Source organism: Sarcophilus harrisii, chromosome 6 (genome assembly GCF_902635505.1).
Source record: "Sarcophilus harrisii chromosome 6, mSarHar1.11, whole genome shotgun sequence".
Lineage (NCBI taxonomy): Eukaryota > Metazoa > Chordata > Mammalia > Dasyuromorphia > Dasyuridae > Sarcophilus > Sarcophilus harrisii.
The window spans coordinates 73,899,960-75,053,392 of record NC_045431.1 but is presented as its reverse complement, the minus strand read 5'-3'; the positions used below and the strand labels follow the sequence as shown (position 1 = coordinate 75,053,392).

Sequence of the window (1,153,433 nt, the reverse complement as noted above, 5' to 3'; positions counted from 1 at the left end):
TTTGATACATCTTCATCCTTTAGAACCAGAGAGCCCTATAAGGATCATATAATCTTCCCAGAAGGGCAAACATCCTTACACATCAGCTCTCACTCCAGTCCCCTTTTGTTAGTCTGAGGTCAAAGAAGGAACTGGGCATCTCCACAAATGCCACAATTAGAATGATTGATTCACATTTTTTTCTGACTCGCAACACAGGCATTATGTCAAAAGGTAAATGTGTCTGTGAGAAGGAAACGTGTGTCTGTTCAGGACAGACAAGATGTTGGGCTACCTAAGATGCTGGCTAACAGGGACATCCACAAAAACCCTCTAGGGTCAAAGCAGCCTCAAGCAGTTTATCCGACTGGAACAACAAACCACAGATCCAGTTTCTGAAGACTGAAGGAGAACTGAAAATTGTTAAAAGATTTTTTTTGCTTAAAAAAAAAAAAACTGCCAGGAACTGCATTTGATATTTGGAAACACTAGAGGGAGTTGTGGACACATTCGTTTGTAAAATGGATCCTGGGATTTTAATTTAGCACCAAAAGTGACCCTCAGGGGTCACCTACTTCAACCCAACTTTTACAGAGCAGGAAAATGAATCCCAGAGAAAGGAAATTGTTGGCCCAAGGTCACATAGGTCATAAATGATGAATACAATGACCAACACAAAACAACTCTGCCTCTGATTTCTAATGAGCTTGCCCAAATATTACAAATCAGATTAACCCAGAAGGGCATCTCTATGGTTTGAAAGCCCACACAGCCAAACAGTGAGTTTTCTTTTTAATTAAAAAAATAAAATAAAAGGAAATAGCCACTATTACTATTAGACATGCTATTTAAAAAAAAAAAAAAAAAAGGTTTGTACACAGTAAGTGTTATATAAATGCTTATGACCTTCTCCTTTTCCTTCGCTTTCACACCCCCCTCTTCACACACACAGAATGCATGACAAAGTGGGAATCAGGTGAGCTGGACTGAGTAAATCTTGTCAAGTCTCCAAGCCTGATTTGTCCTTGTCTGTGAGGTGGGGAGATAAATCCCTAAGGTCCCACCCTGTGTGACCCCCAGAGCATCCTAAGTCTGACCCAAACCCGCCTCACATACTCTGTATGTCCTCTCTATTCCACAAACTCTCATTACCCCTGGAACCTAGATGCTTAATAAATGCCGATTGCTGCTGCTGCTGCTGATAAGCAGTTAGGTTACATATATACACAAAGAACTGACAGAGCTTATAGGGACAGCTTTGCAAAGTTTTAAGGAGAACCTGCATTTTTGATTTCATTCACAAGCTAATTGTACAATATTTCAGAGTCTGATTCTTTTTGTACAGCAAAATAACGGTTTGGTCACGTATACTTATTGTGTTTCTAATTTATATTTTAATATATTTAACATCTACTGGTCATCCTGCCATCTGGGGGAGGGGGGAAGGGGGTAAGAGGTGAAAAATTGGAACAAGAGGTTTGGCAATTGTTAATGCTGTAAAGTTACCCATGCATATAACCTGTAAATAAAAGGCTATTAAATTAAAAAAAAAAAAAGTTTTAAGGAGAGCCTCTGGGTTATACAGTAAACAGAATGATGAACTCAAAGACTCACCTTTCCAAATTCAAATCTAACTTCAGACACATACTAGCTGTGCAACCCTAAGCAAGTCACTTCTCTCAGTCTGCCTCAGGTTCCTCATCTATCAAATAAGGTGGAGAAGGAAAAGGCAAAGCCGCCCCAGGATTTTTGCCAAGAAAACCTCGAATGGGGTCATGAAGAGTTAGGATTGAAAAACAACCAAACAACAAAACTGAAAATCGAAAGGAAAAAAAAAAAAGGATTTCTTTGGTAAAATTGAAGGAAGATTTAAAAAAAAAAAACATCGCCCTGGAAGAAGCCAGCAGTCTACTTCAGACTTTGAGAGGCTGAGTGAAGAGGAAAAACGAGCTGCTTGATGTTTGCCTCTCTCCCTCTCCTGGCATCTTGGTCACCAGCCTTGGCTCCAGAGACTGACCTGCGGAATGGCGGGAATCCGCAGAGGAGGATGTATGTGATCACACCCGCTGCCCAGATGTCCACCTTCAGGCCATAGCTAGAAAACACAAGTGGGGGAAGGGGGAAGTGGAATTAAGTCAGACTTGGAGCTTAGCATTCTAGCACTGGTTCTGGTGTTGAGAGAACCCACCCCCCCCCCCCGCCCCCATGTGCAAATCAACTCATTTCACGAAACGCGTTCCACACTGGCCCCTCAGAGGAGACCACTGCACTTTCTTGAAGCCCAAGTCTACAAAGCCAAGTGATACCTGAGAGGTCCATGATAGCCAAGGTCATGAGCCTGTATTTCCCCTCCCTCTTGCAGAAACACAGCTGCACATTCCCTGAAGCTTTGTTTTTGTGTAGAGAACTGTGCTACTGAAAGGGAATGGCCTTGGACCTTCAGACTAAAGCTTTAAAACCCCTAATGATTCACAGGAGAATCCAAGAAAAAAATGGTCCTTTGCAACACAAAGCTCAGGCATGAATAGAGTATATGCTTTCTGAAGGCAGAAACCATAGCCCCCTTTTATCTGTGGCTCTCCAAAGCCCAAACGTGGGTCTCATCAGTGCTTAATAAATGCTTGTTGAACTGGACAGCACCGATGTCAAAGGAGGTCCTGCTTTCATTCACTTTTGATAAGGAAGAATAGGATGTGCTTGTATGGGGGCTGGAGGAGCCTTTTAGAGTGAAGAAGAATGACAGAGGATGTCCTGCAGCCTACCCAGACCCCGCTACAGGTGACTGAGCAATCACACGGATGAGCTGAGGCGGCAAACCTTCCTTCAGCCCCCTTGTTTGGCCACCATCTCTTTTCTCCCTTCTTGTCCTATGTGAGAAAAGGGCAAGGGGTGATTGTAGAACATTCCTGTTTTCTGTCATTTAATGTTTTCCCCTTGCCCAGGATGCTGACCACCTCCCACTCCCAGAGAACCGTGGCTATCCACCTGTCTCTCTCCTCCCATGTATACAATTTTATACACATACATCTACATTACATGTAATGACATACATGTAACCTGAGTGTCAAAAGGCTGCAGTTTCACTGGAGTAGCTCCTTCTCCCGTGATAAAAACCACAAGGCTTTTAAGCCTTAGTTAACCATCTTTCAGGAGCTCCTTAGACAAAAACAAAAACAGAACATCAACCACTGGGAGGTCAAGCATCTGCTGACGAGGTTCTCCAAACTTAGCCTCTTTTCCTCTGATGACAGACAAGGGCAACGATGGGCTGACACTCAAAACTTTTCCAGTTGGTAGAAACTTGAACCTCTCTTAAGGTGAAATCTGTTCCCCAAAGAGATTCATTTTGTTGTTATTGTTCTTACTGGTACCTTTGCTTAAAAAAAAAAATCACAATCCTGCCCTAATATACTCACACCTCCCCCTACACTGAACACTTTTTTCTGTCAATAAAAAGAACAAAGTTAAGCAGAATGAGATGACAAGGCAGGCAAGTCTGGCTGGGTAAGCTCTATTCTTCATCTAGACTCTGGCCTCCTCCTCCCCCCGTACATCCTGTCTCCTGAGAGGAAGAATTGTGCTAAACCCTTTTTTTTTTCTCTCAACAAAAAACTGTTCACTGCTGTTAACCTTACTGAAACTGCCTTTAACTCATGTTTTTATTTATATTACTGTACCCATTATATATATTTTCATCTTAAAATTACACACAAAGAAGTAACATTTATTTCTTTTTACTTGTTCTTTTTTTGATAATCTGGTCCTTCCAAACCCAAAACTAGATGCTTATTTTAATGTATGCATTATAATACCTTCATTTTAAAGGTGAAGAGATGAAAAGGAATAGGGGGAAAAAGGAAGAAATTGCTCACTACCACACAAGGTCTGAAATACAATCACAACCAGAACTCCAGGATCCAAAGAGGGTCCACGTGGAAGGGGGCCTTCTTCCATAAACTCCCTGGGGTGAAGGAGAGGCTTCCATGACAGCAAGGTAGCATGCAAGAGTTAGCATCCTTTCATGCAAGGCTCCAACAAGGACCCCAACCCAAAGGATTCTTACCCAGTCTCAGCAATGATCTCTGGAGCCACATAAGTAGGTGTGCCGCAGACAGTATATAAAGGCCCTTCAACCACTGTGGCCAGCCCAAAGTCGCCCAGTTTCAAAGATTTGGTTCCATCTGGATATTCACACACCTGTGGGCAAGAGAAATCCATAATTAGGAGAAGATGGTCTCTTCCTAACTGTTCAGGGAAAGGAGGGAGAGAGAAGTGGGGAGAAAATGCATGGTTTTCTTTATATAAACTAATCAGGAGAGAGAAATTTGCCTAAATTTCTTTTTCTGGAGAGACAAGTACTACTATTTTCATATTTTTCAGTTTTGTCTTTAAGATAATGAATGATTATAATAGTATTTAGAGCTAAAGGAGACACCCCCAGGGTCAAGTCAAACTGCCATCCCCCCAGTTTATCTCTGAAGATAAAAGCCCAGAGAGCTAAAGAGTCAATGGCAAAACTGGGTTTCAATCTCAGGTTTTCAGATTTTAAATCTAGTATTCTTTACTATAATGTCTTGGGGGGAGGGAGGGGAAGATGGTTTTTCTAAGTTTGTTGAGCCATCTTACTAATACTCTCCCCAAAAAGAAGCCCCAACAGGAGGCAGAGCTTATTTGGCAAATTGGCCCTACCACCTTAGGTCTCTCATTTACCTCATCTGTGAAATAAGAATCCTATTTTACCCATTATCTTCTAGTTAAAGGGAGGACCAAATGACACAAAGTACTTTGTAACTGTTAAACTACATAAATGTATGGTATTAATATCTGCCTAATGGAGTGCCATGAATCTCCCAGAAACTGCTTCCCTAATAACCTGCCAAGCTTCTGTCCTTCATATTCCATTTGAATTCTCAAAGATTTGGTAAAAAGGTAGGTAGAGGGAGGTAGAAAAATGAGTCCAATTAGTGCTCCTCAAAACAGTTATGCTTCCCTTAGCAAATAAAATATCAGATTAGATGACTAACATCCAGGGAAAGACAGAAAGTTTGGCCCTAAAGACAAGACAAAGAACAGGTCCATTTCAAAGAGGCTCAGTGTAAGAATATGATAGTAAGGGGACGGCATCTGATTTTTGACCCAAGCCCAGGTCCCTGCTTGGGACTCCCGAAAATGTACAGATGCTGTGGGAGAAAAGGTTAGGGAATTGGCAAAAGAAGGGAAATGATAAAAGAAAAGTGCCTCAGAGTTTTATTAGTAGTAATTAATCATAATTAATAAAATATAATAAAACAATTCATTTTTATCAAAATTTAACCAATACAGGTTCAAGGCTGAGCTATATATCCCCCTAATAAGTCATATACATTCCCACCACTCATTTGACAAACGCACTGAACATCATGAAGCTCCTTCCCCAGTATGAGGTAAATGGAGAAGAATAAGACATGCCATATTTTCTCCAATTAGAGTGAGGGACAGTGGGGCACACCAGAAAAGGAGCTGGTATCAGAAGGCATGGGTTTTCCTGCTTCTTAGTGTGTCACCTTAGGCACATTGCTTCTCTTCCTAATTTCCAATTCCTCATTTATAAAATGGGAGGTTAGATTAGATTATCTTCCAACTCCAAGGCCCAGCATCCTACATCTGTGAAGGGTAGCACCTGTCCCCTTTGTACATCCAGATCCTGGCAATGTTGTGATGGTTGTTCCTTTCACAGGTGATGTCTTGACTTGCTCACGAATTGGATTTCAGTGAGGTAGAATGGTGCAAAGTCATCAGCCTCACTCTCTCTTCCAGGGTCATCAAAGTCCAGTGGAAGGACCAAAGTCAAGATGATGGGGATGGCCTGGGATACAGTGGACGACCTTAACGTCTTCACTGTCTGACCGAACTCTAAGTGCTCCCCAGCACCTACTTTGACCCCCTTTGTGGCTGTAGGAACAGACTGCTCTCATTCACCCATTCTCTCAGGGGAGTCTTCACACACTTTACTGCAGACACTTCTCTAATTCGTCCATTGGCACAAAGCCGGCTGGGGGAACCTCCACCTACTTTAATCCACTTGCCAAGACAATGATCTAGATGTAACCTCTATATCCTACAGTTTCTTGATGCCCTAGGTGAGAGCTGGGTAAATCAGGTGGACATCAATGATAAATAAATAGTCCTTAGAAGGACTCAGCAAACCTTCCCACAATAGATGCTTAATTAACATTAACTGACTTGAAAAGAATAGCAGATTTCTGACCACAAGCACCTTACAATCTGCTGGGGAAGGGAGAGGGGTGTACAAAAATATTTAAAGTAGAGAATCTATGACACAGCTTCTTAAATCTGAATGTGATTTTCAAGTAGATCACATATTTGGATGGGGGGAAATCATATCTTTATTTTTTACCTTCTAATAGAAGCTATTATTACTATGGAGCAGTTAGATGGTACAGCAGATAGAGCACCCAGATTTAAAGTCAAGAAGATCCAGTTTAAATCTAGCCTTGGATACTTACTACCTATGTGACCCTGAGCTAGCACTTAATCTCAATTGCCACCAAAAATAAAACAAAATAAACTTTTAAAGGGAATTCTCCTAGTACTTTTAAAGTTGTTTCTAATTCAAGGAAGAGACAACATCAAAGGATCATAGACAAAGCTGGAATAGGATCGAGGCTACCCAGTCTATTTTACTTTATTTTTTTAGGAAGGGGGAGGGCAGCAAGTCAGGAGGCCCAATCCCCATGGCTGATCAGCACAGAAGCCTCAACCTATTTCCAACCCCCCATGCTGGCTCCTTCTTATCAGGCATCCTCGAGGTGCCGCTGCCAGCTGGGGGCCACTGGATTTGAATCCCACACCTCAGCTACTTACCAGTTAAGTAACTTGGAAAAAAGCCTGAGTATTAGTTCCTGCAGCTATAAAATGGGATAGACCTGTACGGTGGATAGTGTACTGGGGCTGGAGTCAGAAAGTTGTGCGACTATGAGCAAGTCAATTAACTTTTTTTTTTTGCCTCAATTTCCTCAATTGGGAATAATAGTTGTCAGAATCAAATGAGAAGATATTTATAAAATATTTAATCCTAGAGCTATAAAAAAAATCTCTTTTCCCCTTTCCCCAACTACCTCATAGGATTGTTAAGAGGATCAAATGAGATAAGTACAGTGGGTCATTATCATTCATTATCATCATCATCATCATTGAGAAATCCTATCATTCAAGGGGGATAAAAGGAATATTTGCTAGAAGAAGGAGAAGTGGGAAAGGGAGCAGTCAGACCCTAGAGAGAATGGTCACAAATTTCTTACTTGTACTTATAAACCTGCCCTCAGCAATGGAATTAGGCTCAAGGAACAAGTAAACTTGAATTTTTATGGCTAATAAAAAGAACACATGCATTATTCCTTTTTAAAAGAAGTCACAAGATTTAAAAAACACACAAGCACACACACAACACCTTTGATGAAGACAGCAGTTGTGGAGAGAGAAGTGGTCCTGGAGACTCTGCTTCCTTTATCACATTCTGCAACCCAACCAGTTTAGTTTTCTCTCTGTTTTACTTTCATGACAGACCACATGCCATCTTTGTGCCCTTATACTGACCTAAAATGGACCCTCTCTTTGTTTGGTCAAGTCCAACTCTTCACAACTCCATTTGGGGTTCCTGACAGAGCTGTTGTTGTTCAGTCATTTTTCAGTCATGTTCAACTCCTCATGTCCTCATTTGGGATTTTCTTGGCAGAAATATTAAAGTGATTTGCCATTTTCCAGCTCATTTTATAGATGAGGAAACTGAGACAGACAAGGTTCAGTGACTTGCCTAGTCACACAGCTAGTAAATGTCTGAAGCTGGATTTGAACTCCAGAAAATGAAATTTTTTGACTCTAGACCTGCACTCTCTACACTTCATACTTAGCTGATTGACTCTTCCTTTAAGATTCAGCTTGTATCTTCTACATGAAGTCTTTCTTGATTCATCCAACAGTCAGCGTCGGCGCTTGCCTAGTCACACAGCTAGTAAATGTCTGAAGCTGGATTTGAACTCCAGAAAATGAAATTTTTTGACTCTAGACCTGCACTCTCTACACTTTATACTTAGCTGATTGACTCTTCCTTTAAGATTCAGCTTGTATCTTCTACATGAAGTCTTTCTTGATTCATCCAACAGTCAGCGTCGGTGCTCTAAATCACCTTGTATTCAATTACTGTTTGTGTGTGTGTGTGTATATATATATATATATATATATATATATATATATATATACACACATACACATACTCCAAGGCCCAGCATCCTACGTCTGTGAAGGGTAGGTATACATACACATACATATGTGCTCTCTCTCTCACACACACATACAAAAGCAAGGCAGATGGAAATTAAGTGAACTGCTTAGGACTACAAAGCTACTGAGTGTCAGGCTGGATTTGAACTCATCTTCTTGACTCTACGGCTAGAATTTGAGTATCGTGACTGCTAACACAATGGGAATTTATATCTCCCTTAATCATCTTCACCAGGTAGTTCAGTTTTTCTCTTCCATAGTCTATTTCTCAAAGATTTTGTATTAAAATTATTTTACCTATCATGTCCTCTATCTCACTTCACAATCACAAGACTTTCTTGGATTATTAATGTAATAATCATAAATTAAGTTGCAATGATGTTTTTGTCCTTTTTCTCTTTCTGTGTTAGACATGTGCCTATCATTTACCTATCCACAAAGAAACCACATTTTTATGCCTTAAAATGATCAAAAAGTAATGAAAGGTTTTTTTTTTCTTCAATAGTACTCAATATCCTCAATCTGCCCTAAATTGAACAGGATCATATTTAAAGGCAATCAATATTTTACATAAAGTAATAGGAACCAGATTTGCATTCATCCTACAAACTTCCAAAGGATGGATTTTCATTCATAATGTTTAATGTAAATATTAAAGAGAAAATATTACATGTAGAATTACAACTGTAATTTATAGTGTATTTATCATAACCCACAGTTTAGGAACAAATTTCCCCTGAGTAATTTGCATCACTGAGTACGTTATTAGTATCATTTGCCAACTGGCTGACTCATGAGGCTAAAACAAATACTTATTACACACATTTTCAGAAAGGCAATGTTTGCTTGAGAAATTTCAACTTAGACATGCCTGAGGCCAGCTTTAGGGCTTTGCTTAGAGATCTCTCCCCTCACCAACCCTTCTACCTGTAGAATACAGAATCAGATACACCAGCTAAATGGCATCGCTGGCTCAGAGCTGAATGGACAATGTCCTATGAGGCAGATGTGTAAAAAAACATATTACCCCCTATCTAACACCACTGGTATACAACTAACACACATAGCAAATATTAAATATTAGTCAGAAATTTTTAAAAAATTATTTCTATTTTTTTTCTGAGACAATTGGGGTGAAGTGACTTGCCCAGGGTCACATAGCTAGGAAGTGTTAAGTGTCTGAGGTCACATTTGAACTCAGGTCCTCCTGACTTCAGGGCTGAGGCTCTACCCACTGCACCACTTAGCTGCCCCAATAAAAAAATATTTTTGAAATATTCTTAGGAGGCAAAAGAGTCAGAAGTGGAGGTTCAAATACAATTGCTACTTTATTATCTAGATAAATTTAGCAAAGTCACCTGACTTCTCTCAGTTTGCTCATCTGAATACAAAGGGACTAGACTAATTCTAAAATTAATCAATTCCTGAACTGGATGAAAAGTATGATGACTTCCCCTCCCTCCAAAAAAAGCAAACCCCACATATTAAATTACTATTTACTACTGGTCATTTAAATAACATCACTACAGTTATCTCAGTTTGTCATTGAGCAGAAGTAAACAAAGCCCTCAGGTTTTGTCCTATTAGTCTATGGAACACTAACTTTGTGGAAAACCTAAGAAGTAGAAGCAGGGGCTTTATACCAGAGCATCAAGGTTTAGCAAGCCCTTCCAACATCTGAATTCCTTACACCCTACAGCACGACTGAGTTTAGTACTTAGTTAGCAATAATTAGTTTTATAAAAAGCACCAGATTTTAGGTTTCCTACTCTACAGTAGTCACGTTCCATGTAAACAAGAGGGGCTTCTCCATATTGACTGAAGTCCCTACCCAAACTAAATTGCCCCAAGTGCCAAAATTGCTAGTTGTGGGTCTGAGCCTCAGTGTCAAGAGCCCACCCCCCTCCCCTGCTACATTATGAATTGCAGATGTTAGACAGTTCTTTCTGCTCACTGTATCCGTGTGATTCAAAAAAGGATATTTAACTACCAGCTTCTACACACACAAGAAGCATGGCTTTATTGTCCTAGTGCAGTCCTGCAGCATGATTTAGATGGTCCTACAAATGCGTGGAGCCTTCTTCCCTCCTCAATCCCAGGATCTTTCAGAAAGGCTGAATTTATCACTGGTCTGCCCCAGTAAACTCCAACAGGGCACTGCTGTACTGTAACTCACGACATTAATGGCAAGCCCCGTGCTCCCTGGCATGACTGCCCATCTATCTTTCCAGGCAGAGTGGATAAATTACAGCTGGGCTACTGGGGGAAAGGATGCAAATCAGATGGCTGAATGATCTGGTCGCAAAGAAAGGAATTACTTTTTAGAAACAGGAAGAAACTTACAGTCACTATTTGCATTTATTCTCAATATTGCGAGACCCTTTCCCACCTGAGTCTGGTTCCAATGACAGGGAGTAATCTTGCATCTGCAACATGATGTATTTAAGCTTTCTTTGCTAAAAGGACATTATTGACACCTAAGTCTCTTCTGGAAATCCTAAATTGTCTTATCAACCTAATTCTAGGGCATCCTGACACCTGTGATTATTACATGAAATAATGTATGTAAAACAGTTTGTAAACCTTTATGTGCCATATAAATAGCAAGCTATTATTATTAGCCCATCACAGATGATACCTTTTATTATATGTTCATTCCTATCCTTTCAGGTAGCATTAATTTGTTGGCCTGTGTTTCACACCAAAGGCAAACATGTGGAACAGTTTAAGCAAATGATATTTCATGTGGAAAAATGTCAACCCTGTGATTTTAATGTTTTTTAACATGGTTAAAAATCCATACATGTCTATGAGGAAGAAAATGCTGGATGAACAAGACAGACACTGTCATAATAAGAAACTGTAAGGGAGAAACTGACATGCATGCATCAGAGCACAAGGACAAAGGGATTCACTGATATATGGGAAATTCGCCATTTCCTCCACTATTGCCATAATCCAAACATGTCTGAGCCAATGTTACAATTAAAACACATCAATGTTAGACCGATGACTCTCTTTTGGAGCCCTGAAAATATATCTCTTCTTTTTCAATCTGTATCAGTGAAATAATTAATACCGCCTTCTAAAAATCAATTCTTATATACTATATATTAACTTATCTGTGTATATATGTTATATCCTCCAGCAAAATATTTGTTATTTGAAAACAGGCGCAATATTATTTTGTCTTTGGACTCTTAATGCTTAGTACGATGCCTTTCTTACACACAGTAACTGCTCATTAAATGTTTTGTGGAAATGAATTCAACTAGACACAGGCTGAAGATATGAAGGAGAGAGAATACCAGTCTGATGATTTCATGTAGGGAGATGTTTGTTAATTAAAATACACATAATAATTTTTGTATAATTTCTCTGCTTCTCTTGCAGGATAACTGTCTTGTGGTAACCGATATAGAAATCTACGCCAGAAACGGTCACGTCCTGATAAATGCTACAAGGACACCTGTTTTGAATTGTGAAGATAGTATCCCACCTCTGCCAGGGAGATAGGGATCACAATTCTGTCTTCAGTTCTATCTTAGAGTTCATAAAACAGAGTCTATGATACATATCACATTACAGGGCAGGAGATATTTATTTCCCTAATGGGAAGACATAGTAATGAAATATAATTCCTTCTGGGGAAAGGACAGGAAGGAAAGAAAAACTCACATCATTTAAAATGAAGACAATAAGAAGCCATCAAATGATATTACTGAGTTGGGGGGAGGTAAAAGTGATACTTTAATCTACTAAAGGGCCACTGAGAATGTCTTGTCTTTAAATTCCTTCATAAAAAGTTGGGACACAGCACTGAGCTGGTATGCAGAGCTAGGTTATATTTCTAGTTCTGCCATTAATAAGTTGTATGACCTTGGACAACCCGCTCCACTTTTCAAGGCTTCAGTTTCCTCATCTGTAAAATAAGGTAGTTGGAATAGATGCTCAAACCCACAATACTATGCAAGGAGAGCTTATTCAGGCATCCTGGGTCATCACCAGTCATCCTGAAGGAGGCTGACAACCTTGTGCAGCTCTGTCTCACTTCAATCTGATTCACAAGTCAGTCAAGATAGCACACAAGATAGCATTGGACCGCTTTGAAAAGAAAAGACAACCATACACTGGGGGCAGCTCGGGGCAGACTCTCATTTTAAATCCTGGTCCTGACACTCCTACCTATAAGAACTTGAGCAAACTTAGGGTCCTCTTATATAAAGAGCTCAAATTTGATAACTTTGAAGGTCTTTTCCAGCTTTCATCCAACTCTGATCTCATGATCAAAATGTAAATGAGCACAGGTTCCAATTCCTGGCAAATATCGAATAATCTATTCAAACAATATCTTAGGGAAACTGATTTTATTTCAAGTCTATTGATGCTCACTCTATATGTTCTCCCTATGCCATGACTAGCAGAGACGGGTAGTTTTCTCCTTTAACATAGTAGTCCTAATCATTTTAGAGGAAAAACATAAGCACAAAATGCTGACTTACCAAAAGGTTCTCGGGCTTGATGTCTCTATGCACGATATTGAGACCATGAAGATATTTCAAGGCACTGGCCAGATTGTACACCATCGCACTCCCATCTCTCTCTGTATACTTGGTTGAGGAAGTAATTGCATCAAAGAGATCACCACCCTAAAGCAGATATCACAAAATATCCACATGGAATTACTTGTATGAATAATACACAGCTATCAGTCTATTTTATAGGAGTGAAATATTCTATCAAAATTTACATGGAAAATCAGAATTAACATGGGCATTCAATCCAACAAATATTTATTAACTACCATGTTCATCACATCCAACTAGGTATTGGGGATATATAATTTAAATTTAATATAAAATTTAAGGTATAGTTCTTCCAAGAGTTAACATTCTAAGACAAGCATAATACAAGAAAGGCTGTGACTAGAGCCTTGAAGGAAGAAGATTTTAAGGGGATATAAATATTTTCTAGGCAATGCCTAGAGATTAAAAAAAAAGATGCGAAAGATAGCTTTCAAGATGGGAGAGTAGTTAATAATCTAGTTTTGCAGAAAAATAGAATATAATATTAAATTAGACGAGGTAGGTTAGAAGGCTTCAGTTTGTAGAAGTCTTTATTTTTAAAACTCCTGTAGGAAATAGGGAGCCATAGATGGGTTTTGAGCTGATGAATGACATGGCTAAATCTATAACTAACGAAAACAATATTTACATGCCAGTAAAGTGCTTTTCTGAATGGGCTTTAATAAAATAACAAAAACAAAACAAACAAACAAACAAAAAAAACCTTTACTTGATGTTGAAGTCAGCACTGAAAAAAAGAGAAAATTTCTAAGGCTTCTTACCTTAACTAATTCCATCACCAGAAAAAGCTCAGTAGCAGTATCCATTTCCTCAATCAACATGATTATATTTGGATGTTTAACTCTGCGCAGTATTGACACTTCATTCTCAATCAGGTGTTCCTATGCAATAAGAATTAATGAAACTGATTTAGAAGGTAGCAGTTTCAAATATGGAAATACGTTTAAAAGAACTGAGCATATTTGCTGTCTTAGGGAGGGGGAAGTAACGAAGGAAGGGAGAAAATTTTGGAGCACAAAACAATCCAAAAATGAATGATGGAAACTATCTTTACATATATTTGGAAAAATAAAACAATATTGAAAAAAATTTTAAAGTAGCAGTCTCTCCTGTATGTAATAAAATCCAATATTTATAAATGCTTTAAAGTTTACAAAATATTGATAAATGTTATCTAATTTTGTCCTTTGTATTTCTAATACAAAGTCCAAACAACAGACATTATAAACAGCCTTACTTTGTGGATACTGAATTTTAGCTTAGTTGGTTGGAGAACAGTTCTAAGAATCATAAGGATTTGTGGTTTGTGATGGACTCTTTATCTTAACAAGGAGAATGACATCTTTGGTTTGTTTTTGCATTTAAACCAATCCATTTCAAAAGGAATTTATTAGCATTATATATGATATGCAAGGTACAATTATGAGCAAGGGATGAGCTGGGAATACAAGAACAAAAAATAGCAGCTGTGCTCAAAGAGATTATATTCTACTGGGGGGGGATGGACTCTACACATAGAGAAGTATAACCATTTAAATTTGAAAAAGGAGAAAGCACTGAGAAGTGCTTCAAGGAAGCTAAGGGTTATACGAAATGACAGTAAATAGGCAATTTCCAATTAATGTCCTTTCTATATGGGCAGTAATTGGAAATTGCCTATTTACTGTCATTTCTTTATGATATTATATGTCTTTATGGACACATGTTTCTATATGGAAACATATATACCATAAAGACTATTACCTTAATTTTAATTCTATTTTGACTCTTAAAAAAAAAAAAACAACGCACTATTTATTTAGAGGGTTGATGTGATCCATGTGATATCACCACTATAGAAAAATAATATTATAACAACTTCTTCACAATTTATATATCTGTATATCTATACATATAATTTACATTGATATAAACACATGCACATATATAAATATGTACAAATGTATATATGCATGTACATATACACATTATGTACAATGACACTATATATATATACACAAACACATACATTGCATATCATGAAGTAATATATGCATGTTGGTTATCTTTAATCAAATGAATTGTCCTGAAACATGAATACACAAATAATTAAAGAAATAAGAAACAGTGAATAGAACCAAGGCTTGTGGAGTCTTCTTCTGTCACTTAATAGCTGCATAAGCCTTGTTAATTCTCTCTTCTCAGTGTTAAGACTATAAATTACATGAACATTGTTGAGATCTCCATTGTTGCAGAGAATTTCTATTGATGAAATGATAAAAACACACAGGTGTGCTAGAATCAATTCAAGAGGGCAAATTTGCAATGTGAGCATTTATATCTGAAATCTCCAAATGCTATAAATCATGGCTTGATCTATTGTTTTCTGAATTTTTTCTAGATTTAAATGATGAAGAAAATGTTAATAATGTACATTATTTTTTCCAGAGGGTTGGTTGTTAAACATTTACCAGCATGTCACTGAGAACATGGCTTGTGAAGAATTATGTGAATGAAATTCAGCTGAATTTCTTAAAAACAAAATGACAACTGCAAAGTTAAACATATTTGACTACTTGAAATATTCTAAGTAAAAATAATACTATTGTTGGGCTGGGAAAGCCATCCAACCCACTGGTTTTCCAGTAAAACCATGCCAATCTCTCCAAGTCAGAAGAGTCTATTTTACTTCTAATGTCTGTCATGGGAGATTCCTTAGTTTCCTCCTCCCCTACCAATTTTCAGTAACCAAAGACAATTCTCACACAACTGATGAAGCTAACATCTTAGTGATCCCTATAACCCTAAAAACTACTTTTAAAGGTTTCTGGAAAGATAGGTATTTTTACTCTTTCTAAATTAGGTTTAGCAATTCTAGGTAATACAACACTTAGAAGCAGCTGCAAAATTTCTTGCACATTCCCATAAGGAAGCAGTTGTACAGTCAGCTTGTCTTTTTCACAAGAGATGAAGGGGAGGAAAGCTTGGCACAAACTACCATTCCTATATACTTAAGAACCTAGTTTGAAAATATGCACTCTCTTTAGCCCACTTCTTTTGAACTGTTTCCCGACTATCTTGAGAAATGAAGAGCTGAATGCAATTTTGATAGTATGACAGATTTAAGATAAATTAATCTGATCTCTATGAAACAAATAACTAAGATGATGAAGGTATTACCCATCCCAACCAAGAAAACCATATTGTGATGGAGAATTATCATTTAAAGATAAACCTGCCCTGCAGTGCTTCCAGGTTTCCTCCAAAATTATATTGACCCATAGGCAAATTTCTTCATTGTTCATATTCAAAATATAAATCCTCATTTACTGTGACATAAATCAGGGCTTCTTAAGTGTTTTCGACTTAAAAACCCTTCTCCCCTATAAATTTTTTAATGGCTCGGGATATACTGATATATTTACTGATAATAAATCATAATTTCACGATGCTCACATTCAGTTCCGAGATCCTATATGGGGTTGTGACCCACAGTTTAAGAAGCTGGAGCCTAGATGAAGGAAATGGAAGAAGCACTAATGAAAATTAGGATAAGATATCCAAAAGTGGAATAGGCTCTCTAGGAGAGATGTTTCTCCTTCACTGGAGACCATTAGACAAAGACTGCATGTCTACCTTCTTGGGAAAGTTGTCAAGGGGATTTCTTATCATTTACAGGTTGGACTACATGATCTATGAGATCTTTTTCCAACTCTGATATTCTATCATATAACATAGTAGGGGGATTGCTTCTGCCTTAAGTTATTACCTTTCTTTTGTTTGTTCCAATAAAGGAACAATGGAAAATGTTCTGAAATATACAGTAGGGCTTCTCACAGGGTCACCAGAAATGTAATACTTCAAAGATGAGGTGCTATTTATTCCAGAAACATTGTATTGACATTAATGCATCTCACCACATGCTGCATGGTCAATATTCTTGGGAATAGAAGGGTTATTTTCTACCTCATTGTTTAATTTTTCCCTAAAAATGCTTCTAAAGAATTAGTTCCTTACAACTCTTACAACTGTATTTCAGGGTCTCTTATTTTTATCTACCTTATCCGAAAACAGAACTCTGAAATCAACAATATGCAAACATCCTTATCAATGTTATCTTCCAACTTCACATACAGCAATGTACAGCTACATTTCTAACAATATGATATCTTTTCCAAATCACATTTTCCACAAAAGAAACTCATTTTTGGCAAAAGTACGTCATCATTTGCAAACTTCTAAATGCCACTGAAATATCATATTAGTTTTCTACCATTCCAAATTTACATTACTCAGACATCTATCAATATACACGGTGTATGGTTGGTACACAATAATGTAACCAAACAATTTAGACGTGAATACATTTCAAAGCTTTGTTTTGTTCCATGAAAGCAGAGAGGGATGATAGTAAAAACAAGATCATTTTTGACAATGAAATATGTTTGTGTGTGTATCTGTGTGTGTGTATAAAGCCTGAGGTACACGGGAGTGGTTCCTGCCTTAGAATAACATACAGCTTCATGTTGCCAAGGAACAATGAATCTATTCTTGCTCTGACTCACTGAATGGTTAACCCTTGCTGCTCAATGAATCTAGGCTCCCTCTTCAGAATATATTAAAAAGAAACGATGTAAAAAACGCTTGCTAAAGTATTTTCACCTTTTTAAATGTTTGCTTGCTTTTTCTTTCTCACGATTTTTTCCCTTTTGGTCTGATTTTTCTTGCATAAGGCAAATATGGAAATATGTTTTAAAGGTTTGCACATATTTAATCTATATCAGATTGCTTGCTGCATTGGAGAGGGGGGAAGAAAAGGGAAAAGGAGAAAAATGTGAAACATAAAATCTTAAAAGTGTTAAAGTCAAAAATGAATGTTGAAAATTATCTTTACAAGTATTTGGAAAAATAAAATATTATTGAGAAAAAAAAAGAATGCTTGCTAGTAAATTCCTCCTGTAAAAATCGTAAACACAATGGAAAAGAGGCCACTGTCATTTCTAATAGCTCAGTTCAGAGGCAACAGTGATTAGTAAAAGCAGTTTCACATATCCTATAATTACTAATTTTGGAAAACCAAGCAAATTAAGATTTTTGGATGTTTTGGCTTTTGTGCAGCAAAAAGGAGAAAAATCAGAGGAAAGACGGTTTAAGGTCTTGTTGTTTTTTTTTTTTTTTTTAAATACACAACATTAAGGCATCAAAGAAAAAGAGCCAACTTTTCAAAGTGACCTCTACATTTTAATCACCCAGGTGAAGGTACTGATCTCAAGGTTTACAAGTAAAAGGCTTACAGCTGCAAAAACATGCCTATGGTTGCTAAAATTTTACTCAGTTACATATTTAATAACCTTTACTCTGCAAATGTTTAACTTTTAAAAAAGAAAGGAAAGATTTTAATTCAACTTTGCAAAATTTCCCTTTCAAAAGATAAATGGATTCTCTTTATTTGTACTCTATTTCTTTCCCTTCTCTTTCTTTTCTTCAGTGTTGACCCTAATTGATACCAAACAACTATATACCAACTCCTTCCAACGCCTCCTTGTCCCTTTCCTTCTCCTACTCATCCATTGTGCCAATGTTCAATCCCAACAGGTGCCTTCTCATTCATACTCTTGAACTGGAAGACATCATTCCCTTGTTCTGACTGAATCCCCCTTTCAGTCATGTTATCTAATCTCAACACGGCCCTCCTTACTGCATGAAAAAATTGTTATGATTTCCTATCTCGTATCCCTCTTTGCCTGTCAAACAAAACTGCATGTAATGCTTTCCTGTCTTATCTTTGTAGTTTATCTCTTATTATATGTATATGTTACTGATTTTTAGAACCTTTTATTGAAAGTGTTACTCTTCCTCAGTCTGGGAAGTAAGCAAACTGATACTGTATGCTACAGAATATATATACAAGAGGTTTATGTAAAGCTGTATTGAGGCCTTATTAAGAGTTTAGACAACTAAATGACACAGTGGATAGTGTCAGGTCTGGAAGATTCATTTTCCTGAGTTCAAATCCAGCTTCAGACACTTCCTAAGTGTGTGACTGGGCAAGTCACTTAACTTTGTTTACCTCAGTTTCCTTTTCTGGAAAATGAGCTGGAAAAGGAAATGGATTATCTTTGCCAAGAAAATTCCAATGGCGTCACAAAGAATTGGACGCAACTAAAATAACCTAACAATAAGAGCCTTAAAAAAAATTGTTTTCTCTTTCCCAAGGAATCTCAATATTTTACATGTAGAGGCTCAAGGAGGGGGGATGTGAGTAGGGAATAACAACATAAGCACTACTATTTGATTTCTCACTTGAGAGAACCCAACATCAATTTCCTGGTATCTGCCATATCAGTCAGCATGTTTCCCCCAAGTGTTAAATGCCCATTGTTTTTCTTGTATCTATCCCTTCTCCCCCATTACTGTCAAATCACACAATCATCCTCCTGGCCACTCAGGTTTTTAATCTTTGTTTAATCTCCACTCCTCACTCTCACTCCCACAACATATTGAATCTATTGCCACATCTTGATCTTCCTACCTCCAGACTCCAACTTCTATACATTTACTTCTTTTCATTCACACTAACACCACTCTAGTCAAGGGCCTCATGGTCACTCAGCCTACTACAAGAGCCTTCTGACTGACCTCCCTTTCTCATATCTCCCCCTCACTCCAATACATTCCCACACAACTGCTAAAGTAGCTTCTTAAAGAACAGACTTCCCCCTCATATACTCAATAAGGTTTAGTGGTTCCCTATTACAACTAGTAAAAAACAAAAAACAACAAATAACAATAAATCTCCTCTGGCATTCAAAGCTCTTCGAAACCTAGTCCATTTCTATTTTTTTTTTTTACAATCTTCACTACTCTCTTACATGTATTTTTTTGGAGTCCTGCCATGCCATTCCACTTGGTGTTCTTCATATGTGATTCTTCATCTCTTATTTCCATATCTTTACACTGAATGTGGCCCAGGAGGTAGAACACTGGGCTTTGAATCAGGAAGACCCGAGTTAAAACCAGGCTAGGGTACTCATTGGTAGTGGGATCTTGAGCAAAGTACTTAATCTCTGCTTATCTCAGTCTCCTCATTCATTAGTAAAATGGGGATAACAGCAGCACAGCAGCACCCACTTGGCAGGATTGTTGTGAGGCAAATGAGCTTAGCACAGTGCCCGACATGCAGTAGGTACTATATGAGGGCTTATTTCATGCCTCTATTCTGTTCAGATTTTCAATATTCTACCAAAACATATGGGAACACTTAATTGAAAATTATACCTCAGTAACATTTAAAAGAAGAGAGCACATTTAAAAGATCTTTAGCCTTATAAGTTTCTTTCATAGTCAATTATGCATACATTACCTTTCCACAGCACTTGGTTTTATCAATAATTTTTAGGGCAAACTCCTTTCCAGTAGACCTATGGGAAAATGAGAAAACAATTATTATTTACTGAACAAATGAGAAAACAATTATAATTTACCAAACCATAAAATCTCATCCCAGTATTACTTGATCACCTTGTATTAAAAAAAAAAAAAGATTTGGCATCCTCTCTAGGATTCTGTGTCTCGATACAGTAGATAATTCTTATGAAAATCAGCATAGAAGTTTAAAAATATATATATTCCTTAGAAAAGGTTATATAAGAAGAATGGGGATAACAGTCCAGGCACTACATTTTTTAACATTTTATTTTTTTGGTAACATTTTATTAAGTTCTAAACTGTCTCTCTCCCTTCCCAATCCCACTAAAGAAGGCCATCCTTTAACATATATATGTATGACCATAATATGTATATTTCCATTTATCCAATATCATTTCTTTCCCTGGAGGTGGAGAGCATCTTTCTTCATAGATCCTTTATAATTGATTTGAATACTTTGTTACTCAAAATAACTTAGTCATTCACAGTTATTCTTCCATCAATATTACTGCATTCTCTGGGTTCTGCTCATTTCAATCTTCTTTACTTCATCCAAGTCTCCATGCTTTTCCAAGATAATGGAGCTCATAATTTCTTAAGAACACAACACTATTCTATCACAACTACATACCCCAACTTATTCAACCATCCCCTAATTGATGGATATAGCTTTAATTTCCAGTCTTTTGATCTCTGTGAATATTTTATAACATAATAACATCTTTTCCTTTTTCCCTGATCACCTTGGGAAACAAAAAGACCTACACTTGAACCCATGGAATATTTAAAAAAAAAACTAGAGAAAAGCCTCTAGCACAGTTGGGAGGTTGCATTCATGATTTAGAGAAACATATGGGTGAAAAGAGATGAGTAGGACTGAAGAAGTTCTAATATGCACCATGAGAAGTGGGTTCCAAACTGAAGAATACATGGATCCAGTTAAGTTTGATGTATAATCTTCACAGTAAGTCAAGTTAAACAAATAGAAAATATGTATCATTTTTTGACATCATCATATCAGACCCACTACCAGGATCATAATGGTTCTTAGCAATCAATCAAAAAGTATTTATTGAACACCCATATATCATCAGTCCCAGCATGAACAGAGGTTACAGAGAAAGATCAGAAACAGTCACTGTTCTAATAAATCCAGTGGGGAGGCAACATAACTGTACAAAAAATAAATAACTGTACAAACAAGATAGAGATTGGATAAATTGGAGATATTCTTAAAGGAGATATACTAGCATTGAGAGGAATTAGGAAAGGTTTCTTGCAGAAAATGGGATTTTAGCTGAGACTTTAAAGAAACTTTAAGGAGATGAGGAAGGTGAGAATTCCAGACATGGGTGCCAATCCCTGGTTGAGAGATGGAGTGCTTTATGTAAATGCCTAGAAGGCCATTATCACTATATAACAGTTTGTGCATTAGGGGTAGGTGAGTAGTAAAGTGTAAGAATAGAAAAATTGGAAGGGGTCTTGAATACCAGCAGATTGATCCCAGAGAACCATTGGAGTTTATTGAAGGAGGTGGGGGAAAAGGGTAGCATGGTCAGACCTGCCCTTAGGGAGAACCTTTTGGCAGCCAAGTGAATGATGGACTGCAGTGACCAACCAGCAGGTTATGGGTAATAGTGCAAATGTGAAGTACTGAGGGCTAGGCTCAGGTTGGAGCAGTGGCAGAGGTAAGGCGGAAAGCTGTAAGAAGAGACACTTCACAGGGAGGATTAACAGGATTTATCAACAGAGTGGATTTGAAGAAGGTGAGAATGAGGAGTCCAGGAACTCTCAACATAGGTTGAGAGCCTGAATGATTGACAGGACGGTAAAGGAGTGTTTGTTAGGAGGGATAATAATTTGGTTTTGGAGATGCTGAGTTCCAGATGTCTAAGGGACATCCAGTCTGAGTTGGAAATCTGAGTCACCAGTGAAAGGACTAGAAAAGTTGATCTGGAAATCATTAGCCTAAAGATGTTAATTGAATTCACAGTGGGGGGGGGGGGGGGGGGGGGGGTGGAGCATTGATGAGGTAACCTAACAAACAAGATGAAAGCCCCGGGCAGAGCCTTAGGGATTACCTATTGGTTAGTTAGCAGGATGTGGATGAAGAAATCAAAGGAAGCAAGGAAGATTCAGACTGGTAGGAAGAAAATCTAGTGAAGGTAGTACCCTGAGAATTTATTAAAAAAACAAAGTATCAAGAAGAAGTCCTTTTAAAAAAAAAAAAAGAAAAAGATTGAAGATTTATGAAAAAACAGGGATAATAGAATATTCAATCTTCTGGAGAAGACAGGATGAAATGGGATCACTTGTGTATGTAAAAGGATAAGCCTTGGCAAGACGAAAAGTCAATTGTCCAGGTGAAACTAGTGAAGGAAAAGGTAGTGGCAGCAGAAGACACATGAATCTTGTGAAATGAGGAGAAAAGGATAAGAGGGAACTCTCAACAATTAGCCTTGATTTTTTTTCCCCCACTGACATCTAAAGCAAAGTTTTCTGCTGAAAAGATGAGGAAAGAAAAATTATGGGAAGTTCAAGGTCAAATAAAAAAGTTTGGATAAAGCACTAATGATGGGTGGAATGATGATTCAATTAATAAAAAGCCATTAAAGTTGTTTAGAAAGTAATTATAGCATTTGATAAAATCCAACACCCATTTCTATTAAAAACACTAGAGAGTATAGGAATAAATGAACTTTTCCTTAAAATAGCAGCATGTATTTAAAACCATCAATAAGCATCATATGTAATGGGGATAAACTGAAACCATTCCTAGTAAAATCGGGAGTAAAACAAGGTTGCCCACTATCATCATTACTATTCAATATTGTATTAGAAATGCTAGCTTCAGCAATGAGATGAAAAAGAGATTAAAGGAAAGTAATTATAGAGGAATAGATATACCATACACAGTAATAAAATATTATAGTAACACTGTATCCGATAAATGCAAAGATTTAAGCTTTTGGGATAAGAATTCACTGATAAAAATTGTTGGAAAAACTGAAAAACAGTCTGACAGAAATTAGACCAATACTTTACACCATTTATCAAGAAAAAGTCAAAATGAATACATAACCTAGATATAAAGGGAGATATCATAAGTAAATTATAAGGACGTGGATCATATTGCCTATCCTATTTATGGATATGAGAAAGATTTATGAATAAACAAGAGATAGAAATCATTGTGCGATATGAAATGCATAATTTTGTTTACATTAAATTAAAATATTTTGTACAAAAAAGCCTAATGTATACAAGATTGGGAGGGAAAGCAGAAAAATTTGATGGGGGAATTTTAAGTTTCTCAAATAAATAGAGAACTTCATCCAATTTATAAGAATATATTATTCCCCAAATGATAAATGGTCAAAGGAAATTGTTTTCAAAAGAAATCAAACTTGAATATAGTAATATAAAAATACTCTAAATCATTATTAGTTAGAGAAATGTAAATCAAACAACTTGGAGATATAATCTCACACCTATCAAATAGGCTAAAATGATAGAAGGGGGAAATTACAAATGTTGGAGGAGAGGTGAGAAAATTGGGACCCTATTACACTGTTGGTAGAGTTGTGAACTGGTCCAACCATTTTGGAAAGCAATCTGGAATTATGTCTAAAGAGTTATAAAAGTGTGTATATCCTTTGACCCAACAATACCAGTATTGGTTGTGTTTTCCAAGAAGATCAGGATGGGTAAAAAAGATTCTGTATGTTCTAAAATATTTAAAACAGTTCTTTTTGTGGTGGCAAATAACTGGAAATTGAAGGGATAACTAATAACTGAAAAATGGCTAAATAAGCTATAGTATATAATTATGATAGGATACTATTGTGCTGTAAAAAAAATTGATGAGCAGGTTGATTTTAGGAAAACATGGGAAAACGTGCATGAAATAATGAAGAATGAAATAAGCAAAACCAAAAGAACATTATAAAGAGGAACAGCAAAAATGTCCAAAGAGTAACTGTGAATGACTAAACTATTCTGATTATATGAATATTCAAAATAAGTACAAAGGATCTATGAAGGAAGATGCTATCCACCTCCAGATGATGTATGGAATCATGTACTGTATGGTAAAAAAAAATAAAAATAAAATAGAGGCAGCTAGCTGGTGCAGTGATGCAGGAGTCATGAAGATCCAAGTTCAACTCTGGCCTCAGACACTTAATACTTACTAGCTATATTACCTTGAGCAAGTCACTTAACCCCAACTGTTTCTCCAAAAAAAAAAAAAAAAAATCCCAACAAAAAATAAACAATAAAATGATTTTTAAAAAAACAATCACATAAGACATCCCTTTCTTCATTCTTTTTCAGAAGTAAGATGTCACTAGGATGGAAGATTATACGTATTTTCAGATTTTAAAAAATGTATCAAACAGTTTTGCTCCCCCTGTTTTCTTTTAAAAAAAATTTCTTTGGTGTATGGGCTACCTCTATGGAAAAAGGGAAAGGATATCAGGAGAAATTTAGGTGGTGTTAAAAACAAAAGATCTCAATGATAATTTACTTTAAAAAAGAAATTAGTTACAACAATCTTTACAAGAATTCCTATCTCCTTTTGGCATGAAGGTAATACAGTGGATTTTTGAAAGCTATCTAAGTATAGTGTAAACTCTGGCAGGTCTTAGCTAAGATAGGTTTTTGAATACAGACCTGCTAGCAGACTACGGAAACTGAGTCTTCCTAATAAGTGCATAGAGGTTCATTTCTAAAATATTGGGAAGTTAATGATGACTGGGGGATAGGGAGGACTTCACTTGGTTTATGAAAAACATCTTATTAAAGTGAGAAGAAATTCAAGTTCCTTTAGAATAGGAAATGTCTTTTTCTTTTCTTTGTATCCCTGGCATTTATTATATATCTGGTACATAGTAGGAGCTTAATAAATGTTTATTGACTGACTCAGGTATACCAGTGAAAAGAGAACCCATACAGATGAACACGAAACTAATGAAGCACTGAATTTGCAACACACAAAGAATGTCTAACTGCAGGAGAACCATTCATTAAAGAGCACTGCAGTGCACTTAGAATTACATTAGCTTTAAAACTGCAGCTGCTTTTGCCAGGTTGTCATAGTTACACATCTACATGGTCTCACTCAGAGGGAGAACTTTTATTTAAACAGCTCATGAGGAACGTAAACCAAACACTGCCTCTGATTGTTGATGAATATATAGAAATTATATCCTGCGTGCTTAATTTGTCACTAATAGCTAACTGCATTAGCCGTGCCATGGATAAAAGTGGCTACAAAGCATCAAGGTTTTTGAAGAAATTCATGTGTGTGATCTGGCACAGCTGGCACAGGGCATGACCCTCCCGCAAAAAGGCATCCGCCAAGTACAGTCGCTGTCAGTCACACTGAGCTGCCTGTGCCAGGGACCAGCAGTAGAGAGGCTATAGCTGTGATGTAGCCCTTTAAAAATTAATGGAAGAATATGGCTAATTAAGCCTGGAACAACTTCACTAGAACATATGAAAGCACTTCCACACAAACTGCTGGCATCTGCCCCTTGGGTGCCCTTTGTTTAAAAAAAAATGACTTAGGTGCTGAAGAGTGAAATATGACCAACCCCTGCAGCTGGGTAAGGAGATGCCCTCAGGCAGCAGCAATCCACAATGTTTGCTGAATCATGTACAAGAATTAAAGTAAGTTTCAAACAAATGTGGTTAGCAGCTGGCAGGCTGTGTATATAGATAACTAGAGACTAACTAAAATTAAAATTTAAAAGATCTTAAGTCTTCATTTTAAAGGGATGTTTTCTTTTCTCTTTGTACATTTCAACAGTGTGTTTTTATACAACTGTAGAAAAAAAAAAAACAAGAGTTAAGTATTTTAATGGGTTTCCTCACAAGACCTGTAAGATTCTCTCTGAAGTCAACACACTCCATAACACAGAGGTTAAGGGGGAAACGAGTGAGAGATTTCAAACTTTAATGTCTGGTGGTTTTTCCCCTCTCCTCTCAATCAGCTTACAGGTATGAAAAGATCCAAAGGAATATAGAGTCAGGATGTGAAGAGAGCCGAGTTTGTATACAGAATTCATATACAAGCTCAAATCTTAACTTTTGCCTCATACTAGTTGGGCGATTTTAGGCAAATAACCCCAGGGTCATAGTTTCCTTATCTATAAGTCAAGGTGATCTCTAAGGACCCTTTCATATCTAAAGCTAAGTTGCCCTGATCTTTCTTGAACTGGGAGGGCTGAAAACTTCTAGCAGGGCTTGGAACCCTATAGTTACCTTATTATTTCTCAAAAAGCTGGGGGAGAAAAATCAGCTCCCAGGAAGCATCTGACTTCTGACACCTTTGCAATCTCCTCAAGTTTTTAAGAAACCCTTCCTTACTTGAGTTTCATTACTGCTAAATCTCTGGATTACCTAGAAATAAGAGAGGTTTGGGAAAATTGACTCTGCTGCAGTACTATTACCATACCCCACCCCCACCTCCAGTTGGTTTTAATTTACCACAATAAAATCCACCACTAGTATTGATTCAGACTCCTCCAAAAGCCCCAACAGGAAATGAAAATTCCTGTGATCATTGTGGCTGTCTAGAGTCATCAACTTAGGTATGGTGCAGGATGAGGGCCAGCTAAAGACACTTTTTGTAGGCCCAAGGGTCCTAAAGCCCACAAAAATGCTCGTCTCATCACCATTTAAAACTATGACTCCTGATTTCTGAGATCCTAATACAAGATCATGTGTGGTGGGTGAAAGATGAAAAAACTGAGGAAACAAAGGTTTGAATTTCCAAGCATATCAATTTATTAAGCATTGCCTGCCAATTGCCTAACAAATCAGGAGCAAACATCCTTAGCTTGGCCCTGGACCCAAAATTCAGAAAGAGACAGATTTTTATGTATTAAAAACAACGAACCAAGTAAGACCAAATAATTAAAAGAAAACAATTAAGGGCAACTAGATGGCACAGTGGATAGAGCACCAGCCCTGAAATCAGGAGGACTTGAGTTCAAACCTGATCTCAGATACTTAATACTAACAATTGCCTCAGCAAAACAAAACAAAACAAACAAACAAAAATTAACCAGGATACAAAATTAACTAATCTCATTTCTATTTGAAGGAAAGACTAGAGACATTCCAAGCTGGGATGGGGAGAATAGACAAGTACAATTCCCCAACATCAGAAAAAAATAAAAGAGGTTTCCTACTACTTACCATCTAGGGGAGGAGATGAGGGGAAGGAGGGGAAAATTTGGAACAGAAAGTTTTGCAAGAGTCAATGTTGAAAAATTACCCATGCAATATGTTTTGTAAATTAAAAGCTTTAATAATTTTTTTTTTTAAATCACATTAAAAAAAAAAAGGTGCCTTACTCCCCCCAGAGGTCTGCATTCAAATGAAGGAACATAGAAACAAGAACTTATTGATCAGCATTTTCAGATAAGACATACAGGTTGTTTGAAATGTATAATTGTGAGAAAACTCCCTGCATCAGACTTCAGATTTGATTGTGTTTCTGGTCAGCATGATTTAGGTGTCTAATTCAGAGTCTCTAAGCAGCAGGTAGAGGCGATTCAGCTTCCCAACCATGCTGGTTCAAACAATACATTAAAGTTTTCTCACAGTTTCCACAACTGAATAAAGTTTTCTCACAAGACAGAAATTGGACAAGATCCAAAACTGAACAGGAAGGCAATTGAGATAGCTTCAGAACTAAGTCACAAGATGGAGTCAGAATGATTCAATCAATTTCCACAATTAACCATTTGATGTTCTAATTACCTCACATGTGACAGAGTCACTAGTCCACCGGTTTTGCAACTCTCATTCCAGGCCTCAACTGAGTTGAGATGCTTTTGAAAAACTGACCTGACCTTTGATCTTCTACACAGTGGGTGTGTTTAGCTTAAAGGACTTGAAAAACTAAAGAACTTTGGTTAAGTTCCAATGGTCTTGTGATGAAGAGAGTCATGTGTATCCAGAGAGAGGATTGGGGAAGCTGAGTATGGACCAAAATATAGGATTTTCACTCTTTTTGTTGTTTGCTTACATTTTGTTTTCTTTCTCATTTTTTTTTCATTTTTGATCTGATTTTTCTTGTACAGCATGATAATTGTGGAAATATGTATAGATTTCGATGACCTGCCATGGGGGAGGAGGAGGAGTGGGGAGAAGGGAGGGAGAAAAAAATTGTAGCATAAGGTTTTGCAAGGGTAAATGATGAAAACTATGCATATGTTTTGAAAATAAAAATCTTTAATAATAATTTTTAAAAAGACATTTGGCTAATGAGAAAAGAAAAACAAAAGAATCATTGGAAGGGAGGATTTCACAAATCTCTCAATGTACAATGATCTGAGAAAGCTTATTTGGAGACTCACCTCTCTATGCATTCCTTCACCACAGCAAAATTGCCATCACCAATGACCTTCCCAATTCTGTACTTGTCAAGAAGAGTTGATGATTCAAAACACCTGTTTCCATTTACACCTGCAGAAAGGATGGCATAAATGTGAAAGGCAACAATGTCAGCAAATCACCTTGCTCTTCACATTAAAACTTGCAATGTAAAGATTTCTATTCCCTAAGAAAGAAAGAAAAAACTGCCACAGGCCTGATGATCTGTTAGATCTCTAGATCAAGTTGACCTCATTAACACATGGAGTATTTACTGTCAGTGTCACATTAGTATAATGGAAAATTTAACAAATTTCAACTTAAACTCTCAAACCACAGATAAATTAAATCATTAGACTGGCATTAAAATAAATGCTAATTAAAGTTTCCTAACAGGTTTTTATTTAGGCTTATTCAACTCTGAAAAAGCACTGAATATTGGAAAAGAAATTACTTTTCTTATATACTAGGGTTTCCATAAATCTGTATGTTTTTTTAAAAATATTTTCATGAGTTCATTTCATTATAATAGAATTTTTTATAGCATTATGCATTTTATTTTATGCCTTTAGAAACATTAATCTAAGGTCAACAGCCTGAAGGCTATACTGCTAGACAAAAAAATTTAAAAATCTCTGCTATAGAGTAAAAACAGGGCAAAATTAAATTTCAAAGTATGTGTTTACTCACTTTCCATTACACAGGTCAAAAAAAGAAAGGGGAGGAGATAGATGATCAACTTTCACCAGGGCTTGGACAAAGTGGCTGGTTATCAGTGACTGTGAACTATAAACAGTGTTCTTTTTTAAATAATAAATCACAACTCTTTCCTCCTCCACATCATTTCAGCCCTCAAAGAAATGAAAACACAGAACTGAAGATGAAGGAGCAGTCTATCTATAAAGAAAAAAGGTCCTCCTTGCTCCCAAAGTATCTGGGTAGAAATGATTTAGGTGGAGCACTAAGATTTGTTGCTCAGAAGTGCCCACCTGATAGTAACTGAGGAAAAGCCTCCTTGGTTAAAGGTCCAAAGTTAGAGGCACTGAGGCAGAAAGCTGGCTTCATAAGCTGCCTCTGACAAATACAATCAGTGTAACCCTACCAACCACTTAACCTCTCAGAGTCCCCAGTAATTCCCTAAGAGAATTGAAGAGAAGATACCAATTGGCATTGATGCAAGGATAAATTCCCTGATTCAGTGACATCACACGTCCACTCAATACTTCTATTTTCCCAAAGCATGAATCTTTTGTGGCACAAGGATGAAGGAGGGCACAGCAAAAAGAGGAAAAAAAGCAAACCTAAGTTTAATCTAAACTACTGGATTCAGGTAGAGTGCTAGTAGCCTAGTTCTAAAGCAGAGAGAATCTTAAGCTTTTTTGTGTGTCATGGATCTTTTTGATAATCTCATGAAGGCTACAGAACCTTGCTCGGATTAGTAGTTTTGGATGTAGAGAAATTAGTTAGGAACTAATTATATTGCAATAGTTAACAATTTTTAAAAAATGCTCAAGGACCCGAGATAAAGAATTCCTCTTATAGACTAACATTTTTGAAGACCTTTGAAATAGAGTTTCTAAAGCAGTCTGATGATATTGCTATATCGAAGTTTTTTGTCCATGGACAAGACCATATTTTCCGCCATTGTATTTGTCTGGTACCTTTGTTCATGGGAGGTAGACACAAGAAATATTTGTTGGACTGAGACAGCCAAGGCACTAACCCACACCTGATTAAGCACTAGCATGACCTATGTAGATCCCATTTAGGGCAAGTTTTCACCATCACCAAAAGTATTTCCTCAAATTGCTGGTAGTGTCCATTTTTAAATGGTGACCTACCTTCAGGACTCAGGCAACGGTACAACTCGGGTCCACCGTTCACATTGGAAGCAGAGCCACAGTGTGGTGGAATCTAAGAAACAGCAAACAGTCAAATTATTTCTCATGACAAAAGTTTAATATATTGTTAATGCATCAAATTAATAGATGTTTTATAAATCACTTAGAGAGAATCACAGGAAGCTATCATGAACACAAAGAGCCCCATTTGCTCCTCAGCACTTAGCATTGTGTCTTGTGGCTCAGTAGTTACAACACCGGGCTTGGAGTCAGAAAGAGTGGGGTAAAATCTAACCTCAGATGCTTAATAGTTGTGGGACCTTGGTAAGTCATTTAACCTGTGCCAGCATAAAGCAGGAAAAGGAAATGGCAAACTAATATCTTTGGCAAGAAAAAACCATGCAGTTGGGCCATAATTACCAGCAATAACCTGGTCCATTAAGGGTTACAGAAATGTTATTTAATGTTGTTATTACTGTTATTATAACATATCACAATATAACAACACAATTACATATTTTATTATATTATCATGTGATAATAGAATATATTACATATTAATAGAATATAATAGAATATATTATCATGTTATATTATTATATTTATATGTATATATACATATATACATACACACACACTTGTTACTCTCCCCTCATCCCAGTAATTTTGATGCAGTTCCTTTCCAGCTTTAATATTTTCACTTCAGTTAGTTACTTAAAGCAAAGAACTGGACACAAAGTAGCTGCCTATCGATTGGGGCAGGAGGGAGAAGGCTCAACGAATGGATATATACCAAGGAATATTACTGTGTAAGAAATATGGAAGATACTCAACAGGGTAGTGTGGAAAGACTTACTTAAAATGCTACAAAATAAAGTGGAGAAAACAGTATCAACAAGAACTAGAACAACCAATTTGACAAAAAAGTCAAAAGTGAAGGTTGCAAAATTACAAAACACAACAAGCTTGGCCCCAAAGAAAAGAGATGAGAAGATATGTCCTCCGATTCCTTTGCAGAAGTGGAGGGAGAATCCATAGGTGGTGCATTTCATAGAATATCAGGTTTTTTCTTGTTTGTTTTTTTCTTAACCACATAGGGTGACTCCAAAGTTTTAGTGTAGTTAAAAGCTTTAAACTGTTTTACAATTCTGAGGATATCCTATATTAACTTTGCTGATTTTTAAAAAGTTTTTTTCTTTTGAAGGGAAGTGAGACAATCAGGGCTAAGTGATGTACTCAGGATCACACAGCTAGTAAGTGTCAAGTGTCTGCAACTGGAATTTGAACTCAGGTCCTCTAACTCCAAGGTCATTTCTCTATGTACTGGACCCCCTAACTGCCCCTATTCTTCCTCTTTTTAAAAAAAAAATTGGCTTTGTAATAACAGATGATTCTGGAAGATTAAAGAATGGAAATCTAGGCAATGTAAAAAATAAAAGACATTGTAAAAATCTATTTAGAAAAGATTGGCTAAAGGCAGAATGAGTGGGGGGGCAGTGGCAACAGTAGGTAATTTTTAGACTTGTTTTTGTTTTTTACTGAGGCAATTGGAGTTAAGTGACTTGCCCAGGGTCACACAGCTAGAAAGTATTAAGTGTCTAAGGCCAGATTTGAACTCAGGTCCTCCTGACTTGAGGGCTGGTGCTCTATCCACTGCGACATCTAGCTGCCCCTAGACTTTCTTAAGGGAAAAAAAAAAAAAAAAAGGATTCCAACTCCAGCCCAAACACAAGTCTAAAACTCAAGCACTCTGAAAACTCCATGCTTAGAACGTTGGTCAGACTCTGAAAAGTTTTTGCATCAGTCAGCAAATGAAAAATTATTGGGGGCAGCTAGTTGGTGTAGTGGTTAAAGCACCAGTCCTGAAGTGAAGAGGACCTGGGTTTCAAATCTGACCTCAGACACCTAATACTTCCTGGCCGTGTGACCATGGGGAAGTCACTTAATTCCAATTGCCTCAGGGGAAAAAAAGAAAAGAAAAATTATTAAATATCACTATGTGCCACATACTGGGCTAATTGCCAGAGAAATAAATTAAAAAAAAAAAAAACTTTAAAAATTTGTTTTTAAATCCAGCTCAGTTTACAATTTACCAGGAAAGATTCTAGCTGGTTTCTACAATCAAGTTAATGCTGAACCTTTGACCACTGGTACAATCCAGGTTATGGTCCTTAATTCTTGGATTCTAGGATGGCCTACTCCTCTTCCTTCCTCACCCTCATTAGCAGATACTCACAGAAAGAATCCTCAGAGGTTCTAGTTTAACCCCAGAATTTCACAGAAGAGGACTGTGAGGTTTTCAAAGAAGTTACTTTTCCAAAGTCACACATGTAGCACAGAAATCTGGGATTTGAATCCATATGTGCCTTTTGATTCCAATTTTAGTGCTCTTAACTAATAGGCGCTGGCCCTTAGAGCATGCTCAGTCACCATTGCTGGCACCCTCAAGAAGCCCCAGGGGCAAGACTTTCAGCCATAAATAGCTCCTTGCTCCAGGTCTCTAAATGACTGCCAAGGCAGAACAATTTTTTATAGATTGGCAGTCAGATGCTGGTTCTATCATTTATTATCTCTTTGACCCTAAGTAGTTCATTTTACCTCCTTTACCTTAGTTTCTTTACCTGAAAAATGAGATGTTACTAAGGAACCTTAAAAGTTCTTTCCACCTAATGTTACAATCTACTATCCACTCACTAGAAATACAGGCATTTTATATACTGTTTCTGTTTTTAGACTTGCAACAATATTCTGAATATTTCAGCAAGAGTGGTGAGAATGCCCAGAAGTAAGGCATCTCTTAATTCTGTGATGTCCATAAAAAAGATAGTTTACAGCGACCAGAATCTTAGCATTTTCCCTGTAATGTTTAATATTTTAGATCAAAGCTTCTTGAACTACGGGACATATTCTTATGACTGAATGTGGAGATCGTAAAAATTTGGGCAACAGTATAAGATATAAAATATTCCACCAAGATTTAATTCTTTACGTAAAAATTAAAAGCACACCCATTCTAATAGTATACAAATTTGCTTTTATCTTTAATAAATAATAAAATTATATGTATTACAAAGAACTATTTTAAAATAAACTTTTTTATGATTTATTATCAGTACATGTTTGCTTCGTATATCCATTTTATATACTTGTATCCCTGTGTTGTGTAAAAATTTGTCAGGTAAAAAGGGGTTGCATGTAGGAAAAGTTTAAGAAGCCCTGCTTTAGATAACTGTAAAAACTCATTCCAAAATACACTTTTGTATTTTGTCCAGAGGGTTAACTAGCAAAACACAAAAGCAGTCTCCTTCCAGAGCAGGCTGTCATAGTGTCAGAGGCATTGCCCTGATGTCAGCACCTCTGTTGGGTCAAGTTCAAGGATGGGATGAAACACAAAGGATCGCACTAAAGGAGGTTCACTTTGTCCTTTCCAGAACAAGAATATGCTACTTCAAGGATACAGCGACACAAAGGTTCTTTGGATGCAGTCTCCACATATCCATCTAGAAATTTTCTGCTTAGTAGGTTATCAGGGTAGAGTGAATCTCCTTGTCTCCTGCACCTCCCCAGTCAGAGAGGTCCAGGTTCTATGTGATTGGGACTTTTTATGCACAAAAGTGACCAGGGAAGCCCGGGCTAATTGGGTCCCAGAGATAGCTTTATCCTGAGCCTTCCAAAAAAAAAAAAAAGGGAGAGGGGGGAGAGATAGAAGAGAGTTCCCCATGGAGTTGATTGGAGGGAAGAAGCTGAATCAGGGAAAAACACTGGTTCTCATACATGGCGAGATAGAAAAGGGAAGCTACTTCTGAATGCACCTGTTTTACAAATTAGGATTTAGTGCTCTGACACAAAGGCCATGCTTTACCTTGCACTAACATGGTGATGTAAAGTTTCTGCGTATTGAAATATACTTGGACATGGAGAGAGAGAGATTTCTCAGAGCCCCAAGTCTCCCTTCTTGGTCAGAGAATTCCTTAGACCCTTTGTTTTCTCCAATCATCTTGCCAATTCTATTTCTATTCTAACACCAACCTAACTCTTGCTATTTACCATTTCAGTCATGTCTTCATGACTTCATTTTTCTTTTCTCAATAGTATTTTATTTTTCCATATATATGTAAAGATAGTTTTCAACATTCATTTTGGCAAGATTTTTTGTTCCAATTTTTTTTTCTCTCTCTCTCCTTCCCTTATCTCTCCTTTTCCCATTTCTGATTTTCTTGGTAGAGAAACTGGAGTGGTATGCCATTTCCTTCTCCAGGTCATTTTACAGATGAGGAAACTGAGGCAAACAGGGTCAAACAGCTAATAGGGTTACACAGTCTGAAGATAGATTTGAAGTCAGGAAGATGAGTCTGCCTGACTTTAGGCCTGACACTATATCCATTGCACTACCTAGCTGTCTCTAACTCTACATATCAAAAATGAACAGCCAAATAAAGGTTAAAACAACAGAAAATACATTGGTGTGGCAGATTTTTTCAGCAAAATTTAAAAAAAACAGAGGATGATGAAATGACTTCATCTGCCTTCTAGTTTGTCGGAGACATAATTTGGAGTCCTGTAGTTTTGGAGTGTTTCCATGAAATCTCACTTTTGGAAACTTTTAGCATTTGATTGTGCAACAGGACTTCTGGACTCATTTTGGGAAAGAGAAAGATAGCTGCATATCAAGGAGTAGCTATGAAACTACTGACCTTTATGGGCCTAGAGGAAAATATAAAAAAGAAAAAAGAAAATTCCTTCAATAGATCAGTAAGGAAAAATGCAATGTAGTCAATGTAATTTAAACAATTATACAATTTGAATAAGTGATCATATATAATCCCATTATCTATGAAATGTTTACTAATGGATAGAAGGGAAGGAAGGAAAAGAGTAGGAAATAAGAATCTTTCTGCTGAGGGGAAAAATAATTAAAATACAGAGGAAGACTATTTGCACAAAACTATAGAGCAAATGGAAAGGTTCTCAAGTGAATCATAGTCGTCTGTAATATATAACCAATAAGGAACTGGGAAGAACTGTTATAAAGGATGTCATCAAACAATTGTATGAAAAGAAGAGAATATGGGCTGATCACAGGATGGGAGCAAGGAATGACAGGTGGCTAGTCAGTGTTCTATTGATACACACTGGAAATGTCAGGAGAAAGCAGAGAAGGCTTGAGCAAGATAGATGGAGCCCCTGTGATGAACTTTGAGGAGATGAAAGATATCTTTAAGTGTCTCATATATGGTAACAAAGATGAGATATTAGGATATACTGCGACATATTCAACATATATAGGACTGCTTGCCATTTAGGGGAGGGGGGTGGAGGGAGAGAGGGGGAAAATCGGAACAGAATTGAGTGCAAGGGATAATGTTATAAAAAATTATCCTGGCATGGGTTCTGTCAATAAAAAGTTATTATAATAAAAAAAACAAAGATGAGATATGTACATTTTTTTACTCTTTTAATTTGTGACAGGTTAGAAACTTGTAACATAATTATTGTGCGACCAAGACTCCGATTTGGATTTAAAGGCTACATTTTGGATCTGGGGTGGGATCACAGAGTGGTCTGACATAGAAAAACAGGGAGGGCAAACCTGGATGAGTTGCTTTCTGTTACTGGAGAACACTCCAAATTGGTGAGATCACAGAGGCATGTGAGTATCTGATTATAGTATTTGTTATAAAAAGGTACATTTCTTCCTCTCTGTGTCATCCTTCCCCATTATCCTTTCACTTGTTTCCCCGGGTATTTGTCTCTCTGCCATCAGAAGTGGCAGGATAAATACGTTGCTCTGCCTTCTCGTCCATTCCCATTAGAAATAAGAGCCTGCCTGGCTGGCAACAGGGGTCACAAAATCAGCCTTCCAATTATACTGATTACACTGCCGAGTATTCAATCGTGGTTACTCTGCTGAAGTCAGGAAGTGAAAGAATTTGCCTGAAATCTCTTCACATGTTAATAAGCATTCATGCTTCAATCAGCAGCTCAGATGCTGAGACAGCCCAAAGGTTAAGTGACTCGATATCGTTTTTTTCCAAGATCCTTCTTGACCAAAGCATACATTGATGACAGCATCTGGGGTATTCTATTTCTTTGAATTTTCTGTAAATACCAAGTGCTTCAAAGAGACAGAATTTCAAGAGAAAGATAAGGGAGAGAGGTTTGGGGAGGAGATTTCCTTCCTGATTAAGATTTGATTGGTGAAGAAGGAAAGAAATTGGCAGAAAAGCAATGAATATAATGCTGAGTTCTCTGTCTCTGTGTGATAGAATTGTTAAGTCATCTACTCTAGTCTCTCTGCCAGCCAGATCTATTTTTTATGAGTAGAAAGAAAAATAAAATATTCAAAGACTCTATCCTGTTTTGATCACAGAACTGTATGCTTTTCAAAGCCCTGCTTGCTCACCAGATTGAAGTGATATAGTAATGTATATGTATCCGTTTTCACCAAATTTTATTTCATAGGATTTCACAAGACACATGCTGATCATTTCAATATGAATGGAATGATTCAGTTTTTGTATTTTTATATCTGGGAATAAAGTCAGAACAGACTACTCTAAAAATCCCTGAAGAGAGCTATCAAACATTTCCACCAAGCTGAAATATGTTAAGTAAATTTTTCAGCATGGTGGCAGAAGAAGTTCATTCTTGTCTAGCAGTAGAAACAGCAGGTTAACCTTACTATGAGCTAGAATGGAGACCTGTTACCTTCAAGTATTATTGGATTCCATTCAAGACTAAATGAGATAATGTGAATGTAAAGGCTTTTCAAGCTTTAAAGCATGGTATAAATGTTAGTTATTATTACTGTTATCATTTTTGTTCTTTGTTTGGACTCCTCTGGAGGCAGCATTATAGAGCTAAAGACTTGAATTTCAGCCCTGCCACTCAGCTATCTGTGAGGCCTTGGCCAAGTCCTTTTTACCTATTTTGACCTCAATTATTTCATCTGTAAAACAAAGAATCTGGACTATTCATCTCTCCGGCCCCCCAATCTCTAAATCTCTGACCCACTCAAGTCAGAATGTAGGAGACACATTTATCAGGATCACTTTGTAAAGCTGTAATTCAATTAAAAATAAAACACAAAACTTTTGTCAAGTCTTTTCTGCAATACCGCTGTTGACATTTTGACCTGATTCTGACCTAAACTGATATAAAGTCACAGAGTTCAGCCAACACAGATACCATCTCCAGAGGTCTCCTAACTTTCCAGTAACAGACATCTTTGATGCTATTCCAGTTCAGTTTTTGAAAGTTCGTCATTCTTACATTTGTAAAGCACCCATTTTATATAGTTGGATAAATGTCAGGGAGACCTGAATTCAAGTATTCTGGCAAATTTGTTCTTAGTTATATAAACCTGGGCTAATCATAACTCCTCCATAGCTTTGATTTTTCATCTATAAAAATGGAGAAAACAACATCACACACCTCAAAGGGCTGTTGTAAGGATCAAATGGGAAAATGTATGAAAACTTTGCAAATCTCAAAGCATTACAGAAATCTTAGGATGATTAGCTGGGAGACAGGAAGACACTTCTGATGGGAAGTTGGCAAACCATTTGAAATGAAGGATGTCAGACAACATCAGAGCTTGGTGGCCAAAAAGCATCGTACAGAAATTAAAAATGTGTGATTCAATGTTAAGAAAATAAGAGAGAATAGTCACACTACAGTAATTCAGCCAACAGCACACAGAATGAGAGTCATCAAATCCACAGCCCTCCTTCATCCAGAAAGACAGAGAATAAAAGAATAATCACTTTTAAAAATGAGACCACTTTTCCAATATAATAAAAATTTACCAGTATAAAGATGACAGCAGTCATCTGTAAAATTAAGGTTTTCACCTAGTTTATATTTAAAATAAAATAATAATAATTTTTTAAAAAATCTTCCCCCAATTTTACAATTGAGGTCTGAAGAAATGACAATACAGGTAGTAAGTAGAAGCAGCAAGATCTGAACCTAGGCCTTCTGATTAAAATTTAAATGTTCTATTCACTCTATCCCCCAAATTAAGTGTCAATTAGTGAAACATTTGACTTCATATTTTAAATTTTTACTACTTCCAAGAAAATAGCCATTTCAATGAATGAATTTTTCTAAGTAGCATATTCCTTATTTATATATGAAGAAATAGAACTAATATAATAGAAATAGAATTAATAAACATTTGTTCTATAGCATGTTAAACATGTCTTCCTGTCCTCCTACTTTACATGTCCAGTCCTGTTCACATCAGTCTTACCAAAAAATCTTTTACCCATTGGTAATATAAAGGCAAGGGACAGTTGGGTAGCAAAGTGGATAGAGAACAAGGCCTGAAGTTAGGAAGATTCATCTTCGGGAACTCAAATCTGACCTCAAAGACTTACCAGCTATGTGATCCCAGGCAAGTCAGTTAACTCTTTTTGCCTCAGTTTCTTCATTTATAAAATGATGGAGAAGGAAATGGCAAACTTCTCTAGTGTCTCTACCAAGAAGACCTCAAATGGGATCCCAAAGAGTCAGACACAACTGAAAAATTACTAAGCAACACATCTAATAAGTGTCTGAGGCAAGAGTTGAACTCAGGTTTTCCTGATTCCATGTCCAACACTATAGGGAGAGAAGAGATGGAGTTGTCTGGACTTGAAAGAGAAGACTGAAAGAGGAGATCAGAAAGATCAGAAAGTTAGGGGAATCTGAACTAGAAGCCACTTTTGAGCACAGCTCCAGCTTTAACTGCTTGTGGTGATCTTAGTCATAATTGTAAAGGGCTGAAACTCTGAGTTGGTGCACTGGAATCAGACAACAGAGCACTTAAGGCTAATTACTGATTGGACAATACTCTATTAGCCTATGCTTGGAAAATGGCCCTTCTCACTATTCTATGCTGGCTCCATATTTTGGTGTATACAGAGGATTGTGAGAGGGATTAGGGGGTGGAGTAAGACAAGCCAGAGTCACTTTGGCTGTGGATGAGAAGGGAGGTCATGGAGAGTTTGCATCCATTCCTTTCACTTCTCCCCCTAAAGACCAAGAATAAATTCCAAGGACTTTTGCTTATCCTGACTCTGGCTGATTCTAAGGCATCCAGGGTGCTAACCTAGACTTCACAGATAATGATTCAAGCCTTTCCTTATCAGGATCCAGAGTTGGCCAAAATGGATGCTACCCAACCTTGTGCCATGTCTCTCCTTGCTGATCATGTGTTTGTGCTGAATAACCCTTAACTGATTTTCTGACTCCCAGTTTGAGAATTCCCTGCAACATATTTGACCAATGGCACTAAATTATCAGGTCCCCTCCCCCAACCTCATAAGCAGGGTCAGTGGGGACCAGAACAATGATCCACCCAGTTATGAGCACTCTTGATGGTCCTCTCTCCTGCCTCCTCATCCATTTTTGAATCGCTTTTACATACTTTATATTGATACTTGTGAACAAGTTATATCCCCCTCACTGTTCCTGTCCCCCAGTAGAATATAAGCTACTTGAAGGCAGATAGTATTTTATTTTTGTCTTTATTGTCTCCAGATTTTGACACACAGTGGCCACTTAATAAAATGTTTGTTGAATCAAACCCCCTCATTTTACAGAGGCCGGACTAGACAGAACTACTAAGTCCAGCTAAAGTCCTTTGTCTTAAGAACTCTTTATTTATTTTTGGAGGGGGGAGGACTTTAAAAAAATCACAGTTTCTCTCTCTAATAAAACAAATTTCAATGTTACCACCCAGGATTTCCAGGCTAGCTAATAAAAATATAGCCCCAAATGCAAAATCTACTTAACCCAGAAATTTGCAAATCACCATAAATGAAAGAAACTTTCAATAGTAAAGGACAGACAAGCTACAAAACTCCAGGGGAAATGCAAAGGCTCTAAGGTCAGCTACTACTGCAGACCTACATTTCACAGCTTCTAAAAGAAGTTTTAAAGTTCAGAAGGTCAAGCAGTAACATTTTAGCTATGCCCATCATCACAAGATACCAAGAGTCCTTTCATCACACATCACAAATCCTGCAAACCTTTCACCGCCAGCAGACCCAAGAGACATCATCAGATAAAACACTACAGATCAGACTGTTTATAATCTCAAGATGTTGGATAATGTACCAAATGTATTCTCCCCCCTCCTTTCAACTACCAGGAATCCCTGCAGCTAGATAGCCTGGGGGCAAAAAGCTCTATTATCCCAAAGTGAGACACTTTATCCCTCAATCTCTACAGATGTGTCTGAAACATTTAAGACCAGAAGTTTTAGACTTGGGACTTTTGGGATGAGATAAAAGCCTTCCTTTGCTCCCTTACCCCAGCCCCCCTCCACCTCTCAAAGCTTTCTTGATCTATCGTGCACACTTAAAGAGTGCCTAACCAAGAATCCCAAAGAAAACACCAGGACTTAACTACTAAAACTTAAATACTGACCTAGCAAAGACCATAAATTGCCTTGATGTCAAATCCTGACTAAACAGTGGTCTCCAGCTTTCAGTTCAAAGAACATTTTTTAACCTCTCTGCCCATTCCTCATATCCCAACCCTAGCATTAATCACCCAAGCACCAAAATCACTGATACCATAGTTACTTTGCAGTTCAGGTAATGGCTGTTACATAAAACTTCCTCCTCTTACTGGCTTCTGTCTTGACCACTTTCACTGTGATCCTGTAATATCCAAGTCAGGCTAGTTTGCACTTTCTGAATAGAGAAGTCTCCAAGCAAAATCATTACTAGCTCAACCAGATAAAGCTTGACATGAATAAAAACAAATAATTCAAACAGTAGAGATTTAGATGCTGCTTCCAAGTTTGTCCAATGTTTTACCTACATTATCTCATTTAAATCCTCCAACCCTGTAAAATAGGACTAAGCCACCAAGATCATTAAAAAGCTAACATTTCTTAAATACTTTATGATTTTAAAAATACCATATACACGTTACCTCATCAGAGTCTCACAACAGTTCTACTAGATTGGAGCTAATAGCGTCTCCATTTTATAGATAATGCAACTGAGTCACAGAGACATGAAATGGTTTGCCAAGAGTCACAGAACTGTTGAGTTTCTGAGGCAATTTTTGAATCCAAGTCTTCCAGACTCCAAGCACAGTGTTCTATCATCATAAATCTTTACAGGTATCTTCTAGATGAAATATGGTCTTTCACAATCTTATTATAACTGGTCATAAAAATATTCTAGTATCTTATTTTTCAGTTCTTTAAAAGTCCTTACATGCCACATATAGAAAAAAATTTACAGCAACTCTTCTTGCAGTGTCTTGAAGTGTCAAAGATCTGGAAACTAAAGTACTGTTTATCAATTGAGAAACAGTTTGTACTATATGAAACAAATTATACTATATGAATGTGATAGAATGATAAAATATTCTTGTACCTTAGAAATGAGGAACAAATCAGAAGAATATAAAAAAGATGTATGTGTACTTGATACAGTATGAAGTGAGCCAGAACAGTTACAATAATGGTGTAAAGACAACTCTGAAAGATTTAAAAACTCTGACAAATGCACTAACTACCCATGATTCTAGAGAACCAGTCAAGGAGAATGTTCCCTGCCTTTCAGAGAAAATAGATTTAAGATGCAGATTTTACATGTCCAATGTAGGAATTTGTTTTGTCTCTGTATACTTGTCACAAGAGTTTTGGTTTTTATTTTCTTTTTAATGGAGGAAAGAAAAAAATAATTACTGATTGAAAAAAATTTTAAGACATTAAGATTTGTTAAAATAGCTAATAAAGCCAACATTTTCCAATAAAATTAAAAAAATATAAATACAAAGTCCTTGCCTATATTCTGGAATACAGTTCCTTAGAATAGTTCTTTATGACAAGGCAACATCCAGAAAAAAAGACACAAATCTTGATAGAATGTATCATTGATTCCCTTTGGCACTGAATTCCAGGTTTACCACTTAACCTCGCTATTTTTGGCCTAGGTGGAGTTTCCCATGTTAAGCATTAGGCAGCCCTAGCTTCAGTTTTGACAGAGAATGATTACTTATTTCAATCCTAGAAAGACCTAGGAGGTCATCTAATTAAATTTACTTTTCAGATGAGGAACGAAGCTCCACTGATTACAAATGCAATTCAGGACTCCTTTCACTGTGCTCTACAACCTCGGTACTAAAAGGTTCTCTGATTTCTGGAACTGGTTATCTATCCTCCTCCCAAGGCTTTACTAGCTGCAGTAAATAGTAATGAAGAAGAAATATGATTTGATGTTGCTCTTGAAAACAGACCTTTGCTGTCAGAGATTCTCTAAATTGATCTTAATAAGCTATTTTAAGTGAAGGGGGGAAGAAATATATAACATGAATGTATGATAATTATCTAAAATTTTCCATTTTAATTTCACCAAAAAAGAACAAAGATAATGAAGACAATGCTGACAAAGGATTCAAACTCATGTAAAAATTAGTGTATTTTATGTTGTGAGCAATATCATGACATAGGAATCAGTCAGGTTTTTTTCTTTTAAACACAGCATACACTGAATGCTGTTATGTGTATAATATCTGCCCCTTATTCTTACTCTGGAAACCATGTACACGAAATAAGATCTACCCAGCAAGTTCTTGAGACAAGTATCAAAATGGGGAGTAGAGTATTTTGGGCCATATGGCTAGAGTTGAATGTCTGGCAGAACCTCATTCATTTCCAACCACTGGAAAAAAAATCAAAAGAGGTTTGATTTTGACAGACCCAGAAAACTAGCCAGATTGGCTGAAATCTAAGTCCCAATGCCAGAAAATCACATTAAATCTGGAATGGATCTTAGAGATGACATAATGCTTATAGTTTTGTTGTTATTCAATTGCTTCAGTTATCTAACTCTTCATGATGCCATGTGGGTTTTCCTGGCAAAGATGCCACAATGGTTTCACATTTAATTCTCCAGCTCATTTTACCGTTGAAAAAATTGAGGCAAACAGGGTGAAGGGACTTTCTCAGGATCACACAGATACTAAGTATACAAGGGATCTCCAGACTCTATCCACTTAGTCATCCAGCAGGCCCATGGCTTATGTTATAGATATTGAAACTGAAAGCAAGAGAGATTAATTCAATTCATTTAAACAGCCATTTATTAAATACCTATGTGCCAGGCACTGTATCAAAGGCTATGGATATAGTGAAAAATGAAAATAATTCCTGTCCTCAAGGAACTTGACTTCTACAAGGAAAAGAACAAGAAGTGGGACAACATGTACACAGACTTTTATACAATGAAATAAATATAAAGTTTCTTTATTGCAAGAGTTAGTTTTCTCTATAAAAAATTGTTAGTTCCCTTCTTTACTGCTGAGGCAGCTAAGTGTTAAAGTATTTATAGCACTAAGTCTAAAGTCAGGAAGACCTGAGTTCAAATATAGCTTAAGATTCTTACTATGGTCATGTCATTTAACCTTGTCTGCCTCAGATTCCTCAAATGTAAGATACAGATAATAATAGTCACTACCTTCCTGGTACTACGTTGATCAAATCAAATTATATTTCTAAAGTATTAAGGACAGTTTCTGCTAAACAGGAGTTAGTAATAAATGCTTTATTTCCTCTTCTAGGAGTTATACTCCTTGGAAAGTACTCCTTCCTCAAGGAATTTTTTCTTTGTGTTTATGTCTTAGAGAATAATACATGTGTACTGTCTCATACCTATGTCTCAAACTTGTTACCAATAATTAATTTCTGAATTGATAGACGATTATGTATCTCCTCACAGCAATGCCATGGTCAGTGAGAGTAGAGGATAAAGGGACAAATGCCATAGGGGAAAAATTTCTGTATGTGGATAGTTATCCACAGGTGTCAACAATCCATTAAGTTGCTATGCCATATGAACTAAAGACAATGTGCTCAGCCTTTTAAGGGGCTGCCCAGGAGTTAGCCAATCATTGTTGGTCAAAAGTATCTTGCTCCTTCCAATTCAATCAAGGAGAATCTGTTCATGCTTTGCAAAGAGGATGACAGGATGAAATCCTTCATCTTTACATTTAGTTTAATACCTTGTTATTTGCCAGTTCCTTTTTATGAAGGGATCAGAAGGGTTGGAGGAGACTTGCCTTTCTTTAGATCCTCAGAATTGGCACAAAATCGGCATTTAATAGAGTTGATTATCTGACAAAAGATATAATAGATGGAAATTCCAAGTGCTACTCTGGTTCCCCCAAGATATTAAAAAAAAAATCAGAGGAAGATACAGAAAGGAAATGTGTGAAGAAGTTATGATTTTATATATATATATATATATATATATATATATATAGAGAGAGAGAGAGAGAGAGAGATATGACAGATCCATTCACCCATATCTAAGAAAGCAAAATTTTAATCTTTGTGCTGCTTTAGTAGCATGTGTTTTGTGAAGCATTATTTTGGTTGGTCTTTCTGCTTCAAGTCTCTATTTACTCCAAAGCATCCTTCATACCAAAGGATTCTCAAAAAACTCTAGTGATTTCCTATTAACCCTAGGATCAAATATAAAGTCCCTTTTTTGTGGAGCTATTAAATTTCTTCCCTGTCTGGCCTCTTTTACCCTATGAATCTTCTTACACATTCCTCCCCTCCACTAATATTACAATTCAGCCATACTACCCTATTTATTATTTCTCACATATGATAGATCCTTCATTTCCTCAAAACTAGGCTTGGAATATCTTCCCTCTTTAATTCTGAATTGATAGATTAGGTATCTCCTCATAGGTAATGCCATGGGTCAATGAGGGTAAATTCACTTCCTTCAAGACACAGCTCAATACCACTTTCTGCAGGAGTTTTTCCCTTTTCTTCCCCATCTCCCATCAGCTATCAATGCTTTCCATTCTCAGTTTTCTGTCTACTCTTTCTATATGTATCTTGCATACTACCTATTTATTTACATGCTCAGTATGTATATTGTATGTAACTCCTACCTTAGAATGGGCAAGACTTTAGTATCCAAGCTTTCTTTCCTAATCTTTTGTTCCTTCATTTTTTTTTCTTTTGTATTCCCTATCATTCTACTTTGAATCATCCTTCCTCTTTAGTTCCTTCTTCTCAAATTAGGGCAAATGTGAAGGAGTCTCACCTAAGTCACTATGTCAAGAAACCTCTTGGTCTAGAAATATGGCATGGGGAGGAGAAATAACTATTTCCAGGAAGGCTTCTAGTTCCTTTCCCTTAATACCTGATATTTTATTTCCTTCTAGGCTGTGGTTCAGAGCATGACATGGAGCACATCTTCTATCCCACCCAAATTTTCCAATTCTCTTCTTTCTTTCCCTTTTATAGCTGGATAATCTGCCGCTTTCTGTAGAAAATGACTATTCAGCCACCTTGATCTTCAGATCCATTCGCTGCTTTTATTGCTTATTCAAATGCTATGGCATAAAAATTTGGAACTCAAAATTGTAAAGAATGAAGGTTACAAACAGTTTTATATCTAATTGTGGAAAAATAAAAATAAAATTTAAAAAATTGTATATCATGAAAAGTGAGTAACTAAGTTGCCCTCATCTTTCGCCCGAGATGCTGTACTTCATACCTTGAGTCCTCTAAAGCTTCCTGGACTGGTTGGAGAAGAACTGGAGGATTTTGTTGATTTGGGAGTAGAAAGTTGGCTGCTGGGAGTCCCATTAACTGATCATACAACAGCAAAGCAAAAAAACAAAGAGAGAAAGATAGTTAGATTACAAAATCATCAGGTCCTTTACAAAATATTAATTATGCACATGCTCTATTACTTAAAAACAAAGCTCAAAGCAGGTTGCAAATCAGCACTGAAGGTAATAATCTGATATGGTACCTTATAGTACAGCAGGACTGTAATTCAGTTTTATTAAATTGGTAAACAATTAGAGAGAGAAGATCAATCTACCACAAAGCTATTTTCAATGATCTTGATATTTAAATGAGAAAAATAGACTTATAGATCAAAAAATCTTAGAGAATAACAATTTCTTGAAATATTATCTAATTCAGGGGTATCACTCAAATAGAAAGGGATTCTTATAGCTGCATAATGACAAAATATAATCTATGTTATGTTGTATTTTTATTTATTTTGCCAAGCATTTTCCAATTATAGTTTAATCTAGTTCTGTTTGCACCTGGAGTTTTATAGCACCTAACCATGAGAATTCACCTCTAATCTATCTGTCTCCAAGTAAAGCTATGCTCACATGCACCTACCATTTTTCTGCAGGCCTATGGAAAAGGAAATTTGGAGGCAAGGGAATGTTATGATTCTATGTAGAGTGCAGTGAAGAAAAGGCATTTTCCTCCTTAAGTGAATTGCTGCTTCTGGAGGAATATATGCGGAGTAGTCAGGGAGAAAGGGGATGCCTGATCATCCTCTAATTCAGGGATACTCCATTGATCCTTATGTTAGGTCAAGAAAACTACAAGAAGGATCTCAGTACCCTGTTGAAGACATAGACAAGATGAGAGGGCATGGGTGGATTATCTGCATTTTTTGAGGAAACACCTACATGAATCAGATCCCACATTCATAGAAGGAATGAGAAATGGGAAAAAAAATGTTCCATCATTAGGGCTATTTTAGTGTTTCCCAAACTGCAATAATTGAAAACTTCTTACAACTATTTTCTATTAGTGTCAAAGGTACCACTATTTTCTGAATCATTAGGTTTGCAATTTAGGTGTTTTTCTCAATCCTGTACTCTCTGACCACTACTTGTTTGTAAGTTTTACCATTTCTACCTTTACAGCACCTCTAATATGTATCCCATCCTCACCTCTAACAGTGGCACCATTTAGAGAAGGCCATTAAGTGCATAACTGAATCCAATAAACTCTAGTGACTCCCAATAACCCTTAAGATCAAATACCAAATCTTTTGTTTGCCTTTTAAAGCCTTTCACAACCTACTTCTTCTTACCTTTCCACTCTTCCTATATCTCTCTCCCTTCCACCAACTCGAAAACTGTCGTCTTCTTGTTCCTCACACAACCTCTCTTCCCTACTCTGTTGATTTCCTATCCTTGGGAGGCTCTTCATTATCTCTAGATCCCAACTTTGCTGGTTTCCTTCAAGTCTCTGGTAAAATTTCACCTTCTGCAAGACTTTCCCACAATGGACTCAGAATGCAAACTGTAGCATTCTCTTTTCCTTTATTTTTCTGGAACATAGCTAATGTGGAAATGTTTCACAAAACTTCATATGTATAATTGTTATCATATTTATTACTATTTCAATCACTAGAATAGAGGGTGGAAGAAAGGGTAGAATTTGTAATTTAAAAAAATTTTTTTTAAAAAAAGAATCTATTCTTAGTCCCTTTTAAGGCTGATACCTTCTCTCTAAAACTATATACAATTTATCTCATCTATTTACATAATTATCTACAAAATTGTTTGCATTTAATTTTTTTCTTCATTAGGTTTTAAGCTCCTTGAGGGTGGACCCTATATTTTTTCCTCTCTTTGTATCTCCAGCTCTTAGCCTGATGCTTGACTCATATTAAGGGCTTGGTAAATGCTTATCAGCTTAACTTGAGCAAAACTCAAATCCCTCTCTTTATAATTAAGATCAGTTTTTTTTTTTTCTATCCTTAGTGGAAAGAAAAACAACTGCTATTTTTGTTTTTAAAATTATCATCATGAAAACTATTAAAGTTATGCCTCGACCCCTCTAGATAAGTTATTGCTAATTCCTATCATTTTTCCCCATCTAAGGTTCTATAATCTCATGATTTAAAAAATAGTACTTCTATCCAAATCTGTTCTAAATAGTGAACCCCAAGTTAGATATTCCTATAAAAAACTCTTTTATCACATCACATCCCTGTTTTTCCTCAAGTCAGCATATCATTCACCATGACCCCAAAATCCTGTTCTACCATAATCACATAAAAATAGTGGTAAGCCAGCTTTCAAGTGCATAATTTGCACAAATATATGGACCCATTACTTTATTTTGCTTATTCCCCAAGTGTTTCTTTCTTCATCACAGCAAAGAACTCAGTCTGCTATTTGGCACTGAAGTTCAGATAACTATGATCTTAATGAATGGCCACTTCTAACAGCTTCCTAATGATCTATACCTAGGGCTTCCTATTAATCTTAAATCTTCTCTTACACAAGTGATGACAGATAATATAAAGAATGACACCTCAGTCATCTACATTCTATTTGACTCATTCTGGAAGCACAACCACAGATTGACATCAAGCATGTTTTTAAATGTTTAAATAACATAAATAAGTATTAGGAGCTTAATTGGGCCATTTAAATTTCAACTCATAACTGAAAATTTTGTAGTATTAGATGAAGAAGCAATTAGTTGCTGTTTTTAAGGAATACCTTATGGTTAGGTGAATCACATTTAAAAACTGATATCCAAAATTTAAAAAATTGGTCTTGAGAGATTTCAATCTTGCTATTTTTAATTTTTATTTCTCTTTCTTCCAGGAATTGTGCAGTGGTAATCATTCAGTTTATTAATTTAAAAACACCAATAATTTTTAAAGTAAAAAAAATAGCTTTTTTTTTTTTAATCACCTAACAGCAAACTAGATTACAAAGATACTAAGTGCTTATTTTGCATTTGTTGTAAATTTTTAGTTTGGGAACTCCATGAACCAATGTAGCTCAAAACTCAATTATGACTTGATAAAACAATTCCTGGGGCATGGAACATCAAGTCAACACTATTATACTAGTGATGTCAAACTCAAAACAGAAATAGGGCCCACTACTTCTACCCATAAGGACCTCTACGGACTGCATATTGACTTAAATTATGTTGTTGAATTTTTATTTATTCTTTAAAATACTTCCCAATTATATTTAATCTAGTTTAGATCATATTCAGGAGTGTAGGGGATAAACCTGTGTAAAATATAATGGCATATTTAAATGGGAATTAATAATGTTATCTAATTAAAAAAAACTTTATTGCTATCGATCATTTTTTCTAGCAAGTATGGACATAAGTCTAACTGACTTAACAGATATTGCTAATTGGTCTGATTATTTCTCTGAGGCCAGATAATTCTAATTACAGAAGAAAAATGTCTAAAAATTCTCTTGAAAAATTCTAGTCTGGTGACAAAAATTTATATGAAAATATTATATGAGAGGAAAAAATCCTTGAGAGTAGACAGCACTTCTACTTTACAAATCTTAATAATTTAATATTGAAACCATGCCTAAACATTTTTCTAATAAAACTCATAGCTAGTGATTTTTTTGTTTAGTCATGGCCAATTTTTCTTGACTGCATTTGGGATTTTCTTGGCAGAAATACTGGAGTAGTTGGATATTTTCTTCTCCAGATCATCTTACAGATGAAGAAACTGAGGAAAACAAGATTAAGTGATTGGCTCAGGGTCATACAGCTATATTAAATCTGAGATCAGATTTGAATTTGGGAAGATGAGTCCTCCACACTCCAAAATGGAGCTCTGAGCTTTATGACTTCTCTTAGCTGCCCTGATTTTACTAATAATTGTAATTAAGTCAAAGCCTTAGAGCTAGGAGCCTATTAGATTCCACTTCTCCTATCTCATTTTTATATGAGAAAACCAAAGTCTCCTTTACTCAAGTAACTAAGCTGGGGTACATACCCAGATTTGCTAATTCTAAACCCAACACTGTTTCTACTCCTTTGATAGGTAATAGAATACTTAGAGCACTGAGGCTAAAATTGGGAAGACTGAGTACAAATCCAACCTTACTAGCTATGTGGTCCTGGGCAAGTTATTAAATCTCTCTGTCCCCCAGTTTTCTCAACTCTAAAATGGGGATAATGATAAAGAAGCATCTACCTCAAGGATTGTTATAAGGATCAAATGAGATCACTATAACATGCTTAGCTCAATGGCTGGCATATGGTAGGGCTTAATAAATGCTTAAGTCCCTCCTCCGCAAACACCATTCTCTCTTGGAAAAGATAATTAAGTCATATATCCTACAATAGCAAATTAATAGATGACATAATAACAGTTAATATCTAAACTTTCATATAGCACATCCTCTATATAGTTTGGTACTTTGCTGGCAGAGGTAAATGTCAATAGACAGAAAACAGACTTTAAAGCTTATATTTTCTTCCCCTGAGGAATATTCTTCTACTTTTTCATTCTCAAAGATTAAGGGTTTTTGTTTGTTGTTGTTGTTGTTTGTTTGTTTTGTTTTTTCTCAAAACAACTTCTCCCCGGTAGAGAACAAGATGTCCTAAATTCAATTGTTGTAACCTAAAGAAAACAAATTTAATTCTTCCTAAAATAAATTCTGTTGGTGTTTGCCCATCTGCATTTATCTATGCTTTGTTAAACATTAATTGGAAAGTTTTCTTTAAAGGATGAAGTGAGTAGGGATACATCTCTATTTAGGAAATTAAACACTTAAGACAACCTTACCCTTTATTATATTTTTGATCCAGGTTAAAATCCTATTCCATCCTGCTATAGTCACATATTAGCTATTTCTTTCTAAAATTCTGATTATTTCTTGACTCAATGATGGATTTTTTATGAAGGGAACTGCAAGTGCAGCCTATTAAGGCATATTATGTAAATAAGGGAATAACTGATTTTGTCTTCTACTTATGGAGATCAGATCACACAATTTATTTACCTACCTTAATATGATCACCATAATTTAATTTACCAGACTTAGTAGGTAAGTTCTGGTTAATGGCCTGAGGTACCTAAAGGTCAAGACATTCATCCACAGTCATACAGTTAAAAGTGTTAGAAGTGGGATTTGAATTAAAGATTTTCTTGACTCCAAAAACAATATCTCTTCCCTAATTCTTGCTCTGACAGCATATATACCATAATTTCTCTATAGTTAAGGCACAACATATTTCTCAATACAAGAATGCAGGAAGTCAGGAAGAACTGAGTTCAAATTCATCCTAAGAAATTTACTAGCTGTGTGATCTTGGGAAGTTAATTAAGCTCTCTTTACTTCAGTTTCCTCAATTCTAAAATGGAAATAAAAATAGTATCTACTTTCCAGGATATTATGAGGATTAAATGAGATAATATTTGTAAAGAGCTTAGCACTATGACTGGCAGATAGTAAGTGCTTAATAAATGCATCTTTCCTTTCTTCCTTTCTACAATGACTTCTGGGATTTACTGGAAATAAACCGTATTATGGTATAATGTTTTTCTCATGTCATTCCATCCATCTGTTTTTAGATATAAAATATCAAAATGAGAAGACATAATAATATGTCCTTAAATATAATATCTTTAAATATATCTTTACAATCTTAAATGTATTTTGACATCCTATATATATTAAATATCCTTACATATATCAAAAATTGCCTAAATATAATAAAACTACACTCAAATCCCAATCACATAAACTTACTTTTTTGATTTAATAAGACAACTGATGTGCTGAGTAGACTTTAGTGTAGTTTTTAAAGAAGATCCAGCATACACTGAGTGAGATTTAAAATTCTACAGTAGTTTATGTTATGAGTAGACTATCTTATCTACTTTATTGACCTCAGTCCAAGTTTTGAAGCCAGACTGAAATGTTGAGTACCTGCAGACCTTGTGTTATTTCAGAAGGTTTTTGTTATTTATAACCCAACTTCTTCTCAACTTGTATGGACTACATCTTGGGATGGTTAATTTAGAGAACAAACACACTATGAATCATGCTTCCAGTTAAAAAGAAAAAGGCCATTCGTATTTGCAAACACTCTCTCGGATTCTGATTAACAGAGGCTCTTGTTGTTTGAGACTTCCCTAGTTTGTACAAACACTTTCTCAGCTCTACTTTGGAGAATTCTCTCTCTTACACATACACACTGTCTCTCTCAAGGAAAATCTCAGATCTTAATTTTAACCATTTTCAGTTATTCCCTTAAATGTACATATACTTCTAGGTGCTATGAGATTTAGAACAAAAGTTAGTGTATTGCTTCTAAGACTCTGTTGCAAATGGCAAACAAATTTTATTTAAATCATTTTTATTTATCACTTCCCAGGTATTTTAAGAGAATGTGTGTATAAAACATATATTTATAATATACATTTATAAAATACATATATTTAATAATATACAAATATATGTATATAAAATAGGTATTGTATATATTACCATCTCAATCAATGGGGAGAGGGGTAGAGAAAAGGGACAGAATTTGTAAATGGAAATGAAAATTTTACTTTCATCAGCAGTCCCATTGGGTAGGATGATGGGTAGGGCTCGCTGTGCATCAAACTCACTTTTTTACTGGAAGTAGCGCAGGTGCCGGTACACACACACACACACACACACACATACACCCACACACGCAGACATGGAAAGCTCTAGGTGCCCCTGGATTGTGCGCTGTGCAGACAGACTGATGCACACTGGAACAAGCTCAGATGCATTCATGGAAATGGAGAGAAAGAAAATGGAACAGCGGCGGCGATGGCGGCAGAAGCAGCAGCATCACAACCCTAGTGACAACGGCTCACCTGGGGATTTAGCTGTAGAATGAACAGTGGAGTAGAGGCCACCCCTCTTTACTGTACACATTCAGTACAAACAAAGGAGGAAACATTAAGGAGAATAGTTATTCAATAGGTCTAAACGTGCATAAAGACAGATAGAAAGAAGGGCATAACAACCAAAGCCCCAGAGAGATGAGGGGAAGGGGAGAAAGAAGGTAACAGTGGTAATAGCAAGTCAAGTTTATGTTAAATCTTAAAAGGGAATGTCTTGTTTTCACAAACTCTTGAAGCTAAAAATACTTTCTGGGGATACCCTCTAGGAAATAATGACACCATTTTTGCCATTTTCCATTTTGTCAGTAAATGTTTTTTGTTTGTTTGTTTTGCAAGGTTTCTTCACTTCAATCAGTAACTCTTGCAAACTTTTAATGGTTCTCCTTCATTACTGGAAAGAAACCTCCACATTAAAGTTAGTTTTATTGGTCTTAATGTGGGTTTAATTTTAGAATTATTTACCTGGAGCTAAAAATGAGGTGGCCATAATATTATTGTCTATCTAGATATAGGGCTCCAGGACTAAAAGAAATACAGCTGAGACTCGTTTGCTTTTTTAAATAAAATTTAAAAGTAGACATAGCTTTTAAACTCAAGAAGGTGATATGGGAAAAAAAAATCAATAAAAATTTAGCAAGCTAATATTTTGGGGGTAAACAGATTAATATTTAGAAAACATTGGCAACACTGAAGGACAGCAGATATTTGTAAAAAGCTTGTTATTCTGAGACCAGGAGAAGACAATATTCTGTGGTAAATACTAGACTTCACAGAATAACTGAATAAAAATTTACATCTCTCTAAGAAGAGAAATAAACAGCATTGGCTAACACACTTAACTTTTCAGGAAGATTTTTTTTTTTTAAAACAAGGTTAGCTTGATACTAGCCTTGCTAGGGATTGTCATTTGTTCACTGGGATACTATTGGTAAATTTTGAGTAACTTTTTGTTACATAGAGATACACTTGTGAAAACTCAAAGGAAAACCCCAAGAGGTTTTCAGGATGATGAATGAATAATTACATCTATGACCATCACTACAAATTCCAAACATGAACCTTCAATGTAAATTTCCTCAGTTTCAAATCTTCTCTTTCATTTTCGGAAAGTGTAATATGAGGAACTGTCAAACTCATGTGCACAAAATGCACGAATACTATTTTTTTTTTAGGTCTTTTCACTCACATGGCCGAAACCATTTCAAGACAAGGATATCTTCCCCATAAAAACAGGAAAAAAAACACCCAACAAATTTCCAGTGTTCTGAACACCCACTTCTTTTTCATTAGTACCTGAGGCAGGTGATTTGCTGCGACGTGAAGGCCCAGGACTTTTGGATCCAGACTGCTTAGCTGTACCATGGGAACGAGAATATGATGACTTCAAGACACGGCACTCTAGTGAGGAACAGATGGAGTTTTAAATATATCTGGTTTCAGAACTAGACCCAAAGCAAATCATGGACAGTGGAAATTTACTGTGCTGGAAACCTAGCTTGACATTTCCTTATTATTGTTAAGCAACATTAATAAAAAAGGCAAGTATCACAAGACTAACAACGTTAGAACCACAAATCATACTTGAATTTATCTTCCGCTGGGCTGGTGCTGCTAAGTTAGAAGGTAATGTACTTTTCCCTGAGCTATTCCATATTTAAAAAAAAATTAATCCCAGGCATGGAAAAAGTGAAATGGGAGGAGGTAGAAAGATTTTGTCTAATGTTTCACCTGGTTTTACCCTTCAACAGGAAATAAATTCTTTAGTCCAACTGCAATGTTGATGAATTCTTACCGATAACTTAATTTAAATCTAATTCTAGTATCATCCTATTTGAGGGGAGGAAAGGAGACAGGAAACAGGAATGCTGAGAGTCACTATAATATAAGAGAAAAAAGTCCTAGATTTAGAGGAACCCATAAAAAATCTGGGTTCAAATCCTGATTGAATTATTTACTTGTTATGGCACTTGTCCTCTCTTTGCCTCAGCTTTCCTACCTGTAAATTAAGGATAATACCACTTAAGATTAAATGATCTAGCATATTCACATGGCTATTGAGAAACAGATTCTCTAACTTCTTATTCAATATTCTTTCCAATAAACCACGCTGCCTCCAGTGACAGAAAGAGAAATGAAATGATGAACAAAAATGGAACATATCATAGGCAAAGCACTGTGATTCAAAGGTAAAGTTCCAAAAATGGAAATTCTCAACAACTCGATGGACTTATAATTCCATTTATTTTAATATAAGTTTAAAAGAAGTATCTCTCAAATCATTTTTTTGTAGTTATTATGGACTCATTAAAATATTGGGATTAAAAATAATACTGTGATAATACAAAAAGATCTCTTAATGGGGGAAAGGGAAGGAGCTCCTTCTTTTGATAACTAGTATTCACTGAAGACTAATCCACCTCTTCCTGGCTTTTGTGAAATTTCTATGCCTCCCATTCTTGTGTTTCCCATTTGTTTCTGATACTTTTGGCCCTCCCTTAGCCAGTCTCTAGCATCTCACTATTTATGACATCACATGTGAGAAACCAGTTACCTGAGTGAAAACCTGCTTCTTCCCTATAAAACTGTCTCATTGAGTTATCTCAATATGAAGGTGATAGAATTCCAGTCATTCTGCTTATCTGCTAAGAGACTGAAAATCTGGTGAAGGTGGTCATGTGAAGTCCAAAGCTGACAATTCCAACATTTATGACCCCTCTTTCTTCCTCTAGACATGTTCTAAAAACTCACAGTCAAGGTTCCAGGGAACTCTCTGCTTCTATCCTTCCCGTGTTGTCCCTGTCACCCATGTCTTTGCAACTAGCTATGTGAGGTTGGGTAAGATACAACCTTTGTCTGGCTAAAATTCCTCATCTTTAAAAAGAAGAAAACAGTAAGCTTTCTCTTTCAGTCCTTTCATAAAGACAAAAATGAAATAAAATTTGTAAAGTACTCTCATTTACTCATTACTTATAAATACTTATTATCATTATAATAACACATTAACAATAATGATTATTATTAATATTCTTATTTGGGGCTTTGATTTCAAGTTCTGGGTATTCCCTTATATGAATTAAAACAAATTTTAACAAAGACCCATTGATTATAATGGCCTGTCTGATCCATTTGTGAGACTCCCTCAATTAGTAGCATTACAGTGAAAAAGAAAGTAAAGGTTAAGAGATTTCAGATTCAGATCCTTACCACTGTGATCCAAGACAAAGTCATCTTGAGCATAACGGAATTTTTCGGGTCCGCAGGCGATAAAAACATCATCATCACCAAAAAAATCTTGTAAGCAAGTAACCTGAAAAAAAACCACACACAACAACATCATAAACAAAACCATAAGTACTTTTAAAGTAAAAACAATATGGAAAATAAGGAGGGAAATGATACTTACAAAAGTAGTTTAGAAGGTTTAGAAATAGTACAAAATCTCAGTATTTTACATAGGAAATGTAACATTAGTTCCTCATATAGTTCTCTAAATTTCTCTCTACAACTTTCTTAATTTGATTTCAGGAGTGATACGCTAATTTTGCCTTTTAGGGTTTTTTATAGCAAAAGTTCTGCTGCTTTTGATAATGCTTTTGAGTTTGGGGCTTAAAATTTAGGGAAAAATCAAGAGCTAGAAGTAGTATTAGAAGGCTGTCAATCCCACCCCCTCATTTTACAGATAGGGAAATGCAGATCCCCAAAGATCAAAAACCCAAGGTCAACCAATACTAAGTGTCATAACTAGAATTTTAACATCAGTCCTGTGACTTCAGATGTCAGTATTCTTTTCTGCTGCACCATGCTGTTGAGATACTGAATCACACTCTCAAGTATCACAACAACCAAGAAAGGCAGATTATTTTATTATCCCTCTTTCAGAGTTTGAGGAAATGGAGACAAAGATTATTACTGACCTGCCCAGAATTAATAGCTCATAAGTATCTGAGGGTACATTTGATCTCAGGTCTTCCCGATTTCAGGCACAGAGCTCTATCCACTGTACCACCTGCTGTCTTTTCTTAGTACAAGACCAATTTACTTTCTTTTTCAGTCCAAAAACCATTCCATAAACAAACTATGCTCAAGACTTTGAACTCTGTACAGGGATTATAATTACAAAAGTTCAACAGTTCTCCTAGTTAGTGAAGGAATTTAACATTTCCATAGATCAGTAAAGAAAAGATATGTGCAAAGAACACAGAGTGATATGGGCTGGAGGGAGGAACTTTAATAACTGAGAGGATGAGAGAAGACCTCTTCAAAGAGATTGTCCTTAATCTGGGTTTTGAAGGAAGTTAAGAGTTCTGAGAGTGAAGTTGGGGATGGAGAGAGCATTCTAAAGATGGGAGACACACTGAAAACTTATATTAAGAATAGTAATAAGGCCAGTTTCATTAAAGCATGATATGTATGTGAGAGGGTACCATTTGTAATCAGGTTGAATCTGGATAGGGAAGCTATGTACAGGTTATCCTCAAGAGAAGTGTTTATTTTATCCTAAAGGCAACAAACATACAGCTAATGAAAATTCTTGAGCAGGAATATCAAGCTTGATAGTTATATAGGGTAGATTGCACATGGGAGAGAAGTAAGGCAGGAAGACCTAACTGAAGGCTACAGTAACAGGAAAGTTGAGAGTTGATAAAAGCCTATACTTCTTGAATTGTGGTATGAATCATAGATGATGAGGGAAACTATCCTCGTTGATGACTTTTAAGGGATTTTTCACACACCAAGTATCACTGAATTTGCACCCAATATTTCCCCAAGATCACTTATAGTATTGACTCTTCCAAGATCACAATGCTCCATGATTACAACTCCATAGTATAACCAGGAGATTAACAGTGTTAATTAAAGAAAGGGCTTTCAAATTGTGGGCAATTTGGAACCACTGAAAAAAAGCATCATTCAATTTCTCAAATTTAGTCCAATTTTTCCTTCTGTTCAATTCCTGTCTTAAATGGATTTATTAAACTATCGATTGGGAATCTAATATTTTTTCCACATGGAAGCTGAAGAAATAAATCAATTTTTACCCTGTGCTTTTTTTTCTTTTTCATTTCCATACGGATCATTTAATTCTCAATTTTGGTAGTTCAAAAAAGACAGGATTTGATTTGATCAAATAGGATTTAATTCATTAAGCAATCTTTCATGACAAACATAAAAATCACATCACTTTGTAAATACATTTATACCCTGCATGGACAACTGTTCTTTTAATTATCTAACCAGATCTCTAATTGTTTTTTTTTTTTTTATTTTATTGCAGGGAAATATTTCATATGATACTAAATTAGCAGATATGTATCCCACTAGAATAAATGATTAAGGTCCTGATTATGCTTGGCTGACAACATTTTACAAATCTGGGGACTGTGTCAGAATAAAAAGGTGGTTCACATTTCTACAACACTTCTACTTAGTGCTTTGTGCCTTGGGTATCAGCTGCTTAATCTATCTTTTAACGATTTTCCCCACCACCGGCAGTTTGCATGTCTGAGTTTGGCTTACATCGAGAAGGCAGCAGGTGGCATGCCTCTCTTAAGTGAAAGAAGAGCTAAATAAAACTGCAAGCTTCAATTGTGCTAAGGTTTGTCTTAATCTGTGCCATTAAGAGTGCACGTTTCTGTGCTGCTTTATGGTTTACAAGGCACTTCCCTCAAAACAACATTCTGAATGACGTGGTTCAACAGTTATCCCTGTAGCCCATGAGGAAACAGACTCAGAGAGGTTAAATAATTTGCCTACAGTCACACAGCTAGTAAGCATTAAAACTGGGGCTTGAGCCAAGATATTTAGATGTTAAGCCTGATGTTCTTTTCATTAATTCATGTTGTCTTATGGATCGTTTCCTAGCCCTTCAAAGCAGGAGAGACGATGGTAACAATAGCTTGCCTTTATATAAGACTTTAAGCATATTACTGTATTTGTGCTTTGTAACAATCCTGCTAGGTAGATACTATTTTTTATAGATCCCCACTACACCACCCTCTAATTTTATACATAATAACAATAGCTATGATTCATAAAACACTTACTATGAGCCAGGCACTAGGCTGAGTGTAACCATCATCTCATGTGATCCTCACAACAACCCTGAGAAGTAGCTGCTATTATCCCCACTGAACAGATGAGGAAACTGAGGCAAACATCCGTGAGATGCCTTGCCAGGCTCACACAAACAGTAGGAGGCAAGATTTGAACTCAGATCTTCCTGCCTCCAAGCCTAGAGCTCTATCCACTGGAATACCCAGATACGTGCTGATAGAAAACAACCGTGTATCCCATTATGACAATTCAGCAAAATATAAAATATTAGACTATTGATAAATTTCTTAAACTGGTATCCATCTGCTGCATAAATTACCAGGAAATCACAGAAAGCCCTCCCACATGCAAGCCCTCCCCCATGCAAGCCCTCCCCGGTAACTTTATTTTTGTTAATTGATATTACTAGGCAGATGCTCGGAGTAATAATGCACAGTGTGCCTAGAATGGAAGCTCTTGCAGAACAGAGGCTTGTCATTCAAGTCTTGTATACCCCCTGCTTAGGGCAGCTAGGTGGCGCCATAGTGCACACAACGGGAGTCCTCTGCAGCGGGTGGGCATTTACAGGCTGTGTGATGCTGGGTGAGTTATTTAACCTGCTGCCTCAGTTTCCTCATCTGTAAAATGGGGACAGTAATATCTAGAGCCTCCCACCACTGATAATGTTGTTCTGAGGATCAAATGAGATAATGTTAAGTGCTTAGCACAGTGCCTGGCACCTAGCACTATATAAATGTTGGTTATATTATTATTATATTATTATTGTTATTATTTATCACTACCATTTCTAACTTTGACATAATCCCTATCCTGGTACAGACCCTCCTCACTTTATCCCTAGATCATTACAGTGACCTTCAGTTGTTCTCTCTCTCTCTCTCAATTTCTCCTCTCTATAATCCATCCTTCACTTAGGAATCAACATAACCTTCCAAAAGTCTGACCAATTCACACCTCACCTTCCCCACTCAATAGACCCTAGTGGCCCCATATTGCAGATTTTTTTTTTCATTTTTTTCACCCTTCCATAACACAGCCTCTTTCTATCTTTCCAGTCTTCACCCACCTTCTCCCATGCCCCCCGCCATGTGCTATGATCTAGTGACATTGGACTCATCGCTATTTCTTACACAATCTGCTTTATTTATTACTGACTAATTTTCCCTAGCTGTCCTTTATGGAAAAATTCCCTTTCCACCTCGTGGTTTCCCTCAAAAATAATTTAAAATCCAACCTTCTTAATCCCATTAGGCTAGTGCCTCCCCTCTAAGATTATTTCACCAAATATAGCTAGCTTGTACACAATTTGTACACTTGGGCAGCTAGATAGAGCCGTGAATATAAACCCTCAGGAAGGTGCATATTTAATCCAGTCAAATCATTTCACTTCTGTGTTGTTTTAGTTTCCCAACTGTAAAATGGGAATAACAATCATCGTACCCACCTGCTTCAAAAGGCTGTTATCAAGATTGAGTGAGGTAATATTTGTAAAGCATTTAACACAATTCCTGGTACACAGTAGGTGCTATATAAATACCTGTTTGCAATGATTGACAAGAGCCTAACTATTAGCCTAATTTAACTCACACACATAATATCTGCAAATCATTTTGAAGGTCTCTTTTGAATGTTAGCATTCAGAGGCACCAAAATATTGACTAGAGATATTTTCCTGGTTGGCACCCTCTCTTAAAATTTCTTTGGGTAGGAAGTCTATTTAGCGGCATTCTCATTTCTCCCTCTGAAAAGTGTTTGGGATGAGAGGTTCCAGCCATTTATCTGCTCGAATTCCTCCTCGGCCAGTGGCCATCTCAGGTGCATGCTCTGTTCCTCTGGACAGCTCCTAGCTTTAAATGTTTTAGCACAACATTAAATAATCACTACCAATAATGCTGATTGTAGAAGCAGAGATCTGAAATACGCCAGCTTTGACTGGGCACCAAAATGCTAAACAATTCAATGAATATGCATGCAGGAATGGATATGGCAGCATGGGAATCAGCTTTGGTAATGAAAAAATAAAAAAGCAAACAGGATGGATTCACCATCATTTGCCGTCTGGCGAGCGGAGGTCTCTGATTGCATCCCATCTCTAGGGTAGCATACGGAGTTTCTGGCGCTGCCTAAAATGGTAGCACCATCTCCAAGCAGAGAAAAAACATTACTTCTGGAAAGAACAGAAGAATGCATCCAGCCCCTATAGTGCTTTTGAAAGCTTAGAGAAAATGAAAACATTATGAGCAGAAACTCATCAAATATTACATATATTTGCAGCTGAGCAGGCACTTAAAAGATTGCACAACAGCAGATGGTATGAACAGGTTTCATTATATAAACAATGAGTAAACAAGGGATGAAATTGGAGCAGTTTTTTCCTCTCCATCACCACTGGTTTATAATTCCAAGTCCATTGTCATTTCTTCCCCACAATGAAAGCCCGTTTTAGTCATGGGCATTGCTATATTTCTTTAACCTGTAACTTGAATATACTCTAGAAAAGGAACACCAGGTGGCATATGTCAGTGAGTTTTATATTCTAGCTAAGGATTCACCAATGGCTAAGATCCACATCATGGAAAATTATTTGCAAGTTCATAGAAAAGGGACTCTTTATACTTTTATTGCTGCTTTAAAAGTAAAACCTTTTGCCTGGATTGTCAGTACATAAAAGTTGCTGGATGGGTCATCTGTGATTCTGTAATGCACAACTTGTGTGACATTCCAACATTTTGATTACTTCAAGATTTCAATTGTGGAAAAATATCTCACTTAAAACCAAATAATGATCAGAGCTGACAACTGAGATCTCCAAAACCTTCACTCATGGAATTTCTTGATTATTTGCTGAAGATATAATAAGAGTTGGCATAATACTTGTATGCACATGCATGCAAGACATATACATATAGAGCAAACAAATATAGGCATTATAAAGAACATGAGGAACAAGCATTAGAAAGTTAATTAGGGTCCTTCAATAGCCCATTTATACATATATATATATATATATATATGTTTAATTCTTATTTTTTCAGAGATTGTTACATCTCAATAAGATACATTAATGACAGAGAGGCGCGACCCAGAGTCAGAAAGTTATGAGTGCAAATTCAACTCCCAACTTACTATCAATGTGATCATGAGCAAACATTTAGTTTTTCTGAACCTTCATTCTCAATCTATAAAATAGGGAAAGCATCTGTAATAACTATCTGACAGAACTTTGTTATACCTCAGTTTCACAAAAGGGATTGCACATTCCAATAGATTTTGGACAAAGAGAAAAATGTCTTTACTAAAGCACAGTATTTTCACCTTTTTTGTTGTTTTGTTGTCCACTGTCATACAAGTTTTAACATATCCTTTGTTAATTAATGTTTGTTGATTTGAAAGGAATTTTCACCAAACATTACATAGCACAGTGAAAGTACACTTTGTGATTTATGATTTCAATGATATTTACAAGGTATCTATAATGGAGTTTCGAATTAGAGAGATAATGACTGCTTTTCTCATTCCTAATGGTGGCACATGTTTATCATGTTAACAGTTTTCAATTCAATGTATTCACTCTTCACCATGTGCAACTTTTAGTGTGGAAAAGAGGAACAACAAGGAAAACAAGAATTTGTTTCTTGTGTTTTCTTTCCCCTTTTGTCTGATTTTTCTTGCAAAACATGACAACTATGAAGGTATGCTTAAAAGGATTGCACCTATTTAACCTATATCAGATTGCTTGCTATCTTGGTGAGGGTGGGGTGAGGGAAGGAGGGAGAAAAAATGGGAACACAAAGTCTTACAAAAATGAATGTTGAAAAATAATGTATTTTTTTCAAGTTTTTTTCTCCTGTCTGCTTTTATTTTTTTTTTTTTTTATTATAGCTTTTTATTGACAGAACATATGCATGGGTAATTTTTTACAACATTGTCCCTTGCACTCACTTCTGTTCCAACTTTTCCCTTCCTTCCCTCCACCCCCTCCCTTAGATGGTAGGCAGTCTTATAATGTTAAACAAAACAATGTATTTATTAAAGTAAAATGTTATTTTGAGAAAAAAAACCAAATGGGACTGCACATTCTAATATTTCATAGAAGGTAGCACCTCCCAAAAAAGCAGTGGGATGGTTTTGGAAAGAGTGTTGGATTTGGAGTCAGAGGATGAAGGATTTGAGTTCAAATCTTTGCTCTGTCACCTCCTCCCTAGGTAATCTTGAGCAAATCATTTCAATTCTCTGATCCTCCATTTTCTCTTTAGTAAAAATGAAACAGCTGGACTCGAATATCCTTTTTAACTTTAAATCTATGATCCCATGATCCTAAATACTTTCTAAGTGACAGATCTAAAGCAAGGTTCAGGATTGAACTTAAGATAAAAATCTCTGTAACTGAAATACAAACAGGATCGTCATTCATTTGCTAATGTGTTCCTGTTTATAAACATCAATTTTTATTCAAGACATATATATGTATATATGCATAACACATCTGAAATCAAGGCTTGGCTTTTCATTAATCAAAATGACTGAAGAATTTAAACAATACAGGGATAATATTAACAATAGCTAAATGAATAATGCAGACATTAACCAGATAAACCCACTTGAAGCATAGTGGACATTACATCTCAGAATCAGTACCATGGATCACTCTTTCTATGGAAAACATAGCTGAGTGTTCCACTGTCATACAAGTTTTAACATATCCTTTGTTAATTAATGTTTGTTGATTTGAAAGGAATTTTCACCAAACATTACATAGCACAGTGAAAGTATACTTTGTGATTTATGATTTCAATGATATTTACAAGGTATCTATAATGGAGTTTCGAATTAGAGAGATAATGACTGCTTTTCTCATTCCTAATGATGGCACATGTTTATCATGTTAAGAGTTTTCAATTCAATGTATTCACTCTTCACCATGTGCAACTTTTAGTGTGGAAAAGAGGAACAATTTCTCTGCTTTATTAATTTAAGAAGTTGAATAGAAGTTAAGAGAATCCAGAAAATAACTGATCCACAAGAAGCAACTTTTAAATATGTTAATATTTTTTAAAATGGCTTGGTCATTTTTCAGTCATGTCCAACTCTTCATAGGGTTTTCCTGGCAAAGGTACTGGAGCAGTTTGACATTTCTTTCTCCAGCCCATTTTACAGATAAGGAAACCAAGGCAAACAGGATTAAGTGTATGAAGTCTGAGGCCAGGTTTAAACTTAGGAAGAGGAGTCTTTCTGACTCTAAGCTGGGTACTCTTATCTACTACACCACCTGGATGTCCAGTGTTAGCTTCTATTTTGCCCCCAAATTAGTGCCTGGTGTAAAAAGTTTGGATGTTTCAGAGAAAAAGAAAAATATCTCAGAAAATTAACAAGTAAGAGAAAAGCCTATAATTATTGAATATATTTTCTAACAGAAAATGATGATAATACTAATAATAACTAGCATTTAATAGTGCTTTAAGGTTTTCAAAGCATTTTATACACATATCATTTTTATCCTCTTAAAAACCTTGGGAGATAGACTCATGTTTAATGCTTTGAAGTTTGCAAAGTGATTTCCATTATCTTTTACATTAGTCCAAATTCCAAATAATTTATATTTTCACATTATTCTCATATGAACCTCATAGAAATCAGGGAATTAAAAGCTTAAAATCTCATTATTATTATTCTCATTTTAAAGATAAGGAAATAGTTTCAAGAGGTTAAAAGCTTCTCTGTGGGTCATCAAGAGAGAAGAAGCTTCAGGGGCCCCATTTGAACTCAGGTCTTTCTGAAATCTCTCAGAGTTATTATGAAGCCATTGCTTCAAGTATTATCAGACTTCATGTAGCCACTTCTACATTGGAAACAACCTTTGTCTTTTTAAAAACCTCTAATTCTTGCACAGTAACTCAGTGAAATTCAGAAAATAGAGTCCATCAGAAAGCATAAATGGAACTTGTAAGACCAAGCCCCTTTGAGCATTCCAATTTTTAATTGCCCTTTCTACTGATTAAAATTGAAAGCACTGTTAGTACCTCATTAAATATTGCTAATAGTACCAGAGGAAAAACCTTAAACAAATTAATAAGGGAAACTGGGAATTACATTGTGAAGATAGGAAAGGAGATAAAATTTACTAAATGGTATTCTAGATAATAAAAGTTTAGTCTTTTTTCTATTTTGAATATATAAGCAATACCATTTTGTGACTTTTATTATTAACAACAACGGAATCAATTTACTATTTAGGTAATCTATTTGTTCTTTTTAAACCAAGAAATGAACAAAAGGATTCAAAACCTAAGATAAGGAAAGGTTTCTTATGCAGTGAAATTTGCTTCAGCAGAAAAAAAAAGTTATAATAACCTTCTCATAACTATCCCTAAGGAAAGCTGTGATTTGTTTTTTATTGTTGTTGAATTTTTTAGAAAAAAATTTGTGCTGTCAGTTTCTATACCTTTCAAAGATTTAATTTACAATTCAAGTGAAACTTTTCCAAAACCCCAGCAATTTTTCACCAAAAAAACAGAATGCTATGAGGCTGAAAAATAAAATAGAATAACAGAGGAAAATTCCTCTGTGCTCTGATTAAAACAAACAGTAGAATACAAGCAAGCCATGTACAACAATCTTATTTTTACAAAACATAGCTAAATCCTTTCAATGAAAGAAGTACCATTTAAAGGCTTTTTCAATAGACACATAAATTAGGTCAAAGGAAGAGGTACCAACTATAATTTCATCATCAAATCCACTTTAATAGAATGCTCCAAACACAGATTATATAACAAGAGCAGCTAGGCTGTGGGATGACTAGAACACTGCTACTACAGTCTTACCAAGTAAGACACTGTAATAAATGACCATAACAACATAGTGCTTCATAAACTCAAAGATCCAAATTTAGGGACAAGAACTCTATCTGTTAAAAATTGCTAGGGAAATTTTAAAAAAGCAATTTGGCAGGAAGTAGATATAGACCAACATGTCATCCTAGTTACCAAGATAAGGTCAAAATGAATATATGATTTAGCTATAAAGAGTGATATGAGATTAAGGAAGCATGGAATGTAAGATCTATTGATAAAGGAAGAATTTATGACCAAACAAGAGATAAAATTATATATTATAAAATGGATAATTTTGATTACCTTTAAAAAAAAAAGGGGGGGGGGGGTTTGTACAAGTAAAGCCAATGCATCCAAGATTAGAGGGAAAACAGAAAACGAGGGGGAAAATTTGTATAGCAAGTTTATCTCGTAAAAGCTTCATTTCTCAAATATATAGAAGGAACTGAATCAAATAAATATATAAGAATATCTGTCATTTCCCAGTTGATGAATAATTAAAGGATATGGACAGGCAATTTTTAAATAAAAATTTTAAACAAAGAAAGTCATATGAAAAAAACGTTTCAAATCACTATTGATTAGAGAAATACAAATTAGATAACTATGAAATATCATCTCTCACTTATCAGATTGGCTAATATAAAACAGAAAGGAAAAATGACAAATGCTGGAGGGAATGTGGAAAAATTGGGACACTAATGCACTTTTGGTAGAATTGTGAATTGATAAAACCATTCTGGAGAGTAATTTGAAATTGCCCCCAAAACTATAAATTTTGTTTACCCTTTGACCTGACGTTACCACTATTAGGTCTGTATCCCCAAAAGATTAAAAAGCAAAAAGGAAAAAAGACTACATACACAAAAATATTTATAGCAGCAATGTTTGTGGGGGCAAAAAATTGGAAAGAGAGGGGCTGTCCATCACTACAGGCATGGCTGACCAAGCTGTGGTATATGATTGTGATAGAATGCTATAAGAAATGACAAGCAGCACTCATTCTGGAAAATCTGAAAAGACTTCTGTGAACTGAGACAAAGTGAAATAAGCAGAACTAGAAGAACATTGTTCACAGCAATAAAATCATCCGTGAATTACTTAGCTAATCTCAGCAATTCAATGATCCAAGACAATTCCAAAGAACTTATGATTAAAAATGCTATTTACCTCTAGAGAAAGAACTGATGAGAAGTCTGAAGGCAGATCAAAACTTACTTTTTTAAAAACTTTATTTTTCTTGGAGTTTTCTGTGTATTTTCTGTCATGACTTAATATGTATAATCTATATTAAATTTTTTGCCTTCTCAAGGAATGGAGAAGAGGAGACAGGATAAACATTGGGAATTCAAAATAAAAGAATGTTAAAATTGTTTTTATATGCAATTGAAAAAAAATGTAAAAAGTTAACAGCAAAAAAAGTGCTATCTACCTCCAGAAAGAGAACTGATGAACTCTGAACGCAGACTAAATACTTAAAAAAAAAAAAAAAAACCTTTCTGCATTATTATATTTTGTGTTTTCTTTTGAAACATGCCTATTATCAGCCCTCTTTGTAGTGGCCAGAAACTGGAAACTGAGTGGATGGCCATCAATTGGAAAATGACTGAATAAATTGTGGGATATGAATATTATGGAATATTATTGTTCGGTAAGAAATGACCAGCAGGATGATTTCAGAAAGGCCTGGAGAGACTTACATGAACTGATGCTGAGTGAAATGAGCAGGACCAGGAGATCATTATATACTTCAACAACAATACTATATGATGACCAGTTCTGATGGACATGGCCATCTCCAGCAATGAGATCAACCAAATCAGTTCCAATGGAGCAGTAATGAACTGAACCAGCTTCATCCAATGAAAGAACTCTGGGAGATGACTATGAACCACTACATAGACTTCCCAATCCCTCTATTTTTGTCCACCTGTATTTTTGATTTTCTTCACAGGCTAATGTCTGATTCTTTTTGTATAGCAAAATAACTGTTTGGACATGTATATTTATATTGTATTTAATTTATACTTTAACATGTATTGATCAACCTGCCATCTGGGGGAGGGGGTGGGGGGAAGGAGGGGAAAAATTGGCACAGAAAGTTTGGCAATTGTCAATGCTGTAAAATTACCCATGCATATAACTTGTAAATTATAATAATAAAAAAAGAAACATGCCTATTATGAAAATGTTTTGCATCATTTCATTTGTATAATCAAAGTCAAATTGCTTTTGTCTTCTTAAGGAGGGGAGTTGGGCAAGAAGGACATAATTTTGAATTTAAAATTTCAAAAAATTATTTGTTACAATAATTATTTACATGTTATTGTGAAAAATTTAACAACATAAACTTTGTAAAAATAAATTGCCATCTAAAATTCTTAATAACTTTTCCCAATATTTCTTAAAGCTCTGAAAAAGTAGCTCAGAATGAAAGATTGCTTGAGGTCAAGCTGGTTTGGAGTGAGGATGACTGTCTTAAGTGACTATGAAGCTGGATTTACAATTTTCATTTTCTTCAAAATTTGGGTTTAGGAATCAGGCATATAGGAAGAAGGCATATAAGGAACATCTGAGCACATCTACTATCTTTGTGAAGTCAGTGGTTTTTGTTTGTTTTGTTTTTGCTAGTGTTCATGCATTATAAGGAATAAGTAAACATTAAAAACCTACTATAGACCAGGAACTTTACCATATTGTAGAGGTACAAAGAAAATCAGTCTCTGACTTGAAGTCTCTAAATTCTAATATAGTCAGTGAGTATATACACATAGGTGTACAAAACAACTCAGGGGGAGAATAACATCAGGAAAGGTCTTATGAAGAAGGTAGCATTTGTACTAAGTTTTGAAAGAAGGCAAGTATTCCAAGATGCAAAGGTGAGGAAGAGGCATTATTATTAGGAGGCAGACACTGAAATGAGATAAAGCATCACAAGTGAGCAAAAACAAGCTGGCCTGTAGGACTGGATGATATGGTTTGTGTATGGTAGTGATATGTAAGAAGGTTGAAAAAGTAGGATGTGGTAAGGTTGTAAAGAACATGAAATGCTATCCAGAGCATAGAATAAGAGTGTGACATGGTTAGATGTGTCCTTTAGGAAAATCACTTTGGGAAATTGTAGAAGATAAACTAGGCAGAATTTAATTAGAATAATTCCTAATTATTATTGGGATCAGGTGAGAATTGATGTAGTTCTGATCTATGGTGATGTCTGAGCGGAGGGGAGGAAAAGAGGGATGTTATGGAAATTGAAAAAACAAGATTTAGTAATTCATTAAATATGTGAGATAATAATGAAAAAAGAAAGATGATTTCAAGGTTTCAAAAACACAATAGGGAGGATAGTGGTGATGTGAATAATAATAGAAGAGGGATAAGACAATAAATCCTGTTATGAACATACTTATGGGTCATCCAGTTTGATTAAAAAGAAAATAGATAGTAGATAAGGGGGACTAGAAACAAGATATACATGAGGGATTCCTTTGCACAGAGATAAGTGAGTCCATGGGAACTAATGAGGTCATTAAAAGAAAGGGTATAAAGAGGAAATAAAAGGTAACCTAAGACATAGTCTTGAGGTTAAACCACAATAAGTGCTCAAGATAAGATTGATGATTCAGCTAAGGAGAGGGAATAGGAATGCTAGGATGAGTGGGAGGAGAAATAAGACAGTAGTATATGAAAATTCCACCTAAAAAAGATGAATATTCAGGAAAATGGGGGAGGGATCATAAAGAATAAGAATTGAGAAAAGACAGTACATTTAGTAATGAAGAGACCATTGATAAAACTTTTGAGAAATCAGTTTTATTTGAGTCATAAGACCAGAAGCCATACTGTGAAAGGTCACAAGAGAAGTAAAAACAACTTAAACAGCCTCTTTTTGACTGTGGGATGTCAAAAAATTGCTTGCACAATTGCCTAGGGCAGCTAAGTAGGTTGCAAAGTGGATAGAGTGCATGGAATCAGGAAGATCTCAGTTCAAATGTGACCCTAAACAATTAGCTTAGCTGTGTGACCCTGGGAAAATCCCTTTACCCATTTATCCCAGTTTTCTCCTCTATAAAATTATCTAGAGAAGAAAATGGCAAACCACTCAAGTATCTTTGTGAAGAAAACCCCAAACTGAGTCACAAAATGTCGAACACAACTGAATGACAATAAAGGCACATAATAGATACTCCCTTATACATTTATTAGTGGACTGAATTTCTAAGATTAAAGTTGAATTAATCCTCCCAATACCTTTAGCTTTTCCCAAAGAGGCTTCTCATATACTTTTTTTTTTTTTTTTTGCTGAGGCAATTGGGGTTAAGTGACTTGCCCAGGGTCACACAGCTAGGGAGTGTTAAGTGTCTGTCACATTTGAACTCAGGTCCTCTGACTTCAGGGCTGGTGCTCTATCCACTGTGCCACCTAGCTTCCCTCCACCCCCCCCATATACTTAAAAAAAAAAAAAGAATAAAAAAGAGAAAAACATAGCAAAACTAAACAAATACAATGAAAAAGTCTGAAAATTTATGCATCAATCCACCCTCAGGACAGGACCTCCTACCTTTGCAAAGGAGTAGAAGGTGGTAAGGAAAGTGTATTCTATATCTCTGGAGTCAGGCTTTTTTTTTTTTTTTTTTTTTTTAATTATACAACATTTACTTAATTGTTCTATAATGGCTCTTTCTGTTTAAAATCTTTTAAGTTTATATAGTGTTTTCTAGGCTCAACTTACTATTTTGCTCTGTATCAGTTTATGATTGAGTATTTGGAACAGACTGATTTTTATTCATGGATAAGTTGGATTTTTTTTTTTTTTTTTTTTTTTTTTTTTTTTTACTAAAAGCTACTTCTTAAATTTAAGTGAAAAACTATTAAGAGGAACATGTATAATTTATATTTGCCATTTGGGATATTGTAGGAAAGTGGTTTATGAAATGGGCCCATAAAACCATGGAAGGGAAAGCTATTAAGTTGCTTTTTAATTTACAATTAAAGTCTAAAATCATTTCTAGAAGATACAGGTTAGATGAAAAGAGATTAAAAAAGATTAAAAGACAGTCTCTTGAGTTCATTCTAATCCTATTATCTTTTTACTGGATTTCTTACAGAGCTGATAAAAAATTCAAATCAGACAATACTAAGTCACAACCAGTAATGCTATCATCTACCCAAGGATTTACTAATTCCTTTAAACACAACAAGGGTTAGAACTTTGGATCCATCAAAAGATTCACCTTTTAACAAAGAAAAAAAATCTGGTGGGTTAAAAAAACCTGTCGCATGGAATATCAGTCTTTTCTAAATAATTTTTAGATTCATATCTAATTATTTTATCTTACTATTACATACACACAACACACATATACATACATATATATATATATATATACACACACATAGATACACACAAACACACTTTGTCCATGAAAAACTGGGATAGAGAAGCTGACTATTGTCTGAAGGCACATGCACATGTAGAAAGAGATTACCCTAGAAAACATTTCCTCCTCTAGTTGAATGCCTTCATTAGTAGAGTTTATCAAAGAAAAAGAAAAAAAATATTAATAAAAAAGAATCACTCTTTTATACTGACTTCTCATCCGTGGAATAACCAACCAGCTTATCCTAGAAAACCTCATGGGCTGTAACCCTACCTCTTCACCACTTTGAACCTCTCCAATTGGAGGGTGAGGCCATGAACTCCAAATATCCATTCAGGGAGTGTTCAGCTCAGATGCCTCCATACCTGCTACGCTACTTGGGGTCTTCCCTGCCCACTTCTCCCAGTTTCTAGTGCCTTCCCCTTTTCAGCTTCCTTTTGTACATTGTTTTCCCTCATTAAGACTATCAAGTCCTCAAGGTCCAAAAGGATTTTTCTTTACTATTTGTGTCACTAGCCCTCAGCACTGTGAGGCACTTAATAAATGTAGTTATCCTTGGGGGGGAGGGGGGAGAAAGAAATCTTTTGTGAAACATAATCATTTTTATAATATTTTTATGATAAATTACAAATTGCTGAAATGAAGACTGCATTTCCTTTTTTTAAAATTCTAAACCTACACCACCAAATGAAATGAGCATTTCCATGCAGTACAAAGCAAAACAACAACAACAAATATGCTGCTGAAGCAACAAGGAACCAATTACTCTAAACACATGAAATAAATTTAATATCTCCAAATATGTCTTGCTTGTCTGTTTCCTAATGACTTTTTTTAAAATGCTGCAATGACTTTTAAAAAAAATGGTAATGCCTCTAGCCCACCCACCAATCTTTCATCATCATTTTCCTACCAAGAAAAATTGGAAGGGGGAAAAAACAACCCTAGTATCAGAACTGCATTTTGTTCCAAAGCCCCTGTCATGTTCAGGTAGGATCAGACCAGATGACCTTTAAATCCTTTCCAACTGCAGAATTCTGTGATTCTGCCTCAGTTACTGCTTTTTGTTTGTTTCAATAAGGAACGTAACAAGGAACATAATGATGGGGAGGGGGAGGGATATTCAGATATTCAAAAGAAAAAAATATTTAAGACAATCAACCTCAATAGAAAAGGGGACCCTTTAATACACACACACATTCAGGACATAGTGAGCTGCTTGGAAAATTATCCACCTATGGTTTTTGTAAAGGAACAAGGAAAGACTTTTAACTTCTCCATAGAAAAACTATTCTGATGCCTGTTTCAGTGATTTTGTAAGTGACTGAAAAAGAAATCCTAAATCTTATACTATAACCACCAGAGTTAAATTTCAAGAGAGCCAGACTCTTTTGAAAAAGGATGCTTGAATTCCTCTCAACTTCTCCTGTTATGCTTGGGGATTTCCTCCCAATACTGTTGTGTTCTTTAAGAGATAGAAAGACAGACAGACAGACAGACAGCTAGCTTCTCCTTGATAGCAAACTCCCTCCATAAAACGCCCCTAAATGCCTACACCTGGAATTAGAGTTCAGTCAAACCTGGGAAAACAAAGAGCTTGGTAAATATCGTGCCTGAGCCCAAGTTCCCTTTCTTTCCTCTCCCTTCACAATGAAATTAGCATAAATTTCTGGCTTTGTTCCTCGTCAACTCCAGCAGCCCAGGGAGAGGGGTTGGCTACTACAGTCTACCGGGGGAGGACACAGAATAGCAATGATTTTCAGCTCCTGTAAAACTATTCATTGAAAGGCTCCCAGGCCAGCAGTTACCATGGAAACAGAACTGAAGCTAAAAGGAGACAGGACTTACAGTAAGGGCTTCTCAATAGGTTCCCAACACTCGTTTCCTTCCATTATGGGGCACAAATGACACTGGGCAATCTTCCCTCCCCCACTGCAGAGCTGGGACCAGGAATTACAGCAGCCCACAAACCTGTTTTCCTCTCCGGTGGCAAGCACATCCTTTTTGCACTGTACAGACAAGGAATTTGAGACTCAGGCACATTAAAGAATTGGTGGTTTAAGCAATTGAAACCAAGCTTTCCGAGTCTATTGCTCTTTCCATTTTATCATGCTGCCAGAAATAAGGGCTTTCTCCAAAGACAGCAAAATGTACACCTCCCAGTGAGTATAGTGCTATGTGCTTCTCACCTCTTGCCAGCAGCCACAGCTTAAAGAAGTTCCCACTTTGCCCACTGTCTCTCCCTTGAGTCTGGAACAAATGTAATCTTGAAAGCAGTAAGTCTTTTGTTTCTTTGTTTCTCTAGCACAGCACACAGTAGGTGATTAACGAATGCCTGTGGATCCATTGTCTTATGTTCCTTACCATTCTCACTAGTATGAGATCTTAGTGGAAAGGGAAACTTTTTGAAATATAACTTTGCTTTAAAAACATTTTAATCTTATTTTTGAATTTTCTACTTTTAATGAGTCACTAAAATAATTTTTCAACAAAGAATAAGGTCATATGTAATGATCTGATATACTCTCGAGTTTCCATTTAAGATAAATTTCTTGAGGTCATAAACTAACTGTCCTTTATCTTTGCATCTCTAGCACCTAGCTGAGCATTTGCTAAAAAACATAATTCATGAAAATAAAACATAATAGATGCTTCATGAACATAAGTATTAGGAGAACAACCATTTCTTCAACTAAAAAAATCTTTTGATGTATTCACAGAATTACTACATTGAATGAAGCAAAACTGAAAATCCAGGGATTATTCATTCACAAAGGCATTGTCTATTTTTTACTCCAATCAGCTTTATTCACCACCATGTACTAGTAGCTGTGTTGTAGGTTTGCAGATGGAGAAGACGCTAATTCAACTCTCCATAGATTAACAGATGCTTAATAAATTCTAGTCAACTAAGTGACACACCCTTGCTAGGACCACAAAAGAATCTCCACACATGCCATTGTTTAAATACTATCCTTTCAAATGCTTAAAGACCTTCATTTATATGACAGATCAAATGACTTTTCAAAAAAGCCTTCCTAGACACTCTTTCACACTAGGAAGAAAAATTCCTAGTTATGAATTCTGTCCAAGTACAAATCTGTGAGCCTTGTAGGATTTTTTTCTCTACAAGTTTAATTTCTTTTAAAAATGAATTTGTATAAATCCCCAGAGAGAGACAGAGATAGGGTGTGGGGAAAGGGAGGGAGGGAAGAAGAGAAGGAGGAAGAGAGGGAGAATGTGTAATGCATTTAAGACCTTCAGTGGCATGGTATTCATTTTGAATTAAATAAAGCCATCCCATCAATTGGAGAATGGCTGAATAAATTGTGGTATATGAATGTTATGGAATAATATTGTTCTGTAAGAAATGACCAGCAGGATGATTTTAGAGAGGACTGGAGAGACTTACATGAATTGATGCTGAGTGAAATGAGCAGAACCAACAAAATTAAACGATGATCAATTCTGACTGACATGGCTCTCTTCAACAATGAGATGATTCAAACCAGTTCCAATTGTTCAGTAATGAAGAAAATCAGCTACACCCAGAGAGAGAACTATGGGAAAAGAGTGTGGACCACAACATAGCATTTCCATCTTTATTGTTTACTTGCATTTTTGTTTTTCTTCTCAGGTTTTTTCTTTCTTTCTAGATCCGATTTTTCTTATGTAGCAAGATAACTATAAATATGTGTATATATATATATATATATATATATATATATATATTGTATTTAACATATATTTTAACATATTTAACATGTATTGAAGTACCTGCTATCTAGGGGAGGAGGTGGGGGGAAAGAAGGGAAAAGTTGGAACAGAAGGTTTTGCATTACCCATACATATGTTTTGTAAATAAAAAGCTATAATAATATTTAAAAAAGAATTAAGCAGAAAAAAAAAGAGTAAAGGCACCTACAATAAAGGCTCAAAACCTCAGAAGAATATATAAAAGATACAATTTTCAAATTTGCCAAATGCCTTGTGTTTCTTCTTCCCGCCCCAAAAGAAATTGTTCAAATCAACCATCCTAAAGTGAAATGAGACCTTGTAGGTGGAGTTTATCTTATCAATAAGGACTAATTATCACTTCTCTTATACAGGATCTGGTTCAGTCAAATAAGCGTTCTCATCATCAAGACACTATCCTAGTGTCTGACAGTGCAAATGTTAAGAACAAGCTAAAGCATAATTGATCATGCTACATTGGGGGAGCTACCAGCAAGCCCCTGGAACAGCTCTGTACCATTATACACAGCATCCATATTCCAGATGGCCTTGGTACCATAATTAAGAAAATATCCTTCATGGTTTCCATAGAGTCCGTTGCTACAACATCCCATTCAGCAAACAAGTTCACAGGGGTTTATATCGAGAGCTGGAAGGGACTTGAGGCAAAGGAATGATTGCCAATTGCCAAATTTTCAGCCAGAAGTTTTTACACTTCAGAAATCCACAGGGTTTGGTTTATTGCTTTGTTAAATTCTACTCTTAAGAAATTGATAGAGACTGTATAAATAATACAAATTAAACTTAACATTGTGCTATGAGATAAATCCATCTGAAGAAAGCTATCTTCAGAACCATTATTTTACAAAAGAGGAAAATCAGCCTAAAGTATTTAAGTGACTTCTCCAAGATCATACAAATTATGGGAAAGATGAGATTTGAACTCATGTCTCTTGGCGCCATGATGGAGTGCTTCACTTTGATATCAATGGGGACAAGAGTAGATTCCCAAAATTCCAAAGAAATGGATGTGTACCTGGGGGATAGAGACAGTTTTAGAAAGCTTTTATACTTTGGGACCCTTAATCAGCCTCTTATTATTATCCTTTGTGACCCAGAAAGGAATAAAGGAGTTCTTAACCTTTCCTTTTGGCCTTTGGTTTAGAACCTTTTCTCAAAATAATGTTTTAAAGTGTAAAAAAATAAAATGCACAGGACTGTAAAACAATCTACACTGAAATAAAGATGTAACTTTTTTCCCATCCAAGTTCACAGTCCCTCTGAAACCTATTCACAGACTTCTGAGCATCCATGGGCCCCAGATTAACAATTGTTGATTTAGTTGTTGCCAGTGTTCAACACAACTACTTTTCTCATGCAATGACGTGGCTCCTCTTCTGCTTCCTGACCATTACTCATTAACATTCTTGTGCTATTTAAAGGCTGGCATAACCTGCGCCCCTCCTACCTTTCCAGCCTTTTTAACACCTTATTCCTCTCCACATGGTTTATGATCAGTGATACTGACCTCTTTGCTATTCCCCACAAAAGATATTTCAGCTTCTCCCTCTGTGGATTTATTGTTGGCTCCCATGCCTGGAATTCTCTCTTTCACAACTCCTCCTCCTGGATACCGTGGCTTACTTCAAACATCAGCTAAAATCCCATTTTTCACAAAAAGTCTTTTTTGGACCCCCTAAATAAATGCTAGTGTCTTCTCTCTGTGATTATCTCCAATTTATTCTACCTACATCTTGTTTTTTCCTAATCTTTGTCTGTGTTTGCTGCATTCTTGAGGACTGAGACTGTCTGTCTTTGTATCTTTGTAATTATCAGTGTCCAGTCTATAGCCTGTACTTGTTGATTTGACTGGTTTTTGCCTTCCCAGTTAAACTGAAAACTCAAGAGTAGGCACCATGTAACTGAAGATGAATAGATCATAGATTTGGAGTTGGAAGAAACGTTAAGGGTCATGTTCCAAATCTAGGATTTGATCCCAAATCCTCTGGCTACAAATACAAAAGCCTTTTCACTAATGCTACACTGTACCTCTCTGTATTTTCTTGTATATCTTCACATCACAATGTATTGATCTATGAAAAGTAGATCCTAATGAAATACTTACTGTGTTTCATTTCAATAGCAAAGGACATGGTAGCATCCAGAGAAAGGATGAAAATTCCAGAGGTTTCAATTTAGATAGGAAAAATGACACTGAAATTAAATAATCTCAAAGATTTATCTTTGCCTAAGAAACTGCAGGATTTACTGAACTGTTGAAAACTAGGAAGAATGGCAAGAAGTTGAAGTGAACACTCCTTCTCACTCCTCTGTTTCAAAACTAGCACAAAAAAGTAGGCAAAGGCAATATTTTTGGAGAAAATATGCATAGACTACTAAATATCTAATATTTACATATTGTAAAAATGTTAATAGTTTTAATTTTAAGATTTTGTCTGAAATAATTTTGGATAATAATTGGAAATGTTTCAAATATTAGTATTTCTTGTGCATGTTGCATTTGCAATGATAATAATGCACTTTCCCACAGTACAATTTAACAATGCATAATTTAACCTCTTCTTCTTGAGAACTCGGTGCCATCATTAGGAACATTAACTATTGTACTGTGCTCTAACAGAAATAAGTAGGGCTTATTGCTCCTACAGTAAATGGCCCTAGGCTGCTGTAATTTGTGACTTCCTATGATTATTGAAGTCACGTTATCAATTCTAATTTCTCAATATTGTCTTTTGATACACAAAAGAATATATAAAACATAAGGGGTTCTCCATGAGTTATAATACATGGATTTTGTGTCATCTGTGTTAGCTGCTAAAATTACTATCCAGGCACTTGACTATCTTGATAGATTGCCAGATTATCAAAGTTCTGAATGAGCGAGCTGTTAACTGTGAATAGAAAATTTCGGTCCCTATAGTTATATCTGAGACCATTTCACAAGTGGCAATAATTCTATAAAATTTTACCATTTTAAACCAAATTTCCTTATGCATAAGGTCCTACTTCTGCTTTTGAAGAAAGAAAACCTTCTGAATAAAACATGTGCCCACAGCTATTCAGAAATAGAAAATCATGCCAGCCATTCAAATTATTTACATCCAACTCCTCCCTGTGAAATTAATACTGGCTGTAGCAAATGCCACAATTAGACTGCATATTTAAAAGGCACCTGCTACTGGAACATAGCCAAAACCCCAAGACAACTGATGCCCATCCTGGAGATAGGGAAGTTACAGAAGAGAAATGTCCTTAGAGAAATTAACACACCCACATTTCTCCCAATTAGAGAATCTTTGGGTTAACAAGCTTCCGCAGGTCCTGGTCACAATGTATTTAGAAAGGCTTTAATACTTCATTTTTAGAGCTGAAACATTAGACATTTGAAGCAATATCGGACAAGGACAGATGTGGAGATTCCCCTGAGGAGAGACGCCTGGGTAAACTGTGAGGAAATGAATGAGGTATATAAAGAGGAAAACAAAAGAAAGATACAGTCTGTCATGTTCCCCAGATTTTAGGAGATTCGATTTCAAAAAGTTCTGAGAAAGGAGAGGTGGGATACCATGGCCAAACATTATACAGGGGAAATTGAACCAAAAAAAAAGTTGTTTTCAGTTGTGCCCAATTCTTCATGACCTTTTGAGGGGCTTTCTTGGCAGAGATACTGGAGTGCAGTACCATCCTCCTCCCCTCCCCATTTTACAAATAAGCAAACTGAGACAAAAAGGCTTAAGTGACTTGCCCAGGGTCATATAGCCATTACGCATCTGAGGCTGCATTTGAACTCAGGTCTTCCTGATTTCATGCTTGCTACTCTCCCCACACTGTACTACCTAATTGCCCAAAACAGACTAGAGAAATTTGCTTATTTATTCAAGAATAAAATTCAATTCTGTTGAAGAAAAGGGGGAAATTATTAATAACAGACATTTATGTGGTACTTTAACATTACAAAGTATTTCACATTTATGTCACACTTGATTTTCACAACAATCCCTGGACATAGTTATAATTCCCATTTTAGAGATGAATAAACTGAAGCCAAGAGAGATTTAGTGTTTTTCCCAGAGTCAGAGAGTTACTAAACATCTGAGGTAATAATGGAATTCAGGTTTTTCTCAACTTTAAGTTTAGGTTTTTAAAAGAAGCAGGGAAAACAATAGAGGACAAAGAGAAAAAAGATTATCATGTAGTCCTGTCAATAAAATATCAGGAGTACCAAAGCTCTGAGGAATAGGAGTGAGATGAAGCTGGTCTGAATTCTAAAAATGAGATTGTTTGGCTCAGTGGGGCAAAAGAAGACAATCAAAGAAATAACAGAATGGCTGTTTGGAATGAAGATAAAATAGAATTACTCAACTTTTATTTTGCTTCTGATTTCTCCATAAATAAAGAATGATCTATGTAGGGTTAGAATGTGAAAGATGGAACAAATTTGGTTACCAAGAAGTCAAAATCTAATTAATATATAAATAGGGAAAGAGAAGGAGGGCACTTAACTGTTCTTGGGAATTCAAGTCTCCAGTCTGGATGAACTATAGTCTAGTCTTGGTTACTGAAATAACTGGTGGATATAACAACTGAACTGTTGCCAGTAATCTCTGAAGGGGAAAAAAAAGTTGTTGAAAATACATTCCAGGTTTAGAGAGTGCAAACATCCTAATTTTCTAAAAATTTAAGAATATACCCTCTTTAAATTGCAGGCAATGAGCCTAACAAAATCTCATAACTTAATAAAGTGACAGTAGGGAACATTTACAATGTGGAACAATGATCACTAAGAGCCACCATAGCTTCTCAAAAACAGTCACTCCAGATTAGTCTAGTTTTCTTTTCAGACAGACTGGTCAATGAGAGACTGAGAAACCATTGCTCCAATATACCTGAATTTTAGCAAAGAATATGACACAAAGTCTCTTATGCCACCTTTATGAACAAGATGGAGAATAGCTTAGATGATGGTGAAGTGGATTCTCAATTGCCTGAATGAACAGATCCAAGGGGCAATCATTGGGGGATGATGGCACCTTAAATGGCAAACTCTAGTGGGGGAATTTTGAGAATTCACCCTTGTCCCCCCATATTTCACCATTTTTATCAGTGACTTAGAAAATGGGCTAATAAGTAACATCATCACAAATCCAAATTTATATAGTGCTATAAAGTAGCTGTGTTATCACTTTTACAAATAAGGAAAATGAAACTCAATAAGGTTAAGTGACTTGCCCACAGAATTTGAGCCTAGGTTTCAACTGCTCCTAAATCGAATACACTTTTCACTACAAGAAACTACTTCTCAAATGACATGCTTATCAAATTTTTTGATGACACAAAGCTAAGAAGGTTAAATTCCTAACAATTCTATAGCCCCAATGGGGATGCGGTAGGTGAGCACATCAGCCAGTATGAAGGAAAAATAGCCCTACTGAATCCTGCTGTGATTAGACCAGATCTCAATCATTACATTCAGTTCCAGACCACACAATAAGCTGTGTTTTTGACAATGGAAACTTGTACTTTACATTAGACTGTGGCAATAGTGGCCCTAGACAGACACATAAGTTACCTATGTTTATTTTTTAAATTTCTATATCCAAATAATCCAACTCATAATTTAGGTCTTTCTCCTTTGTGTCTTTAAAAAAAAAGGATTTGTAGCATTGTTAAGAATTCAGATTCTCAATGATGAATACAAAGAAACATGAAAAAGATTTATCCAGGATAATACAAGCATAATCATTAAAAGAATACCCATAATTACAATAATGAAAATAGAAATAACAAAATAACAAAAACTTAATGCTGGGAAATTATAATGGCTAAGATGGGCTCAAAAGTAATGAGAAAGTGCCTCCTTGGACCCTGGAACATTATATAATATTTTCAGATTTTTTTTTTGGTATCTCTGAAAAATAATTTTAAACAAAATCTTCTTTTTATATTAGGTACATTTGTATAACATTGCCGTCTTCTCCTTTGGCCCCTCCTAGAGTCCTCTCTTATTTAAAAAAAAAAAAAAAAAGTACAACATAAGTAACATTTCAAAAAAATTTTTTTAAAAAGTGAAACTTTTTTAGAGTTTTGTGACATTGGGCTTTTTTTTTTTTTTTTAATTGCTTTTAGAGGAGGAACAATTGGTCCTTTTTTTGTTCCCTAATGAGGAATGATTCTCTGGGATGCTCAGAAGAGAAATTTTGGAAAATATGTAAAAACATATCTATATAATTATTTTTTAAATAATTCAGATGCCAATGGAAAAGTTCTTTACCTTTGGCTATGGTAAATCACTTGATAATTTATTTTAAAAATGAAATCTTAGGCATGAGCATTATTATTTGAACAACAGTAATGGTAGTAATGAAAAGTTGAATGTTCCACCGATAGGAACAGTTCATTGCTACGTATTCCCGGAACTGACACTACAGATGGGCAAGAAGGCAGGATCTCAACTGAACAGGCAGAAGACAAGTTGGATTGCATCTGGGGAATTATGGAGCACTTTCAGTGACAACTCGCCTCCCCTCCCCAAGCTCATCCTCAAAGCACAAAGTACTATTTTAAAAGCATTCTTCTGGTGATGTTTGATGGCTGTGAATATTTATGTACTAACAGACTCTGAAGAATAAAAATGTTGTCACCCAAAAAGCAATGGAGAAATTCATAGTAGACCTAAGTAGGTCAGAGCATTTCCCAGTGATGAATTGTACCTGCTCACGCCCCACTTTCCCTTCTTTCTATTTTCCCTATTATTGTCTAGCACACAACCATCCAGTTCCCAGGCTCACAGATCTCGATGTCATCCTTGATTCCTCACTCTTTTGTACCCCATATCCAATCAGTTGCAAGTCCTATGATTCTACCTACATCACCTCTTCAGTATGTGTCCCCTTCTCTCAAGTTGCCACCATCCTGCTAAAGATCAGCATCACTTCCATACCTAAACTTTTCCAACAGCCGACTCACTGATCTCTCTGCTGTGAGTGTCTCCTCACTCCAGAACATCTTCCATTCATCAGAGATCTTTCTGAAGCACAACAGTGGCCATATCACCCTACTTAACCAATAAATTCCAGGGACTCCTCAATACCTCCAGAACCAAATACAAAATCTTCTGTTTGGCATTCCTAGCCCTTTATAACATGGCACCCTCCTATCTTTTCAGGCTTCTCACACTATACTCCTCTTTAATCCATCCTACCTCACTGGCTTTCCCCATGTTGGAAATGTTCTTCCTTCTCATCTTTGCTTTCTAGATTTCCTGGCTTTCTTCAAATCTCAGATAAAACTGTACTTTCTTTTCTTTTCTTTTATTAAAGCATTTTATTTTCAAAACTTTTGCATAGACAATTTTCAACATTCCCTTGTAAAACCTTATGTTCCAAATTTTTCTTCTCTCCCTTCCTTCCAACTCCTCCCTTAGACAGCAAGAAATCCAATATAGGTTAAACATATGAGATTCTTCTATATAATTATCAGGCTGCACAAGAAAAAATGAAATTGAAAAGGAAAAAAAATGAAAAAAAAAACAAAAAAACACAAGCAAACCATAACAAAAAAGTGAAAATACTATGTTGTGATCCATACTCAGTTCCCATAATCCTGTTTCTGGGTGCAGATGGCTCTCTTCATCATAAGACCATTAGAATTGGCCTGAATCACCTCATTGTTGAAAAGAGTCATGTCCATCACAATTGATCATCATATAATCTTGCTGTTGCCATGTACAGTGAGCTCCTGGTTCTGCTCACCTTACTTAGCATCAGTTCCTATAAGTCTCTCCAGGCATCTCTGAAATCATCCTGCTGATCTTTTCTTATAGAACAATAATATTTCATAACATTCATATACCATAACTTATTCAGCCATTCACCAAGTCATGGGCAGCCACTCAAAAACTGTACTTTCTACAAAAACTTTAGTGCTTTTTAATCTTAGTGCCTTCCCTTTAAGAATACTCTCAATTTATTCTATATGTATCATGTTTATATATAGTTCTCCTCCCCCCTCTCTTTCTCTGTGTCTGTCTGTCTCCCTCTCCTCCTTCTCCTTCTCTCTCCTCTCTGTCTCTCTCTTCTCCTCTCTTTTTTTTTTCTGTCTCTCTCTCTGGCTTGAATAGATCTCTAATGCCTTAGGAGCAGACCTTCACAAATTGTTGGGGTTGAAAATTTAATCCCCTTGTATCCAATCTGATAACCATAGGAATATAGGGTCATACATTTAGACCTGGAGTGAACTTCAGACCTAGCTCAACCCCCTCATTTTTCCCACAATGGACAAGAGAAAGTAGATAGTATGAGGGGCATCTGCCTCTCAACCTAACTAACACAGCAGGATTTAGAGCAGAAAAAGACATTTTCTAAAAGAAACTGAGGCTCAGATTTGTTTCGGCTCACACAGCAGTAACAAACCCAGGACTCAAATCTGGATCCTCCTTTGACTCCTGACACAAGGCTCTTTTTAATAAACCATGCTGCCAGTGCAAATTTATATATAGATTGGTCTTCAGATGCTAAATAGGGATATAGTCACTAAGTTCACTTGTTCAATCATGTCCAACTCTTTGTAACCATATTTAGGATTTTCTTGGCTGAGACAATGGAGTGATTTGCCATTTTCTTTACCAGCTCATTCTGCAGATGAGGAAACTGAGGCAAACAGAGTTAAGTGATTAGATTAGGGGCAGATTTGAACTCAGAAAGAGGAATCTTCCTGATTAAGCCCATTGCTCTATCCACTATGCCATTAAATGCCAAATCCAAGCAAAGATCTAAATGTTCATAGAAAGCTAAGAAATTTTCTATGTTCTCAAAGGAAATAACACGTTAGAATTGCCATTTCATGAAAATATTCCCTTCTGGAAGAAAACCCAGCAGATTTTTTAAAAATTTCCTTTGAAGTTTAAAGGGGTTAAGTCACAGTGATAGCCTATATTGGCACAAGATTAGGATCTTTAAAGTTATGAAACTTTTGTAGCTACAGTCACATCTGGTGACTATACAGCATCTCCCATCTCCCCACCTCCTACCTTCTTTTGCTTTTACTCATGAACTAAATATATCCAGCTTTTATCTTTTTGTAGATCAGGAGATATTTGTTTTTCAACAAAAGAAACATCTACTTGCTTTTTCAATCCCCTGGAAGTGTTAATTAAACTGTAACTTCACCAGTCACTAAGAACAGAATATGTTTCTAAAACATTTATCATGGAGCCAAGGAAAAAAAGCTGTTAAATTTACCACCCCCAGAACTAAGGGGTCCTAGGCAAGAATGTAACTTGTGTCAGAAATTCTTGTCACCATATCAGGGTAGAAATAGGAAAAGCAAAGATGAATTCTATTCATTCCCCCGAGTTATGCTGGGTTATCTCCTTTATAACCAGATATGAAACTAGAGGCAGAAAATACTCCCCTAATTCATTTTCCCGAAATCTAGAAACTATCTTGGCACCTGAGAGAAATGATGGAATGTCCCATAACCGGCTGCCGGGCTTTAACCTCCTGATCTAAGACAGTGCTGTATAATGGAATGAAAACTGGAATTGGAGTCCAAGAGGAGTGCCAGCTATGGTACTCGATACCTGTGGGGACATGGGTCAGTAACTTAACCCCTTGGGATTAGAATCTTGGGTTCATTTCCACTTCTATAAAATAGGAGGTTCCAGAAATCAAGAGTTTTTAACCCGAGGTCCACAAACTAGTTTTTAACACTTGATATTTCAGTACAATTGGATTTTATTATAATTCTATGTGTTTCCAAAACATTGTGAGAAATTCCTCCCAGTTCTAAATTCTAAGATTTCAAGATGGGGGTGAGAAGATGGAATAACAGGAGTTGAACTGTTAAATAACAGCATGAAAATACTGGGATATTTGAAGGTGAAAGAAAAGCCCAGAGAAGACAGAAAAGGAAATGAGAAAAAAACTTCCCCTACAGGCTGGCTCTTCTCTAGCCAGATTTCACTTTCCTTTTATCTCCCCTAATATACAATCTGAGCAAATAGATGCTCATTGGGTTATTTAAAAACAAACAAAAGAACAAAAGAGATTGGGTAAGAGATTTTCACTTGAGAGCATAGTCCTAGCTGAAGAAGAAAGATTTGAGTCAGCCCAGACTACCAATCAAAGGATTTCAGGAATCTCTTCATCTGAGTCTCCATTTTCTCATCCACAAAATAAGGACAGAAGCAGCATTACAGAATGCCTCAAAGTTTGCCTCAAAGACAAAAATCACTGGGCTAAGACCCACTGTGTAAACTTGTGTAAAATAATTTAGCTTCTCAGGATTCTAGGTTAGACTAGGTTAGCCAGTGAAGGTACTAACCTGCAATCCAAAGGGAATGGAATTCCCTCATCTGGCAGTTTACTGTACCAAAAATGAGAATGATAGATCTCCATCCCTATAATGGTGTTGACATCACTATAGTATCTGCCTTATTGTAAGTATAAAATGAAAGAATGCAGATAAATTAAAAGTTCTATATAAATATAAGCTACGTATTAATTTTCCCAAGCTAATTCTAGGAACATTTATTTTGACCACATAGAATTAGTGTTAATTATAGTAATTTACAGAAACATTTGTACTTAATGACCATGGAAGACAACAATAATTTATTTGTCCACAAAACTTTGTCTATTAGTTATTTCTCATCCTTACTCTGTGTCTGGCCCACCCTCTCTGATAATACCCTGTACATTATTTCTCTTGCATAGCTGACCATATGTCAGAGTATTCAAGGTTTTGAGGTTACCATCTGGGCAAACCAAAACTTTCATTTCTTCTCATTGTGGTCTTCTATGATCATAGCTACAGGACGATCACACAGACACACACACACACACACACACATACTGTTAAAGAGACCCTTGTTTCAGAAAGAAGCTTTGGGTCATTAAAACCAATAGAATTGATTTAGCACGACTATCCCAATGGGTAGCAAGTTCACAAGACTGTTTTGGGAAGAGAAATCTAAGTCCTTCATGAAGTAAAAGTCAACCTTTAAAAAAATCAAAAGCAAGTGCTCTAGCTTCTATTCCACCCTCCCACACATACACACATAATGGCTTAACATTAGCATCAAACTCCCATAATTCCAAAAGAATGACTATTCAAAAGAGGAAGAATATAATCAAAAGGGAAAAGGAGAAATGAAATCTTAATACAGAGCATATTCAATGATATTATGTACCAAGTATACATTTTTATCTAAGAGAAAAGGGAAGGTCAAGGAATCAGACCCATGCACAGATAAGCCTTGCTCATTTCCTGTGCAGTGTAGCTCTGAAGGACTATCAGCATTTTACTGGCTAATTGGACACTGCTACATTCTCCTTAGCCTTCAGAACAAAGGATGTGAATCATCAGGGCAATTCAATTTGGTTTACTGCAGACACATTTAAAGTACTTCTATGTACAAGGTTCTCTGTTAAGAGCTGAGAGCAGCAAACAATTTAATTGGAGGGGGAAAGTACATAAATATACAAAGAAGTGTGATTAAAAAAAAAGGGGGGGGGAGAATTCCATAATTATAATAGAAAGGGAACAAAGAGTAAAGACAAATCACTTTGTCATGTCAGGTGGGGAGGAGGATTGCCTCATATTAAAAAAGTGATATCTAAGCTAGATCTTGGAGCGATTTGTCTTAAACTGAGATAAAGTGTTATGGTGGAGTCCAATACAGTCAATGAAGTCTAATATAGCAGGTGAGCAAAGTTACAGAGATGGGAGTGAATTAAACAAAAAGGCTAGATGGGGGTATTGCCTAGTTTGAGTAGAAGTAAGAGTAAATGAAAGGGAGAGTATGAGATTAAGATAGAAAATTAATGAACAGTTTGAATACGCAGAGAACGAATTTATCTTTTATCAGACAGGAAATAGGAAAGGTTTTTGAGTTAAGTAGGAAATGAAGAAAGGCTGCCCTGAGCCTCCCCACAAAGTGCTCCAGGCTAAACAGGTCATAGGAATAGTAGATTGTTACAGGATGAAAAGACCCTAGACACTGAGGAAACTTTGAGCCATCACCAGTATAGAGGGGAAATGGTTTTGAAGTTCAGACGTCAAGAAGAGGGCCAGGAGAAAAATAAAAGAAATTGTTTTCCATCCTATTAAGGTCAGAAATTCCAGTCTCTAGCCACTGGTTAGGGAAGAGCAATCTCTTTTCAAACCTGGGAGCTAGGAGAAGGGTACAGATGAACTATGTTAATTTATTTTCTATTTTATTAATAACTATGAGCTTCCCACGGGGCAGAAAAACATTTCCACATGAATCTGGGCTCATCACCTCTGGACATAAATGAGTCAATTGCTGTGACTTGGTATAGAGCTGGCTATATCTTCAAACACTACACCAGTGATAGTGAGGAAGAAAGTACTATATGTAGCTCTCGAGGCAACAAATCTCATCTTTAGACTAAAAGGAAGATGAAAGAATTGAACCAGAAGGCTGTGGCCAAGAGGAAGGATCCTGCTTCATTATGCAAGTTAGTCTTATTATCAATGTGCTTTTGTAGTAGAATCCAATCCAGAGGCAGAAAACATGGGTCAAGACCTACCTCTGGTACTTGCCAGCTGTGTGACCATGTTTTAATTTCCTACCTGCATTATGGAGACTATCATGAGCTGGACCTACTGCCTAGAGTTTTGAGAAAAGTGCTTTGTAATTCTCAGTATTATAAGAAAGAGATTTGTTCTTTCTCAACCCCATTTAACCACCTGGAATGTATTCCTACAGCTGAGCAGACCAATGCTGGTGGGTTACTTGAGTTGGGGTGGTAGCTTAGAGCTAGAGAGATACATGAAGTTTGGTGAATATCTTTGAGAAATCAGAAATAAATCTTGGAAAGAAAGTAAAATAATGAAAGGTGTATTTGAAGTAAGGCAGCTAGATAGTGAAGGGGATGGAACACCAGGTTTGGAAGCAGGAACACTCATCTTCATAAATTCAGATCTAGCTTCAGACACTCACCATTCATGTGACTCTAGACAAGTCATCTAATCCTGTTTGGCCCAGTTTTCTCATCAGTAAAATGAGCTAGAGAAGGAAAATGGCAAACTACTCTCGTATCTTTGCCAAGAAAACCCCAAATGGGATTCTGAAGATCCAGACATAACAGAAATAAGTGAACAACAGTTTTTAAAAAATACACACACAAAAAAAGTGAGACAGTTCCTGCCTTATATTCTACTCAAGGGAAGTAAAACTCAGTTTGCTAATCTATAAAGTGGCAAAATGTGTCATGGGTATCAAGGAGGGGTAGAGCTGCTAAGTGGCAGCAGGAGATAAAGGATGTCATAAAGGATCTTCAAGTTCTTCCAGCCCAATTCTCTCATTCTACAGAAAAAAAAAAAATGGAAGGTTGTGATTTCCCCCAGGCCATATAGTAAATGGCAATGGACCAAGGTTCTCTGATTCCAAATTTAATGCTTTTTCCTACTGCAAATTGACAACCACCATGGCACAGAGGAAAGTTCTAGGCTCTCAATAATTAAATCTTGAATTGAACCAATGAGTAGCACTGTCTAATCAATGAAAAAAACAGTATTCTGAAAGAAATCTAAGGAAGGGTCAGGATATGCTGGATGACCAAGAGGCAATTACAGAGAAGGAAATGCCATGTTCAAAGACACCCAATTAGCAAGCACAGAGACGGGAAGATCTTCAGAACTTCAGGGTTAACAGCCTGTATGTGGGTGGTTATTCAGAGAGTGAAGAAAAGAGGAGGTTATGAATTTGGCAAGTGTAGCATAAAGAAACTGAGTGAGAAGAGGAGATAGATTCAAGATTAAGCTATTAGAAAGGAATTTTTCATTTGTAATTTAGATTTCTAGAATTAACTATAATTAGATATCACCATCACAGGATAAAGTCCTGCTATCCCCAAACTTTTTGTACTGAGAATTTTTTCTCCTACATTATTCCCTTTTCACATTCTATGATCCACACCAACTGACTTTCTCTCTTCACTCAGTGCCCTCACACCTCTGTGTTTGCTAACTGGATGTCTTTGAGCATTGCCATCTTCCTGTCCTGACCCTCTCCTCAGAATGCAGTCCCTCTTCAGTTCCTCCTCATGGGATCCTCTCCTTTCAAAACACAGTTGAAACTACCTCCAAAAATGTCTTTCCGGTCCCCAATGGGCATCTTAACTACTTTGTTAATTTCTGTTTTACATTTATATACTCTTTGTTCTTGTCTATTAGTCATTTTTGTCACGGCCAACTCTTCAGGACCCCATTTGTGCTTTTCTTGGCACAGGTATTGGAGTGATTTATCATTTCCTTCTCCAGCTCATTTTATAGATGAGGAAACTGAGTCAAATGAGTTAAATGATTTGCCCAGGATCACACATTGTCTGAGGTCAGATTTGAACTCAGGAAAATGAGTTGTCCTGACTTCACCTCCAGTATTTTATCCCTGTCAGTCACTTAGCTGCCCCTAGGCACAAGTACTCACTTCTAAACTCTGCACTCTTCCCTTCACCACACTCAGGCTATTCTCAAACTCCAAATGAATACCACCCTGAGGCTACTTCCTTTATCTCTTCAATAGGCTCAGAAAAGAAACTAAACAAACCAACACTTGTTCCTTCTTTCCTAGAAAGTCCCCACAGTTTAAAGCTTTTATAGATCTTTGGAAACCTTAATTTAGCATTCAGAGCCTGAAAAACAATATCTCATGGTAATACTCTTATTACATCCTGCAAATCTCTGTCTAAAAGTGGAAAAATATTTCTTATTACAAGCTATGAGGCTATGTGATAAATACTAAACAGTACTAAAAATTCTATGACTCCATAAGGAACAATAGTAACCCATCCTTCTGGTTCCCAATTGTGTAGCGATAATGGGGAAAGAAATTGATCATAAAAAAAAAGCTTGTTGTGAATCTTGATTATCCAATTGCCATTCTGCTTTCCTCTTTGCTTTGCTTCTGGCCCCATCCTTTTAAGATGTCATTTCCTTTTTGACACGGGCTGAGGGCCACTTTCCTGAATCAGTTCACTCATCTCGGTTCCATGTTTCAAGCCAAGGTTATTTTCCTACTTGTTTCTCTATGATTAGTTCCACCTAATGAACAATGACTGGTTAACAAGACAAAGTTCAGTGTTTCAGTGATGACTACATGGCTTACCAGGGTACTAACCTCTCAGCAAAAAGAACAGATATATCTTTGGAGAAGTGGAAGATGATGATGTAACACACGTACCATCAGACTTGACTGAAATATTGGTTTGTTTTGTTAAACTGCTCTTTTGCACTCTTTCTATTTTATTGTTTTTAAGATATGACTCTGTGTAAAGGGGAGAGGTGTAGAGGACCAGAAATACTATAGATAGCAATAATACATTTTAAGAATAGGTCTAAATCTAGATTTTGGGCAAATGTTGTAAATCAACTATCCAGCATAACTTGAGAGGTTATATGCTCAATATGCAAGGTACTTTACAAGAGATGGTTCCTACCTTCTAAGAGTTTATAACTAGTGATGTTCCACAAAGGACACAGTATTCTCCTACCCATTATGTGGGTGTGAAAAGGGGGAAATGTGGAAAAAGGGAAGGTTGGAGAATAACTTCTCACAACTAAGTCTGATGGAAGTTTTAGACTTGTAGATAGTGAACTAAGCTTCAGTGACATTAACTATCTCAAAAATCAGGAGAATCCAAAGGGATCTATGATTTCTTGTATGTACAAAAGTATGGAGAATTTAGCTCTGGGCATTAGTGTTAGGGAGGCAAAAGTTCCTCTGCTTGGCATCCCAGCTCTGGGATCTTGCGTCTTTTTCCTCCAAGGCTTTTCTTGGCTCACTGAATTCCAAACTCAAAATGCCAAGTTTCTGAGACTTAGGTTCCCTGAGTTTAGGCTCTCCTGTACTCAAATACTAATTACCTGAAATTACTAACTCCCCCAAGTTAGTGTGAGGATTCATTCAGATATTCCAATACCATGTGCTGCTTCACCCATTATGAAACTACCTTGTCTTTCAGCCAAATAGGAAACTTGACCAAATGGTGGACTGGGGTCCTCCCTCTATATTACTGTAAAATCACTTATCTGGATGGATATCTAAATCCCCCTCCCTCCCTGGATCAAGGAAGTCAGGAAATGAAGTGCTGCTGTAGACTTCAAAAAAATCAAAATAATTCAACCTGACACTCATGGGTCATCAGGCAGGTTCACAAAAGACAGTTTTTTTCTTTACAAAAGGAAAGAGAGAGAGCCTCTCAGTTTCCTTTCTAGAAAGTTTATAGGAAACGGAGCTCTAAAATCAAACTCTGGGAAAAAGCTAGTCTCTCAATATGCTAAAATCATTTTCTCCCTTAACAAGAGCCCCTCTACTGTCTTTGTGTAGCTAGAAGGGCGTCTTTCCTCCTCCTCAGGCCAGGGGAATATCATTAACCATGGTATCCCACAAAACTTTCTACTAGAGTGGAGCCAGCCTTTCAAAGTGGGTTCCCCACCCTTTCTTTCCAGGGGAAATAAATGATGACTTTTTGGCAGTTCTTCCTAAAATCTGAAAGGCTGTCTGAAAAGGCTCAAAAACAGGAGCCAGTAAACACTAAGGATCCTAGAAAGAAAGCTATTGTATCATCTCCACAATGTGGAAAAGAGACTCCCCTCAACCCCACCCAGATAATGTGCTTCTTTTAGGGGCACCTAAGGTTGGCCTCCTAAACTACTATTTAATCAATGGCTATTTTACATTATTATAGTCATCATTAGAAAGTTGTACCTCCTACCATTTATCCCTAAGACAAGCAAGAGTACAAAAAAGGAAGAGAGGTTCCCTGCTGTTCCAAAAGGATTCTGAAAGAAATCTAAGTAAACAGAAAAGCTGCATTTTTGTTTGCTGTCAGCTAATCAGCAAAGGCTTGGCAATCAGCCCAGTGAGAGATTAATACCTTATGACAATGCAGAAAGATTGCAGGAATAGAAAGGGTGTCTAATCGTCACATGGCTTGCCAAGCTATAATTATTATAAATTCAAGGTAAAGTTTACACTTATGGTAATTTCTATCTGCCTCCATCTCTTCCTCCACCTAGAAAACTGGAATGAGTTTATTGTGCAGTTGTTGTTTTTTGTTTTTAGAAAATAATCAACATAGAGGATACTATTCCCTGAAACATTCCCAAGAACCTTCACTCATTTTTTACGCAGGTGAAGTACTCCCTTGTTCAGGCACAATATTACACTATTGGGGAATAAAGAGAAGATTTAATTTAAAAATTTTTAAGCCAAACTGTCTTATAATTTTAAATATTGCCAGGAAAACAGGATACCCAAGAACCTGTCTTCTATATGAAAATCCATCAAGCTGGTGCCCATGGGAAGTCAAAAAGACTTTTGATATTAAGAGGGTAGGGGAGGTGAATGGGTGTAATAATAACAAACAAAAGTTGTTTAAGGTTACTTTAAAAATGATTCTGCCCTAAGGGGTCTTCATGGATTAGTGATTTCCCCGCCCTGGACTACCTGCCCCATCTGCCCAGAGTTCCACCAGCAACACTTACTTCCTGCTCATTCTCAGATGGGCTCTATCTCCATAATAGCTGGTTGTCTCCCTAGTAAGAACATTCTCCTCATTCCCAACTCCCTTCCAGATCTTTTGTGTTTTGTCTTTCCCTATTGGAATGCAAACTCCTTGAAAGCAATGGCTGTAGAGGCAACTAGGTAACACACAATAAATAGATAGAGCACCAGCTTTGAAGTCAGGAGGATCTGAGTTCAAATCTGAATTTAGACACTTAACACTTTCTATCTGTGTGACCCTGGACAAGAGGAGGAGGAGGAGAAGGAGGAGAAGGAGAAGGAGAAGGAGAAAAGAAAAAAAAAAGAAACTAAGGATCGTTTTTTTCCCATATTTTTTTATTCCTTGGCTTAATACTGTGCCTCTTGTATAGTAATGTTTATAAATGCTTTATTAACTATCCACCAAAGTTCATTGATATTTTTTGTTCAAGCTTCATTGAGACTGACCCCAAGGAATGCATATGCCATAAGCAGATTTTGAAGGGAAATTTTAACCTCAGGGACATTATTGGGATTTCTGACAGGACATGGCAAGGTGAGGCTGCCCACAACCCCCCAGAGAGTGGATGTCAGGGGCTTGACATAAAACTCCATAGCAGATGGGACCACAAAGCTAAGGCTTCTGCTTACCTGCCCTAGGGCACAATGCCACCAAGGCTCCTGTTTCTCTCTGCCCACCATACCCCCTATTTAGGACCTCATCCTAATCTTTCTAAATCTCCAAATCCTTCACTTTCTGGCTAGCGTTCCCTTCCTTGGATTCCAGGTTCTCTCTTCTTACCTCTCTAGCCATCACCTCCTGCTCCTCAACTTTTTAAGTGCCTTCTCATTCTCTTTCTTGACCTTCAAAGATGGGGTTTCCTCAAGGCTCTCTCCTCAGACATCTTGCTTTTCTCTCTACATTTTATTCCTTGCTCCTCTAGGAGGGTCTAGGGCACTGCCATGTCTTTTGAGTTTTAAGCAGTGGCTAGTAGTTCTCTGGCAAATAATTGTGTTATTTAATTACCTCAGTTTACAGCTAAGCATAGTGAGGTCTCTAATCCCAGTTTGTACCTTAGCTTTAGTGTCTTCAGCAGGACATAAAGTCAGGTAAGTTGCGTATTTTAACATCAACTAGGGCGCATTACGGCACAGTTGAACTTTAACTTTATTTAGTGAATTGAATGCTTAAATATCATTCACTCTTATCTTTAACTACCAATGACCTTTAAATCTATTTATTCTGCCATGACTTCTCTTATGCACTCCATACCAGCATCTCCATCTGACAAGGGCATATGTACTTGGATGACTGAGGTCACCTTTTCCCTTAAAAATTGCATACAAATTCTTTTTGCCTAATGTTTCTGTCATTGACATCAAATAGTCTTTTTCAAAAATTGGTTTTAATTTATGGAATAAAGTAAACATTTCCATAAGATAGCATAATAAAAAAGATGATTGCATATGAAACTGCAAATCTATTATGTACAATTTGATACTTAAAAACGTAATATTTATGTATATATACTTATGTGTATATATGTAAATTTATAAACAGGTAAATACATGTAAATTTCTTTTCTCTTCCTCCCTGCCCCCATGGTTACATATATATTTATATGTATATCTCCACCCACAGACTCACACACATACATACACATATATCATGATACTTTTATATCTCATATTCAATCACCAAATCCTATTTTTCTTCCTGATATCTCACATTTCTCCTCTCTATTCCCACTTAATTTACTCCACTTAGAACATGCCTAGAAAAATTTCACAGCCCCCTAATAGATCTTGTTGCTTCCTCTCTTGTTTCTTCTCTCTTCAGTTTCTAAACTGTCCTTTTTTTCTATTACTAGAATAATTATTCTTAAACCTATATCTGGCCTTATTATGTCTGTTCAAAACTCTTTAGTGTTCTCTATTGCCTTTAATTATTGCCTTAAATTCCTTTGACTGGCATACAAGACCTTCTATAGCTGGGTACCACTCTAGCTTCTTCTCTCCTTGCCTTCCTCCCTCCCTTCCTCCCCTCCTCCCTTCCTCCTTCCCTTTCTTTCTTTCTTTCCTTTCTTTCTTTCTTTCTTTCTTTTTTTTTTTTTTGAGGCAACTGGGGTTGTGACTTGCCCAGTGTCCCACAATTAGATCCTCCTTACTCCAAAATTGGTGCTCCATCCATTCATTGTACCACTTAGCTGTCCCCTACCTTTTCACTTTCAACTCCTTTCTTCTCACAAAATACTCAGCACTCCAATCAAACTAAATTATTCTAAGCCTATTGAACAAGTCCCTTGCTTCCTTGCCTGCAATATCTTTCCTTTTTCTCTCTCTCTCTCTTTTTTTTTTTTTTTTTTTGCTTGTTGAATAAACCTTTCCTTCTCTAGTTTCACACAGCAGCTGTTTGCACATTTTGGATATATTAATCACATAATATTTTGTATTTTTAGAGGATAGTTATCAGTAACTACAATACAGAGATCCTTAGCCTGAAAGAACCTTGAGGTAAGGACTTCAATTTTATCTAAACTTTGCATCTTTCCCAGTTTAGCAGCATAGCACAATTGGTATATCCTAGATGCTTAATAATTGGCTAAATGAAAAGTAGGTCAATAAGCATTTAATTAGATATTTGTTAGGTGCTAAATGCTAGAGATACAAAGACAAAAATAATCCCTACCCTGAAGGGCCTTACATTCTAACTGTTGTTTTTGTTCATCTTTTATTTTCAATGACATCATGGGCGATGATGACTTGTGCATGAAGAGATTCTAATTGGAAATTATATAAAACACCAAAACACAACCAAAAAAGGCACGAGGCTTACAATCACTTTTGTATTGAGTGACTAACATTTTCTTTGAAATACCGATTTGGGATTTCAGGTTTCTGAGCGACACATATTAGGCCAAAGATGGAATGCTTCCTATGAATTCAAGCTAACACATAGTACACACAGCTGTTAATGACATCCACCACTGATCTCTTGACGGCAAGCTGCACGATTTTAAGCAATTCTTAGCAACTGCAGCAAACTCTTCCAATTTAACAAGCCTCCCAAAGGAAGGCAAATGTGAATATCTGCCAGTTCAGGAACTCTCCAATCAGCTGCTCTTGTGTGTAAAAACTAATTACAGTACTCCCTAAATCTCAGTTAAGGTTCAGGCTACAGCGAGCAGCTGCTAGTCTTGCTTTAAATAAAATGGGAAGTTATAAGCCAGAAGAATCAGCAGAATTAAATCTGCAGAATTAAAGCACCACAACTCCAGTAAGATCAACTCAATTTGGCCACAAAAATCCTCAGCTGCCAAGAGACCCTGCCTCCCTTCCTTTTGGGTCTGCCAGGGGAAGTAAAACAGAGTCCTATCTTTTTTGGCCTTTCTTGGCTGTTAGTGTACAAAAGTGAGCCAAGCAAATGAGAGTGGGTCTCCTCCCCACAGCTGAATTAATTTCTTGGCTAGTCTAAAATCATAAATTATTCATGTAGATCCAAAAAAAAATTTTTTTTTTTAATTATCATGCCTAAGTCTTAAAACTGAACCAGAAGAAAGACTCAAAGGGAGCAGATCTCAAGGGATCTTAACTTTGCTCAATCTCAAAAAAGTTAAGTGCAGCTCCAAATGAGTCAGTCCTATTTAGGGACCTCCCAGATTTTGAAATAAGAATGAAACCACTCCTTTAAATCAAATTTCAGCAAGTGTCCTAAAAATAATTCACTATGTATACTATGCTGATTTGCATTTACACCAAGAACTTTGAATAACTGTACATATAACAACTAAAAGTTCTGATTACTTTGCTACTTATGAGACTGTGAACTGGAACAAGTTATTTCTGTCCCAGCCTCAGTTTAATCATTTGTTGTGGGTGTTTTTAAAGTAGCTGATAGTCTACAAAATTCTCTCCAGTTTTAAATCCTTTGTAGAGTGGAGTGCTAAAATGTATTCTGAGTTACAAAAAAGAAAATTAACTTTTGCAATATAGCAAAAGATAGGAGGTACCTGTATTATGAAATAAAGAGAGTATGTATGGTTTTGTGGAAAGAACAATGAATTACCTAGAAAGTAGCCTGTATCCTGATACTTCCTAGCTATGTAGACTGAGGCAAGTCACTTCCCTTCAACTGACTTAAAATGTCTCTTTTATAAAATTAAGAGGTTGGACAAGGTGTTGTCAAGCTTAAATAGAAATGGGGGCCACTAAAAGATACAAAAGGATCTGTGTGCAGGTCAATGTGACTTAGAAAATCACATATTAGTTTTGTTATATGGTATTTTTGTTTATTTTGTTAAATATTTTCCAACTATATTTTAATTTGGTTGCATTCTCAAGAGTGTTGATCAGTGCAGGCTTGTCTGACACTTCTAGATCAAATGATCTTTGGCTCTTCATTTTTTCCTAAAAAGTACTACAATCTGCTCTCAAGATGTGTATACTTAGAACTTTGGGACAGGATAGAGAGAAATAGGTCAGGAAAAGGAATGTGAATCAGTTACCTTTAGGGGACAGAGAAGTAGAGCTGAATGTCCTGGCAGGGGTATACTTTACAATTCATTCTCTTGAGAATATCTTTAAACTATGGGCATGAAAACCAAGAACCAGGAAAAAAAAAAAAAAAGAAAAAAAGAAGAAGCAGAACAGATATGGCAGTCTGCCAGGAAGATCAGATGGGAATCTATTGTCCACAACCATGGGGAAAATGGAGAATTTAAAATAAAAAAATCTCACACATATAAGAACTTTTCTGAGATTGCAGAAGTGTGACAACTGTACTACTTTTTATCCTGGTTTTGTTTTACTTTAAGAATTGGATAATAACAAAATAAACATGTCCATTTTCTAAGTTAAATGGTAGTTATCTTCCTGCCTCACAGAACTGTTTTGCCAGAAAAGAGCTTTGTAAATTTTAAAGACAATATCGGCATAAGCTTTTCACATCAACTGCCTAGCTGATGAAAGAGTAAGCTATTAGTTCATGGAACAGAGGACTAGAAAAGAGGTGTCAAATAGCCCTGTATATTTTCCAGTATCACCCATACATAATTCTAATCTCTCCATATTTATTAAGTGACTATTTTTCACAGGATAAAAATAAGGAGGTGAGAACAGAGGACCTGTCCTAGCCTGGGTTTAGATGTCTGCCTTGCACTATGATATCTGCAGCGGCATCCAGGTTAAACCTGAAAGGCATCCCTCAGGAACACTGACAGATACAGAATCATAGAACTGAAGCCAGAAGGGACTCATGCAGTCCATTTGCCTCATTTTATAGATGAAGAAACATATTTGCCTAGGTAGGAAGTGACTAAGCCAGAATTCAACACGGAACTTGGAGCCAGCAATATTTATCAACCCTCTTTTGCAGATAAACTGAGACTCAGGAAAGTTAAATTACTTGCACAAATCATATAGATAGGAAGTGGCAGAGTAAGGATTAGAAACCAGGACTTTTGACTTCAAATCCATCTTCCCCTCCCCACTCCCTCACTGCACCACAATATCCCTCAAGGAAACCTTCAAAAGGAAGAGTTATTTTTTTTTAAATAGCTGAAAAAACAAACATCAGAATTTAAGATCTTCTCCCCCCCACACATATACACATCTCTCATACTTGATTTTCATAACTTAACATCAACCCAGAATTCATTATTTTAAACATAAAATAGTTTGGTCTTTCATAGCATAGGTCTGAAGGCAAAAAAGGTTTATAAGCAAAAAACAAAACACACATATGCATATACTGTTTAACAATCTTTGGATGACCCTAAATCTCAACCCATAAAAAGATACAGAGGGCTTGGAGCGGCTCCCCTTTCCTCAATTATTCTTTTCATGAACATATTAAAAAATAAATCAAAATCAATTTGTAGCTGGTGACAAAGGAATTCACGTAGGTGAATTAAAATGTTCAAGGCTCAGTGGAAGGCCTGATTGAATTTACCAAGACCCAGGACACCTTAAGTTACAAATGCTCTGGCATTTTTGCAGAAAATTTGCCTTGGATTGAAAATCTCTTCTTGAAAATGATTCTTCTTCAACTACCCAGATTAAAATACAAAATTAGGGAAGTCACTTAGTCAAAAATAAGTTCAGCATTTACTCCTCACTTGGGTTCACTAGAAAATTCAGCAATAATAACAATATGATAATACCTACTGGATCAAAAAACATTTTCAATAACCACTATACCACAGGTAACTACTGATCATTTATATAGTAAATAAAGCACTGGTTTCAAATCCTACCTCCAGATACTTGTTAGGTCTATGACTAGGCAAATAACTTTTTTAAGCCTCAGTTTTATCAGTGGTAAAAATGTGGATACAAAAAGCACCTATCCCATAAGGCTGTTGTGAAGGTCAAATAAGAATGCATATAAAATGCTTTGTAAACCTTACAGCACTATATAAATTTGAGCTATTTTCATCATTATACTTTAAATTTGCAAAGCAATTCACAAAGTACTATTTTATCTCATTTCTTCTTCCTAACAACATTGTAAGATAAGTACTACAGACATTAACTCTATTGTTACAAATAAAGAATATGAAGATCAGCTAGTTTATGATTTGCCATATTTGAATCCAGGTCTTTTAACTGCAAGTCCAGCACTTTAGCCTGTTAATCAAGTATCTCCATTAATAGGGCATATTCTTCAAAATAAGCTCTATTCCTTTCTTTCTTCAAATCTCTGGAATTTACCACTGCAATAAAATGGAAAGTTTCCTGTGCTTCTTTGGTAGACACACACACACACACACACACACACATCCTGTTTCCTTCCCTTTCCTACAATAAAACAATTTACACTAAGGTCAAAAATATCCTTTGAGAAATCTTTTGTCTGTTACTGTACACAATGATGAGGTTTTTTCTTAATTTCATATTATGTCAATTGTAGGACAATCAAGAAAAAAAAAGTCTCAATCCTCAAGGAACTAAATAATTTGAATTTGTTTTTAATACGCAAACTAGATATATGATTCTCCGAACATGTACAAAAAAATCTGATAACTAGCTCTTGAGGGAAAAATTATCGAGTAACTCGCCCTCCTACAGATTCGCAAATATTCTTCTATTTTTCTAATTTATAGCCCTTAGCTGAAACTGCAAATAGAAAGCACATTATTTCTGTTTTACAAGGCCCTTCTGAGTTAACAGATATCTTACATCTTTGTAATTTTATCCTGATTTACATCTCAAATAGGAGATTCCCCACCTGCAGTCTCTAGGAGCTTGACATCCTCAGAGACTGAATTTTTACAACCCCTTTTCACAATCTATATTATCTCAAGTTCATGAGCATGGTACAAGGTAATCAGACATTTCACAAAAAGACTATTTCATTCTATTATATCTCTTTGCTTTTTAATGTTCAATTCTTAATTTATTTTTAATTTGAAATGTTGAATACTCTCAGTATTCATGTAAAGTGGCTCTTAGAATTTCTATTCTAAACAGTCAAAACAATACACCGATTGTGATTTAATCAAATTTAAGCTTTATTTAAATTTGAATCTTGAAATTCAAGCAAAGACACCAAAACTAACCATTAGAGGACTCTGTTTTTTGACTTTGTCCTGAGAAGCTGTGAAATGAACAAGTCACAATCTTTAAACGCCCCCATTTTGTGTAATTATGGCTATTAGTGTAGGTGTTACAGCTCCCTTCTAGTCTGTAAATTCCTTGATGACTAGGGCATTTTAGTCTCCCAGCATAGTTTAGAGTCTAAATACCATAAGCGACTTAATAAATGCTTGTTGTATCATTTTTATGAGTTGTATTTTATCATCTATAAATTGATAATAATGTACTTCTTGTCTGGTGTTAATAGGCTTTACTTTACCTGACATTACAAACAAGCTTACTTTCTTTATAGTAATAGTTTACTGATCAAATTACTACACTATCAGGTCACCATTAGACCACTTATTTCTTTGGACTGACATATTTTGGAAAGAAACTAAGAATAAAGCAGAGAAAAATTATTTTTTTAAAGCTCATTCTTCCACAATAACATAGAGATATAGATACACAATATATTTCATAACACCTGATAGATCTAGGGACCTCAGATGCTATAAAGTCCAATTCCTGATTTTTATAGGTAAGAAAATTAGGGTTATAGTTGAGTAATTTGCCCAAATTCAACTGATTACTGAGCATCAAAGGCAGAATTTGAATACAGGTTCCACTAACTCCAGAGGCAGTACTCTTTTCATTCTAGCATAAAACCTTTGTTATATTCTAAACAAGAGGATTAGATAAGGTGGGGAATTTTGTAGATCTTTACATTTTAAAAAAATTATTGTTTTCAGATACAACACAATTATATATGTATACAAATATGCAATATGTATGAGTATATATGTTAATATATCAATCAAATTAATTGACATTTACTAAGCACTATGGTGTGCTAGACACTATGCTAATTATCAAGAATACAAAAAAAGAGGCAAAAGATGGTTCCTGTCCTCCAGTTTATAAACTAAGGGGGAAGACAAAATGCAAATATGTACAAAGCTACCTATCTACAGCTGAAGAAGGAAAGGGCAAACTACTCCTGTATCTTTGCCAAGAAAACACCAAATGGGGTCACAAACCACTGGACATGACTTAAACTAAACAACATATGTATGTGTGTATGCACACAGATATACACATACATACATATTTATGGGTAAATATGAGATGAAAATCATCCATATATAGCTATGAAGAGCTATATCTATCTATATAACACATTTATTTCTCTGTCAGAGTAGCAATAACAGTATTCTCAATAACTGAGTACCAAGGCATGGGCAAAACCTTTCAAGCTTGATTTAAATGTTCTTATCGGATAAACAACTATCAAGAGGGCTAAAAGTTCCTATTGTATATAAAATGACAAAGAAAAATTCCTCCTATGGGCACGTTATACAGGTGTAACAAAGTAACAGCTGTGACTGGCACTGTTAGAAAAACAGTTTCTGGTACAGAAATACAAATGATGAAATGCTACAATTTCAAATTTAGAAGAGGAGAGAAAAAAGTGGTACCATTTTGACTATCCATAATCTAAATATAAAATGTAACCATAAAAAGAAGAATGATTAATGAACTCATGTTTATTGGATTGTGAATGCATATCTATTGAGTTTAGAAATCATCTCTAAGTACAATTCCTTCATTTTTTTGAAAGGAAAGCAATAAACATGTATTAAGCACTTACTATGTACAAAGCACTGTGCTAACATTTTGTAGATAATATTTCATTTTATTCTCAAAACAATTTTGGGATGTGGGTGAATCCCTTCATTTTTAAGATTTTAAATTCATATTTTCAGAGCTGGAAAGGAAAATAACACTTCTCCTTTTACATTTAGGGAAACTGAGGCCAACAGAGGGCTTTATAAAAAATAATATAAGTACTTAGTAGTAGAATCAGTATTGGAAAACTAGTCCAATGGGTGTTAAATCCAACACTCTTAACATAGAAACTAAGTCCCCAAAACTGAAGTGATTTACTCAATAAGATCTTTACCCAATAAAATCAGAAATGTTTGTACATCTTTCCTCTGCAAATAAGTATCTGGCTTTTTCCAATACATTCTAATATGTTTATTTTATTTTGAGCTGGCCCTATGATTTCCCCAGTTTAAAGAATGCACCAAGAAGAAACTTCACTCCCAACAAAGCAGTTAAGAAATCACACTGCAATTTATGAACGCAAGAAACTCAGAAGGACTAAATGATTTACCAGAGTCATACAGCTGGCATGTGTCAGAGACCCTACCTGAACACAAGTCTTTGTGACACTGAGATTATCCATTATGCCATGCTGCTTCTCCCATGTTTTATTTATTAATTTCCTTACCCTCTGAAGGTTTAAAAGACCACAGATTACCAGTTAATATTCCTAATTACATTTGTAAAAATAAAGCCTTTGATTTCAATTATTTTAAAGGAAAAAGTAAACAATTTCCCTCAAGTACTTTTTGATTTATTTAAGACTATAGAGGACCTGAAAATTAAACAGGATAAGAACAAAACTGGAGACGACTTGGGTTTCTTTCTTCACACCAAGTGAAGACCTAGGGGAAAAAAGTGAACAAAACACAAACCTAAAATGTATTTTTAACAAGAGGAAAAAATTGGACTACTCTCAAACTCCAGATTATCTAAATCATTCTTCTTTCTCTATTAAGAGAAAAAAAAAAGGATTATTTTGAGATCTGAGCTTCTGAAGGTATCTTGGGGATTTGTGTTTATTTGATATTTCTTAAGAGGATAGGGAAATACAGTGGGGGAAGAATACCAGTTTTTGAGTCAATCTGGATTCATATTCTATTACTGATGCTCACAGCCTGAGAGACTTTGGGTAAAATCTACACTGGAATGCAGTTTTTCCATTTGTAAAATTAGGATGTTGGATCCTGATCTAGGATACAGTCCTTGTTTCATGATACATGGAACTGAATGAACAACAGACATCTAAGAAAACTACTTAATGTCTATGAACATCTATGAGGCATTTCATATTTATTACCTCAATTGATCTTTGCAAAAACTTTGGAAGGGTTCTTATTATCCTCACTTTACTAATGAGGAAGTTGAAGCAAACAGGGGTAAAATGACTTGCTCAGGCTCACACAGATAGTAAATATGTGAGGCTGATTTTGAACTCGGGTCTGGCATTCCATCCATCAAACCAGCCACCTACCTGCAAACATTTATTAAATATTGTCATATACCACCAAGTATTATGCTAAATCAAGCAAAAATAAAGAGTCCCTGTTCATAGGGATCTGAAAAGAGGTGGGGGTGAGTTGGTGTTTAGTGAGGAGAGGTGTTGAAAACGAAAATCAGAAACCAAGAAATAAATATTGGCAGGCCCAATTAGCTGCCCCAAATAGAGGTAGCAGAAAAAATGGCACAGTGGAAGGATGTTCTGATGTTCCAAGGGAAGAAGGCTGTAAAAGTACAGGAGTCCAAATTTCTATCTACATAGCCTACAGAGATTTATAGAAATGTTAGACCAGCACCACATCCCTTCATCTAATAAGACAGATCTACAATTAAATCAAGTCAGATTGCCTTTTGGAAATTACAAAGCACTTTCTCATAATTCCATAATTTTGCTATCACAAAAGCCCCATATTTTTTTTAAAAGCACAATTGTTTTCCTATTGATGATCTATGTCTACAAATCACGGAGCAGCATAGTCTTAAAGAATCACAATGGTGAAATTTCAAGGGGAAAAACACATGTTGGGTACAAAGAAGTTGAAGTCTATTGCCAATGATGTAAAGTACTGGAAAAGGAGTTTAGCAAAAGAAAAAACATCTGGTCTGGATATAGATATCCATGAAGGCCTTCAATATGTTAGGTGAACTTCTACCAAGGATTTAAGAAAGATTTGTATAAGAATTACACAAGATGAGAAAGTTTGAATGAGACATGATCATCTGAAATATATAGGTCAGACTTCTTGAACACTTCAAGAACAAAGTATTTTGTTGATTTCAGTACGCCTTTAAATAACATCATTTCTGTGACTCAATAGATTTTTTAAAGCTGGTATGATTTTTGAGGAGAAAACAGATGTTTCCATTAAAATAATTATAGGACAGCTAGCACCATCATCAGGCCATAGTGATATAACCAGCTTGAATGGTATGGGGCCCAACCCATTTCCTAGCACTCATGAATTCAGGGAGAGTTGTAGCCTCCATTCAACTATTTCTATTATACCTTTGCTTGAAAAATTCCCATTCTACTATTTCATTATGTTCTGGCTATGTTAGTAGAGGAAAAACTTTAAAAATTCCTACGAAATTGAAAAGGTTAAGCATAAAATGTATGATATCTGAGCATAGTTTTAGCCTGGAGAGGTTCCTGCACAGGTTGATGATTATGGCCATTCCATTTCTTTCTTCTTTTCTTTCTTTCTTTTTTTTTTTTTTTTTTTTTTTTGGCTGAGGCAACTGGGAGTAAGTGACTTGCCCAGGCTCACACAACTAGGAAGTGTTAAGTGTTTGAGGTCACATTTGAACTCAGATTTTCCTAACTTCAGGTCTGGTGCTCTATCCACTGCTCTATATAGCTGCCCAGCCATTTCATTTCTTAATGACCTTCTACTAACCTACTAATCTTGGTTTTATCTCTGACTAATTTATTCTTCCTCATTCCAAACATCCAATAAGTTAACAAGCCTGTTCTCTTTTATTTCTATGTTTCTCAAATCCTATTTCTTTATCTTTACCGATATGGCTTCATCATCTCTTGCCTAGATTATTGCTTCTGTTATTCAGTAGTCAATGGCTTCCTAATTGACCTTCCTGATTCAAATAAACTCTCCCCTCCAGTTCATTCACCACACACTTGCCAAGAGTTTTTATTTGTAAACACAGATTGGACCCTGCCCCTTTTCTACTTACCCCAGTGGCTTCCTATTGCCTTTAGGCTACAACATATATTTTTCTGCCTATCTTTTAAAATCCTCCACAACCTGGCCCCAACCTATCTTTCTAGTCTCATATATCTTCTAGTATCACACCCTTTCTCACTTTACAATAGAGCTAAACTTTGTGTTTTTTTTTTAATTCCTTATACTTAACTCTTTACCTGCCATTTCTGCCTTGGCCCTGTCATCCTTCTCTCTTCAATTCACAACTCAAGAAGTACCTTTGTACATGAAGACTTTTCTACTTTCCCCCAAAACTAGAGTCCTCTCACCTAACTACCTTCTATGTATTCACTTTGTAATCATATTTATAATCACAAATGTATACATCTACTTAGAATCTCCTCTGAAATAATAAAATCTCCTTGAGAGTAAGGATTATTTTATTCTTTTTATGTTCTCAGCACGTAGTACTGTTCTTGGAACATAGTAATCACAGGCTTCATGGATGAAATCATACAGGGCAATGGCAGAGAAAATGTCCTCACTGATTAAATTACATGTCCCTTAAAGCAGTTGACTATTCAATAGGCTTTAAGACCTACTGTTATCTTTATAGCTTTTAAATCACAGTCTTTTTTTCCCCCTCTTTTTCCTTTTGGCAAAGCAATTGGGGTTATGTGATTTGCCCAACATCACACAGCTAGTAACTTAACTGTCTGAGACTGCATTTCAACTTGAGTCCCCCTAACTCCAGGACTGGTGTTCTGTACACTGCCCCATCTAGCTGCCCCATCATAGAGATTCTTACAAATGCTGGCTATATTTCTTCAAAACCACATTTATTGAGTTTTTTTTTACTCAAATGCCACATATGCCCTGAAACTCAAAGATATTCAGCTACCTATAAATCTATAATATGACTTGTTGATTGATGAAGAACAACCATTATATTTTAGTACCTGTTAAAGGATCAGTTTCATTTTGAATGAGTACTTAAATATTTAAATTGCTAAAAATCCTTGCTTGCTGATTCTTTACATCCATTTTCAAGTCCTATTTGAAAGCTTTTTATTCAAACCAACTTGGTAATATTTGCTTTCTTCTGTCAGTCTAACTTACAAGAACAGTAGTTCTTGTACTGACCTGATGATCCATATCATTGATAAAGCTCTCTATAAAACAAATAGCTTGACCACTATTCTGAGAACCACTATCTTTTGTGTGCTTTTATAGGAAACTCTAGGATGCTTTACATATGACTGTGACTCAAAAATATCATAAAAATATTAACCAAAATTAATTTTATCAAACCAACATTTGTCCAGAGTTTCTGAAAACACAAAATATAAATTTTAATGGTGTATGCATTACACCTTGGATTAAAGCCCACAATCTTTAAAATAAATTGGTATGATCCTATATCCTATTATTCCCTTCAATTCCAAGCCTACCTCAGTGAATTGTAACTTCTCACTGCACCCTCTTTTTGTTATATACAATACTTAATCTCAAATCAGAAATTTTTATTTACCAGCACAAGTGTATCATCATAAATATTGCTTTCATTTAAAAAAAAAAAGTTCTGATTCTTTTTTTTTTTTTTTTTTTTTTAACATAAGTGTTACTTGCTACTGACTCCTGGAAATCCCTTATAACAATTAAGTGTATTTAAGCAAAACAAATCATCGTATCATTGTGAAAGTACTAATTCTAGAGTTAGAGGACCTGGATTCAAATCTCATCCATGATGTTTTCTTACCAGTGTGATTTTAAGCAAGTCACAGGGATCTCTGTTTTTTATTTAAGAAATGGGAAGGGTTAGTTTAGATGGCCTCTGAGCTTTCTGCTTTGACCTTCTAACTCTATTATCTATGAAACTAGGAACACAATGGTCACATCTGAAAATGCATGTTTCATTCAGAGTATTACTTTTCATTCGTGTTTCTTATTATTGATGCTTTGCCAAGGCACACTAGGGTCCTAATAAATCATCTTAAATGGATATAGCAGAACACTCTGAAGAATAATGAATGCTATTTTAGCAGTTTCTTTCCTTCACCTTAACCACTTAATACACGAGGGTGAACATGAAGCTTGGAAAATCTTAAAATGAAAAAATAAATACACACTCCTAACTATTTTAAGGCAATTTTTAGGGGGGTAAAGATCAGTAAATTTATTTTATTGGCACATGAATACAATGAGCCTTGATGTGGGGTAAGAGCTATTTAAAACACTTAAATACCAGCAATATAGGAGACTATTTTCCTCCCCCCCTTCATTGAAAAAAAATTCTTTATTCTCTCAAGTAGTGATGACTTATGGTTTTGGCACTACTCCATTTCCAAAGACTACCTTCTGTTATTGACCATAAAAGCATTCTCCCCAAACCAAGATTGGCATTTAGCTTCACAGAATAGTCTAACTGAAATGCACCATTTTGTACAACTCTTTGCTCTGCTGATAGAGTACAAAAATTAATCACTTCATTATGTTAGGGCTTTCAAGTTATGCATGCTCTCTCATACAGCTTTGCTAACCATCAAAGGCCAAACATCCTGAGGCATCTTTGGATGTGAATCTAGATGTTGCTGCTGTCCTCTCATCTCAGAGTCTCAGGTTCCTTTGATGATTATTTCTTACAAATATCCCCAATGTAGTTCACAGTTCTTTTTACATTTAACACACTTCAGTGAGCAAGCTATTTAGTGTACAAATTAAGTTGAGAAATCAGACCCAGGGAGTTTAAGTAAGCTCACAAAACAGCAATCCTATGCTTGGTATACTTTCCTTAACAATATATTTTAACTAGAGCTACAATAATATCTTAACAATGATTAATTTTTTTTTCATGTGGAAGGGAGAGAGGAAGGAGGGAAGATAATGCAAGATGCTCTCTTTAAATCATCATATCTGATGATGCACATTTCCCATTTTAAGCCTCTGTTGGGTAGAAAGCATGTAAAATTTCTCTCATTTCCCAAGGTTAATGTTTTCAAGGAATTTTTTTGTAGAAACATATATGAGAAAGGGATGTGGGTGCTGCCATTTTCCATCTACCTTCCAGCCCATTTCTCTCTACTTCCCAGGGAATAGAAAGTTTGGAAATCTGTGAATCTTCAACACTTTAAAAGCTCACTATCAGGGCATATTTAGTTCAGACCTCCTTAAAATAAGGTAATTTCCAGCTTTTCTTTTGTTTGATCACCCTTTCTAGGAACACAAACACACCCACACAAATATCTGTGTATGTGCTAATATTAACACATACATATAAACATGTGCCAGGCATATATTCTCACAGCTCACACTTATATATGTATATATGCATGTGTATATATCCACAAAATATGTTATATATGTAAATTGTGTATATGTCCACAATAATATACTTTTATATGTGTAACATATAATTATATGTGCATGGGTCATACCTACAATACAATATATATTTTGTACATACAATATATAAGTGTACATATGTGCATACACACATGTATGCCATATAACTAGTAATAGAACTAAAATTTAAACACAGTTCTTTTAAAAGTACAATTCCCTTTCCACTCTACCAGGCTCCTTGAGGTTATTTACACTTACTGCAGACTACTACCCAGTGGAAAGATATCAATTTCAGTAAAGGACCTACTAAGTTTTTAATAGACTCTGTGGGAAACAAAATCTGGATTGCCTTCCCTGATCCTTATTGTTAGTGTTTTCTTCCTCCTCAAATTACTTCAGATTTGTCTATTTATATACCAGCACCTTGATAGCAAACACCATTCCATCTTTATATCTCCAATACCTAGGATGGGGACTCACCTTTTCGGAGGAGACTGTAACTTTAATTTCACAGATGAAGGGAGTTGCTAGTGAAGACATGCCCTCCACCAAAACAGATCTGGTATCCACTATGAAACTCTATTCCTAGGGAGCTGCCTTTAGCACTGAGAGGTTAAGTAACTTGCCATGGATATTTAATACAGCCAGTATGTGTCAAGAGACAAGACTCAGGTCTTCTTCACTCTAAGGCTGACTCTGTTCATTACTGCAGGGTACCTTTCACCTTACACTTAGCTTAATAAATGTCCCTTGAATTGAAATAATTACCACTGAGCATCTGACAAATAAAATCCTTACAGAGAATTTCCCAACTAAAATGATAAAATGTTTATGGTCCAACCAAGGCCTCAGTTGATTCACAAATAGAGAAAAGTTCAATATTGTACGTAATTTTTTAGTAGATGGTATTATAAGCAACTTTAAAGTTTTCTTAAAGTTCTCATTACAATTATTTCACAAGGGAGGTAGCAGAAATATCATTATTCTCATTTTATAGAAGGAAACAGAGGCATACAAACTCATAATGTGACCTGTCCATCGTCACACACCCAGTATGTCAGAGTCCCTGTATTAATCCAAAGTCCAGCATATTTCTCTTTCTATCATACTATATCACTTATGCTCACAAGAATGTTAATGAATTACATATAACTTAAGAGAAAAGCCAATGTCTAACATTTGGAGGAAATAACTAAAATATAATTTCTTGAAATACTGAAACAATTATTTTTAGTTAAACATTTGATTCCATTAAACAAAATACAACCTTAAAGGCTCTTCTCCAACAAGGTATCTGTCATGCATATATTAAAATCATACAAGACTCTTCAATAAACATGACCACAGAAGGCATGGGGAAACACTTCTTGTTAGCACTATTAATCATGGCATAAACACAAAGACTCAGGATTGCAAAAAGTATTTGATATAATCCTGCAAAGAATCCAAATTGAAATGGGATTCCATGGAGATGGTGAGGTCTTTTATTTGCTCCCATTTGCAAATGGCACTGGGTTGATTATATTGATCCCCAGAATACTACAGAGCTTCATCAATTAGATTTATGGCCCCTCAGATGTGACTAACAATCTACACAGGAAAAACCAAGTATGTAAAGAAAGCCTATTGCTCAGACTATGGTATGAGTTGGATGGGTAATTCAATCAATTGATTCATTTCTCCACATCTATACACACTGACACACACACACACAGATAAATCTTAAATAAGCACTAAAAAGGGACAATAAGCTGGGCCCAGAATTGAATGGAAGGCAGAAATCAACATGATTAACATTTGAAAAATTGCTTTTTGCTGATCCCAATGATCCTAATACAAAAATATAACTATATGGGAATCGAGACAGGATCTGTGACTTTGCTGGTGTAGAGAACTCTCACAAGAAGAAAATTTCTCTATTAATTAAGGTCAGCACCTCTTCTGTATTTTATTCTTTAAGAACATCGTATAGAACACTTGGACAGCGCTGCAAGCATTACAGGTCAAAGATGGGACATTAACTTGAGCCTTCCTAGATAGAAAGTTACCTTTTCCTATACTTTGTCATTAAACAATAGTTTAGAAAACTATGCTTTAAGATCTCCAATGTAAGTCAGTTTTTACCAATAATAGGTAGTTTGTTCATGTGTACATATATGTCTGTACATATGCACATATATAGACATTATATAAACATTATATATATATATACATACATATACATTTATGTGTGTATAAATAAATGGAAAATAAATCTGTGATTTCTTCAGCCTTGATTGTCTTAACTCCTTTCCATTAATATAGATAGCAAGCAGGCTGTATGTGATTTAGTACATAAGTCCAAAAGAACAATATAAAGCACACTAAGATTATATGACTTAAATAGGATTACACAACTAGTATCAAAAGGCTAATAAGTGTCAGAGGTGGGATTTGAACATAGATTTTCCTGATGTATTGGGTGAATTACTGACTCAAAACCTAACCTAATTAAAAACTTAATTCACTGTAGCACAATGCTTATTCATACGTATATGTGCTTACAAACACCCACACAATTTAGGGGAAGCCTGATGTGGAAAGAGCATTGGATTTGGAGTCAGGAGTTATAGGTTCAAATACCAGATCATCCATTTACCCATAAAAACCAATCACACTTGAGAATAATAAAATGTTGTCTTCTCAATTATAAAATGGAGATAATAATACTTGCCTACAAGCTCTCTTATTTGGTCCACACAACTACATTTTATTAAAACATTTTGTAAACTACTTGAGAACAGGGACTTAAAAAAATCTCTCTTTATATTCCCAGCACTCAGCATAGTGCTGGCAAATAATTAACACTTAATAAATGCTTGTTGACTAACAATCTTATGGAAATCCAGTTTGTACCTAAAAAAATGGAAACTAAGGAGGTGCCCAACAATTGGGGAGTGTTTTTAACAAATTATAGTATACAAATGTAATAGAAAACTATTGTGCATAAATAATGAAAAAGATGGTTTCAGAGTAATCTGGGAAGTTTTGTATCAATTCCAAGAGAAGATATACTAACTAAAACAACAGTGCAAAAATTAACAATTTTGAAAGTCTTAAAAACTCTGACCAATCAATCAATAACCAACTATGATTCTGGAGGACCAATTATAAAAAATGCTATCTATCTCCTAGTGGATATGAACTAAGATGACAAACTAATACATATACAGTGAGACACAAAAATTTTTGGATTTTTTTTTTTTTTTGCTAGACCATGCAAGATTGCTAGAAGAGTTTTGTGGGGTTCGTTTTCAAGGGGTAAAAGGGGAGAAAATAAATATAAGGTTTTTTTAAGACATCATTCTCAATGTAAATATTTTGACTATGATATATTAACTTTGGCAACTATAGCAGAACTTGTCATGCCAATAAATTAACAGTCATTAAAAAATGTTTCCCTTCATTTCTTAGAGAATTGAAGTGTAATAGGGAAAGGATGATAAATTGGGAGCAGAAATTAGGGATAAGCCATACAATAATATTTCAATCTAGAAATGACATCCCTTTGTAATTAATTTGGAAAAGTTTCAGGAAAAAAATCCTGTACCTTGTGGAGCCTTGGGTAAGGAGAAAGAATGAAAGATGGAAGAGAAAAAAGAATGTTTTAGTATCTAAAGCTGTCCTATTTGTTGGATGGGTATTACCGGACCACATATAGTAGAGGAAGAACAAATTCTTCAGTCACAGCCCAGCCCTCCTCTCCTTCCACCTCCATTCTCTCACAGAGAAAAAAGAGGCTAAAAGTCTACCTTACAGAAGAGGGAAGGAGAGCATAAACTATGCCAGTATTGCCCTGTTCCACTTTCATGAAGTTGTTAAAAGCTGTGAAGGGGCTTGTCTTTTTGAGTTGCCATATTTTTCATGAAACACTGGACCCGGAGTATGCAGGAAGCCCTGAATGGGTCAAATGTAAAGCTAACCCTGAACTAATATAATTTACTTTCTGTGTCCTTGAGAGGCAAGACAAATAGTAGCCTGGGATAATGCTTGTGCAATTGGGGTCCTTTGAAGATAAACTGAGAGTCACTTTTCCAAGGAAAAGAACCATCACTTGGTCAGATGGCAACAGTTTTCTTCCTTTCTACAAAGGCTATTATACCCTTACCTGCCAGTACTCTGCTCAAGGGAATATAAATTTATTTTTTGATTGATGAACCCTCCCAAGATATCTTAGGGCTTACATCAGTTAGATTTCTTTCTTAAGGACCATGCCTTAAACCCAAATTATTCTGGCTTTCATAGATTGACCAGCAATAAGTCCCAGGCAAAGCTCCATGTAGTCTTTATTTGAACCTAATTGACTCAGAGTGAATGTAAAGAGAAATTGTTTCTATTTTTGCCAGAAACACTGAGGATTTTCCTCTCCCAGATTGGTGTTTTTTTTGACTAGGTAAGAGGCCAGTTTTTGCTTTAATTCTTACCTAACTTTAATCACTGAACCATTGGGTATCAGTCAAAATGAGATTTTTTTTTTTAAATCTTAGTTTTAAAAAGCCAAGATCCCCCACTGCTACCAGGGCCATCTCCAGTTGTCCTGATCAATATCTTGCCACTAAACCCAGATGGCTCTGGAGGGGAGGTGACTTTGCACAGCCTACCTCCACTTAAATCCAACTCATTTGCAAGTTATGGCATCATCTCCCTGATGTCATGGTCCTCTTCAGAAAGAAGGGCAAATTATGATAAAAACTCCTCCTCCTCCTCCTTGGGAATGGTCTTTTTTCTCACCTTTGCTTCACTCTTTCCTAGTCTTGCTCCTTCCTGGTATCTCCTCCTCCCTTTGTCTGGTTATAAAAATATAAATTTCTGTAAAGCTTGGGAACCCTCTGGAATCCTCGTGTATATTCATTTTTTTTTTTGTAATAAATCAGGTTTTCTTATAGGTCTAGTAACAGTATAATTTCCTGTTGATAAAGTGAATCCCACACTTAATGGAACCCACAAACCCTGATGACCAAGTACTTATTGGAAAGACAAAAATCAAGGTTTAGTTGTTTGTATTAACTTCAGGGTTTAGTTGTGGCATTAATGAGCATTCCCACCCCAAGGCCATTCTCCTAGAGAGAACAAGAGCCTGGATTATAGACCTGGAGAAATCTGTGATGTAACTCAGATGTGATATTTAGGTAACAAAGGATTACTCTTTATAATCCTGTATATAGGATTATCCTGAGATCCTTTTCTAAACTGCCAAACATTCCAATTCTACTGCAAAAAGCACATTTCTGTTGGGCTAGACACATTGTTCAAATGCCAAATGTACACTTGCCAAAAAAATTATTTTATGGAAAACTCACACAGGGCAAGCACTCACAAGGTGGTCAGAAAAAGAGATATATGGGCATTCCCAAGATCTCTCTTAAGAACTTTAAAATCCAGTCTATGATATGGGAAACACTGGCACAGAATTGTCCAACATGGTATGCCTTCATCAGAGAAGATGCTGCACTCTATGAACAAACCAGAATTGAATTAAGCCCAAAGGAAACATGAGATGTGCAAAATTAGAGAATCCACCCCAAATATTCACAGGGACTATCTGTGTCCAACCTGTGGCTGATATTAGTCTGATCAGCTAAAGTCAAAACAATATAATTCAACTCTAATATAATGACATCATTTTGGTCCTCTGAGAATAAAGGACAACAATCAACCATTATCTTGTGAAAAAGCCCTATGTAAAAAGAGAGGGAAATGTTTTAAGTTTTAGGTATTCGTTTTACCTTCACAGCTGTGTTTTAATCGGCATTTAGTGACATTTTCCCATACAAATAATCAACCTCTTCTAATGTCCTGGTTTGCATTTGAAGAGTTTGGACTAGATGGCCTCTGAACTCCCTTATGCATTCTAGATACGATGCTTCTTGTGTCTCCTACGATAGGAGGATATTCCTCCTCCTCTAACAAAGTTTCTCTGACTCAAATATATCTTGGGAGCGTGTCTTCATTACTAGAAGGTCTGTTCTATTCTTCTTTTTCAAATGTCCAGTGCATAGGTATGACAAGTCAAATAATGTATTGTGTCTCTTAAATAGGCAATTAAAAGCCCCATTAATAGGAAGTTCTCAAAATGATCCACATTAGAGAAATAACTATTGACCCCACTCCTGACTCCAGACCTGCCACTCTGTGCACCACAGGATCACCTCGGTGCCCATCCACACTACATATATATGTTTTCAAAATGCCATCTAAGAAAGAAATAAAACATAGTAGGGAAAGCATGGATATAGCCTAAGTAAGTTTTGAAAAGCAGACCACTTGGGGCAGCTAGGTGGTACAGTGGATAGAGCACTAGCCATGAAGTCAGGAGGACCCAAGTTCAAATCTGATCTTAGACACTTAACACTTCCTAGCTGCATGACCCTGGGCAAGTCACTTAACCCCAATTGCCTCAGAAAAAAAAATTAGACCCCTTCTTAAACTCCAAACAAGTCAAAGAAACAGACAAAAATTCAAAGTATATTTATAGCAGCACTCTTCATGGTAGTAAATAATTGGAAGAAGTAGAAAAGAATGTGTCCAATAATTAGGGAATGGCTAAAAAAAAATTATAACATAGGAATGTAACGAAATATTATTGTCCAATATTGGTGAATAAAATGATTATGGCAATGTAAATGAAAAGATCTCTAAGAAGCTGGACTTTGAATTAAAAAGTCAATAATGGTTCCAGAGAAGAGAAAATGAAAAAAAATTTTCCCTCAAAGAAAAGAGACAGGAAACTACTTTGGTTGAATGTGGTCTATAATTTTAGATGCAGTCATGATGTAAGATATTTTTGTTTAACCATTTTTCTATGCCACAAGGGAGTGTCTGACCTGGAAGAGTGGAGGCTATATTCCCACACATGACTGGTATTAGAACAAAAAGGCATGAATAAAACATTTTTAAAAGGAAGAAAATTACAAAGTCCCTACGTTTGAAAAGTTGAAACTCCTGTTTTCACCAGAGGTTTCCAGGTTTCAATGGACTTATCACAAAATGCTTACAACATGTCATGGAGAACAGCTTGTCCCAGCACTAAAATATGTTTGTTCATCTAAAACAAATAATACTAAAAATATTAAACAATGTTTCTCCAACATTGTGCCCCAGGGCAATTTCCTACATTGCCTTTCCATGAATATACAACATCTCTACATTAAGACTGAGCCATTTTTACATGCAAAACCAGGTTTTCATTCTATTAAAAGTTAGCATCGCTTTTGGTTTCAAATAGATTTTATTCAATTTCACAAGACTCCACAAATCACTAGATTACTCCTATTATCACCTGTCATCTACTTGGCTAGAATTTCTTTCATTCAAGTTCACTATCAGTTTGCAGATTGTATTTATTAAAGCCCAAGGGCTGAAAGATTCGTTGTGGCAGAAAAAATTGTGCTCTTGTCTTCTTCCCATGGGAAAAGTGGGATTTGTTCTGTAAAACAACTCATGTTTGCCAAATGATCTTTTGTTAAGCTTTATAACATAAGGAATTAAAAAAAAAAAGACATTCCCTTCCTCTCCTCTCATTCCAAGACAATGCGCTAGAATTCAGTTTTTTAGATGGGTACCTTTGAACTTTTTCATCCCCATCAAAAATTTTAAGCATACACTTGCAATAAATACACACACACACACACACACACATTTCTACTTTACAAAGTTATACCAATAACTGCAAGCATTAGTAAGCTTACACAAAAAAACAAAAATTATAAAAAGATGAGATAAAGATGAACAAATCAGGAAGAAGCCATTGGAGTTTATTAAGGAAGATCAGATCTGCATTTTGAGAAAATCACTTTGACAGCTGCGGGGAAGATGAACTACAAGAGGGAAAGACTTGAGGTGAGGAGACCACTTAGGAGGCCTTTGCAATATTCCAAATGAAAGGTGATGAAGGTTGGAATGAGGATCATTGCTGTGTTGGGAACAAATGTGTATAACAATATGGAAGAAGAAATAAGATTTTGCCTTTGACTATATAAATGGGGTGAAAAAGAATGAGGTTTACAAAGATGACACTGAGGTGACTAAGAGATAGTGGCCATGTCAATAGAAATAGGGAAATTTTGGAGAAAAGTAAGTTTGGGGAAATATAATACTATTTCTGATAAAGGTGACAACCTTATTCACTTTAAGTATTCATCCTGGGGGATGTCTTCCTGGGCTAATCAAAGACCAAGGACACCTTTATCCTTGAGAATTAATTGATTGATTTATTAATTAATCGAAGAGAGGAGAAAGAAATTATTAATTGAGTTAATTAATTGATTAATTTATTTCTTCTGTGTAACTGTGGGCAGTCACCTCACCTCTGTGAACTTCAGTTTCCTTATCTGGAATGGGAATAAGAAATAATTGTATTAGTTGGTCAATTAAACAGTAAGTCCTATGTGGATAGGGCCCATATCCTAGCTTTCTATTTGTAGTATTCTCTAGTATAGGGCTCTATACAGTAAATATGAAATAAATGTTTCATGAAGAATATGAAATTTGGTAGAGAAATATAATCTAAACAATGTTTCCCAACTAAAACTTTAGACATTTTTATGATCACAGATCAAGTTATAAATGGCTAATCTTGGTGATCATTTTTTAAGCATCCAGAAATTTTATGATCTGGGAGGGAAATTACTAAAAGATAATTAGACCTTATAAAACCACCAATTAATTCTGCTTTTAAAAAAATCAGTCATAAGTGCAAAAGCATATTATAGGAAATCGATCAACATACACTCACACAGCAGACATGGAAAAGAAAGGGAGAAACATTTATATTGTTTGATTCTTAGCCATGTTACATACCTCAGTCTGCCATCTTCTAAACTCCACAGTATGAAAAATTGTCATCTTAGGAACACAGATTTAGAAGTTGATAGAACCTCACAGATCAACTCGTTCAATTCTTTTATTTTACAGACCAAGGAACTGAGGCCCAGAAAGTCTATCTTTAGATCTTTTTTCCCCTTAAGCAGATTCCAGTGAAACTGAAAGGAAGTTTGTCTCAGAGGAAGGGAACAAGGTTAATAGTACTCATTAAACCCATCTGTCACTAGAGGAAAGAATTATGGAAATTAATGAATGAAATATTCTTAGTCTTCTATCCTAGATTAAGCCCTCATCACCTCTCACTTGGTTTACAAACCCGAGTTCCTGTCTACTCTCCATTGTAATCTATCCTTCACATCATTGCCCCAGTAATTTTAATGTATCACTCCAATCCAATCATTCCTCTATTCAAAAGCCTTCAGTGCTTAATGAATAAAGAATTAGCTCTTAATGCTAACATCTAAAGCTTTTTACAATCTTGTTTCAAGTAACCTTTCCCCCATTATCACATACTATTCTTCACAATTTCTCTATGTCCCTACCCTTTCCAGTTTGTGTGATTTTGCTCAGGCCAGTTATTGGAATGAACACTCTTCCCACTTTCTTTCCTTGTTTCAAGATCCAATTCAATAAAGGAACTTGTGTTCTATTTTTCTGTCCCTATTTCTCTCTCTGTCTCCCCACTGTTTTTCTATTTAAAATTCAATTTCAAGACATTTTCAGTTCCAAATTCTCTCCCTATATTGCTCTTTTCTTCCACTGAGAAAGCAAGAAAAACAGAACCTATTACAAAAAACATATATCAAAGAAAACAAATGTCTATTTTTCTTAAAGCTTTTCCTAACTGCACCCCTCAATAAACAGATGAAACTTTTTTCCTTTATTTTTATGTTTTATAGTTTTATAAAACATTTTCTGTTAATCTTCCCTTACACTTTTTTGCATCTTTCTGTATCAGCTATTTGTATAAGATATATTCCCCTTCCCCACACACTACCTTTATACTTTAAGCTCCTAGATAAGTCAGGTCCTAAATAAATTCAAAATTCTCAAATTCAGTAATAATTCAATAAATGTTGATTTATTTTGTGTTAATTTAATTCTATTATTATTAATAATATAGTTTCTTCTCAATCTTTCAGACTAGTAAAATTGAACTGTTAGACCAGAAAAAAAAAATCTCTTATATAAAACACATCTTCATAGATGCTTTAGAGAACATTTTACTCACAAGTGGCAAAATGGTCTTATCAATGACATCCTAATTAGAATAAACCATGCTCATATTTCACATTATTTCCAGTTAAAACCAACGTATACAATTGTTTTGTGTGCGCAAATTTTGTCTGTTCAATTACATTCTCAAGAATAATGATATGGTGGAAAGAATGCTGGATCTGGGATCCCAACCCTGACACTATCAGTGTCACCAGAAATAAGTAACAAATTGAGAGTCATTCTATTTTCTTTTTCTGTAACATGGGAATAATGCCACTTACACAGTCTTTCAGGATTGCTATTGGAAGATAACTTTGTAAAAAGACTATATAAAATATGAATTATTCTTCTTCCTTGATGCCTTCCTTTTGAATTGTTATGGACAGTATTCTTTTCTGTGCTATTAATTGAGCTATCAGTGCTGCCTCATGACCTTCTATGCTGGCCTTCTATTCTTACCATCATTTACCAGTTCCCACGATGAAGTCTTCTTCTTCTTCTTGCCTACTATTGGTGACCCTCTCCCTGGGCCCACAGTTTTGGAAAGGATTCCAAGCCAGGCTTCTCAGCAGTCCCATCAGAAGAATTCTCTTCAGACTCCACTTCCTTCTCATCTAGCCTCTCCTCACATTTCCCCCACTCCTCAACCCTCCTATACATTTTGTTTCCTTCCACCTGGATTTAAGCTTGAGAGAGGACTATCTTATTTACTTGTATTTGTATCCTGGCACTGAACATAGTGCCTAGAATAGAGGAAGGGCTTAATAAATACTTTTCTTGTTTTCTCAAATAAATCATAAGCTAATGGATGGCAAGCAAAATTTCTTATACTGCTTTCTATCTCCTTTGGCAGCTAGCTAGCTTGCAGAGAAACCAGCTATTCAATAAACATCTGTGGATATGATTTCAATCAATTTTGTCATGGTTTTTTTTTTTTTTAATTTAATTTGTGAAATAAATAAAAGATGATTGCATATAAAACTAAAGATCAGGAATGCATAAGGAAGAAAAAAAGAAAAAAGTTATATAACTTCCTTACCCCTCTCCTCACAGCCCCGGCACTTAATCCTGAATCAAGAGCAGTTTTAGTAAATAAAATATTTGTTGAATTAAAGTCTGTGCTGATGTCAACTTTAACACCTAAATGAATTTCATCTTAATATAACAAAACACAACAGTATAAAAAGTTCAGACATTTCATGTGAAAAACATCTGGAAATTTTTGTGTTTCCCCCTTTTCCCCCCTAAAGCTCATCCAACCAGAAAAGGCCAAACAGCTTGGAAGTCATTAAACACTATTAACTCTCATAAAAATAAGAGTCCAGGCCAAGCACTGCATCCCAGATTACCCAGTCATTATCACAGCTGAGCAATTCAGATGATACCACCTAAAACAGACTGTGTTAATAATATATACGATATACATAAAGACAGACATGATGACAGCTGTGCTCCTGGAAACTGATTACAGATTATTCAGAAATTCATAATCAGATTCTAAAGGGGAAAATGGCATTTAGAAAGGAATAGAACAGAGAGGAGGCAGACAGGGAATTAGTAGAAATTATACTAAATGGAAGTTTCAGTTCCCAAGAATGGCTGATAAACTCCTTTTCTTCTCCATTACCACAAAGGAAAGGCAGCAGAAATACTGGATCCAATGTCAGAATACTTGGATTAAAAGCCTTATTCTAATCACTATCCATACAATCTTGGACAAACTCTCTTTCTCCTATGTATATCTTTCTCTTTGTCTGAGAGGTTCACAATAGGGTTTCTAAGTTCTCTCCCAGCTTCAAATCCATGATTCTTTAATCCTATGAGGAATCATATAAGCATGTGCCTCTATTTGTAAAAAAAAAAAAAAATGCCCAGTGTTATAATTCTTTATGATTTATGATGTTGGTTTGTTTGTTTTTTTTGCCTCTGCTGAGATTTTTTTCCCAAGAAATTCAGAGTACATTGCAAAATAAACATTAAATCTCAAAAGAGGGATTTCAATCCAATTTCCTGTGTCGTAATTATAGCTGTATGGTTTACCACAATAACCACACTCCCGGGCATGAAATTTCCCAATTTCTTGAGCAGAGAACTTCCTGGCTTTTTAAAATGAACTAGTCATACACATACAAAAAAGATTATGGTGGCATCTTCTAATCCTTTGTCACATCTTTCATGTTTATACTGGCTTCTTCACCCATTCCTGCCAAGAACTTTATTTCTCTTGCCAGCCTCTGAATCTGTTCTTTAACATCTCTGATTTGATTCTCCTACACTGTGCCATAATCTGTTATTTAAATATTTTCACTTGGAGCTTTGGGGGCAGATCAGATTTTGCTCAATAATCCCAGAACATAGTTTATTGGGAAGATTCTAGTACAAAAACTAATAATGTGAGTAGGCTGAAGGATGAAGGTACAAGACAATAACCATCATCTAATTCTTGGTGGGTTTCCATTTCAGAAGAATCAAAGTTTGAATTGTTCATTCTTCTTTTTTTTTTTTTTTTTTTTTTTTCCATCTCACCTAATAGCCCCTGCCTGACCTGCAGCCCCAGGCCTTCATAATGAAACACCAGGAGAAAATCTCTGGAAATAGTACACTTACCATGTCATCGCATTCATTCCTGGCTGAGAACAAGAGTATCCAAAGGAAGTGTGTATGAAAGTGTCAAATGTTGAAGGTCTCCCCTCTTAAAAGAGACATTTGCCAAAACTTTGTAAGCAGAGTTTAAAAGTGAGTCATGATCTGGGGGAAGTAGAGCTGTGTGAATCACTCTGACCTTTCTACAAGATTACATTTCCACAGAATCTAATGAAACTTGAGATTAGTATTGGGAATTCTAAGAAATACTATAAGCTCCAAACTCATTGGGCCACGGGACTTGTCACACTAACTTCTGTTAGCAAAGGCCAGAAATATTCTGTCCTCACACATGGTTGCAGTTTTTCCTCTTGACTTCAAAGTAGTTTTGAATGAAGTAATTATCTACTCAAAGTGCATTTTATGAAGGAAGAAGATAAATCATAATGAAGTAGATTCCCCCTCCTCCCACCTCCCCTAGCCAGGTTCTTTTTCATAAACCCAATAAAATAAACTGAAGTTGCCAACTTTCCAAACTTTTGCAGTATGGTTCTCAATTCAATTCAAATCAAACTAACAAGTATTTATTAAGCACATTAAATGTGCCAGATTCTGTGCTAGGTACTAGAGATATTACCTTAAAAATGAAAATAATCTTTGTCTTCAATTAACTTACATTCTAGGAGCAAGGGAAGAACGTGTACACATACAAGTAAATAGAAAACAATTTTGAGTGGGGGATAAGCACTAACATTTTTAAGGGGTGGGAAGGAAGAGATAGGGCTAAAATTATATTCTAAAAGAATAAGATTCTTCATCACTAAGCACAATAAATATCTGTTGAAATAAAAAGAACAAAGTAATCTTTTGAGGAATATAAAAATGTCAACATGCCCCCACTCTCATTCCTTCTTAACCTTTTCTATCTACATCTGTTCCTCTCTATGTCAATAAGCTAAGAGAAGATAAACTGTTAGTAGCAAACAATAAGGATGATAGATTTAGGACTTGAAGGGCCCATCTAGTTCAACACCCTTACCCCCCATTTTATTTTTTAGCCTAAAAAGGCTAACTGGGTTGCTCAAGGTCAAGAAGGAATCTAATTCAGATTTCAGCAGACTGAGAAGGGCTTGAGAAGGTAGTGGGAGAAAGAAGCAGCAGATTCTATTAAGTTTCTCATCAGCGTAGCTTATTCTGATGGTTCCATAGTGATTTTTTCAGATCTTGGGTCAGTGATGATTTTCATCTGTTCAGAAAGACTACCTTTTGTTCTTGCTATTATGAATAATCATCATTCTTTTCTGATCATGTATCTCTTTGATGATATCTTTTTACACGCTTTTCTTGCACAATTTCTTCACTGTCGATGTGATCTCACCTGTCCCTCCATCCCGTCATACACGTCTCCATTTTCCAAGAAATGTTTCTCAAGTTTAATTTTTCAGAGACTGTGATATTCCATAATTTATAATTAATTAGCATGAGCAGAAGAATATCATTCATAGTCAGGAAAGAAGACACAAACGTAATAGTAAAGAATAAGAGATAAACAGCTTATGTGTTCCACTAGTATCTACATCAAGAGATGTATAGAAATGTTCCAAACAACTATGCTCAAAAAGTTACCAAACTGCGCATACCCTTTTATCCAGCAGTGTTTCTATTGGGCTTACATCCCAAAGATATCTTAAAGAAGGGAAAGGGACCTGTATGTGCTGCCATCTACACCCAGAGAGAGGACTGTGGGAACTGAGTGTGGTTCACAACATGGCATTTTCGCTTTTTGTTGTTATTCACTTACATTTTATTTTGTTTTTCATGTGCAGCCCAATAATTGTATAAATATGTATACATATATTGAATTTAACATATATTTCTACCATATATTGGACTGCTTGCCTTCTAGGGGAGGGCATGGGGGAAGTGGGGGGGAAATTGGAACACAGGGATTTGCAAGGGCTAATATTGAAAAACTGTCCATGCATGTCTTGAAAAATAAAATGCTTTTATTAAAAATTAAAAAAAAAAAACTAGGAAGGAAGGGGAGGAAAAAATGTCCCAAACATACTAGCTAGATCTCTCCCCTCTTGTTAAGGGATAGCCTAATGCTAGTCTCCTGTGGTTTCACATTCATTAAGCAATTCTTGCTTTTCTCATGAGCAGTCTGAAAAGGCAAAATGGAGCCAGATTTCAAAGGTATTTTAATACCAAACAGAAGAATTGGTATGTGATGCTAAAGGAAACAAGAACCTACTGAAGCTTTCTGATCAGAGGACTGATATGGTCAGACTTTTAGTAGGGTAACATGAAAATTGTGCTGATTTACACTCTAATAGTTTATGGGCTTTAAAAAAAAATCACCGTTAGCAATTATAGAAGGACAAAAAAAGTCTTAAATCCACATCATGGTTTTAATTAGAAGGCAGGTGATATTTTATTTTATTTTATTGGACAAAGATTTGACAAATCTTTGTAAGAGATTATGGAAAGAACACTCAATTTGGAGTCAGAGGTCTTAGATGTAAAATCTGGCTCTGTTGCTCAATTATCTGTGCAATCTTCTCTTCTTTGGGCCGTAGTTTGATCATTTGGAAAATGAGACAATTAGATTTGACCCCTAAGGTCTTTGCTGACCCTAACTCTATGATCTTAGATAATATATATATATATATATATATATATATACACACACACATACATATATATATTCAATAATATATGCAAGATAAAGACAGAGACAAAAAAAGAAAGAAAAAGAAAACAAGAGAAAAAAAAAAGGGAGAACAAGAGAGAGATAGACAGACATGGGGTGCTGGAGGTAGAGAGTCTGTTAAAGGAATCTATAACACAATAAAGGATAAAAATCCTTGATTTAAAGATAGAAATGACCCTTGTAGTTCAACACTTATTTTACAGATGAGAAAACAGGCTCAGAGAAGTTAGAGACAGTGTGCGTACATATGTGTGTGTGTGTGTGCATATATACATACACATACATATATATATATATATCCACATGTGCATACATGTCTATGTGTTTATATGTCTACACATACACCCCCCCACCATATTTTCTCCTTCTCATTTGTTTGATGAGTATGTAGTATGAATTTGGAAGCGTCATTTACATAACCTTTATGAGCCTGTTTTCTCATCTCTAAATAAGAGCATTAGATTAGAAAGGGCTAAAGTCTCTTCTACCATTAAATTGAGGATTATCCTTTATGTGTGTCATAGACACCTTCAACAATCTGGCAATAATTCATGCATCCCTTCTCAGAATAAAAATTTTAAAACATTTATAATTAAAGGGAATGTTAAATTTCACTTAGAAGTTAGTAAAAATAAAGATGCAAGTTTTTTCCATCTAAATTCATAAAATCCCAAGTTAAAAACCCCTGCTATAAATCCTACAATTCTAATCCTGTGGTTCCCAGTACAATCCCCCCTTTATTATTATACTTGTGGTAGGCTATTATGCACATGCCCACTTCTACAGATGCTGTATCACATCGGCTTGTATAAATGCAGTTACATCTTGGTGGATGGCATTTGTCGATCTACAGAAGGCAAGGAATCACATAAATTTCAAATAAAATTCAGAATAATAAATCACATTAAGCATATAAAGAGTTTTCCATAACAGTAAAACTAGCAATGACTGAATAGGCTAAAATGAACTCAGGGAAGCCCACATCAATGGCTGCACTACAGGACTGAGGTACATTCTCACCAGCCAATTTCTGCTTCTCTCCTAGCAACAGGCACTATTACATTGTTAACAATACAGTGTGCATTAGTGCTGGAAGGAGAACCACAGCATGTGCTGACTTACCAGCTTTTTTTCCTGCCAACTTCCTGATGGAAAGTGATCCATTTACATTCTACAGAGACATTGTTACATTAACTGTGACAACCATCCCACCGAGTTGTCATTTTCAATTAAAAAAAAAGAAGAAGAAAGTTTCAAAAGGTCATTATTTAATTCTAGATAACTCTAAAAGTCAGTAAGTACCATATTGAGACATATTCATTAACAGTAACCTGAATCCTTGTGTACTATCAAGTTAATGATACAGTTTCACAACAGATTACCCATCTGGCTAGATCTATTCCTTTTCCTTCCATACACACTCTTAGCACTTCCTAACATACAACTTATTACTTGTGAATGTGATCTCCACAATTTGATTGTGTTTAATATACTTCATAGGTTCCAAAATGCCTAGTTGAATGTCAAGTTGATAGAAGGTACTTTTAAAAAATAGCTGTATGGTTGGCTGATTAATCTTTTGTTGGGATGATTATGAAGCTAGTTTTAATAATTGAGAATTAAAATTTAAGGTTAGAACTATATCTTTCTTATTTCCTTCTTGATCCCTTGTAAAGACTGGCGTACAGTCATTTCAGTCATGGTTAACTCTTCATGATTCCATTTGGGATTTTCTTGGCAAAGATATTAGAGTGGTTTGTCTTTTCTTTCTCCAGCTCATTCTACAGATGAGGAAAATGTGAGTGAAGTGACTTGCCCAGGGTTATATATAATATATAATATATATAATAAGTGTCTGAGGCCAGATATGAACTCTGGAAAATGAGTTTTCCTGACTTAAGGGCAGGTGCTCTATCCACTATGCCATCCAGCTGACCTATAGAGTAGTCACTCCACATAAAATAAGTCACAGATCACAGGCTTAGAATTGAAAGATATCTTAAGGGTCCTTATTGGACTTTGATCTTTCCTCCCCATTTTTCAGGATGAGAAAACTGAGGCCCAGAAACCTAACATGCTGATGATTAATTAGATATTATGGCAGAGCTATGAATTTAATCCCAGGTCTTCTGACTGCAAATTCATCATTATTTCCACAATAGTGATAACATTATAAATTAAATAATAGTGATTAGATCAATTTTTGAACAATAAAATTTAAATTTAACAAAATTCAATTACCTCATTTATCTTCACAACAAACCTGTAACACAGAAAGGACATATGCTATGCTTATTTTGTAAATGAGGCAACTGAGACACCAGGAGGTTGTGATTTGTCCAAAGTCAAAAAGCTTTTATGCACCAGAGTTAAGTGGCCCTTGAAGGCACATTAAAATATATTAAGTAAAAACTTAACTTTAAGAAACCTCATGTTATAGGCAGATTTCACTTGTAATAAAATGGCAATCCCATAAAATTATTTCTAGTAGTTTGATGTAATGGATAGCAAGCTGTGGCCTTAGAATCAGAAAGATTGGATCCTGAGTCCAGTCTTCCCCCCCATGACAAGGTTGTGTGGCCCTGGATGAATCACAATTTCTCAGTATCTCAGGAAATTCTAATACTATAAATGACGTAAAAGCTGTGGATTTACTTTGGTAAAGAAAGTTTCCTGACCAAGAGCTCTCTAAACTGATGAAATCACAGGTCTGATTTTTAAAAAGTGCTTTATTTGTCAAATCTTTACCTCAGGCATTTTATTTATATATTACCAAATAAATCAAAATGAAAATCAGAATTCTCTTCATCAACTAGCATAACCTGGCACTTGTCTTAGGCCAATTGGTCAGTACTTATTTAGAAAACTGCATTATTTCGACATCCAAATAATTTTAAATAGGATATTTAGATTTGTCACTCAATCTTTTTAGATGAGGAAGAAAAATCTACACAACACAGAAAATGCAAATGATATTTGGAACTCTTATGGAAACACATAAAAGTATCACTCCAAATCTGCTATAAGCAACCAAATAGTACACCAGACAGCACTTAACAGTAGACGAAAATAAGATGTGTTACCTTTGACTGAATCAAAGCATTTTAGACACCATCTGGAATACAGCATGCATTTAGTTACTGTATCATTGTGGGATTGGATTGTTTTAACACAAATGTAAGGCAACTAACTGAGACATAAAATGTAAACATGAAAAAAATGCCCAGGCACACTCAATGGGAATATGACACAAGTTCTGATGAACACATTTTTTTAAAGTGCAATGACAAAAGATCAAGTACTGGATGGTCAAATTATTTTCTTAGTTTTATAATTCCCATAATTAAAACTGGTCTCTAATGAATCCAAAATAGTAAACAAATAGTACTTAGCAGTTAATACTGTTAGTACCTGAGGTACCTCACCACTATCTGAAGCATTCTGCCTTAAGTAGTCCCACTGTATTAGCACATGCCTTAGTGGTCTTCTATGTACTGAGGAGCCCATTTACCCAGAAAAGTATAATTAGAAAGAGATGAGAATATATTTTTCTTTAATGGCAGGGAGAATTCTAATCACTTTTTCTAAAAGTTTCATGCTGTTTTCACATCTTCACTTTCTTCAACCCATGTTTACATGATGTGACTCATTATCTGAAACTAATATAAGTTGTTATTACTTGGACACTATTTTTGTACATTATAATTAAGTGTTGGGTAATTATAGTCATTATAAGAGACAGTTATCAAATTTCTATTACCTTTTACACACCCAGCTTTAGTTTGGAAACATCTGACACAAAAGGATAACTTTATAGTTAAGGCCATCTACTTTGCTCTTCTTTTCAAAAATAACACATCACAAACTATTAAGATATTTTATTTTTAAATTCATTACTTCATTTTATCATCTCTGAATGTACTTAGGAGTCCTTATGTAACCTTTTATTTTCATTTTTTTAAGATCCAAGATTACAAGGAATTTCCAAAACACAGAACCCTTTAAAAAAGGAGTCCAAAATATTGATTTTCCATTACAGAATTACTTCCCATTGCCCAACTATACCAATGGCCTCAGTCCCCGTTCTTTATTTAGAAATCTTTTCTGACCATCTCAGTTGCCAATAATCTTTCCTTTCTTTGAAGTTCTAAAACCCTTATAGTATGGAACATAAAATTTCAACAATATTAAAAAAATTAAAATCTAGTCCAACAAGTCCATTCTAAACATGAAAAAAAGGATATATGTTCTTCACAGCATATCTGATAGATATGTCACCTACTTCTTAAAGATTTAAAATGAGAGTTTACTATTTCTTAGTGTACCTCACTTTATTTTTGGATAATTTATTTGTTAGAACGTCATCTTCCTTACATTAAGCCTAAATCTCCCTCTCTGCAGTAAATCATATGTTGCTTCCAATTTTCACCTCTGGTGCCAAGTAGAACAAGAATAATTTCACTTCTGGGTAATAGTTTTATATTTCAGACCTTTAGTCCACAATCTTCTCATTAGCCTGACACTAATGGCAGCAGTTTAAGAAAAAAGAGAAGACAAAAAGGGGAAGGGGAGAAGAGTAATGGGAGACTTAACACTTTGATCTGATCCATTTACACGTAAGGATTGAAGGAAAGAAGGAAAAAAGGCCAGTGTCCTTAGAATCAGGGGAGGTAGGGAATCTAAAGAGACTCGCGTTTGAAATCAGTTGTGGGACCATGGACAAATGCTGTTTCATCTCAGTATATCTCAATTTACTCATCTCAAAAATGGGGATAAATGCTTTTAAAGTGTCTTACAAAGTTATTGAGATTAATGAAATAAAGCTGAAAAAGTGCTTTATAAATTTTTAAGTGCCATATGCCATAATGAAACAAAGTTAATAAAAAAAGATGCATTTAGCTCTCTGGTTTATTAACTCAATGAGCAGGGCATCTCTTTCTGTAGATTCTACTTCAACTATCATTTCTTTGTTCCTGATGCCTAAATCTACATTACCAATCTTGAACAATCACCTCATTCTCTCTACACACGTTTAAACTACTTCTAGAACACTCACAGTCTTGGACACTTCACCATCATTTGAAACTCAATATATTCCCAAACAAGTCTGATTATGCCCTTTATATGGGCTCTTTTTTCTATCCTTCTAAAATGGACATTACCATTCTTCTCCAGGTGATAAAAACTAAAGCCATATTTTATATTTCTTTCTCCTTCATCCTTTGTCATCAAGTCCATCCTCTTATTCTTTCAAAAGGTCTCTGAGACTCACCCCTTTTCCATTCCTGCAGTCACCATCCCAAGTCCAAGCCTCCACTATCTTTTTGCTAAGATCAACAAGTTGCCTAGTTGATTTCTCAGGTACCAGCCATTGTTGAACTTTTCTGAAGCATCTAGCTGAATTAGTTCAGGTAAATAAATGTACATTGAGTAAGTGCTGCGGCCAAGACAATGAGGGATCAAATATATTACAAAGAAAGTACGTTGTAAACTTTAACTTAAAGGGCTACATTAGGAATCTTGAACCTTTTTATGTATTATGGATCTATTTGGCAGTCTTATGAGACTTATGGAAACCTCAGAATACTTTTTTTTAAATGCATAAAATAAAATATTTAGGATTATAAAATAATAAACCAATTATATTTCAATACAGTTATGAAAATATGTTTTAAGAAAATTCCCAGGTGCAAGATTAAGAACCATTAAGTTCGATAAACGCTAAGCATTTGTTTATTTATTGTCTAGCTATATTATTATAAAAAAAAAAAACCCACAGGCACACTTCATTTGAAGACAAAAGTTTCTTATAAGAACAAATAGATTAAAAAATAGAAGTAACCTGGTATAGTGGATAGAAAGCTGTCTTTAGAATTTAAAAGAAAACCTATGTTCAGGTCTTTCCTCTGACATATACTAACAGGGTGACCAAAAGCAATTTATTTAATCTTTAAGTGCCACAGGAAACTCTCTAAGACCATAAATTAGAGATGAATGGGTCTTCATGTGTGGGAGTTTCTATATTAGAAGTTCCCCTGATGAAATCATGGAAACACAGCTTCAAATAGTCATGAACTGGTTCTGCTTCCAAACCTGCCCCTACAACCAACTCCTATGCCATATCTGGCAACTACCAACTACCTGCTGCTTAATGGGAAAAAATGAGTCAACCTAGTTGAAACAGTAGGGCTTAAAGGGAGAAAGAGGCAGTGACATTACATGTGCCAGGCAAGTCAAATCACCACTATCTTGACCACCATTACTGCAGATCTTGATCAAAATACCCTAAATTCTTAGAAATGGCAGTGCTCCCCATCAACTTCCAGCCTAGGATTCATAGCCACCATCAAAGGGAGCAACCTCTTTGGAGAAGGAATCCATCTTTCTTGGCACTACCAACACAGTGAATCACTTATCCAATACCAAATAGAAGGTAAAGCCCAAGAGTCCTAGAAGTGACAAACTCCAGACCACTGGCCCAGCTTCTAGCTCAACTCACACACACTCAGAAGCTATTATCTCTGGAAGCAATTCCCATGGGGATACAGTCTGGCAAGTGATCCTGTGAGTGTAGCAGTCAAGTACACTGAAGATCAAAAGAAAGTTCTTACCAATGAAGTCCTTGGCCTTATCAAATGATTCAACATCAGAAACTGATATGATTTTATCAGTGGAAATGACATGGAAGAAAATACATTACCATCTGCTTTGCTGCTGTATCCCAAGAATCATGGACCCTTTCTGATTGAATTACACCTGAAACCTGCATGTGTTGTCTCTTCTTTTAGAATGAAAGCTTTTGTTCTAGAGAAATGCAGGGCAGCTTTGGTATTAACATGATAAATGTATTTTATATCTAAAAACCATGATGTTTTTAATGGAAGTTCATAGTTTTATGGTCAATCTACATTTTGGGGATTCCTCTTTGTATACAGAAATTCTCATATCCTAGTATTTACCAAGTTCAGAGCAAAAAAAAAAATATATTATAAATGATACTGAATTTGTGAAACAAGAGAGTTAATTATTTTAAACCAAATACATTTATTTAAATAAAGTCTTTCTTGTATATAAACTTGCTTTTCCTCTGTCCACTTCCTTCCTGAATACTCTGATACCAAGAATTTTGAGCGATTCTGACATTTATAACAACACGGAGTAGAAAATATTATGTTCATCTCATGACAAAATTTTGTCTGCCTTTGGCTCTCCTCTTAACAAACATTCCTTAGAAATTTCCAAACAATATCCAGTACCACAAGATATCAGTCAATTGAGCCCAATTTCTAAAAGATATCTATCTAAAACACAATTTTTTCTCTGATGCTAAATTTTATTTATATATAACTAATAGTATATCTTCTATGATTTTAAATAGCTATAAAATGAAATTACACATTATCTTGCAAATAAATTCTACTGTGTGTCATTCACTTCTTCCCTCCCCCCAAATAAAGAATGTAAGTTCCTTGAGAATAGGAATACTTCTTACTTTTCTACTTGTATACTTGGTTCTTTATACATAGCATTTAATAAATATTTTTTTCATTTATTCATTCATTTAGAGCTAGAAGGGAACCTCAAAATCACAGCATTAACAAATGACAGAAACTACTTAATTTAGGTCCCCCAATTACAAATCAAGAGCTCTTTTCACTGAAACCCTAGATCAATAAAACATCAAATGTTCCAGGATTATATTATCTTAAGAAATTCATTTTTACATTTTTCTATCTATCACTTTTAGCTCTGAGTGCAATTTAAATATTAGTTTGTATTGCATTTAATATATAATGGAAAATATTTAAACTAAAACAAAATGTTGCTACACTGGCATTTTTACATCAATGCCTCTCAAACAAATGAAAAAATACCACTGTATTACAAATAAAATGGCTGCATAATGCAATTTACATTTAACTTTAAATAACTGATATTTCTTTGCAAATCCAACCTTGACACACTGACATGTTGATTAAAATATAAAAGAAAAACTAGACATTGAGAAATATAGTGTTATCCTTTTTAAAATGTCAGGTTTAATAAACTCGAAAATGTCTTCAAAGAGGAATTATACATACAAAATTAATTTCTTTGCTCTTACTCTATAAAAATAAGCATGAAACATATTTAGAAGATGGATGCTAAACACAGGGCTATACTTTTCATTAAGGAAATGTATATTGCTGCTCAACAAATTCAATTTCTAAAGACAGAAATAAGCTACAAGAAAGAAACAGGATCACACCCAAGAAATAGAAACCTGTGACTATTTCTAAGCTGACATGTGACAGCTGCAAGACGAATTCAAAAGGTTTAACAGGCTAATTATCTGCTAATGGTCAGACTCAATGGGACACATCATAAATTCCCAAGATTTCAGGCTGGAGCTCTGTGATTTGATTTCAGAATGGCAGATGGTGAAGTCAACCATCACTGCTATTCTTTCTTTCATTGAATGGGGGAGGGAACCAGTCTGTTTTTCCAAATCAGCTCTAAAACAAATAGTTTGAAGGAGCCATCATTAGGAAAGAGTCTGGAATAGAGACAAAAGAAAAATGTTGGCTACAAAATTAGCCTACAAATGGCAGAAGCAACACTACACTAAAAGAAAAAAAAAGGCATCTCTCTGATGAGATTTCTGTTTTCATGAATGAAGAGGGGGGAAAAATCTTCATTTTATGAAGAAATAACAGCTATTTTTCAAATTCAGAAAGGGAAATAATTTTAAAAATAAGCTTTTATTTATATATTTTGAGAGTTTTCCCCCTCCCCAATAAATAAAAATCTCACCTAAAATCCCTACTCTCAATTCAAAAAGAAAACACCAAACCTTGTAACAAACATGTACATTCAAATAAAACAAATAATTGCTTCAGCTGTGTCCAAAAGGAATTATGTCTCGATCTACATTCTTGAGTCCATTAATCATCTCTCTGTTAGGAGATGGACATTATTTTTCATCATTGGTCTTCTGGAATTGCTGTTGTCTCTGTGCTGATCAGAGTTCTTAGGTCTCTTAAAGTTGCTTGTCTTTATAATACTGTTATCATATAACTTTTTTTTCTCCTGATCCTCCTATCTTCTCTTCTTTCTCTGGAACCATTCCCTTCTTTATTTCTAATAGCACAATAATATTCCATTAACATTAGTATACCATAATTTGTTCAGCCATTCCCCCAATTGATGACTACCCCCTCAGTTTCTAGGGTTTTTTGCCACTGAAAGAAAAAGCTGCTATAACTTTAAAATATATGAATGATTTTCTTCTTTCTTTGAATTCTATGGATGTGGTTATTGTAGTGGTATCTTTGAGTCAAAGAGAATGCAAAGTTTACTAAAAATTTTTTGAACATAGCTCTGCATTGATTTCTGGAATGCCTAAATTAATCAACAGTTCCACCAACAATGCATTAAGATTTATTTTCCCATAGTTTGCCCCACCCAGACTTTGTTATTTTCCATTTCTGGATCAACTGTGCCAATTAAATATGTATTAGAAAGAACTTTACAGTAGTTTTAATTTTCAATTCTCTAATTACTAATGATTTGGAGCATCTTTGCCATATGATATTGATAGTTTGGATTTCTTCCTTAGAAAACAAACTATCCATATACTTTGACTATTTATCAATTGGGAAATGATATTCTTTTAAGTTTGAATTAGCTCCATCTATTATCTTAGAAATGAGACCATTACAAGAGAAATTTGCAGCAATAATTCTGCTTTCCTCCCCATTTACTTGCTTCTTTTAATTTAAGCTTCATTGGTTTTGAACTCCTTTTTTTCTTTTTATTTTAAAATTTTAATTATTTCAACCAACAAAGATATATTTTAACAGTACAAATTCCTAAGAATTTTATCTGACTCATCACACTTACTGAAAATTATCTATGCATCCTATTAGACATTTGGGATGAAGGCAGGGTGGATATATATTTAGGTTTTATGATTTAGAGCCATAAAGAATCTTAGGGATCATTAGACCAATCCTATCTTATGCAGATAAGAAAAGTGAATAAGAGTTGAGATATTTTCCCAACACAGGTAAGAGGTAAGTGCCAGAGTCAGTACTAAAGCCCTGGAACTCTGACTTGAAAACTCATTGTTCTTTCCTCTGCTCCACACTGGCTCCCAGACATGTGGTCCCACAGAGACAAAATCCCTACCCTCAGAGCTTAATGTTTACAGAGCTTAAATATTTACAATACAATGCAAAAAAATAAATAAAAACACAGCACACTCTAAAAAATATGGCAACAAATAATGTACCCATTCTGTTACTATGTGACAAGTAAATAATTTCATTTTATTCTCCTCATGTACTGGTCATATGTTACTTTGTGTATGAAAGAAAGGATTATGAACTTAGATGGCTGAACTTGAATACTTGAGACACAACTGAATTCAAAGTTTGGCTCAGTAAGCTACGATGGCTAAAGGCATAGTGGAAAAAGTTGGAGGGTTTTGTTTATTTTAATACCTTTCTGCTATAAGAGCATACAGGTAGATAGCAGCATCTACTAGACTCATGACTAAAATTTAAAAATTTCAACAACATAATGGAACTGTCTAGAATTTAGATTTATGAAACTAGTTACCACTACTGATTGTCATTGTCATTGTTTGCTAAGGAAAGTAAGATCAAATATTCATTTTAAACTTATTGTGGAAACATCAATAATTTACCAAAGGTTCATTAGAGATTGACGGGACTAGCCTAAAGTCAGCGGTCATATACTGAGATTTGAACCCAGGTTTTCCATTGTTCTGCTCTCCATATCACACTGTTAAGTTTTTAAAGGCAAAATCAATCAAACATCAGCTCCAGCTAGGACCTTACTTCAAATCTGACCCCTGCCAATGATAGATCTTCTGGGTCTACACCCTGAAGGATTTCTGGTTATGATGATTAATGACTGAGTGCAAAATCACACAATTTATTAAATCTAGGGGTTTCAAATCAGCCCATGTTTTATATATGATATCAGCAATCTTCTTGCAAGCAGCATCACTCTATTCCATACCTATTCAATACATGTTGTGATTTGGGAAGCCTAATTATATATTACTTCTACCCAAACTTCTAACAAGAGTATGTCCTTTGATTCCTCTAGGGCTCCATTCACTATCTTTGTCTCAAGGCCCCAGGTCAGAGCATCCTTCCCTAGCTACCAGTTCTCTATGACTGTAATCTCCTGATATTAAAATCCTTGAGGGTAGGAGCTGTATTGTTTTTTATTTCCAATCCTTAACTATATATGTAATATAACATTATATATACTATATAATAAATACAATATATAATATGTTAATTGGAATAAATACTATAATAATAGTACATACATATATATATACTATATATTATATAATAAACATATTATTAATGTATATAATATGAATACCATAAATATTATTCATTCATTCACACCTTAACAAAATTTTCAATGTGACTTTAATAATATTCTGTATGTGACCTCCATCACAAGACCAGCCTAGTTGAATTCAGAAACACTTACTACCCCTCAATGAAGCCTGGTGAAGGACTGGGGTATGGATGTGGGGGAGGGAAAATGGAAGAGAAGACTATCACAGAAACTCATGGAAACCATCCACTAAGAGGCAGCCAGGCTTAGTAGAAAGGGTTCAAACTCTGGTTCTGTCTCTTACTAAATGTGAGACTTTGGACCAATTATTTATTTCTCTCAGCTTCATTTTCCTCATCTAGACTCCAAGACCATTGAGCTAAGGTCTCTTTCAGATTTTAAATCTATAATCTTTTCACAATACTTAACTCTTTTTTTTTTTTTAAATAATAACTTTTTATTTTCAAAATACATGCAAAATAGTTTTCAACATTCATCCTTGCAAAACCTTGTATTCCAAATTTTTCTCTCTCCCTTCTCCCACACTCTCTCCTGGACAGCAAGTAATCCAATATATGCTAAACATGTGTAATTCTTCTGTACATATTTCCACAATTATTATGCTGCACAAGAAAAATCAGATCAAAAAGGAAAAAAAGAGAAATTTTGTTAAAAGTAAGCAAACAATAACAAAAAAGGTGAAAATATTGTTATAATCCATACTTAGTCCTAAAAATCCTCTTTCTGGATGCAAATGGTTCTCTACATCACAAGTCTATTGGAACTGGCCTCAATCACCTAACTCACTGTTGAAAAGAGCCACGTCCATCAGAATTGATCAGTGCATAATCTTCTTGTTGCTGTGTACAATGTTCTCTTGGTTCTAGTCACTTCACTTAGCATCAGTTCATGTAAGTCTCTCCAGGCCCCTATGAAATCATCCTGTTGAGCTTTTCTTATAGAAATTCCATCATATTCATATACTATGACTTATTCAGCCATTCCCCAACTGATGGGGATCCACTCAGTTTGTAGTTCCTTGCCACTACACAAAGGGTTGCCACAAACATTTTTGCACATGTGGGTCCTTTTCCCTTTTTTATGATTTCCTTGGGATACAGGTCCAGGAGAGACAATGCTGGATCATAGAGTATTCACAGATTGATAGCCCTTTGGGCATATGAACTTCATTTTCTAAGCAATGGAAGGATTGTGACTTGAATCAATGAGTGATTTCCCCCCTTCTTAATGGAGAAAATATTAACACTGATGAAATTCTGGATTTTTTTTTTTAAATTGAAATAAGAACATAAAGAAGCAAATTCTGCAATATTAAACTATATACCTATAGTCTCCATTGTTGGAGGAAAAAATAAATACAAAAGCAAGAACAGAGGGAATTTGTCAATTCTATGGTTCCTAGTGCTTATGTTACCACAACTATATAGCTCAGAGAGGGGGAAAAAAACCATGCTGTTTGCTGTCACCAAAACTGAAAACAAAACACCACACTTCAGTATCCTGCAATCACTATAGAAACTCTGTGGCTACTCATCAATCTTCAGTGGAATTCAACCCACTCTACCACCTGATCTAGGGAACTATATTCTCTTCATTGCAAACTTTTCAACTTGCTTCCTTTTCCCCAAAGTGTCCTTTTAAAAAAAAATTCTTTATTCAAGCTGGCTTACATAGCTGAAACAGGGTCTTTGACCTTGGACTCTGAAGGCCTTCAGAACTTTATGAAAATTATAAAACTTTATACTTTATGAAAGCTCATTAATATAGAACCATCTTAAAGATTCCTCAGATTTAGATCGAGAAAGATCTTTAAAGATCACTCAAACAGCCCAGCTGACCTTGATGACATAAGCCTATAACTCTAGGTATTTAGTCCACTTCAGGCTTGTGGAATTCTTGAATTTGGAAGCTTTGGACTCCAAAGGGCTCTTAGCTAATTACTAAGCCTGTCATGAATAAGATGAATTTCTGGGAAATGAGGCTATGAGTTGCCTCAAGATTCATGTTGGAAACAGAGCAGGTCAAAACTCCTATGCTACTCAGTAATGGAACTGTACCTATGAATTGCCCTTGCTCTTCCAGAGGAGATAATAGTCTATAAGAAAAAAAAAGTCAACTAGCCCACTCCCCTATTTTTAAGATGATGAAATTGAAGCCCAAGATGCAGAAATGATTTGTCTAATCTCACATCACAAGTGCTAGAATTTGAATTTAAACTCTGATCTTGTTTTCAAATCTAGCACTCTTTCCACTGTATTCATGATGCTTACATTCTAATCTATAGAATTCTACCATATCTCAGTGATATTCATTTCTGCACTTTTGTAAAAGAGATATGCATATAAAGTATCTCAATTACTTTAAATTTCCTACCATTAAAGATGCAGTCCATCCATCACTTTCACCAGTATTCCAGAAATTTATGAGGCACAGGATCACAAGTAATGAGATATAAAAAATTCCAAAAAGCATACTAGAACCCACATATCCAAATGAGTAATGTTCTTCAAAATAGTCATCTTGATTAAATATGTCCAAGGGGGCATATTTTGGGACATGGACAACATGGGAATTTATTTTACTTAACTATCTAAACTTGTTATAGATGCTTTGTTTTTCTTTATCTTTTTCCATTTGGGGAGTAGAAGGGAAAGTAAATACAATATAAAATTAATCCTTGAGCAACACTTTAAAAAAATTCTTATTTTCCTAAGCTCCGTAGAGAATGGACTATTTACATCTAGGAAGCTAGGTAAACTCTCATATCATCCTTCGATGATGACACAAAGTGCAATCTTAAATCTTTGCTAATGAGAGTGAAATTGGGGAAAGGAGAACATACAAAAGTTTAAAAATTTCTGATTGAAATTGGGATTACTAAATTAAATCCAATTCAACATACATTTATTAAGCATCTTTGATGTATTCAGCACTATGCCAGGTACTGGGAGGGGAGGAGTAATAAAATAGGTTAGACAAACCTGTCCCTGTTTTCTTAGAGCTCACAAACTAGTAGGCTGTATATCACATCTGATAGCAACAGCCTAAGTCAAACTTGAACTTCTAGTGCTCCATGTAAAAACAAAATTAGAGATTAGTCAAGCAAAATAAGTTTTAGCAGTTTTCTATTTTAATAACTTTAAAAAATGAGAATCTGTCTTCTCAGTAAGCACTTTCGTAATGTTCCAGGCTATATCTTACCTCTAAAAATGATATATTGCAATGTGTGCGCTACTTAAGACTACAGGATTAAACTACTTAACCTTTCAGAAATACAACCATGTGGCACTAACTTGGGTAAGTATCAATATACAGATGTTTGAACACCTTCTTTAACTTATGCTTAAATGTCGTTTTAATGACTTAGCATGTAGGCAAACTAAAAGAGCTGTATTTTCAAAGGCAGTCAAATCCCTTTACACTCGTATTTAGGGAAGCCTGCCATAAATCATTACAAAACATGAAAAGAAAATGGAAAATAAATCCTTCACCATTTCAGTCAGAAAGAAGAGCCTGGAATGTATGAGGTAAAGCTGAAGCACCCATTTTGCGTGGGAGATTCTAAGTTTTTAAACTGTCTGTATTCACAAGGAATATCAGCTATTGTGGAAGCAAACCTCTAATAATTCCAGTGATTTCTAACACTTGATGCTCTAAGTCTGATAGCAGAATTACACTACAATTAAAACATGCTAAAAATACAGAGAGAAAAACAGCCAGTAGATAAAATCCTAAATTTAGTGCTCAATAACTTAAATGTGTTGAAATTAGTTTCTACAAAATGCTCCAAGTGTACTAAGAATTTCTAAACAATTGTTTTATCACTAATTTTCAGTGGTGTATAAAAATGTTGTATTTCTCCTAAATGGTGACTCTCTAAAGAAGAGTTCTAAGAATGTCATTTTGTGCTAGACCTCAGAGGCAGTATGGTATATGGATAAAGAACTATGGAATCTGGAACACCCAGGTTTCAAGTTCCACTATAACAGAGACTAGCAGTGAGATCCAGAAATATTACCTCCAGTAACTCTCTAAGACAAAATCCCAGGTGATGGCCATCCTATAGGTAATCAGCAATAGTGGAGAGTGTTCACTACATCAAATGAAATAAGTCCAGATTATTATTATATCATATTTGATCTTTTAAGATTAAATAATTGAATGTGAAGACTGACAATAGACTTTCTACTTCCATAAAAGTAAGGTTTCAAAACCAAAGGCAGTAGGTAGTCATAGTTTAAAATGAAATTGGATTGAGAGATGAAGCTTCAGTTACAAAGGAGATGTTAATAATGAGAGAATCATGAAACAAGAGAATGGGATTAATTAGGGGATGAATTGTCTAGTATGTGTCATGCAAAAAAAAAAAAATGAACACAATTCATGATAGAGTACTACTGTGCAATAAGAAATGGTGAGCTCCTTAATTTTGGAACATTTTTTAAAACATTTTTTAAATTAAAAAAAAATTTTAAGACATAAACAGACTTGCACAAAATAAGGAAGAATGAAATGAGCAGGAGCAAGAAGTCATTGTACAGAGTAATAGCAATAGTGTTTTAAGAATAACTTAAGAATAACCCGAAATCAGAAATTCTGAGTTCAAATCTGGCCTCAGACACTTAACACTTCCTGGCTTTGTGATCCTGGGCAAGTTACTTAACCCCAATTGCTTCAGCAAAAAAAAAAAAAATAGTTTTGAGTGAATAAATTATTCTGATGATTATAAATACCCAAATGAACTACAGATTTATGAAGATGCTATCTGCATACAGAGAAAGAACTGATAAACATGTTTAGAATGATTTTACATATACATACATATGTACATATATATATACACACACACATACATGTTTATGTCTGATGGTAGAAGGAAAAAGAAAAAAGTTACATGGTAACATTATTATATAATTAAAAGGAATTGCAAATTATGCAAGCTAGATCTTCAGTTTCATGTGCAATTATCTTTTATTTATTTCACAAATTAAATTAAAAAAAAAAAAAAAAACATTGACAAAATTGATACCTGTCATCTTCAAACACATGAGTGACTATGTCTGGTTAAATTCAAAGTTAAGAAAATCAATTATATTTTCCTTGACCTTTATTCCATCTTTTCTTCTTCTAGGACTCAAGTTAGTTTGACATACTCCATTTATAAACCATATTTTATCTATAAAAGGAGGAGTACTTTTTCATTTGTTCATATAAATTACTAAGAACCGCTAAGAAATTCTACAATAAACTGTTGACTCAAGGGATTCATAATCAAGCAACAAATATTTATTAAGTATCTATAAGTGACAGTAACTATTCTCACGACTAGAGTTACAATGGGGATACAAAGAAAAGTGATAAAGCCTGAAAGGGAAGGCCTTAACAGCTAGAACAACTGGAAATGGCTTTTTGAAAGAGATGGCCCAGGAATAAGACCTAGAAGAACGTTAGGAATCCCATAGCAGTGAGAAGCAAGAGCATTATAAGCACAGGGAACAGTCTATACATGAAGATGAGAGATTGTGAAGACCGTGTATTTTTAAATCGGCAGGAGTCCGGAGTTCAGGTTAGGGGAAAATCGTCAGTCTTTATTCTCAGTGAAGAAGGATTGGAGGCGGAAAAGAATCGGCGATAGCAATGTGTGCAGCTGAGTCAAGAAGCTAGCAGACCAGCAGCCACACGACCAGCAGCCAGGAGAAAAAAGAACCCAGGCCCAATCTCTCCCAGCTTCTCTTCCTGTTCCTCTCTCTGCCTCCACCCACCAAAATCGTCATTTCCTGTACAACACATCAGGACTTGCACAGAGAGTGGGCAGGGACCATTCTTTATCCAATCATGTATATTAATAGAGTATAGCCCAATTACTATTTAGCCTCACGTACTTGAGACCTCAGTGCATCAACTCAAACTTCAGCCCATTACAAGAGATGGATGGGATGTTGTGTTCAGTTTAACTGAAACATAGTACAGGTTTCCATATGGTAACATATAATTAATCCATAAAGATAGATTGAATTCAGGTATGAAGGACTTTAAATACAACTAGAGGTTTTGTTTTTGTTTTTGTTTTTTTTTATATGAAGGGCAATGGACAGCCATTGAAGGTTCAACATGTGCTTTAGGAACACTAATTTGGGGGTTCTGTGGTGGGTAGATTGGAAAAGGAATTGACTGGGTAGAAGAGAACCAGTTAGAAGACCATTATAATCATAATAAGATAAGAGGATGTGAGAGCCTAGACTAAAATGGTTATGGTTTAAGTAGACAGAAGGAAACAAGTTTTCAAAGGATGAAGAAGTGGAGTCAAAAAGACTTGGGAACAAATTACATATGGAAGATGAGTGAGTAAAGAATTGAGGATGCACCTTAGTTTAGAAACCTAACTAACTGAAAGAACTGTCATGTCCTAAACAGAAACGTTAGAAAGAGTGGTATACTTAGGATAAAAAGTAATGGCCTATGTTTAGAATAAGTTGAATTTGAGATGCTTTGGGTCTATCTGGGAAGATAACAAGCAGGCAGTTGGAGGGTTTGGATTGGAGCTCAGAAGAGAGATAAGATAGACATATTTGGAAGACATCTATAATAGAGATGCTATGTGAATGGTGAATCAATAAACATCAAGACTGAGTCTAAAAAGAGAACACCAAGGATTCAGCCAAACCAAGTGAAAAGCTCTCACTTCAGGAGTACCCACTGGTCTACATCACCCATGAAGCCTGGGTACATGTATACATTTCAGATGAAAGTACTTTTTTACAAGTTTCTGCTTTATAACTTTGTTTAATGATTTCAAGATAATGTTTAAATAGGACAAATGACAACTCTTAAAGGAGAACTTGTATTAAGATAATACAGTGTGGAGGTAATCACTGGGTAAGCTCGGGGGATTCAAGGGCTCAGTTTCAGGTATATATGTACTCTTGCCTAAGTCACACAGTTCAGGGGAGGTAGAGGGCAAGTGCCTGGGATGACAAGTGATTACCTCCTTACCCAGGGTTATGGAAGAAAGCAATGGATGTGAGTTTAAGTACTACTTCTGCTACTTAGTGGTTGTGGGCTTGTAGTACTTGGGCAGAATACCTAACCCTTCTGTTTCTTCATCTCAGAAGGTTATTGTGAGGCAAAAATAGAATGTGTATAAAGAGCTTTATAAATATCAAAGAGCTCTAGAACTGTGTAAGTGATTACTGTCAAATAAATAATCATCTTGGAGCCGTAATTATGGATATTTTTGTTTTTCTTCAAAAACATGTACAATATTGGTCTGCTTCTTCTTAAAATTGACCATTTCTCAATGCACTTATTTTTTCAGACTCTTTAATAAATTATATTACACATTAAATAAAAGTTAAAATAAAATACTAAGTGGTGGTTAAAAAAAAGGCAAAAGAAACCCAAAGGGATCAACCCCATAGGAAGGAAAGTATCACAACAGAGTAGTGTCACAAACTCAAGGAGATGAGAGTATCTGGAAGGATGATATTATATTATTATATTACATCATATCCTGGGAGAGGTGAAGAAGGATGAAGACAGAAAAATATCATTGAATTTACCAACAAGAGAGCACACAAAGAGTGACATCTCAGGCACCAAAACTAATCCCAAAAGTAAAATAACCAAGTGCAAACACTGGCATAGCAACTTAAGTGAAATAAGTTCAATTATAGTCACCCAATTCTCTTGAGTTGAGATATCTCAAAGAAAAAGCCACCTCCTTAGATGGGATGCCTTAGAATCACTAAAGAGCAATTTCAGCAGACAAAGTGAAATGGATCTGATAAATGAACTGACTGGTTTTGAGTCAAGGTTAGTCAGTAATGCCATTTTTCATCTTCTCCCTAAGTAAAAATAGGTTTCAGTTTCCAGGATTGGAAGTGGATAAGCCCATCAGCACCTGTCATTAGGCTAAAACTCACATAATCTGTTTTAAAAGAGTAGACCCCTTGACTTCAAGCTATGTTTTGACCTTTCATCAAATGCAGCTCCTAGAAATTAACATGGAAAAAAGTCAGGGCAATTCAGAAGGTACTTCCAGTTACACAATAAATGCCTTTCTTGCTGAAAAATTATGTTTTGTAAATTGCTTCAATACATCAATACTTCAAAAGATCCATTATTTTTTATATATGGGTATTCCTTCAACCTATGCATATCACAACCTCAATTTTCATGAGTTTCTGAGACAAGAGGGCTTAAGAAATACCTAGCTATAAACCAATTGATGGGGAACCTCTCTCAATTCAATTATGTTGGTCTTTAGATGATAGAAACTTAGCAATAATTGCCTGTTCTCAAAGCCTAGATCTTCCAAAGATTAAATTTTGCTGGGATAGCTTTCTAGAATTCACATTTATATCTTCACCAAAATAAGGTACTGAAGGTGTGGAGATCTGCTTTTTTCCTAAACAAATTAAGTAGTTTAATATTTACTAGAGAACGTCCTATGTATATAATGTATATAAATGTATATAAAATGTATAATAATGTATAATAATCTTATGATACATTCTTTTGTAAGGCAAATATCAGTTGGTACTTTTAAAAAAATTAGGATTTTCAGGTATTCTTAAGGTATAATTTCAAAAGCCTCCCAGAATTATGATACATGCTGTATTGACTACTGAGAAATACATTATTTCAAATTGCCATAGCTGACAAATGGACAAATAACTATTAAAGATATTCACTAATGTTTGTCTTTGAACACGTTATATATATTAGCAGAAACATAAAAGAAAAACAATGAAGTGGATAAATAAAACTTCATTTTTTTTCCCGTTTGATCCTGTTCATGCTGTGTGTCTCACAGAACTCAAAGTAAGGTCAATTTAATTGTACCAATGAAAAGGGATAGCCAAAGTTGTTCCTTCTTACTATATTTTTAAAGATAGTGAATAAATGAGATCATCTTTGGTGTAGTAGAAAGAACCCAAAAACACAGCCCACTTTCTCTACAACATCTTAGATCAAGAAGTCAGAAAATGTATGAAGTTTCCCCATTACCATGATACCCCAATACCACCAAAATGAAAACTATCATTTTTCATTTATAATGGGGTAAATATTTCTATGTTCTGCACAGAGCAAAGTATAATGCTACTGCACTATCTTATGACTCAGAAGGGAGGAGAAATTCTTCACATAAACAAGTTTCTGAATCTAAATTATATATAAAGACTGTAGAAGAGAAATAAGTGCTTCAATCACATAAGTAATGGTTTTTTTTCTCCCATGAAAATTGTAATAGATATAATTTAGGGATTTTAAAAAAACTAGTTAAAAAGAAAATTTTTTTGAAGAGATTTTTCTTAGTTTCTTCATGAGAAACTAAAAAAAAACAACAACAACAAATTAGCACTTTCTTTACAATTTATAACCTTGGAAAGTTGCCTTGGTGGCTTGAAAGTGACTTCTTTATGGTCACATAATTTGTCTATGTAAGCAAGAGGCCTCGAACCCCAGGCTTCTTTATTCTGAGACCACTATGCCATGTTTCCTCTAGAGATTATTTTATGGAATGACTGGTTATCAAGAAGTACAATGCCCCCATTTGCTTGTGTAACATGGGTCAACTGGATAATAGGAGCCATTCCTTGGAATATTCACAGATATTTACTACATAGTTCAGCCCATTAAATAGAAGAAAATGTGTAGATTTGAGGAGGGTTGTTTTCTGTAACAGGAGTAAGGAAAGAGAGAGAGCTTTCATTGGCTGAGATGATTTATGAGTAATAAAAAAATCAAACTACTGAGTTCTTGGGAATTTTCTTTCTTTTCAAATGTGAAATGTGTAGACTAACTGGAATTGGTCCAGAGTTGGGTGAAGAGGTGACTGTCTTGTACCTCACCCTGTCTCTAAGGGTGCTGAGCAGATGGCTGTCTTTATCTTTTTGTTTGTTATTTTCTCATCTTTAGGTAGAAGAAGTACTGAGATTAAGTCTCTGGGTGAGCCTGTAAGTCTGAAAGACCTGGAAGGATAGAATTGGGGCTAAAGCATTATCCAGTCATTAACACAGTTTCAGCAACAGTATCCACATGGATAGCACTGCTAACAGAGTTCAGTGACTGTGCAGTGACTGACAGCATAGAAAGAATCTGTATTAGACATTGGTCATTACCAGGAGAGGGGACAAGCCTGGTTTGGCTTATCAGCAAAATTGACCATAGTAAAACATAAAATGCCTAATTAGCATATTGTAAAACTGCTTTACATTCTGACAAGGCTTAAAATATTAACCTCCCAACTGATTGCAATTTTAATTAATTGGTTACTAAATAGTTTATTAGTTATTATAATAATTAGTTGTAACTAATTATTAGTTAAGTTACTAAATTCTTTTCTATTTATTCTGTTAATGCATATTGTGGTTTTTTTATGTTTAGCATTTCTCTCTGTGTAGGAATAAACTATCTGTCCCATACTCAATTTGTGTTGTACTCTTTTAGTTTGCTCTTTGGGAAGGCCCAAATATGAGCCATAACTCAGGGTTTAATGAGCATCACTCTTAGGATGCCATGGTGACGATTTGTTAGCAAGCCAATCAGTCAGTGTGAAAACACAACAGCATGAATCTCATATTTTTAATTAGGGATGAGGCTTCCCCAGAAATGAACCCCTCAGAAAATGCTCAACTAGAAAGAAAATAGGCTGAGTGGACATTCCAGTTTCTATGATTCTGAATGAATATTCCATGTAATGTTCTACATTTTTAAAAAGGCTGTGAAAATTGGATAATTTCTACAAAAACTATAAGCTACTTGACAATTTTAAGAGGACAATTATTGCAAAAATGAAAAACTGTTAGGGACCTCCAAGAGGGGATTTAACCAATGGTTCTCCATTCTCCTTGTTTTCTGAAATGAATAAAGATCGATATTGAAAGGTCTAGTAGTGACACAAATGTCTAAGAGTATTTTTCACCAACCAGTTGCTGTCTGTTTTTGAGTCTCATTTCTACTCCTGCTGAGAGAGGCAGCTCATTGTTTTAAAATTATACAAAAAGCATTATTTTTATTTGAAAATCACTGTTAATAGAAAGCTGTAAATTTAAGATTTCATTTGTGAATACAGAAAAGTTCTAACTTATTTTAGAAGCTGTTTTTAAAAATTAGGGTCAGCCTTTAGTTTTACATTTGAACATTTATCCATTCCATGCTTTTAAATAAAGTTTAAAAAGTGAATTATTCTATTTCTCTCCCATTTATTTTAAGTAAAAAAAATCTTCAAGTAAGCATCAAATAATGAATAGGTAACTCTGTTCTTTGAGCCAGGACAAGTTGAGTCAAAAGTTTTTGTAACTTATGGTCTCAGTTGCATGGCAGCATTTTGAGAAGTTGAGTGACTTGCCCAGTTATAAATAATATGTGTCACAAGTGGGGATTTGACTGATCCTAGAAGTTCTTCACTGGAACCTCCATACTCACAGGTTCACTAAAATTTTTTTATTAAATTATTAAATGATAATAATTAATAATTGTTCTGAATTTTTGAAGAAAAATATATTTCCAGTGAATATGGAAAATGGATTAATATCTAAATAGATTTCATTTTTTAAAAAATTAGAGAGTAGTTTATTACAGGATCACTTAGAAGCTAAATAATGGCATACTAATAATATGACATGGTAATAGTAATGTTGTTATTATATTGATAATATTATTTATTATTATATAGTAATAATGATATGGTAGCTAAGTAATAATGGGTAACTAGGTGGCTCACTGGATAGAATCCTGGATCTGGAATTAAGAAGATTAATCTTCCTGAGATCAAGTTTGATTTCCGACATTTACTACCTGTGTGGCCCTAAACAAATCATTTACACTTGTTTGCCTTGATTCTTCACTTGTAAAAATGAGCTAGAGAAGTATTTTCTACAAAAATACACCAATATTTTTGCCAAGAAAACCCACAAAAATCAGATCCAACTTTAACAACTGAACAACAATAACAAAAGTAATGATAATATTTCCAAATTTTTTTCTTGTTCAAGTTAGTTTAGATAAGCTCTAGTTAAGGTTCCCTTACAACTTTGAGTAAGTTAACAAATATTTATTAAAGACTTATTACATATAAGCATTGAGCTAAATGCTGATGGTGTTTGTTGTCAAAGAGGACCAAAATGACATCACTTTATTGGGGTCAAGCAATAGTGTATCCCACTGTGACCATCAGACAAGTTCAAGAGACTCTACTACAGGTCAAGCACAAAGAGCCTATATGAACATTTGGAGTGGAGATGTTCTAAATTTGCATAAATCATATTTCTTTTGAGTTAACTGCAATTCTGCTTCTCTTACAGAGTATATCACCTGATGTGGGTTACACCATACTGGATAGTCCTTTGCTAATGTCTCCCATATGTCAAGCAAGTGATTCAAAGAAGAGCAAAAACAGGATCCCTTACCTCAAGAAGCTGATGTTCTAAAGAAAGAAAAAAAAGCATTGTAATGAACATACATAGTGAAAACAGAAGTTCATCTCAGAAGAAAAGGCTTACGGTGTGAGTGGGGTGACAACAAAAAGGTGGAGGTAGAGGTATGAAGAATAAGCTCCTCCAACAGCTAAAGAGCTCTCCAAATTGATCTCGACTGAACACAACAACCAAACCATCATCTATCATTTGCTGTGCATGGATTGTGCAGCTATGATGAGAAAGTGAACATTCTTAGGCTATGAGGAAATCTGTCTATCATGAATCCTTATGATGTGACCCAAGGAGAACTAGATTCTAAAATCATCTCATTTAGAATGGCAAGAAAAATGCAGGAAAAGGAAATGAGTAGAATCCTAAAGTCACAGCACTGAAATTAGCTGACCAGCAATGATAAAATCCATGAGAGAGAAAAGCCTTAAGCAAGACCAGTCACAAGATTGTAATGAGAATGAGTTACCATGAAAGTATAGTAAAGAAAAAAAGATGAATTAGATATGGGACCAGGAGATACAGGTTCAAATCCAGGCTGTGAGAATTACTATTTGTGAAACCCTGGGCAAGCCACTTAATCTTGATGAGCTGCTGCTGTCTGGTGTCAGATCCTTATAATGGGGAGGTGCTAGCTCAGCCTAAATGATCACTATGGATTCCTCCAGTGTCAAACATAAGATCAAGTGATAACAAAAGAGAGATTCATATTCCCCATTTCTATCTCTCCCCTTATAGGAGAAAAAAAATGTTCATTTAAATTGATTGACATAATTCAGAGATTTTTCTGTAGAAGAAAAAATTAACAATTTTATGAAGAATAATTAAAAGTAATCAAATAAGTATTTTTTATTCTTTTAGAAATCAGTAGCTTATAAAGTGGACTCAGGGGTAGGGGAAATATCTAGCAATGAGAATAATGTTTAAACAAAAAAATCAATAAAAGTTATTTTAAAATTTAAAAACAGATTTTGAATTTAAAAAATACAAAATGGACCCCCCAAAAAGACTAAAAAGAGTTCAATTACACAATTATTTTTAAGAAAGATCTTCAATTATTGGAATAAAACATACTAACCAAGAAACAGATGTGTCAAACAACCTGCTCTTAATATTTTTTTAACTTTAAAACAGCAAATCTATCCAGAGCATAAAATATGAATTGGCAAAAAGAAAACTACAGTTATTTGGAACATATGGGACTCAAGAAGCCCAGTCTCCAAACTCATGGCTATCAAAAGTTGAACTTGTAAAGGTTCCAAAGCAAATTTTTATTTGAAATATTTTCAAAGCATTTCTTTCCTTTGTGCATGCAAAAAACAATTGCCTGAAGTTTCCCAGAACAGGGACAGGCTTCTGTTATTCTTTAAAAAGACTTCACATTCATGCTCAAAGACCCTGAGACTTAATTGTTAGCAAGCTGTTTCCATTTCTAAACTCTTGAGTCTGTTTTCCTTTCTCAACTAGAAAGTGCTTGATGTTTTAAGGTGTTGGGGTTCCCCCCCCCCACCCCTCGCCCCCCGCCGGGGGTGGTGGACAGGAAGGAGCCTGAGAGCAACGGGACAATGAAAGAAAACAGCAAGAGGAAACAGTGCTCTCTTCATCTGGGAGACCCATTCCAACCCTCCACTTTGGGGCAGGTGTAAAACTTTATATCTTTGGGAAAATGGCTAGAATCTTGATCTCTTTTCCCCCTTGCTCTACAGCTACTCCCTCTAAAGTGCTAGGGAGTGTGAGAGAGAGAGAGATCAGGGGCAAGTTTTGAGGAGGGGATGAACCGATACAGATTCCTCCCCCGACCCTTTCACTCATGAAACTGTACGTGGGCTGCAGCATTGTAAATAAGCTATTAATGAAGCCTTGGGAGTGAGCCGATTCCCACACAGTCCAGGTGCCTGAAAAACAGTCTTATAGAGCAAAGTCAGTTTATATCCTATAGAATATGTGTTTATTTTTGGGGGGAGGGGGAACAAGGAGGTCCCATTATGTTAGATTTAATCAATGTAGAGAACTGAGACCAGCTCACCTTATCTACTATTAAAAGCAATTCTTGCCCCTATAAGACTTACAAGTCATTGGGAAATAATAGACACAAATAAGTAAATATATAATAACTTGAAGTAAGCAAGAGCAAAAAAGAAAAAAAAAAAAACAGGGAAATGTTTTCCTTTCCTTTTAATTTAGGAAATGACACCTGAAGAAAGTGAATAACTCTCAAAGAAAGCAAAGGATTCTAAGAGGTGAAGGGTGATGTGGGGGGGGGGGGGGGGGAAGTATATTCTTGGAACAGTCTAGACAAAGATATAGAGATAGGAAATGGAAGGCCAAGTTCCCAGAACAGCTAGTAGGCCACTGTAGCTGAAACATTATTGACAAGTCTGTTAGCATACTACAAAACTCCAGCTTCTAACTAAACCTTATTTTAGGAAGCAGGAAATTACTTATGTTTATTCTGTCTTCTCCCAGAACACACTAATTCAGTTACACAGATACATCAGGTTGTCGGGTCTGTCACCATGTATCTCTCTAAAAAGCACTCTATATTGTAACCTTCTGTGTAGGACTGGAGCCAAACACTTGTTTTTATTGACTAGATAGAAGTATGGTGAAAGAGCAAATGGATGGAAGGAAGTATGCAATAACATCATACAGGAAACTGATCATTAGAAAAAAGTGATTTCTAAGACAAAATGAAATAATGTTAAAATAAAAAATGAAAGTCCATTCTGAGATCATTTTGTTTTAGATGACAGATAATTCAATTATGATGAAACTCAAAAATCACGGACTAGAGCTATTCACATATTGCAATATGTCCCCTTTGATCCTATAATGTTTCCCTTTTAACAGGTTCCTTATACTTCCTTTCTTGTTATTGCTGCCACAATTTGCAAAACAATTTTTAAAAATCATTTCTGCTCTGTTCTCAAAAATGTTTGTCAAGTACCATGGTTTTTATATAGAAGCATCTTCTTTACTGATACATAGCTTGCCAACAATGAGTCTCATAGAATAAGTGGTAATCACCTTTGGAGATACCTTTTGGAGTGAAGAAAATCCACAATGACCACCCTACTCTAAGATAAAAGTACAAAAAAATTGTCCATCTTATGTTCAAACTGAGTAAACATGAATACATTCCAAGTTTCTAACACTTTCTTAGAAAAAGGAGATGCTGCAACTTGCTAGATGATAAATCATTTCAGTAGATTGTTTATTTTTTGAGACATTTAAATGAAAAAAAAAAAGGCCACACATATGTTATTATTCGCAGATCAACTAAGTTCAATAAAGATGGGGTTTATAAAACCCCATGTTTATAGTTGAAAACCCAATACTATCCTGTTTCAATGGGGAGAAAGCCAAGGATAATATTGTTATATTAAACAATAATTTCTTAGGAATTAAAAAAAAAAAACTTAGAACCTGAGTTAAATTTCAACTTATCTTCTAGTTTGAAATATACACCAAAACAGGGATAAAACTGTAAAGTCTTATTTTTTCCAAGTTTAACATCCTTTTGTAAAAGATGTTGTCTCCTAACACCACTTACCTGCTTCCCATCAAGTGTACAGAGCCTCTTGACAACACCCGAATCTAATTTAATGGCTTCTGTTATGTCTGTTAAGACTTGCTCAAATGAATGGGCTGTCTTTTTATTCAGCAGGATCCTCACAGCTTTTCGAGGCTTCACTCCACTTCGAATCACAGTCACCAATTTGGGCTTGATGAAATCTTTGCTTTCCTTCACTTCACTCTTTGTAGAAGCTAATGGAGTCACTGGCCGAGTCGAGCCAGCCTTGATGTTCACTGACCAATTTGGATTAACATTCTTGGTGTAATCAACTTTTCGAAATGGCTCATTAGATGCACATACATAGCTTTCACCTAAGAAAAAACAGCATAAGTCTTATTAGTATCTTTCCTTACCATGAAAGCTGCTTTTTGTCACAAGAAATAGCTTTTTCGATAATTTCAAACATTCTGCTAGTGAAAAACAAATTAATTCAATAGTTTTTATTTTTTTTAAATAACTTCAATTCAAGATAATATGGTAATAGTAGAAGAATGAATCTTGTAATACAATTCAGGAAACCTAGATCCTAGAAGTCCTCACCTTACAGTTAACTCTGTAACCTTGTCAGGTCATTTCAGAAGAACGTAATAAAGAATGAGTTTTGGAAATCAGGTTCTACTACAAAACTCTTTCCCTCTTAAGAACTTAAATACCTTAAGGTATTCATCAGTAAAGCTGGTTCAACTAAAGTAAGAGCTCTTTTAGGGGGTGGATTAAAGAAGGCAATAGGTTAAGTGACTTGCTCAGGATCACACAACTAAGTATCTGAGACTGGATTCGAACTCAAGTGCTCCTGATTTCACGGTCAGTGAAAAGCAGGAATTCTTAACATAGAAATGTATTTTAAATATTTTTATATTTGTTTCAATACAAGTGACTTCCTTTGTAATTCTATTCTATTTTATGCATGTAGAAGCATTATTCTGAAATAGAATCCATAGGCTTCATCAGAATGAATAAGTCAAGGAAGACACAAAAAAAAGTTTAAAAAAAACCCTGTACTATATGATTCTTAAAGGTTACCTTCTACTCCTAAATTTATGAGTCCAATCTACAAAAGGTTTTTCATTTTGGAAAGAAAAAAATATTTTATGTTAATTGAGGATAGAAAAAAAAAACAAATTTAGTTCATTTATTTTATGCTCATTGAGGAAATAGTTCTGACATTTCATATTTCCCTTCCCCAAATCCAAAGAGCCTATTTCAATTTATAGTAATAGAAAACTGTATCTTCACAGAGTTGACCAAACAATATTCAAAAGCCATTTATTCAACAACTCAAAATTTTTAAATTTTGATAACACAGGCAAACAAAAATCTGAGTGAAATTTCTTTTCACTAAGGAATCACATTGGCAGAAAAAACAACTTTCCATATGCCTGCTCAAAAGTGCTTAAGGTCACTAGTAATCAACAAAATTATTCATTCACAGTTTCTTGATATCTTCTGTCTAATTTTCTTTGCAATAATCATTGAATCTATAATATTTAAATGTTTTTTTTTATTTTACTAACAAGTAACTAAACACTTTAAAATTCTGAAAATAAGTTTAGATTTGTACAAGTATAATCACATATTATTTCTGGGACCAGACAAATCACTGAACCTCTCTGAGGCTCAAGTTAGACTAAGAGCCTTTCAGTCTCTAAAATTTTATAATTTTAATATTTTTTAAATAGATCATACTTTAAAATGGAAAACAATATATCAGCATCATGTTAAACAAATACTATATCTGTTCAATATGCACCCTCATACATATATGCTACTACAGATATACATTATACATAGATATATTTTTTCAGATTTGTGATTTATTATCAGGTATAGTCCTGGTGTGGAAAGTCCTTCCACCAATTCCAGCAATTCACTGATAGATTAAATTTGCAGTGTTTGGAACACTGAGAGGTTGATTTGCCCATGGTCAAACAGACAGGTCTGGAGTCCAGATCTTGATTCCAAGGTGAATCCTTTGTATATTATCATGTGGCCTCCCATCTAAGTACCTGTGTAGAGATGGGGAGAAGACATGGTATTCTCTCCACCAAGGCAAGTCACAATCTAAATATAATTAGTGGATAAATACTTAAGTATCAGAGAGGTTAGGTGATTTGTCCATAGTCTGGACTGGGAATCAGATTGGATAATAATCTCAGTGCTCTGTCCTATGGCAAACTGTCACTAATATTGGGAGAGGGGAGGAGTCTAAATGGGTTAGATAATTGACATAAGAAGCTCCTAGTGAGGAAATTCCTTCTATTGATGCAATTCTACAACTGACAGACTTAATGAGTTTCTTGGGGCATCCATGAAGTTAAACAACTAATCAAAAACCACACAGATAATATAGGTGGCACTAAAGGTGAGATTTGACACCAAATCCTCCTGAATTTAAGACCAGCTTTCCATTCATTGGGATTCTAAAATATGAATAAAAAATTAAAATACTAAATAAAAAGGTGTTCATGTGGAAGACGCAAAATATTTTTTTTTACTTTTATAAGAACATATAGCATTGATTCATCCTTGTAATATCCTTGCAGTTGTTATAAAATATAATTTTCTTATTCAAAAAAGAAAAAACCCACCATGGGAAAAAAAAAAAAACCTTTCCAAGAATATATAAGTGTCCACAGAATATAAGCTTCCTAAAAGCAAGGACTGTTTTGTTTTGCCTTTGTAACTTTTGTTACTTTCTCTAGTGACTGGCATATAGTAGGTGCTTAATCAGTGCTTACTGGTTCATTGGTTCAATAGCAAAACCAAGATTATAAAATTGTAAAAATCATTTCAAAAAATAGTTAGGTCTTCAAATCAAAAGCATTTCTATAACTATAGTTTATAGTTAGTTCACTGTTCAAATGACTGGAGAATAGCTGAATATAGGATCTTACAAAGAAGCCAAGTCTGAACTCTAGCCCAAATACAGATCATTTTATTCACTGTCAGTAAAAAGTTGCCCTGTGGTTTTTACTTGTGTGTTGTGAGAGGAATTTCTCAGCTGTGACTTACTTTGGTTCACCCAATGTACTCTAGAAGAGATCTGATTTGATTTTAATTCAAAAAAATAGCAATCATATATTTTGAACAGATATGCAATCTTCCTTATAATCTTCCTTTGGTTTTAAGCAAAAAAAAGCAAACTACACAATAACAAATATTTTAAAATTTAATATTAAATATTGTCTATATTTTTCCAAAAATACTTAAAAATCAATGAAATTGGTAGGGAAGGGAAGAGATATTATGGCCAAAAAATTGCAGAAAAGAATAAGACAGCTGGACTAAGTCTTTACTGCAGCAGAAGGGAGGGGAAAATGAACAGGCAAAGATGGTAATAGAGAGAATACAAAGAAAAATAACGGATTTTGTAAATTAATGAATTACCTGCACAGGAGATTTCCAATGACCTTAGCAATATGCCAAGCAAAAGAGCTAAGGCTTACTTTTCAAATTTTTCTGCATTCCTTTCAATACTCATTTTCCCTAATTGGCTTCCAAAAAATTATATTTAAAAAAATTACCTGAAATAAGCACTTTGCTTCCTATGTTTCTCTGTGTCTGTATTACATAATTCTTGGGGACTTTCCCTTCTTCTTCAAATGCAGTTTAATGTTTAAAATAATTTATTCAAAATATGTATACATAAGCCTTTTCCCTGTCCCTACTAGAGATTTTAAAAAAAGAGAGAGAGAGAGAGAGAGAATCTTATTCTCCAGATATATCATAGATTTTTGTCAAAGTCTTGGCACAGCTTTAGTCAGTAACTAAGGAATTTCTGAGCTCTTTTAGGACTATCCTGGGTCTTTCCCCAAACTTTTTCTACAACGCAGCAAAATCTTGGTGTCATCAAAAGACAACGTTTCAAGCAAATGGTAACTTAAGTCCAAATCCCAGCTTTATCCATGTAATTTCACTTTGTAGTCCTGACAGATGTTTAACATTCTACTTCAAGAAGCTCTGAATTTAATCTAAAAACAAAGTCCCTTTAAACTCACAAACTTTTCCAGTCTACAAAACCACATTAGCCACTAACTTCTTCACCATTCTCCATAAGCATCCCCTTGTAGTAAAAATGTCCAAGAATTTCCCATTTAAAACAAAAAAAAAAATATTTGCTAAATACTTTTTTAAAAATTGCAGCACTGACTTAATAGCCAAAGGTGACCGGCTTATCTTTAAGGGGTATAGTTGAAAAAGTGCTGAAAATCGAGTCAAGGGGCAGAGTTAAAATTCTTCTCAATTCTGCTACTTACTACATGTATAAACAAGGCCAACTTGCTAAATCTTCTGGGATTTAATATAAATGAATTTGAATTACATAATATCACATATCTATGATCTCATGAATTGAATTACTTAAAAACACTGGATTTGACTTTAAATTTAACAAGTTGAGAGGATATAAAAACTCTCCAAAGTCTTATAATAATCATAAGGAAAAAATTTTTTCAGCCACTAGGTACTTATCTTCTTAGATTATTAAGTATCTTTTTCTGGAAAATTATAAATGGGGCCATTTTAAAAATCATTCTATTCTCTAAAGGTACATTTAGTGTCATAGATGAAGACTGAAAAACAATCATTAATGAGGAAGGATCACCAAAGTGATTCTTCATTCCTTTTGGATAACATTATGATTGTGCAGCTAGCTGGCACAGTGATAGAGTGAGAGGTCTGAAGTCAGGAAGACTCATCTTTCTTGGTTCAAATCTGGTGTGACCCTGGTCAAGTCACATAACCTTGTTTGCCTCAGTTTCTCATCTGTCATTTGAGTTAGAGAAGGAAATGACAAACCACTCCAGTATCTTTGTCAGGTAAACCCTAAATGAGGTCACGAAGAATTGGTCATGACTGAAAACAATTGAACCGAATGAATTCAGATCCTTATGGTCCAAAGGCCAAATTCTAACTCTGTCATTTAGCAGCCATATTATCTTCAGCAATTCACTCAAACTTCAGACTAGATGACCTCACAGGTCCCTGATAGCACTAAATCTACAATTTATTATTCTTTTGATGAGAAGAAAATTTGCATTTGTCCTTATATCCTTACATCACTTTGTGCCAGAAAGTAGGTCATTAAAGTCTATAAACTGAACTGGAAGCCCTGCAGTTTCTTCAAATTGGATGATGCTTCTAACACTAGAGTAGAGGTTCAGAATAAAATGACATCCTGTAGAAAGAAGGAATACATATCTTAAGGGAGATAATTTGGGCAGTAACCATATTCAGAGTAGGTGGTAAATGCTTGTTTACAACAAAGTCTGACATGATTCAGGAACACTTGGGGTTTCAATGGAGCATTATCCCACCAACTACCTGTTCCAACTCTTTAAAAAGCAAAGTCATATGTTCCTGGCTGAATGAGAGTGAATACAGGAAAATGGGAGAATGCATTTAAGGAACAGGGAAGAGCAGGATGATGTAAGGGGAAAAAAAAATCCTTCCCCTTTCCACTTCAGGTTCTGAGAAGAATAATCAAACTCATAAAATTGCTGCTTCTGGAAAGAATATGATCATTTATTACCTTTGTCTCTCTCACCATTCCTGTAAAATCTGCAGAAAAAAACTCTCTTCCTGCTCATCACTGTCCCTAAGTATTGTCTTCTCCATTAGAATATAAGCTCTTAATGGACAAGTACCATCACTTTTGTATTTGCATCCAAATGGCTAAACACAGTTCTTGGCATATAGTAGGCTTTTTCATTTGTTCCTTGGCTGAAGTTGCTGTTTCTATAATCCTGTTAGTTACTGAGAAACTTTGAATCTCTCACACTCTTCTAAGACCTAAAACCAAGATTTGCTTCTTGAGGAATGTAACCAAAGGAAATAAAGACTCCAAGTATGCACTCTTTGTAAAAGCCAGAAATCTCAGTTTGGATTCTTTCATCAAGTACAACATAATGGTAAGAATTGTCCTATGTGTGGATTACAGCATACATATCTCCATCAAAGGCATGTCTAAATTAGGTTCTACACTTAGCGAGTTAAGAAAAATATAGGGTGAGAAAACAAAAGAGTGATTTATTATCCTGTTAAAACAAACAACTTAATAGTGTCTTGCAACCAAACCAGAAGACAGCCAAAATTTAAACTCATACAAAGCAATACTGGACAGTGGAAAGAATGTTACGTCTGAGGTTTGAGACCTGGTTTCTCAGTAGCCACTACCATTTAGTAGTTGTAGGAATTGGGGAAAGTAACTAACCTTCTTTAAAGCCTTAGTTATCTCATGTATAAAATGGAAATGGTTTCTCCTCCTTGATCACAATTAACTAGACTAATATATCCCAAATTCTCTCTTTTTAAAATAAATAATTCTATATAGAGCCAGAATGGCATCATAGATAAGCACCAGATTTGGAGTCAAGAAAATATGAATTCAAATTTTACCTCAGACATTCATGAGTGATCCTCAGCAAATCATTAAGCTCTTTGGAACTCATCATTGTTCTGAGGATCAAATGTAAAACACTCTAAAAACCTTACAGAAATATATAAATGTAAATCATCATAATAATAATGATATCAAACACTATAAAAGAGAACATTATTTAAAATAATAAAGGTGATATAACAGAGATTCACTTTGCCACTGTGGTCAGATACCAAAAAACAGAATGTATTACTCAAATACAATGAGTTAATGCACCCCTGAAATAATATTTTGTTATTAAAATATGGAAGGAATTTGCCAACATGAGGATAGTGACAAGAAAAAAATTAGTATAAACGGTGTACGTACATAAACACATGCACATTTATTAAGAGCTTACTGGCTTATTAAATAGCAGGCACAATGTTAAGTACTAGGATGCAGAGAAAACAAAACAACAATGAAAAATTCAACCATTTCCTGACTTTATGGAACTTGCATTCTGGGGAAAATAATATGTACATAAATAGATGTATAAGACAGAGAGTTTAAGGAAAAGTACTTGCAGTTGTAGGATCCAGGAAAAGTTCCTTGCAGAAGGGAATGAACTAAGTCTTAAAGGAAGGTATTCTGAGAGGTGAAAGTGAGGAGGAAGAATATTTAAGACATGGGGCACAGTGAATGTAAAAACAAAGATGATCATCATGTCAGGAAAGGAAAGCACAATACAGCTAGATTTGGGGAGTGCATGGAGAGAGTTAAGTGTGAGTAATATATAATATACACATATATAATGATATGTATTAAAGGAATTCCATTTAGTAGAGTTAATGATAGAAAAATAAATACATGGTGAATCTAATCCCAGATGTCACACACAGTTCAATAGAAGGGAAATCAGAATGGTAACCTTCTTTTTACATGGGAATTTGTTGAAAGAATTTGGAGTGCTTAGCATAGAGAAGAAGTATAAAGGGGAGGGAGAATTGGAAAAGATTTAATCTTCTGGACCTAGAGAAAAGAATTAGGGGCAACTGATAAGAGTTGTAAGGAGACAAACTTAAGTTTGATATAAGAAAAACTTTCTAACAATTGTAGCTATCCCAAAGTGCAATGGGCTGCCTCCAGTTGTAGCATGTTCCCCTTCATTCTACGTCTTTAAGCAAAGGCTGAGTAACCCATTCATCAGACATATTATATAGGAGATTCCTTTGGACCATATAACCTCTAATTCCAAAACTGTGTGATTTAATGGGTTTCCTAGAAAGATTATCACCAAATATCTCTGGAGATGAATTTGTATCCTCTACTATTTTCACAGATCTCTAAAGAAGTAATCAACTAAAACCTGTTCTTTTGCCAAATGGCTTTTATAATAATGAATGGGGCCAGAGAGGATATCATATTTTGACCATGACTTTGACTTGCTTTCCTGGGATATATAAAAGGGTAATCAGATTTCTTCCATGTTCTAGGCCAATTTCTTGAACACATTCCCTTCATTCTTTTAAACAAAAGAAAGAGAAAGATAGATGAAGAGGCAGATACAAAGAGGTAGAAATATAGAGACAGAGATACAAAAGCGAACCAAAATACATACACGGGAGAACAGAGCAGAACTCCTGCCAATTTCCCAACAATTGTGGTAGGAACAGACAGAACCAGTGAAATGACATTTAGGTCCAGACTGTGTTTATAATTTTACCACTGCAGGAACCACTGCAGTAACTTGTCTTAACCTCAAAAACTCTTACTTTGAAAACTTGGTGCAGAAGGAAGCTTATTTATATTTGCTTTCAGTTCTAGTCCATTTGTATCAGTATCCTTTTGACATAATTGAATAAATGCTGTAATTCAGCAAAATTTGTTTCTGTAGTTGAATTCACCCTTCAGTCTCACCTTACACCCAAATAAACTAGATGATGACATCATATCATATGCAACATAATCTGCTATATTAAAAATAAAAGAATTCTTTCCCTGTCCTAGGCAGCATGCCACTTGGCTAAGAGGACAAAATGTAGTAACAATCAGAAAGACTACCAGTAGAGAAGGGGTGAGGATTCAGTTGTGCTGCATTTTCCTAATAATACAAACATATCAAGAATTATAAATAATTCTTAAATTCTCTCAGGAAAAAAAATAAAATGAAAGATAATACCAAGGAGACAGAAATAGATTACGCACACACACATTCCAAGCTAATGATGTCAAGAAGGAAAGAGAAACAGGATGAGAAGTTTTTTAAATGCACAAGGAAATGAAAACACAAGAACTTTGGCAGGATGTCCATCCAACATTATAAGTAAAAGTAAGGTATCAGACATCCATGAAATCAACATAGTATAAAGTTCCATTGGATCTGTCCTCGAGGAAAATAACCTAAACTTTCTGTAGATACCCTCACCACCCCAAATCCCTTTAAGAAGAGTTTGAGAAGACTGCTTCAAAACTAAGTTCTTTTGACTTCTATGTTTCCAGAACTCCCCATACTCAGTTACCAACAAAGGAAAAAAACCACGATGGGCATGAAAGGTTGCAACAAGAGAAATGCAAATTAAGACAACTCTAAGATACCACTACACACCTGTCAGATTGGCTAAAATGACAGGAAAAAATAATGATGATTGTTGGAGGGGATGCGGGAAAACTGGGACATTGATGCATTGTTGGTGGAGTTGTGAATGAATCCAACCATTTTGGAGAGTAGTTTGGAACTATGCTCAAAAAGTTATCAAACTGTGAATACCCTTTGATCCAGCAGTGTTACTACTGGGATTATATCCCAAAGAGATTATAAAGAAGGGAAAGGGACCTGTATGTGCACGAATGTTTGTGGCAGCCCTTTTTGTAGTGGCTAAAAACTGGAAACTGAATGGATGTCCATCAGTTGGAGAATGGCTGAATAAATTGTGGTATATGAATATTATGGAATATTACTGTTCTGTAAGAAATGACCAACAGGATGATTTCAGAAAGGCCTGGAGAGACTTACACGAACTGATGCTGAGTGAAATGAGCAGGACCAGGAGATCATTATATACTTCAACAACAATACTAGATGATGACCAGTTCTGATGGACCAGGCCATCCTCAGCAACGAGATCAACCAAATCATTTCTAATGGAGCAGTAATGAACTGAACTAGCTATGCCCAGAAAAAGAACTCTGGGAGATGACTAAAAACCATTACATTGAATTCCCAATCCCTATATTTATGCACACCTGCATTTTTGATTTCCTTCACAAGCTAATTGTACAATATTTCAGAGTCTGATTCTTTTTGTACAGCAAAATAACGTTTTGGTCATGTATACTTATTGTGTATCTAATTTATATTTTAATATATTTAACATCTACTGGTCATCCTGCCATCTAGGGGAGGGAGTGGGGGAGTAAGAGGTGAAAAATTGGAACAAGAGGTTTGGCAATTGTTAATGCTGTAAAGTTACCCATGCATATATCCTGTAAATAAAAGGCTATTAAATAAAAAAAAGAAAGAAAAAAAAAGAAAGGCTGCAACAAATTATATACAAAGAATTACAAAGAAAAACCAAAATAAAAGATATCATTAAAAAATGTAGAAATGAAAAAGAAGTAGCTAGTCAAGTGGTAAGAGAAAAGGGTAATCAATGAATAGCCTGTATATTTTCCAACATGCTCTTGATGTCAGCAAATGGGGTGGACCTCCTGGGGACAAATTTATGAGAAGACATAGACAAGAGACTTATGGAATAAATAGACATGAAAAGAATACAAGCTGCATTCCAGAAGAGAGTGTTCATATCACTGAGATCACAGAACTATTGGAGCATTTGAGTATGAACTAATAAAAGCTTGAAAAAAGAAGGGTTATATTTTCCTGAGATTAAATATCAGGGAACTCTATTTTACTCTCTGAATCGACTGGCCCCTACTAAGATGTTTGTTTGTAGGTTTCCATGTAATTGGAAGAATGTCTCCTTGTTTATAACTGAATAGGTCTACTCAAGAATGACATGTCTAAGTAGAAGCAAATTTTTTAAAATTATAGAAAGCAATTCAATTGAACATTGATTAAACACCTAATGATATAATGTTGTGAAGATTAAAAAAAACCAGTCCTTGACCCCAAGGAATATGTTCTAATGTGTAGGAAAAAAAGACATACACACAAGTAATCATGATTCAAGGATAAAGATTGTTTCCACTTTAACTTTTGTAAACCTGTGCTTAACATAGTACTTGGCATGTAGTAATTAATAGCTTAATAAATACTTATTATTTACGTGACAGGGACAAAAGAGAGCCAAAAAAGATGCTGTGAGAAACTTTGCACAAATATATAGATGATGAGGCTTTCAGAAAATGAATTCATGCGCACAGAAACACCCTATATGTATTTTGCCTCAACCAAGGCAATACCATTTAGTAGTTAACTCTCAGGGTGTTGCCTAAGGCAGGGAGATTAAATGATTTGCCCAGAATCACCCAGCTGGTAAATGAATGAGGTAGCACACTACCTCTATAGTTTAAGAACATCACCATACATATCCTGATGTTGTCCAAATGAATGACATCCAAGCAAGAGACTGATCTCTTTCACACAAATGGGGAGGTTTCTGTTCAATGAAGAGAGATAAATGATTCAGCACATACTAAGACTAAGCAGGAAGTAGTTCTCTAATACCCTAAGGCATTCAATTTGCTTTTTGATTTCATGTCATCTTAAATACTTATACACCAGAACTAGTGGAAAATATTTTGGAATCAAAGAGCCAAGTTTCAAATCACAGGTCTCAAATTTGTATGAGTCCAGTCAAGATATTTATTCTCTGTGGGCCTCAGTTTCCTGACCTGTTTAAAAAAAATTAGAGAATGTGACTCATTCTCTAATCTCTTCTCTAAATTTATAACCCTGTGATCCTCTCTGGTAACTACCACAGCTACCTTCTAATCTTTAATCAAAGGAATGCTAGATTTAAAAGGCAAATGTCTCTTATTCTCTATGTGACCCTGCTCAAGTCATAACTTCAGAAGACCAACTTTAAAGACCATCTAGTCCAACCTATACCTGAATATGAGTATACCCAACAAATTGGCTCAAGCTTTGCTTTGAGGACCTCAAGTAGGGGGAAGTATGGAAACTCCTAATGTTAGTAGTAGAGGGGGATAATATATAAAATGGGAGAATGAAAATTGCTAAAAGATGCCCTTAAATAACAAACCCTTCAAATCTGACTAAATAAAGATAAGATTCAATATATAGACATTATATATATATATATATATATATATATATATATATATATATATATATATGTAGTTCTTCCAAAATCAAATATTCTGCACTGAAGGGCATCACGCTGCCATGCTGGCAAGAAAAGTAAATTCTGAATCAACAGGACCTAGGTTCAAATCTGAGTTGACATTTATTACCTGTATGAGCCTGAACAATTCACATTAATTCTTTGGGACTCATCTAAATGCTCTCTAGGTCCTTCCATATATAAATCTATAATACTAAACTCCTTTCTTGATACTTCATGATGGCTTGGTTGATTTGTGTGGAGGTAATCTTTGATTTTCAAAGCATGTAAAGGATAGAATCCGGCAGCAGCAATATCAGATAAAAAAGTTTATTGATCTAGTGGTGCAGAGGAGAGAGCACAGGACTTGGAATCAAGAAGGCTTATTTTTGTGAGTTCAAATCCATTCTGAGACACTTAATAGTCATATGACACTGAATAAGTCACTTAATTCTGTTTGCCTTAGTTCCTCATCTGTAAAATTGGCTAGAAAAGGAAATGGCAAATCATTTCAGTATCTTTGCCAAGAAAATCCTAAATGGTATCACAAAGAGCTGTACACAATCAAAATGACTCAACAAGAGATTGAATCTGTCCTCTGGAAACTAGAAACTTGAAGAGATACATCACCCAGGATATAGGGCAAAAAATGTTTTTGCAACAGCCATGTTTCAAGACCATCTATTAAGTCAAAGAGAACTAGCAATCTGCATTATCCACAAACATTTATTAAGAACTTAATAGATACCAGGCATTATGCTAAGCCGCGGATAGTTCTCCACCTCAAAAAAGGGGGTGTGTGCAAAATCGTTCTCTGTCCTCACAGAGCTTAGGGCAGGCAAATGACTATAGACAACAAGATTTAGAGAGGATAACTTGAATATAATCTCAGAGTGTCTAGAAAGTTCATGGCAGAAGGTGAGATTTTAGTCAACACCTGAAGGAAGTCAAGGAAGACAAAAGATGCAGATGAAGAGAAGAAACATTAGGGTATGTAGAAATGTCAGTAAAAATACACAGAGGAGTTATATGGGATTGTTTTGTGTGAAAGTTTAAGATGACTGAAGCGACTTGTCACAGTAACAAGTCACAGGTGACTGTTTTAAAGTCTAACCCTCACAATCCCTTATAAGAGTTATAATCTTTCCCATCTATTTAAAGTCCAAGAAATAGAAGCACATAAATAAATTTTTCAAATCTTTACAAAAAAAGAAAAAAACACAGTCCTAAACTTGATTTCTTGCATCAATGGGCTGCGTGATCCTAATTTTTTTTCTGTTGAAAACCTACATAGAGAAAAATACAGCATAAAAAAGAGAAGAGAAAAGAACATTCCATTTAATATGTTTTCAGGGTCCACATTCAGGGTCAATTTTAACTGATCTTGATACAAGAAACTTTGCATTATTCTTTATGCATGGTCAGGAATACCATTATAAGTCAACCAAAAATAACACTTTAAATGCAGTTCTATAACTCATGGACTTAAAATCTTCTGAAATGATACTATCTTAAATATTGTAACTTTGAAGAATCCCATAATCTCAAAAAAAAAGTTAACATTTAGATTAGATTTGGGCATTTCAATATTTCCAGAAATATCTTGGTTTCTTTATATTAAATTCAAAGCAATGTTATCAGAATGACTCTAACTTTGTCATTAAGGGTAAAATAATAAGACTACTGGCTAACTAGGATTCTGAGACTTAGAATCCATTAATAGAAGTGATAATCCAACTGTCTTGATCAGATCACATCTGGAATCTCAAGTTCAATTTTGAAGATCATTCAGGTCAATCAAGATGTCAGAAAAGAGGAAACTAGGGACATTTCACCAGAAAAGACTTAGGAAGAATACAAGAGTTGACTTCATATATTTGGAGAATAGTCATGTAGAATAATGTTTAAATATTTCTCCTTGGCTACAGAAGGTAGAATGAGGAGATATTTCAGAGAAAAAAAATGATTAAGATCTGTCCAGAATCAGAAAACTTTTTCAATAGAATTGTGGTGTGTGAGAATAGCCTAGTACTTGTCAGATCTTAGCTGAACACTTGTCACATCTACGAAGATTATAGTTCAAATAAAATACAAACTTCAGGGGATGGAATTTTAAGTATTTAGAGATGTTAGAACTAGCCATTCCAGGCTTATTTCACATTACTGTCTTGACACACCCTATGCAAATTGACTTGTTCATTCTTTCCTGAACTCTCAGACATCCTTTGACTGGATGGTTTTCCATGTCTGGAATGTACTTCTATTTCATCTCCTAGGCTTAGAAATCCTAAAACTTTCTTCTAGTCTTGTCTAATATGATCTCCTCCCCTACAGGAAATCTTTCATTTGCTTTGAATTCTCCATGCCTAGCATATAAACAAATGGTTTCTGAACTAATTTTTAACAGGTAATCTGAGATTTCTTCCAGCTCTGAGAAGTTGTAGCTATGATTATATTCCCTTGACTTCCAAATCAAGTAACAAACAGCCCATTAATGTGAATTCTTTGTACTAAAGCTTCTACACACACACACATCCACAGACACACAGTCTTATGGATCAAGTGTGTGCGGAATTCCAATACAGTCTTAGAGTTGCCCAGGGACTGAAGCTATAAGTGACTTAACTAATAGTCACACAGATAGTATGTGCCAGAGGGATAGTATGTGCCATAGGATATTCCTGATTCCAAAACTGACTCTCTATCCATGACACGATGTTACCTCTCTTGCTCAGCACTTAAAAAGTATCTATTTTATTTTTATAATATTATTTTTCAAAATACATGCAAATTCCTCCCACCCTATCTCTCCCCACTCCTACACAGGAAGTAATCCAATATAGGTTAAACATGTGCAATTCTTCTAAACATATTTCCACATTTATTAAGCCGTGCAAGAAAAATCACATTAAAAGGGAAAAAATGAGAAAGAAAAAAAACCAAGCAAATGAACAGCAGCAACAACAAAAAAAAAAAAAGTGAAAATACTATACTGTAATCCACATTCACATCTCCAAAGTCCTCTCTCTGGATTCAGATGACTGTTTCCATAATAAGTCTATTGGAATTGCCTTGAATTACCTCATTGTTGAAAAACATGTCCATCAGAGTTGATTATCACATAATCATATTGTTGCTGTGTATAATGTTCTCTCAGTTCTACTCACTTTTCATGTAAGTCTCTCCAGGTCTCTCTGAAATCATCCTCCTGGTCATTTCTTACAGAACAATAATATTCCATATATTCATATACCATAACTTACTCAGCTATTCCCCAACTGAGGGGCATCCACACAATTTCCAGCTCCTTGCCACTACAAAAAAAGGCTGCTATAAATATTTTTGCACATGTGGGTCCTCTTTCCTCTTTTATGATCTCTAGGATACAGATCCAGGAGAGACACTGCTGGATCAAAGGGTATGCACAGTTTGATAGCCCTCCAGAATGGTTGCATTTACTTCACAACTCCACCAGTAATGTTTTAGAGTCTGTTTTCCCATACTCCTTTAAACATTTATCATTATCTTTTCCTGCCACCTTATCCAATCTGAGAGATGTGAAGTGGTACCTCAGAGTTGTCTTAATTTGCATTTCTCTAATCAAGTGATCTAGAGCATTTTTTTATATGACTGAAATGGCTTTAATTTCTTCATCTGAAAATTGTCTATTCATATCCTTTGATTATTTATCTATTGGGGAATAGCTTGGATTCTTATAAATTTGAGTCAAATCTCTCTATATTTTAGAAATGAGGCTTTTGTCAGAAACATTGGACATAAAATTTTCCCACAGTTTTCTGATCCCCATTTTAAGAATATCTGGCCCCACAGCCCTCTTTGTAGTGGCCAGAAACTGGAAACAGAGTGCTTGCTCATCAATTGGGGAATGGCTGAATAAATTGTGGTATATGAATATTATGGAATATTATTGTTTGGTAAGAAATGACCAGCAGGATGAATACAGAGAGGATTGGCAAGACTTATATGAACTGATGCTGAGTGAAATGAGCAGGACCAGGAGATCATTGTATACTCAGACATTGTATACTATATGATGATCTGGTGGGCATGGCCTTCTTTGGCGATAAGATGAACCAAATTAATTCCAATAGAGAAGTAATGAATTGAACCAGCTATACCCAGCAAAAGAACTCTGGGAGATGACTATGAACCACTACATAGAATTCCCAATCTATTTTTGTCTGCTTGCATTTTTGATTTCCTTCATAGGTTAATTGTACACTATTTAAAAGTCCGATTCTTTTTGTACAGCAAAATAACTGTATGGACATGTATACATATATTGTATTTAACTCTTATTTTAACATGTTTAACATGTATTGGTCAACCTGCCATCTGAGGGAGAGGGTGGGGGGGGGGAAGGAAGGGATAAATTGGAACGAAGGGTTTTGCAATTGTCAATGCTGAAAAATAACCATGCATATATCTTGTAAATAAAAATCTATAATAAAAAAATAATTTAAAAAAAGAATATTTGGCCCCAAACAGTAGTACAAACAATTGCCAAGAAGTAGATAATTAAGCCATACATGAACTTGGCTCAATTGGCATCTAATTACCAAATGAGGTAAACTGTAAAAACTTCAGGAATTTTTTTTTTAAACCTTTTTATTTATAAAGCATATGCATGGGTAATTTTTCCAACATTGACTCTTGCATAACCTTTTGTTGCAAATTTTCCCTTTCTCCCCCCCCACCATCTCCCACATCTGGCAGGTAGTCCAATATATGTTAAATATGTTAGATCCAATATGTGAATACATATTTATAGTTATCTTGTTGTGCAATTCTTTTTTTTAAAGAACTTTATTACTCTTAAATTCTACATATACTATGAAAATATAGAATAAACTTTTAATTCTTTCTGAAATTAGGGAGATAACTTCATTAAATTGCTATTTTGCTATCTCACTGAGTATGGAAGTGGCCTTTAATTTTTCATGTGGGTGAAGTAAAAGCTCTGACAGGTATTATCAAACTAGGAAGTCTTCAAGTACAAAAATAATGTTTATGTTTGAAATAAGGATAGAGATTAGACCTGAGATTTTAGTGATATTTGGCTGTTCCTGAATTAGGAAACTCCCCTTTACTATTAAAGACAATTTATAGCCTCAGAGAGCTGCCTTGATCAGTAAGTTAAATGTTTTTATTCAGCGTCATAAAGTTAACATGTTTTAGAAAGAGAACTTGAACTCTGGTATTGCTGATTCTAAGGGTACTCTCTACTTATTTCCACTATTGTATCTTTTGACCACTAGGACAAAGTACAAATCTCAAGCCTGGCATTTACCACCCTCCACAATCTACTCAGAGCCTGCCTTTGTAGACTTACTTTATATTACTCATCTCATGCACTTTCTATTCCACACAAACTGGACTATTTGAGTCAGCTCAAATTTGACTTTCCATCTCCTTTCTCCATTTCTGAAATTGCCTTCATTTTCAGCTCCACTTTGTAATATCCTTCGCTTGAACGAAGTCTTGGTACAGATGCCATATCCATAGATAAAGCCTTTCCTTTCTCAAGCTCAAATGTCAGTGTTCTCTCCCATTTCAAATTATCTTTGGGGTTTTTGTTTTGTTTTGTTTTTTAAATCTGTCATTATATACCCCACCCCCAGAATATACAGTAGTTGGGAAGAGACTTATTTCTTTCATGGAAATAAAAATATCTTTGTATTCTCTGCACACAGTACAGTGCCTCAACACATATAAGGTACTTTAAAAACATTTGTTGAACTGAACTGAGAAGTAGTTCAGAATGGCTCATCTATCAGAGCTAGCCATAGAATGATGAGGTTTTGACCACAGTACCCAAAGTAGAGGGGTTATGATTTGTTTCATTGGTGGAATATGCTCACCAGGAAATTATTATTTCTTGAAGTATTTAAGCACTTAGGAGATAATCAGGCACAAGAACTAACTAATGTTTATTAGTTAGTTCTTGTGCCTGATTATCTCCTAAATATTCAAAAAAAGCTAGCAAGAGTTGGATGAACTGAAGAAGAATGAAATATACAGAATGAGGACAACAATGCGTGCAATGATTTACAATAATGGAAAGGAAAACAACTTAGAAAGACTTAAGAATTCCAATTATAGCAGTGACCAATCACAATTTGTGACAACTGGTCACAAAGCTATTGTCAGAGAGGTGATATACTAGGAGAGTTAGAGTAATAAAACATATATTTTTAGGCACCATCAATGGTATGCATAAGTTTTGCTTGAATCTACATTTTTGTTACAAGGAAAAGATCTCCTATAGGACAGAAGGGCACATCGATGAGGAAGTTGATGGGTAGCAATAATGATGTAAATAAATGAAAGGAAATAATTTTAAAGCACATTTAAAAATGAAGAGGGAAGAGGGAAATTCAGAAGATGACAGATGTAAGCAGAAAAGTTCTGACCATGTTACATTTAATATAGTCTTTAAAATACAACAAACCATAAAATTATAAGTTCATAGTTTCATATAAAAATTTAAAAAATAAAATAGTCAAGCATTTACATTTCATAAAATTCTCAAGAAAGAACACTAGATTAGGACAAAAGATTTGAATTCAAGTTTTGGTTCTGCTATTAAGTCTGTCACAAATTAACAAGGTACTTTAGCTTTTCTCAACTTTTACTTGAGGAATTACTAAAGAAGAAAAGTTGGGAAAATGTACTTTCCTCCTTTCACTGCAGAAATGAGATGTGAAATAGCTATAGATGTGAAATACTGCAAATAGTATTACATATAGTCAATGTGTTAGTTTAGTTAAACTGCTTCTCCCTACTCTTCTAGCTTTATCAAAAGAAATGCCTTATAAAGTAGTGTAAAGAGGAGGGATATAATCAGAAATGAATGCGATGTAAAAACAAAAGGATCAATAAAAATAAAACAAAACAAAATGAAGGTACCTAGTCATACCTGCAAATAATTTACAGTTTGACCTTTTTTTTTAAATTCAGGATCTGGTTGGTCCTTGATTTGACACAATTACTTCATTAAGCATTTAATCAAAGCTTACTATGTAGCAGTTATAAGGTATCCCAGAAAACTGCTATATTTGTCCAATCTTGTCTGATAGATAGGAAGCAGGCTCTGACATCCAATCTGCCCTCTGATACTAGCTACAAAGTAAGAATAAGCTATGCAACATCTCTCAAGTTTAGGGATGTCTACCTCAACCTAAGAAAATGAGGTTTACAGAGAACAAGAGGGCTCATAGATTCAGAACCAAAAAGAATCCTGGACCAATCTGCTTATTTTATAAATGAAGAGCCTTAAACTGGAGATTAAGTAACTTTCTCAAAGTCACATAGGTAGGTACCAATAGAATTAAGATTTGAACATAGGCCTCATAACTCCAGAAACAATTCTTTTGCATTAGATAGTACTTAATAATACCAAAGCTCACATTAATGCAAAACTCAACCTATAAACCTTAAAGCAGTATATTTAAATGAATTATATTTTTATTAAATATTCTGTTGTAACTCTTTGTAATTGACTTGTGGCAAGTCTACTAGGAAACACAGACTATTTATTAACTGACTGGTACAGACAAGACTTGTACAGGATGAGCAAACATGGATAGGTGGTGACCAACAAGGATAGGTGCAGTCCTCATTATCAATGAGATGAGATGCACTAAAGAATTAAAACTTACAGAGTAACTGAGCACTTTATAGGCCCTCGGTTACAGCAGGCAAAAGCAATGACATTTTCTCTTTATTATTATTTTTTTTTGCTGAGGCAATTGGGGTTAGGTGACTTGCCCAGTCATACAGCCAGGAAGTGTTACGTGTCTGAGACCAGATTTGAACTCAGGTCCTCCTGACTTCAGGGCTGGTGCTCTATTCATTACACCACCTAGCTGCCCTGGCAATGACATTTTCAAGAAATAATATAGGATTTCATAACTCTCAGAAGCCTGAATTTGGCGTTAGTCACCCATGTTGTGATGGTTTGCCCTCTCCATCATTGCAGTGCACAGTTTCCACTCCTCTAGGTCCCAGTTTCCAAATTTGTAAGATAAAAAGAATGGGATCTTACGGTATCTTACAATTCTAGATCTCTAATGATCCAATCCCATGATCCTCCATCAATTCCAGAGGTACATTTTCCAGATGCAGGCTAATAAATGGTGAGATTGAAGATTTTTGATGGTTTACAACACAACATGTAAATACAGACTAACCCTAAACATCTGATTTCCATTTCTAAAGATTCTCCTAAGATTCTCCTAGTTACCTGAAAAGATTCTTCTAGTTACCTGAGAGGTCAAGAGGGGAAAAAAAAAGAAAAAGAAAACTGGGGCATACACATAGCCTTTGTTATTCAAGTACAATGGAAATGGTGATTGAATGTTCCAGGCCATGCTACTGTCACCAGAGTTGTTACTTTGTATTTCATTACAGAAATCCAGGCAGACATCTAAGAAAGACAATATCCTCCAAACTGAAAATCTCCTGGGACAGTTGAAACAGAGCAGAGGACAAATCAAAACGGAATGAGGGAGATAAACAAAACTTCTTTCTTCCTTGAAACAGAATTGAATCAGGTCAAATAAAGTGTCCATTTAAACAACATTGCAGAATGATTTTTAGTGTTACTATATCCAACTTCAACACTTTGCAAATAGGTGGTTAAATTGTAGATGCTAAATAGCTTTTTTAGGGTTTCACTGCATAAGAATAGAGCTATATCTGTTACACTGGTTATGAAATTCATACATTCAAAAGGCAGATTTTTCTTTAATTCCTTCAAAAGTCAGTTTTCAGATAAAACTTGGACACTTTTTCTTTAAAAATCACACATTTAACAGGTTCTTACAGATTACCTGGTGAATTTCCTTTTCACTTAAAAATTAAGTTTTATTGATACCTTTTGCTTTTTATAATAAACATTTCCATTTCTAAAGATTCTCCTAGTTACCTGAAAAGATTCTTCTAGTTACCGGAAAGGTCAAGAGGGAAAAAAAAGAAAATAACCTCTCCTTTACCCCATTTAACTAGCTTGGTAACAAACAAAAGCACTAAGTTATCACATTTTCTGAGTCATGAGAAAAAGCTATGATTCATTACAGACAATATATTCTATAGTTAACACAAGTCTATGATCTGAATATGCCTTAAAAATGCCAATAGAGTGTCCCAATTTTTGTGTTGCCTGGAATGATTCTAGCTTATGTACCAATGAAAACCATAAGTGGCTGAATTTATTTTGTATGTATCTATACACTGCTGTCTTCTAGTGGAATTTAAGCTATACACGTACACACACATATAAGTCCAACTGAAGATATGGTATGTGTGTGTATATGTGTCCCCAATTGCAGTTTGAAGTCGTGTGACAAATTCACATCTTTTCTTTGACATTTACTAATTATGTGACCACATCCAAATTACTTAATATTTCAGTATCTTTATCTGTAAAATGAGGCTATTATCTAGCAGGGTGGTACAGCAAATAAAGCTAGCCATAGAATTAGGAGGACCTGAGTTCAAGCTTCAGATACTTACTAGCTTTGTGGGCAAGTCATTTAACCTAATTTGCCTTAGTTTCTTCATCTATAAAGAGAGCTGGAGAAGAAAATGGCAAACACTTCCAGGATCTCTGCCAAGAAAAAGCTAAATGGGGTTGTGGAGAATTGAACATGACTGAAAAGACTCAACAGTAACAACCTATCACACAGAGTTGTTGTATATCACAAATGATATAAGCAAAAATTTTTTTTCCAAATTTTACAACACTATACAAATTTTTATTTTTATTATATTACATGCAAAATTTTATAAACTTTAAAACACTATACAAATAAGAGTTATTACTAAAACTACTCATTAAGAGTGTAATTTGAAAATCTTACAAATTACACACACATACACCTCCAAATAAATGAATTTCTATCATTATTCTTAAGAGAAAATCAACAAAATAATACCATATTCATTTTAGGATTTACAAAACACTTTCCCACATTATTCTCAGGAGTGCCTATTTCACAAGGACCAAGTAGGAAATAATTGGCAGAGTTGAGATTCAACAACAGGTCTTCTGAGTCTCAAGTTCAGTTCTTTTTAACTACATCCCACTGTTTGATGATACAACTTTAATGGAAACTGAAGATGCTGACAGTTCAGAGACATATCCATTCAAACTCCAGGGAGAGAAACCAGGGGTTGGCTTTCCTAAAGTATGTGTAGTTTAATCTAAAATGCCAAACCCTTTTATCAGCACACTTGAGACAACAGCTTTTCAAATGAATTAACTCAACTTTTCCTCCTCGAAATTTCAAATCACAGTGGAACCAAGAATTCTTTTTGATTCAGAATTCTTCCACACTCTAACTTGCTATCTGATCTGAGAGTCTAGAATATATAACATGAAAATCAGAATGGATGTTATATATCTAGTTATTTGGGAAGTCTCACTCTACAGATGAAGAAACTGAGGTCCACAGTGGGGGTGTTGACTTTCCAAAAGTCATGTAGTAGCAAAGAATGAAACCAGGCCTCCTTTTTTCCTAAATGAGATCCCTTTCTTCTACAACAAATCTGTCTGATACCTCTATCAGCAAACTAGGCAGCTGTTGAGTACTTTAAATATGGACAAGGAAGTTAGCTATCATGGCATTATTACATTATGCTGGACTTGGATTTAGTAAGACTTGAGTTCAAATCCCACTTCTGAAACTGACTAGTTCTGCAACTCAGCAAGTCTCTTTTAACTAAGAGCTATCATTCTAATACAAAGGTTGTAATTTGGTGGAGAGGACTTTCTAGGATATAGAAATTAAGATCCTTTGTGTGAGCCTATATTTATAATGTGCATATTATGATTGCCCAATTAAAAATTAATGGACTTCTATTCACTTTTGGAACACCTCAGGAACACTTAAGCAACTGCCCAGAAGACACTTTTCCACAACACCCTGGTAAGACTGGTAAAGCATGTAATAATATCCCAATTTTATGAATAAGAAAACTGAAGCTAAGAAAATTAAAAGATATAGCTCTAAATCACACAGCTTATAAATAGCTTAGTCAGAATTCTAATCTGGGTTTTTTGTTTCTCAGTCCATTGGTCTTTCTACATCACAGAAATCTCAGGCAACAAATTTATGTTTAGTGATAATAGAAGGTGAGAACTAGGCTGAGGAGTTCATTGCTGTAGGTTACTCCCAGATGTATAAACTTCCTCTCCCAATGCAGACAGATACATTCTTTGTAAAGTGCACTCTTAAATGATCAGAGGACTGAGGGACTGACCCAGAATAACACAGCTAATATTTGTCAGAGATGAGATTTGAATCCAGGTCTTCTGGTTTCAAGGCTAGCTCTCTGCACTACACCACTGGTGTTGCTGTATTTGTAATAATATTATAATTAAAATGCATTCCATCATCAAAATCAGTGATGCATAAAATCAGCCAAATAGGAAGGAAATGTAGATGGCAGAAAAAACCTGAAATGGACTTATAAACTTACTAAATAAATTAATTTAATCTACAAAAGCTAATTCATAATCAAATCATAGGTTCTAATTATAACTGAAGGAGACCTTGGATGTCATATAATTTAACCCTTTTGCTTTGCAGATAGCAAACTGAAGTGTAGAAAAGAAATGTCCAATTTCACACCCGTAGAAATAGTAGGATTCAAATCCAGATTCCTTTGCTTCCCAATTTAGTATTCTTTCCGCTATACTACAATATCTCTCCAATTTGTGATTATCCAAATAACTTTCTCCCCCAAGGAAACTGACCTGATCTTCTAGAACCAAACTTAAAATAGAAATGGAAAGAATCCACTGATCACCTCCTGAAAAAATATCCAAAATGAAAAAAATTAAATATAATCAAATTCCAGAGTTCCTAAAATTAAGGAGAAAATACTGCAAGCATCCAGAAAGAAACAATTCAAATATTGTGGAGCCATAGTCAAGATAACACAAGATTTAGTAATTTCTACATTAAAAGATCAGAGGGCCTGGATATATGATATTCTGGAGTTCAAAGGAGTTAGGATTATAACCAAGAACCATCTACCCACCAAAACTGAATATAATCCTTTTGGGGGGTGGGTGGGAATATTTTATTGAATAGAGGACTTTCAAATATTCTTAGTGAAGAGAACTGAAGAGAAAATTTGACTTCCAAATATAAGACTCAAGAGAAATATAAAAAGGAAAATAGGAAAGGGAAACCATACGGGACTTAAGGTTAAACTGTTTTACATTCCGACATGGGAAGATGATATTTGTAACTTATAAGAACTTTATCATTATTAGGACAAATTGGAATGAATACACACACACACACACACATATATATATGTATATATATATATATATATATATATATATATATACATACAGAGAGAGAGAGAGAGAGAGAGAGCACGCAGAGGGCATAGTTGTGAGTTAAATATGATAGGATGATATTTTTAAAAATTAAGGGGTGAGAAAAAGGAATGAACTGAGAGAAATGGAAAGGGAGAAATAGAATGGAGTAAATTATCTCACCTAAAAGAAGAAAGCAAGCCAGTGGAGGGAAAAATGGGAGAGGTGGTGGGGAATGTTTAAACCTTACTTTCATTGGAATTGGAGCAAAGAGAGAATAATATACACACTCAATTGGGTATAAAAATCTATCTTGTCCTACAGGAAAGTGGGGGGAAGGGATAAGAGAGGGACTTGTGTTCAGAAAAGGGAAGGTAAAATGGGGGAGACAACAGTGAGAAGCAATACATTTTTGAGGGATAGGGTGAAAGGAAAAATAATTGAATGTAAGGAAATAGAATGGAAATACCGTTACTATGAAAAAAACTTTTAAAGCAAATTTCTCTGATAAAGGCTTCACCTCTCAACTACATAAAGAAATGAGTTATATTTATAAAAATAAGAGCCATTCCCCAATTGAAAAATAATAAAAAAAAATGTGAAGTCAGTTTTCAAATGAAGTAATCAAAGCTATCTATAGTCATGTGAAAAAAAATGCTCCAAATCACTATTGATTAGAGAAAGGCAAATTAAAACAATAGTGAGGTACTACCTCACACCCATTAGATGGACTAATCAAACAGAACAGGAGAATGAAAGGGGAATGGCTGAACAATATGTGGTATATAATTGTGATGGAATATTATTGCAATAAAAGAAATTATCGGCTAAATGCTCTCAGAAAAACTTGGAGAGACTTACATGAACTGATGTAAAGTGAAATGAATAGAACCAGAGAACATTGTACACAGTAAAATCAATATTATAAGACAATCATCTGTGAATGACTTAGTTATTCTCAGTAATACAATGATCCAAGGCAACTCTGAAGAACTATCATGAAAAATACTATCCATTCCTAAAGAACTGATGGAGCCTAATTACAGATCAAAGCTTATTTAAAAAAAAAAAAGAAAAACTATTTTTCTTCATTTTTTATTTCAATTTATGTTTTCTTTTAGAATATGACTAATACAGAACTATCTCTTGCATGATTACATATGTATAATCTGTATCAAATTTCTTGCCTTCTCAATGAGGAGTTTGGGGAGAGAGGAAGAGAATTTGGAACTTTTATGTTGAAAATTGTTTTTACATGTAATTGGGGAAACATAAAATATCAAACAAAAAAGATTCCTCCCAGCTCAAAAAAAAAAATCAGAAGTGCCATTTAGTTTAGGCTAATCTCCCTGTATCAAGTAACAGTGCTCAAGGAAGAATGTGAAACAGTTCATTAAATGGTGAAGTTGGACGATTTTCCAGTTTGACATATGATAAGCACTTAATAAATGCCTAGTGACTGACTTCTGAAAAAGATCTTTTCAGTATAGCTTTATTAAGTATATTAGAAATGCTATGAATTCTCAGATAAGATATTTCTATTTTCAAGGGTGACCTCTAGAAATATAAGTAAAAAGGAATTAGCTTTGGGGCACTACCATTTGTTTTGGGATTATGGATATTCCTGCCCTCTTCTTATTCATATGTAATCAAGAGTTGACTATAGCAAAGTGGATAGAGTGCCAGGTTAGAAGTCGGAAAGACTCATCTTCATTTCAAATCTGGCCTCAGTCACTTTACAGCTGTGTGAACCTAATCAAAACACTTAACCTTGTTTGACTCAATGTCCTCATCTATAAAATGAGCCAGAGAAGGAAATGGTAAACAAACCACTCCAGCATCTTGGTCAAGAAAACCCTAAAAGGAGTCAATAAAGCGTTTTGGAAACAACTGGACAATGACTGAACAATACATATACAATTACATAAGTGCATGGTTCTTAGATTCATAAACTAAAGAACTAGAGGGGCTTTAGAGGTCATCCAATCCTGTTATTTTATAGATGAAGAAATTGATGCTGAAAGACTTGACCAATATATACATCAAGTAGTAAACAGGGAAGCTAGGATTTGAACCTAAATACTTGATTCCAAATTCAATATTCTTTTCAACTTACCATATTGGAATAAAGACCAACATAATGTAGTTCTGGCTCATCTTTCTATATGAACCTGGAACCAGATGCTCACTCCTCAATATCATTGTTTCAACTTTATAACTCTACTATATGCACAACAGTTCCAGGTTAACAGGATTACCCACCATTCCTTTCCCTTTTAGATGCAGTACACCATGCCTGGAATATTTGCCTATCTCCTCCTACTGAAATCCTTCTTTACCTCCAGGGATCAATTCAAGTTTTCCTGAATTTCCATAAGTCCCCAGAAATAAAAGGAAAAAAAAAAAAAAAAACTTTCCCTTCTCTTATCTTTCAAACCACTGATATGGATCTCTACAATAAATTTTCAACTTCTATCACTGTTATTGATCCAGATATACTGTCCTCGCTTGCCATTTCTCCACATGATATTCCACTCTTGCCACCATATCTCTATAATGACTTCCCCAAATTCAGAATGCACTCTCTCCTCACCTTTAACTTTTGGGTTAACTTTTGGAATTCCTACTTTCCTTCAAAATTCAGCCCAAAGCTTTTCCAGATTCCCCAACTCCTAGGGTTCCCATCTCTATACTACTTTGTGTCATTTTTATATGTATTTTAATTTGTTCACGTCTCCCATATTGAAATGGGAGCTAAGCTCCTAGAAGGTGGATTTTCACTTATCTTTTTATCTTCTCAACTAGCCCAAAGAATACAGTAAAAGATTTGCTTAAAGATTATCTTATTTTCTCTTCTAGATAGTAAAGTTCTTGAGGGCTAGGACTAATCTCGTTTCCTTACTATATTCCCTTTTTCCTGAAGTATTGAAAAGAACAAACTTCTTCAACTAAAATAAAATGACCTTTTTTATGTAATCATGGGATCCCTGTGTTGAGTGAAATAAAGTTGAAAATTTAAAGGTTATTCATTCACAATCATCAGCCACTGTCTCCAATGATCTTTATTTACAATCCTGCACCATTTTACCCCTGCAGATAGTTATGTAGACATTTATCCTTACTTACAGATAAAATGGTTTTACTCAGAAAAACCCATATCACATCCCAAAAAATCACTTTCCTAAATTCAGATACTCCATTGAAAAGGACAGACCAGAGAGTTTTAAGGACAATGATGACTTCCAAATAAATGAAACATGTCCCCATTACAGTACATTAAAGCATAACTCATTAAATGCCATCTCACTCATGAAATCTTGAATTTTCCTCTAACTTAAATACCACTTTTTTATACTTCTTTAAAATGCTTAGGGCAGGCAGGTAACACATAGGATAAACTGCTAGCCTGGAGTCAAAAAGACTCATCTTCCAGAGTTCAAATTTAGCCTCAGCCCCTAGCTATGTGATCTTGGGCAAGTCATGTAATCCTGGTTGTCTCTGTTTCCTCATCTGTAAAATGAGTTGAAGAAAGAAAAGGCAAACTGCTTCAATATCTTTGACAAGAAAACCCTCAAATAGAGTCCTGACATGAAGAATCAGACAAGAGGAAACAGTCAAACAACAAAAAATGCTTATCATATGAGTTTGTGTATTGCAGTCATCTGTGTCACGTGCCCCAATTCACTGTTAGTAACCTCTTTAGACCTCAGTTTTGTCATCACAAGATCATATATTTAGATCCAGAAGACCTCGAACATGTGATCTAATCCTTTCATTTTACTGATGAGAGAAGTAGAGGATTAGAAGTTAAAAGATTGCTCTAGATCACAAAGATAACAGGCAGAGGAAAGTGGAATTTGAATGCACACTTTTTGACTCCAAATCCAATGCTCTTCTCACTGTATCTAGCTGTATCCCAGCTGTCCAACCTCACATGTCAAACAAGTGGATTCACTTAGAAAACCTTTAAGATCTCCAGCAGTTCTCAGTCTTTGATCCTATAAATAAATTACAGGATAATCCAGGGATTGTACCTTTTCTAAGTTTTTAATCTTCCAAATGCCAAGCATTGCTCTGGCACAGTAGTCACTCAAGTGTTTGCTGAGTGAATGGTATAAGGGATAAACAGATCTCTGCAGAGATCTCTGTAATGGTTTGTACTTCAATCATTCTGTATTTCTTACTATGTATTAGATACTGTGCTAGTCACTCAGGATAGAAACCCAAAAATTAAAGTCCTTGCCTTCAAGAAGCTTACATTCTATGAGGAAGAAAGAACATGTATATGTATAAATGGGCAGGTAGAAAATATATTTAATAATTTAGGAGGAACAGTGGGATCAAGAAATAAAAGGTGATATTTCAGCTGATCTTTGAAGCATAACAAAGCACTTTAAGGCATATATTGGATCCCAGTTTCTGAGCACCTTTTATAAGTTCAAACAGAGCACATGAAGTTTTATACACAGTATGCAAAGGAACACACACCAGAAGCTTCAATAGCTGGGAAAACCTTAGGGGAGCCACTACACAAGAAGATGCAGAGTTAGCAAATGGAAGAGAATTCCCCATATAAGTTTCCCTGCTGTTCCACCTGCTCCACAACAGCTCCCAAAGAGCTGCCACCTGCCAGTTCTTACCTTCAACCAGCTCCTCCAGGCTGGTGAGTTTCCGGCTGCCATCAATGGTGTAAATGGTTCGGACTCCCTGAGGCAGGTTCACATTGTCTGAGAGGGAGCGGGTGAGCTCCATGAGGAGGGCATCGAAGGACCTAAAGCGATCGCTGGAGATGGCATAGACCAAGCCCTTGAAGTACCTGTCCCCATTCCGGTAGAAGCGGGCCTTCTTGGCTTTCTTTTCGGAGCTGAGGGCCTGCAGGGTCCGGGTGCGGTAGAAACTGCAGTGGGCACTGTGTGCGGGGCTAGGGATGAGCCCATTCCCCTTGGGGCCTGAGCTGCTGCTGCCCCCTGAGGAACTGGGCCCCCCTCTCCTGGAGCCTGGCCGCTGCCTTTTGTCCCTCTCCTCAAAATGTTCCAGCTCAATACTCCGAGTGTTGGCCATTGAAATGGTAGGAAAGCCCCTAAGCCTCTCACCAAAAATCTGCCACCCAAATCTCCTCAGCTACTAAGTCACAAAAGAAATGGGATTCAGCACTCTGTCTGAATGCACCTTAAGGCTCTGGGGCAGCTAGGTCCAGCATCCTACCTACGCCTCTCTCCTGGGTGATGGCTTTGAGGAGGTGTAAACGGTGCTGCAGCCCAATGAGCGAGCCCGCCCGGCTCAGGGATGCGGCCCTGCTCTACAAGTGCCAGCTGTGCCTGGTGGTGCCCATTGTCGCCTCCATCCCGGTCTCCCCGACGCTTCCACACGCATACACCACGCTTCCCAAAGCCTTCTAACTCCCGCTGGCTGGGGAGCCGCTTGTAACAGCCTCCGGAGGGGCGACGCGGCTCCGAGCAAGGCTACAAACTTCCGAGGCTGGCCCCCGGCCCACTGCCCTTTCCGCCCCCTGCCCACTCAGGCACACAAACACACACAATGCCCCACGGGGTGTTGCAAGCTACAGCTGCTGGCTCATCACCTCGCTTTCCTTATTCGCCACTCTTTGGAGGGGAGGGAGTCCTGGGAGAGACGCATCCAATGTGTCCGCGCGCGAGCGCGTCACGCACCCCCGCCCACCCCGCCGCGGCCCGGGGACGCCCGCTCTGCCTCCCAATCCCCGTGCCCTGTGGCTTGCGGCTGCCCGGCGTGGCAAGCGCCCCGCGGCCTCAGACCACCCCCGGATGCCTGCGGGCCGCGGCCTGACCCACCCAAGCTTCACTCCCAGCCCTTCCCCGGGGGGCTCGTGAACCGTGGTGGAGCGGGGGCGGGGCAACCGCTCGGGCAAGCCCGGAGACCTGCCGCCCTGGCAATACCCGCACGACCTCGCCCCCCCTTCAGAGAAACAAATAAATGAACGGATCCCGTTAAGAGAGGGAATAATGAAATTCAAGTCCCGCTGATTTCCGGGCGAGCATCAGTGCAAAGGGCACGGCCCGCGAACAAACGCGCCCCCTCCCTCCCCCCTGCCTACCCACTCGGGCTCGCGGTTTTCCCACCCACGGCTACCCTTGGTCTAGGCTGGAAGCGGCTTCTAGCCCGGGTGCCCGCCTGCCCGCCTGCCCGCCTGCCCGCTGCCCGCCCGAGCTGAGGCTACGCTAGGAGGAGGAAGCCGCACGCCGGTCCGCACTAATGGCAATGCAGAGCCGGAGGAACGGGCTTCTCCTGGGTCCTAGGAAGCCTCACGCCTCTCCCTCTGACATCTACTCTAGCTCAGCATTGTGATGAGCGCAGAAGCAGCTGCACATGCTCCAGCGGATCAACGTAAAAGAGCTCGGATTAGAGAGGAAAAAAAAAAAAAAACAACCCACACACATACACATACAACTACAAAGGAAGGAGACTCAAGGGCAGGGCTCACATCCCTTGGCTGAGTACCATAAGAGGAACTAACGGATCTCAAAGGCGGGCCAGCAAGCAGAAACGATGACATTTGAATTAGGACAGAATCCATTTGTGAATAAAAGAATGAAAAAGATTCAGATGAAAATTTGGATCATTTATATATATAATGCATACGTATCACCATATAATTTCCTTGCCAGTTTCCCTAAAAGCTTTTCTGATTTTCATGTTTATTTAATTTTTTTAAAGAAAGAAGTCGGTTTTCTGGTACCTCTTTTTTTTTTTTTTTAATTTTGCAGAATTAAACCTGGTAAGTTATTAATCCATTTAATTATTTTCTACCATAGTCCTATTTTGATATCCCATTTTGGAGGTATCCCTTGGCAAATGAGTGCAAAGTGACATGTTAATGAAAAAAAAATCATAGGATTTGAAGCTGACCAGCACCTTATCATTCAACCCTTTTCTTAAAAACAAACAAACAAACAAAAAAAAAACCAAACTTTTTTCAACTAACAAAAATTTTCTTATCTCCATCCCACCTTCTCCCATTTAAAAAAAAAAATACACGTTTGTAACAAATACATATAGTAAAGCAAAATTATTTTCCATATTGGTCATGCTAGAAATGATGTTTCTTATTTTGCATCCCCAAGTTCTTCTTCTTCTCTTTGTCAAAGGATAGGTAACATGCTTCATCTTTGGTCCTTTGGAATGGTGGTTGCTAATTGCATTAATTCTTAGTTCTTAGGCATTTCAAAGTTCTCTGTTTTTACATTGTTGCTGTTGTGTAGACTGTTCTCTTGATCCTGCTCATTTCCCTCTGCATCAGTTCATACAAATCTTCATGTTTCCCTTAGTTCACTAGTATTTTTAAGTGCATGCTCTAAGTTCTGGGGATACAAAGAAAAGCAAAAACAACAAACAGCTTTCAAGAAGTTCATTTTAATAGGAGAGATGACATGCAAACAATTATGTACAACCAAGATACATACACACGTAAATTGAGAATTGTCTTATAAGAAAAGCACTAAAAGATTAAGAACAGGAAAAAGCTTCTTGCATAAAGTGGTACTTTAGCTGAGATTTGTAGAAAGCTGGGGAAGCCTGAAAGTAGTGATAAAAAAAGGAAAATATACCAGGAGGGGGAACAAGTGTGAAAATGATCAAAATAGGAAGATGGGGTGCTTTCTTCAGGAAGCCAGTGAATTGGGAGGGTGTAAGGGAGGTGTAAGAAAACTGAAAACATGGTGGGAAGAGATCATGAAAGAGTTTAAAAGCCAAAACATGGGATTGTATATTCGATTCTGGATGTAAAAGAGAGCCATTATAGTTTTTTGTTGTTGTTGTTTGTTTGTTTGTTTAGAAGGGATGATATGGCAAGATTTGTGTTTTAGGGAAAACAATGGGTAGATAGTCATGGTGAGAGACTTCAAGAAGGGAGATCAACTACAAGATTATTCGTAATAGTCCAGATGTGAAATGATGAGGACCTACACCAGAATAAAGGCAGTTTTAGAAAGGGAAGAAGGACATTAGGAAAGATGTGAAAGTAGAAAGGACAAAATTTGACAACTCGTATATGGAGGGTAAAGGAAAGTGAAGAGTCAAGGATAGCATAGGTTTCAAGCCCAGGGGACCGAGGATGGTGGTTCCCTCAAGAGTGAGAGGGAAGTTAGGAAAAGAGAAAGTGTGGGGAGAAATCTATGTGAGTTAAGAAAAGTAAGAGGGAAGGAAGCCGACACTTCCCCTTGTAGAGATCTTAAGGAGTATTAACCACAAAAGGAAGCAGAGATAACTAGCAAGGATAAACAGATTTACTGAAATTTTTTTTTTTTTTTTTTTTTTTTTTTTTTTTGAGAATGGGAGAGACAAGCTTGTTTGTAGCAAGGAGGTTAAGCAGTTAGTGAACAGGAATATATTGAAGAGTAGTGAGAGAATAGGAATGATAGAATGGGCAAGATGCCAAAGAAGATAGGATGGAATGGTATCACTTGTGTATGCAAAGGGATTTGCCTTAGCAAGAATGGGCACCTCTTCTTTGGGATAAAGGAGAAGAAAATTTCAAAAGGCATATGAGTGATGAGATGAAGAGGGGAAAAGAGGGAATCCTCATTAAATAGTCTCAATTCTTTTCAATCAAGTATGAGGCAAGATTCTCAACTGAGAGGGGGGGAGAGAAAAGAGGCTGTGGAATGTTTGAGAAGGGATGAAAAATCTGAAAAAACTGTTCTAGTGAATGGAACAGTGAATAGATTGAGGAGATATAAAAGTGAGGGTCCAGCTAAGATCATGTAATATAAACTTGTAGTAGTAGTTCTAATCAGCAGTTTCATGATTTTCTCTAGTTTCATTTAGCAGCACATGAATAAGAAGAGTAGCTGGATAGTATGGAAGAGTAGATTATAGGAAGCAAATTGAGGAATTAGAAGGTTAGCATATTTGAAGGAGTATCAATATGTAGTTTGAAGTCAACTAGTATGAGGACAAGAGTTAGGGAGAAAAGAGTGTGATCCAGGCACTGAATTTATTGAAGAAGGAAAGTGTTCTGGAGACCTATAGATAATAGCTATCAAATCTTATTTGTGTGTTATTGAATGAAGGTAGAAAAAATCATGAAACTTCTCATTAGGTCAAGGTCTAGAAAGGTCAAGATCTGCAATAGGCTAAAAGGACAAGGACATCTAGAGAAGAGATCAATGTAGAGTCCAGATGGCTTACCAAAGGGTCAATATGGGAAAGCAAAAAAGTTAAACTTGAGAAAGGGGTAGAGGAATTAGAGGTAGCAGGGATGACAAAGAACAGGTTTTGGAATTGTGAAGAGAAAGAGAAGAAGTGGAATGATCACAGATTGTAATCAGATAAAGTTTTTTCAGAGTTCATGAATATGTAAAACACTTGTAAGTGATGGCTAGATCAAAAGTATTAAGATCTGTATATAAGGGAGGTGGGGTGGAGGAGTAGATTGTGGAAAATGAGTAAGTTGAAGAACTGGAAGGTTAGCATATTTGAAAAGTATATAGTTTGAAGTCAACTAGCATGAAGGCATGAGTTAGGGAGAAAAGACTGTGACTGAGGCACTTATTGAAGAGGGAAAGCGGTCTGGAGATCTATGGACAATAGCTTTCAGAGTCTTGATTAGGTGATAAATTTGGATTGAATGCACCTCAAAGAAAGGCAGGTTGTTACTGAGTCAGAGGGAAAGCCTGGACGTAGCAGTGGGAGCAAGAGCTGTCCAGTTTCCCCACCATGACCAGTTAGTTGTGGGTTATGAGTCAAAATGCCAACAGTTCTGGAAAGAATAACCATGGAAGCTGTCATCAGGAGTGAAGAGGTCTCAGTAAGTGCAGGGTTGTGGAATGAGCAAGAAAGGAAAAGTTTTAAGATGAAATCTAATTTATTACCTATAGAACATACATTGCAGAGAGCATAGTATTTGGGTTATGTAACTGTATAGTGGGACATTGGGGGACTGAGTTGGATTGAGAGATAAAAGAATAAAGGAGTCAATGGGAGAAGAGCCATTCCTTTTGTAATTTCATATGGTCCAATAGAATTATATTACATTCATATACTATAATTCATTTAGTCATTTTCCAATTGAGGGGAACCCCCTTAATTTCCAGGTTCTATCAACACAGAAGGACAGCTAAATGGCACCATAGTGGATAGAGCACCAAGCCTAGAGTAAAAAAAAACCTAATCTTCCCGAGTTAATTCTGGCCTCAGATACTTACTAAATGTGTGACCCTGCCCATGCCACTTAACCTTGTTTGCCTCAGTTTCCTCATTGGTAAAATGAGCTGGAGAAGGAAATGGCAAACCAATGTATCTTTGCCAAGAAAACCCCAAATGGGATCACAAAGAGTCAGACACAGCTGAACAATAACACCACCACAAAAAGAATCACTATAATTTTTTTTTCTTTCTTTGATTCCTTTGAAACTCTTCATTTTATAGATAAGAAAACTTAGAGCTAGGGAGGTGAAGCTGGATATATATATATAACTCTGTTGTTCAAAGACCTGACTAGCTAAATTTAATGACATTTATCACCAAATTGATTTCAAAGTGATTATTATTTTTTTTTTTAGCCATTGCAAAACTCAGAAGACCCAAGTTATTTACAAAGTTATAGTGGGATTGCCCTATTCATATGCTGAGGCACCTATATATTCTTAGTAAATGATGGACCCTTGAAACACTGAAGAAAATTGTCTAAGAGGCTTGGAACCCACTGGTGGTCAGTTAATCTGATAAAATTCCTATTTGCATTTAGTAATTATTTTTGCCCTTTGGGGACTTGAGGCAATTCAACACTTCAGAGGCAGCACACTATAGTAGAAAGGATGTTGAATTTCTGAGTCAGAAGATCTCATGCTTGAATTCATTTGCTGCTTAAATAATCTTGGGCAAATTTTCTCTGGGTTTTAGCCTCCTCACTCTTTTAGAAAGTGTTAGACTAGATGGCATCAAAGCTTCTTTTCAACTCTGGATTTATAACAATAAATGTTGTACTAAGGTCTTAGATTTTTCACTGGAAGAATCTCCTAGGACCACATTGGCCAACCCTCTAATTTTACAGATAAAGAACTGAAGCCTAGGGAAGTTAAATGATTTCCCTGTAGAATACTGTTTGTAACTTATTATTTATTATTATTACTTTTATTATTTACTTACTATATTATTACTTATATATGTAACAGGAATTGAAATTCACAATCCATATGAATTGTTCTTTGCAACTTTTCAGTACCTAGCAAAATGATTGACATACAAAATTGCTAAATAAAAGTTTTTTTTTACATGAAGGAAGGAATGCACTAAAATTGTATTACATTTCTTCCTCTGTATAAAAATTTGCCTATCTCTTGAGAGCAGGGTTTTATTAGGGTTTTATCTTTGTCTATCCAGTATTTTGTATATTATTGAATTAAAATTATAGGAAATTCTTAGTCCTACTGTGCTGACTTCACAATCTAAAATTTTAGCAGACAAGGTAAATCCTACCTAGGATTCAAGTTACTAAAGATTCCTAAACTTGCCTTAAGCACCAACATTTTTTTGATACAGCTGACACTCTTTTCCACTTGAGAAGCATTGTTTGACCTGAGATTTATCTCTTCCTCCCAGGTAGGGGTAATACCTGACTGTTTTGAGACAATGCAGATTCTGCCACCTGGGTTGTTTCTTGGTTTAAACAGAAGCCTCCTTAAGAGTAGTTGCAGCTGCTGTGGTTTTCCTAAGCTTTGTCATGAGGTGGAAAATTCTCCTTTAGGATTACCTTTCCTTTGCTTGTGAGTTTTGTGTTACACATCTGAGGAAAGAGTTTTGCACCATTTAAAAAAACAAAACCCGACATTGCTTTATTTTGTCTATTAAAATTTAGAACCATAAATTGGATGATTAGGGTTTTGCTCAGGGAACCTAATTTAGAGGGGGCTGACAAAAATTTCAAATCATTAGTCATGGGAAAGTCACCTAGGTGGGAATATTTGGCTAATGAATGCTGGCAGATCACTGAGCAGGGATGTACTCCACCCTGTCCCATCCCGGGATGCTCTTCCCCCATTACCTAAACATCCTTCCCAATTGTGGTCTCCTACTGATGTTTTGTTTTCTCTGCCTATATTTCAGAAATCCATACCCTCCAAGTGAAGGCCCACTTCATACCACTTACTGAGGGCAAAGTCTAGCCTGAGCCTGTGCTGTGCTTACGTTCCTAACTACCATGATTCTGCTGAAATCAGTTGCGAAGTCCAGTTTCAGGCTAGCTTTTTTAGTTTGCAGATTAGAAACCAACACTTTATAGCACCTTAGAAAAATCAACATTTTTTGAGTACTTACTATATGGCAGAGAACCTTACTCATTCTGTGGAAAAACAAAATATAGATAAGATAGAGTCCCTGTCTTTATAGTCTAGCAATGGCTGCAACATAATCACAACTATATGCTGCAATATTAGACTTGGTCAATGAAGAATTATTAAGCATTTACTATTTTTTGTTGATTTCAGAAAACATTTTTAATGTATGAAGAATGTTTTAAAAATTATATAAGAAAGTGTGAACTTGGAGGATATAGTCCTTTTTTTAAAGGAATAAACACTCTTTTTGGAACAATAAACCTTTGATTTTAGAGGCAGTTTTCCAATGGTTCCATTATATAATATGTAAAGAGTATCCTCTTTCCTTTTCAAACTGCAAAATGCTGAAGTTTTTTTTTTTTTTTTTTTTTTTTTTTTTTTTTTTTTTTGCTATTTCATGCTTCAGGTCATTGTTCACCCTCTGCCAAATTCTTCCCTGAGAGATAGAAGTAATGAGTCAGCTCTCTTCAGTCTGAAGGGAGAGTGAATTGGTGACCATGTAGAGGCTTAAATATTAAAACAAACTAGTAATAACTCATACCATTATCTTTCCAATGACAAATCCCATCTTTATCTAACCTTGAAAGAAGGGAATAAAAAGAGGCTGATGAGAACCTCACACCATACATGCATCTCTCTAAACACTAGAAATAGGACTTAAATCAAAACAGACTACTTTTCTCTCTTTAAAAAAATTAAAAATTTTTGCTCTCTTTTTTCATCTGCATTTCTCAAAGCATTTTTATCTGAATACTTCCCCCTCCCAACATACAGGCACCTCACACACAAATGAATTTTTACCATACATCTTTAATGCAAAGTATAATTATTTTGTGATCATAAAGTATTAAGGCTAGAAGTGATAGATCATCTAGTCTAGAGCTTCTAATAAATTTTTTTTCTTTCAGGGACCCCTTTTATACTTTAATGAAACAAGGGTCCTTTCCCAGAAATTCTGGATGCATAAAATAAAATATACAGAATTAAAAAGAAAGAAATTATATTGAAATATAGTTATTAAAATTAAAAACAACTTCCTGGACCCCAGATTAAAAATGCTTATACTCTCTGACCTAGAAATTCCTTTATTAGGGGGAGGAAGGTAAGTCACAGTGTACACCAAAATACTTATAGCAGCACTTTTTTGTAATAGCAAAAAAAAAAAAAAAAAAAAAAGGAAACAAAGCTTTATTGAGGAATAATTGAATAGATTGTGTTACATGAATATAATAGAATATTACTCTGCTGTTAAGAAATGATAAATGTGATGAATTCAGAGAAGCATGGAAAGTGCTTTGAATGGATGCAGTGAAGTAAGCAAGAGCCAAAAAATCTATAAGTAACTACAATGATGTAAATAGAACAATCACATACCCCACAAAATGAATTTTGCAAAATCTTAAAGACTATGACTCGAGATGATACCCACAATTATAAATTGCATGTATTTTTAAGACTTTTTCAATGTATAGATGAGTTTTACTCATTTTCCCCTTTTTTGTCTTTAAAAATGTTATTGATCTGGGCAAGTCACTTAACCTCAATTGCCTCAGCAAAATATATATAAATTGATTATATGGGATAGTTCTCTGGGAGGAAGGAGAAATACTTGGGGAAAATTATGGTGATATAAGAAAAATAACCAAGATGAAAATAAGAAATTATTTTTTTTAAATGCCCCCTATTTTAGTCCAACCCTCCCACTGTATAGATAGAATCCAATGATGTTTAGCAAACTGCCAAAGATTACATGATTAGCAGCACCACAGCTAATATAGACTAAGGGCTCCTTTGCCCAAGGATGTCTACATGGATGGAGCTTCCTCCTGCTGGATAGCATCATTTTTTAGCTTCTCAGTACTCTAGATACAGCTTCTTATTGTTCATAATACAATCTTTGTTATCCCATTTGAGGTTTTCTTGGCTAAGATACTGCAGTGGTTTTCTCCAACTCATAGATGAGAAAACTGAAATAAACAGGATTAAGTGACTGCCCCAGAGTCACACTGCTAGTAAGTGCATTTGAACTCATGAGGATGAGTCTTCCCAACCACAGGTCAGGCACTCTCTTTAATGTGCTACCTAGTCTCCCCTATGCTACACCATAAATAAATTGCTGGGCTTCAGGCAGGATAATCTGGGTTTACCTGGGTTCCATTTGTTTAGTTTCTAAATTGAGATGAAGTAAAAGAGAAAACCTTAAGAGTCCTAGTGTCCGTCCTGATGAGAAAAGCTTTCTGCTGCATATTTAAGAGTCATGAAGAAGTATGAGTAGAGGCTCATTTAGCTGATTCAGGTCTAGCGAGGAGAACAGCAGATCTATTATTATAGTAGTCCCTAAAAGTGAATCATTTTGGGAATATTTTTATGAGTAAGAAAAAGAAATAATGTCTCAAATATATGTATAGGATATCTTTCAAAAAACAAAGTCTATGTCTGAGGCTTTAGAATATCTAGAATTGGGTACGATTTTGTAAAACCAGTTTTTTTCAGCTATATAAATTCAAACCTGATCTGATATTAGTCCTGCCTGAGGTTACTCCCCTCTAAACCATACATGGGTATCTAGAGGATACAGTGGATAAAGAAGATTCGTCTTCCTGAGTTCAAGTCTGGCCTCAGATATTTATTAACTGTATAAATCTGGATAAGTCACTTGGCCCTGTTTGCCTTAGTTTCTTCATCTGTAAAATGAGCTGGAGAAGGAATGAGAAACCACTTCAGTGTCTTTTCCAAGAAAACCTTAAAGGGGATCATGACAAATTGGATACAACTGGAAAAATGACTCAACAATACCAAAAAACCCAAATACAGCTGTGATCCTTGTTAGGGGAGAAAGTTCTCCATGATGATAAAATCACAGATCTGTTTGATTCTGTACCTCATCTGTTTTTTGGAAAACAAAAAAATAGTAACTTAAATAATTCATATTAAAATAGACTCAATCCATTGATTTTTCTTGTAACAAAGTCTATAATTAATATTTTATTTCTAAGCCCCTATCTAAACAATACTAAATGTCACTTCCAAGTCATACATTTTTTTTTTTTCCTCTATGGAACTTGAATTTCTTCTCTCAATAATATCCCTGGGAATGAGGTCATGGGAGGTAACAGTATCAATTTTCCCCTGAGGAAACTAAATACACTTAAGTAACTTACAGATAGTTTGTTTGTGAACCTACTAGTGATTTTAGCAGATTTCAGCATGAAGAGATCCCAGTGATGAATTCTCTATTAATAAAGATGAGTGGTTTCTCTTCTATAAATAGAGTATTAGAAAGTTGCTTAGGAATGCTGAGAGGTTAAATGGCTTGTCCAAGGTCACGGTAGGTGTCAGAGTTGGAATACAAATCCAAGTCTTCCTTACTCAGATGCTGTGCTCTCTTCCCATATTCATTGTAAAAGAGAAATTAAAGGCACTGCATGAATACTCCCAATTTTTTTAAAATTTTTTTGTTCTTGTTTCTGCTTAATGTCCCTTTCCCATATGAACGTGAATTTTCTCCCTAGGTGATCTTAAGCAAATTATTTCATTTCTTTGGACTCCAATTTTCTCACTTGGAAAAACTGAGGATTTGGATTAGATAGAGCAAAAGGGTTCTTTCCAACATTTTGTGACTCCATAGTTCTGTTATTTTGAGCTAAGGCATTTTGTTTTATTTAAGAACATGAAAGGGAATACTTCCTTTTTCCTTTTTTTTGCTGAGGCAATTGGAGTTAAGTGACTTGCCCAGAGTCACACAGCTAAGCGGTGTTAAGTGTCTGAGGTTACATTTGAACTCAGGTTTTCCTGACTTCAGAGCTGGTGCTCTATCTATTGTGCCACCTAGTTGTCCTGAAAGGGAATATTTTCTTTAAAAATGATAATTTTTCTTTAGGTTGCTTCTTCTAACTAACAAAATATTTTTTGAAGATAAAAAACTCTATTCTGACAGAATATATTAATGCCATTTTTCTATTCAAGGATTCAAATAATGATGTTCATTTATCCTTAAAAGATCATAAACTGCTTTTTAATAATGAATATGTACATATGACCCAGTTAAATAGATATTGTAGAGATGGGGAGAAAAGTGACAGAGCTGGGAATTGACTCAAATTGCCAATTCTAAAAAGCACTAATTTCAAGATTTCAAAAGCCATTAATCTCAAGCAAAAACTGAGATATTTAGGAAGTATAATTTTTTTAAGTAAATGATTTTAAATAATTGATTCTGCTTAGCTCCAGAGGAAAGAATTAGGAGCGTGGTTGGAAGATACAAAGAGGTAAATTTGGGCTTCATATAAGGAAAAATTTGATCATTAGAGCAACCCAGATGTGTAACAGATTGTCTCGGGTAGGAAGAGTTTCCTTTTAAACATGGGACATTAAGTCTTCAGGCACTCTAAATCAGCCCTTCTTAGGGATTTGGTGATATTCAGACATGGGTTGAACAAGAGGGGTTCCAGCCTTTTTTTTGGGGGGGGAGCTCATAGACTCCTGTTGAAATCTAGTGTAACCCATGGACTCCTGAGAATGACTTTTTTTTTTTTTTAAATGCATAAAATGGAGGAATTTTGTTCCACGTGGAAAATAACAGATCCAGTTGGGTTCATATTTTGATATCATAACCCCTGTACTTCATATGCATCATAATCTTTTGTGATTTTAATGTGTGTGAGGAGAATCTATAAGATTGCATTTTGTTCAACCACCCAAAAGCATTCTTAACAAAATCAATGCATTTTAGAGTCAATGGGTTTACATTTAAAAGGATTGTCAGTTGTATGACAGATAAGATGCTTGTAAAAATCTGCCTGTTTTTGTCTTTTATTTTCAACAAAAATAGTTTAATTAGTACATACTTATTAAGCTATTTTTGTTGAAATGAGAGTGGATCACTCTCATAAGATAAGAATGTAGCCATACCTATTGATGTCTTTTCCATCTCTTTTTAGGGGTTGGGGTGGAAAAAAAGTCATCTATGATCTTTTCAATTCTTTTGGAATCTCTACCTCTTAGAAAAAAAATTAAAAATTGATCACCATGAACACTTTTAAAATTGTGTCATTCTCAAAGAATATATCTGCTATTTATCAGGTCCAATTATCTTGCCCAACTATGTCTTCTTCAACATCACTGTTACCTCTTAATATTATACATTATTGGTATGGATATGGATATGGATATGGTAGAATAAAGATGTCATATTTACATACTATCATTGTTGAAAATAGAATTCTTTACAAATACTAGCAGAGGAGGTAGGTAGGTGGGACAGTGACTCTGGAGTCAGGAGAATCTGAATTCAAATTTGACCATAGACACTATCTGTGCAACTCTAGACAAGTCACTTAACCCCAACTGCCTCCAAAAATAAAAATAAACAACAAAAATAAAACTGAGATACTAGCAAACCCTAGATATAACAAAATATAGTAGTACTTTTTATAATAGCTAAGTACTATAACCAAAGTTGTTGTTTATCCTAGTGATGGAGTCTGAAGTGCAACTGAATTAGATTTGAGTGGGGGAGAGCTTCGCAGTCACTAGTCTCACTTTCTCCTCCAGAGCCTTCTGGGTTCAGTGGCAAGATATAGATCAGAATGATTGGAGATGACTCTGGACATAGTGGGAGACTTTGGCCTTTTTAAGCTCAGGCCTTTGACAGGTTTCAGTTTGACTAAGGCAACATCTAATAAGTGGTTAAGGCTATAGAAAGAAATGAAGCAAATTTTTAATTTTTTTTTTTTTTTTTTTTTTTTTTTTTTTACTTAGTCAAAACAAATCAAAAATCAGCCTGAGAGGAGAAGATCCTCAGGGTTTATGGCTGAAGCAGAAACAATTGCTGTTCACACTCAGAGCCTAAACAATGACCAAGTGAGTCTTGAAATAAATAATCTCTCACTTAAATCCAATTCACTTGCAAGTCTTGGTCACCTTTCTGATGTCATGGTTAGAGAATGAAAGACAAACAACTGTAAACAAAATACATACTTCTTGATATGAATGTAATAGAATATTACTATGATAAAAGAAAAGTTTAATACAGAGAAACTCAGGAAAAATTCTTTGAACTGATGCAAAGGAAAGAGAAGCAAGAAAGCAATATACACAATGACAACATGTAAATGTAAAGAACCATACCACTAAAGTAAAACTCTTGAATGCTATAAAAGTTGGGCACTTGAAACGATATCTCTCCTTGTTCTTTGCATTACTTGGAGAAATGTGACTATGGAACACACGGATCATATATTTTTGATGTATTGATTAGTTTTTATTCTTTATTATAGGGAATGACTTTTTGGGAAGGGAAGGTGAAAGGGTTATGTTGCTACACATAGGTGATACGAAAAGCCAAAAAAAAAAAAAAAAAAAATCAAGAAAATAAAGACCAGCATATAAGTACCCATCCATTGGAGAGTAGTTAAAGAAATTATGAATCCCTGTAAGATAAGTAACAATAAATAATAATTCAAAGGACTATAAAAAGACATGAACTGATATGGAATGAGGTTATCAGAACCAGGAAACCTATAACTATTTATGACTATAGCAACTAACCTTGGTCTCAGAGAAGAGTTGAAAAAATATATAACCCTACCTTTTTTGCAGAGAGGCATGACTGTCTGTATGAAATATTAGATATGCTGGCAGACATGGTTAATAGGTCAGTTGGGTTGTATGAACTCCTTTTTCTCCCCCTTTAAAATGTTTGCTATAAGAGATAGCTTGGTTGGTAGGTAAAACCTAAAAAGATGCTTAGAAATGATTAATTGAATTAATTAGTTTGATTAATTAATAATTATTGTTCAAGCTACTCTCTGAGGCAAGGAGGAATACTGACAGTACTACCTCCTTAAGTGGACCTTTTGTTATCCTTAAGGAGGCTTTTGTTCCAAAGGGCCCTTGTTGAATTCCTTCTCAAATTCCTTGCATTGACAAAATTATCATGTCCTCACACTTAATTGTAACTAATCAGAATGTCAAGTTATGCTGTTAATCTCCAGGTTATTTTTCTCTTATAAAAGAATAGTAGTACCCCACTTCTTCACTAACTCCTTTTAGGATTAGCCCATCAGTCAATAGCATAAATCCTACCCACCTCATTTTAGGGTTATTCCACTTATTAAGTATCACAATGGCTAACTTCTTTAAGAATTTAGCCCACCTTATGACTTCACTAGTTCATTAGGATTTAGTCTGCCTTAACCGTGTCTTCCCCCTTATTGGCAAGTTCTGCTAAGAAATTTAAATCTTGTGTTTCCTTGTTAATGACTAACTTCCTTTTGAGAACTTAGCCTGCCAGTCAATGATGTAATAACAAAATCATTGCCTCTTGATTTGGAGACGGTCTAAATCTACAAATTCTTTTGAGATACCATGCAACCCTGGCCCAAATCCCAATATATTTTGACAGTTTGACCCTGTTCCCTGAATCCTGGCATCCTAGGCTTCTGCATCCCCAGATTCCATCAATATACTACCTTTTAAAAAATAGGATGCTACTTTCAATCTTCTATCAATATTTTGCAAATCAGTTTATCCTCTAAATCAATTTTGCCCCCGGTTTCAATGTTTATTTGCTTGTCAAAGAGATCAGTTATAGTCTTTCTAATCTCTTTTGGACTACCTTTTGTAACTACTTTTACATTAATTAAGCTTCTTCAATGCAAATTAAAACAACTCTAAGGTAATACCTATTAGAATGGCTGATGTGACAGAAAAAAAATGATAAATGTTGGAAGTGATATGGGAAAACTGAGACATTAATGAATTGTTGGTGCAGTTGTAAACTGATCCAATCATTCTAGAGAATAATTTGGAACTATGTCCAACACCAGATCTGTATCCCAAAGAGATCATAAAAAAGGGAAAAGGAACCACATATACAACAATATTTATAGCAACTCCTTTTGTGATGGCAAAGAATTGGAAATTGAGGGGATGTCCATCAATTGGGAAATGGCTGAGCAAGTTGGCATATGAATGTAATAGAATACTATTGTGCTATAAGAAATGATGAGCAGTTAAATCACTCTTGATAAGAGAAATGCAAATTAAGACAACTCTGAGGTATCACTACACACCTCTCAGTTTAGCTAAGGTGACAGGAAAAAATAATGACAAATGTTGGAGGGGATGTGGGAAAACGGGGACACTGATACATTTTTGGTGGAACTGTGAACTGGTCCAGCTATTCTGAGGAGCAATTTGAAATTATGCCCAAAGGGCTATCAAACTGTGTATACCCTTTGATCCAGCAGTGTCTCTACTGGGCTTTTATACCCCAAAGAGATCTTAAAGAAGGGAAAGGGACACACATGTGCAAAAAATGTTTGTGGCAGCCCTTTTTGTAGTGGCTAGAAACTGGAAACTGAATAGATGCCCATCAGCTGAATAAGTTATGATATATGAATGTTATGGAATATTACTGTCCTATAAGAAATGATCAGCAGGATGATTTCAGAAAAGCCTGGAGAGATTTACATGAACTGATGCTGAAATAAGTGAGCAGAACCAGAACATAGCAGCAACATTTTGTGATGATCAACTATGTTAGACTTAGCTTTTCTCAGTAAGACAATGATCCAAGATAATTGTAGTAAACTTGTGATGGAAAATGTCATTCACATCCAGAGAAAGACGTATGGAATCTGAATGCAGATCAAAGCATACTATTTTCACTTTTTAAAAAATTTGTTTTTTAATTTTTCCTTTCTTGTGGTTTTCCCTTTTTGTTCTGATTCTTCTTTTATTATATGAGTATTATGGAAATATGTGTAACATGAGTATACATATGTGTCCTATATCAAATTGCTTGCTCTTTTAGGGAGGGGAAGAGAGGGGGAGAGAGAAAAATTTGGAACTGAAAATCTTACAAAAATGAATGTTGATAACTAATTTTACATGTAATTGGAAGAAATAAAATACTATTAAATGCAAAAAAATTAAGCTTAGAAAAAAATTATGATAGTCTCAATGTCTTATTTTGGGTGCATTTCCTTTTTGTAGTTGTTGCAGGAAATACTATGATTGTATGAAATGTCATTATCTTTATTCTTCCCACTGATTTCCTGTTTACTTGGATCTAAGAAGAAGATTACTCTAATACACTAAGTTCTGAAATGGATGATAGAGTTGTAACTATAATATCCTGTCAAAGGCAGGGCTGATCTGGGCCAATAATATGAAAAATCCTGGATGGGAGCAAAGAAAATCTCAGCTTGAGGTAAAAGAAGTGGAGTCCAAATCAAATGAGAGCAAATATAACTGAATATCCTGTGGCAGAGTGAAAGATAGCCTATATAGGCATTAATGGGCTTAGATGAAAACTTACCACCTTTGGACCTTGTGTAGGACATTTAATAACCCAATTGTGTTTCAGTTTCCTCATCTATAAAATGAGAAGGTTGTTTAAGATAGTCTCTGAAGTCTAACCTACTTTTAAATCTGTGATTCATATCAGAAGATTTGTAGAGGATGAGAAGGTTATAATATATCAAGGAGGGCAGGAAGATCAGATGAATAATAAGACCTGTTGCCAAATAGAGAATTAAAGATGAGAGAATGTTTTCTTAGAAGTGAAAATGCATGGATTTGACTTATTATCTGAACTGAAGTTATTTATTAAAGTTCTGATGATGTATTATAATAGCTAGTATCTCCCAATATCTAATCAATTCTGATTTATTGATAAAGTCATGGACATGACTCACCAAACTTTCCAGTCCAACTTGGGCCATGGGCACAAACACTACACTTCCTCTCAGAATTTGTACATGAATCTTTTTACCCCCTGAGGCAATTGGGGTAAAGTGACTTGCCCAGGGTCACACAGTTAGGAGGTGTTAAGTGAGTGCAGATTTGAACTCAGATCCTTCTGACTTCATTGCGTCACTTAGTTGCCCCATTTGTACATGAATCTTGAAGCTATTGGTTGGAGGGATGGATTTGGTGAAAGGCTTCTACCAGTTCCAGGGCATCCCATTACATGCCAGCTTTCATGTCTTCTTGGACCTATATCTGTGTCAGTATATTAAATCCTAGACACAGACCTTTGCTATTTCCATGAGTAAAGGCTATCCCTACAAAACAACAGTAGAAGCAGCCAATCAATGAATATTTATTAATAATCAATACTATGTGTCAGGCATTGTACTAGGTGGTATGGACATCAAGACAAAGAATAAAATACAAGTAGCCTGTATTGTACCCATTAGATAGATAGATACACCTATTAATAACCCATATATACATATATATGCACATGTATATACATATATTTGCTTTTATAGATACTGCCATAGAATATATTTTATAGTATAAAGTGTGTATGTGTGTGTGTGTCTGTCTGTCTGTCTTTGTCTGTGTCTGTGTAATTCTCATAGATCTCAAGAGGGGAAAAAGAAGGAAGAATACAATTTGGAAATCAAAAAAAATTTTAACATATAACACATCGGGGGAAAATTATATATATAAATGTTAAAATTTCCTAGCATATAATTGAGGGAAATTATATATATATATGTATATATATGTACAAAAAATTAATATAATGTAGCTTGGGAGGGAGAACAATAGTAGTGGAGATAATCACCATCACCATCATCATCATTATCATCATCAATATAGCTAACATTTATATAAAGCTTCCTATATGCCATGTACTGTTTTAAGTTCTTAATTATTACTTCATTTGATCCTTACAATCACCTTGAGAGAGAGGTACTATTATTATTGCCATTTTATAGATGAAACAACTAAGGCAAATACAAGTTAAGTGACTTGCAGAGGGTCACACAGGTATTAAGTGTCTGGGGCCAGATTTGAATCATGTTTTCCTGATTCCAGGACTGCTCCTCTATCCACTGCTGCACCTAGAATCAGAGAAGACCTCCTATAGAAGTTGGTGCTTGAATTGTATCTTAAAAGAAGAGAAGAATATCAAAAAGCACAGGCAAAAAGGAATATATTGCAGAGTGGTGAATGGCTAGTGCCACAGAAATGAGAGAAGGCCAATTTAGCTGGATTAAAGCCCATAAGCAGATCAGAGGCAGATGCACAGATGGGAGGAGAATAAAACATGGCCATACTGGGCAGGTGCCCAAAATGGGAGCCCCAGAAGGAATTCACCAATGGGAAACAGGGGCCAGTGTCGTGTTGGGATGCTCTAGAGTATTAAAGCACTAGACTCTGAAGGAATAAAGAATGGTTATCCAGGGTCTGTCCACAAAATGGACAAAAACATTAATATGAATTATTATTTTGCATTCTATACTTAGAGAACTGCATACAGTCCATTGGGTAGACAAACAGTCCAAATTATCCTAACAGAATTTTGTGTAGGGTAACAGTGGATTAGACTTTCTAATAGTAAGAAATAAAGCACTGGAGGTACCACGTCAGAGTCAAGTTGATGCTCTCTGAGTGTCTTCAGGATTGGGGAGGACATACCAGAATAATCTATCTCGTCACAAGTAGAACAGTTTATAAAATATGAACTGAACCATGGGCTGTAGTTGATGTGATAAAAGGAGGTTGGCTGTGGAACTGGAAACTTTACTTCAGGAATGGATGGTACCACTGGCAGATGAGAGAGGTACAGTCCAAAAGTATTTGGGGAGGATTGTCAAAATATTGCATAGTGCCTTTGGTGTCCAGGGAGCTTTGATCCCTCTCAAGTTGGATAGTTTTTTCTTGTTTCAGTTTGTATAATTAGACAAGAGTTTGTAGGATGAAAGAGAGCAGTGTACTCTCTGAAAGGATATATTGAATTTCACAGTGAATTGTTTCTGGCAAATCCCTAGATATGTGGCAAGGGCAACGTAGGAAAGTCAAAACAGAGTACAACTGCTTGCCACATGGGAGGGTTGCAGCCAAAAGACTTCAGAGACGCAGTTTTCTCTTTTAAAAGACCCACTAAGTCATGTAGGCAGTTAGGTAACTGCTATTTTGGAAGGAGATCTTTTAGCTCTGAGTTATACTTGGCTTGAAGGTGACTTTAAAGCTCACACGTGATCAAATGGAACAAGAGATCATCTCTTTAAATGTTTTATGACAATGGGGGTATGGCCCTTGCTACATGTAATTAGATAGAACCTAAACTGTGAACTGGTTTTTTAGGTTATTTTGTGCCCTCTCCATTGGTATTCACTGGAACATTATAGGGTTCTTCATCAGATCAATGAGGGAGCACCATCCAAGTGGAAAACCAAGAATAGAGTGGAAATCAGATGTCATTGCCGAGCCGTACCACACAGAGCATCCATAGATCTTCTATAGAAGAAGGGGTAACCAATTCAGAGAGAGGGAGGCTGACAACTTCACAAAACTTTGCTCTTTGTATATAACAACCCTGTAGTTTACTCTAACTTGTATGGATCCAGACTCCTTCCTGACCTTCTATGACCCTATGAATTCCATATCCTACTAAAAATGGCTCTTAATGATTAGTGCTGGTGAACAGCTATAAATAACCACAAAATATATACAAAATAATTTCTGGAGGGTGGTTCAGATCCAGCCAACATTCTGGGCAAAATCTCAGAAATAAATGAATATATCACGGAGAGAAACTACCTTCTCTTGTCTTACTAGATTTTCTGGGGCAGCACAGTATAGCACAAAAAGCCCCATATTTGGTAGTTAGCAAAACCTGGGCTTAAATTCTATTTTTAATACTTACTTCTTTGATCATGTGCAAATATCACTTACAATCACTGAGCTCATTTTCTTATCTGTAAAATAAGCATACAAATACCCTCTGTACCTAGATTCTCCACTTGTTTTTGGTCTCAAATAAGACAATGCCTGTGAAGTTCTTTGTAAGCCTCAGAGTACTGGGTAAATGTCAGTTATTGAAACATTAAATTCGTGACTGAAAACCTGCAGATATGTCCAGCTACTAAAGTACATAATCTAGCTTTCTTTTTTTTTTTTTTTTTTTTTTTTTAATTTAATAGCCTTTAATTTACAGGATATATATACATGGGTAACTTTACAGCATTAACAATTGCCAAACCTCTTGTTCCAATTTTTCACCTCTTACCCCCCCCCACCCCCTCCCCTAAATGGCAGGATGACCAGTAGATGTTAAATATATTAAAATATAACTTAGATACACAATAAGTATACATGACCACAACATTATTTTGCTGTACAAAAAGAATCAGACTCTGAATTATTGTACAATTAGCTTGTGAAGGAAATCAAAGATGCAGGTGTGCATAAATATAGGGACTGGGAATTCAATGTAAGATCATTACTGATCACAAAATAGAAAATTTCGATTATACCAAACTGAAAAGTTTTTGTACAAACAAAACTAATGCAGACAAGATTAGAAGGGAAGCAATAAACTGGGAAAATATTTTTACAGTCAAAGGTTCTGATAAAGGCCTCATTTCCAAAATATATAGAGAATTAACTCTAATTTATAAAAAATCAAGCCATTCTCCAATTGAAAAATGGTCAAAGGATATGAACAGACAATTCTCAGATGAAGAAATTGAAACTATTTCTAGTCATATGAAAAGATGCTCCAAGTCATTATTAATCAGAGAAATGCAAATTAAGACAACTCTAAGATACCACTACACACCTGTCAGATTGGCTAAGATGACAGGAAAAAATAATGATGATTGTTGGAGGGGATGTGGGAAAACTGGGACATTGATTCATTGTTGGTGGAGTTGTGAACGAATCCAACCATTTTGGAGAGTAGTTTGGAACTATGCTCAAAAAGTTATCAAACTGTGCATACCCTTTGATCCAGCAGTGTTACTACTGGGATTATATCCCAAAGAGATTATAAAGAAGGGAAAGGGACCTGTATGTGCATAATCTAGCTTTCTTTCAGACTATTACAAGATGTCTTCCATTCATCATCCCTTTGTATTCTGGCCAACCTAATACAATGGATAGGATTTTGGATTTGGAGTCAGGAAGACCTAGATTCAAATCTTATCTGAGATATTTATTAGCTGGGGGATCTTGGGCAAGTCACTTCACCTGTCTGGGTCTCATTTTTCTCATCTTTAACACAAAAAGGTTAGACTTGATGGCCTCTAAGGTCCCTTCTTGTTCTAAATCTGTGTTCTAGCTTGTATGCCTCATATGGGACCAACATAGTAAATTTCTCTTTTAAAAATTATTATTATTATAGATTTTTATTTATAAGATATATGCATGGGTAATTTTTCAGCTTTGACCCTTGTAAAACCTTTTGTTCCAATTTTTCCCCTCCTTCCCCTATCCCCTCCCCCAGATGACAGATTGACCAATACATATTAAATATGTTAAAGTATACAACATAGTGAATTTCACTGTCCCTCCCAACAGATCCATTTACTTCTCCAGTTTTCTTTTAATGAATAGCATTGGGGCTCCAGTGTATAGGAGGCTGACCAGTGAACCATTATTCTTCAGGTTCTTTTCAAAGAACTCTGCCTGGGTAGATTGGTCAAGGTTATGACTGCTCAAGTCTGGTTGACTGGGCAAGTCAACAACTTATATGGAGCATTTTTTTTTTTGCTAACTCTGATAAACATATTACAATATTGTTTACACTGAGAAGACCATTCCAGTATAGAATCTCCCAAAGCCAAGTTCTGGCTTTTTGTATTCTTAAGGGGTTCTTAAACTTTTTGTGTGTAATATAACCTTTTGTCAATCTGATTAAATCTGTGGCTCTCTTCTTGGAATGATATTTTTAAATAATTGAAAGAAATGCTAAATTCTAGTCAAATATTAGTGAAAATGAGATGAAGTTTTTTCCCCCATCCAAGTTCAGGGACCACCTGAGATGTAGCTCTGTGGAATTAAGGATATGCTGGTAAATGTTTAAGAACTAGCTCTCTGAAAAAAAAAAATACTCATAATACATTTTTTATGTTTAATGTGTGTTAACATTTTCTTCTAGTTTAGATGATCAAGAAAACAAGAAAACAAAAAGTTGACCAGCAGATAGCTTGGTTTCCTGAATGGGACACTATGGGAAGGGGAAGCAAGAGTTCTGTCCTTGGGGAAGAGGTCCATAAATAACAAGTACTGGTCTAGGAACCTAGGATATCGTCTCCCTGGCATAAAACTCTTAGGAGGGAGAATACTAACATTAGAGGGGGGGGATGCTAAAATTATTGCCTAAACTGGGAGCTTGTTACCTTCAGACTCACAAAAAAGTGATTTTAAGTGCTGTTAATTTTTCAAAGGTCTGAGACAATTACTTCCACAGCTCTAAGGTATATGGAGCCCTCTCCTGGAAGCCTTGGAGTATGACAAGAAGCTTTGTCATTGATGTTAGAGACCCCCTCCTTCATGAGCCCCCCAACACCCCTCTCTCCCCAAGAAGCCAAATGAAAAACAAACAAAACTACCAAAACCCCAAACAAAAACTCTCATCTCCCAATTTGGTCACATATATTTAGGTCTGGGGTCAACCCTACTCAGTAATTTAGGAAAGCCCCCTGTCTGCTCCCTCCCCCCCGAGACATTGGATAGATGTTAGGAGAGAGAGGTTGGTAGGGTTGTTACTACTGGGACTGGGGAGGTGGGATACTAGTTGGTAAGCAAGCCCTAACTGAAAATCAGTCTTCAAAGCCACTAATATTCAAGAGAGGAGATTAAGGAGATAGAAGTGCAAGGAAAACCCCAGGAGACGAGAATGCCTACAGGGAAGGGGTGGCCAACCCTGTCACATTCTGCAGAGATCAAGAAATGTAAAGAATCAGAAAAAGCAATCAGTTTTGAAACTTAATGGATGAGTTTTTGCTTGAAGAATGAGGTCAAAAGGCAGATTTCAGTTGACTGACAAGTAAGGATGAGGTAAGAAAAATTAGAGATACTGAGGGCAGACAGCTTTTCCTAAGGATATGACCAGGATTGTGAGCTCCTCAAGAGGAAGGAGCATCTTTTGCTTTTCTTAGCACGACGTCTGGTACACAGTAGGCTCTTAACAATGTTTATCACTTATGAATGGAAAAATATATGGGACAGTATTTTAAGAGAATGTTCTTGACTCTTTGTGACCCTATTTGGGTTTGTTTTTTTTTTTGGCAAAGATACTGGAGTGTTTTGCCATTTTCTTCTTTAGCTCATTTTACAGATGAGGAAACTGAGGCAAATGAGGTTAAGTTATTTTTCCAGGGTTCCACAGCTAGTAAGTATCTAAGGAATCTTCCTGATTCCAAGCTCAGTGCTCTTTCCACTGTACTACTTACCTGCCTTTTTAAGGGAATGATAGAATTAAATTAAAGTTTTTTTTTTGTTTTTGTTTTTTAGATGGGGAGAAGATCCAGACATGTTTGTAGAAAAGAGAAAGTGCTAATAGATAAGAAGAGATGGATAATTTCGGGGAGAGCAAGGATAAACTCAAATCTATTCATCTACAATATGAGTCTAATAAAGTTGTTATGAGGATCTAGAGAATATTTATAAAGTCCTCTGCAAAACTTAAAGCATTATACAAATGTCAGCTGTTATTGTTAGTGATGGTCTCTTAGAATCTCTAGTTTCTTTCAAAACACATGTCCATCTCCCAAGGAACATTCAAGGTCTTCTTTCCCTATTTCCTTCCAGGTATGAATACTTTTCCCCCTTGAAACAACTCTGCATTATTTTGTTTTTACTTCTCTGGATACACATATTCTCCCAATAGAAGGTAATCTTCTTGAAGGAATGATTTTTTGCTTGTTTGGTTTTTTTGTCTTTACATATACCTTCAGCAGCAGTTCAAAATGCCAAGCACATAGTTATCATTTATTAAATATTTGTTGAATTAGATTCATTGTTTTCTCTTGGGAGAGAATTAGCTTTTATGCTGAAAGGATATGGCTCAGATCTACCAGGGCACCCTGATATATTTCTTGTAAAAGGAATAGAGTGCCTTAGGCTTTGGTAATTGTAAAGAGAAATCTGAGATGATTAAATCTGAGATCATACACTGAAAAAAAGGAAGAAGTATTATTGATTCATACAAATAAGGTTTTCTAATGTTCCAATTACACTAATACGAAATACAGAAATCTTCCCTCACTCCAAAGGCATAAAAGGGGATAGCTAAAACAGTTATTAATAAATCTACTTTTAATAGTGGTAGAATTATTTACCAAGGAAGCTGTTGTCATTTTGCAGTGTTATTAAGTCTTCATCACTTGCTTGGGATCCCTTTGTTAAGCTTAGTAAGAAAGTATAAAAGGCAAAATGAGTCACAATAAAAAAATTAATAAAAGGCTATTTTAAAGAAACTCTTTGGATGTTGTAGTGTGATGTTGAGGAAACTATTATGTTTTCTGCAACATAAAATCATCCCCTAAGAATTAGAGGGAACTTTGATGACTCATTAGTTCAATTGTTCTTTGCCTTTGCTGTTATAGCCTCATTGGGCAATCTAGTGAAGCCTGTGGATCCTTTTTCAGAATAATGTTTTCACATGATTGAAAGAAATGCTAAATTTCAGTTAAAGTTAGTAAAAAAGTAAACATTTTTTCTTCCATTCAAATTTATCAAGTCCCTGAAATTTATCCGTGAATACCTTGGGAATACAAGAACCCCAGATTAAGACTATCAATCTAATTGAACTCTCCATTTGATATATGAAACTGCTCTGCAACATTTTTAATTATCTACCATCCAGGCTCCATATAATCTCCAGTGATAGGGAACTCAAGTATAGTTCAGAGAAATCTATTCTGTTTTGGAGAGTTATCATTGTTAGGAGGTTATTTACTTAAACTGAATGAAAATCTGCCCCCTCCTCTCCCTATAACTTGTTGTTGGCCCTAACTCTATCCTCTTGAACTATATAGAATATGTCTAAGCCCTATTACATGAATGTTCTTCAACAATTTGTTGTTATGGTTGGGTTTTGTTTTGTTTTGTTTTGTTTTGTTTTGTTTTGTTTGTCTTTCTATTGCAGGTTAAACATTACTGTCCCTTCAACTCATCCTCATGTGATGTGATTTTTGAGTCTTCTCACTATCCCGGTCACTTTGCTCACTATATGACACTAACAGATTTTCATAGCTAAACATGATCCAATCCAATAAACATTTATTAAACAGTCACTAAGAAAATCTAAGAGCTAGAAATATGAAAAAAGCCGTTTCTGCTTTCATAAAATTTACAATACGATAGGGAAAGATAACTTACCAAAGGAAGCTGGAAAGATGTATATGGGGAAGGAAGGAATGAGGAAGGGACTGCCAGAGGATACTCAGCCTTAGGGGCATGAAAATGTTGGTGCCTTTAAAACCAAACAGAGTAGTTGTAGCAAATGAAGACATGGCTGGGGATTTTGAACCCTTCAAAAAGGGAAGTGGTCAGAGGAGTTCTGGCTCTGACCTCCAGCCCTGCTAGAGAGGCAGAACAACTGAGAGCATTAATGAGGAAAGGCTAACAAAGTGTGCAGGTAGGTGGTGAAGTGGATAGATCACTGGGCTTGGAATCAGGAAGATTTGGTTTCCTGAGTTTTCAAGTCTTGCCTCCAGACATTTATTAGTTATATGATGCTGGCAAAAGCACTTAAACATATTTACCTTAGTTTCCTCATCTATAAAATGAGCTGGAGAAACATATGACAGACCGCCGTTCTAGTATCTTTGCCACAAATAAATCAGACTCGATTGAAACAATTGAACAACAAAGCAAAGCTGAAGAAATATTTGTGATGATCAGTTTCTTGGTGCTGAAATTATTGTGATAAATTTATCCAGGGCTAATCATGATCAAGATGATGGGGAAGGTGAAAGCAAGCAGAGAAGTTAGTAGTAAAATGCTCTCTAATTTGTAATATTTAAAAGTGGGGTTTTGATTAAGGTTGTGTCTACATACACATACACGTAAGTGTTTTGATGGTTTCATTTGTACATTAAAATACATATACTGGCTCTTTAGACTAAACCCAACTGTGGGTTGTATGGCTTGATTAATTCAACCAAAATGATCTCTATTAGCTGTCTATGGTAGACATAACCAAAGACCTCAAAAGAGTTTTCCCCTAGTTTTTAATCTCTTTTATTTTATCTCCATATTTCTAGCATTTCTCTCTACCTAGTGATTTTACTGAGGCTAATTTTAAATTGGGTAAGAAGTAAACTGTAGATTATTCTGGCATCTTCACTATGGAACGTTTTTATAGAAGCTTCCTTTGCTACTGTTCAGATTCATTTGGCATCCTTTAGTTGAAGAGTGATTCAATTAAAAGCTCAGTGTTGTGTTGGCTGCATGCCTCTAGGCAGTCTCACTAGCACTCCCTTTTAGTCTGGAATTCATTCCCCCTCAACACCTCTCAAAATCCTTATCTTTCCTCTTAGCTCTAGGAATTACCACTTTCTTGGTGAATCTTTCCTTGATCTTTCCACTTGAAAATACAAACTCCTGAACTTGACATTTAAAGCCCTTCAACTCTGTCTCCCACTTGCTTTTCAGCAGCAACATTCACTGCATGTTGTTCTGCTTCACAAACTCTCTTAAAATGGTCTATTTGCCATTGCCCTTCCAAATGAGTGCTCCATCATCCATTAAGATTTTTGATGGCAGGTTATTTTTCCTTTCATATTTGTGTCTCCAAAGCCCAACATTGTTTTATCCACAGTAGGTCTTTAATATATGCTTGCTAGATTGAATTTGAAAATAATAGCTGTAATTTATTTTTTGAGCTATATCAATTATGGCCAACTCTTTGTGACCCTACTTTGGGGTTTTCTTGGCAAAGATACTAGAGCGGTTTGCCATTTCCATCTCCAGCTCATTTTACAGATTAAGAAACTGAGGCAAATAGGGTTAACCACTTGTCTAGAGTCACATTCCCAGTAAGTATCTGAGGTGATTTCCTGGTTCCAAGCCTAGCACTGTGTCTCCTAGCCCCCTCAGAATTTATATAGTGCTTTAACGTTTACAGATCATTTTACAAATATTTCATTTCATTTTCACAACAATCCTAGGAGGACTATTATTATCATTCTTATTTTGCAGAACAGGAAACCAAGGCAGACAATGATAGTAGTAAGTGTCTAGGGTAGTGGGTTTTCTTGGGTTCCTTGGGTTTTCTTGATTCCAGACCCAGCATTCTATCCACTGCATCACCTAGATCCCTACAATTAGTGTTTTCTATTATCTCAAATTATCTGAATTTATTTATCTGAGTTGATATTATTTCACTAATCCCATTTCTCTAAAAGAAATTCTCTAAAGAAAAAAAAAGCTATCTTTTTTGTTTTTGTAAATCTAATACTTAAGATAGTAGTAGGCATTTAATAAATGTTTCTTGAATGAATGGATGAACTAAATCTGATATTTTCTTTTCTTTCAATTTCTAATGAAATCTGCTATCTTATTAAAATAGATTTTTTAGTTCACAAAGGATTAAAATAATAATGTGTGACTAATAACAGACAATTGAAGAAGTAGCTAGTTATATTACTAAACAATTTTAAAACAATTGGCAAATAAGACATCATAGGAAATAGCAATTGATCACATTATAATCATTACTTGGGGGCCAGACCTGTGATTTCAATGGGTTGGGACATTCTCTACGAACTGACTTTTTCTTTTTCTTTTTTTTAAATTAAAGGTTTTTAATTTGCAAAAGATATGCATGGATAATTTTTCAACAAAAATTGCAAAAACTTGTGTTTTAATTCTCCCCTTCTTCCCATCCCCTCCCCTAGATACTAAGTAATCCAAAATATATTAAACATGGTAAAAAATAGGTTAAATTCACTATATGCATACATATTTATACAATTATCTTGGTGCACTAGAAAAAGCAAATCAAAAAGGAAAAAAATGAGAAAAAAATAAAATGCAAGCAAACAATAACAAAAAGAGTGAGAATGTTATGTTGTAATCCACCCTCAGTTCCCACAGCTCTCTCTCTTCATCACAAGATCATTGGAACTGGTCTGAATAATCTCATTTTTGAAAAGAACCAGGTCCATCAGAATTGATCATCATATAATATTGCTGTTGCCATGTATAATGTTCTCTTGGTTCTGCTCATTTCACTTAGCATCATATGAACTAACCTTTTCAACCCAAAGCAGATCAACAATTTGTATGGAATTCATACTTCAGGTTGTTGCTTTGGGCCCAGAGAGGTTAAGTACTTGCACAGAATCACAAAACTAATGTATGATTGAAGTAGGGCTCCACACAGGCCTCCTAGATTCTAAACACAGCACACTATTCTCGATGTCACACTGTCTTTGGAACACATAATAAAGATAGAAATTAAAGTGGGTAAACGTGAAGGGATGATTCATATCTTAGTATATTGAAATAGAACACTAAGCAGCATTTTCACATGCCAGTGATGGTTTTTAAAACTGTTACTTTTTATTTTTACATCAACTTTATTTTTGACTATATCTGTCTGCCCACTGGGCCATCATCCCTCATAACAAAGAGTAAGAGAAAGAGAAAAAAGCCATTTCAACAAAGCTAACAAGTATATCAGTTGTGTCTCATGTGCAGTATCCTACACCCAGTCAGCCCCCACATTCCATTTCTCCATAGAAGAGAAAGAGATGTATCTTCTCAACTCTTCTGACATAAGCCTTGGTTATCATTCTTACTTCTAAATATAGTAGATATGGAACTGGTGGCCAACTGGGATGCTTCCAAGAAAATTAGAAGGGGGAATGTCTATCATATATTGGTGTACTGATGGAAGGAGGTATTCTGCATCGAAGATGAAGCACCATTATTCAGTCATTTTAGCTGTATCTGACTCTTTGTGACCCCTTTTGGGTTTTCTTGGCAAAGATTACAGTGTTTTACAATGTTCTTCTCCAACTTATTTTACAGATGAGGAAACTGAGGCAAACAGGATTCAGTGTTAAAGCTGTTAATTATGCTAGGCTCTTATTCTTATCACAAGATCATATGAACATAGTTTTCCATCTAGAAAACATTTTTGAACCATAAAATTCATTCATCTATTTTACAGATGAGGAAAATTGGGTCCTAAACTTAGAGGTAAAATCATTTGCTCCAATTACACACATATTTGCTCTATATGACAGAAGCAGCATTTGAATACAGGTTCAAATATCTTTTCCAAAAAGCTATTAAGCAAATTTCCCTAACATTTTCAATCCTGGTTTAGCTGAGTCTCCTTTTCTTCCTCTCTTTGTATAGTTTAGTATTTCTGACAACTACTTTCCTGCTCTGCCCTTTATTCTAATGACCAGCATGACAATTTCCTGATATGCTGAGGGATCATTACATTTGGCCATTAACACTTGCTTGGATGCTATTTATGGATAGAATGTGACAGGTTACTATGATTTTTCTTCACTAATGCCTTGAGCTAAGATAAATTGTAGTTTGTCTGGTGAAAACATTGCTTTTATCTTATTTATGTAAATATGTAAGAACAAGGCCATGTAAGTGAGAATTCAGGAATGAAAATTCTTTAAAGCTTTGGATTCATTATGAGATAGCATTTCTGCTTGTGATAAAATGATATGGAAAGAACAAGAAGAAATGTAGGGAAGAAAAAATTGTAAAGGGTAAGGAAAATAGGACTCTTTATGAATAAATATTATGATATGATAAGATAACATAATATGAGTATATTAGTGTAGAACAAAATACTACAAACATAATAAGAATAAAATAAATGTAAAACCTGATGTATAATTATTTAATTAATTTTTATTCTTCTTTATTACTACTTAATCTATTATTGTATTTTATCTTGAGCTTGAATTAGACATTAAAACATTTAAACAGAAAATAGAGGTAGTATGATGTGGTAAAAAGCACACAGAACTGGGGTTCAGAAGACCTGGGTCTTAATCCCTATCTCTGTCACTAGTGAATTTGTGTGTGTACATACATACATATATAATTAAGACAGCCTATAGAGAGAATAAATAACAAATTATTATTGTTATTTATATGTGCCAGTCTAACAATAAGAACTATGTCTGGATTTGAGGACTGGACGGTTGTAAACTTAATATATGACCTATATACAAAAGGTCCACATAAACCTTTCTCACCAGCTGGCATTGTCAGAAAGACTTAAAACAGAATTTAAAAACTTACAAATTCGGTTATACTCAGTGAAAACTGTCACAAAATTAAACAAGCCATATTAGTATCATAACCAAGTACTGTTACACTTTGCTGTGAGACTGGGACTTAAACATGGGAATGTAAAAGTAGACAGTGTTATATTTTGTCTTTATCCTGTCTTCCCCAGTGCAGACATTTCCTTTGTCCTCATTCAGCTCCAACTAATGGACCCAGAACCCTGAACTCTCCAACTCAAGAGGTTGCCTCAAGACTGGACATATCTATTTCAGGATCACTATTCAGTTGCCTAAAATCAGGCAAAAACAAAATAAAGATGACCTCCCCCCCAAAAAAACCCCCAAAACAAAACAAACAAACAAACAAACAAAAAAAATAACCAACCCAAAAAAGCAAAAGAGCCAGCCAGAGGCATAACCTCAAACTCACTGAGTTAAGTTCTTTTATTCCATACAGCTCATGGGAATAGTCACTATCTGGCAGGGTTAGGGGAAAGGTAACCAGATTGAACTCCTATGCCTTCTACTAGAGAATGGGTCCTTAACCTCGTTTTGTTGGTTCCTTTGACAGTTTTATGAAACCTGATATTACTATGGTTTGCTGCTAAGATTCATGATGGAAGAAAATGCTAAATATCTATTAGAAAAATAAAACTAGTTTTTTCCCATCTAAATTCGCTGACCACATAAAATCTATCATAGGTTCATGAACCCTAGGTTATAAACTCTTGAACTAAAGACTTGAAGGGTATTCATGTACTAATAATGGGAAGAGAAGGAGACAACGGAAAGGCAGCTTTTAGAGAACATTTGTGACATTAGCTCTTCCTGGATTCCTTCAGGGAATTGTTTCATGATCCCCAAAGTGCCCTTCAGTTCATTACTCAGGGCCAGCTGGTGAATCAAACTGACCTGTGACTGATCTGTGCAACCCCCTGGTTATACTAACATGTTTTTATTATGAATAGTTTTAAATGTCTGTTGACATTTTTTAGTTAAGTACAAAAAATGTTTGAAATATTAAAAATGCTTGCATATGACTTATAGAAATAATTTATATATTGAGAATATGATTTGAAATATAATTAGGTAAAATTTTAAATACTTTATCTTAATCTGAGAAAAAGAAAGATCCTTATTTTTTCCCATTAAATATTGTCTCATTTAGTGGTGTTTTAGTACCCATGGAGTGCTCTATTGACCGCAACTAATGAATGAAATAATTCAACTTTGACCAATGTTTCCTTCTTAAATGGTATTGTTCCTTTATTTTCATGATACTGGATTTAGAGGTCTCTGCTTATCCTCTTTCTTCTCCTATCCCTAAAATTCTGATTCCTGAAATTTTGGTTTTGAATCTTTCTTTTCTATTTTTTTCATCAGGATTGTCATCAATTTCCATGTTTTCAACTACAGTCTTTATGAGGATGACTTCCAGACCTATATTGTCAGTACTTATCTCTGTCTTCAATCTTCTATTTTTCTGCTGAATATTTCTATATAGATAAAACCCCAGTCGTTTGATATTAATATATTTAGACCCAACATTGTTCTAGTCACTCCAAAAATGACCTCATCCTTTTACCCTCCCACTTTCTGTTCATGGCATACCATTTTCCCATACTCACAAACTTATAGTAATCTTTTGTCTTTCCTTTTCTGTCATTAGTCACATCCATTGGTCAAAAAATTCTGTCAAACTTTTAAACGTCTCTTGGAGTTGCCTTTCTATTTCCCCTGTCACCCTACTTCCTGTATTTATAAAATTAAGATATAATTGTAGTATCTTAATTTTACTGTCTCTTACCTCTTTTTTTTCTTCCATCCATTTAAAGAACTCTATTGAGACTAATCCTTAAAAATATAGTTCTGACCATATCATTCTCTCATTTGGAAAACTTTAATTGCTTTCCATTGCCTACCAAATCACTGATAATATAGCCCTTTCAGTTTTGAAAACCACCTAAATTATGTTATCATACTTAAATCTCACAATAATCCCTTTAATGACATGAGTATACCGGGACTATTCTGAAAGTCGTTGAGCTTAAGAAACATGATTGTTAAATTTTTTGGTACACTTATATTTCAAACATCAGCAAACCTATAAATTGAGGTTTGATAGATTCAGGGGTCCTCAAACTTTTTAAATAGGGGGCCAGTTCACTGTCCCTCAGACTGTTGGAGGGCCGGACTATAGTAAAAACAAAAACTTTGTTTTGGGGGCCTTTAAATAAAGAAATTTCATAGCCCTGGGTGAGGGGGATAAATGCCCTCAGCTACCGCATCTGGCCTGTGGCCGTAGTTTGAGGACCCTTGAAGCTACACTTAAGAAAGTGATGCAGAAAATTTTATTAATGCAAAATAAACTTTAAAATGTTTTATGTATTCATATATTTTTTTCTTCCAGAGATCTGGTTGTTAAACATTTATTAGCATACTCTCTTTTCTTCTAACATTTTGTTCATTGCTTTTTCCAATATACCATGCTACTTCCCAATAATCTCTCAAGAGTGAAGTAACATATTGCAATGGAATGAGTTGTGAATTTGGATAATGAAGATCTGCTTTCAAGTCCTATATTACTGCAGACAAATCACTTAATATTTTTGGGTCTCAATTTCTTTAAGTGTTAAAAAAAGGGGGGCAGGGGAAAGAAAGGAAAGACTAAAAGAACTTTTGACATTTCTTCCAGGTCTAAATTAGGACCAAATGATCCCAAATTTGAAAAGTACTGTAGTGCTTTCCTGTAAAATATAAGCTTTTTAAAGAAGTAGGGACTATTTAATTTTTTCTTTGCAGCCTCAGAACTTGGTGCATAATTTATGCTTGATGGTTTAATTGAATTTAGGGTCACTTTCAAAACTTCAAGATCTTTTCCTCATTTATTTTTCCATTACATTCTTACACAAGCCTTCACTGGAGCTAAACTGAACCTCTTTCTTCAATAGACTTGTGGCTTTGCTCTCTCATTAGGTGATTCTAGGATCTCTGCTGATTCTATTAAATTTGATTTTATTCAAGAAGTATTAAGCATTTGTTGTATGTCAAGCTGAAGAGTTGGTGTTTTATCTGGTAGGTGACAGGGAGCCATTGACAGCTTTGGAGCAGGGCAACAACATGGTCAGATCTGAGAATTAGAGAAAATTTATTTTAGAAAATAATGATTGATAGCTAAACATCTGACTTAAAAAATATTCATAATCTATTGAAATCTTTTCCTCGTTTTCTCCCAAATTAGCCAGTTGGGGAGTATCCTGTGTTATCTAGCTAGTTTTAGAAGAGGGCAAAGAGTTTATTGCAGAAAAAAAGTCATGAAGATGCCTTTCTTGTCCCTATTTTGTACTTTATCTAGTACTCCCTATTTCTCTTTGTCTAGATTAATGGCCTGTCTTCCCTTCCTATTCTTTCTCCAACCCTCCCCTCCAGTGTGGAGAGGTAGGATCATGGGTTCTCAGGATAAGCCTTCTTAGACATTGTACTTTGTTTTGCACTGTGTGTTGGTGGGACAAATGTTCTAATTACACATTTAATTGCATATATCCCTGACATATGAGGGTTTTTTTTTAAAGGACTAGGCTATCACAGAGTTTGAATGCCATAACACCAGACTTTGTGTACTACATCTGTAATTACTGTACATCTTTTAATTACCACAGTTGTTACCTAATTTCTGTAGTTCCAGAAAAAATGGGATTCTATTTGTCAACTAAGATATAACATTTGGGGCTGATAAAATATGGGCTTTGTCATTGATATGACATCAAGGAGCTTCATCAAAGTGTAAAAGGTACACAAAATAACAGTTGAGCCCAAAGCCCATAAATACCTTAAGTCAAATACCCTTGTCAATTTAATCTTTACCTAGAACTTAAATCAGTGTTTGTATTTTAATAGACACAATAAATGCATTAGGTTATAATTATGCATCATATAATTAAAATGGTCCTTAATTGTTCAACTTCTTTTTCTTTTAAGATCTCCAAACACTAGTTAGTAAAATTATTGGAATGAGCTTAGAGATCTTTCAGGTCAACTCCCTCATATTACAGGTGGGAACTAAAGTAATTTGCTTAGTTTGTTAATGAGAGGCTAGAACTAGGGGAAGGTCTTTATTAGGAAAGTTTTGGAAATTGTTTACCTCCCTTCCTTGCTCAATTGTAAAATTGGGTTTACTGTGGGACTGTCTTTTGGAGGCTTTGAGACTTCAGTGTAAGGAGACTTGACCTCATGGTATCAGAAACTCAGGAATTAGAAAAAATCTCAGAGGCAATCTGTTTTAACTTGTAGTTGAATAAGAACCATGTCTACAGCATGTCCAATAAATGGCCATACAATGTCTGCTTAAAGATATCTGGAGAGATACCAGATCTACCAGATAACTCCATTTTACTTTTGGACAACTCAAATTATTAAGAACTTCCCCCCTCAGTTGAAACAGAAACCTGCCTTTTCAACTCCTATCCACTGTAGGTTTCTTAAACTAATATGTCCCAAATTGAACTCATTATCTTACCTTCCCACTCAAAGCTTTGCCTTCTTCCAAACTTTTCTCTTACTGTTCAGGGTTCCATACTCCTCCTAGGCACATAGGGCTCACAACTTAGAGGTTGTCCTTGGCTCATTGCTCTCTCTCACCCCCTATATATCCAGTAAGTTGCTAATGTCTGTTAATTTTACCTCTGCATCATGGTCTCCCCTTCTCTCCTCTGATATTGTCACCATTCTAGTGTGGTCCCTCATCACCATATCCCTGGATTACTGCAATAGCCTGATGGTTGATTTCCATACCACAAGTCTCTCCCTACTGTAGTCTATCCCGTACGCCAGGTCTGACTGTTACTTCTCTGCTCAACAAATGTCAATGGCTCCCTATCACCCCCTGGATCAAATATAAAGTCTTCTATTTGGAAGTCAAAGCTTTCCACAGCCTACCTTGCCCCACCACCTTTCCCTTCTTCTCATACTATAAGCACTCCCACTTATTCTGTGACCCAATGACATTAAACTCCTTGCTGTTCCTCAAACAGGGCACTCCTCTCAATTCCAGGCATTTTCATTTGTCTGGGATGCTCCCCCTCCTCCTCTTTACTTCCTGTGCGTTCAGTCATTTTTCTTCTTTAGGGTTTTTCTGGCAAAGACACTGGAGGTAGTTTGTCACTTTCCTTCTTCAGCTCACTTTTACAGATGAAAAAACTGAGACAAAATAACGTTAATTGACTTGTAAGTATCTGAGGCCAGATTTAAACTCAGGAAGCTGAGTCTTCCTCACTGGTGTCCTACCTACTAGGTACCTAGCTGACCTGCTGTAGCAAAGCATCACACTTGCTAGCTTTATATGATAGCACATCTGCCCGATGAACACATCATTCTGGATAAATAATAGAATTTCTTCTCGAGGTCCATGTACGGCTCCTACTCCCTAGGCATGTTTCTTCTAATGGATTATACATAAGAAAACTCTTATGCACAAATATGATATCCCTGTTGATGAATCATTGTTTTTGTTTTTGCACTTTTTCTTTAGTTAGTAAAAATTCATCCATAGTATCAGTTAGAGATATAAAAAAGATATATGTCTTCATCCTAGTATTTCTTTTCTTTCTTTTTTAGAAAGAGGACTGGAAATTATAAAATTTGAGGATCAGCTGAAATCACGAGGGATGTTTTGCATGGAGAAGTGGCAGCTCAGGGGAAATATAATGGCTCTATCCAGGTTAAAAAAAGTTGCCTTTTGAAAAACTTTTTCAGTTTGACCCCTATCAATAAATGTTTATGAAGTACCTATTAAGTGCTATGTACTGTGCTAATCACTGAAGTTCAAAGAGAGATAAAAGACAGTCTTTGTTCTCATGAAGTTACAGTCTGATGGGAGAAAAAAACAGCAAATAACTATCGAGGAAATACCATTTATCCAGAATGGTGAATCCATTGGACAGATACGCTAAGAAAGTTAGCAAGTGTTATACATTGCTACAAAATGAACTAGAGATATTTTTTATTCCTCAATGAAAATGGTAACATTTCCATCTCCTTATGAAGGAGAGATCAATACTCATTAGTATTTGTAATTCAACATAGTTCAGTTTAGCTAAATAAGCACTTATTAAGTGCCTTCTAGGAGCTATACTAAATACTGGGGAGAGATACAAAGACAAAGTCCCTTGACTTCATACCTACTATGCATCCCTTGATTGAATAGTATACATATATTAGTGAAGGACATGCTTAATTTTCTTTTAAAGATATGAGCACTAGAAAAAGCAAGATATTTCACTTGGGGCTTCATTATCCTTTATTATAAAATGGGATTGTAAGGAAAATGCTTTGTATATCTCAAAGTACTACAAAATGTGAGCAATTATCACTATTATTACTAGGTTCTAGAAATAAAGTCACTTAAATGCCCTGGTCCTCAGGGGGCAGAAATAATTAGAAGTTGGAGTAAAGCAGTTGACCACCCTAACACAATTGGTTGAAAAGACTGGATCTCCCTGGGCAGTGGTTTGACCTGATTGAAGTGCACATACCTCTGGACAGACACTATTGGAGTCAACATATAACAAACCCTTGGGGCAGCTGTTTGAGAAAATTTCCTCCTATTGACAATGTCTGGGTCAGATGGCTGACCAGGGAGAAGATTGAAGGACCCTTTTGCTGCAGGTTCTTAGGGCCCACGAGCACAGACCAGATACTATCTGGGCTGTGGTTATGGCTGTGGGTAAGATGGAGCAAGCACGCTCCAATGAATGCTATCACAGAAGCCTCTGTGGGCTCTATCCTGGATTGGCTGTGGGCACTCACCAGGAGAGTGAAGTCCCTAGTTTTGATTCTGGGGCAGAAGTATGGGCGAAGTTTGTATCCATGGGAGGAGGGATTGCAGGGTGTGACAGTGTTTCTGGGGACTCTGGTCATGGCTCAAGGCTGGAGAAAAGTACCTGAGGTCAGATCCTCAGACAGAGCGCAGAAAATAATAGCATGAAAAACTTGAAGCATGAGATCTTATTTCCCACATATTGGGACTATATCTTATTCCCCACATATTGGGACTATATCCCAACTCAAGACTCTAACACAAAATTAACAGTCACGAAATAAAGCACTTAAAAAAGAAATGAATAAGAGAAAGAATCTAATCATAGATAGCTACTAGGATAATAGAGAAGATCTGAATTAAACTTGGAAGAAGTCAAAATAGCTACTTCTGCTTCAAAGAAAAATGTCAAATGATCACACTCCCCAAAAAGGTTCTTGGAAGAAGTAAAAAAGACTTTGAAAATTAAATAGGAGAGTATGTGGAAAAATTAGGGGGAAAGTAGGAACAATGCAAGAAAATCAAGAAAATTAGGGGGAAAAGTCAACCTATTGGAAAAAGAGGTCCAAAAACTTATGGAAGAATATAACTCTCTGAACATTAGAATTGGCAAGGGGAAGATAATAACTTCCTTAAAATAAATTGAGGAGAGAAAATAGAAGAATTGTTGGACTACCTGAGAGTTATGATAAATAAAAGAGTCTAGACCCTATATTTCAAGAAATTGCCAAGAAAAATTTCTCTCAACTTTTAAAACTAGAGGGTAAAATGGAAATTGAAAAAAAAAAATTTACTCATCACCACCTGAAAGAAATCCCAAGATCAAAATTCATAAGATATTATAGCAAAGTTTTAAAACTCTTAGATCAAGGAGAAAATACTATATTCTGAAATTATAGGCAAAGAAGGAATCCTACCAAACTCTTTTTATGAAACATATAAACCAGGAAGAACAAAAAACAGAAAGAAAATTATAAAATAATTTCATGAATGAATATGGATGCAAAAATTCTAAATAAAATATTAGCTAGGGAGACTACAATATTATGTCACAAAAACTGTACATTGTGACCAAGCAGAATGTATATAAGGAATACAGGGCTAGTTTAAAATAATGAAAACTATTAACACAATTGATTATATCAAACATAATATGATTATATCAATAGGTGCAGAAAAAGCTTTTGACAAAATGTAACATTCATTCCTATTTAAAATACTTGAAAGCATATGTATAAGTGGATTTTTTCATCAAAATGATAAAAAAAAGCCTCTACCTAAAACCATCAGCAAGCATTATTTGTAATGAGGATAAGCTAGAAGACTTCTCAGTGAGATCAGGAATGAAATAAGCATGTTTGTTATCACTAATATTCAATATTATATTAGAAATGCCAGCATTAGTAATAACAAAAAATACCTGGGAGTATTTCTGCCAAGACAAATCCAGGAACTACAGGAACATAATTATAAAACTTTTTTTTATACAAATAAAGTCAGATTTAAATAACTAGAGAGATAGTAATTCTTTATTGGTGGACAGAGCCAAAATAATGGAAATGACAATTTTACTTAAACTGATCTACTTATTCAACGCCATTCCAATTATATCACCAAAGAATTATTTTATTAGGCTAGAAAAAATAATGAAATTTATTTGGATGAAAAAAAGTTAAAGAATATGATTATAAGGGCATCTAAGTAGTGCAGCAGATAGAGCACCAGTCCCGAAGTCAGGAGGACCTGAGTTCAAATCTGACCTCAGACACTTAACATTTCCTAGCTGTGTGACTCTGGGGAAGTCACTTAACCCAAATTTCTTCAGTTAAAAAATAAAAGGAAAAAATATAATTATAGTAATCTTGTATTTGACAAATGTAAAAATTTAAGATTTTGGGATAAGATTTGGGATAAGAATTCACTATTTAAAATATATTGTTGGGAAAACTGGAAAGCAGTATGGCAGAAATTGAGTAGAGTCCAATATCTTATGCTATTTAATAAGATAAGATGGATATATGACCTAGATATAATGGGAAATACCATAAATAAATTAGAATATGGAACATGTTTCCTATAAAGTTTATGGATAAGAAAAGAATTGATCAGTAAACAAGAGATAGAAAGCATTGCAAACTATAAAATAGATAATATTGATTACATTAAGTTAAAAGGGTTTTGTGAAAATGAAGTAAATATAGCCAAGATTAGAAGGGAAGCAGAAAGTTGGGGAAAAAATTTATAAATATATCTTCAGAAAAAGGTCTCATTTCATATATAGAGAATTTTGCCAAATTTATAAGAATATGAGTCATTCCCCAACTGATAAATGATCAAATGATACAAAGAGATAAAGCTATCTATAATCACAGAAAATACTCTAAATCACTATTTGACTAGAGAAATTCAAAAATCAAACATCTTTGAGATATTATCCCACACCTATAATTGGTTAAAATGATAGGAGAAAATGACAAATGTTGAAGGGGAGTTGGAAAAATTGGGATACAAACACAGTATTGGTGGAACTGTGTACTGGTCTAACCATTGGAGAGCAACCTGGATTATGCCCAAAGCTTACAAAGCTGTGTATATCCATCAATACCACCATTAGGTCTATTCTAAAATATTTAAAGTAGCTCTCTTTGTGATGGGAAAGAACTGGAAATTGAAGGAATGCTGGAGAATGGCTAAACAAAATGTGATATATGATTATGATAGAATATACTATACCATAAGAAATGATGAGAGCAGGCTGATTTTAGAATAATATGGAGATGCATCAAATAATGAAGAATAAAATGAATAGAACAAAGAAAATATTGTATACTGTAATAGCAATATTATTCAAAGAATAACTGTTAAGGACTAAATTATTCTGAGTACTATAAATATTCAGATCAGCTACACCGGACCTTGAAGGAAGATGCTATTTACCTCCAGAGAAAAAACTGATAAATAGAAGTATACATAGTATGGTTTTACACATACACACATGTACCTATACATAGATACATATATACATACAAACACATATACACACACATGTGCATATACATATATACATTTATACATCCATACATATACACACATATATCTATATCAAATTATGGCTTTTTCTAGTATTGTATGTGGAGGGAGAGAGGGAGACCAGAACTTAAAATGTAACAAAAAATTAAAATCAAAAATAAAAAAAAAATAGATGACCTTGGAAGTTCCTTCTAATAGGTATGTTTGTAAACATTTCTGGACTCATATATGTAATGGATGACAGGCCAATATAGATCCAGTCCTTGGAATATGCTTAGTGTTCCTTTGCTGAATTTTTTTAAAGTCTGTTTTTAGAAGTGTCTGATAATGAGTAATGGAGAAGCTCTGTCCCAATCCATTCTGTGACTCTTTCCTGTCTGCTAACTGCATGGTTCAAGAAAAGCCTTTTAATTGGCTGCTGAGCTGGAATGGAATGTGAATACAAAAGACACAGATAAATGAATGCTGTTTCTCTTTCCCTGGTGGAGTTCAAGCGATGAGAGAAAAAAAAAATGCAGAATTAGTTGTTTTTTCTCCTCAGTTGCTTTTTTTTTTTTTTTCCCTGATCTTGGGTGAATGATTTAAGAGACAGAATAGAAAAAAAAAAAATCCCAATTTTGTGAGATTCGAAAAGTCATTGACCTAGCAACTAGAATCCATAGCCAAGTTTGTCAACAATCCCTACAGCTTAAAGTTCAGAGATCCAGCCCAGCACTGGATCAGTCAGGTAGCTGAGATACTGAGCCCTGGTAGCAAGGGAATAACTTGTTCATTAGCTATGCCTTATCCAGAAATAAACCTGGAGGGAAGAATTCTTGTAGCAACCACTTTAAGCTTCAATTCTCTCTTCTAGGGACTAAATGGGTTTATAGAACTTTCTTAATATATATCATTTTATAAAAATGAATTGATTGTGAATTGATAGTGGTATCAGGAAGATGTCAAAGGGATGTCAAAATTACATAAGGATTATATTATATGAGATGCTATGCTATAGGTTATATTATAGTTATATTAGATGATATTGAGGAATTAATAACTGGTTTGACTAACAAGGGAGAAACAGATTAGTTGGAGGCTTGTGAGGAATAATATGAGAATAGATTAGAAATAGAATAGTATTTAGAAAATAGATCCCCATCCTCTTGGGGTTACTCCTAGAACTCTGAGGGGAGATGTAGCCAAGGAAATTCTGGGAACCAGAGAAATACAAGCATGGGGTAAGAAAGTGAAACTCAAAGCTTATATATGTGCTACCCGTCCTACATCCTACAATACAATAAAAGATTCATTTTTCTAGGTCAGTAAAAAAAAAAAGTAAGAGATAATCCAGGACAAAGGATATTTTTCATAAAATTGGGATGAGAGTGAAATGGCAGTGGGATATTTCTCACTGTGGATTCCACCTACTCTTGAAATCATACTGTTACCAAGAGCAATAAGTAGAAAAGCATAATCAGTTATATTCTGTCCTAAAAGCTAGAGGTTGTAAAAGGCATGAAGGGCAATTATACAACTCTTTTGCTTTACATTTCTATTATGCTGTAACTTTCATTATTTATTTCTTGACCATTGGGACAAAGCAAAGGGAAGACAAAAACATTTCTGCTAAGTGGGCTTGCTGATTAGAGTCAGCCTAAGACCTAAAAGAACTAGTCTTTTCCTTCATTTGCAATGTCAAAGGACAAATGGAGGTAATAATAATAAGTGACATTTATATGGCACTTTTTAGTATGCAAAGCCTTTTTTTACATTAGTTCATTTGAGCCTTACAACATCTCTATGTTATAAGCAATCCCATTTTACAGACAAACGAAAACATTTAGACAAACAAATAAGTGCAGAGGTTAAATGATCTTTCCATATTAGAATTACCAAGACTATGGTCGAGTACAATAAAAACAACAATAAAATAAAACAAAATTTCATGATTAATCTGATCGTGCATGTGTAACCTAAATCAGATTGCTTGTAAGGGGTGAAGGGAAGGAGAAGAAATCGGAACTCAAAATCTTGCAAAAATGAATTTTGAAAACTATCTTTACATGCAATTGGAAAGAATAAAATACTACACTTAGTGAAAATATAAAATAAAACAAAGTTTCAGGCTCCCTGTGAAGGAAAAATAAAAGGAGAGAAAAGACATGAGGGAAGGGGAGGAGAAAGGAGAACATGGACCAGCTAAAATAATTACTTGAGAGTTTTATTAATGCAGAAAAAAGCTAAAAAAACCTTGCCTGATACATAGTTGTTAAAGAACTCATAAAAATTTAAAGAATATGTAAAAAATTTACATCAAAATCACATATCACATTAATATAATTCACATTCCAGCAACCTCATAAATTGCAACACTTACATAATGCAACCTAATTAAAATTATTCATAAAATGAAATTATTTGTTTTTTCAATAGGGTGTTTGAATTTTAAATTTTTACAGTGTTGACATAAGCTCATCTTGTTTATTTGAAAAGGGAAAATACAGTAAATAACATTTTAAAAATGAATTATTTCTTTCTGGCAAAATATATAGAGATACTATTCAAATTTTTGCAATGAAATAATAACTAAACATTTAAAATATATTCCTTATCCTAATAAAATAAAATTGCTCTTTAAATTGCAAATTTGTTTGCAAAAGGCATATTTTAAAAGCAATTGATTTGGAAAAGTTTTGATCAAACATAAAATGAGATTACATTGTTATACTGTTAAAGCACAGAAGGGAATATTCAGAGAACATTGAAAATAACAAGAAAAATTCAGTGTATGGTGCAAATCATTTTTTAGAATTAGGTTTCCATTGAACATGAAGTATATGTGTATATATATATGTATATGCATATGTATGCATACATATATACACTAGAACTGCATTAAAATACAATAATCAAACTTTAATAGGTATTTTCAAAATAATAACAAACTATTAACAACCATTTGAAAGGATGCCTCATATCACTAATAATAAGAAAAACACACATCAAAACAACGCTGAGATTTCACTTCACATCCAGTAAATGGACATAAATGACAAAGGATGGGAATTAACTTGTTGGAAGGATTGGGAAAAGATAGACACACAAACATATGCTAGTGGAACTATTGAATTAATATAACCATTTTGGAAAGTAATTGGGAATTATGCAAATAAGGGGACTACAATGTCTATATTTTTTCCACTCAGAGATTCCTGACTTAGGCAGATAATTCAAGGAAGTAACAGATAAAAAGAAAGCTCCTTTACATACCAAAAAACATGTTGTTCAGTCATTTTTTAGTAATGTTTCACTCTTTATCACCCCATTCTCTCGGCAAAGCATGATTTGCCATTTCCTTCTCCAGCTCATTTTACAGAGGAGGAAACTAAAATAAATAGGGTTCAGTGACTTGTCCAGAGTCATATGACTGGTAAGTGTTTGAATTTTTGAAGTTTTGAATTCAGGAAAAGGAGACTTCCTGACTCCAGGTCCAGCTTTCTATCCATTGTACCACCTAGCTATCCAAGTATACATATATATCAGTGTGCACATGTGTGTGTGTGTAAATAAAGATCTAGAAAAAAAAGATTCCCATGCATAGGAAAATGACTAAACAAATTGTATTTCATGAATGTTAGGGATATTACTGTGCTGTAAGAAATATGATGAATGCAGAGAAGTGCATAAAGACATGAACTGATGCAAAGTGATGATTTTTACAATAGGGTCAGAAGCATATGACAAACATGATACTGAGATAAAAGCATGCCCTGTAACCAGATATGGTCTTCCTTGTTCTAATTGTCTTTCTATGTGACCACAGCCACAGCCCTGCTGGTGGTCAGATATGCAGCAAACACTCCCAAGTCTTTACTCCAATCTTCACCTTACTGAGTTCAAAGCATTGTTATTATTTTTAGGTTGAAGTACACAGATAATTTTGTCAATTTTTGTCTCTTTTCTGGTGCAAGAATGACCTAGAAAGATAATAGTTTTTTGATGTGAAAGGAACTTGAAAGATTATTTTCTTGACATACAGGGCTCAGAAGTCTTGGGAGTAAAGGTCACAGAAGTGAGAAAAGTCCTGGTGGGCAGCCCTCTGTCCAAGGTCATAAAAGGAAGAAATAGTAGAGCTAAGTGGGGTCTATGATCTCAAATCCCATGATGTTTCCAATATTCCATTGTACATCTCTCAAACAACACACCAACTTTCATAGCTGAAAATAGAGACAGGAAGATCTGGATTCAAGTTCTCCCTCTAGCATATACAGGTCGTATGACCATCCGGCCTCTCCTAAAACAAGTCACTTGGACTCTCAGTGTTTCTAATAACTAAACTGAATAAACTTTAGAATTGGTACTGATCTTTTGTGGTAGAAAAAAATTGTCATCATCTCATGACAGCACAGGTCAAGTTAAGAAAAAAAGGCCCTTAGCCATTCCTAGAGCTAAGGCTATGGCAGGGAAACAAAAAATTGAGCATTAAGAATATATCTTTTTTCCCCTCAATAGTATTTTATTTTTCCAAATACATGTAAAGTTTTCAATATTCAATTTTGTAAAACTTTGCTCCAGATTTTATCTCTTTCTCCCTTACCTCTCTCCTCCCCAAGACATCAAACAATCCATTATAAGTTAAATATGTGCTATTCTTTTAAACATATTTCCATATTTGTCAAGTAAAATCAGACCAAAAGGGAAAAAAAGCCCATGAGAAAAAAAGACAAATAAACAAACATAAAGGTGAAAATACTATGTTTTGATCCACATTCCGTCTTCATAGTTCTCTCTCTGGATGCAGATGGCACTTTCCGTTATAAGTCTATTGTGATGGAATCACTGCATTATTGGGAAGAGCCAAGTCCATCACAGTTGATCATCACATAATCTTGTTGCCATGTACAATGTTCTCTTGGTTCTGCTCACTCCACTCAGCATCAGTTCACGTAAGTCTCTCCAGGCTTTTCTGAAATCAGCCCATTCATTGTTTCTTATAGAACAATAATATTCCATTTCATTTGTACACTGTACCTTATCCAGCCATTCCCCAACTGATGGGCATCCACTCAATTTTCAGTTCCTTGCCACTACAAAAAGGGCTGCCACAAACATTTTTGCACATGTGGGTCCTTTCCCCTCTTTTATGATCTCTTTGGGATACAGAATCAGTGGAGACACTGTTGGATTCAAGGGTCTGCACAATTTGATAGCCCTTTGGGCATAGTTCCAAATTAGTCTCCAAAATCGTTGGATCAGTTCACAACTCCACCAACAATGTATTGGTGTTCCAATTTTCCCACAGCCCCTCCAAAATTTATCATTATCTTTATCATGTTAGCCAATCTGAGAAGTGTGTAGTTGTACCTCAGAGTTGTTTGAATTTGCATTTCTCTGATCAATAATGATTTAGAGCATTTTTTCATGTGACTAGAAATGGTTTTAATTTTTTTATCTGAAAATTGTCTGTTTATAACTTTTGACCATTTATCAATTGAGGAATGATAAAGGATATAGTTTGCTGGTGGTCTCCAATTAGTCTGGTCCACTTCACTCACTAGAGCAGAATAGAGATAGGTTGGGGGCTGCCTGTGAATAGCCATTTTTTAAAAACCCAAAATAGAATATTTATTGTACATCAAGATGGCACGTGGAAAGAGCACCAAGAGTAAGGAAGACTCATCTTCCTGAGTTCAAATCTGGCCTCAAACACTTACTAGCTGTGTGACCCTGTGCAAGACACTTAACTCTGTTTACCTCAGCTTCCTTATCTGTCAAATGACCTGTAGAAAAAATATCAAAACACTCCAATATTTCTGTCAAGAAAACCCTAAATGGGGTCATGACAAGTCAGACATGACTGAAATGACTGAATAGCTAGAAGAATGTTTATTAGCTTAAATGTAAACTTTATTGACTTCTATCATAGGTGTAATATCACATTTAATTGTTTTCTGTATTCTATGCTTTTCCAGATGCTGTAAATTTCTTTTAAAAAAATAAATATTGGGGCAACTAGGTGGTGCAGTAGATAGAACACTGCCTCTGAAGTCAGGAGGACCTGAGTTCAAATATGGTCTCAGACACTAACACTTCCTAGCTGTGTGACCCTGGGCAAGTCACTTAACCCCAATTGCCTCAGCAAAAAAAAAAAAATTAAATATTTTATTTTTGCTTTTTAAAAATTGTCACTTTTGAGGTAACTAGATGCCAAACTGGGTAGAATGCTGGATTTAAGAGTCAGGAAGCCCTGAAATTAAACACTACTTTAGCCACTTGCCAATTGTAAGATTACATAACAACATATAATAGCTATCATTTACATAGGCACTGTTCTAAGAGCTTTATTTTCCTCTCCTTTTTTGATTATAACAACCCTGAGAAGTAGGTACTATTATTATCTCCATTCACAGAAGAGGAAATTGAGACAGAATTTAAGTGACTTGTAAAGGGTCATACAGAGAATATGGTCCATCTAGATCCATCAAATTAGATTTATTTGAGGCTGAATTTGAATTCAGGGCTTCCTGACCCCACACAGACATTATCCACGATGCCATCTAGGCATGTATTACTCAGGCTCCATTTTCTTATCTGTAATATAGAAATAACAACAGCAACTATATTACTGCATTGTTGTGAAGACAAATTGAGATAATATTTGTACCTTACTTTGTAATCATTTAAATTCTATATAAATAGCTATAAATACTATTGATGATTAATATTGTTATTATTTCCTCAGCTGAAATATGAGCAAATAATACATAAATATATAAACACCTATAAATACTATTGATGATTAATATTATTATTATTCATTTTCTCACCTGAAATATGGACAAACGCTATATAAATATATAAACACCTATAAAACTATTGATGATGATGGTGATTATTCATTTCCTAACCTGCAATAAGGGGATAATAATAGCACGTTTTTTCACAGGTTTGTTGTGAGAATCAAATGAGATAATCTGTACAAAGCAGCTTGCAAACCTTAAAGGGCTATGTACACTATAAATTGCCTCCTTTCAGACCCCCCTGAAACAAAATATAGCAAATCTAGGGCATCTAGGTGGTGCAGCGGATAGAGTCCTGGGTTTGGAATCAGGAAGACTCATCCCCACGAGTTCCAATCCATCCCCAGACACTTCCTAGCTGTCACTTAACCCTGTTTGCCTCTGTTTCCTCATCTGTAAAATAATCTGGAAAAGGAAATGGCAAAAACCTTTCCAGTATTTTGGCAAGAAAAGCCCAAGAAAAGCCCGATGCAGAATTGGACACAATTGCACAATATTTAATCCAAAACAAAACATCCCATTGGCCAACCTAACAAAGTACTCCTCACCCCACACCTAGAAGCATGCTTATGACTAATGATTTTAAAAGGGCTGTAAAACAGAGCTTTCCTCAGCATCTCAGAGAGAACTGCTGAGTGCCTCAATTCCCCCTGCATATCCTTGCAATAAATCTATCTCATTACTAAGCAGAGCAATCTGGTCCATCTGGTCTGAGGGCTAAAACAAGGATATTAGTTTGAGTTTGTGCATCATCAGGCATAGGCCCAGGATCAAAGATTTTGGGCTTTTGGTCTAATTTTTCTTTCTAAAATGATATTCAGCCTCTGCTTTGTTTTAAACCAAAATCATTTTTATAAGCTTGAAAAAAGGTAACATTAAACATTTTTAAAAAATATCATATGATGTTTTAATTTCAACATACTCCTAATCAACTTTACCCTTCCTAGCAGTGCCCAAAGCCACATGAGAGTAAATTAAGACGTTAAGATGTTGGAGAATTTAAACATTACCATGGATGACTTAACATCTATATTTGATAAATGTTGAACATTCTTCCTAATGTTCCAGAACTTCATAAGCAGAAAGAACTGCTAACCACTTTCGCTTTGCTACACAATATGTTTTGCTTTTAAAAAGAAAATTAGTAGACAATGAAATGAAAAATTATGCAGATTAGATGAGCACAGATTTGCTTGAGCTAGCCATATAAGTATTGACTTTGACTCTTGAATGACCCCGATTCTTCACCCCATTACCTACATGTCCCAGAAAAGCAGGGAAATCAGTGGTTGAGAAAATCACCCCTCCTCCCACAGCTCTCACTGTCATTGAAACCTGGAATTTTAGAGAGGAAGGACTTTTAACTCATGGCTTACAGATGAATTAGAGACAAAAGGAGAAGAGAAATAGCTGTGGAAATTTGTGTATTTGAATCCTTATTACAGAAAATTTACATTTTCAAAGTGATTGGAAGCTTATAGGAATTTCCATCTGTTTTAAATGAGGTTAACATTTTGAAATGCTTGCCTACATAATGAATGCTTTTGTTCCTTTGGTCCAGATCTGGGATTTCATAACTAAGAGTTAATATTCAGCATGGAAACTCCTTTCATGGATTCAATTGGTAATACATCTGTAACTTATGATATGCTGCATGTCCAAAGAGGAAAAAAAGAGTTTTTTTCACTTAATAGTATTTTATTTTTTCCAATTACATGTAAAGATAGTTTTCAATATTCATTTTTGTAAGGTTTACAGTTTCAGTTTTTTCTTCCCTTTCCTCTTTCCTCCTCAAAACAGCAACCAATATGATGTAATAATCATTTTAAACATATTTCCATATTAGTCATGTTGTGAAATAGAAATCAAAACAAGGAGAAAAATTACGAGAAAGGGAAAAAAAAAGTAAAAATAATATGTTTTGATCCACATCCAGTCTCCATAATTCTCTCTCTGGATGTGGATGGTATTTTCCATCCCAAGTCTATTAGAATTGTCTTGGATCACTGTACTGCTTCTGAGAAGAGCTAAATGTATCATGGTTGATTATCACACAGTCTTGCTGTTGTCACATACAGTATTCTCCTGCTTCTGCTCACTTCACTCAGCATCAGTTCCTGTAAGTCTTTCCAGGATTTTCTGAAATCAGCCTGCTCATGATCTCTGATAGAGCAATAGTATTCCATTACATTCAAACCATATCTTATTTAGCCATTCTCCAATTGATGGATATCTACTCAATTTCCAACCAAAGAGTAACAAATTTAAAAGTGAAATAGCTACCAAAACATATGGGAAAGAAAAGAGAAAGATCTCTATTTATCAAATAATGAATTGATCAATTCACAAATATTTATTAAAGTACCTGTGGGAGAGTGAGGTGGTACAGTGGACAGAGAGCCAGGTTTGGAGTTAGGAGGACCTGAGTTCAAATGTGTCCTCAGACACTAGCTGTGTGACCCTGGACAAATCTTTTAACTCTGTTTGCCTCAGTATACTCACCTGTAAAATGAGTTGGAAGAAGGAAACCTTTTCAGGATCTTTGCCAAGAAAACCCAAAATGGGGTCATGAAGATGTGATTGAACAACAGGTACCTATTTTGTTCCAGGAATTATGCTGGATATATTCATCCATATAATGGATGAGGATTATATTCTCATATATATATGGATATAAATATATATTTATTTATAAGGAGGATATAAATTCAAAAGTGAGACAAGTCCCTCTTTGCATTATAACATTAGTAGTAGTCTTCATGAGTTTATGTCCCAGTTTGTTACCCTCTGGTGATGATAATGATTCTAAGAACTAACTTTTACATAGAATTTGAAAGTCTGGAAAGCACTTCATATATATATTATTTATATATGGATATATATTTATATCTATATTTAAATATTATATCCATTTTAGAGATGAGGACACTGAGTTCAAGGACATTATGTAACTTGACCATAATTGTGAGCATTTCCAGACTTGCTGGACTGGTTTCCAAATAAAAGAAATACAACTTATCACCTGGCCCCTCCTAATTTGGCATTAATTAGCTAGAACTTATGTTCTACTTGTATAATGTTCAAGAATCCAGAGTCACCTCCCTATCACGATCAGATTGACACTGGAATAGGGCTTAGCAGAGGTAACTGAATAAAAAGATTCCACATTTGCAACTAATATGCTTTTTTAGAAAACTTTATCTATTCAGACTTGGTTGTCAAGAGAATGACAAGACAGAACATATTACCAATGCAAAATCCTTGTTGGAACAATTTAAAATTACAGAAACTGCCAAAAACTTCATTTAGATTCTTTTCACCAATGAGAAAACTGACTTCACCATACTGGGCACAGACATGGAATAATTTCTGCTAAAAGATGAAAAATAAAACACAATTCAAACTTTGTGGATTTTATCTGAGTCATGCTCATTCTAAGATTCCATGATTCTTTGTCAAAGGGGAAAATTGTCTCCCTCTGTTCAAATAAATACACCCACACACTTTGGCATCTGCCATGTTTTTTAACATTTTAATCCTGGCTTCATTTTGGAGCATTAGAGACAGCTCAGTTCAGTGGGGAAAAAATGCTGGATTTGTAGTTTCAATGAATGAATGTACAAAAGAGGATTTATCAAGTACTTACTACATACTAGGTGAGGCAGCTAGGGAGTAGCTCTGGGCTTGGAGTCAGAATGACCTGAGTTCATATCCAGCCCCAGAAACTTCCTAGATGAATGATTTTGGACAAATTATTTAACCTCTGTTTACCAATGAAAAAGGAATGGCAAACCATTTCAGTATCTTTTCCAAGAAAATCCTATGGGCAGATATCCACAGGGTGATGAAGAGTTGGACATGACTATCAAGACTAAACAACAACTAACATGCTAGACACTGCACTAAGTGTGGGAAATAAAAATTAAAAAGAGAAATACTTCCTATCCTCAAGGAGGTTATATTTTAACAGAAGAACACAATGTATATACAGGACGTTCCAAAAGTCTGAGTGCCATTTTAAGCTATTAAAACACAACTTTTTAATAAGTTATTAAAGCTTTAAATGGAACCAAAAACTTTTGAAACACTTTGTATAGAAGAGTAGTGTCTAAGAAAGTGACTTCACTGGTATGGGATATGAAACCATATGGCAATTGATTGCCTTGTCTTTTCCAGAAGTCATGATTATTGGGACATTAAGGCTTTTGTAGAGAGAGGAGCAAAAGTGAGAAGGTACTGATACATGTTCATGGCAGGAAGATGGCAATAAAGAAGAAACTCTAGCTTCTTACATGTAGGAAAGTCACTATTTCATGTGGCCCCGTGGTGAGAGCTGGAGGTCTCATTGGGGGAATGTAGCATTAGAAGGTTTGGGTTTGAATCTCAGCTCTACTACTATGTGAAATGGGGTTAAGTCATTTAACCACTCCAGTCTGTTTCCTCATATGGAAAATGGAAGATTGGATTAGATAATCTATTTCCAAAATGATTTCTAGTTCTAATTCTATAAACACATAGCCATTATTTCTACTCTAGATTTAAGAACCAAGTTCAATATTCCCATAGTTTTATCTCTTTAATGTCAATACAATATTTAATTTCTATTTGTTATAGTTTTTATATCTCCCTTCTTCAACCACACATGTGGATCTCCAGAAGAGATATTTTGGGCACTGTATGGAAAAGCAACTCTTGAAACTATAACTCGTGAATTCTCACTTATGTTGACTTTTATTAAGCAAACCAGAAAGGACATATTAGTTCAAAGCAAAAAGAATCTTCTCAAATAGTATAGCAAGACAAACTCATCTCATCTCTGCAAGAGTACATTCTTTCACGTGTTATCCCTCTGTTAGTTGAGAGAGGATACATAAACAGAAAACTCTCATGATTGTGGAACATTTAAGATATTTTTATTACAAATTAATCTGAGTATGTTATTCTTTTGTCATAAATTTTCAGTCATTTTCTTTGTTAGTAAAATAGGATCAATATCCATCAACGTTCCCCACTTAATATAGATTAGGGTGGTCCTTTCCCTAAAAAGTCAAGGAGAAGCTATTCCTAAAATTTGATTGGTCCAGGGGATTAAGGCTCTAGTAGTGTTATCATGGATGGAGCTGCTTCCAGGTAGTGCAAGACAAGTGCAACCGATCATTCTAAAAAGGGATGCTTGGTTGTTGTGAGGATCTAGAATTCCGTGGCAGTCTGGCTGGTCTGGTTCTGTCCCCTGAGTCCCTATCTTAGCAGGAGGACAACTAAAGCCTGTATTTGCAAATCTGGTCTCATTTTACAAAAGGCCTTCCAGCAAGTCACCTTGATTTGCATACACAAATTAGATCAGGGTGTGTCTAAAGGCAGTTATTTTTCAGGTCACATCAACACCTTCTGGTTACAGGGCTTTCTCCATTACCATCCTTCCACAATGACCTCCAGTCCTTAAAAAAATACCCTTGGATGTCAGTTTTGTGTTTTATTTCCTATTTCCTATTTCCTCAGGATTTCCAAATCATTAATCATATTCTAGAGAAAATGACATTTCTTCTGCTTTTTCTTGTATAGCCTTAAGTATACAGACCTCCAAATAATCGAGCTCAAGGGCATATTTTTAAAGACGGATTTATTTATTCTACTTAGCTCACAAATCACATTTCACTGAACACGGGTATCTTTGTCTCTGCTTTTAGCTGTCAGATGATGTTAGGCAATGGTTTTAGAGCTAATAATAATTGAAATAGTGAGTTTTTAAAGGCTTTATTTCTTAAATCTGAACTTAAAATACCAAAAAAGGACATTTTCATATGCACAGAATAATTACACAAAAGGAATTCTCAATGAACCCATGCATTTCAATTTCATTATTTTAAATAGTATATAATACATTTTGCATGATTATTTTCAAAACTGCCCTTCTTGTCAGTGCTTCCTTCTGAACTTCCTTCTATTCTCTTCTGTGCATTTTTAAAAAAGCTTTTCAATGGCCTTCTTTTTTCTTCATCACTACTCTTATATCCAAAGGCAGAATCCCACTTTCAAGAAGCTAGTCATTTGTTGTTTTTTCTTTTTGTTATTTCTGTGACATTTGACATCCTCTAACTCACAGGCTTACATCCTTTGGGAATAGCTTTCAAGTCTTGTCGTCTCCCTGCCTGCTCAGCTTTAACAGTGCTTTTAGGAGCAGCAGTAGCATTTGGGAATGTTATTTTGAGCTTCGGCCTCCACACTTCCTCTCTCCTCAGTGTTTGTTTTGACTTCCGTCTATTCCCCAGACTCCCTTTAGATGCCTTTTGCAAAGTAATGGTGAATGTAGGTCTGTGAACCCTGAGTTAATTATTCAGTCTCAGAAGTCCAGTTTTATCCCTTTGTTTCTTCCGCTGATTTCTCCATTTGGCTCCAAGTGAGCTCCTTGTCGCTTTCAATCAGATTGTCCATTACATATAATAATTTCTGCTTTGGCTTTGTCATTTCCGGAGAATTCATAATGAGTATTAAAAGCCAATTCAGGGTTTAAAAATGAGCACAAATGAAGAATTTTAAAAACTCAATTAACAGTTTGGAAAAGATTGAATCCATGATGGAAACTCTCTCTCAAGAAGAAGTAAAAGAGATTCGTAGTTCAGGAATGCAAAAATATTGAAGTGGAGGAAAATTTGGCAGAAGAGAAGCAAAAGGCAACAATGTTAAAAGAACCCATAAATTCTATACAAGCTGATGTAACTGACCACAAGTCCAAAAATGTTTAGAGAAAATTTAAGGATCATGAGTCTTCTAGAAAAAAATATGATATATTTCTAAAAAAATTATAATGCAGTAAATAACAAAGCTAAAGTAATCAGACCTTTTGAATATTAACAATATACTATTAATTAAAAGAATTTATAGATTATCACTTGAAAAGAAAACATGTGCATCAAATTCTAAGATTCCAGTGAAAAGAAATTGGAAAAAGGGATAGAATAATACATTCAAAAGGGTATCTAGGTGGCATTGTAGACAGAGGGCTAAGCCTAACACCAAGAGGAGTTATCTTCCTGAATTCAAATCCAGCATCAGACACTTACTGAGTATATCTGGGCAAGAATTTAACCCTTTTTGACTCAGTTTCCTCACCTGTAAAATGAGTTGGAAAAGGAAATGGTAAATTACTCCAGTACCTTTGCTAAGAAAACCCCAAATGACATTTTAGAGAGTTGTACATGATTGAAACAACTGAGCAATATATTTTTTAAAAGCAGGGAAACCCTAAATGACGTATCCTATAAACATGACCTTAACCATCAAATAAAAAAGATAGATTTTCAATACAGAAACACTTGAGATGAGCAGATTATTTGATTTGTAGAAATTATTAGATCACAACCTATAACTAGTTATATAAGTAACATTTCTTTCTTTACTTCTTTAAATGAATGAGACTTGGAATGAAATATTCTTGGGAAGTAGGTTTCTCTACACTGTTTAGTGACAAGTGAAGTCAGGGATAGGGGATGTACTGCAGACAGTGTTTAGCCACACTTTTACAATTGCCTATAAATTTACCTTTTGAGTTGTTAAGACTAAAACATACAGAGTCTGTCAGTCAACCAACATTTATTATGCACTTACTATTTGCTAGACACTGTGCTAAGTGTCTACAAACAGTCTCTGCTGTTAAAGAAACTCATGATTTAATTGGGAAAACTATTTGCAAAGAACCTTGTTCTTATAAAATATAGAGAGGATAAATTGGAGATACTCTCAGATGGAAGGAAGGCACTTACATTGGGGGAAGAGTGGGAGGAGACAAAAAAGGCTTTTTGTAGAAATAATATTTTAGTCAAGACTTGAAGGAATCTGGGGAAAGTGGAAGGGAGAGGTGTTTAGGAAGAACATTCCAGATGTATAGTCACATCCATGTATATTAAATGTTCAATTTCTTTATTTCAAGGAAGTAATTTATTAAATGATAAATCATGACTGTCCTTTTTATTCTTTTTATTAAAGTTTTATTGCTGCTTGATATTTTTACTAACACATTTATTTCTCATTAATTCTACCCCCTTCTCCCTCAACAAAAGCACTGAACCTTTCTTTGTAACAGAGAAACATATTTAAGGAAAATCAGTCAACACAGTAATCATGAATGTACACCACATGCTACAAATGGAGTCTCCCTTTCTCTATTAAGGGGAAGATGCATTTCCCTATCAGCTCTCCAAGATGAGGTTATTCATTATAATTCATCCATTTGTTTTTAGTATTATTGTTTACATTATTGTCATTCTTGAATAGTGTAGTGGAGAATATATTGTGTAGAATTAGTAGCAGGAGCTTAGAGTTTGGAAAACTGAGTACAAATCCTACTCAGACAGTGTGATTTTGGGTAAGTCCCTTAATCTTTGCTTCAGTTTACTCATCTGTAAAATGGGGATGAAAAAAGTTATTATCTCCCAACATTGTTGTGAAGCTCAGATGAAATATTAATTATAAAGTGAGTAGCAGAGTGCTTGGAATATAGTGCAATATAAATGTTAGTTATTTTCATTATTTTTCATGTGCTAAATTTGGACTCTGCTATTTACTCCCTGTGTAATTTTAGGAGAGTTCCTTTTCTTGTCCTCAGTTCACTCACTAGTAGCTAGAGACTTGTGTTACATGACCCCTTCAGTTGTAAATGTATCAGTCTATGCTTTATTCACTCTGTATTACTTCATGCAAATCTTACCATATTTCTCTGATTTCCTCATATTCATCATTTTTAAGGTATAATAAAAATATTATTTTATGTTCCCATGCAATAATTTGTTCATCTATTTACCATTCAATGCATCCCATTTAAATTCCAGTTTTTGGCTAAGTTGTTTGGCCTCAGACATGCCTTGAATTTCAAGTAATACAACTGGCCATGTACCAAGAATTTTGCTACTTTATAGTCCCCCTTCGTCCATTAACTTTGCCAGTAAGTCATAGAATATTATTTATTTATTTTCATTGGAACTACTTTTTAATTGATTTTGACTGCCTGTGCAGGATTAGTTAGCAGACATGAAAAGAGGGAGATGGAGACTTTTGTGGAAATTCTGAACAAAATTGCATTTTACATGTTAATAAGCTTTAGAAGAAGATGGCTTTTCATCATGATTAATTTTACTTTCCGATTTATAGACTTTAGAAGCAGAGGAGCACTGAATTTAAATTTTATCTCTATCACTTATTATCTGTATGTTTACATCGCCTCTCTGGACCCAGGATTATCCCATTTTGATTTGAGAAATCAAAAATGAAGGTTTTTTGGTTTCTCATTCTCATTTGGGATTTTCTTGGCAAAGAAACTGGAATGTTTTGCCATTTCCTTCTCTGGCTCGTTTTACAGATAAGAATATTGAGGTAAATAGGTTTATATGACTTGCCCAGCTTACATGATTTATAGTGAGCAAATGTCTAGGGTAAGATTTGAACTGAGGTCTTCCAAAGTACAATACTCTATCTACTGAGCCATCTGGCTGTCTTCATAAAATGAAAAGGTTGAATGGAGACAAAATTAGAAGGGAAGCAGTAAATTGGGAAAAGTTTTTTACATCTAAGGGTTCTATTAAAGGCTTCATTTCTAAAATATATAGAGAAATGACTCAAATTTTTAAAAATTCAAGCCATTCTCCAATTGATAAATAGTCAAAGAATATGAACAGACAATTAAAGCCACGTTTAGTCATATGAAAAAATCCTCTAAATCACTATTGATTAGAGAAATGCAAATTAAGACAACTCTGAGATACTACTACACACCTCTTAAATTGGCTAAGATGACAGGAAAAGAAAATGAAAACTGTTGGAGGGAATGTGGGAAAATTGGAACACTAATACATTGTTGGTGGAGTTGTGAAATGATCCAATCATTCTGGAGAGTAATTTGCTCAAAGGGTTATCAAATGTATATACCCTTTGATCCAGCAGTGTCTGGATCTGTCTCCCAAAAAGATCATAAAAAAGAAAAACTACTCACATGTACAAAAATGTTTGTAGCAGATCTTTTTGTAGTGGCAAGGAACTGGAAACTGAGTGGATGTCCATCAATTGGAGAATGGCTGAATAAGTTATGGTATATGAATGTTATGGATTATTATTGTTCTGTAAGAAATGATCAGATGAATTATTTCAGAGAGGCCTGGAGAAACTTACAGGAACTGATGCTATGTGAAGTGAGTAGAGCCAGGAGATCATTGTACAGGGAAAGAAAAAGATTATATAAAGATCAATTCTGATGGATGTGGCTCTTTTCAGCAGCAAGGTGATTCAGGCCATTTCCAATGGTCTTGTGATAGAGAGAACCATCTGCACCCACTGACTGTGGGAACTGAGTGTGGATCACAACATAGTGTTTTCACTCTTTTTGTTGTTGTTTGCTTGCATTTTGTTTTCTTTCTCATTTTTTCCCTTTTTGATTTGATATTAGATTACTTGCTATCTAGGGAGGGGGTGAGAGGAAGGAAGGGAGAAAAAATTTGGAATACAAGGTTTTTCAAGGGTGACTGTTGAAAACTATGTGTATTTTTTGAAAATAAAAAGCTTTATAGAAAAAGATGATAGATTTTTATTACTGCCCCCTCTCCAAATGAGAAGGTTGGACTAGATGGTCTTAAAGTTCCAATTCTGGTATTATTTCCATTATGCCACATTACCTCTCTGTTGTGCCATCAAGAATGTTGTGCCTTTAAGAATGATGGTTTTTTTATTATGTGGGTAGTAAATTTGCTTGATGTTTTACTATTTATTAGTTAAAATAAAACAAAACCAAACTATAATGGGGTGGAGATATTCCTTTTGCTTAATACTAATGTATCATAAGCATAAAGTATATTGAAGGTTATTCTTGAGTTTTGGCTTATAAACTGACTGGAGAGAGGAAAAAAGAGCTATTTCTGAGTTAACTATGTTTGAGTTAGGAAAGAGAGGAAAACAAAAAGGATCAAAAAGAAAGTGTCTCTATGTATTGTCTGAGAAAATACTTGAGCTGTAAGTAGTACAAGACAGAGAAAGTTTGGGGATTATGTTACATATATGCTTTCCCTGAGAGATAAATTTGGTGAGTAAGAAATATTATAAGAAATAGTTTCGTGAGTGGGGCAGATAGGCTACTATGGGGCAAGTGGGTGAAATCATAGGAAAGGTAATAGGTGAGAGAAGCAGTGAACAGCTGGTGAAACTTATAAGTCTGTTGTGGGATGTGATTTTAAAAAGCTCAGTGACCCTGCTTACACACTCCTGATATGATTCTCTTTTGGCTATTAGTAGTCTGCCAGCTGTACATTGAAAACCAAAGGTAGCTAGCATACTGATCATGTTGGCTCAGTGTTTATGATATTTCTACTTTTCTCACCTGGTAACTTATCCTTGCCCCAGTTTTTGGGACCCATCTGAGAAAGGGAAGTATATGGATCAGTTGTTTGGAAACATGTGTGTCTTGCTATTGGTTCAGTTCCAGGAACCTTATAAGGTCTGTTGCATACCTTGGGTTCAATCCCCCTGCTTGGTATTCTAGTTTCCTTGTAATTGGTCACTGTGGGACTGGAATCAATCTTATCCCAATTTCCTTCTAAACTAGAGTCCTATCCTAAACTCTAATTTCTTGCTCACCCAGGTAAATGTATTATTTGTGATGTTCTCACTCTATTTCTGACCATTTGATAGTAGGTGCTCACTGACAAATCTCCCTTGTGATCACTATCTACCTGAACCTTTACTGCTGTTAGGTTCCTCTGGGACATTCACCTATTGCCTGCTTCTGCTAAGCTTTTACCCATTCCCTTTTTCCAAACCTCCTTACTACAGTCTGTTCCAACATTGACTGAGCTGACAATTCAGCATTTTCAGGCATTAACAATTATCTACCATTTGTAAACACTGTACTTTCATCATATTCTGGATGTATTTTTTCTCTAGTTGTTCCATGCAGTATCAATCTATTGTAAAATATCTATCAGTCAAGGGCAGGGAAGCCAGATTCAAACTGGAAGAATTTTTTTTATTATAGCTTTTTATTGACAAAACATATGCATGGGTAATTTTTCCAACATTGACCCTTGCAAAAACTTCTGTTTCAACTTTCCCCCTCCTTCCCTCCACCCCCTTCCCTAGATGGCAGGTAGTCCCATACATGTTAAATATGTTAAAGTATACGTTAAATATAATATTTGTATACATATTTATACAGTTATCTTGTTGCACAAGAAAGATCGGATTTAGAAAGAAGGTAAAAATAATCTGAGAAGAAAAAACAAAAATGCAAGCAACGAAAGAATGAAAATGTTATGTTGTAGTCCACACTCATTTTCCAGTGTTCTTTCTTTCGATGTAGCTGGTTCTGTTCATTACAGATCAGTTGGAACTGATTTGAATCCTCTTATTGTTGTAGAGACCCACGTCTATCAGAATTGATCATCATGTAGTAAGTACTGTTGAAGTATATAATGATCTCCTGGTTCTGCTCATTTCATTCAGCATCAGTTCATGTAAGTATCTTCAAGTCTTTCTGAAATTATCCTGCTGGTATTTTCTTACAGAACAATAATATTCCATGACATCCATATACCATAATTTACCCAACCATTCTCCAATTGATGGACATCCATTCATTTTCCAGTTTTTAGCCACTACAAAAAGGGCTGCCACAAACATTCTTGCACATACAGGTCCCTTTCCCTTCTTTGAGATCTCTTTGGGATATAAGCCCAGTAGTAGTACGGCTGGGTCAAAGGGTATGCACAGTTTAATAACTTTTTGAGCATAGTTCCAAATTACTTTCCAGAATGGCTGGATGTATTCACAGTTCCACCAACCATGTATTAGTGTCCCTGTTTTCCCACATCCCCTCCAAAATTCCGCATTATCTTTCCCTATCATTCTAGCCAGTCTGACAGGTGTATAGTGGTATCTCAGAGTTGTCTCAATTTGCATTTCTCTGATTAATAATGACTTGGAGCATCTTTTCATATGGCTAGAAATAGTTTCAATTTCTTTGTCTGAGAATTGTCTGTTCATATCCTTTGACCATTTATCAATTGGAGAATGGCTTGATTTCTGATAGAGTCAATTCTCTATATATTTTGGAGATGAGGCCTTTATTAGAATCTTCAGCTGTAAAAATGTTTTCCCAGTTTATTGGAAAGAATTAAAAAAAAAAAAGAAATTGGAAGTTTATTGAAGGATGACTCATAGATTCACTTCTGATGGGTGAATCAAGAAATTTAAAGAGTAGGTTTCCTTGTGTTCCCAAAGGTAACAAGATACATCTTTGTGGGACATTTGCTCATTTCATCTTGTGGGATTCACTGTGTATAAATTAACAGAATTACGGCTATGTGTTAACAATCTAATCACAGAATCAAGAAGAAAATTCTTAGGTAGAACTTGGTATTATGCCTCTAAACACTTTAACAAATATTTGGTGAATTAAATTCTGAATGTGATTACAAAGGAAGATGGCAAGAACTTTGGGAAAATATACCTTATCAGCAAGAAATAAGTCATCAATAGAAAAATTATTAAAATTATATTTATTTATATATTATGAAGTTCTTTGAAATGAAAATTTAAAAATAACTTCATAAACTTGGAGCAATGTCATTAAAAATAAAATTTATATTATCTTAAGAAATAGAAAAACAATTGGTTACTGATTATGCAAATCAATTCAGAATTATTTCTCTACATAGTCAGAACAGTAACTTGGTCAGTGAGGAACAAAGTCACTGGAAAATCTGATGAAAGACTAAGAGATATAGGCAATTTAAGCAAGCAGTCAATCAACAAACCTTTTAAATGGCTACTAAATGGCTGGTACAGTGGTAAGTACTGAAAAAACAAAAAGAGGTAAAAGAAAATCTCTGGAAGAATTGTTGATGATGGCTTTGTGCTCTTTGGTTTTTGTTCCATCTAGAGTTCTTCTAAGCAGTTAGATGGCATAGTGGATAGAACACCAGGTGTGAAATCAGTAACACTCATGTTTATGAGTTCAAATCTGGCCTCAAACACTTACTACTGTGTGAGCCTAGACAAGTCACTTACCCTTGTTTACCTCAGTTCCTCATTTGTAAAATGGGCTGGAGAAGAAAATGACCCAGTATTCCAGTATCTTTTCCAAGAAAATCCCAAATGGGGTCACAAAGAGTTGGATATAACTGCACATATAACCAGAGTTCTGGGAATTTCTGACTTTAGCACATTTAAAGATGTTAGTTCCACTGAAATCATTGATTGAAAAAGTTATGGAACATAGAATAAGCTTATTAATACCATAAAGAAGATAAAATGGACTTGTACATAGCCTAGCCAAGAAAGCTTTCCCATTTCAGTAAATCAAAGATATAATTTTCCCACTAAAAAAACCCACACTACCTTAATTTTTATTTTTTTTCTGAATATGACAAACATCAACAATCATGAACTTTTTGTCTACAAAACACACACACACACAGAGAAAAAGAAGATATTGTTTGCAGCTGTCTATCTCTATTACACACACTTTGGTTTTTGACCCTTACTTTTCCTTGGGGTCTGTACTGTCACTATAGATTTAGCACAGTCCTGGAGTAGAGCCCGACCTCTCCAGATGAAAAGAGAATTTGGGTCTGTTAGAGAGGACAACAACTTTTCCTCTGGAAGCTTCAGGGCTTTCACAGTCTATAAGACATAGAACTTGGGAATGACACTCATCTGTCCACAGCTACAGCTCTTCTTCCTCACAAAGCTCATAGGCAACATTTCTGTGCTTCTCTGTTGTTACTGAACATAATCCCTCCAGCTAATCTATGGCTTCCTCTTTCCATAATTGCTAAATTGAAGGTTCTGATTCTTCAGGATGTCAGCTCTTTTTGAGAGGGAGACAATGTGCCTCAGGGCTAGTCCCCAAATTTCTAGGTCTATTGTTCATTAGACCTCAGTCCCAACCATTCAGGCATGGAAAAGGGCCAATCAGGCATTTTCTAAAAACTATAATTTTTGCTTCTTCATCAGGAAGTCCTTCATTTGTATCTTTATTTATCTTAGAATGATTCAATTCATTTTTTTTCTTCTTCTTTTTTTTTTTTTTTTTTTTGGTCCCAGAGGTCAGGCTGTGAGCCCCACAGATGATTAGTTTTCTGTGTTTAATCTTTTAGACAAGAGAAAATACTTGCCTTCATTTTCAGGCCATAGCAGGAAGAGTAGTTTTAGCTAAAGCTGTTGGCAACTCTTGGGTCAGACCAGCCAGTTCAGCTGCAGGTCCAGCAGGGAACTGCTGCTCACTGACTCCCTGATCACAGATGGAATGTTTTACAGAAAAGGATGGGGTCCTGTTCTGACATATAAAATCTATTTCTGCCTCCTACAAAATCAGACCAAGGGACACCTATCATCCAAAAAATTGGAAGCTTCTGGTCTGGAATAAAGTATTTTAGCTATGGAAGTGGAGGTAGCTAGAAAAAGGACAAGGCTGTCTTTTGGAGGAGAGAATATAGACAGGGGATTGGAGAGACTGATCAGGAAGCCATTGGACAATGCCAGAAAAAAACAAATTGGTTTTTTATATGTTATAGTACATATGTGAGTGTATATTATTAAAAAAAAAACCCCTCCATTTAGCTGGATATGCTCTCTTCCTTTTTTTTTTTCAATTCTAGTCATTCTTGGTTGTTACTTGTTTTGTGTCATTCTATTCTCTTTGTAGCTACTACCCCTACCATAATCCCCCACCGTTACTATTGCCATACCAGTACTATTGCTACTTCTACTAATGCCATTACTATCACCACTACTATTGCTATTGCCACAACTACCACCACTGCTATCACCACTATCATTAACCTTGGTACTATTATTACCACTGCCCCTACTACCACAACTACAATCATTATGACTGCTATTATCACCATTATTGCTATCACTCTCCCTACTACCATCACCACAAACACCATTACGACTACTATTACTACTTCCACTAGTATTATTACTACCATTACTACTTCTACTACTACTACTACTTCTACTACTACTACTACTACTACCATTATCCCTACTATCATTACTACCAAACACCATTACTACTACTATTACTACTTCGACTAGTACTATTGCTACTATTATCACTTTTATTATTACTACTGCTACTACTATTACTACCACTATCCCTACTATCATCACTACCAAATACCATTACTAGTATTATTACTACCATTACCACTTCTACTATTACTACTGCTACTACTATTACTACCACTATCCCTATTATCATCACTACCAAATACCATTACTAGTACTATTACTACTTCCACTAGTACTATTACTACCATTTACTACTACTACTACTACTACTACTACTACTACTACTGCTTCTGTTACTATAGCTTTTACTATTACTAGTTTGCATTAAATTGCATTGTAAAGTTTGCAAAGTATTTTATATTTGTTATAAAGATAGTAGGTTCCCCATTAATGGTGAGAAATTGGATGAACATTTTTTGGATATGCTACCATAGGGATTCTCTTGGAAGATATAGGTTGGACTAGATCAGTGGTCCTCAAACTTTTGTTCTCAACATCTTTATCCTATTAAAAATGATCGAGGATCTGTCCAAAGAGTCTTTGTTTATGTGGGTTATAGTTACAGATATTGATCACATTAAAAATAAAAACCAATTATGAATTTGTAGACTCTCTGAAAGGATTTCAGAGATTCCGAGGATGCTCTGGACCAGACTTTGAGACCCACTGGACTAGATGGTCACTGGAGTCTCCTTCTACTCTGAATTTCTATGATTCTAGCTCTAAATTCTAGGATCTCAGACATATTAGAGGTCTATATGTGTGTCATATATTACTGGTCCAGAAAGTACTGCTTTCATAAGATCATACATCTACAGTTGGAATGCTCCTTTGTGATAATCTAGTCCAACTTTCTCATTTTATAAGTAAAAAAAAAAAAAAAAAAAACTGAGGCAGATGACTTGGACATGTCGTTAGTGTCATTGGCAGAATTTGAACCTGTGTCTTCTGAGTCCATAGCTTGGTGGTGCATAACACATGCTTATCAATTAATCAGCTAATGGATCATAAGTAGCAAAGCTGCCATGTGAACAGTAGAAATCTTGACTCTCCCTCCAGTGCTCTTCTGCTACAATAAAGTGTGCTTTTATTTCTCACTTTCCATATTTAAAGGCATATTTTCACACCATCTCTAAAATGAGGTCAATCTGAATTCTTTGCATGAACCACAGGACAGAACAAACACAATAGATTATTTTTAAAAAATGTAGGCCATTCCTCCTGCTAAGTGTGGAAATACTCAAGGTGGTAATGACTGAGTATATCAGAGCTTTAAGAAAGCTCACTTCACATCTCAGGGTGGCAGGAACTGTGAAGAGATGGTGATTCAAATTTACTTGGCAATGCTTTAAGGTCCATCTTTTCAGACATGCCATCTGATTTCTCCTTTGAATCAAAAGGTGGCAGCTTTAAACCTCTTAAATGTGCTTTCCTGAGGCTAAGAGCTTCTCCTGCCGTGGCTTCTGTTTGTCTAAGGGGAAAAAACCCCCATACAATAGCAGCCAACACAGGGAAGAAGCTATAGGGGAGCTGGATTTTTATTGTTTTTTGTCTGTTACTCCAGGGGGAAACACAATCCCTAAGTACTTTCCCATTTGGAATGAGCAGAAATCAATTCATTCAGTTGGCCATGGATCTTGGTCTCTGTAATGCAGTTATCGATTAATACAGGCTATGCAGGCAATGCTGGAAAATGCTGGGTTTTTTGCCCATTAAACTTTTGGACAGCTCTAATCATTACAAAGTTTTTCTTAATACTTCTCTCTGCAATTTTCAGGACCGTTGTTCCTATTGGTGGTTGTCTAGGGCCAAATAGTGCAAGTCTAAAAGCCAGGTGGATCAGTGGATAGAACAATGCGGCCTGGAGTCAGGAAAATCTGAGTTCAAATGCAGCTTCAGACCCTTCACTTTCTAGCTCTGTGATCCTTGGCAAGTCACTTAACCCTGTTTACTTTAATCTATTGGAGCAGGAAATGGCAAACCACGACAGTACCTTTGCCAAGAAAACCCTATGGACAGACAGTATGGTCCAAGGAGCTTGATGGCACAATGGATAGAGTGCTAGACAGGAGTCCAAATCTGGTCTCAGACGCTTCCTAGTTGTGTGACCTTGGCCAACTCACTTTAATGTGTTTGCCTCAGTTTTCTCATCTGTAAAATGATCTGAAGAAGGAAATGGCAAAACACTTCAGTATCTTTGCCAAAAATATTCTGTGGATTGTATAGTCCATATGGCCCCAAAGAGTTGGACACAACTGAATAACAAGATAGTCCTTCAAACATTTGAAGATATCTACCATATGCCTCCTGGGTTTTCCCTTTTCCAAGATGGACATCCTCAAAAAAATTTCTCCAACTGATTCTCATAAAGAATGATCTCAAGGTCTTTAACCAGAAAAGTTGCTTTCCTTTGGGTCTATACAGTTTAGCAATTTTATCTTCATAGGAACTCCTGTGATGTCAGACAGAGAAATGTATAGTTTAACTTTGTAACAAATAAGATTTGGAAAACACTTTGATTTTTTTCTCTTCAATCACAAAATATTTTAGATACACTTGATCTATTATGTTTCTTAAAGTGCTTCTTACATAATAGAGCTGGGTTATTTACTTTCTCAATTTTCTCACTCTACTCTTTCTCTATCTGCCCATCTCCTGCCCACAAAATTCAACCTCTCAAAATCCCAAGTATATTTCATTAAATATTTGTGAGATCAGATTTGATTCCACTCTGTAAGGAACAACTTAAAAAACCATCCCTTCTTAGATAAAACAGACTTCTAAGATTATAGACTGTAGGCTTCTACACTCCGGTACATTGGAAAGCTATGTACATTTTTCTTTGGATTCCAGTTCACAATTTACAAGAACCAAAAGCTGCAGATATTTGCTAACAAGGGTGCCTGCAAATTATTGCTAGGCTATTTAGAATTCTAAATAAAAATCAGGGAAGGCAGGATTTGAATTTATATCTTCCAGGTCCAGCTATATCTACTGCCCCACCTAATTGTTACTCCAAAAGGAGTTAGTACTATACTCTAAGTGGTTACCATTTTAACCTCAAGTTCTGAAATGAATGTGTCCTCTTGTGCAGCTGGGGAATCAGAGGCATTAAAGAGGAATTAGATTACAGCTCCCTTGGTGGTGTAGGAGATTGTTGACATTTGTATAGAGGTGTTAAGAGAGTGTTTTTACTAGTCGATTCCCTTTCCTATTATTGAGATAGTTTTGTTTCTTAAATGATTCTTGCTATCGAATTGGTGTGTCCCTGGGATGATCTGGCAATAGAGAATAGATTGGATGGGAATTTAAGCCATGAATTGTGTGATTGATTACCCCAAATAGCCACGCTGAACCTAAGGGTAATAGGAGGAAATAGAAGGAGATCCCTCCCAATCCCTTAAATCACATGCTTGTAGAATTTGTGGTATGAGAAACGTGATGGATTTTTGCAAACACTATGCTAGAATCGCTGAAATATGTAGTAATTATAACTATGTAGGCTGCCATGAAATAAAAAAATAACAGCAAAAGAATTGGAATGAAAGGAGGTCAGAAGTTCAAGAGATCTCAGAAGATTTGATAAAACTTTATGGAAGGTAACTCAGGGAAGGAGAGATATATAAAAATTACTTTATGACCTTCCTCAATGATTTCAGTTACTAGCTCTCAGCCTCTCTACTATAAGCACTAATGACTTCCATAATCATATTACTGACTCTTGTAAGACTCTGGCCTCCTAGCTCATCAATTCCATTATCTCCACCATCTTCCCTTTGCTTTAGCTTTCTACAGCTGGCTATACCTTGAGCTTTATTTTTCCTGTAAACTGCTCTATCTGCAAGATTCTGAACTCGAAATTCTATTTGCCTAATTTCTTCTGAATCTACTCTTTACCCTCACGTCAGTCTCCTGTCTTAGCATCCTTCCATGTTTTCCTGATCACTACCTTTTGATATAGTTTACATCCTCATTGAACTCTTATCTTGGTCAGCAAGGTGAAAGAATGCAGAAAGTGCTGGCCTTGGAATCAGGAAAACCCAAGTTCAGATTTGACTGCAGACACTTATTGACTGTGTAGAACTCTGGAAATGTTACCTAACTTCTGCCTGCCTCAGTTTCCTCAACTGTTAAATAGGGATAACAATAGAATACTAAAGAATTGTGGTGAACATAAAATTAAGCAATATTTATAAATCACTTAGAACAATTAGTGGCATATAAAAGGTGTTTAATAAATAATTTTTACCTCTCCTCTCTTAACCTTTTGGTCCTAAAGTTAGCTATTTCAATGTTACTATCTTGAATTCATTGTCCCCTTTTCTTGCAGTTCCTTTCCTATGCTAATAATCCACAATTTTGTGTTACATCATCCATCTGCCTTGCCCATGACTATCCCTCCACCCTTTTCCCACTCTTCCCCACCCCACCTCCTGCTCTTAGCCACTAGGTCTTGTTGAAGGAAATCACAAAATTGTATTGTTTACCTCTACTACAGATTCATACTATCTTACCTAACTGGGGCCTCACTGCTAGATAACAATTCTCTTATCTACATCTGATTTCCTATTATACTTTACACCCTGCATGTAGCAAATAACTTTTTCCTTTTCCTCTACTTTTCGTTTCCAATCTTTTCCTCTCTCCTCTAGATATTTTCTCTATTTTTTCTGCCTCAATGACCTCACTTTTTAAATGACTGAGATTGAGCTCATCCACCATGTGCTACCTCATTTTTCACACTCCATATCTAATAACTTCTCTATTCTTACCTCTTTTGCTCCAACCTCAGAGGATGAATTGGCTTCCTTCCTTTCCATGGCTAACCCCTTCATTTCTACCTTTGAACTTTTACTTCACTGATGATTTTTGTTTTTTGCTCTAATTTTCATTTTTTCCTTTTCTATTGGCTCACAATAGCTGACTCACAATCCATGGCACACAAAACTGCGCAGGTTCTTCCTTATCCTAGAAACATTCTCTTGAAGCTGCTAACCCCTCATCCTATTGTCCTAGATCTTTTCTTTCATTCCCTAAATGTCTGAGTAGAATAGTCTATCCTTTCTACTTGCATTTATTTATCATCTACTGATTCTTTCTAAAATTAAATTTACTTTTTTAAATTAACATAATTGACTTTCTCTTACGTTTACTTCTTAGGGAGAAAAATAAAACTTTTTTTTTTTAAGAATAGATTTTTATTTTTCAAAATACATGCAAAGATAGTTTTCAACATTCACCTTGCAAGACTTTGTGTTCCATATTTTTCTTCCTCCCTCCCCGCCCAGACAAGTTAAACATGTGCAATTCCTCTATACAATATTTCCACATTTATCATGCTGCACAAAAAAAATCAGTCAAAAAGGGAAAAAACTGAGAAAAAAAAAAACAAGCAAGCAAATAATAACCACCACCACAAATGTGAAAATACTGTATTATAATCTACAATTCGTCTCCATAGTCCTCTCTTTGGATGCAGATGGCTCTCTCCATAAAAATATAACTCTTGTAACTAATATTCATAGTAAAGCAAAACTAATTTCTGCATTGGCCTTGTCTAAAAAAATCACATCTCATTCTGTACTTTGAGGTTATTACCTCTCTGCCAGAAGGTGGGTAACACTTTATCAATCCCCTGGCTGGTCAATGCATTGATCAGAGTTCTTAAGTCTTTCAAAGGGGTTTGTTTTTACTGTATTGTTGTTCCTACACAATTGGTTTCTTTTTGTTTAATTCAGCCTAATAGTTTATATATCTATATATATCTATATATATCTGAAATCATTCCTTTTATAATTTCTCATGAGATAATAATGTTCCATTACATTCTTGTACTATAACTTGTTTAGCCATTCCCAAATTGATGGGTGCTCCCTTAATTTTCAGCTTTTTAACACTATAAAAAAGTACTGCTGTGTGTATTATACATACACATATATATGTGTATATATATATATATGCAGACACATATATGCGTACATACATTCACATATATACACACAGTAATACTTTTTGTGTATAAACACATATGTATATATATATATCTATACATATTTATATCTACATATCTCTATATACACACATATATTTTTATATGCCTAGATCATTTTCCTCTTTCTTTGATTGACTCATCACCTAAGTTTCTTCCAAAGTTTTACAATTTCACTTCTGATTTCACTATTTTACCAAAATTACTCTTTCCAAAGTCACCAATGAATTCTTAATTGTCAAATCCAAAGGCCATTTCTTACTCCTTATCTTCTGTGATTTTCTGTAGTATTTAAAACTATAGACAACTCCTTGTTGATTCTGCCACCCTTTCTTTCCTGACTCTCCTACCTCTCCTACCTCTGCCCTCTTTTTGGGTCATTTTCATTGGTTCATTCTTCTTTTTTCTACTCCCACTAGTGGGTGTCCTATAGGACTCTGTTTTTGACATGCTTGTTTCTGCTCTTTCCTTTGTTGATCTCATCTACTTCAATGGCTTCAATAATTATTGCTAGGCAGATACTTCCCGAATCTATATTTTTAGCTGCATTTTTCTCATGGAGTTCAGGTCTGCAATTCTAACTAACTTCTGGACACCACCATCTGGATATCTCATTAGTACTCAGACGTAACATGTCCCAAACTCCTTATCCTGCCACTCAAAACATCACATCCCTTAATTTCTCTATTTCTATTACTGGTATGATCATCCTCATATTTTACCTACTATGAGGTGCTGTGGATAGAGTGTTGGAGTCAGAAAGACTAGTTCAAAGCTGGCCTCAGGTTCCTATCAGCTGTGGGACCCTGCAGCCTCTGTTTTCTGAGGATAATAATAGTACTGTTAGAAATACATTCTTGACGCTGAAAATCAGATATCAAGGAGAATTTATTAAAGAAGAATCTTAAGGAATTGTCAACGTTTCTGGCCAAAAGCAGGCTCTGCTCCTGTTTATGAAGAGAAAGCCTTGACCATAGAAACTGGGAGAAGGTTTATACTTACTAGTTTGGCTCAGTCCCTCCCATTGGAGACCTGATTGATTCATTCTCTTCCAGGTTACAATCTGATAGGCCCACTCTATGTTTTCCCCTAAATATATATATAAACGTGTTCTCCCCTTCCTTGTCATACATCTCATGTTTAAAAATGATGGAAAATTCTTCCTACTTGTGTTGTTTAATATTCAATTAGCCTACTGAGCAGGTGCAGTAGTGATTTGGCTAAGTCAGGTCATTGCTAGTTTGGGCTAAATCTACTATTATCTTAAGTTTGTAATTTTCTCAAAACTTCAAGATTTTCTGTTTGGCTGAATCTTCCAGTGCTCTCCTACCTCCCCAACTCCTTGTTTGCTCAAGTTTTTATTGCTCACTTAATTGTTCTATGGAATCTTAATCTTCCTTAACCTCTCATATTCTGAAAACCTCTTGGTCATTGGTACCCACTAACACTCTGTGGAAACCCAACTTTTCAATATTTCTCATAGCACCTACCTTCCAAGGTTGTTATGAGTACACAGTGAAATATTTGTTAAAGTACTTTGCAAACTTTAAGGCACTACAAAAATGTTACTATTGTTGTTGTCTTATTATTATTAGTGATTAGTTCCTCCTGGTTCTTTCACATTGTTCTTTCCTTTCTCCTCACATTGCTGTTACTGCTGTTGTCTTATATTAGATCCTCATCATTTCTCACTTAAAATATCCTAATGGTTTTATAGTGAGTGATTCCCTTCTCCATCTTCTCTAATTCCCTTTTCTTGCAGTTGCCAAAATAATCTTTTTACTCTTCAATTCTGACCAGATCACTCACTACTCAAAATCCATTAATATCTCCTTATTTATTATCTATTAGATTAAAATATAAACTTGGTCTGACATTTAAGAGCTTTGGGGAGGGGATTCTGGAAAGATGGCAGGAAATTATCTGACTTTTCCAACTCCCCACTCTCATTTAAAATAATGCCTCAAAGTAAACTTTGAATGGCAGAAATACAGTGGGTCCTCCTCACTCTTCTGCTTCTAAATGTGTGGAAGTTGGTATCTGATGTATTTTGAGAGGGAAGAAATATGTTCCCATTTGACGCTTGCGGGCCCTTGTTCCACTTGGTGTTGAGCAGTAGGGATGCGACGTTGGTCAGGTACACTGCCCAGCCCGCACTGCCACCGCTATTGCCCTCGGCCCCTCTCCAGTGAAGGTGACAGAGCCGAGGACCGTCAGGTTGGAGCCCACGAGCTAAAGTTGTGCGCATGGGCGGGCAGGTCGCGGCCGTTCTTGTAGGGCAACATGGCTCCCCAAACAGTAGTACAGGAAGGGCATGGAGTGATGGGTTTGCTTACGGGGAGGAAGAGCAGTAGCATCCGGAGTCCAAGCAGAGGCGTCGGCGGTGGCAAAAGCCATGGAAGACCTGAGACACCTTTGTCGCATAGCCAGAGCTGGGCACAGAGGACACTGGACTCTAGCTTCTGCCTTCAGGTCCAGCCCCACCCCCCAGGAAGCTTGGACCGGGGCTGGGGAGCGAGAAATCACGGTTTAGTTCAAAGTGAATGGGGTCTAGAAGCAGCTGTCCCTCCTAAGAAGGCTCCAGAGGACTTTAGGAAAGACTTGATGTCCCCGAGTCGCAGTTTGGTGGGATTGAAGCGCACATACCCCTGGGCAGATTCTAAAGAACTACAGGTCTGGGGGCAGCTGCGTGGGCAGCAGCCTGGTTTAGGAACTTTTGCCCCGTGGACAACGTGGAAGGTGGATCTGGGGAGTTGGCAGGGGGGGAAATGCAGAGCCCACGTGCGCTGACCAGACAGACCCAGGCTGTGGCTGTGGGTAAAAAGGAGCACGCACAGCTGGTGAGGAGTGTGTTTGCAGAGAGGCAGGAACCCAGCTGGCTGAGAGGATTTGCAGGAGAGTAGAGCCCCCGGTTTCAGTTCCAGAGCAGAAGGGTGATCTGAGGTTTAAAGCAGCAAAAAGAAATGCAGGGAGTAAGAGTGTTTGCAGTGAGTGTGTTGCTGGGAGTCCTGGCTAAAGAGCCAAGTGGAGAACTTGAGATCAGTCTTCCAGAGAGAGTTCAGAAAACAATAGCATGAAAAATCTAAAGCTTGAGCTATTATTCCCTAAATCTGGATCTAATGCTCAACCCTAATATAGTGTTAATAGGCAAAAATAAGCCACAAACAAAATAAGCAATATATCAAGACTATAAAAACATGCATGTCTTTGATTTAATGATACTCTGTCTGCATCCCCCCCCCAAAAAAAACCATTAAAAAAAAACAAAGAAGAGGATCTATATGTACAAAAATTTTTATAGCAACTCTCTTCTCAGAGCAAAGGATGGAAATTGAGGTGATGCCCAACAATTGGGGAATAGATGAACAAACTGGGGCAGATGATTATGATAAAATAATATTGTGGTATAAGAAAAGATGAGCAGGATGCTCTCAGAAAAACCTGGAAACTCTTCCATGAGCTGATGGAAAGCGAAATGTACTGTGTACAAAGTAACAGCAATATTGTAAAATGATCAGCTGTGAATGAAATAACTATTGTCAGCAGTACAATGATCCAAGACATCCCTGAAAGGTTTATAATGAAAAATGATATCCTAGAGAAAGAACTGATGATGTCATGAAGTAAAATTTCCCTGAAGTTTTCAAACTAAAAGATAAAATATAAATAGAAAAAACAATCCACCTATCACCACCTGAAAGAGATCTTGAGCTGAAAACTCATAGGACTATTATAGCTAAGTTTTAATGCTCCAAGGCTGAGAAAATACTATAAGCAACTAGGAAAAAACCCCACAGCAATGTAAATACTGTAGAGGTACAGTAGGATAACATAAAATTTGGCAGTTTTTACATCAAAAGACCTAAAAGCATGAAACAATATTCCAAAGAGCAAAGGAGCTGAATTCACAAGAATGAATAACTTGACCAATAATGCTGAGTGCAGGATTCTCCATGGAAAAAAAAAAGGATATTTAATGAATTAAAGGACTTTCAGTTAGTTGCAAGGAAAATGAGGAGAATTGAATGGAAAATTTAACCACAAAAATCAAGGGAAGCATAAGAAGGTAATTGTGAAAGACCAACTAAAAGGGATTTAATAAGGTCAAATTGTTTACTTTTAAAGGGGAAATGTTATCTGAAACTCTTAAAAATGTTATCTTACTATGGTAGTTTGAAAAAACATATAAATAGAAGGCTTGGGGCTTAGTTAAGTATGATGGGATGATCCTAAAAATAAAATGAGTAGAGAAAGGCAAATTGGAGCAATTATCTTACAAAATAAGAATTCACAGTGGAGGGAAGGAGAGATTATAGGACTGAGTGCTAGAACCTTATTCTCATTAGAACTAGGTTAAAGAGGAAATAACATATACATCTAGAAAGGTTTAAAAGTCTTCTTAACTTAGAAATAGGAGGGTGAAGGGATAGGATGAGGGAGGAACTCTGAAGGTTGGTAGATTAAGGAATAAGAGGGTAAAGACAGAGGATAAGGAAGTACTTAGAACACAGAAGGGATACTGATTAGGGAGACAATGCTCAAAAGTAGATTAGATACAAGAAGAGGAATAGAGTAAAAGGAAAGGGAGAGAAGCATAAATAGTAACAAAAACAGGATGAAGGGAAATATACAACTAGTAATTATAATTCTGAATGTGAATGGGATAAACACCCATAAAACAGATGGATAGCAGAATGGATTAAAAAGCAGAATCTAACAATATGTTGTTTACAAGAAACACATTTTAAAATGAGAGATACACATAGAAGAAAACAAAAGGGTTGAAGTAGAATTTATTATGCTTCAGCTGATGCAAAAGAGAAAAGAAGCAGGGGTAGCAATCATGATTCAGCTAAAACATTTATTTAAAATAGAAAGGAGACACCTTGTATTATAATGAAAGGTGTCACAGATAATGAAGTACTATCTATATACAACCTATATGCAGCGAATGCTATAATATTCAAAATTTTAAAGGAAAAAGTATATATAGTTTTGATACCTTCATTGAAAAACTGCCTCCTTATATCATTGGATCATTTGTCAATTGGAGAATCACTCATAGTTTTATAAATCTGACAAAGTTCTCTATGTGTGATGTGAAACCATCATTTAAGAAACTATCTCTAAATTCCCCCCAGTTTTTCTGCTTTCATTTTAATCTTATTTTATTTGCACAAACCCTTTTTAATTTAATTGTAATCCAAATTACCCATTTTATATTTCACAGTGCTCTCTAACTCTTGTTTATTCATAAGTTCTTGTCATATCCATAAGTGTGATAGGTAATATGTTCCATGTTTTCATTTATTTATGGTATCTCCCATTATATCCAGGTCATGTATCAGTTTTGATCTTATCTTGGTAAACGGCATAAGATATTCCCCATCATATTCTTTTCTGCATTCTATATTTCAGTCAAACAGAAGTATTATCTAGTCCCTGTTCTTCTTTTAGCTTCTTACATCTCTGTGAACTGGTACCTCTTTTCTCCTCTTTCCTAATCTAGAATGTATTCCTTTTGAATCTTCATATGTTTAAATTATCTTTTTTTAAAGACTCAGGGTCCGCCCCCCCCCTATTAAGCCTTCTGTAGTCTTGACTTTTATCCTGCCACTGGACTCTGATTACTTCAGGAGAGAGTAAGGCTTTGCACAACTCTGCCTCACTTAACTTCAGTACCTTCCCAAATCAAGACATCATTGTATTATGTCATTGGTCCCCTTCAAAAATGAAGGATTAATAAAATAACAATAATCTTTCCATCTCAAAGTTATCTTTCTCTACTCAAATCTGCCATTAGCACTTAGTATCTCTCTTTTTTGTTCTCATCATTTACCTTGCATCAAACTTGTTTTTACATGTTATGTTTCCCTTGTCAGTTTTTGACCTCACAGATTTAGAATATCATTTTAATTCTCTATCCCCAGTGCCTTTCACATAATAATAGACATTTAATAAATGTCTATTAATAAATGAATAAATAAATAATTGTTTTGATGAAGGAAGGAGCCATGTGATAAAGAATTGTACTATGTGGCACAAAAAAGAAGCAAAGAAATAACAAATTCCCACTAGAGAAAAGGATAAAATTAAATCACAGTCAGAAGTTTAGCAAAGAACAGATTATATGGCACCTCTCATGGCACTATAGAATATAATGGATAAAATTATACTTTTGTACAACAACAAACTCTTTAGTCTTTCAGGTTCTCCAATTTACACTTGATTTACTTCTATGTTATCATTTTATACTATTCCTCTACTTTTTCTTTATATCAGAGTTTTAAAATCTTTTGGTTTCAGGAACCTCTTTACATTCTTAAAAACTATTGAGGACCCTGTCCCACCAAAGAAATTTAGTTTATATGGGTTTTATTTATCAACATTTACCAAAGCATAAATGAATGAAAAAAAATGTGAAAACACCTGATCACACATCTGAGTCTATCATCTCTAGCCTTCATTCTATTTTTTTGTGAAAGCCTTTTATTTTCAAAACATATGCATAAATAATTTTCAACATTCACCCTTGCAGAACCTTGTGTTCCAAAATTTTTCTTCCTGCTTTCCCCCCACCTTTTCCCCCAGATGGCAAATAATCCAATATATGTCAAACATATGCAATTCTATACATATTTCCACAATTACCATGCTGCAAAAGGAAAATCAGATCAAAAAGGAAAAAATGGGAAAGAAAATAAAATGCAAGCAAGCAATAACACAAAAGTGAAAATAATATGTTGTGATCCACATTCAGTCCCTCTCTGGATGCAGATGGCTCTCTTCATCACAAAACCATTGGAAGTGGCCTGACTCTCCTACCTCACTGTTGAAAAGAGCCACATTCATCTGGATTGATCATCGCATAGTCTTGTTGCTATGTACAATGATCTCCTAATTCTGTTCACTTCACTCAGCATCAGTTCATATAAGTCTCTCCAGGCCTCTCTGAAATCATCCTGCTGATTGTTTCTTATAGAATAATAATATTCCATAATATTCATATACCGTAACTTATTCAGCCATTCCCCAACTGCTGGGCATCCACTCAGCTTTCAGTTCCTTGCCCCAACAAAAAGAGTTGCTATAAACATTTTTGCACACATAGGGCCTTTTTCCTTTTTTAGGATCTTTTTGAGATACAGGCCTAGTAGAGACACTGTATATATATATCTCCCTATGGACATAGTTCCAAATTGCTCTCCAGAATGGTTGGATCCATTCACAATTCCACCAACAATGTATTAGTGTTCCAGTTTTCCCACATCCCCTCCAACATTTGTCATTATTTTTTCCTGTCATCTTAGCCAATTTGAGAGGTTGTATAGTGGTATCTCAGAGTTGTCTTAATTTGCATTTCTCTGATCAATAATGATTTAGAGTATTTTTTCATATGATTATACATGGTTTTAATTTCTTCGTCTGAAAATTGTCTGTTTATATTCTTTGACTATCATTTGGAGAATGTTCAGCCTTCATTCTTGCTGTATGACTGATAGACCATCCTTTTCTGTTTATATATTTTATGAATGATTCCTCTATGAAATTTTTATGCAAGTGTAAGATATGGTCAGCTTCTTTAAGATCCTTTTCATATAAAATAGTTTAATGCTGAAAATCTAGGACAGGAAAGTTACTCCTTTTTGTAGTAAAATATTTAAATCAACTGCAAACGGATATGAGGACATTTCCTATGCTTTTTCTCCTTATCTCTGACTTAATAAACCATTCTTTTCTTAAAGGCTGTACTCAAATGATTTCCTCCTCCATGAAGCTTTCTGGAATCCTTACTGGTGTGGTGGTGGTTGTTCAATTTTTTTCAGTAATGTCCGATTGTTTGTGATCTCACTTGGGATGTATTTGGCAAAGATTCTAGAATGGTTTGCCTTTTTTCCTTTTCCCTTTTCCTTTGCTCATTTTACAGATGAGCAAACTGAGGCAAATAGGATTCAATGATTTACCTAGGATCACACAGCTAGTACATATTTGAGGCTGGATTTGAACTTGGGAAGATGAGTCTTAGTGATTCTGGGTTTGGCACTCTATTCACTCTTTCACCTAGCTGCCATTTTGCCTCATATAGATATGAATCGATGTGTGTGTGTGTCCCACAATGTTCCTATGCTGGGGGAACATTCCTACTGGCTTTTGCCTGAGGAGGAGGAGTTAGGGCCTGTGAGAACGTTCTCCCAGGGTGTTCCACTCATTCAGCCCAGGCTCTATTCATTTTTGTGTTTTTCAGCTAGAAGCATTCTCATCATCCACAATTTTTTTCTGACATTGTATTTCTAAGTTGCCTTTGCCTCCACTCTACCTGACTTTATCCTACTTGTCTTGCACATGTTACCTTCCCCTTCTCTTCTCTCTCATCTTCCATCCAAAAACTCTCCCTCTGCATCCTCACCTGTGGCTTTGGACTTTTTTTTTTCCAGTGCTCTAATGTTGGAATTATTAAGTACCAAATTACAGAAACTTTTATCCTGTTTCAGTGAAAAAAGGTCAGTCCTAAAGAATCAATGAAACACAATATGAACTTAGAAGAAGAAAATGCTTATCTAATTAAATGTTAATGAATGAACTGAATTGAATGGAAATAAGTAGAAGCTTGAGAGTTTTTCAGATTAAAGGAAAATAAGGAAATCTAAAAGAAGGAGGAAACTATTTTTGATCTATTTAACTTCATTAATGAATCTGTGATATCACTGACATATCTACATCCTCTATTTGTTCAGATTACAACTCATCCCAACCTTTTTATCTTGGGAATTCTTGTCTATGTCTCTCATTGATTCTCCAGAGAAACAGCCTTCTCTCAGTGATGGAAGTCTTCCTCTAGGGGTCTTTAAATGTTTTATGAATACTGGTTCAATGTTATTCCTCAATGGATGTCTCAGGTTTTATGTTTATTATCTTTCACTCTTGGTGTATGACTGGTTCATGGTTCTATTCTGATCACATATTTTCATGGATGTTGCCTCTATGTAAGGAACAGTCAATCCTTTTAAGACCTTTTAATATTGAGCAATTTAGTGCTGAAAAGGACAAAAAAGAGTTACTTATATATAAAGAAAAAATATATAAATCATTTGTTGAAGGATGTAAAAGGTATTAGTATTGCTAGAGATGAAAAATTTGAAGACCGAATAGAGGGAAGGAAATTTGGTTTGATAAAACTGTTAAAATATGTGTATCTTTTAGTATATTTATACATCTATATGAAGCACACGTACATATGTATTAAGAGACACAGTTTTCAAATGGGATTTGAGAAATTTTGGACAGAAGATTAACTGTTATGTAAATATAAAAAACTTAAATCACTCCAATAATTCTCCTCTCCTCCCCCAAGTGACCCAACCAGTACCCTGCACATAATGGCTAGAGCAGCAGAATTTGTACTAGTGGGATTAGTTTTTCTGCTAGCACTACAAAAATGGATTTTAAACTGTTTATATTAGTCTTAGGAACAAAGACCTGAGAGATTTGAAAGAGGAACAGGGGCAGAAGAAACAGCTTCCCCTGGCATGTTAACTATTATTTATTTAAGATGCATAAATGGGAAAAATTGTTGGAATAACTTAGGTCACCTTATCAAAACTGTTAAGGAGTATTTGGAAATATATCTCTTTACTTTTTTTTATTAGAAAGTGTTATCTTAAACATTGCCACAACTAAGAAACTGTTTTCTTTGATTGATGCTTCTTTTTTCTTCTTGTGAAAGATATCTCATTTTTGTGTGAATGGTTTTGTGGCTTAATGAGGAAGAGAGGGAGGATTTTTTTTCTTAAAACTGGAACAATTTTAATTTAAAGAAACATTTTTGAGGATGCTAAACGAGATCTTGACAAGGCATTAGTGTCTTGTTAGTTTATAGCTGTTTTGTGATGTTAATCCTTTTTAATTTTTCCCTCTATACAATTTGTTCATTATTATTTGCATGTTATCGCTCCCATTAGATCATAAATCCCTTGAGGTCAGGAGCTTAGCGCAATGCATGGTTCATAGTAAGCTTTAATAAATATTTGACTGACCAACTGAAGGTCCTTTTATGGGGACTTGTATCTTCCAATAGGCAAAAAGATTTAAATTAAGAAGACAACATAAGGAATAAGTATTTATCAGTAGCCTAGGTAAGAGCGAGGAAGCTCTAAAGCACATCACTTTGATCATACAAAACCTCACTGGTTACATGCTGTAACCTTAGCCACCATGCATGGTTCCATGACCATTTCCATGATATTTGAGGCAGTATGGTAGAGAGGATAGAGAACTAACACTGAGGTCAGAGAGGAGGGTTCAATGATACTTATTAACCTTGTGATTTCAGGAAAGTCTTTGGGCTTCAGTATTCTCATTTGTAAAATGGAGGCATTAGACAAAATGACCTATGAAATCCTTTCTAGTTCCAGATATGGGATCTGTGATTCTTCAGAGACTCTCTGATTCATGGCTCTCATATATTCTGGGAGAATATAGATTATTAAAAACTTGGACTTCTTGAGCCAGAGAGCAGCTTGGGATGGTTAAAAGGACCATGCAATTTCCCAAATGAGCTTTTAACATATAAAAATGATTTCCAGGTGTTGAGTCTTAAATATCACATGTTCACACACACATGTGCATACACATACAAAGCATTACTTAGAGTTTGCTGATAATGACCTCATGCACAGGGAACAAAAAGTGGCTTTGGTGGGGGTGGAGGGATATTTTCAGAGCGTGCTGTTGACTGAGCCATAGTTAGTGGGGGAGGTGACTAGGGTTTTGCTCCAGCACACCAACATTTAGGGAATTCTGAGAGCACTTTCAGTAGTGCAGAAACAAAGGAAGTTGGCAAATTATTAGCAAGACTAATTGGCTAACAGCGGAAGCTACCAGATGGGCTTTTTCTTTGCCCCAACCCTACCAGTAGCCTCAGTGAACTTCTCTTTGGTCTGGTCTCTGCCTTATTCTTGCCCCTTCTCTCAGCTTCCTCCATCAAAGTCTTTGGGTGTCCTATTGTTCCACGGCCCCTTCCTATACCCAACTGAATTTGTGGAGTACAAAGTGGATTTGATTTTGCTCTATTTACACCAGGCATATTTTATGAAGCTAACTGTCAAAAATTGCTAGTTAGGGCTCTGCTTGCTGGAGGTAGAGGGAAAGAGCAATAATAATAATAATTAATGTTTACATAATCTTCTAAAGTTCAGGTCTGTTTTCTTTGATCCTCACAGATTCGAAGGGAATTTTTACTCCCATTTTACAGATAAGGAAACAGATCGGAGAAATTAAATGACGCATCCAGATCAGAAAGGTAGTTAAGTGTCTGTCTTATCTTTTTGATGCTAAGTTCAGTGGATAGACATTAAAATTGGATGGGATGCTACAGTAGTAGAATTTGATTAGCCAGAGGAGGCTGGGCACGGGAGGGATGTGCTATTAAGAGAAGAAAGGTGGCAGGGTACCAGCCTTCTCCTTTAGCACTCCTCTGCAAGCCCTCCAGATCCTCTGATGCTCCTCCCTCCCTCCTGGCTACCCAGGGTCTACAGCGGCAGAGCTGCAGTTTTGCTGACCTTCAGGTCACTTAGTGAGACCATAGTGTTCAGTAATAGCATACCTAGAACCGATTATGCTATTTTAAATAACCACAACATGCAATCCATTTTTGCTGCTATAAGTTTCCTGACTCAAAGAATTTTTCATTAGGGGCCCTGTGCCCTCCTTGTAATAAATCATGCCGTAGCCTTAAGGCGGAGAAAACCCTATGTGGGTAGACAGACTAACAAACCGTGGAAGTGACATGACTTGAGGGAAACCCTTGTATTCTCCAGCTCCTCATCCCCTCCATGCTCACTCCTGCTTTTTAGGGACTTTGAATCTCATTGAGAAGCATCTGTGGTGTTCTGGGGCTTGATATCATCAGCACGGTGTCATTTATAAGTGATGGACATCATCATCTGTCATCTGGAAGAGCTCCTCTCCCATTGTCAATTCCTCTCTTATTTGAACTTTGCACTAGATGAGAAAACACTAAAGATACCCTCCATGACAAAGGTGAATACCCTTGGTGAGTATGCACCCTCCTGCTTTCTGCTTTTGCTTGCTTTAACCAGATAGCCAACTAGCATTTTGTTAGTCAACTAGCATTTATCAGGTGCTTATTATATGTCAAAGGCAATAAAATAAAAACCCAGTCCCTCTCCTTAAGAAGTTTATAGTCTAATGGTGTAAAGTACTGGGGATACCAAAGGCAACATGAAACAGTCCTTGCTCTCAAAGAGCTTACATTCTACATTTGGGATATAGCATGTGAACCAATAAATATGATATCAGATAATTTAAGGAAGAAAAGAATCTCCAAAATTGGGCAGGGGAGGCTTCCTGCAGAGCTTGGCATAGGAGTTGAACTTTAAAGAAAGATAAAGACTCGGAGAAGCAAAGATGAAGAGAAAGGATATTTCAGATGTGGGGGAAAAATCCATACAATGGAATAGGGGGCACAAGATTGAGATGAATTAGAATGGATGGAGATGGGAAGCAGAGGGACCAATTAGGAAACTATTATTACAGCACAGGTGAGAGGTGATGAGGGTCTGAACCAGGATGGCAGACATAGAATAGAGAGTAGAGTATGGATACGAGAGATATATTGTGGACCTGGACCTGGACCTTTGTGAGAGTTTCCTTTCCTTTGTGGTAGTTTCCAGGTAAGGAAACTACCTGGATGTAGGTGAGGAGGAAGAGTGAAAAATTGTTGCTGATTCTGAGGTTGTAAGCCTAAGTAATTAGGCCAATAGTAGTACCTTCAACAGAAAGGAAATTTGAAAGAAGTGGATATTTTAAAAATTTTGAGTTCTAGATATCCTTCCTTTCTGTCCACTCTTCCCTTCATTAGAAAGCACATGTAAAATTACGCAAAACATTTCCATAAAAGTTATATTGCAAGAGAAAACATGGATCTCCCCCCCCCAAAAAAAAAAAAACTTCAAGAAAATAAAATGAAAAAAATGTGTTTTGACCTACATTAAGACACAATCAGTTCTTTCTCTGGATATGTATAGCATTTTTCATCATAAGTCCTTCAGAGTAATCTTGGATCATTGTATTGCTGAGAACAGCAGTTGTTTCCAGCTGATCATCCCACAAAATTGCTATTACTTTGTATACTTTACATTTCACTTTGTTTGAAAATTTTTATGAGGGCATTTCTGCTCATCATTGTAAGATTATATTTAAACCGGATTAAAATGCCTATCACCAGAAAGTCTTGAAGGAATAGATTTAATGGTGAGTTTTTCAAGCACTTTTGTGCATGAAGTGGGAAATTGATGTGTATGTACATTTATGTGTATGTGTGTGTGTGATATCTTTGGTTTCTCTGCCTTTTGATGCTACTCAAATCCTATCATAAAAATGATTTTCTCCTCTAGCTACACACGGGGTTGGTTGTGCCCTTGAGTAATGGTAAGGCTTTTTTTTTTTTTTTTTTTTTTTTTTAATTTTTACATAAGCAAGCTCTCAATTAAAAATTCTCCAAGAGTCAGGAATCTGTGTGAGCAAAATGGATGACACTCTGTGGTTATTTAAAGCAGTGTAATCATTTCTAGTCATGCTATTATTGAACAGTCTAGTCTAGTTAAATGACCTGAAGGTCAATAAAGCCAAAATATTATCAAATCAGGGCCAATTGGGAGGAGCAAGAGCTCAGATTCTCCTTGGAAAATACCCTGCTGCCTAGGATCATCTGGGAAAGCACTGATCAAGGTGGTCACCAATGGGCAAATAGGAAGGGGTGAGTCAAGGGCATGCAGGAATCAGCATTTACAGATAGAAGGGATTGCAGCAGTCATCTCACTCTGGAAGTTCAGTGATTTGCTCATATTCACACATAGATAACAGAGCCTGGATTTCAGCTTCTGGCTCCAAATCTAGTGCTCTCTCCATTCTACCATGTTGAATCACCTCCAATGATTCCTTAAATCCTTTGTGGATCCACAGGTCCCTGACCTTCTATTCAGTCTTCTTTTGTCCTTTATTGTGATTGTAAAGCATCCAGGGAAGAATGATGACCTCAGATAGCCAGGGCCCAAGTCATAAGGAATGATTCTGATCATCTCCCTGAGTGGTACTTGCAGACAAAATGCAGCCAGTGGCTGTTATCTGCTTTCAGCACCAAACTGATGGGTACTGAGCTGGGAGAGGAAGAAATGACATTAATATTCATGAGTAGCTCCAGCCCATTGAAATATGAGTTGATCAGTACCATACATGGTCATAGCATACTGAATTTTAAAGATTTCCAAATAGTATCAAAAGAGCTTTGACACAATCAGAAATCTCATGAATTATTAAAATAAAACAACCTCCCCCCATGACAATCAAAGTCCTTCTAACAGGATCCTATCACTATTGTATTGTAGATTTAACCTCCAAGGCCATCAAGTACCAGTCAGCTCTAATCACTTTCTAGAGCCGATTGTTGAATTTTTCAGTGTGGGATTTATTTACATCTCTTCAAATCAGCTACAAATTGGCTTGATTCATTTATTATTTGTTTTATTGATTCCTAGACCTAAGAAGATGTTAATAATACAGTTAAAACTTAAAAGTGTATGGTGTATCTATTTTCCTTCACCCAGGAGAATTAAACATTTATTTACCAGCCCACTCCTGAACTTATCCAAACTTCTACAGATGGAGAAACTGAGGTATATGTTAAATGGCTTAAATGTCTAATATGGGATTTGAACCCTCGATTCTGACTCCGAGTCCAGTAGTCTCTAATAAACTATGCTGCCTTTTCCCATAGTTTCTTAGATGGAGGAGAAATTATTTTTCATGCTCAGTATAATAATCAGCAATCTCTCAGATCACTCAATACCCCAGAAGGATGCTGGTAAATGTTTAACAATCAGCTCTCTGGAAAAAAGGGATCTTAAAAGACTTTTAAGTTTAAACTGCATTATCAACGCTTTCTGCATCACTTTTCTTACGTCTAAAGTTGACAGTCAATATAACAAGTATTGAGTGCTGATATGTAGTGCTGCCATTTCTTGGGTGCAAATGCACACACTGACAATTTAGCATTTATCTCATTAGCAGAATATTCCTGGCAGTGGAACTTAAAGTTTCCTCAACTATCAAAAGAAAGCGTTTGACTAGCAGGCTGCTGATGTTTTAAGTCCCCAGCACTTTAGAAGTGAAATGATTTGCTTAAGGTCACAAAGGTAGTAAATGGTAGAAATAGAATGTGAAACCTGGATTTCACTTTTTGTTATAAGATGCAATATCTAATATAATATATTTGCCAATGACTGTCAAAAGTTGAGCTTATCCAACTTTGCTATTCTCTAGAATCACCTAAATCTTTTAAAAGGATATTTAAAAATAAATTTAAATTTGACCTAAACTCTAGTAGTATCTCCACATTGCATTCATTGCCTGGAGTTTTTCAATAATATCAATTTTTCAATGAACATATTCAAACACTCCGATGGATCCATGGTGACACTAATCTGGAAGACTCTACCAAACAAGAAGTTTGCTAAGCTTTCATGTCTGCCTGTCCTATGTAAGTCATTTTTTTTCTCCTAAAAATTTGCCATAGAGGATCAACCAAAAAGTTGGAAGCCTTTCTTGTCTTCTCATGACATCTGTGTATTTTTGTCATTCCTCACCCTTGCCTTGTAACCAGCCCATCTTTTCTTTCCTATCATTCAATTTCTTGATATTTTTGACTCCTGTTATTTCTTGGATTTCCTCTTTGGTTATACAATGCAATTTGATGTAACATGCTTTGTCTAATCCCTTGAGATGCAGATTTCAGGAACTTTGTTTTATGGAGTAGTCTACCTTCAATATGTTGTATCATTAACAGTTTTATTTTTCAGAAGCTGATAGATAAGTTGCATGAGTTATGCTTGGGGTAGGGTGTGACTTAAAGGTGAAAGCTATTGGTGATTGTAGTCATTCTGAGATAAGAACAATTGAAAAATGAAAATTAAGGAAAATTAAAGGAAATTTCATATTTTAAATTTAAAGCATTAGATTCCTCACAATGAAGAAAATGTTAGGAATAATTTGTTAAATAAATATATATATGTTCTCTCAGCAATCCATATGGTAGACAGTAACATAAACTCTACCATCAAAATGGACAAGTTATAAATGCATCAAACTATTTCAGTAGAGTAAACAACAAAGCTTAATCTCAGTTGCCTCACCTGTAAAACTAAAGCATTGGACTATATGGCAATATATATGAATAGCAAGACTATACTCAGACTCTACTATCCTTGTTGAACCCAGAAGAAAAGAAGTGATTCTCTTGGGGACATTGCTGTTGAATTTGCTGCTATTGTATTTTGTTGCTATCAAAATGCTTTTTATCTTAAATAAATCAATATTGTTTTTGTTATCTTATAAGGCAAGGTGGGCTGGAGGCAGTTCATTCCAGCTTCAATATTTAAATATTTTCCATATGACTATTTAAGTTTTGGAAATTGGCAAATATTACAATTCTGAACTTTATAGTTTTATTTATTATCTAGACTTAAGAAAGTGATGCAGAAAATATTAATAATACAAATTAAACTTCAAAGTGTATCATAAATATTTTTTCCCTTTAGAAAGCTAGTTATTAAAGACTTACAAGCACTTACCTGGTATGATAAATATGATAACTCCTGACTGATCTGAAAACATGGGAAGTCAGTAGATGAAAACTTTTCTTAGATATTTTGAACCTTGAATCTGGTAGATTTTCCGGATAGCAGTTCGATGTACTAGTATATATTGAAAGTGAGTTAGAAGAAAAAGAAATCTACTTTAATTGTCATATGCATATATCTTTTGGTTTTTAATTCCTGTGACTGAACTATGTTTTTAAAAGAGAAGAATTATTAGACTATTCTGTCTAATCTAACAGACCATCTAAGGGAAATGTTAATATTTTAAGCTAGGCAAATACTTAGAAATCATCTATTGGGGAACAAGAAACACCAGTAACTGTGTTGTATTCCCCCCCTCTCCCCCCGAGTCTGGTTTCTGAACTCTGCTGACTCCAAATAAGGGAAGAGGCACCCTTGGCTTCCACCCAGCTTTAGAGCCAGATAGGGAATCTCTGAATGGCATCTCTGAATATTTAATTGAAATTTTGACTTACAATATGCAGCCACTGGCATATTTTCTAAGAACAAAGGTAACAGCAAGACCCCTAAAAGCTTTTTGATAAGAGCACTCACTCCTACTAAGAACCACTACTTTTTGGTAAATCATCAAATAACTTCACAAATAAATCCTCTAGACATCCATCTCCAGTGGAGCAAATACCTAACTCTGCAGAAACAATCCAATGCCTGGACTGTTCAGCATTTATTTAGAAAACAGTGGTATTTTTAGCTGATCAGCTTAGAGGAGAGTGAACTGCTTTTTCGAAAGACAATTGGGCTGCATTTTCATGGGATTCTAAACTAGTTTCTATATATTGTGCAAAGAGGTAGATTAATAGCTTTAAATGGTCCAAATGCACTTGTAAAAGATAAAAAAAAAATTTACACAGTCATCAATAATGATCCTTAGCTCAAGAATCTAATAGAATTTAGAGTGGAAAGGGATCAGCTCCCTGAGTTTACAGATAAGGAAACTGAGACTTAGAGATGAAATAACTTGTCCAGGATCAGATAGATGAGTTGTAATGTTTAGTTGAACATATATATATATATATATATATATATATATATATGCATATATATATATTAAAAGGCTTTATTTAATTTTTAGAAATGAAAGTCTTCAATCCCATTCACCTCCAGTTCATTCAAGACTAGACCATTTTATTCTTTTTTGGATAATGAGCTACTGGCTTTAGGTGTACTATAGAAACCAGAGCCCAGGTTATTTAAGTTTCAAATTCCAGATGCCAACTCCAGGTTCTCACTCTTAGATCACTGATATAATTTCTGATGTAATTTTATATTCACAAAATTATTTAGTGTGAATGACCAGCAGGATAATTAGTTCCATAATTCAAGGAAAGAGACAAGACATACTCTAGAGCAAATGAAAGAAATAAAAAACTCAAACCCAAATATCTGGATGTATACTACTACTACCACTACCATCATCACTATTATGTTTCAATGGCTCTGAAAATCAGGGATACATGTAAGCTTTGGTCAAGCTCTGGAAAGATGTCATAGTGCTTATTGTTAAACTTGGGAATTAGGACGATCTGGTTCATATTCTGTCTCACTCTAATGAGGCATGTAATCCTGGGTAAGTCATCTAGACTCTGTGAGCTGTAGTTTATTCTTCTGTTAAAATGGAATAATACCTACTATATTACCTTTCTTACACATTCTTATGAGTATCAAATGAGATAATATAAATAAGATAATAATATTTATGTACTTTAAATGTCAGTTATTATTTACCAAATGTAATCAGAAGCAATACAATAAATTAGAAGTATATAGATCAAAATGAAAATTTTATTCAGTGAATTAGGAAATGGGCAAGGTGGTAACAATAAAATTGATCAGTATGTACCACCTATTAACAGAAGGAGGACTTTAAATACTAACATTTTGGGGAAGAAAATATTCCTTGTAAAGAATGGTATAATGGAAAAAATAGAGGAGAATATTCAGGAGAACTGAGTAGTTCCATGAAGGAAACAAACATTTATACAGTGACCACTATATGACAAGCACCTTTATAAATATATTTTATTTGATCCTCACAGCAACTCTGCAAGATAAGTACTATTATTATTATTTTCCCCATTTTTACAATTGTGGAAACTGAGGCAAATACAATTAAGTTTTAAATATGTTGTTTTAAAAATATAATTAAGCTATTGTTCAGTGAAGTAAACAGAGCCAGAGGTTAAGCTCCAACATCAGCTGCTTATTTTTTGAGTAGTTCTAGGATTTTGCTAGTTTGGGAAACTCCAATGTGAAAACTCCCTCCACCCATCAGAAATCGGCAATTTATGGTCTCAGAGAGTTGGTTTAGTTAAGTGGCTTCCTCATGATCATTCAGAGCTTGATTGGTCCCAAGATGATTCCAAAGCTGAATCTTTCTCTCTAGCCTTTTCTACCTCTTATTAGCTGTTATTTTGGTCAAGTTTCTTCATCTCTCTGTCCCATAGTTTTCATGTGAAAGGAAGGATTCAGACTATATAATTTCTGAGGGATTTCCAATTCTAGTACTTTCATGTAAGATTTTATAAGAAGTCTGTTAAAAATGGCTTTACTGAAGCATTTTAGAAAAAAATCTTCTTCAAAATTTGGTTGATTTAGTGTCTCACAAAGAGACTGTTGATTCTAAGTACGCCAATGGGTCCACAAACTGATGCGTGTACATATATAAATATAAATATCATCTTCAATTCTAATAAGCCCTTGGAACACTAGCCAATTCTGCAAATAACAGTTTTCTGTATTTTTCTGAGTATCAAATTTTCCCGCATATAGCTCTAGTGCCCCCTGCTGTCAAGCAGAGAGATTTGTTCTGAGGTTTTGCTTTCTCAAAGGTCCATCTTTCAAGTGGAATGAAACATTCCTTCATGTTACAATATTTATTTGATAGCCTCCAAATAATGGAAATTGCAAGACTACTGGTAATTTACCCTCAAAAGTGCTATGCACTCTGCGGGCAGTCAATAAATAATGTTGACTGAGTGACCAGAGCCCCCCTCTATTTCTCCAGTTTCCAGAAGTCATTGTATTTCTAGACAGACTCAGCACTGGATCATGACCCGGAGGTATAAAATAGGCTGAGGAAAGCTAGGAAATGCATCTGGTGAATAACTAGGCATTTGATACTCCTCAGACCCCTGTGAAAAAGCATGAATGAAATGTTTTACATGTATAGTAACTTTACCTGGTCAGAGGCTCCCTCACCCAAATTCATGAGTTATTATTTAATAAAATTTTTTCTAAACTACCTAGAGAAATGGCAATAGATAGAGTTTTCTGAAGGGAGATTATTTCATGAGAAGGAAAAGAGATATGAGCCAAGGAGATTTGGGACCCCCGGATGCTTTATGCTATTGAATAATTTTCAAGAGGAGGTATAGAAACCACCTACCTCCTAGGAAGTGGCCAAATGAATATGAATGGATGCCCTCTGCATGGTCCTTGCCAGTGAGGCTCTTAGGAGCATATATTTAGGGCTCAAAGAGACCTTGTTATCATAAAGTCATATGCCTTTTATAGATGAGAAAATTGGAGTTTAAATGTCACAAAGCTGGTAAATAGAACAGAAATTTGAACTCAAGTCCTCGGATTCCAAATACCATAACTTCCCCACTCTACAACACTCTCATCTTCAGGTTCATTTAAAGCAGTGGTTCTTAAACTTTTGTTTTCAATATCTTTATCCTATTAAAAATTATTGAGGATCTCTCCAAAGCATTTTTGTTTATCTGGGTTATATTTATAGACATTTACCATATTGGAAATAAAAACTATTTTTGAATTCGTAGACCCTCTAAAAGGGTTTCAGAGATCCCCAGGATTCTCTAGACCATACTTTGAGAATCATTGATTTAAAGTATAGGTAAACTGTATCAAATTGTTTGCTGTCTTGGGGAGGGGAGAGGTAAGGGAAGAAGGGAGAACAAAATTGGAACTCAAAATCTTACAAAAATAATGTTGAAAATTACTTTTACATGTAATTAGAAAAATATAATACTATTGGGAAAAATTTAGATTAAAGACTTCCTATTATAGGAAGTCTAACCTGATAGATAGTATTTTTTGTGTCCTTTCAATTGCTTGGAGTTTTCTCTGAATTTTGTATTTACTTATCTTTGTACATGTTGCTTTCCGTTTAATAGAATGGAAGCTCTTAGATTATTTCATTTTTATCTGTTCTTTTTAGAGTGCAGCACTGTGCCTGATATATTGAAAGGACTCAGTATATTATTGATTTAAAGCCTTAATCAGTTTTCAGTTGGGTGGGTACAACCTTCACTGAAGTAGCCAAGTTCAAGTATCCCTAAGATCTGATGGAATGTTTACTCTGAGAAAATAAAGACTCTCAGTGTTGGAGGACCTGCGGGACCTTCTAGTATCCCATATTCCCATCTGAAAAAGAGCCTCTTTTCAACTTCTAGTAACTCAACACTCTACAATTCACTGACCTGACAAAAGGTCATCCAACCTTTGCTTCCAACCTCTTGTGATGGGGAATTATTACTTACCCAAGTAGTCACTTCCATTCTGAGGATTTTCCTTACTTGGGTCTAAATTTGGCTCTTTGAAATTTCCAAATACTGACCAGTTCTGCCCTCTGGGTTCAAGCAGAACAACATGTGACAGTCATTCAGATACCCGAGAGCCACCATCATGTCCTCATCTTTACTTTTGCTTTCCTTCCCCCCCAAGTCTGATCCAGGATAAGCACCCCCAGTTCCTTCAGCTGACCCTCATATGGCATGCTTTCCAGACTCTTTACCATGCTGATCACGTTCTTCTGTTTGTTAATCTTGATGTATAGTGCTCCAGATGTATTCTGAGCACTGGAGCAATTACCCTCTCCTTGTTGGGCACTTTTGGCCTAGGATCACATTTGCTTTTCTCGTTGCCACATCACATTGTTTCCTGTTGAGCTCATGGTCTAGCCTCTCCAGTCTTAAATAGATAATCACATCTGATGGGAGGACCTGCAATCAACTTGGTCTGTCACCTGAATGAAAACAAAAAATCAAAGTTACTTTAGTGGGAGTCATGGGCAATCAGATTCCTTGGACAAAGCCCATGTTTCCTAATCAAATAGAGCTGTGCAGGCAGATCCTTGGCTTATGAGCGTGCAGAGAACAAGCAGCTGTCTGGAGAACGGTTATGAACATAAGTGAATCTTTTAGAGAATCTGTGTCTTCAGAATTGGAGGGAGACAAGATGCTCTGCTTTTATTGATCCATGGACTCACAGGAGAGTGGTAGTGCTTCTGAGTGTTTGTTCCCAATTACCTTTCCGCCTCCCCACTGTACTTTTGAATTGAGGATGTCAGTGGAGTCTTTACTCCTCAAGTAAATTTGTGCATTCTCCCTCTTGGAATAATTTTATATGTAGTTTGAATTCATTTGTTTATCCCTTATTGTCCCTTCAATAGGATGTACATTCCTTGAGGGCTGAGCTTATTTCCTTTTTGTCTTTGTAGCATATTGCAATTCCTTGGGGATTGAAAGAAACAGAAATGTGGAGTGAATAGAGTGCTAGATTTGAGCTACAAAGGCCTGGATTCAAAACCCACCTGACTCTTGAGACCGTAGGCAAATTACTTAAGTAAGTCTGAGCTTCCATATCCTCATCTATAAAATGTTATTGGGGAGAGTGGTTTGGATTAGGTGACCTCTAAAGTTCCTTCCAGTTCTAAATCTATGGATTTATGATCTCATAAATGTTTGTTGGAACAAAATGAAGCTATAAAAATCAGAAACAACTTAGGAGTATTAATTCCTAGGCAGAGGCAACCTGTTCAATGTACCCTCTTTCTCCCACCCCCAGCCCCTCCAGTAACTATACCATCTACTACCTGAATATTTTCATTGTTTATAATTCTATAGATTAGAAATTCATTTTGGCTTTATATCTTTGAGACTTTTTTTTAAGAGTCAGGTGAAGTCTATAGCTCCCTTCTCAAAATAATGTTCTTAAATATATAAAATGAAATACATAAGGTTATAATTATATTTTAATTATGCAATACAAAGCAGTTATATTAAAGTACAATTATCCAACTATTTAAAGAACAAGGTTATAGACTCTAGGTTAAGAGCCCACTGCATTAAGTAAATACCTTTTGCTAAGGTTAGTAGCTATCAGCTATTCATGAAGTGGTGGGATTTACTTCAAGAGATTGGATTTCTTCCTAATAGTGAATTGAAAGCCTTTACTCCAAAGGAGTAAAGTTTTTAGGAAGGGAAGGACAAGTGTCCTCTTGGGAGGTGTAAGGGGGATCATTAGGGGTTTAGGAAAAAGAATGGGGAAAAGGCACTGAAAGAGAAGGAAGAGGGAGGAACCAAAGCTACATATTTCAAATTCAGCTTAGAGCTGGCCCAGAGCATGGAAAGGAAAAGAGAAAAAAAATGAACTTCTTTCTTCTCCATCACATAGTTCTTCCCTTGCTCTCAGAATTGAGTTGAAAGCATTTGTATCATAGCTCAGTTGAATTATGAGATAAATAGGCTTCTGAGGCTCTGCTAAGACCCTAACAACCATTTATCACCATTGTCTCTTTAGGAAAATGTGTTTGGAGTTCCTAGGAACAGACTTACAAACAAACTTTTGGAACATGACCCATTTGTCTGTACTATTTTGACATCAGACTTTAACATAACACAGCACATAATTGCTGGCTATTTGACTTGTACACCATTTAAGGGCCCTGAGTTTGTGGATGTAACAAACAAAAGTTCCTGTAATGGGATTTTACCTTTAATGTAGCCTTCCACCCTGGTGAGATTTTGGGGAAAGTAACGTTAAACTGGCAGCCAGGAGGAAAGGTGACAAACTGGATGATGTCTTGGACTGAGGGTCAGGAAATCCTGAATTCTCATCCTGTCACTGATGCTTATTATGTTACACTGTGCAAGTCATTTAACTTTTCTGCACCTGAGAGGATTGGATTCAATGACCTTTATGGACTTTTGTAACTCTGAAGTTGAGATGTCCAGCTTGTCTGGGCTCTAATTTTGTGCTTGTCACTAATTAGCTATGTCAATTTGGACAGACCACTTTTCTGTGTCTCACTTTCCATGAATATAAAAACAAGAGGGTTGGGTTGCATTATTTCTAAGACCCATTTTAGTTTTATGAAGCTACACGGTTTTGCATTTGGTAGGGCAAATGGAAGTTAGCTTGACATAACTTTCCCTTTATCAGTATTCTTTTTGTGGCTTTGTTATTTAAGAATATCCAAAGATTTTTTTGGGCAGTGTACTTGGTAAGGGGAGGGGAGAAAAAAGTTAAAGATATCCCTAGCTACTTTCAGATTTTAAAAGACCAATAATTTCACTATTGTGATTATTTCCTCTGCTAATGCAAATAAAAAACCTTACTCATTTTGGTTAAATAATCTCTTACAGTTTCTGTTATCTCCCCAAAACCTAAACAGTTGGCAGATAATCTTCTGGTGATGAGCCTCTTTGCCCATCTTTGGGTCGGGATGACAGATATAGAACCTATTGTTAGTTCTTTGATTGTAAGCCTGATTCACAAAAGAGCTAAAATAAACTGAGTGCTTATAGGATTTGGAATGTGGAATTTGTCCTCTGATTGCACTGCCCTGAAAAGTCCAGGATCAACTCCATTCCATGGTGAAGTATCAAAAAAGGATTTTCATAATTCAATATGATGATCACAAACAAGAGATGGTGCATAATAATTCCTGTCACTCTTGAGAGTAGTAGTGTGAGGACTGTTTTGGTTCTGTGAACAATTTGTCTTTTCTATTAATTCTCAAGATTCCTATGTCCTGTGGTAGAATATTCTATTCATATATACTCCAACTTCCAAGCTTTCCTGTATGTATTTGCTTTTCTATATATTCTCCAAGTTTTCTGAATTACTTCTACCTCTTTAAATAACTTCCTTCTGATATCTCACACTTGTAAGCAGGTCAATTTCTCTGGAGTAGGCATTAGTTAATGACTTTGTCCTAATCTAAGGCTTCAGCTTGGAGATATAAAGAAATTCCAAAACCAGAGATAGGTTGATAAGAAACAAATAGGGGGAGAGGGAGTTGAGAGATGTTTTTTATTGTGTCAAACAACATGGAGAAGAAAAAAATAGGTAAAAAGAAAGGAAGAAAGCTCTTCGTTTAACTATGACTTTTGAAATGTCTTATTTTCTGAGCTTTCAGTACTAGCATTTTTTGCTTTTTTTGATACCTCATTTTACCATCATAGATTTCTCTGGATTGAGACAGGCTTTTCTGCTCATTCACATATCAATTTATTTCTTGCTTTCATATTTTTTCATTTTCTACAGAATTTGACCCATGTCAAGATGAGATACTTTTTTTTTCTAATCTCTATAAATAGTGTTACTACTAGTTTCCTACCTTTGAGGAAGACAGGAATAAACCTATCAATAAAATTAATAAGGGGAAGTCTACAAAGAAGTTACTGACTTTTTCCTCTTTTGGAAATGGCAGTGACTCCTAGAGTTAGTTTAAAAAGACCAAGGCCTTCCCTTACATCCAGGGCCATCTTCAGCCATCCTGATCTATATCTGGCTACTGGATCCAGATGGCTCTGGAGGGGAAAATGAGACAGGTTACCTTGCACAACTTTCTCTCACTTAAATCCAGTCATTTCCCTGATGACTTGGTCCTCTTCAAGAATAAAGTTCAAACAACAATAACAAGCAACAACAAAGAACATATATAGGTATGCTTTGTTTCCTGTATGTTCACAGGAATGCTTGACATTAGAGATAACAGCTTCTAGATACCTGATTAAATCCCTAGGGCAAAGAAGTTATAAGAGAGTCATTCCTGTATGAAATCGTTTTTGGTTTCAAAACTTTCCAACTTTCCATCTACAAATTACACAGTTTAATGAAATAAAAGCTCCAATTAAGGGAAAAATATATGTGGGAAGAATTTTCTTTGTAATTTATTTTGTTATGCTGCTAGAAGAAATGTATTTTGTTATGAACTAATGTGTCTTTTGTTGGCCTGTAAAAAGGAATGTTGGTGGGGACTCCCAAAGTGTGTTTTTGAGTAGCAATGACCTAAAGAGTAGCTGAAACTTGGAGGTACGTTTAGGGGCTGCAAGCAGAGGGAAGAATCTAGGCTACACATATAGAAATCTTTTATTATATGGTTTTTAGAAATCATTTTTGGAGAGTAAGATGTGGGTAGCAATATATAAATATATCAAATACTTTGTTCATCATTCTAAAATATTAATACATTCAGATATGCCCCTTTTTTGGGAGGTAAGATAGCTTGGGATAAAAAAATGTCTTTTTCAACTTTTCCTATTTGTTTCCAGTCCCTTCACATTTCTATTTTGATTACATGCAACAAAAACAATTATATGAAAAACTAGATAATATGGATGAATTGTGAAATTTATTTTAATATTAAAGGGACAGAGGATCAAAGACAATTTTACTGATTAGTGAAATTAAAGATGTGCTTCAAATGTAATTTTGGATCATTAGCAATGACTCTGCTTCTTTCATTTTCCTCAAATTTCCCCAAATTGAGAATTACTAACCACTCTGTATGGAAATTTCTGCTGCCTACACTATCAAGAGGGAATGAATCCTCTCTCCTGAATACTTTTCAGGAAAGAATATCTTGAATGGTATTAAAAAATTGGCTGTAAAAGGAATTCAAATTATTCCTACTAAAATAATTTTCCTTCCACAAAAATCCAATGAGACATATGTTTTAAAGCAAAAGGAGGAGGAAGTTTGGTGTGATTTCCACTATGTTGGTGGTAGAACTCAGGAGAATCCAAATAAATCTATATTTATTTTTTGCAGTATTTCATTGCGAAACTTTATGCCGAAAATCTACCGCAATCACACTCCAGGAGTTCTGTTAATGAATGCCACATGTTCGGCACTCCCGAGTTTTCAGCTGCAGTGGTCGAGATTTCTGTGTTAAAGTCATTCAAATAACAAATAGCTATCCAGGCCCATTTCAGCTGAAGCAAGTCAACTGTATTGAATGTGAGTGAAACATTAATTCTTTATAAGAACATACCCAATTGGCAGATACTCTGACATGTAATACACATTAGTCCACCATTCTCCCCACCCCCACGGATTCATTTTATCCTTTGCTTGAATATGCACTTATATATGTACTTGTGTATAATTATATATATATATATATATATATGTATATATATATTATATATGCCTATCTCCAATCAACTGAATCTGTCTTTGGGGTATCACTTACATGTACTTACAACACATACATTTTTAAAGAGACACATGCATAAGAATGGCTCTGTTTCTTGGAAATGTTCGTACATCATTATTTCCATTTGTTCTACAGCATGTACTTGCAATTTCTTTTCTCCCTCTGGAACTTTCTTGTCCTTCTTTATCCTTCGGGTTCTGTCAGTTCTTCTACCATCTCTTCCCACCTCCTCTCCCCTTCCTTTCCCCCTTAAGACCTTAAAAAAAAACCAGAGGAAGGAGAATATTACATGTTGGCATTAGACACAAAAAGACACCTGGGGCTAGTTTTGGCTCACAAAATTAAGAAAAAAATTCAAGGAATGGAAAGGGAGAGACAGACCTCTTTTTAGAGACTGTTGCCTTACTGTAGAGCGTATTCACATGGGACAAAGTCTTTCTTTTGAAAGCCAGTCTTGGAAAGCAGAGAGACAGGAAATGCAGAAGGGAATAAATCTGTCAGACTCATTTTCCTTTCTGCTTTACTTGGGGTTGTTTGTTGGTTTTTTTCTGGATGGCAGCCAAATTCCCCAGTGACTTGTATGAATCCCTTAAACAGAAACAGTGAGTAAAGGTGTAGGGAATGAAAAGTTCCCCTCCCTGAAGTTCCAGATAGTTAGTTAATGTTTCCTGACCATCCCTCCCAAAAAAGAGGGGGGAGATTTGAATGTATTAATATTTTAGAATGATGGACAAAGCTTTAATATATTTATATATTGCTATCCAGACCTTATTTGCTCAAAAGATTTCTCAAAACCATACAATAAAAGATTTTTATATGTGTAGGCTAGAGCCCTCCTTTTAGCTTCCTGATAAAGGTGAGTTCAGACTGAATGTTCATCTCTCTTTCTTCTCCTACCCCCCACAAATCTTTAAATCAATTCAATTCTAAGGCACTTTCACTGAGGTCTAGAAAGATAATTAAATGATACTCCAGTGTTGAGGCAAGACTGGCAAAAAGTGACCTAATAGAAATTTCATTTTCCAACTGGCCTGTCCTATTTTTCAGAATCCTGTTCTTTGTTTTTTTAATTTTATTTTTTATTATAGCTTTTTATATACAAAACATATGCATGGGTAATTTTCAACACTGACCCTTGCAAAACCTTCTGTTCCAACTTTTCCCCTCTTTCCCCCACCTCCTCCCCTAGATGACAGGTAGACCAAAACATGTTAAATATATTAAAGTATATGTTAAATACAATATATGTATACATATTTATACAGTTATCTTGCTGCACAAGAAAGATCAGATTTAGAAAGAAGGTAAAAATAACCTGAGAAGAAAAAAACAAAAATGCAGATTAACAAATTAACAGAAAGAGTGGAAATGTTATGTTGTGGTCCATACTCATTTCCCAGTGTTCTTTCTCTGGGTGTAGCTGGCAGAATCCTGTTCTTAAGGATGTGAATTCTGTGAGAATTTTGGTACAGGTGATGACATTTTCCTCTAAAATTGCAAATCCTTTATTAAAGTCCTAAATTAACATCTCCTAGTGGCATGAAAGTGACCATATTTTTAGAAGGCTAAAGATTTTTTTTGGGATCAGCCCTGTGTTTTCACTGGTACATGGAGCTTGACGTGAGGAATTTTCTCCTCTGCTTCCAGGGTTTCCTAGGGGGCTTTAGGGGGTACCCCTATAGTCACAATATAGTAGTGTAAAGGTGTTAATAGGGATAGGGGACTGGGGCTTTGCCCTAAGGTGCAAACAGTGAGAGGAGGTGGACATAATTTCTCCTTTTTCTGGAGATTATCCCTGAGATTCACAGCCCTTCACTGGGTGTACCAGCACCCCACTCCATCCTTTTCCAGTTCCTCAGTTTTGTTGCCTTGCTCGGACTTCTTATTTTTGAATTCTCTGAAGGATGACTATGCTATGTCCTCTATCAGTATTTATTCATATCTTGGACTACAACAGTTCAAGGCTCTTAATTTTCTCCTTCCTCCATCCCTCACTCAAATTTGTCCTCAGCAGCACAAATACTGCTTATGGCTCTAGTGGGATGTCCCAGAGGGGACACCAGTTTTGATACTGGAAAGGACGATCCGTTCTGAACATTGGGAAGGGAATAGTAATGAGAGATTGTTTCTATATCTTTAAAATGATGCAGTTCTTTTGAACTCTCAAGAAGTTCTCCCCAGCAACGTCCTCGGCACTATCAATGTCAGAGACTAATATATTTTTATCAGTAGAAATGACATTAAAGAAGATGCCTTACCATCTGCTTCATCACTATACCCTGAAGACCACTGAGCTTAGCCATTTGATTTACAGCCAAAACCTCCTTGAGAACAAGGATTGTCTTTGCAAACTTTTAGACACTCTATAAATGTTAGCTATCTTTATAACTGTTATTAAATGAGTACTGCAAATGTGAGTGAAGAAGTCAAATATAGAGGCAATGGGGTCCACAAAGTAGGGAATAGCAGGGAGACTTCTGCTGCTTTTTTCTATCAGTATTCTCCATGTTTAGTATAGTTCTTTGCATATAATAAGTTCACATGCAACATTATCCTTTTTACTACTTCTCAGTTGCTTGGAAAACTCTACCACCTTTTAGATTCATTGTTTCCATAAAGACTCACCTTAACTTTCAACTACTGAAAGCCTTTTCAAGTCTTCTTCCCACTTTTGGTGCCTTCCTTCTGAATTTACCTTCCATCTACTTGTATCTATGGGTAGTGTATATATATATATATATATATATATATATATATATATATATATATAATGTTTCCCCTCATTAAAATAAGAAGTTGCTCAGGACAGGGATCATGTACTTGTGTTGTTGGTTTTTTGTTTTTTGCATCTTTAGTGCTTAGCTTATAACATTAATAAAGTGCTTTTTTTCCCCATTCAGTTATTCTTTTTTAAAAAAAATTTTCCCTGAGGCAATTAGGATTAAGTGACTTCTCCAGGGTCACGCTGCCAGGAAATATTAAGTATCTAAGGCCAGATTTGAATTCAGATTCTCCTGACTTCAGGGCTGGTGCTCTATCTATTACACTAACTAGCTATCCCTAGTTATCCTTTCAACTAAATATAATCTTAAATTAGCTTGGAACAATAGTTAGAGTTGGGACATCTGAGCCTAGCTAAAAAAAAGAGCCAACCTTATTTATATATTAGTTGTAAGCCAGGCAGTGGTCCTGAGCCAGCAAGTAGCAAGATACTAGTCTCAAGAAGCAAATCAGAAATGTTCATTATAATTTCCTTCTTCCCCATCCCTCTTTCTATATGATACCATTTTTGTTCCCAATTACATGTGATCATAGGACCTAGAGCTGGAAGTAATCTTAGGACATTATCTAGTTCAACCCCTTTTATAGTATAGAAGAGAAACTTAAGGCACAGTAAGATTTGTTAATTTGTTCAAGGCCATATAGGTTATATGGGAGCAGAACTGAAATGATATCTCCAAATCTGGGCTCTTTTCTACTGTCCATGAAACAAAGTGTAATAGCAGAGCCTCAAATACCCTTGAGTAAACTGAGCCTAAACTCTGTCTTGGAATGAGTATGGATCTTGTGACATTTTTACACCTTAGAATATGAAGGTTTCTATGGGCTGAATTTCCCAAGAATGAACAAAAAAGCAAAAAAATATTAACGAAGAAAAAACCATTCATCCATTTAATGATGATTTATTGTATACTATGTGGTAGGTTAAAATAATTAAAGTCCTATCCTGATGCCTCACTATACTCATATGATGACCTTGGGGTATCACAAACTATATGAATACTAGAAAATGCTAAAAAGCTGGAAAAATATCTGTATATTAAATTCAGAGAAAATTATTACCCAGGTCATTGCAGAGAGACTGCTGACTGAAATCCAATGAATGACACAAGTCAAGACATCACCTGTGATATCATTCATCTTTTTCAAAAAGGAAGAACCAGCAACAACAACAACAAACAAACAAGGTAACAGAGTGTTGGACCAAAAGTCACAGGATTATAAATTGAGAGCTAGGGGGGACCTAAATCATAGAAATTTAGAGTTATTGTATATTAGGCAAATTGGGAATTTCAAGGTTAAAAATCTTTCTAAGGTCCCATAGATTCAAATAAAAAATGAAATTATACCTATTCTTAAGGAATTTAAATTCTAATTGGTTTAACATGATGAAAGCAGTAGCTTTAAGAGAAGATTAACCAAGGAGGAAAATGCATGGCAAATTAAAGCAGGAAGAGAATGTAGATTTTGCAATAAGATATTGAAATGAATGGCAATTTCTTCACGTGTAAATACTGAGACAAAAGGCATTTGTAGGCTTATGGGATTTAATAGAAAAGGGATGTTGGAGATCTTTTCATTTATTACTACAGTAAGACAGAAGTCCACTTCCATGGGACCCCAGCTGATAGTGGTATGTAGAGGCCATTTTGGACCTGATACAAATGCTGTCTCTTTTGTGTAACATCTCTCACAAAGTCTAATCCCATGGGTAACATTCCTAATTCCAATTTAGTTTCAGATAAGTCTTTTTTTGAGGTGAACAGAGCTATAAAAGAGGTGATAACTCCTCAGGTGTTCAAACTGTGTTCTTGTACTTCTTGATCTTAAATCAGGAGCTCCTTGAGGTTAAGAATTGTTTTGCCTCTTCTTATATTTGCTTAGCACAGTTCCTGGAATACAGGAGATGCTTAATAAATGGTTATTGACTGGAAGACTAAATTAAAATTTGATTCCAGTTCAGATTTATTCCATTTTCAAGCATTTAAAGCATTAAAGATCTGGCTTGCGCTGATCTGGTAGCTTCAATTCAAAAAGTGTTTATTAGGTACCTACTAAGCATAAGACACAACGCCAGGTATATGGATTACAAAGATGAAAAATGACACAGACCCTCTTCACAAGTAGTTTACAATTTGGGTAGATACACGAATAAAGATGGCATAAGGCATACTGTGGGAAAGATGAGATGGCTATAAAAATATATAAAAGTGATATAAATGGTTTGGAGAGAAGGAATAACTTAATGGTCTGATAGATATTTCTGTTTTTTCATTTATTTTGTTTTAAAAATATTTTGTTTGTTTGAAAAAAGATAGGAAAATAGCAGGAATACCTGAGACTTATGCAGCTATCCCTTTGTTGAAGATTATAAGGCTTTTGCATCCATGTCACCTGCCAATATTTTCTAAATAAAAGGATATGGCCATTTTGCAGAGACAGTTAGGTGGCACATTAGAGTGCTTGGTCTGTAGTCAGGAAGACTTGAGTTCACTTAATTGCTGTCTGCCTCAGTTTCCTTAACTGTAAAGTGCGGATAATAAAAATACCTACTTCCTGAGATTATTGTGAGGATCAAATGAGATGATATTTGTAAACAATTAGCACAGAGCTTAATGTGTGTGTGTGTGTGTGTGTGTGTGTGTGTATGGTTGTTTTCTTCCTTTCCTTACATTTCTGGGTAGAATATTGGACTGGTGTTGATTACAGGATAATAATAGTCTACAACTGCTGTAATCTATAAAAGGGGCATCATAGGGGTAGTTGAGTATTAGACTTAAAGTCTTGAAATCCTAGATTTAGAGCTAAAACAGACTTTGGAGATAATCAGATCTCCCAACCCATGTGTGACAACTCCTGCCTCTTTTTTCTTTTTAATAGACGAAAAAACTGAGAAATGGAGAGGCTAAATGATGTGACCAGAATCACACAGCTAATAAATATCTGAGGTAGAATTTGAACCCAGGACTTCCTGATTTCAATACTCTATCCACTAGACCTTATCCACTCTTGTAGAAAGCAAGTTGCTTAAGTGACCCTGGTCAATTCACTTAAGCTCTCAATGCCTTAGGCAACTTCTTTGGATTTGTCTGTATTGGTAGAGGGAGCTCCCACACAGGAAAGCTGACAAAGATCATATACTGTATTTTCTGCAGTATTACCTCTCAGGTTAGTGAATGAGAGAACTAATGGGATATTTCCCCATTATACTGTCATGATTTAGGGAATACTCTCTCAAAAATATCTGAAGCTTTTCCTTTGGTATTTAATCTTTTAAGTGGCCATGAGCCAATGGGAAATCCTTTCTCCCAATATCTGCCCCCTCTCCCCGCCCCCCTCCATCCTGGCTGCCTTATTGATTCTCCAGAACACTGGATCTGTGCCATTGAGGAATGTAATTACCATCTGAGGTTAGGTGGCATTGATAATCATGCCCTCTGGAAGGCTGAAGGTATTAGCCCCCAAATCCACATTAGATGATGAAATGAGGGCTGCTGTATAGCCAAGCTGTGCCAAGAAAGGTCAATAACTTCTCAGGCAGTGGATTTTTACAGGGAGTAGGCTGCCTAATGGAACAGCACTGATGATTGGAGTATTCAAGCAGAAGAGAAAAATCCTCTTTCAAACTGCTTGTTTTTGTCATAGAAGCCTCAGCTTAAGTGATTTTCTATCTGCTACCATTACAGAGAATGCTGCTCTTCTCTGGGTCCTTTCCTCCATTGGAAACTGATTTATTTGATTTTATATGTCTACTGTTTTTTTCAAAACAAGATTTCCCCCCCTCCCCTAGTTGTCAGTTATGGCCAGTATTCCATTTAACCTTCTCTCTTGTTTTATCTCCTGTATCTTGAAGTACCTGACTATGCTTGTTTTGATTTGCTGTCATCGAAGAACAATCTAAATAATCTGCCATAAAATATTAATTGTTCAATATGTAAGAGGCAACGTGGCACAGGGGGAAAAATATCAGCTTTGGGGCCAGTCAGAAATAAGCATTTACGCAGTATCTATCCTGCTAAGTGCCTGAAATTGTGCTAAGCACAGGAGTTATAAAGAAAAGCAAATGACAGTTCCTGTTTATAAGAAGCTCACAATCTAATGGAAAACCTGGGATTGGGGGTGGGGGGGAAGGGGCAGGCAACTGAACAAATTCTGATCTATGAATGTAGGTATAAAGATTGAAACTGTGATTTTACTGGTACAGAGAATTCTTTGGTGACTGAGAATATATCTGTAATTTTTAATGTGAAAGAGGTCAAGTAACCTGTCCAGAGATACACAGGCAGTATTTGTCAGAGTTAGAATTAGAATCTTTGAGGTTCTAAATTAAGCTCTCTGTCCATTACACCACTCTGTCTTCGTGCAAGTAATAGAATATTATATTGTACAAAATTATAAAGGAAGCTCCAAGAAACTGGAAGATTTCTACGGACCCTTTGAACTCTCTATCCTATTCTCCTTTACAACAAAATTCATAAAAGTGATCTCAACTGTCTGGAAGTTTTCTCCAACTTACTGGTTAACCCCATTAACCTGAATATAGATAGCCTGTAAGGTGTTAAGTCACACAGACTTACACACAGAAAATCCCATCTGTTCTTAACACTCTTGCTAATAGCTCCTGTATCTATACAATATAATAATTTCTATGGAGAGAAACATTAGAAAATTGCTGCTAGAGACTTACATGAACTTATGCAAAGTGAAGTAAGTAGAACCAAGAGAACCACAGCAACAACAAGATTATATGATGATCAATTCTGATGGATGTGGGTCTTTTCAACAGCAAGGTAATTCAGCCATTCCAATGGTCTTGTAATGGAGAGAGCCATCTGCCCCCAGAGAAAGGATTGTGGGGACTAAGTGTAAATCACACCATAGTATTTTCATTTTTTTGTTGTTTGCTTGCATTTTGTATTCTTTCTCAATTTTTTTCATTGTAATGTGATTTTTTCATGTGCAGCATGATAATTGTAGAAACATGCATAGAAGAATTACACGTTTCATATGTATTGGATTACTTGTTGTCTAAAGGAGGGGGTAGGAGAAAGAGAGGGAGAAAAAATTTAGAACCCAAGGTTTTGCAAGGGTGAATGTTGAAAATATATGTGCATATGTTTTGAAAACAAAAAGCTTTTTTTTTTTTTAAAAGAAAATTGCTCCAAGAGAATGAATATCAGTAATTATTTGATGTTGAGGACAGAGATGAAGAATCTAAATAAACATTTTTCCTCTTTGTTAGAATTCTACCTCATTGATATCACAAATTAACATTTAAGGATTGGATTGGATTTAGAGAAATAATGCTATTCGTCCTCTCTCATCACTTCCAGTCCCTGAGCTCTCCTTTTGTTCCACAGCTACTTATATTATTTAGAGTGAAAGATAAAGATAATTCTGATACTGAGATCCCTGCAAAAAAAAAAAAAAAAAAAAAAAAAAAAAAAAAAAAAAAAGAACCCATTTCAACACTCTCCCATTAGGATGGATTGGATCTTTTTGAGTTTGGGAGAGGAGAGGATATTATGTGCTGGAAATCTACACGCATTAGCCATTTTAGAGAGAATTGTGATTTTTTTGACTTAGACCTTGAGAGAAATCTAACTTTTTGTGGACTGTGAGCTGAGTGCTCATTTCTGCCATCTGGTGTAGAGAGTCAGAAAAACATGCAGGTTTGCAGAAAAAAGAAATGCATAAATAATTTGAAATGAAAAGAGAGCAGAGTGGTCTATAATCTTGAACCTGTACAAAAGTGATTTCTTGGCAGCGCCTTCTAATTAAGTTTGCTTTGTATAGTCAGGGGGAAAAGTCATTCTGTCTTTACATTTTTAAATTACTTACTGTTACTTGGCATGTTGGGGGAGTAGGGAATCCGGAGTTTAAAAATGTTTCAAGGAGGGAACGGGTTTGAAGTTGAATTCTGCTAGTAGAAACTCTTTCCCTGTCCCTTAATATTCCATAAGGTTGAATTAGTTACTGCACCATCCCAGGAATTTGGGAGTAATTGAGGGCAGGAATAGAAAGGGTAATTCCAGGAATGGGTTGATTGACCCTAATGTGAAACCAAAGCCTTCTACTAGTCCAAGAATTACCCCAGTTTATATTTAGGCAGAATGTAGGACTTAAAATTAGCAAAACCTGATTCAGTCCTGCCTCAGACATTTAGTTAGCTTGCCCAGCAGTAAACCTGTGTAAACATCACTGTTTTTTCTGTGCTTCAATTTCCTCATCCAAAAAAAAATGGGAATAATAATAGTTATCTACCTCATAGAATTGTGAGGATCAAATGATATTATATATAAAAAGTGCTTACAAAGTTTAAAATGCTATATAAATGCTGGATATTGTTATTGTTATAGTAACTATTATTACTGTTATTATTATCATTAATCCATAGAGTGGAAACAATTTCAGTCAGGTAATATCTAATGTCTAGCCCATTATTTCTTCCATCCCCTATTCACTAGAGTTAAAGAGTCTCTGGATTCCATTAGAAATTAGGTTACTATTCACCTGGGTATTGCTGGAGTATATTCTTCTCAATAGTGTGACCCTTTGCTGGAGCTAATGGGACTAGTGGGGTTGATTTTCCTTCCTGTAACCATTATATTTACACCATGGTGCCATATCTGGGGGGCACACTCTGAAGGACAAAACAACTTTCAGAAAAGCCTTTCTAATTTAATTTTTTCTTTTCACCAGCGTTGCATTGGTTCTGGGCTGAAAGCATAAAAAAGACATTAACCTATAGACTTGAACTTTATTTTATAAACTCAATATCAATGATGCATTTATAGGGTCATAGATAGAAGATGACCATGGCTAGGAGGCACCTGAGAGCTCCCCTAGTCCAATCTACTAATTTTAGATTTAATGAAACTAGAGTACTGGAAGGTAGAGCATCTTGCTCAGTGTCACAGATAGAGAAAGTAATCAGAAGCAGAGTGTAAATTCATGTCTTTTGACTCCAGGCCTTGTGTTCTCATTATCACACTATCTCTACCACTAGATCTGCATTTATTCATGGAATGACAGAATTACAGAATCTTGGAGTCTGAAGAGACCTCTAGGGGCATCAGTGCAATCTCCACTTAACAGGCTAAAACTAATCTCTAGTCCACACTAAATCTGGCACAAATAGTGTGAGATTGTAGGAACAGGCAACACCAGGGTATATAAAGAAATGCAAATTAGTGCAGGTCATATACAAAACAGGTCAAAGGTTCAAACCCTAGAAGAAGCCCCATTAGTAGCCCCATTAGTAGTCACTATACTTCCAAGATGAGTAAGACAGAGAACTTCGGGTTCCGAAATTAAATAAATAAGTATTTCTATCTACTTATTTAGATGAGTGGATGGATAGATAGAAGATGGATGGAGACATAGATAATGGATAGATACATACATTGGTGATTAAGTTTATAAAAGAATAGATGAATAGAAAGATATATGAATGTATAAGTAGACAAATGAATAAACAAAAAACTCCTATCTTTTGAGTTTTTTTTTAACCTTTACAACTCTGTACTTGAAAAACAGTTTCTGTTTTCTAACAATTAAAGTGATGTTCAAGAGAAATGAACTACTTTAGGGAGTGGGTTTTCCCTTCACTAGGATCTTTCATTAAAACTGGACAACTTTTGTTGGTTTCTGTTTTATTTCTCCCCTTGTACCTATGATTTCATTAGTGTCTTTAGGAACTTTCTCCACAAATGCATGGTACTTTTTCTCTAACTTAGTTTTAGAGAGTTGCTTGGAGCATTGATAGATGAAGTGACTTGCTTAGAGTCATACAACCAAATTGAGTATGATGCAGAACTGGAATCCAGGTTTTTCTGATACCTTATCTTTCTGCCTCCACTTGTTTTTAATTTCCTCTAAAACCCTGTCTTTGCTCTAGACTCATATCCTTTAGGAGCATGGAATTTGAGAGATGAACTGGTATCTCAGGACTTGGCCATGTAAAATTTCTATACCAAGGGCCCAGGAAAAATAAGAAGCATGAGTCTTTTTAGATTACTCCAGTTTAGAATAGGTTACTCGCAGGATTCCATGTTTTCCCATAAATATTTGATAGAGCAACATGTTCCATGATGTTGGAAGCCTTCCTCTGGAGCTTTTAGTTTTCATGGACATTAGCCCGACTCTTAGACTATTCATATGTCATCCCTTGCTCTTATTATGTGATATCTCTTATTCTGAACCTACACTTCAAAATTCTTTTAATTCCATTCCCTGTTTATGAGTCATCATTGATAAGATACTACTCCCCATACATCTAATAAGTGTCTGGGGCCAGAATTGAACTTATAAAGAGGAGCCTTCTTGATTCCAAGCCCAGTGACTTAATAAATGCTTATTGAATGGATGACTCATTCTTATCACTCTGGAGAGTTTACTTTTTGTCTTTTAATATTTTGTGTTTATCAGTGCAGCACTGGGGCTATCCTTCTGTTATCCATTCTTCTTGATACTGGCCCACCTGCTCTTCCAATTAGAGATAATATCCCACATCATAGATGCATCATTATATAACTTTTTTTGTTCCCTGCTCATGAGAAATGTGCTGCAGTATATACACAATCATTCTGGGTCTCAACAGAATCCTTTGGGTCACTTGCAATTTTGATTCTCATGAAATTGTTACATACAATTTCTAAAAAGTATATGTTTCATTTAATTGAACAGCAACAAAATAGCCCAGATCCAGATTGTTCCTAAAAATGGGATTAGGTTAGTATGTAACAGAACTATATAGTGGTTAAATTTATAATGGAGAAGCATGTCAGTTGAAATCTTGTTCAGACTTTGTACAGGAACTTAGTTTTGGATTGTCGGGTATGGGAACATGGCATTGCTATAAAGTACTGGGCTCAGACACAGGAAGATTTGAGTTAAATCCAGCCTAAAATATTTATTAATTGTGTGTCCCTGGATAAGACAAATTTTTATTTGCTTCAGTTTCTTCAACTGCAAAATGGGAATAATAATAGTACTTAGCTAGCAGGGTTATTGTGAAGATCAAATGAGATAATATTTGTAAAAAGCACTTAGCACAGTACCTCTATGGAGTAGAAAGTATATAAATGCTTATTTCCTTCCTTTTATCTTTTACTGAAAGACTTTCTGGGTTCCATTTGGAGCAAAAGAGAAACTCAGGGGGGTGAATCTTCAAAGAGCTAAGGAAAATCAGGTTCTGAAAGATAGCTTCCTAAGGTAGCTCATTTATATAGTACCATGTGTAGAGCAAAGAAAGGATGCTAAATAAGATGACAAAATTCAAGAACGCTTTCTATTCTTGAAGCTAATATCTGTAATGAGACCTTCAAATATTCAAATGCTAAAATGGCTTTTAGAAGAAAGATTCCAAATGTGAGCATAATATAAAGATTAAATGAATATATACTTTAAAGTTATGTTTGATCTTTTTCAATAATTAATCATTTTTTTCTCTTCCTTCCTTCCTTCCTCCTCTTCCACGATGGGGAAAAAAAAAGCATAAATAGGCAAACTCCCATATTAGCAAAAATGTCTCATTCTCTACATTGGTCTATCACTTTTCTATCAGGAGGATAGAATTCCTCATTCCCCGTCTCCTGGAAAATGGTTGGTCATTGCTTTAATCATAGTTTTTAAATCTTTCAAAAGTGTTCAGTTTTGTAATGTTGAGGTTATGCTATAAATTATTCTCCTAGATATGTTCACTTCACTCTGCTTCAGTTATAAAAATCCTCCTAGATTTCTCTGAACCCATCTCTTTCTTCATTTCTTACAGCACAACAATGTTCCATTAAATTCACATACATAATTTGTTCATCCAGTTCCCAATTAGCAGATACCTACTTAGTTTCTAGTTCTTTGCCACCACAAAAAGCTGTAAATATTTTTTAGACATATGTCCTTTTCCCACTCTATTGACATTTTTGCTTATAGGTCTATTCATAGTATTTCTGGGTCAAAAGGTAAACTGACTTTGGGGGCATGGTTCCCAAATGTTTTCCTCATAATAATTATTCTAATCAATAGCTCCACTATTTCTGCTTCCTCAGATCCTACAATATTTGTTATTTTCCTTTTTTTTAGTGAATTTTGCTAATCTTATCAGTGTGAGATAAAACCTAAGAATTGCTATAATTTGCATTTCTCTAAATATTAATGATTTGGAGAACTTTTTTACATTGCTATAGATAGTTTGAATTTATTCCCTATTCTTATCCTTTGACCATTTATCAACTGGTGAATAGCGCTCTTATTATTATAAATTTGAATCAGGTCTTTCATTGTATTGGGAATGACCCTTGTCAAGAAACCTAAAGCAAAGTTTTTTTCTTTACTATTTAAGTGTTTCCTTTCTAGTCTAACTGTACTGGATTGATCTGGTGAATAGAATATTTCTAAATGCCTCTATTTGCAACAGAAAAAATTTGTCACCAGAAAATAAACTTAATATCCTGTGGGGATTGGGTGATGGAAATGAGGATGCTTAGCTTAAAGGAAAGAATATTGTGGGGCATACATGATAAATGTTTTCAAATATTTAAAGAGTTGTCTTGTGAAAGAGGGGTTAGCTGGCTGTGTGATCCTGGGCAATTCACTTGACCCCAATTGTCTCAGCCAAAAAAAAACAAAACAAAACAAAAAAAAAACATTTTGTTTAGACCCAGAAGGTAGAAATAGCAACAATGGGAAGAAGGTCCCAAAGGGCAGATTTAGGTTTAATATAAGGAAACATTTCTTGACAATTAGGACTATTCTAGAGTCAGTGGCAGCCACTTAAGCTTAAGCAGGGGCAAGATATGCTAAGAGCTGTATGTTAGCACTATCAATTTGTTAGCTACATTTGGATGATAGATTGGTGAAAGGAGAGGCTGGAGAAAGGAGGACCAATTAGGAGGCTATTGCAAGAGTTCAAGGGAGAAGTGATGAGAGCTTGAAGTCATATGGTGATAATATGAGTGGAGAGAAAGAGAGAGACACAGAGATGTTGTAAAAATGAGCCTGCTGTCTAGTGAGGAAACTTAAAATTCTTTTGCCTGTAGCATGCTTGGTCCACCATAGTCTGGCCAATTCCATTTCAGCTTCATATTATTGTCTCTTCTCCATGAGCTCTGTGTCTCATCTTCTCTGTTGTCTTCTACCTGAATTGTATCTCCTGTTAGATTGTAAGCCTTCTGGAGTCAGAAAATATGTTTTATTCTTCTTTGGAGGTCCTCTGCTTTGCTGAAAAAAGGTATACTTCACAATTCATATTTTATAGAACACTTTAAGGTTTACAAAGTGATTTATATAGAGTAGATCATTTGATTCTTATAACAAAACTGTGATGCAATTACTACCTTTTAGTGCTATTTTATATACGAGAGAATTGAGTTTCAAGGAGGAAGAATTTTCTGTACATCACAAAGCTAATTAATGTCTGATGTTGAATTTGAACCAAGATCTGAATCTGTTCTAAACTTCCTGCTTTGTCTGTTAGGCTTCTCTACCTCTTTATTACGACTTTTTAAATAGATATTTGTCAGGCAGCCTGTGAACTCTTGCCAGATAGCCTGTGAACTCTCTGCTAAATTTTGTTGTTATTTTTGGTTTGTCTTTGTATACTCATTGCCTAGCACAGAGCAAAATTTATCAATTTTTAGATCAAGGAAAACCATTTTTAATTATTGGTTTTCAATTCCACCTACCCAACAAAATGACATTTTACTCCTTTAAATAAGCATACCTTTAGACTGTAATTTCTCTATTTTTTTTTAGTATTTTCACATTTAATTCTTATTATACAAAGAACTGTCCACATCTGCTTTTTAATATTCTGTATATATGTATGCTCTGCCAACCCATAAAGTGTGTGGTACCAGTAGCCAACCCCACAGAGACAGCTCAGACTTGCTAATCTCTTTTTTCAGCACCTTATAACCTGGTTCCTGATTAATTAAATCAAAGAACATGTTCTGTATAATAGTTATTGATTGATTAATACTGTGTAGTTTTGCTCTTAATTGAGGGCACTTCTCCACCTGCCACAGGTACAACTCAGCATTCCCAGACTTTGGGATTTATAAGGTATCTAGGATGAACCCCTTTCTAATGGGGAGGACCTCAGGTCTCTTGCTAAATATACAAAGACTCTGTAAGTATTGCATGTACCACACATGAAATATGAACTGATGAGGAAATGGAGACCAAGAGGTGAAGTACTTACCTAAATTCATCCAGTGGATCAATGACTGAGCTGGGAATAGAGGCCATGATCTCTGACCCAGGACATTCATCAGTGACTTATGTTTCCTCTCCCAGAAAATGATGAACAGACACAAGAAGTGTCAGGCAGATCTTTAACAGTTAAAATATGAATGCTTATTCTGTTTTGCCTTTCTTTTTTCATGTAGTCTTAAAAACAGGTACTTTGTGGTTTTTAGTTGGAAGATGTGGTTTGCATCCTACTTTTGCTAACTGTAACTCTGGAAGAGTCACTTCTCCTTCTGAGCCTATTTCCTGCCCCCTTAAATGAAGGGAGATTGAACTGGTTCATCTCTAAAGACTATTCTAGATCAAAACTCTTTGATTTTGATTCATGGTGCTTTGTGCCTGGGGAATTCTGTGGTTTTAAGATAACCCACACCATTCCCAAGAGACAAGGCTGCTGGTGATCTAAATTTGTTTTCAAGTTCCTGTTGGCATAATTGAACAGAGTATGTTATAAAGTCATTTGCTGACAAAATGAATTGTCTGATTTATTTTATTCTCTCATTTAGTTAATCAGAACTGGTCCTAAGCAGAATTGAGAAATTATGTTGTTGGAGGTTTTTCTTCATTGCTTTCCCCCTACCTCCTAAATCATCCTCGAGGACAGGGATTATTTCATTTTTTGTCTTTGTACTCTCAGCTCTGGCATGCAGTAGGCACTTAATAAATGCTTGTTTATTGATATGATGACTGAAAGTACTCATTGTAGCACTTCTTGGACATCTCCAGTGCTCCAAGCCCTATTCATTGCAACTACCAAACTCCTCTCGACAATAAAATGTATTTACATCTCGTTACTTCAGATTTCTACTCACTGGCTTTCCAAACAAGTTAATATGATAAATCTGACCAATTCGAAGTGCCCTGGTTATCTTTGGTATGTATGTTTCCTACAGATGGAAGCAGATAACATCAGGGTTAGCTAAAAAAAATAATGAACATTTCAATAAGTGCACTTAGTCCCACCTTTCCATCCCTACTTCAGGGGTAAAGTCCTGGCAGGTTGGCAAGGCTAATTCACAATCTTGCTCCTTTTACACCTTAGTGGATAGTTAGAACTGTGAGGGAGTGAACACAAGAGCCATTGAGTCCAAGCTCAGTGCTATAGATGACATAATTGAGAAAGTCAGCTAGGTAGAGCACTGGACCTAGAGATTGTTAACAAGAGTTGAATTTAAATTTGTCCTCAGACACTCACTAACTGTATGATCCTGGACAAGTGACAATCTCCATTTGCCTCAGTTCTCTTGATATATAAAATGTAGACAGTAATAGCACCTACCTCCCAGAGGATCAGTTGAGACATTATTTGCAAAATACTTTGCAAATTTTAAAGCATTATATAAATGTGAATTGTTGTTTTTATTATTGCTGTATCGATTACATAGAATAATTGTGACTAGTTTATGTGTTACCCCATGCTGTTTCTCTTTGTGAGGATTCCCTTTGTATTCAAACTTCTCTTGATGAAGTTCTCTACTTCTGTTGGCAATATTATATTAATACAAAGGCAGCTTGATGGCATGACAAAACACTGGACTTGGAGTGAAGACTACTTTGCCAACCTTAAAGGTCTGGAGCTGGCAGGGAATGCCTTGTGAAAACCTAGTGTTAAATTTTCAGTCTTTTATAAACTTTGTAAATTTTCTTCTCATTTTTGTTTCAGAATTCTTTTGTTTTTTCCAAGGATACAGTGCAAGCATTATCTTTTTCCCTTCTGAGGCAATTGGGGTTAAGTGACTTGACCAGGGTCACGCAGTCAGGAAGTGTTAAATGTCTGAGATCAGATTTGAACTCAGGTCATTCTGACTTCAGGGCTGGTGCTCTATCCACTGCTGCCCTCAGTTCAAGCATTATCTTCTTCACAAAGATTTTTTTTTAATTTTCCCCCTTACCCATTTGAAAAACTTTTGTGTTCTTAGAGTATGAACTATTGGAGAGCATGGACTTTCTTTTGAAAATTTGTATTTCTAGAATTTAGCAAAATATTTGGCACAGAGTAGGTATTTTTTCTTTGATTCATTTGTTAGTATTTATTCTCTCTATTGATTTTATTCACTTTTATGTAGGTATTTGTTGTCTTCCTATTGTTTTTTAAGCTCATTTTGAATAGCAATTGCTTCATTTGAAAATTTTATATCAATTATTAATCAATTTATAATCAATTATTATTGTTCAATCATTTCAATCTTGTCTAACTCTTTATGACCCCATTTGACATTTTCTTGTTAAAGATGTTAGGGTGGTTTGCTATTTCCTTTTTGGACTTATTTTACAGATGAGTAAGGTGAGGCACAGAATCACATAGCTAATAAGTGTCTGAGGTGGATTTGAACTCAGGAAAGAGAGTTTTTCTCATTCCAAGTCCAGTGCTCTATCTACTGGGCCATCTCACTATTTTTGCTATTTTTTGTTAATTAGGTGCTGAACTCTGTTGCTTTTATCTTCCTAAAGGACAGTAAGTGCTTCTAAATTTCGAATCCTGGGACAAAGCCCTATTTTCCCTGACTATGTTGTGACTAAATATGGGAAACATCATGGCTTCATGGACAGCTCCCTGTAGTATTCTTGCCTTTGATTTTTCAATTTGTGTGAGCCTCAGCTTCTTCACTTAATCTCTTTAAGTCTTGATTTATACATCTGTACAATGTGTGTCTATAAAAAAAAGCATTTATTAACTACTATGCATAAGCCATTGTAAGAAACTCTAGGGTTAGAAAGCCAAAAAAAAAAACCACACAGTTCCTATTATTACAAAACAAGGATGTTAGGGATTCAATGAGAAAATGTTTGTAAAGTGCTTTGTGATAATAAATTGTGCTTCTGTTCTTATTATTGTTGTCCACACTATTAGATGGCTGAAGTCTTTCTCTTTTCCTCCTCTACTCTGTCACATTGCTAGATTCTTTTCTATAAATACATGAAGCCAAAATGAAAGAAAAAGTATAATTTAATGAAACAAAGCTAAGTTATACATTAGACAGCCGAATCAGAAAGATTCATCTTCATGAGTTCAAATCCAGACTTGGATACTTACTAGCTGTGGGAACTTGGGCAAATTGCTTAACACTGATTGCCTCAGTTTGCTTACACATAAAATGAGCTGGAGAAGAAAATGGCAGACCACTCCAGTATTTCTGCTAAGAAAACCTCAAATGGGGACACAGAGAATCAGATGTGACTGAAAGAATTGAACAACAACAATAAAAAATCTCTATATGTACAAAATAAAAAGAAACAGATCCTAGTAGAACTGAACAGCAGTAACATATTTTAATGAAACAAATAGATAAAAATATTAATCATTGTTAGTGTATATTCCATTCTATTAAATACAATTAAATCTCCTTTAATTTTGCAAGTAATACACTCACATCCACCCACACCCACACCCACATATCCACACACCCCTTCAGGTAATTCAGCATGCCCAAATGGTATACTAGCTGTCTTAGTCCACCCCTATTAGCTGACTTACCAAATGGGAACCAAGAAATTGAAATCCAGCCAAGAGTCTTCATCAGAAACACAATGACTTCCACAGGAGAGATTAATGTCTGCACCACAAAATGCCTTTATTCCAGGAAAGGGATTTAGACTTTACACTTTAGTCATAGGGAAAGATTCTTTTGTAATATTACACTTGTACCTTGATTTTTATTTGATTCCAATTTTTTTTTCCAAGCCTTCACTGAAGTCTCATATTCTTTCGGCTGCTAGGCTTCTTTGCTCTTCCTCCACCCTTGACCTCAATGATGAAAACTCTCATCTCTAGAAGTTTACCCTTGTCTTGGTTGGATTCCCTCTGTTCCTCAGATGGAGGCATTCAATTATGTTTAAGGGAAGCAGGTGGGAGAAAGCAGTTGGGAGGAGAAGAAGTGAGCAGCTGACAAGAGAAAAATTGAGAGGGAGCGTGTGTGTGTGTGTGTATGTGTGTGTGTGTGTGTGTGTGTGTGTGTGTGTTAGGGAGAGGTGTGTTGAGAAAGTGATTGACACAACATGAAAAGTTGCCTCGGAAATTACTAATCTCACAATCTGTTCACAAGAGCTGACATTACACTAAATACATCAGGTAAAAAGTCAGTGAGACTCGAGACCCTTTCAGAAAATGAACAGCAAAAGTTATTTTTTAAAATAAATACAGCTTCATTTTAATTTAATTCAAAAGAAAGTAGAATGAATGCTGACTAATATCCAAGGCTAAATATCAAAAGTCATTGCTATTTTCCACTTCCCAGCACCCATGAATTTTACTTACAAATGGTTTTAAGATAAAGAGAATTAATGTGTTTCCAAGAGCAGGGAACAATTCATGAAATTTGGAGGCTACAGAATCCTTGTAGTTGTTTTTTTTTTTTTTAATATCAGGAATTGAGACTTTTCTTTATTTCTCATTTACTTTATTGACAACTCACTTCATGATTTGACCAAGTTGTTCCAGAGCTTCTTACAGTGACATTCGACTTAAAAATCCCCACTTTTTATATGGAGGATGCAAAACAAATGCCAAATCTTAACCTGGAAGTAAAGTCTCATCACTAACTCCAAATGTTGCATCTTTAGTAAATGTGTGAGTCATAATTGTTTTGGACAATACAAGTCATGGAGATAGCATTTTCCTTTAGATTCAGAAAATGATTTTTTATTTTATTATAGATTTATTCATTTACACGCCTTCCTATTTGGCATTTGGGAATGTTAGGAAAGCATCCCCATCACTGGTGACAAAGCCATTTGGAAAATGTATCCTAGCTGGGATGTCTCCCTTTGCTAGCATGCTTGTCCCCATTGGGTTGGAGAAGGAGGTGGGAAAGATGAGTGTAGCAGTGGTTCTCAAAGTATGGTCTAGAGAATCCTAGGGATCTCTGAAACCCTTTTAGAGGGTCTATAAATTCAAAAATAGTTTTTATTTCCAATATGCTAAATATTTATAAATATAACCCAGATAAACAAAAATGCTTTGGAGAGATTCTCAATAATTTTTAATAGGATAAAGATACTGAAAACAAAAGTTTGAGAACCACTGGTGTAGAGTATACACATACATATATGTATATATGCATAATTTATATACATAACTACATGTACATATACACATATATGTATGTATATATGTGTATACATACATATATTATAAAGAGAAGAAAAGAAGAAGCAATTGCAAATAAATAAGAGTTTTAGGATAGTCATTTTTATAAATGAGAGGATGATAGGTCACTATTCAAAGATTTCCTACTTCTTAGATGGTTTCTCTTTGTCTTTTTGATTTATTTTTCTTTAAGTTTCATGATTTTTCTCACTTTAATAAATATACATTTTACTTTTTCACATAAGATCCATTTGGAAAGGATCTCAGAGATCATCTTGCTTAATAAGTACCTAAACAGAAATGCTCTCTGCAAGTGGTCTGACAAAAGAGCATCAAGACCATCAGAAGATCTCTCTTACCTCCTTTCTTCCAATATAGCTAGGAAAGCCCAAAACTTCAATGAAGCTAAATTTCCTTCATAATCTCAGCTCATTCTGAATTTTAATATTCCTAAATCCAGAGTATCTCCTGGGATTCTACCTTATATGGGGTCGTTAGAAAGTTCTTACAATCGAGAGGTATTTTTTTTTGGAGGGGATCAGCATTCATTCAAAATTACAGTTTAAGAATCTCCATTTATCTGATTGTTTTTATTATGTCAGTCAGAAAGTACGCATTTGTTCCAAGTAAAAGATCATGGGATATACTATCCCATAGGTAACTACACTATTAGTGAGGGGATGACACAATGAAAAGATCACTACTAAAAAAGGAATAATCTTGGAGGACATAATATAAAGAAAACATATGACTGAAAAGAGATTACAATGACATCAGCAAGATATACCAAGAATGAGGGCTGGTTCAACATAAAGAAAAAAAACTATTGGCATAATTGACCATATCAATAAGAAAACTAACAGAAATCATATAATAATCTCAATAGATGGAGAAAAAGCTTTTGACAAAATATACCAAAATACTAGAGAGCATAGGAATAGTTTTCCTTAAAATGATAAGGAACATCTATCCCAAACCATCAGCAAGTACTATTTATAATGGGGAGAAGCTAGACACATTCCCACTAACATCAGGGGTGAGATAAGGATGCCCATTATAACTACTGTTATTCAATATTGTACTAGAAATGTTGGTATAAAAAAAAAATAAGAATAATAGGTAATGAATAAGATCCTTTATGATCTGATGAATTTGGAATTTAGAATATCAAAAAATGAAAAACAAGTTAAAGAAATAGTTCAGGATAATAGAAATAAACCACAGTATTCACTCTTTTTGCAAGATGATCTGATAGAGTAATTTAAAGGAAATTTTATTAGAACTAACATGCAAAAATCAAACTATTTGTCCACTTGCAAACAGACAAGCTAGGAACTATTATGAACAGAATATAAATAAACTTCCTACAAATTCACATGTCATTTCTAATATCAATTTAAATAAAATTGCTCATGAGTAGCTATATAAAATGATATCTAAAGTAGCATGTCAGTGTTCATTTAAATAACTGTAGAAAAAATCAAAGTCATCTTGGTAGTCCAACCAAAGATCAAGCAGAACTATAGAATTAGAACTAAAAAATTTTATAATGCGCCAATAGTAGTCATTAACTCTAAACAAGTCTTGAAAATAACTATTGCTCATAGGTGGTAGATCCAGAGTAATATAATAAACAACAATAATCAAACATCTAATCCTAGGAGTTTGATAAACTCTGAAAACTTGTCCAGATAAGAATTCATTTTAAAAATGCTGGAAAACAGAAAACAAAGTCAATCTGTAATATAATATCAAAAAGAGTCAAATGTACTGATTGATCATACTATTAGCAAATTGATGAGAAGATAATTTTATATAGATGTTTGGTGAAGGGCTAATAGTACCAGACTTAAAACTCTAAAGCAGTAGTCACCAAAATAATATGGTACTGGCTAAGAAATAGAGTGGTAGATCCATGGAATAGTATGGATACACATGACACAATAATCAACGACTATCGTAATCTAGGGTTTGATAAACTCTGAAACACCAGCTTCTGAGATAAGAACTCTATTTCACAAAAATTGCTGGGAAAACCAGAAAACAATAGGTCAGAAACTCGGCATGTACCTACATCTTATACCCCATATCAAAATAAAGTCTAAATGGGTACATGATTTTGGATCATACTATTAGCAAATCAGAAGAGCAAGGGATAGTTTACTGACAGATGTTTGGTGAAGGGAGGAATTTATGACCAAAGAAAAACTAGATAACGTCATGAAAGGCAAAATGGACAACTTTGATTACACTGAATCAAAAAAAGTTTTTGCACAAACAAAACCAACACAGTCAAGATTAGAAGGGAAGCAGAAATCTGGGGAAATTTTTTTTTTTACAGCAATTATTCCTGATAAAGACCTCATTTCTAAAATACATAGAGAATTGACTCAAATTTATAAGAATACAAGCCATTCCCCAGTTGATAAATGATATGAATAGACAATTTTCAGATTAAGAGATTAAAGTCATCTATAGTCATATGAAAAAAATGCTCTAAATCACTATTGATTAGAGAAATGCAAATTAAAACAGCTCTGAGGTCCCACTCCATACCTCTCAGATTAGCTAAGATGACAGAAAAAGATAATTATAGATGTTGGAGGGGATGGGGACAACTGGGACTTTATGCAGTGTTGGTAGAATTGTGAAATGATCAACCATTCTGAAGAGCAATTTGGAACTATGCCCAAAGGGCTATTTATATCCTTTTATCCAGCAGTACCATTACTGTGCCCAAAGAGATCATAAAAAAGGGAAAAGGACCCACATGTACAAAAATGTTTGTAGCAGCTCTTTTTGTAGTGTCAAAGAATTGGAAAATGACTAGATGTCCATCAGTTGGAGAATGAATAAGTTATGATATATTAAAGTAATGGAATATTATTGTTCTATAAAGAATGATGAACACAATGGTTTTAGAAAGGCCTGGAAAGACTTACAGAAACTAATGCTGAGTGTAAGGAACAGAAGTAGGATAACATTGTATGCTGCAATAGCAAGATTGTGTGATGATCAACTTGGCTATTCTCAGCGGTTCAGGGATCCAAGACAATTCCAGTAAACTTTGCACAAAAAATGCCATCCACATCCACAGAGAGAGAACTATGGAGAGTGAATGTAAGCCAATATGTCCTTTGTTCACTTTCCCCACCTTTTTCTTCTGTTTTTTTTTTTTTTTAAATCTCATGGTCTTTCCCCTTTGTTCTGATTTTTGTCTCTCAACATTATTCACAAGGAAATATGTAAAAAAAAAAGAATGTACATGTATAACCAAAAACCTTGTTTTTATATATAACTGAGAAAAAAATTAAAAAATGGAAAAAAGAAAACATGTCATTGAGAATATATGTAAAGGAATATATATATATATATATGTGTGTGTGTGTGTGTGTGTGTGTATACATATACATGTAATATGTGCAGGCAAGGGGCATATAGCTAGGGAATGTGCATGGAGGGCACATATTTAGCCACTTCTGGTCAAAGTGCATATCTGCCTGAGCAACTCTTATTTTCAATGTCTTGGAGTTACCCACATCCTTGATTACTGCTCTCTAAATGGTCATCATAAATGGTCATCTAGGTTTTATGATGTCTATGTGGAATGGCTTGAATTTGTCCTTCATTAAATTACCTTTGCTAAGCGTTAGGTCTTTGCTTTCCTTCATATCATCTTTGCTTAATATTGCTGCTGGTCTCAGGGTTACTTCTCTGTTGACATGCTTTTATTACTGGCGATTCTGTACTTTCAGAGCTTTCTCCTGTTCTCTACTATCATCTGTTAGGGTTCAGTGGTTTGTGAGCCTCTTCTGATAAGGGAGACTAAAACTTTTAAAGTCTATATGCTTTTAAAGTGAAGCACCGTACCCATACAACCATTGAGCAAAAGCCTATAGAAGTTTCTGGCTCTATTCTTTTGATTACCTTTCTCCTAGTCTTAAAGTCTCCAGCTCCAGCCAACTATTTGATTTAAAATTAGAAAATTTCATTTGGCTCTCAAAGCATTTTGTGAACTCCTCACAAGAAAACCTCAATGAAGCACTTCTCAGGTTCCAAAATAGCCATGCCAGTGACTAATAGCCAAACTAATGAAAAAGGATATAGGAACAAAACTGATAGATTAAGCTGATGGGACACCATCTCATTCTAGGTTCTACTTTCCTGCCTTTTTTAATGCAGACCCATCTTCAAATAAAATAACTGAGTATGATTTAGCATTCTAGTCAGAGCAGCTCAGCTGGTCTTTTTATGGATCGTTTGTACAGTACTATGATACATTTAAAAATCTATCCATTGTTACCTGCATTAGCTTTAGTCTTTTGCACTGAATTCATCTCATTCAACTTCAGTCATATCTATGAGATCCAATTTTCCTCTTATATTCTCTAATTCTTCTTGCTTTTCACCTGTGCTCTGTGCATTTGTGAACAGATATCTGAAGCCAGGGTTTTTATCACTGGCTTCTTTTTTTTGAGTTTGTCTTCTGTGAATTTCTGGTTATCTTTACTGCTATTCTTCTTCCCACCTGGAGCTACTTTTTGTGGTATCTAGAATAGTAGATAGAAATCATTTTTCTCCTTGCTAATCTTTTGATTAGATTTCTATTACTTCTTGCCAGCTTTTGTTAACTCTTTATCACTTTTCTACAACCCACTATTCCTATATTTTAAGTTGTGACCCAGAAATTCAAATCCAGTTTGCCCTTATAAAGCAGCTGCTCACTTCCCAACTTTTTTTTTCATCTGAAGCTCTCGCCTTTGCTTAGTACCAGTGAGGGAAAGAAAATCTTATATTATTTAATAGTGTGAAATTTGATGGTCTTAAGAGCCAATGGAAAGCTTCCATGTATTAATTGCACACTGAGTAGTTATGCATTAGGCATTTACCAAGTATTTATTTTTTGCAAGATACCATATTAGTCACTGTTTGGGATACAGAAAATTATGGATATATCTTTTTATTATTAGGACATATATTTCACTGCTTGGAGATAAAAAGAAGATAATATAGGTATCTCCCAACTTAAAACCAAACTTCTGAAACAGAATTTTTCTGTTTCCTTTTAAATATTTTCTAATAATTTGTTTGAAATATAGAACACATTTTCCAATAGATGTTTACTCAGCCTTTGTATTTATATTGTTTATATGTTTATATTTGATTTTGTAAGAAATTTGAATATAAATAAGACAAAGTGATAGGTTTTAGGGCACTTACAATCTACTAGGGATGATAAGATGCAGATAAGTGGTAAGGGACACGAAATTTAAAGTCTTATAATATAAGTAGAAACTTTTCATTTTTAGCTACATTAATTATATTAATGGAAAAGTTGGCATTTGAGCTAGATCTTGAAAAATGGATAGAATTTATTTATAGAATGACCTTTTATATTTAAGTTTCAAATTCATTTGGAACTTATTGTGGTATATGATATTTCCAGTGCTTCTTGCTGAATAGGGAATCATTGCTCCAATAACTTGCCTTCTTGGCTTTATTGAGCCCTACACATTGTGTTTGATTACTTTTGGATATTGATTAATCTGTTCCTTTAAATGGCATTTCCAAATTTTTTTTTTGCACTAACAAATAGTTTTGTTGATTACTCATTTGTAATGTAGTTTGAGGCCTGGTAATACCTTTATGAGAATTTGTCTGTTGTTAGGCCCTAGTTGACGGAAGCTCTTATGTAGGGAGGTATATTTCCTAATTTTTTCTCTCAGATCAAGATTGGTCATTTTGATAATATAGTTGCATTCAGTTTTGTTTTTACTGTTCTTTTCATTTATATTGTTGAAGTAGTTATGTATATTGTTTTCTTGGTTTTGCTTGCTTTACTGTGTTAGTTCATACAGGTTTCCCCATATTTCTCGGAATTTCTCAAATCATTTTTTCTTACTAAACAATATTTCATCATATTCATATGCTAATTTCATTTAGCCATTCCTTAATTTATGGGCACTTGTTTCATTTATAATTCTTTGCTAGTACAAAAAGTACCATGCATATACAATGCAGGGTTCACCAGTGTGAGTAAAAGTACAAAATGTCCTTTTCCTAGGAAAAGGGAGTAGAGCAGGAGACTTCTAATCTCTGGGACCATTAACTGGCTACCGAAGATGAAAAAATAACATGTTATTGATACATAATAACTGTCTAAAAACCATAGAAGAACAAGTAAATCCAGACTTGGACATAGAATGAGCCAAGCAATTTGGTGAAGATTATGAATAGTGTTTGAGGTGGCATTTTAGACATTCTTTTTCTCCTTTTAAATTGTTCCAAAAGTATGTTTTTTAAAGCCATCCCTTGTGGAAATGGATTGAGGATATTGATTAAAAAGAAAGTCACAAGCCAAAGTGTAGGACAGGAAATGAAAGTTGCTATGCCCAAACTGTGCATACCCTTTGATCCAGCCCATGGATATCATAAAAGAGAGAAAGGACCCACATAATGTTTGTGGCAGCCCTTTTTATAGTGTCAAGAAACTGGAAATTTAGTTGGATGTCCATCAGTGGAGAATGGCTGAATAAGTTATGGTATATGAATGTTATGGAATATTATTGTCCTGTAAGAAATGACCAGGTGGATGATTTCAGAGAGGCATGGAGAGGACTACATGAATTGATGCTAAGTGAAATGAGCAGAACCAGGAGATCATTATATACAGCAACAAGATTATGCAGTGATCAATCTGATGGACGTGGCTCTTTTTAACAGCAAGGTGGATTCAGGGCAACTCTAATAGATGACTGAATGTGGATCACAACATAGTATTTTCACCTATTTTGTTGTTTGCTTGCTTTTTGTTTTTTCTCATTTCCTCCCTTTTCCTCTGATTTTTCTTGTGTAGCATGATAAATGTTTAAATATATTTAGAGGAACTGCACATGTTTAACTTATATTGGATTACTTGCTATCTAGGGGAAGGGGGAGATGGGAAGGTAGAAAGAAAAATTTCAAACACTAATTTTTCAAGGGTGAATGTTGAAAACTATCTTTGCGTGTATTTTGAAAAATAAAAAGCTATTATTTAAAAAAGCAAAAAAAAAAAAAAAAAAAGAAAGGAAGGTTGATCCTCAAAAAGGTTAGGTGGGGTGTCAGACAAGAAAAGAAACTGACAGACATCTTAGACAAACATCTTTTACCCTGAACATTGCCAGAAGCATACTACCACCATTGCTAGCCATGTTTGGGCATATATAGTACTCATATTTTTGTCTTTGAATTACTTGGAATATATTCTCCATAGTGGGATCTCTAATCAAAATATATTAATAATTTAATTACTTTTGCCCTTACATAATTCCAAGTTGTTTTTAAGAATGATTTTTATCAATTTGTAGCTTATTAACATTGTCTAAGTGTGTCTGTCTTTCCTTTGCCTCTCTAATATTGACTATTTCTCTCTTTTGTCATCTTTATTAAACTAAGTATGAAATTACCACTTTTCATATGGATGTTAACAATTTGCAGTTCTTCTTTTGAAGATTACTTATATTCTTTGATCATTGATCTAGCAAAGAATGGCTTTTGGACCTTAAATATGTATGTTAATTTTCTGTTTTTCTTCTTTTTTTGTTATTGCTAATTTCCTTAAATAGGGATGGAGAATGGATTTTATTGATATTAGAAAGTCCTGGATGTAGAAACTCCCTCTACTAATACATATTGGCTGCAATTTATAGTCTTAGGGAGTAGCTCAGAATACTGAGAAATTAAGTTACCCAGAGTGATATAGGCATTATGTATCAGCCAAATAGAAATGGAGTGACTTGCTTAGGGTTATAAAACTAATAAATGCTGGAGGCTAGTTTTAAACTATTACTATTATTAGCATCATGAGGAATGAGTGCTCCTCATATTATCACTATCTCTACCAGTCATGTACTTCTGGTTGTCTCTGTTCACCTTGGCTTTAAGATCATTATGTTTTCTTTTTATGGAAAGGATGTTTTCTTTTAATGTTATTGTTGTCTGCTTCCCTTCTCCCAGATTGCCCTTCACTTCCATATATTTGCATTTCCGTACAGTTACCTTTATTTCTTTGCTAAGATTTGGCACTGTGGATTTAAGTTTTTCTCTTTTTCCAATTATTCTGCTGTGCAGGCAATATTTTTACCCTTGTAATTCTTATTTCTTTTTTAAATCGTTCCAGCATATCATTCTGTAGTTCTACGCTGTCTTCACAACCCACAGCATCCTCTGCCTTATCAGGTGCTGTATTCCTAGTACTATACACTTATCCTATGTGGAAGCCATATTTTCTTCTACCATAAATGTAGTCCCTGTTGGTTTATATATTTATGTTTAAGATTTTTGAATTTTCTTCCTCTTGAGAATTTTGGTAATTTCAGTCTGCTATTTGGAGTTTGGATCTGAGAAAAGTGGGAGGGATAGGGTGGTCATGTGACCCAGAAGTACTTTTATGTCATAGTTGAAGGGAAATATCTTGAGGACTTATATCTCTAAGGTAAGGAGATTTTTATTTCTTAATTAAGGAATATCAATTTAATTGACCTCTGGTATGGAAGGTGGAGATTGGCACCCATGTTCATCATGGCAAGAGGGAAGAGGTTTCCTGAGAAATTATCAGTAACTTGAGCTTAACAATTCTGATGAATTTGTCTGTGGGGAAGCTGCCTGGTTTAGAAATAGTGGAAACACACACAGAGTTAGAAGAGTTAGGTTTTTTTAAGATTAATATTTTATTTTCCAAATACATATAAAATAATTTTCAACATTCACCGTTATGATTTTTAGTTCCAAGTTTTTTTCCTCTCCCCAAGATAGCATGCAATCTGATATAGATTATACATTTACAATCATTTTAAATATATTTTCTTATTAGTCATGTTATGAAAGAAAAATTAGAATAAAAGGGAAAACCATGAGAAAGAAAAAACAAGTGAAAATATTATGCTTTGATCTGCATTCAGTCTCCATAGTTCTTTCTCTGGATCTGAATGGCATTTTCCATCCCAAGACGATTAGAATTGTCTTGGATCACTGCATTGCTGCAAAGGGCTAAGTCTATATAGCTGATCACTGAACAGTGTTGCTGTTACTGTGTACAATGTTCTCTTGGTTCTGCTCACTTCAGTCAGCATCAGTTCATGTAAGTCTTTCTGGATTTTTCTGAAATTAGCCTGTTTATTATTTCTTATAGAACAATAAAATTCTATTACATTTAAGGGGCTCAACTTCTTCATCTGTAAAGTGAGTGGGTTGGACTACATGCTTTCTGAGGTTTAATTTTATTGTCCCATTATCTGTTCCCTTCTAACAATAAGTCCTATGAGAATCAAAAAATAATTTTACATGTGAATGGATAGGTCTCAAATCTATTGTCTGCCTCTGAGGACCTAGGATGCCATATATATGAAAGATTATAAGAGAGTAAGAAAGGGATTTCTAGATCTTTGTTTCTTGAAGATGGAGAAAGGGGAAATGAAATGGGAATTGAAGAAGTAAGTTAGAGGTGTAATACTAAGTTAAGGTGGGTGGGGTTGACCTGAAAGAAAGAAGAATCTGAAAAGAAAGACTCAGCTAAACTTGAACTTGAAATTCCATCTTCTGCCTCTAAGCTTTGTTCGGAGTGCCTTTCATGCCTGGAATGTACCTCCCCCTCATGTCGGTTCCTGGGAATCTAGTTTCCTTTAAGGCTCAGCTCTTTTCTGTGGGTCACTTCCTAGGAAAAACTTTTGGATTTCCCCATGGTCCTTAAATCCTTAAATTCACATATGTGTTTATCTATTTACAGATCATATTACAACAGAGATGACTTTTATTGATTAATTTATTTTTGATGTCCCTAAATACACCTATATACAAAATAAATTCTTCTTATATTGGATTAGACTGTCAAGATAATGAATAACTAGCCTTCTCTTGAGTAGTACACTGAAGATGTTTCATTTGTACTTACATGTATAATTCTTAGTCTCCTTTTGCCCTTAGTTTAAAATCATTTTTAGAGTAATGCATTTGGCCATAAGATGAGACATGAAGTTGCTTCTGTGATGGAATAGATATAGTGCAAAAATGTATTGAGGAATAATTGTAGTGTTATCAGCAAAGTTAGGGCTATTGCATTAGTCCTGAATGCAAAATAAGTTGGTGAATCAGGACTTAGTAATTACATATTCTATAAGGGTTCTCATGGTTTTGTTTTGAGAGGCAACTTGATAGGATCATGGAATGAGTTAGAGATGGAATGGATTATAGAAGTTATTTTGTGACTAAGAAACTGAGACGTAGACATTGTCATGTGTCCAAGATCATAGAAATAGTATGTGTCAAAGACAGGTTTTGAACCTAGTTCTATGACTAACACTCTTTCCACTACACCATGTGGACACTTTGTAGGTAACTAATCAATTGTAAAATGAAGACTGGACTCGATGGTGTTCTATGACTTTCAAGGTATCATCTAGCTCTAAATACTATGATCCCAGTGTTGGCACATTTTACCATGGGGTTGAATCTAATGTTCTTGTCTAGTAGTAATAGAGTTAAATATGGCAATTGATTAAGGGAGCATAAGTATATAGCACTTGCCCCCATCTGCACTCTCCTTGTTCTAATATAAAATGTAATTTTAATGCAGGTTAGTAGTGTACATGATACACATAAAATTCTAAATTGCAGAAAAGCTTGATTTTAATAGAAGATAATACCTAATATTTTTTCCTTATTGTGCCACTTTCAACAAAGCTGCTTTGCATTTCCCTTCATTGGGGAGTTTCTTTTTTTATTTTTTTATTATAATAACTTTTTATTGACAGAATCCATGCCAGGGTAATTTTTTTTTTACAACATTATCCCTTGCATTCACTTCTGTTCCAATTTTTCCATCCCACCCTCCACCCCCTCCCCTAAATGGCAAGCAGTCCTATATATGTTGACTATATTGGGGAGTTTCTTAAACACTGATCTGCAAATTTACTTTTTAGAAGGTCTTTTAAAGATAAGACACAATCTCATACTTGGTTGTACCTCTGCAGTAGAGAAACAACCTTGGAAAGAAGCAGACTCTCATTTTCCCTAGGAGTCAGCAATATCTGCTAGGTTGGTAAACAGCCAGGCAATGGAAGATGAAATATGCACATTAATGTTAATTTATCTGCACATTATTCTGTGGGATGGTGTTTTCTATGTGTCGGTTCCCTATAAAAACAGTATTACAATGTGTCATTGTTTACTCAAATTGATGGCAGGGGGTTAACATGGGAATATTCAGTGAAGGGATGTTTTTCCTTGCAAAATTGACTTCATTATGTATAAAGGTTGTGTAAACTAGTGTTGTTAGGACAGTTTGAGGAAACTCTCTGTATAAGTTTGAACTACATGATTCATTAATGCCCTTATCATCCCTGTTAGTTTATTTAAAAAACAAACCTGGAAACAAACCAATGATGACAGAACAGAGCCATCAGAAATAGATGAAAGTATATACCATTTGCCCCCACCTCCCACTCTCCAACTTATCCTGGTACGAAATGTGATGACAGAGTTGCTAGTAAATTTGCCTTCTAAAATCAAATATTTCTTTATTATGCTTCCCGAGGCATAGAATGGGAAGGGGGTCCTGATTCTTCCTCTAACTCTTATTTTAGATTTGGAACTTAAGCAAACATTGTTTGGTTTGGTAATGTTTTCCTGTTTGCTGGTTAGACATAGTGCAGGCGAAAAATGAAAGAAAAAAAAAAGCTTGTGAATAGAAGTGGGAAGATTGGAGACCATCAAGTCAGGTGGTAGAATATTCTGGGAGCTGCTTGCAGACACAGATGGTCTCTGTAAACTGTTGTGGCAGGGAAGCTCTGCCAGACATCCTGGGGAGTTTATTACTAAAGTGTGGGATCAGTAAACTTTTAAAAACATACTGTGCATGTAGAGTCATTTAAAATAGTGTAAATTAAAAAACCTTTTTGTATTTAAATCTCCCAATCTTCCCCTTCTGTCTTATAAGTACTTTATAGGAAGACCTCAGTTTTAGTGCTGTACAATTTTCTTTTCTGGTGTTCTTCCCAGCAGGAAAAGTCAAGATTCTGATGGTGTTGTGGCTTTTTTTTTCAGAGTTTATTTCATTTGATGCTCATCTCTTCTCTCTCTTTCTCTCTGTCTGTCTTTGTGTTGTATCTCTGTGTCTGTCTGTCTCTGTTTTTTTCTCTTTTTGTGTCTCTGTTTCTCTCTGTCTCTGCCTCTGTCTCTGTCTGTCTGTCTCTGTCTGTCTTTCTCTCTGTCTCTGTCTCTCTCTGTGTCTCTCTCTGTCTCTGTCTCTCTGTCTCTGTCTCTCTGTCTCTCTCTGTTTCTCTCTGTGTCTCTGCCTCTCTGTCTCTCTCTCTCTCTCTGTGTCTCTATCTCTCTTGTGTCTCTGTCTTTGTCTGTCTTTCTGCCTATGCCCCTCTCTGTCTCTCTTTTCTCTCTGTCTCTCTCCTCTATTCTTCTTTCCCCCTTCTGTGCATTTCCTCTCCTCTTCTCTCTTCCTCCCTAGTCTTCTTTCTTAGCTATTCTATTTCTGTCTTCCTCTTTCATCACTGGGATCATTGGATTGAGAGTTGTAAGGAACATGAAATATCAGACATTCCAGCTATTCCTCATTTATCAATTACATTAATAATAGATGATTTAAAACCTAAAATTAATATGAGCTTTGGTATTTTTTTAAGAAAAGAGGAAATTATGTTAGAGATTGTGTGTGGTCTATGGCAAGGAGCACAATCGCTCAGCCAGCTGCTAACAGTAATATTAGCTGCAACATTTAATTCTGTATGGGTTGTAAAACAAGATTAGGGAACGATTATATTTTTTGAAAAAAAAAACAACCAACTGCAGTAAACCCAAATTTGATAGAAGTATTTTTGTTGTTTTTAAATATGACTTTATAACCATTGGTTTCATATCTATAAAGATGCCCTACATGCAGAAATAACTCTGGAGAGCTTTCATTTCTCAGTGGTGCTAAGATGACATGGAGATGAAAGAATTGGTTTAAATCAGGTCTTATTTTCCACTTGCATCCCTTCTTTGCCCAAGAAATGTTTACGTGACCATGGGTATATAGGTATATATATTATGTACACAAATCAAACATTTAATGATAATAAATCATAATTTTGTGACCTTCACATTCACTTATGAGGATCCATATAGGACTGTGAACCACAGTTTTAGAAGCTGGGGTTTAGATGATGATTACTGAAACACAATTTTTTTGCAAATGGTCTAACTTACCATCATCTCTGCACCTGGAAGAGTGTGGGTCTTCTTCAAAACTGAGATATATAATATACACATAAAGTCATACTTTAAAAATGATAGGCTAAGATGTTGGCCTGAATTAAAGAACTTGATTTGTAAAGGGGATGTAAAATCATTGGGATCTCACCTTGAAAGCCCCAAATGGTGGCTGTTATAATACCAGAGTTCTGGGGGATAATCTTGTAGCTCATATTAGCTCATGAGTCCCTAGTAGGGACTCTTACCAACCTCTTACCAACCAGCTGGTAGGCTTATATAATTCTTTAGCAAAGGTATGGATGACATGGCAAGAACAGTAGTTGCAAAGAATTACCCTCAACATCAGGAATATATTCCCCCACAAGTAGTCTAGAATCCATGAAGTTTAAAGCATGAGAATGATTGTAAAGTGCAATGGTATTGAGAAACATGAATAAAAAATAAGTGCTGAAGGCAAATCACAACTCAATTCTGCATAGAGCTATAACTTTGATATTCATCTTGTCTCTTCATGCATATAAGAGGCTCTACATTTCCAAGACCAGCAATTCAGCTGGTCTTCCTCCAGGTCACTCCTAAGGGATCTACTATTGCTGGAAGTGTTCAAAGAACTACAGACGCCTGAAGGCATAAAGATTTAGGCGAGGACATTTTAGCGAACTTCAAATATTTCAATGGCTGTGATTTGGAGGAGGGAATAAACTTGTTCTCTTTGACCCAGAGGGAAGAGTTAGAAGTGATAGGTAGAAGTTGTAGAGAGACAGATTTAGATTTTATGTAAGGAAAAAAATCTTTCCTTATAGATTTATTCAAAGGTGGAAGAGGCTGTCTTAGGAGATGGTGAATTCTTTATCACTAGAAATTTTCAAGGGGACACTAGATGCTGAGTTGTTAGTGATGTGTAAATGGGGTTCAGGGACAACATGGATGAGATGATTTTTAATGTCCCTTCCAACTCTGAGATCCCATATTCTGTGGGTGGTAGCTAGAAAGCATTTCTAGAAGATTTGGGCTGCTTAGAGTAAAATAAATTTATAAATAGACCTTCTGCAAGGTAATCCTGGTCTTTGGATTTGAGTAAAAGTGTTGATGTTGATAGCACCTCAATTGGCATCTTGATTAAAGGCAACAGATGATTCTCCACTCCACTTCCTATGCTCAGTAGTGGAAGTTCAAAGTACCTTTGTTTCTTCTAAACAATAATGCGTTAAAAAACTCAGGATCACCAAAATAGTTCCTTTTAAAATCATGTTTATACACTAGTTGAGAAATTTTCATTCACTTTAAGTGAGCAAGAAATAAATATGGTTCTTGGTGAGGAAAAAAAAAAAAAAGATAGTTTCAATAAATGTTTCTATCACTAAAATGTATACCCGAAGATAAAGCTTTCAATGGCACTTATTTTGGACTAGAATGTGTACTTGTTAGCAACAGAAAAAGTTGGTTTTTAATATATATTTTGAATAGTGCTTGTCTTTTTAAGTACCAATAACATTTAATTTTTCTGTATTGGATAAGACCAGTCTGAGACAAAAGCATTTAGAGTAAGCATTTAAAGACTATAGTCTTATTTTAAATGAGCAATATGATATTTTAGGCAAAATGTAATAGAGATTTACAAGAACAACTTAGAACTTTTATTCATTTGACAAACATATATTAAATGTCACTAAAATCATAGCACTTTTTAGAAATAGAGTTTCAATGATGATTTTACTTGAATGAATGAATAAATAAAGCATTTATTATGCTTTTGATATGTACAAAACACTGAGTTAAGTTGTAGGGATGCAAATAGAAAAATAAGACAGCTCTCAAGGAGCTCACCTTTTAATTGAGGAGCTAATATAAGTGAATGGTTTTATCTGCAAGTTAAATGAAATGACCATGGTCCCTAGAGTGTGGTGGCAAAGGATATGGTAATTTCTCTTCTTTCATATAATTTCCACTGATAAAAATCACATCAGTTTTTGATGCTGAACCATTTGCTGGTATGAAGGCCTTTGAAATCTTTACCAAATGTGATTTTTAGCACCTACAGAAACAGTTGCTAGGTTTCATCTCCTTAGGAGTTGCTTCTCAGGATAAGGGGAAGGGAAAAAGCCTTTATTATATACCCACTATGCTCCAGGTGCTAAGTGCTTTACACAATTTGATCTTTGAAATACTCCTGTGAAGTAGTTGCTATTATTATCCCTAGTTTATAGTTGGGGAAAGCAAGGCAGACAGATCACATGATTTTCTCTGGATCACACATTTAGTGTTCAAATTCAAATTTGAACTCAGGACTTCCTTACTTAAGTCCAATGCTCTGAGGTAGATACAATGCATAGAGAAAGAACTGAGCTTGAGTTGGGAAGAGTTACATTCAAATCTGTACTCAGACATTTATTCACTATATGACTGTTGTCAAGATACTTAACTTCTTTCTCAATTTCTTCAACTATGAAATGGGGATATTAATAGCATTTATTTTTTAATTTCAAATTGTAGCCAGGGCAGCTGTCAAGAAAAATATGCTGTAAGAAATCACTGAGAAATTATAAAATATAAATAATTACATAAATTATAAATAATTATACATTATAAAAGTATATAATGATTATTAATGACATAATAATTATAAAAATTATAAATGACATGTAATTATAAATAATTGTAAATTATTAACATAGTGCCTGGCATATAGTAAGCACTTAATAAATGTATATTACATTTCTATTTTTTCCTCCTTACTCACTGAGTCATTTAGGATATTAGCTGAAGACACCAGACTGGCAACATTACTACTCCCAAGATTCTTGGGCTCAGAATCCATGGCTGTATCCATCTCGGATATATGGGATATTTTAATTCATATTTCCAATGTTTGTAAACACCATTGAATCCAAAGTTTCTGTATACCCAGCATGAGAAACTGAAAGGGACTCAGCTATCATCTTGTCTACCACAATCACCTAAGAGATGAGGTAATTGAGGTGCAGTTAAATTATATGCTTAGGGTCACACAGAGAGTAAGGGTCCAAAGAAGACAGAGGTAGAAGAGCTCCTTTAGAGTATAATGCCTTCTATTTTTACATATGAGGTCCAGATAAGTTTAGTGATTTACCCAAGTTGCCCCACCTGGTATGTAGCAGAACTGGTTTTCACATCAAGGTGCTCTTTCTCCAGATCTGTGGCTTTTCCTATTAACTATGCTACTTTCCAGGACACAGGCTTTTTAAAAAAAAATTTAATCACATTTAAAATTCAAGATAAGGGATCCTATAGATATGGAAGGTAAAGATATGATATTTTATAGCCATCACATGACAGTGTCTACCCTGTTTCACATCCAATCCCCATCAAACAATTCCTATTATGTGTCACTGGAAAGCTGTTGACAGACTTCCAGTCACAATATACCCCTTGGGTCTGGAGAAAAAGTAACCGTGCTGGAATGAAACTGGAGGAGCCACAGGAAAAGAGACTGCCAAGAGAAACTGTGAGGTTGTAGCCAGGGCAGCTGTCAAGAAAAATATGCTGTAAGAAATCATTGAGAAAGAGAGGCCCCCGAAGAAGGAGTGTTAGAAGGAGAGTTACTTTGAGGATGTGATAAAAACAGTCAATCCTTAAATCAAGATGTAAAATTTCTGGATGTTGGAAGCCATGGGAAACTCCAAGTCTGTCATGATGAGTGGGGGAGGAGCAGACAAGGAAAGAGTACAATATCAGGCAGCAGCTGGAAATGAAATTTTGGGAAAAAAAGGTGACATTACTTTTCCCCCGCAATGTCTTTTAAAAATTTAAAGCCACTTGTTAATTTTGGAGTGGAAAACTATATTAATCATTTTTTCTCTCTGTTGGATTATCTAGGTTGGTCATGTTAAATGTAAAAGTTTAGCTTATTCAGATGGTAATTCTAAATGTTCTGATTGAATATACTTTAAAATTTTTCACAAATGCTGCTTAGAGCTGATCACTTATGGTCTCTTCTTTTTCTCAGTTTTATAAAGAATAGATCTTCCTGGAGCAGTTAGGTAGTGTAGTGGATAGAGGACCAGTCCTGAAGTCAGGAGGACCTGAGTTCAAATCTTGCCTTAGACACTAATACCTCCTAGATGTGTGACCCTAGGCAAGTCACTTAACCCCAATTACCTCTGCAAAAAAAAAAAAAAAAAAAAAAAAGAAAAAGAAAAGAGAAAAAAAAATAGATCTTCCCCCCCCCACCCCAAAAGTCAAAGTGATCATAGTTCTAAAAGGAGAGGAGATCTCAGAAAGCATCTTACTTTTCTGTGAATTGGACTTTGTCAGTCTAATGAAGCTTATGGATCCCTTTCAGAATGTTATTAATTGCATGCAAGACATAGGACTACAAAGGAACCAAATTATTGAACTATCAAAATATTTTTCTAAAAAATTTTACTGACTCAAATTAAGAAATTTGGATCTAGACTGATGTTCCTATTTTACAGATGGGGAAATTGGGGTCTGACAGGTTATTTAAATGATTTATTCAATGTCATACATACAGTGAGCAGCAGATGTAGAATGTAGACTTAAATTCTTTGTTTCTAGAATTAGTAATTTATCCATTGTACCAACCACAATCCTAGTGTTCTATGACATGGAATTAACACTGGATTTTTAAAGGCTGTGGAAAGATAGTTCCAGCTTGGAATCCTCCAAACTTCTGAAATCCCATCAGGTTCTATCATGATGGACGGACTTCTGGTACCAGTCTGGAAACATGGTATCTACTGTTTGAATTCTATTGTGAGGTGTATCACCAGAAAATGGCTCCCCATGAGTATATAGTTTGTATTTACTAAATGGTTACCTGCCCACAGGTGACTATTTTGGCTGTATTAACCAATCAAATGAACAAGATTACAATATGCCTCCAGTCCTATGTGGCCCCTTCCAGTTTGGACAGTGAAAGTGGTAGGGTGTGGGGTAGGGTTGGAAAAGACAAAGAAGGCAAGAATCAAATTTTCTACACCATCTTTGAATGTTAATAGTCTTCAGAACAGGAAATTTTTGTTCAATGAGGATCAAGTTGATATACTATTGGAGAAAGTGAATCATATATTAACATATTCACAACAACTTGATCCAGAGGAAAGATTCCAACACATTGGATGCAATCTCTGTGGGGAAATAAAGAGAGAGACAAGGGCAAGAACTGGGTGAGATTAGAAGGTGAGAGAGAAAGGCTTCACACCCCTACAAGGATAATGCACAGATGTATCAAAATGAAAGAAATGTGCAAAAACGTGTGAAATCAACATTTTATATAAAACAAAGCCATTATTCTTTCTGCACATTTGTGTAACTTCCTTTGTGTCAAATACAAACACTTTATTTTCACAAATGTAGTAGAGATATTAAAAAAGAGAGACCAATCCTCTTTTCCCAAGGCACTGAATATGAACTTTGCCATGAAGAACTTTATTATTATCTGGGTAGCTCTATGAAGTCTGTCTTTTTGTCATTGACTTCTTTAAGGTCTACAGGAATGGAAAAGAGTTAACATGTTTGATGCTTCCTTCTCTCTGAATAATTTTCATGGACTTTTGCTTTGCAAAGGATGCATTTTCTTTCTTTTAAAAATTTTTCATTATTTTTTTGCTACAGCTTTTTATTTTCAAAACATATGCATAGATAATTTTTTAACATTGACCATTGCAAAACCTTGTGTTCCAGATTTTTCCCTCCCTTTCTCCACCCCTTTGCCTACATGGCAAGTAATCCAATATATGTCAAACATGTTAAAATATATATGTTAAATCCAACATATGTAAACATATTTATACAATTATCTTGCTGCACAAGAAAAATCAGATCAAAAAGGGAAAAAATGAGAAAGAAAACAAAAAGCAAGTAAACAATAACAAAAAGAGTGAAAATGCTATGTTGTGATCCACACTCAGTTCCTACAGTCCTCTCTCTGGGTGTAGATGGCTCTCTCTGTCACAAGATCATTGGAAATGGCCTCAATCATCTCAGAACTGATCATCATATAGTCCTGTTGTTGCCGTGTATAATGATCTCCTGGTCCTGCTCATTTCACTCAGCTCATGTAAGTCTCTCCAGGCTTCTGTGAAATCATCCTGCTGATTGTTTCTTACAGAACAATAATATTCCATAACATTCATATACCATAACTTATTCAGCCATTCTCCAATTGATGGAGAGGGTGCATTTTCTTCTTAGCCTACAGAGGATAGATAAAAAAGTGAAATAAGAAGAAATGAGTGGTGTCAGAGGTTGTACTGAAGAAGGTCTCTCTACAATGAAAGGGAATGTGGTTGTCAAAGTTCCAGGCAAAGCTCCTAGAGGAATTTAAAGCTACTTTGTTAATTTTGGAATGGAAAATTATACTAGTCGAATTTTTCCCCATTGTATTATCATGGTTGGTCATGTTAGATGTAAAAATATAGCTTGATAATATTTGAAAGTAACTTTAAAACTTTATATTTCTGAGCATAATGCTTGGATTAAAATCTGATCAATACTACAATAATGCCATCATACTTTACATCTTCTATCTTTGAATGATAGAAATAATAAATAGAAATACATGAAAAAGTTGATAGCCCAATTCTTCTGGCTTTTTTTTGGTTTAGTATTTTATTTTTACCCAATTGCAGGTAAAAACAATTTTTAACATTAAATTTTAAAACTTTGAGTTTCAAATTCTCTCTATTCATTCCTCTTCCCCATTGAAATTTGATGTGTTATACATGTATTTAACATATTACACATGTGTAGTCATGAAGAACATATCAGAAAACATAGACAAAAGACCCACAAGAAAAAACAAAGTAAAAAGTATGTTTTAGCTTGTATTCAGACACTATCAGTTATTTTCCTGGAGATGAACAGTATTTTTCATAAGTCCTTCAAAATTGTCTTGGATCATTACATTACTAGTACCTAGTCATTCATAACAGATCATCTTACATTACAATACTTATTACTTTATGTAAGTATATGTCACATTTCATCAGTCTTTCCAGGTTTTTTTAAAGAACATTTTGCTCATCATTTCTTATACCAGAATAATATTCCATGACAATCACATACCATAATTTGTTTAGCCATTCCTCAGTTGATGACCATCTCCTCAGGCAGTCTAATAATTTAAAAACTTTTTCCAGATCAGTTATTTTTCCAATGAAGTATTTCACATTTTATTCTATTTTTCATTCTTTTGGTTTTGATTTATTGTTTCTTGATTTCTCATAAAATTATTAGCTTCCATTTACTAAATTCTAATTTTTAAGGAATTATTTTCTTCAGTGAGATTTTGTATCCCCTTTTCCATTTGGCCTATTCTGCTTTTCAATGCATTCTTCTCCTTGTTGGTTTTTTTGTATCTCATTTACCATTTGGCCTAGTCTGTTTTTTAAGGTGTTATTTTCTTCAGTATTGTGTGTGTGTGTCTCTTTTACCAAGTTGTTGACTCTTTCTTTCATGATTTTCTTGCATTACTCTTGTTTCTCTTCCCAATTTTTCTTCTACCTTTCTTAATTGATTTTCAAAATCCTTTTCGAAACTTTTCATGGCCTGAGACCAATTTGTATTTTTCTTGGAGGCTTTGGATATATGATCTTTGACTTTGCTCTCTTCTGAGAAAGTGTTTTGATATTTTGATCAATATTTTGATAAATAATATTTGTCACCACAGTAACTTTCTATGGTCAGAATTTACCTCTGTTGTTTGGTCCTTTCCCCAGCCTATTACTTGCCTTTTAGTTCTTTATTAAAGTAGGACTCTGCCTCCAGAATGAAGGATACACTATCCCAAGCTTCAGAGATTTTGTGTAGTTGTTTTCAGAGATACTGCTTTGGATCTGTAAGTTTTCAGTTCTTCCAAGGTGGTATGATCTAAGGAGGGGTGTGTCTACCACTCACCTGGTCTGTGCTTTGGTTGGTGAGCACCTAAAAGTACTCCTTCCTGCCCTGGAACTATGAGGAGGGTCAGGATTCCACTATGGCTACAAGCTCTGGTGTACTAGTGCTCCTTCTTAGCCTGGGATTGTCATCGAGGACTGTGACCTGGATCCTAGTATGGGCAAAGAAACAGAGTCTTGCTTCAGTGTCAGCAAAGATACCCTTGTAATCTTCTGATCAGTGGGCTGACAGCATTGGAAGTTGCCATTGCCATTGCTGTTTCAAAGGCTCCTAAGACCTGCTCCTGGTTTGCTTGGTCCCAGGCTGTGCTAGCATAGACTGTGCTGACTGTGCTACACCCTCACCTAGGTGCAACAAACCTTTCCTGCCGAAATTCTAAGTTGTCTTGGGCTGGAAAATTATATCACCCTGCCCTTTTCTGGGTTCTGCTGCTCCACAATTTTTTTCTGGCATTATTAAAAATTTCAGAGCAGTTTGGGGAGGGCTCTAGTGAGGTATTGCCTTTTCTCAGTTGTCTTAGCCATTCCCCCTTTTGGCTACTTAATAAAGTGCTTCATATTATTTTCCTCCTCAACTAATATATACGAATGCACATACATTTCCCCAGTCGGCTTTATTTAGGCTATTTGGTAAAGAACTGCTGACAAAATTACCTTGTCTGATCGAGATGCAATGATTACTGTAGTTTTAAGCAATCTCTTCCAATTGTTGTATTTTAAAAAGTTATTTTGTGAGTGGAAAGGCAGGGTAGCAATGCACGGATATCTTATCTTAAATATTTATTAATAATTCTAAAAAAAAGCACAATCCCTAAACACAACAAAAACAAAGCAAGACCAAAAAGCCCCCCCTTTTATTACTTCTTTCATTTACTCCCATCCCTTTTTCTTCTTTCCTTTCCCTTCTTTCTTTCCCTATTTTATCTAATCCTCTCTCTCTTTTCTTTCCCCTCTTTTCTGTTTCTCTCTTTGTTCCTTCTCTGTCATCTTTTTTCTCTTTCTTTTATCCCTTCTTTTTTTCTTTCCTCTTCTCTCTCCCGTTTCTCTCACTCCTCTCTTCCCTCTTTTCTCATGCTCCTTTCCTCCTCTCCCTTTTCTTTCTCATTTTCCTCATCTTTCTTTCTCCTATTTTTTCATTCATGTCCCTTTATCTCATTTCTTTCACTGTTATACTTTCTCTTTTTTCTCATCTCACTTTTTCATCTCTCCCTTCTCTAACTCCTCTTTTCTTTCCCTCTTTCTTCTTCCTTTTCTCCCTCTCTTTAGTTTTTTTATTTTTCTTCTTTGGGTTTTTATAGGAAGAAAAAGGCAGACTGAATCTTGATCCTGTCTATGAGGATAAGTAAGTAGGGCAGCACAAAATATAGAAACACAGAACTTAAAGTTAGAAAGAACTGCTGGTGTAAAAGGTCATGAGTTCACAGGATATAGTGCTAAAAAATCCCGGAGAACACCTATTCTATTACCTTCATTTTACAAATAATTGAACTGAGGCTCGGTTGGGTGGAATGACTTGGCCAATGGCCCACAACTACTTAGAGGCAAAGTTCAGAATTAAATATGGACCTCCCGATTCCCAGGCTGCTCATTGCAACTCAAGCACTATCTCTTTCGAGAAGTCTTTCCTGGTACCTTCAAGCTGCTAGTGCCATCTCCTCTAAGGTTACCTTCACTCTATTGAGTTATATTCATACACACATACATACATACATAAATATATATGATACATAAGTATATGCATGGTGTCTCCCCCATTAGAATGTAAGCTCCTTGAGGCCAAGGACTATTTTTGCTTTTTCTTTGAATGCCCAGTACTTAGAACAGTGAATATAATGTGTTTAGTAAATGATTATTGATTAATTGATTTATAGGCTACTCAGAAGTACTGTGACAATATTAGGAAAGGAAGTGATGATTCCTCATTTAAAATTAGTTGTCTGTGTGCAGTAGTACCAGAGAAAAGCTCAAAATTAGAACAAGAAAAGGATGAAGATGAAAAGATTTCAACTGGAAAGGAGAGACACTTAAAGCAGGAAGGGATATAATTAGGATGCTAATACTAGTGGTGAGAGGTGATGAGAGCCACTGTGTGAATAGACAGAAGGGATAAATATGAGTTGTTAAGATAGATTTAACCAGACTTGCTTTTGGGTGAAGGATGTGAAGATTACTTGAGTGGATGGAAAGATGATGACATTGTTGATAGGAATTGTGAGGTTCAGAAAAGAGATGCATCTAGAGAAAAAAGAAGTTTTTTTTCCTCTTTTGAATTTGAAATGCCTATGAGACATCCTGTCTAATTGGAAATGTCCAAAAGCAGTTGTTAATGTGGGAGGGAAGTACAGGAGAGATCTTAAGGTTGGATAGTTTTTTTTGCAATCCATTGATACAATATTTGAACCAATAGGAGTAGATGATATCACTGAGACATTATAGGGAGAGAAGGAGGATCAAGACAAAATCTTGGGGAATACCCATAGTTAAGGATAGTTCATACATGATTATCTAGTAGCAAAAGATATCAAAGTAGCAAAGAGAAAAGAACATGCTTATTCATAGGAGAAGGGGAATATTATGAAACTTCAGTGAAGAGAGTATCCAGGAAGAGAGGATGGTCAATTTTTGGTCAGATATTAAGAAGGACAAAAACTCAGAAGAATGCATTTGATTTGTCAATTGAGAGATCATTGGGAATCTTAGAGAAAGCAATTTCAGTAAATTGTAGGATATGAAACCAGATTACAAGATTTGGGAAGTGATTGAAAGCAAAGGAAGTGGAAGCAACAAATGTCAAAAGCTTTTTCTGGGAATTTGGCTAGGAAATGGAAAAGACATAAGATGATAGCTTGAAAGAATGGAATAACCTTGTTACTAAAATATTTAGTTTTTAAACATTTTAATTTTTAAAAATTACATTTGATTGTTGCCTTTTATTTTTGTAGCACAGTCATTTTGAATATATCTTTCCCCTCCTACTATCCAGTGAGACCTATTTATTACTTTGCAAGCAAAGAGCAATAGCTAAGCATATCAAATTATACAGTGACTGTTTGGTTGCATACATGTACAACATTTTGTACCCATGGTCCTCCTTGTCTCCCAGGAAAGGAAAGAAATATGTTTATTCTTTTTTCCCTCTGGAGCCTTATTTGGCTTTATTTTGGTATACTTTTTATTTTTATTATTGTAATTATACATATTATTTTTTTGATTTTATTATAGCATAGTATCACAGACTCTATATATTAGAACTGGAAGGGATTTTAGAGGCCATCCAATACAAATGCCTCATTTTACAGATGAGGAAACTGAGGTACAGAAAGGAGCTTGTCCAAGGTCATATAAATAGTGGATGACAGAGTTGGGATTCCAATACAGGTCTTGTGATTTAGGTTTTATGATCCCAACTTTTGTCTTCTTTCCACTGAACCACCTGCATTCTGCATTAGTTCATATAAATCTTTCCATATTTTCCTTAATTCTTCATATTCACTGTTTTAAAATAACATCAAGATCCTATAACTTTTATTTACCACAATTTGTTCAGTCATTGATCATTTGATGGACACTGTCCTTGTTTCTATGTGTATTTTAGTGTATGTCAGATCTTTCTATTCCTGGGATATATATTCCTGGGATACTTTGAGCTAACGGTTATATAGTTTAATGAATTTCATCACATAATTCAAAAACATTTTCTAGACTCTTTTTTCATATTTTTCATAGCCCTACCAAACAGGGAAGGAATTGATGCTGAAGAAATGCTTCCTTAGGGAAACTATCCATACTGATTAACCCAGTCAATCTTGCAGAGACTCAGGAAGGATAGCCTACAATTGGTCTGGAAATTGATACCTAAATTTAACCTAAAATGGTTAAAAGAGTGGAAAGTAAGAGTATAAATCCCTGAGAGGAAGTATGTAGGAGTTAGGGAGAGGGCAATTTAGCATCTTTCAGCACTATTTTGGTTGCAAACTAATAATAGACCTTATTGATGCTTCTTTCTGTTAAATGTGAAAGATATGTTGCTTACCCCCATTTCCCTGAGATGGGGGGAGGCATTTCTCTAATGAGTAAATATAGGCTAATGCCTTGAAAAACTTGTTCAGTTATAGATGAAAAACTTGTTCATATATGAGTGTTCAGTATATAGTTATATCATGGAATGGAATAAGGGGAACCAAACACTCACATAAATACCCCTTGATATTCTACTTATTCACATAGAAATACGGAAGATTTGTCCAGCCTACTTCATTTGCTGCAGTAAAACCCAACATTGTTTAATTCAAAAGTTTCATCTTAAGAACTAAAAGAAAAGAGAGAGGTTTAAAAAATGAACAAAGCTGAACAGATTTTTTTTCTCTTTTACTTCCTGAATGGTCTGAATTATCCATGTTTTGATTTGGAATTTTACAGAGTCTCACCAAGCAATCTTGGCACTAAGGATCAAATAGCATAAAATGCCTGTGGGCAAACCATTTTCAAATTGACTTTGTAATTTGTGATATTACAATATTACAATGAGTAATTATTTAACTGCCTGATAGAGGAACATAGGTTACTTAAGTAGCTTGTGTTAATTTTGTGTGTATTCACACTGTATTTTGATGTTCTGAAACAATTCTGCAGCCATCCAGTCCTAGTACTGACCCTGTGACTTCAACTTTTACCCAAAATATATCAGCTTTGAAAAAAGTACCAAGCTTTTCTAGAAGAAGCAGGATCAGTGTTGGGGAAATAAGATGGTCAGTCAGGAAACAGGTGTTTAGCACAGAAATGGATATTTTAAAGTTGAACAGCATTGTCCCTCTAAATTGGGGTCCAACTGTATTTTGCCTATATCAGTATTGGAATTTTTAGCTGAATATCAACTACTTGTGATTCCTATATTGCTTTCATCATAGCCAGAAGAAATTCGGGCCATCCTTAACCATTTATGAAAAATGTAAAAAGTTACTCACTGTTTCATGGTCCTTTCATCACCAACCTTTGGACAATGGATTTGGATAGCACCATTCAAGGAACATTTATGATACTGTGATGTTGAATTCACTGAGTAGCAGGTTTGAAGAGATTAAACCCATTGCATTTATTTCAGACTAGACCAGAACAACAGTATAGAGAGTGTTTCTTGGCACTTAGATGAAAAGCTTTTCTTTTTTCTTTGACAAGCTTATGCATACTTATTATTCAGGATGCTGGCAGCTATTTTTAAAAAGTCATTAATGATCATGACTTTAATTCAGAATGCACAATCATTTACTTTTGCTTAGCAACCTCTTTATGGGTGGCTCATGGCTTCATAAATATAGATTTCGAAGAAATCTCAGAGATAATCTAGTATAACCCCCCTTATTTTGAAGATGAGGAAACTGAGGACTTATCCAAAGTTACACAGGTAGGAAAAGAGAGGATTTTTAACTCAAGCTCATTTGAATCCAAATTAGTTATTTACATCTTACATAACTTAACTATAAGTAAATAAGTGAAGAAAAGATTGCAGCAATAACTGTTTTAGTTTGGCACATGATCTGAGGGTTTGTATCCCAACTCCCATTTGATTTGATGACTCAAGTCCCCAGAGTATAAAGTCCTGTTATAGTTTTAGGGGAGGAGTTTTAGTTCTGAGAATATGAGAGAGAGAGAATTTCTAGTATTATAGCTCAAAATTTCCAAATATTGAGTTCCCTCCTTTGCTTATTATTTGAAAATCATTTAGTCAGCCAGACTTATTGTTTTTAGAAAATATTTATTTACGAAAGAATTATAGTAAATAGAGTTAGTTCAGTTCCTCCACTCCTTTTAGTGCCTACAAAATTTGTGATATTCTGACTCATAAATATATAAAATGGATTCAAGGTTGGAGAATATATAAAGCAAAAGTGTAACTGAGCTTCTGATTGTTGGAAGTCCTTTTCCTCTCATGGTGCTCAAGACACATTGTAAAAGTATTTTATTTTTCCAAATACATTCAAAAGTGGTTTTCAAAATTCACTTTTGCAAAACCTTATATTCCAAATTTTCTTTCTTTCCCCCTCTCAAGATAGCAAGTAATTTGATGTAGGTTAAACATGTGCAATTCTTCTAAATATATTTTCATGTTCATCATTCTGTGTAATTAAAATCAGATCAAAAGTAAAAAAAACACACAAGAAAGAAGAAAAATAAACAAACAAACAACTAAAAAGAGGTGAAAACAGTCTCCATAGTTCTTTCTCTGGATGTGACTAGCACTTTCTTTCACAAGTGTATCAGAATTTCCTTGAATCACTTCATTGTTGAAAAGAGCCAAATCTATCACAGTTGATCATCACACAATCTTGTTTCTGTGTTTAATGATCTCTTGGTTCTGCTCATTTCACTCAGCATCAGTTCATATAAGTCTCTCCTGGCTTTTCTGAAATCACCTTGCTCATCATTTCTTAAAGAACAATATTCCATTACATTCATGTAACATAACTTATTCAGCCATTCCCCAACTGACGGGCATCTGCTTAGTTTCTAGTTCTTTGTCACTACAGAAATGGCTGCTACAAACATTTTTGCACACCTGGGACCTTTTCCCTCTTATGATTTCTTTGTGATATAGACCTAGTAGTAAGACTGCTGGATCAAAGGATATGCACAGTTTGATAGTCCTTTGGGCATATTTCCAAATTGGTCTCCAGAACAGTTGGATCAGTTCACAATTCCATCAACAATACATCAGTGTCCCAGTTTTCCCACATTCTCTCCAAAATTTATCACTATCTTTTCCTGTCATCTTAGTCAATCTGAGAAGTATGTAGTGTTACCTGATAGTTGTTTTAATTTTCATTTCTCTAATCAATAGTGATTTAGAACATTTTTTCCCATATGACTAGGAATAGCTTTAATTTCTTCATCTTAGAATTGTTTGTTCTTTTGACCATTTATCAATTGGGGAATGGCTTATATTCTTATATAGAACATTCTTATATGTACTCGAGGGACAGCTATGTCAATTTTATATTCCTGGAAGAGCTAATAACTGGGATACCATTAGGACTCCAGTAAGAAGATGGGAAGTCCAAAATCCTCCCAACTCTATGAATAACTTAAGGGCTTTCTCTGAGTGCAAGATCAGAGCAGAGGAGGATGGAGAATGACCCAAATCATAGCCTTTTCTTCTCTATCCTACCAATCCCCAACTGGTTTCTCTTTAGGAGATTTTACTAGAATCCACACTTATTCCAATTTCTCATCTTGTTCTCAACTAACTTGATATTTTGTAGCTGACCCTTCAAGTATGACCATCTTTCCTTAGCATATCCAAACATTTAACACAGTGAAAACATCATTCCAGGTCATGAGGATTTGGGCACTTAAGTTTTGCCTATTGATTAATTGGTTGATTGAAGCAAAAGCCTATAAGGTTGAGATTTGCTCCTATCCTATTAAATTGCCAGGACATCTTATTATGTATTTTAATTGGAGTCAAGTGAGGATGGATCAATCCCATTCATGCCCACCCTTACATTACTATAATCGATAAAACATGGTATTTTGGAATCTAAGTTTGAATTGCACTGCTGATACTTAAGCCTCTTTCTCCTTTTGCTTCTCTCAATTCTCTCCCCACTTTTTCTAACACCCTCCCTCAGTTGAGGGTTCTACTTTATTGAGAAAATCAAGGCTTTTTGACATAAGCTTCCTTTTCTCCTCCTTTCTTAATTTTAAAATTCTTTGACATTATCTCCTATTTCCTTTTCATTTCTTTATCTCTCAAAATAAGGTTAGTTTTCTTAAGTCCAACTCTTGTCCAGGTAAACTTGAGATCATCTCTTCCAGAAGACTGGAACCTCAACCATCCTCACTCCATTTTCTATAAATATTTAAGTATTTAATCTCCAATCTCTCTGTCTACTGATTCCTTTCATACTACCTTTAAATGTGTCAAAAGTCCTTCATCCTTAACAAAACAAAAACAAACAAAAATGTCATTGGCTTTATTATAACTAGACCCTTCAAGTTATTCTCTCTCCTTCCTTTCTTAGATTAAAATCAGTAACAAAAGCTGTGTATTCTCAGTACCTTCACTTTCTCTCCTCTTATTCTCTTCCCAAACCTCAATAATTTATTATCTAATGTTAAAGGGCAACTAAAACTGCTCTCTTCAAGGTTACCATTGAGTTATAGTCATGTCTACAATCTTTTCTCATTTTTTATCTTTCTCTACCTGCTATGTTTGACATTACTGACCATCCTCTCCTCTTGGATAGTCCTGCATCTGCATTTTCATGACACTACTTTCTCCTATCTTGCCTTCTTCCTATCTTGATCACTCATCCTCGGTATCCACTGATGTTCATAAGGAGTATTTGTATCCAATCTGTGGCAGAGCATTCCAAGCTTGTATTGGACTGGTCAGTCATTTGGATACACTAAATTGACCCTTAACACAATGATGTCATTTTAGTCTTTGAAAACAAAGGATGACAACTGACTAGACTTGGTCATTATTAATAGTGTTCCCTCTAACTGTCAGTGTTCTACAAATCTCTGTCTTAGACTCATTTTTCTTTTCTTTGTATACTTTTTCTCTTAGTGGATAGGCATCTTGTGATAGAGCAATGGAGCTGGATTCAGGAAGAACTGAGTTCAAATCCAATCTTGGACACTTATTTAAATACTTGTCTGTTTGATCCTGGGCAAGTCACTTACTCGATGTCTACTTCAGTTTCCTCAACTATAAAATGGTGATCATAATAGCGCCTGATTCAGAGGGTTGTTGTGAAGATTAAATGAGATGTTTAAAGAACCTAGCATATAATAGGCTCTTATTAAATATTTGTTACCCAACCACCTTGGTGATCTTTAAATACTGGATTTAAGTATTCTCTGTTAATTATTCCTTATATACAATGCATATTTATGCATATAATATACAGGATATCTATTATGAATATATTTAGATTCATTAAACCTTTATTTATATTTATACCTATACCTATATCTATATCTATACATACACTCACATCTACATTTAAACCTACACCACACCTACTACCTATATCTGTACCTATCTCTATGTCTATTCCTATATCTATACCTACACATACATGTCATAATACATACATGTATATGTGTAATTTTACATTGTGGTATGTAATATATATATATCTGTGTATATATATATATATTTATATTTGTTATCTCTCCTCTCTGCTTCAACATGATAACTTCTTGAGAGTAGAGATTATTTCGTGCCTTGTCTGGCTTAGCTCACAGTGCTTAATTATTCCTCATTTATAAAGTGAAAGTATTGAGCAAGAGAATATCTAAAGTTTTAAATCTTATAAAATCCTTTAGTTTTCTTGAAATGTGTGGGATAATACTGTGTATCCAGCTTGGGTTAAGGCTTCAGTTTAATTCTTCCTTATTGGTCCAATTGATTGATTAGCACAAAGCTTTTTGCTTAGTAGACACTTAATAAATAACAAATGCTTGTTGCTTTAATTTAACTTCTTATTAGATTTAGAGTCAGGAGACAGAAGGAAAAAGTATGGCTTTCATCTGATATTGGATATTTTTCCTTCTCTCCTGACACAGTTTAATAATTTTCCCCTTAAAAATATTTTTTATTATTTCTAGCTTTTTGCCCAGATCCTTGCGATTTCTTTTTTAGACATTTCTTTAAGGCAAATTCCTCATCTTTTTTTCTTTAATAAAAGTGAGGGGGATTTTATTACCCATTAGATCATTTCCAAACATTCTATTTATATTGTGTGTACCTCCCACTTTGTGAGAACCTGGTCTGTATGTATGGGTGTGTGTTCATGTGACGGGACATGTGTGTATATTGACATCAATCTCTTTTCACCTTCTTGGAAGAAAAGAGGCAGAAAAACTGAAAATACAGGGTGGCCTATTTAGGAGAGACCCCACTTGAAATCATGCTGCAAAAGGCATATATGTATGTATATGCAGTGTTGACATTATACATGTGCCTAAACAAAGATAGATTTATATAGAGTATGCCCCCATTCGAGTCCTATTCCTCATGGTGAGGAGGTGACTGTGAGTTCTTGACAGATATGTGAGTGAAACAGAATCTCTGGACAGATCTGTCAAGATGAAAAAGTTTTGCGTATGGGCCTGATGACAAACTGTCTATCTGTCATCTGAGGCATGGCCTAGGGTAAGTGGAGAGAGACTTAGGGACTTGCTGGTCAACGGCTAGGTGATTAATTTTATGACTTTAACAATTCAGTTGGGATTTTTGCTATTCTTTACGTAGATGAAATCAAAGATCTTTTAAGCACTTAATGTACCATAAGCATTAATAATGACAATTTTTGTCTGGACTTGTGTTCATTGGTGTAGGGACATTCCAGTGAAGAACTTCATCTCTCAGTGTAGATTGGCAGCTGCTCTGCTGCTTAGCATCTTAGAGAGGTTCCTGGGTTAATAAAATAAAAAAAAAATCTTTCCCAGAATCACTCAGACTATGTCTCAGAGTGAAACTTAAACCTTTTTATACATTATTTTGTATTGCTTCTCATCATCAGCATCAAAATTTAAATATTGCACTAGCATTCAAGGTATTCTCTCATTTGATTTTTATAACAACCAATAGAAAAGCTTATTTTATTTTATGGATAAGAAAAGCTTTAGAGAATTTATGTGAGTTACTGAGATTATAAAGGTAATGAATATTTGAGGTAAAAGTAGAACTTTTAGTTTCCTACTCCAAGTCCCTTATTTTATTCTCTACCAAGCTGCATTATATGTATTAATGCATACATATGCATTATGCTGCTGGGTCCTACTATGTGCTGGGTCCTGGGCTCAGTACTAGGAATTTAAAAACAAAGGAGAGAGAAACAGGTATATATCATATTTCTAATTTTCCATTAAATTGAAAATCAGAGGTCTGAGATTCAAATTCTGGCTCTGCCTTCAAACTTGCCCAAATCTCATCCTTCCTTCAGTAGATCACTAGATCATTGGATCCTCAAGCTACTATTTACATATTTTCTCCTTTTCTTAGACAAACTCCTTGAAAACCCTTCCTTCCTTCCTTCCTTCCTTCCTTCCTTCCTTCCTTCCTTCCTTCCTTCCTTCCTTCCTTCTTTCCTTCCTTCCTTCCTTCCTCTCACCTCATCAACTTTCTCATCATATAAGCTTGGGACATTGAATAATCAATGATCTCCAATGAGAAGAGTCTTTTGCAGATAGACTTTGAGGCTTGGCTTACACTTGTATGATTCTGTACTTCTTAGTCCTCAGTTGTACAATGAAGGAGTTGAGTTAGATGGCCTTTGAAATAGTGTACTGTATCATCAACAATCTGGTGCAGTCATTAATTTTGTAACACTAATTTCTGAAGAGCTAAAGTTGATATTTTGAGGGCCAGTATCATTTCTCCTAGGCCACCTTCTTTCAGCCTCTCTCACTGACAATCATCCAAGATGGGTGATTTAATCACTTAGTTTGACATCCTTTTCTTCTACCATCTTCTATTGTCTATCCAATTCTCTATTCTACTTTCTTGTGATAATGACTTGGTTCCCATTTAGTTGCATATCATTTTCACTCACTGCACAATTATCAACAGGGGGATTTAGATATGTGTTGAACTTTGGGAAAAGACATCTATATCCCCATTTGTTTTCCCTGGCTACCAAAGCACACAGTTCACCATTGGTATTATCTCTTTTCTTTTTCCACTAGTGCACTTACTTTGATTACTTTAGACTAATTCTTTCAAATATAATAAAAAAAGGAAAGTCTTTTATCTTTTCTCAGAAAGTATAATTCTCTCTCTCTTTCTTTTTAAAATATATGGCAAGTCCAGTATATAAAGAACATAGGCAAACAGGGTTAAATGAATTTTTCAGGATCACATAGCTAGTAAATCTTTGAGGCTAGATCTGAAGTCTCAAAGATGAATCTTCCTGATTCCAGGCTTGGCACTCTAGTCCTAAAGTATAGCCTATCATTTCTCCATCCAGTGTAGTTTCACCATTAATCATTTCACTGGCATCAAAACTGATCATTGAATTAGTCTAAAATGCTATTTCCCCTCAAATTATTATGGTCATTGTGTATATTATCCCCAATTTGGTTTTACATTCTTAATTACCTATTTCATGCTAAGCACTGTGAACAGTTCATGCATCCAAGGTTTTTATATTACATAGTATTTCCAAGTTGTCATTGTCTCCTCCTCTTCTTTTTTCTTCTTCCTCCTCTTCCTCCTCCTCCTCCTCCTCCTCCTCCTCCTCTTTTTTCTTTTCCCTTTCATCTTCTTCTTTTTCTCTCACATGGGATCTGTGAGGTCACTGATCTGGAGATTCTCTCCAGTGACACTAATAACAATGCATCTAGTCAATTGCTCCTGTATAGTACATTCATATGTTGACCATAAGGAATTCATCCATTGTGCTAGAGGCATTCCTCACTTTCCCCTGAAATCATAAAGGTACCAGTGTAAGTTTAGGGATACCTACCGATCACATCTTGACTGACCCCATGATAGCCCATCTTGTTTTCCAATCATGCTTCTCTGGTGATGTCTTTTGTTATTATTTTTCTCTGAAGCTTTTTTCTTTTAATTATTATAGCCTGCTCACAACAACCATGTATTTCTCTATTGTGTTACGTGTGATTCAATTTAATTCTTTGAAACTTTTGAAGTCCATGTCTTGCTGCTGTACAATAACACTGGTAAAGTGATGTTATTAAAAAAGATATCCTTTGTTTTTATGGAAAGTTTAGAGTCATTCAAAGTGCTTTATAATTTCATAAAGGCAATCTGCCTGCTCTTCTCCTCCTGTTCAACTCTGGGACTAATTTGTCATCACTCTCCACTATTTGTCCCAGATTTACAAATTGAGGGGCTGGCTCTAAAGGTTGTTCATATATTACATGTCACAATTTGGACAATAGATGTCTCTATTCATCTGGTAATTTTCCATGTGCTAGGTTAAGTGCTTATGGACCTCTTCTGGGAATCTCAGCACCCAACATATCATCTGCAAATAAGAGTATTAGGAAATTTCATGCAGAGACAACCTCTTCAACTTGAGATAAACACTATCCTCCATCACAGTGATGAACACTTATAGTGAGCATACATTTTCCTGCCTGATACTTATGATTAGGTCATTATTTCACCATTTTTTATGACACAATAATATTCCTTTATTTTTATATATTATCATTTCTTTAGCTATTTTCCAACCAATTGACATCTACTTTGTTTCCATTTGGAAAAAAAAAGATTTTTAAATTACCAGTGATTTTTACACTGTTTTTAATCAATTTGCTATTTTCCATGACTCTTCTCTCTCTCTCTCTCTCTCTCTGTTATGTGTTACAAGGATGTGAGTTAAATTATATTCATTTTGTTTCTTTCCTCTGTCTTAGTGAACGTGATTACATTGGTTCTGAGCAGTTCTCCAATTCACTAATCTTGCTTTGGATTTGTATCTGTCCTACAAAGCAATGATGTTCTCCTATTCTATCTTTTCCTGGGCCCTAGGACATAATCTAAAAACTTAGTGAGCATGCTTTATATTTTCACTGGGTAGATTCCTTAGAGTTAGCATGCTCACTTTACTGTGTCCCTGCAGTTGGCACTGATCCATCACTTGGCTGGGAATAAACTGTCTAGCAAGTTGTGAACTACACCAACTTTGTAAAAGTCCAGACCAGTAATCTTTAGACTTTTTTGCTCTTGCATTGCAGCAATAATTTTTTTTAAGCATTCCTCCAACAAGTATGTGTTTACTTATTGATTAATTATATTAGAACACAACTATAGCTAACAAAGTTCTTGGAACTGACATATGGGTTCAACATCAGAAAAGGCTCTAATGCTAGAAAACAATAGCAATAAAATTCATCTGGAAGAACAAGAATTTCAAGGGAATTAATTTCAGGGAATTATTTTTTTAAAAGTGCAAAGGAAGTTGGCCTAGTTGTCACCAGACCTAAAACTATATTATAAAACAGCAGTCATCAAAACCATTTGGTACTGGCTAAGATACAGAGTAGTGGAATAGATTAAGTTCACAAGACAATAGCCAATGGCTATAGTAATCTAATGTTTGATAAAACCAAAGATTCTAGCTTCTGGGATAAGAACTCACTATTTGACAAAAATTCCTGGGAAACTTGGCATTGACCAATATCTAACATCCTATACTAAGTAAGGTAGAAATGGGTTCATGATTGAGATATAAAGGGTGATATTATAAGCAAATTAGGAGAAGAAGGGATAGTCCACCTCTCAGATCTATGGAGAAAGAAGAACTAAAGAACATTATGGAATGCAAAATAGATAATTTTGATTACATTAAATGTAGCTGCCCTTTTTGTAGTAGTAAGGAAATAGAAAATGAGTGAGTGCTTATCAGTTGGAAAAAGGCTGAATAAATTATGGCATATGAATGTTATGGAATATTATTGTTCTATAAGAAATGATGAGCAAGCTGATTTCAGAAAAGCATGAAAGGCTTATATGAACGGATGCTAAGTGAAATGAGTAGAACCAAGAGAACATTGTACACAGTAACAACAAAATTATGTGATGATCAACTGTGATGGACTTGACTCTTCAACAATAAGATGATTCAAGGCAATTCCAACAGACTTGTGATGGAGAGAGTCATCTGCATCCAGAGAGAGAACTATACAGGCTGAATGTGAATCAAAGCATAATATTTTCACCTTTTTTTTAGTTGTTATTATTTGTTTGATTATTTTTTCTTGTGTTTTTTTAGCTTTTGGTCTGATTTTTGTGTGTGTGTAGCATGCTGAATATGGAAATATAGTTAGAAGAATTGCACATATTTAACCTATATCAGATTAGTTGCTGTCTTAGGGAGAGAGAAGGGGAAAGGAGAGGGAGAAAAATTATGAACACAAAATTTTACTAAGCTGAATATTGAAAGCTACTTTTGCATGTATTTGGAAAAATAAAATGCTATTAAAAGAAATAAAATCCCACACAAAGAAAAAAAAAAGAAATGGCTCTGATTCTAACAATGGAAATAATATTGAAGGAGATGAATTATAATGACTTTTTATTGCAAACTAAGGACCATGAAATCTTTCTGTCTAATTTGTTCCTGAAACTTCTTTTTTTATGTATTGTCTATTCCATTAAGATGTGAGCTCCTCCAGAACTGAGACTTTTTGATTTTCTATATTATTCATGGTTCTTAGTACAATGTTTTACATAGAATGCTTAATAAGTTGTCTTCAAGGAACAGCTAGATGTCACAGTAGATAGGGCCAGGGCACCTGTCCTGAAGTCAGGAGGACCTGAATTCAAATCCAGCCTCAAACACTTAATTCTTCTTAGCTGTGTGACCCTGGGCAAGTCACTTAATCCCAATTGCCTCAGGGGGGGAAAACTTTTTCATTTATCCATTCCAAAACTTATACAGCCAATAATTAAAAAAGGATAAAGGAAAGATGAAATAATACTCAATCTTAAGAGTCAATTGGGAGCCATTAGAGTTTTTTGAGCTGGGAATTGATATGATCAAACATGAACTTAAAAAAAAATTTATTTGGCAGCTCTTTAGAGTACAGGAGAACTTAGAGGCAGATAGATCAATTAGAAAGTTATTGTAATGGTATAGGGGAGAAGTGATGAGAGCTGGAACTATTTTGGTGTTTGTGTGAGAAGAGAAAAGCAAATGGAGGAAGAGATGGATGGAAATAAACAATACTAGGCAACTGATTGATTATATAGGCTGAGGGAGAATGAAGAAAGGAGGATAGCATTGATGTTACAAATCTAGGAGACATGAAGTTTGGCAGTGGTCTTGACAAAACTAAGAACATTAGGAAGAAAGTTGGTTTTGTTTTTGTTTTTGGAAAAGATAAGGTAATTAGATATGTGATGCATGTTGCAAACTGTGCTTGCATGTTCATTCTTTTTAATTGATTTTATTTAACTCAAAACAAAAAGAGGGAAATCAGGCCTCCTGCTCGATGCCCAGTGTCCCAGAGTGCAAACCTTGTTTTCTGAGGAAATATCTGGTGAAGGCAAAAGGTGATGATCAAAGGTCTTAAAAAGGCATGGAAAGACTTGCATGAAATGGTGAAGAGCAAAGTGAGCAGAGAACCAGGAAAACATTACAAACAATAGCAGTAATGCTATTTTAAGAATGGCAATGACTAAGCAATTGATTATTCTAAAACACAAACTAAAAATAAAGGACATAGGAAGAAAAATGCCATCTACATCTAAGGGAAAGAACTGACAAATAGAAGTGTGTATATGATAATTTTACATAGATAATCATATTTGTGTCTAATAGTAGGCATTTCGAGAGTGGAGGGAGGGAGGGAAGAAAAAGGAAAAAAAGGAAATTTACATAATAGTTATATATTTAAAGGGAATAATAAGTTGTACACAATAGATTTGACCTTCATGAGTAATCATCTTTTTTTTTCCTTATATAAAGTCTTGTTTTATTCCTTAAATTAAAAGTAAAATAAATTTTGAAAAAAGAATATAACTGTCTTGAGAGACCTAGGTCCAGGACAGAATTGGGGAGGCTGGGAATTTGCAAAGTGGAGGGGGGGGGGAAGGGGGATTGGATAGTTGTGTTTGAATGGAAGATCTGCCTTACAATAGAGTATCATGGGATGAGTGGGATGAAACGTGTCTTTCACCCCCTTCCTATGCCCCCCCCCATTGGTACATGCATTGCAGCAACTCCCTTTGGGTCAGGCCATGGCCCCTACCTTGGAGACCACTGGTCTAGACTGTGTTTTCTCATGTTGTTGATGAATATGCTTTGTGGAACAGAATCAAAAGTCTTGATAAAGTTGAGGGATTCCATTTATCTCTTCCTCTTGATCTGCTAGGCTCTACCACATTGCAAATTTAGGCTAGTCTGACAGGAGCTGTTTTTTATAAAGGCAAGTATGCTGTTCTTTCTTAGGTGTTTGCAAATTTATTTTGTGATTTTTTCCCCCCTCAGTGGTTTTCAAGTAAAACTGAATTGTCTGGAGGCTTTTTAAAAATATGATTTTCCTGAGTCTTTTAAAAAATATTGATAAAAGTAAAAAAGAAAAATTCTTTTAAAAAAGAAAATTGTCTCTTTCCTAATTATCCAAAGATTCTCAAAAAAACAACAGCCTATATACCTGAACTTTTTTTGGTGTTTTCATCATTCCTTAATATTATTTATCAGAATCTACTAAGAAATATATTTTACTTCTTCAGGAAAGTTTCACTAATTAGTCCTTTACCTCACTTTTGTAATTCTCCTTTCTAATCTTCATGATCTAAGTTTCGTTTCTTCACATTTTAAAAAATAGATGTAGGTTTAAACATGAACTAAAATAATACTTTATTCTCTTGGTATCGCTTTATTTTTAAGCTTTCTTTTCACTTCCTAATAAATGAAACACTTTTCCTTAATACTTAAATTTGGAGGGGGTATATTTAAAGGATATTTATCTTTTATTGTGTTTTTATGTATTAGTTTGAATTTATCCCTTTTAAAATCCCTTAAAAAAAAAGCTGATATAAAATTCAAATTCAGTCTATAATTGGCATTATTTTTTTCAGTACATATTTACATAATTTCTCTTCCTTAAGAAATCTAATTCACTCTTTTTTTTTTTTTTTAAAGATGAGGCCTGGATTCATATCAATATGGTCTCAAGGGTACATTTATATTTACATATATATACACATATATATGTGTATGTACACACACACACACACACATATATATGAACTTCCTATGCAGAAACCCTCTCCAAAGTTGTCTACTTTTTTGATATCTTAGAGTCTTAGAAAGATGCCCAAGGATTGAAGAAGTCATATAGCTTGACCGATGGTCAGTCAGAATTAGCTATAGCTATTTCCTCAAAGACAGATCCAAACCTGTTTGTAATTTAGCTTTAGGAAGTTGAGTGAGGCTTAACTCACACTGTGGAAAATCTCTCTTCAAAGCAGATTGCAAGCAGTGTGTAATGCATAATTTTATAGATATGAATGAGGTTCAGAAAATTTGAGTTACTTATTTGTGGTCACAGTATCAAGTAGATAACAAAGATTTATTAAGCGCTTCCTAAATTCCAAACACTTGACTGGGATACAAAGAAAAAGCAACAACAGTCCTCGCCTTCAAAAGGTAATATTCATATATAAATATATGTTTTTGTATATGTATGCACATATATGAATAGTGATTAAGTTCTTCATCAGAACATAGTTGGGATGTGCATTCTATATTACATAGTAAATGTCAGAGGCAGGATGTGAGTGGATTTTCTGATTGTGGATTTAAAATGTTATGCTGACTCTTGCATTTTTGTTGTTGAATCATTTCAGTCATATCCTACTCTTTGCTATCCCATTTAGGATTTTCTTGGCAAAGATCATGGAGTGGTTTGCCATTTCCATCTCCAGATTATTTTACAGATGAGGAAACTGGGACAAATAGGGTTTAGTTACTTGTCCAGGGTCACACAGCGAGTAAGCGTATTAGGCTGTTGAATTTAGGATGATGAGTCCAGTCCTGGCACTCTATCCACTGTATCACCTAACTGCTCTATGAAAATAGTGCTTGAATTTTAAAGTAGCTGAACTTTTCCAAATATTTACTCCTTTAAATTTTCTAGGAATCTGGAGCAGTTTTTGAACAGGGTCTTACAAACATTAAAATTAATGTTTTTTTTAAAGCATCATACTCAGTAGAACCCTCATTCCTGCAAGATGGAAATCTGAATGCACTTAGCTCTAGAAGCATTGTTCTATGCATTGATGAAGTTCTTTACATGCAGTGACCTAACTATTTTAGACTTATCTGGTTTAGGGCTGGAAATCTAATGACCCTATACACATTGTTTTTATGGTACAATGAGTTGGAGCTCCAGGACAACTAGTTTATAAATGAACAATTGCCTTATAATCCTTCCTGTAAATTAGTTCCTGCCTTGTGAATTTAAAAGAAGAAGCAGGGGAGTAGAGTGTGTTTGGAAGAACTGTGCAGAATAAGGATGGATTTTTGGTGCAAAATAGAAACAGAGAAACAAAATTAATTTCTTAGGGAAATCTAGTTTTTGCTTTACTACTCATTAGGCTTTTTTTTTTTTTTGCCTTAAATGAATGCATTTTGGATTTTTTGTGTAACTAGAAACATATGCTATGGAGGATAGTGTGCATGCATTCTACAGAATGATGCTTCTAGGTCTGGATTCAATGGAGGGGGAATTTACAAGACATTCATAGTGGGAACACTTTCCCAGTAATTAGAGGTAACACTTGTGGAGGAGGGAGCATCTCAGTATTTGCAACCTGGTGAGAAGATTTTTCCTCACCTAACTCTTTTTCAGTACTTAGTTCTTCATCCTCCATTTCTATATTCATTCTCCCTTTACTTAGAAACTTTGCTTCTTCTGATTTAAGTCCTTTCTTCACAGCAGTAGCCATCTCCCTGCTGGCTGGCAGCTTTTTCTTCTCTCAAAGTCATTTCAGTCATTGTTCTTCATGCTTCTCAGAGGAATAGGAAAGGGCTTGTCTCTGAATTATTATTTCTCTTTGAAGCAAGGAGAATGCAGTGTGTTTAAAAAAAGGAGAAAGAAAAAAATTAGCTTAATTTTAATAAGCCTCTGCCCCAAAGTAAATGCTGATCTTCTTTCTTTCCTTTTGGAAAGTGAAATGTAGGAAAAATATCCCTCTGATTTTCATTTATTATTTGTTCTTTCATTTTACACTCTTCAATAAACAACCACCACCACCACCACCAACTTTTAGCATTTAAAAGGATATTAGCACTTGATTTTCTTTTTAGGATTTACCTTGAAGCAGCTTATGAAAACAAGATTTCATTTTGTTTTTGAAAATTCTTTGATTTCTTGAAACAAATGTCTCAATGCAGGTTTCTCTTGGAGTGAAGTAAAGTTAGAAGGCATTTTTTCTTTCTCATTCTCCCCAGTTTGCAATTGCTCTCTAGGTATATCTCCCTGAATTTTTTTGGGGGGTTAGATACTATATGGAGATAGTAGTAGGATTGAGGAGCCCCTAAATTTAGTTCCCCAAACCAACTCATAAAATAATGTATAGAGAAAATGAAATTTTGAGTGGTTTCATTCATAACTTGTGAATATTTGTAGCTTGCACTTTATCTCACTCTCCTTAAGAAAACACACTTCTCGCTACTCAGGGTCAATAATTTTGTCGCTACTTTCCTTTCATAATCCTGACCTTGAATCTTCTGGATTGGATTGGCTGGCTTCTGAGGTTACTTTTAACCCTGCGATTCCATCTCTTGACATGATTATAATAACTAAGTCTCCTCATTCAAATGTATTTTTCTTATTTACTTTTAGTACTTTTGCATATTGAATCACAAAATTGATTTGGGGATGTATTTCCTGCTACTTGTTTAAGTGATTGCCTCTTGATGGAAGTAGCAGTTGCCTTTTGAAGGGCAGAATTGCTGGTTACTGAGCTAGATAGAGAAGACAAAGAGAGACAGGATATGGAGGAAAGTAAGGAAAGTTAAGTACTTCAGTGAAGCAGGAACTTATTTCTGTTTATTTACATTAAAATAGATTTTGTTACTATGCCAGCAGATAATACTAATAATACTTTTTTTTTCTAAGTAAAGGGGTAAAGTTTAAAGTAATTGTAACTCCACTTGAAGTAGACTAAGTTCCAAAAGGATTTAGCAAAGAACCAGGAGCAAGAAGTTCTAGGAAAAGACAGAGAGATGTGTTCTTTATGACACTGATAGGATATGACTCGGAGGTTGTATAGGAGTAGTCTGGTAGGCACCTCACCATTTGTCTCAGGAACTCTTTTACTACTACTACCCATTTATCTCATTAGATATATAACCATCATAATGATACCACATCTAATCTTTTACCGAATGGTATGTATTTATACAATACCAACTATTAAACCAAAATCCAAACATTTAGAATACTATTCAAATAAATAAAATTTTTCTTTACTCTCCTATTATAAATAAAAAACATATTGTTATCTTGCAGTTAGGAAAGTTTCTAGGATTATACTATAGTATTCCTAAAGCTAGGAGATTTTAGGATTATTGACAGATTGTTAGAACAATAGCACTCTAAGGTCATCCTTAGACCTTAAGGGATCCTCAGGATTACTGCTATGTTTCCCCTAGAAGCTGTACCTCCTTAATTCCCCTTTCAAGCCGTTGAAGCTCAAATTAATTTGAGACAAAGAGATGAAGGTCACATCTTCTAGAACTGCTTCAGGCTGATGAGGGGCATAGAGCTGCCTTTCCTAGTGCAGTCCAGAGTGAAGAAGGGAGACATGTGACTTAAAGATGGCAGCAGCAGCAGAAAATAATTATTTAAGTCAATTTTATGTTATAGGGTATAAGGTACAGATAATAGAGACAATGTAGCATAAAAATTTTGCAGAGATATTCTGAATTGGGGAAAAGTCAATCAACTATATAGAGAAACTTGTTGAACAATTGTTTGTTGATATTGCTGAGAAGCTAGAAAGGCAAGAATGATTTTACATGAAACCATAGGAATAGAGGGATATGAAAAACTGACCTTTTACTTTAGGAAGTAAGAGTTCCTTTGCCTGAGTCACCAGTGAAATTTCCTTTGAGAAGCCAATTATTCGTAACCATTTAAGGTATTTCTAAGGTTATTATTTAAGAACTACTCAGTAGGGCATGGGGAGAGAATAAGGGAGCTGTAGATTATAGAATTTTAACGTTTTTCTTATTACTTAGCCCTTTCATTCATTATTTTAAGCAGACTCTCCCCTCAAATATTCTTATTTTCCAGTATCTTCCAATAATGAAAACCCTTAGAGACCTTAAAGGAGGGCTGCATATTTATTTCATAACTGGCAGGGTAGAAGAGAAGTAGCTTGGGGATTGTCAAGGTTACAGGATCACAAATTACTCAGTTACTAGTCAATGTTGAAAAAACCAATCCACATCAGAACAAAAACCCTTTCACAACAACAACAACTTAATAATAATAATAAGCTTTTACTTGAAGGCATTTTTTTCAAGGGATATCTTTGTTTTGTTCTAAGTGTCCAGAGAAAAGGTTTGTTTATGTGGATTCTTAATTGGAAGTTCATGAAATTGTATCATTGTTGTTTTTTAAAATCATATTGAAACTATATTTCAGTATAATAGGTTTTCATTGTAATCATATGTATTTTATTTTATTCATTTAAAGGCAATGTTCTGAGAAAGGAAATATAAGCCAAAATATGAAAACTCAAGAGAAAAAATATATATACTATGTTTAAAAGGTGGTCTGGATAATTTGGACCCAGGTTTTGGAAGAAATATTGCAAATTGGGAAATTAGTATTGGATGTTAATCTAAATGGTACTTTTTATGACAAATCTACCACTCATCTCATTAGACATATGTCCATCATATTGATCCCACATTCAACCTTTTACTAAATAGTATGTATTTTTTCTAATACTGATGAACTTTAGTTTTTGGAGTTCCGTTTGGTCAGGGAACCAAATGATGAGATTAGGGTTCTTGGCGGTCAAGGAGTTAATTATGAGGTTAGTGGTAGGTGTTATGGTTCTAGAAATATAAAATAACATAACAGAGGAGGAACCTGCCAAAGAAGATAAATGGGTCTAGTTTTTTCCCTTTGGGCAGCTCAGTGTCTAAGCTAGTAACTCACAGACTTGGTTTTTTTAATATCACAGTGCCTAAATTTTGGAATTATAATAGTGAGAAAAGGAAATGAAATTTGGCAATTATGAGCCATTGGTAACATTGGAGAGAACAGTTTCATTTGAATTATAAGGGAGAAAGCCAGTTTGCAGAAAGTTTAGAATAAAGCAAGATGGAAAGAAGTGCATATATTAATTGTAGATGGTGCTCTCAAAGAGTTTAGCCATGAAAAAGAAGACATGAAACAATAGCTCATGAAGATGATCAGAAATAGCAAAGATTAAAAAAAATTTTTTTTGAGTAGTGGGAATACATGGGTCTGCTTTCTACTAATACTGTGTAAATTTGTGGAAGAGGGTGCTCAGGTTTCTAAAGGCATAATGTTCTATTGCTACACTTACTGCTCCATTTCAGTCAATGACCTCCTAATTGTGTCAACTGATTTAGTCTTAAATGTGACTACCTTGGCAGGAGCTTACAAGTTATTCTTTTAGGAATAACAACTCACAGAATTTCATCAGTTCAGAAGAGTTACTTGCCAAGGACCCAATCTATAAGTATCAATGGATAGTTGTTGAGATGGGGCATACATATAATTCCTTATTTATGTACAGATTATTTCTCCTCCTCCCCTCATCACTTGAAGGTAGGAGTTGTTTAATATTTTTGTATTGTCAGCTCCTATCAATATGCCTCAAATATAGTAGTCAATAAATAAATGTTATATAATTGAACAATCTCTCTAAGGCTATTTGATAGGAAATAAATGATGTCTTAAAGTCTAAGCTATTGTGTAGAACTATGCATGGAAGTATAGTTTTTTAAAAATTGATTTTAAATAAAATTTTAGCGGAATAAAAAATGTCAGAATGAGAGGATAACTTTTTGCTTAATTCACCCAACAATCTCTTCTTCTATAGCAATCTAGAAAATGCACCAGACTGAAATTTTAACCAGAAAAGCCAAGAAAACATTCCAGTAAACCATTGTTTCTAGTCTAGCACAGCTAAGGGAGGGGTATGTGACATTGAGCATGGGGATGGTCGTGAGCTTGAGCAAAGGGAGTCGTGGAAAGCATTCTCCTTCTCAGGAACTGAAAGAGAACTGCAACAGAGCAAAGAACAGCAGGGCAGAAAGAGATACAGAGGTATCCTTGAAGTAGCAGTGGGTGAAAGAAGTAGTGCCATCTGGCAGGTCCATTGTTTATTACCCAATTCTAAGTCATGGATCCTGCTTAGAGAAGAGTGTGTGTGTATGTGTGTGTGTGTGTGTGTGTGTGTGTGTGTGTGTGTGTGTTGAGCAGGGAACAAAAGCTGTGTGGTTCTGAGTCCAGGAGTAATTCTTTGTCTTAGTGATTCAGCCTGCAATGTAAATAACCAGAGCAGGAAACCTAGAATAAAGGGGGACCAGCAATTCAGTTTTTCTAAATCTATAGAACCTCCCAGAAGGATAAGAATGACTTAGTTCAGCATCAGTTCAAACTCTTATTATACAAGCTGCCAGAACCAAAACTGGGTCAGAAATTTATAGAACTTAGAACAGGAGGGCAGTGACTAGACTGCTCTCTGGTTCACATCATTAAGGAAGCACTGAAAACCTGCACACCTCCCCTCCTCCCCACAATGTTTTGTGAAAGCAGCAGAAAGACATAAAAGGACAGAAACTCAGGACAGACATTCCCTTCCACCTCCAGAAATACACCGAATCTAACATTAACAGAAAATTCAAAGTGGACTGGAAGAATGAGAAAACAAACAAAAAAGGAATCCTACCAATGATGACAGGAAAGCTCAAGATACAAACACAGGAGAAAATAATTTAAAAACATTTATTAGGAAAGCATCAAAGAAAACAAATACAGATTGGATATAACCCCAGGAGAAATTCCTTTAAGAGTTAAAGGCTTAAAAAAAGAACAGATATTATTTTAAAAATGAAATGAGAGCTATAAAAGAAAATTACCAGAATAGAATCAAGAGTTTGATAAAAGAAGTACAGAATTTTACTAAAGAAAATAAATCCTTTGAATTAGAAATCATTACCTAGAAGCTAATGATTGTATGAGATATTAAGTAATAATAAAACAAAGTCAAAAGATTAAAAAACATTGAAGAGAATGTGAAATATCTCACAGGAAAATCAACTGACATGTAAAACAGATTGAAGAGAGATAATTAAAAAATAATTAGACTCCTTCATGGGTATAAACACCAATAAAAAGAGACATGTTTTGAGCAATCATAAAAGAAAACTATTCAGATGTCTTAGACCAAAATAGCAAATTAGAAACCTAAAAGAACCAATCAGTCATCTCTTGAAACAAACTCCAACATGAAAACTTCCAGGAATATCATAGCCCAAATCCAGAGGTCCCATATCAAGGACAAAATATTGCAAGTAGTCAGAAAGAAAAACTTCAAGCACCAGAAAGACAGAATCACACAAGATTTAGCAGCCACAAAAATGAATGACTGAGGAGCTTGTGCAGACTATTCCAGAACATAAAGAATCTAGGCTTGCAATAAAAAGCAATCTGCTCAGAAAAACTGAATATAACCCTACAGGGAAAAAAATGGATCTTTATGACAGAAAAAGATAATGATGAATGTTGGAGGGATTGTGGGAAAGGTGAAAAACTAATATATTGTTGATGGAGTCATGAATTGGTCCAATAATTCTGGAGAACAATATGAAACTATGCCCAAAGACTATAGACTAGAGACATTAAAAGGATTGAACAATAGGATATTTATAGGAGTCCTTTTGTTGTCACCAAAGTCAAGACTGTTAAATTGCCTATACTTGAATCTGAGTTGCAGTCTGAGTCTTCATCACAGTGCAAGAGGAAGTAACAGCAATATTGTATGACGATCGATCAACTATGAATAACTTAGCTTTTCTCAGAAATACAATGATCCAAGAAAATTCTGTAGGTCTTATGATGAAAGGTGCTGTCCATCTTCAGAGAAAAAAACTGATAGTGTCTGAATGCAGATCAAATGTTATTTTTCTTGTTTTTTAAAAATCTATTTATTTTATAACATTAATCTATGTGTTTTTTGTCATCTTTCACAAAATGACTTACATGAAAATGTATTTTGTATGACTACACATGTATAACCTATGTCAAATTGCTTGCCTTCTCATTGGTGGGGAAGGGAAGGAAGATGAGAATTTGAAACTCAAAATTTGAAAAAAACTTTAAAATTTTTTTATATGTAATTGGGAAAAATATTAAGAAAAAAGAATAGAAGAGTCAAAAACAAATTATAGGAAATGAATAATTTCATCAAAGATAATGATAACAAGGAAGCACCATGTCGAAATTTTATATGTAGCCTAAGAATTGCTTAGGAAAATCTCTCTCTAAATTCTTCTATTAATAAAAGAAAGAGCAGATTAAATTACTATTGATCAGAGAAATGCAAATGAAGACAACTCTGAGGAACCATTACATATCTCTCAGATAAGCTAAGATGATAGGAAAAGATAATATTGAATGTTGGAGGGAATGAGGGAAAACTGGGACATTAACACATTGTTGGTGGAGTTGTGAACTGATTTAACGATTCTGGAGCATAATTTGATGCCCAAAGGGTTATCAAATTGTGTATACTCTTTGATCCAGCAGTGTTTCTATTGGGCTTGTATCCCAAAGAGATATTAAAGGAGAGAAAGGGACCTGTATGTGCAAAAATGTTTGTGGCAGCCCTCTTTGTAGTGGCAAGAAACTGGAAACTGAGTGAATGCCCATTAATTGAAGAATGGCTGAATAAGTTGTGGTATATGAATGTGATGGAATATTATTGTTCTATTAGAAATGATCAGTAGGATGATTTCAGAGAGACCTGGAGAGATTATTTGAACTGATGCTAAGTGAAATGAGCAAAAAATGAGAAGATCACTGTACATGGCAACAAGATTACATGATGATCAATTCTGATGGATGTGACTCTTCTCAACAATGAGATGATTCAATTGCAATGATCTTGTTATGGAGAGAGCCATATGCACCCAGAGACTGGAATGTGGATCACAACATGCCATTTCACTCTTTTTGTTATTTGCTTGCATTTTGTTTTTTGTCATTTTTTCCCTTTTTGATCTGATTTTTCTTGTGCAGCATCATAGTTGTGGAAATATGTATAGAAGAAATGCACATGTGTAATATATATTGGATTACTTTTCATCTAGGGCAGGAATAAAGGGAATGGAAAGAGAAAATTTGGAACAGAAGTTTTTGTAAGGATGAATGTTGAAAATTATCTATGCATGTGTTTTGAAAATAAAAAGCTCTAATAATAAAAGAACAGAACAAAGAATTAGGCATAATAACTATGAAACAAATAAAACCTAATAAAATCACAAATTAGAACCCCAATTAAACACCAAAATAAAAATAGTAAAAATAATTTTGATTAATATTTTTAGTTTTAAATACTTATATTTTTCCAAAGTATATTTAGAAACAAATTTAAAGTGGCAAAATTCCTTTGATGTCATTTCATTCAGAACCTTTCTTTTTATAGTTGAGGAAACTGAAGCTCAGAATTATTTAATGAGTTGTTCAAAGTAACATAGGCAGTAAGTGGCAGAACCAGGGTGTGAACTCAGCACCTTGGATTACAGAATCAATACTCATATCATACTGCCTCCTTCCCTGCCTCCCCATTTCATCCCTAGAGGAATTGCTCCTTAAAACAAAGAATTAAAGAAGAAAAACAGTTCAATCAAAGTAATCTACGTATCAGACATCATCTATCAGTTCTATACTTATAATCCCCCACATTTGCCAAATAGAGATGCCTTTTCATATTTTTAATTTAGTACCTAGCTTAGTAATTATAATTTTGTAGCATTTAGTTGCTGTTGTACTTTGCTCTTACATTGTTGTAGTCATTGTGGATATTACCTTACTTTATATCAATTCATATAAAATTTCTCTGTATTTCTCATATTCATTGTTTCTTCTAACATAGTAATATTGCTTTACATCCAAGTAGTTCAGTTTGTATAGTCATTCCTAATCAATGAACGCCTACTTTGTTTCCAATTCTTTGCTGCTTCATAAAATGCCACTATAAATAATACGGTATATATGAAACCTTTTTCATTTCGGAGGGCTCTTGGAATCCTTGGATTGTATGGCATGGCAACATATTAACAGGGCAACTCTCTTTACCTTTAAGAAGAGAATAATATCTTTCTTCTCTCTCTGAATTTGTTTCTACTGTATGAAGAGGTAACTTAAAAATTAAATCTTTCTGATTGCCTGCTGGAAGACTGCTTCATTTTATGGCCTTTCCCCCACCCAGAGGTTAAAAAAACCTCCTTATGCATTGTTTTGGGTTCACACAATAGTTTCCAAAAATGTTTGCCTCACGCAGATCCAATCTAAGATCAGGAAATATTAGTATTGGTGCAAAACAAGCCAACTGCTATTAAATGTACTTTTGTTGTAAGTTTAAAATAATACATTGGAAATACAATCCTCCTGCTTTGCTAAGCCGATATATTTTAAAAACATTAATCTTAGTGTTTCATTACGCTTGAATAAATACTATATTTCTCTTTTCACTTGTTTCTCTAGAACATGACATATGAGCATTAACATTACTATCATACCTGATTTGGCAGAAGTATTTGTGAAAAGAGAGGGGGGAAAGACTGGGGGAAAAGGAATCGAATGTATTTCTTTAAATGATGAATGACCTGTTATTTTGGCACATTACACAATCTGTTTCCATTTAAAACAGCAAACTGTACAATTATGGAAATAGAAAAAAACAAGCATCAGATTAAGAGTCTGGAGACATGAGTTCTAAAGCCATCTCTTCTATTCATTAGCTGTAGGACTGTGAAAAAAGTCACTTCATCCATCTGTTCCTCAATTTCCTCATCTGTAAAAGAAAGAGGCCACACTTAATCATTTTCAAAACCCCTTCTATTATCACTCTGGTGTAAACTTGCACAGTTCTTGATGTTTACATAGATAAAAGTTGAATTCTATGATAACCAGAAGGTGGCAGTATTGATGCAGAAAAGATGCTCATGATGTTAATCCTAGGAAATACAGGTGGGTTCCTCTAAGTAATGTTTGCACTTGGATAAAATTAGTGCGGCAGCCAATTAGTGACAAACCACTCATTTAGCAGGATTAAGATATTCTTTTACAACAGTTATGTGTTTTTCTGGGGTTGATAACCTCATTATATGTGACATTGCCTCACTATGAAGTGAGGCAGAACCAAATGTGATCACCTAAAGCCCACACAAGCGCAGAAGTCATGCTAACCTCAGAGCTTTCAAGTGAATAATAATTATTGTTATATTAGTTTCACGTATTTGAAAGCTCCTGTGTGACTATTATTAAGTGACAAGCTTCTCATACATATGTGCATTTTGGCCAAGATATTTTTAGCTTAGGAAAGTTTTACACTTTTTTTTTCTTGTCAAACTTTTTGAATTTAAATACATTTTTGAGGGTATGCTTTTAATGGAAACATGGAAAAGTATGTATTTTGGTTTTTGTTTTAGCACTCAGTCTTAGATTAAAAGACCACTTGGTAGAGCCTCATTTTAAGATGAGGACCCTTAGAAATTTGTACATATTCCCAAAAGGATTTCAATCCAGATCCTCTAATTCCTTCCATTATACCTCACTGTTGTATTCTTCATTTTCCTTTAAAAGTACTTAATGAATAAAAGTTGAATTATTAATAATAAGCCTGAAGATAATGAGAGTTTAGATCCATAATTTGTCACTGCTTTAGCAACCTCCTTTCTTGAGCTACCTTTTTCCCCCCCTTCACTGGTTATCAGTGATATTTGATATTTGTCTACATCAAGCTTTGGATTTGGACTAGAAAAAGAAATTTAGAATTAAGAAACAAGATTTTATAAGCAGCATTAAATACAAAAGCAACCAATTAAACTTATTTTGTAACTATTTACATTTAAATAAGTTAATTTTAATTGCATAAAGTGTTGGTCTCAATTAGTATTCTTTGTCCATTCCTTCTTATTTGCCTGTCTTCTTCCAGTCCTTACAATATGTATGCAGTCATATTGTTTGCTGTTTTTCTTTGCATTAGTTAATAAATGTCTCTCCCAAGACTTCATTATTTTCATAGAACCACAGAATTAGAACTGGCAGGAACTTCTAACAAGGGATCAGGTAGTTTAATTTCTCATTTAACAGATGAGGAAACTGAGGACCAAGGAATTTAAGCAAGTCCCTTAAGATCCTACAGATATAATTGCTAAAGGTAAGATTTGAAACCAGATTTTCTAATTCCAGAGCCTATATTCCTTGCATTGTTTTATGTTGTAATCCATTTTTATATTAAAAAATCTTTATGATATATGTGATTTATTTAAGCATTTATCTAAATTGAGTAAGTTGGCTTTAAATTTTTACATTTATTGTGCTGCAGTGAAAATCTTTGAATGGATTATTCTTTTATTTTTAGTAACATTTCCTGGTTATATTTCCAACAATGGAATTATTGAGTCAAAGGGTACGATTACTTTCATAATTTTTGTGGCATACTGCCAGATTAGGTTCAAAAAAGATTTCACGGTTTGTAATTCCACACGTAATGAACGAGTGTACCTGATTCTCTGTAATCCTCCTAGTATTGAAAACTCAGGACTTTAAAGAGAAATCAATTTATTTCCTAAAATGAAAATTTGCAAGCTATTAGAAAACAAAGTATTCCATTTTAAAAAGAGCAGGAGGAACAGATATTCAGAAAAGATATCACATATGCTTTGCAAGTGTGATAAATATCTTTCAATTCAATTGAATAAACATTTAGAGTCTATTATGTAAAAGGTACCAGACACCTGGGATAAAGGATGAAATAATATCAGGTGTTATGCTTTACTGGAGAGTAATTGTATAGAACTAAAGAAAGGACACAGAAATGGTAACATACATATTTAATAAGTGTAGTAAAATTTTAAATATTACCTCAATGTTTCTTCTATTTATAACAGAATTCAACTTTTAGGAAAGCAATTGGCAGAGTAAGCCCAAGTTGACTTCTTTTTGTCAAGAAAATATGGCCTAATGGTTAGCATCATTTACAGATGTCACTTCTGGATATAGATGACTGCTCTAGATACAGTCTACTGTACTTTTCAAGTTTGTTTTCAATTCACTGACATAAAGCAAATTGAGGAAATTCCTTTGATGCCAGTTTGGTAAGCAAAATATCCAGTAGTTGAAGGATATTTCTACTATCTTTTTGTCTTCCCTTCTTTTATCCAAGACAAAAAGTTCTCTCTTTCCCCACTATGGTTTCTAAGATGTCTTTGTCTACTGTTCTGTCATTGTAAGCTAAGAACAGAGGATGTGTTAAAAACAGTATTTCAAGAAGATTTGTCTGATGTTATGATATATATGGAAAGTGGAGGTGATCAAAATAGGAAAGAGGGAATTCAGCTCAGAAGCAATTACATAAAGCCAGAATGGAGGAGAGAAGATGAGGTCCTGGATTTGAATGTAAGCAAGGGAGATTGGCAGAAAAGTAGACAAATACATCTCTATATAAACTTTTCAAAAACTCAGATTCCTTTTCAAACAGAATTATCTTCTCTATACAGGAGAGTCCTAAATTTACATAATTTAGAAAATTACATATCTAGTTGTTATTTTTTCCTAAATTCCAATCCATCAATGTCAACTGCCTGCTGGACATTTCTATTTTGAAGTCCTAAAAGCATCTTAGACTCAACAAATCTAAAACAGAACTGTCTCAGAATGCCAATTCAAATTGAGCAGTTTTGTAGTCAGAGAACATGGATTTAAATCCTCCCTCTGTTACTTATGACTTGTGTAAACTTGGACAAGTCTCTTAACTTATTTAAGATGATGATTTAAATATTGAGAGCTAATGAAATTACTGAGAGAGTATATAGACAGAAAAAAAAGAGCCCAGGACTGGTACAATAGATAGTTGTCCATTGATTTGATGTGAAGAATGCTGGGAAAGGAACCTTGACCCCCAATTTCTCTCCCACTGGCCCTTCTAAGGCATCAGATATATAACCATATTAGTTAGTCTTTTGGACAACTACATGGGATTATTAGCATGAAAATGTTATCAGAAAGAGGGTAGTATCAAGTCATTATTAGCTAATTTGAGTTTTAGCTCAAAAGTAATTGTCAAGATCATTAGGGAGCAGAATTAAAACCAAAGAACATTTAATTTCTGATGGATGAAGGAATGGAAGAAGGAAAGTTGAAAAGCATGAGGTGGTTGCCCATTCTAGGAGGGTACTCTGGAAAAGAACAAAAGAGCAAAATGAGTTCCCTAGACGCATGGATTGTGGGCACAGAACAGAAACTGTAGGGGGAATGAAATTTTGCTTAGATCACAATTTTACTTAAGTATTTTTGTGCTTGATGGGGAAGGGGAACTAGGGAAAGGGTGACTGTCAAGAAAGCCCAGGAGGTGCTTTCATTTATAGTTGTCAATCTATTTACCTATTAAAAATGTCAAAATGAAAAGTGTAGTGGAAAGAGCAGAAGACTGGAAATCAGATTACTTAGGCTACTCTACCCACTGTTAATGATCTGCAGATCTGGGCAAGTAGTTTCTCTGAGTATTAGTATTCCTACCTGTGAAATGAAGACAGTTTTACTAGATGCTAATAAGCTCCTCTTTAGTCTACAAAATTCAATCATTTTATGAGTTTCTGAAACCCTTCTTTTCATCTGCCTGTCAAAATTTTCCAAGAAGTCAAATTCTTATGTTCCCTAGACTGGAGCATGAGACATAGATAGCTTTTTAGAGAAGTCTCTATTGAATCTGGTCTGTGTGAACTCAGAGCTCCAATAATGGTCTATGGGTTCCTATTGTATTATAGTTATTTTTGAATAGATTATTGTCACTATTAGACTGTAGGTTCATTGAAAGAGTGTCTTTTTCCCTAATACATAGGATACAATGCTTTTAGATATTATATAAAGGTTATATTAGATAGCGGGTAGTGAGGAAGCATAATATATATTTGAGAAAGATGATTCACATATGATATGATGAAGTATAAAATATTAACATGCCTTGGGGAAACAAGGAAATTATATTCTACAAGAATGCAAATACAGATGGTAATAAAGAATTAATTGCACTTATGGGCATCTCTATCAAGCAAAGAGACGAAAATTGTATGGCCCCTATGAATACAAAGTAAATTCTTTGCTAGGTTTCTGTAAAGACTTAGTAGTAGAAGGTAAAAAAAGATAAAACTTCTGGTTTGAAACAACTATGTGTTATTTTGATAAGTTACTAGCAAAGTGTTTTACAAAAAGTAGATGATTAGTAAATGGTTGTTCATGGACTTCAAATGGCCCAACTTCCAAATGTTTAAAGATACAATAAAGAGTTCAAATCTGGTCTCATCCACTTAACACTTACTACCTGTGTGACCCTGGGTAAGTCACTTTACCCTGATTACCTTGCTAAAAAATTTTTTTTAAGCCTTCAGTGGCTTTCTTATTACTTAACACTGAGCAAAGTTTGAACTTCTTTACTTGCTCATCCTTTTATGTGCACAATTAATCTTATACCATGCTTTCTTATTTAATAGATTTACCCTTTATCATTCCTACTCTCACTAATCTTCAGCCTCTCCCTGCATACTAGTTGCATCCCTAATACTTACAAAAATATTCATGTATCCTCCATCCCCCCCCCAAAAAAAATTAAACTTGATTTGTTTGTCCCCGCTAACTAGTATTTTAAATATTTCCTCTCTTTTGTGACTGAACATTTTGAAAAAGCTGTAATTAGCACCTCCTTTTCCTCTAATTTTATTCTCTTCTTGACTTTCTGCAGTCTGGCTTCTGACTCCGTCCATCATTTGAAACTGCTTTCTCTAAGGTTGTCAATGATCTTTTAATTGACATATCAAATACCTTTTCTCAGTTCTCATCCTTATGGACTTTTCTATAGCCTTTTACAATGCCAGTAATCCTCTTCCCATTGATGCTGTTTTCTCTAGGTTTTCATGACTGCAGTCTCCTAGTTTTCCTATCTATCTGCTCCTTCTTAGTTTCTTTTGAGGAAGCTGCATCCAGACCATATTCTTAAACCATTGGCATTCCCCAGTTCTTTAGTTTCTTTCAAGTCTTAGCTAAAATCCTCCCTTCAACAGTCTTTCTTGATCTCTTTTAATGCTGATATCTTGTATCTCTTGATACTTTCCTATTTATCTTGTATAAATTTTGTTGAAACAGAATTCTTTGCATATCTTCTCCATAATTACACTCTTTGATAATAGGGACTGTCTTTTGCCCTTCTTGTCTTTGGTAACCTCAATTCTTAATGTCTGAAACAGAATAGGCACTTAATAAATGCTTATTGATTCACAGACTGCCACTGAAGATGATCCACAATGTGATGTTACCCTATCTTTCTATTCTTTCTCCCAGTCTGCCTTTCCACCCACTTCTACTCAAACCAAACTGAATTATTCTTTGTCACCCTATTTGCTTTTTTTTTTTTTTAATCTTCCTTTTTTCACACATCCCTGGAATAACTTTCTGATGGGGGTGTGAAACTGTGTTCCCTTTTGATCTGTAAAATAAACACTTTGAAACTCTGTTTCCTTTGACTGTTGGTCTCCCAGGCTTTCTGGAGTCTAGGAGAGAGTGTGTTTCGCAAGCTGGGCCATTTCTAAAGCAAATCATCCCCACTGATAGCTGGATCTCCATTCAAATTCAGACTGAAAAAAACTTCAAAGTAATTTCAATTGGGAGATCCTGATCTGATCCGCTAAAACTGACCCCAGCTCCCCGCCAAGATCTGCTCATAAAATACATTCCTGCTCTCTTTTTCTTTGCAGAATGTCCAAAGTTGTATGCTTTGCCTTTTTGGCATAGCTGTCAGGATCCTGCCTGCTGTGAAGACATTCTCTTCTCAGTGTAAGCCTCCATTTCCCTAACAGGACTTTGTCACTGAAGAAGTCAGTTTTTCTAGCAAAGCTGACTTCTCATCCAACAATAAACTTCCATTTTTGCCACCTAAAACTCTTCGGGTTCGTGAATTCTTTCATGAAGGACCTACACCAACTAAAAGGGGATTCCCATAACTCTCTTACTGCCTTTGGAGCCCTATCACTTCTTTCCTCTCTGGCTATCACTTTTTGAATTCCTCTTTAAAACCTAATTCAAATTCAAATTTAAACCTAAATAGATTTAAAACCTAAACCAAATTCAATTCCTTGATCCCTGCCTGACTAGTAATGACCTTTTCCATTGGACTTCACATAGCTTTCCTCTCCTCACTCTCCCTACCCCCAACTCTCTAATGCTAACTATGTTTGCATCAGGCAAGGAGGAAAGTGGATAAGAGTGCTAAGTCCTGGAATCAAATCCAGTCTCAGACACTTAATGCTTTGTGACAATGAAACCTCTTAGCTTCAGTTTCCTCACCTATAAAATGGAGATAAAACTAGCATTTACTTCTTTGGGTAATTGTGAGGAACAAATAAGGTAACATATGTACTGTATTTTGCAAATCTTGAAACCTAAATAAATACTAGCTATTATTATTATATTTTTAAATCTTCCTTCTAGATGATAAGCCCTCATGAAGGTGAAATGTTTCCTTATCTAAATTTTTCATCTCCTTAAGCACCATCAGAATGTTCTGAACACAATGGGTGCTTAACAAATATTTGATTCATAGATTCATTCATTCATCCTTGGAGTCAAATCTCCTTATTAAAAAGCACTAATCCTGGAGGCTTTGGCAGAATTTCAGAAACTAGAACAATCCTGTCTGTAACATTTAGTATTCTGAATGCCATCCATTTAATTAATTGCTTATGGCACTGAATTACTTCTACTGTTATTATCATCTGCTTCCAGAAAGTTTGATTTGCTGACCCTTCTGAGAACAGAACTAATGTAGGTGAAGGGGGAAGAAAGTACCTTTACAGCATTAATTGAACCTAGAGTGTAGATTCCTGGAGTTAGGAACTAGGTAATTATCTAGTTCAATCTCTTTAGATAATGATAATAATGATAATGATGATATGTAATTTCATATAACATAAGGTTTGTAAAGTATTCCACATTCATTATTACATTTGATTTTCACGACAATCATGTATATAGTATAAGGTGCTCTTAGTATCTTGATTTTATAGCAAAGGAAGCTGACTTTCAGAAAACTTAAGTGACTTATTTGCTCAGGGTCACAAAACCAAAACATTTTCCTGACTACTTGATCAGTGTTCTCAGTTTGCCTCTTGCCACACTACCTTTTGAAAACACAAAAATCTATTCAAATACAGGAGTGTGAAACTTTCTTCTGGGGAGGAATTGAATACTTTGTTTATGGGTGAAAATTATATATATATATATATATATATATATATGTATGTATCTACACACATAAATGTATGTATATCTATGTGTATATATACATATATATTACATATGAGTGTATATATATATAATTAGAAATGCATTGCTTTTCCTTTCTTTTGTTTAAAATATTATTGATGTCTTTGGTCTTTACATCAATCTTTTCTGAAACTCATCAAAAAAAGCCCTTCCCTCTAGCATAAATCTATTGAGACAAAGTAAAAATCAAGCAAAAAAAAAAATCAGTACAATTAATCCATTGAACTATGTAAACAACACTCTGTTCTTGCAGTCCTTTATTTCTTTTCTTTTCTTTTTCTTTTTTTTTTTCTTCTTTTGGCTGAAGCAATTGGATTAAGTGACTTTCCCAGGGTCACACAGCTAGGAAGTGTTAAGTGTCTGAGACCATATTTGAATTCGGGTCCTCCTGACTTCAAGGCTGATCCTCTATCCACTGCACCACCTAGCTGTCCCATTTATTTGTTTTAAAGATATTTATTTTATTATAGGCAATATTCACTGATTTTTCAGTTACTCAGAGTTATAACCTTTTTTTAAAGTAATCTTTTATCTTAATTTGTTATAGTCATTGTCTATATTTTTCTCTTGATTTTGTTCATTTTGCTGCATGAGTTCATATAAAGCTTCATGTACATCTCTGAATTCCATTCCTTATGGTTGTATTTTTTATTGTATAATAATATTCCAGTACAGTTATATACTATAGTTATTTTTAGCCACTCCTTGATTGATAGAAACCTACTCTGTTTCCAGTTCCTTGTGGATGCAATGAGAGTTACTAGAAATGTTTTGGTATATTTTGTATATTTATTTCTGTCTATCTTTCTTTGTACAAAAGCCTAGTAGGGAGATCACTAGCTCAAAAGCTATGGGCACTTAGTTACTTTTCCTCCATAATCCAAATTATTCTCCAAAATGATTAGATCAAATCACAGCTCTACCAATAGCATATGGATGTGTGCCTTTTTTCCATAATCTATTCAACATTGGTGGTTCCTTTTTCTTTTTTTTTTTTTAAATAATTTATGCCTATTTTTACCAAGTAGGGTGTAAGTTCAGTTGCTTCATTTCTTTTGCTATAAGAAAGTTGGAACATGTTTTCATTTGATAATTTAGAGTTCACAATTCTTTTGAAAACGATTTGTTCCTATTCTTTGACCATATCTATTGGGAAATGATTCTTGGTGTTATTTATCTGTGACAATTCCTATACATCTTGGCTATCATACTTTTATCAGAGATGCTATTACTTTCTCAGCAAGGCTTTCACTCATTTAGGTGAAGTCTACCTAGGGTTCCCTCAGAAAATAATAACAAAAATGGGGTACAGAATTTTTTAAGAGTGAACATAGTACCAAATAATTGACAACACTTTGATGTGCTTGAATCCCAATTTTATTTAGTTTTTATTTTTCAAACATTACAGTGCATCCCATTATAACAAAACAGCTATACAAAACAAAGCAACAAATCAACCATGTCACATAGTGTGTGTTGTATTATATACTCCTAATCTCTCACCTCTCAAGAAAGTGGAAATTTGTCATCAGTCTCATTTTATAGATGAGAAAATTGATGTAGAAAAAGTTTAAATGACTTGCCTGGGATCACAAGATTTTAAATTAGGTCTTCCTATCTCCAAATTCAATGTTCTATCCACAGTTTTACTTTTTTCTATTCATGTAGAAGCTGCAGAATTGGGTGAAAGATCTCAATGTATGTGCTATATACTTAATACATATATAATTTTCCTTGTTCTGCTTTCTTCACTCTATTTACATGTCTTCCCATATTTCTTTGAATATTTTATATTTGTCATTTGTCATGATATGATAATATTAGGCTTTTTTAAACCTTTCTCCAATTGGTAGACACCCAATTGGTTTCCAGTTTTTTTTCCTCATAAATAGTGTTGTTATGAATATTTTGGCATATATACAAACCTCCATCTTTGACCTTTTTGGAGTATAAGTGCTATAAAAGTAACTCTGGGTCTGAGTTAATATAATACAGTAGGAATAGCATTAGATTTAGAATGAAAGGAAGTCAGAAAAGCTGCATGCAAATCCTAGTGTGGCTAATTTTTATGTATATAACCTTGGGTAAATCACTTTGAATTTCAGATTCTAAAATTCTGTAAAATGAAATGACTGGACTAAATAACTTCTCAAGTGTTTTCTATTTCTAAATTTATGATACTATTGGTTTAAACATTTGAGTTACATTTCCTGTAAAAATTCTATTTCCCCCCCATAACAGTTGAACCACTTCACAGCTAAAGAAATGCATTCCTCCCTTTGAATATAATGTTTATATTCCAAGGTGTATGACCCATAAATAACTGTCCTAGTCATTGGCTGTGTTATCTCCTTACTATGTGTTTCTAGTTTCTTAAGATTCCCTAATAGAGAGTTTCATGGTATATAAAATTAGTCAGGCATCTTTGATATCTTTGGCAGCAACTCTGCACATACCCCACAGATAGATCTGTAGTCTTCTGTGGTAATTGACTGCTTTAATCTCTTTGATGAGTGACATGTTAGCGATGAAGACTATTTTCAAGTTATTGTTTTAATAGACCTTTACCATCAGGCTCGGATAAATCATCACTACTTCACACCAGTTGGGAGACAGATTTAGACTTAATGGGAGAGCACAACTAAATCACAATGTAATCCAGGAGAAATTTACCTCCTTTTAATGTCATATTTCTTACTAAATGGTTGTGATGAGTGTTTTTTTAGGAGATGTATGAAGGTAGCAGAAGATTTAAAAATATTGTTAGATTTCATGACAGCATTCAAATATATATATTTAGTAAGTATATATATATATTATATATTTATATATATTCTATATATGTTCAAATTAAAGTTTAATAGTTTCATATAACTGAATTAATAATTTTTAAAACTTTTGTTGACCACTGAAAAAGATGATATCAAATGCTGAAAGTTATTTTAAGAAACTCAAAATCAAATGGAATCAGGCAAGCTTATTAGATAATGCTGATGAATGATGATGTAGAATTGAGAGCAAGGACAGATCTCTTTCTTTAATTACCTAGTTCTGACCATATGGAAATGATTCTCCCAGTTCTCTTCTGGCTCTGAAAGTCATGATTTTTCTATTTCTGTCTTAAAAAAAAAACCGGACTTCTAAAACCATGGGAGGTAAGATCAATTCTTAGGTAGACCTGAGAAGTACTTTTATGCTCTTAAGTTCTCTTTTCCATTACTTTTCTTTTCACTGTGCCATGTTTTCCATGGTTTTCTTCACTTGGATCAATGCCAAAGCATTTCCCCATCAAAACAAAAAGATTCTACTTTAATCATCTCCACTTTAGCATAAGTTTATGCCAATGAGTGCCATTTCCCAGGCCTTATACATTTCTTTTTTACCTCTGTTTGTAGAATGGAAAACTTTGTCTTCTATTAATGGAATTTTTAGACCAAGGTTTAAGACCTGTCTCTAATATATGCTGATTATGTGACTCTATAAAAATCACTTATTTTCTCCATATCTCAGGAAATTTCTAAGAATATAAGTTAAAGAAAAAATGTATTCAGCTACAGAGTTTCCCTAGTGAGAGTTCCCTATTCTGATTCAATTTAATTGTAGATCCAGACCCCATTTCTCCCTTCTCCCCCACAAAACCCCTCCATCTACCAAACAACCCAGCTTCACAGAAGCTATAAGTTTAGTTCTCCTCTCTTCCCCTTTCCAGATGATGTGATGGTGACAGATCCAGGAAGACCTTCATTTTATTTTTGAGATGACATTACATGGGCAGCAGCTTACTATATCAATGCGTAAGATCAGCAGCAATAGATGAATAGAAATATTGAGCATTCACAGAATATTTATTTCTTGCTGAGTTTGTCTATGGGCAATGAAAATACTTCTAGAAATGAAAGTTTTCTTCTTGAAATGACCTGAATCTCTAGGTGATGCTCAGATGATTTGATTTTCTATCTTTAGACAGTTTGTGTTTATAGAAAATTCCCTAGCCACAGACTCCCATTGCCACATATTCCTACACAGGTTCTGCTCAAACAACCACAACCAACCAGAACTGGATGTTTTGTGATTTGAGCCAGCATAATGTAGAGGGAAAAGTTTGTTTGTTTTGATGACCAAAATATAGCACCAAGCAATTAAGCTCTGCTTTAATCAGATATACATAATAAAGATTTTGTGGGTGAAGAATGGCAACTTACCCTCTTTAGCTCACCTTTTGTAACAAATGTGGGTAGAGAATACTGACTTCTTTTTTTTTTTTTTTCTTATTCAACTTCATTTGCAACAAAAACCAGAGAGGATCTTGGAAGTATGTATCTAACTCTAAGTTATAAAATTATCTTCAATAGAAAACTTTTATCTCTGCCTTTACTTCTTACTTCAGAAAAATAAAGATCTAATCGGAGTATTATGATTAAAGAGCTGACAATTTGCTCTTGTGAGTAGCAAAGTGAAGGAAAGGAGAATCTGGGTGGGGGGAAGATATATCTTTGGAGGGAGAGATTCTAGTCACTATATTCCCTAAGATTAGTGAAGCTGAGTTGGCTGAGCTGAGCCTGAAGGATGTCTAGTAGAGTGAAATGTCCAGCAAAGATGATGACTAGACAATGCTTAAGAGATTACAAGTATTCGCATGGTATTATGGTTTTTACATAGCAGAATAGCTATGATTTTGAAGAGCAGCAGGGAGTGGTTTTTCTCACAGGAACCATACATCTAGCAGAAACTCCAATTAAGCTCAGTGAGAGAAACACGATGACATCAAGAGGAAGTAACATTCTGGATGTTGGAAGTAAAAGTTGCCCCTCCATTCATTTTACATACATATGGCTTCTCATGAGTGATCCCACATTCACTTCACTGAATGATGCATATTTTTAATGGAATAGTACGCCATAGGTGTTTCGGTGGGGAGATGGGGAGAATATTCCATTGTGTTTTGTTCTTATGATGCTGTTTTATTAAATGCCTTCTCTTTGAACTGATTGTGTCCTGAGAAAAAGTGAACACATTGGTGGGAGCTCATGAGCTATTTTGAGTACATGTGGATCCATTGAGCATTTTGGACCTGAGTATCTATTCTGGGGCTGGGAGAGACTTCAGGAACCATATAATAAAATAGTTTTCACTTTTGCTTAGAAACTTTGAGAACAGAGAAGAAATCATGATATATGGTAAATATATAGAGTAGTTAAATAGATAACTATATAAGTAGGGATTGGACTATTACTTTCTAATAGAAATAAGTTATGCTTTTATTTTCGTGATATGGTTACAATGAAAAAGCATTAATTGAAAACTCCCATGTCCATTGTGCTACCTTAATTAGCACTCTTCATGATAGTCTATCTCCTCACTTCAAAAATGATGACATTTAAAAAAATTCCTCCCAGATACCTAGTTGATAGCACAGTTTTTGAAAAATAGGTTTTTATTAATGTTTTTCTTTTTGACTATATTATCTCAAAGTAAGGTCAGCTCAACCTATAAACATTGAATTATGGACTTTTAGAAATGGGAGACACCTGTGAGATTAACTAGTCAGGCTGGGTGAAAAAAAATTGGAGACAGATTTCAAACATTTTGAACAAGATTGACTAGTGAAAGGAATCCCAGGCTAGTTATAGAAGGGACAGTGCCACAGCTTATGTGTACTTTAAGACCTAAGTCACAGAGTATGGTCTTTTAGTTAGAAGACTCAGACGATTCATCACTTATTACCCTCAGTTTTCCCAGCTGTAAAATGGGGATAATGCTTGCATTACCTAACTCACCGCATTGATATGCAAATAAAATGAGATAAGGTGCATGAAGTGTTTTATATTTGCAAATACACTCCAAATAGATCTGAGATTTTACTGAGGTGGGTAATCCCTTCTATGATACAGACAGCAACTCAGCTGTATCTGCTTAACCTTTTTGATGCTTCTCCATAAATTCACAATAGCTTTGCAACCCATGCAAATGAAAAGCATTTTATATAATGTATGTAAAGTATGTGGCAGTATAACAAATTTATAGGAGATTGGGAGGAAAAGTGGCTTAGTCACACAGCTGTTTGTTTTGTTATGCTACAACTCTACAAGGCACTGTCTTGGACTCTGGAGATAAAACAGATTGATAAATGCACGACAGACTTACAATTATAGGGGGTAGGACAAGAGAATTGTCTTTTCTGGAATGCTATTTAATTTTGTATGTTCTTCCATCCTTCCTCTATATCTTCATCTCTTTGTCTCTGTTAGTCTCTGTATCTTTCTTTGTCTATATCCATCTCTGGCTCTTTTTAATCTGTCTCACTATTTCTCTCTTCCACTTTTCATTTATTTTCTTCTTCCTTTTCCCCTGCTTCCCACCTCCTTTCCTCACCTTCTTCTGCTCCCAACATGCACAAAAATATCTCTAGGTTTTGGGGACCTCATTCCTTTTCATTCTCCTCCTATTGGACTGCTCCTTCTCAGTCTCTTTCCTGGATTCTCATCCAAATCATTCCTAATGTTGGTGACCTGGACCCATAACCTCATCAACTCTCAAGGATGTAATTACCATCTCCATGCTAATGTTTCTCAAATATACCAATCTTGTCTAGCCTTTTTGCTGACCTTCAGTTTCTCATCCTCACCTGTTGTTTAAACATCCTTCCCCCCTCCCTTAATAGTATTTTATTTTTCAATTCACATATGATTTTGAACATTTATTATTGTAAGATTTTGAGCTTCAAATTTTTCTTCCTTCTTCCCTTTCTTCTCCCCTCCTCAATACAGCAATCAATTTCATATAGGTTATACATATAATATACAATTATATTTATATTTCCATATTAGTCATGTTGTAAAAGAAAAGTCAGAACAAAATGGAAAAACCATGAGAAAGAAAAAACAAAAAAATGTAAAAATGTGAAAATAGTATGTTTTGATTCGAAGCATTTTAGGCATCTTGAACTGAGATATCTAGTAGGCATCTTAAAAAAAATCTTAAAATTCCAACTGAACTAATTATCTTTCCCTTTAAATTTTCTGTTTCTCCTAACTTCCATGTTATTTTAGAGGGCCGCACTAATCTTGTAGTTCCTCAGGCTTCCATCTGAGCCATTAGCTTAGCTTCCTCACCATTTCTTCCCCCCCAATCCAAACTATTGATTTCACCTTTGCCACATCTCTTTAACATGTCTTTTTCTTTACTCCAACTTTTTCTCTACTATGGGGCAGGCCCTCACCACCCCACACCTGGATAGCTGCTGGTGGCTCTGTCTGCCTCAAGTCTCTCCCCACTGTAATTCACCTTCCATTCAGCTGTTAAAGTGATATTCCTAAAAAGCAGCTCTGATCATGTCATCCCCACCACTTAATAAACTCTAATAATTTGCTATTACCTTCAGAATAAAAAATAAATCCTGTTTGGCATTCCAAGCCCCTTCCTATCTTTTCAGTTTTACACTTATGAGAATAAGTGTCAATCTGGTGACAATGGCTTCCTTATTGTTCTATACAAATGATTTCTCTCCATTTCATGCTTTTTTTCTACCTATTCCCCATACCTGGAACATTCTGTCTCCTCATCTCCCCTACGTCTCCTCTGGCTCCTTTCATATCCCACCTAAAATCTCATCTTCTACTGGAAGACTTTCCCAACCTTTCTTAATTCCAGTACTTTTCTTCTCTAATTATTTCCAATTTATCCTGTACATAGTTTATTTGATCACATAGTTTGTCATCTCCCTGTTAGATTGTAAGCTCTCTGAGGGCAAGAACTGTCTTTGCCTCTTTTTGTATCCTCAGCTCTTAGCACAGGACCTATCATACAGGCACTTAATTTTTATTAACTGACACAGACTCACATATAAGCACAAAATGCTAGGACCTATACCAGTGGTTCTCAAAGTATGGTCTAGAGAATCCTGGGGATCTCTGAAACCCTTTTAGAGGGTCTACAAATTCAAAAATAGTTTTCATTTCCAATATGGTAAATGTCTATAAATATAAGCCAGATAAACAAAAACTCTTTGGAGAGATCCTCAATAATTTTTAATAGGATAAAGATACTGAAAACAAAAGTTCGAGAACCACTGATCCTATACAATTCTCTCATAGACAACTTTCATCATAGAACCCCTCTGATCCAGGTAAGATCTCCTGAATAGGTTAGAATATTTCTATGAGTACCCATCTGAGAATTATAAGAGATACTAAGGTTTTTTTTTTTTTTAAGGTCACAAAAGTACATTGCTTTAGAGCTTTCCAAGTTGAGCTCAGAGGCAAATCCATTGCATGGACAAGTGGACTCAGGCTGTGATCACTCTACAGGAGATTCCATTGCAGAGATCTCTTGGTCTCCTTCTGTGCTGTAGCTCACCCTCCTGGGGTCTGCACGTGGTTAAGTTGCCAGGGGCCTGCTTTTGAGCTCTGTTCTCTTAGTTTTCTGAGGGCTTGATAGAAATCACAATGGCATGGGTTGGTATCTGCAAATTAGGAGCTTGCTGCAGTGGTGGGCTTGCCTTTGTGTGCTCTATTCCCCTCTCTGAAAAGCTTTGCTGAGCACAATATGCTTGTAAATAAAGACATTATTGTTGGAGTAATGAAGCTCAGGGGATGCCTTCTCTGGTAGGCATGTCTGTCAATCTGAGTTTACTTGACTTCTACGGCCTACCCATTCTAATTACTGCTTTCTAGGCTTTTGGAGTGGGAATCTGTGAAGGGGATTTAATACAAGGAGAGAAGGAGGGTATTTATCTGTAAATGGAATTTTCCAAATATACAGTATCTCCTCCACTGATCATGCATTCACTCCCCCATTCCTTCCTGCTTACTTTAAAAGTTGTTGGCAGCCTATTATTATGAACTGAAGGACCAGTCTCAAACCCCCATTTTTTATGAAATGGTTGAGGGCCAGTCAGTAGACTCACATGTGCTTGGGATCATTACCTTATTTGAAAGTAGGCTGTGACTTCTGCTATGTTTAAGGAGAAATGTGCCTCTGGGAAGCTAAACTCACCCATCCATAGATATTGTTACACAAAACTTGGCTGTCTTGGGGATCAAGTGTCTGCTTTGATGTTGGAGTTAATACATAGTATTCAACTCTTCCTACTCTCTGTCTATCATTTTTTAAAAAAAAACAAACAGTAACTTTAAGCATGTCACATTTTCTCTCAAAGTTAAACTATTAAGTTAAAAGTACAACTGTGAATATTGCCTTGAAAGATGGTATTACCGATATTGGTTGTCTCTGTGCTTTGCTTTTGTTAGGCGAACAGAGTAGTGATGGATGGCACTGCCATATTTGTCACTTCTCACATGTTCCTGATGTCAGTGGGAAACACCACAAAGCTAGTCTGTGACTTACCAGTGGCTATTTACGTACTGCCTGTAGCTAGGGGAGGGAAGTTAACATGTCCACTGTGACACATAATTTTTAACGGCAGATTTTAAGACAGAATGTATACTTCTCTGTCTGCAATGTGGATCCAACCTCCCTTTCCATGATTTTTTTTATTATTCTCTCAACATTATAGCCCAACTGGCCTCCATCTCCTGCTCTGGGAATGCACATTCTTCTCAACACCATCTCTTAGAATTTGTTGCTCCCTATAAATTTCTGTTCATGACCCTGAGGTTTCCCCAAAGCTTAGAAGAAAATGAAGAAGCACTGACTGCATTTAGAAATGGTCACTTGCGGATTACTACCATGGGTTTCCTCAAAATCTTTTAAGCACTTAGTTCTCTTCAGAGCTTAGCTCTAGTGTAGGTTTCTACTTGAAGACTCTTTTGTTTTCCCCAGACAGTTCTTAGCATCCCACAAATTACTTTGTTTTTACAGTAGTTTAAATATAGTTTGCATTTATTTGTACATGTATATGTCATTCCTTTCCCCTCTCCCCCAAAAGTTTATAACTCCTTGAGGATTGGTAGTGCTTAATTTTGACTTTTGTCTCCCCAGGGCATAGTACAATGTCTAATAGGTAGTTGATGCTTAACAAAAATTAGCTAGATGAATAGACATCAAGCATTTTTTTTTTTTTTTAGCTCCATGGAGCAGATAATCTTTTCTATCTGACCTATAGTAGCAATGTCCCAATTAGTGAGAGTAATGAACCCTGTGAAGTGGTTGCTTAGTTCAAATTCACACTACCCATTTCCATTGGGCAGGGACTAGTTACAATATTTTATGCAATTATGACTTCAAATTGTTGTTTAGCAGTTAGGTGATACAACTAGATAGAATGCTGGCTTAAAAGTGAGGGAAACTCATCTTCCTGAGTACAAATCCAGTCTTAGATACTTTTAAGCTATGTGACCTATGTATTAAGTCACTAAATCCCATTTACCTCAATTTCCCCATCTGTAAAATGAACTGGAGAAGGAAATGACAGACCACTTCAGTATCTTTGTTAACAAAACCCCAAATAGGGTTACCAAGCATCAGACACAACTTAAATTGTAATGCCAGAGAAACTAAGGCAAGACAGAGATTAGAGAGTTTTTAATATTTTATTTGGATTTCTGAGAGGGAGAGATTCTCAAGCTTTTGTACACAGTAAGTCTTTCTACTGTTAAAAAGTATTGAGAATCTGTCCAAAATTTTTTTGTTTCTGTGATTTATACTTATATTTACCATATTAGAAATAAAACCCAGTTTTGAAGTTTTAGACTCTCTGAAAAGGTTTCAGAGACCCCAGGTTTCTTTTGAATCACACTTTGAGAATCATGGATCCAGTCTAATTCCTTAACTTTATAGATGTGAAAACAGAGATTCTCAGTGATTAATGCCAGAAGGACCAATCACATCAATTAATGTAAAAATATATTTTTACTTTTAAGAAGGCTTTTTTTGGGGGGTGCGCACAAGTACATTTAATGAAAAGGCTGGGGGCAGGGAAGGGCCAGGAAGTCAGGGGGTACTGGGAAGGATGAGAGTTTTTCTAGGAAAGCTTTTTTTTTTTTTTTTTTTTTTTGGTATTTTACTTTTTAATAAAATTTTCATCCTGCTATCTCTATTTTTTTTTTTTGATAATGTATCAAAACAATAATGTATGGCATCACAGCTTGGTCCTTCAAGGTTTTCTTAAATGATGGTTCTTATAGAGCTTAAATGAAGAATCTAAACTTCAAATACAAGTCCTATGAATCCAAGGTGAGGGATCTATGCCCTGTATACATCTGTCCTGTGTCTAAGAACCCCCTTTGAATATCTTAAACTACATGTGTTCTTGTTACCTCAAATTTCATATGTTGAGATTAAAAATATTATCAAGCTTGATTTAGAATCAGAAGACTTGGGATCAATTCCCAATTCTGCTACTTAAAATACTTGCATAAAATATTTACTTCTCTGGGTTTCCTCATCTGCAAAATGAGGGGAGAAAGAGTAGATACTTTTAAAGTTCTTGTCAATTCTAAGTATGCGAGGTTTAATCATATTTAGATAGATAGATAGACAAAACATATTAAGTGATTACTATGTTCCAGATTCCCTTCAAAGTGTTTCTCAAATATTATCATATTTGATCCTCAAACATCCCTGGAAGGTAGGCTCCCCATTATGATCCCATTTTTCAATTGAGGAAACTGAATCAGACAGAAATTGAGTAATTTGTCCAATATCACATATTTAAAATTTATTGCACCACCTTGATGCATGCCAGTGATAGATATCAATAGAAGCAAAAGAAGTCAGTTTCGGTGTTCAAATATTTTGCCTTCAAATGGGAGAAGATGATATACAAAAAGGAAGTGGAAAGTGAGGAAGGGAGGAAAAGGTAAATGAATAGGGACAAAGTTGCTGGAAAGGAAATGGAAAAGGCTGGAGAGTGAAGAATAGAGCTCAGGGCTCAGAGCATTATCCTGAGGAATGCTCTATCATCCATAGGAAATCTCCTTTGATTTTCAGAGGGTGGCCAAGGTAGATAGATTCATAGTGGTACAATATTCAGTACAATGCTCTCACTCTATCAACTGACATAGTGGAAGGTAAAATTTAGATAAAAAATGTTTTAGTTTTAAGAATTTTATTTGTTACACCATTTATAAGTTCACATGCTTTAAAATGAATATTATCTGAAATCAATTTTTAAAAAATTGATATGTTAACATAACTTCTAGGAAATTACTGGGGAGGAAAATGGTTTGCATGTTACCAATTTTATTATGTGTACTGCATTTTATAGGTTATTTCATGGTTACTGTATTAGTAAAAGTGTTTATTATCAGAACTGATGTTTTGTTAATAATTATATTCAGAAAAATATATTTTCAGTAATTTCTAGCAAAAGATTACAGTTTTTGGTGGGAAACTAACTCTATTTTCCATGAATTCAATGTATCAAAATTTGCATTTTTTTGTTTTGTGCCATTTTTTAGGACCATTACTCCTATGAAAGTGGAAGATTCACTAAGTATGCACACACACACACACACACACACACACACATACACGGACAAACACATACAAATGAAAGAGAGAGACAACACAGAGACAGAGAAAAAGACAGACAGAGAGAGAGAGAGAGAGAGACAGAGAGAGAGACAGAGAAACAAAGAGACAGAGAGAGACAGAGAGAGGTGAGAGAGAGAGAGGCAGAGAAAGAGAGAGAGAAAAGAGAGAGAGACAGAGAGAGAGACAGAGAGAGACAGAGGGACAGAGAGAGACAGAGGGAGGTGAGAGAGAGAGAGAGAAAGAGAGAGAGAGAGAGAGAGAGAAAGAAACACCTTTGGTCTAGTTTGAATGTGTTTATTGAGAACCACTGTCAATTTGTAATTGTGGCTTCTTGCCCAGAGTGGATGAAGAGGGCTAAGAGGATGAGGCTAGTGAAAAAGGCTAGTTTGACTGTGTTTTTACATAATAGTGGGAAGTTGCTGGTTTTGTGCGGTTATAGGCACATATAGGTTATATATTTTGTGCATGTTATAGGCTAGGGGGAAAGTAAGTATAATGATGGCCAGGAGTAGGGAAGAATTTAATAAATAGTTAATTACTTTTATTTGGAATTGCACCAAAATTTTTGGTTCCTAAAACCAATGGATGACTATTATCTTTTAAAAGTGAGAAAGCCATGGGATTTAATCATGGGATCAAGAGTTAGCAGTTCTTGTAACTTTCTTGGGCATATAAGGGGGTTTAAACTCCTAATTTTAGATTCACAATCTAATGTTTTTATTAAACTATATTTGCAATATGTAATACCGAGAATAAATTTGGGACAGATGGAAATGATAAGTAGGGGCAGAAGGTGCAGAGCTATTAATATGTGCTCTCGGGTGAAAGTTGGTTTGATAGGGTATATGTGGTGTGTAAATTTGCCTCGTTGGGAGCTAATTAGTATATGTAATAAGTAGAGAGCTGAGATAAACTCATTTGGGGACATTCAGTTCTTAGGAGTCAGGAAAGGCTTCATGTAAGCATAATGGAAACCAGTATTTCTTTCTTTTTTCTTTTTTTTCTGAGGAAATCGGGGTCAAGTGATTTGTCCAGGGTCACACAGCTAGGAAGTGTTATGTGTCTAAGGCAGATTTGAACTCAAGACCTCCTGACTTCAGGGCTGGTGCTCTATCCACTGCTTCACCTAACTGGCCCGAAACCAGTATTTTTAAGTGGCTGAAGTCAAGAGGAAGGATATTTCAGTTTTGGGAAACAGCCAATAACCCTAGTCACATTTATGTTTTTGGGCTATCAGTTTAGCAGCTTTATACCAAACATTCTTCAGTTACTTAGGCTTGAAAGTTACTTCTTGTTCTTCTCTACTAGCCAGTCTTCATGTCTTAGCAATCCTTCCTTCATAAGATCTTTTGAATATGACTCTTTCTTTCTATTTCCATCATTACTACTCCAATCTAGACTCTTATTTTCATAAATAGTTCTCAAATCTTCTGTGTCTCATTGGGATGTAGATTATATCTTTTGATATTTACTATGTTAGAAATTAAAATGTCTTAGTATTATTATGAAAATACTTTTGAACCAATGGATCCTCTGAAAAGGTCATGAAGATCTTAAGAACTGCTGATCTGTATGATTGTAATGTAATGCCAGAGAAACTAGGTAAGATAGAGATTAGAGAGTTTTTTTCCTTTTTTTTTTTTCCTGCTGAGGTAATTGGGGTTAAGTGACTTGCCCAGGGTCACACAGCTAGGAAGTGTTAAGTGTCTGAGACCAGATTTGAACTCAGGTCCTTCTGAATCCAGGGCTGGCGCTCTAGAGATTAGAGAGTTTTTAATATTTTGTTTGGATTTCTGAGAGGGAGAGATTTTCTGGGACCAAAGGATCCATTTTGGTCCTAGTGCTGCTGTCTTAAAACATTCAACATCAGCATCAGCATCAAATGTGAGACTCCAATGAATTATATATGGCTCTAAGTGATCAGGGGAAGAAAGAGGTGGAGTCTGAACATGTAAATATGGGAATTTCCAGAAATGGACCATCAATTCTGATTCTGACAGGGTAGGGGATTAGGACCATAAGTTCTTGATAACTTAGGAGGATTTAGGAGCCAGGATGTCTGAACTCCCTTTTATCTGGGTTTATACATTTACAGTTTATGACTCTTTTGGAATGCCAGAGTGGGCAGATCTCCACAGCCCTAATTATCTCAGTCCTAATGAACAGGAAGGGAGGTTGTAACTAGGGGGGTTGAGGAAGAACAATTCAAAATACTGAGGCAGAAAAATTTAGGGAAACTAAGCAGGACAATTTAGGGAAACTGAGGCAGGACAATTTAGGGAAACTGGGGCAAAACAATAAAGGGAAACTGTGGCAGAAAAGTAAAAATCTTTTTTTCTCCAGTATGTTCCTTCCCCTTTTCCAATTTATCCTTACATGATAAATGAATAATATTTCTGCTATACTTCCCTTTCCCAAACTTTAAAAAAATTCCCAAATGGGACAACTAGATGATGTAGTAGAGTACCAGCTTTGAAGTTAGGAGGACCTGAGTTTAAATCCAGCTTCAGACACTTGACACTTACTTTCTGTGTGATCCTGGCTAACTTATTTAACCCTAATTGCCTTGCAAAAAAAAAAATCCCAAATGGATCTCCATGACCTATGTAAAATCTATCTTTTCTTCTACCCTGCTGCTTTCTGACCCAGGTCAGTCTGGGCAGGAAAACTTCACAATTTGGATACTTCTGGTGATATGTCTCTTTTATTTTGTTCTATCTATAAGGTATTCACACAATTGAAAAAATGATGTAGAACCTTTACTAAAATTTGAAAATGTAACCTCTGGTCTGCTGAGCACTGTCCCGAGTGTCCTTCTATTCTTTTAGAAGCCCTGCCACCCTGTAGTGTACTCCCTTTAGACCTCAGTTTGATGAAGCTTTTCCTGATGCTGAGAGCATTTCATTTCACCTTGAAATTACCTTGTATGCATACTCTATTTATTTATTTGCATGTAATATAATGCTTTCCTCTGATAAAATGTAAACTCCTTGAGTATAGGGATTTTTCTTTTGGTCTTTGTATTATTGAGTGCCTAACATGTAGTTAGTGCTTAATAAATGCTTGCTAATTGAGTGATATTAAAGAGCCTAATAGAATCTAAATTAGCTATTTTTTGGTGGAAATTTTTCTCCCCAAGGATTAAATCAGTCTCCTACACAGGGAAGGTACTGGCTATTCAACTCAGTAAATGTGTTCCTATTCATATCTGCTTTTCAGAAAACCTTTCCTTCTCTCTCTCTAATGCACATGGGTGTTGGAAGTGGATGGTGATCTTGGTAATCCCAGTGAGGCATTGTGTAGTAAGGCTTTTTCTGCATGAGTGACAAATCCATCCCATTTCTTTTCTTTTCTTTCTTTCTTCTTCTTTTTTTAAATATAAGCCATAAATGACACAATTCTCATTGGGAACTATGTGTTGTGCTCCAATTTTCGAGAATTTTTTGCACTGGTTTCTCTAAGGCTTTTTGAGAACTAAACTCCAGAGAGTAATTTGTTATTGGCAGCTTCCAGTGAATAAGCCTCTTAATCATCTGGTGTCCCCCTCCCCTTCTTTCTATTTTTTCCTAACTTGAATGAGACTTGCTACTACACATCTGTATTGGATTCAAGGCAGAGCTATGAGCCTCTTGGCCTTGCCTTGCCATGTATCATGAAGGCTGGAGTAGAAAAGTTTGAAAATTAAATTCCTCAGGGAATTAGGTTCACTCCAAGTGTAAAAGTTTGAAATTAATTAGAATTTTAAAAATCTTTCTTTCAAATGCATTAGTTCACATTTCATTTCACTCATCCATTGTGGCATAGGATTAGATTTTTATGGATTTCCCTCTGATATTGTGTTTCTAATCTCATCAGAGCAATATACTGTGTCCTTGTAAGTTCTCATTTTGTACTCCAAGTCATGAACAAGGCTTCTTTGTAAATACACCACTCACTCAAAGGCTGTAATGTGTGTAAATTGATGTGCATTGTATGCAGTTAAAGGATTTGCCTTTTAAGTTACTAAATTAACATTTTAAAAACAGGGATCTCAGAATTTCCATATCTGAGGAAACATCTCAGAGCTTGTACATAGGCATTGCCACTATTTCTTTTTTAAATGGCTCTTCCACATGCAAATTGAATTATTCATATTCCAGTGGATTGTTTTGAAAATACAATCTTCTTTCAATAGAGAAGCAGAGATAAGCAGATGACAAGGGTATAGGAAGTGCTTCGGGGTGTGTGAACACTGCATTCAAAGAGTCTAAGAGTTGATTTGAGGTGTTGATATTTAATTGATGTTCCTTACTCTTTTCCTAGTTGTGTAAGTAACCCAAATTTAAAAAGATTTAAAAAAATTTTTTCTTAAATTTAAATTTTAAATTCTTTAAACTTGAATTGGATTAGATGATTGTCTATCCATGTTTTCTCTGGAGAAAGCTGATTTATAATGTGAAATGAGGGGTATCACTTGATGGGTGATAAATGTTAATTCCATTATTATAGACTTCTATGGGATTGGTCTGTGAGAAAAGGATGAACTTTATTATAGGTAGTTTCCCTGCGGCTTAGATATCTGGCTAAATGGTGATGACTTATCATCTATTTGGTTTATTTCTTTGTTATCACTATTATTATTTTTGGTTTAATTATTCAGTTGTGACAGATTCTTCATCACCCCATGAGCTATGCTTTCTATGGGGTTTTCTTGGCAAAGATACTGAATACTAGTTTGCTATTTCTTTCTCCAGTGGATTAAGGCAAACATAAATTCTAGCCTTGCAGCTAGAAAATGTCTGAATCCAAATTTGAACTCAGGTCTTCCTGACTCCAGACCCAGCACTATCTACTGTGTACTTAGTTGCCTCCCATGTCTTACACATCTTAGACACTTGACAAATGTCTATCGAATTAGAAGATCATAATATCATAGGTCTCAAGTTGGAAGGGATCCCTTATTTCACAGTTGAATAAACTGTTAGTGATTTGCCCATGGTAACTCAGGTAGTAAACATCAAAGGTGGGATTTGAACCCAACTTTTCCAGTGCAACCTATAGCAGATTTATGCCTTATTATTGTGTGTAAATTTTTACCAATATTTTTCTCTAAAACTTCTAGGAGGAGTACATGAAGGGTACTGGGCTTCTTACCCTAGATCTCTTGACATTTCATGGAAAGCAGTGCAGTATCTGGGTCTGTCTCTTGATTTCCTTATTTCCCTTTTGGGTCAAATAGCTCTATGATGATATACTTGGATGCCCTTTTCATGTGCAATTCCTGTGGAATAGAAGACCAATAAATACAGATTTGTTGAAGGAAAAGTCATTTAGTCTAATCCTTCATTGGGGATAATTGTTGCTGGTTTTGGTTTCTTTTTTATTCAGCCGTACCCCAAAGTGTTCATAACCATGGATTCCTATCATGTGGGGTATGTGTGCCTATAGGGCTCTTGGTTTGTACTAATTTGAGTTCCCCAAGAGGCTTGTAGAGCCTCAGGCTGATCAAATACACAAAATATCTTGGGTAGGGCCATTCAGGGTCAGTTTAGTCTTTAAATTTGAGAATGCAGTCTCTTTCTACTTTTGCTTTAAGATCTACAGTTTTTAAGTCTTGGTTATTCATACTGTTGAGGGAGTGAAAAGGAATGTAGACTAACCTCTGCAGTGTCTGGGAACATCGTAAGCAAAAGTGTGTGTGTGCACATGTGCAAATGTGCTTGTGTATACTTATGCCTCAAAGCTCACTTATATTAGTCTCTTTATTGCTTGAGATTAATCCCTTAATGTTCCATGTCTGCATGACTTCTACAACTAGCAGGAGCTTAGGAGAAAAGAATTTCTGGTCTTCTGACTTCTAATTTTGAGAATGAAGACATGGTTCCAGAGACCCTTCAGGCTTTTAAAGGGAAGAAAAAGAATCTAGGAAGAATTCTACATGTAGAGGAGTCAGCGCCTCCATCTTGTTACTATCCTCAGCTTAGTACACTAGAAATTTTAGGGAATTTCCCCTTTGAGCAAGATTTTAGACTCTTAGTTGAGCTAATTTTTTTCTCTCAGTGGAGCGGCTCATTCACTTTCTATACTATCTAGTATTTTAAAATTTGTATACCTTCCCTGACTTCTGTTTGCTGTTGGCTTAGAGAAATGGGTTTATTTGCTATTTAATACATGTATTCATTGTAGAATTGGCATTTAGTGGGAAGAGATTCAAGTTTGCGCTTCTCCAACTCTTTTAAAGAGCTCAGGTTGAACCTAAAAATTTCTCACCTAAATTAGCAATATTAAGAGAAGCAGATAGACATAATTCTAGCCTACTATTCTGTCTCTGGGAAAAGAGTAACTAATCTCTGACTTCAATCTTCTGCTTCTACTCTTGGCAGAAATTAAAATTTTTGGAGAAGAGTTGGTGGAGAAGATTCTAGAGTTATTTACCCATGTTTTTCTATAACTAATCTGTAAGAAGATCCATGTGAACACACACTTTTAACGACAAAACATAGACCATACCCCTATGTATACATATATATTTCTATATCTATCTATGTATATATATATATACATACACAATATATATAGACATATATACAGAGATATAGAGATACATAGATATATATGTAGATATATATAGATATGCACATATCTATCTACACACATGGCTCTCTGGGTACATATACATATTTATGCTTATGTAAACATATGTACACATACACATATATACACAGGTATGTAGTATACACTGGTCTCCTTTTCCCCAACTCCCACTGGAATTGGAAGGCTTGGTCCCCAGAGGAAGGCTTACTGCTTTTCCTGTTAGGGCAACAACCTTTCTTTTCACTGATGGAAAACTGAAACCTCGGGAGATAAAATAATTTTTCCAAGGATATGCAAGTTAGTAAGTGGCTGCGTTGGGATTTGAACCTGGGCATCTCATTACAAGTCCAATATTCTTCATTGCCTCCATCCTGCGTTAGTGGAGGCAACTCTTTCCCTGGGAATGGAAAGATGCTGCTGCTTCATTATCTGGCACCAGAGTTACCTGGGACTGGAAAGATGCTGCTGCTGAATTATCTGGCACCAGAGTTAAACAATTCAGATATCAGATGATTAGTACTAACAATTCTAAAATTTCCTGGCTGGGAAACTATTGAGAACATGCAGCAAAAAATGACAAAAGAATAAGTTACCGAGAAAGTGAGGGAAAGAATGCTGGGCTTGAGGTCCAAAGACCTGAGTTCTAGGATCCATTCTGCCAAGTCTGAGTTGCCTGAATTTGGACAAATCACTTAGTATTTTTAGGCCTTATTCCCTGCTTCTATAGAATGAGAATATTGTTCTAGATTGATGGTATCAGGCTCAAACAGAGAAAGACACTACAACATACAAAGGGATCTTCACATGTTAACTTAGAAACCCACCTATTAACTTTATCTAAGGGCAGATAGATAGTGCCATAGTGCGAAGAGCAACTGAGCCTGGAATCACAAAAACTCATTCCGAGTTCAGACATTATTAGCTGTGTGAGCCTGGGTAAGTCACTTAACCCTGCTTGCCTCAGTTTCCTCATCTGTAAAATCTCCTGGAGAAAGAACTGGCAAACCACTCCTGTGTTTCTGCCAAAAAAAACCCCAAATGGGATCATGAAGAGTTAGATGAAACTGAATTGACTGCACAGCAGTGTTAGCTTTGTTCTATTGTATTTTTTTATTTTGTTAATTATTTGCCAATGATATCTTAATGCACTTGGGAGTGTTGTGGACAGCATGTTGGTGGATCATGTGTTTGACACCTCTGAACTACATGATCTCCACACTTTCAGCCCTGATGTTTTATGATGCATTTAATGGGGTTTGGGGAGATGCTCCCTTGAAGGATTACTTTACTACTTGAATGAGTATTAAAAAAAGCTTTGGAAATGAAATGAAAATACCTGGGTTTTCATCTTTGGTCCAATATTTGACTGTGTGATTATAGATAAGTCCACTCAACTCCCTGAATCTTAATTTCCCCTCCTGTAAGAAGACAGTGATTCTCCTCCCTACAACATGGGGCTGAGTGAGGACAGTTCATTCAAAACTTGAAAATGCTAAATAAATGATATTATTCTGATTGATACATTGGAAATCAAAACCCAAAGATGCAATCTGTACAAGGAGGGGCTTCCATTTTGGAGACTGCCAGGGAAAAAGAGACCAAGTTCATACAGTTGCTCTCATAGAGGCAGCTGGTAGGATAGAAGAGAGTGGTAGATCTGGACTTGGGCAAACCTGAGTTCAAATCTAGCCTCTCTGTATATCTAGTCTCAGTTGTATGACCATGGCAAGTCATTTAACTTCTCTGATTCAGTCTCTTCAACTGTAAAATGGAGATCACAATAGTATCTACATCTTAGTAGATTGTTGTAGGACTAAATAAGACAATTTGTAAAAAAATAAAATAAAATAAAAGTACTTAAAACAATTCCTGGCACATAGTAGATGCTGTATAATTTTTCCCCTTCCTCCCTCACAAAGTTATGCCTTTTGTTTCTTAGGTGAGAACTTTTTTGGTCTTGTTCCAATTCCCAACTTAGCCTCTTATTTAGGGGCTAAGAAATGGTGATATGGCTGATTTAAAGAGACACAAGGACTTTCAGTGTCTCTTTCAGCAGGTCTGTCAAGGCAGATGATAGAGAGAAGAGAGTTGAACTGGCTGCTGGAAATAATTGCCTGCCTTTGCGAGCTGCTCCATGCACACACTCCTACCTCCAGCTGCCAGCCAGCTGAGCAGAAAGGGCTTTGTTCCACACTCCTAGGGAACCTCGAGGCAATTGAATGCAGCAGCACCATCAACCATTTGGGTGTTCCTGGGCTCCCACCAGGCAGAAATGTTTCCTTGGGGCTTTGAAGTCATTATTATAGCCCTCCATACATTAGAGGGGTGGGGAGGATGGAGCTAGGAGTTCTTGGAGTTAGAATTAGAGGAAATAGGCACATTTGCCAAAGTGGGCAATCATCTGTATAGGATAACAATTTGAGCACAAGGGACCTTAGAGATCATCCAGTCCACCCCCTAAATATGAAGAAACTTGATTCCTGGAGAAGTGACTTATCTACCCCTCCAAAAACTCTCTCTCGCTAATTTTCAGTCTTTAAACTATTGACGTCTTCCCTATTGATCTCAAACATGCCCACATCAACCCCTTCCTTGGGAAGTCTTCACTTCATCCTACCATGCTTTGTCCTACTTCTCTCCTCCCTTCCAGAGCCAAACTCCTAAAAAAGCTGTTTATGCTAATTGCCTCCATTTTCCCCCCTTTCCATTCATTCACTTACCAATCTTTTACATTCTAACTTGAAATGAGAACTGTTTCATTCAATTGAAATTGCCCTTTTCAAGGTTACCAGTGATCTCATTATTGCTAAATTCAATAGCTTCTTCTCAATTCTCAACCCTTTTGACCTCTCTGAAGAGCTTAACATCCTTGACCACCTTTATCTTCTGGATTTTTTCTTTCCTTCTTGGGTGTTCATAACATTGCTCTGACCTGATCATCTTCCTATTAATCCCTAACAGTCTGCTTTGATGGATCAATAAGCAATTGATAAATAAGCATTATTAACACCTAATATGTGCCAGGCAGTATGCTAACTAAGTTCTGGGATCATTATCCATGGTGTACTCCCTATGGGTGGGTACATCTCAGAGCTCTGTCCTGGGATCTTTCCTCGTATTTCTGTATATTCTCTTTCTGGGTGATCTCATAAGTTCTAATATATTCAATTATCATCTTTAGGCAGATAATTCTCATATTCATAATCCATATGTACATATACATACACACACATATATATATGAAATACATGTTTAATATACATGAAATACATGGAATTAGAAACTCAACATATACAAAACAGAATTCATTTTCTGTGCCCTTAAACTGACTCTTTTATCTATTCCACATTCTCTAATATTGCTCTTAAAAAAGATGAAACTTCATTTCAGGGGGAAACTCTGGGTCATAAAATCAGTGTAGAAGTTCCCTGAATGCAAACTCGTCTACTCTTGACCTCTTCCTGCTCAATATTTTTTGTCTAAATAGTTCATTTTCCATCTATAATATATGCCTAAAGTATATGTGATGATAGATCAACAGATGACATCTCTACCCATGCATATCATAGTGTCAACCATAGGCATTTTCCATCCATTCAGCTCCTCTTATGTGGATATTTAGGTTGAACTCTTTGTACTATTATGGCCCTCACTTAAGAGGCTCTGCAATGTTCCAGGGTTTGATACAAGCAGAACAGTGCCACATGAAGTTAAGTCAAGCCAAGTCAACTCAACAAACAATTATTAAATCTCTACTAAGTGCCAGACACTTTGCTAAGCTCGGGAGATATTTTAAAAAGTGCCAAAAAAGAGTTCCTACCCTAAGGGAACTAACAGACAAATATCATTCAAAACATAGCAAAGAGAAAAAAAAGAAAATCCAAAATAATATGCACATAAGTTTTTTAAGCTATTAAAGAAAGTATTTTATCTGCAAAGCCAAAATATAAAAAAGCACATGTCCAGTATTTATCTGTTTGTTGTATAACCACATGCACAAGTATTCAGTGAACCAAATAAGCTGCTCTCAAATGAATCATGAAAATCTATTTTTTATTAAAGCAATAAACTAAAATATTAAAAAAGAATGGAGACTTATTTGGCATACATTATGTAGAAGTGGTGATTGCTTATCTTTCAATAAAAATACATTAAAGAGATCCAAACAAAATAACAAGGACAATTAATATCAAGATTAAGAAAACATATGCCACAGCAACAAAATGAGTAAATAAAGCAGATCCCTTCCCCCATGCAAATGATTTTCAGCACCTGTTTTCCACATAGCCCATTTTATATTTGTATTCTCATTTTCCTTTGATTTTCTCCATGCTGTGTATCTCCCCCAACCCCCATCTTGCTTTCTGTGTAGTACAAGAATGGTTTTGCCGAACCAGAAGGGCAGCTAGAAAAGTACTTTCTTATTTAAGAAAATGTGCTACTTGTTGTTCATTTTTCTGTCATTTATATTCTGTAGGCGATGTTGAAAGAGGTGACTTTTTTTTGATGTTCATTTATGAGACGAGGCATGGCAAATTATACGGCTTTGCAGAATTTTCCAATTTTCCCCATCTCTCCATGCTTATTTAATTCATTTTCTTTTAAAGGGGTCTGCTACTCCAGATAAAAGCATTCTCTCCCCCCCCCCCCCACTTTCTCCCCCTCTTTGCTTATTACAAATTCCCCCCCCCCCCCAACTTTCTCCCCCTCTTTGCTTATTACAACTAAAGGAAAGGCCAAAACCTGGAGGTTCAGAATCTGGATGGAATCAGTGGTTGTCTAGTTATTGAAAGAAGAACTTTCCTGGTCTGCTAGTTAAATAAATGCATCCCCAAACTGGGCAATCTTTTTTTAAAAAATGGCAATTTGGCTATAAATAATAAATATCATCTTACTAATGATTTGGATAAGATCCTAGACTACCCCCCAAAACAGGAACAGCACAGTAGCATTCTGGCCTGGTATCTTTTAGTTGGGTTGAATAATTCTTTGTGGGTTAGTACCCTTTTATAGACCTGTTTGAAAAACCACATATCTTATTTCTTCATCATGACACATAATTTTGACTATCTAAAAGATGGTTCATATCAATGATGAGCTACAGAAGCATTTGTAGAGTCAGGGATTTAGATCTGCAGGGGCCCTCGGAGTTCATCAGTGCAAATGAGGAAACTGAGACCAAGAGGGACATTTAAGATCATGCAGGGAATTAGTAATAGAGATGGGCTTTGAACATGATCTCTGACATTAAATCTAGTGTTTTTTCTTTTATTCTCTACTGCAAGTTATTCTCCTGTTTTTGTCTTTTGTAGTTAATTTTTCTAGAGGTTATTACATGGCTGAGTGATATAACTGATTTTAGTCTTAGGTTGTAAGCTGATTCTTGGTAGGTTCATTGCAAGAATTATTGGTATAATTCCAGTAGTAAATAGGATAATAGGAATGAAAAATGAATTCTCCTGTTCCACATGAGGGCAGCTACGTGGCACCGTAGTGCTAGTCCTGCAATTGGGAATTCTCATCTTCCTGAGTTCAAATCCAGCCTCAGATACTTACTAGCTGCGTGCCTCTGGGCAAGTCACTTAACTCTGTGTACCTCAGTTTCCTCATTTATAAAATGAACTAGAGAAGGAAATGGCAGACCATTCCAGTATTTTGCCAAGAGGATTCCCAAATGGGATCCTTTCATGAAGGAAAACCAATAATATTCCCTTTTGACTGGATCTTCTCTCTTAGATTTCCATATTTTGAAAGCTTTTTTATTCCATGTGTGTGCATTTATGATAATATGTAGAAACCACTTTGTTTAGTCTAGCATTCAAGGCTCTTGACCATTAGTCTTAAACCTAACTTCCTGTTCTTCTCTCTCTTACTCCCCTAAGTGAAGCTATGCTAGTCAGTCCAGATATATCAAGCTTTCTGGATATACCTTGGTTATTCATCTCTCCACCCTTGTGTTGCCTGAAACTTTTATACTTCTCTCTTCCTTTGCTCCAATCCACAAGGTATCCACCTTTTAAGGTCAGTTCACATGCCTCCTCTGCTAGTTAAATAAACACATCCCCAAACTGTGTCTTTAAAAAAAATAATGGACATTTGGCTATAAGTAATATATATATATATAAAATCTTCCTAATAATTTGGATAAGATCCAAAACATGAACAGAAAGGTAGCATTCTGGTATCTTTTAGTTGGTTTTTTTTCACTTGAAGGTAACTGTGGTATCATAAAAAGTGTATATTTTGACTTTGAATTTAGAAGTTCTTGGTTCCAATAACAGCTCCATCATTCCAAAGCTATATGATTGAGGGCAATATCTTCACTTTCCTGGACATATTTCTTTCTTGTAAAAATGAGGATAATAATACTTTACCTTATATGGTTGTTGTGAGGATAATAGGAGACAAGCTATGAGAATAATAGCTATTGTTTGTAACTTAGATTACAATGATCTTTTCCTTCTCTGAAAAGGTAGAACTCTTATTTTCTTATCTTAGAACTTCATTGGACACACTAATTAGCAGTGGTTAAATATTTCATAAATATTTGGTAATTGATTGGTATTCAAAATTAGTTGTGAAAAGTCCTTATTCAATTGAATGGTGGATTTGGATTGGGGAAAAACTTAGGTTCAATTCCTACCAACCTCTCCCCAATTTGCTCCTATGTGACTATTAGACAAATTATTTAATTTCTTTCAGCCTCAGTTTTTCTCTTCTGTAAAATGGGGATAAAACCTATGATTGTTACCTTTCAGGGTTGTTGCCAGGCAAAAGTAAAATGATATAGGTAAAGCAATTTGCAAACTTTAAAGCCCTTGAAGATTTCACTTATAAATATTATTTAGAACAAACTTGGCAATTTGAGTTTGTTTTGCCCTCAGGTAGATTGCCCTGAAATTCAACCCTTCAAATATATAAAGACCTTGGAAGATTGCAAAGAGGACTTTTGAGGCTCTTTGTCTTCTTCCCCTTCTCTCATCCAAACTCTCCCATAACTTGCTTTATCTTAGGATCATGGAATATGCTTTTATTATTGTCACTGTTCTCTCTAAACCTTCATATTCCTAAGTGTTAACATTTACTGGATATAGAAACAACTCTCAGGATGTCCTCTACTGCTTACTTAAAAATGAAGTATCTTAGTGGAAGACAGAAGTCTTCTCACTAAGTGGTTTAGCCTTTTTCATCCTCCACAGAGCATCTGTTCTTTCTACTGGAGCCATTTGCTTCTGAAAACTCCTGGGATCGAAATGATGATTTGGTACTTCAGAAGGATTACTGAAATCTCAGTAGGAGTCCTGTAAAGCTTGAGTGGTTTCTGTTAACTTTCTTCTAGGTTGCAATCATCTGAAAGAAAGAATTCCTGTTGTTAATCTGGGCATAAAAAATGTAAGGGGAATCACATTGGGTCAACCAATGGCCCATGGAACTAAGTTTTCTCTCTTTGAAGGAGGCAACAAAGGATGTTTGCAGAAAGGGCATGATGTCAGCTTCCAAAAGCTAGATGTGTGTGTGTACCTTAAACATTGCTGATCTTTTTTTATCATCTATGAATTTCTCTAAACACTTCTTGACTTTATCATTTTCTTCCTGTTGTGCACAATATGGTATAAACTTTAAAGCATTAGAGAAATGCAGTCTGCTACGTTCTACTTTTATTTCTTTCTGAAGTACCCTTGTTAAGCTTAAAGTTCTGCCTCTCTATTTATTGAACCATAGATTGAGAGCTGCAATGGACCTTAAAACATAGTATAAACTTGTTGTATTCAGAGATAGGATCCCATGTCATAGGAATGGCAAGTGGCAGAGTGGGTCAGGATTTAAATTCATTCATTCCAAAGATGCATCTTAATCCTTTCCCAATGCAACCTTAACTCCAAAATTATAGTACTTGGAGAATCGTCCAGTAAGTCAATAAATATTTATTAAAAGCCAACATGTAAGTAAGCCTATATTTTCTTGGTCTAACATTCAAGCATTTATAAATTGTATTTATATTCCCTTTTCAGTCTGTAACTTCTAATATTTAAATGTAGTTACCATTTAAAACCCTACCTATTTTCATTTCAATACCTTTTCCAGAACAGGTTTGTCTTTCTTAAATTCTTAATCAGAATATTACTAAGTATCTAACTTGTGGTTTGAATGCTACTCCTGAGTCTTACTATGGACAAGCTATTTCACCTTTATGAGCCTTTTGTCTTGATAAATAAATTATCTGTGGCACCTACCTTATAGGACTGTTGTTAGGTAAATATAAAATCGTGTATATAAGGCTCTTTGCAAATTTTAAAATACTGTATGAATGATAGCTCTCTTCTTCCTCCTCCTCCTTCTCCTCCTCCTCCTCCTCCTCCTTTTTTCTCCTCCTCCTCCTCCTCCTCCTCTTCCTCCTCCTTTGTTCTCCTCCTCTTCCTTCTCCTCCTCCTCCTTCTCCTTCTCTTCTTCTTCCTCCTCCTCCCCTTTTTCTTTCTCCTCTTCCTCCTCCACCTTTTCCTTTTTCTTCTTCCCTGAAGAGTTTATAGTCTAGAGAACCTAACATATTGAAGAATTCACCTCTTACATTTGTAAGTTCACAGACAGCTTTTAAGTCAGTACAATTTATTGGAAAGAATCTTGAACTTGGAGTTAAGCAGATAAAATTTGACTAGTAGTTCTTCAAATGATTGCAACCTAGAGGAAAGTTAACAGAAACCACTCAAGCTTTACAGGACTCCTACTGAGATTTCAGTAATCCTTCTGAAGTTCCAAATCAACATTTCTCTCCCAGGAGTTTTCAGAAGCAAATGCTTCTAGTAGTAATAAAGAACATTAAGGATCATTCAGGCCAACATTTTTCTTTTGAAGAGGAGGAAACTGAGGCCTAAAGAAATTAACTGATTGGCTCAAGATCTCACAGGTAGAATTCTGGTAGAAGTGGGATGTCAAAATAAGGCCTTTTGTTGTAAATCTAGTTGTTTGGGTCCAGTAAGGTAAAGTAAATGAAAATATTTTATAAATCATAAAGTCAATGGTATTATTATTCTCAGTGTCTAACCTTGTGATGGGCTTCTTGTTTCTATGCTGCCTTTTTAATTTAAAGAACATTCTTGTTGTGTCTTTTGCAACTGATACTTCTGTGGGAACAGAGATTCCTTTGCATTCAATACAACTTCTATTTCTAGATAAGAACATAAAAAGTCTAATGACTTTGAAGAACACTTGCAGGCAACATCCTAGTATTTAGATGCTAAGTGCTTTGGGAACCATTTGACAAAACTGTAGCAGAAGATGTAGAGACCAGTATTTCTTTGCTTTGCAAAAAAAAGGAACCCCAAATCAAGGTCCCTTCAGCCTCTTAAAGAATCATTTTCATGTTGCATTTTTTCATATATGTGGGTGACAGCTGAGAAAGAAGGGATGGGTGCTGAGAGTCAGCATAATACAAGAGAAAGAATCCTAGATTTGGAGGGAGAGGGTGCAAGTTAAAATGCCATCTTCATCACTTAATACTTCTTTTATCTTGGGCAAATTGTCTGTCTTCATCTGTGTTCAAACTAACTAACAATGTTCAAACTATGAAGGTGTTCAAACTAAATGACCTGCAAAGTTCCTTCTAGTTGTAACACATCTTCTTAGCACGTATTGATGAATGGTGACATCCTTAGTAGAAAGTTAGGATTTGCTGATCAAAAACTGGATCAGATTAGGATTTAGTGGTCTTGTTAGTTGTGAATGCTATTTCCAGAAGTCAGATATTAGGAAGCTACAGGAAAGGATTTTTAACCTTACACAATGATACTATTCCTACATTAATATTTCTTTCAGTTAAATCTTGATAGCAAATAAAAACTGCTAGAAAGTATATAGAGGCTCTAATGTAAGGGAATAAATATTGGTTTAGAATGTAAATGTTTCATAGATTGAGATAATTTTTTAAAGATAAGGCTCATGAGTAATTTGTTTTGCTTAACTATCTATCTATCTATCTATCTATCTGTCCTTCTATCTACCTACCTATCTATCTATCTATGTTTGTAACAAGGGTTTTGGTTTTCTTAATTTCTTAGTGAGGTGGGAATATGGGAAGAGGGAAAGAAAGAAGGAAAATATTGTGAATAAAATCAAATTTAATTTAAAAAAGAATCTTAAAATTTTAGGATTCTCAAATTAAAAGCAAGGTGAGAGTAGGTCTGGAAAAGTTATATGATTTTCTTTAATTGTCTAGTGCTATAATCCCAAAGTCTAAAAAATTCAACTCTTTTCCCTTATGGTACTCTTGAATGTAACTTTTTTTTTTGGTTAAAAAACTGAGGCCCACAGTGAGGAGTAGATACTTGCTTAAGGCTCAACAAGGGATTCAACCATTTTGGAGAACAATTTGGAAATCTTTCCAAAGGGCTATAAAACTGTGCATACCCTTTGACCTAGCAGTGTCATTATGGGGTCTGTATAGTAAGCAAATCTTAAAAGAGGGGAAAGGATTCATGTGTGCAAGAATGTTTGTAACAGCTCTTTTTATTGGTAACCAAGAATTGGAAAATGAACATCAGTTGGGGAATGGCTGAACAAGTTGTGATATATGAAGGTAATGGAATATTAGTGTTCTATAAGAAATGATGAACAAGCTGATTATAGAAAGGTTCTGGAAAGATTTACATGAACTGATTCTGAGTGAAACAAACAGAATCAGGAATACACTGTACACAAAAACAGCAAGAATGTGCAATGATCAACTATGAAAAACTTGGTTCTTCTCAATGACTCAATGATCCAAAGCATATTATAGAAAAATAGGCAAAGAGGCCCTCAGATTATTTCTTTTTTCTCTTCCTCCCTTCCTTCCTTCTTTCCTTGCCCTCCCTCCCTCCCTCTCTTCCTTCCTTCCTTCCTTCCTTCCTTCCTTCCTTCCTTCCTTCCTTCCTTCCTTCCTTTCTCCCTCCCTTCCTCCCTCTCTCCCTTTCTTCCTTTCTTTCTTCTCTCCTCTCTTTCTTTCATTCTCTTTCCTACTTCTCTTTCTTTCTTACTTTCTCCTCCTCTTCTTCTTCTTCTTCTTCTTCTTCTTCTTCTTCTTCTTCTTCTTCTTCTTCTTCTTCTTCTTCTTCTTCTTCTCTTCCTCCTCCTCCTCCTCCTCCTCTTCCTCCTCCTCCTGCTCCTCCTTTTCCTCCTCTTCCTTTTCCTCTTCCTCCTCTTCTTCCTCTTCCTCCTCCTCCTCTTTCTTCTCCTCCTCTTCTTTCTTCCTCCTCTTCCTGCTCCTCCTCTTCTTTTTCTCCTCCTCCTCCTCCTCTTCTTCTTCTTCCTCCTCCTCCTCCATTTTCTTCTCCTCCTTCTTCCCTTCCTCCTTTCCTCCCTCTCTGTCTCTCTCCCCAATGTGTTTAAAGTATAATCTCTGTTAGTTTCCATTTCAGAAACTTGTGTTATTTCAGATATCTTGAAATATCAAATTCTAGCACTGTTAAATTTAGTCTTTCTTCTGTATTTATTTAGTGAAGTCCAATCACTTTTATTAGCTCCCTTTAAGTGCCTTTGCCATTTCTTTATATTGTATAGTACTAAGTGGCAGTGATGTGGCTGAAGTAACCAGTGATGCAGCACCAAGGGATACGCTTCAGAAGCAGCACCAGAGTTGTGGTTCGGGCATAAGAAGAATTCAGTGGCCATTCTCTTTGACAAAGTAAGCTTATTTAGTAGAAGAGGTTACTGGCAAAATGAAGGGATAAAATAGACACCAGAAATGGCAAATATGAAATAGAGTGAGAGAGCATAGGAAAGACAAGTTCCTCAGTGGAGCTTACAATTACCCAGTAGAAAGGGAGCATCCCATGAAGTTAGGGCATGCCCTTAGCTGGCAGGTTAATTCCTAAAAGGAGTAGCACCCTAAAAGAGTTAGTTGTAAGGAAGAGAAGTGGAGTTGAGACATAGTGGGCTTAGGGAAGATACCACCTGGCATGTGGGCAGAGGTAAGGAGAAAGCTACCATGAAACAGAGTGTCCTGGCAGACTGATCCAAGGGAATTCAGCAGCCATAGCATGGGCCCTAAGCAGATTTATAGGGAAAATTTAGCCTCAGGGACTTGACATGACTTGAATTTTTGCATCCACCGAGGTTGGGATCTCAGAGCTAAATTGATCTTTCTCAGAACCTTCTTCCTGCCTGCCCCAGGGAACAATCTTATCATTGTTTCAGGTTCTCTCTATATTCCATGCAAAAGTGTACTAATAGTTGCTAATAAAAGCCATAGAAATATCATCAAATCTGTTCCACTTCACAGGCTAACTATTCACAATTAAAAAGTACCTGAGAGTTTTCTTTAGTATCCACTTCATTTCTGATTAGAGACTTCACCTTTTTCTTATTTTCCTTCTCACCCTTATGCTCAGTGGCATTATGTGGTTTCCTGGCTACTCAATAGTTTTTCACTGTGGTTTTTATTTAACTTCAGCATCTGGACTCTGAAACTTAGAATCATAGACATTTAAATTTGGGACTCCACTGGGTAATCTAATCAATCCGTGCTTCAACAATGACCTCCTTCTTCTTGAAGGATTTCTGCTTGAAGACCTATGCAACAAGAAATCAACTCTATCTTAAGGAAATCGACTATTTTTTAAGAACTTTAGTTTTTAGGAAGCCGATCCTTATTTAATCATAATCTGAATTTTCACAACTTCTACCCAGTGTTCAAAATCTTACTTGCAGAGCTAAGAAAAGTAAATCTAGCCTAAAAAATAATACCTGATAATCTTTCAAATGATGAAAATAATCACCATATATATCCTCTAGATTAAGTCTTTTATCTAGGTTAAATTTCCACAATTCATCCAAACAATTATGACATGACATTACTTTCAGCCTTCTTATCATCTTGAGTTTTACTTGATTTGCTACAGTTTCTCTTCCTAAAATGTGGTTTCCATAGTTGAATTCAGGATCCAGATATATTCTTGATACAGAAATTATTCTCAAAAAGATTTGTAGGAAAGCAGGTATATAGGTCTCTCAATTTATTCTCTGATGAGTATGTGTATATGTATGTCTGTATGTGTATTCATGTGCACAGATGCATTGCTAGTACTATATGGGACATTTCCCATTCTTTTAGAATCTCGCCAGAATGGATTACCTCAGGACTATTACTTCTTTTCTTCTGGACACAGTTTTTTTGACCATCATTTCACATTACTGACTCACATTAAAATGCTGTCCAACAAAATCCCTAGGTCTTTTAAACTAATACTGCTACCTAAACATACTTCTCTATCTTTTGTTTCTGTGGATGACTTTTTGAATGTATGTGGGATTTTACATTTATCTCTCTTAAATTTCATCTTATTATATTTGGCCCATTGTCCTAGCTTGTATATATCTTTTTGGATATTGTTTCTATTGTCTGACATGTTAGTAAAACATCCCAACTTCTTGTCATCCACAGATTTTATAAACATACCATCTGTATCTTTACTCAAGTCATTGATAAAAAAACAAACAAAACAGGACAGTTTTCTGGAGTACTCCATTTAAGCTTTCTCTCTCTCAAGGATGAGATAGATCCATTAATGACTCTTTTTAGGTCCCACCATTCAACTAATTCTGTTCTTATGGAAATATTTTCTAGTCTAGTCCACATGCTTTCTCCTAAGCATCCTCCTTTCATTTAACTTAGCTTTATCTCTTGGCTCTGTTTCTGCTTAGAATCTTGAGCTCAGTGCTCTACACTTACTGGGTAATTATTAAATACTTCAGAGTTGGTTTCTAGTAGTTTGAAATATTAAAATGTTATTGATGTCAATAGATTGAAAAAGGTTTATTGTGTCACCATTCTTGGGAAGTATATTGCATTTTAACTTTGGAAACATGGTACCCAAGTCATAATATGAATTATTCTAATGGTGGAAATTTCAGATATTGTAGCAGAGGATTGAGGAAGAAATGACTGGTTTTATGCACCATCTAGGAAGACTTGTGCTATATCCAGTAGACCTCTAGTTCATCTTTTTACTAGAGGCAAAGCACTTTTACTCTTTTCCTACTTTCTTTAAAAAGTTATCAAGATCAGATGAAATAAAATATGTGGAATCAGATCAGAATTAGAAAGTGAGATATAAATATAGTTGTTGCTACCATCTTGAATTATCTGAGGCTCTCCAGCAAAGATGTCTTTGTGTTACTTCTAGGATCCAGGGAATTCTATTCTTATATTAGCTGGATTAGAAAACTGGTCCCTACCAAACATCTTAACTGAGAATAACCAAATCAGGACTATAAACACATAAAAGCAAACTTTTCTGAACATTTGAGTGTTGGTGGAATAATGCCCAGTGAAAAGGAAGGATCAACATTACACATTCCATTCTTGAGATGCTAATGGATCTCTGGTTCAGGACTTAACAGCTTGTAGATGTAGATGCCAGAAGGGAAAAAAAAGACCCAGGAACATGACCAGGAAATTCAATTATTCAGACAGGGATTAAAAAAGAAAAAGAACAACTTTTATATTCAACTTTTCTGCTGATTCCCATAGAAAGAGAGCAGTAGCAGCAACAATAACCTCCATTTGCAAGTTAATAAATAACCCAAGCCCCTGACTAGAGTTTGCACATTTGGAGACAGTCTCAGTTTTGGAGAAAGCTGCTACTTGTTCAACCTTTGTTAAACTGATGGAACAATCTGTTCCCATTATGGTGCCCTGCCACCTCTGTGAAACAGAGAGTTAGATTGCAAGCTGTCCAATTGTGAAACCACCAAAAGTCAAGCTGCCCTGACTTTTGGAGTTTAGCTCTGGAATTGTTAACTTCAACATCAGTGGGGAAGTGTGGCATGCAGGAGGAGCCCTGTTTTGTTCCCTCACGAACAGGGAAGGACTGTTATTTGGAAATGCTATCATTCCATATTTTCTTAAAATATCTGAGTGCTCCATGGAACACAGAAACAGTGTGGCCAGTGAACCAGACAATGACTGAAAATGATACCACGGTCCTCTTTCATGTGAACCCATAGGGATTTTCACATTGCAAATCAAAGGTGGGCTTATCCTACCTAGGACTTAAATAGCTTATCAAGGAGTTGAAATAGGTTACCACAAGCAAGAGAATTTAATATACAGTTCTATCTAGTTGAAAATATTTTCATGGAATCATAATGTCTCATAGTTGGATTTCAGAATCTATCTTGTCCAACTTGTACTTGAGTAATAGCTTTTCCTATAATATGGTTGACAAGTCGTCATCTAGATTTTTTTCTTGAAGACCTCTAATGAAGGTTTACCCACTTATCCATCAGGGAGGTCCATTCTACTTTGGAATAGCTCTAATTGGTAGGTTTTAAAAAATCAATCAGAAACCTCACTAAAATAACTGTCCATTATCTATAGAGTGTCATTTGGGACTAAGCAGACCATTATAACCCTCCTTTCATGTGTCAGACCTTAAAATACCTGAAGATGGTTATTATGTCCTCCCTAAGTGTTATCTTACTCAGCCTAAGTGGTCCTCCAACTGATCATGTGGAGTAAAGATGGTGACATCCTTGTTGCTATGCTTTTGCTTTTTTCTAGCTTATCCGTATTCTTCTTAAAATCTACCTCCCAGAACTGAACACAGACTTGGGCTGACCTGGTCACAATAGAATGGGACTGTTACCTTCTTATTATTGGATACTACACTTTTCTTAATGTAAGTTAAAATCACATTAGCTTTAATGACTGCCATATTACTTTGCTGACTCATGTTGAGCTTGCAGCCTTAAAACCTCAGATAAACTATTATTTTCTAGCCATGCTTTTCCCATTTTATACTTACAAAACTGATTTTTTTTGGTGAACTCAAGTATAAGACTTTATATTTCATTAAGACTTCATCATATGTCTTCTTATTAGATTTGGCCCAATGTTATAATGTCTTTTTTGGGTCCTGTCATCCAGTGCATTAACTACCTCTTCTAGATTGGTATCATCTGCAAATTTCATGAGCATGCCATATATACCTTTATACAAGTCATTAATGGCAATGATAAATAGCAGAATTAAGCATGAGACTGGCTAACTCTGCTAGAGATTTTCTATGATGACATTAAACCAATAATTAATATTTGTTGGATTTAGCCATTCAACCAATCCAAATGATAAAGTTCACATTTCTCTATCTTTCCTACTACATTGTTATTCTTCATTTGAGTGCTATGATATTTATCTTCAAAAAGTATAAAGAATTTATCTTCATCATCCTCCCCTACAAACTTTTATAGTTCTTCAGATACCCAAGTTTGAACACCTGCATAATTCCTATTATTAAAATTCTTATTATCATTAATGATATTCCTTGAAAATTCTATGAAAAACAAATTCTCTTAATTAACTTTCTTTTCTTCTGCAACCTAGATCTTAAGGAGATTTAGATTCCAACTTCTAGTTACATTCCTAAGATAAAATTCATAGAAAATTTTAAGGTTTGCAAAGCACTTTACATAAATTCATTCATTCAAATTTACAATAACCCTTTGAAGTAGATATTACATTTTCTCTAGTCCACATTTTACCAATAAGGAAATTAAGGGCCAGAGAGATTTAGCAACTATTCACATTCTCTTAGCTAGTACTCCAAAATCCAGGTCTTTCTGACTCCAAATCCAAAGTGTTATCTGCTAAAACATGAAAGACAGCTGGGTGACACAATGGATAGTATACTCATCTTGGAGTCAGCAAGATTCATCTTCTTGAGTTCAAATCTGGTCTTAGAGATTGACTAGTAATGATCCTGGGCAAGTCACTTAATTCTGTTTGTCTCAGTTTCCTCATCTGGAGAGCAAAATGGCAAACTACATCAGACTCTTTGCCAAGAAAACACCAAATGAGGTGATGAAGAGTCAGATGCGATTGAAAAATATCTGAACAAATAATGACATACTGTGCTTCTTCTGTTTAAATGATGTTGATTGCCAGTGTGGTAGAATATATATTAATCCCTACTGTTTAAATTTGCTGAGACTAGTGGATAGTTTGAATCTGGAGTTTTGAGCCACAATAGGGGATAATGCTGAAATAAATCTTGTGGCTTTAAGAATAGAGGGTCATCATATTCAACATATATAGGACTGCTTGCCATCTAGGGGAGGGGGTGGAGGGAGTGAGGGGAAAAATCGGAACAGAAGTGAATGCAAGGGATAATGTTGTAAAAAATTATCCTGGCCTGGGTTCTGTCAATAAAAAGTTAATATAATAAAAAAAAGAATAGAGGGTCATCAGGCTATCTAAAGAGGTAGAACTGGCCCTAGTTAGAAAAAAATGGATACAGTCAAAACTTTCAGGTCAGTGAGCATTGAGATCAGGCCCATTACTCTCTGGTGCACTTCCAGATTGTGAAAGGTAGAGGAAAAAACCAGATTATGTAAGATGGGGGAAAAACATAATATAAGAGAAAGGATGAGATTAAAAAGATAATCTCAAAATCAACTAAAAAGATAAAAAGATAAGGGTAAAGTAAAAAATAAAGTATGTAGCTCAAGTTCTCTTTGCTCTCTTTGCATTGATTATTTAACTTATTTTTCTCTACTGGTATTTTCTGTTTAGTATGTGGGAGAGTGGAAAGAATGTTGGCTTTGGAAGATAAAGTCTGGACTTTGAATCTTGACTTACTACCTATGAGGCCATGGATTGGACATGCTTCCTTGGGTCTCATTTTCTGTCTGCAAAATGAGGAGGCTGGACATGCATTCCCTTCTATCTCTAGATCCCAAATCCTGTGATTATTCCCCTTTTGGTCTGTTTCTAGTGCCCTCAGCTTTCTTTTATTCATAGATTGAGACTTGGAAGGGTATCAGAGACTATTTTATGCAACTTTTTCATTTCACAGATGAGAAAACTGAAATCCAAATTCCAATAGATTTGTGATGGAGACTGAAAATGGATCAAAGCTTAGTATTTTCACTTTTTTTGTTATTGCTTGTGTGTTTTTTTCCCTTTCTCATTTTTTCCCTTTTGATCTGAGTTTTCTTGTGCAGCATGAAACATGTGGAAATATGTTTAGAAGAATTGCACATATTAACCTATGTTGGATTATTTGCTGTCCAGGGGAAGGGGAAAGAGAGGAAGGAGGGAGAAAAATTTGGAACACAAGGTTTTGCAAGGGTGGATGTTGAAAACTATCTTTACATATATTTTGAAAAATAAGAAGTTGTTATTAAAAAAAAAAGAAATTGAAGCCCAGTAAGTATGGATGATTTGCCCATTCTCTACTTTATTATTATTCTGGCCATTTCTTTCTTTCTTCTCTATTGTATATACCCATTATATCTCTGGGTATGGGTACAGGTTGGGGGGCTGCGGAGTACACTAATACAAGCTATGCTTCTGTCTTTACTTTCACTGAAATTTCACTACTGTCTTCATACTAGATAAACTCATTTTGTCAGCCTAGGGTAGAGGCAAACAGGAATAAGAACAGTTATTTTCCAAACTCTTTCTCTAGGATAACTACTTAAGTCAAATCCCCAAATATTCCAAAGGAAAGCATTTCTAATAAAGGAAAAGGAAAGTTTTTTATTGTTGTTGTTTTTAAAATTTGTGAGTATACTTTAAGCTCTTGAAATGATGTTCTCTGACTTCTTAGTAAGCTGTTTGGGTTTGGTCTGGCTCCATGCTTTGAACATCTCCTAGCAGTTTAGAAAGAAATGCATGGTATTTATGCAGCCTTGTTCCTAAGGGGACAGCTGGTGGAAGCTTTGGCAGCTTCAGTGGAGAGGGCCTGGATGAACACAGGGACAAAAATAACCAACTTGTTTGGAGAATGAATGTTTCTAGAACACGACTGGAAATGTGGTGGACTCTTGTTTTATTGTTGGCAGGTCCAACAGCCCAGAGATCAAGTGCATACAAATAGATCTTTAAGAGACTGTGGATTCCAAGGATCTTTGCTATTTTTATTAAATGCTTTCATGGTAGAATAGAGAGCTCACTAAAGCCCTGGATCAAACCCTGATCTCCAGGGTTTATTTGCTGTGAGCATTTGGACAAGTCCCTTTACTTCTATGAGTTAGTTCTTCCACTTGAAAGAGGAGAAGTTGAATTAGATGGTTTCTAAGGTCCCTTTAAGCTCCAAGTTCTAGGATTTTGATATATAATGTCGTATTTAACTGGCTTTGTAGTGCTTTGAGATTTGATGCCATCAGCACAATGTTACATGTAAAGTGAATTATCTGGAGGATCTCATCATCCATTCGGTATTCCTCTTCCATTGGGACTTTTCACTTGGCAACCATGATAGTGTCAAATGCTTATATCTCTGTTTCATGCCATATTTGATATTGATAATCAGAGGAATTATAGAGCAAAATTATTGGACTGTCTTTTAAAAAAATATTATTCTTCTGGTGAGGGCATCTAGGTGACATAGAGGATAGAGAACTAGACCTGGAGCCAGGAAGACTTATTTTTCTGAGTTCATCTGGCTTTAGACATTTCCTATCTGTGTGATTCTGAAAAAGTTCCTCAACTTCTGTCTTCTCATCTGTAAAATGGGGATAATATCATCTCTTTCTCTTACCTAGGGCTGTTATGATAAAATGGAATATGAGTTGGAAAGTTTCTTACAAACCTCAGAGGCTATATAAATATTTTAATACTATTGTTGGTAATAAAAATTATAATAATATTAGCTATTATTGTTGCATGTCTTACATGGGAAATGGAGACATTATTGGTGGTCAGCCTTCTTTTACTGTCTTTTCCCACTGAAGTTATTTTGAATTTGTTTTATAGATTATATATATTTAATATTTATATATTTGTTTTATATATGCATATATGTATATATTACAATATAGAAAAAATCCAAAATAACTTCAGTGGAGGGAAATAGCAAAAGAAGTACATATATATGTATGTATTAATGTAAACATATGTGCACATATATATTATATATATTTAATACATAAATTTGCACACCTGTTATTTCTGTCTAGTTTAATAGGAAATCTTTCAAGGCAGGGACTATTTTGTTTTTGTATCTATTTTGTCTTTGTGTCCCAGATGCTTACTTCAGTGCTTGATACACAGGCATTAAAGTATTTAGACTGATTATAAGGGCATAATTCATTTGTCATTTTGTTTTCCTTGCCAATGGTCATTTCACTACTATTCTAGATCAATTAAAAAATAGTCAGTCATCAGCATTTAATGAATACCTACTGTGTGTAAAGTGTATCCATAACTTATCCCCTCCTTCTCTTATTTTTCCTGTGCCATTTCAAAATGCAAATTGATCTGTAAAAGGAAGCTATTTAATCAGAGTAGCTAAATTGAAGGGGAGAGATAAAATCTGTGATATTAGCTTTTTCTCAAGTCACTCCATCTTTAGAGTTTCTGAGCAAGAAAAAATAGGAATGTGTCAATACCAAGGCAAAGGCGTTTTATCATCTCTACTGATGATTCTGTGTTCAGTAACCAGAGACTTCAGGTGGCAGTCAGAGCTTGTTGAAGCTGCTGTAGATTGATGGAGGAAGATGGGATGTTGTAGTGAAAGCCACTGCATCATAGAAAAACAAGAGCTCAAAAACCTATAACAGTTAAAATTTTGCACGCTACCCAACTCACAACAAACTTATAAGGAATTTAAGTATGATAGTCTCCATTTTGTATATGAGGCTACTCAGATTCAGAGAAGCGAAGGGCATGAGATTACGTGACTGGTAGGTGGAAGATTCATTATCAGAACCTAGGTTTTCTGGCGCCTTTTGGAAATCTTTTCCTGTTATTTTGTACACTACCTCTGATGGAAGGATGTGGATCTCTAACATGAAAGTATATGCTCAATATCCAGAATCAAGAGAGAAGTTAGCACAGCCAGTGTGCTAAGATTCATATATTTTTTAAAGCCATAGTGTTTTGTATGAGATACTAGAAATATTAAAAAGGACTATTCTCAACTTTTCTTAAGAAATATGAAATTAAGCTGGAAAATCAAAAGATCAGTATTTATATGGAAAGATTCTGATGTCAGAATAAAAGATGTCAGGAAGCTTGTTAAATTAAAAATTAAAGCAATGATAACTTAATAGATTTGTGCAGGGCAAAAAATTCAATTCAATTTAATTGGACAAACATTTATTAAATGCTTACTGTGTAAGAGATTGGGCTAAGCTCTCACATTATAAATACCAAATGAATCAGTTCTTGCCTCTCGGATTTTATGGTCTTTTACATATAAAGCATGGCCAGGGGCAATAATTCCTGAGCCTGGAGAAAAAGGACCTAGGCTATAATTTCAACTGACATTTTCTACCTATGTGGCCATATACAAGTAACTAAACCCAGGTGTATTCTGGTAAATGTTCAACAATCAAATCTCAAGGAAAAAATGTATGTGTGACAAACTTTTAAGTTTGATCTTTATCATTAACATTTTATCCATCAATTTCTTAAGTCTAGACAATCAACAAAATAATAAATCAATCCCTAATTTGTAACTTGCTAAATTCTGAGATATTAATGCTTATACTGAAAAATTAACAATTGATTCTCTAGTATTATGTAAATTGTCCTCAGCATATGTACCCATGGTAACCTTTTCTGGACTTGAGTTGACTCCTCTATAAAATGATCAGATTGAACCTAATGATTTCCAAGATCTTGTCCAACTCTCTATCTATGATGCTATGACTTAATTATCAAATTTTCTGATCTATGTTTCTTATGGACTCTGCTTATGTATAGAGACAAAAGGATTGATCAGAATTTTTGTTTTCTCAACATGTCTTTTAAAAATAATTATTCCTCATAAATCTAGAAATTCTATCCTTTTCTGTCTGGTTCCTGAAAGGTAGGCTTTTATGTGGGAGCAGACTTTCCACATTCTCCAAGCTGCTTCTCTTGGCTTAAGAATAATGGGAGTCAATTCAAGCAGATCTTCAAAATTCCTTTGTAGAGACAAAAATGTTGGCAATTTTGTATTGCAGAAGCTATGAATGCTTGGTATAAATGTGAGGGGGGCAGGTAATAATTAGAAGTTGGATTATAAGATCTCAATTCATCCATAATACTAAATGATCTTAATAAAATGACAAACAATTTTTCATACTGAGACAATTGAAGTATCTGAAAGCAAAAAACTTGCTTTTGAATACTGACTCTGATATCATCTGTGTGACCCTGGACAAGTTTTCTAGTGTGAAGAAACTGTGAGTTTCACTTTTTTCTCCATAAAAATGAAGAGGCTAAATTGAATTGAATTGGATTTTAGCTCTTCTTAATTTTTGATCCGATGATCTAAAAGGGAAAAGTATGAGCTATTGCTAATGTGTATATGGTATGTAATGTCAACACAAATGAAGTGTAACATTAGTTACTGCTGCCCCCTAATAGTATTGCTAAATTTGGGTCATTTTTGTTGGATTAAATAAACTTAGAGGACCTGGCTTGAGTTGACCAGTTGTTCTTTTCTGAAGGAATTTTATTTCTTTTTTAAACTTCTGTGTTGAGACCTTAGGTTTCTTTTTTCTAACTGTATGGGAAGTAGCCAGATTTCCTCATTTGTAAAATGAAGGATGAAATATCTTCCAAGGCCTTTTTTAGCTTTAAATGGATGACCATGAAATTTTAATGTATCATAGAAACATGGATAAAATTCCTTTATCTTCAAAAGAATTTGCTTTAGGTAATCATATAGAATTTTCATGTGTTTATTTAATAAGATTCTTCTGGATATGTGGAAAAATACAACATTTTACTAGGGTGATCTATTTCTCAGTGTTTTTGTTAAAAACAACAAGAACTTGGGGCAGCTAGTTGGTGTAGTGGATAGAGCACTGGCCCTGAAGTCAGGAAGATCTGAGTTCAAATGTGCCTCAGACCTTTAACACTTCCTGGCTGTGTGACCCTGGGCAAGTCACTTAACCCCAATTGCCTCAGCAAAAACCAAACCAAAGAAAACTCAAATCAGCTCCATTTTCTGCTCCTCCCTTGTAGCAAGAAAAATAATTGAGCAAAAACAACTTAATGTAGTGACCTCACCTGTTAATGCATACAACCTTATGCCTTAATAGTCCCTCACCTCTTTACCATGAAGCTCCCTTCAGGTTTGTTTCATTTTATTTTCTCTGGGATCTTCACTGTGTTTCTAGTTACTAAGAATTTGGCTTCCTTTTGGTGATCTTTTCATTTACACAGTTGTCATCATTTTGCATATCACTCTTTTGTTTTTGCTCAATTATGCTATATCAATTCACATAACTCTTTTCATGTTTCCATTTATTACTGCAAAATAATATTCCCATATATGTTGTATTTGTATATGTGTAGGTGTGTTTACCCACACTCCACACCTCCCCATCCCATATTTTTGATGGTAGTCATCAATCAATGAACACGTATTTTGTTTCCAGTTCTTTGCTACCCCAAAGAGTTCACTATATAGTATAGAAACTTCACTTCTATATTGAGTTGGTAGTCCAAATTCTTCTTTCATCCCCCCAGAATTTCCTCTGAGTTTGGGGGGTCTAGGTTATCTTTCAATAGGCTATCTCCCCTTTGGCTATGTCCCTCCTTCTCTCACCATCTTTTAAAATTTTCCACATAAATGAAACTTAACGTAGTGATCTCTGGTACCTCCTTGCTGGTGATAGCAGAGGTGGAAATCCAGGCAGATGTACAGAACAAGTCTGCATGCCTTCCTGTGAACCCCCTTGCCCTCATTCACAATCCCTTCGTGATGCTGTTATATGGAGGAATCCTTTCTGTCAAAATGGGAGGAGTAATAGAAAAGGAAGAGAAGCAGCATTGATTTGCTGTATACTAGACACTCTGCCAAATGCTTTTCCACAAATATCTCATTTCTCCTCACAACCATCCTGGGAGGCAGGTGTTATTATCTGTCTCATTTTACAGTTGAGAAAATGGAGGCAAACAAGTGAAATGCCTTGGTTGCCCGTTGGACCAGAATTACACAGCTAATGAGTTATTCCTTTTGACTCTAAGCCTGGCACTTTATCCACCATATCACTAGCTGCCTATAATAACTAAAGAATGGGAGCCAGTTGGGGAAGGACTCCTTGTTCTATCATTGTTTCCTTTCATCTGCTCTGGATAGATGGCCATCTCATCTGGATGCTTCCCATTGGGGAAGTCAAGGATGGATTCTGTCCCTCTGGAGATCAGATTATGTGTCCTTGGCTCCTTGATGACCAGGACCTACAGGCATCCTGGTCTGTTTTTCCCTTTCCTCATGCCCAACTTTTTAAAAATTAAATTATAAGCTCCTTATGACATTGAATCACAACCTTGCTCTTAAGTATTTTACTTTACTTTACTTTACTGCCCTTTACAGGCCAGCTTACTTATTCTAAGGAAGCTTCAGTCTGAAAGCCATTGACAAAGACCGACATATAAATAAAATAAAACGAGAATAACCAGCCTATAGAGGTATGAATATATGACTGTGTCAATCCTGGCACTGCCAATTAACCACCTGAGTCAACTTGTATAGATAGGAAGTGTTGGGAGGGGAATATGAAGCCAGTTAAAATAAAAATGCTACTTTGATGTGTTTTAGGCTCAGGGGTCTGGGGGGGATCCAGCATACTCTACTTTTCATCTCTTCTTTGATCTTTCTCTCTGACTTTGAACTGAACCACAGTCAGCTCAGTTGAAAAGGGGTCGACTCAGGGCCACTGTGGAAACAACTATAGAAAAACAGCTGAGAGCAGAAAAGTTGAATTCTGTAGAATATTTTTTGTTCCTATGAAATGAGTTCTTTTGAGGGCCCGGGGATTCCTGGGGTCTTTCTTATTATTTGTAGGAGTAAAGCATAGGAATTAGAGCTTATGGCGTCCTTGGAGATCATTTTGTTCAATACCCTAATTTTATAGATGAGTGAATTGAGGCCCAGGGAAGTAAAGGATTTATTCAGAGTCATACAGATTGTAAGTAGCAGAGCTGAGTTGTGAACTTATTTTCTCTAACCCCCAATTCCAATTAATTGATATTTGAGTTTCCACAATAATGAAAATAATAAATCTTTTGACCTATTGAAGAAGAGGCTCAAGAAGTTGTGAGCACGGCTTTTCTTAGTTATCCCACCCTATTCAACTTCCTCTTTCACATATTAAAAGACAGGAGCCCCGACACTGCCTCAAGGTGAATACAGAAGTCAGACACGGACAGCATACTGTTCTTGGAATCAGGAAGGCCAGAATTTGAGTCCTGCCTTCAACATTAGTTAGTTTTGATTTTAGGCAAACTATTGAACTTCTATCTACTACAGTTTTTTGAACTGTAAAATGGGAATAATAATAATAATAATAATAATAATACCTTCAAAGGTTGTTGTAAGGCTCAAATAAGATTATTTGTAAAAAACATATTCTGAAATATGGCAGGCACTTAATAGATGCTTATTTCCCTCCTCTAGCTGGGAAGTGCCTGATGATTTGGGGCAATGGAGAAAACGCTGGGTCTGGAATCAGGGACAATCATTTTTCTTCTCCTTTTTTTTTTTTTTTTTTTTTTTTTTTTTAAGGGAGAATCATTTTTGTGAGTTCTACTCTGGCCTCACACACAGTCTTTAGCTGTATGATGCTATTTGCCTCAGTTTCCTTATCTATAAAATGAGATGGAGAAGAGAATGGACAGACTTCAGTATCTTTGTCAAGAAAATCCCCAAATGGGGTCTTGGAGAGTTGACATGACTGAAAACAATTGAGTACCCACCTCACAGGGTTGTTCTGAGGCTCAAATTTGAAAATGAGGGCAAGGCAGCTCTTTACATACATCCCATCTCTGTATAAATGTCAGTTTTTATGGTAACTAAATAATTAATATATTTATTTAGAATTTCAATCTTCTCCAGTCTTTTGAGGGTGGTACACATAGAGCAATGGAAAAGGGAAGACCTATGAGCCAGGACTGTTGGTGAGTTCCAGACAAGGTCATAGAAACCACGTTTCTTTTTTTTTTTTTCTCTAGTAGTTGTATCATTATCAGGTCTCCCATGATAGATCTCTGTGTACTGAATATGCAGCTAACTTACCTTGGTGAGTCTGATTTATTAACATTGCAGCTGACAAGGTTACCCATTTGTTAGCGCTGATTTTATATTTGAATAGCTTGGTGCATATAAATTTGAAGTATTGCTCAAAGTTAGTTCAGCTGTTTCATATTTCACAGAGAAATCTGCCCAGAGGAACTTCTGCTTTTGATATTTCTATTGTGATAACTGTCCACTTTTTAAATACAGATGTGCAGGGCTATAATGAGGATGCTCTGATTTGTATTGTAGAGCTTTTCCATTTGTGATTAGAATTGGACTTACTTGAAGTTGCAGAAGAATCCCCATGTTTTCTTAATTCTAGATTGAATCAGGAAGTGATCTGTGGAATTCAATCTGAGATCTTCTAAAGTTGGAGAAGGGGGTGGAATTAAGGGGAGAATCATAGTTCTAGAGGTAGAAGAACATTCAGAGCCATCTAAATTATTATGAAAGTCTAAAGTATTTTGAAACTAAGACCCGTGGTGGACAAATGGCTTGTTCAAAGTCACTAGCAGTTGTCCAGAGTGAGATTTAAACTCAGGTTCCTTGATTACAAGGCCAGGGATCTTTCTACCAAGAATATGGAGAACCATGAATTTAGATCTGGAAGAGATCTTAATCCTACCTCCCTTCTTTTTACAGATGAAGGAACTGAGACCCGGAGAAGGAGAAGGGACTTCATGGTTATTTGGGAAGTAGAGATAACAAATGGCCCCCTGAAATTGGTTGATGGTTAATCAAATGTCCCTTCATTTATGTTTGTCTGCAAACTAATTTATGAAACAGATGCAAGCATTCTCTGGGACTTAGATTATTATAATTAACAATCTTATATTCACTTGTGAGATGATCAAAAAGATGACTAAATGAGTTAAGGAGACCAGAAGAGAGATTTAATTAATGAAATCAGGTTTCAAAGAACCAGAAGAGACAATCAATTCTAAAAGTATAAGCCAGAATCCCTTGCCTGTTCACAGTTCCACAATTCTTTCTTGATATTCAAATGAAGATGCTTTATATTAGCAGGAAGCTTTCAGGTTAATATTCCTTGTCTTGATGATGCAGGCCCAGAGGGAGCGGCTGGAGCAGCACAAGGCCTGAATCATAAAGAGGTCACAATCTCTGCATTATATAATTAGCAGCAAGGCCTGAGTCTCTTAGTCACCCAGAAGCTGACCTCATTCAGCTTGACCTAAGGCTTGTAAGTCTCATTCAGTTTCTGCTCACTGCATTTAGTTTTATATTTTCCAACAAGTATGAATTTGTTCCTCCATTAGGACCTTAATCTCTTGTCACCTCATTATGTAGTGATGGTCCTGGGTTCTTAAAAACTGTGCCCAGGGAGCACAAATTTTGGAAGGGCCTGTGATCTTGTGAATAGACTCTGTCTGGGGTTTGGGGACCTACTCGTTAGCAGGGCGGTCCACGACATGTTTTTGGCCATAGAAACTCATTAAGAGGGCTCTTGTGAGTGGAGAATAAAAGTGAGGGAGAGAGAGAGAGAGGTTGTAATCATGTTCAAGGTGGGGAAAATCCACATGAAGGAAATCTGAGAGTTTTGAATTGACAGAGCTAGTATTAGACTGGAATTGATAGGGCCAAAACTGATATGGGCAGTCTTTAGTAAAGTTTTACTTTTTGATTTATTTGGCAGTGATTTAGTAATTTAATGTGATTTGTCATTTTCTGTTAGAGAAGTTTGTTTCATCCAAAAATACTATGATTTTAACTCTCATGTTGTCTGGAAAACTATACTTTGGTATTGACTTATCTTTACAATCTTGCCAGACCAGGAGCAGAGTTTTTAATTCTATTTTTCTCTTCAATAGGATGCTCTGGTCTTCATATAGAAATAAAGATTAGTAAAGTTTTTGTACATTTGAATAAAAGTGCTCCTATTTCTTCATTAGGATTTTGTGACAATGGCCTTGAGCTGTAGCCGACAAGTCAGTGCCACACCAAGATTCTCATTCTAGAGTGCTTCATGTTATCTTCGGTAGACTGTAACCATAGAGATAACTACAACTAGAAAACCATTTAAATTCATTATTTCTTTGTTAATTTGTTTAGAGTTTACATCCTATTTATTTCCAAAAGAATTTGAGGGATCTTAAAAAAATTAAAGTTAAGGTAAAATAGGATAGTTGAGAATTAAAATGGAACAGAGGTCATCCAGGAATAGTGGAACAAAATCGGATCATTGACTTAGAGCTGGAAGAACTCTCACAGGCCGTATAATCCAATCTCTTCATTTTACAGATAAGGATACTGAAGTCTGGAGAAATTTCATGACTGAGCTAAGATCATACAGGTAGTAAGAATCAGAATTATGATTTAAATCAAATCCACTGGTTCCAAATTCACTCAGTTAACAAACATTTTAAAGGAACTTAAGTGCCAGACACAGTGCTAAGCACTGAGGATGAAAAGTAACCACCCCTTTTCTCCCCAAAACTTCCCCAAACCCTTAAAAACCCCAAACCTAACAACAAGAAAAAACAACTTCTGCCTTCAAGAAGCTTATCAAATCCAGGTTGCTTTCTCCTCAACTACTCTGTTTTATATGTTATCAAAATAGTAATTTTAAGTGAAATAGCATGTTATTAGGTGGGAGAGTGGTTCTAGATGTGAAAAGCTTATGAGACTTTATGTGAAAAGACTTTGGGCTCTACTGAAAAGAAGTAAGGAAAGCTGAATCGATTAAGCAACATGCTTCACAGTGTGAGAATTTTTGAAGTTGGAGAAGAGAAGGGGGAGAGAAATAACAGCAGAATCTAGAAAGTAAAGGGAGGAGATAGGAGGGAGTTAGTGAGGGACCACTGGGGTCTAGTTGAGAAAAACTCACCTGATAATCTATAAGATCTGAAGAAGTAGAGTATGCTTTAGATACGCAAACAAGACAGTCAGTGGGAACAGAATGGGTGGATTGAAAATTCTGACAATAGGGAGAGAATGAGAGTATTGAAAGTTCTGATATGGGTTGATTAAAGTTCCTATTCCACATCTTAATGAGATGACTAATAGGCTAATGTTGGAATCTTTACAAACTGTTAAGCCATTGGAGTTGATAGAGACAATAATTATCTAATTTGGCATGGTTCAATGATTGATTTGATCTTAGAAAGAGAGATTTTGGGCCAGAACTTGAAACAAGGTACTAAGTACAACTGATGGAACCGATGCTTGTGTTCACACCTTTAGAGAGCTCATAAGTATCTAAGTACTCAATGGAGTTCACACGTTTGGGAGATTTCAGGGATTAGTATGAGATATCTGAATTCACACCTCCCTTAGGGCCAGAGAGCACTCTGGGAGATAACCCAGAATCCCTCTCTCTCCAGAAAGTGGAGTTAACCTTTGGGAGATCATATATATACAGGAATCTCTTAGAGCTGGAGAGTTTCTTGGGAGCATTCCCAAGAGTTGGAGAGGAGCACTCTGCAAGAAAGCCTACAAGCCCTATCTTCAAGGAAAGAGAGATTCATTGTATCTTCTATCTTGGTGCTGGCTGGAGGCAGAAGGACAAACCTTTGGATTTGGAGACATTCGGAAGGAGGATCTTAGAACCAAGCGGAGAGATAGGCCTCTGGGCTAACCGGATTATATTGAAGGACATAATAATTTATGTGAAAAGACTTTGGGCTCTACTGAAAAGAAGTAAGGAAAGCTGAATCGATTAAGCAACATGCTTCACAGTGTGAGAATTTTTGAAGTTGGAGAAGAGAAGGGGGAGAGAAATAACAGCAGAATCTAGAAAGTAAAGGGAGGAGATAGGAGGGAGTTAGTGAGGGACCACTGGGGTCTAGTTGAGAAAAACTCACCTGATAATCTATAAGATCTGAAGAAGTAGAGTATGCTTTAGATACGCAAACAAGACAGTCAGTGGGAACAGAATGGGTGGATTGAAAATTCTGACAATAGGGAGAGAATGAGAGTATTGAAAGTTCTGATATGGGTTGATTAAAGTTCCTATTCCACATCTTAATGAGATGACTAATAGGCTAATGTTGGAATCTTTACAAACTGTTAAGCCATTGGAGTTGATAGAGACAATAATTATCTAATTTGGCATGGTTCAATGATTGATTTGATCTTAGAAAGAGAGATTTTGGGCCAGAACTTGAAACAAGGTACTAAGTACAACTGATGGAACCGATGCTTGTGTTCACACCTTTAGAGAGCTCATAAGTATCTAAGTACTCAATGGAGTTCACACGTTTGGGAGATTTCAGGGATTAGTATGAGATATCTGAATTCACACCTCCCTTAGGGCCAGAGAGCACTCTGGGAGATAACCCAGAATCCCTCTCTCTCCAGAAAGTGGAGTTAACCTTTGGGAGATCATATATATACAGGAATCTCTTAGAGCTGGAGAGTTTCTTGGGAGCATTCCCAAGAGTTGGAGAGGAGCACTCTGCAAGAAAGCCTACAAGCCCTATCTTCAAGGAAAGAGAGATTCATTGTATCTTCTATCTTGGTGCTGGCTGGAGGCAGAAGGACAAACCTTTGGATTTGGAGACATTCGGAAGGAGGATCTTAGAACCAAGCGGAGAGATAGGCCTCTGGGCTAACCGGATTATATTGAAGGACATAATAAAAGATCTGAACTCTTTTATCACCTGGCTGTGTTTTGGAAAAAGAACATCACATTTAGAGGAGCACTCTGAAAGGAATTTCTCCGGAACATTGACTGGGGTCGGAGAGGAGCACTCTGGGAGGAAGCCTACAAGCCCTATCTTCGAGGCAAAAGATTCATTGCATCTTCCAACTTGGTGCTGGCTGGAGGCTGAAGAAAGCAGAGGAAGAAGCCAAGGACAAAGCTGCAAAATCTCTTGGAACCAAGCAGAGAGATAGGCCTCTGAGCTAACCGGGCTATATTGAAGGACACAATAAAAGATCTGAACTCTTTTATCACCTGGCTGTGTTTTGGAAAAAGAACACCACAGGCTAATTACTATTCCTGGGCACTTTGATCCCCAAATTTCCTGATAATTCAGGAAAAAATAGAAAAAAAATGGATTATATAGATTTCATGATTTGACAAAGGGAAAAAAATATCAATTTAGCTGTAGAGAAAAATGTTTTTCTTGGCCTTGTGCCAAATTTAGTCTATTTAAAGGCCTTTGTGTCATGAGAAACTTTAGGTAACTTAGAGGAAAATGAGTGACTGAATTAGTAGTCTCACCAAAGACCCAAACACTCTACCTTGAGTAGAGTGTGGTCTTGATTCTCCATAAAGGTCCAAGAAAACGATAATATTCTGTGGGGCATTTTTGTAGCAATCTGAGATATCATGGTCTAAGCTGTTGTTTTTAGGAGCTACAACTTTTTAGAGGTAGAGAACTGGAGAATCTACAAGATTATAGTTATTTAGATTGAAACTGTCAAATTTTAGCATTCTCAAGTGGCAGGAATCTCGTTGATCAGGGACCCGAGAAGAGTTACTTTTCTCATGTTAACTCATATTAGAGTAGCTAACCCACCCTTTTTTCTAACCTTTATCTCAATTACTTTGATTTGTGGTTGGATGAAAAAAATGACTTGATATGTATTTTGGACAACCTAATTCCAACCTAACTTCTTGATCCTATTACATTATTGTTCTTTCCCCCACCTCCAACTCTTGTGCACACTTTGGCCCTTTGTGGCTCAGTCAAACAAGCCTTTTTACTATTCCTTATACATTTCATATGCTTTTGTACAGGCCCTCCCCTAGGCCTATTTTCACTATCTTACCTCTACCTTTTAGAATTCCTAATTTTTTTTAAAGCTCAGATACTATTCCTACAAAAGACTTTTCTGATTTTACCAAAACCTCTTCCCCAAGGTTAGTGCCTTCCTTTTCTCTAAATCGCTTTTTAATCATCTTGTATATATTTAGAAATATGCTATTTCTCCTGGGCAAGAGCTGACTTATTTTTCAGTTTGTCTTCATAGTTTAAGAGGAAGTTTGTGTAGTGGATAATGAACTGACCCGGTTGTTAGAAAGGATTATGGTTCAAGACCTATCTTGATTTATACTGACTATGTGACTCTAGGCACTTGATATCTCTGTCCCAGTCAACAATGACTGAAAGTTGCAGAGCAGATACTATTCTGCATTGGTTGGGGGAGTTTCTTCATTTCCTATGCTGGTGAAATCGCAGATCCTGTCTTATCCCATCCTGCCTCCCATTATCAAGCACAGTGCCTATCCCATTAAAAAATGCTTGTTGAATGATGAGATAATTCATTTTTAACAGTAAGCCTCTTGTTAAAGATTACATTAAAGCTAGATGGGAAAATTGTAAGATAACAATAATAAAAGATTAGCTTATTTGCATGCTTTCCTTGTCATACCATTTTCCAAGGATAGTATATTTAAGTCATTATATATAAGTTTGAACAAGAATATCTTTAGGATCAGAAAGTATACATTTATTATTTGCTTTTTAGGTCTCACATGATTTAACAATGACTATATTACTAAAAGTGCTAGAATCGTTGGTCTAGCTCATCAGGGCTACAAGGGAACGTAGGAGTCCAGTTTTCGGTTGTTGAGGAATTAGTGATTCTAGTCTCTTTCATCTGAGGGAAAGAATTAAAAGAGGAACTAGTCAGAAGCTCTGGTTGATTATATAGTAAATGGCTTAGAAAATAAGAAAAAGGCAGTAGATTTGGGGATCAATCTAAGAAGGGTGCTCTACTGGGAAATCTAGGGTGGGACATGTTAGACAACAAAGACTTCAAATTAGGTATCAGTAAATGGAGTAAGTATGAGTTTGGCCACTTTCAATTTTGAGATTATCATTAAGCAAGAAGAGGTTGTTTGTTAAGGTTTTGAGTTCTGTATTTCTGGTCACTTTGTTCTAAAATTTCTTAAGTAATACAGTCTCTGGTTAATTCTCAGAAAGATAAAGGATATATGACTCTATGTCTTTGAGAAATAAAAAAATCCCCTTAACTAGAGGGACACCCTAGCATTTTCAAGTTGTACTGTTTCCTACTCTTATGGGATCCATGAAAGGACTCTGAGATTTTAAATGGGCCATGGTTCATTTATTCATGCATTCAATATGTATTTATTAAATGACTGCTATGATCCAGGCTTTTACGAGGCTTGATTATTAATTTATTCCTCATTCTGGTGTGGAAGTGACCACAGGTTCCCGAAAGCTTTGCCAGCAAAGTACAAGCTGACACAAATTCTGTAGTGCCAGGATGGAAAGGTTTTGAGAATTCCTCTAGCAGCAGAAAGTATCTGTTATTGGAGGACCAGCCTAGCCAAGTATGAAGAAGGGGCTTAGCACTATAAGGTTGGTTACTAGGTGATGAAAACTAGAAGAAGGAGAGGAAGAAAGGAAAAGGCATCATCTAGCCTTTTTATTTGGTGTTTAAGCTACTCCCCAGACTCCTCCCTACCTTGAACTTTCCAAATGCAAATTCATCTTTTTTAGATATGTCAGCCTCATGATTCAGCAGCAAGATCTGATATATCAATAGATCTCTCTGTATAGCTCTATAAATAGATACAGATAGATGATATAAATGCATACATATGTATATATATATATATATATATAAATGTGTCTGTATATATATAGGTATGCATTTGTATTAACATGCAAACAGGTACCTGCATATATAAATATATATATATATATATATACACAGATTTTTATATATACATACACACACACATATATATGTATATATGTATACATACATGTATGCACTAACTGATGGATTAACTCAATGGGCTACCTTCCAAACTCCATATATCATAGTCTTAGTAGAAGACTTGCTTTATCCATTTGTTTTTCTTGAACCTATCTGTAAAATATAGCAATGAAAATATTTGAAATATCTACTTCCTGGAATTATTATATAGAAGGTACTTTGCAAATATTAAAAATGTTGGAAATATGAATATCTTTTGGGAGGTTAGTGGTCCAGATCGGAGATTTCACCAGCATAGAGAACTATTGGTTTGGACATTTCCATCTACCAATGAGATCCATTAGGTCTTCTGTAACATGGAATCTGTCTGATTTCACTGAAAAATTAAGCAATTTTTTAATGGTCACACAGGATGTTCCAGAGGCAAGACTTGAACACAGATTGTTTGAACCTTCAGGTTAGTCTTCCATACACTACATCATGTTGTCTCTATTGTAGGAATAACTACTAAATAAATTATTCATTATTCACTAATGATTAGATGAAAATTCTTGAGGGTAGTGGAGCTATATGATACTATGAGAAAAAATTTGGCAAATTGATTTTGAATTTCTTGGAGAATGGTATGCTAGAATTCTTCAGAAAGTAAAACTTTATTTCAGACTGAATTAAAGGATGAGTTTTCCAAGTGACTAGCCCTTCATGGAAGAGATTCTTTAGTTGGTCATTGTCTTTTATACCTTCACAAATTTTGAGTTAGAAGAACCTTAGAGACTTTGTAGTTCAACTCTTCATTTTGAGAATGAGAAAACAATTCACAAAACATTAAGAATTTGTCCAAGATCACACAGGATCTTGGCAGTCAGGATCTAAATTCTGTCTCCAAATCCACTATGAATTTCATTGCATCAACACTAAAAATCCAAATCATCCAGAGCTGATGGCCCAGCTCCTGCTTGCTTAAAAATTTTTTTTTCACCAAATTACTGTTAAAACTACAATAATAACAAAAATATTCTAAGTTTCTAAGGCTATCTATATATAGGTTACACAGAGAGATATAAGGCCATCCTATAAAGTAATATTTCCCTTAGGATGTCTTCTATTCTTTACTTTCAGCATTGCTTGAAATGTTACCAATTATATATTCATCTGAGTCAATTAGCATTTCCTTTTAAAATGAAAATATCCCCATGGCTAAGGGATATTTAAAGGAGTCTAGCTGTCATTTATACCCTGATGTTTAGTTTAATAACAAAGCTTTTCTTCTGACCTGTCCATGAGACCTGAGCTACAGATATTGGGATTTTCTTGGGAGTCAGAAAGGAAGAGGTAATTTTATAAAAATGATTCATTTAGTAGAGGGTATTATTTTTTCTCAGTAAAATAATTTTTTGGTAATATAATTAGCATAGGTTTGAATATAATGGGTATTTCTAGATTAATGTGTGTTGGACTGTTAGAGAGAAAATATGACTCAAATTCTGCCTTTGATACTTGGAAACCTACTTGCAAGCATTGTAATGCTGTTAGAATTTTAAGTCATGATTGCCAAATAGCATTTAGCACTATTGAGGCTTAGCAAGAAAATACTAAATAAAAGTTTTTGAAATCTCTTTGCTTAAGAGGGAAGAATACAGATGTAAAGAAGTTCGAGTTTCTTTGTATTAGTGTCCTGGAGTGCACCAATATTCACAAAACAACTATTGGATACTAAGATTGTTCTGATGCTGCTATATATGGATGGCAATATGCTGACCATCTCCACCCCTAAAATAGTCACTCCTCTCTAGGTCGGCTTTAGTTTTTAATGATAGCTACTGTGAAAGACTAAGTTATAGAGCAGTTGAGATAGATCTTGGCCAGTGAAAATAATGTTCTCTTGGATGAAACCATAAATCATTGAAACATTGCAATATCCATAGAGGAGAAACAAAACAAAACTTCACATATCTGCTGGAAAACTGTGTACAAGCTCTGTGTAGATTTTTTTTAATATTCTGGGAAAAGAGATATGCTTTTATATGTTGACACAAGAATCTAGGTTGTAATTTGTCTAGCATTCTGCTAATGAGAAGTGTTGTCTATCTTTAACCAATTATCAGAAAGGAAGAAAGAAGCTTGGAATAAGTTGAGAACCCTATGAGACTTTTGATAGGAGGGAAAAGATTATCAGAAAACTGGAATTGTCTAATCACTTTTACATATTGGCTGGGCAACCCTGGACAAATCAAATTATTGAACTCAGCATCTGAAGCAACATTTTAAGGCTATAAGTCACAGTACCAGTAGTAGATCAGTCTAAGTAGAAAGAGCTTCCCCTTCTCCTTTTTTGGCATTTAAGAAAATTTTATTTAAAAAAAAAATAATCCTATCAGGAAAGAACAATACCAATGGGTGACAGTCAAAGAATTTTACTGTTGGTAGGGGTATGAAACATCTTCTTGTCAAATCCTTCCTTCCTCCCTCCCTTCTTCCCTCCTTTCCTTCCTTCCTTCTTCCTTCCTTCTTCCTTCTTCATAACTCTATCATGAAATAGTAATCCATACCCTACACCAAACAAGCCTTCTCTTCTAATAAATAAATGTGGCCAAACAAAACAAATAATGGCTACATCTGAAAATGTTTTTCATTCTGTGTCTCTTAAGTAGGAAGTCAGTGCTTCAGCAACAGCTTTCTGAGGACATCATTGGTCACTGTACTCAATCAGAATTCTGAAATATTTCAAAATTACTTTCCTTTCCATTGTTATGATCATTATATAAATTGTTCCCCATGTCCTGCTTTTCTCATCTGTATTAGTCCATAAAACTCTTCCCAGGTTTCTTTGATATTTGTTTTAGTAATTTCTTATAGCAAAATAATATTGCAGCAATATACTACAATTTGTCCAGCCATTCTATAACCCATGGTTACCTACTTACTTTGTTGTGTTGTTTTTTTTTTTTTTTTTTGCTTTGATAAAATATTTGGCTAAAATATATTTGTATGCATGAATCCTTTTTCTGTCTCTGACCTCTTTGAATTATAAATGCCTATTTATAGGTCAGAGGGGATGTACAATTTCATCACTTTTTGAGTAAAACTCCGAAGTGTTTTTTAAAATTGTTGGATCAATTTACATCTCTATGAAGAGAGCATCAATGTCTCTGTCCTCACGATTTCCATTTTCATCTCTTTCCAGTAATTGGGAATTATAATCTTTCCCAATCTGATGGCATTTATTACTGATTTAGAGCATTCTTTCACATTTTTGTTCCCAATGATTGCATTTATTACTGACTTAGAGCATTCTTTCACATTTTTGTTCCCAATGATTGAATTTATTACTGACTTAGAGCATTCTTTCACATTTTTGTTCCCAATGATCGAATTTATTACTGACTTAGAGCATTCTTTCACATTTTTGTCTATAATTTGCACTTTTTAAATTTGAAAATTGCCTTTTCATATCTTCTGACCACTTTTCTATTGGAGAATAATCTTTTCATTTTTCTAGAGGAAGAAATTGAGGTACAGGGAAGGGAACTTACTTTTGTATTGACACATAGCCAGGTCTTTTGCTCCCAGATCAATGTTTTATTCAGTTGTCCTCACTGGGTAATGTTATTTATCCTTCATTTTCAAAGCAGACTATTGACATCTTGGGGTATTGTCTTGATTTTTGAGTGAATTGGACTTAAGTGAGGCAGAATTGCACAAAATTGTCAGCCTTACTCCTCTTCCAGTCATCAAAGACCAAGACAAGCCATTGACAAGACAAAAGTAAAGATGACTGGGGATAACCAAGTTGCAGTGGATGACTTTGCCAGCTTTGATGCTTGACCAAACTCTTAAGTGTTCCACATCACCATCTTCCATCATTTTTATGGTTCTTGGAACAAATTGTTCCCATTCTGCCAGCCTTCTAGTCCACCTACGTGTGTGAGGCCTGGTGGTTACCCTCATCCTTGTTTAGCCTGTCTACTGAGATGTTTATTGGTGTGTGGCCCCTGTGCATGCTTCTTGGAGCTGCAGATAAGAGTCAGATTCAAAGAAAGACACAAAGATGATGAGTAGCCCTGAAAGGGGCTTGGCAAGCCCTTGTACCAGAGGTGCTAGCCCAGATATGGTTAAAGGAGAGGTCCTACAAAGGAAGCTTTGGGAAGGATAAAGTGGGGGAAAGGAGGGCTACCTCTGAGAGCATTCCCAAGAAATGAGGGACAACTACACTCATAGATCCAGTGCTATGTGACTCAGATACCATCTGCCCACCCCACTCATTTCACAAGTGGGGAAATAGAAATAATTTCTTTCTTCCTTCCATTTTGGGAAGAATAGAGTCACGGGTAACTATGACCAGAAAGATTTAGGACTCTATCTGAAACCAAACGTGTTTGCGTCAGAAACTCTTAATTAGTCAACAAGCATTTATTAAATGCTATGTACCAGAGATTGTTAAGTTCTAGGAATACAAAGAAAAAAACACAGGTTTTTGAATAGCCAATTGATGATAGACACATGACAACTCAAAATCTTTATATTAATTTACAACAGAAGGTAAGTTATTTTTTTAATGTGAGCTGTATAAACTAGTAAGTAGATGTAACACTCTCTTAACACTTCCTAATTAGGCTGTAATTCCAACAAGAGATTGTTGCTGACTTCATAAACAATTAATATGAAGCTTAAGTTAAATGCCCAATGTCACTGGTGCCCAGCCCAGGAAATAAGCACCTGGATAACATCATGGGAAAAAATAGTGCTGGAAACCCCTTAACACCTTCCTTAATATTTATTTGTGAGAGTGATACAGGGAAAGGAGCAGGGAAAGGGCTCTGGAGAAATTCTGAAATTTATTTGTGTGACATTGGGCTTCTCTTAAGATGAGAATATTGAACTAGATGACCTCTGAGGTCCCTCTTACATATATATCTGTCATTCTATGAATTTGGGTGGTTTGCTTCTAAAATTTGTTTTCACTGGCGTTTGTTTCATGCTACATGAACTTCTCCTAACTTTTTGTATAGACTGTTTACCTTTTTAATCCTTTGGAATAGAAGGACATAGTTAATTAGTCAATAAACATTATGTAAAGGTCTATTTATATTCCAGGAGCTATTGATTGTTGGAGATACTAAAAATAGGTAAAAGAGTGTTCCTTGCCCTCATGGAGTTTATAATGTAATAGAGCAGACAACATACAAATAAATGTATACCAAGTAAGCTATATATAGGATTTCTTATGTAAATAGGAAATAATTAACTGAGGAGGATACTGGGATTAAGAGGGCTTTAGAAAGACTTTCTGTTGAAGGTAGAATTCTAGTTGTAATTTAAAGGAAGCCAGGAGCCAGTAGGCAGAGTGAAGGATGGAGAGCCAGAGAGAATGAATGGAGTTGCTGATAAATAGGATATCTTTGTTAGTGAAACAAGCAGGAGGCTACTGGATTGAAGAATATGTATTGGGGTATAAGATGTGAGAAAACCAAAAAAGGTAGGAGGGGGCAGCTAGGTTATGAAGGACTTTGAATGCTAAGCAGAACTTTCATGGCTAATAATAGCAGGCTACAACTTCACTGCAGAAAAATTTGAAATTCAAGGAGAAGGCAAATCAAAGGTAAAGAAAGCATGAGACATTTAAAGAAACACTCGATAACTGTCTGCCCTGGAACTCCCCATGCTCCAAGATGCTTCTTGGCAAAAGTAATGGCAGATTCCATTCTTCAGTGCTCTTCCTACCCATGGCTAGCAAAGCTGTGGTTTGGCTCAAGTGTGTAACTTTAGAAAAATTACAGTGTGGCTCTTTTAATTATAAGACTATGCAATTATCAGCAGGGTGCCTGGGAAATTTAGTATTTAATTGAAAAGTACAGAATTACAGTGTAATTTTATCAACAGTCTTGCTGGATCAGAAGTCAGTTAAAACAACTGGGTTGTTTTAAGCAACTTTCATGTTTTCATGGAGAAAAGTATTCTCCTGAGAACTAAAATATTGTATTTTAGACTGTGTTAATCTTTTCACTGAATAAGCATGAGCTCCCCTCTCATATAATGAATGTAACCCCTACTATTCAGTAGAGAGCTGAAGTGTTGAATCATACATAAGAAAGTGGCTAAGAGTATTTCATTACCCAACTAATTCTGTAATTTCCATAGACTTATGGAAAATGTTATTCACCTCTTGGGGAAAGCCTTTGGCAGTAAAACTACATTTTGCTTGGTGTTCCATTTGCATCAGCTTTGCCTCTGGTTAGGCTGTTCCTAATGTAAATAGTATACACACGATTTTCATGTAGTGGAAGAAAAAAAGAGCCCAACTATCTCTGAGTTTGACCTGTATTTATTTTTCTACTGGTATTTAAACTCAGTGCTGAGTTGAAGATTTAGTAGTCCTGACTGACTGTTTAAAATGTGGACAGGATGCAAAAATGACTGTTTTTAAAGAACCCTCTGGGAATCAGGAATTTTTATTTCTTAATGCCTTTGTAGGTTCTTTGTTTCACTGTTCCTTTGGTGTGAAATAAAGCAGCTAAAATAGGATTGGGCTTCTCATGGGCAGAGAGGCTTTTAGACTTCTTTTTGTCATCCAAGAGCATGACTTTAGATATCAAACACTCCAAAATATTTCCTTGTGCAAAAAAACAAACATTAGAATCAATGAAAGTCAGATGATAGGGGGAGAATAATTTTCACCACTAACATTTAGCATTGTGGAGGTAATGGAGAGAGGACCAGCCTTGAAATCAGAAATTAACCCATTAATCATTAATTAATAAGCATTTTAAGTGCTAACCATGTTCTGGGGATGGTGATAAAAAGAAAAAAAATATTAAAAGGATCCCTGCCCTGAAGGATTTTGCTTTTTGGAGGGGCCAATATGTTCAGATAAAATATATGAAGAAGTAAATAGGTTTTTTTTCTTTAAATTTTTTGAAGGAAAGTGCTAGCCAGAGACTATTCCCAGTCCTCCTTCCTTCCCTCTAAGGCTACCTATAGGTCGTTAGGGAGGATTAGTACTGCCAGGGTAAAGGCTTGTTAAGCTCTTCTCAGGGTTGATCATCCACCTTTGGTGTCTACCTGCCACTCGACTCTCACGTGAAGCTCCAAGAAACTTGGACATGTGTAGCAGCCCCATCCTACTAAACTAACTCAGCATGGGCTAAACCAGGTTAAGGGTACCTGATGTCCCACAGACTGTAACCCACTAAGTTAGGGGGTGTCCACCCAAGCATGCTGAGATTTCTCCTGGTGGAATGGGCGAGCACAATTTGTTCCAATGGCTGTGAAGAGGGCTGAAACAGGAGCTGTGAAGTGTTTGGAATTCGGTCAGTCTTTGATGTCTAACCAAGGTCACCTGCTGCATCCCAGTCCCAACTTTTAGCTTGCCTCTGAGAGAGAGATTGAAGCTGATAACTGCAACTCTGCCTCCCTTAAATCCAATTGATGTGTAAATCATCACTCCATGACATCATTGGATCTATTTGAAAACAAAGAACAACCCAATCCATTATACATACATATATATGTATAAATTATTTATCCATAAACACATGTGAAATTTGTACATTATTTTAAAAAAATGTGGCATACTTTATCAGACTGTGAACTCCTTGAAAACAAGGACATTTTTTGTTTACTTTGTAGTCCCAGCACTTAGCATGATCTAGCGTGCAGTAGGCACTTAAATAAATACTAATTGATTCACTGCAGTCATCTTTAACAAGGCATGTCATGTGGCATTTAATTAATTTTAATCTTTTGTTTGATGATGACAAGTGTTAAAAATTTGATTCTCTGTGACATATTATTGCAGATGGAACTAAAACTTCCACAGGTCACTTCATAAGGTGAATATAATCTTCTCTTAAGGAACACCAGAATTCTCCAAGACTTTTTGAGTATTGAAATCCAATTGTACTGTTTCTCTCCCTGAAATCAATGCATTTGTCTTTGGCTAAGTCAACAGCTTTGATACAGATTTTATCAGAAAAAAGGATTATGGTTAATATCATTACACTAGAAATAAAAGTTTGAAAGAGTTCTGGAGTATTTCCAGGTGTTGTTAGATTTCTCCTTTCAGAGAAATTGAGTAAGAATTTTATATCTTTACTTCATCTTGGTAAGTAATTCCTCCAGCATTTGAAAAGTTTTTAAGCATGTCAGTTTTCTTCCAAGTTGGCAGCTTTACCAAAAATATATTTGATTTTAAAATAGAATCAATAACGAAAAAATTTTTTGCTTTTTAGTATTTGAATTTTAAATAGAAATCATGCTAATAATTTTAATAATCTTTAATGTAAACATAGATATGTATATTCTCTCTGTCTCTGTCTGTCTGCTGTCTGTTTCTCTCTCTCAAAGTATCTGTCAGACAAGCTAACCACCATATGAATACTTTCCTTTGAAATGATTCAAGAGATCTTTCTTTCATTCTTTCTTTCCTCCCTTCTTCCTTCCCTCCCTTTTTCTTTCCCTCCTTTCCTTCTTCCTCCCTCCCTCCCTCCTTTCCTTCTTCCCCCTTCTTTCCTCCCTTCCTTCTTCTCTCCCTCCCTCTTCTCCCTCCCTTCCTTTTTCTCTCCTTTCCTCTTCTCCCTCCCTTCCTTTTCTCTCCCTCCCTCTTCTCCCTCCCTTCCTTCTTTTCTCCCTCCCTCCCCCTTCTCTCCCTCCCTCTTTCCCTCCCTTCCTTTCTCCCTCCCTTTTCTCTCCCGCCCTCTTTTCTTCTCTCTCCCTTCCCCCTTGTCCTCCCACCTTTCCATTCTTTCTTCCTTCCCTCCTCCCTCCCTCCTTATCTTCCTTCCTTCCTTCCTTCCTTCCTTCCTTCCTTCCTTCCTTCCTTCCTTCCTTCCTTCCTTCCTTCCTTTCTTCCTTCTTTTTTCTTCTTTCATCTTTAGTTTGAACAAAGCTAGTAACTATTCCTTCCTTCTTTTCTTTCTCTCTTCCTTTATCTTTCTTCTTTCTTTCTTCAGAAAAAGTGAAACTTTTTTCTTTAGTTTGTACAAAGCTGGAATATATAAATTATCAATCTAACTTTTTAAAATTAGTTACGTAAGGGAAGAATAATTTCTTAAAGAGCTGGAGGCAGTATTTTGTACTTGTTTTTTTGCCAAGTAACAGAAATGAATGGATGAAGTATTTGTTGGTCTTCCTCCTAAGAGAAAATTACCTTTTTACAAGTTCACTAAGTGAACTTCTTTGTGGTAGAGAGTACTTCCATGTTTTGCTCAAATTGATTTCTTGTCAAAATCTTTTAAAAATGCAATGATTTTGAGCCTTGCTTCTGGTAAAGTTGATTACTTTTATAGCTGTTGACAAAACTTTCTGAGTTGTTGGAAGTCTTTATTGCCAGAGCAGCACGTCTGTGTAAAAAGCAATGAAAGACAATGATGTGAGAAGCTTCCTTTTTCATGAAGGTAGCAAAATCAGATGTATTACCAAGCATTACATGAGCTCCATCTGTGCAGAGTGTGAAGCTTTTCTTTCTAGTCAAAATTTTGTTTGGCAAAACAGAGCAAAATAAAAATCCAACAGTAAAAGTTGTGCCCCCCCCCACCTTTTTTTTTTCTTTAAACATTTCTAAAATATCAATGGGCTTTGTAGTTTTCAGCAGAGACTTATAAAACAACAGGTTCTCATTGATGATACTATAGTTCATACAGTAAATAAAACCGAAGAGCTGGCTATAGTTATGACCTAGTAGTGGGTAAAATTAGAGTAATTCTGAAATAATGATGAACATAAGTGGCATTTTGCTATATTTGCAATAATTATAATGTGATGATGACAAAATCTGTGATTTTATTGGTGACAAAGTCAGAGATATTACTGATAACATGTGTGTTGTTGTCTATATTCACAGTTGAAAGAAAGGCTAAATTTCAGTGAGCAGTTTGTGAAAATAGAGATGTATTTTTTTTTTCTATCCACTTTATTATAGCCTCTGCAATGTATCCATGGAACACTGGGGGCATGTTGGTATTCTTCTTTGATACAGAAGCCTGGGCTGAGTTTTGAAGGAAACAAGGTTATTCTAAGAAGTGGACATGAGCTACGAGTATTTTCTAAGAAAGGAGTAGGAAGATGAGAGATGGAGGGGGTCATACAGGAAAAGAAAAGAGCCGAACTTTGATATGAACCCTACCTTTGACACATCCTAATTGGATGAGCTTGGGCAAATCATTTAACTACTTGTTGCCTCAGGCACCTTTGTCAGACTGTAAGATATATATTTGGATTGGAAGACCTGCGTACCAAGGATATCACAGTTCTGTAAGAAAAAAGAAAATCCTAGAAACACTAAGGCAAGTTTTCCTGAAGTAACTATGCCAAATGAATCATATCATAAATACTTATCACTCAAAGTTTGAAATAGTGGAAACATTGGTGCATATTCTGAAATTATCTTTTGCTTTTCTTAATTGATAAAAATTTCATGGTGTCAAAAATAATCATTGCCCTTTTTCATTGAAGTCACCAATATCATATTTAACAGTAGAATAAGAAACATGTTCTTTATATATATTGCTTTATGCTAATATTGATGCAATACATTTAAAAGGCTTGGGACTTTTAAAATTTGGTCGACTGATTTACTAAGCTTAATTAAATTGCTAGACCTCATTCGTAGCAGATTTATAAATCTAAAGAGGAGGTTCTGTCTATTAAATTAATGCTGCATGAAAAAAAGTATATACATTTTGTAATTTTGTCATATGTAGAATTCTGGACTGCAAGGTTAGCTTGGGTGGTTATTAGATATTGCTAATGAGGCTGTGACATATTGCTGTCATTTTCAATGTTTGGCTTTCAACCCCTGTTCTTGCATACCTAAGACTTTTGCTTAAAAATTTTCATCTAACTTGTCTTTAATTAGTAGGGCTCATCCTTATAGCCTTTACCTTATTATTGGGTAGGCTTAATAACGCCATCATTTTAGAGTTACTTTTAAAATCTGGATTTCTTGTTGAAATTATGAAAACTAGCACATGAATTTCTTTTCATTTGAAAATTAAACTTATCTCCCCAAGATTCCTTAAGTTGGATATCCGTCTTCTTAAGTGTGGATAGTAAAACAATACTGGATTCCTGTGGAAACTTTGTGTAAGAAAAAAAAAAGATAATTGATTATCCCAATCAGTGAAATTGTTGTGGAGGCTTGTTCAAGCAATGACTGGGTAGCAGAGTTGAGAGATGTCCTTCCTTAGAGTAAGGAGGATCTGGGTTCAAATCTGACCTCGGATACTTACCAATTGTATGGCCCTGGGTTTTGCCTCAGTTTCCTCATCTGTCAAATGAACTGGAGAAAGAAATGGCAAACTACTCCAGTATCTTTGCCAAGAAAACACCGAATGAGATCATGGAGAACCTAACATGATACAACAACAAACCTGGAAAAGTTCTGCTGTCCTATTTTTTTTTCAGTTCTTCTAGGTTCGTGATCAGTAGCTTTCTTTCGGGTTGTGATAGATTCGGAGGGCTAGAAACAGTGAATTTTTATGAGTCAACATATAGTGCTACTTAAAAAACTAATACATGCACACTGGCAGACTATTGACATTTACTGGCAACCTTATCAAAAATCATATATCTGCCAGTGCATTCTGTGTTTGGCCTTGAGGCTAAAACTGAAAATGAAATGGGGAAGAACTAGTTCATAAGCACAGTGTCCTTCCCAAATCATTGTTATTGAAGAAAAAAATGTATGTGTATGTGTGTGTGTATATACATTCTAGGCACTTTTAATGAATAACCACAAATTAGTTAATTTGGGTCCAGATATAATAATACATTGTTCATGGGATGTTAATGGTTTAATTTGGGTTCAGTCTTCACTGCATTTTGTGTATTCCACCATTACAAATACAAAAATCACACATCTGAGTCTGTATACAATTTATTGACCCAGATGACCAAAAATCTGCTTCCACCAGCTTCACCAGTGGTTGACTTGTTCTCTCTTATCATGGAGGTTAATTTTATCAATCACTGCTCAAAGTAACTGTCAAAAAGAAAAAAAAACACTTTAGCACAGACTTTTCTACTTGAATTTCAACATAGCAGTCCCTAAAAATCTATTTTTTTTTAGCAGTTGAATAAAAGAAGAATTTCCCAATGAACTAAAAACAGAATTTTGTATTTGTGTTTCTGGCAGTGCTAAATAACAGCTATAGCTAGGTGAAGCATTGGGTAGTTTTCCTCCTATGGGAGATGATAAAAAATCTAGAGGAATGCTTTTGTAACTCTTCAGGTTCTCAGGCAGTGTGAATTATTCCTTAAAAGAGTGTACTTCAAAGGGAAAAAAAATAACAAAATGAGTCTGAAGAGATAGAGTGGAACTTGAATGTATTTCAGGAAGTTGGAGGGTGAATGAACGTTCCACAGAAAAGGAGTAAGATCCATGGAACCCAAAGTTGGCATGAAATTTTTCCTATAGAGAGGAAGGGCTAGACCCGGTTGGGGGGGAAATAGCTTCTTGTAACTTATAGGAAGAAGATGTGGAATTAGAGATATGGCCAGGAGAGTGATCATTCACTAGGGACCAGAAGAGATGGCTACAGTGATGATTGAAGATTCATACAAGGGGGTTCTAAAGGAACCAGTTGTTGACCTGATAAAAACGATCAAGAAGTCTGCTATTTTCAGAAAGAAAAATTTGGAGTATGATGAACTTTCTGAGTTTTTTTCCCCCAAACTCAAAGATTCCTGTTTATTTATTGTTATTTAGTCATTTCAGTAGTGACCAACTCTTCAAGACTTCTTTTGGGGTTTTCTTAGTAAAGTGTGGTTTGCCCTTTGGAGTGGTTTGCCATTTCTTTCTTCAATTCATTACAAAGATGAGGAGAATGGGGTTATTTGTCCAGGGTCACAAAACGAGAAAGTGTTTGAGGCAGAATTTGGACTCCGGAAGATGAGTTTTTCTGATTCCAGGCCCAGTACTCCAGTTACCGTGCCACTTATCTCTCCTATTTATTCATATACAAACAAATTACATTGCTAGAAAGAACAGAGAATGAAGCACAAGGGCACAGAGATGGAATGAATGTTAAATTCAGGGAAAAGAAATAGATCATCATTGGAATATAGAATGAATAGAATAATCTGAAGTGATGCTGAAAGCATGTGCTGGTTCCATATTGGAAAGGGTTTAAAACACCAACCTGAAGATTTTGTATTTTTTTCCCAGAGGCAACAAAGAGCCAGTAAAAATTCTGGAGTAGATGGTCAGACATCTGCTTTAGAAAGTACTTTTTCTAAGTTTGGTCTTCACTGTATTTTGTGTAGAAGACAAATTAAAAGAGGTGAAATCCTAGAGATAGGGAAATCTATTAGAAGGCAGTTTCATGTAAGTCTTTATAACTTATCTATTATAGCATTATCTTATGGTAGATGTTTTACTCTTATAGAATGTATCAGTTCTTTATAGATTTTGCACATCAAATATTTGGTGTATTTACCAGATATTTTCTTTCAATCTGTTTTTTTTTTAATTTTAAAAAATATTGGGTTTTGTTACATAGAATTCTTTTTCTTCATATAACTTAACTTGCTGATTTTTGTCTCCAAGAATCACTTTCATTTGATAAAATATGCATCATCTTTATAGGTGAGACAGCATGCTATTTTGATTTATCCATTTTTTTCATGATTTAAAATATTTGTCACTAATCCAGTTAGGGTAGTGTATGGAGGTATGAATCTAAATACCTTTTAGCCATTTCACATTTTCTTAACAATTTATATAGAATTTTATTTTACTCTAAAGTGTTTGACATGTTTATTATGCACTTTGGAATCTATTTTAGGGTTCCCTAGTCTGTCCTTGTGATCTGTTTCTATTTTTCCTACCTCAGTACTGGACTCTTTTAATAATGATTTTTTTAATAGCAACCAAGGTATATTGCAAACTAGTTTTTGAAAATTTAATTCATATAGAAAATGCCAGATATTACGATTTCAACTTAGAGAAAACAAGTATTTCTTTCTTCTTAAGAATTGGGAACATGTCTATATATTTGCATGTACTTTCCTTTGTTTTGGAAGGCCCAATTTGGTCTCCCACTCAATCTTTTAAACTCTCTTACCTTTATTGTATTAAAAAAAAACCAAACTATTTTAGTTTATATAAGTTATTTTAAGGTTTCTTCTCTCCCATTTTGAAATATACAAAGACAAGTTCTTTTCTTCCCTGCCCATCTACTGTCCAATATAAATTGTATTATGATGTTGTTTATAAGAAATAGCCTTTGGCATGTTAATTGATAATTAGTTTGTGAAATATTGCATTTTTATTATGTTTTCTCCATCTTTTCATGAGCATAGGGTTATCCTTCCATGTGTTTGGGACTTTTTATATTTCTTCCTTTTTTAAAATTTAAAAATGTCAAAATTAATTTTTATAAATTTAAATTTTTTAAATTTTAAAATAAATAAAATTAATTTATGGAACAAAACAAGCATTTCCATAACATAAAATACAAAAAAGATGAGTGCACATGTAACTGAAAATCTATTATATACAACTTGCTATTTCTTTTACATATATAATAAAGTTATCTTGTAAATTTTTTTCTTTTGCTCCCAATGGCTGTATAAAGATAAAATTTTTCTCTACATATTTCTATATTTCAGTTCTTTTTCTGAATACAGATAAAATCTTCATAGATTTTTTTATACTTAATTTGAGTATATAAACAAATTAAAATGATTTATTGTCACTCAAAGTTGTGCTTAGACCAGTATTGCTATTACTGTTACTTTTGGTTCTGCTCATTTTGCTTATTATTTAATGCAAGTCTATTCATGTTTTCCTAAGATTATTGAAATCATCATTTTTTATAGTACAGTAGCATTACATCACAATTATATACTATAACTTTTTCAAGCCATTCCATAATTGATCGACATCCTCACAATTTTCAGTTCTTTGCCACCACAAAGAGAGGTGCTATAAATATTTTATAATATACAAGTCATTTTCTTTTTCCGTAATCATCTTTGAAAACAGGTCTAGTATAGTGGTATTGCTGGATACAGCCAGTCTAATAACTTACTTTCTTTTTTAAAATAATAGCTTTTTATTTTTACAATACACACAAGGGTAGTTTTCAACATTCACTCTTGCAAAACCTTATGTTCCAAGTTTTTCTCCCTCCCTTCCCTAGACAGCAATTAATCCTATATATGTTAAATGTGTGCAATTTTTCTGAACATATTTCTGCATTTATCATGTTGCACAAGACAAATCAGATCAAAAAGGAAAAAAAATGAAAAAGAAAAAAAAGTAAGTAACAAAAATGTGAAAATGCTATATTGTAATTCACCCTCAGTCTTCACAGTCCTCTCTAAGTGTAGGTGGCTCTCTTCATCACAAGTCTATGGGAATTAACCTTGAGATGATTAAGACCAATTAATCTTTTTTTTGGAAAAGAGCCAAGTCCCATCAGAATTTATCATCATATAATCTCGTTGCTGTGCACCATGATCTCCTGGTTCTGCTCATTTCACTCAGCATCAGTTCATGTAAGTCTCTCCCAGTCTCTCTGAAATCATTCTACTGAACTATATTTCATAATATTCATATACCATAATTTATTCAGTCATTCTCCAATTGATGGGCATCCAGTTTTCAGTTTTTTGCTAGTACACAAAGGGCTGCCACAAACATTTTTGCCCATGTGGGTCCTTTTTCCTTCTTTAAGATCTCTTTGGGATACAGACTCAGTAGAAACACTGCTGGGTCAAAGGGTATACACAGTTTGATAACTTTTTGAGCATAGTTCCAAATTGCTCTCCAGAATGGTTGGATTCATTTGCAGCTCCAGCAACAATGTAATAACTCTTTCTTAGTCTTTTTATATTTCTGTTAAAATCATTTTGAAGTTATTTTTATATAGATCTTTTCTGTATTTTGATAATTCACAGGTAGGTAATTTGTTCTTTCTAATATTTTCCATTGATTCTTACAGGTGGGATCTAAAAATAGATATCCATCTAACCATAAAAACTTTTATTTGATCCTATGAAATTTAAGCTACCTTCTCAGAGTTTTATTTCTTTTAAATATGTGTTCTCATGTTGGATTTCTTCCTACATATTTGACTGCTTATTTTTGACATTATCTCTCTCTCTCTCTCTCTCCCTCTCCCTTTCCATCTCCCTGTTATTCTCTCCACGAGAAAATATGATTAAGCTTTTGGTTTTGGCTCTTGTCTATGGTCTTCCCAAATGGGAAATAGGAAATATGAATCAGTATGTGATATATTTTTATTTGCTATTCACAAAAGAAATGCTAATCACAAAACACTCTTAAGTGCATAGTGGCAGATGTATATATGTTCATTTTCCTACGAGGTTAAGACTTCATCTGAGCATAAAGTTTTTGGCTGGAATTCTTGAGTAGGCATTTCCTATTTCAGTTCAGTTTTAAATGATTCCTTTCATGATTTTATGTGTATGTGTTGTATATATATTAGTGAAAGTGAATGAGAGTGAGAGAATGAGGGAAAGAGGAAAAGACTGAAAGAGAAACTTGAGGAGAGAGAATGGGATCAAAAGCAAAAGTGGATGAGTAGTTTTGACATAAGAAAGATTACCCCTTTCTTAATGACTGGAATGTTGAAAAGAGATAAAAAGGATAATGCAGAAAACTTTTGATATTTGGAGTAGAGGCAAAGTGCGAGCTTCCCATAGATGACCTCAAATTTTATTTATTTATTTTAATAATATTTTATTTTTTCAAACACACAAAGATAGTTTTCATTGTTCACCTTTGCAAAACCTTGTGCTCCAAATTTTTCTTCTTCTCCTTCCTCCTTCCCCTTCCCCAATACTGTATACATTAAACATGACAATTCTTCTAAATATATTTCCATATTCATCATGCTGTACAAAAAAAATCACATCAAAAGGACACAAGCAAACAAATAACAAAAGATGAAATTCCTGTGCTTTGATCCACATTCAGTTTCCATAGTTCTCTCTCTGGATGTGGATGACATTTTCCATCCCAAGTCTATTGGAATTGCCTTTAATCATCTCATTGCTGAAAAGAGCTAAGTCCATCACATACAATAATCTTGTTATCATATGCCATATTCTCTTGGTTCTTTTCACTTCACTTAGTATCAGTTCATGTAAGTCTTTCTAGGCTTTTCTGAATTCAGTCTGCTGATTGTTTCTTACAGAACAATAATATTTTATTATCATATACCATAACTTATTCAGCCATTCCCCAACTGATGGGACACATATTCATTTTGCCATTACAAAAGGGCTACTACAAACATTTTTTGCTCATGTGGGGTCCTTTCCCCTCTTTGATGATCTTTTGGGATATAGACCCAGTAGAGATACTTTGGATAGTATGTACATTTTTATAGCCCTTTGGATGGCTTCAATTTTCTAAGTAAAATACTCATTGTAGTGTGGAGATTTATATTGTCATTCAAAATTTAATCTTAAAACTGAGTTGGAAGTGGTAATAATCCCAGATAATAGAGGTTGAAGATCTTAATAGGTATGTGATCTATGTGTCAGGGAAGCTTTAAAATAGAGGGGAGAGAGAGAAAAGAACGAATATTTATTAAGCACTGACTATGTGGCAGCTGGTGTGCTAAGTGCATTAAAAATATGTCTATTATATCAGCTTATTGTGTTTTCATGCTAAGTAGATAAACTATAGAGTTAACATGGAACTATTAGGTGCACCTACTTACAGAATCAATTTAAGTGTCTGCTCCTGATAAACAGAAGCATGTATAGAATAGTTTTACATATAGATACCTGTTTGTTTCTAATGGTAGTCATCTCTAGGGTAGGGGTGAGGAAGAAAGAAAAAAAGGAAAATAAAAGAAAAAAAGAAAATTACATCATAACTTCATTATATATTTAAGTGGAATAACAAGTTGTATATAATGGATTTGCAGTTTCATGTGCAGCCATCGTTTTATTATGCTAAGCAATGAAAATATTTGTTTTATCCTACAAATTAAAAATAACATTTAAAAAACAAAGAACAATTTCTTAAGGGGAAAATATATTTGACAGATTCTAGCGTATTCAAGTGCACTATTGATAACAAGTTTGTGAAGGTGATGAATGTAAACTCATTAATCATTTAGTCCTTTCTGTGCTGAAAATAAGGAACTTATTTATAACTTGTTTAAGAAGAAAAGAGTTAAAATAACTAACAAATAGAAGTATAAAATGAATTCTAGGCATTATGTGTACCAGAGAATTTATCACCACTTTTTGTTGTATGCTCATTTTCTTGTTAAGAATGAATATCCAGTAAGATGGTTATTACAGTATACAAATGTGATTTCCCTTACAACTTCTCTATCATATTTAAAAAAATAAGTTGATAATCTATAGATAGATTTTGAGATTCAATGGATGGAGTTGCTAAGCCTGAAATTAAGAAGGCTCATCATCATGAATTCAAATTTAGCCTCAGACTCTTACCAGTTGTGTGACTTTGGACAATGATTTAACCCTGTTTGCCTCAGTTTCCTCATCTGTAAAATGAGCTAGAGAAGGAAATAGCAAATTACTCCAGTATCTCTGCCAAGAAAATGCCAAATGGGATCACAAAAGGAGGTCATAGCTAGACAGATTTTGACAAGCAGAGCTAAGTTGTATGCAATAATGTATTCAAACACTCTTACAGAGAATGCACAGTCTTTATAATGCTATAAAGCAAATTTGGTCACATTGTTATCTGCATTTGATAAACTGATTTTTAAGCGCGCGCTCTCTCTCTCTCTGTCTCCCTCTGTCTGTCTTTGTCTCTCTTATTTAGTAATAACTAAGTAAAATATTTTTTTTCTGGGGAAAATAGTTCTTTTGCTATAATTTAGAATAATGGGGGTCCCTTTATCTTTTTATTGATGGAAAGACATTAGGATTAATGTCAGAAGACTTGGATTTCCATCCCTAATCTAATGCTTCTGTGACCTTGGACAAATTACTTCTACCTGGATATTTAATTTCTTAAAAAATAGAATAAAATTGTAAAGGCAGATAGTTTTAAAGACCTCTTCCAATTCTAAATTCTATGACTCTTTTGCATATAATACTATCTTTGATGCTAGATTTCTGGGAAGAAATTAGATTCTATGAATTGCCACTATTTTTCTTTCTTCTCTATGCTTGTATTTCCATTAACAATAATAGTTAATTAATTGGATTGCCATAGATGGACCTCAACCAAGATGTCAGGTTGGAACAAGATTCTGGATCATCTTGTGGAGACATTAAAGAAAGGTCACCACACTTCTCCTTTCAAATCCAAACTTTTCAAGTAAATTGGTTCACACACTTAAATTTTTTTCACCACCTAATTTCTCATTATCTCCCTGGAGTATGGGTTTCCCACCATTAGTCTTACTAAAATCTTTAACATGAAAGTCATCAGTGACCTTTTCTTAGTTTCGTTTGTCTTAACTTTGAGAATCAGATTTTTGTTGTTTAGTCATGTCTGACTCTTTGTGACCCCATTTTGAAGTTTTCTTGGTAAAGATACTGGAGTGGTTTGACATTGTCCTTCTCCAGCTCATTTTAGAGATGAGAAAACTGAGGCAAACAGGTGTCTAATAACTTGCCCCAGAGTCACCAAGTTGGTTAAGTCTGAGGCTGGATTCAAATTCAGGAATTGGAGATTTTTTTTAAAAATCCCAAGCCCAGCTTGGTATCCACTGTAGTACCTCTCTGCTCTTAATTTCACTTCTTGTTTCTGCTATTTATACCTTCTGTGATGATGAGCAAGTCTTTATATCATCTGAAAAATAGAAAGTTTATCCTAGTTACCTCTGGGCTTCCTTCTATCTTCAAATAGATAATTTCATTGTAGTATTTATTGTATAGCTCTCCTTATGACTTAGAATTTTCTTCTCCCTTAGCTTAGAAATCTAGTTTTCTTATCTCCAATCCTTCTTTGCTTTAGTTTCTCTAACACTATTTTCTTTTACCTTTTGAATGTAGATGTCCTCAAAGTTCAGTCTCTTACTTTCCTGCTCTATATTTTCTTCCTTAGGAATCTTATCCACACTTATAGCTTGACCTGCCTTTTTTGTGGAGATGATTTCAGGCTCCCGATCTTTAATTTGACTCCTCTGCCTGTTGGACATATATATTTAATGGGTAGTACTATAAGCTAAAGTCCACCCTTTAAAGCCACATTCTTATCCTGCCTTCCACTCAAGTTTCTAACTTCTTGACTTTTTTGTTCTCTAAATTATACCACTGTGCTTTCAGTAACCCTGATTTATTTTCTTATTTGTCATCATTTCACTAATTTAATGAACCTTGTTGATTTTCTCTTTGTAATATTCTCATAAAGCTCTTCTTTTCCATTTCACCACCCTAGTTCATTCACATCTTTTTTTTTCCTCCCCAACATTTGTAAGGTATGATCTTTGGTCATTTATCCTTCTTTCTCACACCACCTTTTCAGGCATCAACATCTGTCTCATGTAAGTTGCTTTTAAAGATGATCTTTTTCTCTAAGCAGGAACTTTGGCTGAGGTGAAGGGTTAATGAAGGATTAATGTCAACATCTTGCTTGCCTTTGGTACCTTTAGATTGTGTCTATTACCAGAGTCCTTTTTGTTTTTAACATCCTTTTACACTATTAGCTTGCCTTTTTCCCCTAAATTCTGTTGTGTTTGTCCTTATATAAATCTGCTGACTTTAATCTTTAAATATCTAGGCTCATGATTAATGTTAAATTAATGAATGAATTGCCTACTTTGACCTTTAATTACTATGTGATTCTTGTTTTGCCTGAGTAATTAATTCACAAACATTGCCTAGATCTAAAGTTCAGTATATATATGTGATAAATTATATATAACCTACATCTCACATAGTTTTAGATAACTTATGTTTGGAGGCTGGATATTAGGTCATTTTTTTGCTCTTAAATTATCAGTATATCTTCATTTTCTCCAGGACAAAACCAATCCTTTTTGAATTTCTTCCCAAAATATGGAGATTATGGTTGTAGGGTGTTCATAAGGTTGTCAGCATTGGTCATCATACTGTTCTTTTCCCCCCTCTTTGTTCCACTATGGTATAGCATTAAGTGGACAAAAACTGAAGCTGCTGAGTTTGTCATTCAAAGTTCTGTACAATCATGCCTCACTTTATCCTTTCAGGATTATCTTATAATATTGTCTATCCAACATTGAACAGCAGAAAAGAGCACGGGGAAGGCTAGATTTCTTAAATACCATCTTTGTGATTATGAGCAGGTCACTGTTCTTTAGTTCTCAGTTTTTATTAGTTTATCTCCAAGGTTTTTTTTCTAGATCCAAATCCTATAATCTTAAAAATGAGAGTTGAACCTAGTGGAGAGGAACAAAGTGCAAAGACTTACATACTTTGCCAGCATGGTCTGATTATTGTCCTCAAATATTCTCCATATGATCCAATATTTTATACTTTGCTTAGTCAATTTTTCTCTGCCTAGAAAAGACCTCTTTTTTCTCTACCTATTTAAATCCAACACATTCTGAACTCAAGTCTGACCTTCTTTGTGTAAAGCCTTAAATTACTACATCCATGACCATAATATTATGAAGTTTTTATAGATGCTTATCATATTCTGCCTTGTTTGAGGTAACTTGGCCTGTGTTAATATTCCTAACTGATGTATATTTTAAAAAGTTATTTCTTTTAAATGGAAGAAAGGGCAAGTAATACAAAATCAATACTAAAATATGGTATGTTCTTGGAAGAATAGTGTCAGACATGAGAAAGCACAGAAGCTAACGAAAAAACAGAAGTGCAACAAAAAATTCTTTAAAAGTTATTTCATATCAGAGGAAGAATGGATAAAAGGGATTAGCACTATGATGCTCAAATGAAATAATGGATATAAAGTGCTTTGAAAATCTCAAAATGCTAAATAATGGCAGTTAATTAAAACCATAATTTAATCATAACATATTAATTTGTTATTGTTGTTGTTATTATTATAGATTCTCTGATGATCGCTTCATTCCCTGCACCTTTCCTAGCTCCAACCTACTGAGATCAAGAAATGTTTATAGAGCAAAACAAAAGCATACTGGTAAATGTTTTAATACCTGGGCTCTGGGGAGGAGGAAACATAGGCAAACACTTTTAAACTTAATCTGAACACTTTTAAACTTAATCTGCATTACTAATACTTTCTTAAATCTAGATAATGGACAGAACAACAAACTAAACACTGATCCGTGTAGCAATAGCTTACTTCTGCGATGTAAATGCTTACACTGAAAATTTTACAATCAGGTCACAGTAACCTTTTAGAGCTGGGTTTAGCACACTTCTGTATACTAACAGCAGAGCAGAGTAGATAGGGAGGTAATAACTAGTACCAGAACAAGGGGAACCCTAGTGTCACCATAGTGCTCAGAATGTTAAGTCTGGACTCAGAAAGACTCACCTTCAAATCAAATGCTTGCTAGTTGTATGACCCCCTGGTCAAGCCACTTAACAATTACTTGCCTCAGTTTCCTAATCTGTAAAATGAGTTGGATACGGAAATGGCAAGCTACTCCAATGTCTTTGCCAACAAAACCTCATAAGAAGTCACAAAGAATCAGACATAACTGAAAAAAATTAATAATAAAAATAATTATTAAAATTTTAAGCAAACAATAAAATAGACAATAATAAAGACATGACTGAAAAGACTAAACAATAATACTATAAGCCTTAATATTATTTTAGGCTGAATGAGATACCTAATTCTCTAGGAGGAGGAAGATGATAGATATAATCCCATTGTATATATCTTGTACTTGTCATACTACTTCAGAAATATGGCATTTAAGCTGTGGGACTTAAATTTTAAGAACAACCTTGTTAAAAAATAAAAAAAAGAACAACCTTGTTAAACTAGAGAGTGGTTTTTTAAATAGTATTTTATCTTTCTAAAAACGTTCACCCTTGCAAAACTTTGTGTTTCAAATATTCTCTCCCTCCCCCATCTCTAAGACAACAAGCCATTCAATACAGATTGAATATGTGCAATTCTTTTAGACATTTCCATATTCATCATACTGCACAAGAAAAATCAGATCAAAAGGGAAAAGCCATGAGAAAAGAAAAAAAACACACACACACAACGATAGCAACAAAAAGGTGAAAATACTGTGCTTTGATCCACATTCAGGCTCCATAGTTCTCTCTCAGTGCAAATTCTCTTTCCTTCACATGTCTATTGGAATTGCCTTGAATTACCTCATTGCTGAAAAGAACAAAGTCCATCACAGTTGATCATCACATAATCTTAATGTTACTCTGTGCACTACTGTATTCTGTTAGTTCTGCTTATTTTACTTGTATCAGTTCATGTAAGTTTTTCCAGGATGTTCTGAAATCAGCCTGTTCATCATTTCTTATAGAAAAATAATATTCCATTACATTCATATACCATAACTTATTCAGCCATTTCCCAGCTAAAGGTTATCCACTCAATTTCCAGTTCCTTGACACTACAATAAAGGCTGCTACAAATATTTGTGGGTCCTTTTCCTTCTTTTAAGATTTTGGAATAATAGACCCTTATAGAGATACTGCAGGATCAAAGGATATGATAGCTCTTTGGCTACAGTTCCATATTGCTCTCCAACCAAAATGGTTAGATCATTTCACAATTCCATCAACAATTCATTAGTTTCCCAGAAATTAGAGAGTGTTTAGTAAATAATGAAGGTCCTTGAGTTTATGTGATATGAGAATTGCTTCAAGAATTTGGGGATATTTAATTTAGAAAAAGAGAGAACTTAACTGTCTTTCAGTTATTTGAAGAAGTGCTTAAATATTGTGTACTTTGTCCAAATGGGCAGTTTTAGAAATGACAGAAAGAAACACTTAGAATTGATATCAGGAAAAATTTTAAGCAATCCCAAAGTAGGTTTGATTGCTTTGAGAGATCATGGATTTCCCCTCACTAGAGATTTTCAAGAAAAAACTAAATAACCACTAGCATAGTAGAATGGATTTTTTTAAATGAACTTTATAAATCTAACAAATATGAATATTGTGATAAAGAAAAAAGGAGAGTTTCATATGAAAATCATGGACTTCTGTTTTGTTAATGTCAGGGTAAAGTTTCTGGGAAGAAAGCAGAAAAGTTTGGAGAGTGAGAAGTAGCTGTGGGAGTAGAAGGATCTGTGGACACCTCATGAAATGGTGACCAAGTCCAGGAACACATCAAATAGAAGGGAGGGCCTTAAAACAAAGGCATCTCCAGAATGAGGAGAGGTAAAATAACCTAGAAAGTGAACAATGGAATTGGGTTGAGAGGATATAAGATGAGCATGGCCCAATTTATTATGATACGATGTGGGTTAAGTACTTATCAATCAGAGGAGGGCTATAGGATAGAGATATCTCCAGGGTTGAGAAGACTGCTTTTAAAATAGTGAAAATGCTTAAAGAGTGATGAGTGAAGATGGCCTAATATGGGAAGGCATACTTCATGAAATGCACACACACACAAACAAGGACCCACAAATATTTGTAGCAGCCCTTTTTGTAGTGGCAAGGAAGTGGAAATTGAAAGGATAACCCACTATTGGGAAATGGCTGAATAAATTATGGTATATGAAAGTAATGGAATATTATTGTCCTATAAGAAATGATAGTCAGGCAAATTTCAGAAACAGAAATAGGAGGCAGAACAATTAGGGAAGTAAACAATGTGGGAGTTAGGATAATTCTTTGAAGGTAAAAGCAATGTATTTATATTGTATTACTATGAAATGTATTTATAGGTGGGAGGGAAAAGAGAGGGGAAGGAAAGAAAGCAAGGGAGAGAGAAAAGAGGAAGAAGAAGAGACAAATATAGATACACAGATACAAAAAAAAACAAAAAAAACTATAGAGATGGATACAAAAAATTTGATTATGAAAATAGGATAGGTAAGAGGAATCAAAGATTTAATTATTGTTGATCTATAGAATGGTGGTTCAACTGATGGAATAAAGAAATCAGATGGAGAAAATAGTGAATTTGGTTTTTCTAGCCTTTTTTCTAGTGCTGCTTAAGTTATGAGAGAAGTATTTTTTATTATATTGATAACCAATTATTAAATTAAGATTAAGAGTTTTCCTTTAATTTCCTCATTTAGGAGCCAATCCCTGTTGGTCATTCAATTAGTTTCTGAAGGACAATGCTCATAGAAGAGATTGGTCAAATCATTTGTTACATACTCTGTGATCTTGGGTGGGACTTCACCCAACCAGAAGACCTTACTTTTGTTTAGAGTAATTTATAGCATTTAATTTAAATGCATTGCAATCTTAAAGCATTGAATCTATGCCTTTAGTCACCTCCATTCAGGTCTGGGGGAACTCAGCTAATGAAAGAGAGTCAACCAGACTGGTTTCCTTTGTCTAGATTGCTGGAAGTGACACTGTCTCATGACCAGTTGAGGTTCTTAACAGAAGGAGCTGAAGACTTTTAGCCTATCTCCTCATTAATATGTCTACTCTCTCATTAATTGTTCACTCATCAGTGTTTTACCTGTCAGGGACACCTATTTTTCCAAAGTATTCTAGGATCTTCTTAGTTTTGTCTTTGGTTATTAAAACCACTGATCATTAATTTATTATCAGCTATCTAAATAATAAATTATTAACTATCCCAAAGTTCTGTCTCTTAGGACTTTCCATTCATCTCAGTTATTAGAATAATGAATAATAATAATTTTTATATTTATTATTATATTATACATAAATATTATTATTTATATTTAATAATAATAAATATTATTAGAATAATTCATACAAAAGACATACCTATCTTATCTATCTATCTATCTGTGCTTACTATCTGCGAAATTCAGACACACTGACAGAATATCAATAGTCACTTAATCAACCATAAGACTAAGAGTCAGGGAATCTGGTGGGGCTTTCATTTCATTTTATTTTGACCAGAGACACCTCTGAAAATCCAAGATTTTTGACATGCAGAATTGAGATGATTCTTGTCCCTATTTTTCCCTATTATCATATTTGCTTCCATTGGAAAAAAATCAGAAAAGCTTTTCCTTGTTGGATATCCTTAATTTTCTTATCTGAATGTTGAGTAATGCTATTACTCTTGTCCCTTTCTCTATAATTTATTTTGAGTAACTGGGAGTTTTTCTGCCGAGCACTAGTTTGCACACTTCCTGATCTTACTTTCTTGATGTAATGGATAAGAGCATCTGAGGTTTAGAACTGGGAAAGACCTCAGAGGTCATTTAGGTCAACTTTCTCATTCTGTGGAAGAAGAAACTCAGACTTTCCCAGACATGTTACACAGGTAGTAAGGAGAAGAGCAAGAATTTGAATCCAAATCCAGAGTTCTTTCTATTTTCCCATGGTTATTTTTGTAGTTTAAAAAAAATCTTTACCCTTTTCTACAACTTTTTAATATATAATACTCTTTTACTAATTGTGTAGGGAAGCCAAAATACCATTTTTCTGAGATGGAATAAGAGAGGTGCTCTCACAGTTCCAAACCCAATGACCTTATTTATCTAATTGATGATCTTTTGTTTAATTCATCATAATAGTTATCAAAATCATTTTGTAGATAGATTTAATTAATTTTTACACATTCCTCAATGCTTTGCTCCTTTGTAAATATGTGAAATCAAAGAATATATCTTTGGTTAGAGAATGGAGAGAGATAAGGGGTGGATTTTATGTAGTCCATCCTCGCAGGGGTCCTCAAACTATGACCCGCCGGCCAGATGCAGCAGCTGAGGACAATTATGCTCCTCACCCAGGGCTATGAAGTTTGTTTATTTAAAGGCCCACAAAACAAAATTTTTGTTTTTACTATAGTCTGAGGGACAGTGAACTGGCTCCCTATTTTAAAAGTTTGAGGACCCCTGATTTATAAGGTCTTAAAATGCTTAGGTATAAGGAAAAAAAAAACAAATCCATCAGGCTAACTAGTATTTATTAAGCATTTACTCTGAAAAACTCTCTACATATAAGTTGTATATTGATTTGCTGCAAGTAATCTAGGAACAAGATGCTAATAATCTATTTTATTTATTTTTTTATTTTAGAGTTCAGATAAACCTTATCAAAATCCTTCTTTATATGATCATGTTCCCCAGTATGGACTCTTGGGATGGTGAAATTTTACAAGATGCCTCAAAGGTAAGATAAATCCATATGGACTCTTTACCCCATATTTAATATTGAATGTTTCTTGTTTGCAACCCCCTGACCCTAATTCCTAGTAAGAATACTTGAAAGAGATAACAATTTAAAAATGATATAAAAATAGAACTTCAAATAATTGTCAGTTTTATTCTAGTGTGAATGTTTGATTACCACATATGTAAAAAAAAGTAGAGATTCAATTTTATTCTGTCAAATTCTAAAAAAAAATGGCATTCCCCGCCTCTTTAGTCTGATGTTCCTCTTGGTATAGAAGCTGTACCAATAAAACTGCCCAATTATGGATACTCTTTGTTTAGACGGAGATATGCTTATTTGTGGTAAGACTTCCAGCATTTTCTGGTTGAAGAGGAATTTTAAGTTAGATCTTGATTTAAAAGAAAGCTTTCCCATTCCCTTCTTGAAAAAGAGGCAATATCAAAGGATTTAGGAATTATGAGTAAAGATGGAAGGAAGCCATTGAAATATCCATTACAGGAACATTGTAAAAGATCAGGGCAAGAGATGACTCCCCTGTTTTGGTCTTTGTCTCTCTGAAACTCAGCCCTAATACTTATTAATTGATTGATAAAGGCAGTAAGGTGTGGTGGACAGAATGCTAGGCTTGGGGGTCACAAAGATTTTGCCTCTGATGCTTACTAAATGTTTGGCTCCAACAAAATCGTTATTTCACTGGCTTTAATACAAAATTAAATCATGGTAACTAGAGATATACCGCATCATATTTCTTCCTGAAAAAAATGGTACAAGGGAGTGATGCTGAAAAACATCTTTTGGATGTTTTGGATTCTAAAAACATTTCTATTTTTTACATCATCAGCACTAATAGAAAATAGAACTTTATACCTCTCAGATGGGCTGATGGGAAAAGATAATGATAAATGTTGGAGGGCATGTGGGAAAACTGGGACACTAATACATTGTTGGTGGAATTGTGAACTGATTCAACCATTCTGGAGAGCAATTTGGAACTATGCCCAAAGGGCTATCAAATTGCATTCCCTTTGATTCAGCAGTGACTCTACTGGGTTATGTATCCCAAAGAGATCATAAAAAGGAGAAAGGACAAAAATGTTTATAGTAACCCTTTTTGTACTACAAAGGAACTGGAAATTGAGTTGGATGCCCATTAGCTGGGGAATGCCTGAATAAGTTATGATATATGAATGTAATGGAATATTATTGTTGTATGAGAAATGACAAGCAGTTTGATTTCATAAAAAGCATGGAAATACATGAACTGATGGCAAGTGAAGTAAGTGAACGAAGAGAACATAGTACAACAAGATTATGTGATGATCAACTGTGATAGACTTGTTTCTTTTCAACAATGAAGTGACTCAAGACAATTCCAATAGACTTGTAATAAAAAGAGACATTTGCATTCAGAGAGAAAACTATGGAGACTAAATGTGGATCAAAACATGGCATTTTTACCTTTTTTTGGTGGTGGTGTTGGTGTTTGCTTGTTTTTTTCTCATGTTTTTTCCCTTTTTGATTTGATTTTTCTTGTGCAGCATGATGAATAATGGAATATGTTTAGAAAAATTGCATATGTTTAACTATAGTGGATTTCTTGCTGTCTAGGGGAGGGAGGAGGAAAATAGGTAGGGAGAAAAATTTGAATTTGAAACATAAGATTTTGCAAAAGTAAATGTTTAGAACTATTTTTGCATGTATTTAGAAAAATAAAAAAACTATTATTTAAAAAAGAAAATAGGAGAAAAGAAATAAAATTAACCCCACAGTTGGTTGCTTTAATAAGTACTAATCTTATTTCTTTCTCTTTCTGTAAATAAATTGTTTAGAAGAATTTGTTCATATTGGTAGAATATGAAGATTGGAGTCCATTAGAATCACACAATGGGAGGGCTGGAAGTTATTTTAAAGGTCATTTGGTCCATCCCTATTATTTAATAGATTTAACCTGGGGCCACTGAGATTAAATGTGTTGTCCACCTCCAGCCAGAGTCTTAACTTATCTCTAAGATTGACATTTTATCTACTGTGCCATTTGGAAAAAGCTAAGGAGTTCGCCTACACAAGTACACAAGTAGAATGTAGACTTCTTGAGGGCAGATATTGGAGCAAGATTTTACAGTTGTGTATCCATTACCCAGTCAGAACCTTGTAACTAGTAGGTACTTAACCAAAGTCAATTAATGAGTGAAAGAAATTCCTATTTTAAAAGATAGTTAACTACTCAAAATTATTTATCATATTAAAATGGAAATGGGGAACAAGATTAATAGTAGCACATGAAAAATGGTTTTGCTCTCCCCTTCCCCTTCTTTGTTTCCCCATCACTTAGCAAGGCAATACAAAGTAAATGCTTCATAAATGCTTGTTGATTGATTCATATCAACCTCCCACTTTAGTGACAATAAAATTTGTATGAGAGAAAATTAATGTTATCAAGTGAGAAACCTCTTACATTTCATTAAAATTCTTGAAAATGGATACATGTGTGCTTCTCTCCTTGTCCCTGTTCATCATCTCATGGAGATAGGTGAGGATAAGCAGAAGAGTGGTTTGGATAATCCTGAACCAATTATCTAAGTGATCTTCCAGTGATTTCTAATTGGCTGTACTTTATGTTATAAAAGTAATCTTTCTAAGTTGGCCAAATGTAGGACATTTTTGGGGAAAAAAGATATCAGAAATGACCTCATCTTTTTTAAACCTCAAGTTTAATTTGCTTGAGATGAAGTATATATATGAACATGAATTGTTTTGTAGAGAACTGTAATTTCTCAAATTATATGGAGCATAGGATCTTTAGGGGTAAAGGTAAAGACTGTTGTGTTTTGTTTTATCTTTGATTCCTTAGCAATTAGCATGTTCCTTGTATATATTTTTTAAAACTCAGATCTGTGATTTCATGGTGTTAGGAACTTTTGGTGAGCAAACTCCTTCCCAGTGTTAAATCAACAACTACTTTTCAAGTTGTCAATTAACCAACAAGCATTTGTTTGGTACTTACTGTGTGATAGATATGATGCTAAGCTAAAATAGAATCTTAGAGAATTGTCTGAGACAATGAGAAATTCGACATCTCATCCAGGGTCCCCAGCCAGCTGTGCCAATTGTAGGACTTGAACAAGAATCTTTCTGATACCAAAAACCTTTCTCTATACACAAACTTTTTAAATAGGGGGCCAGTTCACTGTTCCTCAGACTTTTGGAGGGCTGGACTATAGTAAAAACAAAAAGTTTGTTTTGTGGGCCTTTAAATAAAGAAATTTCATAGCTCTGGGTGAGGAGGATAAACGTCCTCAGCTGCTTCATCTGGCTCATGGCCGTAGTTTGAGGACCCCTACAACCTATGATGCCTCTGCTTTGTGCATAATAGATATATATTGAATTAAATGAAGTCCCTTTCATTCATGAAAGACCATTAGTAGCATTGTTAATGGGATAAATTGCCCATTGACTACTAGCTACTCAGGTCATTTTTCACTCCCAGACTTTCCCAAACATGAAAGAATGTTCATATGAATCTATCCTATAACTGAAACAAAGATATTAAAAAGGTTCTGGTATTTTAGAAATATATTTGTAGTTAAATTTAGTTATGATAAGGAGTTCAGCTCCCCAATCTTTCCTTTAAATTCTCAGTTTGTAGACATTTCCTCATTTGGGGTCACCTCAGCCTTCTCAGGACAGTAAAGTGGCTAAAGGGCTAGACTTGGAATAAGACCTTTGTTTTTATTCCACTTTAGACACTTACTAGTTTTATAATCCTGGACAAATCAGTATCTTTGAGACAGGTTAATCTTCTACTGATGAGAGGGTGTATTCATTGATTTTTAAGGTCTTGTTTGGTGATAATCTTTCAAAGTTTACAAAAGCAGGGTAACTTTCTGGGATTTTGTAGAGGGGATTTGTGGACTGTCTGAAATTATTAACTTTGAAGCTCTTTCTAATTTGGAAATGCTGTCATTATAAAAATCAACTAAACTCAATTCTAACTTTTTAACAACTCATGGAAGTTTTTGTTTTTGATGAATGATGATGGTGGAGCACCATTGGATTTGGAAGCTGGGCAGTGGGCTAGCCAATATTCAGCTGGAGAAAAGGATGCTCCAGCCTCATCCTCTCTCAAGGCATCTGAGCAGCCTCCTCATCTTTGCAACTCCTTGATACCTATGAAAGCACATCCTGATCTACCTGCCACACTGGTCTACTTGGAAATACCTCAGTCTTCCATTCTGAGTTGCTTGGTAGGTCAAGGAGCAGGTGGAGGCAGTAAACTCCCACCACAGAGAAATATAGAATCTATTCTGCCCTAAGACCACCAGGGTTTGGAAAAACAGAACGATTTGGTCATCCACATTCACTAAAGGTCTACTCAGACCCATGATTCAGCATCAGATCCAGGATGGTGGGATTCCATCTTTGCTCTTTGTCTGGGACTGTGTTTGGAGGTTTCCTTGACCCAGAAACATTGTCAGACAATATCTACCACAATTGTCTGAGAAAAACACCATGACTTTAGTTTTCAATAAATATTAGTCCTTAGAAATGTATATAGGGAAAAATAAGTGGTAGCAATGGCTGTACATAATACTGAATAAAGTTGGTAAGAGAGAAAATTAATGTTATCAAGTGAGAAAGAAGGGTCAAATTAATTTTTTTTTAGATAGAGCATATTTGTGTCTAGCTCCAATTGGATAAAGCCACTGGATACATAATGATGGCTCAGGCAGAAACTAGGAGGGGATGTGGGTTAATGGCATAGTTTGGAGATAATAGATTTGGGAAAGAGAAAAAGCATAATTTTGAGATGAAGAAAGATAGGAAAGATTATGGTTATAGGACAAGTGGTTCTTAAGCTAGGATTTGTAAACTTCAAAACATATTTTGATAGTTGTGCTTTAATATAATTATTTTATTTTGAAATCATTTATATATATATATATATAATTTTATGCATTAAAACTTACTATTCTTAAAAAAGTCATCAGACTGTCAATGGGGCCCGTGACACAAAAATGTTAAGATCCCTGTGACCTTGGGCAAGCTACTTCACTGCTCTCAGCCTCAGTTTCCTTATGTGTAAAATAAGGAAAATTACCTATTTCACAAAGTTATCTCAAATAAAACACACATGCTACAAAAATGTTAGTTATTATTTTACTTTATATAACACCTTGAATGGAATCTAAGAAAAGACTTGTTTCAGAAAATTTCCTCCTTTTAGAGAATTTGCTATACCTGGAAGTAAATGCCTGTGTTTACTTGGAGTACTGGCTCAAGAGTCCTGTCACATAGATAAAAATACAGTTGAGGGATTTGAATAAACTCATTGTCAAACTCAGGGTCAAATTCTTGGTTAACCTTCATCTACTGAGAAAATTAAATTAACCAGAATCCTTCATTCCCCACGTGTGTCCTATAATCAATGTTTTACTGTATTGTGGTAGCAGGTTCCAGTGTGGTTGGATTGTTACATCCCCAGATTGTGGACTATGAAAGATAATGTGCTCAGTCCAAATGGAAGGTTATTTGGGCATTTCAATCAGGTCTTAACTGCAGTAAACAGACTGTTATTTTACTGACTCTGCTTTTTGTGGAAGCTTTTAATACTCTCTCTAACATGATTAATCTGCATACACTAGACTAGAGGCTCAAGTTGTCTTTAAATATCTTATTTAATTTAATTTCTTAGATACTGCAAAGGAATTCTTTGTCTAAAGAAACCAGTTAAACAAAAGTACCCCAAAGGGCTTAAGTTTATCAATATTTTGTTACTAACTCACTGGGTGGAAAAGTAAAAGGTAGTTCACTCCTATGATCTTTATCCTGTGCTCACAAGTATCATGGTTCACTTGCTTTTTCGCTAACCATTTTGGGCTTCTGTTTCACAACCAGTTTTGCTAAATTGAACCCTGAATTTAAGAGCATATCAAGGTAATCTCATTGCAGACATCATTGTTATATCTATAACCTACAAGTCTTTCACATGCTCATAATCTAGGACAACTACTATCCTGCTGAGATGAATGAAAAGCCCAACAGATAGAGTTTCTGGGTAGTTAATAATCAGTTTCTTAGTTATGGTTAAAAATAATCAACAATCTTTGTTCAATAATTTTTCTTATAACCAAAGATGAATCATGGTGGCCTCTGAGTCTTTAAATAACTTCAAAGAGGGAAAACCCCTTTTATTCTGATTGGTGGAAAGAAACTCTGATTGGCTAACAATTAATGAGAGAATGAATATTATGAAAAATGGAATTATTCTAATGAGGGTTGGAGGGAATGTGACTGAATATGTCACTCTTGGACAAAGAGACTCATCTATCTCAAAGCAGAACAATACCACAACACACTGCAATGCATCCATACCACATTCAACTGTAAAACATAATGAGCAAAATAAGCAAAAACATAACAAAATCTAGAATATATTAATATGTAGTTTTCTAAGTCAATATGCCATATGCAACCCACAGGGATCCTTCTGTATGACATAGTGGCTCTTATATCTATTTGAGCTTGATGCCATTGATCTATTCTTAAACTAGTGTTGGAGAAAATGTTAATAATACAGATTAGATTTAAAAAGTGTGTCATCTATAAATCTGGCTTTTTCATTTGACTTTTCCTCCAGAGAGATAGTTGTTAAACTTTTCCTTTTCTCCCTAGAGAGATGGTTATTAAACATTTGACTTTTTGTTGAGAAAAGCAAATATAACTCGATTTCAATCTCACTTTTTGATTGGAAATACATTAGCCGGAGATCAAACTGATCCTCCTCTCTTTAGTTAACAAAAATAGCTTTTCGGTATATATTTTTTTACAGTTTACAAAATATTTTCATTACAAAAATTCTCTTAGGTAAAAGTAGGGACATTTTTAAATTTCCATATTACCTATGAGAAAATGATGAAACTCAGGGTAACTCGGGGGACTTGCCTACAGTCTCATGACTAGATACCAGTTGACTAGCTTTCCATTTTCACCATAGCACCTTGCTGCAAGGCATTAAAATTTTGCTTAAAGCAATTTAATTCCTAAAATTCAGAATTGCTTCTTTAGCTGCTGCTGCTAGTATCTGAAAGTTAATACACAGCAAAGAGTGTGACATCTCTGTCTGACCTTAGTAAGAATAATTAAGAAGGGTGAATTGAGTCACCTTTTGGCATTTGCTCATGAGAGATTTATAAAAAGTTCTTTCAAAGATTCCCCAAATGCAGAGGCCATTTTATTTCTGGATCATCAGTGAATTTTCTTTTGACCACTTAAGTAAACTTATTTATTTTTATCTCTGTAATATCTCATGTAGAACTAAATTTGTTAAATAATAAGGCTATTATAAGTAATTCTTTCCACTGGCATCATTTGCCTTTTTGATCTGACTTAAGAAATATATTCACTAGTGGCTTGTTTTGGTTATCATGCATAATTGTTGCTAAGAAGGTGATCTTCATGCTTGGTGTTCAGTTCGTGTGAAAGTAGAGGATGTGGAGGACAGAGCTATAAGTGTCCTTTTAATTAGTGAGGTAGCTCTCCTCCATGGGGCTCAATTCAGACCCCTTCCAAGTCTGTTGCAAAATACATTAACATAGCTAATAAGTATGAAGTCTAGAAAGCACTGTGATGTAGACAGGCCACATTTATTGAAGACTTGGTCTTAGTGTTAATTTTCTTCTGACCCTTCTGACAAATACATCTTGTGTTTTGTCTCAGAAAATAGTTCATGATGGTGATGGCTTGGGAAAGAATGTTCTCAGCATTTGGGTTTTGTTCTTTCCATTAATTTCAAATTTACTGATGATGGTAGAAGGCTGTCTATCATTTGCTCTACTGATGATGAGCTGTTCCCACATAACTGTTTAAACTGTCAGATATACTTTTTTTAGTCACCACATAAGATTTTTCTTAACATTTTACTTAAATTTTTCTTATTGCCTTCTTAGCCTCATTATTTCTTTTTATTCAATTGCACTGATTAATGAGTATACTGAATTCCTACCATCCTTTTTACAAATTTGTCGACCATTATCTAGCCTCTTCTTGATCATCTCTTGAATGAACATACCCAACTCTCAATTTAAAAAAAATATTGTTTTCATACCCAACTCTCAATTTTAAAAAAATCTTATTTTTAGATGCTCTATCTAACCTTCTCAATTGATGTATATTTTCCTTTAGTCTACTATGTTTTTTTAGAAACAGTATTCTGCAATTGTAATAATTGGAAAACTAAGCACCACTCATTCAAATTTTAATCTTTTTAATATAACATTAGCATGCTACTACTGTTTTTATGGGGGTACTAACAATAGTAAAATTAAATACATATATAGATGGAATTTTTTTCTCACTAAAATTCTGCTCCAAAGCTGATCTCCATATTGATTGTATTCCATCTCTTTTATCTTCTTTTCCCATAATCTCTCCTCTGTGGCTCTGTGGCTGGAATATAGTTCCTGGAACATAGTAAGTGTTTAATTAATGCTTTCCCAACCAGAACATGCTCACAGCAACACAACTCAAAGCTTGTCTTTTTAAGGAAGGCAAACACATCCAACCAATTCACCAGGGTACAGAATTGCAAAGCTTGTGTTGTTCCCCTTTGCTTTTCCTTCTCAAACCAGAAGTAGCAGCAGAGAGCAAGACACAATAAAAGCTTTTTCCTCTAACTAGATGTCACTGGAAGGAAATTAGCTGTCATCTAAACCGTTAGCCAATGAAACTAATTCTCTCCCCCATCACTTTGGACTTTCTCAGCTGAAGTCTTCTGTCAGCTGACTGCTTCCAGCTGCCACAGTTCAAACAGAACATCTTTTCAACCTCCTGATGTGTCTTCAATTCTTGTCTTCAGGTTCCTATGTTAGTTTTCTCTTTCAGGTTCCATTTTATTTAATGTCTAAAATAAAATCTTCCTGTCTCTTAGTTACTCAACTTTTAGTTGAAAGGTCACTACTCTTCAAATTTTCCCTATGAAAGCTATAGTCTAGAAATCTATATTCTTTTTGCTGATCTTCAGATGTTTATAATTTCTATTTTTTAAAACAAAATTTTCCCTTGTTAATTATAAAGTATCTAGCTGGATTACCATAAACTCAACATTTTACCTTGTTTCATTGAAACAAGTTTTTCATATTCATATTTTTACCTAATAAGTTATTCCTCTCTCATTATTTATTTTTTCATATTCGAGTAAAGCCATCCTTCCATATTGTTTTCAAGATGATTTGTCTTTAATTTATATCATAGTTCATTTTCTATTCTCAACATCTCAAATTCTCCACTAAAACTCCAATTTTAGCCATTAAAAACAATGAAAACAAAATTATCATCCTATTCCTTTTAGGCATCAAAATGTCTGTCTGTAGCAGCAGCACTATTCTGCATTCTTTGACAATTGATAACTTTTTCTTTATGTAAAAATACTTCTTTATTCCTTTCAGCACAGTTCATATGAATTGGGGCAGTATCTTTAAGAAATAGTGCATTATACCCTCTCCCCCAGTGAAAATTTACAATCCTCTCCAATTTAAAATTTCAAGATGAAAGAGGTATGAATTCCTTTTGTGATTAACAAAAAGTAATATGTTTTACATAATTAACAATTTTACACCAGATCTATCTAAAATTCAATTGTCTCATTTTAATAAAGGTAATTGTTATATAGGCAAAGCAACATTCACTTTTATGGAAATAATACACAGACATAACATTTTAGCAAAGAGACAACCAAATATATAAATCTCACATAAAATTGTGTATAAGCAAATCTCAATAGATGGCAAAAAATATAGTGTCACAAGTTAATTATACAGAAACATATCAAATAGAGGGATTAGAAGCATGTGCTACCTGAGGTCAAATCTTACTTCAGACACTTCCTAGCTAGCTGTGCTCCCTAGGACAAGACACAACCTCTGTTTGCTTCAGTTCCCTTATCCACAAAACATGGATAACGGCAGCACGTACCTCACAGGGTTGTTGTGAGGATCAAATGAGATCATATTTGTAAAACTTTTTGCAAACCTTAAAACACTGTATAAATGTTGGCTATCACTGCCAGTACTAATCATCATCATCAGAACTGAAGCCTCTCTCAATTCTAGATACATTTTTTCCCATGCAGTAATAATTTTCTTATTAGTTCTCTTTATTGTTTTTGGAAAATACTGATTTTCATTAGCTTTTGTTTTCTGTTTCAATACAGTAACTTCTTCTGAGATTTGACATGGATTTCTAGATATATATGGGGGTTCTGTGCACATAATTTTCAATTTTTTCTTCAATTAAGATATCTTCTAGTTAAGAATCTACAACTGATTCTGAAATCTCTTAAATACTACATGAACAACAAAGTTTTGGTTTCTGTAAAATTTTGAAATGGAGTTTCAATTCTTAGGAACATATTCAGACCTCATTTTATTTCAATTTTTGACTCTTGTTTAACAGGCACCAATTTCTTCCAAAGCAAGTGACAATACAATTCTTTTTATTGCATGTAGTAGAATTATGACCAGATGACTCATAGTTATAACTAATAGTAATTCTCTTCTGATGGTATCTTGATAATCTTCTTGTGTCAACTAAGGCAGGCTTAGTTGAGGGCAAGATTATTTTTTACTGAATTCAGCATCCAATATGACCTTCATTATTACCTTCATTTTAATTTTTTAAACTAGAGTTTTTGTAACTCAACTTTTATATGGCCACTCTGGCGCGCGCTCTCTCTCTCTCTCTCTCTCTCTCTCTCTCTCTCTCGTCCCTCTCTGTCTCTCTGTCTCTGTCTGTGTCTCCCCCCTTCTCTCTCTGATAGGTCTCAATCTACCCATGTCATAAATGTTATAGAAGACTGTTAGGATTCTTACAAGGTGCTAAGTCAGTTATCTAATTTAGCAGGGTATTTAACAGTTCTCTAGATGTACTTAGTACTTATTAAAGTTCTACAAGATTCACACCTTTAAGAGAGCATATATAAGCTAGGAGCCTCAACCAGGATTCAGTCCGGGACATTCAGAAGTCAGGAAGGACAAGCCCACTAGAGCACAAGCCCACACTCAGAGGCGGAGACAGATTCACTCCATTTTCCACCTTTGTTCTGGCTGGAGGTTGAAGTACAAACCTTTGGATTCAGAGACATTTGGAGGGAGCTAGAGACAGAAGCTGGCAGAGGCAAAGGACTAGAGGCAAGATCCAGAAGGTCTCCAGAAAACTAGCCAAGCCCCAAGTGAAAGAGGTAAATTTTTGATGGAAACAATAGAAGATTTTGACTTTAACTCCTGGCTGCATTTGGGGTGATTACAGAACTGAAACTAAGGCTGCTCTGAGAAGCCTCCCAAGAAACCTGCTCCCAGAGAACATATTTTAGAAAAGAGAATATTACAGAAGACTGAGCTGGTAGCAATCTTTCTTTAAAGAGGCTGTACCTGTTATTTTGTTCTCTCATTATGTCAACTGGAAGGAGCAGATCTGTTGTTTTATCTATTATCAGAATATTCTGAATTTCCTCCTCTTGAATCTATGTAATTTGAAATGACTATTAAAAATTCTTTAGTTTATACTTGGATTGATGTTCTGAAACCTAGTTATTAGTTGAATTTTTAACACATTCAAACTGATGAACTATTTAGTATAACCCATATTCCTTCTTTCCTTGGAGATATTGTATAATCTCAATACACTTCTCTTCATTCTAATGGCACCTACTTCTGTAGGTTTTACTGCTCCTTTCACTATAAATAGTCTATATGTTTTCTCCACCGCGGCCACTTTCCATAGCAGTAAAGTTTCAAATATATTTCTAACCTAAACATTGCAAGTTTCTTCCTCCAGAGGGCATGATTCTTTCCCTGAGAAAATGCCTAACTTAAGTGTATGGTTCCACTGTGCTGCTATATTATTTTCTATAGGTTGTGCAAACCTATTAACAACTCTAGCCATTTTTAGTATTTCAGTTGCCTTTTTAATTCCAACTTAATTTAAATACATTTTCTTCAAGTGATCCTTCCTCACTTAGCATCATTTCATCAGTCCCCTAGTCTAGCGGGGTCCAGCCCAGAGGTGGAAGATTTCATTTGAAGAGATTGAGGACTTCCGTTGGAGCTAAGCTTCTAAAAGGGAACCATTCCCTGAGGAGAAGAGAGGTTGTTTTCTTCTCTGTTGCCTTTCTGCTGTCTTTTCAGTTTCTCCTTTTGATTATTGTCCCAGTATTGTTGATTCTTTCTAGCTCAGCTACTCTTGTGCAGGGCTATTAATACTGTGTCCCCATAGCTACTTCTGTGGATTACCTCTTGCCATCCCTGTTCTTTTCATGGTCTGTGTCTCCATAAATGTATGTATCCTTTAAGAACTCTGGGAAAGAATCAAGTCTTAATTCTACTTCGAAGATCATAATATTCCTAAATGTTTCCAGAATTGAGATGGAATGTTTATTCCTCTGAAATACAGATTGCAGAATATCAATTGATTCTTAAACCTCCCCATTTACAGAATTGAACTATGATTTCATTAGAGGGAATTCCTAGAGAAAGAAACTTCTAGGGGCAGCTAGGTGGTATAGTGGATAGAGCATCAGCCCTGAAGTCAGGAGGACCTGAGTTCAAATTTGGCTTCAGACACTTAACACTTCCTAGTTGTGTGACCCTGGGCAAGTCACTTAACCTCAATTGCCTCAGCAGAAAAAAAAAGAAATTTCTATCAATTGAAATTGGCACATTCTCCTCAATTATAGCCTTACAGAGCTGCCAAAAGCAGAAGAAGGTTAAGTGATTTATTTGGGTCAAAAAATTAATATTTGTTAGAGGCAAGACTTGCCAGAGATAATACATTAAAATTTTTTAGGTATTTGACCCTTTGGAATAACTGAGTTAGTACAATGGAAGGATCAATGAATTTGAAGCCTGAAGAATGGGTTTGGTTCCTGCCATCATAATTATTGCTATTTCTGTGACCTTGGACAGGTCATAAGATCATAGACCTAAAATTGAAACAGACTTCAGAGATTATCAAATGGAACTCCCTCATTTTTATTGATAAGGATTTTGAGCATTAAATAGTTAGTGTCAGAGATGGAATTTGAATCCAGATCCTCTGCCACCAAAGCCAGACCCCATAGTTCACCTTCTCAGTTTTCAGATAGCTGGCATCCAAGGTCCTTTCTGAAACTAGAGTTATTCAATCCCTTCTTGATCTGATTGTTCATTGAGAACAGCTTCCAGTGTGGGACTAAGACACAAAACAGCTAAGTTCTTAGTGGAGTGATGGCTGAAAAAAATTTCATGACAGAGTTTTAATAGAAGAAGGTGGGTTTGAGTTTGAATTTGGATTTAGGGAAGAACCATAATAGAAGATTATGGGAATCTGGAAGAGTACACAAGCTTTCCTGTGGTGCTGAACATGGTGCTGAAAAGGGCGTTTGAAAACTTTTGATGTCAAGAACTTTTTGTCTGGCTTTTATGATCTTTGATCATTCCTTTCATAATGAAATTCTTCAAAACTCATATAGGTAACTTATGATAATAACTCACTTGTTTATGCATTTTATGTTTTACGTGTATTCACTTGGTTGTCACAATCAGTCTGTGGTGTGTTGACTACATGCCAGAGTTTTAGGGATATAGAAGAAACTTTTGTTCTTTTAGTCCTCTCTGCTTATTTTATAGGGGAGCAATCCGAAACCCATTGAGATAAGGTAATTGGCCCGAGACCCCACAGATAGTAAGTGAAAGACCTAGGATTTGAACTACGATCTAATAGCATAGGAACACAGACCTAGAGCTAACAGGGAAATTAGAGGCCATCTTGTCCGTCTCCTTCATTTTACAAATGAGGAAACTTCAGGACATTAAATGACTTGTCCAAGGTAATATATGTAGTTGACAAGAATGACCCCAAGTTCCTTGGTCTATCTATTATTACCCATAATTTTCACATAAGGAATTCGACTCAGAGAGCCATAGACACATATAGCTAGTAAGTGCCAGAGATAATCTTCCTGACTATGGGTCCATGCTTTTCTTTTTTATTTTTTTTTAAATCTTGGATATATATATTAAAAAGAAATAAAATACTCCAATTCTCAAACTTTTATAAGGCATATACTTTGTCACCATTGGGATGAAGAATCAGATGTATCAGATGTATATTAAGAGGTGCATTGAAGGTTTTTTTTTTGGTAAGTGGTATGGTTTTTAATGAACACTGATTTCTTTTAACGAGCTCTTCAGATGTATAAAAGAACAATTAAGTTCATTCTCAGCCTTCTGCTAAGCTATTTTAATTCTGTATAAATAGTTCTTAATAAAGTCATTTTAGTCTAAATTGATTTTATTTTAGGTAATGCTAGTTTTTTGGTTTAAAATGAAAATACATAGAGTGCCAGCATATGGTACAGTATACTAATGTGCATTGGTAACACTTTAAAGTATGTTATGTAGTGTTTTCCTTAAAATAACCCTAAGAAGCAGGTAATGCAAGTATTGTAATTTGTATTTTACAGTTGATCGGCTTGAGGTCCAGAGAGCCTTTGTTTTTTAGTCTTTTAATTTTTTTCACTTAATATTATCTTATTTTTTTCCAATTATATAGTTTCAATATTCATTTTTGTATGATTTTGAATTTTTCTTCCTCTGTCCCTTCTCTCTCCTCTCTTCAATATAATAAGCAATCTTATATAGGTTATACATGTACAATCATGTTAACATATTTCTACGTTAGTCATATTGTGAAAGAATCATCAAGACAAAAGGGAAAAACCATGAGAAAGAAAAAACATAAAACAATCAAAAAGCAAAAATAGTTGGCTTCAATCTGCATTCAGACTCCATAGATCTTTTGCTGGATGTGTATTGCATTTTCCATGTTGTGTCTCTTATAATTGTCAAGTCTATCATAGTTGATCCTTGTACAATGTGGTTATTACTGACTACAATGCTCTCCTGGTTCTTTCTTCTCACTTTATTCAGCACCAGTTCATGTAAGTCTTTCCAAGTTTTTCTTAAATCCATCTGCTCATTATTTTTTATAGAACAGTAGTGTCCTATATCACAACTTATCCAGCTGATGGGCATCCTCCCAGAGAATCTTTGAGAGGTCAAGTGAGAAGTTAAGAATTTAGAGAAATTAAATGAATTGCCCATGGCCAAATAGCTAGGAAGCGTCCCAGCCAAGATGTGAATCTGGCTTTCTTGAATCCAAATTCAAGGTTACCTCCATAGTCAAGCCCAGTGTTTTCTCTGCTTTACTAAATTCCTTTTTGCCTTACATGGCACACACAGTTTCTCTTCTTAGTTCTTTTTTTTCCTTTGCATTTTATCTCTATTGTTCCTCTTCCATATGGACATAATCCCGTGCCTTTGGAAAAAAGTATTATCTTATTGTGGTGCCCTATTCAGATATTTGACTTAGAAGATGCTGCCATTAACAGCAAGTTTGTGCAATAATCAATTATGAATAACTTAGCTTCTCAGCAATGCAATGATCCAAGATAATGCCAAAGAGCCTATAATGGAAAATGTTATCCAGAGCCAAAGAAAGAACTGATGAAATCTAAATGCACATTGAAATATTTCACTTTATTTTTTTCATATTTCCCCCTCTTTAAGCCTATTTCTTCTTTTATAATATGGCTAATGTATAAATATGTTTTAGATGATTGTATATACATAATCCACTTAAAATTCTTACCTTTTACGGAGAGGGAGGGAAGGAGATGGGGGGGGGAATGAAAAAAATTGGAATTCAAAATTTTAAAAAATGAATGTTGGGATTATATTTCCATGTAACTGGAAAAAAATAAAATACTATTTAAGAAAAGAAGAGAGTGTCCCACTGTGGGTTTCACTTTGTTCTTAGATATCTGTCAAGTTGGAAAGCATCTTGATAAAATAATTCAAGTTTCAGTGCTAAAGATTCCATGGTGATCCATAATTTAACATTTTTTAACTCTAAACTATTCTTCAGTAATAGAAGAGATGCAAGTATTAGGATCAGACTAGGGAAAAAGGCATTTTTAGGTAGGTGACCCAGAACCTTCCCCTTAAATCATTCCAAACAGACTCTTCCCTTTTTTACCAACTCAGTTTTTCTTTTATGAACCAGTTAGCTTAAGACATGGAAAACTTCTTTTCATAAAAGGGCTCTCATAATGCCAGTTATAATAATACATGTAGCTAATATAAAGGGAAACCATGCAAAGAGTGATAGATGGCAAAGCACATGCCCATTAAAAATACAAGAGAAATAAGTCAAAGTGGATGTTTTCCTTTTACACCCAAGTCAAATACCCATTTTGATTTTATTTTGGTTGGTCTATGGCTAGTTTCTGACATTATTTTCAAGTGTTCTCAGCAATTTTTGTCGAATAGTGAGTTTTTAATCCCAGAAACTGGAGTCTTTGCTCATTTTCTATTGTCTTATAAATGAAACCTATTCCACAGATCCACTATTCTTATTTCTTAGTACCCAAAAGATTTTAATGACTACTATTGTATAATAAAGTTTAGGTCTGGTACTGCTACTGCTTCTTTGACTTAAAGTTAACATCACTGGCAATGGCCTGGTTTGCAATGAATGACTTTGGAATCTTTGATGTCTGACAAAACTTTAAGCATTCCATTGCACCTGCCACAGATTATAATAATTGCAAAATAATAATATAAATTAAATTTCTCAACACAGAGAGTAAAATGCCTAAAGAGAATCTGAGTTAACCTGACTTACTTGCCAAGGAGATGGAAATGGCAGCCAAAGACAAGTTTGATTTAGAATTATAAGCCTATGTATAAAATCTCCTGTAGGAGATTGATGGGAGATTATGAAAAATATTACTGCATTAAAAAAACAAGAAGCAGAGGATGGAAAACCAGTTTAAAGAATTTTTGGTGAGATGTGTGGTTTTCTAAGTCGATATAGGGCCTTCTTATTTCTAGTTGAGTTCAAAGACACTATATAAAATCAAATGTATATAGAAGACAATAGAATGAAAGATGTAGAGCTGAATGAGAATACCTAGTCTAGTGCTCCCATTTCACACATAATTGGGCTTTTTAATGAAGACTGGACCTTTGCAAGAGGAGGCAGAGGTAACCAGAGACTTAATGAATCCTGGGAATTATCGTCCTAGAAAGGCAGCATTCTTTTTCCATCCTGGGAGAGACTGAAACTATTATGAGTTTTGAACTGGAAGTTGGAGGAGTTCCTGCTGTGCTAAATATTTTGAAAAAGAGGATATTTTAGTGAATGTGAAGGGAACATTAGCAGACATTTTGTGATGTAAATCAAAATACCAGAGATTAACTGTACAGGCTGGTTCCATGGGCTAGGTCTTTGTTCTATGGGACAAAAATCACTAGTGATGGACTAGGTAGTAAGTCTGTAAGCATTTATTAAGCACCTCTATGTTTCAGGTGCATAAGTGTATTTATTAAGTATGTCTTATATTTCAGGCACATAAGTGTATTTAGTACCTACCATGTTTCAGGCACATAAGTGCATTATTTTGATACATAGAAAAAGTAAAATACAGTTTCTCTTCCTCAAAGAGCTCACAGTCTAATGGGAGAGACAACAAGCACAAAATCTGTACAAATAAACTATATACCAGGTAAATTTGCTCACTGGGGATCAATAGGTTATTATAAAGTTTAATTTCCTTCCCTGTAGCTGTGTTATAGCAAGTACATGATTTTTCACTATTTCTTTAAGCTGTTTCTATTTCTTCGATTTAATTTTATATAAAAACTATGATCAATCCAATGTAATTTGTGATGTATGTGTGTATAGAATTACATTCAAGGGGGAAGATAAGGGAGATTTCTAGTGACTAGTTTGGTATATGTAGAACAAAAATAGGTCAGGAGATTAGATCTCTATCTAAATAGCTGTGATTTCATCTTGGCTTGGGGCCTGAGATGATTGAGAAAGAATCTTATGGTTTTGATTATTAATAATTCTTAATAAGCTCTTAAAATAGAAGAGAGAGAGAGAGATGATTCTTATGAATCAGGACCGTTTCATCCTTAGGCTAAAATGAGTCATTATGGAAACCAGAAGCAAGCCAAGTTAGGCTTAGAGTGCAGGTACGTTAGGGAAAACTCCAGTCTTTGAAGTGAAGGGGATGAAGTACGGGATGAAGTAGGGACCTGGAACCAGAGAAGTGATCACAACTCTGAGGTTGTTTAGTTGACGGAGAAAGATAAGAAATGGAAAGAATGTGCTCACTCCACTCATCCATTGGGAGAAGGGAATTCAGAAGAGCGAATACATTTTTTCTTTTCAATTTCATTCATCCATTGGGAAAAGGAAATTCAGAAGAGTGAATACTTTTTATTTTTCAATTTCACTCATCCACTGGGAGAAGGGAATTCATAAAAGTGAAACCTTTTCATTTTTCAGGTTTTTTAAAAATACAGCTAAATTTTGCTTTAATACCTTCTGATTATATACAGATGAGGAAACTGAGGCTCAGAGAATAAAATTACCTGTCCAAAACCATACAATGAATAACTGCCAAAATTAAGATTTAAACTCGGATCTTCTTTCTATTGCATCACTTCCAAAATTCTAACACGGTCTCTGTTTCTTAAAAATAGTACCATGATGGTTCAACTCATTTTTTTCTGACAATTCCTTCTGCCTTCTTTTAATGCGTCTTTTCCTATTCTTAATTATATATATGTTTCCACATCAGTTATTGCATTTCTGTATGTATACTCAATGCCTCTCTTTCGTGGCTCTACCTCTGATCTTTCATCATACGCCTTTCAGGTCTACATCTGTAGCACAGAAAAGGTATCCAATAGAAAGAGAGACATGGAATTAATCAGCGGCTTGGGTAGGAAGGTATAAGAAGGCTGATTCACATCAATAAGGAGAAAAGAAGGGAAAATTAAGACCATAATTAGGAGGAAATCTCCTTTACTTTTGAAGAAAAAGATACCATTTTTTAGATTAGTCAGAAGCCCTGAGACCTGGCATTAATTATTTTTGTGATCTGAACAAGTCAGTTAATATCTTTGCCTCAGTTTCCTCATATTTAAAAAGTGTTGAACTATATGTCCTCTAACTTTCTTTACAATGCTAATTCTGCGATTTTCTTATCTTTCATATTTCTTAAAAAGAAAAACCTGAACAAATTTCCTAATAACACTTGATTTTTTTCATGACCTGAAACAAGAAGAGAATTGAAAATAGAAACCAGAACTTTCCATATCTCATTCAGTGCTCCAAATTCATCTAGATAAAATGTTCTTTCCTAGGGCAGCTAGGTAGTACAGTGAATAGAAGATTAAAAGTCTTGAGTTCAAGTACTAGCTATGTGACTGGACCAGTCACAATCTCTGTCTGCCTCAGTTTCTTAATTATAAAGTAGATATGATAATAATATCTGGCTTCTGGGTTTATCAGGAAGATAAAATGAGAAACATGTAAATTCTTACAAAATGTTGGCTATTATCATTATTTGCTTAGTGGTATTATCTTGGAATTGTATGCTATAATGAGAACTGCAAAACTTTGCTGAATGAAATTATTAACATTTTTTGGCCTTTAATGTATTTTATTCAATTTTGGATAATTAACTTTATGATCTTTTTACTGCCTTTAAAAAAAAATGTGTGAAAAGTCCCAAATCTCTCTACAGGAAGCACTTTATTTATAAAGGTTTTGTTCTCTATTGCTATTATACATTAATGACTTCTATTTAAAGCATTTGTGATTAATAGCTAAAAGAATGTACTTTTCTGACAGTACAATTGTAATCTGTGAAAATTATAAGAAAAACAATCATAATATGCCATGCATTTTATTGCAGGCATAACTGCATGTATTAATATAGGAATCTCCATAATAAGATCCTCAAAACTCATTTTAGATATACATTGGTGTTTAGAAAATAAAGCAATTTTACCTTTTATGTTTATTGATGATTCATATGTTCTAGATATACTGATATCTTCCTAATTAAGAGTTCTTTTTTGCAATTTTCTTAAAGGCACAGACAACTATTTTTATATTGGTGCCATGGAAAAATTGTTTTGGGAAAGACATTCTGAGTCTCTATGTATTGAACTCAAAGACTAAAAATTTGAGATGGGTAAAAAATGAAGTGATATGGGGCTTTTCGGAAACCTTAGTCATATTTTTGTTTTTGTTTTTAATTCATAGATTTTAGAGAAATAAACTCTTTCATTTATTTCAAGTCTGTACAATTCAGCATGGGTCAGAACAATTAGTTCCTTTTGTCATTTGGATAATTATGACTTTGCAATCAAGATTACCAGGTGAATAAAATAAGACAAGCTAGCCCAACAGCCACACTTCAAAAAGGCATGGATGGCTGCAGGCAATTCAGTAGGACCCTAAATAAACACCAGAAAGACAAGAAGAACATGATGAAAAAGTAATGATTTTCTAGTCCTTTGTAGCAATTAGTCAAGTTCTTTATTGAGCATCCCTGAGAGGAAGGGTGCTATTGTGAGGAAAGCATTGGATTTGAAGTCAGGGAGACTTTGTCTCAGACAACTGGGTGTTTAGCTCTGGGTAAATTTATTCATTTCTTAGGTTCTTTGTTTCTCATTTGTAAAATAAAAGGATTGGGCTTGTTGATCTTAAAAAGATGTCTTTTAACACAGTTATAGGTCTATTTTTAGAGTTGCTAAAGACAAATAGGCATATGCTTATATCAGGAAATTTTTTGAAAAATCCAAATAGTATAGTCATATGCTTTTCCAGACATTAGTGATGTCCCTAGACCTGACCTCTGATGCCCAAACAATCAAACATATCTAAAGTAGGGACACTTTACCTGGGTCCACGAACTCCATGAGGTTCAAGATTTTGTTTTTGTTTTTTGTTTTTTTCCCCCCTGGATTTAAAAAAAATATTTAACATTTTCCCCTAGTTATATTCAAAACAATTTTTATAATTGTTTTTGAGATTTTTAAATTCTAGGTTCTCCCTTATCTATGTGAAATTATACAAAACATTTCCATAAAAGTCATGTTGTGAAAGAAAACATAGATCTTCCACCCTAATGAAAATAAAAACCGTCAAGAAAAATTAAGTTAAAAATAAAGGGAGAGAGAGAGTAACAGAATGCTTTGATTATATTCAGACTTGCTCAGTTCCATCTCTGGGTCAATTAAGTTCAAGATTTTAAAAGATCTTAGATAGGTTAAAAATTGTCTATATTTTTTTACTAACTTTTGGTTTCTTTTTCAATGCTGTGTATTTTATGAATTTAAAAACATTATTCTGAGAAAGGGTCCATGGGCATTCACAGACTTTCAAAGAGACGCTACTACATCCAAAAAGGTTAAAAAGCCTTGACCTAAAGTCTTTCTATGAAAGATAGTTTTTTGGGGATCCGCTATCTAACTGGATTTGGTTTAAAAAGTTGATTTTGATGGCACATTTCAAGCAAAAATTGTTAGCCATGTCTCTGCTAAGATCTTGTTCTTCCTCCACAATCCTCAAATAATGTAATTCACATCGATGTTTTCCTTCTTTCTCTAAAAACCATGAAAATCCTTACTTTATGCTTGCTTTGATTACATATGCTAATTCTCTAGCCACATGCTTTCTTATATCAGCAGGGTCTCTAATGCCAGCATCAATGATAGAGGCTGCAAAACAGCTCAGCTTTTGCATGCAACTGAGTAAACCCCAGTAGGTATTATATTGATGGCATGATTCAAGTATTAGTTTTATTTTTTACTTATTATTAGTTTATATTTTCTATAATAACCATAATAACATTTATATAGAGCTTTAAGTTTTCAAAGCACTCTTCAGTGATCTCATTTGATTCTCATAAAAACCCTGGGAGGTGGTGGTGGTATTATTATTATCCCCATTTTACTGAAGAGAACACTTAGGAAGATAGGTTAAGTGACTTGCCTAGAGTCACACAGATTGTTAATGGCTTAGGTAGGATTTGAACTCAGGTCTTCCTGACTCAGTCTAGCACTCTATCCCCTTCTCTACTTGTCTATAAAAGATCAACATAAATGAAAATTTCTTTCTAACCTCTTGAAGGTGATGAACTCAATTTAGAGTCTCTGCTTTGATATCAAGAGTAAAAAGGAAAGTGTTAGAAATCCCTTTCCCTTTGTCATGGTATATATTGTATTTGTAATAAGGACCTAGAATATTTGAAATTTTGATTTGAGATTTAAGTTTTTGCCCATTGTTACTGGGAAATAGATCTATTTCCCAGAAATTTGGGAATTTAGAACTGGAAATCTAAGAGCCTTATTTTGCAGGTGAAGAAAATGTCTCACAGTGACTTGTCACTAGCTTGTGGCCCATTTGGCATTTGAACTCACCTCTCTGGATTTGCAGGCCAGAGCTTTTTCTACTAAAATCCCTTGCTGCCATAATAAATGTGTGTATTTGGTAACTCTCACTTGCTCTCCTCCTTCCCTTTCTGCAGCTTTAGTTACTGTTTTGGCTTGTTTAATTAGAAAGCCAGAGGGGCGCCTATGCCTTGGGAAAGGAGCAATATTCCATGTCCTCAACGTTGTTGGACATGCCCACTGAGAGCCGAGAGCCTTGCTTGCCTAGTATTAATGATCCCAGGCACACATCACACATCACACCTTGCCTTCCAAGTCATTTTATTGACATCTGACTAACCTTATTCATAGTTTTAATTAGGCTGCTATAATTCTCTCAGCATCTGGCACGTCTTTGTCAGTTGCATATGTCGAGCACTGGCACCATTTTTGGGTCTAACAAGCTCCTGTTAGGCCCTCCTAATGAGCTATTTTCCCTTTCTCTTTTCTGTCCCATGATGTTAGGGAGTGCCAGGTCTAATGGACACGTTGAAGTGGGAAGGGAAGGCTTGGAGCTGAGGGATAAGCAGGAGAAGTCAGCTTGGAAAAATGATGGTGTAAAAGTCCTGGGACAGGGGCTTGGGTTAAGACATGTGGGAAATAGAAGGGAAAAGTTGGAATGAGATTTTCCCTTAAGTTTGAAGAAGAAAAAATGGGAGGGGTGAATGGGAACTCTCTATGAACACGGACAATAGAAGAGATGATCTTGTTTGAAAATTGCCTCTTAAGTTTTGGGTCTGGACCAGGGGTCAGATAGATTCTTTCAGACCAAATCCTTCATGTTGCTTCTTTTTGTGAGGATTTTCGTGGTTTTTAGAGAGAAGGTAAATCTGATTTTTACATTTTAAAATACAATTTTGGATTTATTAAGGCAAGAACAAATATTCTTAGCTTGGGGGAACCATCTACTTATAGGTAGTAGCCTTGGTTTGTCCCTTGGGGTGCAGCCATTGGTCTAGACTTTACTTTGCCCCACAGTTCTAAGTAGTTAATCTCTGAATTTCCTCACCTGTAAAAATGGCTATGATCTTGGGAAGGACTAGGGAAAGAGGGGTTATACTAAATGGCTATGATCATGGGAAGGACTAGGGAAAGCGGCTATACTAAATGGCTATGATCATGGGAAGGACTAGGAAAAGGGGTTATACTACATGGCTATGATCTTGGGAAGCACTAGGGAAAGGGGTTATACTACATGGCTATGATCTTGGGAAGGACTAGGGAAAGGGGTTATACTAACTACATGGCTATGATCTTGGGAAGGACTAGGGAAAGGGGTTATACTAAATGGCTATGAGGCTTACTTGAATAAAATAGAGAAAGAGAAGATAATGAATTGGGCTTGCAACTTAAAAAGCTAGAAAAAGACCAAATTAAAAACCCCCAATCAAATACTAAACTTGAAATTCTAAAATTAAAAGGAGAAATTAATAATATTGAAAGTAAAAAAAAACTATTGAACTAATAAAACTAAGAGTTGATTTTATAAAAAAAACAATAAAATAGATAAACTTTTGGTAAATCTGATTAGAAAAAGGAGAGAGGAAAATCAAATTATTAGTCTTAAAAATGAAAAGGGAGAACTTTCCACCAATGAAGAGGAAATTAGAGAAATATACTACATGGCTCTGATCTTGGGAAGGACTAGGGAAAGGGGTTATACTAAATGGCTATGATCTTGGAAAAGACAAGTGGAATTTCCATGATGTAACAAACTACTGAGAAATGAAGCCCTAAGATATTGCCAAAGCAAGATTTTCTAGTGATTGAGAACTACCCAGAAAAACCAGAAGCCCATTCCACTAAATACCTGAAAATGGATATTGTAAATATCCTCCTGCACTGTACTGGGAATTCATCTCATTTGAAGATACACCTACTCATGTGTCATTTGACAAACTAGCATGATGTGGGTCAAATGAGAGGTGCTAGTCCCCAACTTTTGAGATGTTGGTTTAAAGTTAAGCTATATTGCTTTTTTCCTTCTTTCTCATTTTTTCTCTTTTTGATCTGATTTTTCTTGTGCAGCATAATAAATGTAGAAATATGTATAGAAGAATTGCACAAGTTTAATATATATTGGGTTGCTTGCTGGAGGTGGGGAAGAGAGGGAGAAAAAATTTGGAACACAAGGTTTTACAAGGGTGTGTGTTGAAAACTATCTTTGCATATATATTTTAAAAATAAAAATCTTATTATTAAAAACATAAAAAATGAAATTAAAGCTATAGGGCAGTCCTGCCTGCACTGTCACAAAGAATAAGTGGCTACGATAAATCATCTTTTGAAATGGGTAGCTCTGGTACATGAAAGCATGATAGAGTGGTAGACAAAGTACTGGAGCTTTGGGAATCAAGATCTGAGTTTATGACTCTTGAGTCAAGTGAGCACAACTAGGAGAACATTATACACAATAACAGCAATATTATATAATGATCAACTGTGATAGATTTAGCTCTTTTTAGCAATACAGTGATCCAAGACAATTACAAAAGACACAGGATGGAAAATATTATCCACACCCAGAGAAAGAACTATGAAGTCTGAATGGATATTGAAACATAATATTTTCACTTTCTTTTGTTTTTTTCTTTCTCGTGGTTTTTTTCCTTTTGTTCTGATTCTTCTTTCACAGCATGGCTAATATGGAAATATATTTAACATGATTGTACATGTGTAATTTATATCAGATTGATTGCTGTCTTGGGGAAGGAGAGGGAAGGATGGAGAAAAAAATCAGAAATCAAAATCTTATAAAAGTAAATCTTAAATGTTATCTTTAGTTGTAATTGGAAAGAATGAAATATTAAGTGGAGAAAAAGATCTGAGTTTAAATCATGTCTCTGACACTGCAGGCAAATTAATTGCTCTGATCTCTAGCTTCATTTTCTGTAAAATGGGGAGATACGAATAATTATAGTACTTGTTTTATTGTTTTTATTGTTTTTCTGTTTTTCTTTTTCTTTTTTTTTTTTTTGCCAGAGCAAGAAACTTGTCTTACCAAAGCTATTTATTATCTGACAGGGGTTCCTGGAGAAGTGAGAAGTTGAGACTTGACCAGCTTCACATAGTTAGGCAGAATTTGAACACAGATCTTTGTCTGGAGTCTTATTGACTCTAACTCCAGTATTCTTTCCCCTGCTATGGAGATAACTTCCTTAAATCATTTTTTTGGGCAAACTTTAGCATGCTATATAAATGCCAGTCATTATCCAATCTCAGAGGCTTGATGAATAGAACACTGGACTAGAGTTAGAAAGACTGGAGTTCAAATCCAGATGTTTACTAGTTGTGTGACACTGACAAAAGCTCTTTCTGCTTCAGTTTTCCTAAATATAAAATGGGAGTGATAATGGCACTTACCTCCCTGGACTGTTGTGTAGGACCAAATGAGAAAATAATAGCAATTTAGTTACCAAAATTCCTGCTACTAAAATAATGCCGTTTTCTTTATTATTATAGACCATGGATTTCTAACCATTTTTGTACCATGGATCCCTTGGGCAGCCTGGTGAAGTCCATAAACTCCTCATATCATATATTTAAGTATATAAAGTAAAACTTATAGAATTATAATGAGTACACTGAAATATAATAAAAACATTTTTTTTAAAAAAACAGGTTCATGGATGTCAAGTTTAGAACCCATTAGACAAACCCTATTATATATCTTCCACACTGAAAATCTCAAGGTTTCTGTTTTCTGTCATTGCTTTTTCTCTGGAGAAGTGGCTGTTTAGTTAGTAGCTTTCCAGACAAGAGGCCAAAGTTGGGATAATTTCAAATTTGGGAAAGAGAAGTTAAGAAGGGAAGTAACTGGAACCTCTCATTTATTTTCATTTGCTTCCTATCTTAGCAGGAAGAAAGAAAAAAATCTTTTAATTCTTTTGTATCCTAACACAGGGGATAACATCTTTAGTTTCTTTCTTCAGAAAAAAAGAAAAAATAGAGTTCTCCTCAAAAAGATGAATGTGGGGAGGCTTGATCCTTGATGAATATGTAATGGAAGACCAGTCAATAAGGGGCCACTTATGGGAACATTTTTATCAGGCTTCCTCTGCTGCCAAGCCAAGAAGGTCATTAGCTGAGCTTATTTTGAGAAGTCCATGAACATGTATAATGGAGGGGTCCGGCTTCTCATTTCAGAAAAGGAGAGATACTTAGTGAATGTTTCCTCTCTGATTACTGAGTAGTAAACCCCAACGTCCACTTCCTTCGAAAACAACAGATTTAATTGGTTTTTGTGAGAAAGAATTGAAGGGAGCATATAGAGGGCACTGGGTGGTCAGATTGAACTCTATATTTCTGGTGAGCAATTGAGGGAAGACATGCTGTTGTTGACTTCCAGATGATGGAGAGGTCTTCGACCCTCTCTTGTCCAATTACCATGATGAGTGCATGGTACTGGGTTTTTTTCCCTCCTCCTCCTATTTTTATCTTGTTGCTTTCCTACTTATGGGGTTAAGAATATTGTAGAATCAATGAACTTGTGAGCTTCTAGAGGTCAGAGAAGTCACTAGAAATCTAAGAGTTGGAGTTCATAACAGAATTTGCCAGCAGTTTACCGTATTGAGTAACACATCACTATGGAGTAACCTGTGTGATCCAACTTGGAAATTGATCCATTCTCTTTCTCTTTCTCTCTCTGTCAGTCAGTCAGTCAGTCTGTCTGTCTCTCTCTCTCTGATATTGGAAACACTTGGAGTGATGGTCACAGGTGATTGTGGAAGTGTGTGAGTTGGATAGGAAAGGTGAAGGGCAGAACTGGGGGGTGGTGCAGAGAGATTTAGATGGTGATGTTGTAGACAGAGAAAAGAGGGATGTCAAGGGCTTGGGTCCTACTCGTCCCCTGAGTACCTGGGGTGGCTCAGGGCAGCTGGAAGAGAACTGACTTTGTAGTCTGAGGACCTGGATATTGATACTGGCTGCCCATGTTCCTTGGACAAGTCACCCCGTATAAAATGAGGAGGCTTCTGAGTTCTCGTTCAGTCCTCCATCTCCAATCCGATGATTCTTCTAATTCTATTTTCAGGAAGAGATTTCCCAGAGCAGGAAGTATTGGATAACCTAAGATCTAGAGCATGGCAAAGTAGGCAGGGGTACCACCCTCTCTCTCCTTTTAACTCATAGTACTCAAAATATGGTTCTTATTAACACTCTTCATGCAGTTTTCTTTATTCTTATTTACCTATTATATTAATGTTAATTTTCTAAGTCCTTATGCTTTGTCACCCTAGGTTGGAAGCCACTTGAAGGAATGGGTCATACCTTATACAACAGGTGCTCATCATGAGCATTGGTTTGGAAACAAGAAGAGTTGGGTTAAACTTCTGTCCCAAATACAGTGGGACAAGTCCCTAGACTTTGCTGGGTGACAGCTTTCCTGTTCTATAAAATGAGGGACCAACTTTAAACCGTGTCACAATAAATAGCTGTCTAGAAGCAGGCAGACTGAAGTCAACTTACTGGGATAAGGATAAGGATGGCTGGGGGAGAGGACTCTGAGTCCTCATGACATCCCCTGACATCCAGGACCCTTGGGCTCACAAGTTCCTCTTCTGGAAATAAGTTTTTCTCAGGTTCTGACCTGGTTGGGGGGGGTGACTTTTACACCACCCATTTTTGTCTGATCACTAGAACTGATCAGGAAGCACAGTGAGCTCTTACCTTTGAAAGCACTGGCATACGTGGCATGTCAGGAGATTTAATGTGGCAAGACCTGAATTAGGGTGTTGGCTCCAGTAGCCCCAGAGAACAACTCATTTCTATGGAAATTAAAACCAGAAAATGATAGAACATAAACCACCTTTATTTTCTCCTTATATTTAAATGGAATGAAGACAGTAATTAAAGCCAGACCAGAAGATGAGTTCTGATTGTTAATTGCTGAGGGAGGTACAGCATTTTAATATCTCCCGATTCATTTGGAGAGCTAGGCAAGAGACACGTGTTCTTTTTGCCCATGGTATAATGCTGACAATTTGAGAACTAATCATTTTTGAACGTGCCAGGGAGATGTGTTATTTTAAAGTTTAAATTGAAATAGTTTCCTTTCTAGGTAGAAACTGAAGGAGAAAGAAAAATCCCACAGAAGCCTCTTGTCAGAGCAGGAAACTGCAGAGAATGGCTTTCAATGAGGGCCAAGATGATTTATAGATTGACTCAAATAATCCCTGTATCATGGTTTCGCCACTCTTAAAACACCTCATTCTTAGTTTGTTACCCAGTTCGGTCAACTGAACAATTACATTTGGAGACATAGAACAAATGTTTTAGTGGGGCCCCAATTTAGCATTAAATATTCTGATTTTCATTTATGAATCTGAATCACAAAGTACTACACATAAAGGTGACTGACTCCAGATTATTGCTACTGCTTTGGCCATAAATGATTTACTTTTTAATTTTTGAAAGGGATGGACCAAATATAAAGGGACTGCTAGATTTGCTAATCTTGATGTGCCTAATTTTTTTATTTGGGAGACTCTGACAACTCTCTTTTCTTCTGTGGACTTTGTCTTTGACCTATGAAAGAAAATGGAATGGATTATATTGATATAGAGATTTTTACTGTCTTTGGTGTAAAGGACTTTTGTGAAGTCTATGCATCCCTTTATATAAGTATTTTAAATGTGTTGACTATATAACATTACAAAGAAATCACATTATAACGAAATAGGTATACAAATATTTTTTAAAAAATTAATGGATCTCTTGAAATATATCCAGAGATCCCTAGGATTAAATAATCATTGAGTTGTTCTAGCTTTAAATTCTATAACCTCTGGGATATGACATATACTGTAATGAGGACTGCTTGAATCAGTCAAGAAATATGGATTAAATGTCAATTGGATCACAAATGACATACTGATCAGAGTGAGAATATGATCCCATGATCTCATTTAGAAATATACTGGAGACATAGCTAGATGGCATAGTAGATAGAGCACAAGCTCTAGAAGCAGGAAAACCTGAGTTCAAATTTGACCTCAAGATATTTAATGCACATTGATCTCAGGCAGCAAGTCACTTAACCCCAATTGCTTTTAAAAAAGGTATAAGACATGATTTCTTTCATGGGAAGGAACGTTGTATATGAAGAGGTTAAAAAAAAGGATCTGGGGTATCAATGTCTAATAAATGATAAAACCAATCATTTGATTTCAGGGAAGTGGGAAAGCACTATGGGTGGATGTGACTATGGGCTAGATGAGAACTGAATCTTGAAGAATGGGAAACATTCCAGTTGGAAGACAGGAAACATGAGAGAATTATCTGAAGTTAAAATACTATAAACAAAGGTACATAGGTGAGAATTAATGAGTTGACTTTTACTTTGGAGAACAATAAACAGAATAGTCTGTGAAGATGAAACCTGCCATTTACCTTCTGTCAGAGAGGTGATGAATTTAAAATGCAGAGAGACACACAATTTTGGGGCATGGCTTATGGTAGAAATTTAGTTAGGCTGTATGTTTGTGATAAAGCTTTTATTTTTAGTTTTATTTACTCAGTGGATGAGGACCAGTGAGATAGATAGATTATAAATGCTTATAAAAATAAACATTTATTTTTTAAAAATGGACCAGTCTGGCTGGATTTGAAGGTTGTGTTAAGATAGACTAGATTCTGGAGGGTCTTGGATGCTAAGCAATGGAATTTAAATATATTTGAGTTGGGAAGATTAGTGAAAATACTGTTTTATTCCAGTTGCTCATGAGTGAGTGTTAATTTTTCCAAAAATTGTCATCACTGAACTATCTAGTGTAATTTTATGTAGAGATTCAGAAATCAGTCTTCCATTGTTACTAGATGCCTCAGTGAACAGATGAACCAAAAACAAAAAGGAAAATACCCAAAACATGTTAGGTGACTGCAATAGCTAAGAACCATCCAAATGACTATACTTATTTACCTATAGACTATAGCTCATGTTATGATTTAGCTGGTTTATACATACATAAGAATATTAGGATTTTATTGTATAGAATGCCATTTATTTACATCAGGCATTCTCCTGTGAACTTGTTTTAAATATAGTTTTATAACTATACTTCAGTATAATCAGTTTGCTTTGTGTATCAAACTTTATGCATTTAAACTTTCATTCTGAAAAGGGTCCATAGACATTCATTACATAAAAAAGGTTAAGAACTTTGACACTATCCTTTGATAAACATCTTAAATGTGGTTTGATCCTTGAGAATAGGAATCTTCATCTCAATAAATGTCACTTTCGAAAGAAGGCACAGAAGTTTTCCCCCTGATCCTACATGTTTGTGTTACATTTGTTATTCTTTATTATTACTTCTTAATGATTCAGGAGTTAGAATTCCTTGTGGTTTGTTCAGACTTCTGTGCTTCTCTTGTATTGTCTAGCTTTAGAAATTAAAAAAAATTTTTTCTAAGCATTTATTATCTCTCCTCATCAATGACTTTTGCAGTTAAATAATTAAAAAGTCCCTCAACAAACAAAACCATAATTACTAAGATGCATAGTCCAACAAAATTAATGACCACATTGACAATATCTAAAAATGATGCATGCCTCATTTTACATTTTAAATCTATCACCTCTGTGGTGGGAGGTAGGTGACCTATTTCATCTTCAGTCTTCTACACTCATGGTTTATCAATATGCTGCCTGAATTCTAAAGTTTTTCAAGGTTTTTTTCCTAAAATGTAATAATATAAATCGTCTCCCCAGTTCTGTTTATTTCAGTTTTCATCAGTTCATAAAGATCTTCCCAGTTTCTTCACAAACTGTCTGCTTTATTCTTTCTTATGGCTCAGCAATGTTTCATTACACATAAATACTATAATTTTGTCTAGCCATTACTTTGTAGGTGGACACACCTTTAGTGTGTAGTTTTGGCAACACAAAAAGAGTAATGTGGGTGTGTGCACATATATGCATGTGTGTGTGTGTGTGTGTGTGTGTGTGTGTATATATTACTATAAAAATTTTGAAAATATAGATCCTTTTTTTTTTAACTGGTATTTTTGTGTTGTACGTCTGATAATGGCAAAGCTAGGTCACAAGGCATGGATTGTGGTATTGCTTGATCAAAAAACATACACTGTTTTAGGATTAATTTTTTGGACATATTCCAAATTAAGTTCTTTATCCTTTTGCCAGTTTTGTCAGTTAATTTTAGCCATCAGTACTCCCCTTTCATTTTAGATGAATCCATAATCATATTCAAAGCTATTCTCTCCATCAATGAATACTCATCATAACTTCTCCAGGCTTCTTCTTCCCTGCTGCAGCTCTTGAATATCCTCCAAAAAGTGAACAAGAAATGTAAAGAGTCCATTATTGTCATTTTCACTTCTCGTTGGCAAGTCCTCGAAGAAAAGATTTCTTTGGGGAGGATCAACTTTAAAATGAGTTAAATTCACTTGAATTGAAACAATTGATAATTTGGGCTATAAATATATTTTATTTATCCATACTGCTGTCATATTCCATTGTCATGTAAAGCAAACTAAATTGTGAAGCAGAACACTTGGATTCTAATCTTAATTTGCTCCTAATTAGCTATATGTCCTAGGTAAGTAATTTTATCTTTATGGAGCTATTTTCTTATTCACACAAGGATAGAGGACTATAGTAATTCTGTGATCTCTTCCAGACCTCAGGTTCTGTGATGTGTGAATTTGTGCATCATTGCATGTTGTAGTGACAAGAAATAATGTAAATTGTGTTTACATGGAATTTTAAAGTTTGTGAAAATCTTTTATCTCAGCAATTCTATGATATGGTATGTCTTAATTTGGATAGCAATGAAGAAGTTAACAAGAGTTTCACAAACGAATCAAACCATCAATGCCCTGATTTTAAATTTACAGTTCTGTCTGCTATTCCAATCTGTAATTCTAACTCTAAAAAGATTGCAGTTAAGAAGAATGTTTTTTCTCAAGTTGAAGTATTGTCAACACACTGATATAAAATAATAATATTGCTGCATTATTAAGATTAGAAATAATATAACACCAGTCTTTCACCTTCACCCATCATTTTCAATTAGGAAATTAATTAATACTTTCTAAACCTGTGAGACTATTAAGTAATACATTCTATATTTCCTTCATATTCATTATACAGACAAGCATCTAGTGAATGTAAATAACAATTGTTTCTGTTTTGGCCAGAGGGTCTTTCTCTCCTAGATAGGATTTTTTTTTGAGTAGGTAAAAGAAGCCATTCTTTACCTCAATTTTTACCTAATCTTAGTCATGACTAGAAATTGCCTCAGTCAAACTGAGACCTTAGCTTAAAAATACATAGAAGATGGGAGTGAGTGGAGGAGGAGTTCTAGGGTTGAGGCATGATGGGCAATACAAAAGAGTACAACAAAATGGGAAATATAAAGGTCATCATCAAAGAAGTGTATGAACAAAAAAGAAGACAGTCTGGTTATATAGTATAATGTAAGAGAGAAAAGTAAGCAATGGACAACCTTGAGACCCATTGCCATTCCTGAGATGTCAAGAGAAGGCAAAGAAGGCTCCAAAAACACTGGTGGAGCTTTAAGAGGTCCCAGATAGAGGACAAGGGGAATGGGCAGGTATGGATCAGTTGTGATCCATGATTGTTGGAGATGAGATTACAGATTTTTTTTTGCAGTATTTGGGAATAGGACAGAAACACATAAAGTGATCAGGTGAGCGTGGGATTTGGTGCTAGAATCTTAATGATCTTCTAGACAAGTTTCCATCCCCTAATTTTATAGATAATGAGATTAGAAGATGGAAAGCAGTGTTATTCTAGCTATTCATTGACTCTAGAACAGAGAATGGAGGGGAGTGGAGATTCAGTGAAGTAAAAGTGACTTACCAAGATAAACACAAATAGTTGCAAAGCAAAGATTTCAAAGTTAGTTCTTTTGATGTGATTTCAGGACTTTTCCATTCTGATACTCTTCCCCTATCCCCTTTCCAGAGATTTGGCTTCATTGCTTAGTTCTGGACATTGCTTTGTTTAATGGATCCCCCAAATCATTATGAATGGTGCAGAAATAGGTGATGATGTGAGGGGGAGCTCACAGCTGGAACACAGATGTCCCCAAGTAAGGGAGAACCTCCAAATGACCTTGAATGGTTAGAGCTTGCTACATCCCTGAGGATGGAGAAGCAGTTGTGTTTTTCTCTATAAGGCCAGGCCTGGGCAAATTTATCTTTGGAGTTTTCAGTTTCCTTTTTCCTCTTCTTCCTGAAATCCCTAAGATTTCCAGTATCCCAGTATTTTTATTTTCCATTTTCCATTCCATTTTCAGGGAAGTCAAATCAACAAGCATTTATTAAGCACCTATAATTTATTATTTAAAATATTGTCACTTAAAGCTTTGGTGTGAATTTAAATTCTTTATAGCTACCAAAGACATCTGAATTTTGGTATTATCTCAAATGAGATGGTTTTATCCCTGTTACAGGGATTTTCAAATAAAGTATAACCTGGTTTAGATCAAATACCAAAGTATTTAGGGGTGGGGATGACATATAGAGGGATTTCTCTGGGCAAGTTGTCTTTACCTAGCACCTCTGAAAATATATTAAAAAGAATGGACTAAAGGTACATTGAAAAGAATGAACGAATAGGAGTTGAAATTAAAGAGTTGGAAAGAATTGGAATTGGAAAGAAACCTTAGAAGTCATCTAATCCAACTCTCTCATTTTATGTACAAAGAAACTGAAGCCTAAGGAGTTGAGTTGACCCAAGATGAGTAAAGACAGGATATATCTTAGATCCTCTTGATCCCGGGTCTCATGATTTTTAAAAAAAATTATACACATAATAATCAATAAATTGAATCATGTCAATATGTGAAGAACAAAAAAGATCATTTATGAAACTGTGAGCTCACATTAGAAATAATTTATTTTTAAAAGTATATTTTAAAAATTTAACTGTTAAGTCTTAAGATTTGTTCAGCTAGATTTTTGAAACACAATCCACAAATCACTATTAATCAGAGAAATGCAAAGTAAGACAACTCTGAGATACCACTACACACCTGTCAGATTGGCTAAGATGACAGGAAAAAATAATGATGAATATTGGAGGGGATGCAGGAAAACCAGGACACTGATGCATTGTTGGTGGAGTTGTGAATGAATCCAACCATTCTGGAGAGCAATGTGGAATTATGCCCCAAAAGTTATCAAACTGTGCATACCCTTTGATCCAGCAGTGCTACTACTGGGCTTATATCTCAAGGAGATACTAAAGAAGGGAAAGGGACCTGTATGTGCCAAAATGTTTGTGGCAGCTCTTTTTGTAGTGGCCAGAAGCTGGAAAATGAATGGATGCCCATCAATTGGAGAATGGTTGGATAAATTGTGGTACATGAATGTTGTGGAATATTATTGTTCTGTAAAAAATGACCAGCAGGATGAATACAGAGAGGCTTGGAGAGACTTACATGAACTGATGCTAAGTGAAATGAGCAGAACCAGGAGATCATTATATACCTCAACAACAATACTGTATGAAGATGTATTCTGATGGAAGTGGATTTCTCTGACAAAGAGACCTAAGTCAGTTTCAGTTGATCAATGATGGACAGAAGCAGCTACACCCAAAGAAAGAACACTGGGAAATGAATGTAAACTGTTTGCATTTTTGTTTTTCTTCCTGGGTTATTTTTACCTTCTGAATCCAATTCTCCCTGTGCAACAAGAGAACTGTTAGGTTCTGCACACATATATTGTATCTAGGATATACTGCGACATATTTAACATATATAGGACTGCTTGCCACCTAGGGGAGGGGATGGAGGGAAAGAGGGGGAAAATTGGAACAGAAGTGAGTGCAAGGAATAATGTTGTAAAAAATTACCCTGGTATGGGTTCTGTCAATAAAAAGTTATTAGAATAAATAAATAAAAAAAAGAAAAATTAAAAAAAAAGAAAAGAAAAAGAAACACAATCCACCTTTTATATATTTATGTACAATGATTTTTTGTTTGGTTGTTTCACTCGTGTTCAATTCTTTATGACCCATTTGGAGTTTCCTTGGTAAAGATACTAGAGCAGTTTGCCATTTCCTTTTCCAGCTTACTTTACCAAGAAGGAAACTGAGGCAAACAGGGTTAAGTGTTTTTCCAGGGATACACAACTAATGTGTAGTTGAGGTTGGATTTAAACTCAGGAAGATGAGTCTTCTTTCTCCTTCCCTCATGCCTTAGACACATATCATTTCAAGACTAAGATATACCCTCCAAATAAATGAGGTCCAGTGGTCAATAATACATTTAAAGTTACTTCAATACCCAGTCCTTAGCTGAAATCCCCATTCATACTTCTAATCCTTACACACCCAGATCAGAAACACACCAGAGGAGAATCCAAAAAAATAAGACTAAAATATACAATCTGGATATATACAATGAATTAGCTTTTAAATTGAGACTACGGCAACTTAAAAAAAAAACTTTAAGTACTTCCTAATAAAGCTTGCCATGATTTTCTTTCCCCCTTTTCATACTAGTGTCCTATTTCCAGAGACCGTCTCACCAGGAAAAAATAAAATCCAAGAGTTCAGTCTCTGAAGAATATTAGTTGGCAGAGGCAAGAACTGAAAACTTATTTCTTTTATAATACAACTGGCTACTTTTTTGTAGTAATCATTAAGAAAAAAAAATCTAAGCTCCAGGGTATTTTTGATGAAAAAGGAAGACTTTTCCTTGACTGAAATCCAGAGATGTCTAACTTAGCTGCCTTCAGTTCCATTGGTTGGATAGGTTTTTTTTTTTTTTTAAACAAGAAGTAACCCTGGAGTGATAGTATTTAGATTGTTTCCTGCCTGTAGTTCCTTTAGAGGTCAGCTAGATCAAGAGGATGGATCATGTGTGTGGATGTCAGGCTAGAGGAGGTGGGGAGAGACATTTGCTGTCTTATAAATCATTATCAGAGATCTCAATGATGTCTGAAGAACAAAGATATATATTTTTCTTCTTCTCAAAATGACAGAAGAGTGAAGAATATTTTAGACTTGTACATACCTTTGGGAATAGGGAGCCTGAGCATTTTCCCATGCTGGAAGAAGAGTATCACCTGGTTTAGATCAAACTGGTGTGGTGATTTTTACCCCTGTGTGAACTTTGTTGGATGGAAAGTTGCTAAAACTTATGGAATAGATGTCTTAAGTGATTTAAAAACAAAGCACCAGAAAACCCACTACACAAACAAATAAAGCATGTATTTGTGGTTTAAATATTTGGTGAAAAATGAAAATATGAAGGAAAGGGAAGACACTCTGAGAAAAGATTTTTTTTCTCTTATGTTGATGAATTTTACATATGTAAATTATAAAAATACAGTAAAACTTACTTTAATTTTTGATATTAATTCAGAAGTTGTGATACTTTGGACAGGACTTAGGATAAAGTTTGCTAATATTGAAAAAATAGTTGACATAGTTCTTGTTTGTCCTTGGTTTCCAAAGAGGATCAGGAGTGATGTCCCAATTTGTATATAAATTGGATTTAAATGAGGAAGAATTAAATCCAAGAATTGGCTAATTAGCAAGTTCTGAATGTATGTAAGAGTTGGAGAGAAAGGGATGGTGTTTATCATATAAGAGAACAAACCATTCTTAAGCTCTTTTAATGACATCCCCTTGTAGACAATACATTAATTACATATAATGTTATATTTTTTCTCATAATAGAAATGTTTTTATATAGAAACATAGTATAATTAGTATTTCAAAATACATTCATTCTTTCATTTAACAAAATAATTTTACAGTACCTACAAAGCCCTGACTTAGGTGCTAGAGGAAATGATAGGTTTAGGCAAGACATGGTTCTTGCCTTCATGGAACTTACAGTAGTTTTGGGAGCTGCTGCTTAAACACAGGTAAGTATAATATGTGTAACTCACATCGATATTATTGATATCCATAATAACCAAATTTTGTTTATTAGCTGTAGAGTTCATTCAACTATACCACAGACACTGATCTACTTTGTCAGAGCCAGGCTGGATATATCTTCCCGTCAGGGTTCTTTTGGGGAGTCTCTTCTTCATTGTCATCATCTTAAGCCCCTACCAACAGTGGTCACTCTACTATTAGACTCCAGGGACTGGCATTCCAGCTTTATTTAGTCATTAAATTCCATTAGCTTTTAAAAAGGAAAATTAGCTTTAGAGATATAGCAAGAACGAATGTGCAAACATCCTCTACCACCCCTAACATTCCAGGGACACACTTTCTCCCACATCACCTCAGTCTCTGGGAGGACAGACTCAAGTTAACTCATGTCCTACATGTCATTGGTCTTATCAAATTCATATTCAGATGTAGTGTGAGTGCTTGATGTCTTCCTGTCTCAGCTGCCTCTGGCTTGGACTATTTATTAAAATTTTATTTCTATATACACTCATGTGAGCCTCCATTGAGTTTTTTGAAATGCTCTTCAGCCATGGGTCTTTCTGGAAGATCATTCCTCACTCCTCAGGGCATTGATGATATGCTGGCTGAAGATCTAAGGACTCTGAAACAGCAAAATGATGAAGTGTCCTACAGATTTTTAAAAAGTCACAGAGTTGTAGTCTTTACTCCTGTTACTTTAGATGAAAAAAGAATAGAGAAACCAAGGATTAAGGCCATTGAGGAAGGGACCAGATGGTTTTAGAGGGGGAAGGAGGTCCCAAATCTTTTCTTTTTTAAGAATGACCTCTCAGATTTGCTCAGGAGCAGATATCTTTGTAAATTGCTTCAAGCATCTACAAAAGAATGGACTATGTCACATTGACAACCGTTCTTTCATCAGTATTCTGGGATTCATGTCCATATTCAGCTCTTACTTTGATGAGAGTTATAATAGGCAAACTTTATACATTATCTGCAGATGGTTAATTTAAGTACCATATGCACTAATTCTCTGCACCTATAGACACTTTTATAGTAAGCAGATAAAGCCTTTAATAATGTCCAAATTGTTGAGCTCATTGTAATTGGGTGTGGGATGAGGTGTCATTTTCTGAATATACATGACCTTGGAAGAGTGATCAAGCTGAGAAGCCAAAGTGTTTTTAAAGACACTTACAGATACTTTACTACAGTAAAGATAAAGATGGAGAGAGAGAAACGGTCCTGTGCAACCTTCAGAAACCTTATCCCCATGTCAAGTTCTGAGGAGAGGGGTCTTCCAGGGAATGTTGTAGATATTGCTCAACAGTGAAGCTTCCTGCATATTTCTTTTCCCTATCTATTTTTTCTCTCTGTAGACTATAGACCATAGTTCTCTGTAATCACATATATTCACTATTCATGTTAATCTATAGAAAACTCTTTGCAGCTTGTGAAACTAGGGATGGGGGGACCACATACAACATCTAGTTAGATGGGGTAAAGGTAAACTTGATTTGATTCCATGTTTATAAAAATAGACAAGTATGAGGGGGAAGAGATACTTTTTATGGAAGAAATACTGGATGAAAATGTCATAGACAACAGTAAGGAAGTGGTGGAACTAATGATGTCAAATCCTAGGGTAGCCTCCTGAGATGATCATTTCCTGTTCCTTTTGTGTAGCCTAAAGACTGTCATACCAAAGGGATGACTGAGATTGCAATTGAATCTACATTCAATTGCATCCTTCTCTCTTCATCCTTTTCTGAAACTTTGTGGTGGTACCTTTGTCCTGAATTACCCTTTCCTTTCTCCTTTTTCTCCAAACCTCTAAAATGTTTCATTTTTGGCCTCTGATTTTCCCTTGTGTTGGTAAAAATATATGGTGATAAAATTATATTACTTTATGCACTAATGTGAATCCCCATTATGAGTTTTTTTATATTAGCCAAGGCAAAATTTGGTCAAAGCAAAGAATTTAAATGAATGTAAATAAGAAAAGTAACAATAGATAATGGGAAATTACACCCTAAATAACAGAGACTATAAAAACATATCCCATTGATGGTAAGAGTGAACACGTGTAGAAAATGAAAGTGAAAGGGAAAAGATGTAGGAAGTATGTTGGATAAGACACATATCTGGTGGAATGATTTATGTCTTTAATGAATAAAGGACTGATAATGTATTCTAATATACTTTCATGGCTTTCTTACAATCTCTTCTTATATAGCTGTAAATTCTGTTGGACAGTGCTCTTCTGTTCTTTTGATCTCTGTAATATTGATCCATGGTCAGTCACTGCTAGATATTGCGTCATTGAGGACAAGATTGCTGGTAAGAATTATTTTCTAGGTCTGAGGTCATAAAGCTCCTATCTGATTTTCATTTCTGACCTTAATTGAAGAGCCATTTATTCCTCACAACTGAAGATTATGAAGATTGAGGGCTTTTTTTTTTTTTTAGCATCTCTTTTAGTTAGAATCCAGAGGCTTAAGTTTCCATTCTTTAAGAGAAGCAGGACCTTCACACGTCCAGTATCAGGCTATATAAAATCCTTTATTGTTTTATATTATGGAGAGAAAATTTTCCTCTCAATTCAATGAATCCTTGCTTCCAGCTTCCAAGCTCTTTTGGTACACAAAATATTCTATTATGATTGTGGAGCATCCATTAACATGGAACCTACTATGGATCTGATCACAATCCTTTGTCCCACTTAACTGTCACATAACTCTCTGGAAGTACTTATAGCTTCTGCCAATTTCTGATCACCAATCTGTATTTCTTCAAAAAAATTTTTGGGGTTATTTCCTTTCAACAAGCTGCCAGAAATTATCTGCATCTCAGCCTCCCAGGTTTTTCAGCCTTCTGATATAAGATCCTTACATCAAGATTAAATAAATTGAAGGAACAGAAAAGAAAAAAAAGAAAGAAAGTAGAGACAGCAGTCCTTACTTTACTCCTTTATTTCAAATTCCTATGCTCATTATCGTTTCTATGTGTTTGGCTGGCAACAAATTTTCTTTGAAAGATCAAAAATAAGTTGAATGGCCTGTAGGTATAATACAAATATAGCAGTAATGTGGCAAAAGAGAGACCTAGGAACATGTGAGGAGAGACAGAACGTAATTCACTGGGGAGGATCAGGGAAGTTGGCTTTTGTGTTGAGCCTTGAAAGGAGAGGGAGCTTCTGAGAAGTAGAGAAGACAAGGAAGTAAATTCCAGGCTTGCAGAGAGGAAGGAAAGGAGATATTAAATTTCAGAAACAGCTAGTGGGCCAGCAAAGTAAACTTATGTGAGGGAGAAGTAATGTGAACTCAGACTTTCTTCCCATGTGTTTCTTTTCCTCCCAATGAATTCCTCTGACCCTATTCTCTTTAAGGATGTCATAACCTGACTCTGTAAAGTATACCATCATTCTATCGGGTTATAATAGGTATGGGAATGAGTTTCCTCCCATGTGATGATAGCCAGCATTTCCATTAATATCTTTGTAATGGACTACTCCACATGCGTGCAGGGGAGAGAAACGTGTTGACAACAAAATATTGAATCACATATTTTTCATAGGCCTGGGATGACTCCAAAGTGACCTTGCATTTTATTTGGTGAAATAGACTATTTCTATTCTTTACCTTCTTGCTCTTGATATGTTGCATTTCCTGGCCTGGAATTATGAAAATTACCTGACTCATTTATTCTAAGCTATAAGCAGCTAATGTGAGCCGGCTAGAGCTTATTTTCACATAGCATCCTTCTTCTTTCCCCTGTGAGCTGTACCTTTCTAGTCACTGTCAGCCTTCATTTCAGAACAATTTGCTTAATGTAGAAACCTAGAGACCTAATGTTATCCACTGATCACTTCAAACAGCAGCAGCATTTCCAGAGTAAAATCTACCCTTTGTGTGAGTGTCAGCCGCTCCTCCTAATATTCAAAGAGGGTGTTCATGAATTATTGGGTACATAGGAGCAAGTTACCCCTCACTCCCACATCCCTTTCTTTCATTGCCATCATCTGCAATTCTATCTCATCTGTGTTCCACACCTTCCACGGTGCCTTCTGAAATTCCTGTTCAATTATGAACAAATTCAGGCTCCTTTCTTCTATTTATCTCTTATGAGATCTGACTCCTTCCAGGAGATGCTGCAGCTCTGGCCATCCTCTCCACCCATGGTTATATCTTTGTTCATCCCCTCACCCCCAATACACTGGTCCTGCGAGGAAGAATTGGAATATCCTTGTCCAACACTGCCTTTTGTAGAGTCTCTTTATTACTCCTGTCTTCCTTTGAAGGGCATTGCACTAAAATTTTCTATCCTATTCAAATTAGGGTCCCTGTTCTGTACTGGCCTCCAGACTAAATGAGTTGGTAAAGTAGACAGAACTCTGCACCTAGAGTTCAAATCTATCCTTAAATACTTATAATACTAGGTGATTCTGGGCAACTTGCTAAATCTCAGCTTATGTAGTTTTCTCAGCTCCAAAATAGAAAAAAAAAAAAAAAAGAGCATTCGCCTCCCAGAGTTGCGAGGATCAAATAAGATAATAATTGTAGTATTTAACATAGTGTCTAGAATAACAAGTTCTATATAAATACTAACTCTTAGTATAATTGTTATTTTTTTCTTATTTCTCAGAACATGGATCTTAAGCTTTCTCTTGACTCTTGCCCTTATATGAGGAGACATTGATATTCATGGTGTCTTTTAATTTCTCTAAGCTCTCAATTCTTCAGACTCCTTAAATGGCACGATCTGTTCTTTTACTCTACTTCAGCTGTACTGTGGAGTGGTCACATATTAAATCACATTAAGATCTATAGGTAGTATATTTTCTTAATCACAAACTCTGACATTTCATGAATCCATCCATTCTTACGCCTCACTATTCATTGTGGCTTCTGGTCTCTTTACCCCTCAGTCCTTTCTCACTTTCCTTCCTTCACAAACTTGATTCTATTAACCCTACATTGTCATTTTCTGTCTCCCTGTCCCACCATCCTGCCCAGTCTCCAATAATCCCTTTCTAAACCTTAGCCTTGTATAATTCCTACTACCTACCTTCTCTGCTTTTAATCACACAATTATGTGGAGGAAATCCACATATAAAGTCCATTCACCCAACTTTGACTGAGCCCTTATTGCAAGGAGGAGATTCTTTTATTCCTCTCTAACTACAGTTATTCCTTCCACATCAGGGGTGGTAGGAAGAAAAGTTGGGGACATAGCACCCTCATGATCTGGAAAATCCATGCAAAATTTTGGCTCTCCTTTCATACAAGAGAAGAAGTCTAAATTATTGTGGTATTAATAGAGAAAATATGTTAATATTATTTAATATTATACATATATTTTGTGCATTTTTGAGTTCCTAAACTTTTTCTGTATCATCTGCTGGCTTTCACATGTTATCTGCAGCTTCAGTAACACCTCACCCCCCCAAAAAAAATCCCATTTAATTTCTTATGCCAACCTGCGATATATTGAAACTACAATGGAGGAAGTGTTAATATAGAAGGATAATTACTTTTCTGTCTCACTCCTTAAAGACACTATTCTAAGTTTTCTTTTTTCTCAAGTCTGCAGAACTTCTCCCCACCCCTCTTTTCTCAACTTAGGACCAGACTTTATTTTGCTGAGAAAATTGAGACCATTCTATTTGAGCTCTTTTTATTTGTTTATTTATTATAGCTTTTTATTTACAAGTTATATGCATGGGTAATTTTACAGCATTGACAATTGCCAAACCTTTTGTTCCAGTTTTTCCCCTCCTTCCCCACCCTCTCCCCTAGACGGCAGGTTGACCAATACATGTTAAATATGTTAAAGTATAAATTAAATACAATATAAATACAATATACATGTCCAAACAGTTATTTTGCTGTTCAAAAAGAATCAGACTTTGAAATAGTGTACAATTGGCCTGTGAAGGAAATCAAAAATGCAGGTGGACAAAAATAGAGGGATTGGGAATTCTATGTAGTGGTTCATAGTCATCTCCCAGAGTTCTTTCGCTGGGTGTAGCTGGTTCAATACATTACTGCTCTAATGGAACTGATTTGGTTCATTTCATCTCCCAAAAGGACCACGTCCATCAGAATCGATCATCATATAGTATTGTTGTTAAAGTATATAATGATCTTCTGGTCCTGCTCATTTCACTCAGCATCAGTTCGTGTAAGTCTCTCCAGGCCTTTCTGAAATCATCCTGTTGGTCATTTCTTACAGAACAATAATATTTCATAACATTCATATACCACAATTTATTCAGACATTCTCCAATTGATGGGCATCCATTCAATTTCCAGTTTCTGGCCACTACAAAGAGGGCTGCCACAAACATTCTTATACATACAGATTTGAGCTCTTTCTTCTTCTTCATCTTAAAATCCATCAACACCATACCCTCACTTTTTCCTACTTTTTACCACATTCTGATAATGAAGTGACCCTTCTCTTTGCCACAAACAAGCATTCTGCAAATGTCCTTGTTCTTATTTCCTCTTATCTTATTCAGAAGTTTATTGTCTCAGTCATCTCCTTCTCTTTCTGATCTTCAAGTCCCCATCTCCTTCATGTTCTATACCTACTGGTTCCTTCTCCATGAATTTCAAATATGCCCAACTACTACTTCTTCCCCTCCTCAAAAAAGAAGTCTTCCTAAGCTCCTAGCATCCCTTCAAGTCATTATCCTGTGTATTTCCTCATTTCTTAACCACTTAGAAAAAACTCTTCACACTCATTACCTCCACCTTTTCCTATCACACACTCCTCAAACCTTTGCAATCTGGTTTCTCAATTAAATTTTATCTCCTCAGAGTTCAGAATTGTGAAATCTGATGGTCTTTTACAATCTTGACATATCTGCTGAATTTAAAGCCATTGACACCATTGACCATCTTTTCCTTCCAAAGGCTCTTTTATCTGGAGTTTTTATGACACTACTGTCTTCTCTTTCTGCCTGTCATACTGATCCTTTCCCCCCCAGTTTCTTTGGCTGGCTCATCACCTCTAACATAGTCATTAATAGTGTGTATTTCCCAAGGCTCAACATTAGACTCTCTTTTCTCCTCCTAATGACTTTTTTGAGCTGTCATGAGATTAATTATCACGTCTATACTGATGACAGATATCTATATATCCAACTCTAGCCTCTCCTTTGGTTTTCAGCTCTATATAATCCCAAAGACATCTCAAATTTAACATATTCCACGCAAAATACTTTTCTTTCCTCCCAAATCCACAGCTCTTCCAAACCTCTTAATTTCTATTGAAAGCATTAACATTTTTATTATCTTTTAGGCTTCTTGTCTTAGCATTAATCTTTACTTCTCCAATCACATATGTATCAGTTGTCAAGTCTTTTCATCGCAACTTCTACATTATCTCTTACATCTGATTCTTCTCTATTCACAGAGTCACCACCATAGTTCAGGCTTTCATAATCTCTGTTTTTGTCTGTTTCTGTCTCTCTTTCTCTCTGTCTCTCTGTCTCAGTTTGTCTCTGTGTCTCTGTGTCTTCTCTCTTTGTCTCTTTCTCTCACACTCTCTTAACCATATTATTAAAATGGTCTCCTAAATGATCTTTCTGCTTCAAGTCTTTTTCTACTCCAGCCACTCTTCCAAAGAGTTCAGCTTCCACAATCTGCCATTTTTTTTTAAGACCTGGCCTGACCATTTGAGACATTGAGGCAGCACAGTGGATAGAGCACCAGGTCTGGAGTCAGGAAAACACCCTGAGTTGAAATCTGGCCACACTCTTATTAGCTGTGAGAACCCTGGCCAAGTCACTTAAACCTGTTTGCCTCAGTTTTCTCAGCGGTAAAGTGATGTGGAGAAGGAAATGGTAAATTGAATCAGTATCTTTGTCAAGAAAACCTCAAATGGGATCATGAAGGATTGGACATGATTAAAATGATTGAACAACAAGAACAAATGATATTATACTCTTACTTAGTAATTTCCTGTGACTCCCTATTGCTGCTGGGATCAAATATAAACTCATATATATGCACACACTCATGCATATATACTCTTTAAAGCTTTTCAAAATTGTCCCAATTTGCATTTTTCATGAAATTTTCTTTTTAAAAATATTTTTATTAAAGCTTTTAAATTTTCAAAACATATGCATAGTTAATTTTTGACATTCACCCTTGTAAAACCTTGTGTTCCAATTTTTTCCCTCCCTTCCCTGCAATCCCCTCTTCTAGATAGCAAGTAATCAAATATATGTTAAACATGTGTAATTCTTCTATACACATTTCCACATTTATGCTGTATAAGAAGAATCAGATCAAAAAGGAAAAAAAATGAGAAAGAAAATAAAATGCAAACAAACAACAAAAGAGTAAAAATACTATGTTGTGGTCCACACTCAGTTCCCACAGTCCTCTCTCTGGGTATAGATGGTTCTCTTCATCACAGGATCATTAGAACTGGCCTGAATCATCTCATTGTTGAAAAGATTCCTCAGACACTTAACACCTCCTAGATAGGTTACCCTGGGCAAGTCACTTAATTCCAATTGCCTCAGAGGAAAAAAAAGATCCATGTCTGTCAGAATTGATCACCATATAATTTTGCTGTTGCTGTATACAATGACCTGGTGTTCTGCTCATTTCACTCAGCATCAGTTCGTGTAAGTCTCTCCAAGTCTCTCTGAAATCATCCTGCTGGTCATTTCTTCTAGAACAATAATAATCCATAACATTCATTCATAATAGCCATTTTCCAGCTGATGGGCATCAACTCAGTTTCCAGTTTCTAACCACTACAAAAAGAGCTGCCACAAACATTTTTGCACATGTGGGTCCTTTTCCCTTCTTTATAATCTCTCTGGGCATAGTTTCAAATTGCTGTCCAAATTGGTTGGATCAGTTCACAACTCCACCAACGACGTATTAATGTCCCAGTTTTCCCACAGACCCTCCAAAATTCATTCTATGTTTTCCTGTCATCTTAGTCAATCTCTGAGAGATGTGTAGTGGTACCTCAGGTTTGTCTTTAATTTGCATTTCTCTGACCAATAGTGTCAATGTGCATTTCTAACCTTATTACTCCTTTTCTTGCAGTTCAGATGTAATGGGCATTTTTTCTGTTCCTCATGCCATTTCTGCGTCTTTGCAGTGATCATCCTTCATGCCTGAAAGATACTCAATCTTACCTCCACTTCCCAGAATGCCTAGCTTCCTTCAAGCCTCAAATAAATAATATTAACTACATGTAGTCTTTTCAGATCCCACCCCAAGGGCTAATAATACACCACTTCCCAAACTACCTTGTATTTAATTACTTTGCATTTATTTGTACTTATCCTGAATATATTTATGTATATAGTTATCTCCCTTTTAGAGTATAAGCTCTTTGGGGGTTGGAGCTGTTTTGTAAGCAAATGACTCAATAACAATAAGGTCTTTTCTATTCCTATGTCTATAAAATGATAAATTCAATTTAATATCAGTAGTGAAATATGTTGAATAGATAATAAAGCAAAGAGACTAAAACATATAAAATGAGAAGCAAGATGATAATGGCAGAAGAAACAAAAATTGAACTGAGTCACAGCAGTGGCAATTTGAATAATTTTTCCTTAGGTAGTATTGATCTCTATGGAACCCTAGTCAGGGATCTGGGTCATGTTATATTTTCTAGACCTTCTCCCTTTATCCTGCTTAGGCTGGGGTTTCTTTTTTAATGGGAATAGAACTTATTATCCCCAAGGTGTGAACATAAACCATACAGAGGAAATGGAGAGTTTCATGAAGTAATAATGACAAGACTTGAGAGGAAAGTAATCAATGATTATAAGAGTAATGGCCTAATAGATATGGAGATAGATTAAAAAATTTTTCTTACTGAAGAGATAAAAGGGGAGAAGCTGGTATGTTCTTTCACTATATTTTGGTTCACACAAAGAAAGCAAAAAACTCAATGAAACATATCAATCACCTAGTGATAGCAGAACTGGATAAGAAAACGGACAACTTAGAAAAGAATGAAAGAGAAGACTTTCTTTTTATAGAATTAACTGTTCCAAATACATCCCACAGAATACTATCTATAGCCTTTGTTATAAAAAAAAATTAAGGGAATTTTAAGGAAAATGTAAAATGCTCTATAAGGACAGCTATAATTATGTGTATATTTGAAATAGTGCCCATCAGGAAAGAGTTGTAAATTAATTCTTATCTGGTAAGAGTTTCTGAAGTGATTCCTTTTATAGTTAGAATTTGCATTGACAAGTTGTAAAATAAACACTTTCAGAGAAATAAATGCTCAGACTAATGTGGCTCACTGGGAGATCTTTGCAAAATATCCACAGAAGTGTTAATAACTATAGAGCCTGTAAGTTTGTCTATCTTGGTTTTCTCTGGTCATAAGTAAAATTCAAAGGACTTTCAGAGCTGATAAAGTAGTTCCCCATTTTATGAGATTTGTGAACCCCTTCATCCTTCAATAGCTCATCTAACTATTGTGATCTTCATAAAAATAGTTCTCTTTTGGCAAAGTAAAATCTGCCTGAGAATTTCCACAGAATATTTCTTTAGCAGGTATTTGAAATTTGTCTTAAGGAAAAGTTTAAGATTGTCCAATATTTTTCATTTTAGAGCATTACACAACTATTGAAACTCAGCAAATTTATACACATATATGTATATGTATGTATGAAGGCAGCTAAGTGGAGCAGTGGATAGAGTTCTTTCTGGGTTTAAATTTGACCTCAGACACATATTAACTGTGTGATTCTGGGCAGCTCACTTAACCATTTGCCTCTTTTCTCCTCTCTAAATTGAGCTGAAGAAGGAGATGGCAAACGAGTCCAGTATTTATGCCAAAGAAAATCCTAAATGGAGTCACAAAGAATCAGACATGACTGAAATGACTGAGCAACTATACCCATTTACACAGAAATATACACACATACTTAAAAGATTAAACATATGTCCTTTTTATTTCAGGTACTTCATTCAGATTCAGTAAATAGAATATTATTCTTGGATTAAAAAAGCCCTTCCATGTGAAACTGATTTGAAAGCAAATTCTTGGGCTCAACCTAGAATGTTTTTTAACAAGATAGTTAGTTCTTATGTACTCAATGCCTAATAATTCAGGAAACAATCTGAATTCTTATCTGGGACATATTTGGAACAGGTCAGGTAGAAATGAAGAACAGAAACAAGCATTTATTAAGTATTTTCTGTATGCCAGGCACAATGCTTAAGGTTTTCTTTGCAAATATTATTGCATTTGTTCTTGTGATCCTTAAGAGCTCTGAAAAATAATTTAAGAATAGAGTTTCAAACGATAATTGTGGTTGGTATCACCTAACTTAGATTCATTGATATAATGTGGCTTTTCTAAGTGTGGCCTTCGTGGATAGTAACAGAAACATTCTGATTTAACATCTGAGAAGGATATTTATCTTTAATTCTAATAAATACAGTATTTAAACATATGGGAAGTCCTAGAAAAAAGATCCTAGAGAATGTTAGCATTTTCCTTAAAATAAATATGTATTATTAGAATACTTCTGCACATATTCTAGCATTTAAGAATATAATTGTCTTGGTGTTTACCCTTCCATCTATCCTGGAAAACAAAAATGAATATTTTTGGACTCTTTAGAAAACAACTTGCTCTTCAAGAAGCTTCAAGTTGGAAGGAGCTTTGGATGATCATGTGGTCTTAGACAGATGTAACTAATATTTCTGTTGTTTGGGACAAATACCATAAGATGTTCTTATGGGAGAGAGGTGAGTGGGAGACAGAGAAAGTCATGGAGAGATCTCCCTATCTGGAATGACAAAGATTCCTAAGGAGAATTCTAGACCTTAAATATCATTCACTAGAACAGAAAGGCATTCATGCTGCTACCAGAACTGCTATTGGGAATGGGATCAGGGAACAGGTGAATCTTATAGGAGTTCACTTAGAGGGTGGCTGCCTGATGAATAAAAAGGAGATATATGGTAGCTTAGTTTATTTTTACTAATTATATCTTACTGTTAATTATTTCTAGCTCCTGAAGGAATATAAGTGCTGTCAGTATTTTCTAAATTTCAATACTCCTGACAGAGCCTTAGTTTCCCATTTTCTTAAAGCTCTGTAATGTAATTGGAGATGCCCCCAAATCTAAGAAAACGAATACCCCAACTCTCCATAATAGTCCAAGTTACTTGTAATATAATATCACGTGTACATGATGTATCCTTGTCAATAAAACTCTGTGAGGGTGAGAACTGTTTCATTTTTTGTTTTTATATCTCTAATGCCTAGGATAGCATTTGGCACATAGTAGATATATAATAAATATTTGTTAAATTAAATATAGGGTTTCTTGGGAGTATAGTAGGAAACCAATAGACTCAAGTCTCTTGTCTTAAATAGTTAATTTTATTCCAGCTTATAAATATCTAGGGATTTAACTACAAAATTCTATACTTTGGGTTGCTTTCCAGTGAGAAGGTATGTGTTATCCCCTTCTCTATTCTGATATATGCTTTGGGAAATCTGTACAAGTTGTGCTGTTAATGTGTCAGCTTCACTATAGAAAGAGATGTCAGGAGTTTTGTAGTTGATGGAAATCTCAAAATTTTTTGAAGTTATGACTTTTTTTTTTTTTAAAAAAAAGAGCCTTAAAATAGTGTTTATAGGCTTTTAAAGAAATGCTTTTATTACTCAAAAATATCTTTTATAAATGAAAAATCCTATTAAGAATTAAAATGATATTCAATTCATTTGATTGTTTCCTTACTGTGGGGAAAGAGAATTGATTAAAAAATATGGTTCTTTATATATAAACTCTGTATATATATATATATATATATATATATATATATATATATATATATCTGCTCATTGGTATAAGATCATTTCTTTAAGGGGTGGAGCAGAATTGGTGAAAGTAGTAGGTTTTTTTTTCACTCTACTTCTAGTATTCTTCAAGAGGGAAAATGGAGAAAGCCAACTCCACTTCTAGTTATAAAAGGTAAAATCTCTGGGAAGACATGAGGGAAGCTGAAAATCTCCACCATGTCCTTATTCCCAGCTTTCTACACCAACAACTTAAGGGAATTTCCCATTGGGTAATAGCTAGGACATTCTTAATTGAACTGAGTTTTCTTGCTCTCAATGGGGAGCTTCTTCACTCTGTGTTGTCTGGTATGTGTTCTTCTTTGTACCTTCTTGGATTTCTGTTTTACCACTGATTTGGAAAAATAGATTTTCTTGGTTGAGTTCTATATTTATGTGGAATTGGTATTTTGTGGAAAAGGGATAAAATCTTGGATATAAAATTTGGTGTCTTTCTTCTTCCAGTAAGAAAGTAATAATTAGAAATTGGATTGAATTTGATAACATCCTCCAGAAAAATAGTATTTAAAGGGCCAGATAGATGTTTTTCTAATCTAGCATTTCTCCTTTCTATGGAAAACAAAGAAAACAAAGAGTGGCCAAAATTCTGACTCCAACTTCCTGCTTCTCCTAGCAGGAATTAAAGTATCCTTTGAAGAAGAATTGGGGGAGAAGCTAGAGATGTCCATTTTTGCCTCCATTTTATCACAGGACAACATCCCCATACTATCTGTGTTCAGTTTATCATCTTAGTTGCCTAGTGCATTGTTAAGTGATTTGCTTAAGATCCTAATTCAGAAACAGTACTTGAAGTCAGGACTTCCTAGCTTTTCAGGGTCACTGTCAATATACTTTTTTATGATGTTTCTCCTCCTATAGAAAGAGAAAGTAAAAAATGATTGGATCTTGGTTTTAATGAGAAATTATTTTGTTTCATTCACAGGATTCAGTTGGAAGTATCTCTTCAATTCAAAGCTTGAAAAGGAAAAAATTATTTTCACAGTTTAGAAAGATACCTTTTGCAACAATCCCAGATATATCTTCATCAGAAGAGAGTGACATACCCAAGACTTTTTACAGAAGCACCATTAATGAGACCAGTTCAGAAACTGATTATTTTTCATGTCTAAAGTTTCCAAATGTAAAAGGCAGCTTTGCTAAGAAAACTGTTAACCAAGGTAAGATTTGGACGCTTCCATGCTAATCCTAATGACTTGTTGCATAGAGGTGATTCTGAGTTCTCAAAAATTTATATGTACTAGCTATTCTGACAAAGTTGGAAAAGTTTTGAGTATGAACCTGACAATGGATTGTATAGCTGACTTTCATTCCCTTGCTTCTATTTTTTTCATTCTGTTTTAGTTAATATCAGTTTTCACCTCTTTCTCTAAATTCTTCATAGTCATTATTTATTAAAGCAAAACAATTTCTATTACATTCATATCCCACAATATGTTCAACTGTTCCATAGTCAACAATCACTGATTTTGTTTGTTTGTTTTCTTAGTCAAGAATGTGCTGCCATGCATATTTTTGCATTTAGGAACTCTTTGTGTGCTTATTTATCTTTGATTTTCTTGAGGTAAATGTCTAGTATTAGGATTGGTGTGTTAAAGGGCATACATAAATTGTTTAATGAATTCCAAATTATTTTCCAGAATGGTTGTGTCAATCTATTGCTCTGCTAAGTATATGAAGGTGGCAGTTTTCTCACTGACTTCTAATCTTTGTCTAGTTTGGAATGCTTTTTTTTTTATTTTGCAATAATCTAAAAAAAATTTATAACATTGATATATTTTCTTCTTTAAGCATTTTATTGCATTCATAAATCTAATTAAATAAGAGCTTTCTCCTCTTTTGATATAGTTTATATGTGATTTTCTTGGTTTTCCTTTTTTCTTGATTGATTAATGTTTTTTATTTTTTGTGTTGTTCATTTGCTTTTTAAAAATATTTTTTGGGGTAATCATATCTTTTCTTTAATTTTTCTGGTTTGGTTAGCATGTACATATGTGTAGTAGGTTCTGATAGTTTTTATTCTTTCTATGGTGAATTCATCTTTTTATTTTTGTTTTACTTTTTGTAGCTTGTTTTTCTTTCACAATCAACTGTTTATTGATCTTGTTAACTTTTGTAAAAATTCGTCTTACTTTCATAATTTCTATAATCTGTTTTTAATTTTTCTTCAAATTTCCAAAATCTCTTTTTTTGGATTTATTTAATGTTTCTTAAAAGTTCATTTTCTAACTTTTTGAACTACATATGTGGAATATTAGTGTTTTTTTTTTCAGGTTTTGTTATTTGTTTTCAGAGAGATAATTTTTCCTTTGAAGATTGCTTTACCTATTATACTCACATTCTTTTTCTCATTGTTATCCTTTTATATAATTATTAATTATTTCTGTGGTTTCTTTTGTGACCTATTAATTATTCTTTGTTAAATATTCTGCATTTAAGTCTGTATGTTTTCCTTATGTCCACAGTTTTAATTATCAGTTTTAATGTATTACAGTTTGTAAAGTATGTGTTTGTTATTTTTCCCTCTTCACATTTATTTTTTCTTTGTATACTCTTTCAAAAGGAATCATGTGATCTATGAAATAGTTATATATTCCTTATCTCATTTAGACTATATTATTTTTTCAACTTTTATTTTCCCATCATTTTTAGCAAAATTTAGCAAAAAAAAAAATACAATTTGATGAAACTATTTCTAGCCATATGAAAAGATGCTCCAAGTCATTATTAATCAGAGAAATGCAAATTAAGACAACTCTGAGATACCACCACACACCTCTCAGATTGGCTAGAATTACAGGGAAAGATAATGCGGAATGATGGGGGGGATGTGGTAAAACTGGGACACTGATACATTGTTGGTGAAATTGTGAATACATCCAGCCATTCTGCAAAGCAATTTGGAACTATGCTCAAAAAGTTATCAAACTGTGCAAAACTGATCCAGCAGTGTTTCCACTGGGCTTATATCCCAAAGAAATCTTAAAGAAAGGAAAGGGACCTGTATGTGCAAGAATGTTTGTGGCAGGTCTCTTTGTAGTGGCCAGAAACTGGAAACTGAGTGGATGCCCATCAGTTGGAGAATGGCTGAATAAATTGTGGTATATGAATATTATGGTATATTATTATTCAGTAAGAAATGGCCACCAGTATGATTTCAGAAAGGCCTGGAGAGACTTACACGAACTGATGCTGAGTGAAATGAGCAGGACCAGATCATTATATACTTCAAAAACAATACTATATGATGATCAATTCTGATGGATGTGGCCACCTCCAACAATGAAATGAACCTATTTAGTTCCAATAGAGCAGTAATGAACTGAACCAGCTACACCCAGTGAAACAACTCTGGGAGATGATTATGAACCATTACATAGAATTCCCAATCCCTCTATTTTTGTCCACCTGCATTTTTGATTTCCTTCACAGGCTAATAGTACACTATTTCAAAGTCTGATTCTTTTTGTACAGTAAAATAACTGTTAGGACATGTATACTTATATTATATTTAATTTATACTTTAACATATTTAACATGTATTGGTCAACCTGCCATCGGGGGGACGGGATGGAGGAAAGGAGAGGAAAAATTGGAACAAAAGGTTTGGCAATTGTCAATGCTGTAAAATTACCCATGCATATAATTTGTAAATAAAAATATATAATAAAAAAAAGAAATTACACAATTTGGTACATATATACTTAATAATGATAATCTTTTATTGTCTGTGGTGTTTCTAAGTATAATGTATTTGCCTATTTATTTGTCTTGAATATATCAACTTTTTATTATTGCTTTGTCTGAAATCACAATTGTTATTGTTGCTTTTTAGGGAATTATTTGAAGTCTAGTGAATTGTGTTCCAGTTTTCATCTTCATTCTACATGTTAGATTTTTTTATTCATCTTGTCTTTCACATTTTAAAAAAATTGGGAAAGTTAATCAATTCACATTTAAGTTTATAATTGGTCATATACATACATTTTCATTCCATAATTTCTTTACTGAAATTATCATCTTTTTGCTTTTTAAAAATTTGACCTCTGTGGCTATCTTTGCTTATGTTAATTTGATCTCAAACTTCTCCCACATACTTTCTCAACCATCATAGTTCTCTTTTTTGTCTCATGTTTCTTGTTTACTTGGAACATTATTTCCTTTCATTTTTTGTTTTATTTCCTCTCTTTCTTCTAATTATTATTAAAACTTCACTTTTTATTCTCCCTTGTCTCAGTCCATATGTTACTACAGTTGAATTCTCCTCAATCTCACTATCTATCTGAAAACATCCTCTAAATTTAAATTGATAACTATTGGAGGGTGTCATGGGCCAGAACTCTGAACTTGAAATAAGCATTCTTACAAAATGTTACGTCAGTGGAATTGATGAGACAATGGTTATCTAATTTAGCATGGTGCTTAATAGTTCTCTAAGTTTAGAATGATTGATTTAATTTTACAACAAATAATGGTTTCCTAGTGATATAATGATTGGTTTCTACTCAGTGTAGAGCATTGGGAGCTCAAGCTTTCAGGAGAGGAGAGATTCATTCCATCTTCGGTCAGGCTCTAGGTGGCTGACCTGGCCTCCTGCGTTTCCCTCTCGGAGACCAAGGCTACTCTGAAGGCCACATAAAAGGTAGCTGAGCACCAGGAGAAGGAGACAATAAAGACTTTTGGACTTTAACACTTGGCTATTCTTGTGTTGATTAATCTGCTGAAAAGAAGGCTGCCCCAGAGACTTCCAGAAAACCAACCAAGAATATTACAGGAGGGGATGGGTAAAATTGGGATACTAATTCATTATTAGTGGAATTGTAAACCGATCCAACCATTTTGGAGTGATCTGGAATTATTCCCAAAGAATTACTAAACTGTCTATACACTCTGACAAAGCAATACCACCATCAGGTCTGTTTCCAAAAATGATTAGGGAAAAAGAAAAAGAACCTGGATGTTCTAAAATATTTATTGCAGTTCTCTTTGTGGTGGCAAAGAACTGGAAATTGTAAGGATGCCCATCAATTGGAGAATGACTGGACAGGTTGTGATATATGATTGTGATGGAATCCCATTGTACTATAAGAAATGATGAACTCAGTAATCCTAAAAAAAATATGGAAAATCTGGTACAAAATAATGAAGAATAAAATGAGCAAAACTAAAAGCAATTTAAGAACAACTTTGAGAGACTAAGTAATTTTTATTATTATAAATATCCAAAGTAACTACAAAGGATATATGAAGAAAGATATTAACAACAGAAAAAAAAACTAAGAAACAGAAACATATAAACTGGTTTTCCCCATAATTCTCCTTTATCACACTTATTTTTTTCCTAATTTTTCTTCTACCTCTCTTGCTTGATTTTAAAAATCCTTTTCGAACTCTCTTATGCAACTTGAAACCAATTCATATTCCTTTTGGGGATTTTACATGTAGGCATTTTGCCATTGCTGTCCTCTTCTGAGTTTGTGTTCTAATCTTCTCTGTTACCATAGTAGCTTTCTATGCTCAGGGCTGTTATTGTTTTTTTTCCCCCTCTCTTTTTTTAAAAGTTAAAGTTTGCTCCTAGGCCATAGGAGACACTCTCTCAAACTTCTTTTGTGGGGAGACTAAGGCCTTGTCACTGGCTTTCCACACTGGAGTTGGAGGTATTGGTGTCTTTTCTAATCCCTTGTACTGGGATGAACTAGCCTAGTCATATTTGATTTGCCAGAATTCAGGGGCTTCCAATTTGTCTTCTGCACTGGGGCTGGAGGCCTCAGAACTGGCTTGCTGAGTAGGTTAGAGGGCTCTGAGCTGCTGATTTGTGCTGCAACTAAGAGTCTCCAGTTAGACTGTTTACACTGGGCATGCATTGGGTCATGCTCCCCTTTTCCCAGGGGACAATAAGCAGACATTTCATGAAGTCCTTCTACGTTGAATTAAGCAGAAAATTGTTTTGCTCCATCTTTTTAGGGGTTTTGTCACTCCAGAATCTGTTTAGAGACTTTACTAACATTATTTTTTGGGGAAACTGGGGAGACCTCAGGGAACTTCCTGGCTTCTCTCATTCATCTTGATTCTGTCCCCTATATCTTGAAATCTAATCTTCTATTCATGGTTCATAAACTTGCATATTCTTTATTAATTCTCCTGAGAGAAGTCTCATCTTCCTGAGTTCCTATTCATTTATCAATGTGATCACAAATCACCATTTTTTGATCTTTTTTTTTTAATATCCTTTCTGACCCATTATTTATTTACATTTTTCACTTGAGTGACTTTTCTCTGAAGTTATACCCCCACTTGCCCCTCCCTTCCCACTTCTCCCACCTTGATTTATATCTAAATATGTTTTTAATAAGAAATATTTCTTCTGATTTTTAAAAATCTTATGGCTTTAGTTCTTTAGATAATTTTGTGCACAGATGATCTCCTTTTGTACTCTCTTGGCCTTTTACTAATTTTTTTAAAATTGCATTTGAAACTAGTTTTTCTTGACATAGAATAGTGCGAGAGTTGATTATATTGTTTTGTATTTTCTTGTTAATTTTATTCATTTGTTGTTTTTGTATTTATCTCATTTGAAGTAATTTCACATTGAATTGCCTACTTCCTTCTCATTTCTTTTGAAGAAATGGAACATTTTCTTTTTTTTGTTGTTGTTGAAAGCCCATTTATCATCACTGAGTAGACTCAGATTTTTAATTTTTTGAGGGGTGGAGGGAGGAGCATTTACTTTTCTTTTTGAAATGTAATACTCTTCTATTCTATTTTTCATAGAGAAATAAATCCCTAACCTGTTCAAATTTATTATCTCTGTAGCCAAAGATTTCTTCCTTTGATGCTTGCAATATTTATTTTTTGACATTGAAATTTTGAAGTTTAAACATTACAATCCTTACTTATTTAAGCTTGACATATCTCTCTCATGTAATCCATCAAACATCACTAATGAATATTTTGCCCTCTGTTCTCAGTACTTTTACAAGTATTACTAGTATTGTTTTCTCCTATTCAGACCACCATAGTGGTCCAGTTTTAAGGCTTTCATTGTTAGGAAGGGTGCAGATATCTATTCCTAAGTCTCTTTGCTATCTACAACTTTGATGGGATGATGATAGGTAGAGTGACAGACTTCCTCTTCCTTTAGCAAGATGATTGTTTCTACTTATTTATCTTCCTCTCCTTTGATGTCCTAAGTTGTTTACCCTTTCTGGTTGCAGGGTTGGCAAGTATAGTGCTTCCCTTTTCCCTATGGCTTTCTCTAAGTAATTGCCATGGAGGAGTGAGTGGATGATTATTTCTGTGTGATTACTAAGAAGAAGTGCAATAGATACAACTCCTGCCAAAATTTGAAACAGAAGCATAGATGAAATACTAGATAGGATCAATGGGCTCCTCACTTGGTTCTAGTCTATTAATTTCATATTGTATGGAAATATTTTTCCGTTTTCTTGTTGCAATTTTAATTATTTTCCTCAACTGTTCTACATATGATTATTTAGGTCTGAGTTTATTCAACTCAAAACTCATTTTTTTTCTGATTTTTAAATGCAACAGAAGTTTTAATCTAAAATAACAATGAGTGAAATAGTAATATTATCCTGAAAATAATAGTTAAGTTTTTATTGTCATAAACTTTGCTAATGGAGGCTGAAATAACATAGGAATCAATGAGGATGTCAAGAATATATTTTCTTCATGTCTTACCTCATCAGGGTTTTTCCTTCTTCTCTTATTGTTATTTCATTGTTTTTCAATATTTTCTTCTTCAGATCATTTGACAGATGAGAAAATTGAGGCAAACTGGATTAAGTGAATTGTCCACAGTTACTAAGTGTATGAGATTGGATTTGAATTTAGGAAGATGAGTCTTTCTGACTGTGAACAAGGAATTTCGTCTAGTTGTCTTTTTTTCTTTCTAGTTCTTCCTTAATCTTCCAAGCCAGCATTGTGAACTTTTATTCTACTCTTGGGATGATATATTTTATATCATATATATCATACATATATATATCATATGTATATGTATATATATGTAATATACCATCTCACACAGAGAATTAAATATACATATACAATACACACAAAAACACACATAAATACATACAATATATATAATATGCATATATATATATATATATATATATATATATATACACATATACAAAAGGAAACTTATCTGTACATACATATATGTATACACACAGGTGTGAAGACCAAGTTAACACCCTGGATACTTTAGAATCAGCCAGAATCAGGATAAGCAAAAATCTTTGGTCTTTATTCTTGGTTGAAATGAGAGGAATGGACCCATGAATCTCCTCTTCCTCACTCCTCCAGGAGTCACACTTGCTTGTCTTACTCCATCCTCTAATCCCTCCTCCAAATGTCTCTATACACCAACAGATCAAGCCAGCACAGAATAGTAGGGTGGGCCATTTTCCAAGTATATGCTAATAGAGTATTGTCCAATAAGTAATTAGCCTTAAGTGCTCAGCTGTTCAAGTGCATCTGCTCAGTTTCAGCCCATTACACTCAAGTACACATAATACAAATATACACATACATATACACACATACATACATGCATGAAGTTGGTATGAAAGGATCTGGGTTCAAATCCCAGATCTACCACATAGTACCTATATAACTTTGGACAACTCATTTAACCTGTTTAGGCCTGAATTTTCTTATGGAATAGAGTGAGACTTTCCCTGATGATGGATCTATTATCCTTTGAACATTTTTCTCTGTCTCCATAATATGGAAGTATTGTAGAATCCAAAACTATGGGCACCTTCCTTACTCCCCAGATAGATCTTCACTCCTTAGATAGATTGCAGCCTTACTCCCCAGGTAGATTGGATGCTTGGATGTGGCCCACTCTATGCTGCTTAATTTAAGTAAAGTTGGAAAATTAAATACCCTTTTGTTTGGCAATTGTATATGCCTGTGCATAAGCAGTAGTTCAACTTCCCCCCTAATGCATGCAACTTGATTTATCACAAAATAAACACCTTTATGTCATGGGGGAAGAAGGGAGAGGAAAGTTTTGATATTAGAATGTTCATTTATGGAAAATAACACTCAAAAAACTGTTCTTCATTGTATACGTCCCTCCTACATATTGTAGCATAGGTGGCTACCTATCTTGCTTCTCCTTTGTCTCTGCTCTTTACAAAGGCTCTTTATCTGAAAAAGATTGTGACTTTATCCTCTCTTGCTGCTGTTTAGGATGCAACTTGAGGGAATTTTAGTTGATGTCAGCCTCCTTTATGTTCAATCACCTTTGTTAAAAGGCACATTTCCTAGAAAATTTATTAAAATATTATTGAATTAGGTGGGTTGATTAATTGGACTCAAATAATGTTAATAAAAATATCAAAGTCCCCATGCAAGGTAGTGCTTAAGGCAGTACCATAAATCTTTTTATCTTTGAATTTAACTTTGAACTAATTTTTGTTAATGAATTTTATTAATGAATTAAAAGTCAAAATTGGCGTGCTTATCCAATATTGATATGGCACAAAAGGGAGGTACAGTTATTAGCAGAAATGAATGACAGAATAACCCACCTATCAAGAATATCACAAATAAAATAATTTAATATAGGTTGGATTTGATAATTTTAAAGTCCCCTCCAACAGAGTGATTTCATGATTATCTGTTTTTAAATGTATCATTGCAATAGATTTTATAGGCTCATCTCTGAAGTTCAAACTAAAATTAAAATATTTTATTTTCTAAAGTTTTTATCTTGAAAACTGGTCAATTAAATCTTTACCTTGAAACTATCTTAAAAATAGGACACCTCCAATAGTTATTATTCTGTAGCACTATGACCTAAGAGAGATATCAATTGTATTAAATTGAAACTCAGTGTAATCTTTATTTGTGAGACTATGGGAAAAAAGTAAATCTGAGAGTATTATTGGCTCTGTATCCAAGTGCAGAACACAGAGACTATCTTGCATTTCTTCTTTCCCCTTGAAGTTTATACCATGCATATTTGTGTGTGACTTTTTTTTTGAAGTTGATACGAAGATAATCATGTTAACACAAATTGTAAAGATGCAGGTTTCTCTATGAACTATGTAGGCAGTATTGGTGGTGGATTTGATTAATGCAAGGAATTTCTGGTGTTGTGACTCCCTCTAACTCTGTACAGGAAGAACTGACTTTTGTTTATAGCCTTATAAAAGGTTCCATCTTATTTAGAGTAATACAACCAATGTATCTGAGGCAGGTCTTGAACCTAAGGTTTTTATCAGTCAAGTCCAGTTTTCTATTATCTGTGCCATGCTCTTTCAGAAGTAATAAATTATAAAATAAAATTCAGTGGATTAAATTATCTCTAGTTAATGTTGTTTTATGTTTATTTATGGAGAGACAGTGTGGTCTGGTGGCTAGCAAGCTGACCTGAAAACCAGAAAGGCAGATTTAAGTACTACTTTTTTTAACACTTCATGTAATTCAGGAGAAGTCACAAATCTCAGTTTTCTCAGAAATTTTCAGTCTGGCTTACTCTAATTTGTCTAAAGGAGGTTTTCTACTCTTTGTTCTAAGATAACAGATTTTTTTCCTTTCTTTTTTCTCTAACTTTCTCTATCTTTGATTTCCTTCAGAGGACCATCTCCAGTCATCCTGATTTATAGCTTGCCACTAGACCCAGATAGCTTTAGAGAAAAAAAAAAACTAAGGCAGGTGACTTTCTTCTTCATTTAAATCCAATAGCATCATCTCTCTGATGTCATGGTCATTGTTGAGAATGAAAGATAAACAACATTTTCTCTGAGGAAATGGCAAACCATCACAGTATCTTTGCCAAGAACACCCCAAATGGGGTCACTGTGTGTCAGACACGACTGTGAAATAACTGAACAAGAACAACAATTTGTAGAGACCAGGATATTTTTTCCTATCAGGTCTTATTTGGATTTATGATATTAGAGTCACTCTACTTCTTGGGATTTTTCCCTTGGGCTTCTCTCAGACCCTTCCTTCTTAATATTCAAAGCTCTCTTTGATTTGGGAAGAATCTACACTGGTACTGAACTAGACCCTGCCTGGAATGGTGGGAGGCTTCTCTCTCTAGCCAGGTATAAGGAACTGGGTCATCCTCAGGTGCTATTTCCTATAAAGTTTCACTGGTCTTGCTCAGAACTCCCTTCTTCTTCAGGCTTCTCTATCTTGGGCTGAGCTTGGAGAAGACTCCATTTGGATTTGTTGAGGAGTGCTCCTTAGTGCTGAACCTCCCCCAAAATTGACTTCCTTCGACTGCAGCTTCAGGGAAGGCTCAAAACTGACTGGTGTTGGCACTGAGGAACTCAAATAGGGAGCTTGGAACCACCTTGAAGTCTCCAGGGTTGTGCCCAATTGGCCTTTTCTAAAATCTCTGAAGAATTCAGAGGTTTCCCTATGATTTCCCTATGGATTTCTGGATTGGTTGGGGGAGGCTAGAGGTGATTTTCTAAGTTCTGGTGAAATATTTAGGGGTGTCTGGGAACCCTAGTCATTGCCATTTTCCTATAATACTCTGATTTTTCATAACATCTTCTTAACTTTCTAATACTTCATGTTGAAGAGCAAGTGGCCATTTGCTTTAATAGAAGAAATTCTCCACCTGGAAGAGTTCCTAAAGCAATGAAATTACAGTTCCTGTCGCTACCCTTATTATTATTTATAATACAGTCCTCAGTCTTCCTAAAGGAAAAATTGGGTAAAAGATTTGTGATGCTTTCAATACTGAGTATATAAATATAGTAGCCTGGTTCTATTTCATTAATTTTCACTTTTGTTCTCTCATTTATATACACATTTTGAATGAATTTAAAACTGAATTCCATTTCTTTACCAAAATCTTTAGGAATTAATGTTAAGAATATATGACATGTAATAGTGTTGTCATACATAATTCACATCAGCTTACATATTCATTCTTTACTGGATTTCTGATTTCATTAATATGGCTGCTAACGCCAACTATGAGGATACCAGTTCATCCATGCTTTTTCTTCCTGTTTGAATCCAATTCATTCCCCTTAATACATCCTTCACAGATTGGAAAATCGAATATATATTAATGATGATTTTAATCTTAAAATCTTAGCTAAAATGGAACTTAAATTGAATAAGTGTCCATGGTCTGACATTTTTCATTGGTTGGTATGGGAGAAAGGGCTAGAATAGTAATCCTATTCATGATTAGCAGGGGAAAGGAAAGCCTTTAATCACTTAAAAATAATTAAAGCTTTTATTAGAAGAAGTGAAATCTTCAAATGGGAGAATATACTAGTCTTCCTGTATTGAAAAACAACATTCAATCAAGCATTCCCCACCACAATGTAAAGTCTTTGAAAACAGAATCTATTATTCAATTTCATTTTTGCATATCTAATACTTCAAGGATATTTAATGTTTGTTGAACAAATTAAAATAATTGTGAAACAAAAAGAAAATTATGTTTTTAATAATGCTCATTAAAAAACTGGTCGGCTTTCTTAGACCATAATATGGAAACAAAGCTTGAGAATCATTGTACTGTCAGTCACTTCAACTAGGGTGATGAAGATCTACCAAATAGGTTTATAATAAATTGTTTTTAGAGTCCTTTGCTTTCAACCTGAATAACTTTGGATGTATACTGTGATAAGAACAAACATGGTAAAATGGTGACTTACTTATCTTGAGCACATTATTTGGGTGGACTAAGGGCCAGGATCAAGAATGCAATTTATGAAATCAGCAGAACCTGGAGATTAGTTTCAGTGGGGTGGAAAATTGTATTGAATGAGAGATCATAAAATATGGTAGTTATGTGGTAACCCTGACATTTTAACTGTGCAGTCCTTCAGTTGAAGGCAAACTAAAAATGCAGCCTTTCTTTGTTAAGGAACTTCTAAATCAGGGAATGGATTTGTAGTTCATTTGGGGTAAAGTCACATTAACTTGTTGTTTGGTCCTTCTTTGGTTTATATTGTTATATTGTTTTCCAAATTTTCTATCATATTAACCCCCTCTCATTCCCATGTTTTCTGATCACTCAAATTCTGTCAGAGACCAACAAAATGATTAATTAGTGAATTAAAATCTTAATTGGTGAATTAATTATAAGACAAAAATAATTGGAAAAGTCTTGGAGGTATTTTGATGTTACTTGAATATTAGATACTTGGTCTGAAGGGATTAAAGTGCAGATGGTGGGAAGCATTGGGAGATGTCTTTACCTCTAACAATATAGTAAGTTTTAAAGCTTTTCAGATTAAAAATATTTGTCACTTCCTTTTATAGATGACAAGGGACTCATGCAAGGGACAGTTAAGAAACCAGTTCATGGTTTTAAAAGGGGGCTTGTACTACATACCAAATAAGCTTTATAAACTGGTAAAAATGACTAAATTCTCCAGAGGTAGAACAACCTCAATCTTAAAGCAGTTTCCTATTTGTAATGGAAACTTTCTTAGTCCTGGCTCAATTCCTCATGCTGAGAGAAATTATATTTCTTCTTTTGGGTGCTGCCAAAAGCAGAAAAAAAAAATCCTGGCATGTTTATTTTTTAAAGGTATTCCTCCTTTCTCTTCCTGCTCCCACATTCCCATCACCATTTTTAGAATGCAAACAAATATACTAATGGTGCTTCTGTAGCAAAACAAAAGGGTGACTATCTGCTGCCCAAGATGCAGCTGAATATTATCTGTGGGAAAATCTTTCTTTTTTTAAGGTGAATTATTTAGAAAAATGTAATGTATAGAATGACATTTTATAGCTAGGCTATAAATATAGCTAGGAAACAACGAAGGAAAGAAGGAAGGATGAAAAGAAGAAAGGAAGGGAGGGAGGAAGGAAGGAATGAGAGAAAAAAGGAAGGAAGGAAAAAAGGAAGAAAGGGGAAAAAAGAAGGAAGGGAGGGAGGAAAGAGGGAAAGAAGAAAGGAAATCACATTTATGTGCCAAGCATTTTGTTAAGTTAGGGAGAAATAAATATAAGCAAAGAGAAAGACAATTCCTATATGAAGAAGATTATATTCTAACAGAGTAGGATGACACATAAAAGGGAATTGAAAAGTGGGGTGGGGAATTATGGGAACTGGGACAGGAGCACAGTTTTGAAGTCTAGAAATCAGAAAGGGGCAGCAAGAGGAGTGAAGTCTGGTTTGGGCCTCTTTCTAGAATGGACACCCCAGGTGGAATTCATCAGTGGGAAAAGTAGGTGGTCCTACAGAAATTTATTTTAGGTTAAGAAGGGAGAAGGGGTGGGTAGGACATTTTTAATGTAAAGAGGTTTAAGGTCCTAAGGACCTATCTCAAGGATGAGAAAGCAACAAGGGCAGGATTTTGAAATCCAGAATTTAGGAATAGGGCCAGAATGAAAGCTGTTTTAGAATGTATATACTTGAAAATCAGAGAATAGTTGTATTAAAATTTTATGAATGGTGCTTTTATATACCTCATACCAGATACCTCAACATACTGAAGAGGTGAATTCTTGAATTTTTGAAGGATATGATCATGTAACAGAAGCTCTGTTATTTACTATGAAGTAGGAAAGGCATAGAGATGATAGATTATGGTTCTGCTGCTTGAACAACAATCTAGTTAAAGATGGAGAGGTTCATTACCCAAAATTATGCCACCAGGTGATAAATTTTTTTGGCCATGATGATTCACAAAGTGGACAGAAATATAAAATGATTCATGGTAATATGTGGTGTCTTTTTATTTTTGAGATTATGATAAATTGTCTGAAAAGGGAAAAAAGGGTGCTAAGAATTTTAAAAATATGTATAGACATTAATTTCACAGTTGGTACTTAAAAAGTGATCTTTGTCCAACAACCACAGGACATTCTTATCATTAAGTGAAAGACATTTTAGAAAGTTTTGCTACAATAAATGGTTGGCTCACAGACTTGATAGACTTGGTACAGTTGATTTCTTTGATGCCAGGAGGCCACAAGAATGTTGTTTCATAGGTTTGATTACCTCAGCTTATAGTGCTCTCAATGAAAATAAGCAGACATATGAGTAAAATTGTAGCTTTTGTGTCAATATACATCACAAAGTTCTCTGGGAATCCTTAGAATGATACCAGAATAGAAGATTCTAGGAAAATTCTAAGCTCTCTAGATTTTCCCCCCAACCAAAATAAACTTGAACCTCAGGATGAACATAGACCAGTGAAAAACAATCAAGACTTGGGACAGAACTGGAGTCCTTCTGGGACAATCTTCAAAGACCAGAAGGCGGACCCCAAGACTGGGGTTTAACCAACGTGAAGTGTAAATGTCTCCAGACTCATTCCACAGAAATGTTAAGAGGGGAGCCCTGAGGCTAGCTTGAGTTCCAAGGGAGTCTCAGCCCACAGTTTAAGGGGTTGGGGGTCTGAGCCTGGAAGACTGAGGGAACGTCTGCTGATTAGGAACTAACTATAGGTCCAGCTGTGCTGCAGAGACATTGCTCTGGATGAAAAAGAACAAGCACATGGGGTGAATGCAGAAGAAGTGGGTTGGGAGACACTGTTGCCTGCAGGCATTTGCAGGAGGGGAAACTTTTGGTTTGGGACTCCAGGTCAGACAGGAGAGTTGAAGTGAAGAAAGAAGTGCCATTCATCAGCATTAGAGGTGTTTACACGAATAGATCTCATTTAAAAAAAAAATCAAATAGGCAAAGGAAAAAGGAAAAAAAAAAACCCAACCATAAAAAAGGGTTTAATCTTCACAGGAGGATAATGAAGTAAAAAACAAACAAACAAACCAACCTCTTCTATCCCAAAGAATAATGTTAAATGGCTATCTGCCCAGAAGAAAAAGGACAGCTAGAATCTTATTCTTATTCTTTGAAAATTTAAATTAGACAAAGGGAAGCGAGTGAAGTTGTAAGAGACCAAGAAAAAACAAAACAAAGCATAAAAAATGAAAAAATAGAAGAGAATGTGAAACTTAAAAGAAACAAGTCTGGAGTACAGATCAAGAAGAAAAAACATGACTAATTAGACTGCCTGAAGACTGTGATCAAAAAAAGAACCAAGACACAATTATACAAGAAATTAAGAAAATTATCCTGGAGTTATTGATAGAACATGAAGAGGAAGTAGAAAGAGGAAAAATCCACTGATCACTATCTCAAATAAATCCTACATGGAATATTATTGCCAAATTTTGAAAACCCCTAGATCAAAGAGAAAATTCTACAAGAAACAAAAACAAACAAACAAAAATTCCAATATGCTGGAGTTGCAATCAGAATTATACAGGATTTATCTTTAAAAAAGACTGCAAATCCTAGAATAATATATATATATATATATATATATTCAATTCAGAAGAAGTAGACCTGTAATCAAAAATATCATAATCAGCAAGTAACCATAATAATTAATGAAAAAAACAGGTATTCAGTGAATTTGCAGATTTTTTAGGACTTTGTCTCAAAGAAACCTGAACTTAATAGAAAAACAAAACACATAAGAACCAACATCAAAGATTAATTTAGGGGAATCAACAAGGACAAATCTTTTTGTGTTTTTTAGGTGGAACTATATACCACATGTTTAAGACTTTTGGAATATCCCATGTTAAATATTCTTCTGAATTTTTTATTTTGATTACATGTTCATTTGAAATTTATTAGGGAGTATAGTATAAGATGTTGGTCTAGAACTAATTTCTGCTAGACTACTTTTTATTTTTCTAGAGGTCCTTATTAAATAGTTAATCCCTTCATAATTAATATTATGGGGTTTATCAAATATTGGAATATTGCATTAAATTCTGATTCTTTCTTGTCTAATCTCTTTTGTTAACTACTTTTCTATTGGCCAGTACCAAATTATTTTTAAAAATTCCTGAAGTCTGAAAATGCTATTCTCTTATTTTATTTCATTGTTTGCATTGATAGCTTTAGATTTTTGTTGCTTCAAAAGAATTTATTATTTCTAGGTTTGTAAAGTATTTTTCAGTAGTTTTGTATAGGACTAAAATCTTTAAATTAACTTTTATACTATTAACATTTTTATGATATTGACATGGTTGAGATAGGAACCTTGAGTTATGAACCATTTGTTTAAGTTAATTATTTCTTTAAGGAGAATTTGAAATTGGATCTACATAGATATTAAATTTATTTTAGTAGATTTACTTAGTAGTTTATTTAGTAATTTATTTAGTAGATTACTTTATGTATTCTCTAGTTATTTTGAATGTGACTTTTCTTTCTATCATTGTTTTTTGGATTTTGCTATTCTTCTATAATAATGTTGTGGATTTTTCAGAGTTTATTTTGTAGCCTGAAACTTTGAGAAAACTTTTTGTCTCTATAAATTTCTTTTTTTTTATTTCATAGGATTTTCTAAGTAAATCATTATATTCTTAGCAAATAGCAGTATTTTCAACTCTTCTTTGCCTATTTTTATTTTAAATTCTCTTATCTTGTTAGCATTTCTAGAATTTTATTACATAATAGGAGGAAAAAGGAGAATCCTTGCTTTACTACTGTGATCTCTCTGTACCAAACTTTGTAAAATGTTTATCATAAATGAATATTGTAGTTCTTTGAAGGATTTTTTTCCTTTAAGATAACAGTGGTTTTTGAATATTTGTGTTTTTAATATGTTTTATTATGGTTATTATTCTCCCAATATTGAAACATTCTTGCATCTTGTGTATAATTTCAACCTGGTTGATCTGGACATACACACACACACACATGCATGCATGCACATATTGCTAAGCGTATATATTATTTTTGTTTTTTCTAGGATTTCATTTAATTTTTGAATATTAAATGACATTGAACTCTAATTTTCATTTTTTGCCTCATCCTTCTCTGATTTAGATGTCAGAACTGTGTTTTTCCCTCCAAAAGGGAGCTTTTTCTAAGTTTTTAAAAATAATTTGTATGGTGTAGATAATGTTTTTTAAAGTTTTCTAGCATTCTCCTAGAAATTCATGTGATGAAGAGTTCTTTTGTTTTGTTTTGTATTTCATTAATAGATTCTATTTCCTTTTCTGAGTTTGGATTTTATAAGATCTATTTTCTCTTTATGATATTTTGTTTGTTTGGATAGTTTATATTTTTTGAAGCTAATCTTTTTTTCCCTCATTTTTAGTTTTGTTGGTATATACTATAACATTATAGGTTCTAAAATTATTATTTAATTTCTTCTGATTTTGTTGTTATTATCATTTTGATTTTTTATGAAATAAAAAATAAAGAAAAAATTATCATTTTTATCCTTTTGTTTTTAATCTAAAGATTTATCAGCTTCATGAGTCATTTAAAAGAATTAGTTTTTAATTTTTATCAGTTCTTTAGTCTTTTTGGTTTCCAATTTATCTAATTGTCCTGATTTTGAATCTGCTTATTTTAAATTAATTTAGTGGCTTTCTAATTTTAAAATCCATATCCCATTTGTTACTCCTCTCTTTTTGTGTTTTCTTGACATGTGTTTTTTAGTGATATAATTTTCAAAATGAGGATTACTTTAATATACAGTTAAGACATTTTGGTATACTGTCTCATAATTATCATTATTTTTCACATAATTATAATTGCTTTTATGATTTGTTATCTGACCAATGCATTACTTAGTATTTCATAATTAAGTATACATTTAGATCCATGTCTTCTTTTTACTCCTTCAATTAATTTTATTGCATTATTACCTGTAAACAATAAAACCACCTAATTAACAGACAAGCAATGACTATTAACTTATGTAAGATTCATTATACCACTTACCTATTGTCTATAGTTGTACCATTAATTTGTTAACATAAAGGATCTATAACATTAGATGAATAAAGAAGAGATGAATTTGTGAGTAATTATTCCCTACCCAGTCAATTTAAACTACCTATTGACTTAAAAAAAGGGAGGTGAGGGACGAACAAAAGCAAAAACATTATTTTCTACATTTCCAAGTTTTTATGATACAAAATGATCATACTGAGGGAGTTGAAAGAACCCAGGAATCATAGCCTTGATACTTTATCTGCTTGCCAAATGGAGCAATATCACAGTAAGAACATCCCAATTTATTTCTTTTAGAAAACTAGATCACTATGAAAGAATACTACCGGCACTCTTATCTTGGCAAATTGTAAAAAGTAGTTGTAGGGAAAAGAGGACAACAGAGAATTATGCTGCTCCAGAATTCACAACTCACAGCATCATTGTGAGAATATTTGTCTTGATGCCAGTGATCAGCTTGAGATTGCTGAAAGAGTCTGTGTGATTTCACAAATGCAATCAAGTCTCCTTTCTTTCATCAATTCAATTCTGGATCCAATTCATGGTGTATCAGCAGTGCCTATCTCAGAAATGTGTTTGGATGGATTAACGGAATGATCCCATCATATGACTTTACCATTTTCAGTGTCTGAGTTTTCTTTTTCTTCTGTAGAGTATAATCTTACCAGATGTGGAGTTAGATGACCTATATTCAAACCCAAGCTCTGTCATTACTCTATTACTTGTATGACCTTGGGTATATCATTTACTATTCAAAGAAATATTTTTTTTTCGCATTTGGACATTGTACGACATCCTACAGGATGGACAAATACCTTTGGGAGACACACTCCAAATCCCTTTTAAGCTCTGATTGGCCTTTATGATCATCGAATAAAGTTACTATATTTTTAAATAACTTTTTGTGATCTTTACATACAAATGGGAAATTACTTATTGGATTATAAATTTTTTAGGTTAACTTTTGTTCCATCAAGTCAAAGTATTTTAGTAGTCAATAATAAATAAAATAATGTGATTGTGTATTCTCTGTATCTTTTTTTTTTTATCAGTTTGTGATTCTGTTGACATGATCTACTATAGAAAATTATTAGGAAAAATCTGCCTAGTCTCTTCTTTCATTTTCATCCAGAATGCCCTTAATATGTGTGTAGACAATTTTCATAAAGACTTTATAAAGATAAAGTGTAAGGTGAGGATTTTAGGGTCAATTCCTGGATCAGACCAAATATGCATCAAGGAATTCTGTACTTGAAAACATTGTGTACTTTCTGTCCTTCTGTTCTAACTTAGAAAAGTTATATCAGGGAGAAAACATGAAAATAATGGGTAAAAAATTATCAATGATAATATTATTCCAAAAAGGACAGTTAAGAGAACATCAATGACTCCTGCTTCATATTCTTACTTTTCTAAAATCTTTATAGCAACAATAATAATTCCTAGCATTTACATAGTACCTTAAGTGATGCAAAGTATCATATTATTATCTCATTTGATCTTTACAATAATCCTATGATATAGATGCTATTATTATTCCCATTTTACTGATTAGAAAACAGAGTACTGACAGAAATTAAATGAATCATACAAGTAGTGAATGTCTGAGGTAATATTTGAATACTTTATAATTTTTTTGAGAATTATCTATATAAATATTGAAGTGATCTCTCATGAAAATCTAAGAAAGGAGATTTACAGCTTTCTTTGAAAATTGAATTATTAATATAAAATAATAACATCTAGCTTTTATGTAGTACTTTAAAGTCTGTGAAGTGCTATACATATATATTATATATGTATATGTATATATGTATAAATATAAGCATACACACATCGAGGTAAGTGTTATTATTATTCCTACTTTATAGATGGGGAAAGAGGCTAAAAGAAATTGCTTATCTAGACTAGTCACATAACTATAAAAGTATCTGAGTAAGACTTTGAACTCAAATTTTTCTTGTCTCCAAGTCCTAGTGATCTATCCAACAAGCCACCCAGCTGCCTACAGTGTATGTGTCAAAATTTATAGATAGGAAAACAGTTTTTCTTTTAGTCTGTGAATACTTATGTTTTGCCTTAGAACATGTGAAGTTAAATACATAGAAAATAAATACCTTGAAATAAAATTTAGTAGAAATAGCAAAGGTTGACAATTAGGTATTTGCTTGTCAAAGATAATTAGAGAAGGGGCAATAGGAGCAATAAATATTAATTGAATAAACCCTGCTATAGAGAATAAAAAGAGGAAAATACATCATTTAGATATTCCCTTATTCACAAGGAGCTTCTCAGACTGATTGAAGCATCTTTGGGAAATGTGTCTATCTGGCATAATGATTCATTTTCCTTCCTGATGAGTGAAGCTCATCAAGTCTGCTAGCAAATCCTTCCCTTAGTCAAATCTCATGCAAAGATTTGATCATCTCAAGTTAATTAGGAATCCAAAAAAGTTTGCCTTCATTTCTGAGGCTACATTTCTCATGCTTCCTTGTTATCCTTTCTCTTTTTTGCCTAGTTATGTCTACTCTCTCTCTTCCTCTTTTCCTCCTTCTATTCCCCCTTTGCTCTCTCTCTCTCTCCCTCCTTCTCTCTGTCTTTCTTGTTCTCCCTTCCTCTCTTCTCTGATTCTCTCAGAAGACTGTTAATACTATGATAAGGCAGAATGGCTTCATCCAAACATGTGCTCATCTCACCTCATTGCATGAGTCTGATATCTGATAATTTAGGCTGAACATCATTTTAGAAAAACTCCTATTATACTCTTGTGCAATAACATTACCTAGACTGGTACTTCTGGGATGCTTGGGTAGTAAGTAGTTACATAGAGGATTGATTGTCAACCTTTTCCAAGGGACATATGTTAAGCAGCTCCTGAGTCCTTTCTTTGTGGAATATTTATATATGCACAAATAGATCAATAAGGCAGGTGATGGTCCTGACTATGTGTAAGAAGTGACTGTATTTATTGCCAGCTCTGATGGTCAGCAGTGGCTCTTGCAGGGGACAGGAAGAAGATCTCAGTAGCAGCAGCTGGGCGATATGCCAGTGAATCAGTAGTTGTGCTGTGAGTTGCTGACCCTTGAGTTATAGTATAGCTTTTTATGAATATTCCACATCTTATGAGCAGCATAAGTGAAAGGCACTAAACAGTATTGCTGCCCAGTACAAAACAGCTGCTCCCTGAGCTGTTCTTGGACCAAAGGTCGTTATTCATTTCTCTGGTCTGCATGGCTGCCTTTCCTAAATGACTCTGTCCCAGCATGTAAGTTTTGGCGTGCCATCCGAAAACCAGGGAACCCACAGCCAAGCATCCATTAGTGCCTGAAATCTGTAACGTGTGAAATTGATCATCCTTTTTTGCTCTGGCATCCCTCCACAGCTGCCCAAGGATCTGGGGAACCAGATTGCTGCCAAATCCATCTGGTTTTGATTCCCTTGCACTTAATGAATAAAAACATTATTTTAGAGAAGATTTTTTTTGGGACCAAAGGAGAGTATCTAGCCTTAGCCCAATGAGGCTAGATCAGTAGTATGTTCCTTATAGTTTGTTAGACTCAAGAAAAGGGATTCATGTACTAAATTAGATCAGCAATAGGAACATAATAGGTACTTCATACTTACTGATAAGATTGATTTGAAAGCAGTTTTTATAGAAGTGACTAACTACTGCTGTTACTATGTCATCCACTGTGTCCTTGAAGCAGTATTCAAGAAAAGAAGGAAGGATTTCTGATTTTAGAGAGTAGAGTGATTAACCTTTTCTTCTCCTCTGAAATCAGAAGATAATAATGAAGTCATATAGAACATGACTGATTTATTTGGAAGTTAAAGCTGAACTCTGTTGTTTACCAATGATAAATCATTTTATGGAGGCCCAAGTGGTGTCTAGTCATTTTCATTTAACCAGGCAAGGATGACCGCCAAAAAGAGAAGGAAAGAGATATATGTGGGAGTTGTTTTTTCTGAGAACACTAGATTTCACACTGGGTATTTTATATACTGCTTTGATCACACAGGTTCTTAAAACAGTAGGCCTTAGAAATCCAAGTGCAAACTCTTAATTTAAGGGTGAAGAAATTGAAGCCCAGAGATTTGATACAAATGAATTAGAGGCAGAGAAACTCTGGGGATGATGTAAACTCCAAAGGCTTCAAGCCAGGGAGTCAGACAGTAAAATTGCCACACTAGAGATAGCAGCAGACGTGGAAGCCAAGATATAGACTAATCCAAATATCTAGCAATTGGAAACAAAATTGAGGGCTGAGGAAGGGGTGCTGTATTAAAAAGAATACTGGGTAAGGAATTGGGGAACCAGGATTGTATATAATCTCTGTTTACTTACTATCTATGTAGTCCTGAATGAGTCAGTCTCTTGGAGCTTCATTTTTTCTTATCTGTAAAGTAGAGGTGTTGGTATGCTGACCACTAAGGTCCCAGATACCTCTCAGTCTCCTTGGATGTACCAAGGTCAGCAGAAAGTCCAGCATCCTGGAAAAAGCAGATTCTGATAAAAAGTGCTGCTATTATTGGTGAGAATTCACCATCCTTTAGGATCATATTTGCATGTCCTGGCCTTATCCTATTAAAACAATTGTCCTTAACATTTTGGGTTCTAAACACTTAGAGCATCAATAAGGTATACCACCTTTACTCACCATTCAATTCTATTATGTTAAGCTAACTCTTGTTTCAGGCTTATTGCATACTTTTGAATAAATCACTTTTTTGTGCTTCACATTACCTTAAAAAATCTGAACCTTACCACTTCAGATAATTATTATAGAGTTTTGATTTATCAAGAGATCTATAATGTAGGGGTGATAGAGCGATGGTTTGAAATAATAGATTTGTTTTGTTTAATTCTGAACAAGTCAATTTCTCTGCTCATCAATTTCTTCACCTTTAATTTAAAGGTGATTTCTAAGGCTGCAAATATTAATGTTTTACAAACCTGTGATCAAGGCAGTTTATAAAATACTTAGTGTGAAAATCAGTGTTCCTGGGGAAAAGCAGGCAAAACTATATAACTGACCCCTAGATGCTAAAGACAGTTACTATCCTTTAGAGAAAGGATGCCTTCTGGGTCCTCTTAGAGCAGCCATGTGTCCCCAGCAGGTGCTAAAAGAGGCTTCCTATGGACCAAGACAAAGAGATTATGAACAATTAGCTAAGTTGTTTGGCAACTGACAATTTAGTCATGGAAGAGAGACATGAGGCTTTCCTTTGTTCTTTCAGACATCTGATGGAAGTAACTAAGACCTTATATATTTGGGAACCGCTAGAAAGGAATATTATGGAATGACTAAGTGAGCATTAAGATTCCCGAGAAGTCAGTATTTTCTGCTAGTGAAAATGGAAGGGGCCTTGATATCATGATAAAAATTTACAAAGGGAGATTAGCAATTCTAGGATGAGTTTGGACAGAACATAATTTGTTCGGTATCATTTTGATCCCCTGGAGTTATGAAAATAGCAGTTGCTTCTATGTATGTAGTGACAGTCTTTCTGGGAACATGGAACATTTTCAAAATTCTATAGGTTTTAAGGAAGTATATGGGGGTATGAGGATTAAGTTACTGTTATTGTGTTGGAAATAATGGCAGTAACGTGGTGAATCCCTGTACTGTGTGTAAGGAGTAAAAAGGGTATAAAAGATAAGCCTTGAAGGGCTAAAAAGAATAGCATTGTAGCAGTTTGGGTCTTGCTCAAGGCTAAGCTAAGATTGTGATGCTTTTGTGAGAACCTAGTAAGCAAAAAAAAACTCCCTATTTTCTGGGTTCATAATAGGCTGACTGTGTTTTCTTGGTCTTTAAGCACGATATGATTTTTAGAAGGAGCTCTAGCTTTGGAATCAGAAGATGGAATGATGCATTGGGAAGTGTATTGGGCTTTGGAGTCAGAGTTTCAAATGTAAATATACCCATACTATCTATATGACTTCAGACAAGTCTTAATTTCTATAGACTTAGTTTCCTTATTTGTAAAATGCTACAATTGGATTAGATTATCTCATTTCTATTCCAGGTTTAATTCTATGATCTCTTGTGACCCGAGTTTATATAAGCTAAGCTTAGTCACTAACAATGTGTGTGTGTGTGTGTGTGTGTGTGTGCAAATATTTTAACTCTTTGTTTGTCAGATGTGGAGCTCAAACTAGATTATTTCTAAAGTTTTCCATATGCAATCAGTGAGTCACATACATGTGCACACCCTCCCCCAATTAAAAAAGAATTATTAACTTAATAATACCTTTCTGTTACATGGCTTTTTTATATACCCATGTTGAAACTGATTTTCTTTCCTGATAACTCTAATTTATTTGTTTTATCAAATTTATAGTAAAATAAAAGACATAATAGACTTTTTTAGTTCTGTATTTCTTGCAGATTTTATTAATAGACTAGGTCATTATAACTGGATCATTTTCCCCCCTTGGATGAAGAATGTTTTTTCTTGCCCTCAAGGTTTCAATTTTCACTGTCACAAGAGGTTGCTTTCTTTATGTGGTTGGCCATCTTTTTTCCCCCTCCGTCTGGAAAGAATTTCTCAACTCCTTAGATTTGGCCCCTCCCCCCATATGTGTAGCCCTCAATCAAGCATTACATTTTTCTTCCAAGGGGAAATATTTTCATTACTTTGGGTGCAGTGTCTGTGTCTATATAGTAGGATAGTAATGTAATGTCTCTGCAACTGAGTAGCCACGTAGACAGAGTCTAGCTGGATGAAAGTCTGAGAATAGAAGATAATAACCCTTAATTTAATACAACATGCCTAATAAACTCTGCATCATGTCATTGAAACAGTCAGTGTGTGACCTTTAAAAGGATTTGTGGCAAGATGTATCACAATACAGAAGATCTGACTATTTTGTGTCAGTGATAAATAGTACTGCCAATGTGGTATTGCAACAAGAAACCAAAGGTTAGTTCTGGCAAGATGGCAGAGTGAGAGTTGATAAAGAGACAACCTCCTCAATGAAGAATAGATAAAAGTCTCCTCTCCTAAGTTAAAAATATACTGTTGCTAGTTCTTCAGTTGTTTTACTTGTATTTGACTCTTGTTTGAGGTTTTCTTGGCAAAGATACTGGAATGGTTTGTGCTTTCCTTCTGCAGGTAATTCTATAGAAGAGGAAACTAAGGTAAACAGAGTTAAGTGAATTGCCCAGGTTCACAAAGCTGGTAAGTGTCTGAGGCTATATTTAATTGAGGATGATGAGTCTTCCTGATACCAGACCTGGCACTTTGTGCACTGTGTCACTTAGCTGCCCCCTAAAAAATATAAGTACCCAAAAGTTCTTTCTTAGAATTTGGAAAGGAAAAAGGTTACCTAATTCCACCCCTACTTCTCCAGTCTATGAAACCATTGTTGGATCTTAACTTGGTTTAAAAAAAGAAAAGATTGGTATTTTGAATGAGTTAATAAAAAACCAAAAACCAAACAGGAAGATTTTCCAAGCTTATTTTAGAACTTAAAGCTGGTATATGCTATATGTGTACAATTAAACAACTCATTAATTTGGAGTAAAATTTTTGATACTTTACAATAATTGAGAACTATAACAATTGATGATTAAAAGTTAATTGGCATCTTTTTCTGCTTAGATAATATGTAGAACCACAATAAGTATAGCTAATTTTGGGGATGTTGTCCTATGATTTCATTGGTGTGAAAACTCCAATGAGGAAATTCCTCTTACCAATGAAGGTCAACACATGCTTTACAATTTACAATCTTTGAGAATTGTCTGGGACGAGATGTCAGGTAGATTGACTTATCCAGAGTAGTCACAGGGGCTAGTACATGTCAGAAGCAAAATTGATCCTATTTCTTCCTAACAAAATCCAACTCTTTGTTGTTTCATTTTCTTTGCCTATAAATGTAATAAATCTGTCAAGAAGCAAGTTTTGTTTACTGATATGCTTGCTCTTTATGATAAGCATTTTGCTTTTTAGAAGCCCACTAATTATTCCTTTAATCCAACTTTCTAGAATTTTGCTAAGACTCAAATTCAAGTTCCCTTGTCTACATTTTGTAAACCACACAGTTTCTGCCTCTAAAAAAATTAGTCTCATTTGCCCCAAATCAATCTGCTTACACTTCCACTCTTTCCAATCTCCCACAGATTCCTAGTAATGTCTCAGCCACCACATCTGCTAGTACTTTTACCATCCTAGTATGTGATTCACAGAGGTCTGCTTGATTAGGGCAAAGGTCATAAAGGGTAATGGGGGAAAAATGAGGGAAGGGCATTTATTTGTAAGCACAGGTTTTTAAGGTGTGGAGAAAATATTCTAGATCAATGATCTCAACTCCTCCTGTTTGATAGATGAGCAACCTGAGATGATTCATCCTTTTGATCTCAGCTCTTCTTTCCATTTCATTTGTCAAATGTCTACCCTTGCTTCTTTTGTGGATCTTTTACTTCTCTTTGAATTTTGAGATGAACTGGCACTGTTACACATACTTTATGTATCTCCTTTAGTCAGCTTTCTTTCTGGTCAAGGGTTCTGTCCATCTCAGGGGAAGCCCAGAAAAGAACATCTGTGCCATTTTTTTTTCTAGAAAGTTTTCTCCAAGTGCTTCTTTCTAGGATTTTTATTTGGCTTTAGTTTGTCCTCTGCTGTACCCCATTAAGCAGTTGGAATGCAAGACATTAACTGTAGCTCACTTTATGAGATAAAGCAGCATAAAGGTAAGAGCAATGGAGTTAGTTCCAGGAAACTTGGCTTCATATCCCAACTCACATTCTTTTTAGCTGTGTGACCATGGGAAGGCATTTAATCTTTCCAAGTCTGCATCTGCAGTGTGATATTATTTATTAAAAAAGGGAATTGACTTATCTATACACCCCAGGTTAATTGTGATTAAAAAATACTTTCTAAAGCTTAAAGTACTACATGAATGTGATCATAATATTATTATTATATGTCTATTATAATAGAAGGTTATAATAGAATAGAAATTATAATAGAATATATAATAATAAAATTACATATTAGATTCCCAGCTTCTTAAATGATGCTTCATGATCCCATATAGGGTCTCATAACTGAATGTGGGAGACACAAAATAATAATTTGTTATCAGTGAATGTGTTTATTTGTGTGTGAATGTGTTATCAACATATTGTGATTCTTACTACATGTATTCATGACAAAACTGTGGAATCCTATTGGAAATACAAGTTATCAGCTGATGTTTAGATTTAGGTGTCAAAGTACTATCTGATGTTGGTGATCTGATTTATTACCAAATCTTTATCAATCTGAGGTGATTACTACAGAGTAGGAGCTCAAACTTTGTAATCGGAATGCTTATACAAAACACTGTCTAAGTTTATAAGATTCTTTGGGACACTCACTAAATAAATAAATTTAAATTCCGCTGTTTTTCAGTCATGTCTGACTCTTCATGATCCCATTTTGGGTTTTCTTGCTAAAAAATACTGGAATGGTTTGCCATCTTCTTCTCCAATTTATTTTATAGATGAAGAGACTGAGGCAAATGGGGTTAAGTAACTTGGCCAAAGTCACACAACTAACAGATGTTTGAGGTCAGATTTGAATTCAGAAAGATGAGCCTTCCCCTGACTTCAGTCCCAGTGTCTATCCACTGTGCCTCCCAGCTGTCCCCCACTTACCAGACAGTAAATTAGAAATTTTCCACCCTCATTTTATAGAATGTTTTCTTTAATTTCCATTTTGTGTGAATTTCTCAGTTTTTCAGTAGATCAATCCTTCAGAGATTGGCATAAGGGAAATGTTCCATGTCTGTATTCCTGGGAGGTCAGGACTCCCTTATGGTCTGTGTTAGTTCTGTCTACCTATTGAAAGAAGAAAGATATAGAGAGCTAATGAAATAGTTGGGGTTGATGGCCATGGAAGAGAACTAGTCCCACAGTAGGCTTATTTAGCTAATATCAAAAGCCCTCTTACTTCCCAGGGCATTGTACTCTCACTTTTTGCAAGTGGATAGCAAAAATGTAAGAATATCTATTTGGAGAGCAGAGTCTAAATTAAATATGGGAACTGTTTTTATCCTTTATTTCACCTTGGCTTCTTCAAGGAAGCACTCGTGGTCAGACTTATAGACTATAGCTCATGGTTCCTGTTTTTCTTTATTTATAATGTTATCAGAAAGTCGATATAGACAACCATATAGGGAGAGACCAAAACATCTGGAGATAAACGGCATATTATACTTTTTAAAAAGCTTGTCTCATGCAGACATAGCCTTAGGCATAGGGAAGAATCTCATTATGAAGCCAGGCAAGAGAGCTAGTCTGTCAAGATGTTTGAAACATTTAGCCCAAAACAAATATTGATAGCTATTGTAGGGAAAGGCATGTGATAGAAAAAAACAAAGCAATAATAATTCACAAGTTACCATTTACTACACTGGAAATTATCCTAATCAGAAATCTACATTTCCTTAAAATCTTTCTCTTGCTGATAATATCATCATCACTATTTCCCCTGAAAGAGTTATCACCCAAAATGGTTTATAATAATAGTGGTATTGCTTTCAGCATGTGAGATTATTTTTTATAGGTTTACATCTTATTTTTTTCTAAAGAGTCTCCAATTATGTTTTTATTATGAAAAAATATATCACAATGGACATTTTAAATTTCCAACTTACTGTCTAGTGTCCTAAGTTATCTTGCAGACTTTCAGCTTCTCCACATTTACTATAACAATCTCAAGTGTAATTAAAACACAGCAGTGCAATTTATAGAGTTCTGGTAAAGAATATATTTTATGTATGCTCTGCTGAATTAGATTAGAATAACTTTTTTTGGAATCACTTACCAACAATTATGTTGTAAGTCCAGTAGGAGGATATAGAAGGTGCTTTGGGCTTGTAAGGTTTCAATATTATCAGTGTGGGACATACTTTTATGAAGTAGGAGAAGTAGGAAGTAGTTTATTGATTATATTGTTGTTGATAAGGAAGTAATGATTATGATGGACTTGATTGAATTAGAGACAGTCAGATACTATAGCTATCACACATCCTAGAATCTTTTTGTAAGGGTCCATAGAAATCAACCACCTAACACATAATACTCCTGTCTTTTGATTCATGAAGGGGACCAGAGAACATCATCACGGAATGGAGCAATGATTTGTAGAATAATATCACACATGTTGAAAGTTTGGCAATCCTAAATAATTATATATTTAGGTCCTCTGGAAAAATTAAATAGAGAAGTATGTGGGTACACTTTTCTGAATGTAAAATTCATATGCAGAAATTTAAAGCAGTTCTTAGAATAAATTCCATGTTGCAGAGATATGGCACTTCATGCTTTTCAAAATCCCTTTAACATACATTATCATCTTATCTATTGAACTCAGCAGCTCCATGAGTAGTAAATAGCCAGTGAGAAGATCTACATTCTAGATTCTATGTCTGACACTATGGTCTTCAATATCCTCCTGGGGCTTTTGTTTCCTCACTTGAATAAGAAGGGAAGTGGTTGAAGGCCACTTCCAGTTCTAAAATTCTATTATTCTTTTTTGGGGAAGGCATTTTTAAAATTATTTTCTAGACCATAACATAATGGTTCCAGATTTATCAGGATACTTGGAGATGATCTATTCCTTTGCCCTGATTTCAGATTTGACTTGCCAAGGTCAGCAAATCAGAATATTTACAAACCTCTAGACCCTCTTACTCTAGAGTCAATATTCTTTGAATTCCACTGTCTCTGAGTGATGAAAAGTGAATTTCAGTAAGACTAAGTTGTTACCGTTTCACCATATAGCCAATTAGTTGCACAACTAACAAAAGAATCCATCTTTCCTGACTACTTAGTCAATGTCCAATACTATGCTCTGCATCTTGTAGGAAATTATTACCTGTTTGTTGCACAAATATCTGAGACAAGTTTGCGTCTCAAATATATACAATTCTTTGTCCATCTATTGCTGTATTTTGGATAAATGCCTCTACTGTTATTTTTTAATCAATCTGGATCAGCCTCATACTTTATTTTTTTTTTAAATAGTATTTTATTTTTCCAAAAACATGCAAAGATAGTTTTCAATATTCACCTTTGCAAAAACTTGTGTTCCAAATTTTTCTCCCTCCACCCGAGCAAGGGTGGGGGAGCAAGCTATTCAACATAGGTTAAACTTGTGCAATTCTAAACATATTTCTATATTCATCATGTTGTACTGAAAAATCACATCAAAGCTGAAAGAACAAAAAATGAGAAAAAAAACCCTAAGCAAACAATAACAATAACAACAAAGGTAAAATGCTATGCTTTCACTCACATTCAATCTCTATAATTCTCTCTCTGGATGCAATTGGCTCTTTCCACCAAGTCTGTTGTAATTGCCTTGAATCACCTCATGGTTGAAAAGAGTCAAGCTCCTCACAGTTGATCATCACATAATGTTTTTGCTGTGTACAATGTTCTAACTTGGTTCTACTGATTTCACTTGGCATCAGTTTGTGTAAGTATTTCCAAGCTTTTCTTAAATCAGCTACTTGTCATTTCTTATAGAACAATAATATTCCATTATATTCATATATAATAACTTTCAGCCATTCCTCAACTGAGGGGCATCTATTCAGTTTCCAGTTTCTTTCTACCACACAAACAGTTGCTACAAATATTTTTGCACATATGAGTCCTTTCTCTCCTATGTTTTATGATTTCTTTGGGATATATACCTGGTAGAGAAACTCCTAGATCAAAGGATATGCACAGTTTGATAGCCCTTTGGGCATAATTCATAAATTGCTCTCCAGAATGGTTAGATCAGTTTACAACAACAACAACAACAACAACAACAACAACAACAACAACAACAACAACAACAATGCATTAATGTTCCAGTTTTCCCACATTCCCTCTAACATTCATCATTATTTTTCTCATCATCCTAGCCAAGCTAAGAGGTGTGATGTAGTAACTCAGAGTTGTCTTAATTTGTATTTCTCTAATGAATAGTGATTTAGAGCATTTTTTTTCACCATTTATCAAGTAAAGAATGATGTTGAATTCTTATAAATTTGAGTCAGTTCTCTATATATTTTAGAAATGAGGCTTTTTTTCAGAAACATTGTATGTAAAATTTTTTCCCAGTTTTTTCTTCCCTTCTAATCTTGGTTGCATTGGTTTTGTTTGCAAAAAGCTTTTAAATTTAATGTAATCAAAGCTATCCATTTTGCATTTAATAATGCTCTTTAGTTCTTCTTTGGCCATAAATTCCTTCCTTCTCCACAGATCTGTGAGGTAGACTATACCTTCTTTTCCTAATTTCACCCTCTATCCTATCACCCTCTATATCTAAATCATGAACCCATTTCGACATTAATTTGGTATAGGGTATTAGATGTTGGTCAATGCCAGTTTCTATTCTACTATTTTTTTGGTCAATTTTTGTTAAATTGTGAAGCTGGAGTCTTTGGGGTTATCAAATACTAAATTACTATAATCATTGATTGCTGTGTCTTGTAAGCCTAACCTAGAGTTATCTGCCACTCTATTATCCAGTGCCAAATGGTTTTAATGACCACCACTTTATAATATAATTTTAGGTCAGCTACAGCTAGGCCACCTTCCTTTAATTATTTTTTTATTATTAATTTCCTTAAAATTCTTTACCTTTTGTTTTTCCAGATGAATTTTGTTATTATTTTTTCTAGCTCAGTAATTTCTTGACATTTTGATCAGTATGGCACTAAATAAATAAACTAACAGGTAGAATTGTCATTTTTATTATATTAACTCAGTCTACTTATGAGCACTTGATATTCTTCCATTTATTGAGATGTAACTTTATTTGTGTGAAAACCATTTTGTAATTGTATCCCTATAGTTCCTAGCTTTGTCTTTATAGGTAGGCTCCCAAATATTTTATATTATTTACAGTTATTTTAAATGGATTTCTCTTTCTATCTCTTGCTACAAGCTTTGTTGGTAACATATAGAAATGCTAATGATATGTATGGATTTATTTTATATTCTGCAACTTTGCTAAAGTTGGTAATTGTTTCTAATAGTTTTTTAGTTATTTCTCTAGGATTCTCTAAGGATAGTATTATTCATCTGCCAAGAGTGATAATTTTGTTTCCTCTTTACCTTTCTTCAATTCCTTCAATTTCTTTTTCTTCTCTTCACTGCTGAGCTACATTTCTAGTTATTACCTACTGTTTAATAGTAGTGGTGATAATGGGCAACCTTGTTTTACCCCTGATGTTATTGGGAATGCTTCTAATTTATTCCTTTTACATGTAATGCTTGCTAAAGTTTTTAGATAGATGAAATTTATGATTTTAAGGAAAACTCCATTTATTTCTAGTGTTTTTAATAGGAATGGATCTATATTTTGTCAAAAGGTTTTTTTCTCCATCAATTGAGATAATCATATGATTTCTGTTAGATTGGTTATTGATGTTGTCAATTATGCTTATAATTTTCCTCATATTGAACAAGTCCTGCATTCTTGGTATAAGCCCTTACTTGTTCATAGTGTATTATCCTGGAGATAAATTGCTGCAAGCTCTTTGCTAATATTTTAAGGTTTTTTTTTTTTTTGTATCAATATTCATTATGGAAATTTGTCTCTGTTTTGGCCCTTCCTGGTTTAGGTATCAGCACTATATCTATGTCATAAAAGGAATTTGGTAGAACTCCTTTTGCTTCCATAAAAGGAATTTGGTAGAACTCCTTCTTCCCCTATTTTCCCCAAATAATTTATGTAGTATTGGAATTAACTATTCTAAATGTTCAGTATAATTAATCTGCAAATCCATCTGGCCCTGGATATTTTTTTCTTGAGGAATTCAGTAATGGCTTTCAACTTTTTCTAAAATGGGACAAGTTAAGTAATTTCTTTTCTGTTAATCTGGACAATTTATATATCTGTTAATCTGGGTAAATATTCATCCATATTGGTTAGATTTTCAGATTTATTGCCATACAATTGGGTAAAATAACTTCTAATTATTGCTTTAATTTCTTTTTCATTGGTAGTAAATTCACCTTTTTCATTTTTGATGCTGATGATTTGTTTTTTTCTTTCCTTTTTCTAATCAAATTAACCAAAGGTTTATCTATTTTGTTGGTTTTTTCATAAAACCAACTCTTAGTTTTATCAAATTGGTTCAAGAGTTTTCTTAGTTTTTGGAAAATGAATGAATGCCCATCAATTGGAGAGTGGTTGGGTAAATTGTGGTATATGAATGTTATGGAATATTATTGTTCTGTAAGAAATGACCAGCAGGATGAATACAGAGAGGCTTGGAGAGACTTACATGAATTGATGCTGAGTGAAATGAGCAGAACCAGGAGATCATTATTGGACAGAAGCAGCTACATCCAAAGAAAGAATACTGGGAAATGAATGTAAACTGTTTGCATTTTTGTTTTTCTTCCCAGGTTATTTTTACCTTCTGAATCCAATTCTCCCTGTGCAACAAGAGAACTGTTTGGTTCTGCACACATATATTGTATCTAGGATATACTGCAACATATTCAATGCATATATATAGGACTGCTTGCCATCTAGGGGAGGGGGGTGGAGGGAGAGAGGGAAAAATTGGAACAGAAGTGAGTGCAAGGGATAATGTTGTAAAAAATTACTCTGGCATGGGTTCTGTCAATAAAAAGTTATTATAATAAAAAAAATTAAATTAAATTAAATTAAAAAAAAAAAAGAAATGACCAGCAGGATGAATACAGAGAGGCTTGGAGAGACTTACATGAACTGATGCTAAGTGAAATGAGCAGAACCAGGAGATCATTATATACTTCAACAACAATACTGTATGAGGATGTATTCTGATAGAAGTGGATATCTTTGACAAAGAGAAGATCTAACTCAGTTCCAGTTGATCAATGATGGACAGAAGCAGCTACATCCAGAGAAGGAACACTGGGAAATGAGTGTAAACTGTCTGCATTTTTGTTGTTTCTTCCCAGATTATTTTTACCTTCTGAATCCAATTCTTCCTCTGCAACAAGAGAACCATTCAGTTCTGCACACATATATTGTATCTAGAATATACTATAACATATTTAACATATATAAGACTGCTTGCCATCTGGGGGAAGGTGTGGAGGGAGGGAAGGGAAAAGTCGGAACAAAAGTGAGTGCAAGGGATAATGTTGTAAAAAATTACCCAAGTATATGTTCTGTCAATAAAAAGTTATAATTAAAAAAAAAGTTTTCTTAGTTTCAATTTTATTAATTTTTCCTTTGAGTTTCAGATTTTCTAATTTGGTATTTAATTGGAATTTTTATTTTGTTCTTTTTCTAGCTTTTGTATGCCTAATTCATGGATTTTCTCTTTCTTTTTTTATTTATCTAAGCATATAATGATATAAAATTTCTTCTAACAACTGCTTTGACAGCATATCCCATAGCTTTGATATGTTGTCTCATTTTTGTCATTCTTTTGAATGAAATTATCGATTGTTTCTATGATTTGTTGTTTGATCCACTCATTCTTTAGGATTAGATTTTTTAGTTTCCAATTAATTTTTGATTTATTTTTCCATGGCTCTTTATTACAAATTTTTATTGTATCATAATATGAAAAGGAGGCATTTACTACTTCTGCCTTTTTGCATTTGATTGTGAGGACAATGGTCAATTTTTGTATAGATGCCATGTATCATGAGAAAAACATAGATTACTTTCTAGCCCCATTCAATTTTCTTCAAAGGTCTATTATATATTATTATATATTATATATTATTATATCATACCATACAGCATATCTATCATATCATTCTAAAAGTCTATTCACCTCTTTAACTTGTTACTGTTTATTTTATGGTTAGATTTATCTAATTATGAAAGAGGGAGGTTGGGATTTCCTACCAGTATAGTTTTGTAACTCATCTTCTCCTGTAAGAATTTGGATGCTATACCATTTGGAACATATATAGTTAGTATTAATATTTCTTTATTATCTAAGTTATATTTTAGCAAGATGTAGTTTCTTTCCTTTTTTCTTTAAATGAGATCTAGTTTTGCTTTTGCTTGATTTGAGATAAGGATCACTACCCCTGCCTTTTTTTTTTTTTTTTTTTTTTTAACTTCAGCTGAAGCAAAATAGATTCTGCTCCTGCCTTTTTAGGCTTATAGTCTAAAAACTTTAGGCCTTTTTTTGACCCACCCCACCCACTACCTTACTCCTACCACCCTTCCCCCCTTCTCCCCTTCTCTTACTAGTGTTTTTTTTTAACTGACCGCACCCACTCATCTTTTCTTCTATCAATCCTTCCTCTCTTCTCTTATCTTTTTTCCCTAGTGGTTCTACCCTACATTCTATACTGCCTCTCCTTTTTTCTTTCCTCTTTCTCCTCCTACTTTTTTTATAGTATTAGATAAATTTCTATACCCAACTGAATAATTAAATTATTCCCTCTAAGAATCAAACCTGATGAGATAAAGCTTTAGACAATGGTCATCTCCCTCCTTCCCTACCCCCCATTGTTTTAGGTCTTTTGAGACTCTTGGTATGAACTAGTTCATTATACCTTCCTTTTCCCCTTTATTCAGTATAAACCTTTTCCCACCCTTTAATGTATTTTTCTTTGATGTCATCACATCAGGGACCATTCACACCTACATCCTCAGTCCATGTGATGTCTCTTTCTGTCTACCCCAGTAAAAACTACAGTTTGCAAGACTTATAAGTATTGTTTTCCCATTTAGTGATGTAAATAGTTTAATCTTTAAATATATATATTTTTCCTCTGTTTATCTTTTTATGGTAATCTTGAGCCCTGTGTTTGTAGATTAAATTTCCTGTTTAGTTTTTGTTTTTTCAATAGAAATGATTGAAAGTCTCTTACTTCATTGAAGCTCCATCTCCTCCCTTGAAAGATGGTGCTGAGTCTCTCTGGGTAGTTAATTCTTGGTTGTATCCCCAGGTCTTTTGATTTCCAGAATATGGTATTCCAGGGTCTCTGACTCTTTATTGTAGAAGCTTCCAGGTCCTAGATAATCCTGACTATTGCTCCTTGATATCTGAATTGTTTTTGTCTGGCAGCTTGCACTATTTTTTCCTTGAGATTGTTGTTTTGGAGTTTCATAACAATGTTACTTGGAGTTTTCCTTGTGGGATCTCTTTCCATAAGTGATCGATGGAGTCTTTCAATGAGCATTTCTTCCTTTATTCCTTGGGGCAGTTTTCCTTAATGATCTTTTGTAGAATACTATCCAGGACTTTTTTTTTTTTTTTTTTTTTGGTCATGGCCATCAGAGGTAGGACAATCATTTTTAAATTGTCTCTTCTGGACCCATTTTCTAGATCAGCTGTTGTTCCAATAAGGTATTTCACATTTTCTTCCATTTTTTCATTCTTTTTATTTTGTTTGACTGATCCTTGCTGTCCCACAGAGCCTTTAGATTACATTTTCCTTGTTACAGTTTTTAATGTGTGATTTTCTTAAGTTATATTCTCTTTTTCCATTTAGTTTATTTTACTATTTAAGGTGTTTTCTTCAGACAATTTTTCCCTTCCTTTTTCAAACTGTTGACTCTCCTGCATACCTCTCATTTCCTTTCGCATTTTTTCTTCTACTTCTCTTATTTGCCTTTTAAAGTCTTTTATGAGCATTTCCAAGAAGCCTCTTGGGGCTTGAGCTCCATTCATATCATTCTTTGAGATTTCCCCTGTGGACATTCTATCCTGGTCTGAGTTTGTTTTGATCTTCCCTGTCACCATAATAGCTTTTTATAGTTTCTTGTTAATTTTCTTTCCTTTTCATATTTACTCTTTTTTTCACTTGTATGTTCCGGCTCTGTTAATGGGGTAGAGGAGCTTCCTGCGCAGTGCTGAACCTCTGCTTTGAGCACACTTGTGTTTGCAGGAAGTAGCTTTGTTCGCACTGTGCACAAACAGCCCGGTTTCCCGTTTTCCCGGTTTCCCGCTTTCCCGGTTTCCTTCTGACTGGGACTGGAGACTGCCCCGTGCTGAGCCAGGACTCGGGGTTTTAGTTGCTAATTTACTGCGAGTGAGACTCTTTGGTTTTCCCAGGATCTATCTGACCTGGGCTAAACACCCTTTTCACCCCAGTAAGAATGACCCTTGTTGAAGTTTGTTCGTTCTATCGATTTAGAGAGGGAGATCATTGTATCAGACTCTGTTTAGACTCTTGGTTTCCTGTGGTTTTTGAGAGAAACTTGAAGAGCTCAAGCAGCTTCCTGATTTTACTCCACTATATAAAATTATCATGTGAATGACTATTTTTCTCTTCCCTCCCCCCACCTTAGAGATGGCTATTATTAAACACTATATATAAATATTAAAATATATATATATATATCGTTATATTCACATATATGTAAAATCATTCTCTATATATTTCTTATTTATCAATTCTTTCTCTGGATGCAGATAGTGTCTTCCTTTATATGTCCTTTGTAGTTTGTGTATTTATAATAGTCAAAGTGATTTAGTCACTCAAAGTTTCCTAAAACAATATTGCTGTTAGCATACACAGGTGGTTCTCAAACTTTTGTTTATACCATTAAAATTATTGAGGATGTGTCCCAAGAGTTTTTGTTTGCATATATTTATACATATTTGCCATATTAGAAATAAAAAAAATGAATTTGCAGACACTGGAAAGAGTTGAGAGACCCCCAGGATTATCTGGACCACATTTTGAGAACAATTGCTGTATCCAATGTTCTTTTGGTTCTGTTTATTTTGCACTTCTTTATTTCATTCAAGTGTATCCATGTTTTCCTAAGATCATTGAGCTCATAATTTCTTATAGCATAGTAACATTCCATTGCCATCATACACTACAATTTGTTCAGCCATTCTCTAATTGATGTGCATCCCCAGTTCTTCGCCACTACTAAAAGTTACTATAATTATTTTTATAACATATAGGTTCTTTTCCTCTTCCTCTAATCATCTTTGGAAATAGACTGATTATTAGTATTCTTGGTTAAAGGGCAGTTAAATCTTTGGGCACAATTCCAGAAAATAATTAGATCATTTCACAGTTCCACTAATTGTGAATGTGTCTCAATTTTCCCACATTCCTTCCAATATTGATTTTTTCCCCCTTCAATTATTTCAGCCAATCTGACAGTTATAAACTGATATGTTAAGGATGTTTTAATTTAAATTATTCTAATCTATAATTATTTAGAGAATTTTTCATATTATTCTAAATTGTTTTGATTTCTTCACTGTAAAACTACCTGCTTATATCCTTTAACCCTTTATCAATTGGGGAATGACTTGTATTCTTATTATGTATTTGAGATATGAGACTTTATTTGTATTCTTATTATGTATTTGAGATATGAGACTTTTATTTGAGAAACTTTCTATAAAAGATTTCCCCCAATTTTTTGCTTTCTTTATGATGTTGGCTAAATGTATTTTATTTGTATAAAATCTTCTAAATTTAATATACATGAAATTATCTTTTTCACCTCACACTATTCTTTATCTTATACATATTGCCAAATTAGAAATAAAAACCACAATTAAAAACAAATACTCACAAATTTTCTCCATAAATCTGATAGGTAATATGTTCCATATTCTTCAAATTTTTTTTGTAATCTCTTTTTATATCTAGGTCGTAGAGCTATTGTGATTTTTTGGTAAATGATATAAGATATTCATTTGTGCCCAGACTGCTTTCAAGATTCATTGGTGTGTCATTTAAGCTATGCCCAACTCCCATGATCCCACTTTGGGATTTTCTTTAAAGATACTGGAGTGGTTTGCTATTTCCTTCTCCAGCTCATTTGACAGATGAAGGAACTGAGAAAATAGGGCTAAGTGACTTGCCCAGGGACACATAGCTAGTAAGTCTCTCAGGCTGGATTTGAGCTAGTAAATCCCTTAGGCTGGATTTGAATTCAGATCTTCCTGATTCAACAGCTGGTACACTGTACACTGTACTACCCTGCTGCCCTTTACTTATATTATCCCAGCTTTATATGTTTTATATTAGCCCATAATGTAATGCTCTGATGACATTTCAGAAACAAAGGACAGTTGTGGGCACTGAATTGACAATCTAGAATTGCTTTTCTTTAATTGGTACCAGCTGTATCTTTTAAAGATGGCCAATTCCTTTCTTCAAATTATCATTTAAATGTAATTTTACATGATCACAGGTATATGGTAAGCTGCTATTGTATTCATTCTCTGTTCAAACTGAATTTTTAAAAATTACCTTGAATTCCTTTATGCTTATTTGGCAGCAGTATTTAAACACAGAAATGTAGAGAAAAGAATAGATTATTTGTGAGGTTTTTGTCTACTAGTCAAGCTCAATTAATTAAACATGCCATCATACTTCTGAGACTGATTTTTTTTTTCTTTTGCCCAATTTCCAACAGCTAATCTCTTTCCCCACATACCCACTCAGAGGCAGTTTGACAGTAGAGATTTTCAAAACCCTGGAAAAAAACAGTAGGTTCTATGAACTTTTAATTGTGTTGTCAACATATTATCATAATTAGTATTTTGTCCTCTATTAAGAACCCACATCCTTTAGATGGAGAAGTTTTATTTTTCTTTTTTATTTATTTTACTCAGTAATTAATTGTAATCATCTGGGTAGTAAAATTCCAATTAGAATTTTTTCTGAAGGAAAAGGGAAAAAAATGCCACAGGAATACAAGCTATTACCATCTTTAGAGTATGTCTGAAAAAGATAGTAACTTTTTCTTCCTTCCTTCCTTCCTTCCTTCCTTCCTTCCTTCCTTCCTTCCTTCCTTCCTTCCTTCCTTCCTTCCTTCCTTCCTTCTTAGTCTTTTTTCTGTTTTCTTTCTTTTCTTCTTTTTGATTTTATAAGGTTTATTGATGTCTTTTGCTAAATTGCTTCCCCAGCTCTGATCCTATTAAGCTTTACTTTTTAACAAAGAATGAAAAATAGTCAAATAAAATCACCAGACACATAGATTACATCTAACAACATGTGGAGCATCTCACACCCTTGAAGCATTCCACACCTCATCCTTGAAAGAAAGAAAATACACTTGTGTTATCTTCTCTGGGGCCAAGATTTATTACAATTTTACTTTATTTTAAAATTCTTTTCATTTATATTATGAATGTCAATGTGTATATTTTCCTAAGGTTCTGCTATTTTCATGTCAGTTGGCAAGTCTTTTCAGCTGTTTTGAATTTTTAATTCATCAAATTAATACCACAAAAGTGGTCCTGTCAATATTTTTTCACGAATGCTTTCTTTTTTTTTTTCTTTGACCTTCTGATATCTGTTCAGCAGTGAGATTTAGGCTAGTGCTTTAGCAAAGTTGAAAGGAGAATGTTGTTCTATATTTTTGCTGATGTATAAATTTGTCAGTAAAAATATAATTACCTAAACATGTATATTTGTGAGACTAGGATGATATAAACTGAGACATCTCTATTTTTTCAGTGGCTCACTTTAGTTCCTTTAAATGAAACACCATCTGTATGTGTATTTGTACAAAAAAGTGACATAGAAATAATGTGAAAATTCATTAGTATTTTCATTGGGGTTAAAAAAAAAAACCCAGTCTGATGCCATTTGATTGATTAAGTTTGTATTATGTTATTACACATACAGAAATTTTAAGGCAAGTAAAGAAGTACAGAATAACAAAAAATTGATATCTTTTTTTTGTTTTTAGGTTAAGTCCTTTGATAAAATAGACCCCATTTATCTTGTAATAACAGTAATGATAATAATATTCTATTAAATGAAAGCCATTGAAAATGTAAGCCATTGAAAATGTAACCTTCTCTTATAGTACATGCAATACCCAAATTCATATTTTTTCTTTTTTTTTAATTTATGGAATGAAACAAGCATTTCCATAACAGAGTATGATAGAAAGATGATTGCATATGAAATTGCAAATCTTTTATATACAACTTGCTATTCCTTTTAATATATATTTAAAATACATACTATTTATTATATTTATAAAAGCATATTTACATGTTGTATTTAAATATTTAATAATTTAAATATATTTTAAATATTTAATAAAGTTATCATGTAAATTTCTTTTTTCCTTCCCTCTCCCCACTCCCTCCCTAGAGATGGCTACCATTACACACATATACACATATGTATCTATAGATACATATATATGCCTATATATGTATATTTTATATGTGCTATGTATATATAATATACATATGTGTATATGTAAAATTATTCTAAATTCTATTTTGAAGTGATTTTTTGGATATTATCTTTATTCACATATCTTTTATAGTTAATTTTTGTATATTTATAATAGTCAAAAATGACTTATTTGCCCAAAGTCATCCTTAAAACAATATTGCTATTAATGTATACAATGTTCTCTTGGTTTTGCTCATGTGGCTCTCCATTATTTCATGCAAGTCTTTACATGTTTTTCTAAGCTCATATCTCTCATAGGAAGTGTGTTTCCTTATCTGCTCTCCAGGCTCTTAATAGACAAGATTTTAATATTTGTTTTGTTGAATCAGACCTGAGATTTCATTGGTGGGTGGAAGGATTTCCTCCCTTTACAATGTCGATTACTAACTCCTTGGCAATTTATAGTCTTAGAGAATTGCTTGAGGATTGATGAAAGGTTAAATGATCTTCCCAAAGTGACACAACCAGAAGTTGTTATAGGTGGGACCTAAGTATATGTCTCCTTGATTCTGAGGCCATCTCTTTCTTCTCTACTATATACATACTGCCTCTGTGATGCAGAGACTGAAAAAAAAAAAGATAATTAAATGTAGCAAAGAAAAGTTGCTGTAAATTAAAACATAGATAATGCACTCTGTAAGATAGACATAAATTAGATTCTTATTATGAAGAACTGTCACTTGATGAGATTCCAAACACTAATGGGATAACAAGCCACACCTGACCCTGATCATTTTCTATTCCCATATATCTTTTTTTTTTTTTTGCATGGTTTCTAAGTATCCAAATATAGCAAATAACTGTGAAATGCTTCAAAACTCAAAGTGACACTATAACCGTCAAGTATGAAATTAAAGTGTTAGCATGAGTAAATCACATTGAATAACACAGTTCAGTCATCTTACATATGCATGCAAGAGAAGGTATATCATTGTAAGAGGCAATAAGGAGTAAGATGGGCATGGCTCATGGGAAAAAAAAATCTTAAAAAAAAAGGTACTACAACTTCAGCTTTTCTAATATGATTTAGTCCTGCCTTTATTATACTTTTTTTTTTAAATATCTGGCAAAGCAACATTCAAGAAGTATAATTGTATTATGACTAAATGAGAACAAGTCCATTGGGGTAACTTTTGGGGGACTTTGAAATTTCATAGAATCAATGTGACAGTTTCTGATGCAAAAGCAATAGGTTTTTATTTACTATGTTTTAATTGACATGAGAAAATGACAATTTGAGATGGCTATGGAGGATATGACAGGGAATTGGGATTTTGGGAAGATCCTTGTAAATCCATCCCTGAAAATGTAAAGATGTCATTATGTCACCAGAGGGGTAGATTGTATCCTCAATTTGGAGTAGCGGGAGTATCTAAACCTTGAGTGAAGTTACCTTTAGGTTGTAGAAGGAGGGGAAAAAAAAGAATTGAATTTGTGGCAAATGACCCATCTCAACTGGACTTTGGGTTATTGCTCTAGCTGCTCCTCAAGCATAACTCAGGTACTGACTCATTCAACCAAGTCTCTCCCTTAGGCAGAAGAGGGCATGTGTTTTATACTGAGGAACAATTATTCCAGATTGAATATTGGATTGGTTTACTGCATTTTGTGTCAAATATGCCTTTTCACTCAGAGATAGAACTTTCCAGCAAGCAAGATTATAGATATAGTATTTTTCCAAAAGAGGAATGGGGCAGGGTTACCAGAGAGGAAGAGTGGGAATGACAAGGTATCTAATATAGAGATAATCTGTCACAGAAAAGTCTAATCCAGAAAAATAGATTTTTTTTTCTGTAATATCACATTAAACAAGGTTCCTGGAGATCTGTTTTTAGGACTCAGATTTAAGCTTCCCTATGAACGATTTATCTCTGTATGCACATACATGTAAGTGTTTTATTTGGGTCATAGAACAATAATAATTATCATAGCTAGCATTTATATTTCATTTTAAGTTTTATGAAACTATATATATATATATATATATATATATATATATATAATCCTTCAGTAACCCATTGAATAGGTACTATTATTATCCTCATTTTATAGGTATATGTTATTGGAATTATAAGGAAATATTATACTCATTTTATGAGGAAACAGTAGTGTGAGAGGCAAAATGACTTGCCCAGAATTTTATATATATCCTGGAAAAAAACATCTTATATCTCAAGGGAAGAAATCCCTATCAGGTAACCTAGAGTAATCACAATCCCAGAAACTTTTGGTAAGAGCCAGAAGTAGCTATAAAAACTCAAAACTTTAACCTATCTATCAAACTCCTGAACAATAAGTGTGGTTCAAGAAAAGAGGTTTACAAAAAACCTCTCTGTATTCTATTCCGTTTTCTTGTATATTTTGGCCTTGAGATTTACTTGGCAAAATATCCCACATATTAATAAGAAACATTTTTTTCTTTTACAAGGAGAGAGGGTTGTGTTGAGGGGAGCAAATAAGTTCAAAGTAATTAAGGGGTAGGTTCAGTACCATATAAGTGCTCTAAGGCTAGAATCCAAGCCTTCAGCAACTCCTTCTTTCCTATCATAGAGAAAAGGAATTCTTCTGCTCTGATTATTACTCTACTTTACTATTCTAGCCCTTCCTACCATTCATCATCTTCTCTAGTTTGATTGCTGTCCTCACTGACCCATGCAGACTCTAATGATTTCTACTTCTCATTTACCTGAAGTATCCTCATTTCTATAAAATTAGGTGCATTTTAAGCTTGTGAATGAACAAGCCTTTATGAAGTACTTAAGTACTGACTATGGGCCAAAGTACTATGGCCAAGCATTTGAGACACAAAGCAAAAACAGCGGGTCCCTATCCTCAAGGAATGTCCCTATCCTCAAGGAATTTATATTTTAGTAGAAGAAACAATATGTAAATGAATCGATATATACAAGGTACAGATTATGCAGGATATAAAATAAACCCACACAAACCATGAGCATTTATATATATTACTGACAAAGCCCATCAGCAAGAGATAGGGATTATATTATATTATATTATATATTATATTATATCATATTATATATATTATATATTATACAATTATAAAATAATTGTAGATGAAATAAAATATTTGAATGTCTACCTGCCAAGACAAACCTAGGAATTATATGAACACAATTACAAAACATTTCTTGCATAAATAAATCTAAACAACTGGAAGAAAATCAATTGCTCATGGATAGACTACGCTAATATAATAAAAATGACAATTCTACCTAAATTGGTCTATTTGTTCAGTGCCATACCAATCCAACTGTTAAAAATTATTTTATGAAGCTAGAAAAATAATAAAATGTCATCTGGAAAAACAAAAGGGCAAGAATATCAGGGAATTAATGAAAAAAAAAATACAAAGGATGGTGGCCTAGCAGTACCAGACACATGTATATATATTTTCTGAGGCAATTGGGATTAAGTGACTTGCCCAGGGTCACTAAAACAATTAATTTTTTAAAAAAGAAAAAAGATTCATACAGACTAGATATATATAAGGTGGTTGATTATATTCTAGTGGAAGAGACAATATGTATATGAATAAATATGTACAAGATACATATAGACTAGATAGAAGGTTGTTGTTGCTTATTCTTTGTTCTTGAAGATGTACATGACATCAGGGAGGTGACCTCATGACATGCAAGTGAATTGGATTTAAGTGAGGGAGGGCTGGACATGGTTACCTGCCTCACTTTCTCCTCTATAGCCATCTGGGTCTAGTGGCAAGATATAGGTCAGACTGACTAGAAAGATATGGTCCTGCATGCAGTGGGAGACTTTTACTTTATGTGGGACAGTAGTGACCACAAAAACAATCAGAAACTCTCAGAGAAAGACAAAGCAAAAAGGGATTTATTACCATAGCACAAGAAAGGGCAACTCCCATACCTTTTCTCCCATTGTCTGGGGGAGTCCAATTATGCTCTAAACACAGAAATCTATCCCAGAAACAAAAGACTAAATTGCCTTTAAAAGAAGTACTTAAATGCTAATTAAGATGTGGTGGGAAACAGGAAAGGAATGTTCATGCAAGACATTTGGATACCTGCAGCTTTTTAGTTAAGGACCTTAACTTATTATTGAAAGTCTCAAGTTATAATTAAGGCATAGATCAAAGTCACGTCCTTATGAGAAAGTCTTCACTCTGTTTAGCCCATACAGCCCTTTTAAGCTAAGGTCTTTAACAGGTTTCCGTTTAATGAAATTTTAGAGATAAAGGCATTGTGCCTGGAATGGATGGCAGGGACCAGGAAAAACTTCCTGAAAATTATGAGAAAGATCTTGAAAAAGAGATGAGGGATTATAAGAAGAGAACAGTGAAGGGTGAGCTCAGCCAATATAAAGATTGAGAAAAGGAGAAGGAATGTTTTGTATGAAGAACATGAAATAAGCCAGTATAACTAGATTGGAAAACACGTGAAGAACAGTAGCAAGTAACATTGGAAAGGTAGGAAGGGGCACGTTATAACAGCTTAAAATATCTAAAAAAAAAAAAAGTACATATTTGATCCCAGAAATAATAGGAAACTATTAAAATTTTCAAGGGAATGGGGAGAGGAGAGTTGATACGGCTAAACTTATGTTTTTACATCTTTTGTTTTTTGGACTCAATTGGATTAAATGACTTGTTCAGGGTCACACAGCTGGTAAGTGTCTGAGTCTACCTTTGTACTCAGTTCCTCCTGAGTCCAGGCCAGTGATCTATCCACCATATCACATATTTGTCCCCAACTATATGTTTTGGAAAAATCACTTTAGTAACTATAGGGAGGACAGATTGGAGTGGGGGGAGGCTGGGTAAAGTAAGAGGTTTTCGCAATAATCCAGGCAAAGTCTGATAAGGATCTGTGTGACTTGAGAGGAGGGAACATATGGAGATAATTGATTGGTATTTGTGGTGAAAAGTGAGAGTCAAGGGTCCCATCAAGATTGTGAATCATAGGATTATATTAACAGGGAAAATCAGAATTATGATTTTTGGAGGAGGAAATGAATTCTATTTGAACATGCTGTGTTTGAATTGCCTGCAGGATACCCGAGTAGACATGTCAACTATGTGTAAGTGAAGCTCAGGGAAGAGACTGGGCTAGATTGAGAGCTCTAGGATTGATCAGCACAGAGATGATTATAGAATCTAAAGGAGATGATGAGACTACCAAGAGAGAAGATGTATAAGAAAAGAGAAGATGGGAGCCAAGATGGTAAAGTGAAGGGCCTGGACATCATCTTTCAAGAAATTATCAAGAAAAGAGAAAACCCAAGACAGAGCTGAAGTGGAAACCATATTTATTGGGTTGAGAAGCAATAAGACAAAAAGGAGAAAGGACCAAGACAAAGTAGTTTCATGAAAACCCAGAGTGGAAAGAGTATTTATGAGGAAAAGTAATCAGTAATCACAATGCTGCAGAAAGGTCAAGAAGTATGCATATTAAGAAGAGGCAATGGGAGAGTAATGGAAAAGCTCTGTCTCTGAAATCAGGATTTGCATTCTAATCCTTGCTCTGCAGCTAATTGTGTAATCTCAGACAAAGTCACTTAATCTTGTATTCAATGACATACTTGTTTCTAGCTCTCAGTTTATGAATCTATAATCAATTATTGTCTTTTTCCTCAGTGAGGAGGACTATACATACATAGAATATATGTGTGTATGTATCTGAAAATATCTATATCCATACTTGCAAATATATATACATATATATATATGTACATACATAACATATATAAATTGTTTCAAAATTTTTAGTGCAGTTTTAAGTTAGTAATGCTTTTGTGTGTGTGTGTGTGTGTGTGTGTGTGTGTGTGTGTGTGTACTATTGAGCCAATAAGTTGCTATAGTGGATAGATCGCTGGTTCTGGGGTCAACAACATTTAAGTTTAAATCTGGCTTCAGATACTTACTAGCTGTGTGTCTCTGGGTTTAATGACTTAAAATCTGTTTGTCTTAATCCACTGGAGAAGCAAATGGTAAAGCATTGCAGTATCTTTGCCAAGCAAACCTTATTGTGTTCTATGGTCCATGGGGTCAGAAGAGTTAGACTAAGTGAATGACTAAAGAATAACAAGCATAAATATCAACATATATGTATTTATATGGTATACAGAACTGCTCTGTTATAACTTCATTTCCCCTAAATAGGCCAAAATGGGGATCTTGATCTTAGGTAATAGTGGGATTTGATACACATGACCTGTGTAATTTAGTGTATATCTACTAATTAAGTTTGTATCCTCTTAATAGTTAGATCAGTTAAGTATGTGTCTAAGTATTAGACCTTACTAATATAGTAAGGAAATCATTTTCCTGGTCTAAGGTTGCTATGGGTATTATGTCCAGAGTGAAGGAGATTATGGTCTCCCTGTACTTTGTCACGATTAGACTATATCAGTTCCAGAGAACATCAGAGGATATACACAAGAAATGACCAGAATAGTAAGGGTCAAACCATCCCATATGGGAACTGATTGAAGGAATTGGGATTGAATTTGTTGATATTGTTCTAGTCAGTTATTTTTGGGGGCCTGCTCTCTTCATCCTGGATCTTCATGCAAATTTCCCGTGTTTCTCTGAGTACATTATATTCATTTTTTTGGCACAGTGATGCTGCATTGAACTCATTTGTGATAATTTGTTCAACTATTTCCATTAATTGGAGAAAAGACTTGATATGATTGAGGTAGGAGACATGATATATACCTTCCAATATTTGAAGGACAGGCACCTATAAAATGGATTTAACTTGTTCTGCTTGGCTTCAGAGGGTAGCACCAAGTATAAAAATTTCAGAAACAAAGTGTGTTCCTATTCATGTCTATGTTGGATTATATGCCTTCTGAGACAAAACTGAGAATCTTAAGATTCTGTTTTCATGATTCTATGCCTTCATTCAGTCAACATTGAAAAACTTTTAATAGTTTCTTTTTAACTAAATACATATATAGTTCTCAACATTCACCTGCAAAACTTTGTATTCCTTTTTTTTTTCCTTTTTCAACTCCCTTCTCTCCTAGATAGCAAGAAATTTAATATAGATTAAAAACATGTGGAATTCTTCTAAACATATTTTCATATTTGTCATGCTGTGCAAGAAAAATCAGATCAAAAGAAAAAAAAATAAAGGAAAGGGAAGAAAAAGCAAAACAACTACTACAAAAAGTGAAAGTGCTATGCTTTGATCCATATTCAAAATCCATAGTTCTCTCTCTGCATGTGGATGGCTCTTTTTATTACAAGTTTATTGTAACTGCCTTGCATCAATTCAGTGTTGAAAAAGGACAAGTTCATCACAGTTGATCATCATATAATCTTTGTTTTGCTTTGTTCAATATTCTGCTCACTTCACTCAGTTCATTTAAGTATCTCCAGGCTTTTCTGAAATCATACTGCTGATTATTTCTTATAGAACAATAATATTCCTTTATATTCATATACCATAACTTATTCAGTAATTCCCCAACTGATGGGCATCCACTGAATTTCCAGTTCTTTTCCATTACAAAAAGGGCTGCTTATAGCCATCTCTGTTTAAAAAATGTATTTGGCCATTAGTCTTTTCAAATGTTAAATCACCTATTAATTACTTTTAAAATAAATTTTATTAAAATTTAAAAAATGTTTTGTTTCCATACAACAGATACTTCACAACAAATGTATAGACCAACCCTCCTCCAAAGTATTTTCCCTGAACATAATTTAACAATTTTGAACAGAAAGATAAATTATAATTAATTTTAATAGTATAGTATTAAGACTGACCATTCTATTTAAATAGTTGTGTTGCCTCTTTGTGTAGCGTTATTTATTGTCATATTCTTCTTTGAGTTCTGTTTTCATTCTGTATCTCTTCATACAAGTCTTCCCATATTTCTCCAAATTTCTTATATTCATTTCTTAATGTTTAGTGATAGTCCATTACACTCATGTACTATATTTGTTCAACTGTTCCTAGTCATTGGGTACGTATTTTGTTTCTAACTTTTTGCTATTATAAATAGTGCTGCTGTGATAATTTTGGACAGATGAGTCTTCTCTTGCTGTCAATAATCTCCTTTGAGTATAAACTCAGTAGGCTTGCTGGGTCAAAGAATGAACAGTTTTGTAACTTTTCTTGCATAATTTTCAAATTATTTTCCAGAAGAGTTGAACTGATTCACAGCTCTAGCAGCAGTGAATTAACATGCCTGTCTTCCTACATTAAAGATAAATTTGGAGCATTTAAAAAATTTCCATAGGATTTAGAGCTAGAGAGAGATGAAATGCTTTAGAGTGGATTAAAAGCTGACCTCAGTGCAGGGAAGTTCATGCATTATATTTGACAGAGCAGGGCTGTATGACCCTGCGAAAGTAACTTTACCTCTCAATGTTCTTGGAAACTCTCTAAGGCTCTATCAAACTGAACTGGTAGGAGTTTTTATCTGGAAGTTTCCTATCCAGTAAAATCATAGATCTGGTTCCTATCCATTAGAACTAGGAAGAAACTTAGACTTTGCAAATGAGGAAAGTGAGATAATGAATTGCTGAAATTATCACAGCCAGTGAATATCAGATCCTTTATTTGAATGTGGATGCCAGACTCCAAATCAGGGCTCCCTCCATTACATTACCCTGGGTCTCTGGCCAACTGACTTTTCTGAATTTTTAAGTGTTCTTATTTGTATAACCACGCAATTGCAGAATAAAGAGTGTAAACACCATCTAACAACTAAGTATCATTATTGTTATCATCTTTATTATTATTATAATGTTATGTTGATAATTTAAAAAAATTCTTTACATTTATAGTTATGTGCTGTGGAGTTGTTGACACTAGTTCAGAAGCTTTTTTCATCATGATGCATGTTGTTCATTTGCTCTATACCTTGGACTCCTAAATTTCAGTAATTGCAAAACATATGAGTAACATGGGATAAAAACAAACAAACAAAAAAACCTACCAAAAAAAAAAACCCCGAAAAAATTCAAATGTGTTTTTGGAGTCTTTGTGCATTAGTAATTTATTTGAAAAATATGTTACCTCTTGTTATTAAAAAACCATGATTTACAATTTAATTTGGAAAAAATGCATTCAAAGCTTGGAAACAGGAGCATACAATTAAAACCTAACTTGTTTTTCTTTTTCTTTTTTCCTTTCACTTTTTGTTTTAGTCAATCTTGGTGAAATCCTGTCCATAATTGAACCTGTTAGTAAACAAATGGAAAAAGATAAAAAGATCAAGGTGGAACCATACAGGTAACATAGTTTGATTAACTTGTATAATGTATTTTGTGTGGTATGTATGTGTGTGTGTGTGTTCCATGACTTTTTATTTCTTATTCCATTTTCTTTCCTCCTTATCTCTATCATTCCCTTCCTCCTCCCTTCTACTCACTTTGAATAACCCCATCTATGAAACTAACCTATCCTTCTGGTTGAATAGCTTCAAACCTATCAATTATCACAATCTTAGTTTTGGTTCAATTAACTTTTGAACTGGAGAATGCCTGAATGGTTATGTTCACCATCTGGGTTTGACAGTGCATAAGCTCAAATCCAATTTAAGTCTGTCTTTTGAAAAAAAAAGTGATTATGTTTTATTGCAAAATTGTATGAATATGGAATTTCAACATTTCTTCTATCACAGATCATGGGATGAAATGGGCATAGATTTTAGTTTTCTTTTTAGAAATGTTGGTAAAAGTTAATTCTCCATATAAAGGTAAATAAGGATATTTCTAAATAATTGTAGGCAAAGTGGTCACATTTTTTTGGTCTGTAGCTAGGAGGAAGTGCTCACTAGGAATTAGGAGCTGGTTCAGAAGAAAATTTGGACTATATTACTATGCCTTTAAGAAGATACTGTATCAAAGCAGCATATTTGCTGTGGCTATAAGTCCAAATTGGAGATCTATTCTTTGAAAGAATAAACTTGATTCAATAAGCTTTTATCAAGGGCCTTTTATATTCAAAGCACTGTGCTAGGCTCTAGGAATACTAAGATGGAATAAAATACACTAGAAATTGTCCCTGAAGATGCTTTACATAACATGATGATAAAAATATCAAACACATTAGCCAAGTTGAACTAAACCTAGTGTTCATCTCCTAAGAGGCAGGATCCAGTGGTTTTTGTAGTTGACAGGATCATAGATTTAGAGCAGTAAGAGAATTCAAGTCAAATTCTATGTTATAAATAAATTCAAGTAGAGAGAAGTTAACTGTTTCACTCTTATAGTCATACAGATAATAAATGAAAGATGTGACATTTGAACCTAGTCTTCCTAGCTTCAAAGCCAAGCTGCCTTTTGGTTAGTAGAAGTACTTGTCATGGCAATTAATAGTTTTACCAATTTCAGTGAAAATATGTCCTGTTTAATGATTATATTTGATTCCCTTTTGAGTTCTCATGTAGCAGATGAAGAACTTGGGATCTTATATAACATTCAAGCTAGTAGGACCTTGTTTAAAAGGGAAACATTGCTGTAATTTGTCACTATGAGAGAAATCACATCTATTTCATCGGGGTGTAGGTTTTTTGCACTTAACACTATGATTGGGTTTGAGATTCATTAAGAAACCTATTGAAAATTGGAGAGTGCCTGGAAATATTTAATATAATTGTCATGTGAGGATCCCCCACTGAATCAATTCCATGTGGTCTCTGATGAAATTCATTAATTCACTCAACAGACACCTACTGAGTAAATCCTTTAAGCAAAATGCTGTGTAGACTCTGTGGGGGAGACATTTATGAATAAGAAGACCTGTCTTCAGGGAGTTTATAATTTAATAGCTATTTATAGATACAGATGAAATGTCACATGAAAGACTCAAAGTAAGAATTCTAGGAATGTAGAGAAAGAAAGGAATAAGTGTCATGAGACATGCCAACCTAGATTTGCAGAAAATCTTTGTCCAACTATGGAGATGAAATGTTATTAGGGAAAGATTTTATAGCAATATGGTTCACCAAGTAAATGAAGGCTTGACTATTTAATCAAATCTCTATCAAAACTAGGAGAAACAAATTAAATCAAACAAAACAAAACAAGGGAATGTTGAATCGAGACAGTAAATAGAAAGGATGGGAAAACTGCTTGGAAATTAGACCTGGGAAAGGAGGCAATTCCTGTTCTTAAGATCTTAGTATTTTTTTTTTTTTTTTTGGTGACCTTGACAGGCCATGATACTAATTATTAGTTCAGGTTTTTCAACTTTGTTCTCAGTAGCATATGATCAAATTATAAAAGTAAAATTTTTCAAAACTAATTTCGATTTCAATATCAATAAATGCTGAGGAACGAATATGTGCAACACAGTTTGTATGATGGAGAGAGTCCTAGACTTTGAATCATGAAAACTTCAGTTCACATAATACTGAGGACACTTACAAGCTATGATGCCATAGGCAAATCACTTAATCTGTATGTGCCATAATACCTTTAATTGAATTTATCTACTAAACCCCATCAGATTTGGGTGCTAATTTACATTGGTGGAGGAAATTACCATACTGGTATTATCCATACTGACAAAATTACAGAATATTCATGTATGATAGAAGGCTTTGTTACTCCAGTTCATTTGCCTTCAATAAAGTCCTTATTGCCTTTGTGGGAGGACTGATTGGACAGTTGTTATCCTAATGGAGGGCCTTTAGGGTCCCCATCCTTCTACCTGAAGTTAATTAAGTTGTGAAGGGAGAGCACATTTGCTTTCTATCTGCTATAACATGCCTCTCAGATGGATGTGAGATAGTTTTTTTCATAACTGATCTCTGGTTAATATAGATTGAATGCATTTTTTTTTGATATTCAGTATCCTGAGCCAATCCATAATTGTTATTGTGGTTTTGATTGAGCTGTTTTATTATTGAATCCATATATAATCTTGTAAGATATGAGTGGTAGTTTAGAATCTAAAATTAAGATTATTTACCTAAACATCCAACTTTCTATTTTGCAAGCAGATTTTTTGATTCAAACATTTCACCAAGTCCACAGAATTTGCTCTCAAGCCCTAATATCTGTGACATGCCTTTTGTCAAGGATGATATAAAAGGTGAGTCTGGTAACATAAATGCACCAAGCAACACAGTTTAAAAAAAATTATTGTTTTGCATTTGTTTAAAATTGAAAACAAAGATACTGTGTCTTCCAGAGTTATTTCTTTCATATTTCATCTCAAATGCTATGTCAGAAGATAAAGAGGTTTTGGAAACAACCACTGATAACTAATTTTCAGCTCTCTTTATTTGAACTAGAGAGATTGGATTTTTTTTTAAAGTGTGTGAATATTGAAGGTCGTAGGGAATTATAAAGATAAATCCTTGCAATTTTTAAACTTTCTCTAGAGTTGAGTTATTGCATTTTTCAAAAAAGGACATAATTTTCCAAAATAAAACATCTCCAATTCTTTAAAAAGCCTCCTAAGTGTGATTGAGGAAATCTCTGGAAGTTAGAAAGTTCTTGAAAACTCAGGAAACTACTGATTAAAAGAAAAAAAAAGTATTTTGTGACTTGCCTTTATCCAAATACTTTCTATATTGGAGGTGTTATGGGCGTCTTCCTTTCCTGGACTCAGTTAAAATGCAGAGGAAATTGTCACATGTTTAAGAAATGCTTGCAGATAAATTTAACATACCTACCATTTATGTCATCAGTATTTTTACCATACTGAGGACATCACAGCCTTGAAGTTATACTTACTGAATCAGAAGAATGTCAGAAACTAAGATTCTTCCTTCTGTAATGGTTAATGCTCCTCTTTCCACCTCTGAAATTTTATTGCATGTAATCTATAAAGATTTATGCATGTTTATTTAAATTCTTCCCCTCCCTTAATTTCTAGAAGAATGAAAACTTCTTGAGGGTAGGATTATATTTTTGTTTTTGTATTTCTTGCCTTGCTTTTAATAGTTGCTCACTAAATACACATAAAATTGAATAAAATAGTCATCTAGCTCTTCTTTAAAGACTTCTAAGGATAAAGAATAATTTAGCAAGTCCCTAGAGCATAATCTTTTCCCTTTTGCTTTCCTGACATTCTGATCTTGAGGTAAGCAGGTGGTTCAGTGAGTAGAGTGATTTGCCTATTGTCAAGAACACCTAGTTTCAACCTACCCTCAGATACTTCTCAGTTGTATGAGCCTGAACAAATCAATTAACCTCTATTTTCCCGCAGGTTCTTAACAGGTTCTTTAAAAAAAAAAAAAGAAAAGAAAAATAATTTAACAATAGCACTTACCTCCCAGGGTTGTTCTGAGGATTAAATGAGACAATATTTGTAAAGTGTTTAACACAGTGCCCAGCACACAGTCAACACTTAATAAATGCTTGTTATTTTCCCCTCTCCCCCCAAGACTTTAAAAGAACCTCTAAATGGAGGGAAAAATCAACAAATTATTTCAATTTAATTTGATCCAATTTAATTCAACAAATATTTATAAGCTTTAATTAATTAATATTATAAGAGGACACTGTCCTTGCTACAGGAGATATAAAGAAGGAAAAAATGCTATCACTCCTCCTCCTCATGGAGATTATGTTAAAATATGGAGTAAGTAATATGGACACATAGAAGGTGTGAGGTAGAATGTGATGGAAGTTAAGGAGAGGACCAGGAAAAGTTTTCAGGAAAATCTGAGGAGAGAGAGCTAACACTTTTCATGCAAATGAGAAGGCTAGAAAAGGGAAAATTTGATAGCAGTATGAATATTGGAGGAAAAGAAGGATTTTCCCATTTTGAGATAGGGTAAGAGTGTGTTCTGGCCATGAGGAACAGTTCCTATTGAGGCACATAGGCTGGAGACAGTGTGTGGTGTTCAGAGAACTTCTGGTTGTCTAGAGTAGCTATAATTTAGTGGACATGAAGGAGAATGATGTGAAATCAGACTGGACCTAAAGTAGGTGTGGAATACCTCAAATGTTAAAATAGCCTGGGGAGTTAGTATCAGGAATTTTGGTTTTTTTATTTTTAGGTTTTTTAATTAATATTTTTCTTTGTAGCGCAAATTCTTCATGATTTGGTTTATGTTCTTTTTGTCTCTGGGATGTTAAATTGGTGAGTATCCCTAGTTTTTATACTCTATAAATAAAGGCCTATGTGTGAACATGAAGGATAAAATGAGGTAGCCTGAGGTTGGAAGAAACCAAAGATTCATTCTGCAGTCAGAGTATGAGGTCTATAGGATTGGTTTCCTACCCATTTCTTGGGAGCCAATGTTTGATCAATTTTATGTAAAATCATTTGTCAAAGGTTCTGGATACTGAATGAATAAAAAAGAAAATTTGTTTATTATGTACTTGCCATATGCCAACCACTGTTCAATTGTGGATGTGTGGATGTGAATATTGTGGATATGAAAAAGAAAGTAGGACATGCTTTGCACTCCTCTTATTCTAGTAGGAGACAAAACATATGTTAGTGACTTGGCAAATATAGGTGCCACAGTGGGGAATCTCTAGTCCTGCAGTCAAAAAGATTCAACTCTTGAGTTCACATCTGGCCTTCGACACTTACTGACTAGGTGACCTGGGCAAATCACTTAGCTCTGTTCACTTCAGTTTCCTGTAAAATGAGCTGGTCAAGAAAATGATAAACCATTCCAGGATTTTTGTCAAGAAAACTTCACACATGGTCATGACTAGTCAGATGCTATTGAAAATGATGCTTGTTCCCTATAGGTCTTGTGTGGCTGGAAGTTTTGCTGTATAAGAGGTCTCTTTCAGGTATATAATCTCTAACCAAATGTTCCCTGGTAGCTATTTCTTGACATTGTACTCCTTGTCATTTGGTTTCTGGCCATCAAGGACTATATCTCTGTCTGAGACTCATTCTGATTTAAGGTTAGAAATTCACATAGTTTGCTATTATATTTCTAATCACTCAACTGTTCTCAACCAATATTTATTTTACAGACTACTCCAGAAATATATTGACAAGTGGTTCTAGGTTTGGGGTGGGGGATAGTTTTTCAACTCCAAAGCTTTTTTAGACTTTCATGCTAATAGCTGGGAGGAAGAGGAGGCACAGAATTGAAATTAAGCTCAAAGGATAATGTCATTGTCTTTTTGTCTATGTAGATGTGACCAGCAATAAACTTGCTCTCTATAAAATAAAGTTTAGGCAACAAGAAAGAATCTAAGAGGGACATGAAAGGCAGGAAATTAGATGAGAGAATTTGGAGTTTGAGCAATCAGGGAAGACTGTATAGCTAAAGTGAGGTAACAAGGGGCCAGGAAGACCAGGCTTTATAAATTCTACCTCTGGTACTTGGTGGATGTATAACTCTGACAGACAGATTTGACACTATTTCATCTAAATAAAGGGATAGTGTTATTATGTATCCTATCTCTGAGAATTGTTGTGAGGCTCAAATGAAATTATACACACAGAGAGACACATAAAATATTAAATATACACACATATACATTATATATACATATAGTATATGTTACATTATATAAGTACATTCTATATGTGTGCATACATAAACATATGTACATATAGGTATATTAACTTTTTAAGCCCTTATGTGCCAGATAAATGCTAATTATTATTATACCTAAAACTTCCTACAAGGAAAAAATAAGCCCCGAAGTTCCATGGAAAGCTGCTGTCCACTGACTCTCTTAACATCAGCCCCCTGAAGCAATATTCTGTTCACTCCATGCTAGTTATGGCTTTTATCTTAAAGGGTCTGTTACTATTTTAGAAATCAATAACATGATAATAGTAGAACTTTATTTTTGAAGCTTTTGTTTGCATATGTATTTTTAGCAAGAAGAGAATGTCTTATTTTAAAGAAAGAGTAATTTTCTAAAAGTGTGAGAAAGCACAGAGTATATCTGCTGAAGACAGATGAGCTATGTAAAGGAGTATATTTGGGTCTTGGTTTCTAGCTTTGTTTCTGCTTGGTAGACTATGGCCATGAAGGTAGTCAATGAAAAGGACAGACATTTTGGGGGATGGCCATGGGGCCTCATATAAATGCTAATGAATATATTAATGCAAATGAAAAGTATGGAACTATCATTTTTACAGTTTTTATTTACATTGTATATGTGGAAGGTGGTGGATAATATTATCAAAATAAGTAAAATGTTATGCATTTCACTTTCCATGCTTTAAAAGGAAATTATGGGTCAGGTTATTAGTTTTGTGATTTTATAGGTCTCTTACCACTCTTAGAACTTCATGTAGAGTTGGAAGATTGAGCATGCCATAAAGTATATCAGTTGTAAAAAATCATCATTCTTAAATGCTCTGGGATAGTGACAATTTTTTTCTTTCCATCAGATTTGACACAAATGGTAATTTCTTCACTACTTTGTTGTGGTTTTGGGGGAAAGAGCATTCTTTTAATGGCATACATACTATATCTTGTCAGGATAAAACAGTTAGCAGTTTACCCTAGGAAAGGCAGAGAGACACTAAGGTTGGGGATGCAATTTGAAAACATAGAGAATATGGTTTGTATTTATTTGAATAATATGTTCATGGTATAGAATAGACAGCTTGAAGGAAAATCTAGCAGATATATCATGTTGTTCAGCGACTTGATTTTCTATCATTGGCTATAAAGTACTCATTTTATCTATGCAAAACTGATTTTTGTTGTTATTTCTGGTTTAGAAAACTGATTTATTGATTTATTTCAACTATTTATTGAACTAAATGCAAAATAAGAAAAAAAAGACAGCAAAAGACAATGAAAAGGCAAAGCAAAACAAAACATTTTCATGTGCCCAGTAGAACATTAGAGAAGATATAAAATATATAACAATGAATTTCCATTTCAAGAAAGCATATATAGAAGAAATTATATTCATGTGTCCATCTTTTATTTGTTTCATTGTGGGTTACTCTTTTGTTCTCTGTTGAGCACTTTTTACTTTATTCTTTTTCCCCCTTTCATCCCTCCCACCTCCCCCAAGAAGGCTACAGTTAAGCACAGATACACAGAAAGACAGACAGACAGACACACAAACACCTATATATAGTATTGCCTATTTAACCCATTTCTGATATAAGTAGATTTTCACAACTCCTAGCCCTCCTGTCCCCCTAATGCCTCTATATCTATTCTTCCTCTGCATCTCATTTGTAAAACTTAATTACTATTTTTTTTCCTTTTCTCAGATTTGCTTTTTAGAGTCAGATCATACTCAACTCTGCCCAATCTTTCTTTTGAGGTACCCAATTACTGAAGTCAGTCTCTTAAACATATGATCTATACTTTGATGTAAAAACATAAACAGTTTGTCTATGGTGAATTCCTTAAAACTAATCTTTGATATTGGCTCTTATGTGTTAAATTTTCTCTTAAATTCAGGTTTGGTGGAAAAAAAAAGCCTGAAAACCTGCAAGTTCATTAAAAGCCCATTTTTTTCATTTAATATTATGAATAATTTTACTGGATGCGATATTTTTGGCCACAGCTCTAGTTCTTTGGTCTTTTATTGTGGCTTCTGCTAAGTCCTGTACAATTCAAATTGTATTTCCAGCATATTTGAATTGTTTTTTCTTGTTTCTTGCAAAATTTTCTCCTTTATCTGGGGGGGGGGGTTAAAATTTGGCAATAATATTCCTATGTATTTTCCACAAAGGATCTCTTTGAGGTGGTGATTGGTGCATTTTTTTTTCTAGTTCTTCTTTCCCCTGATGTTCTATCATTCCAGGACAATTTTCTTGGATTATCTCTTGCATTATTGGATGTCAAGGTTCTTTTTTTTTGGCAGTAAAATTATTCTTTTATTTTTTTCTTCTTGATCTATTCTTCAGATTTGTTATTTTTTTCCCTATACAATGTTTCACGTTATGTTCTATTTTTTCATTCTTTATATTCGGTTTTGTTTTTTCTTGGTCTTTCATAAGTTCATTGGTTTCCCCTTGCCCAATTCTAATTTTCAGATAATTGTTTTCTTCTATAAGACTCTGTATCTCCTCTTCTAAATTGGTTAACTTTTTTTTCATAATCTTATTTTTGTTGGCCTTAATTTTTTATTTTAATTAAAAATTTTTTCCTCACTCTCATTTGATTTTAAAATTATTTTTTGAATTATTCTATAATTTCTCTTTGGACAGGAAGCCATTTCACATTATACTTTGGAGTAGAAGCAGCTTTTTTTTTTTTTTTTAAACTTCAGTATCCTTTGAAGATGAACCCTAGTGTTCCCTGTTCCTATGTTTCTATGATTTCTATGATTCGGTTTTTTCTTCTTTCCTGGTTTATTATTAATAAAACTATTAGTGTAAGTGTCTCTAATCATGAGGTGGGAGGATGGTGCCACTAGCTTCACTTTAGCTCTCCCCTCTGACCTGGAACCCCAAACCAAAAACTCTCCCCTCATACAAGTACCTATAGCCAGTCACATCCCTACCCCATTGCTTCTACACTCTTAGTGTGCTGGTCCCTTCTCACCCAGGACTAAGTTTCAGCAGCACAGCTGGACCTAGCATTCTAATCAATTGAGGTTCCCTCAGCCTTCTCAGATTCAAATGTGGCTCAGCCAAACCCAGGTAGCCTGAGGGGGTTCTCAATGGATATTTCTGGGGAGCTAGCCTGGAGATGTCTGACCTTCACACTGGTTGTTAATCCCTGGACTTCTTATTCTGTTTTTCTTGGGTCATACCAGGAGATTGTACCTGTTCTGCCTCAAGTCTTCCTTGTATTTCACCTACCATGTTTACCCTGAAGAGCAAATTTGTTCTGCTTCTGGGGGAAATCTGGAGAACTTGGAATTTAATAACCTACTCTGCTTTCTCAGAATCCTTCTTGAACAGCTTTACTCAATTGAATCAATTTGAAATGTCCTTAATGGCTATCCTTGTTAAATATTCTTCTCCTGCTGTGGCTAAATAGATCTCTTTTTGTTAATTCCTTATGAACATCTTTTTTGCCCCCAACATCTAACAAATATTGGTACCACAGGATGCAACTGAATCAGATCCACTACAGAATGGGAAATTATTAAGAATTAACTGTAACCTTTTTGGTGTGAAAATCAAGGCTGAATTGTCCTTTTTATTATATTAACTTGGCCTACCCATGAATACTTGATATTTTTCCAGTTGTTTAGATCAGATTTTATTTGTGTGATATAAGCATTTTGTAATTGTGTCCATATAGTTCCTTGGTTTGTCTTGGCAGGTAGACAACCAAATATTTTATTTTGCTAACAGTTATTTTAAATGGAATTTCTCTTTCTATCTCTTGCTGATGGGCTTTGTCAGTAATATTTAGAAATAGTGATAGTTTGTTTGGGTTTATTTATGTCCTGCAACTTTGCTAAAGCTGTGAATTGTTTTGAGTAGGTTTTTGGATGATTTTCTAGGATTTTTTAAGTATGTCATCATGTTATCTGTAAAGAATAATAGTTTTATTTCCTGATTGCCAATTCTAATTCCTTTAATTTCTTTTTCTTTTCTTATTGCTAAAGTCAACATTTCTAGTACAATGTTGAGTAATAATGGTGATAAAGAGAATCCGTGTTTCACCCATGATCTTGTTGGGAATACATCCAGCTTTTCCTTATTACAAATAATGCTTGCTGTGCTTTTTAGATAGATACTGCTTATTATTTTAAGGAAAAGCTCCATTTATATCTATGCTCTCTAGCATTTTAAATAGGAATGGGTGCTGTATTTTGTCAAAAGCCTTTTCTGCATTTATTGAAATTATATGATTTCTGTTGGTTTTGTTATTGATATGGTCAATTAAAGTAATAATTTCCCCTGAATTCCTGGTATAAATTCCATTTGGTCATTGTGTATTATCCTGCTGATAAGTTGCCGTAATCCCTTTACTAATATTTTATTTAAATTTTTTGTATCAATAATATTCATTAAGGAGATTGGTCTGTAATTTTCTTTCTCTGTATTGTTCTTCCTGGTTTAGGTAACAGTACCATATTTGTATCATAGAAGGAATTTGGCAGATTATCTATTTTTCCAAATAGTTTACACAATATTGGAATTAATTGCTCTTTAAATGTTTAATAGAATTCACTTATAATTCTATCTGGTCCTGGAGATTTTTTCTTAGAGAGTTCATTAATGGCTTGTTCAATTTCTTTTTCTAAAATGGGACTATTAAGTAGTTTATTTCCTTTTTGGTTAATCTGAGCAAAATAGCTTCTAATTATTGCTTTAATTTCTTTTTCATTGGCAATAAGTTCACCCTTTTCATTTTTGATGCTAGTGGTTTGTTTATTTTTCTTTCCTTTTTCTAATCAAATTAACCAAAAATTTATCTATTTTGTTTTTTTTCATAAAACCAATTATAAGTTTTCTTAATTAGTTGAATAGTTTACTTAGTTTTAATTTATTAATCTTTTCTTTGAGTTTCAGAATTTCTAATTTGATATTTAATTGGGAGTTTTTAATTTGTTATTTTTCTAGCTTTTTTAGTTGTATGCCTAATTCATTGATCTCCTCTTTCTCTATTTTATTCATGTAGCTATTTAGAGATACAAAATTTCTTCTCAGAACTGTTTTGGCTGCATCCCCTTATGCTTTGCTATGTTGTCTCATTGTTGTCATTCTCTTAGATGAAATTATGTATTATTTCTGTGATTTGTTGTTTGATCCACTCATTCTTTAGTATTAGATTATTTAATTTCCAATTGATTTTTAGCCTATCTTTCCCTGACCCTTTATTGAATGTAATTTTGATTGTATTGTGGTCTGAAAAGGAAAGCCTTTACTATTTCTAACATATTTTGCACTTGATTGTGATATTTTTATGCCCCTAATACATGGTCAATTTTTGTGTAGGTGTCACATACTGCTGAAAAAAAGGTATATTCCTTTCTGTCTCTATTGAGTTTTCTCCAGAGGTCTATTGTATGTAGATTTTCTAAGATCCTATTAACTTCCCTAGTTTATTCTAATTATTAATTATTCTAAACATAGAATAATTAGATTTATCTGATTCTGATTAAGGTCCCCCACTAATAAAGTTTTACTGTATATTTTTTCCTGTAACTTGCTTAATATCTTTAAGAATTTGTATGCTATAGCACTTGGTGTACATACTTCATTGTTTAAGGTATCCTCTATCAAGATGTACTTTCCTTATCTCTTTCAATTAGATCTATTTTTACTTTTGCTTTATCTGAGATCAGAATTGCTACCTCTGTTTTTTTTTTTTTACTTCAGCTGAAGCATAATAAATTTTGCTTTTACCTGTATTCTATATGTGTGTCTCTGTGTCAAATGTGTTTCTTGTAAACAACATATTGTAGGATTCTGTTTTTTTTAATCCACTCTGCTATTTGCTTCTCTTTTATGGGAAAGTTCATCCTATTCATATTCACAGCTATGATTGCCAGCTCTGTATTTCCCTCCATCCTATTTTCTCCCCTTATATACTTTTTTTTTTCTCTCTCTTTCTATCCTTTCCCTCCATAATCTTCTTTACTAAGAGATGGAAGTATGCCTTATTATCAGTTTTTTACACTAAAGATTAATCATCTCATCAGCTCAATTAATGATGCATTTTAAGATTGTTTTCCTTTATATTATCATAGTCATTGTGCATATCTTCTTGGTTATACTCCTTTTGCTTTTCATTGGTTCATATGTGACTCAATTTCTTTAAATTTCAATCATTTATTTTGGCCCAACCATAGTCTATTTGCCATTCAATGAGCAGTCACTTTGCTTCCAGTTTTTGTTGTTGTTGTAACAAAATTTGATGCTTATGATTTTATAATATGAGATCTTTTCTTCAGGTCCTAATATCTTTGAGTGATATTAGGATGTTGAATCATATTTTTGGCGCAGAAATACTTTTCAAATTTGTATCTATTTACAACTCTACTAACAATGTACTAGTTTGCTTGTTTTCCCATAGAGTCTCCAAAATTTTCACAATGATATTTTTAAGTTACATCTACAAAGTAATATATAGAAATTAATTGTTGGAAGCACCATCATATGGAAATAGTAAATGTTGGAGGTAAATTGACTGTCCAAAGGGATGCAGGAAATGTCTAACATAGGATCTGAAATCAGGTTTTTCCCACTACACCATTTTTTCTCCCTGGTTGTTACAGTAGGACATCATGATAACATTGAATTCTGGGTAATATTACCATATCAATGATACTACAAAGAGTACTTTTGGGTATTAATGCTAAAACAAACCAATAAACAAGGAAAATGAGCTCATATGTATCTTTTCCAAGTTGCCACATGATTATTGATACTTTATATCTGGTTTTCAAACTGATTTTCTGCTTCTAGTTTCTTCAATCCATTTGCACATTAATGACAAATTGATCTTCCTGTAGCCTGATCACATGGCTCTTATGTTCAAGAACTACACTACCTCATTTTGCTAAAGAGTTTCCTTAATTTATTGATTTTCTTTTACCCACCCAACTTACAACTTTTCTTGCTCATAATGATAAGTGACTTTTGGATATTGCTTTATAATTTGCTGAGGTATCTGCATGCCTTCTCTCATTTGAAGTTCACAAAAACCTTGTAAAGGGTAGATATTTAATAGGCTTTATCTTCAGTTTATAGGAGAAAAAAAAAGACGACTCAAAGAGATAAAGTGGCTTACTTCTGGTTGGTAGCTAGTCAAAGACAGTTTTACTATACTTGGCACATCTCAAACAGATATATGATAGTCCTTCCTGAACATGTTCAATCTGTGATTTTGCTTCCCCTTTATGTATATGGCTCATAGATCTCCCAGAACTGTGCCATCTTCTTTCTTGTCAGTAGACCACTCCTTATTCACAGAATTTTGTCATTTAACTTATTATCACCATTGTTTTTTGCCATGATTATTTATTATATTATGGGAATTTTTCAATAATGGCTTTGTTCTTTTGGTTGTGAAAGGGCTGAATAATGTAATGCACCAAAATAAATTATCTATTGTAGAACAAAGGCATCAGTGATTTCTGGAGGCATGGGTGCTTTAAATTATGGAGAATGGCAACTTATGTAGGTTTTTGATGACTTCATCTCCTGAAGCATACATATAAGCTTCTTATAGGGAAAATCAGAATTGGGGCCAATGTGAAGTTTTTGTTTTGGAAGCACATTTTCCTTTCCATATGGTCAAAAGTCTCATTATAGTGTCTGACACAATTTGGGAATGTTAGGCTTTATGTTGAACCTTGGATTACTTATATTCCTTTTCTAGTTTGCAAAAGAATGCAAATAGAAAATACCATCTTTCTCATATGGTTCCCCATTGCTCCTGTTAATAGATAGTTTCCAAGAACACACGTGTTTTCTTATTGGAAAGAACATGTTGCTCCACTTTATATGGCCTATCTTCCTTGGGAAAATAGTTTATGATCCAATGATATTAAAAATAAGAAATCTTAAAGCTAATAACAGTGAGATGAAGAAAAAGAGATTTAAGCCTTTCCCCAAAATAAACAAGAAAACCCAGCTCAAACAAACAAAATCAGTCTTGGTACCAGAAACCAAGAAGGAACTTCAGAGTCCACCTAGTCCATCTCTTTCATGGACAAGAATCTTTTCTATTCCATATCTAAGAAATTGTCATTCAGTCCTTGCTTGGGTAAATGAGTATTCACTGAGAGTCTATTACACTATTGGAGAGTTCTAATTTTTAGAAAGTTTTCCATGCCTCGAATCCAAACTTGTCTCTGCCATGTCTGTCCTTTTGTTTCTTCTCCCATCTTTTGGAATCAAGCAAAACAAGTCTAAAAGGGAAAAACTGATATAGTATTGGAAACACTGATTGTTCTTGAGGTGGGTTCTAACATCTGTGTGACTGCAGGTAAATCACTTAATTTCTGTGTGGCTGTTTCCTCATATGTAAAATGAAACCATTGGACTACATGGCAACTCTAAATTTGATCCCTTTTCTAACTTAAAAATACTTATCATGTTACCTCTTCAGTCTTCTCTTCTCTAACCTAGATATTGTCAGTTCCTTCAGCTGGTGCTTCAAATGGTCTTGAATTTCATTGTTGTCTAGGTTTTTTTCCTTGGGTCTTCTCCAGATTTTCATTGTCCTTTAAATTTGGTTCCCTTAATTGTACATAATGACTTGAATAATGACTCTGTTTTTTGCAACTTGGTTGCATCCTATTTTCCTTCTTTGTAAAATATCTAGGGTAAAATCAATAGTCTTAAAGCATCTTGAAATCCCCTTGTAACTCATAAAACAACCCTATTTTAAAAGAAGTAACTTTCTTTTGCTTGCTTTTGGTTCTTGGTAAATCATGGCTATACCAATTATGGTTTTGGAAAAGCTTACTGAAATTCACTGTGTTTTAATTAGGTCAGGTCCAGTAAAAGTCCAGAAAGACTGGTAAAGATAGATAGATTCAAATATAGTGCTAAGCTCTGTGATCCTTGAGTAAATACTTGTTGATAATGGTGAAATTAGATCTGTAGCATGGTATCCAGATTGTAGGTAATACAACCATATGTTGAGCTCAATGTCTTGCCTGATATTGCAATTAGTTTTTGGCTTTAATGGAAATCATAATTTGTTAATTTCTACTCTGGAAATTGTTCAGTAAATATTAGTTGCTTGCTGAGTCATATGATGGAAAAGTTTTTAAAAAAGTTAACATAAATAGAAAATAGAATTGTAGTGCTTATTAGATATGTATGCTAGAATGCAAAATGACTGAGGTTAGAATGTGGTATACATCACCCCTAAGTTCTTTACTACCACCAGCTCATGGTAAATATTCAATAATGAATATAAAAACAATAGCAATCTCACCTCTTCCATGTGTAGATAAGGCTGTGGGAAAGTTCCAAAGACCAGCAAGTACAATTGATTCTTTGGAAAAAAGTATTTTTGGAACAAATTTTAATAGAGGTAGAGCTTACAGAAATGAGGAGGCCATAGTTCAACAGTATTGTACTTTTGTCTGGCCATGTTTGGAGTTTTGTATTCTGTTCTGGATGCTGCATTTTAGGAAGAACATTGATGAGAAGAAAGCTTCCAGATAAGGAAATTGGAATGATGAAGGACATTGAATCCTGCATTTGTGGATCAGTTGAAGGAACTGGGATTATTTAGTCAAGTCAAATCAACAATAAGCATTTATTCCACACCTATTATGGGACAACCATCATGTTAAGTAGAAGGGAAAACACAGGCAAAAAGACAGGCATTCCTGAGTTCAAGTTTTCATTCTATGGGTGATGAAAACAAATAAAATGGAGTTGAAAAGCAGGGACAATATCTGTAAGAGACATATCCTACAGACCTGCTGATGAAGCTAGGAAAGGATTTTATTTTATGTTCTTGAAAGAGTAGGCGTCTAAGCTAGTTAGGCACACCCTTGAAGGGCAAAAGCACAACATTTTATTCTTTTTCTCCAAAAACAAGTCCCTTCTCTGATTCCCCACTGACAGTACTACAGAAGTTATGGCCAGGAGTCATCAAACTTTTAAAATAGGGGGCCAGTTCACTGTCCCTCAGTCTGTTGGAGGGCTGGACTATAGTAAAAACAAAAACTTTGTTTTGTGGGCCTTTAAATAAAGAAATTTCATAGCCCTGAGTGAGGGGGATAAACATCCTCAGCTGCTGCATCTGGCCCGTGGGCCATAGTTTGAGGACCCCTGATATAGATATTTGGAATGCCTAATAACTCCTACATGACTGTAAGTCCCCACTCCTGATGGCATCTCATATCATGTTACTTATTTTTATTTATGGCTTCCCTATTTAAAAGGTTTCATTTCTTAGGTTTCAGTTTCATTTCTCTAGTTTAAGTTTTGTAACTCTGTGGATACTAAATTCTTATCCAATTCTCACAAAACCTTTGAGGAGAGATGATAAAGCCCAGGGAATAATGGATGACTGGTTTAGACTTTTTCCTTGAAATAGAGGTTTTGGATAGAACTCAGCAAAGAGGGAAGGGGGGGGAGGGGCTATGACAGAAGAAGAAGGCAAAGTGTAAGTCATAATAAAAGATTGAGGTGAGGGAATGTAAAGAATAGGTTCCCTCAGTTGAAGGACTTGGGGTTATTTAGTCAAGTTAACTATAAGCATTTATTAAACAGTTATTTTTTGATAACCACAGTATAAAATTCTCCAGAGGACAAAACTAGGAACAGCACTTATTATAAAAATGCAAACTTCAACTTGAATTCAGAAAAAAAACAACACAAAAGCAAACTTGTAACAATTAGAACTACCCAAAAGAGAATGGGCTCCATAGGACACAGAAGGTCTTTTACCTTTGGGGGTCTTTAATATATGTTGTAGATGATATTCTTTTGCAGGTATGGATTGTACTAAATGGATAATGAGGTCTCTTCCAATTCTGAAATTCCATGATCCCATCTCAAAAATTACAGTGTTGTATTAAAAATTTGTGCCCTACCTTATGGCAGTTGAGAAAAGCTAATGTCATTTTTTTTTTCTAATTTAATATCCTGGAACACTTTCCTAGTGTTCTGAAATGTACTTTAAACCAATGTGAGAGAAAGTCTCTTTAGTCTTTGGATGGCTGAGCTTCAAAGGACCTTCAAATTTTCTTAAGCAGTCTAGAAGATAGGTTTATAGTATAGATAGATGAAGGTAATAACTGTTGTGATCACAGAACATCCCTTCTTCACTGAAGGAGGAAAAACCATTTTTTTTTTGTCATTCTCAAATGCTTTCCAAGAGGTAAAGTATTTCATGACTTTAAGTTAGAATTAATTTATGACAACTGTACAATGAATCTATTCAATTACTCATCAACTGAATTGGGGTCATGGAAATGGCATTTCCTGTTTTATGACCCCCTCATTTTATTCATTTCTATTAAGCTAGGTCCCCTGGGAAATATGGTAGATGTATATACAAGATGTTTATTTCAAACATTTCATATATAGGAATGTTTTAAACATGAGTTAGCAAAAACAGCTGGAAGAACTGAGGATGTTTCAACAACATGACAGATTTCAGTGACAATCCCCTCCACCATTACAACCTCAAAGCCGAGGTGGTTTGCCTTTGACCATAAAGTGGGATTTAGCAGCCCTTAGAAACATTAGTTATTGAATGGCATACTAATTACCTGTATTATCAATCCTGAAAACCAAGCCTCTTGAGTGTAGTTTCTAAAGTACAGTTTTTATCTATTCACAGTCTTTCTAGTACATTTCTATTTGAGTAAACAAAATGAGGAGTTAGACTGTGCCAGGAGGCCAGTAACCACTGCTGCCATGTTGGTTGATTCTGTAATAATGGCTTGGAGCTAATTTTTAGGACCCAAAAGGGAGACCTGACTTTATTTTAAATTAAGAACTCTTCATGACCAATAGCATTACCAAATATAGTACTGATAGAGTGATAATTCAACACAGGATCTTTTTTTCTTAAAAGTTTCTTGGACATCAGTCCTCCTGGGCTGATAGCAGTGATTTACGACAATGATTTACAGGTCGATGGTGTGACTTTTTGCAAGCTGATCAGACCAACAGTGCATTACAGTAGAGCACAGTATTTGAAGTTGTGCCAAGCCTATGAAGTTCTCCTTTTCAGGAGTCAAAGTTTGGACTTAACCCATCTATCTAGTGGTTTTGAGAAATAATTGTTTTGAAAACAATTAGAAATGAGAATGTAAATTTTTCTACTATTTTTTCCCATAAATTTTGTGTGAAAGAGATATGAGAGGATTATTTTCCCCTGTCTTGCTGTTGCTTAAAAGGAACTAGCAATAATGTCTGAGTAAATATTAGAACACAGGTTTTTTCCATTACATTGTCCCCTTGCTATCTAACTTATTTCAATATCAATAGAGAGGTATTTTTCCATTATCAGCATCTGTAGGACATGACTTCTTTATTCTTTATTTGTGAGGGGGAAAAAAAAACCTGGAATTGTTTTTGAATTTCAGTGATTTTTGAAACACGAGAAGGCTGATTTACACATGACATTAATAGTGCATGGCTTTAAAAAATGTTTCCCTTGTGATTAATAACCTGGTATAGAATAAATAGCATAGTTGGAGATGCATTGAAGGGAATGATGACTGGCTTAGCTTCTTCATTTAGTTTCACTTTTCAATTTTTCCTATTGCTTCTACTTGGCAAAGTTAGATTAGTACTTGATACTGAAAAAGTAAAGTCCCATAATTTCTGCAAGGTATATCAAGGGCACTTTTATTGCTTTAGCTTGTCTCAGTAATTTTTTTCATTCACTTACTATGACATTCATAATGCAACAGTGCCCTTATAAAGACAAAAAAGAGAGAGAGACAAGATTAAGCAATAGCATAACTGAATTAAGAAATCTGAGGCCCCCAGAGCGCTCTAGGCTTCAATGGAAATCATGGGGAAAAAAAACAAAATATGGTTAGGACTTAAGAAACCATAAAGGAAAACAGAAACAAAGAATAAGAAAGGGACATTTAATAAAAGAGAAGTAAGGACAATATCTATGCATTCACAGAGCTGGGTAGGGGAAAATCAAGGAAACAATAATGATTAAATCAGGTAAATAAGATTGTAGATGTTCTGAAGATTATTTTAAAAATTAGTTATCAATGGGGTTTTTGGTAGGAATGGGCTGGACTAGAGAGAGGTCTTTTCAGTTTGCTTGCAATTCTAAGATTCCATAGTTACATGATTACTATCAACAGATTGTTTAATCTGTCTTGGTAAAAGCATAGACAAAAATACTTTAAAGCATTTGCCAATGATATAATAAGACTATCTCCCTAGATAAAGTGATCTGCAAGTTACATTTTGAAAAGCTATAATTTACCTTGCATGCAGTCATAATATAAATGTCAGATTTATGTCATTAAGAAATTACTATTCTGCTGGGAGTCTTGAGTCTTCAGAAAATATTTTTAAAAATAGATGATTGGTCAGGGCAGTCAAGGAAGAAGCTGTTTGGCTAAGGATATTGGCAGAAGATGACTCTCTCTTGTGAGACCATGAGATTTCACGTGCCTTAAGATTACACTTAAAAAATATTACCAGACCATCAATGTTTGATGTAATTAATATTGAACTTCAGAGAGCAGAGAGTCAGGGGATAGTTAATCCAACAAATATTTATAATGTTTAATACATAATATAACAAATATAATATATTAAACATATAAAATATGTTCCACTGCACCACATTGTCTTCTCTGCTACTAGTTCTATCACTGAGCCTCATCCTCAGTATTAGCTTTAACTCATTATCAATAACTTTACATTCTCTATTAGTAGCCAAGTTATGTTTTTACTATTTGTCTTACATCTGTCTCTTCTTTCACATTGCCACTGTTCTGGTTCAAAACCTCTCTATATAAATGTTTCCCAATTGTTCTCCCTGATTCTAGTATCTTCCTCTCAAATTCATTGTTCTTAACATCTTTCTTAGTTCATTTAACTAGTATTTATTATGTGCTTATTATGTATCAGATTGGACCTGGAATTAGGGATAGGAAAACAGAAATGATCCAGACTCTGGAGGGGTTTACGTGCTAAACTGATGGTGGTGTATTATATCTTAATGGCAATTGAAAGCCATAGTTACTCTTTAAGTAGGTATCTGACAATGGTCAGCTTTTTACTGTGCAGATTGGAGTCATGGAGAACATGTCTCCACTGAACCTTTTCTGTTGTTGGTCACGGGTTTCCTCAGGTGTACATCCTCTCAGTAATTGTAATCTTTGCATCACTTACCATCCCCCTGATATGAATTCCAGCTTTCAGAGTACTCTCCTTTTGAAGAACTTATTGAACCCTCTAGACCAGTAGAGTCAAACTCAAATAGAAACCATATATTAACTTAGAAAAAACACAATGAACATTATTTAGGTTTGCTGGATTTTTATTTATTTTGGTAAGCATTTCCCAAATCCATTTTAAGCTGGTTTTGGCTACAATGGGGAAGTTTGTGGACTGTGAGTTTGAAACATTGCTATGGACTATTAAAAAAATTAATCCTTTAGTATGGTCATTTTGGTCTTGATATTTATCCTTCTTTCTGCCTCCCTTGTTTTGACTTATGTTTATTTTTTCCCTTCCCAAGTACTTATTGCTCTTGAGTACCATGCAGAGGTCTCTTAGCATAGGTTGTCATGGGAAATGGAGGAACTAGTCAATAAGGGTCCATTCCTCAGAGTATGTACAATATTCCTGTCTGGTTTCAGAATGAAACATGGAATGGAAGCTTGGTGAGCCTTCTTTCACCTCTGAGTGACTGAAAGGCTCATGTTGTTGAGTGAAAAAGAGTCTTGTCTTGTAGTTGACTAGAAGCTGGAGGGAACTAATGATGTGGAGGGAAATAGTGGGTTCCAGGAAATTATAGCTTATCTTCCCTAGTGGTTTTCAAGAGAGGGAACATCTAAAAGATGAAAACGAGAAACAGCAGATGTTTCTTGATCTCCCCACTTGACCATTATGTTTCCCTGAGTACAGGTGCTTGATGATTTTGTACATGGTTTTTTCCTGATATTTGGTGAATGAGTCTGGAGACAGAAAAAACAAGTTACAATTGTCTGAGCTTTTAAGGGTCAGTAAAAAAGTTGGGGGTCCCCTAAATGATCAAAGTTGGTGATAGAATCCACCAGAACCAGCAATAGCCGAGCTTTAGTGAGTAGCTGACCCAGAAAGGTGATTTGCTTGATCCAGCAGTAGATTGCTTAGATAAGATTTTGTGTCTTGCAGGGAGCTGGTCCAACTAAGCAGGGAATGACAGCTATAACTGATGTGATTCCTATAAGTGAACCTGATGGCAACTCTTCAAAGGGAGGAGAAGAAGTACCAGAATCAAGAATCTTGAGATATCTCTTGGTCTCCAATGGTCCCTCCATATATGACCTTTCTGTTTTAAGTTTGATTTGATTGCATTCAGAGATCTTGAATGTATGCAGGAGACAGGGAATTCTCAGGTTTGTAGGAAATGTTTTGTACCACCTGCTTTAAACTTGTTTCCACTCTAAAACTGGGTAGGTGTATAGGGGGAATGTGTGCCTGTTATTTAGGGGATATTTTGTTACTTGTCCTTGCTACATCTTTTCAGTAAAAATTCTTTTGTAAAAACCAATTAATGTTAACTGGCTGTTGAATGGTATTTGGAGATAACAAGAAATTATAATCCCTTAGAGTTGCTGAAAGAAAACTGAAGAGGGATAGTAGTTAGTCACCCTCAGGAGATTCAACCTACTTTTATAGGTGAGGATTGGGGAAGGGAACTAGGAGTATTGTAGACAAATAAATTCACTTATATGTATTCATGCATGCATGAATGAAAAACATATTAATCATTTACTATATACCAAGCTCAGAGCTAAGTACTGAGCATATAAATTCAGTCCCTGTTCTCAAAGAGTGGGGAGAAGGAACACACATAGGGTAAAGGTCCAAGGAGAGGAACTTTGATCTTGCAAAGTAGATACTGAAGGCAAAACAGTGTTGCTTTCCAACTCAAGATTTATACTTTTTATAGTTGAATAGTTAATCAAACATTTTTTCAACATCTACTGCATTTAAGGCAATAGGGAAGAAAATAAAGTATGACACAGTCTTTATCTCTATTCAAATAATGGAGAAAGACATAAACATATGGCAGTACCTCTGCTGAAATGGGAACGAGACAGAGAAGATTAGCATGGCTTCTATAAGAAATTTGTGAAGCATTTGACAGTACTATCCTTCCTCTTCTGGGAAGACTTCCTTTGATGGCCCCAGATGTTCTCTTTCACTCCTCAAAGAAATTTGCTTTTAGTCATCCATGTTGTATGTAGATTGGAAGTCTATAAGATCAGGGACTGTTTCATTCTTGCCTTTGTATTGTCCCACATATATGTATATCCCTACTATTTTTGCCACAGTAGGTCTTGTAATAAAAGGCTTGCTGCATTTAATGGACAATTCCAGATTAATGCATATTTCTATGTAAATGAATTACAGTGGTAGGTTCTGCATGTCAAAGAAGTTCACTGGGCAGAGAATTCTCATTGAAGGTGGCTAGGAAAGGTTTCATAGAGCTGGGTGCAGAGAGTGGGGAGGGAATTCCAGTATGAGCCAATGTGTGGAGGTGGAAAAGCAGAAGGCATGTTCAGGAGAAGTTGCATTTGGCTGAAGTAGACTTAATTTTTATCCTCAGTTAACTCTCATAATTTCTACTAAAGTCATAAGGTATTATGTTTCTCACAGGAACCAAATTTTATTGAATGTGATATTTTGGTGTGTGGGAAGGAGAAGATAGAGCATCTGTGAAATAATTTATTAATAAAGCCAATTTCAAATTATTAGTATTAAGAGGGAACAGAAATATCATAGATAAATAGATTGTACAGAAGATCTAGACCACTGATTTAAACCAGAAAGTTGGTTGTCCTCAATACACCCAGTCTTTCATTAGCAATATGGATATGCAGGAAAATTGCTAATGAGAAGTAAAAAATGATTCAAAGTATGACAAGCCCAGATCATTATAGGAATAATCAAGAATTGATTTGATTAAGAAAAAAAAAACCTTAAACTGTAGTTTATTTCACCAATCCTATTTATTCTAAGTGCCTAGAACATAGTAAGCACTAAATTGCTTGTTGACTGATTACTTGATGATCTCTCTCTATCCCATTGTAGATTTTAAGCTTAGTATTGATCAAGTTTTTTCCTTCTAGATACTCTTTACAATTTAGGTAAGTTATTTGGGAGAAGGGAAATATGATCTGAATAGTTGAGGTTTCCATATCCATGATTAACTGAGTCACCATGACTTTGCATTGCAATTATACCTTAAAAATCATAATGGGAACTTTTTACTTAAAACTACTAATTATACATATTAAAGAGACTGTATTTAAAATAATCTTTTAAAGAAATAGAAGAATTTAGTGTAATTAAATACCTTTTCCACTAATCTTTAACCTTAAATTTTACTCCAGGTTTAAGTAAAGCTAAATCATCCTAAATCTTCATAGGTTTATCAGGGATTAGGCTGTGGTTCCAAAATCACCTATTAGTTTTGCATTAAAAGATTTTGTAGGATACTGCTGTTTAGCTTTTAATCTATCTCTAGCAGGATAATAATTGGCCCTATTAGCAAGAACAGTATTACTGACCTTCCTAATATTCCTTATTCAATTCAATTCAATTCAACAAACATCTACTAAACTCTTTTTATGATCAAGGGATTGGTACTAGATGGGGAAGTCATGCAAATAGAGAATGACATAGTCATTGCTCTCACTTAGGATACAAAAAGTATACACATACTGAAATACATCATAGTTTGAGAAAGGATAAGAGCCTCATAACTGAGAAGTTTAAAAAAGGCTTTGAAGAGGAACCCACTAGCTGAGCAGAGACTTGAGGGGGGAAAAATGATTCCAAGAGGCTGGGATGAGAGGAGAGTCTATCCCAGTCATGGAGTATAGTCTATGCCGAATGCTGAAAGTGGAGAAGATATGTTAAGTTTGGGGAACTATAGGTAGTCCTGTTTGGATGGAACACAGGGTTTGGGAAGGGATGAAGGAAAAACAAGTATTAACCTCCTATGTGCTAGGTACTGTGCTAAGTGCTTTACAAATAATATCTCATCTAATGAAAGGAGTCAAGTTAAAAATGGACAGGTAGATGAGAGACAGGTTGTGCAGGCAGTATCAAATGTTGACTTGAGGAATTTATATTTTAATTTGGAGACTATAGAGAAGCACTAAAATATAGTCCCATCTGTGCCTTAGGAAGATTGATTGTTGGAGGCAGTGGAGGGATGAAGGAGAGATAAATCAGTAGAGGAAACATTTATTAAGCACTTATATGTCACACTATGTACTAAGTGTAAATATAAATGAACAAGACAGTCCTTGCCTTTAAGGAGTTTTTATCCTAGTAGAAGAAGATAACATATGAAGGGGATCTAAAAAGCAGAGAGGGCTAGTACTTATGTGGTATGGAGATGTCTCAGAAGGGTCCTGGAGACCTGATTTCTGGCCTGATCATGTAAAAGATTACCTAGGGAAGAACATGGCAACCAGAGATAGAGTAAGATTGTGGTGGGGGAAGGATAAGAATGATATCTACAGTGAGGTAATGTGATGAGACATCTAAGAAGTGGGTGATAGGCTGGCACTATGTAAAGGATGGGAATTTCAAAGATTTGAGATTATGGGGTTCCATAGTTTTGGTCAGTGATGAAAACAAGAGTATGACTGCTCCTTTGGTTGGCTGTAGTGGAAGGAAGCTGCAGATCATGAGATTAAAGAGCCTGGTGAACTGGGAGGTCAGAATATTCTAGCTGATAGCAACTCATGTACTGAGTTGCTTAAGTGTAAAAACAATATTATTGGTGGAAAATAAGACTGTGAATTAGGTATCAGACTCTTTATAAAAGAGGGAAAGGGCAGCTTCCAAACATGCTGATAATCCAGATATGAATCTGAACTGAGTTATATAAATACATCCTCAAAGAAGGTGAGGTTGAAGAGTGATGACATCAGAGTGATGCTGTGGAAGGGATAATGGGGCGAGGGTGGGGGAAGAAATAATCTGATTTCTCCTCCTTGGCCACTGTACCAGGGAGCACAAGAAGAGAACAACTTAGATTGTTGTTTTTCTTTCCAAAATAAAGTCAAGATGTTTAAGTCAAAGTATAGTGTGTCTGATAGTGGCCGATCCAATCAATACAGTCTGAGAAGACTACCACACGTTGGGTACAAACAGTCCGCATGGTTGGAGATGTGTCCAAGTTTTTATACATCTCAAATTGCTTTTAAGCTACTTTTATTCTGCTTTGCTCATAAAGCACAACACTTTATTTGGTGTGGGCATGCTATGCTGGATGGTCCTTTGCCAGTGTCTCACATATTTCACAGTCAAATATCAAAACTTTTGGGGGAGATTTGAGAGTGTCCTTGTATCACTCCTTCTGACTTCCATGTGAGTGGCTGTCTTGTGTGGTTCTCTGCAAAACAGGCAAACATGCATTTGGCATTTGAACCATGTGGCCAGCCTATAGGGTTGCATTCTCTGCAGGAGAGCTTGAATGTTTGGCCAGTCGGCTCAAGAAGGACCTCAGGGTCTAGTACTTTATCTTGCCAGGTAATCTTCAGAATCTTCCTAAAATAATTCAAATGGAAACTTTTCAGTTTCCTGGCATGGGTGGCACTGGTAGACTGCCCAGGTTTCACAGGCATACAGAAATGAAGTCAGCACAATGGCTTGGTAGCCCTTCAGTTTGATAGGCAGCCCACACTTTCTTTTGAAGCCTCCCAAACACTGAGCTAGTTTTGGCAATATGTCCTTCCACCTCATTGTCTTTGTGTACATCCCAGGAAAGTATGCTGCAAAGTAAATGAACGTATCCACAGCATTCACATTTTCTTCATTTGCTGTAATTGATGGTTCCATGGAGATGGACCATAGAGGAGGCATTTTCTGCAGAAAAACAGAATGTGGAAAGAATGTGTAATAATGAAGAGATCTCTGATGAATGAGAGTTTTTGACGATACATCAGAGTTTCCATGTAATACTTTGGAACTGGAAGGAAGAGGAAAATATGGATTGTGCAAGGTTAGGGCACAGATAGATGAGTGTCTTAGAGGTAGCAGGGGGGAAGGATTTTCACTTAAGAATATAAATGAATAACAAGGATAAGAAAATTGGGAGTTGGGAGTTTGACAGCTACAGATTGGGGAAAAAACTATGCAACTTGGGGCTTGGTCCTTTTGGATCCAATGATGACTAAATGCAGTGTCATTGTATGACTAGTGGCAAACACTTCCATGTTTTTCACTCCCAAAACGGAGTGGGAGTGAGTTCAAAAGTCATTTGGGTTCAGTGAAACAGCTGGAGAGTCTAAGGGCATTAGTTTAAATTCTGACTTTGTCACTTATTTCTGTAACCTTGGGTGTGTACCAACCACTCTGTGCTTCAGTTTCCTCAACAATAAAATGAGAGAATTAGATTGGATAACCCTTAATCACAAGGTATTTACTGATCCAGACCATATAATGCTGGTCAAATCACTTAAAGTTTCAAGTTCAGGTTCCTCTTCTGCAAAATGGGTATAATAGTAACACATTACCCCCACAGAATTCTTGTGAGGATAAAATAAGATAAAATATAGAAAGTACTTTGCAAGCCTTAACTCTGTTTTAAAGCTAACTGCTACTACTATTATTATTAACTTCTACAATTCTAATTTGAACTAAGATAACAGATGAAATTCAATAGCCCAGATCAAGCCTCTAGCATGTAATTATTCAAACAATTAAGACCCTATTTGTCAACTTAAATTCACCCCCTTTTTAATTATATAGGTAATTAAACTAAGAATTGTTAATGCTGTTTCCTAACTATTAATTGTTTGTAACAACCTAAAGATTAAAACTGGATGTTCAATTAACACAAAGGCATCAAACTATTATAAGGAGCTTAAGCAAGGATAACAGACCAAGCCGGGAATTAAATAGTCTCCAGAGACATGAAGGCTACTGAAGCCAGAAACATCTTTGCCTCTATCACATTCTATAGGAAAGACTCTTTGCTGGGTAAAATGCTGACACCCTTTCTGCCTGAATGGTGGCAGATGGGGCCAATACTTCTTAGGTGCTAATGGTTCCATGGTTGAGAGAAACAGCACAGCAGAAAGAGCTTGAGAGACTTGAGTCCTACATTCTTCTTCTCATTCAATGGGTGATGGTAAATAGGTTTTTGTTTTTGTAGTGGAGTATGGAAGCAAAATGTACCTGAACTTATCTCAGAAACAGAGCTACGACAAACACTGATTCTTATATTTGTGAGTATTTTAAAGTCACTAAAGCAAAATGATTTATTTTGGTTATTATTGCTTATGTAGGGTGATTGGTATAAGTTATTAATTCTATTACCTATGTACATTCCAAAGTATCTGAAAATCTGTGTCAGGTTTATTTATTTATTTATTCAGTGCTATTTGAAAAACATCACTCTAGGTGCTTTGAGAACCAGAAAGATAAATAAAAAGCAAATTTCTTCCCTTAAAGAATCTCATAGGTTAGGGAGAAGATGTATAGAAATGAGTGAAGTATTGAAAAATTAATCATTAATGAACAAACATTTTCTTAGCACCTGCTATATGTCAAGGGCTAGCTAAGTATTGCGGATATAAATACAAAAATGAGGAAGTCCATACTCTCAAGGAACTTATATTCTAATAGAGAATGTCCCAAAAATCTTAGATCACTTTTATTTATTAAAGCCTAAAGGTTTATATGACATGTATATGCTTTATAAAGCAGAAAGAGGTGACTTTGGAAGTTAGGACACTAGTACCTGGAAAGACCAGAAAAGGTCTTTCATAAAAGAAAACTAGGAATTTTAAGATGCTGCAGTGAAAAAGGGAGCCTCCAAGGCACAGAAGACAGACTACATAAAGTCACAAAGGAAATGAAATTTCCTGTAAAAGAAAATGTGCTTTGATCTACATTCACAATCCGTTAGTTTTTCCTTCAGATGTAGATAATATTTTCCTTAGTGAGTTTGTAATGCTGAAGAAACTGAGCAAAATGGAGAGTAGAGACCAATTCAATAGTTTATTAAATGGAGAGAGATACTGGGACCAATGGATCCATAGTTGGCCCCAGGGTTGGACGAGACTATCATCTCAAAGAGTCCAGCCCGGAGTATTGGGACAGCAAGCTTTTTTGTAGGATAACAAGAACAATGACATAATGGGGGAGGTACCTAGGTGGGGATAACTTAATGGTGGGGGAGGCCCCTAGGATGACACAAGGGAGGGAGGTTACTGATAGTCTAATGACATCTAAAATGGATAAAACTTTATCTCATCAGACATTAAGAAGGAAAGATTATAACCTGAGGCAGAATAACTAAATAGGACAATTGGAGAAACTGGGTCACCACATTAAAAGGGAACTTTGGCACAACAAGTTTTTTATACTTGTCTTGTATCATTACATTACATAGAAAAATTAAGTTATACATAATTGATCATCATACAGTGTTGCTGATACTATGGGCAATGATTTCTTGGTTCTGCTCATTTCAATTTGCATCAGTTTGTGCAAATCTTTCCAGGTTTTCTGAAAGTTGTGTGTCCATCATTTCTTAATGCACAACAGTATTCCATTACATTCACATGGACAACTTGTTAGACATTCACCAATTGATAAGCATCCCTTCATTTTCCACTATTTTGCCACCACAAAAAGAGCAATTATAAATATTTTTGTCTATGTAGGTCCTTTTACAATTTTTATGAACTCTTAAGGTACTCAAACCTGTGCAGTTTGATTGTAGTTCAGGCGTAGTTCCAAAATGTTTTCCAGAACACTTGGATCAGTTCACAACTCTGCCAGCATTGCATTAATGACCCACTTTTCTCACATTCTCTCTGAATTTATCATTTTCCTTTTTTTTTTTTTTTTTTGGTTATGTTAGCCAATCTGAGAGGAGGAGTAAATTAGTATGTCAAAATTGTTTTTCTCTGATTGAAAATGATTTAGGGCACTTAATTCAATGCCTGTTCATAGCTTTGATTTCTTTATTTAACAACTGCTCATTCATATACTTTTGATCATTTATCAATTGAGGCATGGCTTGAATGCTTATAAATTTTACTCAGTTCTCTATATAATTAAGAAGTGAGACTTTTATCAGAGACTAGCTGTAAAAATTGTTTCACAGCTTTCTGCTTTCCTTCTAATCTTGGTTGCATTGATTTTTTTTTGTACAAAAGTCTTTTAATATAATCAAAATCATCTTTTCTGCATTTCATAATGCTCTCTTTGTTTTGTTTGCTTATGAATTCTTCCTCCCCATAGAGCTTACAAGTAGACTATTTCTTGCTCTTCAAATTTGTCTACAATGTCACTTTATGTCTTTTATGCACACATTTTGTTTAGTATACTGTAGGAGAAGTTGGTCTGTATTTAGTTTGTGACCAATTGTTTTCTATGTTTGCCCAGTCAAATAGTGAGTTATCCCCAAAGCTGAGATCTTTGCATTTATTAACCCTAGTTTATTTGACTATTGTGTCTTGGGTATCAAATCTATTTCATTGATCCTTCACTCTGTTTCTCAGGCAGGACCTGATCGTTTTATATGATTGTGGTTTTCTAATAAAATTTGTGATCTGACATTGATGGTCACCTTCCTTTTTTTTTTTTTTTCAATTAATTTCCTTGATATTTTTGATCTTTTGTTCCTTCAGATGAATTTTGTTATTTTTGGTAGTTTGATTAGTTTGCACTGAATAAATAAATTTGTTTAGTTGCATTGTCATTTTTGTTAAATTGGTTTGGCCTCTCATGAGTAATTGCTATTTTTCCAGTTGTTTAAATCTAACTTTATTTGTGTGAAAAGTGTTTGATAATTGTGTTCCTATAGTTCCTGTTGTCTTGGCAGATGAACTTCTAAGTATTTTATATTATTTTCAGATATTTTGAATGAAACTTCTCTTTCTACCTGTTGTTGCTGAACTTTGCTAAAGTTATTATTTCAAGTAATTTTTAGCTGATTTTTTAGGGTTCTCTAAGTATCATATCATTTACAGAGTGATAATTTTGTTTCCTTATTGCCTGTTCTAATTCCTTTAATTTCTTTTTCTTCTCTTATAACTATAGTCAACATTTCTAGTGCTATAACAATAGTGGTGATAATGGGCATCTTGATGTCAACCCTGATTTAATTCCTATTATTGCTGATGGTTTTAGATAGATACTGCTTTTAAGGACTGTTACTTTTATTCATATGCTCTCTACTGTTTTTAATAGAAATAGGTTCTATAGTTTGTCAAAAAATTTTTTTTGCAGTATCTATTGAGGCAATCATATGATTTCTGTTGGTTTTGTTATTGATGCCATCAGTTATGTTGATAGTTTTTCTAATGTTGAACCAACCCTGAAATACTGTTATAAATCGCACTTAGTCATTGTGTATAATCCTTGTGATATATTGCTGTAATCAACTTGCTAGTATTTTGTTCAAATTTTTGCATCACTATCCATTAGGAGATTGGTCTATAAATTTCTTTCTCTGTTTTAGTTTTTCCTGTTTTAGTAATCAACACTGTATTTGTGTCATAAAAGGAGTTTGGTTGACTATTTTTCCAAGTAATTTACATAGTATTGGAACTAATTATTCTTTAAATTTTTGGTAAAATTCACTTGTGAACCCACTTGGCCCTGAGGATTTTATCTTAGATTAGAAGAATCTTATCTTAGAACAAACCATTAATGGTTTATTCACTTTATTTTCCTAAAATGGGATTATTTAAACATTCTTTTTTTCCTGATTTGTTAATCTAGACAATTTATATTTTTATAAATATCTATCAATTCCAACCAGATTGTTTGATTTATTGACATATGATTGGGCAAAATATTTCCTAATGATTGCTTTAATTTCTTCTTCATTGGTGGTGATTTCACCATTTCATTTTTGATACTGGAGATTTGGTTTTCTTCATTCTTTTTTAAATCAAATTAAGCTATGGCTTATCTATCTTAATTAGTTTTTTCATACAACCATTTAGATTTAATTATTAGCTCAAAAGCTTTAAAAATTTTTCAATCTTATTAATCTCACTTTTGATTTTCAGGATTTCCAGTTTGGTACTTGGTACTCAATTGGGTATATTTACTTTGTACTTTTTTTTTTTTTTTAAGATATATGGCCAATTCATTGACCTATTCTTTTTCCATTTTGCTTATGTAAGAATTTAGAGCAATAAATTTTCTTCTAGGTATTGTTTTGGCTGATTCCAATAAATTTTGGAGTGTTGTCTCATTTTTATAATTCTATTTAAAGAAATTATTGATTGTTCTTTGTTCCACTTATTCTTTAGGATTAGATTATTTGTGTTCCAATTAATTCTTGAACAATCTTTGCACTGCCCTTTCTTGAATGAAAGTTTTATTGCATTATTTTCCAAAACACATTTAATATTTCTCTCCACATTTAATTTTGAGATTTTTATGCCTTATTACATAGTCAATTTTTGTGTAAGTACTCTATGCTGCTGAGAAAAAAAGTTTTTCCTTTCTGTTCCCATTCAATTTTTCTCCAAAAATCTATCATATGTACCTTTTCTAATATTCTATTTACCTCCTTAGTTTCTTTCTTGTTTGTTTTTGGGTTGGATTTATTGAGTTCTGAAAGGGGATAGTTGAGGTCTTCCCCTAAAACTTTTGCTGTCACTTTCTTCCCATAACTCACTTAACTACTTCTTTAAGGATTTGGATGCCATACCACTTGGTGAATTCATATTCATATTGTTTCACTGATTATGGTACCTATTAGCAAGATGTTGTTTCCTTACTTTTCTCTTTGAATTAGATTTACTTTGTCTGAGATCAGGATTGCTACCCCTGGTTGTTTTTTTTGTTTTTGCTTTTTTTAACTTCCGCTAAAGTGTAATAAATTCTACTCTAGCCCCCTATTTTTACTCTGTGTGTATGTATGTCTCTTTGCTTCAAGTGCATTTTTTGTAAACAAAACATTATTGAATTCTTGTTTTTGATATACTTTATTATCCACTTATGTTTAAGAGGGCTCATCTCATTCACATTTACAGTTATAATTCCTATGTATATATTTCCCTCCATCCTGTTCTTCCTCCATTTGTCCTCCCCCTCCTTACCAGTGTTTTGATTCTTTTTGCTTCCTCCCTTGATTTGCCCTGCATTCTCTGAGTCCCCATCCCCAACCCTCCTCAATTTACTTAATCTCCTACTTCCCTATCTGGTGAGATAGATTTCTATATTCAATTTATTGCTATATTATTCCCTTTTTGAGCCAATATTGAAAAGAGTAAGGTTCAAACAATGTGCCTCCCCAATCCTACCATCTTCCCCTCCACTGTAATAGATTTTTCTTGCCTCTTCATGTAAAAGTATTTACACTATTCCACCTCTCCCTTCCTTCTGCACCCAGTGTTATATTCTTCCTCATCCTTAATTTTTTATCATTCCCTTAAACTCACTTTGTTACCTGTACCCTCTATGTATATTCCTTGTAGCTAAACTAGTAATGATCAATTTTAAGGAATTACAAGTGTCATCTTTGTATATCCAAATGTAAACAGTTTAGCTCTATTGAATCTCTTAAGTTTTCTTTTCCTTTTACCTCTTTATGCCTCTGTAGGGTCTTGATATTGAAAATCAAATATTTGGTTTAATTCTGATCTAATCCTTATGAAAGCTTGAAATTCTTCTCTTTAATTAATTAAATTAAATTAAGTAATTTAAATTATTTAAATTCATTAATTTATATAAATAAATAAATACATTTTGCTGGGTAAGTGATTCTTGGTTGTAGTTCTAGCTCTTTTGCCTTCTGGAACATCACATTCCATGACTTCTGATCTTCTGGCGTTGGACCTGATCTTTTAGAGTTGTAGCTGCCAAATCCTGTGTAATCCTAATATTTGAATTGTTTCTTTCTGACCTTTCTTAGTAAATTTTTTTCCTAGACCTGATAGTTTTGAAATTTGGCTTATAATGTTCCTTGGAATTTTTATCTTGGAATCTCTTTCCTGAGATGTTCAATAGATTCTTTTGATGCTAATTTTGCTCTTTGTTTCCTGGATGTCAGAGCAGTTTTCCTTGATAATTTCTTCAAAGATTCTCTCTAGGTCCTCCTTTGATTATGGCTTTCAGTGATTTTGATATTGTTTCTCCTTGATCTATCTTCCAGGTTATTTGTTTTCTTCAGGAAGTATTTTCCATTTTTTCCATTTTTTGTTATTTTTTAAAATTCATTTGATTGATGTCTTATAAAGTCATTATCTTTCACTTGTCCAATTCTAACTTTTTAGGTATGTTTTCCACTCTTCAATTAGTTTTGTATTTTCTTTTTCAGTTAGCTGATGGTACTCTTTAAGGAATTGTTCTTTAGAGAATCTCTTTTTCCACTTGGCCAATTCTACCTTTTCCAAACTGTTGACTCTTTTTTCATAATTCTTTTTTTTTCCAATTTTTTCTTCTACTCTTACATTATTGTAAGCTTTCTTTTTGATCTTTTCCATGATCTTGAGCCAACTTCCCCATTTTTCTTTGGGGTTTTGCCCGTAGCTATTTTGACATAGTTGTTTTCTTTTGAGTTTATGTCTTGGTCTTCCTTGTCACCATAATCACTTTCTATAATAAGATTATTTATTTGTTGATTTTTGCTCATAGTTTTGGGCCATTTTCTTTTCTTTTAATCATGAGTTCTGCCCCTATAGTGGAAGGATTATTGTCTCAGGCTTCATGGAACAGGGTCTGCAAACACTGGCTGTTTGCTTAGTGCTACATTATTTTGCCCTGAGGCCTATTTGGAGCTTTTGTACCTGGTCCTGTGATGAAGATGAGGTAGAGTTGGGGTTGATTGGTGCTGTTGGAGGCCATAGAGTTCTGGCTGCTTAACTAATGCCAAGCTGGGGTCTTAGTGGTGTGTTTGGTATGTGCTGAGGCCTGTCTGTTTGCTCATGGCTTTGCTGAAGCATATGACAAGGACTCAGGATTGGCAATATCCTGTTTGCTTAGTTACCTGTAGGATTGAAGTTTATATGTTTGCCCATAACCTGGTGGGTCCTGGTGTTAGTGTGGACATGCTCTACTGCGTTCAAGCTCTGGGTCTTCCACTGGTTTGCTCAGGTGGCTTACTGCTAGCTTGCTGGAATTCTCCTGTCCTTCATGCCCCTTTTGCCTGAGTGAGGTAGACCTTTCTTGCCGATCTTCCAAGTTTCTTGGGCTCAAAGATTGTTTTCCCCCAATCTTTTTGCTGGTTCTGCTGTTCCAGGATTTATTTTGGGGCACTGTTTTATGGTTATTTGAAGATGAGTTTGATAGAGTTATGGCAATTTAGTTCTTAGTCCACCATCTTAGCTCCTGGAAGAAGTCTCAGATTAATGAAAGTTGATTAAAATTGTAATGAAATTCTAAAGCTCTTTCCAAATGGGAATTTTTAAGCCAACTTTCTAGCTTTCAATTTGTTTTAGTATTATTTCTCCTCTCTTATTCTAGTTTTCCATTTACAAACTGAGTAAGGGTTGGTTTATTAATAATAGCAGCTAGTATTTATATAACACTTTAACATTTTCCAGGCTCTTTACATGTGTTTATCTCATTTGATATTCAGAAGACACCGTGAGTTAAGTGCTCATATTATTCCCATTTTACAGATGAGGAAGCTGAGCCTGACATAGATTAAATGTTTTAGCAAGGTATCTCACTAGCCACTAGTTGAAACAGGATTTGAAGTCAGGTATTTCTAATTCCAAGTATAGGGCTCTTAAACAGTTTTACTACCTGGATGCCCCTGTGATTTCTAAAGATTTTGACTGAGCTAAGTTATATCAGAGAGATAATGACAAACATACCAGGCAGGAAGTCCCGAAATGAAAATCTGTTGGAATCCCAGGTTAGAAATAGTATTGAAGCAACCAATGTTATATAGGGGGTAAACCTCCAAAGCTGAAGGAATACCAAGGCAGAAGTAGGTTGACATGGTTCTTGCAAATCACTTGGAAAAAGATGACATTGGTTTTGCATTACTGAATGTATAATGTGCCTTCATTTGCTTTTTAGTGTAAGGATTTAAAGGGTCCCTGTCAGAACAGGCAGCAGAGTACTCATGAATTGTAATAATGGTCCCATTGAATGGAATTTGCATATGGCTGTGGAGTCAAGGAACCCTACTAGGGATTGCCATCAAAAAAATGACAGTGTTGCTGCTGTACTGAGGGAGCTGCCTCATACATGGAGCTTTCCTAGGTCATCAGAGAGATGCTTAAAACTATGGCTGTTGATGTGGTGCACCTGAAAGCGTCCTGTTACACCTGGTTTATATGGGTGTATATGAAATCTAAAAGGAGCAAGAGCATGCACAATAACTAACACTGGATGTATCTGGCAGGTTTCTCTCTGCTATTTGCTCTTCTGACTTCTCCATTTAGCTCTTTAGCTGCTCTTAAAGGTGAAGTCCAAGGGCATGGTTCAAATATATAACTAGTCATTATTCAATCAATCATTCTTAATGTGATATTTTATAAGGCAAGAAGAGTACCCAAGGTTAGGCAGGTTTATATCTTATCAAAAAGATAACTGCATAAAAGGTCTCCTTCATATTAAGCTCCCCAAGTAGAAGGTGAAATGGTCAAGGGATTAACACCTCCTTAAAGAGACTGAGGAAAAACTTTACTGGAATCATTGAATTTTATAGAGGATGCATAAAAATTAAAATTTTAAAAAACAAACCACTTCCAACAGATGCAAAAAATGCATAAAGGGTGCCAACTCTCCTCCCTCCCCCTTGTGAGTTTATAACCTTCCCAGAAGGCCAATTTCTATCTTATTATTTGAAAATTGAAATTTAGACAAAAATGTTACCAGATAAATTATCTTTAGATGAATTGTTTGTATATAAGTTTTCCTGTTTTGGGGGCAGAGAACCGTTTTCATTAAATCTAAATAAATGAAGGCTCCAGTCATAGAAATTTTAAGCATCAATTTAGTAGGCTGAAAGAGACATTTTTTTTAAACTTGGAAATTTAGAGCTATAAAGAACTCTAGCAGTTACCTGACTTTAGTAGTATACTGCCAAATGATTAACTGTTTCTCTGGAGAAAAAATGTAAAGCTATCATACTTTTAATTTTAACTTTGCTTATTAAATTTTCTCCATTTTCTTAAGTCCAGAAATCAACAAAACAATAAAATCATTATAGCAGTTCTTGATTTTTGAAATGTGAATGCTCATACTGAAAATTTAATAAACCTGGGCTCCAGCATACATATCCCTGCTTGTCTTTCTATTTATTTGTTTGTTGAATCTATAAAAACAGTAAGCAAAGTTAAAAAAAAACAAAAAACCCATTATTTTATTTATTTATTATTATTTTTTGCATCTACAAAAACAATAAGACTCTGTCAAGTAGGGGGAAATCTTTGCCTTAAACATATCTGATAAAAATTCAAGATACAGAGAAAGTTAACCAAAATTGTCTGTCTTTTTAGTACTTGAGGAAGCTGAAGTCAGAAAAAGTTAGTTTACATAAGTAATCTAAGTGGGAGAGAGGGTATTTTTAAAATTTTATTTTATATTTTTAATTATATGTAAACATTTTTCACATTCATATTTAAAATTTTTTGAGTACCAAATTCTTTCATTGAGAAGACAGCATTTTGATATAGGTTAGATATGTGCAGGTATTGAAAACATTCCCATATTAGTCATGCACAAGTAGGATTTTATCTTAGGTATTTTCACTATTTATAGGAAAGTTTTTCTCATAGTAGAGTATAATGGAAAGAAGCTACATTTAAGAAGACTTGAATTTATAACATGTCCCTGCTGTTGGGAAGTTGGATAGCAAAACCTATGGAGCGCCAGATCTAGAATGAGGAAGAAGTGAGTTCAAAGCAAACCCCAGATGCTTCCTAGCTATGTGAACTGGTCACTTCTGTTTGCCTCCGGAAAATGAGGGATAATAATAACACACACCTCCCAGCTTTGTTGTGAAGACACACAAGAAATAATTGTTGTAAAGCACCTGGCACATAGGAAATACTATGTAAACGTTATTATTAATTTTATTAGTTATATGATCTTGAGATAATAACAATCTTTATCAGATTCAGTTTTCTTACATGTAATTTAATATATTTGTGCTTTTGTACTTCATTAGAGATAATATAAGGATTAGATAAGGAGAATGAATATTGAAAGTGATTTATCAGTATGTTGTATTGTTAGATCATTTCAATCATGTCTGATTCTTTGTGACCCCATTTGGAGATTTTTGGCAAAGATGGCAGGAGTGATTTGCTATTTCCTTCTCTTAGGTCATTTATGAGGAAGAAAGTTTGGCAGAGTTAAGTGACTTTCTTAGGGTCATACCACCATTCAGTATCTGAGGATAGATTTTAATTCAAGAAGATGAGTCTTCCTGACTTCAGGTCCAGCATTATATGCCCAGTGAATAAGGATAATTAATAAGCCAATAAATCATACTATCTCAATGATGGCTTGTTCTGTACAAAACTGGACTTGCTTTCATTATATTGTTACCCATTGCTTACTATTGATTCAAGAACTACTCTAGAACAAAGCATCAAATACTACCTTCCAGCTATTACTGTTACAACTACCACCACCATCATCATATTGAGGTCACAGACCATTAATACTATTAGAATAAACATTTTACTAGTTGAGCCTCAAGGAGCATTACTGAAATAGCCATTTGCTAGATCATTAGAAAAGTGAGCCATTAATATAAAGATAACCATCACTAACAATAATAGATAATAATAGCTAATATTTTTTAAAGCACTTTCAGGTTTGCAAAGTACTTTATCTTCTCTCATTTGATCAATTAGATCCTTCTTATTCTGTGATGTCATCTAGATTATATTTTAGGGGGAAAACCAGCTTTTCAGTTACCCTCTTTATGTAGACTTCTTAGGCATTTGATCCTAGAATAATTGTCTGAATTGAGTGCTCAAAATGGTTGATGTTTGCTTCTGTTGGCATTATGTTTTCTTGTCTATAGAGAGATTAGGGAAATGGGTAAACTAGCACTGTCTGAATTCCATATGTTATGATTTGGCTTGGCCCTTCAACTTGCTGGCTGGTGCAATACTGGGATTCTCCTGAGTGGTTTGATATTGGAGGCAGATTTCTAATTAGAAACTAGTCTATAATTCTAATTTGCAACCTGTTTAATAAAACTAAATATAGCATTTTCCTCTTTATTCATTCATTTATTAATTACCATTTGTATACAGAGCACAATATTAGACATGGTGGGGAAACAAAGGACATTGAATGCTTGTGGTCTAGTTGGAGATTTAAAAGAAGACATAGATGAAATGGGTAGGATGGCATAGTGAACCCTATTGGATATAGTCAGTGAACCTCGATTCTGATTGTAACTATGCTATTTTAGAGGCTTCTGTGATATTGGGCAAGTGATTTAACTTTTATGGGCCTGTTTCCTAATCTGTAAAATGAAGACTTGGATTAAATGAATGCTAAGATTTCTTTTAGCTCCAACTCTATGGGGCTTCAGTAGGCTTCACTGAGATACAATAAATCAGGAAGGAGAAAGAACTTAGTTGGAAAAAAATTTAAAAGTCAGAATCCTGTCACTACTGGAATGGAAAATGCATGACATCCTGAGTTGAGTAACAGTTATAATAGTGTGAGAATGAGAGTTGTTAATTCAAACATAGGGTTATTTTTTATGGAATAACTCTTAATCCTTTATTTTGTTCACTTTCCAAGTTAAAATTCATATTAGAAATATCATATGATAATTGTCCTTAGGCAGAAAAAATATTTGGAATGATAGGGCATTTACATCTGCACATTGCATTTTTTCATTGTTTTTAGCCTCTTCACCAAATTCTATTAAACATATTGCAATAATTCACTTTGTTGAATAAATCTGAAATTTGTGCTATCAAAGCAGGTCCAGATTTTTTTAAAACATTTTTTAAGAAAAAAACTTGACTTTTCCCTTTTTAGATGTGCTCTTCATAGGTCTAAGGTTTCCAATTCAATCCAAGCATTTACTAAGCAACTACTATGTGGCAAGGCACTGTAATTTGAGATCAGAGAGGTGAGGGTGGCAGTGGGAGGGAGGGCAGAAGAGATAAAAGAAAGACAAGAAAACCCTCCATCATTCTCTGCTAAGACTTTACATTATATTGAGTGTATGGGAAAATTCTTTAAAAATCATAAGCCATTGTTATACTAAATATAATTAGTATTTACATAGGACTTTAAAATTTGCAAAATGCTTTACTTATATTGTTTGATCCTCACAGTAGCCCTTTGAGGTAGGTGCTGCCATTATTCCCACTGTATGATGAAGAAACTGAGGTACCATGATGGTAAATGACTTGAGGCAGGGTTTAAATTCAAATCTTCTGCATTCTGAGTCTGACACTTTCTCTGCTGTATCATCCAGGTTCTCATTCTTCTTAGTAGAAAAATCAATTCTACCTCTCCTTCCAACTTATCAGTGTTCTGAATAGAGAGAAAAAGAGACTGAATTAAATGAATCAATTAGTCTTTTGATTATGTAATGAACACCAGAGAGTGATTCACTTCATGGAAACCTTACACCCTGTCATAATCACGTTTTCATTTTTCTTAGATGAATTTTAATGCATAAAAGTGATCCCTTAAAGATGATTTAATCTTCTCCTTATGACATTAAACTATATGATTAGTAGGTAGTTTGCCTGCCTCAGTATTGTTTTAACTTGCATTGATTATCCTAACAGGAAGACCATACACTGAATGGAGAGGAATTGTATCAGAAAAGTATGATACACGGTTTCTTTATAAAGCGGGTTGGCTTAATTTAAGTCGGCATTCACTGTACCGAGAATATTTGCATAATGTAAGTATAAATGAGACAGTCTATAGCACTATAGGAAGTTAGTATGGTATTATATGGATAGAAAGATAGCCTTGGATTCAAGTTTTGCCTCTTATGTGACCCTGGACAAGTTGTATCTGCTTAGAGCTTCCATTTTTCTCCCAGACCCGACTCAAGTTGCAGGCTACATTGGTAGACGGAGTTTCCTTACTGAGAGTTCCCCACTTATTGTGCAGTGGATTAGAGTGCTGGTCTTGGAATTAAGAAGACCTGAGTTCAAATGCAGCCTCAAACTCTTCCTCGGTGGGCAACCCTAGGCAAATTAGTTAACCTTTGTCTGCCTTAGTTTCCTGATCTTTATTTATTTATATTTAAAGGTATCATGGCTGTTACCAAGATAATAATTTTTATAATTTTATATGAATAATTTAAATATAAATAAATAAATCATGGGGATAATAATAGTGATTATTATCGATTGTTGTGAACCTCCTAAGATTGTTGTCAACATTAAATAAGTTGATATTTGTAAAGCACTTAGCACAGCTTCCATATATAATAAAGGATCAATAAATGCTTATTCTATTAGTGATACAGACAATAACTCTCACAGTTTATCTTAGGTCTTTACACATCTATATTCATGTTGTTGGCTTTCAATTGAGCATAATCTGCTTGAGGAGTACAGAGATTATTTTACTTTTTGTCACTTATAGTGCTTGATACCTTCTAAAATATTTAATAAAATCATGTTGTATAGAACTGCTTGTGTATATATTTGTATGTGTACATACATAACATATATAGCCAGATATTTGTATAATGTACATTCACATACAAGCACATATAACACAATACATATATGTGTATTGTGTGTATATCCTTAAATAAAAAAATTTGAAGAGTCTTACAGACTAATTGGTCCTAGATGAGGAAGAAGGCTTTCTTCTTTTGAGAATCACTGACACTTAAGGAAAAAAAGTCAATTAAATGCTGTTGTGTGCTACATGAGAAAAACAATTTAATTTAGTTCCCCCACCCTTTTCTTTTATGAGAGAAATACAATGCATGCTATTCATTGCTTTTCAAACACTATTCACAGTTTTCCCACTGGGTTTGTCAAACTCATATTTCATTGAAAATGAGATAGCCATAGCAGTCCACCAGGGAGAAAATTATTATCTTGGCTATAGCAATGATAGATTTAAATACAAAGATTTTTTTCTGAATAGAATTTATCTCTCTCTATATGCATATGTACATGGTTATGAATATATACAAACATATATATCAATCAACCAATTAATAAACACTTACTAAGTGTACTTAACCTGTGTACTTAATACTTAACTTAATACTTAATACTAAATACTTAACTTAATACAAGTACACAACTTTTTTTTACCTTTAATATTTTAGATTTTCCAGTCTGTCTCCTATGTGCTGAAAGTTTTCCTGCCTTACCTCAAAACTGCTAGCATTTCTAGCTCCCCTTAAAGATCAACTCAAATACCTTCTTGTCCAAAGACCTTTCCCTTTCCTGAATTCTGTTTATCCCAGTGTCACCTTCTCTACCTGCATTACTCCACATTTACCTCATGTGACATAAAACACTACTGCTGAATGCAGGTAGTGTTTTTTTTTTTCATATTTACTTCATACATGTAAACACATTTACATATTAGCCATGTTGTAAAAGAAAACACAGATCAAAACAAAACAACAAAAATTAAGTTTAAAAAAATTAAAAAAAAGAATATTTGCTGAGGCCAGGGGCCAGTGGGGTATGTGTCCACTCCCTCTCTCTTTCTGAGAGATTCATTTGCTTTCTGTCCAGGTACATGGTCTGCCTAGAATTGGTCATAGAAAGCCTGAGCTCTATATAGAGGAGCTAGGTTCCCTTTCCCCCGCATTCTCTACCTCAACAAATCCCAACCCCATTACTCCAGGACAAATCATTTAAAGCACATGTATAGATCTCTAGAAAGATGGAATAGGAAGAACATTGTAAATCAGATATGGGGCAGGTATTTATTTCCTATACCCATATTGCAATTCCAATATAATTATAATATACCCAATTAAATATTAATAGACACAGGGAACACTGAAAGAATAATTTAAAACAGTATTCAATAACTTAATAACTTTTATATACTCTTGGGGAATTTATATTTAAACTTCATAAGAACATAAAATATTTTGTGGACCTGCTAACGAAAACATTTTGCATTTTCACCTCTCCTGTTCAACTTCTGTGTACAAAGAACAGTTTATATTGCCTGGTAAAATCTATCAGAGTCTTTGTATTCTCCTCTTGTCAATAATCATCTTTTCTGATGAAGAAACTCTCTGTCAGTTATGGAGCTCTAGAACTATCAAATCTATAAGATCTCTTAAAGAGTGGATATGTACTCATTAAGGCTGATGTTTAGTTATCTATGCAGAAAAGGGACCACAAGACAGCCATAGATGTAAGGTCTGTACAAATATATTTTATCTACTCTAGCTGCCACATGAGAATTGTTCCCATTCTTTCACTACCTTTCGCTGGAAGGTTCAGAGTTACATAATACCACATAGAAGCATGATACAAAAGCTGTTTCTCCTTTTAATTGATTCAGCATCAAAAAGCTGGAGCACTGAGACTCTATGTTCCTAGATTATCTAGAAGTTCTTTGGGCTGACTTCTATTAGCCAGGACACTAGACTTGCACTATATATTTATTGTTTATATATTAATGTGCAAATTTATTGTTTGCCCTGATTGGATTGTAAGCACTTTAAGAGCTGAGACTATATTGTTTGCACCTATATATATCTTCTTCCCAACAAAATTTCTAACATATAGCAGACACTTAAAATAAAAACAACATTGTTTGAATTGAAAAGTATCTTGGAGGTTATGGAATTGAACCAGCTTTTTTATGGATTGAGGGAATATTGACAAAAAGAGTAACTCACACTCAGATGGTTAGTCTGGATTAGCAAAGAATATGTGAAAATTTAGAGGAAGGAATTAATCAGAGAAATATAAAAAGGAAAAAATCTGTAAGATTTTATGACAGTTTGGATATAGGATTTATGTTGACATTAACTTCAAGACTTTTGGTCATGGGAACTATGATGGAAAATTACAGGATTTGGGAGTGAGAAGGGAGCTCACCAGTCATCTACTCTAATTTGTGTGCATGGAGTAGTCATTCTATCACATTTGACTAGTGGTCAACCAGCCTATTACTTGAAGATTTCCCAAAACAGGGAAATCTCATCATATCTCAAGTTAATTTATTCCACTTTTACATGGCATTGTTAAGAACTTTTTCTGGGAAGCTGTGAAGGGTAAATGGCTAAATTCAAATGAGTTGACTGGCATTGTAACATTGCTGAAAGGATAGGATATTAAAAGAATAGAAAATATATGATCCCTTCATATGGGAATCTGAGGTTCTATATTTTCTCTAATTCTGCTGTTTATATTATCTATAAGATAGTGATAATTGTTTATCTGCTTCTTTGTGAGATTTCATTGGTATAAAGTAGTTTTTGAGCTAGGTGGCACAGTGGATAGAATGCTATGAAGCAAGAAAGCATCTTTCTGGGTTCAAATCTGACATCAGACCCTTACTATCTGTGTGACCTTGGACAGGTCACTTAACCCTTGTGTGCCTCAGTTTCCTCATCTGTAAAATGAAATGGAGAATAAATGACAGAACTCTAGTATCTTTGTCAAGAAAATACCATATGGGGGTCACAAAGACTTGGACGTGACTAAAATGACTGAACAATAACAGCAGTTTCTGAGTATCATCAAGGATGATACTCCTTTTTATAGGATCTCTTATCTTGATGAGCTAGAAGAATTTCTATAAAACTTAAAAAAATATTACCAAATAAAACAAACTTCAAGGTTTGTGTTCCATTTTAAAAGAACCACATTGACCAAGATGGTGTATAGAATGATGGGAAAATTGAATTAGTAATCACTAAGTATGTATCAAGCTCTGTCTGACATCAAAACAGACTTGTATTCAGGAATACCTGAATTCAAATCCTGTCTCAGTCACAAGCTATATGACCATTAGTAAGTCATTTCTTTGAACCATTTTTTTCCTCCTAAGGGGATTAGTCTTAATAAATTTTATGGTGACTTCCAGATGTAAATCTATGATTTTATTCTCTAGATTGCTATTAGATATTAGGGAAAGGAACAATTTATGGCCCATAATGGCTACAAGATCTCAGAAAACTGGAAAACAGTAAGCCTCATGCTGCCATATCGGTGCCATATTAGGAGTTGTGGCCTCTGACTCAATCAATAGCTGTTAATAGCTGAATTAAAAGCTGATTCCCAAGCAATTTGATGGTTCCACTTTTGTCATCTTGTACCTCTTTGGCTTGTCATTATTTTAGTTTCTGTATTAGGTACTGTCCAGGAGCCCTTATGATATAATTCAAACTTTGTCTTCAAAGATGTGGGCATTAGAGCCAAGATGGAGACATAAAAGCATAAACTTACCTGAGTTCTCCCAAATTCCCCTCCAAACTTAAAACAAGTTCTGGAGTGGCTGAACCAACAAAAGGACAAAATGAAAAGTTTCAATGAAATAAATCTCTATTTTTCTCTTGTATTAATAATTAATTATTGAATCACCAGGATTTTCCTGCCTTTTTACTTCCTCATCCAGAAATCAACCAGTATGGGAAATCTCTCTCAAAGACTTACCCAGAGTACATATCTAATCAGATAGTAAAAGAAATTCTAAGTTTAGCTTAATGGATGAATTTTTTTTTAATTTTAAAAAAGTTATTTAACAATTTTTAAAGCTTTTTATTTTGAAAACATTTGCATAGGTAGTTTTTAGCAATCACTCTTGAAAACCTTGTGTTCCAAAACTTTTTCTCTCTCCCTTAGATGGCAAATGATCCATGTACAATTCTTCTATACATATTTAATGGATGAATTCTTGCTCAGGTCTTGGAAAATTTAGAACCTGCCTTTCATTAGAGAGGTATCAATGAAAACTGTTGTCTCTTTAACCAAGTTTGGATGACCCAGTCACATATCCTAACATACTCATTGTAATATAGCCCAGTCTTTCATAATATTCATTTTCTCATTAGTTGTTAGCCAAAGTTGATTGCCACTCTCAGGAACATATGCTCTTCCAAGGATAAATAAACTGTGAGCCCATTACCATGAGGAATCTTTGGTCTAAGAGAGATAGCTAAATAACCAACCTTTTATTAATAAACATGCTGCCATTTTTAATAGAATGACAAATTACTCAAAAATTAGGTCTTTTATAATGCAGAATGTTGGTGGAGGGGATGTGGGAAAACAGGGACACTGATATATTGTTGGTGGAATTGTGAATACATCCAGTCATTCTGGAGAGCATTTTGGGACTATGCTCAAAAAGTTATCAAATTGTGCATACCCTTTGATCTAGCAGTGCTACTACTGGGCTTATATCCCAAAGAGATTTTAAAGAAGGGAAAGGGACCTGTATGTACAAGAATGTTTGCAGAAGCCCTCTTTGTAGTGGCCAGAAGCTGGAGACTGAGTGGATGCCCATCAGTTGGAGTATGGCTGAATAAATTGTGGTATATGAATATTATGGAATATTATTGTTCTATAAGAAATGACCAACAGGATGATTTCAGAAAGGCCTGGAGAGACTTACATGAACTGATGCTGAGTGAAACAAGCAGGACCAAGAGATCATTATATACTTCAACGACAATACTATATGATGATCGATTCTGATGGATGTGGCCATCTTCGGCAATGAGATGAACCCAATCAATTCCAATATAGCAGTAATGAACTGAACCAGCTCCACCCAGTGAAAGACCTCTGGGAGATGACTATGAATCACTACAAAGAATTCCCAATCCTATTTTTGCCCACCTGCATTTTTGATTTCCTTCACAGGCTAATTGTACACTATTTCAAAGTCCAATTCTTTTTGTACAGTAAAATAACTGTTTGGGCATGTATACTTATATTGTATTTAATTTATACTTTAACATATAACATGTATTGGTCAACCTGCTGTCTGGGGGAGGGAGTGGGAAGAAGGAGGGGAAAAATTGGAACAAAAGGTTTGGCAATTTCAATGCTGTAAAATTACCCATGCATATAACTTGTAAATAAAAAGCTTTAATAAAAAAATAGTCTTTTGATCTTTTTAATCACCACAGTTCATGGCAAGCACAAAGGAATTTTAGAGGAAAAGAGACAGGTCAACATTTAGGTTTCCTAGAAATGCCCTCCTTTTTGTATGCTCACAGGTGAAATTTTGCCACATGGAAATAGGGTCTTTCCTGGGAAACTGTAAGTTAAGATTTTGACTCTCCTCTCAATCTGAAACTTCTGATTCTAACCTTTAATCATCTCTGGTTATATGTCTGTTCTGAATGCTTGAACTATATCTCTCTGAATTTTTTGCCCTCACAATAGAGGTTGGGGTCTCTTCGACACAGGTTATAGAATCAGATCCTGAAACATTTCAGTCTTGGTGTAATTAAGAAAGCATGGAAAGTCTCTTATAGGTAGAGTTCCCCCCTTAAAGCCCTAGATTTTTGGCAGGAGATGTGGTGTCCTGCCAAAGAGAGCTTTTGGTTGTTCTGTTTAAATGGGGTTCAATATTGGAACTGAGGCAATTGTGAGAGTACTCTGTCTGTGTTTTAGATATCACATATATTTGCTCATTGGGGAAATTGAAAAAGCAGAGTGAGATTTCCCCAAGCTAAAAAGGGTACTTTCAATTTTAAAGAATTCTCTTGTCTTTTGACTGAGAATTTTGGAGGTAAAATAGGCAAGGGGATTTTTTTTTGAGAACTTCCTTGAAGTAGAAGGATTAATTTTTACCAAGGAGCCCAAAGCTGAAACCTATAAAGAGAGAAAATCACTTTTGATTTTTTAATGGGCAAATGAAGTGAAATTCAAATTCATGTAAAGTGAAATTAAATAGCCACAAAAGGGATTTTTTCTTCTTCTTCTTCTTCTTTTTTTTTTTTTTTTTTTGTGCTTGAAGAAGTGAAGACAAAAGAAAAAGACTACGCCAATGTGAATCAGGTGAGTAATGACCTTGAATGAAATTTGATTTTTAGATCTAAAGCCTGTGCTGGCAAGAAACCTTTCAAATACAGATCACTTTCATCGTTTAAGGGAAAAGATCCCACCTTTGCTTTCACAGCCCTGAATTGTGATCAGGTTGAGGGGTTGCTTTAACATTCTTTAGAATTTGTTTTAATGGACTTTTAGAAAAACTTGTGAAGGAATTGAAGACAGACAACCAGTTCACTCCTCCAGTTCTGTGGAAGTTTGACTCCTCTGTAAATAGAAAAATTAAAAATGAAAGATTTTATTTGAAAGCCAATGCAAGGAACTATGTAAAGGTAGGAGAAATTTGATTACCAAGGGGTTGCCAAATGTGATGAATGAAATCTTTTATATACCACTATTTTAAAAATCCTTTGAAATGGAATATCTGGAAATAGTGATTCTATAACAAAAAATACCTGGAATAAATAGCCCTTGAGTAATTAACATATGCTATTAATTTAAATTAGAAATTGAGGTTCTATATATGAGATTCCACAATTGTAAAATTGATGCAAGTGTAATTGAATTTATTCTGGTCCCATTTTAAGTGAAATTTATTTTATACTCCATTTATGTGATGTGTAATATTTTGAAGAAAAGTATCTGACATTGTGATAATTCCTTGTTTTAGAAATATTATAGGTAGCTAGATGACATAGTGGATAGAGCACCGGCCCTGAAGTCAGCAGGACCTGACTGAACTCTTCCTAGCTGTGTGACTCTGAGCAAGTCACTTAACCCCAATCGCTTCAGCAAAAAACAAGCCCTCCTCCCCCACCAAAAAAAGAAATATTATTGGAAATGTTTACTCTTCTTTTATTTTTTGGGTTATAGATTTAATTATTAAAAAACTTATGTGAATATATTAATAGAAACTGATGAAATTGGAGTAGCAAATCTAAGTTCAAAATATAAGGCTCAAAGCACTAGGCACATGTGAAGAATTCCCAGTGGTGTTCTCTTTGCCAAAAGATATCTTTATTTACAAGAAAAGGTTATGGACAGAGGTTACAGATTCAGCATCCTAAAAGATTTAGCTACAACAAGGAGAAAGACACCATGAGGCAGAGGGCAAGGGAAGAGAGAGGAGAAAGACAACATGAAGTAATAAAAAGAGATTTTAATTTTAGCAAAGACGGCATAGAACATAGATAGATTTATAGGGGAAATTTAACCTTGGGAATTTGATATTATAATTTGGCTTTTTGATTGGATATAGTGAGATGGAGTTTCCCAAGACCTCCACTGGTGTAGGACTGTAAGGCTGGGCTGAACCTATTAATGCCCTTCCCTGCTTGCTTCAGGGAGTATTATAATCCTATCAGTATTGGGCTTTCTCTGTTAAGACCCAGGATCGTAGGAAAATCAGTAGCAGATTGCTGAATTAGGATGTTAGTATTTTAAAATTTCAGTAACTAGTTCAATGCTTAGATTATTGTAAAGTGATTTGAGTTCAGTTGAACTAACCTAATGATAACAAGTGTGATTTCAAATTGTTTGTAAAACTTTATATGTATTTCCTAATATATGTAGTTTGAAATTCCTGGGAAAATGGAACTAGAAGCTGAATAGCTTCTTATCTGAAAAGTCTCAAATAAGCAAAGAAGGTAGGGGATTGAGAATTGATTCAATTCTTTAAGGAAATTGAGGAAAAGATTATACAGAGCTGGGAACTATCAAGTATCCTTAAATATTTCTATACATACATATAAATAAAATAACAGAAATTTATGGATTTAAATTAAAATGTTACCATTATTGCTTATAAATATGGATTTGATTTTATTTAAATCAAAATTTGTCCTGAAGGAAATAAAAATGGGATCAGAATGTATTTTCCTATCAGGATAATTATGGTAAATTGGAACCATTATTATAAAAGACACTTGTTATTTGGTATTAAGAAATTTATTAACAGTATGACCTTATGTCATTTTACCTTTTATATCAAATTATCTTATGTCTGTTTACTTCAGTTTACTATCGTGAAAAGGAAATAGTAGCACCCACTTCCCAGGTTTGCTTTAAGGATCACGTGATAATAAAATGCTTAACACTATGCTTGGCATAGGGCAAGCACACACATTTTAATTTTTTAGTATTTCTTTAAATGTAATTGCTTCATACTTGATAACTTTATATGGAGTTTTAGATGGGATCAGAATAAACTGCCATTGATGATAAGATCAATGATTTCTGTGTAAAGTAATTTGGAAATATGGTCAACTGAATCAAGGCCACTTCAGGTGCTAATGATTTTGTTTGGTAATGTGTTTTATTATATCAAGTTTTAAATACATAAACTTGTTTATAGTATATTGTTATGAGCCAGAATTTGATACAAGGTGATAACTCACTGGAATTGATAGAAACAGCTTGAGTTCACACCTTTGGGAGAATTCATACATTAGAGGTCACACATTAGAGCTCACATATTGGAGTTCACAAGTATGGGAGATTCACAGAGTTAACTTTGTAACTTTGTGAATTCACACCTTCCATAATCCCACTCTTGGAGGAGGAGTCAACCTTTGAGTTTATACCTCTAAAAGAACATAAAAAGGGCTGAGTTAGTGAAGTGAGTCAGTTTGGAAGATTGCCAGGAGTCGGAGTTGAGCTAGAGGCTGAGGCTGGCAGAGCTAGAAGCAAAGTACTAGCAACAAGAGTTCTTGGAACCAAGGAAGGAGATAGGCCTCTAAAAAAAACTAATCGGGCTATTTTGGAAGAGACAATAAAAGATTGGATTTTAACTCCTGGCTGTATTTGAGGTGATTATTACATTCAACTGAAACTAAGGCTGCCTCCAGAAAACCTCCCCAAGAAATCTGCTCCCAGAGAACCATTATATATTATAGAAAAGAAGAGAATACTACAGTGTATATTTCTAAATTTTCTCATGTTGTGAAATTGGTAAACTATTGCATCAGTCATGTTGTTAGAAAAGCAGCTTCTCTTATAATATAATCTGTTTTTAGATTAAGAATTGTACTATGAAAAGAAGGTTTAAAAAGGCATTTTAATTACCCTTAGGTAATTTTGTCAGCCTGATCTAATATTCTGAAATATTGCAATTTAAGAATTTATAAGCTTCCAGTTTTGGTTATAATTTAAGAGGAAGTTTAATTTAGAATTATTTGCCTATCAATTATATAAATTATGAGATTATTAACTAAGTTATTTGGAGTTATTGTGATAATCTTAAAATTTATCAAGCATTTATATAAGTATTTTAAAAAAGGAAAATGGGTAATTGTACAAAGAAAGACTTACACTGGTTTCTTTCTGGGTCCTGGCAATATTTTCTTTGTGACGTGGGGGATCTGGAATTTGGCTATAATATTATTGGCAGTTTTCATGTGGGGACCTTTTTCAAGAATTGATTAGTGGATTCTTTCAGTTTCTATTTTATCCACTGGTTCCAGAATATCAGGGCAGTATTCCCTGGTAATTTCTTGAAAGATGACATCTGACTTCTGGACTTTGTTTTTTTATCATGGCTTTCAAGAAGTCCTATAATTCTTGAATTGGTCTCATATATCTATTTTTCAGGGAGATATTTTACATTGTCTTCTATTTTTTTCATTCTTTTGGAGTTCTCTTCAGTGAATTTTTGTGTATCTTTTTCCATTTGGTTAATTCTGCTTTTCAAGGCATTCATCTCCTCATTGGATTTTTGTACCTCTTTTGCTATTTAGCCAATTTTCTTAGTGTTTTTTCCCCCATAATTTGTGTGTGTCTATGAGTGTGCCTCCTTTACCAAGCTATGATTTTTTTTTTATGATTTTCTAATATCACTCTCATTTTTCTTCCCAATTTTTCCTCTATCTCTTTTTCTTGATCCTTTTGAGCTATTCCATGGTCTGAGACCAATTCATCTTTTTCTTGGAGGCCTTGGATGTAGGAATTTTGACTTTATTATCTTCTTCTTAGTATATATTTTGGTCTTCCTTGTCACCATAATAACTTTCTATAGTCAGAATATTTTCTATGTTGTTTGATCATTTTTTTAGCCTACTCTTGGACTTTTAACTCTTTTTCTAAAGTGGAGCTCTGTTTCTGGAGTGGAGGGAGCACTGTCCCAAACTTTAGTCATTTTGTGCTATTCTTTTCAAAGATATTTATAGGGATCTATAAATTTTCAGTAGTTCCAACGTGATATGATCTAAGGAGAGATTCCTCTACTACTCTCCTGATCTATGTTCTGGTATGTGAGAGACCCCAAGCACTCTTTTCTGTCCTGGAACTGTGACAAGAACATCCCCCACCCCACTCCCATTCCACTAGAGCTACAAGCTTTGCATCCTGCTCCTGGTCCCCTGGGATTTTCACCCAAGACTGTGAACCAGATCTGAGTAAGGCAAAGTAATGAGTCCTGCTCATAGTACTAGTAAAAAAAAAAGTCTGCAATCTCCTTCTGACCAGTTTTTAGCCTCCTTACTGTTTGTAGACTGCAAGTTCTACAAGTGATCACTGCCTCCACTGATTCTGTCAATCCCAAGCACTGTTTCTTTTTTGCTGGGCTTGGTCTTTGTACCAGACCTTTTCTGCCAACTTTCTAAGTTGTCTTACTCTGGAAAATTTTTCCACTCCATCTTTTTTTAGGTTCTTCCTCTCTGGAATTTGTTTTAATGTATTATTTAAAGGTATTTGGAGGGGTTTGGAGTAGAGTTCAGGCAATCTCTTGTTGACTCTCCCTCCTATAATTATTTTCTTGATTTCTAGTGATACATTTTATATCATGTTGACTTTATACTCTAGGAGAAGATAAAAATGAAAAAAATGAAAAAATTAAAGTTCTGGTAAATGTTTTATTAGGGTAAGGCTAATTTAATTGGTTTGTGCTAGGACTAATTTAATTGGCTAATTTGTTTTTGACAGAATCTCTTTCCCATTCCAAACACTTTTTGACTGAGGGGGAGGTAGTATTTAGGAATTTGTGAATGATTAGAAAATTATTTTTTATTTTTATGGCACTTTTAGGATTTATTTATTTATGATACATGAGGGCAATTCATACCTATTTAATTTTGATAGATGCCAATTTTAAGGATTTATTTTTGTTTTATGTTTGAATAAGAGATTTGTTTCTCAATATAGAGGTTTCCAAATCATTTACTTCATTGGATTTTAACAACTTCCTTTAAAATTTGGGAGGCATTTGAAACTTTTTAAGAAAGAGAAATGTTTTTAGGAAGAAATGTTTGTATAAAAATCTTTTGCATAAATGTTTAAGATCTTTTGTGTGAATTCTTAGAAGTCCTACATTTTATTTATAAGCTAATTTACTGCAATAATTTGATGTTATTGATAACAATTATGCCCAAACCTACTGTGATTATCAAGACTTTATTGTTTTAGGAGAAAACCATTTTGGGATCCTAGAAATTGTTTTTAAAGTTTCATTCTTAGTTTTGTTGTATCCTTAGACCAACTTTAAATGAGTGCTTTGGTCAGCAGAACATTCCAAACTTTTCAGATTTCCACCACACACAAAATAAAATTGTGCCTTGAAGGAAAGTAGACCAGTGAAAAATAAATAAGACTTAGGGCAGAACAGGAATCCTTCTGAGAATAACCAGAGAAGCTCTAAAGAAATGCCAGATATAAGATTTGGCTGATTTATTCAGTCCCAAGGCTCTCAAGAGCACACCTAGACTCAGCATTCCTTATCAGCAGAAGTTTTCTCAATCTACCTGGACTCAAACCTGAACAAGAAGGAACCAGCACATACTCAATGAGTGCAGAAACAAGAGTGGAAAGTTGCTGTCCATGGGTACTTACAGGAACGTGAGGTTCCAGTCTAGAAGGGAGAGTTGAAGGAAGGCCTGAATCCAGAAGCACCATCCTCACACCCCAGCATTAGAGGTAATTATATTAATAAGCATTCATTAAAAATAAATAATAATCAACAGGCAAAGGAGAAAGAATCTAGCCATAGACAGTTACTATGGGAATAGGGAAGACCAGGTTCATCTTCAGAGGAGCATACCAAAGTAAACAATCCAAAGAACCTTCCCTACCTCAAAGCATAGTAGTGGTTACCTACCCCAAAATGATTTATAGAAAAACTCAAAAAAGACTTTAAGAATCAAATGAAAAAAAGATTTAGGAAAAACCAAAAAAAAAAAAAAAGACAATCCACGTAAAACAAGAAGATTATGAAAACCCATTAGAAAAGGATATTCAGAGTCTTAAAGAAGAAAATGACTGAAAATTAGAATTGAGCAAGGGGAAGCCAGTGAATTTATAAGAATCCAAGAAATTATTTAAAAAAAAATAAAGAATGAAAAAATAGAAGATAATGTGAGACATCTCATAAGAAAAATAACAGAACTGGTGAACAGATTGAGAAAACAAGAATAATTGGACTACCTAAAAGCTATGACCAAAAAAAGAATCTGAACCCAAAAATTCAGGAAATAATCAAAGAAAATTGTACTGAAGGGATAGAATAAGATGGGAATGTAGAAACCACCAATCATCACCTGATACAAGGAAACATAGAGACATCATTATTAAATTTTGAAACCCCAAGATCAAAGAAAATTTTATTAGCAACAATAATAAAAACTCTGTAGGAGATTTTTTTTTTTAGTCAAGAAAAGAATCTCTACAAATGACCTGAGTCACCCAATCAGCTGGAAACTGTCTAGCTGGTTTCATATTCTAGACTACTTCTAATGATATAGAATTTGAGGCTGTTATAACTATATTCCAGCTTCTAATTCACTTGGCAAATTTCTATTATCAGGATAGATCAACAAATGAAAGTTTGTCATTGTAATATGTGATCTATTAATTATTAAGTATTATTAATATAATTAGTGTTAAGGTATCTGGATTATTGTAATAAGCTTCAAGTGGGAAAAATCTTGCTATTTTGATTTAAATTTGTAGACATTCCATGGCCTAAGGAAGAATTGAGTTCCTGTTTCAACTTGTTATATGTATAAGATTTACTTCTTGAAGTATCTCATTCTTTCAGAATAATATGAGTATGATTAGTATAGTTATACTAATAAGTAAAGAAGATTGTGAAACAAAAATATAAATCTCTTAAGTTATGAGGTGAAAATCAGAAACCTTTTTTGTTTATGTTTCAAGGAATAGGATTTTAGCATACTCAGTTGTGTTAGTGAAGAATAGTAACTTTTGAAGTATCTTGTGTTACCTCAGTGGGAAGCATGATTTTTAGCATGATTTATGTTTATTTAATGTACAATTAGAACTTGTGAGTAGAAGTTCTGAAATGCATGCAAACCACTTGAATCACCTTAACATGTTCTCATTTTTAAAAAGGATTCTGAGAGCAGTAGTCTGTCCATTTGAAAAGGATTAACAACTGAATGTGTTTCACTATAGACAATGTTTCATATAAGTTATACTTTGTATACCATTTGGGATTATTATATTTATACATTCTATTCTGTCTTTTGTTGTTATGAAGCATCTTAAAGCTAAATAATTTTTGTAATGTTGAACCTAGAGATCAAAAAGCATATAATCACTATCAGTAGTTATATCAAGATAAATTGTGATTTTTTGTGAATTCATGAATCTCTTACTTTCGCCAATGTGAGATTATAGTCAATAATTATTTATGAAACGGGATCCTTGAAAACTGAATCTACTCAAGGCTCTAATTATCAGAACTTGCTGTTTAAGATCTTGTGAGACAGCAATTGATATTATTCTGAGTATGACTCCAAGATTAATGAACTGAAGGTGGAGTTCTTCATGGGAAAGTTTGATACTGACTCTTGGTATGGCTTAACTGACTCAATTTCTCCATTATACATTTCCTCTTGAATGGAAAATATCCCACTTAGCTGATTGTAAGACTGACTTAATAAATTGGTTATCTATCTAACATTTGCCTAAAATTGATGTGAAGTTAGGGAAGAATTATTTTCTTTTTTTTACCATGTAACCATGTTTCTAACTTTCCCTTTTTGACAAATACCTATAATTATATGAGATGATTAGCAAAAATGAAACTAAATAGATTTTTTTATGTTATTACTGGATTACATCTGAGTTACTATAGTGAGATACAAGTAAAAGATTTAAGCAATTTGTTTTAGAATTTTAGTCCTCTTTATATTGTGAATGACTAAATAAGTATTTAATCTTGTCATTTGTTGTTACTAATTATATATCCCTGTCCTTTAATTTTTCTTAACGGTATGGGCCTAATTATTTAGGCAATGATGTAAAGACTTATGAAACCAGGATATAATTCTATTATTTAGTGAGGTTAATGTCATAACCGTCTTAATTCTTTGTTAATGAAAAGAATAGCAGCACAATGACATTTGGTCTTATAGAAGACAAAGAAAGATCCATTTTTACTAGGGGTTAAAATATGGCTAGAAGTTGAAAATACTTTTATTATAAATAATTTAATATTCACTGTTTTGAAATTGATATTGTATTTGTGTTTCCCATCCTGGCACCTTTTGTTAAATGAATTCATTTTTATGTAGTAGTTTATCTTCTTACAAAAAGTGTTTTGTTAATTTGTTAGCAGTATCTCATTCTCTAATGAGAGAATGAACAATGCCAAGCATAAAAATTGAATTCTAATTTTTGATTGGTATCTGAGTTTCTTGGTATGTCAACGTGACAACTAGCTAATCTAAAAATGTAAATGTTCTGATCTAAAAGTTTCTTACTTTGGTTTTATAATAATAGAGACACAATGTTCAAGTTAATTTTCCTTATGTGACATGGTTATTGTCAAGTAATTTGAAAATTATGTTCAGACCAATTTTTAGGAGATTTTTTTTAAGCAGAAAAGAGGGTCTCAACAAGTGACCTGAGTCTAAAAAGCCAGTTATCTGGAAACTACTTAGAAGACCACATCCAAACTATAGAGAGTTAAATCAAACGGGGTCCCAAGTACCAGAGACTTTTGAGTTGCAAATAGACAATTTTATTTTTATTATTATGTGAAACTCTATGTACCTTTTATCTATAAGATTTGCTTAATGAGGAAGGGAAGCACTACCCCACTTAATTTTGTCAATGTGATCAATTTCTTTCCCTTTTCCTCTCATATAATTTCCCCCTCTTAAAACCATAGTTAAAAATCCTTAATAATAAAGTATTTGTAATATCAGTGATTCATTGAGGAGATTTTGTTTCTCAGTAGAATCAAGTGAGAGAATAATAGAAAGTTATTTTTTCTCATATGTTATTCACTAATTATTGAATCAGAACGGTTTTTCCCTTTTTCTGAAACTTGCTTATCCAGAAATCAACCAATGTGGAAAATCTCTCTCTATCCAGACTTAAAGATCTAATCAGACAGTTTAAAAAAAATCTAAGTATAGGCTGATGGATAGATTCCTGCTCATTGTTTACTCACAGGTCTTAAAAATGTGAATCCTGCCTTTTGCTAAGTTTTTTTGAGTGAAATTTGGGTTATCTAAGTCACTGACCAAAGACTCTCATTACAATATTTATTTTCTCATTAACTGTTAACTAATCAGAATTAGTTGCCACTCTCAGTAACACCTGCTCTTGCAAGGGCATATAAATTATGAGCCCATTGCCTGAGAGGAATTTGGTTTAAGAGAGACAGCCAAATGGCCATCATTTTATTAATAAATGTGCTGGCATTATTAATAAATGACTCTCAAACTTTTAAGTTACCAAACCAGCCCAAGATGACTTAGAAGATTGGTAGGAAAAGTCTATCTGATTAGGGTGGGAGTAAAGCATAGTTCTGTGCAGACAATCCAGTGTAAGCCAACAGCTAGACAATGTGCCCCAGGAAGCCAGCAATGAAGCTCCGCTACCACAGAAGAAACAAAGAGGGAAGCCCAACCCAGTAAACTAGTATAGGCATTGGTGATCACTGACTTAAATACAGCAAATTTCCGCACTCTCACTGCACATATAGTACAAAGGATGAACTCTAGTCAGAAGTAGATTCATAGGGACACTTTCATGGCACTGGGGGAAAGACTATTGCATTGCCCTTATTGTGGGTCTGGGTTTAAGTCCCAATGTGAGAAAAGGACTAATTCACTAATGTAAGCAACTACAGGAGAGTGGGGATCCTGGTCACAGTTATAGGGTGAAGATTAGTCACTGACCAGAGCATTGTCCAGGAAAGGAGTGATCCTACATTTCCTTAGATCATACTACCTTGGAAGAATTTTAAACTCACAGGTCCCCAGAATAAACTCTGAAAACAGCATCACAAAAAAACTGAAGCTTAGGACAGTGCTCTATCAACCCTAAGAATACAATCCAACTTTGCCATAAAGTTAAATGTCATGAAATAGGCTGGGAAAATAAACAAAAACAATCACCCAAACAAAAAAGAACCCAACCACAAAAAGTTGCTATGGTGACAGTGAAGCTCAAAACACAACCTCAGAAGACAACTGTCAAAGATATAGACAAGGCCTCAAAGGAAAATGTCAATTGGTCTCAAGTCCAAAGGGAATTTCTGGAAGAGCTCAGAAAGGAATTTTAAACTCAAATAAGAGAAGTAAAGGAAAATCTGGAAAGGAAATTATAGTGAAGCTGGACAAACATCAAAAAAGAATGAATAGATTGATAAAGGAAACACAAAAAAGTTGAAAAATATGTATGAAAATTCACTGAAATAAACAACTCCTTAAAAAGTACAATTTGGCTCAATGGAAAAGGTGGTATAAAAGCTTCCTTAAAAATTAGAATTGGGCAAGTGGAAACTAATAATTCCATGAGGTATCACGAAATAACAAAAAACCCAAAGAAAGAAAAAAATAGTTTAAAAAATGTCAAATAGTTCATTGGAAATGCAACTGACCTGGAAAAATATATTAAAGAGAGATAATTTTAGGATTTTTGGATTACTTGAAAGCCATGGAAATTTGCCTTAGTCTAAAACCACACCAGTTTTCATATGGAGACAGAAAGTCTTCAATAAAGAAGAAGAAAAAATTATTATACCATTATACCTCAAAGTAATAATATCATGTACCTTTTTATAGCTGGATGAAAAGAACTTGCAATGTACTATAAGGTGGAAATAGGTTCTATGGGCAAACATAAAAGAGCACAATATTGGAGTACAAGGCAAAGTGGCCTTATTTTTTTTTAAGAATACATTTCAAGAGAAAAAAGCAAAAGCATATCTTAGTCAAGAGCTACCAAAAAGCGTGAAGGATACTTAGAAATCTGCTTTCAAAAATGGTGTTCATTTGTCTTCTCTGTAATTGCTTAGCAGGAATAGAAAATAAAGTATAGTCATACCTTAGACTTTTCCTCATAGTAATTTTATTTTAGCTCTAAGAATATAAAAATATTGACAATGATTCTTTTTTCTTTATTTTTTTTTAACCTTACAGAATTTCTCTTCTTTGTCCTCTAAGGAATATCTTCTTATAACATAGGATTATGTGACTCTAACAAGAGTCTATGGAAATATTATTTCATTTAATTTGGAACTTTGAAATTTCTTCATTTCTCTTTTGCTTTGAAGCTCTTGACTATTAGCTAGCCAGAAAGGATTTCTGGCTATTTTAAACTTGTCAGGTAATTATACTCTCTGAATATGGCAAATGAGGTACTTTTACTTTAATCATATATTTATTCATATTTTCTTCCTTGACTCATATTTTTTGTCTTCTCCCCAATCCCCCTTTTTGATCTGCTTTTAAAGTGTTATAGTATAAAATATGCTAAAGTAAGTGTTAGAAGGTCTGGGTTCCATTCAGGGCTCTGTTATTAAGAAATAGGTCACTTTATCTCACAAAGCCACAGTTTCCTTCCTTTCCTTTCCTTATCCTTTTCCTTTCCTAAGATGATGGTATAGGAATAGGTGATTTTTAGAGTTGCCTTCAACTTTGCCATTTTATATTTTTGTATTTCAATACCACCAGTCCTTTGCTTGTTTTTAATTAATGCTTATTAGTATCTTTTATTATCATATAACCTATTTCCCATTCTCTTCCAAAGAACATACTTTATAACAGTAGCTCTCAAAGTGTGATCCTTGAACTTAGGGGATTCTTAAGACCTTTTTAGAGTGTCCATGAAGTCAAAACTCTTTACACAATAATGTTGAAATGGTATATGCCTATTAAAATACTCCTCCCTTTTCCAACTACATATCTGTGGGAAACCAGATTTTCTTCATATATTTCAACCAAAGCAACATATTACAACAGATTGAATACAGAAGCAGATCCAAGAATATAGCTATCTTTTATTGAGCCAGACATTAGAGATATTTGCAAAAACATGAAAAGCATTGTCATTCTCATTGAATTTCTTTATTTTGGAAAATATAACAATTTTTATTAAAATCTATTACTTAGTATAGTTTATAATGGATTTATTATTATAAATAAAGAATTTTAAAACTATGTCAGCTTTATTTTCTGATATGGTAAATAGCAATATATTATCAGTGTATCTACCACTCTATCATAAACAATATCTCATTAGAGTTCTTGATAATTTTTAAGGGTTTAATAGGTTCCTGAAATCAAAACCTTTAATAATGTTAATAATGTTACAAAAGACAAAAAGAGAAAAATCAGCTCGACAGAAGTAATTTAATTTTAGAAGTGTCATATTTTGTGTTATATTCTGGATCTATAATCTCATATATTACTGCAGAGAAACAGAAAAGGTGACTTCTCATGCCCCTCCTTTGGGACAAACATGGGTCATTATGCTTCCTCAAAAGACCATTTGGAGTTTTGGTTTTTTTTTTTTTTTTTTTTCTTTTCTTTCCATTTCAGTTGTAGCCATTTTAATTTTTGCTTCTTTGGTTCTACTTACTTCACTTTAAATCAGTTCATATTCTTTAGTGTTTCTCTATATCCCCCATACACATGATTTTTTTCTTACAATATCTACTTTTATTTTTAGCCTTCACATTAATTTCAAAATAAAGATTTGTTCTTCTGTGAGACTTTGAAGTTTCTGCAAAGATATGAAAAAATTGCATAGCTTTTAATAATTTGCTTTGTAACTTTAAAATTATTTCTCAGTTTATAAATCTATGCTTGAAAGTTTGTTTATATTTTAAATTGGTTATATTACCTATCCATCAAAAATTGTTTAGTGTTTACAATATGCCAGGTAGAGTATGTTAGACTAGAATCACTACTCATACCACTGTACTATGGTGCTTTCTTGCTAGAGAATTAGGTTTATTGTTTGGAGTTATGACTGTGGAGATATTGTCATTTCATGATTGCCAGTATATCTTCTAAATTTTCTCTTGTTATATGCTCGATTGAGATAATGGGCAAGTTTTGGGTAAAAGATTGAATAGGAAAAGACTGTTTTGAATAAAATCAGCATGTCAAACTCCTGGGATTTTGTTAATATGGGAACTATCTGCTGATAAAAAACCTTTGAAGGTTGCTTGAAGAAGGGCCAGAGTGACTTGATAATGGTTGCTGCCTCACTAATACGGGGTAGGTAGAGTTTTTTCCTGTGGCACTGAATTTTAGAGGATGAAAAAAATCAACACATGTATTCCTTATCAATATAGAAATCAGCTTAGTAACTAATTTCCCCTCCTATTCTGTTCAATTTGTTTTCTTGTATTATTTTCTCATAAACTGCCAGATTAATTTTTACATTTTGTGTAACTGGTCTAACATAAGAAAATAGTTATCCTTCAGCCCATGGTTTCATGTCTCATAAATGGTTCTTCTCTTCACAAGGAAATACAATATAATTATCATGTTCATACACTCTTGTCTGGTTGGGTCTAAATCTAGCCTTCAACCTATTATCGTTTTTTTCATTTTTTCCATAATGAATAATAATGCTAGTCCAAAATGTTGCTTGAATGATGAAGTAAAATATCTGTATATTTTGGAATTCCATGTCCAAAAAACCCAAGTAAAATTGAATTCTTCAGATAAGAGAAGTTTAGCCCAATTTTTAAAAAAGTGATGAAAGAGAACAAAAAATTTTAAGTAGCCAGAAAGATAAATATCTGTACCTGAACTTGACTTCTTTTAATTAAAAAAAAATTACTCCCTCTCTTTCTTCCTCCCCTCCCCCTTTTTAATGTTCTTCAGAACAAATTAAGAATGGGAAGGTGCAATACTGGCTAACTTGTTTTCATAAAAGAAAGTGCTTTGGATGCAAATGTTGAATATGAATTAAAAATCCAATTGTATTAACAAGAAAACACAAAAAGAACTTGTAGTCAGATGTATTATTACACACAGAGCATTGGTGGGGAGGGTTGTTACTGAATTGATTTAGGATTTCCTCAGTGTGTACTCTGGAAAGGATCAGAAGCAAATGAACAAAAAGTTAGGTGGGTGCATTAAATTTGAAATTATGCTGTATAAAAAACTCTCTCTAATATAAAAGTGAATGGTCACAAAGGTTTGCACAGTTTTTATAGAACACTGAACAAAAATAAATTGTTAGTGAATGTGATGATGCTTGGAGTGATGGGAAGATCCTAAACAAAATAACATCATCATGAAGTGTTGATTTTTAATTTTTCATTTGTTTAAATAATATGACAAGACTTAGGGTGTGTTGAGCATGATTGTTTTATTGTATTTCCTTATTCAGAGTGGAAGCAAGGGTGTAAAGGAAAGAATACTGGACTTGAAGTCAAGGAACCCAAGTTTAAATACTGCCTCACTCATTTCATTTGTTACTTGTAGGACCATCAAATATATGATCATTTAATCGCCAAGAATATCAGTTTCCTCATCTGCAAAATGGAAAATAATTTTTTGTATTGCCTGTCTCACATAGTTTATTGAGTGGAAAAAGACTTTGTCAACCTTAAAGGATCACTTCAATAAAAAGTGTTCAATATTACTATTACAACTACTATTGGGCTTAGTATTTCTGTTCAGAGGAAAAAAATAATTTAGAAAGATTTTGAAACTCTACCATGGCATTTATGAGCTTTTTTTGGTGCTTTTGTATCCCCAGAGCTTAACACAAGTTAACAATGTCTTGCACATAGTAATAATAGTAATAATTATAATAATTATAACAATAACTAGCATTTACAGAGCATTTTACAGTTTGTAAACCAGTCTACGAATATATCTCATATCTCCATGACGATCCTGGGAAGAGGTTATTGATTTACCAATTCTACCTTTACCTCATATGTCAAGGCTCTGTGATTTTACTGGTGTGGGTACTCCCTTTACTAACACAGATTGTGAGTCCTCTATGAATTACTAGAAATGTCTTAGAGTCTTGCTCGAGGCTCAGACTGGTTAAAGGGACTTGTCCCTGGTAATATAGCTCATAGATGTCTCTGGGAGTATTTCAACTATAGTATTCTAATGACTAACCCTGCCTTTTACCTATGTTTCCTCTGCCATGAGGGAGAAGCATATTACTGACACCTACCTCATAGAGTTTTGAAGAAGCTCTAAATGAAATAATATATGCAATGTGCCTTGCAAATAACACACTATGTAAATGTCATCTATTATTATTAGGGGTTAGGACTGTGTTCAGGAATGTGCTAGTAAATGTTTAACCACTAGTGCTTTTAAAAATGCATTCATGATACACTTTTAAACTTAATCTGTATTATTATTATTTTACCCATTATTTTTTGAAGTCTAGGCAATCAATGACCCAATAAATCAATCCCGATTTCCTGAGTTTTGAAGGGGAAAATGAACAATTAGCTCTTAGGATCTGGTATGAGTTGGGTCCATCACCACCACCCTGACTAAAGAAACTGAAGGAACATGTAGTCTGGATTCCAAATACTTGGGTTTCATTCTAGTCCTATACAGTTCTGTGGTCTTATACAATTAGCTTCTAGGACCCTCAGCTTTTCCATTTTTTAAAGAGGATTATTGAGATAATTCCTAAGATTTTTTTCCAACTCTAAATCTTGGGATCTAATGGATCACAAACCCTTTGACTGATCATTAATCAGATTCACTTTGGTTCCTGAATTACAGTTTTTGAAGCTAAGATAGTCTGAATAGCTGGTCCTTGAACATTCAACCAGACCACTTTCTGTTTTGTTTATACTTGTTCATGTTTATCATATCTTCACTAATGGAGTAGGGAATGACATTTTTTATCTTTGCATTTCTAGTTCTTAACATAGTAACTTGCAAGTAATTGTAGATAATAAACATAATCACAACCATCCAAATATAATTTATTACAAAAGTTAAGAAGACCTGAGTTCAAGTTTAGTCTTTGTCACATAGTAACTTTATCATCCTGGGGAAATCCCTCAAACTCTCCATGTTCTATGCAACTCTCTGTAAAACTAATCATATCGGAGATGGTCCCAATCTATTCTTGGAAAGGAAGTGTCTTCATCCGGGATTCTTTTGGCTATCACCATTTCCTACAGAAATTTATATACCACAATAAAGAGTATGAATGAACCCTATAATGTTTTGGTTCTCAAATATTTGATATCAAAAGAAGGGCAACATGGTTAACCAAAACCAAAACCAAACCAAACAAAAACAAAACAAAAAATGCTAGAAAAGAATTTTAACTCATTTGCAAAACTGTATAGAGAAGGATGTAGAAAATTATAAACAGTATTTTTCTCTTGAAAGAGCAAAGGATAATAGTAGGGAAAAGGGAGGCTATATAAAACAGTATAAGATTCAGTTAAGCCAAAGTGTGTGTGTGTGTGTGTGTGTGTGTGTGTGTATAAATACATATTTGAATATAGAAAAAAGGGCAGCACCAAATAAATGAAATAATTAAACAGATCCACAAGATTTTTTATTCTCTCTCTATCCCCAGCTCCTACCACACAACTTGGTACATAGAGTTGGCACTTAATGTGTTGAACTGAATTAAATTGAATTTTTAAAAGAGCTAGTTCCATTATAAATTACTATGAAACTTGACACACTTGAACTCTAACCCTTAAGTCTGTCAGTGTACTCAGGAGTATCATTATAAAAAATGCCTATGAGAAGAGCAACTTGAAACAAAAACAGGCACAAACAGAAGTCAGTGTTAGAGGTGATTTTGGTTTTTTTGAGGGTCTGATTCTCAAAGTTTCTGAAATAGAGGAAGGTACTAAATAATTAAGAAAAACAACCTCACGTGTCATTTAAAGGGCACTAGAAATTATCAAAGCTATTTTCTCATTTCTCATCTTTAAAGAATGATAAACATATGTGCCTGTTACCCCTATAAAGTATGAGGTGACAGGCAGGTTTTTGCAAATGATTTTCTATAGTCATACAAATGATTAAAAGATTTAGAAATTAGATCATGATAAGTTTCTTGTTTGATCATAGAAAAGCATTTGATGCTGTAGAAACAAATAAAAATGTAATGCTTCTTTTCTGGCATGCCATGATAAATGCAATCACCATAATAAATGAATGCAAATTTTTTTCATTTATTCTTTTAAATAAAACGGGGTGTAAAATACAAGCAAATTATATATATATATATATATATCCACCTACCCCCATATATATGTTGATGGGGGTGGTCCAAAATAGTTCAAATGTTCAAGACAGTTCCTATATGTAGAAGTCCTTGTGTAGATTCTTTGAATCTCTACATGCTACAGAACCTCCTTAATGAAATTCACAAACACTCAAAAAGGGTTTACTAATACAATCTACATAAGAAAAACTAAAGCAATGAGAAATGTCTTTTATCAAGACTAGGGCATACAATTGGATTGGCAATTATATATTTCATCAGTTTGGTTGATTAGTACATCTTAGAGATTGCTTGTAAGACAATGAATATTTTCGGTTCACAAATTGAATAGTGTATTTAGTTTTCAAATTGAATTGGAAGAATAGAGTGAGCTGGTTTGCATTTGGGAAACTGATGCCAGGCCATTATCTGAAGAAATAACAATAATCACAACCCCCACAGCAAAAACAAAACAAAAAATAAAAACAAAATTAAAAAAAGCTCTTTTGAACTCTCTTCCTCTGTTCTAATAACAACTCATTTCCTCCCCTTCTACTCTGCCTCTTCCCCCAAAAGAGGAAAAATAAAACATAACTCTTGTAGTAACCTCTCATAGTCAATTATGGTGACTATACTCTGTACCATCATCCCCCTCACCCCCTAGCCAGGCTGGCTGCATCTACATCATGCTCGATTACTTTACTGATAAGAAATCTTAATTCTTTTAGAGTTGTTTGTCTTTATAATGTTGTTGAAGAATGGTTAAAACACCGGTCTTTGCCAATGAGAAATAGCATGATGTGGTAACTTAGTATTCATTGAAGCTGCTCATCAGTTAGTTACCTATATCAATTCTAAAGCTCAGTGATTGGAGAGTGAAATAACAGTCATGAGTAATAGGGAAGGATGATGGATAAATCTGAGTCTTTGTATAGTCTTGTAACTTGATGTTAAAAGATCAAAGGAGTCTCAAGAATTTTGAACAGATCTTTTGTAGAGTATTAGTGGAAGTTCATGTATAAAATTTGCACAGGAGGAAGAGGTGTGGATGGATTGCAATCAATACCATTTGAAATAATGGACATATTGGTAGGGTCAAGGAGTCCTGTAAACATTGCAATATTAATTTTTGGAGGGAAATATAGGGTTGCACAGGAACAAAATGAAATATTTCTATATGTTGATAGCTAATAAACTATTTTGGAAAGAATTAGACTTTATTCTTTCAGGACAACCAAAGCAGATAAACTTGTTACATTACTGGAGGGTCTCCTTGTTATAAAACAATTTAGCTCAAAATATTAAAGGCATATTAAGGTTCACAAAAGTTTTCTTTCACAATATCCCTGTGATTTTGGTGTATAATTTACTTTTTTAAGTCTTCATTTTGCAGAAAACAGTCTGAGAGATTGAGTTGCCTATAGTAGTGGAGCTAGTAAGTATAAAGCTTGGACCCTTCAATTCCCAGTTTTCTGTTTCTAGTCCTGTATCTGTTGTGATATCAGGTATGGTTGGTTTTTATATTCAAAGAACCAACTATGAAATCTTTTGATGAGTTGTTCAGTTCATGGCTTTTCTTCATAACTTTCAGAGTCCTGCCTTTCTTTTGCTTAAGTATTCATTAACTTATTTGATATGAGAAATAAAAGGAAATAAAACTTGTAAGTCCTTGATAATACTTTGAATAACAGGATAAAAATAATTTTTGGGATAGAAAATAACGAATTTTGGAATTTGAATTTAAGTTTAGGGACAAGGATTTGTGATTTCATTGGTATAAGAAAGTCTGAGAGTAGGAAAGTCTTTTTACCCAAGAGGATTAGCACCTTATCTAACACTAGTAGTTTTAAAGAGCTGTCTGGAGTACTGGGAGTATAAGTGATCAAATAGTATTAGTCAAAGGTGTGAATTGAACTCAGGTTTTCCTGCCTTGAGGTTGGTCCATTAAGTTACGCAGCTTCTCAGAATTTTAGTTACTTGTGTAGATTTGCCCAATGCAATAATAAGGATAAAGTTCCTCATGACTATATAGTGTATTGTGATTCCCTAAATGCTTTTCTGTGAGGACACTTAGATATTATTGTCTCCATTTATAGATGAGGGAACTAAGGTTAAGCATTTGCTTAAATTGGCTTTTAAAAGTGAACTCAAATGCTATCTCTCCTTTGAATTCCTCTACCAAACCTTTCTTTATATTCTCCCTGTTGTTAACCTTCCTCCTCCCATAATGCTGGGTCCTTGCTTCTCCATAATAACACCCACTGTTCTATTTTGATGGCTCTATGACTTCCTCCTAAGTGCACTCCCTCAGCAATGTGGACTACAATTCACCCATGCCTTCTGATTTCTGGATGAGTTTCGTTTAGGTCTTCCTATAAATCTTATAAATCCCACAAATGGGCTTGGAAGCGCTCCTCAAGATCTCTTGACATTTCATGGATGCCCTTTCTCTCTCTGAGGCTCCCTTTCTGCTGCTTCTCTTGTGAGATTTTTGGTTAGTCATTCATCCAGGAGGAGAGATCCACAGTGGGTGCAACAATGGTCTCTAGAACAAGGAGGCAGTTAGGTGGCTAAGAGACTAGGGCTCTAAATTTGATACAAGAAGACCTTGAATTAGAATCCTGTTTCAGACACTCACTAAGAAGTCTGGCGTAGGTAATGTAGGTCATTCAATGTCTTTGTGCCTCAGTTTTCCCATCTATAAAATGGAGATATTCTCATAGTACCTAACTCACAAGGCTTTTGTAATGATCAAATGAAACAATAAAATGCATTTTAAAAATCTTAAAATGTTATATTTATCATCGTTTTTGTTGTTGTTATAGATCCTTTGTATATGTAGGTAGGAGGGGATGTTTTATCCAGTGGGGGCTCCTGTTGAGATGGTTTCTCATACCACCAGCTGTATGAAGATCCCAGCTCTTGGGGTTGTTCCCAGAAGGTGTTAATGACATGATTGACTTTTTCAGGGGAAACACAAATCTCAGTCTCCAGGCCTTGGCAGAAAAAGCTTTTCAGTTTATCTCACATATGTGTTAATGTGTAATTTATAAGCCCGTATGTATATGCTGTTAATGATTTTATTTTCACAGTTATCTATTTTTAACCAAGCCGTCAAGTTCACCTTTAGTGGTGTGTTTATCTGTATGTCTCCAGGGGTCACCAACTGTTTCCAGTAGGAAAAACAACTCTGGAGAGCTATCCCTTTTCTGTAGTTTCCCTTTGTCGGTGGAGAGACACCAATGCAGATTCCTTCTTAGTGTAAATTGTGGCCCTGAATGCCATGCTCATAATAGATTAGTATGGGAAAGTGAGTAGCTTTTGGATACTAAGTTAAAACATTTTTAAAAAAAGAGTAGTTTAAAGACATATGGTTAATCAATGCAAGAATTTAATTATTAGGCTATGAGAAAAATTGGGAGTATTGGCAAGAGGAGAAAAGATGTATTTTGAGAGGAGATTTGGAAAGAGGAGGAGAATTAATGGAGCTGAGAGATACAGGAAAGCTGCTCTCACGAGGAGCTGCAGATGGAAGTGTTGTAAAGCACCAGCTGTACTGATATTGTGTAAATGGTCAGAAGGAAGTTTGCGTTGAGATAAATTGTGAGAGTGGAGAAAGTATTTAGAAAAAAAAAAAAGAATTTCATCAAATACCATGGGACAAGCTTAGAGAGGTTATTAAGTATTAGAATAAATTTGATTTAGGCTGGAAATGGATGAGAAAATAATTGATAGAGACAGAGAAGAAGCTTGATGCAGTGATGAGAGGACTGGCTTTGGAGGCAGAATGATCTGTTTGAATCCTACCATATATATGTATATATTAGCTGTATTACCCTGGCCAGAATTCTTAATTTCTCAGTGCCCCTAGGTACTGCTCAAAAACCAAATTGCAGATAAATTGTTGATCAAATGAGATATTTGTAAAGGGCATATCACAGTGCCTACCATGCAGAAGATGTTTTACAAATTCCCCTTCTTCTTGAAGGATTGTATTAAATTGGACTGTCTCTGCTAACATTTTGTGGGGGGGGGGGGAAAAACTACTAATCAAAGTCCTCCTTTGATATTTCATTGTAGCAAAAAGAATAGAGCTGAGGTAATTCTAATGATTTGCCAATAAATGTTTAACAAAATTTATCCAAAATTTATGCATGGCAGACTTTTAAATTTAATTTGCATTATTAACACTTTCTCCATCATAATCTTAAATCTAGACAATAAAATAACAAATCAAGACCTGATTTACAATATTTGCAGATTTCCAAGGTGTACTCATACTGAAAATTTAACACTGGGCTCTCCCAAGTCAGTAAGAGCTAGCTTCAATTTACCCCTGCATAGGCATTATCCAGATGGAAAGACTTAAGAGTATGATTCCTTTGTAGAAATGCATGTCATGTAACAGATGAGTCTGATTCAGTCAAAAAAGCATCTTCATATGAAGGACAGCATCTAGAGAATTACTCTAATTTTTGGATTGTAGCAACTCAGAAAGAGGGGTTAAAATCTGCATCAGTGGAGGGAGTTTCCATTCCAGGGAAAACAAGCATGAAGAAAGGAACTACAGCAGTTGGTGCTATAACGGGAGAAGGAAGTTAGGATGGGCAGGCAAGTAAGGGAGAGCAGAAAATCTTAGGAAGGGAAATTCTTTAAGAATGAGAATATTTCATTCAGCAGCCTTCACTTTTAATAACCCTTCATGATATAGAAATTGCCAAGGAATAGCAGAGAAGGAAAAAAAAAATCTGTTGGCAAGTGTGTTGTGGTCATATCTAGTGTGAACAGATTGTTTTGAGCCAAGCACATTCTGCCCTACATGGTTTTGGGTGAAAGTATAGCAGAAGTTTTATATTCTTTTTTAAAATTTTTCTTTTCCAAACCATAATGTGACATCATGGATCATCCAGTGAGCTGCTTTGAAAAATGGAACTTACCAGCCCCACCTATCTCCTAGCCCCTTATTCTCCAGTCTTGGTGATAAAATAAAGAAAATCCTGGTATTCTTCTCAAATAAAGAGTATTTACTTACCTTGATAAGACTTGGCCTGCCTGCTTATTCTAAAAACACTGAACACTTGATAATTGTCATAAACACATCCACGAGGTTATCATTGTCTCATTCTAACATATATGTAAGAGAATGGTTAATTATTAGCTCCAAAAATTATGGAATAAAACATTTGTTAACATCAGATATTTTACTTTTGAGAAAATATAATAGAAACTTGAGACTGATCCTTTCATTTTGAGGGAGAAATATGTGGTTTCCTTAAGAAAATTCATACTTTATTTTTATCTTTCTTAGTCTTAATTGCTTATTTTCTTTTAAATACTTCTAAATGCTTCCCCAATAGTCATGCTTTTAGTGACTGATAAAAATAGATGTTTCTGCTTCTTTGGGATTTAAGGTGAGGGTCTCCTTATTTTAATGATTGCCTAGCTGTTGAGAGGGTATCTTATGTATGGCTCTGTCCTCCATTTCAGAGGGGCTGTCAGTCTTCAGCCTTAGCTCTCTGTAATTGACTCTTAAAAGGCAAAACTTTTTAATTATGAATTCAGTGTTTTGTATTTCTGCTCATATTTTAGTTCCTCAGAATTTGCCGTGGGCACTTTCTATAGGGGAAGCTGAAACACTTGCATTCAAGCCCTGCCTCTGAGCATTACTCCCAGTGAAAGCTTGGGGAAGAAACTTAAGCTTTCTTGAACTTAGTTTTCTCATTTGTAAAAAGTGGGGAATGGGACTTGATGCTCTCTGAGGTACTTTCCAGCTTCAAGTCTATGAGCATTCTACGTCTATTGAAACTACCATCTATCTAATATTGTTAATGGTTTCTGCAAAAACAAGTCTAGAGGGTGAATTATTGCCAGATTATTATTATTATTAATATTATTATTAAATATTGCCATAATTACTTCAACTGAATGGAATATGCTTACCTGTGAAAGAGGCTGTGGATAAATAAAAGGGCTATATCTAGAAAGCACCAAGTGGAAATGGCTCAGTCTTTGGAGTCTGACTTTTTGATAGTGTAATAGGAACCAAAATTTAGAATTGGCATGGTAAGAACATACTAACTTCATTACTGCAAAAATGATGTTGGTTGGGGCAATTTGATATGTGATATGACTATGTACTAGAATCATTCTTTCTTAGGAAAATCTAAAACAACATATCAATGAATTGATAAGCTTACAGTTTCTTAGTTTCTCTCTTCCTTTCCCCCCACTCCCTACCAGTTCCCAAAGAAGCAAGAAAAGAAGCTGGAAACTGTGAAAGAAGTCAGCAGGTATAAGAATGTTTTTCTCCCACTATTATGAAAAAGTACAAATATATTTACTTTAGCACTGGGAGTACAGAATTTTACTTGAAATTATAAGCTTGCTAGCTAAGATAATCTACTTATTTAGTGCTATATCACTTAAACTACCAAAAATTATATTATTGAATGAGGAAAAAAGTAATAACAAAATGTCAAGACTATCAAAGTGATTAATGAAAATAAAAATGTGAAGGAAGGAGGTCTAGCAATACCAGATCTTAAACTGTATTATATAAGAGATAATTATCAAAACTATCTGGTATTAGATAAGAAATAAAACAGTGGAGTAGTGGACTAGAGTAAGTACATGATAGACAGTAGTAAATAATTATATTTATTTTTTTTTTTGATAAACACAAAGATCTATGCTTTTGGGATAGGAACTTACCATTTGATAAAAAGTGCTAGGGAAATTGGAAAGCATCTGGCAGAAATTAGGAATAGATCAGTATCTTATATCATTTATAAAGATAGGGTCAAAATGGAATACATAATCAAGACATAAAGGGAAACATAAGTAAATTAGAAAAACATGGAGCAAATTGCTTATCAGATTTGTAGATAAGAGAAGAATTTATGAATAACTAAGAGATATAGACTATTGTAGGCTGTAAAATGGATAATTTCGATTACACTACTTTTTGTACAAATAAACCCAGAGATTAGAATAAAAGCAGAAAACTGGAGAAAAAATTCTAGGAAGTTGCCAGGATAAAGTATTTATATCTCAAATATATAGTGAACTGAGTCAAATTTATAAGAATAAGAATCAATCTGTAACTGATAAATAGTCAAAGGACCACTTCTGACCAAAGGCAGTTTTTGGAAGAAGAAATCAAAACTATATTTAGTCATATGAAAAGTACTCTAAATCCCTATTAAAATGTTGCAAATTAAAATAAGTCTGAGATACCATCTCATACCTATCAGATTGATTAAAATAATAGGAAGGGGAAATAACAAATATTGGAAGGGGATGTGGAAAAATTGTGACATTAATACTCTGTTGGTGGAATTGTGAATTGACCCAATCATTTTGGAGAGCTATTTGGAACCATGCCCAATGAATATACTTTCAATCATCACTGCTATTCGGTTTCTCAAGGTTTCAGGGGAAAGGGAAAAGAACTTGTATGTTCTAAAATTATAAGTATTTTTTTATGGTGGCAAAGAACTGGAAAGAGTAAGGGGATGCCCCTCAATTAATGAATGGCTCGATAAGTTATGGTACATGATTATGATGGAATATTACTATGCTTTAAGAAATGATGAGCAGGTTGGTTTTAGGAGGAAAGCATATAACAACTTGCATGAAATAATTCAGAATAAAATGAGTAGAACCAAGAGAACATTGTATATACTATCAGCAAAATTACTAAGCTATTATAAATAACATGATCATTCAAATCAATTATAAAGGATATATGAAGGGAAATGCTATCTACTGTTAGAGAAAAGAACTGATGGTCTTATATAATACAGGATTGTGAAAGAGGGAGAGAGACAACTCATAATTCAATGTTAATTTAAAAAAAAATCAAAAAAATCATAAGCTTGAACTAGCCTTTCCTGATCAAGACTGGTTTTGCAAACCAAATTTCTTAAAATGAAACAGTTGACTATTTGGAAGAAAAGGATAATATAGTTTGTATGATCTCAAACCTGAACAATGGAGTACCATTTAATTGTACTAGGACAAGGTGGTTATAGTCATGATGATATAGAAAAAGAATGCTGGTTTTGGAGAACTCAGATTGAAATGTCACCTCTCTTATATGTTGCCTGTATCTTCTTAGGCAAAACAGCTAACTTCTTTGGCATTTACCCTTTTGCATCTGGAAGTCACCTTAAAGATCATTTGGTTCAACTTTCCTGATATGTAGATGAGGTCTCTTAGGCTGAAAGAGTTTTGAGTTAGGTAATCATCTAGCTAGACTATGGTAGGGATTATATTATTATGTCTCTAAATACTTGTTTCAGTAATGTTTTGCATTGAGCTAAGCTACTTCTCAATCCAACTATTTAAAGAAATCTCTCTAATTCTATTGAACATCAGTTTATTATAGAATATAAATCCACAATAATTCAGGCTAGCCAAGACTCTTTTGTTCTACTTGCAATACTTAAACTTCAATAGGATATAGCAATAATTTATGCCAATGTTTTGTTCTTTTGTCTGTTTTCCATTTTTCTGCATCATTAACTCATTTAAATAGATCAGATTGGGCTGACCTCAATTGTAACACTATATCTTTATCTACTTTTAATTCTCCTAGCTTATTGTGGATTTTTATTTTTGATCTAAGAATTTGGGTGTCTGGTTTTATAGACAGATGACTGGGAAGTAATTCCCACATGAATTAAGTTATTTTTTTTCTGTCTCAACATTTAAGCAATTTCATTTTTAGTGACAATATTTGATATTTATCATATCTGGCACTTCAAATATTTATAATATATGGATCTGAGACCTCTTTAAAATCTATAAGTCTCTGACCTCTCATTTCTCACTAAGTTTTCATATATATGTATATATATATATATATATATATATATATATATATATATGCGTGGGTATATATTTTTTTGTTATGAGCAGGCACTATTCTGTATAAGCTTTCATTCCCATTCTTGCTTAGCTCACGACTCAACACATAATACAAGTTTACTAAATGTTTACTGACTAATTAATTAATGATGGCATACAAACTGCAATTTTTGGTAAATTTCTTTAAAATTCTTAATACAAATAGTGTTGTATAAGATTTCCCATGTAATGATACTTCATGTCACTCTTAAATGTACTCTAAAACCATTACTACCAATTACTTCTTACTTCTCAAGAGAGAATCTGTGAGAGCTACTTTTCTTTTTAACTATAACTTCATTTTCCCCCTGGGTTTCATTTACAACACAAATGTCAATATTGACAACATATATTATATCACCTTGCTGCTTACTATATAGCAGTATCTCATATTTAGAACACTAATAGCCTGCGTAGTTTTTGTGGATAATTAAAAACAGGAGTTCTTAACTTATTTGTGTCAAGGACTCTTCTTCATTAGACTGCTGAATAACATGATTAAACGCATAAAATTAAATGTATAGGATTACAAGGGGATGCGATGATATCAAAATGCAGTTATTAAAAATATTGTGAGGCAGCTAGGGTGGAGCCAGTGAAAGGAGCACTATCCCTGGAGTCAGAAGGACCTGACTTCAGATTTGGCCTCAGACACTTACTGTGTGAACCTGGGCAAGTCACTTCACTGTTTACCTCAGTTTCTTCATCTGTAAAATGATTTAGAGAAGGAAATGGCAAACCACTCCAGCATCTTTGCCAGGAAAACCCCATATGGCATCATGGAGAGTTGGACACAACAATATAAAACATTAAACATTAAAACATTAAAAACAAAAACACAAGAAAAACTAAAAAAATAAAAAAAAACAAAGAAGTTCTTGGAACCTGTGGTTGCGAATCCCTGGTTTAAAAATTATGTAATATTTGGAATCCTTTATTTTCTGAAATCTTGCCTTGGTCATTGCACAAACGAAGGAGGCCAATTTAGACCTTAAGGCTGTAAAGACAAAATATTCACATATATACCCCAAGACAATTTGTGGCAGAAGAGAACACTAATAGGGGGTGGGGAATCTCAAAAAACCTAAGGATTATAACATGAATAAGTGAGAAAGGGGAATATAAGTTAAATGGGGAGACAGCCTATGCAAAAGCAGTGATGGTTTGCTGAATTAATTCCCAGTTAAGCAGGCCAGTTTACATCATGGGGAATAACCTAAAATAAGTCTAGAAAGGTAGGCTAAAGCCAGATTGTATGGCGCTTTAAATAAGAATATGGGGAGTTTGTATTTTAGCATAAAGGCAGTGGGGAGATACTAAAGATTCTTGAGCAAAGGAATGACATTATCAGAACTGTGCTCTGAGAAGATTATTTTGACAGCTTTGTGAGGGATGGATTAGAGGGCAGAAAAACTAGAAGCAGAGGGACCAATTAGGAGACTGTTGCAGTAGTCCAAACAAGAGGAGATAAGGGTCTGAACTAGAGTGGTGGCTATGAGTGGAAGGAAGGGAATGGATGTGAGAGATGTTATAGAAGTAGACCTGACCTATATATACCTACAGAATTCTGGAATGAGATAGAAAAAGTAGAAACAAAATAGTGAGTGTAAAGAAAAAGAAATAATGAATATTTGGAGGCAAAAGCTACTCCTTTTTTTGCAGATATTTTAAATAAACTCATTATTCCTATTTGTTTCTTATTTCAAGTTTTATTTCATTTTAACTACAAAATTTATAATTTAGAGGAAGTTGGGGGTTTGCTTTTTTAAAATTCTTTCCCCCCTCCCTTTCATACATACTTAAGAGCTTGGTCTGAAGGTTTTTCTCTTGTTAGAGGAGAATTTCAGAATCTACACTCAGCTGGAGGTCTCCTTGTAGCCTGCATGAGGCATAATACATTATCATCTTTCCTCCATCATCAGTCAGCTTCAATATGATAGTGGCCACTTTCTTACATACTCTCATGTAGTGTGAGGGGGAAAAAATGTCACACATACATCACCATTCTAGGCAATAGTACACAGGACAGCAAATTTATATTCCCCCCAGTTATAGTGGGGGAAAAAAAAGAATTTATACATATCTAACTACAGGACCACGTGCATGTATTGTAAATAAGGCCATGCATATTCAGTCATGATGGCCAAGTCTTTCAAAAGACCAGTCAAGCCATGTCGAGGGTGAGAAATGGAGGCGACTGTTGGATGGATGACAGCAGGACAGAAGGACATGTGGTTCAAATGTGACCTACGTGTCAATGGGGAATATCCCCTAGTGATGTTCTCCCTTTGTTCTGTAAAGACCTGGACTGAGGGGGACTTGGTCAAACATTTAGTAATTACTAACCCTCTGCCAGTCAATATGTTACTAGGAATGAGGAGACAGGCAAAAATACAATATGGATTCTCGAGGAGCTCACTTTCAAATGGGAAGAGACAGCAGCTCTTTACATATAGATGTAAAAATGCATCTATATAGAATGTAATGGGAGATAAGCCCAGAGGGGAAAAAATTAGTAGTGTTTTCATTGGAGAAACAAGAATGGAAAAGAAGCTTGGGAAAGACTTCTTGTAGAAGGTAGAATTTGGGCTGAGCCCTGAAGAAGACAAAATAGCAGAAGATGAGGAAGGAGAACATTCCAGGTGTGAGGGATAACCAAAAGTCAGGAGAAAGAGTGTTCAGTATAAGAAACAACAAAAAGATTATTTCTTGGATGATTACTGGATTGTACACTACTTGGAGGAGAGTAAAATCAAACAACCTTAGAAAGGTTCCCCCCTCCAAGTTGTGGGAATCACCATGACCCTATTTGGGGTTTTCTCGGCAAAGATATTTGAGTGGTTTGCCATTTCCTTCTCCAGTTCATTTTTACAGAGGAGGAAATTGAGACAAACAGTTGTGTGCCCAAAGTCACACAACTAGTTAATGTCTGAAGCAAGATTTGAACTCAGGAAGACAGGTTTTCCTCCCTCCAGATCCAGCATTCTGCTATCTAGTTACAGTTTGTGGACTCCAAGTTAAGAACCCTTGTGACCTACATTTATTTTGTTGTTCTAAAGCTGTGATTTCATCAGTGTGGGGAAACTCCTGCGAGAGTAAGGGAAACACATTTCATAGATCAGGAATTGAGCTGTAATTAATAATCTTAGAGAGCTGCCTGTGGATGCTGAAAAGAGCCCTGCCCAGGGTTATATAAACGATGTTACAAAAGCCCATAGTTTATTTGAGACAGAATTTTACCCCAGGTTTTTCTGACCCATAAGGTCAGCCCTCCATCCATTCACTATACTAGTGTGAATGAAGCTTCTCATTCACACTGGGGTCTTAGGTCCTATGTATTAGCTGATCTTTTTCTTTTTTCTTTTTCCTTTCCTTTCCCAGCCTATCTTCTTGTATTCAAACTGAACCTTTTCTAAAATGTCCTTTTTCATCTCCTCTAGTAAATTCCTGGTCATAATCACAATCTCACAGAATCTTAGCTTGATGGAATATAAGTCTCCATAGACCAACCTATTAAAAAATGGAGACTGTTTTATAGTATCTCCCACAATTTGGGGTTTACAACTGGGATTGCAATCACCAAAACTGATCTTCATGAATTCAGATCTGGTTTCAGACACTTACTAGCTGTGTTACCCTGGACAGATCATTTACTTCAGCTTCCTCATCTATATAATTAGCTCGAGTAGGAAATGGCAAACCATTTCAGTATCTTTGCCAAGAAAATCCCAAGTAGGGTCACAAAGAGTTGGACATGACTGAAGTGACTAAACAAAACAAGTGGGCATCCCTCCTTTGCTTGAAGGTTTCTAGAAATGAAGAGTCCTTACCTCTAAAGGAATAGTGCACTCCACTTTTGGACAACTTTAGTTTTTAGTTATTGGAGGCCTAAATTTACCTCTCTGAAATTTTTACAGTCTTGCTCTCCTAATCCTGTTTTCCATGGTCAGGGAGAATAAACATATCTTAGCTCTTCAAACATTTGAAGATAGATATTAATTCTTTTCCTTTCTTGCCTTCTGCCTTCCCCTCTCCTGACCATCTAGTCTTCTCTTTTACAAGCTAAATATAATCAATTCTTATCATTCTTTTATATCTTGGTCTACAGTTTGAAGATTTTACTTTCTTTTCTTTTTTGAAAATAAAAAAAAATCCTGAATTCTACATAAGTTCTCCCATTATCTTTGATTTTTCAAAATCACCAACAAGAGGGTCAGCAAACACATCTTAGAGCCTTCAAAACAGTTCCTTGAACTCACTAAGAGCAGCTAGATGCTCCCTTACTATTTCACTTATCTTGTTAATTCCTTGTTAACAAGTTTTGTTTTCTTCTTCCTACTATAAAAGATCTGGTAGAGAAAGAAGAAACAAAAGAATGCCTGATTAATTCCTATTTCTTTTTGCCCTTTTTTATTTTCCTTCAATTTCACACTAATCAGAAGTCCTATCTATTTTTTGTTTCCTCTTTCCCCCAACCTACCTAAAATAGATTTTTTTTGGGGGGCCTTTAGAAGTCATCTCATTCTTTCTCTATGCTTATAACATAATGCCATTTAATAAAATTTTTATCTTCTAATCTCTGTCTCTACTTGTATGTTTTTCTACTCAGATCTTTAAAAAAATCAGAGTTGATGAGTTCCCACTGTACCCCCTTTTGTCAAGGACTTTAATCCTTTTAACCCTTTTATTATTATTCTATCATTTTAAGTCACTTCTGACTCTTTGTGATCCTATTTTCTTGGCAAAGATATTGGAGTGGTTTGCCATTTCCTTCTCCATTTCTTTTTATAGATAAGAGAATTAAGGGAATCAAGGTTAAGTGGCTTGCCCAGGTTGACTCAAGCTAGTAAAGTTCTGAGGACCGATTTAAACTCAGGAAGATGAGTCTTCTTGACTCCAGGCTTGACACTCTTATCTACTGTACCATCTAGTCATCCCAGTTTCCTTAGTTGAGGAGATGAAAAATGTAGGGGAGAATGAATGGCAGATATCCATGGAAAGCCACTTTTCCTTAGAAATATTTGCTGAGAGAATATTCAAGTTCAAATTCAAATACTTTTAGAATTTCTTTGTTAGGCTGGAATAGTACAAAGAAATAAATGTTTCACATATTTTCTCCTGACTCTACTGAAAGTATTTGTTTTGTGGGCATAAAATAGTCAACAAGTCTTTAATTTCTTTTATTTCTTAAACATGAACCATATTATCTGACATGCTTTCAGCCACTGTCCCCCAAAGTATTTTGCATGTAAATCACTGAATTCCAAAGTATATGTTGGTTTTATCCGGAAGATCTTGTCAATCAATCAATCAATCACATTTATTAAGCCCCTACTATGTTCTGGGCACTGTGAATTTCTCTACTTCCTCATCCTCTGCAACAGATTTTGGTAGGTATGCTGTCATTAACTGCAGGAATCTTTGGAATTAAGTAAAAGTTTGATAATACTTGTTGAATGACAAATATGACGTGAGAATGGTACCTACTGCCTGGATGTCATAGCCCTACTAAGTAAATGGTATTTTTGTTATATATCATCTCTATCCAATTGGTAGAGTATGATTTTTAATAAAGATTTTATTTTAAAATATCCTATGAATGTCTTTTATTAAATACCACAGTTATTTCCTGATATATTATACTGCATCTCTGAATCAGCTGCTAATAAAAACCCTTCCATACACATACAGACAAATATAAAATTAGGTAAAGCACTTGATATAGCATATATAACATATTTGGCACCTCTAATACCCATTCATTTCTCTACGGGGGGGGATATTTTACAGTATTATTGTGTATATTTTCTTCTTTCTGCTTTCTTTACTTTGCATTATTTTCTCTGAATTCCTCATATTCATCAATTCTTAGAGAATAATAATCATCCATATATTCATCTACCACAATTTGTAAAACCAGTTGTCAATTGATGTATACCCATTGTTTCTATTTTTTTGCTATCACAAAAGTACTGCTTATTAATATTTAGAATTTGTTGGAACCTTTCCATCTGCCTCTGACCTCCTTGTGGGTACATGTTAAATGGACATTTTATAAACTAAATTTGTTTTGGTGTCTAAATGAGATTATCCCAAGGCCCTGGCACTTAAGACAAAAGTGAGAATTTGTTTTCTTTCTAGAAGAGAACAAGATCAATATTTCTTTGAAGATTAAAATATAGCTGGAAAAACTTTTATTTTAATAGACATTTTATGTAGTAGAAAATAAATGTTATTTTCTCAAGATGCCCAGCAATTTACATTTATCTGCCATTGCCAACAGAACATTTTCCGGGCATTGGCTTATGAGTAGTAAGAGGTTTAAAGCAAAGTCTTAAAGTCATTTGATCATGGGAAAGTTTTAGAATCAAGTATAGGTATTATTATTATTATTTTTTTACAGTTTACAATGAGATAATTAAAGAACTACAGTATATTTATTTTTGGAAAAGTTAAGGCCCATATGATCTCTTTCCTTTGAAAGGGCTATTGGTCTCTTCATAGTCATGTGTCTTTCTCTAAATTCCATTAACTTTATAATGTTCAACACAATTCTCTTCCATTTATTTTTATATTGTATCTTTTATGTCAAGTATTAAAGCATTTTGCATTATTAAATAGAGCAAAACAACATTTTAGCAGAGTTAAATGGACTTGGCTCTCTAGTACTCAGCAAAAACTCCAAACAGGGAGGGAGATGTAGAGGATGTGATCTATTTACCATAGTTATATAATTGCCATTTTATTTTCTAGAATAGCTATGTGGTACAATAGATAGACTTCTGGCAAAGTCAGAAGTCCTGAGTTTAAACCTGTCTTCAGGTAGTAAGTAGCTGTGTGACCTTGGAAAAGGCATTTAACCTATATATGCCTCAGTTTCCTCAGTTGTAATAATGGTATTCACTTTCCAGTGTTAATATAAGGAACAAATGAGACAGTAATTGTAAAGTGCTTAACATATATTGCCTGGTACTATATTAGTCAGCACTATACTAACATTAGCTATTATTTCTAGCTGTATATTTTAATTTTGTCTAAACAACCTCTTAAGTCAAATCGAAATTTCTTCCTCCCCAATAACAAAAATTTATTTAATGAACAAAAGCAAAAACAAAAACTTCTGCATTTAAAAAAATCAGAGATCCCATTGTAGTCTATGAATAAAGTACTTATTCTCTATTGATGTGTTTCAGCAGCATGCTGTTAATCCTCAACAGATTAATATGTTTTAGTGATAAACCTTCCTTTTGTTGAACTTTCAAGACACATAATCGTTAAAAGAAAGTGCCTAACTCATTTCCCAGCAAAATCCTCCCAAATAAATGATAGCTCTTTAATATACAATGAAAGTACTTTCTATTGTGGAGACCAGATTAAATCCCTAAATGTGATAAATAGGTTCATGGATCAGACATCAGCTTTTTACCTTTGAGGCTGAAATTTGAATCCAGTCCAACTCTAGCCAAGAAAAAAGGTCCCATTTTACTCATTTTCCACATAGTTCTAAAATGTTACAAATTTTGGAGCTCCTTGGAATCCTTCCTCTTCAGACTTGATTTCCCTGGGATAAGATATTATCTATTCAATTCATCTTCCTGATTGTTAGCATTTTCCTCCACCCTAAAGTGACTTTGTGTTTATTTTAAATCTAACTTTCATTTGCTTATTGGCATAATTTTTTCCCCCTCAATAGAAGGCAAACTCCACGGGGGCAAGTTGTATTTCTTCTTTTCTATTCTTATCTCCGGACCTAGCACAATGATTGACCCACAGTAGATACTTTATCTTATTTGAATTGAAAAAAAAATTCATTCTTATTTAATAGAATTCTGGGACTCTATATAGCAGATAGGGGTTCATAAATGACTTTAATAGAGGGAAAAACTTATGAATTAATTTTTTTCCTTTCTTGACATAAGGACAGTTTGGTCATTTAGCAATCTTGGGTATAAATTCCACATCTCAGAGTCTGGAGTTATCAGTTGACACCTGCCTCACACCTCTATCACCTTGAAAACACCTTTTCCATCTTCAGCTTTTTTCTTGAATGGATTTCAGCCCTCTCTTCTTATTTCAGTGCTCCCCCTTTAAGGTTTTTTTTTCTTTCTTATGTAATAATCTTTCCTTTCATTCTTTTTTCATCTTTTATTAATCTTCGGAAGAAATTCAATAGTGGTTTAATCTTCTGTGAATACCTGATCTTGTAGTCTGCATTTCCAATATTAGAAAATCAATGTCCAATTTACCACATTGTCTAGAGAGACTATTTCTTGCCAGGTTTCTCTTGTGTTACCAGTCTGTCTTGTACATTTTGGAATTTACATATTACTTAGTTCATAAGAGAGCCAAGATATAATACACCTTAATGACATCCTGCTTCTCTGTGAGTGTACTGTGATCTTGGAAAGCCATTATTTGGGACTTGCCAGTTTAAGGTCCCCTCCTTCTCCTGGAACTAGCTAGCTTGGGTAGAGTTGTTTTTAAGAGCATTGAGTTGGTAGAATGTTTAAAGTGTTAGGTCTGGATTCAGGAAGATCTGAGTTCAGATGTGGCCCTAAGCAAGTCATTGAATCTCTGCCTATTTCCTATAAAATGGAGATAATAGCACTCAGAGTTGTCTTGGGACATATTTAGCACAGTATCTGATCTACAGTAGGTGCTTAATAGATGCTTCTTCTTCTTGTTCATTTACCATCTACATATAAGTCTTCAAGTATGTTTCAGGATTCGATCCTCTATGAACAAGCAAAAATAAAAGTAACTAAATTAGGGACAGCAAACTTTCTCATTTATCTTGGGGTTTCCTGGGAATGATACTTATATACCTATATTCCCAGCTGCACCTTCCTCTCTCACTTCCTCCATCAACTCTGATACTTGACTGCTTTCCTTAATTCTACTCTTAGCTCTATTTCTGTTCTACCCACAGATCTCTCAGTTATTATTTGGTTTCCTAGATTTCAAATCTCTGACACTAGCTTTCTGTGTGACTGGACAAGCTATTCCTAATCTCTCACAGACTCTCTTCCCTTATCTGTCAAATAGTAATAACATTTGTAATTTCTACCTTGTAGAACATTGTAAGAATCAAGTGCAATAATGTACTCATAGCATTTTATAAACCTTAAAGCATGATGCAAATTAAATGCCACCTGTTGCTATTTCAAATACTTATTCAGTTCTATTCTCTGTCTTTGATGTGGATTTTTGCAAGTCAGTTCCAACTTTCGTCCAGAGCTGTCCTTATCCTTCTTTAGATATCCATGACATTGGATAGAACATCAAACCCTAGACACCATTAACTATGAGATCCTGGACACATTGCTTAATCTCTAAGTATCTTTTTATCTGTAAAAAAAAAAAAGGCATAAAATAACATTTACCTCATAGGGCTGTGGTAAGGGACAAAAGGTATAATATATGTCAAGTCCTTTACAAGCTTTAAAAATGCTCTGTGTTATTATTATTACTCTTATTGATTGCTTATATAGGACTAAACACAAGAATTATTAGCATTCTTTTGGAGTTAAGGTTTCTACTCATGAAAATTCATTCATCACTATCTTTATTCATTTGTTACATGCTTTTATTATGATTTTCTGTCACTCCTTGTTGTCTCAAACAATAATCTTTTATTAAGGTCCTGCTATGCACCAGTGACTGTGCTAGGCATTGAGGATGCTAAAACATAAAATTAATTGGGCCCTGTTTTCAATAAACTTTTAATATATCAGGGAAGATGTACATTTTAATATATTAATACACATGTGTATATATGTATGCATATACATGGATATGTATATAAGGAATTAATGACAAAAACAAGGGAGATATTCATATTTGGAGAATTGGAAAATGAATCATGTACAAGGTAGTATTTGAGCTGTATCCTGAAGGAAGTAAAGAATTCTATGGGGCAAAAGTGAGGAAGAAGAGTTTATATTTTATATTAGAAGCATAAAGAAGCTACTGAAGTGTTTTGAGTAAGGGGATGACTAAGTCACATTTACAACTAAGAAATGGGGAGAGATGAGGTAGGACAAGTAATTAGGAGTCCATTGAACAAGTCCTGGCCATGGATGATGAGGGCTTGAGTGCTAAGGTGGTGACCAAAGTATAAATAGAGGACAGATACAAGAAATGTAAAGATACAAGTCAGAAGATTGAGCAGCAGATAGATTATGTGCAGAGTATGAGTACTGAGTAAAGAATAATCCTTAAATGTGGAGAGTAGACGGATGATGGTACTTTCAATAGATATAGGGAAGTTCAGAACAGGTATTGGTTAAGAGGAGGAGAACTCTTTCGGACAGATTGAATGTGAGGTGTCTATGGTCCATCCTGTTTGAAATGTTCAATAGGAAGATGGTAATCTTGAACTTGAGCTTAGGATATATAGATATGGGGTTGAATCAATAAGCCCTGAATCTTTAAAGAAATAACTAAGTCATGGGGACTGATAAGGTGATTGAAAAGAGAACATAGGGTCCAGGATAGAGCTGTGGAATATACCCATGGTTGGAAGCAAAGAGAGTCATGGGTAATAAACCAGTAAGGAGACTGAGGAGCAGTTACACATATAAGGATGGGAATCACAGGAAAGGAATGTCATTAAAACCCAGGGAAGAGAGAATATCCAGGAGAAGAAGCCAACAGTTTCAAATGCAGTTAAGTTGAGAAGAATGAGGACCAGGAAAAGATAATCAGATTTAACAATTACATCATTGGTAACTTTAGAGAGAGGTTTCAATCAATAAAGTCAAGAGGCAGACCATGAAGGCTTGAGCAAGGAGAGGAAATAGAAATAATTATTGTAGAAAACTTTATTTCCCTTAGAATTTTGGCTGAGAAAGGAAGGGAAATATGTAGGTGAAGAGTCCTGGTATAATATGCACAATCACTAATTAGGTTTTAGATGCAAAAATAAAAGAGTACACAGTTCTTAAGGAATTGACAAATGAATGGGAAAAAATTTCTTGGAGAATTAAGTTTAATCAGATTTTTTTTCTTCTGGAGACAATAGCACTATGGGAACAAGAATATTCTTTGAGAGGATGGTAGCTTGGGGGGATAGAAGGAATTTTCCAGCATGATAGTGCTTCTATAGGAAGGAGAGCAAGAAAAAAAAAGAACTGATTCCCTAGGACTAGGAACTCAGGAACATCATGAAGTTAAGGTCATCTATCACCTGAGGGGGTCAAATGGTAGAATGGGACTATTAACTATGATTGAAATATTCTATATTCTCTGTCCTGGAATGTTGAGTTCCTACTTTTTCTTTTTTTTTTCTTCTTAAACAAGTTTTTGTTGTTAATACCTGTAAATATCAAATGTCCGTAATCAAAGACCACCAGAAAAAGATTATTATAGGAAGCCATGATTCTCTGCTAGGTTTAACTTCATCCATTATAGCTCACTTGAAGTATCAGTTATTCTAAAAAACTTTGAAACCTTCATTGATTCTTTTCCTCATCAATTCTGCCTTAGGATTTTTGACAATTCTAAGTTGGTCTTAAGTATTATTTTTCACTTTAGTTATATGTGTCTGTCATATCTCTTTTTATAAAGATATTGAAACAGGCACTAGGTGGTGCAGTGAATAGAGCACCAGTTCTGAAGTCAGGAGGACCTGAGTTCAAATGTGATCTCAGACACTTAACACTTCGACCCTAGGCAAGTCACTTAACCCGATTGCCTCAGGAAAAAAAAAAAGACATTAAAGGCAGGTACTGTATCTTATTAAATCTTTGTGTTTTACCTAAATTAGACTGCTTTATACATAGTGGAGCAGTAGATTTTAATCTTTTGTATCATGGTCCCCTTTGACCATCTGATGAGACTTGAAGAACCTTCTTTTCAAATGCCTTTAAATGCATAAAATAAAGTACATATAATTTCAAAAGAATCCAAATGAAACAGCTACAAAAATAATAAGTTGTCCAGCTTAAGAAACTTTGTAGTAAACAAAGAGGGACACAGAAAGGTATTGTTAATAGGTAGAAGAGCAAATTTCAGTCTGGTTCAAAATTTTGCCCAGGACTAAACTTGAATAGTCAAGAATTGCCTCAGTGATCTCAGTTTTGCCACTAATCAGCCATTATCTAATCTCTCCAGACCCATTTTCTCATATGTATTAAAATAAGAGATATGGCCAACATGCTCTCAAAGTCCCTTTTACCTCCTAGTATTCTTTGATTTTTAAAGATAGAGGGCTAAGGGTAAAGCCATTAAGTCCTGTGTTATGAAGCATTGGGTCATAGAGTTGGTTTAGGGAACATAATTAATATTGAGGCAAAACTCTAATTGTATAATAGGAATGTATTACATTCTTAATTTGGCAAAAACAGCCTGTCCGTGTCTGATTTGCATACAATGTTTTGCATGGGAACATCCCTGATTTTTTTTTTTTTTTCTTTTGAAGGGGTGGTTGAAATTTGAGTTGGGATGAAGGAATAACATGAATGTGTTTTCTTTGGTACTGAAGTTACATTCTGAGCACGAGTTTATCACATGCTTCTCTTCCAAGGCTGCACATGCAGGAAGCAGAAAGCCCTCAATACCGTTTGGTAGCAGAACATCCAAATCAGAGCAAATTGTGTAAATTAGAACAAAATTGCAAGACATTTGGACCAAGCAGGCCTGCTAGTCTAATCAGGAGATGGGCACTATTTACTTTTCCATAATGTCCTTTGGAAAAAGAGTGAGGGAAGAAGATACCACCAATCTCTTATAATATCTTTCTGAACTTGGCAACTCTAGTTGGGTTTGTCACATATTTGCAGCTTGAAAAGTATCTGGCTTTTATAACAGCCAAAATAAGTATCCTTTAATCACTTTCAACCCAGGAACAGATGGGCAAACAGTGCTTTTATAAATGGGGCATACAAAATACTTCAGTATCAGCCAAAACTAATTAGTAGTAATATCTGAACCAAACTCTAAAACTGATTTAATATTTAATATATAGCCTCTTCTAAGCATTAAAAGCTGAGAGGAAATTCCCATTGTAGATGTTGTGCCAAAACTAGTGTCTAAAGTTCAGACATGATTAACTTACTAACTTATTTCTATATCTTTTCTGTTGTGTAATCTTATTTTTTCTTGTTTTCTATGAAAATATTATTTGATTTGAAGCTCTGATCCATGAATTTATCATATCTAAAAGGAGAAAGCCAAATTTTCCTATTGACCTTATTATTCCCATTCTTATTGTAGTTAGAAAAAGAACCTTAGAATTGGGATTGGGATCTTCTGCTAGTCATAATCTATATATCCTTGGACAAATCTCATCTTTTTAAACCTCATTATACTTATCTGTAAACTAAGAGGTTTGGCTTAGATGATCTTAAGGTCTCTCCCAACTTTAAATTTAGATTCCTGTCATCTTTCTCAGAGATTTTTAGTGTGTACTTGAAAAGTGGGCATGGAAAAATTACTGTTGGCCCTCCTTCTTAAAGTTGGTCTACAGAAAGATATGAGAAGACATCTAACCCTATAACCACCCCCCCCTTTTTAAGTTGATCTATGGAGAGATATGAGAAAACATCTAACTCTATTCCTTTGCAGAAGCTGGTGAATGTGGGCATGTGAGATACAATACAAATGTAGCATATTATTTTCATATGTTATTTAGTTTTACAGAACATTTTCTTTTTTCATATTTTATTATATAAAGTATTTCATACTTTATTATAATGGGTCAGAGGTATTGGGAAAACAATAGGAAAATATATGCATATACTTGTATATGATAAAAAAATGTCCCTAAATATTGACAAAATTTATTTTAAAAATAAAAAATGGTTGTTGTTTGCCACTTAATTAGCTCTTTATTTTCCCTTCTAAAGGCTTCGTTCAAAAGCATGATGTAATGAGTCCTACAGACTGTTGAAGGTTGAGAAACTTTATAAAAGGAAATTCTTTTCCATCTCAGTGATGTCCAGACAGTGTTTCATTTTTGTCCTTGTATTTCCAGTTTCTGGCTCAGTGCTTAGTACATAGTAGGTGCTTAAAAGTAGTCATTGATTGACTTAGAAGGAAAAGAGAGCGATTGAAATAAAACATTCTCTAGGACAAGGGAAAGCTATCTCACATTTCTACCTATTGTACATTGTCTGGAGCTACCAGAGTACTTAACTTTGTACAGGAAATCCTTTTTCCATTTGAGCTCTGTGTAGGACAGACCATGTTGATGGTGAATAACTGTTAACTAGCATGTATGGGAACTTCCTTGCGCTTTTCAATTTCCTCGTCTTGTGTTTCAGTTCCATGTATCTCTTTTCTGATATTTCTTCTCTTATCTTGAGAATCGTTCAACTTGGTAGTGAAAAGAGAAGCTGCACCTCTTCACTCCCACCCCATCCATTGTTGTGTCACATTTGATTAAAGCAAGAGCCTTTTAACCCTTTTTCTATCATAGACTCTTGGCTGCCCAATAAAGCCTATGGATTTCTTCTCAGAAACTGAAATGAATAAAATGGATTTCAAAGGAAACTCATTATATTAAAATACAATTTTCTCTTATATATAAACACATACAAATGTAAAAATATGTATATATCATATACTTAAATATAATTATAAATAATATAGTGCATTGCATTTAAAGCCATATATGTATGTGCAAATATATATACATACATATGTGTGTACATATACATACACACATACATATATCTATGTCAGCTAGGTGGTACAGTGAAGAGAGTGCTGGACTGAAGTCAAGTCTTTTGACTTCAAACATGGGCACAGTCAGTTATCAATTGGGCAATCCTGAGCAAGTCATTTTAACCTGTCTCAGCTTTCTTATCTATAAAATGAACTGAAGAAGGAAATGGCAATCACTCCACTATCTTTGCCAAGAAAACTGCAAATAGGGTCACAAAATGTTAGACATGACTGAAATGACTGAATAACAACATATATTTGTACTAAGTATGTGTGCGCATGCATTCACACACCACACAAACACATTTAAATCACAAGTTTTCAGATACTAGGTTAAGAACTCCCATTCTAAAGTAAGTATTAAATGTATGTCTTTCCATTTCTTTTGTCTCCAGGATAGCTAAAAAGAATCTTTTATTTCTTTAGTATTTTTTTTTTAGCAAACTTTTGTCTCCATCTTTAATTTTAAACCCTTACATGTTTTCTGAAATTCACTTCTGACACAGTTCAGTTTTTTTGCCACTCCCTCTACTCTGTATCTCCCCCTACCCACTTGATATTATCTTCCAGTATGTTATCAGAATTATTTTCTTGGTGTCTTCCATTTCCTCTGACTTGACTTGACCAGAGGTCTGGATTTAGAATTAGAAGATGTGGGTTCAAGTATCAACTCTGTCACTTATTCCCAGCATGGCCTTGGGCAAATAATCACTTCCCTTCTCTGGGCCAGTTTCCTCATTTGATGGATTAATCTTTAAGGTTCTCTTCAATCAGTGCTGAGTGTGTCATTCTATCACACATCTGTGCTAGTTGGATAATTTGTGTCTGAAATCTATTATCCATTCCCCTACCCAACTAGCTAGGTGAATTATATACTCAGGAATGTGCTGTAGCTAGCTCTTGTCATCTTGTGAGAGCTGATTGTTAAATTTTCATCTTGATATTTGTACCTCCAAATTGGTAAATGCTACAAATTAGGGCTTAATTTATTATTTTATTGACTATCTATATTTAATAAAATGATGGGAAAATGTTAATACTTCAGATTAAACTTGAAAATGTCATGAGAATTTTTTTTCTCCTAGAGATCCAATTGTTAAACATATACCAGGATTTGTATGAATTTTGTCCCTCCATCTTTTTATCCTTGTCCAAATGCTTTCTACCTTGTTTTCCCTCTAATATTTGTAGATTTTCACATCCACAAATATGATAAATAGCACAACTCTATCTTGTTTCAATTAAAAAAATAATTTATGAAGCACCTATTGTGTGCCAGTTATTTATAATGTGTCATTGGAATGCATTTTTCTTATAAAACAAGAGAGATGAGTGAAACAAGTCTTTCTTGTTATGATATAGCCTTTAAAATTTAATATTTTATTATGAATTTAACACAAAAGAATAATTCAATATGCAAAGAAAAAAAACTTTGAACTTTTTAATGCATGTTTTCCTCCAGTAAAGCTTTTAAAAGATGTTTCAAATTTGACAAAGTTGTTTCCACATTGTTCTTGTTTTCTATGTAACTTTCTGAGCTTTCTTTTATTCCCTTTTATGTATTTTCCAATTATTCATTGATGTTCTTTTTTTTCTTCTTCCATTTTTAGTATGATTATCTCTTCTCTCTCTTTCCCATATCTTCCTCTCCTCCAAAAAAGTTCTTAATATTAAAAAATACATATGACAAATAATCCAGACATTAGTCATGTCTGAAAACATCTCTCATTCTATACATGTCCATCAGTTCTATATCCCAAAGTGGAAAGCTTAGTCTTCAAAGTCCTATAATTGTTTGTACTGATCTTAGTTCTTAAGGCTTTGTTGTTGTTTTAAGACTAAGTTGTTTTTCTTTACAAATTTTTAGTCATTTTACAAAGTTTTAGTCATTTTACAAACTTTTATCTTGGTTCTGCCCAGCTCATTCTTCATTATTTCATATAAGTTTTCCTAGTTTTCTTTGAATCTGTGTTTTTATTCATTTCTTAAAGCCTAGTAATATTAAATCATATCCTTATATCATAAGTTATTCAGCCATTCCCCAACTGACAGGTACCTATTTTGTTTAAATTCTTTGCCACAACAACAACAACAAAAAAGGTTGCTAAAAACATTTATATATATATATATATATATATATTATATATATACTATATATAATATATATAATATTATATATATATATATATATATATATATATATAAATTCTTTTCTTTTGCTTTCATTTGGATGTAAGCCAAATAATGGTATTATTGGATCAATATACATCTCATTTGGGGACAGCTATATGGCACAATGGATAGAGTACTGGCCCTAAAGCCAGGAAGACCTGAGTTCAAATTCAGCCTCAGAAACTTAACACTCTCTAGCTATGTGACCCTGGGCAAGTCACACAACCTCTATTGCCTAGCAAAAAAAAATGGGGGGAGGGATATGTCTAATTTGGTGACTCTTTAGGCATATTTTACAGAAGGGTTAAACCATAATATAGCCTCTTAAGTGTACATTATCCTTTCATATCCCTTTCTTATTCCTTTGACCATTTATCTAATGGATAAACACTCTGGGTTTTATATATTTTATCAATTCCATAATATATATATATATACTTATACTACACACATATATGTGTATTTACATATAGACAATTATTTAACCTATCAGAACTCTAGGCAACTGAAACAGAGAAGGTGCCTATCTTCATTTATAAAGGAAATAGCTTCATCTAGAATTTCCCTGATAAAATGAAAGGAAAGTTCCTACTCCTAATCCTTCAATATCAGACTTTTATCAGAGATATTTGCTGTAAAGTTCCTCCCCTCCTCACAATTTGTTATTTCCTTTCTAATTTTAACTACATTGATTTTGTTTGTAGATTTAACATTAATCTTCCTTTGGAGATTAATTTGAATTCTATTCTTCCTGATATATACATATATATGTATATATGTATGTATGTAGACACATATATTTTAAGGATCTTGCAGAATATCCCTTCAGTATAGAACTAAATGGAGCGAAAAAAAATCCCACTGAATGGTGGAATAACTAATTACACATTTCCCTTACAGAAGACTTAAATGGAGAATAGGCAAAATTATATAGTGATGTCCATTATATCAATAGTTTTAAACTTATTTAAATACATAGATAATAAATAATAAAAATTAATGAATTCTGATGATAATGATGATAATAAATTTATTTAGTGCTTGCTCTGTTCCAGGCACTTTGCACAGTGCTTTTAAAATATTGCTTCCTTTGATCCTGGAAGGGAAGTGTTACCTTCATTTCAGAGTTAAAGATGGCACACAGATGAAGGTCACACAATAATCCAAGTCTGATCCTGAGCTTCCAGGCCCCGCATTCTGCTCTATGGCACCACCTAGCGACTCTATTGCTATTTGATGTTCAACTGACCTGACTCATCCTGTGGACCTTATGCTAACCCTGTCCATGGGATTTTCTTGGCAAAAATACTGGGGGCCGGTAGGGATAATTTCATTTTCTTCTCCAGAGGCAACCAGAGGGTAAGTGTCTCTTCCGGAGTCCTATGGGTGGTAAGTGCCTGAGGTCAGATTTGAACTCTCGTCTCCCTAATTCCAGGCTCTCTGCTCCAACTTATTGCTTATTGTTACTTTAAAAAAAAAAAATCCCAAACCTTTCCATTTTAATTTCTAGGCCCAAAATATCTACTTATGATGCTGATGTTGACAGAGTTGGACCACACGTTGATATTTATATTGCCTTCCAACCTCAACTCCGAAAGCGTAAAGGCAAAATAAGCAAAAAGGTCCTGAAAGCAATCATCTTGATTCAGGCTGCTGCTAGGGGGTGGCTTGTACGGAGAAGACTGGCGAGAGTAATCATCAAGGTAATCAATATGTTTGAGTTCTTTTAAATTGTATCTATTAATATTTTGAAATAGTTGCTTAGTCATTATTTTCTAAATCAAATACTAACCATGTGAAATATTCAGTTATCTGTGAATTGTTGGTGAAGATAATATAAGGCCTTTTTATGTACATGGTTATTTAATTTGTCTTTCTATTACTGTCACTTATCACAGGACCTTATTCTAAGTGGGTATTTAATAAACCTAATTTCTCATTCAATTAGTGCTTAGCATAGTGCCTAGCATAGAAGTGATAACTAAATGTTCAATTTTTTTAGTCTTACCCAATATTTCACGACCCTGTGTACCATACTATCTATGAGATTTTCTTGACAAAGCTACTGGAGCAATTTGCCATTTCCTTCTTCAGTGGATTTAGACAAACAGAACTTAAGTGACTTGTCCAGACTCACAAAGTTAGTAAATATCTGAGATAACATTTAAACTTAGGCATTCTTGATTCCAGGCCTAGAATTCAATTCACTGAGTTATCTAGCTGCTAAATAAATACTTATCATTTATTCAACATTTATTAAGGGAATACAGTACATTTTAATTCTTTGGAGACTATAATATTCCAAGATTCATCATTACAAAAACATCACCAAAAGAATGTTTTGCTGACTCCTTGGGTTTTTGTAACACACAGTACCTGGGGAACATTGAAAACATTGTACAATTTCCCAAATGCAGTTCAATCCATTTTCTTTCTTCTTTTGAGCTCTGGACCCAGCTTATAGACCACATACAGTGCCTACCCCTAAACAAACTTAATAAAGTTAATAGACTTAATAAAAAACAACAAATTTAATAGACTTGGCGTCCAAAGTTATATAGTATTTGGAAATCAGGATCCAGGAGTTTTGTCTTCCAGGCTCAGGATCTTCCTGTGAAATATCCTTGACTTGATTTGAGTGATCCCTGTAATGTGGAGATTATTGTAACATCATATTCAGGAAACACTTATGTGCAAGCTACTGATGAGGCTTTAGGTTTTAGAAATGAATAAAGCAACTTTTATCCTCCAGAATTTATAATCTAGTAGTGAAGGCAAAAGGCAAACAACTGATATAAACAGGATAGGAGAAATTTGAATTGCCATCTCTTAGAATGACTCCCATATTTATATACCTAGTCCTCTATCTGGATTATATCAGAGGATCCCATGCTCATCACGCCCCCAAACAAACTCACGTTACCAAAGCTTCATGTTTCATTCTACTAGACTATCCTGGCCATCTTGCCATTAGGCCTACATCTACTTCTCTTCTGTCCATCTGGAACAGCATTTTCCAGACTGGAATTACACAAATCTCTCTACCCTTATTCCTGGGGAAAGTTACTTTAGTCAACTTTGGAACTAACTCCTGCCTGAAGACTAGACTTTCTTGATTGGTGAGTGATTCAATATGTTTTTATTCAGCCAATTATATTCAGCTAATATCAAACTTCCTCCCTTCCTTCCTTCCTTCTTCCCTCCCTTCTTCCCTTCCTCCTTTCCTTCCTCCTTCCCTCCCTCCCTCCCTCCCTTCTTCTCTTCCTTCCTTCCTTCCTTCCCTCCCTCCCTCCTTCCTTCCCTCTCTTCCTTCTTTCCTTCCTTCCTTCCCTTATAATCAGCATACAATAAAAAGTTTAATTTTGTCTTTTTTATACTTTTATACAATTACATGCCTGCAAAGATTTAGCTTGCTCTTTTTAAACATTTAGGGATATCTAGATGACACTGTGGGTGGAATACCAAGCTTGGAACTCATTTTCCTGAATTCAAATCTACCCTGTTTGCCTCAGTTTCCTTGTCTGTAAAATGAGCTGGAGAAGGAAATGGCAGACTGCTCCAGAATTTCTACCAAAAAATTCCCAAAAGGGATCCCCAAAAGTTGGATATGACTGAAAATGATTGAACAATGTAAACATTTGGAAAAAACTTCTTTTTCCCTTTTCAATTACATTGAGGATAGCTTTGATATAGGTGTACAATATGCTATTAAAAGTTAATGAAGAAAGTAGACATCTAGTAAGTGTTGTTGATGTTCTATTTGAGTTATTGTCTGGGATTTTTCTGTTCTTTGATAGTCTTCCTCTCCCTGAGATACCTTTTAAAATAATTTCTTGGGACTTTCAAGATTTTGTTCACAGGAAAGATTTTACTTGGTGCAACTTTAGTTAGCCCTCCTTGTTCTTTCAGACTTAATTTGTCTAAATGCCATTTTTACTATTTCTATTTTTTCCATATAGAGACTGAGACTTAATGAGGAAGTTTCTCTAGAGAACAATATTTAAAATAAATTATTATAGAAATATTATTTTAGATATATTACTTTTTCAATATTCCTTTTCAAGTCTAGAGATTGTCTTACTAGTTTCATCTCTAAATGCCTATGGGATGGTGTGGCTCATTTAAGTCTCATGCCAAATTTTCTATAGATTCTTTTTTCCCTGTGGTTTGTCATCCGTGTATAAGACAACATTGCTCATGATCTTCCATTATCCTCCCCCATAATATTTTACAAATCACTTTGCATATTCTTGTCATCTCCATTTGCTAGGCAAAGAGTTAAAGTGATTATTGGCTGTGAAAGTTTCTAAGCTCCTTTAGCTTCCTTGTTGTGATGACTGCTTTATGGTGGTTAAATTTTTATTTTTGCTTTTTTTTTTCCTATGTCCCACTTAGCATTAAAGTCTTATTTGAATTCCACATTACAAAAATTATAATTGTTCACAGTATTTTATTCTTATTTCTAGCTGTAATTTCTAATTTTATGTTGATATTGATCTTTGGTTTTACTCTTACTATACATTGACAGTAAATTCTGCTATGACTATCATATCAGAAAACAATCATTTTCTTTCTCTTCAAATATAGTCAATTTTATCTGTCTTCCTTTTCAAAATGTTGGTTTTAACCTACCAAAAAGCACAGTAACTTATCTTGAAACATCATCATACAATTCCAGTGTCATATATGTATATATATATATATATATATATATATATATATACACACACATACACTCACATACATACACGTACATATACATGTACACATATATGTATATATCATAGTAATTCAGCTTTATAAAATCTCAGAGACAAGTTTAATTTCCCCTGAGGTGTGCTTAATATCAACTTTATTAGGATATTCTGGTTTCAGAATCTTTGTATATCCATAGTAACATTTTTGTGAGGTATCTGAATCAACTCACCATGAAGAATTTCATTATATTTTTCTATGCCTGATTACTCTTTTCTCCAAGATGGTTTTAAATTCATCCTTCATAGAAATAAAAAAGAAGTCCATTTGAAAGCTGTCTTCAGAGAAAAACCTTCATAATCACCAAGAATATTGTCACAATTGCTTGGTTTTTCCTGCTCATTTCCTTTTATTTATATGCTTGTGATCTACATCAGGTTTTTTTAAAAATCCAATCAATAAGGCAATAGAAAATTATTAATTACCAACTATATATGCCAAGCCACAAAGCCCTGATAAATTTCTTTTTAAGAAGTCAGTGATAGAAAATGTATTGCATACATGCTAAAGTTAATCTAGATCTCAGCAGAAATTCCTAACCTAGGTGATCAACTTATTTTATGTGTCTCTATATATTTATTTATAAATATGTTAATTGTATTCTGTAATTATATATTTTTAAAAATTGTTGGCTTAAAAATATTATGCACTAACAATTCATAGACTTCAGAGACTTCCAAATGGGTCCAGGATAGAAAAATGGTAAAAAGCTCTCTGGTTCAGAGATCATTTTATGAAATTGATATAAGGAACAGTTTCAAAGTTTTAACATGCACTTAGATTAATTCCTTAATTTTCTCATGTGGTAAAGTTGGTACCACTCCCTTCATCACCTCTTTGTTTCACCTCCTTTTATCATAATGGTATTTTTTACCTTATTTCCTTTTTTAAAATATTAAAGGGCCAGCTAGGTGGCTCAGTGGATAGAGCACCAACTCTGAATTCAGGAGGACCTGAGTTCAAATCTGGCCTCAGACACTTAGCACTTCCTAGCTGTGTGACCCTGGGCAAGTCACTTAACCCCAATCACCTCAGCAATAAATAAATAAATTAAAATTTGGTGGGTTTTTTTTTTTTTTTTTGCAATTGAGATGTTCTCATAAAATATTTTATCTTAAATAATAACTTAAAAAGTTTATGTATAAATTTTCATTGATTCCATAACTTCTTTATGGTCTCTTTAGTACAAAAGTTCTTTTTATAATCCTGGTGATGACTGAGGGTTAAAGTTGTGCCTGATTTGTCTCCAAAGTTTATGGAAAAAGAGTTAATAGTCTCTGGACCAGTTGCTGTAGTCTTTACCACTGGTTTAGCTAGGTAGTCAAATCCTTTAATAACAAAATCATTTTTATGTTCAAGTACACTATGACAATTTATTTCAATTATGCCAATTTAATTAAACATTCAATTTTAAAAACAGATATGGTCCTTGTTGTCATGGAGCGTATAATATGATAGGGATGATAAAATATCCACAAATAAATATAATAAAACTAAAAAAAAAATAATAACAACACAAGTCACACAAACAAATTGATACAAGAATTCAGAGGAAGGAGATATTTCTACTTGAAAGAGAGTATTTATCTGAGTTTTGAAGGAAAAGTAGTTTCTCTGCTCTGTACATAATCTCAGCAATTTTATCTATTCCCATAGCTTTAATTATCACCTCTGTAAAGATGACAATTGAATTTTTATATCTGGTTTTGTCCTCTCTTCTGAATTATCTCTATATCTTCAACTGTAACTCAAAGGTGACTCATGTCAACTCAAATTCAATTTGTCTAAAAGTGAAATTGATAAGCATTTCTTCTAAAATCTATTCCTTTCTTCTTAATATACTGATTTCTTAATGGCATTATCAACTATCCATTTTCCCTAAGTTTCCTGTTTTAATTCAGAATCATCTTTGATTTCTACCTAGTCTTAAAAGTCTTTTTAAATGAACTTAATTATCAACAAATACAAGTAATTTAATATGTTAAGAAAAATAGAAACTATTGAATATATATAATATATATATAAGTATGTATATATGTATGTTTATGCGTGTGTGTGTGTGTGTATGTGTGTGTGTGTGTATAACTGTCTAAGCTTTCCTCCCCAATTAAAAGCATAGGGGGAAAATTCTTATAACAAATAGGCATAGTAAAGCAATTTCTTTCTGCATCTTGAGTCCATTACTTCTTTGTATGTGTGCACGCACGTGCATTTGTATGTATGTGTATATTAAATACAGAGAGAGAGAGAGAGAGAGAGAGAGAGAGAGAGAGAGAGAAAGAGAGAGAGAAAAGTTGGCTATACCAGAGTACTAGAATGTGCTTGAGAGATTGATTGAACCTCATTCTAGGTTTCCCCTGTCACTGTTAACCTCTAGTGACTGGCATCCCAATCCAATTTGACTGTTCAATATTAATTAGCTTTTACAATGCTGTATTTGCCTAGATAATATAACAAAAATATAAGCATAATAATATAATAATATAGCGCCTACCTCCAAGGGTTTTTGTGAGAATCAAATGAGATAAATGCTTTCAGATGTTAATTGTTATTATTAATAATAAATATAGTATGGCACTATGAAAATTGTTCTGCTCATTGGCGCTTTCTTTACAATTTTGTTTTTTGCGTATTTTCAAAAATATTGCAATGGCCCTATTTTTTAAAATAAAAAAACAGCAAAGGTAGTTTTCCAACATTCATCTATGTAAAATTTTCTCTTCTAAATTTTCTCCCTTTCCTTCCTCCACTCCATCTCCAAGACAGCAAGCAATCTGATATAGGGTAAATATATGCAATTCTTTTACATGTATTTCCATATTCATCATGCTTGTAAGAAAAATAATATCAAAGGGAATAAAACAAGAAAGGAAAAAATCAAAAAGAAGAAAACAATAACAAAAAAGAGAAAAACACTATGCTTTGATCCACATTTGGTTTCCATGGTTCTCTCTCTGGATATGGATGGTCCTTTCCATTACAAATCTATTAATATTTCCTTGAGAATCATCTCACTGTTGAAAAGAGCCATGGCCATCAGAATGGATCATCACATAATCTTGTTATTGCTGTATACAATGTTTTCTTGGTTCTGCTCACTTCACTCAGCATTAGTTCATGTAAATGTAAGTCTCTCCAGGTCTCTCTGAAATCATCCTGCTGATCGTTTCTTACAGAAAAATAATATTCCATTACATTTATGTACTGTAACTTATTCAGCCATTCTCCCAAGTGATGGGCATCCACTCATTTTCCAGCTTCTAACAACTACAAAGAGGGCTGCTACAAATATTCTTGTACATGTAGGTCCCTTTCCCTCCTTTAAGATCTCTTTGGAATACAAACCTAGTAGAAATGCAGCTGGACCAAAGGACATACACAGTTTTATAGCCTATAGGGCATAGTTCCAAATTGCTCTCCAGAATGGTTGGAGCACTTCACAATTCCATCAACAATGTATTAATGTCCTGGTTTTCTCACATCCTTTCCCATATTCATCATTATCTTTTCCTGTCATCTTAGCCAATCTGAGAAGCATGAAGTGGTATTTCAGAGTTATCTTAATTTGTATTTCTCTGATCAATAGTGATTTAGAGCATTTTTTTCATATGATTAGAAATGACTTTAATTTCTTCTTCTGAAAATTGTCTGCTCATATCCTTTGACCATTTATCAATTGGGGAGTGGCTTGTATTCTTATTAATTTTAGTCAGTTGTCTATATATTTTAGAAATGAGGCCTTTATCAGAAACAATGGCTGTAAAAATCTTTCCCCAGCTTTCTGCTTCTCTTATAATCTTGGCTGCATTTTTGTTCATGTAAAAACTTTACTAATTTAATGTAATCAGAATTAAACATTTTGCATTTCATAACGTTCTTTAGTTTCTCTTTGACCATAAATTCCTCCTTTCTCCATAGAACTGAGAGGCAGACTATCCCTTGTTCTCCTAATTTGCCTATAGTTTCATCTTTTATGTCTAAATCATGAACCCATTTTGACCTTATCAACTTTTGGAATAGGGTGTTAGATATTGATCAATACCTAGTTTCTGCCATACTATTTTCCAGTTTTCCCATTTTTGTCAAGCAGTAAGTTCTTATCCCCAAAACTGGAGTTTTTGTATTTATCAAACACTAGATTACTATAGTTATTGACTATTGTGTCTTGTAAACCTAACCTATTTCACTGATCTACGACTCATTTCTTAGCCAGTACCAAATGGTTTCGATGGCTGCTATTTTATAATATAGTTTTAGGATTGTCACTGTTAAGGAAAACTCCATTTATTCCTTTGCGCTCTAGTGTTTTTTTTAAATAAGAATGAATGTTGTATTTTGTCAGATTTTTTTTTTCTGCACGCATCATATGATTTCTGTTAGTTTGCTTATTGATATGGTCAATTTTGCTGATGGTTTTCCCACCAGCTCTGCATTTCTGGCATAAATCCTACTGTTCATAGCATATTATCCTGGTGATAAATTGCTGTAATCTCTTTGCTAATATTTTGTTTGAGATTTTTGCATCAATATTCATTAGGGAAATTAGTCTACTTTTTTCTTTCTCTGATTTAGGTATCAGCACCATATTTGTGTTTAGGTATCAGCACCATATTTGTGTCATAAAAGGAATTTGATAGGACTCCTTTCTCTCCTATTTTTCTGATTAGCTTATTAGTATTGGAATTAATTATTTTTTAAATGTTTGGTAGAATTCCTATGTAAAATCTGGTCCTGGAGAATTTTATTCTTAAGGAGTTCATTGATGACTTGTTCAATGTTTTTTTTTCTAAAAATGGGACCTTTAAATAATTTATTTCCTCACCTCTTATCTTGACAACCTGTATTTGTATGTGTATTCATCCATTTCACTTAGATTATCTGATTTTTTGGCATACAATTTGACAAAATAACTCCTAATTATTGCTTTAATACCTTCTTCATTGTTGATACTGGTCCTTTAGTTCTCTTCTCTCATTTTCTAATCAAATCAACCAAATGTTTATCTATTTTGTTGGGTTTTTTCCCCATAAAACCAACTTTTAGTTTTGTTTATTAGTTCAATAGTTTTCTTAATTTCAACTTAATTAATCTCTCCTTTGATTTTCAGAATTTTTAATTTGGTTTTTAATTGGGGATTTTAAATTTGTTCTTTTTTCTAGCTTTTTCAGTTGCATGTCCAATTCATTGATCTCTTTCTCTATTTTATTCTTGTAAGCATATAAAGATATAAAATTTCTCCTAAGAACTGCTTTGGCTGCATCTCAGAAATTTTAGTATGTTATCTCATTATTGTCAGTCTTTTGGACATAATTATCAATTGTTTCTATGATTTGTTGTTTGACCCACTCAGTCTTTAGAATTAGATTATTTAGTTTCCAATTAATTTGGGGTCTCTTTTTCATGGCCCTTTAATACATGTAATTTTTATTGCATCCTGATCTGAAAAGGATGTAGTAGTTCTGTCTTTTTGCATTTGTTTGTGAGGTTTTTATGCCTTAATACATAGTCAGTTTTGTGTAGGTGAATGGTCTTATTTTTTGACATCCCTATTTCTAACCCACTCCCCTTACTTCCTCAGTTTTCCTCCCAATTAAAAACAAAGTGGAAAATCCTTGTAACAAATAGGCATAGTCAAGGAAAACAAACCCACACAGTGGCCATTTCCAAAATAATGTTTCTTTCTGCATCTTGAGTTCACACCTTTCTGTGAAGATGTAGGTAACTTGCTTTATCCCTGTCATTCTAAAGACACAGTTGATCTGTCCACCTTCTTATAGCACAGGTCTATTTCGTTACATTAATATACCAGTTTATTATTCCTTAATTAATGGATAACCTCTGACAATCCAGCTCTCTCTTCCTTTCTTTTTCCCTTCCTTCTCCTCCCTACTCCCTTTCTAAACTAGTGGATTTTTTTTACACCTCCTTCTATTTCTCAAATTAAAATATTTGGAACAGAACCAACCCACCCTCGGATCCTCTGTTTTTCTTACTTAATTCCTTTTTATATACTTCAAATATATAATTGTTTCTTTTCCCTCTATCAGAACATCAGCACTGTCATATCATATTGCCTATTTATTTACTCGAAATAAATTCACCTTTGTAGATTTCTCTTAACTCTTATATTTGCATTTCAAGTTTTCTAACGAGATCCAATCTCACCAGGAATAGTTGACTATTTTCTATTCCACTTCGTGCCCATCCAACACACTCTGTAATATCCCTGCCTCCCTCAGATTACATCAGTTTCACAAAATAAATTATTCTTCCTTGTAAGCCCATGTCTTTTGTTTTTGGTATGATTAAAAAAATGTCCTGTCATTAGTGGTAAAAGCTGCCAAGACTTTTGCTATCTCAATTGTAGCTCTTTGGTACTCAAACTTTTTATCTGTATGCTTACAGCATTTTTATTGGAAAATAAGAATTTTGGCTATGATAACCCCAGGAATTTTCCTTTTGAGGTTTCTTTCAGGAGGTAATTGGTGGATAGTTTCTGTCTTTGCTCTCTAGCTCTAATAAATGTAGACAATTTTTATTTATGGTTTATTGAAGTTGAATTTTTCTGGATTTTAATTTGATTATTGCTTTGGGGAATCTAATTATTCTTAAATTATCCCTCTACTTGGCTTTTAGGCTAGTTGTTCTTGGTAGCAGATTTTCTTTTTTATCTGTATCCCAAAGAAGGGAAAAGAAACCACAGGTACAAAAATTTTGTAGCAGCTCTTTTTGTGGTAGTAAAGAAATGGGAAAAGGAGTGGAATACCCTATACCTAATAATTAGAGAATGGCTGAATAAATTGTGGTATATGAGTGTTATGGAATATTATTGTTCTGTAAAAAATGACAAACACAGGATGATTTTAGAAAGGCCTGGAAAGATTTACATGAACTGATGCTGAGCAAAATAAGCAGAACCAGGAATACACTGTGCACAAGGAAGCAAGAATATGCAAGAATATGCAATGATCAACTATGAAAGACTTGATTCTTCTCAGTGGTTCAGTTGTCTAAAACTACCCCAATAGACTTTGTGTAGAAAATGCCATTTGCATTCAGAAAAAAATGGAGATTGAATGTAAATCAACACATGCTATATTCACTTCTTTTTTATTTTGTGCTTTTTTTTCTCCCATGATTTTTTCCTTTTGTGCTGATTTTTCTCTTCCAGCAGGATTCATAAAGAATGTTTATTAAAATAAATAAATAATTTAAAAAAAACACAAAAATTTGAGTTCCAAATTTTCTCTCCTTCTCTCTCCTTACTCTGATGCACCACCTTATTAAGAATGCAAGGAATTCAATATAGGTAATATATGACCAATATAGGTCATGCAAAATATTTCCATAATAATTCTGTTGTAAAACAAGACATCAATTTTTTTTAAATTAAGAAAAATAAAGTTTGAAAAAAATATGCTTCAATTTGTATTCAGTCAAGTTCTTTATTTAACTTTGGATAGCATTTTTCATCAAAGGTCCTTCAGAATTGTCTTGGATCATTGTATTGCTAAGAACACCTAAGTTATTCACAGATGATCATCTTACAATATTACTGTTACTTTGTGCACAATATACTTCACTTTGCATAAGCTCATGGGAGTCTTTACAGATCCTCCTGAGAGCATTCTGCTCATCATTTTTTATAACACAATATGTCATTATAGTCATGTGCCACATTTTATTGTCATTCCCCAATTTATGGGCATTTCCTCATTTTCCAATTCTTGGCCCCAAGAAGAGCTGCTATAAATATTTTTGTGCATATAGGTCCTTTTTCTTTTTGTTTTTATTTCTTTTGGGATGCAGATGTAGTAGTAGTATTGTTAGGTCAAAGAGAATATGTGGTTTTTGGAGCCCTTTGGGTATATTTCCAAATTGCTCTACACAATGGTTGAATCAGTTCACAACTCCAGCAACAATGCATTAATATCTCATTTTTCCCATATTCCCTCCAACATTTGTAATTTTTCTTTTCCGTCCTATTAGCCAATCTACTGGCTATGTAATAGTACTTCAGAATTATTTAAATTTGCATATCTCCACTTAATAGAGAATTAGAGCATTTTTCCATATAACTATAAATAGCTTTGATTACTTCATCTGAAAACTGTCCATGTCTTTTGATGATTTATCAATTTGATAATTTATCAGCTCTTATTTTTATAAATTTGACTCAGTTCCCTATATGTTTGGAAAATAAATTTGCTTCAATTTTTTTTCATAATTTACTATTGTTATTTGTATCCTGTATTCCATCCTATCCTTCATTCTGTTTATTCTTCTCTATTTCCTTTCACCCTGTCCTACCCCAAAAGTGTTTTGCTTCTGACTATCCCATCCCTGATCTGCTGTCCCTTTGATCGCCCCCCCCCCCCACCTCTTATCTCCTTTCCCCTTCTCCTTTTTCTGTAGGGTATGTGTATGTTATTCTCTTTGAGACAATTCTGATGAAGAGTAAGGGTCATTCATTTTCCCTTACTTTCCCATTCTTCCCCTCCACCATAAAAGCTTTTCCATGCTTCTTTTCTATGTGATAATTTAATTCATTCTATCTCTCCCTTTCCATCTCTTTCAATACATTCCTCTTTCACTACTTAATTTCACCTTTTTTAGATATTATCCCTTCACATTCAAATAACACTTCTACCTTCTGTCTATATATACTTCCTCTAATTGCTTTAATAATAAGAAAGTTCTTATGAATTACAAGTATCATCTTCCTATGTAGGAATGCAAATAGTCCAACCTCATTAAGTTCCTTATGATTTCTCTTTCCTGTTTACCCCCTTATGCTTCTCTGGAGTTTTGTAGTATTTGAATTTGAACGTCAAATTTTCTATTAAACTCAGATCTTTTCATCAAGAATGCTTGAAAATTCTTATTTTTTTTTGTTATTCATTGAACTAAATACAAAATAAGGGGAAAAAAAGAGTAGAAAAAAGAAAGACAGAAAAAGGGGACAGCTAGGTGGTGTAGTGGATAGAGCACCGCCCTGAAGTTAGGAGGACCTGAGTTCAAATGTGACCTCAGATACTTAACACTTCCTGGCTGTGTGACCCTGGGCAAGTCACCTAACTCCAATTGCCTCAGCAAAAAAAAAAAAAAAAAGACAGAAAAGGAAAACAAAACAAAACATTGGCATGTGTCCAGCAGAACATCAGGGAGAATTCAAAATATATAAAAAATGAATTTCTGTTTCAAGAAAGCATATATAATTTTGCTTCCTTGTAGGTTTTTCTTTTGTCCTCTACTGATCATTTTTTATTTTGTTCTTTCTCCATTTTTTATCTCCCCTCCCCCAAAGCAGGCTACAGAAAGGCATACACACACACACACACACACACACACATACACACACACATATACATACATACATACATATATAGACATTCACAGCTGTTGAGTTCCCCCTACTCACCAAACTCCCCTACTCACCAAGGGGAACTATAACTGGTTTCCTTACCATTCACCAGGTACTTGGACGTCTCCGAAGCAGCTCCCTCTAGCTGCTCTCTTTCCCCACAGAGCACCCAACACACCAGATGTTATTAAGTACTGCAAGCGTTTATTAAGCACCCTTCATCTTCTCTAATGGTGTCTGCAGCTTCTCAGTTACATTCCTTCATATACCATCTCATTACATCATCTCATACCCAGCTTTCTTTGTCTTTACCCCATCATGGTACAGGCTGCTCAATAACTAAATCATTAATCTTGGGGTAAACAACAAAGGTTGTTTACCTTTCATTACTGCCTTCCTATTTTCCTCCTCTGCACACCTTATCCCCCCTCCTCAGGTTATTTCCTGCTATACAGCTCCTTTTGCCACATATGCCTAAAATCATCTAACAAGGAGATCATGGGAATTAGGTCCCCATGGCGTCGGAAAGGAATGGTGCCTCTAGTTTCACTTCAGCTCTTTCATATAATCTGAAGCTCCAAATCAAGAACTCCATCCTCCCAAGTGCCCATAGTCAGCAGCATCCTTGCCCCATTGCATCTATACTCCTGTTGTGCTGGTTTTTTCTCAAGGTCATGTCTTTGCATCATTGATGGGGCCCTGGCATTACTAATCAGCTGAGGTTCTTTCTGTTTTCTGGAACTCAGACTCCAGATTCCTCATACTGTCTGGAAGGCAAAAGTTCCTGTGATTCCTGCTGAGACTCCACCCTATCCCAGCTAGCCCCAGAATGGTCCCCACTTGGTATTTCTACAGAGCTGACTTCAAGGTGTTTGTACTTCATTTGGGTTAATCCTAGCTTGGGGTTTTTATTCTGGTATTCTCAGGTTGTTCCAGGAGAACCCCTATTCTGCCCTAAGTCATCTTTGTGTTTATGTTTGACTTGAAGCATAAATTTGTTCTGTTTGTGGGGGAAATCAGGGGAGCTTGAAATTTAACAACCTACTCTGCCTTCTTCCTGGAATTCCCCCCCTTGAAAATTCTTTAATTCATTGGATGCTCATTTTCCCTCTGAAGGATTGTACTCAGTTTTGTTATGTAGATAATTACTAACTTCTTTACCCTCTGTAATATCACATTCTAAGTCTTCTGATACTTTAATGTAGAAACTGCTAAATTTTGTGTTATTTTGACTGTGCTCCAGTATATTTGAATTGTTTCTTTCTGCCTGCTTGTAGGGCTTTCTCTTTCACCTGGGAGCTCTGGAATTTGGCTATAATATTGCTGGGAATTTTCATTTGGGATCTTTCTGAGTAGATTCTTCCAATTTCTATTTTACCTTCTGATTATCTACAATACTAGGGTCATTTCCCTTGATAACTTATTCTTGTTGTTGTTTCTTTTTTATTGTAATAAGTTTATTTATTTTTAATACACATTGGCTTTATGAATCATATTGTGATAGAAAATTCAGAGCAAAAGGGAAAAACTTTGGGAGAAATAAAAAACAGAGTACGAAGTCTATTGGGATTGCTTTGGATAACTGAAGCACTGAGAAGAATCAAGCCTTTAATAGTTGATTCTCACAAAGTCTTGCTGTTATATTGTGTACAATGAATTCCTGGTTCTGCTTGTTTCACTTAGTATCAGGTCATGTAAATCTTTCCAGGCTTTTCTATAATTAGCATCTTCATCATTTTTTTATAGAACAATAATATTCCATTACCCTCATGTACCACAACTTGCTAAGTCATTCCCCAATTGAAGGGCATCCATCTTTTTCCTATTCTTTGCTATCACAAAAAGAGCTGCTACAAACATTTTTGCACATGTGGGTCATTTTCCATTCTTTATGATTTTCTTGGGATACAGACCCAGTAATGGCACTGCTGGGTCAAAGGATATATACAGTTTTATAGCCCTTTGAGCATATTACTCTTCAGAGTGGTTGGATCATTTCACAACTCCCCAACAATGCATCAGTGTCCTAGCTTTCCCACATCCCCTTCAGCATTTATAATCTCTTTCTGCCTTTTTGGCCAATCTGAGAGGTGTGATGTGGTACTTCGGAGTTGTTTTAATTTGTATTTCTCTAATCAATAGTAATTTCTTTGAACTCCTCTTTCTCTTTTATTTTATGCAGATATTTAGAGAAATAAATTTTCCCCAAAGAACTGCTTTTGCTGCATCCCATAGGTTTTGGTATGTTGTCTCATTGTTGTCATTCTTTTGGATGAAATTATGGATTGTTTCTGTGATTTGTTGTTTGACCCACTCATTCTTTAGAATTAGATTATCTTTCCCTAAGTCTTTATTGAATATAATTTTATTGCATTATGGTCTGAAAAGGAAGCATTTACTATTTATGCCTTTTTGCATTTAACTGTGAGGATTTTATGCCCTAAATACATGGTCAATTTTTGTGTAGGTGCCCTGTTCTGCCAGAAAATAAAAGGTGTATTCCTTTCTGCTCCTACTCAGTTTTCTCTAGAGGTCTATCATATCTAGATTTTCTAGGATCCTATAATGCTCCCTAGTTTCTTTCTTGTTTATTTTGTGGTTAGATTTGTCTGATTCTGAGAGAGGAATGTTGAGGGTCCCCCATTAGAGTAGTTTTGCTGTCTATTTCTTCCTGTAAGTGGCTTAAAATCTCTAGGAATTTGCCTGTCACTTGGTGCATATACATTTAGTATCATTACTACTTAATTGTTTACTGTACCTTTTATGGAGATGTACTTTCCCTCCTTATCTCTTTTAATAAGGTCTATTTTTACTTTTGCTTTATCTGATTTTAGAATTGCTACCCCTCCTTTTTTTTTTTTTTTTTTTTTTTTTTTTTTTACTTAAGCTAAAGCATAATAAATTCTGTTCCAGCCTTTTACCTTTACTCTTTATGTGTCTCTCTGTGTCACATGTGTTTCTTGTAAACAACATATTGTAGGATTCTGTTTTTTGATCTTCTCTGCTATTCACTTTCATTTTATGGGAGAGTTCATCACATTCACATTCACAGTTGTGATCACCAACTCTGTATTTTCCTCCTTCCTATTTTCTCTCCTGTATATACTTTTGTTCTCTCTTTTGAACTGTCCTTAGTCTTGTGATTTTTTTTACCTCGCCTGCCTACTATCTTATCTTTTATCTATCCTTCTTCCTTTCTCTTACCTTTTTCCCTAGTGATTCTGCCCTCCTTTCTATACTGCCTTTCCTTTTTCTTTCCTGTTTCTTCTCCTACTTCTTTATAGTATTAGATAAATTTCCATACCCAACTAAATGATTACATTATTCCCTCTTAGAGTCAAACCTGATGAGATAAAGCTTCAGACAATGCTCATCTCCCTCCTTTTTTGCCTCCATTGTAATAGATTTTTTTAACCCTCTTGGTATGTGAACTAATTGTCCCATTATATCTCCTCTTTTCTCTTTTTTTAGTACAGACTTTCCACCCTTTAATGCCCTTTTCTTTGATGTCATCACATCAGAGTTCATTTACAACCATACCCTCACTCCATGTGATGTCCCCTCTGTCTGCAGTTAGTTTGCAAGAATTGCAGATATTGTTTTCCTATCTAGAGATATAAGCAGTTTAATCTTTACATATATATGTATGAATGTATTTTTATGTATATATATTTTCCCCCTGTTTACCTTTTTATGGTTCTCTTGTATCCTGTGTTTGTAGATTAAATTTTCCGTTTAGTTCTGTTTTTTTTTTTTTTTTCCAATAGAAATGATTGAAAGTCTTTTACTTCATTGAGGCTCCATCTTCTAACTGAAAGATAGTGCTGAATCATCGCTGGGTAGTTAATTCTTGGCTGTTATCCCAGGTCCTTTACTTTCCAAAATATGGTATTCCAGGGGCTCAGATTCTTTATTGTAGAAGCTGCTAAATCCTGGCTCTTTGATATTTGAATTGTTTTTGTCTGGGAACTTGCAGTAGTTTTTCCTTGAGATTATAGTTTTGGAGTTTCACAACAATAATGTTCCTTGAGGTTTTCCTTGTGGTATCTCTTTCCATAGGTGATCGATTAATTCTTTCAATAAGTATTTCCCCTTCTGTTTCTAGAACACTAGGGTAGTTTTTCTTAAGGATCTCTTGTAGAATGCTATCCAGGCTCTTTTTTTGATCATGGCCTTCTGGCCAATAATTTTTAAATTGTCTCTTTTGGATCTAATTTCCAGGTTGGCTAGTTTGCCAATAAGGTATTTCTTGAAAGATGATATCTAGCTTCTTTTTTTGATGGTGGCTTTTAAGTAGTTCAATATTTTTTAAATTATTTCTTCTGGACTTCCAGGTTGCTTGTTTTCCAGTGAGCTATTTTACTTTGTATTCTATTTTTTTTCATTCTTTTGGTTTTGTTTTATTGTTTCTTGATTTCTTGTTAAGTCATTAGTTTCCATTTTCTCAATTCTAATATCTAAGGAAATTTTTTTTCAGTAAGTTTTGGTACCTCTTTTCTACTTGGCCAATTCTATTCTTCAACGAGTTTTTTCTTCAGTGAATTAATTATTGTGCTTTTTTCCACATTTGCCCAACTCTGCTTTTTAACATTCTTTTTCCTTTCTTTTTTTTAAATAAAGCTTTTTATTTTCAAAAACATATGCATAGTTTTCAATATTTACTCTTGCAAAACCTTGTGTTCCAATTTTTTTTCCTCTCCCTTCCTCCATCCCTTTCCCTAGGCAGCAAGTAATCTAATTATATATATATATTTTCTTATTGGGTTTTTGTGCTTCCCTTAAAATCTTATTTTCTTCAGTACTTTTTTTTGGTCTCCACCAAATTGTTGACTTGTTTTTCATGATTTTCTTGATTTATCATCTCATTTTTTCTCCTGCTTCTTTCACTTGATTTTCAAAATTCTTTTTTTGTGCTTTTCCATGACCTGAGGCCCATTCATCTGCTTATAATAGGTTTTGATGTGGGAGCTTTGATTTTGCTATCTTCTGAGTGTGTGTTTTGATCTTTTTTGTCCCTGTAGTAATTTTCTGTGGCCAGAATATTTTTCTGTATCAATATTTCTGTATCAATGGATACATTGTTCCAAGCTTCAGGGGTTTTGTGCATCTGTTATCAAAGATACTTCTTGAAACCTGTAAGTTTTCAGTTCTTCCAAGTTTTTATGATCTAAGAAGAGTTGTTTAGTATTCTTCTGGACTGTGTTCTGTTCTGGAGGTGATCACAGGCACTCTTTTCTGCCCTGGAACTGTGAGGGAGGTCCTTGCTCCACTGTGGCCACAAATTCTGGTAAGCTAGTGTCCTTTCTCTCCCTGGGACTGCTACCCAGAACTGTGCCAAAAGTGCAAATATGAGCAAAGTGACAGAATCCTGCCTCAGTGATAGCAAAGAGACCCATGTAATCTCTTTCTGGCCAACTGTTAAATCTCCTTACCATTTATGGGCTGAGAGCTGTCACTCCTTCTGCTGATTCAGTGACTTCCAAAGCCTTGTCTTGGTTTGCTGAGACCTGAGCTATGCTTGTGGCTGGTACTGGATGGTACTCCACTTCTACCCTGATGCAACAAACCTTTCCTGGCGACCTTCTAAGTTTCTTGGACTGGAACATTGTTTAATTTCATCTTTTTATGTATTTTACCATTTAAAAATTTGGTTGGAGATTTTACTTTGCCATTTGGGCTCTGCCTTCTCTATTTAATTTTTTTAAATTGCATATTTAATATCTCCTAGGTATGCATGAAATTCTTGTAGAAATCTAATTTTCTTTCCTTTTGTTTTGCTTCCTGTAATTATGGAAATATGTTTTTTCTTTCCTGTTAGATTTTTATATTTCAGAATCAATTATAATTTTTATGGTGATCTTTGTTTTAGTCATTTTTTAAGCCTTTGTTCCTGAACTGATGCTTTGTGACAGGGCCAGTGTCCATCTCTCGCTGTGCTTTTGTACCTACTGGGAATTGAACTAGATCACCTAAGTTCCAATGTCTACTTGTGCTTCCTGGGATGAAACTCCTCATCTCCTCCACTGTCCAGAGGATCTTTGAGTTTAGTGCTGTGTTTCAGGATACTTTGTGGTATCTCAGAATAGAGAATGAGACATCTCAGTCTTAGACTGCTCTTTTACTAAGATGTTTTCATAAAGGACCAATGGTATAATGGGGTGATGTCTTTACTTGAGTGTGAATTATATTTAAATGAGGCAAAGTTTTCAGCCTCACTCTTTCTATTGTTTTCCCTAATTCCAAAGTCTCATTTTCTGATTGTTGACCATTTTGGGGATTTCTTGGGGAAGCTTTCCACTTTCATTCCCTCTGGATGTGTAACCTTGGTAAGAATATTGGTGTCTGTGGTAATGTTGTGAAGCAGCAGCAAGGTTGTAATGTTACCATGTGCTAATGTTTGTGGACTTTGGAGGAATTTCTGTGTAGTTGTGAGGTCCACAGAGTCATCGTAGTTTCTAATTTAATTTCTTGATCATTGTTAAATTTATTATAATCTTTAGCTTTTTGGTGGAGTAGCATTTTGGGAATTAGGTTGTCTGGCCCTGGTTAATCATTTTAAGCTGCCATTTAATCACACTAGCAAAGATCTTTCTCATCCTTCTCACAGTACTTTTGTCTGGATCTTTTCTTTGTACTTATCACTTTTTTCCCCCTTTGTATCACATTTGCTTGTGTAGAATATTTTTTTCTAGAATATTTTCTATTATTTTTCTATTATCATCTATTATTATAAGCTCCTTAAAGGTAAAGATGATTTTGTTTTTCATATTTCTATTCCCAGTGCTTAGCACACACTTTGTACATGGGGAAGCTTCATTTCCCAATGCTAATTACTATTTTTTTCTATACAGGAAATCATTTAATCTTTATAATTAAACCAATGTTTATTTACTGAAAATTAAATTTAAAAAACAAATTTAACTAAAATATTTACTGCATATATGACTTATTAATAATTAAATTAATAAATAGACACATTTACAAGATTTGTACTATGGAAAAAAAAAAAACAAAGCCAGATATACTTCAAATCCTCAGTATAAAACCATGACTTCTTTTTACTTATAAAATATCATCCCAAACTATTCATTTTCTTTCAAGATATTAAGTAAGTTGCTTTTTTTATTTTTATCAGAAAGCTTCACAAGATAAAGGTGAAAACAACTTCATCAGAAAATACCTCTCTATCTCCTCTTTCTGTCTTTGATAGCTTCTCTTCAGCATTGACAGGAAGCATCTTTTCAGCTTTCTCAAGCTAACACTTTTAATAGTTCCTCTCTGTAGCTTATCTCATAGATTCTTATAGATCAGAAGTAAAAAACACAGTTTTTCTCTGATTCCATAGGGACAAGCACCTCAGAGTGAGATATTTTTCAACTATCCCTAGAAAAACTACTAGCAATAACTGGCTTTTCCTACAACATCCCATTTGTTTCTTAAAGCTACAGTGTTTTATAAATTCTGTGAGAGAATCATTGCCTGGGAGTAAAAAATGTTTTTTTTTCTTTGTATTAGTATTCCCAGCACCTAGCACAGGGTGACTAGCACATAGTGGCACTTAATAAATGCTTGTTAATTGACTGATAGGCACTTCAAGCAGATATTTCTTCTTAATGTACTGTTCATTTCAACCAAATTTGTTTTACTTTGAACTTGACATTCTGTGCCTTTGTTTGGATTGTTATCTATACCTGGAATATACTCTTGGTTCACCAATACATCTTAGAATCTTAGATCCCTTCAAATCTCACGTAGCATACTACCTTTCCCGTGAAATGGTTTCCTGATCCTTCTAATTGCTATTATCTCCTTCCTCAATTTGCATAGTCTTCATTTTTATGTGTGGGTATGAATGGGTTATTATATGTTTCTACTTTCAGAGAAGGACATCTATAATAGCTAGATCTCTTCATACCAGGTATGCACCTAATGATGTATTAAAATGAAAACCATGCATTGATTTGTATCCAATTCATCTTTTAATTGCTATCCTTTCCTTTTAACTATGAAATAAACTTCATCTATCCATTGAATTGGAACTAGACATGGTGTAGATATATTTTTAAATTGAGTAATCTTGAAATACATCATTAGAAGCTAGTGACTGCCATTTCCTTGTTGGCTTATTTTTAACCTCTAAGGGCTTTCTTTACTTGAATTTTAAAAAATAAGCTGTCACCCTTAGCTCTTATGACTTCCATGAAAGGCACTTAGACCCTTGCTTTGCCCTAATTGCTTAAGAGGTACTGTGGCTATTATCTGCTACTTATACCTACTTCTTAAGAAATATTCCTTTGAACCTTCTAAAGAATTTCAAAAGAAATTCTTTCTCTCAGGGAGAGCAGCCCAGCAACAGTTCCAAACTCAGGAAACAATAATTACTGAAAGTCTGTAGTGTCTTAACAGTAGATTTAGGGATTAAATGAATCAGATCTAGTGCAATTCTATTATTTTTCACCAATGAGCAAAGGTTCAATGCATTGCTTAAAGCAATATCAAACTTTATAATGATAGCATTTATAGAAAACAATTTCATTTGAACCTCAAAATTACCCTATGAGGTTGATGTTGGTGCTGCTATTACAATTTGATAGACGAGAAAGCTGAGTAAGATAGAGGTTATAAGTGACTTGCATGGGGGTTCAACAACTAGAAAATGTCCGAGGCAGAATTGAACTCTTTTCTGGTGTCAGGTTTAATGCTTTGATAATTATATCCCCTATCTTCCTGATGAAAGTAAGCAGCAGATGGAGGACTCTTTCCATTAAAGCACACTGACTTCCCACTTTGTTAGAGACTTATAAGCACTTCATTTAACACTATATTTATATCCCATTATATTTATATCACTGTAAGACCTTTTGGATAGAGCAGTAGTACTTGCTGGAGAAACTAAGGCAAGATAGAGATTAGAGAGTTTTTAATATTTTATTCATTGGAGAGGATAATTGACTGGACAGGACTCTTGTCTCAAAGTATCCAGTGGTGAATGTGAGTTCTCAATGACATATATAGCCACATGGCTCAGCTACAGGGGTAGACCAAGGCAGGGGTGGAGTCAGAACACATGAGAGTGGGAGGTTTCAGGACCATAAATTTGGTTCTAGCAGGATGGGGGGAAACTGGAAGCCAGAGTCAGGAAGTTTGAATAAATAGAAGTAAAGATGTCAGTGAGGTATCCGGGATAGTCTTTTATCTTTTGGAATATTTTAGAGGGTAGTACCATAAATTCTTGAAGGCAGAAGGAGTTAGGAGCCAAAAAGTCTGATCTCCCCCTCATCTTGAGTCTCACATTGACAATTTATAACCTTAGAGCAAATGGTCCTCAGTCTTAATGGACCAGAGTGGGGTTTTTACAACTAAAGGGGATTGAGGCAGAACAGTTAAGGAAACTGAGGTAGAGCAATTTAGGGAAATGGAAGTGAACCAATTAGGGAAACTGAATTAGGACAATTAAAGCAAACTGTGGCACAACATTAATTTACATTTCTATGGCATATATATAATTTCTATACATTTATATGGTAATTAAAACTTTAGAATATGCTTTCCTTAGAACAATCTATTATTTTCATTTCGAAGGTAATGAATTTAAGGCTTAGAGAGGTTGTAGCTTGCCCAAGCTCCCATTGTCTGAAATTGAGATAAGATTCAAAAACTTCAGATACCCTGTTAATTGCAGAACATCATCACACATATCTAAGGATTCATAAAACACACACACACACACACACACACACACACACACACATTTTTCTTCTACAAATTGGATGCCACAGAAATTCATTCTGTACATTTCTATAGAGGAGATGAAATAGAGAACCAGATTAGAATCAGTGGGTATGAATGAGAAGAGAAAGCTGATGTAAGAGTTGTATTGTCCTTTGGGGAAGAATTTAAGATAATAGTAGGAAAGTCTATTAGATGGAAAGAATTAATAGTATACTCAACATGAAAAAACCAACTTTTAAGAGATGGAGAGATTGAAAGGGGCTGCTAGGGTGTTTTCCTTGGATCATCATCTATGCTTTCTTATTCCTCTGCTGGTATCATGATTCCTCCTGGCAGTTCTGTGGATGATTAGAGTTATTCTGCTGCACTGAGCTGGCCTCCTCTTGAAATTTGCCAAGGGGTCAAGGACTATAAGAGTAGTAAAAGCACATTCCCAGGATAGAGGCTATTTCATAAGCAGCTGAGGGAATTTATGATGGACCTTTCACTCCAGAGGCTGTGCACCAGATCATGGGATAATTGTCAATATAATAGCAATCCCTCCATGGGGATACTTACTTTGTTATTACTTATCTTGCCCTCTGCCTTATTTCTTCTTCAGTTTGTGGCTGCAGACCCTCAAGTTTTAAGATTTCTCAACGAACTATAAAATTTTTAGGATTCCCCAGGAAATAATCTTTTGCTTTTTTTTGGTAAAGGAATTATAAGATAGGATCAAGTGATCATTGCTTAGCAAAAATTTGGGTAAACATGTAATAACTTTGGGGGTAAACATGTAATAACTCCATTTCACTATCAGTATTGGTTTGTTTCATCCTTATTATTTCTTCTTCTTGATAATGTTCACTTTTAAGTGTTTTGAAGAGATGAGCTAGAGAGGCTTGGTCTATATTACATCTAAGATCCTTTACATCTCTACATCTGTGATCCCAATTGATTTCTTAAGTCATTATGTTATGAAATACTACTTGAAAGTATTTATTGATATCTTTTGATTTTTATATATCATTCCTCAGCTTATTGAATTTTCCCTTTTATTTTTTAATTTTTAAAAATAAATCTTGAGGAATATATATGTATAGATATTACATTGCCTAGGTTTATTTTAGTATCCCAATTCCTCCTTCTCCCTGTCCCAGAATCCTAAACCATATAATGAAAAATATTTTGAAAAGGAAAACAAATGAAAAAGAGAAAGCAAGAAACATTACCAAAACTGATCAAAATATGGAAAAAGTCTGAAGATATATGTAATGTCTCACAATTGTGGATCTTTTACTTGTGCAAAGAATAGAGCAAATTATCTCTTCATACCTCTTCTTTGAGGCCATACTTTGAAACTTTCCTTTTAACAAAGAAAAATAGCTAAGAAAATCAATGAATATTATGAACATTTTAAATCTCATATCCCTGATCCCTCACCTCCCAATAAAAAGAGTGTATGTGTAGTTCATGTTCCGTTTTCTGGAACTGAATTTGTTTATTGAATTAATTTGAGATCAGTTGCTTTTGAGTGGTTTCATTGGCATTATTAGAGGTTTTATGTATATTGTTCTCCTGACTATGCTTATTTTACCATTTCATATAAGTTTCCTATTTTTCTCTGAATTCTTTGTATTTACCATTTCCCACAGAATAAAAATATTTTATCCCCCACAATTTATTTAATCATTCTTTAGTTATAGGGCATCTACTTTGTTTCCAGATTTTTTTTTTTTTTTTTTTTTTTTTTTTTTTTTTTTTAGCACAAAAAGTTCTGTTGTGTATCTTTAGTTATATATAGAATCTTTGCCTTTAATTTCCTTCAGCTACATTCTCAATGGTGGGATGACTAGGGTAAAAGCTATAAACATTACTTAGCTTTTACTAAATTCATTGGTCAGTGAACAAATATTTGCTAAGCCCTTAATATATGCAGAGTACAATGCCCAGGAAATTATTTATTCAATCTATTTTCACAATTTTTGAGGCACATTTTGAGATACACTTGGATATGGCCCCTAGATCTATTGTACTGACAGCGATTGTAGTGCCTTCTCCTTTTAATGAGATATTCTTGGGATTTAGAATCTGTTTAGAATGAAAAAAGTCATTGTTCCTTCTACAATAAATTCAACTCCATGTAACAAAATTTATTAAAAACCTACTAAGTGCAGAGAAGAAGTGTGGTCCTGGTGGATAGGGAGTGACCTTAGAGTAAGGAATACAAGAATTAAAATCCTGCTGGCAAGTTAATGAACCTCCCAAAACCCTAGGAGACTCTGAATTGCAAAGCAAATGCTGATATCTGTTGATAGAAGTCTCCTCATTTGGAATTCCTTATCACAATGAAATTATAGGTGTGGCTCCTCAGCATCTCTGATTATTCTGACTTAGACTTGAAACCCTGGTTTTAAATAAAGACTTAAACTCTGGCTATCAAACATTTATCAGATTATAGAATAATTTTTTTCACTGGGAACTATCCATTCTTATAAGATCTTGAGTCGGAAGGGACCTTAATATTCATGTAGTCTAACTCCTATTTTTGCAAGTGGGGAAAATGATATTAAGTGACCAGCCCAAGATTAGATAGGTGTTAATAGAGTGAGGTTTAAAACCAGGTCAAACTGCTAGAGCTTTTCTCTACAACACAATACACCATTTACTTAAAATTTACTGCAGTAACATTATCATGCTAATAGCTTCTTGGAGTCACAGATGAAGATTGTGTAAAGAAAGGTAGGCACCAAAAGTTATTGAACAACCCTACAAAGGACTTGGTGGGGTCCTTACATCAGAGATACTAGTCCTTCCTAAACACCTCCATACATCCCACCACCAGACAGCTCATAGCTCAGAAGTTCTACCTGCTTGCTTCTTCCTTCCCTCTACATAAGCAGTTATCAGAATGGTCAAGAGAACTCTATTCACCACAACTTAGTATTGTGATTTTATACCCCTCTTTTTTTTTTCTCTTCAAACAAAATTTTAAAGACAAAGGTTGTGTGCTTATTTCAGAGATCTTCGGAAATCTGCTTCCCTTTCCACAAGAAATGCTGACTGAGAAGAATCCAGGTGACACAGAACCTGGGACGAGAATTTCTTAGATTTGGAAGGAGATGAATATAGAAAGCCAGCCCTAGGCCATGTGATGTCTTTGAGAGCCCCATTTGGGGTCAGTTTTAGAAATTCTACTGTTTATCCAAATACATTCTTTAAATGACCTTATACTTCTCTTGGACACAAAGGCCTATCTTCTTTTAGAAACACATTTTTACTGATGTTATTATTTTTTTCTTTATCCATGTTTCCTTGATAGGAAGGCACAATGATGTAGGGAAAATCACTCATTGGTCAATTACCAAAATTGGCTTAATGTTTTAGGGCTTTCAAAAGGTATTGAATATCGTATCTCATTTGAGCCTCACACCACCCCAAGAAGAAAGTAGTAGCATTATTATTATATGCTGGTTTTACAGGTGAGTATACAGAATTTGAATCCATGTCTTTTTGTTTTTTTGGCTCCATGTGCAATATTCTATCCACTGCAATATATGGATTTGAGTTCTGTTAGAATATTTACCTGTTTGGTGACCCATGGCTTCAATTTTCTTCCCTGAAACTGATTTTCTTCATCAGAAAAGTGGGGATAATTGTATGACCTCACAGTATAATTATGATGAAGGTGGTTGTAAATCTAAGAATAATGTAGAAATCTGAGCTTAACAAAGCAAGGAGATGAGAAAAGTTATAATAAGTCATAATAGCTAATCTAGTCCTCTTATTCAAATGACAAAAGGCCTAGCACCACCCATTATATGGGCTGTTACATCAGACCTAATGAAAGACAAGAACCTCAAATAAAAGTCCAAACTGGACCTTCATTTCATAGTAAAATAGTAAAAGGAGGAAGGTCTCAGATGAAGTGAGGGCTTATTATGTATATTATCTGGTTATATTTCAGCCCTCACCATTTTGAGTAGAAACTACAGAGCCTGCTGTATGTTGGGAATTCATTTTAGTCCTTAGCTATTTACTGATTGAGACTCTTGGTCTTTCAATCTCAGCTTCTGGGTATTTGCGAAGCAAATACTGAGCCCAACACCAATCTTTATCATCCCAGAACCACAGAGAGTGAGGGCCTTCATCTAACAGGATTTGTTAGTTGCAAATCCTTGTTGCAAATGTTAGTTGCAAATAACTTGCAGTTATAGCAGGAAAAAAAGCTGTTTTTTGAGTCAGAGCTCAGGTTCAGATCTTTGCTGTCACTTGTGTAACTTTAGATAAGACAATTAATTTCTTTAGGCCTCAGTTATAAAGCAAAGAGGTCAAACTAGATTACCTCTGGATTACCTCTCTTTCAGCTTGAAGCTGATGATTTTATGAGTTGATACATCCTTTGTTTTTTGACTAGAAAATTCAGAAGTCTTGTTTCGCTAAATTTTTGTGACTAAGTGATCATCTGTTATAGCCTAACAAAACAACACAAAACTAAAAAACCTAAACTAGAAAAAAAGAACCCTCAAACCAAACCAGACCAAACCAAACCAAAACAGCCACCACAAAACTCACATTATTATTACTCCTATCCAACTCTTGATTCTTGGTGATTTAACTCAACTCTACACTGTCTTCCTCTCTTGAATCCCTCACTCTCTTATCTTATCACTGCTTATTCTCAGCAGTCATTTGTCACCTTTGTTCTTATGGACCTGTGGTTGAGCAAAAGTGGAGAAAATCATGCAAATGTTCTGATAAAGTCTACTACAGATTTGTGTTATACAACCTCAACTGGGCCCTTGAGGTTGCTAGCAATCCTAAAGAAGCTCCCTTATCAACTATTTATCACAGTCTCCACAGAGGCTCCTTTAAACTTTTTCATTCCTTTTCAAATCTCCTATGACTCCCTCTTCCCTCACTTTCTCAGATGAGAACTTTGCCTCATATTTTACAAAAAAAAAAATTTGAGACTATTGACTGTGAACTCCCTCTTCTCCACTCTTCCTTATCTTCTATCTCTCAGATATCTTCTGCCACTTTTTGTTCCTTCACTTTCATGATCAAATGACCTTACTCCTTTTTTGGTTGTTTTTTTTTTCCCCCTTTTAAAAAAATGTATTTATTTTTCTTACTCCTTACTAATGCTAACCTCTATACTTGTTCAAGTCATCTCATTCTGTTGTCTCCTCCAGTATATTGCCTGCTCTGCCTAGTCCCTACTCTTCCACTTATTTTTAATCTTTTCTTGTCTACTTGTTCATTTCCTAATGTCTACGAATACACACACACGTACACACACAAAATTCTTATTTGATCTTTCCATCTTTATTATCTGTCATCCTATATTTTTTCTACACTTTATAGCTAAACTCATCAAAAGAAAACAAAAAACCACAGCAACCCATCGAGAGTAAATGCCTCTACTTTCTCTCCCTTCACTCTATTCTTAAACTCTTACACTATGGCTTCCAACCTTATCATTCCAACAAAACTGTTCTCTCCAAAGTTACCAATTTTCTCTTGGTTTCCAAAACCAATTGCCTTTTCTCAATTCTGATTAATCTCTCTTATGACTTTGACACTGTTGATCAATCTCTCTTTCTTGATGCTCTCTTTCTAGGTTTTGAGTCATCACACTTACTTAGTTATTCTCCTACCTATCTGATTGCTTCTTCTCTGCCTCCTTCACTAGTTGTTCCTCCTTTCTTCATCCCCCACCCAAGATCATGCTGTGAAACTCTAGGTATCCTTTAAGATTCTCTCCTGGACCTTCTTCTTTCTTGTATAGTGATTTGCCTCATGATTTTGCCTCAGTGATGATTTCATCAGATGCCATGAATTAATTACCATTCTAGGTTAATGATTCTTAAATCTACCTATCCTGCCTCAGTCTCTATGCTAATGTCTAATCTCACATCTCCAACTACCTTTCAGACCTTTAGAACTAGATGTCTAGCAGATTTCTTAAACACTATATGTCCAAAATGGAACTCATAAGGCAAAGCCAAGATGGCAGAGTAAAGGTAGGAAGTAAAATGGAATTCATTATTTTTCCCTTTAAATCATTGCCCCCCTGTGCTATCTTCCCCATTACTTTGGAGAATCACAATACAATTTTCCTAGTTTTTTAGGCTCACAACCTTCAAATTATTCTTATTATTATTCACCCACTTATCCAATCTGTTCTTTCAGTCTCAAATAATGTCTCATCTTTTACAGGAATCCTGCTCTAACCCCTGTTAATTCTAATGTCTTTCTCCTGTTAATTATTTCCTGTTTATCTTGTATATAGTTTGCTTTGTGCATATTTGTTTGCATATCATCTCTCATATTAAATTGTAGGCTCCTTGACATCAAGAATTCTTTTGTCTCTTTTGTATTCCCAGTGCTTCAAAAATCGATAGGCATCTTCCTCCTTCCCTACTTTCTCTTTCTCTCTCTTTCTCTTTCTCTCTCTCTCTCTCTCTCTCTCTCTCTCTCTCTCTCTCTCTCTCTCTCTCTCTCTCTCTCCCTCCCTCCCTTCCTCCTTCCCTTCCTCCTTCCCTCTCTCCCTCTTTTCCTCTCTCCCTCCCTTCCTCCTTCTCTCTTTTGGGAGGTAATATGTCAGCAGAGTCACAAGTTGAGTAAAATAAGGAATATTTCCACACAAGATAGGCTTCTCCTTAGCCTAGGCAAGAGGAAGTGGTATAAGTTATTGCAGTCAGTGACCTAAGTGATAATAAGATGGTCACTTACTCCTATTGGACAAGGATCTATTGGTCCTCAAGTACAAATATATTTTGGATGACTTTCCATGTAGTTTAGTCACCTCCACTAGGCTTGCTAACCATGACAAGGAAAAACAAGGGTAGAGGGACTCTACTTAATTTCCTGTCATTAGCATTAAGTATTAAAATTCTGCAGCTCATTGCTCTGGGTCCTTATATACAGAATTTTGATATGATTCTATCAAATTGACTAATACCGATTGGAATAGAGTAGGGGTCCAAAATCAATTATGTCTTACATTTGTCTGACTATATACATCATCCCATCCTTTTGACCCTATTTAATTCTTATCTTTCTATCATACTCACGGGGAAGAATCACCCTCACTATTTGGTTTCTCTACTTCTATTCCTACATCACTGACTTTTGAATAATAATTTTAAAAATTATCCATTTTTCCTTTCATAAACACATTACTCTTTATAATTATTTACAAACTCAGTCATTTGCTATGATAATGAGGAATTCATTTAATGTCTTTGTTTCTTGTTTTCTCTACCTGTAAGATGATGAAGTTGGACTACACAAATTTTAAGTTACCTTCTAGCATTGATATTGTATAAGCATATGTTATTTTTACTTTCCTTATTTTCAATATTTTTTTCTTCCACATATAAAAGTGAAATTTATTGTTTGTTTTTTTTTAAGCTCCCTCCATCTTTTTTATTTTGGATATTTGTGTAATTAAGACTTCCATGAGCAAAACAAAAAACTACAATCTGTTTTTGTGGTTATAGGATCTAATATGTTACAAATAACAAAGAGGTATCATTTGAGGAAAATAAGGCATATTTTTGATAGGAACATTTGTAATAAATCATTTTTATAATGATGAATACAGTAATTTTTATGAACTTTGCTCAAATAGATAGTCAAAAGAGCTTTCTCTATAAGCTAAGCATATTACCATTCCCCCACTTAGTGTTAGCTGGGATATTAGCCTAAAGACATTCAGCACTATATAGAAACCCTTACCAGGACCTGGGAATTTCTATCTGATCTTTAGAATTAATTTCTCAAAAGATAATAGAAACCTTTTTCTTGCCAAGTGAGAACTCAATATATAAGTAACATAGGAAATGGAATGGAAGAGGAGAAAGGAAAGTAAAAATTTTTGTAAATATATATAATAGCAATGCTAATTTTTTCTCCATATGTATCAGGCTAAAGACCACGGACCATCATTTAGAGCTGTTGTAAATGCATACCGCAGAATGGTTGACCGTATTCAGCGCCGAGCTGGTCTTCGGTATACAAGAGTAATTTTAAATTTTTCAGAGCTAGAAGAATGGCTAGACAGAAAAAAATGTGAGTAATAACTTGCATTCATTTTTAAAAAATATTCTTGGCTTCTTATTTTTAATACAACAGTCATTTTGCAATGACTATTGTTTCCTCCGTGTCATTTCCTTTCCCATACTCTCCAAGCTCCATATTGAACTCTTTTAACAAAGTCAATTAAACCAAGTCAGATTACATAGCTAACTCTTCAGAGGTTGTAGATAACAATTTCCAAACCTAGTCTCCTGCTTCTGAGAGGAAGAATAGGTTTCATCATTTAATGTAATTTGTATTTGTTTTAAACATAGCAGTTATATGTACCTCAATTATTTTACATAATTTTTAGAACCAAAAGGTAAACAAATTTCCAAGGAATTGTAAACTGACTTTTTTTTTTTTATAATATTACATATCACTGTTGGAATTCTATTCTGAAACCAAGTTCCCTAGGTCACACCTAAAATTTCTAATAGCACACAGACTTTTGTTTTTATTTACATAATATCTGTATTTCTTGGAATAAATAATAGAGTTGTGTGCTTAGGGGAACCAAAGAGGAAAAACAAATCTGAAGTAGGTGTCATTAACTTAGATTAGTTGGAAATAGAAAAGTATTGCCTTCTAGCTTTGTAGAAGTCCTCACACCTTTTTTGCTCATTGGAAAAGACCTGTTAAATTGCTAAACAGGAATGTGAAAATTCTGAGAGCTAATTTTTTTTTTTTTTTTTGCTGTATAGTTATTTAGGGTTTTTAATATTATATTTTACAAATGTATTAAAAAAAACTTATGGGAGGCAGCAAAAGGCAGAACAGTGATTGGATTCAGAGAAGGAGTCTATGCTTATGATTTATATGACCTTGAGTAAATATCACTTAACATCTCTCAGTCTCAGTTTCTTCATCTGTAAAATGAGTGGTTTAGAACTATATAGAGCCTCTAAGATATCTTCCAGATCTGGATGTTTTCTGCTTTTGTTGTCACCTTCTCCCATTGCCATTGCTTTCTCAGGCTTTATGTGGTACAAGAGGGCATTATGTTCAGATAATCTATATATGCCAGAAAGATCTAATTATCAGGAGGACCTGACTTCAAATCTGACCTCAGACACTTAACACATCCTAGCTGTGTGACTCTGTGCAAGTCACTTAACCTCAATTGCCTCAGGAAAAAAAAAAGAAAAGAAAAAAAAAAAAGAAAGAAGAAAGAAAATGTGCCCTCCTGAGCAAGAAAACAAGCATTTTTTTTTTTTTTTAAGAGAATTCTTGCTCTCAACTTTCTGAGACTGCTTTTCTTTTCAATTACTTCTAGGTTCATCTACTAATTAGTCATATGATCCTTTGAGAACCATTATGTCCCCTTCCCTTCCTCCAGTTCCTCAATAAACAAACTGATAATAGGAAAAAAAAGTGATATTTTAGCATAATGGGATTTAATTATAGCATGCACCTTAAGTATCAATTACATCAACCTCCTTTTGAAAACTTAGGCCAAGCAATCTGTATGACTTATCCAAAGTCTCATAGCTTGCACATGGCAAAGTTAGGATTCACAGCCAAATCCTCAGACTACAATCCAACAGTCCTGCCATTACACATTTAATATCCTCAAACATAAAAATGACAAGTGGTACTCTCAGCTTATTTGAAAATAGAAAATTAATAGGCACATGAGATGTAAAATGTTGGTTGTTGAAATGCAATCAAGTGAATCTATTTATGAATACATTTTGTAATTTGTATCTTTTTGGATGCCAGCATTTTAGAAAAATCTTTACTTATTTAAAAAACATTTTATAGAAACGTCCCACGTAACCTGTCAACAAGTCAGTCCAATTAATATAGAATAACTGCCATTATGGTTGAAAACTAGTGATTATATTTAGTTGCACGAATTAGTTTGTGAACCAACTACTGACCTGGAGTGCTCTTCTTACTGAAGGGGAGAATTAGTTGGCACAAATTCTTTAGAGATGTTTTGGCAGTGATCCCCTAAATAATTTTCATGTTTAGAAATTTGAGGTGTTCAGCTAAAAAAAATAAAAAAGGTATTCATATTAAAAGAAGATTCAGTTCTTTCTAAACTTCTTATTCATGCATAATAAAGAAGGGGCAGATACTATCTTTGTAGTTTGGGGGGGGGGAAATGACTGCTTTTTAGTTTAATGAGGTAGGCAGTGCCCAATAAAAGGGTGATTAAAAAAGCAAAAGAGTGAGCTTGACTGATGTAAATTCTTATTTCAGTAGATTATCATTAATTAATGATTCCTACCTGCACTGTGTTAGACAAAAGAAGAACAGCAAATGTCCTCTAGGATATTATATTTTATTGGGGGAGGGAGGAGGGAAATAGGAGGTGTTGTAGATATAAACTCTTTGAAACCAAAGATGGTTCCATTTTTGTCTTTATATTTACCTAGTGTTTTTAGCACAGTGACTAATAAATAATAGTCACTGACTGTTTGTATTAATGCTTCTTGAAAATTTAATGTTGTCTTGGATATTAGTCTACATAAATTATAAATTATAAATATGTATTTAGTAAGGAACCATTACACAAAGAACTGCTCTAAGAAAATTAATGGAAGGAGAAATTACTTTAAACTAAGGAATCGGAAAGATGAGAAATCAGGCAAGGCTTCCTGGAAGAGGTAATACCTGGAAAGAGCAAGAAAGTTTTCAATAGGTCATATGAGAAGAAAGTGCACTATAGTTACGATGGGCAGACAGAAAGAAAGATATAGAGGTTAAAGAATGAGAAGATTATCCCACCCACTCATGGGGCTATATCTTGGGGGTATTTTTTTCCTCCTAAATCAGGAGGACTTTTTTTGCAGGGGGGGGAGGAGATTTAAAAATTTTGCAGCCACTAGGTGAGATTTGAATTGATTTTTACTTAGTTTGGTTATTCACTAAAGAAAATATTTCTCTCTCCTTTTTTTTCCATCTTTTTTTTTTTTTTAAGTTTATGAAGTCATGTTTGCCAAGAGGGAATATTATCAAGGAATTCCATTAGAGGATCTCCCTAAATATTTCAGGGACTGTGGTCATTTTCCATCCCAATCACATATTGAAAGCACATATCAGCTGGTTCAAAGTAGGTACCTCTTTTTACTTACTCTTTAATTAAGATAAGTAAAGTGCTTATGACATTGAGGTAAGTGAGAAAGTTATTCAGCTGACTTAATACCTTAATATACCTCATGGAGTTTATAGAATGAATTTTTTTTTTTGAAGGGAACAGAATATTTCTTTGGCTTTTTCTCTTTTTTCCCCTCTATATTATATATAGATTATCCCACCCATTTATGAGGCTATATCTTGGGAATAGTTTTTCTCCCAAGGTAGGAGGACTTTTTTTGGGGGGGGGGAGTAGGGGGAAATTTAAAAGTTAAGTAACTAAGTGAGATTTGAAGTAATTTTTATTTGGTTTGGTTATTCACTAAAGAAAATATTTTTCTCTTTTTCTTCCATCTTTTTTTTTAAGTTTATAAAGTCGTATATATATGTGAGACAAATTTAAGGATTATGCTGGAAAGGATCCCATAAAGCATTTAGGTCCAACGCTCTCATCTTATTTATTTAAAAATGTTAACAGTCATTAAATTTTTCAGATACATACAAAGATAGTTCAACATCTTTGCAAAACCTTGTGTTCTAAATTTTTCTCCTTCCTTTCCTCCTTCTCCTCTCCCCAAAACAACAAGCAGTCCTTAAGGTTAAACATTACAGTTCTTCTGAACATATTCAACTCTCTCATTTTAATGATGGGGAAACAGACCTAAAGCATTTGGGACTTGTCCTGCGTTATAACCAGGCTAAATTTCTATTGTTATGTCTTAAAACTTCTTTTCCTTCCCAAATAAGCTAATTTTGGCATTAAGGAATATATCTGTATTCAAATAGATAAAAAGATAAGACAAGTTTCCAGTTCTGTTTAAATGTAAAAATAACAATAGGAGTATTTCTGTTAAGATAGTAGCAATCTAGTGATTCCAAATTTCTCCCAGCAATCATTGATTAAAGTCCAGAGAGGTTACATTTCACATCACCTGTGACAGCTAAAACAGACACCAAACAATTGACACCAAATAGAACTAAACACCTCCAAGCTTATTTCTTAGAGTCAGGAATAAAGAGGGACAGACAGAGAGACCAACACACACAAAGATATAGATGAAGAGAAAGAGAGACAGAGATAAAGACAAAGAGGCAGAGACAGACTGACAAGAGAAGTATCTATTGTCACTGTTGGTAGTTGGGAGTGTTGGACTCCCATATTGGGGTTATGATCCAGTATCTCAAAAGAATGTGTAGGCTTAGACCTTTTCCAAATAAAGAGGCAAAGATTTAATTATACTGCTGTGTGGGACAGGTGCTAAACTCCCTTTCCCAAACTAACTAATCAGGGACATCTTCAGGTACAAAGAGAAAGAATTTACTTAATCCCTGCAGAGAGAGGCCCAAGCTCACTTGGGAGCCATTCCAACTCCCACCATGTGCTCCTGAACCTGATCAGCCAAAAGAACACCCGGTTGGAATAGGAAAAGACCCAAGCCTTCTCATTGCATAGACTAAAAGGACTTAGATGAGAAAGCTTCATCCAATTGGTCCCATTCGAAATTAATGTCATTGATAAATGTACAATATTATAACAACAATGAACTATTGTATTAATATAGATTTCTTAAATAATACAAAAGTATAGCAAAATATGTAAATCCAAATCATGAAAACAGTACCCAAACAAGTATTTTTTGGGTAAATCAACATATATCAATTGTCAATTTGATTACCAAATCAATTGTCAAGATTACCAAAATAAAAACTCTTTTAATTGAGACAAAGGGATTGTAATCTGGGGTCACCACACAGTAGCAGGGTAGAATAGCGCTCATAAGGGGGAAGGGTGGGAGGACAGAGTTTAAATAACATTTCAATAGGGAGGGATTCTCATCTAAGGCACAACATAGTGAAGCTATTACATGAGTTGTTTTGAAGAACACCAAAAAGTCTGTAGAAAAGGCTAGAAAAGCTTGTCTTTCTTTCTAATTGGTTTCCATAGTCTTCTTTTAACTGATTTCAGAGATCCTCAGGTAATTTGTATCTCTGGGATCCAGCAAGGTCCACTCCTAGTCAGTTGTATTCCGTTGTTAATGAAATATTTTAAGAAATATATCAATGCTTCTTAGCAACTGCATAACATTAAGATGAAACCAATTTACTTTAGATAAGTTGATTTCTCTTTAAAAAAAAAAAATAATTACATTAAAACACAATTCCAGAATACAACCAGGAACAAAAAAAAAGATCATCTGTGATTTAAAAAAAAAATCTACTTCCAATAAAAGAAAAGGTAAATATGTGTTGTGTTCTGCTTTCTAGAGCCTCCAAGTTGGGGCAACAAAATGTACCATTGCTTTCTAGAGCCCCCATGCTGGAATGATTAAAATATTGAGTCCTGCTTTCTAGAGCCCCTAAGATGGGGTGACAAAACATACTGTGCTTTCTAGCGTCCCCATGCCAGGGTAATTAAAATATACTGTCCTGGTAGAGAAGTGATGAGGCAGGACTCCTGAGGATGGTAGAAAAATGGAGTCCATTTATTTCAAGGACTTTCCCCTTCTTATACCCTTATACCCTTTTGTAACACAAATAACACTGGGCATGCACCAAGTATATGCTGCCCACATGGGACCACATAAACAACTTGCAATTATACGTAGATTGCCACTGGGTATCATTCTGCTTCAATCATAACATAGATTGTTACTGCCCCCTGACTTCTCAGGAATGCCGCAAGCCCTTAGGGAAGATGGGGAGCTGACCAGACATTGTCAGCAGGTTCTCTCTGGGCTGAAGGGGCTTATACCTCACCCAGAGTTCCCCCACTGACTGTGGCCCTCTACTTCTCACCCTTTCTTTTGTTTTAATTAAAGCAAGTATATGCCAGTGGTCAAATCCATTACCATAGGAGGAATGACATAGGCAAGTTGTAATAGCATACAAGCAAGTAATAACATAACAAACAATATGAATAAACAAAATACCATAAAAGATTTCCATGACTCCCAGAAGAAAGGTATAAAAAATAACTATCAATTCACAACCACATACACTTCCTTCAGCAGCCAAGAGATAGTCCAAAAGCAATCTACTGTCCATCACTTCATGTCTCAGGAAATCAAACGATTCCTGCAGATTTTTAAGTTCTGCATCAGTTTTATTGACAGTTATTTTTGATGTTATGAATCAATTGCCATACACAAAAGGTTAACTGCCAGGCTCTTTCAGTGGTGAATGCAGTCAGAGATGAAACCACCCGATGTTCTTCTCCTTGGATCTTCTTTGTTTCGAGGGTCTTCTCTTTTTCTCTCTCTCTCTGATGGACAAGGTGGATACAGCTCATTGGCGCCCATCTGATTCCTTTTCATCTGTAGAGATACAAGCAAAGCCTCTCCCCCAAGCAGTTAACCTATTTGGCCCCTTCCATTCACCACTCACCAGATCTTTCCACATCACCTGGCAATTATCTAAAGATATTGGAGCTGCTCACACTGGACACTGCCCTTCTGGTGTGTTATAAAACCTATCTGCTGGAACCAATGCATCTCCATCAAATAATTTTTTTTTAATATGTAGAGTTCAGTTTAGAAATTCTGTAGGGCTCCCCCTTTCTTTTATTTTTAAAGGAGCATCTTGATATCTCTTTCTCATAGATTGATGGGGATTTTTTTTTTTTTTTTTTTTTTTTTTTTTTTTTTACCACAAAAGGAGTAAAAACTCCTGTTTTATCTTCAAATTTCCGTCTCAAAGGGGCAGCACTAAATTCAGCTGCTATTGATCCTCCTATGCCAGACATATGGGTGTTTGCCATAATCTTTGGCCAGTGACTAGGATATTAGCTATACATTCCCCAGTTTCCCAAATCAGTTTTGTAAGCACACTCAGGAGGTGAAATGGTCAAGCCCACTGTGAGTGGAGGCAAGGGATCCATAGGCCGGACAGGGACAGATTTCACCTCTCCAGGGGAAAGCTCAGTAGTCCTAGCAGTATACAGCTCTATTCTCCCTAATTGCAATCCCCTTCACCACCAGGTTGCTTGAAGACTCTCTGGGTGCAATAGCAGTTGCCATCCAGGCTGCAAGTGTTTTTTGCCTGGGGACTCTAGAGCCAAGTCCCACCTCTTGTAATAAGCACATAGGGGGTGGTGTAATAAGCGCATGGGTAGTGCTGATGGTATCATTGCCCCTCCCACTCCTCCTCCTCTTCCTCTCCCCACCCATGAAGTCCAAGTTGAGGGAAGAGGGTGAGAAGATGGGGAATACTCTTAAGGGCGCATGCTCAAGTATAGACAGAATTGAAAATGAGTTTTGAAGGTGAAAAGCAAGCTCATCAGCAAGGTACTTAAGGCACTTAAATTTCTTTTCTGCCCAACAGGTCATGGTACTTAAGACCTTATCTTTTCACTTTTTCTTTAAGAACTCAGTTACTTTGCAATCACATACATGAATGTTTAACACTGATATATTTTCATTGATGATATGCCTTTAATGATCATAAAGTTGTCATTCCATTGAGACCAGGAAGGGACCCCAACTCAAAAGAATTTGCAGACTTGAACTCATCTCCAAGTCAAGGGACAAAATTTATTGTAATTGTAATGCCATTGAAGCAGTCTAAATTCCAAGAGAATTTAGCAAAGAAACAGAAGCAAGGAGATACATTGATCTAGTTCTTCAAGCTATAGATATGCTAATTTTATGGCCCAGAGGTAGAACTGAGGAGTGTTCTCTGGAATTTGGCTGACTGACCAACAGATTATCCATTTGACAGTCAGCAATGAACTGAGGAGTGGTCTATTCACACCTCAGGAGTTTGATTTGTGGGACTATCCTGAGGGCAGAAGACTTTCAGAATTCCCAGATTGGGTATGGGGGACCCTGGTCACAGATTCCAAAGCCAGAGGACTTAGAATCACTTACTTATTGTTAGAACAGAAGCCTCCTAAGATCAGGGGACCTTAAAATTATTGCTATCCCCTGTAGAATCTATATTAAATTAATTTCACATATTATAATTTTCTTCAATTCAATTCAATTTTGCTTAAATCATACATAGCAAAAACTTTTCACTTTATGAAGTCATCTGATGGATAACACATTTTTTCCCAACACACTCATGTTTTAAGTAATTAAAAAAATTCACTTTGTTTCCTAGAGTTAACATGATTCTAGATCTTGTATTTGTCTCTTTTTTATAACTCTTTTTATAGGTGAATCTAATCCATTAATATATAGTTTTTATTAAATTTATTTTTCCCTTTTCATGTCCAATTACAATTTTCTTTTTTTTTCATAATTTTCATCCTTTTCATTAGCTCTACCTTATTTCCCTTTACTTAATATGATTCCATTATTAAGACTCATAACCCCAGAGAGAGATTTAATTATGTCTTTAATAACTCATTTAATAAATGTCCCCTGACAAATACCCACAGAGAAATCCAAATTTCTAATTGGTTCAATTAACCACATTGGACTTTTTTGGAGGAATTCTCACAGAAAAATCCAAATTTCTGGATTGGTTCAATTAACTACATTGGATTTTTTTGGAGGGTTTATTCCTTCCTTGACCTTTCTATCTGAGACTTACTTATTCATCATGTATATGGTCTACAATGTTACATCAAATTTTTTCATTCCTCTGTTCTTGTATTATTTTTTATATGTGATTTTCTTCCTAGACTTAACTTTTAGTTATATGATATATCAAAATTATTTTGCTGTTCAGCATTTATTAATGAAATCAAAGACTTTGTTGCCTTCCATTTTCAAATTGTTGCCAACTCCTGACAGTTTCACTTTTGTCTGCAACATCTCTCAAATATGTTGTCACCTCTTCTCTGACACTGCTACAACTATCTACCAACTCATAGCTGGGTTATTTTAATAGCTGCTCGTGGGTCGGCCTGCCTCAAGTCTCTCTCTATTCTCATCCATCTTCCATTCAGTTATTAAAGTAATTTTCTTAAAAATGCAGTTCTGATCATGTCACCTATTCCTTCTTCCCAATCCACCTATAAATTCCAGTGATTTCCTACTGTCTCCAGGATCAAATACACTCCATCTCAACTCCAAAATTTTCTTTTCTTCTCCCTCTTCCCTTTCCCCTCTCTGGCTCTCTCTCTTTCCCTCTCTTACTTCCCCTCCCTATTCTCCCCTTAATCTTTCTTAATTCCAGTGATTTTCCTCAGTAATTATTTCTATTTATCCTTATTCTTTGCTTTATATTGTAAATCCAAAATAAAGAAGACTACCAAAGTATAAAAACAAAGGTTTTTTAAATGAGTTAAGGGGATTGCAATTGAGTTCATCATGCACCACCCTAGTGCTGAAGTGCTGAAGAGGGATCAAGAGCAGCAGGATTAAAAATATTTCAACAGGGAGGGAGTCTCATGAGAAGTACAGCTTTGAGAAGTTGTTAAGTAAGTTGTTTTATATAACAAGCAAAAGTTGAGGAAAAGCTGGTAGGAGAAGTACAGTTTGGAGAAGCTGTTAAGTAAGTTGTTTTATATAACAACCAAAAGTTGAGGAAAGCTGATAGGGAGAGGTGACATCTGGTCAGAACAGCAGACTGCATTTGAAGGTACAGCAACTTTGTGGGGATCAGTTGAGATCAAAATCAAATAGTCCCTTCTGATGTCTGCACTGAGCAATCTTTTTAAAAACTGGTTTCTATAGCCCTCAGACAATTAGCTATAAGATCAAGCCAAGTCAGCTGTTGCATTGAATTGTATGTATTTATTTACATGTTGTCTGTCCCATTAGATTGTGAGTAGAGACTGTCTTTTGCCTCTTAGTATCCCTAGTACTTAGCATAATGTACTTAATGCTTATTGATATTGATGAGTCCTTGTTTCCCTAATTTCCAACCTTCCATCTCTCAATGTACCTTCAATACAACCCTGTTCTTCCCTGAAGTTGGAGCCAATCAGAGCAGTTAATGCAAAATGGAATAATCAGAAAGTTTGTGAATTCTCCATAAACGAAGATGTTGGAAGTTTAATGCTGTGCCCTCCAGTTAGAGAAAGTGCAAAGAATCAAAATGAGTGATTCTTTCTGGTGATAACATTTTGGGTATCAGCTTATCTTGTAGGTCGTAGTAGGATACAAAAAAGTATGTTATTTTCCAGAGTTAGGCCAAGAAGAGCAGTTTATGATAAAAAAAAAATTATTGGAGAATGAAAGAATTGGGAAATCAGGCTATTCGATAACCTCTCATCCTACCAATTTTCAGGAACTCATTACATTGTTCATTATATTTCCTACAGTATTAAGGAAAACATTGGTTGGTATATTAATGGTGTTCAAACTATGATTGTTGAATGTCTTAATAAAATATACATCTTGAAACTATCTTTTCTAAAGTAGCTTTAATATTTATCATTTCTAATGTAAGTAATTTATACAACTGAATAAACTGCATATATGAGTAGCAGAACAATTATGTAGGAAATTTTAAATATAAATGATTCTAATTGTGCTATATCAAACTAAAAAGTCTTTATGGATGTATAGAAAGCTTTTATTAAACATTATGTAAAATAACGAAGAGACCATCTTTCAAAATGTATTGGAATTTCATACTTCCCTCTAGTTGAAATTCTAAGTTATTTTAAATTTAGTAATTCATTCTATTATTTTATTTATTTTAAATTCTAAACATTTTATTTCGCTAATCAAGTCTTTATTAATTACTTCTTTGATGATAAATAATAGCTCTAGATACTAATCAACACATTTCATGTTGTACATTAGTTCATGTAACCCACATGTGGTTAAATCAATTGACTAACTTCCCAAAGAATACTGAGTATAATATATCAAGTAGGTCAAATCCCTAAAACAGCCTACAAAATCCAGGTATTTTTAGCATCTTCCCTCCCCCCACCCCCACCTCTTTTCCCATCCTTATCACTATGGTAACAACAGATTTTTATGACCAAGGACATGATTTTCATCTAAGAATCTAGCTTTGGGAGAATAAAGCCACTTCTTATTGGGTCCATAGGATAATTTTTCCAAGTATACTTGATAACACATTTGGGGAATCTCTATTTATTTAATATTTAAATATCTACTAAGTGAAAATAGTGCCATTAGCAGTCAGATTTGATTAGGAAGGACAGCATTATTTTTATTCTGATTATGGGTTTGTAATAAAAGAGTTCAAGCAATATAATGACAGAACTGGAAGGAATTTTAGAGGTCGTCCAGTCAAACACATTTATTTTATCAATGGAGAAACTGAGGAACAGAAATTAAATGGTTTGCCTAAGGTCTCAGAGTTAGTTATTAATAAATCAAAGATTATGAATCTGGATCTTTTACTATCTGTCTCAGGCAAATTTACCACATTGCCAATGTTTCTGCACTTTTTCTTGAGAAATTATTTTACACATACACACACACATGCATGTATAAATTGTACTTACTTTTGCTTGTATTGTACAATACTTTTGTATTGTACTTTTCCTTAAGAATCCTGCAAAAGAACTCCATAGTGAAAATTTAATTATAGCGGCAGCTAGATGGTGTAGTGAGTAGAGCACCAGCCCTGAAATCTGGAGGGAACCTGAGTTCAAATCTGGTCTCAGATACTTGACACTTCCTAGCTGTGTGCCCCTGGGCAAGTCACTTAACCCCAAATGCCTCAGCAAACCAAAAAAAAAAAAAAAAAAAAAAAAAAAAAGAAAGAAAGAAAGAAAGAAAATTTAATCATATACAGAAAAGATTAAATAATGCCATGAAAAAGCAGGGTTTTTGAATTGTATGAGAGATTATGATGTGACTAAGAAATATGAGGCATTGTCAAATTTATTTCATAATAGTAGGCAGAACTGTCATAGGTAATATTAACATATTAAAGTAAAACATTATTACTGATAAGGTTCTTAAAGATTCTTAGTCTTTTAATTAGCATTATCAAGAAGAAAACTAAGTACCTTTTGACATGCTTTGGGGAACTGAGTGCATACAGGATTGGATAAAATATTGATTGGAAAACTGGTGAAAAATCAAACCCCAGATAGTATGGTAGTATGGATAGCATATTGTGGTTCAAATAATGGGATCTGGAAATGGAACATCAGAAATTAATCTCAACTGACACTTACTAGCAATGTGATCTTAATCCAGTCTTTTAACTTTCCCAGGCTTTAGTTTTCTAACCTATAAGATGCGGGAATTGGGTTGGAAGACCTTAAGGTCATTTCCATCTCTAGCTATTATGGTCTCTGTAATATTTATGTAATAAGTGTATTCTGAATTTCTCATGGGATCATATACCTACATTTCCCCAGGGGGTTCCAGAGTAAACAGGGATTTGGAGATAATTTTTATCCACCTCTGTTTGAACCTATACCAGCTGTGTTATTCTCCATTTTAGGGGGCCAGTAAGTTGAATTCTAATTCCGTTTATTCAGTTATTATTATTAGCCTGTACAAAAGAAGTTTTACTTCAAAGATCTAGAAACAGTAAACATATAAACCCTTTGCTCTATTGCCTTTACTCCACTGGGCATAATCTATCCTATGTCACTTTAGTTTTAGTGGAGGATTAAACCTGTACCTTAGCAAATTTTCTACATAGCACTGATCCCACCATATTCATGTCCAACGGTGGCATTAGAGCCATAAGAATTAGAGCCATATCATTCCTTACTCTTTAGGTATAAATGACTGATCTAGTTTGGATTCCAATTTCTGGATTCCTGTAAACAGAGATGAACCCTTAGCCCAGTGCCTAACATAGCATAGATGCTTAATAAAGTTATACCATACCCTCTAGATTTAGATTGGAGACTCCACATATGTAATGGAAAACAATGAACAGGCCAAAGAGGTGCCATTTCTTGGGGTTCATATGGCCTTGGGGAATGGGGAGAAGGATGCTCTAAGGTAGTGACCTAATTTACTATGTGATCTCATTCAGGAAGTCGACGGAGCTATCTCAGATTAGCACAGACTGAGCTAAAACTGACTCAACTTTTTTGAACACACTGAATATTGGTATGTAGTCAATAGGGAAGAAAACAAACAAAAAACCCCCAGAAAAACATCTGCTAACCATGTGAGAGACCAACCAGAACTACTTAAAGATAACCCATGTATATTCCAGTCTCTCCAAAACACTTCCCATATATGTTATCACTATTCTCAAAGAAGCCACATCCTAGCATCCTCCAAAAGGCTATGCAATCTGCTCTAGCATCCTCCATGTGGAGATACCATCTGAGCAAGCTGATGGGGTCTGTGCATATGCCAGACCCCCATGAAATTTAATCCTTCCTTCTTTCTCTTCATTGTTTCAGAGCTTCCTAGTTTTCCTAATTCAGTAGGCAAAAAGTAAAATGTAAATTGTAATCTTTTAGAAAGCCAAAGACTAACTTCCTAATGAAAATATTTGTAACAAATAGTCCTTCATGGTTTCCTGTTGAGTCAGATATACTTAAGAACATTTACCTTATGTAAATATGAGTATGAGAACAGTAATGTGTTGTAGCATACTGTTAAAAGCTGTTTCTAAGGAGTATATTAGTAGTACATAGACAAGGATAAAGAAAAGTCAATCTCATATTTTCGTTGTCAGAATTGATATCTCACCAGAGTAAGTCAATTTTTTTCAAAGGACTTAATGAACTTATGAAAAATAAAGATCAGTATAATGGCTTGATGACTGGAGAATCTGTCTTCAAGTTTGATGTAATAACTGAAAAGTGAGTCTAGTGATAGTAGACACTGCTATTCTTTGAACAAAAAAGTCCATTTCTCAAATCTGAATATTATCATTGGCTGGCTGACCCCAATACTTACAACCTCCACCCACCTTTGTCTTCTTCCTTCCTCAATTTCATCCAATTTTTTTGCAAGAAATCTTTCCCAATCATTCTTAACTCTAATTTATTCCCTCTGAGATTATCTTCAGTTTATCCTATATAAACGTTATTTAGTTCTCTGCACATTGTCTCTCCCTTTATGCTTTGAAGTCCTTTAGAACAGAAAATTCTTTTACCTTATTTTATATTCTGAGCATTTACCACAGTGCCTGTAACATAGTGGGAACTTAAAAATGTAACAAAGTAGAAAAAAAAGACAATAAAAAGATAACTTTGGCATTTTATAAAAATACAATGTTTTAAGCAAGGTTAAGGGATCTGGATCTGTTACTTTATAAGTGTAGGGAAGTATCCTCCTGCCTCCTAGCCAAAATAAAATTCCCTCCATTGGTTGAGAACCTCATTATACACGACAGTAGGTGTTATTGAAAACATTTCTTTATGAAGAGGTACTTGTGATTGTCATTGATTCTAAAAAGAGGGGAGTAGAAGTATCCCTTTGGTTGTATGTGTGTTAACTTGAATCGTTCTGCCTTTTTTTTCCTCCTTGAAAAAGATAACAATGGGATTTTTAAATCTGGGTTCTGTGAACTTGGTGTATATATATATATATATATACATATATATATGTATGTGTATGTATGTATACACATATACACATATAGAAATAAAATGGCATTTCAGCATAATTGATTCCTTTTATAATCCTGGGTATTTTATTTTATGCTTATAAAAACAGTTTAAGAAGAGCTCTAGAGGTGTTACCAGAACATCAAAGGGATCAGTAACCCATAAAAAGTGATAACATGAAAATTAGGGGTGGGGGAGGGTTATGCTATACCAATCTCCCCCTAACAAATTTTTCAAGCAATACTAATGGAAACTTCCAATTGATTTCCCATCAGCATGTCATACTGTGCTGGAAATATATACTAAACTAATTCTAATCTACTTATTGTCACTCTAACATGCCATTAATGATCAGATGCCTGCTTTGGTCATGTTATCCCTCTGCCCTGATACACCTAGTCCTCTTCTTACCTCAATATTAAAGATCTATTCACACCAAACTTGAGATCTTTCTTAGAGGTCTTTCCTCAATCACATAGAGCCATTCTTTCCTCTTTGATTTCAATAATTCTTATTGTGTGTACAGTTGTTTTGGAACTTTTCATATGCTGATTATGTTTTTATTTATGTATATAGCTTTTCACTCCAACTTGATTGTAAGATTCATGAGACAAGGATCATGTCTAGTAACTGTTTGGATCTTCCACTGTTGGTAGCAATGCTTGACTTTTAGTTGGAGCTCAATAAGTAGTTGATTGTCAATTATGATTAACTGTCAACTCACCTTTTGATACTCTTTCCTTCCTTGGTTTCTTTGACACTGGACTCTCATTTTCTTCTTTGAATATATATGTACATGTGTGTGTGTTTCATGTGTATCTACCAGCTATGTATCCATCCATCTATCTTATCTACCATCTATCTATATCTATGTATTTATCATTTATCACCTGATCCCAAATCTAATAGGACCTTTGATGATTCCTACCTCTGTGATCTTGGTAAGTCACTGAATTATACTAGTTTCCTCATTTGTAAAATAGGGATGTCAGAGTAGGTGGGTTCTGATGTCCAATTATACATCTCTAGATCTTCAAATCTTTTGTTCTCTAGATCTTTTAATATTTCATTTATTTTATATATTGTATTTGAGTTGTCCATTGATTCAGTCTCTTACTTTCCTTATATGACTAGCCCATATTCTTTTGTTATACATATCTTTTTTGAATTTTTTGCATTCAAATTATCTTTAGTAATATGCTGCAGCCTAATCATATTCATCCATTACCTTTTGGAATACCTACAATTTTAATACTTTTGAGATCACAGTGTATTCTATGATTTTTAGCTATATAACATCAATAGGAGATGGATTAGTGTATAAAAGATGAAATTTTGCATAAGTGACCAGTGAGAGATCTTTAAGAACATGTCTGCTTCCTTCTCCAATGAATTTTTGGTCTACATCAGTATCCATCTCACTGCCCATTTCTATATATCACATGTTCTTCACACACACACATAGACACACATATGATACACAAATCCACATGGATGCAAACCTATATATGTATGTGTGTGTATATATGTGTGTGTGTGTGTGTGTGTGTGTGTGTATAATATATACGTATATATTACACACACACACACACACACAAATTCACACATAAATATTCTAAGGAACAATTACAATGGATTGTCTGTCTAATTGTATACCATAATGTGGATCAAATGCATTTTCCATACATTGTTTTCCACTATAAATAAATGGCTAGTTATATTTCATGGAATCACTAAGAAGGCCTGTAAAGGGCCACAGAAAGAGGGGGAACTCTGGGTAAGGTATAAGACCCTTCAGCCCCAGAGGGAACCTGCTGCCAATGTCTGGTTTGGCTCCCCATCCCTTTTGTTGCCTCTCACCCTTCCTGAGAAGTCAGGGGGGAGTGGCAACTTGTGTTCTATTTGAAACAGAGATACTTGCTCTAAAAAGGCATTTATATAATAATAGCAGGGTGCTTCTAGTTAACTTATGTATAGCATGCTGTAATGATGTAATGGTACTATAGTTGGCACATGCTCAGTATGCTGTGGTGATGTAATTGTATTAAGGTATTTAAGGCTGAGAGAACTTGAAATAAACAGACTCCATATTTGACCATCTACATGGGTCCCTGCCTCATCACTTGTCCTCTAAGTCCAAGCACTCGAGTTGGTCCCAAGATCCTCCAGAGAGCTAGTCTGGACAGTACATTTGCATTCTAAAAATGGGGCTCTAGAAAGCACAGTACATTTTGGCACCTCAACATGGGCTTTAGAAAGCACACTACAAAGCCCTAATATTTTTCTGCGGCTTGATGTGTTATTCATTTCAGTGAGGGGGAAATCTTGATACTGGCAAATTCCTTTGATGAGCATGTTTTCTTAAGTTCTATCAATGAGAGAGACAGACAGACAAGAGACAGAGACAGAATGCATGCCTTAAAAATTTTGAACAAAAATGTCAGCAAGATCATATTCTATTCTCTCAAATAAAATGATTTTTCAAAAAATCAATAAACAATTGAAAGAGTGAGATTTTACATTAGGATCATAAATGTTGAGTTACAATAGATCACAGAAACTACTCAATGCTATACCCTCATTTTATAGATGTGGAAAAATAGACCCAAGGATTTTAGATGATGTACCCAAGGTCACACAGGTGAAAAGCATCAGAGACAACATTTGAGACAAAGTGCTTCTAATCTAACATCATTGTTCTTTCCATAGTACTTTGCTGTTTTTTTCTTAAGTTCTATTTTTCTTATTTATTTGTGTGACTATAAGTCTGTAGTTTGGTATTTAAAATTTTTTGAAGGTCTACCTATTCCCTTGTCACATTTTCTTCAAGCATGTTTCCTTGAGTGCAATAATCTTATCTATGCTTTTTGTTTGTTTTTGTGTGTGTGTGTGTGTTTCCCTATCTTGCTCAGACTGGAAATGCAATGGCTACTTACAAGTCAAAGGCCATATTGATTATCATATTTGTTAGCCCCCAAACTTTAACTTGCTGGGTTATTCTGATCTGAACCAATTTACTTCATAAGAATGAATACTTATTCAAAGAATAAGTTACATACAAATGTAACTTATTGGCCCTCTGCTCATGGGATCTCACGGTATTGGGGGCCACAGACTTAGCATATCAGACCTATCAACTTAGCTCACTGAAGTTCAGAATTTTCAGGCTCAAATATAATCAGGTACTTCAGGCATGCCTCACTGTGCATGGCTATGAACTCTTGAAGTCTTGATATTATGTTCCTTTTTAAATATTGGACATTTTGTCCTTGGATGCCTTTCACCAGCAGTACAATATTTTCTGCATATATATTTGGTCTGATCCAATGATGGCACTTTTGAAGGCACATTGTTAACTTTTTATTTCCTCCTTTGTAAATCACTTTTCTTATTTCTTATTTAAAAAATAAATAGAAATATAGTTGTATGGTTTTTATGCTTTGTGATTCCATTTATTGCATACCTATATAACCTCATTTTTATTAACAATATTAATAGCTCATATTTATATAGCAGTTTCAAATTTGCTAGGTGTTTCACATATTATTTCATTTTATTCTCTCCACAACCTTTTGTTGGGGTTGGGGGTATTAGTTACCACCATTTTACAAATGAGAAAATAGAATGGGAGATTAAGTGATTTAACCAGTCACATGACTAGTTTCTGAAGTAGGATTCAAACTCAAACCACCTTGACTCCATATGCAGTACTCTTATCTTTTCTTAATTTTCATGTTTTTCAAGTTTTTTTGAACTTAAACTCTATAGTTATTATTAAAATAGTCTCTTTTACCAGAGTTTACCTTATGATTATAATTTATTAGGTAAAGGGATGTCTCCCTATGCCTTGAGAGCCTGAGGAACTTCTATAAGACCTGGAAGACCCAGTTGAGTTGGTAATGATTCCTAGAGGATCTCCAACTTTGAGGATATGTGGTTTGAGTCTCTCTTAATTAAGTTTAAAAAAAAGAGAAAGAGCTTGTGAGCTGGGATGCTCATGTAGCAGTGCTGGCTTTTTACCATGCTTAGGGATTTAGATTTTTGCTCTTTCTTGTTACATTAGTCCTCTTCGATCAAGTCTAACACTTCATGACCTCTTTTGGGATTTTCTTGGCAAAAATACTGGAGAGGTTTGCCATTTTTTTTCTCTAACTGATTTTACAGATGGTCAGACTGAGGCAAACAGGATGAAAAGGCTTGCCCAGGGTCACATAGCTAGTGATTGTCTGAGGCCAGATTTGAATTTAGAGCAATGAGTTTTTCTGACTCCAGACTTGACCCTCTACATCTAGCTACCCACTTAAATTCTTTATTTTCTTTCTGTTAGAAACTGAGATGAACAACAATGAAGTACTACCTTGGTTGCCTAAAATTCTGCATGAATTTTGATAGGGTAGAACACTTTTTCCTAGGACTTAATCACTCCTGGGTAAGCTGAATATCTAGTTCCAATTATTTGAGATTTGAAGAGCAAATCTTATGGTACAGGTGATATCACCTTACTAGAATCCTTTTTTGTGTACTACGTTTCCTCACTCAAACAGCTATAAGCCTTCCTGGTGCAGAATGGGAAGGAATACTGATTCCTACTAACTTATAGATTCCAAATATTTTCCTTTAGTTAATCATGGCTGCTGAGGACTAGTGTAAGCTAGTGCTGGTGAGTTTCCCTGAACACCCAGACAATGCAAAAAAAGAAACCTTCTCTCCTTCCTTTTTTCTATCATCTGTTTGGCCTAATTCACATGAGTTATTGTGATTTTTAACAGGCTAGTATCTCCCAGATTTCCCTTTTCATTCTTGGCCTGTGGGATTCCCCTTTCATTCCTTTAAATATTCTTCAGTATCTCGGTTTTAACAAATCCTTATCATTTGGTCCAAACATTTATACTGGTGGTATCTAAGTTGTGTCATATAAACTGATTAAATGTTGAACCATTTTACCATCACTTAAATCCAGCAATCCTTCTAAAATCTTTTCCTTTAAGTAGAAAATAATCATCTTTAAAATCAGTGGGAACAGCAGGGGCTTGAAGTTGGTACAACTTTGATAAAGATCTAATTACTTTCATAAGTCTGGTGGAGAGCAGAGCTCTGAGCTCCTTTAGCTATAACTGTTTATTAAAATTCTCTATCCACACCTCCTAATGGGAAGCCAGCCACTAGTAAGTGTTTGTTTTATGGGGTTAAATGATTATAATGTCTGGAAAGGAAACTCCCCTTGTGAAGGTGACTTTGATGTGGTAGCCTCTCATGAACGACAAAAATGTGAATCTGAAATACTTCATCCTTGTGAAACGGCCACTCAGAAGCAGAGCTAATGATTAACTAACCTCATCAGGGGTAACAGGTTACTGTGGAGTCGACAGAGAACCTGTTTCAAAGCTGACTTCGAGGCTTACCTTTGACAAACACCGACCAGTCATAAGCTCAGTTCCTTTTGCAGAGTTCTTTAAGATCTTGGGCTATGGAGCATGTTCTGACTTGGGTTATTTGGTAGAAGGACTTTTCTTATAGGACCTGTTTACACAGATGAAGTTACTGGCCCTGATATCTCCTCAAAATAAAATCCTTCATGAATGTAACTCATGAATTATATGTCTGTCTTTTCTGGTCTGTCATTTCTGTCAGTTTTAGGCAGCTTCTTTTGACTCTTGTCATGTGGAAATCAGTGGAGACATTTTGGTATTGTCATGTTTTTTGTCTTGGTCTTATTGGTACATCTGGCTAAGGTTGCATTTTAATTTAATAATAATAGCTACTAACGTTTACTTAATGCTAACTAAGTGATTGGCCCTGTACTAAGTGCTTTATGATTATATCTCATTTGATTTTTGCAACAATTGGCGGTATGTGCATTATTATCTGAGTTTGGTGATTTGCCCAGGATTACCCTGCTAGGCAATGTCTGAGGTTGCTTTTAAACTCAGGTCTTGTTGTCTGTAGACATTATTTGCCACTCAGCTGCTTCCCTGATTGGTTCCCTTTTATGAGGGGTTTCATTTAACTCTAGTTGTAAGATGTCAAACTTTTCTTTGTTTATACACACACACACACACACACATATGTATATATATATATATATATATATATATATATATAATTACATTTCAATTTTCTTAAACATTTTTTGGATATTAATCTTTATGTATTTCATACAGTCTTGCCCTTTAAAGAAATGTACTCATCCAATTCTTCTCTTTCTTCATGTATTTATTTACAGATGAGAAAAGAGAACAGAAAGGCTCAAGAGTTGCCCAAGATCATACAGGCAGTAAATAGTTTGCTACTTAATGGAAATGGCTTAAGTAAGACTTAGAGTTGGAGGTGTGTTATGAGTTCTGGAGGAAGAAGACCTGAGAGTGGATGGTGGTTGCTTGTAATAACCCATTACTTGTAAAAATCTTGGAAAACTCACTTGGTTTCCTTATTCATAAATAGGGGCCATTGAACTTAGGTGATCCTTAAAGTCTCTTCCAGGTCAAAATCCTGTGATTTTATTATTTTAGGATTTATAATTAGTTCTTAATATGGTGATCATCTTTCATTTCATATACTTCTGTGTAACATATTTGTTATGACTTAAGTACCTCATTCTGAGATATTATCTAATTTTCAGTGTTGTTCAGTTGCTTTCCAGTCATTCCAACTTTCTATGACCCTGTTTGGGTTTTTCTTGACGAAGATACTGGAGTGGTTTGCCATTTCCTTCTCTAGCTCATTTTACAGATGAGGAAATTAAGATAAACAGGTTAAGTGACTTGCCCAGGGTCTCATAGCTAGTTAGTATCTGAGTTCAGATTTGAACTCAAAAAAAAAAATGAATCTTCCTAACTCCAAGCTTGGCACTCTATCCACTGCAGCACCTAGCTATGAGCCACCTTTTACCCATGTACCCATTTCATGGCTTGAAGTATGAAAATTTTAATTTGCAAAGCCAATCAAGAAAGAGAATTGAACCTGTTAAGGGGATTACTTTCTGACATTTTGACATAAGTGGTTATGACTATCCATAGTTTTTGAGCACAATCCATCATCAATGGATTGATTATTCATTCTTGATTGTATAAGTATTTGAAATTGTTGTTAGTATAGTTACCACCCTCTCTATGTGGCTGAAAAAATAAGCAAACTTTCCTGTTTCTTCTATGCCTGTGTAACAATGTCTAGCTCTCATTACATTATCTATACAACTTGTGTCTCTTTGAGAGTCTTATAATGAATATTATATATAGTTTGTTAGCAAGGGTAATAAAAATCTTATGGAAGATACATGTCTTTGGGAGGCAGCGTGGTAAGAAATTAATGATAATATCTCCCCTTTTCATAGAGCTTTAAAGTTTGCAAAGATAACATTATAAAAGATCTCATTTGATCCTCACAACAATACAATGAGATAGGTGCTATTATCCTCATTTTACAAATGAGGAAACCAAGGCAATAAGAAATTATCTAGTATTTGAAGCAAAGTTTGAGCTCAGATTTTCCTCATTCTAAATACATTGTCAACTATGCTACCTAATGGTATCATCTTTATGTTCAATGGAATATTCAGTTGAATCAGCCATTTATTAAGGGTAGGGCAGCGAGATGGCATGGGGATAGAGTGCTAGAGCAGGAGGCAAGAAGACTCATTTTCTATGAGACCTTGGGCAAGTCACTTAATGCTGTTTGCCACAAGTTTGTCTTAACAAGAAGGAAATGGCAAACCATCCAGTAAAACTGCTGGGAAAACCTTAAATGAGGTCATGAAGCATTGAAAAAGATTTAAAACTACTGAACCACAATGTGTAGCCACTGTGGCTGAGTATGTGCAAACAAAAACATTGTTTTGGGAGCCAGAAGATTGGGGTTCTAGATTTTGTTCTACTTTTCACCTGGTGAACTAGGTTCCCCTTTTAGACTGCCATTTTCCACATCTCTTCCATTGGTATGGGCCATAGGTATTTCATCTGTAAATGAAGGAATTGGACTAGATCATTTCTCAAGATCCTTTTCTATGTTTGTGAACTATAATTATATTGTGTTTTCTTAAAAAAAATTATTAGCCCTTCAGTTTTACTTAGATTTCAAGTGGAAGAAAACTTAGTGGTGATCAAGTATAACCCTTTCATTTTAGAAGTACAGAAATGGAGGTCCAGAGGGAGCCAGTGAATTACTTTCAGTCCTGTAGATCAGTGATTCTCAAAATAGGGTCCAGAGAATCTTGGGAGTCTTAGAGGTCTATAAATTCAAAATTAGGTTTATTTCTAATATGTTAAATTAACCCATATAAACAAAAACTCTTTGGACAGATCCTCCATAATTTTTATATAACAACAAATACCAATTTAAGAAAGTATATGTATGTATACATATATGTATATATTAGTTGAAGAAATTATATTCATGAGTGTCTGACTTTTCTCTACTTCATTGTAAATTATTCTTTTGTTCCCTGATGCTCACCTTTTTCATATTATTCTTTTCCCCCCTTTCATTCCCCTTCCTTCCCAAGCAGGCTAGAGTTAAGAAAAGATGTATTTATATACATATGTCTTTCCTATCCTTAAATTCTGCTTCATAATTTGGCTTACTGACACTTAACTTCCCCCCACCCAGGGATCTCTTCCTTCACTCTTTGTTTCCCCATCTACCCATTCCTCCCCACTTATTTCTTTATAGATTTTGGAAGGTGCTATACTCTTCATGGTATGTTTTGTACCTATTAAAGCCCATTCCCGATGTGAGTAGGTGTTTAGAACTATCAACCCTCCCTCCTCTAATACCTGTGTTTTAATTCTTCCTCTGTACCTCATTTGTGTAACAAGATTACTTTTTTAGCTTTTACTCTGCCAATCTTTCTCTTTGAGCTATCTTATTGTTGATGTAAATCTTAAATAGAAAACATGCATTTCTCATGTTAAAAAAACAGAAACCACAGTTTGTCCATATTGAGTTCCATCTCTCTTAGCCAATCTGACAGGTGTGTAGTGGTATCTCAGAGCTGTCTTAATTTGCATTTTTCTGATCAATAGTGATTTAGAGCACCTTTTCATATGACTAGAAATAGTTTCAATTTCTTTATCTGAAAATTGTCTGTTCATATTCTTTGACCATTCATCAGTTGGTGAATGGCTTGAAATCTCTATAAGTTTGAGTCAATTCTCTATATATTTTAGAAATGAGGCCTTTATCAAGATCTCTGAATGTAAAAATGTTTTCCCAGTGTTTCCCTTCTAATCTTGTCTGCATTAGTTTTGTTTGTACAAAAACTTTTTTAACTTAAAATAATCAAAATTTTCTATTTTGTGATCAATAATGATCTCCAGTTCTTCTTTGGTCACAAATTTCTTCCTCTTCCATAAATCTGAGAGGTAAACTATACTATGTTCTTCTAATTTGTTTATAATATCATTCTTTTTGTCTAAATCATGAACCCATTTTGACCTTATCTTGGTATGTGGTGTTAAGTGTGGGTCAATGCTTAGTTTCTGCCATACTAGTTTCCAATTTTCCTTGTAGTTTTTGTCAAATAGTGAATTCTTATTCCAAAATCTGGGGTCTTTGGGTTTGTCAAAGCACTAAATTACTATTGTCCTTGACTATTTTGTCCTGTGAACCTAATATATTCCACTGATTGACTACTCTATTTCTTAACCAATACCAAATGGTTTTGATGACTGCTGCTTTATAATATAGTTTTAGATCTGGTACATCTAGGCCACCTTCATTTGCATTTTTTTCATTAATTTGCTTGAAATTCTTGACCTTTAATCTTCCAAATGAGTTTTGTTGTTATTTTTTTCTAGGTTAGTAAAATAGTTTCTTGATAGTTTGATTGGTATAGCGCTAAATACATAAATTAGTTTAGGTAGTATTGTCATTTTTCTTCTATTCACTGGATCTATCCAAGAGCACTTGATATTCTTCCAATTGTTTAGATCTGACTTTATTTGTGTGGAAAGTGTTTTGTTGTTTTGCTCACATATATTTTATTTTCTTGATCTGTTCTTTAGATCTGTCATTTTTCTTAGGTTTCACATTATGTTCTCCTTGTTTGGTAATCTGCTTTGTTATTTCTTGGTCTCTCATAGCATAGCTTCATTTGTTTCCCCATGCTCAATTCTAACTTTTAAAGAATTGTTTTCATCTTTGAGACTCTTGTTTTTCTCAAATAGTTTTAATTTTTTTCCTTAGCTTTTCCTCAGTGGCTCTCATTTGATTTTTGAATTCTTTTTTGAGTTTTTCTATAAGTTCTCTCTGGGCAGGGAGCCATTTCACATTGCTTTTTGGGGTAGAAGCTTTTTTTTTTCTAACTAAAGTATTCTTCTCTGGAGATGAATCCTGGTTTACTCCATAATATGTTTCAATGGTGGTATTCTTTTTAAAATTTAATTTAATTAATTAATTTTTTTTGCTGAGGCAATTGGGGTTAAGTGACTTGCCCAGGGTCACACAGCTAGGAAGTGTTAAGTGTCAGAGGCTAAATTTGAACTCAGGTCCTCCTGACTTCAGAGCTGGTGCTCTATCCACTGTACCAACTAGCTTCCCCAATGGTAGGATTCTTTTCTTCCTTGCCCGATCATTTTCTTAAAATAAGAGGTATCAGTGTAAGCACTTCTAATTGTGGGGTTGGGGGATATACCTCAAGTTTCCTTTCAGCTCTCCCTCTGACCAGGAGCCCCAAACCAAGCTCCACCCTCCTGTAAATGCCCACTGCCAGTAGTGTCCCTGCCCCCTGCCTCTGCCCTCACCAAGTGCTAGTTCCTTCTTGCCTAGGGCCGTGTCTCATCAGTACAGCTGAGTCTGGCATTCATTCCTGATCTGTCTTCCTTGACTCAAACCCCAACTCAAGTCTGGGATGTGAAAGTCTTTGTGGTTCCTGATGAAGACCCAGTCATATCCAGCTAGCACGAGGAGTCCCCTCTTAACCTTTCTGTGGAGCTAGCCTGGAGGTGTTTGCACTTCATGAAGGTTAATACTGGCCTGAGGTCTTTCTTCAGATCTTCTTGCAGGAGGACCCCAGTTCTGCTCCAAGTCATCTGAATTTTTCACCAGTCTATGTTTGCCCTGAGGAGCAAAATTTGTTCTATTGTGGGGGCCATTGGGAGCGCTTGGAATTTAGTACTCTGCTATCTTCCCAGAATTTTTCCCTCCTTCATAATTTTAAATAACAGATAGATACTGAGAATAAAAGTTTGAGAACTACTGTTGTAAATAATAAGAAGTGATGTGAGGACTCATCATTCAATGTGCTACCTATTATACATACCACCTTCTCTTTGGGCTATTTCTTCCATACTTTCTTCACCTAATTCTTTCTATATCTTTTAAGCTCATGTGAATCTGTTTCTTTTCCCCCTGTGAAAGAAGATGTCCATTTGTAGAGTTTCATGGACCTAAATTAAGTTCTATGGGAACAAGTTCAACCAGGTTTTATCTTTGTTGTTTTCACCTGATCCCGATACAATACATTTTGGACCTGGTACATAACTAGGAATACTAAAAATCCAAAAGCAAAAGAAGAAATTTGAGTTTTGTTTTCATTTGATTAGGGTCCCAATACATAGAGCACCCATTGCTTAGGCAAGCTGCCCTCTTGACTAACAATAGAACCTTTCTGACTACTCTTCTGCATCTGGCACCTGCTGTAAGCAATCCTACATTCCTTGAAACATTCATAGACATCCTGTGCCGGCTCTGTGGTGAGTCAGCAGAAATGTACATTTTAATCAGAGCAAATGTTTAAATATTAAAGGAGAACATTATTCTGATTGTTAAAATGAAAATAAAGCAGAATGGTAACTGGTTTATGGGCACTCTTTGGGGCCTTATTCTGCTGGTGTGGCAAAGGAGGAAATTCCAAAAGGTGGAGGTTGCCAACTTGATTCTGAGAAATTACCATTTGTAATCAGAAACTTCCCCTGGAAAGTGTATTTCACCAATGTTTGTAGAGAATGCTTGTTCAAGCACTTGGCTAGGGAGGAGGAGAGTAGAATGGGAGGTGATTAGGACATAGTCCATGCTGTTAATTGAATAGTACAGCAAAAAGAAAATCCATCTAATTTCTTTTCTTCTTCCATTGTTCAGAGAGAAAGAAAGGGAATGTGGCACAATGGGCAAAGCTTTGGGCTGTTTAGATAGAATTAATTCAGGCCAGCTCACATCATTTGGATGAAAGGGGAATCTCCTTCCAGTTGAGATGGAGGACTGCTAAGTCTTAATATGTGCCTTCCTTCTACAATTTCCAGACCTTTGACCCTGTCATTTAACCTAGTGATTGAACTTGAGGCTCCCTGAACATTGCTATTCACCCTGCTGAAGAACTTTTACGGCTTCCCATGTGTTCTTCATGTGTTCCTTGAGTAGTGCTGTTCCCAGTTTGAGTGTGAGCTCCTTGAACATGGGGACTATCATATTTTTTTCTATTTGTATCTCTAGTGTTTGATAGATAACAATTACTTAATAAATGCTCATTCATTCATCTATTCGTTGTTCTTGACTCTTTGTAATTGCTTACTAAATACTTGATGATTGACTGAAAGTCTAGGTTTAAATCCAGAATGACCCACTTAGAAGCAAAGTAACCTTATGCAAATAAATTAATCTCTCTGAAACTGAACTTTCTCATCTGTAAATGGGGAATAGAATACCTTCCTCCCTCCCTTCCTCCCTTCTTCCTTCTTTCCTTCCTCTCTCCCTCCCTTCCTCCCTCCCTTCCTTCCTTCCTCCCTCCCTTCCTTCCTCCCTCCCTTCCTTCCTTCCTTCCTTCCTCCTTTTCTTCCTCTCTCTCTCCCTCCCTTCTTCTCTCCCTCCCTCTCCCTCCGTCCTTCCCTCCCTCCTTCCCTTCCTTCCCTCTTTCTCTTCTTTCCTTCCTTCCTTCCTTCCTTCCTTCCTTCCTTCCTTCCTTCCTTCCTTCCTTCCTTCCTTCCTTCCTTCCTTCCTTTCTTCCATTATGCTATCTCTGATGATACAGCAAAGTAAAACATTTATTCAAATTCAATGCATAGATTTTTTTTAACCTACATCATAACTTTTCTGATGTTGAATAAGATTTGATTTCTGACTGAAAACTGCTATACATTAATTATAATCTTTCACATTACACCTCTAGTACCAAGTAAAATGTGAACTCAACTGGAAGGCTTTTTTTATGCATGTTTCTCTTCCTTGTGAATTCTCTAATAGATGTGAAAATCAGTTTAATGGACAAATTTAACTAGGGACATAGACCACAAAGAAGCTAACTATGTGAAATGAGGTTGTTGAGGTACAAAAATTTGTGAAGGGCCTTGAATATTATTAGGTTTAGGGAGCTGGAACTTTGTGTGGAAAGCAAAAGGAAGCAACTGAAAAGTTTTGAATAGAGGGTTAATCAAATATACTCCTAAGGCCAACTGAGCTGACAGTTAAGTCAAAGGTTATCAGAATAGGGAAGAAATTGAATATGAAGCCCCTTTGGAAGGCAGTGTTTATAAAATGGTGTGATGATAAAGAAGGCATTTAATAAATTAGAGATAAAGGAAATGGGAAAAGATTATGAAGGGATTAGCATCAGTAGGATTTGAGTTAGTAAACCATTGATGTGATAATTTTGGTAATTTCAATCAGTTAATCAACAAGAATTTACTAAGACTGTTAAACATAAATAAATACACAAATATATGTATACATATATACATATATGATATATATATATACACACATATATGTATATATATGGTATCACACATGCATACTGTATAAGTTTGTGTGTGCATGTATAGTCATAGTGATACTTTGAAGTGCCACTGTGCTTATGGTGGGGATTCTATTTATTCCTTTCTCTACCTTATCTCCTCAATTGGAATATAAACACATTGAATGTTTGGGCTATATTTTTTTTAATCTCTTAGAATCCAGTATGGTATATGACACATCACAGAAACCTAATGAATGCTTGCAGACTGTTGATAGATAAGCTTTGTCGGTGAATAGGCTTTTGATGATAGGATTGAGAGGGATCTCTTTCATAAGGAAAGTATTTACTAAAAGAATTCTTTTCCAGTTTGTCAGTATTGTGAAAGTTGAATTCCCACTAAACTGATATTCATTGAGGAAGGAATTACATCTAGAACCCCCCACAAATGTTCTTGCTTGGCTGATTTGTAAATGTCCTATAAACTTTCATTTGAATAATTACTTTTTTTTTGTTGACCTGAAATTTATGAGTACAAATAAGAGAACTGGTTATTTATAAAATGTGTGTTTATTCATGATAAATGTTTGACCTAAGATGAAACAGAAAATTCATTGATGAGAGGAAGGAGTATAAGGGAGTGGAAAAGAAATGCAGCGTGGAAAACTGTGTACTAAGATAATTATTTTGTATTCTAGGTATTAATCCTTCATACATATTTTCAACCACATATTTCAAACAATGACATTTAAAATTTTTTCTTGTCATTTTCACATTTGGACACACATACTTTCATTCCTTCAAATGTGTTAAGCACTTTTAAAACATTTTCATCATTATAATAGTATTTAAATATTCAAAAATTAAATATCACATGAATACATTTTAAGAGACCTTAGTGTTGATCATATATTTTTGTTTACATTCAGTGACAAGTTAGATATTTTTTCCCATTGTATCGGTCTCAGCTATAAACCAAGGCTTGTGTTCTACTTGTCTACACTGATGTGTTCAAGTTCACTAGCCTTCTAATGCTTTAAAAAGAGACGTGTTCAGAATGCTTTTTTTCTATGATATACTTGGGTGCAGTATCTACAAAGCCTCTTCCTGCTAGTGAGAGCTTATTATTCTTTTCCTATAGAACAGATGGATCGGAATTCCCTTGCTTAAGCCCTTATTTATCTAGGCAGAATCATTCAGGATAAGATTAAAGCCACTTTTGACCACCTTTCTTCTCTGTCTCCTTTCTTACTTAGCCTTAATCATTGTTTGGAAGTTTTTTCAACCTGAGATCTGTTAAAGACCTTCCTTTAAAAAGGTTAAGTTCTCCCGTAGCATCCAGAGCCATCTCCAGTCATCTTGATTTAAATCTTGCCACTGGACCAAATTACTCTGGAAGAGGGAGTGAGGCTGGTAACCTTGCACAGCCCTCCCTCACTTAAATTTAATTCACTTGCACATCATGGCATCACTTCCCTGATTTCATGTTCATGTCAAAAAACTTGTTACCAAACTCAAAGTTCTGGAACCAAACTACAATCTAAAGTGGAGTTTGAAAATTCTTTACAAATCTCTGATTTTGAACTTATGTCCTTAAAATCAGTTTTAGAAACTTTATCTTCCCAAGCCTTAAAAGAACTTTTGGAGTTGACTGATGAGAATTTCCTCATTTCTTATGTTCTCCCTTATTGGTACACAAAAATTTAGCTAGGGTAAAGGGCAGATAAAGAAGGTCTACAGGTCTTTGTTCCCCATTTCTTTCCTGTATTATATGTATCCCTGCCAGCAAAGAAATTGCTGGCTTTTATCTGTTCAAACTAAAACACTGCCGGTCTTATTGCACAAATATATTTATATTCCATTGGTACAGCATACATGTGTGTAAGAGGCTAGGGTCAGCTAAGTGGTGAAGACAATAACGTGCTGAGCTTGGAGTCATGTAGACTCATCTTTCTGAGTTTAAATCTGGTTTCAAACTCATTGACTGCATGACCCTGGGCAAGTAATTTAACCCTGCTTACCTTCATTTTCTCATCTATAAAATTAGCTTGAGAAGGACACGGTGAACTGCTTCAGAATCTTTGCCAAGAAAATCCTAAATGAGGTCAAAAAAGTCAAACATGACTGAATGACAACAAAAATTTGTACAGATATACGTTTAAAAAGCATGAAAATGAAATGAAATGGAAATAAATTAAGCATTCAACTTTGTATCTACTTGACTAGCTAACTTAAGTTTTCTGAAACTTAGGGGACACTGAATTTATTTTATATTCATCCTTTGCCTCTCTCATGTGGTCTTAATAAATGCTTGTTTGAATTGAATTCAACTTTGCATTTCAGAGGACAGAAATAGTAACCGTGGATAAAAGTTGTAAAGAGGTAGCTTTTGGCTTGATGTAAGGGAAAATGTCTTAATAATCTTGGTTTTCCAAAAGCAGAATATGCTGCTACAGGAAGGAGTGGGTTTCTTCTCACGGGAGGTCTTCAGGCAGAGGGTGGTTCACCTACTTGTCAAGGATATTATAGAGCAGATTTCAGCTCAGGTTCACAATCAAATCACAATCAAAATTGGAAGGGACTTCCAGCAACCTCTTAGGCCAACATACACATGAAAAGAATTTCTATTGTGACAATACTTGGTAAAAGGGGTCATTCAGCTTTCTCTTAAAGTAAAGGAGAACCCATCGTCTCTCAAGAACAATCTATTCTACTTTTGGACAGCTCCCAGTATTAGGAGGTTTCCCCCAGTCTCAAGCCTAAATTTATCTCTTAGTAACTTTCATACATTTTCTCCTAGTTCTGTCCTCTTGGGCCAAGCGGAACAAGGTTAGTATCTTGCTCATGTAACAGACTTTTAAATACTTAAATATAGCTATCATATTCTCTCTCATCCTCCTCCATTCTTCTCTTCTTCAGTTTGTATATTCCCCATTCTATCACCAAATAGATAGTCTAGTTCAGGTCTAGTACAGGTTCCAGATTATCTGCAAGTTCTGATAGCCTTTGATTTTGTGAATGGGTTTTTATTGCTTCCTACACTTATATTTTTGTATTCATCATAACCTTCAGAATCAGTCTCTACTGTGTATCTTGCAGCTATTTATTTTTTATTTCAAGCCATAGAAAAAAGACTGAGAAATATATGCCCTAGAATGATGTTATCTAGTAATAGTAAACATTTACACAATGCTTTAAGATTTCCTGAAGAGCTCAAAATATCATCTCATTTGATTCCCACAGCAACCAACCTTGGGAAGTGGGCACTATTATTATCCTCATTTTACAGATGAGTAAAGTGATTCTTATATTGGTTGTGGTTTGCCTGGGATCACACAGCAAGCAAGTGTATGAGGAAGGATGCAGACTCCAATCTTCCTGACTCCAAGTTTATTAAGCTATCCACTGTGCTAACTAGCTGTCTACTATTTTCAATAAAGGTATTCAAGGTTTCTATGATTATTAATCAACAAACCTGAATATTTTTCATCTTTCTATCTCTCTAAGTCCAACTAAAGTTATTATTTTCAAAAGTGTTAGTGCTTCTATATCAGTCTTTGATTCCATAACATTGCACTTTTCTGTTCTCCTCCTTCATTTGTGATCAAAACCTCTCTGTCTCTGTATCTATTTCTCTCGGTTTCCATCTTTCTCTGCCTCTGTCTCTCTCTTTCTCTCCCTCTTCTTTTCCTCTCCTCTCTGACTCTATCCTGTTTCTCTTCTCATTACTATATCCCTCTCTTTTCTCTCTGTTTCTGTTTCTCCATCACCCCTCCCCTTTCTATAAATGCCATAAATGTGACAATTCCCTGAAGATCTAGCTTTGAGGCTTCTCTTTCTTATAAGTTCTACTATGTAGGCACTCACATCCAATCCCAATATCACTTCCATGAACATGTCTAACAAATCTTTACTTTTAACCTTAACTTTTAAACGCTAGTTCTTTTTGAGATTTCCACCTAGGTGTGCTGCTAGGACCTCAAGCTTAACCTATCTATAATTGATTGAGTTCATCATTTTAACCCTCCAAATCAATTCTTCTTGACTTCATGATTTTTAAAATTTATTTGCACTTTTGCCATTCTCACAGTTAATAATTGAACTTAAGATTTTTTCAATGGATTTTAGTTCATAGATGAAATGATCCCTTTCATTTCTCAGTAGATTAAATTGGTTTGGAATTCAAAATGGCTTGAAAGGCAGCATGTTATAGTGGAAAGAATGCTGTGCTTGCTTCTCCATTCTTCTTGATTGACCGCACATGGTACTCAAATTTTCACTCAAGTGCATTGTAAACATAACTTAGTAGTAGAAGATGAAGTTACAGAAGGGCAAGTGGCTTCTTAAAGTAGAGTTTCTTAACCTTTTTGTGTGTCATAAATCTCTCTGGAAGTTTGATTATACTTATAGACTCCTCACAATAATGGTTTTAAATGCACAATATGTAAAATATCTAGGATTTCAAAGAAAACCAAAGGTAAAAGAAAATAATCATTTTTTTTTAATCAAGTTCATATACCCTCTAAAATCTATCCATGAGTTTCTCACATGGACTCTATATTTACAACTCCTTTGTCAAAAAGGTTTTAGAGATTATATTAAGTAAAGGTATTACTATTTACTATTGCTTTTAATTTAGAAACAAATTATCAAAATATTACACAATGCTGTAACTAAAATGGGAGTACCAAGGTTTGGAAGAGGGCTAATACTTATTATTTGCTAACAGTACCCCAAAATCTTCAGCAGACTAGAAACAACTGAATTTAATATTTGGTTACCAAGAATTATTATTTAATGTAAGGAGTTATCAGATAACACAGTTTTCTTCATCCCCCACCTCATTTAAGATACCATTAATGACCTACTCCCAGATCTGTACCACTTATTATTCTCTCTGTTCAGTGCCTTAAGTGTTTTGGGTCTATCCCCTCCTCCAGTTCGAGCACCTAGGGGGTCCTTGAATTTATTCTTAGCAAAGTTGATTTGAGGATATTTTTTACAATTTGCCCCAAATGTAAGAACTAGTAGTTATTGTTCTGACATAACCTAAATCAGAAGTGTTAAACTCATACCCACAGGCCACATCTTATGAGTGTGGCCTGAGTCAGATTAAAATATAATTGGGAAATCTTTGAAAAATAAATGAATAAAAATAAAACATAGATAATGCTAATTTGAGGCTTCCTGAATCGATATGTTGCCAACAAGATCCATTTTTATTTGAGTTTGATACCCCTGAACTAAACCAAGAGTTTTTAAAAGATTTTATGGAGTAAATGTGGGAAAATATATTATATATATATATATATATATATATATATATATATATATATATTCTTATTTTGATAGAATTGGTTTTTTTATAATCGTATGTATTTTACTTTATGCATTTAAAACCATTATTCTAATAAAGATGCTAAAGGCTTCACCAAAATTCCAAAGAGATCCATTAAACATGCAAAAAACCGATTAAGAACCACTGATCTAGACAGTATTTGGAAGGAGTTATTGATTCTTTGTTTCAATTTGACTTTATCTTATCCTTCAAGTTCCATTGCATTTCTGATAACAAGATGCAAATAAAGTTATATTAAGAGGAAATCGAACATAGTAGCTAGAGTGCTGGGCTTGGAATCATTAAGACTTGAGTTCTGTCCCACCTCTGACACTTCCAACTATGTGACTCAGAGACAATCAACCTTAATGAGTCTCCTACCACTCTTTAAAATTTATCATAAGTGGGTTGTGTTTTGCACTGATGGAGAAAACTTCCTATATTGATGAAATCAAATGTCCTTCACATATTTGTGCAAGGATATATTAATAATATAAGGATATATTGGTAAGAACACAAGGAAAACTGAGACAGAACCTGTGAATTAAGGCATAAGAAAAACATACATGATCTTTTTGAACATATTTGTCCATAAGTGTTTAGACAACTGCCATTTCTTCACAATTTCATATTCCTCATACATAGATACATACACACATTATATATATATATATAATATATATATATATATATATATATATACACACACAAACACAAACACACACACACACACACACACACACACACACACACACACATGGAATTTGGGAGGAAAAACAGTAAAACCTTGGTTAACCAGAAACCATCTAACCAGAAATCACAATTAATCAGAATGTTTTCTATACCTGACATGGAGGGGAAAAAGGGCATATCATTAAAAATAAATTTCTTTACTTCATTGCTTATGGAAGATCTGGGATACATTTGGTTTAGATCCTTTCTATCCTGACACAGATTGCTCTCCCCTGTGCCTAAATAAATGTCTTTTGTGAGTCATTGACTGAAAAGTAAATTCTTCCTCCTTTACTCAAATTGGAGAATATCCTTTCTGATCTTATTGTATGCTGCATTTAATTGTCATTTTAAAAAGGTTAAATTTAAAAGAAATTCCTGCACGATTGAGAAGCAGAATGCTAGACTAGAAAAAACATTAATGGGTCTAGAACTCAGGACAGATCTGTTTTCAAGTTCTGCCTCTGACATCGTGGTTATATGACCATGAGCAAGCACTTAATCCTTAAACCTCAGTTTCCTCATCTTTAAAATGATGGGTGATGTTTGTGATAACTATCTTCTTAGAGATCTTAAAGGCTCTATATGTAAATATAAACCATTATTATTAACACTTTGGATCACATGACCTCTATGATTCTTTCCATGTCTGTGATTCTGTTGATCTTAAGATCACACCTTATGAATCAGATCATTAGTACAGGAATCAGTTTCCCCATTTTATAGCTGAAAAAATGAGGTTCATAAAGTTTATGGGTTGTCCCATAAACTTGAAAATCATTAAAACTTGAGCTGTCTCCTACCTCTGTCATTTCCAACTATGTGACTCTGAAACAATCGTCCTTAATGAATCTTTTCACTTAGAATTTATCATAATTGGGTTGTGATTTGCACTGTTGGAGAGAATTCCCTACATTAATGTAATCAAATGTCCTTCACATATTTCTTAATGATAGTGATGAAATTTGAATTCAGATCTTACCTCTACTTCTACAGAAGCGTCTAAATCTAAAATACTATAAAAAAATTAGGAATCCACTGCAAGACTTAGAATCAGAGGATTTGGGTTCAAATTCTTACTATATGTGGAAGCTTGAAAAAATTACTCAGTTTTTCTGGTTCTTAGTTCCTCATATGTTAATTAAAGAGGCTGGAATTGACATCTTCTAAGGAGCCTTCTATCTCAACATCTGTTGTGACCTTCTAGAAATGTCAACTATTTTCATTAAAACAAATAGAAGGTAAGAGAAGCCAATCAGTGTTGATGAACCCTTATTATGTTTGCATAAAGGTTTTTGTCTTCTTGAATTGAAGTCGGAAGAGCAGTCTTACTTTTACCTTTTGAACTTCTGTTGGTTTGTCACAATCCAAGTATTATTTAATTTTTTTATTTGTTATTTAATACTGAGTAATTCCCTGAAGACCTCTTTAAAACATCTAATGTTCCCTTTGGCACTGAAATCCACTTACCTTAACTGACTTCTGTTAGATTTCAACCTGATTCTCAGAGTCACAATAGTAATATTCATTTCAGTGTCCCCAACGGCTCTTAGTATTCATCAAATATTTGATTTACATTTTCTAATAAGGCGCATAGAATGCAAGAACATGAAACCTCAACTCTGCCATGATTCTTACTACTGTCTCCTTCATTAACATGGCAAGTTATTTCTCTAAAATAATTAAAATCTGTAATTGAATACACTAGAATAATTTTGGGAAATTAGTTTAATTATTCTGGTACTTCTACTTGGAAAGATTGCATTATTTATTATAACTAAATGGATAAATGTAATCCTTTTTCTTGCCTTTTCTTTTCATATTTACTTTCTGAGCTATTTACTTTGCATATTTGGATATTTTAAAGAAAGGAATAACAGATATTGATTCATGGATCCCAAGGACTAAGGATGATTTTGGATAACCTAAAGTGTGATGATTGAACCAACTATGGATTTGCCTATAGAAGGCAATTCATATGATATCTTGTCTACATTTGGTCCTGGTTAGATTACATGGGGATTACTGTGCTCACTTCAGGAAGTAACTGATAGTCTATAGAGTATCCAGAAGAAGACAATTTTGCAAAGAGCCTTTAATCCATGCTATATGAGATCAATTAAAGGAACAAATGGTGTTTGACATAAAGAAGATTCAGAAGGTCATGACAAGTATCTTTGGGCATTTATAGGGTTATCACGTGGAAGAAATATACGACTTTTTCTCCTCAGTGCTGATTATTGTTTGTCCTTGTACTTAGTTCTTGAAGAAGGAAACTGATGGCATCAGGAGGGTGCTAGCTTGGCTTGCCTGTGAAATGGCAATGAGTAGGACAGAGCTGCCCAAAGTTGTCAGCTTCACTCTCTCTTCTAAGGTCACAGAAATGCATTGGTAAGACAGAGATCAAGATGACTGGTGATACGTTGGGATGAAGTATATGACTTTGGCCTTTCTAAATTAATGTCTTTCCCAAGTCTCAGTTTGTCTGAGTCCTAGAGGAAGGAACCAAAAACAGTGGATGGCCAATGAGGCCAGTTTAAGTTTGGAAAGTTGTGGGTTTTCCACCCTTGGAGATCTTTGGCATCCATTGGCTTTTTAGTTTCTATTAATATTAATAATAGCTAGCATTTATATTACACCATGAATTAGGCATTGTATTAAATATTTATTATCTCATTTATAAAAATATCTGGAAGATAAGTGCTATTATTAGCTTCATTATACAGATAAGAAAACTGAGTTAAACAGAGGTCAAATTATTTATTACTCAACTAACTTATATAGTTAGTAAGTATCTGAGGGTGGATTTGAACTCAGAGCTTCCTGATTCCAGACCAAGTCACCTTTAGATCTTTATTCCCTTCCTTATACTTTATGACAGCAGGAGGACACTTGCCAAATTGCTGTTACCCAAATATGACACTCTGATTCCAGACCTTTTCACTGACCGTCCATACCAGCAATGATATCTCTCCTCATTCCTATCAGCTATCTTATCTTCCTTCAAGGCTCAACCCCCAAGTACTGTCTCCTGAAGGAGCCCTTACCCCCTCCCCAATTCTGTGCTGCCTTCTGAGATTACCTTATATTTGCACTGCATCTGTATCATTGTGGGTAGGAAGGTGGTACAGTGGAGATAACTTGAATCATGAAGATGCGTCTTCCTGAATTCAAATCCAACCTCAAGTACTTACTAGCTGAGTGACTCTGGGCAGGTCACTTAACTATGGTTGTCTCAGTTTCCTCATCTGTAAAATGATCTGGAGAAGGAAAGGCAAACATTCCAGTATTTCTGTTAAGAAAACCCCACAAAAAGTCAAACAATTGAATAACTTTTGCAACAAAATCTGATTTGGATGTACAGTGATTTGCATGTATTTTCTCCATTAGAATAAAAGGTATTAGAGAGCAGGGACTGGGCTTTTGTCTTTCTTTGTATCCCCCATGCTCAGCATTGTGCCTGGTATTTAATATAAGCTCAACAAGTGATTATTGATAGCGATATGGCAAAAGGGATTTTTCTTGAGAAAAGGTTGGACTAGATGGCCTCTGAAATCCTATATAATTTTGATTCTGTAATTCTATGACCTTATCCTGTCTTCTCCAAAATTTGTTAATGAATTTCATACTTACATAGTAAGAACCATTAAAAATAAAAACTTATAGAGATAGTCACCTGAGATAAGGATCTCTCTATTAACAGGCAACTTTCCATTATGCCAGTGACCTAGAATTGGTCAGGGTTGCTAAGTATTTTTTAGTCCTCCATGCAGGAAAGAGGAGCAGGTCATGACCAGCGTTTGCTAATATAGCAGAACACTGTAGGAGCTGCCTTATGAAAATAGGAAACAAAACAAAGCACTCTGAAACTTAGATTTAATTCCCTTTGGTTATATTCACATGACTAGCCGAGCACTTCTACTGTGGGACGTTGAAAGCAAGCATCTTTATTAAAAACATCTCCGTTCAACTTTATGAGATGAAAGCCGTCCAACACGGTATGGGTGATTACAGTGACTTGGTTTTCAGAAACACATATTTATGAGAAATAGCCTGAGACTCAGCAGAAATTACCCACTTAATATTTGAGGAGGTTGGGGGTTCACCCCGCCAGCAGTAGACAGGATGAGGTGGTTGGATCATAAGTCACAAGCTGCCTTGGATTTAATAATGCTAGGCTTTGCCTGGGACCTACTCAAATAATTCAACTGACAACACAGAAATGAATAAAGAAATACTCTAACAATTTAAAGAAGAAATAAATTAAACCTAATAGAAAAGGGCAAATGTTCACCATTAAAATTTACTTTTGTGAACTCTCTCAAGTTCAGCCAAAAATAACTATAATAAACAAATTTTTTTAAAAAAATCAGTGTTATTATCAGTCATTTGCTAGATCATAAAGGACAATCCTGATAAAATATATTTTTTCTTTTTAACTGTAGGTTGCATAGGAGATGAATGAATTAAGCACTACCTATATCTCAAATTTATATCAGATGGGGAGTGATATATTACTCTACTGGCTCTGATTCCCAAATTTCCTCACTTATTTTTATATTTTCATTTTGAGATTTCCAAATTCAATGGCTTTCTACAAACTAAGGAGATACTACATTTTTCATCTAAAATTATCCTTTATTTAGAAACATCTAGGTGACTCAGTGGATAGAATATTGGATTTGAATTCAGAAAGTTCAAATTCGTCCTCATGTCCTTATTAGCCTTATGGCTCTGGATATCACTTAATCTTTCTTAGCCTCAGTTTTGTCATCTGTAAAATGAGTATTATAATGTTACTTACCTCATACTGTTGTGAAGTTTAATTGAGATACCTTGGAAACTGCTTAGCAAATTTCAAGACAACATGTCAAAGCTGGCCATTATTAATAACCCATGAGATACCCCTCCCTACTGGAAAGGTATTTGGCATAAGGAAATCAGATTTCTGTTATCTACTACTTTGCTGCTTCCTGTTCTCTTGAAGAAATAAAATGGAGTCATATAAAAGAAAACACAAAGACATTGAATGTTCATTGGATTTGATCAGTGGGCAAGGGGGACAGACCATAGCCTTTAGAGAAGTTTTATGGGTAAAACAGTATGGTGAAATGTATAGAGAAACTTCTGTGAATAAAGAAGGTCTGTGTTCTAGACCTCTCTCTATTATCCACTGGCTGTGTGACTCCAGACAAGGTTATAAATTGCAAAGAGAGTCTTAATTTGAGAGAATACAAAGACAGTAATAATTAATTTTTGGGAAATTGCTCTCTGGGAGCTGTCTCCATTCCAGAATCATAGGTCCTGTCCTCTTCCCAATAAAATAAAATAAAATAAAATAAAATTTTGATTGGAGTATTGGACACCTAAATGAGAAACTCCCTCAACCAAAGCAGATAAGTGTTTAGTCTGCACCCTTTACTCCATGCCTTGAAATGCATTCTTTATCTGCTTCTGCTGCTTAAAAAAATTTTTTTTAAGGCTAAGGTTAGGTTCTGTTTCCTTAAGAAAGCTTTCCTGAGCTTTCTTGTTGTTAGTACTGGTTGTCTACACAAATAAGGTATAAGGTCTCCTCTGCTAAAATGCAGTAAACGACAATAAAGAATAGGCACTTAATTTTGTTTTCTTGTTTTTATACTCTCTTGTATGTAACATAGTACTAGCTGTCTAATAAATATTTGTGGAATTGAATTATATGTAACACTGAAGACTTGTATGAACTGATACAGAGGGAAGAAAGTAAAACCAGAAGAACAAATTTTATATCCACAATGTTGAAAGGATAATCAACTCTGGAGGATTTAGGAACTCTGAGCAAAACAGTGACCAATCCCAACCCTCATGCTATCTATCTCCAGCAAATTTGATGCATTATTTATTTTTCTTTTTTCTAAAAAAAGTTGGACATAGCTAATGCAGGAATTTGTTTTGTATGCTAGAAATATTTGTAATGGGCTTTGTTATTCTTGCCTTCTCAATAGAATATAGAGAATTTAGAACTGAAAAAAATTGAATTAAAAAAAATAGGACACGGTTTTTATACTTTTAAGTAGCCTGTAATGATATAAGTGGGATACCACTGTTGATCAAAAGATGATTATCCCTAGAAAGAAAGTTATTCTAGAACTTGAAGTCCTTAGGATTCACAAGATACAGACAGAGAATCTTAGCTAGATCAGATAGGATAAGATAGTTAAATAATTAGAGCACTAGCTTTTGTATAATTTTTGCTTCAAAGAGTTAGAATAAATAGAAGTTGGAAAGTACTCAGAAGCTGTAGAGACAGTGAAGGCAAAAAAATGTTGAAAGATTAATGATAGTCAAATTTAGTGAGAAAAGGTATCAGTATGTGCCTTAGAGAGGATTTTCTTGAACTTTTTCTATGGATTTCTTTTGAAGTGTTTTTTTTCCCTCAATAGTATTTTATTTTCCCAAATACATGCAAAGATAGTTTTCAACATTCATTTTTGTAAGATTTTGAATTCCAAATTTTTCTCCCTCCTTCTCTGACCTTTTTCCTTCCCAAGACAGGAAGCAATCTGATATAGTTAAATATGTGCTATCCTTTCATTGTTTTGAAGTGTTTAGTTCCTCTTTTTTATGACATCCATTTATGACCTTTACCTTAAATTTAAATAGCAATTAATTTTCCTTTATAAGTAATTAAACTTTTATATGCTAGATATTGTTTACCTCTATTGTCTCTTCCATTTTGAGGAGGTTCATTTGCCTGTATATTTGTGTATTTTCCTTTTATGGGTTATTATTTAATGTCTACAGTGATCTGGTTTTTTAATTTTTCACTTTGAATAATATGCCTTTTCATATTCCTTTTTATTCCTTATAATTTTCAATCTTTAATGCTTTTGAACTATGTCATATTGAGCTTGTTTTTTAATTTTATTCCCAACCATTGATCTTGGCTTGACTACTTTTACTGTGATTTTCCTTCTATTGATGTTTAAATTTTTCTCTGTCCTTTGGTACTATTGTACTATTGTTCCTTCATTTCTTCCCTTAGCCTTTTTTCTTTATTCAAATAGGGTATTCCAATATTACTTTATGTTAATTAGCTAATTGTTTTATCTTTTGGCACTGCATCTCTTTTGAGATTTGCTCATTTAATAGAGTTTTGATAGTTCTCTAGAATTCAGGATTTCTTTACTGTGCTAAAAGGGTCATTCTATTAGATTTTGAATTCAAAGACAAGTTATTAAATGATTAAGGTAGTGGGGGATATTACATTCTCAAGGTGATAATAATATCCAGAATTTGGGGGGCTTCTTCCCTCCCACTTAATATTTCTTTTTTTCAATTACAAGTAAAGATAGTTTTCAACACTTACTTTTATATGCTTTGAGTTCCATTATTTTTCCTCCGTCCCTCCCTCTCATCCCCAGGTGGGTAAGCATTCTGACATAGGTTACCAATGTATAATCATATTAAATATATTTTCACATTGTCAAGTTATAAAAGAAGAATCAGAAGAAAAAGAGAAAACCAAAAGAAAGAAAAAACAAAAAAAGAGTAAAAATACTATATAAACTTTCTTTGATCTGCATTCATATTCCATGCTTTTTCTCTGGATATGAATAACATTTTCCAACATGAAGCTTTTGGAATTGTCTTGAATCATTATATTGATGAGAAGAGGTAAGTCTATCGTAGCTGATCATGGTACAATGCTGCTGTTACTTTGCAATGTTTTCTTGGTTCTGTTCACTTCGATCAGCATCAGTTCATGTAAGTCTTTCCAAGTTTCCTGTTATCCACTTGCTTATCATTTCTAAGACACCAATAATTTTCCATTATATTCATTTACCATAATTGGTCCAGTAGATTATTATCTTCATTGATTACTGTGATCCAGTTGCTCATCATTTCTTAGATACCAATAATATTCCATTATATTGATTTACCACAATTGGTCTAGTAGATTACTATCATCATTGACTACTGTGTCTTGTATCTTTAAGCTATTTCACTGATAATACCACTCTACTTCTCTTAGCTGGTACCAAATAGCCTTGATGAATGCAGGTTTTTTTTTTTAAATATAGTTTTAGATCTGGTAATGGTTACCCACCTTCCTTTACAGTTTTTTCATTACTTCCCTAGATAGTCATGATTTTTTGTTCTTCCAAATGAATTTTGTTTTTATTTTTTCCTATCTCTATAAAGTCATTTTTTGGTGTTTCAATTTATATAGCACTGAAAAAGTAAATTAATTTAGCTGGAATGTTCATTTTTATTGTTTTAGCATGGTCTCATGAGCAATTGATATTTTTCTAGTTATTTAAAAATGACTTCATTTGTGTGAAAAATTATAATTGTATTCATATAATTCCTTGGCAGACAGACTCCCAATTTATTAAAATATATTCTATAATTATTTTAAATGGAATTTCTCTTTCTATCTTTTGCTGCTGGGGTTTGTTTATATTATATAAAAATGCTCATGATATGTGGGTTTATTGTATATCCTGGACTTTACTAAAGTTATTATTTTATGTAATTTTTTAGTTGATTCTCTAGGATTCTCTAAATATGTCATCATAATTTTCTTTCTCTGTTTTAGCTCTTCATGTTAGGTATCCACACCATATTTGTGTAATATGAATTTTGTAGGATTCCTTCGCTTATTTTTCCAAATAGTTTATATAGCATTGGCATCAATTGTTCTTTAAATGTTTGATAGAATAAACTTGTAATTCCATCTAACCCAGGAGATGTTTTCTTAAGGAATTCATTGATGTCTTGCTCAATTTCTTTTTCTAAAATGGTGTTACTTAAATATTTTATTTCCTCTTCTGTTAATTTGGGCAATTTATATTTTTGTACACATTCATCCATTTCAATTAGATAGATCGTCAGATTTGTTGGCACACAGTTGGACAAAATCATTCCTGTACATTGTTTTATTTTCCTCTTCATTGATGATAAGTTCACCCTTTCATTTTTGAGTCTGGAAATTTGGTTTTCATTTTTCTTTTTTAAAATCAAATTAACCAAAGGTATATTTTACTGTTTTTTCCCATAAAATCAACTCTTAGTTTTATTTATTAGTTCAATAGTTTTCTTACTTTCAATGTTACTAATCTGTCCTTTGATTTTTCAGAATTTTTAATTTAGTATTTAATTTAGATTTTTAAATTTGTTTTTTAAACTTTTTAATATGTTTTTTATAGGTTTTAAAATTGCATATTCAATTCATTGATCTCTTTTTTCTCTATTCTTTTCATGTAAGTGTTTAAAGATATAATATTTCCCCTAAGAATTTCTTTGGCTCCATCACAAAAATTTTGGTATGTTGTCTCATTGTTATTGTCTTTGATGAAATTGATTGTTTATATGATTCATTGTTTCACTCATTTTTAGATTTTGATGGTTTACAATTACATTTTGCTATATTTTTCCAAGACCCTTTATTATATGTAATTTTTGTTGCATCATTATCTTAACATTTTTGCCTTTCTGCTTTTTTGATTGTGACATTTTAATGCCTTATCACATGGTCAGTTTTTATGTAAGTGTCATGTAGTGCTAAGAAAAAGTTATATTTCTTTCTATCCTCAGGCAAGTTTCTCAAGAGATCTATCAAACTAAATTTTCAGAAATTCTATTTACCTCCTTAACTTCTTCCTTATTATTCATTTTGTGGTTAGATTTATCTAGTTCTGAGAGGAAGCATAGGTTTCTATCTATTTCTTCCTGTAACTCACTTAATATCTCTTCTAAGAATTTAAATGCTATACCACTTGGTACATATGTGTTTAGTATTCATATTACTTCATTGTGTATAATAGCATTTTAGGAAGATGTAGTTTCCTTCCTTCCTTATCTCTTGTAATTAGATCTATTTTTGCTTTTGCTTTGTCTGAGATCAGGATTTCTCCCCCTGCTTTTTTTTTTTTTTTAATTTCAGCAGAAGCATAATATGTTCTACTCCAGACTTTTACCTTTATTTTGTGTGTATCTCTTTGCTTCAATTGTATTTCTTATAAGCATTATATTGTAGGAGTCTTTTCTTTTTGATCCATTCTTGCTAGTTGCTTCTGTTTTTTGGGAGAGTTCATTCAGTTCACATCTATAGTTGTAAGTATCAACTCTGTATGTCCCTCAATTTATTCCATTTTTGCTTTTTTTCTTCCTTCTCACTCAATCCCTTCTTACTAGTGTTTTGCTTCTGACCACTGCCTTCCTTAATTTACCTTTCCTTATATCACTCTACGCCCTTTTCTTTCTCCTTTCCTCTACAACTTCTTTCATATCTTCTATCCGAACTCTCCCTTTTCTTTTTGCTTTCCTCTCCTATATAGTAAGATACATTTCTATACCCCCTTGAGTGTGTCTGTTATTCCCTTTGTGAGACAAATCCAATGGGATTTAAGTTTCAAATAATGCTCATCTTCCTTCCTTCTTCCCCTCTACTGTAATGGTCCTTTATATCTCTTCATGTGATGTAATTTGCCCTATTTTGCCTCTCCCTTCCTCTTCTCCCAGTAGTCCTTTTCCAATATCTTTATTTCTTTTTTATAACATCATATCAAAATCATCTTTTACCCATGCCTTCTATCTATGTATACCCCTTCTAACTTATATATAACTGATATAGTTATAATTTTCTAAACTTATAAGATATTATCTTCCTGTTTGGGATGTAAACAGTTTAATCTTTAAACAATTTTTTTTCTTTCTTCTTGTTTACCTTTTTGTGTTTCTCTTGAGTCTTGTTTTTTTTTTCTATTCAGTTCTGCTCTTTCATCAGAAATGATTGAAAATTCCCTATTTCATTGAATTATCCATCTTTTCCCCTGAAAGATAATGCTCAATTTTGCTGGGCAGTTGATTCTTTGTTGTAGGCCAAACTCCTTTGATTTCCAAAATAACATATTCCAGGTCTTCTGATCCTTTAATGTGGAAGGCCCTAGATCCTTGGTAATCCTAATTGTAGCTTCTCAATATTTGAATTCTTTCTGGCTGCTTGCAGTATTTTCTCCTTGATCTGATAATTCTGGAATTTAGCTACAATATTCCTTGTGGTGATTTATGGATTCTGTCAATGACTATTTTATCCTCTAGTTCTAGGATATCAGAGCAATATTCTGTGATGATTTTTGAAAAATGCTGTCAAGACACACACACACACACACACACACTCTCTCTCTCTCTCTCTCTCTCTCTCTCTCTCTCTCTCTCTCTTTTAAACATGACTTTCAGGTCGTCCTTTTGTTCCAATTTTTCCCCTCCTTCCTCCCACCCCTTCCCCCAGATGGCAGGTTGACCAATACATGTTAAATATTTTGAAGTATAAGTTAAATACTATATATATATATATATATATATATATATATATATATATATACACACACACACACACACACACACACATATTCAAACAGTTATTTTGCTGTACAAAAAGAATTGGATTTTAAAATACTGTACAATTAGCCTGTGAAGGAAATAAAAAATGCAGGTGGACAAAAATATGGGGATTGGGAATACTATGTGGTGGTTCATAGTCATCTCCCAGAGTTCTTTCCCTGGGTGTAGCTGGTTCAGTTCATTACTGCTCCATTGGAACTGATTTGGTTCATCTCATTGTTGAAGATGGCCATGTTCATCAGAATTGATGATCATTTAGTAATGTTGTTGAAGTATATAATATCTTTGACCCTCCTTTTCAAGCATCAGTTTGTGAAGTCTCAGGCCTTTCTGAAATCCTCCTTGGTCATTTCTTACAGAATAATAATTTCCATAACATTCATATACCACAATTTATTCAGTCATTCTCAATTGATGGGCATCCACTCAGTTTCCACTTTCCACTAAAGAGGCTGCCACAAACATTTTTAAATTTAATAGCCTTTTATTTACAGGATATTGCATGGGTCTTTACAGCATTAAAATTGAAACCTTTTCCAATTTTTCACCCCCCCCACCCCTCCCTAGATGGCAGGATGACCCAGTGATTTAAATATATTAAAATATAAATTAGATACACAATAAGTATACATGACCAAAACGTTATTTTGCTGAAAAAAAAATCAGACTCTGAAATATTTACAATTAAACTTTACAAAACATTCTTCACATACAGGTCCCTTTCCCTTTTTAAAAATCTCTTTGGGATATAATGGAACACTTTTGGATCAAAGGGTACACAGTTTGAAACTTTTGAGCATAGTTCAAATCCACTCTCAGAATGGCTGGATTATTCATAATTCCAAACAATGTATCTTGTCCCAGTTTTCCCATCCCCTCCAACATTCCCATTATCTTTTCCATTTCAGCCAATCTGACGGGTGTGTGGTATCTCAGGTTTCTTAATTTGCTTTTCTCTGATCAATAATGATTTGGAACACCTTTTCATATGGTAGAAATAGTTTCAATTTCATCATCCAAAAATTGTCTTTCTATCCTTTGACCATTTATGAATTGGAGAATGGCTTGATTTCTTATAAATTAGAATCAATTCTTTATATATTTTAGAAATGAGGCATTTATCAGATCTTTTGGATGTAAAAATGTTTTCCCACTTTATTGCTTCCCTTCTAATCTACTCTGCATTAGTTTTGTTTGTACAGAAATGTTTTAATTTGATATAATCAAAATGTCCTATTTTGTGATCAATAATGATCTCTAGTTCTTCTTTTGTCATAAATTCCTCCCTCCTCCACAGGTCTGACTATCCTATAGTCTTCTAATTTATTTATAATCTCATTCTTTATGTCTAGATCATGAACCCATTTTGACCTTATCTTGGTGTATGGTGTTAAGTGTGGGTCAATGCCTAGTTTCTGCCATACTCATTTCCAATTTTCCCAGCAATTTTTTGTCAAACAGTGAGTTCTTATCCCAAAAGCTGTGGTCTTTGGGTTTGTAAAACACTAGATTATTATAGTTATTGATTATTTTGTCCTGTGAATCTAACCTATTTCACCAATCAGAATACCAAATGGTTTTGGTGACCGTTGCTTCATAATATAGTTTGAGATCAGGTACAGCTAGGCCACATTCATTCAATTTTTTTTTTCATTAGTTCCCTTGAAATTCTTGACCTTTTGTTCTTCCAGATGAATTTTTTTTGTTATTTTTTCTAGATCATTAAAATAGTTTCTTGGGAGTTTGATTGGTATAGTACTAAATAAATAGATTAGTTTAGGTAGTATTGTCATCTTTATTATATTCACCCGACCTATCTACTCATTTGTTAATCATCTTTTGTATTCACTTTTTCTGTGTAATTGTTGTTCCTTTCCAATAGAATATAAATTCCTTAAGGGTAAGACTTATCACAGGATCAGAGAATTTTGACCATTGGAGGACCTTCAGAGGTCTTCTAATTCGTATCCTTACTCTTCAGAAATGGAAACTAATTCTTAGAGCTAGATTGTATTGTCTAAGGCAGGGGTCCTCAAACTTTTTAAGTAGGGGCCCGGTTCTCTGTCCCTCAGACTGTTGGAGGGCCATATTATATTAAAAACAAAAATTTGTTTTGTGGGCCTTTAAATAAAGAAACTTCATAGCCCTGGGTTAGGGGAATAAACATCCTCAGCTGCCACATCTGGCCCGTGGGCCATAGTTTGAGGACCCCTGGACTAAGGTCACACAGATAATAAGTAGCAGATGTGGGATACATATGATCTTGTGACTCCAAATAAATGATTCATCCTATTGTATCACGTGTTTCCAGTTTTGTATTTTTTTCCAGGCCTGTCACTGTACCAGGCAAATAGTAGGCATTGTTGATTTGAATTGATTTGAATTTGAATTTACCCATCCTTGGGAAAGGGAGATATATTATTTTCTCAGACTCTTGATTTTCCTTTTCTTTAAAAACTCAGGTCTTGGAAACTGAGGTAATAGATATTCTATGTAACTCCCTTTTTATTGAGCTTTTTCCTTTTTTGTACCAGTTTCATTGTAGCAGATGAATGTTAAGATAACAAGCATTTAAGCACCTACTAAGTGTTAGACACAGTGCTAAATAAAGGAAATCCAAAGAAAGAAAAGTGGCAACTCCAATGTCTCCTATCATTTTTAATTTTCTGGAGAATCCTTTAAAAGAACTTTTAAAAAACCTAGTAAAGGCTGATTAAGGTAGAAAATCTATGATTTAAAAAAAGACAATTTGGAAGACATAACCATATGACAAACAACTGAGTAAGAAGGATGTAGCTTATATTATCAATAAAAATTTTATAATTGGGAACCATATTGTATGTGCAAGCTGATAGCATAAGATGACAATTTTCTTTTCCCCTTTATTTCCATATAAAACAGCATTTGAGGAAAATAATTTCATTTCATCATATTTCTAATTATGCAAATCAGCATAAAAATTTTCTCTGTTTATAAATGTCTTTGCAATTTTGTAAGAATCAGAGAACTATTTTCAGTTTTTGGTAATGTCAAGAGTACTAGAGGAGGATGCAATCTTTGTATTATACATTTGGATTCAGTGCTAAAAGTAGACTTATGAATGTTTATTTCATTAGCAGAAACTCGATTATTGACAATTTTAATTTTTTTCTTTGTACAAACTTAATAGATTTATCCAATTATACATAATAAGTATTGGAAGTAAAAATAATTGTAATAAAGAATATTAACAACATGAATGGGCATAGATTTTAAACATAATTTTGACTCAGAGACCCACTGTTCCCTGATTGTCAAACAGTGTTGAGAGGAGGAGGTATTACTTAGTCCCCTGACATTGTCAAGTAATCCCCTACCTCTCTGTACCTGTACTTATGCAGACAAATGTACTACTTTGATTGGAGATGGAGAAGTGAGATATAAGGGCTCAATCTCTTTTGCTCTTGCTGACCTATCTGAATTGTATTTATCTCATTACAAAAGTTATCAATAAAAACTGGCCTTACCTTAAAGCCATCATTGATCTCTAGTGAGCATTCCTATCTATATGTAGTTCCCTTGACTACTTCTAATAAGCACCTTTTAATTCTTTTTGTCCTGAATTTTGCCTCATTAATCAGGTTGTGAAAGCTCAAATGAAAATTGTTTTCTTTTAAAAGATTACTTGAGCCAAACTGACATAAAATCAAATAGAGGAAAGAACTCTTGGATCAAATTGAAATCCAGCCTTTCCTATTCTCTACCAATGTGAATTTGAGCAAACCAAACTACCTCTTTGGGATTTAATATTCTAAAAATAGAACAGTGGATCTGGCATCCTTAAGACCCGAGTTTGAATTATGGCTGTCTATTGACTATCTTAATCACTATTATTTTCCCAGGGCAGACGAAACACTGATAATCAGCATATCCAGTTCCTTTTCCTGGCTTTGCCAATAACTTATTGTGACCCCAGACAAGCATCTTTCTCTTTCAGGACCCCAAATCTCTCATTAAATTAAATTGCATGGTTGCTGAGGTCCTTTCCATACAGCCTCCATACAGTTTGGAAACTGGCAGATATAATTCTGCCATTATGTCTCATATATTATTATATTTTTAAAAACAATTAACATCAATAAAATGTCTACATTTAAGCCACATGATTCATTTTGACCAATCCCTGCATTGGGTAAGTATTCTAAACTTGTGAAACTAAGTGAGAGAAAACAGATGGGTTTATTTGTCCATCATTATTGATTTATTTCTTTACAGAACTACTTGAAATTAATAGATCAGAAATTTTTAACCACAGGTCTGTCAAGGGGGTCAGTACATAATAAGATTTCATAGGAGGAGGTTCATCAACTTGGGTGAGAAAAAATTATGCTTTTATATTCACTACCCCTAATTAGGGGGTTAGCAACCTGAGTTCCATGAACTAATTAAAAATATTTTGACATCTCTCTTTTGGTATAATTCATTTCTTCGTAATCCATGTATTTTATTTTGTCCACTTAAAATATTATTCTGAAGAGGCTAGAGACATCATCAGAATATGAAAGAGGTCCATGAGAGAAAAAAAAGGCAAAGAACCCTTGGTTACATCTTTAAGGTCCCTCTTGCTATAATATTTTAGGGTTCTATTGTATTCTATTGTTTATTTTTCTCATAATAAAACTTTGAATAGCTGAATAATTCTCTATTGCTTTTGTATACTCAGCAAATCTTTATTTAATATATATTTACATATATATGAAATGCTCTCTCTCTTCATCTCCTCCCCCTTTCTCCCTCCCTTCCAGCCCCTTTTCTCTGTTTCCCTCTCTTTCTTTGTCTTTTTCTCTCTCTCTCCTCTCTCTCTCTATCTCTGGCTTTATCTATGTCACTGTGTGTATTGCCATCTCCCCCTTCTTCTCATCCTCCCTATTAACCAGGGATTCCATATACTTTTAAGTTTGTCAGAAGTGAAGTAACCATACCCTTCATGAATTCCTAAGACCATTTGCCTTGTTTACTTCCTATTTTTGTTGGAATAGTATCACAAATGAATATGCCAGGATTTTACACTTGAAAGATCAACTTTTATTCTTACTTCTTATTTTAAATCCCTTTGAGCATTCCCTTGGATTAAACCTGTTTTTTTTTCCTGCTGAAAGTCATGTCAAAGGTGATTTTTTTTCTTACCCAAGTACAAAGCTTTCAGAAAATGTAGTTAATTTACATTTGAATTAGGTGATTTGGAAACTGGTAAATGACATTAAAATGAAGCCCATTTCTTTCATCACATAACTAGAAGTTAGAGGCATTTTAATAAAACTTTCTTACTGTATTTCATTTGCTGATATTACTTCAGCTTTCAGTGTAAGGATATAGCAAGTTAGTAGTAATTTAGGAATATATTAAGAAAATTAAAATCTTTCTACCAACCTCCTATATTTTTGAAGAATATAAAGGAGTTTGACAAATAGTTATAAGCAATTGAAAATGATACACTAATTATTCAGCATAGTTCATTTCATTGAATTTCTGAACACATTTTAAGATTGTCCTCTAGAGAAATTCATGGGAAATATATGGATAGCAGTAAAATATGGTGTAGTATTTCCAGAGAAATAGACATTGATAAATATAACCTAATTCTATTAACCTATTTTAAAAGAGAAAAAAATAAATTTAGTTAATTTAACAAAAATTTTTAAGTTCCTATTGTGTGCATATAGGTGGGGTTTGATGTTGTGGGCATTAGAGTAAATCCCTGTCTTCGTAAAGCTTATAGTCTAACAGTTACATAGATAAACTGCTGGGCTATTTGGACACTAATAACTTGATAATTAAAACATAATTCAGTTCCTATTATTAAAGTGACTACATTTCAAGTTAGCAAATGTAGGAAGGGAGAAACAAATATAAGGTCATGATGGAACCAGAAACGGGGAGGACAGGAGTGTCCCATGAAGTGTAGTAAGGGCAAATAGAAGCAGGAAAAGAACAGAAAGGGAAAAGGTTGGGAAGAAGAAAGAAAAACAGAAATGGAAAGGACTGTGAGAGAATAAAAAAGGAGTGGGGGAAAAAGGATTGGATAGTTGTTTTTTTGGTTGTTGTTTAATTGTTTTAGTTATCTCCAGCTCTTTGTAACCCCATTTGGGATTTTCTTGGCAATGCTACTAGAATGGTTTGTCTCTCTCCAATTCATCTTACAGATGAGCAAATTGAGGCAAATAGTGTTAAGTAATTTGATCAGGATCATACGGTAGTTAGTGTCTAAGGCCATATTTGAACTCAGATCTCCTGCTTTATTTACTCCACCTGTACCAGGTTCTCGCACCAGGAATGCAAAAACAAAAAGATAGAACCTGATCTCAAGAATTTTACATTCTATCAAGGATGATATCAATTTATATATAAATATATGTAAGATATTGGGCTAGGAAGTTGATTTATTTTGCGATATAAGGAACTCCTCCCACATGAGGAAACTTCCTTTATCAAAGCAAATTGGCCCCTTCACCTCCATTTATCGAGTCTAGAACACAGAGAGGTTAATTTGACTTTGTTAGAATGATCCAACCATTGTGCATCATAGGCAAGACTTGAATCAGGTCTTGCTCTTTGGGGACCATCTCACCATGCTATGTTCCCTCTCTCTCATCACATACACAAAATAATTTGAGTGGGAGAAGGCACCCCAGCTGAAGAGATCAGGGAGGAATCTCATGTAAAGGATGACCATTGAGATAAGGCTTAAAGGAAATTACAGCTTTTAAATGGCAAAAGATGAAGAGGAAGTGTGTTCCAACACAAAATGTGGAAGCTGTGCAAAGATAAAGCAAGGAGAAATGGAATATTATTTGGGAGGAATAGCAAAGCCACTTTGCCTCAGTTAGTAGTACTCTTCCTGATCTTCTGAAATGGTATGAAACAGCCTCATCTCATAGCATCAAGAAGAAATCTATTACTTAGTTATACAATGGATCTTTTAACTTCCAGACCGCTGAGGGGCAGAGATGAATAAATGGTTATGGAATTTTGGATTTCATGCTGTTCTATCTTTGTATCTAAAAAGAATCTTACACATCCTCATCTTTTACAGGTAGGAAAACTGAGGCTGTATAAGGAGTAAGTACTATAGCTCTAATTTGTAAATCAGATCTGAAGTTTTCAGCTTTAGGTTGAATCAGATATTTGTTTTCAAGAAAGGAAATTTAATTTAGGGGAGAGAGGTTTAGCTGAAATAAAACACTAACATTGTAACTCTATAAATCTTTCAGCATTTTTCTAGTTTCAGTTATAATTAATCATGTATAAGCATGGAAAGGTGTGAAAGATACCACTGTTGAGGGCCAGGACTGGCTATATCTCAGGAATCTCTGGCATGGATAGTAGGAGATTTGGCTGCCAGTACTTCATGGAATAAAGAAATACCATTGTTCAAGAAAAAGGTTGTATAATGGGTAGAGTATCTGATTCAGAGTTAGGAAAGATACAAGTTCAAATTCTGTCTCAGATACTTATTAGCAGGGTGAATCTGAGTAAAACACTTAAATCTCTCCAAGACTCAATTTCCTCCTTTGCTAAATGTGAATAATAATAGCATCTGCTTTTTCAGTTTCAAGTATCAAATGAGATAATATACTTTGTAAACCTTAAAATGCTATATAAATGCTAGCTTTGTTTTTGTGATGATGAAGATAATGGTGATGATCATAGTGATGATGATGGTAATCTTAGTTCACTACTCAGTATGCAACCTAAATTATGTTACAATATTATCCTTAACCAATAACTAAAGAGAAGTGCCACAAATATTCCTGGAAGAAGAATGGTCTTAGATTATGCCTATTTTAACTTAAAATCAAATAGACTTCCTAAATTCTTATCTAAGAAAGATGGAAAGAGAAACCAAGACAGTAAATTCTCATCATTTTATTTTCCAAGAAACAGAGACTTATTTGTCACAGAGAAGGTTCAATACCAGAATGCTCCAGGCTGCTCTGTTTCCTTCATTGCATGTCAAGAGGAAGAGAGAAGAGGATACCAGAACTATCAGAAGACTTTCTTTCCTTATTGCTAGAATTTAGGTTTATTCAATTCTGCCTTCTTAAGAACTGGAATTATTCTCATGTCATCTGTATTCTAATGTCACTGAGTTAAGGAGAAGGTCAAGGGACAAGTCAGTTGGGAATGAAAAGGATCTCCTGATCACTACAAAAACCAACGTTCTTAATCCAATTCATATAATTTTGGGGGTCTACTATTATTGTGGTTAAAGCTTATTGTTGGAGGGGGGCAGCTAGGTGGCATAGGGGATAGAGCACCAACCCTGAAGTCAAATCTGGTCTCAGACACTTACCACTTCTAGCTGTGTGACTCTGGGAAAGTCATTTAACCCCAATTGCCTCAGCAGGAAAAAAAAAAAGCTTATTGGTGAAGAGTGACTTTCTATCTAACTCCCTATTGGATCTCTAATAGGTCCACTATATATAATATATATGTATGTATGTGTGTGTGTGTGTGTGTGTGTGTGTGTGTGTGTGTCTATGGATATATCCCAGACTGCTGAGGCCAAGAAAGTAATCAAAACAATCTTTTTTCCCAGAGACATTTTTTTTTTTTAACAAATAGTCATTTGCCTTGTTGATCTTTCACATGCTTTACTTTTAAAGATGCAGAAAAGAAATCTTCTGAAACCTAAACAAAACCTCTGTGGAACCAAATTTGGTGCCTTTCACAATTATAAATTATGGAATAATTGTTGGCTTGAACCCAATGGTGTGCTGGTAAATGTTTAAGAAAAATTCTTAAAAAACAGAACTCGTGGCACAATTTTAAGTTTAATCTGCATTTTCTCCATCACTTTCTTAAGTTTAGACAATCAATAAGATGATAAACCCAGCCCAGATTTGTAGCATTTCCAAGATAAATACTTACACTGAAACTACAACAAATGGCTTTCTAAAGCAGGTATGAGCTGGCTCCAGCATAGTCCTGTTTGAATCTCTCTGAAGCAGGAAAAATTGAAAAGGCTGTTAAGCATAGCTTGAGGGATCACTGAGAAAGACAGCTGTGCCTTCTCAGCATGAGATAAATTGTAAAAGTATCAGGATGGAAAACTTGTACAGTTTCCCAGCAATTCCTGAGGCAGGTCTTCATAATACATATTCATTTTTTGGGTTTGAAGTGAATTCCCAGAACCAGAGACCTCACTTCCTTCCTATTCAAAAATAAATTTAAAAACATTCCCTGAGCCAAAGAGGGTTATTTAAAAAAAAAATCAATTAAAGGTTTAAAAATTTCATGAAAATTTGCATATTTCCTCTTCTTTATAGTGTCAACATTTTAATTATCATGGATTATCAAGGATTGACTCGTGAATTTATTTCAGTTTGATTTAATAAACATCACATCACTGCCATAAGTTTGGACTCTTTTTTTCCCCCCTCCCATGTCTCTGAGTGTTTTTACTTCCTGCCTGCAGTGAATACAGCTGTGATCTTAGATAATAAATAAGGATCATTTCTATAAAGAAATCTTTGGCAGCATTTTTGCTTTGCTGAGGTAAGCTGTGTGTCATCTGCCACCAAAGGGTAATCAGTAAGATTTTAAATATTGCTGTGTCTTTCTGGTTTTACAGTATATTTGATTAGCCAATAAATAGTGCTTCAGTATTTTTCCAAAGGAGTGCTGCTGTTTACATGTTTCTTTAGTAGGAAAGAAACTAATTTTTAAAACATTAGAATTAAAGCATTTTAATATTTTGATTCAAAATATTCAATTTCCTGAGGGAAAGTAGAGAGTGACAAAAGTGTTGATCATAAAATTTAATATTTAACAATAATTAGAATTCACACTTATTTAGTTCTTTATAATTACCAAGTGCTTTTTATACATTTTCTCATTTGATTCTCACAGCAACTATGTGAGATAGGTATGCATGCAATCAGGTTCCTCATTTTCAACATGTAGAAACTGAAATAGTCCCAGTGAGATTTAATGACTTCAAGGTCATCCAATTGGCAAGGGGCCCAGCTTGAATTTGAACTCCAGTCTCCTGATGCAAGCCTGGTGTTCTTTTTCAATAGGAAGAATCCCCTACTGCCTTCAGTTTATCAGAACAATATTTTAATCATGTATGGGTACAGCTTAATGACTCGCTACTATTTGAACTGGAAGCCACTGGTCCAGATAAACCTTTAGGTTCTTAAGTTGAATAAATGGTGCCGATAGGCATTGGAAGAGGGAGTTTTCTAGATCAGTGAAACAACAGATCTAGTAACTATCTCATTCTGTTGCTATTTATTTATGAGAGGCAGGATGGATATAGGGAATAGAAAATTGTCTTTTAGAATCAGGAAGAATCGAGTACAAATTTTGCCTCCAATACATAATAATTATCATGGGCCAATCATTTAATTTCCTTATCTGTAAAATGGGAGTAAGAATATCTATATCATATCAAAAGTTATAGAGAAAACACTATATAAATTTTTAATCATTAAAGCTTAAGCTTTTAAGTACATTCAATTGGTATAATTGGAATTATTATTTATTGCGTTATTATAAGTATATATCATCAAGTTTTATACCTATTTCATGTACATATTGCATATTATATGTTATAGTGGTTTATATATATACCTTATCCCTCCTTTAAGCTTCATTAGGTCATAAACTGTGTCTCATATAGTAAACTTAATATCTCATTTCATGTGTGCCACATCCAAGTTTATTGTATAAAAAATCCAGTAGAATGTAGTAGATGGGTATCCTGGCCAGTGGATGGAGAATGGCACCAATATTATCAGTAGGCTCTCTGAGTAGCTGGATAATTGGTATTATGGAAGTATGATAGGATATAGTGAAGATCTTCTTAATTGGGCTCTGGTTCATGGGCAAGGCTTTAATATCTGCATGGATTTGGATTTAAGAGAGCATGAAAGGTCTTCAGGTATGGAGTAGATAAAGTATAGAAAATCTCCAGGTATGAAGGAGGTAGAGTATAGACTAGGATATTAAGGTAAGGAATTGGGCACAAAAAGTGGTATGTGAATATAACAGGAAGTCCAATATTGGAACCCAGGCACTAATTTATCAGCTCAGTCACAGTGGATGAGTCAAGATCACAGTTAGTAGGGCTCAGTTGTAAGGTCAAAATGAAGTCAGTTATAAAACTGATTTGTTCTCCATAGTGGTAACTGTGGATTTGTATGATGCTGTATTTTCCATGCCTAGTGGCTGTCAGTCTCCAAACTTGTGTGGCTAGGGCTGCAGGTGGGATTTAAATGGCTCTAGTTATCCATCTGTTAGATGGATATTGGAGTAGGGATATTGGCCAGTCATTAGAAGCAGAAATTGGCATGTTGAGATACTAGTTTTTGCTGAACAAACATGTTGCAAAATTAAAGAAAGAGAAGTATCTTCTGGGCTTCTGGGTTTGGGTTAATTCATTGCAACATTTATCACATTTATGCTAAGTACCAGGCACTGTGCCTAGGCTCTGGGAATACTAAGAAGAAAACAACAGTCTTTGCCTTCAACAATCTTATATTCTCCATGTTGACTTGGAAATGTGATTTAAGTCAAACATACTTTTTTATTCAAGCAGATTGGAAATATGTGAGTGATCTTTCCAATAAAGATTATCCAATTTATTATTTTATCTTCTGATTAGTCATTTTAGGTATGTTAGGCTCAGGGAAAAATTAGAAATTGGGCACTAGTATTCTCATATAGTTCTTCATAATCCAGACCCCTTTAGGTACCAATTCTCAGTCTCCTGCCAATTAAAGCTTAATATTCATACCACACTTATTTTAGGTTCTGAGATAAGAACTAAATGTAATGAAAAAAACTGATTGATACTGAATTTCCCTATTCTAGATGCATGTATGTATGTATGTGTGTGTGTGTACAAAAATAAACAAGAATTTCTAGAGAGAATATGCTACTCTAAAAGATAATTCTAATGGTCAAAATTTCAGTCTACTTGAAATGCCAATGGGGAAAATATTTTTTATGTACACAAAACAACTAATTACAAAGGTTTTTTCATGGTGTTGCTGAATTTTTTTATAAAAATTGATAACTTTATCTCAATTTAATTTGTCTCTGTTGTAATTTTTATATTTTATACAATTATAAATATTATTTTGGGAACATCTGTTCACTAAACTGCCAAAGGGGGTCCATGTCATCAAAAAAGATATTTTAAAAGCCTTGATTGAGATTTCAAATTCCTTAAGGAAAAGGACAGTTGTGTTTTTATATCCCCTAGTATTTAGTATAGTACATGGGAACAAAAAACAAACTTGTTTCCTGTTAATTGAAAAATCATGCTATCTACGTGATTCAGAGCCATTTCAATCAAGAACTGATCACAATGAGCCAAAGGCTTGTATAGGAAAAGAGTAGACAGTAGAGTGAAAGTGAATGATATGTTCAGTTTCTATCTGGATAGTGTACCCTCTTGAGATATGGTCTTAGTAAAGGCTATGCTTTTGTTTGTTTCTTGTTGTTATTAAAAAAGCATTTATTGTCCTTTGTCCCTCCTCTTCTTTATTAAACAAATTAAAAAAGATATCTTCTCCATAAATATACAAAATGAAGCCAAATGAATTCCTTCATTAGTCACATCCATAAATGTAGATATCATTCATAGTTCAAGTCCATCACTTTTCTCTCAGGTGGTGGGTAGAGTGACTCATCTTCACACTTCTGAAATAATTTGTCATTGCAATGACCAGCGATTTAAAGCTTTGAAGATGTTTTTTCTTCATAATGTTTTCATCATTGTATAAATGGCTCTCTTGGTTCTGCTCACTTTACTCTGTATCAGTTCATATAGGTCTTCTCAGTCTTCTCTGAAATTGTCCTATCATTTCTGGCAGCTCAATAATATTTTAGTTTGTTCATATATGATTATTTGGTTATTCCTAAACACATAGCCTCCTCATACACCTTTTGGGGAAAAAAGTTCTCACACAATATACATATGTATGTACATAAATATTCATGTAATGTATACACACACACATATATATTACATATAGATGCTTTTCTTTTATCATCGATTTTTTTTGATTTGTGCTATGACCCTTCTTAAAAGAGAATCATGAAATATTATGTCTTCTTTAGACTTATGCTTAGGCAAAAAGATGGATGGCCCTGGTGTAGTATTAAATAGAGAGTTTTATAATTGCTAATTATTATAGAAATGATCCTGGGATCTTAGTGCCTAATTAGGTAGTTCCTGTAGTGTGTTGGAGTCTTTTGGCAGAAACCTACAACATTAAGTCTTGTGGGGTGCTTTTTTTCTTTTCCAAATCTGGGTCCTTCTTACAGGCATTGAAATTGTAAGCTCATTAGTGACTTGGAGGTCTTGCAACAATTAGGGGCAACAAAAGACCAGAGCTTTGAGCTTTACTCAAATTGTTCCAATTGTTTTGTTAAGGCTGATTTCCCTGCTTGCTGCTAGTTATTTTTCTTTATATTCTCTTAGTTGTTGGATAGACTTGTTAGAATTGTTGTAAATGTTTATATCCTCTTATTAGAGTGATTACTTCGCATTTATGTCTCAGCAGTGTGCACACTGTAACTCACACAGAATGTTAGTTGTTAAAAGACTACTGCTGGGCCATAGTTAATTAAAAATACAGAGTAGGTTGAATCTTATTGACTATCTGTGGGTGTAGTAGCAGGCCTATTTGGACAGGGTTGTTTTTAAAATAGATTATAAAGTAAAAACTGCAAAATCCCCAATGTACCAAAAATCCTATATCTAGAATGATAGGACCAAATGCTTAGGTTTCGCTACATTTCAGAAAACTAATGAGATGTGGACTTCAGTTCCCAGGTAAGTAAATCGTAGATTTTAGGGCTATTTCCAAAATCCGTTCTCTGCCATGGGTAACATTGCCCCCCTCCCCATCATCATTTTTTTTTCTCCCCTCAGTGAAGGACAATGGCAATAGCAGCAGCACTTGAATTAATTTAATTTACTTTTCTATGTGTTTGCAGAATAGTTCAAGGTCCATAGCAAGGTGAATATTTCCCAGACTCTGCACGCTCACTATAACTCCAGGGATCACCCAAGGGTAAAGAACTGATTGCTCTGAGCTATCAGGATGCCCCTTGTCCTCTCCATGTACTACTTTTTAGGAAGACAGACAAGTCACAAAACTGTTTAATGGAAGAAATATGAGGACCTTGTTCTAAGCAGTTGTTTAAAAGAATTTCAACACATACATATTCAGAAGGAGTAGCTGTCTGATATCAGCTATTTCTATTACCAACTAGTACATCTAGAGGAGTGATTAGTTTTGATAGTAGTTGATTAGGAATACTTTTTTTTTCCTCCAAAGGAAGATATTGATTTGTTATCTGGATAAATGAGCCCCCCCCTTTTTTTTTAATTTAGTATTCTCTCCATATCCTTCCCCTGTAATTCTATATCCATTGGAGTAACCTTATTCTGAATCAAGTATAGTATGCTAGTCTTAGGGAGTACCACTAGCTTTGATTTGTCACTAATTCACTGAACATGAGAAATTCATCAAATTAGGTATTCTTTCCGATGGTGCAAATCACAGCCCATCAGTGCCTTCCCATCTTAAATGAATTTCATTCATTTCTTCCTATACATCCTGTGTAGAACTTTCCTTTGTTATTTCAGAGTTCTTCTTTAAATTTTTAAAATGCATGGTGGAACATGGGTTCTGTCACAGAAGAGGGCCCTCTCTCTTGGCCATCTGCTGTGCTTTCCTTGGCTATTCCTAGTAGGCAACTAGGTGCCATAGGAGCAAGAACTGGGCTTGGAATTAAGAAGGTCTGGGAGCAAATCTGGTTTTAGATGCTTCCCAACTGTATGATCTTAGATAAATCATTTAATCTCTCTTTATGAAATGAATCTCTCACTATTAAATGACCCTCATCTACTAGGGTTGTTGTGAGGATCAGTTTTTGTAAAATGCTTAGCACAGTGCCTGGCACACAGCAGATGCTGAATAAATGTTAGCTGTCATCATGAGTATTATCTTGATGATTATTATTGCTATTGTGTAGCTTTTAAATATTTTAAAATGATATTCAAAAGGCCCCTCTGTTGAGCAGTTAATAATAATAATAGCATTTACATAGCACCTACTGTCTGCCAGGCATCTAAGTACTTTACAAATATTATCTCATTTGATCCTCTCAGCAATCCTTGGAAATAAATACTATTATTTTAAAGTTGAGAAAAATACTGTTGCCTTGTATTTCTCCATTGTCCTCCATTGACTTTTTTTTTGGGGGGGGGGGAGATATGATAATCTGTGATTCACAGCCATAAAGCATCACCAGAATAATACTGGTTTTTAAAAAGATAACTCTTTGCTTAGGGTAGATATAAGCTACATGAATGCAACAACACAGTTGTGAGTAAAAGCGGTGGTAGAAGCCAGGAGGGTAGTGTTTAGTCAGTAAGTCTATAATAAATAAATATTTATTAAGCAGCTATTATATACCAAGCACTATACTAAATAATGAGCACCGCGGTATTTAAAACCATGCTACATATGAATAAATTGAAGGACTTGGAGGTATTTAGCATGTAGAAGAAAGGTTTCGAGAGGACATGAGAGCTAACTTCAAGATCTCAAAGAACTCTTATGGGGAAGAGATATTAGAATTGGTTTGGTTGGACCCAGAAAGTTCCAGAGCAGGGATAACCTGATCCAGTTCTTACACTTTGGAGAGCCCACTGACAAACTTTCAGTGTGAGTATTTATACCTGGAAGATTGACAAATGCTATTAAAATAATATAAATAATTTCAAGTAAGTAAAATTTTTATTTTTAAATATTCATTTTCATTTTAAAACTCTATCAAGAATGTTTCCATTACTTCTTACAGCTAAATTGTTCAGTCATTTCAGTATCCTAGTCTTTGTGATTTCTTGGCAAAGACACAAGAGTAGTTTGCCTTTTCCTTTCCTAAGTTATGGAATAGTACCTACCACAATAATTTAAATGATAATGAAATTGATGATGATGATTTTTTTTAGCATATATGCAGCATTTTAACATATATAAAGCATTTTATATGCACAAAATGGATATACAAATATTAGAGATATATTTAGTTTTTCAAAAGAAGAAGTTTCAGAGAAGAAAATTTCAGATTCATATAGGGAACAATTTGTTAAAAAATTGAGCTAGAAAAAAAATTGAATTGTACTAGATAATATTTGAAATTTCTTCTAAGTATGAGATTCTTTGATTCTATGAAAATGTCAGATTCATAATTCAAGCTAAATTAAAATTACTTGGGCTATTCAAATTATTTATTTAAATTTAATTAGATATTTAAGAATTTCTTGTAAGAGCATAATTTTCTTTAATACATCATAGCAATACTGGACCATTTCTTGGGTTTTAAAAACAAAATAAAACTCCAAATTCCACATATTAGATTTTTTCTTTAATTATTATTTAGTATGAAGTGGTACTGGTAACTTTCAAAAAATACTAAATCCATGTTGTACTTATTTGTGATAGCTGTGATCTAAATAGAAAAGTAATATAATACAAAGAATCAGTTCTTTATCTGCCATTTTTTTTAATCTGGTGCAGTTGTAGGATGCCTTTTTGAAAGAAATCTCTCACAAAATCACTTTCTAATGGGATAGAGTGAACTATGGAGTCTTAAAGCCTATGCCAATTAAGCTCAAATTTTTACAGTGTGTATGAAGCTGGAAGGCCTTTGAACATGGTCATGACAATAGATTTTTTCTATTTTCCAAAGATCAACAAGATGGTGATCCTCAACATCAATGGAGTGGACACAGGGTGATGAATTTCTTGATGATACTATTTCATGAAAATAAAATTACCCTCATTCTGCTTCATTTAGCTCATTTCTGATTCTACAGTAATGATGTTAACATAATAGAAAAGGAATTAAGGATACTAAGTACCATGCAGTTTTTGGACCACTGACAAATATTAACTTTGCTAATGGTAATCTTAAATGGGATATCCTTATATAATTACAGGAAAATGAGTGTTGAAAGCTTGATGAGACACTTAAGCAAAATTAGACCAAAGGCATGTAAGGATGAAACTGGAAGAGCACCAAATAAATGAAACATGGAAAAGATCTAAAAATATTTCATAACATTATTTTTCTACTTCATTGATAATGGAGAAAACACACTGGGACTAATCAGTCTTCATAGGCTATATGAGGAAGTAGGAAAGGCACAAAAGAATACAAGCTATTGAATGAATACATTGTGATTCATTTTTGATGGTAGTGACAAATCAATTCTCAAAGTATTTGAGAGAGGGAAAAGATATGAAAGAATATGAATTTTTTTCAGATTATTGTTATCAAAAAAGATGTCTTAGAAGTTATTAATTACTTCTAACCCATAATGCATTTTCATATCTCTAAGTTTTTTTTGAGAATAATCTACATATGTGCCTATATATACACATATTTGGGCCATTATTGATCTATAATTGAAAACTGTTATATTTTTATATAATATCCTATATCTCTAGTGGGTGGTATATTTTATTATCTGTTATATGTCTATCTATTTGTCCATCTCTCTCTCTCTCTCTCTCTCTATATATATATATATATATTCCCAAGTTTCTCTGAATCTTTCATATTCATCATTTCTTAGCAACACAGTTCATACTCTTAAAAAATTTAGATGGATGATGAATTAAGACATACAAGCCAGTATTTATTGATATCCTCCCATTTTTCTTAGTAGAATACCTTCCATGCTATTTCTTTCTTTTTTTTGGGGGGGGGAGGTTTCTTTTTTTTTAACCTGAGAACTGATTCTTTAATATTTTCAATTGTTTCATTTTTTCTGGTTATATATCTATATTAATTTTTTTAAAAATACACATTTCTTTATGGATCATGTTGATAGAGAAAAATCTGAATAAAAGGGAAAAACCAAAAGAGAGAAAAAAAATGAAAAAAAGAAGCGAAAATAGCGTGTTGATTTACATTCAATCTCCATAGTTCTTTTTTTTTTTTCTGAATGTAGATAATGTTTTCTGTCAAAAGTTTATTGGTATTGCCTTGGATTATGGAAGCACTGAAAAGAACCAAGTGATTCATAGTTGATCATTGCACAATCTTGTTATTTTGTACAATGTATTTCTTGTTTCACTCAGCAACAGTTTATATAAATCTTTCTAGGCCTTTCTAAAATCAGCTTTTCATTTTTATAGAACAATAATATTCCATTACCTTCATATATCACAACTCATTCAGCCATTCTCCAATTGATGGGCATCTATTCATTTTCCAATTCTTTGCTATCACAAAAAGAACTGCTACAAACATTTTTGTATGTGAGTCCGTTTCCCTCCTTTATGGTTTCCTTGGGAATACAAATCTAGCAATGGTACTTCTGGATCAAAAGGGTATATACAATTTGATGGCTTTTTGGGCAGAGTTCCAAATTATTTTCCAACTCTACCCAACAAAGCATTAGTGTCCCAGTTTTCCCACATCCCCTCCAACATTTATCATTATTTTTTCCTGTCATCTGAGCCAGTATAAGAGATGTGAGGGGTACCTTAGAGTTGTTTTAATTTGCATTTCTCTAATCAATAGTAATTTAGAACATTTTTCATATGACTATAGAAGGTTTTAATTTCATCATCTGAAAATTGTTCATATCCTTTGACCATTTATCAATTGGGGAATGACCTCAGTATTTTCAAAATCATGTCATTGAACAGAGATTTATTATTTTTTTGTCTGACCTAGTTTCTCTTTTGAATTTTAATTTGAATATTTTTCTTCAGAGAGTAAATTGTGGATTAATATGCTAAATTTCAAATGGATTGGTAACACTTTCATTGATGATCACATTAGTTTGCTATAAAAATCCCAATAAATCTCTTCCATTTTTTTGTATTTCTTGTGTTTTCAGTTTTATATAAATAAATGCTCTTGGAATGACCAGACTTCAATGTCTTATTCCAAGCTTTATACAGAAAGTCTACAGACTCATTTCCTCTTCACTTCTATGTTGTAATGCAATACTGATCATAATTTCTTCCATGATATTTTGCAAATGAGTTTATATAAAAATTATTCTTGTCCTTGTTTGCCATATTTCTCTGCTTTTCAAGATCATCAGGTTTTTGCCTCTTACATGGGTAACACATTAAAGCTGTTTCCCCCACTTTTTCCCTTGTTGCTCATATTTTGTATCTCTGGTATAGTGGACTTGAATTTTTTTATGTTAAGGCAGAAATATATATTTTTAGAAAATATATAGAACATTTTACAGTAGAAGCTCCTATGATTTTACTGTTGGAAACTTATAACATTTAAATAACCCAAATATTTCTGAAAATGTATTGTAAACAATTTTTTTCATATTTATCTTTCTTTAAACACTTTCAGAGGAAATTTTTATTTTTATTTAAAATATTTTATTGCTATCTTCTGATTTTAATTTGGAGTTATTTGTGAGGGAAAATCTCTTCTAGATTTCAACTTCCTTTTCTGTGAAGAAAAAAAATATATCATTTTATCCATCTGATAATGTGAACTTTTCACTTAACTGTTATAGTCATTTTGTGTTATCCTGACTGGCTCCACTATGCTTCAATTGTTTCTTTCTGGATGCTTGCAATATTTTCTCCTTGACCTAATAATTTTGCATATCGTTCTTTTGATCCTACTTACTTCATTCCACAATAATATGTATAGATCTTCCCAAGTTTCTATGAATCCCCATATTTCTTTCTTTTTATCTATTTTTGCTGAGGCAATTGGGGTTAAGTGATTTGCCTGGGGTCACACAGCTAGGAAGTGTTAAGTGTCTGAGACCGGATTTGAGCTCAAGTCTTCCTGACTTCAGAGCTGGTGCTCTATCCACTGTGTCACCTAGCTTCCCCTTCCATATTTCTTAGCACACAGTAACATATTACATTCATATGGCACTTTTAACAAACATTTGAGAAAATTATCATTAAGTGTAAGTAACCAAGGAAGGTGGTAATGACTTTTATTTTCTATTTCAAGGGTAATGTTCATGGTAAATTAATTTATCACCCTTCTGTCTTGATCTAGTTTTTGTGTTTTTTTTTCTCTTCTTTCTACCATCTATTGGGTTAACTTTTCCCTTTTTTTTTTTTTTTTTTTTTTTGCCTTATCCTTCCCTGCTTTAACTGTTAGTATTAGGATTTGTAATTGGATTGGATTTCAAATTTTCTTTTACTGCCTATTCCATTTTCTTGAATTTCTTTTGCCAAGAGATTAACTGTAGAAGTTAGTTTCATTTTATAATCCATGGATTTGATTAGAATACATCATACATTTCTACCTATTCTCTACCTCACCTGTCCCATTTCATACATTTCTCTCCTTATGCAAGTTAGTCCCATAAAAATACATAGATTCAAATTTATGAAAGCATTCCTGGTTTCTCATATTTTAGATTTACTCCTTTATCATCATATCTGTTATTTCTTTAAATTCTACTTTCATCATTATTCCCTTGTGTACTTTGAAGAAGAAATTTCTTAATTGTCCTTTTTAGAAAAAAAGTAAATGTCTTTGTTTTTTTAAAAAAATATTTATAGATGTTGTAGGTTATTACTACAAGGACATTATTTATTCTTTCTTTAGTTGTCACATTTATTTGCCTTTCTTGTGATTCTATGGTTTTGGATGTTTACAAGTCTCATAATCTGCTCATGTCTTTATACACACATACACAAGCATTATATATGTATATATATATATATATATAGTGTATATATGTATAAAGATATGAGCAGATATATTTAGATAAATAGAGATAGATAGATAGATAGATGGATGGATTTTTCTCTATGGTGATGTTTCAAATGCTTCTTTTTGAATGTGCATCTTTTTTTTTTTTTCATTGATGTGTAACCCAAATTCAAGAGTCAATTGGTTTGGGACTTTGTCCACAATGGTAGAGATAAATTCTCCTGCAGGAGAAGCAGAGCATATTTTCATTTTCTTCAGGGCTTCTGTCTTCCAGTTTCAAGACTGAAAATGAATGATGCCAAAGTCATTTCAAGGAGGTAAAAAAACCTCTGGGAAGAGGTCAACATAAGTGGAGTTGGCATTCTCCCTATATCCCTATTCCTAGTTTTCTACAGTAGAAACTTCAAAGAAATTGCTTTTTGGGTGAGATCAGGGACTCCTCTTGTTTGAACTGAGTTATCTTAGTTCTAATGGGACTTTCACTCTGTATTGTCTGCTAACTGTATATTCATATGTATATTTTGTCTGATTTCTCTTTTTGCTATCAACTTGGAGAGATGAGAATCCTATTTGCTATTTGTGCTCATTGTAGTACTCATTTGGTGGGAAGATGGTCTTTGTGTGTGTGTGGGGGGAACAGTTAGACATAATTCTATCCTGGTACACCCTTTCTATTGCTAAGTAAAGCAAATTCTGGCCCTGGAAAGAACCAAAGTCTCCCTTAGAGATGGGGAGGAGATATCTATTTGGGATACCAGACACCTTATAATCCAAAGCAAGAGAATTTCTTTAAAGAAACAGAAGTCTATCCCTTTATATTTGAAATTCTTTTTACTGGGTGTTTTGAGAATGTGTTTACAATTAGAATTGTTCAATTTAACCACTTTATGTCTTAGAGATTTGAAATATAAGTATTTTCTTCTCTGGAGATAATCTGTGGATTGATTAGTGCTTTTTTTCTCAGTTTCTCAGTTTGAAGCTATTTTGGAGATACTATTTCTTACATCATGTTTTTTGACTTGTCAAGTTTTTCGGGTAAACCCCATGGTTCTTAATTAGTAAAAGCCATGGCTTCAAGTGTAAATACACAGAGGCCCAACATTTAGACAACAAATAAGAGAGCCACATTCTAACCCAAATCTGAATAGATATTGAAAGCACTCTGTGGGATGAAAACCCATAGCTATGGCTATGTCTTGGGAAACAGAATTAAAAAAAACAGGAATGGTAAAAGAAAGAATAAGGAAACTCTATGATTAAGAACATATATTAATAAAAAAAATCTAGGAACCACAAAAGGAAAACATGATGGCAAATATTTATTGAAAGTCAAGGATCTAGGAACCACAAAAGGAAAACATGATGGCAAATATTTATTGAAAGTCAAGGATCTAGGAACCACAAAAGGAAAACATGATGGCAAATATTTATTGAAAGTCAAGGAACAGAAAAAAGTAATTCTGTCATGGGAATATATTATAGACACCTGGATAGAAAAAGGAACTGGATGATGAATTTGAGAATACAATGATTGAGGTACATCTGTATGAACATCATCTTCTGAGAACAAAGCAGGTAATAGTTTCTTTACTTGACCTGATACTTTCATCCTTCAAAAATTCAGAAACCAAGAAGGGGAAATTCTATTCTGTATTGAATTCTCAATAACAAGGAGGAGCAGGTTGCTAGTTAACCGATGGAAATCTAAGGAGGAAGTGATCATTGCATTTTAGAGTTTATAATGAAGGAAAGGAAATCTGAACATAGACTGATCTTCATCCTAGAGATTGAGAAAAGACACATAAGATCCCATAACTACAGGGGAGGTGAGGTCTAGAAAGAATAGGACATGTTTATGAATTAAATCTGGAAGACACAAATGGAAAGACAGGATGATAATAACTGATATTAGGAAAAGAAGCAAAGTTGATGAAATTTTTGTTTTTGTTTTCTCTGCAAAGAATTATTTTATACTAGAAATGACAGAACAGAACTGACCAATAGAGGATTGGTATCTAAGATAAATGAGGAGAAAGTAAGAGAACAGTTAGCAACCCTTGATGAATTTAAATGACCTCATCTAGATGAACTCCTTAGGTCCTGGAGGAGCTGGCTGATATGTTTCCTGGTCAAGTGTCAATGATATATGAAAAGTTATGGAACAAAAGAGATACCACAAGATTAGAAAAAGACAAAAGTCCTAATTTAAAAAAAAAACAGAACCCAAAACTACCTGTCCACAAAACAACTCTGTATTCTACAAAAATAGGTCATTTGAAGTGGCTTTAATTTCTGTGAAAATTCTAGACTAGGGAGATAGAGACAAGATGGCAGAGAAAACATGTCTTTATCTGAGCTCTTCTTAATATCCCTCAAATCAACACCAAATCAAGCCTCTGAATTGGTTTCAGAGTGACAGAACCCAAAAATATTTGGAGTACAAACATTTTTAGCAGAAGATATTTTGGATGAATTTCAGAAAAAGGCTGTTTCAATCTGTCATGGAGGGAGGAGCCAAGTGTAGGTGAGTACACGGACCCAGGTTGCTTTTTGAACTGGGAAATATAACCTGAGGAATCTATAGCAGTGCTGGCTACTACGTCCTGGTTGCAAGCCAATAGTAAGGCAGATTAACCGCAAGATATCCAACACAAATACAAAAGGCAAATAGCGAGCCCCTAAACCCCAGAATAAGGCAGGACCTGGCCATGTCCACCCAACACTAGAAGTTACTCAGCACCATCTCAGCAACCACTGTCAGCTATAAAGGAAGCTTGGACAATTTCCCCTTTGCCCTAAAAACAGACCTCAATCTTTTTTCTTTTTCCTTTTTCTTTTTTTTAATGAGCAAAAAAGCAAAAAGAACTCTCATCATAGATAGTTTTTATGGAGAAAGAGAAGAACAGATTTCAAACCCCGAGGACACTAAAAGCAGATCATCTCCAGAGGAAGCCCCAAAGGTGATATGAATTGGTCCTCATCTCACAAGACTCTCTTGGAAGAATTCAAAAAGGATCTTAAAAGAGTATTAGAAGAAAAATGGGGAAAGGAAATGAGATCTTGGCAAGAGAGTTTGGCAAAGGAAACACAGAAATTATCTGAAGAAAATGCCTTTAAAATAGACTTAGTGAAATGGAAAAAGCAATTAATGCCTTAAAAAATAGACTTGACAAAATGGAAAGACCATATAACTCCTCACAAAATAGATTTGACAAAATGGAAAAAAGAAAACAATTCCTTGAAAAACAGAATTTGTGAAATGGGAAAAAATATCCATTGAACAAAACAATTCATTTAAAAATTCATTTGGCCAAATACAAAAGGAGCTAAAAAAGGTAACTGAAGAAAATAATTCACTAAAAATTAGAACTGAACAAATGGAAATGAATGACTCAATGAGACATATCAAGAATCAATCAAACAAAACAAAAAAAAAAAAGACTAAGAAAAAAAAAAGAAAATGTAAAATACCTCATTGGAAAAATAATTGATCTGGAAAATAGATCTAGGAAAGGCATTTACTGATCTTCCTGAAAACCATGATGAAAAAAAGAGCCTGAACATTATTTTTCAGGAAATCATCAAGGAAAACTGCCTGGATGTCCTAGAACCAAAAGGTAAATTCATTGATCAGAAAGAGAACTCACTGATCACCTCCTGAAAGAGACCTCAAAATGAAAACTCCAAGGAATATCATAGCTAAATTTCAGAATTATCTGACCAAGGAAAAAATATTGCAAGCAGCCAGAAAGAAATAATTAAAATATCGAGGAAACACAATCAAGATTACTCAGGATCTAGCTCTTCCACCTTAAAGGATTGAAGGGTCTGGAATCTGATATTCTGAAAGGCCAAGTAACTTGGATTACAGCCAAGAACAAACTATCCAGCTAAACTGAGCATTTTTTTTTTCAGGGAAGAAGATGGACATTCAACAATCAGGAGAATTTCACTTATTTCTAATGAAAAAAACAGAGCTGAACAAAGAATTTGACCTCTGAATATAGAACTCAAGAGAAGCATAAAAAAGCATAAAAGGAAAGAATTCTTGAGGACTATATCATTGTTATAGATATACATAAAGATTGCAGGTATAATTTGATTTTACTGTCATAATGTAAAAAAGAAACTAGAAGTAGAAAGGGGATTGTGCTGGATAAAGGAGACAGCAAAATGAGGGAAATTACATCCCATGAAAAGACAAAGAAGACCTATTATAATTGAGGGAAAGAAGGGAAGGGGATAAACATTGTATGAATCTTACTCTCATAGATTTGGCTCAAAAAAAGAATATTAGACATATTTGGTTTTACAGAGAAATTTCTCTCATCTTACAGGGAAGTGAGAGGAGAAAGGAAAAAGAAATGGGAGAGGCTTAATAGAAGGGAAAACAGAAATAATAGGGGAAAGTTATAAGAAATGGGGAAAGTGTGTAAAGGGGAAGGGCTGTTTGAAGGAGGTGGTAATCAGAAGGAAAATACTGGGGAAAAGGGAAAAGGGGAGAGGAAAGAGAAAAGCATAACTTGGGGAAAATAAGATGGCAGGAAATACAGAAATAGTCATTTTACCTGTGAATGTGAATGGGCTGAACTCTCCCATAAAACAGAAGTAGATAGCAGACTTTAAAAGCCAGTTGTTTGAAAGAACACATTTAAAGCAGAGTGATACACTTAGAATAAAGGTGAAAGACTAGAGCAGAGTCTATTATGCTTCAGGTGAAGTAAAACAAAACAAAACAAATCAAAACAAAACAAAAAACACGGGGTAGTGATCCTGATCTCAGATCTAGCAAAAATAAAAGTAGATCTAATTGAAAGAGATAAGGAAGGAAAAAAATATATCTTGCTAAAGGGTACCATAGATAATGACGTAATATCAATACTAAACATCTATGCACTAAATGATACAGTATCCAAATTCCTAGAGGAGAAATTAAGAGAGCTTCAAGAAGAAATAGATAGCAAAACTATACTAGTAGGGGAATCTCAACCTTGCATTCTCAGAACTAGATAAATCAAATCACAAAATAAATAAGAAGTTAAAGATGTAAATAGAATTTTAGAAAAATTAGGTATGATAGATCTTTGGAGAAAATTGAATGGAAACAGAAAGGCATATACTTTTTTCTCAGCAGTTCATGGAACTGAAATGGAACAAAAATTAACCATAAATTAGGGCATAAAACCCTCAAAATCAAATGCAGAAAGGCAGAAATAGTAAATGCATCTTTTTCTGATCATGATGCAATAAGAATCACATGTAAGAAAGATCCAGGGAAAAATTGAGCAAAAATTACTTGGAAACTAAATAATTTGATCCTAAAGAATGAATAGGTAAAATAGCAAATCATAGACACCATTAATAATTTCATCGAAGAGAATGACAATAATGAGACAAGAAACCAAAATTTTCTTAGGTGACGTTTTATATCTCTAGATTGTAATTTGCATAAAATACAGAAAGAGAAGATCAATGAATTGGACATGAAACTAAAAAAGCTAGAAAACAGAACAAATAAAAAAACCCTACAAGTTAATACCAAATTTGAAATTCTGAAAATAAAAGGGGAATTTAGTAAAAATGAAAGTAAAAAAATTATTGAACTAATAAACAAAACTAAGAGTTGGTTTTATGAAAAAACCAACAAATAGATAAACTTTTAGTTAATTTGATCAGAAAAAGGAAAGAAGAAAATCAAACTGTTAGTATCAAAAATGAAAAGGATGAACTTTTCATCACTGAAGAGGAAATTGGAGCAATAATTAGGAGCTATTTTGCCAAACATATGCCAATAAATATGATAAGCTAACAAAGAAGGAAACAAATTACTTAAATAGTCTCATTTTAGGAAAAGAAATCAAACAAGCTATTAATCAATTTCCTAAGGAAAATATCTCCAAGGCCAGATAGATTTACATGTGAATTCTACCAGACATTTAAAGAACAATTAATTCCAACATTATGCTAATTCTGGAAAAATGGGGAAAGAAGGAATCCTACCAAATTCTTTTTATGACACAGACATGGTGCTGATATCTAAACTAGGAAGGGTCAAAACAGAGAAAAAAATTATAGCCCAATTTCCCTAATGAATATTGATTGATACAAAGATCTTAGAATATTAGCAAAGAGATTACAGCGAGTTATCCCCAGGATAATACACCATGATAATACCATGATCATGGTAGGATTTATACCAAGAATTTATACCAGAATGCAGGGCTGGTTCAATATGAGGAAAACCATTAGCATAATTTACTATATCAATAAACAAATTAATAAAAATCATATGATTATCTCAATAGATGCAGAAAAAGCATTTGATAAATTCCAACACCCATTCCTATTAAAAACGTAGAGGGTATAGGAATAAATGCAGTTTTACTTAAAATGATGAATAGCATCTATTTAAAGTCATCATCAAGCACCCCAATAAGATCAGGGATGAAACAAGATTGTCCACTATCACCATTACTATTCAATATTATATTAGAAATGTTAGCTTTGGCAATAAGAGAAGAAAAAGAGATTAACGTAATTAGAATAGGTAAGGAGGAAACCAAATTATCACTTTTTGCAAATGATATGATGGTATACTTAAAGAATTCTAGAGAATCAATCAAAAAAACTACTAGAAACAATTCACAACTGTAGCAAAGTTGTAGGATACAAAAAAAGTTCACATCAACCTTGGGCATTTTTATATGTTACCAATAAAGTTCAGCAGCATGAGATACAAAGAGAAATTCTATTTAAAATAATGGATAATATAGATAATATTAGATAATATAAAATATTTGTAAGTCTATCTGCCAAGACAAAATTAAGAACTATATGAACACAATTACAAAATACTTTTCACACAGATAAAGTCAGATCTAATCTCATGGAAAAATATCAAGTGCTCATGGGTAAGCCGAGTTAATACAATAACAATGACAGTACTACTGAAGTTAATCTACTTATTCAGTGCCATATCAATCAAATTTCCAAGAAATTATTTCATAGAGCTAGAAAAAATAATAAAAAAATTCATCTGGAAGAACAAAAGGTCATGAATTTCAAGGAAATTAATGAAACAAAATACAAATGAAGTTGGCCTAGCTATATCAGACCTAAAACTGTATTATAAAGTAGGAGTCATCAAAACTTTTGATATTGGCTAAGAAATAGAGTAGTTGATCAATGGAATAGGTTAGGTTCACAGGATAAAATAGTCAATGACTATAGTAATCTAATGTTTGACAGTCCCAAAGATCCCAGCTTTTGGGATAAGAGCTCACTATTTGACAAAACCTGTTGGGAAAATTGGAAATTAGTATATCAGAAACTAGGCATCGACTCACACTTACCACCCTATACTAAGATAAGATAGAAATGGATTCATGATTTAGACATATAAAGAGTGATATTATTAGCAAATTAGAAAAACCAGGGATAGTTTACATTTCAGATCAATGGAGAAGGAAAAAATTTGTGGCCAAAGAAGAACTGGAGTACATTTTTGAATGCAAAATGAATAATTTTGATTATATTAATTTAAAAAGTTTTTGAACAAATAAAACCAATGCAGACAAAATTAGAAGGGAAGCAATAAATTGGGGAAAAATTTACATTCAAGAGTTCTGATAAAGGCCTCATTTCTAAAATATATGCAGAATTGATTCAAATATATAAGAATTCAAGTCATTCTCTAATTAATAAATGGTCAAAGGATATTAACAGACAATTTTCAGATGAAGAAATTAAAACCATTTCTAGTCATATGAAGAAAAGGTGCTCCAAATCATTATTGATCAGAGAAATGCAAATTAAGACAATCCTCAAGTTTATAGTGACACACCTCTCAGATTGGCTAAAATGACAGAAACAATCATGATGAATGTTGAAGGAGATGTGGGAAAACTGGGACATTAATACATTGTTGTGTGTTATTATTAGGTAGTATTAGATGTATTAGGTAGAGTTGTGAATTAGTTCAACCATTTTGGAGAGCAATTTGGAACTATGCCCAAAGGACTATCAAACTGTGCTTACCCTCTGATCCAGCAGTGTTTCTATTGGACTTGTATCCTAAAGAGGGAAAGGGATCCATATATGCAAAAATGTTTGTGGCAGCCCTTTTTGTAGTGGAAAGAAATTGGAAAAAGAGTGGATGCCCATCAATTGGAGAATGGCTGAACAAGTTATGGATATTATGGAATATTATTGTTCTATAAAAAATGATCAGTAGGATGATTTCAGAGAGGCCTGGAGAGACTTACATGAACTGATACTAAGTGAAATGAGCAGAATTAGGAGATCATTATATAGAGCAACAGCAAGATTATATGATCATTTCTGATGGCCATGGCTCTTGTCAACAATGTGGTGATTCAAACTAGTTCTGATGGTCTTATGTTGAAGAAAGCCATCTACACTCAGAGACAGCACAGTAGGAACTGAATGTGGACTGCAACATAGTGTTTTTCCTCTTTTTGTTGTTGTTTGCTTGAATTTTGTTTTTTCCCATTTTTTTTTTCCCTTTTTGGTTCTGTCTTTTCTTGTGTAACCTGACATTTGTGGAAATATGTATAGAGGAATTTCACATGTTTAACATATATTGGATCACTTGCCAACTAGGGGAAGGGAGGGAAGAAAAGGGAGAGGAAAAAAATAAAAAGCACAGGGTTTTGTATGGGTGAATGTCAAAAATTATCCATGTATATATTTCGAAAATAAAAAGCTATAATTAAAAAAAAGAAAATTCCAGACCAGAACATTATATCTGGAAAACATCTGGAAATGGAAACCATGATTACAAATCAATGGCATGATTTCATCAAGAACAATCTCATTTCATTTTTTTTTTGGACAGGTTGATTAAAATAGCATATGAGGGGAATACTGTGCATATAGTTTACCTGGATATTAGCACAACTTTTGATTAAGTCTCATATCTTATTCTTGTGGACAAAATGAAGCTGATAATACAACCTTATGAATTTCAGAACTGGTGATTGGTCACAATCAAGGAATCATCTTTAATGATTGTGTTTCAATGTGATCTCTATTCTCTGCTCTGTACTATAGGAGTTTATGCTTAGAGCTTTACTCTTTACCATTTTTTATCAATGATTTAGATAAAGTCATAGGTGGAATGGCTTTCAACAGAAAGCTGGAAGAAATAATTAAAGTGCATGATAGTATTCAAAAGGATCTAGCTTTATCACCTAGAGCATTGAGATGAATTTAATAATATTACATTCAAAAGGGATAAATGTAAAATCTTGCACTTAGGTATAAAAATCAATTTCATAAACATATAATTGGAAAGACATGGATAGATAGCAGTTTAGAAAAAGTCCTTAAGGTTTAATGGAGTACAAATTTGTAAACTTGATATGAATTAGCAAGGTGGTGTGTCCACTAGAAAAGCTAATGCAATTAAGAGGAATATTACTTTCAGGAACAGAGAGGTAATCAATTACCTCTTATCAGACCTGATAAGGTCTGATATAGTATTTGGCTTTGAGTACCGAAATTTAAGAAGCATATTAAGAAGGTAGAAAGTGTCCAGAGATGGAAGGCTCAAGGACAGTGAAGATGAATCCATATCATGTAAGGATCATTTGAAAGAACTGAAATCATTTAACTTAGAGGAAAGAGTCAGGTTGAGAAGAAGGACATGATAGTTCAAGTTTTTGAAGGGTTTTCATGTAGAAGAGTATCTAGATAATTATGTTTAATCCAAGAGACCAATGTCAGGAGTGATGTGTTACAGTTGAAAAGAGGAAAATGCAAGCTTAATTTCAGGAAAATACTCCTAAAACAGAACTATCCAGGAATGGAGGCTGCCTAGGGAGATGGTAGATTTCCTTCCTTGGAGTGCTGGTATATTTTTGTCTGAGTGTGCGTTGGACTTTAAATCCTCAAACTTGTGGTTCTGTACTGTTTTTGTGTATGTATACATATGTGTGTGTATGTATACAAAAATAATTGTTATTTAGGCTTTGTGATCCCATGAACCATCTCATGCCAATGTTCTCCATGGGGTATTCTTGGCAAAAATATTAGACTGATTAGCCATTTCCTTTTGCAGTGAATTAAAGCAGATTGAGGTTGTGAATTGTCCAGGGTCACTTGATTGGTAAATATCCTGGATGGATTGAATATAGGTCTTTGTGATGACTGCGTATTTTAAAATCAGCCGGAGTCAGGAATTCAGGTTAGGGGAAAATCTTCAATCTTTATTCTCAGTAGAGATGAAGAAAGATTGGAGGTAGAAGGAAATCGGCAATAGCAATGTGTGCAGCTGAGTCAAGAAGCTAGCTAGACCAGAAGCCACGAGACCAGCAGCCACCAGAACAGCACCCAGCCAGCCGTCTCTCCCAGCCTCTCTTCCTGCCCCTCTGCCTCTACCCACCAAAATCATCATTTCCTATACAACACATCAGGACTTGCACAGAGAGTGGGCGGGCGCCATTCTTTCTCCAAGCATGTATATTGATAAGAGTATAGTTCAATTACTATTTAGCCTCACGTGCTTGGGACCTCAGTGCATCAACTCAAGCCTCAGCCCAATGCAGATCTTCTTATTCCAGTCCCAGCATTCTATCCACTGAGGCACCTAGCTGCCTATGTATATAATACAAAAACCTATGTACCATATAATATGTATATATTTGTATATATATAGATACATATATATGAAACACATACCTATATATATATATATTATATAAGAAGAAATATACATATGGGTACAGATATGTATATCTACATAATATTCTCAACTGTGTATATGGAGATATGTGTTTACCCATTTACAAAATATGTATATGCTTGTAAATATATAGTATATATGTATATATTCACACACATATATGTGTGTATTTTTAAAATTTAAAAAATTTTGAACATCAATCACTTTAGAATAGGAGTCCTTTACCTACTGGAAAACAAACCACTTATCCCTGGATGAATTGCATTAATGTCTGTGAAATTGGGTGTGGAAAAAACTTACATCTTTATTTTCATTAACCTCTGAGATTTAGCATTCCTTTCAGTTATTTAAAACATTATTTTGAGAAGGATTCCACAAGCTTGCCAGATAGCTCAAGGGGTTCATGATACAATGAGATGAAGAACCCTCACTTTAGAACATTGATTCTCATTGACACAACCAATATTATAAAACAACTTCTATATACCAGACTCTGTACTAGGAGCTAATGGGACAAAGACAAAAATGAAACTTTTCTTCTTTCAAAGCGCTTCTATTTAATTTGGATACAAAACAACATAAATTCAAAATAGACTCAAAGTAAATGTAAAACAATGTAGGGAAGGAAGACATTAACAAGCAGATTTGTACAGGAAGTGGTACTCGAATTCAGTGTCAAAGAAGTGTATTTTAGATATTATCAGTCTTTGAGAAGATATGGAGATGGAAAAATGGAATGTTATCAATGGGGACTATCTAGGAGGCCAGGTTGGTTGGACCTTGACTTGCTTGAGAAAGCCACAGTTGGATTTTGAGTCAGACTCTGAAGGATTTTTAATTATTAATCAAATGTGTTTTTATTTTATCTAAGAGAAAATAAGGAGCTACTAGAACTTCTCAAGTAAGGAAATTGTATGATATAAACAACTTGGGAATTAGATGGCACAATACAACCTGGAGTTGGGAAGCCTCATCTTCTTGATTTCAAATCTGGCCTCAGGCACTTAATTGTGTGACCCTGCCTGGGCAAATCACTTAACCCTGTTTACCTCTTTTTCCTCATCTGGACAATGACTGGACAAGGACAAAATGAACTGAACAAGGAAATGGCCAACCACTCCAGTGACTTTGCCAAGAAAACTCCAAATTAGGATCACAGGAGAGTTAGACACAATTGAACAGCAACAACCTGATCTTTATGAATATCAGCCTTCTGTGTGAAAGATGGATTGGTGTGGAGAAAGGCTTGGTCTATTGTTATTGTTTTTTCCCCTTCTTTATTATGGGAACATTTCACAGTTTATTAATCTTCTCATAGCTGGTGACTGATTTTAGTGGTCCCAAAGCAAATTCTTGTATAATGCAAAGTCAGTAATACCCATTTTTTCTCAACCTGGATTTTTAGAATAGCATACATTAGGATTTTCATTTAACCAAAATCAAGCTTTTGAATATTAAAAGAATATTTCCTACATGTCATTAAAATATTTGAAGGATTAAAATAGCTTGAATGCTTGACATTAATATATCTCTTGCATTTAAAATATTTCTACAAATGATAACACCTGTTCTAATGTTGCAAGCATATATATTTGTATATGTATATATGCACAGATATCTGTACAATGTATATATGTGTGTGTATATATACATAATTATATATATACAGTTATTTATATGCATTGTGTAATATACCATTATATATACACATGTAATTATATACCCACACATAATGCATGCATGTGTCCATACACACACACACATCCATATTATATACTTATAATACACATGTATATATTAAATTACAGAGTTATCCTTGAGCCCATAATAGTTGACAACAAAGCAGGTCAATTTCTTAAACAACAGTATTTCATTCAGTACCTTGGTGGTTGTAATTAACGTTTCTGTTTAGTTCTAATTATAGTTTTTGTATCACAGCCATTATGCTAATGGTGTTATTCCCGTAGTATGTGAGATTGCATTCATTATCACTGGTGAATTAAACCTTTATTAAAGAAAAATTCCCGCAGGCCTCATTCTGGAGTTAAGTAATTATTCATTTGGTTTTATCCTAGCAATTAGCTTATATACTGTAGCACTCATTATTGAGTTTCTATACCTCACTGAATGAGATTAACTCACCATGGTAAATAAATGCCTAACAGCTCCCAGGCTCCCAATGTGTTGCTTTTTAAGCATATTATTATATAACAAAATAAGGAATCAGAAAGCTTTGAAGCTGCATTCTGGCTTCCTACAAATAAATGTTCTTGCTGGGAAGACACTATGTTGGACACCTTGGATTTAATTCAGAAACAAACAAACAAACAAATAGGCAGCTGAAGCCTCCAAAGCTTAGCTCACCTCTGTGGGTGGGTGTTTTTCTTTGTTGAATTTTGTTTCATTACTCATTTGCTTGTTGAGTTGTATTTCTGTGCCCATTTTGAAGTTGATAAAGACCTATTTCTATAACCTCTATAGGGAGCATTGAAATATTTCCGACTTCCAAAGGCATTTAGTGAATCATTCATTAGAGTTTGGTATCTCCAAGTCTGTGTCCGGCCTTCCTACTCACATAACTGTTCTATCAATTGACCAGACTACACACTTTTCCAAAAGAGAAAGAAGATTTTGCAACTGTCATGTAGAACAGATTTTTGCTAGCTTTGATTTTCCCTAGAATTATTTTAGCTACTAAGATTCTGCCCTTTCTAGTTTTTCTAGAGATGCTTATTTGCGAGCTTCCTAGAGACCAGATTACAGCCTGGGAGCCTTCAAGTCAATTCTATTTAATAAGAACTTATTTATTGCCTACTGTATACAAAGTACTCTGCTAGACTCTTTCTGCACTCTTCTTCCATCCAAGTCTGAATACCTCAGGGGAAAAGAACCAAAGGAGGTAACCTAAATGTTGCTATTTTGCCAGTCATGGTTTAGTTTTTGTTAAATTGCATCTGGAAAAATGCCAGGAATAACTTTCTTCAATTTGTCTCAGTTATTCTATTCTTGACTTGGAACTGGAATTGAAATGAACCTGGATGTTTCATAATTTGCCTATCTTCAATCCTCAGCCTAACCCAAATTTATTTTCTAAAAATGAGCAGTGACTTCAGAAAAGGATTTTTTTAAATCATGTCTAAACGAACCTGCTCATTTCTACATAACTACCCTTTAATGTCTGCTTTACAGTTAGGCAACTTGACTGTTTGGGTTTCTTTAGTAAGCATAAGCAAGGCAAATTATAGCCCCATGCTAACTTTTTGGGCAATGCTTCATATAGTAAATTGTGAGATTTTTTTTCCTAACATAAAACAGGTAGAGAGGTACCAAGTACTGGTGCAACACGAACAAACATTTCAAATGTGTTGATTATATCAAAGTACTCAAGTACCAAAGTGAAGATATCCAGGTCTCTTGTTTATAGTACTTTGTAGTTGCATGGCATGTACATTGCATGGAAGTTTTGCATGGCATTGCTTCTCATTGTGGTTTTATAGAAGGAATGTAGCTGTGAGAATGAAGAGAACTGGGGTCAAATGTCAGTTCTTCTAATTAACCTTTTTCTTAGTCTCAAAATGAGAGGATTGATCGAGAACAATGGTGTCCATTATTTTTCAGTGGTTGATCACATGAAAATAAATCCATATGTGTTTTTACCACATAAGTTGTCTGATAAATAAAGTTCTAAAATGCATCTACACTTTGGGGACACCCTTCATTTTTACCATTACAATGACCTCTTCATGAAAGCCTTACCAGCATGATGTTTGATGATAGTTATATGATATTAACTGTAGGTAAGTGATTGGTCCTTATAGACCAGCTAATTCATGTAATAAAAAATAAATTTAAAAATTCATGTAAATAAAAAATAAAATAATTCAGTAAACACATCATCTAATTCATTTATATATTCTTTCTAAAGGTACAGATCTCAATCACATGACTTAGAGCTCAAAGAGGTCATTTAGTCTAGTGTACTTATTTTGTCACCAAGGGTCACAACAGTGACATGATTGTTCAAGGTTTCAAGGAGGTCACAAAACCATAAATGACAGAAATAGGATTACCAAATCAATGCTCTTCCTCCTGTACCATGTTTCTATTCTTCCTCCTCTCACACAATTTATTTCTATATCTTTCCATCTTCTTCAAAGGAGATCTCTCTAGAGTATTGGAAGTCTTTTTGTTCTTTTAATACTATAAAGGTACCATTGGAGAATTTGAAATGTCTGTCTATTCTCTTGTTTCCATGATATGACTGCCAAATTTCTTTTCTTTTATACTTCTTTTACAAAGACAAGTCACTGTTTGTAATATGTGGTGATTTCTATGCATATTTCTATAACCCATTTGGATCATCCACAATTTTGATGTTTCAGAGGTTGTTGAATCCTGTGACTTCTAGCCATATGGCATCACTTGATGGATTCATTTTGTATTTCACTGGTTTTATCAGTACAGCAAATTCCCAGTGAGGAATTCTTTCTATTAATACAAATTGGTTCCACTGTTAAGATATTGATATTTAAGAATGTAGGTGCGTGGGGGACAGAGCTATCAGTAAACATCTATCAGTAAACATCTTGAAAATCATAAAAAATACTCTGTAATTTCCCATCAGCAGTCTGTTTCAGTCTGTTCTCCCTGTCCTGTTCAACCTTGGGTCCAGTTCTATGTCAATTTCCAAGGTATAGGTATTGATATTGATATAGTTAAAGGTAACTTAATAGGATGTGCTCATTTACAGAATGAAAATTAGGCATTCAATGGCATAATTACTTGTGTGCTATAGAATGGAGAGTAGTATTCTTTGTTGATTGAGATTTTTTCTGTATGTATTTTAAGCTGATCTCTTTTGATTTTTTTTGTAGATTTCAGGGAATCCTTTAATATTCTAGAGTTTGATGGAATCTGTAAAAAAAATTAAAAGAAGAAATCATCTTTAAACAGAAGCCTCTGAAGGACTTTGGCACTTGTAGGGAAGCTCTCTTCTATTTAGGGTCTATATGTTGTGACTATATTCCAAGATAGTAAAGAATACTTTTTATGGGAGTATGTTTTCCTATTTTGTGCCTAGACATTGATGAAAGGTTTCAGGACTGAAGGCCAGAAATCTGGCCTCAGAGCTAGTGCCTGCCTGTGAGACCTGCTAACTAACTAGGTGATCATTAATAATAATAATATTTATAATAATAAAACTTACCTTTGTGATTGGATCTGCTAAGGAATCTTAACAAATGTGTAATAGCCGATACCTCCCTCTTGTGGACCCCTAGAAAACCGTTACTGGTTCCAAACATTTTATGTGAATCAGAATTCTTTCCAAAGCATGGTTCACAATAGATGTTTTTAATTTGACTCGACAACCAAAGAATGTGTTAACTCAAAGAAAAATACTTTTAAGTGATGTTTTCCCCAGACACACAGTGATATATTTTCCAATGTAGGAAGCATATGTAACCAGGGTATACATGGCAGAGTATAAATGTAGTGAACATGTTGGACCAAGGAACTCTTATAAGGGCACATAGGTTAAGAATATATCAGATTGGACTAACTTGTGCTTTCAATGGTGCTGAACTACTGATGTCTTCTGCTTTCATCATAAACTTCTTTTCCTGCTTAACTTCTCTCTCCCAGGTTTCTCCACAGAGGTGTTGCTCTCTTTTCTTCCATATGCCAGGTTACAGCTCTGATGAGACTTTTTAGATGAGCTGATATTATGTCTATTGTCTTAGTTCCAAAAAGTTCAAAGCTGTAAGTTTTTTTTTTCAAGCACTTGATTTACAAAATCTAGGAGAAGACTATGGAGTCTAGAATCATTTAAAACACTGTTTTCCTCAATTATTTGTAAAATTTTTGATTTAGTTATTATTATTATTTATAAATCTATTATTTATATTTATTATTTATAAATAATTATTATAAAACATTTTTACAATTATTTGTAAAAACAGTTTTGAACATTCAGCTTTTTGAAAATTTTAAGTTCCAAATTCTCTTCTGCCTTCTGGAGAAGGCAAATAATTTGCTACAGAATATACATCTGCAGTTATGTAAACTGTATTTCCATATTAGCCATTTTGCAAAAGAAAATAGAAAAAGCATCAAAAAATAAAATGAAAAGTATACTTTGATCTGCACTCCGACTATAATACTACTCTCATTGGAAAAGGATAGCATTTTTCATCATGAGTCCTTTAGAATTGTTTTGCATCATAGTGTTGCTGATAATAGCTAAGATTCATAGTTGATCACTTTACAATATTGTTGTTATTGTGTACAACATTTTTCTGGTTCTGCTCACTATACTTATAATTTCATAAAAATGTTCCCAGTTTTGCTTATCATTTCTTATTACAGCAGTATTCCGTCACACTCATATACAATTTATTCAGCCATTTCCCTAATATATGGGTACCCCCTTGATTTCCAGTTCTTTGCAACCACAAAAAGAACTGCTGCAAATATTTTTGTATGCCTTGATCCTTTTACTTTGATCTCTTTGGGATATAGAACTGGAAATGATATTGCTTGGTCAAAGAATATATGGTCCTTTGTGCATAGTTACAAATTGCTCTTCAGAAGGGCTAGATTAGTTTATAACTCTGCCAATATTGCTCTAGTTTCCCAGTTTTTCCACATCTCTTCCAACATTTGTGATTTTCCTTTTTTGTCATATTAGGCAATCTGACATGTGAGATGCTATTTCAGAGTTGTTTTAATTTGTATTTTTCCAATCAATAGTGATTTAGATAATTTTTTACATGAATTAGATAGCTTTGATTTCCTTTTCTGAAAACTCCTTGTTACTATATTTTTATTATTTATCACTTAGGAAATGATCCTGTTCTACTTATTTTATTTATTTCTATTTATTTATTTACTTATAAGTAATATAAGATATTACTTATCTTACTCCATTTCTTATATACATGTAAGTCTGAGATCCCTTTTTGGAGGAAATTCTTTAAGACCATATCTTGTTCTACTAAATCAAATACTTCTAAATAAATAACCAATTGTAAACATAAGAGAATCTTGTACTTTTGACACCTTTGAGAAAATTGTGTGTCTGTGAAAGTGAGATCTCCTATAGAATGAATGGCTAGTTTCTGTATTTCATTCTCATCAAAGATATTCTTGATAAATGTGTAGATGATGATATTCTCTTTAAAATTTTTATTGGTATCTTCTGTTTTCATATTACTGGAATTTCCAAATATGTCCCTCCTTTATCTATTCCCTGGAGAGTTACTCCTTTTCATAAAAAAAAAAAAAAAAAAAAAAAAAAAAAAGAGAGAGAGAGAGAAAATAACAGTTCAGCAAACTAATTGATCCTGGCACATCAAACAAGTATGAGTATGACATTATTATGAAATGCCCCACATACATAGTTCCTAATGTCTGCAAAAAAAAGAGTACTGTATTTTTTTCAGGAACCAAGTTTGATTATTATAATTATAAAGCATTCAGTTTTTGTCGTTCTATTTACATTGTTGTAGTCGTAGTGTACATTTTCTCTTTCCCTTTGCTTACATGTAAATCTTTCTCTTTTTACATTTTTTTTTTACAGTGGAGTAATATTTCATCATATTCACATACTGCATTTTTAGCTATTTCCCAAATGATGGTCATCAACCATTTCCATTTCTTTGCAACTATAGAAAGTACTGTTCTGAATATTTTTATTTATTTATGTAAGACTTTTCTTTTTGCCATTGGCCACCTTGGGACATAGTCTCTCTATATGTATACGTATACATATATAGTATAATTGTAAGTTACTTTAAAAGTAAATAGATAATTCTTAGAAAGATTACATAGAGATCAAAAAGTTTAAAAATTCCTTGATGGGTGTTGATGTCCTCACAGTAGCCTTTTTAGGATACTAAATATCAACTATGATTTTATCTGGTCATTTGATTGCTTCCCTTAAAGTATCTTGAAAATAACCCCTCAATGTTTTTTAAAGTGGTGGCACTTTCAAGATGGATTTCTGCTCATATTTGATTTGGTCCAACTTTTTTTCCCCAATTTCATTTTCTAAGTGCTCACACTACATATTGTGTATTGAGATATTAAATTCCAAATTTCACTGTCATCAAAAATGAAAATATATAATTAGAGAAATGTAGATTGTTCCATTTTTAATGTTTGTTGTCCTTCCAGTTTCATCTATAAATTTTCTTTGGATTGGTTGACTTAACTGAGTCTTACATAAAGCTTTTCTAACTTTATTTTTCCATCAACAGCTTTTTAATAATTTTATTTTGTTTTGTTATTTGAAGTGGCAATACAGTTTTTTACTTTCTCTGTAATATTTCTAAAGGTGATTTTTATGTCTTAAAGTATTCACATTATCTTCCATATTTCTTTCTTTGAAAAGGTGATCTTGTTTCCTAGGTGAGATAATTCCTGACCTTCTGGCTTAGTTTTGTACACTACTTTACAACTGGTTAAATTTACATAGAAAGTGATAAAAATCACAGTCTTATGTATTTTCTTTTATTAATTTTCCAGAGTCAGTAACTTATTTGAATAGCTTAGATTAGAGCTTTTGTCATTTCTCACAAGGTTTTCTCATTTTAAGCTTTTTTTCCTCACTTGATGTTGATTTTAGCCTTTCCTTAAATTAATTGATAGCCTGAATGCACTAGAAGCCTGATTTAGAAATTACTTCTATTTCAGTGTTCATTTATTTCTTCTTGGTGTTTTCTATATCCAGTCCCTTCTGACTTCCTTCTGGAATGAAATATTTGTGATGAAGAGGTCCTTTGAATTTTCTGTATTTTAAGTATGAACCATATTATCCAGCATATTTTTGGCTACCCTCTCTTATCCCCACACTTTCATGCAAATCACCGAAAGATTCACATGTATATTGATTTTTCTTTGAGGATCTTTCCAAACCCCTCATAGATTTCCTCTGCTCCTTCATTTTTTTAAAGCATGTTAGTGATATTTTTTAATAGTAGTTATATATTCCTCTTGAAAGTGGATTTTCCCTCCAAAGTCTTCAGTTCTTGTATCTCTTCTGACCTCTATATTATTTTTTACTAAAGTTATGTAAATTGAAATTAAAGGTTTTTTTTGTTCTTATCATCAACATTTCAAGATGAAATAATTAACTTTCTCAATAAAATTAAGCACTGTTTTTATTTTTGTTATTTTTATCTCTAGCAACTAACGATTAAAAAAATGTAACTGACAGGCCTTAATCTGCTAGTTGGGCAATTTCAGTTATTTTTCAATTGGTTTCTTTTCCATGTTTATTCTCAGTTAACTCATTTTAGTTATTTCTGCCTTATTAATTTGTCAAATGCACAGGTATGACTGTGCCACTTCAATACTCACATATATTTAATAGTTCCATGTTGCTCCTACAATAAAAAGTACAAATGCTTTAGCCAGAAATTGAAGGACTTTTTGCAGTTGATTTCAATCTATCTTTCCAGTCATTTTTTTCACTTCTTCTATTACTACTACTGCTGGTACCACTACTGCTTCTCCTTCCTCCTCTTTCTTCTTTCTCTTACTTTCTCCTTCTCCTATTCCTACATTTCCTCCTTTTTCTTTTTTTCCTGCTTCTCCTTATTCTTTTTTCTTTCTTTCTTTCTTTCTTTCTTTCTTTCTTTCTTTCTTTCTTTCTTTCTTTCTTTCTTTCTTTCTTTCTTTCTTTCTTTCTTTCTTTTTTTTTTTTGCTACTACTACTATTACTATTAGCTAAGAGGTACATGGCTCTTGTTATTCAGTTGTTCAGCAATGTCCAATTCTTTGTGACCTCATGGACATGGTTAGAGTCTTCTATCTTTCATTATCTCTTGAAGTCTGTCCAAGTTTGTTTGTTGTTTCCATGACATCATTTATCCATCTCATTCTCTGCCATCCTTTTTCCTTTTTCTTTCAATCTTTCTCTACATAGCCCTTTTTTTATGCTAAGTACTTTACAATTATTATTTTATTTGATATTCACAAAACTCTTGGGAGATAGTTGATATTATCTTTATTTCCTAGATGAGAAAACTGAGATAAATAGTGTTTAAATAGCTTGTTCTCTATATACAGTTACTTCATGTATACTTACCACAATTTGTCTTGAGAGGAGGAACCTCATATATCTGAGTATCTCTACAAGGGCCTAACAAAATTTTACATAGATTAAACATAGTATATTGAATGTATGTTGAAAGCATCTTGAATTGATCTACACAGAGTACAGTGCGGCTATTTCTTTCCTTAATGTGAACACATTGATTTCATTCCATTTTCTCTTTATTAAATGAGATGATATATGTTAAGGAACTCTGTAATAGGGTATTATACAAAACTAAGATATGCACATATGTTCTATACTAATTGCATATAAACAACAATGACATTATTAGTGATAATTTAAGTTAGGATTGCATCTTTAAAAAATCTTAACAGGTATGATATATGGCTAGTTCATATTAAACTTATGATATTATTCCCCCTGCCCCTTGCTCCAGATCTTTTTCTATTGCCAGAGAGATAAACTATAAACAATCTAACAAAACTAACAGGTTCAAATTGAGAAACATATATTACCTTGTAAGTATCCTTATTATATCATATTGATTTCAGACTATTGTGCATATAAGTTTGAATTCATACCTTTTGCTATTGAATTAATAATCCTTCATCTGTCAAATATAGATCGGGTAATCCATTCTCATCAAAACATTTATTAAAAATGTTGAAGAGGAAGCAAGAGACAAAGCTCTAAGACACACTACGATTGCCATCTGTAGTGACAAAGAATAATCAATATTCTCTTAAGTGTTATAATTTAAGCAGTTGTGACTCCATCTCATCATAAGATCATCCAGTTTTTATTTCACTATCTTATTCATAAGGTCAGCATGAGCTATTTTGTCCTTTGCTTTGATGAAACCAAGCTTTATGCCCCTGGAATCCATCTACCAACTCTAAGAATCCCAGCAAAGATTCTAGGACCTTAGAGCTGAGTATAGAACTCTTGATGTCATTCAGAACAATCTGTAGCCTACCTTGAACAGGATCTGATACAAGTGGCTGTTAGACCAAAGAGAATTCTGTTATCAAGCAGTGGGGTAAAATAGCCCTAGAGATAAAAAGATCTAGCTTCAAATCCAGTATACTGACTATACAGTCTTGGGGAAATTGTTTAACTTTTTATTTCTTCAAGAAAATCTAAAACTTTTGGTTTCAGAGAAGGTGCCAGTCTGAATTGGTAGAGAAAGTTCCTTATTGGGAGTTCCATATATGAAATAACAGAAAAAAAAGTTTTTGTTTTTGTTTTTGCTTTAATTTTGTTATTATGGTTAAGAGTGATCTCTTTGCTAAGCAACATTTGAGTGCATTTTGTGAGAGACTGGACCAAGAATGGCAATATATAGGAGCTGAAATATCATATTCCTAAGGAATTGTCATTGGGCTTAGCTTCATGAAGGGACTCTTGGCCAGGTATTACTTTCCCTCAAAATTTTGTTCCTCCTTCCTAATCTCCAATATTCAAAATGTTCAGAATGTAATTTGTTATAAGAATCAGATCTTTGAAAAATGATCTCATTTTTCTCATTTGTCACTTTGATTTCCTAATGTTACAAACCTTTGTCACTTGGATTATGAGGTTTGTGTTTAACTCTATGGCGCTTACCTTCTTCCATCTTTCAGTATAAGCTAATGAATTTACATTTGGCTGTGCAAGCAGGTACATGATCCATGTTGTCTTCGTGCTTATCACATCCATAATATTTTGCTGATCAAAAAATTCCATAATCTTTTCTAGGCAGCTAGACCATCCTGTGGATAGAGCACTGGACCTGAAGTCAGAAAGACAGTTCAAATACAGCTTCAGACATTTACCAGCTGTGTCATTAGGGCAAGTCACTTATTCTCTATCTGGCTCAAGTACAAAATGAGGGAAATGATAGTACTTAGCTCCTAGGATTGTCCTGTGGTTTGTTGTCAAAGCAGATAATAATCTTAAAGAGCTTTTCACAGTACCTAGAAACTAAAGCTTGGAGGAGTTAAGTGACTGATCTGTGATCCATGATAAATATGGCTTCTTCCCAGAATTCTATGCTATCTTCTATGGGAGTGTGGATCAGACAAAGTATTAAGGTAGTTCTATTTCAGAGCAAAACCCACATTGTAGAAGTTTGTCAGGATTACAGATTAATTTATATGGAATTGATTTAGACTTAGTCTTATCACCACAAGTGGGAAATGTGATTTCTGCTAAGAATGGTCATATTGTAGAGATGAATTCTTGAGATTATACTAACCAGCTCAGGATAGCTTACACTTGCCTCACAGCCAGTGAACTCCAGTCTTGTTTATAGGATAGGTATCAAAAGAGTTCAACACAGCATGTTATTAAATTTATTCTTCTGTAGTAGCACTTAACTACCTGGATGTTCCTTCCTGCCATGTCTGGCCTTCACCTTCCTCATCTGTAAAATAGAGGGTTAGACTAAAATATGTCTAAAATTTATGGGCTTATGATTCCACATGGCAAAGATGGAACTCCCAGAATCATATTTGTGGCCTTAAATCTCTCTATTTTGTTAGGCAGCTAGGTGATGTATTAGATAGAACCCTGGACTTGAAGTCAGTAATACCTGGGTTCAAATATGGCCTTAAACACAATTACTAGCAATATGGCTCTCAAAAAGCTACTAGACCTCTGTCTGCCTCAGTTTCCTCATCTGTAAAATTACCTACTGACCAGTATTTAATGAACTTTAAAGACATCTAAATACTAAGTTTTTTTCTGGTTGCAAGGATATTTTTAAAATTAATATTTTTCCATTAATAAGCAGTTTTTTTTTGCCCTCCCATTCACTTCTCTTGGGAAAGGAAAGAAAAAGAGTAACTGTTGTGACAGTTTAATGTTCTCATCAAACAAACAAATATCAACAAAAAGAAATGTCAAAAAAGCAAAAGACATTAGTCATGTCCAAAAATGAATATTTTATCCTTTATCTTGTATCCATTCCCTTTCTTCATGAGGTAGGCAATATGCTTCATCATTAGTCCCCTGGTTTTGCCATTGGTTATTGTATTATTAAGTCTTTCAAAGCTGTCTAAAGCTTCTTAAGAACACATTACAATTTTATGATCTTATCATAGATTATATATGTGCAGTCATATAAACATATTTTCATATTAGTCATGTTATTAGAGAAGAAACAGACCAAATGGAAAAAAGGTGAAAAAATTAAGCAAGTGAAAATAGTATGCCATAATCTCTCTTCAGATTCCATCAGTTCTTTCTCTGATTGCGAACAGTATTTTCCATCAGGAATCCTTTGAAATTGTCTTAAATCATTGTATTGCTGAGAAGAGACAAATTATTCATAGTGGTTCATCACACAACTTTGCTGTTTTTATGTGTTCTGTTCATTTCACTTTGCATCATTTCATATAGTTTTTTGAGGTTTTTCTGAAATCTGCCTGCTCCATTAATTTCAGATACCACAAATTGTACATTCATTCCCCTCAATGATGGGGAATCCCCTCAATTTCCAATTCTTTGCCACTATAAAAAGAGCTGCTATAAATATTTGTGTACTTGGTCCTTTAGAAAGGTCCTAACTTTTGCTCTTTTTTACAATCTCTTTGGAAACTCAGAGTTAAAAAAAGAAATATGAAATGGAACAAAGGGAGGAAGAAAATTTGGAACTCAGAAACTTTTAAAAATGAATGTTGAAAATTATCTTTATGTGTAATTGGAACAAATAAAATACTATTTATTTATTTTTCTTTTTTTTTTATATTTTTCTTTTTCCCTTTCCAAACAACCACCATAACAAAAATGAAAATACTATGTTGTGATCCACATTTAGATTCCCATAGTCCTTTCCGTGAATGTGAATGGCTCTCTCCATCCATAACTATTACCCTGAATCACCTAATTATTGAAAAAAAAAAAGCTAAGTTCATAACAGTTGATCATCACATAATCTTGTGGTTCTTTTGGTTCTACTTACTTCTCTTAGTATCAGTTCATGTTTTTCCAGGCCTTTCTGAAATGTCTGCTTATCATTTTTATGGAACAATAATATTCCATAATATTCATATACCATAACTTATTCAGGCATTCCTCAACTGATGGGTATCCCTCAATTTCTGGATTCTTGCCACTGCAAAAAGGGCAGTTATAAATATTTTTGCAAATGTGGGTTCTTTTTCCTCTTTGATGAACTCTTTGGGATACAGACCCAGTAGAAATACTGCTGGATCAAAGAATATACCCATTTTGATAGCCCTTTGGGCATAGTTCCTTATTGTTTCCCAGAATGATTAGATCAGTTCACAACTCCATGAGTATTAGTGTTCCAGTTTTCTTACATCTCTTCCAATATTTGCCATTATCTTTTCCTGTCATCTTTGCCTATCTGACAGGTGTGAGGTGATACCTCAGAATTGTTTTAATTTGCATTTCTCTAATCAGTAGTAATTTAGAACAATTTTTATATGACTAAAAATGGATTTAATTTTTTCACTGAAAATTGTTCATATCCTTTGACCATTTATCAACTGGGGAATGATATATATAAATTTGAGTCAATTCTTTATCAGACACATTGAATGTAAAAATTTGTTTCCAGTTTTCTGCTTCCCTTCTCATATTGGGTGCATTGGTTTAGTTAGTACAAAATGTTTAATTTTTAAAAAAATCAAAATTATCTATTTTGCATTTTATAACATTCTTTAGTTCTTCTTTATTAGTTGCTTATTGATTTCTTCCTTCTCCACAAAGAGGTAGATTATCTTTTGTTCTAATTTATTTATATCACCCTTTATGTCTAAATCATGAACCCATTAAACTAGGAAAACATTTTTACAGTCAAAGATTCTGATAAATGCCTCATCTCCAAAGTATATAGAGAATTGACTCTAATTTATAAGGAATCAAGCAATTCTCCAATTGATAAATGGTCAAAGGATATGAACAGACAATTCTCAGACAAAGAAATTGAAACTATTTCTAGCCATATGAAAAGATGCTCCAAATTATTATTAATCAGAGAAATGCAAATTAAGACAACTCTGAGATACCACTACATACCTGTCAGATTGGCTAGAATGACAGATAATGCAGAATTTTAGAGGGGATGTGGGAAAACTGGGACACTGATACATTGTTGGTGGAATTGTGAATATATCTAGCCATTCTGGAGAGCAATTTGGAACTATGCTCAAAAAAGTTATCAAACTGTGCATACCCTTTGATCTAGCAGTATTACTATTGGACTTATATCCCAAAGAGATCTTTAAGAAGGGAAAGGGACCTGTATGTGCAAGAATGTTTGTGGCAGCCCTCTTTGTAGTGGCCAGAAACTGGAAACTGAGTGGATGCCCCTCAATTGGAAAATGGTTGAATAAATTGTGGTATATGAATATTATGGAATATTATTGTTCTGTAAGAAAAGACCAGCAGGATGATTTAGAAAGGCCTGGGGAGACTTACATGAACTGATGTTGAGTGAAATGAGCAGGACCAGGAGATCATTATATACTTCAACAACAATACTATATGATGATCAATTTTGATGGACCTGGGCATCCTCAGCAATGAGATGAACCAAATCAGTTCCAATAGAGCAGTAATGAATGGAATCACCTACAGCAAGAGAAAGAATTTAGGGAAATGAGTGTGAACCATTACATAAAATTCCCAATCCCTCTATTTTTGTCTGCCTGCATTTTTGATTTCCTTCACAGGTTAATTGTATACTATTTCTAAGTCTGATTCGTCTTGTGCAGCAAAATAACTGTATGGACATGTATACATATATTGTATTTAACATATACTTTAATATATTTAACATGTATTGGTCAACCTGCCATCTGGGGGAGGGAGTGGGGGAAGGAGGGAAAAAATTGGAACAAAAGGTTTTGTAATTGTAAATGCTGAAAAATTACCCATGCATATATCTTGTAAATAAAAAGCTATAATAAAAACAACAAAAAACCATGAACCCATTTTGACCTAATCTTGGTATAAGGTGTTAGTTGTTGGTCAATGCCTAGTTTTTGCCATACTATTTTCCAATTTTCTCAGCAATTTTTGTCAAATAGTGAGTTCTTATCCCAAAGCTGGAGTCTGTCTGGATTTATCAAACACTAGAGCACTATAGTCATTGACTATTGTATCTTGAGAAGCTAAGCTGTTCCAGTGATCCACTTCTCTGTTTCTTAGCAAGTACCAAGTGGTTTTGATGACAGCTGCTTTATAATATAATTTTAAATCTGATACAGCTAGCCCATCTTTGCTTGCATTTTTTCCATTAATTCTCTTGAAATTATGGACCTTTTATTCTTCCAAATGAACTTTATTATGATTTTTTTCTATTCTAAAAATGATTTCTTGGTAGTTTGATTGGTATGACACTGAATAAATAGATTAATTTAGGTGGAATAGTCCTTTTTGTTATATTTGTTCAGTTTATTTATGAGCACTTGATATTCTAATTGTACATTTAACTTTATTTATATGAAAAGGTTTTTTGAACTGTGTTCATATAATTACTAGATTTGTCTTGGCAAGAAGACTCCCAAATATTTTATATCATATATCATCTATAGTTATTTTAAATGGAATTTCTCTGTCTATTTCTTACCAGCAGAACTTTGTTGGTAACATATAGAAATGGCAATGATTTATGTGAGTTTATTTTATATCCTTTGTAAATTGTTTCTCATAGTTTTTTTTAGTTGATGCTCTAGAATTCTCTAAATAATAGCAATAGTAATAGCACGCATTATATGTAATGGATGGATAAACTAGAAGAATTCCCAGTAAAATCAAGAATGAATACTTAGGGAATTAATTGCAATATTTTCTCCTTGATTTGATAATTCTGAAATTTAGCTATAATTTTCTTTGGAATTTTCATTTTGGGTCTCTTTCAGAAAGTAATTGGTGGAATTGTTTCAAAAGCAATTTTACCATCTGATTCTAGGATAACAGGGCAGTTTTCCTTGATGCTTTCTTGAAAAATATTTTCCCAAGCTCTTTTTTTTTTCGTCACGGTTATCAGGAAGTCCAATCATTCTTAGATTGTCTTTCCTTGAATCTATTTTCCAGATCAGTTGTTTTTCCAATGAAGTATTTTACATTTTCTTCTATTTTTTCTTTTTTTTTTTGATTGATTCTTGATGTCTCATTGAGTCATTCACTTTTTCCAATTCAAATTTTTAGTGAACTAGTTTCTTCAGTTAGTTTCTTCTTTTTTATTACCTCATTTTGCATTTGCCATGTTGTACTTTTAAAGGAGTTGTTTTGTTCATAAGATTATTTTTCTATTTTATCAATTCTATTTTTTAACTTGTTCTCTTTTTCCATTTCACCAAATATATTTTTGAAGGAGTTGTTTTCTTCAGTCAATTTCTGTGTTTTCTTTTCTTTTTTTTCCCCTAAACACTTCTGCAAAGCTTTTATTTCCTTTTCCTGTATTTCTTCTAACTCTCTTTTAAGATCCTTTTTGAATTCTTCCAAAGGAGCCCTTCAAATTCAAGACCAGTTCACATCCCCCTTTGAGGCTTCATCTTGAGGTGTTTTTTGCCCTTAGTAGCCTCAGCGTTTGAGTTCTGTTCTGAACCCTATGTGGGACTTGACCAAGTCCAGCATGCATGGTGGGAATATGTGCAGGATAACCATCCCCAGGGCAACATGAAGCAACTGTTGCCTATAGAGGAAACTTGGAAAAATCTCCCCTGTTCCCTAGGAGAAGACTTCAATCTTTAAAAATGAGCAAAAAACATTCTGAAGAACAAAACTCAAACCAATTGAGACAGATCTTTTCTGAAGTCCTTCCAAGATATCTTATGTTGGAAATTTGTTACACTCCAAAAATTTTGGGGTCACTCCAAAATCCATTCAGAGGCTTGATCTAGTGTTGATTCTGAGGGAAGCCAGCTCAGGCAAAGCCCTGTCTACTCTCTGCTCTCTTGGCTCTGCCAATAAAATGCCATTTGAAAAAAAAACAACTTTTAAAAGCCAAATTCTCTCCCTAACTCTTTTCTTTCCCCTTTCTTTGAGAAAATAGGTTATGCATTTATTGTGATACTAAGTGTATTTTCATATTAGTCATATAATAAAAGAAAACAGACCAAAAAAAAGCCTCAAGAAAAATAAAGTTTTATAAAGTTTCCTTTGATGTGCATTGACTCAGTTCTTTCTCTGGAGATGGATAGCAATTTTTAAAAAATTGTTGATCCTTAGGAATTATTTTGGATCCTTGTATTGCTTAGAACAGCTAAGTAATTCATAGTTGATTATTGTAAAATTTTGTTTCTATTATGTACACTGTTTTCTTACTTCTGCTCACTTCACTTTGCATCAGTTCATGTAAGCCTTTCCAAGTTTTTCAGAGAGAAGCCTGTTGGTCATTTCTTATAGCAAATTGTATTCCATCATTATCATATATCCCAACTTGTTTAACCATTTCTTAATTGATGACCTTCCCCTCAATTTCTAATTCTTTGCCCCATGAAAAGAGCTGCTATACATGCTTTGGTACATATAGGTCCTTTTCCAAAAATCTCTTTGGGATATAGACTTAGTAGTGGGATTTCGAGGTAGAAGAGTATGAACAGTTTTATTGCCCTTTGGACATAGTTTCAAATTGCTTTCCAAAATGGCTTAAATAGTTCACAACTCCACCAACAGTGTAAATTAGTGCCTCAATTTTTCCATATTCCCTCCAACATTTGTCATTTTCCTTTTCTATCATGTTTGTCAATATGATAGGTGGGAGGTGGTATCTCAGAATTGTTTTAATTTGCATTTCTCTAATGTGAGTTAGAACATTTTTATATGACTATAAATAGATTTGATTATAAATTGTAAACCACCTCATATCCTTTGCCCAATTGGGGAATGACTTCTTTTTCTTTTTTAAAATAAACGACTTTGTTCTTTATGTATTTGAGAAATAAAATCTTTTTAGAGATAGTTGCTATAAATTTTTTCCAGTAATAATTACTATAATTACTCCATCTTATTTCATCCTTATTTATTTTTTTTTCTCTCTCTCTCCCCTCTTTCACACTGCCCATCCTCAAAAGTGCTATGCTTCTTATGAGTGCCTTCAATTGGCCCTCCATTCTATCACATACACAACTTCCCCATTCCCCCCCATATATCTTTGCCTGATACTTTCTCTTAGGGCAAGATAGATTTTTATATCGAGCTGAGTGTGTTATTCCCTGTTTGAGACAATTTTGTTGAAAGTAAGGTTTAATAGCTCCTGCTTACCTCCACCATCTTCCCCTCCAGTGTAAAAGTTCTTTTGTTCCTTTAAGTCTTGCAATTAAGCCCATTCTACCTTTCCTTTACCTTTTCTTGCAGTTCATTCTTCTTTCTCACAACTTAATTTAATTTTTTTAAAGCTATAATCCCATCATATTTAACTTACATCAGCGACCTCTGTCTATGTGTACTCATACATAGACAAATAATAAGGAAGGTCTTAGGAGTATCACTTTCCTATGTAAGAATGAAAAAAATGATTTTATTGAATTCTTTATGATTTCTCTTTCCTGTTTACCTTTTTATGCTTCTCTTACATCTTTTTAAAAGCCAAATTTTCTATTCAGCTCTGGTCTTTTCATCAAGATTCCTTGAAAGTTCTCTATTTCATTGAATGTTCATTACTTTTTTCTCCCACTCACTTTCCTCCCCATCCCCAATCCTCCCATAGTGAAGTGACCTAGAAAATAGAATTCTATTAAATTTTATTGTGTATATGATTCTTGATTATAACCCTAGTTCCTTTGCCCTTTGGAATATCATATTCCAAGCCCTCTGATTCTTTAATGTAGAATTTGCTAAATCTTGTGTGATCCTAAGTGTGGCTCTATGGTATTTGAATTGTTTCTTTCTGGTTGCTTGCAGTCTTTGCTCTTTGACCTGAGAGCTCTGGAATTTGGCTATAACATCCTGGGAGATCCCAGAATGAAAACTCCCAGGATGTTATAGCCAAATTCCAGAGGGATTTTTTTTTTTCAGTTTTTATTATCCTCTGGTCCTAAAATACCAGGGCAGTTTTCCTTGGTAATTTCTTAAAAGATCATGTTTAAGCTCTTTTGCTATTATTATTGTTATTATTATTATGGTTTTCTTGAATTATCTCTCCTCAGTCTATTTTCTAGGTCATTTATTTTTCCAATGAGCTATTTCAATTTTTTTTCTGTTCTTTCATTTAATTTTCATCTGCCCAATTTCATTTTGTTTTTAAAAAGCTCTTCACCAAACTTTTTTGTCTCCTCTTTTACTCCACCAATTCTGCTTTGTAAGGAGTTCTTTTCTTCTATGAATTTTTGTACATATTTTTCCATTAGACAATTCTTTTTAAGGAGTTTCTTCTCTTCACTGAATTCACTGAAAAAACATCTTTTTCCATTTGGTAAATTCTATGTTTTAAGACATGTTTCTCTTCATAAGATTCTTGGGCCTCTTTTCTTCATTTGTTCCTTCCTTCCTTCCTTCCTTCCTTCCTTCCTTCCTTCCTTCCTTCCTTCCTTCCTTCCTTCCATTATATTTTTTGTTTTCTCTGTCAACATAGTTAACTTTCTATGGTCAAGATCTTTTTTCATTATAGTTTGCTCATTTTTTAGCCTAATTTTTTTTTTTTTAGTTTTATTATTAAAGTTGCACTGTGCTCCCAGGGTTGAGGGCGCACTGTTTCAAGCTTCAAGGTTTTTGCAGTTGTTTACAGAACTAATTCTGGAGATCTGTAAGCTTTCAGTTCTTCCAAGGAGATATGATCTAAGGACATGTGCATTTATTACTATCCTGGCTTGTATTCTGTCTGTGGGTGATAACAAGTACTCTTTTCCATCCTGCAGATCCCCACTCCCCTGGGGCTACAAGCTCTGGTGTGCTAATGTTTCTCATTGATCTGGGACTATGACCTGGATCTGAATATAGGTAATGCAACAGAGTCCTGCACTCAGTGATGTCAAAATTACCCTGTATTCTTCTGACTAGCTGTCTAACTTCATTACCGTTTATGGGCTGAAAACTCTGGAAGGACCTACTACTATTTGCTACTGATTCATTCACCCCAAGAGCCTGCTGCTGGTTTCCTGTAATATAACTTATACTGGCATAGTCTCTACTGGAATGCATTCTACTCCCATCCTGGTATGACACATCTTTCCTGTCAAACTTCTATGTTGTCTAGGGTTAGAAAATGGCTTCACTCCATCCTTTTATGGGTTTTGTTGCTCCAGAATTTGTTTTGAGGCATTACTTAAAATTATTTTGAAGGAAATTTGGTAAAGTGCAGGCAAATCCCTGCATTTTCTTCACCATCTTGACTTTACTTAACTCCACAAACTTTAAAACAACATAGAAATATGATTTGTTCTCATGACATTTTAGCAACAAATGGTTGATGTTGCTATCTCTCTCACCTTGATTAAAGGCTGTAATAACAATTATATTCTTGAAACATCACTACATTTCCTTGGCAGAGAACCAAACAGCTATTCCCTTTTCTTCATATAAATCATGGTGAGTATACCATAAATTTTGACACTTGTATTTCCAGCTTGGTGACCTCTGTAGATTGGCTATCATTACAGGTGTGGTCCAATTCATGCATTTATGTGAAGTTCAAATGGAGTTCAAATGAGAAGGGTGTATATAAATATGCCCATAGATAAAGATATACCTGATTATTTGGGGAAAGGGAGTAAGTGCTAACAAATGGAAGGCTTTGGAAAGACATGACCTGTACTTTGAAGGAAACTAAGACGTATAAGTGGAAGAAGGAGAGGCTGGATTTCTAACACAGAGGACTTCCTGTGCAAAACCATCGAAGTGGGAGATGGAATGTTTTGTATGGTATCAAAAGTAGCCTGAACAGCTAGAGAATAGAGCATGAAAGGGAGCAAAATAATAAAGTTAGGGAAAGCAAAAAAAAAAAATAAATAAATAAATATATGTAATTTTATGCCTGTATAGCCTCCCCCTCCATTCATCGACCACATCCTATTCTAAAACTGTGTTTCTTTTGCTTTCTCCTATTTACAGCACTAATATCCTACAGGTCTAATCTTTGTATTTACCTCTTTTCATCTGGAAACCTGCAGTGATGTTAGACATCTGTATCTTCTTTGATAGTGGAAATATTCACTTGGGTTAGTCCTCATTTTATTTACAAATAAACAGGGACAGTAAAGAGTGCCAGAAGGTTTGGAAATTCTCTCTTGATACCACCACTGAGGGAAACACTGACTCATCCTCATGTTGTCTCTGAGGACCTACCCCTCTGAAATTCACGCCTTGTCTTGAAGTAGACTGATTATGATCCTGCTAAAGGGAATGCAACCCATTGTGCCTACTGGGGTTATTTTCCTGTTTTACTTAGGAACCTCTGCTCAGCTAGCATGATGTTATTTTTTTTCCAAAGAGACTGAACATCTGCTATGACAATTATAATCATTCTTTTATGTCCATTATGATTTTTAATTTGGATTCTCAGCTGAAACACCACATTTGCTAGCAGTTACCTGATCAAAGTGTTATGGGCGCCCTTTGGAGAAGGATGAGTTCTTTCTTTGGGGTAACCAAATAAAAACCCATATGCTTAGAAGGGAGACATGAGAAAATATAATGCAGTACTCAAGGGCTTGCAATTTACCCATCACCATTTCATAACCAATTGTTCCTCCTGGTCCCCAGGGATTAAGAATATGGTTTCCATGGTAATCCTAGATTCTCTAAATGCTCATCTTCTGAAATGGATAGTAAATTGTTTGAATAGATAAATGACCTGTCTCCTAGCCAGGATGAAACTTCAGTGCTATACAAAATAGAAATATACCACCTGTGCAAAAATAGACTAGTCTAGAGAGCTATAATAAGTTCAAAGTCTGTGGAATCACGACCCCATGATTGCTAGTGTTAACAAAAGCTTGTTTCTTAATTACCAGCATTGCATTCAGCTTCTGTTTCTTCCCAAGCCCAATTATGGCTAATGGCAGATGTACTGTTGTTTATGGAAGTTCTCTTTATTTTTATTTTTAAAATAAATTTTATTGATGCCTTTTGTTTTAATACCACAGCCATTTAGGGATATGTTTCTTCTTCCTTCTTTGCCCTAAAACTGAATAATGCAAGACTCTTAGACAAAAACAACTGATATACTCACTACATTGGATAATGAATGTGATATTGGACTCCCACGGTCTCCTTCCTCTTCAGTAGAATGAGGAAAGTCTGTTCTGTTTTCTGGAACTAGGTTTGATTATTGTAATTATTCTTAGATTGGCTTTCTTTTCCTGTACTTTTATTTATAATATATCTATAATTTATTATTATAATTATACATGATACATAATAATTATGTTATATAATTATATAATGTATTATGGATTGTATATAATTATATAATATATTAAGATAACATAATTATAATTATTTTATATTTTATTTATCCATTACAGAGTGTTAGATTTAGAGTTAATAAATCCAGATTTAAATCCCAGCTCCACCAATTATGTCGCATGTGATTTCAGGCAAGCCACTTCACATCTGTATGTTTCAGTTCCATGATTATTAAAAGTGGAAAATGGGATAGACATATATTTTCTTCCCTCATTAAATTTGGAGCTCTTTGAAGGCAGGAACTTTTTTTTTGCTTTCTTTTTATATCTCAAGCACTTAGCACAGTGACTGACATAGTAAGTGATTAATACATGCTATTCAGACTGACTGTTAAACTCTGGGATTCCTTCCAAATTGTAAATCTGTGATTCTATGATCATTACGATAATTTTTCTTCCGGTTCTATAGATTTCACCCTGCATCAGTTGTTGGAACAAATCTCCCCATATTTCTATTAATTTTTCATGCTCATCATTTTTTAATGTTCAATAATATGCCATGACATTTATATGTTAGTTTCTTTAGAAATTCCCTACTCAATAGCAAAACACTTTATTTCTTTTTGTTTAGTCATGTTCAAGTTTTCATTAACTTGTATGTATTTCTTAGCAAAGACACTGGAATGGTTTACCATTTCCTTCTTTAGTGATTTGCCCAGGGTCACTGGAGCTCTAGTAAGTGTCTGAGGGCAGCTTTGAATTCAGGATCAGCACTCTATCCACTGAGTGACCCAGCTATCGCCTTTGTTGCTAGTTCTTTGCTAACATAAGAAATGCTGTTAGGAATATTTTGGAATATGATGAATCTTTTTTTTTTTTGTCTTTGACCACATTAGGGAAGTCAACTCAGTTCTCAGACTGCTAGTATCAAGATGTATGAGCAGTTTTGGAACTTTTCTAGCGTAATTCTTATTTGCTTCCCAGAATGGTTAAATTTATTCACAGTTCCATCCATGGAATATTGATAGGTGAGCCTATCTTCCCATGGTCTATCCATTTTTTTCCCATTTTTTCCTTTTCCAGTATTTGCATTGAATTTGCTGCTAGAATTGATTTAATGGACTAGCTTTGCATATTCAGTGAGTACTCCTTGGACTTCAAATTGCCCTGTTGTGCAAAAGAAATTCCTGTATAAGATTAGGCCTTAGCTTGTTAGCTGAGGAAGTTACATGAGTCATTATGAAGGTTTTTATAACATTCTCCTTAACATTCTTAAAAACAAATTGTAATTGCTAACATCCCCCACCAATGAGATTGTCGAGATTAGAATAAAAGAATAGTGTGGAGGAGAGGGAAAATTCCTATTTATCTCTTCCTCCCGGGGTTCTATTTTATCCTAGCAAATAGCTCAGTGCCTACCATTTTCTGCAGCTAAGATTGATATGTACTTCTTCAGAGGCTAGCAGGCTTTCTGTGCCTGACTTTTAAAGTGGATTCCAGAGTGATTCAATGACATGATTCCTGATTGAATTTTGATCTGTGCAAGCCACTGTGTCAGCCCTGCTTTGAGAATCTTTATATCTTATAGGGTTTTTACCTAGAATACTATGGTATATAAATTTTGGTAGACAGTATTCATTCAGAACACTCCTTCCCTCCCCCCTCCCCCCTTTGGCACTATTATTTCTGTGTCAAATAATGTTACAAGAAGAGGGAGGAAAGGGAAGAGAAGGAAAAAGAAGAGAACTAGAAGGAAGGAAAAAGAAGAGAACTAGAAGGAAGGAAAAAAAAAAGCAAGAACTAGAAGGAGGGAGGGGAGAGAGAGAGAAACACAGAGAGAGTCTCTCTCAGAGAGACAGAGAGAGACAGAGACAGGGACACAATGAGAAAAAGACAGAGAGAGAGAGGAAGGAAGGAAGGGAGGGATGGAGAGAAAAAATCAAATGAAAGGGAGAATGAAGGAATTTAAAAAAAATTGTTGTCAACATTTCAATACTTTGGTTAGCAGGCAATTAGTAGCTCTATAGATCATGATTTTGTTGTTGAAAAGGGATAGGGACTATGATTGCACAGTTGAGGAAATTACCTCTTCCAATGCAAGATAATAAGCATTTATTAAGAGCCTACTATATGCCAGGCACTATGCTAAATGAGGATACAAAGAAAACCAAAAGACAATTTTTTGCCCTCAAGGAGTTTACAATCCAATGATGGAAGTTTGTGTACAAATGGAAGCTGAAAAGTGGGGATGGGATGGGGCTGAGGGATGGCACCTGGTAGGGAATGATGCAGAAGTATGAAGGAAAGCAGCATACTTCAATCAGAAAATGGCAGTATGAGGGGTGGAAGTGGCAGGGGCAGAGTATACCTGGAAGATATGAGTTTGAGCATTGAGGAATTATAGACCGTACCTGGAGTCCATAGAATGTTAGAGATAAGGTCATCATGATCCCAAGGCCGACTTTCTGTTCATTCTGCCTTGTTGCCTTTTATCGCTGGAGCCATAAACATATGGAGAGATTTGTGTTGGTCTTTGCAGGTGGAATTAGAGTCATTAACACTTTCCCACATCTTTGGATTACTGACATTTACATGTCAACACCAACTAGCCTGAGTTGCTAAGGTTTTAGGATGGCAATAGCATCCCTGGCTGGCTCTGTCATTTGTTTCCCAGTAGAAGTCAGTTTGCTTGCTCTTGCTTTGTCTTTAGAAGCCCATTCCAGGGAGCTTCATCCAACCTTTGGGGGCCATTCAATGCAACGGATCATCAGATCATGGATATAGAGCTGACAAGGGCCTCAGAGATCACTTAGAACATTTATGAGAATGAGGAATAGGAGAGAGATTAAATTTAATAAGTGTGAGAGGATTGATATGAGGGCAAGGCTATGTGGCTCTAAGTCTTGCATTCTTGTCCATGCAGAACATTCACTTCAATTATAAGAGCTTGCACTTAAATAGCATTTGATGGTTTGTAAAACACTTTACATGTGTCAACTCCCCAACAAACCTATGAGGTAGGAACTATTTTGCAGACTAGTTCTTATTCTTACTCCATATGCTATGAGTAAATGATTTAACCTCTTTGGATCTTGCATTTCTATTTTCTCTTCTCAAAGGGGCAGCTAGATGGTGCAGTGGGGAGAGCACTAGCCCTGAAGTGAGGAGGGCCTTAATTCAAATATAGATTAAGACACTTAAGCTATGTGACCCTTGGCAAGTCACTTAAATCCAATTGCTTGCAAAAACAAACAAAAAGACAAAACAAATATATATAATATGTGTGTGTGTGTGTGTGTGTGTGTGTGTGTGTGTGTATACTAAGAAAGATTAGGACAACCTATACCCCATTTATTGTGAAAAAATACTTAGCAACTTTGAGGAGTTTATAGAAATGAGCAGCCAATTGAAAAAACATGTCCCTTTTATGCTTTAAAAATATCTTAAACATCAAAATCTGTATGACTACAATTGACTTTGACAGAAGTATAAATAGGTTTTGTTCAGGTTGGTCATCACTCAGATGTATATATAACAAGTCAGGAATGTGATTTGTATAGAGTAGAATTTTTACAACTTTCTGTGTAGTTTTTTGGTTGTTATTCCAAGTTTCCAAAAACCTCTGTTTTTCTGCAGAATGTGATTCTTAGCAGAATTCAGCTGTCTTTTACTTCTAATCTTGACTTTGTGTTCACATAGATTGGATGGTTTTGAATAACCATTTTTGTTGCTATTCTATGCTTCTTTTTAGAGATGGCTTCTGCTATTATTGGCAAACAAGGTATTCTGAAATTAATAGGAGTTTGTCTTCAGAGCAGCTGGATGGTGCAGTGGATAGATAGAGTGCCTGGCTTGGAGTCAGGAAGACTCATTTTCCAAAATTTAAATCCAGTCTCAGACACTATTGTTTGTGTGATCCTGGGCAAGTCATTTAACCCTGTTTGCCTCAGTTTCCTCATCTGTAAAATGAGCTGGAGAAGGAGATGGCCATCTTCAATATCTCTGCCAAGAAAACCCCAAATGGGGTCATGAAGAATCAGGCATGAGTAAAATGACTGAACAAAAGTGTTCAAAAAGAAAATTTGGTGAGGAAATGATAGGAAAAAATTATTCTCTATTAGAAGGAAAAGCAATATAGCACAGTAGAAAGAAAATGGGCTTAAAGTCAGGAAAAACTTACTCCACATCCTAACTTAACTTCTTAGAAGCTCTGTCTCTTAAATTATAGAACAATTTCTGAACTACATTATGCAAGGGAAGTTTTATACCACTAATTACCCATATTGTTGAAATTATAGGAGTCTTAACTCCTCCTCTCCACCATCCTGCCTCAAAAAAAATTGTTGGTTACTCTGGATGGGCCTGAGCCTCATTTCTATGAAGTTACTACAGAAATTTGTTTTTATTGGAATCATATTTTTATTAGACTCATGATAATTTTACCATTTGTAGACAGATCTGTTCAAAAATTCTCAGTCCCAGAATAACTAAGAAGCAACAAATCAATCAACATTTAGTGTGCTCCATAAAAAAGGTAATCTTTTTTCCCATAAATAATTATTTTATGGAGAACTCACACATGGCAAGCACTCACAAGTGGTCAGAAAAAGTGATACAAGGACATCCTCAAGTTCTCTTGTCCGAACTTTATAATCGATTGTATGACATGGGAGAGAAGATGTTGGAGTCTATGAGCAAAGCATAATTGAATTAACTCAAGAAATGCAAAATGCAAAAAGTTAGAGAATCCTTCCCAAATGTTCATAGGGACTAGTTATATCCAACTTGTGGCAGAGTACTCACAGCTCACATTTGGTCTGATGGGCCACAGTGAGTCACATTGTAACTTGGCTCTAACATAGTGATATTATTTTGGCCCTCTTAGAGAACAAAGGACAGTAACCCATTTACCATGTGTTAGGTACTGTGCTAAGCACTGGGGACCCCGTTGGTAGGTACAATAGGGTTAATAATAATAGTAAAAACTGACTTTTATTTAATACTTTGATGTTTGCCAAGTACTCTACTAAATATCAGAAGTAGAATTTAAATTCAGCGCTTCCCAGTTAGAAACCCAGCACTCTCTTAACTCAGGTTTTGTATTTTCATTCAATCTACCTGTATTTGTTATGTAAGTGCTATGAACAAAGTTGTTCATTGTGTAAAAGAAATGGATTTCTGAGAACTTCCAATTTGATTTCCTTCCCAAGGCAAAAGGAGCAACTTTAGAAATTCTGCAATCTAAAGGTACCCTTGAGGGGACCCTTTGTGGGTCATTGTAGTAAAATGGAAAGAGCTCTGGACTTCATACCAGCCTATGGTCAAGTATAGATTCTGGTCTTTGACACTTAATGTCCATGTTGGCAAAACAGACAGTTTAACTTGCACTAATCATCTCAACAGGGTTGTTGTGAGAAAGTGTTTCCTAAATTTTGAGTTACCATAACAATGGAAGTTAATGAGATTAGGGGAAAAGGGAGGGAAGAACACTTTGGGTTTAAGGATTCCTCATAAAACAACAATTTCTTCCAGGGAGATTTCTTTGCATATGCTTCCTGTGGAGGTGTTTATTCTCTATGAGTGATAGCTTTCCCTCTCTCTTTACATAGAGCCTCATCAGGAAGGGGACCATTATTTTTATTCTACTTCTATTTCTTTCCTTTGCAGAAAGAAAAGTGGTAATAACATGATATCCCTATTGGACCAATGAGTATAGAATAATGTTTCAGAATATGGAGCACAGTCAGTTTCTTGGGGTATTTTGAAATGTCCTTGTACTATCTGAGCCAATACTATCATATGAGACATATGGGAACATTTTCAAGGCAGCAGGCTGGGATTCACACTCCCACTGCACTATAATCTAGCAGTGCTAGAACTAAAATAACAACAACAGAAACTCTCCATCCAGTTTTATTGTTATGAGTTACATTAGCCATTTAGGAGCCTCAATGGCTGCCTAGGGCACCTGAATGGGAAACTCGATTTAATCTGTGGTAGGGCATAATCCCAAACCTCCAGTACTTTGTAGAGGATAATAGAAAACTGTATGGTTGATTTTATAGGGCATACACATGTGTTTGTACCCTGTGAATCAATGTCTTCATGCCTCAGTTCTGAGCCACATATAAAAAGGGCCCGTTTCTTTTAACCAGTAAGGATCCTGGAAAGATATGTGTTTTTCATCAGCACAGGGTACTTCTGGTATAGGAAGTTTCTTCACTAAGGCAGATTTTAACCAGCAGTGACTTAATTTATTAGCTCCAGGGAACTACCAGTTATAATTTATTATACAAGTTCTATGGTATTGCCAGTTGTGTTGTAGTATAGAAATCCTAGAGAATTACCAAAGATATGTAGAGGCAAAGTAACTAGTCTAGGATAACAGCATTTGTAAGTGTCACAGGTAGGATAAGAAGCCAAGTTATTTCTAGTTACAAGATCAATATTCTCTTTCTATCGTATTCTCTCTCTCTCTCTCTCTCTCTCTCTGTCTCTCTCTCTCTGTCTCTCTCTCTCTCTGTCTCTCTCTTCTGTCTCTGTCTCTGTTTCTGTCTCTCTTTCTGTTTCTCTTCCTCTTCTTTCTCTCTTCCTCCTCCTCCTCCTCCTCCTCCTCCTCTCTCTCTCTCTCTCTCTCTCTCTCTCACACACACACACACACACACACTTACTCTTTCCATACACGTGTGTATATGTTGCATATGAATGTTGCATACAAAATTAACCTTCAATAAGTTTGATGCCAAACTAGGTTATCCATGAATAACCTAGTTATTGCATCTCTATATTACTTTAATGTAATAAAATTAGTTTGTTTTGCTTGGCCTCTGAGGACAAATGCAGGAGCACTGAAAGGAAGTCACAAAAAGTCAATTCATTCTTGATCAGGGGTAAGAAAATTCCTGATAAATAGAGCTGCCCAAAAGGTGAATGAACTACTTCAAGAGTTAGTGGGTTCCCACTCCTTGGGATCTTAAGCAGAGTTAGATCACCACTTCTTAAGTATGTCATAGTGGGATTTCCTCTTGGGTGGGATTTGGACTAAATGGCAGCTGAGATTCTTTCCATCTTTCAAATTTTGTGACTATTTTTCTGTTTTGTAAAGCATATAAAGATAATAAAATAAAATAAAGTTAAATAAGATAACCTACTCTCACAGCAGCAGTGTTTTTTATTTTAAGAGACTGATAGAATTTAAGAAAAAAAATTAAGAGGATTAAACATAATCTTAGAGTTGAGAGCTTAAATGAACATAGTATTTATACTCATTTCCAATTGACCTTCATTAATCACACTCCAGAAAACATTTTTGTTGGCAAGATTTCAACAAGCCTAAGATAAGGGGGATCTTTATGAAGGGCTAAACTCAAAGACCAATTATGTCTCCTTAACCTAGATTTTATTCAGTGCTCAAAAATATTCACACAATGGGCAATCCTATTATTGCCTATATTGTTAAGAGATCCATGCACATTTTATTTTGCAGATCAGAATCAGACATCACCTTCTTTGAGAATATAATTTCTTTAAATATGATCTGTGGGTTTTTTAGATTGTGTACAACATGTAAACAAAAGAAGGAAAGTGGCCTGTCAAAAAGGCTATATTCTGATTACTAACTAGTTCAGATGCCTCAAGTCTTTGAAAGTGTCAGTTTTAGCAAAGAAGTTGATAAAAGACTAGTGATGATGGAAAGTTGAAAGAATCTTATAGAGGACCAAGGGGTATCCATAGATGTTCCTTGGGGAAGGAAATCATAGAAGATCCAGTGATGATTTGTCATGTTGGAGAGTCTCAGACCTTTTGTAATAGGATAATGGTAACTTCAGATGAAAAGCATTACATCATAGATAAGGCAGAAGAAAACTGAAGAGAGAAGTAGTAAGTACAAGGAGAGCATGTTGGCTACAACAGTAGGGAGGATCTGAGGTAGAATCTTAGCATATCAAATGTAAAAATATTTCCCATTCTGTATAGATAGATCATCATTATTTTATGGACTATTTCTATTCCATTATTATAATAAGTATATTTCTATTTCAAATTTATTTGCAAGAAATTTATAACAACTGGTCCCTCACAGCAATGAAAAGGGAAACTTCAGTTGAGATATCCTGAGGTTCCTAGCCTAGGAAGTATTTAAACAGTTTTACATTAGGGTAGAAACTTAAATTAGTTGACCCATGGGGTTCCTGAAGATTTTATGATTGTGTTATAAGTAATGTCAAAATGTTTGGTGAAGAAAATATTAGCAGAACTATGTATAAATCACAAAAAATTAATAAAACCACATAAATGTATCACATTGGCAAAAATCACCCAGGAGTCAGTATGGAAAAGCAATTTCTGTGGATCATGTGGCACAAATGAATGGGCAAATGTACTTTTCAGAGAAAATTTCCCACTTATTCCCAATTGCAATCCTAAAAATAAATGCTTACACTGCCTAAAACATAAACCTCTCTTTAAGAAATGGAATTGATTTTAGGGTAATGAGCAGAACAGCTGTTGGCCTGATATGAAAGGGATATTATAGAAATAATGCAGATAAAAATGCTGACCTGTAAATCTATAGGAGTTTCCACCCAAATGAGAAGCATTGCCCCCAATAAGAATGATTAAAGTTCAACAATGCTATTAAATTACATCCATAGTAGGTATCATTATGTTGGAAAATGAGACCTTGTTATCTTTTTTTTTTTTTTTTTTTTTTTTTTTTATCCTGGGACTTATGGAGGCAAGTATCACCTAACAAGCATCTGGTTTGGTATGTTGATTTCAGCTCTATTTTCACAGAAAGTGATATGGGTCACAATTTTACAACAGTGGGGAAAAATATATATACCTGAGGTTATAGGTATTTTGTAGGCTTTCTAAGTATACTGGAAGATAGAACACAAAGATCTTTGGGATTTATCATTTTAAAACTTGTCTAAACAATGACAAAGATAATATTTTTCATCTGCACAGGATCTTAAATTCTATTTAATAGGAAGAAATAGCTAGAAACATAATTAGACCATCCACTGATTTAAAGGCCAGGACTGGTATCATCATCTGTTCACTATCTCTGATAGTTGGGTGTTAAATCTGGTCTTGAATATCTCCAGGGATAATGATTTCATAATCTCCATGCCAAGTACTTCAATTACTTTGCTGGAGATAGTTTGTGAAGATGTTTTCCACTATTAAACTCTATTAAATATTCTTACTATTATGCCCCTTGTAAGAGTAACTAGCAGAGATGAGCGCATATAATGTGTATATATACACACATATGTGTTTATCTAATATAATGATAATGTGATTCTCAGACTGTGTATGTTTTCAGTTCAACAGACATTTATCAAGCACTTATTATAGAGCATCATTGTGTTAGATAGTAGGGATACAAAGGGGAAAAAAAAGAAAACATTCCCTGTCCTCAAAGAGTTTGCATTCTGCTAGGATGAAGTATGAGGGAGAACATACCTCATGCAATTCAATGATTACAAAATAATAAAAAGAAATATCAAGAGGAAGATATTATTTTAAAAATAGATCAGAAAATGCTTTATGCAGAAGTGGGATATGAGTTATCTTTTGAAGGGATTTAAAGATTATATTTGCATATATTTATGTGTATACATGCACATATCTGCATTCATGATATATGTCTACTTTATATATGCAGTGCATATTCACACACTTATAAATAGACATACATATACAACAATATATTCAACAAATACTTAATTACCCAGTGAGAATCAGAACTGTTTATCTTTGAAGTGACAACTAAATAATTGAACTACTTGGTAGGGAGATTATATATTAGCTGAGTAGGAGAATCTATCCTGTTATTTATAGGGTTAGGGATTGGACTAGTAATTTTTTTTTTTTTGGCATAGGGAATTACTAGGTGAGAAAATTCTCTATCAATAGAAGTCAACAGCTTATCTGCTTCTTATTGTCTTCAGAATGTTACCCAGAGCATTTAAAAGGTCAAGTGATTTGCCTAAAGTCATAGCCAGGGTGTCAGATATAAGACTTGTGTGAACTAAATTTTCTTGGCTTTGAGGGTAACTATTTACTATGACATACTGACTCTCATATGGACTTATTTATGTATATACTTATATATGTATGTGAGTCACACACATGTGACATATTTACAATATGGTCTTATAATTCTTTATATGTGAATGTATATGTATAGGTATATATATATACATGTATGTATAAGTATACTTATATATACATATCCATATATGCATACATATATGATATTACACATCTATATTTACATGAATGTGTAATTAATGTCTTTTCAAGCTATGTAGTTTAAGAGTGAGGGAGCTAGAGGAGAGAGAGACACATACACAGAGGAAAGGAGACAAAGGGAGAGTGAAACAGAGACAGAGGAAAAAAGACAGAAACTTAAGCATATGAAAGAATAGATTCATCCTATTTAAAAGAACTTTGACTGGAAGATTGAATTCAATACAATATAAGGATAATGGAGAAAAACCTACTACATCCAACTGTCAGTAGGGGATGAGAATAGCAAGGGTAATGAAATCCTTTAGTACATTTGATTCTGGTTCAGCAATTTCTTGATTATTCAGAACAGCCCATTCAAAATTTAGGTTCTTTCTACCCTTTCTTTTCTATTTTCTCTTCTGCTGTGGTTAGATTTGAGAGTATCTCACTATGACAGCTGAGTTTAAGGAAAAAATTAAATTAAAATCAGGTAATTTTAATATCATAAAGTGTTGGTGAAGAGAAAGAAATTGAAATATTTGCTTAAAATGAGATTTGAAGATTCCCTGTGGATTTCGTTTTTTTCCCATGCCATTCCTCTAAAGCAATAGAACAAATTTGTGTTTCAGTCAATTCATTGTTTTTTTTTTTTTCAGTTTAACTCTCCAAATTACATAGCATGTTCCCCACAAACACTACATCATATACATCCAGAAATAAATCATCTTATTTCTCATTTAATACAAAAAACCCCTTTTGTTCACTTAAATGTTACATTTTAGTGTTGATCAAATTTTTCATCAACTTCCAACAGTATAGACTTAATTTTTTCTTTATTCTTCTCAAAGTTTGTCCAGTTTATCTATGAATCTGATGATTATTTCTAGTTCTTTTGCAAATCCAATTTGTTGAATGTTTTCTTGTTTTCTCAGGATAATAGAGCATTTAAATCTCATTTTTGTAAACACTTTTAGCTAATGTCTTCCCTCAACTTGACATAAAGCATTAATGAGAATCTATTATCTCAATCCCACGTAAATCGCATTTCTTATACTAGAAGGTTGCGTGGGGCCAATTTAAATCTTTATTTAAGAAGAGATGCCATGTCCACTCATTTTCTTGATCTAAGCTTTTTATTTGATCAAAGAAATTTAGTTCAGCATAGTGGAACCCATGCATGTTTATAAATTATGCAAGTCTGTCTTCATCCAAGCAATTAATCTTCTTCTAATGGAAAGTAACCAGGTGGGAGAAAGTGATTTGCCAACCTGTCTCAACATTTCCAAAAAACAGCATGCACAAAACATTGAGTTTGATGTCTACCTTGCTTCAAATGTCAAAAATATGCTTTTACCCAACCACCTCTTCTCTCAGGATTTAACTGTTAGAATACTTGGTGGAGAAATATGTAGAGCACACCTGTTCACTTAATTATCAAAATTAGCAACTTATTGAATATGGAAAACCCTTGGGTAGGGAAAGTAGAAGTAATGATCAATAGAGAAATATAGAAACAGTTATCAGATATTTGCCTTTTGCCTCAAAGGACTTGCTATCTATAAAGAAAAGACTGGACAAATTAAAAAAAAAAGTATGTTCAGCACCTTTAAATAGATTTTAATTGATATCTTTTGTTTTTTTACATTTCACTTTGTATCCTTCCTTTTGCTTTCTTTCAGAGAATCACTTATTTTATTGTTAAAGAATGTGTCTTTTTGAGAGCTATCTACACCCAGTGGGAACTGAGTGTGGATCACAACATAACATTCTCACTCTTTTAGTTGTTTGCTTGCATTTTGTTTTCTTACTCATTTACTTTTTTTCTTATCTGATTTTTCTTGTGCAGCAAGAGAATTGTAAAAAATATATTTGCACATATTGGATTTAACATATATTTTATCATGTGTAACATATATTGGATTGCTTGTCATCTGGGCGGAAGGAGGGGAAAATCTAAAACAAAGCTAGGCAAGAGTCAATGTTGAAAAATTATCTATGCATATGTTTTGAAAATTAAAAGCTTTAAAAATTAAAAAAAAGAATGTTTTCTTCCTGCCCTTAATCTTGACTCTGCAATGCATACATCGCAGTCTAAAAACAATGTAGTGACTTATGATACCAGCATATTTTTATAGCATTGTGCATTTTCATAAACATGATCCTTCTACTAATTTTAGCAATAGCTCATTGTTCATCAGAAGAATCTGGCCTAGATAGGCATACTTTTTTATACAGTCAATGGGCTTCATTTCATGATTTGAAAAACGTTTGTTTTTTATCCACTTTGCTTTTAATATATATATATATATATATGTATATATATATACATACATACACACACATACTAATATATATAGTGTATATATACTATATATGTATATATTAAACAACTATATGTATGTGTATATATGTGTGTGTATATATATATACACTAAACAACTAGTTGTTTAGTGTAATGAATTAAATAATTAACGTGGGTTTCATGGAGAGTCATAACTTGATGAAATTTGTTAATATTATTTGAAAATAGGCATGTAGGAAAATCATTATTAATAAAGACATCAAGCATTATTCTTTAGGCTCCACATAGAATATACTCCATGCCCAGGGTGAACATGTAAAATGAGAATATGTCTCCTGATCTTATGTTTTTCTTTATTTTGGTACTCAGTGGATGAAACATTTGTAGAGAGTTATTTCTGAAATCTTGTTTGCATGTTACATAAATTGAATGATCTCTTTTAAATTGTTGACTTTTCCTATCATGTTTTTTCTGAACATTTGGGGTATATATTTTTGATATGTACATGATATTATACACAAATGACATAGATATATCTGTAATATAGATAAGAATATTTCTATATACAGCCAGACAATATATATACATATATCTGAGTTTATATATGTATATAATATAAAACATATGGAGGCATAAGCTAGATCTCAGCTTCTCAAATTGTGGTTTAAGACCCCATCTAGGCTCTTCGGAATTGAGCTGAGGTTCACAAAATTATGATTCATTATCAGTAAGTGCTTTATTTTACCTTTTTATATACCTATATATTCAGGGTCATGTAAAATTTTCTAAGGGGGAAAGGGCTAGTGAATGGAATAATTTTAAAGCTCTGTATGTATGACATAAGAAGATTTTATATATATATATATATATATATATATATATATAAACATGTACATATGAAGAGGTAATATATAATGTATACACACACATATATAGTTATAAGGTGCTGCCTTATAGACTTTAATTTTATATGATTTCAGTGAGATCTTGTTTGAAAGGAGCATTTGAGGGTCTTTTTGGTCAAATACTTTTTTGAAATGAACATAGAAGGAAAACCATAGGATTTTATATTCTCTGGTGCTTGTGAGTCAATAATATGACTGCAAAAGTTTGCTGTAGAAAAAAATCTCTGAATTTTTCTTGTTTTCATGTTATCTGAATAGAACAATCTCTTAAATTATTGATCCATTTCATTTTCTTTTTATTAGTGAAGGAGGAAAAGAGGGAGGTGGGAAGGAAGGAAAAAAAGAAGAAAGGAAGGAAGGAAGAAAAGAAAGAAGAAAGGAAGGAAGGAGGGAAAGAGGGAGGGAGGGAAGGAAGAAGGGAGGAAGGAAGGAAGGAAGAGTATTTCTGTTCTGTAAGAAATGATGAATGTGATCAAGACAGAGAATTATGGAAAGGCTTACTGGAATCAGATGCAAAGCAAAGTAAGTAGAGCTAGGAAAAGAGTATACAAAATAATTACAATGTAAAAGTAAAGAATAACTACCACAAAATAATGGGGATGTATATAATATCAGATTTTTTTTGGTGGGGGGGGGGAGGGGAGTTGTATTAAATAGTTTGGCTGATATTTTCCCTTTCATTTTCTTTTGATTTTAAATGTGATTTGTTCTAAGGATGGTTCTCTGGGAAAGACAGGGATGTATACAAAAGGTGATATAAAAACAAAAGGTATCAATAAAAACTTGTTTGTGAAAAGAATACTTCTCTTGGACATAATAATGAAAACTCCCAAGAATGGTGCTTTTCTAAAATTTTTATGCTGTGAACTTTAATATTCATGCTGAGTATTCAATTTGAGTCTATTTTGTTGTAATGTGTAAAGTGTTGCTATAAATTGAATTTTCTACTAGACAAATTTCCAATTTTAGCAGTAGTTATGAAACAAGGAGCTCTTCTTTAGGTGACTATGTGTGCCACTATGAAACAGTGGTTCAATTGTTTCTGATTTTCCTTTATTGGTCTGTTTCCTTATTCTTTTTTTAGCCAGTACCAAGTAGTTTGGATGATTACTGCTCCATAGTATAATTTGAGGTTTACAATTGTTATTTTTACTTCATTCTTACCTTTTTCACTATCTCTTTTGAGATTCCAGACCTTTTGTTCATCCAAATTCTGCTATTATTTTGACTATTAAATATTCAGTAGTCTGATTGGTATTGCACTAAATATGTAAATTAATTTAGGTAGCATTGTAACATGATTATATTGATCACTGATTTCATACATCATTCACATAAAAATTTTATAAATATGTAAAGGTAAACACGTGGATTACTACTTACTAATGTATTTTCAGTAAGTGTTTTGGGAGAAATCATCACATTTTAATTAAAAAAGAGACAATCATCTAGAAGTAAATGAAGGTATTATTATTTTCCCAAATATAAACTTGTTTGAAAAAAGTAATTATTTTGTATTCAATTTAGAGAATCTGTCCTAGATAAAACTGTTAGTAAGGGTAAATTTTCTATTCTATGAACTTTTCAAATATACTTCATCTTCTGAAAGATAAACACATCTAAAGAGTTCTGAATGAAGGAACATTTAAATAGTTTAAAAAAACTATTTCACTTTACAAGCTGAATCAAGTACTCAGCTAATTCTATTATAACTAGTGGTTGATAATTCTAATTTGTAAAGGGAAATAGGATGGAAGGGATAAATCAAGGTTACAAATCACCCCAATCTTATTTTTACCACTAGTTTCAGCAGCTCTTTCTACAAACTATCATCCCCCCTTCCAACAATATTAAGTGTACAAAAATTGACTTGCATATGATGTGACTTGTATGTGTTGGTCTTACCTAATTTGTGTCCTTTTGTTTTCCAGTTTTTCCAGCAGTTTTTGGGGTTTATTAAACACTAGATTTCTCTGATCATTGACTACTATGTCTTGAACACATAATCTATTCCATTGGAGCACCATCTTAATTCTTAGTCAGTACCAGATAGTTTTGATGATTATTACTTTATAATATATTTTATGGTCTGATATTGCCAGTTCACTTTCCTTTAAAAAAAATTGTAATCTTGTAACTGTAATTTGTAATTGTTTGGTAATTATATAGTTCCTGGGTGTTTTTAAAATCATTTACAATAAAATATTTTATATTGTTGACAATTATTTTGAATGGAATTTTTCTTTCTATCTCTTCCTGCTGGACTTGTTTGCTCATATAGAGAAATGCTGATGATTTAATTGGGTTTATCTGATATCCTGAAACTTTGTTAAAGTTATTATTTCAAGTAGTTTTTTAGTTGATTCTCTAGAATTCTGTAAGAACACCATCGTGTCATTTGCAAAGAATGAGTTTTGTTTCTTTCTTGCCTATTGTGATTCCTTCAATTTCGTTTTCTTCTCTTATTTGCTATAGTTAACATTTCTAGTACTATATTGAAGCATAGTATTTATAACAGGCACCCTTGTTCCACCCCTAATCTTATTGGGGAAGGCTTCTACCTTAACCTTATTACAAATAGTGAACTATTATAAATAATGCTTGCTGATGGTTTTAGATAGATATATATGGCTTATTATTTTAAGGAATACTCCCTTTATTCTTATACTCTAGTTTTTTTGTTTTTGTTTTTTTGTTTTATTTTTGAGGCAGTCCAAGTAAAGCAATTTACTCAGGGTCACACAGCTAATAATATCATGTGTCTGAGACCAAATTTGAACTCAGCTTCTTCTGACTCTAGGGCAGGTCCTCTATTCACTTTGTTATCAAGCTGCCCCTATTGTGTTTTGATAGGAATGGGTGTTGTGTTTTGTCAATAGCATTTTTTTTTTACCCATCTATTGATAATACTTTGAATTCTGTTAGTTTTGTTATTGATATGATCAATTATGCTGATAGTTTCCTTGCATTCCTGGCATAAATTCCACTTGATTATAGTGTACAATAGATTATGGTGTACAATCCTTGTGCTATATTGCTATATTGACCCTGTTAGCATTTTGTTCAAATTTTTGCATCAATACTCATTAGAGAAATTGGTCTATAATTTTCTTTTTCTATTTTAGCTCTTCTTGGTTTAGGTGTCAGAACCATATTTTGTCTCATACATAGAGTTTTGTGTGACTCCTTCTTTGTCTATTTTTCCAAATAGTTCATAAAATAGAATTAATTGTTCTTTAAATGTTTGGTAGAATTCACCTGTGAACCATCTGGCCCTGGGGATTTTTTTCCTTATGGAGTTCATTAATGGATTGTTCCGTTTCTTTTTCTAAAATGGAGTTATTTAGGCATTTTATTCCTGATTAGTTAATCTGAGTAATTTACATTTTCCATAAATATTTGTCAGTTTTACTCAGATTGCCAGATTTATTGGCATATAAATAGGCAAAATATTTACTAATGATTGCTTTAATATTTCTTGTTAATTTCATAGTGATGTTACCCTTTTCATTCTTGATACTGAATATTTGGCTTTCTTTTTTTTTTAAATCAAATTAATTAGTGGTTTATTGTTTTTTTCCCCCTCATAAAATGATCCCTTAAATCTATTTATTAAGTCAGTGTTTTTTGTGATGTTTTGTTTTGTTTTGTTTTGGTTCTTCCTTTTGATTTAATTAATCTCTTTTTGATTTTCAGGATTTCCAATTTAATGTTCAATTGGGAATTTTTAATTCATTTTTTTTCAATTAAAAAAAAACATGCCAAATTCATTGATCTGTTCTTTATTTTGTTGATGTAGAAAGTTAGAGTTAAAAAAATCAAATAAACTTCCCCCCAAGTGCTGCTTTGGCTGTATCCCATATTTATATTTTGTTTCATTTTAGTGTTGTCATTCTTTTTAATGTTGTTTTTATGATTTTTTTCTTTGACCAATTTATTCTTTAAGATTAGATTATTTAGTTTTTGACAAAATTTTAATCTATGCATCACCCTTTCTTGAATATAATTTTTATTGTATTATGATCTATTTTAATTTATATTTAATAATTTAATATCTCTTCCTTTCTGTATTTGATTTTAAAGTTTATATATCCTAATAAATGGTTGATTTTTGTGTAAGAGCCATGTGCTACTGAGCAGAAGATATATTTCTTTCTGTTCTGATTCAGTTTTCTTCAAAAGTCTGTCAATCTAATCTCTCTAATATTTTATTCACATCTTTAGTTTCTTTCTTGCTTATTTTTTCAGTTAAATTAGTTGAATTTGGAGAATGAAAAGTTGAGGTCCCCACTAGCATAATTTTGTTCTCTAATTTTTCTCTTTACTCACTTAACTTCTCCTTTAAAAATCTGTAAGCTATACCACTTGATGTATATATGTTTAATGTGATATAGCCTCATTTGACTGATACCTTCTAGCAAGATGTAGTTTCCTTCCTTATTTCTTTTAACTTATTTTTGATTTTGCTTTGTCTGAGATCTAGAGTACTACCCCGACTCCTTTTTTTTTTTTAATTTTAATTGAAATATTATAGATTCTGCTCCAGTCTCTTTTTTACTCTCTTAAGTGTCTCTCTGTTTCAAATGTATTTCCTGTAAACAGCATATTGAAGGATTCTGGTTTTTGATCCATTCTGCTATCTGCTTCTGTTTTTTTTTAAATTTTTTAAATTTTTTAATAACTTTTTATTGCCAGAACCTGTGCCAGGGTAATTTTTTACAATATTATCCCTTACACTCACTTCTGTACCGATTTTTCCCCTCCCTCCCTCCACCCCCTCCCCCAGATGGCAAGCAGTCCTATACATGTTAAAGAGATTACGGTATATCTTAGATACAATATATGTGTGCAGAACTGAACAGTTCTCTTGTTGCACAGGGAGAATTGGATTCAGAAGGTATAAATAACCCGGGAGGAAAAATAAAAAATGCAAACCATTTACATTCATTTCCCAATGTTCTTTCTTTGGGTGTAGCTGCTTCTGTCCATCCTTGATCAATTGAAACTGAGTTAGGTCTCTTTGTCAAAGAAATCCACTTCCATCAGAATACATCCTCATACAGTATCATTGTTGAGGTATATAATGATCTCTTGGTTCCGCTCATTTCACTTAGCATCAGTTCATGTAAGTCTCTCCAAGCCTCTCTGTATTCATCCTGCTGATCATTTTTTACAGAACAATGATATTCCATAACATTCATATACCACAATTTACCCAACCATTCTCCAATTGATGGGTATCTATTCATTTTCCAGTTTCTAGCCACTACAAACAGGGCTGCCACAAACATTTTGGCACATACAGGTCCCTTTCCCTTTTTTAGTATCTTCTTGGGGTATAAGCCCAGTAGTAGCACTGCTGGATCAAAGGGTATACACAATTTGATAACTTTTTGGGCATAGTTCCAAATTGCTCTCCAGAATGGCTGGATGTATTCACAATTCCACCAACAATGTATCAGTGTCCCTGTTTTCCCACATCCCCACCAACATTCCACTTTATCTTTCCCTGTCATTCTAGCCAATCTGACAGGTGTATAGTGGTATCTCAGAGTTGTCTTAATTTATCTGCTTCTGTTTTATAGGACAGTTCAGCCTATTCATATTCACAGTTTTGAAAATACTGTGTATTTCCCTCCATCCTATTTTCCTCCTGTTTGTCCCCTCTTTTCTTTTTTTCCTTTCCCTCTCCACCAGTGTTTTGTTCCTGTCTACTCCCCCCCCCCCATTCTCTTCTGTTAGTAAATCTTCTCCCCTCCTACTTCCCTATTGAGTAAGATAGCTTAATATAGTCAAGTAGTTATGTATATTATTCTTTTTTTGAGCTAATACTGATGAGAGTAGGGTTCAAGTGATACCCATCTCCAACCCTTCCATCTTCCACCACTCTGTAATAAATCTTTTGTGTATCTTTATGTAAAATAATTTATTCTATTTCTCTCTCCCTTTTGCACCCAGTATACTCCTCTTTCTCACCTGTTAATTTTTTTTGTCATTTTGTCATTTTTTTGTCATTTTTAAAAATCAGATTCACTATATACCCTAACCTTCTGTCTATATATATTCCTTTGAGCTATGCTAGTAGTGACATAATTTTTAAGTATTACAAGTATCATCTTCTCATGTAGGGATATAAACAGTTTAACTCTATTGAATCCTTTTGTGCTTTTTCCTTTTTTGCCTGTTTATACTTCTCTTGGGTCTTGATATAGGAGATCACATTTTGGTTTAATACTGGTCTTTTTATGAAAGTTGAAATCCTTCTATTTCATTGAATTATCATTTTTTTTCCTTTGAAGCATCATGCTTAATGGTGACAAATTCTTGGTTGTTGTTCTTGCTTCTTTGCTTTGCAGAAATCATGTTCCATGACCTTTGAATTTTTAATGTTGCAGTTGCTAAGTCCTATATGATTTTGATTGTGGGTCCTCAATGTTTCAATTGTTTCTTTCTAGCCATTTGCACTATTTTTTCCTTGTCCTGATAGTTTTGAATTTTGGTAGTAATGTTACTTGGAGTTTTTATTTTGGAATCTCTTTCCTGACATGTGCAGGGCATTTTTTCTTTCTTTTTTTTGTTGTTGTTGTTACTCATCTTTAATTTTTTAAAAGTTTTTTTCTTTAGTTAAAAAAAATTTAATAGTTTTTGACATTTGCTTTTATAAAATTTTTATTTTTCTTTTTTTCTCCCCTTTCTCTCCCTAAGACAACAATCTAATATAGTTTATACATGTACAATCATATTGAATTTATTTTCACATTATTTCATGTTGTGAAGGAAAAATCAGAACAAAAGGGAAAAACCCCGAGAAAGAAAAAAAAAGTGAAAATAGTAAGCTTCAAACTGCATAAAAATCAGTGAGATTTCTTCAGTGCCTATTTTGCCTTCTGGTTCTGGGATATTGGGGTAGTTTTCCTTGAAAATTTCTTGAAAATTGCTATCCAGATCCTCCCTTTGATTATGAGCTTCATGTCTTCCAGTGATTCTAACATAGTCTTTCCTGGATCTGTTTTCCAGGTCAGTTGCTTTTCCCATGAGACATTTTATATTTTCTTCTATTTTTTTTTCATTCCTTTGCATTTGTTTGACTGATTCTTGATGTCTCATAGAATCAATAGCTTCCACCTGCTCAATTCTAACTTTTAAGGAGTTGTTTTCCTCATTTAACTTTTATGTTTTCTTTTCCATTTGGCTAATTTTACTTTTTATGCATCTCTCTCTCTCTCTCTCTCTCTCTCTCTCTCTCTCTCTCATGTGTGTGTATGTGTGTGTGTTCTTTTTTATTGTAGTAAGTTTATTTTTATTACACATTGCTTTATGAATCATGTTGGGAGAGAGAAATCAGATAAAAGGGAAAAACGATGGGGGAGAGAAAAAAACAGAAGTTATATAGAAATTATATAGATAGAGATACATAGATATACATCTCTATCTCTATCTATCTATCTAGTTTTATATATAAATGCTGATGGTTTGTATGGGTTTATTTTATATCCTCTAACTTTGCTAAAACTGTTACTTGTTTTGAATAGGTTTTTGGATGATTTTCTAGGATTCTCTAAGTATATCATCATCCTATAGGCTTTGGTATGTTGTCTCATTATTGTCATTTGCTTGCATAAAATAATGGATTGTTTCTGTGATTTGTTGTTTGACCCACTCATTCTTGTTTCTTGCTCATTTTCTTTCCTTTTCTTTTGGATTTTCCTCTTTTTTATTTTTCAGGTAGCATGCATTGATTTACATTCAGTCTCCTTAGTTGTTTGTTTGTTTGTTTATTTGTTTTTCTGGATACAGATGGCATTTTCTGTCCAAAGTCCATTGGAATAGCTTTGGATCACTGAACCACTGAGAAGAATCCAGCCTTTTATAGATGATCATCACATATTCTTGCTGTTATCGTGTACAATATATTCCCGGTTTTCCTTGTTTCACTCAGCATCAGTTCATATAAATTTTTCTAGGCCTTTTTATATTCAGTTTGTATTTTTTATAGGACAATAATATTCCATTACCTTCATGTACCATAACTTGTCCAGCCATTCCCCAATTGATGGGCATCTCATTTTCCAGTTCTTTACTACCACTAAAGAGCTGCTACAAACATTTAGATCTGATTTTATTTGTGTGAGAAGTGTTTTGTAATTATGCTCATATAGTTCCTGAGTTTTTTTGGCAGGTAAACACCCAAATATTTTATTTTATCTACAGTTATTTTAAATGGAATTTTTCCCCTCTCTCTTGCTGATAGGCTTTGTCAGTAATATATAGAAATGCTGATGGTTTATGTGGGTTTATTTTATATCCCACAACTTTGCTAAAGCTGTTACTTGTTTTGAGCAAGTTTTTGGATGATTTTCTGGGATTCTCTTAAGTATATCATCATATCATCTGTAAAGAGCAATATTCCCTCAGTGCCTATTCTAATTTCTCTAATTCCTTTTTTTTTTTCTTATTGCTAAAGTTAACATTTTTAGTACAATGTTAAGTAATAGTGGTGATAAAGGGAATCCTTGTTTTACCCATGATCTTATTGGGAATGCATCCAGCTCCTTTACATTACAAATAATGCATGCTGTAGGTTTTAGAGAGATACTGCTTATTATTTTAAGGAAAGCTCCCTTTATTCCTATACTCTCTAGTGTTTTTAAAATAGGAATGTGTGCTGTATTTTGTCACAACCTTTTTCTGAATCTATTGAAATTATCATATGATTTTTGTTGGTTTTGTTATTGATACAGTTGGTGATGGTAATAGTTTTCTTGATACTAAACCAATCCTACATTCTGGTATAAATCCCATTTGGCCAGAGTGTATTATCTTCCTGATAAGTTGCTATAATCTTTTTGCTAATATTTTATTTAAAATTTTTACATCAATATTCATTAGGAGTATTGGTCTATAATTTTCTTTCTCTGTTTTGACTCTTCCTGGTTTAGGTATTAGTGACATGTTTGTGTTACAGAAGAAATTTGAAAGTATTCTTTCTATACCTATTTTCCCAAATACTTTACTCTTATTATTGCGATTATTGTTCTTTAAATGTTTGGTAGAATTTACTTGTGAATCCATCTGGCCCTGGGGAGTTTTCCTTAGGGAGTTCATTAATGGCTTGTTCATTTTATTTCCTCTTCTGTTAACCTGGGCAATTTATATTTTTGTAAATATTCATCCTTTTCAGTTAGATTGTCAGATTTGCTTCCATACAGTTGCACAAAATAGCTCATAATTATTACTTTATTTTCTTTTTCATTGGCAGTGAGTTCACCCCTTTTATTTTTAATGCTAGTGATTTGGTTTATTTCTTTTCTTTTTAGATTTTTTAGATTAATCAAAGGTTTATTTACTTTGTTAGTTTTTTCCCCATAAAACCAACTCTTAGCTTTATTTATTAGTTCAATAGTTTTCTTAGTTTCTATTAATCTCTCCTTTGAGTTTCAAAATGTCAAATTTGGTATTTAATTGGGGTTTTTTAATTTGTTCTTTTTCTAAATTTTTTAGTTGCCTGCTAATTCAATGATCTCTTCTTTCTTTATTTTCTTTATATAGCTATTTAGAGAGAGAAAATTTCCATTAAGAACTGCTTTGGCTGCATCCTATAGGTTTTGGTATGTTGCTCATTATTGTCATTTGCTTGGATGAAATTATGGATTGTTTCTGTGATTTGTTGTTTGACCCACTCATTCTTGTTTCTAGCTCATTTTCTTTCCTTTTCTTTTGGTATTTCCTCTTTTACTTTAAAGGTGGATTTCTGCTCTTGGGGCAAAGGGGGAGTTGAGCCAAGTTTTCCATGTAGCTCTGAGCCTTGGCTTTCAGTACAGCACCCCCTTGTGCTTGTAGAAGGTAGCTTTGCTTGCTCTTTTCAGGAAACAGCCTGGGTTCCCAGAGTTTGACTGCTAAACTGGGATTGGAAGCTGCTCCCCTGCTGTGCTTTCCTGCTGAGCCAGGACTGAGGCTCTTATTTGCTGATTTGCTGTGATTAAGACCCTTTTCACCCCAGTGCAACTGACCTTTCTTGAAGTTTTTCCAGTCCATTTTGAGCTGTCTTGTGTTTTTTACTAATCCCACCCACTGCCTCATCTCCTATTATGCTTTCCCCTCCTCTTAGTAGTGTTTTTTAACTCACCCCACCCATTACCTTATCTTCTATCAACCCTTCTTCCCTTTTCTTACCCTTTTTCCTAGTGTTTCTGCTCTTCCATCTATCCTGTTCCTCCCTTTTCTTTTCCTCTTTATCCTCCTATTTTTATAGGTTAGACAAATTTCTATACCCAACTCAATTATTAAATTATTCCCTCAGAGCTAAAACTAATTTTAGACAATTCTTACTTCCCTTCCTTTACTCCCTAGATTGTAATAGGTCTTTTGAACCTCTTGGTGTGAATTGATTTTCCCAGTATATCTCCCCTTTCCTCTTTTTCTAGTACATACCTTTTCCCACCCCTTAATGATTTTTTCTTTGATGTCATCACATTGGAGTCCACACCCTCAGTCCATGTGATGTCTGCCTCTGTCTACCTCAGTGTCAGATACAGTTTGCAAGAATTACAGATATTGCTTCCCATCTAGTGATATAAACAGTTTAACCTTTAAATATATACTTTCTCTCTGTTTACCTTCTATGGTTTTCTTGTGCCCTGTGTTTGTAAATTTTCTGTTCAGTTCTGGTTTTTTCAATAAAAATGATTGAAAGTCTCTTACATCATTGAAGCTCCATCTCTTCCCCTGAAAGATGATGGTGAATCTTGCTGAGTAGTTAATTCTTGGCTGTAACCCTGGTCCTTTGCCTTCTAGAATATGGTATTCCAGGACCTCAGATCCTTTATTGTAGAAGTTGCCAGATCCTGCATAATCTTGACTGTTGCTCCTTGATATTTGAATTGTTTTTGTCTGGCAGTTTGCAATATTTTTTCCTTGAGATTACAGTTTTGGAGTTTCACAACAATGTTTCTTGTGATTTTCCTTGTGAGATCTCTTTCCAGAAGTGATCAATTGATTCTTTCAATGAGTATTTTCTCCTCTTTCTAGAATATTGGGGCAGTTTTCCTTAATGACTTCTTGTAGAATGCTATCCAAGCTCTTTTTTTATGATCATGACCTTCAGGTAGACTAATTTTAAAATTGTCTCTTCTGGATCTGTTTTCCAGATTGGCTGTTTTGCCAATGAGGTATTTTACATTTTCTTCCATTTTTTCATTCTTTTTAGTTTATTTGACAGATTCTTGCTATCTCACAGAGTCACTAGCTTCCATTTGCCCTGTTTTAGTTTTTAATATGTGATTTTCTTCATTTATATTTTGTATCTCTTTTCCCAATTGATTTATTCTATTTGATTTATTTCCATTTGATTGATTTAAGGAGTTGTTTTTTTCAGACAATTTTTCCCTTTTTCAAACTGTTGACTCTCTCTGCATACCTCTCATTTCCTTTTGCATTTTTTTCTTCTATTTCTCTTATTTGCCTTATCAAGTCTTTTATGAGCATTTCCAAGAAGCTCTTTGAGCTTGAAACCAATTTATCTCATTTTTTGAGATTTCTTCTTTGGACATTCTGTCCTCCTCTGAGTTGTGTTTTGGTTTGCCCTTTCACCATAGTAGCATTTAAGTTCTTTTCTGTTTCTTGCTCATTTTCTTTCCTTTGCTTTTGATATTTCCTTTTTTTTTTTTTTTTTTTTTTTTACTTTCATGGTTGGCTCTGCTCCTGGGGTAAAGGCTGTCCTAGGCTTCCTGTGCAGCTTTGAGCCTCAGCTTTGAGCACAACACCCCTTTGTGTTTGCAGAGGGTAGTTTTGCCTGCTCTGTTCAGGACACATCCTGTTTTCCAAGAGTTTCCTTCTGAGCTGGAACTGGAAGCTGCCACCCCTTCCCCCCCAAACACACACACTCCCCCTCCCTCCCCATTCCCCACCTCTCTCCCCACCACACACTGTACTCCTCTGCTGAGCCAGTATTGAGGCTCTTATTTGCTGTAATTAAGACCCTCTCACTGGCTTTCCCAGAGTCCGTCTGAGCTGGGCTGAATACCCTTTCACCCCAGTGCAACTGACCTTTCTTGAAGTTTTTCCAGTCCATTTTGAATTGGAGAGTGGTCTCATTCCATCAGATTCTGTTCATAGGCTTGATTTCAGGTGTTTTTTGAGGGAAACTGCTTTTTTAAAGCATTTCTTTTCTTTTTCCATGCTTTTGACTATCTATTTTCCTAATTCTCTAGCATGACTCTCATTTCTTTTCCCCATTTTTTTACATCTATCTTTCTTATATGATTTTTAAGTACCATTTTAAGCTTGTCTATAATTTCTTTTTGGACTTGAGACACTTCTCATTTTTCTTTGGGGTTTTACCCCTAAGTATTTTGACATTGTTGTCCTTTTCTGAATTTGTTTCTTCATCTTCACTGTCATCATAATAGCTCTCTATTATCAGATTCTTTGTTAATGTTTTTTTGCTAAATTTTTTTTCTGCCCTTTCCCTTTTAAATTTGAGCTCTTCTCTTGGGGCACTGTTTTAGGATGTTTTTGCCAGAGACTACAGGCTCTGGCTGTCTACGTGGTGCTGCACTCATATATCTGTTGTATGTTGAAGCCAGTGGGCTGCTTCTATATTTCCCTGGGGGATGCTTAAGCATGTGGATGTCTGACCATTGGAGGCTGCCTGTCTCTCCAGGACTATGCTGAAGCTTTTGGGGTTCTTAGAAATAGAGTCTGCCCATTTCCCTGCCTATGCTGAGGCACGTGGTATATCCTGGGTGTTGGAGTTTGACTGCCCCACCTCACTGGGATTCAGTATGTTCCCCTGACTTGCTGAGATGGGAATTTCTGGGATACTTCCTGTCCTGGACTTGACTCCCCTTTTATTCATATGAGACTTTTCCTGCCTACTTCCCTAGTTTCTCTGATTCTGCTGTCCCAGAATTTGTTTTGGGGCAGTATTTTATAGTTGTTTGGGGGTGCATATGGGACAGTTTTGGTAATTTACTTCTTACTCTGTCAAATTAGCTTGAGAATTAGAGAAAATAAGTGATTTTCCTAGGTTTATATAGCTAGAATGTGTCAGAAGTGGAATTTTGGTACTCTGGATTTTAGGGCCTGAAGGGACCTTAGAGACCATCTTGTCCTACCTAATTTTGATTTATTTTTCTTTGTAATCTAGTTAGTTTTCTTTTCTTTCTTTCTTTTTTAAATTTTAGTCCTCTCTTTTGGAAAAAAAAAAAAAGATTTTAAATCTCTGCTTGTTATATTCTGTTGCTTAATAGTAGAACCCTGAATTAAAATCAATATCCATGAAAAAGGGCTCTGCTATTTTCAGGTAACAGGACATGGGATAAACTAGGTCTTAGTTCTCTCAGGAGCCCTACTAAGCTGAGTGATAGGAGCCCAGTGCATAGAAGAGGCATAATGCAGTTAATTTAGTGGGCCTTTGGAAGGAAAGGGTGAGGTCAAGGATTTAGGAGACCCAGGGCATCAAAGATTGTGGTTTAAATTTGGATTTATTTTGTATAGTTCCAGAGGAAAGAATTAAATCAGTCAGTCATTCAGTCAATAATCATTTATTAAGAGTTTATTATGAGCTAAGCACCCATCTAAGCTTTGGGTAGTACAAATTATTTGTTGTTGTTTGTCCTTCATTCTTGAAGAGGATATCTTGACTAAAAGGGAACTGAATTTAAGTGAGGGAAAGCTGTACAAAGTTATCAGCCTCACTATTTCCTCCAGAGCTATCTTGATCCAGTGGTACCTACTTAGTCAGGAGAAGTGGATACAATGCCTGCATCCAGTAATACATGTGCAAGCAAAAGAAAAATAGTTTGATCTCATGGAATTTAAAACAAGCGAGTAGAAAATCAAGGAGTAGGAGGGAGAAAAGGGAAGGAGAAAAATGAATAAATTCACCCTTTTAAAATGGGGTTTCTGGGAGGAATTATCCATTCAGGAGAAGAAACTACCAAGGCAGAAGGTATATATAAATCAATAGGCTGATGGATTTGGGAGATGATCCTTGGCTTAATATTAGGAAAACATCTCTAACTTTTAACAACTTAATCCTAACCCTTAACCCTAAACAATCACCATCAAACTGGAATCGTCTACTTCTCGAGGTATTCAAGCAGAAACTAGAATCCTGGATCATAAGATCAAAATTTGGTAGGGACCTTGGAGTGGTCCGGCCACCTTTACTTTTACAGATGAGCAAAGAGAGAGGAAATGACTCCTTGTGAATAGTGGACTAAGAGGGCCAGAGCTCTTTCCTCTACATAATGAATACATGTCAGATGAATGGTAGAGAGGATTCTGGCATGTGACAAAACCTTGGACCTTTAAGATCTCTGTTAACTGGAAATACTTTTTTGTTTTTTAAGCCTAAACATGAAAGGCATTATCTTGGGAATCTTATATTTGGATGCTTACTAGAGGCTAGCAGCTGTACTTTCAAGCTTTGAGTGTCTTATTATTCTATTACTCTGATAAGTAAGAGCATTTGAAGTGTGCTGGGAGCAGAGTTTGTCTTTTGTCTGCCAGATTAAAGTCATCTGCACGAATTTCATTTGCCTGGCCTGAGACTCATACCTTTGATTTCTATTAAAATTAAAAGAGAGAAATGAAAGGCATGTGTTTTAAGACAAGATATTTTAAATTAATCACAATACTCCAGTCTATTATAAGAAAATGATGTTTCCCTTGCCCTAGCACTGACTTCCAATAATAGAAAATGTGCTTCTTAAAGAGAAAGAAAAAGGTAGAAACATGTCTTCAAGTTTCCATTTCAATATGATCACAGAACATATTAGTTCTGTTGTTTATTTAGTGTTTAGAAAGGTGTTTGTGTTTCTACCTAAATGTCAAGAGAGACAAAAGGGACAAGAGTGTTAACATTCTTCTCCCCTCTGCAGGAAAATCACATAAATAATGCAAAGCTTGTCTGATTTTGTTGGCTGCCTAAAGAAAGGCCGACTGGAATAAAATTAAGCTGTTAAAGTTTGCTTATCTATACTCACCCTAAAGCCATTCAGGAATAAAGAAGGGTTGGGGTTGTTCCTTCTTCTGATCTTTGATAAATCATTAATACTTTGCTTGTGTTCTTTTTGTGCTTTTTTCCCAAAGAGCTTTAATTGGATGAGGCATATGGGGATAATGTAAAGTATAGAAGCTTAGATTTAGAGCTAAGTGGGTTCTCAAAAGTAATTTTATAGAGGAGGAAACTGAAGCCTTTCTGGGGAATGCTGGCTTAGTTTGGAGGACCTGGGGTTGGATGTTGACTTTGTTTACCTTTGTGACCTTGGGCAAATAGCTTTTCAGTTATGAGCCTCAGGTTCTTTATCTGTAAAATGAAGGAGTTGGACTTGATGATTTCTAAGCATCTGATTCTCTTTCTATTTTCTGACTCCTTGGATTTTTACAGAATTTGCTTTACAATATGCAATGCTTTCTCTCATCTCCACTCTTCAAAGTCCTACTTAAAGCAAAGCTCAGGTACAGCCTCCTGTAAGAAGCATTTCCTGATTCCCTCTGTGGTTAGCATTTTCTCCTTAAAATTATATCATTTAAGTGCTTTACTGTTTTCTCCCACTACAAGAAATTGGGGCTCCAGGGGTTGGATGGTATATTTCCACTCAAGTTTCTTGAAATATTCCTCAAGGAATGGAGGAGCTAGGGAGTGTTTCTCTTTTGATAAAGTTCTTGAGTCCTTATCAGTATATTAATCACTGTTTCTTACCATGATTATTTACAGATATCTGTACATTATGACATATGCAGTTTTATTACATATGCATGTAAAATTATATGTATATTTTATTATATATCACAATGTATATATAATCATATGATATAGTGCATATATCTATTCATACACACAATATTCTATTATCTATGTGCACACAATTATACACGCATATATAGTTATGTTATATGCATACATAATCATATATGTTGCATAGATAAGATATGTATCTATATATGTATAGATATATATCACACACATGTCATGTATTATATACATATATCTAAAATATAACATATATATATATACAGATATAGACATGATACATAGTATATGTCTATAGATTAAATATATACACACATAATAAATGTAGATATAAAGATATTTATCAGACAGACTTAATTAGCTCTTACAAATGGGTATTAAAAGGTTTCAGCGAGTAGAAGTACATTCTTTCACCAACCAGTTTGTGCAGTGTTCAGGGGATAGTAGGGTCAGTGTTGGAGAACATATGTGGCAGGGAAGCATCTCACCACTGACTTGTTAGAAACTCCTCCTATGGAGGATGTGGGAAAACAGGGACACTGATACATTGTTGGTGGAATTGTGAACACATCCAGACATTCTGGAGAGTGATTTGGAGCTATGCCCCAAAAGTTATCAAACTGTGCATACCCTTTGACCCAGCAGTGTTACTACTGGACTTATACCCCAAAGAGATACTAAAGAAGGGAAAGGGGCCTGTATGTGCCAAAATGTTTGTGGCAGCCCTGTTTGTAGTGGCCAGAAGCTGGAAAATGAATGGATGTCCATCAATTGGAGAATGGCTGAATAAGTTACAGTATATGAATGTTATGGAATATTATTGTTCTATAAGAAATGACCAGCAGGATGAATACAGAGAGACTTGGAGAGACTTACATGAACTGATGCTGAGTGAAATGAGCAGAACCAGGAGATCATTACATACCTTGACAACGATACTGTATGAGGGTGTATTCTGAAGGAATTGGATTTCTTCTACAAAGAGCAGATCTAACTCAGTTTCAATTGATCAAGGATGGACAGAAGCAGCTACACCCAAAGAAAGAACACTGGGAAATGAATGTAAACTGTTTGCATTTTTGTTTTTCTTCCCGGGTTATTTATACCTTCTAAATCCAATTCTCCTTGAGCAACAAGAGAATTGTTTGGTTCTGCACACACATATTGTATCTAGGATATACTGTGACATATTTAATATGCATAGGATTGCTTGCCATCTGGGGGAGGGAGTGAAGTGAGGGAGGGAAAAAGTCGGAACAGAAGTGAATGCAAGGGATAATGTTGTAAAAAATTACCCAGGCATGGGTTCTGTCAATAAAAAGTTATTAAAAAAAAAAAGAAACTCCTCCTATGGGGTACTTAGAATGCTCCCCTTTAGTATGGAGCTCCTGTTCTGCTGGGTTCCTTGTAAAGCTTTCAATCTGCCTTTCTTCAGGTTCAGTTTTGTCTAGGGTGCTAATGCAGACTCTTCTACCAGCCATACTAGTGCAGATATCTTCAAGGACTAGAATGATGAGGAAAAAGTCCAAATCTTCTGGTTCTTTGAAGTTTATGAGGTCAAAGTGGGGTGGCTGGGTGATTAGAAGAAAGAGTCTCTTCTCTCTCTGAGGGGATTTCTTCTCAGAGGTACTTATAATCTCTGCCACCAGATACTTGAATTTAGATTCCAAACTGGTTTGTTATGCTATAGATGTCCCAGGAGAGTGACAGAATTTCCTCAATCAATTTGAATTTATTTCTGGTGTTACATTACTTCAGTTAATCTGGGTGAGTGGGGAAAATGGTTTCAAAGATATTTAAAAAAAATTTTTTTCCACACTTAACCTAGTCTCTGACTAAATGATTTAATAGATATATTCTCACCCAGAATTTTATCAGTTACTTTAAGGGGACAGTATGATTTGATTCTTTAACCCCTTACTTCTCCACTCTTACACAAGGATTATAGAATCATACAGAGATTTAGAGCTGGAAGAATTCAGCCCTCTCCTTTTATAAGCAAGGAAATGGAAGCTCAATGAGTTTAAGCAACTTGTTCAATACCAGGGAGTTGGCACTCTCTGGATTTGAACTCAGGTCCTTGTATTCTGAATTCAGCACCATTTCTGTGATTCCAATGGCATAGGTAACTCCTGGTGAGGAAGCTCCCTCTATCAATGAGAGTCATCAACTTTTTGGGTGTGAGAGGGCATTTTAAACAGCAAGTTATCTGAGCCTTTGAAAGTCTTAAATGGTCACTGGATTGCATATAAGTCCAGGTCAGAGACTGGATCTGAATATTTCTTACTCTACTCTAGACCTCTTTCTCTCAGGATGTCACTCTGTCAAATACTACAGGAGTTTAATTATGATATTAGAGATCATTGATCTTTCCATTCATTCTTATAGGTTGGGTCATTCTGTAGAACATAGTTACAGTGGCTTAGCTGTTTTGCCCTTCAATTGTAAATCTGAATCCTTTTCTTCTTCTCCATCAGGGACCTTAAAGGTCTTACATTTCTTGCTTATAAGAAATTAACTGCAAGAGAGTTTCATTAGTTTAAGAACAAGGACTGTCTTTTTGCATTCCTTTTCCCTTGTTTAAGACATGCATCATTTTTCATCTTGATGAATGAGTTACTTTATTTATAATTTTTTCTTTTTTTTTAATGAACAGAAAAAAACTTACATAAAAAGTGGCATGACAAAAAAGGGTGACATTCAGTTATTTCAAATCAAGGAAAATAAATGCAACATGAAGTGACTTAATTGAGCTGTAACCACAATCTTTAAAGTATAAAATGTGGGCTTTAGCAAGAACATAGAAGAGGCAGTAGGCATAGTCATTCACTGCTTGATTATAGATGTAGCCCCAGATGATGATATTCCCTCACCTTAACTTGATGGCCTCATATAATTGGTCAATGGCCTATGTGAAATAAATCAGAATTCTAATGTGTTCCTCATATTCACATTGGGAAAAAAAATACCATCTGTTGGCTTCTTTTTTGTTAAGGAGGCTAAACAGTTTTACTGGCATGGCGAGTATGAGAGGATTTTCTCCCTCCAGATTAATGACAAATTCATTAAAATAGCCAGTTCAAGGAAGAAGTAAAGGTAGAAAATTAGTGATTTTAATTTTAATTCCCTTCCAGATATACTGCAATCTAGAACCAGAATCTAACATGATTATCCTTATTCCTGACTCCTAAGGTTTAACTTTAGCTTAATTTGCCCATTTGCCTTTGCACATAAGAGCAGGAGTTTTTAGTCTGTGTATTCAGAGGCCTTGGATAGATTTCACAAGATAGATAGATTTTCACAAGATGGATTTGTGGCATTGCATGGGAAAAATAATTATGTCTTTATTTTTATTAATATTTAGTTTCCTTTACAATTCTGTGAATTTTATTTTATGCATTTACTAATATGTTTCTAACAAGAACTTTTCATAGTCTATATCAGGGGTCAAATTTATTTTTGCCCCTTAGAATAAAGACATCATGATAGAATGGATTGAAATCTGTGAGTTCACATTTTGTATCTCTTAGATATTGGTTAGATGATTACTGGTCAAGATAGTGAACTTGGAGGTCTCAGCAACTCCATCAGACCACACATTGCAAACCTGAATTAGTAGACTTTATTTCTTTGGGAATTACTTTTATCAATGAAGTTGAAAGGATCCAGTTCCTATTTCATATTATGGAGGGTGAAGATGTATAGAAGTGGGAATTATAACTAAATGATTATAAAGTAGTTAACATTTATATAGTATACTTAAATGGTATGAAAGTAGAGTGTATATTATCATCCCTATTTTATAGATGAGGAAACTGAAGCCAAAAGAGATTAAGTGAATTGTCCAGTTGTTAGTTTTTAAAGTTAGATTTTAACTCAGATCCTCCCGACTCCAGGCTTGGTGTTTTACCCACTATTAGCTAAATCCTCAAACCCCCCATGATTGGGTTTAGACGCTGCACCAAAGTAATAATGGGTTCCACACTGGTTCATCCTTCATTTTCAAAAAGCACTAATAACATTATGGAGTGATGTGTTAATTCATGTGTGAATTGAATTTAAATGAGGCAGAGCTGACAAAGTCATCAGCTTTATCCTTTTCTCCAGTCACCAAAGTCTATTGTGAAGGCAAAAAGTCAGGATGACTGCTGATGGCCAAGGGAACAATGGATGACCAAGCTCTAAGACTCCCCAGAACCTGCTTCATCCTCCTTCAGGGCTGTTGGAGTAAATTGTTCTCATTGCCCATTCTGCCAGGAGAAGCCTTTATTATGATTGGGTCAGACACCCCCTAATTCCTGGAAATTTTTGTGGTCCATCAGTTTATCTTCAAACTTCTTGGAACCACAGGTGAGAATTGGGTGAAAGATTGACAGCAAGATGGATGAATAATCTTGAAAAGTGCTTGGCAGCCATCCCAACAAAAATGCTAGTCTTCCTTGAATATCCCATATCCTACACTACGCTACACTACAACACGTTTGGAGCTCATCCTTGTTGTTATCCCAGAAACTTTGGTTAAGGCTGTAGTCAGAGATTAACCCATTTCTCAGATTCCCTTTTTGTCCAGATGGTATGGAAATGAAAGTTAGATAACATAATTCATAGTCTAAAACAGATTGGGCAGCAATTCCTAAATAGAGGAACAGAATTTTGTTTAAAAATATTTTGCTAACTCCAGTGGGTCTCACAATGAGGTGATTAAGGCTAGGACAGAGCCATTTGTATCCAGGGAGAGATTATAGGGACTGAGTGTGGATCACAGAATAGTATTTTCACTTTTTTTGTTGTTGTTTGCTTGCTTTTGCTTGCTTTTTCATTCCCTCTCCCCTACTTTTTGATCTGATTTTTTTTTTTTTTTTGGTGCAGCACGATAAATGTGGAAATATATTAAGAAGAACTGCACATGTTTAACATATATTGGATTATGGCTGTCTACAGGAGGAGGATGGCAGAAAGGGAGGGAGAAAATTTGGAACAATAGATTTGCAAGGATAAATGTTGAAAATTATCTTTATATATATTTAAATAAAAAGCTACTATTCAAAACAATTAAATTTGCCCTTTAAAAAGTTTTTAAAAGTAAAAAAATTGATAAGTATATTTCAATATAATTGGTTTTCCCTGTAATCCTATGGATTTTGTGATGCATTTAAAAATACTATTCTGAGAAGAGTTTCTCATAAATTTCACCAGATTGCCAAAGGGCTCCAAGATATACAATAATGTGAAGAACCTGTGGATTAGTGGGAAAAGGGAATTTTTCAGTTATATATATTCTAAGAATTTTAGCAGTATGGATCATATACTTATCGCTTATATTGTGGAATTAATTCAATGCATCAGAAGGAAGGCACCACAGGTGTAGCTAAAATTATGGTTATTGATACTTTCAAGATTCAAGGACTCATGATTTCATTGATTCTTTCACTGAAATAGATTGCAACTCCCAGTTTCTTTTAATAGAGGGTCTTTTCTTAAAAGAGTAAAGTGGTTTAGGTAATGAATTATTAACTCCATTTTTCAGATAAAGAAATTATGGTCCAGAGGGACTATGTTTTTTCCAGCTGATGTCAGCCCTATCTCCTCCTTGAAGTGATCGTTGTATTATTTTACATTGTATCTGGTATTTAATTTTCTGGGCGCATGTTGTATACCTGGAATACTAACTTTGACTCTTTGGAAAAAACAGGTTCATTTTCACTTTTGCCTTGATTTCTTTGTAAAATGGGTATAAAACAAACACATATATTTCAGAGTTGTGAGGATCAAATAATCTAAAATTTATCTAAAGCATCTGTCTCAGTACCCTTCACATAGTGAACAATAAATATTTGTTGATTGGATTTGGATTGTTAGATAGTTACAGATGAAATAAATTCATCCTCTTGTGGCTAACTTTCTGATGAGGATATTCTCCCAGCTCAAATGTACACATATTTGAAGGCTCTGAGAGTAAAGGGTCATTCTTGGCAGGACTTAGGGAATAGTCTGGGTCTTTGGAGCAGATTTATTAATAGTAAAAGCTGAATCACTTGATGTCTCATGTGATGCCAATAAAAAATGTTTTCATTTCCTCTAAAAAATATGCTATATGCTCAGTACAACCTATCATTCTTTTAAAATTGCACATACTTTTTTTAGAATCAGCACTGAAAGTTGTTTTGACGGTAGCAGTAATCACAGGCTATCTCTACACGAGGAAAACATTAGGTATTTTTCAAATAAATGTGATTTAGAGGCTTCATTTTCATTACTGATGACAAATACAGGCTTCTGAAAGGCACAGAACTATACAATTCTCTGCTGTGTATGCCATTATTTTTATCTATGAGGGGCAACCAGGTGGTACAGTGGATAGAATGCTGGGTCCAGACTGAGGAAGATCTGAGTTCAAATTTAGCATCAGACATTTACTAGCCATGTGATCCTGGGCAAGTCATTTAACCTCTGCTTCAGTTTCCTCAAATATAAAATGAAGATAATAATAGCATTTACCTCCTAATGTGGTTTTTAGGACTTAAATGAGATAAAATCTGTAAAATAATTATCACAGAGGCTGGAACAGATTGGGACCAAATAAATATCCCTCTCCTTTTTTATCCTCTTTCCTATTCTGCCCTCCTTTGTCCTTGCTTCCCTTTTCCCTTCTCTTTCCCTTTCACTTCCCTTTTCCCTTCCTTTCCTTTTTCCTTTCCCTTTTCCCTTTCCTTCTCTTTTCCTTTCCTTTCCCCTTTACTTTTCCTTTCCCTTCCCTTTTCCTTTATCTTTCCCTTTCTTTTTCCTTTCCTTTCTCTTCTTTCCTTCTTTCCCATTATAAATCTTTGTTTATTTAGCACTCAGGAACTATGTAGGTCCTTTGCTTCCAATTAGTGCAAATTGGTATGATGCTGTATCCTGTGATCCAAACAATAGCTTTATATTGTAGTTATAGTCTCTCTGAGTTGATAAGCATGATTTAAAAAAAAAATTTGCTTCCTTTCTCTCTTTCCCATGCTTTTGATTCAAAGGATTCTGCTATCATGATCCAGCTGTCACCTAATCCTGGGATTTCCCTCAGTGTCTCAGGTCTTCTCACTAAGTCTGCCATGCTGACCCCTTTCTGTTATTGCTCGGGGCTTCCACTTTGGGGACAGAACCATGTTGGCCATGTTTCATTCTTCTGGACATATTTTTAATTCTAAAGACTTTGCCACCATGTTTCCTCAGTGTTTCAGGCCTTTTCATTCTGGAATATCCTTAAATTCTATCAGACCCATTTTCTCTGTAATATAGTCTGTAAGGGCCTCCATTTTGGAAATGGACCCAGAATGGCTAAGATTTATTCCTCTTTTGGCTATACTTCTGACTTTTCTGACTTTATGGATATAGCACCATTCCCAGAGTTGAATACTCTCCTTCCATTTTTCAGCTTCTTTTTGTATATTGTTTTTCCCTGGTACAGAAACACCTAGAGTACAGGGATTATCTTTTTGTTTCATTTTGTATCCTTAGTCCTTAGCTGAGTTCTTGGTACATAATAAACATTTAATAAATGTTTGTTGTCTGCCTTAATTACTGATTTAATTAAGCTATCTAACTATTGTAAATTGTAAATTACTAGACATGTATTTAAAAAAAAAATACAACCCATATATGCCATAATACTTATGTACCCTTCTTACTAATCAACAAGTATGACTTCTACTTCTTTCCCATTTTCCCCTTTATGACTTCAAAGGGAGAAGCTCTTGTCTCTTTTCTTTTGGATTTTATTTTGAAATTTAATTCCCCATTCCCAGCTTCTTTTCACAACTGCAAATTATCACTACTATCTCAGTCTTTCTCTTACTCAACTACCTGACAAAGTAGTGTCAAGGGAAATTGAAAGACAGAATCTTCCCTCCAGCATCCTTTTCTTAGAGTTCTTCTTTTCTTTTTGCCATGTGGCAACAGCAAAAGAAAGAGATTAAATTTACACAGTGTGATTTTCTAAAAATCAGTATGAAACCCCATAATTGATTTTTTTTCCCAATCAAAAGGCAATAATATTTTGTTCTTTCCTTATGGGATAGAAAGGAACTCACCCTCCTCCCAATGGATTGTAGAACAGGTCACTGGTAAAATGTATAAGATTTAGTGCTGGAAAGTACCTCAGAGATCCTGTGGTCCAGTCATACATTTTTTGATTGAAAACTTTCCTGCCATGCATGATAACTTCCCCAAAATTACAGAATAAGTAGCAGACATGAGATTTAGATTTGAATGCAGGCCTTCTGATTTATTGCAGATACTATCTGAAATTTGTATGTAAAGGAAAATTTTGATAATTCCAGCTGATTTCCTTAACAATTGTTCAGAGAAGGCTAAATAGTTGACTTGTATTTATTAAATTCTTGCACCTGTCAGGCACTGAGCTAAGCAGTGGGGACAGGCAAATATAGTCTCTACCCTCAAGGATTTCACATTTTAATTGGAGGAGAGAACATATACATACATTAGATGAATACAAGATACTTGTTTCTGATGAAAATGCTTTCTGGTTAAAAAAAAACACATTTATTTAAAGTGATTTCTTTGGGAAGATTCAATGGATTCTGCTGGAGTTATTTTGGGCTGGCTATTTGAAAAAAAGAATTTCCTATGTGACTACATGATGGTAGATGGATCTAGTGATTAGAAGGTCATTGGTGAGACTTGAAATATTAGTTTTAGTAGAGTAGGTGGGATGACAAGTACAAATTGAGGAGAAAGTGGATGGTGAAGAATTGAAAGCATCAGATGTTTTCCCAGAAGTTTGACAGTAAAAGGAAAGTGTGAAAGAACAAGTTGAGGAGACCTGAGCATATTTGTAAGTAGATGGGAAATAGTGGCTAGTAGGGAGATAGGTGGTTTGACTGCTGGAATTAGCTCCTGGAAATGGCAAGAAGTAGAAGGATTAGACATAGAAATTAAATTCAATTCTGTTAAACATATATTGTGTCCACTTTTAATCAGTGCCAAATTGATTAATAATATTGCCAAGACAAAAATGAAACAGAATCTCTCTTCAAAAAATTTATGTGGGAGAATTCTGGGAAGATGGCGGAGTAGGTCAGAAAATTTCAAACTCTCTAGATTTCCCCTACAAAGAAAATAAGATTGCACCTCAGGGTGGATGTAAAATTGTAAATTCTACTTGTGGCAGAACAGGGGTCCTCCTGGGACAACCTGAGAAGACTGGAAGATAGATCCTCTACTTGGTGTTCAACCAATGTGAAGTACAAACAGCTCCCGCCTATCTCTTCAAAAACACCAAGGAAGCCCAGGGAAATCTGGGGCAAGCTGTGTTTGCTGGGGCCTCAGTAGGAATACTTCTCAGTGTGAGAAGTTGGGATCTGACTCTGGGCAGACTGAAAGAACCTCAGCTTTAGGAATGCCAGGTGGTCCTGGAGGAGAAGGAACCAGCATCAGGAGTGCAGAGACAGTGGGGCAAGGAACACTGCTGGCTGTGGTCACTTGTAGGAGGGAGAAGCTATTAATTTGGGGTTCCAGGTCAAAGTGGAGAGTTCAAGTGAAGCTGGAGGTACCATCCTCTACCCTACAATTGGAGGTATTACATACTTCTCATGAAAAAAAAAAATGAACAGGCAAAGAAGAGAGAATCCAATTATAGAAACTTACTATGAAAATAAGGAAGACCAGGGTTCATCTTCTGAGGAGGACAGTAAAATAAAAAAGCCTCTTCTACCACAAAGGGTGACATTAAATGGCTACTTGTACAAAAAAAAAATATTGAAAAGACTTCAGTAAATTCTAAGAGAGATTGAATAATAATAATAATAATAGTAATAATAATCATTCAAAAAAAGCAAGATTATGAAAAAAGTTAACCAATTAGAAAAGGAGATACAGAGCCTTAAAGAAGAAAATAATTCTTTGAAAATTAGAATTAGGGAAGGGAAAGCCACTGACATTCTAAGAGACCAAGAAATAATGAAACAAAGCATAAATAATGAAAAAGTAGAAAAGAATATCAAATATATTAAAGGAAAAACAACAGATCTGGAAAACAGGTCAAGAAGAGAAAATATAAGAATAATTAGACTATCTGAAATCTGTGACCAAGCCCCCCCCCCCAAAAAAAAAAAACAAACAACACCACCAACAAAAAACCTCACAATAATTCAAGAAATAAAGAAAATTGTCCTGTAAATAAAAGTAAAAACTAAACTAAAACTAAAAGTAAAACTAAAGGGAAAAGTAAAACTAAAATAAAATCTACCAATCACCATCTCAAAGAGAATCCCATAAGGAAAAGACATAGGAATATTATTGCTAAATTTCAAAATACACAGATCAAAGAGAAAATTCAACAAGAAACAAACAAGAACAAAAGCCAATTCAAATATGCCGGAGCAACAATTAGAATTGTGCAAGATTTTTAGCGGCTATAATAAAAGACCACAGGTTCTGGAATAATACACTTTGAAAATCTAAATTATTAGGCTTATGGCCAAAAATATCATATTCAATTAATCTAACCATAATATTGAACAAAAAAAATGGATATTCAACAAACTCGCAGATTTTCAGGACTGTCTCAACCACACTTGAACTCAATAAAAAATTTAACTTATATATGAGTCAATATCAAAAATCAGTTTCAAGGGACTCAAAAAAAAATTTGTTTTTTACATGGAAATATCTTAAACCATGTGTTTGACTCATACCAGTAATTGAGTGACTCAAAAGAAAGATTGGGACAGAGCTAAGTATGATCTGACTCTAAAAAGCAAAACTGTCTAGGAAAAGGTAAAAATAGTAATTGTGTTATATTAATGAGGTATGGTGGAAGAACTGACAGAGGCATTAGAGTGGGAAAAAGAGCTGGTAGTTCTGAAAAGTTTCTCACATTAGAACTGGGTTAAATAAGTAAGAATACATACATACATACCTATATACATATATATTCACACATACACACACTCACATACATACACACACTATGAAGGGGATAGCACCCTCCAAAATCTATTAATAAATAAGGGGAGAACCTCCTGGAAACAATTAACAGCTTAGCAAAATTACAGGTTATAAAATAAAGCCATACAAATCATCAGCATTTCTATGTATTACTGACAAAGCCAACAGCAAGAGATAGAGAAATTCCATTTAAAATTACTGTAGAAAAAATAAAATACTTGGGGGTCTACTTGCCAAACTCAAGAACTATATGAACACAATTACAAAACTTCTCATACAAATAAAGTCAGATCTAAACAATTGGAAAGATATCAATTGCTCATGGGTAGGCCTGAGCTCATATAATACAAATGACAATTCTGTCTAAATTGATCTACTTTTTCAGTGCCATACCAATCAAACTGCCAAAATATTATTTTATAGAACTAGAGAAAATAACAAAATTCACCTGGAAGAACAAAAGGTCAAGAATATCAAGGGAATTAATGAAAAAAAATCCAAAGAATATTGACTTAATAGTACCACACCTAAAACTATATTATAAAGCATCAGTTATCAAAACCATTTAATACTGGCTAAGAAATACAGTTGTGGATCAGTGGTAGATTAGATACATATGACACAATAATCAAGACCTATAGTAATCCAATCTATGATAAAATCCCAAACTCCAGCTTCTGGAATAAGACATCACTATTTGACAAATATTTCTGGGAAAACTGGAGAATAATATGTTAGAAACTCAACATAGATCTACATCTTACACCCCATATCAAAATAAAATCAAAATGGGTACATGATTTGGGCATAAAGGATGATATCATAAATAGATTAGCAGAGCAAGGGATAATTTACCTATCAAGTCTTTAGAGAAGGGAGGAATTTATGACCAAAGAAGAACTAAAGAACATTATGAAAGGCAAAATGGACAACTTTGATTACATTAAATTAAAAAAAAAGAGTTTTTGCCACAGAAATAAGATTAAAAGGGAAGTACAAAGCTGGAAAAAATCTTTACAGCCAGTGTTTCTGATAAAGGTTTTATTTTTAAAATATATAAAGAACTGTGTAGAATTTATAAGAATACAAGTTATTCCCCTATTGATAAATGGTCAAAGAATATGAATAGATACTTTTCAGATGAGCACATTAAAGGCATATATAATTATATGAAAAATGCCCTAAATCACTATTGATTAGAGAAATACAAGTTAAAATAATTCTGAGGTACCACTTCATACCTCTCAGATTGGTTAAGATGACAGGAAAAGGTGATGATAAATGTTGGAGAGGATGTGGGAAAATTGGGACATTACTGCATTATTGGTGGAGTTGTGAAATAATCCAACCATTCTAAAGAGCAAATTGTATTTATGCCTAAACTATGTGGACATTTTGATCCACAAATACCATTACTGGGTCTGTATCCCAAGGAAATCATAAAGGACCCTCATGTACAAAAATGTTTGTAGCAGCTCTTTTTGTGGTAGCAAAGAATTGGAAAAGGAGTAGATGCACGTCAATTGGGGAATGGCTGAACAAGCTGTGGTACATGAAGGTAATAGAATATTATTGTTCCATAAAAAAATGATGAACAAGCTGATTTAGAAAGGCCTGGAAAAATTTACACAAACTGAGGTTGAACGAAACGAGCAGAACCAGGAATACATTGTACACAATAACAGCAAGAATGTGCAATGATCAACTGTGAAAGACTTTGTTCTTCTCAATGGTTCAGTGATCCAAAGCAATTCCAATAAAATTTGGACAGAAAGTGCCATTTGCCTTCAGAAAAAAGAACTAAGGAGACTGAATGTAAATCAACACATGCTATGTTGTTATACTTCTTTTTTTCTGTTTTTAAAATTTCTCCCATGGTTTTTCCCTTTTGTTCTGATTTTTCTCTCCTATCATGATTTATAAAGTAATGTGTAATAAAAAAGAAATAAATTTACCAGGGAAAAAGAAAGAAATAAGGGGAGAGAAGATAGGATAAGGTGAGGTATAGAAAGTTGTGTAAATTTATGAAAGTGGAACAAGGTGTGTGGATGAATGGGAATGAGATGAAGGAGGGAAAGGGTAAGAGGAGAAGATAAGGGAGAGATCCATTGATGGAGGAAGGTTAAGTAATAGCAAGGCAAGTTACGAGTAAATTAGAAGAGTTAGTAGGGATAGAAAATAAGAGATATATACAAATACAAAATCAAGGATCAGGAGTAGAATGTATTTATTATTAGGAGTAGAATATTAGTAGAATATATTTATTAGTTGAAATTATTATTAAAGTCAAACAGATTAATTCAAGAGAGATCTGCATCACATATAACTTATATTAATATTGTTTTATATGCATGTCTACATATGTGTAAATAGGTATGTATAGGTGTAGCTGTATACTATAGGTATATATATATATATACATATATATATATATAATCTGTGTTGTGTGAATATGTATGCATATGAATATGTATATTCTCTCCCAAGCGCATAAACTCTTAAATTAATTTTTAAAATATTTATTTCTTTAAAGCTAAATACAAAAGAAGAAAAAATAAAATAAGAAAAGAAAGCTAGAAAAGGAAAATAAAAACAAAACAAAACATTGTCGTGTGCCTAGCAGAACTTCAGGGAGAATTCAAAATATGTGACAATAGCTTTTTGTTTCAAGAAAGCATATATAATAATAGATCAATCTTTGTCTCCTCCTTTGTGACAATGGAGATGTAGAAGAAAGCAAATGTTGATGCTGAGAAATTTTGAACTGTAAAGGAGGGGAAAGAAGGGAGCTCCCTTTTGTTGATTTTAATTATATTAATTATATATATAATAGGAGATCAAGTCATTTACTATAAACATGAAGCAGATAATGGGGTGGCAGTTTGGGGGAGATCATATTGAAAATATAAATAGCAAAAAAAGGTATGTAACAGTGATTATGAAATCAGAGAGAGAAAATTCACTTTTTAATTAAATAGTTTATGAGTATTTAGAAAAATAATTATTTGAAAGGCACCCTCATCAATTTCCTAAAATCAAATCATATTTCTAACTTTGACAGCTATTAGATCAGGAGATTACTAAAGACATCATACATCTGCATTCAGTAAAGAATTTGAAAGAAGCTTCTCATGATATTCTTGTGGACAAGAAAGAGAGAAATGATGGGTTCATAATAATGATATTAGTAAGATTCATGGCTGATACATTCATGATTAGTCATGTCATGTAGAAACAATGCCTGATTTGAATTGAGTGAGGACATGTATTCAAAACCCATTCTCTTAGTTACTATTAGTTGAACGAATTGCCTATTCTTTCAGGGTTGCAGTTTCCACATCTGCAAAATGAGAAAGTTATATCATATCATGTCTCATGCTCCATCCAGTTTTGGGTTTAAAATCCAGAAGAAATATGTTATGGAAGGGTGGGAAGGTGGGAATGAATTTAGAGACAGAGAGTCTCATAACTCTGCTACTTAGCAATTTCATGACTTTTAGTCCATACTTAAATTCTCTCTACTTCAGTCCAAACACAGAGTGTAGACTATATGATCACATAGTTCTCTTCAGTCTTTAAATGTATGATTCTAGTATCCTAATAACTAAATTTAATAAAGTATTGATTAAGAGTACATGGTTTTTGTAAGCACTTAAGTGTTTGTTGATTGATTGAATAATGGATTGGTCCGTATTTGGAACATTATTATATTCAGTTCAGAGTGTACCATTTTAAGGGGAACATTAATAAACTAGAAGTAATCAAGATTGTATTGCTATTATGATAATGCTTTGCCCCCAAGGCATAACTATGCCTTTTTCCCATACTTCCTCCAGAATTAGTTATTCTCTCCCCTTTTCTGCTCTCCTTCCCTCTCTGCCATCAGCTTTACCAAATTTATGGATTTGACATAGAACCTCAGAGTTGCTTTAATTAGTATTTCTCTATTAGTGCTATGGAACATTTTAAAAACATTCTTTTAAATTTATAAACAAATCAGAAGAATAAAAAAGAAAGTTTACAGATTTGTGGATGGAGATCATGATCAAACAAGCAAGAAAGAAGGCCACAGAAAATAAAATGGACAGTTTTCTTTCTTTTTCTTTTAATAATAGTTTTTTATTTTCAAAATATATGTAGAGATAGTTTTCAACATTCACCCTTGTAAAACCTTGTGTTCCAAATTTTTCTCCCTCCCTTTTCCCACCCCCTTCTCTAGACAGCAAGTAATCCAATATATATATTAAACATATGCAGTTCTTTTATATACTTCTCCACATTTATCATGCTGCACAAGGAAAACCAGATTAAAAAAGGAAAAAATGAGAAAGAAAAAAAAGCAAGCAAAGAAGAAGAACAACAAAAAAAAGGTTAAAATATTATGTTGTGATTCACTCAGTCTCCACTTTTTGGATGCAGATGGCTCTCTCCATCACAGGTTTATTGGAATTTGTCTGAATCACCTCAAAATGGATAGTTTTCATGACAAAATTCAAAAATTACCCAAACAAATCCCAAACAGTTAAGATTAGATGGTAGAGAACTAATTGGAGGGAAAAAAATCTTTGTAGCAAGTTTCTCTGATAAAGGTCTCTTTTCAAAGTGACATAAGAATTGATTCAAATTTACAAGCATAAGAGCTATTTCCCAGCTAATAAATAGTCTACAGATATGAAGAAACTTTTTCTAATTTGTTTATTATACAATTTACTTGGAATTTATCTGATTTAAACCTGATTTCCACTGTGAACTAAAAAATCAAACATATAAAAAAATACATATTTAATATCATTGACTTCCTTTTTAATCCTGTGTATTTTAATGTAAATTAAAAATTTTTTTTTGAAATGAGGTTTGTAGGTTTTACCGGAATAGTAAAAAGATCTTCATATAAACAAGGTAAAAAATTCCTGTTTTCTGAGGGTAATAAGTGATAGCCATATTTTCATGTATGTCGTAAGAGTCTTTGCTTCCCAGAGAAATCACAGGTCCTAGATAGAAAACTGATCACCAATATTTTCCCATTATATTAGAACTTATTTTCAAGCCAGCTTGTTTCTCTATTTATAGTCTGTCACAAGCAATACTATTTTGCCTCCCTCTAAAATATACTTTTGGAAATTTGTACAGTTTAATGGTTGTTATTTAGTGTTCTCATGGTAGTCAATAACATTCTTGAAAAATATTTTAATATTTAGATTTAATATTCAGTGATTCTTAGGATGTTTTATTCTGAAATAAGCTGAACCACATTATAGTAGTTTTCCAATTATTATCTTTGCTTTTTTAAGATTGTAGTTTCAAAATTGTATTAAAATGCAAAATCCCAAATAAAAATATGTATGTATGCATGCATGCGTGTGTGTATGTGTATGTGTATGCTTATATAAGTATATGTATCTTTTATAGGAAACATTATATGGAATTTAGGAAAAAGTGAATTATGACAGATTTATAAATATTTTCTGCTTCTTTTTTTAAACCATAGAATTCAATGAAATGCCCTCTGAAGAAGTTAAAAAATCAAAAGCCATTGAAATGATATTCACTCTGTATCCTCCGGAAGGTGCCCACGTGAGTCATTTTTGGGGCCTAAAATCAACTTGGACAAGACCCATAGTAAATGGAGAAGAAGCATATAAGTATATAGGTGAGTCATTGGCCTTTATCATCTCTCTCTCTCTCTCTCTCTAGTTTTTCTTATTTATAAAAGAGATAACAATAGCAGTTACCTCATATATATGATTGTGAGAACCAAATTGTATGCTTATTTGTGTGTATATATATATAAACATATATAAGAAATGTATATATATGTGCATGCATGTTCATATGTTTATATAGAATTTAGTATACTTTGAAGCACTATTTAAATATTGGTTTTTGTTATAAGTAATAATAATAATTATCTCCTTATAAGCCAATGAGAAATAATTTATTTAGAAATTAAAATTTGCAAGTATAATAGAAGGATATGTGCTAGAGACAGCTAAGTGTCATAGTGGATAGAGTTCAATGCTTGAAGACGGAAGACTTGAATTTAAATTCAGTTTCAGAAACTTACTAGTTGTGAGATTCTAATCACAAGTGATTAGAGGATAATAATAGAAGTAAAGTGAGGATAATAATAGAAGAGTGGTTAAAGGGATCAAATATACTTAAAGCCTTTTATAAATTTTAAAGCACTATATAAGCACCAAATATTTTTTATCATAAGCATAAGCTATTATTATTATTTGGTCAGCTAAATGGCAAAGTAGATAGAAGGTTGGACCTGGAGCCAGGAACTCTTCTGCCCTCAAACACTTACTAATTGTGTGATCCTGGACAAGTGACAACTATGTTTGCCTCAGTTTCCTCATCTGTAAAATGTGCTAGAGAAACAAATGGAAACACATTCCAGTATATCTGCCAAAACTCCAAATGTGGTCACAAAGAGTCAGACACAACTGGAAAAAAAACAAAAATCAAAAACTATTCAACAATGTAATTATTCTGAGAATAGAATAAATCTAATAATAATGTAATTTTAATAATACAAATAATAGTATTTCTAATAACAACAAAATTATTCCCATGGTCCTTCTCATGCCAGCTGCTAGGGGTTGAGACAACATGTTTTAAATTGACAATTCCACCATTATCAAACCAAATTCATTGGCAATAGACAATGAGGATGGCATATCATGGCTTGATCTGGGGACAAAAGGAACAAGTAGAGCTTCTGTCAAAGGGAAGGAGTAAGGACAGGAAAACAGCTAAATGTGCTTTCTAGGAAGATTAATGGAAACATGAGATTAACTGAAAACATCTATGCATCTTATAATTTATGAATTTTATTTGTTTTTATATCTTTCATTTCTTAGCATTTTATAGCAGTTAAGAAGGAAGTGTGTATGTGTAAGTGCATATGTGTGCATGCATGTGCACAGCTCTGTGCTTTTTTCAGCGAGCAAGAAGGAGGAATTCTGCCTTTCACAGGTTGGGTTGGGATTGGAACTGTTCAGGGACAGGGTTTGGTGCCTGGGGGGCAGAAAGAGAATCCAGTGAAGCAAGTCTGGATGTGTAGGCTGATGAAGGGGGACATCACTGTAGAGTTTTGGCTCTGTAAGGACTATAGTTCTATGAGTTTATATACATTCATGTTCTGTGCTTTTACTGAGCATTTTTTACATGATGTAGATGTAACAGATTTTTTGGTTATATTTTTATTTTTATCATCTTAGTTTTCAACATTTACTTTTGTAAGATTTTGATTTCCTTTTTTTCTCCTTCCCTTATTCTCTTCTCTCTTCTCCCCAAGGCAGCAAGCAATCTTATATAGGTTATATACATGTATAGTAATGTTGAATATATTTCCATATTAGTCATGTTGTAAAAGAAGAATCCAAATAAAAGGAAAGAACCATGGGAAAGAAAAAACAAAAAAAGGAAAATGAAAATAGTATGTTTTGATCTGCATTCAGAATCCATAGTTCTAAGTTCTAAGTGTGGTTAGCATTTTCCATCATGTGTCTTTTAGAATTGTCTTAGATCAGTGTATTGCTGAGAAGAGTTAATCAAAATTGATATTGCATAGTATTGCTGTTACTGTGTACAATATTCTCTGGGTTCTGCTCACTCACTCAACATCAGTTCATTTAAGTCTATCCAGACTTTTCTGAAATCAGTTTATGTAGCAGATTTTTTTAAAATATTTTTTTATGTGCTTTCTTGGCTGGAAGATAAAATTGAGGAAAAATCCTCCCAATTTTCATTATAGCTTTGTATATTCAATATATCAATGCTGGTTTCACATTGAGATAATTTTCATGAAAGAGATTAATTAACCCTAAATATGGAGATATGATCTAGTGGAATGCTTGTTTAGATAAGTACAGAAATTATTAAATATGTAGTATAAAATGATATAAGTCAAAAACACAGACTCTCTGCGATGGAAGGAACTTTAGTAGTAATATGGTGCACCAGTGCCCCACTCAAGGAAGAATCTTCTCTTCTTCCACAATAAAAGGCTGCAATCTATCCTCCACATTTCTGCCAAAGCATTTTTCTTTTCTTTTTTTTTAAATTATAGCTTTTTACTTACAAGTTATGCATGGGTAATTTTTCAGCATTGACAGTTGCAAATTCCTTTGTTCCAACTTTTTCCCTCCTTCTCCCCACCCCTTCCTCAGATGGCAGGTTGACCAATACATGTTAAATATGTTAAGGTATAAATTAAATACAATATAAGTATACATGTACAAACAGTTAATTTGCTGTATAAAAAGAGTCGGACTTTGAAATAGTATACAATTAGCCTGTGAAGGAAATCAAAAATGCAGGTGGACAAAAATATAGCGATTGGGAATTCTATGTAGTGGTTCATAGTCATTTCCCAGAGTTCTTTCCCTGGGTGTAGTTGGTTCAGTTCATTACTGCTCTATTGGAACTGATTTGGTTCATCTCATTGTTGAAGATGGCCATGTCCATCAGAATTGATCATCATGTAGTATTGTTGTTGAAGTATATAATGATCTCCTGGTCCTGCTCGTTTCACTCAGTATCAGTTCATGTAAGTCCCTCCAGGCCTTTCTGAAATCATCCTGCTGGTCATTTCTTACCGAACAATAATATTCCATAATATTCATATACCACAATTTATTCAGCCACTCTCCAATTGATGGGCAATTACTCAGTTTCCAGTTTCTGGCCACTACAAAGAGGGCTGCCACAAACATTCTTGTACATATAGGTCCCTTTCCCTTCAAAGCATTTTTCTTAATGAGTATGTTGTCTGATGAATTTCCTCTTCAGTTACTTCTGGAATCAAACATAAACTGCTTTTTGGCATTTCAAGCTTTTTACAACCAGGTCTACCTTCTTATATATTATTCTTTTCTGCCCTATCTAAAATTAAGCCGTATGGTCTATATACAATATATCCATTCTATGACTTGATATTGGCTGTTATTGATACCTGGAATCTTAACTTATTTCTCATAAAATGCATGACTTCTTTCAAAACTCAATTCCAATGTTACCTTCTGCAGAAAGCCTTTCTCCATCCCCACACCTTTGAAAGCCTCCCCTTTTAAACTTAGCTTCTGATGAACCTTGATATGCCTTTTATAGACTGATTTCTAGTCATGCTGCAACATAAGATCAGTGAGATCAGAGACTATTCTTAGTTTTTCTTTGTATCTTTGGTGAGTAGCCCGATGCTCAGAATAGTCAATACCTAATAAATACCTGATTGCTTAAATTTGTTATGAGGTCCTTATGTCATAAGAGAGCCCAGTTCATTGTTGGGACACTATTATAAAATGTCACATATTTTTAAAAAATGTCATCTTAGATTGAGTTGAAATTGTTATTTAAATTTTAATTGTTTCCTTTTGTCTTTTAGGGCTCAATTATTTTTTAAATACTCACGTTAAAAAAATTTCAAGTTCCAAATTGTGTTGTTTTTCATCTCCTCCCACTCACTGAAGAAGGCAAACAATACAATCTCCATTTTATATGTAAAGTCATGCAAAACATATGTCCATATTACCCATGTGGCAAAGAAGCAAGAAAAATTAAATTTTTAAAAAGCATGCTTCAATTTACACTCAGACTTCATTAGTTCTCTCTCTCTGGAGGTGGACAGCATCTTTCATCATGAGTCTTTTGGAATTATGTTTGATCATTGTATTGATCAGAATGGGCTAAGTCTTTCGTGGTTGATCATCATGAAAGCTGTTTATCCAACTGGCATTAAGTTCTTCTCTCTCTCATTAGAAAGCTTAAATCTAATCCTTCTTCTGAGCAATAGTCTGTCAAATTTTTTGTAACTTTTCTGAACAGGAGCATCAGAGACTTGAATTCTAGTCTGTTCTCTACCCATTATTTATTTATATGACCTTGAACAAGTCACCTCCCTTAAAAATAGGAATTATGCTATCCAATCTATCAGAAGGCTCAGTTGTAACCTTAGGTACTTATCCTTTTTTTTTTTTTTTTTTTTTTTCTTTTTCTCCCAAATAGTTTTCTTTTGACATTATTTTCGTGGAGTCTGAAAAGGATGTGTTAGACTCATTTCCAATTCCCAATGTCCAGGATGCATAGGTTTATAACTTTAGAAGCTGAAAAGATCTCACAGGTTACCCCCCTCTTTTTACAGAGAAAAAAAAAACTGAGGTCTAGAAAAATTAAATGCTTTATCCATAGTCATATACAAATAAACAAACTCCTTTGTGCTATCACCATAAATCATTTTAAGAGATGAAATGCCAAAACAGAACAACAATCAAAAAAAGAAAACAACCCAAAGGAAATGTTCACTAGTCAGGAGATTAAAATCCTTAATAAAAATCCACAATTATATGACAGTTTAGGTCAGCAATGCAATTTCCTCACAGCTACTTTGTGAAGTAGATGGTATAAGTGTTATTAATCTCATTTTACATATCAGGAAATTAAGGATCTTGCTCAGAATCACATTATTGACAATCATCTGATGGAGGATTCAAAGCTAGGTAGGTTTCCTGACTATGTTCTATAGTTTTAGTCCTCAGCTCTTTAGAATTAATGAAATGACCAATCTATTAAACCTTATTTAGACAATTAGCTTTTAAGCATGCATTCATTTTAAGCTTCAAAAGCAAGGTATTAGACATGCTATTTCAAAGGTTAGTAGAGTCATTCTTTAATATCACAGTGTGTGTGAGTGTGTGTGTGTGTGTGTGTGTGTGTGTGTGTGTGTGTAGTGTTCTGACCTGAAAACTCAATCAGTGAACAAATATTTCTCAGCCATTTTCCATGTGGTTCTTAACATTCCTTGGATCTTATGAAAAGACCTCAGTTACCTGACCCAAGGAAGGATTCAGAATTCAATTTAATAATTATCAAGTACCTACTATGTCTAAAACACTACTTATATTTGTATTAAATACCTACTACGTGCTGAGGATTCAAAATGAAACAAAAGAGATTCTTCCTCTCCTCATGAAGCATAATACACTTTACCTAAAATAATACCTATAGGTATTTATCTATATCTTTTAGATTTAGACAGATTAAGACAATTTAGACAATTGTCTAATTTAGACAAACATATTTTGAAAAGGAGTATCAACAATTAGGAAATCAAGGCAAGCTGAAAGGAGGAATCTAGCATCCTATAGTTTCTAAGAGGCTGAGGTGTCAGAGATATAATACAGAAGTACAAGACAGCCTTTACAAAAGTCTGGGTGGCTGTGGGATGAAGAGGTAGAATGTTGAGTTCAGATAAGAGGCCAGTTTGGCTGAAAAATACAAGATGCAAGGGAGAGGATTATATGAAAACATATTATGCTTCTGCCTTCAAATAGTCCTAAAATTTATCTGAGAAGGTGATTAAAAGCCTAATTAGTTATTCATTGGTATGATATAGTCCAGCCTCAGTGCGTTAGAAATTCTAGAATGGAAGTGGCCACTTTGGACTTAATGCAACAGGGAAGACCTCATGGCTAAGGAAGGGGAAATAAGGACTTTAGTCCATATATATGACTTAGCTAAGTAGAAGAGAGATGGCTAGGTTTTTCTTGAGGGAAAAATAGCATGAAAAAATTCAAGCTGTTAATAAGCATTGAGACAAATGATTATTAATAACCAATGATTTGGGGAGATATAGAATTCCCTGCTTTTTCTAAAGTCCTGATTTCAAAAATTCAGTTTCTTGAAGGATATTCCTGATAATGAGATTGGTTGTTATTCGGCAACCAATTAGTTTGGGTGGGGATACATTTTTTGAATAGATTGACCAAGTCTGGGATAATTTAGAAGTAAATGACATAATCAAAGTTCATTTGAATAGGTTCAGTCCCTCATTGTAATATTCATTCCCTCATTAATTGTCAACCATTCAGAATTGATTTCCACTTTTGGGAATACTCCTCTTCCAAGGGACATATATAAACTGGAGCTTGCTGCCATGTTTATCTTTAGTCTAAGAGAGAGAGACAATCAAATGACTATGTTTTTATTAAACTATTGGTATTATTTATAAAATGATTGAATTATCCCTCAATTATGTTTCTCAAACTTTTAAAATGCACCAGCATTTTTAAAGTACCTACTATGTGTCTAGTACTACACTAATCACTGGAGTTACAAACAAAAGACAGACTCTCCAACCTTAATTCCATAAAAATAGTATGTGTTTGATTAATTTAATCTAAGTTAGGATTTTATTAGAAAGTGGTGAAAAATAAGGTTGTGTAATTAGGGTTGGGTGAAATAATGAAGAGTATTGACAGCGAAACAAAGGAATTTGGATTCAGTGTTGGAAGATGGCTTATCTGTTTTTTAGATTCTTGACTAGAGGTGGTTTTTTTCCCCACTAGGAAAGTCTTTGCCCCAGGGCTCTAAACTGCAGAATACCTGTCAGAACTCTTCTCCAAGTTAAATAATTCTCAATTTTGGGTTCTTTTGTTCTGTTTTGCTTTTCACCTAAACTTCCTGTTCATTGAGACTTGTGTTGATCAAAGACCTCTCTTTAGCTAGTTTAAGGTTAGAAAGTCTATGTAGCTCCTTATTTTAATTTCTTATAGCCAAACTACTTAGACTCTATGTAGGGATTATTTTTCTGGCAAACTGCCAAGACCCTGGTTTTGTTTCCAGTTTCATAATTCCAAAGTTCTTCCTTCCCCCCTCCTCATTCCCATACAAATGAGTGCCAATGGGAATAGTCCTAGAGCAAAATGAAGAGACAATGTCATTATTTTTTCACCTCCTCATTCCTACCTTTATTATATATATATATATATATAAACACATATATATGATTTATATGTATATTATATTTTCTATTAATATATAATAAAGGTAGGAATACATATATATGTATATATGTATAATTTATATATATGTATATATGTATATATGTATAATTTTTTTTTGTCTTTTTATTTCTAGCACCTAGAAAAATGACTTCCTGGTTAAATCAGCATTTGTAGAATTGAATTTAGTGGAAATTCTAGAGTAGAATACTTTCCTTTTAATTAAAGGTATCTCCCCTCCAATGAAATGGATTGAACTATAAATGAAATTATTATTTCATATATGAGGGTGTAAATTTTTATTCAAAAGCCACATTTGAAATTTTGGCTCTAATGGGACAAATGATTAAAACAAAACCAAAAAAAGTGTTCTGTCTTGATAAGGTCAGGTAGAGAGCTCTGACGTGAAGACAGTAGTTGGTATAGGGAATATGGGCATGTGACATTAAGTGAAGAATTGAAATTCCATGTCTGTATTATTCAGGTTGGTTGAGTCTGCCATCTTTTTGAGCTGCAGTTGTTATTAAACTGACTGACAAGGGAGATGTAGCAGTTCCCTTGAAAAGAGATTAATCGATTGAAAGAACTTTCTGTGGCTCAGGGACTCTTGCATCTACAAACATTTTAGGGAAGATAGCCCTGGAAATTTATTATGTGTCCTGCCATTAATACTCAGAACTTGCAGGAGGTGGACCTTCCCACATATTGATTTTATACCCATAGATTCAGAGATGTATTACCAGCAAGAAATTGGGGAGTAACTGAAATGAAGCTTCTAGCTCTTCTCTAAGGAACATAGTAGAGTTTTAGCAGGTGCTAATGCGTGTATCAGTCTATATGCTTGAATGACTCCTATAAATTGCATCCTGCGTTATATTTGTAACTTGTGAAATGGTACCGTGATATAGGTTAAAATGGAATAATAGATGCACCATAATTTTAAAATCTTAGCTTTAAGTTTAAAATAATCTTTCAAAGGATATATAACCTTTTTCACTGGTATTCAAGGCATTGCTGATGGCTACTAAATGAATAGGATTGTCCTTTACCATTAAATGTTTCATATCTTCCATATTCAGCTTTTCCCATGATTAGTAAATGAATTTAGGCATATTTTAATTATGTGTTCATATTTTACTTAGGGTACCTGTTTACCCTAGAAAGTTACTAGAAATTTCTTTCCTTGGTCCAAATATCTATGTAATAAATCTCAACCTATGCTACATAAATGTCTGATATAATGGGAATATTATTTTAAAGTTATTAAGTATTCTATGGCAGACATGTCATAATAATAGAGAACTAATCTTGGTATCAAGCCCTGCCTCTTACATGTATTGGCAGGGTAATCCTGGGGAAGTCACTTAATTTCTCAAATTTAAGGTAGACACTGATTTGAATTGATGGGAGGAGTTTTCTTTTTGGAAATTCCCATTAGCAATGAATTCATAGGAGGAATAACAAAGGTCTAGTTTTAAGTCTTTGACAAAAGCTAGGAGGCTGTGGAAAAGTCATTTAGCCTCTCTGTTCCCTTGACAACTGTTTATGACAAAGTTGTGGATGAGGTCCTGTTCTGCATTGGTGGAGGAAGTTTTCAAAACAGAAATTCCCCATACTGAGAAAAATCTGAAATCTAGACCACATGAATACATGTATGTGTGCGTGTATATATGCATGTAAATGTGTATTACTAGTTCCATATTCTGAAAATTGCATGTGTGCACATATATGCATATATAAACATAAAGATATATTTGTTTTGTATATGCATGTATGTATATGTTGTATAACATGCAAACATGTATAAGCATCTACATATATACTACGCACCTTGTTACCAAGTTTGTTTAGTAAAACATGGTCAGCATTTTACTTACGTTCAGCTTCTGAGACAAAATTTAAGAATAGCCAAGAGTTCTTTTTCCTGTCCTGTTTATATACAGCCATCTTGCTTTGGGGTGATTGAGTTTCTGTCCCTTGATGTGCTCCCTGGAATTTGTCCCTGGTCTGATTCATTCAGTTTGCAAATGAGCATTGATCACACTTGTCAAGATTAAGTTGAGTTTGATTCTGTTCACTTAGATGCTCTGTAGAATTAATTATTCTCAAATGAAATGGGAACACATGTATTAGATATAAAGTACTCCTTTCATATGGGAGGGCCAAAGTTTATTTTGCCTGGTCTTGGGTAGGTTCTCACTTACCCAAGCTTACTAATTCCTATTATATTGCAACTCCTTTTCATTCACTTAAGGAAAGCTATTCTAACATGTACACTGCATGTATCGAGAGAGAAAATACCTATTTAGCTGAAAGCAGAATAGCAGTTGCCCCATCTCCCTCCATCTCAAGCTTCTGTTCTCATTCTGAATTTAGGTGGGGATGAGATATGACCTGTCTCTTCATCAGGCCATTTCTTCTCTTTTTCTGCTTCAACTTTCACTACTTTTCCATGTCATCTTTCTGCTTTCTTGCTTGAGTGTTGGAGAAAGAATGTCAATGCATTTAATGTTTATGGTTTTAGACAGCTAGTTCCTAAGTTAGAATTCACAATGAATTGTCTAAATTCTCAGTTCATTGTTTGTGTGTACAACACAGTACACATGTATATACAGATGTATTATCCACATATGTATGTATACATACACCTGTGTTTATATATGTGTAGAGGCAGTTATTATAGTAGTTATATTATATATTATTTATTAATATTATATTATATGTTATATAATATAGCGGTTATATTTGGGCAGTGGTTATAGTGCTGGTCCTGGTGTCAGGAAAAGCTAAATTCAAATCTAGTCTCAGATACTTACTGTCTTTGCAACCATGGGCAAATCACTTAATGCTATTTGCCTCAGTTTCTTTATCTATAAAATGAGTTGGAACAGGAAATGACAAACCACTCCAGTATCTCTGCCAAGAAAACTCCACATAAGGTCGTGAAAACTGACTGAAACAACTGAATAACAGCAATGTATGATATGCCTCTTTCTCCCTGACATGTTAGAATCTTATTTTTTCTCTCTGGGGCTAATGGCATTTTCCATCTCACATCTATTGGACTTTTCTTGAATTGCTGAGAAGAGCCAAGTCCATGGCAGTTGATCGTCACACAATCTTGCTGTTATTATATACAATGTTCTTCTGGTTCTGTATCGTGTGTGTGTGTGTGTGTGTGTGTGTGTGTGTGTGTGTGTATTGCCTACACCAGAATCTGAATTTGAACTCTTGTCTCTAAATCAGATATTGTTCTACCACCCCCAGATGGTTATTAGCCTGTAACAAGTTGAGAATTTTAGTAAATACATATTAAACCTGTGAACAATTACAGTCCCCAATTGTTGTTGTTCAGTCTTGTCCAGCTCTTTTGTGACCCCATTTGGGGTTTTCTTGCTGAAAATACTCAAGTGTTTTGCCATTTCTTTCTTCATCTAATTTTACAGATGAGGAAATTTTAGGCAGATAGGGTTAAAGTGACTTGTCTGGGTCACAGTCTGAGGCCAGATTTGAACTCACAAAGATGAGGCTCCCTGACTCCAATCCCAGTTCTCTAGCCACTGTACCATCTAGCAGGCTAGTAGCTGCCTCCAAGTACCTGTTTACTTTTCATATTTCTGTCTACAGGTTTCATTTTTAAATTTCATGTCTTTTATCTGAGTTGTTATGACTTTTCATTTATATTCAATCCTTTTTGTATTTTGTATTTGTATTTTTGTTTTGTATTTGTATTCAAATGTATCCACTATCCGCATTTAAAATACTTTTATATGCAAATAAAGTCTTGAGATTTCTTTGCAACCACCTTCCACTTTCTCATCCAGGGAGATTATGACTTGTCTAAGGTTACACAGATGACAAACGGCAGATTCGGAATTTGAAACCAAAATCTTTTGATTACAATTCTAGTGTCATTTCCCCCTATACCTCACAATGGAAACTTACCTCCAAAACAAGATTAAAATAAAAAAAATATTTTTGAGAATAAAGTCAAATTATATCAAAAATATTTGTTTATTGGGATAACTTTCTTTGCATATGGAAAATTCTTGAGGGCAGGACTTTGAGCTCTGTGTCTCAAAGGGACCAATTGCCTACCTGTCTAGTTTTGTTCCTTGTCCTTTTTTCAATTCTGGACTTAATTTTTTTTCTCAGTTTAAATATCCCTTGCTATTCTTTTGACTATGAGTTCACTCCAGGAATGGTTGAAGTTAAATAAAGTAAAGCATGTTGTAGTCTTTCATTTGGGAGGGACAGTGAGAGTTGTAGACTTAAAAGTAGCCTCACACTTGTGTAATGTCTCACATTTTTTCAGATTAGACCTAGATCACCCAGATGAGATTTTCTCTTCTCTTGGGATACCTCCTTAACTGTCCTCTTTGAACAACTCTTAGCTAAATTTGTTCATCTTTAAAAACTGCAATAGGAAAAGAGAACATGTTATGTTTGTGTGTAACCTACATATTTTTACTGAATACTTTTGAGATGAAATTTAATTTATATGGGAGAGCATCCCCATACCCCTAAGGGAGAATCAAGTATTAACTTTAGCTCAGTAATGAGGTGAAAATGTTGTCAAAATATTCTAGAATTTGGGTAATTGTTTGTCTTTTGTACTACTCGACTGTCAAACAACATGGAAAAAATTTGATAATTGTAGGAAGTTGATAAGGCTTTCAAATAAAAGTATGTCATTATGTTAATCAGGTTTGAATATAGCATGCCAACATTTTGTTTTGATTATATAATTCTAGAATAATTTTTGCCTATTAGATATGCTTACCTGGAGGGCGTACCATATTTGTACACCTCTAAAATTAATATTAGTTTAAATAAGTATGTGGATTGAGTACTGAAATTCCTTTGGTGAGAGTTACTTTTCTTTTCAAATTTCTTTAAACATTTTGAGATGGGAGACTTGCTGTAAGGCAAATGACATGTTAGTATTACAGAAGAGAATGCCAAGCTCATACTGGTCCACATTCAGCATTTAATTCCACAAGTATTTATTAACATGACAGAACCTTGAGATATGAAGAGAAAACTTGCCTTTACCTTGACTTGACCTTAAGCAAAACATTCAACTTTATTGAGCCTCAATTTCCTCATCTATAAAATGGGAATAATAATATTTAATACATATTATATATTATGAACTCAAAACAACACTGTGAGGGATAAGTACTTATATGTATTATCTAAATATCCTTTTTATTAATCTCTGTGACTCTGGAAAAATCTTATAGTTTTTCTTTCCCTAGTTTTCTTCTGTTGTAATATAAACTGGTATAATTAAATGTTAAGTTTCTCTATAGCGCTGAAATTCTATAGTGTTTCAACTGGAGGATAGAAGTAAGAGTTTAGTTACCATTAGTGACCATTAGTCCTAGTCTGAGGATAGATTGAACAAAAGTATGCTTTATTATAGCCTCCTGGAAAGAATGTATTCATTGCTATTGAGACATTAGTAAACATTTATTAAGTATCTTTACCATGTTCCAGGCATTGTGCTAAGAAATGGGGTTGTAAAGAAAAGCAAAAGACAGTCCCTATTTTAATGAATCCACAATCTAATGGGGGAAGAGAACATGAAAATAACTGTATATAAAAACCAGACACAGACAGGATAAATTAGACATGAACAGTAAAGGGGAAGGAATCATTCAAGGCTTCTTACAGAAGATGAGATTTTAACTGGGACACAAAGGAAGGCAGGGAAACCAGCAGGCCATGTTAAGGAGAAGGGTAGCCAGGACAAATGTCCAGAGTCTCAAAATAGAATGTTTTGTTCAGAAACAGCCAGGAGGCCAGTGTCACTGCATATAAGGTGGATGGAGGTGGGAGGAAGTAAGGTCTAAGAAACCTGAACTCAATATTCCATTTCTTGCCTATTCGTCTTTGTACAAGCTACATCCCCTTTGCCTAAAACACATTTCCTTCTTCCTAATATTTCTTTTCTCAACTTTCCTTTGAGGCTGACTCAAGTGCTTCCTCTTTGGGCAGCCTTTTCTGCCCTCCTGAATTTACTGCTCATTGGATCCTCAGAATATCTTGTATTTATTATCTGTTGACACCTTACATCCTCTAGTAGAATGTGATCTCCTGGAAGTCAGAAACAATTTCATTTTTTCATTATGTCACTAATGCTAGTTGCATACCATAGGCACTCAATGAATATTGGTTCAAATGAATCATGTTACAATCTATAAACTCATGTTAATGAATGTGATTATGTTGTGCCCATTGATGTGACCTATAAGACAAAAGACAAAGCAAGAGTCCGTTCCACATTGTGAAAATGTCAAAGTTCTTTCTTTGGATTATAGTCACTTCTGAAGAGTTTGTTGTTTTGATTTTTTTTCTTACATTTGTAGCTGGCTTAAGTCTTTTCAAATTGAATCAACAAACATTTATCAAGCGCCTGCATGTGTGAGCATTCTATCAAATGCTGTAGGCAGGGCTTTCAAAATAGAAAACAGAATTCCCAAAAGAAAATTATAATCTAGTTGGAAAATTTAAACTTGTGAAAAATCTCATTAGCAAGAACAAAATCAAGAAATATTCTAAAACAATAATAGAAGAAATGATAGAAGAATCTGAGCCTGGCGTCATATTAAGTATGCTGTTTGAATAACAGCCTAAGAACAGGGAGGTTATCACTAGTAGGCTAGTCACTTGGTGATGAATCCTTTGGACATAGCTTCCCAGGAGAGAAAAATGCAAAAGGCCCCTCAGGTACAAGGTATTATGTGACCAATTACCCAAATGAATTTCACAGATAATCTTTGTTGTGTAAAGTTAGAAGACCAGAGATCCCTTTGGTCTGGGGTAGTCAAGGAAGGCTTGAAATATATATTCATTCAAGAACAACATTATCTGAATACCATTCCTGAATAATCATCTCCTGACTATTATATTAAAAGCTTTTTTTTTCTAAATATCTAGAGACATATTTTTGTATCATACTCCAATCTGTCTTGAACACAATATCAGAAACTAAAAGAAGGCATCAGGTCAAATCTTTAAAAAAAATCACTTTTGAAAGGGCTAAATGTAAAGCCTTATAGTTGGATTGGATTCAAAAAACCAATTTAATAAGTACAAGATGAAGAAAACATGAGAAGAGAATGAAAAACAACTACAACAACTTAAATCTGGGATTTTAATGAAGCATGAGCTTCTTGAATCTGGATTCCCTTTAATTTTTCTTTATAACTAATACAAGACCTCAGGAGTAGTATTTTTTTCAGTCATTCAGTCATATCTGACTCTTTATGACCCCATTATGGGGTTTACTTGGCAAAGATACTGCAATGCTTTGCTAATTCCTTCTCTAGCTCATTTTACAGATGAGGAAACTGAGGCAAATCAAGGAAAGTGACTTGTCCAGTCACACAGAGTTAGTAAGTGTCTGAGGGCAGATTTGAACTTGGGAAGATTGGTCTTTCTTTTCCAGGTTTAGCATTCTATCTGCTGTACCACCTAGTATTTAATAAATGTTCTTCAAGATTAATAAGACTCAATGATATGATATAGGGGCCAAAAATTGTTAATGTACTCTAGAGTTCCATAGAGAGTCAGAGTCTGATCAGAGTATTGTGCTGCTTTATGAGTATCACATGTTGGGACATTCTTAAATGAGCTAGTACTTGTTCAGAACAAAATGATCAAAGGGCTGAAAGCTTTGAAGACTATGTGAGAATGCTCCTTGTAGAATATAAGATCCTTGAGGACAGAGACTGTCTGACTTTGTAATTGTATTACAGCCCCTGGCACAATGTCTGACATATAATAACCATGTGAGAATGCTCCTTGTAGAATATAAGATCCTTGAGGACAGAGACTGTCTGACTTTGTAATTGTATTACAGCCCCTGGCACAATGTCTGACATATAATAGACTGAATAAATGCTTCAATTTGAAGAACTGGGAATATTAAATTTAGGAAAAAGAAAGCATGGGAAGGGCTTGACAGCCATCCTTAAGCTTTTGGGAGGGTCACAATATGGCAGAAGGGTTAGGTGTGTCCTCCTTGGTCCATGAGTGCAAAACTTAGAATAATGAGCATATATTGAAAAAAAAATCAGATTTAGGCCTAAATTTTTTTCACTATAAATTAGGGTTATAACAAAGTGAAATGCATTTTCTCAGGAAGTAAGGAGTGTTCCCTTTCACTACAACTGAGATAAAGGTAAGGGTTTCCCAAGCACTTTACACACATTATTTCATACTATCCTTACAACAATATGGTGAGATAACACTTCAGTAGTCCTTGTCAGAATCAAGATTTGAAAATAAGACCTGCCCAATTCCATGTTCCACCTACTGTCTATGTTGCTACTTTACTCATTTTTCAAGTAAATATTGAGTATGTTGAAGAATCTTGGTCCTTTCCAACTCAGATTAAAATGGGTTTCATTATCCATTCTTCCTTTATATTACTGGTGGTAGAAATAGGCTAGGTAGGATACCATCACTACTGACATAGTCATGTTCAGTCAGGTGATTCTTTGAATTTTTCCTATATCTGATCATAATAATTGATATTTATCTAGTGCTTTAAATTTACAAAGAACTTTTCTCACAACAATCCACAAAGCTGGACACAGTATGTCTGCTAGACTTTAAACTCCTTAAGAGTGAAGAATGATTTTTTTTGTCTTTGTATCCCTAGAATCTAGTGCCATATCTAGCTAATAATAGAAGCTTAAAAAATGTTTGTTGATTAATTGCTCACATATAGATTAATAATAATAATAATACACAAAATAATGAGTGGGCCTTTAAATATAACAGCTTAACATTTATAAAGCACTTTACAATTTTAAAAAATTACCTTCAAAACAAGGTAGACATGATCATAATCCCCATTTTGTAGTGGAAGAAACTGAGACAGAGAGATTAAGTGGCTTACCCAAGATCTCAGAGTTAGTAAGTGTCTGAATCCAAATTTGAATTCAGGTTTTCATAACTTTAGATCTAATGCTTGACTTCCTGTGCCAATTAGTCACCCCATGTTGCCACGTTAGTCCTGGTGCACAAAGATCATAATTCCTGTACTATGTGTTGCGTTAAGGACGCATCACAATTCCAGGACTGATTGAGGTGCTAGTATAAGCCAATGCAGAAAACTGATGTCTACCTTTCCACTGATTTGGAACAGAGATGTCATCTTTCTGAATATGAAAAATAGCGATAACGCATTTGAAATCTAACAACATCTTGAACCTTCGGTTGTGTGTGAAAAAAAGACAGTCTAACACTCATTTTTTAGGATACCACAATTAAGCTCTAAGTCCCCATGCCACAAGTGAAAGGCATGAACTGGAAAGGAGACCTAAGCTTTCTCCTCCCATCATTGATGGCAGTTGAATCCTTAAGCAGTTTAGATAATGCATATATTCAAGGTTATCCTTCACCACATGCATTTATAAATAGTTTGATCATGCAGCATGAAATCAGTTGAATAGAATCCTTATTTAATTTAGAAAATAGAAAATTTTAGGTGAAAACCAAGTTAGAAGAGAAGATGAAAAATGGACTGGATTGAGAGACAGAAGGACCTAGATTGAATTCCTGAATTTTCCATCTCTTCCTTGCATGAACCTGAATTTTACCTTTTTAGGTCAAAGTTTCTCTGGGAAAAAAATGATTGTCTTGACCTAAATGACTTTTCAAGATTCTTTCAGATATAAATCTGTCATCCTATGATTAAACATGAAAACCATAATCATTTCAAGGAAAAATATCATAAGAAGAAATATGCATAGTGTAGTTTTCATAACAAAAGTTATTTGAATGGATTCTTCTTTTAAATGTATTTATTTTTAATGGAGGTTGAGCAGGATACTTTCTTTGAGAGCTTAGGAATGGAGAGTTATTTGAATTGATTTAGAAACCTTGATGTTTATAGATTTCTGTGTTTTGACCCATTCTATTTTTATTTATATATAATATATTTTTGTATATTTTTTCAAATCAGCAAAAAACTTGACCTTTCTTCCTCTCTCCAAATTCTTCTCCAATTGAGAATGAAAAATAACAACAACAAAAAAAATTAAAAAGCACATTTTAAAGTTTTATTTTTATTTGCCTTTTCAATTAGGATTAAACCAAAATAAAAATTTTAAAAAGAATATGAAATTGTAAAACTTCCAATCCACATTTTAGGAATTCTGTGTAAATAATGAAAATATGTTTTAATATTAAGGATATAGTCCAGGCGACAGTGAAGAGCCAACCTTGAGTTCAAATCTGATCTTTCATAATCTCAGAGATACAGACACCCCAGCTTCCTAAAACGTGGGTCACAACACAATATAGGATCTTGTAACCAAATTTGAGGGTCATAAAATTATGATTTGTAATCAGGAAATGTTTCATTTATATAGCTACATTATACACCTATATACCCAGGGTCATGTAAAAATGTCTCAGGACAAAAGAGGTTGAGAGTGGAAAAAGTTTAAGAAGTCGATCTAGCATATGGATAGGATGCTAACAATTATTATCTGAATGATCACAATCATTTAGTTATTACATCCCTTAAATTATTCCCAAGGGTGGTACAATGGATAAAGGACTAGGCTTGAAATCAGGAACATTCATCTTTCTGAGTACAAAGCCAGCTTCTGATACTTATATCTATGTGACTCTGGGCAAGTCCATTTCCCCATCTGTAAAATGAGCTAGAGAAGGAAGTTGCTAACCACTCCAGCATCTCTGCCAAGAAAAACCCAAATGAGTCATGATGAGTAGGAAATGGCTGAATAACATATGAAACAACTCCCTAGGTGTTATCTATTAAGTTATCAGCAGATGAAAATCTGTATTGGTAGAGGAAGTTCCAGCACTGGGAGTTTCTCACCTTGATGTAATTTAAAATCCTTTGATAATTTGCATATTAATGTTATCAAATCAATAAGCAATGTATGCTTCCTTTGTGGAGAAGAACACTGTGCTTGGTACTAGAGTGGATACACCATTTAGTGAAATTGGGCCTTTTTTCATTGAGTTTATAATTCAGGAAATGGCCATTAATCTAGAACTGGGAGGAATATTAGAGGTCATTTAGTTCAGTTCTTTCATTTTATAAATGAGGAAACAGATGGTCACCAAAGTTATATGACCTGTCCAAAAAGCACACAGCTAGGGGATTCAAATTCAGATCCTATAGTCCCATCAGAACACTTTCTGTGATACTTTGTTGCCTTGATGGATGAATAAGTTCTGATTTGCTGATATTTTTGTGTTTATTCTGTGTAAGATTAAAGGAATGTTATCATGATAATAAAATAAAGCACACTGTATAGGGGAATATTGACTCAGCTGCTTATTACCCTTTTAGCTTTAGTCAAGTTATTTAGAAACTTCTTCATCTCTAAAAGGAGGTGGTTGAGTTAGATGGACTTTAATGGACTTTCCAGTTTTATCCATGTAGCATTGGGCAAGTTACCCATCTCTCTGGTTGTCATTTTTTTCATCTCTAAAGTGAGTAGGTTGAACTTGATGATTTTTGAGATCCCTTCCAAACCTAAATATTTTTTTCTTTGATTCACTAAGTAGAATACAGGCCATAACCTCTTAATTTTATAATTTAAAAAATATGGGATGAAGAATACAATCCATATGGGAAATTCTCAAATACATTAAAAATAATCATGAGATATAAATGTGTAGAGAAAATTTTTTTTTAGCATGAGGAACATAATCAACAAATTGAATGAAGCAATAATCATCTAAGTAATTAGAATTTAAACTTAACTTCCCAAGTCTCAAGGCTATTCCTAACAGAACTTGATAAGTATTCTTAACAGAATTTTAACTAGAAACTGAGTGCCTGAGGAAAATAATATGTACCCTCAAATGAATTCTTAAAGCCAACTTGATTTAGTTGTTTGAGAAAATTCAAGGAGAGTGATCTTGGATTTCCAGTAATAAGACCTTATGAGAGTTAGAACTTAGACTATCACTAGGAAAGCTCACTAGGGAAGGAGCAGGGTGAGCCCAGGCAAAGGGAGAATTTGCTTGGTGTCTGGCAATCAGAAGTGAGAGAATACACTCTTTTAATTAATTTATTGTTGTTGTTGCTCAGTCATGTCTCATCCTTCAAGACCCCATTTGGATTTTCTGGAGTGGTTGATTATTTCCTTCTTCAGCTCATTTTACAGATGAGAAAACTGAGGCAAACAAGGTTAAGTGACTTGCACAGGGTCATGCCTGTAGTGTCTGCGGCTGGATTTGAACTCAGGAAGATGAGTCTCTTCTGACTCCAGATTCTGCTGCTCTATGTACTATGGTGATAATGAATACTTGCTAACTAGTTTCAAAGTGTAGTTATTTCCACCCTCTGACAAAATTGAAAATAATGTCATCTACCTTTATTCTTTGATGCTCTGGGGCAAAGTTTTAGTTAGCTAACCTGTTACAGCTCTGCTTTCCAACTTGGTGAAAACTAGAAGCCTTTTCTGAAATGAGATGCCATTTTTCCCCAAATGAGAGAGACTTACATCACTGCTCCTCTGTACTATACTTTCTCCCTATTTATTGAAAGAAAAAGTTGAATACATCATGATTCACAGAATTAAATATACTGAAGAAATGAATATCTTTTTTTCCCAAGATACTTTTAAATATCAATTTGAACAAATAGATACAGATATAGATATGGATATATCTATCTATATCTACCTATCTAATGGAGGAGACAGTGCTGAATGATTGAAAGCTTTGATGATTGAGATTTTATTGGGAACTCAGATCTTGAAAAAGCCAGACTAAACTCTGAGTACTCACTGATTTCCATATTCAGCTCCCCCCTTGGCAAAGTTTTAATTACAAGAGAGAAATTGATAGAGTAGGGGCAGGACTTTTATGATGAGAAAGAAAATAAAAAAGAATGTTTTCTGAGGCATTCATCATGTTCAAAATGTGCATAGCTTAAATCCTTGGAAGTCAGTGAGAATTTGCATTCATACTTTAACTAGAAATGTTTTTATAACATGCCTAGGGGAAAATTCTTTGTTATGGCTTCACTGAACACTCATTAATTTTCTAACAGAAAAGGTAAGTTGATAGAAATTTTGCACCTATCTGCAAATGTATGAAATGTTTAGGCATCTCAGGTGCACGATTCTTACATGTCAACATTTTTTGCTGGATTTAATGAAAATGCTTACTTAATCGGAGGTTATAGGGCCTAAAAAGTACAAATGCCAAATTTTCTGGCTGCTTAATGAAGAAGTTTTTTTTTTTTTTTTTTTAATGACTGTATTGTTCCTACTTGCTGAGGGCTGAGTTTGGGACTTTTCTATGTAGTGAATGAAGACCTTGGCAGAAAACTTGGGAAGGTCACGTGGCATCTAGATTTTTCCTGATCAGGAAAAGATCAGAAGAATCTAATTGGTCATACCTGTCAGAATAGATTGTCCGGTAAAGATGGGGGCCAAGTTTGGTGGCCGGAGGGGGAGGTAGAGCCCTTATCAGAAGCAGATAAACAAACCAAAAAACACCCTTCAAGGATTGAGCGAAAAGACATGACTTGTTGAGATAATAATTCTGAATTTAATATAGAATTTGCCACAACTAGTCTCTTTACTAGTGTGTGTTTTCATGTGAACTAGTCATTGTCCAGTGTCTTCTACTGTCTTTAGATGATTTCCATGACTAAATTTCTCTCTAAGGAAATGTCTACGTCATGTTGGACATAAATGCTTTTCCTTAAAAAATTGTGTGCAATGTATACTTATTTTGTACTTAATTTATACTTTAACATATTTAACATGTATTGGTCAACCTGTCATCTGGGGGGGGGTGGGCGGAAGGAGGGCAGAAATTGGAACAAAAGGTTTGGCAATTGTCAATGCTATAAAATTATCCATGCATATAAATACTAAATAAAAAGCTATAATAAAAAAAATTGTATGCATATGCATGTGCATGTACAATGTATGCACACACACATACAAGTTTATGCATATGTGTGGCATATACATGCACACAGATATGTATGTGTATTCTTATCTATATATTTAATTATTATTTAATAATTTAATGATTATTTAATTTTAATTATGAAAATCCCTAATAAAAGTTGAGACAGCTGGTAGAAAGAGAACAGTTCTTTGGGAACTGGTATACCAAAGACACCCTGAGTACCTTCAAAGAATTAAAAAGGGAAAAATGGGAAAAAATGAGAGAATGCCATGAGAAAGCTGCAATGACGTTTAACACTGAGGCAAATTTTTGACATTGTGATGATCAGTGGGATAAAATTAGAAGAAAATTTTTGGTTTTGTTGTTCAGTTATTTTTTAGTCATGTTTGAATCTTTGTTAAAGCCATTTGGATTTTCTTGGCAAAAATAACTGGAGTGGTTTTCCATTTCCTTCTTCAGCTCATTTTATAGATGAGGAACCCAAGGCAAAAAGGCTAAAGTGACTTGCCCAGAATCACACAGTAAGTGTCTAAAGCTGGATTTGATGTTATGTAGATGAGTCTTCCTGACTTCGTTCCAGAATTCCATCCACTTTATGGCTACTGAAAAGCAAATATCAGTAGTGGAAGGCTACGTCAATCAGTGATCAATTCATGGGGGTTTTCATCATTCTGAGGATTAGCTATAGGGATTATAATTTATTTCAGGTGATACCCTATAAAGTTAATTATTGATACAGGGAATATCGAAGGGAAATGCTAATGGAGCCTTGATTTCTGGATATGGGGAATGTTTAATAGTCATGAATTCTAGCCATTGCAGGGGCCATTGTATGATATCTGTATAAATATGAAGACAGTGTCTCTTGCTCCATTTTCAAGATTCCCTAGCTTTATAAGTTCTGGCATTTTCCTGCTCCCCTTTTGAAAAATATTGTTCTTTTGTGTTTTTCCATTATGATTCTTTCCCATTATATATACTTTCTCCAATATAAAACTCTTCATTGTAACATGGTGTTGATGGTAAGAATAGTTATGCATAATTAACCAATATAGCAATGACATCTAAAAGGATGTTCAACTCCACATCCATGATGTTCTTTTTCTTTAATGTGAATATTCTTTAAGGAAAAGATTGATCATTACAATCAGATGGTGTATGGCTTGATTGTTAGTTGTTTCAATTTATTTCATTTTGTTTTGTGGTAAGTCATATGTAATCTTCTTGTTTACCTGACTGAAAGTTCATAATATAGGTCTTTTTATGAGATTTTCTGAATTTGTCATATCAGTAATTTCTTTATTTTTGTTATTGATATTGTTGCTTTGTGTCTAGTTTTCTATGACACCATTTAGAGTCTTGGCAAACATACTGGAATGGTTTGCCATTTCCTTCTTCAGCTTATTTTATAGATGAGGAATTGAGGCAAACAGGGTTGTGACTTTTCCAGCATCACATAATTAGGAAATGTCTGAAGCCAAATTTGAACTCAATAAGATGAGTCTTCCTAGGTTCTATCCTAGTACTCTACACACTGGGCACCTATCTTCCATCATTTTTTTTTCAATTCTACAATTTTTTCAACCATTCTAGAACTAATTGATAGTTATTTTGATTCCCAATTTCTGTACCACATGGAAGTGTTGCCATGAATATTTGGATATATGTGGGTGTTTTATTTTATTCTCTTTGGTGTATTTCATCAATAGTGAGATCTCTAGTTCAAAGAGTTGTGAAAGACTTTTCTCAAGGAATTCTGGATTGTTTTCCAGAGTGGTTGAATCTATTTACAACTCTAATAACTATGTATCATTTCTATCATTGGTCTCCTTGGTTCCATTCTTCTACATTTCTAAGATAGTAGATTTGTGGAGAATTGTCATATGAATATAATAGAATAAAAGCCTAGAAATCCTCTAGGCATCCAGATTGCATAACAGAGTCCTAGACTTGGAGTAAAGAGAATATCATCATCATCATCAAAATCAGGATAAATAGCACTTAATTCTTTACAATTATGATTTCATTTTTGTCTCATAACTACTATGGGAGATAGGTATTATTATTATCCCCAATTTACAGATGAGGAAACTGAGGTAGACAGATTAAATGACTTTCCCTCAATCACCAAGTTAGTAAGTATCTATTATAAATGTGTGTTATATGCTATTGGGTTTGATTTCAAATCTTCCTCATTGTAGGTCTTAGCTCACCTAGTTGCCTCTTAAGGGCAAGTAGATGGTGTAGTGGATAGAGTACTGGATCTAGAGTTAGAAAATCTCATCTTTCTGAGTTCAAATCTGGACTCAGACATTTCCTATCCATGTGATCTTGGGCAAGTCACTTAACCTTGTTTGCCTCAGTTTTCTCATTTGTAAAATGATCTGGAGAAGGCGATGGCAAACCGTTCTAGTATCTTTGCAATATGGGGTCACAAAATCATACAGGACTAAAACAACTCAACAGCAATAGTTGTCTCTTGAGTTCATAGCCTTCTTCATTTACTAGTAGTGTGATGATCTTGTAGAAGTCACTTAATCTCCCTCAGCCTCATTTATATAATGAGGATTATAGGTGAGGATAATAGTGGCACCTCCATCCATCACAGTTGTTGTGAAGAGAAAGTAAGATGATTTTTTATTTTAAGTAATATTATTTTATCATTCCTTTTCATCTCATGAGGAAACTCAAGTAAGCACTGGAAACCTGAATTGACTCCTGAATTAGTAGTGGGCTCTCTCCCGCTCAACTTTTTCCTCTATTCAGAATCTAGCTCATTGCTTTTTCTAGTACAATGGAAAAGTTAATTACTGACTTCTGAAGCTGCCAGGCTGATGCAATGCATGGGAGCCAAACTGGCTGTTTAATGACAGGTAATTCTTCACCTCTTCCTCATAATCAAAACATATATAAATATACAAGCATATTTTTAACAGTCAGACAGCAGAATTTTCTCCATAGGAAGTGAAGCCCAATTAAGAAGAAACAAACCATATAGTAGACTTTTTAATGGATAAACTAAAACCTAATTGCCTAAAAAAAGTAAATAGCATTTGAAAAATCCTTTGTTGATTACAAAAATCACAACTAAAGAATTTACTGTAATTTAAATTCACAATGATATGGATATTTATAATCCTGACTGCACATTAAGATATGCTCTTCCTATTGGCTACTGTGTATCTTTGGGCTGTATATAGAACACCATATCCATGGCAACAGGGAGTTCAACTCTTAGCTTTTCAACACATACTAAGATAATTACTTCATTTTTTCCTTTACTTTGTTACTTTCATAATTTAAAACCACAATAATGCCCCATGGGTAAGGAATTTTCTGTCATTTAATAATAATTACAAAACTACTTTATGATAATATTTCTCTAAGGAGCTAAAAGTGCTCTTCATGCATTTATTCTCTTGTCTATGCAGTAGTTTCCCTTTTAATGAAACAAAACAGGCAAGGAAAGAAGGAGAAAGGAAAGAAGAAGGAAAGAATGACAAGGCAAGGGGAAAGGAAAGGAAAGGGGAAAAGGAAAAAGAAAAAGGGGAAAAGAAAGAGGATGAAATTATTTATCCAGGGATATTTTGTTACTGTGTTGAGATAGATTTCTAGACTTTTGCTCCAAGTATTAGACAAGTGTTTCCTTAAAGGACAGCTTCATTATTCTTTAGCCCTCAGTTCATTTTTTCCCCCCAGGACTCATGATTTAATTATTTGAAGTATTTCCTCTACCAACCAGACCATAAGCCATGTATGCAATTAAGTAGATAAGTTTTTGTGATTTGTCATCCAAAAGAAGAAGAAAATCATCACCTGATAGCCATTTTTTATTTATAAGTCTGCATTTAGGTAGGACGATTTTTAGACAGTAGAAATGTGATCTTAAGTGAATTGATCATAGAAGCTTTTATTGTTAGGCTACAGAATTTATCAGAAGTTGTGGTCCCATACCATATTAGGGCAAGGGCTCTTAACTTGGGGTCTGTGAATTTTTTTAAAATATTTTGAAAAATATATTTTGATAACTGTATAAGATATATCCAAAGTCACAGTACAGTTTTTAGCTGCTAAAGTTGAAAACTGCATTATGACTTTTGGAATACCCTGAAAGTCATTATAATTGTGTTTTCCCTAATTCTTCGTATTTTATTTATGTATTTAAAGAACCTTACTCTGAGAAGAAGTCTTCACCTAGATTGTCAAAACTGGTCCATTACATGGAAAAAAAATTAATAATTTCTGGCCTAGGGGAGTACAGGGTCATCTGCATATCACAATAAAATGGTGTACATTTATAGTCATTAAACCATCTTGTAATTCCTTTTTTTTTTTCTTGAATTTATCTGTCTAATATAGGTTTAGCTGCTTTTGTTAATAGTTTTATGCCAAAGGGTCTTAGGAAATAAGTTATCATTCAATTGTATCTAATTCTTCTTGATTCTGTGGACCATACTGTCCACAGAGCTTTCTTGGCAAAGAAACTGGAGTGGTGTGTGCCATTTCTTTCTCCAGTGGATTAAAGCAAAAAGAGATTGAATCACTTGTCTAAGATCACACAGCTAAAAAGTGACTGACAGTACATTTGAATTCAGGTCTTCCTTACTCCAGATACAGTGCTCTATCCACTGAGTCATTAACATCTCTCATGAAATTTATATTTTCCTTGTGCTGCTATCAAGCTCTCTTGGCACTGGATTGGAAAGCACAGGGCTTCCCCTAAAGAAGCAATGATTTGGAAGTAATAAACAAACAAACTCACATTTGTTGATCTTTCTGGCAGGGTCTAATTTAAGTTGTCTAGAATAAAGGGCTCAAACACTGATTTTGGCAATACTTTTGAGTGGCCCAACCATATTAAAATGTAATTGAAACATACTTAATATTAATATAAATAACAGTACAACAAAACATAGATCACATTACTATAGTTTTTGGCCCATAGGGATCCGTATATACAGGATAGTGGTCCTGTGTCTACTTGAGTTTGATGGCACTGGTTTAGGGAATCCAAAACATTTAATTAATATAGAACTTCCAACTGTCCTTCAGGGAGGTTTATTTTAAAATCTAATAATTTTCTTCCTCCTCCTCCTCCTCTTCTACCTCTTCCTTCCTTCCTCCCTTCCCTTCCCTTCCCTTCCCTTTGCCTTTGCCTTTGCCTTCGCCTTCCTGCCTTCCTGCCTTCCTGCCTTCCTGCCTTCCTGCCTTCCTGCCTTCCTGCCTTCCTGCCTTCCTGCCTTCCTGCCTTCCTGCCTTCCTGCCTTCCTGCCTTCCCTTTTCCTTAACTTCTTCTCTTTCCCTTTTATATTTCTTCTTTTCTTATCATCTTCCCCTCCTTTTTTTTTATTTCTTCTTGCTCTCCTCTTCCTCTCTCCCCTTCATTTTCTATCCTCCACTGATGAGTCTCAAAATTCCTTTGCACATTACTGCTGGATGATTTCATCACTTTCTACAGATAAAACTTGATCATGTGATGAGCAAATGATTTACTTTGGTGATGAACTTCAAATTTGTCTAGTTTAGGTCTTAGAAGACAGTTCCTTCTTTGACGACCCACAGCTGAAACGTCTATAGTTTGCTAAGACAGACATTATAATCCTAAGGTATGGTCTTTTAGATCCCAGCCTGGCTTCCATGTCTTTTATGGCATGGAAGAGGCCATATTTTGAATGATTTAGTAAATAAAGTACAAGATTTGGAGCCCTTGAAACCTGGGTTCAAATCCAACCTCGGATTCTGTAGCTCTCATAAACTCTCTGGATTTCAGTTTGTTCAGTTGAATAATGAAGGTTTGGAGTAGACGAATTCCAGTTCTTTCAAACTCTAAAGCTATGATTTTTTTGATAGAAGGAATTATGAAAAAGAAATGTACTGAAATTTTTTTTAAATGAATTTTTCAGCATAGACAATCTACAACTAATAGATAATGGTCAAGTAAATAAGAAAATTCCAGTGTGGAAGAACACATGGGACTATAATAAAAATAATGATGATAGTAATAATAATAAAAATCTTTAAGTTTTGCAAAGCACTGTACAAGTATCTCATTTGATCTCTACAACCACCTTGCATGCTAAATGCTATTATGCTTTATTTTGTTGCTGTTGTCATCATTATTGTGTTCTATCTGACTCTTTGTGACTCACGTCAATACTGTCCATGAGGTTTTCTTGTCAAAGATTCTAGAGTATCCTGTTATTTTCTTCTCCAGTGGATTAAGGCAAAGAGTTTGTAAGGATGTAATCAGGCTTTGAATTCAAGTTTCCCTGACTCTTGGTCTAGTTCTCTTTTCATTGTACCACCTATCTGACTTTATTATTTCATTCATCTGCTACTGAGTATTAGTTTTGTGTTTTTTTTAAAAACCCACTTAACATAAATGGGGTGCTAATCATAGGTGTAAGGGGGTGATTTAGGAAAAGGCAAGAAGAGACATTCTGAAATATTAAATGATATTATTATACTGTATAGATAACAAAGATTTGACAATGTCCTTTACTTTTCACTCCAGAATTAGCTTTCTATTATTTAGCCAAACTTCAATGGAAATTATGATATTTAAGAAAATATTTTAGTCATTTCAGTCTCTAGACATGGCTAAGTCATGGTAGCCTTCGAGGCTCAGAAATGTAGTTAAAATTTTATGTCTAAGTAAAGAGAGGCAGCCACAAGTAAAGCAGACATCTGACCAACCTCTGACACATGCCGGCTTTGTGCATTTAAACAGATTATTTAACATTTTGGAGAACTCTCTGAGCTTCTTTGTTCCAGAGGGGGAACTGAACTATTCTGGCTATGGTTCCTTCCTGGGAGTCTCTTTGCCAATAAAATCATGTCTGTCAAAAACACATACACAAAATGGCAACAGAAACAACAACTACAAACACAATATTGAGGTTTTATTCTCAGATTTCTTAGCTAGGTCTTTTTTTTTTTTTAATAAGACTAAGCCAACATTCTCAAAAGAATGGATTTTGAGAGTTCCTGCTTTCCCTAATTCCTTGCAACTAATATCATTCTACAATACCTTGCCTTCTAATACTTCTTAACTATTACTCATAGAAGAAAGAAGGAATTCAAACACATTTTTACAAAACTCAAACTTATTAATGCCTTCCAAGGACAGATCTGGCTCCCAGATACCCTGACTCAGCTTTGTTCAGATATGCTTGAACATGCCATAGAATCCACACTATTGCCTCCTGTGCACAACTTCGTCTTCCCCAGGATTCCTGCCAAGAGGATCACAGGAGGTCACAGATTTCCTGGTATATGCCATTTCTGGAGTACAGAGATGGATGCCTGGGTTGTCAGAGCTCACTGGATCAATTCCAGGGTCTTAGAAGCTATTCTTGTGGTAAGAGGATGGCTCTGGAGGTTCAGCATAAGACCATTCTGGGACATAAGACATTCAAGGAATACCAGGGTATCCTAAAAGATCCCAGACCAGTAGCCTAGTCTAAAGAGATGTGAATATGAGACGTGCAAAAGGCTGACATTAGTCCAACTCACTCACATTCATGCCAGGCTATGAAACAGTCTCCCCTCTGGGCCAGAAATGTCACACAGCAGAACGGCAGATTGGCACTAATGTTGGCAATCCCAGGGAAGCACACTGAGTCACAAGATGTGGCCAACAGTCCAGCAATTATCATCCTGGCATCAGACAAAATAAAAATCACTGGACTGCTTGGATTCTAACTCTTTAGTGCCAATCTAACATACAAATTATGGAAATTACTTTCTACTTATTCTTTATTTTTCTTGTATAATATTGTACCTGTTTATGTGTATATTGTTTTTTTCTGATTAGAATGTAAGTGATTTATAGGCAGGGATTATTTTTTGCTTTTTCTTTGTATTCTTAGTTCCTGATACATACTAAGTATTTAATAAATATTTATCCATTGTTGAAAAGGACCTATGAAAACTATTCCTTCATTTTTTACCAAATTTCTTCTTGATGTTAATTAGGAATTTTTTGGTGACCTATTGGGTTACAAACAGGAAGATCATTTTTCCTAATCTTTAAGAGAAGAATGATGAGAACAGTGGCCAAGTTTTGTTCACATTTAATAGCTGAAGATAATGGGCTTTGTTAATTAAAAAAATAAAATTTTCTAAAAGAAAGGAAATCAACACTATGAGAATTGTCAGAATGAACATATTTTCTAAAGAGAAAAAGTCTCCTTAAGAGGCACTGCCTTGACTCTAGTTTTGAATCCTAAATCTGGGACTCATTTAGAGAGCTATCTAAGACAACTGTGGCTCAGAGGATCAATATTCCATCATGCTTCCAGGATCCACAACGAAAGAACATGTGAAAAAAAAACACAGGAAACATTTCCATATAAATATATGGATTCACAGCAGCATATTTTGTAGGGGAATGAAACTGGAAATAAAGTGGAATAATTGGATTATATGTTGGATCATAGTTCTAGAGTGGGAGGTAACCTAGTAATCATCTAGTTCAAGCCAGTGAGGTTAAGAGATGTATCCAGTTATTGAGTAGTAGAGTAGGACACTAGACTGAGATATCATGACTCCAAATTTGGCCTTCCAACCACTGTACCATGTGTCCATCAATTGAAGAAAAAATCAACTTTGTGTGTATGAATATGTGATAGAATGTTGTTATACCCTATTTATGACTGTGAGGAGTTCAGAGGAATATTGATAAGGCTGTAAATTCATTGATGTGGTCACTCTCTCCCTTAAGCACATGGTAAGGCATCAAATTCTCTTATATAACCTATAACACATCCATAGAGAATCTTCCCAACCTATGGGAACACTTCTTCTGGGTATTTTAGTATCTTGTTGCTTGTAAAGCAGCACCTAGCAAAAGCAGTATTTGTTGTTTGTAAAGCAGTCCATAAGATATCTGTAATGTGAATAGAAGGATGGAACTGGCATCAGGAAGATCCGAATCCAAATCCAACTTTGGATGTTTACTAGTTATATGATCTTGCACCAGTCACTTAACTGTTATCTACCTCAGTTTCCTGATCTTTAAAATGGAATATAATACTTCTCTCCTAGAGTCATTGTTAGGATCAAATGAGATAATATTTATATAGCATTTTGCAAATGTTAAAACACTATGTAAATTTTAATTATTGTTAATTGCTATTATGTTTGCTTAGTTTGATATCAGATTTTTTTAGTTCTGGGTTTCTGTAAACCATTAAAAACAACCCATTGTATATTCTAGCATTATTAATAAAAATATACTGTTCCATATGAGAGGAAGCATGGTATGTTGAAATAAATAGTGAACTTGGATTCCCAGCACCTGAGTGCAAAAAAGACAATGGACTACAATGGAAAGAGTTCTGAATTTATAGAAGACCTGGTATCAGACTTGGCTCTGTCACCTACTAGCTGTGGAATCTTGGGCAAATCACTCATTTTTCTACTCCTCAGTTTCCACATCTGTAAAATGAGAGAATTAGACTAATTGGTGTTTAAAGTCCCCTTCCAATAATAACATTCAGTCTTTTAAGTTTATAGATAGTTGAAATTTTTTTATCCCACTTGTTTTTTTCATTAAAATTGATGCTCTGTGAATATTTTATTATTCTTTCTTATATTAATATTCTTATATTATTATTATCTATTCTTCAATATTTACATTCTTGTATTATTATTCACATTGGGTATATTCTTCTACTATTATTGTTATTTTAATGGATTAAATTTTCTATTGATTATTTGGGATTGAGGGTGTTAGCCTTTAATAATAAACCTTTAACACTAATTGAGACCCAAGAGCTCTTGTCATTAAATGTTCTATGATTTTCATTTAGCTCAGTTACTAGCCCCTCAATCCTTTTCCCCTGCTTTGAAGGAATACTCCCTTTGAAAATTCAATTTTTTTATTTTAATGGCATTCAGTGGAAATATTTCTAAATTTCCCTGCCACCAAAAGCAGGAAAAAATACAAAAAAAGATTAAATCTTTATTTGATAATTCAAGGTTTTAATTGTGAGGCTTTTTAAGAATAAGATAGTGGAGGAAGACAGAACTAGGGAGTTTAGCATGATTTCTGAATATTTGTATTTGCTTTTTTAATTATTTATTTATTCTCACCCTTTCTATTCAATCACTGACTGTCTGCCAAGGGAGCCTTCTATCTGCTAACAGTGAATCTGTCCTTAACAGCCTTTCCACATCTATTTTGCTATTTCTAATCTTTTGTGGGTAGCAAAATCAACCAAACAAATTTGTTAGAATCACATCTGGAAAAAAGGATGAATGGGTTCTAGTAGAAGGCTTTTGGGCTACTTAACTATCATCCATGTGTTTTATTTCATTTGTGAACTTTATGACATCATTTTGGTTGTGGAGACTTTTTTTTTTCTGACTTCAGCTGCTTTTATTCCTAGTCCTCAGAGATATTACTTTATTTCTATTCTCTGTCTCTATCTGTTTGACTATCTATCTGTCTGTCTCTTTTTTCCCCTCTCTTTCCTCCTGAAACTCCTCTGATAGCTAAGAAAAAGCAATTTATCTTCATTTATTATTTCAAAATTTTATTATATTGTAAATGTATTTATTTTGTTTTAACCTTTATTTCTGCATTTCCCTGCTTTCTTTCAGAAAGAATCTTTGTTATTAGCAAGTTAGTTTATTTTAATCCAGGAGGGAAAAAATCCAATATGAAAATATCATGTTTGCTTCTCTTTTATACTATTATTTCTCCTCTCCCTGAGAGACCATATTCTTTTATTTCTCCCATCTCCTCTAAAACTTTCCTATCCATGGTCTCTAGCTGCAATGACTTTAAAAACATCTTTTGTTCCAAATCTTATTTTGCTTTTTTTCTTCCTGAGCTCTCAGAAGCTGTTAAGCCTCTTCATTTTCTACTTTAGGTAAAAGCAAAATCCTCCTTCTATATGTATTTGTGAGTGTGTGTATGTATAAATATATATATTATATGTTTACTTATGTGTATATAAGTATATATACACATATTCACATACATGCATATGTTATATATGTACATATATGCTATATATGTTTATTATATGCATATTTAGTTATTTTATTCTATTATATATATGTATGTATGTATATATGTATGTATGTATGTATGTACACATACACACACACACAGGGAAGACTAGAATATGAGGGCTTACTGAAACTTTTTCAAGGCTGCTTATGTCCATGAGTCCAAGAAGCTGTAATGTGCAATAGTCATACTTGGTAAAATTAGTAAAATTAACTTGACACACTGGCTAACCCAGGTTGAGGGCTTCAGACTCCTCAGTGATTTATGGGGATATCCATCCAAAGCATTTGAAGATTTCCTCTGCCAGTAAGGGTAGATGAAACCATTATTCCAATGGCCATAAAACCGTTGAAGCAGACGTTGCAAAGAACTTAGGGTTTGATAAGACATTGAAAACACCAAGGTCATCCACCACATCCTGGTCTTGTCCAACCACCAGTCATCTTGACTTCTGTCCTCTCAGTGGACTCTGATGACTTAGGAAGTGAGAGTGTAGTTGATGACTTTGTGGAAATTTATCTCACTTAAATCCAATTCATGGGCAAGTCAAGACTTCCTTCTGTGATATCATTGGTCCTCTTTAAAAATGAAGAATAAATATCATCCACATATATATTTCTTGTGTTCTCTTCCTCCTTTTGTATTCTGAAATGGGAACTATAATAGTATTTCCAATTGAATTTTATGTCTCTGCATCCACAGAAATGAGTATTTCACTTAATGTTTTTAAACAACAAGAATATCTTCACTTATTAAAATACAGCAGTATATTTGTATATATTAAAATATAGCAGACATTTTTGTGACTAACAATTGGTGAATGGCTGGGCACATTGTAGTATTGGAATGTAAGGACATATTTTAGTGTCATAAGTAATGACAAATATGACTAATCCACAGCTAGATTCAAAAGAGCAGAATCAAAAATATTATATACACAATTATTATAATTATCTTGAGTTGATGCACTGAGGTCGTACAATTAAGGTTAATTACTGATTGGACAATACTCTATTAGCATATGCTTGGAAAATGGTCCTTCCCACTCTTCTGTGCTAGCTCAATAATTGGTGTATACAGAGAAGTGTATGAGGGACTAGGGGGTGGAGTAAGACTAGTCAGCATCACTTTTGGGTGGGAAACAAAGAGGAGAGGTTGTGGAGATTCCTGTGTCCATTCCCTTCATTTCTACCCCTAAAGACCAAGAAGAAAGACCAAGGACTTTTGCTTATCCTGACTCTGGCTGATTATAAGCTATCTCATCTTCACAATTATGTACGTGAAGACAATGAGAGAGACAGACACACACACAGAGAAAGACAGAGATGGACAGACAGAGAGATGAAATGCTAAAGGAAAAACTGATTACAGATGCCCAAGGTAAAAAAAAAAAAGACTTCAGTTAAAAAATGGTAAAAATATAAGAGAAGAAAATATTTTCTTGTTTACAATAATTCAATTAGAAGATTTTGAATAGTTTTTAAGGGAAGATATTGGAGGGGCTATCACTTATTGATAATTGATTATTAAGTCAAAATAAAATGAATTAATATATTTTTAATTTAAAATATTTCAGGGATAAATAGTCTATGCTATGATTCCCATATATATGGGATTCACCTGTGCAGTCTATAAAACAACATCTAATTTTTATTATCATGGAAAGTCAGAAAGAAAATCCAGGATGTTGGCCAAATTACCAAATTACTGGTTTTTCTTAGTAGCTAGAACTACTGTCTCCATTGTGGAAAATTCCCTATCAGCTAACTTCAGAAGGAGCCAAAACATAATTTGCTGTTTACACTTGAGAAAACAAGCAAGAGCATCCTAGAGGGCCAAAGCTCCTAGCTAATACTTTCAAGGTACTAGACTGGTAAGGTTTTTGTCACCTACTTTTCTGTCTCCATGAAAATTCTATTTCTTTCTTGATTACTCCTTTGCAATAATACTTCCCTGTGTGTGTGTGTATGTGTACATACATACATACATACATATATACATACATACATATATAATAGAATAAAATAACCAAATATGCATATCATAAACATATATAGCATATATGTACATATATAACATATACATGTATGTGAATATGTGTATATATATTTATATACACATAAGTAAACATATAATATATACATATATATTTTTAAATGAAGAGCTGTAATTATGAAATAGCTTTTCTATAAACATATGATATCAATCATTTAATCAGGATCTTCAACTTTAGTTAATTTTGGATAACCATAAGTACACAATAAATTGTTTCCTGATCAACATTTTCTTCTGATTTCACAACCCAGTCTTTCCCTTCTTTCTTTTGTCTTTCTATTCATTTTCCTTTTACTCTTTTCTTCTCTCTTTCCCTTCTTTCTTTCCCTTCCTCTCTTTTCTCCCTTCCTTTCCTTCTCCCCCTTTCTTTTTCCTTTCCTTCTCCCTTTTTCTTTTTCCTTTCCTTCCTTCTTCTCTTTCTCCTTTCCTTCCCTTATCTCTTCCTCTTTCCTCCCCACATTTCTTTGCTTTCTTTCCTTCCCATTCTTCCTATTTCAACATGTTTTTAAAGGCAATAGTTTTACAGCACAGTGATTTTTAACTAAAAACAGCAATGAAGTATCAATTATTAAGTAACAATGATCATTAATTATCACCTAACCAGAAAAAAGAAAGATGGTTTCAAGAAAAATACATCTTTGGTTGAAATTTGACATGTCAGTTTAGGATCTCAGTAAAACTTATTCTTTTCAACTTATGATCTTTATAATGGAGAAAAAAAGATCTTTTTTAAACTAAAGCTTCATACATGGCATAACTGGTGTTCCTATTTGGAATCCAGCCCTTGTTTTCAGGGATTTACTGTTTTGAAAAATGTTGAATAAATTTATAGCAGAAGAGAAAATACTTCTGCCAACTACGTAAGTGCTTTGGACATAATTTGTATTCCTGCTGTTACATGCAGAGACTTGTGCCAGAGAAAAGAAGTAAAAGAAATTTGGTTTGGAAAGAAACCAGCAGTCTGGAAAGGTAGTTTTTAATCTATAAATATCTTTCTTAAGGAGAGCTGAACATGAACTAAATTTCATCTCTTAGGCAATAAAATGCATAAGATAATCAGAATGTCCCATTCATTAAAGAGGGCTTGTGGAGGATATAATTTTGTCACAAATTTTGAACTGTGTTTGGCATCAAAGGGCTCTACTGAAAAGTAATTCATGAAAGTATAAAACTACTGTAGGTTTTAGATCATAAAAAAACAAGCTGTGGATTTAGTAAGAAGAAACTCTAGATATAGAGAACATTTTTGTAAGCCTTGAAATTCTCTCACAAATGACTACTAGGGATTGGTAGGAATTGAACAATTATGACTATAACATAGTTGAGCAAGTGTATGAATCTACAGAAAATATCACTAGTCCTATTTGAGTCAACAAAGCTTCATTATGCAGATTCTGGTAACTGGGACCCTAGAACAGTGAACAAGCATGTCAAATAGACACTTCTCATAGCAGCTCTGCACCCTTGTTGGTCATGAGAGGTACCAACAAGAATCATAGAAGATTGAGGATTTTGTTGCTTTTTAAGTGTGGGGAGTAATTTTACATAAATGTTTGCATTTCTATGTCAGAGTGTAGGTTGGTATCCTTTATAGAGGGAAAGGTATAAGAAATGAAGGAATGTCTTTCATTTGTCTTTGACAAAAGACAGAAACTTTCACCTCTAGGATGGGTTGTCAAGTCAGGATTTGAGTTTGAGAAGAATAAATGAACCTTTACTTGGGAGCACCAGGTCCAGCTCTGCTGCTAAAACTGGCCCTGGGCAAGAAGGAAACAGCACCCAGTGAGTGCAGAAACAAGGGGGCAGGGGCACTGCTGGCTGTGGCAATGTGGGCAGTTGCAGGAGGGTGGAGCTCATGTTTTGGGGTTTTTGGTCAGAAGAGAGAACTAAAGGAAGCTAGAGGCACCATCTCCCCACTCCATTATTAGAGGTCCTTACATTAATACTTTATTAAAAAAAGAATTGGCAAAGAAGAAAGAACATCACCATTGAAATATATTATGAGAACAGGGAAGGCAGGAGTTCATTTTCAGAATAAGACATGTCTATCCCAAAGAGTAATGTGAAATGGTTCCCTGTTCAGAGAGAATTTATTGAAGAACTCAAAAAAGAATTTTAAAATCAAATGAGGGACATTGAAGGAAAACTAAAAATAAAACAAAATAAAAACCATCCAACAAAAACAAGAAGATTATGAAAAAAAGTAACCAACTAGAAAAGGTATAGAGTTTCATAGATGAAAATAACTTTTTGAAAATTAGAATTGGGCAAAAGAAAGCCAGTGAAGCTATGAGAAACCAAGACATAACAAAAGAGATTATAAAGAATGAGAAAACAGAACAGAATGTGAAACCTAAGAAAAATGATAGATCTGGAGAACAGATCAAGAAGAGAAAATATAAGAATAATTGGACTGCCAGAAAGTTGTAACCAAAAAGAGGACCTTAATACAATAATGTAGGAAATAATCCAAGAAAATTGTCCTGGAGTGATAGAACATGAGGGGAAAATAGAAATAGAAAAAAATCCTCTGATCATTACCTCAAAGAGATCCTTTGTGGAAAACACACAGGAATATTATTGCCAAATTTGGAAACCCCCAGATCAAAGAGAAAATTTCATAAGAAACAAGAAAAAACTATTTAAAGAACTGGAGCTACAATTAGAACTGTGCAAGAATTATTAGCAAGTACAATAAAAGACTGTAGGTCCTAATCAAATCTATTGACTATCAAAAGAAGTAGGTCTGCAGCCAAAAATATCATATCTGGCAAAATTATCTATAATTTTGAATAAGAAAAAAATAGACCAACAAACTTGCGGATTTTCAGGACTTTCTATCAACCAAGCCTGAACTTAACATTAATGTATAAGAGTCAATATCAAAAATCAATTTTAAGGAACTGAACGTGGACAAACTATTTAAACATGAACAAATTGCTTATGTTTTTTTTACATGAAGAATGTATGCTATATGTTTAATATTCACATCAACAAAGGGTAACTCAAAAGAAAGATTGGTAGAGTTAAGGTAAAAACAATAACATTATATAAATGAGGTACAGAGGGCACAGAGGCATTAGAGGGGAGAGAAGGGCTTGTAATTCTGACAATCTACTCATATCAGAACTGGGTTGAATAGGCAACACTACATATACACCATAAAGGGTATAGCACTCTCCAAAATCTATAAAGAAATTAGGGGGGAGGAATGGGTGGATAGGGAAGCAAAGGGTAGAGGAAGAAGACAAGGAAGGGATCCTTGGGTAGGGGGAAGTTAAGTAAAAGAAGGCAAATTATGGAGCAGAATTTAATTAAAGTCAGCAGGGATAGGAAAGATATATATGAGTTTTTGATCTGATACTTTATTATATATTTTGCATCCTCCCTGATGTTCTGCTGGGTACATGACATTATTCTCTTTTGTTTTACTTTATTTTGTTTTGCATTTCTTTTCTGTTTTTTTCTTATTCTGTTTTTTCAAATAAAATAAATTTTTATAAAGATATCTCTGTGTCTTCTCTCTCTCTCTTATTCTGTCTCTGTCTTTCTATGTTTATCTCACTGTATTTCTCTGTTTCTTTGTGTCTTTCTGTGTCTGTGTCTGTCTGCTTTTCTCTCACTGTCTATGTCTCTCTGTATCTTTCTGTCTCTGCATCTTTCATTCTCTCTGCCTTTCTTTGACTCACTCTATCTCTGTCTTTTTTCCCTCACTCTGTATATATCTTTTTTCTCTCACTCTGTCTGTTTGTCTCCTTCCTTTGAACCTTTCCTCCTATCCTCTGTTTCTCTCTTCACACTTCCCACCTCTGCCATGTAGCTACATGACAAGTGAGAGACATTAAATCCACCTAGGAGCAAACACACATACTCCAGACACATGCATTTACAGAAATTCAACTAAATAGGAAATAGCTACAAGGGATATGGACCCTGTCAGCAGAGAAGAACATCTGGTTACAGAGAGAAGCAGTTTCTGGGAATACAACTGAGGAACCTGCCCTGAAGAGACTGTACTTGAGAGGAACTGCATGAAAATGCTATGAAAGAAAACAAATTTCAGACCCCCTGCAGTACCAGGATCTGTGAGCTGCCTTTGTCCTTGTTGGAAGACAGAATCCTATGAGTATGCCTTAATGCTATTGAATGTTAAGCGTGAGCCCACTCTTCTTGTTGGATCCTAGAGTGGCTGAATGCTCTTCAAGTTTTATGGAGGAATTATGAATTAGATACTGCTCTGTCCTATGTCATTTAGGTAAATGTCTCTCCCAAGAGATAAGTGAGTCTAATGGCTGATTTTTAATGAGAAACGTACTACTTAAGGACTATGGGATTTGTTATTATGGGCTGCAGACCCATAAAAGTATATCCTTATCAACCATCCTTTGGAAGATGGAACCTGCCAGTGCAAATACAAGTTGAGTGAGTTGATTATATTAATCTCTAGGGGGTTAATAGAATTCCTGAAAAAAAAAAGTATTTCAAAGAGAAAAATAACCAGAACAGATAGAGAGATGTCCTAAGAAGTGCATAAAATTGGAGGATGTAAGAATAAAATGAAGTGAAGAAAAGGAATATGGGGTAGCCAGGTGGTATAGGAGATAGGATGCTGGACCTGGAGTTAGAAAAACAAAAATACAATTCTGGCTAAGTTTAGATACTTATTATATATATATATAAAGCTGAGCAAGTTACTTAATTTAACCTCTATTTGACTCAGTTTTTTCTTCTCTAAAATAAGGATAATAATATCATTTACTTTCTAGGATTGTTGTGAAAATCAAATGTGATAAATTGTACATCACTTAGCACTGATGTATAATGATTATTAATACTTATCACTTAAAACTATATGATAAATATAAGGCTTTTTTTTCCTGTAGAGGCAGAAGGTAGACCACCTTAGGAAAAAAAAAACCTTGTGTTCTAAGAAGTGGTGAAATATATCTACATGTACTGTCAGGAGAAAGATTATATCATATTGGTTATAAGAGGATCAGCTGAATAGTGGTTTTTGAAAACTTTCTTCTGGGAGGTAATGAGACAATTACATGTCAATATAGAAGTTTATGATCTTCTGAGGCATAAATCTAAATCGTAATAGAAAGTCTCCTTAGACTCACTCAATTTGACAACTATTACTCCACTAGCAACTATTGATATGAAGAAAATTTATACTATCGGATATCATATAAAAGGCACTGCTGAGAATTTTGAAATCCTGGGCAACAAAGTTAGGACATTAGGGGCAGAGTTGGTATTCTCACTACTGCAGACTAAAGCAGCACTACTGCTGCTCACTAATGAAGGTTTCAGAGGAAGTAAATAGTTGGTTTAAAAGATGGTATTTTTAAGAATTGGAATTGGAAGATTTCAAAGAAAAAAGGCAATTTGAGGAAGTAAATAGTTGGTTAAGAAGATGGTGTTCAAAAATGGGTTTTGGATCTCTGGATTATGGCTTAAAATATTAGAATGATGGGCTAATGACAGGGCTTGGACTACATACAAATAAAGACTGGTAAAAATAAAAATTTCCTACAGTTTAATAAATTTCATTAGAGACCTTAAATTGAAAAATGTTGTGGAGTGTGAGTATGTGGGAAATGGAATGAAGGATAAAAAAAATCCATTTTAATCATTAGTATTTCTGTATATTACCAATAAAACAAAGTAAGTAAGAAGAGATAGCAATGGACATTCTATTTAAAATAATAGTTATATAAAAAAAATTGGGAGTCTATCTACTAATAAAAATATAGGAATTATATGAGCACAGTTATAAAATATTTTACAAAAATAAAAAACTAAGTTATTAGAGAATTAATAATGTTAACATAATAAAATTAATACTGGTAGGTCAGAATAATATAATAAAAAAGCAAATACTATATAAATTAATTTACTTGTTTTGGGCCATGCCAAACAATCAAAGTTTATTTTATAGAGCTTAAAAAACTACATTTCTCAACAAAAACAAAAATAAAGAATCTCAAGAGATATATTTTAAGTAGTAAATACCAAATATCAAACAATATTACAAAGTAATAATTTATGGAAACTAATATGGCAGAAACAAGGCATTGATCCACACTTAACACCGTACACCAAGATAAGGTCAAAATGGGTTCATGACCTAGGCATAAAGAATGAAATTATTAATAAATTAGAGGAATACAGGATAGTTTACCTCTCAGACCTGTGGAAGGGGAAGGAATTTATGACCAATGAAGAACTAGAGACCATTACTGATCACAAAATAGAAAATTTCGACTATACCAAACTGAAAAGTTTTTGTACAAACAAAACTAATGCAGACAAGATTAGAAGGGAAGCAAAAAACTGGGAAAATATTTTTACAGTCAAAGGTTCTGATAAAGGCCTCATTTTCAAAATATATAGAGAATTAACTCTAATTTATAAAAAAATCAAGCCATCCTCCAATTGAAAAATGGTCAAAGGATATGAACAGACAATTCTCAGATAAAGAAATTGAAACTATTTCTAGTCATATGAAAAGATGCTCTAAGTCATTATTATTCAGAGAAATGCAAATTAAGACAACTCTAAGATACCACTACACACCTGTCAGATTGGCTAAGATGACAGGAAAAAATAATGATGATTGTTGGAGGGGATGCGGGAAAACTGGGATACTGATGCATTGTTGGTGGAGTTGTGAACGAATCCAACCATTCTGGAGAGCGATTTGGAACTATGCTCAAAAAGTTATCAAACTGTGCATACCCTTTGATCCAGCAGTGTTACTACTGGGCTTATATCCCAAAGAGATCATAAAGAAGAAAAAGGGACCTGTATGTGCACGAATGTTTGTGGCCTGTTTGTAGTGGCTAGAAACTGGAAACTGAGTGGATGCCCATCAGTTGGAGAATGGCTGAATAAATTGTGGTATATGAATATTATGGAATATTATTGTTCTGTAAGAAATAACCAACAGGATGATTTCAGAAAGGCCTGGAGAGACTTACACGAACTGATGCTGAGTGAAATGAGCAGGACCAGGAGATCATTATATACTTCAACAACAATACTAGATGATGACCAGTTCTGATGGATCAGGCCATCCTCAGCAACGAGATCAACCAAATCATTTCTAATGGAGCAGTAATGAACTGAACTAGCTATGCCCAGAAAAAGAACTCTGGGAGATGACTAAAAACCATTACATTGAATTCCCAATCCCTATATTTATGCCCACCTGCATTTTTGATTTCCTTCACAAGCTAATTGTACAATATTTCAGAGTCTGATTCTTTTTGTACAGCAAAATAACAGTTTGGTCATGTATACTTATTGTTTATCTAATTTATATTTTAATATATTTAATATCTACTGGTCATCCTGCCATCTGGGGGAGGGAGTGGGGGGTAAGAGGTGAAAAATTGGAACAAGAGGTTTGGCAATTGTCAATGCTGTAAAGTTACCCATACATATAACCTGTAAATAAAAGGCTATTAAAAAAAACAAAGTAATAATTGAGATATTTTTGGTATTGATTACAAAACACAGAAGCAAATTTTTAGAATAAGTTAAGGGCAAAACATAGAAACACAAATGAATATAATAGTTACTGTTTGATAACCCTAAACAACTCGGCTATGAAAGTACAGACTCATTATTTGTTAAAACAACAAAAACTATTGGAAAAAACTAAAAAAATACAGGCAGAAATTACATGACTTAAAAGATGACATTATAAACAAATTAGAGGAACAAGGACACAATTGCCTTTTGGATCTTTGGATAGGGCAAACAAAGTGGGAAATGGCAATTGTTGGGAAAAAATAAGGAAAGTTAACATATAAATGTGCTGTGAATGATGGACAGAGGGAGAGAGACAGAGAGAGACGGACAGACAGAGACAGTGAAACAGAGAGAGAGACAGAGACAAAGGAGGGAGAGAAGAGGGAGGAAGAGAACACACACATATTTTTCTATATGTGAAATAATATTTATAGCAGTATAGATATAGTGTAATGATATTTACAACATCTCTTTTAGTGGCTTTAAAGAATTAGAAGTAATATTTATCACTTGAGGAATGGCTGAACAAATTATCATATATGTATATTCATATGTACGATAGTATATTCATATACTATTGTCCTACTAAAAGAAATAATGAAATAAAAATTATGAGTGATCTGGGAAGATTTAGGTGAAATAGTGTAGAGTTAGATGAGCAGAATCTGGACTATGATTTCTTCAATAACAATGTTATAGAGGGGGCATTTAGATGGCACAATGGATAGAGCCCTGGTTCTGAAGTCGGGAGGACCTGAGTTCAAATCCAGTGTCAGACACTTATTAGCTGTGTAACCCCGGGCAAGTCACTCAACCCTAATTGCCTTGCAAAAAAAATTAAAAAGAAAAAAAAGAAAAGAGACTTTGAAAGACTTGAGTACACTGATCAATGCAAAGACAAATCATGCAAAAGACTGATGAGAAAACATGCTTTCCACCTCTTGACCAAGAAGACTAAGAGATGGATTTAAGATCCAAGCAAGACATAGCTGATTGTAGGTGGGATTTTTTTCTCAACTATTTGTATTTTTTAATTAAAATTTTTATTTTGTTTTTAATTTATGGCATAAAATATTTCTATGACAGATAATAAAAAGATTGCAAATCTATTATATATAACTTGCTATTCCTTTTATATATATATATATATATATATATATAATTAAGTTATCATGTTTTCCCTTTTTTCCTCCTTTGCCCTGCCTCTACTCTAGAGGTGATTGCTGTTTTACACTTTTAAAAATAGTTTGCATTCTCATAATTTGCATTTCATTAGAGCTGTCCAGATCACTTTTGTTTGTGTGTATGTGTGTTTGGGATCTGATTATACTTTCTCCATTTTGTACTTGGGAAATTTATATTTTTTTTAGTTAAATAGAAGAATGTACATGTATTCCTATTTTATTCACCATGTCACTTTTGTGGTTCTCCATATATTTTGAGATTACTGACAGGGGTTCAGCAATAACCACCACTACTTATCTCAGTACCACAGGAAGTGAATTTGATTTTAGATGTCTTTATTAAAGGCATATGATATAGAAAGAGGAGAATGATAAGTCTTTTATACTCTTTGCCCTGGGACCAATCACATTTGGAGCACTGTATCTGATTCTAGTCAGATGTCAGCTATCTAAAAACAAAAATACTTCTTAAAAATTAGATCTATTACAACATATAACTGTCTCAGCAGATCATGGCGTCCTTCTAAGTCAGGGATTCTTACCCTGTGATCCGTGGATTCATATATACTGAGTTAATAAATTGGGGAAGCAGCATATGAATTCAAATGGGGAAAATTAACATCTTTATCATCAGTAAAATCACCCTGAAATTTAGTGTTTCCTTTAATCATGAATAAAGCCTACAAACATAATTCTGGAAAAGAATCCATTTCACCAGACTATCAGAGGGATCCACAACACAAAAAAGATTAAGAATCTCTCTTCTAATTGGTAGTCAAGTGAAGACTGGATAATCACTTACCTGGGATGCTATTGTTCAATCATTTTTCAATCACGTCTGACTTTTTGTGATCCCATTTCAAGTTTTCTTGGCAAAGATAGTGGAGTAGTTTGGCATTTCCTTCTCCAGCTCATTATACTGATGATGAAAATGTTAATGAACTAAACCTGAAGTGCCACAGATAAGAATTCATCTGATCCCTACCAAAAAAAAAATCTATAATGATGACATCTATAAAGTTGGAGACTCCTGATCTCCATCCAACTCCATTGGGTCCATACTGCTGAGTGCTCCCAACTCTAATCCATGGTTATATGAGTGATTCACAGTGTCTCTCCAAACTATTCTGCTTACTTCCTGCCTCCCTCTATCATCCCATTCTCTGTCCCCATGCTGTTTACCCATGTACCCTTTACCTTTCCTCGCTTATCTCTGTATTTTCTCTGTTTTTAGGTCCTATACCTTCTGTTTCTAATTAAAATGTAATTTCCCTTCTGCCATTGTGATCTTTCTCAAGACGTACTTAAAGAATGAAGCATGTTTGCCCCATTTTATAATTTCATTCATTAATTAGTAATTCAACTGCACTACTAAATAATTATTTATTTTATATTAATATATTATTGTATTATATAGTATATAACTATATACAATATAATATATATATAATTATATAATAATATACATAAAATATATTAAATATACCACATCACACCATGTCAACTATATGACATGATGGATAGAGCACTTGATCTTGATTTAGGAAAGCTTGAGTTCAAATGTTGCTTTAGACATTTATTAACTGTGTAACCCTGGGCAAATCAGTTAACCTTTCTTTCCTCATCTCTGAAAGGGGGGTGATGATGTTATAACCATTAGGATTGTTGTGAGAATAAAATAAGATGGTATTTACTAATTGCTGCTTGGTAACATGACTCATAAAGCAATGTTAAAATAAATTATTAGGAAAAAAACTTGGTAAACTTTAATGTGCTACAAATGATAATAATAATAATAGTCAGTAGTAGTAGTAATATTTGACATTTATCTAGCACTCATTATAGAATAAGCATTGTGCTAAGTGCTTCACAATTATTATTTCATTTGATCCACCCAACAATCCTGGGAGGTAGACATTATTATTATTCCCATTTTACAAATAATATAACAAACAGGTTAAGTGTCTGGTCCAAGATCTCACAGCCATATTTGAACAGAAGACCCTGACTTCTGGCCCAGTGATCTACCCACTAGACTGCGGCTGTTACTGCTCCTGCTGCAGCTGCTATTGTTTTGCTTGGATCCATATGTATTACAGCTCTTAGTGCCACCCTGTTGAAGGGAATATTTTGGAGGCATAAAAGTTGAAGATGTAAGCTTGAGAATATCATTTAATTTTTCTTGACCTGAAACTTTGGTGTTCAATGATGTGGTGCATCTTTTGTCTATCTATACCTTTCTTTGAATTCTTTTGGGGCTAATACAGATAATCACTTAGCAAAAGGCAGTCCATGTTAGGTTATCATTAGACCTGAATTACTTCCATTTAAACCAGCATGGATAGTCTCCTAAATCTGTTTTCCAAATTGAAGATCGTGTATTTTTAAATTAGCAGGAAACAGGAATTCAGGTTAGGGGAAAACCATCAGTCTTTATTCTCAGTGAAGAAGGATCAGAGGTGGAAGAGAATCGGTGATAGCAATGTGTGCAGCTGAGTCAAGAAGCTAGCTCGACCAAAAAAAAAAAAAAAAAAAAAAAAAGAAGCTAGCTCGACCAGCAGCCACACAACCAGCAGCTCGGAGTCTTGAATCCAGGCCCAATCTCCCCCAGCTTCTCTTCCTGTCTCTCTCTCTCTGCCTCCACCCACCAAAATCGTCATTTCCTATACAACACATCAAGACTTGCAAGGAGAGTGGGCAGGGACCATTCTTTATCCAATCATGTATATTAATAGAGTATAGCCCAATTACTATCTAGCCTCACATACTTGGGACCTCAGTGCATCAACTCAAACCTCAGCCCATTACACCAAATCATCGAATCGAATCTTTATATTACCATTTTAAATACTCGTTGATTATTGATTTAAAATAAAAGTATATTGGAGACTTTATTCTCTTTAAAATCTTTAGAGGGCACACATACAACAGCATTTTGAAATGGCTGCATTTACTTGGACAAATTGCTTTAATTTTTGCAGGGAAGGGTTTTTGCTGGTGGTAGCAAAAAGTAGCCATTGACAAAGAATCTCATCAACTAAAAAAATGATTATATTGTACTGATAGCCCAGAAGCAACACTTCTCTTTCACCACTGAAAGAGCATTTTCATTCCTAATGATACTTGCATCTTAATATATGTTTGTGCGACTCTGAAAATCTCTACAATGGACTTTGTTTCTATGGTTACTGTTGTCATAGAATGGTTAAGCTTATTAAATAGTTGTATATCTCCTATTGTATTTTTCTACTATGTTCACTAGTTTGGATATGGTCAAAATGCCTTGCATGACCATTGACAAAAGCTTCACTATAATAATATCAAAGATAAATACATGCAGAAGCTATATTAGAGGATTGGCTTTGGAGGCTTGGTGAGTTTATCTAGTTGGAATCCTGCCTCTTGGAGGATATTAGCTGTGTGACTTTGGGCAAGTAATTAGTTCATACTGAATTTCAGGAAAGTTGATCCATAGTGGTGGAGAGGTACCCTTTTATCAATGAATTCTCAAGTCATGGATGTATTTGTAAATAAGGTATATATTCATTTAGCAGACCTAGATCAAGTCTCCTACTAGGGATACAAAGATGGCACATGAGCTCTTAGTCTCTGTGGAGATGAGACATTTACACAACTTACTGAAGTCTAAAGTAAAATATATTAAAAAAATGGAAGTTCAGAGGAGAAAGAAATTATTTCTAGTTAAATGGAAAAATGAAAATCAAGGAAGACATTAAAGAGGACATGGTCATTGGAGTGCATCTCAAAGTATAGGAAGGATTTCAACAGCTAGAGATGGGATCATCAGATGAATGGATGAACTGGGACACAAAAGTTGGAAAAGGCATGTTTAGGTTAATGAATGAGACTTTAAAGACTGCCTTCTGTTTTGTATTTATCTTATAGGTTCTAATTTATTTTTATGTTATTTCCCTCCTTTGAACATAAACTCCTTGAAGTCAGAGACTGTTTTTGTTTTTTCTTTGTATTCCTAGAGTTTTCTCTTTTTTTGAACTCCTGAGCATATATTAAGATTAATAAATACTTATTGATTGATTGTTCCGAGAAATGAACATATATTCTTAGAGTTCTTTTCTTTTTTAATTAAAATATTAATTCATAATTTTATACCTTTTTCATTTATATAACCTTTCTCTCTATTCTCAACTCCTCTGACTAAATAAATCAACCCTTGTTATAAAGATTAAAAAAGGAAATGGAAGAAAAATCAGTTTGGCAAAATTTGCCAATGGATCAAACATATTTGACTTTGGTTTATCAGGGACTTTTCTTTCTTGGGCTTTTTTATAGAAGTAGATCTGCAGATATATAAATATTTCCCTTACACAGAAATATACTATATCAGGGATAAAAAAGAGAAAGAGAGAGATTTTGATACAAATATGTATATGTCTATCTACCCACATAACTGCATGTGTATGCATTTGTGTAAATGTGTGGTCATATATGTGATTATCTCTATATTCATCTATCTACCTATGTCTAGCAGTGAGCCAAAAGATATGAGCATTTTTAGTCAGTTTTTTAGCATAATTCCAGATTGCTTTCCAGACTGGTTGTACCAATTCACAACTCCATTAATGATATATTACTGTGCTAGTATTTCTACTTAGAATTATTTTCACATGAAACCTACTCATTATTTTTTTAACCTTGTTTGACTTGAAAACAGTGTAATAGTTTCCAACAAAAATTTACCAATATCTGTACTAGACAGCTGTGTGAAGTACTTTATAGAAAGTCAATGTATCATAGTTAAACCAAACTATACAGGAAAAAAAATATTTATATCTACCAACCTAACAAAATCTGTTGAAGCAGAAATATTTTGTTACAAGATTTTTATTACTTAATGAACAACAGAGAGATACAAAATATTATTAGAATTAAGAAAGAAAGTGTTGAAAAAACTAAAAAGAAAACTCATAAACCCAACTTTTCTTCTTTCCTTCCCCCCCCCCAATAATTTAGGCTTACAACCTCAAGATAATCTTTGATTCTTCCTTATTTTTTATCCTTCCTCTCTAGTCAACAGCTGATTCCTATTAATTTCTAAGTGCTACATATATTGTATCCATTGTGACCTATTTAACATGTATAGGAGTGCTTGCCATCCAGGGGAGGGGGTAGAAGGAGGGAGGGGAAAAACTGGAACAGAAGTGAGTGCAAGGGATAATGTTGTAAAAAATTACCCAGGCATGGCTTCTGTCAATAAAACGTTATAATTAAAAAAAAATAAAAAAACAAAAAAATTTCTATAAAAAGTTATAATAATTAAAAAATAAAAAAATGAACAAAAAATTTCTAAGTGCTGAGGATAAAAAGATAAAAAACCAACATTTGTTACCTTCAACTTTACATTCTGATTATATTTAAAAATAAATCTATATGTACACACACAATGTCATACTCATATACAGAGATAATAAACACAAAAGCTTATTTGAATATGTATACATCGCTATATGTTTAATAATAATTTTATAACAAGTGTTTCCAATCCTGAGCAAGAAAGAAATCAGGAGAGGAAAGCATAAGTAGGCTAATTTTTGAGTAAGAGGATGATATGATCATAGGGCAGCTAGGTAGCACCATAATGCACAGAGTGCAACCTTGAGTCAGGAAGACTCAGCCTCCTAAGTTTAAATTTGGCCTTAGCACAATAGTAGGTGTGTGACACTGGCCAAATCACTTAACTCTGTTGGCCTCAGTTCCTCATCTGTAAAAGCAAGCTAATGTCTCTCAGACTGCTTAAGAGAACGGGAAAAGATAATGAGGAATGTTGGAGGAGATGTGGGAAAACTGGGACACTAATGCATTATGGGGGGAGTTGTGAATTGATCCAATCATTCTGGAGAGCAATTTGGAGCTATGCCCAAACAGTGCATACCCATTGATTTTCTAATGTTTTAAAAGAGTTTTTAATGTTTCTAATGAGTCTGTATCTCAAAGAGATCATAAAGGAGGGAAAGGACCCCACATGTGCAAAAATATTTGTAGCAACCCTTCTTTTGTGGCAAGAAATTAGAAACTGAGTGGATGCCCATCAATTGGGGAATGGCTGAATAAGTTATAGTGTATTTGAATGTTATGGAATATTACTTTTCTATAAGAAACAGTCAGCAGGATGATTTCAGTGAGGCCTGGAGAGACTTACATGAACTGATGCTAAGTGAAGCGAGTCGAGCCAAGAGAACATTATACAATGCAACAAGAAGTTATCTGATGATCAGTTGTGATGGACTTGGCTTTTCTCAACAATGAGGTCATTCTCAAGGAAATTCTAATAAACTTGTGATAGAAAGTGCCATCCACATCCTGAAAGAGAACTATGAAGACTGAATGTGAATCAAAGCATAGTATTTCACCATTTTGTTGTTGTTCGTTTGCTTGGTTCTTCTTGTTTTTCTCCTTTTTCCTCCCTTTTGATCTGATTTTTTTTTGTTCAGCATGATGAATATGGAAATGTGTTTTGAAGAATTGCACGTGTTTAACCTGTTTCATATTGCTTGCTGTCTTGTAGAGTGGGGATCAGGGAGGAAAGAGAAAAATTTGGAACACAAGGTTTTGTGAAGGTGAATGCAGAAAACTGTTTTCAAATGTATTTGGAAAAATAAAATACCATAAAAAAAGAAATGTAGAAAGAAAAAAAAATTAAAAAGTGAGTTAGAGAAGTAACCACTCTTATATTTCCACTAAAAGACTCCAAATGGGTCACAAATTTGGTTATGACTGAAACAATTCAATAAATAAATATGGTCACACCTATGGTATAGGAATATCAGGTTATGGAAACTGGATCGAGAGGGGACAGGCTAACTGCCAGGAAAAGACAAATTTAGGAAGCTTTAATAGGTAAAAAATAATGAAAGTCTAAATTAGGATAGGGGGAATGTAAGTGGAAATAGAAGAGAGTACCTATGAAAAATGATGTAGAGGAAGCATTGACAAGACAGATAGATGCAAGGGGCTGAATGAAAGTGCAGAGTTGAAGGTGATTAGATTAAAAATCAAAATGATGGAGAAAAAGGTAGTATCCTTAGCAAAAACAGGAAAGGGGAGTAGTTTCAGTGGGGAACAGAATGAGTTCTGTTTTATGTGTTATAATAATAATTAACAAATCAATAGTGATAGCTCATATTTATATACTGCTTGAATGTTTGCAAAGTGCTGAAAAACATGATCTTATTTTATCCTCAGATCAACTCTTTAAGGTAAGTGCTATTGTTATCCCCATTTTACAGATGAGGAAACTGAGCCTTGATGAGATTGTGATTTACCTATTATCACACAACTAAATCCTTACCTTGGATATAAACCCAGCATTCTAAATCAGTACTAACATAAAAAGAAGAAAATATTGAGAGTGGAGATGAGTTATGAATTATTGTGATTGATACATTTTATAGCTTCTAACTAGGAGTTCTTGAATGGAAAGGAGGGAATGATCTTGGAATTTGAAAGATATTTCAGAGACAGAATGAAAACGACTGAGATACTGATGGGATATGGTATTGGGGCTGATGAGGAACAGGGAGAAATAAATAAGATTTCCATGTTTTTGGGCCAAAATGAAAAAGATTGGTGGTCCCATTAACAAAATGAAGAATTTAGAAAAAGGAGTAGTTTGAGAAAACGATGAGTACAGGTTTTTAATATGCTAAACTCTTGTACTGATCCTTTTTCAAGATGAAATTTTTGTTCCTGGATTTTGGTTCAGCCAGCATGCAAACAAGGCAAGAGATGCCATAATGTTAGTCTCATGATTCAAATGTGCAATATCAATAATATGAGCCTAGCTGACAAGATTGAATACTAACAGTGTGTCGGCAGAGTCTGTTTTGTGAAACTATAAATTCTTTACTCCTTTTGTCCTTTGAAATTTATTTGCTCTAATGTAATATTTTAAACTCAGCTCCCTGAATAATCTAAGAAAGCAGAACCATTTCTGTTTCTGTCAGTCTAGTATTCAGAGCTATAAAGCTTATTTACTAGCTTTAAAACAAACAAACAAAAACTACAATAATTCTCGAATGCATTTTTCCAGAAAAAAATAAGACAATTTTATTTTTTGTCCTTTGACAAATTCTGATTGTATGAGATGGTGACGACTATTATGTCTACTGATGTTACTTGTGTGACTCGGGAGTCTTCATGTTGCAAGCTGCGAACTCTTTTGTGTTGGCCATATCAATATTACAATCATTGTGTTGTTGATTTAAAAGCTGGAAAGGACTTCCTTCCTTTTATAAGCAAGGCAAACTGAGGCCCAACGTGATTAAGGTCATACAGGTAGAATTATGAGCAAGTCATTCACCCTCTCTTAGCTTCAGATTCCTTATTTGCAAAATGAAAAGGGTGTATTTAAAATTATATCAACACCTTTTCTAGATTTAAATATTTGAACTCATGAATGCAGACCCCCTGACGCCAATTCCAATGCTATTATCTACTACCCACCTTTTTAAACTGTAGTTAACAACCCCCATATGGGGTAACTGAATGTGAAGTGTTGTGAAATTACAACTTATTACCAGCAAATGTTTGATTTGTATTCTGTTTTATATACCTATATAACTGGAGTCACATAAAACTTTCTTGAGTGAAAAGGGATTGTGAATGGGAAAAGCTTAAGAAGGTCTGATCTAGGGGCAGCTAGGTAGCACAGTGGATAGAGCACCAGCCTTGAAGTCAGGAGGACCTGAGTTCAAATTTGTCTCAGACACTTAACACTTTCCAGGTGTGTGACCCTGGGCAAGTCATTAACCCCAATTACCTCAGCAAAAAAAAAAAAAAAAAAAAAAAAAGCCTAATCTACTATAATATGCTGCTTTCTGTCATAAACAAGCAGTCTCTATCAGGAGGAAAATTAAGAACAGGGCAATATGAGCATCACTTTTTATATCAATATCCACTTGGCTTTTCATCTTCAAATCTCGTGGCAAAGAAGTTTTAGGGAGAAGTTCAAAAGGAAAAGTAAACTAGAACTGAGAAATAGGACTTATCAGGAAAAATCAAATTTGTGTTTGAATTAAACTGAATACTGAATAAGGAGGTTTTAGTGTGCAAACGACTCTTTTTAAAGAGAAATATTTCTAGTTATTTTATTTTTTTGTTGAAGAGTTAAGAGAAGATGTTTCTACTATGTGATTTTTTGCAAGACCCAGGAAATACTTTCTGAAAAGAAATGTTGGTAGTCAACAAAGTGAATTATCAAGTATAATTTAGAAATTTCCTTCACTTTTTGACAAAGAACTGGTAACCTTGTAATTTGTGTGTATTACATTTTATCAGATGAGATGGATGGTCTCTTCAGATGCTTTCAGTTTTTTATTTTCATAATTCTATTCTTTTTATACACACTAAAGGATTTTAATGAAAAAATATATATATATCTCTGGGCCCCATAATGAAATTCGTCTTAAAAGAATACTCTCATATTAGAATGGGAGACCACGTATTCCCCATGCCGGGAGTTTTTCCTAAAACCCATATGGCCAAGGGACTAAGTCTCCTATGACTCAAATGGCTGCCACTGATGCAGAAGTGGCTCCCAACAATTCTGCAGAGCAGCACCAACTGAGTTTGAACATATACACAACACCCCTATCCTTTTTACGCCAAGGCGGGTTAGCCCTTTAACTGTTGGCAATGAAAATAGGGTTTTCTTTCCTAGCTGCCATGTGTTTCCTAGAGGAACTTGTGATCAAAACAAATGCTAGCTATAGATATGTTTGTATATGGTGCTTTATGCAGTCTTTCCTGTTGGAGAGTTTGGGCATTAATGTTTGGGAGATTTCTTGCCCTCTTCCTTACCCCACCACCTTAATTTTCATTGGGATATCTTTAGATGCTTTCTTTCTGAGCATACTTTACTTATGTTTATACAGAAAAGTTCTCTAATGTATTTTTTCCTTCAAATATATTTTATCCTGGAGTCAAAAGCATACTGTTTGGTGTGACCCTAAAACCCAAAGTAACCTTGCTGCAATCAATGATGTAGGACTTTCAGGTGATGAAATTCTATCACACAGTGCTAGGTACATTTCTGGACCATTTGTAGCTAAGTTGCTTTCTTTGATATAAATTAATCCTCTACCTCTTTCTGAGTGAATATCTTAGAAATGCCAGCTTATTTAGAGTGAGGTTCTATGATTAAGTCTTCAGGGTGATCAATGTGGTCAGACACATAATGAAGGACTCACTTGATTTATTCTCCAGATGAAAAAGGATGCTCAGAGCCTTTTTTCTTCTAAGGGCATTAAACTCCCTGTTTTTGTCAGATGTAAAACACATGGAAGGTACTCATAGGAAGAGATTATCCTCACGTTTCTCTCTCTCCCTGCCTTGATTTAGGGACATTTTGTTTTTTGCTTCAAATAATTTAAAGGTTAATCACTAAAAGTTAAAATTGTATAGATTACAATTTAACAAAATGATTCCCTTTGGAATGTTAACCATATTTGGTTAAAATCTGAATGTTTCACCCTTCTTTTTTTTAAAATTCTGATCATTATTTCACCTGATGTCATCCTGTGTGACTTTTGTACTATAGAACAGTTCTGTTGAACAATTCTCTTGAAGTCCTTGTTGAAGCAATAGCTTGTTTCAATAAAAATTAATTTGCCTTCAAGTGCTTAAAGCAGGTGAAGTAAAGAAAATGCATTTGTAGCTTCTAGATGATTCAACAGATAGAACCTTCGACTTGGAATCAGGAAGAGCTGAATTTAAATCCTGCCCAACTTGTTAGTTATGTGGGCAATTACTCTCTTTGGTTTAGTTTCTTCATTTTTGAAAGGGGAGTGATAATCCTTCAGTTTAAGTGAGGATCAAATGAGCTGTACAAAATTTAAAACTTGATATACATATAGCTGTTATTATTGTTACTGCAATTATACTTATTTTTGCTTTTATCTATTTATTTTTTATTTTATGAATGAGGTAATAGGCACCACGGCATTGCAGAGTTCATTGCAATGAACTTTAGAATCTTTAGAACAAGGATTCTGAGGCTCATGGATAGATTTCAACTTGTTTGGGAGGAAAAGTACATCTTTGCTTTTACTAATTTTGGGGTTCCTTTGTGATGTTATGTGTTTTATACTATACATTTAAAAACTTTATTCTGATAAAGAGTTCATGGACATTAACAGACTGCCCAAGGGTCCAAGACACAAAAAGAGTTAAGAACTCTGATTTAGGGAAAGAATTACAAGCTCCCTCATGTGTGTTAATGGAGAAAGGCTGGTGTAATTCAATGAAAAGTCTGAATGGAACAGTTTTAAAGAAAATGCAGTGTTATTACTTTCAACCCCACAATGCAAACTAATGGCTAACAAAGTGTTGCCAAGTAGAGAACTTGCCAGACTTGTATTAATGAATAGATAAGGATCATTTGTAAGCCACAGCCAGCCATTTGCACATAATTAATTTGCTATTAAGTGCTTGAAAATAGTTTTTCTTAGGCTAACTATCCAATCAATCAGCAAGTAAGGATTGAGTGGCTATTATATGCCCAGCTGTGGAGGATCCAATCCAATCCAATAAACATTTGTTAAGCTCCTACTATGCTCAAGATGGGACAGCACAAGGTGGTATAGGGGGTTTAGAATGCTGATCTGGGAGTGAAGAAGACTCATCTTTCTGAGTTTAAATCTAGCCTCAGACACTAGCTGTGCGATTCTGGGCAAGTCTCTTAATCCTATTTGCCTCAGTTTCCTCATCTGTTAAGTGAACTTGAGAAGGAAATGGCAAAGTATCTTTGCCAAGGAAAGCATAAATAGGGTCATGAATAGTCCAACATGACTGAAAAATGACTGAAATGTTTAAGATCTTCTGCAACGTCCTAGTGATCAGTGACAAAAGAAAAATCACTTCCTGCTATCAAGAATCTAACTCTATTGAAGAAAAAGGAATATATGTCAAAGGAAATATTTAAAGAGGGGCCATATACCTAACTCCCTACTCTCAAATAATTTTTTTGTCTAAAACTCTTGACATAAAAGAATAAAGTTCACGAGACAATTTGATAATAATACAGGAGACTATGATTAGGAATAAATTATGTGAGACTAATATACATAAAGTATATTATGTAATTTATATTACATACATAATGTAATATATTCCATATAGAAGGGAAATCAGTGTGAGCTACAGTAATTAGATGAGGCTTCATGGAAAAATGGATCATATTCTGGTCTTGAAGTATGAGAACAATTCAGAGGCAGAGAAGATTTGGGAAGAAATTCTTAGCAAAGTGATAAGATATAAAACAAGAATGAATGTGGCCACTAGAAAGATCTTGACCTGTAGAATACACCTGTCTAACTGTGATGAGCATTATGTTTCAGATGGGACTTAAATAGTTTTTGGAGGATCTTAAAAAAATCTGACATCATTTAGTTAGTAACAGGGAGACATTATTGCTTGGAGATCCTTTTTCTTTTTATTTATTTTATCTTTTGGGATACAGACCTAGTAGTAGTAATGCGAGTTCAAAGGGTATGTATGGTTTTAGAGCCCTTTGGGCATAGTTCCAAATTGCTCTGCAGAATTATTGAATCAGTTCATAACTCTTCCAACAATGCATTCATTAATGTCTCATTTTTCTCACATCCCTTTCTCCATATGTCATTTCCTTTTCCGTCCTATTAGCCAATCCAATAGGTATGTGGTAATACTTCAGAATTGTTTTAACATATATTTCTCCAATAAATAGAAAATTACAGCATTTTTTTCATGTAGCTATAAATAGCTATGAATACTTCATCTGAAAAATTCCTAACTTTTGGTCATGTATTAATTGGGTAATTGGGTTATTTTTATAAATTTGACTCAGTTCTCTATGTATGAAAAATGAGGACTTTGTCAGAAAAATGTTGTATTTTTTATTACTCTTGCTGCCTTAATTTCCCCTATTCTCCCCTCCTCTTTTTTTACCCTGTTCCATCTCAAAAGTATTTTATTTCTGACTACTCCTCCCCCAATTTAGTCTCTCTTCTGTCACTGCCCCACCTTCTTGTATCCCTTCCCTTTCTACTTTCCTGTAGAGTAAGATAGATTTGTGTAACTGATTGAGTGTGTGTATTTGCTCTGTGAGCCAGTTCTAATGAGAGTAAGTTTCTCTCACTCTTCTCTCTTTCCCTCCACTGTTAAAAGCTTTTTCTTGTGATTGTGATAATTTATTCTCTTCCATCTCTCCTCTTGCCTCTCTTCCAATACATTCCTCTCTCATCTCTTAATTTCACCTTTTAGATATCATCTCTTCATATTCAACTAACACTTCTGCTGTCCATATGTACTCATCTAAGTGTCCTACAATGAGAAAATTCTTGAGTTACAAGTACCATCTTCCCACATAGGAATACAAATAGTCCAATGCCATTAAATCTCTTATGTTCTCATTTCCTTTTTATCTTTTTATGTATTGCTAAATTATGGTATGTGAAAGTAAAAATTTCTATTTAACTCTGATCTTTTAATCAAGAATGCTTCAATGTTCTTTATTTTATTGAATATCCATTTTTTTCTTTGAAGGATTATACTCAGTTTTGATGGATAGGTGATTCTTCATTGGCATCCTAGCTCATCAGCCTCCAGAATATCACATTATAGGACCTTCATTTCTTTAATGTAGAAACTGCTAATTCTTATATTATTTTGACTGTGGCTGTACCGTACTTGAATTGTTTCTTTCTGAACACTTAACAGTTTTTTCTTTGACATGCTAGCTCTAGAATTTGGGTGTAATATTCCTGGGAGTTTTTATTTTGGCCTACTTTTCAGGAGATAATTGGAAAATTCTTTCCATTTCTATTTTACCTGAGGGTTCTAGAATGTTTTCTTTGACATTTTCTTGAAAAATAATGACTTTTTTGATCATGGCTTTTCAGGTAGCCCAATAATTTTAAAATTCTCTTCTGGGTGTATTTTCCAGGTCAATTGTTTTTCCAATGAGATATGTCACATTGTCTTTTACTTTTTTCATTCTTTTGTTTTTGTTTTTTGTTTGTTTGTTTGTTTCTTGATGTCTTATAAAGCCATTAGCTTTTTTAACTTAATTCTAATTTCTAAGGAATTATTTCCTTGAGGGAACTTTTATACCGCCTTTTCCATTTGTCCAATTCTACTTTTAAAGGAATGTTTTTTTGTCTGTGGATTTCTTTTCCTCCAATTTGGTCAATTCTACTTTTTAAGAAGTTTCTCTTTTCATTGAAATTTTATGCCTCTTTTTCCATTTGTCCTATTCTACTTTTTAAGGCATTCTTTTCCTCATTGTCTTTTTGCACTTCTTTTTCCATTTGGTCTGGTATGTTTTTTCAGGTGTTATTTTCTTCCATTTTTTTTCTCTTTTACCAAGTTGACTTATTTTTCATGATTTCCTTCCATTACTCTCATTTTTCTTCCCAATTTTCCCTCCACCTCTCTTACTTGATTTTCAAAATTCTCTTGAGATCTTCCATGACCTGAAACCAATTTTTATTTTTCTTGGAGGCTTTGGATGTAGGAGTTTTGACTTTGTTATCTTCTTCTGAGTGTGTGTTTTGATTTTGCTTGTCATCATAGTAACTTTCTATGGTGAGAATCTTTTCCTGTTGATTGCTCATTTTCTTGTTCTATTACTTGACTTTTAACTCTTTGTTAAATAGGGGTTTACTTCCAGGCTGTAGAGTGCATCCTCCCAAATTTAAGGGTTTTATGCAGCTGTTTTTAAGAGATATTTTTAGGGACCTGTAAGTTTCAGTTCTTCCAAGGTGATCTGACCTAAGGAGAAATGTGTTTACTTCTCTCCTGGCCTGTGCTCTGGTCTGTGAGCAACCACAATCATTGTTTTCTGTCCTGGAATCCTGGGGAGTGTTCCTTCTTCTAAATTGCTATAACCTCTGAGGTAATAGTGCTCCTTCTCACCCTTGGATTTCCACTGAAGGTTGCAACTTATATTCAATTTTGGACAAAACATCAGAGTTCCACCTCATTCACTTCTAGCAAAGAAACCCCTATAATTTCCTTTTGACCAATTGTTTGACTCCTTTACCATCTATGGGCTGAGAGCTCCTGAAGCCATGGCTGTCACTGATGCATCAGTAGTTCCCAATGCCCAGTCCTGGTTTTCTAGAGCTAGGTCTGTGCTATTGTGGCTTGGGCTGGACTGTATTACACTCTCACAGATCCTTTCTGCTGATACTCTTAGTTTTCTTGGGCTAGAAAATTGTTCTCCATCTTTTTGTGAATTTTGCTGTTCTAGAGTTAATTTAGAGTTATTAATTAAAGTTATTTAGAGTGATCTGGGGGAGAGCTCAGGCTGCCTTTACTCTGCCATCTTAGCTCTACCCAAAATTTCTAGCTCAGTAAAAATAAATAGAAAAGATACAAATCCAAAAGGTGACTTTTATAAATTCTGTATATAACTTTTAAAAATTATGCTGAGCAGGGAGGGAGAAAAAATAAATTTATATTTGTTTTAGTTATTTTTATTTTTAATAGAGGGTAAGGGAGGTACGGCTGCAGATGTGTAATGTCACATACTCTGTCACTATTGTTAATTTGTTGTTATTTTTCAGTCTTTTAAAAAAAATTTACTAGTATTGGACTCTTTGTGGCCCCACTTGGGGTTTTCTTGAAAAAGATATTGGAGTGGTCTGTTAGTCCTTCTCCAGCTCATTTGATAGAGGAGGAAACTGAGACAAACAGAATAAAGTGATTTGTCCAGAATCACACAGTTAGGAAGTGTCTGAGGCTGGATTTAAACTCAGTAAGATGAATTGCCAGGCCCAATATTTTATCCACTGTGCCTGTGTGTATTCTAACTGCACATTGTTAATTTTATTTAATTGTTTCATTCATTTTCAAGAGCCCTCTCACAAAAGGAAAGCAATATGAAAATCTTTGTAATGTTAAAAAAAAAGACACCAATAAAACTTTTTTTTAAACAATCAAAAAAAAAGTTCTTCTGAAGGGGATTTTTTTAAATGAAGGAGATTTAGGAGATAAAGTAGGACTATCAAAAGTGATGCAAAAAAGAAAAACAAGAAGAATAAAAGATGGTCCTTGTAGTTCTCTTCTTCTTCTCCCTCCTTCCCTCCCTTTTTCCTCTCTGTCTCTGTCTCTCTCTGTCTCTCTCTCTTCTCTCTCTTTGTGTCTCTTTCTGTCTCTGTCTCTCTCAAAAGAAAACATGAGTCTCAGGAGTCACAGTCAAGTAGATCACAGTCATGAAGACTTGGTTCCAAATCCCATCTCTGATATACACTAGCTGTGTAACCCCTGAGCAAATTGCTTGACATTTCTGATTTTATAAAGGTTGCTTTAGATGATTAGACTAGAAGAATCTATGGTTTCATTGCTGTGGATTATACCTTGTCTGGTGCAAATTTTCACTGTCCATCTCTTAGTGTTTTTATCAGTACTTGAGACCAAAATATATATTACTTGGTGATTAATGGTGTAGTGATGAGCCTTCCTGTGCACTTATCTAGCAGATACACTTACAGTCACTGGATTGCACTTGTAAGCATGCTATTTGGATAGAGCATAAGAGAGTTTGAATTCTACAAGCATAGCTTTTTGGAGCTCATGATCACCTCCACACCCTGATGGAGCATAGACTATAATTTTTTAGCTGATGCTGAGTTTTTGTTTTGGGTACCATATTCTTTACAAATGAAAGATAGGATTTCATCAGCTGTTACTTCATTGACTTGTCTGAATGATGGCCATCTCATCGGTGCCCCATGGGATAGGTAGCACAGGAATGGTTATATTTAAATCAGACTTTCCCCATTGCTAAAGGGCCACTGAGGTATTCATTATTCATGTGTGGATTCACAATGTAGTAAGATGCTCCAACAGGACCTAGGAAGTAAATAATGAATCGAATATGTGTTCTGCCCCACTTCATTACACCTACACCATCATTTAAGTGTTGGCAAATGACCATGAAAGGAAATACCAAAATCTCCTTGGTTGTCAATTCTTCCACTCTTAAGACATATAATCTTCAAGGTAATCTCTTTTAATGTTACTCCTGAAGTTCCTTAGAAAGATCAAGAGACACCATCCTCCTAATAACTTTTCTTGCTGGCTTTGTCTCATGTAGATATGTATTTGTATCCACAGTCAGATGAATTAACATGATTTTCCTTCCTTTCCTTAACATATTTTCTTTCCAACACCCAGAATACGATCAGTAATGTATTAACAAGACCAATAAGACCCAATGTGCAGTTAAAAAAAAAACACAAAAAACATTTCAGATCTAAGCCAGATGCATCAACTATTATCAAAATTGATGAGCTTAAATCTTTGACATTGTTCTAATAGATATATCCAACCCTCAGGGTGAGGATGCCTTTGGCATCATTGAAACATATTATGAACAACATCACTCAAAACAGCCATATAATAGGGCTGTTATTGTTGGTTCATTAGCATCCAGAGACAGTTTTCAAGAGATTATTCCCTTCTATTCTTCCAGAGGGTTTTCCTTTCTTCTCCTTCTAGCTGACATTGTATTTTTATCTCTGAAGATTGCTACTGGCCTAAAGCAATCAGATGCCAAATACAACTTATTCCTTTTATCTATGAGCTGTAAAAACAATCATTCCTCTGGAAGTACCCCATCCTGCTGGAAGGGGTTTTCATTGAATGTTGAAATTATAATAGACCGAGGAGTCATATTAAAACTAAAACCAGACCTGGTGTCAATTACATTGTAATCAGCTTACCAAACTTTCCATGGAAAACATTTCTTTCACTGGCAAAATCACTCTCTATATCCCTATTCTGGCCATGAAATAAACGCAGATGCAAGGTCTAAACAGAACAAAGTGAAGAGTTGGCAATTATCCATTTAATTAGAGTAGTAGAGACAGCCAATTTAAATAATTCAGCAACTCCCTCCCTCTTGCCTTATGATGTTTATTAACTGTATTATATAGGAAAACCGTATATGTTTAACTTATTTAAATACTGAGACATGATATAAGCAAGAAAAAATATTCTATTCAATGAAATAAAATTTATCAATAAATTGGAATTATTTCAATTATAAGCTAATTTATATTTTTGGATGTTCCAATGAAAAGTCTGTCATGAAGTGGGAGGTCAAGTATCATCATCTTCAAGGTCAGTCTCCAATTCCATGATAGATAATTATGATAACTTGTATTTTATAATGTTTTATGCAATAAAGCATTTAACATTCTTTTTTTTTTAATTTAATAGCCTTTTATTTACAAGATATATACATGGGTAATTTTACAGCATTAACAATTGCCAAACCTCTTGTTCCAATTTTTCACCTCTTACCCCCCCCACCCCCTCCCCTAGATGGCAGGATGACCAGTAGATGTTAAATATATTAAAATATAAATTAGATACACAATAAGTATACCCGACCAAAACGTTATTTTGCTGTAGAAAAAGAATCAGACTGAAATATTGTACAATTAGCTTGTGAAGGAAATCAAAAATGCAGGTGTGCATAAATATAGGGATTGGGAATTCAATGTAATGGTTTTTAGTCATCTCCCAGAGTTCTTTTTCTGGGCATAGCTAGTTCAGTTCATTACTGCTCCATTAGAAATGATTTGGTTGATCTCGTTGCTGAGGATGGCCTGATCCATCAGAACTGGTCATCATATAGTATTGTTGTTGAAGTATATAATGATCTCCTGGTCCTGCTCATTTCACTCAGCATCAGTTCATGTAAGTCTCTCCAGGCCTTTCTGAAATTATCCTGTTGGTCATTTCTTACAGAACAGTAATATTCCATAATTTTCATATACCACAATTTATTCAGCCATTCTCCAACTGATGGACATCCATTCAGTTTCCAGTTTCTAGCCACTACAAAAAGGGCTGCCACAAACATTCGTGCACATACAGGTCCCTTTCCCTTCTTTATAATCTCTTTGGGATATAATCCCAGTAGTAACACTGCTGGATCAAAGGGTATGCACAGTTTGATAACTTTTTGAGCATAGTTCCAAACTACTCTCCAAAATGGTTGGATTCGTTCACAACTCCACCAACAATGCATCAATGTCCCAGTTTTCCCGCATCCCCTCCAACAATCATCATTATTTTTTCCTGTCATCTTAGCCAATCTGACAGGTGTGTAGTGGTATCTTAGAGTTGTCTTAATTTGCATTTCTCTGATTAATAATGACTTGGAGCATCTTTTCATATGACTAGAAATAGTTTCAATTTCTTCATCTGAGAATTGTCTGTTCATATCCTTTGACCATTTTTCAATTGGAGAATGGCTTGATTTTTTATAAATTAGAGTTAATTCTCTATATATTTTGGAAATGAGGCCTTTATCAGAACCTTTGACTGTAAAATATTTTCCCAGTTTATTGCTTCCCTTCTAATCTTGTCTGCATTAGTTTTGTTTGTACAAAACTTTTCAGTTTGGTATAATCAAATTTTCTATTTTGTGATCAGTAATGATCTCTAGTTCTGCTTTGGTCATAAAGACCTTCCCCTTCCACAGGTCTGAGGTAAGACTATCCTATGTTCCTCTAATTTATTAATAATTTCATTCTTTATGCCTAGGTCATGAACCCATTTTGACCTTATCTTGGTGTACGGCGTTAAGTATGGATCAATGCCTAGTTTCTGCCATATTAGTTTCCAATTTTCCCAGCAATTTTTATCAAACAGTAAGTTCTTATCCCAAAAGCTGGGATCTTTGGGTTTGTCAAAGACGAGGTTGCTATATTTGTTGACTGTTTTATCCCTTGAACCTAATCTATTCCACTGATCAACTAATCTATTCCTTAGCCAATACCAAATAGTTTTGGTAACTGCTGCTCTATAATATAATTTTAGATCTGGTACAGCTAAGCCACCATCATTTGATTTTTTTTTTCATTAATTCCTTTGAAATTCTTGACCTTTTGTTTTTTCCATATGAACTTTGTTTGTTATTTTTTCTAGGTTATTAAAATAGTTTTTTGGGAGTCTGATTGGTATAGCGCTAAATAAATAGATGAGTTTAGGTAATATTGTCATCTTTATTATATTTGCTCGCCCTATCCAAGAGCATTTAATATTTTTCCAATTGGTTAGATCAGACTTAATTTGTGTGAAAAGTGGTCTGTAATTTTGCTCATAAAGTTTCTGATTTGCCCTTGGCAGATAGATTCCTAAATATTTTATATTATCAGTAGTTACTTTAAATGGAATTTCTCTTTGTAACTCTGACTGTTGGATTTTGTTAGTGATATATAAGAATGCTGATGACTTATGTGGTTTATTTATAACCAGCAACTTTGTTAAAGTTGTGGATTATTTCTAATAACTTTTTAGCTAGAATCTCTGGGGTTCTCTAAGTATACCATCATGTCATCGGCAAAGAGTGATAATTTGGCTTCCTCATTGCCTATTCTTATTCCTTTAATCTCTTTCTCAGCTCTTATTGCTATAGCTAGTGTTTCTAATACAATATTAAATAGTAATGGTGATAGTGGGCAACCTTGTTTCACTCCAGATCTTATTGGAAATGGTTGCAGTTTGTCTCCATTACATATGATGCTTACTGATGGTTTTAAATAGATGCTGCTGATTATTTTAAGGAAAAGTCCATTTATTCCTATATTCTCAAGTGTTTTTAATAGGAATGGATGTTGGATTTTATCAAATGCTTTTTCTGCATCTATTGAGATGATCATATGGTTTTGTTAATTTGGTTATTAACATGGCCAATTATATTGATAGTTTTCCTAATATTGAACCAGCCCTGCATTCCTGGTATAAATCCTACTTGATCATAGTGTATTATCGTGGAGATGATTTTCTGTAGTCTTTTTGCTAATATCTTATTTAAGATTTTAGCATCAATATTCATTAGGGAGATTGGTCTATAATTTTCTTTCTCTGTTTTCAGCCTACCTGGTTTAGGTATCAGTACCATGTCTGTGTCATAGAAGGAATTTGGTAGGACTCCTTCATTCCCTATTTTATCAAATAATTTATATAGCATTGGGGCCTATTGTTCTTTAAATGTTTGGTAAAATTCACATGTAAATCCATCTGGTCCTGGGGATTTTTTCTTAGGGAGTTGTTTAATTGCCTGTTCTATTTCTTTTTCTGAAATGGGACTATTCAAGCAATTTACTTCCTCCTCTGTTAGTCTGGGAAGTCTGTATTTTTGGAGGTAGTCATCCATTTCACTTAGGTTATCAAATTTATTGGCATAAAGTTGAGCAAAATAACTCCTTATTATTTCTCTAATTTCCTCTTCATTGGTGGAAAGTTCTCCCTTTTCATTTTAAGACTACTAATTTCATTTTCCTCCCTCCTTTTTCTAATCAGATTTACCAAAGGCTTATCTATTTTATTGGCTTTTTCATAGAACCATCTCTTAGTTTTATTAATTAGTTCAATAGTTTTTTTACTTTCAATATTTTTAATTTCTCTCTTTAATTTTAGATTTTCCAATTTAGTATTTGATTGGGGGTTTTTAATTTGGTCTTTTTTTAGTTTTTTTAGTTGCAAGCCCAATTCATTAATCTTTTCTTTCTCTGTGTTATTCAAGTAAGCCTCTAAGGATATAAAATTCCCTCTTATTACCGCTTTGGCTGCATCCCACAAATTTTGGTATGATGTCTCATCACTGTCATTATCTTGAGTGAAATTATTAATTGTATCTATAATTTGCTGCTTCACCCAATCATTCTTTAAGATGAGATTGTTTAGTTTCCAATTACTTTTGGTCTATTTCCCCTAACTTTTTGTTGAATGTAGTTTTATTGCATCATGATCTGAAAAAGCATTTACTATTTCTGCTTTCTTGCATTTAATTTTGAGGTCTTTATGTCCTAATATATGGTCAATTTTTAATAGGTTCCCTGAACTGCTGAGAAGAAAGTATATTCCTTTCTATCTCCATTCAATTTTCTCCAAAGATCCAACATACCTAATTTTTCTAATATTCTATTTACTTCTTTAATTTCTTTCTTATTTGTTTTGTGGTTTGATTTGTCTAATTCTGAGACTGCAAGGTTGAGATCTCCTACTATTACAGTTTTGTTGTCTATTTCTTCTTGCAACTCTCTTAACTTCTTCTTTAGGAAGTTGAGTGCCATACCACTTGATGCATATATGTTTAATATTGATATTGCTTCGTTGTTTATGCTACCCTTTAGCAGGATGTAGTTTCCTTCCTTATCTCTTTTAATTAGATCAATTTTACTTTTGCTTGATCTGAGATAAGGATGGCTACCTCTTTTTGACTTCACCTGAATCATAATAGATTTTGCTCCAGCCTTTTACCTTTACTCTATATGTATCCCCCTGCTTTAAATGTGTTTCTTGTAAACAACATATTGTAGGGTTCTGACTTTTGATCCAGTCTGCTATCTGCCTCCTCTTTATGGGGGAGTTCATCCATTCACATTTACGGTTAGAATTACTAAATCTGTATTTCCTGCCATCCTAATAACCCCAGATTGTGCTTTACTTATTCTTGCCTCCCCCAACCCTCTTTCCCCCTTTTAAACTTATGTACTCCTCTTGTATCACGATACTTATCCTCCTTATAATCCCTCCCTCCCCCCCTTTGAATCTTTCCCCCTTCCTTCCCTTATTACTCTTTTCTTTTCCTTTTCCTCTCCCCGTTTTTAATGAGGCGAGAGAGAATTTTCTCTAAAACAAATGTCAGTTATTTTTTCTTTGAGCCAACTCTGATGTGAGTAAGATTCACACAGTGTTCCTCCCCCTCTCTAAATTCCCTCAGATATGATAAGTTTCCTTAGCCTCTTTGTGGGATGTGGTTTCCCTCTTTTTATCCCTCCTTCCCACCTTATTCTGCCATCATCCCTTTTCCATATCTACTTCCCTTTTTTATGTTATATCACTACAATCAAATTATACATGTATTCTTTTTGTATATCCACAACAGAAATACAATTCTCAAGAGTTATTTTTACCTTTTCTGCATCTCTTGAGTTCTATGCTTGGAGATCAAATTTTTGTTTAGTTCTGGTTTTCTTCAGAAACAAATGGAATTCATTTGTTTCATTAAATGTCCATCTTCTTCCCTGGAAGAAAATGCTCAGCTTAGCTGGGTAGTTTATTCTTGGCTGCATCTCAAGTTCTTGTGCCTTTCGGAATATCATATTCCAGGCCCTTCTTTCCTTTAATGTAGAGGCAGCCAGATCTTGGGTGATCCTTATTGTGGCACCTCGGTATTTAAATGGTTTTTTTTGGCTGCTTGTAAAATTTTTTCCTTAATCTGATAGTTTTGAAATTTTGCCACAATATTCCTTGGGGTTTTTATTTTAGGGTTTCTTTCAGAAGGTGTTCGATGAATTCTTTCAATGCCTATTTTACCTTCTGATTCTATTACATCTGGGCAGTTCTCTTTGATGATTTCTTGTAAAATAGTATCTAGGCTCTTTTTTACATCATAGTTTTCAGATAGTCCAATAATCCTCAGATTATCTCTCCTAGATCTATTTTCCAAGTCTGTCATTTTTGCAAGTAGATAATTCATGGTTTTTTCCAGTTTGTCATTTTTTTGTTTTTGCTTGACTGATTCTTGCTGTCTCAATGAATCTTTAGTTTCTGTTTGTTCAGTTCTAATTTTTAAAGAATTATTTTCTTCATTAGCTTTTTTACTTCTTTCTGTATATGTCCAATTGAGTTTTTGAATGTATTGTTTTGGTCTGTGGAATTTTTTTCCATTTCACTAATTTTTTTTAGTGAATTATTTTCTTTTTCCAATTCACAGATCCTACTTTCTTGCGTGTTCTTTGTCTTTTCAATTCACGGATCCTACTTTCTTGCAGGTTCTTTGTCTTTTTCAATTCACAAATCCTACTTTCTAGTAATTCTTTATTTTTTCAATTCACAATTCTTACTTTCCTGAGATTTTTTATTTTTTCCAATTCACCAATTTTGTTTCCCTGCACTTCCTGGAATTTTTAACTTTTCAATTCGTATTTCAGGAAGTTGTTGCTCTCTTGTAAAGGCTTCTCTTTCCTTTCCCCATTTATCTTCTAACTCTCTTTTGAGACTTTTTAATGGTCTCTTCTATGAGAGCATCATGTAAAGGAGGACAGTTTGATGCATTTTTGCTGTTTGAGGTCTCTTCAGGTTTGCTGACCTGCTCTTTTTCTGCATAGAAGCTGTAGATCGTTCTTTTCATCTTTTTATTCATGTTTTAAAGCCTTTAGGGTAGGTCTCCTAGGCAAGGGGGTTACCAGCTTCCTCTGCAGAGCAGGGAAAGATGTAAACCGATTTCCGCTCCGAGGTATGGGAGTGCTCTGAGTGAGAGTTTTCCCTTCCCCCAACAGGAAGTGGATTCAGCATGGCCGAGCTATCGAAGTGCCCATTTGGGCTGTGTGGGTTAGCGATTGCCCTGGGCTAGAGACTAAGGGGTGAAAGTGTCACTGCCCCAGGCCGGAGCCTCTTGTGGGACTGTGAGTATTAGCAGCTGACCACAGACCGCAGGAGCCATGACCGCCCGAACTCCGCCCCAGTGTCTCTGCCCAATGCAAATCGGCCCTGGAAAAGCTCTATGGCCCCAAGCCGAGCTCCCCACTGCGCAGATTGGAGGCTAACCCGGGCTGTGTCCTCCTGCCGTGCAGGATCACAACTGCCCCAAGGAGAAGCCCCGTACTGCGGGTTGGGGCTGCGCGCTTGTGCTGAGATCTGTGCCTTCACCCTCAGTTTGAGACACTCCTCAGAACCTAATTTCTCTCCCCGTCTGCGCCGATCTCCCCCCTGTCCCCGGAACCAACCTTTTATTTGGCGAGACTGCAGATTTTCTTATGCTGGTGAGTTGTTCTACTTCTTATCTTTACGAATTGTAGCAGTCAAGACTATTTTTGAGGCTTGATATAATATTGATAGAGAGGGTAAGAGAAGAGCTTAGAAAGTCGCATGTGTCTTCTCCGCCATCTTGGCTCCGCCCCCCATTTAACATTCTTTTAATTTAAATATTCTCTACTTACCTATATGGGATGGTTGTCTGTGAAAAATTCATCAAAGTAGACAGATTTATTCCAACTTTTCACCTAATCATCTGCATTTGTTGCCCAGCCTCTGACAAGTAGCTTTTTATGTCTAAAAGCATCTTCCAGTCCAGTTTGTCAAGATCAGAATAATTCATTATAGGATTTTCTGATGTTATCTTTTTCCTGGAAAACTTTTCCCTTATGTTAGAAGTGAGGGAATGATTAAAAGAGCAAAAAAGAAAGGTTCTAATATTGTGGACAGGTTCTCTATACAGGATAACTTGGACTGGACATGAATGAGAATCTTACAGAAATTATGTGTGGGTTGCCATCTGAACCTACAAAGATTACTCACATGGATAAAATTACAATTCTATCAAAATAGCAAATTTAGAGGAAGTGATTTCATCATTCCAGTCCCAATAGGCTCAATCTACAACTGCTCTCAAAAATACAATTCACTTGGCCATTGTTAAAATATGGTATAAATACTTTATTAGTTAATTTGCTCATTTAATCTATGTATTTCTTTTTAGTGTTTTTGGAGCAGTCTGTGTTCCCTTATGTCTTTCCATATGGCACCTTTGCCAAAGGACAAAATTAAATCCTCTAATGTGAATAACATTTGAAAATGTAAAGAGCTGTAAAGAGCTGTATTGTGGAAAGACAAAGATGATAGATCCAGAGTGAAAGGGATCTTTAGAAGCCATCTAGTTTATTATTTTCACTTTATGGATGAGAAGACTGAGACTCAGAGATGTATATTGTCAAATATTGTATGTTACCATTGACAAGTTGCTCAACCACTTTGGAGGTGGTTGGACACCAAGTGTCCTTGAACGCTTTAACATTACAAATCACTGAAGGTTATATTGAAGCTGTGGCAGAAATAGGATTTGAACCTAGGTAGATAGTTTTATAGGCGAAATAGTTTCTTTTTGAGTTTGTGTGATATGTCATTCCTGCAAAATCTATCACAACATAGGTTTTATTATGCTTAAGCATAGGTTCAGGAGGTAGAAAAATAATTCTGAGCAAAGATTAGGATTCTGGTATGACTTTTTACAGAAAAAATTACACCAGAGAGGAAGAAAAATAATTTTTAACATATAATAATCTAGTACATCCTCATAAGTCATAGAAATTGAGCAAGCTCAGTTAAAGCCATAATCTCATACATCTCTTAAGTAACTACACCTAGTAAGAGACTATAGGTAAATTAAATCAGACTGCATGTTAAATTACATTTAGAAGGTTTACAATGAATGGTTGATTGAGAGGGCAGATTTATGTGCTTTAAAGATAACTACAGACTTGGTGCTTTAGAATTTCTTTAGAAATAGTTAAATCACCTTGAGAAGCTCAGGAAAAGTTCCCTTTGGCTTTGTATATGAGGAATGTCAAAAAAAACTTCCTTAATATTATCATTCCAAGAGTCAAATTTTAGTTAAGTGAGGTTAATATTAGTAGAAAACAGGCTTCATTTATCCAAAGTGTTCCCAGAAAAGTGATTTTTAAAAATTAAGAAAAGGAAATAAAAAATGAAAAATTAGTATCAGAGTGGCATAGAAGATAAAGCTCTGAACCAGGTGTCAGGAAGTCCTGAGGGAGAGCTTGCCTCAGATACTAATTATGTGACATTGAACAATTCCTTCATATTTTCTGGGTCTCTATTTCTTCACCCGCACAATGATGACATTGGATCAGATAGCCTCTACATTCTTTTTAGGTCTAAATCTATATGATCTTATGACAAAATTCTGTACTCTTGCTACTAAACTATTATTTCCATTATTAACTTTATGTTTATCGAGTGAGTGTATCTATATAAGTTATTATATACAAATTCAAGAATAAAACCATGTTTAGACAGTCATTTTAATGAGGTTATTTGGAGGGAAAATTAACAAAACCTTTCCATCCCACTAATAATGAAATCACTACTGTACTACTTATCCATGTCCCTATCTTCTTTCCATCCTATCTGCCCTGGAAAATTGTTATCCATATTTAATTGTGGGAAGAGGGAATCTTTTCTTATTGATAATGATGAGAATCATTTCTTTATTGAACCAAAGACCTAACCAACATCTTTATCCAGATGTTCTTAAACCATTCTTAACTATTTTTTCATTATATTGCCACTGGTCCTATTCTAATAAAACGATCTTTCATCTTACACCCTCTATAAAACTATCTTGTGTCTATTTGGAATATATTTATTTGTGTATGTTATGTTACCCTTCTCCCAAGTTTTACAACAGATTGTAAACTCAGTGAGGGTAGGAACTATTTAGTTTTATATTTGTACGCATATTGCCTTCCACATTATAAGACTTTAATAAATATTTATTTAATTGAATTGAGTTAAAAGTCACAACTTCTTGTGTGGTAGTGAAAAAAATGAAGAAATAAATGAAGAATCTAAATCTGGATTAGCCATGGTTTTTAAAATCTTGGATTATAGCCTACAATTTTTTGGACCTATGATTAAATCAGAATGGGGAATTCACATAAAAACTCTACCTACTGATTCAGAGCTAAAATTTCCATGTAATTTATAATCTTAGAGAGTTGCCTAAGGCACTTAGTGGTAAAGTGACTTGCCAATGGTGACATATAGTACTTGCATGGGTTAGTAGCATGACCTCAATTCTTTCAAACTCCAAGCCTGGCTCACTCTCCACATATTTCCTCTCCCAATCTTGAGTTAATCTATTTTTTGTGTGTAAAAGTTGAAACATATCCTCATATCTATTGACTCTGAAAATAAAAATTTTGAGTTGCCTTGAAGAAATTTTGAATTACTTATAAACATTCATTTCATTATAATTACTTCTCTTATTATCCATTTAATTCAGAAAACGGAGCTAAATTTTTTTCAAAGGCTGAAAATGTGAATCTTGGCAAACTATTTGGAATTTGCATAGTATAAAAACAAATACTTTATTCTTATTTAAGAAAATTAACTGTATTAGACAGAGTTTTGTAAAGAGAAAGAAAAAAGTTTACTCCCAAACAACTTAATGTAGACTTTTATGACTTAGAACTATAAGAAATCCTGGAGATAATATAATCCAAATCCTTTCTACAGATGGAAAAAAGTGAGATTTATAAAGATTAAATGATGTTGTTTTTTGCCCCTCATTCTCTAAAAGGACCAATGACATTAGGAAGGTGATGTCTTGACTGGCAAGTGAATTGGATTTAAGTGAGACAGAGCTGTACAAAGTGATCAGTGTCTCTCTCTCTCTCTCCTCTAGACTTACTGAAGCCAGTGACAAGAAGGTCAGGACAACTGGCAATGGCCCTGAATGCAGTAGGAAACTGTGATCTTTTTAAGCTAAGGTCTTTTCAGGGCTCAGTTTTTCTAAAGCAATACTCATTTAGCGATTAAAGTTTAGCTAATAATCAAGGAAGAAGAGGTTAAATGACTTTATTGCTCAAAGTCAGAAATATTAATTAGTAGAACTTAGGAACAGAATCTAGGACTTCTGAGTTCCAATCCCATCATCTTGGAAGTACAAAAGTACAGTCGTATGAAAAATCTATATATAGAGGTCCTAAAGAAAGGGCTTTTGTTTTATTTATTTATTTTATTATTATTATTTATTGATTATTATATTATTATTTATTTTGAGACTAGCGCATATTTCTGTGTATATACACTTTGGGCCTAGTTATATTAAAAAACCAAGTTTGTGCTGTCTTTTGCTAAAATTGAACTTGAATCCTTTATTATTTGTTATTTTTGTGCTGCAGAAAATATTTAGGGGGGGACCATAGTCATCAACCTTATCATGTAAATATTAATGTAGTTTAAGAGTTATGGAATAATCTTAATAATTGAGAGGGAAGTGAGGGCTGTTTGTGCCAAACAAAATTTAAGGGATGGACCTAATGTGTCTGTCACTGTGCATTGTCATCTCAGCTGGCAACCTTGGCAATAATGCAGCCAGCTATTGTTGATTGAAAAAGCTCATATTAGGAAAAGATGTGATAAGAATGGCTTTAAAAATAATTGAATGCTATCTTTCTCATTTTTTTTTGGCAATAGCATCTTGTAAATTTTTCTGTAGTTCATCATTCTAGAGTCCTTTATTCAGTTTCATTATAAAACCCCATTATTTAGAAATCAGAGGCGGGATAATGGCATGTAAAATTTTTTTATAGATCAGTTGGATAGAAAGCAATAACCCTTCTTCCTTTCCTGCTGAGGAAAACTTGCTTTATGGGAATGTGTGGGGAAGATATAAAGGAAATATTGAGGTGTGTGACTTAAAATCCCATGCTTCACTTTATAGAATGTTTCTAAAACTTTAGCCATATAAAAACATTTATTTACTTATTTTTGTTAATGACTTTTATTTTTGCTGATACTTAGTTCACTTCTAAATATATACCTATTCACCCATATATACATCTCTTCTCATGCAAAGAAAAACAGTTAAGTGAAACTACTGACACGAGATTGCATTTGATGGACAGTATTCAACATTTCATATCTATACTCTCACACCTTGGAATGGAGAAAGCTCCCTGAAGGGCAGGGCCTACCTTTTGCCTCTCTCTGTATTTCCAGGATTAAGCATTGTGTCTGCCACAAAGTAGGTTCTTAATAAATGCTCATTGAATTGAACTGGTTCTATAAACTCTCTAAGTGGCAGACCTGGTTGTTAAACTGAGTTTTTCTGATTTCAAACTGAACACTTTTCCTACTGCTTGTATTGTCTTCTGTAATTAAAAGTAATAATGAATCATAATTAATATTATTAATAAATAGCACATGAATCACATTGTCATTGAGAGAATCAAAGAAGGTTTACATTAAAGGAGTTTGCAAAGTTAGATAAACTATGTGAAAATCAGCTGTTTCTGCTACTATTATAGTAAACCCTAAGGGTGAATTAAAAAATAGTAGAAAGCTGGTGAGAATGACCTGAAATATAATAGGAATGATAGTTATTCATAAATATTAAAATGCCTCGACCTTCTTAAAAATTTGGTTAGGATAAGTAAAAATTGATCTTTATGCTTAGAGCCTAAAAATAAGGCAAAGAAAAATCAAGCATCTCAGAAACATAGCAGGGGAGGTGAAGTGAAAGGACAGAAGACAGACTGCTATGCTCAGAATGGTCAATTAATTGTCATCCTTTGTGCTTGAAGAGAACCAAAATGATATCCCTATGTCAGGATTAAGGTGCACTCTACCTTGTACTTAAAGGAAGATGGACAGAATATGAAACATGGTTCTGTAACTTTCGTGCCATATGTGTGTATCTTTATCTGGTCCTCAGTTTGCTCACTTGTAAAACAGGGATTGGGATAGGTGATCTTTAAAATTGCTTTCAGCTTTGAGAGAATCTGAGACAAAAATTCCAAACACAATCAATTAATTAGCAAAGTTAGCAGCTGCCAAATAAAAAGAGATCCAGCTGCCAAATAAAAAGAGATCCAGGAGTCTTCAGGATTACAGGATGAATCAGAAAAGACTGAGAAGTTTTTGATGGAGTTGGCAAAGGTATAGAATGGCCTTACATTTGGTATAATCATGCTGACTTGCTTGTAAAAGGGGGTTTTCAAAGTCCATGGTAAGGAGAAAACACAGAGATTTAGACTTAAATCCTTTGGAAAACCCCATATTCCTAAGTCCCATATCAATGATTCCCTACACAGAGTGTTTATGATCAGGTAGAATTTCTCATGAAAGCCAGTTTATCTTTCCTTTTCCCCTCCACTCTTCTGGGGTAAAACAGATTGAGCTCTGGCTGTTGCCCAGAGAAATGAGGAAATTAAACTCTTATCAAATTTTAATACCAAGGTCTATACAATTACATCTAATTTTAATTCATAAGTATTGATTCTAGGGATTAGATACTATTTTCAATCTATAATTAAAAATGATATACAATAAACAAGTGGGGTATCAATTTTCAGTTTCACATTTGAGCCTGTTATGTTTTCAATAATACATTGTTGAATTGAATTATTGAATATTTATTTGATTTTCATGGAAAGGTTATTTATTTGATTTTCATGGAACGGTTAGCTCTGGGATGGAAATTATGATGAGATAGTTAGCTATTAAAAGCTACTATATTCCTTGATCTAAGTATAGGAGTAAACTAGAAGAAGTGAGTAGTTCAGATGGAAAGGATTACAATATGGTGACAATAAAGCTTTTTAAAATTTAACATGTCTAATGATCTACCTCCTATGTCTACCCAGAGCTATGTGTGAGACCCATCACCATGATGAATGATGATCAGCATAATATAATAGAAAGCATTCTGGTTTGGGAATCATAAAGTAGAGATAGGAGCTGGATTTTTAAATATAGATTAGGGAAACTCTCCAAATGTAAATCAATATCATCTTGAAAACTTATCATCTTAGAGAATTGCCTAACTGAGAAGTTAAATGACTTGTCCAAGGTCACATTGCCATTATATATCAGAGATCTTCATGGATTTAAACTCAGCTCACTATGCAATAATAATTGACATGAAATGGAAAGCATTTTAGCTCTGGAATCAGAGGAGTTGGATTAAAATCTTTACCAATGCAGCATATATATTCTTGAGAAAATTATTATTCTGTGCCTCAGTTTCCTCATCTGTGAAATGAAGTAGTTGGACTTGATTAAAGATTTACAACTCTAAATTTATGCTATCTGTCATTTAGGATGATGTCATTGAAAAAAATGCCATAGTCTTTATTTTTCTTTCCCAGAAGAAAAAGAAAAAAACAATTATATTTTGGATAGAGCATGGATCAGATGAAATCAAAGAATTAGTTAGCTAGAAAAGAGAATAAAGACAAATTTCCCTCTGAAAGAATTATGAACAGCAATAACAATTGCTAAGTCTCTCTAAAGAGTAGAATCTTCCATTCAACTAAAAATTTTGTTGTTATTAAAGAACTCTGTTCTTGATATGTGTCCAAATGGCCTTCAAAACTAATTCATTTTGTCCTCTCTTCTTTTGATCCTAGGAAAAGGGGTGGCTGTGGTCAGTTTCCCCTAGTATGAACCATGTCTGTCTTTGGCAATCTCCTTGAAATTGAGAATTGTTCCATTCTTCTTGTTTTCATCTTCAGTTTTTAGCACAATGTCTGGCAAATAGCAGTAACTTTAAAGTAGGTGTGTTGATTGACTGATTGTTTGGAAGAGTTTCTAAGTTTGTTCATAGTAACAGTGATTTTGTGGCAAATTGGAATAGCAGACCTGACTTCTATCACTCATAAAGGGAGGGGGAAATTAAAGCAGACCATCAGATGGCCTGTAGGCGCCCAGAGAGGCAGTAGCACAAATACCAGCTGAAAGTATTTTTGGTCAGGTACAAAGCACCAAACGGCTGTCAGTTTTTCCCAAATGTTGTTAATGCTCCTGCTGTTCTTCTCCTTGCCAGCCATTCATCAGTAAATGTCCATTATACTTATTTTAATTTAGTTATTTTAATTTACAGTTGCATACATTTGTTGCAAGTTGCTGTGGGGATAAAATATCCTATCCTATTCAGCAAAGAGTTATTCACTTGGGGTCCATGATCATTTTTAAAAAAAGGTCATTTTTTCCCATATAATTGATTTCCTGTATAACTCTACCTATTTTTGTGCATTTGAAAACATTTATTCAGAACAAATATTATGGCTTCGCCAAAGTGGCAAAAAAGTCCATGGCACAAAATTATTTAAGAAACTCTGATAGAAAGATCAGGGAGCCTTTTCAACCAATAAGTGTAAGACATCTTCAAATTTTTAAAAAAACAAATGAATTGTTAAATTAAGTAAACCACAAATAATAAAGTAAACCACAAAACTTTTATGGATCCCTGATTTCCTTAATGTGTATATTTTTTCTTAACAATGCAGATTTCAACCCATCCAGACCTTCTCATGACATTTTACTCTTGCTCACATCTTCCCAGAAGTCTTCAGCAAGGCATCTCCAACCCTCGTATATGTTTCCTTACTTCTTGAGTTTGGAATGTGAAGATCTGGGTTTGAATAATGGCTCTTAGCACTTACTGTCTGTGTAACTTTAGGCAAGCCTTTTAACCTCACTCAGCCTCAGTTTGTCCAATTGCAAAATATAAGGATTGGAAGAGATGACCTCTAAGGTCCATTACAGATTTAGCTCTATAGTTCTCTGATTCCAATTATTTAATGAATTGAACATTCCTTTAAAAAGAAGATGCAATTGAAAAATATCACAACATTTCCCTCCCTGAAAAAGCTGAAAAAATGGAACTTGCTGGCAATGCAATGCAATCCAATGGTTATTGGCTTTGAAGTCAGAATTCCTGGGTTCAAATGGCACTGTTGTGTCAAAGGGTATGCACAGGGAAACACCAACTTTTAAACCTTCAGAGTATCTGCAATAGGGGATCTCAGAGCTCTACTTTTTGCCAAGACCAAGTAACAGTTGGTGATTGTAAATGCCTTAGTAAAGTCCGAATAATTGGACAAGCATAGGGGCAGTCAAGTGATACAGTGGATAGAATACTAACTCTCGTTCCAGGAAGATCCATCTATCTGAATTCAAATATAGCCTCAAACACTTTCTAGTTGTGTGTAAAATGAGCTGGAGAAGAAAATGGTGAATTACTTTAATATCTTTGTCAAGAAAACCTCAACTGGAATCATGAAGAATTATACATAACTAAAAAATGTCTGAACAACAACTGGTAATAGGGTGGTATTACCTTTATCTGTAGGTAAGAATGGATGGGCACCGTTGATTTCAGAAATACCCAGGTTGGATAATCTTGGGAACATTCTTCAAATAAGCCTAATATATGAAACAGAAAAGAAAATCATTTTAAATTAGGGACATATTTCTTTAGATAAGCTTTAAATTAATTCAAAGAGCAAGAGAGTCCTTTAATTTAGATGCTCTTGATCCTGAAAAGTACCACAAATATTTAAATGGAGCAAAAAAGGATAATATTGCCTCAGGACCCTCTCTTGTTAAACTGGTTTAATGAAAAAGAATGAGAAAAGATGTGAAGGATAATGGGTGAGGAGAATGAATAGATGTCCAAAGTCAATATTGTAAAGAAAGATACTGATATTCCTTCTATCCACTGCCAACATATATATTGACTAGGAATGATACAATGGAAAATAAGTATAATTCGAAATCTCCAGAAATATAGATGTGCACTGCTTCAGTCTAACCTGATGGTATTGGTAGACAAATAGTAAGAATATCCATTGCCATAAGCTCTTTTAATCAGTCCATTTTCATCTCTCTACTCTGATATATGAAGGCAAAACAGCCTATTTTGAAGGTCTAGAAAGTCCTAGACCTTTTCTAGAATATAGGCAAAATTCAAAGGTTGGTATCATCCAAATAATAGAACTAATTTTTATTCTGGTGGGAAAAGATACCTTTTAAATGTAACAAACATGAGCAACCCAGTTATTTATGGCCAAAGAAATTTGTAGAGTTTGGTTGTTGAAGGCAGAGAGTATTGTGCTTGTATTCCTATCGGTAGTTCTAAAATACCATCTCCTCTGTGTGTGGATGATGGGGAGAGTAGACAGTGAGAGAGAGGGGGGAAGAGGACAGTTTAGCCAGATCACATGAAATGGAAATGATTATGTTAAGTATTTGAAATCGAGGCAATGTTACAGAATCCAAAATATTTATAGATATTTCTTTGACTATTTCAGAAAGGATTTAGAGTGCCAAGAACTCAAAGTGAATGAAAATGAGTATAATAATCTTCCATTAGATAAAAGACTCAGATCATTTCTTTTTTTGCAGTTTTGGGCATTCTAGTTTTTTTTCCTTTTTTTTTGTTTGGAAAGCAGTTTTATTTTTTCAAAACAGCAAAAGCAATATAAGATAAGGCAAGAATTCAGAGGAATAGGATGTTCAATTAAGTTTAAATTAGTACAGGTAGCATATTTTTTTTTTTTCAGTTTGATTCATTCATTGCATAGACTGTGACCTCTTGCTCCTTTATTCCTTTACTTTTGGAGCTAACTCTTCTCCTCAATTTCGCTTCTCTACCCCAAACCTCCATGGATCTCTGCAGGTTTTTCAGATGTAGATAGCTCCTCAAAGTTTTTCTCCTATTGGAAATAGTTACATTCACTGAATTATAAAACTACAAGGCACCTACTCTAGACTAAATGACTTATCCAAAGCTTATATACTAATTCTATGGTCAAACATGTCAACAAAAGATATAGATTCTTAAAATATCTAAATTATTCCCATATGAAAATATAAGAATTGGATGGCACAATGTTTATTTCAGAAAGAATTACTTATTTCACCTGGAATTGACTCTGTATTAGCCCTACCCATTTTCCTCTCCTTTCTTCCTGCAAAACAAACAGTTTTGACCAAGAAATTTGACTTGTGCCCATGGGATATAGAAGACTCCTCAACAACAAACATCATGTGTTTTTGTACATCTGGATCCTGATTAGTGTGACTAATGAATCCTATAAAGTGGTCACATTATTCAAATTTTCATGATATATTTGTATTGGGTTAGAACCAATTAACATATTTTATATGTAATTAAAACTTTAAATAATGCTATTTCAAATAATGAGACCACTTCATAGACTTCCTTATTTGGAATAATCAGGATATAGACTTAGTGTTTGCATCTTATGAAAATTGTGAATTGGTACAAATGTGGTTCATTGAATATTGTGGAATATTGTTCCATACCAATATTCTCATTAACTATTCTTTTGTTTGTGATAGATACTTTACCTTAAAATAATAGATGACTTACAAAGATTTTGTATAAATGGAACTGTAGTCAAATAGGTTATTAGTTATTGATATTATCAATCTTTTTAGTAATAATTTAGTATTAATAAGTATTAATTTATCATTAATAGTATTAATTAGTATTAATAAGGCCTGAAATTTTTTCATGCTTATGCCTCTATTAGATATCTTGCATATTGTTTTCTCAAAGCCCTCACAATTATTTCGCCTGCTTATTTTTACAAATCAAATAAAAATGTTAAGATATAAACTCATTTTATCTAGGCTTACTGACAATATCTTTTGAATAGATTCAGTAATAAATAATATGGTGGAAATAATATGAGTCTCATCTTGTTTCTATGTGGTTAATTTCTCCCGCATGTTTCTATATTTTGAAAGCTTTTCATCATATGTACTTTGGATAGTGCACATGTTATGTACATTTTGCCATATGTATTTGGCATATACGTTAGTGGAGAAGCTAAGTTGTGCAGTAGATAGAGCACCAGACTTTGAATCAGGGAAACCTGAGTTCAAATATGATCTCAAACACTGAATAGTTAAGTGATTCTTGTTTGCTTCAGTTTCCTCATCTGCAAAATGAATTGGAAGGAAATCACTCCAGTCAGTATCTTTGCTAAGAAAATCCCAAATGGTGTCATAAAAAGTTAGACATGACAGAAATAACTGAACAATAGCAAGAGAGTGTATGTTAGAGATCATGTCATTATCTATTAAAAATATTGTTTTTGTATATAGGTGTATTAATGTTATATTGAGGTTAATGTAGTCAACTGTTTATTCTAAAAGACTGCTTGAATTCAAGGAACTTCTTTGCTAAATTCTCAAAGGTATTTGGATTTCATAGATATAATATGGGAATTCCTAGTGTCTTAGTTTTTGATGGATAAGGACCTTTGAGAGTACAATGGACCTATGATTGCCTCAGTAATAAAGCTCTCTACAAAGATCCAATCAGAAGCCATCAATGTTCTTTCATCCTGTGTGACTTCTGTTTATCTCCTTTGATAAATCCTTCATAGAGAATCAGCCTAATAATGATGACATATCCTTTCGCTATAAGAGTAATTAGCTTTCCTCTATATGACTAGGGGACTGCTGTATATAATAAGGCATCCTTCCTCTGCCTTTATTAAGTTTATGAATGTACCAACCTATCAAGAAAGTTGCATTGATTAGCTTTTTTTTTTGGTATCTGACAGAACCTTCTCCTTTTAATGATATCTTTCAAGGATTCTATTTTTGCTTGGTTCTTGCAAGTTATTGTTATTGTAGTCTCTGAAACCTGATCCTCTTATCAATTTCAACTCATATTCATGCTAAAAAAAAAGCACAACAAACAAAAAACAAATTCAGAACTCATTTTTTCCTAACATTTACCTTGTTTTTTTTTCCAATTTTTTATTTTTAGGGATCAATACATTTTTTATTTTTAATACACATTACTTTATGTATCATGTCATGACATTTTTCTCAGGAGAGAAAAATCAGAGCAAAAGGGAAAAACCATGGAAGAGATAAAAAACAGAAAAAAAAAGTGAACATAGCATGTGCTGATTTACATTCAGTCTCCTTAGTTCTTTTTCTGGATGCAGTTGGCATTTTCTGTCCAAAGTCTATTAGGATTGCTTTGGGTAACTGAAATACTGAGAAGAACCAAGTTTTTCATCACTGCACATTCTTGGTATTATTGCATACAATGTATTCCTGGTTCTGCTTGTTTCGCTCAGCATCAGTTTATATAAATTGTTTAGGCCTTTCTAAGATAATAGAAGGTCATTCATCATTTTTATAGAACATTAGCATTCCATTATCTTCATATAACACAAGTTGTCCAGCCATTTCCCAATTAATGAGCATCATGTGAATCCCTTTTTGCACCTTTTTTTTTTTTTTTGGCATATATGGGTCCTTTTCCCTATAAGATTTCCTTGGGATACAGGCACTGCTGGATCAAAGGATATGTACAGTTTTATACCCTTTGGACATCATTCCAAATTGCTCTCCAGAATAGTTGGATCAGTTCACAACTTCACCAACAAGGAATTAGTATCTCAGTTTTCCCACAATTCTTCCAACATTTATCAGTATCTTTTCCTATCACCTTAGCCAATCTGAGAGGTGTGAGATAGTAGTACCTCAAAGTTGTTTTAATTTGTATTTCTCTAATCAACATCTATTTAGAGCATTTTTTCACATAATCATATATGTCTTTAATTTTGTCATCTGAAAATGTCTTGTCATATGCTTTGATCATTTATCAATCTGGAATGACTTGTATCCTTATAAATTTGACATAGTTCTTTGTATGTTTTAGAAGCAAGCCCTTATCAGACACACTGGCTGTAAAGATTTTCCCCAGCTTTGTACTTCTTTTTTGATCTTGTTGGGTTTTTTTGTGAAAAACCCTTTTAATTTAATGCCATCAAAGTTGTCCATTTTCCTTTCATAATGTTCTCTAGTTATTCTTTAGTCATAAATTCCTCCCTTCTCCAAAGATCTGATAAGCAAATTATCCCTTGCTCTCCTAATTTGTTTATAGTATCATTCTTTAGGCCCAAATCAGGCACCCATTTTGATCTTGTTTTGGAATAGGATTGAGATGTAGGTCTATGCCAAGTTTCTAATATGTTATTTTCCAGTTTTCCCAGCAATTTTTGTCAAATAGTGAGTTTTTATTTTCAGAAATTGGAGTTTGGGAGTTTATCAACTACTAGATTACTATAGATCTTGATTATTGTATCATATGTATTTAATCTATTCCACTGATCCACCACTCTATTTCTTACCTAATATCAAATGATTTTGATGATTGCTATTTTACAATAAAGTTTTAAATCTGGTACTGCTAAGCCTCAATTTGTATTTGTTTTTCACTAATTCCCTTGATATTCTTGACCTTTTGTTCTTCCAGATGAATTTTGTTATTATTTTTTCTATTTCTATAAAATAATTTTTGGCAGTTTGAATGGTATGGCACTGAAAAAATAGATCAATTTAGGTAGAATTGTCATTTGTATTTAGCTTTGTCTAACCATGAGCAATTGATATTTTTCCAATTGTTTAAATCAGATTTTAATTGTGTGAGAAGTGTTTTATAATTGTGTTCATCTATATAGTTCTTGGGTTTGTCTTGGCAGGTAGACCCCCAAGTATTTTATTTTGTCTACAGTAATTTTTACTGGGATTCCTCTTTCTATCTCTTGCTGATGGGTTTTGTCTGAAATATATAGAAATACTGATGATTTGTGTGGGTTTATTTTATCACGTTGGGTTTATTAAGCAACAATTTTACTCCCTTGTCACTTTGGTTTCCTTTTGAATGTTTTCACCCCTGTTTACAGCAGAACAAACATCAAAAACATTTTGTTCATATACAAAAGAATTGTCTCAGATTCCATCCCTGGAATCCACCACATACCATATAATATTGCAGAGTGTGTAGTTCCTTTTTTCTCATTGTTTTACAGGCAATATCTCTGATCATTAGAACTCTTTTGCTATTGGAATTTCACTTAGTTACTTTAATTTAACCAAGGCTTGCACTAGGCAAGTTTGAGATGTCAGGAAACTCAAAATAGGAGTTGAAGACCAGTTGCATATTCTGCACTTTATCATGTGTCACTTAAATTCTCTGGGCTTTGGTTTCTCATATGTAAAATGAGAGAGTTTGACTAGATGGCTTTTAAACTTCCTTCTAAATCTGAATCTATGAATCACCCTAAAGATCTTTTAATGTAGATGCAAGGTTTATTGATAGCACATACATTGATCTGGTAGACAAAGGGAATGGAAATTATGGATGCTGTGACTATCCCATTATTGTTATGTACCATAGTTCATTTGGTTCTGATCTTAAGAGGTGAAGATAGTAAGTTTTTTAAAAATTTTTTTCCCCAAGGTAATTTGGTTAAGTTATTTGTCCAGGTTTATACAGCTAGTAAGTGTTGTGTCTGAGGCTGGATTTGAACTCGGGTCCTCCTAACTTCAGGGCTGGTACTCTGTCCACTATGCCATCAAAATGTCCTTAGATTTCTTTTAAAATATTTCATTTTTAATTTATGAAGTAGCACAAACATTTTCATGACACAGTAGAATTACAAAAAGAAAAAGATGTTTGCATATGAAACAACAAGTCTATTATGTAAAACTTGCTGGTCCTTTAAATATATAATGAAATTATCATGCAACTGTCTTTTTATTCTTTGTTTTTCTTCCCTCTACACAATCCCAGAGATATAGTTTTGTTAGACATAAATATGTGTGTACACATGTATATATATATTCATTTGTGTATGTATAAATATAATATAAAATCATTGTATGCTTACTAAGAGAGAAAAGTTCTATCGAGAATGTTATACTGAACCAGATGACTTCAGAATGGTCAGAAAAAGCCTCATTTATTATGAAGAGAGCAAGGAACTAGATGCTTTCCCCCTCATTTTTACCAAAGCATCTAAGACATGTAGGCCCTAGCAATCTTTGAATTTATCAATTATGAGGCTAGATAAAGATGAATTCAAGGTTGGTAGAGTTCCTTTTGTATTGAAGTCCTCTATTTATCAACTCATTCATCATCATAGGTCCTTCCAATTATCTTTCCTCTTTTTAGATAAAGAGGCCGCAGAGCTGAAGACTTCAATGATTTAAAGGGCCACCTTATAATCCCTCCCTCTTTGGAGTCATCTCTTTCTTCCCTTTCTAATTTAACTTCTGTGTTATCTCATGTCTCCTTCTTACAGTGGTATACCCCGTCACTTGCCCAAACTCTCATTTCTTAATGATAATTGCTTTTCATTCATCCATTTACTCATTCTTTTGCCATTCAATATATATTTAGAATATGAATATTATCTTCATTAAGATAATATATAATATATATATATATAAATAATAAAGCTCCTTTTCCCTATTCTTAATTTTTCAATTCCTCTTTTTTTTCCCTCTCTCCTCTTTTTTTCTTCTCTCTGAATCGCAGAGAATGTCTTGTCCATTTCGGGCCATTCTCACTGTAGTATCACTGGGTGTCAGAAGATCTGTATTTGAGTCTCAGTTCTGACACTAGCCATGTGACTTTAGAAAAATCTTTGGAACAATCTCTCTGAATATTAATTTTCTTATCTATAATATATAAATAAAATACTTGGATTATTTATTTCTCCACAGAGTTCTGGATAAAATCCTTTATAAAGTTTAAAGCATTGGGAAATGTGAACTGCTATTGTGATCTTTATCTGAAATCCAGCTTCTTATCTTCATCTATTTCTTCCTGAAACAACACTTGCTATCTTCCTACTTCATCAGCTTTCCTATAACATCTAAGAAGTACTTAAAATTGAAAACTCAGCACTTTTATTTTTCTCTGTGTATTCTAAGACCTTGAAACTGGCCAAACTGTGCCCATCTCCTTTTGAGTCTTTTTATTGAAGCTGGCATAAATACCCCTTCCTCTCTATAGGTGTAAAATTATTTTGTTTTCCAGAAGACAGTGCAACATATCCTTTCTCTCCATACCTAAATGAAGATTTCCTGGCTATGTATTATAGACAGATTATTTCTTGATAAAAAGTTGCTTAAATTCTGAGTTTGAGTTTTTTCACTTTGTAAAACAGTGATAATGCCACTGTCATGCCAAGTTTGCCCTCATTAGAGAAGGTGCTGTACTCTTCTGAGCAAAACAGAATTGAATTAGTTCAGAACAAACATGAGATCCACAGTTAGAGAAGCTGTCCCAAATGTTCATAGGGATTATTTGTGTCTGACCTGTGGCAGAAAATGCAAGGTCATATTGATCTGACCAGCCAGTCAGACACATTGTAACTCTACTTTAACATAGGGATGTCATTCTGGTCCTCTCTGAGAATGAAGGACAACAACTAACCAATCAGCCTCACAATAATATAGCTATCATTTTATGTGCATTTATTACTAGGAGTAATCTCTCCTCCATCTTTCATTTCAATTTTGATATTGTCACCCTTTGATATTGTCTAACTCTGTTCCTAAAAATTTGGTGATGCATGCTACGATTTCATTTCATATTTTTTTGTAGTCCTAACTCCATGCAGATCTGTAATTTTTATTGAAATTATTTAAATATTTATGAACCAAGTTACTTCACTTATAAATATGGACATTATCTTTGTGGTCAACTTCAGATAATCTTGAGATTTCCTGTGTTTAGCTACACTAGTCCTTGAATGATATACATATGAGTGGATACTCAAGGTTTTTAGATATTGGTTGGAGTGTTATGAAACCTAAATGAGAAAATGGATGTAAAACACTTTGAAAATCTTAAAACACTACATTAATGTTGCTTATCATCACTACCACTACCAGCATCCTAAAGTCACTAGACTTTCAAGTCTTCTGATGTCTTCATTTTCTGAGTTTTCTATTGCATTCCTGCAACCTTCACATCAGTGTGCTGGTAAATGTTTAATAACTGAATTTTCTTGGGGAATTCACTCTCTCTCTCTCTCTCTCTCTCTCTCCCATCTTTAAATTTGATCTGCATTAGCAGCACTTTCTTAAATGTAGGATGACAATCAAGAAAACAATGAATCAAGTTGTGATTTATAGCTATTGTCAATTTCTGAGATAAAAATGATCACACTGAAAATACACAATCAAATCTCAGGAGGTAGAGATGGCTCCAGCTTGGGTGGCATCTCTTCTTGAACTCCACTGCCATAGCTGCTGATAACTAGCTTCAACTTCATGATGAGCCATGAGAAGAATTATAACCAATAATAAACAATACAATCAGTGTTTGAATGCTGATGGGGATGAAAGTGGGATTGAGAAAAGGATTGAGAAAAATTATATACCAATTTTCCTACCATTTTCAACCACTTCTTCTACTTCCTTGCTTAAATAAATTGTGACTTTTCCTTTTTTCCTAAAAAAGTCAAACTGTCCTTTGGAATCTTCCAAACTGAAGCAGTTTAACCAAGCTCCCTAAATGCATATGGCCTAGAACAAACTTTGATACTCACCTGGTTTCCCTTACTGTCTCTCTGAAACAACCATCTCTTTCCTTTTCCAGCATCCTTGTAATTCATTTGTACCACCTTATATATTCTTCTCTTTTGTTCTCACCTACCAACTTTCATGCCATTCAATTATTTTGGTGACTTTAGTTACTTGTCTCATTTTTCCCTCTACTCTATCCTTAGTCATTGATAACTTCAACTCCAAGGACTTCCTTCTCTATTCAATTACATCCATAGTTATGTTTAAGAGTTCTCAAAATTGTTCCACCTCCATTTCAATCCAGTTTCATTCTGTTCAATTCAACTTGATTTAGTTCAACGAACGTTCATTTATTTTGACATTCCATTCTGCCTTACTCTGCCCTCTGAATATGTTCTGTGCTCTCTTTCCTTTTTGCCTTTGTGTTCACTGTTGGTCAAACTGGAGTTTCATTCTATTGCCGCTCGTGACTTATTTAATTCTGCCCATTCCATTTCTAAAACCTATTTCAAATGCATCTATCTTACAAGCTGATTGTGATGATTAAATGAGTAATGGACACCAAATACTTTTTAAGCTTTAAATTGTTTCTTGTACAAATGTAAATTTTAGTTAATATTATTGTTGAAAGTTAGCCTGATCCTGTTCCAATAATCTTATGATGATGAGAGCCATCTACTCCTAGAGAGAGGGGACTGAAGATTGATTACAACATAGCATTTTAATCTTTTTGTTGTGGTTTGTTTTAATTTTATTTTGTTTTTCACTTTTATCTGATTTTTCATGTGTGTAGCAAGATAATTGTATAAATATGTATTCCTATTTTGAATTAAAAAAAATATATATATTACCATATATTGGATTACATGCTATCTAAGGGAGGGAATGTGGGGGGAAGGAGAGGAAAATTGGAACACAAGATTTTTTAAGGGTCAGTGTTAAAAAAATTATCCTTGCATATGTTTTGAAAATAAGAAACTTCAATAAAAATGAAAAAGTTAGCCTAATATGGCTAACTTGGATATGACTGGCCTTGGAATTGGGAGATCTTTATTTGCATGTCTTGTATTTGAACAAATTAGCACCTCTTAAGCAGCTCTTCAACAATTTAAGGTTTAATCTGGTTTCAGAGCTCTTCATCTTCTACAGATGAATCTTCTACCAGATCTTCTACCAGATGAATTCATACACATCAATGTCATTATTATTCTTTTTATCTCTGGCCAAAGTAACAAGTGAAGTAACATTTATTCTCACTTGGCTATTGAGCAACCTTGAAGAAGTCACAACTTTGAAGGGGAAGGGGGAAAGCTAGAGGATCTCTAAAATTCTTCCAGCTCAGAATTATGATCCTAGCTCTAAATCAACAAGGATTTATTTTTAAAGGGACATGCAGAAAGATACTATTTGCATCCAGAAAAAGAACTGACAAATAGAAGATGTATAGAATAATTTTACATACATTTGTGTTTAATGGCAGACATTTCTAAGGTAGAAAGGGAAGAGAAAGGAAAAAAAAATAGAAATTTGTGTGATAACTATATTATATATTTAAAAGGAATAGCAAGTTATATGTAATATGTAATATATTTCTAGCTTCACGTGAAATATTTTTATTATTTTACATAAATTCCTATTTTTTCCACATATTAAAATTAAAAAGTTATATGACACATATTAACTACAAGTAAAGTATCACTTCACCACAGCAGAGGAATTATGGGCCCTGTTAATTCATTTCAACAAACATTTGTGAAATATCCACTATTGAGTATTTTAATGAGAGTTGGAGGTTATGAAAATAAACAAATATACAATTCCTGCCCTCAAGGAGTTTTCTGCTTACTAAGAGAAATACAATACAAGCATGGTATTAAATAAATTAAAAGAGGGGGGAAATGGAGATTCAAAGAACTCCAGGAAAATTTGAAGGAACACTCTCTATTCAGCTGGAGGAATGAGGGAAAGCTTCATGGAATAAGTGCTGAGCCTTGAAAGAGGAGCTAAACTAGTGGGAATCACACTCACTAGAAATGGGGACAACTAAGCACTGTGGATAACAAATTGACTTATAAAATTACACATTGACATTATCTATATCTTATTGTATGTTTAATTATTTTGTTAAATGTTTCCCAATTAATTTTAATTGGAGGGTTGCAGTCTCTGCAAATTGCATTTAATAGCTTTTAGCCAAACCATTGAAAAGGAGGGAAAAGACTCTTGGAAGTGTAAAAAGGGTGCGTTAAGAATTCTGCATGGTTGAGAGGGGACAAGCTATTGTTTGGTAAGAGCCACAAGTCTTTTCTAGTCAGATACAAAGTGAATGAAGAAGAATAACTCAAAGAAAGTTTGGAAAAGCTGGCCAGAATCAGATTGGCATTTAAATAACAAATTTAATTACCTATGGGTTTATATTTTATTATATGAGAAAATTCAAAACAATGTTAAAGTAATAGTTTATCTTCTATTATGTAACTATATAAAAGAAAGTACAAATTAACTTGCTTCCAATTAAAAATAGAAGAGAAAAATTATCCTACATTTAGTATATCAAAATCAAGGGTTTTGGATACAAGAGAGATTTTAGGAATCATCTGGTCCAGGGGTTCTTAATATTTGTGTATGTATCATAGAGTCTTTTTGGAAGTCTACTGTAATTTAGTTCTTTTTGGCAATCATTCTTTAAAATCATAACATAAAATACTTAGGAATACAAAGGAAATTGTTTATATTGCAATAGTTTATAATCTGTCCATCTGTCTGTCAGTCTATCTCTCTAATCAAATTCATGAATCTCTATAAATCCATTCACAGAACTCTTTGGTGGTCTTAATGCCTCTGATGGTATTTACTCTATAATAACAGAATGTGATATCAGCCTGCTATAGGGAGGTGGAGGCTGGCTCTTGCATCTGAGTTGATTTGGCAAATATCTAATGAGCAATCCCAAAGAGCTTGACTGAAACATTTCCACTTGGTTGATTGAAGTTTGTTCATTTCTAGAATTTTGGTTATTAATCCTTTTGCTTTCTTGTTTCAATATCAATTTTAGCAGTTTTCCCCTTCTATAATGGGTACCAATCCAAAAGTTCTCCATAGGCAAACATACACACTTACACATCCACACACAGATCCACCCACACCTCTCCCATACACATATCACCCCAAACAAAAAACTGGACACTAATTATTTTACATGCTCTTATAAGAAATAGATTTGCTGGGAACTGATTGTAGATAATTTATTATTGATTCCAAACCAATAAAGGGACAACATTGGTCATTTCACTAATTCCAAATAATTTTTATTTGAATCAGCTTAAATGTATTTGTGGACCATGCCATCCCCAAAATGTAAAACTAATGGATTACCATGGATTAATCAAACATAAAGGGTTGATTGTAAGGGATAATAATACCTTGTTCTTCTATACTATATCAAACTATAGATACATTTATACTTCTTCATTGTCTAATATTGAGTTCTGTGATTATTTAGTTACCTTCATATGTATACATATAATTTTAGTAATTATGTATATTATTTTTTGACGTTTCTTTTTTCTCTCTGCATCACTTCATATAAGCCTTCCAATATTTCTCTGTGTTCTTTTTATTCCATCATATTCAAATGCCATAATTCATTCAACAGCTTATTATTTATAGACACCTCATTTATACATATACTATAGATATTTCCCATGTATACTGTGGATAGTGCCACACTGAATATTTTCATATAGAAAAGTTATTTTGTTATTGTCAATGATTGCCTTGAGGGCATCAACCAGTGGTGGGATCAACGTTTCAATATGTATGAAAGTTTTGCAATTTTTCTTTTTGTAGGTCTAAGATGTTTTCCAAACTTGTTGAAGCTGTTCAAAACCTCTAAAAGTGGCAAACTAGTATAAGCTAGCATCATTTTGCTTAGTTTCTAAAATACGTGATGCACTTGAATTTAACTTGTTTGATAGTTGACACCTTAATATAAACGATTTTAACCATTGAAGATATTTAGGGATTTTTCAAACAATCTCTATTTGAATAACTTGATTATTGTACATTTAATGTGATCCCCCCCAAAAAATTAAAGTTAATAGATTTATCCTGTGCTTATGATTGATCTAAAGGCAAAAACAAATGATTGTGATGTTAAAAGTAATCATGAATAATTGTGAGTTGGTAAAAGTTAGAGGACTTGCATAGTTTATTAAAAGATAGAATGTACATATGTACTTCCTAAGTTTGTATTTACATTGTCTAATATTAAGTTTTATGACCATTTAAAATTGCTTTAATTTACATAATTGTAATTATTGTGAATATTTTTATTTCGAGTCTTCTTGATTATCTCTGCCTTACTTCATACATCTTCTAGCATTTCTTTGCATTCTCTATATTCCTTCATATTCATATGCCATAATTTGTTCTACGGTTTCCAAGGTTATAGATAGACTATTTGTTTCCATTTTGGGGGCTATACTGTAGATACTATACTGTACTATACTGTAGATAGTACCACCATGAATGAGGCAGCTAGATAAAGCAATGGATTTGGTATCACAAGATTCATTTTTATGAGTTTAACCTTATAACCTCATACACTTAGTAACTATGTGATCCTGAGCAAGTCATTTAACCCTCTTTGCCTCAGTTTCCTCATTTGTAAAATGTGCCAGAGAAGAAAATTTTCACTCTAGTATCTTTACCAAGAAAATCCCAAATGGGGTTACAAAGAATCAAACATGATGACTGGAACAACTGAACAACAAAATCACTATGAATATTTTCTTGTAAAATTCTTTTACTGCTGTAATAAATGACTTCCTTGTATCATCAACCCAACAATGGAATCACTTGGTAAAGCAATATGAATGTTTAAATTTTTTTTCTTTTTATATTTTTAAAACATTTTTACAAATTTGTTAAACTATTCACGACTTCATAAACAACAAACTAATATGAATTGATTGCATTTTGCTTTGTTTCTGAAATATAAGGCATCCTTGAAATCACCTTCCTTAATAATTGACTCCTTAACATGTAAATGAATTTAACTTATTGAAACTCTTGAGAATGTGGAACATGATATTTGATATTCCTTTTATTTTCACATTTTGATTGGCTCACATCTAAGCTAATGTTTGTCTTCAAAGAGTTTATGTTGGAACAGAGGCCTTACCTCTTGCTGATCTGAAAGAAAGGGTATAAAGCCTGAGGAAGCAGGACTACTTGCTTCTGTGCCAACTCTTCTTGCCTTTGCACTTAAGGGAAGAAGGAGGAATTTTGGTCCCCATCACTGAACCAATCTGTAAACTATTTGTTAATGGTTACCAATTTCTGTTAGATATTCAGAATAGATAATATTTCTGTATTTATATCATTGGACAGAATTCTTTATTTCTAATAAAAATTAATGTTTTTTGTTTCTTTTTTAAGTTTCTGGACACCCAATAATCAAGAAAGCTGACATTCGGATTGTTGGAAAGTTAGTAGCCAGGTCCATGAGAGAGAGGAGAATGAAAATACGTTTCAAATCATCAAATGAATAATCAGGTGAAAGAGTACCTTTTTTCTTTGAATTCATTGAGATGGATCGACTTTTTGTGGAGAAAACAACAATCCTGATCATGCCATGGACAAATCTGGTGACTACAAGAGGAAAAGAACAAGGAAATCTAAGCATAGATCTAGTAGTTTCCCATAAAATGTATGCTTTATCATACCAATAAACCTGAATGCAAGTAACAATTTTAAAAACATAAAAAGTCTCTTGTTGGACAGCTAATTTTGTTTTGCCATAAGTCAGCATCATACTATCTTTGAATTAGGAAAGATCTTGGAAATCATTTTCAATTCTTACCTGAAGTATGAACTTCCTCTAGAATTCCCAAATATTTAAATTTGAAGGCATATGTATGCCTACTTATAATTAAGTAGGATGAATAATTGAATGAATAAGAGAATTCAGGTCTAGTTACATTCTAATAGTCTTAAATGATAGGTTAAATTTTACAAGATTAAATCATAGTGATATGTGTAGAAGCCTACACATAGTTTCTGAGGCAACTAGGTGGCACAGTAGATGGAATGCTGGGGCTGGAGTTTGGAAGAACTGAGTTCAAATGTGGCTTTAGGAATAATTAGCTATGTGACCCTGATGTACTTAATCTCTGTCTTATCCACCAGAGAAGGAAATGGCAAAACATTCCAGTATCTTTGCCAAGAAAATCACATAGACAATATGGTTCATGGGCTCATAAAGTAAGACATGACTGAACAAATACAACTTCAAAAAAATCAATAACAAAAGTAGAGAATGCATAGATATAGATAGACAGCAGTTCATCTTCAAAAGGGTTAAGGTTTTAAAAATAACTACAAGTTCAATATGAATAAACAGTGCTCTGTTACTGGCAAAAAAAAAAAATAGCAAAAACAACAAAACCCCAGAACAAACCACTAGTGTTAATCTTAGAAGTAATGATTGTAATCATTCATTTTCCATCTAAATACTTTTCATGATTCATTTCAGCTTTGCCATTATTTAACTATACAATATTGGATGAGTCACTTCAATTTTGAGATCCTTAGTTTATCCATCTGTCAAATGGAGATAATTAAATTTGAACTACCAACTTTAAAATTGTAACTACTGACTTTAGCTGTTGTGAAGATCAAACACAAAATCATTTTTGTAAGGATTTTCAAATTGTAAGACATTATATAAATACAATAATTATTACTGTCATTGTCTATGTGATAACCTCAAAATTTTGTTAAAATTTTTATATATTTTGATTTAATGACACCCTTATTTCCAAATATATATTTTTAGTTTTTCCTCAATGTCTCTCATTTGATTTTTAAATTCTTTTTGAGTTCTTCTATAAATTCTCCCTGGAAAGGAAACATTTCACATTACTCTTTGCGGTAAAACTTTTTTTTTTAACTAAAGTGCTTCCTGTAAAGATGAACCTTGGTCTTCCCTGTTCCTATAATATGCTTCAGGAGGTTTTTTTCTTCTTTGTCAATTGATTTTTTTTTTGGAGTAGGGCATGGTGCCTCAAGCTTTCCTTCAGCTCTCCACTCTTACTAGGAACCCTAAACCAAAATCTTCACCCTTATAGAAGTGCCCATAGCCAGCAACTTCTGGCCTCGCTGCCTCTGCACTCATCAGCTGCTGGTTCCTCCTTGCCCAGGGCCATGACTCAGCAGCACAGCTGTCAGGCATTTTCAATCACACTGAGGTTCATTCCATCTTCCCCACTGGACAGATAAAGGAGTAAAAGTCTCTGTGGTTCTTGCTGAGACTCTAGCCACATCTAGCAAGCCTTAGGGGTCCCCACCTGGTGTTTCAGTGGAGCTAGCTAGGAGGTATTTTCACTTCACTTGGATTAATCCCAGCCTATAGTCTTTCTTCAGATTTTGTTGGGTTATAATAAGAGTTCTGTTCTGCCCCAAATCTTTTGATTTTTTAAAATCAATCTGTGTTTGCCCTGAATCACAAATTTGTTTTATTTGTGGGGGAAATCTGGAGAGTTTGAAGTTTATCAACCTTATCCATCATATTTCCAGAATCCTCCCCACTCCTCCCCTGTCAAACTACTATTTAAGAAGTTTTCTTTAGATAATTTCTGTTTCCTTTTCTAAAATCGCCTGTTAATTTCTTATTTTCTTTCCCCACTTTTCCTCTAACTCTCTTTTAAGATCTTTTCTGAATTCTTCCAAGAGGGTCTTTTGAGTTGGAGACCAGCTCATATTATCTTTTCAGATTTCATCTGGAGATATTTTGCTTTTAGTGTTCTCAGGTTTTGAGATCTGTTTTCTGTCTTTATAATAGCTATGTATCATCAGAATTCCTTTTTTGCTTTTTTCCCCTCAGTTTTAAAAGTTAAGACTTCCTTTTAGGGCAAAGAGGGGATTGTCTCAAGCTTCCTCTACAGGCAATAACTCCACACTTCCCTGGGGCCAGAGCTGCTGGCTTTCTTCCCAGTGCTAGATGGGCATTGTCAAGACTGACCTAGTATATTGGAGTTCTGGGACTCACTATTTGCCTTCTGTTGATGCGTTGGTTGTCTCACAGATAGCCTGCTGATCCACTGGCTTCTGGATCAAGACAGAGTAGCCAACGCTGCTGTATTTTGGCTAAGAGCTTTCCAGTAGATTCCCGGGTGGACTCTGCCTTGGGTCCCTGAGCTGGGCCTGTATTGGTCACCTCCCCCCCTGCCAAATTGAAACAAATTTTTTCTGAAGTTCTTCCAAAATATCTTTTCCTGGAAATTTGTTATATTTCAAATATTTGTGTGTTCTCTCACTCCAAAACCCATTCAGAATTTTGATCTGGTGTTGATCTGAGGGAAGCTAGGAAGAGCTCAAAGACTTATCTACTCTCTGTCATTTTGGCTCTGCCCCAACTCATTTCTTTTAACAATCATACATATCCTCGATGATACCTTTAATTATCGTTTCTCTCCATAGTTCATTTTTGAAAATACAGCTTGCTTACACTTTTACATTACTCTTTGTGTTATTTATAATTTTAATTTTTCAGTGGTTGTGGTATTTACAGATACGCAGAATATTGAGCTTAAAAGATGGATTTGGGGCTTACAATAACATGGAATCATTGAAAGATATGGACAGTTCTCCAAATACAATATTGTCTTTCTTTTCCTCTTTCTCTTCTTGAACCTCCTTCTCTTCATCTTCTTCCTTCCCCTTCTTTTCTAGCTCATTCCCATTTGTAGCATAAGTCCAATATATATATATACTTGGACTAACCCTATAATTCCCCATTAGTTGCATATTATAACGTGGACAATAAACTTATTCATCTTTTTCCATCTTAATCATTAGATTGTTCTGTTTTGAGTTGGGGAAGAGGCCTTCTTGTTCTACTCTGGGCCTTGGTGCCATATGGAATTAGTTAATAGAATATTGAATTGTGTATTGACCATTGAGTTAGGATGCTGAACACTGTCAGGAAACTGACTCAAGGTACTGAATACTGAATTTGGGGTATTGAATATTGAATGTGGATGTTGAATACTTTAGATAATGGATGATTCTTTTTGTTACTGAATTTATAATGGGGTACACAATATTGAATTTTAGTACAGAATTCTGAACATGATGCTAAATAATCATTTTTAGATAATGATTTCTGAGTTTGGAAATGGAATACTGAGTTTGGATATGAAATACTGACTGTGCATATGGAATTCTGACTTTGGATATTGAATGCTGAGTTTGAATACTGAATGCTGGTTTTCAGTATTGAATACTAAGTTTGGGTACTTACACTGAAGTTAGGTACAGAATGCTAAATATTGTTTGGTTATTGAATACTGAATAAGGTGTTGGAGTTTTTTTTTTGGTATGGAGTAATAAGGATTGCTATTTAATGGAACTTAGACATCAACTATTAAAATTTGATCTAAAATACTTATTTTTGAATAATTAACATGAAATTGGCTTGTAGACTTTGAGGACTGAAGATACTGAATTCTTCTTTGGGGTACTGACTGCTGAATTTGTATACTACACATTGAGTTTGATGAGTTTGATTATTTGATGTTAAGTTACAGTATTAATAGTTAAATGTGGGACAGAATACTGAGCATACTGACATTGAATATTGGGTTAGCAATTGAACTGAGAAATCTTAAGGCTTTTAAGTTTGTAACCTATTATCTATAAAGAAAGCCAGTGGTACTGAATAATCAGAATATTTAGCATTTATATAATGCTTTAAGATTTGCAAAGCACTTAACAAATATTATCTCCTTTTATCTTTATAACAATCCTGAGAGGTAGGTATTATTATTATTGACATTTTGCAAATGAGGAAACTGAATCAGCCAGAGGCATATCAATGAGAGAATGTTTCTCAAGATTTTAGCATAATGACTAACATATACTAGGCATTATATAAAGCTCTTTTAGCTGTTGTTACAGTTATATTATAGTGTTAATGACTTGTCTAGGGTCATATAGCTAGTAAGTATCTGAGGCTATATTAGAACTACCTGAATAATTTAGCTTGGCGTGAAATACATTATTCCAAAAATACAGTATGAATTTATTGGGCAAGTCATTTGACCTATTTTGCCTCAGTTCCTCATCTGTAAAATGAGCTGGAGAAGGAAATAGTATCAGTCCAGGATTACTATTACGAAAACCCAAAATGAGGTCACAAAAAAATGGACATAGCTGAAATAACTAAAGAACAACACAATGTTTATTGGGTAAAAAAAGCACTACAGGTATTAATTGACAGAACATAAAAGGAGAACTTGCCTACTTTATGTTATGTCAATTATGTGTCTAACTCACTAACTCCTTATAAATTTTTTATTTGCTTTTATTGATATTTTTCTTCCCTAACTTCTGAAGCTGGATTGTCTTTGATGAAAGGCAAAATTATTTTAATGACTTTAAGCTCCTTCCTGAACCAAAGGTCTTAGTTTTTAATCCCAATATTCTCCCCAGGTAATTATATGACTACAAATCATAGAACCCTACATTCTTTAAGGAAATGAAATTAAGTATCACCCAAACAGCAACAGAGAAATGTGTGCTAGTTCTGAACAGTCTATAGCACTTTACAAACAGTAAATTATGAAGGACATATGATATAAAGGATGTTATAAAAATACATGAGCTGGTTATAAGACCAGAGATAAGTGGTGGACAGCCCATGTGTTATTCTGTTCATATCTGTTCATATCTTCATGACCTTATGAAAGATGAAGAAGCCCCTGTTTGACACCCCTCACTATATTCATGGCTCACAACAATCCTAAGAGAATATGAATAAAAGTTGTGCAAGATGGACTGGCTTGGATGGATTATAATGTGAATAACTGGAAGGGTCAGTTACCCTTCTTACATCATGATTTGATGTAATCAGAGATAGGTTTGACTGTATTGAATAATTTTTAAAGAAGGTTGTTAATATAAAAGAAAACATTCTGTAATCTTTGTGCAAAATTAGCATTGATATCTCTTCTCCTTCAGTAGGATATGTTGTCTCTTATTACAGTCCTAGGGGAACTCTATCTCACTTTGCTATATTCTCATGAACTTTATGAGTGTTTTCAAGATTTTGTTGTATCCCAATCTCTGCCACTATTTCCTAATCAATTCCTCTACAGATTCTATAAACTTATTCTGAAATATTCTATTAATATAGACTAAGATTATGTAAGCTTTATGGATAATGGATAGCTGATCCAGAAATAAAAAGTAAAAAGCATTTATTATGTCAACTATGTGATAAGCTCTCCAGTTGCTCTACAGTCACCAGTTCTTTGAACTTATTCTATATTCTTTTAATGTAGACTAGTGTTATGGGCCAGAACTCTTGTACTTAAAACAAGGATTCTTACAAGGTGCTAAGTCAGTGGAATTGATGAGACAATGGTTATCTAGTTTAGCATGTGCTTAATAGTTCTCTAAGTTCAATATGATTGATTTAATTTTACAACAAATAATGATTTCCTAGTAAAATAATGACTGATTTATACTTAGTGTAGAGCATATAAGCTAAGACAAACTCAGCCAAGGCAGGCAGAGACAGATTCATTCCATCTTTCCCCTTTGTGGTGGCTAGAGGCTGAAGCAAAAACCCTCAGATTCATTCAGAGCCAGGGAAGACAAGCGGACTGCAGTTGGGAGTTCAAGCTCTCAGAGCCAATGAGAGAGATTCAGTTCCATCTTCATCAGCCTTGTAGTGACTGGTCTGTCTTCCTTCATTTTCTCCACTGAAACCAAGTCCCTTCTGAAGGCCACAAGAAAGCTAGCTGAGCACCAGGTGAAGGAGACAATAAAGACTTTTGGACTTTAACACCTGGTTATTCTTGTGGTGATTACTCAACTGAAAAGAAGGCTCCCCCGGGGACCTCAAGAAAAACAAAGAACATTATATTTTGTATAGCTTGCCTTCCTTTCCACACTCCTATGCTCCCTCCAGGGAAGAACCCTTGTGGTGTGAGACCCAATGAAATCTGGCAAATGGATGTGACCCATTATAAATTTTTTGGTCGTCTATCTTTTATCCATGATGTGGTAGATACCTTTTCAGGATTCACTTTTGCAATACCAGCAGCAGAAGAGACAGCCCTATTGGTCACTGAATTCCTTATACAAGTATTTGCAATTATAGGGATGCCACAAGCAATAAAAATAGATAATGAACCTGCATATACTTCTAAATATTTCACACACTTTTGTGCACAGTATAAAATTTTACACACCCCTGGCATACTCTTTAATCCTCAAGGACAGACAATAGTAGAGAGGGGAAACAGAGACATTAAGACGTTTCTCCAAAAACAAAAGAAAGGAGGAGCCACAAGTAACCCTAGAGAATTTCTAAATTTAGCTCTCTATACCATTAATTTTTAAATTTTGATAAAGATGCACTGTCTGTAGCAGACAGGTTTTATAACCCATCGGAAGGGCAATGTCCAGTGTGAGCAGCTATACTATCTTTAGATAATTGTCAGGTGATGTGGAAAGATCAAGAAAGTGATGAATGGAAGGGACCAGATAGGTTAACTGCTTGGGGGAGAGGGTTTGCTTGTATCTCTACAGATGGAGAAGGAATCAGATGGGTGCCAATGAGCCGTATTTGCCTTTTCCATCAGAGAGAGACATAAAAAGAGAAAAACCTCAAAACAAAGGAGAATACCTAAAACACATCTGACACTGAAAGAGCATGGCTGTTAATAAGACTGTTGTAGAACTTCAAAACTAGCAGGAATCATCAGGTTCCCGGAGACATTATAAAACTGACACAAGACTTCAAAATCTGCAGGAATCATTGGATTTCCTGACATATGATGAGACTATTGCAGGACTTCAAAACTTGCAGGAATCATTGGATTCCCAGTCACATGAAGTAATGGACAATAGATTGGTTTTGGACTATTTCTAGCACTTATGGACATGTTGATTCATATTTGTTACATCACTACTAGGCTGTGTTATATTACTATGTGCTTATGTAATACCTCCCATATTGAAAGATTTATGTATACCTGTTTCAAGTGAGACACTTCAGAAACCCGCTAATCTGGTTCGATTCTCCATTTTCCTTTGGTTTTCATTTCCCTTCCTGAGACACCAGGGAGGGCATTTTCACCTCCTTTTTTGTGTTTTCACCCCTTTTTTGAGGAGTCAGGGAATGTGTGATCATCTCCTTTTGGGGATTCTCACCTCCTTGAGGAGTTGGGGAGGGTGTGACTACCCTATGTTCTAAAACAAAAGAAAGCAGGAGATGTTATGGGCCAGAACTCTTGTACTTAAAACAAGAATTCTTACAAGTTGTTAAGTCAGTGGAATTGATAAAGACAATAGTTAACTAGTTTAGCATGTGCTTACTAGTTCTCTAAGTTCACTATGATTGATTTAATCTTACAACAAAATAATGGTTTCCTAGTGATATAGTGATTGGTTTATACTCAGTGTAGAGCATATAAGCTGAGATAAACTCAGTCAAGGGAGGCAGAGAACAGATTCATTCTCTCTTCCCCCTTTGTGGTAGCTGGAGGCTGAAGCAAAAACCCTCAGATTCATTCAGAGCCAGGTAAGACAAGCGGACTGCAGGTGGGAGCTCAAGCTCTCAGAGCCAAGGGGAGAGATTCATTTCCATCTTCATCAGCCTTGTGGAGGCTGGTCTGTCCTCCTGCATTTTCTCCACTGAAACCAAGTCCCCTCTGAAGGCCACAAGAAAGCTAGTTGAGCACCAGGTGAGGAGACAATAAAGACTTTTGGACTTTAACACCTGGCTATTCTCGTGGTGATTACTGAACTGAAAAGAAGGCTGCTTCCAAGATCTCCAGAAAAACAAAGAACATTACAGACTAGAATAATGTCAGCTTTAAGGGTAATGGATAACTGATCAAGAAGTAGAACATAACAAGCATTTATTAAGTGCCAGCTATGTTTGAGACACTGTGTTAAGCATCTTACAAATATTTTTTATTGGATCCTCACAACAACTCTGTAAGATTTGTGCTATTATTATTCTCATTTAGAACTATATTCTTCATATAATTGAAGGAACTGAGGCAGACAGAAATCAAGTTATTTGAAGAGAATAAATGTGCCATGGTATTGACATTGTGATGAAAGTTAGAACCACATAGCTGGTGAAAATGTCACAGCCCAATATGTTCATCAGACCAGGTCTGGATAGCAAATTCAAATATTCATGAGTCATTTAGGGGAGGACATTGCCAAGCTGAAATATGTTCCCATGGTGCAAATGACCATGTCAGGAAAGGCCATGCCACATGAAAATTGGTCTATGGAATCAGAGTATTTACCCTTGAAAAAGATTTTAACTTTTCTGAGATATTTGATAGTTTGTCACATGAGACATTAGATTTACTTAACTTATTCCCAAAAGGCAGAATTAGAAATAATACATAGAAGTTAGGAAAGGCTAAATTTGAGTTCAATATAAAGAAGAATTTTCCAGTGGTAAGAACTATTCAAAAGTGTAATGATTTATATTATTTGGTAGTTAGTTCTCCATAGAAGGTGTTAAATAACTTGTCAGAGATATTTTCAATGGCCATTCAAATATCAAATTTGAGATAGGGTATTGAATGAAATTATCTCTGACATCTCCAACCATGAGATTCTATAACTGTAGATCTATTCTAGGAAAACTAAAGAAGGTATTATTGACCCATTGGAATTTGCTGCCCAAAGATGGTAAAATAGAAACAATCACTAGGCATTAATTTAATGTAGAAAGTTTTGTTTCCTTCATTTCCTTCTCTCTTACTCTTTATATCACTAATTTGAGTTGGAAATAGAGAAGATTCATGCTATTTGACTTTAGCCCATGTAATCGCTCACATTTTCCCCTCGATTCAATCAGAAGAGACTCCAAAGAAGATATGAATTTCTTTTTTTTCCCTTTTTTTAAAGGATGTGAAGTGGGAGATTTCCAAATGAAAGAGATGATGGAAGATAAGGTTTAGAGTTAGTAATGAAAGGTATTGCCAAATGGTACCTCTTTCTTCCTCCCCCAAATTTTTAGTTTGAATTAAATTGGAGGGATATGAGAGAAGTGACAAATACTATTTGGAATCAAGAAAACTGTTAAGGGATATTGAGACTAAGTTATGAGATTAAAAAGTAAGTGATAAGGTACAAGTAGTCAGTTTTGGAGAAATGAGTATCACAATCAAAACCCTTTTTGATGGGCTTGCAATTTAAGAAGGAAATCAAAAACACTACTGCACTATGGTCCTAAGAAGGAAATGGAACGCAAAGAGTTTGGACAACTGGTAAATGATGGAGCTTTCACTGCACTGTGCTTGAAAAATATGTGGGCAAAAATGGTCTGGAAAAAAAAAGAAATTTCTTTCACTGATTTGTGTCCTACTTCTAATGCTAAAAGCAACTCTTACCACTTTGTTTCAATTTAAACTGGAGAAAAAACCTGAATAGCTGATAAAAAGTTTAAAGGTTGTTTTCTGAAGGAGTCACAAATACAGATTTGTTTCCAAGGTCATCAGTGATCTCTGTCGACATGGATGCAGTGTTGATATGGTCCATTGCCCATAGTCTCAGCTACTCACTATGAAGACTGAACACATGACTGGTACACCTGTGTGGTTCACTAACTGGTACTGAGTAATGGAAAATACAAGGACAGAAGGCAAAGTATTGCCAACAATTTTAGGGGGAAAAAAGTCCAACTTGCAATTCTCTATATCCATTTAGTATATAGTATTATCTAAAGTGAAATGACATGGAAGGACAGAATTTTAGAGACAATACAGTCCAGGCCTTTAAGTGCAGACATTTTATGGTATTTATTCAGTTAATTTCCTGTCTTAGTTTTATTAGTGGATATCTGATAGCTAACACTGGGTGGTGAAAATAAGAAAATGTAACTATTTACAGTTCCCTTGTCTCCTACTATTTATAGATATAAATGTAGACATTTTACTACCTTCACTTCCAACTGAAGAGTTCATAAGGACCAGCTCAAGATGAGTCAACAGTGGTCAAGGACTCTTTATTCATACATCTTCCCAGAAAGGGAAGTAAAAGGAATAATGCAAACCTTTTTTTTTTTCTTCTGTATAGTATATTCTTCTACTACTCAAGGAAGAAATACTCAACTTGGGGACCTTTTTGGTTAATGCTAATGCTACTGTCTTTTGACCATATTACTGCCTCATTTTTAGCCTCTTCGTGAATTGAGAGAGAATGTGAAACTCAAAACAGATGTTAGAAGCTTTAGTTAAAGAGTTGATAGGAAAGGAAGCTGTAGCCTCATGATATAAAAGACTATTTACCTCTAGAAAGAAAAATAATGGGATCAGAATGTAAATTGAAGCATTTAAAGAAAAATTTTATCTTTGTTTCTTTTTTTGTTTTGCTTTCTTCCTTTGTTTGGAAAATGGCTAGCTAATGTGAAAATATGTTTTGCATAAAAAGGAAACTTTAATAGTTTAACCAGAGGGCCTGGTATAAATGTATTTCAGTTCCTCCTCTGATCCTTCTGTGGATAATTGAGAGCTGATTTGATTTTGTTCACTCATGCAGATTTTGAGGTTTTTTCTTTTAAAAACAGTTTATAGAGGAAATTTGACTTTAATGGAAAAAGTTTTTTCCCCCTTTTTCAGTAACTCTAAAACAGCTGAAAAGAACCTTCAAATTAGAAGAGAAAAAAGAAAGAAAATCACACTTGAGACAAGTCCAAGCATGGTAATGAAGCTTCTACCAAACCATAATTAAATTTTAGCCTATTCCCGTAGAATTACTTATGAGGAGAATTTGGCTAGATTTCCCCCCCTGAAAACAATGAGAACAGAAACATGGCATTATAATGGAAGGCGTTTGCATTCTTAAATACAGGGTTTGCAAGGGACAATTTTATCATCAATATTGGGTGAGGATAAAGTTGTCCTGTTTAGAAGAAAATCAGGAAAAATGTAAAGACTGAAAAATACTTTTGGAAAAATAAAATATAATGTCTAGCTATTCCTGAGACTTAGAAAAGCAAGATACAGGAAGAGTCTTTCTGGATCTTTCTTTTAATTTGCTCCAGGAAAGGAATTATAACAAAGAACTGAAGTAAAATGGTCAGCAAAGAAATATATGAGTAAATAAGCAGAAGGAATATGTTCAAATTTTAAAAAAATAAAATACTATTTTGAAAAATTTTAACTTTCAATTTTTTTGAATTTCCAATTATTTTACTCCCTTCTATTCCTCCTTCACCCATTGAGAAGGCAAACAATATGCTATCACTTTTACATATGAAATTGTGTAAAATATATTTCCATGTTAGCTATGTTGCAAAAAAGAAACCAAGAAAAATAAAGCAAGTTAAAAATTATATTTAAATATGCATTCAGAGTTCATAATTTCTCTATCTAGAGGTAGATAGTATTTTTCATCATGACTCATGAATTGGAATTGACTTGTATCACTACTTTTGATCAGAATAGCTAAATCTTTTGTAGTTGATCATCATTAGAATGCATAGGATGATATTCTGGTTCTGCTCACTTCATCCTAGAATTCATATAGATCTTTCCAGTTTCACTAAGACTATCCTGCTCATCACACCCATGTACCCCAAGGTTCAACCATTCCCCAATACATAGGTATTTCTTCAATTTCTAATTTTTTCCGCATGTGATGGGATTAAGGCATAACTATGAATGGTCCATGTATTCACTACTGTATTCATTATGTCAAGAAAAATGGAAGAACACCTCCAGTATATTGGGTTGACCCCATGTGGTAAATTAATGGAAAGATATGGATAAGGATCATGGGCAGGACTGGATGGCTTATGATTTTATACTATTAGTTTAGTGAGATCAAAGATCCATTTTAACATCTGAGTATTCTTGACTTTCCTTATATATTTTTAATTCTACTGGCTGTTCAGCCTAACTACCTATGTACAGTCATGCACTATATACAGTTATATACAGTGTCTTTTGGAGGAGTGAACTTCCATTAAAGTTCAGTGACAGTCTATCAGTCAAGCTCTGTAGAAGACAGTTTAAGGTCAGTGAAAAGAATTCCTCACTTTTCAAGAGTCAGTTTCTCTATCTAAATTGGCACTTGATGCTCATCAAAGAATAAGAAATATTGGCTGTGCTTGAAATGTCCATTGTATCTTTGAGCCAACTACCTGATGGAAGTCATCACTTATATGTAAATGAACTGTCAATGGCTTGCCACCGTTGGCAGTCACTGGACTGTGAAGGGTATGTCTTAATACGAAGCACAGCTCTTCCCAGGCTTTGATTTACTGGAAATAAAAGAGAAAAGTCCTCTGAGACTACAAAGGACACTTGTTTCAGATAAAACGTCTAGACAGTAGCAATATATTTAGGGCTTTTATTGTAGCAAAACTGCAAATTAGAATGGAGTGAGGAGAAAGTTCCTATGACCCAGCTAAGTTCAAAAATACCACTTCTTACTTGGGTAATATGATCTTTGAAACAGCAAAATCCAAATTAAATCAAGGGGCATCCAGAGGGAACAGGGATGGATCCAAGAACAATAAGATATGCAAGGTTGAACTTCAGGTTTGTTACATCTTTTCAATTGTCTATGTTTTAGATCATTTCTGAACTACATGTGGCAATATAGATGATTCCTTGGGAGATTAGGCATTTTACAGAGGGTTCTCTCCTTCACTCCTTCCTTCACTCTGACTCCCATTTCTAAAATAATAAAAGTTAAAAGCTTGCTCTCTAGTGGGAAGATAAATGTTGAAAGAATATTATTATCAGGTCAGTTCAACAAGCATTTATAGGTCAAGCACTGTGCTATTTACTGGAGATCCAAAAAACTGGAAAAGGAGAATTACTGAACTTCTCACTGGAAATGATGTCCTTTAGAAAGAATAGATTTTCAGATAAGGAAACATCCTGTACCAATGCTGATCAGCATTTTGTTGTTGTTGTTTTTCTCCTTTTTAATTTGGTTTTGGTTTTTGTTCAGTTATTTCAGTCATTTTACAGATGAGGAAACTGAGGCAAACAAGGTTAAGTGACTGGCTCAGGGTCACACAACTAGTGAGTAATTTGGTTTCAGACAGTGAACTGGAAAAGGAGATAGCAAACTACTCCATCTTTTCCAAGAAAACCCAAAGTGGGTCACAAAGAGTTGGACAAGATTGAAATAACTGAACAACAACAAATGTTGCTATTATTAAACTATTTTTGATATAAAGGATTTTGATATAAATTAGAAAGACATTGATAAGAAACAGTGATAAGTAAAACTGAGCTACCATTTCAAAGATGTGTTATGTCTATTTAGGGTCACCAAAATAAAGCCTTACAAACATAAAAATGGCCATAAATGACCTATTACTAAATGTCCCCCCCCCTACATAGATCCTGAAAACCACCCTTGCTTCTCCTCCTCCCACAATTTCTATAAAATGAGATCCATTATTTACATGATGTTATGGCATAGGATCATTGGGTCATAGATCTAAAGCTGGAGGGGACCTTAGAAGCCATCACATCCAGTGCTCACTTTACATAGGAATAAACTGAGCTCTAATGAGTTTAAATGACTTGAAAAATCACAAAGATGATAAGCATCAGAGGTAAAAGTTGAACTAGAAGCAGTAAGTATACTTTAGAGCATCATGCTACATAAAACTTCATCACTTCCAACCATTTCTGGGATCATGGGATTTTAGTATTTCAGGGTTAGAAGAAATGATATGGGTAATCAGTTTTAATACTCTCATTTTACTAATGAGAAAACAGAACCAGAAACATAAAGCAGTTTGTCTCTGGTTTTGCAGAGCATCACAAGCAGGGTTAGAATCCAGTTTTCTTCTGCCTCCAAGGGCATAGTTCTTTGTAGACTCTGGGCTGCTCCCTTGAGCATCCCAGGTGCTCAAGGATTAATGACCATCTTAACATAATGAACACATGTAATGCTGCCAAGGTAGGTAGAGTTCCTTTATGTAAATCTCTCTGAGATAAAAGTTGACATGTATATATGTATATGTGTATATATATATATATATACATATATCTTTATATAATAACAGCTAATATATGTTGAATTAAAGTTTGCACAATACTGTACAGATATTATATCATTTTTATGCTTACAATAAACTTAGAAGATAAGTTATACTATTCTCTCTACATTATAGATGAGAATATTGAGGTAGATAGAAGTTGACTTGAACAATCACACAGCTAGTATGTATCTGAGGTCACATTTGAACTCATGATTCAAGTTTTACATCTCTTAACTATACTGTATAGCTGCTTCTACTGAGAAAGTAAATGATTTTTTGATAATAAAATGATAAATATATCCATTTCTGTGTGCTTGACTGGATGGGCTACAATCTGTACCATTGAAGAGAGTACCCATACCACTGAGATCCCAAGTTTGTTAAAGTATCAAAGTATCTGATAGAGACTACCAGAATATGAACTATAAGCAAGAAAAAGGTTTTGATAATTTATTTTTGAAAGTCGATTTTATTTAGATTTAGTACAGTTTCAACATTGATGTAATTGTGGGTCTAGAAATAAAATCTGTATTTTTATACAGATGATGCAACATGTGCTGAGATTTTGTAAGAAGTGAAACATAATCATGGGAAAAATCAATTCTGTCTTCTGCAAACATAAGTCCTATAAATTGTCATCCTACACGAAGATACCTTGCTGTTCTATAAAAGAGAATTAAAAAAATATGTTTATTTGAAACATCATAGGTATTGTAGAACCCAAATAAGTGATTCTCTTAAAAAAGGAATAATTATATAACTCCTTTCCTTCCATGCTGTGCTGTGACTCTTAGGCCTCCATAGATGATAAAAAGGAAAAAAAAGGTATAAATAAAACTAGGGAAATAGGAAAAGCAATTATGTATTTTTTAAAATGCAAAGATACCTTAAAATGTGTATGTATGTGTGTGTGTGCACGCATATGTGTGTGTATGTACAAAGCAGAGAAGGCCAGGTTGGGCAAAATTTTATTCAGATCCATTGGTATACCCCATTTTGGCTTGTATTCCAGACCTTTTCTGACAACCCAATTTATCTGTCCTGTTTACTATGTCTTTAAAGACTTACTCTCTGACTGGCTAGCCAGTCTGATAAATTGATTTGTGCTAAGGTCAAATGAGATTATGTAAAGCTTTTTGTAAATGGTAAAGTGCCATATAAATATCTGTTGTTGTTATTATCATTATAAAATGCTTCTCCTCTCATCTGACATCTGCATTTTTGTACTTATAGAAGTCATTGGTAGTGAAAATTTGAAGCTCTGGAGCTACCCAATAAAGAACACTTTTATTTATTTGTGTGTTTGTTTGTTTGTTTTTTCTTTATTTAAATAATTCAAACCTCGGGGATGGTTTATGGCTGCCTGGATCTTTATGTAATGAACAAAACCAAGACCTAATTGATTAGGTCCCAATTTGTTGGGAAAGATCTTAGAGCCACAATAGCCTTTGAAATTTTAACAAACCTAGGATCTCATTGGTATGGGTACTCTCTTCAATGGTTCATTTCTCCTTATTCTCAGTGACTCCATATTCTCCTATAAATCCTTTGCAAGATCCAAGTAGTATTACATAAGCCTTCATGTAATTTCTCAATTTTACCTTGACACCAATGGAGCATGTAAGCTGCTTTGTCAGTCTGCTTTCACTTTAGTAATTTCTTTTATTCTACATCTCCACAATTCCTTATTCCTGAAGTACCTATGAACCTCTCCATTGATTGCTTTTTAGGTGACCCTTATCTTTTATTCTTTGAAAATTGATATTCTATGCTATTAACCATATATGATAACTAAAATAACTTTGTTGCTAAGAAAAAATAGCAATTTGCTATTTGAATAAATCCAAATTATCACATAACTTTCTAAATGAGATCTTTAGTTACTCAAAAGAACTCAACCTAGTTTTGTTGTTGTAGTTGTTTTTATACCCAACTCTTCATGATCCCATTTGGAACTTTCTTGCAAAAACAATAGAGTGGTTGATCATTTCCTTTTACATTTTACAGATGAGGAAACTGAGGCACTCAGAGTTAAGTAACTTGCTCGGGATCACATAGCTAATAAGTGTCTGAGGCCAGATTTGAACTCAGGAAGAGGAATGTTCCTGATTTTACTTTATCAACTGTGGCTCCTGACTGCCCTCAATCTAACAACACACACAGGAGAAAACAAGTGCATTAATCAAAACATAGCTTAAATATGCCTAATGAACAAGTCATTGGTTTCAGAATTGAACAATAAGTCATTAGGCTAGATTTCATTTAGGAAATTGCTCAGTGCTTTCTTACTGACTTTGATCCATAATATAGATCTGTAAATTATATATCATTGAGGAAGAATAAAGATGATTTATGCTTTTTTTTTAATGCTTATTTTTTCTAAGTTCTAAAACAGGGAAACCAGCTGGCAGAAATACCTTGGGTTTAACTAGAAGCTGAACAAGGAGAGCTACATGATAATCATCTTTGACATCTTCCTTACATTTTTCTTCTTTCTCAATTTTGTATCATCCCCAGCTTGCCTTCCCCTACAGTGTTCTCCTTTAACTATAGGTCAGGATTATAGGATCAAAGAATTGTAGAATAGAGGGTTCATAGATTTAGAACCAAAAAGAAATTTGGAAATCACCTAATCCACTTCTCTCACTTTAGAGATGAAGAAATCATGGCCTTGATATATGAAGTGTTTGCTCAAAATCATAGCTAGTAAGTGTCAGAATCAGGATTCCACCAGAAATTCTGCATCCAAATCCATTTTTTTTCCAACTGCTAGACTAGACTAGAAGCCAAACTTGATCACAGAACATTATTATCCCACATTATCTATACCATTATTTCCCCACATACCAATCTGCAGAAACTGCTCAGTTTCAATATCCCCAATATTGGAAAAGCCCATCTTACTGAGTAACTAGAATGGGAGAATATGGTAAGCAGCAAGGGGAAGAGTCCAGTTTCACTAACTGTGCCATCACCATCTTTGATTGAGATAGATATGTCCCATTGACACAGAAAGCCTTCCCACTGGCAATCATGTGCCAATCAAGGACAGGACCTATGGTACCCAATACACAGCTACTGCCATAAGACCAAAATGCAGATGGTTTGGTCCAGAAGGCAAGTGTAAGCCTGCCAACTAGACCATGCACTCAATGCCTTTTTAATCTGAAATACGGAAAGTCCTTCACTATGATGTACTCATTTCTCATTAAAATAGCCTTTATTTCCATGTTTTCCAGCTTAGTCCAGGGTCCTGCCATTATATATCTGTAATTGCTTCCTAATTATTTTTCCTATCACCAGTCTCTTCACTGGCCAGACACACCTTCTTAAAATACTATTTTCACATAGACTTTCTGCTCAAGAGCCAATAACTGATAATAAACATAGATAAGTGGTGCTGTGAATAGAGTGGATAATAACAATGCCTGCCTCTCAGGAGAAAGTTGTGTTATGAGGATCAAATAAAATATTTGTAAAGTGCTTAGCACATAGTATGTGCTATATAAAAACCTTTTCCCACCCCCCCTTCACTTTAGATGGTGGGCTCCTGGAAAAAAGGAGTATCCCCAATACCTAGCATAGTGTCTTTCACATATTAGGTGTTTTATAAGTGATCATTAACTGATTTTATAGATGAGAAAACTGAGTCAGGGAACAATTGACTTGCCCAGTGTCACATATATAAATGTGACTCAGATAAGTATCTGATGTGAGATTTGAACTTAATTCTTCATAACTCCAGGCAAATTTTTTTTCTAGATTCTGATTTCATTAGCACTAATTCTAGAAAAAAAGAATTACATTAGGTATTAAAGTAACAAAAAAGGAAAATAACACTGTCCCTGACTTGATGAAACTTGTGGTCTTTTATGGAGGATATAATCAGTATAAAGACCAGTCTAAAATAAGGAACATTTTGAAAAGGAACAATTGATGGAGATAAGCTACAACTGGAAAGTTTGAAGATGGTAAAGGGGGCATTAGGATTAAGAGATACCACAGGGGGAAGAAATCATGGGTGAACACTCACAAGGGCCTTGGGGAAATTAAGCCTCAAAGAAAGGGAAAGATTAGTAAAGACTGATATAGAAGGGATTGAATTCCAGGCAGAAGACAATTGCTGTAGATTGGGGAAGAGCCAGTAGGCTAATTCAAGTACAACTAAAAATGCTTGGAAAATAATTCTAAATAGGTCTGGGAAGACACTTTGTGAAGGATTTTAAATGCTAAATTTTGGAGTTTATAGGATATCCTGGAGGTAAAACAACTGAAGATGTTTGATCAGAGGAGTGACATGGTCATATCGATGTCCATCTATTCATTCATCCATCCATCCTTTTCCCCATTTCTTATATCATACAACAAGGAAGAATATGAGCACCTAACCATGCTAAGAGTTCTTTGTCTAACTCAGAGTTCCAGGAAAAGTGAAAAAAGAAATGCAGAAGATCAAGGCGAGTTATTCTTTTTATTTCAGAATAACTTTGAAAGACTTAAAAACTCTAATTCTTAATTAGTGAGCAATCATTATTTCCAGAGGCCAGTTGATAATGTTACTGTTTCCTGATAGAGAGATGATAGGCTCGGGTACAGAATGAAATATATTTTTTAGACATAGCTAAAGAAGGACTTTGTTTTGCTTGAATGGACATATATTTTGGAAAGATTTTGTTTTTCTTTTTCTTGAAATGATGGGAGGTGGGAGAGAGAAAAATAGATTTTTGTTCAATGAAAAAAAATTAATTAAAAATTTTCTTTCTGTGTCACCACCTGGTTTCCTTAAGGTTTTACCTGAATTGACCAAACCCCAGGAGATAGGTTAAAGTTTATATTGTTGGGATGCTAAAATCCCTAAAATATGGGTTTTCTCAAGGCACAATCCTCCCCTAGGAAGAAACTATGAGCAAAAATAATTTTTAAAATGCTTCCTACCTCTTAGGAGCTTAAAATGTCAACATGATAAGCTTAAAAACCAATCTGTTGCTTCACAGAATGGATGAGGCAAAGTGTAAAGTGATCACAGATGCTGGGTCCTGTGAGCAGACATGGTGTGGTATGAAGGGAGAGAGACAGTATTCCCAACAATTATGGAGATGTGCATTTTTCTTGAACTGGGAAATGGTCATTCCAGGGTTCAAGTACAATCTCAGGGGTCCTTGAATTCTTTTTCTGGGGAAAGCTCTTCTATAAATTACAGAATAGTCCACTTACCTGGTAGATTCTGACGAAAAACAATTTTTTGCTTGAGTGAATTCAGCAGAGTAAGCACAGTATTTTGACTACCTTCAATGAATTAACTAGATATTTCACCTCTGCGGAACTTACTTGATTTGGCATAATTCCATAAGACTTTGGGATAAGAAACTCTGTCCATTTCAGAAGAATAGGTATACAGAAAAGGAGACTTTGTAAGTCAGACATAGGGACAGAACTGAGTTATCAACTGAATTTCTATGATGAAAAATCTATTGTGAGAAGGGGAAAAGGAAAACTTTTACTATGGGTAAACTTTAAGTGTATGGAACTGGGAACGCTCCCTACCATAACCATTACCTTCTCCTTTTTCTTTCTTTCCTTGACTCTTTTTTAAAAAGTTCTTTCCCTAAAATGTCATCCCTATCCTAGCTTCTCAAAGTATCTTGGACCAGGCAGCAGCTTTCTGATCTCAAAGGCTTGTGGGCTTACATCAAAACTGACATTTTACAATATGTTCTCTTCATGTCAATGAAATGATTTAACACTAAGGGATCAATAGATGTGCCATACGTGATGAACTCAGCTTCTAAATAAATCACCCACAAGGAAATTATAAAAAGATTCTTCTGTGAGGCTTCCTCAAGACTGATAAAAACTGTGAACATTCATTGAGAGTATCATAACACTGTAAAAAAATCCTGATCTTAGCAAAAGAGGAATATAACTTCCAAACCTGATTTTTAAATAACTGGATGACAAAATGGAAGGACTAATTTAGTAAGAAAGTGGAAATGGAAAAGTTCTATCTTACAGAAATATGTTGAGGACCTAGAATTTCGTTGATGTAAGAATTCTCAGTTTGGTAAATTCTTCTACTGGCAAATTACAATTCATCCATTCAATGTAGCACTAAAATGTTGTCTGAGACTCAGAAAAGCTAAGCAGCTTCTCCATGTGACCCAACTACCAGGTGTCAGATACTGGATTTTAATATCATTAATACACTAATATCCTTATGATTTCATCCCCAATAGAAGATGAAATCTACCATATGGAAAAGCCTCCCTGCCGCTTTATCATCTTCTTCTGTGGTCTGTAAATTTTGCAACTACTAGTGCTGTGTGTATGAAGATGTCCTGGTTGGATTGGAGTTCCAGTTCTGACCCTTATGGGTGATCATGTGTGAGTCATTTCTTTTCTCTGAAACCTAATTTCTTCATCTGTGAAATGCAGATAGTACCATTTACATCACTTATCTCAAAGAATGATGGTGAGGGAAGAGTTTTGTGAAACTTTAGGAACTATCAAAATGCATGTCATCAGTGATGGCATTATTTACAAGAGTTGAGTTCTAGAAAAGGGTACAAACCTTAATTTTTATCACTGAGTCTAGAGCATAGAAAACCCCAAATCTGAATGTAACATTTTAATTGGGGTGAAACAATGATTTGTTTCATGTTATTTTTTTTTCAAATGGACTGAATCTTAGAACTGAATTTATTTTCTCCTTTTTTAATAGTATCTAAGTTCCATAGTCACAGTATATTGACTTATGCCGTTTCAGCATCTCTACTGGGGATAGCCTACGTGCAACAGATTTCTCTGCTTCAATTAGCAGATTTCATATCTGTGAAAAGAAAATGTTTGAAAATGTTCAGCCTGCAATGAACTCCTGCCGGGGGATAGAGTGCTATTTGTAGAATTCTCTAAGCAATGATTTACTCAACAGATACTTTTCCAATGCATTATTTTCCCTGTGGGAAGAGCTTAATTACCAGAAGGACTAACTGGGAAATAAGAAAAGACAAAATTATTTATTATTGGACCAAATCAAGCCCAACTGGATGAAAATGAAATTATTATTGACTTGTCTGAGTTTCTGTTTTTATTTGGTCAAATGTGTTTTCGTTTAAGTGGAAGAGATGATGAGGGCTGTTATCTTGTGTCTGGGGCCCATAGAAAGTTAGTGACTTTGCAAAAATGATAGATTCTGTTGTCTAACTGCTTCTCTGTGCTTTTTGAGCAACTACAAAACTCTATTCCTGTAACACCTATTGAGTCAGTTACTTTTTCATCTAGCTTCTGCATTAAATAGGACCTTAGTGGCATTTTGAAAATCTTAATGTGACTTCCAAGGATGACTAACACATAGAAGAATAATGTAGACCTTGGAAGAGGTAGCCCAATGTCATATTGACTATGCCCAGAGAGCTCTCTCCACTTGCCTAAGTTTTTTTCTTTTGTCTGTTTTGCCCCAACAAGAAATATTACTGCTGGGGTACTTATGATACTAGAATTACTTTCATTGAAATTTGTCAGAGGAAACTTAGGAACTGTTTCCAAGAAACAGTTCATAGGAAAGAATATGAACTCTTGAAATGAAAAATGCACAGATAAAGATGGTCTTGAGAATTGGTAAGTCATGTTCATTCGTTTATTCATTCAACAAATTGATTGGTTCTTGTCCTTTGTTCTCAAAGAGGACCAAAATGGCATTACTATGTGCGAGTTAAGTTCCAGTGTGTCCGACTATGGCTGATCAGACCGATACAAGCTCAGAGTGCTCTACAGGTCGGACACAGTTAGTCCATATGCCCATAAGATATTCTAGGCAGTAAGTGTCAGGAGAGGTATCAAATCTAAGATCCTATGGGCATTATATAGGATCACAGAGATGGAAGAAACTCCAGGGGTCCTTTATTCTGAGTTTCCTTATAGGGTCGTATGTTTAGAACTAGAAAAAAATCTCAAGGTCAGAAAGTCCAACCACTTATTTTACAGATAAGGAAACTGAGGTCTAGAGAAGTTATGTACATATAGAAATGCACAGAAATGGTAAAGTATGGTTACTGATATAATATCATTTTACAAGTTCATTGTAAATGAAGATATTTATACACATAAATACACAATGCATAATCTACTACTACTTGTAATTGACATTTATAAAGTACCTACTATATATACTATGTTTTCTGCTAAGCACTTTACAATTATTATTTCATATAATCTTCACAACAACCCTGTGAAGGGGAAATTATTATTATCCTCATTTTATATAGGAAGAAATCGAGGCAAAGAGAAGTTAAATGATTCTGATACCATATTTGAACTCATATTTTCCAGACTCCTGTGCTCTATCCACTATACAACCTAGATTTAACCATTCATAAATATATGACAGTTCAGAATTACAATACAATTTAATTGTTCAAATGAGAAAGAAACACTAGATATTAAATTTGTACTCATCAATTGTCTTCTATGATAATTGTTAAATGAATGAATGAATATGGCTTACATGTTCTCTGCTAGATGCTTTCTCTGCACCTCTATCCCTGTTCTGAAAAGGATCCTGGGTATAGATGTATGTTTGTGGTGCAGAGTATGAAAATAAAACTGCCATTTGGATACTTTAATAACAATTATATCAGAAATTAAAAGGCTGAGATATGAGAGACTATCAATTAGATTTTAATGATATCAAAAGATCATGCTCATATCTGTAGCAGTTGTACACCTATGAGTTGTAACACCTAAGAGAATGGTCAATGGAAAAACCTACATATCCATTATTTGAAAATTTGGTCATGTAAAGTTTATGGCTTTGTCTTGGCCCCTTTCAAAATGAGAAATGATAAATAAAATAATCAATATGAAATTTAGGAATGATAAGAGATAACTATGCTGTTAAAATAATTAAGTACCAAGAGGTATTAGATTCACATGACTCTATAGGTAGGTTTTCAAAATAATGTAAATTTACAAACTTGTCATAAATGTCAGTGAACTAATATCTGTTGTGTTCAACATTTCAATATTTTTATTGTTGTTATGCAGAAAACTTTAACTTAAGTTGAGCTCTTGTGCTATATGTGCTACATGTGTTTGTGAGTTGACCAATGGAAAAGTCTCCTTTGAGAACCATATTAGAAATGAATGTGTTCCTCATTTGCCAACTTCCTTTTTATTAAAACTAAATTCTATTGGAAAATAAGCTTTCTTTTCAACTTAATGACTATCAAGCACCAACTATGTCCTAGGGATTGGGAATAATGAGAAAAACACTGTGTCCTGCCCTGTCCTGTGTTAGAGCACTCAATCTCCCAGGGAACTATAATATAATATCTGTTTATTTTGCCTGCCCAAGCATGATCTTCCTACACTTGGAAAAGTGAGAATTCTTGTTTTGACATTTTGGCAGCTTTGTTGAGAGGTCTAGCACCTTTTCTTTCCTTGTTTTCACACTCAGACATTCCATGCATTTTACAGAATTAATTTTTACAAGGAGTCAAGCATGATGAAGAACCCTTGTGTTTATCTAATATTCTTATGTATTGAGAAGTTTGAATAGCGAGTTTATTGTTGATTCATAGAAGATATGGAGTTAATAAACAATGACAGCATTGCATGTAGAAAGTGGGAGATAAAGACTTATTTGTAACATGTGTTTTAACCAGCACATACCAGAAAGGAAATGAGCTTTGTCCATATTTGATATGACCCAGATAGCATTTGAAGTCCTAGTTTTAACCGGCTTTTCCAGAATTAATTTACATGATTACCCTATAGGTGTTTGTTTCCATCCAAATTGGCCCACTTGTTATTCCGGAAGGCTGAATTTTTTTATTCATCTCCTTAGTTTGCATAGATAGTGTCACATACATAGATTGTACTCCCTCCTCACCTCTACTTTGAATTCTGAGTTCTCTTCAAGGCTTAACGGGGGAGTCACCTGCTGATTCTAATGCTTCTATGCCCTTTCATTCCTCTAATTATCTTGCATTTATGATGATAATGATGATGGTGATAATAGCTAACATTTACATAGTATTTTAAGTTTTGCAAAGCACTTTACAAATACTCTGTCATTTTCTTCTCACAACAATCCTGGGAAACAGGTGCTATTATTATTCCCATTTTACAGATAAGGAAATTAAGGCATGCTGCAGTTTTAGTGATTTATGAGGATCACACAATTAATAAGTGCTGGGGGCTAAAATCAAACTTAAAGCTTCCTAAATTGAGGTCTAATGCTCTCTCTGTCCGCTAGACTACAATGTTGTCAATGGAAGGGCTGTTTTCTCCCAGCATAATGAGAGTCTTTTGAAAATAACACCTCTTTTCCTTTTGTCTTTTTAGTCTAAGAACGTAATAGTTTTTTTTTGTTTGTTTGTTTGTTTTTGTTTTGTTTTAGCAAATATTCTTCCATTAGAATGTTCACACCTCTAGGACAGAGATGGGATTGTGAGGTTTCTTTGAATTCCTCTGTCTCTTTCTGTCTCTGTCTCTCTCTCTGTCACTGTCTCTGTCTCTGTCTCTGTCTCTCTGTCTGTCTCTGTTTCTCTGTCTCTCTGTCTCTGTCTCGCTCTCTCTCTCTCTCTCTCTCTCACTGTCTGTCTCTGTCTCTCTGTCTCTGTCTCTGTCTCTCTCTCTCTGAATGTCTGTCTTTTTGTCTGTCTGCCTCTCTCTATATATATGTATGTTAGCACAGGATAACTTAAAGAACTTTAAGGACAACTTAAAGAAGCTTATTTGACTGATTTATTGACTGTCTTGTTGTATTGAATTGCCAGAGAACATTTCTCTTTTTTGCCATTTCTTATAAGATAAAATTCAAATGTTCAGTTTTAGCAGTTTTTTTTTCTCCCCAGGACATTTTGCCTTTTAACATCCTCTTTACTTTTCTCATCAGTCCCTGCTACATTTCTAGGTTCAAGAATCATTTTTTGATTTTGATTTAATCTCCTTTGTTTATTTAAGAAACCAGCAAATACAGTATGTGATCATTCTATAAATATCAATGAAACATGGAAAGAAGAAAGAACATACTTCATTATTTAGAAACGCCTTTGTTGATATTTTAAAAATTCTTAAGAAAATGACAGGTTATATGGTGATTTGACATTTCCTTTTAAGCAAACACTTTTTGAGGCCCACAATAGATTATTGATAGTAACAGATGCAATTTTTCATTTTTCAAGTATCACTAAGCTAAGGAAAATGAAAATATCTCTTTTCATCTTATCTCAACATCAGCAGCAATAGAATAAGCAGTGAGTAGCATTGAAATGGCAAATTATTCTTTCAGTTTGTAACCAAATAAAAAAAGTCCATGAGACATGCCAGTAATAGGTTTCTATTTGATTCTTTCTAAAAGTATAGCCTGTGTGTACTTATATATGTATATATGTATGTTATTTTCCTAGAAATAGAAATTAATAAAGTTGTGACTATTCATTTTTCTGACTTTTAATCTATTTTCTCTCTGTCCCATTACTACCAATAGATAGCTATTTCAAATTCTAATAAAACTTTCAAGAATAAAATATTGTTCACCTTTGCTTCTAAACTAGAACATACTCTGGGTTGAGAGTACCAAAAATCTAATTTTGGTTTTTGTGGAAAACAACTCAGCAGGTATTTATTAAGTACCTATTACATTCAAGGCATAAGAAAAAGTTAAGAATAATATCTACATTCAAGGAGTTTATATGCCTATCATAAGGATAAAACAAATGTGTTTAATATTTTAAAGAATATGACTTTATATGGGTACGCCTTTTTCTAATGAAAACTGAAAACCCTCCAGAGTTCTCATGAATTATTGTAGTTAAAAGAAATTCATTGGAAATATTCAAACTACTTAATGCTTTTTTCTCAACTGTATTGATCTTTGCCCAGATACTGAAGTAATGAAACTTACTTATCTGAAAATGAGCCACAGTTGTAACTCCTAAAATGTTTATCTCTAAGTAATTTCTACCTAGCTTGTGTGCGTTCCTCTCTTTCACCCTATACTTTCTTAGTGTACATTTGGATGAAATTTAAATTCTCAACTTATATAATTTTTTCCCTTAAATTTACGGTCCAAATTATTGATGATTTTGTGTCTTCATGCATAAGTATGGTAATTTCAAATGTAACAATCAACACTAATAAAATTGAATGTAATTCATGTGGGAAAAATAAAACTATAGCATGATGTTTCACTTCAGAGTGATAGATCACTTTAAATTGCTTAAATTATGCTATTTTTATACATATAGATTAGCTTCATGCATACAATTGAATAGGTGAGAACCTACACTCAGTAAAAAACCAACATTCCACATCATCATTTATTTGAGTCAAAGGGTTCACCTCTCTTTCCCCTGCCCTTTCTTTCTAAACCTGGCCACAATTCTTTGCTTCTCTTAATATCCCTAATAATATGTTCCAGTCAGTAATTTTCTTCTATCTAATCTAAATTTTGAAGTACCATCAATGCACAACTAGCCTGCTCCTTTGGTATCTATTCTATGTCAAGAGAGATAAAGAAAGGCTTCCAACACACTGGACGGATCTGTTTGTGAAGGATTGGAGGAAGACATAAACCAGAGTTAAAATTTATGAGAAGATATGGGTGGATTATAATCTATGCCTTTAATGGGGATATTGATACCAAAAAGATCCTAGGGCCACTGGAATATAAAACTAATTTGTCTCAACTGGTAGGATGAAAGCTTACTTCATCATTCAATCGTGAAATGTGAGAGTTCCTATTCTGACTTTTTACAGTAAATAAGCATTTATTAAGTATTTACTTCATAATGGGGTTAGTGGAGTGCTCTCTGTTGGCTCACCTGTGGCCGTGATCACATAAGAATGACAACACCCCAGTAAAACTGTCACAGCAGACTGGCAGTAAATTATGGGGATATGTGCCCCAAAATGTTAAGGGCTTCCCCCCGCACACACCCGTGGAATTGGCCGATGAGAATGATTTGTTCCAATGGGAATGGGATTGGCTAAAGCAGATGCCGTGGAGGCTTAGCTCTTTATTAAATATAGAAGACATAAAGGTCATCTACTACATCCTGGGCCATAGCCAGTCATCTTTACTTTTGTCTTGCCACTGGGCTTCAGTAACTCTGGCAGAGAGAATGAGGCTGGTGACTTTGTATAACTCTGCTTCGCTTAAATCCAATTTGTGCACAAGTCAGGAGGAAAATCTTTGATGGGCCATTGGTCTTCTTTTAAAACGAGAAGTGAAAAGCAACTGCATCAGATATTATACTAAGCACTGAGGATACAAAGAAAAGCAAAAACATTTTCTAATGGAGGAGACAATGTAGATAATCTACAAGATGTCTAGTGTAAATGAAAGGTAATCTGAGAGAGAAGCTATTAACCATGTGTGAGGAGGGGAAAAGAAAGGGAGACTGGAAATAATTTCTTACAAATGGTGAGATATTAGTTGTTCTTAAAGGAATTTAGGGGTGCAGAGGGAGATCATTCCAGGTTTTGGTAACAACCAGTGAAAAGGCATCCTTTGGAAATGGAGTGAAGTGTATAAGGAACAGCAAGGAAGCTAATCTTGCTGAATAATACGGAATGAGGATGGACGTAAAGTATTAGAAGATTGGAAAGATAGGAAAGGGGTAGGTTATAAAAAGCTATTAAAGTCAAATAGAAAATTTACATATTTGATCTTAGAAGTAATGGGGAGACCCTGGAGTTGGAAATCACATGCAGTTTAGGAAAATTACTTTGGTGGCTAAGTGGACGGTTTAGAGTAAGTAAAGACTAGAAGCAGGGAGAGCAACCAGAGAGCTATTATAATAGTCAAGATGTGAAGTGATGAGTAGAAAGAAGTATACAAAAATATTGTGAAAGGAGAAACCATAAGGGTTGGCAACATAATGGTTGTGAGTGAGGAATCAAGGATGACACTGAGATAGTAAGCATGGGTGAGAGAATGAGTTCTGTTTCAGTATATTGAATTTGAGATGTCTAGGGGATATCCAGTTTGAGATGACTAATAGGCAGTCAGTTATATAAGATAGGAGCTTAGAAGAGAGGGCATGGCTGCATAAATAGATCTAAAAATCATTGACTTTGAGGCTGTAGAGCAACAATAGGGCATTTTAATAAGGTCTTTTAAAATTGAGCTCTTGGTTTAGTGTTTTTCCCCACTTTTTTTGTAAAGCTTTTTGGAAAACATATGCATGGATAATTTTTCAACATTAACCCTTGCAAAAAAAAAAAAAAACAACAACCCTTGTGTTCCAATTTCCAGCCCCCTTTCCACACTCCCTCCCCTAGACGGCAAGTAGTCCAATATATGTTAAACATGGTGGAAATATATGTTAAATCTTGGTTTAGTCTTGATGAAAAAATGGTTCCTAGTTCTTACCTCCAAAGTTAGAAAATGTGGTTTAGGATGCTAAAGTTATAAACTTCAGATTGGATAATCGATTAGCCAATAAGCCTTTATTATGCCCTTACTATGTTTCAGGCATTATTTAAAGTTTGGGATAAAAAAAAGGTATAGTCCCTACCTTCAAGGGGATTACATTGTATTGGAGAAGATAGCTGTATATAAAAAGATTTATACAAGACACATATAGAGTTTATGGAAGGTTACTTTAAAAAGAAAAGTAAGAATGAAAATAATCCCTTGAAATAATATTTTTCTTTAGATTTACCTCTCACCAAGTGACAAGAAAGCTAAGTAGTCAAAAAATTTTAAGCATAGGAAGTGAGAGGTTTTAAGTTCAGTTATTCATAATGGCTGACAAGTCTTGCTAAATAACATAAATAAATGAAAAGCAGCATCCTCACAGATACTCCATTTAAGAAGGGTACCAAGGTGAGCCACCTCATTATTTTCTACCCAGTTCTTCTCCTAGAAGTCACGATCTCCAGAAACTCATCATCCTTTAATATGACTCCTTTTCAGTACCCCTGCCCTTTGATTAGAGATGGTAGAAGGTGGACATTGAAGAATATCTCCCAGATCCTTCATTTAAGGAGCACACCAGGTCAGTGCTCTCATAATTTCCCACTTTGAATGCAAAACTTCAACATTCTTCATCCTTTCCCCACAACTCACTCTCCTTTTCACCTTTTTAAAAATGTATAGTCTTCCTCTGTTAGTTGTAAGTTCCTTAAGGATATGGCTTGTCTTTTTCTTTTTTCTTTTCTTTTCTTTTGTACCCCAGTAGCTGGCACAGTGCCTTGCAGATTATAGGCATTTAATAAGTGCCTGATGACTATCATCTAGGATCATGTTAGGTAGAGCAGTGTACTTTGAAAACACAGAAGGTTGTACTTTCAAAGTCTACCTTAAACCTTTAATAGTCATGTGACTGTCATTTTACTTTTCTTGGTTTGGGGTCCTAAACTATAAAATGAGGTTATTAGTCTAGATGATCTCTGAGATAATTCTATAATTCTAAACCTGGTAATTATGTAGATTTGCCTTTCATCTCCTTTTATTTTATTTTCTTTCTATTAGTTAAGTTTTGATTAGAGTTCCAATCACTGCAATTGATGAAGCCAAGCTAACATTAATTTCTCTTTATGGAATTTCTTCTTCTTTTTGTTTTTTGCTCATAATGGTCCCTCATCCTTGGATTTGTGAGTAGACTCACCAATTATGTTGGTGGTGAGAAGCAAGGCAAGACTGTGGATGATAGGATCAGTCAAAGGATATGACAAATGGAAGTGAAAATGATGTGTCCATTTATCTCAATTCCTGCCTTCTTTGGGCCATATGGTACTGGTACATGCTTTTGTTTATACATTCCCCACTCTCACTTTAGCATTCACACATCCTTTGGTTTCTAATCTCATCATTTATACTGCTTGCTTCTAGTGCTGCTTTGTCAAGCTTCTCCTGTGCTTTCCTTTTTTTCCTCCCCCTCTTCTTTTTGGAATAGAATAGAATGTATTAAGCATTCACTATCTATCACATTCTGTGTTATGTGCTGGGGATGCATGTAGCTCAACATCTTAATGCAATTCTAAGCTTTAATAGTTGAAATTGCCCCAAAACTTTTCCAACACCTAGACTTCTGGATATCCTGTACAAAGAAACAAGGCAGCCCTTACTCTCTGAAAGCTTGTAATATAATAGAGGATAACAACACATATAGGAGAGTTGTCAGGGAAGGAGGGTTTGCATTGTATCAATTTGACTGTTATCAGTGCTAGAGTAGGAAAGAAAGGGTAGGGAAGGGGTGTACAAAAGTTATGACTTGAAGATGGCTGGGGAGAAAGTGATGCTTCTGATCCAATGTGCATATGGGGTATGCTCACACTGAAGTTCAGGGAGCCAAAATGGGAGTCTGGAGAACAGATTGGTGATAAAGGCTAGAGCTCAGGAGAACAGAAAATCACCTCTAGCTCATCTCTCTCATTTTTGAGTGAATAGACAGGTTCACAAAAATGAAGTGATTTATTTAAGGTCAAATGAGTAGAATAATTGAATCCAGTTCCTCCAACTCCTAATCCAGTGCACTTTCCCCACCTACTTGCTGATGCTACAACCTCATTCAGTAATTCAGAACTAGAAAATAAGTATAAAATTATACATTTATAAAAATATATGCAATATTTTTGGCATTCTAGTTGGCTTAAGCACTTATATGTTGTTTATGAAATATCTACAATATAATGTAGGTTATCCATTACACAGGATCCCAGAATCAGTAATGTTTTTCCTAACTTGGGTTTTAACTTCCTGAAACTTTTTACATTTTTTGAAGTTATTGACTATGACTTCCATGTATATATTGTCTCATCCCTTGGCGTCTTTCTGATTTTTCTGTCCTGATTAAATTCCTGCCACTTTGGCTATTGTCTTTTGGTTTATCTTGTGGATTTATTAAGTGTCTCAGTCTCCTAAGATAAGGGTTCGTTTTTTTAAAAAATTCTTGTCATAGATTTGGCAGTCTCCTGAATCTTCTCCAAATAATGTTTTTAACTGCATAAAATAAAATACAGAGGTTTCAAAGGAAAGCAAATATATTGATATATAGTTGTCATATTCCTAATACCTACTTCTTTTATCTCCTTACTCTGCTCCTTAGTGATCTTATAACCTTTCATGGATTCAATGAACATCTTTATTCAAATGGCTTCCAAATTTCTATCTTCAACTCTAATCTCTCCCTTGATTTCTAGATCCACTTGGCTGATTATTGATGCGCATCTCTACTAAGTTATCTCATTGCCATTTCAAATTCAATTTCTGATCTTTTCACCTAAACATTCCTCCAAACTTTCCTGTTTTCATCAAATGCATTATAATTCTCAGAGCCTCCCAAACTTATAAACTAAGAATTATCCTTGACTCCTTTTCCTTCAGCTCGCTGCATCCAATTAATTGCTAAATCTTGTCAGCTTTGTTTCCAGAACATTTCTTTTATCTGCTCTTTTCTCTCCCCTCACCAAGACCACAACCCTCCCTCATCAATTCATGTCTTTGTTATTGTCATAGGCTCCTAATTTGTTTCCTTGGTCTTTTCCCTTTGTAATCTGTCCTTCATAAAGCTATCAAAATAATCTTCCTCACCCCTGGTCTGGATAATGTTGTTCCCCTCTTACAAGTTCCTTCAGTAGCTTTCTACTGTCTTAAAAATAAAAATTTAAAGTTTAATTCGGTATTTGAGACTCTCCATAATCTGGTACCAGCCTATATTGTTCTATGCTATTTACTTACTCTCCATTCCAAGCAAATTGGACTAAGACTTTTGCTCCTGGATATTTAGCATCGAATATTATGCCCCAATAAATGTGTAAAAGATATCTGCCATATTTGAAATTAGCTTTTTCCTTATCTTGATCTCGCAGATCCCCTACTTTCTTTCAAGTCCAACTCTGGGGCCACATCCTTTATTCCTGATTCCTGCCTGCTCTCCACAAAGTTCTTAACATTCTCTCTGATATAAAAATGCCCATTATTTACTGATTGATACACATGTAGTATCCATTTGGATTGAATGGACAGTCTCTGAGAGCAGAGTGTTTTCATATTGTCATTGTATCCCACCTAGCATGGCACCATCCATATAGGAAGTACTTAATAAATACTTATTTGAATTGACTTAGGTGAGTGAAGTCAACATATTTTAGCCCCAGAGTATTTCATGTTCTTGTTTATTTTATCTCAACTCATTGCTCTTGATGCAGTTTTAATCTATTTCCTTCTATTCTGCTTGTAGTCAAGAGAAAAAAAATCTGACCACCCTCTTCTATTAAAAGGAAACTAATTGAGTTAATTGAATAGCTTTTCCATTATTCACCTAGGCAACAAGAACATAACTATCAGAAATGAAGAGCTAGCAAGGCTGTTGGAGGTCATCCAGTTCAACCCTCTCTTTCTATACATAAGGGCCAGAGAAGTTCAATACCTCACCTGAGATCATGCAGGAAATAAGTGGCAGAGTTGAAATTGGAACTTGAGTCCTCTGACTCCAAAACAGCAATCATTATAATGCACCACACTGAGATCCATAAAGTGGGCAAAGCTTTCCAACTTCCCATTACCACTCCTCTTCAAAACTCTCTGAGGGAGTCCAAGTCCTTCTCTCTATAGAAATATAAGATAGACTCATATTCTCTGGCACATTGTATATTCTAGTTTGGATCTGGAGATGTGGCTTATAGAAAAAAGTTGCCTTTTTAGATAAAGAAATGAAGCCCTGGTAATGTGAATCAGTAATGGAGCCAATTCTACTGAATATTACTGTTAATGGATGAAAATTTCAAATGAGAACCACTAGTAAACTCACATTTATGCTCGTACTACATGAATTGCCTTTGGTGTATTAAAACTACTTTTTTCATAATTATGGACACAATGCTGCCAAACAAATGCTATTTCTGATATAATTTAGTGGAAAAGGAACACTTGTTAAATAGCATCTATGGATATTTCCATACTTATTTTGGGAAAATAAATAATTTACACACACAAACTTACAAAACTTGACAGAAAACCATAAAATCAGTTAAGATCATTCCCAATCCAAGACCTGATGTTATATTTTAAAATATGGGTTATAGAGGAGATATCCTCAGGGAATTATATGCAGCAGGGAAGCTGAAGAATTTCCTCTACAAAGTATTGCTCCTTAGAAATAAATGTTAAATAGCTTTACCATTGAATGTATGCATCCTATCTTTTTGTGGGTTGACTCATAATTTTCAAAATATATGATAACACTCTCCTCTACTCTGTAGCCTAGAGATAGTTCTATGACTATTCATATATCCCAAAAGAATTCTCTTGAATTGATGACCAAACATTCATTGTGACTCTACATGTTGGAAGAAATGTGGTTTATTTCAACTTTAAAGTGTCTGTGTCTGACAGTTGAGAGTCCCAGCATATCCTCTTTTAACCTGAGGTTATGTGGTTATGACTTCTATTATTGTAATATCAGTCATTAGGTTTCCTATCAAGAAATTAAGATTTGATGAGAAAAATTGTCAGGAAAAATCAAGTTTCCATCTATTTTTATACTAAATAGCTTTCTGATTCATCTCCCTTTTCCACCCAAAAAAGTGGGATATAAATCAATTTGCTAAAAATGATAAATTTGTATTGGTAATAGGCATAAACAACAAAATCAGGTAATGAATGCATTTAATCTCATCTTTGACTTTGAAATGTTCACAGTGTGACTATTTGGCTTTGGGGAAAGAGGCTAAAAACAAAGGGAGTGGGCCAAGTTACTACTATATTAATCATCTAAGTAATCACAAGGTTGAATTTTGAGAAAACAATCAAAATTAAAAAAAAACATTTTTTCATCTTTCATAAAAAATTCCAATTGAGAAGACTAAGAGTATCTGAAGCAAATACAAAATAATTCTTTCACTAATGTTGCTTGAATCTGGACATGATCCAGACTTAATGGAGATCTATGCGAAAGATGTGAATCAGAGTTGCTGGGTCTTCCATTCATTACTGAGCTATTGCCAGATCTGATGTCAATGAAAATACTGTATATTATAAACAAAAAACAAAACCCTACATATCTGCCACAGAGATTGGACTTTCTCCAAAACCTTTGTGTTTATGTCCAAATGTATTTCTACCCCTGAGTAAGGAGAATGCCATCCCTCTGTTTGGCAAAATAGTCAAGTCAACTTCCTCTATGATTGTTAGGAAATTTTTCAATAATCTATGTGGAGGTGATTGCCCCTTTTAAAAGTTATTTTTGTAGTTCCCCTTTGGAGATCATATGATGGAGAAGTTTTTATAGCCCATGAAATCTTGGATATGAATTGAATATTCAATTATAATTCCAGGGCTCTATTAATAGCCAATCCCCATCCCTAAAACCTGTCCTTCTTCCTACTTACAGGGTGTAAGAGCAACACTCTGGGTCCTTTTACCTACTAAGCCATCCATGAGCATGTGGCCTTCCAGGCGAGTCTCTGTCTGGGAGGAAACTGCCTTCTCTTTTTGTCTTCTTTCCCTTAATGCAGTGCCTTCTGAGATCAGAAGAAGCAGCTGGCAACTTATTCCCTCCCAGACCCTTAAATAATGCACTATCACTTATCAGAATAGTTTCAACAACAGCAGCAGCTGTGATGGAGGCAGAAGTAGTGTCCAACTTGCCAAGTGGGAAAGAATAGCTTACAAAAAGAGAAACCATGTTAAAGAAAAAAATTTATAAGATATTAATCTATCTGTATTCAATTGAGATAGATAAGAATGGAAAAAAGCTAAGGAATAGCCTAATTTCATATGTCGCAATTGGATTTATGTACTAGTTTCTCAGATGTTTGTAATAATTCTATAATTTTTTTTATGATTTAAGCATTTTTTCTATACATGGGAATAAGACTACCTTTTCCATAGTGGATTCATATTTGTATTCTGGGGTATCATTTTTTTTTTCTCGTCCCCCTGAGGGAGGATCCCTCAGATTAAAGGTAAAATAAAATTGTTCCTATCCCTACATTGGAGTAGGAGAGTCTAATTTCAAGCTTGAGGAGACAAAGCTACCTTAGATCATTGAGCCCAGTGCAAATTGACAGAGTAGATAAAATTCACGGATTGGCAAAGGTTGCCAATCTCAGTCTAAGAACTACTGATTAGCCACTCTGCCAGACTTAAAATACTGCATCTGTTAGAATGTAGAATGCAGTTAGGAGTGGGTATGCAAAAAATGACAACATTAATATGAGTTCTAGAAAGAAGGCTCCACTAACTCAAAACATGCCATAGAACTGTCACTTTAATAGTAGTATAAATTTAATTTCTCAGTTTGTCTTTTTAAAATAGCATTTTGTTTTTCCCCAATTATATGTCAAGAAAAATTTTAAAATTAATTTTTACAAGATTTTGAATTCCAAAATTTTCTCCCTCATTCACTTCCTCCCTTCCCCTATTCTCAAATTATAGGCAATTTAATATGATTTTCACATGTGCTATCACGTAAAATTATTTCCGTGTTAGTAACAGTTGTGAAAAAAAAAACAAATCAAAAGAAAAAAAACACAAGAAAGAATAAAGTGGAAAAAATAGAGTCTATCAATTCTTTATCTGGTTATGGATAGCATTTTCCTTTGTGAGTCCTTTAATCTTGTCCTAGATCACTGTATTGCTGAGAAGAGCTGAATTTTAGACAGTTATCATACAATATTGCTGATAGTGTATAATATGTTTTCTGAATCATTTTGCTTCAGTTCATATTAGTTCATATTAGTGTTTGCAGATTTTTTTTTGAAATATGTCTTGTTCATCATTGCTTATTACACAATAGTATTCCATTACATCCATATACCACAGCTTATTCAGCCATTCTCCAATTGATGGCTATCCCCTAAAATTCCAATATTTTGCCACCAGGAAAATAGGCATTGTAAATATTTTTTGCACACAAAGGTCCTTTTCCCTTTCTAATAATTTCTTTGGGATACAGATCTAGTAGTGGTATTACTGGATCAAAGGTATGCACAGTTTTATAATCCTTTGGACAAATTGCTCTTGAGAATGGTTGGATCAGTTCATATCTCTACCAATAATGCATTAGTATTCCAATTTTCCCAAATAATCCAATATTTATTACTTTCCTTTTTTGTCATATAGGCTAATTTGATTAGTGTGAGGAGGTATATGAGAGATTTTTTATTTTTTTAAATCTGCTCTCCAGATCTATTGTTTTTCTTATAAGATGTTCCACATTCTGTTCTATATTTTTCATTCTTTATAATCTGTTTTGTTGTTTTTAAATATCTCATAGTTTCACTGGCTTCCCCTTGCCCAGTTCTAATTTTCCAAGAATTATTTTCATCTTTGAGACTCTGTTTCTCCTTTTCCAGTTGGTTAACTTTTAATTTCTCCTAGTCTTCTTTTTCTTGGATGGTTTTTATTTTATTTTATTTTATTGTTTTTCCCTAATGTCCCTCATTTGATTTCTAAATTTTTTTTGAGTTCTTCTATAAATTCCCTCTGGAAAGGAAACCATTTTACATAACTCTTTGGGGTAGAAGCTTTTTTTTAATTTATTTTTTAAATTTTATTTCAGTGTCCTCCTCTGAAGATGAACCCTAGTCTTCCTTGTTCCCATAGTAAGTTTTTATGGTGAGGTTCTTGATTTTTTGCTGGTTCATTTTTTTTTAAATAAGAGGTATTAGTGTAAGTACCTCTAATGATGGGGTTGGGGGATTGTGCCTCAAACTTCATCTGAGCTTTCCGTTTTGACCTGGATCCCCTTACCAAGAGCTCCACTCTTCTGCAAGTGCTCACAACCTGCCCGGCTGCTTCTGCACTCCCAGTGTCTTGGTTTCTTCTCACCCAGGGCCTGTTTCAGGAGCAAAGTTAGGCCTGGCATTCCCAATCAGCCAAGGTTCCCTCCGTCTTCTGGGACTCAGACCCTACCTCCACATACAGTCGGGGAGGTGAAAGTTTCTGCAGTTCCTGCTGAAGCTCCAGCCATACACAGCTAGTCCCAAGGGTCCCCACTCGGTGTTTCTGGGTAGCTAGTCCAGAAGAGTTGGAATTTCACATAGGTTAATCCCTGGTCTAGTTTCTTCCTTCAAATCTTTTTGGGTTGTACCAGGAGGATCCTGTTCTGTCCCAGGTTTTCTTGATTTTTCACCAGTCTATGTTCACTCTGAGGCACAGATTTCTTGTTTGTGGGATAAATCTGGAGGGCTTGAAATTTACCAACCTCCTCTGCCATCTTCCCAGAATTCAGGTGTTGTTAAATATTAATTATATTGGACTAGCCAATCCATGAACAATTAATATTTCTTTAATTATTTAAGTCTCTATTATCAAATTATGCATTTGCAGCTGTGTTAATATGTTTCCAATGTGTGGTTTATAAGTAGACTCCAGAAAATTTTATATAGTCTTAATTATTGAAAATGAAATTTTTTTCCTGCTAGGTTTTGTTAGTAGAATACAGATGATATATTCAGACAATGTAATATGCTGCAATTTTGCTATGTTAGTTCAATTTATTTTAGTGACTCTAGGATTCTCTAAATAAACCATCATATCTGCAAAATAATAATTTTGCTTCATCACCTTATATTTATTCCTTCAAATTTTTTTTTCTTATTTCAATAGTTTATATTTCTAGCATTTTGGTAGTAGAAACAAGGGACCAACTCACTTTATCATGTTGTTGTTGGAATGGCTTCAACTTTGTCTTTATTGGTCTTAGAGAAATATTATTTTCCATATAGAGTCAAAGTGCTTTTATTCTCATGTTTACTAGTTGTGTTTTTTAAATGAAAATGTCTATTGTGTTTTTCAAAATATATTTTTTGCAATTATTGACATAATCACATGGATTTTAAAAATTAGTATCATCAGTTATATTGATAGGTTATATAATGTTGAATCAATACTGAATTGCTGATATAAATCCAACCTGACCATGTTTTGTTTGTTGCTATAGCATCTTTGTTTTAATTACAAATTTTATGTCAATGTTCATTGAAGATATAGTTCTGTGATATTATTTCTTTGTTTAAACTTTCCCTGGTTTAAGTATCAAGACTATAGTTGTATCATACAAGAAATTGGATAATATTCTATCTTTTCCTGTTGTGGTTTTATTTTTATTCTTATTTTTTCCAGTCAATTGTACAATATTAGAATTAACTGTTATTTGGAAGTTTCATTAAATTCATGAACAATTCTGTCAAATCCAGTCAATTTTTTTTAAGGGGAGTTTATTGTCATTCTTTTTTCTGAGTGGGCTATTTAAACATTTAATTAAATACTCTTTTTTAATGAATAAAATATAATTTTTCTTGCTACATCACAAAACCCTCATTATGAAAGAAAAATAAAATGTTATTACATATAGAGTTAAAAAAACAAATTCCTATATCGTCCGTGGCTTTTTTTTTTTAAAGTGAGAATGATTAAGTCATCTATTTATTGTTCTCTTAATGTGAGCATTTTATATTTATATGAATGTTCATCTACTTCACTTAAGTTGTCAGTTTTCTTGGCATATAGTAAGGCAGAATAATCTATCACATTTTCTTTTATTTCTTCATTTATTATAAATATTTTGATAGGCTTTTTATTTTTAAAAATATAATAGCCAATAGTTTATCTTTTTATTTTAAACCTGCTTAAAGCTATATTAATTTAATAATTGTTTTTTTATTTTATTAATCTGTTCTGATTTTTCTGATTTTAAAATTTTGATGTTTTATTTCTTTTTAAAAATAATTATTGCTTTGATAATTATTTTTTAGTTGCAGGATCAATTTGTTGACTTGTTCCTTTATTATTTTGTTGGTTAAAGTGTTTAGATCTACAAATTTTCCTCTAAAGAGTACTTTGGCTGCATCCTCAAAATGTTAGTTTGTGTAAATTATCTATTGTTTTGATAATTTGTCCTTTTGCCCACCCATTCTTTAGGACTGAGTTTGTCTTTACTTAATTAAATGTAATGCTTTCTTTACCAATCCTTTATTGAATATATTTTTATTGTATTGTGGTTAATAAAGAATATGTTTAGTATTTTGGCTTTCCTACATTTGTTTGTGAGATTTTTATTTCCCAATATATGACTAATTTTCATAAATATATCATACACAGTTCAAGTAGATACACTCTATTGTATATTCTGTTCTCAGCCCACAATCACCAAAGAGCTATTACATCCATTTTTTTTCTAAAATTCTATTCAGATCCCTAACTCTCCTTCTCTTCTTCCTTCCTTCCTTCCTTCCTTCCTTCCTTCCTTCCTTCCTTCCTTCCTTCCTTCCTTCCTTCCTACCTCTTCCTTCCTTCTTTCCTTCTTTCCTTCTTTCCTTCTTTCCTTCCATATTTCTTCCTTCCTTTCTTCCTTCCTTCCTTGCTTTCTTGCTTCCTTCCTACCTCTTCCTTCCTTCCATCCTTCTTCCCTTCTTCCTTTCTCCTTTCCTCCCTTCCTTCCACACTTCCCCCTTCCTTCCTTCCCTCTTCCTCCTCCTCCTCCTTCTCTTCCTCCTCTTTCTCCTCCTCCTCCTCCTCCTTCTTCTTCTTTTCTCTCTCTCTCTCTCTCTCTGTCTCTCACAAAGAGACAAAAGAGAGAGACAAAGGCTTAGAAAGGGCTATCCTGACACCTTCATGCTTTTCACTATTATAGTTATTGGGTATACAGAACATACTTTTACAAATTAATATGCAATATTAACCATTTTCTTAAGTCTAAGCAATCAAGCAATACATCAAGCACTGAATTATAGCAATTGCCTATTTCCACGATATAAATGCTCAAAATGTAAAAATTTAGCATTTGACTCTAAACCTGTTCAAGCTGACTCCAGAATCTGAGTATAGATCATGTTTTCTCATCCATCCACAACCATTCATTAAATACCAACTAAATGATTAGTTCATTGGTGAATGCTAGAGGTACAGGGACAAAAATGACACGATCTTCTTTATGGAGCATCTATTCCCTAAGGATAGATTACATGAACAACATGTTCCATATAAATTTATAAAATAAATGCAATGTAATTTAGCAGGGAGTTTCTAGCATCGGGGAAGGATTAGTAAGGTCTCATGTAGAAGGTCATATATGAATTGAGCCTTGAAGCAAAAAGATATTCAAGAGCTGATTTGAGGGAAGTAGTATATTCCAGGCATGAGAAATATCCTGTGCATTGGCATTGAAATGGGAGTTACAATACTTGCTATGAATAATAGCAAGAATTCCAGTTTAGTTGGACCTGCTGGTGCAAAGAACCGAATAATATGTGGCAAGTCTAAAAAGGGAGATTGGAACTAAGCTCTGCAAGTTTTTAAATGTCAAATTTTTGTTTCTACTTCTAGGGGCAAAAAGGGATCCCCTGGAGGTTCTTGAGGAAGATAATCACATAGTCAGACTTGTACTTTTTGGAATATATCTTTGAATCTAAATGGAGGATGGATTTAAGGGGAGAGAGAATTAGAGAAGGGAGAAGTTATTTAGAAGATTATTGCAATAGACCAGGAAAGCTATTGTTGGCTCAGTGTTCTGGGTCTCAAGTCAGGAGGACTCAGCTTTTTGAGTTCAATTCTGCCCTCAGATATTTACTAGCTGTGTGACCCTGAACAAGTTAATTAACCATGTTTACCAGAATTTCTCATCTGTAAATTGATCTGGAGAAGGAAATGTCAGTATCTTTGTTAAGAAAACTCAAATTGGTGTCATGAAGAATCAGACACTACAGTAACTACAATATTTCAAGAGACAAATAATGACTTGAACTGTGTGTGTAAGGAGAATCTACAAGATTAGGCAAGTAATTTGATATATGGAGAAGGAGGAGTCAAGGATGACTGTGCTTTCAAATCTGGTCTTTATAAAGGTAATGTTGAGCTTTACAGAGTTAGGGAAGCGTGGAAAGTTGTAGGATCAGGAAGAAAGATTTATTGTTATTGTTGTTGTTGTTATGATGGTGTTGATGGTGATGGTGTTTATTTGTTCAGTCATACCTGACTCTTCATGATCTCATGGTCCCACTATCTCCTGAAGTCCATACAAGCTTGTGGTTTTTGCTTCCATGACACTATCCCAATCATCCTCTGCCATCTCCTTTTTCCTTTTGTCTTTAATCTTTTCCAAAATCAAGGGTTTTTTTTCAATGAGTATACCTTCTCTTTGTGTGACCAAAGCTTCAGCTTCAGTAATTTACCTTCATTGAATAGCCTGAATTAATTTCTTTATATTGAATGATTTAATTTTCTTGATGTCTAAGAACTCTCAAAAGTATTCTCAAGCATCTCACCTTGAAAGTGTTGATTCTGCAGCACTCAGCTTTTCTCATACTTGAATATTCACAGAGGTCCATTGTTACTGGAAAAACTATGACTTTGATTTGGATAAGCTAAGTTTGAGGTGCCAGGCATGTAAAATTTAAAATGTCCAATAGGAAGTTAGTGTTGTTAGGGTAAAGCTCAGGAGAGAGACTAGGGATGGATCTATAGATGTGGAGATCATCTGCACAGATTGAAATTTATGGAAACTGATGAAGGGATGTTGTTCTACTGCATGATGGTGTGACTTCTAACGAGGGTAAGGCAACAAAACAACAAACAACAGAAAGAGGGGAAAAATAAGACCCTAGTAGAGAATCTTAATATAACTCTACAATTTTAGCAGGATATAGACGATAAGGATACAGCCAAGACTAAGACCAAAACTCTTTCTTGATAGATGATGGAATAGAGGTTCAGTGGAAAGGGAATGTATGTTTATTAAGCTCCTACTATGTGCAAGGAACAGGACCAAGATTCTGTTGTTGTTAATGTTGTCCAATCACTTCAGTTGTGTTTCCATTTAGAGGTTTTCTTGGCAAAGTTATTGGAGTGGTTTGTTATTTCCTTCTCCAGCTCATTAATGATGGAAATTGAGTAAAACAGGGTTAAATGACTTCCACATAATCATACATCTAGGAATGTCTGAGACCAATTTTAAACTCAGATCTTCCTGACTCTAGACTTGATGTTTTGTATTCATTGCACTGACACACTGCCCTAAGCACCTTCTACGAATGTAACACATCATAGTCTCAGAAGAGCTTTTATTTTTTTTCTTCCCCCTCTAGGTTTTTCCTTTGTGGATAGCTAAGAAAATTTCTTTCAAATGTTTATTGATTCCATTGTGTTTTTGTTGTATTCCCATGTTTCATTGCAATTAATTCAATTTTATTTGCCAATAGAAGAAGGGAGAGAACCTCTCAATAGAGAATCCAGAAGACATAATTCACTGTTTGGTACATAATAGCTAATTATTAATGAAAGTTTACTATTTATTTAAACTTAACTTTATACCCTTGGATGGATTTCACTCCATCCTCTTTGACTTCCTTAATGCCCCTTAAATCCCTCAGCTAAACTGAGGCTCTATCCATTGCCATTCTTGGATTTTTTTTTTTAATGTTGTACTTCTAGCAATATGAGTAACTTCACAGGAAAATATGATCTCAGATCTGCAGAGTAGACTAATGCTATCTTGCATGCTTTTAACCTTCAAGGGAAATCCAGGAATAAGCTTCGTTAGCTAAGCCTAGGAACAGTAATTTGCCCCTACAAGTCTGCCAACACTGAGAGAGAACAAAGGAGAGCTTCATCCACTCCCATTGTGCCCACCGCTCCAAGAAAGCCAGTCATCCCCTAAAAGGAGAATATTTGCCACTTTGTTACCCCCCTCACCCTCTCTTTAAATTCCAACTTGGAAGGTAACTTAGTATCATACCTCTTCCTTTTGCTAAAGGCTTGAAATTCATGCCATGGCATCCAGTGCAATCAGAGGTAAATGGGAATCACCTGGAACTTGTCTGGCTGGTACAGCCCTGGCTATTTTCATCTCCTATTCAAGGGTATTACAGCATTGTCTAGATATGTGATCCATTTCAATCTTACATCCTAACAAACTTGACCTCAGGATGATCTTGAAATTTACAAGCTAAATAAAATAATTATATTGCAATCCTGGGAACAGACCCAAAACTGTATCGATGAATGATGAACAACAATGAAGACTTTGTTTTCATGAAAAATATTCTTCTTGAATAGCATCACCTTACCAATGTATTTCTTAAACCAAGAGGACCATTAATGCCCATCCTTCAGAACAAAAGAAAATCCCCATATTCCTGCAATCTGGCCTTTGGGTGGCCCATGATGTAACTTAAGAGTTGTAAGATACTTTGAAGGTTATTTGGTCAATGTGCTTTGGGGGTTTGGATTCTGTTTTTAGTAGGTTATCATGTTTCTAATTCTGTATAAGGGGAAGTGATCAGTAGAGTCCCTGTTCAGTTTCATAAATGGTGAATCATTGTAATGCGAAGAAGAAACATTTGTTTGGGAGTGTCTCAGGAGCACATCCTCATGCAGAGTGTGGATGTATCCAAAAGTGATTGACTAAGTGTGTATCACAAACTCTTGCTTGGACCCTAGAGCCTCAGGCTCCCTACAAAATGAATGGGTGAATAGGACTCAGGAGATAAGAGTTTTTGTGAGAAGAGGAATTATTTTCCATGGGCTCTAAAAGCAAGTAGAGAAAAACTCTCTCTATTTTCAGAATTTATTTGTTGCCTTACCCTCATTAGAAGTCAGACCATCATGCAGCAGAACAAAACTGTACCACTGAGTATGGGGGAATCTATAAATAGCCTCCCCTCAATATAGAAATTTGAAATAACTACTTTGAGGCAGGATTATGTGCTGTTATATAGAGGAAAGTAATATAAAAAGTGGAATTTCCTAGCAAAAGAGATGGTAAGACGTAAAATAACGAGAGATACAGTGATTTTAGATAATCTTGGGAACTGATGCAAATGATATCCCATGGAAATGAAATGAACCTTTTGATGGCATTTGTCTTACCTACTCCAGTGGCCATAAGTATTGGGGAATTAGGGCTTTTAGTCCAGAGACATTGTTTGAGGAATAGCCACCCTGTTAAAGGGAGGTAGTTTCAGCCACTGGGTATCAACCAGTAGTTTTCTATGACTTTTCAGCAAGACCTCAATGAGAATGTCCACATTCAGCATGTAGAAGTGCCCCTGACATGCTTTAAAAGAAAGGGTCATCCACCTGAGCAAAAATGTTTGTGGCAGCCCTTTTTGTAGTGGCAAGAAGCTGGAAACTGGGTGGATGCCCATCAGCTGTGGAATGGCTGAATAAGTTATGGTATATGAATGTTATGGAATATTATTGTTTTATAAGAAACGATCAGCAGGATGATTTCAGAAAAGCTTGGGAGAGACTTACATGAACTGATTCTGAGTGAAATGAGCAGGACCAGGAGAAATTCATTGTACACAGAAACAACAATATTATACCATGATCAATTCTGATGGATGTGTCTCTTTTCAACAATGAGATGATTCAGGCCAGTTTCATGATCTTGTGATGGAGAAAGCCATCTATACCCAGAGAGAAGACTGTGGGAACTGAATGTAGACCACAACATAGCATTTTTACTCTTGTGTTGTTTGCTTACATTTTGTTTTCTTTCTCATTTTTTCCCTTTTTAATCTGATTTTTCTTGTGCAGCAAGATAATAGTATAAATAAATAAATAAACACATATATTGGATTTAACATATGTTTTTAATATATTTAACATATATTGGATTACTTGTTACCTAGGAGAGGTGGGGTTGAGGGAAAAGGGGAAGAAATTTGGAACACAAGGTTTTGCAAGGGTCAATGTTGAAAAATTATCCATGCATATGTTTGGAACATAAAAAACCTTTAAAAAAAGAAAAAGAAAGGGCCATGCCCTGTAATCTTATCATTATGATTAGGAAATATAGCATTGATATCATGTGTGGGATTCATTTCAAGTTTATTTTAACACTACAAAAATCTGGCAAATAATTTAATATTAAAATTGAATTTACATTCAAGTGCCTTGTTTTCATAAATGTTCTAAATTGTCTTTTATTAAGACTCATGTTTTTATTTTCCATATACTAGCTAGTTTGATAATTTTTTTTTCTTTCCATATACTTTGTATTGAGGAAACAATCATTTTGTGATCACAGGGTTTAAAGCTTCAGATCCAACGCCTTCATTCCATAGAGGAAGAAACTATCATGTAGAAGGGTTAAAGGACTTGCCCAATGTCATTCAAGTCATTAGTAGAAAAACTAAGGTTTTAACCCATTTCTTGACTCCAAATCTAGTTCTCTTTCACTAATCTATTCCGCCTTCATTAGTGTCACAGGCACAATTTGGTATATGCCCTTCCTGATTGTAATGAAGTCATTTTGAGTTTTCAAAAAAATTTATAGAAATCTATAAAATTAAATTTAAGTCAATGAATATTTATTAAGTACAACTATGTGTCATACTGGAAAGAGTTTTGTATGGTGATTTAGAAGATCTGGATTAGCATCTTACTTCTTCCTATGTGACCTTGGCAAGAATAGGAGCTCACATTTACATAATGCTTTAATCTGTGTAAAGAAATTTCTAGCTATCAAGTTACTAAAAACTTTTTGGTCTTGGGTTTTCCATCTATAAAATGAGAGAGTTAAACTGCTACTAGATGAACTCTAAGGTCACCTCCCTCTCTTAAATTATGGTCTGAAGGATTTGGCAGAGAAACAAAAGTAAAGACATAGTCATCTTCACCCTCAATGAGCTCATTATAATATTGAAAATAACAAGATATCTCAATGGCCCATTTGAAAATAGATTTAAAAGCAGAGCAATCATATTTTTTGGCATTCGTTTGTCTTTCAAAAAGTTTTCTTATGTCAGACAGTTTTTCCGCATACAGAAGTAGAAAATTCAAGATAAAAAAAAATACAATCCAACCAAATTTTTTCAGGGCTTACTACATGTAAAGTCCTAGACTAGGTCCAGGGGAAATACAAAGGTAAAAAAGGAATGACAGCCTTTTTTCTTAAACACTCTACTTTCTGCTGAGCCATAGGATGTGAAAACATACTAGTAAAAACAAGATATGGTTCTCACCTTAGTTCCCAGAGGGATTGGAAACTAAAGATTTGAAGAGATGGGAGTGAGAAAGGTATATATTCTATCATGAGGGGCAGCTAATGGTAGGAGTTTTGATAAGTTAAAAATAGCAACTAACTCAATTTGACTAGAATGTGAAGTGCATGAAGAGGAATAATGGGAAATAAGTCTGGAAATATAGACTAAAACTATATTGTTTGGAGCTTTAAATACTAGACTAAGGAGTTTATAATTTATCTAAGAGGCAATAAGGGACAAATGGAAATTCTGAGAGTAACCTGGTCATTGCTTTACCTAAGAAACTCATTTTTGCAGCTGAATGGAAAATAGATTTGAGAGGGGAAAGATTGGTAGTAGAGAAACCAATTTGGGATGCCATTGAGTTAGTCCAGGCAAGAAGTGCCATATGAATGGTAAGAAGACAGCTGTAAGATAAATTGTAGAAAAAACAATTTTCTGACTCCATAGGTCATTTTACATTCCTATATGTCAGACAGAACATATGTAAAATGTGGTTGTTGGATCAGATCATCATTGAAGGTCCTTCCATTGAAATTCCTTTTTGTCTTTTTGAAATAGATGCTATGGAACTTTAGTTTTGCTATCTACAGCAGCTTGAATATGTCCTTCAGAAACTGCATTTTCCATTGCATTCTACATCACTGACATCTTCAATAAATGTTTCTAGTGCAGAAATGGAAATTCTCAAGGATCCTTGAGATCCTTAAAGTAGGCCTTGTTATGCAAAGCAGCCTTACCCAGCAAAATTAAATTAGACTAAGATCCAATTGAAAAACAAAGCAAAACAAGCCTTCATAAAGATTTTCAAAATTAGTTACAGTGGAAAAGATTAGAGCCTATGTATGGTCTTCACTTTTGCATGGTTGCCAGACTGTGCCTTGTTCATAAGTATTTGATAAATGTTTCTTGATTTGGATTGAATAAAGGAAGTTGAAATAGTATAGCGAAAAGAGTGGGGGTCTGTTTACCTCAATTGTAGGAAAACTTTGACAATCATCACATGACCTTGGCTAAGGTATTTATTTTATTAGATTTTCTCACCTGCAAAATGGTACTATTGGCCAGGGACTTCACAAAGTTATAAGGAATTTCAAATAACATATCATATATACAAATGTTTTGAAAAATAAAATGTTCTTTAACAATTTAAGGCACTGATAAAAATTTGTATAACATACTTGGAAAGAACTTTAGAAATTATCATCTTGGCCCAATCTCTTTAACTTAGAAACAAACTGAGACCCAGTCAATTTGTCATCATATTCAAGGTATAAACATCAACAGGAAGAGTTTAGTGCCAAAATTTACTTTTGTCCAACTCTTATCAGATACTATTCTGCTTTCTTTGAAAAATTCTAAGGAAAACCTATCTGAATGGTAAATTAAGTCCTTCTCCTGTCATCCCCCCCAGAAGGAGACAGAATATGAGTTTCATTTGGACACTCAATGACTCATGTGTCTGAAAACAGGGTATCATCTTACTTTGATGACTCCATGCTCTCATCTCTCTCCATCTGTCTCCAAAGGACAACCTGCTTATGCCTTTTCTTCTTGGGAAATTTTTGCCCATTTCAACCTAGCTGAACACACTAAAAGGCTTACCTTTTTTTTGGCAACATTTCACAGAGATCAGACTAAGTTAATCAGCCTGTTATCCCTCATTCTAGGTACATGGTTAGCTCATCTGCCTTTCTGATGATATCTTTAGTGTTTGTGCAGGATTATTAAATGATAACAATAACAATCATAATAATAACAGCAGTTAAAAAGCACTCTATAGTTACTATTATAGGTTCAATCTATATGCATTTATTAAGTACCTATTGTGTTCTAGCAATGATGTGAGGTCCTGGAGACAAAGACAAAAGTGAAATAGTCTTCCTATAGCAGACATAATATATCAAGGGAGAAAACACAAATATGTAGAGATTTTATTTTTTAATTTATTTTTTAAAAAATGTATTATAAACCATTAGTAGTCAGCAATTAGTTAAAACTTCATGTATATAATGGAATTAGAAACTTAGAAAAAAATAGGGACTCTAAGAAGCAGAGGTGAAGAGAGAGTCCTTTTCAGGCATAAGGGGCAGCTAGTACCAACGCACAAATGTAGGGAAATTCAGTACGATAAACTATAAAAAGGCTGATAATAATAATCATGATGACTGACATTAACATATGCCTGAACAAACATAGCTTGTTTCAACTTCACTACAGATCTAGGAACTAAAGGTATTATTTTTCTCATTTTAGAGATTTGGAAACTGAGTCACGCCCACTGTCACATGAGCTATGATTATAACTCAGTTTTACTGACTCCTAGCCTAGACTTTTTATATCTGGAAAGTTATACAAGACCTGTTTGCCCTCTAATTGGAGGTCTACAAGCAAAAACTGGATGACCACTTCTCAGTTACATTATAGAGGGGATTTTTTTTGGGAGGGGGTAAAGTTAGATGAGTTGGCCACTGAGGTTGTTTCCCTAGTTCAACATCCCACAATTCTCTGAAAACCAGAGCCATAATTAGATTTTATTTTCACCTGAGGCAAAAAAAATTGAAGAAGAGGAGTGAGTGATAACACAGAGGACAGAAGATTGTATGGATATATTGATTGTATTGATACCAGAGAAAGAAGTATTCTGGCTTTGGCGATGCAAAGTTGAGGTCCAACTTGTAGCAACATTGGCTAGCTAAGCCAATAAGCCTGTGGAGAACATTCATCTCTTTATCCCTGGTTCAAAACATTTCCTTCAACTTCACAGTATCAGTGCCTTAAGGCAAGGCCCATTTTGCACCTTCCTATTTATTACTCTGGTTAATACTATTGCTCTCAAAGTCATTGTGACCATTGTGGTATGTTTCGTATCTGCATGCATGTTATTTTGAAAACTCCTGTAGTATTAATGTGACATCTCACAGTATTTAAAAATTATTCCAATAAAATGTATTAAAAATGAACAGTAAACAATTCTCACAAGTATTTGCTTAGGTGTATAATTATAGCAATGACACATTATTTATGCAAATTTCTTAATAATAATGTATCATTTTATATCCAGCTATGTTTCTTATTTTTTTGCACTTAATAGTATTTTATTTTTTCCAATCACATGTAAATATAGCTTCCAATATTCATTTTTGTAAGATTTTGAAATCTTGAATCCAAAGTTTTCATTCTCTAGTCTTCTCCCTCCCAAAGACAGCAAGCAATCTGATATAGACTACACATGTACAATCCTGTTAAACTCGTTTTGACTTAGCCATGTTGTGGAAGAAGAATCATAGCAAAAAAGGAAAGAAAAAACAATTTTAAAAGTGAAAATAATATGCTTCAATCTGCATTCAGACTCCATTTTCTCTCTCTGCATGTAGATAGCATTTTCCATGGCAAGAATTTTTGAGTTTTATTTTTGAATCATTATATTGCTGAGAAGAGCTAAGTTTATTATAGTTGATCATCACACAATATTGCTGTTACTATGTACAGTATTCTTCTGGTTCTTCTCACTTCACTCAGCATCAGTTCATATAAATCTTTACAAGTTTTTTTTTCCCCCTTGAAATCTGCCTGGTCATTATTTCCTGTGGAATAATACTACTCCCTTATATTTATATGTCACAAGACACTGAGCCATTTCCTGAATTGATGGACATCCCCACAATTTCCAGTAAATTCACTCCACAAGCACAGCTATAAATATTTTAGTACATGTGGGGTTTTTTTTCCTTTTTTTAATATAAAAAATCTCTTTGGGATACAGACGTCCTAGTAGTATTTTTGGATCAAAAGGTATGCACAGTTTTATAGCCCTTTGGGCATAGTTTCAAATTGCTTTACAGACGGGATAGATCAGATCACAACTCCATCAACAAAGTATTGGTGTTTCAATTTTCTCATGTTTTCTCCAGTATTTATCATTTACCTTTTCTGTCATATTAGCAAATCTGATAGATGTGAAATGGTATCACAGAGTTGTTTTAATTTAAATTTCTCTAGTTCAGGGTTGTCTAAGACTGGTGCTGTACAATCATTTTCTAGGAAAAATGCAGATTATGATGAGCTGAAAGTGGGGTACAACAACCTTCTATTTCTTGAGTTCTATAAATTGCCAATTTTGTGTGGCCCAAGAAAAATGTTATAAATATCCAAATGCTCATTAGCAGAAGAAAGGTTTGCTATCCCTCCTCTAATCAATAATGATTTGGAACATTTTTTATAAGACTAGAGATAGCTTTAATTTCTTCATTTGAAAACTGCCTGTTCATATCCTTTGACAAATGGTAAATTGGGAAATGTCTTGTATTCTTATAAAATTCATTCAATTTCTCCATATATTTGAGAAATAATGCCTTAATCTGAAAAACTGGTTGTAAAAATCATTTCCCATATTTCTGCTTTCCTTCTAATCTTGGTTGCATCAATTTTGTTTGTGTAAAACCTTTTAATCTATTGTAAGAAAAATATCCATTTTGTATTTCCTCACATTCTCTATTTCTTATTCGGTTATGAGTTTTCCCTTATCCCTAGATCTGATAGGTAAATTATTCTTTCTCTTCTAATTTGCTTATGGTATTATCCTTTATGTTAAAATCACATACCCATTTCAACTTTATCTTGGCACAGGGTGTGAGATGTTATTCTGTGCCTAGTTTTAGCCATACAATTTTCCAGTTTTACCAGAGGTTTCTGTCATATAGTAAATTCTTATCCCAGAAGCTAGAGTCTTTGTATTTATAAAATGATAAATCACTATGGTCATTGACTATTGTGACACATGCATCTAACTTATTTATTCTACTCATCCACCACTCTAATTTTTAGTCAGTCCCAAATAGATGATCTGTCATGACTAGGCTACCTTCCTTTGAATTTTTCATCAATTACCTATATGTTTTTGACAATTTGTTCCTCCAGATGAATTTTATTATTATTTCTCATGGCTCTATGAATTATTTTTAGTAGTTTAATTGGTATGACACTGAATAAGTAAATTAGTTCAGGTTGAATTGTCATCTTTTAATATTAGCTCTGGCTACTTTTGAGTAATTGATACTTTTCCAATTGCTTAAATCTGATTATTTTTTTGTTGCAAAATGTTTTGTAATTGTGTTCATATAGTTCCTAAGTTTATTTTGGCATATAGACTCCCTAAGTATTTTATATTGTCAACAGTTATTTTAAATGGAATCCCCCCTCCCCCATCTCCTGATGCTGAGTTTTGTTGGTAATATAAAGTAAGGTTTATGATTTATGTGAATTTTATATGCTGCAACTCCACTAAAGTTAATTGTTTCAAGTAGCTTTTTAGTTGATTCTCTAAGTATCCTATTATATCATATCCAAAAAAGTGATAGTTTTGATTTTTCACTGACTTTTCACTTCAATTTCTTTTTCTTTATACCAATGAGTACTATAATAAATAATAGTGGTAATAATGGGCATCATTGCTTCGTCTCTGATTTTAAAGGGAAGACTTCTAGCTTATCCTCATTTTATACAATACTTGCTGGTGGTTTTACATAGATTCTGCTTATCATGTTAAGGAAAACTGGGCTTTCTTGTGTTTTTAATAGGAATGGGTGATAAATTTTGTTAAAAAGCTTCTTCAACATCTGCTGAGACAATCACATGATTTCTCTGGATTTTGTTATTAATATGATCAATTATTTTGATGTTTTTCCTGATATTGAACTAGCCCTGCATTCCTGGTATAAATTTCACTTTTTCATAGTGTATTGTACTGGTGCTAAATTGCTATAATCTTTTTGTATCAATATTGATTAGGGAAATAGTGTATAATTTTCTTTCTCTGCCTTTGCTGTTTCTGGTTTAGGTATTTTTTCAAAAAAAGAATTTGATAGGACTCCTTCTTTGCCTTTTTTTTGCCAAATAGTTTATAAAATTAGGATTAATTGTTCTTTAAATGTTTGGTAGAGTTCACTTGTAAACTTATTTGGCCCTGGAGATTTTTTTCTTAGGAGATTCATTGATGGCTTATTCATTTTCTTTTTCTCAAATGGGGGTATTTCAGTATTTTATTTCTTCTTCTGTTAATCTGGGCAACACACACAAATATATGTATATATCATTAATTTCACATAGATTGTCAAATTTATTGGTATACATTTGAGCAAAATTGCCCCTAATTATTGCTTTAGTTTCCACTTCATTGATGGTGAACTTATCCTTTTGGTGATTTAGTTTTCCCCTTTAAAAAAAATCAAATTAACCAAAGGTTCATCTATTTTATTTTTGCTTTCGTATAAGATCAGTTCTTAGTTTTATTTATTAGTTCAATGGTTTTCTTGATTTTTTCCTTTAATATTCCCAATTTCTAATTTTGTATTTAATTAGGGATTTTTAATTTGTTCTTTTTACCTTTTTTTTTTTTTTTTTAGCTGTATGCCAAATTCATTGATTTCCTCTTTCTCATGAATTTGCAATTTACAATTTAGAGATATAAAATTTCCCATAAAAACTCTTTGGTTAAGTTCCACAAGTTTTGAAAACGTTGTTTCCTTATTGATGTTCTCTTTGATGAAATTATTGTTTCCATGATTTGTTGTTTGCTTCACTCATTGTTTAGGATTAGATTAGTTAGTTTTAAATTAATTTTTGTCTATTTTCCATGGCCTTTTATTTTCCATAATTTTTACTGCAAGTGATCTTAAAAAGATGCATTCAATACGTCATGCCTTTCTGCAGTTGATTATGAGGTTTTTAATGCTCTAATACATGGTTACTTTTTGTGTGGGTACCTAGAACTGCTGAGAAAAAAAAAAAAAGAGCATATTCTTTTCTTTCCCCATTCATTTTTTTCCCAGAGTTCTATTATATCTAACTTTTCTAAAATTTTACTCAATTTCTTAACTTCTTTCTTGATTATTTTGTACTTGGGTTTATTTAATTTTTATAAGAGAATATTAGGTTCCTGACCAGTATAATATTGCTTTCTACTTTTTCCTCACATATCTTTTCCTTTAAGAATTTGGAAGCTGAATTTGGAGAACATAGAATAGTTTACCTCTCAGATCTATGGAGAAGGAAGAAATTTGTGACCAAAGAAGAACTGGAACTCATAATTGAGCACTAACTAGATAATTTTGAGTATATTAAGTTGAAAAGTTTTTGTACCAATAAAAATAATGCAGGCAAGATTAGAAGGGAAGCATTAAATAGAAAAAACATTTTTTGCCTTTAAGGCTTCTTATAAGGCCTCATTTCTAAAATATAGAGAGAAATGATTCCAATTTATAAGCATTTGAGCCGTTCTCCAAATGATAAATGGTCAAAGGATATGAACAGACAATTTTCAGGTGAAGAAATTTAAACCATTTCTAGTCATATGAAAAGGTGTTCTAAATCACTATTGATCAGAGAAATGCAGATTAAGACAACTCTGAGATACCACTACACACCTCTCAGATTGGCTAAGATGACAGGAAAATATAATGACAAATATAGGAGGGGGTATGGGAAAACTGGGACACTTATACATTGTTGGTGGAATTGTAAATGGATCTAGCCATTCTGGAGAGCAATTTAGAACTGTGCATATCCTTTGATCCGGCAGTGTTTTTACTGAGCTTATATCCCAGAGACATTTTAAAAGAGGGAAAGGGACTCACATTTGCAAAAATTTTTTTTGCAGCCCTTTTTGTAGTGGCAAGAAATTGGAAACTGAGTGGATACTCATCAGTTGGAGAATGGCTGAATAAGTTATGGTATATGAATGTTATGGAATATGATTGTTCTATAAGAAACGATCAGCAGAATGATTTTACAGAGGCCTGGGGAGACTTACATGAGGTGATCCTAAGTGCAATGACAGAACCAGGAGGTCACTGTACATGGTAACAAGATTATATGATGATCAATCTGATGGACATGGCTCTTTCCAGCAATGATATGATTCAGATCAGTTCCAATAATCTTGTGATGAAGAAAGCCAACTACATCGAGAAGAGGATGGAGTGTAGGAACTGAGTGTAGACTACAACATAGCATTTTCACTCTATTGTTGTTTTCTTTCATTTTATTGTTCTTTCTCACTTTTTTCCCTTCTTTATCTGATTTTTCTTATGCAGCAAGATAACTGTATAAATATGTATACATATATTGGATTTAACATACATTTTAACATATTCAACATGTATTGGATTACCTGCCATCTAGGAGAAGGGTTGGAGGGAAGAAGGGAAAAGTTTGGAATAGAAGGGTTTGCAAGAGTCAGTGTTGAAGAATTACCCATGCATATGTTTTGTAAATAAAAAGCTTTAATTAAAAAAAAGAAAAAGAAAGAATTTGGATGCTGTACCACTTGTTACATATATGTTTAATATTGATATTAGTTCATTGTCTATGGTACCTTTTAGCAAGATATAGTTTCTTTTCTTATCTCTTTTAATTAAATCTAATTTTACTTTTGCTTGGTCTGAAATCAGGATCACTACTCCTGCTTTTTTTTTTTTGCCTTAGTAGAAGAAGCATAATATATTCTCCTCCAGTATTTTACCTTTACTCTATATTTATCTCTCTATTTTAAATATCTTCCTTATAAACAACATATTGTAGCATTCTAGTTTCTGATGCAGTCTTTTATCCACTTCCATTTTATGGGAAAGTTCATTCCATTTACTTTCACAGTTATGATTACTACCTGTGTTTTCTCCTCCAACCTATTTTCCTCATGTTTATACTTTTCTCTTTCCTTTCACCCTTTCACCAATGTTTTGCTTCTGATCATCACCTCTCTCTGTCTAACCTCCTTTCTACTAACCCTACACCCTTTTTTGACCCTCCTACTTCTAAGCTTGTTTCTATCAGCACTCCTCCTTTTTCTTTCCCCTTTCATATTCTACTTCCTTCTGAGATAAGATGAATTTGCTAAGAAAGCTTCAGTGACTTCATCTTGCTTCTGAGATTAATTAAAAATCTTCTTTTTGGAACTGAAGGCTTAAACATAGCTTTTCAGCCTAATTACATACCTTTCTCCCTATATGCTTTCTATTCAAGGCAAATTGGCATACTTTATCTTGGCCACATGTGACGATCCATCTCCCAACTACATGTCTTTCTCAAAGTCTGGAATGCTTGTCCTCCTTACTTCTATCTTGGAATTCCTAGCTGCTTTGCAAGTTCAGGTCATTTCTTATCTCTTGTAAGGGATCTTTTCTAATTCAGCCTGCTAGTGCTCCTTCCCCCAAAATAATTGTTTTTATTTTCTATACATTTTGAATTTTCTTATCTTTGTATGTATTTCCCCTATCAGTAGGGAAGAAATTTGTATTTAAATTAATTTGTATTTTAGATACCTTTAGATATCTAGTTTTTAGCACAGTTCAGCCACTTTGTGGGTGCCTAATAAATACCTATCAAATAAATGGATGGATGCTTAACAAATGCTTGTTTGCATTTGGATTAAGTAAGTAATAAGAATTTGTTTAACTTTGTAGAGGTAATCAGGTATCATTAATGTACAGAAAATGTTCAGGAAGTAGAAAATACAGAATTCTTTATTCTCACTCATCCATCCTTCCTCCCACTTTTTTTTTTTTTTTAAATTTAATAGCCTTTTATTTACATGATATATACATGGGTAATTTTACAGCATTAACAATTGCCAAACCTCTTGTTCCAATTTTTCACCTCTTACCCTCCCCCCCACCCCCTCTCCTAGATGGCAGGATGACCAGTAGATGTTAAATATATTAAAATATAAATTAGATACACAATAAATATACCCGACCAAAACGTTATTTTGCTGTAGAAAAAGAATCAGACTCTGAAATATTGTACAATTAGCTTGTGAAGGAAATCAAAAATGCAGGTGTGCATAAATATAGGGATTGGGAATTCAATGTAATGGTTTTTAGTCATCTCCCAGAGTTCTTTTTCTGGGCATAGCTAGTTCAGTTCATTACTGCTCCATTAGAAATGATTTGGTTGATCTCGTTGCTGAGGATGGCCTGATCCATCAGAACAGACAATTCTCAGATGAAGAAATTGAAACTATTTCTAGTCATATGAAAAGATGCTCCAAGTCATTATTAATCAGAGAAATGCAAATTAAGACAACTCTAAGATACCACTACACACTTGTCAGATTGGCTAAGATGACAGGAAAAAATAATGATGATTGTTGGAGGGGATGCGGGAAAACTGGGACATTGATGCATTGTTGGTGGAGTTGTGAACGAATCCAACCATTTTGGAGAGTAGTTTGGAACTATGCTCAAAAAGTTATCAAACTGTGCATACCCTTTGATCCAGCAGTGTTACTACTGGAATATTACTGTTCTGTAAGAAATGACCAACAGGATAATTTCAGAAAGGCCTGGAGAGACTTATATGAACTGATGCTGAGTGAAATGAGCAGGACCAGGAGATCATTATATACTTCAACAACAATACTATATGATGACCACTTCCTCCCACTTTTTAAAGTGATGAAATGGAAACATAAAGTTTTCCAACTTATTTTTTTTTTTTTTTTTTTACCAAAACAACCTATGTTTAGGCCCACTTCCCTTAGCTCCTTGAGTAATAATCTTGTTCTTATTGGGACAATCTTGCCAAGACTCTCTGCCCCTTCTTTCCTGCTCTTGGCCTTTCTGAGTCATTGTCCACCCAGCTTCTGGTAAAAATAGTGATCATTCCCAAGGCTTGTGAATGTCTAAGGTCTACTTTGATCAGTTTTATTGGACAAAGCAAAAGGATATTAAAAAAATAAAATTTAACCCATAATTGCCCAGAATAGAAGGCTGCTGAAAATCTTTCACTCAAAGAAGCCAACATCAAAAATCTGCATTTAGAAAGCATCCAAATGAGAGAAATGTATGTTTAACTTGTTTTCTGTTCTCTCATCCCAAGGAAGATGGCTTTCTGCTGAAAGCTGACATTCTAGTAAACTCTTGAAATAATTTTTTAAAAAAGAAGATAATCCACATTTTGAATTATTTATGTGCACCATGAGGCTTTAAGGCATAGAGGGCAGCTTTGTATTTTCTTTCCCATCAAATAACAGTTCTCCCTCTGACACCCTGGTCTACTCCATATTAATGAAGCACATAGAGCAGAAAAAGTGTTAGGCTTCAGGTGGAGGCTGAGCAGGTGCCCTCTTATCTACTCTCATCCACATGTTAACCATGAAGGACAAATGAAGAGAATTCTGCAGAGAGGAATGTTTAGTCATCCCCATTGCTTATGAGCCACACAATACAGAAAATTATACTCATAAAGAGAATCATGAGATTTAGGGGAAAAGATGCCTTCTTCCTCATTCCAAGATGAAGGGCATCTCCCATCTCATTCTGATACCAGGACACTTAGGATGCCTGGGAAGTTTTGAGAATACATATTTATTCTTATGTCTTTGAAATGTCTGAACAATCAAAATATCTCAGAACCTTAATTAGGAGAGATTTCAGTACTATCTAGTCCAGGGGTTCTTAATCTGGGATCCATGAACTTGTTTTGAAAGCAAATATTTTGATAGCTGAATTTCAATATCTTTGTAATACTGTGCTATAATTTAGGCATTTAAGAACATTATTTGGACCAGGCTGTAAACTGCCAGAAAAGTCCAAGACAAAAAATTGGTAAGAATCCCTGGACTAGTTTACCTAAACAGGAAGTTGTTCTACAACATTCTCAGCAAGTTAGTTATTCCAGCCTCTGCTTAAAGACTTACAGTGCTAGGGAGCCAGCTACCCCTAAAGGCACTCCATTTCACTTTGGGATAGCTTGGAGTGGTAGAAATTTCTTTTTTTCCTTCCAACAGGTCTAAATCTGCCTCTTTACCCCCAGTCCTTGCACTACTCTACCTTCTGGAGCTAAGTAGAAGAAAAATCAAATCTAAATTCTCTTCCACATGAAGATAACGGTCATGTTCCACTTAAATATTCACATCTCCATTTAAACATTCTAAGTTCCTCCAACTGATCTTTTTATAGTAGAGTTATGGTTCCTTTTATCCTACAGATTATCCTTCTCTGGTTGTGGCCCCAGATTGACAGTGTCACTCATTGGTACCAAGTGTTAAACATAGTGCTCCAAATGAGATAAGATTCCCCAGAATCTAATGGGAAGGCTCACTTACATGTTCTGGCTACTCCAATTGTAGTTTTTATTAATGCAGCCTACAATTATGTTAGCTTTAATTCATAATAATAATAGTAACAATAAGTTATGTAGCACTTTAAGAGTCATAAAACAAAGTACTATATTCATCTCATTAGTGTCTCTTAATGACTCTGTGATGTAGGTACTATTATTGTTCTCACTTTAAAGATGAAGAAAATGAGTACTGAGAGAGATGTTAAGTGACTTTCCTAGAGTCATACAAATTTGTAAGTGACTAAGGTAAGATTTGCCTACCTGACTCTAAATGCAACATTATCTATTACATCATTTAGCTTTTTCATTATTTTCAATCCAGTGTGCTACAGGAAGAATATTGGAGACCTATAGATTAGAAGCCTTTCTCTTGTGGGTTTGTTTATTGGTGGGTAATGTTTTATTGGAATGTTTTGCTTTTATATTAGAAACATTTATAGATTTCCCCAATTCTCTGAGATATTTCTTATAAGAAAATAAAACAATTAAGGAAAATAAATAATCCAGTGACCTCATCTGAGGTGTAAAATTGCATATTTATATCACACCTTCCCCACTTATCTATTGAAAAAAGAACAGAAATCTATTTGCTCTAATTCCAATTACCTCACTAGAAATAAGAGAGAAAGGAAAAATAAATTATTTGTAACAAATATGCATAACCAAGCAAAAGAAATCCCTTCATTGCCTGTATATTATTCATTAGTTTCTAAAACTTCAGTTATTAATTTTTATACTAATGTTATTGTTCTGCTTCTGCTCTCTTCACATAGCTTCAGTTCAAATAAATCTTTTCCTGTATTTTTTAATTTTTTTATTACATAGTAAGAATCTGAGGCCAGATTTGAACTCAAGTCTGTGTTCTATCTACTGCACCACTTTCATTGCTTTGCTAGTTTTCTATTTCCTAAAAAAATTGTAGCAAAATAATATTTCCTCACATTCATATGCTATAAAAATTTTCAGTCATTGTTTAACTTATGTGTATCTCATTAGTCTCCATCAAAAAAAGGGCTGATGTAAATGTTTTTGTATGCCTAGGACTTCTACCTATTTTTTTGATCTCTTTTCAGTATGGGCTTAGCAATGCTGGATCAAAGGATTTGCATTATTAAGTGACTTTTATTTTTTGGTATAATTTCAGATTGCTTTCTAGAATGATTATGTCCATTCACAGCTACCAATGACACATCAGTATGTTCATTTCTCACACTGCTACACTGATTCCTTTTTTTTGTCATGCTTGGTGTTTGGATCAGTATAAGGTAGAATTTCAGAATTGCTTTGATTTATATTTCTCTAATTAGTGATTTGAAGCACCTTTCATATGGCTCTAGATAGCCTTGATTTCTTCCCTGAGAACTACACGTTCGTATTCTTAGATCTACAGATTTTTGCTTGAAGAACAAGGACAGAAAGACCATGTGTTATTTTTTCTTTCTTTCTTTCTAGAGTGCAATTCTCATCTATTAAGTCATGTTTTGTCTATGTGTTGAACAGATCTTGGAATAAAACAGTGTTTGAATGTTTCCTAAACATTCTCACTGCCCATTCATCACTTTTCGTTTAAAGGTTTGGTATACCAGTTGATGGAAAATCTGGCAGATAGGAATAGAAAGGATCTGGACTTTGTTCCCAATCACCCTCCATAACTTCTAATGTTGGGCCAGGACTCTGATACCATAATATTACACTAACGCTCCTTCTTTCAGAATGGCTAAGCCTGGCAGAGACATAATGTACTTTGGAAAGGATCATGATACACTGCAGTGCCATTGGCAAAGAGTCTTGACCAAAGTGGGAATCACCAAGCTTTGCTCATTTATTGGAAGGCAAGTGTTCTGTAGGCATTTTCATTTTGTGCTGCCCCTTGGGACTTCTTGCTTGCAGGTCAGAAAATAAAAAGATTCATTGAGGCAATAATGCAAAAGCAAGGAGAAGAAAGTCCATTTTAATAATACAAGTTGTTATTGGGGTCACATGGTACACACAGTACTCTTTCTACTTTTAATAAACTTTGGAGAGGATATCATAGATTACATCTGTTATGACTAAGGCGCAACATAAGCTGAACAAAGGTAGCATAGCCCAAAACTTGATGAGCCCGGGATTTCCTACCCACCCTTTCTTTGTTTATCTATCCATTGATATTTTTTTTTTTTTTGGTGTGATTTGTTTTGTTTTGTTTTAGTGCAACAGCTACTTGTTGGATTTATTTTTTTGGCAGAGGCACTGTGTTGACCAAGGCAAAAAAATCTGTTCTAGTCTGACTGATAAAGAGCCTTGAAAATTCCCAAACCAATTGCATTCTTAACATTGATAGAGGAAAAAAGGAAGTCAGCCATGTTGACATTTATAGGGTCACTGCCCTTGGGGAATATATGTGCCCATGGAGGAAATGGGACAAAAGTTGAGGAAATATGATCAAACCCAGAATGGAATAAACAAATACTACATAACCTCTCCTACTGTATATGTATACAAAAATAAAATAATGGTTCAGATTAATTTAGATAGTGCAAAAATATTGTGGAAGGTAGAAAAACTAGAAAGGAATTTATTCCACTATTATGGGATTACCACAAGTACAGTGAGAATGGGAATAAATATACTGGCAATAGAATCACCAGAAATTAGAGTTCATCATAGGATAAAGGTAGAGATGAATAAGGTTTAACAAATTAACTATGTCACAAGTCATATAAGACAATACAAATTTAGAAATCTTCACAGTAACTCAGAGAAAATTTTGCCTGATTGAACTGAAATAAAGCTTTAAGTCCAGAAAGTCCAACTTTTCCATGTTTTACAAAATGAAGAAATAGGTATTGGGAAGTTACTGATTAATTCATGTGAGGCAGGATTCAAAGCTATACCTTCTTGACTCCAAATCCAGTACTCTATTCATAACTCTATGTTCTTTCTTCTGTTCCATGTATATCAACAGTGAAATTCATGTTGATTTGTCTGAAGATTAATTTATAGGCGAGTAACTCTTATTGCTAAAACTTTTATGGAACTCTGTCTAAATATCCTCTTAATTTCATCCTCCATTACTCTCTGTTATTACCCATGTACCAATGGACTGAAGATCAAAGGGCTCATCTTTTCTCCTAAGCTCTCTGCTTTACCCTGATATTTTTCTTCTTTCATTCTGTTTTCACCTTTTAAAATTCGCTCCTTTATAATGTATATTTATTTGAGAAAACCTCCCGAGTGATGTTATTCAGTGGGATGTCAAGAGACCATATTGAAGTCTTCTTCTCTGGAGGTTTTCAGAAGTTTCACATGGCTGAAGAATGATCGTGACTGAGCATTGGAAAATGGATGACATGACTTCTTAAGGTCAGTTCCAGTTTTATGATTCTATAACTTTATAAAGATCCAGACACATTATTGCTTAATCAAATTTGTGGCTTTTCAATCTGCTTAAATATATCACAGAAAAGAGTCTAGAAGTTGTAAAATTATACATATGCCAAGATACCAGTTAGCTCACTCTTTTTTTGTTTCTTCCATTGAAATCAACTGTGCAAAGGAACTATGAGTGAAGAGAATCCAGAAAATGTTCATTTCCTTGATACTGTCAAGGAGAGAACAGTGGCTTCATGCCATTACTGCACTGGGGTAAGAGCCAACCTAGGAATGAACAGCTGGTGTTATTCAGAAAAATTCAGAAAATATTTGGGAAGATTCTGACTCAGAAAAACTTGAGGGGGGAGAGAGCCAACTTTTAAAGAATAAAGAAGAAATGAAGAAATATGGGAGAATCAGGATAGAATTTCTAGAATAGCAACAGTTTCTGGCCCATCTGGAAAAATTTTGTTATGTCTTCAACTATCAATATCTCAGGATTATCTAGAGCAAATGTTTTTTTTTTTTTTTTCGGATGAGCCTATTGAGACATCTATACCAGACATCAATTTGAAAAAGATAAGGACTTTAGAAATTATCTTTTATCTTTTGTAGTTGTAAAGGAGGTTTTAACATATTATTCTATCCTTCCTTATGATATTACTAGGAAGTGTGCTGCTGTAGATGATGATAGAATGTATATAGATGACTTCTCATTAAGTAAAAAATCTGCAACTAGAATCTGTCTCCTTCCCACTCCAAATTCTTTGCACAGTGCCATTCATTTTGACTCAGGGAACCTATCTGCAGATAACAAAAAAGTGGCAAAACTGATCCCAGACTGTTAAGGTTATAAATCTAAATAAGCAAGTACATTAGGAAGAAATATGGAGGATAGTCTGGTATAAAATCATCAGCCAAAGTTCTGCTGGTTCATGGAGATAACAAGGGGGATTCCTATCTAATTCATTTTCAAAGTACCAAGGAAAATTCCGAGACATCTCTATAAAGCAACTTAGTTGGGTCAGTTCTGTGAGATGATTGGGAAAAGGGTGAACATCTTACACAGACAAAAACTCAGAAGGGCTTAGAAGAAAACTTTCCAAAAATGACATCACAAGTACTCATAGAAAGGAGGACAAACTGAAGTCCCTGGATAATGGAGCACCTTATCTCATCAATCCCATGACAGTTGTTCTTTCATTTCTTCCAAGTATTAGCACAGAGAGTATTTCTCACTCATAATTGACTGTTGGGCTTTAGAAATGGGCATCAGTTTCACTCACTACTTATATAGTAGTGTTATTGTATCCCCTAAAAATGTCATTCTGAAGGTGGAAAAATGATAATTATCAAAAAGTGCCCACACAGAAAATATTACTTAAAAGTTGAAAAGAATTCACTCAGAAGAGGAATTTGGGATATTTGGGATATTTTTGCCCAACATGCAAGATGTCTGTTTATTTCCCAGAAAAGCAAGCCATCACCAACTCTAAAAGAGAAAATAACTGAAGGGAAAACCAAATATAAATAGAACATTTAAGTGGAAAAGTTCAGCCAACAGAAGGCCATGCCCTCTACACTGAGTAATACTCTAGGCTAGACTGACAAAAAATTAGAAACAAATTCAACAGATATCTTGATTTATATTTTTGAATGAAACTTTACAAGTATCTGTATGCCTAGGGACTATGGGAATTCCCATTATATTTATCTCAAGTGAAAAATGTACCATCTTTTATCAGAATGAAGAGCACTAAATTTGTAGTTATACCTGGAGGATATTTCAGTGATTATCTAGTACTAACTTCCTCAGAATAGGAAACTGAAGCCCAGAGAGATGACCTGAGATCATATAGAAAAATCACAATTTAAAGCTACGAATCTTTGACTCCAAGCTTTTCCTCTATACTACATTGACTCTCAAGGGAAATAATATGTTGTATTCTGAGGAATACTGTTAAAGGACTCGACTGGCCTGGATTGTAGTTTCAACTCTATCACTAATTAATTGTGTGGGCGAATTAGGCTGTTTGCCATCTTTCTCAGGGCCTCAATTGCCACATCAGTAAAATTAACAAAATTGGACAAGATGAGATCTAAAGTCTCTTCCTGCTCTAATAATGTATATAAATGATTAATCTGTATTTTGTTGTTTCATTCTTAAATATGGAAAAGAATGAGTAAGAGAGAAGTCTGGAAACCATTCTGTGGTTTATGAATTAGGAATTTCAGTGAGTCATGCAGCAGTTGACAAGTTAGGGAAATGTCAACCGACATTGGTTTGTTGAAGACTCAAAGCCAATTTATGCCAAGGCTCCAACAAAAGCTGTGGGCAACAACTTAAAGGCACTTTCTCAGAAAACTTTTCATCTTGGGTGTCATGTGAATTGAGGAATCTGCTGCTATTGGCAAAAAGTCTTTTAGAGTTATAAAAATCTTAGACCATTTGCTTTCATGGTCCTGTTATCCATAAGGAAACCAAAGGTGGTATAAGGCAGAAGAAATGAGGGAAATTACCTTAACTCTTGCATGCTCAGTATTTCCTAAGCATTGTCTAAGCAGCATAGTTTGTAAAAGGCAATTTGTTATTATTATTTTTTTATTATTGGAGTGGATAGAGTGGTAGACTTAGAGTGAAGAACCGACTTCAAGTCTTGCTGCAGGCTTATGCTGTCTATATTACTTTTGGCAAATAATTGAACTTCTTTGGGCCTCAATTTTCACATCTTTAGAATGCAATCCTTTCTATTCCAAATATATGATTCTATGATCCACGCCCACTTTACCACCTATATATAAATTGTCACAAACTAGAATTTCTTGACTGGCCATCAAGTAATAACAACTTAGAGACTTTTTACCACTTGGAATTCCACTGATTTGCCCAGATGGTTCTGCCCAATAAATATTAATGTGCTGATTCACAGAGTCATAACTAGCAATTTTGGTGCTCAAGACAAATAGCAAGAAATACACTCTACTCCATTCCAAAGCACCTTCAAAAAAGAAATTTGTTTTGTGTTATGGAGAATACTGGAAAAGTAGGTTCTGTAGTGGTCTCCATAGAATACTTACCTTCCTTCAAAATATAGCTCAGGTGCAACCTGTCAAAACCTTTCCTGATCCCTTCAGGTATAAATACTTTCTTCCTTTGAAAATTACTCAGTATCATGTTGTCTTTCTTTATATGTGTGAATGCTGTGTCCTCTGGCAGGAAAGTAATGTACATATGGTCAAAAACTAATTTTTTTCTTTAAATCCCCATGCCTAGAAAAGTGCTTTGCACAAAAAAGTATTTAATAAATATTTGTTCTGCAACTTAACTGAATTGGGAAAGACCTCAGGAGACCAACAGATGAGAGGGAGAGATACAGGAACCCCAGAATACCAAAGGCCATTATGGGGTCACTGCCAGGTGAATGAAGCAATATGGAGCATTCTAGGGAAGAACTCACCTGAGACATACTCACTGAGGGTTGTATGAGAAGAAAGAACACCATCTGGTAACTGCTCATTTTAATTAGTTATTCTTGCTGACTTGATGCAAAGTTTAATGTTTTTTTATTCCTTTTTTTCCCCTTGCTGCTAAAAAGGAGACAATGTGGTACTGAGGGAATGATAATGACTCTGGAGGCAGAAATCTTGAGTTCATATCCAATCCCTTATGTTTGCTACCTGGGTAACCCTAATCTTCCAAATTTTAGTTCTCTAAGGTATAGTTCCATTCTCCATGTTCTAGTTTTATGTCATTTTCCACAGCCATTACCCCTTCATTTTAAACTTTCAGCAAATGACTCAGGATATATATATATATATATATATATATATATATATATATATATATATATATGGCTTGTTCATTATGAGGATATAATCTGTCTTTGAATACAGTTTTAAAGAAAATATAACATTGTAAAGACAGGAACAGTTTTTAGTGATATCTGTTGGAGTGCTTAGCAAATTAGAGATGCTGAGGGAGAGATGGGTGTGGAAAAAAAAAAAGCTTCACTCATTAAAAGGAAAGGTTGTTGTTGAGTCTGACTTTACATGACTACATTTAGAGTTTTCTTAGAAAAGATATCTATTGGCAAATGGTTTGCCATTTTCTTCTCCATTTTATAGATGAGGAAGCTGAGGTGACCAGGGTTAACTGGCTTGTCCAGAGTCACACAGTAATTATCTGAAACCAGATTTGAACTTGAATGAAAATGAGTCTTCTTGACTCCAGGCTTGGAATGCCTCACTTAGAAAAGGGAAAGTTCAAAGATAATCAAATTAATTTGTGCTAATGTATGTTCTGCTGCCCTCAACAAGATGCTGTGTGTAGTGTCTCTCTATAATTCTTATTTAAGAAAGATTCCTATCTTTTTTTCTTGACTGAACCTTATCAAGATCACAATGGTTTTCTCCCTTCAGAACCAGGCTACAGCAGCAGCTGTTCTAGGCAAAGTCCTGGTTAGCCCTATAAATCAAGAGAATGAAGGATGATCTCAGAGCACTTAAAGGCTTTTTTTTTTTTTTTTTTTTGTTGAGATAATACAAATGTTGATGGAAATGGAAGGTACTGAAGTAATGTAGTTACCATTTCTACCTTATTAAATTCAACTATGTGGTTAAAAACAATTCATAAAAAAAGAACAAAACTTGCCGCATTCTACATTTAATGGTGGGCTGGGGGGGTGGGGTTGCAAAGTACTGATATCACTTCTGCATTCAATGGGTGGGTTGTTTAAAGTGACCAATGAAGTTGGAAGAACTTGAAGTCAGTATTTGGAAGCATTATCAATATTTAGCAAGTGGAAGAACACATTGTGCCTTGAAATTCAACAGGAATAAGTATTAAGTAACAAACAGGAAAAACAAACACCAAAACAAGATCAGAGAAGACTTACCAAGGATGAACTCCAGCTCAGGATCAGAAATAGGTCACTTAACAATCAGTTGTCTTGGTATGGTTAGAGCTGGTTCCAGAACATCTCTGGTTAGATACTCTACCTGATACTCTACATAATTTGGTTCTTTGTCCTTAGGTAAGTCCCAGAAGCTACCAGAGAGTTCAGTGCTTCAAGTATTTCTTCATATCTCATCAGTATGATCCAGGTATCTAACTAGCTCATACTCTATTTTCTATGTGTTTATTTTTCTCAAGTTGGAGAGGTACTAGTGCTCCACAGGGAAGATTTATTGCATCACAATTCCTAATTCCTGGAAAAAACTCTGTTTTTCCCTAAGCTTAAATTTCACTGTTAATCTTTCCAGCTGAAAAAAAATCCTCTTACCTCAACATGAGTGCTCCCACCTTTATTTATGCTTTTCTCAAATTCCCTTTCTTCCCACTATCTCCCAACTTGTAATCAAAGTATATCATGGATTGGCAACTATTACTATTGTCTAATGTATCTGTAAATCTGATAGATTTAGAACTAGAGTATCTAGTTTGAAAATAAAGGTGTGCTACCTGCTATCCATCTATCTTAATTTTAGAATTAAGGGAATGGTATAAATCAGGGGTTCTTAAACTTCTTTTCTGTCATAGGTCTTTTGGTAGTTCAGTAAAACCAATGAACCCTATTTCAAAATAATGGCTTAAAATGCATAAAATAAAATATAAAGAATTATAAATGAAACTAGTTATATTGAAATTCAGTTACTAAAATGTTAAAAACCCAAACAAAATACTTAACAGACTCCAGATTCAGATTCCCTGGTCTAGATAACCTTTACAATCTCTACCACTCTAATTTCTATGATCCTGGATTTTCCTTCCAAGCATAAGATTTTCTTTGACTTAACCAGATTCTGGGTTGGTGCCTAAAACTAGTTTGTGACTTTCCTGAAAGTGTGAGGGAAATCATTCTTTCTTGCAGCTTCCTGGCCAATTTCCCTTACTCAGAAAAACATATTCCTATCTCAGCTCATAGGTAAGCTGTTGCCGGGTGCCTTATGCTTGATTCATTTTGCCTTCACTGTAACTACATTACCATAGTATTACTTTTGCTAAAAGCATTTGGGAATAACTTGAGTGTGAAAGGTGCAATATAAAACCCAATATTATTTTATCTAGGAATACCACTGATTGCAATTTTGCAGAAAACAAATGTCCAGCAGTTATATCAAATAGGGGGGAAGCCAAAAGTTGGATAGGTTTGTTGGGGAAAGAAAACCCTCAGAAGTGGTTAAAAATAGAGCAACTTCCAAATTCACTGATATAATGCAATATGATAGCCCCACTCACCCAATTACAGGCAACTTTTCTTTTACAAGCCACCAATTATTTACTGAAGCTGTGAAAACCAGCTCAGCTATTCAGAAGAAGCCATGGCCCTGGAGTATTTCTCTCAACAATAAAATAAGGGGAGCATCCATTTTGGGTGCTATTAGTTAAGCCACAGCTGTATTTAATAAACGGGGATATTTAGGATATTCAATTTGGTATGGATGACAAACCCAGGAAGGCTTATTTAACATGGGGCCATAGCCAGAGACAACAGAGATAATCACCAGAGAGAGATCTATTTCATTCATGTTCCATAGTCTGGGGAAAATGTTCTTTACCGCATGAAGAATTGCTCACAGTCTAAGCTAATTTTTGGGTTGTCAACTAAGTGATCACAATTTTTACTCCATATTTTATTGCTAAAAGACTAAAATACAAAATGTAAGGGATCTACATATATTGAGAAAGAAAAAATAAAGAAGAGATAATCAAGAGTAGGAGAAAAGCAAATAAGGAAAAGAGAGAAGAAAATCAGTAAACATTTATTAAGAACACAGTAAGTGCTATATATTTAATACATAGCACTTACTTTGTTCTAGGCACTGTATTAAGGATTGGGGATACAAAAAGTGTTAAAAATGGGTACTTATCCTTAAGACTTTACAATTTATTATTTTTTTTGGGAGAAACAAAAAACAAAATGTGCAAATGACCTACATACTACATAAATATATAAATAAGATAAAGAAGGCACTAGTTAAGAAGTGTTGAAAAAGATTTCCTGTCTATACCATTTTAATTGGGACTTAATGGGAGCCAGAAGGTAGGGGGAGCATCAGAGAAAAGTTTAGGAATGAGATCTGGAGTGTCTTATTCATGAAAACTATTCAAACTAGTTTTAGGCACCAACCCAGAATCTGGCTAAGTCAAAGAAAATCTTATGCTTGGAAGGAAAATCCAGGATCATAGAAATTAGAGTGGTAGAGATTGTAAAGGTTATCTAGACCAGGGCTTATTCTTAAGCCACCGGGCTGATGTCATGGATTAAAGAGTATGTGACAGGGAATAAAATGTTTAAAGACTAGACATGTAGGCACGAGTCAGGTTATGAAGGGCTCTCAGGACCAAATAGAGGATTTTGTATTTGACTCTGGAGAAAAGAAAAGGCAAGCAATTAGTAAATTAGAATTTACTAGATGCTTATTATGTGCCAGGTATTGTGCTAGGCCCTAAGGGTAGAAAGGTAGAAGGCAAAATCATGGTACCTCTTCAGTGGGGTAATCATAAGGAACATTAAATGTTTTTACAGTGAAAATGGGAAGTCATCTCTGAGGATGACACTGGAGAGAAGGAAGATAAGATTGGGAAAGATCTTTTAAAGAAGCTAAAATCTGAGCTGAGTCTTGAAAGAAACCAAGAAAAGTGGAAGATGGAGGGGTGAGAGAGGAACACTCTAGATATGGGGGGCAGTCAGTGAAAAGATGGCATATCCTGTGCCAGTAACAAATGGGTCAGTGTCACCAGAGAATGTATATACATACATACATATATGTATGTATGTATATACATTCTCTGGCACTATATATATTTATACACATGTATGTGTGTATACACACACACACACACACACACATATATATATATAGTGCCAGAGAATATATAAAGAGCAGTAAAATGTGAGGAGACTGGAATGCTAGTAAGAGGCAGGGGGAAGAAATAAGCATTTTCATTTCTGCTATAAAGCAGATTCCAGGACTTTAACATCATGTTTGTCTTGGTCTAGAAGCATCTTTGCTTTTATTGATTCCATTTGTGTACAATAAGTTATTGGAAAGGTTTGCCTGAATGAAATTGAAGTATAATGTTTTTTGTTGCCAGTTTCCTTTATGTCTAAAGTAAATAGATATATAAATAATAACAAAACATAGCCTTGTGGAGATTCATAGGATTCCAGTTTTAATGATAGATAAGAATGATTTGTAATTAGTATCTACAAAAGTTGTACAAAGAATTGTTGCTATAAAACTTGAAAAAAATTCTTATTTCAATCTTAAACATGTTTGCCTATTAATTTATGCAACAAGGGATATTTCAGCCCACTCATTGAATTACTACAATATTATTATGAATATCATTAATATTGAGCTGAAGTGAGTTTTCTAGTCCTGTAATTCTTGTCTCTATTAGGTAGAGAGAAAAATTGTTCAGTGGAAAAACAGTTGGATTTGGAGTCAGAATCTAGGTTGGTATCTGACTCTTTGATTCATTACCTTTGGGACTGTGGGCAAATCATTTCCCCTACTCAGGCCTTATTTGTGAAATGATGAGACTGGACTAGATCTCCATGTCAAGCTGTTAAATCCATTTATTTATGTTCAAGGAGTTGAACAGAATTCCCCAATCAAATTCTTAACTTAACAAGGCAGAAAATTTTTGTTTGGAAATTGGGAAGTTTAAACATCATTTTAAAGAACTTTAAATGCATCTCTTTATAGAGGATATGGTAATGCCCATTGGTATCTCTGATGAAAAGAATAATGATGTCTCCTTATTGTCTCAGCAACAGGAGCTCTTACATAGTTCATGTGAATAGTGTGAGTTCAATGGAAGGAGGTTGCTTATCCAGAAGCCCTAAATGAGTTTCCCTACAAAAATATCCAAATTATCAATAGGTTTCTGTGGGAAGAGGATAATGGTAAAATGTTGGGATGTTGTTAATTTAGCAATGCTAAAATATTTCTCTTCTGCAAAGCATCCAAATCACTAAGAGTCTTTTGGAGAGGTGAATGCATTGGACAATCAAAAAGTAGGAGGGGAGGACAATTGCATTGATTATTTATGAGTTATCACTCATCCACTTATGTGATTTTCCACGTTTTTTTTTTTTTTCTGAGAGTTCCTTGCATTTTCTGCACCATCTACTTGGTGAAATAAAATCTGGCCTGTACCTAATAAATGTATTTGTTATGTTGCTTGCTTGTTTAGGAGTGAGGGACCCTTTCACTTACATCTGTGGAAATAGGCGTAAGCTGTATTCCAAGATTTCCCCAGGGTAAATTCTGGGTGGAGACAACAAGAGCTAGGGCGAGAATTATATTTTTGAGTCAGTCCCCAAAATTGGACCTAGTCCATGTAGGGCCAAAACCAGGAGTAATATGTCATGTGTTTCCATGTTTGCTATTTCATTTTTCTTATTAGCTCTGTGGTAAGGATTCTCAATTTGTGCTCCATTCCCCAAGTTCTTATTTGTCACTCAAGCTCTGCCTTTAACCTTTTGGGTACAAACTATGAATAATTATGTTTTCTCCCCTTTATTCCCCTCTTCCTCCTCCCCTGTATTAGGCAGGCAGATGTACTCTCACCCATGTTATGTGACAAGACCAATTAGTCTATCCCACTATTCAGTGCTCTGTCCCTCCCCTTTCAGCTGCTACCCTCTTGGCACGCCATCTTTTGTAGGAAGCAGGGCCAGGAGCCAAATTTCCAAAAACTGAATTCATTCCATGAATATGTGGGTGCAGATTGCGTGAATATGCTCACAGCCCTGTATGGAACCCGGGACTTTTTCAGACTCCTTTCTCTCATCTGGGTCTCGTGGGTGTCAGGAAATTTCAGTCTAGAAGTTTACTCTGTGAGGAGAAGAAAAATGAATTATGCCTTGGAAGAGAGAAGTTGAGAGGACGGCAAGGGGAGGGTGGTGGGGATGGGGAGCATGAAATGCATGCAGAAGCTCTCATTTTTAACATGGACTGCTAAGTTATTTCCTCTCACCTTTAACACTGTTGCAAAAGGCCCCTCTCTGGCAGGTAAATGTGGCCTGGTGAGTCAAGATGATGGATGGGCAAGCCAAGTACCATTCATAATTCATGTTCGGAGCTATTACACGACAACCAACTGGGTCAACCAGCATCCGAATAGGACCCTCTGGATGGGACGTTAGGACATGGAACAGCTGGCCATACCACTGTTGAGATGATGATGATTATTAAATAGGCTTGCTGGGGCACGCTGGGGGCAGCAGGTGGAGGGAGCAAGGGCAGTTTCCATGTATGTGTTTGAGAATCAAAAAGAAAAGAATCCTTTTAAATCATTCCTTTTTCTTCTCTACAAACAGATCTAGTTAGCTTGGGCATTGTGGGTATGCATGTAATCTCATCCCCCGCTTTTAAAACAACAAAACAGTTAAAGAAAGGAAAGAATATTCTTGTTGACTGCATGGAGATTCTGGTGATTTATGGAGCCGGCAGTTAACACCTTTAAAATCCCAATAGAAATAAAGATTTTTAAATTGTTATAGGCTAAACCAATCTCATCTCAGTTGATCTAAGACAAAGCAAGGTTATCTTTCTGGGTGAATAGCTGAAAGTGTGCCCTGCATTTTCTTAACATACTATCTTTACCAGAAAGGAGCCAGGAGTAAAAGGAGCAAATTCAGTCCCTGGTAGAAGTGTTTTCTGGGGGTTGAGATTATTTATTCTTCTTTTTGGGGGGTTGTAAGCACAGAGGGGCTCATTGGGGTTAATAGAACTTTTTTTTTGTTTTGTTTTTTTCGGCTCTATACCATCTATTCAAAGTGGGGGGGAAGGGAATAAGAGAGAGGAAGAAAGGAAGGAAGAAGAGAGAGGTTAGGAGGAGATAAAAGATTTATTTTAAAACTAAACCTGTGAATTCATTATTTTATGCAGCACCTGATGAGGAAAATCTCTCTACCATTATAGTAGTCTCCTGCTCCATAATTTAGGGTTTAAAAGAATTTCTTTTCTGAACATAAATATTGCCTTGTAAAAATCTTTTAAAAGTCCTTGATCTCACTAGGAAATTGAGGGGAAGCCTAATGTCATTTCTTTAATTCTGATTGCCTTGATCACTATAGATGTCCTCTGTAACTACATGAATGAAACACCCTAGACAATGGCATTACTGGTTCTAACATTATGGCGTTTGAAGCCCTTGGATTGGTCAATTCTAGGAAAATATAGCTAGTGGGGAAATGAATCCAATATTCTCTGAGCAATTTGTACATTTAGAGATAATTTCAGATTATAATATATAATATTAATTATATAATAATGATTATTATATATAATTAACAATAATTATATACAATAAATATATAATGATTAATAATAATATAACATTCATTATATAACATATAATATTCATTATAATATATGAATATAATATTCAGATTATAAAAGCTATCTATATTGGCATTTTGATGCTGCTTTCATAATAAATTTCCTAGGACCTTACTCTATTTTAACACATAAAGAAAATGTAAAAAACCTACATGTTGCTGTATCTAGGTCTGGTATGTGCTTAATTAATGATAGAGAGTTTGAGAGAGAAACTATCTCACTTCTGTCATCTAAGAAGGGAAAAGAGAGTTATACAGTGTGCTGCAGAATGTGTGTGCCATTCGAGTTTCTGCCATAGTGAAGTAGTTCTTCTCCATAATCAAAATGCAGGTTTAGAAGAGAAGGTAAAAATAACCAGATGATCAATGCTATTCCTTCCAGATTCTTAGGGAGAACTGAGTGTTCATTAAAAAGCAAAACAAAATAACAAAAAAACTGAAAAGGGAGACTCTCTTATGTCAAATTATGGAATGGTGAGAGAATTTGATTCAGAAGAGAAAATAAAGGAGACCACCAAAACCTTGGCCTTAAGTAATGTTTATAAAAGTCTTTCCATTGAAGAACACCCTTTAAGGAAGAAGCAGTTAATTGTGCTCCAAGAAAAGTTAATGAAGAGTCATAAGAGAGCTCATGTAAGTACCTTTGTTAGTGGAAAAGGGGGCAAGTAGTTATGGATGCCTATTACTTGCTGAAGAGGAATCAAAAGAACTTTGGTAATGTAAACATTGAGAAAAGAGATGTCTACTATTTTTGGGATATATATTCATAATGTGATTGAGTACCTTCCAAATTTATTAAACCTGATGACCACTTCTTACTTTTGCTACTTCACATGGGGATAAATGATAGTGACAGAAAGAAGGTAGGAAGTATTACAAGGGATTACATGAACAAGAAGTTTAAATGTTTAAGGGGTGCCAATGGTATTTTTACTATAACTCTAGAATAAAGGTAGGAGCTTTGGGAGAGAACAGATTTCAGAAATGAACAGCTGGTTAAGAATAGACAGTGTTCAAGAATAGGATTTGGATTCCAAAACTGCAATGTATAATAGAGGAAAGTTGGGCTCTTAGCCAGGAATTTAATATACCTAATGAGAGCTGGTAAAATAGATATATATGCCTGGAGTCTTGCAAATCTAATCAAATGGGAGGGTTTTAAACTATAAAGAACTGGAGAGAGAAAAAAAGATGTTAAATAGCAAAGAGAATAGCAGCTACAACATTAGATGAAAAGATAGCAGAAGAGACGTATAAAATATTTCACAGCAGAGAAAACTCAAGAAAGAAGACAATAATGTTGACTTTAACTATGTAGAGAAATGCATAAAATATAGTTAACAAGCAAGGTTACCTAGGGATATTAAAGTGAAGGAGGCAAATTTGGTTTCCTTACTCCCAGCTAAGATACATACACCTAATTGTACCCAGACACTAGTTCTAGGAACATTTTTTACCAATCCAAGTATTCTCTTTTCTCATGTAGAAACTATTAGAGTGTTCATAGAGTGGGAAAACAGGGACACTAATACATTGTTGGTGGAACTGTGAATACATCCAACCATTCTGGAGAGCAATTTGGAACTATGCTCAAAAAATTATCAAACTGTGCATACCCTTTGATCCAGCAGTGTTACTACTGGGCTTATATCCCAAAGACATCTTAAAGGAGGGAAAGGGACTTGTATGTGCATGAATGTTTGTGGCAGCCCTTTTTGTAGTGGCTAGAAACTGGAAACTGAGTGGATGCCCATCAGTTGGAGAATGGCTGAATAAATTGTGGTATATGAATATTATGGAATATTATTGTTCTGTTAGAAATGACCAACAGGATGATTTCAGAAAGGCCTGGAGAGACTTGCACGAATTGATGCTGAGTGAAATGAGCAGGGCCAAGAGATAATTATATAATTCAACAATAATACTAGATGATGACCAGTTCTGATGGACCTGACCATCCTCAGCAATGAGATCAACCAAATCATTTCCAATGGAGCAGTAATGAACTGAACCAGCTACACCCAGCAAAAGAACTCTGGGAGATGACTAAAAACCATTACATACAATTCCCAATCCATATATTTTTGCCCACCTGCATTTTTGATTTCCTTCACAAGCTAATTGTACAATATTTCAGAGTCTGATTCTTTTTGTACAGCAAAATAACGGTTTGGTCATGAATACTTATTGTGTATCTAATTTATATTTTAATATATTTAACGTCTACTGGTCATCCTGCCATCTGGGGGAGGGGGTGGAGGGGTAAGAGGTGAAAAATTGGAACAAGAGGTTTGGCAATTGTCAATGCTGTAAAGTTACCCATACATATAACTTGTAAATAAAAGGCTATTAAATAAAAAAAAGAGTGTTCATATAATGTTTGAAAATCAATGATATCAATATCAAAATCAATATTGAAGTGTGCACATTAAATTTCTACATCTGCCAAGGCTAGGGTTGCTAGTCTTAATGTGCTGAATCTGTCATTGATGACTGCCATTAAGTTGTAGTAAATTCAGTTCTTGGCAATTACATAGAGTTGAAAGGCACCTATCTGCATTCTCAATCACTTTACATCTCCTGAATGAAGTTTACTGAGGAAGAAATCAAAAGGCATGAAATGCACAGCCTGATACTTGAATATCTATACCTGATTATGATCCTCCTCCACCACCATCACCACCACCACCATTGGCAAAAGCATCAATACATTAATTCTTTTAAAAAAGTTACACAAGCCAATACTCATTCTCTATGCTCTGTAAGCATAGGCTATTGTATATTTGACAAACAGTTTTCTATCACAGCTATGCTCTTTATTACAAGTATGAAACAAGCTTTTATAGCTTGATGGGTAATTAATCTCCGCTATAAGAAGCTATGAACTATCTTCAGATTGGAACACTGCTGTCACCTCTTCAAAGTCTTTCTGAAACTTTGTGGATTGAGATTCATAATGGAAATATGGGTCTTCAAGGATAGAATTCATCTAAAAAGAACATAAATGATTAAATATTTGGAGATAGGCAACACAATATATTCAAAAGGATGATGTGTAGACTGATTTCCAGTAGATATAATTTATATTATTTTACTTATCTAATATGGAAGACAGTAAAAAAGGGAAGACTTGGATAAAAGAGGAAAGAAGATCTTGGTAAATACAAATGCCACCACTGCAAATCACAAAGGAGGATAAGAATTTGAAGGACTCCAAATATTCTTGAAGGCTCTCTCTAAGACCGCAGTCAACCTTCTTCCACTTGCAGTTATTTTTCTGTCTTCTCAACATCTTCCTGGCATTTGTCTTGGACTTTATGACACATCTAAGAATAATAAATAATTTATAAGACATAATAATGACCTGGTATGTTTCTGACATATTTAAATTTTTTTTCCCCAATAACTCATTTAATAAACTCTTGAGTTCTTTTTCTTGGAACATTTCACACAACAATGCTTTGTTTTAAGGGTTGTCCATCAATGCATTGTAAAGCACTCATTATGCATTCAAGCCTGCTTTTTGTCCATCTCTCTTTTGCTTCCTTTCCCCACCCCCTTCTTCATTTAAGTGCCATTTTTCTAGGAATAATCTGATTCCCTGAAATGTTAAGTAAAATTACTTGTCTCTCTCTCTCACACAAACACACACACACACACACACACACACACACACACACACCCCTCTTTAACTTTTTGAAACTGGAAGAGAAAATGAAATAATGGAGTGAACTTTCTTTTATCCTGTGTGTTCCATTGTCTTAATCCACATCTTCTTCAAAATCTATGAAAGCTATGGCCAGATTTGCAAATTAGAAAAGAATCAGAGAATTTCAGAAAAAAATGTAACATTTAGGGGAAGGAATTGTGATGAAAGAGATAATCAAGAATGGCACTTTCCCTCATTCTCTACCAACCCATATAAATGAAAAGAACATTTCCCATCTCCCCAATGCAGAAAAAAAAATCAATGACAGGAAGAGGAAAATTGAAAGAACCTGTCACAGGATAATTCTTACAGAAAAACAAAAAGAGGAAGAGGAGCTTCATAATCTTCACTCCATATGCCCCAGCCCATGGCTGACCTTTTTCCTCTTATAATTATATATAATTCACCTTTTTAGTGTCATATCTTCCTCAGCTGCTTCAGGAAAGATTCTATAAACTTCTGCTTTTGGACATCCCAAATACTATAGAAAATGAATTTTAGAAAAAGCTGGAGCCCCAAAATTCTCCTAGGAAAAGAGAATCATAAATACAATCCATTCCTCCTTGACCTTTGAAGTTATTCTCAACACCAGTAGCCAGAGAGATCACAGAAGACACAGCATGTTTTAGGAGAAGAGTACAGCAAGACAAGAATTAGAGAAGAAAGGAAATGGTGATAACAAGTACATTTATAAGGGCTACAATGGAAAAAAAAAAGTTTTTGATAAATCTAAAGCTAAAGACTATTCAACAAAAACTATTCTGAAAATTGGAAAATGATGGTAAAAATTAGGTAGAGGTACTCATCTTATACCATAAACCTTTATAAACTTTAAATGGATAAATGACATAGACATAAAAATTTATATCACAAGCAGTTTAGGAGAACAAGACAAGAAATGACCTTTCACATATATAGATGGGGAAGAGGTCATTATCAAACAAGGAATAGAATAGATCGCTGAAGATAAAATGGGCAATTTTAATTATATAAAGTTCACAACAATTTTTGAAGGAACAAAACTATTGTAATTAGCATTAGATAGGAAATAGGTAACTTGGGGGAAATATTTGTAGCATATTCATATAATAAAAGTCTCATATTAAAGATATATAAGGAATTGATTCAGATTTATAAGAATGAGATATTCTAAAGAGACAAATGGTCAAATGATATGAACAGGCAGTTTCTAATGGAAGAATCCAAATTGTAATTAAGTATATGAAAAAATGCTCCAAATCATTACATAAACGTGAATTAAAGCAACTTTTTGGATTCTTCTACCTCATGACCTTTAGATTGGCAAAAATGGTTAAAAAAAAAAAGAAAAATGACAAGTGTTGGAAGGAAAATTAGAACACATGGGGACAAATCTTAATTTGAGATCGTTTATTTCTATATTTCCTATATTTTTCTCTGAACCTTTATGTTTCTCTCCTCCAGAAAATCACTCCATGCAAAAGAATATTTTTTCAAGAAACTTAAAGAGGAATAGGAAAGAAAATCAGCACAACTTATTTATGCATCCAAAAAATTGAAATTATATGTAATGTTCCATACTTCAGGACCTCTCATATTTGCAAAAATGTGTGTGTATGCATGTATGTGCATGTATGTGCTCATGTTTGTATATACATGGGAAAGAGAAAGAGAATCAGAGACATAAAGAAATGTTTTATGATAAATCTAAGACAGGAACATTAATATCCCATTCTTAGAACTGTGATTTTTTCCCAGCCCTTTTGGAAAATGATTTAGAGCTACTCCCCTAAAGTTTCTATATTCTACTTACATTTTTTACCCAGTGACACTACTACTAGGTTGATGGATAAAAGAAAGAAAAATATTTCAGTAGCTCTTTTCATAGAAGAAAAATCCTGGAAACTAAAGAGGATGTTCACTTGTTGATGAATGTCTAAAAAGTGTTATATTGATGTAATGGAATGTAATTGTATTATAAGAATGATGAAGAAAAATAGGCACACTAATGCATTGTTGGTAGAGTTACGTGATAGTAAAGAATTGGAAATCAAGGCAAAGTTCAATTAAGGAATGGCTGTACGAGTTGTGGTATATAATTGTTATGAAATACCATTGTATTGTAAGAAATGAAGAAGCAGTGGTTTCAGAAAAAAAAATTGGAAATATTTACATAGATTGATGCAAAGTGAAAAGAGTAACTATGAAGACATTATCCACAGCAATAGCAATATTATAAAGATAATCAATTGTAAAAGACTTAGCCACTCTGATCAATATAATGATTTGTAACAGTTCTAACAATTCATGATGGAAAATGCTATTTATTTTCAGAGAGAGAACTGATGAATTTTGACTCTAGATTGAAACAGTTTTTAACTTTATTTTTCTTGCTTTTTGTGGCATGTCTAATATAGAAATAAGATTTCATGTATAATGGATATCATAGTGTTTGTCTTATCAATGGATGGAGAAGGGGCAGAGTAAGTGAGAGAATTTGGAACCTAATTTTTGAAATCAATTGATGTTTGTAAAAAAAAAAAGAATATAATACTCTACCAATAATTTTAAAAAGAATTGATGAGGGGTAGCTAGTTGGTGCAGTGAATAGAACACCAGCCCTGAATACAGAAGGATCTGAGTTCAAATTTTATCTCAGACACTTAACACTTCCTAGCTATATGACTCTGGGCAAGTCACTTAACCCCAATTGCCTTAGCAAAAAAAAAAAAAAAAAAAAAAAAAAAAAAAAAAAAAAAAAAAAAAAAAAAAAAAAAAAAAAAAAAATGATGAAATGGAGAGGTTTAGAAGAAACTGAGAATGTCTATATAAATTAATTTAGTAAGGTAAGTATATTCAGGAGAATAATTTGTTAAATGATTGGAACATTATTTAAAAAAAAAACCTGAAAGACTTTTGAACACTGATCAATACAAAGACAAACTATGATTCCAGAGGACTAGAAATGAAACACGCCATCCATCTCTTTACAGGGAATTAATGGACTTAAAATGAAGAATAAGATTTACATTTTTGAACATAGAGACAATGAAGTACCTTGTTGTGGTTGACTATGGATTTTAGTTTTGAAAATTTTCTTATTTCCCCTTTTTCTTATTTAAGTGAGGAGAGAAAATACTGATTTTAATTGAAAAAAAAAGAGAGACCTTTTTGCATTAAATTTCTCTGATGAAAGTCTCATTTCCAAAACATATAAGGAAATAGAGACATTGCTCTTTTAATTAATGGTTTGAAGATGTGAACAAAAAATTCTTAAGAAATACCAGTTATATGTAGTCACATGAAAAAAAATGCTCCAAATCACTATTAGCAAAATACAAAATGAAGCCATTCTAAAAATTTCACCTCACATTCATAGAATTCATGATGACCAAAAAGGCAAATAATAAATATTTGAAAGCTATACAAAAATGAGAACATTAATATTGGTAGTTGTGAGAATGTACAACCATTCTGGTAGATAATTTGGAATTATATTTATTTTTTTATGATAGCTTTTTATTTTCCAAATACATACAAAGATAGTGTGTTCCAAATTTTTTTCCCTCTCTACCCCCTTCTCCTTTCCCTAGACAGCAAGCAATCCAATATAGAATAAACATGTGCAATTTTTAAAAAATATATTTCCATATGCAAGAAAAATCATATCAAAAGGGGGAAAAACACAAAAAAATACAAGGAAGTAAACAACAATAACAATAACAAAAGTGTAAATATTATGTTATGATCCACATTCAATTACCATAGTCCCCTTTCTGGTGATTGGCTTGAATCACCTCATTGTAAAAAAGAGCCAAGTCCATCACAATTCATCATCACATAATCTTGTTGTATACAATGTTCACTTGGTTCTGCTTACATCACTTAGCATTAATTGATGTAAAACTTTCCAGGATTTTCTGAAATCAGCCTGCTCCCCATTTCTGATAGAACAATAATATTCCATTACATGCACATGGATAACTTATTCAGCCAGACTTCAACTTATGGGCATCCACTCACTGCTAATTTTTTTTGCAATTGTGGGTCCTTTTTCCTTTTTATGATTTCTTTGGTAAATCGAGCCAGTAGAGACATTGCTGTATCAAAGGGTATCACAGTAGTAACCCTTTGGGCATAGTTTTAGAATTATATTTAAAAAGTTACTAAATAATGTGTATCCTTTGACATAGCTATATCACATGGTCTATATCCAAAAGAAATTAAAGAAAGAAGAAAAGGTATTTTATGTACAAAATTGTTGATAGCAGCTCTTTTTATGGAGGCAAAAAAATGAAAATTAAGGGGGAGGATACTTATCAATTGGGAAATGGATGAATAAATTGTGGTATTACTACTGTTAATTACTGCTATGCTGCTCAATACAAAGAAATAAATAGCATGGAAGGACAGAAACTGATACGGAGTGAAGTAAACAGAATCAACAGAATAATCTTTACTATAATATCAACATTATAAAAATGAATTGTTTTGATGACTTTTATAAATTTTCAAAAATTTAAATAAGAAGAAATAGTAGACCAATTTATACAATAAAAACAACAGTTTAAAAAAAAACAACTTTGAAAAGTCTAAGAACTTTTTTGAATACAGTGACAATTCATGTTTTGATAGAAGAATGAAACATTATTCATTATAGAGAATCAGTGAGGTTAGCATATAAAATGAGTTTAGCATATATTACAATTGAGCAAATTTTATTTCAATTGACTATGTATATTTATTACAAGGAATTTGTTTTACTTTCTTTTCTTTTTCAGTGAAGCATGGGCAAGATTTCTGTTCTTTTTTTTTTTAAGAGAGAGAAAGACAGAGAGAGAGACAAAGAGACAGAGAGAGAAGTACAAATATAAAAGGTTGCATGTACTTTTAACTAACATCATATTATTACTTTCTCTAATTTTTTTGTTATAAAAAACCTATCAATAAAGTGAAAATAATGATATTTGTATAAAAAAAGCACATTAGGGTTTTTTTTTTTTTAAATGAAGCTGAGTTTTTAAAAAAAAGAAATAAAAGAACAGATAACCAAAAAAGGGGAGAAAAGGATAGGATGAATTTTCAGGAGAGGAAATTATGAATTATCAGCCTCTAAAATCATAATTTTATAAAGGCAAATCTGTTACATCAAAGAAAGTACATATTTTCAAATATTAAAATATTCAATCCTTCCCAAGAAATAGGGATTTTAAGTAATTCAGTCTTAGAAAAAGAAATTAAGCTAGCCATATGCAAATTGCTAAGGAAAAAAAATACTGAGTCACATGGATTTACAAATTCTATAAAGCACTTAAAGAGCAGTTCTAAAAAATGGAGGCAAAAGGCATTTGAAAAATACCTTTTATGAGATAAATATGATGTTGATACCCCAAACCGGAAGTGGCAGAACAGAGAAAGAGATATGTAGACAAATTCCAAATTCCAAGAGATATATAGACAATTCCAAGTTGATATGAAAATTTTAAATATTATCATCTTGAGAAGAATAGTGGTATATATAAAGTAGTCCATGAGAGATAAAATGGATTCATAATAAGCTTGCAAAGGTGATGCAACATGAGTAAAACAATTAATATAACTAATGTAAGTAACAAAAATGACAAAATCACGATTTCAACAACAGTTAAAGTTTATGGAAAATATAGCATTCATTAAAAATCAACAGAAGGATGATTCAAGGATATACTGAAATGACCCTTCCTTAATATCAACAATTTATATCTTAATTCTTGCCATTATTTAAAGGGAAGAAAATAGAAACTTTTCAACATTAATAAAGGTAAATTGTTCCTTTTCAATTTTACTTTTAAAAATTTTAGAAGTGAAAGTTATAGCCATAAGATAAAATCAAAGGCATGCAAAATCAATAAACAGGAGATGAAATTATCTCTATTTCCAAGGGAAATAATAATGTTAGAAAAGAAATTAATTGAAATAAATTATTTTTAAAACTCCCAGTAAGATAGTTTTCAAATATAAAATATTTTTTAAATTTGGAAGAAATGATGTGAAATTTCAAATAAATAACTATTTTAAAATGTTGAGGAGATAATCTATCAAGGTTTGGAGATGATTTATAAAAACATATCCATAGAACATTTAAAGAAATAAAAAGGGGACAAAAATAATTAGAGAAATGTTAAGTTTTCAGGTTTGTTTCATAGCAAAATGATGCTGCTATTTAGCAGATTTATTTTTACACCAATATAATTAACTGAGAGATAATTTGAAACTAGAAAAATTATGCCAAAACTTATTTTAAAGAATAAAAAGTCTACATTTCAAAAAGTAGTGAGAAAAAGTAAATGAACAATTTATAGCTCTATCAGTTCTCAAACTACATTGTAAAGTAGTCATCATTATAACCATTTGGTTTTTCTTAAAAGATAGAAAAGAAGATCATTAAATCATGTCAAAATAAATAAAAAATACAAGCAATTGAATATGGTAGTAACCCTGTTTTGTCAAAATCCAAGAACATAAATTAAAAAAAAATAGATTCTGCCACTTACTGGCTAGGTGATTTTGAGCAAAGCACTGAGCTTCTCCAGATCTTGGCTTGTTTTTCATTTATTTCAGTCATTTCTCTTTGTTGACCCCATTTTGGCTTTTCTTCGCATAATTCCTGGGGTTATTTGTTATTTTCTTGTCTAACTCATTTTACTAATGAGGAAACTGAAATAAACTGTGTTAAGTGATTTGCTCAGGGTAATAGAGCTAGTCAATGTTTAAGGCTAAATTTGAACTCATATTTTCTTGATTCCAGACCTAGTATTCTATTCATTATACCACTTAGCTGACACAGACATCTAAAAATGAGGAGACTAGTAGATCTCTAATGTCCATTCTGCATCTAAATCTATACCATTATGATTCCAGGATTTTTTTTCTTTTTAACCAGAACTACAGGGAAAATTGAAAAGTAGTTTGGCATAAAATATGTTCAGGTCAATAATTATATCATTTTAGCACAATAAATAGAAAAGGAGAAGATATTGGAAGAAAGGAACCCTAACAATTAAGTCTTGGGAGAGAATTCTTAACCACACAAGGAATAGAGAGGAATCATAAAACAAAATAGATGACTATTACAGGAACCTACTAGAATTATGATGAGGGTTAAATGGAGACAGTATGAACAAAATGAGAGATTTAAAATAAATTATTGTTGTTAGGAACAGAAATCTTAAAGGTATAATGAACTTCAAGTATATCCAAAGACAAATTCTTTCTAACCTCATATTTTAGAGCAACTTACCTGTCCTTCAACTAAATGTTTTGCCTTCTTAATTGGTCTCCCTGCCTTTTCTCTCCACATTTCATTCCATTCTATATACTGCTTCCAAAGTAATTTTTCTTAAGTGCAGATACATACACATAACTCCTACTCAACAAGCTCTACTAGTGACTTTTTAGCGTGGGATTCATATAAAGGAACAAAACAGAATTAAGAAGAAATTTAGAAGGTAGTTTACTTCCCTTGGACCATGAGAAATAACATGGTATAGGACAATGGTTCCAAACTTTTTGTTGTCAGGATCCCTTTACACTCTTAAAAATTATTAAGAACTCCCCAAAGAGCTTTTATATATGTAGGTTAAATCTATGAATATTTATCATATTAGAATTTACATGTGTTAGCTTTATTAAGAAAATAGCTTTGAAATTATGAATACCCTGACAGAATCTTAGAAATCCCTTGGGTTTCCCAGGCTATACTATGAGAACTGCTAATTTAGTAAACAGGATACAGGACTTGGAGCCAGAAATACCTGAATTAAAATCCTATGTCAATACTTATGAGTTTTATGATATTGGGCAAGCTACATAACTTTTCTGTGACTCAATTTCTCATTTGGGCAAGTCACATAAAATTCTTTGTACCTCATTTTTTTTTACTGATAATTTAATAGGGTTAGATTTTATGCCTTTCTAATGCCCTATTCAGCTAAAAATCTATGCTCCCATTACTTTTTAGAGCTTCTTTGAAAACAATATTGAGACTTGTATGGGCAACTCCATAGTAAGTGATATACTGCAGGAAGAATCCTTGGGAAACCACTCAGCTAGAGCATCCTAAGAAAGAAACAAACAGAACCATGAGTGTATTGTGCTACTCTACTCTGAACATTTCCTTTAATTTGCTATTTTTTATTGTATAGTTTACTGTTAACAACATTTAATTGTCACATACCCAATAGTAATCGGATGCTTTAAGTTTTGCAAAGCATTTTATATGAAAACGTATGTGAAGTAAAGACTATGGACAATATTATTCTCATTTGGTAGACGAGAAAAACGAGGTTGAAAGAGTTCAAAAACTTTACTCAAGACTATTCAGTTGATAAGTGTTGATAAGTTGAATTTGAACCCAGCTATATATGACTAGCACTTTCTGCATTAATCCAAATTGCTTCTTGTTCAGTTGTGTTAGTCCTGTGTGATGTATGTGACCCCATTTCGAATTTTGTTGGCAAAGATCTAGAATAGTGTGCCCTTTTTTCTTCAGCTCATTTTTATGGATGAAAAAACTGAAGCAAACCAGGTTAAAGTGACTTTTGCAGAGACATACAGCTAGTAAGTATCAGAGGCTTGTTCTGAACATGAAGATGAATCCTTCTGACTCCAGTTTTAACACTCTATTCATTGTACTACTGCTGCCCCTATTCTGTTGGTATTAAGAGCTATTGATGGTCTTTGGAGATTTACCTCCCCAAAGCAGTATTTTAGGAAGTGTTATGTAGAATATAGGATAAATTAGAAAGGGAAAAGGCTAAAGGAAGGAAGGGAGTAAGTTAGAAAACAAGTGCCATAATCCATACAATCAAAACTGAAAAATGAATTTATGAATTTTCATAAGGGTTTTATGAATAATTTTCATACTAGAATGACAAACTTGCAATCCTAAGATAAACAAGCTTAATATTCAATCTCTAAAAGATAACTATTATTTATAAGCCAATATGAGAAGAAAATGCTAACTTTGGGGAGAGGTACACTTTCCACATTTGGGGCTGATAGTTGTAGGTCCTTGGAAAAAACTTATTAGCTTGGTGAATTTAATCTCTATCTTTGAAAAATGAAGGTCGTTGGTCCAGAATTTCTTCAGATGATTTATACCTTTCTCATCCATTCCAACACATTTCTTCCTCCCAACTGATATTTAAAGAATGATTATTAGACTTAATCATTGCTTCAGGCATCTACTTGATTTAATACTTAGAGATACAAGTTTTACTGATCATTTTTTAATTTCTTGTACACCAGGTATTACATGCTTTTCCTTTATTCTGGAATCAATTACTCTGAAACCTTGGAGGAAGATGGATATCAGAGTGTTTTCTTTCCCCTTAGTCAATAGTGTTTCTGCTGTTTATTGGTTGTGGGTCTTAACAGACTTTCATATTTATTTCATGTATGTTTAGGTTCTAAAATGTAATTCTGAGAAGAGTAACCTTGTTCTTGATGTTATCCAATCCCTACTTCACATATTCTTGGTATATGGATAAACTAACTTTTATATTAATCTAGTCTACAGAGGTAATATATTTGAGAAAAAGCCAATGCATCTTTAAGGATAGTGGGGTGAGGAAGATTTAAGTTCTAATTCCAGAGTTTTCATTATTATTGATGATAAATGATGCAAAGCAGAAAAAATATTATTTTTTTCAGATGTGCTTTACATTTGACTGTTGGGAATACAAATGTTGACAATGTTCCTCTTTTCCTCCATTCAGATATGTGGGTAGTGTCAGCTCCAGCCAAGGACTGTGGGTGAGAATCAATTATAGAACTGCTGGGACAGAAGAAAGGTATGAGCATCAGTGATAGACCAGATCAAAGTAGTGGTTCGTTTGAGATCAAAGAATCAGCTACATCTAAGCAAGAAATAAAGATGGGTCAGAGGCGGCATTTGGAACTAGCTTGACAAAAACTAAGAACTTAGGTCAGCAGGCCAACAGCATTGAGATTTATAGATGTAGGTAAAGTTAAAACTTGTATTTAGATTTTCTTAGTTGAATCATCTTTTTAAACTTTAGCCATTCTGCTTAGCCATATGTTAGTAATAAATGTTTAGCACTTACTGTCTTCCAGGTACTATGTTAAGTGCTTTATAATATGCAGATGCTATTTTTGTTATCCCCATTTTATAGATGAGGAAATGGAGGCAAATGGGGCACACGTGATTTGTCACAAAGCTAGTAAATGTCTGTGGGTGGATCTGAACTCAGGTATTCCTGACTCCAAAATGGCACTCTATTATTGTATGACTTAAATGCCAATGACCTATGATATCCTTCCTATGGGGACTCCCAGTGTGGGATCTTCCTCTCAGAGACTGGAACCTCTCTAAAAATCTATAGCCTTAGAGACTTCTTGGAGCCTCCAAGGGCTGAAATGATTTGCCAGTGTTCAAACAGCTAGTGTGAGGGTCTCACACCTCGAACCCAAGTCTTCCTGACTCCATATTTAATATTCTATCTATTCTACTATACTAATTCTCAATTGTTCTAGTAATGGATCAACATGACAGCCCAGGGCTCAGCTCATAGGAGGTACATAGTGAATATTTGTTGAACTAATGAATAAATGTCAAGTCTCTGCTTCTGGGAATTCATCTGTACTACTTGCTCCAATGAGACCAAGTCAGTGGCAGTATACCAAATGCTGAAAACACCTTGGTGATATCCATCAATCTCCATAGTTTTCTTTTCAGTAGTTTTGCATTTTACTGGTTTCCCACAAAGTGAAATAACATAGGCTGTACAGAAGATTATCTCTTTAGGTGCCTTATAGCTGGCAGAGTCTGAGAAATGGGGGACTGAATCCACAGATCATAATGAAGCTAAAGACATGCAATAGATTGGCTTTCAGTCTTTTATATTGGTGAAACTAAGGACTGCCTAATGATGTTAAAGCAAGATGCTGTCCATCAGCACTACCATTTGAAACATAATGGTAATTAAGTTTTAAGGCTGTACTCCATATATCACAGGAACTGATATTAAGGTTGAAAAGGTCTCATTGAAATGAATGGCATAAGTCATCACAATACCCCATAAGAGATGCCACCTTAAATATCATGCTGTGATTAACTCTGAAGGAAATAGATTTTTAGAGAGGTGGGGTGGTGATGGGGATGAAAGGACTACATAGACCCTTCTCAAAGAGCATTTTGAAGTAGGGCTGTATTTCTGGGGGAAAAATAGTCTAAGGATAATGAATCCCAGGGTGATAAAAATAAATTATTTTCCAAAACTCTTAGACCAGGTATCCTAAAAACAGATAAACATGTAGGTAAACAAGAAACTCAAGAGAAAAGCTTTGTTCAAACCTTGTAAAATGCACCTTTTACTTATGAGAACTTTTTTATTCTTGACTCTAGACCTGAAATGCACACATTGGAAATAGCTTGTTGCCTCTCCTTATAATGTTATCCCTCCTTTCAGAACATCCATTAAAGACAGCACTCAAGTCAGCTAAGTCTCAGTCCACTGTAAATTATGTTTAGTTCTAAGCTTTCCTCACTGTACTCTCTAGCCAGATACCTTCATTTCTCACCCTTTGCCAGCTCTCTTCTATGAGTTGTGTTCTACCAGGAGAATGTAAGTTCTTTGAGGGCAAGAACTGTTATTTTTTCTGCTTTTATTTGTATTCCCAGCATTAGCATAAGGTCTGGACATCATAAGTGCTTAATAAGTTCTTGACTGTTGCCTACCAGGTCAGATAAGGAATTGTTATTATTGTTCTGTAATGGTAACTATTATTATAGCATATTCATCAGCAATTCAAAAGGTGTCTCATTCATCCACTTATCATATAAGCAATTATTAGGCTTCTAGAATATGTAGGTCATGGAGTTCAAAGCCAAAACCAAATTAGTTCTTTCTTTCCTTCAATTAGTAACTAAACACTTATTAAGCATTGTCTGTGTGCAAGCACCAGAAGAAGTACTGGAGATACAAAAAGAGGCAAAGACAATTTCTCCCCTCCAGGAACTTCCAATTTTATGGGGGAGATAACATGAAGATAAATACATACAAAGCAAGCTATATATAAGATAAATAAGAAATACTTAGCAGAGGGAATGCTATAGTTAATTTTCCCTTATTGGAAAAGGCTTCCTCTAGAAGGTGAGATGGTATTTAGGGCTTCAAGGAGCTTATATTGTACATGAAAAGATATATGTGTGTGTATATGGATATGGATATATTAATATTTAGAGCAGACAGTTCTTCCTTGATGTAAATTTGCATTACATAAATTTGACTTGATGTAAAGAACTCCTAAAGATTATATTGCTTGCTTTTCTCAAACATATGAGGGGGGAAAAGAAAGCCAATATTCAAACATCTTTCAATAACTTCATAAAAAAGATTACACAGCCAACTGCCAGTGAGAAAGATTACATCCAATGGGTGGAGAAGGGGCAACATATTGTATGCCTTTATTGTATAAAGGTTAACTTTATTATATAGTATTGTGCATACTTTATCATTAACTTTACCTTTCATTTCATAATTCTGTTTATTATCATGGCACAGTATTTAATATTTCCACATGTACATTTTATAACTTGTGTAAAGGGTATTATTTTAGGGTATTAGTAAGAAAAACAAACTGTTTTACACAGGCTAAGGGAAGTGGATGCCTAGGGGCAAATTAGCATTACATGACAATACATAAAAGTCTGTAGAAATGTCAACTTATATAAAGTGAGATCTGTCTGTGTGTGTATATACATATATGTATATATATGTATGTGTGTGTTTCAGTATATATTTATATGTGTGGGTATATATGCATACAAAGGAAGGAAAGGAAGGGAAATAGTGACAACTTGGATCAAGATAAGATTTTTCTAATAGGTGACATTGTGATACTGGAACTGAGCTTTTAGGCAATTGAGAGGTTGAAAAGACGGTGGACACAGACAAAGATACGTGCTATTTCCTGCATTGAGAACTTGTACACACAATGGCTTGGTAGTCTTTCATTGACCTGTCCATTCTTTTACATACTATTTTTTCCACAGACTTGAAGTCTGCAAGAGATAATTCAAATTTATTTTCCTGATAGGATGTTGAAGAGACATTTTAGATAGTTGCATTGGTATGGTTGTGATGAGTGAGGGTCAGAGAACTGACTATATATGTAATATATATAACATATCTACTAGTTTGTTTTTCTTAAAGATATATTTTGTCCAAAATTTTCTATTAGTTGGTTGCAGATTTCCATTGCTTATGTAGAAATTGAAAACCAAATTCTCCTTCCCTAGAATCTTGCCCTCCCTACTTATTAACATATATTCAGATCATGTGAATATATGAATGGAACACCTTCATCAGACTATTCCTGTGTTACAGGTAATGTATGTGCTATTAGCATTACTTTATAGACAAGGCAGCTGAAGCTTAAAGAAGTTATAACAAAATTCAGTACAAAGTAATTAGAATAGCTGGGATTTGAGTCTAGTCCTCTTAATTTTTTTTTTTAAATCCAGGACTCAATAGACTGCACAAAGCTGACAGTTCACAACTATTTCCCATCCTTCAAGATCTTATATTCTCTGTTAAGTTTTGCCAGACTAACTCAGTGTATGCTGGACAGTAATTAGGATAGATCATTAGAATCAAGGGCCTCTGATTTCTAAGAGCTGAAGGATCTCCCTGCAATCTCTGCTTTTCCATTAAAATGGGACCATTCAATCTACCTACCTCAGAGATCAGATTTCTTCTTTACAGCTTTGAGCCCACAGTAATTTCCCTCTGGCTTCTAATAAGCCATAGATAGATTAGATATAGATATAGATATCTACATGTATATATAGATATAGATATAATAGCTTTTTATTTACAGGACATATGCACGGGTAATTTTTTAGCATGGACCTTGCAAAGCCTTCTGTTCCAACTTTTCCCCTCCTTCCCCCCACCTCCTCCCCTAGATGGCAGGTAGACCAATACATGTTGAATATATTAAAGTACATGTTAAATACAATATATGTAGACATATTTATACACTTATCTTGCTGCACAAGAAAAATCAGATTTAGAAATAAGGTAAAAAATAACCTAAGAAGGAAAACAAAAATGTAAATGGACAAAAACAGAAGGAGTGGAAATGCTATGTTGTGGTCCAAACTCATTTCCTAAATTTCTTTCACTGGGTGTAGCTGGTTCTCTTCATTATTGAAAAATTGGAACTGATTTGGTTCAACTTATTGTTGAAGAAAGCCGCGTCCATCAGAATTGATCATCATGTAGTATTGTTGTTCAAGTGTATAGTTCTGCTCATTTCACTGCTAGTTCTGCTCATTGCACTCAGCATCAGTTCATGTAAGCCTCTCCAAACCTCTCTGAAATCATCCTGTTGGTTATTTCTTACAGAACAATAATATTCCATGACATTCATATACCACAATTTATTTAGCCATTCTCTAATTGATGGGCATTATTTAATTATTTATTTATTTTTATCTTTGTATTTTTGCATAACACTAAGCATGGGTTATTATTCAGAGTAATCTTGTTTTCATCACCTTATATATGAGACGTGTGTGTGTCTGTGTCTATAGTCAGTGCTGTTTATGTTTATGTCATGTTGTTTCCTTTAAGGAAAAGGTTGAAACAAAGTAGATATTAAGGATACCAGAGTCCTGTCATGTAGTAACTATCTGTGAGCTTGAGAAAGTAATTTCATCTGCAAATTGAGAGAATTAGACTAGATGCAATAGAGATCTGCAACCAACTAGTAGCAAATTTTGGATAAAAAGATATCTTTAAGAAAAAAACTAATAGATCTGTTAGAGATACATACATGGGTAAACTAGGCTGGTGAAAAATTCCATTTACTTCTAAACCTATGATTCTATGGTCATTTCAGTTCTGATTATGAGAGCTCCTTATTTGCGTCTTCCTTCCTTCCTTTTTCCCACAACAAATCCTTCTCTGGTAAGATAATTACCATTTTTTCTTCCTATTTCCACTCCTTATTACCTTTCCACTATTCCTTCTCTTTCTCTTGTCTTTATCTTCTTTCTTCTCCATTTTGCCATTCTGCTCTCCTTTTCTGTTTATTTAACTTTTTATTCTCATCCTTTTCTTTTTAACTCCTTTTCATTCTCTTCTATTTTTTCCTCTTTCCCTTTTCCTTTCTGCTCTAAATTTGATGCTTTGAGAGATAAATTCACTCTTTCTCCTCCTTATTCTCTTATTCCTTCTTCTTTTTTATCCCTTTATCTTTCTTATCCTTTATATTTCTCCCACTACCAGGAATTCACCAAATATCACCAAATGTTAATTTTCCTTTGTTCTTGAAGAGGACCAAAATGACATCACTCTGTTACAGTTGAGTTACAATGTGTCTGACTGTGGTTGATCAGACCAATACATGCTCAGAATGATTTACAACAGATCAGGCACAGCCTATGTGAATACTTCAGACAAATTCTCTAAATTTGCACTTCTTACATTTCTTCTGGGCTACTTCAGCATGACACTTTCTCTGAATCAGGGACGCCATGTTGGATAGTCCTGTGTCAATCATATCATACATTCTTCTTACAAAGTTCTTAAAGGAAACCTTGAATAAGCCCTTGTGCTGCTTTTTCTGACCACCATGCGAGCATTTGTCCTGTGTGGGCTCTCCATAAAGGAGGCTTTTTGGCAAGTGTACATTTGACATTGGAACAATGTGGCCAGCCTCATAACAGTTGTGCTCTCTGTAGTAGAGTCTGAATGCTTGGTGGTTCAGTTCAAGAAAGGACTTCAGTGTCTGGAACTTATCCTGCCAGATGATCTTCAGAATCTCCCTAAGACAATTCAAATGGAAATGATTCAGTTTCTTGCCATGATGCTGGTAGACTGTCCAAGTTTTACAGTTGAACAGTGATGAGGTCAGCACAACAGTTCTGTAAACTTTCAGTTTGGTAGTCAATCTAATACCTTTTCTCTTCCACAGTTTTTTTTTTACAACTTACCAAACATAGAGCTAGCTCTGGCAATGCATATGTCAACTCTGTTATCAATGTGTACATCCCTGAAAAATATACTGCTAAGATAAGTGAACTTTATCGATAGCATTCAAAACTTCTCCATTTGCTGTAACTGAAGGTTCCACATATGCATGATTGGTATTAATTGTTAGACCAAAATTAGCCTAAGTAGCAGAGAATCAATCCATACTTTGTTTGCATCTTAGTTTCAGAAGCCACATTGAGTGTATCTCAATCATCTGCATGCAAAAAAATCATGTTCCAACACTTCTTCCACTTTATTCTTAGCCCTTTCAAGTTGAAGAATTCACCATCAGTGCAGTAGTTGATGCTGATGACACGTTCATCCTCACTGAAGGCATTTGACAACATGATTGAACACTCTTTGGTCTCTCCTTTGATCCTGCAGAATCTCTACTGGGCCTGTATCCCAAGGGATACATCTGTGGAAAAAATGTTTGTGGCAGCCCTTTTTGTAGAGGCAAGAAATTGGAAACTGAATGGATGCCCATCAGTTGGAGAATGGCTGAATAAGTTATGGTATATAAATGTTATGGAATATTATTGTTCTGTAAGAAATAGCCAGCAGGATGATTTCAGAGAGCCCTGGAGAGACTTACATGAACTGATGTTAAATAAAATGAGCAGAACCAAGAGATCATTGTACAGATAATACAATGATCAATTCTGATGGATGTGGCTCTTTTCAACAATGAGATGATTCAGATCAATTTCAATAGGCTTGTGTTGGAGAGAGCCATCTGCACTCAGAGATGATCATTTTCCAGGTGGCATATCAGCCTATCAAGGGGGACTCTGATAAGAATCTTGCCAGCAATGACTAAGAGAAAGACTCCCTTCCACTCCAACCCCCAGCTGTGATTGCCTCAGGACGATCTATTCATTTAACCTTTATAAAGATGGACAATGGAGGTATCCTTGAATTCCTGGAGAATAACCTCTTCTTGATGTAGGACCTGGAAAGTGTAATTTAGCTTTTGTATGATCAATGGACTTCTACCTCATAAATCTTAACTGGAATAGAATCAGCACCCGGTGCTTTGCCATATGAAAGGAACCTAATGGCTTCAAAATCTCTTTTTGAGAAATACCAATCAGTGATGGATTGACTTCAACTTGAGGAAAACAGTCCATAGCTTCAGCATTGATTGATGCTGGCCTGTTGAGAACACTTGGAAGTGTTCAGTCCATCTTTCTAGGATCATATTCTTGTCACTTATCAATGTGGCTTTAACACTGAATTGCTGAGATGTAGCATAGGTACCAATAAGTAGCCTTCAGGGCATGATAAAAGTGCTTTGAATTTTGCCATCGGCATAAAACTGAATTTCATCTGTCTTCTTATTTAGGAATCCGGCATCTCTCTAAGCTTCACTTGTATTTTATTTTTGATGGAATTAAATGCTGCTTTCTTCCAGATGAATGAATTGTCCTGCTGGTACATACTGTGGAGTTTTCGTTTTTCATTTAGCAGTTTCTGAATTTCCCCATCATTTTCATCAAAAAGTCTTGATATGTGTGAGTGCTCTGACCCAGATGAGCAAATGCAGTGCCATTTACCAAATCTCTGAAAGCGGTCCACTGCTTTTCTGCTTCACTGTTTCCAAATGTGTGTTGATTCAACTTTTCTTCCACTTGTTCCTGCTCAGAAAAGAGCTCTTACCCTATTAATTCTTTGATAGTCTTTTTGCCTTGGGACTAAAGCTTTTTGTTGAATGCAATTTTTTCTGTTTCTTTGTTTTATTGTTATTTGTTTTTAGCATGGATAGGATGTCTGTACTCGGTCCAGTACTCTGTGCCACACATTGCCTCTGTCACTCTCATATCCTGTCTGTCTCTTCTCCTTTTAATCACATAATTTAGTAAAGGCCAATATTTGCTGCAAAGGGACATCCACATCTTATTGTATTAAGATAATTGGAAGACATGTTGGTGATGAAGTCATGAGATACACAAATCTTTAATACTAAGTGGCCATTGCTGTTGCTGGATCCAGTGCCATTCCACCCAAGGATTTTGTGCCAGTCTGGAAATCTGAGCCTACTGTAGCGAAAGTCACCCAAAATTATGTTTGCCCTCTTTTTACACATTGATGATAAGGGTCTTCAGGTCTTCATAAATTTTTTCTTTAACCTTATCAGGGTTCATCAGGATACAGCATAGATACTGATGATATTGGAGTGTCATTTTCCTGCAAGTGGCAATTGCATTATCATGCGCCTGTGATAAGCATACAAGCATGTAAACTTACATCAGCTTCACCTTGCTTTCCTTCACTGCAGCTGCTCCTTAAAAATGTATATATATAGTTCCAACTTGAGTAAGCTGGCCTTCATTTGCCAGCCTTGTTTCACTCAGGGCTGCTATTTGGATGTGATATCTCATGAGTTCTCCTGCAACACATAACTTAAAGGTCTACTGGATTTTGTGTTATTAACAAGTGTGCACACATTGCGTGTACTGATGGTGAGTGGAACCATCGCTGTACAAGTTTTTATATATTATTTTTTGTGTTTTGATTGCAGGGTGAGACACCCACCTGACACAGCAATATAGCCAGAATTGGATTAACAGACAATTTTTAAGGCATTTTCTCTAGACCTTTCCTCATACCAAGAGATGAGCAATGTGAGCCTTTAAAGGCTGCTTAGATACCCAGGGGATTGCCAAATCCTACTGCTGCTTTCAGTGAGAAGTCACCCCTAAGGCCTGGGCTATTTCTGGACAGGATGGTCTCCCAGAATATCCACATCTGCAGCTTTGTCACTTGCCTGTCACCACAGGACTTTGAGATAGATGAAAACAATAGGAAATGATAAATTGCATTTAAGTGAGGCAGAGTCACATGAAGTCATTGGCTTCTTTATCTCTTGATGGAGACAAGAGGGCTGGTGATGGCTCAAGGTGCAGTGAATGACTTTGTCATCTTCAATGTGTAACCAAGCACTAAGCACTTCCCAGTGCCTGCTTCAGCTGCCTTCATGGCTGTTGGAACAAACCCCATTCATAGGGAAAGTCTTCATATGCTTGGGGGCAGACACCCCCTAACTCACTGATGGTTTTGTGATCCCTCAGTTACCTTCAATCTGGTTTAGCCCATTTGACAAAATGGTTTATTTGAATATGGCTGCTGTGTATGCTACAGCTTCTTGGAGCCACTGATGAGAGGTGGATCAGGTGGACACCAAAGGTAAAAAAGAAGCCCTTACATCAGAAGTACTGTTCTCTGAAAATACCCCCTACCCCAAAAGGGAAGCTTCCTGAAGCATAGTACGAATTGAGCATGATAGATATATAGATGAAGAGCAATAGCTGTCTTGCAATATTCCTCAATTAATTCCTTGTTTAATTATCAGCTCATCTCTTTTTTCAATAAAAAATTCTCCTGAATCATCATTTTGCTCTGTTTTTTATTTTCAATTTGCGTGTGTATGTGTGTCTCATGTGCAATCTGCTTATACTCTTCATACATTCCTCCATTTCCCTTTGAGTGATGACACATTTTATAAATGTCAGTTGTAGAAATAGAGGAAAGTTGATGAAAAAGACCTTGGAAAAAATTCCTTAATGAGTTTCATTTTTAAAACCAATTTCTACATTTGAAATGACATTAAGGTTTAAATAACTAACTTGACACTGTTTGGGGGAGGCTTTGAACCAAAAATCATTGGGCAAAAATAGACCACCATTTATTTTGGGTAACGTTTCCTTATGAAGGTTGCTGAAGAAGGAGATTCAGAGATATGGTCACCTTCTCACAAACCCTTCTAAGGTAATTATATAATGTGAACCTCGATAGAATTTAGTTTCTTCATCTCCAGGAAAGTAGGAGGATCCATGTGGTCTATCCTCTTCCCTTAGGAAATACTCTACAGAGAGATTTAGAAAGTTACATATTTTAAAAAGCAGAATTGTGAGTGAATGCACCTTTTTTTTCTGTTTTTACATTTTCTTTTGTTATAACACAGAAGATAAAGCTTAAATTCTCCATGAACATTTAAATTGTTGACAGGCCCAAGAGTTCAGCCATCAAGTGAGGAATTGATGTGCATAGTACCACTGTTGGAGTCCATTTACATTTTGATAGATCCTCTTTCCACCCCAGAGAAACAGTCCCATGAAAAAGAGGTCAGGAAGACAACACAAGCTCTCCAAAATAAAGAAAAGAAGGAAAGTGTAAAAATTTGTTCAAAAGCGGAAAGGAAAAAAAAATAACAAGAATTTGATGAACACAAACAAAAAAGCATTTGCTTAATGATAGGCCTGCCTCTATAGCCAAATAATGCTGACTGGGAAGGCAAATAGCTGCCTGACTGATAATGAGTTCCCTTCCCCCTGATGTTGAAGTCACTCCAGGGTAACAAGTTGGGCACTCTGGGAGATGCATTCACTCTTTCAGACACCAGGGACCCATTTAGTGCCCAGAAGCTGGCTCATTATTTACTAAATGCAAAGAAAGCTTTTACCCAGTGAAGGAGTCTTTCATATATATATATATATATATATAGTTTTACATTAATTAAAACTTTCTGCATTAGTAGCTTAATACATGCCATTATAATCACTATACACATAATGATAATAGCATACATGCATATGGCATTTTAAGATTTGCAAAAAAAAGAAAAAAAACTTACATATGTTATCTCATTTGGTCTATAAAATAACCCTGTGAGACAGATATTATTATACTAAATTTACAGTTGAGGTTCACAAAGTTCAGTCAATTGCCCAGGGTCACATAGCTAGATAAATATCCAAAAGCAGGATTTGAATTCATGTCTTCTTTATTGAAAGTCTGACATTCTCCACTGTAGTGGTTTGCTATCTGTATGTATTTATGCCTCTCTATATTTTAATCCAGACCCATGATTTTCCCCATGAAGAAAAATCTTTCCACCAATGCATGTTTGTAATTTCATTTACAATTTATATTCAAATGAGCTGAGGTCCATTATGCTCTGCAGTTTTAGAGAATATATTCTTGGGCTCTGAGAATTTATATGACATGCTCATTTTCACAATTTCTGTCAGAGGAATGACTTGAACCCTCTCTAAGGCTAATTTTCCACTCACTGCCTAATTATAATGAATAAAAAAAAACCTTTTATCTTAGCCTTGGATAAGTGGCCCTCTGAATTAGACAAGTAAGTGTTATCCCAACTGATGCTCAGAGAAGTTAACCAGCTTGCCCAAAGTCACACAGTAAGTAGCAAAGCAGCTATTAAAATCCTGCTTTCACGTCTCCCACTCCAACATTTCTTTCACTACATTGTGCTGTCTCTCAAAACTTCTTTCTCCTTCCTTGTTTTTTCCTTATTTTGAGCTTTTAATTTGTTGAAGCAGAAATGGTGTGAGTAGCTATTAAGCTAATTACAGTACCTAGTCAATACATTGGATTGTCGTTCTATCAGCTTAATGCTGACTTTCTCCAAATAACAGTCTCACAGTATCTTCACTTAAATAGTGAGTGACATACTCATCAACTCAGTTAGAACAAATCACAATCTAATGTTTCAAAGCTTCTCCATTTCCGACACTGGCTGTATCTTGAACTCAATTTGATATTTCCTGAGAGTAGCTGTAATGTGATAAAAAAAAATCCCAAATACTAAAAACTAATTGGAAAAGAATTAAATAACTTTGTTTAGTGAAGTGCATATTAAGCTTTCAATTTCAAGGTAGACATTTTGTCAAAAAAATGCATAAGAAATCAAAATAATTCCTCTCTATACTTTCCTACTTTCACCTTGGTCTGTCTCTCAAAAGGCAGGAAAATCTAGAGGCAATTACTGAGTAAAATCAATTATTAGAATTTGTGAGACCAAATCTGTCCCTTGCTTTAATCTTCATAAATGGTATGACCTGAATCAAATAATTTAACCATTATTGTCCTCACTTTCTACCTCTGTGAAACAGAAATAATAATATTACTTTCTTCATAGTCATTCTATTTACTCCATAGAAATTTAATTCAGAAAAGGAATTATTAAATGTTTACTGTGTGCAAGATCTTGAACTAGATGCTGAGGATAAAAAGAAATGTAATATGGTGAAATTCAGCTCCATTCAATTACATTTATTAAGTTCAATGGCAATGTAAGCATGGTGCAATGGAACTAGAGACATGGGGGATAGAGACTTTGGATAGACTGGGGACAGAGATATTTGGAAGAGCCACTTGAGGATGGAAGTTTTGGTGGCAAGGTATGCTAACCATGTTCTACCCTGTGAGAATCTCATACCACTCATCTAAGCATGTCAACAGCTAATAACTTTCTTGTTGGCTCTCTCACATTAACTTACCCTCACACGGATAGATCTTAGTTCCAGACTAGACCAACTTCACATAGTTTCACTTAAACTCTCTCAAGATCCTGAACAATCATTCTACAGGGAAACAATATTTCTCTGCAGAGGAAGACAGACTTTTCTATCCACTAATCTAGCTCTTGAGCCCCCTTCCTATGATTTTTTTTGCCTATTAAACCAGTCACTTACAATGTAACGCACTTACACAATACATAGTATTCACAAGCCAGGAATCTGGCAGCAGAGATATGTCAATTAAGGAATATAGATACAAAATCGTTCCTTTGCACATTAGTTGACTACTATTTCATGCCACATTTCTTTAGTCAAATATTTTCTCTACTTAAATTTTTTAGAAGCTCTTTTAATTTACAATAACTCTTTTTTTTGCCTTTGTGATTTTTCTTTAATACTTTATTTTTTTTCAAATTACATGTAAAACAATTTTAATATTCTTTTTTTTTGCATAGAGTTTTTTTTTAAATAGCCTTTTATTTACAAGTTATATGTATGGGTAACTTTACAGCATTGACAATTGCCAAACCTCTTGTTCCAATTTTTCCCCTCTTTCCCCCCACCCCCTCCCCCAGATGGCAGGATGACCAGTAGATGTTAAATATATTAAAATATAAATTAGATACACAATAAGTATACATGACCAAACCGTTATTTTGCTGTACAAAAAGAATCAGGCTCTGAAATATTGTACAATTAGCCTGTGAAGGAAATCAAAAATGCAGGTGGGCAAAAATGTAGGGATTGGGAATTCAATGTAATGGTGTTTAGTCATCTTCCAGAGTTCTTTCTCTGGGCATAGCTGGTTCAGTTCACTACTGCTCCATTGGAACTGATTTGGTTTATCTCATTGCTAAAGATGGCCAGGTCCATCAGAATTGGTCATCATATAGTATTGTTGTTGAAGTATATAATGATCTCTTGGCCCTGCTCGTTTCACTCAGCATCTACAATAACTCCTAAAGCACTTTGGACATTGTTGACTCTTCAGTGTGAAGAGCAGTTCTCTTTAAGTCAGAGGATGCAAAAGTTATTGAACTGGATAGCTCTGGGATATGTAGACCTGATCAACCAGTTGTTTGCTCACCTAGATGCTGCATAGTCCAAACAGAACAAAGCTTCCAGCTCTTGGGTTGACTTTAAAGTCAAGTAAATATGCCTAACAGTATTTACCAAGACACCATGATGGCTGAAAAGTCTTTTTTTCTTTTCTTTCTCAAACCAGAGTTGATAGTAGAGAGCACCAAGCTTTTATGGAAGCTTTTCTTTGGCTTATGAAGTCAATCTTCTCTTCCACGAGAGAATGGGTGTACAAATAGGAGCTATGTAGGATGGGAGCTCAAGGGCTAGAGTAATGAGTAGGGAGAATGTAAGCTTTTTGTCAACTAATTGCTTCTAACTTTAACATCTTTGATAGAGAAGCTTTTCTGTCCTTCCCCATCTCACATGGCTACAGTTCTTCTCTTTAGGTGCCCATATATTTCTTTGACTTAATTAAGAGCCTCCTGACTCTTAGTGACTCACTTTTTATTTTTAAAATCACCATTCCCCAAACTTCTCCTGTGAATTGATAGCCCATTTAAAATCACAATTGTTTCTCCAAATATTTATATGATTTCTTATTGTGTTATTTGCCCTCTTTCATCAAAAAGCCCTAAGCAAATTAGTTGAGGTACCAAAACACTCAGCAGCTATGTTTCTAATATGTCCTCTAGTTGTTTTACAATCCTTAAAATATTGTTTCTAATGATATTTTAATAAATAAAAGATTTTTCTTTATCTTTAAATTTCTAGTGTGCATAAATAAGTGAGGCATCATTCTAAATCACTCTCAAAGTGATTTGAATTATTATTTTTATGCCACTAGCCATTTTTTATCTCGAATGATTTAAATACCACTTCGATCAATAGAAATATGCTACCACTATTAATCATTGAAATTTTGTTTTTTCAGGATTTAGCAGTTTTGCTAAATTTGCGCAAAATACTTTTCCTTTCTCTTCACTACATTGCTCCATGTCAAAAGAGTCTGAAAGAGACCACTAACCTTACATAAGCATCCCTTTTGTTCACAACTCTGCTACTTATCAGGAAGAAAAAGTGAAAAATGAAAATAATTCCTGTCTTCAAGAAGCTTACATTCTAGAAAGATCTGTGCAATAGTACTTTCAAATATGTAGAAGAAAGATTACTAGTTATAAGATTTGATTGGAATAATCTCCTTCTTTACCCCAGCTAGAAAAATAATTTGATATAGGGTGTCTATATGCCTTCTTATTAGCAAAAACAGAGGATTTCTGGGACTATGTTCATGCATTACAATTCTTCAAGATACCCAAGACCAAAACAATTAAATATTCTAGCTTTCAATCACCAACAGAAAATACTAATGATGCTGCCATGTATTATCGATTGAAGAGAAGCATCTTGGATGTTTGGAGCTAGCTTAAGAAAATAAAGATCAAATGATGCTTTACTTAAAAAGATTCTCAAAAGAAAAGAACCATCAAGTGACCAATCAGTTAGAAGCAGAGGAGAAAGAGGAAAAGGAAGAAGAAAAAATAATAAGAATTTATTTTATATTGGACACCAAAGTCATATTGACCTGGGAATACCTTGGAATTAAGAAGGTCCAAGAGAGCCACAGAAATAATTAACATTGTAAAAGGATGGAATAAAGGCCAAACTGGTAAGTGCCAGGAAAACTACCAGGATCAGCAGAATTTATAACATCCAGACAAAGAGCTAGCATGAGCAGTAATTAGTCTGGCATAGTCCAATCTCCATTTTTTTTTTAAGATGAAGAAACAACCTCAAAGAGAAGTAATGATTCTCAGTGGTTTATTAAATCTTATAGTGGCAATAGCATAGAACAGAAGAAAGGGTATTGAGTTGACTTTATTGATTACTAATCATATTTTAGTAAATCACCTTATTTCTCTGAGTTTCAATTTCTTTATATGTAAAAAAATGTGAGGAATAGACTAGAACTTTATTCTGATTAGAACTAAGCCAATTAGAATGCAAAGGAAGACTGCTACTATCATATGTCCATTCCATTCAAAGTGCATGATGATGACATACATAGAAGGATTGTAGAGTAGGAATGATATCCACTGCAAAGGAGACAGCAAATCACATACTATTAGTGCTGGAAGATACCTAATCCAATCCTTCTATTTTAAATATGAGAAAATGAAACCTTAGAAAAGGAAAATGGACATTCCCAAGATTTTACTGTTGATTAGTGGCAAAAAAAGGGCCTAGAATTCAGCTTTCTTAATTATCAATCTATGTTTTTTCCAGTTCAATGAGAAAAAGAATGAATTAGAGAAGAGATACCAGATACCCAGACAAACCAGATTAAAATTTAATTGGGAAATATTTAACACAATAGAACATACATAATGTTAATATATTGTTTTCTAAGTCAATATGTAGCCTGCTGGGATGCTTATATACCATTTAATGGCCCCTGTCCTATTTGAGTTTGACACTACTGGAATAGAATGATTTTTTTTTAAATCACTGCCTACAGATACCCAGGAAATTAATCATTACATGGAACCAAACATAAGAAATTCAATAAGGGGAGAATGCAGAGGTAAAGACAGAGAAGCAAATTTTCATCAACTGTAACAGAAGTGATATATACACATACATCTTTGTATACACATATACATATACTTAAACACATATTGCATAACAACATATATATACACATATATGCACATATATGAACAAATATGGACATATAGGTGTGTATATATGAGATTTCTTTGGGCTATTAGATGGCACAGTGGATCAAACTCTGGCCCTAAAGTCAGGAATACCTCAATTCAAACTCAGTCTTAGACACTTAATAGTTATTTGACTGTGGGCAAGTCTCTTAACCTTTTTGCCTCAGTTTTCTGATCTGTAAAATAAGTCGGAGGAGAAAATGGCAAACTTTACCAGTATCTTTGCCAAGAAAACCATAAATGGGGTTACAAAGCACGACTGAAACAATTGAATGTATATCTGAAAAAACAAAACAAAATATTTGTATATACATATATGTATACATATGTGATGCACATATATAATATGTATGTATGTATATATATGTATGCATATGTTTTTACACCTCCCCCAAGATTCCAATCTCATGATGTTACTTACTTCTAACTGTTCAAAATGGAGGTTAACTGGGACTATATTCATGCATTACTATTCTCCAAGATACCCAAACCCCAAACAGAATTTAAAGCATAGTTTTTGGTCATTCTCAAAGCAGACTAAGTAATTCTGCCATCTATCTCCTGTTATCTGTGAGTCTCTAAGTTTATGGACAGCTGAACAATATTTAGGGAGGCTAGCATAGTAACTAATAGAATGATAAACAGCCACATTGATTTACCAAGTGATCTGGCTCTGAAATAATCTTGTCCTGATGAACAGATAGAGATTTTGGAGGAAATATCTGATTCCCTTCTTGCTCACACTGGATTTAAATGCCCAGGATCCTCTGACTTTGGAGGCAGAGAGAGAAATAACCTGTCACCATCCACTAAGGACTCCTAGTTGTCAACACTTCAATTCTATGGCTCAACACTTCAATTCTATGGCTCAACACTGGTTACTTCTTACTCTTGACTTTCTATGAATGATTCAACTCCATTTCTATTACTCGCTTCTCTGCCATGAAATGAATAAATTTTTCTCCCTTCCCTGAAGCTCTCCATTCATTATGGGATTCAATTATAGAAAAATTTTCAAAACTCAAAATCTACATGTGGCAGAAGCAAATAGGGGTCTCATGAGGGCAAATAGGGATTATTTGTAGGATTCTTGTAGGAGGTATTAAAGACATCTATATTATGGACAATATACTGTACTGGCTACTCAGAGAAATCTAGAGACAGTGCCTTGCTCTTCAGGATACCATCTAGGATACATAAATCAAAGGGAACAAAGGATTTATACAATCCAGTTGTTCTAATCAAGTCCCCCAGCACATACCCCCGGAACAGGCAAGTCAGGTTGTTGGTTGGATCAGCTGCACCATAGTACTTAGAGCATCCTCCTAAAGTGTTTAGCCATATATACTCTAGGGTTTAATGGCTCTCAACCATCATCGCTTCACTAACATTTCTTTTCCCCCTTGTCAGGTTTGTATTGAGTTCCTATTGCCACAGAAGAATTATAATTTTCCCCCCGCCTCCAGTAGCTCAGCACCTGTACTCAGGCCCTTGAGTAGACATAATTCTCCCACACTTTGTACATGAGCTGAAAGGAATGGAAGGAATATCTTGCTGCTTTAAGTCTGAGCCACAGCATGAGATTTGCATTTTGCCCTACTGGGTAATTTCAGGTCACAGGCCATCTGTGACATGACATCAGAGGAGACAGGCAGCTCTGGGGACGGTGCCTCAATACTCTAACACATGTTCAGTACCAACAAACCAGCATTGCTAGGGGAAGAAAACAGAAGCCTAATTATTACTCTGGGTTTCGGGTTTGCTGAGAGCAGGGCTGTCCACCCACACAGTGGTTGATGGGCGCCAAGTGTTTTGCAAACTTCAGTATTTTTTTAATGAAACTTATACTTGTGTGTATATATTTCTCTCATATGTTTTATTTGACAAAATGCATGAATTTGGGAGTCCTGTGTTTTTTTCTAATGAATATACATGTGATACCTATTTAGTTGTTAGTGTTTTTAGTTGATAAGATATTCTTTATATAATTTCATATCACATTTTTATCTGTTAAGCTATATGTAAATGATTATTTATGTAAATAGAGGACATAGAAGATCATAATATATAATATACCTAGAAATCCTTTATTTTCTTTTTTATTATTTTTATTATAGCTTTTTATTTACAAGATATATGTATGGGTAATATTTCAGCATTGATAATTGCAAAATCTTTTGTTCCAACTTTTCCCCTTCTTCCCCCCACCGCCTCCCCCAGATGGCAGGCTAACCAATGCATGTTAAATATGTTAAAGTATAAGTTAAATACAATATATATATATATATATATATATATATATATATATATACATGTTCATAGTTATTTTACTATACAAAAAGAATGGACTTTGAAATAGTGTACAATTACCCTGTGAAGGAAATCAAAAATGCAGGCAGACAAAAACAGAGGGATTGGGAATTCTATGTAGTGGTTCATAGTCATCTCCCAGAGTTCTTTCCCTGGGTATAGCTGGTTCAATTCATTACTGTTCTATTGGAACTGATTTGGTTCATCTCATTGTTGAAGAGGGCCACATCCATCAGAATTGATCATCATATAATATTGTTATTGATCTCCTGGTCCTGCTCATTTCACTCAGCATCAGTTTGTATAAGTCTCTCCAGGCCTTTCTGAAATCATCCTGTTGGTCATTTCTTATCAAACAATAATATTCCATAATATTCATGCACCACAATTTATTCAGCCATTCTCCAATTGATGGGAACCCACTCAGTTTCCAGTTTCTGGCCACTACAAACAGGGCTGCCATAAACATTCTTGAACATAAAGTTTCCTTTCCCTTCTTTAGTATCTCTTTGGGGTATAAACCCAGTAGTAACACTGTTGGATCAAAGGGTACACACAGTTTGATAACTTTTTGACCATAGTTCCAAATCACTCTCCAGAATAACTGGATGTATTCACAATTCCACCAACAATGTATCAGTGTCCCAGTTTTCCCACATCCCCTCCAACATTCAGCATTATCTTTCCCTGTCATTCTAGCCAGTCTGACAGGTGTGTACTGGTATCTCAGAGTTGTCTTAATTTACATTTCTCTGATTAATAATGACTTGGAACATCTTTTCATATGGCTAGAAATAGTTTCAGAAATCCTTTATTCTCATTGCAGCCATTTTTTCCTTACCATGCCTTTATTAGAACTGCTAAAAGGTAATATTATGAATTGATTTTAATTTCTTTTTGCTCTTATGTTGCCTGCCTATTGGAAAAAAAATATTGAGTTGCAGAGTCGTTTCCGAGTTGAGTAAGTCTTGTTGTTGTTCAATCATTTCAATCATGTCCAACTCTTCATGATCCCATTTGGGGTTTTCTTGGCAAAGATATTGGAGTGGTTTGCCATCTCCTTCTCCAGGCCATTTTGTAGATGACAAAACAGAGACAAATAGGTTTTACATGACTTTCCCAGGGTCACACAGCTGGTGCCTTAACTAAAGAAGCTAAGTGTTCCCTACTCTAGGCCTAGTTAGGAGATTATTATGAGAGTAACCAACGAAGAAGTTATGAGAACTTGAATTAGCATGCTAACAGTCTGAAGGGGCTGTAGCAGCAAAGAATTGGGAACAAAGTGCGGGAATTGGGGAATGGCTAAACAAGTTGTGGTCCATGAATGTAATGGGCTGTTAATATACTATAAGAAACTGTGAATGTAATGAACTCAAAGAGATATGAAAAGACATATATTAACTTGTTCAAAGTGGAATTGAGCTGAAACAGGAAAACAATATCAATAATGATTTCAACAATGTAAAGGGAAATTGCAACAACAAAATACAATGTAAAAGTAAATGCTATGAAGTTGTGACCAAGTTTAGACTCAAAAAAGAAAAGGGGGGAGACACTTCTCCTTACTGCTTTGCAGAGAAGAGGGACTATTTTAGAATATTTATGTTGGCTGACTTTGTTGAACTTTATTTATTATGTAGCACATAATATATCTCATATGAATGTTAGCTATCATTGTTGTCATCATCATTGTTATCATCACCATTACCAATCATATTACTTACTACTCTAGTTATTTTAAGTATCTTGAAAATCAGAAAAGGGAAAGTGTGTGATGGAAGTTGACTAGATTTGGGGATTAGCAGTTCAGGAATAGTGGAAGATCAAGGAAGATGAGGACTTTAAGGTCTATTCAGCAAACATTTTGCTGAATGTAAAATCTAGACAAGGAAGATAAGCAAGAAAAAGAAAGATTATGGATTGCCCCAGAAAAGATAAAGGCCTTAATTATCCAGAACTTAAAATGAAGACTGAGCAGTTCCATAAAAATTAAAGAAGTGAGAATAATAAAGGACAGCTAGGTGGTGCAGTGGATAGAGCACCAGCCCTGAAGTCAGGAGGACCTGAGTACAAATCTGGCTTCAGACATGTAACACATCCTGGCTGTGTGACCCTGGGCAAGTCACTTAACCCCAATTGCCTCAGCCAAAAAAAGGAAGGAAGGAAGGAAGGAAGGAAGGAAGGAAGGAAGGAAGGAAGGAAGGAAGGAAGGAAGAAAGAAAGAAAGAAAGAAAGAAACAAAGAAAGAAACAAAGAAATGAGAAGGACACAGGGATAGAGAAATTTCAGAGTTCAAGGTAAAGGTGTTTCAAGTAGTAAATGATAGAATCAGATTCAGATTTGGTTAGGTGAAGTGATCTAAAATGAAACAAACAACTAAGAATGCAATATTACAATGATCAAAACAATGAAAAGAGTTAAAAAACCCATTTTTTTAAAAGTTAAAATTCTTAGCTAAAGTGTAATGAGGTATGGAAGCAATGGAAGTTGAGATAATCTTTTAGTTTTTGTTATGTAATTTGGCTAAAGTGTGATGGGAATGGAGACAATTGAATTTAAATTAATATGGAAATTTTGAATTCATCTTATTGGAAAAGTCAAACTGATGTCTTTAAAAAAATTAGAACAAAGGCAAGAAATGGAGTATAGTAGGAAACCATAAACCAGGTACTAAAGTCATTGAGGAAGAGGGGAGAATGTAGAGGTTCCTAGATGATCTCAAGGATGAGGAATCAATCAATCTATAAATATTTATTAAGTACTTACTAAGGACCAGACACTGCTAAATGCTGAAGATACAATTAAAAGAGGGCAAAATTTAGTCCCTGCTTTTAATAAGCTTATATTCTAATGGAAGAACATGGTATTATTTGTGGGGGTAGGCTTCTAAGAGTTTACAGATGAGGTGGCAGATTAATCTGAAAGTGATGGAGGAAGAAAAGAGGGATAGAGAATGCCAATTCCACTGCCTCACACTGAGAATTTACAGAAGTGAGTAAAATTTGATTCCTTCAATCCGGAATGTTTCCAAGGAGGTGGGATCCTCTTGGGAAAGAGACAGATTTTGCTGAGTGCTAAGAGATAGAATTAATGGAAAAAATCAAGGACATAGGGACATTTGCTTGTAGCACTGAAATTAGGGGAAAGGGAATCAGGAATGCTATTTTGGCAAAATTTAGATAATGCATGAGCTTTTTATAATAATGAGATCCAGCCTTCCAAAATGAATGTTGGTGAAATGGATCAGTGGTCAACTGCTGGCACAAACTAGTGGCCTAGTGGTCATGAAGTTCTGTTAAAAAGCTGGTGTGTATATTTTAGAATAATAACGAATGTTTTGCATAATACTCTTACACTAACAGGAAAGCCATTAGTTTTCATAGTTTGATTCTGACTGATTATGCCAAACGGGCTGTTAAATCTAGCCAAAATAAGTAAATTGATCATTCGATGGATGATTAAGCCTTGTCTTTCAAACGAGTCCTGGGAGTCAGATGCTCCAAACTGGAATTCTCCATATGCCACTGACTTAGAGAGAAAGTCATGTATTAGAATGAATGAAGGGATCCAGAGTGAGGAGACCTGGATCCAAATCCTAGCCCCCACAACTGGCTATATAACTAAGCAGCAGTCACTTCCATTCTGTGGACTGCCTTTCTTCATCTAGAAAAGAGGAACTATAATAATTATGCTATCTGTCTTACGTCTTTCCATACCTTATGGCTCCCATATACTCTGCAATCCAGTGACACTGCCTCTCTATATGTTCCTTGAACTGGCCATTCCGTTTCCTAACTTTCAATGTCTTCATTGACTTCCCTCCATGCCTGGAATGTTCTTTATCCTTATCACCCATTTGTGGCTTCCTTAACATCTTTCTAGTATCAGCTAAAGTCCTACCTTCTGTGACAAACTTTTCCCAGTAACTTTTAATGCTTTCTTTTTGTTGCTTTTCTCCAATTTATGGTGCCCATCACTTTTGTGTATTTAGTTGTTTTCAAGTCTCCAATCTCCATTTAATTATAAGCTCCTTTAGGCAGGGACTATCTTTTGCTATTCTTTGAAGCCCCACTGCTTAGTACAGTATCTGGTACATAGGAGATGCTTATTAAATGTTTGTTGGCTGTGTGCCTACTATGTGCAAGGCTCTGTGTTAAGAATTGGGCACACAAGTACAAAGAATGAAATGATCCCTACTTACAATAAACATATATTCTAATAGGGAAGGTAACAAAACCATAGGCAAATAAATGCAGAATAAATGTGAAGTTAATAAATAAAAAATAATTAACTACAAGGTAGTTGGGAAAAGAAGACTAGTAGAGAGGAATAGGAATGTTTTCATATATAAGATACTTTGCTTGAGATGCATCTTAAAGGAAGGGGGCAAATCTGTGAGTGTAAATAAAGAGGGAGTACATTCAAAGCCAAATCACAAAATCATTCATGAGTCCAGAAGAGCAATGCTAAAACATAACATCCATGACAAAGACATCATAGACTTAGGATGCAGAATGAGAAATGTTTATTTCTGTATACAGCTACAAAGGAAATTTAGTTTTGCTTGACTATGCATATTTTTTATAAGAAACTTGTTTTTCTTTCCTTTGTTTACCACGGGGAAGGGGAGTTGGAGAGAAAAAAAATAGATTTCTGCTATTATTTTTAAAAAGATGTGCTACAGACATGAAGTGCTGGTTTCACTTTCAGATAAAGTCACTATGTTACTAGTTTTACTACAGAGACCACTCATGAAGTGTGAGTAATTAAGAAATGTTTATAATATAAAAAAGAAATGTGTAAAAATAATATTTTTAAAAACTCTCAAGGTTACAAGATTTCATTAGTGGAAGTGGAAGGAACCCCCATTCCTGGAAAAAGAACCTAACATGACCCTCCCTAAAGGCTTAATAGATAGTTCTTTGACCTGCTCTGGTTGTTAGAATTTGGTATCTGGATACCCTTCTGGAGATAAGCCTCTTAGTTAGGCACTTCTTGAAAGACAGAAATACAATGCATCTCAAGAACTTTACTAGGAAATTTCCCAGCATTGTGGGACCTTCCAGAGCCTATGCTCAATGTATGCATGTTTTGATAACACAGTCACCTTCACATTCTACAAAGGGATTGGGATTTTAGTGCAGAGCTATTTTCTTAGCATTGAATTAGAATCGGTGCCCTCAATTAAGATTTCCTTTTTCTGATTCATTTCCACATTAGGATAACACCTCCCTCACAATTTGGAAATTCATTGAACCCCACAGTATGATTCAGTATTACATGAAAAATCTATTTGTGCTGTTTCAGTACTATGTCTATACAATAAGTGAAAAAAATCCAAAATATCCAAAAATCCAGAGCCTGATACTATGGGGGGGAAAAGACATTTCAGTTGGAAGATTTGGGTAAGGGATCAATACCTAAGATATTACTCAACTTAGCACAAATTTATTATGAAGTTACTCCACTTTCCATGGTTCTGGGACAGATGAATTACTGGTTTTCTTTAGTAGACATCACTTAATTGGCTATACACCCCTGCTCTAGGATAACAAAAGTATGAAACTATTCAAAAGTCTCTGAATTCTTATAATTTATGGTCTCCTGTTAGATTTGTACTAGATACTATTCAAAGTTTTATGAACTTCTATCCTGCCCAGTGGTGTTATACAATGATATCCATAGAACTGAGCTCCTAGGAATAACATAAAATGAACAAGTATCTATCCATCTCAATAAGGTGTTACCTTTCAAATCTAATTATGCCCACCTAAATGTCAGCTCTGTTAAGTCTTTCATTTCCAATGATTGTAATCACTGCTACATTCAGTGTAAAGAGAGATAGTATTCAGTTAGTCCAGTCTTAATATTCCATGAGAGGCAAGTCAAAGAGTTTTATGAATATTCATAAGGTAAGTTTGACTCACTGAGAGCTCCTGGACTGCTAAAAAAAACTGAATTAAATTTTTTTAAACTGAAGAATATGCATGATCTGTTGCCCTTTGGAAAAAAAAAATGGAAAGTCAGCTTGGCTCATGAAATTAATGAATTCATTATTGATTTCCAGGCTTTAGGGCATATTTAATTTTTATAATTTATACCAGCAGGATAAGGAACACAGAAAAGAGAGAAAATTCAGAGAAACACAGGAAGAAAATATATGAACTGATGCATATGAAAGTGACTTTAAAAAAAGGATAAAAACAATACTCAATGATTCTAATAGCATAAACAAAAATAACATAGGCCAAATGCTGGAAAATTGCTATGACCAATCCTGACCCTGGAGAAGAGATGAGGAAAGGAACCTCTGTCTTTTCTCAGAGAGAAGGAAACTATGGATATAAATATTTTAATATCAGATAGCATAATTATATCCATTGATTTTGTTTGACTATCCTTTCCCTCCACCCACTTTTGTGACAAGAGAAGATTCGCTGTGTACGTGGGATAAATATATTTGGAAATGACTATGGAGTAAAAACAAAAGACATTAGTAAAATGTTATATTTTTTCAAAGATAGGAAAGCTCAAGGGAGTTTTGTCAATACAAAAAATCTTTTCATTTTCAGTTTTGATTAAAATCTTTTCTAGTTGTGGTTGACTAGGAGTGTCAACAAATAATTTTGCAGAATGATTGATGCTTTCTTTCAATAATAGTGGCTTAGGGCCAATTTTTTTTAGGTGTTTTAGTCCATTCTCAATTAGACATTTAATTAGTCATTTTAGAGGAGAGACCCATAATTGGAGGTATATAATGGGCTCATAATTTTATCCTGAGCTCTGAATATCCTGTACTAGATCAGAGAGAAACTAGAGATCATCAACACAGGATGGACATCATTTCCTTCAGTGATTAATAGAAAATCTTCTCCAAGAGCCATAGTTCATACTAAAATATAATAATGCATTCATATTTAAAATTTTAAAATAGGCCTACAAGTTTTTTTTACCAAGTCATTCACCAATGTAACTATTCCCAGGCAGCTACACTGGCAGCATACTGGCATTTGAAAAATGTGCCTTTGCTTCAGAGAAAAGCTTGGGACTGTTAAAATTTTTTTTGCAATTTCTCAAAATCTCACTTCTGCCTGTTCAATTCCTGTTTCATTCCTTTATACATTTACAATGTCTGTATAAGATAGGTGTATGTATAGATGATCTCTGAAAACTTGGATAATAAACATTCTTCATCTATTTAATTTTTCCTTTGTATATGATGAGATGAAATACTTTTTAGTGTTTATAGATACTGTCCAGATGGTTCTGCAGTGTTTTAGGTGTTGAGGCCACCAGTAAATTATCACAGATAGTGAAAGCATTCATTAAATGCTTATTGAATGCTGGGACCCTACCAAAAGGAACACTTAAACTACCAATAGCTACAGGAAATCTATCTTTCTCTTGGGTTCTATGGTGTTTCATTTTCATTTATTTTCTCTCCTAACCCATTTAAAAATAAAATAAAAACAAAATCATTACAATAAATATGCATAATTAAGTAAAACAAAAACCTATGCTGACTTTGTCAAAAAATGTATTATAAATTCAGAGTAGGCGGGTCTCTTAGGTTCAGGGTTTGTTAGATGAGAAGTATGTTTCATCATTCACTAGACTTCTAAAATCACAGTTGGTTATTACACAGATCAGAGTACTTAAGACTTCAAAGTTGTTTATCTTAACAACTGTTGTTTATCATATAAATTATTCTATTTTTGCCCTCTTCACTGTTTATCAGTTCATACATGTTTTCCTACTCTCCTCTTCATACTTTAACTGCCAGCAAGACCGACTTTTTTTTTGTTATGAAAACATTTTATACTTTAATCTGTGTCATTGCTTTCTCCATCCTATGCCAAAACTAAATATACTTCTCCCGTTTCTATGAAATTGTTTCAATCCTTGAAAATCTAGAACAAATATTGTATTTGGATTTCCATGAACTCTAAGAACAAAATGAATTTTCCCTTAAATTAATGGTAATTACATCTTGTTCAGGGTTCTCTTATTCATTTATTATCTTCTACTTTGTACTAAAATATTTGAGATAAATGCCTTAATTTTCCTTCTTGATTGTGATTAACTTGATGTCAGGGACTATATTTTCATTATTTCTTTTAGAAAGCCTATTCTAGCACCTAGGACAGTACCTTGAAAATTTTAGTTGCTAAACAAGTGTTTGATGAATGACGAATGAATGTCTATCTAGATGAACAAAATGATGAATGACTGAAATTTGGACAAGTCAATACATTTTTATTTCTATTTCAGTTTTCTTTACAAAATAGAGTGTATGTTATCTTTCCCTTATGTTTTCCTAAATAGGAAACATATTTTGAGGCGTTAAGAAGAAAGGTATTCTGCATATAATAGGTTATTCAGTGATTAATCTAGACTTTTATTTTCCCTTTAACATGATCCTTTGCTCTGGCATTGATGTTTCCTTGCTAGTTTATGAACTCTAACAGTATGCATGTGGCTTTTTCTGGATGTTGGGCACAACCATGCTGATAATGAAATATACAGACACTTCATATATTTGAGCTATGCTTTTGACCTTGACATTTTAAAAAGAACTGTCTTAAAAACTCTTAAAAGCATGCCTGATTTAATTTTATGTAAGCGGGGAAAAATCTCTCTTTTACTCTTTAGCATATTTTAGTTTAATAATAATGGTATAAGTTACTTAGGCGGTCCCTGTGATTCATAGGCTTCTGTTGGACATTACAATGCTAGGTTCTTAAAAGATGCTTTACATTCTCCTAGAAACTTTCCCTTGTTGATCGTCAACAAAAATTGGAAGGGAAGGGTCTGTTTCCAGGTCAAGCAAATTCTTCAGGAGCTCACTAATCTGCCTTAGTTCAGTTTCCACTGGCACCTGATTCATTTTCTGTATGTATTGTAGAACTGAAGAGAGACAGATAGATTTTTCTTCCCTTTTATATTTTTTCCCAAAAGATAATTGTTATATCTGTCTCAACTATAGGGAGAAAAAGAGCAATCTCATGGTCATTCTTAAATATCAGAGACTGTCAAGATTGTAAGAGACATTAGAGATCATCTAGTCATACAATAAAGAGAACAATGGCCTATACATGTCTTTTGTAGTATAGGTACCAAGCATGATATCTATACTAAGTCTATATTCACATCTATCATATGAATACAATTAGGATTCCAAAGTTATGTTAGAAGTCCTAGGAATTTATTTGCAAAGCCATAAATATATAAACATACTTGCTGCAGAATTACTAAATAATGCTTTAAAACATATGTATTACTGTTTTAGAAATTAATTTAGCTATCATTGTGACTGTTAAAATATGAATTATTTTAAAAGAATTAAAGATTGTGCAAAGTATTAGACTACTACTACTAGAAGATAGAAGTTACTTTGAGACAAAATTATTATCTTATTCTTGTTATTTCATGTTCCTTAGGTGCTATGGCACCAATGGGCATGCTAATAAAATCACAGATTAGAGCTTAAATGTTGTCTCAGAAGCCTCCAGATCTAATTCCCTCATTTTACAGATAAGAAAAATGAGGCAAAGAGTGGTGAGATTACTTGCCCAGGGTTACATAGCTACTAAGTATGTGTGGTGAGATTTAAACCTAGACCTGTTTTTTTTTTTAAATAACTGAATAAAGAAATCAATGTTTTTAAAATAATAGTATAGGTAGAAGTAGGATATCTGAAATTTCATTGGTATAGGGAATCTCCAATTAAGAAAAGTTCTTTTATCCCAACTTTTGGGATAAGAATTATAAATTGTGGAAATTGGAAACTAACAGAATAGGCATGACCATACTTGACATGACACCAAGTAAGTCAAATGCGTTCTATTCAGGGTAAAAGAATGAAATTATTAATAAATTAGAGGAACACAGGATAGTTTACCTCTCAGACCTGTGGAAGGGGAGTCTTTATGACAAGTAGAACTAGAGATCATTACTGATCACAAATAGAAAATTTCTGATTATACTAAATTGAAAGTTTTTGTACAAACAAAACTAATGCAGACAAGATTAGAAGGGAAGCAATAAACTGGAAAATATTTTTACAGTCAAAGGTTCTGATAAAGGCCTCATTTCCAAAATATATAGAGAATTAACTCTAATTTATAAAAAATCAAGCCATTCTCCAATTGAAAAATGGTCAAAGGATATGAACAGACAATTCTCAGATGAAGAAATTGAAACTATTTCTAGTCATATGAAAAGATGCTCCAAGTCATTATTAATCAGAGAAATGCAAATTAAGACAACTCTAAGATACCACTACACACCTGTCAGATTGGCTAAGATGACAGGAAAAATAAGATGATTGTTGGAGGGATGTGGGAAAACTGGGACATTGATGCATTGTTGGTGGAGTTGTGAAGAATCCAACCATTTTGAGAGTAGTTTGAACTATGCTCAAAAGTTATCAAACTGTGCATACCCTTTGATCCAGCAGTGTTACTACTGGGATTATATCCCAAAGAGATTATAAAGAAGGGAAAGGGACCTGTATGTGCACGAATGTTTGTGGCAGCCCTTTTTGTAGTGGCTAAAAACTGGAAACTGAATGGTTGTCCATCAGTTGGAGAACGGCTGAATAAATTGTCGTATATGAATATTATGGAATATTACTGTTCTGTAAGAAATGACCAACAGGATAATTTCAGAAAGGCCTGGAGAGACTTACACGAACTGATGCTGAGTGAAATGAGCAGGACCAGGAGATCATTATATACTTCAACAACAATACTGTATGATGACCAGTTCTGATGGACTAGGCCATCCTCAGCAACAAGATCAACCAAATCATTTCCAATGGAGCAGTAATGAACTGAACCAGCTATGCCCAGAAAAAGAACTCTGGAGATGACTAAAACCATTACATTGAATTCTAATCCCTATATTTATGCACACCTGCATTTTTGATTTCCTTCACAAGCTAATTGTACAATATTTCAGAGTCTGATTCTTTTTGTACAGCAAAATAACGTTTTGGTCATGTATACTTATTGTGTATCTAATTTATATTTTAATATATTTAAACAAAAAAAAAAGAAAAGTTCTTTTACCAATAGAGGTAATACTGTTCCCTTAAAATCAAATTTCCTAGAGCTCTAAGCATAATAGCTTCCTTGGGATTACAAAAAATGCGTCAGAATATGATTTGAAACTTTAAAACACCTGATTTCCAAACTGTTTCTCTAGCCATTATCTTTCTAAATCTCTGCTTAATAACAAAAACAATAATGGCACATATTTAGTGGCACCCCCAATTACTGCCACAATGACAGTAAGAACCAAACTACAATAACCATCAACTACCAGCTAATGTGAGTAGAGAACCCTTTGGTTCTGAAGATACATAAGCATCAATAACATACAGGCTTTCCTTCTTTCATTAAAATAATTAATATCAATTTAATTTCTTCATATATGGTTTATATATGGGAGACCATTCTCTTTATGTACTATAGATATGCAAAGATATCTATTTGGAAACTTTCAGTCATTGTTACCCAATGGGACAGGGTTGAAAGGAACAGAAACTTTAGATAATCTAAGCCATCAAATAACCTTCGAATCTTTTATATTTGTCTTTGGAATACATCCTACAATTATTGTGCTACAGATTTACTTTCCTAATTATGCTTTGGTGAGGCTAATATTAAAATTAGTTTGCATCCCCTGCCCACACAACAGCTGATGGCAGGGAATGCATCCCAGGAGCATACTGTACAGTGTGGGGAAGCTGCCCCTGGGATGAAAAATATGCTATGGATAAGCCACAAAGTGGATAATCTCTGTGCTGATCATTGAAAGACCATTATAGATCAACCCTACTCTCTAGGTATGTTATATTCTAGCAAAGTATAACTCAAGAAGGGAAAGAAGAAAAGAGCTATTATACAATTAAAGAAAAAAGGGGAAAAATCCAAAAAACAAAAGGTGGATGGAGGGGGAAGAGAAAATAAAGTAGAGAAATACTAGTCAGGCAAATGGAGTAATAGAAAGAATACAAGATTTAAGCTCTGATGCTCTGGGTTCAAGTTCCAGACCTGAGAAGAAGACATATAATTTTACTCCTCAGAAGTTCTGTTTTTTCATGTCAGAAAAACAACAAAACAAAACATAATAATATTGTGCTATCTCATCAAAGGTTTGTGGTGAGAAAAATGCTTCATAAGCTTTAAAATACTCTGGAAATGCGAGTGATTTATGTTATTATAGGTTGATGACTCAAAGAGAGTAGTCTTTCTAATTCAGGCAAAAGAGGACAAAAAGGCCAATCATCATTAAAAACACACATTGACCCTTCCCTATAAGCCTATTATTTTAGATTTTGCCATTAAAGCTACTTTTTCTATAATCTAGTATTTTCATTTGGGAATATAAAAACAATTCCATTTTCTTCAACATCCATTTTATTCATTTTGCTCATGGGAATTGGCAACCTAGGAAAAGTCAGAGTGCTGTTAATTAACCAGCTTTGTTCATCATTCAGGAAGCTTTTCTACCAAAGCTGTTATTTTTCCTTAATAATGAAGCCATTGAAGTTACAGAAATTAATGCAAGGAATCAAAGATGTAAAAAGGGCCCCAGAAAGTCACTTGCTCCCACTGGCATGCTTTCTTGTGGAATTCTTTTTCCTCTTTGTTCCAGACTTATGATTTCTTTAGGCTAGCAAACTGCCAGCGAAGAAACTCCCTTCACAAATATAGATAAACATGTGAAAGGTGTAAGGTAATTTTACTCCTTAAGCATTGCCTCAGGACACTGAGAAGGAAGCGAACTTGAACAGTCAAATATGTCAGAAAGAGGACTTGAACCCATATCTTCCTGAGACTAGATTTTTCTCCAACATATTATCATGAATTAGCTACACACTCGTCTATTTTTGAGCTATTCTTACACTATAACTCAAGTAGGCTAGATTTAAAATCAAATATTTTCTGGGGTTATTCTACTGAAGTTAGTGGACAGGAGGTGAATAATGGGTTGGTTTACATTTGGGAGATTGTACAGTGCTTTTTATGACCCAATTTTTCCTGGAATCAAAGACTGGATTCAGCATCAAAATCCTTCTGGGGAATCAAGTATGGTTAGGAGTTAAAGAACATTACAGTGTCTAAAGAACTGAAGGTAAGAGTCAGCCAAAGGGTGATGGAGAGAGGTTCATGGGGGGATGTGAGCAGTCAGTAATCAGTGAACACTTACTATGTATCTGCTACTTGCTTGGCATTGTACTATTGCAACTCCACATTTCAAAGGAAAATCATATAGGGAATACAGCATAAAGGAGAATCTGGTTGCAGAAGAAAAGAAAAGAAGAAATGGATGTTTTCTGTGCTTTACTGCTATCCACTTGCTTCCAGGAGACCTGAAGCACAGCTCTCAACACACTGAGTGAACCTTCAGTGGTGGATGGACATGGAAGAGAGTCTTGCCAGATGGCCAGGCACAGATAGGTTGCAATTTGTATTGTTAGAAAGATCCATTTTGAAGAGATCACAGAGCCCTTGAATTATTATAGAATGTCTTGAAATGCAAATTCACATGAACTTAATTATGAAATAAAAGGTGAGCTTTCAGGGACATTCAAAGTTGTTCAGAGCAGAGGTTTTCAATCATCTACGGAAATTCCATTTGATTTACTGCTCACTTGATTTACTGTTTGGGACCAGGAAAGGTTGTTCTGTTCTTAACTACATGATTGACAGCTTGGAGAGGTCATTTTCCAGTGTGTTTTAGCTTCCCTGAATTTATATGGAAAGTAAATTATAGAATTATAGAATTTTACTTTTTTAAGGTCCTGAGGCAATTTATTCTAGTTTCATCAGAAATCCCTAAAATGCATTTAACAAGAAGGAAAAAACCAGGCATTTATTAGGCATCTGCTTTAAGCCAGACATTGCACTTAATATCTTATAAATATTGTTTCAGTTAACCCCTTACAACAACCCTGAAAAGTAGATATTATTATTATTATTTTCACTTTATACATGAGGAAACTGAGACAGATAGAGGTTTAGGGACTTGCCTAAGGTGACACAGCTAATTATTGTCTAAGACTGCATCTAAACTGGGATTTTCCTGACTCCAGTCTCAGTGCTGTATCTGCTGTGCCACCCTACTGTCTCTACAAGGTATCCAGCATCTATCTGAAGATTTCTGGTATTGAGAAACTCACTATCTACCAAAGCAGTTCATGGTACTTTTGGAACAGCTCTATTAGATCATTCATTCCTAAATTGAGTCAAAATTTGCTTATCAATACATTTTTATATATTGGTTCTGTTATCCTACTCCTCATGCAACACATATAAAGAATTAAATCCCTTTTCAATTCGACAAGAATAGAAGGTGGATCTGTGATTTCATTAATAGAGGGAATTACTGGATGAAAAAAATCCTTTTACCATTACATATATCTCTCATCTGAAAAATATAGTCTAAACAATTGCATAGAACATTGAAAGATTAAATAACATACCCAGAATCACATAGATAATATATGTGGAAATTGAGACTTGAAATCAGGTTTTTCTGGCTCCTGCTTTCCATTACTGATTTCCCTAGATGTCATCTGTCATGTTGTCTAATGATTCCCTGTAACTCTATGAGACACCAATTGCAAAAGAGTTGCCCATCTGCAATGCCATAGGGAGTTTCTATACCAAGAGTTTTCCATTTTGAATAAATTATGCATTCAGGTTTCAAAAAAAATTCTAGACACTGATCTACAACAGGAATATGAAGGAACAACATGATATAACCCAACCCTCTCCTTCCCCCCAATTTAAGGGTCTTACAATCCTTGTCAGTTTGGGGCAAGAACTAACTATATATTTTTACTATGAAGTACCTATGGAAATATTTTTTTCTCCTGGTGTTTTTCAGAGAGTTAAAGCAGATACACCACTAGTCCCGTAATCAGAAGGATTATCGATGATTACTAGTTGTGTAACTCTCAGTAAACCACTTGATTTCTTAGTATTGCCAGGCAGTTCTTTGAGACTATAAGTTATAGATAGGTTTCTGCTCTGTTTGAAATCACAAGGAAAAAAAACCACACAATTCCCTTTAGTATTATTGACCTATTATCAGTCTCATGAACATACCAACCTTTCTCATGAATTCTGAATTCCTCTTTCAATAGCATTAGACTGTTGGAACATTTGTCAGTGTGTTAGACATGGCACCTGAGATTGAGCACGTATCAAGAATAAGAGACAACAGATGCCATAATGACTGGTCATCAAATAAAAGGCCATTAGAAAGATCTCTAGCTTTTGGGCTGGCTTATCTATTGAGAGTGTATGGAAAGATGTGAATGAGAAGCATAGCAGATAAGGAAGCAGGGAGGGGTTGCCACTGGTACCATTTGTCCAAGTATTACGGTAGGCATTTGGGGCAATTAGATTAGAATATCCATAAAAAAGAATATCCTTAATTTTGAGGATAGAAGAAATTAATTAAAAGTGCTTTTTACTTACTTTTTAACTGTATCTTGATAAATGGCATGAGACCAGAAGAGAAAATTGTGTTCCTAACATTATAATTGGGAAATGGCATGAAAGCTCCTGTTTTCTCTGATCTAGTGTATATGTCAGCAATAATCTCCTCTGCGAAATCTGACGAGTGGTCATCTAACCTATATTTGAAGACTTTCAGTGCTGGAGAAATCTTTTATATGAGCAGAAATGTTAGAATTAATATAGCACTTTACCTCAAGAACCTATAATCCCTGAAATTTCATTTTTAGCATTAAAGATGGCAGGGTTTTTTAATCATTAGTATAGACTTGTGTGAACTGAGAAACTAATCATATACTTTTAAAATTATAGCATGTTAGAAACTGATAAAGTTTCATAATCATTCATTAAGGAAAGGAGACTCTAGTCCCTCCCTCAGTTTATGCGTAATGGAATTGAAGTAAAGTGTTAATACCAACACTATGTTTATAAATGGCAGTGGGAGGCAACATATCATTACCCATCTGCACTAGCATTATTATTCATGAAGATTTGCCTAACTATGCATATATCCTTCTCTCCATTCAGCCTATTCATGAACAAGAAGGCTTACACCATCTTAAGTACATGATGCTGGCAGTGTGCCTTTTAGATTTAGCAAATAATTTGGTGTGCTTTCACATACAAATGACGAACTTGAGAATTCTGCTTTTACTCTCAGATGCAAAGTGGTAATGGGTGTTCTCTCTTTAGGCTGCAAAAAATCAAATCAAATCAAATTCAACCTTATTATTTCCTTTAAAACATTCAAAGAACTTCCCCTTCTTCAGATTTAAAAATAAAACAAAATGTGACTAATCTGTTTTACCACATAAAAGCCAATCATGTTTTTAGTTCTTTCATTTGAGGTAAAAAAAAAAATCACAATATGTGACTATTGTTCTCTATTCTCCCATTTATATAGACAACATGTTCCTTGAGAGTTCTTTTTAAGGGAAAAGGCTGACAAAAAGCTTAAGGAGCCATGGTGATACTTTTCAAGGTAGTCAAGTGTTAAGATAAGCATATGCATAAAAACATATACATATGTATGTGTTACTTATGGCAAAGTATTCACAGTAGAGACTTCAGATTGCTGATTCTTATATAATTCTGCAACACACACCCTCCCCCAAAAAGAAAGACACTTCACGGCAGAACAGCTTATTTGTACATGGCCACTTTTGCTTGCATAGCATCTTAGCCAAATTGGGTAAGTGGAGGTAGATAGAACTACTTTGAGGAGGAGGAGATGATAAGGAAGCTTACTAGTGGATAGGAGTGCTATTTAAAACTAATTAATACATTACACAATGGTTATGATGATAGCTCATAACTAAATGATTTATAAATGCCTTTTTAAAAAATACAATTGGGCATATTATTTATTTCCATTTCTCATATATTAAAAATGAAGTTCGTAGAAGAGAATTGACTTCCCCAACCAAGGCTCCTTTATAAGTAGCAAAGTTGAGACTAGGTCTTCTACTGATCATGCACCCTAACAGTCTTCATCAAGGAGGTTCATTAGAGATGTTCCTATGAAGTGATCTATACTTTTGATAAGTTCAGTAGATAGTGAGGTTCAGAATCTGCCTCTGAGAAATTTAGATTTTTGAAACTATGAATTCAGAGTTTTCATTAAATGGATTCAGTTCTAGAGATGATTTCAAAAAATTTACTCATAACCCTACCTTACATCTGTGAACTTTGGTTTTAAAACAGGTAACTCCTTTTCTACATAATCAAGAAACCCAACAAATGTTTCATCTGAATTACTGTACTCCTACTGAACTTAGCCTATATAAAAATCCTTTTAACTATTTGATTCAATTCAATGAACATTTACTAAGGAGCTCAAAAACATATAAATACTGAGTGAAGGTGGGCTTGCAGTATTTTATGGTTCATTGGTTTATTTACACATAACTGTTTTCAGATTTTTGAAGCAAAGATTTAAGAAAATGTGAACCAAAGGATTGTTTGAGCACCAAGGGATAAATATTTAATAACTGTTGGGGATCATACTTGATGGGGAGGTGAATTTGTTTGTCTCTGTTGGTATGAGGTCAAGGCGAATCAATAAATGAAAAAAAACTGCTTTGAATTAGAGAAGTCGATCAGAAACAGTGTGGGAAGAAGAAGGAGGTGAAAATGGAAGAGAAGTAGATAAGATGAGAAACAGGACATCAGAAGTAAAGTCACAGATGTTTAAAGAATGAAACTGATGACAGAGATCTCCCCTTGTCCCACTTACTGTTTCACAGAAGTAAAATGGGGGAGAATCAAAAGGTAAAAGCAGATGCTTAGGGCTGAATCAGCTGAGAAGGTATCTGGTAGCTTCTTTAGTTGCTATTCTCACTGGAAAAATCTCCTGCAGAAGTTCTGTTTGGAGGAAAGCAGGATCCTGTTGGGTAAAGCATTGTCCTTCTTACCCCATACCACAATCAATGGAGAGACCTGATACTTCTCGTGACTTTAATATATTGAACTCTAGTCTTTACTGGTATGAGAGGGAGAAACTCCTTAGAGCCTGGAGAGCTAACTGATCTGAGCAGTTTTGTAGACAAAAATGACAAAGGAATGCCTTGTCACTCAAATGGCTTTAGTAGGCAGCTGAAGGCACAGACCTGTAAAATGCAGACTCCCAGTCTTCAGGCTGCTGTTTCACTAAAGATTATAATGTTTTGTTTTACTAAAAGAGCTTAACACTGCTTCAGTGTTTTAAGAATAGTAGAAGTCTAGTATGTGAGTTGAAAGCCTAAGGAAAGGGACAGGTTATACATGAGGGAGACTCCTTACTGAAAAAGATCATTGATGTTCAGGCATTAGGTCAAATGGACTCCACTGTTAGGTTTCTGGAAGTCTGTGCCTATTCTCCCCACCTTCAAGAATTAGTGGGAGAGCAGGATCTCCTCTTTAGTATTGAGTGAATATTATGTTCTGATTTTTCTTGCTTTTTACTTCTTTTGTGTAAATGTTATGATGATTGTTTCTTTGATTGATGCTGTCAATGCTTTATGTTTGAATCAAAGGAATCACTGTGACACCAGTTTCCATTTTTACAAATGGAAACCATACTAGGGGGACTCATAAGCTGTAAGGATAAGGATTGTGAACATCTTCCTCCCAAACTGGGAATATTCCTGGAAACTACCCTTACCTATCAGCAAGAGTTTAGTGAACCAGCCCTTTCCTAGGAAGAGAGAGATCCTAGATACAGTTGGGTTGGTGTTATTCCCTGTGCTTAAATATATATATATATACTAAATAGAATACAATTTTAAGAGTAGAGGTTCTAACAAATGGAGGAATTAGAAAATACCTTTTCTACTAAATGGCACTTGACATAAACATTGAAAGGAATTAGATGTGGAGAAAGAGCATGTCAAGCATTAGGAGCAGCCTAAGTAAAGGTACAGAGATGAAAAATAAGGGGTTGTGAGTTTGGAAGAGTAAGTCAGTCAGTTTGACTGGCACAGAATGCATGAGAGGCAATAACATGGAATCAACTTGGAAAGGTAAATTAGTCATACTATGAAAGGTGTTCGACTTCAAACAGAGGAGTTTTTCATCTTATTCTAGAAATAATAATCAGCTACTAAAGCTTCTTGAAAAGGAGAGTGACATGACCAAATCTGTACTTGATAAATATCCACTGGATGGAAAAGAGAAGGGAAAGGTGAGGGACTACATTAAGGATGTCATTGAAAAAGCACTTCCAAAAAAATAAAAGTCTTTATCAAGGTGATGGTCCTCTAAGTAGAGATGAAAGAAATGATGTAGATTTAGAACTGCAAGACTTGACGATTAGTTGGATATAGGAAGTAAAGAGAGGTATTATTAAAGTCACCTCACTGAGCCAAGAGTTTGTGTATGTTTCAGAAGTCAAAAAGGAATGTATCACAAACAAACACCATAAAGAAAAAATAGACAGAAAATCCAGTACCTTACTTATGCTAAGTGTGACATGGAATTGTGTTTTGACTAAAGGATAATTGCCCTTTATATTTACAGATGTGGTGATGGAGGGATCATGTTGCATGAGGGTAGTTGAAATGAATGACATGTGACTAGCATGCACACTGTATACATGAGAAAATTACGCTTGATTTTCAATGGGAATTGCCTTGTAGAGAATGTGGGGCTATTTACAACCATACTTTTGGGCTCCTTCCCAGGCACCCCAGCTTTGCCACATTCAGGAAATGTGGTTTCCTAGAATCCCACAGGGGTCTAAAGCACCTGAAGTGTTGCTTCCATGTGGCCCAGTGACATTTCCTCCACTCATTGCGCTTATCATCACAATTATTAAACTAAAGAGATGGCCGCTACTTAGCTATCCTCCTCCCCCATTCTTTATTTCAGCCTGGTCCAATGAGACAGGTTCCAAAGGAATGACACTTACATGGTGTCTTGAAGACAGACTAATTACATATTAGGGTCATATGGTTGATGGGTTATCTTTCTATTTAATGTTGAATATAATTCCTTTTAATGATTCAGTCTAATGTAACAAGTAGGGTTTAGTCCTTGCAATGAGAAAGATAAGATTCAAATCCTGCCATTGACATATACTGGTCATGTGATAATGAGTGAGTTATTTAGTTTTTCAGGGTCCCAATTAGCCCCCTATTATAGGTAGATCTACATGAGTAGAAGAAGTTTTCATACCAAAAATTTCTAGTAAATTACTAATCTGGACAAAGAAAGGGAAACAGGGGTGACACAGGAGTAGAAGGCCAATAGGCAGCACCTATTGATGTTGGTGAAATAGTTCTGCAATCTGAAGTTACCAGTCATGGCATACTGTGTTACCTTATTCGCTTACTAGGTTCTGAGTTTCAATACCTAACACTATGCTCTGCATATAATAGCAGTTAATAAATGTCCTAAATTTTGTACATATTTAATACCTATTGCTAATAACTGTCTTCAAGCTTCTCAATGACTTGAACCTGTGCATATCAAAGAATAGCTTTGATGTCAGTCTTCCCAGAATCCCACCTATGAGTCTCAACCTGTTCACTTAGTTCCCTTGGGATATTAGACTTTTAGTTTCTGCCTATGGAATTACCCTTTTGATTTCCCTTTGCTGGCTGCCTTTTTTCCTTCAAATTTGTTGGCCTATCTCATGAACTCTGATTTTGAATGGTTCTTATACAACTTTGTGAAGTTTCTCCTTTGTGAAAACTACCTACAAGTGTCTGCTAATTCAGGGAACCTATCAGTTTCACTACTATGGGTTGGGAGAGGACAATAGAAAGGGTGCTATTATGCAGTAGATTTTCATTTTAGTTCAGGATATAAGGACTATCCTTTGATCCTATCTACTCAAATCTAAACAGACTGTCTTAATTTTCTATTTCTTTTCTGATTTTTTTGTCATTGAACTGCCAACATATCAAATATAGAAATAGCCTTCCAATCAAAATTGCTGGTGAAAATTTTTGCCAGGATATAAATAATTGATTTTAAGAGTCTCAGTACTCATTCAAAGGAACTTAAAACTACTTTTCATAGGAAAAAATATATTCATGAGTTTTACATCTATATATTACATATATAACTCACTTGAACCTCAAAAAGGGATGTCAGTATCTTGAATATGGAATTTGAAAGATGGAAATATCCCCTGGGCATGAATAAGGGAAAGAGACATAGATTCTTTTGCTTTTATTACTTCTTGCACATTTCTATAAGACCAATATCATGGTCTTCATCCAGCCATTCTGGAGAGCAATTTGGAACTATGCCCAAAAAGTTATCAAACTGTGCATACCCTTTGATCCAGCAGTATTTCCACTGGGCTTATACCCCAAAGAGATACTAAAGAAGGGAAAGGGACCTGTATGTGCCAAAATGTTTGTGGCAGCCCTGTTTGTAGTGGCCAGAAGCTGGAAAATGAATGGATGCCCATCAATTGGAGAATGGTTGAGTAAATTGTGGTATATGAACATTATGGAATATTATTGTTCTGTAAGAGATGACCAGCAGGACAAATACAGAGAGGATTGACGAGACTTACACGAACTGATGCTGAGTGAAATGAGCAGAACCAGGAGATCATTATATACCTCAACAATGATACTATATGAGGATGTATTCTGATGGAAGTGGATTTCTTCAACAAAGAGAAGATCTAACTTTGTTTCAATTGATCAAGGATGGACAGAAGCAGCTACACCCAAAGAAAGAACACTAGGAAATGAATGTAAACTGCTTGTCTTTTTGTTCTTCCTGGGTTATTTATACCTTCTAAATCTAAAATTTATTCTCCCTGAGCAACAAGAGAACTGTTCGGTTCTGCACACATATATTGTATCCAAGATCTACTGTAATCTATTTAACATGTATAGGACTGCTTGCCATCTGGGGGAGAGGGTGGAGAGAGGGAGGGGAAAAATTGGAACAGAAGTGAGTGCAAGGGATAATGCTGTAAAAAATTACCCTGGCATGGGTTCTGTCAATAAAAAGTTATTTTAAAAAATTAAAAAAAAAGACCATGATGCTTGCTTGCATTCTTCTTCCTCTTCTTCCTTTTCTTCCTCTCATGAAAATTTCGGAGTCTTACAAGGGAAGACTCTGAAAGGTGAGTTTACAGTTTCTCTTACCTGGAGCAAGACTTTTGTGCCACTTCCTGGACATCTCAGTACCATGCAGATCCCAGTCCAGTTCCAGATTCTCCAAATGTTATCTTCCTCCATTAGAACGTAAGTTTTTTTAGTCTAATTTGCTTGCTTGTTCTTATACACCTAGTGCTTAATATTTCACCTGACACATTGCAAATGCATAATAAATGCTTGGTCTATGTGTCTATTTAGCCATGGAATGCTGGTGTAGGTAGATACTATGTTGTTGCATCTCAGAGCCCCATGGGATGAGACTTATTTGCTAGTGTCACTATTTCCTCTTTAGTCCTTGTTCTTCATGATTACAAGGATTGTTGCAATAGTAGCAAATAGTATTGCTAAACACTAGAAGGTCTATAGACTGATACAAAAATTTTCTTGGTCCCTCAAGATATTAAATACTGGATCTTCTTTGACTGGAAAAAAGGAATCACTGTACTCCTGAGGATACTGAAACAACAGAGGCCACCATAATAGACTTTAAGGAAGGAGTTATCTGTAAGTTACCCAACTATCATCTTCACTAAGTTTATAAATACATAACTAATGAGAACAAACACAAAGCATAAGAGTTTTAGAATAACTTAGAGTTTAAATTGATTGAGACTTTTAACCAAAAACCAACTCTGCTAAAAGTTTGATCATGCACTTGGGAATTTAAGAGAAGTGTGAGGCTTCTTTTTTCCCCATTTCTTTCTCAGATGTTGATTGGTATTGGATGTGGTAGTATTCTAGGGATGGTCTGTGATTAAAGGAAAGAGAAAAGAGTGTAAAAATTAATGATGTTAAAGATAATAGCAGATCCAGATGGAGAAGGGATGAGATCACATTTTACTAGTCTGGAAGCAAAAATGTGGGAGGGTATTTGGATAGGAAAAAAGTTTCTTGGATATTCCAGGCTTTTGGTATTGAGGACAAAATTAGACTTTTTTTGAAAGAGAATTTACATTGGGATGGAATTAGAGAGCCATGCCTACAGTTTTTAAATAGGGAAGATAAGATAATGGAGGAACAATATTCTCTAATTTTCTATCTTGCCTTTTTTGAAGAAAAGCTTAACATTTAGACAAACTCAATGTATTCAAAGAAAATTTAGCTTTAATCCAGAGGCCAAGTCATTAATGGATTATAGGTGGATAAATAAACAGTGGGGTGGAGGTGGGGTACAGAGTCAAAATGATGGAATATAGTCTGAGACTCACTTGAATTCTTCCAAATTCCCCTCCAAACCTATTTTTAAAAAAATTCTAGAGCAGCAAAACCACAAAAAGATGAGGCAAAACAATTTTCTAGCTTAAGATAATTCAGAAGTTTGTCAAGAAAGGTCAGTCACACTAGAGTGAGAATGGGGCACAATTCAGCACAGTCATGCCCTGGCAAGCCAACAGCAAGTTTGAGGGCAAATAAATCAGCAATGGAAGCTTATAGATCTCTTAGCCCACAGACTGGAGTCTCATCCCACAAAGGGCTAAATACTTGGTCAAAAGGAAGTTATTGGGGACTCTTTGCTGTTACTGCATGCAGGTCTGCTCATATGACATTCTGAGGTTCAGCACACAAGAGCATGCAAAGCATCACAAAAAAAATCTGCTTCTTCCCAGAGCCTTTGTTTTTCTCTTCATGCCTGGAAGGAAGGTTAATTAAGAGATTCTCCTTTTCTCTTCCCTTCCCTTCCCTTCCCTTCCCTTCCCTTCCCTTCCCTTCCCTTCCCTTCCCTTCCCCTTCCCTTCCCTTCCCTTCCCTTCCCTTCCCTTCCCTTCCCTTCTCTTCTCTTCTCTTCTCTTCTCTTCTCTTCTCCCCTTCTTCCCTCTACCCTTCTTGCACGAGTAAGACATTGATTTCCACCATTTAAGAGAGAATCTTATACCAATGGATTTTTAGGTTAGTCTCCACAAATATAAAGCTACCACCTCTAAGCCCTCTTCAAAAAGGCATTCTTTTCTCCTGGTTAAACACTCCTGCTTCTATCAGTTTCCTTCCATGTCTCATCACTCTTGACTTTCCTTTAGATATTTTCTAGTCTGTTAATGTCCTTCCTAAAATATGGTGCTTGAATACAATGCTATGGATGTTTTCTGACTAGGGCAGAGTATCTTGGTGCTATCATCCCTCTTAACCACAATATCTGACTATTATATCAGAAGTGACTCTTTTCTTCTACCCATTTTTTTTTCTTGTTTTCTGAATTCTTTCCTTAAGCTTCACATAGTGGAAAGATTGTTAAATGTGGGACCAAGAGATCTGAATTCCAATCCAATCTCAGACACTATGTATACATTTAATTCTTAATTCATCAAGGAAGGGAAAAAAAAACTGCAACTCTGTAAAACAGCAGATGCTTATCTTGGCTTTGTGACATTGGGAGAATAACTTTATCATTCAGAATTTCAGTTTCTTTTTTTGTAAAATGGGAATACTAATTCCTTTATTACTAACATTCTATTCCCCATGGGTTAATATGAGAAAAACTGCTTTGCAAACCTGAAATTTCAATATAAATGTGAATTATTATCCACGATTTTTAAAGGAAAAGACCTACATCTCCAACTCCATGATGACTCAATTTTTAAAATAGCCATTAGGATGGAAATTTATCAAGGTCTTTTGAAAAGATGTCATGTTGACAGGATTTTTATAAAACTTTATTAAGAATTCATACAAGTTATCATCTTATTTAAATATAGTTACAGCCAAAGTACAATGCAGCCTTTACCTTCCCAGAGCCTTCTTACAAAAATCACCTTCCCCCATTTTGCTATTGTCTGAAAATACAGCATGCACAAAGATGAATTAGACAGAGGCTTTGCACTCAAGGAGCTTAATCTGACAAGGGCAAACATTTTCAATTCTGAGTACTTCAAAAATAAGTATATTTTTAATAGTAAAAATTGCTTTCCAGCCTTTGGCATCCTTTGGTCAATTGTAAACAAATTCTAAGCCCCAGGAAAAGTGAAAATGTCATACATATCCTCTCTGTGTTATAGAATTTGATGCTCTCTTTTGCAAATTTTGGATGTAAAATAGCAATTTCGATGGTCTGTCAAGCTCATTAAAGTGTGATTACCTGTAGTGCCATTCAGTGAATTTTTTTCTGCCATCCTGAAAGAGGATCAAACAATCCATGTTAATTGCTGACATTTATATAAATTTTGAGGAATGCTGAACACTCTATATACTTTATTTCACATAATTATTACAATTCCATGAATTAGAGACTATAAGCAATCTAGTTCCACTTTTAAAGATGAGGAAAAAATCTCAGAGAAGTCATGTCTTGCCAGAGATATACAATAAGTAAGTGGAGATGATATTCAACAATTTATAGCATAATAGAAATCTTTTACACCTGAACAAAAGCTTTAGAGATCATTAAAGTCAAATTTTCTCATTTTACAGATGAGGAAACTGAAGCCCAGTGAGGGAGTAGCTTACTGATGTAGGGTCATAGATAATAAGTATCAGGTAGAATTTCAACTATGATTTTCCTGACTTCAACAAACCTTTACTGAACTCTTTCAAGTGTCAAACACTGTAAGGCAACCTGGAGGGAAAAAAATCCCACCTCCTTCCCTCATTCCACCATCAGAAATCTACATTTCACTTGAGGAAAGAAAATATATACAGAGATAAATATATACTAAGTCATTCCAAAAAAGAGTGGACAGGCACATTGTTGTTGGGACAGTGGGGAGAGCCAGAGGTGAGTAAAGGACACATGTAGGTAATGCTCCTTGAACACCTGGACTGTCATGTCTAGAAGAACAGCTCACATATTATACTAAGTGTTGATTAAGCTTTGGACAGTTCTTGGAGAATAGAGGACAAACCCTTGTCCTTCCAGACCTAAGAAACTAATAGAAATGATCATAGCCACCAGATAACAATGGTGAAAGGCTTTTATACAACTGCTGTACATAGCAATGTACCTGTGATTAAGAGACAATTTATCCAAAGAAGCAGAGGGACTCTACTACGCCATTGCAGCTCTGCCGTGAAATTCTTATGTGACCACGAGCAAACTAAATGGCCACTCTGGGTCTCAGTTTTGCCATCTGTAAAATGATAGGTTTGAATTAGATAATTTCTAAGTTTCCTTGAAGTACAAGACTGTTTGCAATATAAGTACAATATGAAAAACAGTAAAGCAATGAAAGTGGGAAGCTAATTTTGGAGTGTGAAAGAATTGGATTTGAAAAAAACAAGTTACCAGTTAGGTGAGCATGGACTGATCACTTAATTTCTCTTAATCTTGTCCTTATCTATAAAGCTGATATACCTTGAGTACCTACTCATAGTGTCTTTTGGAGGGTCACATAAGATTCTTCACCTTGCAAATCTAAAAGCCCTATTTCGCTACTGTTATTACAATAGAAAGGGTAACTTGAAAGAAGAGGCAGGGTAAAAGCAAGGGGACACAGGATGCAATACAATGTCATTCAGAAAGAACCTGAATTTGCATTCAGAAAACTTAGATTCAAATCCTCCCTCTGGGTACTTATTACCTATGTGACTTTAGACAAGTCATTTAATCTCTCTCAGAGTCAGGATCCCTCATCTGTCAAATTGGTTATGGGAGATTGACTAAATGGTACTTGCTCCCTTCATGGTTCTAAGTTCATAGAATGTTAGATGCTGTTCCTCTCCAATAGGCAAACATTTTCACCAATCAGTATCTTGTTAATATCATCTTTATTTTCTCACCTTAAAAGTCACCTGCTGCTTGGGTAGCCCCTGCTATTTAGGTACAACTCACAGAATCATATTGCAGACTTGGGAAAGTTCTCAAATGATTATTATTTAATTGAACTTACTGCCCCAGGCACGTAAGGTAATATTCATCCATGTCACAGATAACACAACTAAGATTCACAAATTCCATTATTACATAACCATGAAGTGATACAATGATGAAATAAAAAAGTTATGAGAGAAAAGTTAGGATTTCCAATGTCCAGGATGAAAGCATTTCTTTTTTTTTTAAGCCTTTTTATTTTCAAAACATATGCATGGATAATTTGACAACATTGATCGTTACATAGCCTTGTGTGTCAGATTTTCTCTTCCTTACCTCCACCCTCTCCTCTAGATGGCAAGCAATTCAGTATATATTAAATGTGTTAAAATATATGTTAAATCCAATATGTATAAACATATTTATACAATTCTCTTGCTGTACAAGAGAAATCAGATCAAAAAAGAAAGTGAGTAAAAAAACAAAATGCAAGTGAAAAACAACAGAAAGAGTGAGAATGTTATGTTGTGATCCACATTCAGTTCCTACAGTCCTTTCTCTGGGTGCACATGGCTCTCTTCATCACAAGATCATCGGAACTGGCCTCAATCACCTTCATTGTTGAAAAGGGCCATCAGAATTGATTGTTGTATAATCTTGCTGTTTCTGTATATAATGATCTCCTGGTCCTGCTCATTTCAGTTAGCATCAGTTCATGTAAGTCTCTCCAGGCCTCTCTGAAATCATCGTGGTGGTCATTTCTTACAGAACAATAATATTCCATAACATTCATATGCCACACACAATTTATTCAGCCATTTCCCAACTGATGGGCATCCACTCAGTTTCCACATTCTTGCCATTAGAAAAATGGCTGCCACAAACATTTTTGCACATGTGAGTCCCTATAAAAAGCATTTCAAAGCAAGAAGGGGTTCACTTTTGAAAAACATGAGAACTAAGGAGTTGGCATTGGGCTTTAATTTCACAAAATATAAAATAGATAAAACAAAGCCTATGAGCTAAAGCATTGTTCTTTTAAGATCCTGTGCTTCTTTCAGCTCATTATTTTCTTAAAATGACAGGTTGATTTTTTTTTATCTAAGAATTTAATTCCTAGTTTGAAAATTCATTAGTTACAAAAGGGTACAAATTAAAAGCTGGCTATCTAAGCTAAGCACCTCTGGTAATTAACAAGCACAGAGGAAGAAGGAAGCCGTGGGGGCAGCAGCATCAGGAAGAGACTTTCAGACTGCCTTGGCTTCTCTTGCATCAGCATGTTTTCTCACAAGGTCTTTATTGGGTCATCTCTAAATATACATGAAATCTTTACAAAAAAAAGGACAGAGATGGAATAAACCCAATGGACTAATTCCACACAGGAAAAAAAGGAAAATGTTCATAAAAGCGTCCAGAACCCACAGTATTATAAATGCCCATCAAAATTCTCAAATAATTGAGAAATCTCCTTGGAGCAAGATGGCAAGCTAGAAGTAGCTCCCCGAACTACTTTATATCTTGGCTAGGCTTTATTCTGCATATGTGTTGAGGTTTTAATCTGCTAATGGGATTTGCTTTGGTCTTAAGAAGTCTCTGAACATCTTTTATGGTGCCATATGTAGGAGATAAGTTCCTCCTATTTAGAAGGTTTCTGCCTTTTTTTTTTTTTTTTTTTTGTGCTGAACATAGCGCTTAGTGAGTATATGAAAACTCTAAATATAACAAATAATAAATAAAATAAATAAATGTCAAAGAAGTCCCAATGGATATATATAATTATGATTTGTATGTACTAGACAAGTATACCAGTAAGGGTTATATACACATCAACAATACTGAGTGCCACTGAAATCAGATTTAAATATAATTTGCATATGTTTAACAAATAAATAAAAACATAATAAAAACAGATAACATTACATCTTAAAGTTAAGTCAATATCCAACGCTCAGTGTTCCTTATATTTGAATTAGTGGCCCTAGGATATCTAGGTTACATAGTGGATAAATCCCTGGATCTGAAGTCAGAAGACCCTTCTTTCAAGTTAAAGGCTAGCCTCAAGCACATAATCACAGTGTGGCCCTGGGCAAATCATAGTGTTTGCCTCAGTTTCCTCATCTGTAAAAGGAGCTAAAGAAGGAAAGGGCAAAAAACGCCAGTACCTCTGTCAATAAAATCCCAATTAAAGTCACAAAAAGTCATTCAGAATTGAAAATGACTGAACAAGAATTTCTATTCGAGTTTAACACCACTGTTCTAGGTTGAAAAAAGGAATGCAAAGGGAAAAAAAGAAATATTTATTCATCCAAAAATGTGTTCACAATCGTACTTCTGAATGATTAGTTTAAAAAACTAGTTATTTCAAATTTTAGAGTTGGAAAAAGATGGCAAAGATCTTCCAGATAGAGAGGTTTTCAATATTTGAAGAGATCATCTTGTCTAACCTTGTGTTAAAAATAAAAATAAAACCTAGAGATGACATCCCTAGGCAGCCCATTCTATATTAATGGCTCTAATTATTAACACATTTTGTCTATATTAAATCAAAATTTATCTCTCTGCACCTTCTATTCATTGATACCAGGTATGCCCTTTGGGGCCAAGGAGAAAAAAAATACAGTTTAACCAATAGTCCTTCCAATACTTGAAGAAAGCTACTTTAATATCCTTTAAAACTCACTCATTTTTAAATTTGGAACTCAAAATCTTAGAAAAATGATTGGTGTAAACTATTTTTACATATAATTAGAAAAATAAAATACTGAAGAAAAAAGCAAAAACAAATACTACAAAACTCACTCATTTTTTCCTATGAACTGATATGCGGGCCACATCTTCCTGGCTACCCTCCTCTTATTGTGTTCTGCCTTGTCAACCCTTCCTTCAATGGCTTATTAATAATAAAGATAATTCCTCTTGCACTATCCTTCCCAGAAGATGGGCTCTTCATTTCCTAACTCCATCTGAATGGAGTTACCTGTTTCTAAAACCTATACTACAATGCTCTTAGCTCCAGATCATACACACATGTACACTAGGATCCCTTGAAGATTTAGAGATATGATTTCCTGTGTCACTTATAGCCATAACTTTTACCCAGTTCCATGTTGCTTTATGTTGACTTTGATCTTTTTTTGTTTCTCTGTCTTTATCTCGGTCTCTCTGTGTCTGTGTCTGTCTCTCCTTCTGCCTTAGCTTTACCACCTCCCATTCATGTTAGTTAGATGGGTCCTCAGTTACTCTCAGTGCTTTGGGTCAGCTGGATTGGGTCATTGATACAAATTGCTTAGAGTTTCCCCAACATGAAAATATACAAAGGAAATAGAAGTGACCTGAACATCCATTCCCCTACTACTACTGTGTCCCAGGAAGACAAAGTTCTAGGGGTAAAAATAAAGCTACAAGAGACGTCAGAAGTGATCTAGTTCTCATTTTGAGAAGAGAAATACATGACAGGCTGACTTATGAAAGAGAGATTGCATTTATTCTCCTTAGACCCAAAAGATAGTATTAGAACCAATAGTCCAGAGGTTACTGAAAGAAGATCATAGATTTAGATTCTAAGAGGAATCTAGTTGGCATCTGGTCCCATTTCCTCCTTTTATAGAGGACATTGAGAGTCAGAAATTTGGAAAGTGATTTAACACAAGTCAGAGATAAATGACAAAGTCAGTATCTGAATCCAGGGCTATTTCTAGTGCTTCTTCTATTGTATTATCTTTGCTTGTGTTCTAACCAACTGAGCTAATCCAGGTTGAGCATAGAGGTGCTAATGTCACTATGTTTTTAAAAAATTGAGTTAATCAATTAGACTAGATTGCTGGTAGGCCTCTATCTGCAAATCTGTGATCCTTTTGCTGTTATCTAAAGAAAAAAAGGCCAGGGTCTTCCATTTTATCCAAGGTCATCTTCAGTCAAACTACTGGACCCAGAAGTCTCTGGTGGGGAAACTGAGGCAGGTGACCTTGCCCAGCCCTCTTTCACTTCAATCCAATTCACTAGCATGTCACCTCCCTGAAGTCGTGGTCCTTTTCAAGAATGAAGAACAAGCAACAAACAGCCACAGCAACAAAACCAAATATTATTCCCTCTTTGGTAACAGCTTATTCTCAGTACATCTATCAAAATCATTTGCTTCCTAAAATCTCTTTTTTTAAAATAAATCTTATTCTTACAATGGATAGTTCTTCCCACTCCTCCCTAACAAGTCACACTTTTTTCTTCCCACTAAAACTGCTTAAAGGTATACTTTCTCAGTCAAATCTGTCCTTTGATTCTAATAAGCATTGGTTATATTTGATGGAGGGCTGGGTTTAGAATTGGGAAAACCTGGATTCAAATGCTATCTCAGGTACCTAATGTTGGCTCACTTTAGGAAAGTCACTTAACCTATTTGTAAGCCTGGTTTCACAATCTGTATAAAGGGAAATAATAATATAGAGGCTATTATGAAGATGAAATGAGATAATATGAGTAAAAATGCTTTGCAACCCTTAAAAAGCCTTATGTGATGTGACTATTATTTATCTCCTGGGTTTTTTAAGATGATCAGTAAGAACATGCACCCTAATCTACATAGCTAAAATGGGTAAGGTCTGAACTAAAGAGAACAATAAGAAAATCTTTAGTTCTTTTCCATTCAAACTTCAAATTTCTTAAGCAGCAAGTTCCTTTCTTTAGCTGCCTGGTCTTCAATTATTGGCCAATAGTCAGTCCTAGGGTTAGTTCTTACAATTTGCATGGGTTTTACTAGTTTGGTCTTCAGATTAGCTAAATATTTCTACTTACTTGCACATGGAAACCTATAGATAATGAGTGTATTTTGTGGTTTATAAAACCTTAAGCCTTTAGAAATGACATGCAAGCTGAAGGATAGCTCTGTTTTTTTTTTTTTTTTTTTTTTTTTTTTTTTTTTTTTTTTGCAATTTTTTTTTCTTCCTCAATGAGGACAACTATTCATCTCCATTTTTTAACATATGTGTGTTGGAAAAACACTGGATTTAATGTCAGAAATGCTTGGTTCCAATCCTGACTTGTGTGTGACTTATATGTGTGACTCTGCAGTTTTAACTGGGGTTTCATTTTCTTTATTTGTAAAATATGAGGTTAGATCAGAAACTCTCTAAGGTCTATTTCACATCTAAATTCAGTGAGCCACTATAATTCACCCTTATTTCCCTTTTTGCTTGGAATATGATTTGTCCATTTTCTGCAAATGTGTCCAGTTTCCACTATTCCTTTGTAAGGATCCTGAGGGCAAAGAGCAGATCATGCAATTTTATTTAAATATCTCACACTAGCCTTACTCTGGGAGTATCATGCTTTACACAATAAATGCTCAAAGTTGCATGCAAATCAGATGTAAATTGAATCACGTTTTAAATGCACTAAGGGAGCTTACTATTTAAAGGAATCCTTTGTGAAGCAAAAACATTTTTCTGTAATACAAATCCTTTTTCTGGCTTAATCGCTCTTGTAAGTGTGGGTTTACTTATATCAAGTGAGTTATTTTAAGTGGAAAATGCATATACAGAGCTAATAATTTGTGTTCCATAATTGGCTGAAAGAGGAAAGAGAAAGAGAATTTGGGAAAAAGCCCAGGTCAAAGATCAAGGTCTGATAGGGGTGTCACTGCAAAGGTAATTAGAATCCAACCTACTCATTTTATAGATGAAGAATGATTAAAGGAAAACTATGTGATGGGAGTGTCATGCTCTTTGCTCCACTGAGGATGACCTAACCCTGGGAGTCCTGTCAGGTAGATCTTTACAGCAAAAACTATCTGGTAACATGGTAGACCCACAATCACTGCATTTCTGGATGGTGTCACCTGAGTGTAGACTCTAGGCTGCTAGCCCAACCTTGCCACGGATAGAAAATAAATTTAGAAAAAGGGAAGATGGTAAGAAAGACATCACTGATTCTCTTAGCTGCCATCATATCTGAAAAACATCCCCTCTTCTACGCTATTTCATGAAATTTCCTCCCTTTTATATGCAACTTAGGTACCATCTACTATATGAAGTTTATATGAAGTCCATTTCCTGGTGCCTGACTTCCCAAAGTCGTTTGTATTTGACTCCTTTGTGCTTAAGTCTATATTTATGCTACACGTATTCTTATAAGTCCTTATCCCTTCTGTATATATTACTTATAAAAAGTAAATGGAAGGTAACTTTAGATGGGAAAACAGTAGGAACTTTGGAAATTAGGAAAAGTTTCCTGCCGAAAGGAAATCATGCTTGAGCTAAAAATTGAAGGAAGTAAGGTTTTTAAGAGGAAGGAAAGGAAACGATGGATTACAGGTTTAGAGCACAGCCTAAGCAAAAGTACAGAAAAGGGAAATAGAAGGTACAGTGTGAGGACCAGCAAATAAGACAGTTTTTTCCTCTTAATTTTGACAGTGGCTTCCTAAAATGTGTAAGCCCTATGAAATAACTAGGAAAATAGAGATCTTAAAAAATAAGGATCCTTATATAAGAATGAAACATAAATACAATTCTCAGAAAACATACAAGTTTATCAAGTGCAAAGAGACATGGGTATTTTCTTATGACTAATATCATATGGTACTGTTCTAAGGAAGATCAAAAGTATGTGACAAAGTTGGTGAGTGTTTAAAAATAGAGTAGGGTTGGATAAAAAAGGATTTATTGCTAACTGCTGACAATAATAGCTCACATTTATATAATACTATATATATATATAAAACATAATATATACATAACAATATATAATATAATAAATAAATTAGTATATTTATGTCTCCTAACAACAATTAATATTTTTATTTCTCCTAACTCATCTCCTCAGGACTTCCTGTATCAGAAATCTCTTCACTCTGAAAGCTCAGTCTATCCCTGGACTACCTTTCACCATAGAGTTATTCTGAGTGAGACCTCTCCTTCCAATTAACTGATTCCTTCCAGTATCTCCATTTTAAGAAGAAGACCCAGGTCAACTGTGTCTTTACTTTTATCCTGGCTGTATTCTTGACTTAGCTCCCTTTTATCGATTTTCTTCTCCCATTCTTCTCCCTCCCTTCTCCTTGTGGGCAGGAAATGTCTTTCATTCTGTTTGTATTTATGTCACAGTGTCTGACAATAAGTGTTTAATAAATGCTTGTTGACTTGACTATTAGCTACAAAGGATAACTGTTTTACTCACCTTACAGGGAGGGAAATTGAGGTTCACTAAGAGTAAATAGATTACCCATAGGTTCACACTGAATGTCAGAGGCAGGATGCAAATCCAAGTCTGCCTGCTTCAATAGCCAGTATTCTATCCAATAAACCATGTTACTAGGGGATGTGGTTGACTATCCAATTGGCATAGATACTTGAACTCCACAAATAGTGTAAACAAAAGCATATCTTGTTTCAGCTTATTACGCCAATACATGCTTGACCATAGCATTATGTCTTTTCCCTAATATTTTCCCTGACAAAAGTGCTAGAAAACAGGAATTATTATCTAGTGTTTGACAAACCCAAAGACCCCAGTATTTGGGATAAGAATGCATTATTTGACAAAAATTGCTGGGAAAATTGGAAATTAGTATGGCAGAAACTAGACATTGACCCACACTTAACACTGTACACCAAGATAAAGTCAAAATGGGTTCATGATCTAGGCATAAAGAATGAGATTATAAATAAATTAGAAGAGCATAGGATAGTTTACTTCTCAGACCTGTGGAAGAGGAAGGAATTTATGACCAAAGAAGAACTAGAGATCACTATTGACTACAAAATAGAAAATTTTGATTATATCAAATTGACAAGTTTTTGTACAAACAAAACTAATGCAGGCAGGATTAGAAGGGAAGCAACAAACTGGTAAAACATTTTTACAGTCAAAGGTTCTGATAAAGGCCTCATTTCCAAAATATATAGAGAATTGACTCTAATTTATAAGAAATCAAGCCATTCTCCAATTCATAAATGGTCAAAGGATATGAACAGACAATTCTCAGACAAAAAATTAAAACTATTTCTAGGCATATGAAAAGATGCTCCAAATCATTATTAATCAGAGAAATGCAAATTAAGACAACTCTGAGATACCACTACACACCTGTCAGATTGACTAGAATGACAGGGAAAGATAATGTGGAATGTTGGAAGGGATGTGGGAAAACAGGGACACTGATACATTGTTGGTGGAATTGTGAACACATCCAGCCATTCTGGAGAGCAATTTGGAGCTATGCCCAAAAAAGTTATCAAACTGTGCATACCCTTTGATCCAGCAGTGTTTCTACTGGACTTATATCCCAAAGAGATACTAAAGAAGGGAAATGGACCTGTATGTGCACGAATGTTTGTGGCAGCCCTGTTTGTAGTGGCTAGAAGCTGGAAAACGAATGGATGCCCATCAATTTGGGGAATGGTTGAGTAAATTGTGGCATATGAATGTTATGGAATATTATCGTTCTGTAAGAAATGACCAACAGGATGAATACAGAGAGGATTGGCAAGACTTACATGAACTGATGCTGAGTGAAATGAGAAGAACCAGGAGATCATTATATACCTCAACAACGATACTGTATGAGGATGTATTCTGATGGAAGTGGATTTCTTTCACAAAGAGAAGATCTAACTCAGTTTCTATTGATCAAGGATGGACAGAAGCAGCTACACCCAAAGAAAGAACACTAGGAAATGAATGTAAACTGTTTGCATTTTTGTTTTTCCTCCTGGGTTATTTATACCTTCTGAAGCCAATTCTCCCTGAGCAACAAGAGAACTCTTCGGTTCTGCACACATATATTGTATATAAGATATACTGTAGCCTCTTTAACATGTATAGGACTGCTTGCCATCTGGGGGAGGGGGTGGAGGGAGGGAGGGAGGGAGGAGAAAAATCGGAACCGAAGTGAGTGCAAGGGATAATGTTGTAAAAAATTACCCTGGCATGGGTTCTGGCAAAAAAAAAAAAGTTATTTAAAAAAAAGTAAATATAGAATCCATTAGATGTTTCAAAAATAAAACAACAACAACAACAACAACAAAGAAAACAGGAATTGTGAGCCATTATATAAACTGCTAAAAGAAAAAAAGATTAAGAGTTCTAGTTAATGCTTGGATTGGAGCACCAGCTCCTGAGTCATTGCAAGTTGACTGCATCTTTTTTGCTACTCAGTAGAAGTGCAGTTTGGAATTAAACATTGAACAGCTAGGAACTTCCTGGGAAAAATCAGGTGATGTCAGAATCCTGGAGCTTATAAATTGTAACAGCTGGCTTATAGTTGCCATTATTAGATTTTTTTTTTAGATAGCCTCAATCCCCATCCTTCTATTTTCTCAAGAAGGCAGACCAACTTGGAAATTGAAAAGGACATTCTGCCAAACTAAGTTAAGGACCGTTTCATGGTGCCTTCCTTTTCTCTTAAAAGAAAAAGAAATATCATGACACTAAGAATGTTTTCTCCAAAGCAAAGGTCTGAGAGTAAATCTTGATGTTGTTCTCCAAAGCCTCACTGGGACTTTCAAAAATGGCCGAGGATTGAGTATCATTTCAACAAAGTTATTTAATTTTGCTTAACTGTAAGAGAATCTCTGGCAAACTAATCATAGAGAGTTTATGTGGGTTCCCAAATGCTCCTTCTTCCCAATGGGGAAATCAGAGTCTCTGGAGCAAGAGTTCTTGGACTTTTTTATATCACTGGCAATTTTGGCAAACTAGTAAAGCCTATGGACCTTTCTCAGGTCAGTCAATTATATTGAACTACAATGATCAAAATACATATATTTTAAAAACCAAGTTCATGGACCCAAAGTTAAGAACTTCTGCTTTAATATTGACATTCAGCATAATTTGAAGACTTTACACAAAAGAAATTTCTCCAGCCTTGCTCAGGAGCCATATCACTACAGAAAAGCAGTCAGAAAGAATTCTTCCAAGGATATTATGCTGTTATCATTTCGTGTCCATGGAAGCTCAATCTTATTGGCATATAACATGGGAGATGGCATATAACATAGAGAATCCACAAGAATGTGAGTTACAACAAATGTGAGTTGTATGTTTGTGTCCACATATTACATAGGGTCTAGGAGTAAATGTGTGTTTTATATATTTATATATTCATTTAAAAAAGTTCTTTAGTGGTTTCTAAGCAATTACCCATCATTCTCTTCAACTCTAATTGGAGCTTAGATTTAAGATCCTTTCCTTTGGCACAATACCATTCCAATGGATTTTTCCCACTCTTAGATTCAGCCATTATATTCTCTTAGTCTTATTGTACTGATTGGTCTGCATTTTTCAGGCTCATTTTAATCATCGGAAATAAAAATTTAAAAAAAAATTATGTTTGTTCAACATTTCACATTAAAATGGCAACATAGAAATTATTTATTTCACTTTGTCAATGTAGATACTCAGAAGAAGTTATGCAGGCCAAAAGATTAACTTAGAGTCTCTAATAAATAATTCATACCACCTATCATCTCTAATCCAAAAAGCATTACTTAACCTTGGACTGTATAGATATAGTGCTAGTGTAAAGCGTTTATATTTTGCTAAGTGAAAAGAATTAAATAAGTTTTGCACACTATTATTACTGTTTTTAGAAATTGTTCTTTCCACTTGAAACTGGATGACTAAATAACATAGAGTATGCCTCAAAGTATAGAATTAACTGATATTAACAAAGAAAAATATTTTTTTAAAAAAAGCTATAATTTTTCTTTCTTTGCTTTATGAATCTAGTCCATATATCTGTGGTATGTTGACTAACAAATTATACATTTTTTTGTGTGCCTGCTAAGTTATAAGAAAAACTTTATAATCCTTCAAAATACATCTCTATGTAGTCCCTACAGCCAGTCATATATGTCAGTCTATATAGAAAAAGGTTTATTGACCAAGTTGATAAGAGGCGATAAGTGTCATGCATAAAATACCTGATTTGGTGACAGGGAACATGTGTTTGAATCCCATTTCAGACATTTAACTGGTGTTGTCCATGGGGATGAAGGTCTCAGAAACTCAGTATCTGTCTTGTTAAAATGGTGATAATTATACTTAAACCTTTTACCTCCCAGAGTTGTTTTGAGGAAAATTCTACCTGAATGTGACTTGGTAATATTGTTGTTCCACTTGGGATAGCATCCTTTTCCATTTTAATGGTTATTTGCATTGCCCTACAAATTCCTCATCATTTAAAAATAGCTCTAACCAAAGTAAAAAGACCAATTACTAAGTCACACGAGGCCCCAGACCTGCTGCACAGCATCCATATTTTAGTTGAATTTATTTGGATGATTTCCAGAAGACGACAGAAGATCTCGGGATTTTGGCAGGAGTTTATATGAAGTCATCTGCTCAACCTTCACTTGACCTTGGCTCTGCGTTGATGGAACTCTGCTGGGATGCTTGATGATACATTAGATGACATGTGATTTGATGCAGTTCCTTCATTCTCTCCTTGGTGAATCTAAGTGAAAAATGGAGGAGGTGAAACTTTTCTTCAGGGAAGGATGAGATGAATCTTTTCAGATGCCAAGTAAAGTAACATGGGCTTCTGAGCTAGTCATTGATATCATTTTAATGATGAGATTAAATTGGGAAACAGTCTCATTCACTCTGAAAATCTCTTCTTTCAGTATTTAAAAATCCTTATGACCTAGTTCAAAAATTCGTATTTGCCCTTGCACATTCAAGTATAACTATCCTAAACAAAGTTAGATCTGAGTGGGATAGAAAACTTCCCATCTGATACTCTGCTTATCTTTCCAGCCTAATCAGAAGAGAGAAACCTCTGATATTGCCCACAGTTCTCAATCATTTGGGGTGGTTCAGGGAGATAAGATCCAGTCAGAAAATGCCTTCTAGAGCTAATACTTGATGTACCAATCAGGAAGCCTTTCACTCTTGGGTTTGACTCCTGTGAATATAGGGAGACAGCCTGGCATGGAAATGCTGCTGCTTAAAAGTCTAGGCTGTATGACTGGTAAAGTTGCTTAGATTCTGTATTTGAAGCAACTCTCTAAGACTGTAAGCAGAATGGTTGGTGATCTTCATTGGTTGAGGAAGATGCCCAGAGTGTTAGACTTAGGATTTCAAAGAATGAAAGCCTCCTCCTAACCACCTTAAGCTAATTGGCCCAGGAAAATGAAGCTATACATATGAATTTAGAAAGCTGACAGACCTATGAAGGAGAAGATCTTCACTAAGGTGGAGAAAAAGAGCTGGTATCTTTTTACAAATGCATCCATCTGAGGTTAGCAGAGAAAGTTAAAGAAGAATTTAGAATGGAATGGAAAAACATTTACATGCTGACCATTTGCTAGGAACACAAACAAAAAATGAAGAGGTTCCCTTTTCTCAAGGAGCTCATCATATAATTGAAGGAGACAATACATAAAGGAAGATTCACATTAATGTTCAGTTCATGACTGCTTTTAAGGCCACAGAGTATATGGGGAAAACATCAGGGCAGATGGCAAAACTCTCAAGATTTGGAAGAGCAATGATGGAGTAAATAATCCCCAAACAAGAGGACCATCTTCTCCTTCTATCTAAAAAGTTTCCTGCATTAGTATACAACATTAGTGTATATCTTCTATATCTATAAAAGAACATTATGCCTGTGTTATAATTAGTAAGAATAGATGTGTATATAAGAGGAAATTTGTTCAATTTTTTTTTAAAAATGGTTATTTCACCTAGGAGTGAATATATAATCCTATATTTTCTCTACATTTACCAATGAATAAAAGTTCCACAGATGTCTACTCTGATTCCTCATTGCAGTACGGATTCTTGGAGTATACACTCTGGTAGCTCCCATCAAATTAAAAGGTTTCAAATGTGGGTTCGGTGGCAATGGACTGCATGTCTCCTCTTCCAAGACTAATTTCACTAATAATTTCACTAATTTCACCATGTTTGAAAAAGATTTTACTAGGTTAACCAGAGAATATTTAATTTTTTAGCCAGAGTAACTCATGAAGACCATCTCCTAAGCTACAAAGAGGTTATGATTGGAGTGAATATCGAAATACTGATACCGATGAAAAGACAGATCCTTGAAGTGTGAAGGTACTGTGGTCATGTGCACAAAAAGGACTAAATCAAAGACTTTAGCATCAAAAAAATAAGTGGTCTCCTCTGGAATATATTTTGTCTTCAGTGCTTACATCCTATCCTGGGAACCTTCACGATCACAATCTAATTGCATGGAAATTTTTGAATCCTTGCAAGCAGTTATCCAGTTTTTGGATGCCCAGCAGTTTGCTTTCCTGTCTGCCTCCATGTGTCTCTACATTTGTCAAGGTTATCTGATGCTGGGAGGTCACAAGGCTGTATTTTATCCTTTAGGTCCACAGTAAAACGCAAACCTGCAGATTCTGTCAAAAAAGGTGATGTATGACTGCTGAGAAATTCAAATTACTTCAAGGGCAAGAGCCAACAAAGTAACGTCCAACTTCAGAATGAGATCACAGCACCATGCTCTCATTTTGTATGTGATCTGCATTCTGTATGTGAGGATGGGCGAGGGCCAAAACATGAGTTCATTGAAGGAATGGGCAAGTATTCCTTGTTAACCACTTATATGCTCCACAGATTCAATAAAGACTCTCATCTGTCACCCTTGTTATAAGGCCTTCCACTGAGCATTGCAGCTTAGAAGTTCCTCATAGAACTGGAAACAAGAGATATAGGGAAGATGTACATGACAGAGAAATCTAATCTAAGTTGCTGGTAATTACTTGGACTGAATCCCAAAGTGTGCTATCATCTTAGAAGCCAGGCTGCATGGAACAGGCCAGGTAGAAAATGTTTGGCAGTCTCTTGGTACCTACTGGTTTGGAGAACCTCCTAAACTTCTTGAAGTAGATGCCAGACATTCAATGTCCGGACTATTATTTTTTTTCATCTGTTATGGCAACAAGCTGACTTTCAGATAAGATATAAAACTGAGATTTTTGACTGCTGGTGAGAAGTTCAGTTCCCAGGAGAATATTCTTTGGCATTTCAGTAATTAAGAACTCAAAGCATTCCAGAGATTTTTTGCCATTGGTTCACGTAGCACTTTATGGGGAAAGTTACTTAAAATATCAAGCATTGTGAGATCAAGAAAGTAGCACAAAAAACAAATGTCACAAAATATAACAATAAAAAAATACATGGATGCTCAGTTTTCCAACTCCCAGTTTATTAAGGCTACTTGTACTTAAATTCTGTTAACCGATGCTGCTTTATTTCAGTATTATGAACTAAGAAAAATGATGTAGGACGTTTTAGACCTGCCACAGGTGGTCATTTGTGTGTGATTCCATGATTCTGACTTGCTGTTCAGTTCTTATAGACCGATGATGAAGTTAAGGGTCAACCAGTATTGCATCTATCAGGGATTACTGAGAGATCAGCAATTAGCAGCTGCTATTGCTTTTGTAGGTAGGCTATTACAGCCTCACGTCCAGTGCCCCAGAGGCAGGTAGATGTCTCTATGGATACAGCACTGGGCTTTGAGTCAGAAAGACCTGCATTCAAACCTGGCCTTTGAAACCTATTAGCTGTGTGGCCCCGAGCAAGTTGTTTTAACCCCAATTTTCCTTAGTTCACTGAAGAAGGAAGTGGCAAGCCCCTCTAGTGCCTTTGCCAAGAAAAAGCCCTGGGGATATGATTCATGGGGTGACAGAGTCGGACACACCTGAATGACTTAACAATTTAACAACTTCTGTAGCAGACAGATAGAGTTTCACATCCAGTCCCTAATCAGATATAGAAAAAATATTCATGCCAGGGCAAGGTTCCTAGTCTCATCATCAATATCTTCTTTATTGGGGAGAAAGGTAAAATTCCCCTCAATATTAGCTTGGCTTGGTTGGAGAAGCTTCCAGCTCCTGGTGTTGTTTGTTACTTCATACTTTATCCCAGTGTTCTTCACACAACTTCCGCCTCCAGAACAAGCAAAATCTTTCTGGTTCCATTGAGTTATTGAATGATGAAAATCCTTACAATATAAGATCAATGTATCACAAACCTAGAAATGGAAATGGAACAGAAATCAGAAGTGTTATGTTTCTTTTTTAAAAAATATACTGAGATCACAGTCTCTGTGCTGAAAATCCTTATTCTGTTTCATGTTATATAAATGTGTTTTCAAAAGCTAACTTCTAAAAAAGAACAGCAAAAACTAAATACAGATTGAGATGAATGATTTAAAATATAATGTAAGGAGACTGGAAAGGAAGTTACTGAAAAGCTGTTGTAAACATATTTCATGCATTTTAAACAGAAATAGTTGTAAATTTTATTGTTATTTAGAAAAATTCATAATGAAGTACAAAAACATTCATATTGAGAAATTGTAGTGAGAAATATTCGTTGAATTAATTTAATAAACTTGTTAGTATACCTCCAAGTTTTATTTTACTCTGTTTTGTTTTTTGGTATATGAACTAAGTTTATGTATTGCCACAGTTTTATTCAATGCAAATTGGGCACAGATTTAAGGATAGCTCTAGCTTAAAGGGACAAATGGATAGAGACTGAGAGGAGAAAATTACTGATTTCTGATAAGGAGAAAAACATTTATGTGGTTTATAGATGCCATTAAAGAAAAGATTAAGCAATGATTGATAACAGTTAAGGAATAGTGAGAAAGGTACCTAATTTTACGTATACCCAATTTTTGAAATCATGATATAATTTCATATAAGATTTTATAGTGAATGGCAATATTATGCTAATTATTTTAATAACAAACATATACAATAACTAAGAAGAATGTCATTTAGTATTACTTTAAAAGAAAAGGATGCTAATCCTTTTTTTTTCGCCTTACCACTTCAACCTATGGAAAAATCTGTTTGGAATATGAAGTGAAAACAAAGTTATTATTAGTTTGGCAATTCCTATTTCAGACAAAGTATCCCTCTGCCCTAAGTTTAACTTGTGAAAACACTTATACATAAAAAGTTCTTTTGTTTATAGATACAATTGTTATTCACTGAATGTCACTGTGTCTCTCCCTTGCATTTTGCCCTTCAAATCCCATAAGATCCACTCACTTGCTGATTGCTACTGAAACGCATTTCTTTTACTTTAATATAGCACATTTAAATTAAACATAATTTAAGACAGGAAAGGGTATCATGATGTATTGAAAACAACACTGATTTGGATCTGGGTTCAAATTCACTTCTACCATTACAAAGATGTATGATTTCAAACAACTTTAAGTCTTAAGTTGCTCCTTTCCCAAACGAGGAGGTTGAACCTGATGAGACTAACAAGCTCTTCTATCCTCAGCACTTTGACTCTCCTTGAGTTCATGTCTATTGAACATGAAGATAATTGAACAAATGCAGTTACCTTAATTGACCACTAGATGGTGGTCTTTGGTAGCCTATAATGCACAGTCCCTTTATTTAAGGGAGGGGTAAAAGTAAGGGTAAGATATAGGGAGGAGAAGAAATTAGCAAAATATATGACGTTATGGATTAGAAGCATAATAGATAAGAGATTCTGATCCACATTTTTTTTTTCCCACTAGGAAAGTTAAGGACAGAAATGCAAGAAACATTACAATGTCACCACAAGCTGGTAGCGGAGTTAAGGGTAGAGTCCCATTTCCCTGACTTTTCCCATAGTTGGCTCTGTGACAATTCCACAGAAGGAAAGAACATGAAATTTGTAGTCAGGAGACTTGGCTTCAAATACCAACTTGTCATGGGCTTTATTTTCTTGACTATTAAAAGGTATATGAGGTAAATTGGGTGCCCCCTATCATTTTATCCAATTTTATATTTAAGATTCATTTGGACTCTATCTAGACCACACTAAAATCACAATGATACTTGGAGAAATATTTTTAAAAATCAATTTAGATAGAAGTCAAGTTGGTGCAAATATGTTCTTGGCTTTCTCCAATATCTAATCTCTAACATTCCTTCAGGATAAAATTGTAACCCAGAGTGCCTGGTTCTGTAGTGTATCTACTGAAAATCTTCTAGCTTACTTATGTCTTATGAATCCTATTATCTCCTAAATATCACAACTTGTTTTGAAACAGTAACTTATAGCTATCGTTAACCTGAAAAATAATAGCTTTTCCTTTTTAGTTGTAATCTCTCATTCAAATAAAGAGTTGAAAATGTGACTGATTTACAATTTCCTCCTTCTAATTTAATTGTTTTTTAAACCAAATTTGAAAGTTTTTAGATGAAAGACTTAAGTGTTTCATTAAATCTTATGCTATACTTTCTTTGGGAATCCCAACAAGATAACTGAGTTGTTGTGTATAATCCCCATTCCCATTTATCACTTTATAACAGCAATAAACATACAAAATAAAATAACAACATTTCAGTATTTCAAAGAATATTTGGATTTTTGGCTTTGGATTTTCCCTTCTTTTAGTGAAAATTGAGACATGACCATCCTTCTTATCCTGTACCACTGTTGTCCATGTGTCTCTAGATCCTCCACAGAGGATACATTCACCATGTCAGAAGATGTCCTCTATATCTTTTTATGGTGACTAATGAAATAATAAGCACCCACTAGGATCATATAGCATTACTCAATGAAGATCTGAAAGGAAAGAAAATACCATAATATAATATTCCACAAAATAAAGGAAATGAGCTTGCATCTCAAAATTGCCTTAAAAGTTAAACATATAATTCCATGAGGAAAAAAAAGTTTTTTGATTATATCAGAGAAAATATGAGCAGGTATGGTTATTGACAAGCAAATTGGTCTCTAAGTAGAACCAATAATGAGATAAACAAAATATTAAGGCAAAAAAGAAAAAAGAATAAGTAATTATTCAGTAGTTATATACTATGAAAATAAAAGGCTTTTTAACAAAAATCCTTATTTATGTAAGTAAACAAAGGTGGGCAAGTTAGAAAAAAATCTCATAGTAGAAAAAATGTAATTAGACTATTTGGGAAGGCAAATAAAAGGAAGATGTGAATTACTGTATGATAAATTTTTGTATTAACAAAGCAGATGAGAATTGAATGAACCACATTTGTGTGTGTGTGTAAGAGAAAGAGAGAGACAGAGAGAGACAGATATATATATATATATATATATATATAGAGAGAGAGAGAGAGAGAGAGAGAGAGAGAGAGAGCAAGAGAGAGAGAGAGAGAAATGGAGAGAGAGAGAAAGAGAGAAGAGAAAGAGACAGAAAGACACAGAGAGACAGAGACAAAGAGAGAGACAGAGACAAAGAGAGACAGAGGAAAGAGACAGAGACAAAGACAGATTGAGAGAGAGGGGGGAAGAGAGAGAGAGAGAGAGAGAGAGAGAGAGAGAGGTATATAAATATAAATACATGATATTAGTAAAATAAAAATCGTCAGGTATCTTATTGGTTTCAGTGGAGAAGTGGAGAAAAGTGGCATCTGTGTCTAGGTATGGAAATTAGAATGAATTATTACAAATAAAACAAATGTTTGTGTATTGTGATAAAAAGGACACGAACTATGTATAATTAGATTAGATGGAGAAAAAAGTGCACAGCCATAACCTTCAATATTTTTAGATACAAGTCACCCATTAAAAGGAATAAATTTGTGTAATGGATTAGAAGATGAAATGCAATGAAATTCTGACTATAGGAAACTGCTAATATATAGAGATTAATGCATATTTAAAGTGGGGAGACAGAAAAATATTCATTATTATTCAGTTGCTTATTAAAAGGCAAAGGTTTAATGATGATTTCAAATAATTATAGTTTTTAAAAAAAGGATTATTTCAAGAGGCAATCAGGGAAACAACTTTATACTTAAAGGCACCAAAGCTAACTAAACAATTTCACTACTAAATGTGTATGGTCCAAATGTTATTAATAACTATGTATTTAAAGAAAAGACCGATAATTCATTAATCATGGGAATCTTTAATATTTTCAATTTGGAAAATTGACTTGTACAACAGAAGGATAAGCAAGACAATATGGTATAAAGTAAAGAATACTATCTATGGAATCAAAGGAACTAGCTATAAGTACTAACTCAATACTAAAAGATATAATAGTAAGAGAGGAGAGGAGAGGGGAGGGGAGGATAAAATAGTAAATTAGATAAGAGATAAAAAAAAAGATTTGGGCTCAAGAAGATTAAACACCTTCTCTATTATTATAGCAGCTAACATAGAGTATTTGAACCTAGCTCCTTTATTCAGAGAATAGAAGAAAATGAGAGCAGGTAGATAATGTGCCAGTATTCTTAAATGTAATTAAAGGAGGACATTGAAGTTCTTAACTTGTGACCCATTAAAAAATTATACTATAGCTTAATATAATCAGATTTCTCTATAATTCTATGCAATACATTTTATATATTTTTAAAATTATTCAAGAAATAAGCCAAAATATCAAAGTTGTCCATTACAAAAAAAGTTTAAGAATGATTATCTTATTAAAAAATCATAGTACTGATCACTAATATTGACAAAGGAAAAAGAAAATTTAAAAATGTAAAATAGTTTCAAAAATTAAAAAACCAATAGATATAAAATTCCAAAACAAGTAAAATAAAAATTGTGAAAAACAAAGATGAAATAGGAATTAGAAATAAAAACAAAAACAATTAAATTAATAAACATGACAAAGGCTATTGCAAAGGCCTCTATTTTCTTTTTGTTTATTTAATAGCCTTTTATTTACAGGTTATATGCATGGGTAACTTTACAGCATTAACAATTGCCAAACCTCTTGTTCCAATTTTTCACCTCTTACCCCACCCTCTCCCAGATGGCAGGATGACCAGTAGATGTTAAATATATTAAAATATAAATTAGATACACAATAAGTATACATGGCCAAACCATTATTTTGCTGTACAAAAAGAATCAGACTCTGAAATATTGTACAATTAGCTTGTGAAGGAAATCAAAAATGCAGCTGGGCATAAATATAGGGATTGGGAGTTCAATGTAATGGTTTTTAGTCATCACCCAGAGTTCTTTCTTTGGGCATAGCTGGTTCAGTTCATTACTGCTCCATTGGAAATGATTTGGTTGATCTCGTTGCTGAGGATGGCCAAATCCATCAGAACTGGTCATATAGTATTATTGTTGAAATATATAATGATCTCCTGGTCCTGCTCATTTCACTCAGCATCAGTTCATGTAAGTCTCTCCAGGCTTTTCTGAAATCATCCTGTTGGTCATTTCTTACAGAATTATAATATTCCATAATATTCATATACCACAATTTATTCAGCCATTCTCCAACTGATGGACATCCATTCAGTTTCTAGTTTCTAGCCACTACAAAAAGGGCTGCCACAAACATTCGTGCACATACAGGTACCTTTCCCTTCTTTAGTATCTCTTTGGGATATAAGCCCAGTAGTAACACTGCTGGATCAAAGGGTATGCACAGTTTGATAACTTTTTGAGCATAGTTCCAAACTACTCTCCAGAATGGTTGTATTCGTTCACAACTCCACCAACAATGCATCGATGTCCCAGTTTTCCCGCATCCCCTCTAACAATCATCATTATTTTTTCCTGTCATCTTAGCCAATCTGACAGGTGTGTAGTGGTATCTTAGAGTTGTCTTAATTTGCATTTCTCTGATTAATAATGACTTGGAGCATCTTTTCATATGACTAGAAATAGTTTCAATTTCTTCATCTGAGAATTGTCTGTTCATATCCTTTGACCATTTTTCAATTGGAGAATGAGCTTGATTTTTATAAATTAGAGTTAATTCTCATATATTTTGGAAATGAGGCCTTTATCAGAACCTTTGACTGTAAAAATATTTTCCCAGTTTATTGCTTCCTTTCTAATCTTGTCTGCATTAGTTTTGTTTGTACAAAAACTTCTCAGTTTGGTATAATCGAAATTTTCTATTTTGTGCTCAGTAATGTTCTCTAGTTCTTCTTTGGTCATAAAGTCCTTCCCCTTCCACAGGTCTGAGAGGTAAACTATCCTGTGTTCCTCTAATTTATTAATAATTTCATTCTTTATGCCTAGGTCATGAGCCCATTTTGACCTTATCTTGGTTACGGTGTTAAGTGTGGATCAATGCCTAGTTTTCTGCCATATTAGTTTCTAATTTTCCCAGCAATTTTTATCAAACAGTAATTTCTTATCCCAAAAGCTGGGGTCTTTGGGTTTGTCAAAGATTAGGTTGCTATATTTGTTGACTGTTTTATCCCTTGAACCTAACCTGTTCCACTGATCAACTAATCTATTCCTTAGCCAATACCAAATGGTTTTGGTAACTGCTGCTCTATAATATAATTTTAGATCTGGTACAGCTAAGCCACCTTCATTTGATTTTTTTTTTTCATTAATTCCTTGAAATTCTTGACCTTTTGTTTTTCCATATGAACTTTGTTGTTATTTTTTCTAGGTCATTAAAATAGTTTTTTGGGAGTCTGATTGGTATAGCGCTAAATAAATAGATTAGTTTAGGTAATATTGTCATCTTTATTATATTTGCTCGCCCTATCCAAGAGCATTTAATATTTTTCAAATTGGTTAGATCAGATTAATTTGTGTGAAAAGTGGTCTGTAATTTTGCTCATAAAGTTTCTGATTTTCCCTTGGCAGATAGATTCCTAAATATTTTATATTATCAGTAGTTACTTTAAATGGAATTTCTCTTTGTAACTCTGACTGTTGGATTTTGTTAGTGATATATAAGAATGCTGATGACTTATGTGGGTTTATTTTATAACCAGCAACTTTGCTAAAGTTGTGGATTATTTCTAATAACTTTTTAGTAGAATCTCTGGGGTTCTCTAAGTATACCATCATATTGTCAGCAAAGAGTGATAATTTGGTTTCCTCATTGCCTATTCTTATTCCTTTAATCTCTTTCTCAGCTCTTATTGCCAAAGCTAGCGTTTCTAATACAATATTAAGTAGTAACGGTGATAGTGGGCAACCTTGTTTCGCTCCAGATCTTATTGGGAACGGTTGCAGTTTATCTTCATTACATATGATTCTTACTGATGGTTTTAAATAGATGCTGCTGATTATTTTAAGGAAAAATCCATTTATTTATTCCTATACTCTCAAGTGTTTTTAATAGGAATGGATGTTGGATTTTGTCAAATGCTTTTTCTGCATCTATTGAGATGATCATATGGTTTTTGTTAATTTGGTTATTAATACGGCCAATTATATTGATAGTTTTCCTAATATTGAACCAGCCCTGCATTCCTGGTATGAATCCTACTTGATCACAGTGTATTATCCTGGAGATGATTTTCTGTATTCTTTTTGCTAATATCTTATTTAAGATTTTAGCATCAATATTCATTAGGGAGATTGGTCTATAATTTTCTTTCTCTGTTTTCAACCTACCTGGTTTAGGTATCAGTACCATGTCTGTGTCATAGAAGGAATTTGGTAGGACTCCTTCATTCCCTATTTTATCAAATAATTTATATAGCATTGGGGCCAATTGTTCTTTAAATGTTTGGTAAAATTCACATGTAAATCCATCTGGTCCTGGGGATTTTTTCTTAGGGAGTTGTTTAATTGCCTGTTCTATTTCTTTTTCTGAAATGGAACTATTCAAGCAATTTACTTCCTTCTCTGTTCATCTGGGAAGTCTATATTTTTGGAGGTAGTCATCCATTTCACTTGGGTTATCAAATTTATTGGCATAAAGTTGAGCAAAATAACTCCTTATTATTTCTCTAATCCAAAGGCCTCTATTTTGACAAAACACAAAACTAAACTGTTATAAAATGAGAGGGAAGCCCAAAATTTGAAGATATACAAAAGAAAAGAGATGATTTTTAATAAATAAAGATAATATTATACTAATTATTTCCTCCTGCTTGATAGTATTTTTTTCTATTTACCTAAAAGACAGTTTTCAACATTCACTTTTATAATATTTTGAGTTACAAATTTTTCTCTCATCCTCTTTAGAAAATCTGACACAGTTTATACATATTTCCACATTAGCCATGTTGTGAAAGAACAATCCAAACAAAAGAAAAATCCACAAGAAAGAAAAAAAAAACAAAAAACAAAGGTGAAAATAGTATGCTTCAATCTACATTCAGACTTGGCAGTTCTTTCTCTGGATATGGATAACATTTTCAATCATGAATCTTAGAATTGTCTTAGATCATTGTATTGCTGAGAAAAGCTAAGTCCATCATAACTGATCATCACAAAATGTTGGTATTACTGTATGTAGTGTTCTTTTGGTCCTGCCCACTTCACTTTGTATTAGTTCTCATTAGTCCTTGCAGGCTTTTCTAAAATCTACCTAATCATCATTTCTTATAGCAAAATAGTATTCCATTACATTAATATACTGCAGCTTGTTCAATCATTCCCCAATTGATGGACACCTCAATTTCTAATTCTTTGTTACCACAAGAAAATCTGCTATGAATATTTTTGTACAAGTAGGTCCTTTTCCATCTTTATGATCTCTGGATTACAAATGATTCTAGTAATGATATTGCTGGATCAAAGGTCATGCAGAGTTTTATACAGTTTTTTGTGCATAGTTTCAGTTTGCTCTCCAGAATGGTTAGATCAATTCATAAATCCACCAACAATGCCTTAGTATTTTAATAACTACAATAACCTATTCCATCTTCTCCAATATTTATCATTTTCCTTTATGTATCATATTAGCCATTCTGATATATATGAGGTGGTACCTTAATTTGCATTTCTCTAATTAAGAATTATTTTGCACATTTTTTCATATAGCAACAGATAGATATAATTTTTCTTCTGGAAGCTGCCAGTTCATATTCTTTGACCTTTTACCTATTGGGGAATGATTTTTATTCTTATAACTTAGTTCTCTAAATTTTTGAAAGTGAGCTGTTTTTTTACATACTACTCTTTTATTTTATTTTACTTTTTCTCCCTTTGGCTTTCTTTTTTAACTTTTTTATTTATTTTTCTTCTGGATATACATGCATATTAACTTTTTAACATCTATTTCTTTATGAATAATGTTGAAAGAGAAAAATGAGAAAAAAAGGGAAAAATCAGAAGGGTGAAAAACAAACAAAAAAGAAGTGAACATAGCATGTATTGATTTACATTCATTTTTAAACATGTGAGTCCCTTTACCTCCTTTGTAATTTCCTTGGAATACAGACCCAGTAGAGGCACTGCTGGATCAAAGACTATACACAGTTTTATAACCCTTTGGGCCTAGTTCCAAACTGATCTGCAGAATGGTTGGATCAGTTCACAACTTCACCAATAATGCATTAGTGTCCCAGTTTTACCACATTCCCTCCAACATTTGTCATTATCTTAACCAATCTGAAAAGTGTGAGATGAAACTTCAGAGTTGTTTTAATTTGCATTTCTCTAATGAAGAGTGATTTAGAGCATTTTAAAAATATGACTATAGATAGTTTTAATTTTGTCATCTGAAAATTGTCTGTTCATAATCCTTTAACCACTTATCAATTGGGAAATGACTTTTATTCTTATAAATATGACCAATTATTTATATAGTTTAGAAATGAGACCTTTATCAGAATCACGGGCTATAATTTTTTTCCAGCTTTGTACTTCCCTTTTCATCTTGTTAATGTGGGTTTTGTTTGTGCAAAATCTTTTGAATTTAATGTAATCAAAGTTGTCCATTTTGCATTTCATAATGTTCTCTAATTCTTCTTTGTTCACAAATTTCTCCCTTTTCCAAAGATCTGATAGATAATTATTTCCTGCTTTGCTAATTTATTAGGGTATTACCTTTCACTGCCAAATCATATACCTATTTTGATCTTATTTTGGTATGTAGTGGGAGATAAAGGTCTATGCTGAGTTTCTGATGTGCTATTAAAATTTTTTTTCAGTTTTCCAGAAATTTTTGTAAAATAGCATGTTATTATCCCAGAAGCTGGAGTTAGGGGATTTATCAAATATTATTTAACTATAGTTATTGATTATTGTATCATGTGCATTAGTTAGACACATGATACAATAATCAATAACTACAACAACCTATTCCATTGGTTCACCACTCTCTTTCTTAATATGTACCAAATGCTTTTGATATTTGCTGCTTTATGATGTAGTTTTAGGTCTGCTACTACTAAGTCACTATCCTTTGTATTTTGTCATTAATTCCTTTGATATTCTTGACATTTTGTTCTGCCAGATAAATTTTATTATTTTTTCTAGTTTTGTAAAATATATTTTTACAGTTTGATTGGTATGGTACTAAATAAGTAGACTAATTTAGGTAGAATTGTCCTTTTTTATTAGCTCAATCTACCCAAGAGCAATTGATATTTTTCCAGTTTTTTAGATCTGACTTTTAGAGAAGTGTATTATAATTGTGTTGATATAATTCCTGGATTTGTCTTGGCAGTTAGATACCTAAATATTTTATTTTGTCTACAGTTATTTTAAATGGAATTTATCTTTCTTTCTCTTGCTCCTGGGCTTTGTCAGTAATATATAGAAATGCTGATTATTTGTGTGGGTTTATTTTATTTATATCCTGCAACTTTGCTAAAGTTGTGAATTGTTTCAAATAGGATTTTGGATGATGTTCTAGGATTCTCTGAATATATCATCATATCATCTGCAAAGAAGAATAGTTCTATCTGCTCAATGCCTGTTCTAATTCCTTTGATTTCTTTTTCTTATTGCTAAAGGCAATATTTCTAGTACTATATTGAATAATAGTGTTGATAATGAGCATTCTTTTTCACCCCTGTTCTTACTGGGAATACATCTAATTTCTCTCCACTAAACATAACACTTGCTGTTAGTTTTAGATAGATACTGCTTATAATTTTAAGGAAAGTTCCCTTTATTCCTACACATGCTGGTCTTTTTTTTTTAAATGAGAACAGGGGCCATATTTTGTCAAAAGCTTTTTCCTGCATCAATTGATATTATCATATGATTTCTGTTGGTTTTGTTATCAATATGGTTGATTGTGGCAATAGTTTTCTTGATATTGAACCAATTCTGCATTCATAGTATAAATCCCACTTAGTGTAGTGTATTGTTCTGTTAAATAAATTGCGTAATCTCTGCCAACATTTTATTTAACATTTTTCATCAATATTCATTAGGGAAATTGGTCTGTAATTTTCTTTCCCTGTTTTGGTTGTTCCTAGTTTAGGTATCAGTACCATATTTGTGTCATAGAAGAAATCTGGAAGAAATCATTCTTCCTCAATTTTTCCACAGAGTTTACGTAGTCTGAGACAGTTTTTCTTTAAATATTTGGTATAATTCACTTGCAAATCCATTGGGTGCTAAACATTTTTTCTTTGGGATTTCACTGATGGCTTATTCAATTTCCCTTTCCAGAATGGGACTATTTAGTAATTTATTAACTCTTCTGTTAATCTGGGCAGTTTGTATTTTTGTAAATATTTATCCATTTTGATTATATTGTTAGACTTGCTTGCATACAGCTGGGCAAAATAATTCCTAAATATTGCTTTAATTTCCTTTTCACTGGTGATAAGTTTACCCCTTTAATTTTTGATGCTGGTAATTTCTTTTTCCTTTCTTTTTCTAATCAAATTAATCAAAGATTTATCTATTTAATTATTTTCTTCATAAAACCAGCTCTTAGTTTTATTAATTAGTATCTTAGTTTTCTTAATTTCAATTTTATTATTCTCTGCTTTGAGTTTTAGAATTTCTGATTTGGTATTTAATTGAATGTTTTTAATTTGTCCTTTTTCTAGCTTTTTTAGATGCATGCCCAAGTCATCCTTTCTCTATTTTATTCATGTAACTATTTAGAGATATAAAATTTCCACTAAGAACTGCTTTGACAGCATCTCATAGGTTTTGGCATGTTATCTCATTATTATCATTTTCTTGGATGAAATCATAGGTTGTTTCTGTAATTTATTGTTTGATCCATAGAATTAGATTATTTAATTTCCAATTGGCTTTTAATCTATCATTCCCTGGTCTTTTGCATTGTGGTCTAAAAAGGAAACATCTACTATTTCTATTCTTTTTTCATTTGACTGTGAGGTTTTTATGCTCTAAAACATGATCAATTTTTGTATAGGTGCCATGTACTGATGAGAAAAAGCTGTATTCTTTTCTGTCCCTCTTCAATTTTCTCCAGAGATCTATCATATCTGGGTGTTCTAGAATTCTATTAACCTCCCTAGTTTCTTTCTTATTTATTTTGTGGTTATATTTGTCTGATTCTGAGAGAGTTTTCTTGTCTATTTCCCCCTATAACTGGTTTAAAATCTTCTCTAGGAATTTGGTTGCTCTACCACTTGGTGCATATACATTAAGTATCATTACTACATCATTATTTATAATTTCTTTATCAAAACATACTTTCCTTCACTATCTCTTTTAATTAGAACTATTTTTACTTTTGCTTTATATGAGATCAGAACTGATATCCCTGCTTTTTTTTTTTTTTTGCTTCAGTTGAAGCATAATAAATTCTGCTCCAGACTTTTACTTTTACTCTGTATGTATCTCTCTGTTTCAAATATGTTTCTTGTAAACAATATATTGTAGGATTCTGTTGGCAATTCACTCTGTTATTTGCTTCTATTTTATGGGAGAGTTAAGCCCATTCATATTCATAGTTATGAATATTAGCTCTGTATTTCCCTCCATCCTATTTTCTCCCTTGAATATACTTTTGTTCTCTTTCCACCCTGTCCCTCCTTAGGAGTTTTTTTTAACCCTCCCCACCCAGTACCTGCTCTATCTTCTATCACACCTCTTCTCTTATCCCTTTCTTCTTGTCTTTCTGCCCTTCCTTCTATCCAGCCCTTTCCTTTTCTTTTCTCTTTCCCTTCCTACTTTGTTATAGGGTAAGATTAATTTCTATATCCAATTATATTATTAAATTATTCCTTTTCTGTGTAAACATTGATGAGATCAAACTTCAGACAATACTCATTTGCTCCATTCTTTCCCTCTAATGTAATAGGTATTTTGTGCCTCTTCATGTTATCTAATTTGTCCCATTATACCCCCCGTTTCCTCTTCTCCCAATACAGTCCTTTTCCTAATCCTTAATATCTTTGTCTAATATCTTTTGTCTATCTGTGATGTCCTCTTCTAATTGCCCTAATAACAAATACAGTTCTCAAGAATTACAGATATTATTTCCCCATTTAAGGATGTAAACAGTTTAATCTTTAAATAACATATATTTTCCCTTTTTACCTTCTTGAATCCTTCATTTGAAGATCAAATTTTCTGTTTTGTTCTGCTTTAAAAAAAAGATTGAAAGTCTCTTCCTTCATCGAAGATCCATTTCCTCCTCTGAAAGATGATGTTCAGCCTAGCTACGTAATGGATTCTTGGCTGTAACCCCAGATTCTTTGCCTTCCAGAATATGGTGTCCCAGATCCTCTGATCTTTTATTGTAGAAGCTGTCAGATCCTGGGTAATCCTGAGTGTTGCTTCTTGACACTGCTTTTCACTGACAGCTTGTACTATATTTTCCTTGAGATTGTCATTCTGGAATTTTGCAACAATGTTCTTTGGGATTTTTTTTAATGGAATCTCTTTTTTTGTAGGTGATTGATGGATTTTTTTCAATAATTATCCCCCCCCCTGTGATATCTAGGCTCTTTTTTTTAGTTATGGCCTTCAGATAGACCAATGATTTTCAAATTATCTCTCCTGGATCTATTTTCCAGGTTGACTGTTTTTGCAATGGGATATTTCATATTTTCTTCTATTTTTCAATTTTCAATTTTCAATTTTTGACTAATTCTTCATATCTCACAGTCATTACCTTCCATTTACTCCATTTTAGTTTTCAATATGTGATTTTCTTCAATTAGTTTTTGTATCTTTTTTTCCATTTAATTAATTTTACTTTTCAAGGTGTTTTCTTCAGTGGAATGGTTTTTTGTTTGTTTTTTTGTTTTGTTTTGTTTGTTTTTGCATTTGGTAAATTGTATTTTTAAGGAATTAACTTTCTTTTCCAGGTTGTTGACTCCCTCTTGCATAGTTCTCATTTTTTCTTCTACCTATTTTATTGCCTTTTAAATCTTTTATGGGCACTTTCAAGCCTTGTCTGAATTGGTATTTTGGTCTTCCATATGACCAGAGTAGTTTTCTATGGTTCTTTTTTGTTTCTTACTCATTTCCTTTCTTTTTTTCTTGGAATTCTCCCATTTTTTTTAACCTTTTATGCTCCGGGAGTAAAGGGGTATTTTCCCAAGCTTCCTGTGCAGTTCTAAGCCTTGGTTTTGAGCACAGTGGCTCTTGTCTTTATAGGGGATAGCTTTGTCTACTCTTTCCAGGAAACAACCTGGTTTCCAAGAATTTCACTTATGAGCTAGGACTGGAGGCAACTCTACTGGTTTGCTCCACTACTAAGACCAAGGATCACAGTTTCTGATCTGCTGTGATTAACTCCCTCTCACCAGCTTTCCCAGACTCTGTCTGAGCTGAACTGAACATCCCTTTTCACTCCAGTGATATTAAACTTTCTTGAAGGGTTTCCAATCTATTTTAAGCTGGAGAATAATTTCATTCCAACAGACTGTTCAGAGACATGGTTTCATGTGTTTTTAAAGGAAACTGGGAGAGCTCAAGCACCTTCATGACTCTATTCTACCATTTTGGCTCCATTCCTGGAAGTTTGAGAAGTGAGTTCTTTATTTAAAAAAAAATACTGACTGTAAAAAATTGTTTCCCAGTTTTTTGTTTTCCTTCTAATCTTGGTTGCATTGTTTTTGCTTATGCAAAATCTTTTTATTTTAATGCAATCAAAATTATCCATTTTGTATTTCATAATGTTCTCTATCTCTAATTTAGTCATAAATCCTTCCCTTTCCCATAGATTTAACAAGTAAACTCTTTACTCTCCTAATTTGCTCCAGGAGTCACCCTTTTTGTCTAAATCATTTACTCATTTTGATTTTATCTTGGTATAGGATTATGTCCAATTATTTTTAAACAGATTAAAGGCTTACATAAAGCTCAGGAATCTTTACAAAAATACAAACTTCTTGAAATAATGAAATAGATGCACGAATGTTTGTGGCAGCCCTCTTTGTAGTGGCCAGAAACTGGAAACTGAGTAGATGCCCATCAATTGGAGAATGGCTGAATAAATTGTGGTATATGAATATTATGGAATATTATTGTTCGGTAAGAAATGACCAACAGGATGATTTCAGAAAGGGCCTGGAGAGACTTATACGAACTGATGCTGAGTGAAATGAGAAGGGGCAGGAGATCATTATATACTTCAACAACAATACTATATGATGACCAATTCTGATGGACCTGGCCATCCTGAGCAATGAGATGAACCAAATAAGTTCCAATGGAGCAGTAATGAACTGAACCAGCTATGCCCAGTGAAAGAACTCTGGGAGATAACTAGGAACCATTACATTGAATTCCCTATCCCTATATTTTTGCTTGCTGGCATTTTGGATTTCCTTCACAGGCTAATTGTACAATATTTCAGAGTCCGATTTTTTTGTACAGCAAAATAATGGTTTGATCATGTATATTTATTGTGTATCTAATTTATACTTTAATATATTTACTGGTCAAAAAAGAGAAAAAAAGAAATAATGAAATAGGAAATAAAAAATATACTCTGAATAATGCATTGTTGGTCTTGTTGCAAAATCATCCAACCACTCTGGAGAGCAATTTGGAACTATGCCCAAAGGGCTATCAAACTGTATATACCCTTTGACCCAGCAGTGCCATTACTGGATCTGTATTCCAAGGAAATCATAGCGGGAAAAGGACCCACATATGCAAAAATACTTAGTAGCTCTTTTTGTGGTAGCAAAGAATTTAAAAATGAGTAGATGCCCATCAATTGGGGAATGGCTAAATAAGTTGTGGTATATGAAGGTAATAAAATATTATTCTATAAAAATGATGATAAAAAAGCTGATTTTAGAAAAGACCTGGAGAGATTCATATGAACTGATGCCAAGCAAAACAAATAGAACCAGAAATACATTGTACAAAATAACAGCAAGAATGTGCATTGATCAGCTATGGAACTTGGTTCTTCTCAGTGGTTCAGTAACCCAAAGCAATCTCAATAGACTTGGGACAGAAAATGCCATCTATGTCCAGAAAAGAAACTAAAGAATCTGAATGTAATTCAACACATGCTATGTTCATTTCTTTTTTTTTCTGTTTTTTTTTTTTTATCTCTCACATGGTTTTTCCCTCTTACTTTGATTTTTCTCTCCCAACATGATTTGTAAAGCAATATGTATTAAAAATAAATTTATTAGAAAAATGTATAGTCTGAGAAAGAAAATTTGAACATGGCAGATGTTAAGAATGGAAAGATAAAACATTAAAAATCAAATTATATTAGAATTTAAGATAACAACTCCAAATTATTCCATATGTATATTTTTGATGAATAAATCATGTGATATGTAATACTATTGTGATATACCAAATAACTACAGAGATAGTTTTGAAAACAAAGCAGAGTGAAATGAGGAGAATCAGGAACAACTTTTATATGTTAGTAACATCATAAAGACAAATAAATTAAAGAGATTTAAGGACTATGATCAGTGCAATGACCAATCATGATTCCAGATTATCATTGAGATTATAGATTCAAGATGCAGAGAAATATTTTGGAATGTGGCCAACATGATAATGGGTTTTGCTTAACTAGACATATTTATTTTAAGAGTGTGCTTTTTCTTTTTCCAGTGGCAGATTGAAGGTAGGAGGAAGAGAAAAGACTTATTAACTAAAAAATAAAATAAAAATGTAAAAACAATAAACAGTGAGAATTATGGAACTTCACCTTTTTTGTGGAAATCTAAGTTTCCTGCAGTGTTGGATCCTATCTATTCATCTAGTTAGTATTTAAAACCAACAATATTTTATTTTTTTAATCTAATAATTCCTTATTTAGTTTATTTGCTTAGCCTTTGTATTTGGATTTATTGTTGCTACTTTGTGTTTCTAAAAATAAATGTAATTCTTTGGTTGAAAAAAAAAAGAACATTTATTATGATCTCTCTGCCTCTCAGTTTCTTTATCCACAAAATGGGGATGATTATAACAACTGTAAAATCTCTCCTATTGGGTTATTATGTCTATAAGGAAATAGTGTATATAGAGTGTTTTGCAAAGTTTAAACCACTCTATAAATGTTAATTGTGATCATTAATTGTTCTTTTTATCATATCATTATAAAAATTGAATACTCTTGGTTTATTAAAGCACAGAACATGTAAGATGCTCAGTAAGGCTGTTGGGTTTAGCAGAAAACAAATTGGCTCTCAAATCAGAAGACAGTTTGAATCTCATATTATTACCTTGGCCAAACCACAAAAACCAAACTGAGTCTGAAACTTCTCATCTGTAAAATGTGGGAGAGGTAAGGGGTAATGGGACTAAGGGTGGAAATTGGATTAGTTGGCTTCTGAAGTTTTCATTTTTAGTGCTAGATACATGATTCTGAGGTATTTTCTAGGTTCTCTTCCAACTCTTAATTCATGTGGCTTCTATCAGTTTATATTTTCAAATGAAGTATTCTGTGGAAAGGATAGGGAATAGCATAAAAGAAAGAGCCCGATTCTCAAAGTATCAGCTTATTCATGAAATCATGCCATATGAAGATTTTTTTTTGAATGGACTAAAATGTAAGATACAGCCCTGGAGGAGAACCAGACAGGGAGTAGAGAGTGGGGACAAGTTTCCTGTGCACCTATAACCCAGAGGCATAGTCTGGCAAAAGAGGCAATTGTAACATTCATGCCATAACATCATAACAGCAACTCTCTCCAAATTTTTTGGACGTTTAGATTAACCTTTACTGCCTCCACTTGTTTTTCCTGAACTTTGTAGGATTCTCCCCAGAAAAAGAATGAGAAGATAATAGAGGCACTTCAGGTTCAGTGAGCAGAGGTTTGCAACTTCTCAGAACTAAGGATTGTATTTCAGGTAAGGAAAGTCAAGATTAATTTCACAAAGAAAGTTTTGAGGTTGACTGATTTCTTAGTATATGGAGTAGGTGACAGGATGCATAGGTCAAATCTTTTTAGTATATACAGCCAACCATGCCAAGACTATGGAAGGCTTTTTCTATTTTCTATTACTGGTTTCAATAAGGTAATTTATCAAATATACTTGTGTCATATGCTTTAGAGTTGGAACACACCTTAAAATCATTTCCATCACAGAGGAAGAAAGTGAACACTAGAGGAAAGGGACATGGCCAAAGTCTCATAGCAACAAAATACAGAAAACGGATTTGATTTTATTGACTGACCATTGAATTCTTGATTATTACCAGTTGTATGGATTTTTATCCTGTCACTACATTTAGATGACTCAGGAAGAGAGAATGAGACAGACAACTTTGTGTAACAATGCTTCACTTAAATCCAAATCTCTGACAAGTCAAGAAAGACAACACCCCATGATGTCATTGACCTTCTTTGAAAATGAAGGATGAAGACCCCAGCTTCTAGGATAAGAACTTACTATTTGACAAAAACTGCTCGGAAAATTGGAAAATAGTGTGGCAGAAACAAGGCATTGACCTCATCTAATACTCTATACCAAAGTAAGGTCAAAATGGATTGATTCATCATTTAGACATAAAGGATGATACTAAATGCAAACTAGGAGAACAAAGGAAATTCTACCTCTCAGATCTGTGGAGAAGGAAGGAAGTTGTGGCTAAAAAAGAACTAAAATACATTATGAAATGTAAAACGGATAATTTTGTAATATTAAGTAAAAAATGTTTTTGTGTAAACAAAATCCATGCATTAATCCATGATTAGAAGGAAAGCTATGAACTGGGAAAATTTTTTTTACATGCAACTGTTCTGATAAAGGCCTCATTTCTAAAATATATAGAGAATTGATGCAAATTTATAAAAATAGAAATTATTCTTCAATTGATAAATGGTCAAAGGATGTGAACTAATAATTTTCAGATGAAGAAATTAAATCTATTTCTAGTCATATGAAAAAATGTTCTAAATCACTATTGATGAGAGAAATGTAAATTAAGATAACTCGGAGGTACCACTCCACACTCATAGATTGGCTTAGATGACAGGAAAAGATAATGACAAGTGTCAGACAGAATGTGGGAAAACTGGGACTCTAGTGCATTGTTAGTTGAGTTATGAACTGATACAATTATTCTGGAGAGCAATTTGGAACTGTGCCCAACGGGCTATCAAACTGTACATACCCTTTGATCCAGCAGTGTTTCTGCTGGGCCTGTATCCCAAAGAGATTATAAAAAAGGAGAAAAGACCCATATGTGCAAAAATGTTTGTAGCAGCCCTTTTTGTAGTGGCAAGGAACTAGAAACTGAGTGGATGCCCAGCAGTTAGAGAATGGCTGAAAGAGTTATGGTATATGAATGTTATGGAATTTTATTGTTCTATAAGAAATGATCAGCAAGATGATTTCAAAAAATACCTAGAGCCCCTTACATGAACTGATGCTGAGTGATGTGAGTAGAACCATGAGATCATTGTACATGGCAACAACAAGATTGTGTGATGCTCAGTTCTGATGGACGTGGATCGTTTCAACAATGAAGTAATTCAGGCCTGGAGATGGAGAGAGCCATCTGCTCCCAGAGAGAAGACTGTGGGGACTGAGTGTGAATCACAGCATAGCATTTTCAGCTTTTTATTATTTGCTTGCATTTTGTTTTCTTTCTCATTTTTTTCCTTTTTGATCTAATTTTTCTTGTGCAATATGATAATTGTGGATATATATTTACATATATATGTAGAATTACACATATTTAACGTATATTGGGTTACTTGTCATCTAGGGGAGGAGCTAGGGAGAAGGAAGGCAGAAAAAATTGGAACAAAGTTTTGCAAGGATAAATGTTGAAAACTGTCTATGCAAGATTTTTGAAAATAAAAAAACAACAAAAAAAAGAAAATCTAAGATGAACAACAATGATGAATTAACATATATTGGGTTACTTGTCATCTAGGGGAGGAGATAGGGAGAAGGAAGGCAGAAAAAATTGGAACAAAGTTTTGCAAGGATAAATGTTGAAAACTATCTATGCAAAATTTTTGAAAATAAAAAAAAAAACTAAAAAAAAAAAAAAAGAAAATCTAAGATGAACAACAATGATGAATGCTTGGACCTGAATTCATATTTTGCCTTATTGGAAGTGAAATACAAAATAAATGTTAGTTATCCTTTGATATTAATTTTTCACATCACATCTTGCTTGTAATTTATCATTTATAATGGATCTCCATTGTGAAGTACAAAAACAAAACAAAACAAAACAAAACAAAAACAACAACAACAACAACAACAAAAAAAAAAAAAAAAAAAAAAAAAAAGAAGAGAGTTCTCCACAGGAGAACTTCTGACTTTCAATTTTCCAATCCCCCTAAATTGTAAAGATTGTATTTCTAGGACATCCTCCACATCCAAGGAGTTAATCCTGTGGGTTTAGTCTATACAAGCCATCCAAATGGAGTTGAATTACAATTAGGGCCTAATTTAATGGATATATGTATGAATATCTACAATCCAGGCTTGGTTGCAATGGAAGAATATTGTTGTTGTCTATTCCTTCATGTTCTATACATGTATTTGCATATTCCCTTGAGAATTAGAAGTTGTACTTAGCCTCCTCAACCAATAAACATTTAAAAGTCTTCTCCAACCAGGTTTTAACTTTGATGACAAATATATATATATATATATATATATATATATATATATATATCATATTCAAGCTCCATCAGAAAAGAAAAGACATTTCACAATAGCATGGACATACCTATGCTCAGCGAGATGGATGATTAGTGTCCAGAAAATAAAATTATTATTGGGGTTAAGGATATGACAAGGGGTGGGAAACTGCGCAGAAAGAAAAGATGGCTGCCTGACATCCTTTTTAATTTTTGAAGAAAATTATTGATGTTTTATTTTTTAATTACAAATATTTATAGATTATTTTCATTCTGTGAAATGAATGTGACCTTCTGTGTCATTGGAAATGAGGTCTGTGAGAATGGCCTTTTGTTAACCAAGTAAAATAACTAAGTAAAACTAACACTATCTTATCTGAAAGTGCATGTAACATTTCATATTTGTAGCACGTTCTCATCTCTTTATTAAATTTTTTCTTCAGTTGACAAATCTATTTTCTCTCCTTGCCATTTCCCAACTCACTAATAGGAAAAAATGATATACAAATTCCTTATAACAAATATACATGGTAAAACAAAATTAATTTCTTCATTGACTAAGTTCAAAAAATTTATTCTACACTCATTCTGTACTCTAAATCTATCTTTCTGTCAGGAGAAAGATGGCATGATTCATCATTGTTTCTCTGGAATCATGGATGTTTATTGTGTTCATTATAGCTCCTACAACTTCTAAGGTTGTTGGGTATTGCAGTGATGTTGTTATTGAGTAAATCTCATCCTGGTTTTGCTCATTTCATTTTTTATCAGTTTATTAAAGTCTTCAAAATGAATTGTTTCTATAATATTGATTATATTTTAGAAATTGTTCTTCTGGTTTTATTTCACTCTGTGTTAGTTAATATAATCTTTTCAAGTTTATTTCAAATTATCTGCTTCATTTCTTAGAGTACAATTATATTTCATCATGTTCATATACCACAAAGTATTCAACCATTCCTAATTTGGTGATTACCCCTCTAGTTTCTAGTTTTTTGCCAACACAGGAAGAGTTGCTGTAAATATGTTTAACATATAGAAGCTTTGCAGGTCATATAGATCTAGAAGTGCTATAGCTGGGTCAATGGTAATGCACTGTTTAATAACTTTTTGTGTGTAATTCCAATATGCTTTCCAAAATGGTTGTACTCATTCACCAATTACCAAGACTTGATCAATAGGTATATTTTCTTTCAGCCCTTCCAGTATTTGTCATTTCCCTTTTTTGTCCTCTTTGCTAATCTTATAACTGTAAAGGAAGTTTAAAATTGCTTTATTTTTCATTTCTCTAATTAACAGTGATTTTGAGCATATCTTTGTTTATGTCACTATAGATAAACTGTGTTCCCTCCCTCAAGAACTGCCTGTTTATATTTTCACATTACTTATCAACTAGAAAATAGCTCTTATTCTAATGTACTCAATGATCAGAGAAAATGACTCCTGAGTTAGGAAATCCATCAGTTCTTCATACAGCTCCTTTCATTTAGGATAACTGTAATTATTAGGAAGTACTTTTTTACATAAAACCTAAATATTATTCTTTGCCATTTCTATCCATAGTTGCTAGTTTACCTCTGCCGCCAAGCAGAATAAATCCAATCTCTTTTGTATATAATAGCATTTCAGAGAGAAAAAGACAACTTTCACATTCTCTCATATCTTCTTTGATCCAGAATAAAATTTGCCAATTTTTAAAGAAATCTTCATAGAGGCAATTAGATAGTACTGTGTGCAAAACTCTTCAGAGTTCTACAGAGTCAGAAAACCTGAATTGATATCTGATCTCAGACATTACTAGCTGTGTAACTCTGGACAAGTCACCATGCCTCTGTTTTGTTATCTGTTAACTTTGGTATAATAATAGCATCTATATCTCAGGGCTCTTATGAGTGTAAAATAAAATATTTATAAAGCAGTTCAACAGTATATACAAATACTAGGTATTATTATGATGATGATCTTGAGGACACCATAAGGAAGCAAGGCTGGTCTTTTTGAAGGGAATACCAACCTACTGATGAAAAAGTACATTAACTCTTCATGAGTTCTTACAGTGAACATCAATATATCTCATAAAATGTTGTTTTTATCAGAAAGGATTGACATGTTGAAGGATAGACTCAGGATCTGAATGAATGCCAATATGTTAAAAAGTTGGGCTAAATCTAAGGAGACTGAAGTTAATATAGATAATTGGAAAGGTTTGTACTTCTGTCTCTATAATCTTTAAGAATATAAGATGACTTCACTTTTTGGATTAGAAAGTGTGCCCACACTTTGATCCAGGGACTAATACTAGGTCTGTATTGCAAAGACATGATAAAAGAGAGAAAAGAATCTACATGGGCAAAAATGTTTGTAGCAGCCCTTTTTCTAGTGGCAAGGAACTAGAAACTGAGTGGAAGCTCATCAGTTGGGGAATGGCAGAATAAGTTATGGCTTATAAATACAATGGAATATTATTATTCTAGAAGGAATGATGAGCTGACTGATTTCAGAAAAGCCTGGAACTACTTACATGAAAATGTCAGTCTCATCCATAGAGAGGACTTTTGTTGTTGATATTGTTTGCTTGTTTTACTTTTTCTAGTGTTTTTTCACTTTCAATCTGATTTTTCTTGCATAGCATGATGAATATGGAAATATGTTTAGAAGAATTATACAGATTTAATCTTTAAAATACTGTATTGGATGAGAGAAGTATGGCTAGCTAATATATTGTCTTTAAAATATCTGGGGTTTTAATAGACTCTAAGATTATTTTGAAGCATCAAGATGAAAATGGTCATTATGAAATGCTTATGCAATCTAAGGTTTCATGAAGGTGGAGGGGGGGGAGGATCTAATGTCTCAGAACTAGAGAAATGATACTTTTACTATTTTCTGACCTTATCAGATCATGTCTACAGCATTGTACTTAGTTCTGGGACCTACATTTTAGAAAAGTATTGAGAATCAAGAAAGTAGTAATTGGAATGGAGAAGGTGCTTGAGATTTTACCATGTGAAGATTACCTGAAAGAATTAGGAATGGTTAATATGGAGAAGATTTAAGGAGATATACAAAAGCTGCCTTCATAAATGGAAGGCAAATGTATATAAACTGACCTAGCAAGTGTTCTGTTTGGATGCAAAAAACTAAACCAAGAGCAATAGTGGAAGGATCAAGTACACACAATTAAATTTGGTATACTGAACATTTTAATAATCGGAGCAGGTACAAAGAGGAACTTTGGGTTCCCCCATCCCCTCTAAAGGTCTTTATAAAATAATGAACTGGCAGGTATGCTTTAAAGGTGATTCTTATCCATATACAGATGGAACTGACCAGGTGACCTTTGAGTTTCACTAAAATACAGATTCTTCAGTTGTGAGATATAATTTAAGTAACTTCTGATGAAATGATAAACTAAGCTTTTAATTCCTTTGATATTTTAGCATAATTGTGATAAAGATTAAAATTCAGTGTATGGTAGTTTTTGAGTTTATGGCATATTTTGAGAGGTGATGAAAAGAATAATTAGAAGCAAAATGAATGTTAGTTCTAATGTGAAACTGAAATTTGACATTAGAATAGAATTAAGAGATAATATAACATTGAGTTGGTAGAAAATACAAATCTGGTAAGAGAATTAAAAAGTTCTAAAAGTGGAAGAACTCATAGAATCCATAAAATAAGTAATTTAAGGCAACTGTGTGAAATTAACTACTCAAGTCATGTGATTATTGCCTTTATCTGTATCAATTTCAGAATATGAAATGATTGTTAATTCAGACAAGTAAAAAATATTTTGATGCAGTCAGGACACAAATGAATAAAAATGAGGGGGTGATTTAATGGGATGGACAACAGTATAACCTGATGAAGATTTAGTCATGAATAATGCATTTTATACAGGAGATGAATAATGAATTAATAATTTGGGATATGACAAGAAATGTGAGGGAAACTTGTTTGTCACTAGTAATAGAGAAGGTCGCATTTGCTAACTTATAATAGAGGTGGTATCTGTGACTTTCATATTTATATTGTAATAAGGGATGAAAAACTTTGCTCGGATGTCCTCGTCAGGTAGAAGTCAGGTAATAATCCTGCAGGGAGCTGTGATTTCTGTAGGAAGATCAAATATTTAGAAAGATGACATTGTAATTCAGCATATAGAAGAAAGGCGCCTTCATGATCTGCATTCCAGATAAGGATTTAAGAAAATGCCTGCACTGGAAAATGGAAGTAAAAATATTTATTCTCATGTTGTCTTCCCCATAATCCATTAGTGAGTTGTCCTTGCTTTAAAGTTTCATGGGCTTACTACAGATATCACTTGACCTGGCCAGACATTCTAATCCAAACATAGGAAGTCTGGATTCTAGTCTTAATGCTATCACTACCTAGCCATGAAATTGTAGCCAACTCAGTTTCCTCAGTTGATAGATGAAAGAGTAGGATTAGGAAATCTCTAGCATACTTTTCTAAGTCTAGGATTTGTATCTTTGATTTTTTGCAATCAGTTAACCTAGAATCTTTATTTGCTTTCATGTAACCATTTCTTTATTCTGAACTTTCCCTGCTAATGCTTGTGCAAGGTCTTTCCCTCTTTCTCCCTTTCTCTAATCCCTCCTCCTTCTCTCCCTTTCTTCTCCTCTCCCTTCCTCTCCCTCTTTCCCTCACCTTCCCCTTTTTTGTCTCTGTTCCTTCTCCCTTCCTCCCTTCCTTTATCTCTCTCTCTCTCTTTCTCTCTTTCTCTCTCCTTTTCCCCTATCTCTTTCTCCCCCAACTCTCTGTTTTCCCCTCTTCCTTTCACTCACTTTCCCTCATTCACTCTCTTCCTCCTCCTTCCCTCCATACTTTCCTTCCTTCCTTCCTTCCTTCCTTCCTTTCTTCCTTCCTTCCTTCCTTCCTTCCTTCCTTCTTTCCTTCTTTTTCTCCTTCCATTCCTTCCTTGATTTATTTTACATGTTATTGTTTTTCCTATTATATCCATTTCCTAATTAACTTAACAAGGCCCTCCCTCATAACAAAGAAAAAAAAAAGTTAAGTAAAAAGACCAACAAAGTGACCACATTGAGCAAGAAATACAACATTCTATGCACAGATTCCCACTAATCTATTGAGAGAAGGGATGTTTTGTTTCATCATCTGTTCTTCGGGAACAAGATTGGGCATGGCAATTAATTTGAATTCAGCTGTCTTTTCATGTATTTTTATTTACATTACTATTCTTATTGTATATCTTGTTGTTCTGCTTCTGTTTTCTTCACAGTCTTCTTGGCAGAACTTTTATGAAGCCAAAGCTTCAGAACTGGTGGCTGGGGTGGTGGTCTGTTCATATTCATGCTAAGAATGGGATAGAATGAGAATTTGGAGCCCTTTCCTGTCTGCTTAAATGTTTTGGAATCATTATCCTTAGTTCTGCAAGAATTTTGCTTCCTGGCCCCCGTTCACTGCCGTTACCCCCCTACCATCCGTCTGGGAACACGGCTTTGCTTCTGTGAACGTTGAACTGAAACCAGTAGAGTGTCAGCACTTAGCCCATATGTTCATTAGCAGTGAATTTGTAATTAATTTCTTATGGTTTGAAGCTAATGAAAATGTGGCTATATGTCTGTGGGTTTATAGTTTTTTAAAAAATGATTGTTTAATTATTTTCCTTATTTGGCACTGTATTGACTAATGAGGGATCGCTTCTTATTTGGCTGTTTGATACTGGTACAATTGTGACAATTAAATATGTGCAATATATAATTAGAACTGTACATACATATACATATATGTATTTACATATGTGTATATACATACATGTATGAATCATATGTTCATCTCAACACACACACACACATATATATATATACATATATGTATATATATATATATATATATATATTCAAGCAATCCATCATTGGTACCACAAAGGAAGACAATTCTGGTATTTTGATCAATAACTTTGAAGTCAATTCAATGAAGGCCTTTTCCAGAATTCTGTCCTAAAGCTACATCAGTAGTAGAATGGGAAAAGTTTTCTGCACGAACAAAACTGTACTGCTTTTATAAATGGAATGTTTGAAATGAGTAAAGCTAGAAATGAAAGCCAAGGCAAAAAAATTGAAGAACAAATTTGCCTTAAGCATATTAATTCTCACTGACAACATTACAGATCTATATTTAAACATTAGAAGCAAACCAAGTCATGTATACTTATTGCGTATCTAAGTTATATTTTAATATATTTAACATCTACTGGTCATCCTGCCATTTAGGGGAGGGGGTGGGGGGGGTAAGAGGTGAAAAATTGGAACAAGAGGTTTGGCAATTGTTAATGCTGTAAAGTTACCCATGTATATATCCTGTAAATAAAAGGCTATTAAATTAAAAAAAAAAAAAAAAAAAAAAAAAAAAAAAAAAAAAGAAGCAAACCAAGAACCCAGATCAAGTGAGCTATAGATAGGTGGGTAGGTAGGTAGGTACGTAGGTAAATAATTACCTCTTCTAGTAGACCAGAAAAATGAAAGAAGTCAGAACTACATTTAGTTCAATTTAATAAGGATGGCTTAGGAGAAAGGCTTGTGAAAGGTTGTGGCATCAGGGCATCTGGCCCTGAGTTCAAACACTGACTCTGGTGCCTAATATTTATTTGATTTGGAATTTCACATAAGCCAGAAGGGCTACAATTTTTACATCTTTAAAATAAAATGGTTGGACTAGATGGTCTCTTAACCCTCTCTTTGCTTGGTTCACATGTAGAATTGGAATAAGGGACCTTAAAGGTCATTATTAACCCCTTTATTTCACAGATGAGGAAATTGACCCAGGTTGTTTAAATGATTTGCCAAAGTTTAACTGATATTACATACCAGAAACAACTTTTGTACCCATGACCTTTGATTCTGCCAGTACCCTTGTAGCACACATTAAATTGAACTGAATGAAGTTCTTTTCTTTTTCTCATTCTTTAGATAAGGTATAATCAAACTACTCCAAATCTTCTCCCATCAAGAAAAATAATAGGATCAAGATTTAGAACTGGAAGAAACATTGGAGATTATCTCTTCCAAGAATAACTTACATTTAAATAGAACTTTTTATTTTTTTAAGATATGTGATGAAATCAATTAAAAATCTCTTTCATGTGCCATCCTGTTACCAGGGAGGCAGTCACTTCCAATTCTGTATCAGAGAGACCAATTTGAGTAAACTGTCACAGAAACATGAAATTAACTACTTAGGACATTTCATGTATCTGAAGTAAAAATCTTCACCTGCAGCCATAAGCATTAAATATTTTCTTTGTCCTGATATTGTGACCAGGTTTCTCACTCTTCTATAGCCTCTTCTCTGCCTTGGAACTGCCAAGGCTTCTGCTTCCTTGTGACCAACCACAAACACTCTTTTTTTCCCCTGGAATTTTGGCCCAGAATGTCTCTGGGCTGAGAATTTCCTCAAGCTGTTGCTGCTGTCCCAAATATCAGCAAGGCCCTGCAGTGGTGCTGTCTTGATTATCACAGACCAACCCTCCACAGGCCTCTCCTACCAATTTCCTAAATTATCTAAAAGTTGAAAAATTTCTTACCCTAATCTTGTGTTGGTTCTGCCACTTCAAACTTTGATTTGAGGTGTTATTTTAAAATTTTTTGAGGAGAATGTTGAGAGATTTGGCTGTTACTGCCTCTAATCTGCTATCTTGCCTTGGATCCACTATTACTATTATAAACTGTTTTTAAACACTTAAAAATATTCCTTCAAAAAAAACTAGTCAAAGTTACAGGAAGACCAATTTCCTGGGTGAAGACCAGATTCAGATCAAGAGATCAATGACCGTAATTCTACCCAGATCACACCATCTTGGAAGCATCTAAAACTTGCAGATCCTTAGAACTAGCTCTAAGAACAGCATCACAAAAAAGAACTAAAATTTGGAAAAGTGTTCCTTCCTCCAAGTAAGCAGGGTCCAACATTAACAGAAAGTTCATATCTATGGCCTTCACATGAAACCAGTACCCTTTCCATCTTGGGAGCAGAGTTCAAATTTAAAATAAAAGGGGAAAAGTTCAAAAGAGATGAGCAAAAAATAATAACAAAAAAGAATCTGAGCATAGAAAGTTATTATGGTGACAGGGAAGGTCAAGACAGAAATTCAGAGGAGGACAGTGATGTCAAGCATCTATTGGGAAAACACCAAAGAAAAAATGGGAAGTCATCTCAAACCCAGAACCAACTCATGGAAGACCTCAAAAAAAAAAAAAAAGAGCTTAAAAGTCATATAAGAGAGGTAGAAGAAAAATTTGGAAAAGAAATGAGAAGGATGCAAGAGATTTACAAGAGAGAAAAAGAGTCAACAGCTTGGGGCAAGAAAACAACTGCTAAAAAAAAAAGTAGAATTGGTCAACTGGAAAAGGAGAAGCAAAAAATCCACTGAAGAAAATAACTCCTTAAAATGTACAATTGGCCAAATGGAAAAGGAAATTCAGGAACATGGAAGCTAATGACTCTAGGAGACATCAAGAATCAATGAAAAATATAAAACAATAAAAAAAAATTGAAGAAAATACAGAATATCTCATTGGAAAAATAGTTGATATGGAAAATAGATACAGAAGAGGCAGTGTCAAAAATCATTAGATTACCTGAAATCCATAATCAAAAGGACCAGATTAGCATCTTTCAAGAAATTATCAAGGAAAACTGTTTTGATATCCTGAAACCAGAAGGCAAATAGCCATTGAAAGAATACAATGATTACCACAGGAAATAGATCCTCAAATAAAAATGCCAAGGAACATTATAGCCAAATTCCAGCATTAAAATTAGAAAGTAGCCAGAAAGAAGCAATTCAAATATCAGGGAGCCACAATCAGAATTACACAGGACTTAGCAATTGCAACATTAAAGAATTGGAGGCCACGAACCATGATATTCCAGAAGGCAAGGGAGCTAGAATTACAAGTAAGAATCACCTACCATGTGAAATTAAGCATAATACTTCATGTGAAAGAATGGTCATTCAATGAAATAAAGGATTTCAAACTTTCATAAGAAGACCAGAATTAATAAAAACAATTTGATCTCCAATATCAGGATTCAAGAGAACCCTAAAAAGGTATTCAATGGAGTTGAATTGTTTGCATTCTTACATGGAAGGATGATAATGGTAATTCTTTAAAATAGTATCACTAATAGCATAGCTAGAAGTACTATATATAGACAGAAGGTCTAGGTATATGGTAGATTTTAGGGAATGATATAAAAATAACTAAATAATGAAAAATAAGAGAACACTGGGTGAAGAAGAAAGGGAGAGATAAAATGGAGTAAATTATTTCACATAAAGAGATGCAAAAATAATGGGATTATAGTAGAGGAAAAGATGAGAGTGGGTAATGGGCAGTGCTTGAACATTACTCTCATCAAGGTTGGCTCAGAGAGGGAATAATATACACAATCAATTAAATATAGAAATCTATCTTACCCAACATGGAAGTATCCAGGAAGGATATTAATAAAGGGGATGGGGGTTGACAGAAGGGAGAGCAGATTGAATGAAGTGGTAGAAAGAAGCAAAACACTAATCAGTAGAAAAAGACTGAAAGAAGAGAGGAGAGCAAAAGGCGGAAAAATAGAATGGAGAAAGTACATAGTTAACATTACATAGTTAAATCATTACAATGAAGGTGAATAGGCAGAATTTATTATGCTCCTGATTAGATAAAAAAAAAATGTAGGGATAGAAATCCTGATTTTGGACCAAATAAAAGGAAAAATAGACCCAGTTAAAAGGGAAAGAAGAAAATAAGATAAGATACATTTTGCTAAAAGGTACCTTAATGAATGGAATGATATCAATACTAAACGTATTTGCAACAAGTGGTATATCATCCAAACTCTTAAAGGAGAAGTTAGGTGATTATAGATTGATGACCAAATAAGAAATAGAGAGCATTACAAGATATAAAAATAGAAAATTTTGATTACATTAAATTTAAAAGGTTTTGCACAAACAAAACCAGTGGAACCAAGATGAGAAGGGAAGCAGAAAGCTGGGAAACAATCTTTACAGCAAGTGTCTTTGATAAAGTCCTCATTTCTCACATGTATGGTGAACTAAATTTATAAGAATATAAACCATTCCCTAATTGATAAATGGTCAAAGGGTAATTACAAGCAATTTTTAGATGAAGAAATCAAAGCTATTTATGAGGCATATGAATAAGTGCTCTCAATCACTTATTGATTTTGAGGTACCACCTCACATCTATCATATTGTCTAATAGGACATAATAGGAAAATAGTGAATGTTGGACAGGATGTGGGAAAATTGGAACATTAATATACTATTGGTAGGGTTGGTGAACTGATCCAACCATTCTGAATATCAATTTGCAACTACATCCATAGGAAAACCAAACTGTGTACATTTTGATCCAGCAATACCAGTACTAGGTCTGTATTCCAAAGATAATCATGCATACTACATATGCAAAATATTTATAATAGCCCTTCTCATGGTGGCAAAATATTGAAAATTGAAGGGCTGCCCATCAATTGCGGAATGGCTGAACATGCTGTGGTACAGGACTGCAACAGAATACTATTGTTCAATAAGAAATAAGGAACAGGAATATTTTAGAAAACCCTGGAAAGACTTGTATTAACAGATTCAAAGAGAAATGAGCACAGCAAGGAAGACATTTTACATAATGTCCACAATACCGTGTGATGATTAAATATGAATGACTTTGCCCTTGTCAACAATAAAATGATTCAAGATAAGTACAAATGAATAAAAATACTATCCATATCCAAATAGAGAATTGATGGAATCTGAATGCAGCTCAAAGCATACTTCCTCTCCCCCACTTTGTTGTTTTTCATAGTCTCCCCACATTTGACCTGTATTTTCTTTTACACTATGACTAATATGGAAGTATGCTTTATATGATAGTACCTATAATCTACATCAAATCACCTACCATTTTAAGAAAAGTGGAAGGGAGGTAGGTAGAAAAATTTAGAACTCAAAATCTTGTAAAAATGAATGCCAAAATTGTCTTGACATGTAATTGGGAAAAATACTATTTAAAAAGAAAATTGGTGTTAAAAATTGTCTTTATAAAAAAATGGAAAAATAAAATATTATTTCAATTTTACCTGATGAAGCTCATTTCCCCTTTAAAAAGGACTAACTATATAGATTAGAATTGCTAAACATAATGTTGACTTACATTTTAGCATGACTTTTAATAAATTATTTCATGATATCCTTATGGGCAAGAAAGAAAAAACATAACTACGTGATGGTACTATTAAATAGATTAGGAAGTGGTTTAATTAGCAGACTCAAGAAACAGTGATTGAGGGATCAACATAAACTTGGAAGGTAAATATTCTGCAGAATTCCACAGAAAGTTTTCTTGGCTGTGTTCTCTTCAATATTTTATCAATGACTAGAAATAAGGAATAGATGGAATGCTTATCAAATATGAATTTGATGTGAACCTTGGAGGGAGAGCTAAAAAAAATTGGATGACAGTATCAGGATCTGAAAATATTTTGACAACCAGAAGTGAATGTGATAAGATAAGATTTAATAAGAGATAAATGTAAAGTTTCTGCACTTAGGTTTTTAAAAGAAATCAACCACACAAGTACCAGATGGGAGTGATATGGCTAGCAAGCAATCCATAAGAAGAAAACTGGTGAGTTTTAATGGCTTGCAGTCTCAGTAAGTCAGCAGTTTTATATGGCAGCAGCCAAAAACCTATGTTGAAATAAATTGACAATAGAATGTGCAGAATTACCAAGGTTTTATGTAGTCATTCTGTGTCTTATCCTACATATATGGATTTTTTTTTTAGAAACCACATTTTAGAAATGATGCTGATAAACTGTGTTCAAAGGAGGTTGATGAGTTGCAATCTATCTATACATCTTAGTTCCTTTTCATCACATTGTCTTAACATTTGATATACATGAAATTTATTCCTTTATCAGATCCATTAATAAAAATAATGGAGTACATAGTGGCAAAGATAGATTACATTAGAATCCTCCCACAAAATTGACATCAATCCATTGATAACTATTTTAAGGGTATAATAATTTACCTAGTTCTGAATTCATCTAACTACAATGTCATTCACCCTGAATCTTTCCATGTTGCCTCCAAAGATATAATGGTCAAAATTGCAACTTGACTGAAATATATGTATCAGTTCATATGTCTTTTATGCTTTTCTGAATTCTTCATATTCTTTAACATATAAATATTCCATAAATATTTATATAATATGATTTGTTTCCTTTTAAAAGAAAAGCAAAATTCTTTAGACAACATTTGCAAGATCTTCCAGTGTGCATGATATTGTTTAACAGGACACAGAAACAATAACTGTAAGCTTAGATAAATGACTTAATATCTCTCTTGAGATTCAACTTACTTATCTATGACAAAGAATAGGAGCAGACCTCAGAAGTAATTTCTGGCTCTACAACCATGATACTATCACTCTATGACTTAAATTCCTTCAGAAAATTAGCTGCATTTTTTTTACCATTTTGTCATATAATGTGGCTCCAAAACCATGATGCTATCACCCTATGACTTAAATTCCTCAGAAAACTAGCCACATTTTTTTGCCATTTTGTCATGTAATGTGGACTTCGTTTCTCTGCTTACAATTTTTTTGCTATTGAATATCTTCCAATAGAGTTTGGCTTACTACTTCTCAAGAATATAGTAGAGAAGAATTCTGTTCAAGTGTGGGTTGGGCCAAATGAACCATGAGCTGTCTGCCAGCTCTGAGATTCTTGGTTTCTGGATTTATTATTCTTTCCTCTTTAAACATTGGTTCATTTGCCATCTTATCTTTTGAAAAACTGACATTTCTCTTATTTTCAAAGATTCCTCAAAAAAAATATCCTAGACAAAACCTTTTAGGAAATCATCAAGGAAGATTGCCCTGATGTCCTAGAACCAGAGAACAAAATAACCATTACATGTCATGAAGAGTTAAAAAAAAAAAAAAAAAAAAAAAACTATTACAATTGAGGGAAAGAAAGGAGGGGATGAGAATTGTATGAATATTACTCTCATCAGATTTTGTCAAAGAGAGAATATCAGACACATTTAACTTCACAGAGAAACTTGTCTCATCCTATAGGGAAGTAGGAGAGGAAAGGGGAAAGGAAACGGTGAGGCTAATAGAAGGGAGAACAAAAGTAGAAAGGGAAAGGTATAAGAAAAGGGGAGGGGTATAAAAGGACTGTCTGAGGGAAGAAGTAGTCAGAAGCAAAATACTGGGGAGGAGGGGAAGGGAAGAGAAAAGTATAACTGGGGGAAAACAAGAAAGCAGGAAATACAAAGATAGTAATTTTAACTGTGAATGTGAATGGGAGGAACTCTCTCATGAAATGGAAGCAGATAGCATACTGGATTAAAAGCCAAAATTCTACAATTTGTTATTTGCAAGAAACACATTTAAATCAGAGCAATATGTTCAAAATAAAGGTAAAGGCTGGAGCAGAATCTATTTATTCTTCAGTTGAAGTAAAAAAAGAAAAAAAGCAGGGTTAGCTTTACATTTTCTAATGAAGGTGTGATTATTAGAACCAAAACCAAAATCTTTCAAAACATTTAAGATGTACTTGAGGTTGGCTATATGATTGGCTAGTGTAGAGAGTTTTTTTTTTTTAATTTACCTTTGCTGTGAAGACAATTCTCTTTAAATTTGTCCTTGTAACTGAGTTGCAAAGTAATCATTTTTTCAACATGTAATCTGCATTTTTAAACACTTGTAATTATGGTTTGAAAATCTTTGTGTTTAAATTTTTAAATGATTTATTGAGTGTTGTAATCATGATTATAAAATTCCCATATTTAAATTTTTAATGATTTATTATTTTTATAATTTTTACATGACAAACAGATTACTCTTACTTGTTGAAAGATTTAATAAAGTAAAATAGCAAAGGAAATTAATGAGAAAAAGTGATCTCATTTGAAAGTGCATTTCATATTTTATAACTGTAGCACCCCTTCATGCCCATCTAGTTTTTTAAGTAAAATAAATTTTCAATTTTTCAATTGTTGGATATCTTTTTTAGTTTCTAGGATCTTTTTTGCTGTTGTTATCATAAATGAAAGCTGCTATAATTATTTTTGTATATTAAGGACTTTTTCTTCTTTCTTAGATTTCTTTTGGGTATAGATCAGAAATGTCTTACAGCTGGGTCAATTCAAATAATATTCATGACTGAAAATGGGAATGTCTTTTTTATAGAAGAATATTTCTTCTTGAAAAGTAAAGTTATGCATATATATATATGTGTGTATGTATATATATATATATATATATACACACACATACACATATAATAAATATAAGTATACACATATAAAAGTTATTCCTAAATAGATAAGTGGTCAAATAACATAAATAAACAGTTCTCTAAAGGAGAATTTCAAACTCTTTGCAGCCACATGAAAGAATATCCCAAATCACTAATAATAAGAGAAATAAAAATCAAAACAAGAGATTTTACTTTTTATCTTAACATTGGCAATGTTGGCAAAAAATAGGAATAGTTTGAAGGACTGTGGGAGGATAGTATCATTATGAATTACTAGTGAAGTGATAGTATTTTGTAAAATAATTTAGAATTATGCAATAAAAATGAATAAAATGTCCATACCTTTTCAATCTAGAGTTTCTGATCCCAAGAATTACTAAATTCCAAGAATAAGATAAGAAAGATAGGATAAAGATAAGAAAAAATCACCAAATACCAGAACATTTACAGCATTATTTTCTTTTGGGGGTAACAAAGAATTGAAATAAATTAGAGATTATTTGAACAAATTGTGGTACAGGAAGGTAACAGAACATTACTTGCTCTAAGAAATGAAGAATTTAACATGTACTTAAAAACATGGAAAGAGCTATGTGAACTATTGCATAGTTATTATGTTAGCAGAGCCAACAAAACAATATGCACAATGACTACAACAGTGTGAATGGTGGGGGAGACAACAACACAAAGGTATTAAAAAGTGAATTTTGCAAAACTAAGAGAATGAACATGGTTCTCATTACAAATTTTGTACAATCTAAATCTATGGTGTTAAGCTCAAATAGAAATAGGGGATGTTAAACAACCCTTAATAAAACCTGTGAGCCCCATATTGACAGTTTTAAAATGTAATGTATTCTTTATCCTATATATTTTTAATTTATTTTGCTAAATATTTCCCAATTTCATTTTCACAGCAGAGTGTTGTGGGCCTGCATATGGCTCGCTGGCAATGTGTTTGACACTTCTGAATTAAGATTCCATATATGTTGAAAACTACCCATCAAAACTTTGTAGTGTAGGCAAATAATTGGAAACAAAGTGGGTGTCTACAGTTTGGGGAAAAGCTAGAAAATTCTGGTATATTTATGTAATGAAAAGTTATTGTGCCAGAATAAATTACCTATATAAGCTATTCAGAGGAACATCTATGAAATGATATAAAGTGAAGCAAGAAGAACCAGAAAAATAATATGCACAATGATTGCAATAATATTACTTTAAAGTCTAATAAAAGAAAACTGGAGGTGGTATAATTATGGTGACCATTCCCAGTTCCAGAGAAAAGATGAAAAAAAATGGTCCTCCATTTTTTTTTTTTAGTTAAGATTAAGGGAGCAATATTGGCTTAGATTGTTGCTCACCCTATCAGATGAAATAGATGAAGTATTTTGTTTAACTGATTTTGTTCCTTTGTAATAGGGTTTGAAATGTCTTTAAAATGGAGCTTCCTGTGTTGTGAAGCTAATTAAGACCTGAATATAAGCATGGTTGTTACTGTGATGATCCAAATTTCATAAAGAGATGGCGAGGTAGACATAGAGAAACAGAGACAGAAACACAGAGAAATACACAGTGAGAGATGACATGGGATTATGGTTCAAAGAATAAGATGAAAAATAGTGTCTTCAAAGAATGGAGGAGAAGACTAGAGACCAACTTAGAACCTTGGTTCCAATAGCTATCAGGACTCTGATGAGTGTGGCTCAACCATCCCTCTCCAGAACATTAGGAAAGACAGTGATGTATTTCAATTCCCTTTTCTTCTCTCTTCTTCCTATAGCTAGGGGACATTTTGTCCAAGATTTCACTGCTTTTTAAGTTGTTCATAATTACTGGTTTATGTAGTATTTTGAAAATCAAGTCACTGTAAACAAACCCTGATTAACTGCTTTGTTTTATTCATACTTATGATTGTGAATAGGGCTATACAGAGAGAAGAACAGCAAAAAATTTTGAGATATGTGTGTGTGTGTGTGTGTGTGTGTGTGTGAAAAAGAGACAGAGATAGAGAGAGACAGAGACACAGAGACACAGAAACACAAACACAGAGACAGAGACAAAGACACAGAGACACAGAGAGACAGACAGAGACAGACAGAGACAGAGACACAGAGAGACAGAGAGAGAAACAGACAGACACACACACACAGAAAGAGAGAGAGAGAGAGAGAGAGAGAGAGAGAGAGAGAGAGAGAGAGAGATACTTAGATAATAAGAGTTTCTTTATAAAGCCTGGGTGAGGACTTGAGACAGATGATGAAGAGTGAGGTTTTATTTCATTACTATCTTGTATAAGCTATTCAGTAGCAAAAATGTTTAAATGCTGAAACTTGAAATCATTATCCTATGTCATGCAGGGATGATGATTTTGTAAAATAATTTAGAATTATGCAATAAAATTGAATAAAATGTCCATAACTTTTTAGTACTATGTAGTACTGTTGAGTCAGAGGCAGAGTAAATGTTTAGACCAAAGTAAGGCTATAATCTTACTGCTCTTTGAAGATATGAATTAGAAGAAAGTTTTGTTTTCTAATGATTGCTAAATGTAGCTAATTTAATAAAGGACAAGTCTGTTAACATGCTTAATTCTAAACTTAACCATGAAAAATGCCAATCAAAAAATAAATGGAGCAAAATCATTTATTAACCCTTAACATTTAACAAGCAACTGTCATTTAAATCTATATGTTTAAACAACAGAAAATAAATCATGTGGACTGCATCTCAAATAAAACATATGCTACATTAAGGAGACCATGAATCAAGACCCCTCTGATGACTATCATATTTTAAGTATTGAAATTTCAAAACTCTGTAACTGAGAATACAAACAAACAAACAACTATCCTTATGCTTTGAAAAAAATACCAAACAAACAAATGGAATTCAAAGATAGCTTCAGTTCTGGTTTTGTAACAAGAAAGTCAAACTGTGGCTAGACTGATCTTTTATATTTAAGATAGCTCCTACAAGGTAAATTAACCACTTAAGTTTATCATTGGCAAAGGGGACAGTCCAATATTTGGCCAACATCAGTTTATACAGACCAAAATGATGGACAAAGTTCCAGGATTGCTATTGAAGTTAGGAAATTAAATATATGCACATTTCATTGACTTAAAAGCATTTGCTCAGTGTATACCATTTATTCCCAGAAAACAGTTTTATTTCCCTAGCTCACCAGGGTACCTAGCCAAATATCATCAATATATAAACCATTTTCATTCTGCAATATCAAATCAGTTAAATATCCAAAACATGTGATTAAATATTAAACTTCTATAGATTTAAAGCAGCATATCTAGATCCAGTTTATGTCACGGACAAGAGAAAATACTTTCTTTTCATTGTCAATTATACTGAACAGTACTAAAAAATGCAATGAAAATGAGTGTATTATTATAATGAAGAACTAATGTTGATTCACAAAAAGCAAGCCATGCCTTAACAATCTAATAAAATTCTCTTGAGCAAGAAGCATGAAGAATTTATTTAGGGGTAACAAGACTAGTGACCATATAATTTCCAAAGGTCTTTAGATAGCATCTGATCTAATAGACTGCAAAAGAAGTAATTGACAAGGTTAACAAGTCCGATGTGAAAGAGTGAGATATCTAAATGAGAAAAAAAATAGCCTGAACAATGAAGATAGAATCGAGAATGGTAACAGATCAGAACTAACTAATAGACTGCTACAGGATTAATACTGCAGTTGACTTTCCATTCACTTTGTCTATCAATAATTTGGAAGAGGGCATGTGCATTAAGATCAAATCTTCTGAGGAGGGAAAGTTGGGGTATTGACAGGGGCAGTTACATAGGAGTGTTTACAATAACTTGGACTGACTCAAAACAGCAGTGATGAGTTATTCAATTCAATATTGAGGAAACTATTCCAGGAGCCTAAAATCACAAAAGACAAGACTATTCAAGGAAAAGAGCTGCTCATATTGACCACTGATGTGGGATAAGAGGGATATCTTTCAGCATGTTGATAAATCCAGTAAATCAATGTGATCACACTCTCCCAACTAGTGCACATCTGAAGAAAAATATATAGAGGAGAACATTCTAAATCATGATTTGAAACAATGCTATAGGAAGCGAAATGAAGAAAGACTGCCATCTATGGAAAATATATCAATGCCATATACAACTTGTAATTCATTCTATTATAGAATCTCAAAATGTTAAAGACAGAGAAATCTTAGCAATTACATAGTTCAACCCTTTCTTCAAAGAAGAAACATTAAGAGAGATAATGGCTTACTAAGACTCAGAGATATAATTCAAATCCAAATTTTATTAATCCAAGGAAACTATTACTTATTAATTATATTACAGTAATTTATTAATTAATTACAACACTATCTGCCACCATAAGAAGTGATATCTGGAGTTTACCCCTAGGAAATCTTGGATTTCATTTTGAAATGATATTCTGAAAACTAAGACAATTCCTCTTTTCCCCATAGTTTTCTCTTCAACTAACTCCTGGTCTTTTGGAATCCCTATCTTCCATCAAGGCTTAATTCATGTGAAAGCTATAGGAAGTCTTTTCTGATTTTCCTTGTTATTAGGATTCCCTTACTTCTCAAATAATTATGTACCTGTTTATCTGAATAAGCTTATCTCCCAAAGAGAGTATATAAATTCTTTTGAAAACTTTTTTTTCAGTCTTTGTTCCCCCATCACTAAGGACAATGTGGGACAAAGTAGATGCTTAATAAGTATATGGTGGGTTAAAAGATAATGAAAAAAGAAAGATATTGAATAATTTCTCTTTTTTGAAAACAAAGTTATATGTAGTATATACAAAATCCTGACAATAACAGGAAGCCTTAATCATTATATTATTATTTCTTTTTTTTTTTTTTATTTAATAGCCTTTTATTTACAGGTTATATGTATGGGTAACTTTACAGCATTAACAATTGCCAAACCTCTTGTTCCAATTTTTCACCTCTTACCCCTCACCCCCTCCCCCAGATGGCAGGATGACCAGTAGATGTTAAATATATTAAAATTATATTATTATTTCTAAAGGATTCTTTTCTCTCTTTCTTTATTTTTATTTGTGGCTTTCTTGAGGTCTTTCTTTATCACTCATAAAGTGAGACTAATGGAAAAGGAACTTTTAAATAAATATGTTGCCATAGAAGTAATTTTCCATCCTAGAATCGGTATAGTACAGGAAAAATAACTTGGAAAGTTGACCTCGGACATTGGATTTGAGCCCAAACCTTTCCCTGCTGTTTCATTGGCCAATCCTTTCACCTTTGTAGGCCTTATTTAGATTACTGGTAATTAAAGTAGATGATCCCTCTTGCTCTTGTTCTATGAACCTATGTTCACTGAAAGAAAAAGGGCCCTTTAAGCGATATTCCGTCAAAGTTTTGAACTGGAAAAGAAATTCTTTTACAACAGTAGTTTTCTCTAGAATATAAGAAACTTAAAATTTACCTGAGGCTGGGGGGGGGGAGAGTATCCAACAGGTTAAACCATAGAAATGAAACTTCTTTGAAAAGGGCTGTTTTTGAACAGGCCAAAAAGGTATGTCAACAGTAAAAATTTTAAAAAAAAGAATTTGAATTTAACCTTGAATGTGAGAAGGGAAATAAATTATTTTTAAGATTTCTTTCCCTATAAGATTACTGGATTAATTATATCTAATATGTTGTTAAGTTTAAAATTTTATGATCATATGTGACTCCATTTGGTCATTTTGGATAACCAATTACATAATTCAAACCAATTAGATAATTCAAATTCCAACTAAATTAAAATAAACTGAGGAAGGATTCTGGGAAGATAGGGGAGTAAATTGGTATATTTTTAAGCTCTTCCAATCCCCCCTCCCCCCAAAAATAGAATATATGTGACTCAGGGGCAACATAGACTGATGAAAAATCGAGAAGACTTGAGGCAGAATGAGAATGCTCCTGATACAATCCCAGAAGATATGAAGAAAGACTTGGGGCCAGGGGTTAATCCACGTGAAGTACAAACACCTCCACGCTAGTTCCCCAGAAAAATCAAGTAGGGACCCTTCTGGCTAGCTGGGTGTGGCTGAAGCTTCAGAAGGAGCTGCAGACTTTCACCACTTGGACTACTTGTTAGTTGGAGTCTGAATCTGGGAGGACTGAGGGAACCTTGGCTGATTAGGAATGCCAGGCCCAGCTGTGCTGCAGACAAGAAGAAACCAGCACCTGGTGAATGCAGAGGCAGCAGGGCAGGGATACTGCTGGTTTGAGCAATTGTCGGAGTGGGGAGCTCTTGGTTTGAGATTCCAGGTGGGGACAGCTCAAATGAAATTTGAGGTACCATCCCATGATTAGAGGCGCTTACACTTATACCTCATTTTAAAAAAAAATGAACCAGCAAAGAAGAAAGAAACTTACTATGGAAACAGAAAAGACTGGTTTCTTCTTCAGAGAAGGACACCAAAGTTTAAAAAAAGAAAGAAAGAAAGAAAAGTTTCTATCCTAATGAGTAATGTGAAATGGCTCCCAACCCAGAGATTATTTATAGAAAAACTCAAAAAAGAATTTAAAAATCAAATGGGAGACATTAAGGAAAAACTAAAAACCAAGAAAAACAATATTATGGAAAAAGTTAACCAAATAGAAAAGGAATTACAGTCTCAAAAAATGAAAATAACTCTTTTAAAATTAGATTCAGACAAGGGGGAAGCCAGTGAAGATATGAAAGAACAAGAAATAACAAAACATTATAAAGAATAAAAAAATAGAACAGAATGTGAAACATCTTATAAGAAAAACTACAGAACTGGAGATCAGATAAAGAAGAGAAAATATAAGAATATTTAGACTGCCTAGAAGTTGTGATCAAAAAAAGGACCTTGACACAATAATATAAAAAATAATCCAAGAAAATTGTCCTGGACTGATAGAACATTAGGGCAAAGTAGAAATAAGAAAAATACTCTGGTCATCACTTCAACAAGATCCTTGGTGGAAAACACACAAGAATATTATTGCCAAATTTCGAAATCCCAAAATCAAAGAGAAAATTTTACATGAAACAAGAAAAAAAATAAGTTCAAATACATTGGAGCTACACTCAGAATTGTATAGGACTTATCAGCAGCTACAATAAAAGACTTCAGGTTCTGGAATCATATCTATAGATATGCAAAAGAACTAGACATGCAGCCAAAAATATCATATCCAGCAAAATTTTTTATTATACTGAACAAGAAAAAAAATGGATATTCCACAAGCCTGCAGATTTTCTGGGCTTTCTATCAACCAAACCCAAACTTTATAGAAAATTTAACATATAAGAGTCCACATCAAAGATCGGTTTCAAAGAACTTAACATGGACAAATTGTTAATGTGTTTTTTAATGGGAAATGAATATCATATATTTAAGACTGACATCAATAATAGGACATCTCAAAAGAATGATTGGGGAAGAGTTTTAGGTGTACAAATGAAGTACAGAGGAAGAATAGACACAGAGGCATTACAGGGGGAAGGAGGGCTCATAGTTCTGAAAATCGGTTCACATCAGAAATGGGTTAAATAGGCAGCACTTCATATATACCATGAAAGGTATGGCACCCTCCAAAATCTATAGGAGAGAGGGATGAGAAGACCAGGAAGAAAAGGGCGATTGAAGAAGACAAGGGTATGTGTTTGTATGTGTGTATGTGTGTTTTCTTTTTCAACAAAGCTAATATGGAAATATGCTTTTGCATGATTTCATATGGATGTATATCTATATATACACATATACATATACATATAATATATATTTACATAACATTTTCTTTCTCCCCAATTCCATTTTAAAAAGTAATTCTTATTTTTTTTTAATTTTGAGTTCCAAATTCCCTTCTTCCTTCCTCTCTTCATTCATTGAGAAGGCAGCAATTTGATATAGTTTACACATGTGTAATCATTTAAAACAAATTTCTGTAGTAGACATATAGTGAAAGAAAACACAGATTAGAAAATACACAGAAAAATAGAGAAATTTTTAAAGTATGCTTTCATCTACATTCAAAGTACATCAGTTCTTTCTCTGGAAGCAGATAGCATTTTTCATCATAAATCCTTCAGAAGTATCTAGATTATTGTATTTCTGAGAATAGCGACATCATTTGCAGTTGATCATCATACAATATTGCCGTTACTGTGTACAATCTTTTCCTAGTTCTGCTCATTTTATTTTGCATTAATTCATGTAAAGTTTTTCTAAGTTTTTCTGCTCATCATTTATTACAGCATAATAACATTCCATCACAATTATATATTGCAGCTTATTCAACCTTTTCCTAGTTGACAGGAATCCCCTGAGATTTCAGTACTACAAAGAGACTTGCTATAAATATTTTTATACACATAGGTTCTTTTCCTTTTTTTTAAAAAAATCTCTTTGGGATATAGAATTAGTAGTAATATTTCTGGGCTAATGGGTATGCATGGTTTTGTGTCCTTTTGAACAGAGTTCAAAATTGCTCTTCAGAATGTTTGGATCATTTCACGACTCTACAAAGAGTATATTAGTGTCTCAATTTTCCCATATCCCTGCCAATGTTTGTAATTTTCTTTTTTTGTCACATTATCCAGTCTGATAGATATGAGGTTGTCCCTCAGAGTTGTTTTAATTTGCATTTTTCTAATCACTAGTGATTTAGGGCATTTTGTCATATTACTATAGATAGCTTTGATTATTTTGAAAACTTCCGGTTTACATCCTTTCACCATTTGTCAATTGGGGTGTTGCTCTTATTTTTATAAACTTGACTCAGTCCTCTATATGTTTGAGAAATGAGACCTTTAACAGAGAAATTTGTTGTAATTTTTTTCACAGTTATGATTACTAAGTTTATTTCCCTGCATCCTATTTCCCCATCTCTCTCCTTTCAACCACTCTTCAAAGTATTTTGCTTCTTACTTATACTTCTTCCAATCTGCCCTTCCTCCTGTCAGCCCCCCCTCAATTCTTTTCCTCTTCTACTTCCCTGTAGGATATGTTTCTATACCCAAATGAATGTGTCTATTACTCCCTCTTTGAGCCAATTCTGTTGAGAATAAGATTCATATATTCCCCACTACCTTCCTCATCTTCCCTTTCAATATAAAAGTTTTCCCCTCTTTATTTTATGTGGGATAATTTACCCCACTCTTTTTCATGCCTCTTTTCCCCATGCATTTTTCTTTCTTGATGTCTCATGGTCTCATAAGCTTACACTTGCCCTATTCTAATTTTTTCCTGAATTCTAATTTTTAAGAAATTTAATTTCTTCTTTGAGCTTTTATACTTCCTTTTCCATTTGCCCATTTCTGCTTTATAAATCTAGTGGGGTTTTTTGCCCCTTTACCAAGTTTTTCACTCTTTTTAAAAGATATTTCTTGTATCACTCTCATTTCTTCTCCCAATTTTCTCTCTGCCTCTCTTATTTGATTTTTAAATTCTTTTTTGAACTTTTTTATGAATTATTTTGAAGTCTGAAATCAAGTCACATTTTTTCTTTTAGGCTTTGGATGTTACAATTTTTACCTGGTTGTCTTCTGAGTTTTTGTTTTTATCTTCTCTCTCATCAGATCAGAATATTTTATTTCCTTTTTAAATACATGTATATTAATATTTTACATGCAAATATTATATAAATATATAATAAGGAAAACAATACAAAATTATCAGAAACAATATCAAGAGAGTGTAATAAAGTTGAGCTCTGCTCCCAGGGTGCAACGGGCACTATCCCAAGTTTCAGGTTTGATTTGTGTGTGTGTGTGTGTGTGTGTGTGTGTGTGTGTGTGTGAGTGTGTGTGTGTGTGTGTGTGTAGCTATTTTTAGAGCTGGTTCCAGGAGTTTTTAGTTCTCCCTTAAGTTTTTAGTTCTTCCAAGATAGTATACTCTATGGAGAGGTGTGTTTATTACTCCATGGCCTGTGCTCTGGTTTGTAAGTGATTACAAGTACTTTTATGTCCTGGAACTATGATCAGTATCCTTACTCCCTTGATATCATAAGCTGGGGTAGTCTAGTTCTAGACCTGCTGTCAGAAAAGGGACCGCATGATTTCCTTCTGACCCGTTTTCTGACTCCATTACATGGGTTGAGAGCTCTGTTAGCCACTGCCACCATTGATTCAAGTGCTGATAAAATCTGCTTGATGGTTGACTGGCATGTGGCCTGTCCTGATGCATTATGCTCTGGATCACAATCCATTCTCATTGCAATGCTATAGACCCATTCTGCCAACCTTCTAAGTTATCTTGACTTAAAAAAATATTTTATCCTGTTTTTTGTGGGCTCTACTACTCCAGAATTTGTTTGGAGGTGCTATTTAAAGTTATTTGGAAGGAAATTTGGGAGAGTTCAAGTAAATCGCTAACTTTTCCCTGTCATCTTAATTCTACTCATCTCAGTGTATAATTGATTTAATATTATTTGTTTTCTAGGGGTGGGAGAGAGTTGGCAGGAGAGGAGAGAATTTAAAAGTCATAATTTTAAGAAATAAATGTAATTGAGGAATATTTAACAAAATAAAATAAAATAAGCAAATATTTTCTTCAGCATCATGGATATAGGACATTTGAAAACAATTCTTGAGTCATAGAATCTTAAAATTATAAAAGACCTTTGGAAAACATCAGTTTAGAATAATTTTGGAATCTGGGGCCTAATGTGATAGTTAACAATTTATGTAGTGTTTTGAAGTTCATGAAGTTCATAAAAAAATGTATAGGCATATATAACTTATTTGATATTCACAAAAATCCTGTGAAATAGATGCTATTATATCCCTATTTTACAGATAAGAAAATAGAGGCAGATGGATGTCCAGTTCTTTATCTAGGATCAAACAGTTATCTCAAGCAGGATTGGAAAGTAGGTTTTCCTGACTCAAAGCCTAGCATTGTCTTTACTCAACCACCTAACTTCTTGAGATTAAGTTACAGAGCAATTCTAGACAGCATGTCTAATTAAGTGGTGAAACTCACACTGAAGATAAGATTTCCAGTTTTAAAGGGCTTTAGGTCATTTCCCTCATTTTAATGATGGAAATGAACCTCAGATAGAATGAAGCTTAGACAGGAAAAGAGACCTGTTCATAAATCCAATCTGTTAAATAGTATATCGGAGATTCAAACTCAGGGCCTCCAACTTCACTTCCATTGCTTTTATAAGCACTCAAGAAAGAGGCTTTTGGCTACCTGACTCCCATGGAACCAACATCTTTTTCTATTAGGCAACTGGAAAAATAAATTCTGTTTTTATTTGCCAAACTTTTTGTCTTGTATTATAATTGTATAATAATAACCTAATTTGCAAATCACCTCACTCTCTTACACTTAGATAATAGTAGAAAATAGATTAAAATATTTAAAAACTTGCATTTTATACCTTTTAACTACCCAGAACATTTTCTAGTCTTCAGCTCTTAATTTTTACTATTATTATTACTGCTGCTCCTAATGCTACTGCTGTAACAATGAACAAAATATATTTTTGTAGCATTTTTCCATTAATAAAGCATTTTTTGAACTTACTCTAGATTTAGATACTTCCTAAAAATTACATTTCCAGGAAGAGGTAATTCCTCTACCAATACCCTGTCATTCTGAATATAAGGCCAGGGCTTTTGAATTACCTTATGCTACCATCCAATATATCAAATTAATTTTTTAAAAATTGGGCAGATAGGAAGAAATGGATTTGATAATTGCAAAGCATCTCTTCTATAAAATTGTTAATTCAAGAATTCATAATTCCCTCTTTGGTTATATTTGAAATTAATTACAGAGTTGGCAATAAGCAGGAAATAAAGCTCATTGAAGTTTATTTTATTTTATAGGAAAAATGTAAGAATTAAATTAGATCAATATAGGTGAAATTACAGTCCAAGGTTTCCTAATTATTTCCCTTGGAATAGATTTTAAAAATGAGAGATATTTGTACATGCCACAAGTGAAGAGGTGAATTGTTGAGGGTGACCTGTGATATATTTTCTAAAGAGATTATAGTGTCATAAGAATATTATGAAATAGAAGTACCCAGATGAATTGCACTTCAATGAAGCTCTTGGTTTTTTTCCAAATTGGATTTCCTAGTCTTCCTCTGACCACCTGGTCTGGTTAAGTGTGACCTCCAAGTCTCTTGGAATGAATGGTGTCCTTTTTTAAAATAAGATAAGAGACGAAAGCAAAACTTTAGAACTGAATGGTCTGATGCTAATTATCAGGGTCATGATGAGATCCATTTTTTTTTAATCCTATTATATATAAAGCAATCAAGGCATCTAGGTGGCATAGTGGATAGAGTGCCAGCCTGTAGTCAAGAAGACCTGAGTTCAAGTCTAGCTTCAGACACTCACTAGCTTTATGACCTCAGGCAATCACTTAAACCCATTTGCCTGTTTCCTCATCTGTAAAATAAACTGGAGAAGGAAATGGCACAATACTCCATTATCTTTGCCCAGAAAATCCCAAGTGAGGTCATTTATAATCAGACACTACTTAAATGACTGAACCACAGAAAAAACATTTATATAGGACTTACTACATCCCAATTATTATGCTAAATGCTTTATAATTATTATTTCGCTTAATCTTTGAAAGTCTGATGAGTAGGTGTTGGTTTTTTGTTGTTGTTTTTTCCTGAGTGCCCATCTTTTTTTTACTTCTTTATAAATTATTCTTTGGTGCTCTGCTGCATACCAAACAGGTTATGAGAATACATTTATATATACATATGTAAATAAGAATGGATACATTTATAGATATATGTAAATAATATACATACACATACGTATATACACATAGACACATACCTATCCCTGCTAACTCTTTGCTTTAATTCTGCTCTTAATTTAACTTACTATTACTTAAACTCCACCCCCACCCCCCATCCATAGCTCTCATCTTTGTCTTCTTCCCTTCACCCTTTGCATCCCAATCTACCCACCCCTCCACCCTTATTTCTTTATAAATTTTGGAAGGTGCTACACACTTCATAGTGGAGGTGGTTCTATTGTTATCCCTATTTTACAGATGATGAAACAGGTATAGGATAAGTGATTTTCTCAGCTTACATAGCCAGTAAGTGTCTGAGCCTGGATTTGCACCCAACTCTTCTTGACTGCATTCCCAGTGCTTAGTCTACTACACCTTCTGCACCATCTTTGTTTGTCAGTCATATCATATTACCAACTCATATAGAGATGCAGCACCATCACCAATACTTTTAAGACTCACTGTTGCCTGGAATGTCTGCTCTATCTTATATTTGACTCACAGTTCCCTCTGCTTTGGTCTGGTTAAAAGAAGCATAGGATGAGGTTCTTTTGAGCTGTGGTTTTTAATAGATGCTAACCTCGGTGTTCCTTCAACCCTGTTTCTTTCAGTTGCTCCAGTTTAAGAGGACTTAAACTGAAAGATTATACTGAATTTTATTCTGCCTTTGCCATGTTTTCCCCATCTTATATAATGCTTCCCTTCCATAAATAGAAAAACAATCATTTAAATGCCTTTTGTTTGCAAAGAATTGTATTCATTCAATAGGTGAATTAGCTCTGTGCCATAGCTCAGAGTTCTCTGGTTACATCTCCAGGTGCTAGTTCAAATTTAGTCAGAAACTCACTTGAACTTTGTTGGGAAGCATTTGTCAATATCCTCTTTCCTACCCAATTCTGGCATGGGGGTACTCTTGTATTCTCTCTCTCTCTCTCTGTTTTTGCTGAGGCAGTTGGGGTTAAGTGACTTGTCCAGGGTCACACACTAATAGTTAGTATTAAGTGTCTGAGATCAGATTTGAATTTAGGTCCTCCTGACTTCAGGGCTGGTGCTCTATCCACTGCACCACCTAGCTGCCCCCATATCCCTGTATTCTCAAAGCCTACGGCAGCAGATTAGAAGATCTGTAAAGTAGCATCCAGTTGAGAAGTTTTGAAAGTGGAGCTCAGGATGGAATTTATGTCCATCATCTGAGGATCAGCTTGGCTTAATTCCAGAAACTTTTTATCAGGTGTTAAGGGTGCTGCCACTTTTTTTTTTCATTTTTTGTGAGTGGACCTGTGATTTCATTAGTTTAGGGATGTATCAGATCCTTAATATAAAACTTTTATTGTTGCAGATTTGTACCTTCTCTTTATTTTAGAATACTCAAAATACTCACTCAAAGTGAGAAATCCCACAGGGTCACACAGCTATTATAAATCAGAGATGGAACTTTTTATTTGAGAAATACATTTTTGGCCATATTGCTTCTTAAAAGCAATCTATAAAGCCGAGGGAATTTATAAATGGTATCAACAAAATTATAGATCATTGAAGTATGAAAGCGAGGTATAAAATTTGTTCTTTATATGTTTATATATATAACATGGGGGTGTTTGAGGATTTTGTTTTGATTGATTAATCTTTACTAGTATTTTTTCTAATATTTTTAAGGTCTTTAACTTAGGAAAAGGAAACTGTCTAAATATTCCATTATCTTATGCTGCAGTGCCAAAAACTAATTGTCAAGACATTTTTAAGCTAAGATTTCATTTTGGTATTATTCCTTGTAGACTGTGAAACTAGCATGCTGAGAACCTATCTGTTCCTGAGTGCTAGACTTTGCTGGCATTTTGCACTGAAGGGGAATTTGTTTCCTTCTGCTAGCAAAATCCCAGGTCACTATGATCTTTCAAAATAAGCTTTCTCCTGCAAGACATAGTTCAAGTTCCACCTTCTATATGAGAACTCTTCAGAACCCCTGTTGGTCAGTGCTCATGCCTCTTCACATTATTTTGTATTACCTTACAAGTCAACAATCATTTAAGTTCATATGATGTCCCAGGAACTTTGTAAGGTTTGGGGATATAAAGAAAGCCAGCAACAGAATCTCTGAGACAAAATACAAAATATTATGTACACTCTGTTTACATGTAGTGTGTAAAATCATAGGTAGTTCCAAAGGCCAAGCACTGGTAGTTTTTTTTTTTTTTGCTTTTATTTATTTTTTAGAGGGGGGAGAGTACATCACAAGGTGGAAATTTGAGCTCCATCTTAAAAGAAGCCATAGAAATTAGAAGGTAGAGAGAAGTGGTCCTAACAAAATTGCTTATCATCATCATCATTTTTATCATTATCACTTTTTCCCTATCATTATCATCACTATTATTTTTTTACTATCAGCACCATCATCATCATCACTGCAAAACCCTTCACAAATATTATCTTATTTCATCCACATCATCTGAGAGATAAACAGTGCTATCACCCATTTTACAGATGAGGAATGTATACAGTATTTTAGCCCCCATTAAGTTCCCTGAGAGAAGAAACTATTTCAGATTTTAATATTTGTCTTTGTCTCCCTGAGACCAAACATAGTCCTTTACACCTAGTAGGCATTTAATGTGTTTGTTTCATTGGATTAAATGTAAATTAGCTATTATATTATAATCCATCAGTTTTATGAAAGCTCAGCCCACCTTTGCCACTGAAAAAAGCAAGCTGTTCAAGTGTAAAAGATATGAAAGGTGATATTCTAGCCAATTACTATATGAGTATTTGAAAATAACATGTTGGTTTGTTGTTCAGTCATTTTCCACTTGTGTCTGACTCTTTGGGACCCCATTTAGTATCTCCTCAGCAGAAATGCTAGAATGGTTTGCATTTCCTTATCTGTTCATCTTACAGCTAAGGAAACTGAGGCAATCAAGGTTGATTAACTTGCCCAAAGATAGACATATGCACACAATATATATGCATATATGTGTGTCCACATATATTTAAGATTATGTGCATATGGATGCAATATTTGTCTTGTATTTGCATTCATGTGTATTTACATGTATGTATAAACACATAAATAGACATATATATGCATGTGTGTATGTATATGTGTGTGTGTGCATGAAAGAAATGAAATCAAGGTGACTATAGCCCTACATTTCCATTATGGGCTGAGAATCATATAATTCATTTTATCTAAACTGTCATTGAAAACCCCCACAAATGCCAATATGGACAGATACACAGCTCTAGACATACAAAATTTCTAATGAATTTCAGCCCTGATTTTTTTTCCAAACACACCAAAAAAAATTGCTTGTAATGCTGACCTGCGAAGTATATTCCCCATAGCCTGATGCAAATTACGATAGCCATGTCATAAATATTTCTGGAATGAGGTTTATAATGGGAACATCACCGGATCCTTCATTACAGAAGCACTACAGGGGGCCATTAGGATATTTTATAGAACAGCCAACTCAGGCCTAACAGCAAATGGCAAAGAGCAAGATGCACAATTGACAGTCAAAGGGAAACAAAACAAAAAACCAATCAGTGACAATGAAGACATCATTAAAAATAGAAAGGCAATGAAAATGCCCATAGCAGTTTTTCCATTAGCTGTGACCTTGGGGTTCAGGAACAAGTTTCCTTGTTTCATTATCTGCCTTAGAAAAAAGTGCCACCCTATTTTGTCAGTCTGGGCTCAGACATTGTGAATTTGATCACTGGGAAGAGAGAGGAGAAGCAGAGGGACTAGAGTCAAAAGCCAGCTGTCAAAAAACAATTTACCCTTCTCCATTTGAAGCTTTCCCTCTGTGCACTTCATTATTGCCTCACAGGGAACCCACTGAGGGATGACAGTTAAAGAAAAATGGAAGAAAGTCCTCTTTGGCTCTGTTCAGACTATTCGTATCTTCCCAGCATGGTTACTTGTCTTAATGTTTACGAGGACTTAGCATTCTGCATTGCTTTTCTCAATCAGGAAAAATACCATTGAGCACACTCATATATCTTGATTGCAAGTTAAATTAAGGAGTTAGAATATCAGAGCTAGTTCTTTGAACATATTAAGACATCTTTTGCATGTAATCCTTCAAAATGGAGCTCCTTTCTGTTTTATTTTTAATGATACTTTTCTTTTTTATCAATACTGTTTTTATTTTTTCCCTAATTATATGTCAAAGAAAATTAGTATTTATTTTTACAAGATTTTGTGTTCCAAATTTTTCTCCCTCCATTCTTTTCCTGTTCTCTACTTTTCCTAAAATGGTAGGCAATTTGTTATGGGTTATATGTGTGCTAATATATAAAACATATTTCCATATTAGTTATAATCATAAAAGAAGACACAGATGAAATAAAAAAAATGAAAAAGAATAAAGTAAATAAAAAAATGCTTTGATCTGAATTCAGACTTCACTAGTTCTTTAACTGGATCTGGATAACATTTTTATTCATGAGTCCTTTGTAATTTTCTTGAACCATTGTGTTGTTGAGAAGAGTTGTCATTCATAGTTGGTCATCACATAATATTGCTGGCATTGTATACAATGTTTTCTTAATTCAGCTCATTTCACTTTGCATCTGTTCATATAAGACTTTCTGGATTTTTCTGAAATTTGTCTGTTCATCATTTCTTATTGCATAATAGTTTTCTGGTTTCAATCCTACGGCACAGCTTGTTCAATCATTCCCCAATTTATGGGCAACTCCTTAGTTTTCAGATTTGCCACCAGGAAAATAGATGTTATAATTATTTGTGCAAATGAAGATTCCTTTCCCTTTATTATGATCTCTTTGGCATAGATACTTGGCAGTGGTATTGTTAGATCAAACAGTTTGCATAGCTTGATTGCCCTTTGAGTATACTTCTGAATTGTTCTTCGGAATGTTTGGATCAATTCACAAGTATACCAACAATTCATTAGTGTTCCAATTTTCCCTCATTCTCATTAACATTTCATTTTCCCTCTTTGTCATATTAGCCAATCTGAAAGTTATGAGGTGGTACCTCAGAGCTATTTTAATTTGCATTTCTGTAATCAAAAGTAATTGAGAACATTACTTTATATGCCTATTGATGGCTTTGATTTCTTCATCTGAATACTGCCTTCTTCATATCCTTTGACCACTTATCAATTGGAGAATAGCTTGTTTTCTTAAAATTTTTGATTCAGTTCTTAATATATTTGAAAAATGATGTCTTTAACAGAGATACTTGTAAAGATTATTTTCCAGTTTTCTGTTTTCCTTCTAATTTTGTTTCGATTGGTTTTGTTTGTGCAAAACCTTTTAAATTTAATATTATCAAAATTATCTATTTTATGTCTTTTAATGCTCTCTTTCTCTTGTTTTGTGACAAACCTGTAACTCACTTTAAAAAAAAATAATTTAGATGCTATACCATTGGTGAGTATAGGTTTAGTATTGATATTATTCCATTGATCTACAATACTTTTAGCAAGATGTAGTTTCTTTCTTTATCTCTTTTAATTGGGTCTATTTTTGTTTTTGCTTGATCTAAAATCAGGATTGCTACCACTGTTTTTTTTTTTTTTAAACTTCAGCTGTAGCATAACAGATTGTACTCTATGTATGTCTGTCAGTTTCAAGTGTATTTCTCATAAACCATGTATTGGAGGATTCTGGTTTCACTTCCACTTTATAGGAAAGTTCATTCTATTCACTTTTACAATTATGATTACTGTATATTTTTCTCCAACGTGTTTTTCTTCTTGTTGTCTTTTCTCATCTTTTAGCCTTTCCCTCCTCTTTAGTGTTTTACTTTTGTCTACCTGATCTGCTTTCTCTTCTGTCAGTCTCCAAACACTTTATTTAATCTCCTTCTTTCTATTTTGCAATTGTGTTAGAAAGATTTCTATATTCTATTTTCTCTATTCAACTGATTCCCTCTTTGAGCCAATACTGACATGAGTAAAGATCAAGTAATACTCATCACTTATTCTCCCATTTTCTCCCAACTGTAAAAGATTTTTTGCATCACTTTATGTGAAATAATTTACTCCATTCTACTTCTCCCTTCCTTCTTCACTCAGTGTTATCCTCATTTTCATCCTTTAATTATTTTGCTGTTATTCCCTCAAATTTATCTTCACCTACATGCTCTGTCTATATATATTTCTTCTAGTGAGGACATTAGTGGTTCATTTTTTAAGAATTACAATTATTTCCTATGTAGGGATGTAAACAGTTTAGGACTATTGAATCCCTTATGTTTTCTTTTTCTTTTTTGGGATTCTTTTGGGTCTTGATATTGAAGATCAAATTGTTTGATCAGTTCTGGTCTGCTTATGAAAGCTTGAAATTCTTCTATTTCATTGAAATACCATTTTTTCTTAAAGTATTATGCTTAATTTCACCTGTAGGTTATCCTTGTTTGCATTCCTATCTCCTTTGCCTTCTGGAATATCATGTTACAAGACCTACACTCTTTTAATGTTGCAAATGCTGAGTCTTGTGTAATCCTTATTGTGGTTCTTCAATATTTGAATTTTTTTCTGGCCACTATGTTCCTTGGAATTTTTATTTTGTGATCTCTTTCCTGAGATAATCATCGTATCTCTCAATATCTATTTTGCCTTCTAGTTTCAAAAAACTTATATTTTGATTGTTAATTTTTTGAAAGATGTGGTCCAGATACTTTTTATTATGAATTTCAGGTGGTCCAATGATTCTGTCACTGTCTTTCCTGTATCTGTTTTCTAGACCAGTTGTTTTCCAATAACGTATTTTATATTTTATTCTATTTTTTCATACTTTTGAATTTGTTTGATTCTAGATGTCTCATTGAGTTATTTGCTTCCATTTGTCCAACTCCAACTTTTAAAGAATTGTTTTGTTTTGTTTTTCAATTAGTTTTTGTACTTCCTTTTCCATTTGGGCAATTGTGTACTTTTTAAGGAGTTGTTATCTTTTACCAAGCTGTTGATTGTTTTTTCAAATTTTTTTTTATATCACTGTCATTTTCTTTCCCAATTTTTTTACTTCTCTTTTATGATTTTAAGTTCCCTTTTGAGTTATTCCATGAGTCCTTTCTGAGTTTGAGATGACTTCTCATTTTAATTTGGGATTTTGCATATAGGTATTTTGACATTATTTTCCTCTTCTGAATTTATGTCTATCTTCCCTGTCATCATAATAACTTTCTATGGTCAGATTCTTTTGTTGATGGTGTTTATTTATTTTTTTTTGGCTCATCCTTTTTGAAAATTTTCTTTATTTTAAGTTTTAGCTCTGCTCCTTGGGTAGAAGGCTTCTTATGCCAAAAGCTAAGGTCTGGCTGTTTTTTTGGTGCTGCCCTGACCTTGCCCTAAGGCTCACAAAGGACCCTCCTGTCTGGTAATAATTATGGGTGGGAATCAAGGGGTGGCTGGTCCAGCTAGTGACCATAGATGTCTAGAAACTTACTTGGCGCTGATCTGGGGTCCTAGTCCCCAAGTCTGGCCATGCAGAGGGTTGGTGTGGGTTTCAGCATTTTCCAAGGGCTACATTGAAGCCAGTGGTGATGTGGCCTCTGGCAGCTGCCTGTTTGCCCTGGGCTATGCTGAAGCTTATGGTTATTCTTGGACCTGGAGTCTGCTCATTCCCCCACCTATGCTGAGACACATGGGAGTTCTGGTGTTAGGGTTTGCCTGTTCCACCCCACTAGGACTCAGATCACCCATTGTTTTGCTGAAGTGGGGCTTGCTGCTTCCTGGGATGCTTTTTGTCTGGACTACATTACCATTTTATCCAAATGTGACAGACATTTCTTGGTGGTCTTCCATTTTTTTGGATTAAAAAATTGTTTCACCCCATCTTTCCGCTTCTTCTATTGTTACATGATTTCTTTGGGGTTATGCTATGCTTGTTTGAAGGTAAATATCAGAGATTTGTGTCAATTTATTGTTTACCTGCTGGGTTTGGCTCCTGAAACTCCCCCTTTTTAATTCCCCACTCAATTTTTCAAACTCATCATGTCTTATTTCCTATCACTCACTCTTTTATGCAGTTGATGCATCATCCTCAGGTATAAATTCCATTTTCTTTGTTTAGACTGTCCTCTATTAGGACAATGTTTTGTGACCTTCACCTTCTTTCTTCACATCTTCTATTTCTTTTTCAAACTTCAGTTAATGTACCATTTTCTTTCTTTCCATTTTTAAGGAAATTTCTTCTTTTTACTTTGATTTTTTGTTAAAGCTTTTTACTTTAAAAATATATGCATGACTAATGTTTGTGGCAGCCCTATTTGTAGTGGCTAGAAACTGGAAACTGAGTGGATGCCCATCAGTTGGAGAATGGCTGAATAAATTGTGGTATATGAATATTATGGAATATTATTGTTTTGTAAGAAATGACCAACAGGATGATTTCAGAAAGGCCTGGAGACACTTACATGAACTGATGCTGAGTGAAATGAGCAGGATCAGGAGATCATTATATACTTCAACAACAATACTATATGATGACCAGTTCTGATGGACCTGGCCATCCTCAGCAAGGAGATCAACCAAATCATTTCTAATGGAGCAGTAATGAACTGAACTAGCTATGCCCAGAAAAAGAACTCTGGGAGATGACTAAAAACCATTACATTGAATTCCCAATCCCTATATTTATGGACACCTGCATTTTTGATTTCCTTCACAAGCTAATTGTACAATATTTCAGAGTCTGATTCTTTTTGTACAGCAAAATAACGGTTTGGTCATGTATACTTATTGTGTATCTAATTTATATTTTAATATATTTAACATCTACTGGTCATCCTGCCATCTGGGGGAGGGGGTGGAGGGTAAGAGGTGAAAAATTGGAACAAGAGGTTTGGCAATTGTTAATGCTGTAAAGTTACCCATACATATAACCTGTAAATAAAAATCTATTAAATAAAATATATATATATGCATGGATAATTTTCAACATTCATCCTTGCAAAACCTTATATTCCAATTTTTTCCCTCCCTTTTCCCCAACCCCCACCATTAGACGGCAAGCAATCTAATGTATGTTACACATGTTCAATTCTTCTATAGATATTTCTGCAAATATCATGCTGCACAAGGAAAATCAGGTCAAAAAGGTGAAAAAATGAGAAAGAAAATAAAATTCAAGCAAGCAACAACAAAAAGAGTGAAAATGCTATGTTAGGATTCACACTTAGTTCCTACAGTCATCTCTCTAGGTGCAAATGGCTCTCTTCATCTCAAGATCATTGGAACTGGCCCGAGTCAACTTATTGTTGAAAAGAGCCACATCCATCAGAATTGGTCATCATATAATCTCTTTGTTAAGATGTACAATGATATCCTGGTTCTGCTCTCTTAGCATCAGTTCATGTAAGTCTCTCCAGGCCTCTCTGAAATCATCCTGCTGCTCATTTCTTACAGAACAATAATATTCTACAACATTCATATACTATAACTTATTCAGCTATACTCCAACTGATAGGCATCCATTCACTTTCCAGCTTCTTGCCACTACAAAAAGAGATTTCACAAATATTTTTGCACATGTGGTTCCTTTCCCTTCTTTAAGATCTTTTTGGGATATAAGCCCAGGAGAAATACTGTTCAATCAAAGAATATGCACATTTTGATAACTCTGGGCATAATTCCAAATTGTTCTCTACAATGGTTGGATCCAGTCACAACTTCACTAACAATGTATTAGTTTCCCAGTTTTCCCATATCCCCTCCAACATTCATCATTATTTTTTTTCAGCTACCTTAACCAATCTGAACAGTATGCAGTGGTACTTCAGAGTTGTGTTATTTTGCATTTCTCTGACCAATAGTGATTTAGAGCACCTTTTCATATGGCTAGAAATGGTTTAAATTTCTTCATCTGAAAATTGTCTGTTTGTATCATTTAACCATTTACCAATTGGAGAATTGCTTGAATTCTATAAATTTGGGTCAAGTCTATATGTTTTAGAAATGAGGCTTTTATCATAACCCTTGAATGTAAATTTTTCCCCAATTTATTACTTCCCTTTTAATATTGTCTGCATTAGTTTTGTTTGTACAAAAACTTTATAGCTTAGTATAATCAATATTATCCTTTTTGTATTCAGTAATATAAAGTTCTTCTTTGGCTACAAATTCCTTCCTTTTCCACAGATCTGACAGGTAAACTATCATTTGTTCTTCTAGTTTCCTTACAATATCACTTTTTATGTCTAAATAATGAAACCATAAAACATTTTTACAGCTAAAGGTTCTGATAAAGACATCATCTCCAAAATATGTAGAGAACTGACTCTAATTTATAAGAAATCTAGCCAATTGATCCACTTGGTTAAAGGATATGAACAGACAATTTTCAGATTAAGAAGTTGAAACTATTGCTAATCATATGAAAAGGTCTCCCAAATCATTATTGATCAGAAAAATGCAAATTAAGACAACTCTGGGATACCACTACATATCTCTCAGATTGGCTAAGATGACAGGAAAAGATAATGACAAATGTTGGAGGGGATATGCGAAAACTGGGACACTGATGCATTGTTGGTGGAGTTGTGAAAGGATCCAACCATTCTGGAGAGCAATTTAGAACTATACTCAAAAAGTTATCACACTGCATACCCTTTGATCCAGAAGTGTTACTACTGGGTTTATATCCCAAAGACATATAAAAGAAGAGGGATCTGTATGTGCTAAAATGTTTATGGGCAACCCTTTTTGAAGTGGCTAGAAATTGGAAATTGAATGGATGTCCACCAATTGGAGAATGGCTGAATAAATTGTGGTATATGAATGTTATGGAATATTATTGCTCTATAAAAATGACCAGCAGGATGAATGCAGAGAGGCTTGGAGAGGCTTACATGAACTGATGCTAAGTGAAATGAGCAGAAACAGGAGATCATTATACACTTCAACAACAATACTATATGATGATCAGTTCTGATGGACGTGGTTCTCTTCAACAATGAGAGGATCCAAATCAGTTCCAATTGGTCTGTAATGAAGAGAATCAGCTACATCTAGAGAATAAACACTGGGAAATGAGTATGAGCCACAACATAGCATTTCCATTCTTTCTGTTATTGTTTGCTTGTATTTTTGTTTTTTTCTTCTCAAGTTATTTTTACTTTCTAAATCTGATATTTCTTGTTCAGCAAGATAATTGTATAAATATGTATACATATATTTTATTTAACATATATTTTAACATATTTAACCTGTTTGGGACTACCTTCCATCTAGGGGAGGGGGTGGAGGGAAGGAGAGGAAAAGTTGAAACAGAAGTTTTTGCAAAGGTCAATGCTGAAAAATTACCTATGCGTATGTCTTGTTTTGTATATAAAAAGCTATAATAAAAAAATTTTAAAAATTAAATAATGAACCCATTTTGACCTTGCCTTAGTACAGGGTGTTAGGCATGATTCAATGCCTAGTTTGTGCCCTACTAATTTGCAATTTTCCCAGAAGTTTGTGTAAATAGTGAGTTGTTATCCCCCAAACTGGGGTCTTTGGGTTTATCAAACACTAGATTAATATAATCATTTACTATTATGTCCTGTGAACTTAACCTATTCCACTGATTGACTATTCTATTACTTAGCCAGTACTAAGTGGTTTTGATGATGGCTGCTTTATAATATAGTTTTAGGTCTGCTACAGCTAGGCCACCTTCATTTGCATTTTTCATTAATTCCCTTGAAATGCTTAACCTTTTGTTCCTCCAGCTGAACTTTGTTATTATTTTTTCTAGTTTTGTAAAATAATTTCTTGGGAGTTTGTTTGGTATGGCACTGAATAAGCAAATTGATTTAGGTAGTATTGGCCTACCCATGAACACCTGATATTTTTCCAATTGATTAATTCTGACTTTATTTGTGAGGAAAGAGTGTTATAATTGTGTTCCTATAATCCCTGACTTTGCCTTCACAGTTAGACTTGCAAATATTTTATATTATCTACAACTTTTAAAAGCAATTTCTCTTTGTATCTCTAGCTGCTGGACTTTATTGGTAATATATAGAAATGCTGATGATTTATGTGGTTTTATTTTGTATCCTGCAACTTCGCTAAAGTTGTGAATTGTTTCTAGTAGATTTTTAGTTGATTCTCTAGAATTCTCTAAATATACCATCATATAATCTGCAAAGAGTGATAATTTGGCTTCCTCATTCCCTACTTTAATTCCTTTAATCTTTTTTCTTCTATTATCGTTAAAGCTATTATTTCTAATACAAATAAACAGTAATGGTGATATTGGGCAACCTTGTTTCACCCCTTACTTTATAGGGAATAGTTCTAGTTTGTCCCCATTACATATGATGTTTGCTGATGGTGTTAAATAGATGCTAATTATTCTAAGGAAAACTCCATTTGTTCCTATATTCTCTAGTGTTTTTCACAGGAATGGGTTTTGAATTTTGTCAAATGTTTTTTCTGCATCTATAATTGTAAGATTTTTATTAGTTTGGTTATTGATATAATCAATTATGCTAATAGTTTTCCTAATATTGAACCAGCCCTGCATTTCTGGTATAAATTCTACTTAGTCATGGTGTATGTCATAGTGCATTATCTTGAGGATAACTTGCTATAATTTCTTTGCTAATATTTTAGTTAAGATTTTTGCATCAGTATTCATTAGGGAATTTGATCTATAATTTTCTTTGTTTTGACCCTACCTAATTTAGTTATCAGCACCATATATGTGTTAAAAAAAGAATTGGTAGGACTACTTCTTTCCCTATTTTTCCAAATAGTTTGCATAGTATTGGAATTATATATTTTTTTAATATTTGATATAATTCACATGTAAATGCATCTGATCCTGGAGATTTTTTCTTAAGAAGTTGATTAATAGCTTGTTCAATTTCTTTTTCTAAAATGTGACATTTAAGTAATTTATTTTCTCTTCTGTTTTGTTCTTTTTTTAGCTATTTTTGTTGCATGCCCTATTTAATGATCCCCTCTTTTTCTATGTTATGCAAGTAAGCATCTAATTCCCCTAAGAAGTGCTTTGGCTGCATTCCATAAATTTTGGTATGTTATCTCATTATTGTCATTCTCTTGGATGAAATTATCGATTATTGTCTATGATTTGTTGTTTCACCCACTCATTCTTTAGAATTAGATTATTTAGTTTTCAATGAATTTTTGGTCTATTTTCCCCTGGCCTTTTATTACATCATGATCTGAAAAAAAAATGCTTGCTTTAAATACGCTTCTTCTAAACAATATATTCTAGGATTCTGTCTTTTAATCTAGTCTGCTATTAATTTCCATTTTAATGGAGAGGTAAACCCATTCCCATTCATAGGTAAAAATTACTAACTCTGTATTTTCCACCATCTTTTCTCCAAAAATTATAAGTTTCCCCTTTCTTTCCCCCTTCCCTCCTCTGCAGTATTTTGCTTCTGATTACAACCTCTCTCAAACAGTCCTCCCATTTTATAGCGCTTCCTCCTTTCTTATATCTTTCCCCTTTTACTTTTGTTCTACCTTCTCTTAAACTCCCCCTTTCCTTTCCCCTTTCCTCTTCTACTTTTCTATAGGGTGAGATAAGTTTCTCTGTGAAGCTAAATAGGTCTGATATCCTCTCTTTGAGTCAAATTTGGTGAGAGTAAGATTCATACAACACTCATTCCCCTCCTTTTTTCCCTTCAATTGTAATAGGTCTTTTTTGCCTCTTTATGAGATATAATGTAATGTAAAAAAAAATAATTCTATATTCCTCTTCCAGGAGAATTCCCTTTCCTTCTCATTTTTATTTTATATCATGACAATAAAATCAAATTATACCTGCACCCTCTAAGTATACTCATAACAGAGATACAGATCTCAAGAGTTAAACATATCATCTTCCCATATAAGAATGTAAGCTTTTTAACTTTTAAAAGGAAGTTATTTTTTTTCTTTCCTTTTTACATTTCTCTTGATTTCTGTATTTGAAGATCAGATTTTCTATTCAGCTCTGGTCTTTTCATCACAAATAAATGAAATTCATTTATTTAATTGAATATCCATCTTTTTCCCTAAAAGATAATGCTCAGTGTTTCTGGATGGTTGATTCTTGGCTGCAATCTAAGTTCCTTTGCCTTTTGGAATACCAGGCCTTCAATCTTTTAATGTGGGAAGTTGATAGGTCCTGCAAAATTCTGATTATGATTTTTTGGAATTGTTTCTTTTTGGCTGCTTGCAATATTTTCTCCTTAATCTGATAATTTTGAAAGTTACTACAATGTTCCTTGGAGTTTTCATTTTGGGATTTCTTTCAGGAAGTTATTGGTGAATTCTTTCAATGGCTATTTTACTCTCTGGTTCTAGGACATCAGGGCAGTCTTCCTTGATGATTTCCTGAAAGATGATATCTAGACTCTTTTTTTCACCATGTTTTCCAGGAAGTCCAATAATTCTTAGACTTAGACTTAGATCTAGTTTCCAGTTCAGTTTTTTTTCCAATGAAATATTTTACATTTTCTTCTATTTAAAAAATGATTTTTTGGTTTTGTTTGATTGCTTCTTCAAGTCTCATTGAGTCATTCATTTCCATTTGTTCAATTCTAATTATTTAGGGAATTATTTTCTTCAGTTAGGTTTTTTTATCTCCTTTTCCATTTGGCCAATTGAACTTTTAAATGAAGTATTTTGTTCATTTGATTTTTTTTCTATTTCACAAATTTTGTTTTTCAACAAATTGTTTTTTTTTTTTATCTATTTTGTAAGGAGTTATATGCTTTTTCCATTTCATCAAATCTATTTTGTAAGGTGTTATATGATTTATCTATTTCACTAAATCTATTTTTAAGGTTCTCTTCAGATACTTTCTCTTTCCTTTTCTAAACTTTCTTGAAAAGTTCTCATTTCTTTTCCCCATTTTTATTCTAGCTCACTTTTAAGGTCCTTTTTGAATTTTTCCAAGAGAGCCTTGTGAGAAGGGGATCAACTCATATTACCCTTTGAGGTTTCATCTGGAGCTAATTTGCCTTTAGGCTCCTTAGGGTTTGAGGTCTGTTATCTTTCTCCATAAAAGCTATCTATAGTCAGAATTCCTTTTGCTTTTTTTGCTCATTTTTAAAAGATTGAGTTCTGCTCCTGGAACAAATGGGAGATTATTCCAAGCTTCCTCTAGAGGCAACCGTGCCCTTATACTTCCCTGGACTGGTGCTCTTGACTTCTGTTTAGAGCTGGCTGTGCATAGCCAAGTCCTGCATTATTCTGTAGTTCAAAGTGTCATTATTTGCCTTTTGTATTTGCATTTGATGTCTCTTGGCTAATCTGCTGATGCTACTGTCTTCCAAGCAGGACAGAGTAGCCAATGCTGCTGTATTTTGGCCAAGACCTCCCAGAAAATTCCCCAGCACAGAGATGGCACACCACCCTGGGTCCCTGTATAGCAACTGCACTTGGTTGCTTTCAATGGGGCTTATACCTGATTGAAACAAACCTTTTCTGAAGTTCTTCCAAAATATCTTCTGCTGGAAAGTTGTTCCATTTCAAATATTTGTGGGTTCTGTCACTCCAAAACCAGTTCAGAGGCTTGATCTGGTGAGGGATACCAGGAGGAGCTCAGATAAAGACCTTTCTTTAAAGCCATCTTGGCTCAACTTTGAAATGTTTACAAAAGATTTATATATTATTAGTATTCATGTTTCTTGGTTAACCTGTGGCTAGAGTCAGAAATTTTGCCCTCAAATACTTCCTAACTGTGACTCCAGGTAAGTCATTTAATTTCTTTATGTGAAAAATGAAGATTTTTCAGGTTCTTTATCTGAAAAAAATGAGAGGAATAATAGCAAACTGAATATTTATTTTCTTTATCTGAAAAATGGGTATAAAAATAACATCTCACAAGTTTTCTTGAGAGAATAAAATGAGATAAAATGTGTGAAGTACTTTGAAAATTATATAAGTTCCCAGTTATTATTATTATTTTGCATTTATCTTGTACTTCTGTATACATGTTGACTCTAAAGAATAAAAAATAAATGTATTCCAACAATCTGGACAGGGGAATCCATTTCTAACCATGGAAATCAACTATAGTTGATTTTCTTCTTCATGAGTGTGCTCACCCAAAATTCCCATGTAGGGGATTCATTTCCTTTGGGCAACAATTCATCTAGATTAGATTCTGTTTACACTCTAAATAGAAGTAAGGTACCTAATTAGATATTGTCACACCCAAGATTAAGGAGCATATTCCCTAAAAGTTAGGGAAATGTCATCAATCGACCATGTCCTTTAGAAACTGACTGATTGACCTACAGGGGCGAGAAGTTAAATGAGAAAATAAAAGAAAAAGACACATTCCTAATTTAATCATTGGTTGTTAATATACTATCAAAATAAGATAGATTTGAGATCTCCTACTTTTCCCCCCAGAGTACTATAGAGTCTGCCTTTTCTCTAGTACCTACTCACTATGTAACCGAAAACAAAAGGCAATTTCTGTAAGCATCAATTTTCTCATCTGTAAATGAGGCCAATAATGCATGTGCTACATCTGGGATTTGTTGTGAGGAAACTCCTAAAAAATCTTGGAGCTGTATATAAATGTGAGCTCTAATTCAGGTAATAAAATACTTTTGTCTGAAATAGCTGGATGATTCTGTGGTCCTATCATCCAATTTTAAAAGTTTTTCTCCTTTTAATTCCCCAGAGAATTGCCTCAGTCTTTTCCTTTTGCTCTGCACTGTCTTTATATTGTCTTTATGTAGGGAATGAATTAATTGTGCCCATAAATTTTGTATTTTTTTTTCAGCTTTTGGAGATCTTCTGATGAAAAGACTGGCAATTCCATTTCCATTAAAATGACTGAGTAGAATTGTATTGGCAAGATTCTGCCACAGTTTAAGGGATTAGGAAGGAAGGTGATGCATCTTAATGTAAAGAAAGGATTTTATTTTTCTAGGTCTGCTTACTATTAGTATGTACACAAATCTACAATTCTAGTCTCAGAAACACAAAATAAGGATGTGAGGTGTGTGTGTGTGTGTGTGTGTGTGTGCATGTGTGTGTGTATGTGTGTATTCATGCATGTGTGCTTGTGTATCTATGAGGGGGGAGAGTGAGAGAGACTCTGTGTGTGTATGTGTGTATGTGTGCATGTGTATGTTTGTGTGTGTATGTGTGATGAGAATCACTAATTGAAATCATTCAGGACTTAGTTTTTAAGCTAGGAAATGATCCTTTGGTCACTTCTCCAAAGCAATGGATGACAGTTGACATTTGCAAGACACAGACAAAAAGAGGTTATGGCCCCAAAGTAGGAAATTTGTTGAAGTTAATGGAACATGATTTGTCCCCAGCCCCCTTTCCAATCTTATCTCCAACCACATCTTCTTACAACCAATTCAATTCACAAATGAATCATGTTGGGTTAGTCAATTCATTTCAATTTGCATTGATTAATGGTAAATTAATACAATTATATTAATTCTCATCCATTTGGATCTTTCCCTCCGTGTACTTCATTATTACCCACAAATAACTCACTGAGGGTTGATGGCAAAAGAAAAATTGAAGAGAGTCCTCTTTGGGTTTATTAATTGCTTGCATGTGCCCAGCATGGTTACTTGTATCAATGAATCAGAATCTCAGGGATTGGCCATACCAATATATCATTGGAAATAGACTTGAAAGAAAGTTTCAGCAGGGGTCCTCAAACTTTTTAAAATAGGGGTCCAGTTCATTGTCCTTCAGACTGTTGGAGGTCCGGACTATAGTAAAAACAAAACCTTTGTTTTGTGGGCCTTGGGTGAGGGTGTGAGGGGGATAAATGTCCTCAGCTGCTGCATCTGGCCCACGGGCTGTAGTTTGAGGACCCCTGGTAGAGACTACCCAGTTAAACTGATTCATTTTATGGTACCCAACACAAAGTAGAGATTTAATAAATGTTTGTTGAATGAATGAGTTTGACAATAATCTCTGGCCATTGACAATGTTATATTCTTCTTCCCTCCCTCCCTCCCTCCTTCCTTCCTTCCTTCCTTCCTTCCTTCCTTCTTTCCTTCCTTCCTTCCTTCCTTCCTTCCTTCCTTCCTTCCTTCCTTCCTTCCTTCCTTCCTTCCTTCCTTCTTTTTTTTTTTACAAATGGTTTCCCTTTTCACATAGTAACCTCTTGAAATGTATTACCTAAATTGAATTATATGTCAAAAACTCATTCCAGCATAGCTCACCTAGGCCACACAGGTAGGGAAGTTAATTACAAGCATCTGACTAGGTAGGAATTTTTATAGGCCGAAGATTCTAGAAAGAGAATGTTGATATATGGAAAATGACTAAATATCTTCCTTTTGATGACCATCAGAGTTTTGACTATTTCTTTTGCAAGAACTGTTTCTTTTTAGTCTGTGTGACCACTAGGATATATAATACAGTTAAGCAGAAGGAGATGCCAAAATGAGAGCCAAAAGACATGGCTTCATAGCCCAGCTATGCTAATGACCATCTTTGAGATCTTTGGTAAATAATTTAATCCCTCTGGGACTCATTATTCTTATCTGTAAAATGAATTGATTGTCTTAGAACAGAGTTTTCTTTCTTTCTTTCTTTTTATTTATGAAAGTTTTTTTTCTTTTAAAAATATATACATAGATACCTTGTACCTTGTGTTTCAATTTTTTTCTCCCTCTCTTTCCCCTCTTCCCCCGCCTAGACAGCAAGTAAGTAACCCAATACAGGTTAAACATGTGCAATTCTTCTATATATATTTCCACAATTATGCTGCACAAGAAAAATCAGATGAAAAAGGGAAAAAAATGAGAAAGAAAACAAAATGCAATCAAACAACAACAAAAATGAAAATACTATTCTGTGATCCACACTCAGTTCCCACAGTCCTCTCTCTGGGTGCAGAAGGCTCTCTTCATTAGAAGACCATTATAACTGGCCTGAATCATCTCACTGTTGAAAAGAGTCACATCCATCAAAATTGATCATCATATAATCTTGCTGTTGCTGTGTACCTTATCCTCTTGTTCTCCTTACTTCACTCAGCATCAGTTCATGTAAGTCTCTCCAGGATTTCCGAAATCATCCTGCTGATCATTTTCTTATAGAACAATAATATTCCATAACATTCATATACTATAACTTATTCAACCATTCTCCAACTGATGGACATCCACTCAGTTTCCAGTTAAAACAGTTAGGCTCTCTGACCTTTTTTTTTTTAAAACAAACATTCTGATAACAGTTTTCCAATGATTGATTTCCTTTGTAATCCTATTTATTTGATTTTATAAATTAAAACACATTAATCTGGGAAAGTATCTGTTAATAAGCTTTACCAGATCATCCAAAGGGTCTAGGATGTAAAAAAAGATTAAGAATCTCTGGGTTAGATAATATCTCAGGTCCCTTCCAGCTCCAAATCTATGAGCCTCTGTATTCTCTGAATAGAGTATCATCATATTTTGCACTGGACAATCTCGGGTATGTGATATCAGGAATTCTGGTGGAGAAATTGTCTGTAGCTATCCTCTCCCTGTGATCCAGCAAATTTTTTGTATCTTTATATTTGTATTTTAATTATTTTATAAGCAGATTCATAATCAGAAAAGGAATTTTTTTTATTTGCTTAAAGTAGCAGAAAACAACCGTACTGACTGCTGCCACGTGCACAATACAACCCTAGAAGTACGCCTATTTAAAATTCTAGTCATTGTTCAATCTTGGTGCCAAGTTCTATCCTTTGTTTCAGGATCATCCACTTCCCCAATTTCTTCTGTCATATTGTTATACACTGATGGTTTTTGTTTCTCCTCCTCTTTCTATCCTATGATTCTGCCACCCTGTGATCTTGTGATTCTATAAGTTGACCAGCTGCTTAGCTTCTCTAAGGGACAGTTGTCATGCCTGGTTTCTCCCTTCCTAGCTATCAACAGATAACAAATTTCAGCCACTTTTCAGGCTCCATGACCTGAATATGTTCAGGATATTTTTCACACAAAGAGAGACATTCCCTTTGCCTTCTCTATCATAAAGATTCTGAAAAGGTTCTTAGACAGTGACTTACAATGGGCTGGCCAGGTCCATTAAATATTAAAAATGTAGCAAATATTAAGCTAAACTTTTCTAATTTTGTGATCTCCATCTGTTCATTTTTCATCAGTTTCCTGTGGTTTACTTTTACCTCACTTTCAAGTCTCTATAATTTAATCCAAAGATTGAACCAGATCATTTTAAGGAGAGATTCAGTGTGATACAATAGAAATGGTTCTGAATTAGATTTTCCACACTTTTCATGTTATCTTCTCCATGAACTCTGCCCTTCCTTTCCCTCTATTTTTCAAGTATGTTATGTACTTTCCAGATTCCATGATGTTGTTTATACTTTTCCCCATGTCTAGACTGTCCTCAAACTCTCTTTGTTCATTAAATAACTACATATTCTAGGAAGGAAACTACCTATTCTAAGAAGAAAGAAGGAAGGAGGGATCGGAGGAAAAAAAGGAGGAGGAAAAGAAGAGAGGAAGGAGGGAAGGGAAATAAAGATAATGAAGGAAGAAAGGAAGCAAGGAGGTGAGGAAAAAAGGACAAATTCAGTTTTTGATCCTTTACAACTTCCACTATTACTACTAGTTTTACCCTCTAGCCAAACAAAGCAAGTTTAATTTCCCTTTTATAAGAAAGTTTTTTTTTTTAATTTTTTACTAGAAAAGAAACTTGTAAATGTTTTTCATTATCCCTATTATTACTTCAGCATTAATTTGGATGGAATTGATAGTTCTTGACCTATGATATGCTCAAATGAACCGCAGATGATAAGGGTTATAAGTATAAGGGCTCATGTTTGACCCAGATTATTATGTATTGTCATTATTTGTTTGGTAATGAGTTGGATAAGCCAAATTTGTAGAATTTGGATTCGATTGGGGAGTCAACGTTTAGGTGTTGTGAAAATAAGACAAGGGAAAATTATGATAATGGGTAGGGTGGAGATGCCTATAATAGTAGGGCAGATGAAAGGGGTAAATAGATTTTCGTTCATTTTTTCTCTCAGGGGAATGGAATTTCTGGGAGTTTGAGAATTTCTTCTGGAGGATAAATATAGATTATTTCAATACCGATGAGTTGTAGTTGGAACAAGCAGAAAATGTTAATGATAGTTAGGCCGGCAACGTGAAATCATGCTGATGTTTCTAATTGAGCCATGGCTTTGAGGAGGTGTCAAACTCTGTTATAGTGGCAAATGAGAGAAAATGCTTATTCAAAAGGGAACAAAATCATGACAAAACTCTTCATTGTCCTTTACTTTTACCTCTGGATTCCCTAGTTGAATTGCTTTCAAAAGAGTAATAGATGAAAATAGAATGAAAGACAAAAAAAATAAATTTGTCATCCCACAACTAACCCAGGATCTGATAAAGAGCTGTATGTTACAATATTACCACCACCGTGTGACTATCTTCCCTCTTAGCAATTCAGATGTTCCAGATAGATGTCAAAACTAAGTAACACATTATGGTTAAGGGATCACAAAAGCAAGCATGTAATAAATTCTATAATCAAAGAAAGATCTGAACATAAAAAAGATCATACATTGGTTATATACTGAGAGTGTGATATCCTATACTGATATCGTCCACATATCAAGAGAATACATGGAAGTCTCACCATGATCATCTTATGAGAGAACACAGAAAAGAGTCACATTTTGTTGTTATTGTGCAGCCGTTCAATTGTGCCCAACTTCATGATTCCGTGGACTATACCATACCACACCCATTTATCCTCACGATTTCTCAAAGTCTGTCCAAGTTCTTTGTTTCTGTGACACTATTTATATATCGTATCCTCTGCTGTTCTTTCATAAGTAAGTAGTTTTTCATTTAGTGAAGGAGGCAGTGAATCCACCATCAGAATGAGAGTAGAAGGGAGGATGGAATCTTGAGGGTGCTGTTGTAAAGCAGGAAGGATCATTTGATAACTCATAATCCAAGCAAATCCCACAAACATTTCTGAAGTTCCATTCAGAGTCCTGCTAAAAACTCTGCATGCAAAGACAAAACAAAGGACAGTTCCTGTTATTAAAGAGCTTACATTCTGCTGTGATCGAATTTATACAGATAAATTTACCTTTTAAAAATATATTTGTTTAAACATAATAGTTTGAGGTAGATAAAAGCAATTAGATAAACTGGCACACAGAGTAAGAATGTGGGTATAGTTTGTGAAGGGGAATTATGGGAAATAAATGTGAAAATGTAGACAGGAATCATATCATGAAAGCTTTGAATTTTAAACTGATAATGTTAGTTGATCCTAGGGGTCAGGAGAACTCCTGGAGGTTTCTTGAATAGGATACTGAGACAGTGCTTTAGGAGGCTTATTTTGGAGACTCCTTCCTCCCTCCTTCCTTCCCTCCTTTCTTTCCTCCCTTTCGTCTTTCTTTCCTTCCTTCCTCCCATCCTCCATTTTAATCATCCAAATGAGAGATTATGAGATAATTAAATAAATATATATAGCTGCAACACTGTAAGTAAAAAGAAGGGGATCAAAGTGAAAAATATTGTGAAGATAGAATCTACCAGGGGAACAGGAAACAACTGGCTCAAATTTCCCAACCCCTGGTAGAAGGGAGATCATAGTTAAGCTGTGGCCACCTAGATCTGTGAGCATGCTCTGATAAACTACTCTTCTCCTTATCTCACCCGGAACCAGGTCTGCACTTCACTTGCAGTTCTTTTCTAAACCGTATTACATAAAACTTGCCACTTCCACATCTCACTTTCCCCATTAGAAAGTCAGCTCTTTGGGGGCATCTTGCTTTTCTATTCATTCATTCATTGCTGATCAGAGGAGCTCTAAGCACCCATTGTGTAACCATCATACCCATCCTGGTCCACCATGTTTCTACATAGTTCTGTTGGTGCTCCCTTCATATTTGTGATAGCAATTTTGCATCATCTCAGTTTGTCCCTCTGTGGGGAAAAGCCCTCCTTTCCTAATAATAGTTATGGTACCATCACCAAGGATGAATAATGATTACCTTTTACCAAAGGTAAAAAATGTCACATCAGAGGTTCATTGAAATATTGGGGTATATTTGTTGAGAATTAACAGCATACCATTGGAACTTATATTGTACAGTCTACCCTATTTTCAATTTGAAAAACTTTCCTTGTTAATGTAGTTATAAAAAAGATGCTATAGAGTTCTGGGCAATCCTGAAAGTCCACAGAAATAATATTGAGTGATAATAGTTCTTTTATTTAGGTGCTTATTTTTTAAATATGGTACTCAGAAAAGTGGCTACATTCAAGTCTTTTGACTATAAATCCTCAAAGTTTTGGGATCTGGGTTATTTCTAAACATTTCTCAAGAGAATTAGGACTCAGCAAAAAATATTGTGGCTGCCCTTAAAGTTGTAACTAATTCAAGAGGAACGTGAGGCATCGAGCCAGTCTTTATTCATTCTGCAGTATGTTAGATCTTAACTCTGGAGGACTCATTCCCTCTTTTTTCAGTTCAATTTAATTTAATTCAACAAAAAAAAATCATTAAGAACCTAGTAAGTGCCAAGCACTGTGTTAAGCATTAGGAAAAGGGAGGGAGCAAGGGAAAGAGGAAGTAAGAGACAGAGGAAGGAAGGAAGGAAGGAAGGAAGGAAGGAAGGAAGAAGGAAGGAAAAAGAATACAGAGGGACTTGTTTGGAATCTGCAGATCTTGGCAATGGAAAATGAAAAAAAAAATAGGTGTTTAGAGGTATCTGGACCATTCTAATGCCTAAAACAGGGGTTCCACTGAGTATCTGAGCTCGGTCAGAATCTTAGTCTGGCCCAGAGCTTGGAAAACATCTCTCACAATAGTAGGAAAAAGCAGCCTGAACACTGATACCAATCCCCATCAACCTGTGGAATTTGGAACTCAAGTTCAAGATCAGATTTTGGTAAAGAAACTGTCATACTTCAGCACAAACTCTTAGGCCTCTCTCAGTTTGACATTATTCGGGAAGGTTTTCAAAGCATAGAGAAACTTGTCTTTTTGCTTTCATAAAGAGAATTTTGTTATTCATGGATGATATTGTGACTTAAAATTTAATCATTGATATAGCATTATTAATATATATAGATAAATAAATAGATATGTATATATATATATATATATATATATATATATATATATATGTAAACATTGATAACCAGAAAAGTCCAAGAATATATAGCTATTTGACAAACTTATGGAAGGGAGATAAAAGATTTGTTTTCTTGGTGCAAACATTTGTTTTCTATTAACTATTGCAGTACCCAATACCACTGCAGTAACAAAGAGAACCATTAAACAACTCAATATAGCCTCTGACAAGAACTCATAAAAGAAATACTAATTGCCATTAGAATCATTATAAATATCTGTATGATCATTTTGATACTCCTCACAAAAGCATTGAGATGTTATGAAAAAAATAACCATATGTACATGATGAAATTAGTACCTGTTTTCCCAAGAATTCAAGACACTGGGAAGAATTTCAAGAACATGATATTTCTCTGCACTGACTTCTCAACTGGGATCAATTTAATTATGGTACAATGGAAAGTGGGTTGGTTTGTAGTGAATTTAAATCCTATCTTATTCATATCTTGTGTGATATTGCATAAGATATGTAAGTTATCTTGGCCTCAGGTTTCTTATTACAAATGAAGAGGTTGAACCCCATGGTCTCTAGGATCTCTCTATGTCTGATCTATAACTTGTGGAGGCAAACAAGCTGACACTAAGAGTATCACTGGGATTTAGTGATGTTTCCTAGGATGCTATTTGGGAGGAACCAAGATGGAATTCAAGGGATAATCTGCTTAGAAATAGAGGAGCCATTTGCTAGTCAAATGATCCAGTATTTTGCTATCAATGAGAAGCCCTTGTGACATTAACGTTTTTCAAAAAAAGTCCTAAAAGGATATGGCTTTTAAAAAAGAAATAATCAGATAATAACTACAAAACTACTTCTGTACCATTAGGCAGAAATTTGATGAAGTTAATATATAATATATTATATATAAAATAAATATAATAATCTGTGTTATTCTTCATTTATATATTTTCAAAACCAAGTATCGTGTCTTGTAAGTATATGTAAATGTATGTATGTAGGGGTGTGCATAAGTGTGTGTGTGTGTGTGTGTGTGTGAGAGAGAGAGAGAGAGAGAGAGAGAGATAGAGAGACAGAGAGAGAGAGAGACAGAGAGAGAGACAGAGAGACAGAGAGACAGAGAGACAGAAAGAGAGAGACAGAGAGATAGAAAATATTGAAAAGTGATGCATATATCAATATGCTACCTAGTGAGCATCAGTTGAGAGAATTCTATCCATTAATATAGATTGCCATCCATCTATGACTTAATTCAGGGGTTCCTAGTCTTTTTGGCATCCTGGCACAGTTAATAGACCTCTTCTCAAAATAATGTTTAAAAAAAAGAATTTGAAGAAAATGTTAAATGTCAGAGGTTAATGAAGACAAAAAATTAATCTTGTTTCTATCCAAGTTCATAGACCCTCTGAAATCTGTCCAGTTGTAGAGTATTTTAAATGCTATGGTGAGGATTTTTTTTTATTTAATCCTGTATGTAGACTGTTCATCCAAGATTAAGAACCTTTGACTTAGATAAATCCTAGGAAGTTTCCAAAGGTACATAGAAATTTAACGATCTGCCAAAGATGATAGCATTTGAACTCAGATTTCCTTGCCACCAAATCTAGTATTTTCTGTCTATTGTGCCTTGCATGTAGTTAATGTGTCATTTTTCAGTACTTTGTGACCCTGATTGGGGTTTTCTTGGCAAGGTTACTAGAGTGCTTTGATATTTCTTTTTCCAGCTCATGTTTACAGAAAAGGAACTAAGGCAAACAGAGAAAAGTGACCTACCCAATGTCATACAACTAGTAAGTGTATGAGACTGCATTTGACCAACAGGCTAGACCCTCTCTCCACCTTACCACCTAATTTTCCAATGCATGTAGTAGTAGGTATTTACTGGAAGTTTGTTAAATCTAATTGAATTGATTCATGATTTCATCATTGATTGATGAAAGTGAGGATACTACAATGTAGCCTCTCCTCATGCCCACCAAGAGATCTTTGGACTAAGTCATTTATTTGTGATACAGACTTTAGTAGTTTGATCTGGAAATGTAACTTGAAAAACTCCCAAAAGATGTCTAGTGATCTCAAAAATGACTTAGTCCATGTATGTTAAGGGCCAAATTCTTGTAAAGCTGTATAATTCCATTTGGGAAAAAAACAAATTGCTCTCAGTCTGAAGTTTTATACAAACATACCAAAAAAAAAAAAAGATAAAAAAGACTCCCTAAACCCAGAAACACCCCAACCAACCTGAAACTATGTAAATGCCTCTCCCTTCTTTGGCCTCCCTATAAATCAAAAGCAGCTGCATTGATTTAAAGATTATTTGTTTTAAGGGGAACCATAGGCATATTGAGCCAACAATTTTGTAAACCAGTGTTCAGTTTGTTGGAAAAGCTGAACTACTCTTTGTGATCCGAGGACTCTTGTGGCCTCTCTGATAAATTAGCAGTGCAAATATCCCACCCTATGTCAATGACCACACTCACTGGTAGAGGTGGGGGGCCGGGAACTTGGGCTGGTGTGTCAATTCACAAGAATCCATCAAGCTCTTCTATTATTTATACTGTAAGATTTGTAGGCTGTCTATGGAGTAACAGGTGTAGTTCTCCTGGGTCAACAATTCCTTGAATTATGTATGGGAGAAAGAAGGCATATACCATACAAGACCGTGGCTTAGAATCATTTATTTTCCTCTGAATCTGCTGCATTGGAATAGCTATGCTAGTGGTTTTTTTATGGGTCCTACAATTTGGCATGGTGGGTGAAAATTTCAGTCCTTGGGTATTGGGGCAGTAGGAGATTAATTAAGCATGTTTGCAATTATATTCTTGCTCCCCACTTGATAGGATCATTCCTTACTCACAAGATAATATCCCATTTCAGGTCTTTATCCCCTGAGCAGGACTATCACAATAGATTGCTATTTGGCCTCTATGCCTCAAGTTTTTCCCCTAAATGGTCTTCTTGGCTCAAGTCTCTTCCTTCTCTTATTGCTTCTAGAATAAAAAATTCCATTGCTTGCTATTTAAAGCCCTTCACAATTTAGCTCCAGACTATCCTTGTGGGCTAATTTCATCACTATTTCCTGTCACATAGTTTTTCATTACAGCAAAAATGAACTACTTACTGTTCTTTGGAGTCAGCATTTTATCTCCCACCTCAGTATCTTTGCCTTTGTTTCTCCGTGTCTAGAATGTACTTCTTTATTTCTGCCTCTTAGATATTTAGGGTGTGTTCAAGTTTCCCCTGATATCCTTAATTATTAATACACTCATTTTCCTACCCCAATAATACTTTGGAATTTATGTTGTATAATTTTGTATTTATTTCTCTGCATATAAGCTGTTTTTCCACAATAAAATGTGAGTATTTTGAGGGCAAGAACTATTTCATCTGTATCTCCATAATATTAATCCTAATAGAGAGTGCTTTAGTAAGCACTTAATAAATACTTGTTGAATGAATGAATTCAGATCCTTCTATAAGTCTTAAGTGTTCAAAGAGAAAACTCTCCAATCCTTGAAGTGCATTAAGAGAAAGATTGATCGTCACTTTATAAATATGACATGGTTACTTGTCACAGTAATGTAAAGATGGTATCATGGTTGGAGAATATAACCAGAAGATTACTACCTTGTGTAGTGATTATATACCTTCTGTATATAAGTTTTAAAGGATGAATCAGCAAGTTATAAAACTTCTCTGATAATATTTTTCTTTGTTTCTTAGACTTGCAAAATATTAAAAACACTCAATACACAAAGTTATTTGTCTGATTCAATTCAATTTATTTAATGCCTATAAATGGGTTAGGTATTTTTAAGGATCTGGTAAGTATATGTAAAGTATATGCATAGACGAGTATATATAAAGACAAAATAGAATAACAGCACTTGATTTCAAGAACTTTGCATTCTACTGGTAAATAATTTGGACTAATTCATGGTTCTCAAAGGCATCTGCAGATGAGGTGCTACATACAAGTATTTTTCATAAATTATAACATATCATGATGTCTGAATTTTGAACTATATTATTCTTTTAATTTGCAAGCTACTTATAAAAGAGGAGGATTATTCTTCCTAAATTAAGGAGTACATCAGAGAAAACATTCTAAGAAGATATAATACTTATTTGATTTTTTTTTAAAAAAGGTTCCTTCCTCTTTTTTTAAGAAAAAAGAAGTACCACCTCAGCATGAATCACAAGTGTGAAAACAAGAATTGCCTTGAAAGATGGAGAATCCAAACAGTGATAAATACATGATGTATTCATCATGAAGTAGCCATTCTAGCTCTTTAGGAATACTGTTGTTGGAAGCCTGATTTTGTCTTTGGAGACAGATGTGCTATTCAACCTCCCTCCCTCTAACTCATGAGAAAAGCTTTGGACAAGGACTTGACCTTTTCTACCAGAGAATTACTCATTTTAAAATCAAAGCTTACAGAATGTGTCTCCATCTGGGAATCCAATCTTTAAAACTATGCCGTTGCTTTGAGATTTCTTCTCAGAAGCTAAAAGTCTGGTGACTTTTCTGAAGAATCTGGACTGGTTAATCTACAGAATGAGTGGATTAGAAGAAACAGTTTCACTTTGAATGATAGAATTTGAGATAAAAGTCCTCTCACTGCAGATTAACTATTGTTATTTGTCTTTCCTTCTTGAAGACCATGACATCAGGGAAATGATGCTATGACATACAAATGAATTAGATTTGAGTGAGGGAGAACTGTATATAAAAATCACCAGGAAGGATAGAAGGAAGAAAGGTGTGTTGTCAGGGTCTCAAATGGGGCAGCTCCTACTTACAAAAGGTTGTTGCTTTTCCTTTGTTGATAGATATGACAAAAAGAGGAAGTGATAAATCTTGTAGAGGATGTGGGAAAATAGGGATACTAATGCACTGTCAGTGCAGTTGTGAACTGATCCAACTATTCTGGAGAGCAATTTGGAACTATGTATCAAGGGCAAATAAATTGTATATACCTTTTCACCCAGTAATAACACTACTAATTCTGTACCCCAAAGAGATCATAAGAAAAGGGAAAGGATCCACATTTGCAAAAATATTTACAGCAGCCCTTTTTGTAACTGCAAAATATTGGAAATTGAGGGGATGCCCATCAACTGGGAAATGGTTGAACAAGCTATGGTATATGAATGTAATGGATTACTATTGTTCACATGATGAATAGACAGATTTCAGAAAAAACTGGGAAAGATTTGTATAAACTGAAACAAAGTGAAATGAGCAGAATGAGGAAAACATTGTATAGGGTATCAGTGACATTGTAACCATGATCAACTATGAATGATGTAGCACATCTCCACAACACAATGATCTAAGACAAGTACAAAGGACTCATGAAGGAAAATGCTATCTATATCCAGATAAAGAATTGATGGATTCTGGATGCAGATCAAAGCAATTTTTTTTTCACTTACATTATTTTGTCTTGTATTTTTTTTCCCCTTTGGATCTGTTTCTTCTTTTGCAACTGACTAACATGGAACTATGTTTTACATGATAGCACATGTATAAACTATATCAGACTGCCTACAATTTTAGGAAGAGTGGAGAGGAGAGAGACAGGGAGAAAAAATTAGAACTCAAAATCTTGTAAAAAAATTTTTGACATATTAATGGGGTGAATAAAATCCATGTTCCTGCTAGCAGTGTCTAGGTGGGAAAGATGGGGGCTGTTGATAGGAGAATCATTTTGTTGAATTTAACTGAAATTTAAGTAGGGTTTTGTTGCAGGGAGCCCAAACAAACTGAATTCCCACAGCTACTCCATAAGTCAAGCAGGGAGGAGCATTAAACGGACTATCTTGTAATTCCTTGCTTTGGCAAAACTATCATGACCCCACAGTTACTATATCCAATTAGAAGACCAAATTATGTTGTCAACTTCTAAGATTATTTTTCTCCTATAAGAAAACCTACCAATACTTCACTTTTCTGAGCATTCATTAGGAACTGCCCACTTTATGCTGTCTTTCTCCTCATTATAGCTAACTCCTTTTGGCCTGTTTACTAACTATCACAATGGCTAGCTCTTAAGGACTTAATGACATCTTCCCTTTGTTAATAATGGGTTCAGCTAGGATACTTACTTTGCTATGTTTCCTTGTAAAGAGTTAAAAACTCTTTTTGAAAATTAGCCTTCTGTCAACAGAATAATAAAATCTCTGCCTCTTGATTTGGAGATGGTCTAAGCGAATAAATTTTTTGAAACACCTCATGATACTTGTCTGAAAGCCTGATATGTTTGTAGTGTTCACTCCTGTTCCCCAACATTTGGTAGACCATACAATGAGAGTCCTAGAATCCCAAAATATTTGTTGTTCAATATTTCTACACCTCTATTTCCCATCAATATGCCTAGAGAAAAAATCTTTAAAACTATTTTAAAATAAATAAATAATAAATAGATAAATAATAATCTCCTCACTGGTCAATTATATAACTGTGCTACAATCATATAATAGCCAGATGGCTCAGTGAATAGAATTTCAACCCTGGAGTCAGGAACACTCACCTTCCAGAGTTCAAATATGATCTCGGATACTTAAAAGCTATGTGATCCTGAGCAAATTACTTCAATGTGTTTGCCTCTGTTTCCTCATTTGTAAAATGAGTTGGAGAAGGAAATGGCAAATCATTCTTGTGTTTTTACCAAGTAAACCCCAAATAAGGTCATGAAGAGTTGGATATGTCTCAGAAGGAGTGAACAATAATTGATATTGTGTGTGACCATGGACAAGTCACAACTTCTCTGAGGTTCAGTTTTATAGTCTGTGAAATGAGGGGATTAGACTTGATGTCTTTGAAGAGCCCTTCAAACTCTAAACTTATGATCCTATTGTAGTATTCCCTTTGGGCTTTCTCTTCCAATTCCTACTCACCTGTAAGATTGGTTTCCAGAAGATGCTTGCTATTCCCTCCTCTTGGGGTTCTAGGAATGACTGAGAAATTGTGGTTTCTAATACTGGGTAATAACTCCTCATATGCTGTCTTCCCCAACCATTTGACATCATTTAGCTTTTCCAAAGGGGTATTTTATGATAAGTATAGAATTACAAATATGTCCCATCTTATCAGATCATACTCTCAGCTTGGAGACATAAAGTCCCTAGGGAGAGGGGGCTTAAAATTCATCCACCAAAGTAGAGGTTCCTCTGTAAGAAGCAAAGGGGGCCAAGAGATACTTTTTAATTCCTTGACTTAGGAATTCTTTATTCTTTTTTGCGGAAGTCCAAACTAGTTCTAAGAGACAATGAATCACTCTTTGCTAATTGAATTTTTTAAATTTTCAGATAATCTCAAATTGGCATACACATAGGCAGGGATCCAGTTCTACCCACCAAGGGAGAGTTAGTTTTCATTCAGGAGACTAGAGTCTGTATGATTGGATGTGATTAATAAATTTTCAGTAATTGATTTTAATAGACAACTTTTTTTTGTTAATCTGAAAGATATCATGCAGTTTGAAAAACATCTAACAATCTGATGTTAGTTTTCACCTCAATTTCCTCCCAGGACTGCCCTTATCTTCCCAATTTCTCTGTTCATCTTCTCTTCCTAAGAGGTATCAGTTGGAAACACATTAAAGAAAATCTTTCCCCCTTTATAACATCCCATCATTCCTCTCCTTTTTCTCCATTGTGCCTTCTAATCTGGAAGACTGCTTATTTATCCCGCTAATCTAATTTATTTATCTTACTTATACACACACACACACACACACACACACACACACACATATGCACACACACATTTTTGTTTATCTTGCCAATTCATCACTCTGCCTGCTTTTCATAAATACTAATTACTCCTTCTCTTCAGTGTTTTTTAGCACCTTCATAAAGGGGGACAAGCCATGAGATCAGATTTCTAGATGGGGCAGAACTAACTTTCCTATGTTACCTCCTCCCAAATATAAAAAGTGTAGACTACTCCAAAGACTAATCAGTGGATTGCCCATTTTCCTCTTCAGAAGTATAATTCTATGAATATGAAGCCAAGGAATGGAAGTTTGTTACTATTACTTAGTATGATGGGATTTAAAGTGGGGGATGGCTCTAAGACAAAAAAAAAATCACTTGTCCAGGGTCACAAAGGTGGTAACAGAACTGGTACTTGAAAATAAATCTTCAAACTATAAATCAAATATTCTCTCCACTAAATCTACTTAACTGAAGTTAATTAAAAGAAGATAAGAATAGCAAACAAGCACTTCTACCTAGATTTATAATACCTAGATCAGGAATTATCCACTCTTTTCTATCATAAACCCTCTTGACTATCTAGTAAAGTATATGAGCCCATTCTCAGAATACATTTTACATTCACAAAACATATAGGATTACAAAAGAAAATTATTATATTAAAAATAAAGATTTATTTTTCTTCCCATTCAAATTAAGAGACTCCTTGAAATCTATCTGTTAAAAATCTGTTACAAGTTAAAAATTCTTAAGTAGGTAGTACGTAGTTCCTTACAGATGTTCATGGACTCTGCAAATTGTCTTGATATGTTTACTCCTTTTGAGTATTCATTGCTTTAGTTCAACACTACCATTTTTAATAGATTTGATATCTGTCCCTTCATACAACCACAATCTGTTCCTTCAGTCATCTATCCCTTCATCACCATTCACCTTCATTAGATTATAAGCTTTTAAGGACAGGTTCTGTCTTTTATCTTTTTTTGGATGCCCAATACTTGGAACAATGCCTACTACACAGGAGGTGCTTAATAAGTATTTATTGAACTATTATAATAGCTTATTTATTTTAATGTCTTCCCTCTCCAATCACCTGGGCATATAACTACACATTAATATTCCTAAAGAGATGGGTTTGACTGGATAATTTCCTTTATTTCACATTCTTTGGCAGTTCCTTTTTGTTTCTGGGATAAAAGTGTTAATTCTTCAGCCTACCATTTAAAGTCCTTCACAATTTGACTCTTCCCTACTTTTCCAGATTTATTGCATATGGCAATTTTTTTGTCTTCTACATTGACCTGCTCCCTTTTCCCCATCTCAACTTTATGTTAGGAAATGGAATCTCTATCTTTACACAAGCTGTGCTCTCATACCTGATATGTAGACCTTACTCACCTCTACCTCATAGAACTTCAGCTCCCATCAAGACTCAATTCATGTATAATTTCCTATTCAAAGCCTTTTCCTACTCTCTTCTCCAGTACCCCATCAATTGTTAGAATTGCCCCCTCACACAAATAAATTTGTATTTATTTATTTATTTGTGTGAGTGTTGTATTTGCTAGATAGGGTAGAATCCTGGAGATGACTGCCTGTTTTGTCTTAGTCTTTCCAGTCACAAATGCTTCTTAGATGAATGAATTGCCACAGACTTCACATTTACAGCTTCCACTCTATTCTTCCCTTACAAGCTTTCTATTTAATACTCTCATATCCTTCTCAATAACAATCATTTTGTCCTGTCACAGGATCATAGATCTGGAGCTGAATAGCAGACTCTCAAGAGTTCATCAAGTCCAACTCTCTCATTTTATAGATGAGCAAACTGAGTTTCCAGAGAAATTAATTAACTAAATCTTCACAATAAACCTTTGGGACAGAAGGGCACAAGGAACTGTTTTTGAGTTATAAAACATTTTATTGGAAAGGTAGAGTTAATTTTTAACAGTGTTTCATTCACCTGAGATGATTTTGTTTTAAGGTTTTGCCAATGGGAGAAATTTTTCTTCCCTGTATTGGTTTATACAATGACTACTTAGAGCTTCTTTATTAATTAGATTGACTGGATTCCAACTGTAATAAAGGAAAAAATGACACTGTCTATAAGGCAATAGTGTATTTAGGAGGGACTCTCCATTTTCTATCTGCCTACTTTCAATTCAATACAACAAGATGCCCTTCCCAGGTTAAACTCAACACCTCTAATCTCATCACCTTGTTAATTCCAACTTTGATTGACAACACCTCCTGGAGCCTTTTTTCCCTTCCAAATGGAGGACTGGAGGACTGATTACCCAACTCCTCCCAATGCCTTCTTTCAAGAGCATAGAAATTGGACCCCAACTCACTCCACCTTGCATCTGCTTCCCTTCCTGGTTTCAGCTTCACAAAACAACATGCTTCTGAGTCAGGTACTCCATCTTGTCTCCTATCTAATTTCCTGCCTCCTTTTAAGTGTTGCCTTTCTCTCATAGATTCTGAGTCCCTTGAGAACAGGAATGTCTTTCATTTATTAATTGTATCCCCAGAGTTTAAGCGCAGTGCCTGGCACATAGTAGGTGCTTAATAAATATTTACTGGATTGGACTAAATCTGTGATTTCATCCATGTAGGTAACCTTGCATGAAAAATAAAAATGCCCTCATTAGTAGAGGAGGGAATTTAAATGATCAGCTCAGCTTTATACAACTAATATATATCAAAGGCAGAACTTGAACCCAGAATTTCTTAAGTGAACTACACTTTTATCTCCTATGCCACAGCCATTTCAAGTTAGAAAGTATAGTGAGTTTTAAATAAGTTTATATAAAAGGGCTTTGAAAATATGAAACACTACAAATGAAAAATGACATCACTTAATTTTTCATGTAAACCTATCATGTGACTCATTGCTTTTTAAAGAAAATATCAAAAGAATGACAACAATAATAGCAAAAATAATACTTTGTATTTACATAGCACGTAACATTTGCAACTATTTTGCAAGTCTTATTATTAGTCCCTGTGATCCTCACAAAGTTATAGGGGGAAATTCTTGTAGCTCTTATTACATTTTCTCTTTGTTTGATAAAGGATATTATTTTCTAAAAGTGACAATGCCCCAGTCACTGGAAAGGGAGATAAATGCTTAGTTTTCCTCAGGGAATAAGAGATGCATTTTTGAAATTAAATAAATAAACAAACCCCTGTAAATAAATACTTAATTGGTTTCACTTCAACACTACAGAGTGGGGACTATAAGTCTTGAAGAGAAGTTGAATCCTTTGTGACTTTGGATTTCTCCAGGAAATATTTCGCCACACCATTTAGCAGCCACACTCTTACATTGACTCTATTCTAACAAGAGTCCCAGGTGACAGAAGCTGCTCTGGTATAAGAAGCTTGCTGCATGAAGCCAATTGGTTGTGCTTTCTCATTCCAGCAAGGCACGGGAAGCTTTGTTGTTATTGCTAATTACTTGTGGTAGCTGGAAGGATGCACAATGCATCAGCCTGGTTTCATGGCACAACCAATTCAAGGGAAGAGTGGCAGACAGGAGTCTGAATTACTTTCCCCTATTTTTTCATTACTAATATATATCAAGGGAAAAGGTCTGAAAAAAAAAATGGTATTCTCACCAGTCTTAAGTGATTTTTTGCAATATGAGTTCAAAGATTTTTTTTTTGTAATCTTTAATTTATGGAGTTGTATAAAAACAAATAGATGCATTAATTGTGAATTTTAAATTCATGAATTGGCATGAAAATAACATGATAAATGTATATGTGTTCAGAATTGGAATGTCATTTTTTAGCACTCATTTGTCTCTATCAACTTCTAGAATGTATTACATAAGGTAGAAACTGGAGTTATTCCTCTTCATTGGGAAAAGGAAGGTCTCAGAAATACATTTTTGAGCTGTCTAAAGGGAAATGATAATAGTGTTTTGGGTTTGTTTTTTTTCCCCCAAAAGGGGATTGCATTTAAGAATAGAATTTGTATTTCCACAATATTTGAAACTTAAAAGAAACTCTTGTTCAAGATTTATTTGATTGTATTCAATTTAGTTATGCCCCTGCCTCTTAGTTACTATTGCCTGAAATCTTACTACTCAGAGGAGGCTCCCATTTTCTTTATAAATTGGGCACACCAAAAGCAAGCCTATCCAAACAAATAACAAAATGGGTATGACACTGCCATAACCCATACTTCCTGCACAGACTTCTGAGGGCTGTAGTCTAAGAATATCTACCAGTGAGTGATGCTTTATTTCAGTCCTAAGCTTTTGTTAGTTCAAAATTGGTTCACTGGAAGCAACAATATCACATCTGAGAAAGGGGATAAGAATGGGACAGAAATATAGCAAATGAGGTAAATAACTCAAGAATAAGTAGCTTGTTTTATTTAAAGTCCAAATACATGCAAATAATGTTTGGTTGTCTGAGGCAATGATAACAGACAAAAAAAAAAAAAAAAGGAATAATTAAACTCCTAGACAAACTTACTCTTTAGCCAAGTTTCTGCCTTCCCTATTAAAGCTGGTAGTGTCACAATATTAGACAAATTTGAATTTCCCCTTTCCTCCTTTCCTTTGTTCACTTTCTATTGAAAGTCGTAATGAGTAGAGAAATGAATACCATATACCAGGAAGTGAAAGAAGGAAGAGATGTGGGTAGGAGGGGGAAATCTGCATTTTTTAGAAATTGGATAATTAGCTCCTTAGGCATAAAATTGGCCCTTTTTCCCAAATCAACCTTGAGATACCTTCCAAAGTCTATGATTTTGCATGTATATATCTCCAACTTAAAATTTTTACATTACTTTCTAATTTTTGTACCCTTCATATCCCACCTAATAATTTCTAGCATTTACGTTATTCTTTAAGTTTTGCAAAGTACTTTACATATGCCATCTATTTGATTTTTTCAGCGGCCCAGTGAGTAGGTGCTATTGCAATTTCTATTTTACAGATAAAGAAACTGAGGATGAAAGGGGTGCCCCAAGTTGACTGACTCAAATTTAGCTAGCTAGTAAGTCACTGAGGAAATATTTGAACTCCTTAGTATCAATTCACTGGTGACTTGTCTTACAATGCTTTTCAATTCTCTTTCCATGTTTCCAATTGTAATAACTTTCTTACTTCTAGCCACAGTTACCTTCTGTTCAACTCCATAGTGAAGACACTCTTGAGCATGTGACAGTGCAATCTGTCGCATTAGCCCTATCCAGTGTAAGGAGAAGAAAGAGTGATATCCTCTGCTCTTGGCTAAAATGTCACCCCAAACTGTGAAAAACAGATTTAAACTCTGCTATGAGTCCATATTTTAGGATGATGTATTTTTAGTTTTCTGCTAGGATGCTCAGAGTCCAAGGCAAAAAAAAAAAAAAAAGAGGACTACCTAAAGACTACGTGTGGCACCTTTCTCAGCATCCTTAAACAGGGTTCAAACTAAACAGACTACTTACAACTATTTCTGGGACTAGATGGAAAGTGCTAGCAATTCCAGCCCTTTAAACCCTAAGATTGAACAGAACTGTTTTCCTGGCCTCAGTGGTTCAGACATGAGTGATGGAAAGGGAAGCAGCTTTCTGCTTCTTTTATGGGAAGTGTATTTACCCCTTCATTTCCCTAACTTCCCAATACAAAAATCATCAAATGATAGGGAAGAGGGGGATCAAGGTTAAGGCATTAGTGACTGATCAAAATTAAATTTTTTAGACTATAATTCAGGATATGGGAAGAATCATCTTGAATTTCATCAATTTTTTTAAATCAGATAAGAATTCTCTCTTCAAATTTAGTACAATTTTAATTAGGAAAAATTGTTCTATTTTATTTATAAATACAAAGTGGGTTTTTTATTTTAATTTTTTTTCCATGACTGAATTCCTACTCTGATACTTTATTATGACATGAAGGTAACCATAAATACGATCATAGAGATTTGATCATAGGTTTAGTGATAGAAGTGACAGAAATAATTCATTTGGTCCTATTCTATTCCAATCAGTATTAATCAGTTTGATAGAATCATATCAAAGTTCTGCATATAAGGCCCCAGAGCTGGAATCAGGAAGATCATCAGAACTTATTTGCTCTGTGGCTGTGAGGATGTTGCCTAATCTATTTGAGCCTCAATGTTCTCTGTTAAATGAGATGGTTGGGAAGGAAGGAAGGGAAAAGTTAGACCAGGAGTGTTTGCAAGGGTCAATATTGAAAAATTACCCATGCATAGATTCTGTCAATAAAAAGCTATAATAGTTAAAAAAATAAAAATAAATGAGATAGATGGACTTGATGCCCTTTCTACTCTAAGTCTATGATCCCATGTAGAAGAGAAATACAAGAAAGGGGGAATGGATGGCTATGGATTACATAAGCCTTGAATGCCAACCTGAAAAGTCTTAATTTTACTCATTGGGTAATATGAATTTATAGGCCATCAGTTGTTGAGCAGAAAAAGTGATATGACCAGATGGAAGATTATTTTGATAAGGATATGAAGGATGCATTGATGCACAGAAAGAGGGGTGAAGGGAAAGCCCATGCCACAGCTACTGCATGGCTTATATTAGAGTGGTTTATATTAGAGTGGCAGCAATTAGAGTAGAGAAAAGGGGACAGATACGAGGTCAGGTGAGATCATTTGAGCATTTTGTGAAACACATTGTTCCTGATGAAAATAATAGTTTGCTTCTTCTATAAAATGAATCCTGGACTTTTTTGGCCGTAGAAACTTCACATATTAAAAATACTTTCTATCCCTGAAGCCTCTCCTTCTGATTAGATGTCTCCCCCAAGAATCTCCATTTAAGGAGAGTGCCCTGACCAACAATGTCTCATTCCTCTCTAGGATTTGCTCCCTAGGCCCCCATTTTCAGAACTTCATCTCCCTAAGCCCTCCGTATTTTCAGCATCCTTTTATTTATTGCTTTTCCCCATTAGAATGAGTGAAAACTCTTTGGGGCCAGGGGTTATATTTCTCTTTGTATTTATATACCCATCATTGAGCATAATGTCTGGCATAGTAGTCCATGGCTGCCCTATTCAGTATATAAGTATATAATTCTGAATTCAAATGCAGCCTTAGATACCAGTTTCCCTGAACAAGTCACTTAGCCCTATTTGTCTCAGTTCCCTCATATTAAAATGAGGTAGAGAAGTAACTGGCACTCTTTCATTATTTCTATCAAGAAATCTCCAATTGGGATCACTAAGAGTCATATAAGAATGAAACCCAAACAATGACTAGCATAGCAATGGCTTAATAAATGTTTTTTGCCTGCCTGACTAAACTGTTTCTAAAACAGACCTAAAGCTTGTAATCCAGCTAAGGATCATCTCTGTTCAGTAAATGAGCTTTGAGAAAATCAATCAGGCAGTAACAGTTTATGAGCTGTTTCTGTGTATAGGTACTGTCCTGAATATTAGAGAGAAAAGAAAAAAAATCAAAGTTCTGGCTTTTTAGGATATTATCTTGTATAATATATACATAAACATATACAAAATAAACCAAAGATAAATCTTTGCTGAGAGGACACTGGTAGCCGATGGAAATTGGGAAAGACTTCCAGAAGAATGATTTGTTTGAGGAGAATTTTTAAGGAATCATGAATTCTAAGAGCACAGATCAAGTGGGAGAGAGTCCATGAGTTAGTTGGTCATGAAGTGATAGAGCCCTGAAGTGGAGTTGGGAAGACTCTACTTCAAATCTGACTTCAAACAATTACTTGTATATGATTAAACAAGCTCAGTTCCTTAGCATAGTACATCGTATACAACAAGTGCTTAATATATGCTTGTTTCCTTCCTATAAGTCATGGGAAATGGCCATTACAAAAGCTGAGAGATGGGATGTGGAATGTTGTTTGTGACAAACAATGAAAAGAATCATTTGTGTAGAATATAGATCATAAGAAAGGAAATAATATAATATTGGAAAAGCAGGCTGGAACTAGGTTGTAAAGATCATTAACAACAAAGCAAATGTATTTACACAGTGATAGGGAACCACTGGAATTTACTGAGTAGGAGAGCAACTGGTGAGATCTATTCTTTAGAAAAATTCCTTTAGCAGCCCCATGGACTGTGTGGAATGGGGGGGAAGTGAGAAAAGGAAATCAATTTGGGGTCAAGCCGCTAGTTAAGGTGGTGTTGAGTACATGGAGAAGGGAACATATTGAGAAAAGTTGTGGAGGTGGAAATAACTTTTGGCAACTTGAATGACTGTAGAGGTGAAGGAGGGTGGGTAGTCAAGGCTCTCTAAAGAGTAAAGAAATAAAGTTTTGAAAGTGATTATAGTCTTTAAAACTACACGCTAGTTCCTTTTTAAAGGAAAAAAAAAAGAAAAAAAAATTGCATTTGACTGCCCAGCCTTATTTCTACTCAAGTCCTTGTGTGATGTTCCCATCAGAGTGAAAAAGTAACCCTGAGTCTTCAAAGACCAATCTGTGCCATAGAGCAAATTTTGACACTCTCAAGCCAGAAAAACTCCAAGGAGAGACCCAGAAAAGGATACAAGCTAAGCTCATGATTATTATTTTTACTCTTTTACCGTATTAAGTTATGGAGTAAATTGTAATCTTCTTTGGGATAGGGACTGTCTCACCTGTGTGTTTGTTTTCCTAACACTAAGCTTAGAGACCAAGCAAGTTGAAAGCACCGTCTTGATTGGTTGATTGATGAAGAACTCCAAAGGAGGGTATAGACAATCCGTCAGATGGATAACATTATTTTAAATTTTTATTTAGTATTTTATTTTTCCCTTTACAAGTAAAAACAATTTGAAACATTTGTTTTTAAAACTTTGAGTTCCAAATTCTTTCCCTTCCTCCTTCACCACTCCTCTTCATCGAGAAGACAAGCAATTCAATATAGGCCATACATATATACTCATGCAAAATATTTCCATAATAGTTGCATTGTGAAAGAAAATAGCAAAATAAAAAAAAAAAAACAGAAACAAACAAACAAAATCAAGAAAAATTTTAAAAAGTTTAAAAAAAGTATGCTTCATTCTGTATTCAGTCACCATCATTTCTTTCTCTGGGGATGGGATAGCCTTTTTCCTCATAAATCCTTCAGAGATTGTTATGAATAGCTGTCATTCACAGCTGATTATCTTCTAATATTGTTGTTACTTTGTACACAGTATAATTCACTCTGCATTAGTGCATGTAAGTCTTTTCAGATTTTTCTTAGAGCAGATAGATAAGATTATTAATCTCTAAAGAACTGATATAGGTTTGAATCATGGCAAGCATATGTGAAAAATCGGAATATTGGTAGATTTTTGCTTTTGTTGATACTTTTGATCTCAACCAATAATTGGTTTAATTCCTCTCCTTATTAAGGGCCCTAGTTCATCAAAATACCCTTGTTCCCCAAACTATAATAATAATGACTTCTATTTACACTATAAAGTATTTCCTCAAAACAACCATGTCCCTTGAGGGACAGAAATTTATTACATTCTTTAGCTGTAACAAATAAAGATAGGCATTCAACATATGATTTCATCACCATAGGAAACTCTTAGATAAAGGAATACCCTACACCAAAATAGGTAAAGTACCTTCTGTGCCACCAATTAAATGGAGCACCAAGAAATTAAGTGACTAGCAAAGACTCTGGCAACAAGGAAATGTCAGGGGCAGAATTTGGACATTATTTAGGGTCATCTATTTCTCTCTCCTATGCCATCCTGCCTCTAGGACAGGGCTTGTTATCCTAGCATCCACAGATCTGCTCTGGTAAATTTCAGATAATTTGGATGGGAAAAAGTCATGTATTTATTTCAATATGATTGTTTTCCTTGGTAATCCCATATATTTATGCATTGAAAAAAACATTCTGAGGAGGGAGTCTTTTGGTCAGTTAGGTGGTACCATAAGAGCACGGAGTGGGTGGGGGCGGAGCCAAGATGGCGGAGAAGACACATGCGACTTTCTAAGCTCTTCTCTTACCCTCTTTATCAATATTATATCGAGCCTCAAAAATAGTATTGACTGCTACAATTCGTAAAGATAAGAAGTAGAACAAGTCACCAGCCGAAGAAAATCTGCAGTCTCGCCAAAAAAAAGGTTGGTTCTGGGGCTAGGGGGGAGATCAGCGCAGACTGGGAGAGAAATTAGGTCCCAAGGAAAGCCTCAAACCGAAAGTGAAAGCACAGATCTCAGCACAAGCGCAGCCCCAACCCGCAGTACGGGCTTTTCCTTGGGGCAGCTGTGATCCTGCACGGCAGGAGGACGCAGCTCAGGTTAGCCTCCAATCTGCGCAGTGGGGGGCTCGGCTTGGGGCCATAGAGCTTTTCCAGGGCCGATTTGCATCAGGCAGAGACACTGGGGCAGAGTTCGGGGTGGTCTGCAGTCTGCGGTCAGCTGCTAATACTCACAGTCCCACAAGAGGCTCCAGCCTGGGGCAGTGACACTTTCACCCCTTAGTCTCTAGCAGAGAGCAATCTTTAACCCACACAGCCCAACTGGGCACTTTGATAGCTCAGCCAGTGCTGAATCCACTTCATGTTGGGGGAAGGGAAAACTCTCACTCAGAGCACTCCCATACCTCAGAGCCGGAAATCAGTTTACATCCCTCCCTGCTCTGCAGAGGAAGTTGGTAACCCCTTTGCCTAGGAGACATACCCTAAAGGCTTTAAAACATGAATAAAAAGATGAAAAGAATGATCTACAGCTTCTATGCAGAAAAAGAGCAGGTCAGCAAACCTGAAGAGACCTCAAACAGCAAACATGAATCAGACTGCCCTCCTTTACATGATGCTCTCATAGAAGAGACCATTAAAAGTCTCAAAAGAGAGTTAGAAGATAAATGGGGAAAGGAAAGAGAAGCCTTACAAGAGAGCAACAACTTCCTGAAATACGAATTGAAAAGTTAAAAAATTCCCAGGAAGTGCAGGGAAACAAAATTGGTGAATGGGAAAAAATAAAGAATTCACTAGAAAGTAGGATTTACGAATTGTAAAAGACAAAAACTCGCAAGAAAGTAGGATCTGTGAATTGGAAAAAGAAAATAATTCACTAAAAAAAAATTAGTGAAATGGAAAAAAATTCCACAGACCAAAACAATACATTTAAAAACTCAATTGGACACATACAGAAAGAAGTAAAAAAAGCTAATGAAGAAAATAATTCTTTAAAAATTAGAACTGAACAAATAGAAACTAATGATTCATTGAGACAGCAAGAATCAGTCAAGCAAAAACAAAAAAAATGACAAACTGGAAAAAACATGAATTATCTACTTGCAAAAACGACAGACTTGGAAAATAGATCTAGGAGAGAGAATCTGAGGATTATTGGACTTTCCGAAAACTATGATGAAAAAAAGAGCCTAGATACTATTTTACAAGAAATCATCAAAGAGAACTGCCCAGATGTAATAGAATCAGAAGGAAAAATAGGCATTGAAAGAATTCATCGAACACCTTTTGAAAGAAACCCTAAAATAAAAACTCCAAGGAATATTGTGGCCAAATTTCAGAACTATCAGATTAAGGAAAAAATTTTACAAGCAGCCAAAAAAAAACCATTTAAATACTGAGGTGCCACAATAAGGATCACCCAAGATCTGTCTGCCTCTACATTAAAGGAACGAAGGGCCTGGAATATGATATTCCGAAAGGCACAAGAACTTGGGATGCAGCCAAGAATAAACGACCCAGCTAAGCTGAGCATTTTCTTCCAGGGAAGAAGATGGACATTTAATGAAACAAATGAATTCCATTTGTTTCTGAAGAAAAAACCAGAACTAAACAAAAAATTTGATCTCCACCCATAGAACTCAAGAGATGCAGAAAAGGTAAAAATAACTCTTGAGAATTGTATTTCTGTTGTGGATATACAAAAGAATACATGTATAATTTGATTGAACTTGATATAACATAAAAAAGGGAAGTAGATATGGAAAAGGGATGATGGCAGAATAAGGTGGGAAGGAGGGATAAAAAGAGGGAAACCACATCCCACAAAGAGGCAAAGGAAACTTATCATATCTGAGGGAATTTAGAGAGGGGGAGGAACATTGTGTGAATTTTACTCTCATCAGAGTTGGCTCAAAGAAAAAATAATTGACATTTGTTTTAGAGAAAATTCTCTCTCGCATCATTAAAAACGGGGAGAGGAAAAGGGAAAAGAAAAAGAGTAATAAGGGAAGGAAGGGGAAAAGACTCAAAGGGGGGGAGGGAGGGATTATAAAGAGGGTAACATAAGTTTAAAAGGGGGAAAGAGGGTGGGGGGAGGCAAGAATAAGTAAAGCATAATCTGGGGTTATTAGTATGGCAGGAAATACAGATTTAGTAATTCTAACCGTAAATGTGAATGGGATGAACTCCCCCATAAAGAGGAGGCAGATAGCAGACTGGATCAAAAGTCAGAACCCTACAATATGTTGTTTACAAGAAACACATTTAAAGCAGGGAGGTACATATAGAGTAAAGGTAAAAGGCTGGAGCAAATTCTATTATGCTTCAGGTGAAGTCAAAAAAGCAGGGGTAGCCATCCCTATCTCAGATCAAGCAAAAGCGAAAATTGATCTAATTAAAAGAGATAAGGAAGGAAACTACTTCCTGCTAAAGTGTAGCATAAACAACGAAGCAATATCAATATTAAACATATATGCACCAAGTGGTATGGCATCCAACTTCCTAAAGCAGAAGTTAAGAGAGTTGCAAGAAGAAATAGACAACAAAACTGTAATAGTGGGAGATCTCAACCTTGCACTCTCAGAATCAGACAAATCAAACCACAAAACAAATAAGAAAGAAATTAAAGAAGTAAATAGAATATTAGAAAAATTAGGTATGTTGTATCTTTGGAGAAAATTGAATGGAGATAGAAAGGAATATACTTTCTTCTCAGCAGTTCATGGAACCTATTCAAAAATTGACCATATATTAGGACATAAAGACCTCAAAATTAAATGCAAGAAAGCAGAAATAGTAAATGCTTTCTTCAGATCATGATGCAATAAAAACTACATTCAACAAAAGTTAGGGGAAATAGACCAAAAAGTAATTGGAAACTAAATAATCTCATCTTAAAGAATGATTGGGTGAAGCAGCAAATTATAGATACAATTAATAATTTCACATCTAAGATAATGACAATGATGAGACATCATACCAAAATTTGTGGGATGCAGCCAAAGCGGTAATAAGAGGGAATTTTATATCCTTAGAGCCTTACTTGAATAAAACAGAGCAAAAATAAGATTAATGAATTGGGCTTGCAACTAAAAAAAATAAAAGAAGACCAAATTAAAAACCCCCAATCAAATACTAAATTGGAAATTCTAAAATTAAAAGGAGAAATTAAAAATAATGAAAATAAAAAAACTATTGAACTAATTAATAAAACTAAGAGGTGGTTCTATGAAAAGCCAATAAAATAGATAAGCCTTTGGTAAATCTGATTAGAAAAAGGAGGGAGGAAAATGAAATTAGTAGTCTTAAAATGAAAAGGAGAACTTTCCACCAATGAAGAGGAAATTAGAGAAATAATATGGAGTTATTTTGCTCAACTTTATGCCAATAAATTTGATCACCTAAGTGAAATGGATGACTACTCCAAAAATATAGACTTCCAGACTAACAGAGGAGGAAGTAAATTGCTTGAATAGTCCCATTTCAGAAAAAGAAATAGAACAGGCAATTAAACAACTCCCTACGAAAAAATCCCCAGGCCCAGATGGATTTAAAGAACAATTGGCCCCAATGCTATATAAATTATTTGATAAAATAGGGAATGAAGGAGTCCTACCAAATTCCTTCTATGACACAGACATGGTACTGATACCTAAACCAGGTAGGCTGAAGACAGAGAAAGAAAATTATAGACCAATCTCCTATCGATATTGATGCTAAAATCTTAAATAAGATATTAGCAAAAAGACTACAGAAAATAATCTCCAAGATAATACACTATGATCAAGTAGGATTTATACTAGGAATGCAGGGCTGGGTCTAATATTAGGAAAAACTATCAATATAATTGGCCATGTTAATAACCAAATTAACAAAACCATATGATCATCTCAATAGATGCAGAAAAAAGCATTTGATAAAATCCAACATCCATTCCTATTAAAAAACACTTGAGAGTATAGGAATAAATGGACTTTTCCTTAAAATAATCAGCAGCACCTATTTAAAACCATCAGTAAGCATCATATGTAATGGAGACAAACTGCAACCATTCCCAATAAGATCTGGAGTGAACAATGGTTGCCCACTATCACCGTTACTATTTAATATTGTTTTAGAAACGCTAGCTTTAGCAATAAGAGCTGAGAAAGAGATTAAAGGAATAAGAATAGGCAATGAGGAAACCAAATTATCACTCTTTGCCGATGACATGATGGTATACTTAGAGAACCCTAGAGATTCTGCTAAAAAGTTATTAGAAATAATCCACAACTTTAGCAAAGTTGCTGGTTATAAAATAAACCCACATAAGTCATCAGCATTCTTATATATCACTAACAAAATCCAACAGTCAGAGTTACAAAGAGAAATTCCATTTAAAGTAACTACTGATAATATAAAACATTTAGGAATCAATCTGCCAAGGGAAAATCAGAAACTTTATGAGCAAAATTACAGACCACTTTTCATACAAATTAAGTCTGATCTAACCAATTGGAAAAATATTAAATGCTCTTGGATAGGGCGAGCAAATATAATAAAGATGACAATATTACCTAAACTAATCTATTTATTTAGTGCTATACCAATCAGAGTCCCAAAAAACTATTTTAATAATGACCTAGAAAATAACAACAAAGTTCATATGGAAAACAAAAGGTCAAGAATTTCAAGGGAATTAATGAAAAAAAAATCAAATGAAGGTGGCTTAGCTGTACCAGATCTAAAATTATATTATAGAGCAGCAGTTACCAAAACTATTTGGTATTGGCTAAAGAATAGATTAGTTGATCAGTGGAATAGATTAGGTTCAAGGGATAAAACAGTCAAGAAATATAGCAACCTAGTTTTTGACAAACCCAAAGATCCCAGCTTTTGGGATAAGAACTTACTGTTTGATAAAAATTGCTGGGAAAATTGGAAACTAATATGGCAGAAACTAGGCATTGATCCATACTTAACGCCATACACCAAGATAAGGTCAAAATGGGTTCATGACCTAGGCATAAAGAATGAAATTATTAATAAATTAGAGAAACACAGGATAGTTTACTCCTCAGACCTGTGGAAGGGAAGGTCTTATGACCAAAGCAGAACTAGAGATCATTACTGATCACAAAATAGAAAATTTTGACTATACTAAACTGAAAGTTTTTGTACAAACAAAACTAATGCAGACAAGATTAGAAGGGAAGCAATAAACTGGGAAAATATTTTTACAGTCAAAGGTTCTGATAAAGGCCTCATTTCCAAAATATATAGAGAATTAACTCTAATTTATAAAAAATCAAGCCATTCTCCAATTGAAAATGGTCAAAGGATATGAACAGACACCTCAGATGAAGAAATTGAAACTATTTCTAGTCATATGAAAAGATGCTCCAAGTCATTATTAATCAGAGAAATGCAAATTAAGACAACTCTAAGATACCACTCACACACCCTGTCAGATTGGCTAAGATGACAGGAAAAATAATGATGATTGTTGGAGGGGATGTGGGAAAACTGGGACATCGATGCATTGTTGGTGGAGTTGTGAACGAATCCAATCCATTTTGAGAGTAGTTTGGAACTACGCTCAAAAAGTTATCAAACTGTGCATACCCTTTGATCCAGCAGTGTTACTACTGGGCTTATATCCCAAAGAGATTATAAAGAAGGGAAAGGGACCTGTATGTGCACGAATGCTTGTGGCAGCCCTTTTTGTAGTGGCTAAAAACTGGAAACTGAATGGATGTCCATCAGTTGGAGAATGGCTGAATAAATTGTGGTATATGAATATTATGGAATATTACTGTTCTGTAAGAAATGACCAACAGGATAATTTCAGAAAGGCCTGGAGAGACTTACACCAACTGATGCTGAGTGAAATGAGCAGGACCAGGAGATCATTATATACTTAAACCACAATACTATATGATGACCAGTTCTGATGGACCAGGCCATCCTCAGCAATGAGATCAACCAAATCATTTCTAATGGAGCAGTAATGAACTGAACCAGCTATGCCCAGAAAAAGAACTCTGGGAGATAACTAAAAACCATTACATTGAATTCCCAATCTCTATATTTATGCACACCTGCATTTTTGATTTCCTTCACAAGCTAATTGTACAATATTTCAGAGTCTGATTCTTTTTCTACTGCAAAATAACGTTTTGGTCATGTATACTTATTGTGTATCTAATTTATATTTTAATATATTTAACATCTACTGGTCATCCTGCCATCTAGGGAGGGGTGGGGTACGAGGTGAAAAATTGGAACAAGAGGTTTGGCAATTGTTAATGCTGTAAAGTTACCCATGCATATATCCTGTAAATAAAAGGCTATTAAATAAATTAAAAAAAAAAAACACATGAACAGTATGTCTACATGGTGCTGTGAATTTAATTTAAAAAAAATGCATGAGATGCTAACTTAGAATAACAATCACAAGGGCATCTTATAAGAAAAATGATAAAAAAAAAGCAACTGTGCTTTCCTTTATGATCAATGTATGAATGTATTTTATAACTTAAACAAACAAAATACTGTATTTAATCTTTATCACATTCATGTAAAGTAATAAAAACCACATCCATGGAATAAGCTCCCCCCCAAAAAAAAGAGAAAAAGAAAAATTGGAACAAGAGGTTTGGCAATTGTTAATGCTGTAAATTTACCCATGCATATATCCTGTAAATAAAAGGCTATTAAATTAAAAAAAAAAAGCACAGAGTACCAGAATTGGAATCGGATTTCATTGTCCTTCATTCAAATCTTGCCTCAGACACTTAGCAGCTGTGTGAGGACAAGTCACTTAACTGTTTCCCTCAGTTTCTTCATCTGCTGGAAAAAGAAATGACAAACCTCTCCAGTATGATTGCCAAGAAAACCCCAGATAGGATTATAAGAAGTCAGACATGACTGAGAAAGAATTGAACAAACATAGACTCCACCACCACATCGTCAGCAGTGGTTCTCAAACTTTGGTTATCAGTATCTTTATATTATTAAAAATGACTAAGGATCTGTCCAAAAAGTTTTTGTTTATGTAGATTATATTAACCATATTAGAAATAAATTAGAAATAATTTTGAATTTGTAGATCCTCCAAAAGGATTTCAGAGATTCCCAGAATTCTTTGAACCACACTTTGAGAACCACTGGACATTAAAAAAATAAGTTAAGAACCTATGCTTTATAGAATTGTAAAATACATATTTGTAGAGGAGAAAGATCATCACAACTTTTAATTTCTGTCTTCTATTTAGAATTAGAATATAATCCAACCACCTCCTTACATAAAGGAACAAAATGAAGCCAAGAGAAATGAAATGACTTACATAGAACTGGCAAGTAGCAAAGTCAGAGTTCAGAGACAAGTCCAATGCCAGGACCCTATGACAAGCCCAGAACCCCACATTGTACAACTATTTCATCTGCTGAACACTTTCAAAAATTAGTTCCCAGAAAGCTTCTGCTTAAATGAAATACTAATTTGTGATGCTTAATCAAAAGGAGGATGCTTCCCTCCCCACCATGTTTTTAACTTGATGTAAGAATTAGCTTAAAGTACTTTCGATTTGACTCATTATGTAGGTGCTGATTAGAAAGGGAGAAGTCTGCTTGGTATGATTGATACACATGTTTGGAGGATTAGGAAATGGGACTTTGCCAAGTTAAATGCCCCACCCTCATAAAGTTTGGAGCTTTGAACTGAAAAATGAATCTTTTGGTGTTTAAATTCATTTATTCTTGGCAAATTCCAACTTTCTGTTTTTAAAGGAGGAAAAAAAAAGAGAATGAAAAGGCTTCCTGGAGATCAAATAACTCTTACAAAACCATCCTTTGATGACTTAAGTGTAAATGAATCAGAAGCACACGGATTAAATGTCCTTAGAGATTTTAGTGGGGGTAAAAATAAATTGGGAACAATTCCTTGGCAGGATGAGAAAAATCTTACTCTGGGCTTGTAGAAAACCCAGAATATCTCAGCATCCCAGAAATCCAATATACAATGAGATTTATCAAGATTCTCTTTAGACTTTGGATTTTTGCACTGGGGTGATACAGCAGGAATAGGTGACAAGGAAGTTAACCTAGAAGTCAAAAATTGCTCAACTGCAGCCTTAGTTCTACTACTGACTTGCTGGATGACTAGAGGCTTGTTATTTAATCACAGGACCTTGGGATTTCCTGCTTAGGATGCGTACCTAATAATGCTGATCTTAAGGCAGATCTATGACTGCCATGGCATGATACCTAGCCTCCCAGCATCCAGAGGGTTCACTTTCTCCCCTTGTCAGTTCCATTAGGTGTAACAACCACATTTCCCAGCCCTACCCCAAAATGCTACTTTATCTCTCACCACCAAGAGTGTTATCAAGGTATTTTTCTGGGATCCATTTTTCCTTATCAGAGTGACTATACCCAATTGGACAGCTAGGTAGCACAGTAGATAAAACACCAGACTTGGAATGAGGAAAGTTCATTTTCCCAAGTTCAAATATTGCCTCAATTAATTACTAAATGTGTGATCCTGGACACACAGTTACCTCATCTGTAAAATGAACTGGAGAAAAAAATCAACAAACCATTTTAGTATCTTTTGACAAGAAATGCCCAGAATGGGGTCATGGAAGATCAGACACAACTGAACATACCCAATTGGACAATAACATACCCAATTGGACAAAAGAGAACGTCTGGACTGTAGGACCTGTGGATTCATGTCGGGAAGAATGAGTCAGAAGCAACATTAGATGCTCTAAAACACCTTGCTCCCTCTTCACCCAGCCACCATATTCAAATTAATTCATGCCAGGTGGAAATATTGCTAGTTACCACTTTGCCTTAAGTTGCTTGTGGATTTTAGCATTGTCTTATAACCAAGAAAATTGATAGCCTAGAATGAAAGGGCTTGTTTTTGTATGGAATAGAAGCAATGAATAGGTTCTTAATGAGTGCTTTGCCCAAATGTTACTTATGAAGTCTTCTCTTCTTCAAAAGTGTGGAATAAAAGATGTTTTGTTTTTTAATTTTACTTGGAAATGGATGCATATTCATTTCTGAGTTCTATTTCCTATTAGTTTTCAATGGTCTCACATTGGAGAAGCAATGCCTAAAGATAATAATTCAAAATCAAGCCCAACTTACTGTTTCTATCGTTTCCCCTTTTTTTCCCTTATAGTAATGAAAGAAGATAAAGAGCTCATTGTGGCCAAGCAGAATTAAAATTCAATCCAAAAAAAATTATTAAATATAAACTAAATTTTAGATTCTCTCTATTCAAAGACAAAAATGGATGCATGCATGTATAAAAAAGCATTTATTAAAAATGTATTATATGCTGTACACTCTCCTAAGTATTGGAGATACAAATAGAAAAATGTAACATTCCATACTATCAGGAAGCTCACCTCCTAGTGGGGGATGATGGCATTTACTGGATGGTTTTGAGTGCACATCAGATGTAACTATCTCTTCCCCTTTAGTGTGTTGGCAAAAGGTATACTTATCCCTCTTCCTTAATATCATTTCCACTGATAAGATCTTATCAGTTTCTAATGTTGAGCCATTTGAAAGAGCCAAGAATTTTGATGGCAGGAGTCTTTTTCCCCTCCATCTTCGCTTACTGTAGCATCACCAAGTGTAGTTGCCAGGCTGCAATTCCATAGGAGAAACAGGAAGATAGCCATGAATACTGGTCTAGGACAATTGCTATTTTTAATTTTTGTGGGTTCAGGGTCAAATAGCATTTTGATGAGGGTGGCTAACCCACTAAAGGTGGCTGTACCTTTAGGCAGAGAAGTCAATCTGGTCTCAAAGTAGAAGACTGTTGCTACTTACTGTGAATCAGAAACTGCAGGAGAGAAAGCATCCCCTGGGAAAGTGATCTTCACTTAGAAAGTTTTCCCTTGATTTTTTTCCCTCCCTCAAATTTTTAACAGTTCTCTCCTTAGAGACCAAGATCTCCTGCCTGCATCCTGAATAAGGAACATCAGAAAGTGAAACTATAACAGTTTAGGGTGTATTCATTTTCATGAGGGGGTTGAAAATGAGGGCAAGAACCTTGAGAGGAATACAATATTGTACAGAGAGTGGGTGTAGTGTTGGTACCCAGTCATGCTTTTCATTGCACTATTTCTTATCAAGGGAGTTAACCAAACAAGTACAGTAATTCATTCAGCCTTACAAAGAGTTACCTGCCCACTCAGCCAGAAAGAAGCATGCAGTTCCTTAATAGTTATGAATACATGTATATATACCACACACGAGTCATAACCTTCATAGTCATCTTTTCTCTCTTTAGTAGATAAATGATAATTAGCAAGAGATATACATACACACATATACACACTTACATATATACATATGTAGTACCAACTATATACAAGGCAATATGGATAAAAAGAAAAAAAAATAAACCCACTTGAATTCCACTGAGGGAGTGAGTTTACAAACTATAAATGGATGTGGCATAAAAAAGCAAAATCGTTTGAAGGGTCCTTTGTAAGAGAGTATAATGAGATCTAGGTAAGGAGGAAGTACAGTGGAGCTATGAAACCTGCAAAGACAAAGTTGTGGGAAATAGAATGTCATTTGTGGGGAACAGCTAATTAATGTGTTTGGAAGAGAGAATTCATGAAAGGGGGGTAATATATTATATAACATATATAGTGTGTGCACACATATTTAACATGTATCATAACCGACTTGTCCAAAAATATTTATAGCAGCTCTTTTGTGATAGCTTAGAATTGGAAATTGAGGGAATGCACATCAAATGGAAAATGGATGAACAAGTTATAGCATGTGAATATAATAAAAAATATTGTGCTATAAGAAATTGATGAACAGCATTATTTCAGAAAAAAAAAAACAAGAAAGACTTGCATGAATTGATCCAAAGTGAAGTTAAAAGAATCAGAACATTTCACACAATGACAGCAGTATTGGATGATAAAGAATTGTGAATGACTTGGATATTCTCAGCAACACAATTATCAAAGACAATCCCAAAGGATTCAAGATGAAAAAAATACTATCTGCCTCCATAGAGAAAAAAGAAACAAATTGTCTGAATACAGATTGAATCATTGTCTCTCCCCTACTTCCCTTACCCCCATTTTCTTGCACAAAGTGACTAATGGGATTTTTTTTTTATGATTGCACATATATAACCTATACTAGATTACTTACCAACTTAGGTAGGGAGGAGAGAGGGAATTTGGAACTCAATATTTTTCAATCTTTTTACACATAATTGATGAAAAATAAAATATTAAAACATACTTATAATGTTATATATTTTGATATGTGTTTTTTAATTTGATAACTTTTTATAATTATGAATTTTTTTTAACTTTTAGTTTTACTTTCAGTTTCAAGCTCTTTACCTCTCTTGACTTTACTCCATTACCCATTAAGATGCAAAAAAATATGATACAAGGGGAATAATATGAAATAAGACTATGAAGGTAAATGTACACAGATAAGGGGATGCAAATAATTTCAAAAAGGAGAGAAAATTAACACCCAGGAAATCACAAAAGGGCTTATATCCAAGCTAGTACCTGAGTGACAATTTGAAGATGGAAGATTATGCAGGAAAAAATGGGAAAAGGAATGCATTTTGCACATGGAACATGACTTGTACAACAAAGAAAGGTAGCTTTGACAGACACTGAAGAGAAAATCTTAAGGGACAATAAATGCTGGACATAAAGAGGCACGTAGGCTCTCTCTAATAGAGGGAAAGAAAAGCACACAGTTGATAATGGTAAAAGAGGGAAAGAATAAAGTATAGGAGAGATGTCCAGCCAAAATTATATATGAACAATGAATGGTATCATGTCTAACAATTGCTTTGTTTCTAAGCATTGTAGATGAATTCTGAAATAGAAGAAAGAAAGCAGTAGTAAATGCTAATGGAAATAGACAAAAGATAGTCCCGTTGGGTCATTCCTTTGTTAAATCTCATCTTGATTATTCCATCTAGTTCTGGACAGCACACTTAAAGAAAGACATTGATAAACCAGCAGTCCTTCAGAGGAAGACAACTGGATGATGAAGGACCTTGATATCAAACCCTATAAGAATGACTTGAAGAAACTGGATATGTTACTAGTACTGGTATTATTGCTATCAATGCTATAGGTACATTACTTTGGTCCCTTTTTGACTATTACTGGTTTAAATGCTAGTTAGTCCTATGACTCCACATCTAGGATTCTTTTGTGCTTATGTCACATCTTCCTGGATCACCAGGGTTGTTCAAGAAAAAAAAAGTGGAGGAGAAAAGAATCTGAGAATGAGGGGAAGGGGGGTGTGGAAAGGTGTAAAGAGAAAGAACAACCCATATCTCAACAGCTTTGGATATTTCATTCTATGGCATGTTTTCAAATGGCCAAATTAAGTTCAACACAACTCATTTTCTATAATTATTCCAATGGGCCCAGCTTCAAAGATATAGGGAAAATATTTTATTTTAGAAGTCGGACCCAGCCTTCATGCAGACATTTCTCTAACTGGTTTTGATGGAGAATGAGGAGTACTCATCTGTCCTCTATCTTGAGTCTAGGTTTTTAGTCCAATATATTTTACCCTCTGTTATATATGTTAGCTTTATCACTCAGAGAGCAAGCATTTATTCATTAACTACCTATATACTAAGTATAGTGGTAGGTGCAGGGCAAGTCTCACAAAAATAAAACCGGAAGGTTATTAGGAATGAGATCTCAAATAAATTAAACATATTCAAAGTTTTTTTTAATTGCTTTTTAGTTTATTGTTCATAGAAATTTGTGCTTATGGGAAAAAATGTGTGTTTGAGTGTCTTGAGTATGTTTCTAAGTAAGAAATATAAATGAGTATTTTAATTTTCATTCATGAAAATATGAAATAATAAATGGATAGGATAATGCCACGAAATAGAATTTGGTACTTCCTTTTTCATGAATATTATTTGCTTTTGAGATATGACAAAATTTTATGTGATAAGCAGGTAAATAGACAAATATGCAGACTAGAAATTTTATACACACACATACACATCCATACATCTTCTCCTTTCACCCACTTATATTTAGAATTACATCAGATTAATTAAATTTTGAAAAATCAATAGAGGCTGTTCTGTTTCTTTCAGTAAAGGGTGATGGAATATATATATATATATATATATATATATATAAATACACACACATTTATATATGTATGTATGTGCATATATATACACAGAGAATGAGAGTATATGTATATATTTACACACACACACACATATATATATAAAATCTATGTATATACTAAGTATACAGACACCAATATGTAAATATTCTATAGATCTGTCAGTCTGTCTACATCTACCTAGATATTCTCTCTTTTATTCTAATCTACCTTTTTTCATATATTTTATATGTATATTTATATATAGTCACACACATAAACATATATATATATATATATGTTTGTATACAGATATATGTAAACATATATACACATGTCCTAAAGTTTACAATAATGTTTTCAATTTTATAAAAACTAACAAATCAAGGGAGGATTAAGATGTTCAGATGTCAAATTTTGGGCTCTTTGTTCTACAAATCCCTTTCAAGAATGATAATGACCCTCCTTCCCTTACCAGGGTCCCAGGATAATTTAATACACCAATCAAAATATCATTTTTTAAGTAATTAAGGCATCACTAAAGCATTTTAGTGAGGAATCCTTTGGTTGTGATTCCTCAGCAGGTTATTAAAGAATTATTTTAGGAACCAGTGGTGTAGAGGAGAGAAGGCTGTTGCTGGAGGCAAGCTTTTGTTCAGTCATTGTTCAGCTACTTCTGACTCTCCATGACCCCATTTGGGGTTTTCTTGGCAAAGATACTGGAGTGATCTGCCATTTCCTTCCCCTGCTCATTGGACCATTTCACAGAAACTAAGCAAAAGCAAATGGACCAGGGTTCAAGTGCTGCTTCTGCCACAGACTTACTGGCTGGAGTCAAAGGGTCTAACTTTGACTGCTTCAATCTGCTTTCTCCCACTTTTCCAGACTGTAAGTAGAGGGAGTTTCCCCTCTGGCAATTCCCCACACAGAAGAAATCATTGATCTGGACTCTCCCTCCTCCTTCCAGCTCATTCCAAAAATAAAGTCACCTTTCAAGCAGGCTCATTCACTAGTTTAAAGGGCTGGGATCTGAGCATCAGGAAGTGGGAGGTATGTCCTATTGCTTTAGCTCGGTCCCCAGCGTAGCTCCTTTCAGTCCGGCCCTGGGCTCATGGCTCCAGCTGACGTCTGTCTTAAACCCAAGGCCACTTGCAAAGTGAGCCTTAGGAGGCCTTCAAGTTGAGAAGGAGAAAACACAGGAAGCTCACCCCTCAGCTGCACCCGCCACCCTTCTCACTCTTCACAAAAGAAAACTTTCATCTGACACATTGAAATGATTGTCTGGCTCTTTTCAACATCAACTTCCCTTTGTCTCCCCCTCTCCCCACCCACTCAAATTTAGAATTACATTCACGTTCATTAAGTTTTGAAAAAGCAATAGAGGCTCCTCTGTTTCTTTCAATGAAGGGTGATGGAATAAATTTTTCTTTGTTTTCATCTTTATCCTTGGTTGAGGAGCTGAGACTTGGGAGGGGATAAAGCATAGTGAGTCCTGAGTTTGAGTCTAGTTACTATTATAACAGTAGGTAAGGCAGTTGGAGATCCAGTTCCCTTCCCTGAAAAATGGGGATGATTTGTATGCACACATACATACATATGCATATATGTGAATACACACATCCACGTACACAAGTATATTCATATAGATGCATACTGTATACATGTATCTGCAACCCATATATACACATACATACCCCAAGATTTACACAAACTCTAAAGCTGAATTTGAACTCAGTTTTTCCTGACTCCAGGTCCAGCACTCTATATACTATAGAGTCACCAACAGTCTTAATGCATGTAAAAACTGCGAACCCTTAGGCTAGCTCCTATAGTTATTTAGTCATTTTAATTGTGTTCAATGTTTTGTGACCACTTTGGGGGCTTCTCGACAAACATACTAGAATTGTTTGCTCCTTCAGCTCATTTTACAGATGAGGAAACTGAAACAAGTAGGGTTACGTGACTTGCCCAGGGTCACACAGCTAGGAAATGTCTGAGGTGAGATTTGAACTTGGGAGGATGAGTCTTCCTGCCTGACTCCAGGCCTGGTGTTCTACTCACAGTAGCATCACTTAAATGCTTAGCTTTCATTAATATGAATGACGAATATTTTGAAATGGTAGCATGTCTTTCAATTCTCAACATTTCAACATTTAGTATTATAATTATGTAAAATATTGTCACTGGTTCTAGCCCAGTGGAAATATGCAATGCAAATTTGAAAATTGTGACTACTTCATGAGGTTAATTATTAGCACTAATCAGGACATAGCCAAACTTAATTTCTCCAGCTCCAAAATAGGATATGTAGGATCAAAGAATGTTAGAGCTAGAAAAGATCTTAATCTAACCTCTTTGTCTTTTACAGAAAAGAGAGAGAAAGGAGATGTTCAGGTCAGTACTACAGGCTACTACAGGTCAAGGATTTGAACACAGTGCCCTTGCCACTGAACCATAATTTTAATTAGAAGAAAAATGAAATTTCCCCGCCATAAAGGAGAAAGTTTAATAAATGGGAGAATTGGACTTAAAACCCAGATTCTCTGCCTCCAAAACCGGCATGGACTCCATGTCACCATGCTACTTCCATTAGAATGGTATTAAATTATGCCTGTCCCTAGTTTCTATATTTGTTATGAGGAAAAATGAGTTGGCAACTGTGAGATCCTTTGAATCACTGAGTGGAAGGTGTTATATAAATACAAAGCCTGGGATGGGTGTTACCTATTTCAGGGCTAGTTACTTCACTTATTGTTAATCCCAAAATAACCAGATGTTCTGTAAGAGGGGGCCCACTACATTTTTCTCTACCCTTCCTGAACTCCACAGACTATTTGGTCATTTGTGTCCAAGGAGCCAACATTTCTTTGCTGTCTGCATTTGTGATTTCATTGGTATGGGAAATTCTCGATCAAGAAACACTCCCTTCCAATGCAGATCAGAAATTGTCCCAAAACTTAATAAGTAGCCGAGGGACACTTAGAGAGTAAGATTTTTTTCCAGGATGCATCAGGGATTGGAACCTAGGATATTACCGAGTCTGGGGCCAGCTCTCTTCACTATATGATACTGTACTTTTTTTTTTTTCAATCTGAGAGTGCTAGGACTGAAATCAGGAGTCTTTGATATTTGCTTCCTTTGTAATACCAAGAAAGCCATTTTACTTGTCTGAAGCTCAGTTTTCTACTCTGAAACATAAGGAACATACTACTTATATTATCTGCATTCCAGGGATTTTGTCAGGGAAATGTTCCATGACAATTAAAAGGCCCAATAGAAATGTGAATTGCTATTATTATTAATCTGTCTTAGAGTTCCAAAATTTTGAAGTTCTGTTTTTTTGGGGCACAAAAGAGAGATAGGCAGTCCCCCTGTCTACCTCTATGAAATGGTCTCTTTGGGTCCCCTCTCTGTCTGACTAGGGATGAATCCTTGGACTTTTATCTTAAAGCCATGCAGTTTCCAGGAGATGGCCATTTCAAACTTGTTCAAGGTGAACCACCTCCATGAACATATGTACACAATGCATACTGTGGGAATCAGGTCCAAGGTATCATTTGTATTCCCTCTTTAGTTGTTCCATGATTTAGGCAGACCCAAATCCAAAAATCCAAGGTCTTTTATATTTATAACACAGCTGTGCTCAGAACACAACCTCATCTCAGCCAGACCGAATGCTGGCCCCTTTGTTCGAGGTTCTCTCTGACTTTCTCACATTCCCATTTCCTGTTCTGGAGTTGGGGGCCACCTGTGACCACATTTTAACTTCTTGCCCTATTATAAAATGATCATGTAACCTTAATGTTTGTGCATATAGTCCCATTCTAAATCTAGTGACATAGCTCTCTTGGATTGTCTTCTACATAAGGAAGGATACTGTTATAGATGTGTTACCCAAGACAGAGTCTGTTTCTTCTAGGCAAGAAAGCCAAAAGAATGTTTGGAGTGTGAAAGGAGATGTATAGCAAAACCTGGGCTCTAAGTCAAGTGTTCCAAGATTGGGATGGGGAGGGGAGCGAGTGAAGGAGGACCCTAAGCTCCCTGTTTGCCTCAGCCTACATAATATATACCAGATTTGAAGCCATATGGTATTCTAGCATCTGCCTTTGTGGTTTAGTCTCTGGGCCATTTCTGATTTTATTAAGGAGGAGAGGAGAGCCCCCTGTGTGAAGTTTTGCCTGATTTTTTTTTCCTTTCTGAATGTCTTTTTAATTCTGCCTTTAAAGGAACAGCAAACTTGGTTTTTTAAAAAGCCTATTTGGTTTGAAATACAGAAGAAAGTGATTTCCCATATTCCCACCTCCCCAAATGCAAACACACTTGGCCTCCTAGGGAAAATTTGTTTATTTTAGGAAGCATTAGAAGTAGAGGATGAGGATAAGTGGAGGATGGGGTGTTGCTTCAGTGAGACCTGTTAAAATGCAAAGTCCTTAGTCTCCCACTGCATCTGGGGTCATCTCCAATCTATATCTTGGAATGGACCCAGATGACTCTGGAGGAAAAAATGAGGCTGGTAACATTGCACAGCCCTCCCTCACTTAAATCTAATTCATTTGCATATCATGATATGCCCTTCCTGAAGTCATGTTCTTCTTCAAGAACAAAGGACAAACTATAAGTAAAGTTTAGGCTAACCTAAGAGCTGACATGAATTAAAGGATATTACAGTCGGGCCAGTGGACAAGGTACACTTTTTCCAGCAATTCATTATCTGGGGTCCTTCTCTTTTGGCACTTGGCTCAAAGCTGCTTCTTTTACAATCATTCTTAAGGGTTAGATAAGGACCAGTCATTACTGCTGATATATTGATGTTATAGTTCATTGATAAAAAGTTGTTTTTGTTTTTTTGTGCTTCAGAGTGATGATTTTTGCATAAATTGGATTAAAATGATGTAGAAGTACATTTATCAAAGTCTAATGACAAGGCAAAAGTCAAGATGACTGGCAGTGGTCCAGAATGCAGTAGAGGACCTTGGTGTCTTTAATGTCTAACCAAGTCATTGGAATATATTGCTCTCATGTGCCCATTCATCCAGGGGAGATCTTCATATTCCCTTACTTTACCAACGGATTTTGAGTCCTATAAATTATCTACAACTTATCTGAGACCATCAGCTGAGGTTTTATTGGTATGTGGCCACTGTGTGTTTTATAGTTTCTTTCAGCCACAGATTAAAGTGAGAAGTGGACACCAAAGGTGGAAGAGTAGACCTGAAAAGAGTTCAAGAAATCCTCACACCAGAAGTGCTAGTACTCCTGAATATCCCATGGATCCCAATAACAAGTTACATTGTTAAAGGAAAAGATGGGTGTCTGCCTTTCTTCTCAATATTCTCCCTATAAATCCAATTATCACAGATTAGGTTATTAATGGTCAGTATGTTTCTTTATCAGTGACCTAACATAATGACCAGTCTAGTCTATGAATTGATTATAGTTCCTAAAGCTTTCAAAGTTATTCTTATAGTGTTGTAGTATAAAGTGTTCTGTGTACTTTTATAAAAGTTAAAAATTGTTCATTTTTGTAATATCAGTGTTATATAAATTGTTCTTCTGATTCTGTTCACTTAACTATACATCAGTTCATTGAAAAGTCTTCCATATCTTTTTGAAATAATTTATTTCTTCAGTCACTTTCATATACCAGTTTTTTTCTGCCACTTTTTTACCATTACCAAAAGAAAAATGTGTGTTAACATTTTTATGCAGAAAGAACTTTTTCTTCTTTCTTTGATATATTTTGGGCATTGGTCTATTAGTGGTACAGCTGGGACAATAGGTATGCACCACTTAGTCACTTTTGGAGTATCATTCCAAATTGCTTTCCTGAGTAATTGTACCCATTCAAAGGGCCTCAATGTAACTGTTTGCTCATAGGACCTCTGACATTTATCATTTTTACTTCTTGTCGGTCACATTTGCTATTTTGATGGCTATGAAATGAAATCTCAGAAATGCTTTAATTGTATTTTTCTAATTTGTGGTGATTTGGAGAATTTTTTTCCTATAGCTACATATAACTACATATAGCTACATGTAGTATATACATATATACTAGGCTTTTTCCTTTTATAACTGTTCATATTAGATCATTTATCTATTTAAACATAATTTACCATCATCCTTCAAAGCAAGCTTGAGGGTTGCCAGAACACATATGTTTTTAAAAGGAAGTTGAGTGTGAGAAAGTGTGGGGGAAAGGCAAAGATTATGGAGGTACCAGTCCCTGTAACTATGATAGCATAAAATGCCACCTACACAAATCCAGTTGGGGTGTTATTATGCAGGGCACTTAGCAACCATGAAATATCAAGAAGATAATGGCTCATGGAGGAGAGAGAGGATCCTGAGAGCAGTATGAAATATAGTCTGACTCAAAGAACATAATAAAATTCATTCATTCATTTATTGATTTTATGATTTGATCTGAATTCAGACACAATCAGTTCCCTTCTCTGGGTATGGATAGGATTTGTCATCATAAGTCCTTCAGAGTAGTTGTGGATCATTATACTATTGAGAATAGCAAAGTCATTTATAGCAAGTCATTCCAGAAAATTGCTACTGCTTTGTATACAGTATATTTCACTTTGCTTAAGTTTATGGAGTACTTTCCAGATTTTTTTCTGAGAGTATGTTGCTTATCAGCTCCCATAGAACAAATATATTCCATCATACTCACATACCACAATTTATTCAGCCATTCCCCAATTGATGGGCATCCTCTCAATTTCTAATTTTTTGCCCTGAGAAGAGAGCTGCTAAAATATTTTTGTATATATTGGTTCTCTTCCTTTGAAAAAAATTTCTTTTGGTATTCATGCCTAGTAGTGGTATTGTTAAGGTGAACATGATGAAATTTAAATGTTAAAAAACCAGAATAGGAATTGAAGTCTATTTTTCTCCTTCCCATTTTTCCTTGGAAAGGCTCTTCATTACTTTTGTCTTTCTCTCCTCATTGCCCAAATTTACAAGTAAGTTAGGATACATATTTTCCCTGAAAGAGAATGGTAAAATATGGATCTTTTGGAGTGATTTATTGGAACTATACACAAAAATCAGGTAACTAGGTAATGCATTGGATAGAGAGCCAGGCCTGGGCTGAACTTGAGTTCAAATCAGACCTCAGACATTAACTATGTGATTCTGAACAAATTACTTAACACTGTTTGCCTCAATTCCTTCATCTGTAAGATGAGTTGGAGAAGGAAATGACAAATGATTCCAAAATTTTTGCCCTCAAAAGCAGTCACAAAGAGTTGGACACAACTGGAAAAAAAAACTGAGCAACAACAATACACACAAAGATTCAAAAATCAGTTTTTCTAAGTTTACAGACTATGGCACTCCAGTGAATTTTTCAGCAGCATGAAGATGTCCCCTCCACTAATGCAGATTAGTCATTCAGATTTGACCATCCTTTGGAACACACATTGAGATTATCCCACAAATGTACAAAAGAAGATCCATCTAATGGTCTGGACACTTTATTTAATTTTTTGTGATGTTGGGAGCCAAGATAGCAGAGAAGGCACATGCGACTTTCTAAGCTCTTCTCTTACCCTCTTTATCAATATTATATCAAGCCTCAAAAATAGTCTTGACTGCTACAATTCATAAAGATAAAAAGTATAACAACTCACCAGCTGAAGAAAATCTGCAGTCTCACCAAAAAAGGTTTGTTCCGGGGCCAGGGGGGAGATCAGCATAGACTGGGAGAGAAATTAGGTTTCGAGGAGAGCCTCAAACCGAAAGTGAGAGCACAGATCTCAGCACAAGCTCGCAGCCCCAACACGCAGTACGGGCTTTTCCTTGGGGCAGTTGCGAACCTGCAAGGCAGGAGGGCACAGCCCAGGTTAGCCTCTAATCTGTGCAGTGGGGGGCTCGGCTTGGGGCCATAGAGCTTTTGCAGAGCCGATTTGCATCAGGCAGAGACTTTGGGGCAGAGACTTCCGGTAGAATCGGCTATTTGCGGTTAGCTGCTATTACCCACAGCCCCACAAGAGGCTCTGGCCTGGGGCAGTGACACTTTCACCCCTTAGTCTCTAGCCTAGGGCAATCGCTAACCCACACAGTCCAACTGGGCACTTCCATAGCTCTGCCAGTGCTGAATCCACCTCCTATTGGGGGAAGGGAAAACTCTCACTCAGAGCACTCCCATATCTCAGAGCCTGAAACCGGTTTACATCTCTCCTGTTCTGCAGAGGAAGCTGGTAACCCCCTTGCCTAGGAAGCCCCTAAAGGCTTTAAAACATGAATAAAAAGATGAAAAGAATGAAAGGACAGCTTCTATGCAGAAAAAGAGCAGGTCAGCAAACCTGAAGAGACTAATAGTAAACAGGCACCAGACAATACCCCAAAGGGGAATGTCACCTGTCCCCTTTTACATGATGCTCTCCTAGAAGAAACCATTTAAAGTTTCAAAAGAGAATTAGAAGATAAATGGGGAAAGAAAAGAGAACCCTTACAAGAGAGCAACAACTTCCTTAAATATGAATTGGAAAAGATAAAAAATTCCCAGGAAGTGCAGGGAAAGAAAATTTTTGAATTGGAAAAAGTAAAAAAAATCTCAGGAAAGTAAGAATTGTGAATTGGAAAAAATAAAGAATTCACTAGAAAGTAGGATTTGTGAATTGGAAAATACAAAGAACTCACAAGAAAGTAGGATCTGTGAATTGGAAAAAGAAAATAATTCACTACAAAAAAATTAGTGAAATGGAAAACAACTCCATAGAGCAAAACAATTCATTTAAAAACTCAATTGGACATATACAGAAAGAAGTAAAAAAAGCTAATGAAGAAAATAATTCTTTAAAAATTAAAACTGAACAAATAGAAACTAATGATTCATTGAGACAGCAAGAATCAGTCAAGCAAAAACAAAAAAATGACAAACTGGAAAAAACCATGAATTATCTACTTGCAAAAATGACAGACTTGGAAAATAGATCTAGGAGAGATAATCTGAGGATTATTGGACTTTCCGAAAATTATGATGAAAAAAAGAGCCTAGATACTATTTTACAAGAAATCATCAAAGAGAACTGCTCAGATGTAATAGAATCAGAAGGTAAAATAGGCATTGAAAGAATTCATCAAACACCTTCTGAAAGAGACCCTAAAATAAAAACCCCAAGGAATATTGTGGCAAAATTTCAGAACTACCAGATTAAGGAAAAAAATTTACAATCAGCCAAAGAAAAACAATTTAAATACCGAGGTGCCACAATAAGGATCACCCAAGATCTGGCTGCCTCCACATTAAAGGATCGAAGGGCCTGGAATCTGATATTTTGAAAGGCAAGAGAACTTGGAATGCATCCAAGAATAAACTACCCAGCTAAGCTGAGTATTTTCTTCCAGGGAAGAAGATGGACATTTAATGAAACAAATGAATTCCATTTGTTTCTAAGGAAAAAACCAGAACTAAACAAAAAACTTGATCTCCAACCATAGGACTCAAGAGATGCAGGAAAGGTAAAAAGAGCTCTTGA

General features: G+C 34.5%; 2 protein-coding genes and 2 long non-coding RNA genes across 11 annotated transcripts in view; 2 read left to right on the top strand and 2 right to left on the bottom strand.

The window, feature by feature from the left end:
- The window catches only part of DCLK2 (doublecortin like kinase 2), a 201,068-nt gene extending 19,753 nt beyond the window's left edge, over window positions 1-181,315 (bottom strand). Inside the window, exons 1-13 of one of the 5 annotated variants that reach the window (XR_004230353.1) lie at window positions 179,670-181,313; window positions 150,981-151,315; window positions 56,155-56,257; window positions 54,244-54,348; window positions 52,921-52,971; window positions 46,009-46,103; window positions 30,482-30,554; window positions 28,625-28,733; window positions 20,188-20,245; window positions 13,607-13,726; window positions 12,762-12,908; window positions 4,043-4,176; window positions 1,997-2,074 (exon numbers count right to left, since the gene is read on the bottom strand). Coding sequence is in view for 3 of the 5 variants with exons in the window: in XM_031943311.1 (XP_031799171.1) it covers window positions 1,997-2,074; window positions 4,043-4,176; window positions 12,762-12,908; window positions 13,607-13,726; window positions 20,188-20,245; window positions 28,625-28,733; window positions 30,482-30,554; window positions 46,009-46,103; window positions 52,921-52,971; window positions 54,244-54,348; window positions 56,155-56,257; window positions 150,981-151,315; window positions 179,670-180,090 (1,829 nt within the window). In the remaining 2 variants the exon portion in view is untranslated. Of the gene's footprint in view, window positions 1-1,996; window positions 2,075-4,042; window positions 4,177-12,761; window positions 12,909-13,606; window positions 13,727-20,187; window positions 20,246-28,624; window positions 28,734-30,481; window positions 30,555-46,008; window positions 46,104-52,920; window positions 52,972-54,243; window positions 54,349-56,154; window positions 56,258-150,980; window positions 151,316-179,669 lie in introns of all 5 variants that reach the window. The other 4 variants (XM_031943311.1, XM_031943312.1, XR_004230354.1 and 1 more) reach the window with 4 other exon arrangements.
- Window positions 181,316-345,399: 164,084 nt separating this feature from the next.
- LOC116419751 lies at window positions 345,400-402,197 on the bottom strand. 2 transcript variants are annotated; one of them, XR_004230041.1, is made up of 4 exons: window positions 402,091-402,197; window positions 379,402-379,625; window positions 370,836-370,962; window positions 345,400-345,744 (listed from the first exon to the last, which is right to left on the bottom strand). It is a non-coding gene; the product is annotated as an uncharacterized LOC116419751 (long non-coding RNA). The 2 variants fall into 2 exon arrangements; XR_004230040.1 differs by lacking the exon at window positions 402,091-402,197 and adding an exon at window positions 401,115-401,220.
- IQCM (IQ motif containing M) lies at window positions 399,429-894,087 on the top strand. 3 transcript variants are annotated; one of them, XM_031941660.1, is made up of 14 exons: window positions 399,437-399,470; window positions 400,529-400,580; window positions 427,888-427,979; window positions 432,973-433,066; window positions 484,068-484,302; window positions 534,189-534,273; window positions 536,990-537,081; window positions 574,212-574,330; window positions 605,052-605,101; window positions 626,071-626,263; window positions 656,325-656,469; window positions 659,405-659,536; window positions 802,531-802,692; window positions 893,741-894,087. In XM_031941660.1, the coding sequence occupies exons 4-14, from the start codon at window positions 433,007-433,009 to the stop codon at window positions 893,851-893,853; spliced, it is 1,386 nt and encodes a 461-aa protein (XP_031797520.1). In that variant the 5' UTR covers window positions 399,437-399,470; window positions 400,529-400,580; window positions 427,888-427,979; window positions 432,973-433,006; the 3' UTR covers window positions 893,854-894,087. The 3 variants fall into 3 exon arrangements, with proteins under 3 accessions (XP_031797519.1, XP_031797521.1, XP_031797520.1); XM_031941659.1 differs by lacking the exon at window positions 400,529-400,580 and having other exon boundaries at window positions 399,429-399,470; XM_031941661.1 differs by lacking the exons at window positions 400,529-400,580; window positions 536,990-537,081; window positions 574,212-574,330; window positions 605,052-605,101 and having other exon boundaries at window positions 399,429-399,470; window positions 893,741-894,086.
- Window positions 894,088-959,228: 65,141 nt separating this feature from the next.
- LOC116419860 lies at window positions 959,229-980,875 on the top strand. Its single transcript, XR_004230184.1, has 3 exons — window positions 959,229-959,281; window positions 960,809-960,878; window positions 980,579-980,875. It is a non-coding gene; the product is annotated as an uncharacterized LOC116419860 (long non-coding RNA).
- The last annotated feature ends 172,558 nt before the right edge of the window (window positions 980,876-1,153,433 follow it).

What these genes read in the sequence shown, in the direction of transcription:
- IQCM (XM_031941659.1), top strand. Translation starts at nt 433,007, where the DNA reads ATGATCATGTTCCCCAGTATGGACTCTTGGGATGGTGAAATTTTACAA. An exon ending in ATCAAGGTGGAACCATACAG is followed by an intron (nt 534,274 to 536,989) that starts GTAACATAGTTT and finishes TTTTGCAAGCAG; the next exon opens with ATTTTTTGATTCAAACATTT. An exon ending in ATGGCTAGACAGAAAAAAAT is followed by an intron (nt 656,470 to 659,404) that starts GTGAGTAATAAC and finishes TTTTTTTTTAAG; the next exon opens with TTTATGAAGTCATGTTTGCC.